Genomic DNA, 1153433 nt, shown 5'->3' on the forward strand with positions numbered 1-1153433 from the left:
TCGAGACCAGTCTGGCCAACATGGTGAAACCCCGTCTCTACTAAAAATACAAAAATTAGCTGGGCATGGTGGTGGGTGTCTGTAATCCCAGCTACTCGGGAGGCTGAGGCAGGAGAATCGCTTGAACTTGGGAGGCGGAGGTTACAGTGAGCTGAGATTGCACCACTGCACTCCAGCCTGGACAACAAAAGTAAAACTCTGTCTCAAAAAAAAGAAAAAAGAAAAAGAAAAGAAAAAAGGCCAATCGTGTTTATAAAAGGGTCCATTTGGTAATTTAGAGGGTGCCAAGTCACCATGTCAGATGCCATAAAGAAAGAAAAATCAAGGTTCTTTACCAAAAATAACCAAAACACAAGGACAGAATGAATTAAGTCCTATAAAGGGATATACAGATAAAATGCTAAAGACAGAAAACAAGTAATTTAGACTGGGAAAAAGGAAAGTCTAAAAAAGGAGGTGGCTTTGAAATGCTTTTTTTGTTTTAACCTTATAGAAGAGGGCAGAAGGCTAAAAATCATTCTGAACAAGGATACAATCCGGTAGCTTCATGAGACTAGAGCTGAAGATCATGAAAATGGTGAGACAAAGCCAGAAAGACTGGAGATGGGTCAGACTGTGACTGGGAGTTGGGACTATATCCAGTTATCAAAGAGCCAGTTTTGAAGCAGGAGATGAAGAATTCAACTTTTGTTTTTTAGACAGTTGTGGCAAGAGTGTTAAGGAACTAAAAAGGCTGACAGACCAACAAAGAGGTTATTACATAATCCGGTGGTAATGCCATCTTCAATTACAGCAATACAAGACAGAGTGGTAAAAAGATACTGGGTATAATCAACAGGTTAAATGTGTTGCGGAGAGAAGACAGAGAATTTTGGAAAACAGATTCCAGAGACCTGACAAAATTTGTTCTTTAGCCCTAGCAGAAAGAGAATGGACTTGGGGTTCAAAGATCTGGGTCCAAATTTCATCTTAATCTCTCAAGAAACTAGGTAAATCACTTAACAGATATAAAATCATTCATTTATATACTTTGATGGGTTGCTGTAATTGTTCATGTATTATGTATAAATCTATGTAAACACACATAAATATATATTAAATGCCTGTAACATATAAACATATGTAAAATGCCTGTCACGTAGAGGCGGAGGTTGCAGTGAGCCAAGATGGCGCCACTGCCCTCCAGCCTGGGCAACAAGAACAAAACACCATCTTGGAAAACAAACAAACAAACAAACAAAAACTGTTAAGCTCTTCCTCTACACTCATCCTCTCCCCTCTCAACATATCAGTCAAGCCAGGCGCCATGGCTTCTGTCTGTAATCCCAGCTACTTGGGAAGCTGAGGCAGGAGAATCACCTGAGGCAAGGATTTAAGACCAACCTGGGCAACAAAGCAAGAGCCCCGTCTTTAAAAAAAAAAAAAAAAATTAGGCAGGCATGGTGGCATGTCTGTAGTCTCAGCTACTCAGGAGGCTGAGGTGGGAGGATCACTCGAGCCCAGTTCAATGGTGCAGCGAACTGTGATTTGTGCCACTGCACTCCAGCCTGTGCCAACTGCAATTTTCTGACTGGGTAAGAGGTGAAATATTCTCTTTCTCGTCTATTCTAGACATGCTTTGCTCACAGTGATGCTCTAATTATTTTCATTTTCCCTACCACTGCCATCACATTCTTACAGTACAGTTACTCTTGATGTGAATTTATATATTCTTTACTGTTTCTCAAGTATTTTTAGTTTATACTGTGGGTACTTCTGGATAAAAGTCCTGTGTGGTCTCAGAGTACCATTGTCTGAATGAAGAAACAAATGACCCTGCCAACAAGGGAAGCTAACCAAATGAAGCAACCAGAAGTCACCAGTGTTATAAACAAATTACTCAATTTAAAAAATACAATTTCCATCATTTATTATTGTATCATTTTATTGTAAAAAATAGAACTAAGAATGTTTTACAGCTTGTTACTTACCTAGGTCTTTCTGTGGGTCTAATACTATTTTTAATCATAATTATCAACATTTCTTGCTGCACACTTTAAACTTATATGCACTATAAACTGTATGTGGCATTGGAGTTACAGGTTACCAGCTCACTGCATACACTTAAAACATAATTCATATTACTTAATGATCATCAATAGTTTCACACAGTAAATCCTGAGCCCTGGGCTGGGCGCAGTGGCTCACACCTGTAATCAACACTTTGGGAGGCCAACGCGGGTGGATCACGAGGTCAGGAGTTCCAGACCAGCCTGGCCAAGATGGTGAAACCCCGCCTCTATTAAAAATACAAAAAATTAGCCAGGTGTGGTGGCAGGCGCCTGTAAACCTAGCTACTCGGGAAGCTGAGGCAGGAGAACCGTTTGAACCCAGGAAGTGGAGGTTGCAGCGAGCTGAGATTGAGCCAATGCACTCCAGTCCGGGCGACAGTGCGAGATTTCGTCTAAAAAAAAAAATAAAAATATTTAAAAAAAAGAAAAAAAGATCCTGAGCCCCGGTTTTCCGAGATTTTATCTGCTTTTAATTTTCTTTCTTCTCCGAGGGATACAGTCACAATACACTGTATCTATAATACCCTCCAATAATACCAGCTCCTTAAGGGTTGAACGGAATCTCATTCACCTTTGTGTCTCCCACAGAACCTAATTTAACTTGGGGTCAGTAACACGAGAGTGGGAAATGAATGCAGCATAAAAGAGATAACTGAGTTACAACAAACACAAAACAAAAGAAGCATCATACATAACCAGGTCTGAGGTTTTCAGTATAAAATCCCTTCAATATGCTGAGTTCTAAAAAGAAGCAGAACTTTTAATTAACACGAAGATGCTTCAAATAATTCTTAGACATGACAATAAAATAACCAAAACCTCAAGAGACGAAAAGTAAGACCCGAATGCTAAACTCCCATCACTTGGACTTCTTTGCTTTTTAATAATGAGCTAACCTCTGACATCCACCTCCATTATAATTTTTGTGGGGGCTAAGAATGTATTTCAGAGGTCCATGAATCCCTTAAAATTGTTTGCAAACATTTACTTATACATTTACTTATACCATTTTTCTGAGGAAAGGTGCAAATATTATTCTTATGGTCCCAAAGCCTGTGACTCCCAAAATACTAAGAACCAATATTCTGGGGGGTACAGATGCTTCCAAATTGGAATCTTTCAAGAATGTCTGAGCGGCAGTAGAAAAACATCATCAGTTTTATATACATGAGGTACCCTTACGGCCTAGGCGGTACAGGAAAAGTGAACCAAGACAAAGGACAGGAAGCTGCAGGGGGAGGAGCCCTGGCTTCAGGGACTCGTAAAACAACCGAAGCCATAAAGGAAGCTGAGGGACTGGGGCGGGAAGATCGATTGCAGAAATGTTTAGGGCTGAGATGAACCTGGCTGTTGCCAGCTTCAGGGCCTCACTGGGCCGCTAGATCAGGGAAGAAGGGGACGAGAGAGCAGAACATTAACTTGGCAGGGTCCATTTGTGTTCATTCCCAGCACCTCCTGGGAGCGCTGGGGAAGCTCCAGGGGCCGAGTGGATGGCGGGAAGACATCCTGGGCTGGGGCCCAAAGCAGCGGCCCCGCCAGCGATTTACCTTCATAGGGTCAGCGAGGTAAAGCTTCTCGGCAGCGCGGCTGAACTCCTCCCAGGTCTGGTACTGCGGCATCGTGGCCTAGAGTGGAAAAGTAAAGAGAAGCAAGGCCTCAGAACCCGGCCCAACAAACTACCTACGTCCGGGAGTCGCCAACTGACGCGAGTCCCAGCAGCCCCAAGATGGCGGCGCCTCCTCGCACCAACGCCTCGCTCCATTGGACAGCTCCGTCCATGCTCGCCCAATGGGCAGGAGGGATGTTGTCAGGGAGTGGGCGGAGCCCAGGGCGTGTGGCTCGAGAGCTGAGCGAGACAAGCGGAGGGCAAGGCAACCAATGCCGGCTGCCACAGCGCCCCCGGTAGGGCTGAATGAGTGGCGTCCGTCCCGTGGCCCTCAGGGCTGAACCGCAGCTGCCTTCAACAAAGATTAAGCGGCTCTGCGATAGGCGCTGCATATACGAGGAAGGAGGCGACAGGGCCCAGCTGTCACACAGCTTGGTGAAGAAGCCAGGAGACATAAACACAAGAGTGCAACGGAAAACTTTATATGATAAACATTTATGTCGGGTTAGTGGAGCGCGAAGGAAGAAGGATCACTTGTGGGTGGGGGGAGACTCACAGAAGCGGTGCAAGCTCAACAGGTAGGCAAGGAAGGACAGAACACGTAGGCCCATTTTAGATCTGCAGTGTATGTCAGATGACTGGTGTTTAGGAGATGAGGAAGAAGTCATATTATCACTTCTGCAAGGATAAAAAATCTGATCCTCCAAGCAGGAGGATTGCTTGAGCCCGGGAGTCCGAGGCTGCAGTGAGCCATGATCGCGCTACGCACCCAGCCTGGGCTTCAGAGCAAGACGCTGGCGCAAAAGTAAATAAATAAAGAAGATGGCCTGCAGGGGACACCAGGTAAAGAGTATTATATTTTGAGATGGAAAGATTTTGTGCATGTTTATAACTTTTAGAGAAGGACACATAAGAGATAGAAAAATCAAAAATACAAGAGAAAGAAGAAAGCGAGGTCTCGGGAAATATGAAGGGGAAGACCAAAGGCCCAGATGAATAAAAACAGGTGCATTATTGCCTTTGATGGGGTGAGGAAGAGGGAAAAGTCGGGTGAGGGTATAGGTGAGCATGTAGATACGAGGGCAAGAAGGTACATTTTCTTGTCACCTAAGACAGGAGACCACCTTCGTAAATAGGAAGGGTGGTTTTGGATCTTGGAGGAAGCAAGGATGGGTTTGGATCCTTGAGGAGAAGGTTTGGAAAAGCCATTGTGAGAAATGAATAAGGAAGCCTATTAGAAAAAAACAGGTGGGAAGCGGTGGTGCACACCTGCAATCCCAGCACTCTGGGAGGCTGAGGTGGGCAGATCACTTGAAGTCAGGAGTTCAAGACCAGCCTGGTCAACATCGTGAAACCCCATCTCTACTAAAAATAAAAAAATTAGTTGGGCTTGGTCGTGGGTGCCTGTAATCCCAGCTACTCTACTCGGGAGGCTGAGGTAGGAGAATCTCTTGAACCCAGGAGATGGAGGATGTAGTGAGCCAAGATCGCATCTCACTGCACTCCAGCCTGGGCAACAGAGCAAGACTCTGTCTCTAAAACAGCAACAACAACAACAACAACAACAAAAGAAACTCAAAAGCAATATGTCAAGTAGAGTAAAAAGCTGAAACTGGAGATCATATCTGGGAATAGCCCCAATTAGGGTCTGTCTCCAGCAACACCCAGAAGCTTGGATTTTGGACTGGAAAAGACAGATATTAGGGATTTATAGGGTACATGAGGAAGAAGAACAAAGGGTCAAGAATGTTGCAGGTGGTACTGGCAAAAGAATGATTGAAATGATAAATTATGGGATCCATGCTAGATAGCTGGTAATTAATTGAGTCAAAAGAGAGACATTAAGGAACCAGGATTAAAGGAAATCTGAATTCAATATAGCAGGAAATAAGTTTTAGTCAGATTGGATATTGGGGTTTAACATTTTAGAGTAGCAATAGTCCCTGGTGAGGCTGGATTTATAGCTGGGTTGTCCACACAAAGTCAAAGTCTTGTATGAGTAAGAAAAGGAATAAGATGAAGGAGAAGGCTATGAGCCAGGGACCCAAATCCTCAGTTAATGAGACGTGTGTGTGTGTGTGTGTGTGTGTGTGTGTGTGTTGAGGGAAGCTATAAAGAGCAATGAGCAGAGGCAGAGAGAGCAGAGTTGGGCAGAATGACCCCCAGGTGTAGGGGTTTTTCCCTGAAGATGAAAACAATGGAAGTTAAGACAATGCCAACTTTGCCTTCTGTCAGAAGGAACATAAGAGATCAGTTTCAATTCAATTCAGCAAAAAGTAAAACAAGTGTCCACCCTGGACAAACACCAAGAGCTGGGCTAGGCATTAGAGACCCAGCAGTGAACAAGACAGGCCCAGTCCCTGCCTCATAGAGCTCACAGTTATGGAGAGAATGACAGTAAAGAACAGATCTCCATTGTGAGGGTCCCCATCACTGTGAGTTCCAGCATCTCCAAGCTTAGCCCAGCCTCAGCCCCTACAGAGGCAGAGAAATCAAGATAAGGAAGAAGTTATGGGAATTGCCCTTGATTATGCAAATGTCCCCAGTCACACTAGGATGCATTCTTTTTTTAAAAATTTAATTTTAGGTTCGGGGGTACATGTGCATGTTTGTTACATGGGTATATTGCATACTGGTGGGCATTAGGTTTCTAGTGTACCCATCACCCAAATAGTGAGCATTGTACCCAATCGGTACCTTTTTAACCCTTTCCATCTTCCCACCCTCCCCCTTTTGGAGTCCCCAGTGTCCATTATTTCCATCTTTATGTTGATGTGTACCCGTATTCATCCATTCTCATACTGTTATAAAGAACTGCCTGAGACTGGGTAATTTATGAAGAAAAGAGGTTTAATTGAACTCACAGTTCTGCAGGCTGTACAGGAGGCATGACTGGGGAGGCCTCAGGAAACTTAACAATCCTGGCAGAAGGGCCAAATCAAGTGCTTGGAAGCCAGCACTTCTTCACATGGCAGCAGGAGAGAGAGAGAGAGAAGGGGGAAGTGCTACACAATTTTAAACAACTAGATCTTGTGAGAACTCACTCACTATCACAAGAACAGCAAGGGGGAAATCCACCCCCATGATCCAATCACCTCCCACCAGGTCCCTCCCCCAACACTGGGAATTAGAGTTCAACATGAGATTTGGGTGGGGACACAGAGCCAAGCCATATGAGTGCCCATTGTTTAGCTCCCACTTATAAGTGAGAACATGCTGTATCTGGTTTTCTGTTTCTACGTTCGTTGACAGGATAATGGCCTTCAGCTCTATCCATGTTGCTACAAAGGACATGATTTCATTCTTTTTTTTTTTTTATGGCTGCCGGATGCATCCTTTAAACTAGGTTATTCCTTTCCTGCTGTGGCTTCTGAAAGGCTATCAGAGAGTGTCCTTTATAAATTGCTCACACATGCACAATGTCAGAAAAGGAAAAATTCCTTTCATTCCCAGTCAAGAAGATCAGGGCCTCTGTACCCTTTGTGGTTATCCTTTCTGCTTCATTTTCACACACATATCTTATTTGAGCTTTCAAACAACTCTGCCAGGGTGGTCAGTGAGCCTTATTACAATTCCAAAAATCTGAAAAGCTCTGGAAAACAAAAGTATCTTGGTAAGTCCATTAGTAGAAAATGACCTGACCTCAAGTAATGTTGCTTAGTCTTTATTTGTTTCACTTGGTGTGTTTGGTTCCAGGGTGGGGCACAGACCCTGCTGGTGGTATTATGTAATATACCACATGTGCACTGTATCACCTTTCTAGGATCCAAAAGGCTGTGAATTCTGAAATACGGGTGGCCTCAAGGATTTCGGACAAGGGATTATAGTCTTGTGCCACTCTCCTTTACAGGTGATGAAGAAACCAAACCTGAAAAATAAGTGACACTAAACAGATTGGCCCCGGACTTTGCTCCGGATTGTCCAGCAAATGGCAAAAGCCAGTGGATGTTAATCATAACTGGAAGTGACAGGATTAATTTTGATTTTTAGAAAGTGTAACTAGTAGAAATACAGAAGCTAGATCGGTAGAGCAGAGCCTGGGTGCAGGGTCAAAACCAAAAGCCCTTGCACTTTTCCTTATGTTCACCACCTCCCGCGATTGTGTTCATGTCTTTGCCTCCCATTCCTGATCCCATTTCTGATCCCATTTCCGATCCCATTTCCACTGTATCTACCCTCTCACCCCAAAGTTGCTTTCATGGGTTCACCAGCTGACTATCATATTACCCACTCCAGCAGACATCTCTCAATCCTTTGTGACTAGATTATTCAGCTGTATTTGAGGCCACTGGCCACCCTCTAATCCCGAAAACTTCCCAGACCCCTGGCTTTTTTGGCCCCATTCTTTCTCGCTCCTCTCTGACTTCTGCTCTGGCTCTGTCCTGACCTCCTCTGCCTCCCCTGGTTCTTCAGGATTGGGATCCCAAGACACCAGCCTCTGGTTTTCACCCTCTCTAGTTCTTCCTGGACAATACCCTTTGAGTTTTAACCCCAACCTCCATGCTATGAGGCTCCTGGATTCCTACTTCGTCCAGGCTTCTTCCCTGAGCTTCAGATTCATATATCCCACTGCCTGCCAGGTCCACAGCTAACCCCAGAGTTGAATTGTGGAAGGTGAAAACAATTTCTCACCAAATCAAAATTTCTAAGCTGTAAGTGTGATGTCTCTTAAAAAAAAAAAAAACAACTTATTTTATTATTACTGTTGGCAAATTATTAGTAACATGCATATTCAACCACCAGAATTCAGTTAACTGTGTATGGCAGACCTTTTATAGGCCAGTCATTGTGCTGGGCAAGGCAATTTACAAGCTAGTGAGGTCAGGGGCAGAGATAATAAGGCAAGTTCACAAATGCCAATAGCTGAAGCTGGAGAGCGCGTCAAAGCGAGGGAGGGAGCAGTCTAATCCCTGAGGCTTGGCAGTACCTGTGTTCACTTCCCCTCCCTTTACATCCTGTTCTGTATCTTCCCGAAGGTCTGCGGAGGCATGCAAGAGGAGGAAAGTTTGGTGGTTGTTAAGATAAAGAGGAGTGACTGTTTTTGAACTCTTTCTTTTGCTTAAGTTTTGGTGCCTCTTTGTTTTCCAAAGTTGTCTTCTAAAAACAATCAGCACTGTAGCTGCTTTAGACTAAGAACATATATAGGTCCTTAAATGGATTCTTATATTAATAATCATAGTACTAGTCCGAAGTGCTGCTGGCTTGCCAGGAATGTGTGTCATGTTTATTTTCACTTATTAAATATTTATTGACCCCACTATATGCCAGGAGTGAAAGAAGACATTGTTCCTCTTGTACTTCCCAAGTTTCATGGATTCAATGCAAGGCAGACAGGGTAAAACAAACCTGGTAAGAGAAGCCAACCAAGAAACCGGTTTGCCCAGGAGGTTGTGTCCCAGATAGGGAGGGAAGGAAACCTGAGGGAGTCCTGACAGCAATGTGCGTCTGGGGCAGCTTTGATTCAGTGTCCAGTGGAGGGCAGTGGTGTGCAGACAGTCACACAGAGACAGCCATCCCGGAGGGCTGACTCCAGCCTTTCTGGAAGGAAATGGTCGCCCATTCAGTACATCAGTACATACACCCAGCTTAGCTGAAATCATGTTGGTGGACTTGTTTACCTTTTGCTCAATCTCAACACTTCCTTTCACAAGGGCTCTCATTTGATTACCAGGAATCTCCAATCCAGTTTAATTTATTAATTCCTTCCTGAGCACCTAATCCGGGCCTGTCACCCTACCAGGGGTGCTACAATGACTACAAAGATATGCACAAGAAGCTTACAAGTAATGAAAGCACGGGAGGGTGCAGGGATTAGGCAAGTTTACAAATAATCAAAACTGAAGGCAGAAATAAGCATGGATGAAGCACCTACCATAACAGGGCACAGTACACTGGGGTTTCAGAGAGGCCTAACCATTTCCTACCCTCATAGCTGTTTGGGGAAATCAGGAAGTAAACCAATTACAAGATAGAACAATATAAAGTGTCACTGTATGAAATGCCGAAAAATGTTCTTCCTTGTGTATGTGTGGGAGCAGCCCACAGCTGACCCCTAGGGACCCACACATTCAGCACTCCCTAGGGGATTCCGATCAGAAGCCCTGGAGCAAGGATTGCAGCTGGGGTGGGGGCTGGGGCTGAGAACGGTGGGGAGGGAAGGGCAAAGAAGGCAGAGATAGAAGTCAACCTAAGAAGGTTGGGCATGGTGGCTCACACCTGTAATCCCAGCACTTGGGAGGCCTAGGTGGGTGGATCACTTGAGGCCAAGAGTTCAAGACCAGCCTGACAAACATGGTGAAACCCCATCTCTACTAAAAATACAAAACTTAGCCAGGTGTGGTGGTGTGCACCTGTAATCCCAGCTACTCTTGGGAGGCTGAGGCACGAAAATTGCTTGAACTTGGGGGGCACAGGTTGCAGTGAGCTGAGATCACACCACTGTATTCCAGCCTGGGTGACACAGCAAGACTCCATCTAAGAAAAAAAAAAAAAAAAAGAAGTCAACCTAAGAAATATAGCCCCTCCAAGGGGGCTCAAGGGACCTCTAGACCAAAGACTGTACTAGCACCCTCATGCCACCCCTACCTACTAAGGCATCCCCCAGGGACATCTCAGAGTTCCTGGAGGCTTCTGTCACTGCCCCAGTTGCACCCCACTCCAAGAATGTGATCATTTCTATACTTTGGGTAGGTAATGATCCCTTTTAGGTGAAACAGATTTCAAGCCGAACAAACACACTTCAAAAAACAACAGAGGAAAAAAAATCTTGGTTTTTTTTTCCAAGGACGTTGAGAGAGAACAGGCTCAGATTGAACCTTGGGTATCGCAAAGGCCACCCTCAATGCTGCCTCCTCTGGGGGAAGCTGGGTCAGGCCAGGTCACACCCTGTCCAACCTCAGCTGCTGGCTGTTCTAGAGACCAGAGGCCAAAGGTGGGGGCACTGGGATTCCTGAGGTTCCTGGCTTGTCAGTTTCATCTGAAACTGATTAAAATGAAATGCAAACCCATATGGCTGGGAAGAAAAGGTCAAGATTTTGCCCCCACCTCCCACCTCCTCCCATCCCCTTCCCCTCCTCCCCTCCCTCCCTAGTCCTCAGCATGCAGCTCTCTGGCTGAATCCCATCACCGCTCCAATTTTCCCTTCACCCGGGCAGCCCCGCACTGAACAGAAACTCCGCAGAATGGCCCCATTGTAGACCAGACAAACCAAAATAGCAGCATCTTCTGTTCTCCGCCTTAGAGAGATTCACTTAAAATCCCAAAGTCCCAGATGTGGACGACAATGGAAGCTGTTGTTGCAAATTAGTGATCCTGGAACAGCTGAGAGGTAGGTTGTCGGAAAGCAGCCAGTATAGTGAGTTGGGCTGTGAAGAGAGAGAGAACAATTATGCAGTCACTCCATTAACCCAATTAGCAAACAGCGGCAGGAATTCTGTTAATTGACAAAGAAGCACGGTAGGGAAGGTGGGAAAGGGGGACAGCGACCTGGGTGGGGGTGCTGCAGGGGGAAGAGGGGTGTGATGGGGCTGGGGAGGGAAGAATTGCTGCTGGGATGAAAGGGCCAGGAATAAAACTTCAGCTAGGCTGGCGTGGTGGCTCACGCCTATATTCCCAGCACTTCGGGAGGCCGAAGCGGGTGGATTACCTGAGGTCAGGAGTTCAAGACCAGCCTGACCAACATGAAGAAACCCCCATCTCTACTAAAAATACAAAAAATTAGCCGGGTGTAGTGGCACGCACCTGTAATCCCAGCTACTCGGGAGGCTGAGGCAGGAGAATTGCTTGAACCTGGGAGGTGGAGGTTGCAGTGAGCTGAGATTGTGCCATTGCACTCCAACCTGGGCAACAAGAGCGAAACTCCGTCTCAAAACAAAAACAACAACAACAACAAAAAAACTTCAGCTATTTCTATGCTGGCAAAAGTTATTTTTATCATTTTTTAAACGTTCTTTTTTTTTTTAAACCATGCCCTGGAGCATTTGGATGAACAGTGTTTGCATTAATTAATAAATCAGATGACATCTCCACTCAGCAGAGGGCTTTGGTGTAGAAAAGCTCCCAGTGGCCTGCAGAATGGTGATTGCAGAATCTTGATTGATCACAGCTGTCATGTCATCAGTCATGCAGTCCAACATGGCGCAAAGGCTCACTTGGGTTTTGTGGAGGTTGTGGGGAGGACACAACATGAATAAGGTAATGTCTGCATATACCACTAGCTATAATAAGCTGTGTTTACGATCGAGTCCCAAAATTCTGCTGAGCCTCTGCTCAGGTTCATTGGGACTGGTTAATTGGGGATGGCAATTAGGGAAAGCTGCAGAGAGGAGCTGGATTTGGGAAATAAAGGTCAGATGATGACTGATGGAATGGTCAGGCTTTCAGATACAAGGTGGACATGAGAAAAGGCCCAGAAGACAAGCTTTTAGGAAGCAGATGCAGCCCTTCTCCAGGGGGAAGTTGGGGGTGGGAATATGGCAGAGATGTCTGAGATGACCGTTTGAGAAAGAAGGCACTGGAGTGGGCAGTGAGGACTGGAACATGGTGTGGAAGGTCCTCCCACCTCCCTGTCTCGACTTAATTTTTTTTAGAGGCAACAGGGTTAGGGACTGGCCTGGGAGCTTAGTGTGGCACCTGGGGCTGCAAGAGCCAGCATGCTGATAACCACAGCTTTCTTGCAGTAAGTAAAGGGAGAAAAGGGTTTGAGAACTATCAGAGCTCAGTGCCCTGAGCTGGGAACTGTGGGAGGACAGATGGAGAAGATAAGCCCAGAGAGGGGGGGTGAAATCATAACCAATTAGGTGCCTGTCCTGGATCCTTCTCGACTCAGACCTGAAAGCCACTCTTCCCAGCTCCCCTGGCTTATCACTCCATTATCACTTTCTCTACCCAATTTCTCTGCTTTGCTCTTATTCTCTTCTCACCTCATCCAGCTTTCCAGCCACTGTGAGAGAGAAAAATTGTAAAACATGTAAAGCTTTTGTTTGTAGTGCACAGATGAGGTGCACTGCGTCTCTTGTTTGACCAGTTGCAAGGCTGGTGTGTCTGGTTGCTCAATCTCCAGCTATTTTGCTGCCTCTTACGATTGGTGCCTGTCGTCAGGACGCAGGGCCCGGGAGGGCAGGCACTGGCCTTTGTGACCATAATACCTCTGACAGGACCATGCAGATAGTCCTGCTCAGTGGGTATTTACTGATGACCAAGATGACAACACATGGGGAAGATACCCACCCAAGTTTTAAGAAAATATTCTTTAATTGCTGACGGATAGAATTTCTGTATCCCCAGAGATGTTGTCTCAGGGCATACGTGTTGAGATCTGTGGAACTGTCTGTGCGTAGGGGTGAGGGCTGGCTTGGCTTCTGGGCCTCCTCCTGGGTATGGGTCACCAACAGCCTCATGGGCACTACCTTTCTCCTCACATTCCAGTTTGAAACCACCCAGGCCCCTGGAAGCCCCTTTCTCTGCACAAGGCTGGGATCGTGTTTGTGCATGAACTGTTGGGTATTCTATACCCCCTCTGCGCCTCATCACACAATACCTCCCTGTTCTCAAAGCACCAGCCCAAAGTCACTCCAGCTTCTCAAGTTTCCTAACTGCCCAGCAAACTGCACCTGGCCCTTCTTCCCCTGGGGCTGCAAGGTTGGAGGCCGAGTGGATGGCCGCCTGGTTTTCCCCACTCCCTGCTCAGACAAGTCCAGGCCCCCCAGGTGACTGGGGTTTTGGAGACTCATTCTTGTGCAAGTCAGAGAGAGCTTCTGCGACTCAGGACATCTTTCAGGAGGAAGCTACCTCTTGTTCCGTGCAGGAAGAGGCTAATCAGGTCTCAGGCTCACCTGTGGGCAGAAGTAGGCAAGCTACTTTGGAGTGCAAGGAAGTAGGGATCAGCAGTGGCATGGTGCCCTGAGAGACCCCCAGCCCCGACCTAGAGAATTCCTGACATACCTCCCAGCTACGTTCAGCTGTGAGGCACACACTGAGCTCTAGGCCAGCCCTGACCTTGGAGCTTCCACCACAAGCACAAACAAGGCCTTTAAAAAGCTTCCTAACTTCCTGGGGCGGGGGTGGTTGGGGCCAGTGTGTTGATTGCCGTTGTGTCATTTTCTGGTGTGGTTCCAGGTGGCTGGCGCCACTGCTTCTCCTCCATCCAGATGCTGAGGCCAGGGGGGCTCAAGGGGGCAAGTTGCTTTGAAGCTCCCGGCGCTGACCTCTTGTGCCCCGTCTTGGTGTTGGGAAGCCTCACAGCTGTTCTGGGCCCGCAGAGCCTTCTCCTCGTTGACTTGGGGCTTTTTGGATCAGGATGTTGGTGAAGCAGAGTTTTGGCAAGAGCCTTGGCAGCTGCTGCCAGTAAAGAGGCTGAAGGAAGATAATTAGACCTAGTAATTGGTTGCTTTTTAGTGACTGTGGCTGGGAGAAGACACTGAAAAGCTGTCCTCCAGGACCAAGGCTAAACTGTCCCCATGCTAGGGGGAAATGCTGGACCCCAGCTAGTCCTGCATGTCTCGTCACATCTTACCTGACACATCTATCTGGCTGTGAAATGATTCTTGAATCCCATCCCACCCCCACAAAGCAGTGTGGGTTTACCTCGCCTGTGTTCATGCTCTGTTACACCCAAGCCTGGAACCAGGCATCTGAAAACTTTGAAACCAGAGGTAACCTTTAGATGGAGTTACTTAACTCTAGCTGCTCCAGAAAGATTCTGTGGGGCTTACTGTGAAGGATTTCATTAAAGGCTTTTGTTTTTGGACAGAGCTGACTCATCATTTCCCCAAGATAAGTTTGCTTCTGGGCAGTTTCCAGGCTCCCATCTCTCCAGTTGGCCATTTTGCCAGACCAGATGGCTCATATTAGATCTCAATTTACAACTTGCCACCCCTTGTGGGCATGTGTTCTGGATTCGTCCCAGCCTGAGCAGCTGATTCACTCGGATGTTCTGGGAAGCCCTTACCGTTTGATTCCACTTCACCATAGATGCCGTCCATGGGTCTGATTTCCAGTTTCTGTGTGAATCCTGCTGACCTAAACCCTGACACAGAAGTGTAGCCCTGGGAGCCTAAAGATGGACCTCGGGCGGGGTCCCCAGCAGCTCTGCATTGGGTCCTTGAGAGGGGCACTGCCTTAGGGAGGGCTGATCACTCAAAGTCTATGAAAGGATGGACTAGATTGGAATCAAGAATCTGCTTTTGTGGCTATGTAATATCTTAGAGAAAAGCAGAAGAAAGAATGGAGGACCAGTTTGAGTTCTGCGATTTTAGGTTTAAACAGGTGGCCTTTCTGCTGGCGTCCCCTCCTGACCAGTTATCCATGCATTTGTTCGGATGCATGAATAGATGCTTATTGAGCATATACTCTGTGCCAAATGTAATGCCTAGGGCTCAGGAATAAGGATCAAAGGACAGTTCTTGCCTTCAAGGGACTTACTGACTGATGTCTGAGATAGGCAGGTGCTCACAACAAAGTGAAAGTTGGTATAGTGCAGCGATCAAGAATGCAGACTCCGGAACCAGACTGGCTGGATTCATATTCCTGCTCTGCTGCTTACGAGCAGTGTACCTTTGGGCATATTTCCTAACTGCTACATGCACCAGTTTCGTCATCTAGAGAATGGGAATAATATTGATACCTACCTCAGTAGACTTCAATTACTTAGAACTGTGCCTGGGAATAGTGAGGATGGTATACACTGGGGAAATTTTTAAAGCTATAGGCCAGGCACAGTGGCTCATGCCTATAATCCCAGCACTTTAGGAGGCTGAAGCAGGAGGACAGCTTGAGCCCAGGAGTTTGAGACCAGCCTGGGCAACATAGCAAGACCCCATCTTTACAAAAAATAAAAATTAACCTGACATGGTGGCATTTGCCTGTAGTCCTAGCTATTTGGGAGGTTGAGGTGGGAGGATCGTTTAAGCCCAGGAAATAGAGGCTGCAATGAGCTGTGATTGTACCACTGGACTCCAACATGGTCAATAGCGAGAACTGTCTCAATAAAGTAAAATTGCCTTGGCGTGGTGGATCACACCTGTAATCTTAACACTTTGAGAGGCTAATGTGGGAGGATTGCTTGAGCCCAGGAGTTCGAGACCAGCCTGGGCAACATAACGAGACGCTGTCTCTACAAAAAATAAAATAATAAGCTGGGCACAGTGGCTCACGCCTATAATCCCAGCACTTTGGGAGGCTGAGGCGGGCGGACCACGAGGTCAGGAGATCAAGACCATCCTGGCTAACACGGTGAAACCCCATCTCTACTAAAAATACAAAAAATTAGCCGGGCATGGTGGTGGGTGTCTGTAGTCCCAGCTACTAGGGAGACTGAGGCAGGAGAATGGCGTGAACCCGGGAGGCGGAGCTTGCAGTGAGCCGAGATTGTGCCACTGCACTCCAGCCTGGGCAACAGAGCGTGACTCCATCTCAAAAGTAATAATAAAATAAAATAATTAGCCAGGCATGGTGGCACACACCTGTGGTCTCAGTTCTTCGGGAGGTTGAGGTGGGAGAATTGCTTGAGCCTGGCAGGTAGAGGCTGCAGTGAGCCAGGATCATGCTGTGTACTGGTCTCACAAAGTGAGACCCTGTCTCTAAAATAAAATAAAACAAAACAAAGCTACAGCTCCACAGGGAGCAAAGGACTTAAGAGGAAGGAAGGGGTCGTATAGAAATCCCAGGAATCTGGGATTCTGGCATTTATAACCAGGAAAGCTGAATTTGAGTTTAGAGTCCACTACAATATATTTATTTGATTTTGAATAATTACAACCTTGATTTGCTCCTTGGTAAGGTAGAAATAGTAATATCTTCCTTTCCAACCTCATTGGGAAAAAAGAGAGAAACCAAAATTTGTATCTATTATGTACCATATGGTTTTATTCTGAGAATTGAGAGAAATAACATATTTTAAGTGTATGTAAATTTTTTTTTTTTTTTGAGATGGAGTCTCACTCTGTTGCCCAGGCTGGAGTGCAGTGGCGTGATCTTGGCTCACTGCGAGTTCCACCTCCCGGGTTCACACCATTCTCCTGCCTCAGCCTCCTGAGTAGCTGGGACTTTAAGCACCCGCCACCACGCCCGGCTAATTTTTTTGTATTTTTAGTAGAGATGGGGTTTCACCGTGTTAGCTGGTATGGTCTCGATCTCCTGACCTAGTGATCCACCCGCCTCAGCCTCCTAAAATGCTGGGACAACAGGCGTGAGCCACCGTGCCCGGCCAAGTGTATGTAAATTTAAAAAATGCATTGTAAACTGTAAAGTGAACCACAGGATAATCATGATTTTCTCCCTGTTCCTCCTGTCCCCCAGGTTGAGCATGTGGATAACTGAGAGATGATGAAAAAGGCAGGCACTCTGGGCTGACTTTCATTATAAATAGTAGGTACAGCTGTGGTACTGTTTTGCCTCCATGCGATTCTCCATGTTTTCCATGTTATTTAGTTCCTGATTACTAAAGCTTTGAGGTAACAGAGGAGGCTGGTGATTTCCTTTAGAAAGAGGAACTGGGAGCAGCAAGAATCACAGCAAGATGTGCTGAGCTTTTCAGAGGAAAAGTTCATGGATGATGCATCTGATGAGCACAAACATTTCCCAGCGCAGACCCAGGTCCTTCCAGGTCTGAAGGAGCTGAGTTCCCAGCTCCTGTGAGCCTCACTGTGTCTCAGGGCTTCTGAAAGGCAGGTCCTGCATATAGTGCAAGCTTATAAATGGAAGTGAGTGAGGGGGATGGCAGGTGTGATGGGGATGCCAGCCTTGCTGTTTTCTCACAATCACAAGGAGCTTTCACTTGTCTGGGAGACTTCTTGGCAAGGTTGCAGAGCTCACCACCAAGATTAAAGGCCGGCTGGCCAGGCAATGGTAGAGGGGAGCAGGAAGTCTGCAACAGGACAAGCAGGCAGCATTTGGGCCTGTTTGGGAGACTGGCCAACAATAACAGGATTACCATCCGCTGCCCTGATATCTGCCAGGAAATTGTGAAATGAAATTTCAAGGACCCTACCACAGAGTCAGAGAGTGTGTGGGATGACTTGGCTAAAAGAAGAATCCTTGGGGAAAAAGGTCCAGTTTCCTGGTGTTCCATTTGTCTGTTTGCAGAACGGAAGCTCTGCCAATTCCCTGGCTCTCTTCTCAGCCTCTCCCAGGCCTCTGACAACCCTAGACTCTAAGGTTGAGAAGGGAACTACCTCAGAGACTTTTATCCAACTCTCAATAAATGGAGGAAAACAGCCATGACCCTGCCTGACGACTTAACCAATCTGAGCCTCAATATTCTCAGCTCATCTTACAAGGCTCTTATGAGGAGCAGTCGAAACAATGCATGTGGAAATTCTTTGTAAACTGTAAAGTGCTTTAAATGGGGCCGGGGGCAGTGGCTCACGCCTGTAATCCCAGCTTTGGGAGGCCGAGGCAGGCAGATCACCTGAGGTCAGCAGTTTGAAACCAGCCTGGCCAATATGGTTAAACCCCATCTCTATTAAAACTGCAAAAATTAGCTGGCCTGTGGTGGCACATGCCTGTAATCCCAGCTACTCAGGAGGCTGAGGCAGGAGAATCGCTTGAACCTGGGAGGTGGAGATTGCAGTGAGCCAAGATCGTGCCACTGCACTCCAGCCTGGGCCACAGAGGGAGACCATGTCTCAAAAAATAATTAAAAAAAAAAAAAAAAAAAGGCCAGGCATGGTGGGCTCACGCCTGTAATCCCAGCACTTTGGGAGGCCGAGGTGGGCGGATCACCTGAGGTTAGGAGTTCAAGACCAGCCTGGCCGACATGGTGAAACCCCCATCTCTACTAAAAATACAAAAATTAGCCGGGCTTGGTGGTGCAGGCCTATAATCCCAGCTTCTCAGGAGGCTGAGGCAGGAGAATCACTTGAACTTGGGAGTCAGAGGTTGCAGTGAGCTGAGATCATGCCATTGCATTCCAGCCTGGGCTTTGTAAGACTTTGTCTCAAAAAAAAAAAAAAAAAAAAAGTGCTGTAAATGGAAGGAATTGCTCCAGGTATAGAATCAAAGGCCCCGAGGGTAAGAGGAGCCAGCGGAGCCTTTGGGCCTGACTGTCCAGTTCTGCCAAGTTCTACTGAAGACAGAGAGAAGGGATCTTTCCCAAGGACCTTCTTTCTGGCTCTGTCAAATACGAGCCTCCCAGGGTCTCATTGGTGTTCTGGGTTCCTTAACAAAAAGGAGTTTGCAAAGATCACAGAGCTGACTGGTTTTCTTCTCTGGACAATGTTTACTGTGACTGCCTCTCTCTCCTGCCCCCACCACTGAACAGCATGGCAGCTTCCCAGTCCAGGGACCCGTGGGGGCCCTGTTTGCAGCAGGATTTGTGTTAATAGCACGACAGTGTCTTTACCTTTTATCTAGCAAGAGTGAGTAATCTGTTTGGGATATTTAACAAAAACCAGACATTACCTCACTGGTGTCTTATCCAGAGCTGCTCTAGTCTTCCCATTAATTCCAGCAATTCGGGGTCTTTTGCTACGTTAAGCAGTATAGGGAGAAATCCATGGACTCTTTTTCTCTGGATAAAGGGAGCCACAGAAGGCACACATTTGAAAAGCCCTATTCTAGTATTTGTATTCAGAGCTGTTCTTTTTCTCAGTAAATGTCTGTTTTCTTCATTCTGAGAACACGGTAGAGGGATTAACCTCAGCCCATCCCCCAAACCATCCTGACTTGAATCCAGTTTCTCTGGCTGCCTCTTCCCTAAAGGTTATGAAGACTTTTATGTGTGAATTTCCAGACCTCAGAGGGAAGCACCGGTGTGGTTCCTGGGAACTATCGGCAGCCGACAGACCACCTCCTCTGAGGTGGATGGCTATTTTCCAACAGAAGTGTCAGAGACAATGACTTAAGTGGTCATATGCTTTGTAAGCAGCTGCCAGGGGTATAGACTGAAGCAGGCGTCGCCTGTCTCTCCCAGGTGCAGAAAAGCCTTCCTGCTTCCCGAAGAAGGACCTGCTGATCAGTCAGTAGTGGAATCACCCATGGGTCATCATCACATAGGAAAGACAGCAATTGTAATCCCAGGCCAGGCAATGCAATATCTGTGTTTTGCAGCAGAAAAATTGCAGCCTCATTAAAAACTTCCAGGTATCCCAAATCACCATCTATTAGGTGATATGAAAGAATAGTTGTTAATTTTGATAGAAATCATCATGATTGGCACATAGTGACTACATAAGAAAATGTCCTTAGTTGTATAGATGCTTAATGAAGTATGTAGGAGTGAAATGACATGCAATCTGGGATTACTTTAAAATATGTTAGCAGTAATATAAGAAAGAAAAAGAGCGATAAGGCAAGTATAGCAAAATCTTGTTACTTTTTGAGTCTTGGTAACAGACAATGTAGTTTCAATATATTGTTTTCTCAACTTTTGTGAGCAATTGAACATTTTCATAATTAAAAAAACTTAGCCTGGCGTGGTGACTCATGCCTGTAATCCCAGCACTTTGGGAGGCTGAGATGGGCAGATCACAAGGTCAGGAGTTCGAGAACAGCCTGGCCAACATGGTGAAACCCTGTCTCTACTAAAAATGCAAAAATTAGCTGGGCATGGTGGCGGGCACCTGTAGTCCCAGCTACTCGGGAGGCTGAGGCAGGAGAATTGCTTGAACCCAGGAGGGATTGCAGTGAGCTGAGATCGCACCACTGCACTCCAGCCTGGGCAACAGAGCAAGACTCTGTCTCAAAAAAACGAAAACAAAAAAAACCTAAAGGCACAGTAAATTGTGTTAGAAGACAATGTGGGAGAAGACATTTAGAACATGTGCAACTGACAAAAGATTCCTATCCAAAATACATAAAGAACTCCTATAACTCAGTAAAAGAAAAAAAAAAGAAAGAAAAGAAAAAAGACCCTCAACCTCATAGAAACTAAGGACAAAGATTACAGTAAGCAATTTCATTCCTATAAGAAGGGACCCAAATGAAAATGTCCACACTCAGTGGTGATCAGAAAAATGCAAATTAGAGGACAAGACAATAATTTATGCCTGTTGGATTAGCAAAAATTAGAAATCTGGCAATATAAGTATTCATGGAGATGTAGAGTAGAATTCATGCACTTAGAAACCAATTTGGTATTATCTGTTAGAAATGTGTATATCCAGGCCAGGTGGGGTAGCTCACACCTGTAATCCTAGCACTTTGGGAGGCCGAGGTAGGCAGGTCACTTGAGCTCAGGAGTTTGAGACCAGCCTGGGCAACAAGGTGAAATGCGGTGGCACATGCCTGTAGTTCCAGCTGCTAGGGAGCCCGAGGCGTGAGGGTCACTTGAGCTGGGGGGTTGAGGCTGTAGTGAGCCATGATGGCGCCACTGTACTCCAGCCTGGGTGACAGAGTGAGACCCCGGCTCAAAAGAAAGAGAAGAAATGTGGACTCTATACCCCTCAGAAACTCTTGGGCAAGTGTGCACATATGCTTGGAATATACACTTGGCTGTCCATTACAACATTGTTTATAAAAGCTAAAACTAGAGAAAATGGAGAAATATTTCATGACATATTAATGTAATGGCATACTATATAGAAGTTAAAATGAATGTACTTCACATATTCCTGTATATATACACATATGTAATTGTGGATGAATTTCTAAAATATATGAATATCGAATAAAAGAAAAGTAAATTTAAAAAGAACATGGACATATATCATGTACATTTTTTTTTTTTTTTTGAGACAGGGTCTCACTCTGTGGCCCAGGCTGGAGTGTAGTGGTGTGAACATAGCTCACTGCAGCCTTGACCTCCTGGGCTCAAGCCATCCTCCCACCTCAGGCTCCAGAGTAGTTGGGACCGCAGGTGGATACCCCCACGTCTGGCTAATTTTTAATTTTTTTATAGAGACAGGGTCTCGCCATGTTGCCCAGTCTTGTCTCGAACTCCTGGGCTCAAGCAATCTTCCTGCCTTGGCCTGCCAAAGTGCTAGGATTATAGGCGTGAGCCACTGCACCAAGCCCATACCTAATTTATACCTAGCATAATATTTTGGCTCTCTCTATGTCATAAGAGTACAAAAATAATTAGAAGGGTCACAGAACAATAGAAGGATAGTACATATCTGTAGTGAAGGAGAGAAGGGAATGGAGATGGCCTCAATTGTATCTGTAATGTTTGTTGTTCCTTTAGGAAAAAAATATAAAAAAGAATCTGAAGCAAATATATCAAAAGAATGACATTGGAATATCTGGGTGGTAGGCATGGAGTGTTATATATTATTGTTCTCTGTACTATTCTGCATATGTGAAATATTTTGTAATTAAAAATTTTGTTCTTAATTGAGGTCCTAAAGTTTCTTCTTGCTAAATCTCATCTTTTTTTTTTTTTTTTCTTTGCAACGGAGTCTTGCTCTGTGGCCCAGGCTGGAGTGCAGTAGCGTGATCTCAGCTCACTGCAACCTCTGCCTCCTGGGTTCAAGTAATTCTTCTGCCTCAGCCTCCCGAGTAGCTGGAATAACAGGCTCATGCCACCACACCTGGCTAATTTTTGTATTTTTGGTAGACATGGGGTTCCACCACATTAGTCAGGGTGGTCTCGAACTCTTGATCTCAGGTGATCTGCCTGCCTCGGCCTCCCAAAGTGCTAGGATTACAGGCATGAGCCACTGCACCTGGCCTGTTCTTTTTTTGTTTTAGAGGTGGGGTTTTGCTATGTTGCTCAGGCTAGAGGGCAATGACTATTCACGGGCGTGATCATTATGCAGTGCAACCTCAAACTTCTGGGCTCACATCATCTTCTCACTTCACCCTCCCTAGTAGCTGGGAACAGCAGGTGTGCACCACCGTACCAGGCTAAATCTCATCTTTTTTCATGACTTTAGAACCCCTCGGCTCAAGTTCACTTCTATGAAAATGATTCCGAAATCTGATTTTCTATCCTTTTTTTCCCAGCATCATTTCTGTATCTCCACCCACTTAATGGCTATGTCTTCTATTTTGTCAAATTTATCATCTAAGTTGATTATCTCTAACACTGCTATCTCAAAACAGCTCTTTCTTTTAATTTTCTGTTTCTTGGCCAGGAGCCACGGCAACATGTCTGTATTCCCAGCACTTTGGGAGGCTGAGGAGGGCAGGCAACTTGAGGCCAGGAGTTTGAGACCAGCCTGGCCAACATGATGAAACCCCATATCTACTAAAAATACAAAAATTAGCCAGGTGTGGTGGCGCATGCCTCTAGCCCCAGCTACTTGGGAGGCTGAGACTGGAGAGGCTGAGGCTCACTTGAGCCCAGGAGGTGCAGGCTGCAGTGAGCAGAGATCACGCCACTGCACTCCAGCCTGGGCGACGGAGCCAGACTCTGCCTCAAGGAAAAAAAACAAATTCTATTTCTGTCAATAGCACACTCAATAAATGGTAGTTTTTATTTTCATTAGTCCCTTCAACTTTTGCCTCTTCTCACTGAGTTCACTATATACAGAACTGCCAATTTATCTTCTGGAAATTCTGGTTTTCATTTTTTTCTGAAATGCTGTTGTGTTTTTTTTCCCCCGAAATACTGTTTTGCATCAATTATTCCCACGCTTGAAAAACTTAGGGTGGCCCACTGCCAGCATAAGATGGTCCAAAATCCTTAACCATTTGTGTACAACCTCAAAGTCTGGCCCAGCTTTGTTGCCCACTGTCCGCTGTCACTAAAGAGGCAGTCATCACCGCCCCCTCAGGCTGCTTGTTTTCCTGTCTTCTTGCATTTGTTCCATCCCGAGATGCTTTTGCCTTCCCACCCTTCACACTCAGGCCAAATCTCTTCTGCGTGAAACCTTTGCCCAGACCACTGCTGGAAGCATTTCCATGGCACTGTCCATGTGCTGCTGCAGGTGTGGACTACGGCACCTCTCCCTGTAACCTCGCCCTGATTCCTCTCCATTGATAATGAGCTGAATGATTCAGCAGACCCAGGAAGCAGAGGTGTGACGAATAGACGTGGTTACCCATAAAGTATCTCATACATCTGCACACTAAACCCATCTCACCCTTTGCTTTCCTTTTCTCTTTTCTTTTCTTTTTCCTCCTCTCCTCTCCCATGCCCTCCCCTCCCCTCCCCTCTTCTCCTCTCTTCTCTCCTCTCCTTTCCTTTCTCTTTTCCTCTTTTTTTTTTTTTTTTTTTGAGACAGTCTTGCTTTGTCACCCAGGCTGGAGTGCAGTGGCACAAACATGGCTCACTACAGCCTTAACTTCCTGGGCTCAAGAGATCCTCCTGCGTCAGCCTCCTGTGTAGCTGGGACCACAGGCGCATGCCACCACACCTGGCTAATTTTTTTATTTTTTGTAGAGACTGGGTCTCCCTTTGTTGCCCAGGCTGGTTTTGAACTCTTGGGCTCAATGATCCTCCTGCCTTGGCCTCCCAAAGTGCTGGGAGTACAGGCATGAGCCACCACATCTGGCCCCTTGCTTTTCTTTCTCCTAATTTTTCTTCTGTGATATCAGCTCTAAAGGAGGCTGCCTTACATCAGACTTGGAGAGACATAGGGTGGTGTTCTCTGATTTATGGCAAGAACTTGAGGAAAATGAGATTCCTTTCAGCATAATTTTGATAAATTCTAAGGTGTGCATTTTCCCACTTTAATATCTCTGAAATCAGGGTGTATCTTACAAGCAATGGAGGTTTGTTTTTCTTGATGGAATACAAAAGTAAAAAGTACCACTTATATTGGTGCTATATTAAATTCGATAAAATAAGTTATATAGGAAAGTATTTAAAATGTATATAAATGCAAATAAACAGCTTTTATTATTTGATGTGAATATTAAATATCAGTGTTAAACATTAGATTTTGAAACATTGTTCTAGGGTGGCATAAGAACATAGTTCCAGGACAACATTCTAGCACATTCCCTTATAAAATCAGCACTGTGTATATCTCTTCTCTATTCTGCCATATTTTGTAAGACGTTAGAAGTCAGAGAGCCAGGGAAAGATACCTCTTGATATTCTCTACAAAAAGAGCAATAAAGAGCAGTCAGAAAGCCCTGCAAGTGAAATAATGAGCAAAAAGTTTGTATGAAAAAAGGAACTGGGCCAGGCGCAGTGGCTCACGCCTGTAATTCCAGCACTGTGGGAGGCCGAGTTGGGCAGATCACCTGAGGTCAGGAGTTAAAGACCAACCTGACCAACATGGCGAAACCCCATCTCTACTAAAAATACAAAAATTCACCAGGCACGATGGCGGGTGCCTATAATCCCAGCTACTTGAGAGGCTGAGGTGGGAGAATCTCTTGAACCCAGAAGGCAGAGGTTGCAGTGAGCCGAGATTGCCCCACTGCACTCCAGCCTGGGTGACAGAGCAAGACTCCATCTCAAAAAAAAAAAAAAAAAAAAATTGAAGAAGAAGAAGAAGGAAGTGGCCAGTGGTGCTGGAGGTAATAAGTGGGTAATGAAGGATAGAATCCCTAGGCTTGGGGTCTCAGCCCTGGATAGACTGCTAGCCGTCATCTACCTATGCATGCTGCTCACCATAAGCAGAGAGCTGAACGTTTTGGTTCCCCAATAGTCACTCCAGGCCTGTGTTCTGACAACAGAGGTTATCTGACAGCTTGGTCAGGAATTCATTGTTTCTTTTATATTTTCATTATATTTTTCCCACCTGCTTCCATATCGCTACCACCAGGGATTTAGGAAGACCAGACTCTCCCTTTGTCCTCTGTCACCTCCTCATACCACTTCTCCCAACCAGTCGTAGGGCCAGGGAGCCCCAACTTATGTCACTGTCACTTACTTGCCACCGTATGCCCCATTTGCCCATTCTCTCCGAATGACTTAGGCAGTAAATTCCCCAGGGCGGTCACAATCTGCGTGATCATGGGAGACCCTGAGTGCAGTATGTTACTCCATAAATAATTCACTGTTCTCATTTTGAAAGCAAGGAGATCTGAGTAACTGGAGAGGGAAGGCAGAGGGGTGATTGAAAACACACACCAGGATGGGTCTCCTCAGTTGCTTTGTTACATGGCTTTCTGCACTTGACTGCTTTGGAAGCTGTAAATAGGACTGTGGCCAATGTGGTCCCTGGATGCTGGGGCAGGGGGCCGACTGCAGAGAACTTGTTCCTTCCAGGAAACTGGGTTCTGTCCAAGGCAGAGCCTAGGAGCTGGTGTGACTGCAGTAGTAGGAATGTAGGGATGAGAGGGATGTGAGGATGCAAACACGTCCAAGGGCAGGGAGTCACTTTGTGTGTGAAAGCCTTTCTTTGGCATCTCGGATGCATCTGCGTTGCCCTCCTTGGCATCTCCTGGATGAAGGGAGGTCAAGGAATACTATTTTGAGGGCTTAAAGAGGGACAGGAGGCTGCTGGATATACAAGCCTTCTTGTGGGAGGATGAAGGGAAAAAAGGCCTCATCAAGGCTGTGCTAAACCCAGATGCTGTTCTTTGACCTTCACTCCAGTTGCTGCATCACTCCTGGGTGTTTTGTCTTTGCCAAAACCACATAGGGAGGAAGTTACTAAGACAAAGGGGTGACTGCAGAGCCAATTTCTATTCCTAGCCTGTGGTTGACCCTGGCAAGTAACCTTGAGCAGGTCATTAACCCCTCCCTAGGGTGACTATAATGGATTCCAACCTATGTCAGGAAAGTCCTGTGAAAACTGATAAGTTGAGACTTTTAAGTGCCTTGAGATCTTAGAAGAGATAAACAAACAATATCCTTGTGTTTTGTGAGCATGTTATGGGCTGCCCTTGAAATCTGATTCTCCATGCACTGGCCATGCTCTGTCCTTTGCTTGGTGACCAGGTGTAGAACACACTTAGGAGTAGCAATAAAAACAGCTAACATCTATTAAACTGTTACTGTGTGCTGGGCACTGTAGTTTAACGCTCACAGCAACATTCTAAGGTACAAATGACGAAACGGAGAGGTTAAGTAACTTCCCAAAGTTGCACAGTTAATAAGCCAGAGCCAGTATCTGCACTCCGGGCTCCAGAGTCCAGGCTCTGCTCTTACCCGAGATAAGAAGCAGATAAGCCGGGTGCGTTGGCTCACGCCTGTAATCCCAGCACTTTGGGATCACGAGGTCAGGAGATTGAGACCATCCTGGCTAAAGTGGTGAAACCCCGTCTCTACTAAAAATACAAAAAAAAAAAAAAAAAAAAAAAAAAAGCCAGGCGCGGTGGCAGGTGCCTGTACTCCCAGCTACTCAGGAGGCTGAGGCAGGAGAATGGCGCGAACCCAGGAGGCAGAGCTTGCAGTGAGCTGAGATTGCGCCACTGCACTCCAGCCTGGGTGACAGAGCAAGACTCCATCTCAAAAGAAAAAAAAAAAAAAAAGAAGCAGATAAGAACCATATTTAGGCCCCATGTGGTGGCTCATGCCTGTAATCCCAGCACTTTGGGAGGCTAAGGAGGGCAGATCACCTGAGGTCAGGAGTTCAACACCAGCCTGATCAACATGGTGAAACCCTCTCTCTACTAAAATACAAAAATTAGCTGGGCATGGTAGTGCGCGCCTGTAATCTCAGCTACTAAGGAGGCTAAGGCAGGAGAATCGCTTGAACCTGGGAGGTGGAGGTGGCAGTGAGCCAAAATCGTGCCACTGTACTCCAGCCTGGGTGACAGAGCTAGACTCCGTCTCAAAATAAATAAATAAATAAATATTTAAAAAAGCATATTTAATAACTATGTAATTTGTCGTTAGTGAGCACTTGCTATATGTTCTGCACCAAGCTGGGGTGGTATGAGTGACATGGAACTATATAAACAAGCAGAAGACAGACGGGAGTTGGGTGCTAAATTGACGACACCAAAGTTCTTTTGAAAATCTGAGGAAAAGAGATCCATTATGGGCTGGACTTTTGGGGAAAATGTTGGAGAAAGTGAGGCTTGAGCACCCTTTTTTTTTTTGCCATCTAAGCAGACTATTTAGACTCTCTGGGACTACAATTCTAGAAAGATGCTAATTTGTATTGCTTATGAGAAAAAGGGCATGGAGGAGGGGCTATTTCATGGTTAAATCTGGAATCTGCTGCATACATTCATAGTCTTGTGCAGATTCACAATGCACTTTGGCTCTTGGAGGCTCTGCAACATTGTGTGATAAAGAAATCTGCTTTTCTTGGCCGGGTGCAGTGGCTCACGCCTGTAATCCCAGCACTTTGGAAGGCCAAGGTGGGCAGATCATGAGGTCAGGAGATCGAGACCATCCTGGCTAACACGGTGAAACCCTGCCTCTACTAAAAATACAAAAAATTAGCAGGGTGTGGTGGCAGGCGCCTGTAGTTCCAGCTACTTGGGAGGCTGAGGCAGGAGACTGGTGTGAACAGGGAGGCGGAGCCTGCAATGAGCCGAGATCGCGCCATTTCACTCCAGCCTGGGTGACAGAGTGAGACTCGCCTCAAAAAAAAAAAAAAAAAAAAAAGAAAGAAAAGAAATCTGTCTTTTTTTTTTTTTTCACTCTGGCTGGAGTACAGCGGAGTGTAGTGGCACAAACATGGCTCACTGCAAGCCTCAAATTGCTGGGCTCAAGTGATCGTCTCATCTCAGCCTCCCAAGTAGCTGGGACCACCTGTGTGTACCGCCATACCTGGCTAGTTTTTTACATTTTTGTAGAGAGAGTCTTACTGTGTTGCCCAGGCTGATCTCCTGGATTCAACTCCTGGGCTCCAGCCACTATCCTTCTTTGGCCTCCCAAAGTGCTGGAAATACAGGCATGAACCACCTCACCTGGCCAGAACATTTTTTTCATAGAACTCGTATCAACATTTTATAGATGAGTGCAGTGTCTCATATCTGTAATCCCAGCACTTCAGAAGGCTGAGGCAGGAGGATCACTTGAGCCCAGAAGGTCAAGGCCAGCCTGGGCAACATGGTGAAACCCCATCTCAACAAAAAATACAAAAATTAGCTGGGTGTGGTGGCCAGTGCCTATATTGCCAGCTACTCAAGAAGCTGTGGTTGGAGGATCACTTGAACCCAGGAGATGGAGGTTGCAGTGAGCCAAGATTGTGCCACTGCACTTCAACCTGAGCAACAGAGCGAGACCCTGTCTCAAAAAACAAAAACAAAAACAAAAATAAACTGCTGGGTGCAGTGGCTCTCGCCTGTAATCCCAGCACTTTGGGAGGCCAAGGTGGGAGGATCACAGGGTCAGGAGTTCGAGACCAGCCTGGCCAATATGGTGAAACCCCGTCTCTACTAAAAATACAAAAAAATTAGCTGGGTATGGTGGCAGGTGCCTGTAATCCCAGCTATTTCAGGAGGCTGAGGCAAGAGAATCGCTTGAACCCAGGAGGCAGAGGTTGCAGTGAGCTGAGATCGTGCCATTGCACTCTAGCCTGGGCGACAAGAGTGAAACTCTGTCTCAAAAAAAAAATCATTTTATAGACTTTTATGTTTGGGAAGCACTGGTAGAGGAAAACACCTTACTGGAAAGTAGTTTACAACCCTCAGGCAACTTAAAATCAAGCTTCCTGAACATTCTATGTAACTTTCACTTTTACAGAGTCAACATTCATCACCTATCAGTCTTTTGACATTTGGTTATTTTCCCCATGTGTACCATGTTACTACCCTAGCCAGACTATGAATATCTCACATGCAAATACTTGGCAGCCGCATCTTTTTATCTCTCATGGCTCCTAGCTCACACCTTGTCTAAAAGAAGGTTGATAAATATTTGTTGGTTTAAAAACAGGGACAGAACAGGGGGAAGAAAATGGGGAGGGGAAAAACTCACACTTGAAGTGATAGCAATTATTGGTAGTTTGCAACTGATTACTTCATTGTAAATTGCTATTCACCAATCAGTACCCTTTGAAAGACTAGTAAGTTGTTTAAAATGCAAAATAATGTTAATTTTTGGCTTGGCTTTAGTTGGAGCTGGATCTGCAGTCAGAAATAGCTGGCTTTGGGGCATGACCTCTAAATTATATCTTCCTTTATTAGCTCAGGGTGCTTTCTGCTGAGCTGGAAGTGCCTGGGGTAGGTCCCTCTGTCAGAGGATTGATGCTTAGACTGAGAATCCGATGAAGACCAAGTACCCCTGGGTCAGCATGACTGCAAAGGCCAACTGAATGGCTGCTTGTGACACCACTGCTTTGGGAAAAACTCACTCAGGGTGGTGGGAGCTTGCAGTTAAAAATACAAGAGACACATTTGGTTTGGTATCAGGGGCTGGTCTCAGATGCAGGCCCCTGTCCAAATATGCCTCCATCCCCTGCTCATCGGACCTAGTGCCCAGGGTTGGAGAGGGCACCATTTGAGAGATTTGTGGCTTTGAGGCTCTAAAAGCCTGACATTCTTAAAGGTTCTTCCCATGCTGACACCCTGACCCATTCCCAGTTTTGAAGCTAACCCAGGCTGGGAGAAGTAATTCATAAATCATTTGAAGCTGACACCTCAGAGGTGTTTTGTTGGGAGTGGGACTTCGTCTCTTTTTTCAGGAGGAGGTGAGACAGGAGAGGAGGTAGAGTTCCTGCAAGAGATAAAGATGTCTCTGAACATTCGTAGAGACTTAGGAAAATTCTGGCTCCTGTGGGGAAGAAATTGATCTTGTTTGTTCTTTTCTTTCTTCTTGGTTGAGTTCCCAGTGTGGATCTTGCAGGCGTTTTGTTCTTGGTGTCAGAACCACCCAGGCTTGGTCGTCGCTGGGTCTGGAACCTCCTACAGATTCCACTGTCTCCCTGCCACAGAGGAAAGTCATGATTGCCCCTTGCGCAGACAGCAGGAGCTGGGTGTGGGGCTCAGGGAGATTCCTGCAGAGCCCTGCTGGGTGTCTGCTTCCCACCTCCCTTCTTCGGGGTCCCAGTTAATGCCGCTATTCAGAAAAGACTGGAAGGAGGGGTTGGTGAGACTCAAAGCCTTGAAATTGGATCTGTGGTTGTTTTTCTCTAAAACCAAATGTATACCCACCCACTACCCGGCCAGCTGGTGCCCTTTCAGTCAGGGCCTAGTGACCCTGTAAGGAGTTGCTGCCAGTGGTGGAGCTGGCTGGGACATCCAGGCTCCATCCTATTCGCCTGGCAAGTGTTCGAGAGCCAGTCTCATGTTTAGGCTCCACACGAGCCCTCCATGGGCATGTGGAGCCTGGTCCTCAATTTCCCATTTAACTCCCTCCTGATTGTACAGGCTTGACCGGGGAGGACTTGGGGGCTGGGAGGCTTCCTTTCATTTCCAGTGTTGAGGGGAGAGTATCAGAATCCTCATCTCTATCCTTGATTTCTCCAATGTCTGCCAAGGAGCCAGGGTGAGCACAGCTGTCAGTCTGTTTCTAGCCATGTTGCCAACTATCACACCCATCGGGGCAAAGAAGAACTTCCCTCAGCAGGATGTTTTTGGACAGCAGGTGACTGTCCTGCTCTGGGGCTGGCTTCAGCACCTCCGATCTAGCCCCAGGCTCTCTTTCTTGTGGCTTCCCTTGTCATCTGCCCCTCCTGACCATCTGGCCACCCTGACTTCTCCTGCCTGGTGGGAACGCTATCTGGTGGGTGGCAGCCTCTCCCTGCATGGAAGCTCCAGGCCAAGGGGCAGGGGGAGCAGCGGGCTGAATTGTCAGGGTTCAAACAGTTGAGCTAATACCAGTTTGCTCAGGGGTTTCTGGCTGCCTACCCGGGAGCCCAGGGCAAGGGGACCAAGCAATGTGCAATCTGCTCTTAACAGCCCCCATGCTTCCAGAGGCTTTCCAGGCTGAGAAAACACATTTGAATGTAACCTCATCTTGGAGTTCCAGCAGCTTCAACCTTGATGGTGTCTTCCTCGGGATTCCTTCATTCCTGATCCGTGTAGAGGCTAACATTTACTGTGATCTTCCCATGTGCCTGACACCGTACCAAGAGCTTTCTGTGCACTATCTCATTTAATCTTCATAGTAACTCTATAAGGGAGCTTCAATTATCATTCCAGTTTCACTGACAAGCTAACTGAGGGCTGGAGAGGTTAAGTAACTTGTCCAGGATTGTATAGCCAGTCTGTGGCAGAGCTAGGAGTCTAACAGAGGCATTATAGTACTGTCTCATGTGCATGAAGACTGCTTTGTCCTGGATTAAAGTGTTTACATTTTACCAAATCTGGATCTTGTATCTATTCATCTAGCAGATGGGTCAGCCAACTATGCCCACAGGCCAAATCTAGCCATGGTATGGTCTGTTTTGTTTTTTGTTTGTTTTTTTTTTTCCGAGACAGAGTCTTGCTCTGTCACCAGGCTGGAGTGCAGTTGACACAATCTCAGCTCACTGCAACCTCTGCCTCCTGGGTTCAAGCGATTCTCCTGCCTCAACCTCCCGAGTAGCTGGGACTACAGGCATGTGACCCCATGCCCAGCTAATTTTTGTATTTTTAGTAGAGACAGGGTTTCACCATGTCGACCAGGATGGTCTCGATCTCTTGACCTAGTGATCCGCCCACCTCAGCCTCCCAAAGTGCTGAGATTACAGGTGTGAGCCACTGCATCCAGCCCAGCTTTTTTTGGTTTTTGTTTGTTTTAGAATCAGGGTCTCACTTTGTTGACCAGGCTAGAGTACAGCGGTGTGATCATTGCTCACTGCAGCTTAAAATTCCTGTGCTCAAACAATCCTCCCATCTCAGCCTCCCAAGTAGGTGGGACTACAGGCACCAACCACCATGCCCAGCTATACCATAGTTAAAAAAACAAAAAACAAAAAACAAACAAAAAAACGCCAGGCACGGTGGCCCACACTTGTAATCTCAGCACTTTGGGAGGCCGAGGTGGGCGGATCACGAGGTCAGGAGATCGAGACCATACTGGCTAACATGGTGAAATGCCGTCTCTACTAAAAATACAAAAAATTAGCAGGGCGTGGTGGCGGGCACCTGTAGTCCCAGCTACTCGGGAGGCTGAGGCAGGAGAATGGCGTGAACCCAGGAGGGGTGGAGCTTGCGGTGAGCTGAGATGGCACCACTGCACTCCAGCCTGGGCGACAGAGCAAGACTCCATCTCAAAAACAACCAACCAAAAACAAATAAGAAAATGTGACAAAGACAGTATTTGGCCTATAAAGCCTAAAATACTGACTATTTACTATCTGGGCCCTTACAAAAACAGTTTGCTGGCTGCTGAGTTAGCATGCCACAGTATCCTGTCCCACCAATACGATGCAGAGAAAGCCCCAGCACCGTGTCTGCCAGCCTCCAATTCTCTTTGGACTCGGCCGCTTCCAAGAGTGCTCTGAACAATTAAAAACTCAATGAATACATTCAGTGCATGAAGACGGATGTGCCAGGGGGATTTCCAAATCTTCGGCTGCATCTTTGAGTGTGTGTAAACCTCGGGCCAGTTGCCTGGCAGGCCAGCCTGCGGCATGGGTCTTGACTTTCCCGATTGTGAAATGAGGATGAGAAATCTTGGCCTTGGAATGGAGGGAAATGAAAGAGGGGCATCTGACCGACTCTCAGAAAGACACAGGCAGGGAGCTCTGGAGGCTTCTTAGAAGGAAGAAACAGCCGGGCGCGGTGGCTCACTCCTGTAATCCCAGCACTATGGGAGGCTGAGGCAGGCGGATCACCTGAGGTCAGGAGTTTGAGACCAGCCTGACCAACATGGAGAAACCCTGTCTCTACTGAAAATATAAAATTAGCTGGGCATGGTGGCAGGCGCCTGTAATCCCAGCTACTCGGGAGTCTGAGGCAGGGGAATCGCTTGAACCCGGGAAGCGGAGGTTGCGGTGAGCCACGACTGCACCACTGCGCTCCAGCCTGGACAACAAAAGCGAAACTCTGTCTCAAAAAAAAAAGAAGGAAGAACCAATATGAATCACAAGCAACATTATTACCTTAGCAAGTGTTTGAGCCCCCAGTCTAAATGTGTAAAGTAATCTGCTCAGGCTTAAGAAAATCTCTTTTCCCCTATCACACTGGATGTATGAACACATGACCAGCAGAGGCCATCTAACTGAATGGGTTTTCATGTCTCCCCTCTCTGCTCAGGGGGTGAGTTCCCTGAGGCCCGGTCTGGATCTTACGTTTTACTTGTGTCTTCTCTGAGCTCTCGGTACCACACGTAGCAGCACACGGTGAGCAACTCCGCATAGTGATCTGCCTGACTTACATGTTACAAAAAGGCCCTGAATGGAAACAGGCCTCCAGGAAGAGTGTCTAGAAAAGTAAGGGTCAGGCAGGGTGCCGGTGGCTCACGCCTATAATCCCAGCACTTTGGGAGGCTGAGGTGGATGGATCACTTGAGCCCAGGAGTGCGAGACCAGCCTGGGCAACATAGCAAGAACTTGTCTCTACAGAAAAAAGAAAAGAAATACTAGCTGGGTGTGGCAGCTCATGACTGTAATCACAGTGCTTTGGGAGGTTGAGGCAAGAGGATAGCTTGAGCCTGGGAGATTGAGGCTGTGGTGAGCCATGTTCATGCTACTGCACTCCAGCCTGGGCAACATAAGGGACACTGTCTCAAAAAAATAAATAAAAAATAAAAGGCTAGGCATGGTGGCTCACACCTATAATCCCAGCACTTTCGGAGGCTGAGGCAGGCGGATCACTTGAGCCCAAGAGTTTGAGACCAGCCTGGGCAATATGGCAAGACCCTGTCTCTACAAAAAGTACAAAAATTAGCTGGACATGGTGGTGTGTGTGTGTAGTCCCAGCTACTTGGGAGGCTGAGGTGGGAGGATCACTTGAACCCAGGAGGCTGAGGCTGCAGTGAGCTATGATTGCACCACTATGCTCCAGCTTAGGTGACAGCCAGACCCTGTCTCAAAAAAAAAAAAAAAAAAGAAGAAAAGTAAGAGTCTTCTCTCTGCCCTCCCCGAGAACAATCTTGAGGCCCAGAGAGCAGGTGCGAGCTAGCTGGGGGGTCCTGGCACCTCAGGTGAGGCTGCTGGAGGCCCAGGCCCGAAGGCCCAGGCGCTCCCTCCCCTTCAGAAGCCCAGCTCTTCAGGCCCTCCCTGTATCCTCCACACCCAACCCTCTTCAGTCCTCCAGGAAACATCATGAGGGTTAATTATTTCTCAGGGCTGACTCAGACAGCAGTTTTCTGCCAAAGCATTCTGTCAGCCAAGCACGGTCCTGCTGTTACCCCTGTGAGGGAGCCTTTGTAAGCTGTGTCAGGAGGAAACTCCTCAGCAGGGAAACCCAAAGCCCCGTAGCCTGGGGTGGGGTCCTGCCTGATCCCGTTGGGTGGGGCTGGTTGCTGGGAGGGCGCCCTCCCCAGTGTGAGAAGCCGGCTCCAGAACGCTCTCACCGCCAGGCTGCCTTTCAGCCGGTCCCTGTGGGGCAACGCTTGCCTTTCGTTTTGTTGATTGGAGATTGTGTCTCTGAATAGAGCTTAATGTCCTTTTGAAATTATCTGTTCTTTTTTATTCTTTTTTTTTGTTTGTTTTTTGAGATAGAGTCTTGCTCTGTTACCCAGGCTGGAGTGCAGTGGCTGCATCCCAGGGCTCACTGCAACCTCCGCCTCCTAGGTTCAAGCGATTCTCCTGCCTCAGCTTCTGGAGTAGCTGGGATTACAGGCGCCTGCCACCATGCCTGGCTGATTTTTGTATTTTAGTAGAGACGGGTTTCGCCATGTTGGCCAGGCTGGTCTCAAACTCCTGACCTCAAGCAATCCACCCACTTTGGCATCCCAAAGTGCCGAGATTACAGGTGTGAGCCACTGCACCTGGCCTTTTTTTTCTTTCTTTTAAAAATTTCTCCTGCTTTCTCCATTTGGTTTAGATTGCTGCTGTGTTCCTAAATGCTGAAGGTGAATGATGGGGCGTCCGGAGGAGAGGGATGACACTCAAACAAAAACCGTCTGCCTAGGAGGCCAAACTGGGGGAGAGTGGGGGGGACAGAGGGGGTCTCTTGGAGGAAGGAGGCCTGGGAGATCTTCTCTCTCATATCAGAGAACCTGAGGGACTGGGATGGCCCTGAATGGAGATTCAAAGACGCTGAACTGTGCTTGAGACACCTGGGACCAGAAGCCAGGAGGGAGGATGTAGAGAGAAGTAGAACAAGGTAGCCCCATGAATTCACTGCATGGCAGCCATTAGCTTCACCTGCCCTCTGACCAGGCCGACACCAGCACCCCGGGCACCCCATGTGGGTAGGAAGGTGTGTGGTGCTGTGCAAACCCGATTATTCCCCAAGTAACCCATGCCGCATCTACAGCTTCCTGCTGCTGCACCAGAAGCTGTGCCCTCTTATGGAAAGAAGAGCACTTGCTTCATATAAAAGCAGCCAGGTGAAGGCAAGGCTATTCTTGCATGAGAAATGATGATTATACAGATCAATTCCATCTTCTGGAGGAACCCCAGACAGTGGTAAATTACACAGTTACAATTGTACCTTAAGCCCCATCTCCCCACCCCCCACAAAACAACAGAAAACCCAACAACCATGTTTTGCAGCAAAAATATTTACAGGACAGTTACTATGCACAAGGAAGTATTTTCTATATTATGTCATTTAATCTTCTCAAGAACCCTGTGGTGTATTTACCAATGAATGAACAGAGAGAGAGGCTAACAGCTAGCCAGAAATCACAGGGCCAGAAGGGTATGAAAGCTAGGCCTGCCAAGGCTGAGAATACAGCAGGACTTGGCATCTGGTAAGTGTTCCATAAATCCTTGTTGAAGGAATAAATGGGTCTGCCAGGATCCATGATCAAGGCTTGCCTACTGCTCCCTAAGCCATAATTCCTGTTCCAAGGATCTGGGTAAGTCAGGGCCTACAAATATGCCCCAGGGAAGTTTTCTAAGATCCTGTTCTCATCTTTCTTCTGTGTTCTCCTCTCCCCAGCTGCCATCCTGTATCCCTTCCAAGAAGGCATAGAATGGAGGAGTTAATTTGTTATTTGATGTACCAAGTATAGTATTTGAGTGCCTACCAATGGTGCCAAGCATTGTTCTAGATGCTGGGGTCATAGGAGTGAACAAAACAGGTTAGGATCACATTTTGAAGATCACATTCTAGCCAGGGTACAGACTTGGCTGAGAGATCAGTTCTGGCTGAACTGATCAGGTAGGATTGAGGTAAGAGCTCTGTGACTCCTCAGCTATGGGCTGCTGTGTGCACATGGGGGCAGGCACCAGCCCTCCCTCACCAATGAGGTGCACTTTCGTCCTTGTGGTTGCAGAAGTGGTTTCAGCAGCTCTGCCTCTCTGCTGTGGCCTCTTCCCTGGCCATGGTTTTCATCCCAGGATGGGCTCCTCAAAGTGTCTTTGCCACATGACCTAGAATTGGGACTAAGAGATTCAGTCTGGGCTGAGCTCATGTTAAAACCCAGGAGGCCAGGTGCGGTGGCTCACGCCTATAAATCCCAGCACTTTGGGAGGCCGAGGCAGGCAGATCACAAGGTCAAGATATTGAGACCATCCTGACCAACATGGTGAAACCCCGTCTCTACTAAAAATACAAAAATTAGCTGGGCGTGGTGGTGGGTGCCTGTAGTCCCAGCTACTTGGGAGGCTGAGGCAGGAGAATCGCTTGAACCCAGGAGGTGGAGGTTGAAGTGAGCCGAGATTGCGTCAACTGCACTCCAGCCTGGCGACACAGTGAGACTCTGTCTCAAAAAACAAACAAACAAAACCAGGAGCTAACGCATGGCCCTTATTTTTAACTTTTATTTATTTATTTATTTATTTTAAGTTCCTCGGTACATGTACAGGATGTACAGGTTTGTTACACAGGTAAATGTGTGCCATGATGGTTTGCTGCACCTATCAACCCATCACCCAGGTGTTAAGCCCAGCATGCATTAGCTCTTTTCCCTAATGCTCTCCGTTCCCCTGCCCACCCCCAACAGGCCCCAGTGAGTGCTGTTCCCCTCCCTGTGTCCACGTGTTCTCACTGTTCAGCTCCCACTTACTAGTGAGAACATACAGTGTTTGGTTTTCTGTTCCTGCGTTAGTTTGCTGAGGATAATGGCTTCTAGCTACATCCATATAGCTGCAAAAGACATGATCTTGTTCCTTTTTATGGCTGCATAGTATTCCATGGTGTATATGTACCACGTTTTATTTCTTTCCTTTTTCTTTTCTTTTTTTTTTTTGAGATGGAGTCTTGCTCTGTTGCCCAGGCTGGAGTGCAGTGGCATGATTTCAGCTCACTGCAACCTCCACCTCCCAGGTTCAAGCAATTCCTCTGCCTCTCAGCCTCCGGAGTAGCTGGGACTACAGGCATGCACCACCACACTCGGCTAATTTTTGTATTTTTGGTAGAGATGGGTTTCACCATGTTGGCCAGGCTGGTCTCGAACTCCTGACTTCAGGTGATCCGCCTGCCTCAGCCTCCCAAAGCGCTGGGATTAAAGGCATGAGCCACCATGCCCAGCCACCACATTTTCTTTATCCAGTCTATCATTGATGAGCATTTGGGTTGATTCCATGTCCTTGCTATTGTGCATAGTGCTGCAATGAACATATGTGTGTATGTATCTTTATAACAAAGTGATTTATATTCCTTTGGGTATATACCCAGTAATGGGATTGCTGGGTCAAATGGTATTTCTGGTTCTAAATCTCTGAGGAATCACCACACTCTCTTCCACAATGGTTGAACTAATTTACATTCCCACCAACAGTGTAAAAGCTTTCTTATTTCTTCACAACCTCGCCAGCAGCTCTTGTTTCTTTTTTAAATTTCATTTTATTGAGACAGAGTCTCACTCTGTCACCCAGGCTGGAGTGCTGTGGCGCAATCTTGGCTCACTGCAAACTCTGCCTCCCAGGTTCAAGCAATTCACCTGCCTCAGCCTCCTGAGTAGCTGGGATTACAGGTGTGCGCCATGGTGCCTGGCTAATTTTTGTATTTTTAGTGGAGACAGGGTTTCACCATGTTAGCCAGGCTGGCCTCAAACTCCTGACCTCAAGTGATCTGCCCACCTTGGCCTCCCAAAGTGCTGGGATTACAGGTGTGAGCCACCATGCCCGGCCTATCTGTTGTCTCTTGACTTTTTAATAATCGCCATTCTGACTGGCGTGAGATGGTATCTCATCGTGGTTTTCATTTGCATCTCTCTCTCTGTCTCTTTTTTTTTTTTTTTTTTTTGAGATGGAGTCTCGCTTTGTTGCCCAGGCTGGAGTGCAGCGGCACGATCTTGGCTCATTGCAAGCTCCACCTCCTGGGTTCATGCGATTCTCCTGCCTCAGCCTCCCGAGTAGCTGGGACTACAGGCACCCGCCACCACACCTGGCTAATTTTTTGTATTTTCAGTAGAGATGGGGTTTCACTGTGTTAGCCAGGATGGTCTCGATCTCCTGACCTCGTGATCCACCCACCTCGGCCTCCCAGAGTGCTGGGATCACAGGCGTCAGCCACTGCGCCTGGCCTTTTTTTTTTTTTTTTGAGACGGAGTTTCGCTCTTGTTGCCCAGGCTGGAGTGCAATGACATGATCTCGGCTCACCACAACCTCCACCTCCCAGGTTCAAGCGATTCTCCTGTCTCAGCCTCCTGAGCAGCTGGGATTACAGGCGCCTGCCACCAGGCCCAGCTAATTTTGTATTTTTAGTAGGGACGGGGTTTCTCCATGTTGGTCAGGCTGGTCTTGAACTCCCGACCTCAGGTGATCAGCACGCCTCAGCCTCCCAAAGTGCTGGGATTACAGGCATGAGCCACCGTGCCCGGACTTTCATTTGCATTTCTCTAATGATCAGTGATGTTGAGCTTTTTTCCACATTTGTTGGTCACGTGTATATCTTTTTTTGAGAAGTTATTTTTATTTATTTTTTAGGGACACAGTCTCCCTCTGTCTCCCAGGCTGGAGTGCAGTGGCGCCATCATGGCTTGCTACAGCCTCGAGCTTCAGGACTCAAACGATTCTCCCACCTTTGCCTCCTGAGTAGCTAGGGCTACAGGCATGTGGCACCACGCGCAGGTAACTTTTCTATTTTTTGGTAGAGATCTTACTATGTTACCCAGGACTGGCCTGAAGTGATCCTCCTACCTCAGTCTCTCAAAATGCTGGGATGACATGTGAGCCACTGTGCCTGGCCTTTTACAAATTATTTATTTATCTTTTTTAAATTAAAATTTTTTTTAATTGGCTGGGCATGGTGGCTGACACCTGTAATCCCAGCACTTTGGGAGGCCGAGGTGGGCAGATCATGAGGTCGAGAGATCAAGACCATCCTGGCCAACATGGTGAAACCCATCTCTATTAAAAATACAAAAATTAGCCGGGCTTGGTGGCGGGCGCCTGTAGTCCCAACTACTCGGGAGGCTGAGGCAGGAGAATCACTTGAACCCAGGAGGCGGAGGTTGCAGTGAGCTGAGATTGCACCACTGCACTCCAGCCTGGCGACAAAGCAAGACTCTGTTTCAAAAAAACAAAACAAAACAAAACAAAACAACCACACACACACGCAAAACTTATTTTATGCAGGGACCATGCTAATCTTCTCTGTATTGTTCCAATTTTAGTATATGTGCTGCCAAAGCGAGCACTATTTATTTATCTATCTATTTATTTATTTATTGAGCCAGAGTCTCATTCTGTCACTCAGGCTGGAGTGCAATGGCACAATCTCAGCTCACTGCAACCTCCACCTCCCAGGTTCAAGCGATTCTCCTGCCTCAGCCTCCCAAGTAGCTGGGATTACAGACACCTGCCACCACACCTGGCTAATTTTGTATTTTTAGTAGAGACAGGGTTTCACCATGTTGGCCAGGCTGGTCTCGAACTCCTGACCTCAGGTGATCTGCCTGCCTCAGCCGCCCATAGTGCTGAGATTACAGGCGTAAGCCACTGTGTCTGGCCGCAAGCACTGTTTATTCATTACCATGTGGATTGGGGACTCCTGATACCTTCTAGTTTATGACTTTGATATCTTCATTCGACATTGCGCTTTCCTGCCACTGGATGAAAAAAAGAAAATCCTTACCTGTCCTCTGACTTATCCTTTTGTACTTAAGCTGGCTTTAGTTGGTTTCTGTTACTTATAATCAAAAACAGTCTCATCTTTTTTTTTGAGACGGAGTCTCGTTCTGTCGCCCAGGCTGGAGTGCAGTGGCGTGATCTCGGCTTACTGCAACCTCCACCTCCCAGTTTCAAGCGATTCTCCTGCCTTAGCCTCCAGAGTAGCTGGGACTACAGGCACGTGCCACCACGCCCAGCTAATTTTTTGTAATTTTAGTAGATATGGGGTTTCACCATGTTAACCAGGCTGGTCTTGATCTCCTGACCTTGTGATCCACTCGCCTCAGACTCCCAAAGTGCTGGGATTACAGGCGTGAGCCACCGTGCCCAGCCAGTCTCATCTTGAATGTAAACAAAAACTTAGAACTTGGGTTCAGGGCAGAAGCAGCAGACCTAGAGCTGCCTGGATCTGATCAGGTCTGAGAGTGACAAAGTCAAACGGGTTCCCTAGAGACCACTGATCACTGGGGAAGCTCCCTTGCCCTGCACTGCCTCTCTGCCAAGACCAAGGCCTAGGACCACATACTGACTGCAAACCCATCTGGATACAACCACCAAATCTACTCTTGGTACATAATCAGACTTCCTGATCTACACACATTTTTTTTCCTTACTCTAGACCCTAGGAGGGAGTAAAGTTTGTGGTAAAAGAAAAAGAAGGAAAAATACAAACTACCTTCTAAACCGTGGGTACGGTAATGGAGTGGCTACCAGTATTGATCATTGCAAGATCATTGCAAGCTTAGCAAGAATCAGCTGCTGGGTCATAGCCTGTTTGGAAAGACAACTGTAGCCCATTAAAAAGGATTGTGTGTCATCCACAGAAAGCTCTTCATTTGGTTACTTTACATCTGACTGGCTCCTACTTGCCCTACAGGCTCCAGTTTTTTCTTGCAAACCTTCTACAAGACTAGGTTAGGGAACTCCTCTGTTAGAGTACTCCCTTACAGTGCACATCTCACTTTGTTGTTTGTTTTAAGGATAGGGTCTCACTCAGTTGCCCAAGCTTGAGTGCAGTGGTGTGATCATAGTTCACTGCAGCCTTGAACTTCTGGGCTCCAGTGATCCTCTTGCCTCAGCCTTCCAAGTGGCTGGGACTCTAGGCACATGCCACTGAGCTTGGCTAACTTTTAAAAAAAAAAATTTCTTGTAGAGACGGGATCTCACTATGTTGCCCGGGTTGGTCTCAAACTCCTGGCCTCAAGCAATCTGCCTGCCTCGGCCTTCCAAAGTGTTGGGATTACAGGTGTGAGCCACTGCACCCAGCCATCTCACTCTATTTAAATTGCCATGTCGGTCTATTAAAATGCTCTATTTAAGTGTCCTGAGAGTAGACCCGAGTGTATCTAGCATGGTACTTCGTGTGTGGTAGGTGCTCAATATACATGTTCCACAAAAAATAGAATTCAGGCATTCATTTAGTATTCCCTAAAAAGTCTCCACACCTACCCTTCTACAGGTGATCATATAACTTGTGCAAAGACTATCAGGAAGACTTAGGTATGTGCCTTTAGGAGGTAGATAGAGCAGACAGGGCTCAGGTGACCTTGACTAGCTAGAAATTCCAGGTGCCTCTATCAAACAGAATCTGTCAGTTAGGATTAAGTTAGACTTTATACAACAGAAAACAAGGTTTATCCTCTTATGTAAAAGAATTCCAGGGAACTACAGTTCTGGGCAGGAACAGTGGCTCCACGAAGTTAGCAGGAACCCAAGCTGCTTCTGGCTTTCTGCAGCACCATCCTTAGCACTGACTTCCATCCACAAGGCTACCTCATGGTTTAAGAGGGCAGTGGCATGCCAGCCATCATGTCTACATTCCAGGCAGCAGGACAAAGGGAGAAGGACAAGCGAAGCAACAAAAGGTTGGCCCTCTGAGTCAGCTCCCTCTCAGCAGACTTCTTGAAATTTTTACATATAATATTCCCTTATATCTCAGTGGCCAGGAACACTTGGAAATGTAGATGTTAGCTGGGTACTTTGCTCCATATAAACTTGGAGTTTTATAATTAAGAGGGAAACAGATATTATGCAATAAGCTGCAGTCTCTCCCCCAGTCCCCAAGCAAACCTGTCAGGAAGGAACCTCCCTTATTTTGGTAACAAATCAGTTGATCTATAGGCAGCTCTGCTTTGCTCTACATCTCAGTTTTCACTGATACAAGGACTAGTCATCCGTACTTTTTTCTCTATATAAAGAACTACAATGGCTGGGCGCAGTGGCTCATGCCTGTAATCCCAGCACTTTGGGAGGCCAAGGCGGGTGGATCGCTTGAGGTCAGGAGTTCGAGACCAGCTTGGCCAACATGCTGAAACCCCATCTCTACTAAATATACAAAAATTAGCCAGGCGTGGTGGCGCATGACTGTAGTCACAGCTACTTGGGAGGCTGAGGCAGGAGAATCGCTTGAATTCAGGAGGCAGAGGTTGCAGTGAGCCGAGATTGCACCACTGCACTCCAGCCTGGGTGAGAGAGAGAGATGCTGTCTCAAAAAAAAAAGAAAAAAAAAAAAAAGAAAAAGAAAAAAAGAACTACAAGAGAAGGGTCCTCTCCCTTGCTCTGTTTCTTGCACTTACCACTCGCACTCATTACTAGATGGGGCCACATGAAGAGTTCAATGCAGAACTGCAGAAAGGCTCTTCAGCATATGGGCGTCTCTCACAAGGCCGGATGATTGAGCTGAAATGAGTTGACAATCATGTTGATGTAAGGCAGTGCATTAGGGGCCCTGCTGTAGCAGTGACAGCCTGGATGCTCTGCATTTCAGATGGGCAGGAACTGCTCTGAGAACACACAGGCCTGGGCACTGGTCTACAGGACCAGGTGAAGGAGGAAGGACCCCATTCCCTTCACCCTCATCCTCCAAGGCAGGTAGTACCCAATAGCCATGCCTACAGCATATTCCCCATAGGTGTGGGCAGAAGACCCCGCTCCCTTGAACTCTCTAGTTAGTGCTTTCTCAAACTGCAGTTTGATTTTTTCTTAAATGGGAAGTGTCTGAATGTAGGGCAACTGTGGGAAAGGAAGCATGGGAGAGTAATGATGAGCTTGGGTTGGAATCCTGGCCTTGCCCGTTGTTTTCTGTGTTACCTTGCTAACTCGTTTCACTCCCCCCAAGTGTCTATTTCGTGAGGTAAAATAAGAATGGTAATGACACCCCCCTTGCCGAGCTGCTCAGAGGATTAAACAAGATAATGTAGGTGAATGCATTTAGCACAGTGCCTGGGGTACAAGAGGTACTCGATAAAAGAGAAAATAAAATGGAGATAGATGGCAAAAGCCACTGTGAAGACTCAACCCCTAAACAAATCTTCCTCTGAAATCAGAGAAATTTGCAACCCTGGCATCTTGGCTGGAATCCCAGGATAAGATGGGCACTTACAGCAGTAAAGCCAGCCACACCCTGGACACCAGGCCCCAGAGGGCAGGGGCTACTCCCCATCCGAGGGCTGCCGAGCTCAGGAAACTGATTCATATTTTGTCCTGGGGACACTGCACTTGGAAAAACATTATTGATTCCATGGTTCAGGTTGCAAAGGGAGGAAGAAAGATGGAATTTCATCACGTAAAGCACTTATGCCTACTGTGCTTTCTCTTTAGAGAGGCACTTGACAATCATTTTCATTAGTGTCTCTTCTTAAAACAACCTCAGAGATAGCTTATCCCCATTTTATAAAGGCAGAACATAGGAGAAATAACTGGCTGAAGAGCATGTGGCAAGGTGGCAAAAGTCAGAGTTCATGATCTCCAAATTTCTAGCATATTGCTTAACTAACCAAGCATCGGCAATCCGCTCCACAAATGCCTGGCGAGGGCCTCTCAGTCATATACTTATTGCTCAGATCAGTCACTCATGATCACCAGAAAAAGGCAAACATGTAAATCTAGGCTACATGATTCGTTTTTCTTAGCAGCTTAGGACAGGAGATGAAAAGTGACTTTTCTAACCGTATCACAAGTGGGTCTGCATCCAGCAAGTCCTGGAACAGAGATGTTGGAAGTATTCCAGGATATACGTTACACCATAGAGCTCCGGATGCCTAGAAGCAATGAAGATGGGGTGGGGGCAGTGAAATAGCCAGCTCCTACGCTAAGTGCAGCCCTCCCCACCAGGGCTGTAGCCGGGCTGCCCCCTCACCTGAGGAACTCATGCCTTTGATCACGGCAGCATCACAACCTGTCCCTGATACCAAAAGGAGAAACACTCTTGGCCTGTGCCCTCTTGGATGGATCATTTTTCAGAGAACAGGACGTTTAGTGAGTTTGTCTCAAACTGCACAGAGAACATGGTGAACCTGCTAGGGCTGATTGCTGAGGGAAATTAAGAAGACAGGGATAATGGCTTTTCCTCTGTTGCTAAAGCCAGCATGTACCTGAAATGAGCCCCAAAGCTCAGGCCTGACTTCATGCCTTTCTTGTCCTGGGAAGAGGGTTTATCAGATTGTAAAGACTGCATTTCAGTTATCTTTGTTTCCAATACTGAAGCAGCTCCCTCTGCTCACCGAGGCAGAGCACTTTCTATCTCTTTTTCAGAAAAATCCCAAGGAACAATTGTTTTGGATTACTTAGTGGACTCAGCGTGGAAACTGCTTGTGTGGCCCAGCTAGGTAGGGGCGTTCAGACAAGGAGACCTGACCTGGAGCCTCTGGGATGATTCCAAGGTATTGCATGCATGCGTCTGCTGTGTGTTCATTAACTGCTGGGGAAAAAACTCTGGGTAGTCACAGCCATCTACTGTCAGTTTTCAAGACAGGCTTCAGCAGGCAAGCAGCTTGGTGGGAGGCGTCCTTAGTCAGCTGGGAAAGTAAGGCTGACGCGCTGTCCGACCTCAGCGAGGCATGTGTCATACTCTTTCCATTCTCTGGCACTCTCTGGCTCTTCCTAAGGCCTTTTCTCAACCAGGCACATTATGTGATGTAGACAGCAAGCAGGATGGGAGGCTGGCAGTCCCCAGAGCGGAGCTGGCAGTGGCCACTTAGACTCCCTCATATCACATCGTTGGCTTCCAAGCCCAGATGTAGGTGCCTGCCCCTCCCATTGGGACCTTGCCAAATCTTTTGTAACATTTTAAAACAGCCATTGAAGTGCCAGATGATAAAATTTCCCTTGGAGATTGAGAAATTCTGATTGGGATGATGGCAGCATTCTGGAATTTATGTCAGATTTGCTTCCCAGGGGCCGGAAGCGAGGAGGTCAAGACTCCAGGTCCCCATCCCAGCTTAACCAAAGAACCACTACTTTTTTTCTTTTCTTTTCTTTCTTTCTTTCTTTTTTTTTTTTCTCAGGCAGTCTTGCTCTGTCAACCATGCTGGAGTGCAGTGGTGCAATCTTGGCTCCTGCAACCTTCACCTTCCAGGTTCAAGCGATTCTTTTGCCTCAGCTTCCGGAGTGGCTAGGATTACAGGTGTGTGCCACAATGTCCGGCTGATTTTTGTAATTTTAGTAGAGATGGGGTTTTACCATGTTGGCAAGGCTGGTCTTGAACTCCTGGCCTCAAGTGAACTGCCCACCTTGGCCTCCTAAAGTGCTGGAACTACAGGCGTGAGCCACTGCACCCAGCCCCCTACTTTTTTTTTTTTTTGAGATGGGGTCTTGCTCTGTTGCTCAGGCTGGAGTGCAGTGGCATGATCATAGCTCACTGCAGCCTCAAACTCCTGGGCTTAAGAGATCCTCCAGGGCCGGGCGTGGTGGCTCATGCCTGTAATCCCAGCACTTTGGGAGGCTGAGGCAGGCGGATCACGAGGTCAGGAGATCGAGACCATCTTGGCTAACACGGTGAAACCCCATCTCTACTAAAATACAAAAAAATTAGCCGGGTGTGGTGGCGGGTGCCTGTAGTCCCAGCTACTCTGGAGGCTGAGGCAGGAGAATGGCATGAACCCGGGAGATGGAGCTTGCAGTGAGCCGAGACTGCGCCACTGTACTCCAGCCTGGGCGACAGAGCGAGACTCTGTCTCAAAAAAAAAAAAAAAAAAAAAAAGAGATCCTCCTAATGGCCGGGTGCAGTGGCTTACACCTGTAATCCCAGCACTTTGGGAAGCCAAGGTGGGCAGATCACTTGAAGTCAGGAGTTCGAGACCAGCCTGGCCAACATGGTGAAACCCCGTCTCTACTAAAAATACAAAAATTAGCTGGGTGTGGTAGTGCATGTCTGTAATCCCAGCTACTCGAGAGGCTGAGGCAGGAGAATTGCTTGAACCTGGGAGGCGGAGGTTGCAGTGAGCCGAGATCGCGTCATTGCACTCCAGTCTGGGCAAAAGAGTGAGACTCCATCTCAAAAAACAAGAGATCCTCCTGGCTCAGCCTCCTGAGTAGCTGGGACTACAGGTGTGTGCACCACAACACCCAGCTAATTTTTGTATTTTTTGTAGAGACAGAGTCTTGCTATATTATCCAGGTTGGTCTTAAACTCCTAGCCTTAAGAAATCCTCCCACCTCCGCCTCCCAAAATGCTAGGATTACAGGCATGGGCTACTACACCTGGCCTTTCTTTTTGGTTTTACATACTGAAGTTAGGCACAGATTTCAATTGAAAGAGGGTTTTGTTGCTTTAAAAGTGTTTTAAAAGCCCTGCCCTGCATTATCCTTATCCCCTCCATTAGTAACTATACAGAATTTTAAAAGAGGAAAAATCAGAGAGGGAAAGGTAAGTTATTTCTTGGGTATGAAGAAAAGCCACAGATGTTGTTTGGGCCTCAGCAGGGCACCTGTGCAGGTGTCTGCGCATTAGCAACACCATCTGCTTGGTTGTCTCTCAAAGGAAGAAGAATCCTGGCCTAATGAACTCCTCAAGCTCTCTTCTTTGGGAAATAGGAAGATCACAATTTGAAATCTTAATACGAGGTAATAATTGAATATATAAGCACCCTACATAATCCAGAGCTAAAAAATGCGAAATTAAGTCATGAATTGCTTTCAAATATAGCAGGAATCTTCTAGCCTCTCTCTTCCAGTCCTAAAAAGCACCACGAAATGCTGCCTCAGAGTCAAGGCCCCAAATAAATACATGCTAATAAGGCTGATTTTCCCTTTTCACTCTTCTCCTGGGCAGTATGAACCTTTGACTAGAGAGAGCCAGAAAGGAGCATCTCAACCCATTTAGGTGGTGGCCTCTTTCAAAGTGAAATGTGAAGCCAGGGCTCCAAACCGTCATTGTCCTGAGAGTTCCCAGGAAGGCTTTTGTGTGGTGACCTGGATGCCCGTCCAAATGGCCTTGGCTGGTCCCATCCCTCACTCTAGCTCCCTAAGGGTCCTGCTGCTATCAATTGACTGTGAACATTTCCTTTCACTGCCTTTTGCAAACTGCTGGGTGAGTGCCAAGTAGTAGCTTTGCAGGGTTCATTCACCCCAGGGCTGGGAGCTTTTCAGCAGTGTAGGCAGGTTATGTGTTTCAAATCAGCATAGTAGGGCAGAGTGATTTGGAAGCCATTTCATTTTTTCAGTTCATCAAACTCCTACTCACTGGGAATCTCTAAACCAGCGATATGAAACCTTTCTGGAGTTGTGACACCCTGTTGTCACTCATTTTATTTCATCAAACACCCACCCCTCTTAAAAATGCCATGAGGCATGTATTTATTTTTAAGATGAAAGTGAATTAAAATTGGAAAATTACCTAAGAATTTTCTGGCACTCTAGCAAAAAAGGAGATCTACCAGAGGTGTTTGGAAGTCAGGATCTTCATTAAGAATCATCACTCTACACAGGGAAGACACTTGACGGAATTGAGAAGTAGGAAGAATTTGTCCTTGCTCCTCCCCTCTCCCACAATCTAATTCCCTCCCCATCTGCACATTCCTCCCCAGGCATCTGGGCACTTGCACTACCCCATACCTCCCTCCGTGGTACCTCATGCAGAACTGGCCCTTACCACCCACCCCCCAGCCCTGCTCTGCAACTGTTTCCTCTCAGTGCTCCTGTTAACATACCCGATGCCCACTCCTTCTGCAGGTAGTCCCTGTAGGTTAGTTGTTTCTTTAGAAAGGAGTAACAACTTCTATTCTTTTTTTTTTTTTTTTTGAGATGGAGTCTCTCTCTGTTGCCCAGGCTGGAGTGCAATGGCACGATCTCAGCTCACTGCAACCTCTGCCTCCTGGGTTCAAGCAATTCTCCTGCCTCAGCCTCCCGAGTAGCTGGGATTATAGGCGTGAGCCACCATGTTTGGCTACTTTTTTTGTATTTTTAGTAGAGACAGGGTTTCACCATGTTGGCCAGGCTGGTCTCAAACTCCTGACCTCAAGTGATCAACCCACCTCGGCCTCCCAACGTGCTGGGATTGCAGGTGTGAGCCACTGCGCCCAGCCTAGGAGTAACAACTTCTAAGTTCATTTTCAGCACAAAAATTTTAGTGGAGTTAACCTTGATGATAATGCCTTAAAGTCTTAATCCCTCCCAGGGATATTTGTAATTTTTTTATCCCTAGAATGCTCAGCAGAAGGGATATTTGTAATGTAACTAGAGACAATATCATACACAAAATAATTAATTTCCAGTGGAATTTAAGGGGTAACAGAAAGGAACAGGAAGAGTGGGAGATTGGTCCATTCTGCCTTCTGGTAATAATGGCCCCCTCGCGGTGCAAGCATTCACTTTGGGATAATATAAAAGACACTGGAACTGGGCGTGGTGGCTCATACCTGTAATCCCAGCATTTTGGGTGGTTGAAGCGGGCAGATCACCTGAAGTCAGGAGTTCAAGACCAGCCTGGCCAATGTGGTGAAACCACGTCTCTACTAAAAATACAAAAATTAGCCAGGTGTGGTGGTATGCACCGGTAATCCCAGTGACTCAGGAGGCTGAGGCAGGGCAATAGCTTGAACCTGGGAGGCGGAGGCTGCAGTGAACCGAGATTGCACCACTGCTCTCCAGCCTAGGCAACAGAGCAAGACTCTGTCTAAAAAAAAAAAAAAAGACATTGGATAAGAGTCAGTGACCTGGATGTATTTCTGACTTAATCCAATTCAACCAATATTTACTAAGCCCCTCCTATATGCCTGGAATTCGGCTATGCCATTGGTATCCAAGATAAATATGACACATTCCATGTCCTCAGTGAAATCCCAGTCTATCAGGAGGCATCTGATACCATGCTAAATGTTTCTCTAGCAGTTAGACAAAATGCTATGGGAACACCATAGAGAGGATGATTGATTCTGTCCAGAGAAAGCTGCAGAGAATTAATATTTGCATTGGCCTTTGAGGATGAGAATGAGTTCAGGAGGCTGGGAAAGGGAGGAGAAGAGGAGTGAGGTCAGTGGGGAAAAAAACCACCAGAACAAAAGCACAGGGAGGCGATTGCTGGGGAAGTCCAAGTATCTGGAGCACAAGAAGGGAAGTAGCGGGGATGAAGCTGAAAAGCAAGGCTAGGGTCAGATTTTGGAAAAGCTTTTACTGTCTTACTGAGGAGTGGAAGCATCAGCTGCAGACGATGGAGCCATCAGAAGGTTTTGAAACCTCCATAGACACATTCTGGAGACCACCACCTTCTCTCAGGCAAAAGACAATGCAGGCTCCATCCAGGGCTATAAGGAGAATGGAAAGAAAAGACCCTGAGGATAGGATACATGCAAATAGTTGGCTCCTTCGATGTTGGGGTTAAAGGAGAAGGAGAAGTCATAGGTTTTTTGCTTAGGCTTGCTAAGTAATGGCGATGCCACTAATTGAAGATAGGGATGATAGGAGCAAGAGTCCATGGAAAAGAACAATGAGCTCGATTTTAGGCCTGTTGGCTTAAGAGACCAAGGGCGAGTGTGAAGATGGTTGTTGATGTTGCTACAGAGGATTCTTCTCTTGTTTATGTTTTTGGTCTTCTTAACAGGACACTAAGTGCTTGTCTGTGCCGAGCACATGTCCATCTCTAAGATGGCTCTTCTTCCAATTCTGTCATTTCTTCCATCAGACAGGATGGTGCGAGTGTAGACAGAGTTTAAGCAAGAGGCCTGGGACTGCTGCTGCTATTAAGCAGAGGCCAAGTCACATGGAAGCTTCTGGAAGCTCAGGTTCTCACTTGCATACAGATCTGCTTCTTTGCATTCTAAATGTTAAACTCCTCACCTTCCATTCATCTTTTGTTTTCAATTTATCTTTCTCAAATAATATCCTTGCTTGTAGAACTAATCATTGTCCCAAAGAGAACCTGTGACTTCTTTCTTGCTCATTTCAGCATGAACATCATTGAGTGAAAACCTATAACTAGAACGCTGTTGTGGAGATAAAGTAGTTCAGGAAATGTTTGGATCTTTAGGAGTTCATCTCAGAAACCCTAAAAATGTGCATGCTCTTTGAGCTAGTAACCCTACTTTTTGGGATTTATCCTAGAGGAATACTGGACAAGTGGACAAATATGTATGTACAATATTGGCACTCTTTTTTTGAGACAGGGTCTCACTGTGTCATCAGGGTGGAATCCAGTGGCATGATCATGGCTCACTGCAGACTTGACCTCCTGGGCTGAAGCAATCCTCCCACCTCAGCCTCCTGAGTAGCTGAGCTTACAGGTGTACACCACCACACAAGGCTAATTTTAAATTTTTTTGTAAAGATGGGGTCTCAGTACATTGCCCAGGCTGGGCTCAAACTCCTGAGCTCAAGCAATCTTCCTGCCTTGGCCTCCCAAAGTGTTGGGATTATAAGCATGAGCCACTGCACCTAGCCTCAATATTGTCATTCTTGCTTATTGTAGTAAAAAACTAAGCAATAAAAGTCCACAAATAAGAGATTAACTAAATTACTTAAAATGATCCATATAATGAAATTTAATAAAAATTAACTCATTAAAAATGACAGTGTAAGCTGGGCACAGTGGCTCATGCCTGTAATCCCAGCACTTTGGGAGGCCAAGCAGGGAGGATCACCTGAGGCTGGAGTTCAAGACCAGCCTGGGCAGCATAGCAAGACCCTGTCTCTACAAAAGTTGTTTTTAAAAAAATGACAATGTAGATTAACATTGATTGACAATTGGAAAGTTAGAAAGACATTCAAGATTTATTACTGGAAAAGAATAAATTATGTAAATTTATTATGCAAAATGTTTAATGAAAAGATCTGAAAACCAAAATTGGCAAAACGTAAATAACAATTATCTGAGAGGACAGTGGAAGGAATTTCTATTGGTTTAATTATTTTTCTTTCTGCTGTCATTATCTCCTATTTTTTTTTTTTTTTTTTTTTTGAGACGGAGGTTCACTCTTGTTGCCCAGGCTAGAGTGCAATTGTGCAATCTCAGCTCATTGCAACCTCTGCCTCCCGGGATCAAGCGATTCTTCTGCCTCAGCCTCCCAAGTAGCTGGGATTACAGGCATGTGCCACCATGCCCTGCTAATTTTGTATTTTTAGTAAAGATGGGGTTTCTCCATGTTGGTCGGGCTGGTCTCAAACTCCCAACCTCAGGTGATCCACCCGCCTCAGCCTCCCAAGGCACTGGGATTACAGGTGTGAGCCACCGCACCCAGCCTCCTAATCTTTTTTTTTTTTTTTGAGATGGAGATGGGTGAGTGGAGAGGGGGTATCTCTATGTTGCCCAGGCTGGCCTTGAACTCCTGGGCTCAAGCAATCCTCCTGCATAACTGGGACTACAGATATGCCCCACTGTACTGGCCTATTTCCTAATCTTTTTACAACAATTATGTATTACTGATGTAAAGAAATATCTGGCCAGGCGCAGTGGCTCATGCCTGTAATCCCAGCTACTCGGAAGGCTGAGGCAGGAGAATTGCTTGAACCGGGGAGGCGGAGGTTGCGGTGAGCCAAGATCACGCCATTGCACTCCAGCCTGGGCAACAAGAGTGAAACTCTGTCTCAAAAAAGAAAAGAAAAGAAAAGAAAAGAAATATCAGGCTGGGTGCAGTGGCTCACGCCTGTAATCTCAGCACTTTGGGAGGCCAAGGTGGGTGGATTGCTTGAGGTCAGGAGTTCGAGACCAGCCTGGCTAACATGGTGAAACCCCATCTCTACTAAAAATACAAAAATTAGCCGGGTGTGGTGGCACATGCCTGTAGTCCCAGCTACTCGAGGCACGAGAATCGCTTGAACCCAGGAGGCAGAGGTTGCAGTGAGCTGGGATCACACCACTGCACTCCAGCCTGGGCAAGACAGCGAGACTCCATCAAAAAAAAAAAAAAAGAAAAGAAACAAAAGAAAAGAAATATCTATGCTTCTTTCAAATGTGCTGGGGCCAGTTTATCAGCTGTGCTCCCAGACAGGGCTAGGTTGAGGAGCAAAGGAAGAGCAGGAAAGCCCTCCAACAGTGGCTAAATTGAAAATTATGGCCCTGGAAGTATATTTCATGAAGAGACCTCCCTCCTCTTTCAATGCACACTCTGGGGGATTCTTCGGAACAAGACACTCTTAGGTCATAGCTACATGGAGAGTCACACAGAAGGTCCAATTATCACACCTTCCTATATTTCCCCTAGCTTTTCTAAAATCTTAGCTCTTCCACAGTCTCTCAGATAGAAAAATCACCCAAGATCTAATTTCTTACCCTAAAATTATTGTTATTTTAAAATTCAACCTAGCTCTGTGCAGTTTACCTTCTAAACTGGGTCTGTTGCAGCAAGAGATAAATATTCCTGATGAGAGGGGTCAGGTGAAGGCGATCAGGTCTGAGAGTGATAAACACCAGCAGAAGCCAAAGGGGTGGCTGGAAGATAGACCTGTACAACGTGGTCAAATCTAACTGGTAATCGTACATATGGAAAATAAAATGGTATCATTCTCACTATGCAGTGGGACACGGTTGGGAGAGAAAGATAAGACCCAGGGCTGGTAATGATGCAGGAAATGGACCTTCTCCTGTGTTGCTGACAAAAGTGGGAACGACTACAACCTTTCCATAGAGTGTTGGCAAGAGGCATCCAAAGCTATATGCATGTGCATACCTTTTGACCCAGGATTTCTACGTCCAGAAATTCATCTTAAGGAAATAATCAGAAACGTGATTATATGCTTACCTGTAAGAATATTCATCTGGGCCAGGTGCAGTGGCTCATGCCTGTAATCCCACCACCTCGGGAGACCGAGGTGGGCAGATTACCTGAGGTCAGGAGTTTGAGACTAGCCTGGCCAACATTAAAAAAAAAAAAAAAGAATATTCATCTGCTTTATAACTGACATTTTTAACAATAGAAATAAATCAATATAATTGAAAAATTTGAGAAAAACTTAGTTCCATCAATAGTGAATTGGTTAAAAAAAAAAAAAGTAAGAGCTCAGCTTCTAGATTCTGAGCTCAAATCACAACTTGCTATCTGAATGAACCTAAGCAAATTCCCTGACTTTTTTTTCAAGACAAGGTTTTGTTCTGTCACATCACAGATGTGCTGTGCTCACACAGCCTGCTCGCACACGCAGGCTGGAGTGCAGCAGTGCGGTCACAGCTCACTGCAGCCTTGACCTCCTGAGTCAAGCAATCCTCCCACTTCAGTTTCCCTAGTAGCTGGGACTACAGGCATGCACCACCATGCCTGGATATTTTTTGTAGAGACAAGGTTTCGTCATGTTTCTCAGGCTGGTCTCGAATTCCTGGGCTCGAGCAATTCTGCCTTGGCCTCCGAAAGTGCTGGGGTTACAGGCGTGAGCCACTGTGCCTGGCCCTCGACTTTTTTAAGCCTGATTTTCCTCATCTGTAAAATGGATCACAATAATAATACCTTCTCCTAACCACTTTCTCTGCCACTACCTACCATTTCTCTGCTTTTCTTTGCAATGAAACTTCTCAAAAGAATAGGTGATATGCACTGATGTGCACTCTCTTTGAAATCCACTCCAGCCAGGCTCTTGTCCTTGCTACTCCAGTAAAACTGATGTTGTCAAAGTTGCTAACATTGACTAAGTTCAAGGAACAGTCCTTAGCTGTCATCATACTTGGTCTTTGGGCATAATTTGACCCAGTTGGGCCCCCCTTCTTCTCTGACACAATTGGTTCTCTTGGCTTCTAGGACCCTATTTTCTCTTAATTTCCTTCCTACCCCACACTGGTCACTCCTCTATCTCCCTCCTCCCTGCCTTCTTAAGGATACAGCACCTGGGACGTGGTCCTTGGTTTTCTCTTCTACATCTATACCCCTTACCTTGGTGGTCTCATCCAGTCTCAAGACTTTCTTTCTTTCTTTTTTTTTTTTGTTTTTGAGAAGGAGTCTTGCTCTGTCGCCCAGGCTGGAGTGCAATGGCACCATCTGGGCTCACTGCAAGCTCCGCCTCCCGGGTTCACGCCATTCTCCTGCCTCAGCCTCCCGAGTTGCTGGGACTACAGGCACCCACCACCATGCCCGGCTAATTTTTTGTATTTTTAGTACAGATGGGGTTTCACCATGTTAGCCAGGATGGTCTCAATCTCCTGACCTCGTGATCCGCCCGCCTTGGCCTCCCAAAGTGCTGGGATTACAGGCGTGAGCCACCGCGCCCAGCCCAGTCTCAAGACTTTCAACCATGTCCCTGTGCAGATGATTCCAATTATATCTCCAGTCCAGACCTCTCCCCTGAAATCCAGACTGGTACATCCCGCTGACTACTTGACATCTTTATTTGGATGTCTAATAGGAATCTCAAAATTCACATCCAAAATGAAATTAAACTCCTTATTTTCTATTCCCCCATTCGCTCCATCCATAGCATTCTCCATCTCAATTCCATTCCTCAGGTGGTTCAGAACAAAAAAATCCTAGAATCATCCTTGACTTCTTTGTTTCTGTCACAGACTACACCCAATGGCTCAGGAAATCTGTTGGTTCTAGCTTTGGGCTATATCCAGAATCAGATCAGTTTTTGCTGTCTTCTCCATTGCCACCATGGTCTGGGCCACTGTCCCATCTCAATGGATGACTGAAATAGAGTCCCTGCTAGTCTCCCTGTGACCATCCTTACCCTTCCTACTCTTTTCTCAAGACAGCAGTCAGAATGATGCTTTCCATTTCAAGTTAGAGTGTGTCAGTTTTCCTTCTTTTTTTCTTTTTCTTTTTTCAGATGGAGTCTCCCTCTGTCACCCAGGCTGGAGTGCAGTGGCATGATCTTTGCTCACTGCAACCTCCACCTCCTGGGTTCAAGTGATTCTCTTGCCTCAGCCTCGCTGAGTAGCTGGGACTACAGGCACGTGCCACCATACCCAGCTAATTTTTTTTTTGTATTTTTAGTAGAGACGAGGTTTCACCATGTTGGCCAGGCTGGTCTCGAACTCTTGACCTCAGGTGATCTGCCTGCCTTGGCTTCCCAGAGTGCTGGGATTACAGGCGTGAGCCACCGCGCCTGGCCGTGTCACTTTTCTTATCAAAACTCTGCAATGGGGCCCACTCATAGTAAAAAGCCAAATCCAACAACGGTCTTTGGGGCACTCCATGATCTGGTTTCCTATTGTTGCTCTGATCTCATCTTCCTCCATGGTCTCCATTCCCTCCTTCCATTACGGCCACTCTGGCTTCTTGTGCTGTTTTTTGACCACACAGACATTCCTGCCTTAGAGATTTGGGACTAGCTGCCCTTTTACCTGGAATAATCTTCCTTCTTACTTCCTTTAAGTCTTTGCTCAGATATCACCGTCGCAGGTTGAGTTCTCTGGAGGCAGTCTCTGAGACGGAGACTGAGTGGGAAGTTTATTGGGGAGTGCTCTTGAGGTCAACTCCTGTGGAAGGGAAGAGGAGGAAGCGGGACTGGACTGTGCAGTAGTCTCAACAAAGGCGTCAGCCAATCCTAAGAGGAGCTCCGAGGCTGGCAGGCTCTTCAGAGATGTCCTGAGTTAGGGTGAGGGGGCCAGGTCACTGGATGAAGGCGGCCCTAGGAAAGCGAGTAGACTGCTCTCTGCAACAGAGACGATTTCTAAGGAGTGCTCACAGCTGAGAGCTGTCTGCCTGCAGCACTCCCAAGCAGTTGCGGAGATAAATAATCAGTCCTAATGGGGGTTATGGATGGCGCATCTCAGTGTCCATTATAATTCACCCCTTGTGCTGTTCAGATCTACTTCAAATAAGTTCAAGGAGCAGTTCCTCTGGAATTCCAGTGGGCTTCTTTCCTGGGAGAAACTTATAACAGGAAGGTTAAGGAGATGAACAACAGCCCCTGACATTGCAGCTTGTCTTGAGGCTACGATTAATATTCATTTTTCCCTTTCACACTGATAATACAATTCTAGATTTCCCCTCACCCACAAATAGACTCTGCTGGTCTAGGTGGCCTATCTGGTCTGGGGACCTAGACCCTCATCCCTGAGCGATCTATTTGCTCCCTGGTCACCAGGCCTTTCTCAGGCCACAGCTACTGTACTTGTCCATTAGCTGTCAAAATTGGGTGAGGACCGAGTCACCCAAGTAGATCACCTGGGTGCCAAACATGTTCTTCCTTGCCCCCAGTGTGTAGCAATAGAGCTCCCTTCCCTTGCTGATCACTGTCAATTGCCTCTGCCAAGATGGTGACTCTTCTTCTTGTCTGCTGGTCCTGCTTAGCACAAATAGCCTGAAGTACTAAAGTGGCAGCCATAGTTTATTGTTCAATGAGATTTTTTCTGGGTCCCCCGGTGGAAGCTTTTTTTTTTTTTTTTTTTTTTTTTTTTGAGAACTTTTGTCACTCAGGCTGGTGTACAGTAGCACAATTGTGACAGACTGCAGTCTCAACCTCCCCATCTTAAGTGATCCTCCCATCTCAGCCTCTCAAGTAGCCAGGACTACAGGCATGTGCCACCATGTCCAGCTAACTTTTAATTTTTTGTAGAGATGGGAATCTCAATATGTTGCCCAGACTGGTCTCAAACTCCTGAGCTCAAGCAACCTTCTGCCTTGGCCTCCTGAAGTACTGGGATTACAGGCATGAGCCACCACGCCTGGCCAGCATTTCTCCATTTGAATGCCAGGACCTCTAACCCTGCAGAGCCCATAGTTGCAGAGACAGGAAGCACAAATTCCCCAAGTGGGTGATTGAGAATGATGAATAAATGGAGTCATTCTTGCTTCTGCCTCTTGGTTTCCAGATTGAAAGTTTGCTGCCATCTTTGTAATGCCTCCCAGCTGATGCTTCAACAGGCTACTCCACCTCTAGCATTCTCTGAGACTGGGTAGTATGATATTGTTATCGAAACACCAGGGGTTTGGTCTAGATCCTGCTGCTCGCTGCGCAGAAAGCCAATGATTGAGATGAGTATTACCAAGGAATAAGGAAAAAAGAAGAAGCAGCAAGAAGAAGAAGGCGTGCTATAGCCTTCTGTAGCTACAGACTGGGTGCTACAGCCGAGGAGATGGGAGCTTAGTCTCAAATCCATCTCCCTGCTGTACTAAAACTAGAGGTTTACATAGCAGGGAAGAAGTGTAACAATGTACAACAAAATAGGAACTAGGGAGGGGCAAGGAAGCAATCATGATGAATGAGAGATCCAGCGTCTCATTGTCCGTTGTCTGGATGTGGTGATCTGGTGAGTTTCAGTTCTTTTTTTGTTTTTGAGACAGAGTATTGCTCTGTCGCCCAGGCTGGAGTGCAATGGCACCATCTTGGCTCACTGTAACCGCTGCCTCCTGGGTTGAAGTGGTTCTCCTGCCTCAGCCTCCCGAGTAGCTGGGATTACAGGCACACACCACCACGCCTGGCTAATTTTTTTGTATTTTTATTTATTTTATTTTAATTATTATTTTTTGAGATGGAGTCTTGCTTTGTTGCCCAGGCTGGAGTGCAGTGGCGCCATCTCGGCTCCCTGCAACCTCTGCCTCCTGGGCTCAAGCAATTCTCCTTCTCAGCCTCCTGAGTAGCTGGGATTACAGGGGCCCACCACCATGCTCGGCCAGTTTGTTTTGTATTTGAACCCCTGACCTTGTGATCAGCCCGCCTCGGCCTCCCAAATTGCTGGGATTACAGACATGAGCCACTGTACCTGGCCATTTTTTTGTATTTTTAGTAGAGACAGGGTTTCACCATGTAGGCCAGGCTGGTTTCGAACTCCTGACCCCAGTCCTCCTGCCTCAGCCTCCCAAAGTGCTAGGATTACAGACGTGAGTTACTGCGCTTGGCTGAATTTCAGTTCTTTGATAGTTTTTTTTTTTTTTCCTTTGAGACAAGAGTCTTGCTCTGTTGCCCAGGCTGGAGTGTGCAATGGTGTGATCTTGGCTCACTGCAACCTCCACCTCCCGGGTTCAAGAAATTCTCCTGCCTCAGCCTCCTGAGTAGCTGGGATTACAGGCGCACACCACCATGCCCAGCTAATTTTTGTATTTTTAGTAGAGACGGGGTTTCACCATTTTGGTCAGGCTGGTCTCGAACTCCTGACCTCATGATCTGCCCGCATCGGCCTCCCAAAGTGCTGGGATTACAGGCGTGAGCCACTGTGCCTGGCCTGATAGTTTTTCGAGAGGCCTGAAGATTGCTTCCTGAAGAAGGAATGCAGATAAAACAAATATAAGGTTCAAGCTTTAAGACCAGAAGCATCAATTCTGGTGGTTTATCCAAAAAACTGTGGGGCTATTGGGTTGGTTTCAATATGTGATATGATGGGCATGGACCTACTCTTGCACCTCCTTTGTTGTAAAGCGGGTCTGTTGGTCTAATGCAATGCTATGTAGGATCCCGTGCTGGTGGATTCAACACTCTATAAGCCTTGGGATAGTGGTGCTGGTTGAGACACTGGATGGAGGAAAGCCGAAACCATCCCCAGAATGTCTATTTCTGTCTAAGTTAATTGCTACTCCTTGCAAGGTGGCTGGTCAGTCCCCTCAAGGGATGATACCAAAGAAAGGACTCAGTGCTGGTACTGTTGCTGGCAGATTGGACATGTAGTAGCAGGAGCTAGTGCGACCTTAGTGAGCCTCTGCTATTGGGCCCATGTCTAGCCTCCATCCCTTCCACCATGGCTGCTCCACGCGTGTGTTGTGAGTGCTGTTGCATAGGCACTAACATGCTAATCAATGATCTTCGCACTGCGCGTCCACTCCTACATGTCATCCAAGTGCCTCTACCACATACTTCTTTGTCCTGATCTTCATATCTTTCTCTTTGAATGCCATTGACCAAGCCATTATCACTACCCATGAGTCCTAGTTTGTTCTAAACCCAAGCCATTTGTTTTTGCATATAAACCTGATGACAGATTCACTGCCCATTGAGAAGATTTCTGCTCACCAATGTCTTTCAAGGTCATCCCTGAATGGCACTGTAGTGCAGCCATCACCCGTTTTCAGTTCGTACCCATGGATCGAACCAACTCATCCATCAACCACACTCAGTTTTTTTTTCTTCTCTGTTAACTAATCACAATCAGGGATCCACATGGAACCATAGATGTGAGCTGAGAGAGATGCTGGTATAACAGTGATGAATGGCTTGTGTGTCTGGGCTACTAGCTCATGCAGATCACATGTGCTGTTCAGCCTGCACCTGTTTGATCCTGGATATACCATTTCCGCCTTATGATGGACTTCTGCTGGGATTGGGCCTCCCTCACCTTATGACTCCATGGCTCTGATAGAACCCAGCTCATGTTGAGCACTTATGGCTGCCTAGTTACTTGGTGTCCAATGGTCAGGTGCTCTGTCTCTAACAGGGCCTAATAGCATTCCAGGAGCTTTCTAGAAAGGCATTTAATTCTCTGTTACAGATAGCATAGCCTTGTTCCAGAACCTTGCAAATCTGCACTATGATTCTCCCTCTGGGACTTGTCATAAATTTCCAACACTGATACCTCTAATAACATAGAGTCTGCTGGATCATCTGGCCGAAGCAGCAGGACTGCTTGCATTGTAGCCTGGACATGCTACGGGGCCCTTTCCTGCTCTTGGCCCCACTTAAAATTGACAGGCTTTCATGTCATCTGGAGTATGAGTTAAAGCGATAGTCCCATTTTTGGAATATGTTGCCTCTGGAACTCAAAGAGGCCTACTAGGTACTAGGCTTCCTACTTTGTGATGGGAAGTACAAGATCCAATAATGTATTCTTTCCTTTGAGGAATAGTCTCAGCATGTCCCAGGCCCCTGGACCCCTAAAAATGTCACTGAGATGTTAGACCTCTGATGTCTAACATAGGGTTTTTCTCCTACGCTCTGGAATGCATGTTACAGAGGTCTCTGATGCACTAGTGAATTCTCGCTTAGCTGGTTCGATTAGCATGATGTCATCAGTATCCAGCCAGCCCGTGTCTCTCAGGACTATATTATGCCAAGAGCAGGAGCATTAACACAGCCCTGGGGCAAGACTGTAAATGTACTTTTTTTTTTTTTTTTTTTTTTTTGAGACAGAGTCTCGCTCTGTCACCCAGGCTGGAGTGCAGTGGCGTGATCTCGGCTCACTGCAAGCTCCGCCTCCCAGGTTCACATCATTCTTCTGCCTCAGCCTCCAGAGTAGCTGGGACTACAGGCGCCTGCCACCATGCCCGGCTAATTTTTTTGTATTTTTAGTGGAGATGGGGTTTCACTGTGTTAGCCAGGATGGACTCAATCTCCTGATCCGTCCGTCTCAGCCTTCCAAAGTGCTAGGATTACAGGCGTGAGCCACCGCGCCCGGCCTGTAAATGTACATGTTGTCTGTTCCAAGTGAATCAACTGTTCTGATCCTCTTTTTGATAGGATGGAAAAGAATGCACTCACCGGTTCAGTGGCCACTTATTATGTGCCTGAGAATATGTTAATTTGCACTAGCAAAGATATCACATCTGGCACAGCAGCTATAGATAGGACTACTGCTTGGTTGACTACAGTAACCTATTGTCATCCTCTAGGATCTGCCTGACTTTCGCAGTTTGGACGGGTAATTAAATGGAGATGTGGTGGAGACCACCTACCTTGTATCCCTTGGGTCTTTCCCAGTTACTTTTTTTTTTTTTTGAGACAGAGTCTCACTCCGTCACCCAGGCTGGAGTATAGTGGCTCGATCTTGGCTCACTGCAACTTCCTCCTCCCAAGTTCAAGTGATTCTCCTGCCTCAGCCTCCCAAGTAGCTGGGATTACAGGTGCCCACGACCATGCTTGGCTAATTTTTTGATTTTTAGTAGAGACGAGTTTTCACCATGTTGGCCAGGCTGGTCTTGAACTCCTGACCTCATGATCCATCTGCCTCAGCCTCCCAAAGTGCTGGGATTACAGGCGTGAGCCACCGTGCCCAGCCCCCATTACTTTTTTTATGAATGGCTGTCATCCCCAGCTGGGATGCATTATTTGATTTACTGTCTTGGCTCATGGGGGAAGGAGGGTGCCGGAAATGCAGTTTCAGAGGCTTCCACTTGACCTTCCCATTATAATAGCTCTTATTCCACAGGCCAAGAAACCAAGGTAAGTCCATTCTAATGATATATTCAAGGACTAGAAAAATGACCACTTGGTGAATCTGTGGACTTGGTGGGCACACGGTGGGCCACACCTAGGCCAGCCTCCATTTACTACCTGGCCCCCATGTGTACTTTAAACGTGTCTCATGATGATGTTTCCAGTCTCAGGGTCTCAACTAGGACCTCATACCTAACAGTGTTTAAAAGAGTATTCCTGGCCGGGCATGGTGGCTCACACCACTTTGGGAGGCAGAGGAGGGCGGATCACTTGAGGCCAGGAGTTCAAGACCAGCCTGGCCAACATGGTGAAACCCTGTCTCTACTAAAATTACAAAATTTAGCTGGTGTGGTGGTGGGCTCCTGTAATCTCAGCTACTCAAGAGGCTGAGGCACGAGAAACACTTGAATCCAGGAGGCTGAGGCTGCAGCAAGCCGAGATCATGCCACTGTACTTCAGCCTGGGCAACAGAGCGGGATTCTGTCTCAAAAAAAAAAAAAAGAGTATCACCTTTTCTCAGAGTATGACTACCCAAATAAGTGGCCAGAGTTCCCTTTGGGGAAGAACCTGGGAAATGTCCACCATGTACATCAGTGTACATGATCTGACAGGGTACTTACTGGGTACTTACCATGTATATCAGTGTACATGATCTGACAGCGTACTTACTGGGGACCTGGCTTCTCTTTTCATCTATGGGTTCTGGGTCTGAAAACTAGTTCCTGTCTGGAAACTGAGCAAATGATTGTGACTTTTTATTGGGGGCAGCTGCCCTTGGCTGGCTGATCAACTGTTCTTGATTTCTCTTTGTTGTACAGATTGAGCAGAACCCTTTTGTTTTGTTTTGTTTTTGAGACGGAGTCTCACTCTGTCGCCCAGGCTGGAGTACAGTGGCGCGATCTCGGCTCACTGCAAGCTCCACCTCCCGGGTTCATGCCATTCTCCTCAGCCTCCCAAGTAGCTGGGACTACAGGGCGCCTGCCACCACGCCCGGCTAACTTTTGGTATTTTTAGTAGAGACGGAGTTTCACCATATTAGCCAGGATGGTCTTGATCTCCTGACCTCGTGATACGCCTGCCTCGGCCTCCCAAAGTGCTAGGATTACAGGTGTGAGCCACTGTGCCCAGCAAGCAGAACCCTTTTGCCCAATTAGTTTTGCTATGTTCTAGTAACTATCGCCACAACTCTCTGAGGATCAGGGTCCCCCAGCTGCCACTCCAAACTTGCTGCTCATTATGATAATTGCATCCACCTGGCTACTGAGGGCTAACAGCTTCTATTGTTTCAGGGTCCCATCATCCCCACTGCCATGCGTGAGTCTAGTTCTGTCTGATCATTAGCCCTGGCCTAGAGACTCTTGGTGATACTGGTGCCCTCTTATGTCTCTCCCAGCAGTGCATTCCTTATTGCTTTGGGATATCTTCTGGGTCTCCTGTGGGATATAGTCACCTTGCAGGCTTTCCTGCTGCATGCAGTATAGCAGTTCTAGCATGGCCATTTTTCTGAGCCTTTTCCCCTCTTCCATCTTCTGCTATGGCAATTCTGGCGTTCCTACCTTAGTTGGTGTGGGCCATAATTTTCTTCAGGCTTCTAAGAGCCATTCCAGCAGTATGTTCCCACTGTCATCCCGCGATCATGCCAGGGCATTCCCAAATTGATCACCTTTCCTTTTTCAAAATGTTTTGCCCCTGTTGATCCCATGCCTTCTGAACATAGTCTCAGGCATATTCTTCCAGTCTCAGGGTCTCCCCTAGGATCCATCCCCAGCGGTCTGTCAACAGCTCCTGGTACATGTTGGTAGGTTCTGCAGCTCCTTCACAGTAGAAGCCCTTCCGTCTCTTATGAGACCCAGCTTGTCTCTGGCCAAGTCATGCTGTGACTTTACCCTAGTTACTGGGTTAGTGGTCAGGAGGGCAGATGGTGGCAGATTCTACATGAGGTGCATGTTGTCCTGCAGAAGAGAGTCCTCTGCATCATCTTTTAGCAAACCGGGAGTGCCAGCCCTTAGAGAAAGGTGGGCCACTTCTGCAGGCTCAGAGCAATCTGGGAATTCAAGATCTTTGGGTACATCCACTCAGATATTCACATCTCATGTATCAGAGTCCCATTCTTTCCCAACGAGGAACCTGTCCTTGAACCTTTTTTGGCACTCTGCTACTCATTTTTTGTTTGTTTGTTTGAGATGGAGTCTCACTCTGTCGCCCAGGCTGGAGTGCAATGGTGCAATCTCGGCTCACTGCAAACTCTGCCGCACAGGTTCAAGTGATTCTCCTGCCTCAGCCTCCCGACTAGCTGGGATTACAGGCACCTGCCACTGCGCCCAGCTAATTTTTGTTTTTTGGTTTTTTGTATTATTTATTTATTTATTTGAGACGAAGTCTCAGTCGGTCACCCAAGCTGGATTGCAGTGGTACAATCTCAGCTCACTGCAACCTCCACCTCCCGGGTGTCTCAGCCTCCCGAGTAGTTGGGACTACAGGCCTGTGCCATGATGCCCAGCTAATTTTTTTGTATTTTTAGTAGAGACAGGGTTTCACCATATTGGTCAGGCTGGTCTCAAACTCCTGACCTCAGGTGACCCGCCTGCCTCGGCCTCCCAGAGTGCTGGGATTACAGGCGTGAGCCACCGTGCCCAGCTGTTTGTATTTTTAGTAGAGATGGTGTTTCACCATCTTGGCCAGGCTGGTCTTGAACTCCTGACCTCGTGATCTACCCGCCTCGGCCTCTCAGAGTGCTGGGATTATAGGCATGAGCCACCGCACCCGGCCTGCACTCTGCTACTATTAGGATTACACCATGTACCTGGTCCTCAGCTTTCCCTTTCCTCCAGGTGCAAGGGATGAGAGTATCCCTATGAGCTCCACTCAGTTTTCAATTGCTGATGAATCCTTTTCAACATTTCATTATTTTTTTCGAAGTGTTAATTATCCTTAGTGAAAGCCACCTAATTGAATTGTCCTTGTGGTAATTCCCCCCATATTTCTCAACCACCTGATAGGTCACACCCTCTGGTGCATTTCCTTCCATGGGAATACCATTCTAGTTCACCATTGGCAAAAGTTTTAACAATTTCACTGCTATCTTGTGCTACGGACTATATGTACTTCTTCTACTGCCACTGATGGGGTCTGCACTGCCAGCTGGATGGTAGGTGATCCAATTCCAAAATCTCATGTTGGCATCTCTTTCTTGGATCACTGCTGGTATAAACAATCTAGGGTTGAGTTCCCAGGGAAGGAGACACTGAGAGATATTAGCATGGAAGAAGTTTGTTATTAGCACAGAAGTTTGATATTAACACAGAAGAAGTGCTGGGAGGGAAGTGAAGGAGTCAGGACCGTGTATAGGAAGAGGTTGGTTGGACCACAGTGAAGTCTAAAAGTCTCAACCATGGGAAGCTCTGAAGCTGGGTGATCCTTCAGAGTAGTCTCAAGTTGGGGAAGGGGGACCAGGCCTTTGAGTCCCCATATTGGCCAATCATTGGATGTGGGTCCCAGGAGTTGGAGTGATCTTGGGTGAGGTGACTTTCTTCATCCAAGGCAATTCCCAAAGAGGACTGACAACTGAAGACTGACCACACCATCAGCAACTGGGGGAGTAGTCTCCAATCCTGAAAGGCACCTAGGCAGAACCAGAGCATCCACTACGATCACGGTAAGCAGACAAACAGACCTGACTATCCTATTTACTACTCAGTGAGGCAACCCATACCACCTCCTCTCCACCCCATCCCTGTCTATGGCACTTAACATCTTCTAACGTAGTATATAATTAACCTATTTATCATACTGTTTAGCAGCAATTTCCCCTGCTAGAATGTAAAATCAAAGAAGACAGAGATTTTTATTCATTTGATTTACTAATGCATGCTAAGCACATAGCTAAGGACCCAACACATAATAGGGGCTGAGAAACATGTTCTGAATAAGTGAACAAATAAATAAATAAATAAATACCTAACTCGTTGGTTTTTCGTGAGGATTAAACTGAATTGATGAATGTAAAATATTTAAACAGGCCAGACACACACTCACCACCATGTTAACTATTATTATTATAGAGTTTAAAGTCTTAGACCAATATGTTAATAACGACTGTCTCTGATTTACGGGATTATAGGTAATTTTTATTTTGTTCTTTGGAATTTTTGTATCTTTTAAATTTTCTGTGATAGATAATCAGGAAAGGAAAAATAGCAAATTATTAAGTTAAAAGAAAATTTGGTTGGTATACATTGGATAGTAGAGAGAATGAAAATTCCTGATGGACATCACCTCTCTTAGAAAGAGCAATTGATTTGACAGCAAGTTTTTTTGTTTTTTGTTTTTTTGAGACAGAGTCTTGCTTTGTCGTCCAAGCTGGAGTGCAGTGGCACCATCCTGGCTCACTGCAACCTCTGCCTCTCGGGTTCAAATGATTCTCCTGCCTCAGCCTCCCGAGTAGCTGAGATTACAGGCATCCGCCATCAAGCCTGGCTAATTGTTGTATTTTTAGTAGAGCCAGGGTTTCACCATGTTGGCTAGGCTGGTCTCAAACTCCTGACCTCAAGTGATCCGCACACCTCGGCCTCCCAAAGTGCTGGGATTACAGGCATGAGCCACCATACTCGGCCTGACAGCAAGTTTTATATGGTTCTTTCTCAAGCTTGACCTCTACATTGTTGAGGGCCTGGAACTGTGCCTGGCACAGAGCAAACACTCAGGAAATATTTGCTTCTAATAAGGACAGGAGGAAATTGGCATCATGGGATTTGGGAGATAGCTGTTCTACTGTTGAAAGCAGCACTGTCAGGCTGAGGAAGTTTTAAAATTCACTGTTTGTGTCTCAGTTTTCCTGTCAAACAGATAATAAATGGTTGTTTCCCACTCTGACCTGTTAGTGGCCTCATGGACCTACTTCAATAATAAATGATTTCAACAATATCCCTATCAAAATTTTAGCTGCCCCTTTTATACTTTTTTGCAGAAATTGACAAACTGATCCTAAAATTTATACGAATATATAAGGGACCCAGAATAGCCAAAACAATCTTGGAAAAGAAGAACAAAGTTGGAGGACTCACACCTCCCAATTTCAAAATTTACTACAAAGCTACAATAGTCAAGACAGCAGGATACTGTAATAAGGATAGAAATTAATGGCATATAATTGAGAGTCCAGAAATACACTGTCAAATATGGTTAATTGATTTTCAACAAGAGTGGCAAGACAATTCAATGAGGAAAAATAATCTTTTCAACAAATGGTGTGGGGTAACTGGATTTCCTCATGCAAAACAATGAAACTGAACCCCCTATATCACATCATATCATATCATATAAAAATTAATTTAAGGCTGGGTGTGGTGGCTTACACCTGTAATCCCAGCACTTTGGGAGGCCGAGGCAGGAAGAGCCTAGGAGTTCGAGACCAGCCTGAGCAACATAGCAAAACCCTATGTCTACAAAAAATATATATTTTTTAATTAGCCTGGCATGGTGGTACAATCTGTGGGCCCTGCTACTGGGGAGGCTGGGGCAGGAGGATCACTTGAGCCCAGGAGGCTGAGACTGCAGTGAGCCATATTCATGCCACCTCATTCCAGCCAGGGTGCCAGAGAGAGACCTTCTCTATCTCTCAAAAAAAAAAAAAAAAAAATCAAAATGGATTGTAGGCCGGTGCAGTGGTTCACACCTGTAATCCCAGAAGTTTGGGAGGCTGAGGCAGGCGGATCACCTGAGGTCAGGAGTTTGAAACCAGACTGGCCAACATGGCAAAACCCCGTCTCTGCTAAAAATACAAAAATTAGCCGGGCATGGTGGTGCACACCTGTAATCCCAGCTACTCAGGAGGTTGACAGGAAAATCGCTTGAACTCGGGAGGCAGAGGTTGCAGTGAGCCTAGATTGTGCCACGACACTCCAGCCTGGGCAACAGAGCAAAACTCCGTCTCAAAAAAAAAAAAAAAAAAAGGCTGGGCACAGTGGCTCACGCCTGTAATCCCAGCACTTTGGGAGGTCGAGGAGGACAGATCACGAAGTCAGGAGGTCGAGACCATCCTGGCCAACATGGTGAAACCCCATCTCTACTAAAATAAAAAAGAAAAAAAAATTAGCCAGGTGTGGTGATGCACACCTGTAGTCCCAGCTACTCGGGAGGCTGAGGCAGGGGAATTGCTTGAAGCCGGGAGGCGGAGATTTCAGTGAGCTGAGATCGTGCTGCCACTGCATTCCAGCCTGGGCAACAGAGCGAGACTCTGTCTCAAAAAAAAAAAAAAAAAAAGGATTGTAGACCTAAATGTAAGAGTGAAATGACAAAACTCCTAGAAAAAAACATAGGAATCAATCTTCATTGCTTTGGATTATGCAATGGTTTTCAAAATATGACACCATAAGCACAAGTAACTAAGGAAAAAAATAATACATTGAATTTCCATCAAAATTTAAAACTTTGTGCTTCAAAGGACATCATAAAGAAAGTGAAAAGACAACCTACAAACTGGGAGAAAAGATTTGCAAATCATATATCTGATAAAGGACTTATATCTGGAATATAGATATAGCTCTTGTAAGAACTCTTACAACTTGGTAGTAAAAAGACAACCCAATCTTAAAACGGATCTAAATAGCCATTTCTACAATATACAAATGGCTGATAAGCACATGAAAAGATGCTCAACATCATTTGTCATATGAAAAATGCAGGCTGAGGCAGGAGGATTGCTTGAGCCCAGGAGTTTGAGGTTGTGATGAGCCGTAATGGTGCCACTGCATTCTAGCTTGGGTGACAGAGCAAGACCCTGACTCTAAGATAAAAGAAAAAAAGAAAAGAAATAAAGAAAAAAATGCAAATCAAAACCACAATAAGGTACCCCTTTAAACCCACTAGAACAGTTACAAAAAAAAAAAAACAAGGAGGGCCAGGTGCAGTGGCTCACACCTGTAATCCCAGCACTTTGGGAGGCCGATGTGGGCAGATCATGAGGTCAGGAGATTGAGACAATCCTGACTAACATGGTGAAACCCCGTCTCTACTAAAAATACAAAAAATTAGCCGGGCATGGTGGCACACGTCTGTAGTCCCGGCTACTTGGGAGGCAGAGGCAGGAGAATTGCTTGGACCCGGGAGGCAGAGGTTGCAGTGAGCCAAGATTGCGCCACTGCACTCCAGCCTGGGCGACAGAGCGAGACTCCATCTCAAAAAAAAAAAAAAAAAAAAAGGAATAAAAACAAGTGTTGGGGCCAGGCGCAGTGGCTCACACCTGTAATCCCAGTACTTTGGGAGGATAAGGTGAGCCAATCACCTGAGGTCAGGAGTTCGAGATCAGCCTGGCCAACATAGTGAAACCCTGTCTCTACTACAAAAACTAGCTGGGTGTGGTAGCGCACGCCTATAGTCCCAGTTACTCAGAAGGCTGAGCCAGGAGAATGGCTTGAACCAGGAATGCGGAGGTTGCAGTGAGCCGAGATTGCACCACTGCATTCCAGCCTGGGGGATAGAGCAGGGCTCCGTCTCAAAAGAAAAAAAAAAGTGTTGGGGAGGATATAGAGAAATCAGAACCCTCATACATTGCTGGTGGGAACATACAACAGGGCAACTGCTTTGGAACACAGCTTGGTAGTTCCTCAAAAAGTTAAATAAAATTACCATATGACCCAGAAATTTCACTCCTACATATATATCCAAGAGAATTAAAAACCTATGTTGATGCAGAAATTTGCACACAAATGTTCATAGCAGTGTTATTCCTAACAGCCAAAAGGTAGAAACAACCAAAATGTCCATCAACTGATGGATGAATAAACCAAATCCATACAATGGAGAATTATTGAGCCACCAAAAGGAATGAAGTACTGACACACACAACATGGTTGAACTTTGAAAACATGCTAATAAGTAAAAGAAGCCAGATGGCTGGGTGCAGTGGCTCAGGCCTGTAATCTCAACACTTTGGGAGGCTGAGGTGGGCGGATCACGAGGTCAGGAAATCAAGACCATCCTGGCTAACACGGTGAAACCCCATCTCTACTAAAAATACAAAAAAATTAGCCGGGCATGGTGGCGGGCACCTGTAGTCCCAGCTACTCGGGAGGCTGAGGCAGGAGAATGGTGTGAATCCAGGAGGCAGAGGTTACAGTGAGCTGAGATCGCACCACTGCACTACAGCCTGGGCTACAGAGCGAGACTCTGTCTCAAGAAAAAAAAAAAAAAAAAAAAAAGCCAGACACCAGGCAGACTATATATTGTATTATTCTATTTACAGGAAGTATCCAGAAGAGTCAAATTTATAGAGATAGAAAGTAGATTGTTGGTTGCTAGGGGATGGGGATGGGGTAGGGAAATGAGAAGTGACTTGATAGGTGCCGGTTTCTTTTTGGAGTGATGAAATGTTCTAAAATTAAATAGTGGTGATGGTTGCACAATTCTGTGAATATACTAAAAACCACTTAATTGTACGCTTTAAAAGGGTGAATTTTATGGCATGTAAAGTACATCTAAGTAAAGCTGTTATTAGAAAAAGAAAAGGGGCCAGATGTGCTGGCCTATGCCTGCAATCCCAACTACTTGGGAAGCTGAGGCAGGAGGATTGCCTGAGCCCAGAAGTTGGAGACCAGCCTGGGCAACATAGTGAGACACCATCTCTAAAAAATAAAAAAGAGAAAGGAAAGGAAAATAAAAGGGTAGGGGGCAAGGGGAGGGATAGCATCAGGACAAATACCTAATGCATGTGGGGCTTAAAACCTAGATGATGGTTTGAGAGGTGCAGCAAACCACCATGGCACATGTATACTTATGTAACAAACCTGCATTTTCTGCACATGTATCCCAGAAGTTAAAGTATTATATATATATAAAAGAAAAAAAGGCTGGGTGTGGTGGCTCGCACCTATAATCTCAGCACTTTGGGAAGCCAAGGCAGGAAGATTGCTTGAGCCCAGGAATTTGAGACCAGCCTGGTCAACATGGTAAAAACCCATATCTACAAAAAATACAAAAATGTGTGGTGGTGCATGCTTGTGGTCCCAGCTACTCGGGAGGCTGAGGTGGGAGGATAGCTTGAGCCTGGGAGGTCAAGGCTGCAGTGAGCTGTGATCACACCACTGCTCTACAGCCTGGGCAACAGAGCAAGACCATCTCAAAAAAAAAAAAAAAAAAAAGAGGCAAATGACACAAGGAGGTTTCTTAAACCAGAGCACTGGAAGTTGGACTAGTGCAAAGCTTTCAGGGGACCAAAGTCCCTGCAGGGTCACAGGGGCAGTCTGAGCCTTTTCCTTCCTGCCCCACAGTGCAGGCATTCCTGCCCCTTTCCCCAACATGAAACACAGCCACCTCTGTGGTCTCTATCAGGTTGCTAAATGATTTTCCGAACCTGAGTTAGCCAGCGGCCCTGTGAGCTGCCAGCCATGCTGAGTGACTGTTCTAAAAGGGCCTGAGCTCCTTCAAACAGCCCATGTAGAAGGTTCTTTTTCCCCTTGCCTGGAAAGTCTCCTCTGCCTACCTGTGCCTTAGCCCCTCCTTACTCTGCCTTTTCCATAGGGCATTCTGCAGCCTCCCGTGGGCTTTTTTATCTACCCCTTCCTGCCCTGGGCCCTCTCCCCAAAATCACAAGTCATCCACTTCACCAAATTTGGTGGATCAAAAACCCACCAGGCATGCTTTTATTTTTTAGGAGACAGATTCCTGAAATTCACCCCACTGAAATTGAGTCAGTAGGTTGGGGGCAGGCCTGGGACTCTCGAAGCTCCCCCAGGTGATTCTGATGATCAGCCAGATTTGGGAACCTTTGATCCAGTTCACCCTCCCACCCAGTGCTCCAGCATCCCTGCCGAGAGGTTGACTCAGCTTTTCCAAGAAGCATTCTCTGACTTGCCTTGCCAAGGTGGGAGCTCCACCCAAGTGCTTCGAAAATGCTGTGCTCATCATCAACCCCAATCTTAGTGTGAATCATGTATTGTCATCGCCTGTTTAAATGTCTCACTCCCCTACTAGACTCTTTGAAGAAGGGGACTGTGTCTTAGTTAATGTATTACCCCCAATACCTGACTTGTAGTAAGGACTTCGTGTATTTATCAAGTGAGTGAGTGAATAAATGAACACCACTAGAAATCTACGAATATAATACAGTCATTATCTAAGGTATAATGATTTTGCTTGTACAGCATTTGGTGTGAAGAATTTGACAGTGAAAATATTTATTTGGCTATTGTGTAAAAGGAATTAGATTTTGATATATCAGCTCTGAAAATCGGGCTGGAAGCTAGCTGTCCTTTAGACAGGTAGGTCCAGCTGTTCTCACAAGTGCGTCATTTAGGAAGACATACCATTCACTGGAAGGATTTGACATATTTCCTGGGTCCAAGAATAAGCTTTGACTTAGGCTCTGTAGTCTGTAAATGTGAGAGAAAGTAAAGTATGAGCTGATTTAGATTTATCCATATCCAGTTAAGGGCAGATTCACATTTTGAGGGGCCTGAAGCTTGGACAATTTTGGAGGCCTTCTTTTAAAAAAGCCCTTGTTTCTCTACCACCCCCAAACTTCTAGTGCCAGGAGCCCAGGACAGGCTCATTTTGTGACATCACATCTGACCCTGTACCTTTATGACATGCCAGGTGGGTCTTTACAGTGAGTAAAGGAGTATTCCTGGACGTCACCTATGTACTGATATAGCTAGCAATAACTTCATATCTACCTAAGTGACAGCATACCACATACGTCTCCCACATCCCATAAATATGTCCCCAACATCCCATACTAAATGTAGTCCCAATGCAACTTCCTCTTAGCTGGATATCCAGAATGCCCATGGCCTCTCCAATGTCATTGACATCAGCGGAAAGTGGTAGAGGGGAAGTTAGGGTAGAGACAGAGAACTAGTTAAAGTATCTTACCTTTGAAATTTTTATAAAAACAGATTACCATGAGAACACACAGTAGTCCCCTCCCAGAGCCATGAAAGAGGACAGTGCAATTGAGGGGCTATGGAGCTTAAACTCTGTTTAGTTTCATGATAAATGCACCTCTGCAAACAAACATTTATTGAGCATCCCTTACATGCCAGGCACTGTTTCAGGCACTCAGAATGAAGTGGTGAATAAAATAATCAAAGCCCATGACCTCATGGGGTGCACATCTAGTCTAGTTAAAATAGGTGCGTTTTCCTGGTTTGTGAGGACAGGAACATTGGATGTATTGGCCACCACTGCCTGACTCTCAATAAATATTTGTGGAATGAATAAATGAAAGATGGAATGAATGAAACATTTCAGAACTAAAAAGTATTGTGCTGTTGAGATTTGGTATGTCAAGGAAATTCAGCACAAATTACAAAGTTGCTACAAAGCCTATGAAAAATTATAAGGACGATAATGACATGGGTGTTGCACCACAATTTTCCAGGACCCAAGCAGGACTATTGTTCTGACATGTATTAACATTGGCAGGTAACCAGAGATTCCACTTCCTTTCTGGAACTAAATTGGCACTCCAGCTAGTACACCTCTAAGGCAGGTCCTCCCTCAGGTTTGGAAGGTTAAAAACAGGGAGAGACAAGTGAGAACCAGTCCCAGTCCTGTGTCACCGACTCCTCCTTCTTCTGCCCGCTGGCTGCCGGAGCTACTGGAGATGTGGCCCTCACAGCTGCTCATCTGTCACAGCATTCACTACAGGTGATTGGGTAACCTCTCCCTCCCATTGACCCCTCCGCCACCACCCCCCTACCTCCTACTTCACAGGAGATAGAGGTAATCAGAGGACAATGCCCACAGTCACCAAACCTGCAACATTACTGCACCTGAGTCCATCTTCCCCTTTATTCCTCTGTTAGGGATGGAACGAGCCCCAGCTGCATCATTTATTAGCTCTGTGACATGGAGCAATTGTGAGGGCCTCAGTTAAAGATTGTCCCCCACTTTTTTTTTTTTTTGAGGCGGAGTCGAGATCGAGGCTGCAGTGAGCCATGATTGCACCACTGCACTCCAGCCTGGGCAACTGAGCAAGACCCTGTCTCAAACAAACAAACAAACAAACAGAGATAATGGAAAAGGTACATGGTGCCTGGCACAAGAAACTTTCTTTAATTATTAATATTGCTGTTACTATTCTTATCATTTCTGTCCAAGGCCAATGCCTTCCATGGTATCTTGCCTTTTCAGAAACTCCACTCTTATCAGTTATTCACTCTCCCTGTTCCTTCAGCCTTTCTTCTATAGCCTCCTACCCATCACCATATAAACAAATACAATTTACTTCAATTTTTAAAAATGACAACGTAATTAAGAACTTTCCTTGACCTCATCTGCCCCTCCATCTGTCATTCTTTCTCAACTGCAACCTTTGGAGAGTAGCTCGCATTCACTGTCTCTGTGACGCTGTTTTCCTCCCTTCCTTTCTGCATCCACCCAGCACTCCTCGGAGTCAGTCTTAGCAAGGTTACTAAAACCTCCCTGTGGCTTGATCCGGTGACTGCCTTGAGTCTTTTCTTCCTTGACCTCTCAGTAGCTTCCCAAGTTGCTTATTGTTCCCCCTTTAATGTGCTTTTCATCCCTTGACTTCAGGACATCTGGCTCTTTAACTCCTTTAACTCCTACTTTCCCAGCTCCTCTTCCCAGTGTCCTGTGTGGGCTCCTCTCCCTTTGTGAGTTCTTCGACTTCTGCTCATCCCTAAGTGGCTGTATTCTCTGCTGGTCTAGCCCTCGTTTTGTTCTTTTCTTACTCTTTCCTCTCCTCTGGTTCATCCCAATGATTCTGTGGCTTCCATTATCATCCAAAGCTGGAGATCAATCATCCAGTGCCGCCAGTCCAGACCTCTCTTCCAGGCTCCAGACACATAAATCCAGCTGTCTGCTGCCATTCCCCATTTACATTCCCCACAGGCCCTTCAACATCCACATGCTCAAAATAAGCTCTTCATCTTGCCCCATAAACTAGTCCTTCCTCTTGTTTCCTATTTCAGTGAACAGCATCTCCCTTGACCCAGTTGCCCATGCTAGAAACTTGAGAGTCTCCCTTTACTTCTTCTTTATCCAATCAATTAACAAGGCCTGTCCATTATCCCGCCTATAAATCTCTCAACTCCATTTGTTTCTTTTCACTTACACAGTCACTACTCTCTTGTAACTGGCCTTCTTGTTTCCAACTCCCTCCCTTCCGCAGGATAAAACGCAGACTCTAGGCAGGTTGGGTGGGACTGGAGGGGCAGGCTCTGCTCCCTGTGATCAGCCCTTGCTTACCTCTCCAACCTCAGGTCTTTTCTCTTCTTCGCCACCTACCCTTCGCTCCAGCCACACAGCTCCACTTTTACTTTCCAAAAAGCCAGGCTCCTTCTTGTCTTTGGGCCTTTGATTCTGCCACTCACTCTAAATAGATTAATCTTTGCAGCCTTAAGTTTTTGTTACCACTGGGGCCATCCCCCCGACAGCTCCCCTTATTTACCCTACTGTAGCATTCCCCACACTGTGCCCCAACTGCCTGTTTGCCTGTCTTCTCATCTAGTCTGCGAACTCCTTGATGAAGGGACTCAGCCTCTTTTGTTCACTGCTGAAGAAGGCTCTAAGTAGCACCTGGCTCGAGGCAGGTGCTGGACATGTGATTGCTGGGTGAATGAATGGAGGACATGTGATTGCTGGGTAAATAAATGGAGGACACGTGATTGTTGGGTGAATAAATGGAGGACACGTGATTGTTGGGTGAATAAATGGAGGACACGTGATTGCTGGGTGAATAAATGGAGGACAGGTGATTGTTGGGTGAATAAATGGAGGACACGTGAATGTTGGGTACATAAATGGAGGACACGTGATTGCTGGGTGAATGAATGGGCCACTGGTTCTTCTACATATCCATGTAGCCAGTAGAAACCTGGTCCTTGGAGGTTACTGCGTAAGCTTTTTAAGCACCTCTTTTCTGAAAGCTCATCACTGACCCACACATTCTTTCCACTGCCAAGCCTCAAACTCTGAGCCAGGGGTGGAGGAGAGAAGAGGTGGGGGTGACTTTCCTTTGGAAGAGAAGAACGTGGATTCTGTCTTTTCTGAGGTCAAGTCTACCAGCTCCCTCCCTCATTCATTTCTTCTCCACCCCTCAGCATCAATGTATCATCACTTACCCACCTTGCCTTCCTTTCTGCGTCAGAAGAGGAGGGGTCCCTCCTTCCAGCCAAGGTTAGCCCTTCTATGAGAACCCTTGGTGCTATGCCTCTTAGGAACCATCATGCACCCATTGTGCCCTTCTCTTCCCATTTAACAGCGTCCTGTCTGTGGTCTCCTTCCTTTCTACAGATATACAAGCTGAATGAAGTCTCTTCTATCTTGAAAACATTGTGACTTTTTCTTTTCTTTTTCTTTTTCTTTTTTTTTTTTGATACAGGGTCTCACTCCTGTCACCCAGGCCGGAGTGCAGCAGTGTGATCAAAGCTCACTGCAATCCCTACCTGCTGGGCCCAAGTGATCCTCCTGCCTCATCCTCCCAAGTAGCTGGGACCACAGGCATGTGCCACCATGCCTGGATAATTTTTGTATTTTTTGCAGAGACAGGCTTTCACTATGTTGCCCAGGCTGGTCTCGAATTCCTGGGTTTGAGTGATCCGCCCACCCTGGCCTCCCCAAGTGCTGGGATTACAGGTGTGAGCCACTGCACCTGGCCAACAAATTATTTTAAAAGGGATTTTCCACTATACTTTCTGCCTCCATCATTGTTTTCACCCTCTTGCTCTTTCCTCCTGGCCCCCTCTCCTTCCCATCTATATTGAACACGCTTTCTCTCTCTCTCTTTTTTTTTTTTTTTTGTTGAGACGGAGTCTTGCTTTGTCACCCAGGCTGGAGTGCAGTGGTGTGATCTTGGCTCACTGCAACCTCTGCCTCCTGGGTTCACGCCATTCTCCTGCCTCAGCCTCCCAAGTAGCTGGGACTACAGGCGCCCGCCACCACGCCTGGCTAATTTTTTGTATTTTTAGTAGAGACGGGGTTTCACCGTGTTAGCCACGATGGTCTCAATCTCCTGACCTCGTGATCCGCCCGCCTCGGCCTCCCAAAGTGCTGGGATTACAGGCGTGAGCTACTGCGCCCAGCCGAACACACTTTCTTTAAGGTCACAAATGACTTAGTCCAGCTCACGTTCGAGGCTTGCCCCTACTCTCTACTGACACATATGCCCTAGGTTTCTGCCTCACCTTCCGCATCGTTCAACACGGGTTTATTGAGCACCTGTTTTGTGTGCAGCCCGGTGGTGGGGAAGGAAAAGTTATCAAAAAGTGGCCTCTGAACTCAGAGGTGTGACTAAGATACACACACGGAACTCTACTGAACAGTGGATGGCAGAATATAAGTGCCAAGTTATGTGGCACAGACTGTGCTTCCTACCAGGGAAGAGAGAGAACAGCCAGGCTGGAACAGGCAAAGAAATCTTGAAGCTTAAGGTACGAGCTAAGCTAAACTCTATGATGGGCGGGATTTTGCAGAGTGGGGGTGGAGTTGGGGAGCAAGTGCCAGGTTACAGTAAGACAGGAGCAAGGCCTCTACCATCTAAGATGCCTTCAGAGGTTTTCTTCACATTAAAGTGTAAATGACTGAGAAGGACTAAAAATGTAACCTATTTAAGTTGTACTTGCATTTTACATTAAAGACTTCAACTAAGAAGATGCAGGGTTTTTTTTTTTGTTTTCTGTTTTTTTTTTTTTTTTTGAGATGGAGTTTCGCTCTTGTTGCCCAGGCTGGAGTGGAGTGGAGTGATCCTGGCTCACTGCAACCTCTGCCTCCCGGGTTCAAGCGATTCTCCTGCCTCAGCCTCCCGAGTAGCTGGGATTACAGGCATGCGCCACCATGCCCAGCTAATTTTGTATTTTTAGTAGAGACTACCATGTTGGCCAGGCTGGTTTCCAACTCCTGACCTCAGGTGATCCGCCCGCCTCGGCCTCCCAAAAGTGCTGGGATGGCGTGAGCCACTGCACCCAGCCTGCAGTCTTAATGATAGAATTTCAGCCATTTCCTGAGTTAGAAAAAAATATAATAATAATGAAAAAACAAAAAAAGAGTCATCCCTTTCTCTCTCTGTTCAGTTTGCAAGTTTTCCCCTATAAGAATTATGCATGAGGCTGGGCTCGTGGTTTATGCCTGTAATCCCGGCACTTTGGGAGGCTGAGGAGAGTGGATCACCTGAGGTCAGGAGTTCGAAACCAGTCTGGCCAACAAGGCGAAACCCCGTCTCTACTGAAAATACAAAAAATTAGCCGGGCATGGTGGTGTGTGCCTGTAATCCCAGCTACTCCAGAGGCTAAGACAGGAGACTCACTTGAACCTGGGAGGCAGAGGTTGCAGTCAGCCAAGGTCACACCATTGCACTGCAGCCTGGGCAACAACAGAGAAACTCCATCTCAAAAAAAAAAAAAAAAGAGGCCAAGGCCTCACTTTGGGAGGCCAAGGCAGGCAGATCATGAGGTCAGGAGATCGAGACCATCCTGGCTAACACGGTAAAACCCCGTCTCTACTGAAAAAACACAAAAAATTAGCCAGGTATGGTGGCGGGCGCCTGTAGTCCCAGCTACTTGGGAGGCTGAGGCAGGAGAATGGCATGAACCCGGGAGGCGGAGCTTTCAGTGAGCAGAGATCATGCCACTGCACTCCAGCCTGGGCGACAGAGCAAGACTCCGTCTCAAAAAAAAAAAAAAAAGAAAAGAAAAGAAAAAAGAATCACGCATGAATATAACAGCTCTGCCATGCAAATATTTTCCTTGATATGAGGTCAGAGCCAGGCCTCAGGCACACACAACTGCATATCCTCCCAGCAGGCACTTTGCTCTCAGTGTAGGCTTGATACCATCTCTGTTCAGTGTGCTGTTATATTTGAGGTGTTATTTTAATCAAAACTGTTTTTTTAAAAAAATCTTCTTTTATTTTTTGCAAAATGGTTTGCAAGTAATAATAATAGCAGATGCTTAGCTAGTGTATACTGGAGACAGATTCTGCACTAAACGCTTTGCATATAGTTGCCCCCACATAATCTTTCAAAATAACACTGTGAAGAAGGTTCTTTTATAATCCCCATTTACACATGAGGAAACTGAGGCAGCTGGGTTAAATAACTTGCTGGGAAGTTAAGGAGTTAAGATTCCACTCAGGAAGTGGGGGGTGTGGGGACTATATGGTTTCCCTCTTGCAGGAGGTTGTTGTTGACCTGCCGGCTTCCCATGCGGCTGACAGTGGCTTCTGAGCTCCTGAAGCTTCAGAAGTGTTTGCATTTTATTAGTGTAATGATAGTTTGCAGTATCTAACCCATAGCAGTGTTTCTCAAACTGTGCGAAGGACTAATTTGATTTTTTTCTTTTTTGAGACGGAGTCTCGCTCTGTCACCCAGGCTGGAGTGCAGTGGCGTGATCTCTGCTCACTGCAGCCTCCGCCTCCCGGGTTCATACCATTCTCCTGCCTCAGCCTCCCGAGTAGCTGGGACTACAGGCGCCTGCCACCATGCCTGGCTAATTTTTTGTATTTTTAGTAGAGACGGGGTTTCACCTTGTTAGCCAGGATGGTCTCGATCTCCTGACCTCGTGATCTGCCCGCCTTGGCCTCCCAAAGTGCTGGGATTACAGGGGCGAGCCACCACTCTTGGCCAATTTGATTTTATTTTTAAAAATTTCTGGGGGCCGGGCGTGGTGGTTCATGCCTGTAATCCCAGCACTTTGAGAGGCTGAGGTGGGTAAATCACCTGAGGTCAGGAGTCCAAGACCAGCCTGGCCAACATGGTGAAACCCCATCTCTATTAAAAATACAAAAAATTAGCTGGGCATGGTGGCGGGCGTCTGTAATCCCAGCTACTCAGGAGGCTGAAGCAGGAGAATTGCTTGAACCTGGGAGGCGGTGGTTGCAGTCAGCTGAGATTGTGCTATTGCACTCCAGCCTGGGCAACAAGGGCAAAACTCCATCTTAAAAAAAAAAAAAAAATCTGGCTAGGCACAATGGCTTACACTAGTAAATCCAGCATTTTTGGAGGCTGAGGTGGGAGAATCCTTTGAGCCCAGGAGTTGAAGACCAGCCTGGGCAACATGAGACCCCCATCTCTTAAAAAAAAAAAAAAGAAATAGCTGGATGTGGTGGCTCACACCTATAGTCCCAGCTGCTATTCAGAAGGATGCGGCAAGAGGATCACTTGAGCCCAGGAGTTCAAGATTGCAGTGAGCTTTGATCGTGCCACTGCACCCCAGCCTGGGTGACAGAGCAGGACCCTGTCTCAAAAAAGAAAAAATCTCCTAATCATTGCATACAATTTGATAATTGTTATAAGAGTTTCTAAATCCTCTCAATTTCTGACTTATCTTGTTGCAGATGAATAGTGAAGAGTTTGCAGGCCAACACCAGTTCGAGGACAGTATTTTGATGGGCACCAATATGTGGTATCAACAAAGCAGCTTCATACTTTTAAAATTTCATTTCATTCATTCAATACACATTTTTTAAAGTGCTTACTACATAGCAGGCACCCAACTAGGTGCTACAAATCAAGTAGGAAGAAAGAACAATGGGGCCTTCATAAAGTTAACATTCTAGCAGGGAAAGCAGAATTGAAACAATTTACTGAGAATTAATTATTTTTTATAATTAATTATAAAAATAAATACCACTGGGCATGGTGGCTCATGCCTGTAATCCCAGCACTTTGGGAGGCCAAAGCAGGTGGATCACCTGACGTCAGGAGTTCAAGACCAGCCTGGCCAACATGGTGAAACCCCATCTCTACTAAAAATACAAAAAAATTAGCCGGGCATGGTGGCGGGCACCTGTAATCCCAGCTACTCGGGAGGCTGAGGCAGAGAATTGCTTGAACCCGGGAGGCGGAGGTTGCAGTGAGCTGAGATCGTGCCACTGCACTCCAGCCTGGGCAACAAAAGTGAAATTCCATCTCAAAAATAAAATAAAATAAATAAAAATTAAAAATTAATGCTAAGGAGACGATCAGAATACTCAGCGCTCCTATTGGGGTGCCCAAAGCTAGGCTGATGGGTGAAGGAATGCTTCTCTAAGGAACCCTTCATCTTAGAGCTGAAGAATAAGCAGGGGCTGCAAGGCCCCAAATGGGGAAAGAGGGTTCTAGGGAAAAGGAGGGACAGAGAGAGAGCCCTGGAGCAGACAGACACACAGGAGGCTGCTGAAATAGTGTCCTGCAGGTCTCTAGAGCCCATGCCAAGGATGGTGCATTTTATCTCAAGAGCTATGGAAATCTCCTGAAGGATTTTAAGCCAGGGGTGGGCAAAATGGTCAGATTTACCTTTTAAAAATCATACTTTTACTTTCCCAATAATTTACACATAGCAGATTTTCATAATAATTGTAACAGGGAACTAACAATTCATTACAGAGATTTTCGCATGTGAACAAAAAGTTTGGGGCTGCTAATCTATCGCAAGAGTTATTTTTGATTCCCATGGCTCTACAAACACATGATGTAGACAGTCACTTACATCTCCAAAGAGGTCGCTATGCTCCTTCTGCCTCCTCCTCTCAGTCCCTACCATCCTCTAAGTAGCATCTTAAGAAGAGCGGCTGTGTGAGGTATGTGACCAAACTCCACCCACTCCTCTTCTTTTGCACTAACAGAACCACAATTTAGTTCAAGCCAGCAATATTCCCAGGAAAAACTCATTTTTAAACCTATTAAAAGTGACCATGTGACACAGTTCTGGCCAATGGGAAGACAGCAGAAATCTGCTGAGGATTCAGGGAAACCTTTTGCTTTCCAGATGAAAGGAAGCCGTCTGGCTAGTACAGTCCTGTCCCCTTCTTCCTACCTTAAAAATCAGTCGTGAGTCCCAGAGGTGCTGCAGCCATCTTGCCACCATGAGGCAACAAGCACAAAGATGACAATCCAACATGGTAAGGTTGATGGGACAGAAAGAAACTGAGTCCTTGAGAACTCGGCCTCTGTCCACTTCTGTTCTTCTTGTTACATGAGAAAAATAAACCCCTATAGGCTGAAGCTGCTGTAAGTCTGGTTTTCTGATGCTTCAAGTTGAAAGTAAGTGAGCTTCCCAATTGGAAATGGATGGTCCACAAAATCAGATCAACTTGCATAGCACAGTATTCTCCCCCCTGCGGCTGTTCCCATCTTTGAACATTTAGATATTTCAAAGGAAAAAGCCTTTTCTATTATTTCTGACATCGCTTTGCCCTTCTCACCAGGAGCTGTAACGGGATAAGTAGGCTCTGTCACGGGTCCTTTGTTTCCTAAAAGGGGAAGGCCGGCGATGAGGCTTCATGGAAAATGCTGATATACTACACCACATCAGAATGTGCTGTTCTCATTTATTTTTTAATACAAACCCATCTTTGCATGTGGGCACTGGCAAAGAGTTGATGGTTATGAAATGTTGGGCGACAGTGGTAATATGGGAGGTGACACACAGCAAAGGAATCTCGTCTTCAAATTACACAGAACACAAAACCATTGTGGTTCATGACATAGCTCCCACATTCTTTCCGTATTTATCCAACGGGGCTCCAGTGAATTGGATGGTGCCTTCTATTTGTTTAGTGAGTGTGTAAAACTCCTGGACAGGGTTGTGTGAAGCAATGTGTAAAAGCCACAGTCGCCAGCCTGTTACCGCTACCTTATGTCCATTTTCCTCTGTGCCACGAGCTCTGCGGAGAACCAATGAGAACAGTTGGTACAAAACTCAGGGAAGAAGTTCAGGAAGTAGTTGTCAGAAATGATGCACGCTACAGTTACTATATTCAGTGCCAAAGCAATTCATTTATCTTTACAGACACACACAAGCAGAAAGGGTGAATTCAAAGGTAGTCCTCTGGGCAGAGAAAACATTGCAATTCTAGACACACACTGTCAAGAAGCCCATATGTCTGCAATGTAAAGGGCTTTTTTAAGATTATAAGCTGTCTTTCAAACACAGCAGCTTCTTCTAAAAATAATTCAATTTGATCAGACAAAGTGGGAAGAATGCTACTGGTTGGTATCTCAGGGGCAAAGATAGAATCAAAACAGAGTATAATCTCTCATGCCTACAAAAGGGCCCCAGGAAGGACTATTCATCAAAGAGGAGATGTTTTAAAGGAACACATACACTATAAGAGTGGCCAAAGGAAAATAGAAAATGCTGAAATATATGCAAAATGAAGCCTCTGTGGTTTATAATGAGGCTGAAATCTCACTGATGGGGTCTGGCTTAACTCTGAATTAAGAGAATGAAGCTGAAATCCCCATGACCTTGAGGCAGCAGCTGAAGACTTCAATGTATGTACATTTTCGGTCACTCAACTTTTGTAACATCTGGAGCATGATTAATGCTGTGAGGGGTTTAAGAACTTTTATTGGCACTAATAGTCATTGGTTGCCACTAAAAAATGGTCCTGCTGCCAGCAAAACAAATGGTTAGGCATTTAAAGCCCCTATCAGGGTGGAAAAGGGCATTTTGCCAATTTTAGTTTCCTCTTGGAAACTGTGTGGTCAATTTTCCAAACTATGTTTGAACTTCAAAAGTCCATACTTGCTGCACTGGGTTAGATGGGCTTCCTGGTATTTCAAAGAAGTTTACAAAATCTTTGGAAAGTCTAAAAGTTTTAAGATCACAATTTGGAGAAAAAAGAAATATTATCAATATATGTGCAGAAAAATACCTTAGGAAAATTTAAAATATTAACAGCAGTTATATGTGGAGTAGTGGAATTACTACTTCTTTACACATTTTGCATTTTCCAAAATTTCTATTATAATCATACATTATTTTTATAATCAAAAGACTTTATAAAGTACTTTTAAGAAGAAAAAAATTGTTTCAAGACTTCCTTCAAAAAACCAGGCAGCTTTCTATAAAGAAAAAGGTGAGTTAGGCCAGACACAGTGGCTCACACCTGTAATCCCAGAATTTTGAGAGGCTGAGGCAGGCGGATCCCTTGAGGTCAGTAGTTCAAGACCAGCCTGGCCAACATGGTGATACCTCGTCTCTACTAAAAATACAAAAATTAGCTGGGCCTGGTGGCACACACCTATAATCCCAGCTACTTGGGAGGCTGAGGCAAGAGAGTCGCTTGAACCCAAGAGGCAAACGTTGCAGTGAACCAAACTCGTGCCACCGCACTCCAGCCTGGGTGGCAGAGTGAGACACCATCGAAAAAAAAAAAAAAAAGGAAAAAAAAGAGAAAAGAAAAGAAAAAGGTGAGTTGGATTCCACCTTTGGCACTCACTAGTATGTAACCTTGGTATTAGAGATAAGCATTATATGATTAAATTAAATAGATATAAAGTGCCTGCAGGGGTGCAAGACATATTGTAAATGCTTAATAAATGTGAGTTAGCGTCATTATTTCACCTCAAATGAAGTTCAACATTCAAAACAGTATTCAAAGGGCCCCAGGTATAGAATTCTATTCTGATGAGAAATTTATCTGAAAAAAATTTTTTTTTTTTTTGAGATAGAGTCTCGCTTTTTCACCCAGGCTGGAGTGCAGTGGTGCGATCTCGGCTCACTGCCAGCTCTGCCTCCTGGGTTCAAGCAATTCTGTGCCTCAGCTGGGATTACAGGCGCCCACCACCACACCTGGCTAATTTTTTTGTATTTTTAGTAGGACGGGGTTTCACCATCTTGGCCAGGCTGGTCTTGAACTCCTGACCTCATGATCCACCCACCTCGGCCTCCCAGAGTGATGGGATTACAGGCAGATTTTTTTTTTTTTGAGACGGAGTCTCGCTCTGTCACCCAGTCTGGAGTGCAATGGCACGATCTCGGCTCACTGCAAGTTCCGCCTCCCGAGTTCATGCCATTCTCCTGCCTCAGCCTCCCGAGCAGCTGGGACTACAGGCACCCACCACCACGCCCGGCTAATTTTTTGTATTTTTTAGTAGAGACGGGGTTTCACAGTGTTAGCCAGGATGGTCTTGATCTCCTGACCTCGTGATCCGCCCACCTCGGCCTCCCAAAGTGCTGGGATTACACAGGCATGAGCCACCAAGCCCAGCCAACCTGGATTTTTAAAAGGAAGGAAAACTGTCCTGAAAATAGGATTACAGAATAGTCCTTTCATATTGCCAAAGTGTGGGAATTCTCCCTTTCTCTCCAACTCCATGGTAAGGAGGAAGGGATCACGATGAGAAATTTACGCAAATTGATTGGATGCCACTGTTAGGGATCAGAATCTGGCTTCCTTACACCTCCCATTGGCTTCCAGACAGATTAAAAATGTGAGACTCTCATGACCACTTGTCAGGGATCCCCATGCCTGGGTCGGGTGCAGTGATGTGGGTCACAGCAGCTGCCATTCCCACAGCTGTTGGCCATCAGCCCTGGCAGGGGCTATTTCAGGTTTTACTGAGTATTTCTTGCCCCACTAGTAAAGCTTTGAGAAATGCTTTGAACTATCCAAAGACCAAAAGGCCCTCCCAGCCTCCATTCTTAAGAGAACAGTCTTCTGCTAACTTAGCCTCAGTGACGGTAGGGTTTCTCTCCTGCTGGGCAGAGACTGTCCCCCGCTAGGCCATAGCTTTCAGGGAACAGAACCATAAACCTCCTTTCTCCAAGTCAAAACTTTTTGGAAAGATTTTCTGCTCAATTTTTCTAGTCATTACAGCTAAATATGTCTAGTTTTAACTCTTTCCCTGCGGTGAGGGTAGTGAATCAGTGTCTGAAGAATTGAGGAAGAATAATACTAGCTAGCATTGATTACCACTTACTCTGTGCCTGACATTGTTCAAAGCAACTTCTGTATTGCTGTAGATATGTCTCACAACAATCTCAGGGGGTAGATACAGTTATTATTACTATTTTATAGAGGACTGGCCCCAAATTACTATGACTCCATGGCCAACTTGTTGTATGTATAGGCCTAGGAGCATCCTTTTCTTTCTCTCTCTCTCTCATAAAATTTCTGAAATGATTACCAGTTAAAAATGAGCAAGTTTGAGCCAGACAGGTGCAGTGGTTCAGGGTTGTAATCCCGGTGCTTTGGGAGGCCAAGATGGGAGGATCACTTGAGCTCAGGAGTTCAAGAGCAGCCCAAGCACCTATTGGGACCCTACCTCTAAAACAAATTTTTTTTTTTATAATTAGCTAGGCCTGGTGGCATGCTCTTGTAGTTCCAGCTATTCTAGAAGCTGAGGCAGGAAGATCTCTTGAGCCCAGGAATTTGAGGTTATCATTATCATGCCACTGCACTCCAACCTGGGCAGCAGTGAGACTCTGTCTCAAAAAATAAATTAAATTAAATAAAATAAGTAAGTTTGGGTCTTTATGTATTCAAGGGAGCAACTTTTGTCAAATTATTTTCCTTTATTTCCACTCTCCCACCCCATTGATCCTGGGTACTTTTCTAGATGATCTTGCATCCAGGTTTCAAATATGATTTCTTTATGTCATGTCCCTAAAGACTGATGCTCTGAGTTGTTGGCCTCAATTCTCTCCTAAAAGCTGTAATATTCTTTTTTATGGCCAAGGGAACAAATGTACTTCTAGAGTGACCAAAAGATAGGATGGGATAGAAAACTGGCCAGAACCATATGCGCTGAATTTTTTAGTGTAAGGAGAGCCCTGTGGAGCCCATTATTCATTTATCACACAGGCATCCCTGGGCAACAGCTGACAAGCGCAAAACAATGCTCTGCACATTACCAGACTGTCAGGACACTCGATGCAGGCCAGCCATGGCAGCCCCTTCCTCCATTCTCCCCTCCACCCCCATCCCTTGAAGCCTGCTCATGGCAAACATATGGGAGCCATTCAGGCTTATTCCCTCCTTTCCAATGTCTGAGTTATGTTGACAACAGGGGATTTACAACTGCCCAAAATGGAGCGTTGTGTTTCTTTTGGATTATTCCAAGTTTGGGGCCCATTAAAAGTTTTGTAACTATATAAATATTTATCCAGAGTTTTTGGTTACTATATAAACATAACAAACACGACATTGGACCTAAATGCTGTAAGTCACTTAAAAGTCTTCCAGTTAAGAAAGGGGGCAAACTAATAAAGGGCTTCAGAAATGATTATTTTTATTGTGAAATATTTTTACTGCTATTTTTATGCTGGGTTTTAAAAAGACCAAAATGTGTTTATCCTTGACTCTATGTAACTCTTCAGACCATCAGCCAACTTGCTTAAGCATGCTCCTGACCTGCAGAGACATGGGAGAGAATGTGGATGGTGCAGTACAAGGCTTCACCTTTGTGAATATGCTCAGGCCAACAGCTGGAAGCTTAGGATGAGAAATGCTACTCTGAGCTTTGTCACCTTCGAAGGCCAGAGATGTTACTTTATGTTCAAATGTTGTATGTTCACATTTGTTAGTAGGTTCTGGTTAACGCTTACAGATGCTAGGTAGAAAGAGCTGAAACTATTAATGCCCAGATATTAATTATTAAGGATAGACACCAAAGTACTCAGACCTAGGAGGGCTCATGTTGTTAATGAAAAACTAGGGGGGAAATATTATGGTGCGTTATTTTCGTAACCCCTATGTTTGCCATGAAGTTAACCCTCCAGATCTAAGGGTTGAAATTCATGAAGTGTTTGTGTGTGTGTGTGTGTGTGTGCATGTGTGTGTGAAGTTTGTGTCCTTCAGAGCTGTTGGGGTTGTCTTTTTTTTTTCTTTCTTTTTTAAGACAAGATCTCACTCTGTTACCCAGGCTGGAGTGCAGTGACACGATCACGGCTCCCTGCAGCCTCAAACTCTTGGGCTCAAGCAATCCTCCGACCTTAGCCTCCTGAGTAGCTGGGACTACAGGCACATGCCACCACACCTGGTGATATGGTTTGGCTGTGTCCCCACCCAAATCTCATCTTGAATTCTTATGTGTTGTGGGAGTGACCCATTGGGAGGTAATTGAGTCACAGGGGCAGGTCTTTCCCGTGGTGTTCTCATGACAGTAAGTCTCATGAAATCTGATGGTTGTTATAAGGAGGAGTTTTCCTTCACAAGTTCTCTCTTTGCTTGCTGCCATCCATGTAAGATGTGACTTGCTTCTCCTTGCCTTCCGCCATGATTGTGAGGCTTCCCCAGCCACGTGGAACTGTAAGTCCAATTAAACCTCTTTCTTTTGTAAATTGCTCAGTCTCAAGTATGTCTTTATCAGCAGCATGAAAATGAACTAACAGACTGGCTTTTTTTTTTTTGTAATTATAAGGTCTCACTATGTTGCCCAAGCAGGTCTTGAATTTCTGGCCTCAAGTGATCCTCCTACCTTGGCCTCCCAAAGTACTGGACTTATAGGTGTGAGCTGCTGTGTCTGGCCTGTTTTTCTACTTAAGGAGGCACACACATAACCTTGGTCTTGGAGGAGGTTTCTGGCCGAACTCTCTGACCCTCTGTAGAAAGCAGTAGGTCCAAGGAGAAAGCAAATTCCTGGGTTCTGTCCTGCTTCCTCAACCCCGGACTGGCACCATCTCCTACATCATTTTTTGGCTCCCTGTTCCCTTTATCCAGTGGATAAAGTAAGGCGGTCCCTTCTTTGTTCTTTGCAGCAGATCAGACTGGAACCAGGAAACTGTTTTTCTATGTTTGCTGGTACTTGGTAAAAGGAAGCAAACCCTGTAGTGTTGACTTAAGGTTAAATGGGGCGAGTGCTGACTTCATGTGTTCTGGCAGGATCTTATCTGTTGGAGATAACAGAGGCAAGCCCTGGAGTCTAGTAGAACACAGCGGGGCTGAAGCTCATACAGCTCTGCAGGGCCTTGATGCAACAAATGCTGGAGACTTCATTTCTGTAAAGGACTTAGCTAATGGTCAATTACTATTGTTAGAATATTATTAATCCCATTCTGTATATAAGTAAATGTTGACAGAAAATGGTTTAATGACTTGCTCCAAATTTCATAGCACACCAAGATTATAGTTACAGGAAAAAAATAGCTAGATTTTCTCATTTTCTTTTTTTTTGGAGATAGAGTGTCAGTCTTGTTGACCAGGCTGGAATGCAGTGGTGCGATCTCGGCTCACTGCAGCCTCCACCTCCTGGGTTCAAGTGATTCTCCTGCCTCAGCCTCCTGAGTAGCTGGGATTACAGGCGCCCACCACCACGCCGGCTAATTTTGTATTTTTTTAGTAGAGACGGGGTTTCACCATGTGGGCCAGGCTGGTCTTGAACTCCTGATCTCAGACGATCCATCTGCCTCAGCCTCCCAAAGTGCTGGGATTACAGGTGTAAGCCACCATGCCCAGCCTAGAATTTCTCATTTTCAAACCCATGCTTTAGCAGGGAGACTCAGCTGTAAATAAACATGCTTTACACGCACAGTAAGAAAATCAGAGAAAATAGCATTACAGAATCTAGCATCTTTTAGCGTCTTTGGATGGAAGTTTCTTTTTTTTCCCCCTGTGTACTGTTTGACAGTTTCACTGCTAACATTTTAACTCCTCCACTTCTGTATGCACCGTCTAAGAGGTGATGAGTCGTCATTTTCTTTCCCTAAGGACCTGAGGGGCAGAGAGGTTAACAATTTAGCCCAGGACACATTTTTAGAGGTAGAACTATGACCAGAAGTCCTAGATATCCTGACTTTAGATCAGGGCTTTTCTCACAATGCTAGAAACTGACTGCTTGTGTTCTGAGCAACTAGTACATACCTGCACGGATTTTGGACTGTGCTGGGTAGCACGGATTTTGGACTGTGCTGCATAGCACGGATTTTGGACTGTGCCGGGTCAACTTGCTTTAACTGGAATGGTTTTCTCAAGTTCCTTTCTTGGTATGCCTCTGGGTGAGAGCTGGACAAAAGAGAAATTTGTCCAAGATTGGGAAGGTGGAAGTAAAGCAACAGCCACTACTCTCTGAAGGTCATTGTGGTTTGATGCTCTGACTGGCAGGTGCAGGGGTGCTGGTGGGTTCCAGCTTGTTCAGTTTCCCGTTCCACAGCCAGCAACTCTTCCTAAGACCATTAGTGGGGCCGGCTCACCATCAGAAACATAAACTTTTCTACCAGCTCTACTTTCACGGTCCCACTTCAGCAACCGGATGTGCCTAGCTGCCTATATTCCTTGGCAAACTTTGTTCCATCCACACCAGTGCTTCAGGAAGGCTGGTTTGTGACTGATGCTTTAACTCCTTGTCATGCACCCTTCCTTAGCTTCTCCCACCATTGCCTAATATATCCTTCAAAATTTACACATGGTTCTGCTTCCCTGGTTGGGTGCTGACAGAGAGAATACCAACATGGGCTGGGCGTGGTGTCCCATGCCTGTAATCCCAAAACTTTGGGAAGCCAAGGTGGGAGGATGTCTTAAGGCCAGGCGTTCTAGACCAGCCTGGGTAACATAGCAGGACCCCATCTCTAAAAATAAATAAATTTAAAAAGGGAAAAAAAAAGAATAAGCAACATGGTGCACCATGAGAGCTGCAGAAGAAACATAAAAGTGTTCCTGCCATCAAGGGACACATGGCTATTGGGAAGATGGAGCACTTTAACACAGCCAGCTGGGGACTCATGTAGCTTATGGTAAAGTGACAAACGCACAATGCAGTCATTGCAGCCCAAGGTGTCTAGTGTCTCTTAGTGCCAGGCATGAGGAGCTGATTGGGAATGGTCATAGTCAGCATTTTCCATGACTGATGACCACATTTAGATCCAAGTGGAGACCAACTTTTCCTTTCTCTGTTCCAGGCTTTTAGGCTCCTTATCAACACAAGGATGGAAATCAAGTTACTTACATATTGGGCCAAAATATTGAGTGCAGATGAAAATAAATGCTGACTTTGAAGATTTCCCATCCAGCCCGCAGAAATTCCCCTGGCCTGCCACACTTGGGTAACTTGAGTTCTGGAATTCCAGACTTGGTTAACCCCAATCCACAAATTTGCTGGAGTTATGAAGCTGAGTGAGAGTACTGCTTTTTCTATTATGCATTCCCAATATGTTCTGTTCTGAGCTGACACCACAGAATTTACTTCTCCCACAAGTTTAACCCACTGCATGGAGTGATCATGGCTCACTGTTTTTTGGTAAATACCAAAATACAGATAACAGTTTTTCACAGTACAAATTTTATATCTGACTTGGCTGGAAACTTCCCCAGTCACTCCGTCTAGTTGCCTCATTTTGTTGGGCCTTGGTTTCCTTCAGTTTCCTACTAAAACTTACCTCTTTGGGGAGGTGTGAGTATCAATGCTTGGCTACCAATCCAGGTAAGGCCTCTGAATGAAAGGTGATATGGAAGGGCACAAACGATCTGGATACCTATCCCCTGGGAAAGTCCAGGCCTCAAGCCACAGCAATGCCACAGCTTCTGGAAGCTGCCTGGGAACTGAGGTTTTATTCTCCTGTGTGTGTCTACATGCCTGGAGTGTTGACTCTGGAGACCTATGAATACAGTAAATGACATCATAGGTAGCTCAGGTCAATGAAGATTTATTTTTAGCTATGACCCTTGTCTGTTAAATGATCTGAATTTAAAAAGAAAGAGGACACGGAAGAAGGAAAAGAAATGTGAAAGGCAATGAAAGAATGTAAGATTCCTGCTTGATCTTAAAAAGCACTAGAGCAAAAGTCAAGCACAGCTTTCTTATTTCTTTTCAACCAGAAGGGTGTTACAGGAGAAATGTATGAAGGGCGGAGGATATGCCCTCTTGTGAGAATTCTGTCTCTTCCCTGCAGTTACTCATTTTGAGAATGTGGCTCCCAGTGTCTACAGTGGAGGTGGGCTCATTTGTCCCTGGGCTTCTTTTTTATTTTATTTATTTTTTGAGATAAAATCTCGCTCTGTAGCCCAGGTTAGAGTTCAGTGGTGCCATCTTGGCTCACTGAAACCTCCGCTTCCCGGGTTCAAGCAATTCTCCTGCCTCAGCCTCCCGAGTAGCTGGGATTACAGGCGCCTGCCACCGCACCCAGCTAATTTTTGTGTTTTAGTAGAGATGGGGTTTCACCATGTTGGCCAGGCTGGTCTCAAACTCCCGACCTCAAGTGATCCACCTGGGATTACAGGCATGAGCCACTGCGATCCCAGTGATCCTGCGGGGATTACAGGCATGAGCCACCACGCCTGGCCTGGACTTCTTTAGATTGTGCTTTTCAGTAATCTGTCCCTGTTTGTCTTGGTGTCTTATGGGCTGACGTCTGAGGGATCCCTGGTTACTCCCCATTTTTATGCTGTACTGAGATAGGACAAAGAGAGAAAAGAAGTCGTGGAACTTTGGGAGGCCAAGGCAGGAGGATTGCTTGAGCACAGGAGTGCGAGGCCATCCTGGGCAACATAGTGAGACCCCGTCTCTACAAAAAAAATTTTAAGCATTAGCGAGGCATGGTGGTGCGCACCTGTAGTCCCAGCTACTCAGGAAGCTGAGTGGGGAGGATTGCTTGAGCCTGGCAGGTTGAGGCTACAGTGAGCTGTGATTGCACCACTACACTCTAGCCTGGATGACAGAGTGAGACCCCGTCTCAAAAGAAAAAAATATATAAAAAAAGCAAGAGGCCAGGGAGTAGGATCAGTCAGAAAGCTGGGTCTGTTAAGTAGAGGGAGGGAATGCAGAGAGTGCAAAAAGATGGAGAAGGGGGCCACCCAGCTAAGAGCAGTGCTCTAGGGAAGAAACTCCAGAAGGATTGTAAAATGTGATCAAACATTTTGTCATGGTTGAAACAGAGAGGGCCCAAGGCTCTGGCCACCCACACATCCTCCTTGCTTTCATTGTCTTGGTATCTTAGGGAATGACACTGAGGGGCTGGATGTCAACTCAAAAGTTTTCCTCCAGAAGAGTTGGGTTCCAAGGAACCCAATTTTAGATATGGGAAGTAGAGCCCAATGCTACCACCAAGGATGATTCATCAAAGCAAAACTAGGGCCACCTATGAAAACTACGATGATGAAATCATGCTCCAGATCATACCAGTGTCAGATATGAGCTGTACTCCTAATCTGGGTCATAATTATTACAGAGGCTTGTGTGTCACTTGATTTTTATTTTTATGATATTGGATTGGCTTTATATTATGATTGATTTAGTTAATAACACAAACCCCAATTATAACATGGTTACCCTGGAAAAATATCATCTACTTTGTGAAGCGGTTGCATGGAATGCACTGCTACCAAAAGCACTGGTGGGAAAAGGCCCACCCTGGCCCAGAGACAGCCACAGGACAGCAGTGCAGGGACCTGGACAAAAGGCATGAACAGGGGCTCCCTGGTCAGAGCATGGCTACCACCAGCACCCAGTGACCAGCATTTTTCTCTCTACTTATAGTGAAATATGCAGGAAGAATGAGGTGTGTGAACCAAAAGACCCAGAATTGCAGCTCAAGATTAAATTATGAATGACATTAAAAGGAGCTCCAGAGCATTCAGGAGCCCATAATCCCAGTGCCAGACGGGCAAAGGAGTAAGATACTCAGTTGAGGTCAAAGAGAAATGAGGCAGGAAATGGGGAGCAGGGCCGCTGTTCATATTGAAGCAGCATCAATGAAGAATGGTTGACACTCTCCTTGCTACTGTCTTCAGCAGCTGTTGTAGCCTCAAAAAAGAAAAAAAGAAGTACCAGGCCTAGCTAAGAGAGGGGAGTATTCCCGACACAGGTTGATTCCTGACAAGAGGAAATACAAGGCTAAAACAAAAAATGGGGCCACAGTTTTCCTCCTATACCCGGTCAGACCAAATCAAGTTTCTTGACTCTTAATCCCTCCCCAAAGGAATAATCTTCCAATTTATGCCTGAATTAAATACACAAAATGCCATAGAATGTGATGCAAATTCTCCAACAGGTGCCTTGTAAAAATTCCAACAGAGCCAGGCACGGTGGCTCATGCCTGTAATCCCAGCACTTTGAAAGGCTGAGGTGGGTGGATCACTTGAGGTCAGAAGATCGAGACCAGCCTGGCCAACATGGTGAAACCCCGTCTCTACTAAAAAGACAAAAACTAGTCGGTTGTGGTGGTGGGTGTCTGTAATCCCAGGTACTCGGGAGGCTGAGGCAGGAGAATCGCTTGAACCCAGGAGGCGGAGGTTGCAGTAAGCCAAGATTGTGCCATTGCACCCCAGCCTGGGCAACAGAATGAGACTCCGTCTAAAAAAAAAAAAAAAAAAAAAAAATTCCAATAGAAAAAGTGAGCAAAAAACGTGAATAGGTATTTCACAAAGTGGGTGAATAGATCCAAAACATATTCAAGCTGACTGGGCATAGTGGCTCACACCTGTAATCTGAGCGCTTTGAGAGGTCAAGACCAGAGGGTTGCTTGAGGCCAGGAGTTTGACTCCAGCCGAAAAACATAGCAAGACCTTGTCTCTATAAAAAAAATTTTAAAAATAGCCAGGTGTGGTGGCATGTACCTGTAGTCCCAGCTACTGGGGAAGCTGAGGTAGGAGGATCTTTTGGGCTCAGGAAGTCAAGGCTGCAGTGAGCTGAGAAGGAAGTCAAGGCTGAGTGAGCCACTGCACTCCAGCTGGGTGACAGAGTGAGACCCTGTTTCAAACAGGGGAAAAGAAAAAAAAGTTCTGCCAGCTAATTATTCCTCAGGTAATTGCAAATGCAGATGCAGCGAGATATTCTTTTACATCTACCAGATTAGCAAAAATTAAGAACGCTGATGATACCAAGTGTGGGAGAGGATGTGAAACTACAGGAATTATTTCACATTCCTAATGAGCATGTAAATTCTTATAAACAGTTTGGTATAAACAATGTGTCATTTTGTTGTAAAGGCAAACATGCATATAACCAGGACCTAGCAGTTTCACTCCTGGGTATAGTATTCTAGATCTGGGTGTTTTCAAACATCTACAATTTGGTGGTACAACCTTTTTTTTCTCTTCAGAGACAGGGTCTTGCTCTATCACCCAGACTGGAGTGCAGTGGTGCAATCATAGCTCACTGCAGCTTCCAACTCCTGGGCTCAAGCAATCCTCCTACCTCAGCCTCCTGAGTAGCTGGAACTACAGGCACACACCATTAAGCCAAACCTAGCTAACTTTTTTTTATTTTTGTGGAGATGGGGTTTCACTATGTTGCCCAGGCTGGTCTTTTTTTTTTTTTTTTTTGAGACGGAGTCTCGCTGGGTCGCCCAGGCTGGAGTGCAGTGGCACGATCTTGGCCCACTGCAAGCTCCGCCTCCTGCATTCACGCCATTCTCCTGCCTCAGCCTCCCGAGTAGCTGGGACTACAGGTGCCCACCACCACACCCGGCTAATTTTTTGTATTTTTTAGTAGAGACGGGGTTTCACCGTGTTAGCCAGGATGGTCTCGATGGTCTCGATCTCCTGACCTCGTGATCCCCCCGCCTCGGCCTCCCAAAGTGCTGGGATTACAGGCGTGAGCCACCACGCCCAGCCCAGGCTGGTCTGGAACTTCTGGCCTCAAGGGATACTCCTGCCTTGGCCTCCCGAAGCACTAGGATTATAGATGTGAACTGCTGCTTCTGGCCTCAACCAACTTTTTTTGTTTTTTAAACAAACAAAATAAAATTCAATAGAGTGGAAAAACTTAGTATAGTAAGAGTAAGTTTTACCAGCCTGGGCAACATGGTGAAACCTTGTCTCTACAAAAAATACAAAAATTAGCTGGGCATGGTGGTGCATGCTTGTAGTTCCAGCTTCTTGGGAGGCTGAGATGGGAGGATCACGTAAGCCTGGGAGGTGGAGGCTGCTGTGAGCCTTGTGATTGTACCACTGCACTCCAACTTGAGTGCTGGAGTGAAAAAAAAGAAAAAAGAGTAAGTTTTGTTTCATAAATTGTTGGTTTCACATATGTGTGCACCATGTGTGTACAGTTGTGATGTAAAGTATTTATGGTACCTGTAAAATATGTGTGTATAAAACATATTACAGTTTTTTAAAGTTTGGAAACCAATGCCCTGTAGTGTAACTCTTTGACATACATACCTGGAGAAATGTAGAATGTTCATAATTCACAAGAGCAAAAAACTGCAGACGACTCAAATGCCCATTGCCAGGAATATGGATAAGTAAATTGTGGAGCATTAACACAATTGTCTATTACACAACAATGAAAAGGAATGAACTATATTGCTACATGCAACAATGTGAGTGAATCCCAGAAACACAATATTGAGAGAAAAGAGCTGGTCACAGAAGACTAAAATAGTATGTTATTTTTATAAAACCCCCAACCAGCAAAACTAAACAAAACAACATACGCCATATGTGGCAAAACTTTTTTTTTTTTTTTTGAGATGGAGTTTCACTCTTGTTGCCCAGGCTGGAGTGCAATGGTGTGGTCTTGGCTCACTGCAACCTCTGCCTCCCAGGTACAAGCGATTCTCCTGCCTCAGCCTCCTGAGTCGCTGGAATTACAGGCACCTGCCACCACGCCCGGCTAATTGTTTGTATTTTTAGTAGTGATGGGGTTTCACCATGTTGGCCAGGCTGGCTTAGAACTCCTGACCTCAGGTGATCCGCCCGCCTTAGCCTCCCAAAGTGCTGGGATTATAGGCATGAGCCACTGTGCCCAGTCAACTTTTTTTATACCACATTTACTCCAAAAAATGTACAACTATGATATATCGATTAAAAAAGATAAAAGTTTTTAAAGGCAAAGAAGTCACAAATTTAGGAGAGTGATTACCCCTGGAGGAAAGAAGAGAGTTACTGGTAATGTTCTGATTCTTAAGTTATTGAAAGTGGTTTTCCCATATGTTTATTCTATTATTAGTTTATAATTTACAGATAGATTTCATATGTATATATACATGTATGTAATACTTAAATCTATTTGATATTACATAAAAAAAAATTGATATAACCATGAAAACATCTAATGCACTGGCTCAAAAAACATCTGATTACAGTAAGCAAATATATTTCTTTCCCTCAAAATAGAGATTTCCATCAAAATCAACAAAAATGAACTAAAAAGGAGAGGAAGAAAAAGAACAGCCTGTCTAGGCTGTCGTCACTGGGTTTTTTTTAAAGCATTGACTACATGGATCAGTACTTACTGTCATAGTTGGTAAATGAATCAGGCAAGACCCATGTTGAGGAGTAGAATGTTTTCTCCTGGGATCAACCTTTGAATGTTAAAGCAGAAAAGGTTCCAGAATAAATTCACCCAAGTTAGTAACAGACCATGTTCCCTGTCTACTTTTGTAGACTAAAACACATCATTTTCTTCAAGCTATATTTTTACACAAACCCATCTTTACCAGTAGGAGTGTAGCATGTAGCATGCACCAGACTGGACCAGGTTCTTTTGCAGACACAATTTTTTTTTGAGACAGGGTCTTGTTCTGTTACCGAGGCTGGAGTGCAATGGTGCAATCTCAGCTCACTGCAGCCTTGACCTCTTGAGCTCAAGTGATCCTCCCACCTTGGCCTCCTGAGTAGCTGGGACTACAGGTGTGTGCTGCCATACCCAGCTAATTTTTAAATTTTTTGTAGAGATGGGATCTTGCTATATTACCCAGGCTGGTATAGAACTCCTGGCCTCAAGTGATCCTCCTGCCTCAGCCTCCCAAAGCACTGGGATTACAGGTGTGAGTCACCAGTAGACACAATTTATTTACTGCTATCACTCAAAATTCAGTTGAAATGGACCTATTCTTTAAACTGAATACAAGCAGTGGCTTTCAGGCATGCATTTTGCTCAATAATTCATGAAGTATTCATGATTACTTATTAGTGAGAATAAAATAAAATTAGCCACATAGCAGCCCAGGAAATATATCTGCCTAGGGTAATAAGCATTACTGCACTAAAGCAAATTTTCCTGTCTTAAAAGCCATCCCTAGTCCCAAGGATTTACTGGAATACAAGGATCAATTATGAATTGTTGGGCTTGCAGAGATGGACCAAACTTTCATTATCTTTGTGCTGTGGGTTGAATTGCATGTTTCCCCTACCCACCCCAGCTCACATGTTGAAGTCCTAAGCTCAGTACCTTAGATTTCCTTATTTGAAAATAGGGTCATTGTGTAATGCTTAGCATCGGGGCTCTGAAACTAGGGTCACTGCAGATGTAATTAGTTAAAGTATGATGAGGTCATACTACAGTAGGCTGGGCCCTGAATCCAATAAAACTGGTGTCTTTATAAAAAGGGGAAATGTGGCTGAGTGCAGTGGCTCATGCCTATCATCCCAGCACTTTGGGAGGTGGAGGCAGAAGGATCACTTGAGCCTAAGAGTTTGAGACCACCCTGGGCAACAAAACGTGACCCCGCTTATACAAAAAATAAGAAATTAGCCATGTGTAGTGATGCATGCCTGTAGTCCCAGCTATTCAAGAGGCTGATGCAGGAGGATCGCTTGAGTCTGGGAGGTCAAGGCTCCAGAGAGCTATCGTTGTGCCACTGCACTCCAGCCTGGGTGAGAGAGGGAGACCTAGTCTCAAAAAAAAAAAAAAAAAAAAAAAGCTGGGGGAACACAGACACATGCACAAGCAGAATACCATGTGACAATGGAGGCAGAGACCAGGTGATGCGACAGAAGCCAAGGAGCACCAAAGATTGCCAGCAAACCAGCAAACCACCAGAAGTGAGAAGAGAGGCCTGGAACAGATTCTCCTTCTCAGCCCTCGGAAAGACCCAACCCTGCCAACACCCTCATCTTGGACTTCTCGTCTCCAGAACTGTGAGACAACAAATTTTGGTTGTTCTAATGTCACCGGCCAGGTCCAGGTCCGTTCTGCCTGTGCACAGTAAATCAATCACTGTGACACGGGTTTTGCAAAAGAGAAAAGATTTGTGAGGCTGCCAAGCAAGGAGGTGGGAGAACAGTTCTCAAATCTGCCTCCCCAAAGATAAAGCTTAGGGATATTGATGGGTTAGGGGAGTGGGGTTGTCTACGGTGCAGGGAGAGGTGATTGGCAGTGGGGAAAAATGAAGTAATGGGTTCATGTTGTGCAAACATAGTTGGGGTTTGTGGCATTTTATAGGACATATGCACAGAAAATGGTGCTGCTAGCATGATCAGGAGGGAGGAGTTTTGGGCCCTCCAACATCAAAAGGCCACCTCTCAGGCACTCATGAGGGCCCAGTGCCTGCATCCTTCAATCCGAATTGAAGACTCCTCAAAATAAAACAGCTCTATTTGGGGGCATGAGCAATCTGTAATGAGGAGGAAAAATGAGGTTTTAGATGAGGACAAGAGACAGTTTTGGCACAGAGAGCAAGTTAGAATGAGGAGAGGACTAGCCAGATGCGGTGGCTCACACCTGTAATCCCAGCACTCTGGGAGGCCGGGGTGGGCGGAAGAGTCAGTCAGTGGTCTCAACTAGTTTGAACTGAACAGGAGCGGGCCCAAGTTCCTGAAAAACAACCGAAGCAGCCATTACCATGGTAATGTATGAATGTTATATATAAAGTAGCCAGTGAAGGTTAAGCTTCAGAGTTCAGTGGCAAGACCTTCAACTACCACGGCCTTCTGCTTCATGGAAAAAGGAAAAAAGAAAAAGCTAGTGAGCAAAAGCAAGCAGGGCAGGCAGACCTGATCAAATTAACCCCTCGGTGCCACAAAGTCACCCAATTTGTGGTTTGTTCAGAAGCCCTAGCAAACAAATACACGTTGGTTCTTTAAGATTTAAGAAAATGCTTCATCTCTTAATGTAAATACTAAATATTGCCGTTAGGACTTCCGTAGGTTAGCAGTCAATATTTAAAATCGGGAGACCTAGAATAAAGATTCTACTCTGGCTTTTAATTGGTCCCCTTCAGCCTCAGATAAGTCATGTCCCGTCTTTGGGCTGTGTTCTCATGTGTGACTTGGTCATGATACTAATATTTACCCCTCACCTCTCATAGTGCACTGTAAGTGAGCCCAGTGAAGTCACCCATGGGAAAGCCTTCTGTAAATTGTAAAGCCCTACACTACTATGTTAAATATTCTATTTTTCATCTATTGAAGTGCCGGCAATGATTATCAATTAACCTTCTAATGTACTGTACATATTAGGATGTTGCATGCTGGATCCCCAAATACTACCAGCATAGCCTGTTGATAAGACATAGCCAAGTTTATTGCTTACTGTGGTTAGGGAGAACACCTCATCCATAGAGCTTTGATAGGGTCTTGGAGGGGAAAAGGTAAGGTTGGAATTTGTTGAGAATTTGAAATTTGGTTTAGTGCAGGTCTTTCGATGTGGCTTTGGTAGCATTGGGTAAGAATTACCCAATTCTTAATTTTTTGAAAGGGTGGTTTAGTGTTGGTGGCAACAGTTGGCCGAGGATTTTGAGACAGGGTTTCAAAGAATCTTAGGACATAAACAGTTGATGCTTTTTATTAAAAGAGTTGGAAGTTTCTGTAATAAACAATAAAGTTATTTGCCTGGGAAATCTCCTGAAATAGAAAAGCAATTCTGATAAACACAATAGAATCATAAAGTTGGGTTAATGCAGACAGCATGTGGTTTTGGTCCTCATGTCCAAACTGTATGGCTGGGAATGGAGGGAGATGGTTTCCTTTCTCATGTATAAAATGTGGGTACAGTGCTTGAGTTATTGGCTGGTGCCTGCCCATTCCTTCTCTTGTGAGCAGGCTCAGCTTGAGATGGAGTCTCACTCTGTCACCCAGGCTCGAGCACAGTGTCACAATCTCAGCTCACTGCAACCTCCGCCTCTTGGGCTCAAGCAATTCTCCTGTTTCAGCCTCCCAAGTAGCTGGGATTAGAGGTGCTGGCCACTGCACCCAGCTAATTTTTGTATTTTTAGTAGAGACGGGGTTTCACCATGTTGGCCAGGCTGGTCTCGAACTGCTGACCTCAAGAGATCCGCCTGCCTCGGCCCCACAAAGGGCTGGGATTACCCGTGTGAGCCACTGCACCCGGCCCGTCCTCTCCTCATTCTAACTGGCTCTCTGTGCAAGAACTGTCTCTTTTCCTCATCCAAAACCTCATTTTTCTTCCGCATTACAAATTCCTCATGCCCCCAAATAGAGCTGTTTTATTTTGAGGAGTCTTCAATTCAGATGAAGGGTGCTATGTAGACGATTCTGGAGGAAGAACTGTCCTCTGAAGAGGATGAGAACGTGTTCTCCTTCTTTCACCACCTCAACCATGGCTTCAAGACAGAGGGGCAGAAGGTCACTTGGCCCCCTTAGCTTTTGCTTCTTCTGCTGGGGAGACCAGCTAAAGTGTTCATGAGCGTCAGTTGTGTTCAGTGTGATAGAGGTTTATTTATACTAAAAACAGGAATAGGGCTGAGTGCAATGGTATACACCTGTAATCCCACCACTTTTGGAGGCTGAGGTGGGAGGATTGCTTGAGCCCAGGAGGTCTAGGCTGCAGTGAGCCATGATCATGCCAGTCTGGGTGACAGAGTGAGAAAACAACAACAGCAATGAAACACAGGAATACGGTCCCTAGTTTAGAATTCAGATAATTTGAATTTGGGAACTGGCTTCTAAGTCCCAGGTGGTCTAGGTCCAATTATTCTAGATCTGATTTCCTAACCTTTACCTGTTTCTAGCCCTCCTCACCCCAAAAGGTTAATTTCTTGCTTTAAAAAGCGATTTTGAAGAACCAGTAATTCTCTCCTTCTGGTGCTATCACAAGTGAATGAATGGCTCATTGTTAAAGAAGTCATTCCGCTGAACAAAGCAATCTCTCCTTTAAACCAGGCTAGGGGTATTGGACCAAACATTATAATTAAATCAAGTATTCGTCTGCATTCCTTGTTATACAGCCTAGTGTATTCAGGCCTTTCAAAGTACTGAATTTTGGGAGTCCTATCAACATTATTTGCCTTTAATACAAATTAATTTATAAATGAGCAGGTAGTAAAGTACCACAATACTGTCTTAATTTTTTGAAAGGGTACTAAGACACCTGAGATTTTTGAAAACTGAGACATTTTACAGGAAAAAGTAGTTAGCAGTTTCCTGCATTGCTAAGAGTATTTGCTAGAGTTTAGGTTACCAGCACAATTATATTTTCAGTATATGACTAAATCCTACTTATCCACTTATAATTCCTGCTGATTGGTGAGTGAGAAATAAAGATATAATTTACTGGCTAAGCCAGTCCTATAATAAGTGGAACAAAGCAAGATATTCTAGAGAAGTAATAAGCACTTATCTTTAATTTCTAACACTTTGGTCAGGGAACTTGAATTGGTCCTGAGTTTGATCTTTTGGTGGGAGAAAAAAAGCACGTCACTGGGTGTCCTTAAACTTTCTGCTAGGAGATGTTACGTTAAAAAAACTATGGTAAAATATACCTAACATAAAATTTACCATATTAACCATTTTTAAGTGTACAATTCAGTGGCATTGAGTATATTCACATCGTCATGCAACCATCACTACCATTCATCTCTAGAACTTTTTCATCTTGCGAAAACTGCAACTATACTCCTTAGACAATAACTTCCCATTCCCCTCTCCCCCAACTTCTAGCAAAAATCACTCTACTTTCTGTCTCTATGAATTTGTCTATTCTAGGTACCTCATATAAATGGAAAGTGGAATCATGCAATATTTGTAGTTTTGTGTCTGGCTGATTTCACTTAGCATAGCGTCTTCACAGTTCATCTGTGTTGTAACGTGCGTCAGAATTTAATTCCTTTTTAAGACTGAAGAATATTCCACTGCATGTATAGACCACATGTGTTTATCCATTAATCCATTAATAGACACAGGCTGTTTTCACCTAAGATGTTACTTTCCATACCTGTTCATTTTCTGACGTCTCCCATTTCCAGATCGCTAGACAGAGTGGACACAACTGGGGAGTCGGAGTAGGGGGTGTGTTGGAGGTGAGGCAGGTGAGGAGAGAAAGAGGAGGCAGTGTGGGCAACCACATGTCTATGCTATGCAGAGTGAGGCAGACAGGACCATGCTCGATTCAGGCTCCGTTACCCTGAGAGGCCAGGTAGGCAGCAGCAAGATCTGCCAGAAAAGTTCTACCAGCAGCAGTTTATCATAGGTATCCTTTTACCCCCGTGTTTAGAATCCCTGGTTTAAAGAGATTCAGGGCCAGACACAGTAGCTCACGTTTGTAATCCTAGCACTTTGGGAGACTGAGGTTAGAGGGTCGCTTGAGCCCAGGAGTTCAAGATTAGCCTGGGCAAAATAGTGAGACCCTGTCTCTTAAAAAAAAAAAAAAAAAAAGGTCTGGCGCTGTGGCTCACGCCTGTAATCCCAGCACTTTGGGATGCCAAGGCGGGCGGATCACGAGGTCAGGAGATCGAAACCATCCTGGCTAACACGGTGAAACCCCGTCTCTACTAAAAATACAAAAAATTAGCCGGGCGTGGTGGCGGGCGCCTATAGTCCCGGCTACTGCGGAGGCTGAGGCAGGAGAATGGCGTGAACCCGGGAGGCGGAGCTTGCAGTGAGCCGAGATGGAGCCACTGCACTCCAGCCTGGGTGACAGAGCGAGACTCCATCTCAAAAAAAAAAAAAAAAAAAAAAGAAAAGAAAAGAAAAGAAAAGAAAAGAAAAAATAGCTGAGCATGAGTACCTGTAGTCCCAGCTACTCGAAAGGCTGAAGTGGGAGGATTGCTTGTGGCTGCAATGGGTGGCGATTGCACCACCACACTCCAGCCTCAGCAACAGAGTGGTACACTGTCTTAAGAAAAAAAAAAAAAAAAAAGAGAGAGAGAGAGAGCGATTGAGAGATTTAGGTGTCTTTAGAATTACATCAATATTTCTGGCTGGACATGGTGGCTCACACCTGTAATCCCAGCACTTTGGGAGGCTGAGGTGGGCGGATCACCTGAGGTAGGAGTTCGAGACCAGCCTGACCAACATGGAGAAACCTCGTCTCTACTAAAAATACATAATTAGCCAGGCGTGGTGGCGCATGCCTGTAATCCCAGCTACTCAGGAGGCTGAGGCAGGAGAATCATTTGAACCCGGGAGGCACAGGTTGCAGTGAGCTGAGATCACGTCACTGCAATCCAGCCTGGGTAACAAGAGCGAAACTCCTTCTCAAAAAAAAAAAAAAAAAAAAAAAAAAAAAAAAAAAAAAAAATTACGTTAATATTTCTAACTAATAAAATTCCACTGAAGCCTACCAGAAAAACCTTTAACAGAACTAATAAAGCCAGTGTGACAATTTTAAAGCGAAAGATTTATACCATTTGAAGAGAAACCAGAGTATAGTGTGACCATTTTAATCTTGTCCAGATAAGCATTTAGGGAATGCAAGTTCCAATCCCCCATTACCTCTGAACAGCAATGTTTTAAACCTGAGTTTTCAATTTGACTGAAATGGGATTATGTTACAAGTTCCTCATGAATTAAAAAAAAAAAAAAAAGGCAGTTCATAACATCAGGCCTTGGGCAAATTATGCTGTAAGACAGTCTGTAAGTAAAAATGTTGACAATTTCAGTACATTAACACATTCAACATGAATATTTTTACATCAATTTAAACACGAAAGCTTAAGTGTTGCTTCATTTGGTTTTCACAATAACCCTATGGGGAGGATAAGGCAGGTATTAACAAACATTTTACAAGTGAGGAAACTACATTTAAGAAGAGCTAGATGACATATCTAAGATTATGTACCTAACATATGGCAGCATTGGGGCTGGGCGCGGTGGCTCTTGCCTGTAATCCCAGCACTTTGGGAGGCTGAGGCAGGTGGATCACTAGAGGTCAGGAGTTCGAAACCAGCAAGGCTGGGTGTTTCTAATCCTGGGAGAAGTGACAGAGGTAGGCTGAATACCGCTATGGACTGGGTGAAGTATTACTAACTTGCAAGCTGTTTTCATGTTATCTCATGTGAGACAAATAACATCATTTCCACCTCTCATCCTTGGAAACTAGGGCTCAAGTAGTTGACTTGCCTGGGGACTAGTGAGCATAGAATGTAACCCAAACTTCCAACTGAAGTGTCCTCAACCTTTACCTACATTCTAGAAGCAGAAACTTTTTTTTTTTTAAGTTTTACTTACGGTTTTTCAAAGACAAGTGTATTCAGAATTTAAAACTAACAAAGGCAAAACTGCTCTGATCCAAGGGGCTAAGGACTCCAGAAACTTCCCCTAAGGGGGTGCTGTCCACAGGTTGACCTAAGGGATCCTAGGTGGAATCAACTGCTCGTTAGTTTGACCAGAACTTCCCAAGCCTTTATAAGCCTTCCGGAAGCTCACTTTGGCGCCCTCTCTCCCCTCAAGCCATCAGGGTGGCATTTACCTTTTGTGCGGCAAAGCTGGTTATTCCCACCTCCCCGCTCCACGCCCCCGCAAATCCTTCAAAATTGCTTGCTCTAAGAAAGTCACCCAACTCCAAATGGGGTTGTATCTCTCTGTTTCTGATGATCGCCCTGGGACCAGCCTTAAGTGGTCGTCGAGCACTTAAAATACTAAGCGCTACACATATTAAATGGTTTGTCACCCAGAGGGAAAGAAAGGAGAAACAAGGGATTCCCTTTCGATGAGCAGGTGGAGTGAAAAGTAACGTGTGCAACATGTGATTTCAACGAGTCCATCAATTCTCTCCCTAAGGGCCGGCGGCGGCTCCCGGGAAGGCCCCAGGGCCGAGGAACCAACCCTCGGAGCGCGGCTGTGGCTGCGCCTGCCCCCTCCAGCCCTCCGGAGAGGCTGGGCTGCTGCGGGGGTCAGTCCGGGCCCAGTCTGGAGGGCCGAAGCACCTGCCCGAGAGAAGGCAGCATCCCCGGAGCCGGCGCGACTGAATGAAGCCTTGCGGGAAAGGCTGTAACCGAGGCGCTAGCGAGGCTCGCCTCCGTGTGGGGTGGCTCAAATGGCTGCGAGCGATGGACAAATCACACCTCCTTTGTCAAGCACTGGGGGTGGAGAAAAAACTTCTCGGTATTAGTGAATTTTGATGAATCTTCCGGGTAACTGCAACTTCTTTCTTTAAGAACCCAAGCTGCAAATTTTTAAAACATTTTTGTTTTTGAAACATGTATTCCTTTCATTTACCCTGATGTGGCAGGCCCTTGGTCCTCGTTGCTGAGGCTCTTTCACTGTTCCAGCTCAGAACGTCTAAGGTGTGCGGGGCTCCTCTGCTACCACCATCTGCCCCCCTCCACTCTCCCCACCCCCCCCCCCCCGCCCCCCACCTGTTTGTAGGCGCCGGCTCGCTCTGCTATCGCACCCATCGCTACCTCTTGAGGCCTTTTTCTCTATTTTGCTGTCTTTAATTTGTATAGGGCCAGGGAGTCAGTGTCAAACTTCTCAGAATTGATTAATAAGTAACACTAATAAATAGCCCCGGAAGGCCGGGCACAGTAGCTCACACCTGTAATCCCAGCACTTTGGGAGGCTAAGGTGAGTGGATCACCTGAGGTCAGGAGTTCAAGACCAGCCTGGCCAACATGGTGAAACCCCGTCTCTACTAAAAATACAAAATCAGCCGGGCATGGTGGCAGGTGTCTGTAATCCCAGCTACTCGGGAGGCTGAGGCAGGAGAATCGCTTGAACCTGGGAGGCAGAGGTAGCAGTGAGCGGAGATCGCGCCACTGCACTCCAGCCTGGGTGACAGAGTGTGACTCTGTCTCAAATAAATAAATAAATAAATAAATAAATAGCCCAAGAAGTCCTCATATGAATATGTCAAGGCTGAGCTCTTGTACATCGATTTTTAAAACCATTCAAATGCTTTTTTAAAATTATCATTCTTTTAAATTGTGGCAAAATACACATGACATAAAATTTACCATCTTGATTTTTTTTTTTTTGAGACAGAGCCTCTGTCTCCCAGGCTGCAGTACAGTGGCGTGATCTCTGCAGTCTTGGCTCACTGTAACCTCCACCTCCCAGGTTCAAGCAATTCTCCTGCCTCAGCCTCCCAAGTAGCTGGGACTACAGGCGCACGCCACCACAGCCAGCTAATTTTTGTATTTTTTTAGTAGAGATGGGGTTTCACCATGTTGACCAGGCTGGTCTTGAACTCCTGACCTCAAGTGATCCACCTGCCTTGGCTTCCCAAAGTGCTGAGATTAGAGGCGTGAGCCACCACGCCCAGCCAAATTTTGTATTTTTAGTAGAGACGGGGTTTCACCATGTTGTCCAGGCTGGTCTCGAACTCCTGACCTCAAGTGGTCCACACACCTCGGCCTCCCAAAGTGCTGGAAGTACAGTCGTGAGCCACTGCACCTGGCCAATCTTGACCATTTTTAAGTATACAGTTCAGTGGCATTAAGAGAGTTCACGTTGTTGTGCAATAGTCACCGCCATCCACCTCTGGAACTTTCATCTTGCAAAACTGAAACCCCGTTAACACCCATTAAACACCTTTCTATTCTCTTCTCCCTGGAGTCCCTGCCAATCACCATTCTACTTAATGTCTCTATGAATTTGACAACTGTATGTACCTCATGTAAGTAGAATCATACAGTTTTTGACTTTTTGTGACTGGCTTATTTCATTTAACATACTGTTCTAAAAATTCATGCATATTGTAGCACGTGTCAGAATTTCCTTCTATTTTAAGACTGAAGAATATTCCATTGTATTAATAGACCACATTTTCTTTGTCCATTCATCCATCAAGGAACACTTGGGTTTTGGCTTTTGTGAATAATGTTGCTATGAAAATGAGTGTGCAGATATCTCTGTAAGACCCTGATTTCAGTCCTTTTGGGTATACACTCAGAGGTGGAATTGCAGAATCACATGGTAATTCTATTTATAATTTTTTTTTAGGAGCTGCCATACTGTTTTCTATAGTGGCTGCACTGTTTTATATTCCCACCAACAGTGCATAAGGTCTCCAATTTCTCTAAGTCCTCACCCATATTTGTTATTTTTCTCACAGATGCCTTTTTTGCTAATTTATTGGTTCTCAGTTGTCTTTTAGGTAGTGAAAATTACTGGCTTTCAGATCTCTAGATTGGTGGGGGTGTTTCCAACATGAATCAATAAGTTAGGTAGCTATGTCTCACTTTGCATAGTAGTTGTGATAATAAAAATCATACACACACACACACACACACACACATATATATATATTGAGAGAGAGAGAGAGAGAGAGAAACAGTCTTGTTCTGTCGCCCAGGCTGGAGTGTAGTGTCATGATCTTGGCTCACTGCAACCCCCGCCTTCCTGATTCAACAGATTCTTCTGCCTCAGAGCCTCCCAAGTAGCTGGGATTACAGGCACCCACCATCGTGCCCAGCTAATTTTTGTATTTTTTGTAGATACGGGGTTTCACCATGTTGGCCAGGCTGGTCTTGAACTCCTGACCTCAGGTGATCCACCCGCCTCGGCCTCCCAAAGTGCTGGGATTACAGGAGTGAGCCACTGTGCCTGGCCAAAAATCATATTTTAAATGTACAGAGTATCTAGCTATTTAAAAGAAGCCTATAATGGATTCTTTAAAAATATCTTTTGAAAATTAACTTATTACAAAATAATAGGTGTTCATTGTAGAAAATTAGGAAACTATAGAAAAGTAAATAAAAGAAGAGTCACCAATAATCCCACTGGTCAGAGATCATTTTAATGAACGTGTTGGTGCATCCCCTGCATTCTATATATGTATATATACACACATACATTCACACACACATCCATCTACGTGTGCACACACCGTGGTTTCTAAAAATTGTCATCATTCCATTCTTACAGTTTGGTAGCCTGGTTTTCTCATTTCATAATACATTAAGAGCATTTCCTATGTCATCATATCTTCACATAATCTTCAGATACATACCATTTGTAACTGTGATTACCATTTGTATCTGTGGTGTGATTAATAGCTATATAGTAAGAATCCTTAAAAATATAATCACTCATCATCTGTTTGGGAGGTTTTCATGTACTTGACTTTCTTGGGGATACTACAGAGTTAAAAAAAAATTAAGAGAGGTTCTGTGGCTCCTGCCTATAATCCAGGTACTCAGGAGGCTGAGATGGGAGGATTGCTTGAGGCCAAGAGTTTGAGACCAGCTTAGACAACATAATAAGACCACCTGGCTCAAAAAAAAAAAAGTAAATTAATAAACCTGTTTTTAGTTTTTACAGGAGCGTTGCTAGGTAGACTCTTTTGCAAGAGTGTTACCTCCATTTCGCAGATGTGAAAGACACCCACAGAGGATCTCTAGATCCTGGATTCTAAATGGCAGGACTATTGGGCAACAATATTCGTATGGGAAAGAGACACGCAGAATAGGTTAATTCAATGCAGCATTCAAACTGTCAGAGGAGGAAGAAAATCCATAATTTGGACAAAAACTCTTTAAATATATGAAAGAGACCTGGAGGTTTATTAATTGTTCTATAATTCCATGAGCAGCTTTTGCTTCAGAATTAAATGACAGTTAACAGTAATCCCAGTGATGTTTTGACATTGTCAGACCTTTTGGGGCTCATGCCTTCATGTGTGTCTTTTTATAGAGCAGTTAATAAATGTTGGCAGTGTGCTTGTGATCCTTCTGAAATGCTTGGGGAGGATATTGTCACTGCTGAAGCTTTGTGTGTCTTGGGTCTTACAAATGATTTACCACTTACTAAATCTGAAATCCAAATTGTAGATTTGGCTCTGGTTGTTGCCAGCTAACAGAAGCTATAATACTGGAAAGAAGTTAAGAAGCTATCACAGACTGCCTCAATGTCTAACTTTATCCAGGATAATCATGTAGAAAAGAAACTCCTGGACTTATAGGACAAAAAAATTATAGAATGTTTCCATAATTAAAAAATAAAATGCAATATTTGTTATATTTTATATGAAAATAAGTCTTCATCATATATTTTATTATTTATTTATTTATTTATTTATTTATTTATTTGAGATGGAGTCTCGCTCTGTCGCCCAGGCTGGAGTGCAGTTGTGAGATCTCAGACCACTACAACCTCCGCCTCCTGGGTTCAAGTGATTCTCCTGCCTCATCCTCCCGAGTAGCTGGGACTACAGGTGCCCACCACCACGCCTGGCTAATTTTTGTATTTTTAATAGAGATGGGGTTTCACTATGTTGGCCAGGCTGGTCTTGAACTCGCCTTGGCCTCCCAAAATGCTGGGATTACAGGCGCGAGCCACTGTGCCCGGCCTTCATTATATATTTTAAACTTGATATACTTGAGTAAACAACTTTTTTCCATTATAAATACTATAAATTACAATTTAAGTAATAATTCCTTATAAAACTAAATGGTAGATTACAGCTTCTAAGTATTATCATTCTTCTTCCTTTTGTCTTCCCCCAGACAATAAAAGAAGAAAAAACCCACAATATATAGACATATATAAAGGCATAAACTTATAGGAATGTGTGAGAATGTGCTGTTGCTGCTGCATTGTAGATTCAGACTAAAAATAGTGACAAATCGTAATTCTTCATGATCACATCTGCTAGCAAAGTTAACTGAGGAAGGTCCCACTATTTTCATCTTATACTTCCCAGGGAATAAGATGTGGCCCCTCAAAGTGTCACTGATAATCCAGCATTATCTAATTAGCACATTTGATCCATCATCCAGTTTTTGGATACATTCAAATATACTGTTTTACTGGATTTGAAAATATAAACATAGAATTTAAAATACATTAGAAACAAAATAAAATAAATCAAATATATTAGAACTGGAAAGAGGCTGGGTATGGTGGCTCACGCCTATAATCCCAGCACTTTGAGTGGCTGAGGCAGGAGGATCACTTGAGGCTAAGAGTTCAAGTCCAGGGTGGGCAACAAAGCAGAGACCCTGTCTCTACAAAAAACAAAAAAAAATTTAAAAATTAGCTGGATGTGGTGGTGCACACTTGTAGTCCCAGCTACTCGGGAGGCTGAGGTGGGAGGATTGCTTGAGCCAGGAGCTGGAGTCTGCAGAGCTATGACTACAGTCTGGGTGACAGAGCAAGATCCTGTCTCAAAAAAAAGAAAAAGAAAAAAAAAAAAAGAAAAGAAAAGAACTGGAAAGGTATTATAAATCAATGATTCTAGCTCTCTCAAATTACAGATAAGGAAATGGAGGTCTAGAGAGGGTAAACAATTTGCTTAAAGGCAGATTTCTTTCTTTCTTTTTTTTTTTTGAGGCGGAGTCGCCCAAGCTGGAGTGCAGTGGCGAAATCTCAGCTCGCTGCAACCTCCGCCTCCTGGGTTCAAGCGATTCTCCTGCCTCAACATACCAGGTAGCTAGGATCACAAGCTTGCGCCACCACACCCAGCTAATTTTGTATTTTTAGTAGAGACGGGGTTTTACCATGTTGGACAGGCTGGTCTCGAACTACTGCCCTCAGGTGACCCACCCACCTCGGCCTCCCAAAGTGTTGTGATTACAGGCGTGAGCCACCATGCCCGGCCAAGGCAGATTTCTTTTCATTTATTTCCTCAGTTATTCTTCCACACATTCAGTCAACCATGTTACTAAGCAGGAGTTAATGTGAGGCCCTCAGGATGTAAAAAGGGTAAGATACCACCATTATTCTTAATGAGTTAAGCTCCAGCAAAGAGAGACAGGAGCCCCTCAACCAGCTAATACAGTAAGTAGTCTGTGGTGAGGAGCTTGTGAGCATTACAGACTAAGAGCTACCAAAGAGCACAAATAGTTGTTGATTCTACTTCATGAGGTTGAGACGGCTTCACAGAAGAGCAGACCTATGAGCTGAGCCTTAAAGATGAACATGACGTCATGTAGAAAAGATCAAAGGGCAACCAGGTAGGATAAACAGCATGAGCAAAGCCACAACCCCATGAGCATGTGTGAGAAAATTAGGGAACAGTCAACAGTCCAATGTGCATGTGTGGAGGGTGTGGGGTCAAGCAGAAAAGGTGAGGAAGAAAAATTACCCTACCCAAATTACCCCAATTAAAGGAAATTGGTCTTTTAGTCTTTTGTGGCTAATTTGGTAAAAGCCTTGAATGTCATTCTGAGAAGTGTGGACTTTATTCTGAGAAAATAGGGCTCCAGGGAAGGCTTATAAGTAGGGCTAGGACACAATCAGACCTTGGTTTATGCTGGAGATGAATTAGAATTTTACATTTTAGACAGGAGATAATGAGAGCCTAGTATTAGTCAGGGTTCTCTAAAGGGACAGAACTAATAGGATAGATGAACGTACGAATGGGGAGTTTATTAGGAGAATTGACTCACAGGATCACAAGGTGAAGTCCCACAATAGGCCGTCTGCAAGCTGAGGAGCCAGGAAGCCAGTCCAAATCCCAAAACCTCAAAAGTAGGGAAGCTGATAGCACAGCTTTCAGTCTTTGGCCAAAGGCCCAATAGCCCCTGGCAAATCACTGGTGTAAGTCTAAGAGTCTAAAAGCTGAAGAACTTGGAGTCTGATGTTAAAGGGCAGGAAGCATCCAGCATGGAAGAAAGATGGAGTCCAGAAGACTCAGGAAGTCTGCTCTTTCCATGCTTGCTTTTATGCTGGCAGCTGATTAGATGGTGCCCACCCAGACTGAGGGTAAGTCTGCCTCTCCCAGTCCACTGACTCAATTGTTTATCTCCTTTGGCAACATCCTCACAGACACACCCAGGAACAATACTTTGCATCCTTTGATCCAATCAAGTTGACACACAATATTAACCATCACAAGCCTAGATGTGGAAGAATGGCAATAACGAGGAACAGAAAAGGTATATGGATGGCCAGTAAGCACATCAAAAGATGCTCAACACCATTAGTCATCAGAAAAATGCAAATTAAAACCACAATGAGGGCTGGCGCGGTGGCTCATGCCTGTAATCCCAGCAGTTTGGGAGGCCGAGGCGGGTGGATCACATAAGGTTAGGAGTTCGAAACCAGCCTGACCAACATGGTGAAACCCCGTCTCTACTAAAAATAGAAAAATTGGCCAGGCACAGTGGCTCACGCCTGTAATTCCAGCACTTTGGGAGGCCGAGGGGGGCAGATCACTAGGTCAGGAGATCGAGACCACCCTGGCTAACACGGTGAAACCCCGTCTCTATTAAAAATACAAAAAATTAGCCGAGTGTGGCAGCACGTGCCTGTAGTCCCAGCTACTCAGGAGGCTAAGGCGGGAGAATGGCGTGAACCCGGGAGGCAGAGCTTTCATTGAGCCGAGATGGCACCCCTGCATTCCAGCCTGGGCAACAGAGCAAGACTCCAGCTCAAAAAAAAAAAAAAAAGAAAGAAAGAAAGAAAGAAAGAAAAATTAGCCAGCCATGGTGTGCACCTGTTATTCCAGCTACTTGGTTGGCTGAGACATGAGAATTGCTTGAACCTGGGAGGTGGAGGGTGTAGTGAGCTGAGACAGCGCCACTGAACTCCAGCCTGGGAGACAGAGGAAGACTCTGTTTAAAAAAAAAAAACAAAAAAAAACAAACAAAAACCAAGTAAATAAAATAAATATAAATAAATAAATAGGCCAGGTACGGTGGCTCATGCCTGTGATCCCAGCACTTTGGGAGGCTGAGGCAGGTGGATCAGGAGATCAAGAGATGGAGACAATCCTGGCCAGCATGGTGAAACCCCATCTCTACCAAAAATACAAAAATAGCTGGGCATAGTGGCGCACGCCTGTAGTACCAGCTACTTGGGAGGCTGAGGCAGGAGAATCACTTGAACCCTGGAGGTGGAGGTTGCAGTGAGCTGAGATCGCGCCACTGCACTCCAGCCTGGTGACAGAGTGAGACTGTCTCAAAACAAAACAAAAAATAAATACATAAATAAAAATAAACCACAGTGAGATACCACTACATATCCACTAGAATGGTCAAAATTTTAAAAACTGATCATACCAAGCATTGGCCAGGATGTGAAGCAAATGAAACTCATATATTGCTGGTGGGAATGTGAAATGACACAACAATTTTGGAAAACAGCTTGGCAGTTTTCTTTAAATATACACCTACATGTGATCTAGCCATTCCAACCCTAATTATTTACCCAAGGTATATGAAAATATATGCCCAAAGACTTGTATATATATGTACATACCAACTGTATACATAATAGTCCCCAAACTGGAAACAAGCCAAATGTCCAACAATACACAAATGGATCAACAAATTTAAACAAATTGTAGGATATCCATACAACAGAATACTACTTAGCAGTAAAGAGGAATGATCTGCTGATACCCATGGTGACATGGGGAATCACAAATCCATTATGCTGAGTGAAAGAAACTGACACAAGAGTACATATGACGTGATTACATTTGTATGAAACTCTAGAACAGACAAATCTAATCTATAGTAACAGAAAGCAGACCAGGCTGACGGTGAGAGAAAGATTAACTAGGAAGGATTACAGGAAATTTTGGGGGGTAATGGGGTTGTTCTCTACCGTGATTGTGATGGTGGTCACATGATCATATACATTTGTCAAAACTGATAGTGTACATTTAACAGGAGCGTTTTATTATATATAAGTTATATCACAATACGTTTCATTAAAAATAATTGAATTTACATGGTTAACGGAATAAACTAACAACACGGTAGTTGATCTGATTTTACAGGCTTTTCCCTTGGTTCTGTGTAATTATGGATTGATGTCTTAATGCAGTCCAAACAGATGGAAACAAACTTAGAAAGGATTCTCACTCCCTTCAGCTAATCAAGGGGAGGGACTTATGCAGTAAAATTCAGTAGCTAATACGATACAGAGCTCCAGTTCCAATGTCAGCAAAAAACAACTCAACTAAATGTTAATGTGATATTAATAAGCTCCCCTAAAACTGGAAAGAATTTATTTTAAGGGCTTCTTGTACCCCCTTCCACTCCTTAGAAAAGTTTTTTAAAAATATTTTTCTACATTTATTTATTTTTTCCCTCAATGTTGATGATGTCGTTTTTTTCTACATTCAAGTGCATCTCTGCTGCTTTATTTGTGTATTTAGGCCTAATACAATGACTGGGTTATCTTTAATACTGCTGGTTTCAAAAACTTATTTATTCCTTTTTATTTTCATTCTTCTTTTCACAATTTTTATTACACATCTAGGGGAAAAGTAAAATGGGGTGATAAAGTGAAAAAAGAGAATGACATTGCTCAGAAAAGTAATCTAGGGAAAAAGTAAAATAGGGTGATAGTGAAAGAAAGAGAATGACATTGCTCAGAACTTGTTATTATGCCATTATTTTAGGTTTTTCTCTATTATTTTCCATCTTACTCCTTAATGTGTGATCCACTGGGAAGCAGCAGAACCTGGTAAGAAAATCAGAACTTAGCATTGTTTTATTTCTTTTTTTTTTTTTTTTTTTTTTGAGACAGAGTCTCACTCTGTCACCCAGGCTGGAGTGCAGTGGTGCAATTTCAGCTCACAATTTTTTGTATTTTTAGTAGAGACGGGGTTTCGCAATGTTAGCCAGGATGGTCTCGATCTCCTGACCTCATGATCCGCCCGCCTCGGCCTCCCAAAGTGCTGAATTGCAGGCATGAGCCACCACGCCTGGCCACATTGTTTTATTTCTATCTTCAGAGAGTAATCCCTCCCTTCTCTGAAGGAGAGTCTCTCTTCCCTGCCTCCAGGGGTATGATTTTAGGAGGGCTCTGAAGCTGGGCGCGTGACCCAAGAAGAATCAATGAAAGTACTTCACCTCCTGACCAGTGTTTGGGTGGATATGGGCACATGACCCAAGTAAGTCAATCAGAGCCTTTCCCCAGTTTCCCCCCGCCTACAGTTTATTGGGGGAAGCGTCCATCCTTCTCTGGTGGCCAAGGAAGAGGTGAGCCAGGAGCTGCTGGCTGCTGTGGTTACAGCTTTGTGAAGAAGCCAACCTGAGAGAAAGAAGCTAATACTCACAGAGAAGTAAAAAATGGAAGACAGAAAGAGTTCTGACCTGTTTGAGATGCTGTTCGTCCCTGTCTTTCCTGAGAGTTCATTACATGAGAAAGAATTCTCTTAGTTCAAGCTGGCTGTCATTGAAATCTTTTTTAAAATGAGTAATTAATATAGGTTTCTTGGGCTGGGTGCGGTGGCTCATGCCTGTAATCCCAGCACTTTGGGAGGTCGAGGTGGGTGGATAACCTGAGGTCAGGAGTTCAAGACCAGCCTGGCCAACATGGCGAAACCCCATCTCTACTAAAAACACAAAAATTAGCTGAGTGTGGTGGCGGGCGCCTGTAATCCCAGCTACTTGGGAGGCTGAGGGAGGAAGAATTGCTTAAACCCAGGAGACGGAGGTTGCAGTGAGCCAAGATCATGCCACTGCATTCCCGGCAGGACTCTGTCTCAAAAAACAAACAAACAAACAAAAACATATATATATGTGTGTGTGTGTGTGTGTGTATATGTATATATAGTCCTCTGGCATAGATTATAATATAGTCAATCTTTCCAAAGCAGGGAAGAGTGGCTTGGGTCCCTAGTGAAAAAAACTGAGGGCTCCTCTTGTGAGGCTGGGTTTATATTGATATGCAATGTAGTTGGTTCCCAGAACCCCTTCCAGATGGCTGCATACCAGGTATTTGTAAAGAATTTCCCTCCCTCTCCTATTAGTCTTGATTCTTTCCTCTTCCTGACCCAGATGTCAGCTTCTATCGAGATCTAAGTGTCTTGAGCTCTCCATTCCCTTATTACAGCCTTCTTGGATCTCAAATAATCTAACTTCACTGCAGTTACTCCACTGGATTGCTGCCTAGTAAGTCTGGAGGCCAAGATCTAAAATATTGTTCTGAGACCTCCAGGAATATCAGCTTCCTTCCTTCTTCCCCCGTTTGAGAGAAATGGCCTCATTGAACTCTTCTGAGGGATGACCTCAGTGTCTTTTTCAAATTGGAAAGAAACATGAGTTTTATCCCAACTCATGCCCGCCTCCTTAGCCATGACATATAGACAATGGACTCTCACTGAGAACTCTTCCAAGCATACCTGAGTAGGAGCTGATTCCTAAGTGTTTATTCCCAAGGAATTTATTAGGTGGACTAGAGAGAGTATCTTCCTCTGCCATCAACCTGACAGCATGAGAGGGGTGCTGTTCTCCTTAGAAACTTGAACTTGAGCATGGACAAAGACTCTTCCTTTACTACCTTGTGGACCAGCTGAGAGCAATTTGGAACATTCCAACAAGACTTTACCAAAGATTTCTGGAAAACAAAAGGAAAATAAGCAGAGAGGGAAATAAGAATCTAGATCATCTGATATCAAGTTACAGCTCTTGCTCATGGCCTCAAGAACTCCTGCCTTCAACCTGGGCGACAGAGTGAGACCCTGTCTCAAAAATAAATAAATAGGGTTGGGCGCGGTGGCTCAGGCCTGTAATCCCAGCATTTTAGTAGGCCGAGGGGGGCGGATCATGAGGTCAGGAATTCAAGACCAGCCTGTCCAACGTGGTGAAACCCTGTCTCTACTAAAAATACACAAATTAGCTGGGCGTGGTGGTGCACGCCTGTAGTTCTAGCAACTCAGGAGGCTGAGGCAGGAGAATCGCTTGAACCCGGGAGGCAGAGGTTGTGGTGAGCTGAGATTATGCCACTGCATGATGCCTGGGTGACAGAGAGAGATTCTGTCTGAAAATAAATAATAAATAAATAATAACTCCTGCCTTAACTGCATGTAATCTGGTGCCCTCAGAGGTTCCACCTTTTTATTATTCTCATCCTTCCCATCTTGGATTTCCTGCCCCCTTCTGGAGGAAGAACTCCAAAGAATATCAGCCAACGAACCAGTGGTGAGTAGTTGTGGTACATCAAGGCTCATGGACTCTGCGATGTCTTAAGAATATGCCTGGATATGAGATCTTGGGCAAAAGTGAATATTTTTCTTTTTTTCTTTTCGTTTTGAGACAGAGTTTCACTCCTGTTGCCCAGGCTGGAGTGCAATGGTGTGATCTCGGCTCACTGCAACCTCCACCTCCCGGGTTCAAGCGATTCTCCTGCCTCAGCCTCCCAAGTAGCTGGGATTACAGGCATGCACCACCACACCCAGCTAATTTTGTATTTTGTAGAGACGGTGTTTCTTCATGTTGGTCAGGCTAGTCTCAAACTCCCGATCTCAGGTGATCCGCCTGCCTCGGCCTCCCAAAATGCTGGGATTACAGGTGTGAGCCACCACACCCAGCTGAAAGTGAACATCTTTCAGTTGGAGCAAGAGCTTCAACCACAAATACTTCTCTCAGTGCAGGAGCCATTGCTCTATTCAAGGACTTATGGGAAGTTGTGGAAGAAGAGAATGAGTCTATCAGTTAGCTTTTATTGTAAAACAAACTACTCCACAACTTTAGTGGCCTTAAAACAGTGGGTTGACTGGGCAGTTATTTTGGTCTAGATGAGCTCACCTGGGGCTGGATGGTCTAGAACGGTCTCATGCACAGTCTTTCAGTTGGCAGGCTACTGGTCCAGGGCCTCAGCTTGAGCAACTTGATTCTACTCCATGAAGTCTCTCATTCTTCAATAAACCCGTCCAGGCTTCTTCACATGGCCATCATAGGTTTCCAGAGAGCCGCAAGAAAGGGTGGGCCCTGATGCAAAAAGCCCTTTACAAGTCTCTGCTTGTATCACATTTGCTATTGTACCACTGTCCAAAGCAAGTCACAGGGCCAAGCTCAGGGTTAGTGAGGGAGAGGCCAACCAAAAGCATGGATATTGACAGTGTAATGATTGTGACAATTTTTGTAAAAAATCTGCCACAGTTAAGAAGGAGGGAAGGATAAAGGAAGGAAGAAAATGAGGGAGATCCAGGGACTTTGTGGTGCTGCACCCTCTATTACTCTGGTCTATCATTCTGTTGAGGTGAGCAGGCTGTTGGCACAAGCTTAATTTCAAAGGAGCCCAGGGCATCTGTGGAAGCACCTATGGCTGTGTTTGAACCTGTGGAAATATTACCCTCAGAGGTTTCTGCTTTCTGGGTTTGTTTGTTTTTGAGACAGAGTCTCGCTCTGTCGCCCAGGCTGGAGTACAGTGGCGTGATCTCAGCCCACTGCAATCTCCACCTCCCAGGTTCAAGTGATTTTCCTGCCTCAGCTTCCCAAGTAGTTGAGACTACAGGTGCCTGCCACCACAGCCAGCTAATTTTTTTGTATTTTTAGTAGAGATGGGGTTTCACCATGTTAGACAGTATGGGATGGTCTCCATCTCCTGACCATGTGGTCCGCCCTCCTCAGCCTCCCACAATGCTGGGATTACAGGTGTGAGCCACCATGCCCAGTCTGTTTGTTTTTTGAGACAGAGTCTTGCTCTGTCTCCCAGGCTGGAGTGCAGTGGTGCGATCTCCGCTCACTGCAACTTTCATCTCCCGGGTTCAGGCGATTCTCCTGCCTCAGCCTTCTGAGTAGCTGGGACTATAGTCATGTGCCACCACACCCGGCTAATTTTAGTATTTTTAGTAGAGATGGCGTTTCACCATGTTGGTCAGGCTGGTCTCGAACTCCTGACCTCAGGAGATCTGCCCGCCTTGGCCTCCCAAAGAGTTGGGATTACACAGGCGTGAGCCACCTGGCCCAGCCAGGTATCTGTTCTTTGTAAATTGACTCCCACCACCAAAGAAAAATCATTCCCTCACCCATTCCTCCTACCCCACTCAAGAATGTTGTTCTTGTTTAGTTAAACCCACGCTCCCTAGCTGGAGGCTCTTTGAGTAGTTGTGGATTTGGTTGCCCAATATACTATTTTATGTCCCACCCCTTGCAGTAAGAGAGCTGTCTTCCTGACCAAGGGTGGGCCCATGATTTGGTTCTGGCCAATAAGAGAACCTCTTCACCCTGGTTGCAGCCAGTGGTTCAGGATGACCATGTGACTCCTGGTCCAATCAGAGAGACCTTGCTACTTGGACAGATTGTCCAGCTTTGGGATCACAGTACTGGTAGAAAGTGAAGTTGGGACTATATATAGGAGGAGAAAATAGGTCAAAACACAAAGAAAGGCAAAGAGGCAGAACTAAGAGATGGAGAGGATGCCATTGTTTGAGGCTCTGGATCTAGCTAGCCGGAAGAGCATACTGAAAATATACAGTAACATTAAGCTACTTTGAATTGGATTTCTATCACCAGCAACCAGAATCCTAACAAAAAGACCAGTTAGAAGGTAAAAGCAGAAGGTCTTTTTCTTTGATGGGGGTGATGGTAATGGTGGGAGTAGTTAAGTTGGCATCAGGACCCCTTGTTATTATACTCCACTGACTGTTCTCTCTTGGAGCCCCATCACTGAGAGCCAGTTAAGGGCCTTATAGTGTTTTTTTGGTTTGTTTTGTTTTTTTTGAGACAGAGTCTAGCTCTGTCGCCCAGGCTGGAGTGCAGTGGCCCATCTCAGCTCACTGCAACCTCTGCCTCCCGGATTCAAGCGATTCTTCTGCCTCAGCCTCCTGAGTAGCTGGGATAACAGGTACCTGCTACCATGAAGGGCCTTATATTCTATTGGTTGATGCCAAATGAATAGAACTTAACCAAGAGAGCAAATTGCCTCACTAATTTTATTTATTTATTTATTGAGACACGATCTGGCTCTGTAGCCCAGGTTGGTGTGCAGTGGCATGATCTCAGCTCACTGAAACCTCTGCCTCCTGGGCTCAAGCCATCCTCCCACCTCAGCCTCCTAAGTAGCTGGATCTACAAGGCAAGCACCACCAAGCCCGGCTAATTTTTGTATTTTTGGTAGAGGCAAGGTTTTTCAATGTTGCCCAGGCTGGTCTTGAACTCCTGGACTCAAGCAATTGCCCGCCTTAGCCTCCCAAAGTGCTGGGATTACATGTGTGAGCCACCTCTACCTAGACTGCTTTAATTCTTCCTTCCCTATTCTATCTCCTCATCTAGTTTTGGAACAGAGTTACTCTGGAAAGCAACTCTTGAATCAAACCTGACATAAACTATTAACTTAGCTAGTTACATCAACTTTCAAAATTAAACAGACTGTCCGGTGCTTGGGATACCAGAAGACCATGAAGAATCACAGGCCAGCTTTCTTAGGAATTGCTTCTTAACTTAATTTGGGCATCATTCAGTAGGAAAAGAATGCCAAGCCAGACTTGATATTAAACAGAGGCCGGAAGATATAAATAACTCAAATAAAGCAAATCAAGAATCACCATCTCACTAGTAGGAGGAGAGAAAATAAAGTGAAAAATAAGAAGGAAAAGACCAGACTGTGAACTTTTGAAGGGAAATATTATTTGCAAGTGAGAGACACTGAATAAAATCAAGTACAATGAGTTGCTCAGTGAACATTACAAAAAAACGCACAAAACAGGAGCTATTTAAAGACTAATTATGAGATGTTGACAGATATAAAATGCCACCTGAGTTAGACAAGAAAACCTGAATGGGAAGCTAGGATAGTGGTTTTCTATTCAGGGCCTTTCCCTGAAATATAAGCACCCTCATTGGTGATAAATTTTAAATGAGCAAGTCCTAAAAAAAAGTTTTTCATAAGAATATAAATGAAGAAATAGATGAGTTATTGTCAAAGATTTTGGTACATCTCATCCTAGAGTAAGACTTTTATGGCAAATTGCTTTGCAGACAATCAAAGCTAAATATAGCATCAGGTTACTTTTGGGGTACAGTATCCCTTAGCTACTCTCTGAATCTAATTAGAAAGTTAATAAAAAGAATGCTAGACATTCTCAGAACACCTTTAAAAACACACTGGCGCCGGGCGCGGTGGCTCATGCCTGTAATCCCAGCACTTTAGGAGGCCGAGGTGAGTGGATCACGAGGTCAGGAGATTGAGATCATCCTGGCTAACACGGTGAAAACCCGTCTTTACTAAAAGTACAAAAAATTAGCCGGGCATGTGGCGGGCGCCTGTAGTCCCAGCTGCTCGGGAGGCTGAGGCAGGAGAATGGCGTGAACGCGGGAGGCAGAGCTTGCAGTGAGCCGAGATCGCGCCACTGCACTCCAGCCTGGGCAACAGAGTGACACTCCGTCTCAAAAAAAACCCCCCCCAAAAAAAACAACAACATTGGCTTACAGGTATATGCATATATCCAAACTCAGCAAATTGTATACATTAAATATAGGCAGTTATTTTTTTAAAAATACAAAAACACAAGAGACAACACACACACACACGCACGCACAGGCTTGGCTTTATTTTGTTTATCACCCTGTGTTCAACAAAAACTGTTAGCATTTCTATGAGTTTTTCGTTTACTGAGTTGGTTTAAGTAACTCTACCCGTATAAGCTTTATAAAAAACCTCCACTAGTTGTATGCCTGAAATATCTAAGTTGAAGGAGTGGTGAGTGAATGAATGGCTACTGGCTACTTCTCTAGTAGCATTACTGTTCTGGAAATGAAGTCCTAACATTAATTTGGAGTTGTAATTTGGAGTCTCATTTAACTCATTTATTGAGCCCCTACAGTGCACAAAGCCACAAGCCTAAGCACTAGGAATCAAATCTGTGCCTAAGGGAAGGCCTTATTTATTGCTTGGGAGATAGAAGTGTCATGATTTACCAGATAGGATATCTCTGTAGTTTCTAGTGGCAGAATGAGGAAGTTAAGGAATTGAGAGTATTTTGTTTGTTTTATTTTTACCTTCCATTTCCTAAGTGGGCCTTGAGGCTTTTTTTTTCTTTTCTTTTTTTAATCAGAGGAAGTAAAGTGAAACAGAAGAGATCCTGTGGTGCAGAGGTTAAGAGTGTGGGCTATGAAACTGGCCTTTCTGGCCTTCTCATTTACTAGCTGTGTGACTTTGGGCAAGTCTCTTAAACTTTCTGTGCCTCACTTTCATGAGTTGTATAGCAAGCATGACTATAATGATACCCACTTCATAGGAATATTGTGAAGATTAATGGAGTTAATATAAGTAAGTGCCTAGCAGGTGAGTAAATATGACTATTGGTCAACCAATCACTTAGCTACATTCATCTCTTACATTCCTGCCACTCAAATAACATTATTTTTCTTAAATGTAAAGCTTGTTGGTGTCAGACTCCATCTAAGGTAGGTATTCCCACAGAGAGGGGCCTGAAATAAGAGGCTAAATTTAAATTTTTCCCTCAATGGCTTTAATTATTGATTTGCAGTTCAATTCATTTGCTACCAAATAGAGTATTCAATCACTGGCTACTTTGATCAAAGAACCCAACAGCTTCATATACAAAATGAGTACAATATCAACATTTTACTTCATTAAAAGTTGGTACTCATGATAAGTGAGTTAAGGGTATTAGAATGTTTGGAGGCCAAATGAAAGTATTATAACTAATGACACATAATGACATTATTTATCTGATTATTTCCTGCCTTTCAATTTTAGAAAGACTTGACTAGAGGCTGAATTTGGACATTAAACCCAAGAAAATGAACATTTGAAGATAATTTCTCAAAGTAGAATTTGGCCAGTTCACCATGCTTAGCAACCGTTTCAAAGAGAAAGATAATTGAGATTTTTAATGAGCTTTGAAACTTACCTGAAAGGTGGGATAAAAGTGTGGTGTTAAGCAGTGTGAATTAATTTTTTTTTTTTTTTTTTTTTTTTTGAGGCAGAGTCTCACTCTGTTGCCCAGGCTGGAGTGCAATGGCACGATCTCGGCTCACTGCAACCTCCCCCTCCCAGGTTTAAGCGATTCTCCTGCCTCAGCTTCCCAAGTAGCTGGGACTACAGGTGTACACCACCATGCTCAGCTAATTTTTGTATTCTTAATAGAGATGGGGTTTCACCACATTGGCCAGGATGGTCTCAATCTCCTGACCTCGTGATCTGCCCACCTCAGCCTCTGAAAGTGCTGGGATTACAGGTGTGAGCCACCACACCCGGCCTGTGAATTAATTTTAGACAGCTTGTTTAGGATACATCCTAGTGGTTATATCTTTCTTCTGTACTGTAATTAGCCAGAAAATAATCTTTTATTTAATAACATTTTTTCTGATCTCCTTTGAGGAAATACTCTAAGGTCAGTTGTCACCTGATCGTATTGTCTGTGAAAATTGAGTGGTATTCTAGTTTTATTACAATAAATCACTTCAATGCAAGAAAGAGGGTACCAATCTTTTTTTTTACCTAGCTACCAGCTAGATTTTATAAAATAGGGGCTAAGAGTTCAGAATTAGATTATGATGATCGTTTCTCTCTCTTTCTTTCTTTCTTTTCTTTCTTTCTTTCTCTTTCTCTCTCTCTCTCCCTCCCTCTCTCTCTCTCTCTCCTTCTTCCTTTCTTTCTTTCTTTCTTGACGAACTTTTGCTCTTGTTGCCCAGGCTGGAGTGCAATGGCGCGGCCTCAGCTCACCGTAACCTCTGCCTCCCAGGTTCAAGCGATTCTCCTGCCTCAGCCTCCCAAGTAGCTGGGATTACAGGCATGCGCCACAACTCCCAGCTAATATTTTTGTATTTTTAGTAGAGACATGGTTTCTCCATGTTGATCAGGCAGGTCTCGAACTCCCGACCTTAGGTGGTCCGACTGCCTCGGCCTCCTAAAGTGCTGGGATTACAAGTGTGAGCCACTGCGCCCGGATGGTGATGGTTCTTTTCTATTTTCTTTTTATTTTTTGGGACAGGGTCTTGCTCTGTCACCCAGGCTGGAGTGCAGTGGTGTGATTATGGCTTACTGCAGCCTCAACCTCCTGGCTCAAGCCATCCTCCACCCTCAGCTTCCTATGTAGTTGGGTCTACAGGTGCATGCCACCATGCCTAGCTAGAATTTTATTTTTTAGAGAGATAGAGTCTCACTATATTGCCCAGCCTGGTCTCGAACTCCTGGGCTCAAGTGATCCTCCTGCCTCAGCCTTCCAAAGGGCCAAGATTACAAGCATGAGCCACTGCACCAGGCTCGACACTTATTTTCAATCCAATTTCTAAAGCACTATAATTTGATTGTTATCTAGATATGGGGACCAGCTGCCATATTCTTTAAATGGTGGCCATAGCTGAATTTTGTGGGAAAAAACGCATTGCATTTTACAGAATATGGCCTCTATAGACTAATGTTACTCCAAAACCATTCAGGCTATGGGAATCTTCTGCCAAATCTAAACACTGTAGAGCTAAGAAAAGAAAGAGACTCTGGGGAAGACGAAATGAAATTAACTGAATAAATCCTAATTTGGAAGGGAGAAAAATGACAAATGGAAGAAAAATGCAAAAGGCAGAGAGGCAAATAGTTTCCTCTAATGTCTGTGTCTCCTGATAATATTTTAGAGCTGACATTATATATGGGCAGCTAAAGCTGAAAGATGAGAAATAAAAATATCTTGAATCCTACCGGAATATCATGTTCTACGTTATTTTTTTTTCCATTCTTGGGGACACAAACAAAAATTACACTGTGAACTAACTGCCACAAAAGAAAACAAAATACTGTTAGGGATAAGCAGAAAGTATACAACCAAGTTCACTCCAAACTACCTTCTCTTCCTCACCCATCTATAAAGTAACTTAATTTTTCAAGGGAGAGCCTTTTTTTTGGGTGATGGGGGAGACCGTGCCTACAATCCTTAGCACTGATTTCCTAACTGCTGAGTAGCATTAGTCACGCATCCTCCTCATGCCCATAAATGGAGGACAAGCCTACACTGATGCTATCAGATGAATTTAAACAAGGCATGTTCCAAGTGAACCCTCAGAGCCAGACTGACAACACTCCTGCAGCAAACTCATCTTCAACAGAAGCAAATTTTATTTCCTTTTCTGAGTACACACTGCTAACAAATGTATAGGCCAATGTGATGGCTCTGTACTGTACACCTAGGACTTGGAGCAGGCCTCCTACTGTGATATTAAGCAGGGGTGGCTGGGCGTGGTGGCCCACGCCTGTAATTCCAGCACTTTGGGAGGCCGTAGCAGGTAGATCACCTGAGGTGAGGCGTCCGAGACCCGCCTGGCCAACATGTTAAAACCTGTCTCTACTAAAAATATGAAAATTAGCTGGGTGTGGTGGCAGGCGCTTGTAATCCCAGCTACTGGGGAGGCTAAGGTAGGAGAACCGCTCGAACCTGGGAGGAGGCTGCAGTGAGCAGGGCTCTCACCACTGCACTCCAGCCTGGGCAACAGAGCAAGAGTTGGTCGAAAAAAAAAAAAAAGCATGGGTAAAAGTTTATCTGAGAGAAAGTTGAGGTCTATATACCTGATGTTAACAACAGAGTATATTTCTTTTGATGAATAGTTTTTAATTAGGGAAGTCATTCACTCATTTATTCATTCACCTTTTGAATACCTAGGTGCCTACATGATGGGCCAGCCATTGGGCCTTGGGCCAGCAACCCTTATGATAGAAGGGTTCAAATGATTTCCACTATTCAGCCAAGCCAACACAATCTCAGCTAATTTTTAGTTTTTAATTTTAATTGTTTAGAGACAGGTTCTGTCTCTCAGGCTGGAGTGCAGTGGCCGGATCATAGCTCACTGCAGCCTCGAATCCCTGGGCTCAAACAATCTTCTTGCCTCAGTCTCCTGAGCAGCTGAGACCACAGGGGTGTGCTACGATACCTGGCTCATATTTTTTTTCTTTGAGACGGAGTCTCGCTCTGTCTCCCAGGCTGGAGTACAGTGGCACAATCTCGGCTCAGTGCAACCTCTGCCTCCCGGGTTCAAGTGATTTTCCTGCCTCAGCCTCCCGAGTAGCTGGGATTACAGGCACCCGCCACCACACCTGGCTAATTTTTTGTATTTTTAATAGAGATGGGGTTTCACCATGTTGGCCAGGCTGGTCTCAAACTCCTGACCTAGTGATCCGCCTGCCTCAGCCACCCAAAGTGCTGGGTTTACAAACCTGAGCCATCATGCCAGGCCCAGACCTAATTTTTAAGCAGTTTATGAGAAGAGAATCAACTTTAATTTTTATTGCCTTAGTGCACTCTCATCCCATAAGAAGGTAGTTTGATATAGTCGAAGGAACAATGGACCAAGAATTGGAAATCCTGAGTTTAAGTTGTGGGCAAGTTACTTAACCTCTCTGGGTCTCACATTTCTTTTCTGAAAAATGAGTGGGCTGGACCAAAGATTCCTTCCATCTTTAAAATTCTTTTATTCTATATGGTAACACATTCCACAGCATTTCCTTTGTGACCAGAATTAGTCTGTGACTTCCTACCTTAAGTATCGCTTTGCCCTCTTTGAATGTTAAACCAAATATGAACAAGAAGCAATAACATTTTGTCACAGCCAACAAATTGCCCTTCCACAGAATGACCTTTGGGGGTCAGGCCACCCATTGCAATATCTAAATCCAAAAGGCAATGAATGCTATGACCAACTTGTGAGCTGGCAGGCTGCCATCCAAAAGGATGGAAATGGTTGTAGGCAGCCAAAATTCTTGGCTGGTACATTTTTAATAAACATAGAAAATAAGAACAGCATTTTCCACTTGGATTGCTTAATTTGATGCCCATACCATTGGAACATTTGCTGTTAGAATAAAGATGATGTGATATATCACTTATTTAGCACAGGATGGATTAACTTTCACAAATGAGAAGTAGGTTATGGAGTCATCTGTAAGGAATTTTTATCCTTGTTTCTTGTGTCTGGCAGGAGATAGCTTGAGTCATTACAGCACTCTCTCCACCCCTTTTGGCCCTTTGTAAGAGTTTTCCCTGAAACATAAGCTCTGTCGGATTTACTGTATTGCTATGAATGGACTAAGGCAAATTGGTGTGACTTCTCTGTGGTCGAATATGTTTTATTAATACTTTTCCAAGATGGTTCAATATGTCTTAATTTTTCCAAGAAAAAAGTCTCCACAGCACATGTTCAAATACTTGAGGAATGTGTTTCAAACTACAGGGAGAAACTTACGTAAGACAATGACCCTCATAGTTGGTAGCTATGATTTTTAATCATGCCTGTTGCACTAATTGATCCAGTTACTTGAGCTCTATGTTTCCCTGTCTCTACTTGCAATATGGCAACTAGGACATTTGACTGGCAAGTTTGTTTTCTCTCCAGTGGTTGGAGATCCTTGAATAAAATGCCCTCTGTAATGGTAAGCTGTAATTAGATATGTGGGTGGTGGAAATTAGCGTTCTTCAAGTACACCATGTTTAAGGCAGAGGCATCATGCTTTCTACTACCTGAGGCCACCTTGATCCTCTGCCATAGCTCCGGGTCACTGCTTCTACAGGGCTGTTGGTCTAAGGCTGCCGGTTCCAAAAAGAAAATAACTCGGTATTGAGCTCTGAAACCAGGAATTTTTATTATTATTTATTTATTTATTTATTTTTTAGATGGAGTCTCGCTCTGTCACCTAGGCTGGAGTGCAGTGGTGTGATCTGAGCTCACTACAACCTCCTCTTCCCAGGTTCAAGCGATTCTCTTGACTCAGCCTCCCCAGTAGCTGGGATTACAGGCGTGCACCACCACGCCCGGCTATTTTTTTATTTTTTATTTTTAGTAGAGACAGGGTTTCGCCATGTTGGCCAGGCTGGTCTGGAACTCCTGACCTCAGATGATTCGCCTGCCTCAGCCTCCCGAAGTGCTGGGATGACAGGCGTGAGCCACCGCACCCGGCTGAAACCAGGAAGCTTTTTTCATGGTTAAAAATGGGCTACACAGTTCCATTATAGACAAATCAGGCATTGACCACGGATCACTATAACTTGTCTTTTCATTTGGAAGTGTACATTATCCCAACCTTCCTAACTATCTTTTGAATGGTACCTGCATCTTAAAACACCAAAACTTTTGAATGGATTCCTGGAGTCACGGTAGGTCGTCCATTTTGGATGAGATCCTTCAGCAATAGGATCCCTGTAGCAACAACCCTTTTCTATCCTCCTCACCTTTTATACAGAAAGTACATCCCTGTCTTCCGGACTAAAAGGGGGCCGTAATTCGTACAGTTAAAAATTTTATTATTGGATTTGTTTTTAGATTTAAAAAAAAACCCGAAAACAAAACCTTCAACAATGATCAATTCTGGCTTCCTGGATGCCCTCCTCCCCGACTTGACTTGAAATGAAATTGCCTCGCCAGTATTTTATATCTACTTTTTAAGGGAGGTGACTTCAAGACCATTGGGAATGACGAAAAATTTAAAATTATCATTAGTTCCTCTCTCTCCCCGCCCCCTGCCCGGGATTCCCTCTTTGCTAATGACGCTGGAAAGCGGCTCCACTGGCTGCGTTTCTCTTCTTCCACTCTTGCGGCAACACACTGTTCCGCGCGCGTCTCCCGGCGACTGCGTTTCCCCGAGAGTCGGCTGCGTTCGTTTGGGGATGAAGTCATCCCTATACCTAGTGTGCACATCAACTCGTTCCATCGGCGCAGCACGCTGGGATTCCTCGGGAAGAAAAGGAGCGAAGGGAACAATGATGACCATATTTTCCATTTATGTGCCCCTCCTCAACTCCGCAGGAATCGCCGGGCGCAGCCGCGGCGAGGGCGGGCAGTTGGGCTGACCGGGATGCCCCCCGATTCCCTCATCCCCGTCCTGAGACCGCAACAGGGCGGGCTGAGCACTCGCCCCGCGCGAGGGCACCCGGCCGCGAGCCGACCCGGAGTCTCCTGGCCCGGCCCTGTGCCCAGTCACGCGTCCAAGCTCCCCACGCCGGTGCCTACGGGTCTGGCGCCCAGGAGGTCTCGGCGCCTCGGTCTCCGCACCGCGGCCGTGGGGGAGGCCTCGGAGCTCCCCAAGCCTCTGGGGAGCGGGAGGCGACGGGGAGGGGGCCGACGGTCAAGGACAACCACGGGCGAGGAACCCCGGGCGAGGAACCCCTGCCGACAACTGGCGGGAGGTGTTGGGCGGGAAGGGGGGGTGGTGGCCCGCCCGAATCCCAGGGGGGTGCAGGGGGCGGGGTAGGGAGGCAACAAAGAGCCTCTCTCCGCCGCCGCCGCCGCCGCCGTCGCGCTCGCTCTCTCCCAGCCTCGCTCTCCGCAGTCCGGCGGGGGCCCGGCCGCCGGCGCGGGGGAGCGCGCCCGGCCCCCCGCCTCCCCTTTCCTCCCCTCCCCCCGCACCGCCCCCTCGCCCCCGGGGGAAGGAGGGGAGGAGGGCGGCGCCTGCGTGTTCCTCCGCCGCGCGCCCCGCCTCCTCCCGGGCTCCTCGCGGCGATCCCGACTCTCCTCCCGCGGCTGCAGCAGCTGCCGGTTGCACACGGCCTCGGCGGCGGCGCGGCGAGCGCGGGCCTGTGGAGCGGCGGCCGGGCGCGCGGCCCCGGCGGGCACCCCTCCGAGGGCGGCCGAGGAAGCTCCGGGAGGAGGAGCAGGACCACGAGGAGGTGGGAGGCGGCGGCCGCCTGGGGACCAGCTCCGCGCCTCGGCCTCTCCGCCCCCTCCCCAGCCTTTCTCTCGCCCTCTTCTCCCACACTCCCGGCCGGCGCCTCGGCTTTGTGCGAGGAGATGGTGTAGCCCCCTGGCCGCCGAAGGAGGAGCCGGACACTTGTCTCCCGTCTCCGAGCTGCTCCCCACCCCTGGAGGAGAGACCCCCCTCGGCTCGGCGCCTTCTGCGTCTCCCGGCTGGTGGGGAAGCCTCTGCGCCGCCGGCACCATGAGGTGAGGGGCGCGCGGGGCGGGGGCCGGGCGGGCCATTGTGCCGCGGGAGCCGCGACCCCCGTTCTCCTCGGACCCCGCCTTCCCTCTCCCGGCCCGGCGCGTCTCCCCTGGTCTCCGGTCTGTTCCTCCCCCTTCCCCCTTTTGTCCCTTCCAATTTCTCTTTCTTTCTTGGAAACCTCCCCAACCCGTGTGGTTTGGGGGTCTCGCTTCATCGTTCTCTCATTTTTCCTCAAATGCTCTTCTTTCACCCAGGATTTCCCTTCCTAAATTTAATTTGCGCCTAGCTCCCTCCCCCAAGCCTTTGCAAGCGAAACCCGGGAGATGGGGAGGGGTTCGAGAATCGAAGCGTGCGTGTTGCTGGGAAACAGGTATTTTTTCGTATATATGTAAAAATTTCATGCACTTTTGCCTCCGAACTCTCGTGTTTAATTAAAAAAGGCAGAAAAGTTTGAAAGGTCTGAAATCTCTGCGGGTAATAAAGTGCCTCTGGTAGGGGTAGGTGAAGGAGCTGTGAAAGGCGAAATTTCACGATGGTGGGGGAAGGGAAAGAATTGATTAGGTTCACGTGGTGGGGGCAGTAAAAGACTGGGATAAGTAAGTTGGTAGGGGTGTGTAAGCGGGGGCGGGGAAGGGATCTGTTTGGAAAAGCCTTTTCTCCCCTTTCTCTGTAGCAGCCTGTGTTGCATTGCAGCAGCTGCTTTTTCCCTTTGCTCTGTAATCAATAAAACAGGAGCTAAATTATTTTTGCGGCCCCGAAGAAGAGAATTGAATGTACTGTCGTAAAATATTTTTTTAATTGATACGATGAAACATATGGTGTGATATTTTTCTTTATTGTTTCTCAAATTGTGTAGGAGAATAAACCGTGATGTGGTGTGTCATTCATTGGAGATTTTTTTTCCAGCCTTTCCTAAACCTGTTTTGTGTCCATAACCTTCTCTTTTCGGATTGGTGCAAGACTTCGTGAGAAATGGGACTTGGTAGACTGAAGGCTGATCCATTCTGCGTTATCATCCTTAAAGGCCTTCCTTGTGGGTTAAACAATTGTGGATAAAGTAAATTACTCCATTTCTCTCTCCTGGAAGAGATAGTCTTACAGTTCATTTGGATTTGAATCTCCTTTGTGTTTAAGATTAATGGCCAACCGTTGCTAAGACCTTTATAATGTAATACAATGAGATTTGAATGATATAATCTACAAATTCCTTCGCTTTGGCAAGAAAATGTCATGTCATTGGAATTCTTTCTCAATTTCGGTAGTTTCCATTTTAAACTTTGCTTTTCATTTTTTTTTTCTATCAAGGTTAAACGTGTTTCCATTTTGCTTTTATATATATATTGTGATATATCTTTGTTGAATTTTTACTTAGGCTTACTGTGAATTTGAATTTTTTTCTCTGATTCCAAGTTACCTGTATTTATGATGGCCTTAAAGAGTGAGTTTAATGTGGTGTCTCTAGGCGACTGACCCCTTTTCCCTTGATGATTTCACACAAGTTATTTTCAAATATAAGCGATGAGTTTAAATAGTAATTATAGCATACAAACCAAAAAACACAATCTTTGTAAAATATGGCTTGAAAACTTTGAGTCATATGTTTGAGCATGACTTTTTTTTTTTTTAATCAAGTTACTGATGTCCTTGAAAACTCAGGAACTATAATATACATACTGTTATATCTTGTAATATTATATGTTGTTGGTTTCTGTTTTAGAGATCTAATGCCGTAGGGATCTTGCAGACCAGAAGTTATCAGTTGTTTCAAACTTTGGATAAACTTATCTTAACATTGAGAAACATAAAACAGGGAAAGTTTTTTTTTTTTTTTTTTTTTTTTAAAGATGCAGTCTTGCTCTCTTGCCCAGGCTGGAGTGCAGTGGCGCGATCTCGGCTCACTGCAACCTCCGCCTCCTGGGTTCAAGCGATTCTCCTGCCTCAGCCTCCCAAGTAGCTGGGATTACAGGCGCGTATCACCACGCCCGGCTAATTTTTTGTGTTTTTAGTAGAGACAGGGTTTCACCATGTTAGCCAGGATGGCCTCCATCTCCGGACCTCGTGATCCACCAGCTTCGGCCTCCCAAAGTTCTGGGATTACAGGCGTGAGCCACGGTGCCTGGCCAAAAGTGGGTTATTTTTAAATAAAAACAGGAGTAGTTGTCTAATTCAAAGATTGTGAACTAAAAAAAAGTTACCGTTTTGGGTATTCAGTGAAGTTTAATCACTGTCATGTATAGATGTCAGTCTGTCACAGGTAAATTATGTCTTCATTTGAAAATTCCTTTTCTAATAAAAAGTAACTTCTGTTTTTCAAGCTCTTTTCTTGCTCTGTTCCTTATGAAGTGTAGAGAGAGAGGAACCACGCTGATGTTTTCCAGTAACGTAAATATAGAACTTGGTACACAGATCTGAAAAGTTTATTTAAGCAGTCTACAGTAATTCTTCGTAGGCTAATTTTGAATAAGAGCAGGAAAGAGGGTCAGCTTTTCACTTTGGAAGGAACTGGATTATTTGGCAGGTGGTTAGGTAGTACTTAGATTTGCTTAGATACCTGTAAAAGTGAGATTGGTATGGGATAAAACGTTCTTGTGCTGCTTGCAAAAGTCTTTGGAATATTCTTTGGGATATTTTGGTGCTTAGGAAGTGCTTTTCAGGTTATATTAATATATGCTTAGTCTTCATGCTTTCAAGTCCTGTGGGACATTAATGTTAGTCTTTTAAGTTGAGTCCTTTTGGGTTATATTAAGAGGTAGTTCTGATGTTTCAAAGGCCATCCAGAAATAGGAATGCCTGAACAGGAATTTCCAATTAAGTCGGTCAGAATCCTGAACAGAGGATATGATGAATATATTACGGTATAACTATTAGTGATATCTGTCAGATGACTTTAATTTTAGGAATAGCATGATCACTGTGTATAATCTTATACAGAAGAGAACTGAATAATAGTTTATGTTCCTGAAACGGTCATAGGCATTTGAGTAAAATGCAGTATATAGATTTACTTGTTAATATTTTCCTTAAAGATGAATATTTAAAAAATGAAAAAGCATATTACTTATACAGGACAGTGGAAAGGTTGAGACCAAAAAGCTGGTACTTTTAGTGTCCTGTCTGTTTAGTTCTATTCTTATTTTTCATTTATGCAATGTTTCAAAAGTGTAAGATGCTTTGTGATTAAAGTGTGCGTGTATGTATGTGAATGCGTTTGTATGCATGTACATACAGTGTGTGCCTTTTAAGTGCATTTTTAAAATTAGTTGGTTTGTTACTTAAGATTTTTTTTTTTTTTTTTAACTGAAAGAGGAGCTTGTCTGATCTAAAATAGTTGCATGTAGCCTAGTGGCTAAGGAGAGCTCAGAAGATTTTGTATTTACATTCTCGGATCCGTATTAAAATAGCCCAGGCTTCCACTAGCTACTCTGACTTTCTGATATAAAAAGGTATAGTAGGGTTATGAGGATTTGTCCAAGCCATTTACTAGCTGGGTGACCTTGAAGTAATCACATTATTTCACTGATGTCTTTTTAAAAAATATGTAAAAATAGAGATAATTCTTAACTGAGTAGTGAGGATCAAATGATAATAGAAGGTACTTTATACACTGGTAAGCCTTAAATTTATGTTACTCCTCCTGTTTCCAGGCCTATTTCTATGTTAGACTATTTGGGTAAAACTTCTGGGCAGTGGGCTCCACCTTGCGACCTTATTTAGCTCAAGGATGTCAAAAAGACCGCATTTTTATTATTTTATAGGTGAGGAAGCTGTTCCCTTCTTCTGTGTTTCCTTCCTTAGGGTCTTTGAAGTATCTTCATTTGTGGTAATCATAAATTTTATATACATTTCAGAGTGTGGTACAATCAAGGGTCAGAAGATCCAGGTTTTATATGCTGACCTGTTAATTGAGTAAACTGGTAAAAAAAAAAAAAAAAGAGATAATCTTATATTTCACAGGATTGTTTTGTGAAGTGTCAAGTGAGATATCCATGAAAGGATACAAATAGTAGTCTCTTTGTTCCCATGGGTCTTCATTTATACTCGTAGCTGTTGGATGTGTGACTTTCCCACAGAGGTTTATTTTAGGAGCAAGAGCCAAATCTTCATTTTTTGAATGTCAGTATTGTAGGAATTTACTAAGTGAATAAATCTTGAAGAAGAGTGTGGATTAATAGAGAAAATTCACTAAAGTTTATTCAGTATTCGAGGTGTTGGATACCTTGTTGGCCCAGTTGGATTAAGCAAAATAACTATGGAGGCACCGTTTGGCTGGTATAGAAGAAATTACATACTGAATAGGTTTTGGTGATTTATCTTACAGAAGGCTTAAAACAGGTGATTGTATAACTTGTAAAACATCTAGTCTGTATCATGAGTGTAAGAAAGATTTGAAAAAATGTGATTTCAATTTTTATATGGTTGTAGGGGAGTAAAAGGGTATTTAAACCCTGCTTGTGCCAACTTAAAGTTGTCTTTTCCTCTTTTTTCTCCTCCTTGTTTGAAATTGATGAATGGAATTAAGTGGAAGTAAAAGTTAGAGAATATGAGCTGAGGCTGTACTTCAGTGGATGCTTCTTCAGATAAGGGTTTACGAAATTTTCCTGACTAGAAACAAGAAGGGGACTCCTTGTCAGACCTGGGGATATAGTCCTTGACTTGCCCCTAACATGCTCCCCCAACCCCCTTGTCCCCCACTATTCCTGTGTGTTCCAGTGCACTTTACATGTTTTTTTGCTATTGCATTTATTCTGTCTTATAATTATGTGGTTCTTTTTGTCCCTCTTCATTGTAAGTTCCTTGAAGAGGATTTTTATATTCATGGTACTAGCAAAATACTAGCATTTTTATATTCATGGTACTAGCAAAATACTTGGCAAATAGTGGGTGGCCTGTGTAAGTGTTTGACTTTGACTGCGTTGCTCTTTTATAGAATCTGTTCACTAACAACCCCATTTTTGGAATACCTGTAGTGTTCTAGAAGCTCTACTGGATATTGTAGGGTGTAGTGTAGTATTTGGTGGATACTAAATGTTAATAACATAATTTAATTAAGCAAGCAAAAACTCACATCCTGACTCCAGGAATAGGTGTAGAATTTGGTTTTCTTTCGTTCTTTCTTAAATTTTAATTTAATTTTTATTTTGTAGAGATGTGGTCTTGCTATGTGGACCAGGCAGGTTTTGAACTCACCTGGCCAGAATTTATTTCTTATTCTAACACAGAGCTCGGAAGTGGCTACAAGTGACAGGATTGTCTAAATTCTAAGCCCTTTGGAGGATACCATGTTTACTTGACTTTATGATTAAATTCTGAATTACTGAAAGGGCCATCAGTCTGTTTTTAAGTCTCTTTGACCAAAGAACTTGTAAATATTTTCAAGTAACAAGCATATGCATCTCTATTGGTTTAATTTATTTTTACCCCATTTAGTGCTTGCTTTGTTTTGATTCTTTTTTTTTGTTTTTGTTTTTTGAGATGGAGTCTCACTCTTGCCCAGGCTGGAGTGCAGTGGCATGATCTCCACTCACTGCAGCTTCCGCCTCCCGGGTTCAAGCAATTCTCTAGCCTCAGCCTCCCGAGTAGCTGAGACTACAGGCGGGTGCCACCACGCCCAGCTAATTTTTTGTATTTTTAGAGATGGGGTTTCAACATGTTAGCCAGGATGGTCTTGATCTCCTGACCTCGTGATGCGCCCATCTCAGCCTCCCAAAGTGCTGGGATTATAGGCGTGAGTCACCGCGCCCAGCCCTGCTTTGTTTTGATTCTTATCAGTGCTTCAAATACCAATCACTGGGTAGTGTATGATACTCTTGAAGTATTAGTGTGGGCTGCCATAACAAAATACCATAGACCGGGTGGCTTAAACAACAGAAAATTATTTTTTATTTTTATTTATTAATTTTTTTGAGACAGTCTCACTGTGTTGCCCAGGCTGGAGTGCAGTGGCTCGATCTCGGGTTACTGCAAGCTCTGCCTCCCTTGTTCACACCATTCTCCTGCCTCAGCCTCCTGAGCAGGTGGGACCACAGGCGCCTGCCACCACGCCTGGCTAATTTTTTTGTATTTTTTAGTAGAGATGGGGTTTCACTGTGTTAGCCAGGATGGTCTCGATCTCCTGACCTCGTGGGATTACAGGTGGGAGCCACAGCACCCGGCCTAGACATTTATTTTAAGGTTCTGGAGGCTGGAAGTCAGAGATCAGGTTGCCAGTATGGATGGGTTTTGGTGAGGGTTCTCTTCCTGGCTTGCAGAAGATATCCTTCTCTCTGTGTCCTCACATGGTAGGGTGGGTATGGGAATCCTGGGGTCGGGGAGATGAGGGGGGATTTCTCTCTCCTCCTCATTTCATAAGGCCATTAATCCTATTGAATTAGGGCCCTGTGCTTATAACTTAATTTAACATGAGTTACCTCCTAAAAGCCCTTTTTCCAAATAGAGTCACATTGAGGGTTAGGGTATTAACATATAAATTTTAGGGGAACACAGTTCAGTCTATAGCAGAAGATAACTACATTTTTTTTTTTTTTTTTGTCAGTGCATACAACTTTGGAAGAAAATAATTTGTTTAATGTTTAGGTGAACTTTAGATAAGTTTTGTTTTAAGTAACCAGAAATTGTTTACTAAAGAAGATACATTAGGGGGGTTGATTGATTTATACAAGATATCCGTTAAATTTTCTAGAAATATCTTTACACTGGGAACCTTCTATTTTACAATGATTAAAGTAAGTTTTATTAACAGGCAACTTTTCCAAAGACTACTTTGGTATGAGGCAATGTATGTATATCTAAGTGTAGAGATTGAATGGTGTAGGGTAAAGAGGACAGGCTTTGAAGTTAACTCTGGGTTTGACTCTAGTTTGACATTTACTAAATAATTTATTTTTGAGTGGGTTATAAACATTTTTTGGGATCGAATATACTTTGTGAATTATAGAGTTGTTGAGAAAATTAAATAAAATTCTGGCATAACACTTGGCACACAAAATGAGCTTGATAAGAGTAAATCCCCCACTTTTATGAAAGTCTGACATCTCTTAAGTTTATGTTAAGAATGTGAAAAACCATGTAAAATGGTGCAGCTGCTTTAGAAAACAGTTTGGCAGTTCCTCAAAAGTTAAACATAGAGTTACCGTATGACCCAGCAATTCCTTTCCTAGAAATGAAAACATTTGTCCACAGAAAAACTTGTACACAAATGTCTATAGTATCGTTATTCATAACAGCTAAAAAGCAGAAATAACCCAGGTGTGTCTGATTTCATGAATAGATCATCAAAATGTGGTATGTCCATACAACAGAATAATATTTGGCCATCAAAAGGAATGGAATTCTGATATATGCCACAGCGTAGATGGAAGCATTATGCTAAGTGAAATAAGCCAGACACAAAAGGCGATATATGCCATGATTCCATTTATATGAAATGCCCAGAATAGACAGATCTATATAATAACACCAGAAGATCTCATTTGCTTTTTACGTGAGTTGTTTCTGACATTTTTATTACTTTGGATTAATATTTTAAATTGACATCTTCATGCTATTTAAAGAAGAGAGATTGAAGATAGAACTACTGGACATTTCTCTGTAGGGAAACAAGCACGTGGGAATGCTGAGGTGGAAACCTTGGTAGTGGTGGCTTTGAAAGGCCTGAACAAATTTTGGAGCTGTATCTTCGTGCTAAGGAGACAGCCAGCCATCTCTTTGGTAGGCCTGTTGTAAGTAAGGATGACTAAAGTCACCAGTAAAATGTGATGAAGCAAATCCATCAGAATCTTCAGAAAACTTAAATCTGGGTGGTGATTTTCTGGGGTTTGTTTACAGTAGTCTCAAATACCAAAAGTTTTGTCTTTGGGGAATGAGGTAATCATGATATTTTTAAATAAACTGAGCCCTTTTCCAGTGGTAAAGGCCTTATAGAACATCTGGTCTTGGTAAGAATACATCTGATGATGTGAAATCAAAATGACTACCTTTAATTGTGCCTTAGAGGTCCTCAGTCTTCTGTCCTTTTTGGTATCTGTTACATTTGCAACTTGGCAGGGGGGAACTTTATAAAGAACCAAGAACTTAAGTAAAATAAAATGAATAGCTCTTGAGGTCAAATCTCAAGGGAGTCCAAATTGCTCCTTTTACAGTTCAGTGAAGGGATCTTTTTATGCAGTCTTAATAATTATTAAATACTGGTTATTTGAATATCTGCTTTGTTCTGCAGCCTTTCTCCTCCTCCCCCGAATTCTCATGTTAGACTGATATTGCAAGCAAAATTGTGACCTTTCAGTTTTTAACAATTTAAGATTTATGTATCTTAAGTTTTCACTTAAAACTTTTACCTACAGTCTACTTAATTGTGGTCTTTGCAGTATTTTTAGAAAAATAAATCAATTACTGTTGTCCATATGTCTGGTCAGTATTTTTTTAAATTACTTTTTTCCTTCCATTGTAAAGTAGTACAGATTTTGAACAGATTTTAGAAGGTATGGAAAGTATAAAACATTTATTTATGAAATGTTAAATCCAAGCCATCTAGTATTTTAATATTTTAATGTGTAGATTTCTAAACTTTTTGTAGTGCATTTGCAGCCATCATTGTGCGTGTGCATATGATTATATATAAAAGTAAGATTATACTATTTAAAAATGGAATTATACTATATTTGTATTGTGTATTTTGTAGCTTGTCCCTTTCCATATATATAATATCTATACTTTTTACATTTTATTATTTTTATTTTTTAAATAGGATCTTAAACTGTCACCCAGGCTGGAGTGCAGTGGTGCAATCATAGCTTACTGCAGCCTCGAACTCCTGGGCTCAAGCGATCCTCCCATCTCAGCCTCCTGAGTAGCTGAGACTACAGATGTGCGCCACCACACCCTCTAATTGTTAAGATTTTTGTGTAGAGACAAGGTCTCGCTATGTTGCCCAGGCTGGTCTTGAACTCCTGGCCTCAAGTCATCCTCCCACTTCAGCCTCCCAAAGCACTCGGATTACAGGCATGAGCTGCTGTGTCCAGCCAGTAATTCTTGTTCCTAACTATATAGCTACATAACTTTAAGTGACTGCATAATATTCCATTGCTTTGGATGGATGACTTTGTCTACTTAAATCTTAAAGATGGACTTTTAGATTTGTTCCATTATTTTTGTTATTATAAAAAACACTGCTGTGAACATCTTTGGTTATATGTCTTTGTGTACATATCTGATATTTTAGGATACATTCCTAGAAGTAAAATCAAGAAGTAGTGCTGTGTTTTTTTTTTTTTTTTTTTAATTTTTTGTTTCTTTACCTTTCTGTATCCAGTCTATCATTGTCCTACCAGGTCACCTTCACTTGCTTCTGTCCATCTCACTGCCTCAAGTCCAGGCCACTGTTATCTCTTACCTGAACTATTACTGTTTCCTCATTTCCATTCGTGTCCCCTGTTCTTCATGCATCACTCAGAATACTCTTAAAGTGGAAATCAGATATTGTTATTTCCCATGTAAAGCCTTCAGCAGCATCTTAGACTAAAACCCAAATTTGTCATAAAACCAAAATTATTAAGGTCTTGCGTGACCTGGCTCTGCATTCCAAGTTCCCAGCACAGGCCTCTGTGAGTATGCATAAGTATTTGAGTGAATAATAAACAAAATGACTAAAAGGAGTTGTATCAGTTTTTGATACACGTTACCAGATAAGCAAGAATAGATGAGATTTCTAGTTACCCCACATTCTGGCCAGCTCAGGCCATTATCGGTCTTTTAATCTTTGCCAATGTGATAGGTAAAAGGTGTTACCTCATTGGTTTAATTTGTATTTCTTTGATTACCTGTAGGGTCTCTTTATTTGTTTATTGGACAGCTTTATTTTTGTGTGGATGTCTGTTCATGTGCTTTTTCTGTTTTCCCAATGAGATGTGTAGTTTTTCTTCTAATGATTTATAATAATGAGGATATTAACTCTTCATAGTGCATATACATATATCGTATCCGATATCTACTGCTGTTTAACAAAGCATCTCAAAGCCTAGTAAAGCTGTTACCCGGGCTGGAGTGCAGTGGTACAATCATAGCTTACTGCAACCTCGAACTCCTGGGCTCAAGTGATCCTCCTACCTCAGCTTCCTGAGTAGCTGAGACTGCAGATGTGCTACGGATTGGCTGGGCAGCTCTTCTTACCTGGACTCATTCGTGTGTTTTCCTTCACTTAGGTTCATCTGGTGTGTCTATCCCATCCCTCTGCCTCATCACTCACTTAACAATAGCAGCCTCCTCGTGACAACATGCCCTAGTATGAAAGCTCTTAACCAGACCTCAGCTTGCATCCTGTTTGCTTATGTTTCTTTGGCCAAAACAAGTCATATGGTCAAGCCCAAAGTCAGTGGGGGAGGTGATTACACAAGGACAGATCAAGAGGTGCGATTCATTGGTGGTCATAATGTAAACTTTACTATATGTGTCTTCTTCTTTTTTTTTTTTTTTTCTGAGATGGAGTCTCACTCTTTCTCACCCAGGCTGGAGTGTGTGCAGTCATGCGATCTCGGCTCACTGCAACCTCTGCCTCCTGGGTTCAAACAGTCCTCCCATTTCAATCTCCTGAGTAGCTAGGATTACAGGTGTGCGTCACCATGCCTGGCTAATTTTTTTGTATTTGTTCTTATTTTTATTTTTGAGATGGAGTCTTGCTGTGTCCCCCAGGCCGGAGTGCAGTGGTGCAGTCTTGGCTCACTGCAACCTCTGCTTCCCGGGTTCAAGTGATTCTCCTGCCTCAGCCTCCCAAGTAGCTGGAATTACAGATGCACGAGACCACGCCCAGGTAATTTTTGTATTTTTAGTAGAGACAGGGTTTCACCATGTTGGCCGTGCTGGTCTCGAACTCCTGACCTCAGGTGATCTGCCTGCCTCGGCCTCCCAAAGTGCTGGGATTACAGGTGTGAGCCACGGCATCCAGCTTTTTTTGTGTTTTTAGTAGAGATGGGGTTTCATCATGTTGGCCAGGCTGGTCTCGAACTCCGGACCTCACGTGATCTGCCCGCCTCAGCCTCCTAAAGTGCTAGGATTACAAACATGAGCCACCGTGTTCAGCCTTGTATCTTCGGTAATACTGAGTTTTCCATTCTTTTTTTCATCTGTATATTAAGATTTAAAATTTTATCTTTAGTGAAGTGTGTGGCAACTCATTGGTTTTTTTAATTAAAAACTTTTTTTTTTTTTTTTTTTTTTTTTTTAGAGATGGAGTCTTGCTGTGTTGCTCAAGTTAGTCTTCAACTCTTGGCCTTGAGTGATCTGTTTGCCTTGACCTCCCAAAGTGCTGGGATTACTGAACCACAGTGCTTGGCTTAGTTTCTAGTTTAATGGGTTCGACATGGTACCTTTAAAAAAATTCTTACATGTTTAGAAGGAAAATGCATAATTTTTTACTATATAGACATCATATAAAAGCATATATAATATACTTTTAGCTTTCTTTTTTATCGTTAAGTACATTTGTTCTCATTTTTCTTTGTCTTAATTTTATTTAAAATGTGTGTACTTGTATTTGGCCGGGCGCGGTGGCTCATGCCTGTAATCCCAGCACTTTGGGAGGCTGAGGCGGGTGGATCACGAGGTCAGGATATTGAGACCATCCTGGCTAACACGGTGAAACCCTGTGTCTCTACTAAAAATACAAAAAATTAGTCAGGTGTGGTGGCGGGCGCCTGTAGTCCCAGCTACTCGGGAGGCGGAGCTTGCAGTGAGCCGAGATCGCGCCATTGCACTCCAGCCTGGGCAACAGAACGAGACTCTGTCTCAAAAAAAAAAAAAAAAAAAAGTATGTACTTGTATTTAAACCATAAAGCTTGTGTTTTTAAAAATGTTTTTCCTTTGCTAATTAACTTAATTTCAGTGTTGGCATTTATATTCTTCAGTTTTCTTAGAGTTTAAAAAAAATGTAATCGCTGTTATTGAGTACTTACTGTATGAAACCTTTATTAACTCATTTAACACTGATAGAACTGTTATCTCCATTTTATAGATGAGGAAATTAAGCCACAGAGAGTTAAGTGACTTGCCCAGGGTCACCCAGTTAGTAGAGAGTGGAACTGGGATTCCATCTCAGGCAGTCAGGTTCCAGAGCCCATGGTTTTTAACCAGTAAGCTCTCATACATAACTGTTTGTAATGGTTAACTTTTGAACTGAAGCTTATATTTGAATTTTCCAAATGTTAATGTGTGAGTGAGTAATTTATTTTTCCTTGTGATTTCATTGTTTAGGGGGTCTTTACTTTCTGAAAATAATTGGCATAAGAACAAGATCTTGTAGGATGAATTGACCTAGAACATTTCAGAGATAATAGTACATAGTTGGAGTGGGGAGAAAAGGCTGTATTTGGGTTTAATCTTGAAAAATGAAACAAAACTATGAAAACATTCGTGTTATGGTTGCAACTATGTGTTAAATTATTAGAATGAAAGAAGAATGAATCAAGTGTTGGTTGCTTAAAAAATTTTACATAATTTTTCTGAGAAAATTGTAAGATCACATGAAACTATCCATGTTATGATGGACTTTTGCAGTATGATCATAAAGACAGTCCTTTTTGCCAAAATATTCAAGGGCTTCATTAGTTTTCCTAACTTTACTTTGATTTTCAGATTTTCTTTTGACCTCCTGGTAATCTCATCTTTGTTAGTTCTCCAGTTATTAATTTACAATCTGTTAAAATGCTTTCAGCTCCAAGTAACTGTTTAAGACTTAAAGTGCTTAAATATTGAGAAAATTTATCCCATATAATTAGAGGTCCAGAGGTAGGGTAGGCTCCACACATACTACAGTCAGTGGGTCACTGATGTCTTTGAGGACATGGGTACATTTTGCCATCTTTGATGTTCACTCATCTTTATATTGGTAACAAGTGGACCATAGGGCTTCCAGGATTCACATTGAGACCCAGTAATTCTTGGAGGAAGTAGGACCATCCTTCGTGTGTGTGTGTGTGTGTGTGTGTGTGTGTGTGTGTGTGTGTGTGTGTGTGTTTAATCCCGCCATAGTCCATTTTGTGCTGCTATAACAGATACTACAGACTGGGTAATTTATAAAGGAAAGAGATTTATGTGGTTCACAGTTCTGGAGGCTGAGAAGTCCAAGATCAAGGGGTTGCATCTGGTGAGGGCCTTCTTGCTGTCTCATAACATGGTGGAAGACATCTTAGAGCAAGATGGTGTATGCTCAAAACAGAAAAAAGGGGTTGAATTCCTGTGGTAACTAACCCACTCCCATCATAATGTTATTAATCGATTGATGGGGGTGGAATGCCCATGGCCGAATCACTTCTTAGTACTGTTACAGTTAAATTTCAACATGAGTTTCAAGATTCAAACCATAGCAGCTCTCTTAAGGTATCATTTACATACAGCTAAATGCATAAATCATGTATACATATAGCTTGGTACATTTTTACTGTGTATACATACCTGTGTAGCCACCAACCAGGTCTGGATATAGAACACACTTAGGCCATTAAGTTCCCTCATGCCCCTTCCCAGTCAGTATCTTTCCAAATACTCATTTTTTTCAGTTGCTTTGTAAAGAGTTTTCATCATTTTCAGTGACTTCATAAAGGCCTACATCTTTTGGAATGTTTGCACTTTCACTTTGTAGATAATATGCATTGTGTTGCTTTGTAATTGAAATAACCTGTCAATCATTGAGAGACTGACAGGGCAAAGGTGAAATGGCCTGACATAGAGGCTAATGCTGCTTTGGGAGGGATGTTTAATGGGGACTGATATTATAAATGTTTAGTTCATTAGCGGATATTTTTGTGTTAAGAATACTTTTGCTTCCCTGGCAACTTCTGTGTCTGATAATGAACTTTGATTTTAAGACCCTTGTACCTATTTTGTTCTGTATTACATTTTTACATATATGTCGTTACAGATTCTCTAATTTATTGCATTGGTCTATTACTCCTATGCAATCTGTTAGCTGTGAGCCGTTAGATCTTTATGAAATTTAGATTTGATCAGCTCAGCCTTGAGTCTGAACTACTTCAGTGCCTTCCCATTGCTCTTGGAATTAAGACCAAGCTCCACTAAGCTCCTCCTCATTATGGCCTAAGTCCTGCATGATTTTACTTTCTCAGTGATTCCAAAGTAAGTAAAATGACCCAATAAGAAAAATCCTCAACAATAACTTACAAAAAAGTAAAAATGTGCATAGGTATGACCCCTTGCCTTAGACTTACAGTTTAGTGGGGGAGGAGACATTAATTTTCAAGAGCTGGCAGAGCATAGTGGCTCATGCCCATAATCCCAGCAGTTTGGGAGGCCGAGGTGGGTGAATCAGTTGAGCCCAAGAGTTCAAGACCAGCTTAGGCAACATGGTCTATCTCTACAAAAAATACAAAAAATAATATTAGCTGGGTGTGGTGGTGCACACCTGTAGTCCTAGCTATACTCAGGAGATTGAGGTAGGAGGATCACTTGAGCCTGGAATGTTGAGGCTGCTTTTTTTTCAAGGTGTTTGCATTTTGGGGTTAGTCAAGTTTAATAGAATCAGCATTGACTTCAGAGCCATTCTGCTATTTACTGGCTGTGAGACCTTGACTTTCCCAAACCTTAATTTCTTTTTTTGCAAAATGGGATTAATAATTCATTGCCTTGTTTTGAAATTTGCTATAATGTAGTTAGAGTTTTTATGGATTGGGCATATTCTGTTTATTGTTTTCTTTGTATTGTACCATGAGATTAAAGCAAAAAATAAAGTTCAAGCTTCTGAATGTTGTTTTGCCTTTTTTGCTTGCTTGCTTTTTCTTGTTTTGAGACAAGGCCTGACTGTTACACAGGCTGAAATGCAGTGGCACGATCATAGCTCACTGCAACCTGGAACTCCTGGGCTCAAGCCATCCTTGCACCTCGGCTTCCTAAGTAGCTGGGACTATAGGCACCTGCCATCACACCCACTGTTGCCTTTTTTAACTTTTAATATGAAAGTTTCTGTTTTTTAGGCACTCTGAAAGCGAATAGCCAGTTAAATTCTTAGAGTACCTGTATTTTAAAATGATGTTTATAATTTAAGATGAATATTTAAATTAAAAACCAGCACCCAGACATAGAATGGTTATTTGCATTACTTAGAACTAAGTTCTCCCCCTAGATCTGTCACCCTACCTTCCCTTCATAATGTGTGGTTCCCGTGTGGTCAGCCATCCTATCTAAACTTTCTCCTGAAAAAAAGGCCATGCACGGTGGCTCACGCCTGTAATCCCAGCACTTTGGGAGGCTGAGGCGGGTGGATCATTTGAGGCCAGGAGTTCTAGACCAGCCTGGCTAACTGGTGAAACCCCGTCTCTACTAAAAATACAAAAATCAGCTGGGTGTGATGGCGCATGCCTATAATCCCAGCTACTCGGGAGGCTGAGGCATGAGAATAGTTAGAACCCGGGAGACAGAGGTTGCAGTGAGCAGAGATTGCACCACTTCACTCCAGCCTGGGCAACAGAGTGAGACCCTGTCTCACAACCAAGCAACAACAACAGAAAACAAAAAAAATCTACTGAGAAAAGCTTCCCCTGCACCCTGGGGCACACAGAAGAGATGTCTTAACTTGGCATTCAGGGCCCTCGAGAAACAGTTCAGCAGTGCCTTTCAATACTCCCCATGTGAATTCACTTCAGAATGGTCGTTTATTGTTTTCCAAAGGTACCAGTGAAGTTGCGGTTTCATTACTTTTATTCTGCCTGTCTTCTGGAAAGCTGCCTTCTCTGTGCTCACCTCAATCCCATTCTTGCTTTAGTTTCCTCTTCTGGTTTGTCTTTAGTGATTGTTCCAGGCTGAGTCTCTCTCTTTTCATAGTTTTTGTCGACTAGCTCTTTTGGTGTGTCATACATACATTTTTCCCTTAAAAAAATGGAGTATAAACTCATGACACATTTCTCTGAAAACTTTATATCATGCTGGGTTCAATGAGACACTGTTAATAACTTTTTTGAATAAATTAAAAAACTAAACTCATGACTATTGATTGTTTTTGGCCTCTCATTTTATTCTTTATTTGTTATAGAGATGAGTGTCTTGCTGTGTTGCCCAGGTTGGTCTCAAATTCCTGGCTTCTAACGATCCTCCCACCTCAGTCTTCCAAAGTGCTGGAATTACGGCTGTGAGCCACTGCACCCTCATTTTATTCTTTAGCTAAATCATCTGATTTTTAATAAAGGTATTGGGATAGTACTTTAAACAATTTTATATTGTACATAGGATGTTTTGGTAAGTGACAAAGTGAAGATGTCATGGTATAACATTTTAACCAAAATTTTCAATATGCACTTGAAAATGTAAAGACAAGACATCAAATATATTTGGTTTTATTTTTCCTGCCTGGAAATGTTATACAAAATAAGAATCTTGTCACCCAATCAGCAGTTCTGTTTCCCTGTAACATATTGACTGTTAGTTTTTTCTGAGTCTGTAAAAAGTTACTAAAATTAGAAACTAATACAGTAAGGGCTTTACAAAAACTTTACATAAATTTATGCAGATCTTGGGTCCACTTCTGAGGTAGGCAGTTAATTTTTTGTGACCTCCACATCTACTCTTCCCCTGTTTTCATAAATGCTCCCATCATTATTAGCCAGGGTTCTCTAGAGAAACAGAACCAGTATTTGTTTATTTAAAGGAATTGGCTTACATGATTATGGGAGCTGGTAAGTCTGAAAATTGTAAGGCCAACAGGCAGGCTGGAAACTCAGGCAAGAATTGATGTTGCATCTTGAGTCTGAAATTTGCAGAGCAAGTCAGTAAGCTGGAAACTCAAAACAGGAGGATTTCTGTGTTACAGTTTTGAGGCAGAATTGCTTTCTCTGGCTTGGGTTTGCTGGCAGTCTTTGGCATTCCTGGGCTTCTGGGTCCATCACTTCAGTCTCATGCTTCTGCAGTCACATGGCTGTCTTTTCCTGTCTGTCTTCAGTTGATGTTTTCTTCCTCTTATAAAGACACCAGCCATATTGGATTAAGGGGTCCACTCTACTCCGGTGTGACCTCATCTTAACTAATTACATCTGCAAAGACCCTGCTTGTAAAAGAGGTCACATTGTGATATACTGAGGGTTAGGACTTCAACATCAACTTCTTGCCTGAGTTTCCTCTTTGAGTATGGACCACAGTGGTCTCATTCATCTCTCTCATTAGTCAGTTGAACTAATTGTCTCAGGTGACAGATACAGAGGGAGACATGCATGTACACATTAAAAATAAATATATGCAAAGATTCCACAGTAAAGCAGCTAGAGCTAATGAACGACTTCAGCAAAGTTGCAGGGTACAAGATCGTCACACAAAAATCAGTTATTTCTATACACCTACGATAAACAACTGAAAAAAATTAAACCAGTTTCAGGCTAGGTATGGTGGCTCGTGCCTGTATTTCCCAGCACTTTGGGAGGCTATGATGGGAGGATCACTTGAGGCCAGGAATTTGAGACCAGCCTGGGCAACATAGACTGTCTCTTTAAAAATAAATTTTATATAAAAACAATTTCATTTACAGTAGCATCTAAAGAAATAGACACCTAGGAATAAATTTAACCAAGGAAGTAAAAGACTTGTACACTGAAACTATAAAATATTGTTGAAAGAAAAGACTTCAATAAATAAAAAGACTTTGTCTTCATGAATTTGATATTGACTTGATAATTGTTAAGATGTGATAGTTGATAAGACTTGTTAAGGTGACAGTACTACTTAAATTGATATGCAGACACAATGTAATCCTTATCAAAATCCCAATGGCGTTTTTTGCAAAAATAATTCATATGGAATTTCAAGGGACCCCAAATAGCCAAAATAATCTTGAGAAAGAACAGAGTTGGAGGAGACACTTCCCGATTTCAAAACTTAACTTTGCAGTTACAGTAATCAAAACAGGTAAAGGCATAGTAAGGCATAGTAAGGACATACCTATAGACCAGACCTACAGACCAGTGAATAGAATAGAGAGCCCAGTAAACCCTCACATTCAGTAGATTTTTGATGACGGTGACAAGAACTTTCTCCTGAGAGAAGGGATAATCTTTTCAAATGACACTAGGGAAATGATATTCCCAGATCTTTTCAAAGAGAGTTTAGTGTTTTTTTCTTAAAACATCAGTGCCTACTTTCAGAGTTTCTCAACCTCAACATTATTGATGTTTGGGGCCAGATAATTCCCTGTTACAGGGTTGTACTGTGAATTGTGGGATGTTCAGCAGTATCCCTAGTTTGTACCCACCAAATACCAGTAGTACACACCTTAACCTTTCTCTCCCAGAAGAGACAACCAGAATGTCTCTACATACTGCCAGATGTTTATGAGGGCTAAAATCACTCTTGGAGAACCTCTTTAAATTCTGTAAAATGTCAGCAACTACTATATAAATTACACATTTTAAAAAATATGTTCAACATATTTTAAACTCTTAAATGCTTTAAGTGAGATGAGGTGGCATTCATGCCGTTTCCTACTTTTATTACAAAATGCACATATCTGTTTGGTTGCTTAGACTTTAATAGACTAGCCTAGTACCCCAACCACAATTCATAAGCAGTTTCAAGAAAGAAAATCAGTTTGTATCCTAAAAATCATAAGCTCATTTATAAATTGGAACTGACTGAAGAAAAAAAATCAGCTTTTGAATTTTAACGTAAGTGAAATGGAAAAAATAAAACACTTTTAAAGAAGTTGAGGTACTTCATTGTTAATTTATTGCAAATACTTAAAATAAACTTATTTTTAAAAATTAGCTTTTGAGTTCCAAAGACCTGATATTAAATGTCCCTACTGATCCAGAGGCCTGATAGCTGAATATCCAAAACATGCATGCCACAGGGTATAAGTCCTTCGCCACAGACCAGAGCATCTCTGAGGCTAACCTTTGGGTAATGTTTGTTCACACCTGGTGCAAATTAAGTGGTCTAACCAATTACATATGATAACTTTGATAAGTAATATTAATAGATATTATTTGTTGAATATTTAAAGATAGGCCAGGCAACTTCACATGGATCATTTCATTTAATGGATTCAAATAAGCCATGAGATTCATGTCGTCATTGCTATTTTACAGTGTAGGAAACCAAGGCTTAGGATACTTAAGTGACTTGGCTGGAGTCATACAGTAGATAAATGACAGCTGAAATTCAGATCTAAGTCCTGCGTAACTCCAAAGTCCTTGCTCTTAATACTTTCTATAGCCTCTTATCATTTTACCTTTCAATGCTGTTTCTCAAATTTCATTTTTCATCCTTAAGATCACATCCAATGCTGTCTCAAGTCTCATGTTGGAGTTTGTGTTGGAAGCAGTAGGAAATATGGCAGTTGGGCTGGGGTGTTAAAGACTTTGAGTGACAGTTGGCTGGGTGCGGTGGCTCACGCCTGTAATCCCAGCACTTCGGGAGGCAGAGGCAGGCGGATCACGAGGTCAGGAGATCAAGACCATCCTGGGTAACATGGTGAAACCCCGTCTCTAATAAAAATACAAAAAAAAAAAAAAAAAATTAGCCAGGTGTGGTGGCAGGTGCCTGTAGTTCCAGCTATTCAGGAGGCTGAGGCAGGAGAATGGCGTGAACCTGGGAGGTGGAGCTTACAGTGAGCCGAGATTGCGCCACTGCACTTCAGCCTGGGCACTGGGCGACAGAGCAAGACTCCATCTCAAAAAAAAAAAAGACTTTGAGTGACAGTTTAGGAACAGAACTAACATGCCACATACTTCCTGTACATTATGTCTTCCAGTCTGTAAGCCACCATACAAGGAACATGTCTTCATTAATGTCAAGCCTGCATGGTTAGTAAGTAGTGGCACCTAGACCTGAACCCAGCTTTGTCTCATTTCCAAGCCTATATGCACCTTACCCTAAGTGTTTTATTCAAAATAATTTGAACTTTTCCACTGGATTAATGACTTCCAGTTTGTGAGCCCTGGGGGGCGTCTGCGCCATTCCTTTAAAGAATAGTTGAACCCCTAGGTATAGCAAGATTTGTCTGTAATCCAAAGATGCCAGCCTTTACATGCATTATATTTCAACTATATGTAGATGCTTTTCTGATAATGTATAGATTCATTTAAAAGCTTGCAAATATAATGTGCTTTTAAATCACATTTTTTCAGTCAACATATACAGTATTAAAAGTAGAGCAATTATTCATGAAGTTAAAAGGTCTTTTCATCTTTGGAAATGTTGAGAACCACATTTTTTTTTTTTTTTTGAGACGGAGTCTCGCTGTGTCACCCAGGTTGGAGTGCCATGGCGCGATCTTGGCTCTCTGCAGCCTCCGCCTCCTAGGTTCAAGAGATTCTCCTGCCTCAGTCTCCTGAGTAGCTGAGATTACAGGCGCCTGCCACTATGCCCAACTAATTTTTGTATTTTCAGTAGAGATGGGATTTCTCCACTTGGCCAGGCTGGTCTTGAATTCCTGACCTCAGGTGATCTGCCCGCTTTGGCCTCCCAAAGTGCTGGGATTACAGGTGTGAGCCCCTGCACCGAGCTGAGAACCACTGTTCTACATAGATGTTTTCTCTGTTTAATCTGTTTCTTAGGTGGAGATTGGCAGCCATTTAACATTCTCAAAATAAAGGAGGAAACCTCTAAACAATGAAAGTATTTAAAGCTACCGCAAGAATAACTGCAATCTTGTTTTTTGTTCTCTAGGTGAAGTAGAATTTTGTGAAAAAACCAAAATGTTTTGTGAATTGTTACTAGTTACCTACAAAGGCAATCCATAAAAATAGTACAAACAAATTGTGAGTAGGAGAAAAACTTAAACTGTTAAGACATTATAGTCTTTTCTTATAAATTATAATTTTTAGAAAATAAACTGAAAGGATCAAATGATGTCTTTAAAATTAGGAAACAAAATCTGTGGGTATGCTATTACCTAGGATTAAAAAAACAAAACAAAACAACTAACTCTTGCTAGATGATGCTAGATGATGCTTTCAAAAGAAATGTAGTCCAAAAATGAGCACTGGCACTTTTTGCTGGTACATGGAGAAACTTTGAGAGTGAAGGCATATTAATACTTTCAAGTTGTAAATAGGCTGGAATTTGGGCTTGTGATTTTATAGTTTTAGAATTTATATCATTAGACTTTTAATATTGGATATTAGTTTATGCCATTTTTTTTTTTTTTTTTGAGAGATGGTGTCTTGCTCTGTCACTCAGGCTGGAGTGTAGTGGTGCGATCTCAGCTCACCGCAACCTCCGTCTTCCAAGTTCAAGTGATTCTCTTGCCTCAGCTTCCCAAGTAGCTGGGACTACAGGCGTGTGCCACCACGCCCAGCCAATTTTTTTTTTTTTTTTTTTTTTATAGTAGAGACAGTTTCACTATATGTTGGTCAGGCTGGTCTCAAACTCCTGACCTCAGGTGATCCATGCGCCTCCCAAAGTGCTGGGATTACAGGCATGAGCCAAAGTCCCTGGCCTTTGTACAGATTTGTTTTGCATACTTCTCAGCCTTAGTGGGGTTAATTGTGGCTTGGCAAATCAAGAAAAGGAGTTCTGTGCTGTTTTCAGACTGCAGAATCTTGTTGCTATGCAACAAAAATTGTCAGTCAGTATAGGGTATAGTAAATTGGTATTCTCTGTCCCTTTTCACCACATGCTCATTTTGTAATCTGAGAGAAGTGGTTTGGGGCTAGTTTGCAAGGTTTTATTTTAAAACAAGCATTTAAAAAATTTTGTTGCTATTTGTAATTGGTTATATTTAAGGTCGGTGAAGTCTTTCTGTACTTATTAGAAGATACAATAAAATGCTAGTGTTCAAAGGGTTTATAGATCTGTTTCCAAGTTGTTTCAGGTTAGAGCAGTGTATTTTTGTTTTGATGCTGTAACAGGGGTAATATTGCCAACTTCCAAAGAGTAAATTTTAGCTTGAGAATTCAAGTTGTATAATTTGAACATCAGAAGTTTATTGTAAGCACATCATATTATTTTTAAATTTATTTATGAAAAACATGAACCCAAAAAACCCTTTTATTAATAAAGTTTTTTAAATAGGAACCCTAAACTTGTATGAAGTCTCATGTATGATAATTTATTTTCTGCCAGGAGAAATTAAAATGCCTTTATAGCAAATGGGTGATGGCTAATAGCCTTCTAAAAATTGTGATAAAATATATATAACACAAAATTTACCATTTTAACCATTTCGAGTGTTTCACATAGTTGTGCAAATATCACCTGTTCATCTCCTGGATAACAACCTTTTGCATCCCATTTAGTAACTTAGTCCAGACTGTCTTCTAAATCCTTTAATTCGTTTAATCTTCGTAAGAGCCCTATATGTACGAGAAGTACTTTTGTTCCAAATGAGAAGAGTGAGGCACAAAAAGGAACACAAAAGTAGTAATTAGTGGAGCCGGAATTCAAACACCAACAGTCCAACTCTTCTGTGCTCTCAACTATTATGCTATGTTACCCTCTTTTGGAATTACTTTCTTTTTGTTTAGTGGTTAAGAGCATTGATTTAAAAAAAAAATTACTTTCTGTAGCTTTTCCAAGTAAAGTTAATACAGTTTAACAGCATTTTGGACTGTTAACAAATTTAGTTTGGCTATAAATCCCTGCAATCTTCTAGACATTTTTTTTCTAAATATTTCAAAAGGATGCAGTTTATGTTATTTTATATTGTGTTATTTGTATATGAAATTATACATATTATGGTTAATTATATAGAAAGGACTTACTTTCCTTTTTCAGTTTGTTTCTGGACCATTTTTCATGCCATTCCTTCCAATAGAGAATGCAAATCATTTTCTGGTCATTTAATGTAAATAGGAAGGTACACTTGCTGTTAGAGAATTTTAATATGATGCCATCCAAAGACTAAAGCCAGTTGGCATTGGATCATCTACTTAGTATTCTCTAAATTTATGATCTTCTTTTTCACAAATAATCTGGAGTTAATTGTAGTATTGGCAGTTTAGAATAAAGAGCAATAGGGAGGAGTAAAAAGGGAGAAAAACATTGCAAGGAGACATTAACTTCCAATTGATGAATAGGGATGAGTTTTTGCAGACTCTGCTTTTTTTCTGCCATTCTTAAGCATCCTTAAGGAGCTTACTTTCCTTTGATTTTTTTTCCCCACCTTCTACTTTTTTTTTTTTTTTTTCTGGGACAGTGTCTCACTCTGTTGCCCAGGCTGGAGTGCAGTGGCATGATCTCGGCTCACTGCAACCTCCGCTTCCCAGATTCAAGCAATTCTCCTACCTCAGCCTCCCGAGTAGCTGGGATTACAGGTGCACTCCACTACCACCTGGCTGATTTTTGCATTTTTAGTAGAGGTGGGGTTTCACCATGTTGGCCAGGCTGGTCACGAATTCCTGACCTCAAATGATCCACCTGCCTTGGCCTCCCAAAGTGCTGGGATTATAGGCGTGAGCCACAGCGCCCAGCCTTTCCCTGCCTTCTTTTTTTTCTTCCGAGATGGAGTCTTGCTCTGTCACCCAGGCTGAAGTGCAGTGGCGTGATCTCGGCTCACTGCAACCTCTGCCTCCCAGATTCAAGCGATTCTCCTGACTCAGCTTCCCAAGTAGCTGGTGTTACAGGCACTGTCCACCACGCCCATCTAATTTTTGTATTCTTAGTAGAGATGGGGTTTCACCATGTTGGCCAGGCTGGTCCCGAACTCTTGACCTCGTTATCTGCCCGCCTCGGCCTCCCGAAGTCCTGGGATTACAGTTGTAAGCCACTGCGCTTGGCCCATATTTCTGTCTTGCTCAACCAGACTTACTCTCTAGTCAGTTTGCTTTTCATATCTGTTCACAGTTGCACCATCTTTTTTTTTTTTTTTTTTGAGACGGAGTTTCGCTCTTGTTGCCCAGGTTGGAGTGCAATGACGCGATCTCCACTCACCACAACCTCCGCCTCCCAGGTTCAAGCAGTTCTCTGCTTCAGCCTCCCGAGTAGCTGGGATTACAGGCATGCACCACCATGCCCGGCTAATTTTGTATTTTTAGTAGAGATGGGGTTTTTCCATGTTGAGGCTGGTCTCGAACTCCTGACCTCAGGTGATTTGCCCACCTTGGCCTCCCAAAGTGCTGGGATTCCAGGCGTGAGCCACTGTGCCCGGCCTAGTTGCACCATCTTTTAAAAAAATGTTCTTCTTTTATTTTTGTGCATTTATATATGTGTGATTATACTTGATACATTTTTTGCCTTGTTCATTTGATATGTTTTGCATTTTCTGTTTTTTAAAAACTTAGAATTTTATTAGTTGCATATTTCACTGTAATTTACTTACTTCCTTTAAAATGGCTATTTATGTGGTTTACAGGGATTTTGTGTAATGAATAATGCTTTCATGAACCCAAAGGTTTTTTTCCCCTCCTAATTGCAGACTAATTCCTTAAGATGGATTTCCAGAAATAGTATTAGATCCCTGAAGGAATAGAAACGGTTTTAAAAGCTCTTGAATCTTATTGCCAAAATGCTTTCCAAAAGTGTTGTACCAGTTTTCATGCCAGCCAGCAAATATATGGAGTGTCCATTTCACCTCAGCCAGCAATAGGAGGGAATGTTTTGATGCTGACCTTTAAATCTAAGAAGAATTGATTTACAGCTCTGCTGGGCTTCTATCCTGAATTACACCCAGAATTATAACTGTGGTTGAGATTGGATTAGAAAGAAGGAAAGCCTGGTTTACCAGTTTCTGCCCCTTCAGCTGCTTATATTCTGTTTTGCCCAGTTAAGGTGAATTCTTTTGGAAACATGAAGTAACTGCCTTTTTCTGCTTTTCAGCCCCCTTAATTATTTTGATAAGTTGGTAGGGGACAAAACAGTGTATGTTTATAAGTTGGTAGGGGACGAAACAGTATATATTTCACATGACATTTCCCTTGAGAGCTGGGGTAGGTTTGGCTCTCTTCTCCACTCCACCACTGGGCTTGGTGTGTTTGGAGGCGTCTGAAAGTTACATTCAGTAGCCACCTTGTCCAGGGGTGCTAATTAGATGTAGCCTGAGTCACTGCTACTTCTTTAGCTAGGAAATCATTAACAACTCTGGAGGTAAAGTAGCTTTTCCCTAAGAACTTGTTAGATAATTTAGTATTAAGTATGGAAAATTTTCTCCCTGAATAGAAGGAGGGTCAGGGGACACCATTCCTACTGAAAGTTGATAACAGGGAGGTCTTATCTGGTCTCCTCTGGCCTCATAACAGCATTCAGCACAGTTGACCATTCTGGCCTCGAGCCACTTTGCAGTGATTTTAAGCTCCCTTGGTTCTCTCCTTATCTCATTGGCTGTATCTTGTTCCTTTCCTCCCTTTTCATTTTCTTCTCCCCATCAGTCTTCCCCTCCTCCACAATGTTACTCCCTGGGCTTTACAACCTGTGTGCTGCTTATTCCTAGATTTATTTTTTACCTAGCTCTTGCTCCTGAGCCCTAGATAAATAAGCTGGCATCTTAATTCTCTTTGTATAATTAATAGGCACTTTAAATACCATGTGTCCAAATCAGGGTGTTGTGATATTTTCATACAAGTTTATACTTAGGTGTTTCAGTAACATTTTTCCCAAAGTTTCAGACATAAAAATAACGTAGGGGGCTAAATTATAAATAATATCAATTTAAGACACATTGTATTAAAACTATCTTTCTCATTTTGTAAACTGTAGAGCCCATAATTTTTCTTTTGATAGGCCAGAAGAAAGTTTACCTATTTCCTTCCCAATGACTGAGAACAAAAATTCTCACTAGAGGATTTTATTTATGTGTTTTTCTCATATGATATGTACTTGTGTCATGAAATACCATTCCTCTTTCTCAGTTTAGTGTCTCATATGTCAGCTGACAATGATTTGAACTGTATTGCATGGTGATACAACTTGTCCACTCAGCTCATTTTCACTAGTATCAGTGCCTTTGTAGTGTATTTATTTGAACGCTATTGTGGTTTTGCCTTTATAAAAATAACTAGAGAATAGAAGAAAGGAAATGTTAATGCTAACACAGTTGAGATAAAGATGGAAGTCACTTGGTTTTCCAAAAGTGGTAATTCTTTGGTGTTGTAGTCTGTTCTTGCTGCTATAACACAACATCTTAGACTAGGTAATTTATAAACACAAATTTATTTCTCACAGTTTTGGAGCCTGGGAAGCCCAATATTAAGTTGCCAGAGATTCAATGTTTGGTTGAATGCTGCTCTCTGCTTCATAGATGGCGCCTTGTTGCTGCATTCTCACATGGTAGAAGGCACAAAGGCAGGAGGGCCTAGCTCTTTTTTAAGGGCATAAATGCCATTCACGAGGTTGGAGGCCTTGTGACCTATTCACCTCCCAAAGGCCCCACCTTGCAATATCATCACCTTGGTGATTAGTTTCAACATAGGGATTTTGGAGAGACACATACATTCAAACTGTAGCATTTAACCTCAGTAGAACGATACCCAGTTTGTACTTAAGCTGACTGTTTATCAGACAAGATTTTTTTGTTGGCACTGATAGAAACTCAAGTTAGTTCTCCTGGTAGAGGCAAAGTGAGAGTTGCTGGAGCTAGGGCAGCTTGAGGACCTCAAAGATGAGAACAGAGCTGACCATTTTGGTTAAATAGGACTCTCTCATATTTGCTTAGCTTTATTTTTTTTCCCTGCAGTCTTTCTTCATGGTTTTTCTAGATTCCCATTATTCCAGCTTTCATAAATGGAGAGTCAAAGGATGTTTCCTGTAATCTTCAGGGAGGAAAATCCTGAAAAAGACTGGTAAAGTCCGACTTGCATCTTTGTCCCTTCTTCTTTAATGGGGGATGAGGTACTGTGGTGGGCACCAATGGGTAGAAGGAACAGAGTTCTAAAATGGAAGAAGGAATGCTGGCAATGGATATCTACTATGATAATTCAACTAAAGAGGACAATAGCAAAATTAAGTTATATTTAAAAAATACAGGAGGCCAGGTGTGGTGGCTCATGCCTGTAATCCCAGCACTTTGGGAGGCCGAGGTGGGTGGATCACTTGGGGTCAGGAGTTTGAGACCAGTCTGACCAACATGGTGAAACCCTGTCTCTCTAAAAATACAAACAATTAGCCGGGCACATTGGCACATGCCTGTAATCCTAGCTAGTTGGGAGGCCGAGAATCGCTTGAACCCAGGAGGTGGAGGTTGGGGTGAGCTGAGATCATGTCATTACACTACAGCCTGGGCAACAAGAGCGAAATTCCATCTCAAAAAATAAACAAAAATACAGGAAACGTGTTGACTGTTTTAGTAATCTGTTATATTGACAGGACCATAGAGTTTGTGGAGGAATGTAGCTTGCACGACTTCTTTTTTTAAAAAGAAGAAAAGGCAGGAGTTCAACTATGTCTTAAGATATTTCTTAAAGAAAACTGGTAAGACAACATCTCATTTCTTGCAAAGTCTCTGAGCAGTTTTTTAAAAATTATTTTTGTCTGCTAAATATTGCTTTAGGTGTGCCAAGAAGACTAGAATTTGAGCTAAGAATTTAAGAAAATTAACTTTATCTGCATTTCATATTTACTTTATCTTGTTTTAAGTGATTGCTTATACCCTAGCTTTTAAAACTAAACATTCATAGCCTAAGGATTTTTCATATCTTTTGACTCTTGGAATGAAAACCCATTTTGAAATTAAGTCTATCGCTCAGCTCTTCTGCTTTCACATGCTTTTCAGGAACAGGTTATGTGTGAGAATAGGGACACTGGAATTCCGAACATCTGACATCCCCATTGTTGACCACAGTTCTCCACCATGAGCTCTATCTGTCACATTAAGGGGTCAGCTGTTTCACATCCCACCAGGTTAGGTGAGCACATAGTCCTTAGCTTTCCCACTTATTTGGTGATGCAGTGATGTAGAAACCATGTAAGATTGTGACCTGGGAAGAATCAACCCTGTGACAGATAACAAAAGCAGAATCCTGGGGCATTTTCCTTTTAGGGGACCTTAATCTGGGCTTCTTCATCCCCGGTGGATAGAGTCCAGTGTTGAGATCACAGCATCCTTTCATTGTCTAGGACAGGTTGTAGCTAAGATTACAGACCTGCACCACCACACCTGGGGAATTTTTATTTATTTTTAAAATATTTATTTATTTATTTGTTTGTTGATTGATTTAGTGGCAGGGTCTTACTCTGTCGCCCAGGTTGGAATGCAGTGGTGCAATCTCAGCTCACTGCAACTTCTGCCTCCCAGGTTCAAGCGATTCTCCTTCCTCAGCCTCCCAAGTAGCTGGTATTACAGGCACCTACCACCCCGCCCAGCTAATTTTTATAGTTTTAGTATAGACGCGGTTTCACCATGTTGGCCAGGCTGGTCTCAAACTTCTGACCTCAAGTGATCTGTCTGCCTCAGCCTCCCAAAATGCTGGGATTACAGGTGTGAGGCACCATGCCTGGCCATATTTATTTTTAAAATATTTCTTTGTCCTTTTCTTCCTCTACCAGCTAATCTTAAATTTTTTTTTTCTAAAGACAGGGTCTTGCTGTGTTGCCCAGGCTGGTCTTGAACTCCTGGCCTTAAGCAATTCTCCTGCCTTGGCCTCCCAAAGTGCTGGAATTACAGGCATCAGCCACTGTACCCAACCTATGAAGCTTTTAGTATTTAAAGTTTTTATGTTTTTCAAGAGATTTGTTGCAGCCATAAAAAAGAACAAAATCATGTTCTTTGCAGCTGGAGGCCATTAGCCTAAGCAAATTAATATAGAAACAAAAAACCAAATAACCGCATGTTCTCACTTATAAGTAGGAGCTAAACATTGGTTACACACAGACACAAAGATGGGAACAATAAACACTGGGGATTCCAAAAGCAGGGGAGGAAGTCAAGAGTGAAAAACTACTTATCGGGTACTGACTGGGCCCGGTGGCTCACGCCTGTAATCCCAGCACTTTGGGAGGCCGATGTAGGTGGATCATAAGGTCAGGAGAGCGAGACCATCCTGGCTAACACAGTGAAACCACATCTCTACTAAAAATACAAGAAAAAAATTAGCCGGGCGTGGTGGCAGGCGCCTGTAATCCCAGCTACTCAGGAGGCTGAGGCAGGAGAATGGTGTGAACCCAGGAGGCGGAGCTTGCAGTGAGCTGAGATTGCACCACTGCACTCCAGCCTGGGTGACAGAGCAAGACTCCGTCTCAAAAAAAAGAAAAAAAAAAACAAACCCAACAAAAAAACACTACTTGTCAGGTACTATGTTCACAACTTGGGGGGCGGGAAGCCCAAACCTCAGCATCATGCAGTGTACCTGTGTAACAAACCTGCATACCCCTGAATCTAAAAAAAAGAAAAATTTGTTAATGGAAGTATTATCATATTTTTGAATATACAAGTGAAATTATGAGTCTTTGCTGATAAAGACTTAATTTCTTTTTTTCTTTTCTCAGTCACCAGGTTAGTACTGGTGAGCTCAACAACATAAATGAGATAGCCTGTAATCTAACAGCCTTAGGGGAAGCATTTTTACCAATATTAAGCCAAACAGAAAAATTGGGAAATATAATTTAGAAAAACAAGGGAATGAATTTACTTTGCTAATTATAGACAAAATTAAAACCACCGTTGTTTTATTTTTCTCTAAGCCTGTTTTTTCAGAGAGCTCTTAAATCCGTAGTAAGAACTCTAGTGTCTTGAAAAATTCTATCTGCCTTTCTTTTGCATTTTAGCATAATCCAGAACCTTTTCTGTAATAAAAAGTTCCCCTACTTTTAAAGCCTTAACTTGCAAGTTTTTCTGTTTCAAGTTGAGAAGGTTCTGTAAACTGGGCCATGGTGGGGGTGCTGGAGTGGAGGATTTCTCTTTATGTCTTATCCCTGTGCCCCTCACTGCTTCTAGTTTTTTCCTTTTGAAATCCATCCTTCGAGTTACTTCCTGGTGCAAATTACTCTCTGTGAACCCCTATCCCCTAGCTCTTATAAGCTGCCCTTACATGCTTAAGGCTTGTGGTTATGTCATTCTGCCATAGTGCTATGGTCTGAATATGTGTATGCTCCCAAGATTCTTAGGTTGAAACCTAACCCCTAAGGTGATGGTATTAAGAGGGTAGGGGCTTTGGGAGGTGGTTAGGTCGGGGGAGCTTGCTCCTTTTGCCCTTCTGCCATATGAGGACAAATAGAAGGTGCCATCCATGAACAGCATGCCCTCACCAAACACCATATCTGTTGGCAATTTGATCTTGGACTTCCCCAGCCTCCAGAGCTGTGAGCAGTACTCACATGTTTATAAATTACTCAGTCTAAGGTATTTTGTTGTAGCAGCAGGAACAACTAAGACACATAGCTTATCAAATATTTAATACAATTTATAACATTTTAACAGCTTAAAAAAAAATAGAGATGGGGTCTTGCCATATTGCCCAGTCTGGTCTCGAACTTCTGCGCTCAAAGGATCCTCCTGCCTCAGCCTCCCAAACTGCTGGATTATAAGCTTGAGTCACAGTGCCTGGCCAACACCTTTATTGAGGACATACAATAAATGTCACATATTTAAGGTGTACAATCAAGATAGCAAACATATCCATCACTCCTAATATATAAACATATGAACACAAATTTGAAGGGACATCACCCCATAAGCCTAACACTCAATATGTATAATAACCTTCAGTGTTCTTTTTCAATGAACATAACCATGGACACTTTTCCATGTTGTTACATGGTCTTAATAATAGTATGACTTTTTAAAGAGTTGAGCAATGGCATGTTAAAAACATGTTCTTTACACATCTAAGATGATAGTACACAGATTGTTTCATGTTAGAAGTAGAAACATTTTCAGCTTCTTTTGAAGTGAGAGATACGAAGAGGGAGGCTATGAGAGAATCAAAGAGAGCACAGGGAGTTCTCAGTGGTCTCCCCTCTTCCAAGGCAAATACTCCTGTCTCCAAGGACTGAGTAGAGCTTTGAGAAGGAGGATAGGTATGTCACAGAGAGTAACTAATTTCTGATTAGGTGAAACTGAAGCTGTGTGCTGAGGTAAATGGTAAATTTAGGAGTGACTGCTTGGGATTTATTCAGTTAGAGGTCCATGTAGCAGGTGGGAAATGTTTGTATTTGATGTATGCAGTTAACAAAAGCCAATGAAGAATTTGGGAGATTGAGTAACTGGGCCATTATGGTGTATATGTAAAATAATCTTAGTGGTTGATTAAGAGATAGATTTAAAGAAGTAATTCCCATGGCCATACCGAGTCAGAAGGGTGATAAGTATAATGAGAATGGTTGGTGTGAAAGGTCACACCAAGGTTCTGGAATTTGGTAATAGGATGAGAGCATTGTCACTCTTAAAAAGATGATTAGGCAAGTGGACATGGGTGAAGATTTTCCCAAGGAGATTTGTTTTAATTCGGGACACATTTTATCAAATGATAGTATATCACCATAAGGAAGGAGGCTTTCAAAGACTACAAAGGACTATCTCCACACTTTTTTTTCTTTTTTTTTGACGGAGTCTAGCTCTGTTACCCAGGCTGGAGTGCAGTGGTGAGATGGCGGCTGACTGCAGTCTCTGCCTCCCAGGTTCAAACGATTCTCTTGCCTCAGCCTCCTGAGTAGCTGGGAATACAGGCACCTGCCACCATGCCCAGCTAATTTTTGTATTTTTAGTAGAGACGGGGTTTCGCCATGTTGGCTAGGCTGGTCTTGAACTCCTGACCTTGGGTGATCCGCCCACCTTGGCCTCCCAAAGTGCTGGGATTACAGGTGTGAGCCACTGCACCCGGCCCTATCTCCACATTTAAGGAGCTTATGATCTGATTGAAGTGAACATACCTTCAGAAAATAAGATAGATCTGATAGAAAGTAGCAGGCTGAGATTGAGGCTCCAGATTTGGTAATTGTGTGAAAACAAGAATGAATCAAGTATCCCAAGTTGCATGGAAAAGTAGCGGGTTTGTATTAGAGTCCTGGGACATTTTTGAGACAGAGTTTTGCTCTTATTACCCAGGCTGGAGTGCAGTGGCCGATCTTGGCTCACTGCAACCTCCGCCCCCTGGGTACAAGCGATTTTTCTTTTCTGCCTCAGCTTCCCAAGTAGCTGGGACTACAGGCATGCGGCACCACGCCCAGCTAATTTTTGTATTTTTGGTAGATACGGGGTTTCACCATGTTGGCCAGGCTGGTCTCGATCTCCTGACCTTGTGATCTACCTGCCGCGGCCTCCCAAAGTGCTGGGATTACAGGTGTGAACCACCGCGCGAGGCCTGGTACTTTTCTAGTGATGAAGTGTTGAAACCGCTGGTGGTCACATTGAAAAGCATTCAGAGATACTAGATCACATTACATCTTAATTGCAGATAGTTCCAGCTTTCAAATCAGATTTTTGGTAGGAGCTTAGCACATATCTTTCTGTGGGAACTGTGTTATAATGAGGGCTAGTAGGTTCTCAAGTAGTACACACAAGGCCATTTAATGCATCGTATCCTTGAAGTATGTGTTACACTATTAGGCTAAACTGTAAGAAATTACTGTTTTTGGAAGTCACAAATCACCAGATGTTGGCAGTTTCACATGGTTCAATCGGTACATTTAATTATCACCAGACATTTTTTTTTTAGCTTAGTGAATTTTTAAAATTTATTATCATTTATGTACTTTTTATTTCAATACTTTTAGGGTACAAGTAGTTTTTGGTATCACCAGACATTTGATGTCTATAATTTATTTGGGAAGACACTGAGACTGCAGAATTGACCTGATAGCTGTGTTTTAAAAGCATTTCTCTGAGACCATTCAGGGTTTTAAATTGGGATGTCTGAGACTGAAGGCCCTTCTGCCCCAGGAATTCTCCTTAATCCCAAGTTTCTGATGGGTTTTCTCTCTATAGTCATCCTCCTTCCCCTGATCCCCAAAATAAGACTAGGGAGGTGGGAGTATTTTAGGGTGGTGTTTTTCTTTTCTGTTTTTGAGATGGGGTCTTACTCTGTTGCCCAGGCAGGAGTGCAGTGGCAGGATCTCGGCTCACTGCAACCTCTGCCTCTCAGGTTCAAGTGATTCTCCTGCCACAGCCTCCCGAGTAGCTGGGACTACAGGTGCTTGCCACCATGCCCAGCTAATTTTAGTATTTTTTAGTAGAAACAGGATTTTACCATGTTGGCCAGGCTGGTCTCGAACTCCTGACCTCAAGTGATCTGCCCGCCTTGGCCTCCCAAAGTGCTGGGATTACAGGCGTGACCAACCGTGATTGGCAAGGGTGGTGTTTTGCTAACTGTAGGTTAGTTTTTCTAACTGTAGGTTATTAACAGGATTTATCACAAATGAAAGACAATAGAAAATATTCAGGAAACATTGCACATGGTAATGGCAAGTGTTTCATGAAACATTTAGTGTCTGTGCATTTGTGTGTGTGTGTGTGTACTGGGTTGTATATGCAGTGTATTTATTTATCACAGGCCTTAAACATTTGAGTAATGCTGATTTGGGAGATGAATTGATGTAGGCTTGGCATCTTGGGGATAGAAGGTAAGCCATTGTAGGGGTCCTCGGACTTCTTTAACCTTTTGCCCTCCTATTGTGGGCCAGAAAGTAGGCCTTCTCTCTCTCCACTGGTGCCATCAAACTCCTCTGAACTCTGGCTCATGTCTTTCCTTTAGCTGCATGTAACGCAATGTAATTTAGTATAGAGTAGAATCCTTTGGAATTTTTTTAAAGGTGATTCCTGGTAGTTGCTGGTATAAAGGTGGTTAAAAACAGAAAACCTAAAGCACAGAGATAGTGTTCTCATTTAAGTGTTTTAAGTAGAACATGACACTTTCTAAGTTGAGTTTTTGTAGAGTGATCACTGAGAATTCATCTATATTTCAGAGGAAAACAAGAAAGACTGGTAGGTAGGCACTTGATAGATTTGTGGAATGGGTGGAGACAGTTCTGAGCACCTGTCTAGGATCAGTGAACTACTTATTAGTGAATATGAAGCAGAAGTTGATAGTAGGAACAGAGAGGTGATTATCTTCCCCTTTTTTTCTGTGCTGTACTATCTTGGAGAGGTGAGGAGAAAAAGGTTCCAAATTGGCCACTAGATGATTGAAAGAAGTCCCTGTGGCCAATTTTGTATCTGGATGACCATTCTTTTTTAAGTGAGATGCGTGAACCTTTCATATAAAGAGCTGCTGGCAGGATATTGTTTTATTAGGTTTTAGGGATATTGGCCCATGCTTCACTTTTTCTTTCTCCCCAGTTTTTGGAAAAGTTGATTGCTAGTAAGGCTGATTGCTTTCAGGGAATTGTCATTTTCCTCCGGGGGATGTTTGGATGAGAATGGAGACCAGTTTGGCAAGGGCAACAGCTGTTGAACAATCTGTTTGGGATTAGGTGCAAGTTGGTATGTAGTGGAAATCTGCCTCCTGGTTCCTGAAATTATGTTCCTTTGCCTCAAGGATAAATGTTTTCCTGCTCATTCCAGTTACATTCACTTAGTTCTGGCTGGTAATGCTTCTGACTGATAACTTTCCTCTTTTAAGAGAGCTTCCTTGAAAGAATAATTGATAGCTACGATGAACAATTAAAAATGTTATGCCTTCCCTTAAGATTTTGCTCAGGATTTAATCATAGGTTGGTGGTAACAGAACGTTTCAGTTCAAAATTAACTGTATATTATCTAACCATTTTGGTAAGGGGAGAGACTTTAGGTGCTTTCTGATGGTTTAGATGGCAGTATCACATGAGATTTATTCATATTGTGTGTTGGAATGTAAATTCTAATGACGTTTGGAAGCATTAGTAGTAAAATTTACCTAGCTGGCTATTCCTAAGCTTACTAGTGAGTTGGAGTTGCATGCGTGAATCATACCTCTGACCAGTTGTGATGATACAAATTAAGTTGAGTTTAAGGAAGAGACTAAATTAATTGCCATCCTGTCACCATACTGTCCACTTAGCACTGTACAGCTAAGATCCTTTCAGTTTTTTAAGTTTTAAGTTTTTTTAAAAATACTTTTTTAATACCACAGATATAAGAACCTGCAATGGGTGCTTTTAATTTGGGTTTATGCTGACCTTTATGTATCAGATAATGTGTCTAAATCCTGAGCCAGGATCCTAATAACCCCAATTTCTATCTAAGCATAGTCTAAAAGCTGTCACTCAGTACTAGAACGTCTTTTGTGGTATGAAAGGATAATGTACAGGGCCTGGAAGTACACTTACATATTTGCTTATTTGGTTAGGTTGTTATTTTGTGAATAGAATTTAAATTCACTTTTAGAAGTAATGTCATAGTTGTCAGTGGACATGTATATTTCAACTAACTATAAGGAAGACAGATGGAAATGTCCTTTTCTTTTTCGTGTCTGATAATGCATTTGCATTTGTTGGTCTGAGGTCAGCACTTAAGTTGGACATCTTCAAATTTTTTTTTTTTTTAATTGAGATGGAGCCTTGCTGTGTTGCCCCGGCTGGAGTGCAGTGGCATGATCTTGGCTCACTGCAACCTCTGCCTCCCAGGTTCAAGCGATTCTCCTGCCTCAACCTCCCGAGTAGCTGGGATTACAGGTGCCTGCCACCACCTCTGGCTAGTTTTTGTATTTTTAGTTGAGACAGGATTTCTCCACTTGGCCAGGCTGGTCTTGAACTCCTGACCTCAGGTGATCTGCCCGCCTCAGCCTCGCAAAGTGTTGGGATTACAGGCCTGAGCCACCATGCCTGGTTTCAAATCTTAATTTAATGGGTGGAGTTAGTTTTCCAATCACTAGTAGAAACTCAGTAACCATAAATTTTGAATGCTTGTATTTTATTGGAGTCTGGAATTACCACCTCCAGAGATATTTAGATTGACTTTGTAGTTCTGATTGGTGGTATCACTTTTGATTTTTGAGCATCTCAATTAGCTTATCTTTTCATAGAAGAATATTTTATCTTCAATTTTTATATATAGATGCAATATATAATTATAAATACTATATATAACATGTACTTGTGAATCCGCATTTCAACCATACATCAACATAGAGTAGTTGTAGTTAGGTTCCTTTTTAAATGTATTTTAATTTGAAATTTACTTGTATGAATAAACTCATTCATTAAAATTTCTTTCTCAACATTATTTAATATTGGCATATTGTCACCAGTGAGTCTGAAATAATTCTCATGCCTTAAATGTGACTATTTCAAAGTATTACTCTTTTTTTTTTTTTTTTTTTTTAGTATTTATTGATCATTCTTGGGTGTTTCTCGGAGGGGGGATTTGGCAGGGTCATAGGACAATAGCAGAGGGAAGGTCAGCAGATAAACATGTGAACAAGGGTCTCTGGTTTTCCTAGGCAGAGGACCCTGCGGCCTTCCGCAGTGTTTGTGTCCCTGGGTACTTGAGATTAGGGAGTGGTGATGACTCTTAACCAGCATGCTGCCTTCAAGCATCTGTTTAACAAAGCACATCTTGCTCTGCCCTTAATCCATTTAACCCTGAGTGGACACAGCACATGTTTTAGAGAGCTCGGGGTTGGGGGTAAGGTTATAGATTAACAGCATCCCAAGGCAGAAGAATTTTTCTTAGTACAGAACAAAATGGAGTCTCCTATGTCTACTTCTTTCTACACAGACACAGTAACAATCTGATTTCTCTTTCTTTTCCGCACATTTCCCCCTTTTTCTATTCGTCAAAACCGCCATCGTCATCATGGCCTGTTCTCAATGAGCTGTTGGGTACACCTCCCAGACGGGGTCGCGGCTGGGCAGAGGCGCTCCTCACATCCCAGACGGGGCGGCAGGGCAGAGGCGCTCCCCACATCTCAGACGCCGGGCGGCCGGCCAGAGACGCTCCTCACTTCCCAGACGGGATGGCGGCCGGGAAGAGGCGCTCATCACTTCCCAGACTGGGCGGCTGGGCAGAGGGGCTCCTCACATCCCAGACGATGGGCGGCCAGGCAGAGACGCTCCTCACTTCCCAGACGGGCTGGCATCCGGGAAGAGGCGCTCCTCACTTCCCAGACTGGGCGGCCGGGAAGAGGGGCTCCTCACATCCCAGACGATGGGCGGCCAGGCAGAGACGCTCCTCACTTCCCAGACTGGGCGGCTGGGCAGAGGGGCTCCTCACATCTCAGACGATGGGCGGCCAGGCAGAGACGCTCCTCACTTCCCAGACGGGGTGGCGGCCAGGCAGAGGCTGCAATCTCGGCACTTTGGGAGGCCAAGGCAGGCGGCTGGGAGGTGGGGGTTGTAGCGAGCCGAGATCACGCCACTGCACTCCAGCCTGGGCACCACTGAGCACTGAGTGAGGGAGACTCCGTCTGCAATCCCGGCACCTCGGGAGGCCGAGGCGGGCAGATCACTCGCGGTCAGGAGCTGGAGACCAGTCCGGCCAACACGGCGAAACCCCGTCTCCACCGAAAAAATACAAAAACCAGTCAGGCGTGGCGGCACGCGCCTGCAATCCCAGGCACTCCGCAGGCTGAGGCAGGAGAATCAGGCAGGGAGGTTGCAGTGAGCCGAGATGGCGGCAGCACAGTCCAGCCTCGGCTCGGCATCAGAGGGAGACCGTGGAGAGAGAGGGAGAGGGAGAGGGAGACCGGGGAGAGGGAGAGGGAGAAAAGTATTACTCTTAAGGATTTGTGTATGGAGAAGGGTATTGAGGTTGTGGAATAGAGGTAGGATTGGTGTTGGAGGAAGGGTTACTTACCTTATGGAATCGGAAATTTGAGACAGGTTTCTGAGTGAAAATAGGTAAATGTGGTATTGTAATATAATAAGAAATACATATTTGGTCTCTGTTCCTGGTTCCTGGCACACAGCTCTTAAAACCCTTGGACTGACCAAAGTACTGTAATAAATGTCTTTTTGTATGCTAATGAGATGACTGGTGGCTGGGGCTCCTGGATAGCTTCAGGGTGGGGGAGCTGGTTGCTAGGGGAAGCAACCAACCTATCTCCTGGGAGGGGAAGGGGAAGAGCCTGAAGGATGAGTTGATAACCAGTGGCCAGTGATTTAATCAGTCATGTCTACATAATGAAGCCTCTATACAAACCCAAAGGATAGAGTCTGGAGAGCTTCCAGATGGATGAGCAAGAACACATCCAAGTGCAGCGATTGGGGGTACATCCCAGCTACAGGAGATCAGAAACTCTTGCTCTTAGGACCCTTCCAGACCTTCCCCATGTGTCTCTTCGTCTGGCTATTCATTTGTATCCTTTAAAATATTAGTATTGGCTGGGCACAGTGGCTCACACCTGTAATCCCAGCACTTTGGGAGGCCGAGGTGGGTGGATCACCTGAGGTCAGGAGTTCGAGACCATCCTCGCCAAGATGGGGAAACCCCGTCTCTACTAAAAATACAAAAATTAGCTGTGCATGGTGGTGGGCGCCTGTAATCCCAGCTACTTAGGAGGCTGAGGCAGGAGAATCACTTGAACCCAGTAGGTGGAGGTTGCAGTGAGCCGAGATTGTGCCATTGCACTCCAGCCTGGGTGACAGAATGAGACTCCATCTCAAAAAAAAAAAAATCTTTCTAATAAATGGGTAAACATAAGTAAAGTGTTTTCCTGAGTTCTGTGAGCTGCTCTAGCAAATTAAACTCTGGGGAGAGCTTATGGGAACCCTGATTTAGAGCTATTGAGCCAGAAGCACAGGTCACAACCCGGGGCATGAGATTGGCATTAGAAGTTGGGGTGGTCTTCTGGGACTGATCCCTTAACCTATGGGATGTGATGTTATTTCCACATAGTGTCAGAATTGAGTTAAATCATAACTCAATTAGTGTCTGCCAGAGAATCTGGTGTCAGGAGTGTGTTGTGTGAGAGTAGAAAAAACACTGTTTTTTTCCCCCTATCTTTAATAATAAAATATGCTATAAGGTGTAGTAGAGCATTATCCCTTATTAGGAAGAGTTTATAATTAGTTATTTTTGTTGTTATGGCTGAACCAGACCTTTGCTTTGTTCTTAGAAAATATCTAGCAAAGTTACACATTTTCTTTGGTTCAATAAGTGTTGTTTGTTGATCTAGTTGTATATTTAAAAATAGTGTTAAAAATAAAATATGTGCTTATTACACATAAAATTGACAAACTGTAAAAGTAGAAGGAACAAGTTAATCAACAAATATTTATTATCTTCACAAATATTTATTATTACCACCAGGCACTGTTCTCTGCCCTGGGGAAATGGTGTTAAACAAGTCATGTACCCAGGGGGCTTACATTCTGGTAGCTGAATGGAGGAGAAGGATGTACCAATAAGTCTGTTATTCTCAGTAAGTGTGAAAAAGATAAAATGTGTAATGAGAAAAGATGGGTGGTGAAGGCAAGGCCTAACTTGGTTGGGGTGGTCACGGAAGGCTTCTTAGGGAGGGACATTTGAGTTGCTCTGAAAGATGAGGAGGCAGTCATTGGAGAGCAGGGAAAAGGGTACTCTAAGCAGAAGAGGTCCAAAGGCCTTGCAATGAAAATGAGCTTGCTTTGTTCAAGGGACAGAAAGTAGGAAGAAAATAGTGTCCGTAGCAAAACCATAGGACACATACTGAGTCTTTGTAGATGTATACTTTGGCTTGTATTTTTAGAATTTGTATTCTGCTATTTTAATATTTGCTTCATAATATAAACATTCTTCATTTCATACCTTAGTAAACATTTTTAGTGTTGACACAATTAATTTTGTAAATGTATCGTGGTTGACTTACCCATTCCCCAATAGTTTGGCATTTAGATCCTTCCTCCCCCCCCTTTTTTTTGCATTATTGTAAGTATTACAGTGAGCACTTTGGATATAAAACTTTTTTGCTTCTTACGGTTGGTCCTCAGAAGGCAAAATATAAACTGGGGCAAAGATATGAATTATTTAGTATTTATTGCCAGAATATTTGGCAAAAGCTTTAGTTTATGTTCCAATTACCAAAGTGTAGAGAGTGTTTACTGTATCCTGGCCAGCATTAAGTATTATTTTTGTTTTGAAAATTTTTTTTGCTATGGGAAAATGCAGATAACATAAAATTTACCATGGTAACCATTTAAAAGTGTACAATTCTGTGGCATTAAATAAATCCACAGTGTTGTGCAACCATTGCCACTATCTACTTCCAGAACTTTTTCATCACCCTAAGTGGAAAACCTTGTACCCACCAAGCAATCATTTCCCAATCCCTGTTCCCCATCAACCCCTGGCAGCCATGAATCTGCTTTCTGTCTCCATGGATTTGCCTATTCTGGACATTCCATGTAAATGGAATTATATAGTACATGGCTTTTTGTGTCTGGCTTCTGTGACTAAGCATAAAGTTTTCAGGGTTCATCCATGTCATAGCAGTGTCAGTACGTCTTCCCTTTTTATGGCTAATATTCCATCGTTTGGATATACCACATTTTGATTATTTATTCATCTCTTGATGGACATTGGGTCATTTCCACCATTTAGCTCTTGTGAATAGAGCTGCTATGAAGATTTGTGTACAAGTATTTGAATACCTGTTTTCAGTTTTTTTGGACATATATCTAGGAGTGGAATTGGCCGGGTTACATGATAGGTAATTTTCCATTTAGCTCATTGAGGACTGGCCAAACTGGTTTCCCCCTTGGCTGTGTGATTTCACATTCTCACCAGCAGTGGATGAGGGTTTTAATTTCTCCATATCCTCACGAATACATTATTTTTAAATTTTTTGTGTTTTGTTTTTTATGATAGCCATCCTAGTGAGTGTGATTTTTGATTTCATTGTGGTTTTTTATTTTCATTTCCCTAATGACTAAAGATGTTCAGCATCTCTTCATGTGCTTGTTGGCCATTGAGTATTATCTTTTTCTCACTCTGTCACCTGTGCTGGAGTGCAGTGGTGTGAACACAGCTCACTGCAGCCTTGACCTCCTGGGCTCAACTGATCCTCCCACCTCAGCCTCCTGAGTAGCCAGGACCAAAGGTGTGGGCCACCACACCTGGCTAATTAAAATTTTTTTTTTTTTTGTCTGGGCAAGGTAGCTCACGCCTGTAATCCCAGCACTTTTGGAGGCTCGAGGCAGGTGGATCACCCGAGGTCAGGAGTTCAAGACCAGCCTGGCCAACATAGTGAAACCCCATCTCTACAAAATATATAAAAATTAGCTGGGCGTGGTGACGCACGCTTGTAGTCCCAGCTACTCAGGAGGCTGAGGGAGGAGAATCACTTGAATCTGGGAGGCAGAGGTTGCAGTGACCAGAGATCGCGCCACTGCACCCCAGCCTGGGCAACAGAGCAAGACTCTGTCTCAATAAATAAATAAATACGTAAATAAATAAATAAATTTTTTTTTTTTTTTGGTAGAGACAAGGTTGCCCAGGCTGGTCTAGAACTCCCAGGCTCATGCAGTCCTTCCACCTTTGGCTCCCAAAGTGCTGGGATTACAGGGACTATTATCTTTTTTCAACTTGAAATTTTTATTGAAGTATAAGATGTACAGAAAAGGGCACATAGCACCAACTCAGTACACATGTGTAACCATCACTTTATGCCCTCTTCCAGTCACAGTCTTTCACCAAAGAGTAACCCCACCTGACCCAGAACAGCGTCAATTAGTTTTGCCTGCTTTTGTACTCATGTGAATAGAATCACATAGTACATATTCTGTATCTGCCTTTTTCGGCCTAACGTTAGATCTGTGCCGTTCATCTGTATCATTCATTTTATTCTATTGTGTGAAATACTAGTTTATTCATTCTAAGGTTGATGGACATTTGGATTGGTTGCAGTTTTTGGATCTTATAATGTCGTGAATATTCTGCTATTTGTCTTTTCTTGAGCGTGTATGTGGGCCAAATACAGCTTTTGGAGTGGTTGATCGTACTAGCGTTAAAATGTCGCCATTGGTGTAAATAATTCCTCTACTTTGTTGGCTGTTTCTTTTTTTTCTTTTAATTTTAGTTCTGTTTAGGCGTGGAGAAGTTGTAAGTGGTTTTCTTTTGTTCATTTATTTGGTTAGTTTTAAGTTTGGATTGTGACCCCTTCATCCAGAGTTTTAAAACTGGACGTCAGCTCTCTTGAGTCACATAATCTTGGTATGAAGTTTAAGATGAATGAAATGCAAGCATACTTGGGAAAAAAAAGAATTTTTTTTTACTGGGGACCTATCATTCTTTTCTTACCAAATGTTAAGAGTATCCCCCAATATTTTTATAGTAATTATAAAATCACAAATTTATTATAACCCCACAGTAGGTCCTAGAGACTAACTGGAACAGAAAGCAACATTGTTTTAATTGTTTGATCTTTGAGCTCTAGTAAACTTCTCTATCTTTTCTTATTTTCTTTTAAAATTACAAAATAATGCGTACATATTATAAAAAATTGGAAAGTTATGTAAGAAAATCAAAATAATGTCACTACTTGAGAGAAAACCACGTTAGTACGTACACTTCCTGTTTGTTTTTAGGCAATGCTAGTTTTTTTTTTATCGAACATAATGTTCTATAATGTGATTTCCCCTAAATATACTGTGAATACTTTCCTCTGTAATTAAATATTATTCTAAAGCATGGTTTTAAAAAATTAGAGCATGATTTAAAAATTTAATTTTTATCAAAGTGGTATACATGTACATATTAATAATTTATATAGTCATGTAGTTTTACAAGGCTAATAAAAAAAGTAGGCCGGGCGCGGTGGCTCATGCCTGTAATCCCAGCACTTTGGGAGGCTGAGGCAGGCGGATCACTTGAGGCCAGGAGTTCAGACCAGCCTGGCCAACATAGCAAAACGCTGTCTCTACTAAAAATATAAAAAATTAGCTGGGGATGGTGGCGCATGCCTGTGCTCCCAGATACTCAGGAGGCTGGGCATGAGAACCACTTGAACCTGAGAGGTGGATGTTGCAGTGAGCCAAGATCGTGCCACTGCATTCCAGCCTGGGCGACAGAGGGACTCCATCTAAAAAAAAAAAAAAAAAAAAAAAAAATCCATTTTTCCCTTTCCTGCTAGAATCCAGCTCTCAAGAGGAACCACTATCAACTGACATATTTCTTTGGTAGTTTTTAATTTCCAGATAACGTGTTTAAACTAACCTTTTTTGACTCTTTCAATTTTAGATTTATCTTTTGACTTGCCATGATGGAAGATAGTGGTTTAGCTGTTTTACATTTTCTCCTCCCCACGATGCATACTTTCCATCTTCTCTATATGGTTATATAACCAATTTTGGTTAATCAAAGTTTATATAACTATTCACATTGGAGCCATGCTGTGTACTATTTTAATATGGTTACTTTTTTTTTTTTGAAACAGCTTTTTGTTTTAGCTGGATTTAATGAATCTTTGTGTTTATTTGTTTTCCATGCATTCATCACTTACTCAGCTCAGACTATGCTACTAAAGTTTAACTCTCCTTTTAATATAATAAACACATCAGGTAATCTTTCAGTTTCTTTTTTTTTTTATTTTGGATACCTCTAACTTTGTGTTCCAGTTGAACTGATTGCCTTCTTGGCTTGCTTCCTGGAGTGGGATTTTTACCATTTTCATGGGAATTCTTTCAGCCTTATTCTGTTGCTTTTCATTGTAGCTCCCTTAGAAATGAAGCATGGGAAGCAAATTCTTTGAGACTTAGAATATTTAAGAATATCTATTAGAGCCTACTCTTGATAGATAACTTGGCTGTATTTACAAGTCAAGGTTGGAAATTATTTTTCTTCAAAATTTTGAAGGCATTACTCAAGTGACTTGTTTCTAGAGTTGCTCTGAAAAGTCTGATGTCATTTTGATTCCAAGACCCCCCTCCTTTTTTTTTTTTTTTTTGAGACAGAGTCTCGCTCTGTCGCCCAGGCTGGAGTGCAATGGTGTGATCTCTGCTCACTGCAACCTCTGCCTCCCGGGTTCAAGCGATTTTCCTGCCTCAGCCTCCTGAGTGGTTGGGATTACAGGTGCCTGCCATCACACCTGGCCAATTTTTGTATTGTTAGTAGAGATGGGGTTTCGCCATGTTGATGAGGCTGGTCTCGAGCTCCTGACCTCAGGTAATCTGCCCGCCTCTGCCTTCCAAAGTGCTCAGATTACAGGCGTGAGCCACGGTGCCTGGCCTCCAAGACCCTTATAAGAAAGCTGTTTTTTTCTTTCTGGAAACCTTTAGGATCTTCTCTTATTCCTGGTGTTCTGAAATTTTATAATGATATTTCTTAATGTGAGTCTTTGTTTAAAAAAAAAAAAAAAAGTCTGTTGTGCTGTGCCCTTGATGGATCTTTTTATTCTAGAAACATATGCCCTTCAATGCTTAGAAAGTTGTTTCTTTGGTAATGGACTCTGAAAAGGGAGAACTCCTTGTTAGGGGGTTTTTGGGTCTTCTGAATTCTTTTATCTACTCTTTGCTGTCTGATTTTGTCTTTTTTTTTTTTTTCTGTTTTTTATATTCCAACTCCTTTATTGGATTTAAAGTTTCTGCTGTCTTTAATTTGAAAAGCTTTTCTTTTGTTTTATGAATGTTTCTTTTAATCATTCTTATTTCACGGATGCGTATCTTTTTTTTGACCCTTTGAGGATATTATGATTCTGTTCCTTGCATTGTTTCTTTTTTTCCCTTGCTCTGTTTTGATTCCTATCTTTCAAATTAAAGGTTTTCTTAAATGTTTGATGTTCCTTGCCTATCTGTTCAGACTTAAGCCTGAGGCTTTTAAAAAAGTTTTTATTTTTAAAGCAAGTTGGGAAGTCTTTCCATGGTATGGGCCTGTGACATGTTCTTCCTCTCTGAGGGATGAACTGGTGAATCTGGCTTTCCGTGGGGACCCTCAGCTGTCAGTGTCTCCAGGTCTCTCTTTTTTAGGCTGTTTTGTTTTCCTGTCTAAGCTTGACTGCCAGAATTCTGTGGTGAATTGGGGAAAAGGAGGGTGGTGGGTGGGTGGTAAGTTATCATTCAGTATTTAGGCTTGCATTTAATCCCCATCATACCTCCCTCAGAATGCCTTTGTTTACAGTCTCTCCTGTGTAAACTTCCCAGAGTAATGGGCTGAGTGTCTGATGGCATTGTTTGATATGCCAGATATGATATCTGGGATTTCGATGAATGGCTCCTTATTTAGAATTTCAACCAGGTTTTTTTTTTTTTTTTTTTTTTTGCCCCCCTCGCTCTGGATTCCTGAACTTTTCTAGGCTTTATTCTTGGTACATTCCCTCAGTAATTCTGCTAGACAGTTTCTGTTTTCTTCAGTCTACTAAGTCAGTTACCTCTAATCCATCTGCTTTTCAGCCTTCAAAATTGTGCTTATATCTAGAGCAAGCTTGTCCAACCCATGGCCTGTGGGCCACATGTGGCCCAGGATGGCTTTGAATGTGGCTCAACACAAATTCGTAAACTTTCTTAAAACATGAGATTTTTGTTTTGCGATTTGTTTTTTTTAAGCTCATCAGCTGTCGTTGTTGTTAGTGTATTTTACGTGTGGCCCAAGTCACTTCTTCCAGTGTGGCCCAGGGAAGCCAAAAAGATTGTACACTCCTGATCTAGAGTCTGCTGTAATGTCCTCTTCTGTTTGTTTGTAGTCTCTGCATTTATAAATTATTTATTATTTAGTGTTGGACTTGTAAGAAACACTCTGCTCCACTCTGCCGAGGAAAAGGTGAGCTGTTGTGGTGAGGCCTCCACAGGTCTGTGTGCCTGGCACTCTCAGCTGCATCATTCAGGACCTGGGGGTGTACGTAGTTATTTTATTGGATTTGTGTGAGAAGGGCTAGTTTTGTGATTGGTTAAGTTTATTGAAAATTGACTTTTTTTTTTTTTTTTTTGAGACAGAGTCTTGCACTGTCGTCCAGGACGGAGTGTAGTGGTGTTATGTTGGCTCACTGCAATCCCTGCCTCCTGGGTTCAAGGGATTCTCCTACCTCAGCCTCTCAAGTAGCTGGGACTACAGGTGCACTCCACCACGTCCAGCTAGTTTCTGTATTTTTAGTAGAGATGAGGTTTTGCCATGTTGACTAGGCTGGTCTCCTGGCCTCAACTGATCTGCCTGCCTTGGCCTCCCAAAGTGTTAGAATTATAGGCGTGAACCACTGCGTCTGGCCAAAAGTTGACTTATTTTGAATGGACTACATTATAGCTTAACTAGATTGTACGAGTGCTTATCAACTAATATGTTAAAATATGGTAATTCCTTTTTTTTTTTTTTTTTTTGAGATGGAGTCTTGCTCTGTGTTGCCCAGGCTGGAGTGCAGTGGTGCGTTCTCAGCTCACTGCAACCTCTGCCTCCTGGGTTCAAGCAATTCTGCCTCAGCCTCCCGAGTAGCTGGGATTACAGGTGCCTGCCACCACGCATGGCTAATTTTTATATTTTTAGTAGAAATGGGGTTTTGCTGTGTTGGCCAGGCTGGTCTCGAACTCCTGAACTCAGATGATCCACCTGCCTCGGCCTTCCAAAGTGCTGGGATTACAGGCATGAGCCACTGCACCTGGCCAAAATATGGTAATTCTAATAGGTCACATTCAGGTGTATTTTTTTTAATGGTCTAATATAACATTAAAAGTATTTGTGAAAAATTCCATTTTGGTATTTTAAGCATAATCTATCCAAAAGGAACATTAAAAAATAATAATAAAAGGGGAATGTGAGGTTTAGGTTTTAAAGATGTTCAGTATTTTTAGGTAAGAGTGTTGTAGTAGTTTGCTAGGGCTGCCATGACAAAATACCACAGACCCGGTGGCTTAAACAGTACTTTCCTCACAATTCTGAAAGCTAGAAGGTCAAGGTGTTGGCAGGGTTGGTTCCTTCTGAGGCCTCTTTCTTGGCTTGCAGATGGCTCTCCTTCTCTGTCCACAGTGATCTTCCCTCTGTGTGTGTCTGTCCTAATCTTCTTAGAAGGGCACCATTCATATTGGATTAGGGCCCACCTGTATACTCAGTTTACCTCAGTTAACTCTTTAAGGCCCTGTCTTCAAATACAGTCACATTCTGAGGTAATGGGGGTAAGGATTTTCACATGTGAATTTGGTGGGTGTTGGAGGGGCACAGCTCAGCACATAACAAATATTTTTATTATCTCATGCATTTAAAGGAGTATCATTTCTGATACACTTCAGAAAGGAATGTATTAGTGTGATGAAGTGGAAATAACTCGGACATTGTAGTCAGATAGGTAGGCCTGGTTTGAACTCTAGCCTTGCCTCTTAATAGTTCCCTAAATTTTTGTAACTTCTCTGAGACTTGCTTCCAAATCTATGAACTGGGAGTAACTGTACATCACAGAATGATGGTAAGAAATTAAGGACGATGTATGTTAAAAGTGCCTGACATCGAGTTGACTTCTAAATATTATGTTCTTACTGGTCTTTTCTCTCCCCCACTCCCCAAAGTAGTGTTTTGTATCCTTCCCCCTTATTTAATATCAGAAGGTGTCAATTTCGAGTGTAGATATATATCATTTTAAAATTGCTTAGTCTTTCTATTCACAAGTGGTTGAATATCAGCAGTTTCTTAAGATTCAATCTACAATTGTATTTACCCAGTCGCTTGTCAGAATTTCCAATCATCATGTAGTTCAGTTTAACATTTTACATGCTTTAAGTGAAACCTACAGAAGTGTAATCTGCTGAGTCAGTGGATATTCACGTTTCAAAGGTTCTTGATGCATAAGGACAAGAGCCTTTGCTTTTTTATCAGCAAGGTATGAGGATGCCCTTTTCCCACTCTAACATTACTGTTTTCTCCTAAGTATCAAAGTCTAAAAGGATATCTTGTTTTATTTAACTTGCATTTCTTTACTAGCTAGCTTTAATGTTTTTCATATCTTTATCAGCCCTCTCTAAATCTTTTATCAATTGTCCTTTTTTTGTTTGTTTTTGTTTGAGACAGGGTCTTGCTGTGTCGCCCAGGCTGGAGTGTAGTGGCGCAATGTCGGCTTACTGCAACCCCTGCCTCATGGGCTTAAGCGATTCTCCTGCCTCAGCCTCCCAAGTAGCTGGGACTACAGGCACCCACCACCATGCCTGGCTAATTTTTTTTTTTTTTTTTTGGTAGAGACGGGGTTTTACCATGTTGGCCAGGCTGGTCTCGAACTCCTGACCTCAAGTGATCTGCCTCAAGCCTCGGCCTCCTAAAGTGCTGGGATTACAGGCGTGAGCCACTGTGCCTGGCCACATTTGTACAATTTTAAAATATTGTTTTTTTCTAGTGGATAAGGCACACAATAGTAGTCTCCCTTTGCTTAATAGCTGTCTGGGGCATATTTTCCCACCTATTTATTTACCCCCATTTATATTAAGCCCTCATTTTCCTCCTTTAGCTCTGCCTGCTTGTTCTCCCTCAGCAAGTCATTGACATTTTCCAAAGTTAAGAGAAACAGTAATAACTTCACTGAATAAAAATAGTGAGAGAGCCTGGACTTTGATTATGCCCAGAGTACCTCCTAAGAGTGTTATTTTCAAAGTCAAAGTGATAAGGAATTTTGGTTTTTATGTCTGCCACTGAAAGTAGCTTGTTTAAATTTGAGTTTAATTAGTAGAATGACAGTGTTATTACTCATAGTGTATAGTGTTATTAAAGATTCTTTGGCATACATGCAAGTTTTTGCTTATTAGAAGTTTGTAGTTGAAATTATAGCACTCACAAAAAGTTTTGAATAAATAAGATTTAGAATGAGTGACCCCTGAAAACCTGGTATGCAAAAGGCTACTGGGTAATAATTTCATTAATTTTATACCACACGTGTGATTTCACCATACTCTTTTTGTTCCTTGTGGTTGATTCTAAGTGATCAGCAATTTTTATTTTGACCATTTAAACCCATAGCCATTAGCTACTTAAATTTGTGAAATTCTTTGTAGTGATTTCAGTTTTACAAGTTTGTATCTTGGCTGATGGTCTAATTTTGAAAACTTTACATTTGGTAGATACCAATGTTTTTCTTAATGTACTTTTTCACAGTCCTTCTGATTGATTTCAAAGTGTTGTCTTTGAAAATAAACATGACTCATAGCACTTGGGTAGCCAGAGCATGCCTGTAATGAATGCCTCTGTACATTTTGAGGCTGTGGTAGAATAAACATAGCAGTTCCTTTCCTTTTTGAAATGGAAGTTTGATACTAGTACTGAATTTAAAGATGAACAGAGCTTAGTTTTGGAGAAAGAGAAAAGCACAGTTATATTTGCAGGTACACTTTTTTCTAACTTTCATTGACTATTTTTGAGTGTTAATGTGTAATTATTAAATTAATAAAAGTAATTTTATAGAAGCTGCAAATTACCATATTTCAATTTATTTCAGGGGTTATTCTTTTAATAATTTAGGAGCTTTAAAGTATGTATCTCAAGCGCTATATAATAAAGAGCCATCTGTGTAGTTAAACTTTTGAGCTTTTAAGAAGTTATACATATAATTCTAAATATTTGCTTAATTATTTATTTTTACTTAGGGAGAATGACTGTTTAAAGGTTGAGTCTTCACATTTTGGATAGCCAAGAACCATAACAAATTTCTATTGTTTTTGCCATTGATTTGTGGGTACCTTTTAATCCTTTATTATCATTTAGTTCTTTGTGTCCCAGAGTAAGTTCTCATTTAGTTCTATTTGGGTATTTGTTTTTGTGCTCATACCTCTTACTGTTGGCTATACTTCATAGTATGTTTTAATATCTGGTCAAGCAAGTTTATTTTTTTTTTTTTTTTGAGGTTGATTTAGCTGTTGGTTAGCCTTTATTTTAGCACGAACATTTTAGGCTGTTTATTGAATTCTTTAAAGAATCAAACTGGCAATTTGAGATTGCATTACATTTATAGATTAATTTTGGTGGAGAAATGTTATTCTATTTGTGGATTGTTTTGGTTCTTCTAGATAGATGATGATGTCAGCAGCAGCAGTGACAGTTTTCTCTCTTTCTTTTCAAATGTTACACTCTTAGTTTTTACAGTGTTGGCCAGTCTGGCACTGTGCTAGACAGCATGGTCATATTTGTTGACATAGGGAAAGGCTTTTGAAGTCTCTATTTTATATTTGTTATAGGTTTTTGATATATATATATAACCTTTGCTAAATTAAGGAAACTCCCTTCTATTCCAGGTTTGCATAGATTAAAAAAATTTTTAAGTAGGTTCTTCTTTTGTCCAGTTGTTTTCCTGCTTCTATCAAGATAACCACCTGAGTTTTTTCTTTTAGCCTTTAATAATTAACAACAAAAAAACACTGTTGGATTTGATTAGTCAGTATTTTACTTAGGCTATAACTTTATAGTATTGTTATCTGGTTTTAGATTCAATACTAGCCTGATAAAAATGACCGTAGCTTTTGTTCTTTTTAACTTTCTGAAACAACTTGTATAAGATAAGAATAGAATGTTTCTTAAAAGCTTAGTAGAATCCACCTATTAAAAAAAGGTCTCATCGTGGAGTTCGTTTTGTTTTACTTTGTTGGGAGAAGAGCATTGCCATTTCAGTTGCTTTAATCTTTTGATCTGTTTTTCAACCTGTTTTCTTTCAATCTATTCAAATCCTCTTTTATTTCTTCTGATAATTTTGTCATTTCTCTTCTTTTGGATCTTCTTTGTCTTTTTCTTGATGAATCTTACTAGAATTTTATCTAGGCTATTAATATTTACCAAGAAACAGCTTTTGGTTTTGTTATCTTCTTAATTGTTCATTTGGACTAGATTTTCATTGATTTCTGTCCTTTATTATTTCTTTCCTTTTTATTTATTTGGCTTTTCTTTGTTAGGCTTTTCTTTTCTTTTTTTTTCACCTTATTTCTGGTAAATGTTTAAAGCCATATATTTTCCTCAAGTTCTTCCTTGGCTCTAACATACATTTTCTAAATGTTTCCTGATTTTTATTGATTTCCTTTTTAACGTAAGGGTTATTAAGTTATATTTTTTTAGTTTCCAAATTTGAATATTTATAAAAATTATTGATTCCTGAGTTCATTGTATTATATCAGAACATAATCTGTATGCCCTTGTGCCTACCACATGGTTTAGTAATATAAATGTTTAGGGTATGTGAGAAAAAAAAATGTATCCCCGTCCATTGGGATGTATTTCTTTGACCTAAGGAAGTGTAGGTCATTGCTTTTAGGTCTTTCTTTTTTAATATAAGTATTTTGTAATTGGAACCTTCTCTTTTTTTTGGGGCGGGGGGAGATGGAGTCTAGCTCTGTCACCCAGGCTGGCGTGCAGTGGCGCCATCTTGGCTCACTGCAAGCCCCGCCTCCCAGGTTCACGCCATTCTCTTGCCTCAGCCTTCCAAGTAGCTGGGACTACATGCGTCCGCCACCGCACCCGGCTAATTTTTTGTATTTTTAGTAGACACGGGGTTTCACTGTTAGCCAGGATGGTCTCAATCTCCTGACCTCGTGATCCGCCCACCTCGGCCTCCCAAACTGCTGGGATTACAGGCGTGAGCCACCGTGCCTGGCCGTAATTGGAACCTTCTGTTTGTACTGTTGAGAACTTGAATTTTTTTGCTTATATTTTGTCTGCTTGATCTATCAGTAGTCTGAACAGAGTTGATTAAGAGTAATTGTTGATTTTTCTCTGACAGTTCTGTTAATTGTTGAATATATTTTAAGACCTGTTGTTTGAAGTGGGTAGATATATTTTGCTGTCATTTTCATCACTATATAGCCTCTTCTTCATGTATTTTTAAATCCCTTTTAATTTGCTTTTTTTGGGGAAAAATTTCAGACCTTTAAGAATGTTGTAAGAATGTTACAAAGAAAATTATTTTGCTCATCATATAGCTTTACCAATTAATATTCTTTCTTTTTCTTTTTTTTAGTCTTTTTTATTTCCTGGTAAATGTTTAAAGCTATATATTTTCCTCTTAAATCTCCCAGGCTGCAGTGCAGTGTTGTGATCACAGCTTACTGCAGTTTTGAGCCCAAATGATCCTCCCACCTCATTGCCCCCAGTAGCTGGGACTCCGGGCACACACCACATGCCTGGCTAATTTTTTAATTTTTTTGTAGAAATAGAGTCTCACCTTGTTGCCCAGGCTGGTCTTGAACCCTTGGGCTCAAGCAATCCTCCCACCTCAGCTTCTCAAAGTGCTCAGATCACAGGCATGAGCTACTATGCTCAGCCTTCTCTAACTTAAGAAGGAAGCTTACTTAAGTCGTTGCTTTTAGGCCTTTGTATTAGGTTGGTGGAAAAGTAATTGCGTTTTTTGCCATTAAATGTGGCAAAACCACAATTACTTTTGCACCAACCTAACATAAGGATTTAAAACTATAAATTTCCCATTAAACATTACTTTAGCTGCATCTATTTTTTTTCTTATTTATTATTATTTTTTAGACAGAGTCTGACTGTTGCCCAGGCTGGAGTGCAATGGCACCAGCATGGCTCACTGCAGCCTTGACCTCCTGGGCTCAAGTGATCCTCCCGGCCTCAGTCTCCCGAATAGCGGTCTTACTCATTTTCTACGTGTGTGTTGAGTGCACCATTTGAGAGTAAGTCACAGTGTTAGTCCATTTTGTGTTGCTCTTAAGAAATAGCTGAGACTAGGTAATTTATAAAGAGAAGAGGTTTAATTGGCTCATGGTTCTGCAGGCTTTATAGGAAGTGTGGTGCCAGTATCTGGTTGGTTTCTTGTGAGACCTCAGGGAGCTTTTACTCATGGCAGAAAGTGAAGTGGGAGTAGGCATGTCACATGGGGAGAGAGAAGAGGAGGACCCAGGCTCCGTTAAATAACCAGCATTCCTAGCTCTCAAGTGAGCTGACAGACCAAGAACTTACTTTATTACTACAGGGAGGGCGCCAAGCCATTCCTAGGGATCCTCCTCCCCCATGATCCAGACACCTTCCTTCAGGCCCCACCTCCAATAAAGGGGGTCACTTTTTTTTTTTTTTTTTTTTTTTAGACGGAGTCTCGGCCCTGTCGCCCAGGCTGGAGTGCAGTGGTGCAATCTTGGCTCACGGCAAGCTCTGCCTCCGGGGTTCAAGCGATTCTCCTGCCTCAGCCTTCCGAGTAGCTGGGATTACAGGCGCCTGGCTAATTTTTTTGAATTTTTAGTAAAGACGGGGTTTCACCATGTTGGTCAGGCTGGTCTTGAACTCCTGACCTCAGGTGATCTCCCCACCGCAGCCTCCCAAAGTGCAAGGATTACAGGTGTGAGCCACCGCACCCAGCCAGCAATCACATTTTAACTTGAGATTTGGAGGGGACAAACATCCAAACCATTTAAGTCACAGCACTTTACTCCGCAGTGTGAATAACACAGGCATTCTCCTACATAATCACAGTACAGTTATCATACTCTGGAAATTGAATATCATCTAATATACTTTCCATACCCAGATTTTCTTAGATTTCCCAATGATATTTCTTACTGTCCTCCCTTTAGCCTTCCTCTTTCTCCATTCAGGATTCTACCATTACATTTCATTTTCATGTCTCTTCAGTCTCTCTTTAGCTTTGTTTTTCTTTCTTGATGTTGCCACTTTTAGGAGGCCAGGCCAGTTGTTTTGTAAAAGATCTATTCTCTTTGATATGTTTCATTTTGGATTTGTTTCATTGTTTTTGCATGAATGGATTCAGGCTAAACATTTTTGGGCAGGACTGTTTATTGTATTACCTAGTGATGTGTTCTTTTCAGTCCATCATCTGGAGGCCCCTGATGGCAGTTTTCCCAATATTGCGAAATTAAGTTTGATTATTTTGTTAAGGTAGTGTCCACCAGATCTCTCCATTTTAAAGACATCCTTTTCTCTAATTACTCAGTGGACTGTAGAGTGATGCTTTGAAACTGAATAACTAACACTCCCTAACTCAGTGATTTAGCACCCGTTGATTTTTTTTTTTTGCCTGAATCAAATATTATTATAGTAGTTTTAAATGGTGATTTTCCATTTCTATTCTTTTGTTAGCTACCATTCTTCTATAATTTTGTCTTTATATTTTACTGGGTGTTAAGATTGCTATTCCAGCTTTCCTTTGTCTTTTACACCTTTTCCCATTCTTTTATTTTTTGTCCATCCCTTTTTGTCCTGTTTTCCAATAGATGGATAGAATTTTCTTTCTCTGGTTTAAAGGTTATACATTTGTGTGTGTGTGTGTATTCTTAGCCATTTGCCCTTAAAACATAGAGATGGTTATTCCTGTTGATTAAAAAAAACTCAGTAATGTTACTATCTTCTCTTTAATAAGATAGGTACTTTATTTCATTCTGTGTTCTTGGGTGAGGTCTCCCCTCACCCAGTCAAGTTGATGTTAATCTAGAATTTTTAGTTTTTTAAATTATGGATATACTTTTTGTCTTTTCCTTTTTTTTTCACTCTCTCTGTATTTTTGCTTTCCCCCTTTACTCTCTTTCCCTTCATTCCTTCTTTCTCACTTTCCTGTTCTATTTTTCACTCTTGGGTAGATTATCTTTTAGAAAACAGCAAGATATTATATAATTTACTTTATATTCTCTTTCCAAATGATTAAAGTAATAATTAAAAATTTTTGATATGTGTGTATGCAAGGATAGGAATCCCTTGTAAGTGGAAGAACTCTACCACATGCATGAGTCATTAGTGTGTTAAACACTGGGAAGTGGCTTTAGGTCCAGCTGGGTGCTCTGAAGAAGGTAGGTTTCTTCAGTTCTTTACGTTAACTGTCTCCTTACCTTAAAAAAGGAGTGAAGAATACTGACTGCAGAGGTTTTGTGAGGATTCCGGTAACACAGAAGCATAGAACTGGAAAAGAATATTAATATTTGCCAAAAAAAAAGTTAAGTGGAGAGAAACTCTTAAAATGTCATTGATTAGAAAGTAAGGATTTAAATAAAAAGTTAAACAGGTTGATTTCAGATCTAGCTCTCAGTAGAATATGATGTTAGAATGGACCTTCGGTAGGCCTTATGCATCATCTATTAATATTTTGTTCAGTTTCAGTGTAGCAAAAGAAGAAAAATACTCTTTTTTGTTTTTCTGGCCCAGGATTCAATTCACATGGCACATTGGGTTTCATTGTCACATCTCTTTAGCTTCTTTTTTTTTTTTTTTTTTTTTTTGAGATGCTCTTGCACTGTCGCCCAGGCTGGAGGGCAGTGGCGCAGTCATGGCTCACTGCAGCCTGTACCTCCCAGGGGTCAAGTGATCCTCCTGTCTCGGGCTCCTGGGTAGCTGGGACTATAGGTGTGTACCACCATGCCCAGCTAATTTTTAAATTTGTAGAAACAGAGTCTTTCTGTATTACTCAAGCTGGTCTTGAACTCCTGGGCCCAAGAGATCCTCCTGCCTTGGCCTCTCAAGGTGTTGAGATTATAGGTGTGAGCCACCATGCCTGGCCTTCTTTGTGTCTTTTAATATAGAACAGTTCCTCAGTCTTAACATAGACATTTTTGATGAATAACGACTATTTTGTCTAACATCTCCCACTTTAGGTTATATTTTATTTCAGTATTGACCTTGTTCCAAGGCACTACCATTATGAAACATGGAGGCTCATGATTTAATATGGTATTAATGTTTAAATTCTTATATTTTCCTATGGGTAGAATACTTGGTTCACGGCGGAATGGAAACATAAATAATAGGCTATTTTGGGTATACGTCCTACATGTAGGATTGATGTTCAGTATTTGACTTGAAGACTTTTATTGTCTTTTTAAAAAGTATGGGCAAAAGAAGGGGAGAGGTGGGAAGGGGATTTAGAAGTCTTCTATCCTAGATCTCATCAGAATGATAGAAACAGTACACCAAACAGCTGTGGCCACTTGTTCAATTTATTTGCCATTTTTATCCCACTGGTCAGATGTTTTAATTTTCATTTGAACATTTAAAGAAAGGTTGAAGTCTTAAGATATCAGCTGTGTGTAAGTAGTAGACTGTCCAACTGCAGATAAACAGTAGTTTTTAACCCTTCACTGCCCAAGTTGTACCTGTATTGCCTGATTATGATGTTTTTATTTTGCGGCTATCTGTAAAATCAAGTTTTCAAAGTGTATTTCTAGAATAAATAAAACTTCATAGAAACATTACAATGGATTTAGAGCAATGTATATATGCTAAATCACTCTTTTCAGACTTAATAATTGGAGAAGAATATTTCTAGTCTTTTATTATTGTTTCATAATTTAAATGCTATTTGAGGAGTATAGTTAAACTTGAACAGAGTACTTTGGAAGCCAGTTTTTTTCCCTTCCTCCTTCTTAATCAGAAGCTGTTTAGTTTTACTATGGCTATATGTGGTCCTCCTAGTTTTGTAATAAGGCTGGTGTAATTTCAGGAACCCTTTTGTTTAAGAGATCAGGACATTGAAAACCAGAGAGGGCTAAACTCAACTTGAGTCCTGACTCTTTGCTGATTAAGTGCTAGTTCTGACTCGTAGAAGGATCAGTCATGTGGGTTTGCCTGGCAGGCTTACCCTAAGTAAAATATAAATTCCTGGTTATCACTAAGGGGGGAAAATATCTGAAAATTCAGTTTTTCAATGAAGAGTACTTTGTGTTAGACATAGCTGTCTGTCTCACTAGCAATGGGATTTCCAGGGTAGAGTGTTAAAGATATCATGAGTCTTTTGCAGCTAAGCAGCTTATGAGGTCAGTCAAGGAATAAAAAAATAAGCCAGCTTCAGAAGAGTCTTTCTTTGTTATTAGAAAAATTGTGAGAGGCTATAGAATTATGTCAAGATGCTGAGAAAACTATAGTTTCTAAATTTTTAACCAAAAGGGTATCCTCTTTAGTAGTAAGGAAATAATAATGAGAAAAAATGCTTAAGTTCAGTTGCAGACATTGCATATCTTGAGGAAAAAAGAGGACACTTCTAAAATTAAAATATAGCCCATAACATTTTTATTTTTTATGAATTGGATTACTCATCATTTTGAATGTTGCCTTCTGCTAAATTACTCCTTTAGCATGAATTAACCGTATTCTTTTTCAGTCATATTCCTAAATGTTAGATGAAATTCATTTAATGTTTTGAACTTTATATTTTTAGCTATACTATAAAGATTACACAGCTGTTGCTTGGAGATGTATGTGAATTACTTGGAGCAGTAGGATCATGATTTGGGTCCTATGCCAGCTGATAGTCAGCTGCTACAAATGAAGAGATCCTAACACATGGGAATAAAAATTCTTAAAGGGTATGAATATCATATTTTAAAATGTTCTGGGTAGTGCCTGCCCTTGTTTTAGGCACCTAACTATTTGTCATGACATACCACATTTCATGATTAGGAGACTGGCTTTAGGTTTTCTGTTGGAGAGCTGAGAGTATTCTCCCCTCATTTTGATAGCAATTAGAGTAACTGGGACCAGTTACTCCTGTCAAGATAAATTGTATTACCAACTTCAGCTTTTGTATTTCATTTGATAATTTTTTTTTTTTTTTTGAGACAGAGTCTTGCTCTGTCGCCCAGGCTAGAGTGCAATGGCGTAATCTCAGCTCACTGCAACCTCCGCCTCCTGTGTTCAAGCGATTCTCCTGCCTCAGCCTCCTGAGTAGCTGGGATTACAGGTGCGTGCCACCATGCCTGGCTAATTTTTGTATTTTTAGTAGAGCTGGGGTTTCACCATGTTGGTCAGGCTGGTCTCGAACTCCTGACCTTGTGATCCACCTGCCTTGGCCTCCCAAAGTGCTGGGATTGCAGGCTTGAGCCACCGCACCTGGGCTGATTAAAATTTACCTAAATACTAAGATTCTTCATGCCATGGTTGATTTAGTAGTGTTAAGATTGAGTTGCTCCCAAGCTACAATTAAATAGCTCTGATACTGTCTGTGTTTTCTGTATACCTATTTTTTCTTGATTGTATTAATTCTGTGTTTATTGAGAGCATATGTAGTTTCTAACCTTCATTGATTATGCTCTTAGCAAAGCTGTCTATAAAGTATTTTGTGCTTATAGCAAAGATGTCATAAAGAGAAACTTCAAATGCAGAATTGCGTATTATTTTCATTGAAAGTGATCACTACTAAAGAAAGTTTAAAAAGATTAAAATAGTGGTTATCCATGGTTCCTGCTGGGCATTATGTTCCATTTACTAATTTGACATTTAGCAGATGCTTGAATATGCTTCAGATATTAATATTGTAGATAGAGGTGATGCAGTTCTCTACCCTGGTAAGTGTATAGTCTAATCAACAAATCATCGTAATAGAGTGAGGATCATGCCGTGGTAGGAGTATCCCTGCAGTTCTGTGGCGCTTGGAGACCTCCCTCCTAGAGGGATGTTTTTGGAAGAAGGCAGTCTGAGTAGACTACTTGGATGTGAACTGGGAGATACAATTGAGCAGTAACAATTAAGAAGGTGATGGAGGAAAGGAAGGATTTTCTTATTTGACAATCAGGAATAGCATGATTAAATGAGTGAAGAGAAGAGAGACTGTTGCCCCAGTGGGAATGATAGGATTTAATAGATTGTTGTAATGATGTAATTTCATTGAAATTTCCCCAAAACTGAGACTTTGCGCAGTGTTTGAAGATGTCCTTACTCAAATTAGAAGTAAAATATATTGCATGTGCCTGTCACTTTCACATCCATTTAAGAACAGTTTGTCCTTAAACTTTGAATCTAGCAGTGTTCCAGAGAAGCAATGTGTGAATGGTTCTCAAGATAACAAGATCATCTCTGAATTTCTAGCCTCATGCCAACATTTATGGCAGGCACACTCGTTTTACCTTCTTCCTAAGGCAGATTGAAAAGGGAATTTTTATAGCTGAAAATCATGTAAGAATACCAAGTGTAATCTCAAGGCACATCAATTTGGTTACTTCTTCAGTAGGTTCCAGTAGTCTTTGCAAGCAACTGTTGATTGTTAATAACTACACTTTATTGATATTATCAGAAAAGCACAACATTAAGGCCTTCTAGTCAAGCAGCTTTAAAAAATTGTAATAATTACTGTTCTACCTTGTTTTAACCTTTTGTAGAAGCACAGGACAATAAGTTCCAGAATCTTTTGAATGTCATGCGGTTCGTAATTAGCTGAAAACGAATGATAAAAGTGGGCTGCTGTTTTTCAGATTACGGCCAGTAATTCTCTTTGGTTATGGCTGTGCTAAAATTACTTTCTGAACACATTGCCAAAGTGTGTGAACAAAACATCATATGCTAGTGATTCCCAAATCACTCTTAGCTTTCATCATATTTGTTCTGTTGGTAGTGTCAACTGCGTGACACTGCATTCTATACTTAACTCTTCTACCCCTCTCAAAGCATAAAGTTTTGGTATTTACCTTAACATTCAGTCTTCCTCTTGTCACAAACACTCTTTGGTACTTCTGGGTTCTCATACTAGGGCACCCCCCCCCCCCACACACACACACACACACAGGGGCAGGCTGCAGTGTGCAAGCATATGGAGCACACTGTAGATGACAAAAGTGGCATATCTATCTGGAAGATCAATTCTACTGAAAGATTTATGGAGAGAACATTATATTAAGATAGGCAGTGTGATGGGGTGAATTATAAAATACTCATTCAATTTTAATGTGAACTATGAAACTCCTGAGAAATCTGTTTGCTCTTCAGGGTGGCTAGACGTCTTTAGTCTGTGTGTAGGGGGAAGGTCTACTATGTGCCATCTCTTATCAATCTTTTCTGGCATTTTTGTTATATGGTAGTTATAGCTAGTCTAGTCCTTGGAACTAAACTATTTTGAACTTCATTTGATATAGCAAATTTGTGCCAGGGGTCATCTGGCATGTCATGTTTAGGGGCCGTATTCCTCATCTGTGTGGAGGAACTAGATGTGGAGAGAGCAAGAGAAATAAATACGTTTCCCCAGCTGTAGTGGACAGGCTGTTTTTCAGGACAGAATTTTACAACTTTTATAAAGTAGTTGTGAGCAGAAGTTGGCAGCTGGCAAATGTTGTATGTATTTGCCAAACTATAAATATCTGGTCTGCAGCCACAAATGTCCAAGAAAGGCTCTTGGAAAATTAAGGGTTTCCTTAGGATAATAGTAAAACCAGGCTTTCCTCAAGTTGTTATATTTAAGCATAAGAAGCAGCAGTTCATAATTGATTTAGTTATATTCATTTATGTTTTATTTCAAGTTGATTTTTAATCCAAATACTAAAATATAACAAAAGACAATTTCTGAGGACTTGAAAAGTACATAAACCTTAAGTCACATATAGTAGCAGTTAACTTAAATTGAAACAAGAAGTTAGAATTGTATTTCAGTTCATAGAGATGTACTAAACATCGCGGATTCTCAGATTGACAGATAACCACTGTAGCCTAGAATACCCACCACATAAAATGAGTATCCAGGGAAGAGTAAAAATGAAGAGAGCCTCATTGGGATGCACTTCATAGGAAGTTCACCAGGCTCACTTGCTGGATAGGGAATTGGTCACGTTCACTCCCCACATATCAGACTGGCAGAATGGGAAGTTTAGATTCTTGTATTGGTCAGAGGATGGCTCGAGGCATGTGGGTCTTTGGGCTTGTTTGTTAACACATCAAATGTTAAAGGTGTACTGTTTGGTAGTGTTGAGCTCACTTGTGGTTCTAGCAGATAGCTAGATTTATTTATTTGCAATCTCCATTTACCAAAATACTGTTGCTGCTCACAGTAATAGTAATGAGTAACATCGCTGAGTACCTAACATGTGCCAGATACTTGAATGCTTCATGTACATGGTTTTATTCTCACAACAGATCCATGAGGTATTACTGTTATTATTATACTCTAGAAATCAGGGAACAGAGGCTTAACGAGGCTAAATAAAAACTTGTTTAAGGTCACGCAACTAGGAAATGACAGAGCCAGAATTGTAATTCACTTAGGTTTAACTTCAGATTGCCTCCTCTTAATCCCCATGCTCTGGTGCTTCTAAAGAGACCAACACTCTGTCCTGAGTAATTTAGTACTGATGTTAAACATTTCAGAAAGACTTTTGAAGCCTTTTTTTTTTTTTTTTTTTTTTTTTGAGACGGAGTCTGGCTCTGTCGCCCAGGCTGGAGTGCAGTGACGCGATCTCGGCTCACTGCAGCCTCCGCCTCCCGGGTTCAGGCAGTTCTCCTGCCTCAGCCTCCCAAGTAGCTGGGACTACAGGTGCCTGCCATCATGCCTGGCTAATTTTTGTATTTTTAGTAGAGACAGGGTTTCACCATGTTGGCCAGGATGGTCTTGATCTCCTGACCTCGTGATCCGCCCACCTTGGACTCCCAAAGTGCTGGGATTCCAGGCATGAGCCACCACACCCGACTGTTTTTTTTTTTTTTTTTTTTTTAAACGGAGTTTCGCTCTTGTCGCCCAGGCTGGAGTGCAATGGCGCAGTCTCGGCTCACTGCAACCTCCACCTCCGGGGTTCAAGCGATTCTCCTGCCTCAGCCTCCTGAGTAGCTGGGATTACAGGCATCACCACCACGCCCTTCTAATTTTTGTATTTTTAGTAAAGACAGGGTTTCACCATGTTAGCCAGACTGGTCTCGAACTCCTGATCTTAGATGATCCCCCTGCCTTGGCCTCCCAAAGGGCTGGGATTACAGGCATGAGCCACCGCGCCTGGCCTGAAGCTTTGTTGAGGTATAGAATGTGTGAGAAAAAAATGTATAGTCCATGTGCCAGTGATTCTGATAACACAAAATATGCTTAGCAACAATTCTATAATAAAATCATCATTGTCATCTGGTCTTAACTTAAAAAGTGTTATAGCATTAATAAGCTGTCTTTAATAGTTCACCCGAAAATAAGACCAATGAAGCTAATGGAAAAGTAAATGTATTTTATAAAAGGTTCTATATTCCTAACTAGATTCTCCTATGCAGAAATTGTAGGATATTATATTTTCTAGGTAATATTTAGATGCTTATTCTTGCTCAGGAAGTAGATTATGGGGCTTCTAGGTGGAGAGGCTGGCGGTAGAAAGGCTGTTTTGGAGGCTGTTGTAATCTAGGAAAGAAAGAATGCATTAATGTAGTGGCACAGTGGAACAGAGTGGAGGAGGTGTTAGTAGAGATGTTTGGGTGGTAGAATTGACAGGGCTGGAGACTGACATAGGGATGTTGGCAGAGGAGTCATCTAGGGCACTCCAGTTTCTAGCTCGGGCCAGACAGTATGGTTTTGGTATCCTTCATCTGGGAAAGGGAATGGGGTGGAGAAAAATAGGTTGTATTTTGAGGTATGTATGATATCTAAGTAGAAACACATAATAGGCAGCTGTTTATGTGAGTTTGTTGCTCAGGAGAGAAGTATGGACTGTAAATACCTATTTGCCTTTTTTCTTTTTTCTTTTTTTTTTTTTTTTGAGACAGGCTAGAGTGCAGTGGTGCGATCTCAGCTCACTGGAACCTCCACCTCCCGGGCTCAAGTGATTTTTGAGCCTCAGCCTCCTGAGTAGGTGTGCGCCATCATGCCTGGGTAATTTTTGTATTTTTTAGTTGAGACAGCGTCTCACCATGTTGGCTGAGCAGGTGTCGAACTCCTGGCCTCAAGTGATTCGGTCTCCCAAAGTGCTGGGATGACAGGCGTGAGCCACCACGCCTGGCCCCTGTTTGGCACTTTTTAACAGGTATTAGTTGAAATGGTGAATTTGGAATCTGTGTTTAAACCTTGGTGCTGTGTGTGTGTCTGTGTGTGTGTGTGTTGAGTGATGAGGGGAGGCAATTAGTCACCACAGCATCTACCAAATTTTATTATCATTTATATGTTGTTTCTCAACCCATTTGATTTAAAATTCTTAGAATACTTACTTGAATGAATATGGAGAAATAAAACATGACATTCTTTTCCCCTCTAATGAAGTCTGTGCATAATTAGTTCTTTTATTAGAAAAAGCTGCACGGGGAGTGCACACATGCTTAATTTTCCCTTCAACATTTTATTATGAAAAATTTCAAGAATACAGAATGGTTGAATTTTTCTGTTAACATATGTTTACCCACAATCTAGAGCCTACTATTAATATTAACATTTTACTATATTTGCTTTATCACACATCTGTCTCTCCATCCTTCTCTGTATACAGTTGGCCCCCTATGGGTTTCATATCCACAGATAAAAAATATTAAAAAACAATGCAACAATAATACGCATAAAAATACAATGCAGTATAACAACTATTTACATTGTATTAGGTATTATAAGTAATCCAGAGATTTAAAGTATACCAGAGGATGTGTATAGGTTATATGTAAATACTATACCATTTTATGTAAGGGACTTGAGTATTTGCAGATTTTAGTATCTGTGGGAGTCCTGCAGCCAATTCCTTCGAGGATACTGAGGGCTGACTGTAATTTATTTATTTATTTAGATGCATTTCTAAATAAAAAGTAAGTTGTAGTCAGCACACTATTGCCTAAGTATGTCAGTATTTATATCGTTACCTAGGGTTCGATAATGCTTATATATATTTTTTCCTTTTGTGATATATATATAGCGGAATGCACAGATTATTGGGAAGGTTTTGACAGATGCAAACGTGTAACTCAAACTCCTTTCAAGATTACAGAATGTTCTGGGGGTGATGGCAAAATTCCCTGAAGCTCCTTCCCATGTCACTCCTCGCTTTGCCTCCCCTGCTGCCCATACTGTTTTGTTTCTACTATAGATTAGCTTTTTTTTCCTGTTCCAGAATTCATCTAGGAACCGTAAAATATATACTCTTGTGTAAGGCTTTCTTCACAGCATAATGTTTTTGCAATTTATCATGTCATGTATATCAGTTGTTTGCTTTTCTTGTTTTCTGATGAATCTTTGGGTGAATACACCACAATTTATTCATCGTCTTGTCGATGGATACCTGGGCTGTTTCCAGTTTTGAGCAATACCTAACATTGAAATTGACTTGTCAGAGGGTAGGTGTTTGTTTAATTCTGTAAGAAACTGCCAAGTTTTTTCCTTTTTTTTTTTTGAGACAGACTCTTGCTCTATTGCCAGGCTGGAGTGCAGTGGCACGACCTCGGCTCACTGCAGCCTCTGCCTCCCATGTTCAGGCGATTCTGCCTCAGCCTCCTGAGTAGCTGGGACTACAGGCATGCGCCACCAAGCCCAGCTAATTTTTGTATTTTTAGTCGAGACGGCGTTTCACCGTGTTGGCCAGGCTGGTCTCAATCTCCTGACTTGGTGATCCACCCACCTTGGCCTCCCAAAGTGTTGGGATTACAGGCGTGAGCCACTATGCCCGGCCCCAACTTTTCTTTCAAAGTTTGTTGAACCATTTTATACTCTCACCATTGCTGTGTGGGAGTTAAGGTTAAACCATGTTTTAGCCATCCTGCTGGTTATGTAGTGGCATCTTATTCTGATTTTAACTGGCGTTTCCCTGATGATTAATGATTTAACACAAATTTACTGAGCATTTATATATCATGTTTTGTGACATCTGTTCAACTTACTTGCCCAATGTTTTATTGGTTGTCGGAGTTTCAGAAATGTTGGATTCATGTCAGATTTATGTTTCGTAGATTTTTTTCTTCATCTGTGCCTTGCCTATGTATGCATTCTCTCCCTTTTTCCCTCCTCCCTCTCTTTCTTCCTGTAACAGCTTTATTGAGAGAAAATTTATATACTCTATGCATTTTCTTAAAGGTGTCTTTTTATGGGAGAAAATTTTAATTTGCCTTTTTTCCCTGTGATTATTGAGAAGAACTTTTGCCTTCCCTTGATGATTTTTCTCCTAGGTTTCCTTCTCCAAGTTTATGGGTCTAGCTTTTAGGTTTAAATCGATATATCTTGAATAATTTTTTTGTATGGTGTGAGGTATGCATTGAGATTTTTTTCCTGCATGCATATCCAGTTGTTCCAGCACCACTTATTGAAAAGATTATCTTTTCTCCACTGGCGTCTTTTTAAAAAATTAGTTGTCTTTATATGTGTTGATTTCTGGACTCTGTCCTGTTTCATTGATATATTTGTCTATTTTTGAGGCCACTACCATACCCTCTTAATTGCTGTAGCTTTGTAATCTTGAAATCAGATACTATTAGTCTTCTATCATTATTCTTTTTTTTTTGTTTTGGATATTCTGTGCTCTTTGAATTTCCATATGAATATTATAATTAGTTTGTCAATTTCTACAAAAATGGCTTGATGGGATTTTCATTGTGATTGCATTTAACTTGTAGATTAATTTAGGAGAGACTTGGCCAGAAGCAGAACCCTCCCTGCTTACATTTTGAGAAAAATAGATTGAGATTCTATAGTATTCTGCTTTAGTTTTTCTTTCTTGATCTCATATGGTACTTGTCTTTTGCTGACACTGTTCATTCATTGAAATTAATAACCTTGCAAAATAAAAATATAAGAAGTCAGTGTGGCTCACCCTCCACCCTCCACTCCCACTCCATCTTTCATCCCGTTTTTATTTCCACGTCTGTCCTAACTTGGCTCTGCCTGGTGCCTTTATAGCTAAAATTAGCCACACTTGATATTTTTAACTCTACGGTGCTTGGAAAGTATTTTGAGAGGCTTTGCCATATAACTTCATGAAAATAATGTGAGGAAAAGAAGAACTACAGGAAACAGGTGAAATAATCTATTCAGTTACTGAGAAAAGTTTCTTATTAATGGGAGAATTTATTAAGATAGGGAAGTATGTGTTGCCAAGTGAAGTGTTTTCCCACATTTTTCTTTTTTTTCTGTGACCATTTCTAGATGTCTGTACTTTTTGTGAACTCTCATGCTGTGAATGACGGTTTAGGTTTGTGGTGCACTGGGAATTGATCTTTGAAAATTACAAGTCCAGTTAAAAAAAGATGGGTGGCCAGACGAAGAATCTGAGCCCTGTGTGCCTATACGTGTGCTAAAAGTCATGGAGCTTATGAAATCTGAGGTAATCTTGGCTTTTTTTTTTTTTGGTTTTTTTCTTGAGACAGAGTCTCGCCCTGTTGCCCAGGCTGGAGTACAGTGATGTGATCTCGGCTCACTGCAACTTCCACCCTCCCAGGCTTCAGCCTCCCAAGTAGCTGGGATTACGGCACGAGACACCATGGCTGGCTAATTTTTGTATTTTTAATAGAGACAGGGTTTCACCATGTTGGCCAGGCTGTTCTCGAAGTCCTGATCTCAAATGATCCAGCCACCTTGGCCTCCCAAAGTGCTGGGATTACAGGCGTGAACTGCACCCGGCCCAATCTTAAGTAGTTTAAGGTCTTGGGGTCAGGCACGAGGGAGTGAAGGGGTAGTGTGTTACTTACAGCCACACAATAAATTACACTAAAAGTTTTAGTGGCTTAAAACGTCACATATTTATTACACAGTTTCTGAGGGTCAGGATTCTGGGTTTGGCTTAGGTGGTTCCTCTAGCTCAGGGTCTTTCATAAATGCAGTCAAAATGTTGGCCAGGGCTGCAGTCTCAACTGAAGTCATCACGGGGGGGAGGAGGATCTGCTTCTAAGCTCATTCACATTAATGGATTGGATTTAGTTGCATGCCAGCTGTTAGACTGAGGGCCTCATTTTATTCCTGATAATTGTCTCGTGTGGGCCTCTCCATAAGGTGGTGGCAAGCTAGATGGAAGCCAGAGTCACTTCGTAAATTAACCTTGGAAGTGACATTCCATATATATATATATATATATATATATATATATATATATATATATTCCCATATTCTGTTCAGTAGAGGTAAGTCTCTGGGCATGAATACTAGGAGGTGTGGAGATTATTAATAGCTATTTTTTTTTGTTGTTGATGAGTTGAGGGTGTGGGGAAGAAGAAGAAGGTATAAATTTTTATTTCTTACAGTGTATACTTAGAGTAGGAACCAGAATCACACAGTAGGGTGAGAAATTTTAAAAGCAAAGTTTACCACTAGGAAGCTATGTGATGTCTTACATAGGAAGAACAGCAAAGCATCTCAAATAAAGGAACATAACAAAACTTTAAACATTGAAAGGGTCTTTTTCTGTAGTTTTAGGTTGAAGTTTTATCTTAATTTTCTAGTCAATATTTTTCTACACTGACTTGGATGAAAATATTTATAACTGAAAGTATATTATTTCTTTTTACCTATTCTTTTTGAAAGATGTAAAGACATATTCTTCTAATTGGCTAATAGATTTCAAAGTTCATGTGCGTCCTGTAATGTGCTAAACTCATACATTGTGTAGTAACAAAGTTGGAGTAGTTTAAATAAAATAATGGAACGATAGCTGCTATTCTATTCTTCATGTTTCTGTGTGCATGTCTGTGTGAATCTCTATCTGTATCTATAGTTTGATGTCTAAAATGTTTCCCACAGATTTTGTCTTTCATGTAATTCTTTGAAGAAAGTTGAGATTCTATTTGAAGGAAACTTTCCCTGGAGTATTAATTTTATGAATAAGTTTCTTCCTACTGCCTTAAAAAAATCTGATATTCTAGACATGTTTTTGTTATAGGTTAACATTGTATCTTCAGTAATGAAACCTTTAAAATAAACCTTGGTTATTTCTAAAAAGAACATAAATTTCAGCAAATAAATTCTTTCCTCTTAGCTTCAAATTAAATATAACATGAAGTATATGTGGAAATAATAGAAAATATACGAAGAGGTAATTTTGTGGAACTAATATAGTTTATAGTCAGAATCTTTCTTTTTTTAGTAGAGTGGTTGCAAGTCCAGACCTGGAAGCAGACTGGCTGCTTTAAGTCCCATTTCTGCCTCTCCCTACAGTATGTCTTTAGTCAAGTTAATTCACTTCTTGTGTCTCCATTTCCTATCTGTAAAATGGGGATATTAATGGTACCTACCACATAAGGTTGTTGAAGAGATAAGTGAATTAATAAAGGCAAAGCACATAGAACCATATATGGCACTTAGTAAGTACTATATACATATCCTTATTTTTTACTATTATTAGTAGTATTATTAGTATCAACACTGGCTCAGTAACTGCTTATGTCACTTAATTGTCTCTGGGATTTAGGTCTTTCATAACATAAACCAAGAGATTTGGATTCTTTATAACTGACTAACTGGGGAGCTGTTAGTCTCTATTAGATAGTAATTCACTGATAACATTTTTCCTCATTGATAGGATTTTTTGTGCCTACAGTTAAACAATACTCTGAAATATGGGCTCTGAAATATTTATAGACAGTTGTAGAGTGCATTCTTCTGAAACTGTTGGTTTTAATTTTTCCAAGTAACGTTTGCTTTATCTTTGTTAATTAGTCTTTCATATTACAAGAAAGAGAGCATTGCTTGAATTTTTTCTGTGCTGCTTAGCAGCAGGCTGTCTTTGTCATTATGTGGCCAGCTAGAGTTGCACACACAGAGCAGGTTCCCACCCTAGATACTCTCAGTCTTACTAGTTTGTTAATATTTCTTTCTTTTCTTCCTTTTTTAAGAGAGAGTGTCTCGCTCTGTCGCCCAAGCTGGAATGCAGTGGCTCAGTAATACCTCACTGTAACCTTGCACTCCTGGGCTGAAGTGGTCCTTCTACCTCAGCCTCCCAAGTAGGTGGGACTACAGGTGCACACCATTGTGCCTGGCTAATTTATTTTATTTTTCATATCTTGTGGAGACAGAGTCTCACTTTGTTTTGTCCAGGCTGATCTCTAACTCCTGGGCTCAAGTGATCTTCCTGCCTTGGCTTCTTAGAGTGCTGGGATTGCAGGTTAGAGCCACTGTATCCAGCCTGTTAATGTTTCTTTTTATTTTTTTCGGTCTCCAGAGCTTTTGTAAGTTTTACAAGTTTCTCTGTCTCTCTTATGGTTCTAAGAATATGGAAATTGTGCATTCTAATTGTCTTTATTATTCTCTGTCTCCAGGTATGTTGCAGATAGGGACAGGTTCTTTTTACCGCCTGAGTCACATTTATTGAATTTTGCAGATTCTATACTTAAGTAAGAGGAATTAATGATTGAAGTCAAATAGTACCATAAGAATTATTGAGAAAAGATTACTCCCTAAAAAGATTACTCCCTATTGAAAAAAAGATTACTCCTAAGCACACATGACTACATGTGGTAGGTACATTCTCTAGAGTACTTTTTCTACATACTATTGTATTTAACCTTAACGTTTTCCCCTATTTTAAGAGATTTTTTCATCCTGCAGAATGACCCAATAGATTTGCTGAAATGTTTTCTTTTAAATCATGCCATCTTGCTTTCGATGATCCTTTAGACTGACCATTTTCTTTGGTGAATCTGGATCAGTTATACTAGACTGCATTTGTACTTTGCACATGAATATAGGTGTTGTAGGACAAAGAGTTTAATAGTGCCATATTGATGTTTTTACCTTTCATTTATTATTCTATTTCTCAGAAAGATGAATGAAACATAAGTGTGGTCTTTAGAGGAAGTTTTGCCTTTCTGCATATTTGGTGCTGCTGCATTCCAGATGGTTTTCTTGCCTTGCAGAAAATAACTTTGTAGGCTGCCGTTATTTGCATCTGCTGTTTGTCAGTGGCATTCACAGTGTTTTTGTTGTATTCCTCAATCTCTCAGCCATTGTGGCAGAACCGAATTGTAACTAGCAAGCAAATTTTTTCTCCTGATTCTTAGCAAGATTTTTTCTTTCTTTTTTTAACGGAATGGCAAAGGAGATAAGTTTCTAATTTGGTCTACTGGTGATAGTGGTTAGTTAGTTGAAATCAAGTTTGGTATCCTTAAAAATGACATATAACTTTAAATATTTATTTTTCATTTATTTTTGGAAGCTTAAACAGATTTTTAAGTTTTTTAAAAAGTTTTTTGAGATAGAGTCTTAACTCTGTCATCCAGGTTGGAGTGCAGTGGCACAATCTTGGCCCAAGGCTCCAGTAATCCTCCCACCTCAGCCTCCTGAATAGCTGGGACCACACGTGCCTGCCACCCTGCCTGGCTAAGTTTTGTACTTTTTGTAGAGGTGGGGTTTTGTTATGTTGCCCAGGCTGGTCTTGAACTCCTGGGCTCCAGCAATCCACCTGCCTCAGCCTCCCAAAGTGCTGGGATTACAGGTGTGAGCCACTGCGCCTGGCCCAGAAATTTACTTTCTCACAGCTCTGAAAAGTCTGAGCTTGATGTGCTGGCAGGGCTGGTGCTGGTTTCCTCTGAGGCCTGTCTCCTTGGCTTGCAGATGGCCGCCCTCTTGCTGCCTCTTCATATGGATGTTCCTCTGTGTGCTTGCTCCTGTGGTGCCTCTCACTCTTTAAATACTCTAGTCTCTGTTATATGTGTTAATTCTCTAGTCTTTGGCTGTAAAGCTTTTTCTTTAGTGTTAGTCTGGTGATGAGAACTCTATATTGTTTTTCTTCCTAAAGCATGCCCCAGCGGATAATGACGTTTCAGCTTTGGTTTCTTTGAAGTGGAGAGAGAACTTAGACATATGCAAAGCATTGTGAATACAGAATTCTGTTAGACTTGTATGATCTTTTTAGTGACCTACCTTGATAAAGACTTTTCAAAACATTTAACTTAATTTTTATAGTATTTCTGTATACTCACATATCAATTTATATAATATTTAGATTGCAGACTTACAAGTACAATTATAATGAATACATTTGGTCACAGACAGCTGATTCTTTTTTTTTTGGGGGGGTTTTTTTTTTGGGTTTTTTTTTTTTTTTTTTTTTGAGACAGAGTCTCACTCTGTCACGCAGGCTGGAGTGCAGTGACATGATCATGACTCACTGTGGCCTCGAACTCCTGGCTCAAGTGATCCTCCCACCTCAGCCTCCCAAGTACTTAAGACTACAGGCATGTGCCATTGTGCCCAGCTGATTTTTAAGTTTTTCATTTCTGTAGAGGTGGGGGTCTTGCTATGTTGCCCAGGCTGCACAGCTGATTCTCAACCTCTGGGAGCAGAACAGTGCAGAGTGATGAGTTGAGGAGCTCTGAGCATTTAGAGTGCTAGTGGTATGGTTTGTGGATGGGAAGGGGAGGAGTGGAGAGATTGTCCATTTGGGCATTGGAGGTCAGAAAAGGAAGCTTTCACTGTCGTATTTCAGGGCTCTTACTCCAAGTTTACAGATGTTTACTTTTTACACTTAGTATCTCTCACCACTTTTCAGGCCACTTCTCTCACAAATCTTTAATTGGGAGAGAGACAGTGCCAGTCCTTCCTGGGTTTAACATCTGATATTGGTAGAGATGATATGCACAATATATTGTGAGAGCACAGGAAATAAGTTCTTGTTTTGGGGGAGTGTAAAGCTTTCAAGAAGAGGTGAGTTTCTGAATTCTCAAGGACAGATCAGAATTAGAAGGTATCTGGGAAGATGAAAATGGGGCAGATAGGTCAGGAAGAGGGGAAGGCGTGTTATTGCTGTAGTTTTAGACTATTTTGAACACCAGTGTGCTCCCAGCACTAGGATGGTAGAATAATGTCTGGCACATATTACATGCTTAATAAGTATTTTAAAGAAAAAATAAATGTTGAGGAAGACAGAGGCCCAATTATAGTGGACCCTGTACGTGATGCTGTGAAGCCAGAGTTTATCCTGAAATGAGTCTTTGAGGTATCTTAACCAGAAGAGTGGCATGATCAGATTTTATTTATAAAAATATCCCTCTGGAAGCATTGAGAGGGAAGAATAAGATTGCAGTGAGAGATACAGGTAAGGAGATTTTTGAAATAAGCCAGTTGAGGAACTAGGGAGGGCCCAAATTAAAGCTTTTGAGCATTGAGCATTGTGAACAAAGGGTACTGATGCATTGTAGGAGTCTTTTGGAAATAGAATTGACAGGGCTTGGTGACTGTGTGTGTGGAGCAGTGAGGGTCACGGAGGATTCTGGAGTGAACCCTACATTTGTAGGATGCTGTGATTTCAGAGTGGTGGTGTTGGTGCTATGGACTAGGAAAAAGCTCGTCTAGTGCTTAACACAGTATATAGCACATGCTATTTATTGTTCACTTTCCTGTTTGAGAAAATATGTTTATTATTCGTATCTGAATGCACAATCTTTATTTTTTTATTTTTTTAATATATTTTGGAGACAGAGTCTCACTTTGTCACCCAGGCTGGAGTGCAGTGGCGTACTGTTGGCTCACGGCAACCTCTGCCTCCCAGGTTCAAGCGAATCTCATGTCTCAGCCTCCCAAGTAGCTGGGACTACAGGCACGAGGCACCATGCCTGGCTAATTTTTGGTATTTTTAGTAGAGATGGGATTTTGCCATGTTGGCCAGGCTGGTCTCGAACTCCTGACCTCAGGTGATCCACTCACCTCAGCCTCTCAATGTGCTGGGATTACAGGTGTGAGCCACCACGCCTGGCCCACAATCTTATATAACTGAGCTGGTCTCGCCCACTTTTACTATATGCCAGGACCTGTGTTATAAATGTGAACAATATTTGTGGAATCGAGTTGAAACCTAACACAATTGTGTTTACTCTGAGCCTCTTTAATCTTTGAAATGTCATAATATTGTAGACATAGCCCAATAAATTGATATCAGAGAATAAGATGGAAATCCTGAATTTAAAATTCCAAAGTTTTTAGTGTTATTTCTTAGTATTTTATCTTCTGAATAAATGACATCTTAGTTCATAGAATGACTCAGTATCATAACAGACGTGATGCTAATTCTCTTTCTTTAGGATATATTCTCTTAAGAGGCTGATAGTATAGTAGAGGTTATTGTGCACATGTTGATAACTCACTACAGACTAGGCTCTGTGCTGCACATAGGGGATTCAAGAAGGGATGACATATTTTCCATTTTCAAAGATGATGAAGACATGTTTCTGCGTAAGTGAGTTGGGCCATGACTTTCAGTGGTGGTACATTTTAATACTTTACAGCATATCACATACTAACTGGGAGTATCATTAAAATGCTAGGTGCATCCATAATTTTTTTCCTCCTTTTGATTGCCTCCTCCTTTGCATCCTATCTATCTACAGATCCTTTCTTCTGTACTTGCAACATACATCCCCAGTGCTTTCCTCTCCCTCCTTTTTTTCTCGTCTGGTATTTGTGCTTCTGTTCTTGATTTTGCTGCCACTTTCTTGAATTCTTTCTCTACATAGTAGCTACAGTTATCTTTAAAATGTAGGCCGTGTTCTGCTTAAAGCCCTTCAGTGGCTTCCCAGTATACACTTGGAGTAAAACTCAAGTCTTTCCCATGGCTTAAATATTGCCTCCTCAGAGAGTCTTGTTTGTTGAGAGATTAATGAATACTCTGAGAACTCGGAGGAAGGAGCAATTAGTTCTGGCTTTGGGAACCACAGAGAGAATTAATAAGAGGAATAGTATTTGATCCAGGTCTTGATGAGTAGGATTTTGTTAGATTACAGTAAGTGCTGAAAAAGCATTTAAAGAGTGCCTACTATGTGCTACATATTGTCATATTCATGCTTTCTTTGACAAGTAATGATTAATAAGTGATATCTTTGAAAAGAAATTGATATTTGTTAACAACTTGGTTTTACTGCAATCTCAATAAATAGTATATACAAGACTAGCCTAGCAATCCTTAGTCTGCTTAAATACCAGGAAGCGCTTCATTCACTGGTACCTGTGAGAATAGAACTTGGCAAGCGTTCTCATCACATATACCTGCTCAGTCAACTTGACGATATTCAGAAATGAACTACCTGACAAAACTACAAAATTGTAATTTGGTGTCTTGGTTTTTAGACCTTTTTTCCCTTCTTTTAAACCAGCTGTCTCTAGCCTTTTAATGCCATATTTTATTTTAAAATACCAAAATTAACATCAGAAGATGAAGTATAATTAACTATATATACCAATTGCACTGGGTCATAAAAATGAAGTTTTTGTTTATAACTAATTTAGTGCCTGATCTTCACAAAAGTACAGCTTGGTAATTTACTAATTTAATCTTTTGCGTAGTTGCTTCACTGACTCAGAATCTTGAAGACTTTGACTGGGCATTCATTTTGAGGCTTGTCATGATGCAGATAGGATGGTAGTAAAATGATGCATTGCTCTAGTATTTGTTCACCAGTGTCCATGCAGCAATACTGTCTCTTGTGGCTGAGGCCAGCCATATTTTAAAGCAGGCCCTTGGCTAAGCATTTCACTGGACCAGGGAGAAACGGGGAGAAAACAAAATCTGCAGATAATAGAGGGAATTGTCTAGAAAGCTCAAGTTATTGCATTTAATGATTTGTCTTTGTTTTGAAATATTCCTATTTTTAGATTCCAGAAATATCATTTTAAATAAGTTATGTTTGTCCCCACCACTGCCCCATCGCATACCTGTCAAGTAGGGCAAAATATTGGCAGCCAGTTCTGTATTGATTTATCTAGTCTGCTTTTGATGTTCATGGCTCCATGAAGTCTAAAACTGCTTACCACCAATTTATTTTGTGCATCACACCTGTAATCGGAGTTAGTATGTGAGTAGCTTTTTTCCTTACTTCAACAGTCTCTTCTCGAGATTTCACCAGCTGGGTGTCCAATAATTCAGTTCACTCTGACACTGTGCAGAGTTAACGTAGACCCCATAGGTTAAGGGCTCAGTTCCATAAGGCTGCTCCTACTTCAGATACCAGCTGCAAATGGAGTGCCCAGGCTACCCACATCTGCTTAGCCAACTGCAAATACTGAGGTTCCTGAAACCACCCAACCCACATTTGATAATTTGCTAGAATGATTCCCAGAACTCAGGAAAGCGCTTCATTATTACCCATTTATTATAAAGGATATAATTTAGGAATAGCCAAATGGAAGAGAGGCATAGGGTAAGGTGTGAGGGTGCGGGGGTTGAGTCTTTTCCTGCCCTTTCCAAATGCAACTCTCCCAGCACCTTCATATGTTGATCAACCTGGAAGCCCTCTGACCCTGTCATTCAGGGTTTTTATGGAAGTTTCATTACATAGGCATGATCGATGAAATCATTGGCCATTGTGATCGAACTCGATCTCTAGTCTGTCTCCCTTCCCCAGTTGTTGGCGGGGGGCAGTAATGAGGTGGGAAGTGTGGGCCTGAGTTCCAGCCTTCCAGTGATGCCATGATATTTCCGGCCACTTGGCCCCATCTGAAGCCATCTAGAAGCCCCTTCAGCCAAGAATCATCTCATTAGTATACCAAAGACACTTTGAGGAGCCCTGTACCCAGGACCTCAGGCCAAATACAGTTGACCCTTGAACAGTAGAGTTATAAAAGGTGAGTAGAGGGGTGGAGGAGGTTAGGGACTCTGGCCCCCAAGTGCAACTTTTCTTTTGTTTTTCTTTCTTTTTTTTCTTTTTTTTTTTGAGACAGTCTCACTTTGTCGCCCAGGCTGGAGTGTAGTGGCATGATCTCGGCTCACTGCAGCCTCCGTCTCCTGGGTTCAAGCGATTCTTGTGCTTCAGCCACTCGAGTAGCTGGGACCACAGGTGCACGTCACCATGCCTGGCTAATTTTTGTATCTTTAGTAGAGATGCAGTTTCACTATGTTGGCCAGGCTGGTCTCCTGACCTCAAATGATCTGCCTGCCTTGGCCTCCCAAAGTGCTGAGTTTACAGGCACGAGCCACTGTGCCCGGCCCAAGTGCAACTTTTGAATCCCCCATAACTTAACTAATAATAGTTTACTGTTGAGTAGAAGCTTTATAGATATCCATAAACAGTTGATCAACACGTTTTGTTATGTTATGTGTATTTTATACCATATTCTTTTTGAGACGGAGTTTCGCTCTTCTTGCCTAGGCTGGAGTGTCATGGCGCGATCTCAGCTCACCATAACCTCTGCCTCCCAGGTTCAAGCGATTCTCCTACCTCAGCCTCCCGAGTAGCTGGGATTACAGGTGGTCGCCACCAGACCTGGCTAATTTTTTTTTGCATTTTTAGTAGAGACAGGGTTTCTCCATGTTGGTCAGGCTGGTCTCCAACTCCTCACCTTAGGTGATCTGCCCGCCTCGGCCTCCCAAAGTGCTAGGATTACAGGTGTGAGCCACCACGCCTGGCCCATATTCTTAATCTAGAGAAAAGAAAATGTTATTTAAAAAAACATTAAAAAATCACAAGAAGGAGAAAATATATTTACTATTCATGAAATGGACATGGATCATTATAGAGATCTTCATCCTTGTCTTCATGTTGAGCAGGCTGAGGAGGAGCAGGAAAGAGGAGGGCTTGGCCTTGCTGTCTTAGGAAGGGTAAGGTGGGAGAGGAGAAGGAGGTGGAAGGGGAGGCAGGCACAGTTTTTCCAGTGTTAACACTGGAAAAAATACTGAAAAACACTGGAAAAAAAAAATCCATGTATAAGTGGACCTGCGCAGTTCCCATGTTGTTCAATGGTCAGCTGTACATGGCAGGATGTCTCTAGTGAGAAGAGGTCCTCAGATGCTGTGGAAAGGAATAAGAGGACTGAGTTGCATTTGTCGCTAAACCCTAGCAGGCAATGCCATCCTTTCCTGGCTGGGCCTTGATGGGAGCTTCTCTGAGTGCCTAATGTCTTTTTTTTTTTTTTTTTTTTTGAGATGGAGCATTGCTCTGTCACCCAGGCTGGAGTCCATGGTGTGAGTATGATTCTCCTGCTTCAGCTTCCCAAGTAGCTGGGGTTACAGGTGCCTGCCACCACACCCAGCTAATTTTTGTATTTTTAGTAGAGATGGGGTTTCCCCATGTTGGCCAGGCTGGTCTCGAATTCCTAAACTCAGGTGATCCACCTGCCTTGGCCTCCCAAAGTGCTGGGATTACAGGTGTGAGCCACTGCGTCCCACCAGTGCCTGATATCTTCTAGGGCTACACAGTTATTTGGGTTTAGCCAATCCCTTCACAGTGTGCCACATACCCACATGGCTATTACTACCTCTCCAATAACACCTCAGCTCTTACCCATAGCTTATTTTTTCTTCTCTTTATTCTCAGCTTTGTTTAGAATTGGAAATGTTTAACATTTCATTTTGAAGATTTCTTTTCATCTTCAGAAAACCAATTAATTTTTTGCATTTTTGACTTTTCTTGGCTACTTGGATATGTTCATTTGGAGAAAAAAAGTAGAGGAAAACTTTGGGGCCATTAAAGCTAACTTTCCTTGTTTTAGATTTCTTATACTTAAAAGAAAAAAATTTTTTTGAGGCATGAAGTGACCTGTGTACAAAATGAGGTGTTGCTTTAGCTTATATGATCTTACTGACACTTCTTAAAGAGACAAGATTTTATTTTATTTATTTATTATTTAAGTTCTAGGGTACATGTGCACAATGTGCAGGTTTGTTACATAGGTATACGTGTGCCATGTTGGTTTGCTGCACCCATCAACTCGTCATTTACATTAGGTATTTCTCCTAACGCTGTCCCTCCCCCAGCTCCCCACACCCCAAGACATTATCTCTTGAATCTTGGGAATCTTAGAAACAATGTAGCTGCAAAAATATTATTTGAAAACTGGAAACTACTATCCTGTATTATTCTAGATTTGTTTATTGAATTATTTACATTTAGCAGTAAATTTGTTGCTTGAATTGTAAGCTGTAAGAGGCACTTTGCCTTGGCTTGTTTCATGTAATCTTTCCATAGGGTTATGTAAATGTCATCACATACAAAATATTTCTGTTGTGAATGATGGAGAGATTTTTCAACTGCTACTGACACATGCCCTTTAATCTATCTTTTAAAAATAATTCAAGTTTTAGTCATTGGCTTGTTTTCATTCCCAGAAGTATTTTACCAAAAATGTCAGTGCAGCATAAAAATGTAGACATTACCATTGGGTTTGCTGCACAAATATTGTTACAAGTTAGTTTTTGTAAACATTTTTCTAATGGAAAATTACAAATAATTATAACCCTGTTGTTCTGAAGCAATTTTATTACTCAGCGCTGTGACCTCTTTAGGCCTTCAGTGATCTTCTGTCATCAAGGACAAGAATAAAACACATGCCATCTCCTGCAAAGTTGCATTTCATTATCCCTCTTGGATGGGTTAAGAGGTGGGGCAGATGCACGAGCAAGAGGGGAGAGTGTGAGGGTGACTTTCTGTTTGAGAATTTTTAGGAAAGAACCGACATGATTTATTGTTTAAAATTTTTGAGATAAAATTGATAGAATAAGCAGTGCTTTTGTGAAGGATGTGGTTGCATGAGCTACTTCAGAGGATTTCCATTAATGACTGTTAAGTCTCAGGAGTATCAGAAGGCTTGTCTATTGAGGTTGAGTTATTTTAATTGGGTTAATAGCATAGAGTTGATGTGCCTATTCTAATATCCTAGAATATTTGAAAGATGAACCCATTGCTTAAGATGAAATTGAGATTATCTTTATATTTTATTTTAAATATAGAGACGGGGTCTTGATATATTGCCCAGGCTGGTCTTGAACTCCTGGCCTCAGGTTATTCTCCCACCTTGGCTTCCCAAAGTGCTGGGATTACAGGCATTGAGCCATTGTGCCTGGCGTCTCTATTTTATTTATTTGTGTATCTCAGTCTCACTTGGTAACAAATAATTGAGATAGATGAAGCTAATGTTTAAAGATTCTATGACAGAATTGGCCTTTTCCCCTTTAATATTTATCTTTGGAGGCTAGAATTTAAAATCTAGTGGGGTCTTTAGAAATGACCTCATTTTACATTTTCATTTTTAAATGAAGAAATTTGAAGCATAGGATGTTATCTTGCCCAAGGCGAATGAGGAATTTAGTTACACTGCCATCCATTGGTTGTTAGCGGCCACTCCATGTCTCAAGGGGCAGATGGTTGATTATCAGACTTAGTTACAGACTTTAGGGCAAGCCTGAGGATAAAAATAATTTTCTCAGTAAAGAAGGTGTTATCACAGACAGGTCATCAGTATACTAAACATGTATGCAATTAAGCAAATAATGATTAATTTACACTTGTATTAGGTTGGTGCAAAAGTAATTGCAGTTTTTGCCATTAAAATAGCAAAAAGTGCAATTACTTTTGAACCAACATAATAGTTGTATTCAGTTTAGTGAATGAATTAGATACTCAAATTTAGAAGAAACCATTTCTTGTGTTGCTTATCTAAGTGTTCTTCGTGGATCCTGCTCTCCTTTTGGTCTTTTAATTATACTTTATTTTTTTTGGTTTGTCTTCACCATTAGACTGTACACATAAAGACAGGAAGCCTCTGTCTTGTCCATTGTTGTTTCCAGCACCCAATAACAGCACTGATTGTTGACTGACTCCTAGGTTTGTGTGGCTATGTGGAACACTTAGCATATTTTAAATATTGTAAGTTTGAATATTTTATTTTATTTTTTACAGTGAACAGAGTATCTGTCAGGCAAGAGCTGCTGTGATGGTTTATGATGATGCCAATAAGAAGTGGGTGCCAGCTGGTGGCTCAACTGGATTCAGCAGAGTTCATATCTATCACCATACAGGCAACAACACATTCAGAGTGGTGGGCAGGAAGATCCAGGACCATCAGGTAAGGCTTTACTACAATTCTTGTTAAAAATGATTTAGTATTACAAAAGGACTTGGCATATTCCGTAAAATAAAGTAGTTTTAAAACTGTAATCAAAATAGTCTCTCTCTGGGAAAAACTGAATATAAAATTGTCTCTCCACCCTTTCTACCTTTTATGAAGCCTGAACTTAAACGAAGATTTAGAACAAGTTGTACAAAAATAGAAATACAAGTTCTTTTATGATGAATTTTCATTAGATTTTCTGGCCTTCAATTAGTTTTTGAAATCTAAAGCAAATTAAGGACAAACAAACAAAACTCTACTTAAGTGGCAGATTGTATGTTTATGGAATTCATTTCCTGCCAAAGTTTGGGATATGGGGTTAGAGGAGGGAGTTGAAAGTATAGATAGTTTCAGAAAATACTGTTAAATTCACATGTGATAGAAAAATAGTAGGTATTGAGGTTGCTGGAATAGTTTGGCTTTTGCAGTTCATGTCTGGGGCGACAGCTAAGCTTTTACTAATTCCTCGCTCCGGATTTCTTAGAAAGTAGCTGGATTATCTGATTACTTGATTTCTTGGGCCTTAACAGATGAACAGCAGTAGATAGAGGAAAAGGCAGATAAGCTCTTACTAGCATTAACTATATACTAATAGTAAGAACTTTTATAAAGAGTAGATTTACAAAATACTTTGGGAAAAAATATTTACCAAAGATGTTGGAATCAACTGACTTTAAAAATCATCCTGCTACACATGCAGAAAGAATGTAACAAATTTTCTTCTTCGTTGCCCAGCTGAGCTCTTATGAAGAAAGGTAGGTTCCTAGGTTTCCCCTACATTGTGTGGTAGTGTGGTGTAAACAGATGCTGCATTAGCCCTAGGTTTTAGGATGGTGATTATGGATTGGTAAGATTTGTCATGTATGCATATAGGGGCTGTGGGCCTACGAGAGGTTGGGCTGTGAAACTGGTATTTTGGCAAAACAAACAAACAAACAAACAAAAACACACAAAAAACTAGCAATCTTAGAGGGGCTACACCCCGTAGAAAGAAGACAAGAGAAATCTTTCTATCAGCACAGGGAAGCAAAGGAGTTTGTTGCTTTCTTAGCTGGCTTAGAAGCTCCCCCGAGAAATGAGAAACTCCTTCACTTAAGCAACTTAAGCCAAGAAATTAGGAAACACTGGTTGTAGAGCACTGAAACTGTTGGGGCACGTGGTAAAAACAAATGTGGTGCCTGCGTGGAGATGAACTTTCACAGCTCTGAGTCAATCTGTGGAAAGAGCAATTCTCTGAATTTACCAGATTTATCCATTTATACAGACGGTTTCGGCCTGCCTCTCTTTCTGCCCTCTCTGGCTCCCTTCTGTCTGTCTCTCCCCTGTGCCCCGCCCTCTTCTTTTCCCTCCTTAGTCTTCCTGCCTTTTCCTCTAGGCTCCAGTTTCCTTGTTGTGTTGCACAGCCTTTTTCTGGTCTCCCAGGCTTTTTACCAAGAGCCCCCTTTGTCCCATTTGTAGTCCAGGTTCTGGGGAGCACTGTCTCATCTTTGTCTTTGTTCCAGCAGCGACTTAGTCCAGAGATAAATCAAATACACCCCAAGATGTTATTATGGGGGAAAAAAAAAGAAAACTGGACAATTAAAATTTTGTAGAAATTGTTGAACCTTCTTAATACAACATTCCAAACTAATAGCTGTAAAGAAACTACGTTTTTGGTAAATTTATTGAATTGGTTATTTGAAAGTACTGATGAACAATCCTACATTTAGAGAAACAAAAAAGAATATTTGAAGATAATCAGAAAGAAATTCTTTTTTTTTATTATTTGGGACAGAGTTTTGCTCTTGTCGCCCAGGGTGGAGTGCAATGGCGTGATCGCGGCTCACTGCAACCTCTGCTTCCCGGGTTCAAGTGATTCTCCTGCCTCAGCCTCCAGAGTAGCTGGGATTACAGGCATGTGCCACCATGCCTGGCTAATTTTGTATTTTTAGTAGAGATGGGGTTTCTCCATGTTGGTCAGGCTGGTTTCGAACTCCTGGCCTCAGGTGATCCACCTGCCTCAGCCTCCCAAAGTGTAAGGATTATAGGCGTGAGCCACCGCGCCAGGCTCGGAAAGAAATTTAAGCTAGGAAATTTGCATATGAAATACCAAAATTTTTATTTCTAGGAGAAGTAAACTATCCTATGACTCTTAGATTTTGGCAAATAGAATGTTTCTTAAAACATTTAAAAATTTAAAACTGTGCTTCTAAATTGTGACATTAAGAGGAAATTATTATGTATATTAAAAATATTTAGAAAATAAGAAAACACTGAGACCTGAGTGATATTACATATAGAAACCTGTAGGACATCTAAGCTGTCCTTAGATGGACAAGTCTTAATTGCATGTAGTAGGAAAAAAAGGGAAACTAAAAAATAATGAGCTTAACCCAAAGAAAGCAGAAGAAAATATTAAAAAGATATTAATTAAATGAAAATAAATAGTATTTGTTAATACAAAAGCTGCTTCATTGAAAAGATAAACTAGCTGGCGTGGTGGCTCACACCTGTAATCCCAGCTTTTTGGGACGCCAAGGCAGGAAGATTGCTTGCCCAAGAGTTCAAGACCAGCCTGGTCAACATAATGAGACTCTGTCTCTACAAAACTATTTTTTAAAACCCAAACAGGCCAGGCGTGGTGGTGCTTGTCTGTAATCCCAGCACTTTGGGAGGCCAAGGTGGGTGGATCACCTGAGGTCAGGAGTTCGCAACCAGCCTGACTAACATGGTGAAACCCCATCTCTACTAAAAAAAAAAAAAAATAGTCGGGCATGGTGGCGCATGCCTGTAATTCGAGCTACTTGGGAGGCTGAGGCAGGAGAATCGCTTGTACCTGGGAGCGGAGGTTGCGGTGAGCCGAGATTGCGCCATTGCACTCCACCCTGGGCAACAAGAGCGAAACGCCATCTCAAAAAAAAAACAAAAAACAAAAAACCCCAAACAACTAGCCAGGTGTGATGTGTGTGCCTGTAGTCCCAGCTACTCGAGAGGCTGAGGTGGAAGAATCACTTAAACCTGGAAGGTGGAGACTGTAGTGAGTGTGATTGTGCCACTGCACTCCAACCTGGGAGACAGAACAAGACCATGTCTCAAAAAAACAAACAAAAAAACCTTGCAGAATCAAACAAAAAAAAGGAACAGTACAAATAACCAATTTTAGGAATGAAAAAAAGAATACCACTATAGTTACTGAAGGAAATAAAATATTATAAAAAACTTTATGCCAGTAAGTGGGCCATTTTGTAGAAAAACGTAACTTTCTAAAACTGAAGAATAGGAAAACGTGATAGACCTACAATCATGAAATAAATCAATGGTAAATAATCTGCCCCCCAAATTTTAAAAAGCTGCAGGAGAGTACAGAGCATTTACAAATGAAATCTAAAATGTCATGATATTTTCTGTTTTATGCAACCATTGTAGAGAATGATATTTTATAAGGCTTGTATAATTTTGATATCCAAAACACAGAACACGTTTGGGAGAGGAGCCAGTCTTCAGTTATGAATATATACCTAGATATAATAGTCCTCAATAAGATATTAGCAGACCAAATGTAGTAATGAGTAAAAAACAAAACAAAAGCACTTCTTGATCAAATAGGGCTTATCATTGTTTGCCTTAGTAATATAAGGATGGTTAACATTAGATAACTTACTAATGTTATTTCCCAGGAGAAAACCTACAAAAGCAAGAGGTTCTGGAAAAAGCATTTGATAAAATTTGAATCAATACATAACAGTTCTCATCACATTAGGCATAAAATTAATCTTGTTAAGCTGATATGGGTGGATAATAGAAGCATACAGCAGGTATCTTACAGGATTGTACAGTGTCAAGAGCATTCCCGTTAAACTTGTGAATAAATTGAGCATTTCAGCTCTAATCACTTTCATTTAGTGATACAGAGGAGGTACTAGATAACCTAGCCATACAAAGTTTAAGAAATAGAAGCAGTAAGAATTGATAAGAAAGAAACAGCTGGTTACTCACCAATGATGTAATTGTCTGCATAAAAATCTCCCAGGAGTATCTGCAGATAAACTATTAGAACTAACAAGATTTTCAGTGAGGTTGCTGGTTACGTGATCAGTATATAAAAGCCACTCGCATTTTTGTATAAGCAATAAACGATTAGAAAATATAATTTTATTAATATAATGATACTTAAGGAAACACCATCCCTAAGAATAAATCTAATAAATAATTGGTTTTCTGTCTTTCATTCTTGCATTTCGGGTTTTTTTTTTTTTTTGACACAGAGTTTTGCTCTGTTGCCCAGGCTGGAATGCAGTGGTGTGACCATAGCTCACTGCAGCCTTGACCTCCTGGGCTCAAGTGATCCTTCTGCCTCAGTCTCCTGAGTAGCTGAGATTATAGGCATGAGCCACTGTGGCTGGCCATCATTCTTACATATCTTAATGGTTATCAGTCTGTTCTAAGTGGGCACATGTTGTTATAATTTACTAAATATCTAAACTTTCTATAGTAAGAGCTGTTAAAACCACCCACCATTTACTTACAAAATTGAATATGTACAATTATATAAATGTGTTATATAAAAAAATACTTCATTTTCCAGCCTAACATTTATTAAGTACTTATGGGTACTATGCTTGGGTGTGTTTTTTTTTTTTTTTTTTTTTTTTTGAGACGCAGTCTCGCTCTGTCGCCCAGGCTGGAGTGCAGTGGCTCGATTTCAGCTCACTGCAAGCTCTGCCTTCCGGGTTCATGCCATTCTCCTGCCTCAGCCTCCTGAGCAGCTGGGACTACAGGTGCCTGTCACCACGCCCGGTTAATTTTTTGTATTTTTAGTAGAGATGGGGTTTCACCATGTTAGCCAGGATGGTCTCGATCTCCTGACCTCGTGATCTGCCTGCCTCAGCCTCCCAAAGTGCTGGGATTACAGGCGTGAGCCACTGCGCCCCGCCTGTGCTTGGGTTTTATATAGAATATCGTTCCTGACCTTGAATCAAAGATGCAGTAAAGAATGGGAATGTTGGCTGGGTGCAGTGGCTCACGCCTTTAATCCCAGTACTTTGGGAGGCCGAGGTGAGTGGATCACAAGCTCAGGAGTTTGAGAAGAGCCTGACTACCATGGTGAAACCCAGTCTCTACTAAAAATACAAAAATTAGCTAGACGTAGTGGCGCGCGCCTGTAATCCCAGCTACTCAGGAGGCTGAGGCAGGATGGAGATGTTAAGCACATAAGCAAAGAACCACAGTTAAATGTTTCAGTTGTGATAAGTGTAAAATAGAGCACAGTGAGGGCATAAAAGCATCATCAGTTTGTTGAGAAGATAGGAGAAAGGGTCATGTATGACCTCATAGACAGGATAAGATAGTGAGCCAGGTCACAAGGAACTGTGGGTGTTTACTGCACTGTTTACTCTGTTATGGTCAGGCTAAAAATGTATAGGCATGTGTGAGATGGAACGTCACCACCAGTCTAGACTCAAGCTCACTGGATCTGAAGCACAGAATTTAGGATTATGATGTAGTCCAAACCTGACAGCATGCTCAGTGGACATCCAATAAGTAGTTATTAAGTGAAAATACTAATTTTATTTTATTTTATTTTATTTTAAGACGGAATCTCACTCTGTCGCCAGGCTGGAGTGCAGTGGCGCCATCTCAACTCACTGCAACCTTCAACTCCCTGGTTCAAGTGATTCTCCTGCCTCAGCCTCCCAAGCAGCTGGGATTACAGGCACATGCCACCACACCTGGCTAATTTTTACATTTTTAGTAGAGACAGGGTTTCACCATGTTGGCCAGGTTGATTTCGATCTCCTGACCTCATGATCTGCTTGCCTTCGCCTCCCAAAGTGCTGGGATTACAGGCGTAAGCCACTGCGCCCAGCCTGAAAATATTTAATTTTAATACTTTTAAAGATTATTTGCAGTACTGTCTATCCTCAATGGTTAGATGAGTGAAAGAATTAATTCAGATTAAAAAAATTTGTTTTTGTTTTTGAGACGGAGTCTCACTGTCGCCAGGCTGGCGTGCAGTGGTGCGATCTCTGCTCACTGCAGCCTGACTTCCCTGGTTCAAGCTATTCTCCTGCCTCAGCCTCCCGAGTAGCAGGGATTACAGGCACGCACCACCAAGCCCAGCTAATTTTTGTATTTTCAGTAGAGACAGGGTTTCACCACATTGGCCAGGATGGTCTCAATCTCCTGACATCGTGATCTGCCCGCCTTGGCCTCCCAAAGTGCTGGGATTACAGGCATGAGCCACTGTGCCCAACCCCAGATTTCAAATTTTTATATTGGAAAAAGGAAACAGTAGTTTATGTAATTTTGATCCTAGTTATATTTTCCACAACTTTTTCTAGCATTCTGTTATGAACAATTGAAAAAGTAAATGTAACACATCTTTTCTCTTGTTTGCCATTTTAAGCTGTTTGCCAAGCAGGGATATTGATTTGCCTTAAAATGGGTCTTCTAATTTTCTGATAATGTTAAAATTTAATAGCTTTGGGTTTCTAGTGTCTTCTAAGGAATTGTGACACCCCCACCCCAATATTTATAAAAACCACACCAGGAGGGTGGGCACAGTGGCTTGTGCCTATAGTCCCAGCTATTTGGGAGGCTGAGGCAGGATAACTGCCTAGGGCCAGGAGTTCAAGACTGTCGTGTCCCATGATTGTGCCTGTGAATAGCCACTGCACTCCAGCCTTATGGTAAAATGTGCATAACATTTAATCTTTTTTTTTTTTTTTTTTTTTGAGACAGAGTCTCACTCTGTCACCCAGGCTGCAGTGCACTGGCATGATCTCGGCTCACTGCACCCTTAGCCTCCCGGGTTCAAGTGATTCTCCTGCCTCAGTCTCCCAAGTAGCTGGATTACAGGCATGTGCCACCACGCCTGGCTAATTTTTGTATTTTTAGTAGAGACAGGGTTTTGCCATGTTGGCCAGGCTGGTCTCGAACTCCTGACCTCAAGTGATCCACCTGCCTCAGCCTCCCAAAGTGCTGGAATTACCATGAGCTACCTCCAGCCTTGTGGGGCACAGGAAGCCCTTGTCTCAGGAAAAAAAAAAAAAAAAAAGTTCAGATTTGCCTAGGTTCTAGTAAACAGAGTGCTACCCATCCCAAATTGAGGAAGTCCCAATGGGGATGTCCTGGTAGTGTGGGAAGGCTGGCTATGGTGCTGCTGAACAGCCACTTTGACTCGGTGTCTCCTTTGGCCAAGTTACAGAGCAGACTTTCTGGGCTAGTCCTGCTTCCCCACTTTGGCTGTTCTCAGGGATATTTCTCCCTTCTGGCACTCCCAATGCTTCCCATGGTTTGAGATGACAGATGGGTCTTTTGCCATGAACCCAGGATGGTGGAGAAGTTTGTTGTTTACCTTGATCTCACTTTTTCCAGTGTAGAAGGCATGAGTTGGGGGAGATTTTCTGCGTGCTTGGTGCCAACAGGCTGTGGGGGAGGGCCATTGTGGATATGGAGGTCTGATTCTCTTACTGTCTGCTGAGAGCTTTTTTATTTCTCTGTGTCTCCAGGAACTGTCTCCTACTCCTATTTGAGTTGTGGGATATTGCTGGTGCTGTATACTTGATTTTGTTTTGTTGGGGTGCAGGGAGAGTAGGGAACTATTAGGTTGGTGCAAAAGTAATGGTGGTTTTTGCCATAGCTTGCTTCTGCGCTGCCATTTTGGAACCAGATATTTCACAGTTCCTCTTGTTCTGGTTACAAATTTATGAGTCACAGCAGGAGACTTTAACTTACTTCTGTTAGTAACTGATGGAACAGGCAGTCAGAAAAAAAGGTCTGTAAGAATGTATAGAAGGTTTGAACAATACAATTACCTCCCTAGCCTAATTGACATATATACCACGTACCTTTGAAATGTATGTCACAATTTCAAAATTGTATATATGCTTGGCCCTAAAGAAAGTGTCAACAAATTTCAAAGGATTAAAATCATACAAAGTGTATGGTCACAGCAGAATTAATCTAGAAATAAGATAATAGAGAATCCCATAGGTGTAGGTGTTAAGAAATACCTTTCTGAATAGTCCATGAGTACGAGAAGAAATCACGATGAAATAAGAAAAATTGGTTGAGCTGAATAATGATCAACATGCCACATATTAACACCAATAGAATGCAACTAAACTTGTGATTAAAGTGAAATTTAGAGGCTAAAATGTTTATCTTGAAAAAGAAGTATTGTTGACTTTTCAGCCAGAACTCAGGATGCATCTCAAGAAATTAAATAATAGGCCATTAAAGCCATATAGAATATTAATAGAAAGAGGGTAACAATAAAGATAAGAGCAGAAACAGGCCAGGCACAGTGGCTTACGCCTGTAATCCCAGCACTTTGGGAGGCCGAGGTGGGCAGATCACGAGGTCAGGAGATCAAGACCATCCTGGCTAACACGGTGAAACTCTGTCTCTACTAAAAATACAAAAAATTAGCCGGGTGTGTTGGCGGGCGCCTGTAGTCCCAGCTACTCGGGAGGCTGAGGCAGGAGAATGGCGTGAACCTGGGAGGCAGAGCTTGCAGTGAGCCGAGATCATGCCACTGCACTCCAGCCTGGGCGACAGAGCGAGACTCCATCTCAAAAAAAAAAAAAAAAAAAAAAAGGGCAGAAATTAATGCAGTAGAAAGCAAACACACTAAGGAGGAGAGGTTTGTCTCTAAAGTCCTTGTGAGGGACAGCTCTTGAAAAAAAAAAAAAAAAGAATGGTTTAACCATTATGAAGAAAGAAGGGACATCACTGTGAATCTTACAGACATTTAAGTGATTAAGGAGATATTTTGAGCTACTTTATTTTAGTAATTTTGAAAATGCAGATGTAGAAATTCCTACGAAAACACTTTAAAGAAATTAAGACTATCATTAAAAGAAGTAAAAGGAAGAAAACTTTGTTTAGCTGGCTCTACTGGTGGTGTCCTTTTCAACCAAACCTTTAAAGAACACCAGTATTACGTACTTTTTTCCAGAGAATACAAAAAGAGGATGCCTATCTTTTTGTCAACTCCACAGTGCCAATTCATTTTAAGTCCAGCGTTACTTTGGTATCAAAACCTGGTATGAATACAATAGAGAGGAAATTACAGGTTAATCTCACTCATAAAAGTACATGTAAAAATTTCGAACAGAGCAATATCAAACAAAAATCTAGAGATTTATAAAAATTGATATATGAGGACCAAGATTGTTTATCCTAGGAATGTAAGGTTGGTTTAATACTAGAAAATCATCAGTGTAACTTACTGCATAAAAACAGAAAAACCAGTCACCTCAAGAGATGTTGGGGAGGACTTGATAAAATGCAGTATTCAATCATGATGGAAACCCTTAGCTGTCAAGTAATAGGGTTTTTCCCCAGATAAAAGATATCAATAAAATTATTACATGAAAGGTCATTATTTATTTATATATTTATTTATTTTTTGAGACAGAGTGTCACTCTGTTGCCCAGGCTGGAGTGCAGTGGCAGAGTCTCAGCTCACTGCAACCTCTGCTTCCTGGGTTCAAGTGATTCTTCTGCCTCAGCCTCCCAAGTAGCTGGGATTACAGGCACATGCCACCACGCCTGGCTAAGTTTTGTATTTTTAGTAGAGACGGGGTTTCACCATGTTGGCCAGGCTGGTCTTGAACTCCCGACGTCAAGTGATCCACCTGCCTTGGCCTCCCAAAGTGCTGGAATTACAGGCATGATCCACCTGCCTGGTGTGAAAGATCATACTTTTAACGGTTTAATTGAGAAAGCTTTCCTTCTAAAATCAGAAAATAAAGATATTTGTTATGAACACTTTTTTTCAGTATTGTATTGTTATTTCTAGCCAGTGTATGAAGATAAATACGTTGTGAACGGATTGGAAAGGAAGAAATAAAGCTGTCCATTGCCGATCACATGATTGTGTATTTAGAGGAAAAAACCTTAATGTAAATTATTAGGAATATTAGAAGATTCTAATACTTAGAACTCGATTAATAATAGAAAATAATAAATCTAATGAAAGATCCTCAAGACCCCTATAAAGATACTTAAGAGCCTCCTCAGATTGATATGTTAGCTTTCATGCAACCTCAAAGTCCCCAAAATTTCTTTGGTAGAAACTGATAATCAGAATGTAAAACTAGCTGCACACAAAGGACTGAGAAGAGCCAAAGCAATTTTGAAGAATGATACAGGAAGACACACTCTAATGGTCATCTAGATTTCGTATAAAGCTACAACAGTTAAGACATTGTAGAGTTGGCAAAAAGGCATATTGATCTGTAGGTGAAAATAGAGCCTTATAGACACTTGATTTATGTGCTGCAGGCAAACCTGCAGCACAGTGATAGTGCTGGATCATTTGGACAGCCATATTGAAACAAATAGCAAACTTGATCCCTACCTCACACCATAGGCACAGATCAATTCCAGTTGGATTGGGGATAGAAATATGAAAGGTAAAATAATAAAGCTTCTACAAGATAATATGGGACAATATTTTCATGACCTTGTGATTGAGAAACATTTGTTAAACAGGGCACTAAAGCAGTAACTATAAAGGAAAAGATTGCTGATTTGAACAGAATCAAAGTGAAGAACTTACATCCATCAAGACACCGTTAAGAGTGAAAAGGCGATTCATAGAATGGCATAAGATATATGCATCACAGATAACCAACAATGATATCATATCTAGAATATATAAAGGGCTTAGAAATCAAAGAAGAAAAAAGTTGACAACTCAGGAGAAAAATGGACAAGAGACTTAATTCAAGCAGATATTCACAAAAAGAGACATCTAGATACCTAATAAAAATCAGGGAAATGCAAACTAAAACTGCAGTGATAAAGCATTCATACCCACCAGAATTGCTAAAATAAAGACTGACAGTACCAGTCGTAATGTTGCATAGTATGTAGAAGTAGCACAAGCTCTTGTATACTCTTGTGGAAGTGTAAATTACTAGAACCAATTTGGAAAGCTACTTGGAATTTTCTACTAGAGCTGAACATACACATGTCCTGTGATATTTCCACTCCTGGGTATATGCCCAACAAAAATGAATGCTTGTTTGTACCAAAAGACATGCAGTAGAAAGTTCATAACATCGCAATTTTTAATAGCCCAAACTGCAAATAATCCAATTGTTCATTAATGGGAGAATGGTTAAATAAATATGATTTATACAAACGACTACCATAGAGCAGTGAAAATGAACAAACCACAGCTGCATGCAACAAGTGGATGGCTCTTACAATTTTGAGGATAAGAGAGCAGATACGTTTAATACATGTTGTATAACTCCATTTATATAAAATCCAAAAACCTACAAAACTCGATTAATAATAGGAAATAAATCTAATGAAAGATACTTAAGACCCCTATATAGATACTCAAGACCCTCCTCAGAATGATATGTTAGTTTTTGGATTTCATATAAATGTAGTAATTTATGATGTTAGAAGTGTGGCTAGTACCTTTTGGGAGGTGGGAGGAATTAAGAAGAGGGGCTTCTGGTGTTGCTGTTTGATTTCTTAATCAGGGTACTGACTTCATGTGAACATTCACAGAGATAGACTCTTAGGTTGTGTATACTTTTTTGTATTTGTAAAACTTCAGCAAACAAGTTAAAATATATTTAATGAGGAAAATTTTTTTTTGTTTTGCTGATTTTTTTTTTTTTTTTTTTTTTTTTGAGACAGAGTCTCGCTCTATCGCCCAGGCTGGAGTGCAGTGGTGTGATCTTGGCTCCCTGCTAACTCCGTCTCCTGGATTCACGCCATTTTCTTGCCTCAGCCTCCCGAGTAGCTGGACTACAGGCACCCGCCACCGCGCCTGGCTAATTTTTTGTATTTTTAGTAGAGATGGGGTTTCACCGTGTTAGCCAGGATGGTCTCGATCTCCTGACCTCATGATCTGCCTGCCTCGAGCCCTCCCAAAGTGCTGGGATTACAGGCGTGAGCCACCGTGCCCGGCTGATTTACTGTTTTATGGCAGACCTTTGTAATCAGCGAAAAGCTTAACTTCTATCAGACTGATATTTGTGTAGATTTTACCCAGATAATTGTTTAAGCAATTTTTGCCAAGGTCTGTTAGGAACACATTTGAATGAATATATACAATCAGCATTTGTTGACATCCTTGATTTTGCCAATTATTGGTTTGACTTTATAAAGAATTATTATTTTTTAGGTCGTGATAAACTGTGCCATTCCTAAAGGGTTGAAGTACAATCAAGCTACACAGACCTTCCACCAGTGGCGAGATGCTAGACAGGTGTATGGTCTCAACTTTGGCAGCAAAGAGGATGCCAATGTCTTCGCAAGTGCCATGATGCATGCCTTAGAAGTGTTAAATTCACAGGAAACAGGTAAGGTGCCCATGGTTTACTTGTATTTTCTTTCTTTTTCCAGAGACAAAGCAAAACTGAAGATTTACTTGTATTCTTGAACTGAAGTGCCATGTATATGTTAAAACAAATGTTTGTTAACTTTTAGATCTTGTATATATTTGAAGTAGTTCTTGAATTTTTATTTTCTATAGAAATGTGAACTTTTTATTGATGATAAATGTATAATCTAGAAAGATAATCCTGTGAGTTTAGTTCTCTTTAATTCTGTAACCCTTTTATTTGAAGTATTTAGATGTGTTTCATCCTGCTTTAGAAACACTTTCGTTGCAAGTACATGAAGCCCAGAGAATATGCAGTGGATAGGAATTATGCTTATTTATCATCTTTGTGTAAAGAAACACATGTTTTCTGAAAGACATTTTTCAAACCATGGACTTGAAGTAGGACTGGGTCTCCTTCCCAGTAGGTAAAAATGTGATTCTCGGTTTTTTAAAGATTTTAGGAGTGCCCTCAGGTGGTATCAGTCATGAATTGCATCTCCTCTGATAGTGCATATTGGTTAGAAATATATATAGAAATCACTTTTTAAAAAAATCTCAATTTTTAAAAACTGTATATATGTCAAGGATAAGCTTAGTTTTGTCTTGGTTTAAAAAATAGAAAAATGTACCAGTGTGTGGTTATTTCTTTGAAGAGATAGATTTTATAATCAGGAAATAATTGTTATACATGAAAACACAAATATGATTACTCTTGCCTATATTGTATATTTAGTAATGATTTTAATGATATAAATGTACTGTAAACAATATATATTTTAAGAGGAAAGAGTTTCAGTCAGATGAAAATTTGATACTTTGTTGAAAGTGTAGAATATCAAAATCTGTTCAAAATCTGTTATAAATACATTAAACAATGTATATGTTGCCTTATACTAAAAAGGGTTGAAGCATCTAGCTCGTGTGTTAGTCTGTCAAATACTAATTTCAGAGCAAGAAGACATTTTGGGATCTTGCAGAAACTTAAAGTTGTTATGCCTTTAGATGTTTTGTATCAGATCTTCTTTTGAGGAAATTAATATCAATACATAACTTATACATAGGTTGCATATTTTGTCTAGTTTGAGAAAATAAACCACTAGAACTTGGCCTGGTGTGTCTCTAAGTCCAGAAAATAGCATAGGAAAGTCTGTATAGTCTTGTATGTAGGTCATTTCTCTAAGTCTCTGTACTTCTCTCCTAGGTGTCAGTATTTTATTGGCATGCTATCATAGGTATAGAATTGCTTTTCATTTACTGTGGGAAGAAGCTAGAATTGTGATTCTTTTTTTTTTTTTTCTTAATATCTTGTTGGATAGGTCAGTTATGTGATAAATAATTAAGGTATCAAAGTTTGGAGAGTAGACATTTGACTATCCCGTGTTTTAGAACAAACTAGCATTATTTTTATTTCTAAACTTTCAAAAGTGTATCCATTGCTATTAGAAACTAAATGTTACTGATATTAGGAACTTATATTGGGAACTAAATGTTCCTTTTTAAAAAGTAGTTAAAATTATTATTCCTCTTGTCATTGACTTTTGATTTTTAGTTTTTAGCCAAATGGAAAGGATTGTTTCTCTCAATGAGTAGTCATATGGTTTGATTTCAAAATGCAAATGCTAATTAATGGGTTTTTTTTTTTCTGATTTATTTATTTATTTATTTATTTTTTGAGACGGAGCCTAGCTCTGTTGCCCAGGCTGGAGTGCAGCGACGCGATCTTGGCTCACTGCAACCTCTGCCTCCCGGGTTCGAGTGATTCTCCCTCCTTAGCCTCCCAAGTAGCTGGGATTGCCGGTGCTCACCACCACGCCCAGCTAATTTTTGTATTTTTAATAGAGATGGCGTTTCACCATATTGGCCAGGCTGGTCTCAAACTTCTGACCTCAAGTGATCTGCCCACCTCGGCCTCCCAAAGTGCTGGGATTACAGGCATGAGCCACCGTGCACAGCCTTTTTTTAAATCTTGATCTTTTCAAATTAATGAATCTTAATGTGGAGAGACTCAATTACATTCTCTATTGTAAGGTAATAAGCATTAAGAAACAATGTTCCACATTATAGAAAGTTTGGCAAATAGGAAAATCGGCCATCATTTTACAAGCTACACAAGCATTTTAGTGTGGGAAAAAGGCTTCTTGTTAGATGATTTTGATACTTTATTCTCAGTCACAATCGCAACCACTCATACTAGGGGCTGAGGAAAGAGAGATAATGGTGGAAGAAATGAGTCCATCACAGCTGCCTCCTGGTATTGTGGATCAGTCACTGGCAAGGAAGCTTTTAGTTCTGTAGTTTTTCATGATGGAAAAAAAACCATATAGAATGGCTAAGTTCTAAATAGTCTGATTTACTTAGAAAATGACTGTTTTCATAAATTACTGTAGTTAAGTACTATTTCTTATTTTTGATGGCCTTAATTAGTGTGGAAGTAGAAGCATGGGAGAGAGTAAGATGTTAAGAATCAGGGCCGGGCACGGTGGCTCACGCCTGTAATCCCAGCACTTTGGGAGGCTGAGGCGGGTGGATCACGAGGTCAGGAGATTGAGACCATCCTGGCTAACATGGTGAAACCCCATCTCTACTAAAAAATACAAAAAAATTAGCCGGGCGTGGTGGCGGGCACCTGTAGTCCCTGCTACTCAGGAGGCTGAGGCAGGAGAATGGTGTGAACCCGGGAGACGGAGCTTGCAGTGAGCTGAGATCGTGCCACTGCTCTCCAGCCTGGGCGACTGAGCAAGGCTCTGTCTCAAAAAAAAAAAAAAAAAAAGAATCAGGAGTGTTCTTGGGAATAGATATAATTTCTTACGCAGATTCTCCAGTGTAGAAAAGGTATGTACCCTACCCCAACATTATATGGGCCACCTCCCCTTTATCTAAACAAACATACCCAATAATGTCACCTCTCAGTTTGATCATACCCTGCCAAAAATCTTTGCTTTGGATTCACAGCCAATTGGCTGCTGAAATCATCTACTGTCTTTCTTCCAAAACCAAGTTGAAAAAGCTTAACTTACATCTCCCTTCCCTTTACAAACTGTAGCCTGATAAAACTGATGAGAAGCAGAACAAACTTATTGATAAAGCAACTACAAATATTAGTCTTGCCTGTTTCTTAATGTTTTACCACTTGTTAAAACATTTTTCCATATTAAACATTTCTGTTTGTATTTTTATTTATTAGGTGCTAATATCAATATTATCCACTGTTGTCATCGGCTAATCCTTCTCAGTGATTTTCAGACTTTAAAAAGTTATGGACATTTTTGTGCAAATGAGATCTTTGGTAGTTCAGTGTATAAATGGACAAAAAATATGGAGCTTCTCTGATTGATGTAGGGTTCCGGATCTGCAACCACTGAGATGCCTCCATGGTTCTCTAGAACTGAATTTGAAAATTACTAGCTCACGTTTTGTGCTAAAACCAATAATCACATAATTTTCCTTTCCTCTTCTCCCGTGTCCCCTAAGTCCTCAAATTTTTTAAATTTATAAAAAACAGCTTTCTGGGGGGCTAGTCATACCAACTTTTACAAGGTGCTCTGTGTGTTTGTGTGATATTTCCTTTTTTTAATGAAAATGGTGGGTGGCAGAAATGTTTTCCTTTATTTTGTTTTTAACTTGGTATGCAATTATCTAATATACTGGAAAGTACAGAAGGTGCTAAATACAGTGAGTTATATTTGGAAGTTAAAAAAACACAAATCACATGTTCTAACATTTTTGAAAAAGAGCTGAATTAGTGCTCTTCCTTTTATACCAAATGCTACAGTGTATTTTTTCCTTTCTCCATGGAAATGGATTCAATTTTAAATGGGTGTATTACCTAAAGTGATATTTTTGATTTCTCTATTATTTATCCAGTACATTTATAGATTTTTATAGGTAATAGTTATGGATTATATAAACTACAAAGTTAATTTTTGTGATAATTGGTGGAGGCAAATTTGCCCAACTGTTTTATTTTTTAAAAAGGTTTAAATCATTTGAAAATAGGAAATAATTTTTAAATCCAAAAAAAAGAAAATTATATGCATAACCAGTAAGATTATCCCACTGCTTTTGTTCTCAGCCAAGATGAAGCATGCCTTTTCAAAAAGAACACCCCAAAATAAGTATTTTACCATTATCTAAAAGACTACTTTTGCTGGGTTTTATTTTTTAATCTATTGAACATGAGAACATGGTCAAAAGTCATACCTTCCTTATGGTTGAAATTTTCTAGAGGTTTTATAATATTGAGATTTCATTTTTTAATGATAATTTGGCCTGACATACCTTCCAGTATGTACATTTGTATGAGTTTTATCACAGCATTTAAAAATCTCTTTATGTTTGGAATTAATAGGATTTAAAAAATCTCAGTAGTTTCTAGAAATACTTTATAGTGACAGTTTTGTTTTTTAGTCTTCCAGATTGTTGATATTAATGCAAACAATATTAAGCTTATATCACACAAATATTTTCAGTAAAGCGTATTTTTTATAAACTGTGTTAGGCACTGGGAATAATACAAAAATGATAAATAAAGCCTGTCCCTTGCCTGATGTCACAGTCGGGCTACAGCTGCCAGAAACAAGGCCAGCAAAATTAGGATACAGCTTGCGAATGTAGTGTGAAGAAAGGCCTTCGGAATACCAAAGAAAATTCTAGGGTCAGGGAAAGCTTTGAAGAGAAGGTGATGTTTCAGCTATGTTTGAAGAATGGGGAGGGCTCATCAGTGATAGAACATTCTAGATAGGTTTGGAAGCATGAGAGCATGGAGCAATTGGGAAATAACAAATATGCCATGATGTGGCTTGGACATGAGAATTTATGTGGTGGGGGTCAGGAGCAGGGCATCCCAAGAGATAAGGTTGGGAAGGGCCTAGTGCTGACGAGTGTGCATGTTATCATGGAGGTGGTGAAGAGTCATTGAAGGATGCTAAATAAAGGATTGATATGATCAAGTTTGTGCTTTAGGACAAGTGTGGTGAGCATGCAAGTTTACAAGCATGAAGATCAATTCAGGACACTGTTGTAATAATACCGGTGAGAAAGATGAGGCCTGAACTGACAAAGTAGAGAGAGGAGAGGAGCAGAATGAAGAGGAGGTGACCAGCTTTCATTTAGTGCTGGCTATACCTGCCATGGCAGTGTTCTAGCTTTCTACCTTTGTCCTCACATAGAAATTAAAGCCATTCTGAGGCAGGAATAATGATCTATTTATTGGTCACCTTCTGTGTGCTTGGTCTTAATCTGGCGTATACATAACCAGTCATCTTTATAACAACCCTACAAGGTTGGTGGTATTATCCTTGTTTTAGAAATGAGATTGGCACTTACAGAAGGTCACTACTGTAGTGATGCGAGGACCCACAGCTAGACAGTGGCATTAGTGGCTTTTGTACCGAGGTCTTAGAACTCAACCTCTTTTCTCTTTGTCAGTAAGATGTAATGGGCAGGCCGGGAAGGAGAGAACAGTGTTTTAAAATGATGACCAGGTGTGTCAGTTTGGGCCCTCGGTAAAGATGGTCCTGTTAACCAGAGACAGAGTGAAAGAGGGTGGAAGAGGAAATACTGTGCTGTAGATAACACATTTGGTTCTGGATATACTGCATTTGCGGTTATTAATGCTTTCATGAAATCTTAAAAATTTGGACCTGAAAAGAATCCCAAAGATAACCCTGGACAAAGTTTTTTAGTTTAGCTTTCCGAAACAACTAATCTTATTGGAGAATTAACATTTTGAACCCTATAAAACCTATCTGTTTGGCCAGGTGCGGTGGCACACACCTGTAATCCCAGCACTTAGGGAGGCCGAGGCGGGTGCATCACTTGAGACCAGGAGTTCGAGACCAGCCTGGCTGATATGGTGAAACCCCATCTCTACTAAAAACACAAAAATTAGCTGGGCGTGGTGGCGGGCACCTGTAGTCTCAATTACTTGGGAGGCCGATGCAGGAGAATTGCTTGAACCCGGGAGGCGGAGGTTGCAGTGAGCTGAGATCGTGCCACTGCACTCCAGCCTGGGTGACAAGAGTAAAAACTCTGCCTCAAAAAAAAAAAAAAAAAAAAAAATCTGTTCACTAAGTATTAAGTGAGTAACAGGTTTGGGGATTGGGTAGGTGGGGACAGTCTTTTCGTAGGTCTGCCTGCTCTACTTTCTTCTCATACTTACCTCTCACAGTCCTCCCTTTTGTGAATCACAGTAATGTGAGGTTAATATGTCTGTTGTCACTCCCAATTTCCAATTAGAAAGGTTGACATGGAGAGCTGGGATTTCCCCAGGCTGTCCATACCTAGAAAGGGAGGCACAAAGGGGATTGGGTTTTCGAGCCTTCAGGCCATTTATTTTTACTGCGTTTGTCGGGCCTTCAGTTCAAGATCTTCAAAGCATTTTTAAAAACGCCTTTGAGGGAAGTCAGTTTAGAGTGAGAAATTAGGAAAGCGAAAATTTGAATTTACTTTTAGTTTTGTGTTTTTAAGTAAAATGTTAAGGTCTTTATTGTGATTTAGTAGAAAGAACTTGAGTTTAGAGTCAAAAGACTCTAGTTCTGTCTCTCCCTCTGGTGCTTTCTCTAAAGCTATTTCCTAATTTATAAAATGTGAGTCATGAGAATATTTATGTCAGGATATCATGGGAATTAAACAAGGCAAAGGCATAGTATTAAACTAGAAAATGTTATTTTGAATGCTAATGTCCAAAAAAAAAAAAAAAAGAAAATGAAAATTCTATGTGGATTAACTTAGAGGAAAAAAAAAAAAGTAGGCTTTCAAATTTTCTCCAACATCTGCTTTGTCTTAACTGCCCAGTAAAGACATATCTTTTGGGTGTTTTCTTTTTTTCTATAGACAAATTAATTCATCCATCATTTGAGTGCATCTGTATGCCAGCGCAAATTAGACACAAGTCTTGTCCTCACAGATCTTCTTTCTCCTCTTACAGGGGAGGTAAGGCACAACCATAACACACAAGAGAAACCCTGTCTGAGGACAGATAACATACTGTATTGGGTGTGTGAAGGGGACGAGCCGCCTTCTCACTGGAGCAGCCGGGAACATATTAGTGACAAGCTGACTTTCAGGTCTGGATTTTGAAAGTTGGACATACTGTAGGCATGGGAAGATGAGGGGGAAAGACATATCAGGCCTGAGGAATAGCATACCTGTACAAAAAGTGGGAAGAATGAGCTGTGTTTGTAGAGGAGGGAATTGTTTGGCCTGGTGGGAATAAATTCAGAAAGGTAGGTGATCAAGAAGGGCGTTTGAGACCTTTGGGTGATAGAGATTCAGTGTAAGTTTTCAAGCAAGAGTGAGAATGTGAGTAAAGCTGTACTCCAGAAGGCTAGCTGTGGTTTGAAAAGGGAGCTGCTGGAGGCTGTAAGTCAAGCATTCAGTTCCTGAGTGGAGGCAGAAATAGAGAAGAAAATTCAAACAGTGGTAGAATGAGGTGAATTTAAACAGGGAACCAATGTGGTTCTGATTGTACTTCACTTAGGTAACTTTTTCATTAAGAAAGAATTCTGGCTACCTAGTCTCACATGTTAATAATAGAGGTCTTGGGTGCAGTGGCTAACATCTGTAATCCCAGCACTTTGGGAGGCTGAGGCGGGTGGATCACGAGGTCAGGAGTTCGAGACCAGCCTGACCAAGATGGTGAAACCCCATCTCTACTAAAAATACGAAAATAAGCTGGGCATGGTGGTGCGCACCTGTAATCCCAGCTACTCAAGAGGCTGAGGCAGGAGAATCACTTGAATCCAGGAGGCGGAGGTTGCAGTGAGCCGAGATTGCACCACTGCACTCCAGCCTGGGCGACAGAGTGAGACTCCGTCTCAAAACAAAACAAAACAACAACAACAACAACAACAACAACAAATAATAGATGTCTCCGGGAAAGTATCATATATGTTTGAATATAATGTGTGTGACACCTAAAATTATTTCTACTATATGAAGAAAATCAGTACTTTGGGAGAAACAGGTAAAAATGAAAATGTAATTCAGCATCAGTTTGAGTTTCACTGTGAGCCTCAGTCCGGGTTTTAGAAAGAAAGGTACGTAGACACAATTCTGGCTTTAAATAGTTCACAATGTGGCAAAAGAAACTTCATTAATTTCTTAAGATTAATGATAAATACAGTTTCTTTGGGCAGATTGACTCTAAATATTGAGTTCAAGGGGGTTAATTACAGTATAAAAGGGTTTCTAGCTGTTGAAAAGGTTGGGAGCTACTGAATTAGGCCTCCAGATCCTGTGGCCTACCTGTTATACCTCAAAGCCTCAATTTTCAGCCGCTTCCTTAGCCTTTCTCAACCAGGGCTGTGAGACAGTTAAGCTCTAAGGAAAATTGTTTGAGTAACTAATATCAGTTCTCCCAAGGACTGTATTTAGGTATTCTTTACCTACCATGGATGTGTTAGGGCCAGACTCTCTTGGAAGGATGCTTCTCTTCTGTTCTCTTCCCTTGCCCTCTCCCTCTCTTTATGCTTCTGTTTTGTGATTCCCCCATTTACACACAGGAACAACCTCGAAGTTCTGGGTTGGAATTGGGACCAGAAAATGACTATAGCTTTATCTTCTAATATTTGTGTTGATTAATGCTTGAAATTATATCTAATAATTCATAGTCACTAAAAAGAAAATTTGAGTGAATATTTGATAGTAGCTTATCCTCTTAAAGTTTACAGACCTCAGGCCAGGCCGATTCTCATTAGGGCCAGGCATGCTGGCTCAGGCCTGTAATCTCAGTGCGTTGGGAAGATCTCTTGAGGCCAGGAGTTTCAGACCAGCCTGGGCAACATAGTGAGAGCCTGTCTTTAAAAATACATATATTATAAATTAGGTGGGCATGATGGCGTACATCTATAGCCCTAGCTTCTTGGGAGGCTGAGGCAGGAGGATCACTTGAGCCTGGGAGTTTGAGTTTACAGTGAGCTATGATCACGCCACTGCACCACTCCAGCCTGGGCTACAGTGAGGCCCTGTGTCTTTTAAAAAAAAAAAAAAAAAAAAGTTTACAGATGTCCTAATCATTAGAGCTAATAAGGCCTAAATTACTGTGTACTTGCTGGTTCTCCATGTTTTAATTTTCCTTTGGGCTAAATCAGGTGTAAAATTGGGAATCTTGAATTTAAACCTCTAACTCAGGGATTCAAAAAGTGTGGTCCATGGCAACTCTTGAGGGTCCCCCTCTGGACCGTTTCAAGGATCTTCTTCATTATACTTCAGCCAGAACAGCATGCCACAGCACACTGAATACAAAAGCAATTGAAATAATCTAGCTGTCTGGATTATTATTTAATATTTAGTGTTAAATGCTAAAGAGATTTGTAAAACCATGGCATTCTAATCACTTAATATTTTTGTTCTGAGAAATAGTTATTTTTCATTAAAATGTTATTTTAAATATAACTGCTTTTTAGTTGTTTTAAAAGTGAATTCCTAAAAGTTAAAACATGTAATTTAGTTATTTAGTACAGTAAATAATGATAGATGTAACCCACATAAGCAAAAGCTCTTTAGGGTCTTTAATAATTGTTAGGAATATAAGTGGATCCTAGGAACAAGACCTTTGAAAACTACTGCCATAACTTAGGAGGGACAGCTGTTGACTAAGAATGGGATTTCTATAGTCTTTTTATCTTTTCCAAACAGCCTAGCAAAGCAAAAAAATCTTAAAGGCCGTGTGTCAGATGGGCTTGATTATTCCATATTTTCTGTCTCTTCAATGTAGATGGACATGCCTAGCTTTGCCTGTAACAGAGAACTCTTTCTTCCTGTCTTTTTCCTTTCTGTATTTCATCTTCTCTCCTCCCCCATGAGGACATTATGGAGGGCTGGCCAGAAGTGGGACTTTGCAAGTCACAGAAGTGGCAAAAATTATTCCTAATTGCTGTTATCATCTGTCAATGAAAGGGAAAATGTAGGTCTGATGGCCTTTTTGATGCTTAATATATAAAAATTGCCCAGCAATTAGCTTTGTAACCACTGTCTATTTAATAGCAGTAACTGTTGTTACTAGCTGTTTCTAGCTCTGTCTCAGTCAGTACATTTGTGATTTTTCTTTTTGTGATTTTTTTTGTGATTTTTTCATAATTATATCTGAATTACATATTCATATATGTGGATTTATAAATTGTTCATACTAAATTACAATAAATACATTTTCATATATTAACTTCTATGACTTTTAAGTTCTTGTTCACTAACTGTCTGGGAAAGCTGCTTTAGCTTATGAAGCCTCATTTTTCATGAGCACAGCTTTTAGTCTTACGTTGTGGGACTTAAGACATCTTGTCCTGCCCCAAGGTGGGAATGATTAAATGGCTAAAAAGAGGCAGATACTATTTTTGTGATAAATATGGGTTTCATGTCTTATAGCAAGTTATTTTAGCCTGGAGTTTGTTGTCATACAGACACTATATTCTGTCTGCCTTTCATTCCCTTTTCTCTACTTCCTTGTTTCTCTGGCAGTTAGGCACCTTATAATCTATTGTCTGATGCATGTCCAGCTAGTGACTTCAGTTCTTCCAGGCTTATTTTACAATAGGCTTGATCTTTATTCAGTGGTGCTACAATGACCTGAGGATGTCGTCTGTGATTATTTGCATGCTTTCCTACAGGAGGATAGTAATTTGCATGTAATTACTTTATCTTTATTCATGAATTTTTATCCTTTATTGCTCATAAATTGAAGAAGCATTTTGCTGGATGTTAAATAGTCAAAAATTTTGATACCTCTGTGTGGAACGTTTTCCTCTTAAAACAAGAATAAAGAGAGGCTTTAATAGTCTGTCTTGTTTTCCACTGATAATAAGAGATGAATTGCAGGAACCACTTCCACTCTGATGAGACCATTCACAACACACAGCAGCAGCCAAACCTGTTCCACGATTTTTACAGCTTAATCTCGGCTGTGCTTTCCTGCATTTGGAAGCGTGATGGTGCCCTGTCAGGTCGCCCATGTGCATATTTTGGGGCATTGCCTCTGAGTTAACATTGGGCATTCCTGTTTTCGTAATCTAGGTAAGGTAGAAAAATCCTAAGGAGTCTTTTGAAGATGGTGTTGAATAGCAGTATCTTTGAAGTTAGTTGGTATTTCATATATGAAAAATATTGTGACATTATTTCATTAATACATAAAAAATTCCTAAGGGGTAGATGCTGTTCTAATCTAAGAGAAGAAATGCTGTAGTTAACTGGAATTATTTGTATTCCTGTTAAGGTACTATGTTACATGAGATGAGAGAAACAAATAATTCAAAATTTTTGGTCTTAAGGAGGCTGTTAATTGTGTAGAGAGTATAAGTCATGGTCAAAAATATCCACAAGGCAGTGTAAGTAACATGAATGGTGCAGAATGGTAGTTAGGAAACAAATATAGAATGCTACTCATGTAAAGGTACCAAAAATAATTCTTACAAGGTAGACCTGCTATTTATGTGAGCTTTTGTAATTTCTGAAATGATTCACATGAGAAAACAAATGACTTCTGTGTTCTGGAAAATTTCAAGAGTATTTGGCTATTACATTGTCATTCATGTAGGAAGAAATACATTTTTTATGAAGGAGTTTATTTTGCAAATATTATCCTGCTCTTTGCTGTGGTAATATTGTAACAAAGAGAATTACTTTTTCTTATTCAGAAATACTCACTGGTTTCCCATTGATTTAAAGTTTTCCTCAAGCCTTGAAACAGTCCCACTTTGAAGACTGGATGAATGATATGGGTGCCTAGGAAATGTGTCTCCAGTCTCTTCTGCAGATAACTAATGGAATTAGCCTTATATTGCTAGGAAGATGGTAGAGTGGGTTTTTGCATGACTATTGTAGTATGCAGCAATAACCCTGCAATGGCTTCCTATCAATCTTAGAATAAAGTACAGAACTTTTTTTTTTTTTTTAAGAGAGAGTCTTGCTCTGTTGCCCAATCTGGAGTGCAGTGGTGCGATCATAACTCACTGTAACCTCGAATTCCTGCACTCAAAGGATCCTCCTGCCTCAGCCTCCTGAGTAGCTGGGACTACAGGTGCATGCCAGCACACCCAGCTCATTTTTAATTTTTTTGTAGAGATGAGGCCTTGCTACTACATTGCTCAGGCTGCTCTTGAACTCCTGGCCTCAATGTCCTGCCTCAGTCTCCCAAAGTGTTGGGATTACAGGCATGAGCCACTGCTCCTGGCCATCTTTAATTCTATTTAGTAAATCCCATGTGAGACAAACCCAGTTTATTTAATTTTTATGTATTCAACCAAACTATTTTAATAGAATTTTACATATTTTTGAATTTCAAAAAGCAAATGTGGACAATTTTGTCATTTAAATATTAGCTGTCGTGTGTTGTTTTAGATAGAGGTTGCTTCTTGGTAAGCAGCTTCTTGAAATACCAGAAATTATCACGCAGAGAGATAGAGAAGGCAAGGGCAATAGGATTCCCATGGAAAAGGAGACAGCTGTCTTTGTTTAACTAGGACAGTCCTGGTTTTTGATGAACCATCCTGAATGGATATGTACTGAGAGAGTCATGACCTAAAAAATGCCTTTGGGTTTGATTCCTCCTGGAAAGTAGTGTGATGGCAGAACAGCCACTGTATGCCTTCTCTTAACCAGCTCTGGTGTTTGGAAAGGGTATTCAGGTCCTGGCTTTGCAGTCTTTCCAAACATTTGGGGTCATGTTGGCGTTATTCATAGAGTCACTTCATTCTTTATGTCCAGTTTTCTTGTTAGAAACTAGAGCTAGGCTAGGCGCAGTGGCTCATGCCTGTAATCCCAGCAGTTCGGGAGGCCAAGGTGAAACGATCACTTGAGGTCAAGATTTTAAGACCAGCTTGGGCAACATAGTGAGGCCTTGTCTCTTCCAAAAAATTAAAAAGTTAGCTGGTTGTGGTGGCATGCACCTGTAGTCCCAGATACTCAAGAGACTGAGGTGGGAGGGTCACTTGAGCCTGGGAGTTTGAGGTTCCACTTCACTGGAACTCACCATTGCACTTCAGTCTGGGCAATCAAAGTAAGACCCTGCCTCAAAACAAAACAAAAAACAGACTAGAGCCAGTTAGAGCTCTGTCCATCTAGAACCACTCTTGTTAACAGAACTGTAATTTCCATAGCATTTTGTTTTTCGAGTGAGAATAAGTTCTTCTGATGATAAAGTCGTGTGCTATTTATAAAAATTTAAGCAGTATAGGAAGCATGAAGAAGAAAATAAAAATACCGAAAATTCCACCAATCACCTCTAATACTTTTCAAAATGGAAAAAGCAGTAGGCATTGGGATATTTTAAAACTTTGTGTTATAAACAATTGTGAGATGAAGAACAGATGCACAGCATGGCACTTGTTATTTTCCGTAACAGCTTTATTGAGCTTTACTTCACATACCATACGGTTTACCCATTTAAAGGGTACAATTCAGTGGTTTTAGTATATTCACAGGGTTGTGCAACCTTTGCCACAATTTTAGAACATTTTGGTTTTTTTTTGTTTTTGAGACTGAGTCTCACTCTGTCGCCCGGGCTGGAGTACAGTGGCGCGATCTTGGCTCACTGCAACCTCCGCCTCCCGGGTTCAAGCAATTCTCCTGCCTCAGCCTCCTGAGTAGCTGGGATTACAGGCACATGCCACCACGCCTGGCTAATTTTTTGTATTTTTAGTAGAGACGGAGTTTCACCGTGTTAGCCAGGATGGTCTTGATCTCCTGACCGCATGATCCGCACGCCTTGGCCTCCCAAAGTGCTGGGATTACAGGCATGAGCCACCGTGCCCGGCCAATTTTAGAACATTTTTAACCACACCAGAAAGAAACCCTCTACCCTTAAGTCATTGTCCCTTTACCCCACTTCCTCCATACCTCCCAGCATCTGGCAACTACTAACATAATTTCTATCACTGAAGATTTGCCAGTTCTTGACGTTTTATATAAATGGAATCATAAAATATGTGGGGTTTTTTTTGTGACTGGCTTTCAATTAGTGTACTGTTTTCAGGGCTCATACATCTTGTAGCATTTATCATGCATGGCATTTTGAAAAGCAAATCTTAGTTAAAAAACATGTATTTATGTATCTAGGCATGCTTTCTTAGTTTTAGTTACTGGCTCTTATTTTAATTGTGTGAGTGTGGTGTATAGTGAAAAGTAATGGCTAAATCTTAAGAATTTTTAAAGCAAAGATTAAAATCAAAGCAAGAAGCCTTCCTCAGATTCTTTAGTTTTTTTTTTTTTTTAAATAAACATTTTAAAACTTGGTAAATTACGTAAAGGAGAACTGTGTAGCATTTTCAATGCCAGATTGAATGTAAACAGGGATGAATTCTTTACCAAATTGTGGAAATGTCTGAGGTTTATTCTCTTGGTCCAGGCTCAGTTTTCTTGCCCAGAATTGCCCTATCTTCACTGCCTTCATTTTTTCCCCACCCCTAAGTATGTTACTGTAGTTATCAGAAACCTCATGCCTTTGTATTTCTCTTAATTCTTTTTTTCTCCTATAAAAGTGGGAGAAAACAGACATGGTCTTTGAAAGTCTTTTTAAATTACTTATAAAGAGTAAAAACACCTATCTTGGTTAAAGGAGATTCAGTTTTTTACATGTGGATAAGAGAGTGAAATTGTGTTTCCTTAAAATGATGTGAGGTATCCTCTTATCTTGAACGCTATGGAATTGGGTGCCTTTATCATTTTCCCCTGAAACTTCCAGCTTTTAGGCTATTCCAGGTTTATTTTCTCTCTGTTGCCCACTCGCATCCAGAGTGAAAGAAACGAAAACAAACCCTCTTTCTTTTGTACCCAAATATAAGTTTGAACCTTTTTGCTTAATTTTAATATCATTCTAAAACTTTTCTCCCGAGAGTCTTTAGACAGATTTCTCATATCTCCTAGGAAATCTGATATTATCTAATTTTATATTTATACTTCTCTCCTTTCAAATCTCTTGAAGTGGCTAATCAGAAAAAAGCATATACAATAAAACCTGAAGTAGGAAGTGAGATTCCAAGTGAAAGAAGAACTAATTATTTTAGTTTTCTGAGGGCTAATAGTAACTCTGAGTGTTGACTGCCAGAAAATTCTAGTTGGTACAAAAAGAGGCACGCCAGTTGAGCAAGAGAATAATATTAGAAGTAGAAGGCACATGCATGTTTCAGAAAGGCTCTGCAGAGGAAAGGTGATACAGCATATTTGAGAAATTGAGAGACCGGTGTACCTAGAGCCTAGAGAGCAATAGAGTAGGAATTGGATGAGATACGTGGTAATCACATCATGGGGGGCAAGCACTGGATTTTGGTATTTATCTTAAGAGCAGTGGGCAGCAATTGAAGAGCTTTTACTAAGAGCAATGATTTGATCTGGTTAATTATTAAAGTATCACTGGCTACTGTGGGGAAGGGGACAGATACCACGATTGGAATGGGCAACTTAATTAGATGATGCTAATGTAATTGTCTAGGTTGGTGGTCTCTCAGTTTTTGAGCTTATCCCCTCATACATGTGTGTTTATCATTTATATATATGTACTTTGTTGTTGACAAGTTGAGTACATTATAAGACGTTAAAAAACAGTAAAATGGATGAGAAAAATTAATGAATGGAAGTGCTACTATTTTTTTCCCTGCCCCAACTGATGTATGTTAAGCTTCTGGGATACTTGTTGCCCCACCCTGAACATGACTAAGCAAGGGATCATGGAACAAGAACAGTGGCAATGGAGAGAGTTTGGAGAGAGAAATTAGGAGGTTGCATTAACAGGACTTGAAAATTGGTTAAATAGGAGTAAAAGAAAAGGTAGTGGATTTCTGGTTTGTGTAACTGAATAGATAAGAGCGCTGATTAAAGAGTCAACCAACACTCTGATAGATGCTAATTGTGTTAAAGTAGCATTCTGCCAGAATGGTGGTTTCTCTGAGCATATACTCAATAATGCCCTTAGTAACAAATGGTAGCAGGGCATTTGATGGGCAAGTCTTGATCTGTGTTCAGGAAGAGGAAGCAGACCAATGAACCTGAGGACACAGGTTACTCTTGCCTTTGGAGGCATTAGGGTATGACAGGATTGGTAAATGATAGGCCCCTCAACTTCCAGTTGCCTCTTCAAGTGTCTTTAGCTAGAGGCAGGGCCATTCATTTCACGACTAAAAATAAACGGCTTACAAAACATGGTGGACTGAGGAACATATTAAGACTATTGCCAGTGCAGACAAATAATTTTTCAGCAGGTTATCAACTGATAGAAGTGATTTTCATATTGGCTTAGAAGGGAATAAAATGCATTCGGGTCATAAGTTGGGAGAGGATTGCAAGAAATAAAGGATGGGAAAAAAACCCAATCATATATACAGTTTTGCCTTAAGGTTGAGTAAAAAAAAAAAGGGGGGGGGATGTTTATGATGGTACATTTTCATGTGTAGCTATATATGCACGATGCTCCATTTCCTGAGATATAGAAAAGTTTTTTAATCACATTTTAAAACAAAATTTGAAATAATATTTTTGAAAATGTTTCAAAATGCCACTTTAAAAATGCATTGCTTTGAATAAAATTTACTGTTTGTAATCCTTATGCCTCCTAGCACAGTGCCCTGCAATGTGGTAACTTTTTTTTTTAATGCAGCAACTGTACCACTGCAGTATCTGCCTCCCTTCTATTCTAGATACCTTTGAGCAAACGTAAACTCATTTGCTTTCATTCTGTCTCAAAAATGTATTGCGTAGAACTTTGCAATCATGAGAGAAATACCTGGGGGCATTACTGATGGTCCGAAGTGTGAACACCACTAATTTAGATGCTGATGTTGTGATCACTCACCCAGTCAACTGACCAGCTTTCCAGAGAATGCAAATCAGATTCAAGCCAGTCTTTAAGCAAACATCTCATTTAATCGTAAGAAACAATGCTGAGATGGGTCATATCCACATTATCAATTGCCTTGGGACTAATTGCTAATAGGAGAAACTGCTGGTTGTGAAAATCATGAATGCAGAGTCTACTGTAGTAATTATATACAGTAATAAAATACAGTCATGCCAATCAAATCTAAACAGCCTGTCGTTTTCCACTACTGCTAACTTACCCAGCGTTTCTACATTTCCCTGCTTGTACAAAACGCCTAATGGTAAAGTATGTTAAAGGCAGGGGTAAGCCTGAAGGATGGCTGTTTGACAACTGCATTAGCGATAAAGGGACAGCCATGAAAAAAAAAAAAAAAAGTCAATAGGCCTAACTTAAAGAGAAATGTCCTTTCATAGGTAAAATGTAAGGTTTATGTAATATCAGTGCTAGTGTTAAAAAGTATGCTGAAAACATCGTATTACTGAATTTACTCAACCTGGACAATAAGTGTTCTTTCCCTTATTCTGCTCTGTTGCCCTGACTGAATGAAGAAAGAGTTAATGGTATCAGTATTAAGCAGGAAGTTCTGTTAGGCTTATGCATATGATGGCATGAATAATTTAGCATCTTCAGGAAATGCAAACTGCAGTAGAATTTAAGCAACCTATCAGAATTTAGATCAATATTTTACATGATAGTATGATAGTATGAAATTAAAGTCAGTGGAAAGAAGATGCTTAAAGATACCAAGTGAAGAATGTTAATAGTTTAAACTGTGAGAAAGACTGGGAATTTTTTATTGGAAATGTTTTGTCTTACGCAGCAATAATGGTTTACCTGCATTCTGACACTTGTCAGATGACTTTTTGCCAACATGATTGGTAATGGGATGTGGCAGTTTCTTTGCTGTCAAAGAAGAGATAATTTCTCAGGTTTTTCTTGTAAGTTTTAAAAATTGTCCTTATGGGTTTTTTTTTCTCTTTAAATATGGAATAAAGGAACTGAAGGGTAAAACCTGAAGACTAGGCATGTTTCTTTAATAAAGGTTTTATAGAAGTAGCCATTTGCAAACGTCGGTAAGACAGATTTTTAAAAAAACAGTTTAAACTTATAATTATCGAAAATATTCTAAATTGTTTATCTCCTGTGGAATGATCTCATTAGCTTGGTAGACATTTTATATGTACGCCTGTGGTCTTTCTATATCTTATGTCATTACTGTAAATAAATATTGTGCATGCAACTTTAATAGATTGGGTGGTTGGAAGTACTTAGCAAAGGTGACATTTATCAATCTTATTTTGTGTTTGCAAAAAAAATACAGTGTATGTAATATTTTCAAAGCAAGACTTAATTGGATTATGTTAAATAATTTCTAAAAATGATGAAAAATTCTCTTTTATTTAAGACATTACCATTTTTAGATGTGTGTTATTTAAATATAAATTGGTTTGGTTCTGATTTTTCTAAAACTTTTAGTTAGCATGAGTTGTATGTTTTAAATAATACAGTCTTAGGGGAGATCTAAAACACTGTCTTGTTTGCCTTTATGTGGGCTTTCCTAAGCCCCAGTGCATTTTAACCACTAATTGTTTCTTGGTTAATACCAACGGAAAAAGAAAATCTTTCCCATGCTGAAAATAATTTCTTCAGGATTTTACAGAAAATTATTGATGTAAAGTTTTGGATGTCACTAAAGTAATAGTAAAAAAAAAATTACTTTTGTTTGTCTCATCTCAATTTTGAGTGTCACTTTGATTCATATAAACCCTTCCCCTTTTCATAGATCATCACCTTCTCATTGAGTTTTTTCTCCTAAAGAGAATTTACTTCATTGACACTTAAGCTAAAATTTAATGTAAATAGCCTAAATAAATGGCTGTTTGATCTGGCCACACATTTTTAATAAGACATTTTGTCAAGTATGTATATATATATTGAGAAAAAAATAGTAACATGTGGCTTGGTAAAAAATGAATAGGTGATTTTTAGCAAACCAAAGATATTCTTATTTTGTATCAGTGGATATAAAACTCTTTATTGCAGTGTGCCGTTTATAATGGCTTTGGTCTCTTTCCAACTAGTAGGAATGAGTTAATCTTAAGCACTTCCAAGCTTAAATTTTTTTTGGATTCAATTCTCCTAAATGAGAATATAGATCTTGTGAAATTAACACTAATAGCCACAGATCTTGGCTTCCTCTACCTTATCTTCATTGACTTTAAAAATATATAACCCTAAAATGCTGGTTGCACTCTTTGACCGTATAACTTAGGAAATAACTAAGTTATAAGTGCATCATTTGATCTATGGCTGCTTACAGGGTTTTTCCACAAAAAAACGATTGCATAAATTTTTTTAAGAGCCTATGTTAAAGAGGATGCGTTTTTATTAAATTACAGAGCTTCCAGGATGAGGATCTAGATAGGACGTATGTATAAATACATTTTGAACATTTCAAAGCACCTTTTAGTTTATGTGAAGTTCTTCAGATGGCCCCGTTGTCCTTCGAAGCTTCTAACACCAAGGTGTCTGTTGCAGCCCAGAGCAAGGTTACTGCTACCCAGGACAGCACTAATTTGCGATGTATTTTCTGTGGTAAGCAACATTATGTTTACATTACTTTTTCAAGCTGTGGTACATGCTACTTGCGCATTTCCATAACTTTTGTTTTCTTAGGCCATAGTCTGGTTTGTGATATTTGGGATATATAGCAAGCTATTGTTTTTATGTTGTGATATTTGTTGTGGTTCATGTAGGTGATTTGGTCAGCTTTGAGTTGGCTTGTTAGCGAGGATTAGAATTAGTTAGAATTAGGATCTTAAAACACTTCTTGTCCACCTCTTCCAACACAAATGAGAGGGGTTTTTGTTTGTTTGTACTTTTTTGTTTTTAATTATTTTGTTTGGGAGCAAATTTTTGATTTAGAATTTAAGGAAAAAATTTATGTCCATCTTAATATGATTTGAGGAACGTAAATGTGCCTTGTGCAAAGGAAACTTTTGCTTAACTTGAATTAATTTTAGGTGTGCACGTTGTGAGGCAGATGTAAGCTATTACTTGCTTTAATAGGTTGATTTCTGATTGACAGCCTCCTTTATTCAGTAGGTTAGAAATCTGTGACTTAAGAGTGAATTTAGGCTTATTGAGTGTTTTCTTTCACTCTCACTCTCATATACACATGTGTGCACATATATGTATTGTTTGCATGGACAAACCAGGTATGTCACTTAGCCACCCCAAATTAGAGATAATAAGATATATATCTAAGGATACGTATCTATCTATAAACACAGATAGATACATATCCTTGTCTAAATTCTTTTTATTTCCATTTGTTTCTGAAACTTTGTTTTAAAAACCCAAGTTCCAAAGAGTTACTTTTAATTACTTGAGCTTTGAAAAGAAACCTCATATATGCCTTTTTGATTCATGTGTACCTTGCTAGCCAGATTATTTTATGAGAGAGATAAAGTTATTAAATGATATACAGTATTGCTCCAATTTTACATAAAGTGTTCAGCTCTGTGTATGTACTTTATGTGACTCAGAATTTTTAATGTGACTCCTCAATACTAATGATACTGTTTTTTTTACCTATGAAGAGAATTATTTTAAAATGTATGTACTTTCTGGTTTAGGCAAAGAAGTATGTGTTGCAAATTTCTTTAAAATAAAAAAAAGAAAAAAGGAAAGAAAAGAAAAGGCTAATGTATTTGTTAGTCACTTAAAGTTATATTTTAGGATTGTTCCAGAGGACACAGTTACAGCAGTGAGCCTATTGTGTGGCTGTTCATAAATCCCTCCTCTCCCTCCCAGATCCCACAATGAAACACTGCAGATTAAGTGTGTAATCAGTAACTTTTTCTCCTCATTTTTCTGCCTCCTCCTGGGGGTTTTTCCGGGCTATCTTTTGAACTAGTCATGAGTGATTATTGATATTTGTGTTATTAGGACTCTCTTTAGCTCATTTTGAAAACTCATCCAATGTTGTATACCTTTCTATTTAATATGTTGAGGTCCATACGCAGAATAATGGATACTTTACCCAATTGCAGAGAAAATATTGATTTGACCTAAGTGAAGGTGAATCTTTAAAGTTGTAAAATAATGTGTTAAAAAGCAGATTTCCCCCCATTATTACCTTTAATTTAACTGTGTGCAAACAATATAATTAACACGTTGCTAAGTTTAAACTTGATTGTATTGTGTATATAATAACACCGATTTGTCTTTTAGTCCTGTGTTTTTAAATAGTCTGTGGCTAATTGTGAAAATAGATTTGTGAAAATTAAAATGTGACAGTAAGTGGAATGTGCTTTAACCAAAACTCAATATTGAAGGCAAGACTGACATACAGTTCCTATTATAGAGTCTCCTGATCTGATTTTAATCATTTATAGGGTACTGTATCAGTGACATTGCCACATTTCTCTGTTACAAACAGTAACTCACAGACTTTGCTATATACCTTCTTCTTGTAGCCAGGACAAATTAAGATCAGCCACTATCTTTGGCTGTGAGGGAGAGAACAAACTCTCAAACAGCTGCTATTCTTTATGATAACATAGAGCAAAGCAGGTTCACTAGTTTCTTAACCTTGGTTGTTCTTCCCTCTTTTTCCCCTCCCCAAAGGGCTGTTAACCACCACATGATGCTCATAAAATATTGTCATTTTCCCACTGAAATGGTTATGAAAGTACCTATTTTGCATTTTATGAGAACACACTCATTTAGGAATGTGACCTGTGTAAAGTAATGTTTATATTCCTGAACATACAGCGGCAGCTGACAGACTTTGCCTGATCCTAGTTGCTGCTTCATGTCATGTGGGGTGCCTTTGGTATTACTTACCAATTTTATAGCCCATTAGAATGTTTGACAAGAAGGAAAAATGTAATTGTGTACCTTAAATTTATATTTACCTGGAACTTTTAATGTTTATAGTATGTTTGTATTAATTTTTAAATGCACATAAATTTCAATGTGCTAGTTACTGCAACCTGACAATTTGAAGAAGAAACAAACAGAACAACCAGATTAAATGTAGATGTGAAAAAGTGCCAAGGGGAGTGATTCCATGCACGGATACACACACACACCCAATTTAAAGGATGTCTGGAAAGACAAAAAGCCCAAAAATCCATTATCATCACAAAGAACCATGTAGAAAAGAATTGTTAAGAGTTGTTCTAGGATCAAAATTCTCCCCATTTTAAAAGGAACTTCCTTGAAGCTTTTCATCTCAGCTGCAGGAATAAACTGTAGTAAATTTTTTTTAGAATTATGATAACAGCCACAAAATATTACCCACATTTAAAAAATCTCCTTTCTGAACAGATTTGCTTAGTAAGCTTTTAAAAAGCTTTTAAAAAATATTTCAAAGCAGGTTCTGTAAATTGCTAAAAGATTTTCTTTTCTCAGCTTTTGTGAGTTACATTAAACTTGTGTTAGTTTTTTTAAAAACCTGTTAAATAAAATAAATAGGATTGAGTTGAAATTTTGACGTCTTTTTTGAATCTATATATTTGAATTAAAACTGAGATTTTAATTGGCAAATTTAATCCATTAATATTACCTTTGATATATAACACCTGTCCTAGGTGTGTGACTGGTATAATTGCATTCTTCTTTGAGGTAGATGCCAAACAGGTCTAACCTACTCACATTCAGCTGTTTCATTATTTAAGCAGCCTGAGGCTTTCAACTTAAATACTCAAGTAAACATTATTTTAAAAAATAGTTAAAACATAATGGTCTTGTGAGTTGCCCATGCTAAATGCTCACATTTAGTACTTTGGATATATAAAGTGCATTCCCTAAATAATTTCATGCTACCTCAGATTTACCCGCCCCTCCCCACACTTGTGTGTCCCCAGAAGAGAGGTCTTTTCTCTGTAAAGTATTAAACATTTGTGTATAGCCTAATAGGAGAGTCTGTTTTTACATCATTATTTTAATTTCCCAAGAAAAGAATTCTAGTCTGTTTACTAGACAGCAATCATGTATTTTCATTTATACAAACATTTACGTGTGTATTTAATTTCAAAAGTTTTGTTTTTTTTTTGTTATTGATTACATGGGATTAATTTTTTTATAATATTTATTTGGTTCTCAAAATAGACTCTTAGGAAATCTAATGAAATATATCACTGCAGTTGTCATCAATTTGTCTTTAGAGGACAAATAAAGTGATTAATCTAAAAACATTTGTAAAGAGGTGAGAAAAAAAGTTAGTAGGTAAGTTCAGATCAAATTAATTCTGTTTTTCCACACTTGGGATACACCAGTACTGCATTACATCCTAATAAATCTTTACTTCCGGTTGTGAAATCTACTCCACTAGTATAAAATACTTTGCACAATTAGCCCATAGATTACAAGAATTTAGTACACAGAAGCAGTTATTTCGTAACTTTTAAATAAGTTGTCTACAAATCTTTCAGAATATCTGTTAGGAGCATTTGCTGGTACATTAGAATTCACAAATATATGTAGTGTGTCATTACTCATATATTCTTCTCCAAGAGTGGAAGATAACTACTGTTTCTTTACTTTCTTGTTTACTGGATTAGACTTTAAGATTGTTCTATTTTAACCCTAGGTATTATATATTAGGTCCAGTATTTATCTCATTTTGTGACAGATTTGATTTTTATATCCAATGACATTAAGATGTCCCATAATTCAGTGGCATTCTATCTAAGATGCAAAAAACAGGTCTGCATTGTACATGATATGTGGGAATGGATGGTCATTAGTGTCTCATGACAGAACCATGTTGTATGAATGCAAGTTTTTTTTTCTTCTTACCCTAAATGAAAACTTAAAATTACCTGTTACATTAAAAATTCAGTTCAGTAGGTTAATTACTATATGGAAGTTTAGCAAATGTTTGTTTTCACCAGTGCTGGAAATGCTAGGCTATTAGACAAAAATGGCAGCTTAAATTGGGCAAATTTGATAAATGCTTTAGCATACTGGAGTCTAGTAATAAGGTTCTCATGCTCTCTCTCTCTCCTGTTTTTCATTTCCAGTGTTCTATTTAGGTGAGTTTTTGAATTCTGATTTTTCATTTAAGTTCTCCCTCTCCACTTCATGAATAATTACCCCAAAGAGAATGTCTCATTGTCTTAGAAACTGTCAAGCTTAGGTGCCTCTTCAGATGCTCATCGAACGCTTGTTTTACTCAAGCTCTTCATATATAAATGTTTCTTTTTCCTTATTGTTGATGTTTTCCATTTGTTTCAAGTAAGCCTTCTGGAGATGATGACAGTATTATGTTGCAGTCTTTCATTTGCTCTGTGTTATGTAAAGCTTATATTTTATTTTGCTAGACAAAAAGAAGACACGTTTGTAAATATGTGATGGTTTTATGTTATTCTCATGATTTTATCTCCTCTATCCAGCTAGATATGAAGATAATGTTCATCTGTAATGTTTTCTCCCTCTGTAGGGCCAACATTGCCTAGACAAAACTCACAACTACCTGCTCAAGTTCAAAATGGCCCATCCCAAGAAGAATTGGAAATTCAAAGAAGGTAAATTTTCAAGTTATTGTTTGTACTTTTTCTTTATGCTTCAGAAGACAAAACTGAACATCCTGTGTTTAAAGTAGATTATGTCTTATCAGCTGTTTAAGAGTCACAACTTTTATTCTTACATTAGTAAGTTTTGTGACTATCATTAGTAAGTTACCAGATACTTGTTATGCTGGACATGAGATGTTATAAAATTTCATAAGTGTTTTTTTTGTAAAAATTATACTTAAGGTATGTTTAAAATATTGTAAATACGCTTAACAGAATTCAAAATCTTCTTATGGTTCAAGAAGTCTTACTTTTGTAATTATAAAGTGATCTGTGAGTACTATGATTTTCATGTGACAAATTTAACTAAAAAGTTGAAATACTGTTGGCTGTTTCTGTAACACATTGATCTTCAGATATTACTATAGGGTTTAGTAGTAGAATACAAAATCATTCTCTACTGGGCAGCATTCTTCCATGACTAGGAGTTCTCTGAAAGTGGGCAGAGTATGTAGGATGACAGGCTAATCTTTGGAGTACCAGGATGGCGAGCAGGCAGGCCTCAGAACCGCACAAACGCTGAGCTACTTAAAGTTCCACTGGAAGCCCCAACTCATCTGAGGCAGCTTGTTCAGTTTCTTTAGAGAACAGTCTTCTGTGGTAAATGCCATTCCATCCATTGAGCTGGGGTTGGGGAGGACAGGGGAGGAGCTGGTACAGCTGTTCTTCAGACAGTGTATATACTTATTAATCAGCTTGATTATTGTGGCACTGCTCATTCCCGTTCTCTCTACCTGCTGACCTCAGGTTAGATCTTTCCCAGATTCCTCTTCCCATGTCTGCTTTGACCGTCTTCAGTATGTGTTCTGGGTTATGGATGCCTCCACTGCTCCATTTATTTATGTCACAGGCATTTTTTGTTCTAAGTACTTAAGTTATATTGGGAAGGGTGGGGAGAGTGGAGGGAACAAAAAGCCTGAAACTCATCAGACAATAAACATGACATGATATATAGTAGAAGATGGTAAGTGCTATGGGGAAAAATGCAACAGAGTAAGGAGGATTATATGTTGTGAAGGGGCAGAGGGAAGTGCTGGTTGTAATTTTATTTTATTTTTCCGTCCATTACTTATCAGTCTGAGTACTTGTGAGTTTAAATAGAGTGGTCAGGGTAGATCTCATTGAGATGAAAAGAAGGAATTAACCAAGCAGATACCTATGTAAGTGCATTCTGTGCAGAGGCCTTAAGGAAGGATGGTGCTTGTGTGTACATGGGAAAACAAGGAGGCCGTGGAGGCTGGAGCACAAGAGAGTATTAGGAGTAGAGGTCAGATCATGCAGGACCTTGCAGGCTCCTGTGAAGAATTTAACCTTTACTCTGAGAGAAAGGAGAACCATTGTACAGTTTTGAACATAGGCATGATCTGACTTAAAATTTTAGCAGAATCAGTCAGTCGCTCTGTTGAGCCTACACTACTGAGAGACGACTTGAGGCAGGTGCAGTGTTGTGACAGCAGCTCAACAAGAAAGCCAGTTAAGAGGCTGTTGCAGTGAACTAGGCAGGAGATAATGGTGGCTTCCCCCAGGTGATAGAAGTGGTTGTTGAGAAGTCAGATCCTTATATGTCTTGGTGGATTGTATGGTGGGGATGAGGGAAGGAGAGGGGTTGAGGTTTTTAGGCTAAGCTAGTGGGAAGGATGGAGTTGCCATTAATAGTTGTGAAAGACTGCGTAGAGCAGGTCTTGTTGGGGGATGTCAAAAATGAATTTTGAGGATGTTCGGTTGAGATTTTTACTGGACATGTAAGTAGAGATGTTGAATATTAGTCTCTAGGAGACTAAGGAAGAATTCTAAACATATAACTCTTTCCTACCCTTTCTGTCTTCTGGAAATCTCATGATAAATTTGCCCTACTAATGACCACCACCTTCAGTTTTCTACTTGGTCATGGGTTTATTTATATGCATTTTAATGATGTTTCTGGAATTTTAGTAGAATTTTGGGGAAGATTACAGGACTCCTCAATCTACCAACCTGAATAAGAGTCCAGACACTCCTGTCTTGTCATCTCCCTGCTCAGCATTCCTTATGGCTGCCTCTCCTCACATCAGTTTACTTCTTTGGCCTGGCATTTAGGAACTCACCCCATGTTTGTGTTTCACCCCCTCATGACTGTCTCTGTGTACACCATACTCATCTTTCCCTCTGTGTTTCTGTGTAGCATTCACCTCTTCTGACATGTCCTTCTCATATCCTTTCTACGTTGTCATTTTCTGTAGACTCTTCTCCAGGCACACTGATGTTCTTCTTTTCTGAATTCCTGTAACTTAATCACACAGTGTTTTGTATTTTCTTCCTACTTGTTTATTTTACATTTGAGTATTACCTCCACAGTGAACATTATGGGCTAATTTGAGAGTAGAAACCTCAATAAAATTTCTAATAAAAAGTTAAGAAGTTTCTGGTACTGAATTAATTTATATGCAGGTTTTGGGGTATAAGACAGAAAGTATATATTTGACCTTTAATGTAGTAATTTTCTTTGCTTTTGCCTAATTTTTTCCCCACTCTAAACCCATGGTTTGGAGGAGAAATTACTGATGTTTAGCTGGTAAATGGCCTTTTAGAGACTTCCCAGGTGCTAGGGAAGACATTACCTAGGAAGGTTGTTGAGTTGATTAAGATAACACACTCTTTTCTTGCTGCCTAGGATTTTCTGTGTTTTTTGGGAGTTGGTGGGAGGTTCACGGAGGAGGTGCTCTTTGAGCTGTGCCTAAAGAGGCAATAAAGTAGGAGTTTCCAGTCATAGAAGGGAAAAGCATTCCAGGAAGAAAGAGTAGGTGTGTAAAGGCAAGGCGATGCAAACACACGTGCAATGTGAGTACGCTTCCTCCTTCCCCCTCCAGGACCAGTGGTATGGTTAGATGAGGTTGTGTCCACCTTGTAAGGGCCTTATATACAATTATAAAAAAGGTATTTGTCATTTTTCTTTGACATATATCCCGTACAATCTGTTTTTGCCTGTGGTTAAACCATACTTGGAAAAAGATACTACAAAACTCTAAAATATCTACTAAATATTTATATAGACACTTAGTACTGGTTTTCACTTTCTCTCAGCTGACAGTAGTGCATGGCTGGATCTGGCTGTGTAGGCTAGCAAACGGGAAGGATGTATAGCACAGTCTAGTGTGAAGTTTGGTTCCCAGTAGAAATTATATTTCCAAAATTTATTTCATGTGGTTATTTATATAAAAATCATTTTTTAAAACTTGATTTAATCTTCAGAGGCACAATAAAATACCCTCAGGCCAACTTCTTACTTCATAAGTTGAGTGAAATTGTCCTGTTAACTTTGGCTGTTTAACTGGCCTTTTTCTATACTATTACTGGAACGTGTAATGAAAAACATTATCAGTTTGCATTATAAATTCACAGCTGTGAGGATGTGGGTGAAGTGCCAAATGAAAAGAGGGATTAGGTGAAAGTTGGCCAACTTGGTTTCTTTCCCTTGCTCAGCTCCTAGACACTGGCAGCCAGACCTGTAGAGCCCAGCAAGAAACTAAGATTCCTCTGTGGGAAAATTGCCATGGCCAAGAGAAGACAGAGATGTTGACACTCGTCCTTGCCAGTGAAGCTCATTTACTTAAGGGCCTCTGATCAACTTTGGTGCTGCTTATAAATATGAACAGACAGCCAAGGATCATCAAACCTTTCAGGCCAACTTCTATAAAAGAAGGACCAAAACAAAGAGTTGAAATTGTATGAAATAGATGCAATGCAGGGAGCGGAAGAAAACCTAAAAATATACTGCAATAGCTTCAGAGAACTAGGAGAATATATTTCATTGATGAAATAAAAATGGGTAGTTATTTTAAATGGATCATTCAGAGAACAAGAAAGTAAACATGGAAACTTTTTTTAAAAACCACCTCACTTTTTTTTTTCCCCCCGAGAAATAGAAGGGCCTGTGCTGTGGCTTACATAATCCCAGCACTTTGGGAGGCTGAGGTGGGCAGATCACGAGGTTAGGAGTTAAAGACCAGCCTGGCCAATATGGTGAAACCCGGTCTCTACTAAAAATGCAAAAATTAGCCAGGCCTGGTGGCATGCACCTGTAGTTCCAGCTACTTGAGAGGCTGAGGCAGAAGAATCGCTTGAACCCGGGAGGCCAAGGTCGCAATGAGCTGAGATCGTGCCATTGCACCCCAGCCTGGCGACAGAGCAAGATTCTGTCTCAAAAAAAAAAAAAAAAAAAAAAAAAAAAAAGAGAAAGAAAGAAATAGAAGTTTTGAGAACTAAGGTTGAGGAATTTATTCTCTGAAAATAGTCCTAAAACAAAGAGGTGGCATATGAGAAAGAAAGTAAAGTAAGAAGATCAGATTAGAAGGTTCAGCATCCAAATAATAGAAGTTCTGGGGGAGTGGGAAGGAGAACAAAAACGTGAAGAAATTGAATTTGCAAATAAATAACAAGAAAATTTGCTGGAACTCATTGATTGTCTAGATCAAAGGTCCGCAAACTTTTTCTGGGAAGGGCCATCTGTGTCATTTGCTAGACTCTTCCTTTGTAGCTCGCCATAGACAAAACGGAAATAAATGGTTGTAGCCAGATTTGGCCCTAGGGCTGTATACAGTTTGCTAGCTTCTGGTTTAGGTCAAAAAAGCTCACCAAAAGTCCAGCCCAGTAAGTGGGGAAAAAACCAAAGACCTCCCACCAAGACCTCTCACTATGGTATTTTAGAATGTTGTCCTAGAATAAGTAAGATTTCAAATGCTTGGTAAGGGGTGGTGGGAGTGACAAGGTGGGGGAGCTTCAAAATCCTAAGAGAATCTCTTTCCAGTCTAAAATCTCCTCTTCTGCACAACTTCCTAAGAAGCTATTGGAAGATGTGTTCTGTTAAGATGAGGGAGTAAAGCAAGAATGATGAACCCATGACAGCATCCAGGAGACAAGGAATCCAACTTTGGAAAGAGATAGGTAATTCCCGCACGACTAAGGTCAAAGCAAAACCTAGGGAATAGCCCGTCCGGTTGGGGGCGCTGGGAGGGCTGAAGGCTCCCGACGGGTAGTTTCTGAGGGGAAGCAAAACAAAAGAATAGAAAAACCTGACCGTGGTTCTGCTATGTTGGACCATGTTGATAGGGATTACAGTTCTAATGGAGAGTTTGGGGTGAAGTAGGGACAGGTATATAGAAAAAGAATCAAATTTTTAAAAGTACTACTTTTTAGCACCAAAATAAGAAAAAAATTGTTCTAGAAAGTAAATGTGATCAGCAGTGAATTATGTGATATGTGAATATTGGTGTATCCAAAGTGGTGGTATGAGTTTATTGGGAAAATGGAGAAGAAAAAGTTTTGGGGAGCTAGAGATATAGGAATTAAATCATTTGTATAGTAGGAAGTCAGTAGATAACATCTAAATATGAAAAGTCTAGAAGTAATAGTTCTAAATGAATTACTGTATTTAGAAACATGTGATAAGTACCAGAGTATTGAAAATAATTGCTTCTGGGGAGCAAAATCAGAAGTGGTGAGCGTTAGTAAGAGGATTACTGTTCTAAGTCTTATAATATAATTTGGCTTTTTAAGTTATTTATTACTACTGTTATGTTTAATTTTTTATTTTTAATAAATGTAGAGTCAATAGAGCAAATGTCTAAGTGTTCATTCTTACTAGTCCAATACCCTTTATTATTATATCATTTATTAAATAGTTTTTGGTTCCTACTGATATAATTAATATTTGGCTTGGCCATGATGAGGAAACATATTCTAAGAAACATGAGTCAGTCCTATGTTAGTCTCCACATAGAACCTTAATATAGTTAATATCTATAAATAGTTCGCAAATCACCAGTACTATCTGAAAGTTATAAAAGGGGAATAATAATTGCGGCACAGAACTGAGTAGTTGGAACAATGAGAGTGTATAGCCCTCCTATTGGCCTTCGGAGGCCGGATGGACCAAAAGTTGACCGCCTTCTCTTGTGAGTATCAACTCTTGCCTCAGCGGCTTTGTAATATTAAAACTTAGCTGTCTTATTACATTTTATCCATTTTTTATTTGTTTACTGATAGTGAAGTGAAATGCTCATGTTATACGATCAAACTGTGTCTGTGTAGTTTTATTTTCTGAGAAATGTCAATAATAACAGTGTTACTAAATATTACCAACTCAGAACATTTTTCCTAGACTGTTCCTACTTCATTTTGTTAAAATTGAAATCATTCTTATTTACCTAGTGACACTATTCATTATAGGTAAAGCTGGGTGAAATGTATTTTGAACTGATGTTACTTACATTTTACTTGCTTCAAGAAATGTCTTTGAGTCAACATAAACTAAATAATGAATATATATTTAAAAAGCTATTAATCTCAATGTGGGCTGATGCTTTGTGCATCTATTTACATTTGGGGATAGCTGTTTTGGAGAGAAATAGGTATTTGGGTGGTGGAGGAACTGTGTCTGATATTTTTTAAATGCTTAAAAAATAATATTGGCGATTTGCACTATAATTGTTTCTGAAAAAAATTTATATTCTCAGAAACTTTCAAATTATTGTAGAATATATATGCCTAGCTTAAAAGAAAAATTAAAGTAGTCCGTCAGGATTTTTCATGGTTCAGAATTAAGGCACTCTTTCTTTGAAAAAAGTCCTCAGACGATTCTATTAATGACTGAAGAAAACAGTTGGAGAGAGAACTCTAGGAAGAGGAGCCATGTGCATTTCCAGTATGTGAATTGGCAGCGATAATTCTGAAGAAAAGCAAAGTTTATAAATTTGGAAACTCCTCCTAGAAAGCTACACAAATGTCTTGCTTTAGAGGTCAAAACATGAGAGTCAAATTTATAAACCATCCAATTTAGGTGGGAATTATTCATGCCACACAAGATTCGGAAGCCAGAGATTTTCTGCTTGAATCACTATTTTGGGAAATCCGTTTAGATGGGCATCTTTTCAGCAAGCAAGCTAAAAATTAGCTTAAAGTGTTCAACACTTTCTTTTCTTACCTTCAGAACAAGAAAATAGTAAGAATCTCCTGCAGCTATATGAATTGCCTGCTTGAATCATCTGTCTGTGAACTTAGAAATATTCTCCAGCATTGTGTCCTTTTCCTATATCAGTAGACACTCCTTATCTTTTATAGCCTGAAAACCCTGGAATATGATGACATGTGGAACAAACTTCTTAAGTCAATACAACCTAGCTGTAAATGCTGTTACCAATAATTCTTTCAGATTCACCTCACCCATGCCTGGCCTTCTGCTTGTGACTTAAGCTTACTTTTTGTGTGTTAAAAGCATTGTGTTGCTTAGAGAAACAGCCATTAACTTGGTGGTTAAAAAAAAAACCCAACTACTAAGAACTTGAATGAGAAATGAAATGTAGTCATAGAATACTATTTGGTTCAGCTGTGAGCAGTATTTACATTATCATGTTAATAATGTAAGCTGTGAATATTGATTTTCCATATTGGGAGAAGCATGAGTGTAGTGAGGGAGTTGTAGAAGGCATCTTCCTGTTAGAAAGTAGATAGCAAAAGCTAAAATGTAAGAAACAGCTGCAAGAGTAGGAAACGGGTGGGAGGGTTGAGGCAGTGAACTACTGATTTTTGTTATAAACTTTAAAAACTATGTATTTATGTTGTTTTGGTAAAATAGAAGAAGTAACAGAAATGCTCAAAGATCTAAAAACTTCAATCTTTTCATCATAGATTTCTTGGGACAGCTACTGTGCTCTTAAATGTTTTTCTTTAGCTTCTGTATTTAAATTTGTTCTAATTAGAATAATATGGGTGTATCTTTTGCCCTTTGGGCCCAACAGATTGCTTAGAGCATTATATTTAAAATGGCCCATATTTTTTGATGTAGGTTGAATATCTGAAATTTAATACAGGCTCCAGCTGAGTTTATTAACTGCAGGTTACTGGAGAAACAACAACAACCAACCCTGACTTTTCTCTGTTTATTATTAAAAACATTCTTTTGAATACATCTAATTTCTTCCCCTCATCCCTGCAGATAAAGTTATTGTTATCCCTCAAAAACTTTGGCAGCTAGTGATTTATCAAATAGCATAATGAAGTCCGTACTAGATCCTGAAAATCTGATTTTATTAGTAGTCAGTATCTCAAACAACTACTCATAAATAAATAACTACTCATAAATAAAGTCAGTTTCTTGTGTTTTTCTCTTGCAGTCATTGTTAAGTGTGATGGTATGTCCAGGAGAGGGTGTGTGTTTTGTGAGAGCAGTGGGGTTGATGTATTTGTCAAATGGGCCTTTTCTTTTGTTGTATAGCCAGCTTAGGAAACATGAAGGAGAGAGATTTTTGGAAAGATCTTACTGGTGTGTTGGTACCGCTGGAAGGAACAAAGGGATAGCATGCATGTGCTGTCATTTAGCTTTGTCTCTAACTAGACCCACCCAGTTTATTAGCCAGTCCAGAAAGTCCCAATTTGAAATTTCCAAATAATAACTATTGTTAGGCCGGGCACGGTGCCTCACACCTGTAATCCCAGCACTTTGGGAGGCCAAGGCGGGTGGATCATGAGGTCAGGAGATCGAGACCATCCTGGCTAACACTGTGAAACCCCGTCTCTACTAAAAATACAAAAAATTAGCCGGGCATGGTGGCGGGCACCTGTAGTCCCAGCTACTCGGGAGGCTGAGGCAAGAGAATGGTGTGAACCTGGGAGGTGGAGCTGGCAGTGAGCCAAGATTGCATGGCTGTACTCCAGCCTGGGCGACAGAGCAAGACTCTGTCTCGGGGAAGAAAAAACAAAACAAAACAAAAAAACTATTGTTATAGCCCACATTGAACGTTCTTATGTTTCAAGTACTTCTTAAAGAGCTTTTAGGTATTACTTCATTTAATCTTCCCCACAGTGCTATGAAATACATATGTGTAAGATAAAGATACTTTTTTTTTTTTTTTTTTTTTTGGAGACAGGGTCTTACTCTGTCACCCAGGCTGGGGTACAGGGGCATAGTCTCAGCTCACAGCCACCTCCATTCCCCGGGTTCAAGTGATCCTCCTGCCTCAGCCTCCCAAGTAGCTGGGATTACTGGCGCACACCACCACGCCCAGCTAATTTTTGTAATTTTAGTAGAGACAGGGTTCCACCATGTTGGCCAAGCTAGTCTCAAACTCCTGACCTCGGCCTCCCAAAGTGCTGGGATTACAGGCATGAGCCACCGTGCCTGGCAAAGATAACTTTTTTTTTAGGGAAGGTTAATTGACACAACTTTTCCTAAAGACAATTTGGAACCATGTGTCAAAAATCTTAAATTCATACCTTTTCACCTAGCAAAATTTATGTCCTTGTTGATCCTATAGAAACAGAAAAAGATTCAAAGATGAAGACAAATGTTATTGCAGTATTGCCAATAGTGTTAGGATAACTTAATATCCTACTGTAGGAGACTGCTTAGACTGTGGACAGCAAAATAATCAAATATTATTATGCACTCATGGAAAATAAAGATGCTGAACTAAGTGCCTTAGGATAACTCTGTGTGTGTGCGCGCGCGTGCGTGCGTGTGTCCATCCAGAGTTGTACACACAGGCAGGTTCTCATCCCAGATATCCTCAGTTTTACTAACTTATGTCTCCCTCCCTCCCTCCCTCCCTCCCTCCCTCCCTCCCTCCCTCCCTCCCTCCCTCCCTCCCTCCCTCCCTTCCTTCCCTTCTTTTTCTTCCTTCCCCGCTTCCTCCTTTCTTTTCTTTCATTGTTTTTGGAGACAAGGTGTCATTCTGTTGCCTGGGCTGATGTGTGATGATGCAATCTTATCTTACTGTAGCCTCAGACTCCTAGGCCCAAGCGATCCTTCTCCCTCAGCCTCCCAAGTAGCTGGGAATACAGGTGCATGGCACCATGCCTGGCTGATTTTAAAATTTTTTGTAGAGATGGGTCTTGCTTCGTTGTGCAGGCCCATCTTGAACTCTTGGGTTCAGACAATCCTCCCACTCAGCCTCCCAAAGTGCTAGGATTACAGGCCTGAGCCACTGCTCCCAGACCAACTTTCACAATATATTAAGTGAGAGAAAGGAAAGCAGATTTCACAGTAGCGGGAAATGGTTACATTTTATTTTGTTTTTAAAGTTTATATGTGTATTTTTACACAAGGGGAAGTCTAGAGGTATATAGGGGTGCGTGTGTGTGCGTATGTGTATATATAGATGCGTGTCTTTATATACATATGTTGATGATAGTTGCCTCTGGATATGAGATTTCAATCATTTAAAGTTTATTTCTTCTTTCTTGACTCTTTTTCATTCAGTAAACTTTTTTTTTTTTTTTTTGAGGTGGAGTCTTGCTCTGTCACCCAGGCTGGAGTGCAGTGGCACGATCTCGGCTCACTGCAGCCTCTGCCTCCCAGGTTCAAGTGATTCTCCTGCCTCAGCCTCCCAAGTAGCTGGGATTATAGGCACACGCTACCATGCCCGGCTAATTTTTTATATTTTTGGTAGAGATGGGGTTTCACCGTGTTGGCCAGGCCAGTCTCGAACTCCTGACCTCAAGTGATGCACCTGCCTCGGCCTCCCAAAGTGCTGGGATTACAGGTGTGAGTCACTACACCCGGCCCATTCAGTAAATATTTATTGAGCTATTGCTGTGGCCAGTCATTGTATTTTCTGAAATAATTATTATTTGTACAATTAAATTTGATATTAAGGATATTACAATTTTACAAATGTTTTCACTAAATAATTAAAATAATGACTTGGTTATTAAAGTGGTATGTTATTTGGAAAATTCGTTTACTTGCAACACTACTCATGAAAAGTACAGAATAAAATGAAATGTTAGTGTAATGTGCTGAAGCATTCAGCCAATATGATGCTAATAGGAGAAATGATTTTCATTTGTATGAAACAGTCCCTATCCAAGGTAGCCTTCAGGTGGGAGGAGAGATGTTTGCATGCTCAACATTGCTTTTATTTGACTCAGAAATAGTTTACATAGGTGAAAAAAAATCGCTTTTTCATGATGAGTAGCCATAGATGCATGTTTTTACTTTTTTTTTTTTTTTCCCAGACAACTACAAGAACAGCAACGGCAAAAGGAGCTGGAGCGGGAAAGGCTGGAGCGAGAAAGAATGGAAAGAGAAAGGTTGGAGAGAGAGAGGTTAGAAAGGGAAAGGCTGGAGAGGGAGCGACTGGAACAAGAACAGCTGGAGAGAGAGAGACAAGAACGGGAACGGCAGGAACGCCTGGAGCGGCAGGAACGCCTGGATCGGGAGAGGCAAGAAAGACAAGAACGAGAGAGGCTGGAGAGACTGGAACGGGAGAGGCAAGAAAGGGAGCGACAAGAGCAGTTAGAAAGGGAACAGCTGGAATGGGAGAGAGAGCGCAGAATATCAAGTGCTGGTAAGAAGTTTACAAACTCTTCTGTGTTCTTGTATCTGAGCTTGGATGATGTCTCTTGTGCAGTCACGTGTTAAAATATTTCACATTTGAGATGTTTGGGATTAAGCCATACAATTTGAAATTATGAAAAAATATGCAGCAATTACTACTTTAACATTTTCTTTTTATTTCTCTCTGTATTGCTTTTATTGCTTGGAGACTTAAAGAAAGCTCTTGGAAATTTTTATTCTGCCATTCTAATTCTTCTAACTCCCTATAAAATGGCTATAAAGTGTAAGTGTGTTTTTATGGGAAATTTTTTATACTGGATGAACTTCAAATATATTTCCCTCATGAGATCACTTAAATTGTCTCAAATACTATAGTACTGTAGTACCATTCAGCAAGAAATTTGCTTGATTGCATTCTAAAGATTTTGGAGGAAGAATTATTTTAGAGAAATATTCTCTAAGACTAGTTATTTAAATATGCTTTCTGGTATTATGAAAAATTAGTGAAAATTATGGAATCTGGTATTTACTGAAAGACATAAGGGTTAATATATGGCTGAAAGTTTGAGATATTTTAACGTTTATTAAAATTAACATTCATTATAGGATTTAAGAATATTCCTTATGGCCTAATTAAAAAGTCTCAATGTGGTTTGATTAAATAGTGGTTGGTTGGTTGGTTGATTAAGTTAATTTATGTATTTTTAGCTGCCTAATTATTTTCTGGAGTTATGGCCAACAATACAAAACTTTTCCACAAATTAGCATTGAATAGGAGCATTGAACCCTTCGTATTAAATGTTTTGCCAGCTTTACTAGTTTTGCTATTTGTTGTTTTTAAAAAAACAACTAAATTTATTCTTCTGTTTATGGTCCTATTCATGTGATTTTAATGTCCTTTTTCTTGTGGACTAAATAAAAATTAAGACTAATACTAGCCTTTTCTTGTAAAAGAAATTAGTCAATGAGATTTATTAATCCACTTATTAGATAAAAGGAAACTTATTTCATCCCCTTCTGAATCTCAAAATGTATTTACAAGTTAAAATATTCTTGGGTGAAAATAGTTATTTGCGTTTGTGCCTAATTCTCTGATACTAACTGTAGTCTACATTTATACATTGTGTCTGAATGCTGGTTTTGTGGCTTCACTAGCTCCCTTTTTCTCTCTCCTTTTTTATCCTGTCTTTTGCTGCTGCTTTCCACCTTCTGTCCAGCTCCATCTTCAGACAGCTCCCTGTATAACGCTCCACTTCCTGAGTATTCCAGTTGCCAGCCTCCTTCAGCACCTCCTCCATCATATGCTAAAGTCATCTCAGCTCCAGTGTCAGATGCCACTCCTGATTATGCTGTAGTGACTGCTTTGCCACCTACTTCCACACCCCCTACACCACCACTGCGACACTCAGCGACACGTTTTGCAACATCTTTAGGTTCAGCCTTCCACCCTGTTCTTCCCCATTACGCTACAGTTCCTCGTCCTCTGAACAAAAACTCTCGACCTTCTTCTCCTGTGAACACACCCTCTTCTCAGCCTCCAGCTACGAAGCCCTGTGCCTGGTCTACTTCCAATTTTTCGCCCCTCCCTCCATCTCCTCCAATAATGATTAGCAGCCCCCCAGGCAAAGCTACTGGTCCAAGGCCTGTCCTCCCTGTTTGTGTTTCTTCTCCTGTGCCCCAAATGCCTCCATCACCGACAGCACCCAATGGGCTGGTTGACTCTGTAACATATCCAGTGTCTCCACCGCCTACCTCAGGGCCAGCAGTTCCTCCGCCGCCGCCTCCACTGCCTTCCCTCGCATCACTCTCACACTGTGGATCTCAAGCTTCTCCTCCTCCAAGCACCCCTATTGCCTCAACTCCCTCATCCAAGCCTAGTGTTCTCCCTTCTCCCTCTGCAGCTGCCCCTGCCTCTGTTGAGACTCCTCTAAACTCTGTGCTGGGAGACTCTTCTGCTTCTGAGCCAGGCTTGCAGGCAGCCTCTCAGCCGGCCGAGACTCCAGCCCAACAGGGTAAGGCTTTCATTATTGCTACTAACAGCTAATCACTTGAAAATGTTATATAGCAGCGACTTTAATTGCCTGAATGGATGGGTAGGATGGTTTTGATCCTCGAACATTTATATGCCATAATGCCATGCTTTTTTTTTTTTTAATTAAAAAAATTAAAGTAGAAAAATGTTTTTCCTGTTGGATTAATTGCATTTGGAGGAATTTCCTTATTGAACTAGGTTTTGATATCTTTTATAGTATCACAGTTAAAGATGTTTTCTAGTATTTAAGAGCCCCTCATAATACATTTCTTTATTTTTTTTTTCTTTTTTTTGTTTTTTTGAGACAGAGTCTTGCTGTGTTGCCCAGGCTGGAGTAGAGTGGCACGATCTCAGCTCACTGCAACCTCCACCTCCCGGGTTCCAGCAATTCTCCTGCCTTAGCCAGCTGAGTAGCTGGAGTTACAGGCACATGCCACCACGCCCGGCTAATTTTTGTATTTTTAGTAGAGACAGGGTTTTGTCATGTTGGCCAGGCTGGTCTTGAACTCCTGACCTCATGTGATCTGCCCCTTCGGCCTCCCAAAGTTGCTAGGATTACAAGTGTGAGCACCGCACCCAGCTAATACATTTCTTTCACTGGGAAAACTTTGCTTGACACGTTGATCTACCACACAATAAATACATGATCTAAATTGTTTTCCTTCATTTTTCTGGGAGACTTAGAGAGATATATTTAGTGCCCAACTGTAGTCATTAGATATGTCATCCCAGAGTTTCCTTTAGAGCAGTTCTGATCTTGGGCCCTGTTTCCTTCTTGCCTTTCCTATATTAGATGCCCCATGTTGGACTTTCAGGATAGGTGTCACCCTAACCCTTGGAGCATTATGACTTTGCAGGAGGAGTAGAGAGGATGGCAGGGTTCGTATATGCCCTAAAGGGTTCCAGTGTCCAAAATTACAATAAGTAGTGGCTTGAAGGGGTAATCAAGAGAGAATAGCATCCTGTAGTTATTCTCCGTGTCCCTACCTTATTGTTATGGTAACAGGGAAGGCAGGATGTAATCTCTAAGTGGATTATTTGTAAGTAGAAAAGGACCTGGTTCTGTAAGTAAATAAGAAGATGCTTGGCAACCCTAGTTTTTAAAATATGATTTAAGGAGGACTACAGAAAGAAAACTGAAAACAAATTTGTACTTAAACATTGCAAGGCTTGTTATTGCTGTATATATATATATATTTTGTTGTTGTTGACTTACCAAATTTGCTTAAAAGGTTAGTCAGAATTCTAAGATGTTCAGTTTGGTTTGACCATGACACTTATACTGTACAAAATGGGCACAGCCAGCCTGACAAAGTGACCTGCTGTACCCTCAGAACTCTTAACAACCCCTACAGAAGGGACAGACTATTTCTAGATGCTTCTTTTAACAATTTATGTTTTCTGCTTGTGTAACTGCTCAAGCTGAAAAAGTTAGCAGTTACCACCCAGTGTGCAAAATAGCATTTTATTCGTTCTGAAAACACCCCTCTTAAACCTTAACTAAAGGAGCACCTACTGTTTCAGGATTCTGTTATTAAATAAATTCTTGTTCACTCCCTTTGTGATTTTATAACATTTGAAAATTTCTCTTCTTGCCCCCCATTTTGTGGGATAAAAACAACTCTACTTCAAATCCTATGGTATTTAATTATTTCCGAGCTTTATTTTGAGGTTTTACTTTGTACTAGTAAATTCCTTTACTTCAGTGATTCTCAGCCTTGGCTATCCATTGAATTTAAATGTGAAGTATTTTTTAAAATGCTGAAGCTGGGACTTACTCCTCCTTCATGTTTTTAATACAGCCACTTTGACTGTAAACAATTAAATGTATGTGTTCACTGTTACTGAATTTACTGTCTCAACACTTAAGGTTAATGTGGATTATTTTGGGTCTGTTATTTCAAGTAGTACTAACTGCCATCCTATATACTAGTTTGTTTTTTCAGGGATGCTTACCTCTCCCAAATTTTATAAGTATTTATTTTGCTTATTTACCAAATCCCCATGAAGAAAAAGTCTTAATTAGATGATCTGTTGCATAGTTCTATTACTAAAGCTCTAACCTAAAGTAAGTAGTTATATATACTTGGACCTTACATTTCAGTATCTTTCAAAAACTGATCTAGACTTTTACAACTATGATAAATTGGACTCATTAAGTAAATACACGAGTCAGTTTAATTTAGCATGGCATTCTGCGTACCTTCCCACACAAAATAATATCACTCAGCTCTATTGTTGATGGTCTTACTTAACATTTCTCTCTCTCAGGCCTTGTCTTGGGACCACTTGCACCTCCACCTCCTCCACCACTCCCACCAGGGCCTGCACAGGCTTCAGTAGCCCTCCCTCCTCCCCCAGGGCCCCCTCCACCTCCTCCACTCCCATCCACTGGGCCTCCACCGCCCCCTCCTCCCCCTCCTCTCCCTAATCAAGTACCCCCTCCTCCTCCACCACCTCCTGCCCCACCCCTCCCTGCATCTGGATTCTTTTTGGCATCCATGTCAGAAGACAATCGCCCTTTAACTGGACTTGCAGCTGCAATTGCCGGAGCAAAACTTAGGAAAGTGTCACGGGTAAATACCTTTCTGAAAAATTTTTTTAATATATCTTATTCTTCCTAAATATCTAAAATGTTGAATTTATTGTATTCTAATTTTATGAAATGTTATGAACTTCATTGATTTAAAAAATTGAAATAATTTACCCTGGCGCGATGGCTCCTACCTATATAATCCCTGCACTTTGGGAGGCTGGGGTGGGCGGATCACCTGAGGTCAGGAGTTCGAGACCAGGCTGGCCAACATGGTAAAACCCTATCTCACTAAAAATACAAAACTTAGCCAGGTGTGTGACACATGCCTATAATCCCAGCTGCTCGGGAGGCTGAGGCAGAAGAATCGCTTGAACCTGGGAGGTGGAGGTTGCAGTGAGCCGAGATCATGCCACTGCACTCTAGCCTGGGTGACAGAGTAAGACTTTGTCTCAAAAAATAAAATAAATAAAAATTAAAAATTGATATAATTTAAATTTTTGTAGTGAAGTTGTAAGAATAGTATAAATAATTTCTATAAATTCATCACCTACATTCACCCATTAACATTTTACCAGTATTTGCTTTTTTATTCCTTCTTCGGATATGTTTCCTTCTTTACACATGCACTTTTTTTGTTTTTTCTCTTGAGACGGAGTTTCACTCTTGTTATCCAGACTGGAGTACAATGGCGCGATCTCAGCTCACTGCAACCTCCACCTCCCAGGTTCAAGCGATTTTGCCTCAGCCTCTTGAGTAGCTGGGATTACAGGCACCCACCACCATGCTCAGCTAATTTTTGTATTTTTAGTAGAGATAGGTTTTCGCGATGTTGACCAGACTGGTCTTGAAATCCTGACCTCAGGTGATCCACCCGCCTCAGCCTCCCACAGTGCCGGGATTACAGGTGTGAGCCATCGCACCCGGCCTACACATGCACTTTTGTTTGAATGATTTGAGAGTAACTCAGAGACACAAGCTTCTATTTTCCTAAGTACCTCAGTGTGAATTTTATAAGAACAAGGACATTTACCTGCATAACCAGTAGTATAATTATCAAAATCAGGAAAGTTAACATTGATAGAATACTGTAATCTACAAATGTATTATTCAAATTTCATCTATAGTCCAATGACATCTTTAGTGACAGTTTTTTTCCTAGTGCAAGATCATTTATTGCATTTAGTTATAATGTCTCTTTGATATACTTTATGACAGTTCCTCAATCTTTCATAATACTGGCATTTTTGAAGACTGTAGGACAATTATTTTGCCTGTTATCCTTCACTTTGGCTTATCTGATTTTTCCTCAAGATTAGATTCTAGTTATGTAGGGGTTGTTTTAGCAGGAATATTATCAGAGCAAAGTCATGCCCTTTTCATGGCAGCACAGGAAGAGATACATGATACTGTTTCATTGCATTCTTGGTGATAGTAGTTTTGATAAACTCTTGTTGATATATAAAATCATGCTAAGAATCTATTGGTTCTTAAAGCTTAAAAAATAATATTTAGGTTTTTTAAAATTAATGCTGATGTTTCCTTGTGTTTTAGATGTAATATATTAATAAAAATATGGTTGTCTAACATAGGAGTTGATTATGTCTGTATATTCTCATTAAGATGGAGGATACCTCTTTCCCAAGTGGAGGGAATGCTATTGGTGTGAACTCCGCCTCATCTAAAACAGATACAGGCCGTGGAAATGGACCCCTTCCTTTAGGGGGTAGTGGTTTAATGGAAGAAATGAGTGCCTTGCTGGCCAGGAGGTAAGGAATTTCATTATAATGGACATGCCCAGAATTGAGAGGATTTTAATTGTATTCCAAATACAACTAACTAGATGCACTTCTTTCCTCGTAGAGAAGTGGTTTTTATACTGAATCAGGTAATATTTTTAAAAATCGGATTTGCCTTCTTTGTAGGAGAAGAATTGCTGAAAAGGGATCAACAATAGAAACAGAACAAAAAGAGGACAAAGGTGTAAGTTAATAAAGATAGTCTACCATACCTTAAAATATGGAATTCAGGCACAGCTCATTCAGGAAATAGTGTCAGCATTTATTTAATTTGGGCTTAATTAGTTTGAACTTATATTTGCTAATTTTTAACTATGCATGTGAAGTGGCTTGTTTTGACTGTTATTTATAAATTTTTAATGGCAGTCTTAGTAAAGTGAGTTGAATATGTGGAATTATGGGAAAAGCATTGAAGTTCAAACCTGTGGAGTTTAATTCTGTTCCTTAAATGAGTGAATGACATTTCACTACTTTTTTCATCTCTTAGAATCTCAGTTCCCTTGCATTAATTTAAAAGGAAGGAATTCGCCTAAATTCATATGTTTCCCTTAGGAGCTTGATGGTTATTGGCTGTGCCCCTTAAGAGTGTAACCTTCATGCCCTCCTCCCTGATTCAGCTGGGCAAACCCTGCTTTGTCTGTGCTGTATATTGGTGTGCAACAAATAATATGCTCCCCCTGCTCCATCTGGCCACCTTAGATGCCGTTCCTCAAATCTGTCTCTCGTGTCTGGCTTTGTAGCATTGGCTAGTGAAAGTTCTCAGGGAGAACACATGAGGAAAGGAGCTGTGGGGAGGGTCGAAGGGAAGGTGGTTGAAGACAGGAGAAGAAAGTCTAAGCTGAAATGAAAGGGAGAGAAGACCGATGAAAGAGAAAGTGGGGAGTGGCAGAAAGAATATTAGAAGTGTTCGTGTAAAACACTAAATGTATATAGCAAGAGGGGACTGGAAGATGCGATATTAATATATATCTGTATATTTAGGAAGATTCAGAGCCTGTAACTTCTAAGGCCTCTTCAACAAGTACACCTGGTAAGTTCAAGATAAATATTTTAACCTTTATAAACTTTCTCTAAATATTAATACTCCCCAGTTAAAAATTCCCCCTTTCCCCATATTTGGACCAAGTGACTGGACACTAAAATGCCAGAGTTCTTTGTTCCCACCCGAAAGCATTCACTTTTTTCCTCCTGGAAGCTGCTGTTACTTTCTTGAGGTTACTTACTAAAACAAGGAAAATATTAATGTACTATTAGATGACAAGAGTATTTTTCATAATTGTTTTTCTAGAGGTAAAAATAAAGTGAGCATGTTAGTTAGTACTACAGTCTGCTTCAGAACATTCTCAAATTGAGAAGGATGTCCTAGCCATTCATTTGGGTGATATTGATAATTAAGGGAATAAAGTTTCTGATTTGTAAACTTAAAAAGTCTCCTTAAAATTTTGGGGAAGTGTTCTTGAATTCAGTGAAATTTCTGACATTGAGAATTCTTGAGCATCTGATAAATCACCTAGAATATTAACAAAAGTATATTTCACTAGAAGTACTTGATGAGTACTCTATCCAAGATGAGAATACGAACTCATTACATATTCACATGTTATTTCTTCATATTTGATTAAAGACTAAGGGCTGGACTATCTATTGAACTCCTTATCTATTCTGGAATGAAATGACATAAATAAACTTGATGAGTTAATATCTAGAGTGGTCCATAAGAAACCATTATAGAGAAATGCTTATATTCCTACAGTTTTGATTTAAAGACAACCAGCTGCATCTACAATTCCCTTTTTAATTTTCATTTTTTTAATTTTTTTGAGATGGGGTCTTGCTCTGTTGCCCAGGCTGGAGTGCAGTGGTGCAATCTTGGCTCACCGCAACCCCCACCTCCTGGGCTCAAGTGATCCTCCCACCTTAGCCCCCCAGCCCCCTAAGTAGCTGGGGCCACAGGCACATGGCACCACTCCTGGCTAATTGTTTGGATTTTTGGTAGAGACAGGGTTTCACCATGTTGCCCAGGCTGGTCTCAAACTCCTGAGCTCAAGTGATCCACCTGTCTCAGTCTTCCAAAGTGCTAGGATTACAGGCATGAGCCACAGTGCACCACCTAGAATTCCTTTTTTTTTTTTTTTTTTTAAGTACCTCTGAAGTTTTTGTTTTTGTGATTGTAATCCATCTTTTCACCACTCCCCCCATTCCTCATTCTTATTATTAAATAGTGACTCTTCAGTAGGTTGATTGCTATACCATAATTAACATCATGGCGTTGTTTTCCCTCTGAATAGGACTCAGTTTGTTATTTTCATTAAAAATTCACTGGTTTGTGACCCACTTATTTTAGCTTTATCCTTCTTTCTGTAAGCCAAAATTAATTGTATATACTCTCATTAGTACCGCATAGATGTTGTAAATCCGAACCATATTTTGGGCTCACAGAAGCTTTAGAATATGATGAGAGCTATAGATCCTCTTTCCAGGGAGGAAAATTGTATTTTTATTCAGATTTGTTCATAATTTCAGAATATTCATGAATTTCTTGAAGGTTATCCATGGACTCCAAGTTAAAAATTCCTTATCTAATATATAATCCCTTATATAAAATATGAAAAACTAAGGCACAGGTTTTGTGTGTGTGTCATATATATAAAATCAAAAAGGGCAGGGCCTGTTTTGTCGCTTGTTTCATTCCGTTTTTAAACTGACATTGTGTCAGGCACCTGAAGTGAAAGGTACAGGTCCTAAGCCCAAAAAAACTCATGGTACAGCTGGGAAGATGAGACACACAGGTGTGAAGTTAACCTTTTTACAACCACTTGTTGAATACTAAGTAGTGTGTCACAGAGGGAGGAAATGACACATAGAGTCACCTGAGTCATCTTTGTAGAGAAAAGTGACATCTTAGTATTCCTTGAAGAGTATTTAGTTTGGCTGAAAGTGAGGGGAAGGTGTGATATTTCAGGATATAAGTATAGCATGAGCAAGGTATGGAGTTGGAGATGAGGAAGAAGAGATTAGGAAATACGAAATACACTAGAACGGGGAATTCTTTTTGAGGAGTATTGTAGGGAAAAGGTTGAAAATATGAGTTAGAAACAAAAATGTTGAGAGCCTTTTATAAAATTATCAAGAGTTTAGACTTCATCCTGCAAGTACTGAGTTCAGTGGACATTTAATCCACTGAAACTGTTTGAGGCACATTAAAATGGCACTTGTGGTTTTCCCATTGAAACTAGGGAGGATTGAGATAGACAGACCAATTAGGAAGCTCTATACGCATGCCAGTAAAGATCCTCTGAAGGGAACCCAGCCTTGCCCCTCCTGAAACACACCCGAGCTCCTTAGAGAGAAGAGGCCCTTGCTTCTCAGCTTCCACAGGGCCAGCTGAACCAGATGAGCCCTTTTAAGACTAAAAGATAGTTTTGGTTTGGCTGATTGAGAAAGGACTTCAGCCAGCTGCTAAAAGGTAGCACTTGCTACATCTTAACCACTTTGGAATTACTCCCTCATCCTTCCACCCACCTCCTCTTTAGTGACAGTGTCCGATGACCGCTCCCTTCCCTGTCCCGGTGTCCCTCAGTTTCATTCAGGACTTCCCTTTTTTCACCTGCTTGGGCTGGTGTCACTTGGATATGTTTCTGATTCGGCCTGTCCCAAACCCCATCCGATTATTTGATCTTCCTGGTCAAGTGTGGAACTTGACACCACTGTGGCATTCATTGAGAGACTGTGTTAGCTGTTAGAATACAAAAGAAGGAATATAAAAAAGAAGGAATTTGGTTGATGAGGAGTAAAGCAAGATCAATAATGACTTTAAGGTTTCACATCTAATGCCTTCATGCAACAAGAAATCCAGAAGCAAAAGCAGGGCTTCATGGAAGAGTGTGAGTTTATTTTTGCGTTAAGTGTACTTTGAAGAGACCGTAAGCTACCTGAGAATGTGCAAAAGCCAGTTGAGGAGCTGCATTGGAACTCAGAGCAGTTTTAGTTAAAACTATACAATGAGATCACAATTCATGAATAGACTTCATTCTCCTGTGGCCCAAATTCTTTCCTCCGTGAGAAGATTCCACTTCTGATTTTACCCAGTCATGTAGTGAGGCCAGTGACAGCATCAGTGAGTCAGCCCAGATTAGAAAAACAATTCAAGCACAATAGACAGCCAACTAGTGAGTCACTGACTACATAGTGTCTTTTGTAATAAGAGCTTAGAGCGAGCTTGTTTATATTTAACTGGAATAATCGGCTAAGGCCCAAGAATTAATTGTTTAAGAATCAAGGAAGTACAATAGAATTTCAGGATTCTGATATTTATTTTGAGTTGTTCCTATTTTTTTCCCCAAGAGGGACTATTTGGATTTAGTTTAAATGTTGAAATACATGAACATATTATAAGTTATACTTACTGTTTTTATCATTGGCACTAAAAAATAATTTAAAACAGTGTCAGTAATACTATTCCATTTTAATTAATTGAACTATCCTAATTTTAAAATTATCCTACTTTATTCTTACTGTCCTTTCTTTATTAGAGAAACTCCTTACTATCCTAAGGTTATAGAATCATAATATTTTAGACTTAACAATGTAAGTTTTCCTTGGAAACTTACTGTACTAGCTTATAATTTCTTCTCATTTTAAGGTCTGGCATTGTGCAAATTAGAGTCCTTACAGATTTCAATTAAAGTTTAGAATTTAAATTTTTATTTATATTACTACTATGTAAACAGGTATAATGAGATTTAGTATTTTGTTATTTGTTTTATAATAACTCTGGAAGCATATATTTAATAGCTTTTGTTTTTTATTTTTAAAGAACCGACAAGAAAACCTTGGGAAAGAACAAATACAATGAATGGCAGCAAGTCACCTGTTATCTCCAGGTATCAATTTTTTTCTCTAAGTTTTATATTTTATTTGTATAAAAAAAGAAATTAATGCATTCTTAGTGTAGAAAAAAATTGAATGGTAAGAAATTATACAGAGGAGCCCATAAAACTCTCGTGATCCTCCTAGTATTGGACAACCACCAAGCCTCATTATATATTACTCATCTACATTACTAGTGATTGATAAATTCTACCCACATTTATTAACCAGATGATCTGAGATTTTAAGATAGCTTTGTCTTTCCCAATTTGTATTTTGAAAAATTCAAAACTACAGAAAAATTAAAAGGATAGTACAGTGAGTATGCGTATACCCATTTCCTAGGTTTAACAGTTGTCAACATTTTGCCCCACTTGTCTTAACTATCTACCTATCCACACTTTTTTCCCCTCTGATTAGTTTGAAAGCAATTCACAAATAAGAACTGTTTCACCCTAAATACTTCAGTGTTTTTTGGAAGAACCAGGACATCTGCTATGTAACCACAATACCATTATTACTCTCAAGAAATTTAACATTAAACAATAATATTATCTACCATAGTATATAGTCACATTTCCCCATTAGTCCCAGTGACATAGATTTTATATATATATGTATATATTTATTTATGTATATATATAATTTTTGGAGCCTTTTTTAAACCTGAATATCAGCTGGAGAGAAAAGAGAGCAAAATAAAACATACATCTTTGAATTTGTAAAGTAGAAACATGTATTTCCTATCTCATTTGAAACTTGTAAGTGTAATCAAGTTAGAAAAGATAGTATCCAGAAACAAGGCTAGTTAATACTTGTTTCTACAAGTACATGTGGGCATATTTAGGCAAATTTGTTCTTCCTTTAGCTAGGCATACTTTATTTTCATGACTAAATTTATATCACAGCTCCTGAACATAGATGAAACCTTTTCTTGGTTTATGAGACAGTTTAAAGGACTTGTATTTTTCCCAGAAAAAAAAAAAGTATGTATTTAGAAACTAAAAGGTATTTTGTCTTTTCTTTCTGAGCTATTTGCCTTATTTTTGTCTCGTAAAAAGCAACTTGACTCTAATTATAGAAACCTAATAAAGATAAGTACAGGGATAGACTTTATATTATCACAGACCTGTTCTGTGTTAGTCTAAGTCTGAATTTGGATTTGGCTTTCTATGTGGTTCTTTCTGCTAGTAGGAAAGAAGATTTGGTAGTGACACGATTGTTTAAGCTCCACAAAGAAACTAGGCCTTTTGGAATGTATAAAAGCTTTTAGTTTCTAAGTGATTGAAAGATGATCATATTTTACTTTAGAAGAAAGGGGGAATTGCTTTTGGTGGACATGTGTTTTCAGTAGAGTAGAAAAATTGCACATTTATGTTTCTCAGACTCCTAACTGAGATGGCCTTCTAACACATCTCTACTAGTTACGGATTTTCTTCAGTAGCACATTATGAAGTGCTGATTTATTAAGCCCATAACAAGGAGCTGGCTAGGCGTGGTGGCTCATGCCTGTAATCCCAGCACTTTGGGAGGCTGAGGTGGGTAGATCACTTGAGGTCACGAATTTGAGACCAGTTTGGCTAACATGATGAGACCCCATCTCTACTAAAAGTACAAAAATTAGCTGGGCATGGTGGCGCACACCTGCGATGCCAGCTGCTTGGGAGGCTGAGACACAAGAATCACTTGAACCTGGGAGACGGAGGTTGCAGTGAGCTGATATCGCGCTATTGCACTCCAGTCTGCAGACCTGTCATGTGTCATTTGTCCTTTCTCTTCATCATGCTTCATTGATCTGCATTTCACAGTGAACTAAAAGCTAAGCCTACGTTGATGGCAGAAGTCATGTCTTAGAAGGGACACGGACGAGGTTCTCCAAATGGAATACATTCTTTGATGTATTTGGTCCATTTAGTAAAGGAAAAGTTGTTCTTTGAAAGATTTTTTTATTTTTCCTAATTCCAGAGTAGGGAAAAAAAGATTTTTTTTTCAGACTTGGAAATTTAATAAGTGCTCTAAAGGTCACCATTTTGAAAATAATTTTATATAGATGAGTTGAATCTTGATTCTTAATATCCAGTAGTGCACCATAATCATGTTCCAATTCTGTTAGGTGGTTTTCCTTCCCTTTCCCAAAATAGAAATTCTGGAACTCCTGATTATTTCCTGACCACTCATATATCTTTTGATAGATTTGATCCAACTACTGATATATAGGTTTTAAAATTACACCAAAAGCTGTTTTAAACCATAAAGGATTTTAAAAATATGTTTAAAGGAGTAAGAACTATATTGCTTTTCTTCCTAAGTTATCTCTCCTGTTCCTTCGGAAAGCAAGTGTATTAGCTGCTTTAAGTATGTCTTATCCTTGCATTGTAGTGAAGGTGCCCATTTCTCTTTGGAATAGCTTTGTCAAAATTACGTTAGTGGTAAGATGGATTAATGTCCCATAATATGCATGAGATATTGCATATTGCTGTATTTGTTAAGTGAAGATGTCAGAGTAAAAGCAAGACTGTTTGGTTAAAGGTTAAAAATGCTTTAAACTATGACTGGATTATAACATTTGGGAAGTTGGTGCATTCATCTGTGGTTATTAAGACCTTACAGATCTTGTATTCAAGATGGGAAAACTAGTCCTTTACATGTCTCCTGAGAAGAGTTAATTTTGTATACTTTTATATACTTACTGTGCCTACAACCTATATAAAAAGTAGCCATTGTGTAATGATTTTTAAAATTTTCTGTAACTGGTATCTTCACATAACTAAAAGTAATCTTAAAATATCTTTTTTATTGGGGAAAAATTGGTTATTTTAAGGTTAATAGACTCAATTCTTGTTTTGTTTGCTATTAACAACCTATAAAACAGTAACATAATGAGAATTATTTTTTAAAGTTCTATTGTGTATCCCTTTCAATGGTTTTCCCCTTCATAGACGGGATTCTCCAAGGAAAAATCAGATTGTTTTTGACAACAGGTCCTATGATTCATTACACAGGTATCATCCTGCTGTGACGTTGTGATTTGAGACTTTTAAATAACATGTTCAGGATAGGGCTGAGCTTTTTCTACCTGGATTGGTAATCACCACAAGGGAGATTTTTTTTTCTTTATTTTGAATACCTTTTAAAAATTCTGCCATCACTTCACAGTTGGATTCAAGGATAAATACAAATGGTAAACATATTAGAAATACTAGACTGGGAATCTAAGGCCACATGTATTATCTAGGCCATTTGTAGCTTAAGCGTTTTCTTTTAAAGGCTGTTCGCCTTATGATTATAAGACAAGGTTTCAAAAAAGTTGAATAGAAGATCCTTTTCCATCTGTTACTGGAACATGGACTAATATTAAAGCCATGGTTGTGGATAATTGATTATTTGAGGAAAATCTCTGTTTCCTAGATACTTTGTAGTAAATTATCTTGGACAGTTTAACATCTAACACCCTGAGTAGATTGTTTTCTAGGATGAGCCCTATTATACCATTTTTTAATTAAGAAGACCTAAGAACTAGTTTTTTCTTAATTAAAAAAATTGACAGCTAAAAATAATCCTGCAGTGCTTTTCAGTTACTTACACAATTAATTTGACAGAATAGGGACTTAAATATAGTAGTACAGTCATTTTATAGGCAGATGTTTAAAGGCAACGCTCTCATCATAAAAAAATAAAAACTGACCCAGCACCTGGTGGTTCACACCTATAGTTTCAGCACCTTGGGAGGCCAAAGCTGGAGGATCATTTGGGGCCCGGAGTTCAAGACCAGCCTGGGAAACATAGCGAGACCCCATCTTTACAAAAAATAAAAAAAATTAGCTGGGCCTGGTGGCTTGTGCCTATAGTCTCAGCTACTCAGGAGGCTAAGACAGGAGGATATCTTGTGCATGGGAGTTAGAGGCTGCAGTGAGCCATGATCACACCACTGCACCCTAGCCTGGGTGACAGAGTGAGACCCTCTTTTAGGGGAAAGAAAAAAAAAAGTGAAATAAAAACCTGAGAAACCCTCATTTTGTGATCAATTATGATGAAAACCCATAGGTTAGAAATAACTGAAATATATTTATGTTATTTTACACATCTATTTTTTTAAAAAATATACATCAAGTTCACTGGGAATATGAATTAAGTGGTGTTCATAGTGGATGTCTATTGCAGTGAGTTGGGAGTTCTGTAAGCAGACTCTGGCCAAATTCTTACTTGCTAAAATTATTTTTATGCTATTAATGATCAAAATACTTGACAAGTTAATTTTGTCAGCCAGTTAAATCTTCACAAAATGTTTATATTCCAGTAGTGAAATAGTTTTTTCTGTTTTTTTTTTTTTTTTGAGGTGGTTTGTTTTGGCCAAAAGATTTCTTTAGAAAATTTGCTAGTACATAGAAAAATAGCATTTAACAATGAGATTTTAAAGGCTGGGTGCCATGGCTCATGCCTATAATCCCAGCACTTTGGGAGGCCGAAGCAGGAGGATCACTTGAGTCCAGGAGTTTGAGACTAGCCTAGGCAATGTGGTTAAACCCTGTCTCTACAAAACATACAAAAATTAGCTGGGCATGGTTGCATGTGCCTGTGGGAGGCTGAGGTGGGAAGAAGACTTGAGGCCAGGAGGTCAAGGCTGCGGTGAGCTGAGATCATGCACACTGCAGCCGGGGTGACAGAATGAGACCCTGTGTCCAAAAATATATGTATTTTTTAAATGTAGTAAATCTGCTCAGTTATCTTGCTGCTTTCACACATAGTACCCCCTGGGATAATGTTATTGATAAACTTTTTTAGTAAAAGTTAAGAAAAAAAGTGGTGATTACATCTTTCCTTCAGTATGAAAAGTTCCCCCCTTTAGTTAATTATCATGGTGGTGGTGGTGGTGATGGATTGCATGTTAGCATGAATTAAATTTTTAAAAATTTGCATGTTTCCACAATTGTTTATTACATAACAATAATTTTTTGCATTGCTTAGTACATATGGATATATTCATAACATACTTGCCCAATTAAATAGCAGGCTGTAGTTCATGTGAATTTCAGAGGTATTCATTATATAACTTGAGAAAATAACTAGCTAAATGGGCCACTTAAATGGGAAATGTAAAAGAAAAGCAGAGTATGAATTATAGTTTAATTCTAGAGAACAGGAATAGGTAGCATGAGTGAGTATATGAAATAACATCCTAAACTTTAAAAATATTTGCCAGACGTGACTCTGCATTTTATGGATCTAAGTAAATCTTAAGTGACCTTGGAATTTAGTAGTCTTCCCTAGCAAAGTAAGAAGGTGTAGCCTCACAAGAGGAAAGGAAATATTTCATATAAATATTATTCCCTACAGTGCCTAGCTCAGTGCTTATTGAATGAAATTTTCTGGAAGTTATTATTTCCCCCTATTCATAAGCAGATACCTAATAAAGTAAAATTGGACGACTTGCTTCCTAACAGTCTTTTAAGCAGTAATACGTTTTGATAGTAAAGCAGATTAACAGGCTGGGCGTGGTGGCTCACACCTACACCCAGCAATTTGGGAGGCTGAAGTGGGCAAATCATGAAGTCAGGAGTTTGAGACCAGCCTGGCTAACATGGTGAAACCCCATCTCTACTCAGAATACAAAAAAATTAGCCAGGCGTTGTGGTGCACCTGTAATCCCAGCTACTCCAGAGGCTGAGGCAGGAGAATCACTTGAACCGGGGAGGCGGAGGTTGCAGTGAGCCAAGATCGCACCACTGCACTCCAGCCTGGGAGACACAGCAAGACTGCATCTCATAAACAGCAGCAACAACAACAAAAAGCAGATTAACTCAGTGTTTAATCTTCAGGAACCATGCCTATGGGTTTAAAGTATTTTATGTCTTATAAGAATTATAAATTATAACTTTGAAAAGTTTATTATGCCTTTTGGGTCTTGCTTCAGATGGCTAACATTGGTACTCTGCAAAATTGGGAATATATGATTTGCCTGATGGTTTTAAATTGCATTTATTTGTGGCTCATAAAGGAGGGCACTTGCTAGACTAAACCAGAACCCAGAGGAGTGCCCATTTAAAACTCTAGGTTTTCCACTGAGGACTCTTTTATTGCCGGACTTGGAGAGGGCGCCATGACTGGTTTATTTGGTGTTGAAACTTGTTTAAAATATACCTAATCATTGACGTATTAAGAATTATAATAGAAACTAAACTTTTGAAAGTGCAATAATAATTGACAATCTGCTTCTGTCTGGCATTTCCTTTTTATTTAATAAAATAAATTTATGGAAGTAGTTAGCCTGAAACACACCATTCAAATGACGTCTCCATAAAAATTTCACAAGGAAATAGTCACATAGTCTAATCTAATAAACATTTTTAAAACATTTTTTATTTTGATGCTTGAAATGGAATAATATGTATAAAGCAAATCATGCTCACTAAAAATGTTTTCTTCCTGCAATCCAAGGCATCAGCTTTGTAAGCTGATTTATGTTAGTGTAAAACATTCAAGTCTTTATGTTTCTCCTTTCACTGGTTTGCCCAGGTATTTAAGTAGATAATGTAAAAGTTCAAAAGAAAGACAAAACAAGATTGTGTTATTTGAGCCTCAGATGTTTCAGCTGGCCTCTTCATCACTGTCTTGGTCAACGTGCCACGTTACCTGGTTACCTCATGCCCAAAGAATACCGTCTTCTACTCTTTTCTGAAGAAGTCTCACCATCTTGTCACCTTTTTCTAGTTCCTTTATAAATAAGAAATACTGAGAAAAGTGAAAAAATTTTGTTTTATGTTCTAATCAGCCCTACAATTTTGATAATTTTTTAAGAAAATGGCTTTTTTAAAGAAATGTATTTAAATCTGGTGGCGGGTTGGTAAATTTGCAATTATTTATGAACTCATTAAGTATTAAGAATGTTGTTTACCTGTCCTGGAAATCTCATTTATACAGACCAAAATCCACACCCTTATCACAGCCCAGTGCCAATGGAGTCCAGACGGAAGGACTTGACTATGACAGGCTGAAGCAGGTGGGTGCTCAGTGGCAGCTTTCCTTTATTTGTACTTGTTTCTTTTTAAAAAATATCCCATATGCATATCTTTGACATGGATCCTGAATATACTTAGAAAGACGATAGAGCTATTGTTATACAAATTAAACAGTGGCATTAGTAGTACTGTATTTTTTCAAATCTACACTTCCGGTTCATTGAGTTTGCACGAAGGTCCAGAGGTAGTGGAGGGTGGGGCTGTGGTTCAGTGATAACAGCATAAGGTGTAAATGTAAGTGCATGGTACGCAGTTGTAAAGAAAACAATGGGCTTTTACTTTTCAGTGACTGTATTGGCAAAACTGAACCCAACAAATCTGATTTTGGCAAGAGTGCAAGGAAATAGGCACTCTTCTATACTTCTGCTTTCTAAAAAGCAGTTTGGAAAAACAGAATCAAAAGCCTGAAAAATAAATGTCTTACCTTGAACTCCGTGATATGAATTCCAGGAATTTATTTAAAGAAAATATTGTGGAAGTATACAAATGTATAGTGGGTGGAGTAGAGGCTCTGTAGGCTTCAAGGGATCATAATTTAGTATGCTTAATAGTAAATTGTGAACAGTTGCCTGTGTTAGGTAACAGAACAAATGTGTACAGTTATCTCAATTTTATAAAAAAGAAAAAGATACTGTCCACATTTGGATTCATATGCCTTATAGTTAATACCTATGTACTCAGGAAAAAGTAGTAAGTGATAAGATTGTGATTTAAAATACCTTATTCACAGAAGAGGTGAAATACATTTTTTAGATAAACTGAATTTTCATACTGCAAAGCTATTGGAAAAGTTAAATTGAGTTATATAATTTTAAAGGGGAGCACGTGGTCATTGAAAATCAAGCCCTTGTTTTGCTGTGTATTGAATATGGCTTTCTTGAAAAATATTTTAAAATAGAGCACTTCCACACACTTCAAAACATGGTCAGTTCTTGGTCATCTGAAGAATTGGAGGATAACAGAGGAATAGATTTGATTTGGGGGATGAGATGTAAAGAGTAATTTGGATCAGGGCATCTGTGAGTCTATTTAATAACTTCTGTGTCTCAGTCTTTTCCATTGTTAAAATGAAGACAAACTAATTGATAGTTTTATTTTAAACATGAGAAGCTTTTCAAAAGGTAAATTTTAACAGAGCAATTTAATTTTTCCTGGGGTATTCAGTGTTAAAGTCACACAATTCAAAACTAATTCTTCCAAAGGACAGCTGTTACTTTTCACCCATTAAAATTGTGTCACTTTGTCATGGGACCTCTGATCTTGAATCTGCAGGGGGTTTTTTTATTTCTTTGTTTTTTGTTTTTGAGACAGAGTCTCACTCTGCTGCCCAGGCTGGAGTGCAGTAGTGCAATCTCGGGTCGCTGCAGCCTCCACCTCCCGGGTTCAAGCGATTCTCCTGCCTCAGCCTCCTCTGAGTAGCTGGGATTCCAGGTGTGCACTACCACGCCCGGCTAACTTTTGTAGTTTTTGTAGAGACAGGGTTTCACCATGTTGGCCAGGCTGGTCTCAAATTCCCAGCCTCAAGTGATCCGCCTGCCTTGGCCTCCCAAAGTGCTGGGATTACAGGTGTGAGCCACCACACCTGGCCAAATCTGCAGTTCTTGAAGGAGGGCCCAGAGCACCACAGTTAAATAGAAGTATAATGTGGGCTACGTGTATATTTTAAAATTTTTCTAGTAGCTGCATTATTTATTTATTTATTTATTTTTTGAGACAGAGTCTCACTTTGTCGCCGAGGCTGGAGTGCAGTGGTGTGAGCCACCGTGCCTGGCTGTAGCTGCATTTTAAAAATACAAAACAAAAGGACATTAATTTTAAAACTTAATTATTTAAAGTATGTTTTAATATGTAGTCAATTTTTATAAATTACTAACGAGTTATTTTACATTATTTTCATCACACTAAATCTTTGGAATCTGGTGTGTGTTTCGCACTTCACAGCACATCTCATTTCAGATTAGCCTAATTTCAGGGGCTCAGCAGCTGCATATGACTGGTGCCTGCCGTATTGGACAGCATGGGTCAACCAGGGCCTCATCCACCTTCCTGCCTACCCATTAGGGCAATCCCTGAGGTCCCTTCAGGGAAATCCTAGACTCCTTGAAATATGGTTTGGCAGCTATGGTGATTCCTGAGAAATCTCCATACATACTTCAGACAAAAGGACAGATTTGCCAAGAGCCAGTTGTTCAGTTTACTGTAATATCTTCCTCCTCTAAACTTCCTTTGCATCACCTCTCAGACTGTTCCCAGAGGACTAGATTAAAAGCACAGCTGTTATCATTTCTAGAAACTATCTGACTCATACGTTTCACTGGATGACAGAGTAATTATCTTAATTTTAGGAAGCATTCTATTTCATATATTGCTAGGCTAGAATAAGCCAGGATTGGGAAGGGCAGAATATTAAAACAAAATTCACCAAGGCTAGTCTTCCAAGAAATAGAATTGTGGCTCTGGAAACAAAAAAAACTACACATCATATTTCATGACATTCTTAAAATTTTATATGAGTAAGAATCTCTTTAGTGGTAATTTTGTTCTGTATTTCTGGTATTTTTCTCTAATATTTTAGGACATTTTAGATGAAATGAGAAAAGAATTAACAAAGCTAAAAGAAGAGCTCATTGATGGTAAGTGTCTGGACAAATTTACTATTCCTATAAAACAATGTTTAAGATTGACCATTTTTAAGAAAATGCAAATAAGGAAATACCCAGCTGATTAGTTGAGGGCAATGACTTCCATAGTCCTGTCCTTTTAGGATTAGGGTTTTGGGGAGGAGGTTTCTCCTTCATATAATGGAAATTATTTTTATAAATAGGGATTAAACAATATCCCTAAGTTTCAGGTGTTGTCTTTTCTTAGATGGAAAACCACATGAACAGATCTTTCTCTAGGTTACCTCTACTCACCTATCCCAGTGTCCCCCCAGTGTTTTTGAGCCCACATAATCAGTGTTTTCATTTTGTATACAAAAGGAGAAAATAAATATATAGAAATTAGTATCATCTTTCTAATATTAAAGATGTGTGCAATGAAAGATGCAAAGTTAATCTTTTTATTACTGTGAGTTTGAGCACAATCCTTAAAGTTTCTTAGGAATGAATCACTCATTTATCTTACTTTATCATTATATTTATTTTCAATACTTGTTCTTTTCCATCCAGCAATCAGGCAGGAACTGAGCAAGTCAAATACTGCATAGAGGAACAGACTAAGGAGAGATAGGACTTTAATCTGGAGGAAAAATATCCTGCAAACAACAACTGTTCACAACAGCAAACCCCTACATTTTATGAGCTGTAAGAAGAAAATGGAGACAAACAGAAGGAGGGAAAAACCAACCTACTCTGAAAGCCTTCAGACATTATGACTCTGGTGATAAGCTCTTTCCCTCTCCGTTTGCTGCTTTTTTTCTGGCCTTTACAACAGAATGGAAGAGAATCTTTTAAGAGTTCCTGTAACAGTTATGCAGAAAATACTAAAACCCATCAGGCAAGATCACCACGCATTGAAATATTTTCATATCAAGATAAAGTCGCACATTTTCCACAATACATTGCTAAAATAAAGAGGAGAAAGGCTTAGGAAGTTTTTTTGCAGAGAGTGCTGGTAAAGAATTGAGCAAGTTTGCTATTGTATTGTAATGTTTCTCTCAGGTTTGTTCTTCCTATCATGTTTGATATTCCATGAATAATTGAGATCAGCCCTATGTAAGTTAAGATCATAATATGTGGAACAAATGGAATTGTAAGTGCTTTCAAAGGGTAATATTTATAAGAAAGTGTCCGAAAAATGTTTCTTCAGCTTGAGGAATTTTAGAATGATAGGAAGTTTCTCGAGTTAGCCTTCATGCAATTTTGTAGATTAAAACATAAAATTTGTCCAGAACTTAAAGATTTAGATGCCTTCCTAAATTGTTACAATGCTTTACCAAATCTATGACTTCTACATAACACAAACCAGTGGTCAAATGTAAACACTATATTGTAGATTTACTGTAGGTTTTCAACCTTTTTTAGATTTATGCATGTGGACATTTTTATAATGTAATTACAATCACCACAAGGTTAGCTTTTTTAATTGCAGACAGTAATGCATGTCACACTAATATGTAGTGGCCTTTTCAAGGCCTAGTCCCAGGGAAAACATTTTGTAGAGTATAGGGGAGTGGGAGGAAGGGGAGGAATAATTTTTTATTTAAAGTTGATTTCTGCACTATCTTTTTCTCAGTTACCTGCATGAATAAATAATGAGGAATATTTTGTGACTTTAATTGGTAAATATGTTACAAAACCAAGTACTTAATCTTTTACATCATGTCTTCAGCTATTTGTATTTTAACCAGTAATTTCAATGGTCTGAAACATGATTCTGAGCTTCACATAATATCTTAACTGTGGAACTCAAAAGTTTGATCACTGAATTTGGCAGTTATTATTACCTAGGTACCCCCGCTGTTACACAGGTGTTTAGATACGTGTTCCTGAATGAAGCTGCTTTTGAATTTTGTTATGTTGAAATGCAAGAAATAACAATGATGGCAGCAATTAAGGTCACAGAAATCATTAGGTAAAGGAAAACCAATGAGGAGTTCTGCAGTTTTCTTTTAATAAGTAAAGTGAGACTTGGGTGGTGGGAAGAAGGAAGGTGGGAAGAAGGCATTAGACACTCTGCCTGCCACTCTGCGTGTGTGTGCTCTCGCGCACGTGCTGTCTATATATATGGAAGCCACTCCCTTTTCTTTCCTTTGAAACTGGTAAGGTTAAAATAGGGGAGAAATCCTACGTGTTGGAATGATAGCTTTTTGGAAAATTTAAGAAACTCTCCAGGCTCTCCATCTTGATTTATGCTTGAGTTGTTATGTGCCATATTTGCTTTGAACTCTGATTATCAGAAGTTTTACTAAAACTTTGAAATAATTCACTTTCATCTGCTTTCTAGATTTTGTACATCTCAGTCCATAAAGCAAAGCTTGTTGATAGTGTAGTTTTCTAAACGCTGCAAATTTGCAGCCTTTACCACTACAAAGAAGTTTGGATGAGGGATTTTTTTTTTCTTTGTCAAAATAGTTCCTGTTTCTGTAGACATTTCATTTTTAGATTAAACTGTGATGGATGAGCTATCATAATTCAAGTATACATTTCTTTTTTCTATCAGATATTCATTGTCATGCAGTAGTAGTAAAAACATCAAAGATGCAGCAAGCTTATTAAGTATTATTTTCTAAAAGAAATAGGCATTTTCATCTTTATTATTGTACTTTTGGTTATGCAAACACTTTGATAAATATAAACAGTTATGTCCCCTATAAATCTGGTCAGCAACCTCTTTTGATTTTGTTGGGTAAGTTAAATAGTCTGTAGTAGGTAGAGTACTGGGTACAAGTGGTCCAAACTAAGATAAGAGACTAAAATAAAATGCTAAATCTTAAAAGAAACTGGGTTTATGCACTAAACGTTTTGTGCCTTGGTCTAATATTAACATGATGTATGTGTAAACTGACAAAAAAAAAAAAAAAAACCAGTGTTGAATCATGCTATATTTTCCATCATCCCAGATTGCTAAATGTGTTCTTTCCAAGAAGTCTGAATGAATTATTATATACATTTGCTATCATACATGACAGTTGTGTCATTATTAGAGATTTCAGTAATTAAAACGGGAAACAGAAGCCTAAGTTATTTACCTTATCAAAACTACGTTCCTTGGAACCACATTATTATGATGGTTTTTGTGCTCTTGTACATTGGATGTCTTAAGCTGAGTACAGTTTAGGGGATCCTTTCTAATGACAGGAAGGCACTGCTTTCCTCAACACTGTGATCTGACCTGTGACAAGTCTGTACTATCCACTATGTAAATGGCTCACAAGTCAATTGCAAACAAACTGAATGTACAAATCTTAGTGCTGGTGCTGAAATCTCTTCAGAATAGTCATCATGATTTAAAAGTTTGTTTAAAAATTTGCAAGCATCAAGTGTCAATCAAAACTGAAGATGAAACACTAATGAATGTTGAATTCTCATGCTTTTAGGTGTACTTCCTTTTTAGAATTTTCAGTTTTCTGCTATTTTTACCGTAACTATTTCGTTTAAATTTGTTTCATTTAAGTTTCCTACACGCTAACTTCGTTTGTGCGATTGAAATAAAATTGCAGTATATATATGTTGCTTGTTTGTGACACTTAGCTAATCTTCTGAAATAATTTGTTTTAAAGTAAGTTATATTGGATGTGAAAAACACCTTTTAAAGTCCAAGACTTTACTACTTAAAAGTTTACATGTCACGTCACTATTCTTTACAGATTTCATAGAAGTCGTGAATACTAAGTAATGTATACAAAAGAAATATGTGATGATGTGTCTAGTTTTTGTTTGAAATAACTGTTGGGTATTCCCTCTTCTTTTCTCTCTGCCCACCTTGACACAGTAACTTCCTCTTATAGTCAAGATGATGATTAAGTGTTTAATTTTTATTCCATTTTGTTCTGCAACACGTTCAGATACTTAAAACTCATTCATGCAGTTAGAATTATCCTTTATGTAGTTTGCATGGTAAAGGACATTGTGTGGTAAAGGGCATTATTGAGTAATGAATTTTAAGTATAGCAAAATGTGTATAGTGTTTATACATGATGCTGATTTCTTAAAACCTACATATAAGCAGTAGTACTTTTTCTCTATTATAAAGTATTAATTTTGAGTTCCATTTTATAATTCTGATGTCTTCATTAGAAATACAAAAATACAATCCTTGTATTTTTTTCTTTGACCAGACCCAAATTTTCCCCCTTTCCCCCCCTCCATTCTCCTCTCCACTTCTCGTGGACCGCGTGTTCCCAATATTCATTAACATTTGCAGCCATTACAGAGTTACAGTTGTAAAATTTTCAGCTGTTTTTTTTTTTTTGCTCTAGCCTGTCTCATGTTCTTGCTTCTCTTCATATGTAAGTCAGTATTTTTGTCTACAAATTAAAAGTCACTTGTCATTCAAAAATGAGTTAAGTAACATGATAATCTTTTAAATTTACCTAGCTACAACTTTTATGTCTCTTGTAAATTTATATATACTTTCAGTGCCATTGTGAAGAATTGGCCTTTTAATTCTAAATAGTGTTACCCTATGAAGCACAGTGTGCAAAGGTATGCTACAAGGTCTCTTTAATTCCTGTGTGGCCATTATAATTTTATAACACCATTACCCTTTAAATTCTACCGATTATAAGCAGCGTAAAAGTAACTATATAAAGCAAACATCGCAAAGGAACTCTGCAGGAGCTCTTAATTCCTTTATGTAGCTATCATAAAATTCACTTTCCTGAAGACATTTACTCTCATTCACTTCCAAACTCCAAACCTTTTTCTGGTAGCACCACTTTTGTTTTTAATAGAAAGATGAGTTCATATCTGTACATCTCTCCAAAGCTCTAAGGAATGAGAAAAGGATCCTAGTATATTGAAATTACTGATGTTTAATACCTCTGCCTTTTCACTGAAAGCCATTTAATATTTTTAAAGTCAAAACTTGACATACAGGTATTTATAAGGAATCTCCATGACTCTGAAGGAATGAAATTGATGTAGGTAGCTTTGGCTATGTAAAGACATAGTAGAGGACAATTACTTAAAGAAGAGTTTTCTTTTGAGGATTTGTAGATTTGACTAAGCAGCTGAAGTCAGTAACCCCTCAAGAAAGGCCGTTTATAGAAGCCAAGAACTGTTGGAGGTCTGTGATGCAGGTTTTTCTGTTCCCAACATCAAAAGCTGTGGATTATTTGGTGTGTTCCCCTTTATGTTATCTCTCGATAATTTTTGAGACATCAAGATTTTTTAAAATATCTACACTGGAAAGCTGAAACCTTCAAATTAAAACCTAAAATTGATTAGAAAGAAAAGTAAAATATTAATGCAGTAAATTTAGGATGGTTACAGATACTCACCATCAACATAAATAAATGGAGTTCTAGGATAAATTATTTGTGGAATACTAATGGTCAAGTCACATAAGAGTAAAATCTTTTGGTGAGGAGACACATTTGACAACTGCTAAAGAATTAACTGTAAATTTGTCTTTCTAAATAGTTTATAAAGTAACAGAAACATTGTAAAAGGATAAATAAATGACTGTCATAATGACTTAGGATGTTGTAAGAATGTCTGCCACATTTATTGGTTATTTCTGTTGAAATCTGAAGGAATCGATACATCTGAAAATTGAGAAAGGGAAATAGGACTGTCTCCGTTAGAGATACTCTGTGATGCACACAACCTTCTAAACGAAGTGTTAGTATCATTTAAAGCACACAGTAGGCCTTGAGTATTTGCAGATTAACATGCAGAAAAAATCAAAGATGAAGCCCCAATTAAGTGTTTGAACCAAAGAATCACAGTCACTGAGCTGCACCTCCGTTCTGTGAAGCATGTTAAATACTCACAAAGAGCAGAGAGCAGGGCCCGTAGACGCTTCTGGTGTAGGACACAGGAATTCTAGGCAGAGGGAGAAAATTAGGGGCCCCAGTTGGTGGCTGAGAGTAAAAAGAATATACCATTTGAGTAGTGCTGTTCTTTTTCCTCAGTTTTTAAAGACATATAATTCCTAGTAGTTAGGACATCTAAATAGCTCAGTAAACTGGTCAGAGGCGGGAGGATTGCTTGAGGCCAGAAGTTTTGAGATCAGCCTGGGTAACAGGGAGACTCATTTCTACAAAAAAATTTTAAAATTTAGGCCAGGCATGGTGGTGCACACCTGTAATCCCAGCTACTCAGGAGACTGAAGCGGGAGGATCACCTGAGCCCAGGGAGGATGAGGCTGCAGTGAGCCGTTATCATGCCACTGTACTCCAGCCTGGGTGACAGAGCGAGAACCTGTCTCTAAAAAAAAAAAAAAAAAAAAAAATTCTAAGAGAATATAGCTTTTCATAGAAATTATTAGAAAAGCTTACATATTTCATTAGAGAGCCCAGTTTGTTAGACTACATTTATTCCGTAAAAGTTCTATATACAAATGACAACCCATAGTTTATCACGTAAATCTGATGTAACTGTTCCCCTTCAATTCCAAGAAAGATTTCTTCAGCAGTAGATGACAATTCTAAAAGCATAAAGAAATAACTAATAAAGGAGATGGATGATGTTATAGGTTGGTTTGGTTGGGTTTTAGTAAATAGTTATTCTTCTAAGAAGGCTTAGAAAATCAAAAATTGAATAGTTGGTACTTTGAATTCAATAGGAAAAAGCACTCAGAAGAAAAAGTCTACATTGACTAGTGTTTAGATTGAGAGTTAATTTTCCCATCAAGTCCAAAAGTTTCCATCCAAGTCTATAGAAACCGAGAGAAAAGGTTCTTGGCTTACACTTAAAATATACATTGTTGTAACCATACAAGAGAGATACATTACAGAACGCTTTAAAAAATTTGGTCTCTTAAGTGCCTAACAGTCCATGGTTTAGTCACATCTGTGAAACCTCTTTTCTTTTTTTCTTTTTCTTTTATTTATTTATTTTTTTAAAGATTAAAGGCATTTTAAAAATAAATGTTTCATGGCCGGGCATGGTGGCTCACGCCTGTAATCCCAGCACTTTGGGAGGCTGAGGTGGGCAGATCACCTGAGGTCAGGAGTTTGAGACCAGCCTGGCCAACATGATGAAACCCCATCTCTACTAAAAATACAAAAAAATTGGCCGGGCATAGTGGTGGGCACCTGTAATCCCAGCTCTTCGGGAGGCTGAGACAGAAGAGTCGCTTGAATCCAGGAGGTGGAGGTTGCAGTGAGCTAAGACCGCGCCACTGTACTCCAGCCTGGGCGACAGAGCGAGATTCCATCTCTAAATAAATAAATGTTTTTCAACATGTTTTATGTGAGAAATACCAGCTTTTCATTATTACTGCCAGTTGATCTCAGGTGTCACTTGGTTGGTTCTGCTGACCGAGGCACTGGGCATTTTAAATACGGAGTTTCCCTCCACCCATTGATCAAGTCTGAGGTTTGTCCATCCTTGGTGGTGGGCTATAGCTTAACCATGGATTCACAAACCCCATTTGATTGTCGTAAGTCATGAGGCCACCCCAGTGCCAGTGGTTGGGCATCACAGTGAGTCTGAAGTGATGAATTTGAGTTAGCTGTAGGCTAGTTCCGCAACTCAGCAACAGCCCATGGATGGTTGGTAAAAGACGTTGACTTTGCCACTTAAATTTCCAGGAGAATAGCTTATAGTTTATCTGAGGAAAGTAATTGGGAAGGCTTAGATATTGAGAAGAAAGCCCTGTTAAAATCTAGGTAGCATTTCCTTTCTTCTTCTTTATTACTAGAGGGATGGGAGGTTCAGGCCTGAGTCAGGACTTTACAATTTGGTGTCCTTCCCAGAGGTACTTTGGGCTTGATCATTTTAAGTTTCGATTGCAAAAAAAATTTTTTGACGGAGTCTTGCTCTGTCACTCAGGTTGGAGTGCAGTGGTGCGATCTCGGCTCACTGCAACTTCCGCCCCCTGGGTTCAAAGGGATTTTCCTGCCTCAGCCTCCCAAGTAGCTGGGACTACAGGTGCGTGCCACCATGCCCGACTAACTTTTGTATTTTTAGTAGAGATGGGGTTTCACCATGTTGCCCAGGCTGGTCTTGAACTCCTGAGCTCAGGTGATCTGCCTGCCTCGGCCTTCAATTGCAGAAGTTTTTGAAGGGAGAATATTTGTTCCTCACATAAAATGTCCTTGTTTCTGAAAGAAAACATGGTAAAAAGATTGTTATCGACTCCATGTCTTTGCCACCTTGTTGGACTTGATTTCCCTTTCTCTGTGTTCCTCCCGCCCTCAGTCTCTCAGTCTGTCCTTTTTGTGTGTGGAGTTGTGGGCAGGTCATTGGACTGGGACTGACTTCACCAGTTTTCAGGCTGTGGGGCTAGTCAGTCATTCTCTCTGAGCCTTCTACCTCTAAAGTTTAGTTCTTTTTTAAAATTCTTTTTGTTTTGTTTTTATTTTTTCCTTGCCACTATACAAGCAAGGATAGATAAAGCTTTTTATTATTATTGTTATTATTATTTCGAGACAGTCTCACTCTGTCATCCAGGCTGGAGTGCAGTGGTGTGATTTCAGCTTACTGCAACCTCTGCCTCCCGGGTTCAAGCGATTCTCCTACCTCAGCCTCCTTAGTAGCTGGGACTACAGGCATGCGCCACCACACCCGGCTAATTTTTGTATTTTTAGTACAGACAGGGTTTCACCGTGTTGGCCAGGCTGGTCTCGAACTCCTGACCTCAGGTGATCCACCCACCTTGGCCTCCCAAAGTGTTGGGATTACAGGCATAAGCGACCGTGCCCATCCCCGATAAAGTTTAGTTCTGAATTTCCTCTTTCACTGTATTCTCGGCAGCTACTGGTTGGTTTATTCTTTTTTTTAATCTTTTTTGGTTTATTCTTTTGATCTTTGAAGAGAAGAAGAAAAAAGATCTGAGTTTGGCTCTCCCATCTTAAGTGCAGCTTTTAGTTGTTTTATAGTCATAGACGCTATTGCACTGGACAGCATGCATCCTGGATGTAAACAATGCGGAAAAATCAATGGAGTGACCATCTTGAGGTCAGTGATGTTGCATAAAGCACCAGTGGTGTGCTGTTCTGTGTCAGTTTCCTCTGCGCCACGTGCTTTCACAGTTTGAATTACCGGCATCTCTGTGGTGGCTTCAGTACATTCTCCATTGTGCTTCAACCTGGAAGCACATTCTGCCATTCAGAAAGACTGATTCCAATCATGTAATGGGACCACACGAGATCCATGCTCCAATTATATGAATAGCAGAAGGTCCATTTGACTCTTGTAGTTCAAGAGCTGTTTCTAAGTAAACAGACTTTCCAGAGCTCGATGAAGTGAAGAAGCCCTTCTTTCAATTCCTGGGCAGAATTCAGTGGTTTTCATATCATCTGAACCTGCTGTGCTGCTGTTTATTCTATCACTGTCAGACTTAAAAGGAAAAAAGGAATTATCTTACCCTCCTGCCCTTCTTATTTTATATCTTCCATCTTATCCATCTATATCCATGTAGTCATTCCTTCCGAGTTCCCTGGTTTTAATCCAAAAGACTCTGTTTAATAGCAATGTCTTGGCAGACCGGGTGCCGCTTCCGTGCCATTTGAGGGCTCTGAGTCTTTGCTTCGTCTTAGGAAGATAAAGATAATTTGGCAGAAAGTCAGAGATGGAAATAGCAGTTTGGGATGATAAAAGATGGGTCCTGTTTTGCTGACATTCTTTTACTTTGGTTCTTGGTGCGTGTCCTTTGGGATTCATTTCTTGCTAGCATGAATAGGACATGCTTTTCGTTAGGTGCTTTTCTTTTTTGGAGAACATGAAGTGTTTCTAACAAAACTGAATGAGCTAGAATTCTATTTTGAGACATCTGTAGTTGATGCAAAGTATTTCTGTAATCCTCAATGACAGTACTTACATATTTGCATAGAATTTTTTTTTAATTTTTGAGGAAACCTCTTTGGAGTCTGTATTTATAGGAGCATCCTGAAAGTCCCTATTATGTAGCTGGTGGGAGCGAGAAAGGGACAGCCACACTCGTGCTGTGAGCAGAGCACAACTTCAGGCAGAGTGAATGCCTTCTGAGTTCTCATTGGAAGCTTTCTGTTACTCAGCCTCTGGCAGATTTCAGAACCTTCTACTTAAGCCAGGTGTGGTGGTGCGTGCTCCTAGGCACAGCGACTCGGGGGGCTGAGGCAGAAGGATCACTTGAGCCCAAAGTTGGAGGCCAGCCTGGGCAACATAGCGAGGCCTGTCTCCTTAAAAAATAAATAAATAAATAAATAAAAACCTTGTCCTCGACTATTGTGCTGTCTGCTGCCCCTTTGTAGGGATGGGGTTGGGGTCAGAATAAGCATGTGCATGAATGGCGGAAAGCTTTGGTGGTGTTTGTTTGTTTGTTTTTTGAGAGGTGGGGGAGTCAGCAGTGAACCTTTCTGGTTAAAGAACAACGTACATAATTTCTATTATGAGATTTAGAAGGTTAAATACATTTTTTTTCAGGCCTACCAAGTTGATAGACCAAAAGTATATAGTAGAGCAGCACAGTAGAAAAAATTTAAAAGTGAATTTCTTATGGTCCAAAAGGATGGATAGTCACAGTCCATAACCTTTCATAATATATGCTGGAATTGGAATCTCTTGTCATCTTGCTTTGCTCTGAATTTTAGAACTAGAAGTGTGCATGTATGTCAAAAGATTATGCAGAGCTATTTTCTTTGCTAACAATGTAAACATTTGCACCCCACGAATGGGACTTTATAATCTGGAAGTGAGCCTAAGGTTGCGTATACTGAAGTCATGTTTTAAAAGTTAAGGTTGACTTAAACATATACAAGGCTGTATTTTAATTGTAATTAGAAATCATTTACTATGCATACAGAACCTCATGTATCTTATCGTGGAATTTGTGAATTAATGGGCCTTGCCGAATTCAAGGGTAAGGGAAACTGGTAACAACTTGTTTTAAATCAACATACTATAAGCTCCTGCTTGCTTGACTCAAGTTGTTTGAAAATCTGAATTAAACAGGATCTCATTGTCAGGAAACATCTTCTAAGCTTGACATCTACGTTTAAGAAGGGAACGTGGAAGAGAGGGTGAGACATGAAACTAAAACAGCTGGCAGGGTAGGATCAGACCGCACCTGATTTTTGGACCAAAGTTTCATATAGGAATAAATAAAAAGGAGGACCACTTGTGAGCCAACCTAGGAAGGACTTGCCAGAAAGTAGCAGCTCCTGCTGCAAAATACAGTGCCTTCAAAATGATTCTCTGTGTGAATTGCATGCAATTTCATGTAACCAGAAAGTGTAACCTGTATGTGCATGACGTGTCTAGAATGTGTAAAGTTAGGATTCAGCAGGAAGGGGCCTAGCCCTGTCACTGTGGTGGATCAGTGGACCTGCTGAAGTCACTGGACTTATGTGACTTAGGTTTGCAGCATCAGACCCCTGTGTTTGCATTAAGTGGCCATATCGTTGAAATCGGATCCATCTCTCCCTCAGCTTTCTTTCCTACTTTGCAGCTTTGCTGGTTTTAACTGCTTCATTCTTCTGCTTCTTGGTATCCTTTTTTCTTTTGAAATAAAAACATGAAATACTTAACTCAAAGGAGATTTGTATTTATTTTACCAGTTGCTCTTAATTTACCAAAGGTATACGACATGAAAAGAGTTGCATTCTGTTGTCTTGGTTGTGATTCTGACCTTAAAATATGCTCAGTTCTAAAAGCTTGAGGAGCGGTCTATACTGGTCCTTCTGCATTTCAGCCTGTCACCAAGGGGAGTGTTTTGCGATCCGCCATCCTGTCCCTGAATGCTGCTGCTCCTCTATGACGGAAAGCTTGGTGACCTCTTCATTGGAGGCGTCCAAGGCCAGTGAACAGCCTGTTGGTAAATGAACGAGCTGCATGCACGTGCTATTTTCCTCCAGGACCAAATGCCCTGTGCATTTTAGTATTAAGCGTACTTACTGCAGGAACCAGTACTGGTACCACTGCAAAACTACACAATGGTGCAAGTGCTTTGGGGCTTTGAAGAGCTGAAGACAGACGTAAGACTTAGTGTTCTCAGGCCGGGCACGGTGGCTCATGTCTGTAATCCCAGCATTTTGGGAGGGGTGGGCGGATTGTTTTGAGTCCAGGAGTTCAAGACCAGCCTGGGTGACATGATGAAATCCCGTCTCTACAACAACAACAAAAAAGGACTTGGTGTTCTCACTTTGTGACCATCCTGCCCCTCACTGGAGGTCCCTAGAGGCAGGTGCCTTTCAGCTAAGAATATCTGGGAGTCTGTGGTTTGTGAGGAGCTTGCTGGCACATTAGTGTAAAGGGTGTGATCCTTTTAATGGCCACACTTTTCTGTATGATGTCTTTGTTTTCATTCTCTGATGTCAGGGAGGTGAAAAGAAGGCTCAGGTGAAAAGAAGGTTCATCAACTGAACCAGAGTAACTTGTCACCTCCTTTTTGGCCAGCCTCATTTCTAAATAGACTGAGTGTCTGTTACCTCTCCTCTCCTTTTCAACTGAGAAGCCCTTGGCGTACAGCGGAAAGGGGCTGTAGGGGAATGCATTTTGCCACTGCAGTCATGAGCTGACCCAGCCTTCTGTATTCTTGGATGTTTTCATTCTAGGCTGAATCCCATTGTGTTATGGCAAAGAGGCCAGACCCTAAGAGACTATATGCTGAAAAGATTTGTGAAGCCCCTCAGTTCCCAGTAACTTTTGGAGCTTATTGTCATGAGATTGCTACCCTAGCCCTGGGCAGTGTGGGCAAGGACACCGTGGCACCTGGGCACTGAGTCCGGGAGTTGTATTTTAGCCTTCTGTCCTCTCAGCTGTAAAGTGAGGTGTTTAGGTCTTCAAAGGTCATTCCAGCTCCAGCTTCTATGGTTTCAATATGCTGGGGGTATCTGGCTGAGGCTCCCCACCCAGGTGGCCCAGCTGACAGTGACAGTATCATAGAGTGCGAGATAGCCTCTGTCACCACACTGACAGCTGCAGACACTAGTATGGAGGGGTTATGTGGGTGAAGTTCAAGGCTTCTCTCTGTGAACAAGCTAGAAAGAACCACTCATTTGTCATTTCTCCTTGGCCACAGGCTCTCATGGCAAAGGCCTCTGGCTGAGGAGTAACACAGCGTTGAACCAATTTTAATATTGCAAAGCCACTCCTGTGGGTAAAGGCATTGGAGATGTATGCTTCAAAGCATTTTTAAAAGTCACCTGGGATATGACAGTGATGTCTATCCTTGGATGATTATAGCTCTAAGTCATCACTCCCGACCCCCAAGACAAAAACGAGTCTGAGAAGCCAGGAAGCTGGTTTGCAAAAAATGTGTCGCGTTGAGTTGGGCCTTTCCTGGCACAGCTCCTGCCGCTGGGTGAAGTGTTGGAACCCTACAGACAGGTCCTGTCGCAGCCAGCTGGGAAGCCGAGGTGAGCAGGCCTCCTGGGACAGATGGGGCCCCACTGATGAGGCCACTCAAACCCCACAAAAGGGCTGGCTGCTGTCAGGAGCCTCCACAGCTGGGATTGCCCACCACATTTTGGCTTTTTTAAAAAAACTTTTTTTTTTTTTTAATTTTAGAGATGGGGTCTGGACATGTTGCCCGGGCTGGTCTCACTCCTGGGCTCAATCCTCCCACCTCAGCCTCCCAAAATGCAGGGATTACAGGTATAAGCCACCATGCTCAGCCTTAAAAAAACTTTATTGAAGTAAAACATATGGACAGAAAAGTGTACGTATGCATACAGCTCACTATCTTGACAAACTACACCCATTTGCACAGCACCCAAAGCGAGAAAAGACGTCAAGACCCAGTAGCCCCCTTGTGTTTCCTTCCAGCCACTCCCTCCCAGCATCACCCCTCTCCTGACTTCTGACCCCCGAGGTTGCTGTGTTTCTGCTTGATGTGAAGGAATCCTGCTATTTTGGGCTTGGTTCCTTTCTCCCAATATTGCATGTGAGATCATCCGTAGTGTGTGTAGTGGTGGATTGTCTGTCCTCGTGATATCGTAGTTCCCAGCTTAGGGCTATTATGGGTAGTCCTGCTATGAATATTCTAGCATGTGTCTTTGGTGAACATATGGATGTGTTTCTTCTGGGTGTGTGACTAGGAATAGCGTTGGTGGGTCACAGCGTATGCCTGCATTCAGCTTCAGTAGATCCTGACCCACTTCTAAACGTGCCTAGCAGTGCTGGAGCCATTTATGGGCATGTCAGCTGGCGGGGCTGCGAGCCTCCCTCCATCGCCTCCCTCCATCGTAGCTCCCTTCTGTGAATGGCCCCACGGGCAGCACAGGGAACAATCCAACGAAAGAACCGAACCTGCCTTGGACAGCTAACTAACTGCGGTCTCATTCTGTTTCCCTGAAACATGGAATTAAGTTTCAAATACAACTTTCCTTCCCTCTTAACAACAATATTATTCATGTCTACATTTATTGTAAGCATTTACCTAGAAGATAAGGCCTATTTCCTCCAATAAGGTGAGTTTATACTCAATGAAATTAATTTTTTTTAGTTCATTTAGCATTGCTTCTTAACAAGTTGCCAATTGATGGATCAGACATTTCTTCCTGACCTGCAGATTATAAAATGGTCTCACTCTCAGGGCACAAGAAGCAAGAGCACATACCCAAAGGCCAAGGAAGTGGCTGCCTTCTTTGTTTTTCCCTAAATGATGTCCTCTAGAGAAATTCCCGCAGCCCCATTATGAGATGGGAATTTGCTTGATTAAAGGAGATGATTCCACTTTCTGTCTAGTAATCTGGGGCATGAAGTGGATGGTTAGATACAAATCTCCAGTGTTAAGTACCAATAATTTTTGTCAGTATGAAAAAAGTGGCTGGGTGCAGTGGCTCATGCCTGTAATCCCAGCACTTTGGGAGGCCAAGGTGGACGGATCACCTGAGGTCAGGAGTTTGAGACTAGCCTGGCCAACATAGCGAAACCCCATGGACGGATCACCTGAAGTCAGGAGTTTGAGACTATCCTGGCCAACATGGTGAAACCCCATCTCTGCTAAAAATAATACAAAAATTATCAGGGTGTTGTGGTCGGTGCTTGTAATCCCAGCTACTCAGGAGGCTGAGGCAGGAGAATCGCTTGAGCCCGGGAGGCGGAGGTTGCAATGAGCTGAGATCATGCCACTGCACTCCAGCCTGGGCAACAGAACGAGATTCTATCTCAAAAAAAAAAAGTGCTTTTCTTTTTAAAACTGTAATTAGAGATGTAGTCTTGCTATGTTGTCCAGGCTGGTCTCAAGCAATCCTCCTGTTCTGGCTTCCCAAAGTGTTGGGATTACAGGCATGAGCCACTGCCAAAGATTATTTTTTATTATTATTACTTAACTGGGAGCTGTTCAAGTCCCAAAGCCCTCTAGCTCTCCTAAGTTTTCAAAAAAAGGGAAAAGACTTTTCCCACATAATATCAATCCCATGTGTCAGATTATCTTGTAAATGTTGAGACGTGTTGGTCAGCAAGGGTTCAGAAGCTGTGAGTGTGCACAGCAGGTGGAAATGGAAGGGGAATTTGTTTTTGCCTTGCAGATCTCCTGTCCTGACTCAACACTTAATGGCACAGTGTCTCCGGTGCTTTCTTGAAACCTGGTGATGTGAACAAAGAATAAAAATAGCTGCTTGAAATGCCTCCAAATGAGCAAATGCAGGCATTGTTGGAATTCCAAATTTCAGAGCTGCTTTCCGGAATCCTCGTGGATTAACGTAGCAGGAGTGGGTACTGAACAGCAAGGATGGGGCTGGAACTGTAAACTCAAAAAGCATGATTATAAAAGGGGCATGTCAAAGGGCCAAGGATCGCAGAACGATCAGAGTTCATAATTTGGGGTAACCATAGAAATCATTAGCTCCAGCCCTGCCAGACAGCGACGGCTCAAAGAGGCAGCTGGTCAGAGTTGGTGCCTCATTCCCCCGCCGGTCCCCCTGCCCTGCCAAATCTCACTTAGAGAAAGCTCTAAGTGTGGGGAGGATGGAGGGTAATTGGAATTCAGACAGGAGCCAGTTCCAAGTAATTTGTAAATTATGTGAATGAGCTTGAAAAGATTTTACCCAAGATGGTAGATCAGCTTAACGTTCTCTTCCCATAATAACCCCCATCACAAATACACAAGGGCCTCAACACCCAGATACGAATGGAATGACACTTCTTTCCCTAGAATTGTAAGGCAAGGGAGAGGGAGAAGCATTTACTTGCCTCTAAAATAGAGCCCTGGTCCCTAAGTCCATGTGTGTTTAGGGGGAGGCAGACAAGTAGATCAGTGAACAATTTGGCTTAAATTGGTTTACAAAACAAAAATTACAATGTGAGTGTAATAAATTATACAGAATGGTATACAAACAGATGGGGAAATAATGTCAGCTGCTTGGTGGTGATGGAGAAGTCAATTCACCTGGAATTAACAGACGAGCTGTTAAGAATGAGCAGGTGTTCTTGGGCATCAGAGGGGCAAAGGTATTTCTGGCAGAGCAACGAGCAGTTTGCAGGTGTGAGAGTGCATGGGCTGTTCTGCAACAGGCCCCGTAAATGGGCGAGGTTGGAAGACGAGCCGTGGGGTGGAGGCAAGACAGGAGGTGAGCTGGAGAGGTTGGGAAAGAATTGGAAACATTTTGCTCTGTCCTCTGAAATCCCGGCACATGCCACATTAGACTGCATGGTTTCTAGGGAGCTTCAGAGGTCCTAATGAACGTTTTAGTCTGATTTTAAAAAGAAAACGATTTTAAGGTTCTGGCACAGAAGACATAAAAATGTGTGACATACTCCCTGTCTGCCAGAAAGCACGTTCTTCTGCACATTTAGAATGTAGAAAATATAACCCTTTAAAAAACCACCAATACAAATTGTTTTTAAGTATTCCAGAGGGAAAATAAAAATAATATATTGGCCCCTTTAGGAAACAGAACGGCCTCTCATTTCCTGGACAGTTGTTGAGAGTAGCCGTGCCAGTGCTACCTGGATTCATGGATGTGCCACACGGTGATCAGGTTCTGTGATCTGTCACGCTATGGGTGCAGGAAATAAACCCACTGGCTTGATGCTTTCCTGAGTCCGTGTCAAGCGAGTACAAGTGGGAGACATTCAGGGTAGGAGTAACTGGTATTACAGGAGCACCTGGGCTTAGATGGCAGGTTGCGTCCAGCCATAAATAACACCTGACTTAAAGCAGCTTATGTAAATAACAGTTTTAATTTCCTCCTATTCACCTGTTAATGAGGGAAGGATTCCTGCCCTGGGATTGTAGCAATGGCCAAACACACAGCACCTGATACGGGACAGGTGCGATTGACAGCAGGTTATTAGTAACCTGAACTCACAGCTCAGGGGAGGAGGACAGTGCCCCACACAGGGCCCCATGGGAACTGCACTCAGGAACAGAGGGAGCCAGCAGGGGCTGTGGGAGGCAGGCTTGGTGGTAGTAGCAAGAGGGTGTGGTGACCCCTGGTTCCCACCGGAGAATATGATTGACTTGTTTAAGTCATTCCACAGGCTGGTAAGGAAGTGAAACCCACAGCTGGTGGGTGAGCAGGAGCCCTGCCTGGTCCCCTGGGTAAGGAGGGATGTTCGGCTGGGGGGCCTTATCTGAGAGAAAAGAGTGAGGAGGGGAACTTGCAGCTCGGTCACACCTGGCCCTTCCGACTGGAGCAGAGATGAAGGCAGCACATAGTGTTGGGTTTGAATTTTAGGTCTTACCCTACAGGTTTATTAGCACACGTGACACTCAACCCTGAGGTACGAGGGCCCGGGTTGGTTAATTCCACAGTTTTGGATGCCACCGCTAGGTTCCTGCCTTTCCTCAGGGCCACTGTCACTGCCTCAGCTCCCGGGAGGAGGTTTCCTCCTTGTGCATCCCATCCGTTCTTCTCAGGCAGGAAACTTTTCTGTGGCCCCTGGTGACTTTCAGATCTCAGGCAGAGCTGGCCCCATCCCACTACTCTTCATCTGCAAAGAGGAGAGATGCCCTTAATCGGTTCAGACGAATTACCACGCGTCTCTCAGGACCCAGCCTGCTTTCCTGAGCTCCTCGCTGCCCAGCAAGGAGCAGTGGATGTGGCTATGAGGCAGGCACCCCAGGGCCTCATCTTCACCCCAAAGCAAGGCTAGGGAAAGTGGAGTTCTGGAAAGCCACACTGATGTGCATCACGCCTCTGTGCTAAACCTTGGATCCATGGTCTGGTAGGCAGTAATAAATATGTTTATACTTCTTTGTTTTTTGAGATGGAGGAGTTTTGCTCTTATTACCCAGGCTGGAGTGCAATGGCGCGATCTCGGCTCACCACAACCGCCGCCTCCCGGGTTCAAGTGATTCTCCCACCTCAGCCTCCCGAGTACCTGGGATTACAGGCATACGCCACCACGCCCGGTTAATAATTTTGTATTTTTAGTAGAGATGGGGTTTCTCTATGTTGGCCAGGCTGGTCTTAAACTCCCAACCTCAGGTGATCCACCTGCTTCAGCCTCCCAAAGTGCTGGGATTACAGGCATGAGCCACCGCACCTGACCACTTTTTTTTTTTTTTTTTTTGAGACATAATCTCGCTCTGTCACCAAGGCTGGAGTGCAGTGGTCAATCCTGCCTCACTGCAACCCCCGCCTCCCAGGTTCAAGCGATTCTCCTGCCTCAGCCTCCTGAGTAGCTGGGATTATAGGCGCACACCAACACACTCAGTTAATTTTTGTATTTGTAGAGACACGGTTTCACCATGTTGGCCAGGCTGGTCTTGAAATCTTGACCTCAAGTGATCTGCCCTCTTCAGCCTCCCAAAGTGCTGGGATTACAGGTGTGAACCATCATGCCCAGCCATACATTTATACTTTTGAGACAGGGTCTCGCTCTGTCTCCCCGGCTGGCGTGCAGTAGTGTAATCTCAGATCACTGTAGCCTCAACCTCCCAGGCTCAAGTGATCCTCCTGCCTCAGCCCCTCGAATAGCTGGGACTCCAGGCGCTCACCACCATGCCTGGCTAATTTATCTTTACTTTGTAGAAATGGGTTCTCACTATGTTGCACCAGCTAGTCTCAAACTCCTGGGCTCAAGCGATCCTCTTGCCTTAGACTCCCAGAGTGCTGAGATTACAGGCGTGAGCCAACACGCCTGGCTGGCAGAATATATTAATATTTGCATGAACCACAAATCAAAATGTTTTCATCCAAAAATGGATTAGCTGTGTCTGTTGGCTTGTGTATATAAAAGATTTGTGAAATAGTCTCAGTTGAGGAACCTAAGGAACTGGGGACGGTTCTTACAACACTGAAAGAAGGTAGATACTGAGATTAGTTTCTTCCCTCCAAAGACTGAGTGACTGTTTAAAAGGCTCAAGCGTGCACCACACTGACTACTGTGGTTCAGGAGAAGCAGCTGAAATATTTCATTTTAGAGCTAAGTTCTATCCATAGAGCTGAACTTACAGTGAAGTTCAGTAAATTTTGGATTTACTGTAGGTTCTTGGAGACCAGAATTAGAGGAATGAGAACCCTGTGAGTTATAAAGTCCAAGCTGTGTCAGCCCTTTGCTTGGGAGCTGTCCTGCCCTGCCATCTCCTCTCTTTTTGGGGGCCTCCTCAGTCTCCTTGTTGGAGCTGTCACCCACTATTGGTGCTTTTTTTTTTTTTTTTTTTTTTTTGATGGAGTCTCACTCTGTTGCCCAGGCTGGAGTGCAGTGGTGTGATCTGGGCTCACTGCAGCCTCCACCTCCCAGGTTCAACTGATTCTCCTGCCTCAGCCACCCTAGTAGCTGGGATTACAGGTGCCCGCCGCCACGCCCAAATAATTTTTGTATTTTTAGTAGATACGGGGTTTCACCATTTTGGCCAGGCTGGTCTCGAACTCCTGACCTCAATGATCCACCCGCCTCGGCCTCCCAAAGTGCTGGGATTACAGGCGTGAGCCACTGCGCCCAGCTGCTATCCGTGCTTTTGAAGGCTTTGTTCCTCACCCACCTCTCAGCCTCCCTGGGAAAGCCTGTCCTCTCCTGTGTCTTCTCTTGCCTTTTCTCCATCAACACACCAGTGACTCCAAGGAGTGTCTCAGCCCTGTCCTCTCTCCCGAGCACCAGAGCCACTGTCCTGCCCACTGGGGACAAGACTCCAGGACAGCCCTGCAGCATCTCAAATCCGAGATGACCCAAACCAAACTCTTGACACTTCTCCTCTGTTCTAATCCCCAGGCAGTTTTTACTCTCTCCTGGGCTCCCCTGCCCATAAGTGAGTGGGCCCCGTGGATCTGCCTCCCGCATGGTCCTCCCGGAGCTCCACTTGTTTCCAGCCTTGCTGCCAAGTCCTGTCAACCTCCCTCCACCTCTCACTGGACCTCCGCAGCAGCCTCCCGCTTCCTCCTCTCTCGCCCTGCATACAGCCCACTGTGGCCGGAGGGAGCCGTGTGAACCGCATGTCAGAACACGCCTCTTCCTGCTCAAGGCCTTTTGAGGCTCACAGACTGTAATCAAAATGAAGTCTGAATGTTTTAAGTGCCTTTTATGGTCAGCCCTGTGATCTACAGCGGGAGATAGGAAAGGGACAGCTGGCAATGTGGGAGAAGCTGCCTCCTCAAAAGCCTCCCCTTCCCTTCTTCCCTGCTGCCAGAACCCCATTTCGTGTAGGCCTCAGTGGAGCTCCCTTGATTTCAGGAATGCAGATCCATCCTCGGTCTGTGAGGCGGGCCTTGTGGCCTAGTTTTGGGCGCGTCTGTTGGAAGCTCCTGGGAAGGTTTTTTTTCTCCCAGATAAGAGGAACGCAAATGGGAAAGCTCTCCCCTGCTCCACTCCCTCACTTCTCTTCCTTGGACTTGATGGGAGTGTATGATGCTCTGGGCAACTGCAGCCATCTTGTAATCATGAGGGGAAGGTCAAGAATCTGAGAGAGCCAGACCTGGCATCTATGAGCCACCACACTCATGTTGGCAACCATCTACCCCCATGCTTATTTAAGGAAAAATAAACCACTCTTTGTTGAAGTCACTGCTAGTCAGAGGTTCTGTTGCTTGCAGCCAGAAGGATTCCTAATAGACACAAACAGGGTGTGTGGGAGTGCAGAGGAAGACTTCATGCGGGAGGTGGCATCTGAGTGCAACCCTGGGGGTGAATGGTGAAGGGCGCCCCAGGCAGAGAGTACTGTAGGAGCACAGAAATTAGGGAATGGGAATGGAAAATTCCCATTTAGTTGGAACATAGGAGGGATAGAGAACAATACAAGACATTTTGCCATGAACAATTTGACACAGTCATTTCAGCCTCAGGGACAATTTTAAGTAGCTTTTCTTCTCTCTCTCTCTTTCTCTTTTTTTTCACGGTCTCACTCTGTCACCCAGGCTGGAGTGCTGTGGTGCAATCTCAGCTCACTGCAACCTCTGCCTCTCAGGTTCAAGCAATTCTTGTGCCTCAGCCTCCAGACTAGCTGGGATTACAGGTGTGTGCCACCATGCCCGGCTAATTTTTTGTATTTTGGTGGAGACAGGGTTTCATTATGTTGCCCAGGCTGGTCTTGAACTCCTGCACTCAAGCAACCCGCCTGGCCTCAGCCTCCTGAAGTGCTGGGATTACAGGCGTCAGCCACCGCGCCCGGCCCCTCGTGTTGCTCTTTTGGTTTGGATTAGTCTGGACTTTCCAGAGAAGCAGAACGAAGAGGATGTGGTGTGCATATGTTTTTCATAACAGCACTAATCCCATTCATGTGGGCTTTACCCTCACGACCTCACCTCCTAGAGGCCCCTCTTATGCACACCATCACCTTGGGAGTTAGGATTTCAACATGTGAACTTTGGGGGAAAATAAACATTCAGACATATACATACAAGTATATTCAGACACACACACACACTTGTGATAAGGAATTGACTCACTTGATGATGGAGGCTGCAGTGTGAGTTGGCAAGCTGAAGACCTGGACAGCCAATGGTGTAGCTCCAGTCCAAAAACCAGCAGGCTCAAGATGTGAGACGAGCTGAAGTCTCAGTGCAAGTCTGAAGGCAAGAAAAAATGATGTCCCAGCGCAAGCAGTCAGGCAGGCAATGTCCCTCTACCTGTGGGAGCGTCAGCCTTTTTGCTCTATCAAGCCTTCAACTGATTGGACAAGGCCCACCCACACCAGGGAGGACGTTCTGCTGTTCTCCGTCTGCCCATTCAAATGCAAATTGCATCCAGAAACACCCTCACGGCCATGCCAGAATCATGTCTGACCAAATGCCTGGGCATCCCATGGCCAAGTCGACACTGAAAATGAACCTTCATGGATATGTGATGGTCTTCCCTTGGCTGACAAGGACCCAGCAGGCACTTTGGAAATGGGAGTTTCCTCGACTTTAGGCCCAATCAAAATGCTTCCTTGGCCACCAAGAGGAAGGGGAACTGTGACCATTTACTGCCATTTCCCATCTGGCCAGAAAGAGGTATCATCTCCATTTCCTCACCAAGGGGAAGGAGAATTGTTTTTATTTTTATTTTTTGAAATGGAGTTTTGCTCTTCTCACCCAGGCTGACAGTGAGTGCAATGGCCCGATCTTGGCTCACTGCAACCTCTGCCTCCAGGGTTCAAGCGATTCTCCTACCTCAGCCTCCTGAGTAGCTGGGATTACAGGTGCGCACCACCACGCCCAGCTAATTTTTGTATTTTTAATAGAGACGAGGTTTCGCCATGTTGGCCAGGCTGGTCACCTGACCCCAGGTGATTCTCCCGCCTCGGCCTCCCCCAGTGCTGGGATTACAGGGGTGAGCCACCGCGCCCGGCCGGGAGGAGAATTCTAACATCGGCTCTGGATCCGTCTGTTTGTTCTGCAGTTCCCGCCAAATCCAGACTGCTTCCTTGACCCTCCATGGAGGGGCAGTCCTGGGAGTTCGCAGGCTCCCGGTCGGGGCATTTAATGGAGCAGAGGGCGCCCCGGGCAGGGTGGATGGTACAGGCACCTGGCCAGGAGGAGCACATGAGGTCCTGGGCCAGGACAGGCCTCAGGAGCAGCTGATGAGAAGACACTGCTGGGGAGAGGAGCTGGCCTCGACCGCATCGAGTCCTTGGAGGTGGTGGGTCTGCTGTACTCTGTGCGGTGTCATTTCCATCCTTTCCAAGGCTGGCATCACTGCTTACACCATCCCACCAATCTCACCCAGCCTGCCCACCTGCCCTCGTCCACCGCAGCCGGGCTGGTGTGGGGATTTGCAGGCAACCACTCAGATCCTCCCAGGGGAGCGGGGAGAGTGTGGAGCAGGGAAAGGCGGCACGTCCCAAGGCCCCAGGCGTGCAGGTCCGCTGGGCGCCTAAGGCCAGCCGGGTTCTGCCGGGGCCCGGGGCCTGGACGGCGGCGCTCGAGCGACCCCTGGCGGTCATGCTCGGCAGCGCGCCCCGTCCAACACGGGTGCGCAGCGCCCTCTGCCGGCCGACGGGCGTCCTTGCCTTTTCCCGGCCTCTCAGTTTGGGATTGGAGGGTACTGGTAGGATCCTATTTCACAGCTGAGAGACGGAGGCACAGAAGTGAAGTAACGCATCCGAGGCGAAGCTGACTGAGAAAATACATGAATGCAGGTATTCTGACTGAAGAGTCTGCATGAAGTCCAGGGTAACGAATATGACCTTTGGTTATGTCAACAAATGTGTCCACAGAGCCTTTTTTCTCCGCTCAGCTGGTCGGCTGGTTCCAGGGAGCTGTGTTGAGTCCTGGGTACCCCACTTTTGAAGTTCATCAGCGAACTACAACATGTTCAGGTTGCGTGGGCAGAGTGGTGGGGGACTCCAAATCCAGTCGTGTGAGGAACAATGGAAAGAATGGGGTGGCAGGTTTCTGCAATCCAGAACATTCCACTGGCCAGGGCTGTCCTCCGGAGGAGGGAGCATCCTCATGAAGTGGACATCCTACTCACCAGGGGCCTAGAGAGTGCTGGGCTGGCCACTTGCTGACTGGTCTGGAAGAATTAGAATAATTATGGGAAGGCCCTTTAAGGTGCTCACAGCTTCTTTAGGAGACACAGGTACTAATCATTAGGAACGAGGCAGGAGGCATGCATGGCCAGTGCTGTGGGGTGGGCACGAGGCTGTCTCGTCTCTTCACTGGGCAGGAGGGGAATCATGAGGTCAGAGTGCTTCGGGAAGGTGAGCGCGGCACAGGGTTCTGGCTGAGTCCTGCTGCAGTGTTGGGACAGAGGCATGGATACCACCTGTGAGGTGGAAACGGACGGACAGGAGTGTAGAAGACAGTGCCACAGGCGGGATTCTCCAGGAGGCCAACCCTGAGTCAGAGTTAGGAGAGCAAAAGATTTATTGGGAGCCGGGCACGGTGGCTCACGCCTGTAATCAAGGCACTTGGGGAGGCCAGGGTGAGTGGATTGCTTAAGACCAGGAGTTTGAGACCAGCCTGGGCAATGTGGCAAGATCTTGTCTCTACAAAAAATACAAAAATTAGCTGGGCATAGTGGCTCGCACTTGTAATTCCAGCACTTGGAGAGGCCAAGGCCTAATCGCTTAAGTCCAGGAAAATCTGAGACCAGCTTGGGCAACATGGCAAGACCTTGTCTCTACAAAAAATACAAAAATTAGCCAGGTGTGGTGGTGCACACCTGTTGCCCCAGTGTGTCCGGAATTGGTGGGTTCTTGGTCTCACTGACTTCAAGAATGAAGCCGCGGACTCTCGCGGTGAGTGTTACAGCTCTTAAGGTGGCGCGTCTGGAGTCTGTCCTTTCTGATGTTAAGATGTGTTCGGAGTTTCTTCCTTCTGGTGGGTTCGTGGTCTCGCTGGCTCAGGAGTGAAGCTGCAGACCTTCGCGGTGAGTGTTACAGCTCTTAAGGCAGCGCGTCCGGAGTTGTTCGTTCCTCCCAGTGGGCTCGTGGTCTTGCTGGGCTCGGGAGTGAAGCTGCAGACCTTCGCGGTGAGTGTTACAGCTCATAAAAGCAGCGTGGACCTAAAGAGTGAGCAGTAGCAAAATTTATTGCAAAGAGCGAAAGAACAAAGCTTCCACACTGTGGAAGGGCACCCGAGCGGGTTGCTACTACTGGTTCGGGCAGCCTGCTTTTATTCTCTTATCTGGCCCCACCTACATCCTGCTGATTGGTAGAGCCCAGCGGCCTATTTTGACAGGGCGCTGATTGGTGCATTTATAATCCCTGAGCTAGATACAAAGGTTCTCCACGTCCCCTTAGTTAGATACAGAGTATCCACACAAAGGTTCTCCAAGGCCCCACCAGAGCAGCTAGATACAGAGTGTCGAAAGGTGCCCCCTGAGCTAAACACAGGGTGCTGATTGGTGTATTTACAATCCCTGAGCTAGACATAAAGACTCTCCACGTCCCCACCAGACTCAGGAGCCCAGCTGGCTTCACCTAGTGGATCCTACATCGCGGCTGCAGGTGGAGCTGCCTGCCAGTCCCACGCCGTGCGCTCGCACTCCACAGCCCTTGGGTGGTCGATGGGACTGGGTGCCGTGGAGCAGGGGGTGGTGCTCGTCGGGGAGGCTCGGGCCGCACAGGAGCCCATGGAGGAGGTGGGAGGCTCAGGCATGGCGGGCTGCAGGTCCCAAGCCCTGCCCCGCGGGAAGGCAGCTAAGGCCTGGCGAGAAATCGAGCGCAGCGCCGGTGGGCTGGCACTGCTGGGGGACCCAGTACACCCTCCGCAGCCACTGGCTCGGGTACTAAGTCTTTCATTGCCCGGGGCCAGCAGGGCTGGCCGGCTGCTCCGAGTGCGGGGCTCGCCAAGCCGACGCCCACCCGGAACTCCAGCTGGCCTGCAAGCGCCGCACGCAGCCCCGGTTCCCGCTTGCGCCTCTCCCTCCACACCTCCCTGCAAGCTGAGGGAGTGGGCTCCAGCCTTGGCCAGCCCAGAAAGGGGCTCCCACAGTGCAGTGGTGGGCTGAAGGGCTCCTCAAATGCCGCCAAAGTGGGAGCCCAGGCAGAGGAGGTGCCACGACCAAGCGAGGACTCTGAGGACTGCCAGCATGCTGTCACCTCTCACCAGTTACTCGGGAGGCCGAAGTAGGAGGATCACCTGAGCCCAGGAGGCAGAGGCTGCAGTGAGCTGTGATTGTGCCGCTGAACTCCAGCCTGGGAGACAGAGCAAGACCCTGCCTCAACAACAACAACAACAACAACAGCAACTATATATATATATATATACATATATATATGAGGGAGCAACACCCATGAAGAAAAGAGAGGCTGCAAGAGAGTGCAGGAGGGGTGGGTAGGCTGCGATGTGGATCTGCCACACTCATCTCTGGCAGCCCAGTGGGCATGCAGAGCCAGTGCTGCCCATCAGAGGAGCCCTTGAGGGGTGGAATAGTCAGGCCCTTGTATCCTCACCTAGCTCAGACTCCTGGAGAGGCAGAGAGGATGCTGACCCTGAGGAAGCCAACAGCTGGAGGCCAACCACCCTCCATGCAGCTAGGCAGTGCGCCTTCCTTGGAGAGCCAGGGTGGCCTGGCCTGCCCCCCGCCAGGAGTGCAGCCTCAGGAAGTCGGATCTCATGCGCCAAGTCCCGGGGCTGCCCTGCTAGGTCTGCCCATGACCGGAGGGGTGGTCCCCTGCTTGGCTGTCCTCGGGTGGCCCTCCCAGTCACTCCGTAACAATGGGTGGTCCCCCAACTGTCTAGGTCCCTGGACCCCTGCTGAAGACAGGGGATGTTTTTAGGGGAGTCCTTCCCCTGAAGGCTCAGCTCTATCAGAGATGGCTTGGATAGGGCCTCAGGCGGCGGCAGTGAAGGGCGGGGGCGCCACCAGCAGTTTGGTGTGATGGGCAGGAAAAGCTCAGAGTGGAAGTGGCCGGAACAAGGTGCCGGTCCACATGTCTCCCTTCACACCCGTTACACCCGGCAGTAGGGGCTGGCCGGAGGCACTGGCTCACAGGCTCTGCCTCCTGCAGAGATGTTCACCCCCGCCACCTGCACTCGTTCCCACCTCCCTCAGGCCCAGGGGTCTTGCCCTGCCCAGGGAGGGGCCCGCCCACTTACTGGTGTTGACAGGAGGACTGGGTGCAGGATGACCACCTGTGCACCCTCGGTTCAGTCGGGGGTTACCTCTGAAGCTCCCTTCCCCTCCATGCCTTCCTCCTACCCCTCACTACTCTGTCCTGAGGCAGGTGCAAGGCAGACAGTCACTCAAACTATTCGTCTCCCCAAAACACTAAAGACAAGCCCAGGTGGCCCGCGTGTCATCCGCACCCCCAGGAACCCTGATGGGGTTGGTGGGGGCGTCATCCTTGTCACTCTTCACTGCAGCCTCTGAGAGCTCAGACCTCCCACAGTGGGGCTCTGAGCAATGGAGATGACCAGAAGGTCGGGGGAGTGCCCCGGAGTAGCTGGCAGGTGGGAGCCAAGGGGCTTCCTTCCTGCTTTGCACCAGGCTCCGTTCACCAAGCCCAAAACTCTGTCCCCTTAGAGATGGAGGCTCTTCCATTTCACAGAGGACACGAGACACAGAATACGGGACGAGACGTCGTCCAAGGTCAGCCGGCGTTGTTGTCTGCTCCACAATCTGGGGTCCCTGATGCCTGGTCTGGGTCCTGAAGACAGCGGCTCAAATTGCCCACCACCGAGTGGATGGCTCCCGAGTGCCCGGTGATCTCCGTTCCCTGCTGCACGGGCTAGGATGTGTATGTTTGCATTTAGGAAGTCCTTAGCACTTTCTGAGCACCTACCGTGTGCCAGGTGCTGGGAACATGGAAAGAAAGAAAAACAGCCTGCCACTGGTTCACGTGCTGCCACACCGAGGCCTGTCCTGAGAGCACAGGCAGACTCTGGAGAGCAGAAAGTCTGTCTTCCTTAACCCTGGCTGGTCCAAATTTCTTTCATTCAGCTACAAGATCTGACAATCCTATTTTTTACTTCCAGTGAGGTTTTGGCAGCCAGTGGCCAAATTTCCCCAACAAGGCTGTTAGGAAAGTGTGTGTGTTCTCTGTGGGGTGGCCTGCCCCCGGGAGCTAGGCTCTCAAGCTGGTTGGCACCGAGTGGCTTTCCTGAGCCAAGCCTGTCGCTTAGATGACAGTTTATAGATCCAGGAAGCCAGGTGACCTGAGGCTTCATCCCAAACTTGTCCTTGTGCAGACCCCCACCTGGGAATGGGCTGCAGGTCCCCACCTGATGGGAGGTGTCGGGAGAGAGAGGGGGGAGGCAGCCTGAACTCTGAGGCCAGGTGCAGTGGATCAGATTTCTGGGGCAGCTGTCACAAAGTTCCCCAGACTGGGCAGCTTCAACAACCCCCACTTATCATCTCAAAGTTCTGGATGCTGAAGTCCAAGACCAAGGCGTTGGCAGGATGGCCTCCTTCTGAGGTCCCTGTCTGGCTTGGAGATGGCCACCTTCTGCCTGTGTCTTCCCACGGTCTTCCAATGGCATGCGTTTGTGTCCAAGTTTCTTTCTTTTTTCTCTCTTTTTTTTTTGAGATGGAGTCTCGCTCTGTTGCCCAGGCTGGAGTGCAGTGGCACAATCTCAGCTCACTGCAACCTCCACCTCCCGGGTTCAAGCGATTCTCCTGCCTCAGCCTCCCGAGTAGCTGGGATTACAGGTGCACACCACCACGCCAGGTGAATTTTTTGTATTTAGTGGAGACGGGGTTTCGCCATATTGGTCAGACTGGTCTTGAACTCCTGACCTCAGGTGATCCACCTGCCTTGGCCTCCCAAAGTGCTGGGATTACAGGCGTGAGCCACCATGCCTGGCTCCAGGTTTCTTTCTGTATAAGAACACCAGTCATATTGGATTAGGGCCCACTCTAATGACCTCATGCCCTCTTGATTTACCTTTGTAAAGACCCTATCTCTCAATAGGGTTATATTTTGAGGTCCTGGGGGTTAGGACTTCAGCATATGAAGTTTGAGGGGACACACCATTTAACCTATAACACACCCCAATTCCAGGTTGCCATGCTTACTGGCAGGAGCTTCACCTTCTATTTATATGTCTGGACCATGGTGCCTGTTACCTATGGCAGGGGCTCTCACATGCAGCAGTTGCCTGATTGTAGTGTGTACCGATATGTATAGCTGGCTAGAGTGTGTGATCATCTGGGGACTCAAGGCACCTTAAACATGTGGGGTAGGAGGTGGGGAGGGGAGAATGGGAGGAGAAAGCCCTGAGGTCTTGTTCTTGGCCCAGAAACTCCTGTGCACACCTCTGCAGTTACAGTCCCCTGCAGGTATGCAGGACTGCCCAGAAGACAATTCGCCTTAATTGCCTAGGCCACCCCGGGCATTTATGCATCTTTCTGGGAGGGGAGCAGAGGGGAAGGGCTGGGCAGGCGTAGCAGCTGCAGCCCTGTCTGCTGCCCCTGGAGACTCAAGCTCACAAATGGCCTATAGTCTGGGGGCTGGGGTGCAGAGTCCTTGTTGCTTAGGGTTGCTGGATTTAGCAAATAATAATACCAGATGTCCAGTTATATTTCAATTTCAGATCAATTACAAATAATGTTTTAGTATCGGTATTTTCCAAACATTGCATGGGACATACCTACATTAAAAAATTACTTGTTTATCTGTTAGAGGAGGCAGTTAGGAAAGACCTCTCTGAAGAGGACATTGGGCAGTGATCTGAGTGAAATCAGGGACACAGCAGTGCAGATCTAGGGGAAATAATGGAGACAGAGAGAACAGCAGGTGCAAAAACGTGGCTGAGGAGCCCCAGAAAGGCCAGCGTGGCATGGTCTCCCATTTTAGTGTGAGCTTGTTGAAGTGTGGATTCCAGGCCCTGCTTCTAGTGCAGTAAATATGGGGTAGGTACGGGACCCCATCAAGAAGCTCAGTTCGCATCTGTCCTATTCCCTACTCCTTCTCAAGTTTTCAGACACAGTCCAGGGGGTGAAATGCACCATCGTGGGCTCAGAGCTGGGGGGAGCCCCTCAAGGACCACCTGGTGCAAACCTCTCCAGTTACTGATGAGGAAACTGAGCTCCAGGGGTCTTTAAGGACCTCATCCAAGGGATCTGGTCAGAGGAGAGCATGGTGCTTTTGTGCACAGCCAGGTCCAGGTCTTCCGGGGCACTTCTAAAAGGAGTTTGGGGAGCAGTGTGTGGTTTTTGGGGAGCCCCCACCCACTCCCCAGTGCCTGTGGCTTTGAAGCTAGGGCTTCCTGCGTGGCCCTGTTGGGCCCTGCTGATCCTAGAGGTCTCACGGCTCATGGCCCAGGGTCCCTAAGGTTGTGTCCACCTTCTGGCTTTCTGGCCCCTTAACCTTTGGCAAATACTTGCCGGTCTAACTTGAGTTCCTTGCTAGAGCTTGTTTCTTTCTTCATGTTTGAAAGAACATAAAAGAGAGAGAAGGGACAGTTAGAGCTATTTATGGAGCCGCAGCCCTAGAAAGCTCCTATCTGTTCTTTCTCCAAGCAGGAAAACCAGTTGTAGGCCTCTGACCTCCTCCCTCTCCAGCTCCCAGTGGCCTCCGAGAGCCCCTTGAGCTGCAGAGAGATGCGGACTCTGCAGGCCCCTCACTGCCAGCACCTTCATCACCGAGAGCCTCCACCTGGGCTGGTGGTGGGGGTGGAGAGAATCGAGGAGCAGGAAGAGAGGTGAAGGGACACCGCCGAGGAGCCCCCTGCTCTGTTCTTCATCCTAGACACAGGGAGCACCAGCTTCTCTGCAGCCTTGCCTGGCGCTGCCCTGCAGCCACCCACCCCCCTTCTGAAGGATGCAGCCGGCACAGAGAGAGGGAAGCGAGACAGGAAGTGACCTCAATTTCCCCGGCCACAGAAAGGGCGGCTCCCCCTGCCTCTGCAGCTGGGTGTGAGTCCGCGGAGCTGAGAGCCTTGCCCTCTGCTCCATCCTCCTCTTTTGGGGGTCTCCGCGGTGTCAGGACTTGGAGAGCCTGGTCGTGGGACTTGATCAGAGAGGCCTTGAGTGCAGTGGGTGCTTATCTGGTGACTGTGGCCCTGAGGTCTGGGACAGACACTGCCAGTCTTTCTGGGCCACACCCACGGGGACTGCCAGCCCCCCTGGGCTTGGCACAGTGGAGGGGAGCCTCCACCACAGTGGAGGAGAGACACACCCAAGGCCCTGGATGTGCCCGGCTCTCTGCAGCTGCGGGTGCCTCAGGCCGGCCGCCGATGGGTCTCAGTTTCTGAGGGGGTGGCAGTGAAGTTGCAGAGAAGAAACCTATGAAGGTGCCCTGTCAACTGCCACACGCCGAGATGCACATTGACAGCCCATCACCGCCTCTTGCCTGTCCTCCCCGGGGACCAGCAGATCATGGGAGATGATTTGTCAAGGGGAGACACATTTGGGTGACACCAAGCCGAGCTTCCTGTCTTGAGACGCTTTCTGCTTTCTCATCTTCCTGCTAATGAGTTGCCTTTTGTGTGTGTAAGTTCAGAGGGTCTCTGTCACTGGTGTAACCTCTCCAGAACATTTGAACATGAAACAAACATCATTTCTCTAGATTAAATTAAATTAATTCCCAGCTGCACCTCCTGAGAGGAATCATCCACTGGGTTCCTGGGCGGGGAGGGGTCCTCACTGCATGTGTCAGAGGCGTGTGAACCAGAGCAACTCCATCTTGTATAGGGGCTGGGGAAAATGAGGCTGAGACCTACTGGGCTGCATTCCTAGATGGTTAAGGAAGTCACAGGATGAGATAGGAGGTCGGCACGAGATAGGAGGTCGGCACAAGATACAGGTCATAAAGACCTTGCTGATAAAACAGGTTGCAGTAAAGAAACTGGCCAAAACTCACCAAAACCAAGATGGCCATGAGAGTGACCTCTGGTCATCCTCACTGCTACACTCCCACCAGCACCGTGACAGTTTACAAATGCCATAGCAATGTCAGGAAGTTGCCCTATATGGTCTAAAAAGGGGAGGCACGAATAATCCACCCCTGGTTTAGCATATCATCAAGAAATAACCATAAAAGTGGGCAACCAGCAGCCCTCAGGGCTGCCCTGTCTATGGGGTAGCCATTCTTTTCTTCCTTCCTTTCTTTTTTCTTTCTTTTTTTCTTTTTTTTTTTTTTTTTGATAGAGTTTCGCTCTTGTTGCCCAGGCTGGAGTGCAGTGGTGCGATCTCGGCTCACTGCAACCTCCTCCTCCTGGGTTTAAGCGATTCTCCTGCCTCAGCCTCCTGAGTAGCTGGGATTACAGGTGCCCATCACCATGCCTGGCTAATTTTTTGTATTTTTGGTAGAGATGGGGTTTCACCATGTTGGGCAGGCTGGTCTCGAACTCCTGACCTCAGGTGATCCACCCGCCTCAGCCTCCCAAGGTGCTGGGATTCCAGGTGTGAGCCACCGCGCCCGGCCCCTTCACTTCCTTAATAAACTTGCTTTCACTTTACTCTACGGACTCGCCCTGAATTCTTTCTTGAGCGAGATCCTAGAATCCTCTCTTAGGGTGTGGATCCGGACCCCTTTCCGGTAACGCATGGGCTCATGTGGGAGTCCCGAGGCTTTTTGGGGGAACAGGAGCACTGCGTCGGCCTTGGCTTAATCCAGGGCACTCACTGCGGCTCCTCTGTTCCCTGAACAGTGTCCCCCCCGTCCAGGGGCTCAGAGATGTCCCCACGGGGTCCTCCTGGGTGGCCAGACTGTGCCCAGGGACCCCTTCAGGGCTCTTGAGATGGGGGAGCTCTGTGGCTCTTCCAGGGCCCACGCCACGGGCTGTGGGCAGTCTGGCTGCCTGCGCAGGAGGCAGGCGTTTCCTATCGGAGGACCCCAAGCCCAAGGCCCCCTTCCTGCTGGGCCTTGGGCAACTCAAGTGATTTCTCTCTGGTCTGGCTGTGGGAGTTGGTTCCTTCTTGCCTGGGCAGCCCCTGAAGCACAGAGAATCAGCTCCCAAGCCCATCCTTCCTTCCCACTCTGGGAGCCTGGTGGAGGAGCACAAAGTCCTGTCTGTCCTTCCAGGTTGGGGGAAGGCGCATTCCTCTCACCTCGTTTCTTGTGCACAGACAGCTCGTTTCATAGCCATCTGGCAGGCGCTCAACCAAAGACGTCTCATGGCACTGTGGATCAGGAAAAGACATCTGATGCTGGAGTCCTACGTGGTTCATAGCCCCAGGCCCCAGCCCATAGCCCTGCCTGCATCACCAGGCTGTCAATGGGACAGGAGCACCCTGCTGTGCCCATTTTGCTCACCCAGAAAAAAACTTTGTAAAAGGCTTTGTATTTCCTTCCCTAGCCCTGGCTAACTGCGCATGGTCACACTGTTTTTTTAGATCCCACTTCCTGTCCCACCCAGCCCCAAATGTCCGTGGAACCGGCCCCACTAACCTGCATCCAGCTGCCTCTTCCACCTGGGCCCTGCTCTCAGATGGAAGTGTCACCAAACACCCAGATCGCCGTGCTCCTGCTTCTCTGGGTAAGCACTTACAGAGGCTACACAGGTGCTTGCCAGGTTCCTTGGGCTTACGTTAGGTTGTGCCTTCTTTCCTTGTGGCCCATGCACAGGCCTCTGGCCAGCTCTGTCCAGGTGGCAGCTCTCCTGGGGTCCGGCAAGCTTCCTCTGCTCGGACTCTGCCAGTCAAAGCCCAGCCCTGGCTCCTGGAGTCTGCAGCGCAAGTGGCCTCAGAAGCCCAGCCTCCCTCTGCAGCTGAACCCTGCAGCCCTTGTGTGAGGTCAGACCCCAGCGCCCCTCATTTCCTTCTTTGGAATGCAGGACTGACTTGCAGGCAGAGGCCTTTGTCTGCGTATAAGCCCAGACAAGCCTCCCAGGTCCTGCCATTAAGAGTCTCCAGGGGATTCTAGAGATTTCAGACGTGAGCAAATCCCAAGATGAATTTTTAAAGTATCTTTCAGCAGAGGAGAAATCCCAGTGGCCAAGCTTTAGTTTTCAACGATAAACGGAAATAGATATTGTAAATTGGGAAAAAATTACGTAGTCTTGTGCTACCCGCTCCCGGTCCCTTTTCTATGTGACGTTAATGATGCAGTGAACTCTTGCTGAGCCAAGCTGCATGCTCGGGGTTTTTCTCAACCCAGTACTTCAGGTAGCCAGCGCTAACCAAAGTTTATTTATTTATTGAGACAGAGTCTTGCTCTTGTTGCCTAGGCTGAAGTGGAGTGGCGTGATCTTGGCTTACTATAACCTCCACCCCCCAGGTTCAAGCTATTCTCCTGCCTCAGCCTCCTGAGTAGCTGGAATTACAGGTGTCTGCCACCATGCCTGGCTAATTTTTGTATTTTTAGTAGAGACAGGGTTTCACCATGTTGGCCAGGCTGGTCTTGAACTTCTGACCTCAGGTAATCTGCCCGCCTCGGCCTCCCAAAGTGCTGGGATTACAGGCATGAGCCACCACACCTGGCCTAACCAAAGGATTTTATTTGCTCTCCCTGGAACGTGAAGTGCCCTCAATCCTGACTGGCTGAATTCAGGTTGGCATCAGCTGTCGCCAGGATGACAGCAATGCCGGGTCCCTGGCCCCCTGCCTCCAGCCTCCTGCCCTCCAGCACTGCCTCCACTGCAGCCAGTGAGGTCTGATCTTCTCGTTCACCTCTCAGAGTGGCTCAGTGGTGAAACGTTGTCTGCAGCAGGGGTGGGCAACCCTTCTCTTTAAAGGGCCACTTATAAATGTTTTCAGGCCATAAGGTCATCATGGGGTGAAAAGAGCCACAGGCAGTATGCAAATGAACAGGCAGGGCTGTGTTCCAATAAAACTTTATTCACAAAAACAGGTGTCAGGTCAGATTTGGCCCTGGGGCTGCAGTTCCAGTCTACAGAATAAGGTGTGCTCAGCTCAGCAGTGAAGTGAGCATTTTGGGTGTGGTTCTTTTTTACCTCTTCAGTGTCTCACCTGCCACACCCACTACCACTCCCCACCGCCACACCCTGTGCCAACTCCTTGTCCCTGGAAGTTGCCCAGAGGCCTTCTGCTTCCTTGGGGTCTTTGCACAGGATGCATTCTCATCCTGCAGACCTGGCTGCCTGATTCTCCACCTGAAAATCTCCCACTTGCTTCTACAGATTCAGCCCACCCCTCTCAGGGGCCTTTCTGAGAACTGCTCCTTCAGCCCTGTCCCCTCACAGGCTTTATCCTACTTGGCCTCTGAGCAGCACCAGGCCCTGTGCACCTCTCCCCTCCCCTCCCTCCTCTTCCCTGGGAGGCTGTTTTGCCTGTTTTCCTCCTGCCTCCCTGACTGCTCCTGCTCCGCCCCCTTCCACTGTGTTCTCAGCTGCTGATGCTTCTTTCTGCCTCTTCTTCAGCCTCTTCATCTCTCTTCCTCGGGGTGACCTGCACCCCCATGACCTCACTCCCCACCTGGTTACTGATGGCTCCCAGATCCACGCCTCCAGCTGGGCCTCTGCAGAGCATGATCCCACCAGACACTCCACGCGGCAGGGGCTGTTCAGACTCACTGCTTTTCTCCCCACGCCTGTGCTTCCTCCTGAAATCCCCCTCTGTAAGATGGCATTGCTCTAGGACTGACAGGTTTGCACGCCCGCTGTGCAGTAACAGGCCAATTACATCGAAACAGCAGGGAAATAATAGCAGGGCACCAAGCCAGGAGATGGGAGGAAGCCCTGAAATTCATCTCCCTGAGGAGTTCTGGGCTGGGATTTTTAAGGGGATCGTGGAGGGTGAGGGGTTGGGAGACTGGGGTCTTTGATTGGGTGGAGTGAGGGGAATGAAGCCACCAGGAGGTGGAAACTCCATTCTTTGTGAGTCTGTTCCCGTGGGGTCCTTGAGACCAGCTGACATCAGTAGTGTCACTGGTATGCAAGAACCTGAAAGAATATCTCAAATGGAAAACTTACCATTTTATAGTGTTCAAGTTGTTATCTATAGAACAGTGACGGGGAACTTTAATCTTGTCACGGGGTCTACGTGATTTTAGGGCAATAGGCAAACACCTCTGAGGAAGCGGGTCTGGGAGCGGGCTGGCCTCGTGCCGAACGCTGGATGTGCTGCCAGCTGGGTTTATTTTCCTTCCCCCCTCCCTACTTCCCGGGTTCATTTTATAAAGCTTATAGGGATGGTCGCAGCATCTGAGGTGAACACATTTTGGGAGCATCTTTCTAGTCCACAGCAAAGCCCTTAGCCAGAGCAGTCCTCCACCATTGCCCAATGAGACCCTCCCTCGCTGGTCTGTGTCACTGCTCCAGGTTCAATGAGACCCTCCACCCAGATGAGCATGAGCCCATCCAGGGTGGGCTGTTCAGTTTCTTCCCTGGGAATCTGGAGCTGGATTGAGCTGGTCTGCAGGTAAATGGGCTTTTATTGCATGAGGGGGATATGGGAGAGGCTGTTCCCATCACCACGGGGCCTGGGACAGCAGCGGCTGTGGGTTGGAGAGAGCGGGGAAGGCGAGCTGCGCAGGCAGGGTCAGAAGAGGGAGGTGGCCCCGGGCTCCAGGCCCCCTGAGGCAGGCCATGGGGTGGCAGGGCAGGGGCAGTGCTCCTGTTGTCTGGATGTTGAAGGAGGTCCTGGGAGATGAGTGATGTGGCCCCATGGCCAGTCATCCAGGCTTTCCAGCCCCAGCCACCTTGACCCTCCTTCCCTCAACACCTTCTCGTGCCCTTGAGCTGCTGCTCCCGACAAGTAGGTAGGTCCCCAAGTCACCAGATATTCTGTCATGCTTTAGGTGACTAGACCCCCACATCCCAGCAGCTGTGCTCCTTGGCTGCTCCTGAAGAGTTGCCAGCCCCCTCCCTGGCCCTCACCAGTCCTGACAAAGGGGCTGAGGGGACAGGGGCAGGACTGGTCTGCTGGGTCCAGGGTGGCTTGGGGCCAGGCCGTTCTGTATCCTGGTTTTATAAAATGAAGCTGTGCTGCTCCTTCAGGCGATGGGGCGGGGCAGAGGGGGCACAGAATCCTCCTGACATCTCTGGCTTTGGGACAAAACAATTTACCCGGTGGACTCTTCTAGCCTGGTCTGAGAGCCCAGCAGGCTCGAGACACTGCAACCTGGCCTGGCCGTGGGCAGGCAGGGAGTGGAGGTTGCAGCATCGTCTGGGCAGAGGAGCTGGGGCATTTGCCAGAAGTCTCCAGCGGGCCATCTGGTCCCAGAGAGCAGAGCACACAGCCTCAAGAAATACGAGAAAGGCGGCAGGGGCAGGTGAGCTACAAAGAGGGCTCCCCTGGGCAGTTTCATTTTTAGGGGATTGTTTCATATATCTTCGGACCTTCAGGGTTTTAATATGTTTGAAGCTGTGCAGTGAAGCCCAAGGTCCTCTATGTGACCTTGCAACCCCTCTGGGCCTTGGCCAGCTGCCGCTCTGCCCCTTGCCTGCCCTCCAGACTCCGGTAAACATCAGCAAACCTGGATGGAGAGGAACCGTGGATGAGGATGAAGTGGGGAGTAGGTCCTCCAAATCCTTCCAAAGCCACCTCATCCTTCCAGCTAGCTCCAGGCAGGAGCAGCAAGCTCCCTGTGCTGTCCTGCATCAAACAGGCAAGGACAGCTGGACACGGAGAGAAGAGGCTGCAGGAGAAATGAAATTACCTCCACAGCCCAGGCAAGACAGCAGCCAGGGGTGCCTATCTGCCAGCTGTGCAGGAAAGACCCCTTCCCCACCGTCCCCCGCTGGTCGGGGAGAGCCACACTTGCTTTTACTTATACTCAGTAGGTGTGATTAGCAATGCGAGTCTGGGAAGTTTTTTTCTCGAACTAGAAACCTTGGGTGGCACCCTTGTTGGGGTAACAGTGAGAGGTGTGGGTGACAGAGGGGAGGGGCCTTGATGCTTCCTTGCTCTTGGCAGGGGGAGCTGGCTGGTGGATGATTCATTCATTCAGTAATTGTTTATCTAGAGGAAATGATGGGCAAAGGCCCTGTGGGGTGGGCAGTGTCATATGAGGTGTCAGGAGGTGGCTGCAAAGGAGAGGAGCTTGCAGGGGTTAAGGCAGCTGAGGGACCTTAACCCGAGGTTAAGGTTGCTGCTTTTACAGTAGATTAGATTTTCCTGAAGCATGGCAAGAAAGAATAGTTGGGACAGGCTGGGTTTCTGAGCAGAATGCAACCTTTGGCAAAACCCCGTAAAATACTCTGTAGCTTAAAAAAAATCCCCAGACCTCAGCCAACTATAGTTATGCTCCTAAACCAGTTCAACAGAAGCCCTTACATGACTGCTGATCTGGGTGGCAGGTGGTGGCTGTCTGCACCCTAGGCTGCAGGGAGGACGGCCCCGGGAGCCCCCAGACCACAGACACCGACAGAGGCCTGGGGTGGGGTGGGTGGTACCAGAGGCAGCTGCCGAGGACTCTTGGAGATGCTCCCTCTGCTCCTCCTTTCGCCACCAGGGGCCTGAAAAGGGATTTCCTTCTGTGGGAAAATCCAGATTGGCCTCCCTGTCACCTCTTCTTCACCCTCATTCGTTCCTCCCCCTGGGATAATCTGACTGTGCCTGTTCAGCTCTGTGGCTAAACAGAGTGGATCCTCTCAGTCCTCACCCTACGGATCGCTGAGGTCCTGCACCTTTCGCTTGGCCATGCTCAGCTCCGGGGCTCCCACCCGCCTTGCCTTTACCCTGGGACTGCTCTCCGCCTCCGTGGCTGGGTCCTGTCCTCGGGCTCCCTTCTTCAGTAGCAAGGACCTTAGGTCCTCATCCTTGAGCCTCTTCTCTCCCAAACAGACCCTTGTACCTGAGCTTGTCCACTCCCGAGGAGAACAGATATGTGCCCAGGCCTCGGAAATCTGTTGTTTCTAGGCTTCCTCTCCGTAAAGTTCCTGATTCATATAACTCATTGTAGGAATTGTGACTGGACATCCAGAGGCGTCTCAACTCCATTGTGTCCCAAACTGAACTGGTCCCCTTTCCCCCACATCCCTGTCCCTCCTTCAGTATCCTCTACTCGGAGGGTAATGTCACCTCCTAAACACCCAGCCCAGAAGCCCTGGGGTCAGAGGAATGCAGGCTTTGGAGTCAACCACCAGACTCAAATCCTGGCTCTACCACCTCCTGTGTGATCCTAGCAAGTTCCTGAGCCTCTCTGTGCCTTAGTTTCCCAGATAGCATCAGCGCTCCTCTTATAGACTTCTAGTGAGGAAACAATGAGATATTCCATTAGAAGTGGCCATACAGATAGCGCTCAGTAAAAATGAGCTGTTATTAATCCCCTTCCCCCAACACACACACACACACACACACTCACTCACTCAGCCAGTGACTCAGTCCTGTGGGCTCCACCTCATCTCCAGATCCAGGTCCCATTCACTGCCACAGTGGTGGCTCCGACCTTCCCCATTCCCACCCTCAGCAGCTGCAGTCACCTCCTTATTGGTCTTTCTTCCTGCATGGTCTCCCTACTCCCATCTTGGTGAATAATTCCTTTTTAACAACAACAACAAAAAGCTTTATTGAGATATAATTCACATATCATACAAGTCGATCATTTAAAATGTAGAATTCAATGGCTTTTAGCACATTCATTGGGTTAGGTGACCACCTCCACAACCGATTATTTTTCTTTTCTTTTTTTTTTTTTTGAGACGGAGTCTCGCTCTGTTGCCCAGCCTGGAGTGCAGTGGCGCGATCTCGGCTCACTGCAAGCTCCGCCTCCCAGGTTCATGCCATTCTCCTGCCTCAGCCTCCCGAGTAGCTGGGACTACAGGCACCCACCACCATGCCCAGCTAATTTTTGTATTTTTAGTAGAGATGGGGTTTCACCATGTTGGTCAGGATGGTCTCAATCTCTTGACCTCGTGATCTGCCCACCTCGACCTCCCAAAGTGCTGGGATTACAGGTGTGAGCCACCATGCCCAGCCTTACAACTGATTTTGTAGCACATTTTCATCACTCCAAAAAGAAACCCTGTGTGCATTACCACTCACTCCTCATTCCTGCCTCCTGACCCACTCCCACCCCTAGGCAGCCACTAATCTACTGTCTGCCTCTATAGATTTGCCTATTCTGGACGTTTCATATTAAGGGAACCCTATACTATGTGGTCTTTTGTGGCTAGCTTCTTTCACTTAGCATATTTCAAGGCTCATCCTTGTAACAAGTAGCATTCCTTCTTACGGTCAGATAACATTCCATTGTGTGGATATACTAGGCCACATTTTGTGTATCCATTCACCAGCTGCTCAACTGAATAATACATGGGTTGTTTTCATTTCTTGACTATTACACAGTCCATACAAAATGCTGCTATGAAATTCCTATACAGGTTTCTGTGTGGACATATGTTTTTGTTGCTCTATATACCTAGCAGTCATATTAGTCATATGGTAACTCTATGTCACTTTTGGAGGAACTGGCAAGCTGTTTTCCAAAGTGGCTGTGCTATTTCACAATCTTCCCTGTAAAGTGTGAGGGTTGCACTTTCTCCACGTCCTCACCCACACTCATTACTATCTGTCTTTTTGACTGTGGCCATCCTAATGCCTGTGAAGTGGTATCTCATGGTTTTGATTTGCATTTGCCTGATGGCTAACGGTGTTCAGCAGCTTTTCATGTACTCATTGACCATTTGTGTATCTTCCTTAAGAAACGTCTATTCAGATCCCTTGCCCGTTTTAAATTAGAATATTTATTTATTTTTATTATTATTATTTTTGAGACGGAGTCTCGCTTTGTTGCCCAGGCTGGAGTACAGTGGTGCAACCTCGGCTCACTGCAAGCTCCGCCTCCTGGGTTCACGCCGTTCTCCTGCCTCAGCCTCCCGAGTAGCTGGGACTACAGGCGCCTGCCACCACGCCCGGCTAATTTTTTGTATTTTTAGTAGAGACGGGGTTTCACTGTGTTAGCCAGGATGGTCTCGATCTCCTGACCTCGTGATCCGCCCGCCTCTGCCTCCCAAAGTGCTGGGATTACAGGCGTGAGCCACCACGCCCAGCCAAAATATTTATATTTTTATTATTGGTTTGTGAGAGTTCTTCATATATGCTAGAGACAAGTCTCTTAGGCGTATGATTTACAAAACTTTTCTCCATTCTGTGGGTTGTTTTTTCACTGGCTTAATAGTGTCTTTTAAAACACAAAAGTTTTTAATTTGAACGAAGCCCAATTTATCCATGTTTTTCCTTTGGTTGCTTGTACTTTTGGTGTCATGTTTTAAAAACCATTGCCTACCTTGATGTCAAAATTTATGTCTATAATGTTGAGAAAAGAGAACTCTTAGATGCTATTGGTGGGGAAATAAATTAGTTTAGCCATTGTGGAAAACAGTATGGGAGTTTCTTAACAACTAAAAATAGAATTACCGTACAATCCAGCAATCCCACTACTGGGTATTTATTCAAAGAAAAGGAAATCAATATATTAAAGGAATACCTGCACCACCCTTGTCTATTCACAATAGCCGAGATACGGAATCAAGCTAAAAGTCCATCAACAGATGAATGAATTAAAAACTGTGGTATATATATACACAATGGAGTATTAGATAGCCATAAAAAAGAATAAAATTCTGTTATTTGCAGCAACATGGAGGGACCTAGAGATCATTGTGTTAGTGAAATAAACCAGACACAGAACTACAAATGTCCTCTCACTCATATGTGGGAGCTAAAGAAGTTGATCTCATGTCTCACGGAGGTAGAGAGTAGAATGATAGTTACCAGAGGCTGGGAAAGGGGGTGGGATGAAGAGAGGTTGAGCTACTGGGTACAAACATACAGTTAGACAGAAGGAATAAGTTCTAGTGTTCGATAGCACAGCAGGGTGACTATAGTTAATAATTTATTATACATTTCAAAATAGACAGGGATATGTGAAAAGTTCCCAACACAAAGAATCGATGAACCTTTGAGATGATGGATATTCCAGTTACTCTGATTTGATCATTACACATTGTAGGCATGTGCCAAAATATCACATGTACCCCATAAATATGTACAATTATTATGTATCAGTAAAAAAATGTATGACTATATTTTCTGCAAAGAAGTTGTATTAGTCAGAGTTCTCTAGAGGGACAGAACTAATAGGAGATATCTATATCTATATCTATATCTATATCTATATCTATATCTATAGGAGCTTATTAAGCATTAGCTCACATGATCATAAGGTCCCACAATAGGCCATCTGCAAGCTGAGGAGCAAGGAGAGCTGGTCCAAGTCCCAAAACTGAAGAACTTGGAGTCCAATGTTCGAGGGCAGGAAGCATCCAGCATGGGAGAAAGATGTAGGCTGGGAGGCTAGGCCTGTCTAGTCTTTTCACGTTTTCTGCCTGCTTTATATCCTAGCCACACTGGCAGCTGACTAGATGGTGCACACTCAGATTGAGGGTGGGTCTGCCTTTCCCAGCCCACTGACTCAAATGTTAATCTCCTTTGGCAGCACCCTCACAGACACACCCAGGATCAATACTTTGCATCCTTTAATCCAATCAAGTTGACACTCAATATTAACCATCACAGAAGTGTATAATTTTACTTCTTATATTTAAGTCTTTGATCCATTTTTAATTTTTGTGTATGAGGTGAGGCAGTGTTCCAACTTCATTCTTTTATGCGTGGATGTCTAAGTTGTCCCAGCGCCATTTATTGAAAATTGTCTTGGCATCCTTGTCAAGAATTAATTGGCTGTAAATGTGAGAATGTGCTTCTGAACTCTCAGTTCCATTCCATTTATCTATATATCTCTATTTTTTTTGAGACGGAGTCTTGCTGTCGCCCAGGTTGGAGTGCAGTGGCGCGATCTCGGCTCACTGCAGGCTCCGCCCCGCCGGTTCACGCCATTCTCCTGCCTCAGCCTCCGGAGTAGCTGGGACTACAGGCGCCTGCCACCACACCCGGCTAATTTCTTGTATTTTTAGTAGAGACGGGGTTTCATCGTGTTAGCCACGATGGTCGCGATCTGCTGACCTCGTGATCCGCCCGCCTCGGCCTCCCAAAGTGCTGGGATTACAGGCGTGAGCCACCACGTCCGGCCTATATCTCTATTCTAATGCTAAGATCACACCGTCTTGATTACTGTAGCTTTGCAGTAAGGTTTGAAATCAGAAAGTGTGAGTCCTCCAACTTCGTTCTTTTTCAGGATTGTTCTGGCTATCCTGCATCCCTTGAACATCTACATGAATGGGCAATTCCTTTTAAGATGCTTTATTTATTTTTTTTGGGGGGGTAGAGTTTTGCTCTGTCACCTAGGCTGAGAGTTCACTGGTGTGACCATGGCTCACTGCAGCCTCAACCTTCCAGGCTCAAGTGATCCTCCCACCTCAGCCTTCTGAGTAGCTAGGACTATAGATGTACTAATTTTTATTTCTCTATTTTTTCGTACATATGAGGTCTCACTATGTTACCTAGGCTGGTCTTGAACTCCTGGGCTTAAGCCATTCTCCCATCTCAGCCTCCCAAATTGCTGGGATTACAGGTGTGAGCCACTGCTCCTGACCCTTTTAAGATAGTTTAACTCCTCCTCCCTTTCCCTGTCATCATCCATCTACAAATGGATTGATTAGCTTTAATGGGGAAACACACGTCTCCCCTTTCTTGTGTTTTAGAACAACACTCAAAATTAACAATCGTTCTGAGTGATTCTTTTGTTTAAAGAGCTCTTCTGATTCACTGTGGACTCTGGGGGCAATTGTCACCCTGGTTCTGGTTTTCTGAGACTAGACATAAGGGGTGGGTGGCGTGGGAGAGGTGACAGGAGCAGCCAGCCTGTGTTGAACAACAGTTCTGGCATTTCTCTGACTTCTCTATCACCCTGGTCGAATGGGTGGCTGAGTCACCAGTGTGTGAATCACAAGTGGAGAAATGTCAGGCAGTTGACAGACTGGTCTTTGAAGGCAATGGAGCCTGAACGCAAGTGCCTTTCTGAATCTCTGTGGGCATTTATTAAATGCAGATTCCTGGAGCTCATGATTCAGGCATCCTGAGCTCCTAAGAGATGCTAAGTCCTCTCTCTGTAGAGTTTTCACTCTAGTGGAGAAAAGGCCAGTAATAAACAAGCAAACATCAGATACCAATGTTAATTGCAGAAAACAACGATAATGTCCAGAGAGTACCAGGAGGTCTACTTCAGATCAGGTGCTGAGGGAAGATCTCTTAGGAGATGACATTTCAGCTCAGATCTGAATGACCAGAGTGAGCCTCCACTGAGAAGGCTTTTGTGGCTATGAGAGTGCCCTGCCCAGCCAACCTCAGGATGGCCTGCTGCTAAGGGTATCTGTGCTAAGCTGACTTGAGCCACATTCTCTTCCAGGAATGACCATCTTTATGTTTTAGCTGTGTTCTTGTCACATTCTCTCCCGTTTGTGGATATTTTTGTGATGCAACCTTGTTTGCTTATTACTCACTAGTGGAGAGAGGTGAGGAGTTGTTCACTTTTTGTTTGATCTCTGTTTTCTCCCACGAGGACACACATTCCCGGAGGCAGGGGTGCTCTGTCTTGTTGCATCTGTGTTCTCATACCCAGCACAGGTTCTCAGTAAATATATGTTGAATCAACTAATGATGCAGCATCAACTGCTACCAAATTTAGCTACTGATCCTGGCACCTGTTATAACAAATAAACATGACTGTGTGTGATGGAGCATTGCCAACTTCTGATGGGTGTTCTGTTTAATCCAAATGTTAGACTGTGAGGCACATTTTCAAGAGTGCAGGTTTTAGTAACTGCTCTTCCTGTAGAGTGCTGTGTTCTTTTGTGCATAATATGTAATAGTTAGTGAGCATTAACATTTGTTGTGAGATTTGCTACATGTCAGAAGCCATGCCCAGTGCTTAATGCATTATTCCTATTTACCTCTAACAAGTCATATTCATGAAGGTGCTGTCATTATTCTCATTTTATGGATGAGGACACTGTGGCAGCTAGAAGCACTCACTTGCCCAAAGTCGCACTGCTGCCAGATGAGAATCTGGGATTCTCAATCCAGGAAATATGTCTCTGATATGGTTTGGCTGTGTCCCCGCCCAAATCTCACCTTGAATTGTAATAATCCCCTCCTGTCAAGGGCAGGGCCAGGTGGAGATAATTGAATCATAGGGGCAATTTCCCCCATACTGTTCTCATGGTAGTGAACAAGGCTCATGAGATCTGATGGTTTTATAAATGGGAGTTCCCCTACACAAGATCTCTCTTGCCTGCCACCATGTAAGACGTGACTTTGCTCCTCATTCACCTTCCACCATGATTGTGAAGCCTCCCCAGCCACGTGGCACTGTCAGTCAATCAAACCTCTTTCCTTTATAAATTATCCAGTCTCAGGTATGTCTTTATTAGCAGCATGAGAACAGATTAATACAGTCTCCAAAACTGATGCTCTTGATCATGATGCTATGCCCCTTCCTCCAAATGAATATCTAGAAGTGTCCAGCCCAGTGGATTATTCTGCAGATAAGATGCACCCAAACACATATTTTCCTAAGCACCTGAAATGAGTTTTTTTCATTTTTATTGTGGTAAATATACACAACATTTATTACTTTAACAATTTTTAAGTGTACAGTTCAGCGGCATTAAGTACATTCACACTGTTGTGTAACCATCACCACCATCCCTCTCCAGAATGTTTTCTTTTTTTCTTTCTTTTTTTTTTTTTTTTTTTTTGAGATGGAGTCTTATTCTGTCACCCAGGCTGGAGTGAGTGGCGTGATCTCCACTCACTACAAGCTCCACCTCCTGGGTTCAAGCGATTCTCCTGCCTCAGCCTCCCGAGTAGCTGGGACTACAGGCGCCCGCCGCCATGCCCGGCTATTTTTTTGTATTTTTAATAGAGATGGGGTTTCACCGTGTTAGCCAGGATGGTCTCCATCTTCTGACCTCGTGATCCGCCCGCCTCTGCCTCCCAAAGTGCTGGGATTACAGGCGTGAGCCACCGCGTCCAGCTCCAGAACGTTTTCATCTTCACAAACAGAAACTCTGTATCTGTTAAATAGTAACGCCCCATTCCCTTCCCCCAGGCCCTGGCAACTCCCATTTTACTTTCTGTCTTGATGATTTTGACCAGTCTAGGAACCTCGTTTAAGTGGAATTCTACAGTATTTGTCTTTTGTGTCTGGTTTCTTTTACTTAATTATGCTCTCAAAGTTTGTGCATGTTGTGGCAGGTGGGGGCGTGGTCTCCCTTTAATGGCTGAGTGATATTCCATTGTATGTAAATACAACGTTTTGTTCATCCATTCACCCACTGAGGGACACGTGGGTGGCTTCCCCCTTTTGGCTATTGTGAATAATTCTGCTATGAACATGGGTGTAAGAAGCATGTTCTATGTATTAATTAAGGAAATCAAGGCCTCACCCAGAATGTGTCCTGGGGCTGGAAGGGTAGTTGGGGTCCTGAGGGTGACCTGTCTGCCGGTGGCCCCCGAGCTGGTCGGGAGAAGGCGCCATAATTTTCATGTCCTGTGCCCTCCTCACCCACCACAGCCCTTAGCCCTATCTATACCGCTGCCTTTCCCACCAGACGGTGAGGCCCCAGGACACAGACTGGGTTTTTTTTTGTTGCCGCTTCACCGCCCCCGCTGCTGGCCCCTGCAAACGCCAATTCTTGTGGTGCACGAGTTCCCCAGGAGAGGGGCCTCTGCACTACTGCCGAACGGAGCCCGGCACAGGTAAATAGCGCCAAGATTTGGGGAGAGCACCCCGAAGCGGGGTGGGCGCGGGCGTGGGCAGCGGGCAGACACTTGCAGCCCGCTTGGCACTGGGAAGCATCCACTCCCAGGCTGCTTTAGGGGGCGCTGCTGCTCTTGGACCCCAGAATGGCTGGACCGAGCGTCCCTAACCCAGCTGGGTACCACTCTCAGAAGGCGCTATGGCGCTGACACGCAGGAATCCAGGCAGGCCCCCGCGCTGCCCCCGTAGCCTGACCCTGTTTCCTTTCCCAGTGTCTTTTTTTGTCTTCTTCCCAAACCATCTCTGACAAGTGGGGACAAAGTGAAGGGCAGTCTGAAGTTTTCTGAAGGCCTGGTTCTTACAAACTTTTTAAAAAATTTAAATAAAGATTCCAGGAGATACTGTTCTGTCCTAACAAAGGAGTCTCGCAAGGTGTGTCTCTAAAAGGCCACCATGTCAATGACTCAGCCCTCCATAGCAGGGAGCTGAAACACAGGGGCCTCCAGATGGCTACCATTGCCCACAGGGAGATGCTTCTTTACCCACATTAGCTGTTCAGAGGGTGTCTTACCAAACCACAACCGCCTCTGTCCGTGTGAAGGAAGGACAGCAAGCTGCCCAGGGCCACTCTGTGGCATAGCCTATGGAGTCAACTCAGCTCTCAGCCAATCCATGAGCACTTAGCGAGCACCTGCTAGGCCCCACAAGCATTGCTCTAGGACTGGGAATGCAGCTGCGAACAAAACAAACACAAACCCCTGTCCCGCAGGAGCTATTCTTCCAGCCCAGACAGACTGATGGGTGTACAAGGAGTGACATACGTGTGTGGTGGAAAGTGCTCTGCAGGGAAGGAAAGGGACTGGGTCTGGTAATGGGTTGCAGTTTTCAGCAGAGTGGTCAGGAAAGGCCTCACTGCAAAGGCAAGACCTGAAGAAGAGAGGGAGAGAGCCTCAGGAGTGTTGGGGAAGTGTTCCAGTCATGAGGGCAGCATGTGCAAAGGCCCTGAGGTGGAATCCAACAGCACGGAGGCCACTGTGGCTACAGCTGAGTGAGCAGAAGGAAGAGGGTCAGAGGAGGAGGCCAGTGAAGGGGAGGAGGATTCTGAAGGGCTGTGTGCACCTTGGTAAAAGATGGTGATATGGTTTGGCTGTGTCCTCGAGCTGCTGCGGCCTGACAATGAAACCAAGCTTCCAGCAGAAGTGGAGGCAAGGGCTAGGAGACTGTGGCTCCAGTGATATCATATGAGTCCCTTGGTCAAGTTGAGCCGGAAGCACCAGATCTGTCCCTAGACTTTTTGGTTATGTGCCAGGAAAGCAATTTCCTTTTTTCCCTTTTCTCTTTGCAGTTTACTTATTGTTATATACATTGCAGTTCGGAGAGTTCCTCTGCTCACAACTGTGTGAGCAGAGTGAGGGTTTACATGGGCCACTGTGACCTTCCCCTTGACAGGAAGCCCCAGGGCTGCGACAGCAGGATGATGAGCTGGCAGAGCTTCGCACAGGCTGCCTGGAAACTGGCACAGCTGCATTCATCAGAAGAAACAGTTGCAGCCGGGTGCGGTGGCTCATGCCTGTAATCCCAACCCTTTGGGAGGCCGAGGCCGGCAGATCACTTGAAGTCAGGAGTTCAAGACCAGCCTGGCCAACATGGTGAAACCCCATCTTTACTAAAAATACAAAAAAATTAGCCGAGTGTGGTGGTGCTCGCCTGTAGTCCCAGCTACTCGGGAGGCTGAGGCAGGAGGACTGCTTGAACCTGGGAGGTGGAGGTTGCAATGAGCTGTGATCGCGCAATTGCACTCCAGCCTGGGCAACAGAGCGAGACTCTGTCTCAAAAAAAAAAAAAAAAAAGAAGAAGAAGAAGAAACAGTGGCTGATGCTTACACATATTTTATTTATCTCACAGTGTGGTACAATGTCATAGCCCTAGATAACTGGAAAAGACGCCCCCTGGAATTCTGGAGAATCATGAGAAATGTGTCAGGAGCTTGTTCTGCCTTGGAGGGGGCCTGGAGGTGTGAGGCATAGGGGCTGCCCCTGGGTAACCTGGATCATCAGCTGCTGCGGGGCATGGCCTGCACCATCCTGCTTCCCCGACTTGGCTCTCTCTGTGCCCCCTGCCAGGTCAACCTTCCCATCTTTTCTACTGTCTTCTAAAATCCTGCCCATACTCCAAGGCCCTTCTGGAATGCCACCTCCTCCTGTCAACCTTGCTTGCTAATCCCTGACACGTGAGCTCTGTTGTTCCTTTGCCATCAAAGCTTGGCAGTGGTCGAGGGAGGCAGTGCTCTCCAATGAGCAGAGCACAGGCTTCCCTTCCAGGCGGCAGAGACCTGGCTCTGCCACCTTCCCACTGTGCGACTGTGGGCATGTCACCTGACCTATTTGAATCTGATTGTCCTCATCTGTAAAATGGGAATAACACTCTCTACCTCGACATTGCAGGGTCCAGAGAGAGGGAGGGGCCGGGTAGAGGAGACCAAATCAACCGCTTGCAGACTCCTGTGCTCTATCATGGAAGGTTCCTAGGGGCTCCTCCTCTGCCCCAGGTGCTCCTCAGGGGCCAGGAGGACAGAGCAGAGGCAGGTCTGGGCAAGAAGGGCGTGACCGCGCTGAGATACGCACCCGTATGGTTGGCGGTCGGCGCCTGCCTTTCCTTGTTCCCAACCCACTCTAGAGTTCAGGCTCCGGGAGAGCAAGGATGGGTTCTGACTCATCCTGTAAGCTCGACGGGTGAATGCCCAGCCTAGGAAGTGGCATAGAGGATACAGGTGGCCCTATGATTGAATTGAGGTAGTGAAGAGTGGGAATTTTTTTTTTTTCCAATAACAAATTGTGGCTGGGTGCAATGGCTCATGCCTGTAATCCCAGCACTTTAGGAGGCCGAGGTGGGCGGATCACTTGAGATCAGGAGTTCGAGACCAGCCTGACCAACACGGCGAAACCCCATCTCTCCTAAAAATACAAAAATTAGCTAGTTGTGGTGGCACACGTCTGTAGTCCCAGCTACTTTGGAGGCTGAGGCAGGAGAATCGCTTGAACTCGGAAGGCGGAGGTTGCAGTGAGCTGAGATGGCGCCACTGACCTTCAGCCTGGGCGACAGAGCAAGACTCCGTCTCAGAAAAACAAAACAAAACAAAAAAAAGAAACCCAAAATTGTGTTAAGCTGAGATCCAAGCAAATAGGGAGGCTGAAAAGAACACAGTTATGTGGGGTTTTCCCCAAGCACAGCTCCTCAGTCTCAGCTTTCCACCCTTTGCTGGGTCCTTCCCTCATTCAGCTTTATGGGAGTCTTTATAGAATTCCTACTCTGAAGGTGGCGCCTGGGTCACCAAGTAAGACACAGAATTTGCCCTTGGGGTGCAGAAATAGTGGGTACCCAAGGCAGGATGCCCCAGGCACCATGAGGACATCCAGACAGGGGGGTCAGCAGCCTGGGACTCAATGAGAGGGAGGCGCTGAAACCCAGAGGCCACCCCAAAGTTCAGACCCTGAGAGGGTTAACCTTTGCCCACCCCCACCAAGCCGGACTCTTTTCTCACCAGAGTGGACACAACCTGAAAACCAACTGGACTGAGCATCCTTCTCCTAAAATCTCAGCCAGAAGCCACGATGGAGGGTCCTGGGAAGGGAAGAGATGTGAAGATTTCTGTGATTCTAAAACCTTGGGTCTGCCTGCAAACTTCTCTCTGATCCCAGCCGAGAGCTGTGCACACGCTAGCTAGCCCTGTCAGACAATAGCCCAGTGTTCCCGTCACAGTGCCTGGGAATGAGAGGCTTTTGAGGCCACAGAGCTATGACAAGTCCCCAGGTTGAATTTACTCTGGGAGGACAAATTTCTGAGAGACTCACGGGACCCTTATCCAGGACAACCTCACAAAGATCCCTGAAACTTAGCTTCCTCTGCTTCGTGCATAGGTTGAGGTATAAACTTTCCTTGTGTCTCGGTCAGATGAAGCGAAGGATGAATATTATCCCAGGCTAAAGTAATGAAAAGTCCAGAAGCCAGCGATGACAGAGATGTGTGTGGAAGAAGGCTGTGAGCATTTCCATCAAACCCTGTGGGTTTCCGAAGATCTTATCCCGAAGATATGTGTTTGGCCAATAAAACACTGAATAAAAATCCATCATGTTTCCAGAGCCAAGTCGAATTCTGCGGGGCTGGGGTGAGGCAGAGGCAGAATCAGACCTTATAAAGATGTTTTGAATAGCGGCTGTTCTGGGATCGCAGCCCGGTGACAGTGAATGCTTTCCGAGTCCTCGGATGAGAAGGAACAGAGTGACAGACTGACCATAACTGGCCACTGTGGTGTGTGCTCAGCTCCAGACCAGCACCTTATTTGGGGAGGGAGAGGGTTCAAGGCCCCAGCGAGACAGTGAGTCCTGGTAGGGAAGGAACTCTGGCCAAGCTGAAGGCTGTGCAGTGGAGTGGGTTAGGAGGGGCCCTCGGGGAGGGAAGAACAAGGAGAGAGGGAAGTGAGAGGAAAGGAGGTTTCTCCTTTGTCTAAATCCCAAGTATACACCCTTCTAAGGTCTGTTCTGGCCCTTCCCTAGGGAGTGCCTTCCCCTCTACCTGCCAGGTCCCATAGATAAGGATGTCCTCCCCTGCAGGCGCCTGGCCTCCATCACAGCACGCCCACTCTGTGCCCGCTGCAACCTCCTCTGACTCTCCCACTAGACCGGTGCCTGGCACACATGCTCCTGAGTGCATGAACATCGGTCAGCTATGGGTCCTCAAGATGACAAAACCCCCTGCTCCTGTGTCCTCACGGGGATCTGCACCAGCACTGGGCTGAACACTCTCCCTGCAATCCCTCAGTCACGTCTTCTGTAGCATTTTCTTTCTGGCAACAACATTTGGGGTCATTAAAAGTGTCTTTGAAATGCAACCTTTTAATTACAGGAGGAATACTGCCCCTCGGAAGGGGCCTTTCTTCAAATGCTCCAGGAATTCCTTGGCCGATACACTCCAGGGGGAACACAGCCCAAAACGGGCCTGTGGCTGTGATCAGACCCAGGCATCCTGTCAAAACAGGAGCCTGGGAAGTGGAAGCTCAGGGAAGGAAAGGGGCTCCTCTTGGGAAGAGCAGGGGTGCTGGAGGAAGAAACCCACCCAGTCCCCTTTGGGCCTAACTTAAGATATGCTCACCGGCTCTCTAGCACGCAGTTTTCCCCAGGACGTCCCTGGGCCATGACCCAAAGTTAGGAACTAGGGGTCTGCGGACGCCTCCTCCTCCCATATCAGAATATGCTCTCCACCGCCTGCACGGTGGCATTGGCTTTCTGGAGCTTTAGGGCCAGCGGGGGCAGCAACCATCTTCCCACGTGTCTCAGGCTGACTGCACACAGCTCCTCTCTTTGTTTTCAGAAGCCAAAAAGAGCCAGGCAGGCCAAAGCGGGAAAAGGGGGGGCTTCTAGGAAACACCTGGGGTGGCTGGGCAGAGGTGAGATGTGACCCTGGCTAGCCTAAGGGCTCCCTGTGGCTTTCGATGGCCAGCCTGTGATAAAGCCCTGAGAACTCCATCTCCTGTGATTTTCCTGGGGTACTGATTTCCCCCTCCCTGGGAGTCTAGGTGTTTGTTTATAATATCCAAGAATGCTAATTGAGATCAAAGTGACTCTGAAGTTCACCCTGGGGGTGCTGCAGTCTGAAAGGTGTTTTGCAAAGACACAATCTTGGTTAGCCCTTCTCTGGCGCTAGGCTGCAGGAAGCTTCTCACAGGGAATAGTCCACACTGTAATCTACCTCAGGCAGGTGTGCTGCTGGGAAACTCAGTTAATGATGTCTAATCTTTAAGAGCCATGGGAAACTCAGGAAGACCTAGCTGGACAGATACTACTCAGACATTTTCTCAAATAAGTGTGGCAGAGCCACTCCTCATCTGGTTCTTCCAGTCTTAGTTACCTGCCGAGCCAGGTGTGGCAGGTGGCAGGTACAGGGATCTGGGAGCTCAGAGAGCAGTAGCAGGAGCTTTAGGCTTCAGTTTTTTCTCCCACCTGATGGCCCCAGACGCCTTGGTGAAGTGAAATGCTCCCTGCCTGGGGCTCCAGGATGCCTTCGAGTGACTGCCTTAAGGTTATTGTGTTTTCTTGTGGCTACGCCAGGATGTTCTGCCTTCACCAAGCATTTCCATCCTCAATCGTCATGTCCCTACTGAAACTCTGTGTTCTCTTCTCAAGCAATTTTCTGGTAAAAACATTTTCCTGGCTAGCCTGTAAGCATTGCTGTCTAGCTTTTGTGTTAGCACTGATTCAGATGGCCACTACCCACTCTGTGCAGCAGACTTTCAAGACCAAGCAGACTGATAGGCAGGCAGGAGGGCGGAGTTCTCTACCTGCTGGAATGCCCTGAGGCCCAGAGAAGGGATGGACAGGGCATCCGTGTCTCTCCCGTGTCTCTCTTGCCTTCAACCACTGACTCACCCATGTTGTTTCTCACTTAAGTTAAAACACACAGAGGGGCTGTTCTTAGAGAAAGTCTAACTCGGCTGGGCGTAGTGGCTCACGCTTACAATCCAGCACTTTGGGAGGCCGAGGCAGGCAGGTCATCTGAGGTCAGGAGTTTCAGACCAGCCTGGCCAACATGGTGAAACCCCGTCTCTACTAAAAATACAAAAATTAGCTGGGCATGGTGGCGCACACCTGTAGTCCCAGCTATTCAGGAGGCTGAGGCAGAGAATCGCTTGAACCTGGCAGGCAGAGGTTGCAGTAAGCAGAGATCACCATTGCACTGTAGCCTGGGTAACAAGATCGAAACTCTGTCTTAAAAAAAAAAAAAGTCTAACTCTACTTTTGATCAAATTGTATTCTTGCAAACAATTTTGCAAGAAATTGATTGTTTCATTTTGATGCCATGATGACATTTTGGGAAATGTTTCCAAGTTGTTACAGTTTTCTAGCTGCCAGGACCTGGGTGCTTCCTGTGGCAGACAAAGGGTGACTCCGCGCATAGGGTGCCAAGAGGGAGGGCTCCACTCCGTTCTGAACTTTTACACATCAGCCTCCTGCAAGATAAGCTTCCTGGTTTTCATATTACAACATGAACCAAACCGCAGAGGTTATGACTTCTCTGTGTTTTAAGCCCTGCCCACTTCCTGCTCACGTGCCTGGTCTGCAACGACCATTTATTTCAGGATGTGAAGTCAAAAGCAAAGCCCAAACAATAGTGAGCGGCTTCTGAGCCAAGCTCGTCAGCCTGCTAACCCACTCAGAACTGCCCCATCTTCAACATGAACAAGTGCTTCTGGAACAAATACCAGCCAATTTCACACAGTCCAGGCCTTTGACATGAAATACGGATCAGCTCTACATTTATGCACGACAATGTCGATTTGTTATCTGTTGGAGTGATTGTATACCTTCGGTGGTAGAGCTGAGGTTCCCAGGGGAGCTATTAAGAAAAAAGCTTTTCTGGCACGGGTGCAGTGGCTCACGCCTGTAATCCCAGCACTTTGGGAGGCCAAGGCTGGTAGATCACCTGAGGTCAGGAGTTCGAGGCCAGCCTGCCCAACATGGTGAAACCCCATCTCTACTAAAAATACAGAAATTAGTTGGGCGTGATGGCGCATGCCTGTAATCCCAGCTACTTGGGAGGCTGAGGCAGGAGAGTTGCTTGAACCTGAGAGGCAGAGATTGCAGTGAGCCAAGATCGAGCCACTGCACTCCAGCCTGGGTGACAGAGCAAGACTCCATCTCCAAAAAAAAAAAAAAAAAAAAGAAAGAAAGAAAGAGCTTTTCTGGCTGGGTGTGGTGGCTTATGCCTGTAGTCTCAGCTACTTGGGAGGCTGAGGTGGGAGGATTGCTTGAGCTGGGGGAGTTTGAGGCTGCAGTGAGCTATCACACCACTGCACTCCAGCATGGGTGACAGAGCAAGACCCTGCCTCGGGGGGAGAAAAAAAATGCAAATGCTTTCCTGACAGAACTAAGAGAGTTTGGAACTAGGGTTCTATAAAGTCAGCCCTGGTGTGGGACTTCTGTTATTACAGAGAGTACAGAAAGTGTCCTAAAAGGACAGCTGGGTGGCCGGGCATGGTGGCTCACACCTGTAATCCCAGCACTTCGGGAGGCAGAGGTGGGCGGATCACCTGAGGTCAGGAGTTCGAGACCAGCCTGGCCAACATGGTGAAACCCTATCTCTACTAAAAATACAAAATTAGCTTGGCATGGTGGTGCATGCCTGTAATCCCAGCTACTTGGGAGGCTGAGGCAGGAGAATCATTTGAACCCAGGAGGTGGAGGTTACAGTAAGCTGAGATTGCACCATGGCACTCCAACCTGGCCAAAAAGAGCGAAACTCCGTCTCAAAAAAAAAAAAAAAAAAAAAAAAAAAAGACAGCTGGCCAAATAGCAATAGGCTGATCATGTGTATTTAGCGCACATGGGCACAGCCCATGGCACCAAGGGGGACATCAAGGTCACAGATGACAAGACTTGCTCTCACAGTGCTTACAGTTTATGAGCCAACAGCCACGTTAAGCAACAACCATCACTGGATATATAATTAGGGGTGGGGTAGACACTTTCTACACCAAAGACAACTCTTCGGGCTCCAGATGGGATTCCGGCTGCTCCTGACTGGTCTCTCTTAGTCCTTCATACATCACACACCGTGGGCTCTGAGTTACATGCCCTTCGTCTCTCTTCCCAGCTCAGCCACTCACTCCCTGTGTCAGCCGGAGCAGGTCATTCAACCATTCTTTCAGTTTCTTCACCTGTGGAATGGGGATAAATGGACCTATCTCACAAGGGCATTGAAAGGATTAATAGAGCGATTGCATGCAAAATGCTGGCACCTAGTGGAGTTGTAATCAGAGTAGACAGACACTATCATGCGTCTCTGTATTCCCAGATACTGGCTGGCCTGCAGCGAGCCACAGCGTTACCATGGGTGGGCCCGTGGGAAGGGGCAAGCATTGACCTAACTCCTCACATTTCCTTATTTTTCTCTCGCCTCTGTTATATCCTTTCTAAATAGTCATTCCAGGATATACAACTCCCTGCCCCTGAACACTTCTGTGGGGTGGCCTGGCTGAGAGCCCAGATTCCCAGGAGAGCCCTGCACGCAGCCAGCTCTCTGTCGCCCCCCTCTCAGGAGAGGCAGGTGGGCAGACCCTGAAACCTAACAGTCCTGAAACGCGCTGAGCATGTCCACGTTACCACAGCAGCCAGGTCACCTCTCCAGGGTGGCATCTTTTCTGCCTCCATTCTTCTCCTTCTTCCTTACCATTTTTTTTTGGCCCTCCGTGTGTGTGTGTGTGTGTGTGTGTGTGTGTGTGTGTGTGTGTGTTTTGAGATAGAGTCTTGCTCTGTTGCCCAGGCTGGAGTGCAGTGGCGCGATCTCAGCTCACTGCCTCCTGGGTTCACAGGATTCTTCTGCCTAAGCCTCCTGAGTAGCTGGGATTACAGGTGCCTGCTACCACGCCCAGCTAATTTTTTTGTATTTTTAGTAGAGTTGGGGTTTTACTATGTTGGCCAGATGGGTCTTGAACTCCTGACTTCGTGATCTGCCCGTCTCGGCCTCCCAAAGTCCTGGAATTACAGGTGTGAGCCAGCTCATGTGTTTGTTTTATGCATCCAATAAATCATGAGAAGGACAAAAAGACCACTATGGTGGGGGAAATAGTGCCTGTCTTCAGTTAGCAGTGAGAGGCCAGCAGGTAGGTCACACAGACATATGGCACCAGTTTTGAAGGGGGACATGTAACACAAGTCTTTGTTAGCCAGGATAAGTCCTTCTGCTGGCTGTGCCGGGCCTCACTTGCACCAGGAAGCTCTCACAGGGCTCTGGCATCCAGCAGGGCGCTCTGTGCAGGTGTTTTGGAGAGCATCATGGTGGAGGGTGCTCCTCCTTCTCCAGAGGAGAAGGCACTCACTCCCTGTGTCAACCGGAGCAGGTCATTCAACCATTCTTTCAGTTTCTTCACCTTCAGCATGGCAATGAATGGCTCAGAGGAACCTCAGGATAAAGTACCTCCTGATCCTGTCATGCCTGGAGTGATTCCCGTACAAATCAGTTTGTTTTTTTGTTGTTGTTGTTCTTTCTGTTTAGAAACTTGAAACAGAAAAAAAAAAATGGCCCAGATATTGTTTTATTCTCTCTGAACTCCTTCAGGTGCAGAACAAACGGAAAGGGTTCCAGCCCCTTTGCTTTCAGTTTTATCTGCACACAGTAATGACATTCTAGAAGGGTTCCCGAGCTGCACACCATCTGCCCAGGCCAAGAGCAGGACACGCAACTCAGACTTCTGCCTTGGAAGTGTAAAGCCTGCCCGGGAGTGTCCACCAACTTCCAACTACTTAAAAAAATCCTCCATTTTTTATGTCTTTGCCTTATCATCCCTGCTTGTGGATTATAAATTACCCTTTTCTTGAAAGAAATATAAACAGAAATACCCCCTGCTGTAGCTGGCTGAGGCAGAGCCAGTAGAGGGAGCTCAGGGGCGTCATCAATTATTAATTCATGGTATTCAGAGTTTCTAACGTTTGCAAACATTCAAAAATGACCCAGGTCTTACCAAGAGGGAATGAAATTGTCATGAAACATGCCTGAGCCAATGGCCTGACAAAGCAAGTTGATTTCAACATGGGCGTGGGTGGCAATGTGATCCTCAGGAGCCATAAGTCCAATTGCTGAACGTAGATGCACCCATCTCCCACCCCCTCGCCATCTGAGGTGAGCACTTTGTTCCCATAGCCTCATATCCATCCTTAGTTGTTACTGACCTGTGGGTGAGGTCTTAAAGGCCCTGGTGTGAATTCAGGGAGTTCTTACTGCTAACTGTATTTAAAAGCTGGGACGGAGAGGCGGCCAGGGTGTGTACATGGAGGGGCAAAGAGCATGTTCAAGTAGTCTAAGAGACTTCCTGCCAACTGGTCCCTTGTATTTTACAATAACGTGTGGCTCAAGCACTACAAATAGATTTAGGGAAAATGGTGGTTTTGGTTTTGAGCTATTTCCAAACTCTAGGAAAGACATTTTTCCAATTTAGGGATGTCAAAGAACTCATCTAGCTATAACTATATACTCAGTCCATTGCTCCAGGGATCAGGCATAGTGTGGTGATTTTCCAGCCAAAGTACTAATTCAGAGAACTGGGAAATTGTCTCCTGCTGTGGGAGGCCGTGTTCTGAGCAATACCCAGCTGGCTTACTGGCCTTTCCAGGCATCTAAATGTCCTACAGCCACGTAGATCCTCTTGGAAAAGCCTTTTAAATAATTCCTCAAGAACAGTGCACTTCATTTCTTCACTCTCCCTCATTAACCTGAATGCCATTTGATAGACATAAAAATCCCAGGCAGTCCTGGAATTTGTTTTAAATTTCTTCCACTGTCAGAGTTTGACACATATTTGCTGAATGAATGAATGGTTAAAGCAATGAATCAGAACTATTTATTGATTGCTTGTTGTTAAATTTAAGCCCCACAATAGCTCTGTGAAAGGCAGGTATTATTAGTTTTCTCATTTTACAGGTAAGGAAACAGTCTGAAAATAAAATGTAAGTACCTTGCCTAAGATCTCAAGTGCAGGCGCAGAAGCCAGGATTCAAAGGCAGGTGTTTCTGACTCCAAAGTCCATGTGCTTTCTGTTACTCAGTTCTGCTAGTTAGGATTCCTCTAACTCTTTCAATCATGGACTGTCATTGGAAAAAAGCCATCCTCCACCTGAGTTATTTTCCTGGTAGACGTAGCATTATACTTTTTAAAAATGCAGTCCCAGCTACTCCAGAGGCTGAGGCAGGAGCATCCCCTGAGCCCAGGAGTTCAAGGCTGCAGTGAGCTATGATTGCCACAGTACTCCAGCCTGAGTAACACAGCAAGACCCCTAAAAAAAAAAAAAAAAAAAAAAGCTTATGTGTCTTGTGTGTCCAAAGTACTTGCCCTGAAAAACTGTGTACAGTAAACATGGTTTGAAACTTCACTTTCCTCCTTGGAAACCCAGATCACTTAATTATAGCTTCACTGGCATTTACTAACACATTCACCATTGGAGAAATGTTTTCTTGCTTTGCAAAGGACAATCCATGGAAGAGAAAAGACTCTGAAGCTCAATTCTCTTCCACCTTGAATTATGCTGAGATGAAAGCAACTTGAGGTAACAGCTTGCTTCTATGTTAATTAACTCCTGTTAATATTTTATGTTTAAGCCATCCTCAAACCGTATTTTCCCTAGGAAATCGGAAGAGTTCTTCATTTGTTTGCATGTTCCTTGGCCTGAAGAAATTAACAACATTTTGAACTATATTATATATGAAGCTATTTTATGTTGTACTGAAAAAAATGCGTGATGCAAATACATTTAGACTCTTAGAGCAATAATTCTTAATCTAATGGACACATGCTAAATCAAAATTTCAATGGGGTTCTACATGCTTTGGCTAAGCATATCTGATATAACTCAGTTGATTAAAAAATTTAGAAATCATAATATTTATTTTAGTAAAAGAAGATTGGTAGTATCAAAGATAAACAAGGCTGGATACTCGGTAAGGACAGACTTTAATCAGTAATATACTATTATTATTGCAATAGGGAAAAAAGTCCAGTGTGCTCCAAACTCAACTTCAATGTGTACAGAGATGATGGCATTTTAAAGGGAGGATGGGCTGGGTGCGGTGGCTCATACCTGTAATCCCAGCACTTTGGGAGGCTGAGGCAGGCAGATCACGAGTTCAGGAGTTCGAGACCAGCCTGGCCAACATAGTGAAACCCTGTCTCTACTAAAAATACAAAAATTAGCCGGGTATGGTGGCATGCACCTGTGGTCCCAGCTACTTGGGAAGCTGAGGCAGGAGAATCGCTTGAACCCGGGAGGCAGAGGTTGCAGTGAGCTGAGACGGCGCTATTGCACCCCAGCCTGGGTGACAGAGCAAGACTCTGTCTCAGAAAAAAAAGGGAGGATGAGGGAATAGGGAGTGGGTGAGCAGGGGCTCAAGAGGGTCTGTGAAAAAAATTATAAAATGCAGGAAGTGGGGGTTGGTCCATGTGCAACCCATCTGTTTACTTACTGGTGCTTATGGAAGTTAGGCTCCTACCCTCCCACAGAGGCAGGGAGATGGGGGCCTTGTCTTCAGGTGTTGGCTGGAACCAACAGTAAATTCCCTGGGTAGCCTCGAGTTTTCTCAGGCAGGCATTCTAAGAGGGGCTAGGGCCATCCTAGGGAAGGCCCTTGAGCTGTTAGAAACTATGCTAGCGTTGGATCAAGTCTTTTTTTTGAGACAGAGTCTCGCTCTGGCAGTTGCCCAGGCTGGAGTGCAGTGGCATGATCTCAGCTCACTACAACCTCCGCCTCCCAGGTTCAAGCAATTCTCATGCCTTAGCCTCCAAGTAGTTGGGAATACAGGCACGCTCCACCATGCCTGGCTAATTTCTGTATTTTTAGTAGAGACGGGGTTTCACCATATTGGCCAGGCTGCTCTCGAACTCCTGACCTCAGGTGATCCACCTACCTTGGCCTCCCAAAGTGCTGGGATTAGGGCGTGAGCCACCACATCCGGCCTGATCAAGTCTTTATAGACCAAGGATAGCACTTAGTTGAGAAGAGGGCTGAGAGGAGCCTGGGTGGAGTTTCGTTAAGGAGAGAATTTTTGTAAGTAGTATTTATCGTTGGTTTGAGTAGGTATTAATGAGCAAAGTATTTTCAAAGTAACTGACAGGAATTTGTGTTGTCCTTTTGAGTGTAATAAAGACGACTAATTATTAATGGGAATCCCTAATCTGACTTTATGATTTGAAAACCTTAAGAAGGGAGCGATATCCTGTTAAATTCATGTTCAGTGCTGCAGAATTTTTTCCAGAAGCTCATACATTATCCAGCAGGCACAAGGACAGCCGAAGTGTGTTTAAGGATATGGCACTTCTTTTTAAAAATGAACACAAAGGGATCTGAGTAGCCTGCCTTGACCAGGGAGAGGAGCCCCCTTCTGGCAGGCCTAGCAAAGGAGATGTGGGAACTGGGCATCTTTCCTTCTGGTCAGGATGGGAGTTCTGGCCTTGACTTACGGAGCAATAGGAGTTCTCTATAGGACCAGGAAGATGAATACACAAAACATCAGTAAAAGTAAAATAGAAAAAAGAAGTAGAACTTTTTTTTAAAAAGGGAGGAACTATATATTTGCAGAAATGACATTTTTGAATAACAGAATAACACAGACCAGGTAATTTATAATGAACAGCACTAAGCTGGCTCACAGTTCTGGAGGCTGGGAAGTTCAATATCTAGGTGCCTGCCTCTGGTGAGGGCCTTCTTGCTGTGTCACTCCATGGCCAGAAGGTGGAAGGGCCAAGAGATGAAAGGGGGCTGACCCTGCCCTTTTATAATGGCAGTAATGCCACCCATGAGGGTGCAGCCCTCATGGCCTGATCACCTCTTAAAGGTCCCACCTCTCAACATTGTTACGATGCCAACTAAATTTCAAATGAATTTTGGCGAAGACAGACATTCAAACCATAGGACTAAGTAAATAAAAACCATATCTGTATAGTCAAATAGGATTAAAGTAGACCTAAAAATGGCATTGTGTTTGGCAATATGACTTACCATGGAGAATGACTGGGAACTGTCAATTCAGAGTAACATGACTTGCTTTGCTACAGCAGTGAAATTTCTGGGATCCTAGCCTCTTGTATCTAAAGTAAGCAAGCAAAATATCGTCAGCAACTTAGTATGAATATATAGTTTTTTTCTGCTGAAATACTCATGCCAATTAATACTTATAGTTGTTGAATAACTATCAAGCCAACTCTGTACAACTTTCAAATAAATCTACGTTGCAATTATATGTCATCTGTTTAAAAGGATAACATATTGATATTTTTAGTCATTTATGTAGGTGTGTTATGACTAAAATGATTCAATACACTACTGTGCTCCAAATAGGTTTTATGTTGTACCATCAATTAGGATCCTCTTGCTCAAGTAAAATGAAAAAATTTAAAACAATTATGCAAATTTGGTTTTAAATACTCATCTCAAATATTTTATATTTTATTCCCCTTAAATGTGTTTTAAACAGATTTAATCACATTGGGTACTGTACTAACTGTAGTACAAAGATTACAGTGATCCTGCCCTTGATATCATACCTACAAGTGAATATTCTAAGATAGTCCCTGGAAAGGAAGACATAAAGACAGTCCTACAGAATCCAGAATAGGTATCAGAATTAAAATAGACCAGCCATGGAAGAAAGAATCAAAGGGTGAGAGACAAGGACAAGTTCACATGCATGGTGCTCTTTGAGAGAGCAGGGATGAGTGTTCTTTGCTTCAGAAATGTAGACAAAACGTCCACAAGCTATATTCTCATTAGCCTGGGATGTCTCCAGCTGGCATTGACAGTGGGATCATGTAATATGAATTGTGTGTGGCGACCGGAAGTCAATGGCTAAGGGAGCTAAGAGGCTGCTTGGGGACCCTAATGGGTTTGGAGGGTAGAAAGAACATATGCTTTGGAATCCAGAGAACTGGGTTAGAATTTCTTTTCCAGCCCCAATTTGGTGGGTGCGCTGTATTGCAACTTTGCTGACCTGAGTCTCAGTTTCCTCGTCCTGAAAGAGAGGGTGATGCCTATTTTGTTGAGTTGATTTGAGACATAAATAAGGTAAGGACTGGTAAGTGACACAGAACAGGGCCTCATTAGAAATGAGTCCCCTTCCCTCTCCTTCTCTTTCTCCATTGTTCTGATGCCAACTGTAGTTGCTACACACTTTTCCTAAAGGGTATGGTGTAGTTTTGTTGATAGAGTGGGAGCAATTGCTGAACAGACATGAAGTGCTAAACATTAACACTGATGGGCTGAGCCTTATCTTGTCCAGAAGGGAAGCAACATGGTAATTACATGTTACCTAGATGGTACTTTCTGTTCCACAATTGAGCCCCCGTCTGCCTCTGAATGTAGACTTTGGGTGGGAGGTGGGGAAGAAGGCTGCCCTCTGGGACTCGCAGTTTTAGCAACCATGCCAAAACAAGCCATGCACCTGTGTTCCCTGTAGGTTTTAAAAAGAAACATTTAGTTACATATTCTGAATTAAGAGAGATGGTGGCAACCCAGGTGGAGAGAAGGGTATTTAAGCACAGCAGAGTCCCCACCATGGGGCTGTGAGCCTGTGGCAGACAGCAAGAGAGACACCAAAGATAGGCTTCCGCACCTCTCCAGCCGGTAGGAACAGTCAGTGCCAGCGGAGGCTTTATCTCTTCTTGCCTCAGTCCAGCCTGTGGCAGCTCAGTAACTGGAACAAGAGCGTTTACTACCTTCTGACCTTTAGGAGAACATATATGACACAGTTTCATGATTAACACATTCATTTACTTAATGGGGAGAGATACAAGGAGAAATTAAATATACTTCCTGCCTTGGAGGAGTGCAGATGCCCATAACATGGGAAGGCAGTGACAGATGTATGTGGGGACTGCCCTAGGAAGTTTTGCTGGGGATGAGCAAGAACAGGCCACTCTCAAAAGAAGGCGGAGGCATTCCAAGCAACAAGAGAGGAAAAGGCTTATCTGAGGACTCATCAGAAATTTGGTAGAACTGAGGGTGGAGGGGGTGGGAAAGCGAAGGCAGGTGTAGGAAAAAGGATGTTGAGCCTACCAGAAATCCATTAGGGTGAGTTTTTGAAGGCCTTGTCTGTGTCATATTACTAAGTTTGATTTTTTTTCCTGCAGATAAATATTTCAGGACTCTCTACCTATCCAAACGCATTTTAGGCTAATTTTAAAAAACAGTTATTAATTAGCAAACATTAAAATAAATGTGAATAATAATCACTTCCTGAACAGTCCAAGGACCTTTAAGTTTTAAGATTAATCCAGCAGGTTAGATTTTTCAGTTAGAATAGCATGGAAGAAAAGACGAAGTTACGTCTTTTATGTTGAAGTGTGCACTACAGGATGATTCAAAGGATTTAGGCGGTTAGAGAAAAAACAACAAATGCATTAAAACATTATTGACACATCTGCTACTGAAAACACTCTTTCGTCTTTTTATAGTTGACTAAAAATGGTGACTTAACGAACTGGAAATAAAATGATTACACTAAGGGTTATGATTGCCTGATACGTTCTAACAGGTATATAGCATTTAATCCTCACAATTACCTAGTGTACCTTGTGCAGAATGGGTACACTTTTTTGTTTTTTTTTTTTGAGACAGAGTTTCACTCTTGTCGTCCAGACTGGAGTGCAGTGGAGGGATCTTGGCTCACTGCAACCTCTGCTTCCCAGGTTCAAGCAATTCTCCTGCTTCAGTCTCCCGAGTAGCTGGGATTACAGGCATGTACCACCACGCCTGGCTAATTTTTGTATTTTTAGTAGAGACGGGGTTTTGCCATGTTAGCCAGGCTGGCCAAACTCCTGACCTCAAGTGATCTGCCCGCTTTGGCCTCCCAAAGTGCTGGGATTACAGGTGTGAGCCACCGCACCTGGCCAGAATGGGTACTTTTTATCCCCATTTTACAGATGAGGAAATCAGGACCTGGATAACTTGCTGGATAAGGGCTGAGTGGCAGCCCTGGAGCTTCAGACACTGCATTCCTGGCCCAGTGTCACTTCCACGGTCACTCTATGCCCTTTAGTTAAGGTAGGAGGATCTTTTGATAGATCAAATGATATTGACATCATTCTCATAGTTTTTTCCTATTATGAGCTGTTACTCCACCCCAGCCAGGCTGGTCTTCACTAATTTCTCCTTGTACTGAGTGTTGGATCAATCTTAGAATTGTCTCCCTCCTTCTCTCCACCTAATCAATCGATCACCAAATCAATCAATTAATTCAACAAATAGTCACCTATTATGTGCCAAGAACTATCAACAAAAGCAACATAGACCTGGTTTCACTAGAATTATAATCTAGTAAATTCTGGTACTGAATTCTGTTCCTCTTTCTGGCTGGCAATAAGTAACGTAAATCAAGGTTGCATGTGCTTATGCATCTGACCGTCTTGCTAATGCAGGTGCCTGCTCTAGAACCTATGATGAGAACATATGCTTTGGAGTCCGGAAAAACTTGGTTTGAAGCACAGCTTGCCACACACTGTGTGATCTTTCTGATTCTCAGTGTCCTCATTCAGTTTAAATGTCCTTTACCCTTAGTTTTAATTCTTTATTATTATTTTTTAAAAAGTAAATTTCCTTAGAAGTTTTCAGAATACATTAATTCTACAGCCAGTAAAGAAATAGTTTTCCAAGACAAGAGAGCACACTTTGCCAGAGCAGTTAATCTCATGATGCTCTGGCCAGAGAGGAGGAGAAGGCTGTATGGTGGCAGCCACTCCCATCCGTGACAGCCCCCTCTCCCTACCCCCCTACTTCTTGGCCAGTCTCTTCAGCCTGGCCAGCAGGTATGGACTCTTAATCTAAGGCTCAACATATCATCAGTCCTTTGGGAAGACACTCGGGTGCTGCACAAGCTTCAGAACAGCTTTCTAGTATTTCTTTCTATAAATCAAGTAAGTGGTTTAAAGCCTCAGATAGGAAACCGTGAAGGAAAATAAATCATTAAGGTCACCATGACCTATCTTTTCGCCAGGGGTTCTCCAACTGGAGCCTGCTTCTATCAGAATCCTCTGGATAGCTGGACGGCTGAGCCCACCCCAAGCTTCAAGCGTCAGGAGTGGACCTGAGAAGCTGCATTTCTTTCTTTCTTTTTCTTCCTTTCTTTCAGATGGAGTTTTGCTCTATCGCCTAGGCTGGAGTGCAGCAGCACAATCTCGGCTCACTGCAACCTCCGCCTCCTGGGTTTAAGTGATTATTCTGCCTCAGCCTCCTGAGTAGCTGGGATTACAGGCATGCACCACCATGCCCAGCTAATTTTTGTATTTTTATTAGAGATGGGGTTTTGTCATGTTGGCCAGGCTGGTCTCGAACTTCTGACCTTAAGTGATCTGCCCACTTCGGCCTCCCAAAGTGCTGGGATTACAGGCATGAGGCACCGCACCCAGCCAGAAGCTGCATTTCTAACAAGCCCCCAGGAGAAGCTCTGCTGCTGAGCAGGGACCATACCTTGAGAACTCCTGCACTTTGCTAGTTGGTTTGGGAGACAATGGAATCAGACTGCCTTGGATAAGTCTGGGGAAGTATTAACCTCCCCATACCTCCTCAGTTTCTTCAGCTATAAGATCACCTACCTGGGACAGCTTTTATGAGGGTAAATCAGTTAGAACACAAGGAGCACTTTGAGCAACAGCTGGGGGCGAAGTAAAAACTGAACAAAGATTATTTATCATTATTATTACATCATATCCTGCTGCTGTTTTCCCTCTATCAACAAGTCATTAAAGCACACATATCCCACATCTTCTAAGTTCCTCCACTGAAGCAGTATACTTGCTCCATCTATTCAAATAGTTTCCCCTTCTAATTTATGTATTAACAAATAAATGTTTAATATTGAGAATGTTTAAATAGGCTTGGGCATGGTGGGCATGCCTGTAAGCCCAGTGTGTCCAGAATTGATGGGTTCTTGGTCTCACTGACTTCAAGAATGAAGCCGCAGACCCTCACTGTGAGTGTTACAGTTCTTAAAGGTGGCGTGTCCAGAATTTGTTCCTTCGGATGTTCAGATGTGTTCAGACTTTTCTTCCTTCTGGTGGGTTTGTGGTCTCACTGGCTCAGGAGTGAAGCTGCAGACCTTCACAGTGAGTGTCACAGCTCATAAACGCAATGCAGACGCAGAGTGAGCAGCAGCAAGACTTATTGCAAACAGCAAAAGAACAAAGTTTCCACAAAGTGGAAAGACACCTGAGCATCTTGCCACTGCTGGCTTGGGCAGCCTGCTTTTATTCCCTTATCTGGCCCCACCCACATCCTGCTGATTGGTCCATTTTACAGAGAGCTGATTGGTCTGTTTTGACAGGGTGCTGATTGGTATGTTTACAATCCCTGAGCTAGACACAAAAGTTCTCAAAGTCCCCACTAGATTAGCTAGACACAGAGCACTGATTGGTGCATTCACAAACCCTGAGCTAGACACAGGGTGCTGATTGGTGCATTTACAAACCTTGAGCTGGACACAGAGTGCTGATTGGTGTATTTACAATCCCTTAGCTAGACATAAAGGTTCTCCAAGTCCCTGCTAGATTAGCTAGACACAGAGCACTGATTGGTGCACTTACAAACCTTGAGCTAGACACAGGGGGCTGATTGGTGTGTTCACAAACCCTGAGCAAGACACAGAGTGCTGACCGGTGTATTTACAATCCCTTAGCTAGACATAAAGTTTCTCCAAGTCCCCACCAGATTAGCTAGATACAGAGTGCTGATTGGTGCATTTACAAACCTTGAGCTAGACACGAGTGCTGATTGGTGTATTTACAATCCCTTAGCTAGACATAAAGGTTCTCCAAGTCCCCGCTAGACCCAGGAGCCCAGCTGGCTTCACCTAGTGGATCCCGCATCAGGGAGCCCGCCAGTCCCACGACCTGTGCCCGCACTACTCCTCAGCCCTTGGGCTGTCGGAATGGGACTGGGCGTGTGGAGCAGGGGGCGGCGCTCATCTGGGAGGCTCAGGCCGCTCAGGAGCCCATGGTGTGGGGGAGGCTCAGGCATGGCAGGCTGCAGGTCCCCAGCCTTTCCCCGCGGGGAGGCAGCTGAGGTCCAGCGAGAATTCCAGCACAGCGCTGGTGGGCCAGGCCGGCACTTCTGGGAGACCCAGCGCATCCTCCGCAGCTGCTGGCCTGGGTACTAAGCCCCTCACTGCCCGGGGCCCGCAGAACCGGCCAGCCGCTCCGAGTGCGGGGCCTGCTGAGCCCACGCCCACCTGGAACTCGCACTGGCCCGCAAGCCCAGTGCTCAGCCCTGGTTCCCGCCCATGCCTGTCCCTCCACACCTCCCCGCAAGGTGAGGGAGCCTGCTCCGGCCTCGGCCAGCCCAGAGAGGGGCTCCCACAGTGCAGCGGCGGGCTGAAGGTCTCCTCAAGAGTGGCCAGAGTGGGCGCCGAGGCCGAGGAGGCGCAGAGAGTGAGCGAGGGCTGCTAGGGCTGCCAGCACGCTGTCACCTCTCGCCAGCACTTTGGGAGGCCGAGGTGGGTAGATCACTTGCAGTCAGGAGTTGGAGACTAGCCTGGCCAAGATGGCCAAACCCCATCTCTTCTAAAAATACAAAAATTAGCTGGGCATGGTGGCGCGCACCTGTAATCCCAGCTACTCGGGGCTGAGGTGAGAAGATTGCTTGAACCCAGGAGGCACAGGCAGTAGTGACCCAAGATCGTGTCATTGCGCTCCAGCCTGGGTGACAGAGGGAGACACCATCTGAAAAAAAAAAAAAAAAAAAGAGGATAAGTGCTGCAAATATACATATAGTATGTAGAAGAAGTTTCAAATAATTTTTAAATTGCTATTGAGATGGACATAATGCATCATGTTAATTGTGAGCTCCATTTCTGTGTGAATAGAAACCATATCAAACATCATCAATAGAAATGTGTTTTTATCAGACAGCTTTTGAGGTACCTCTACCTTATGAATAAAGGCTTTCTGCAGTTTGCAGCATACAGAAGTTTGTTCCTTATGTAACAGTACCAAAAGAATCCAACTGGATCTCACGCCACGTGAAATTTTACCTACACGTCTTTCCTGAAAGAGATGTTTCAATCCAGGGAACCGAGATCCTCTGGAGACCAGAGCCAAATAACTGCCACATTGGAATGCATTCCGCTGGGGGTTCCTGTATTTTATATATGAAAGCTTCCTGGCCGCATGTGTGTTTTGGTTGGCTTTAGTGGCAGGACTGAAGGGTTTTGCTTTGCTTTTGTTATGTAAATGGGGAAAGGGGCTTTGCCACTCATGGCCTCATTAACAACAATGGTGCCAAGATGCGGACTTTTAAGTGACTTTTACTTTATAGATTCTGAAAACCCACAACTTGCTAGTTGTGAGTGACAAGCATCTTTCTGAGAACTTTCTGAAAATTCCCCACTTCCAAGTTTACACAGCCTTTAGTAGACTTAAAAAAGAAGAGAAAAATACCAAACAGTTCCTTTGTTGAGAAAGCAGCCTACATATAGATCTGATTGTTCATGGTATGTTTGAGTCCACGAAGTAGAAATGAACAAAAATTATTGCTTAGTTTCCCTGATGTCAAATCAGTTTTGTTTTAAAAATGTCTTTAGTAATTTATTAGGTAAAATGTTAGCTAAGCTAACTCTAGTTAATTTACAAAATTTTGGTTTCATTTTGTTATGATGAGACTTTATAAACCTGATCTTTAAAATAAGGTTCTTAAAATTTTTAAAAATTTATTTAATTTATTTTTTGAGACAGAGTTTCGCTCTTCTTGCCCAGGCTGGGTGGCAGTGGCGTGATCTCAGCTCATTGCAACCTTCACCTCCCAGGTTCAAGCGATTCTTCTGCTTCAGCCTCCCGAGTAGCTGGGACTACAGGTGCTCGCCACCGTGCCCAGCTAATTTTTGTACTTTTTTAGTAGAGATGGGGTTTCACCATGTTGGCCAAGTTGGTCTCGAACTCCTGACCTCAGGTGATCCAACAGCCTCGGCTTCCCAAAGTGCTGGGATTATAGGCGTGAGCCACGGCGCCTGGCCAGGTGTTTTTTTTTTTTTTTTGAAACGAATCTTCTTCTATTTCATAAGTGGAAATCATCCAGGAAATGTGCACCTCAAGGGAAATCCAATGAAATCTTGATTCTGGGTAGAACATATGAGAAAAGAATAGTGTAGCACTGCTTGGCTATTTGGGATAGGATCTGTCTTAGGTCCCCATAAGCGCTTTTATTTCTGTGTAATTTACTGCAAAACTCTATGAGGTAGGACGAATATTATCTTATGTCAAGGGTTAAGACAATTGAGACTTGGGGGTTTGTCAAAAATAAAAGATTTTCTGACTTTGGAGTGCAATGTGCATTTCTGTTGCACAGATCTCCACCAAGGGCAAATTCGATGGCAATGACAATTCGATGTCAGAACTTCTCAGGAAAGGCTCTGATGAACTCATTCACACTGCATGTGAATGACTGAGAAAACTCGATGTATTTTCACTTTTTTTTTTTTAAGAAGTAAACCTGGGTGTTTCGTAGTTCTATGAGAAAATGAAAGCTGAAGCTAGGCTATAGATGAAAAGTTCTATTCATTATTACAATTTAATAATGCTTCCAAAATAGCAATTCACTTAAATATACCTAGTTAGGGTGTTAAGAAATACTTTGATTAAAACCACACTGCAAAATAGGGAACTTCAATGGACTGCTTTAAACTCTCGACCTCAAAGGAAGGAAATCAACTAACCGATAATGAAAACTAGCAGAAAAAAAAAAGTTTAGGATCCGTAACAGATTCGGAGTCAACAATGACATGATTCAGCATTTTGGGGTTCAATTAAAACCAGGCTTGTAGGTTGCAGGTCAAATTGTGTTTCGGTGTGTAACGCATAAAACTTCTTGTTCCACGCTCCGCGGTGTTGGGGATTTTCTACTGCATCTCGACAGCATCTCGGGTAACAACCGAGCCCCTCCTCGCAGCGTAAGTCGTAGGAGCCCTCGGCCACTCTTCCCCCTCCCTCCCGCCGCCGGTCCCAGCATCGGTCCGGGTTCGCTTCTACGCAGGTTCAGCGGCCGCGGAGACAAAAGCGCCCCTGCTCGTCTTCGATGCCGCTGCTTGGTCCAGGGGCTTCTGTGGGATTTTAACACGCTAAGGAGGGCACTCATAGTGTTTTACCGAGAAAAGCTTTCGAGCTCGGATCTTTGGTGATCACTTTAAGAATGTATTAGTTTTCTTTGTAGCTTAAAAAAAAAATCTCGTTCGCCAAGCCACCTGGCACCCCAAACACTGCTGCGAGCGCTGGGAGGGAAAGGGCGGGAGCGCGCGGGCTCCGTGTGCTGCGAGGGCGCCTGGGCGGCTGAGATAAGGCGGTGGCAAACGTCGCGCTCCGGGCCGCCCCGCCAGACTCGGTTTCCCCCGCTCACCGGCCTCCCCGCCCCCAGGCGGGGTGGGGCGGGGCGGACGCGCCACGGCGCGCGACCAATCGACAGCGCCGGGGATGATTCAAAAGGTCGAGGAGCCAATGGGAGCCCCGGGCGGCCTCGCCGGTGGGGAGGGGAGGCGAGGGGAGGGGAGAAGCGCCGCGAGGCGGGGCCGGGGAGGCGCGCGCCCGGCTTGCGGGACTGCGGGGCGCGAGAGCGCGGCCGGGTAGCGTCGCGCGCGTGGAATTGCCGCCGGGTTGCTGTGCGACTGTTCTCCTGGAGCCGTCCGTGTCACCGCCGGAGCCTGGCGCAGGTGAGTGCTTCCACCCCCGCCCTGCTCCCAGCTCCCCGCGGCGCGTTCTTCGAGGGGCCGCTGGGGGAGGAGGCCCGAGGCCGGCGCAGCGGCCGGGCCGGGGACCCTGGGCGCGGGGCCTGGCGCGGCGGCCTTCCCCTCCTCTCCTCGCCTCCTCGTCTCCTCCCCTCCTCGCCTTTTCTGGCCCAGTCGGGTGGTCGGGGCGGCGGCGGGCGAGGCTGGAGCTCGCCCGAGCCGGGCCCGCTGCGGAAATGGAGCTGGGGGTTTTAAACTGCGGACGTTTCCCTCCATGTTGGCGGCGCAGCGCGGCGCGGCTGTGGAGCGGCGGCGGCAGGGAGGGTTCGTGGGCGCCTTTGTCCTGCCCCGCCGCAGCCTGGCTCCCGGCCCCTCCGAGCTCCCGTCTGACAGATGAGCAGGCGGCCCCGCGGTCCTGCAGTAGGAGGCTGACAGGGCGCGGCGGCCTGGCGGGACGGGGAAGGGGCGGCGGCCGAGGTGGGCTTAGATTCGCGCTGCTTGTCGCTGGCTTTGAGGGTCGTGGTCGTCGCGGTTTGGTGATTCTCCAGGCACACTGCAGGGCTGCTCGCTCCGATGCGTTGAATTCCTTCGCCCGGACAGTCTCAAAAATCGGGTATTTAGGCGGGTGTGCGTGTTCCTGCTAAAGCACGATCCTGCTTTTTCACCTTTTTGAGGGTTCAGAAAAATGTTTTAATGACAGCCAGCCTCGCACTGCCAGTAGCCTCAAGGGGCACTTAGTAAAGCACTTGCTTGCGGAGGGCTTTGTTGAAGGCGCTTTCCCAGAGTGATTACGGGGCCCGGTCGGGTGTTCACACGAGGGCGCGGTAGATACCGTGGTCCGCGCGTGGACACCTGCAGCGCGAGGCGCGGCGCCTGGGCAGTGCCAGGGTGAACAGGCCCCCGGGGACCTTGCACGTAAACACGTGTAGATCTGTAGTTACGCATTGTAGTAACTGGTGTGTGGGAGAAGATGGAGCTACGGAGAAGAGCAGAGGGATCCTAATTTAGACTAGGCAACAAGTCCAGTTGAAGTTTTGTTTCTCAGGCTGCCTGGGAAGAGGGAGAAGAACGAGCAGGAGGGGAATGATGAGCTGCCCAAGGTGTTTATGGGGAAGAAGGCGCTTCTGCCTTTACAGCCAGGAAGGTGGCCTTTCTGTTGCTTCATGAAGCAAAGGGCGCGGAGCAAGGCCCGGGGTTCCTGTTTGCATTTTGCCTAGTGGGGCTACCGGGACTCAGGTGTGAAAAGGAAGCTGTCCAACGTCATTCGAGCGTCTTGCTCTATGCCACGTTTAGATGAATTTGGAGAAGTGAAGGAAAGATGGCTGGAGACCCCTGTAATGTTAATGAGCAGAGAATTGTTGTGTTCATAAACAGTAACATACCGGAGCTGGAATGTGTGAGGATTGCAGTGCCAGTTGACTCTGAAGTTAGCGGGCATCTGGCTTAATAGAGAAAAGCCTGAGGGTCTCCGTGTTTTTCCTGTTTATGGCGAATGAGGACATTGTGTGCAGTGAACAAAATTTTTCTTTACAAACACACTTGCCTAAAACATCTCTTGTAAGAAAAGCCTGTGTGTATCTTGACTCCTGTAGGTGAGTGCATAGTGAGTGACATGAACAAATGTGGGGCTTTTGTGTGCCATCCTGGCTATTTCACTCCTGTGGGAGAGTATATTAGGATGTGATTGCACTGTATCCTCACGTTTGACAGTTTTGTGTGGATCTTGTGTAAAGCGGGGGTGCACATCATGTTGTTGGCTTCATCTTTTGGAACATTTGTGTATAAGATAATGGTCTTCTAAGAAGAATGCCGGTTCATTTTGTTTGTTTTTCAAGCAAATCTTAATTCTTCTTTTAAAAAGTAAGCTTTAGAGACCTAACAGCTATCCACCATATGTGTTAACTTGTTTAACCCAGAATAATTGATAAGAATCTTTTTGGCACTGGCCTGCGTTTATATTACAGAGATACTGTGTATGTGGTGTGTAAGTGCAATGGAAAGATGCCAGTAAATAAGTTTTTAAGAACACGCAGAAACTGTTCAAGGGTCTTTTAAAACCTCAAGTAGCTCCTGCGTCCTGAAGGGCTTGTGTTTCAAAAGTTTATAAAGAGTTTTTTGCAACTTGAGCATCTTCCTGTAGGAAGACATAATTGCCTTCTTTTAACTCTGACTGACCAGTGTAGGAGAGCTAGTATTAGTAAGAGTGGTTTGATTTTGGGGGGCCTAGGGAGGAGGAGGGGGCTCAAGAGAAGAGAGAAGGAGGGTACATTTCCTTCCTCTTTCTTTGTACTTGGGAGCTCTGAGCTAAATGTTGAAATAGGCAAAGCTGGATGTTGTCACCTTCCGTTTTTATGCCCCTGCTCATGCAGAGGTGTTCACTGCCCCCCTGCTCCCTAAGTGCCCCTCAGGTGACTCAGCCAGGCCTGACTTCATCCCGAAAACTTGTGGGCTCCTCCCCACTACTCCAAGCCCAAACCCATTCATTACCCCAGTGATGCCCAATCTCAGGTAGGTGTAGGGAAGAAAGCTGCCTCTCTTACCTAATGTGTTAATTGACTGACATCCTCTAATCACCAGATAAGTACTTGTGTTTTCTTTCATCTACCAACCTAGCTGCCATCTCTGTAAACTAGTAGAGCTTGTTAAGTTTTTTCACAGACGATTAATAGTGAAAAAATGTGGTGGTTAAGAAAGGCCTCCCTCACCCCGCCTCCCCCCCCACTCTCCCACTACTCCCTTGGGGTAGGTAATTCAACTTTCTCCTTAATTCCAGAGTCTTCAAAGGTTCCTAAATGTTGCTTGTATTGTATCATCAGCTCTTAACAGAAGCCAGTGAGGAATGTATCTTGATATGCTTGGACAATACATCAAGAAGTGCTTAGTTGGTGAAATGAAAGTGATTTGGGGGACAGCTCATATCTGTCCTACTGGCTGCCCCTTGGACGTGGCCCCAGCTAGTTCATGTGGTACTGGGGAAGGTCGGCAGCCCTGGTTTTGTTGTGTGGAAATGTGATTCCGCTGGTCAGCCGATGGAGCGGCATTACTGTCTGGCAGCTGGAAGTACCCAGCTATCAATTGATATTTCAAAAAGGGTGGCAGACAGGCCTCACGTAAGTGGCAGTTCTTGCAGATTGCTTGTGGGTTCTTAGAGTATTGTGGGGCTTGTGGGCCATGTTTTGAATCAGAGGAAAAGAATGTTATAATTGGGGGTTGATGTCTGCTGTAGGCTTGAGAGAGGTGAGCTTGGATGAAGGCAACCACCCTGGCTTAGGTGGGTGGTTGGCAGAGTTACTTGGTATGCATTTGTACTTTAGCTGTAAGAGTTGAAAGCTAAATAACCCCCAAATTTATTCATTACAGACTTGGAATTATTTTTCTTCCTATTGTTGGGTTATAGTCATGTTAATTGTACATCCTTGATTTTCCCAGTCTGGTTTATAGTTTGCTGTTTTTAATAGAGGCAATTTGTTAAAAATACAATTAAATGCATTTTTAAAGCCATTGTAAATTGATACGCAAATTTACAAATGAGAAAATGTGTCCTTTGTGAGATTGTGCCTCATTTTTTGATTAGCGAGAACTGTGATCACGGTAGGTGGGTAACATTTTACATAGTGTGAACTTATGGCGCCTATATACATTGTTATAATTAATCTTTAGTGTCACATAGATACCACAGTGGCTAAATCATCCTCTAAAATGATTCCAAATGAGATTGAATGTAGCCTTTCTGGCCCTAAAATCCTGACCAGTCAATTCTGGAAAGTTGTATTTTAGTGATCAGCCTGTGGAAAAAGACAAATACATAAATGTGTATGTATTGACTCAAATTTTTTTCTTTAAAACTATTCAGGTTAATTATAGAAAATGCCAAGTAGGAAATTTGCCGATGGTGAAGTGGTAAGAGGTCGATGGCCTGGGAGTTCACTTTATTATGAAGTAGAAATTCTGAGCCACGACAGCACCTCCCAGCTTTACACTGTAAAGTATAAAGATGGAACAGAGCTTGAATTGAAAGAGAATGATATTAAGGTAAGAGCTCCTTTGGTTTATCAGAGTGTGTTTACAGTAAGTGGGAAATAACTCTAAGTATGGTTTCTAAGCTCAGGATAGTCAGTTCAGCTCGGTTTGAAGGCAGAGGATTGAGCTCTTGCTTTGGGTCACATACTGTTTTTGGCTCTGGGAATGTATGAATGAGGCATAGTCCTTGTTCCCAAGAAGCTCACACTTACTGGGAAAGACAGCCATTTGCATCTGTTGGTCCCCTGGGTTTACTACGTTCTGTGTCTGGAGTTTGCTGTGGGTGGTGTTGAGTGTATCAAGGGTAGAGAAGAGCCCTGGGCTTCAGGGGAGGCTTTCAGAGGCAGTGATACCTAGCCAAGTGCTGAGAACAAACAGGAAAAACAGCAGTTGATGGGGCTGTTTCTGCAGAGAGGGCAGTATGCCAAAGTCAGGGGTCTGGGGGACACAGTCAGCCAAGTGCTGGAAGGGGGTGGTAGGGGAGGGCTAAGCAGGAGCCAGGCTGGAGGGGCTTTTATATTCCATGCCCAAGGGTTTGGGCTTCATCCTGAACACCAAGGATTTAATCAGGAGAGTGACATTAATTAGATTCGAGTCTAGCCCAGGGCTTTTCAACCTGTCTGGTGAGGGCCTGGGTTTTAAGATATCTGATCCATAGTATACAAACATTTATATAAAATGCCATAAAAATGAGTTACTAGAAAAATAAAGACATACAAAATAGACGACTCACAGTTTTACTATCAGATTCGATAGATATGAGATTACTTTGTCAAAATGCTATAAACATTTCCATACACCTATTTCTCAATTTTGGTACTTGCACAGATTAGTAACGAGCATTTCTAGGACCCATGGCTGAGGATGACACTTTGAGTGCTCTAGACCAGGAATAAAGCACAGAAAGTAAATATTTTAGACTTCATGGGAGCGGCTCCAGGCAGTATGGAAGGGAGCAGACATGGCAGTGTTCCAATACAACTTTATGGACAGTGAAATTTGAATTTCGGATAATTTTCACACTTCAGGAAATACTGTTCCTTTGATTTTGTTTGTAATCATTTAAGAATGTAAAAGCCATTCTTAGTAGGAAGGCCACACAAAAATTGGGGTGAGGGACTTGGCCTGGGGCATAATTTGTCTACATCCCTAGAAGCAACATAAGGAGATTCAGAGTAGGTGGGGACACAGTGAAACAGTTCCCAGTCATCCAAGCTCATGTTTTATTTTCAAGATCTGCTTATGTGTTTTGTTCAGAGTGAAACTGTGGTACTGTTTTTTTTTTTTTTGGTCTGTGTGCTAATTTATTTTGTCCTGTCGTCTCAGTTTTAATCCATGTTAATTATTACCCTTCTTGCATATGGTGTTGGAAATAAGTACAGCTAATTGGTTTAGATACATTCGTTTCATGGAAATACCTTCAAAGAACAGGAATGGAAAGGCTGCATTTGTCTCATGAAAGATGGATCATTATGAAAGCATTTTCCGTTGGCTTCATCTGATCCATTCTCAGATCCTAACATTTCCCGTGCTGATTTTAGAGTTAATGGTAGCAGTTCCTGCCTTTGTTATCCTCTTCTAGTGTGGGTCTGTCTGTATGTGTTATGATTTGTGGTAAAGCTCTTTGCCTTCTTCCCCCTTTCTAGCCTTTAACTTCCTTTAGGCAAAGGAAAGGTGGCTCAACTTCCAGTTCCCCTTCCAGACGCCGAGGGAGTCGATCAAGGTCACGCTCCCGATCCCCTGGTCGACCACCTAAAAGTGCCCGCCGATCTGCTTCTGCTTCCCACCAGGCCGACATTAAGGAAGCAAGGAGGGAAGTGGAAGTTAAATTGACTCCGCTGATTCTGGTACTTGTGTTTATCCTTATACAGCCTTTTGTCTTCCGCTTTATGTATATATTTACTCAAGTTACTTGCAGTTAATAATATTAAAATGTCACTGAAACATCAAATCTAAGTTAATGACTTTGGGAGTTTTCATATAAAACAAATGTTTGGAATAGAAAGTTTTAAATATCAATGGAAAAGAATGTCCTTCAGTTACCAGAAATGCTATTTAATATTTTAGTTTTTAAAAAAGCAGTGTTCAAATTTGAAATAGATGTAGCTTGTAGATTGAACTGCGTAAGGTTTTTACAGTGTATAAAAGTTCATATCATGTATGAAATGGTAAGACAAACCTGTATTACGGAAACATTCTTACTCTTAGCGTCATTATACTTTATCACTTTACCTATTCAAAGATGATTTTAGTGGAATTACTTTCAAGATGTAAGCTTTGAAATATCAGGGTGCATGGAGCCTGTAGATCTTGTACAAATAGTATTTTAGATAGTAGACCAAAGACAAAGTATGTTAAGTAAAAAGAATAAAAGTAATCTTCTATTCACTTAATGTTAACCTCTTTTCTGGATAGAAGGCACACAGACTTTGAGACAGAGTCTTGCTCTGTCACCCAGGCTGGAGCACAGTGGCGCAATCTCAGCTCACTGCAAGCTCCGCCTCCTGGGTTCACGCCATTCTCCTGCCTCAGCCTCCCGAGTAGCTGGGACTACAGGCGCCCACCACCATGCCTGGCTAATTTTTTGTATTTTTAGTAGAGACAGGGTTTCACCGTGTTAGCCAGGATGGTCTCGATTTCCTGACCTCGTGATCCACTCGCCTCGGCCTCCCAAAGTGCTGGGATTACAGGCGTGAGCCACTGCGCCCGGCAACAGACTTTTAATAAACTTTAAAAACTGGATTATATACATACTGCTCAGTAGTCAGCTTTAAGACATTTTAAAATATTGGGATAACCTTTCAGAGTGTATTTTTCTACATCATTTTCGTTGTTGTATTCTATAGTATGGATATATGGTAAATTGTATACATGTAACTTAATCGTTAAAGTCAGCTCTGTCAATGATAGACATTTAGTGTTTTTCCTTCCATATTTTCACTGTTACAAACAAGTATTTTTATGTAACATCTGATTATTTCCTTAGGATGGATTCTTACAAGTGGAACTGCTAGGTCAGCTGTATGGTGCAGATTTGAGGCTTTTAATACATATTGCCAGATTGCATCAAGAAAGTTTATAGTAGTATCAGTGTATGAATGCTCAGTTTCTCATTCTGAGTATTACAATTTTTTTTTTTTTTTTTTTTTTTTGGAGAATGTGGCTGTCAGACATTTTCAACTTACTGTTCTAACTTATATTTTGAATTCGAACATTTTAACTATTAGTGGCTCTCTTTACCACCCCGGGACTCCAGGAGCAGATGCTGTGTGATACTTTGTTATCCTTTCATTTTTAATATTTAGTGACTGCTATATTTTTACAGTGTAATCTTACAGTCCTGGTGTCACAAGAACCACAGAAGCTTTGCTTCTTATTGGTAGTGCCTTGGGCCTACTGTGTGTTGCATAAGTACCCACTATTTCTTAGTTTTCCATTATGGGCTGTTTTGGAGCAGTGAATGTCTTTTTGAATGTCTTTTGTTTTTTATCCAGTTAATGAACTAATTTACCAATTTTTACTTTCTCTGCCTTTCATAGTAAATACCCCTAAAATCTATCAATGAAATTATAACATTCAGTCTGATTACGTGAAAGATGAAAGTTTTTTTTTTTTTTTGAGGCGGAGTTTCATTCTTGTTGCCCAGGCTGGAGTGCAACGGCGCGGTCTTGGCTCAATGCAACCTCCGTCTCCGGGTTCAAGAGATTTTCCTGCCTCAGCTTCCAAAGTAGCTGGAATTACAGGTGCCCGCTACCATGCGTGGCTAATTTTTTTGTATTTTTAGTAGAGACAGGGTTTCACCATGTTGGCCAGGCTAGTCTTGAACTCCTGACCTCAGGTGATCCACCCGCCTTGGCCTCCCAAACTGCTGGGATTACAGGTGTGAGCCACTGTGCCTGGCCAGATGAAAGATTTTATGTAGAAATCTATCCAATATTTCAGAGACTGGGAAATTCTAGTCAGTTTTATTCCTTTTCATTTTTAACAAAATGAGGGTTAAATTCGTCAGAATTAAGGCTGTGAAAAATCTGTTTTATTGCTTGATTCCAAAACAGTAAGTTTTTACCATCATGTTTCTTTTTAATAAGTTACAGTTCTTTTGATTAAATGTTTATATTCTTCAATTTAGAAGCCATTTGGAAATAGCATCAGCAGATATAATGGGGAGCCTGAGCATATTGAGAGAAATGACGCACCTCATAAAAATACACAGGTGGGAAAGTGTTCCCTTTCATCTTGGTTGTTTTTTTTTTCTTTTTTTTGGTTAAAAGTGACTCTCCCTTGAGAAGCACATTGAAAATTGTAATATTTTATAACCTGTTGTAAAATTCTGTCCTTAAATTAAGACTGAATATAATTTCACAAATTTATTCTTACTAGTGTATAGCTGTATTGAGATGCTGAAATAGTTAATGCAGTAGCATTAATGGTAATTGTTCACTGCAGATATTTAATTTTTAAATTTTTCATTTAGGAAAAATTCAATTTGTCACAAGAAAGCAGTTACATAGCAACACAGTATAGCCTTCGTCCAAGAAAAGAAGAAGTCAAATTAAAAGAAATAGATTCTAAGGAAGAAAAATACGTTGCAAAAGAACTGGCAGTGAGAACCTTTGAAGTGACCCCCATCCGGGCAAAGGACTTGGAGTTTGGAGGAGTACCTGGTAGGCCTCAGAGCTGGGCCCAGAGAGGGCAGGTGGGGTGAGCTAGGGGTGGTTGCCACAAGGTGAACTGGAAAGGCCTCTCTGAAGACATCTGAGGCAGGCAAGGTAATGAGCCTGGTGGGAACCTGTGGAAGAGCCTTCCAGAGAAGGAACAGTGGGTGCAAAGGCTTGAGGTGGGAGCATTTTGAGGGATTATGGAGTAGAAAGGATGCCATTGTAGCTGTGTTTAAAACTTTTAGCAGTCTGTTCAGAGGTTTTGAGCACAGAAGTACAAAGAAGTGATAAAGGAAGGTTGATCTGGGAGTTTGTATCGCATAGATGGTTACTTATCAGGGACAGAGAGCTCTGCTAATAATCAGACCTGAGGCGGCAGGGGCCAGCAGTGGGCCTCAGCTGCCTGCATAAAATGGGATCCCGGAGGCTGCCCTACCTGCTAGGCAGGTTGATTGTGAGGGTCAAAGATCTGAAGTGTGCAGAGTTTTGGAGTTACTAAGTGGGTGGAACTGATGAAATTTTATGAGCTAGTAAAAGAAAAGACTTCTTGTCTAAATGGCTCAAAATCCTGCATGGCTTAATTGCTTTGTATTTTGTTATAACCTTTGGCTAGCTGGCCTGTTACAGATGCTGTCCAGCATCACTTAAAATTTGCACACATTACATGAACGTGACACTATTTTAATTGTTAGAAACTGAGGAATATAAAGTTTTTTGTTAAGATTAGGCTGATAGTTTTTAGATGTTCTGATCTTCAGTTTGCTGGAGTTTCAACACATTCGCTCCTTAGTGGTTGGAGGTCAAATGTTTTAGAGCTTGGTTTCTGAGGTGGGTGTAGCTATTCAATGTTGGACCTCTTTCTTTTTTTTTTTATTTTTATTTATTTATTTATTTTACTACTTTGATGCCCATGGTTGCCAGGCCACCAGAGGTGACAGGTAGAGATGGGAGTTTTTGATGGTACATTAGAAATTGGTTTCAGACAGTTAGCCAGATAACGAGTTCTGATCTTAACAAATCTAACATGATTCTTAAATAAATAAACCAGATTGAAATTTGAGCCTCGAATGTTCATGAATTGTTTGCAGGTGTGTTTCTCATCATGTTTGGCCTGCCTGTGTTCCTCTTCCTGTTGCTGTTGATGTGTAAACAGAAAGATCCCAGTCTTCTGAATTTCCCTCCTCCTTTGCCAGCTTTGTATGAGTTATGGGAAACCAGAGTATTTGGGGTCTACCTCCTGTGGTTTTTGATTCAAGTCCTATTCTACCTACTGCCAATTGGAAAGGTACGTTTATGGTAATTCTGTTTTGTTTTAATAAGATGAGGTCTCACTATATTGCCCAGGCGGGTCTCCAACTTCTGGGATCAAGTGATCCTCTTGCCGCAGCCTCCTGAGTCGCTGGGACCACAGGCCTGTGCCATGCTGCCCAGCCTTAGAGTAGTTTAAAGGTTAAAGGCTGTTGTTGGTCATAATTCCCAAAACTTAGTTCATGAAGCCATTTCTCTTGTGCTGTCTGTATAACACTTGCTTATTAAGAGGAACTTAAAAAAAAATCTGATTGAGATTTCTTGTGTAACTTTTCAAACCAAATAGAAAAGAATAGGCTATTTTGCAAAGTAGCCAACTCTCAGTGGAGGTTGCTATGGAAAAAAAATTCACTCTTAGTATGTGTCATTTCAGATGCAGCATTTTAAATGATTAATTGATAGGCTACTGGGCTCAATGGACTTTAGTCTACATCTTTTACTTTAAAAAAGTATGAAAAGTTTCTAATTTTCATCTCTTTCAGAAGCTTGTTGTCAAGAACATTTTACGTTGTTTTCAGATTCCTGCAATATCTTTAAAATTTGTCTCTCCATTGCTAAGTGTAGTGTTTTCTTCTTTCAGTAGAATCCTTTACTTGGATATATTTAAAGAAACATGAGATTCCCTAAGTAATAAATAATTTATTTAAAGATCTTATTCTTAGGGCTTTGCAAGTTTGCCAACTGTCTGTAAACCAAAGGATCGGTTTTACTGGTGAATGCCAGTGATAGGAGGGTAGAGCTGCAGGCTTAATACTGTGGAGTGAGACCATAACTTTAGTGGCTCTAGCAAGGATTTTTGTGATAAAGACCTTCAGTCATTTCTACGGTAAGCCTCTACAGTTAAATTCAGATTCATTTAGGGTAAGGTGATTTCAGAGTATCAAGGAAAGCAGTTTTGGTGTTTAAAGTCATATATGTATATACTCATAGACTAAAGTGACTAAAAGCATATATATTAAAATATATATTAATATTATGCAGTCATCCCTTGATATCCTTGGGGAGTGGTTCCAGGACCTCCTGTACATACCAAAATCTGAGGATGCTGAAGGCCCTGATAAGAAATAGTATAGTATTTGCATATAACCTGTGTACATCTTCCTTGTATACTTTGTTACCTTTAGGTTGCTTATAATACCTAATTCAACGTAAGTGCCATGTAAATAGTTATCATACTGTATTAGGGAATAAGGACAAGAAAAAGAAGTCTGTACATATTCAGCTCAGATGCAATTTTTTCCGAAATATTTTGGATCTGGTTGGTTGAATCCATGGATGTGGATCCCGTCGATACGGAGGGCTGACTGTATATTTGGATCTATATATTCACAGATTAAAGCCTAACACAGCATTTACTAGACTCCTTTAATAGATAAGGATCATCTGAAATTAGCATGTGGCATTTTACTAATCCTGTGATCTCAAACAGCTTTTACGTTTCTCTTGGGAGAGGAGGAATGCTAGCTAATGAAATCTGTAGCTAATGATAGGATAAAGTAGTTTAGCCCAGAGCAAATGATACTATATTTATATTTTACAGTTTGAAATGAATTGCTACATTTCTGAATAGTTATTTTGTGGGGTAAAACGTGGCTGCATTGGGCAAGTGGACTTTTTACTCAGCCAGTTCTGTTGGGTACCATGCCTGTGGGTATCTCTGTGCTGAATGCTGTGAGTGATGCCGAATGAAGAGAGGAGATGGTTCTGATGCATGATGCGTGCTCACAGTCTCTCTCTCTTTTTTTTTTTTTTTTCTTGAGACAGGGTCTTGCTCTGTTGCCCAGGCTGGAGTGCAGTGGTGCAATCTGCAACCTCCTCCTGGGCTGAAGTCATCTTCCCACTTCAGCCTCCCGAGTAGCTGGGACCACAGGCGCGTGCCACCAGGCTTGGCTAATTTTTGTATTTTGTATTTTTGTAGAGAGGGGATTTCACCATGTTGCCCAGGCTGGTCTCCAACTCCTGGACTCAAGTGATCCTCCTACCTTGACCTCTCAAAGTGCTGGGATTACAGGCATGAGTCACCACACCTGGTTTCTCACAGTCTCTTATTGCAGATAAAAGAATCACATGAAATGGTTAAATAACTGGATGGGCAATATATATATAATATATAGCAGAGCAAGTAAGCATATGAGTATGCGTCATCAAATAGCACTTGGGTCATAGTAGAGTGGATAAACAGGGTAGAGCCCAGTTGAAAAGGACCCCACAAATGGAAGACAATGGAATCATACTGTTACTTTGTAAGAGTATGGTAGCCATTGGTAGATGTTTGAGCTAGGGATCCACTACATATAAAGGTATTTAAGCACATTTAGTCTTGAGGTGGTACACAGGAGTGGCAGGGAGCGTGGCTGTTGCAGTTGCTTGGTCCTACACTAGGAAGTCATTACTGAATTTGTATTTAAGATAAATTCCTGAAGGTGGAATTGCATCATTAAAGGGCTTGCCACTAGGGTTTTTGAAACATATTACTAAATTTCCCTGTTACAAGATATCTTCCTTCTTGGGCGTGTTGAAAATTAAGTGATATTAGAATATATATATATGTGTGTGTATATATGTATATATGATGGTGATGTGCTTAGTAAATTTGTAAATTTTTTTTCTTTTAAGGTTGTAGAAGGAATGCCTCTTATTGATGGAAGAAGACTCAAGTATAGATTAAATGGTGATTTTCTTTTTTTAAGACTCAAATTGATGATTTGATAGCTTAAACTTCTAAGTGTTAAACTCTTTGTTCAAGCTGATTAGACCAGAGTAGTAAGTGATAAATTATTTCTTAGTAGTTGGAAGAGCAACTGTTTATACCTGTAGCCAACTTGAATAAATTATGCCATGTAAAGTAACATAGCCTCTTAGTCACTCTTGTCCACTCTCCAGTTTTATTTTCTTAATAGTGCTCATCACTGTTAGAAATCATTGCACTTGTCTAGGATTTTATCACCCGAGGTGTTACACGGTTGCGGGCATCCAGCCCACTCCTGCTGCGTGAGCTGCTCTTGTCCTTGCTCATGTCCTCTGGGCTGTCCCTTGAATATTCGTCACACACACTTCCTGGGCCTTTGCCTGGAGAACTTACCCCCAAACGTCTGACACCTGCATCTTCACCTCCATCTGTCTTCTGCTGAGAGAAGCCTTCAGGTCCCTTTCTCTCCCCTGCTCTGTTTTGTTTTTCTGTCTGACATTTGTGCCTCCACACATCAGTGTATTTGTCTCCTCATTAGGGTCTCTCCACTAGAATGTGGCTTCATGGGCTAGGACTTGGCTATGTTCATTGTGACACCCTTGGTGCTAGGAAAATGGGCATATAGTGGGTGCTCATTCATATGTGAGTGCTGGATGGATGAGTTGTGAGCTTGCTGGGCAGCTCAATAAATGGATAGACCTTGCTCCCTGTGGGTCCGGCACCTCGCACTATAAGAGCATGTGCTGAGTGCATCAGTCCAGCTTTGTCATTTGAAGACTTTGGCAAAGTACAGATCTATTTTGTAGTCATCCTTGAATGATTTTCCATTTGACAAGATGGAGTAGAGTGTTTTCCTTTTCTTGAGAATTACATTATATATTGTAATGGTTGAACTTTTTATCCTTTCAATTCTTCATTTTTTAACTTTGGATACTTTGTTTAGAGACTTACGCAGCATCTACTCTGTCTGCAATCACTCCACTGGGTTCTAAAGGGGAAGCCAAAGATAGTTTAGACACCTTCTGCCTTTTAGTGCCAGTCATGTGATAAAACGTCTCCCTCAGCTCCAGAGTCTGACCCCTGGTGGGTGCTTAATACTTATCGTTGGTATTGCTAGACTTTTTGTTGCTTTTACCAAATTCTTTGCTGATGGAGCAAGTTTTAGAACCTTTGGCACCCTCCCTCCCTCTGGTGGTTCTCTTACCACACCAGGGAAGGTGAGTCTGGGGTGAGGTGGGTTGTTGACTTTGCCGCCAGGTCCTTTGATTTCAGTGTTTTGTGTGTTTCTCTGTAGGTACCAATTCTTTTCTAAGTAGTCTTGTGTTATATTTTCACTTCCCTCTGAGGGGTGTGGTACATTCAGAGACTGAGCACAGCACTTGGACATGGAGCTCTTGGAGCCAGTGGGGGAGTGGCTGGCCAAGTTGCTTGATCCTTTTTAAAAATTTCCTCATCTAATTACTCTGGTTCAAGTATTGAGATTTCTTTTTGAGATTTTACGATTATTAACTAAGGAGGTTCCTAAGACATTTTGGATGATTATTTTTAATCCACATAGGCTAGAGAGCAAAAGACTGCTTTATCTAACCATTCTTTTTTAAAATATACATTTTATGAAAGGTAAATGAATATTTTCAAAAGTCAGAATTTAGAAGTTATTGTTTGGAGTATTTGTGGAAAATGTGGATTCAGATAATTTGAGACAACTATTTTACTTTACAAAAGGTTTGGTTTTAGAATTCTCATATAAATAACAGCTACCTCTTTTTTGCTTTTGACCATTTATCCAAATGTGATTTGATGACTTTTTAGGATCACAGCTCTTTGAGGCACTCAGCTCCTTTGAAAGCAAAACTATTTCTTTAGCCAAAAGAAAAAAATTGGATCTTCCAGTGAGCCTTTCTATGTGGCTGCAGGACTAGCCCGGAACGAGAGTTCTGTGGAGCCTCACAGGGCGGTTGCTTTTTAACTTGGCATTGCATGTGAATGTCCCCGCCTGCTGTCCCTACCCCCCAGGTACTCGCAGTCCCCTGCCTAGCCTCGGGCATTTGTGTTGTGGCATCTTTTCTGCGGGTGGCATGTTAAGATCTCTGTTCTGGATGATAGAGTTTTACTAGAATCTTTTGAAACCATTATTGGCAACTTGGTTAAGTATAAATATTTATAATTTTGTAACTGCCAACCTGGCTCGGTGCCTGACCCCTGGTGGGTGCATAATACCCTCCCCTTAGGTAATGGCATTAGACTTTAAAATATGTGTTTGGCCCAGCTCTGTTAATAATTAGCCATTTGACTTTGTGCCTGAGTTTGGATTGTGGGGATTTTCAGGTTGCACTTCTTGTCTGTTTTCACTTAATTAAATGCAAATAATGACCATTTGAACTGAAAAAGAATCAATATGTTAAACTATTTGGAAAGTTCTACAAGAGATAATGGCATGTATATTGAAAATTATACCTCAGACATTGCTTATTTGCATATTTGTGTGTATTTAGTCTGAATAATGAAATTAAGACTTTAAAAATGAACATTGCATTGTTTCATAGTGGCGTAAGTTTCATGTGAGCCTTGGGTTAATATTAATTTTCCACTTCCTTTTTTTTTTTTAAAGGATTCTATGCTTTTATCCTGACATCTGCAGTCATCGGAACATCTCTCTTCCAGGGCGTAGAGTTTCATTACGTGTACAGTCATTTTCTTCAGTTTGCACTTGCGGCCACTGTTTTTTGTGTGGTCTTGAGTGTGTATCTCTACGTGCGCTCTTTGAAAGCGCCCCGGAATGACCTGTCGCCTGCCAGCTCTGGTGAGCAGTGATGAATTGCATGTTGGATGAATGCGTCCCAGAGCCCTCCAGCAGCCATTTCCAGATTTGAATAGATTGCTTTTTTTCTAACTTCATTTTTGGGAAATGAAGAGAAGTAAGAAAAAATGAAAAGATGAAGAAAAACGTTAAAGAGATATGAATTTAAAGGAAGAAAATATTTTTGTTTTACCTTCATACTTTCTTACTCATTTCTTTTTTTTGCAGTTGCTTGATGACAGTAAGACGTTTAGTAAACTTACAGGCATTTTGACTTATGACAAATATTATTTCTTTGTCCAAAATAGTAAACACTCTTTAAAAAACAAAAAACAACAGAGGTTACTGGCCGGGTGAGGTGGCTCATGCCTGTAATCCCAGCACTTTGGGAGGCCAAGGCGGGCGGATCACCTGAGGTCAGGAGTTTGAGACCAGCCTGGCCAATATGGTGAAACCCCATCTCTACTAAAAATACAAAAATCAGCTGGGCGTGGTGGTGCACACCTATAATCCCATCTACTCGGGAGGCTGAGGCAAGAGAATCGCTTGAGCGTGGGAGGCGGAGGTTGCAGTGAGCCGAGACTGTGCCACTGCACTCTAGCCTGGGCCACAGAGCGAGGCTCCATCTCAAAACAAAACAAACAAAAAACAAGAGAAACGAGAGGTTACAAATTGGTTGATGCTGACCTAAAGTATTTCAATATAAAAAAATGTCGCCTATCTAAAAAAAATGGAGTGTAAAGTCCTTTGGGGGGGCCCCCATGATTTTGGTTAACTTTTTTAAGAAACCTGGGCCCCCGGCTCCCCCAAAGGCTGGAGCAACTGCCTTTTCAGTTGGGCAGGCATCTCCTGGTTCCCCTCGTCTGTGCCGTCCTGTCTGCCTCTCACCACCAGAGCCCTGCTCAGGCTCTTGCAGGCAGTGGAATTGTGAGCCTGGATGGTGTGCGGCAGTGCCGTTGTAAAGCCTCCTGACTGGGTTTGGAATGCTGTTTGGGTAAACACTTTTCCTTTCTCAGGAAATGCTGTCTATGATTTCTTCATTGGCCGTGAATTAAACCCTCGAATTGGTACTTTTGATCTCAAATACTTTTGTGAATTGCGCCCCGGATTGATTGGATGGGTATGTCTGGTTTTTTTTCTTCTAAATTTCAATTCAATAGGTCTAATTAACTGCTAGAAAGAAATGTAGACCATTCAAAAATAAGCAGTGGGTGGTATATTTTTAGGGATAATTATGGCTTTCCATAAATCTATCAAAATACTTTCTTGTAAGTATTTTCCAGAGGTTTAAGATGCCCTGTTACAGGTTATGACAAATTAAATAACTTTTCTTTGCTTTATTTTTATTATATCAGTTTATATTTATGTAGGAAAGTGATAGTGTGGATGAATTAATGTAAGAAAAAATGTATTTTCCTCCTTTTTAAATTTTACCTAGTTTTAGGCTTGGAGTTGCAGATACAGAGCAAAGAGTTCCCTTCCACCCTTCATTCTGTTTCTCACAACATTAGCCTTGGAGGAAACCGTAGTGTAGTGATGAAGAACAGCAGATTAACATAGTGACAGCATTAGTTACCAAGTCCACAGGCCTCATCGAGTTCACCAGTTTTTCCGCTGTTGTCCTTTTTCTGTTCCAGGAACCTCGACAGGACTCCACAATACATTTAGTTGTTATTCCTTCTTAGTCTTCTCTAGTCTAATAGTTGTTTAGGCTTTCCTTGTCTCTCATGACCTTGATACTTTTTGGAAGGTACTGGTTGGTTATTTTGTAAGTGTCCCTCAGTTTGGGTCATTCCAGTGTTCTCTTTGACTGCGGTAAAGTTACCCACTGTGACAGGAACACAGAAATGATAGCTGTGTCCTTCTCAGTGCATTGGGTCCAGGGGCCCATGGTGCTGAGATGTCTTATTCCTGGTGGCGGGTAGGAGTTACGGTGGCGTCTGCCAGGTGTCTCAGCTGTGAAGCTCACTCATGCCTTTGTAGTGCTAAGGTCTCTGGGGAGGTGCTTTGAGGCTATATACTTTCCCCTTTTGTTTCAGGTGGTTGTTAACTTGGTGATGCTTTTGGCTGAAATGAAAATACAGGACCGCGCTGTTCCATCCTTGGCCATGATTTTAGTTAATAGTTTCCAGCTTCTCTATGTGGTGGATGCTCTCTGGAATGAGGTAATTAATTTTAAGAGCCAAGGCCTTGGAGTCAGATGGCTTTGAGTGGGTGAGTGACCTGTCAGAGCCTCGGCTTCTTGCACACAAAGTGAGGGGAGCATGGCCTGCCTCCAAGGCTGCTTGTGAGGAGGACGAGGCCATCCATGTGAAGCTGACGAGGGAGCACTGACAGGTGGGAAGTTTCTAGGCATTTGGGAGTGCTTCGGTGTTTATCAGCTGTTCTTGTGTTTAAAAGTAATATTCTAAATATTTAAGATTGGTGGATCTTGGTTTTGTTTTTGTGGGTGGTGGTAATTATGGTATCACATGAAAATGGATGGATTACTACTAAATTAGAATGGTGTTTCTTGGACTGTCAAGAGTCACCTAGTTTTTAAATAATGGGGGAGATGTTTTATTGTTAATGTTTTAAAATACAAAGACTAGCTCTAATTAGATGAATGTAAAATCAGAAATCAAGATGCATTGAGGAAACCAGTTGAAATAAGGCTAAGTTTCCATCTTGTGTCTTTTTTCATACATTGATTAGTCTTTCTACTAGTTGAAGACTGGTAAATGTTTTGTTTTCTCTGTCTCAGCCAGCATATTTTAAAAATTTTGTCTTCCTCAGGCTTATTTTACAAGTATTTTATCGTATTTACTGTTATCTTTGTAATTATCTCCAAATTCCAACTCTAGTTTTCTTTCCATATTAAAAACAAATCTGGCAGCTGTACATCATAATGTTCCAAAACAAGTTTTAGTGACAGTCTGTTGAGACAATCTGCTGACATTTTGAGAGAAGACCTTTTCTCTTTGAGCCTGGAACATTAAAAAAAATTATATTATTTGGTCATCAATACTATGTATCTCCCCCACCCCTGCTGGCTGGTCTTTAATTTTGGCCTTCTATGCAAAATTGCAGAGAACATTTGGTCAGAACAACTTCGCAAGTTTGATATTGGTGTTTCGATGATCTCCTTGTTATTTAGGAAGATTAGGGCCACTTTGAGGTAAACCTCAATTACAAGCGGTGGGATTAGTGCTATCCGCTAATTACGGGTTCCTGTTGCGCTCCTACCACTTCACAGACCCTGGCTCAGAGCTTGGGAAGCTGTGAAGGTGGTGATAACACTTCAAATTGACTTTAAAAATTCCAAGTCGACCCAAAATTAAACATGTTTTTGAAATTAAAAAACAACTATTTTGTAAATGCACTTACTATTACCAGTGTAGCTTTGTTTGCTGTTACAGAATGAATCGCCAAAAGAGCATATAGATTACAGTTTGCAAATCAAATGATATTTCACAGTTGTGCTCACCTCAGAGGCTTCTTTAAACCTTCCTTTCTAGTAGCTTTCCACTGATCAGTGATCATTTCTTCTGGTTTCTTCTATTACTAGCTTTCTGCCATGTTGTGGTTGTCACTTTTTAATTGGCTTAGAAGTTGATATTTTCTATAGATTTAGCCAAACATTGACTTGTGTTAAAAGAAAATTTTTTGCATCTTAAGGCAAAACGCTTAATGCAATATTAACATAGCCCCAGGGGTAGAGAACTAGAGTTAGGAAATTGTTTTCTGTCTGTTCTCAGTATCTCAGCCAGATGATAATAAGCTTCTTGAGGAAAGATTGTATTTTATGATTTCTTCAGCATTCTGGCATGCCACTGGGCAATTAGCAGATGCTTAATAACTTCTGTCAGGTCACTTGATAGAAATCCCTCTGTATTCAAGAATGTGCTATACCTTAAGAAAACTGAGACTACCTGTTTAAATATGCATGACCCTTCCTCTGAGCCATCCTGTGAAAGCCTTGGGGCTCAGGAGCTGGTGGGGCTAAGGTCCTCCCCCGACCCGGCATTGGGTGCTTACCCTTTGCCCTCTCACTGCCACTCACCACACCTGCTTTTATCTGCTCCCACCAATTTGTCACCTTTATCCTCTTTTGGACCAGGAATCAGATCACAGGCCTTGAGAGAGAAGAATAAGACACTCTTGGGGACAGAAAGTTAAAACACCGTGTGTCCTCACTTATATGTGGGCGCTAAAAAAGTTGATGTCATAGAAGTATAAAGTAGAACAGAGGATATGGGAAGGTGGGAAGGGTAGGGGGAAGGGAAGGATAGGGAGAGGTTTGTTAAAGGATACAAAATTACCACTCGATAGGAGGAGTAAGTTCTAAGTTCTAGTATTCTATACCACTGTAGGATGACTATAGTTAACAGTGATACATAGTTTCAAATAGCTAGAAGGATATTGAATATTCCTAACACAAAGAAAGAATGTGTTTGAGATGATGGATATGCTAATTACCCTGATTGGATTACTATATATTACATGTATTGCAACATCACTGTGTACCCCATAAATATGTACGATTATTATATGTCAATTTTTTTTTTTTAAAGAGAATAAAGTACTCTGGTAACTAAAGAGTATAAGCCTAAGGAGCTAGATTTTGTGAGATTGGTTTTTCTGTTTCATGTGACATCTGTTTTTCTGTTCCATGGCCTATTTGCTTTCTTTTCTGGAAAAAAATGCTATTTGGAGGTACCACTCTTTTTCTTTAACCTAGAACTTTGATTCTCCAACAGAGCTTATACTGGCTAATATTTCTACATCAGTGGTCTCTACTGAGGTTCTGGGTAGTTTAGAGATTCCCTTAGGCCAGACCTTCAGAGTGTTGACCTTGGTGGTGTTTCCGTATTCTAGAGTCTGGCCTGCCCGTATCCTGGTCCAGAGGCGATCTGGCTCATGCTAACCAAATCACCAGGGAGTAATGCACTTTTATTAATTTACATGAGAAGCGAAGCTGTCAGTTCACCATGTTGCCAGGCAGCTTAATTTCTTCTGTGGAAAATGCACATGAAATGCCAGATTATGAACAGAAATTAGATTGGTCCATGTGGAATTGAAACAAAAAGAGTTGGTGATCTTATTCCTTCAGCAAGCATATTTTGAACACTTCTCTCCATGGCGGGCACTGTGCTAGGTACTGGGGTGGCAAAGGTGAAAACACACAGCCTCTGTCTTTTAGAGGCTTTTAGTGTAGTGAAGAGTGACTAGACAAGTACAGTAACCCAATTACTGCAGCCTACTGGTGGGTGGTGATATCTGAGAAGTGCCCAGGTCTGAGCAGCAGGTCAGGAGGGCAGCAGAGGGTGTAGGGCCTATGTGGAGGTTGGAGGAGGGGTTGCCAGCAGAGGGGAGGGCCTGGGCATGGGGGCATGGGAGATGCTTTAGAGATCTGTTATCTCCAGAGCATGAGTGAGAGGCTGGCGTGACGGGAGAATGTGACGGCAGAAAGACCTAGCAGGCCAGGGGAACCAGATCTCTCTCCCCTTTAACAAAAAAATGTTGGTTGTGGACCCGCCCATAGCACTTTTTACATTTGCCTGTAAACTAGTACTTTATTTGAATACTTTAAACACAGAAGCTCCTTCTCCCTTTCCCCGTCTGTATCCTTATAGGAAGCGTTGTTGACGACCATGGACATCATCCACGATGGATTTGGATTCATGCTGGCTTTTGGAGACTTGGTGTGGGTTCCCTTTATTTACAGCTTCCAAGCCTTTTATTTAGTCAGTCATCCAAATGAAGTGTCTTGGCCAATGGCTTCTCTAATTATTGTTCTGAAACGTGAGTATTAATTTTAGTCTCAGTTTAATTTATTAAATATTATGTACTGAGGCTTTTATGCCCTGCTGTCTACATACTTGAAACATGCCATTTTGAATGGCCAGCATTAGCTCAATTTGAAGCCATTTATGATGAGTAATAAAAAATCTGCATTTTGCAAAGAGAATGGATGGTTCATACTTGGGTTCTCAGTAGTACTTGAAACAGATTATTTTAAACCATCTTGCTTTTAAATTTAATAAATTTAAGTTGTTTTAATTTGTTTTGGTAACCATATGTCTTTTCTCTTGAGTGCCTGCTTTTTCTGGTAGGCATCTTATAAAGTAAGAAGATTTGTCTTGCCTTCATAGAGCTCACATTCTAACAGGAGAAATAAGACATTCCTGCCTTGCTGTGAGGTGTGTGAGTGAGCACTAAGAGGGGCTTAGATGACGGGTGTTAAAGATAGAGAGAACTTCTCTCTGGGGAGCGTTAGTGTGAACTTATCGGAGGATATGGTGTTCGATTTGAGTTTTAGAGGGGAAAATGGGATGGGGAGATCGAAAAGTCAGGCACTGGGAACAGCTCAGCAAGGGTGTGTGGTGGGGAAGTGTGAGATGAGGTTGGGAAAGACTGAGAAGTCCAGTTTGGCTGCAGCTGCAGTCCACCAGGGTCAGTCATGGATTTTACTTCAGGATGAATTTTCATTGTTCTTACACTGTTCATTAAACACTTCTACTAGAGGTTGGGCAGGGAAAATTAGCAGTGAACTGCAAATACAGATAGTTTTGCTACACAAGTTAGTATCTGTGGTAGAAGTTCAAACCATTGGTTAAAATTAAGATTTAGTTTCACCAGTGGTTTGGATGTCCATGTCATCCATTTTATTATTCAAGACAGTGTATTTTATAGTTCAGCTAAAAATGGGGAGTGTCTTAGTTCGTTTTGTGCTGCTCGAACAGAATAGCTGAGACTAGGTAATTTGTCATGAAATTTATTTGGCTCATGGTTCTGGAGGCCAGGAAGTCAAAGAGCATGGTGCTGGAATCTGGCAAGACCCCTTCTGCTGCAGCATCCCAGGGTGGAAGGTGGAAGGACAAGAGAGAGTGAGGGAGGGCAAGAGAGAGTGAGGAAGAGCAAGAGGGGCTGAACATACTTTTATAACAAACCCACTCGAGATACTGAGCCCAGTCCTGTGATAGCCACATTAATCTGTCCATGAGGGCAGAACCCTCATGACCTAATCATCTCTTAAAGGTGCTACCTCTCCACACTGTTGCATTGAGGATTAAGTTTCCAACACATGAACTTTGGAGAACACATTCAAACCAAAGCAGGAAGTAAAGTTACTCTCTTACTAGTTTATTGAGGATCGACTATATAATAGTTAAATGTCAGTGATAGATTGATTTTTGACATTCTGAAATTTGGATAAAATTAGGAACTTATAGACTTACAGTGGGATTCAGCATGTATTTAAAGTGCAGGATGTTTTGGTGCTGATTCTAAGCTAGTGTTTGATAATAAAATGTTTGTGCCATGGCCAGTAGGTATAACTAACAGATGATATAGCTTGTAATTTTGATTATACTGAACTCTAGTATTGATTTTATTGTAATGTAGGCTATCTTAGATCTTATCTCTTTCATGGATGTAACTATATTTGTTTTGCCTTCAGAGCGTTTCCTAGGTGGATGATTAAAGTAGTGTGATAGATTTCGGAAGGGTTACCATCTTTTTACATAGTGGGATTTAGAGTTTTTGAGTTGTTCTTAAGAATCAGGCCAGGTGCGGTGGCTCATGCCTGTAATCCCAGCACTTTGGGAGGCTGAAGCAGGAGGATCTCTTGAGCCTAGGAGTCTGCTTTGGAAATTTCCTCAGAGCATAGAAATCATTTTTAAGAGAAATTACAGATGCTATTAAGCATTAGAGTATAACTAAGTTATTAACATAGGAAAATATTTTAAAATTGCAGTTTGTGGTTATGTAATCTTCCGAGGTGCAAATTCTCAGAAAAATGCATTCCGGAAAAATCCCAGTGATCCAAAGCTTGCACGTAAGTATTGATTTATGTTTATATTATATATATTACATGAAGGTTTTATTTTTCTTTTTGTCTCGACATCATTAAAAATGTACTTTTATTTTTATATAGATTTAAAAACCATTCATACTTCAACGGGAAAAAATCTTCTAGTTTCTGGATGGTGGGGCTTTGTTCGCCACCCCAATTACTTGGGTGATCTCATCATGGCCTTGGCGTGGTCCCTCCCATGTGGTAAGCATTTTAGAAGAGTGCTAGTTTGACCCTTTTAGCCGCCAGAAAGATGTGTGTGTGTGTCCTTTGTGTGGGACAGTGTGGCCAAGGTGGGTGTGAGTCTTTTTGTCGCCCTTTTCTACTGTGAGGTTGGCCTCTGTAGAAGCTCCTCTGGCTTCTGAGGGGAATTGGGAATTCACAGAGCCTGAAGTTTTACTTTAAGCCTAAAAGCAATATTTTAAGTTTTCAGCTGTGCCTGATAGCTTTTTTCTAAGTAGAATATATAGAAATTAATTCAGCTTCTTAATTCATGATTCAGTGTACATAGATTGGGAAAAACTTTGGTTTTTAAGAAGAGAAAGAGATTCTGTTTTTCTTTTTGTGTGTCTGGCCTCGTGGGGAGCTGGGGAAGCAGGGGAGCAGGGGGAGCTGTGGGAGCTGGAGGTGCTTGGGGAGCTGGGGTGTCAGGGGGAGCTGGAGGTACTGGTGGAGCTGGGGGAGCTGGGGGAACTGGGGGAGCAGGGGGATCTTGGGAAGCTGGGGGAGCTGGGGGAACTGGGGGAACTGGGGGAGCAGGGGGAGCAGGGGGAATCCAGGGGAGCTGGTGGAGGTGGGGGAGCTGGCCCGTGCCTGCTGCCTGTTTGGTGGCCCAGCCTGTGGTGGAGGACAGCAGTTTTTCTTCTTTGCTGGGGGAAGAAGGGCGAGAAATGGAGAGATGTGTATTAACTATGAGGACAGATGTTTTGATTGTGATGGATTGTTAGAATGGATTCATCAGTCTTTGAGTAGCTTCTAATTTAGATATGACCTTCTGCCACTTCCCAGTGGGATTTTACAGACTTGTTTAATTATTCTCATCATTATTAGAGAAAATGAAGTACCTTGTGGTTCCATTTTTAGAGAGTTTGGGGGAAAGCAGGAAAAAATACATTGTAGTGATAATAAAAATATCTAATACTGTGTACTATTATTATCCACAGGTTTTAACCACATTCTGCCTTATTTCTACATAATTTATTTCACCATGTTGCTTGTCCACCGAGAAGCTCGTGACGAGTACCACTGTAAGAAGAAATACGGCGTGGCTTGGGAAAAGTACCGTCAGCGTGTGCCCTACCGTATATTTCCATACATCTACTAATGCTCTTCTGGCTTTTCTACAAAATACTCCTGCAATTCCAGCTGCCATTTGCAAAAACAAGGAAAAAAATCCGAAACTTTCTTTTGTTGCACTGACAGGGTCTGTAATTTTTTTTTTCTTTTTGAGTCAGGACTATAGAGCCGAGTAGTTGATCTTTTAATATAGCCGTGTTTACTTGTATTAAATTACAGTTAACATAGGAAAAATACAAGTAAGGATGTGAGAATTTGCATTTTAATGGGAAATTTTCAACCCTTAATCTGAAAACAGAAGACAGTCTTAATATAAATGTACTGTGAAGAATGCTATTGATGTTTATGGTTTCTGATTACTTTTCAAATTTTGATGTTTTTTTGCCAGTTGGCTTTTCTTAAATGAAAACACTGTTCCATTTAAAGTACATTTATGTTTTATTCAGTAAGAGAATAGAATTTTCATTTGTTTTTCTTTAAATCCTTTACTAATTATATAATTTGAAAGCAAAAAGAAGGGCCTATATTAAATGCTGAAAGTGAAAAGCGATGAGATTATTAGCAGACACTGCTTAAAGGAGACCATTTGTAGCAGTTGGCTTAACCTCAACTTCAAAAACTACATTGAAAATGTAAATACATAGCTTAGTTTTTTGTAATATATGGTGACTTCAGATTTTTTTGTACAGTATTTTGAATGTGAGATGATTGTCAGGACTAACTGTCTTTTTAACAAAACATTTTCAGTATTTTAAATAAAATTTTGTAAAGTAATGTGAATTAAAAATTTTGGAACAATTAGAATTCATTCACTATTGTATAGAAGATGCTGTTAAAACATAGGAAGGGTATTTTTCTTGATCCAAAGTTTGTGAATTTGGCTTTGCTACCTCAATTGCAGGTGTTTGTTTGCCTTTATAAACTGTTGCAAATAGAAAAAAAATAGAATAAGTATATATTTTTGGAGTAACATCAATATTTAAACATTTTTACACAGATCGGTGTTTGAAAATTTGCCATTTCAGGCTAATATTTTTATATATTTTTGACTTTTTAAAAGTTCATCAGTGTTTTTGCTACTGTTAAGCTTATGCAGTTTATACTGTATTTTTTATGTATCCTTTATATTTACCAAACATGACTCCCTGTAAAGGAGTGCTGTCTTAAAAACAACTGAAGGGGTTAAAGTCGTTTCTTTTAGTTTAATAGATGTGCATAAGGTAGCTTTAGCAATTAAATTCTAGTGAAGTTGATATAGTCTCATTTTTAATTGTCCTGTAATGGAACAGTAGCAAATTCACTAAACTTTTGTGTTCAGAGTTAAATTGTTCTCAGTACTTTCAATGTAGGGGAATGTAATAAACATAGTGTGTATGTTTGGGTTTTAATTACACATTTTATATATGAGCCATTTAGATATGCAGTGTTAATTCTATACTGCATTTGAAGTGTATGTAACTTAGCTTATGTTAATGCAGTCATGAAGTTGGTTTGCTCCAGCATCCGGTAGTCTTTAAACATTCTTTTAGTGAAATTGTCATTGTTTTATCAGTGCTAATGTGTGCAAGCAGTTTTTTTATTTTGCTTTTCACCTGGCATCAGAAAGTGGTGGCGTTTTCTGTACTGGATTACACCAAGGAAGCTTTTGGGAAGGAAGGAAGGACATTAAATTCTTTCCCTGGTAATGAAAAGAGCCCTTTATCAATACAGTGCTGCAATTTCTGGATATCAGCTACACTTTATTTTTAATTTTGTTTTTGACATGTTTATTTGGCAAATTTTATAATGAAGTTTTAAGTTGAAAATAAAATGTAGCAACATTTTGATCACTTTGGAGCCTTTTTTTTCTCCCCCTTTCTTGCTTGAAACTCTGAGATTTTTGGGACCAAGACAGGAGCCCTTAGATTCCCACCCCTGCCCAGCCTCCTGTTTTCCTAGGATCATCTGTTTGGGACCCCTGGCCAACTGCTGTTTAAGACTCTCAGAATGTTGGAACTCAGAGGGGTTCCAACTCCCAGAAAATGGTCATGTGTTTAGTATTTGCTGTTTGAGAAAATACAGAAATGCTAAAACTATTGTAGATCCAGTCATACTTTCAAATGCATTTGTATGAATCACAGAAGCATCTGTGCATTTGAAAGACAGTACGTGTGTGAGAGACACACACATGTACTGTGCCTGCTGACCATGCTTTAGTGCTTGTTTGGATTTCCAGTTGACTCTAAGCCTGAATTGTGAGATGAGATCAGACAGCTTCACTTCTCAATTCTTCCTGCTGCGATGTTACATTGTGACATTACATTGCAAAATGTAGGTGTGTCAGAATATGCACCAATACCAAGTATATGATTTATATTTTGGTGTTTAGTTTTGCACTGTTTGGAGCAAATGATGAAATATAGGATTTTAACAAAAGATACAAGGTGGAGTGTTTCTAGGTGCAATTTACTTAAATATAGATGGTACAGTTTCCTAGACAATTAAATACATGTTTTGTTCATGGCTGTTAAAAGAGTCTAGTGCTGGGTACAAGTCTCACCTTTTCTACCCCCCTTACTATGGAGAGAGGGGACTGTTGGGATCTTCATTTGTGTACACATGGGTTATGCTTTCTGCCCATGGACCATTGCCATGATAAAGGGACAGTGAGATGTGGCTTCAAATGCTAGCTGTGCTCCCTCTTAGCAATGTGTGTGTGGGCAATTAATCTCTTTGAGCACTGGTTTCCTCATGTATAAAATCTGGCTGATACATCCACAGAGTATAGAGGGGCCTGAGGATGATATAGGAATTATTAGTGTTCAACATAGTGCTCAGTTATGATAGCCATTATTAGTAGAATAACATTCTTCCTATAGGAACATTGAATTTACCAAATTCTCAGGATTTGGCTTTTAGTGGTCAGAGAGGTCTAGTGAAGTCAGAACCATATTGCACTTTTTTTTTTTTTTTTAAAAGAGATGGGGTCTTGCTTTGTTGCCCAGGCTGGGGTGCAGTGGCGTGATCATAGCTCAATGCAGCCTCAACCTCCTGGGCTCAAGCCATCCTCCTACCTCAGACTCTGAGTAGCTGGGACTAAAGGTGCCTCATCATGCCTGGCTAATTTTTTAAACAATTTTTTGTAAAGACAGGGTCTCATTATGTTGTCAAGGCTGGTCTTGAATTCCTGGCCTCAAGTGATCCTCTTGCCTTGGCCTCCCCAAGTGCCGGGATTACAGACATGAGCCACTGTACCCAGCCAGACTGCAATTTTTTTCAAGACAGAGTCTTGCTCTGTCACTAGGCTAGAGTGCAGTGGCACAGTCTCAGCTGACAGCAACCTCTGCCTCTCAGGCTCAAGTGATTCTCATGCCTCAGCCTCCTGAGCTGGGATTACAGACCTGCGCCACCATGCCCAGCCAATTTGTGTATTTTTAGTAGAGATGGGTTTCGTCGTGTTGTCTAGGCTGGTTTCGAAGTCCTGACCTCAGGTGATCCGCCCGCCTTGGCCTCCCAAAGTGCTGGGATTACAGGTGTGAGCCACCATGCCCGGCCCAGACTGCACTTCTTTAAAGAGGAAGGCCCTTCTCTTTTGTTTCAGAAGTCTGCAGCTAGGTCAGCAGTGTAGTATTCTGTGTTTACTTAGAGAAGCCAGGGGAAGTATTCCAAAGATCTATTCTACATGTGTATATTTAGTTTATTGTATATAATTTTATAAATCACTTTTACCAAAAAGTTCATAAAGGCATGCCCTGATATCCTGCCAGGTGCTGTGGTTTTTACTGTTAGGAGAGTCAAATTTGCTGTATTCCGGGTTGTGCTGACCTGTACTAGAGCCCAACCACAGGGACATTGCACAGTCAGGTCTCATGTACTTAGAATAAAAAGCAGCTGCAAGATTCCCCTCTGTGTTGAAGTTTTCATGTACAAATGAAATAGACTGCACCTGCCCAGTCTGGCTGAACACACAAATATTTTATAAAGGGTGTTGACTACATGTGAATGTCTTGAAACATGTAAGTCTGATTAGAGTCAAAAATTAAAATGGTTTGATATGGACATTTATTTTTCATTCTTCTCACAAAGCAATGCAACCCGCATTGTGATCCAGTGACTAGGAGGTTTCTTCGTTGATAAATACACTGATGTTAAAAAGTTTGTTGGTAAACCGGTAGTTGCCAAAATTCTTGACCTCTCGGGTGTCTGGTAAACTGGGCATTCAAAAGCATAGAGTTCTGAATCTGTCTGGTTGGAAGCATTTGGTGTTTTGGTAGAAATCTTTAAAAAAAAAAAATCCATTAAAATTGCATAGTTCAAGTGAATCAGTAGCTCACATTTTCTGTATGCTAGGCTTGAGGGATTTGTTATGAATTAGATACATTTAAGGTTAAATGGTTAATGTAACAGCATGTGGAAATTATACCTGGAGAATTTAAAGAGTATTATGGCTTTATAGTACATATTATTGAGAACATGGGATGTAAGTATAGCATCTACTTTAGATTTTAGTAATATTTTGGGAGATTTAAAATCTTTGTTGTCTGAGTATATTATCACATCTCCCTTGCAAAATTGTAGGGAATGGGAATAAGAGTGGTTTGTATATTACTGAAGGAACGCTCAGAGGTTTAGGACTTCAGGATAATAGCAGGGTGGTTACCTTTGTTGGCAAAAAGTATATGTCGGGAAAATCACAGCACATCTCCAGAGGCAGCGAGTCTTCCAGTATTTTCTGTTCATGATTCCATCTTGCCCCCTCGATGAATAAACCAAAAATGTAAACTCCAGTGTGAGAGGAAGCTGAGCCCTAAGATGGAAGAGAGGTGGTGTCAGGGATCCCCAGGAGAAGCAGCGACCAACTGGAGGCTCCGTCTGGAATTGAGCCGACCGATCCAGAGGGGCTCATCCTGCCTAAGGCATGTTGCCCCAAGTTCTAAGGTGAATACTTATTTTTTTTCCTATTCTGAGTGCTTTAAAAACGACATAGGCTTAGGTGTATCTATATAATCATCCTGAACTGAAATATATGTATTTTTTCCATGACACCCTTCCTCAGCATGAAGACAAAGACCTTCAAACACAATAAATATGCAAATTTCTACAATTGTAATCGTGTAGCCGAGCTTTTTAGGACAGAACAAGAACAGTTACAAAAGGTGACAGAGTACACTGTGCTCAAACATTGTCATCTACCTTTACCATAGTGGCCATAACTACTGTTTTAGGCTCTAGAAATGTAAAAAAGGCAGAGGAGGGTTTTTTTTGTTTTGTTTTGTTTTTGACATGGAGTCTCGCTCTGTTGCCTAGGCTGGAGTGCAGTGGCATGATCTTGGCTCACTGCAACCTCCACCGCCTGGGTTCCAGCGGTTCTCCCACCTCAGCCTCCTGAGTAGCTGGGATTACAGGAGCACACCACCACGCCCGCCTAATTTTTTGTATTTTTAGTAGAGATCGGGTTTCACCATGTTGGCCAGGCTGGTCTCGAACTCCTGACCTCAAGTGATCCGTCTCCCTTGGCCTCCCAAAGTGCTGGGACTACAGGTGTGAGCCACCATGCCCGGCCGGGTTCCATATATTTTTGAATGATATAGGTTAAATAGAGGATTACATTTTAATGATAAAGGGTTAAGTAAAATGAGTTTCTGATGAGGTCTGTGAAGTAGAAAATTTAGTTGCCTGCAGCTCCAATTCCAGGTGACTCCAGGTGTGCCTGAGGTAGGCCTGTGAAGCCACATGCTCTCCTGCAGGTGTGCTGGAGGGATGCCCAGCCTGGAGGAGCTGGTGGCCAAGTACCAGGCCACCCTGGAGGGCTCTGCCATCTCCTCTGATGGGGCAGGTCTCTGAAGAGAAGGGGTGGGCACCGCTGTCCTGAGCTCTCCCTTGATGCAGCCTGGGCCAGCTTGTTGACACAGGGGAGGCAGTGTGGGACAGCCTGTGCTGTGCCTGGTGATGCCTTCTGTGTTGTCCACTCTGGAATGTGACTACCTGGAGGTGCAAGCTGAACTCATATTAAGCACTTCCTATTTTGGCTTATTCTATAAAAGAATTTTGGCCGGGCGCGGTGGCTCACGCCTGTAATCCCAGCACTTTGGGAGGCTGAGGCGGGCGGATCATGAGGTCAGGAGATCGAGACCATCCTGGCTAACACGGTGAAACCCCGTCTCTACTAAAAATACAAAAAATTAGCCGGGCTCGGGAGGCTGAGGCAGGGGAATGGCGTGAACCCGGGAGGCGGAGGTTGCAGTGAGCTGAGATCACGCCACTGCACTCCAGCCTGGGCAACAGAGCAAGACTCCATCTCAAAAAAAAAAAAAAAGAATTTTACTGGGAATTGCTTTGTATAATGATTTTTACTTCTCTTCCCCTTAACTTATATAAATGCAAATTTTCCTGTACTGCATTTGTTCTAGTGTTGTCCTTTCCTAACAATCTTGGAAGAAGTTAATCTAACGCATTTGACAATGTCACTTCCATTTATACTTGTGTAACTTGGTCATAGCTTACATGGGTTTTTCCTCTGAAAAATCTAAACTGTAGGTAATTTGTAAACAGCCCCTTTTGGAGTAATTTAACTCTTCAAAGAGCCACTCAGAATAAATGGAAGTAATCTTACTTCAACTCAGTGGAAGCTGGTTGTTTGTATAAAGCAGAAATAAGTGAGAACATCTGATTAGATGGATAGAGGCAAAAAGCAAATTTAGGCGGGCAGTCCATACCCCTGTGCTCCCTCTGTGAGTCATAAGAAAAGGCCCTGGTGCACATCTGCCTCTCGGTAGCCTTTTCATGTCTAATGGGTTATGTAGGAAGAGGTTAGGCTATGGGTGTAGAGTCAGCTAGACTTGGGTTCAAAGCTTATGATCTGCCTCTTTGAACCTTAGTTTCCTGACCTACAGAATGAGGCTAATTTGTGAGGATTAAATAATGCAGGTAAAGAGCTTAGCACATAGTACTCAGTCAGTGTTGGCTAGCAAGCATCAGTGCCATCATTATCAGGTAGATTGGGATCTTCTAGAGGGCAGAGGCCTTATGTTGTTCATCTCGATATTTCCAACAGCCAGAGCAGTTTTGGACCCATATTTTAAATAAACAGTTGGATAAACCTCCAGTCGAAAACACATCTGAACCTGAGCTTTCTTCCACGTCAATACTCTTGCCAAGCGGTCACCTGATTTCTCCTAAAGCTCCGGTGACAGGGAACTCCCTGTCTATAAAAGGACACGCCACCATCCTCATCAATTTACATCAACTGCATGTGTCTTCCCCTTGGAGGTCCCCCTGGTTGGAGTTCTAGCAGAATTAGAGTCTAGTTCTTCATGTATCACCCTTTTCAATATTTCTTTTTCTCCTCAGAGTCTTTTGCCTTGTAGGACAAACTCTCCCAGTTCCATCCTTCTTCTGACATGTTCCTAACGTTCACTAATTCTGGGTAGTCTCGGAATCATCTTAGTGCAGTCTGATGAGTGCTGAGGAGAGGAAGACCAGGACCCAGAGGCCAAACAGCATGAGTGTCCACCACCTCCTCCCACTCCAAATCCCAGAATGCAACTATGAAAGCACTGGAAAACAAGAAGTATCCCCAGTGGACCAGAAACTGTGAGAACCCTAAAGACAGAAGGCAGATAGGATTAGAATAAGGAAACCACCGTCAATAATATGCACAATAAAAACTAAAAACATCACCCTCTCCAAGCCCCCCCGCCCCAATCCTACAGAATAATTTTTTTTTTTTTTTTGAGACGGAGTCTCACTGTCGCGCAGGCTGGAGCGCAGTGGCGCGATCTCCGCTCACTGCAAGCTCCGCCTCCTGGGTTCACGCCATTCTCCTGCCTCAGCCTCTCGAGTAGCTGGGACTACAGGCGCCTGCCACTACGCCCGGCTAATTTTTGTATTTTCAGTAGAGACGGGGTTTCACCGTGTTAGCCAGGATGGTCTCGATCTCCTGACCTCGTGATCTGCCCGCCTCAGCCTCACAAAGTGCTGGGATTACAGGTGTGAGCCACCGCGCCCGGCCTAATCCTACAGAATAATATCAAATAAAATATTGATACAAAAATCTTGAATAAAATATTACAATTAAGATGATTCAACCTTAGGATCTTTTAATAAATCATATTGATAAAAGTGATAAATTATGTGATAATCTCCATAAACCCTGAAAAGCTCTCTCATCACATTTAGCTTCCATTCTTCATTAAAAAATTCCTAATATAGGAATCATACCTTAATAACCAACTACACTCCAGATAGTTCTATGTAATCCACCATATTAGTGAGATAAACGATAAAAACTATCTGATTATTTCAATAGAAACAGGCCCAGGCATGTAGAATTATTTGATCTATGACAAAGTTGAAGTAGGGAAAGGGCCATTTCAATGAAAAAGAAATGGTGCTGAGTCAGGTGGGTACCCATATGGAACCAAAAGAACTTTGATCGCACCTCATGCCATACACAACTCAATTCTCCTTTTTTTTTTTTTTTTAGACAGAGTCTCTCTCTCTGTCACCCAGGCTGGAGTGCAGTGGCGCGATCTCTGCTCACTGCAACCTCTGCCTCCCAAGTTCAAGCAATACTCCTGCCTCAGCCTCCCAAGTAGCTGGGATTACACATGCGCACCACCCAACCTGGCTAATTTTTTGTATTTTTAGTAGAGATGGGGTTTCGCCATGTTGGCCAGGCTAGTCTCGAACTCCTGATCTCAGGTGATCTGCCCACCTTGACCTCTCAAAGTGCTGGGATTACAGGTGTGAGCCACCGTGCCTGGCGTTCAATTATATATAGATCATAGAAAATGAAAGGTAAAGCAATATAGTTTCTAGAAGATAACAGGAGAATATTTTCATGAACTTAGTTTAGGGTAGGCAAAGATTTCTTAAACAGAACATAAAAAAGCATTAACCCTAAATAAAAGATGGATACACTGGACTTTGTTAAAACAAAAAAATTTTTGTTCATCAAAAGACACCATTAAGAAAGTGATTTGGAAAGTCACACACTGGGAGAAGATGCTTTCAATACATGTACCTGACAGCTTATATTCAGAATACACAAGAACTTCTATAAATCAATAAGACAAAAACAGTCCACAGTCTCGAACAGAAACACAAAAGAGGAAATCCAAATATCAATAATCATTTTAAAAGGTGCTCAACTTAATCATCAAGGAAATGCAATTTAAAATCATAAAGATACATCACTGCGGCCGGGCGTGGTGGCTCATGCCTGTAATCCCAGCACTTTGGGAGGCGGAGGCAGGGGGATCACGAGGTCAGAAGATCGAGACCATCCTGGCTAACATGGTGAAACCCCGTCTCTACTAAAAATACAAAAAATATTAGCCGGGTGTGGTGGTGGGCGCCTGTAGTCCCAGCTGCTTGGGAGGCTGAGGCAGGAGAATGGCGTGAACCCGGGAGGCGGAGCTTGCAGTGAGCTGAGATCGTGCCACTGCACTCCAGCCTGGGCGACAGAGCAAGACTCCGTCTCAAAAAAAAAAAAAAAAAAAAAAGATACATCACTGCACGTCCACTAGAATGACTAAAACTAAAACACTAAAAATACCGAGTGTTGGCAGGGATGTGGAGCAATCTTCTACATTACTGGTGGGCCTGTGGATTGGTACAACCACATTGAAAAACCATTTGGCAGTATCTACACCAAAACTAAACATATGGCTATGTATGACCCTCAGTGTATTTAATCATGAGCTCCATAACAACATTTGTGCCAATGACAGACCACATATACCAAGCTGGTCCTATAAGATTATGACGGAGCTGAAAAATTCCTATCACCTAGCGATGATGTAGAGGAATGCATCCATGCATTTCTATGTATAGATGTGTTTGGGTACACAAATTATCATTGTGTTACACTGCCTGCAGTGTTCAATACAGTAACATGCTGTACAGGTCTGTAGCCTGGCAGCAATAGGCTATCCCATTTAGCCTAGGTAAGCAGTGGGCTATGCCATGTAGGTTTGTGGAAGTACACTCTTAACGATGCATTTCTCAGAATGTATCCCCATCGTTAAGTGGTACATGATTGTACTTATTTATTTATTACCATTTTTTCAATGCTTTTGGTTATAGCCAACCTAGTGGGTGTAAAATGGTATTTCATTATCATTTTGATTTGCATTTTTCTGACTAAAGATATTGAGCATCCTTTCACATTCTTTTTTTTTTTTTAAATCTTTAAACCAATGTCTCCCAACCCTGTCTCCCCTTCCTCCCCAGCATTAGTCCTGGAGCAGAAAAATAAATTCCCAGAACAAATTGGAATTTAGAAAATGACAGCTGTGGCCCTTCAAATCAGTGGGGACAGTGGCGTGGGAGTGGCAGGGCTGGGGTGCACGGTGCATCTGGCTAGCTGGTGCTCTGTGCTCTGCTTCAGCCCAAGCCGCCTCCATGGGTCCCCCTCACTGCACCGCTGAGGTCTGGGTAGGTGTAGGTTTCCACTTAGCACCTGGCTGAGCTCTGGAATAAGTAGGTTGCTGGGGGCAGGAATTTCGGCCAAGAGCAGCTAGGACAGGTTTGCCCACTGATTTAAAATATCACCTTTTGATGCTGACCTCAGCAGCATTCTGTCTTCATTTATAATAGGGGATACTTAGAAAGTCTGTTGATTACATTGACTTAAATCTTTTATTCATGATTTATAATCTTTTTTCCCCCCTAGAAAGAGAGTGGGAGACATGAAGTCTGAGGGCATTTGGACTTGAAGCAGGGCTTGTTGATCTGCCTGTCTAGTGCCTGGCATGTGGTAAGTGCTGAGTAAAGGTTTGTAAAGGGCACAATTGATTGAATGAATAAATGAATGAATGAATGATCACCGTTTCTAATCCTTGAAGTATTCCAGTACCTTAAACGCTCTCCTGACTATGTTGAGTTTCTTTGGCATAAATACGGAGAACTTCTCATCCTTGTCAGTGGTGTCGGAAATCACATGGTGGGTGAAGGTGAGGGCATCCACAGCGATTCCTCGGGACCTCCCATAGTCTTGAAGCACAGCAGCAAGAAAGGCTTTGGAGAAGAACACACACCATCAAGTTCCTTGTGAGTCTCAGGGCCTCCTGCTGGGGTTAGCAACAATGATGTCTCATGGAGAAGAAAGGGAAGAGTGGAGGAAAAAGAGAACAAAAGAGATGGGCTGGGCGGGAGCAGAGGACCAGTTCACCCACCCTCTCAGGCCTTGGTGACTTTGGTCTGGCCAGCTGCAGGAGCCTCCTGGTGAATGTGGGTTGTTTTTCAAGGCCAGCACCCCTCCTGTATTCGTTGTGGGGATAGAGGGGCTGTCAATTCTGAGACCCTCTCCATTTCTGAGCCAATCTTGGCCGATGATCATACCTCATCCTCTCGGCAACAAAGATGGGACCCAGGGGCAAGTACAAGACCAAGTGTGTCAGAGTCTTCCTCAAGAAATGACATATGGACACTGGGAAAAGGAAGGCTCTGTTGCCTCTAGGGTTGCTGAGGTGCTTGTGGCCATGTTTCCCCCTGGGTGCATGGAGAAAGGCTATGTGCAGTAGGAAAGAAATGAGAACATCTCGAACTCACCATGCCTGTCATTATGATCCCCATCAGCCTGCTCCTCTCCCTGTGCTCCGTATTTCAGTGAATGACGCCAGCAGCCACCCAGCTTTCCAAGCCAGAGACCCAGGAGTCATGCTTAACCTCCTTCTCCCCCCACCCCTGTCCTTCCAAACACGGAGTCCAGTTGCTTCTGCTTCCTAAATGCCCCCTACTCCCTGCTTCTGCCCACTACCACTGCTCTACTCTGATCACCACCAGCTCTTGCCTGGAGAATAAAGCAGACTCCTTATTTTATTTATTTATTGATAAGACAGGGTCTTGCTCTGTTGCCCAGGCTGGAGTACAGTGGCACGATCATGGCTCACTGCAGCCTCAACCTCCTGGGCTCAAGCAATCCTCCTGCCTCAGCCTCCTGAGTAGCTGGGACTACAGGTGTGCACCACCACACTTGGCTAATTTGCAGACTCCTTATATGACCAGGACCCAGTCTTGTTCTTCTCCAATGTACCCCTACCCTTCTTCCTTCCTATAGCTGCTGGATCATGACCTCTCTGGCCTGGAACACTTCAGTGGTTTCTGCTGCCACAGGATGGAGTCAGCTCCCTCAGTGTGTCTTACACAGCCCTGGGGGCCAGCCGTGCCCAACTTTGCAGCGGCATCATTCTCCCTTTTGGGGTCTTTTGTTTTGGCCATAATGAACATTTGGTTTCTCCTAGTGTGAAAGGTGTTTTCTCTAGTAAGAATGCTGTCCCCGCTTAGTCCAGTCATTGAAACACTCAACTTTTTAAGTCAGGCTGAGTTCAAATCTTGACTCAGTCACCTATCAGTTTCCCCCCACCCCCAGAATCATTCCACTTAGTAGTGAAGTGACCTTGGATGAGACTCTCAACTTTTTGCTAGTGATATGACTTGGGGCAAATTTCTTAACTTCTCTGTGCTAAGGTTTTCTCTCTGAAAACAGGGATAGTTACAGGAACAACCTCATAAGATTGTCATGAGACTTAAATGACTTAATTTATATAAAATCCTCAGAACACTGCATGGCACCCAGTAAGTACCATGTAAGCTCCACGAATTATTCTCTTCTTCCTCTGTCCGCACCTGGATAATACTTAATTGGTAGCAAGCTTCAAGACATCCTAGATGTTATTTCCTTAGTGGGCTTGCCTGGTTCTTAGTGAAGGTCCCCCTGTTTTATGCTCCACAAGTACTGATCCATTCATATATTCTATTCAGAATGCCATTCATTCATTCTTCAAATATTTATTGAGAGCTTTTTGTGTGTGTGTGCTGGGGCCTGTATCAGGTGCTAGGGACACCACAGAAGTTAAAACAGACCTGGTTCTTGCCTTCATAGAGCTCACAGCCCAGTGTCGCCCCTTTACAACTCTCTTTCCACCCCACGACCACACATCGTTGGAATGCACTCCAGTTCATGTCTGCCTTCCCTGCTGGACGTTTGTGTTGAGCAGGTAAGCCCTAGGTTCCAGCATTCAGTCATCAAGTCTTGTTACAGAAATAAATGAATGAATGGCTGAAGCTCAGAGTCAATCTTGTGAAGTTGCCCGTCTCCACCCCTTTGTCACGGCCTTTGGAGGGGCTGGGTGCTAATGTTGACCTTTGACATCATAGAAGCAATGGCAGAGAGATGATACAGTGACCTGCCAAGGTGCAGGTGAAATCTGATAGGGGTGGGTGGATTTGGCATGTGAGGAGGTTGGGGTGAGGGAAGGAAGTGGGTTGGGAGGGAGAAGAGACTGCTCTAGTGCACACTAGAGACCCAGGCACCTGTGGAGGCGCAGGTGTTGTCATCCTAAAGGGGAGGAGGAAAGGGTGAGTGACAGAGGGACTGAGTGCAAACTTGCCTGGGCCAGGTCTGGAGCTGACCTTGGTTCTAATGCTCACCTTGTGGAAAGAAGAAAGCTGGGAGCCAGTATCTTGAAGGAAACCCTTCAAAGAAATTGTTCTCTGAATCCTCAGGGTGTTTGCATTTTTGGCTAGTTGATGGAATAGACTGCTTCCAAACTGTGACAAATCTCATATACCTAGTGGAAGGCAGACCACAGGTTGGGGGTTAAGGGCATAATAATTGCACACCTTTGGGTGATGTGGGCCATTTCCTCCAGTCCCTCCCCTCCCAGGGCCCTTCTTTTACTTTTCATTTCAATTCCCCCAATGCAGGACTTTTATCAGGCCCTTGAATGGAAGCCAGCTATGGTTTTAAGCTCATGAGGGAAAAGGGGGACCACAAAGGCTGGAAGGTAACAGATTTGGGTAACAACAGATGTCATTATTATAGTGGGAATCCTGCCTGCGCCTCGCAGAATCTTGTCCGTTGTTTTTGAGGCACAGACTTCTCCCAAAGGATGTAAAGAAATGTGGGTCAGATGTCTGCAGTGCTGTTGCTACACTTATAGTTAAATGGTATAGGAGGCAGCCTGGCACAGACTTTGGAACCAGTTCTGGGTTTGAATCTCAATACTTCCATATTCTAGTTGTGAAGCCTTGGGCACTTCATGTCCTTGGACTCAGTTTCCTCATCTCTAAAATGGGGATGATGATAATGATAGCACCTACTTCACATCACAGGGCTGCTGTGAGAACTGAGTGGGCTGCTGTGAGTAAAGCTCCTAGAGAAATGCTCCACATCCTGTGAGGCACTTGCTAGATGTTGCCACTCTAACGCTTCTCCAGCTATTTTTATTATAACTAAAAACACATTTAAAAATTACATGTGGCTGGGCGCAGTGGCTCATGCCTGTAATCCCTGCACTTTGGGAGGCCAAGGCAGATGGATCACTTGAGGTCAGGAGTTCAAAACCAGCCTGGCCAATATGGTGAAACCCCTTCTCTACTAAAAATACAAACAATGAGCTGGGCATGGTGGCAGGTGCCCGTAATCCCTGAGGCAGGAGAATTGCTTGAACCCAGAAGGTGGAGGTTGCAGTGAGCCGAGATCGTGCCACTGCACTCCAGCCTGGGTGACAGAGGGAGACTCTTGTCTCAAAAAAAAAAAAAAAATTACATGTAACTAATTATTTCCTTTCACATTTCACCCTGTGCATTTCTTAGGAAAGAGAAATGTACTATGTTGTAGTCATAACTGTCTCTTGGAGTGGAGGGAGCTTACTCAGGACCCAACATCTTAGGTTCCCACTTTCTCAGCTCAAACAGAAGATAAGAATCCCTCCCTTGCTTAATTCACACATTACTGTGAGAACCCAAGGAGACCAAGCATGGGAAATGATGTCATAAACCTTTGGGCTTTAAGCAAAAATAAGGAAGAAATGTAAAGCATCTTTTATCCATACCGACGCTGTATTGCAGTATAAGCCACTTTGGCCCAAGTATTGAAGAAATTCAGTCGCTGGATGAGATCATCAATCCAGGAACTCAGTGGCTTACAAGATCTGTAGGCGTGTTTCTGTTGGGATTTAAAGACAGTCACATCATTTTTTTCCCTTGTCTTGGGGGTCATTAGGAACATTTCTGCAAACCTTGGTAATAGACTCAATTGCCAGGGAGAAATAACTTGGCAGGAGGATGTCCTTTTCCAACTGAAAGCATATAATGCAAAGTCTAAACCTTGTTACCAGGGCAAAACAACATTGTCTTAACAGTGCTTTGGATAAAACGCTTGGAAGCTTCCATCCTGGCTGAAGGCTTTTATCACTCTTCTCAAATCTTTTCATTTCCTCACCTCCTTTCCTCCTCTCTGGGGAGATTACCTTCACATGCTATTAGGTGTGAGCAATTTCAGCTTCCTGGCCTTCCCCTATACAAAGTTCTATAAATGCCAGCCACTGTCTACTCCCTTACCTACCTTTGCCTTCCAGTTCTGAGCCCAGCTGCCCCTGCCCCTGCCCCTTGTGGATTCAGCTTTCCATTCTCCAGCCCTGTTTATTAACGCTCCCTTCCATCTTAACTACACAAACAACCCAACACTCAATCCTACCTGTTTGTTGCAAGTGGGGAGGAGGAGACCCTTGCAGCCCTCTAGCCCCTTTCTTCTTTTGTTTACTGTCCCCTCTTCTGGAGTCTTCATTAGAAATCACAAGCGACCTTCTATTTTCCATATTCAAGCCTCACTCCCTGCACCTGTATCCTCTGCAGCTTTTGACAGAGCTCATTACTTCCTCCTGCTTTCTCCCCTAGGCTTCTGTGACTAGACTCCATCCTGGCTTTCTCTTGAATTCTCCAACTACTTCTTTTTAGGTCTCATTCATTGGCACCTTTTCTTCCCTCCCTCGAGGCTGGTGTTGCCTGGAATCCCTTCAGCCCTCTTCTCTTGCTACTTTATATTCCCTCTCCCAGATTTAATCCATGGCTCTGTCTAGGCTGATGACACCAAGCGCTCGCTTTGCAGCCCGTGCTCTTGTCCCATTGCTTTTCTTATTTATTTATTTATTATTATACTTTAAGTTCTAGGGTACATGTGCACAACGTGCAGGTTTGGTACATATGTATACATGTGCCATGTTGGTGAGTTGCACCTGTTAACTCGTCATTTACATTATGTATATCTCCTAATGCTATCCCTCCCCCCTCCCCCCGACACACGACAGGCCCCAGTGTGTGATGTTCCCCACCCTGTGTCCAAGTGTTCTCATTGTTCAGTTCCCACCTATGAGTGAGAATATGCGGTGTTTGGTTTTCTGTCCTTGCAATAGTTTGCTGAGAATGATGGTTTCCAGCTTCATCCATGTCCCTACAAAGGACATGAACTCACCATTTGTTATGGCTGCATAGTATTCCATGGTGTATATGTGCCACATTTTCTTAATCCAGTCTATCATTGATGGACATTTGGGTTGGTTCCAGGTCTTTGCTATTGTGAATAGTGCTGCAATAAACATACATGTGCATGTGTCTTTATATTATAGCAGCATGCTTTATAATCCTTTGGATATATGCCCAATACTGGGATGGCTGGGTCAAATGGTATTTCTAGTTCTAGATACCTGAGGAATCGCCACACTGTCTTCCACAATGATTGAACTAGTTTACAGTCCCACCAACAGTGTAAAAGCGTTCCTATTTCTCCACATCCTCTCCAGCACCTGTTGTTTCCTGACTTTTTAATGATTGCCATTCTAACTGGTGTGAGATGGTATCCCATTGTGGTTTTGATTTGCATTTCTCTGATGGCCAGTGATGATGAGCATTTTTTCATGTGTCTGTTGGCTGCATAAATGTCTTCTTTTGAGAAGTGTCTGTTCATATCTTTTGCCCACTTTTTAATAGGGTTGTTTGATTTTTTTCTTTTAAATTTGTTTATGTTCTTTGTAGATTCTGGATATTAGCCCTTTGTCAGATGGGTAGATTGTAAAAATTTTCTCCCATTCCGTAGGTTGCCTTTTCAATCTGATGGTAGTTTCTTTTGCTGTGCAGAAGCTCTTTAGTTTAATTAGATCCCATTTGTCAATTTTGGCTTTTGTTGCCATTGCTTTTGGTGTTTTAGTCATGAAGTCCTTGCCCATGCCTATGTCCTGAATAGTATTGCCTAGGTTTTCTTCTAGAGTTTTCATGGTTTTAGGTCTAACATTTAAGTCTTTAATCTATCTTGAATTAATTTTTATACCAGGTGTAAGGAAGGGATCCAGTTTCAGCTTTCTACATATGGCTAGCCAGTTTTCCCAGCACCATTTATTAAATAGGGAATCGTTTCCCCATTTCTTGTTTTTGTCAGGTTTCTCAAAGATCAGATGGTTGTAGATATGCGGCATTATTTCTGAGGGCTCTGTTCTGTTCCATTGGTCTATATCTCTGTTTTGGTACCAGTACCATGCTGTTTTGGTTACTGTAGCCTTGTAGCATAGTTTGAAGTCAGGTAGCGTGATGCCTCCAGCTTTGTTCTTTTGGCTTAGGATTGTCTTGGCAATGTGGGCTCTTTTTTGGTTCCATATGAACTTTAAAGTAGTTTTTTCCAATTCTGTGAAGAAAGTCATTGGTAGCTTGATGGGGATGGTATTGAATCTATAAATTACCTTGGGTAGTATGGCCATTTTCACAATATTGATTCTTCCTATCCATGAGCATGGAATGTTCCTGCATTTGTTTGTGTCCTCTTTTATGTTGTTGAGCAGTGGTTTGTAGTTCTCCTTGAAGAGGTCCTTCACATCCCTTGTAAGTTGAATTCCTAAGTATTTTATTCTCTTTGAAGCAATTGTGAATGGGAGTTCACTCATGATTTGGCTCTCTGTTTGTCTGTTATTGGTGTATAGGAATGCTTGTGATTTTTGCACATTGATTTGGTATCCTGAGACTTTGCTGAAGTTGCTTATCAGGTTAAGGAGATTTTGGGCTGAGACAATGGGGTTTTCTAGATATACAATCATGTCATCTGCAAACAGGGACAATTTGACTTCCTCTTTTCCTAATTGAATACCCTTTATTTCTTTCTCTTGCCTGACTGCGCTGGCCAAAACTTCCAAAACTATGTTGAATAGGAGTGGTGAGAGAGGGCATCCCTGTCTTGTGCCAGTTTTCAAAGGGAATGCTTCCAGTTTTTGCCCATTCAGTATGATATTGGCTGTGGGTTTGTCATAAATAGCTCTTATTATTTTGAGATACATCCCGTCAATACCTAGTTTATTGAGAGTGTTTAGCATGAAGAGCTGTTGAATTTTTTCGAAGGCCTTTTCTGCATCTATTGAGATAATCATGTGGTTTTTGTCTTTGGTTCTGTTTACATGATGGATTACGTTTATTGATTTGTGTATGTTGAACCACCCCTGCATCCCACGGAGGAAGCCAACTTGATCATAGTGGATAAGCTTTTTGATGTGCTGCTGGATTCGGTTTGCCAGTATTTTATTGAGGATTTTTGCATCTATGTTCATCGGGGATATTGGTCTAAAATTCTCTTTTTTATTTGCGTCTCTGCCAGGCTTTGGTATCAGGATGATGTTGGCCTCATAAAATGAATTAGGGAGGATTCCCTCTTTTTCTATTGATTGGAATAGTTTCAGAAGGAATGGTACCAGCTCCTCTTTGTACCTCTGGTAGAATTTGGCTGTGAATCTGTCTGGTCCTGGACTTTTTTGGTTGGTAAGCTATTAATTATTGCCTCAATTTCAGAACCTGTTATTGGTCTATTCAGGGATTCAACTTCTTCCTGGTTTAGTCTTGGGAGGGTGTATCTGTCCAGGAATTTATCCATTTCTTCTAGATTTTTTAGTTTATTTGTGTAGAGGTGTTTATGGTATTCTCTGATGGTAGTTTGTATTTCTGTGGGATCGGTGGTGATATCCCCTTTACCATTTTTTATTGCATCTATTTGATTCTTCTCTCTTTTCTTTTTTATTAGTCTTGCTAGCTGTCTATCACTTTTGTTGATCTTTTCAGAAAACCAGCTCCTGGATTCATTGATTTTTTGAAGGTTTTTTTGTGTCTCTATCTCCTTCAGTTCTGCTCTGATCTTAGTGTCCCACACAATAATAATGGGAGACTTTAACACCCCACTGTCAACATTAGACAGATCAACAAGTCAGAAAGTTAACAAGGATATTCAGGAATTGAACTCAGCTCTGCACCAAGCAGACCTAATAGACATCTACAGAACTCTCCACCCCAAATCAACAGAATATACATTCTTCTCAGCACCACATCGCACTTATTCCAAAATTGACCACATAGTTGGAAGTAAAGCACTCCTCAGCAAATGTAAAAGAACAGAAATTGTAACAAAGTGTTTCTTAGACCACAGTGCAATCAAACTAGAGCTCGTGATTAAGAAACTCACTAAAACCGCTCAACTACATGGAAACTGAACATCCTGCTCCTGAATGACTACTGGGTACATAAGGAAATGAAGGCAGAAATAAAGATGTTCTTTGAAACCAATGAAAACAAAGACACAACATACCAGAATCTCTGGGACAAATTTAAAGCAGTGTGTAGAGGGAAATTTATAGCACTAAATGCCCACAAGAGAAAGCAGGAAAGATCTAAAATTGACACTGTAATATTACAATTAAAAGAACTAGAGAAGCAAGAGCAAACACATTCAAAAGCTAGCAGAAGGCAAGAAATAACCAAGATCAGTCCCATTGCCTTTCAGTAGCTCCACTTGAGAGCCCCTCTAGCTCCTCACACTTTCCATGTCCAAAACAGGATGTCTTCATCTGTTTCTCACACAGCACGTCTTTCTGCTCACCTTGTCTCTGAATGTGCTAGTTCCTACCCATTTGTCCAAGCCGGACATTTCTACCTGACTCATCTCACCTCTTGTCACTCTGTCAAGTGAGCAATGGTCTCAGCCACATGTGACTATACTTACAGTGTACCAACTCAGCCTTGTTCTTTCAGCCTAACTTTGCACGTGTAGAATCCTAGCTGTTTCACCACGGGGCTTGCTAAGAATGTAATAAGGCCTCTCTGCTTTTTAGTTTCCATATCTGTAAAATAAGGTCATTGGAGTGGGGGTTCCCTAAGATCCTTTCAAGCTCTGAAGTCCTGTGATTCGGATGTGTCTCCACATCTCAATTTTTCATCACAGCTTGTATTCAATTTTAAGGAATTATAATTGTTATTATTTGCTCTCGTCTGTCTTCATGTTTTCTACATAGGTTTTAAAAATAACTTCATTGAGATATAACTCATATGCCATACAACTTACTTATTTAAAGTGTAAAAATGAATGGTTTTTCGTATAATCACTGAGTTGTGCAACTACCACTGTAGTCAATTGTAGAACGTTTTCATGAGTCCAAAAGAAAACCCTCTCAGCATCCATTCTCCAGTTCTCTGTCACCCACAAACTGAGGCAACCAATAATCTATTTTCTGTCACTATGGATTTGTCTATTCTGGACATTTCTTGTAAATGGAATCATACAATATATGGTCTTTTGTGATGGCCTTCCTACACTTAGCACAGAAGAACTACTGATTTCAAGGTTTATCCATGTGATAGCCTGTATCAGTACTTCATTCATTTTGCTGGCTGAATAATATTTCATTACAGGGACATACCATATTTTATCCATTCATCAGTCAATGGACATTTGAGTTGTTTTCACCTTTTGGGTATTACAAATAATGCTGCCATGAACATTCATGTGCAAGTTTTTGTGTGGACTTTTTTTTTTTTTGAGACAGAGTTTCCCTCTGTTGCCCAGGCTGGAGTGCAATGGCATGATCTCGGTTCACTGCAACCTCTGCCTTCTGGGTTCAAGCAATTCTCCTCCCTTAGCCTCACAAGTAGCTGGGATTACAGGTACCCACCACCATGCCTGGCCATTTTATTATTATTATTATTTTTAGTAGAGACGGGGTTTCACCATGTTGGCCATGCTGGTCTCAAACTCCTAACCTCAGGTGATCCGCCACCTTGGCCTCCCAAAGTGCTGGGATTACAAGCATGAGGCCCCGTGCCCGGCCTGGATTTATGCTTTAATTTCTCTTGGATATATTCCTAGGAGTGAAATTGCTGGGTCAAATGGTAAATCTGTTTAACTTCTTGAGGAACTACTGGACTACTTCCAAAGTAGCTGCACCATTTTTCATTCCCATGAGTGGTGCATTTGGGTTCCAATTTCTCCCAATGCTTGTTTTTATGTATTTTTAATTCTTTCCATCTTAGTAGGTGTGAAGTTGTATCTCATTGTGGTTTTGATTTGCATTTCCCTCAAAGCAAATGCTGTTGAACATCTTTTCACATGTCTACACAGGTTTTCAATCTGGTATAGGATTCAGGGTTCTGGAAAAGGCCAGTGCTAATCCTAAGGGGAGTTCATTTCTGGAGAAATAGTGTTTGTGTCCAACATCAAGCTTGTTAATTTCCTACTCTGTGCTGCCAGATCTTCCATGGCTTGTTTTATTCCTGGTCTAATACATTTTGTGTTTTTACAATTTGGTCTTCTGTTTAAGACCATGACCCAGTAATTTCTTCATCATCTTGTTTAGCTTTGTTTTTATTTTAAAAGCAATTAAACTCAACAGTTATAGTAATACCAAGAGCGCACCTACTTTGACATGAACTGCCATGATGCATAGTTCACACACACAGATAGTGAGAACTAAGTGATGGTGCCGCCTGGCTAACAGTGACTGTTAAGAGGCATTCCCACTTCAGAGATGTGAAAATATGAAAAAGTACGTCAGCATCTTTTAAGAGTTACGTATTTCATCACACAGATGCACCATTTAACTTCACCATTCCCTTGAACTTGGACATTTATTTCAAGCAAGCAAGAAAATAGGAAATAATAATAATTGCTTACCTGCCACAATGTAGGCACTCTCATATTAAGAAAAGAGTTAAATATTTCCTCCAATTCTTGGGTGAGGATGATCTCTCCTTTTATAGCAAGCTGAAGATCTTTTAAGGATTTATGTATGACAAATAATAACTTATCAAATCGTTTAATTTCTTGCTTCAAAAAGGTTAGCAAGACACAATGGATAAGGGGGTCGTGACCTGGATTTTAAAAAGAGATAAAATTTTGATATTTTACAGATTAAAAAGAGGCTTTACATGGAGGGACTTAGGCTTTGAAAGTTAAGGGAATTTTGTGTGTCTTGACCAGGGGTTGATAAACATTTTCTGTAGAAGGTCAGATAGCAAACATTTTAGGGTATGGGGACCACACCACCTCTGTGAAAGCTACTCAGCTCTCCCCTTGTAGTGTGGGTGCGGCCACACTATCCACTATGTGTGGATGCATAGACAATATGTCATGAGTAATTGTGGCTGTGTTCCAATAAAGCTTTACTTATGGCACTCAAATTGGAGTTTCATATAACATTTATGTGTCACAAACTATATTCCTTCTTTTGATTTTTTTCAACCATTAAAAAATGCAAAAGCCATTTTAGTTCACAGGCTGTACAAAAACAAATGGTGGGCTGGATTTGGCCTTCGAGCCCTAATTTGCTGATCTTTGATTGAGACTCAACAATGACAGTGTTTTGATAAACTATTGCTCAATATTTGGTTCCCAAATAAACTTCTGCAAAGGGATAAAATATGGGTATTAAAATTTAACTGGGAAAATTATCATAGTCTAGCAATTTAGCCACTTAGAGCTGGGTTTGGAGCCATCTCTGGGCAATCAGGCTTCCTCTGTCTTCCTGGGCCTGCCCTGATTCCCCTTAGCTTCTCGAAGTCAAGTGGTCTTTCAGCAGAAGGTCCATCTAAACTTCCGCTGTTCCAGAAGGCAGAGAGGCAGAGAGAACAGGCACCTAGAACTCTTGACAATCTCCAAAGCAGAGTTGCTGCTTTCTGGTTTGCTACACTTGTTATTTCTTCACTTTTGATTTCAGTGCCACACGCTACCCACCCCCAAACTAAAGCATGATTTTCTTCTGTGCTCTCTGTCTTTCAACTTGGAGAGAGGAGGCAGAGACTGAGTTTTCCATCTTATCTCAGTCTTTTCACTTCTACAGAATTTTTGTCTTATCTTTACCTTACTCCTGACACCAGAGTCCTTTCTTGAGGAAAGTGAGGTAAGGGGAAAAAGCTCCTGTCCCATGCTCACCTTTGAGATTTTTAGAAAGAGACTCCCAAATGGAGCTTGACATCATGCTCTTCAATGTGCTTGGAGTTCCAACAGCACTTTCTTCTTTCTCCACTGTCAGTGGCAGCCGCTTTAGCAAGTCGGATAGAATTTCCATCACCAGTTCATCCTTACTCTGCTCAGGTCTGCAAAAAAAACCAAGAGAAGAATGAGACACAGAACAGGAAGAGGGGAGATGGGGAGAGATTTGTTAAAGGATTCAAGGTTACTGGTAGACAGGAGGAATATGTTTAGTGTTCTATACCACTGTAGGATGAGTATAGGTAACAAAAATAGATTATACATCTTCAAATAGCTAGAAGAGAGGATACTGAAAGTTCCCAACACAAAGGATAAATGTTTGAGATGATGGACATATGAATTGCCCTGATCTGATCACTATACATTGTATGTATTGAAACATTACTATGTACCTCAGAAATATGTACAATTATTATGTCAATTAAAAAAATAAAAATTGGCTGGGCACAGTGGCTCATGCCTGTAATCCCTGCACTTTGGGAGGCCAAGGCAGGCAGATCACTTGAGGTCAGGAGTTTGAGACCAGCCTGGCCAACATGGTAAAACCCTGTCTCTACTAAAAATACAAAAGTTAGCCAGGCATGGTGGGCGCCTGTAGTCTGAGCTACTCAGGAGGCTGAGGCACGAGAATCACTTGAACCCGGGAGGCCGAGGTTGCAGTGAGCCAAGATTGTGCCACTGCACTCCAGCCTGGGTGACAGAGCGAGACTCTATCTCAAAAAAAAAATTTAAAAAAAGAAAAGGAAAGGAAAATAAAATAAAAGAAATCAAGAGAAAAACAAGCTACAGATCTATCTAATGTTAGAGGGTCCTCTGCTTAAGTTCCATCTGAAGATAAATGTATCTTCACAGAACCACAAAATTATGCTATGGATGATCTTACAGAGACCATGGAATTCAGTTCATCTTGTAGATGAGAAACTGTCCAATGTACTTTAGACATTTGCAAGGAAATATGTATTATAAAAGCTTTTTTAGGATTTCTTTGTAAAATAATCATCTGCATGCATCTGCAAGACAATGAAAAAGAGGAGGCAACTAAACAGAGCACGCTGAAGCAGCCGCATGGAACATTCCACTGCTTGCCTCATTCCTGTGTTGACACGAAGGGCTTCTTAATCACACACTCCGCGGGTGGTGACAGGAGGAGCGCGTGTCCAGGCCTAGGTGAGGCTGCGATACTATGCAAAACCACTAAACACTAGAGCTGGAAGAGCTCTTTGGAATCCTTTTAAAGATGATGAAACCAGGGCCCCGGGAGGTGGGAGGACACCCTTAGACAGTTAGTGGATGAGTAGGAAATGGGGCACATCTCTTTTGAGTTCTGCTGCTCTATTTACTAGTAGGGACTGATTTTTCTTTTTCTTTTCTTTCTTTTTTTTTTTTTTGGGACGGAGTTTTGCACTGTCGCCCCAGCTGGAGTGCAGTGTTGCTATCTCGGCTCACTGCAACCTCCCCCTCCCGGGTTCAAGCAATTCTCTGCCTCAGCCTCCCGAGTAGCTGGGATTACAGGTGCTCACCACCATGCTGGCTAATTTTTTGTATTTTTAGTAGAGACGGGGTTTCACCATCTTGGCCAGGCTGATCTTGCACTCCTGACCTCGTGACCCACCCTCCTCAGCCTCCCAAAGTGCTGGCATCACAGGCGTGAGCCCACCGCGCCCGGCCAGGACTGATTTTTCAACAAACACTCCAGGTTTCACAGTCAAATGAATATTATCCTTCAAGGTAAGCAATAACCTTAAAGCTGCCAAGAAGTATTCAGTCCAACAGTGCTGCTTCCGAACCAGTTTACAGATCGCCTGAGGTCACATGGCTCCTTACTTTGTCATCACACTGTTTTGACTGTAAAGTTGATTTTCTCCGTAGAATTCAACCCAGTTAGCTTCAAATAATTCAAAAGGTCAAAAGGTGTCAAAAATCAAACTTACCTTCAGAGGGCAAAGATTTGCTACCACTAAGGAAATTACATTGAATATGATAGATGTTTGGATTAAGTCCCACAGACAAGTCTCTAATAAGCAAAGGCAGCAAGACTGGGATAATTATAGCCTCTCAAAGTGACCAAAGGGACATTAATAAGCATATCTAGTATGTTTATTAAAAGCATTTCCTTATAATATGTTGGTATCTTAAATATTTGTAATGTTTAAGAGAATTGGGCCTCATAATACCTTGTGTTAGATTGGGGTCAGTCTTGTGACCCCAATTAAAAGAGATAATTGAGAAACTGATTTATGATTTTAGGTTGAAATCTCATTAGATTGATATAAAATATTAGGGAACAAGAAAATTTAAGATTCACCATATTTATTTGATTATTAGATTTATAAAAGTTACTCAAAGATTTGAGAAGGTCTGGAAGACAAATTGAAGTACATTAACTTTATAATGAATATTAATATATTTGAAAATGTTTAAGCTTATAAATGGGGTCAAACATTCAAATATCTTTTAAAAGTGTTAAAATTTGTTAGACGTACAAATTGAAAAATTAGAACTTAAATACATAAGGAACTCATTGAAGTAGAATTTAGTTTCTTTACCGTGTAGACTACACTTTTCTATATATCTCTTCAAATGAATTTTTTTTTTTAGACAGGGTCTCAGCCTCGCAAGTTACTGGGACTACAGGTGCTCACCACTACACTCAGCTAATTTTTGTATTATTTGTAGAGACAGGGTTTCACCATGTTGCTCAGGGTGGTCTCGAACTCCTGAGCTCAAGCAATCTGTCCACCTCAGCCTCCCAAGGTGCTGGGATTACAGGCATGAGCTGCCAGACCCAGCCTGATAATTTTTGACCAACAATTTTTCCTAGCGAGTTCTTACCTGATCATGAGGTTGGCAGTGGTAGTTTTTGGTTGCATGGCAATCAGATTTTCAATAAACTTTTCACCCTGGGTCTCCCAGCAGCTCCTGATGGCCTCTGGGTGTATTCCTAAGACCTCGGGAGGGTCATCATCAGGTAAGGACTGGATAATGTGTATGTAGTCCTTTATGCTTGCAGATCCTGGAACTGGCTGACATATCTGAAAATTTAACCATTTTGTTAGCTTTTTTCTTCAATCCTGCTACTTCTGAACACTTTGTTGGTTTTTGCCAGAGTAAGATACCTACTTTCAGTAATGCTTGAAGACAATATTTTCCCATGAAATTTTATACCGAAGGCTTTCTTATTTGCATGTGGTATATTATAGACACTGTCAAAAGCAACATTTGGGACTACCGTATTGTAATGTGCATATGATATGCATGTATAACTTTCTTTTTGGGAAAAGAGAGAAAGAAAAAAAAAACGCTTTAAAGGTGAGGGTGATTCTGACCACCCATAGATAATGAATGCAATAAGGCTTGAACAAATCATTTTATTTTAGTGAAACCTATAGAAGGAATGTGAGAATGATCTTAAGAATAATTGACCACTGACCAAGAAGAGAAATGCATTGTTCATATGGTCAGGAAAGTGGGTGATGGTGGCTTTCTTGATATCATTAAGGAAAATGTTGAAGAATTAATGAAGGTCAGAGGGAAAAATCAAATAACAGTCACTGATAAAAAAAATTACCTGCAGAAGAAGCAAGATTATAACAAAAAACAGGAAGAGCTGGCAAGCTGGAACTGTCATAAAATTCCTAGTGTTTTAAAGCAACTGAACAATTGAAATACAAATTTCAGAATACCCTTCTGTCATCTGATATAATTCTGCCAATGCAATTGTATGCTGTATGTTACAGTATACCTTACTCTCTTAGTGCATACTTAATGTAATACTCTGTACAAAACCATGCACATTGTATTCTTTGGGCAATTTAAAATACCCTAAACTTTTTTTTCTTTTTTGAGATGGAGTCTTGCTCTGTCACCCAGGCTGGAGTGCACTGGCATGATCTCGGTTCACTTCAACCTCTGCTTCCCGGGTTCAAGTGATTCTCATGCCTCAGCCTCCCATGTAGCTAGGACTACAGGCATGAGCCACCATGGCTGGCTAATTTTTGTATTCTTAGTACAGATAAGGTCTCATCATGTTGGCCAGGCTGGTCTCGAACTCCTGACTTCAAGTGATCTACTCTCCTCGGCCTCCCAAAGTGCTAGGATTATAGGCATGAGCCACCACATTTGGCCAAAGAACCCTAAATTTAACTAAAATGTTATTTTAAACAGTTTTTTTTCCTTCTTTTTCAGATAGGATCTTGCTCTGTTGCCCAGGATGGAATGCAGTGGTGTGATCTCGGCTCACTGAAATCTCCACCTCCTGGATTTGGGTGATTCTCGGGCCTCAGCCTCTTGAGTAGCTGGGACTACAGGTGCACACCATCATGCCTGGCTAATTTTTGTATTTTCAGTAGAGATGAGGGTTTCACCATGTTGGCCAGGCTGCTCTCAAACTCTTGGCTTCAAGTGGTCCACCTGCCTCAGTTTCCCAAAGTGCTGGGATTACAGGCATGAGCCACCGCACCCGGCCTTAAGACAGTTGTTGTTGTTGTTGTTTTTTGATGGAAATCTTAAAAAAACAAAAGCCCTCATAGCTTTTTCTGCCTTAGCAAATAGTGCATAAAGGATATAATTTAATGCCTTCTTATTGACTCAGGGTCATCAACATAGACCATTGCTATCCATTCTATAGATGCCTTACAAATGAATCTCCCTAAAATATTTTTACTATTTTGTTTATCTATCCATATCCTCAAGACCCCAGACAGACAACCTGGATATGACCTCTCTTTCTCTTGATGATACCAGGCCCACTCTCAGCTCACAATGATCACCCACAGCTGTCGTCTTCCTTTTCATCTTCCATTCACCTCTCTTATCCAAATTCCCACCCATCAAAGTTTATGTCAAGTCCAACCCTCTACAGTCTAAGGTCAGAGGTCTGTAGGATTCTTTCCTCTGCTAGCAGCCACTCAACAGGCACACACAGCTGCTGGTGTCTAATATGGAGTTTTCTGCTCCACAAATGTGAATGCTTGGATAGAGGATAGAAACTGAGGGGGAGAAGAGGGGATAAAGAACAAGAGATGTGGGATTTGTGGAAACTGATAACAGCATCTATTCCCCATGGTTATTTTGAGCATTAAATGAGAAACATATATCAAGTGACTGGCATGGAATCGTTGATTTATAAATGTTAGCTTCCTTGTGCTTTGCATCTTACACTCTACGTTCTCGGAGGACATGAACGATTTTTAAATCATTCTTTTTGTTTACTGCCCTGCATAATATTGTGTTTAATAGAGTCATGGGTAAATTACTTCCATAATACTGAAAGCTACTAAAAGCCTTTAAAAATGAACATCAAAATTTATTTAAATATGTATTTTAAATAATGCAACAATGTTTACTTTTAAATTATTGAGAAATGCAAGAAGATTGATTCTTTTCCTACCCCATCACTGGAGAAACTGAAGTCATCTTTCAGCACTTCAGGATTACAAAATTTGTAGAGTAGAGTCTTCAAGCATCGCTTGTCCCAATTATCAATCACTCGGCCGCCGTAAATCACTTCTCCAATCAGGTAGCGCAGTGCTTGCCACGAAATGCTGGGCTGTCCTCTCAGGGAATTTTCCAACACCTTAATGGCAACCTTTAGAAAACCCATGAGTCTTTATTATTTCAGTATGTGTTTCCAGCTTACTCACTCTGACTTTTTAACATAAAATCAACTCTCAAACAGCTACATATATTTTCTCTTTAAAAAATATATAGAAATAGGCCAGGTGCAGTGGCTCACGCCTGTAATCCCAGCACTTTGGGAGGCCAAGGCGGGCAGATCATTTGAGGTCAGGGGTTCGAGACCAGCCTGACCAACATGGTGAAACCCCATCTCTACTAAAAATACAAAAATTAGCCGGGCATGGTGGCATGTGCCTGTAATCTCAGCTATTGGGAGGCTGAGGCAGGAGAATAACTTGAACCCAGGGTGCGGGGATCACAGTGAGCTGAGATCAGGCTGCTGTACTCTAGCCTGGGTGACAGAGTGAGACTCCAGCTCAAAAAAAAAAAAAAAATATATATATATATATATAAAGACAAATATATATATTATTATATATATTTCATTTGTCTTACTAGAATAGTTTATATTTACTAGAATAGTATATATATATATATAGTAAGACACAAATATTGGGACATACACCTTTTTTTTTGAGACAGGGTCTCTGTTGCCCAGGCTGGAGTGCAGTGGTGTGATCTTGGCTAACTGCATCCTTGACCTCTCCAGCTAAGGCGATCCTCCCACCTCAGCTTTTTTCCTCAGCCTCCCTGTCTGGCTAATTTTTGTATTTTTTTGTGGAGATGGGCTTTCCTCATGTTGCCCAGGCTGGTCTGGAACTCCTGGGCTCAAGCGATCCGCCTGCCTTGGCCTCCCAAAGTGCTGAGATTACAGGCATGAGGCACCGTGCCTGCCCTGGGACATACACTTTTATCCACTAGTTCTTTTTTGTTATTGTTGAACAGGCATTGAGCTATTTAATTGCTGTTGTTTGAATAGGCAAAGCAGGCACGTGGTACTGAATTCAAAAAGCGCAAAAAGATAAACAAGAGGAAGTAAGTTTTCTTCCACTCCCTACTTTAGCCGTCAGATCCTCTCCCTTGAGGCCACCATTGACAGAATTCTTGTGTATCCTTACAGAGACATTCTATTTGCACATAGGTTGACTTCTTTTCTTCTCTCTCCTTCCTTCGCTTCTCCTCTCCCTTCTTTCTGTCCTCCCTGTGCTCTTCAACTATTTCTCACCTCCGCCTCCCTCTTCCTATCCCCCTCCCTCCCTTCCTTCCTTTCTTGACCGAGTCTTGCTCTGTCGCCCAGCTGGAGTGCAGTGGCGCGATCTCGGCTCACTGCAACCTCCACCTCCTGGGTTCAAGCGATTCTCCTGACTCAGCCTCCCGAGTAGCTGGGACTACAGGCGCGCACCACCACGCTCGGACAGGGTTTCACTGTGTTAATCAGCATGGTCTCGATCTCCTGACCTCGTGATCTGGCGGCCTCGGCCTCCCAAAGTGCTGGGATTACCGGCGTGAGCCACCGCGCCTGGCCCTCCTCTCCCCCTTTCTTTCTGTTTTCCTTTTTTTTTTTTTTTTTCCCACAAATGCTAGTTTAGCATACACACTGTGCCGCAATTGGACAATACATCGGCTATCAATGTTCAGTGGCTGTAAGAATTCATATTTACACTAACAGTGTGTGAAGGAATTTTTTTGTTAGTATTCTCTCATCCCTGCCACTAACAGGAAATGTTGGTTTATTTAATTCTTGCCAGTCTCATGGGCGGTACATTTGCTGTTAGTTTAATTTGTATTTCACCTACTAGTACTGGTTATTTTGAGCATCTTTTCTATGTCCGTTGGTCATTTAAGTACAATCCTCTATACACTGCCTGTTTTTCCTTTGGCTTGTTGGTCTTTTTCTTGTTAATAGATAAGAGCTCTTTGTATGTCACAGATATTAACTCTCTGTCAGTCATTTGCATTATCCTAAATCTGGCATTTGTCCATTGACTTTATTTTGCCACCATTTGCCATATAAAAGTTTTTTGTAATCAAATATGCCTATCTTTTCTTTTATGGTTCTGGGTTTTCAATTTGGGTTACTTGTTCCCAACTCCAAGACTGTACATGTAATCTCCTAGATTTATTTTGGTTATTTGTATTGTTATACATTTAAATTTTATTCCATTCTGGAATTTATTTTTATATAGGATATAAGATAAAGGAACTAGTAATTTTTTTCCAGCTGGATGGCCAGTCGTGCCAGTATCATTTACTTTTTGAAAATCCCTTTTTCCTCAGTTGAAATATTACCTGTGTCAAATATTAAAATATCATAAAAACTTAGATTTTTGCACTCTCAACTATGTCCCACCGGTTTATTGTCTACTTCTCTGCCAAACAATATTGATTTTAGTATAGTGGATTTTTACCATGTTTTGATATCTGGTGAAGGAAGACCCTTTCAGGATTTTTCTTTTTTGTACATTTCTAGCTTATTCTTCAGCATCTGTTCTTCCATATGAATTTTATTAATTCCGAAACTTCTCTAATAGGATTTTAATTGGAACTGCATTATATCTGATTATTAATTTTGGAAGAATTGATAGTTATGATATGGGAAGCCTTCCCATAAAGAACATGGATGCATTTATTTAGGGGAGGCAGGATTAAAAAAACGAACTGTGGAATCGGACCTCCACTTATTACCTATGTAACCTGGGCAAGTTTCTTAGGTGTACTGTGCCTCTATTTCCCTATCTGTAAAATGAGGATAATTAGTGTCCTTACCTCATAATGTTGTTGTGGGAATTAAATAATTTAGATAAAGCAATCCAAATATTTTAAGCTCTCAACAAATGTTATGACTCTTTTCTCCCTAATTTATGCTATTCTTTATTTAGGACCCATATGTTTCTTGTTAAATTTGTTACTGAGTATTTAAATTTTTTCATCACTGCTGTGAAAGTACGGTTTTGCCTACTTCCATTCCCGGGTGTTTACTACCAGGGAGGCTTTATTGATCTTTACATCTTTACATTTTTATCCAGTTACTTTATGAAATTCTCTAATTACTAGATTTTGTTTTACTAGTATCTTAGGTTTTCTAGACGTACAATTATATAATAACAAAAAGATAGTTTTTTCTCTTTTTACAATGTTAATATGAATTATTATAATTTTCTTATCTCATCGAATTTACTAGAAATTCTAAGACACTGTTGAATGACAGTGGTGATAATGGGCATCCTTATCTAATTCTTGATTTTATTTGAAACAATTTCAGTGTTTGACTATGTGGAATAACATTCATTGTTATTTTTAGATAGTCTTTTTCATATTTAAGTGGTTCCTTTTAATCCTATTAATTACTTTAGGTTTTTACTAGAAATGGCTCCAAAATTCATAACAAATGCCTCTTCTACATCTATTGAGATGATCGTATAAATTAGGATTATAAATTTCCAGTTACTGGGTCATTCTTGCATTACTGGAATAAACCCAACTTGGTTACAGTGTATTATTCTTTTGTTTCATTGCTGAGATCCATTTATATTTTATGTAGAATTTTTACATCTCAAGTCCTGAGTGAAATTAATCTACAGTTCTTATGTATATTATTCAGGTATTCATATTAAAACTATGCTGGTTTCATAAAATACACTAGGGAGATTGTGATCTTTTACTAAGGTCTAGAATATATAATATTAATACTATCTGTTTCTTAACGTTCAGAGTGAATTAAGCTGTAAAACCATCTCATTCTGGTGTCATTTGCAATGCCTTTTGTGGCAATTGGCCTACCCAAAATTTCCATGTCTCTTTGAGTCAATTTTGATAATTCATATTTTCTAAGAAATCATTGGCTTCATCTAGATTTCCAAATTTTATTTGTCTTATCAAAATCCAATTTTTTATAGCTGTAAGCTTTAAAAAAATATGAAAAGAATTTTAAAAATCCAATTTTAAAATGTATTTTTCCTTTTACTGTTTTTTGTATATTTCATTAATATTAGCTTTTGTATTATTACTCCAGCTAATAAAGAATTCCTTTATTAGTTTTTATTTTCTTTTGTTTTCTAATTTCTTAAGATGGATATTTATTTCCTGTATGTTTTCTTTAATAGTGGAGACATTTAAGGCCAGTCTTTTTTTTTTCCTAAGTATAGCTTTTGTTCTGTCTTGTAATTTTTGGTATGAAGTAGTCTTATTTCCATTGTGTTTGAGATATTTGTGATTTTATTTATTTTTATTTTTTGAGACAGGGTGTCGCTCTGTCACCCAGGCTGGAGTGCAGTGGCCCAAGCACAGCTTACTGCAGCCTCAACCTCCTGGGGTCAAGTGATCCTCCTGCCTCAGCCTCCCGAGTGGCTGGGAGTACAGGCGTGCCACCTGGCTATATATATATATATATATATATATATATATATATATATATATATTTTTTTTTTTTTTTTTTTTTTTTTTTTTTTACTTTTTATACAGACAGGGGTTTCTATATTGCACAGGCTGTGATTTCCCGTTTTTTTTTGTTTGTTTGTTTTTTGTTTTTGAGACGGAGTTTCATTCTGTCGCCCAGGCTGGAGTGCAGTGCTGCGATCTCAGCTCACTGCAACCTCCACCTCCCGGGTTCAAGCAACTCTCCTGCCTCCTGAGTAGCTGGGATTATAGGCATGTGCCACCACGCCAGGCTAATTTTTGTTTTCAGTAGAGATGGGGTTACTCCACGTTGGTCAGGCTGGTCTCTAACTCCTGACCTTAGGTGATCCAACCGCCCCGGCCTCCCAAAGTGCTGGGATTATGGGAGTGAGCCACCATGCAGGTTTCATCATGTTGGCCAGGCTGGTCTTGAACTCCTGACCTCAGGTGATCCGCCCACCTTACCCTCCCAAAGTGCTGAGATTACAGCTGTGAGCCACCGAGCCTGGCTGATTTCCCTTTTAATATCCTATTTGATAAAAGGTTATCTAGAGTTATGTTTCTTAATATCCAAGTTGTTAAGATTTTTAGGGGTCAAATTTTTATTATATTAAATTGTGTTCAGATAACGTGGCCCATAAAATCATTAAAGGTTTTTCTTTGTGGCCATGCTCATGACTGAGTTGTGTAACAGTTCCTTGGATACCTGAAAAAATATGTACTTTTTATTAGAGGGATGTTAGTCTCTCGATCTATCTGTTAATCAAATTTGTTGACTACATTATTCTATTCGTCTTATATTTGTTTATTAGAGCTGTCCAATCCTGATGGAGGTTTTTTGAAATTTCCCACAATAATTGCATATACATATATACATATATATGTACATGTATACCAGTGTATATATACATATTTGTGTATATATATATATGCTACAATATGCTGTTGTCTGAAGAATATAGCACTCTCAGTCATTACATTCTAATATTAATATTGCCATTTCTGCTTTCTTCTTTTTTATTTTCTTGATAGTTTCAAAATTTCTTCATTAATTTCACTTTTTCTTATAAATTGCACATTTCTGGGTTTTGTTTTGTAACCCAATTTAATAGTCTTGCCTTTTATTGAGAGAATGAGTCCATTTACACTTAATAAATGAGTGATAACATTCCTTCCATATTGCTTTACGTTATTATTTATTTTGCTTTGTTTTTTCTCTCCCTTTTATTTTGATATCTTGATCAAATTGTTATTTATTTTCTTTTTTTCTTTGTTAATTTAGACATTACACTGTTTCTATTAAAGGTGACTTTTATTTTCTTTGAATTCATTTTCTGATTTAAATAAAAATAACAATTATTTACATTAGACACCAACATGTCTAATATATGGTTCAAATATTTCCCCCTAATATATTATCTGCCTTTTGATTGAGCTTTGAATAAGGCTTTGACAGAAACGTGCTTGAGCTTATATTTTTAAATAAATATCCCAAATGCAGTGTTTTATGTTATGTTCCTGGTTAGGTACAGAAGTATTACGTCTGATAGGCAGTTGAGCTTGCAGTAAGTATGACAGCCTCTTTTCAAAACTGAAAAGCCTAATGGAAACATATAGAAGACATAGAAGGCTACCCATCTAGAGTGGGCCTAGGTTATAGATACCCAGAGGCAGAATCAAGATTTTCCTCAGAAAGTTTTTTTTTTTTTAAATTGTTGTATTATATAAATGAATGGGTAATCAAGGGTGTAATGTTGTACGCTGGAAGCACAATTGCAAGAAAATTAACCCGGGAAAAACTTAAGCAGATGCTACCACGTGTTTAATTTAGCAATAAAGAAAACACCCTGCAATAAAGCACAAATAGAAGGTTCTATATAGAGAATAGTAAAGGAAGACCACTGAGCTAAACTTTTCCCCACACAATGGGTCAATGGAATCTCTCTTGCTTTTAATGAATAAGTCGTACCAACAAACAAACATTTTTATACTAAATTATGTCTGTCAGGCACTCTTCTAAGTGGTTTACTTACATTAACAAGTTTGCCTATAATTACATAATGATCCTCTGGAGTCAGTACTGACATTTGGTCTCCCTCAGTTTGCTTTCTTTGGCCAAGGAAACTAAGACTCTGAGAGGTTAGTTTGCCCAATAGATTACATACTTATACAGCTATAAGTGGTGGAGCTGCAAATTGATTCCAGAAAAGCTGGCATCAAAGACCATGTTTCTAAACGTTAGCCCTTATTGCCTAGTTATAGAGTTCATTTTCTTACCACCATGTAAAACACTCAGTATTTGTGTAGGCACATAGTAGGCTCTCAATTTGTATCTTTTTGTTACTTATTTGTTGTTTGTTTTGAAGAGACTACACTTACCCCCAAGTCTGAAGAATTAAATTTATAAGCAATATTCCAGCCCAATATTCCGTAATTTTTTCTTTCATTGATTACAGCATTGAAAAAACATAGGCTAAATAAAAGTTTTTTCCACCATTGTCCACAGTCAGGATTTTCAAATATCTCTTCTGTTACCTCTCCACTCCCAGTACATCCAAATGTCTGAAGTAAGTTACTTTTCAATCCCTGGGGAGATTCCACGGCAATCTTGAAAACAGATGTGAGTAAAATGGCATGTGAGGACAGATGCAGGCACTGGTCTTCAGGGCACTTGTCTTTCTACAACACTGGTAAAAGAACTGGGCAAGAATGTAACTATTTTCAAGATTCACTGGCAAATCCAAAATCTCGTTGTTCTTTTGCCATGTAAAAACGTCTCTAAAAGGATTGTCCCAGATTTTCTATTGTTCCGATTCATATTTTGAAATGGGAAGTATAATGTTGTGATTAAAAGCACTCTTATTTGCTCAGAGCATAGGGCTTGGGATTTTAGGAACTTTGACAATGAAGAGTTATGGGAGCCTAAACTTAGTATCAATGGCAGTTATGAGGCTGTAACAGGACCCAGGCTGCATGGCCTCTGTGAGGTAGCAGATACAGAGGGTCCCAAATCATGGGAAACAGCACAAACTGAATCAACAGCAGCTTCAGCACTAACTGAACCATCAGAAGGAGAACAATTAACTGGGTGTGTTACAAAATTTCTTTGATTGCATTGAAAGTCCGTTTGGTTGACTTCTTAACCAGAATAATGGAAATGATGCGAGACTGAGGGTGAGGTGGGGAGGGAATCAACTGGAGGGCTTTTTTGAGAGTGTGGCTGTTAAGTCTGAAATTGTGAAGGGTCTGAAATGTTACCCTCCTTGCACAGTTTATATATATAAACACACATACATAAGTTGTGTGGGTATCTATATATGATATATAAATGTATGTATATATGTATATATGGCATAGAGCTCTGTGTGTGTGTGTGTGTGTGTGTATGTGTGTGTGTGTGTGTATGAACATGAGACTTTTGGATCAGGGATCAGATTCCCATGTCCTGTGTGTGTATAGTGGGATTTGTACCATAAGAGGAGGACTCAAATTATGAAACTTGGAGCTTACAGAATGGCTGGCAAAGCAGCCTTTCCTCTTTTCAGAGATAGAGAAAGAGAGACAGACTTTTGCTTTGGAATGTAAACAAATCTTCTCGGGGGAAAGAGGAGGTCTCTAGGTTTTTACAACCCCTGGAGTGTAAGCAAATGGCTCTAAGTTTTATCACCCTGAGAAGGTAAGTGGTTCCAGGAGATGGAAGACAAGCTTCTCTGACTCTGTCACCCTTAGAATGTGAGCAAATGGCTCTGTGCACAGTAGAGGACATATTCTCTATTTTCCAAGGCATGTCTGCCTTTCAAACATCCTTTAATTCAGGTTGCCAGCAATTGTTGCTTAGCCCTAATTGTGGAGAAATGAGAACATATTTATAGAGCATTGTTTCCCGACTGCTATGACTGATTCTTAAAAGAACTCTTTCTCATATCTCTAAAAGTAGGTGTCTGTCCGCCTTCAGAACCATATCTGAAGGGGAAAGTGAGTGGAAGGAGGGCAGAGAGAGAGAGAAGAGAGAGAGTGTGTGTTAATTTTGATTTTTAGTGATAGCATACTATTTTATCACACAAATACATCATAATTTATTTGGCCTTTTCCTAGAAGTGGGCCATGATCAAATTGTATGAAATTTATAAACACTATCTCTATACTGTGAAATTACCTTCCTTTCTGGATTAATATCTCCCTGATATTACCTTGTCAGCATTATGTGAGAGTAGTTATTTCATTATATCCTTAATAGCACTAACTATATCATAGTTATAGTCTTAGCCAATTTAATGCAGTTTTTGATTTGTATTTTTCTGATATCTAGAGGCTGAACTTTTATTTTTAAAATACGTTTATTGACCTCTTGTGTCCTTTGCCCATTTTGTATGGAATGTTAATGTTTTTCTGACTTATTTGTAGGTACTCTTTTAATATATCAAGAAAATTATCATCTCTGTCTGTATAAATAATGGCATATGAAAAACTCCCATAAAGTTTTATGTATGCACTAATTATAGCCACATTTAAAATGCTGATGGAGACTTAAAGTGGAGGTGGAGCGATGGACTACTTAAGATGAAATATTCCCTGAAGCGCTATTTCTGTCCCTCTCTGACATCCTTCATTCCCCTACCCCCACTACCTCCACCCCCCAATTCCCCTCTCCTGACCAAAGATAAAAGGCTGTCTGAGAGCATGGTCTGCTGCTCTCTGGGAGACAAGTGGAATCTTTCGAGTCTCAGACTAATAGTTGTGGGTTTCTCCAGTCCCTGTTCTGTCTGCCCCAGGAACCGGGATGTTGAGAAATGGCTCAGTACTGTCAGTTTGGGTAGATACATACAGGAGACGGGCAGAGCTGAGAAGCAGTGGGGCAGGAAGTTTCTTAGGCTGGATTGGGGCTGTATCTGGAAAGTGCCTCATCCACCTGATTTTCTCCATGCCCACCCACTTCTGTGAAAGCTGGTAGTGTGCACGTGATCGGGAGTCTGGGTACCCCCTTCTGCCTATGCCATCGGTCAGTTTTCTCTGCTGTTAGGACCCCACCTTTTGGTCAACTGGACCCTGGTCTAATAGAATTGACTGTCTTACTATTTATTCAGCCTCAATAGTGGATATGAGAAGTCCCAGATAATCTTTAATGAGGACTTTTTAGTAAACAGTTTTAGCCTGCTTTCTGTCAGACCCTTTCTAGAGAATTAATAATAAAGCGGTTAAGTAGGGCAGAAATAAGAAATGCTAGAGAAGTGAAGGGCAGGAAAACAACACAAATTGTAAATTTTGCTTTATAATAATTGGAGGTCTAACATCCTTGTTTGAGAAAATAACATATAAATTGTGAATTCCTTGTAAGTAGGAATCTACTTTAGTGTTCTTCCTCATCCCCAGTATAGGGCTGAGCACAAAGCAGAAATTTAGCATTTCAGAATTTATCAGAATTAGCTTTCTCTTTTAAACTCAGAGTTTTGAATGTAAGATGACTTACATTCAAACAGGGCTCCTCAGTCAATATTAAATCTGTTATACTTTGTTCTTACCTTTAAACCCTTTTTAAGAATAGGAATTGGAAAAGAACTGTATGATTTTGAGCTTAACCATAGCCGAAACTCAGGGTCTATTGTCACGTCTGGACTATTAAAACTGCAAAATAAAAAATTTATAAATATTTTAATGTGAAAAATGTAAACCAACATGTTTTTAGAATCATAGCATTTCACTGTTTGAAGTGGCCTTACGAATCATTTTAATACTGAAGATCTTACTATATTATCAGAAGAGCTTCCATGTTGCGCAAGAATTTGCACACGACCCATCAGTTACATTTTAAAAGAGTAGCTTTCTTTCCCCTAAGTACAAAAAGTGATCATATACTCATGCAAAAAATCTGGAAATAATTACAAATTAAGAACAAAATGAAGAGTTCTACTGATTGAATTTGGGACAATTGAATGTCAAAATAAATGATGACGGTAAACAATTATAATCCTTGAATAAAATAGAAATCCATGAGACCATACTGATAGAAATAAATAAACAGAGGGAGGAGAAAGAAAAGCTCTTCCTGTATAGGAGAACATCACTAAATAAATTTAGAAGAAGTTGTGGAGTTAGAAAGCTACCTTTTGGTAAACAATATAGTAGTAATTCAGTCAAAAATTATCAATGAACTTTAAAAACCAGTAGGTGAAAGTTTAATGTCTGTACATGGTCTGAAAGTTCCCACAAGTGGCAGAAACCACTTTAACCAAGTGACCAAAGTTAATATCACCAGTAATGAGACAGATTGATATCACAGGCCTCTTGATATGATGTACCAAGAATGAGATAACATTACTTCAATGATATTACTACAATACTGCATAGCCTTAATCTAACCGTAAGAAAATATCAGCTAAATCCCAATTGAGGGACACTTTACAAAATACAGTCAGCCCTCTATATCCATAGGTTCCACATCCATGGATTCAACCAGCCTCACATTGAAAATATTCAGGAAAAAAAATTTCAGAAAATGTTAAGGTATTGCTGACTTGTACTAGGTAGTTAGGCCTACAATGTCTGCATCTGTACTGAACCTATACAGACTTTTTTCTTTGTAATTATTTCCTAAACAATACAGATTAATAACAATTTACACAGCATTTACTATGTATTAGGTATTATAAGTAATCTAGACATGAGTTAAATTATACAGCAGGATGTGTGTAGATTATAGGCAAATACTGCACCATTTGATATAAGGGAATCGAATATCCAAGAATTCCAGTATCCACAGGGGGTCCTGGAACCAATCCCCTGTGGATAGTCAGGGACCACTGTAACTAGCTTGTACTTTTCAAAAATATCAAAGTTACGAAAGACAAAGGCAGACTGAGGAACTATTATAGATTAAAGGAGATTTAGGGTATGGTGGCGTGCACCCATAGTTCCAGCTACCTGGGTGGTTAGGGCAAGGGGATCACTTGAGCCCAGGAATTCAAGTTCAGCTAGGGCAACATAGCGAGACCTCACCTCTAAATAGACAGACAACAAACAAATAAAATACTTATTAGGAGACTTAAGAGACATGAAAACTTAATACAATGAGAAATCTTGAATTGAAACTTTGGCCAAAACTTTTATTCTATTTTGATATAAAAGATATTATTGGGACAATAAACTAAACATGAGTAAATAATCAACAATGAACACTGAACTATTTAGGGGTCAAGTGGCAATATGTCTGCAATTTACTTCCAAATGATTCAGAAAAATATTACATATATATGAGAGAAATGATAGGGTAAATGTTAAGAATTTGGAGATAGAGATGAAGGGTATAATGGAGTTTTTGTACTGTTCTTGCAACTTCTCTGCAAGTGTGAAATTATTTTTAAAAAATTTGCAAAACAAACCAAATCATTACAAGGAAAAAAAAACACAACACAAAATGAAACAGAAAGCAAATATGGCCTGTAATCCCACTAAATGAGTTTAGGTACACTTTTCTCTTTTGTTTTTTCCTCCTTCTGCCTCTCTCTGTCTCTCATTTTAAAAATAATTATACTGCATATTTTGTTTGTAGCTTTTTATTTTTTCTCCTAGCAATATGTTGTGAACATATATCTCTAACTCTTAAGAAATGTTTTTTTCTTCACATTTTCCTCTCCTACTGTGGACTGGTAGAGTGGTCATCTTAAATATCTAAAGGCTTGATTTAATAAAGAAGTATGAATTTCTTTTTCTTTTTTTTGATGGTAGCCTTTTGGAGGTGATATTTCATTTTGCTTTTTAACAGGCTGGACTTTGGCTAGATCACTATGGTTTTAGTTTGCATTTCCCTAATGATTAGTGATGCTGAGCATTTTTTTTTTTTTGAGACTGAGTCTTCCTCAGTTGCCCAGGCTGGAGTGCAGTGGCGCGATCTCAGCTCACTGCAACCTCCACCTCCCGGGATCAAGCGATTCTCCTGCCTCAGCCTCCTGAGTAGCTGGGACTACAGGCGTGTGCCACCACGCCCGGCTAATTTTTGTATTTTTAGTAGAGATGGGGTTTCACCATGTTGGCCAGGCTGGTCTCAGACTCCTGACTTCAGGTGATCTGCCTGCCTTGGCCTCCCAAAGTGCTGGGATTACAGGTGTGAGCCACCGCGCCCGGCCCGGAAGTACGAATTTCTTTTAATAATACTCTGATTATGTTGAATATTTTTAATGTATCATTAATTACTCTTATTAAGACTGAAATTCTGTTCTAAGGAATGTTTCTCTAATTTCTTTTCTTCTTTTTTTATTAGCACAGTGTTAACCTGCCATACTATTGGCTCTTTGCACCTTAGTATCCTCTGGAAAGCTGCTACAGTGTTTGCCTGGTCCGTGGTGTGTCCCCTGTGCCTAGCACAATACTTGACAAATAGCAGATGCCCTATAAATAGTTTTTGGATGAATAATGAATGAAAGACATGGTAGAAATAATAATTTGAAAGTTTATATCTATTAAAGTCATGTAACTAAGCAATCTTTGTCTTCTGATTCTCTTGTCATTAAATAAATGTGAAAAAGAGAAATTATTTAATAGTATTGATTGATTGATTGATTCATTGATTGTTGTAGAGATGGGGTTCGCTATGTTGCCCAGGCTGGTCTCAAACTCCTGGCCCCAAACAATTATCTTGCCTTGGCTTCCCAAAGCATTGGGACTATAGGCGTGAGCCACTGTGCCCCGCTGGTATAGTTTTTAAACTGCTAAAAAAATAACAATCTGATAACTCATAAGTGACATCAGGAAAGTTTTTAGAAATTTAAGTCATGCAGTTGCATTTTGGTTTTATAATTTCCTTGTGCATGCTCAAAGCATAAAAATAAAAATAACAGCATGAAGAGACAGACTCTCATTTAAACAATTTTACCACAGGATATTGGCCATGAAAAGTAAAGAAGAAAGAAAACCAAGGCTGGAGAAAAACTATAGAATGTAATTGGTTGAAACATCATTGATTCAACACATTGCTAATTCTTCACTCAAATTACAGCAATAAACTTTCAAATACTTCCACTGCAAACAAGAAAGCTGAATGTATAAAAATTTCTGCATGAGTGACTAAGTGCTTTGGGAGGTACAGCCTAGAAAAGTATTTTGAGCTAGAGAATGTCAGAATAGATACTAAGCAAAGGCCATAAAATGAATCATCACCGAAAGGATAGATATGAGGTATTATGCTCTGCTGTTTGGAATCACATCGAATATTAAAAACTATGTATCCATCAGTGCATATAATGTGTGTATATGCTTATGTATCTATTGAGAGTAAGAGTTTGAGGAAAGAAACTGATAAACAAGACAGAGAACAAAAACTGAAGAGGCCTTAAAAAGATAAAAACTGATGTATTCTTAGTGTAGTTTTCAAGTTCCTGGAGAAAAGAAAACCAATATAAGATAGGTTAAGTTTCATCTGAGTGGCTCAGCACATTATTTTGCTATTGTTTACACACAGTATACATTGACATTTCCAGTTTTACTTTATAGTTTTGGTAACCAATCTGATCCCTTACAGATAAATGTAAAACTCTTACGATTCTACAATTGTGCAAAGCCTTGGCATAAATGATGCTGCAAGATGGCAGTTCTGGAGGAAGACCCATTGTTGTGTTTTTGTTAGTGCCTTTAAAATGAGGTCTTCAGCTTTAGCTGCTTGGTCACGGCCCAGAGAAATTATGGTCACATGATGTGTTGTTCCTTTTAACTCTTGTGCAAATCTCAGGAGGATATTGGTAAGGTCGATCCCTGTATAACAACGTGGAGAGGTATATAAAACTGTAAGCTCATTTAATTCCCTTTTAAAAATCACAATCCAGCATTTATTGAGTAGTGGTGGGAAAAGGTATAGTCATAGCGGAAAGACTACAGGTTTTGAAATTAGAGCCCAGAGTTTAAATTTTGGTCCTGCCACTTACTAGCCTAACACACGAGGATGATAACAATATCTAATGACAGCAGCACCTGCTGGTTGTCTTCTCCGACATCTACCTGTCCTTTCCTCCTCTGTAGCTGTACCCCAGTGTTGTTCGAGACGGCTGTATACTCAGCTAAAATACTACATTTTTAACTTCTGTGGGCATCTAGGTTTTGTGATAGATTTTGGCAGCAAAATTTTGTTAGCAAAAGTGTTGTGTAATACTCAATAGCAAAGACATGGAATCAACCCAAATGCCCATCAATGATAGACTAGATAAAGAAAATGTGGTGCATATATACCATTGAACACTATGCAGTCATAGAAAGGAACGAGATAATTTCCTTTGCAGAGACATGGGTAGAGATGGAAGCCACTATCTCAGCAAACTAACACAGGAACAGAAAACCAAACACTATGTGTTCTCACCTATAAGTGGGAACTGAGCAATGAGAACACATGGACAAATGTGGGGGGAACAACACATACTGGGGCCTGTTGGAGGTTGTAGGGAGGGAGAGCATCAGGATAAATGCTAACGCATGTGGGGCTTAATACCTAGGTGATGGGTTGATAGTTGCAGCAAATCACCATGACACATGTTTACCCTATGTAACAAACCTGCACATCCTGCACATGTATCCTGGAACTTAAAATGAAACAAAATTAAACTAAAATAAAAGTGTTGTATAATAATTTGGATATATCCTTAAAGGGAAGATGTGTGCCTTTCTTCCTTGCTTCCATTCTGTTGTTTGGAACGTGAATATGATGGCTAGAGCCCTAGCCACCATCATGGGCTAAGTCTTCAAGAAATGGATAGTACCTACTATGAGTGTGTCAGGCATCTAGCCAAGTGCTTTGCATGGAAACATTCCAGGTGAGAAGCCTCCAGGTGGAGGCACTCCAGATAAGGTTTTATGTAATAAAATCAAAGTTTGAAATGATGAATTCTAAAGACACATTTGATTTTTGGAACAGAAGATAAATGAAGAAAATATTTTGCTTGGGAGAAAATATTTTACTTCGGATATGTAGTGCAAAGACAAGAAAAACAAAAAAAAGCATTTGGAGTTTTCAGGACTACAAGGGCTGGAGAGCAGGGCCAATTTTTGATAGTTTATTGTGTAACATATTTTTGCACAAGTCAGTGTTTATTAAACACGTGCATAGACATAGACATAAGGGCGAGCCCAACTTCCAGAGCAACAGTATGTGTTTGCAAGGTATTTTCTGTGCAGAAAATCACCATTGATAAATTTTTCATTTGTGAATCTGAGAGGTTTTATTCCTCTTTGTTGTATCTTTAGAGAGATTTATTCTTAGTATAAAGTTGTAATTAGCTCCTTTTCCAAAAATTTTAAATAGGACTAGGAAAATATTTTAAACACAGAATAATCTGACACAGAACCTACTTCTCCATATCTCTTGGCTGATATTGTATCATCATTGTATTAGTCTGTTCTCACACTGCTATGAAGAAATACCTGAGACTGAGTAATTTAAAAAGTAAGTAGGTTTAATTCGCTCACAGTTCTGCATGGATCTTTACAAACTTTAGGAAACTTACAATCATGGCAGAAGGCAAAGGAGAAGCAGGCACCTTCTTCGCAGGGTGGCAGGACGTAGTGAGTGCCAGGAGGGGAAATGCCAGGTGCTTATAAAATCATCAGATCTCAAGAGGCTCACTCACTATCATGAGAACAGCATGGGGGGAACCATCCCCATGATCCAATTACCTCTACCTGGTCTCGCCCTTGACATGTGGGGATTATGGGGATTACAATTCAAGGTAAGATTTGGGTGGGGACACAGAGCCAAACCATATCGATCATCTTAACTATTCACAAATAGCTTACCATGAGTTTGAATAAGTATCAGCGGAGTTCTGGCATTGGATCCTTTATATGCATCTTTCAAATTAACTCCAGTTCTTTGAAGATACTTATTTCCCATTTTTTCAGTTATAAACTTTCTCACTGAATTGTTTAAACTTTCTGGTCTAAGAATTTTTACCTAAAAAAGAAAACATGGAAGATAAGGTAAAATTAAAAACCACCCAGGGAGATATTCCCTATGGTAAAATGAAACAAAAATAAGAAGTATTCATTTTTTAGCTTTTCAGCCAGAGTTTTCCTGTTGAGGAAGCTTAATGGGACAGACTATGCATGGAGGAGAAACCGCCACCATGTTCCTGTGGCCATCATGTGGCCCTTCTTAGATACCAGCGCTACCTGTGCCTCTATGTCTTTCACACTCTGAGTGAGCTCTTGCTTTGTTTGTAAAGATCCAAGTTATACTCCCTAATTCTGCAAAAAGAAATTTTTTCCCCTCGGTTTTCTTCCTGCTCTGCTATACATGTCTAGAGCAAGAAAACCCCATGGTGTTGGAGGGATGAAAATCCAGGATGACACAACTGGAAGAGTATTAATTCTTCCATTAATAAAATGAAAACAAATGGCACAATCTTTATATGTTTAAGCAATTAGAATACAAATCTGAAAAGAATGCTAGATGGACTAAAAGATTTTGGAAACAGTATAAATGTGTAGTAAACAGAGGTTCAGGGTATACTGGAAATCATTGAAAATTTCAGAGGAAAGACCTTTCCCATAAAAACTGTTTTATACAAATCACTTACATGATATTTCTCTACACAATGACCATAAAATATGTCCTGAACATGTTCAACATCTGGGACTCCATCATTTAAAGCAAAACTGAAGCTACACACGTCAGTGTGCCTGTTTGATGTACCAGGTTGGACCATGGGAAGTTGCCATTTTTACCTTTCAAAAACTGTCAAATATTGGCAATTTTATATGTTTAACACAGCACATTTAATCATTATGCTGAATTCTGCTCTTTTCTGTTATGTTTTGGAAAAATTATTCTTAAAATTTTCTTTTAATTATATATATCACATATTTTTAAAAATGAAAAGAGGCAGCACACAAAGACTCTAGGTCTAATAGCAGAGTTCACTCAGAATATCCAGTTAGTGAGATGGTGTTAGAATCGTTGAGTGAAACAAATGATTAGGTGTTTCCCCGATACCATCACTGCAGAGAATCTATGATCCCAAATGGTCATCATAATTTTTTTGTCACCAACATGCCATTAGCTCCTCTTTTATTCTATTGATCAATCAAGATTTTGTTACATTTCTCCACTGTTGTAAATTTTAACCTTGAGGACTTTTTTTTTTTTTTTTTAGAGGTAGGAGAGAAAGGGAAGGTAGAAGAAACAGTTCTGTTGAATTCAATTTCACTAACTCCTTTCTAAGCAACCACAAATCATTCTGATAATTTTCTGCATGTCTATATTCCCTCATTGTCCTCTTTCATCCCCTCTTTTCAGTCCAATAGGCTATAGTAGTGGCGAGGGGTGAAAAAGCTAGGCAAAGTCCTTGCCTTCATGGAACTCTGAGAAATTCTCCTTCTCTAGGGCAAGCTTCTTTCTAATATATTTTAACTTAATCTTTTATGTGACAATCTCAATTTCTAACTCTTACAGGTCAGACTCAGTTTTAAATATCTAACTTAGTTTTCCTATATGTACACTCAACACTTGATCAGACCATGTCTTCCAACTTCTGGTTTGGAAGATAGGATCACTATACTCATAAAATTTCTAGTTCATAAACTAAAATCACTGGGAACTTATTGGGGGAAGGTAATGTGGCATGGGTTTAAAGTCTAGTTATATTTGTTGTTCAGGTAATTCATCCTTGCTACATAAAATTCAAGCAATGCAAAAAGGTAAAAATGAAAAAGTGAAGGTCTTACTCCCCAGATACATTGTTTCTTATATTGTTACTCCCCAGATATATCCCCAGATATATTGTTTCTTGTGGCTCCTTCTAGATATTTTCAACACATATACAAGCATATCTCCACGTCCCTCCCTTTCTCCACAAATGAAGTTGTTCTATACAGATTGTTCAGTATTTTGTATTTGTCAATTAATATAGCTTAAATGTATTTTCATGTCACTACTATGTCAATAATCCACATGTAGAGTTGAGGTATCAATCTGTCTGAAGTTGTCAGATAACAAAAATTAGAGAAGTGGGTTGGATAGAAGAAGAAAATCCTCTTCTAAAAGAAAAATAAAGATGCAAATATGATGACAAATGGCAACTAACATTCAACTTCAGTGTCAGGAAGTAGCAGGGAGCAGTGAAGACTGTAGTGCACTGGGCCAAAGGGACAGACACTACTCAGCTCTAGCTATTGCTGCCATTGAGGAATGTAGGCTCAGTGTTGCCTGAGGCCAGAAATCTGGATTTTTATTTGAAATCTCTCAATTTTCAAATCTTGGCTCAAAAATAAAAAATAACCCAAACTCAAACCAAAACAAAAAACAAATGTGTGTATCAATGTTCATAGCAGCATTGTTCACAATAGCCAAAAGGCAGAAACAAACCTTTGTTGTCTATCAATGGATTAATGGCTAAATGAAACATGATATACACACACAATGGGATATTACTCAGCCTTAAAATGGGAAGAAATTCTGACACATGCTACAACATGGATGAACTTTGAAAACATCATGCTATGTGAAATAAGCCAGACATAAGCATGATGGGAGGCAGAAGGTAGAATTGTGGTTGCCAGCAACCGTCAGGAGGAGAGACTGGGGAGTTATTATTTAACAGGTACAGAATTTCTATTTAAGATGATGACAAAGTTTTGGAAATGGATGGGGATGATAGTGACACAACATTGTGGATACACTAAATATCACTGAACTGCATGCTTAAAGGGTTAAAAGGGATTATTATGAAGATTAAGTGAAATAATGTATCTACATTTTATCACAATAAAACTCAGAAAACAACTCACTTCAAGATATGTATACATATATTTTTAAAAAAATATCTGATATTTATTTTAGTTATTTTTGCTTAAAAACTTGGAAGTTGCTATGGTCTGAATGCTGGTGTCGCCTCTAAATTTATATGGTGAAACCTAATCTCCAATGTGTTAGTATTAACAGGTGGAGCCTTAGGAGAGGATTAGGTCATGGGGGCTCTGCCCTCGGGGTGAGATTAGGTCCCTTATAAAGAAGTCTTGAGGAACCTGGGCAACATAGTCAGATTTCATCTCTTAAAAAATTAGCCTGTCATGGTGATGCACACCTGTAGTCTCAGCTACTCAGGTGGCTGAGGCAGGAGTTTCAGGCTACAGTGAGCTATGATCACACCACTGCACCACAGCCTGGATGACAGAGTGAGACGAGTGAGACCTAATTAAAAAAATAAAATAAAAAAAAAGAAAGAAAAGAGAAAGACTTTCTTGTTGTGAGGACACAGCAAGACGATGCCACCCATGAAGCAAGCCCTCACCAGCCACTGAATCTGCTGGGTCCTTGATGTCAGACTCCCAGCCTCCAGAGTGGTGAGCAGTACATTTCCGTTGTTTAGAAATTACCCAATCTATTGGGTTTTAGCAATCTATTTTGTTACAACAACCCAAATGAATTAAGACAGAAGTCTTCTAAGCAAGAGCATAGGTTCAAATCCATTTGATTAGTAATAAATTGCACCTGAAAAGTTGTGAAAAACCAAACAAAACTTCAGGCCAAATAAAACATGTTTATAAGCCAGATGCAGTCATATTTTGCAATCTCTACATAGAGAGAATTTTTAAAGTGTTGCAAGAATAAAGTTTAAGGCAGAAATCAAAAGGATTACTGGTTGTGCAGGTTAGCATTTTCAAGAATTTCAGGAAATTAAGAATTTAAGGAATTTAAATGAGATGAGAGATTTTCCCTTCACTAAATTAGGGAGTAAATGTCAAAATAAAGATTTTTTTAAGGCAATAAGGATGAATTTAGGATGATCTACCCTGGAAAGTATAATATAGTATGACTACCAAGAACACAGATATGAGAGCCAAGCTGTCTGAGATTCATCCTGGCTCTATTAGGCAATTTATAAGCCTTGGTTTCCTAATCTGTAAAATGAGGGAAATAATTGTGCCTACTTTCCAAGACTATTATAAGTATTAAATAGAATAATATATGTAAAGTGCTTAACACATACTAAACTTTTCATGTGTTAGGGGTGCTCATAAATGACACCCATGCATACCCATAATCCACCAACCTCTACCCTCAGCCAGTTTCTGAAACAATTGAGAAATAGAGGTGCTGGGCAAAAATATCATTTTATTATTAATAAAGGTCATGTTGGTGGATGTGGTTTAGGTATGAGGCAAAAATGTGCTTCCTCATACAGAACCTAGAATTAGACAGACTTACCTGTCACAAGCAGTGCTGGTCAGCCATTGGCCTCTCCCTACAGGACCAAGGTCTGTTCCTGTATGGTTTATGGCATGGAGAAGCAGGCAGAAAGTATGTTCTTTATAGGCAGACAAATCCCAAAAGGGACAGGGCTATGAGTCCTCCTTTCTGGGGGAGAATAAATGAAGGGACAGAGGGACTCCAGGAATGTTACTCACATTGGACTCTCCACATGAAAGAAGCATTAAGGTGAGGCGTAGGTGCTTCCCTCTCACATTAACGTTCACGAAATGTACTTTAAAAATACACTTTGCTTGTAAAATTTTAATTTTGAAGGGTTTAAGTTACTAATAAAGCACTCAAAATATTTAGAATATTAATATTTCCTCATAAGATATCTTACCAAAATAAGTCTTTGAAATGAAGTGAGTTTCTCCCAGGGAAAATTTATAGGATTACACGTTTCTTTATTTTCATTCAAAACTTCAGCTAGATATAATTTAGAGAAAGAAACTGGCATTAACAGTCAAATACTTTTTATCATTAAAAGATATCACAATGAAAATTTCTGTCATAAAATTGTGAAGTTTTTTTTTTTCTAAACATGGCTGACTTTTAAAGCGAGCTTTATTTCTATAAGCTTTGAGGCATCACTAGCTACGCTTCACACCTCAAAAGAGGGAGACGTTAAGATAGATTTAAGTTTCAACTTGGACCAACTGAAGTGGTGAATGAATAGTAATATAACAAGATGATGGACAGATGAAGAAATAAAATGAAAAGCCAAAGGCATAGCCAGCCAACACATCATAACCTGTTCTGTATGTGGTGTTTTTCTGATGAATGTAAACTAGTAAGTGTAGAGGTTGGAGATTTCTATTCATAATCCAGCTATAACGATATGGGAAATGAGAATCAAATGAAAATGCAACCAGATTATCAAATTTTTGAAAGATTAAATATTATATCTATCTACATATATTTAATACTGACCCCTCTTACCACCACAATAGAGTCCTACTGGATTACAATTTTTTTGCAAGGTGGGAAGCCTTCTAGTCTTCATTTCCAGCTGTCCCAGATACAGTTATCATTTCTACTTACCTCTTATTTCTATAGTATTTTCCCAATGTCTAACTTTAAATACAAATTAGGTTATAGAAATGGCTTCTTTGAATGCAGATAATATTGATGTGTTGATCTTAAAAAAAGTTCATGATACATGAAGTTATAGTTATAAATGGATAATTTGGGGTTATTTGCAAAATAAAAAGATCTTCACTTTACAAAAAGGGTCAATAAAGAATTCTTTTAAATAAAAGTAACTGACTCTTAGAGTATAATAAATTATGGGTCCCAAATATATTAGTGATAAATGCAACAAAATAAAATGATAATGACTCAAAGAGAGAAAACTCTGTGGGAGGAGGAGACCTTCTTAATAAGAACTTGAAATCAAGAATGTTTAAAAGAAGAAAATAGACATAATTGACTATACAAACATTTAAACGCATATAGCTTAGGTACTATAAAAACAAATTCAATAGACAATAAAAAATTCAGAAAAATATTTGAATATAGATGTTAATACATAGAATAAGACAAAAGCGAATTATTTATAACACTAATGGGAGTTTAAACTTTACAGATGGGCAAAATTAAAAAAAAATCAATACTCCTACGGAAAATGGGCATTCATATTGCTGGTGGAAATATAAGTTATCATAGACTCTTCAAGAAAGCAACTTGCCAGCAACTGTTAACATAAATATAATTTCCTTTCATTCCAGCAATTCCACTTCTGATTATTTATCTTACAGAAATAAAAGCAAAGAAAAATGTATACGGATGTTTATGTTATTGCATAATATAATTGTCTATTTTGGCAAAAATCAGGAAGTGAAGTAGAGAAAAATGTGGAAGGAAACAAATTAGGTTGTATTCTGAGTGGGGGTGTTATGAGTGAAGGTAGTAGCGAAAAACGGAGGAGAGTTCGAAGTGGAAAAAGAAAAAGCAAAAGATGTGCTAAAAATAGTAAGTCATTTGAATTTAAGGTAAGATCCTTTCCCATGTAATTTTAAAAACACACATTTGTTAAAATGAATGAAATATGTAGGTTTGTTCAGATTCAAGGTTCAAAACTAGCCTGGTGTAATGAAACTAGTGTGGTGTATTTAATCCCTCTGAAATTCTGATTTCTAATCAGATTTTCTCGTGAAGTTCATTATAAGCCTTTCAGGGATTGTTATGAGGATTATAATGAATAACACGTGCATGCTGAAAATGTAGTTATAGTCCTCCCTTCAATTTTTTCATAATGTAAGATATTGTGCAACATTTACAAATTGAAAATCCATACACATACACACATACTTAAGTTAGGTTAAAACACTGAATGCTTTCTTACTTTCCTCTGGTGGTTTTGTATTTTCCTCCAATGAAGCATTTTCTGAAGAGAAAGGTGTGCTGATCAGAGAATAAACTGCTTTACTGTTCTTAAAAGTATCCCATTGTGATACATTTGATAAAAGGGATTTGCACAGAAGTGAAAATGGTTCCAGGTGAGTGCTGACATATTGGCACTGCCTCCACCTGGAATCTGACAGCCACTGAAGATGTTGACTTTCACCTATTTCAAATGTGCCTGATAAAAAAAGAAAGATGATCACATTAGAAGAGATAAACCTTTTAGTTATTCATTACAAAGTAGATACTTGACAAAGATGTACTGTTAAGGCTATTTCATATAAAATTACTTTATAGAAATAAAAATATATTTTACATAAATAAAATATAAAAAGCTACTTTATATAAAAATTACGTAAGAGGTAATTGTTTTTATTGTGGTAAAAATATAAGTAAATTTATCATGTAAACCTTTTTTTGTTTTTGTTTTTTGAGACAGAGTCTCATTCTGTCACCCAGGATGGAATGCAGTGGCACGATCACTGCTCACTGCAACATTTGCTTCCCGGTTCCAAGTGATTATTGTGCCTCAGCCTCACAAGTAGCTGGGATTATAGGTGTGTGCCACAATGCCCAGCTAATTTTTGTGTTTTTTGCCATGTTGGCCAGGCTGGTCTCAAACTCCTGGCCTAAAGTGATCTGCCCCCAATCTTGACCTCCCAAAGTGTTGGGATTACAGGCATGAGCCACTGCACCCAGCCAATCTTAACCATTCTTAAGTGTACAGTTCAGTAGTGTTAAATATATTCATACTGTTGTGAAACTGAGAATAAACTCTAGTTGGTTATGGTGTACAGTCCTCTTAATGTGCTGTTGAATTTGGTTTGTTAGTATTTTGCTGAGGATTTTTGCATCAATGTTATTCAGAAATATTGGTCTGTAGTTTACTTGTAGTATCTTTGTCTGGCTTTGGTATCAGAATAATGCTGGCCTCACAGAATGAGTTAGGAAGTGTTTCTGTCTCTTCAATTTTTTGAAAGAGCTTCAGGAAAATTTATGTTAATTTTTAAATATTTGGTAGAATTCAATGAAGCCATCTGGTCCTAAAATTTTCTTTTTTTTTGGCAGTGTTTGATTACCAGTTCAATCTCCTTGTTATTGGTGTGTTCAGATTTTCTATTTGTTCATGATTCAGTCTCGGTAGACTACAAGGAATTTATCCATTACTTCTAGGTTATCCAATTCATTGGCATACAATTGTTCATGGTAGTCTTTTAGAAATCTTTTTATTTCTCTGCATCTACTTTAATGTCGTCCCTTTCTTTCCTGATTTTTATTATTTGCATCTTCTCTCTTTTTTCTTAGTTAACTGAGCTCAAGGTTTGCAAATTTTGTTGATCTTTTCAAAACACCAACCCTTAGTTTTGTTTATTTTTTTTCTATTCTCTATTTTGTTTATCACTGCTTTAGTCTTTATTATTTCAATCCTTTTGCTAGCTTTGGGTTTAATATGTTGTTTTTCTAGTTTCTTGAGGTAAAAGTTAAGTACACTTTCTTCTTTTTTAATGTAGGTATTTACAGTTATAAACTTTCATCTTAGCACTGCTTTCAATGTATCCCCTAAGTTTTAATATGTCACATTTTCATTTGTCTTTAAGTATTTTCTAATTTCCCTTGTGATTTAGTCTTTGACCTATTGGGTGTTTAAGAGTGTGTTAATTTCTACATGTTTGTGGATTTTTCAGTTTTCATTCTGTTCATTTCTAGTATCATTCCATTGTGCTTGGCAAATACACTTGGTATGACTTCTTGAATTTGTTAAGTCTTGTTTTATGGTCTAACATGTGGTCTATCTGGGGAATGTTTTTGTGCACTTAAGAAGAATGTATATCCTGCTGTTATTGGGAAGACAGTTCTGTGTATGTCTGTTTGATCCAGTTGATCTATAGTGTTGTGCAAGTCCTCTATTTCCTTATGACCTTCTGTTTCATTGTTTTATTCGCTATTGAAAATGGGGTACTGAAGTCTCCTACTATTATTGGGTCGCTGTCTTATTTCTCCCTTCAATTTGTCAAAGTTTGCTTCATGTATTTGGGAGCTCTGAGGTTTAGTGAATAAGCATTTATTACTACATATCTTCTTGGTGAATTGACCCTTTTATCATTATCTCATGTCTGTCTTTGTCTTTTGTAACAGTTTTGATTTCACGTTTACTTCATCTGATATTAGTACAACCACTCCTACTCTCTTTGGTTACCACTTGCATGGAGTATTTTTCTCCATTCTTTCATTGTCAGCCTATATGTTTCTTTAGATGTGAGTCTCCTGTAGACAGCATATAGTTGGATACTGCTTTTTAAATTAATTCAGCCAATCTATGCCTTTTTATTGAAGATTTTAATCCATTTAAATTTAAAGTAATTACTCATAGGGAAGGAATTACTATTGCCATTTGTTGTTTTCTGTATGTCTTGTAACTTTCTCCCTTCCTGTCCTCTTTTATTGCCTTTTTTGGTATTTTATTGATCTTTGTAGTGATATACTTTGATTCCCTTCTCAGTTTGTTTTGTGCATATTCTATAGATATTTTCTTTGTGGTTACTATTGCAATTACATAATTTAATCTTAATTTTATAGCATTCTATTTTAAACTGACAACAACGTAACCAACTTAACTTCAGTCCCATACAAAAATTCTACTGCCAGCCTGGGCAACATAGTGAGACCTCGTCTCTACCAAAAATTTAAAAAAATTAGCTGGGTATGGTGGCATGTGCCTGCAGTCCCAGCTACTTGGGAGGTGAGGTGAGAGGATCACTTAAGCCCAGAAGTTGGAAGCTACAGTGAGCTATGATCCCATCACTGTATTCTAGCCTGGGTGACAGTGAGACTATGTCTCAAAAAAAAAAAAATCAAAATCTACTAATTTAGGGCTTTAGCACCACCCCTTATGTTATTGATGTCACAAGTTACATTTTTATATATTGCATATCCATTAACATAATTATAGATTAAAAAATGTTTTTGTAACTTAAGTTACATTCACCAAAATTACAATAGTACAGGTTACTATCTTTATCCACATATTTACCTTTTCTGAAGAACCTTACATTTTTCACATGGTTTCATGTTACTGTGTATTATCCTTTTGCTTCAACTTAAAGGAGTTTCTTTAGCATTCCTTGTAGAGCAGTTCTAGTGGTAACAAACTCCCTCATGTTTGTTTATCTGAGAAACCTTAATTTTTCTTTCATTTCTGAAGGGCAGTTTTGACACATACAGTATTATTGGTTGAGAGTTTTTTCTTTTAGCACTTTGAATATATATCTCACTCCCTCTAGTTTGCAAAGTTTTTCCTGAGAAATCACTGGTAATCATACAGAAGCTCCCTTGTATGTACAAATAACTTTTTTCTTGCTGCTTTCAAGATTCTGTCATTGTCTTTGACTTTAGACAGTTTGATTATAATGTGTCTTGGTGTGTTTCTTTTTGGATTTATCCTAGTGGAGTTCTTTGAACTCTTGAACCTGTATGTTTTTTTCTTTCCTTAGATTTGGGAAGTATTTAGCGATTGTTTCTTCAAAGAATTTCTCTACCCCTTTCTCTCTTTTTTTCTTCTTCTGGGAGTGCCATATTGCATATATTGGTCAACTTAACAGCATCCTATAAGTCTCTTAGGATCTCTTTGCTTTTTAATTTTTTATTTTTTTGCTCTTCTGACTCGATAATTTCAAATGACCTGTCTTCAAGTTTGCTGATTCTTTGTTCTGTCTGATTAAGTCTGCTGTTGAACCCCTGTAATAATTTTTCAGTTCAGTTTTTGCATTTTTCACCTTCAGAATTTGTTTCATTTTTTATAGTTTTTATGTCTTTGCTGATATTCTCATTTTGTTCATGCATCATTTAACTGACTTTATTTAGTTCTCTGTTATTTATTTATTTATTTTAGCTCATTGAGCAACTTTATGACAGTTATTTTAAATTCCTTGTCAGGCAGATCATAGATCTGCATTTCTGTAGGACTCGTTTCTGGAGTTTCATTTTGTTCCTTTGATTGGGCCATTTCCCCCTGTTTCTTTGTTTGCCTTATGTATCTTTTTTCCAGGATTGGCATTTGAAAAAATGACCACTTTTCCCAGTCTTTGGTATTGGCTTCGTGCAGGGGAAAACCCTCACCAATCAGCCTAGTTGGAGGTTCTAAGACCTTTTTAACCTTTTCTAATCCCTTGCTCCTCCTAAGTTCTCCCTGTGAAACTGCAGGTCTAATGTGCTGCTTGCATCTGGATTTTAGTGGCTTCCAAACTCTGATGCCAGTCTTATCAATATTCTGAGTCAGGCAAGACAAAAACTAGTCCCTTGGGAGGCCCCTAGACAAGCCAGAACACTGGATGCACTGTCTACTGTTTTGTTTCTATCCGAGGGAGGAGCTCTGATATGGGGGGATTTCCTGTCAGTTGTTCCACATTATACCACAAAGAGGGAGAGGCATGAATAGGCATGTGTCAAATGATGCAAAATTTCCTACCCCTTTCACTGGGATCTCTTCTCGGTTTTACAATAGCCTGGATACTATAGCTTCTCAACTGATCTCTAGAGTTCTCGCAGAGGTATTCTGATCTGTATATTGTTGTTAACTTGGTATCTCTGTGAAGGAAGGGAGCCTATAGCATCCTAGTCTGCCATCTTGCAGACTTAAAATTTACAACACAGCATAACAACGTGAATGTATTTAATGTCACTTAAAAATTGAGATGATAAATTCTATGTTATATGTATTTGACCACAGTTTAGACAATAAACATATTAAAAATACAACATAGAAACATTTAGAAGATTCAATAATTAAATAATTGTGTGTAACCTTTTTGGATAAACATCCTTTTTGTGTTTCAAATTTTCAACCAGGTTTTCGTAAGAAAGTGAGGGCAACTCTAATTGGGGTGTGGGGGAAGGTTTAACTCCTGAAGGTATCCAATCAATGTTTATGTTTGGGTGTGTTCCTGTTGACTACCATTAGATATTCTGCTTTGTAGGTTAGGATTATAATAATCATAGTAATTATCATTTATGTATTCATTCATTCATTAAAAAATTATTGAGTAACAGTGGAGGTGCTTGACCTCAAGCTACTTTTACTTTAATCAATTATAGAGGCATTGACTTGGAGCACCTTAGAGGAAGGAAACACACTTTTAATGGACTTTTACTGAATCCGGAATAGTAACTTTTACTTACTAGTAAGTCTAGACTGGGATAATGCACTTTTAATATTTATCAATATGCCAGAATATAAAAAGATGTTCCATTCTTCTTCTGGTAGGAATCCAATGTCATCCTGTATTAGATTTCCATTAGCATTGTTTTGCATGATTGCGGTGCAAAGCCGAAAAGAGAAGCAAAGTTTATCTTCATTAAATAGAGCTGAAGAAACCACCTATAGGGAAAATATAACATATTAATCCAGTGAGATTAAATAAGCATGTAAAATTCACACTAAAGAATATCTCACCTTAAAAATACTTTTTGTCAACATGTCTATTGCACTTTTAATATGCTTATCTAAGAGATTTTTCTCATTTTCCATGTTGGGTTCTTTTGAAATACTTATAAACTCATGAACTTCTTTTGGAGACACTTTCTCCCTTTTAAAACTATGTTCTTGTTCTTTGCTTTTGGAAACTACTGATGAAACAAAAACCTGATGAAACCAGTCTAGGGAGAACTGGTACATGTAGTTGATTTGTGTGAGATCAGCTACTAGGAAGTAGAGCAGGGCGCCTCGGGTCGCAATGGGGAGATAGTTTTTACGTATTGCTTGGATTTCACTTTCAGCTTTTTTTGTTGCTTCAATGCGCTTTGAAATTTCGTTTGATGTCATTTTGGATTTTCTTAAGGTATCTACAATTTCGTCATCATCTAATACGGATCCTAAAGACAAACAAAAAGTGAAGTTAAATAAAGACTACTGTAACAGTAAATGGCTATTTCCTCACTCTGCACTCTTTGCGTAAGGGTTTTTACTGTTGGCTTCTTATTGGCTTTATGTCAGAGATGGGCTCTTAAATGAAGTTAGGTAATATTTCTAATAAGAATTTGATTAATAAATTTGATTAATAGTACGTACACCTCACTTCCCACTCCATCATCTCTTCTTTATATTACTTTAGTATTGGTGGATCCTATTTTTTTTACAGGCATATAATAAGCAACCATTCCATGATAAGGAATACATTTACAGTATGACCCACTATACACATAGAATATTAAAATCAATTTTCAAAAAATAACAAGTGTGCCATTATTTTACGTGATTTATTCTGATATTTTGTATTGTATTCTATTTTATTAAACATATGAAACTGATCATGACCAATGACATTTATTTCTCAACCCACTAATAGATTGCAACTCACCTTTTGAAAAAGCACTTCTCTAGAAAGTATAGATAATAAATCTATTCCCTTCAAATATTTAAGGGAGCTCTCAGGTTTCCATTATAAACTCTTCTGTTTTGTGGGCTAAACATTCCCATTTTCCTCAACTGCTTTTTTCTTATGATATGATTTTTAGAGCCCTCACTATCTTTGATTCTTGCCCTTGGACACATTTTAGTTTGAAAAAAGCCTTTTAAAAATGTGGCATCTAGAACTAAACACAGTATTTCAGCTTGATATGACCATTGCTGGGAATAATGAAATTAGTACATACCACAGTCTGTGTACCATATTCTTACTGATGCAGGTGAAGCTTTTGCAGTAACGTCTGGACCTAAGTCATGGACCATCTCTCACAGTACTCACCCTACCACACCATTTCCCACCGAGTTTGGGCAATCACACCAAAGAGAAAACAAGAGGCAACAAGAATGGCTAGTTTTTGGCCAGGTGTGGTGGCTCACACCTGTAATCTCAGCACTTTGGGAGGCCCAGGCAGGCGGACCATGAGGTCAAGAGATCGAGACCATCCTGGCCAACATGGTGAAAACCCTTCTTTACTAAAAATACAAAAATTAGCTGGGTGTGGTGGTGCACACCTGTAGTCCCAGCTACTTGGGAGGCTGAGGCAGGAGAATCACTTGAACCTGGGAGGTGGAGGTTGCAGTGAGCCGAGATTGTGCCACTGCACTCCAGCCTGGCGATGGAGTGAAACACGGTCTCAATAAATAAATAAATAAATAAAAGAATGGCTAGTTGTCACTATTCACAATAGCAAAGGCATGTAATCAACCTAAATGCCCATCAGTGATAGACTGGATGAAGAAAATGTGGTACATACACACCATGGAATACGATGCAGTCATAAAAAAGAACAAGATCATGTCCTTTGCAGGGACATGGATTGAGCTGGAGGCCATTATCCTTAGCAAACTAACACAGAAACACAAAACTAAACACTGCATATTTTCATTTATAAGTGGGAACTAAATGATGAGAACACATGGACACATAGAGGGGAACAACAGATACAGGAACCGATTAGAGGGTAGTGAGTAGGAGAAGGGAGAGAATCAGGAAAATAACTAATGGGTACTGGGCTTAATACCTGAGTGATGACATAATCTGTACAACAAACCCCCATGACACAAGTTTACCTATGTAACAAACCTGCACTTGTAGCCTTGAACTTAAAAGTTAAAAAAAAAAAAGCCCAGTTTTACCAAATCCTAGAAAGGAGGAGGAAAAATTATGTATATAATCAAGGCGTCTCTTAATTTAGTTTTTTTCAAGAACAATTTTTACTAAAACCACTATTACTCAAAGATCACAGTCTTTAAAAAATACCCCAGACTCTACTACAAGGAACAAATGGTAGAGAATAAACAGCAAAGGCACAATAAAAGCATATAGTGCCCTAATGTGTGTTATCTTAAACCCCTTTTCACTTATCTCATCAAATCCATCTTTTGTTCAATTCAGGTGAAGGTTATAGCAAAATATGACTTGTTATAAGAGTGGTTCATAAAATGTGGGTGGCTGTGCTTCTGAATCTTGATTGTCACCTTCTATGTATATTATATAATACTTAGATGTTTTGCTCCCTAAGAAGTTACCAGCTGATGGCTCCAGTCTTACAAAAAAAACAGATACAGAAGCCTTGTCCATGTAATTAGCCTTATTACTAGAAGCACAATTTATTCATGTGTTATAAAGAAACAGTTTATTAGGTAAAATTAACATTGAAAAGGAATAAAGTCAGGTCCTCTAGGCATAAATGTGTATTTAAAATTTCATAATAAAAAATATGCTTCTAAGTGAGGATTTGCCTGTATTTCTAATATAAAATATAATTAAATTTGAGCTCTTTTTTTTGTAAACATGGTTTCTCTTAAAAATTCTCCATTTAACACATATCTCTTTTTGGAATTGGGTCAAGACAATGGCACGCTAAGGCAACAACACTCAGGAGGATCCTAGGAGGAAAGGCATGCCCTCCCCACTACTTTCCCTACTTAAGTTTTTGTTTGTTTGAGGCTTTAAACAAAATATAAAGTCTCGTAAGGTCTTAATCATTTCCCCAAACTAAGGCAGTTGTATGCCATAAAAACTAAGTTCTTTGTCAAAGGTTAAGAACATGCTGAACAAGTCAGTGTTTTCTGCACATCTTAGCAGACCTTAAAGAGGCAATACTGGAACTCCCCATCACAGTTATTCTTGTTTTGGCCACAGGTCTCAGCAAAGTGCTGTTACTTGCAGCAATTTGTTAGGGAAGAAATATCAACATTAAGGTAAATGTCTAACAGTGGGGACCCACATCCTTCTGGTGGGGAAAAGTTTGTAACTACAATGTGGGAACGGCTTAAATTCATCACTGCACTGATAGAAGACATTGCACTGATACAAGACAGGCAGATCTGTCTTGCTTCCGGGAAGTCCAAGGCAGCGCGGTGAATGTGGTTCCAGCTCTGGATGATAAGGAATGGGCTACCACCTAGTAGCACCTGTGAGAGCCAGCCAAGAGGAGGGGCAAGAGGGCAAGTGTGGACCCAGGCTGTGAGGGGTGGGGGTGGGACCCATGGCATCCCCGCCCCAAAAGTTCCAGTGTTAACACATAGGTAACATCATCCAAAGTATCTCTCTCTATACATATGTGCAGATAGAAGGGTGAGTGAATAGACTGATAAATAGAATGTGTGTGTGTGTGTGTGTTTATGAGAAATGGATCTTACTATAAATACTGTGTTTTAAGTGACTAGTAAATTTACCTTTACTGGCATTAAGAAAAAGAATCAATGGAATTGATGAATCTCAGATAAACATTTCTTGAATATAATATATATTAATTTCTAAAACATTATTCTAAGGTTATAAGAAAAGGTGATGAAAGAAATTAAAGAATTCAATCTTTACTTTAAAAAATAAAAATATATATTTAATTTTAAACAGGATGGATTGACTTCTCTGCATGAACTGTGAGGTGACTGCACTCAGGTTTCCTTCCACTTTCTGATTTTGATTGCTCATTCAGTGAGACCTCATCAGCAAGTAGTTTTTATTTGTTTTGTTTTTAATTACCTGGGTTCTTTTATGTTTGAAATGGTCAATATTGCTCCCAGGATATGGGTGCTTCATGCCCTATCAAATTTGGTTTCCTCCCCTTTCAAAAATTATATTCTTATTATTACTATTGGTAAAATTTTGCCTTTTAAAAAAAACTAGCTTTTAATTTGTTTTACTACAGTATCTGGTAACAAATGGACTTGCATTTCAGACCATGGGCTTTAGATTAGACAAATAATATGTAATCAGAAGTGGACATTATAATTGTGTAGAGAGCTTCAATAATAAATATAAGCCAGGGCCCGATGTGCGGAGGTTCAGATTCAGTAAGTCTGTGGCGGTACCCACTGGGCATTTGTATTTTTTAAAAAGAAAGAAAAGTAATAAACTCTACAGATGATTTCTATACATACTCTTGAGGACTAAAGTGTTTGAGAAACCTTCAAGTTCCAATGAGTCACAAGTTAAAATAGAAAGGCAGTCCATTGTTAGATAAACTGTATTTTATCACAGTTGACTTAGGGGCATACATCAGTGTGACTCAGGAATTTATGTTTCTTTAAGTTTAGATGCAGTAAAGATTGTGGTTTCTTAGATATTTTTTGTGCTGAAGAAGAAAATAATTTCTACTGCTACTTTAATTAAAAGCTTTTTTTGTTTGTTTGTTTGAAGGAGTTTTGCTCTTCTTAACCCAAGCTGGAGTGCAATGGCACCATCTTGACTCACCGCAACCCCCATCTCCTGGGTTCAGGCAATTCTCCTGTCTCAGCCTCCCAAGTAGCTGGGATTACAGGCATGCGCCACCAAGCCTGGCTAATTTTGTATTTTTAGTAGAGACGGGGTTTCTCCATGTTGGTCAGGCTGGTGTATTTTTAGTAGAGATGGGGTTTCTCCATGTTGGTCAGGCTGGTCTCGAACTCCTGACCTCGGGCGATCTGCCTGCTTCAGCCTCCCAAAGTGTTGGGATTATAGGCGTGAGCCACCGTGCCCGGCCAACAGCATGTTTTAATGGGATACATAAAAGTCACTGGATTATTTTCTTTAAAAATATCTTTTAGTTATTAAGTCGGGTGTGGTGGCATGCGCTGGTAATCCCAGGTACTCAGAAAGTTGAGGCTGGAGAATCGCTGGAATCCAGGAGGCGGAGGTTGCAGTGAGCCGAGATTGCGCCACTGCACTCCAGACTGGGTGATGGAGTAAGACTGTCTAAAAAAAAATAATAATAAAGAAAAATAAAATAAAATATCTTTTCATTATTAATACTTGGGGAAAACCCAATCATTGAGTCTCTGTAATCTAACTTGAGACATATAACAGATGTCTGTACCTGAAGTACAGGCATAGAGCCTTGGAGGGAACTAACTAGATTCCGTAAGATTTGTCTTACAACTTATACCAGTTACAGGGTGGCAAATGTTCTACAACACAATGAGCTAAAGCAAAAGTGGAACTGAGGGACACCAAAATTCACAATGTTTAAGTTTAGAAATGGGGTGATTCACCTACCTTTATCAGTTACCTGGTGGAAATGGAGATTTGGTATTTTTGGCTCAAATTCAAAATTTGGTTCTTATAACTTTTTATTCTATCCTTTGCAAAGATCTCTTACTATCACTAAATATCTTGACTTACCTAGTGCTTTCTGCAGTAAATTTAATGTTTTTTCCTCTAGTTCTTCAAGAGTTATGGCATCAAGGGAAATACTCTCCAGTAACTTGGAACGTTGATCTTCTAAATGAGGAACTTCATGAGTTACCACAGTAGACAAGAGTTGATCTTGCAAACCTTGGAATGTTACAGTGAAGTTGATCATAGTAACAAAGTTATAAACTGATGGAAGAAAATGGGGGTTGTCTATTTCTGTAGATAAGTATAACCTGAACATGAGAAAGGCACCAGTTATTCAAAGAACATGTAGAAGAAAAAAATGAAACCAATTTATTTAAAAATATATAAAGCATTTTTCCTGGAAATACACAAGATTTTTAGTGTTTTTCAGCTTTGTATACAAAGTACACTTTCAATTTATACTATATGAATACATTTGCATTGAAGTCTTAAAAAAATACAACCACAGACTGTGTACATAGTATGTTTAGTTTACACATAAGGATGGAGTACAGAAAAATGTTAAATAGTAGAAGTTTTGACTTGCCACTAGATCATTGTGAAAACCATGGTTTTTACCTGAGTGAGTGAGAAGCCAATGGAGGGATTTGAGGAGTGACATGGTCTTTTTAAATCAGACTTCTCTAGCAGCTATCATTTAAAAAAAAAATTTCAATAGCTTTAGGAGTAAAGCTACATGGACGAATTGTATGGTGGTGAAGTCTGAAATTTCTGTGCACCCATAACCTGAGCAGTGTACATTGTACCCAACATGTAGCAGCCATCTTGAGAATAGCCTGGGAGGAGAGGCAGAGGAGGAAGAGGGAAGCTGGCAGACTGGGTTACATGTGAGAAATGATGGTGGCGTGGAGCAGGGTGGTGTCAGCAGCAGTCATAGTGAAGAGTGGGCAGATTAATAAAGCAGAGACAATTCTTCATTCCACTTTATGAAGAGTGAAATTGAAGCTTAATGATATTAAACAAATTGCCCATATCACATGGCCAGAAAGTGACAGAGTGAGGTCTATCACTGAAGCCTGCCCTCTACAACAGTGCCCTCCAGCAGCTTCTCAACACACATTCCTAACATGGGGACCAGGTTGTCTATTCAGGAAAATGTAACTTCATTAGCATTTTTAGCACTGTTACTTAATCAAGCAAATTATATCTAGCAAGAAAAAAGAATGGGTTAATGCAGTGTTTTCCAAAGTGCAGTCTATACAACACTATTTTCTGGAGAGGGTTTGGTGAATAAAGGGGTTTTAAAGTCCCGTAGGACTGTTACCTTTAGCCCACTTTAAAAAGCCATGGGATCCCTTTTTTGAGTGATACCTATTAAAGCATGGAAATGTTTTGAGGAACATACTTTGGAAACTGTTTTATTAACGGAAGAGAGAATTATTATTATTATTATTTCAGACAGAGTTTCACTCTTGTCGCCCAGGCTGGAGTGCAATGGTGTGATCTCAGCTCACTGCAACCTCTGCCTCCCAGGTTCAAGCGAGTCTCCTGCCTCAGCCTCCCATGTAGCTGGGATTACAGGCATGCACCACCACACCTGGCTAATTTTTTTTTTTTTTTTTGTATTTCGTTGAGACAGGAGTTTCACCATGTTGGTCAGGCTTGTCTCGAACTCCTGACCTCAGGTGATCCACCCACCTCAGCTTTCCAAAGTGCTGGGATTACAGGCGTGCGCCACCACGCCCGGCCACAGAAGAGAGAATTCTAAGGAGTAATAATTTGACTCTGCAGCCCTGCACATGGGGGAGGACACAGCGACCAACAGGTTTAAGAGTCAGCACCGCTCGGTAAGGAGTCAGTCCGTCAGAATTCCTGGGAAGAAGTTAAAAGCACCAGCCTAAGGATGGCTAAAGTCTTCTAGTTTCCTTTGCCAATTACTTGCTTACCCAGCAAGGCTCTTATTATAAGTGGCCCTTCCTGTAGCTTTGCGTACAAGGAGAGAATGCACATTAACAATTCAAACATCTTATTTCTTGGGAATCACATTTTTGTGGTAATCAAATCTATGTAACAGTGCTGTGTGAAATTGGCTAGTACGAGTGGATTTCCTGGAGTCCCTTTACTGCTGGGAACATGGATATAAAGCTTTTTATCTTCCTAGGCAAAAATCTCTTTTTGCTCTAGATATTAAATATGGATTTTGTGTATGTGTGTTTTTTAAAGAGGCAGAAACTTTTCTCGCGCAAATAAAAGGTTAAGCAAACAGAACAAACGAGCAGAGCCAGGCTTCTCGCTTGCTCCCCTCTGCATAGCTTCTGAAGACTCCTCATAAAACCCACAGATTTCATCATGCACAGTTTGAAAAGTGTTGGTTTGGAGTGACTTGATAAAAATCGGTTATCTTTTCTGTATACTGATGAATACTACTGCCAACACAAAAACAAAAAGAATATTCCAAAGACAATCTTACTTTTTCCTCCATGTAGAAGCTTGACAGGACTGAAATACAAGGCATTCAATATTATTTATCTTAAAAAGCATAGACATTTGACTCAATTTAGCTGTGGCACATTACCTAAAATTTGAATTGTATTCGAACTCAGCATCACCGACTCTTATGAAATAGTGTCCTTTTTTCTGATAGATATCCTTTTTCAGAATTGCCTTTAAGCCTGGAGCTAATGTCTCAAGGAGATTCTGAAAAACCCAATAGACAAAAATAAGAAAAATCATCTTAAAACAAATTGGTTGAAAAAAAAAGCAGCAATAAAACATTTAAATGTTGAGTTAGAAAGAATGAATAAGACCTAGTATTTCATAGTACAACAGGGTGACTATAGTCAATCATAATTTAATTGTACATTTAAAAATAACTAAGAGTATAATTCGATTGTTTGTAACAAAAGATAATGCTCGAGGGGATGGATACCCCATTCTCCATGATGTGATTATTACACATTGTATGCCTGTTTCAAAAACATCTCATGTACCCCATAACTATATACACCTACTATGTACCCACAAAAATTAAAATTTAAATAAATTTAAGTTTTATTAAATATATGGACTCCAGTGAAAGACAGCTGTAAGAGAACTGAGCATTGAAAACTCACTCTCTGTCTGTAAGTATATATGTGTGTATGTCTGTTATTATTTTTTCCCTGACAGTTATCTGTCACTGAAAACTTTTAGCCTTTATGCTCAGTGCATACAACATATGTATCAGCTGCAAGGGAAATTAGGCCATACTGCCCACTTACCTGCAGGAGGACACTCCCTCCTGTCTTCATAGCATTTTCAATTTTTTTGGTATAATTGCTGTCTTCAATGGAGAGCTTCTGCAGCCTGGATCCTTCCATCTGACGGATCCATTTGTGAGCTTGCCTATGTGGGTCAATCAGCAGTGGCCACTGCTGGCCATTCTTGATCAAGATGGCATTCTCTACTGAATACTGACCATGAGGTAGTCCCTGATTATGCCATCGGCTGATCTGCAATGAAATTATTAGTACTTTCACTATTTTGTAAATGTCTTCACATCTTTAGTATCCTACAGGGTACTAAAAGATCCTACAGAATCACTGCCTTTAGAAAAAGAAATACTGTTTAAAAATGCTAAGGAAATGAACAGTTTAAAGCAACTTAGATATGAAATTTTTGGGAAGGTAATTATTCACTAAATTACACTTTTGTGTTCAACAATAAGGGCATTATGATGCCCATCACAACAAAGATGCCATGGGGGACACAAAGGAAATAAGATACAGCACCTGCTTCCAAGGCTCGTAGACTCTAATGCATATAATATAGAATTATACAAATAGAATATACAAATATACAAAATATACAAATATAATAACAGCCATAGTCTATTTCGCACCTACCAACTGCCAACCACACATATATATATACCACGTAGTGAAATTACTATAATAACCCTTATTTCTTGGATGGAGGAACTGAGGCTAAAAGATGTTAGATACTTGCCTAAGGTTATACTATCAGAATAAGAAGCAGAGCTACCATTTGGTGAAACTTGATTTGCGGCCTGTTATATGGCCAATTTTGGCAATGTTCTATATGTGTTTGCATATAACGTGTCAGCTGCAGGTATAGGCTACAGTGCTCTATATATTCTCATTAAGTTCATTTGTTGATCATGTTGTTCAAAGCTTCTCTATTCTTACTGATTTTTGTGTGCTTGTTCTGAGGTACAGAAAGGTGTTAACATCTTTCACTATGATTGTAGATTTGTCTATTTTTTTCCCTATAGTTCTTTTAATATTTGCTTTATATTATTTGAGATCATGTTATTAGGTACAAATTTAGAATTGTTAACATTTGCTTGGAGAATTAAACCAATTCCTATTGTAAAATGAGCTTAAGTCTAGTAATCTTTTTATGCCTTAACATCTATTTTGTCCTTTTGCTTTTGTAGTCTATGGTAAATTCTCTCCCATTTCTGACTCTCAACTTTTCTTTATGTTTTAGATGTGTCTTTTAGAAATAATGTATGTTTTATTTTATAAATAATGTATGTTTTCTGTTTTGTGTTTTGGTTTATACTGTTGTATAGTCTTATAACTTTATATATATATATGAGGTTGCTTGAGGTCTGTCTACATATATACATACATATGTGTAGTCTTATACATATATGTATAAGCATATATGTATATATAAGTATGTATACATATATGTATATGCATATATGTATATGTGTATATATACATATATATGCATATATATGTATATATACATATATATGCATATATACGTATATATACATATATACGTATATATGTAGAGACAGAGCCTCACTATGTTGCCCAGGCTGGTCTTGAATTCCTAGGCTCAAGGGTTCCTCCTACCTGGGCATCCCAAAGTTCTGGCATTACAGGCGTGAGCCACTGCACCTGGCTACAATCTTAGACTTGTTACTGGAACATTTAGTCCATTTACACCTAATGTAATAACAGTTATATTTGAGTTTAAATTGGTTAGTAGCATTATGAAAATGTGAAGACAGTATTTGTTTCTAAGATTTTGTAGGTTGCATGGTCAATTTAAGTGAAATTATCAGTGGGGATCCAATCTAAAATTATTCTCGGAGGATTAACAAAAGCTAGGTGCATTTCTCTTTTATCCTTTAAACATCAGCATAGGATTTACAAAAACAGATAATAAGTATCTAAGTTAATAAATGTAGTTCTATATTTTTGGCTGTGTCTAAGAATACTCCCTGTGATTCAATAAGTTCATCAATTGTATTAAATGAAAGAAGTTTCAGGGAGAGAAATTGCCGATTTTCATTGAGACAGAGTAGTAGGATTACAATGGGAAAAGGGATATTTTGTGACTTTTGCTCGGTATGAGAAACAGGAGAGATATAACTTATTGAGGCATTAGGGCTATAAATAAAAAAATTGAGGCCTGCAACAAACTATTAACAAAATATTTTCATTTATCAAAATAATTTCGGGACAACATCCAAGCCCAAAACTACACATACAGCTAAAATCCAAATAAACAATAATAGCCACTTAACTGGATAATAGAAATATGTTATTACCTCATATTTTTGTGCCATAACTTTAATTAAAGAGAAGTTGGAAGACAAAGAAATGCCATTTTCAATGCAGAATGTCTCCCATTTATTCACAATCAACTGGCGAAATTCTGGTGTTAAAATTCCACTGTAGACAATGCATGCTGCTGAAAGAAGTATGTCACCCAAAATTCCTTCTAATTTGTTATCTATTTGATTGATTGTTTCTTGCCATCGAGTCTAAATGTTAAAATAGAAATGAGTTATTCTATATAAAATATATTATCTTGAGATATTTTAAAATTAATGATTTCCAAGTTGGATCTATCATTGCAATTACTACTGCTGTTCTCAAGCTGTGGCTGTATCAAAGTTAATAATGGATAATATTGAAAAATAAACTGTTTTCTGAGGGGAAAATTAGTCTTATTCTTGGGTTTGCTAATAGCGTCATCTTTGCTAAGATAGATACACAGCCATTTAAAATCCTTTGTGTAATAAAGCAGGACAATTTTTTTTTTCTTTTAGAGACAGGGTCTTCTCTTAGTAGCCTAGGCTGGAGTGCAGTGGCACCATCATAGCTCACTGCAGCCTTGATCTCTTGGGCTCATGTGATCCTCCTCCCACCTCAGCCTTCTGAGTGGCTTAGGATGACAGGCATGTGCCACCATACTCAGTTAATTTTTTTTTTTTTTGTAGAGACAGGATCTTGCTACACTGCCCAGGTTGGTCTTAAACTCTTGACCTCAAGCAATCCTCCAGCCTTGGCCTCCCAAAGAGCTGGGATTACAGACATGAGCCACCATGCCCAGCCAAAGCAGGACAGTTTATAAAGTATCAATTTATTATAATATACTATTAATAGTATTCAACAACAACAATAATAACAACAACAACCCATATTTACTGAATCTTTACTTATCTGCCAGACATTTTACTTTGAAAACTTTATTTGACACCGTCCTTGGAGTTTAGAGAAGTTAAACAACTTGGTCAAGATCACTAAGCTTCTAAGGGGTGTAGCTGGGATCTGAACCCATATTCTCTGGCTGTATATGGCCTCTTTGATCACGTATGTGCTTGATTGGTCGATAAATAAAGCATGTTAAGCAAGAGCCCTCTGTTTTGGTGCTCACCATCTGGGATATGCTGATGTTCCACTGCCTCTCAATCTATACACTTGACTCTCAGGGACACCCATCTGCTTTTGAGAGCTATCATCTCCCTTTGATTGGTCTGTTTTCATAAAATCCTTCCTCTTGACCTTCTATGATATGTATTTAAAAAATTAAACTAAATTAAAATTATCTTGAGAATTTTATAACATCCCTTGAGATAGCTGAGGTGTAACTAAACTGAGATTCTAGTTAGCTTACTAGAGATTCAACCATGGAGAAGCCAGATAAATCAGAGGAGAAATAAAAAGGTGAGCTAAAAGGGTTCAGAAGGCTGACAGAACAAAAGAAAATGTTCTTTATTGGCTGCTCTGCCTATAGAGTAGCCATTCTTTATTCCTTTACTTTCTTAATAAACTTACTTTCACTTAAAAAAAAAAGGGAGAATTTTCTTTTTCTTTACTAATGACATCTCTCCTTTGTGGTTCCACCCATGTTTTATATGTTCAGCTTGGGTTGTCCCAGTGCTAGAAAAGGAAAACTAATAACATTTTCATTGAAAGGTTTACTTTGGGCCTCATCAGAGAAAAGCGTGCTGATGTCTTCAGAACAGGAAATAACGTCAGATACTTGTAGTCTGTTACTTCTGTTTTGAGACGACTCAAACAGGATTTCTTTATGTGAATAGGATGTCTACTGATCCCAATAAGAAACTGGATAGTAAGATAGTTTTAGAAGGTATATGATACAGCCTGCAGTGAAAATAACATCTTGGGGGTTGTTGGGCTCAGTAGGAATTATGGAGGAGATATAAGACCAAAGAAAGTCATGCCTTCTCATCTTCCAGGACAGTTAGTAAGACTGACGCACACTGAAAGCGCCTGCTGGCCATTGTTTTCCGATTTGCTAATAGTTGTTTTTCAGCAACGGTATCTTTATAAGCTGCCTGTAAAAACAGCAAATGTTCTTCAACCTGAAAGATAATTAATTCATTATTGAGAAAAATATCTTACTCTCATTTTGCTTCAAGACTTTAGCTGTCATTTATATAAATATAGTGTTACCATTTCATTTTCACATCCTGGAAAATCTTTCTGGAGGGATTATATTACCAATGAAAATGGACATTGTAGAAATGACATGATTCATTGATATTGAAATTTGTATATTTTTAAATGCCATCTTGCTTCTTTAATAGGCTTTTTTTTTTTACAATCCTAGCGTTTGTAGATTCATCAATTTCTGATTTATTTTTTGCAAATAAAATTTTATATCTTATTTAGATTCTTTTTCTAAGAAAATGGTTGAACTTTTTTTCACTTCAGATGTACTGAACAGACCAGAGGACCGAATGAATTTTTAAATTTAAGCTGTATGATGAATCAACTGTTAAACCTTCCTTACAGTATTAGTGGAAAACATATTTTCACAAATAGCTGAAAAAATTATTTTTTATTTTTATTTTTGGGTACACAGTAGGTATATATATATATTTAGGGGGCACATGAGATGTTTTGATACAGGCATGCAATGTGTAATCATCACATCATGGAGAATGGGGTATCTATCCCCTCGAGCATTTATCCTTTGTGTTACAAACAATCAAATTATACTCTTTAAGTTATTTTAAGTGTACAATTAAATTATTATTGACTACAATCACCCTGTTGTGCTATCACATACTAGGTCTTATTCATTCTTTCTATTTTTTGTATCCGTTAACCATTCTTACCTTCCTCATACCTTCCCACTACCCTTCCCAGCCTCTGGTAACCATCTTTCTGCCCTCTATCTCGATGAGTTCAATTGTTTTGATTTTTAGATCCCACAAATAAGTGAGAACATGCCATGTTTGTCTTTCTGCACCTGGCTTATTTCACTTAGCATAATGACCTCCAGTTCCATCAATGTTGTTGCAAATGACAGGACCTCATTCTTTTTAATGGTTGAATAATACTCCACTGTGTATAAGTACAACATTTTTGTTATCCATTCATCTGTTGATGGACACTTAGGTTACTTCCAAATTCTGGCTATTGTGAACAGTGCTGCAACAAACATGGAAGTGCAGTTATCTCTTTAATATACTGAGTTCCTTTCTTTTGGGTATATACCCAGCAGTAGAATTGCTGGATCATATGGTAGCTCTATTTTTAGTTTTTTGAGGAACCTCCAAACTGTTCTCCATAGTGGTTGTACTAATTTACCTTCCCACCAGCAGTGTATAAGGGTTCCCTTTTCTCCACATCCCTGTCAGCATTTTGTTATTGCCTGTCTTTTGGATAAAAGCCATTTTAATTAGGGTGAGATGATATCTCACTGCAGTTTTTATTTGCATTTGTCTGATGATCAATGATATTGAGCACCTTTTTATATGTCTTTTTGCCATTGGTATGTCTTCCTTTGAGAAGTATCCATTCAAGCCTTTTACTCATTTTCAAATTGGATTATTAGATTTTTTTCTATAGAGATGTTTGAGCACTGTATATATTCTGGTTATTCATCCCTTGTCAGATGGGTAGTTTGCAAGTAATTTCTCCTATTCTGTGGGCCGTCTCTTCACTTTGTTGAGTGTTTTGTTTACTGTGCAGAAGCTTTTTAACTCGATGTGATCCCAATAGCCCATGTTTGCTTTGGTTACCTGTGGTTGTGGGGTGTCACTCAAGACATTTTTGCCCAGACCAATGTCCTGGAGATTTTCCCCAATGTTTTCTCAAGAAGTTTCATAGTTTGAGGTCTTAGATTTAAGTCTGTAATTCATTTTGATGTGATTTTTGTGTATGGTGAGAGATAGGGGTCTAGTTTCATTCTTCTGGATATAGATATCCAGCACCATTTATTGAAGAGATGGTCTTTTCCCCAAAATAATTTTCTTTTTTTTTTTTTCACATTATACAGATCTTTTATTGTTTCATTGAGAAGATCTTGCAGGTGACCTGACTTAACCATATTGCTGAAAATAGTCATTGATTTCCTTAATCATTTGATTTTCATTCAGGGGCCAAATCTGGTCCACAAATATGTTATAAAAGTAGGTAACTGCGGCCGGGCACGGTGGCTCACGCCTGTAATCCCAAGACTTTGGGAGGCCGAGGCGGGCAAATCATGAGGTCAGGAGATCAAGACCAGCCTGGCTAACATGGTGAAACCCCGTCTCTACAAAAAATACACAAAAAAATTAGCTGGGCGTGGTGGTGGGCGCCTGTAGTCCCAGCTACTCAGGAGGCTGAGGCAGGAGAATGGCATGAACCCAGGAGGCGGAGCTTACAGTGAGCCGAGATCGTGCCACTGCACTCCAGCCTGGGTGACAGAGCGAGACTCTGTCTCAAAAAAAAAAAAAAAAAAAGTAGGTACCGGCCGGACGCAGTGGCTCACGCCTGTAATCCCAGCACTATTGGAGGCCAAGGCGGGTGTATCACTTGAGGTCAGGAGTTCAAGACCAGCCTGGCCAACATGGTGAAACCCCATCTCTACTGCAAAAACACAAAAATTAGCCAGGCGTGCTGGCACGCGTCTGTAGTCCCAGTTACTCTGGAGGCTGAGGCAGAAGAATCACTTGAACCTGGGAGGCGGAGGTTGCAGTGAGCCAAGATAGTGCCACTGCACTCCAGCCTGGGCAACAGAGTGAGACTCTGTCTCAAAAAAAAAAAAAAAAAAGGTACCAGCCAGGTGCGGTGGCTCACGTCTGTAATCTCAGCACTTAGGGAGGCCGAGGCAGGTGGATCACTTGAGGTCAGGAGTTCAAGACCAGCCTGGCCAACATGGTGAAACCCCATCTGTATTAATAGTAAATCCAAAAATTAGCTGGTTGTGGTGACGCACGCCTGTAGTCCCAACTACTCGGGAGGCTGAGGCGGGAGAATCACTTGAACCCAGGAGGTGGAGGTTGTAGTGAGACAAGATTGCGCTACTGCAATCCCACCTGGGCAACAAGAAGGAAACTCTGTCTCAAAAAAAAAAAAAAAGAAAGAAAAAAGAAAAAACATATTGTCCTGGCTGCTGAGGGGCCTAAGGCCACACACGCGGCAGTTAGCTCAGCCTTGCACCTGTGGGAATGACAGACCTCAGCCTGGAAGACATTATCTGTGGATATCCAGTGCAAAAGTGGCCAGTACCAAAATGGAGTCACTTATGTCAAACCCTGAAAAATGGAGCCAGGAGGCCACGAAGGACGGGCTCTCCCAGGTGTGCCAGGAAAGAAACTACGGAATTTCTCAAAACCACAGTACTGCCGCTAAGCTGCCTGCACGAGGACACTTGCCTGACAAGGGCCGTCTTCACCTCCAGATGAATGCCAACTCCTGCAACAAGCCTGATACAGTTTGGCTGTGTCCCCACCCAAATCTCCGCCTGTGTCCCCACCCAAATCTCCGCTTGCAGTTCCCACAATCCCCACGTGTTGTGGGAGGGACCTGGTGGGAGGTAATTGAATCATGGGGCCAGTTACCCCCATGCTGTTCGCGTGACAGTGAGTTCTCAGGACATCTGGTAGTTTTATAAGGAGCTTTTTCCCCTTTGCTCAGCACGTCTCTCTCCTGCAGCCAGGTGAAGGACGTGTTTACTTCCCTTTCTGCCGTGATTGTTAAGTTTCTTGAGCCACGTGGAACTGTGGGTCAGGTAAACCTCTTTCCTTTATAAATTACCCAGTCTCAGGCAGTTCTTCGTAAGACCGTGAGAATGGACTAACACAAAGTCCCCGTCACCTATGCTCTTTGCTTCAAAGCAGCTTAGGTGGGCTTCTCCTTTCTGTTTTTTTTTTTTTTTTTTTTTTCTTTTTTATTGATCATTCTTGGGTGTTTCTCGCAGAGGGGGATTTGGCAGGGTCACAGGACAATAGTGGAGGGAAGGTCAGCAGATAAACAAGTGAACAAAGTTCTCTGGTTTTCCTAGGCAGAGGACCCTGCGGCCTTCCGCAGTGTTTGTGTCCCTGGGTACTTGAGATTAAGGAGTGGTGATGACTCTCAACGAACATGCTGCCTTCAAGCATCTGTTTAACAAAGCACATCTTGCACCGCCCTTAATCCATTCAACCCTGAGTGGATACAGCACATGTTTCAGAGAGCACAGGGTTGGGGGTAAGGTCACAGATCAACAGGATCCCAAGGCAGAAGAATTTTTCTTAGTACAGAACAAAATGAAAAGTCTCCCATGTCTACCTCTTTCTACACAGACACAGCAACCATCCGATTTCTCAATATTTTCCCCACCTTTCCCCCCTTTCTATTCCACAAAACCGCCATTGTCTTGATGGCCCGTTCTCAATGAGCTGTTGAGTACACCTCCCAGATGGGGTGGTGGCCGGGCAGAGGAGCTCCTCACTTCCCAGTAGGGGCGGCCGGGCAGAAGCGCCCCTCACCTCCCGGACGGGGCGGCTGGCCGGGCGGGGGGCTGACCCCCCCCACCTCCCTCCCGGATGGGGCGGCTGGCCGGGCGGGGGGCTGACCCCCCACCTCCCTCCCGGACAGGGCGGCTGGCCGGGCAGAGGGGCTCCTCACTTCCCAGTAGGGGCGGCCGGGCAGAGGCGCCCCTCACTTCCCCGACGGGGCGGCTGGCCTGGCGGGGGGCTGACCCCCCCCACCTCCCTCCCGGAGGGGGCGGCTGGCCGGGCAGAGGGGCTCCTCACTTCCCGGTAGGGGCGGCCGGGCAGAGGCGCCCCTCACCTCCCGGACAGGGCGGCTGGCCGGGCGGGGGGCTGACCCCCCCACCTCCCTCCCGGATGGGGCGGCTGGCCGGGCGGGGGGCTGACCCCCCCACCTCCCTCCCGGACGGGGCGGCTGGCCGGGCGGGGGGGCTGACCCCCCACCTCCCTCCCGGACGGGGCGGCTGGCCGGGCGGGGGGCTGACCCCCCACCTCCCTCCCGGACGGGGCGGCTGGCCGGGCGGGGGGCTGACCCCCCCACCTCCCTCCCGGACGGGGCGGCTGGCCGGGCGGGGGGCTGACCCCCCCACCTCCCTCCCGGACGGGGCGGCTGGCCGGGCGGGGGGGCTGACCCCCCACCTCCCTCCCGGACGGGGCGGCTGGCCGGGCGGGGGGCTGACCCCCCACCTCCCTCCCGGACGGGGCGGCTGGCCGGGCGGGGGGCTGACCCCCCACCTCCCTCCCGGACGGGGCGGCTGGCCGGGCGGGGGGCTGACCCCCCCACCTCCCTCCCGGATGGGGCGGCTGGCCGGGCGGGGGGCTGACCCCCCACCTCCCTCCCGGACGGGGCGGCTGGCCGGGCGGGGGGCTGACCCCCCCACCTCCCTCCCGGATGGGGCAGCTGGCCGGGCAGAGGGGCTCCTCACTTCCCAGAAGGGGCGGCCGGGCAGAGGCGCCCCTCACCTCCCGGATGGGGCAGCTGGCCAGGCGGGGGGCTAACCCCCCCACCTCCTTCCCGGACGGGGCAGCTGGCCGGGCCGGGGGCTGACCCCCCCACCTCCCTCCCAGACAGAGCGGCTGGCCGGGCAGAGGGGCTCCTCACTTCCCAGTAGGGGCGGCCGGGCAGAGGCACCCCCCCCACCTCCTGGACAGGGCGGCTGGCCGGGCAGGGGGCTGATCCCCCCACCTCCCTCCCGGACGGGGCGGCTGGCCGGGCGGGGGGCTGACCCCCCCACCTCCCTCCCGGACGGGGCGGCTGGCCGGGAGGGGGGCTGACCCCCCCACCTCCCTCCCGGACGGGGCGGCTGGCCGGGCGGGGGGCTGACCCCCCCACCTCCCTCCCGGACAGGGCGGCTGGCCGGGCGGGGGGCTGACCCCCCACCTCCCTCCCGGACGAGGCGGCTGGCCGGGCAGAGGGGCTCCTCACTTCCCGGTAGGGGCGGCCGGGCAGAGATGCCCCTCACCTCCTGGACGGGGCGGCTGGCCGGGTGGGGGGCTGACCCCCCCCACCTCCCTCCCAGACGAGGAGGGAGGACGCTCCTCACTTCTCAGATGGGGTGGCTGCTGGGCGGAGGGGCTCCTCACTTCTCAGACGGGGCGGTTGCCAGGCAGAGGGTCTCCTCACTTCTCAGACAGGGCGGCCGGGCAGAGACACTCCTCACATCCCGGACGGGGCGGCAGGGCAGAGGTGCTCCCCACATCTCAGACGATGGGCGGCCGGGCAGAGACGCTCCTCACTTCCCAGATGTGATGGCGGCCGGGAAGAGGCGCTCCTCACTTCCTAGATGGGATGGCGGCCGGGCAGAGACGCTCCTCACTTTCCAGACTGGGCAGCCAGGCAGAGGGGCTCCTCACATCCCAGACGATGGGCAGTCAGGCGGAGACGCTCCTCACTTCCCAGACGGGGTGGCTGCCAGGCAGAGGCTGCAATCTCGGCACTTAGGGAGGCCAAGGCAGGCGGCTGGGAGGTGGTTGTAGCGAGCCGAGATCACGCCACTGCACTCCAGCCTGGGCGCCATTGAGCACTGAGTTAACGAGACTCCGTCTGCAATCCCGGCACCTCGGGAGGCCGAGGCTGGCGGATCACTCGCGGTTAGGAGTGGAGACCAGCCCAGCCGACACATCGAAACCCCATCTCCCAATAATTTTCTTAAATTATCACTTATCTTGATTACACCCCTGCTCAAAAGCATTTGGTGAATTCTTACAGAAATAATGGATTAAGGATATAGTCCAGAGTTTTGGCTATCAACTAATGCCTCCACAACCTGACCCCAACCTTCCTTCCCAACTTCATTTCCTTTATTACTCCTTTCCAATTATATTACTCTTTATCCAAATTGGTTTATTCCTTATCTCCCCAACATTCCTTAAGCTTCTTGTCTCTGGGATTTGGCTCACATCCTTTGTACCTTGGCCCTTCCCTTAAAGGGGTATAAATCCTAGGCATTGTGTAATATCCTGATCAACTTCCAGCTGTCATGAAGTCTCAGCCTTGTCAAATCTACACTGATGTTTGCTTATAACAGTTGTTTGAGAAGTAATTTTAAGTTTCCTGATATCATCTCTTGGATTGTGGTCTTACAGTCTTATTAACCTTTAAGTTGAGAGTTTAGCATGGAGACTTGAACATGGTATGTACAACACAATTATAAAGACAAAATTGTGCTTATTATGATTGGTAATTTCTCTTTTTTTAAGATGCTATCCTGGTGAAAATATATACCTAATTTATATGTGTATATATATGTTACCTTTGGCATGTTTAATGATTTAGAATTTATTCCTGGATCACCCATAACAATTATGGGTTGTTTGCACTTTCATGTGTTATGTTGTTTTTGTCTGCTTGCTCATTCACCCATTTCGATTCCTTTGAGAAAACTCCTGTTACTTACGACCTAGTGAGTTATTTAAATATTAACGCATGGGGCCTATTGATTAACTTAAACATATGAAATGTCTATTATATGATGAGCATTGCAGTCCCCAAAGGTAATGTTTTTGGTGAATGTTCATGTGATTTGATAAGTTCTGGCATTGTTTTTTTCCCCAAAGTTCCTTAGATTTTCCAGAAATATTTTTTATATTAGGGTCCAGGCAAATAAAAGACCTATTTTTAACTGGAAGGAAGTATGTAGCTGAGTGAGAAGAAAATTTCCACGAAGGGCTTAAAACTGATGGAGTTAACTAGTAAGCTAAATTTTAAAATATTAAGCGTAAAAAATATACATTTTAAGTATATTAATTGGATTTTAATGAGTTCAAATACTAGAAACTTCTCATGAAGCCTGTGGTTGAGAGATGGAAGGTAATGTGGCTCTGGCTGGAATGTACAGTTTGTCTTTTTCTCCCTACCATTTAAAAATATTGTAATTAAAAACAAATGACAGTGTTATAAATACACATTCTCCACTGGCCTGTAAAATTTCTGCTGAGAAATCTGCTGTTGGTCTGATGGAGATTCCCTTATATGTAACATAATGCTTTTGCTGTTTTTGGCATTTTCTCTTTGTCTTTGACTTTTGAAAGTTTGACTATAATGTATCTCAGAGAGAAACTGTTTGGGTTAAATCTCTCTGGGGATTTATGAGCTTCCTGATCTGAATGTCTATCTCTCTCTCAAGACTTGGGAAGTTTTCAGAAATTATTTTATTAAATAGGTTTTGATGCCATTTCTCATCTCTTCTCTTGGAACTCCCAAAATCTGAATATTTTTTCACTTAATAGTGTCCCATATATGAGGAAGGCTTTTTTCATTCTTTTAAATTATTTCTTCTTTTTCTTTTTTATCTGACTGGGTCATTTAAAAAGACCTGTCTTGAAGTCTAGAAATTCTTTCTTCTCTCTCTTTCTCTTTTTGTTTCCCCTAGAGGTTTGTTCATTTTGATGATCTTTTCAAAGAACCAACTTTTGGTTTCATTGATTTTTGCTATTTTTTTTTCTATTCTCTATTTTGTTTATCTCTAATCTTTATTATTTCTTTTCTTCTGCTAGCTTTGGGTTTGGTTCGTTCTTTGTTGTTTAGTTCCTTCAGGTGTGAAGTTAGGTTACTGATTTTATATTTCTTTTTAAATGCAGGCATTTACAACTATAAATTTCTCTGAGCATTTCTTTTGCTGTATCCCATTTGTTTTGGTTGTTGCATTTGATTTGTCTCTAAGTATTTTCTGATTTCTCTTGTGATGTCTTCTGTGACCCACTGGCTGTTTAAGAATGAGTCGGCCGGGCACGGTGGCTCACACCTGTAATCCCAGCACTTTGGTAGGCCGAGGCGGGCGGATCACAAGGTCAGGAGATCGAGACCATCCTGGCTAACACAGTGAAACCCCGTCTCTACTAAAAATAAAAAAAATAAATTAGCCGGGCGGGGTGGCGGGTGCCTGTAGTCCCAGCTACTCGGGAGGCTGAGGCAGGAGAATGGCGTGAACCCGGGAGGCGGAGCTTGCAGTGAGCCGAGATTGCGCCTCTGCACTTCAGCCTGGGCGAGAGTGCAAGACTCCGTCTCAAAAAAAAAAAAAAAAAGTTACTAATTTCAACCTTCATGTTATTATTGCCAGACAAGATGCTTTTATGGCATATGTCTTTTAAAATCTATTGAGAACTTATTTTGTGGCCAAACATATGGTCTACCCTGGAGAATATCTCAGGTGCAACTGAGAAGAATGTGTATTCTGTTGTTGCTGGGTGGAGTATTCTGAATATGTCTGTTAGGTCTAGTTGGTTTACTGAGTTGTTCAGGTTCTCTGTTTCCTTGTCTTCTTTCTGGTTGTTCTATGATTTCTTTTTTAAATCCATGATTTTTGGATTGTTTAAGCTTTCAAGTTTTTTTTTTTTTTAAATGGACTTTCAGTGACTAAAAATGTCCTAGAAAACAGGGCATATCCTTCAGGTTTTTAAATTTGTTTACATAGAGTTTCTAGTAATTGTTGCAAAAAAAGGAACAAACACTTTCATTAAACTAAAAATTATTTCTTCTTGAATGCCCTGTTTTTCCAAATTGTATAATGTTTAAATGTATTATTCTTAAAGTTTTGAAGAATTTTTTTTTCCTTTCTTGGGTTTCTTCCATTCTGAGACAGAAATAGGGCTGATATTCAGTGGTATATACTACACAGGCACAACAACTGTGAAAATGTTGACGTATTTCTGTAGTGATTGCTAAAGGGTCCTGCTCCATGTCCCAGAAAGCACCTCTACAGCCACACATTGCCTACCCTGGCCCCATACCTTCTCTTCAAACTCAGCTGGAGGCCTCCAAGACTCTGCTTCTACCCGCACGACAAATGTCCATTCTGATCAGTTTGGTGCCTATGCCACACTGGTTGCTAAATATTTTGGATATCACTTCTGGATATAAATATTTTAAAATGTAGCAGTTTAAAAGCCTGTTAAGTGCGTGGGCTTTAGAGTTAGACAGACCTAGGTTAGAACATGGGCACCATCACTTATTAGCTTAAGATCTTGAACAAATTTACTAAATCTTTAAATTTTAGTTTTCTCATTTATAAACATCTACTTTGAAATGTTGTTGTGAGGATTACATGAGGATTAAATGACCACAGTGCTTGGAACACAGTAAGTGCTAAATAAACATGAACTATTATCAGCATCCATCAAAACAAAACTCTATAGACTATAAGCTACAACAAAATATTAGCAAGAAATGATATATCTATATAAAGTAAATTCGGTTCAAATTTGTTTTTTTCTTTCAAAAATATCCAGTCCTTTTTAATATATCTCAGTTTGCCAGAAATGCCTATGGGGCCAAACAGGTAGTAGAAATGCTTGAAGTGAGTGGGGGCTGCCTACAGCCAAGTGGGAATGCTAGCCCAGAGTTGCCAGCTATCTGAGTTTTCAGGAAAAGACAAAATCAGATATTAAGTAAAATCCCCAGATTTTAAAATGTTGATTATATCAAAATGAGGTGAGGGGTGGGAAGACTGTAATAGGTCAAAAGATGTCAATGGACTGAATTTGCCTGTTTGCATCTCTGAAATGTATTACTTTGCTCACTCTCAAAATGTACGTGAGCTAAATAGGTAACAGGGATATCAATTCTAGTTCCAGTTCTCATAATGATAATGATACTGTATTTTAATTTAAAATCAAGACATTTAAGGAATAATCATGCCTTTACAAAGCAACAGGGTAATGATATAAACAGGTTAAGTACAGTTGGATATTTTTTTTTTTTTGAGATGGAGTTTTGCTCTTGTTGCCCAGGCTGGAGTGTAATGGTTCAATCTCGGCACACTGCAACCTCCTTCTCCCGGGTTCAAGAGATTCTCCTGCCTCAGCCTCCCAAGTAGCTGGGATTACAGACGCCTGCCACCATGCCCAGCTAATTTTTGTATTTTTAGTAGAGATGGGGTTTCACCATGTTGGCCAGGCTGGTCTCGAACTCCTGACCTCAGGTGATCCACCTGCCTCAGCCTCCCAAAGTGCTGGGATTACAGGCGTGAGACACTGTGCCCAGTAAAGTACAGTTTTTTTTTAAAGAACACAGACTGGAAAAAAAAAAAAGAGCACAGATTGATACTGTTTAAGGCTTTGGTAAACTGAAGTTGTAAAGATCTTCTAAGAGAAATTTGGTGAAATAGTAAATTAAAATATTATAAAGACAATAATAATGAACTCTATAGAGTGTTTTATTATGTGGTAGGCACTAAAAGTTTTATATATATTATTAATAATATTACCAATAATATTATTTACTTAATCCTTACAATTAATCTTTTCACTACCTATATTATTATTTCCATCTTATCTGAAACTGATAAGCTCTCCTGAGATAATTACATTGTCCTGGTGTTTTGTCTTATTTTGAGAACTGAACTGTATTTCTTACCAGCTGTAAACCTCTTTGTTTCTCAGCAAGTCTTTGTCGCGCAATTTTAAGGACGTTTTGAGCTTCAGCTACTTGGATTTGTTTAGGGCCCACAACCTTAAAGAGAATGTCAGAACATTTAAGTGTCAAAAACGTCAGGTTTACTGTTAAAAATGCCATTTATATTTGAAAGACATTTACAGATGTCAATTGTTACAATTAAACTTTCCTAGAACTATATGTATATGTGGGGTACAAAGTAGCCTATTATGGTGAAACAATAAAATGAAATACACAAATACTAGCATAGTTGTCAATAAATAACAAATTTAATGGGAGCACTTGACATCTGTGTGAGTTAGAATAACATATTTGATTAAAATGTTTCTCCTTAGGTATCCTTTCCACTCAAGTTCATTTGAGTATTGTTAAATAAAAATTATTTCTGGGACATTGATGTGCCACTTCCAAATCATGACAGATGTTTAGGAGGAAAAGCATACCTTCTGTACTTCATGGTAGTTATTCAAAGCTATAACCCACTGGCACAGGGAGCAACAAGCAACAGAAACCAGCGCAATCTTGTGTGGGTTGAAATCAGGTAAGGTTACAATTTTTTTTAGCTTCACGAAAACCTAGAGAGAACACAGTTAATGTATTACATGAGAAAGAAATATTATTCACCTGAAATTTTCCCCAGTCTACACTAGATTGAAATTTTATTTCATATTAAAATATTCAGGCCAGGGGCGGCGGCTCATGCCTATAAACCCAGCACTTTGGGAGGTCGAGGTGGGTGGGTCACCAGAGGTCAGGAGTTCGAGACCAGCCTAGCCAACATGGCGAAATCCTGTCTCTACTAAAAATACAAAAATTAGCTGGGCATGGTGGCACACGCCTGTAATCCTAGCTACTAGGGAAGCTGAGGCACGAGAATCACTTGAACCCAGGAGGGAGAGGTTGCAGTGAGCCAAGATCATGCTGCTGCACTCCAGCGAGTGCACAGAGTGAGACTCTGTCTAAAAAAAACCAAAAATTAACTTATCTTTAATAGTAGAATCAAAGACACATGCCTGGGTACAAAAATGACCCTAGTGGCTGGGCAAGGTGGCTCCCGCCTGTAATCCCAGCACTTTGGGACACCAAGGGGGGGCAGATCACAAGGTCAGGAGTTCGAGACCAGCCTGACCAACATGGTGAAACCATGTCTCTACTAAAAATACAAAATTAGCTGGGCATGGTGGCAGGCATCTGTAGCCCCAGGTACTCGGGAGGCTGAGGCAGGAGAATCGCTTGAACCCAGGAGGTGGAGGTTGCAGTGAGCTGAGATCTCCAGCCTGGGCGGCAGAGTGAGACTCCGTCTCAAAACAAAAAACAAAAAACAAACAAAAAACAAAACAAAACAACAACAAAACCTAGTATCAGGAGAGAAAAAGCCTTTGTTAACATCCTGCTATTGCTACTGTTGTTGCAGTAGCTTTGCTATACTTTTTAAAAAGAAACTTTTAAAACAAAAACAAAACAGGTTAACTTTCTCCAGCTTTAAGAATTTGATATCTAAAAATTCTGAAGTCTCCTTGTGCACTTCAGGTGTGAGGTGACTAGGAATACCATCCTTTTCCTTCTGTCCCCCAGGCGGCATATTGGCAAGGCACAGTCCCTATTCAAAGGTCTGTCTGGTCAGTAATGGTGGTATGGCCTGGGGCATGCTGGGGCTCACTGAGGATGTTCTCTACCTTAGCTGTGTCACATGCCCACAGGTCCATCCCTATTTCTAAACGGTATCATACAGTTTGGAGTTAGATATACAGTATTTCTCATCTACTTTTGGGAGCCATAATCAGAATGAAATTTTTCTCAGACTGGGATTTCTTTTCCCTATCCAACTAGGCAACTCCTCTCTTGCCTGGAAGAATAGAGCTATTTTCCTGGAAAATAGTCTCTCCATCTAAGAATAGAACAATTTAGATGGCAGGTGGTCTGTTTGATCCCACAGACTGTAAATATGAGATGCATCAATTAGAGATCAACTTTTTACCTTATCAGGTATGCTGTCCTTGTCAAGGTTAATCAATTTTTTCAGGAAACCAGTTTCTGAAAGAAGTAACTTTGCCGTTGCCCAGTTAGGTTTCTTTTGCAGAAGAATACACACTGCATTCATGACAGTCAGTACAAGGAAGGGAGGCTGTGTGTATACTCTGTAATAGATGATGAAAATCTCATCAACTTCACAATTAAAAATGAAATGCACCCTGTAAATATCTCAGAAGACAATATACACAGATTTTTAACACACATTTGGATAAGGAAAACTATTTGTCAACATAAAGCTATTTAATTACTTAGGTATCTTTTAAAAATTGGGTATCTTAACTATAAGGATATTATAGTTTTAGGAAGATGAAATGCATAAAACTTAAATAAGTACTACATCTGAGTTAGAGGCTAATTAGTTTTATTATAAAAAGTCTTGGGCTGGGCATGGTGGCCCATGCTGGTAATCCCTGCACTTTGGGAGGCTGAGGCGGGCGGATCACTTGGGGTCAGGAGTTCGAGACCAGCCTGGCCAACATGGCGAAACCCGGTCTCTACAAAAATAAAAAAATTAGCTGGGTATGGTGGTGGGTGCCTGTAGTCCCAGCTACTTGGAGACTGAAGCAGGAGAATTGCTTGAACCCAGAAGGCAGAGGCTGGACTGAGCCAAGATCACACCACTGTTCTCCAGCCTGGGCGACAAAGTGAGACACTGTCTCAAAAAAAAAAAAAAAAGAAAGAAAGAAAGAAAGAAAAAGAAAAGTCTTCACTGTAGAGTTATTTAAAAATAGAAACCCCTCTCTTATTTCAGTCCAGGGTTGATTCACTGATGACTGCTTCACAGAGACACTGTACTTGTGTATGCGTTGGGAGTCAGCCCTATTCTCATGACTTAAGAAGTGGTATAACAGCCAACTCCCCTTAAACACATGCTCTCATTTCTTCTTCCTGATCTAAAATTTCCACCATAAAAATCACAGATAAAACAGAGTCAGGGGAGGAAGGGTGGATGGGAATTTGTCTTTCAAGTCATTAATAATGTATTTATTATTGGAACATTAGAGGCGGTCTCTTCACTATGTCTTAATCAGTTGACGTGTCACTGGACTGTTAGGTAAGAAGTTGATGCTTTGGAAAGTCAGGGTCAGAATAACATTTATAAGAAGCAAGTTTCAAAGAGAAATCACAAGGGGTGATGGTTGCTGTGCACCAGCATTTGGAACTTGGAACAAGGCAGAGTAGGTCCACACATGGGTAATGAGCCTCACCAAGTGAAAATCGCATAGACTTCCCAAGGAAGGAAGGCAACCAAGCCAACTTTGTATGCATGACATTATCCACAGGGCTTACCAAGAAGGTCCTCTGCCTTGAATTTCACAACTAGAATTTTTTTTCAACTTTTATTTTAGTTTCAGGAGTACATGTGCAGGTTGGTTATATAGGTAAACTTGTGTCATGGGAGTTTGTTGTACAGGTTATTTCATCACCCAGGTACTAAGCCCAGTAGGCAATAGTTATTTTTTCTGACTGTCTCCCTCCTCCCATCCTTCAGTCTCAGGTAGGCCCCAGTGTCTGTACAACTAGAAATTCTAACCTATGTGTTCATTTGATTTAATCTTTAGTCTCTTTAACAGTCTAATTTTAAAATGAAGATCATCTTCACATTTGAATAACTCAATCATTAGCACTTTATTCTGAAATAATTTTTTCAGGTTGCTTTTCTGAGATTATCAGCTTGGACTTTTTGAAATAATGGGAAAGATAACAGAGGAACTAGAAAAAGAGAAAAGGTCCACAGAGGAGAAGTGAGAGCTCCAATAAGGAACCTTTCCTCAATTTTACCCAGGTTTGACTCTATTTAAAACAAATACGATGTGAATATAATACTAGGATAAAATGTATTATCTAGGAAATTTAATTTAAATTAAAGGGGAAACAGGATTAAACTGACTGTAGTTCAATCTCTGTGCCACTTTCCAGGAATAAATATTTGATTCAAAGTGACACGTGTCTACTGGAAATTTGCTTTAAAATTCTTTATTACTTCACAGAATTAGTCTGTCTTGGATCTTTCCTCATTTTCTCCAATCTGCATTTTCTACTATCTGCTTTCTGCCTCTAGTGGTTCATGTTGCAAAATGGCAAAGGATGAAAGTATCATGGGGCAATTGTTGGCATTTTGATGATAGAAATAGCAGCTGGGGAAGAGAATGGACTAAGCTGTGCATCTGCTAGATGTCTCTGCTGCATGTCCAAGAATAGCAATGGAGATCAGGTTATAAGGCATCCTCATTTGTGTGGCATTTTGGAGTGAGCAAAGTAAAATACACATTAGCAATATAACAAAGGAGGATCTTTAAAAACAAACAAACAACAAACAAGACATACTCAAGGAGTTCAAAGACAAGGCTGGTTTTCTTAGCTTTTGTAGTACTACTAGGGCAGGGAAAAGGGCCTACTTGATCAGAGGAAATCTCTTATCATGAAAGTAACCTTTATTGAGCATTTGCCTTATGCCAGCCTCTGTTACAAGCATTTTACCTGTATTAACTCATTCAGTCCTTTCAACATCTGCAATCACTGTTGCACAAAAGGGAAGCTCAGGCACAGAGAGCTTATACAGCTAGAAAGTGGCAGTGCCAGGATCCCCAGCCAGGAAGCTTGGTATCAGAGCCCATGTGCTTAACCACTATGACACACCACCCCTCAGAAATTAGGCTAAAGGGAATTTGAACTGATCACTCTCTAGGGAATATCTGCTAGAAAAAAAAGCTAAGAGGATAGAACCTTCTGGAACAAAGTCATGAGGTACATGAGGGGCTGTGTTGGGGAAGAACTGGCCCCTGTTACTTCTCTAATGTCATCTCCTGACATTCCCTCTTGCTCACTGAACTTTAGTCATCTTGGTCTTTTGCAGTTCCTGAAACCCAAGAAGCACATTTCTGTCTTCAGACTTTTGTGCTTTCCATTTCCTCTCCTTGGAACACTCTTCCACTGGATACCTGCCTATTTTACTTCCAAATTTCATTCAGTTCTCTGCTCCAATGTCACCTCATCAGAAACAGTTTCCACAACCGTTAACTGCTACAACCTCAGTGCCCAGATCAGGGCCTGGCACTTAATGTGTGCTCAAGATATTTGCTGAATTGAGTGCATAAGAATGAGGGCATATGAATGAAAGGAAAAGAAGTCAAGAATTCTCCCTCCTTCTCTTGCTTGTTTCTCTTTTGCATTTTTTCAGTTTCACGGGCATTAACTTCAGCATTGTAATATGATCTGTTCATCATAACAATATATTGATCAAAAAAATTCTTCTTATCACAAAAGCTAATAATATGTTATAAATATCATGGTAGGTTTGCTCCAAATTTCCACATCTTTCATTAAAATACTATTTTCTACAAATAGCAGAAAACTCAACACATTCCAAGATGTTATAGGTAGGTTCCCATTGTTTGTTGAGTTGGGGAGCTCAAGCTAAAAATTATCTCACCCAAAGATTCAAATTAGCACTAATAGGCTCAGATCTTTGTAGCCTAAAATGTTTCATTTCTTCCTGTATTTTCTTATGTATTCTCTTCAATCATTAACCCCTAGCCCTAACCTGGATCAAGTTTGGGACAGGGCACAGCAAGGGGAAGCACTTCCCGCACTTCCTGTAGTGACACCTTGTGGTAATGTCCAACTTTGCAGTCTCAGACATGTGTTAGTACAGTCCCAAAAGCTGTAGCTAAACTGGTACAAGCAGCCGTTTACAATGTGTAAACATTGTCCTTTTATTTTTGGAACTGCAGGCCAGGTAATATTGTATTTTGTCAATTTTAAGATGCACATTTTTACATCAAAGAGACTGAGATTCAGTTTATAACAAACAGCACATCACAGTGTAACTGGCAGCATTTTTTCTTCAGGATACAAAAAATACTGGTATGCCTTACAATTGAAGGCATCATAAAATTGATAAGATACAGTATATACCATACAGAATGAACACTTAAAGTAACCAAGATGGGTAAAAAATCTTAAACCAAGATTAAGAAATGGAATATAGGCTTAGTATATAGGCTAAAAATGGAATATAGGCTTAGTAAACATGAATTTATGTTTTTTTCTGAGCTTTTCCAACTCAAACGAAACTTAGGAGAGTTACCTTAATTCAGCGACATCAGCTTTATCCAGGGCATTCAGAGCCACAATTGCCTTGTCTAAGGCTGGCAGCACACTTTTTAGTTCATTGGCAGTTTTCTGCAATAAACCCAAACACATATGAATCAATATAGTTGCATATTTAAAATTTTTGTATGCTGAACTTGGAAAATATAATTTGATATTTTTACAATGCCCATAAGTTATGCATCTTTTATGACTTAGATATGTGCACACATGCTTGTACTGTTGGAAAGGTGTATCATAGTCCTAAAATGTGTATGATTCAATCCTTGATGAGAAGGTATACATGGGAAGCAAAAACACTGAGTGATTTCTGCCTTACCTCTTAGACTCAGTGTAGAATTAACAATGCCCTTTTGAGGAATGGTCCAGTTAAGGGTAGAATTACTGTGAAGCTACGAAGCTTAAACTTCAGCCTCCCACTTGCACACACCCCTTCCAAAGCTGTGCAAGCAGCCCTGCCATTATGTTTGCAGGGTCATATGTTTTCATTTTGCAAAAGTAAGACATTTGAACTGCAATCAATTAGGAATGATTTCTCTTTGCATTTTGCCTCACTGTTTGTCAGGTTTCCTATCACATCAGGTGCTGCAGTGGCTGTGGACATTTTGAGATCTGGCTAAAAAGTTGACTTGGGAATTATATTTATATTGCTCACAGTTACTTCCCTATATAGTAAAACTACTGTAAACTGTCTGAAATAGAAATGACTTCCAGAAATACTTCTGTTTTCTGCTGGTCTAACTTTCCCAGTGGGGTGACATTAAGCCCAGAGGTCATATTGTAATAGAAACTTGTCCTACAGGATCTGGCACCAGAAGTATGTGGGTTAGTATAGGATAGACGAGGTTTATAATGTATGCATCTAGAAGCTACTCTGTATAAATATTTCCACTTATTAGATGTATAAAATTGTAAATGGAGGGTTAGATTTTCATTGACACCTTTGCAAAATGAAACTTCATTCTGAGTATACTTGATAAGCAGTATATACTATTCTAAATCTGCTATACTTTTTTTTTCTTTTTTACTGGGAGTTGTATAAAATCAAATTCATCAGAATTCCTGGGTTTTAAAGAAATACTTACTGCATTTGGCAAGATGTTTTGGAGTATTTCAATGAAGTAAGTGAGAAATTACAGATTTCTTATGTAGATATGTGAGAGGTGCCTTATTTTAGAATTTAAAAATTTTATTTACATATATATAATTAAGATAAAAACGTGAAATATGAAATAAAGGTGAGTGCTAAAATCAGTAGAGGTTATTCTGATATTGAGGAGCAAATCATAATGAAAAATTTTAGGTCATACCAAAAGCAAAACTTTATTAAAATGAAAAAATAAATTTAGAACATAAGTAATGAAGTGGCTCTTGTTTTGTCTAATTATCCAAGTAATAAAGAAGAATGAATCATATGATCACATTGGAAGAATTTAAATTTCTTTCTGCATTTTCAAGAAATATTGACATTAATGAAAATAACATAAATATCAGAAAACACTGTTATAATGAGGACATTGATGGAAAACTGGTTAATGAATGTCATTGATTCAAACAGTATTTGAAATTAATCACTGCATAAGAACCTCGAAAAGCCATTGCTGCTTATACCAAATGTAATAGCAGTCCTATAAAATATTCATGTCATTGTCAATAATAACTTAGAAAGTTGAAAGAAACTTCTAAACTATCAAAAATGAAAAATACATTTGATCAATTCTGCCAAAGATTTTTAAGGAAATGATATTATAAAATCACTATAATATGAAGAAATGATCACAGAGTATAAGGTGAGAAAACGTAGAAAAAAGTATTATAGGAGTGTGGCATGATTGGGCCAAGATGGCCAAATAGGAACAGCTCTGGTCTGCAGCTCCCAGCGAGATCAACGCAGAAGGTGGGTGATTTCTGCATTTCCAACTGAGGTACCTGGTTCATCTCATTGGGACTGGTTAGACAGTGGGTGCAGCCCATGGAGGGAGAACTGAAGCAGGGTGGGGCATCACCTCACCCAGGAAGCACAAGGGGTCAGGGAACTCCCTCCAGTAGCCAAGGAAAGCCATGAGGGACTGTGCCATGAAGGACGGTGCATTCTGGCCCAGATACTACACTTTTCCCACAGTCTTCACAACCCGCAGACCAGGAGATTCCCTCAGGTGCCTACACCACAAGAGCCCTGGGTTTCAAGCACAAAACTGGGCAGCCGTTTGGGCAGACACCGAACTAGTTGCAGGAGTTTTTTTTCATACCCCAGTGGTGCCTGGAATGCCAGCAAGACAGAACCATTCACTCCCCTGGAAAGGGAGCTGAAGCCAGAAATCCAAGTGGTCTTGCTCAGTGGATCCCACCCCAGTGGAGCCCAGCAAGCTAAGATCCACTCGCTTGAAATTCTCACTGCCAGCACAGCAGTCTGAAGAAGACCTGGGACTCCTGAGCTTGGTGGGGGGAGGGGCATCCACCATTACTGAGGCTTGAGTAGGCAGTTTTCCCTTCACAGTGTAAACAAAGCTGCCCCAAATTTTGGACTGGGCAGAGCCGACCTCAGTGCTGCAAAGCCGCTGTAGCCAGACTCTCTCTCTAGATACCTCCTGTCTGGGCAGGGCATCTCTGAAAGAAAGGCAGCAGCCCCGTCAGGGGCTTATAGATAAAACTCCCATCTGCCTGGGACAGAGCACCTGAAGGAAGGGGCAGCTGTGGCCGCAGCTCTGCAAAGGGACAGACTGCCTCAAGTGGGTCCCTGATCTGCATGCCTCCTGATGGGGAGACACTTCCCAGCAGGGATCGACAGACAGGAGAGCTCCAGCTGGCATCTGGCAGGTGCCCCTCTTGGATGAAGCTTCCAGAGGAAGGAGCAGGCAGCAATCTTTGCTGTTCTGCAGCCTTCGCTGGTGATACCTAGACAAACAGGATCTGGAGTGGATCCCCAGCAAATTCCAGCAGACCTGCAGAAGAGGGGCCTGACTGTAAAACTAACAAACAGAAAGCAATAGCATCAACATCAACAAAAAGGACAACCACACAAAAACTCCATCCGAAGGTCACCAAGAACAAAGACCATAGGTAGATAAATCCACAAAGATAAGGAAAAACCAGCACAAAAATGCTGAAAATTCCAAAACACAGAATGCCTCTTCTCCTCCAAAGGATCACAACTCCTTGCTAGCAAGGGAACAAAACTGGACGGAGAATGAGTTTGACGAGTTGACAAAAGTAGGCTTCAGAAGGTGGGTAATAAGAAACTCCTCTGAGCTAAAGGAGCATGTTCTAACCCAATGCAAGGAAGCTAAGAACCTTGATAAAAGATTAGAGGAATTGCTAACTAGAATAACTAGTTTAGAGAAGAACATAAATGACCTGATGGAGCTGAAAAACCCAGCACGAAAACTTCGTGAAGCATACCCAAATATCAGTAGCCGAATCAATCAAGCAGAAGAAAGGCTATCAGAGATTGAAAATCAGCTTAATGAAATAAAGCATGAAGGCAAGACTAGAGAAAAAAGAATGAAAAAGAATGAACAAAGCCTCCAAGAAATATGTGACCATGTGAAAAGACTAAACCAACGTTTGATTGGTGTACTTGAAAGTGATGGAGAGAATGGAACCAAGTTGGAAAACACACTTCAGGATATTATCCAGGAGAACTTACCCAACCTAGCAAGACAGGCCAACATTCAAATCCAGGAAATACAGAGAATACTACAAAGATACTCCTCGAGAAGAGCAACCCTAAGACGCATAATCCTCAGATTCACCAAGGTTGAAATGAAGGAAAAAATGTTAAAGGCAGCCAGAGAGAAAGGTCGGGTTACCCACAAAGGGAAGCCCATCAGACTAACAGTGGATCTCTCGCAGAATCCCTACAAACCAGAAGAGAGTAAGGGCCAATATTCAGCCTTCTTAACGAAAATAATTTTCAACCAAGAATTTCATATCCAGCCAAGCTAAGCTTCGTAAGTGAAGGAGAAATAAAATCCTTTACAGACAAGCAAATGCTGAGGGATCTTGTCACCATCAGGCCTACCTTATAAGAGCTCCTGAGGGAAGCACTAAATATGGAAGGGAAAAACTGGTACCAGCCACTGCAAAAACATACCAAAATGTAAAGACCATCAACACTATGAAGAAACTGCATCAACTAACGGGCAAAAAAACTGCAGCTAGCATCATAATGACAGGATCAAATTCACACATAACTATATTAACTTTAAATGTAAATGGGCTAAATGCCCCAATTAAAAGACACAGACTGGTAAATTGGATAAAGTCAAGACCCACTGGTGTGCTGTATTCAGGAGACCCATCTCACGTGCAAAGACACACATAGGTCAAAATAAAGGGCTGGAGGAAGATTTACCAAGCAAATGGAAAGCAAAAAAAGCAGCGATTGCAATCCTCGTCTCTGATAAAACAGACTTTAAACCAACAAAGATCAAAAGAGACAAAAAGGGCATTACATAATGGTAAACGAATCAATGCAGCAAGAAGAGCTAACTATCCTAAATACATATGCACCCAATACAGGAGCACCCAGATTCATAAAGCAAATTCTTAGAGACCTACAGAGAGACTTAGACTCCCACACAATAATAGTGGAAGATTTTAACATACCACTGTCAATATTAGACAGATCAATGAAACAGAAAATTAACAAGGATATTCAGGAATTGAACTCAGCTCAGGACCAAGCAGACCTAACAGACATCTACAGAACTCTCCACCCCAAATCAACAGAATATACATTCTTCTCAGCACCATATAGCACTTATTCTAAAATCGATCACATAATTGGAAGTAAAACACTCAGCAAATTCAAAAGAATGGAAATCATAACAAACAGTCTCTCAGACCACAGTGCCATCAAACTAGAACTCAAGATTAAGAAACTCACTCAAAACTGCACAACTACATGGAAACTGAACAACCTGCTCCTGAATGACTACTGGGTAAATAATGAAATGAAGGCAGAAATAAATAAGTTATTTGAAACCAATGAGAACAAAGACACAACGTACCAGAATCTCTGGGACACAGCTATAGCAGTGTTTAGAGGGAAAGTTATGGCACTAAATGCCCACAGCAGAAAGCGAGAAAGATGTAAAATCAACACCCTAACATCACAATTAAAAGAACTAGAGAAGCAAGAGCAAACAAATTCAAAAGCTAGCAGAAGACAAGAAATAACTAAGATCAGAGCAGAACTGAAGGAGATAGAGACGCAAGAAAACCTTCAAAACATCTATGAATCCATGAGCTGAGTTTTTGAAAAGATTAACAAAATAGACCACTAGCCAGACTAATAAAGAAGAAAAGACAGAAGAATCAAAGAGACACAATAAAAAATGATAAAGGGGAGCTCACCACTGATCTCACAGAAATACAAACTACCATCAGAGAATACTATAAACACCTCTACACAAATAAACTAGAAAATCTAGAAGAAATGGATACATTCCTGGACACATACACCCTCCCAAGACTAAACCAGGAAGAAGTCGAATCCCTGAATAGAACAATAACAAGTTCTGAAATTGAGGGAGTAACTAATAGCCTACCAACCGAAAAAACAGCCCAGGACCAGATGGATTAACAGCCGAATTCTACCAGAGGTGCAAACAGGAGCTGGTACCATTTCTTCTGAAACTATTTCAAACAACAGAAAAAGAGGGATTCCTCCCTAACTCATTTTATGAGGCCAGCATCATCCTGATACCAAAACCTGGCAGAGACACCATGAAAAAAGAAAATCTCAGGCCAATATCCCTGATGAACATTGATGTGAAAATCCTCAAAAAATACTGGCAAACCAAATCCAGCAGCACATTAAAAAGCTTATCCACCACGATCAAGTCGGCTTCATCCCTGGACGCAAGGTTGGTTGAACATATGCAAATCAATAAACATAATCCATCACATTAACAGAACTAATAACAAAAACCATATGATTATCTCAATAGATGCAGAAAAGGCCTTTGATAAAATTCAACACCCTTTCATGTTAAAAACACTCAATAAACTAGGTATTGATGGAATATATCTTAAAATAATAAGAGCTATTTATGACAAACCTACAGCCAATATCATACCGAATGGGCAAAAGCTGGAAGCATTCCCTTTGAAAACCAGCACAAGACAAGGATGCCTTCTCTCACCACTCCTATTCAATATAATATTGGAAGTTCTGCCCAGGACAATCAGGCGAGAGAAAGAAATAAATTGTATTCAAATAGGAAGAGAGGGAGTCAAATTGTCTCTGTTTGCAGATGACATGATTGTATATTTAGAATACCCCATCATCTCAACCCCAAAACTCCTTAAGCTGATAAGCAACTTCAGCAGTCTCAGGATACAAAATCGATGTGCAAAAATCACAAGCATTCATATATACTAATAATAGACAAACAGAGAGCCAAATCATGAGCAAACTCCCATTCACCATTGCTACAAAAAGAATAAAATACCTAGGAATACAACTTACAAGGGATATGAAGGACCTCTTCAGGGAGGACTACTAACCACAGCTCAAGGAAATGAGAGAGGACACAAACAAATGGAAAAACATTCCATGCTCATGGATAGGAAGAATCAATATCAGGAAAATGGCCATACTGCTCAAAGTAATTTATAGATTCAATGCTATTCCCATCAAGTTACCATTGACTTTTTTTCACAGAATTAGAAAAAACTACTCTAAATTTCATATGGAACCAAAAAACAGCCTGTATATCCAAGACAATCCTAAGCAAAAAGAACAAAGCTGGAGGCATCATGCTACCTGACTTCAAAGTATACTACAAGGCTACAGTAACCAAAACAGCATGCTACTGGTACTAAAACAGATATATAGACCAATGGAACAGAACAGAGGCCTCAGAAATAACCCTACACATCTACAACCATCTGATCTTTGACAAACTGGACACAACCAGCAATGGGGAAAGGATTCCCTATTTAATAGTGTTGGGAAAATTGGCTAGCTATATGCAGAAAACTGAAACTGGACCCCTTCCTTACACCTTATACAAAAATTAACTCAAGGTGGATTAAAGATTTAAATGTAAGACCCCAAACCATAAAAACCCTAGAAGAAAACCTAGGCATTACCATTCAGGACATAGGCATGGGCAAAGACTTCATGACTAAAACACCAAAAGCAATTGCAACAAAAGCCAAAATTGACAAATGGGATCTAATTAAACTAAAGAGCTTCTGCACAGCAAAAGAAACTATCATCAGAGTGAACAGGCAGCCTACAGAATGGGAGAAAATTTTTGCAATCTATCTGTTTGACAAAGAGCTAATATCCAGAATCTGGAAGGAACTTAAAGAAATTTACAAGAAAAAAAACAAACGACCTCATCAAAAAGTGGGCAAAGGATATGAACAGACACTTTTCAAAAGAAGACATTTATGTGGCCAACAAACATATGAAAAAAAAGCTTATCATTACTGGTCATTAGAGAAATACAAATCAAAACCACAATGAGATACCATCTCATGCCAGTTAGAATGGTGATCATTAATAAGTTAGGAAATAATAGATGCTGGAGAGGATGTGGAGAAACAGGAACGCTTTTACCCTGTTGGTGGGAGTGCAAATTAGTTCAACCATTGTGGAAGACAGTGTGGGAATTCCTTAAGGATCTAGAACCAGAAATACCATTTGACCCAGCAATCCCATTACTGAGTATATACCAAAAGGATTATAAATCATTCTACTATAAAGACACATGCACACGTATGTTTATTGCGGGAGTATTCACAATAGTAAAGACTTGGAACCAACCCAAATGCCCATCAGTGATAGACTGGATTAAGAAAATGTGGCACATATACACCATGGAATACTATGCAGCCATAAAAAAGGATGAGCTCATGTCCTTTGCAGGGACATGGATATGCCTGGAAACCATCACTCTCAGCAAACTAACACAAGAACAGAAAACCAAACACTGCATATTCTCACTCATAAATGGGAGTTGAACAATGAGAACATATGGGCACAGGGAGGAGACATCACACACTGGGGCCTGTCGGGGGGTGAGGGTCTAGGGGAGAGATAACATTAGGAGAAATGCTTAATGTGGATGACGGGTTAATGGGTGCAGCAAACTACCATGGCACGTATATACCTATGTAACAAACTTGCACATTCTGCACATGTATCCCAGAACTTAAAGTATAATAAAAAAAATTTAAAAAGAGTATTATAGGAGTGTGTGAGGTAATTTTCTAGATTTTGTGATGTTTGTGATAATTGTCAGCTTTAAAAATTTTATATTTTGTTGTGATTTCTTTACTTATTCTAAGTACATATTTAGTTTCATATCTAATTGTGTACTGTAATTTTGTATTCTTTTTAAAAATATGGCCCCAGGCCCTAATGTATCTGGCTTTGTGCTGAAGCCAGGGAGAAAAAAAGATTATCCTTTGTGGTATGGCAAAAAACAAAACAAAACAAAACAAAACAAAACAATGCCAAACAAAAAGCAAAAACGAACGCCATGAATTTCTCTGTATCAATTTTTATTTGGCTTAAAATATTAAATACTGAAATTAAGCCGTACTCTTATTTATTTATTTTTCTTTTTAAATTTTTATTTATTTATTTATTATTATACTTTAAGTTTTAGGGTACATGTGCACAATGTGCAGGTTAGTTACATATGTACACATGTGCCATGCTGGTGTGCTGCACCCATTAACTCGTCATTTAGCATTAGGTATATCTCCTAATGCTATCCCTCCCCCCTCCGAGTCTTGCTCTCTCACCAGGCTGGAGTGCAGTGGCGCCATCTTGGCTCACTGCAATCTCCGCCTCCTAGGTTCAAGTGATTGTCCTGCCTCAGCCTCCTAAGTAGCTGGGATTACAGGCCTGCACCACCACATTCAGCTAATTTTTGTATTTTTAGTAGAGACGGGGTTTCACCATGTTGGCCAGGATGGTCATGGTTTCCTCACCTCGTAATCCACCCGCCTCGGCCTCCCACAGTGCTGGGATTACAGGCATAAGCCACCCCACTCGGCCCCGTACTCATATTTAATATATTGATCAACAGTGGCACCTTCAGGTGGTTGGCATCGCAGAAGTTCTGGGTCACTCAGTGAGATAGGTGGCACCTTAATGGAAGAGGGGAAGCTCCCCATCTGAGAAGGCTCAGGAGTGGGGCCTCCCCTATTTGCTTAACACTGAGGACACGAGGAAGCCTTGCAGCTTACTCGTATCCAAGTGAGGGATTTGCCTCTTCTGTTATCTAGTTTGAAATGTTAGCTCCTAAAACATGGGCAGGTAGCTTAAAAAGATGTCTGAAAGAAACACTGGATTGAAAGCAATGCTAATAATGGAAGCACAAGTGAATAACAAGCAAAAGGCAGGCTGACACTTCTCTTATTCTTGATATAAATTTTTCTTCAACCATGTTATAAGGTAAAAAACAATGATGAGCTAATTAGGTATGACAAGAGGCCAACAAGAAAATTTTGAAATAACTGAAAGGACTATTTGCAATCTGTATTTATATTCACTGTTATTCATAATAAACCTTGTCCTAGGTATTTGTTGAGCTTTGGGCTATTAGCTAATGGCAGTAGCCCACGGATATAATTTATCTATAAATAATTTACACACATACTAGAGTATAGGCTTACATATGTATTTTAATTGATGGAGTTGCTTGATTAAAAACCTTTGTACATGGAAGACAAGCTCTCCTCTCGACTTGCTCTGAGCAGGAATAGCTACTGATCAGACCAGAGTTGAGCATGCAGTGATTTGCTAAACCACACTGGCTCTTGCTAAGAACCCAACTGGAATGTATGGAGGAGAATGGTCAATTTAAAAAGAGGATTATTCAGTCAGCAACAGAAGTGACACACACCAAATACACAGTCCCTTGAGCTGCCTTGTTTCTTGCAGATGTTACTCTTGAAGGCCAAACGTGCTTTTGGTATGGCCTGCATGAGTTTCTGTTCATTGTAATCAGAAAAGCTTCCTAGGATTGTGGGTTTCTCAAGGACAGGGACCATGCATGTTTGGACTTCATACTTTCATTTAATGTTATCCTGTGTGTAGTAGGGACTCAATAAATAGTTGTTGGAATTACAATGAAAAGTAACCATAGTTGGGGCACTATGTATTTAAGACTAGTCAGTCTGACTTTTAAATTTGAAGGTTAGGGAATACTTTTTCAAATCTCCAAATTATTTTTATTGACAATATTTTAATTTTACCTGAGCATAATCTTCCACAATTCTTACTTCTTCTGCCACAATTTCTTCATCCTGTTTAACAAGCATCTGAACTTTCTCAACTACTTGTGAATCTTTCCGTAGTTTTTCCATTAGAGTTTCTGTTTCCTAATGAAGCACATAATTGTTCTTAGAATGAATTTTAAGAGACATGATCTCTTTTCTAAAAGAGCAATTCAAATATCTCATTTCACTATGGTAAAGTTTATTAAAATCAGCCTGAAATATATTTAATAGATTCATAAAATGAGAGACAGCAAGAGATGAATAAAATGGAGAGAGCAAGAGCTCTCACCATTTGGCCAGCTCTCAGCTGCGCCTCCTCTTAGAAGCTCTGTCATCCACCATCCTTGATGGTAGCTCTCCGCCACTGGTGCTCTCTGCCATTGGTCTGCCATTGGGATATTGCCTAGGATGACTACAGTAAATATTTCATGCGTTACACACAAAGAGTGATGATGAATGATGGTTTTTAGAATAGTTGATAGACTGCAAGTTACCACAGCATATTTCAGATGGATTTAACTAATTGACTAGGGAATCTTTCTACATAAGCTTCTACAGTTAGCTATATACCTACGATTACACTTAATTATCAAAATGTAATAATGTTACTGTTTTGCTGTTACTGCTTTTTTGTTCTTTTCATTTTACAGATAAACTAAGACTAAAAAAACAAGCTATTTTTTTCATGTGTACACAACTATAGGGTAACAAAGCTGGAATTCTAGCCTGTCTTTGTCAGGTATCAGAGCCTTTGCTTTCAAACACTGTTCTATATTAGACTATAAAATCTTTAAAAGAGATTTCAAAGCAAACATACCTTTGTTTTTTGTTCTACTTGAGGGCCAAGAATCAAGAGCTCTTCTTGCATTTCTGTAACTAGAGTGGTTGCTTCCAGGATTGTGGATAGACCCATATGGAAGCGATCCCTGAAGGAAGAAAAAGTATTAAGAAGGTGTAAGATATAACACAATTTAGCAAATATAATTTGATAATATATAAAAAGAATTACACCAAATTATGGCCAAATGGATTTTATTCTAGAGATGCAAGACTGGCTCACTATTTGAAAGTCAATCAATATAATCCACTATATTAACAAGGTATAAAGAAGAAAATTCACTGCTGCATCAGTCTCCATTGATGCAGAAAAAACATTTGATAAAATTCATGATAACTAGGAATAGAGGGGAAATTTCTCAACTTGAAGAACAGATGCTGTTAAAATAAAATGGACTCAAAGGAAAAACTAATAATGAGAACTGGGCATCTGAGGTTCAGCTCCCACTGGAGCACACTTAAGACAGGCAAATTGGGCTTTAAATGTACTAATTCCCCATAAGGGTACCTCTCATTTAAACATAATATTTAATTATAAGTTTTGGGGTGGGAAAGAGAACCAGATAGGCTGTAAGAGACCCAAACCATATAATTAACCCTTCTTGCTTTTTCTCCCCCCATATCTACCCCTGGGAAACTGGACTACTGAAATTTCCAAGTAGCAAAGAAGAGCCGGGCAGTGGCGGACTGTAACCTGTCTTTTGCCACTGAGATATGCTTGCTGGATATAAGCAGTTATGGATGTTGATAATAATGATTATGCATATAAGGTGATAGCTCTTAAGATTGTCCTGGCATGGCCCACACATTAGGGGGTGGGAGATGTTCTAGGATAGTACGAGGTATGTAAGGAAGAAACTACTGAGTGATCTAGAGCTGTGTTGTGGGTAAGACATGAGGAGGAATGGAAAAGGGGTGAATGACTGTGATAGGGACTGGTCATGCTGATCACACAGCTGTGAATGGAGAGCAACAACCCTGGATGATGGGGAGGGGACACCTTAGATCCCAGGAGGTTAGGAGTGAGAGGAAGGTTCATTAAACTCTCTTGACGCTTGCCTGTAGGGCATCTGGCCAATTTTCTCAGACTGTTGATATCATCCTTAATTTAACTGCTGACCAACAAAAATCTCAATCTTAGGACTCTCAGAAACCTCCTAGGATCTGCTGACCCCAGGAGTGAACAGCCTCTCCTTGAAACAGAACAAGATTAGCTTTCTGAGCACTGATATGATTCTCTTTAGCCTCATTATTATATTCACAGACTACCTCAACTGCTCTAAAATGAACTGTTATTGGATCTATCATGCCCCACCTGACCTTGTTAACGAAAACTTAATAAAATTAGACCCTGACCCCACATTAGCAAAATGCTGCTATTGAGGTTGCTGCTTCTTATGTAAATGTCAGGCCTATACTTGCCTGCGGCACACAAATTAGTTCACACTCTCCAGCATGAGTGCTGATGAAATATCACATTGCCCTGGACTTCCTGCTGGCCAGTTGAGACAGAGAAGGTGCAATGGCCAATACCTCTTGATGCACTTGGATTAATAACATTTTTAACTGGCTTGGCTCCAGACACGGAGCTTGGCTGTGGTCTATCCTCCAAGTGGGAGTCATAGTCATGATCACTCTCATGCAGTGTTCCCTATGGCAAATGGAATGGATCTGGCCCAGGCCCCAGTCAGTGTAATTAGTTACAGTATCTGATGGAGTGGGCTATTTTTAAAAAACAATTATTAGCTGGATACATGACAGGTTTAGGAGATGGACTTGGAGAAGAATAGTTCCACCATGGTGCCTCGGCAGCCCTTCATGTCTCCATATAGGTTATATAGACAAGGCTTGGCTGCAGCTGATCTAAGTGTTGGCAGGACACCCCTGATCTTTCTAGAACATGAAAATGTGGGGCACTTGTGAGTAGATGCTACCAGGCCATTTCCCACTCATTTCCCCATCTTCCTGGAAGATTGTCATAAGATAGTTTCTCAATGTCTCCTGTATTCTGATTAGGGGTGAGGCCTTCTGCTTCATGTTTCTTCCCATGGCTCCTCAGGTACCACTGCTGGCTATAAAACTGCTTAGTAGGTGTTCCACTATCTGCGTTGTAGTCATCTGAAGCCTTTTATTTTGGTGTCATCCCATGAGACAAAGGACATGGGGAGTGGCACTGTTCGTTACTCTTGCTTTCATTGCCCATGTAAGAAATAAACTGTCGGAATCCAACAGGGACTAATTGTTTATTTACTGGCCAAGTCTGTCAGCCTTGCCTTGACAGGGGCGGCCTTTGAAGGCACACAGGGGGAATGTCAACCTTATCTCTTTTAAGATCTTCTGCAGCTTCTGGCTTTTTGTCCCACCAAAAAGGCAGATTTGGCTCACCATTTTGCATTTGTGTCTCTTTTCGCAAACAAAAACACCAATATAAAATATATTTATGATTTGTTCTCAAAGTCTTACCTCTTTGTTTGCATCTCTTCCTCTTGTGCCCTCAAAATGTGTGCAAATGTTTCCATAAATTGCAAGTAGCTATTGGGAGTGGTATAATAAAATCTTCCAGTTTCTTCAAAGTATTTTCTGTTCAAGTCTTTCACGCTTTTGTGGATTTGGACACATGTTGGGGCAAGTTTTTCTTTCAAGTTCTGAAGAATAATAATTTTTAAGAATTAAGAGAAAGCAATCCAAATATACATAAAAAGAGAAAGTTGAACACTTAGAATTAATTAAAATAGCTTATTAGTTCTGAGATGTGGAGATGTAGAGAGAGCTCCTGGATGAGCAGGACAAAGAAAATATGAGTTTTGATGGTTGGGATGGTGGTGGGGCAATAGTAGGGCTAACTATGAATGGCATGCCACACTCATTCTTCTAGGCTTTACCCGTATGTTACTCTCACTTTTGCTATAGTCATCCAAAGATTTGGGCATCAGTATCAATGGCCAAGGGTTATAATGTTTTCTTTATCTTGAAATTTTTTATTTATTTTTTATTTTGAGACTGGATCTTGCTCTTTTGCCCAGGCCAAAGTGCAGTGGTGCAGTAGTAGCTCACATAGCCTCAAACTCTTGGGCTCAAGAGATCCTCCTGCCTCAGCCTCCCATGTAGCTGGGACTACAGATGTGTGCCACCACACCTTGCTAATTTTCTAAATTTTTTGTAGAGACAGGGTCTCACTATGTTGCCCAGGCTAGTCTTGAACTCCTGGCCTCAAGCAATCCTCCTGCCTTGCCTCCCAAACTGCTGGGATTATAGGTGTGAGCCACCATGCCCAGACTTCTTTATCTTTTATATTTTTTTCTTAAAGTGGTCATCAATAGCAAGATACTCAAGGAAATTTCCTTCAGTAAAATAAAGCTACAAAAATGTAAGGACCCAAAGGATGTGCAGATGAGCAAAACCAGACTGCGAAGAATATTCTCTTTGCCTGGATTGGGAGATAATTCTGATTTAGACATAACCTAGTCCTGATGATTCATCTCCAGTCCACCAAGTCTAACCAGTCACTGGTCACTTTTAACTCAGCGGCATTTTTTCTTCGTCTGGTTCTGCTCTGTCTCTGTCCTCCTTGGCCTTTGCTTTCCTTGATCACTTAGACAAGTAAGGATGCAATCCCATTGGTCCCGTAGGACCTAGAAATGTCCTACGTTGAGTTTCAGTTCTCTATGCATTTACAGCTCCTTTGGTCAACACTTCTTACCCCCTTTGCTGTCAGCTAGGTCCTATGGGATGTTCAGTTTAGTCACTCCAGAATAGGTTCTTTCTTACTGTTGGCTCATAAATTCTGAGTTAATTTTGTGTTGTGGCTTGTGCTCTCACTGCTTTGCTGACTTGCTATTTGTAGCCAAGCCAGAGCAATTTACAAGGAATACACAGAAGGTTGCAGCATCCTTACCATAGAATCTGGTATGCAGAATGGAGACTCTTTTCCTTCACGGAAATCTGCTGTTCCACCATGTGGACAGCATAGTGAAGAGACACAGGCATTGCAGAATCTGAATCTGGGTATCTTTGAAATAGGGTGAATTCAGGGGTACAACAGATGGGGAATTAATAGGGAGTCAATGTAAACACTTGATCCATTTTATTGTAAATTAGCTTAGAACTGCCTATTTTTGTCCATCTAGGGTTTGTTGCTCTTCAGAGGCATAATACCATCAGATGCTGTCAATAAACTGAAACCTTCACTTGCATTAGATATTTACCTCTCTGTTCTCAAAATTGACCTTTTCTTTTAAGAATGAGTTAGCTACAATAAGGAGAGCTTCTTCTGGCCACCTCTCATACCAATCGATCGTGCAGGAGCTAATCATAGAAGGATACACTCTACAATTTTGGCGGAAGCTAGGTCCTTCAGGACTCATGATCACAAAAATATGAAGATTTTTATATATTCTCTGAAAATTAATGAAAATATAAATTGTTAAAATGTAATCCACTGTTTTGAAAAAATATTATATTAAAAATTCCATGGAAAACATATTTCAGATCTTTCCTTAGTGGGTAGATCAGGGACTGATCATTTGTGCATGGAGTGCCTGCCATAAACAGAGCCCTTCCAAGGGAAACTAACAGTAGGGGAGGCACTGGACCCAGAACACCCCTTGCGCAAACCAACTCTTATGATGGGGGCTGGTGCTAGAGTTCTGTTCAGTAGGGGACTTTATGTCAGATGGTGCTGGGTCTGTCTATTTAACTCTTTCCTCTGGGGTGGTGTGCATTTAAGACCCACAGAAACTCAAAGTGAGAAAATGGTCAGATGAATTAGAGCTGAAAGAAACAGACTGACGATAAGAGTAGAGCACCAGAGGTAGTAATAAAACTCCTACAGCTAAAGGATTACAGCTAAGCAACATGAGACCTACACAATTTTACAGGCCCTAGGCTAAGTGCTAGTTTCTTTGCAATTTGCCTTCAGCCCTTTTCCTCATAAGACCTGGCTGTGCTGCTGCTGTTGCTGGGTTCTTGGCAAGACTGGCAACAGGGCACAGATTCCTTCTTCCTTATTTCCAGATATCACTTTGCAATAAGTCCACATTACTGAAAATAGCCTCAGTGACTTAGTGTTCCCTTTAAGTCAGAGTCTAATAGTACAAAATGATAATAAGCATCAAGCAACTTATTTTGTCAAATAAATATAGTAAAGCTGAAAGAAGACTAAAAGGCAAGATTTTTTTCCCTTTTTTTGTCTTTAACAAATTTATAAAGGCAAATAAAACTGCTCAGTGCAAAATTCATACAATGTGGAAATGTTTAAAGTAAAAATGAAAATATCTATCTTTGTTTTACGCATTCCCAAAACTTCTACCTAGATATATCAAATGTTAGCAGTTTAAAGTGTGCCTTTATTATTTGTTATTATTGTAGGATGTGTCAAATTACTTTTAGAAGCATAGCATTATATATATTATATATGCAGAATATATATAATATATAATATATATATAACATATATAATATATACAATTAAATTGACTTCTAACTGAGATTCTTGGTTTATTTATTTATTTTCTGGAGTACTATTCTCTGCACTCCAAATTGAAATTTCTTTTTTCTTCTTTATTATTCAAATCTAATGAATAAATCAAATATAGTAACAAGGCACAAGAGTGCCACAATTGTCAGGATAAATGCTATCCTTCTTTCTACCATGGTATTAAAAAATATAACTAAATCTAAGGATATCCACTCATATTATCTTGTTCTCTATCAACTGTGGAGTCATTTTTGGAATTTTTAAAACATCTCCTTGTGACAGATTACTAAGTATCTGTTTGATACTTAGTAATGTTGTTACTAAGTTGAGAAATGGTGGATGGCCAGATTCAATTTTTAAATTGCCCTATGATAGACAAAAACTAGTACCAGAAATAAATCCACCTGTGGTCCTCCCCCAGTGAATATTCTAGTTTGGGTAATCATGTCCATATATTTGCTAAGCCACTGGTCGGTCATCATGTCTCAAAGACACAGAAAGTTGAGTTCATTTTGACTAATCTATATCTCTCATCAAACCAGTTTGTTCACAGCTCCTCTGCTGCTGAGTTCATTCTGAAAAGCACCCGCTCTATCCAGTCAATTTCTTTTTTTATCCATCACCTCCTGGTCAATTCTAGGACTATTCAAAAGGATGAAATGATTCTTGTTTCTTGCCTTTCCAGACTTGTTACCAAAAAGACGAAATAAGAACATCATTATCTAGGAAAGAATCTTTGTGTAAGAAATACTTACACAAATACTTACACAAAAATAAAATCTTGGGATTTTATTTTTCATTTTATTGCCTCCAGCTGGTATTATTTTTTAAAACCATTGATAGCCAGACAGGCTCAGATTCATGTTAGTTTTTGACCTACCTAAGGGTATGGTGTTGTCTGTAGGTAGGGTACCCATTATTTTACCTTAAAAACTCATATAAAGATCTAAAGAAATTATATCCAACTTGAAAATAATGTACAGAATTATAAACACGGTCTACTTTTAACATGACAATTTGATAAAGCCAAGTCACAAAAAAGTACCTTTTGAAAGAATGAAAGTAAAGATTGCCTATTATCCATATGACCAGATTGTTCAGTAAGATATCTGATTTTCATTGCAATAGAATCCAGCTCAACATTTTCAAACAGGTCAGGTATTCTTCCTGAATTGATGATGTAGTTCAAATCTTCTAAAAATGAGTCCTTAGGCAAAACACATATTTAATGAGGAAGAGTAAATTATTCATATATTCTACCCTAACCACATCAATTTGAGGAAGCAAGAAAGCAACAGTGATTAAGGAGAACTGAGGCTAAGTGTTTTGTTTTTTTTTAAAGCTAATCTCCCCCACCCCCCACCTTTTTTTTTTTGAGACAAAGTCTCACCCTGTTGCCCAGTCTGGAGTACAGTGGCATAGTCATGGCTCACTGCATGCAGCCTTGAACTACTGGGCTTAAGCCATCCTCCCACCTCACCCTCCCAAATAGCTAGGATGAAAGGTGCATGCCACCATGCTTGGCTAATTTTTAAAATATTCTTGTAGTGACTGGGCCTCTCTATGTTGTCTGGGCTGGTCCATCTTCCCACTTTGGTCTCTCAAAGTGCTGGGATTACAGGCATGAGCCACTGTGGCTGTCCTAAAACTAACGTTTTCATTCAAACCCATCAGAATATTTTTTTCTGAGTCAAAATAAGCTTCATTCATCCATTCATTCATTTAAACATTAGAGAAACATATACTTGGTATGGAGAGTATGCCAAATAGCTGTGACAGGCACTGAGAAAAGAGGTATGGAGGAGTGGGTACAATAATGAATTGGGCAGGAACACTGCTCAGGCAGTTCACAGAAGCCCTCAATACATCTACATTTGCGTTTGAATAGTAGTAGACAAACTAGAAATAACATTGCTGAAGGATTATTTTAATTTAACTGAATTCATATCTATATAGGGCCTCAAATTCAATGGAAAAGGTAACAGATGAGAAAAAGTAGGGAAACAAACTCTTCCAGAAGAGTTATTATAAATGTAAGGACATTTTGCTTTTGAGAATAAATCCAAGATTTCTTTTTAAAAAAAGCATTTTAAAAAGTAGGTAGCATTAGTGACTCTCTTCAGGAGACTCAGACACTGATAGGTTCATGGTATTTCAGTTCAGGTGGGGAAGGGCAGAGAGCTTGTGGGGAGCTCTCCAGTAGAGGCCAACAGAGGTGACACAGGGCTAACGTATTTCCTGTCTCACCTCATATGTGATGGAGAACTGCCAAAGCTTGTTACACACTGATAGTTACCCACTCTTTTTGAGTCACATGAAAAGCAATGATATGGCCAGAAGAAGCCTGGAAAGTGTGGGAAACAGATCCAATGATCTCGAAGTCCTGAGTAACATGAGAGCAGAGGAGCCATGTTCATTTCAGCTTTGGCCTGAAATGATTTTCTGAAACTGATTTATTAAATTAGAACAATGGGCTCCTGGCATGGGAGAAACTACATCTTCTAAAATCCAGAAAGAAAGTGTGTGGCAGAAACCTCAACTGGATCAACAGAGCTGGATATTTAAGTTTGGTGAAGGGAGAATATATAGATATCGCAGAAACCCTGGATATTATGGAGTTTCGTAGATATGATATGGCACTTGGATTTGCTCTCAAAAATATGACATGAAAAAAATAACTCAATGGAGAAAGGCCCAGCATTAAGAGAAAAAACAGGATGAGGGGTTGAAACAATACTCAATAACTATATATGTCTGGATCATAAACAATAAACAATGTTCCCTTGAAATTTTGTCACAAAAGAGTAAATACAATCTGAGGTGGCATTCCTAATTTTGTCTTGGACATGGAAGAGTATACTTTGTGAAAAATAACAGAACAAAAAAAAGTGAGTGATTAGCAATTTTTGCTTGTACGTAAATATAGTATATTCTGGGCCTGGCGACTGGCCAGATGGCTGGCTAGAAGTACTTGGAAGTAGTCTTCCCCATAAGAAAGGACCAATGTAACAAACAGCTAAGATCTGACTAGAGTGTCAATGGGAGACTGCATGAGTACAGTGACAGGATAGAGAGGTACCTGTGGTGACTGGAAGCCCAGGAGGGCAATGTGGAGGCATCCTGCCTCTGCAGCCCTGTCTCCCCTGTCCAGATCAGCTGGGAGTCAAGAGGGACTTCTCCTTGTGGAGAAAAGGTAAGCAGAAGAATCCCCCAGCCCCATTGCCACTGAAACACCTACAGTCATTATACAGGACAATCCCAGAGTCCTTTCTAGCCCTGGGCCCATTTTAGGGAGCTGCTGGAAATTCATGCAGCTGCATTGCTCTGGATTGGGAGCACAAGGTGTGTACTTCCCACCCACCCTCACTCCCGCTGTGAGCCAAGCTACAGCAGCATGGCACCATCTTGAGACCAGAGGTACCTCTGGAGTGTGCCCTGCTCTAGGGGCCAGTAGCCATGCACCTCTCCAGCACTGGGACTTCATCTTCATTCTTCCACCAAGTCCACATGGGTGGCTATATGCCACAACCCCAGCTGTGCAGAGCCTGGACCCAGGATTGGCTGTGATTGTGGTCCTGCCAGCAGGGAAACCAATCCCCAATGCCTGCACTTTTAGTCAGAGGAATAATCTGGCAGTCCCATTTAGGGTGACCCTACCCTTGAGCTGGCCAAACTGCTGTGTACCCTTCTTGAAGCAGGAGGGGTCCCAGAGCCATTGAACAGCTGACACATTCTTGGGCTGGCAGAGTGCTACATGCCCATGACCAGGACCTGAGAAATAGCCCCACAAGTGCCTCCACTAAGGACATGCCCCTGGCCTGCCCAACAGCTCTGTGCCCATAGTCAGGTCCTGAGAAACAGCCTTACAGGTCACCCCTGGAAGACATACCCCCAGGCTAGCCAAGCAAACCTTTGCCTGCATCCTAGGCCTGAAAAATAGCTACATGGGTTGCCCTGGCAGACACACCCCCTTCAGGTCAGCTGAGCAGCCATGAACCCATATCTCAGGCTTGAGAAATAGCCTTATGGGTCACCCCTGGTGGTGGGAGGTGGGCACACTCCCAGGCTGGCCAAGAAATATTGTGCTTACCTCTTGGACCTAAGAAACAGCCCTGTGGTACATCCCCCGTGCTGCAGACATGTCCCAGGCCTGCCTCATGACTCTGTGCTTGTACTAAGGGCCTAAGAAACAACCCCGTGGGCAACTCTGGCAGACACACAACCAGGCCAGCCAAGTAACTGTATGCCCATGCCCCCAGCTAGAGCAATAGCCCTATGGCCCCAAATCAAGTGAGCCAGATCCCAAATTGGCTGATTCACTGCATGCATGCACATGCCCTTGACATGAGAAACAGCCTGGTGAGTCCACCTCCAGCAAAGTTGCACCATTGCCTCCACAAACCCTCACAGCCTAGGCTGCTGAGACATTTGCAAATGTCACCAGCATGGATTACAACTGAAGAAACTACATGGAGACTACACTACTGTATCCATCTAGAATCAAGGCCATGCACCCAATGACTGACACTGTAAAACCCATACCTATGAATAAGTCTCTCCTTATGAAAGCTACTCCATAAAGTTGGAAAGGTGATTGCTTTTCCAGATGCATAGAAATCAATGAAGGGACACATCAAACATGAACAAGCAAGGAAACATGAAATCTCCAAAGGAACACAATAGCTCACCAGTAACAGGTTGCAATCATACAGAAATATACAAAATGCCAGAAAAAAATGTAAAAGAATAATCTTAAAGAAATGCAGTAAGATACAAGATAAAGATAGACAACTCAACAAAATCAGGAAGATAGTTTATGGTTTGAATGAGAAGTTCAATAGGGAGATATATATCACAAAAAGGATCAAAAACACATCTCAGAGCTACAGATTTCAATGAAAAAATATATACAATTGAGAGCTTCTACAATAAATAAGACCAAGCAGAAGAAAGAATTTCTGAACTTAAAGGCATTCCAGAAGGAGAAGAGAAGGGAAAAGATGTAGAAAGCATTTAATTAAATAATAACTGAAAACAATCCCAAGTCTTCAGAGAGTGTTAGTTATACAGATCCAGGAAGCTCCAATGTCCCCAAGTAGATTCAATCCCAAAAAAGCCTATCTGAGGAACATTACAGTCAAACTGTCAAAATTCAAAGACAAAGAGAAGATTCTAAAAATGGCAAGAGAAAAATGTCATCATATAAATGGGAAACGCCAGCAGAACAACAGCAGATTTCTCAGCAGAAACCTTAAAGGACAGGAGAGAATAGGATGAGATATTCAAAGAACTGAAGGAAACTGCCAGCCAAGAAAATTATATCCAACAAAGCTATCCTTCAGAAATGAATGAGAAATAAAATCTTCCCAAGACAAGCAAAACCTGAGGGAATTCATCACCCCTAGCGTAGCCTTACAAGAAATGCTCAAGGGAGTCTTACAAGTGGAAGTGAAAAGATGATAACCACCGTTATGAAAACATGCAAAACTATAACACTCACTGGTAGAGCCAATACACAAAGGGGAAAAAAGAAAGGAATCAAACCCTATCGCTGCAAAAAAAAAAAACAACCACCCACCACAAACATAAACGATAAGAGAGGAAGGATACACAAAACAACCAGAAAACAATCAACAAAATGAGATAAATAGTTCCTCACCAATCTATTATAACTTTGAATTTAAATGGATTAAATTCCCCATTTAAAAGATAAAGATTTGGCCAGGCACACTGTTTGACCCCTATAATCTCAGCACTTTGGGAGGCCAAGGCAGGAGGATCTCTTGAGCCCAGGAGTTCCAGACCAGCCTGGGCAACGTAGTGAGACCTCGTCTCTATTTTTAAGAAAAGATATAGACTGGCTGAATTGATAAAAAACAAGACTGGCTGAATGGATGAAAAACAAGACCCAACTATAAGCTGCCTATAAGAAATTCACCACACTTGTAAAGACAGACATAGAGTGACAGTGAAGGGATAGAAAAAGATATTCCATGCAAACAGAAACCAAACACAAGCAGGAGTAGCTATATTTATATCAGGTAAAACAGATTTCTAGTCAAGCTGTAAAAAGAGACAAAGGACATTATATAATAATAAAGGAATCAATTCCGCAAGAGAATATAACTATCGTAAATATATATGTACCCAACACTGGAGCACCCAGATATATAAATCAAATATTATATCTAAAGGAAGAGAGGGATCCCAATACAATAATAGTTGGGGATTTCAACACCCCATTCTCAGCATTAAATAGTTCATCTAGACAGAAAATCAGCAAACATCAGATTTAAATTGCACCATGGACCAAGTGGACCTAACAGACACTTAAAGAACATTTCACTCAACAGCAACAGAATACACATTCTTTTCATTAGCACACGGAACATTCTGCATGACTGACTACATGTTAGAACACAAACAAGTCTCAACAACAAATTTTTAAAAATCAAAATCATATCAAGTATCTTATCTGAGTACAATGGAATATGACTAGAAATCAATAACAAGAGCAACATTCAAAACTGTAACATTCATGGACATTAAACAGTATGCTCCTGAACAACAAATGGATGAAGGAAGAAATTAAGAATGAAATTTAAGAATTCCTTGAAACAAATGATAATGCAAACACAACATAACAAAACCTAGGAGTGCAGGAAAAGCAGTATTAAGAGGCAAGTTTATAACAATAAATGCCTACATAAAAAAGAAAGATTTCAAATAAATAACCCAACAATCCATCTCAGGGAACTACACAAAGCAAGAACAAACGAACCCAAAATTAGTAGAAGGAAATAAATAATAAAAATCACAGCAAAATAAATGAAATTGATAATAAAAAACAATATCAAAGATCAACACAACCAAAAGTTTTTTTGCAAAGAAAAACAAAACTGAACAACTATTAGTTAGACAAACTAAAAACAGAAAAGATCCAAATAAATAAAATCAGAAGTGAAAAAGAATACATCACAATGGATACCATAGAAATACCCAGGATTACTAGAGACTATTATGAACAGCAACACATCAATAAATTCAAAAACCTAGAGGGAATGATTAAATTCACATATAGTCTATCAAGATTGAGCCAAGAAGAAATAGAAAACCTGAGCAGACTAATAATAAGTAACAAGATTGATCAGTAATAAAAACTCTCCCAAAAACAAACAAACAAACAACAACAACAACAAAAAATCCACTACTGGATGGCCTCACTGCTGAATTCTACCAACTATTTTTTTTTTTTTTTTAAGATGGAGTCTCACTCTGTCACCCAGGCTGGAGTGCAGTGGTACCATCTCGGCTCATGGCAACCTCTGTCTCCTGGGTTCAAGCAATTCTCCTGCCTCAGTATCCTAAGTAGCTGGGATTACAGGCACCTGCCACCACACCAGGCTAATTTTTTTTGTACTTTTAGTAGATATTGGGTTTCACCATGTTGGCCAGGCTGGTCTTGAACTTTTGACCTCAGGTGATCTGCCTGCCTTGGCCTCCCAAAGTGCTGGGATTACAGGCATGAGCCACTGCTCCTGGTCTCTACCAAACTATTAAGGACAAATTAATATTAATTATTCTCAAGATATTCCAGAATATTAAAGAGGAAATTATTCCTTACTCATTCTATGAGGTCAGCATAACACTGATACCAAAACCAGGTAAGGATGTGATGAAAAAGGAAAACTATAGGCCAATATTCCTGATGAATCTAGATACAAAAATCCTCAACAAAATACTAGCAAACGGAATCCAACACACATCAAAAAGATAATACACCATTATCAACTGGGATTTATGTCAGGAATGCAAGGATGGTTCCAGATATGCAAATCAATAAACATGATACACTGCATAAATAGAATATAGAAAAAAAACCACAATCATCTCAATAGATGCTGAAAAGGCATTAAATAAAATCCAACATCCTTTCATGATAAAAACTCTCAATAAATTAGCTATTGAAGGAAAGTACCTCAACACGATAAAGGCCATATGTGACAAACCCACAGCTAACATCATACTGAATAGGGAAAAGCTCAAAGCTTTTCCTCTGAGAGCTAAAACAAGAAAATAATGCCCACTATCACCACTCTTATTCAACATAGCATTGGAAATTCTAGCCAAAGCAATTAGATAAAGGAAAGAAATGAAGGGCATCCAAGTTAAAAAGGAGGAAGTCAAATTGCCCGTTTCCAGATGACATGGTCTTATAAATACATAAAGACTACCAAAAAACTCTTTTTTTTAAAAAAAAAACTTTTATTTTAAGTTCAGAAGTACAAGTGCAAATTTTTTACATAGGTAAACTTGTGTCATGGGGGTTTGTTGTACAGATTATTTCATCAGCCAGGTATAAAGCCTAGTACTCATTAGTTTTTTTCCTGATTCTCTCCCTCCTCCCACCCTTCACACTCTGAAAGGCCCCAGTGTGTATGGTTCCCCTCTGTGTCCATATGTTCTCATCATTTAACTCCCACTTATAAGTGAAAACATGTAGTATATGGTTTTCTGTTCCTGTGTTAGTTTGCTAAGGATAATGACCTCCAGCTCCATCCATGTCACAGCAAAGGATATGGTCTTTTTTATGGCTGCATAGTATTCCATGGTATATATGTCTGCATATTCTTTATCCAGCCTATCACTGATGAACATTTAGGTTGATTTCATGTCTTTGCTATTGTGAAGAGTGCTGCAGTGACATACACATGCATGTATCTTTATAATAGGATGATTTATATTCCTCTTGGTATATACCCACTAATGGGATTGCTGGGTTGAATGGTATTTCTGTCTTTAGGTCTTTGAGGAACTGACACAATGTCTTCCACAGTGGCTGAACCAATTTACACACCCACCAACCATGTATAAGCATTCCTTTTTCTCTATGACCTCATCAGCATTTGTTATTTTTTGACTTTTTAATAGTAGCCATTCTGACTGGTGTTAGATGGTATCTTATTGTCGTTTTGATTTGCATTTCTCTAACTATCAGTGATGTTGAGCTTTTTAACATATAATTGTTGGCTACATGTATGTCTTCTTTTGAAAAGTGTCTGTTCATGTCTTTTGCCCACTTTTTTATGGGGTTGATGAAAATCTCTTAGAACTGAAAAATGAATGCAGCAAAGTAGCAGGATACAAAAATCAGTAATGTTTCTATATATGAACAGCAAACTAGGTGAAAAAAATTAAAAAGGCAATCCCATTTAGAATAGCTACAATAAATAAAATAAAATACCTGGGAATAAATTTGAACAAAGGAGATGAAAGAACTCTACAAGGAAAACCGCAAAACGCTGATAGAAGAAACTGAACAGGGTACAAACAAATGGAAAGACATCCCATGTTCATGAATCAAAAAAACTAATATTGTTAAGATGACCATACTACCTAAAGCAATCTACAGATTTGTTGCAATCTCTGAAAAATGCCAATGATATTCTTCACAGAAATAGAAAAAAATTCCTAAAATTCAAATAGAACCACAAAATATCTCAAAAATCCAAAGCAATTCTGAGCAAAAAGAACAAAATTGGAGGCATCACACTACCAGACTTCAAAATACATTATAAAGCTATAGTAACCAAAACAGCATGGTATGGGAACAAAAACAGACACATAGACCAATGGAATAGAATAGAGTACCCAGAAATTAATCCATGTATCAATGGCCAACTCATTTTTGACAAATGCACTGAGAACATACAATGGAAAAAAGTCAGTCTTCAATAAATGGTGCTGGGAAAGTTGAATATCCATATACAGAAGAATGAAAATAGACCCCCACCTCTCACCCCATCCAAGAATCAACTCAAAATTAATTAAAGAGCTAAATGTAAGACCCGAAACTATAAAACTACTGGAAGAAAACATAAGGGAAATGCTTCAGGACATTGGTCTTGGAAAAGAATTTATAAATAAGACCTCAAAAGCACAGGCAACAAAAGCAAATATAAACAAATGGAATTATATCAAACTAAAAAGCATGGTAAATTTCCTTCTGTACAGCAAAGGAAACAATAGAATGAAAAGACAAACTACAGAATAGGAGAAAATATTTGCAAATGATTCATCCAATAGAGGATTCATATCTAGAATATACAAGGAACTCAAACTTAACAGCAAAAACCAAAAAGAAAGAACGAAAAACAAAACAAAACCTGATTAAAAAATGGGCAAATGATGTGAACAGATATTTCTCAAAAGAAGACATACAAATGGCCAAAAAAATGAATAAATGCTCAATATCACTAATTACAGGGAAATGCAAATCAAAACCATGATAAGCTATCACCTCTCCCCAGTCAGGATGGCTATCATCAAATAGACAAAAAATAGCAAATGATGGTGAAGATGTGGAGAAAGGGAACTCTTGTACACTGTCGGTGGGAATGTAATCTAGTACAGCCATTATGGCAAATAGTATGGAGGTTCCTCAAAAAACTACATATGAGTCTGGGCAACACAGTGAGACCCCGCCTCTACAAAAAAATTAGCTGGGTGTGGTTGTGCAGTCTTGTAGTCTCAGCTACTTGGGAGGCTAAGGTGGGAGGATCACTTGAGCCTCAGAGGTCGGGGCTTCAGTGAGCCATGATTGCACCACTGCACTCCAGCCTGGGTGACAGAGGAATACTCTGTCTCAAAACAAAACAAAAACTGCAAATAAAATGATCATAAGATCCAGCAATCCCACTTCTGGGCATTTATCCAAAGAAAAGGAAATCAGTATATCAAGAAAACATCTGCACCCTCATGTTTATAACAGCTCTTTTCACAATAGCCAAGATACAGAATCTACCTAAGTGTCCACCAGTGAATGAATGACTAAAGAAAATATGGTATATATACTTCATAAAATACAATTCAGCCATAAAAGAGAATGAAATCCTGTCACTGTGGCAACATGATTATGCTAAGTGTAGTAAGCCAGGAACAGAAAGTTAAACACCACATCCTCTCACTCATATATAAAAGTTAAAAACAAGTGGATCTCACAGGAGTAAAAAGTGGAACAGAAGATACTAGAGGCTGAGAAAGGTAGGGGAAAGGGAGAGAAGGATAGGGAGGGATTTTTTAAGGGATACAAAATTACAGCTAGAGAGGAGGAATAAGTTCTACTAACCTATAGCATTGTAGGATAACTATACATAACAATAATATATTATATAGTGTCAAATGGCTAGAAGGAGGATATTGAATTCTCCTAACACAAAAATGATAAATGTTAGAGATAATGAATATGCTAGTTATGGTAATCTGCTCTTACATGTATTGAAACATCACTATACCCCATAAACACATGTACAATTATCACGTCAATTTAAAACATTTAATTGAGTTTAATTTGAAAAGAAAATAGACAAGCCACAGACTTGGAGGAAATATATATATATATATATATATATATATATACACATACACACACACATATCTATACACACATATATATACACACACACACACACATATATATATATGACAAAAATAACATATTCTGTAAGGAAAGTCCTGCATCTGACAGTGAAAATAGAGCAGAAGAAGAGTAATGGAGAGAAACAGAAGCCTGGATGCTGTAAGAGCAGATGGTAGATTACATATCTAACTGTAGATTACAGATACTGGATATAGATGAAAGGGTTTTTAAAATACAGATTGTAAAGCTAGTTATGATATAAGACAGATGACTTCAGCTACATAGATAAATTACTTCCAATCTGTCAATTAAAATGAACAAGATAATGACATAGAAAATACCTTTATTGAAATATTTATTCATAACTACCTATGGCATCATTACAAATATATAAACTCTGTGGGCTATGACTAGATAAGAACAGAGAATACTGCAAGAAAACTGATATTGTAGGGCAATAGAACCATTGATAAATATTTTCTTGTTTTCTTTTCAAATATTAAATTTTTGGGGAGGGGGTAGCCACATAGATATCAAACTTCAGCAAATAGCAAAGACAAAAAGTACTTACTTGTTCTATGTTTAAATTGGGAACCATCAGAACAGTGGGTTTCCCTTTTAATCCTGCGTGAATAAACACCTTTTTAAAGACTTCTTTGAATTCGATGTAGGCACATTTGTGAGATATAGGCACTCGGTATAGTTTATTATCTGTCAAATAACAGGCCAAGGTTGCACATGTTTTTTTCCCACATCCATCTATTCCAATCTTTGGGAGAAAAGAAATACAACATATGACATACATTTTCTGGGAATCTTTCAACGTATAGTTTTCTGTTTATTATTTGTGCTAGAAATTTTGATGTAAAAATACCCCAGACTATTTTTATTTATAACCTTTTGGGAGTCATATTAAACATAATTTAAATATTTTATCAAAATTTTTATAAGGCACTCATCCACTTTCAATATTTTCATCTTTCCATAGCCTCTTTAAATATATGAGCAAATTTCACTGGAAAGAGAACATAATCTTGAAAAAAGCACAGATAGGCTTATAAACCATCTTCATGTCACTGTCAATATTTGATTCTTCATTTATAAGTAACTAGATAGATCTTTTCCTTTTTATTTTGAGCAATAGGTACTTAATAAATGCTTTTGGGGAATAATGGCAAAGTAAGTATTGTTTTAAAAACAGCTTTATTTAGGTGCAATTTACAGCTTATACCTGTTTTAAGTGGATAATTCAATGCTTTTTAGTACATTTACAGACTTATGCAACCCTTGTCACAATTCAGTTTTGGAACAATTGCCTTCACCCCAAAAAGATCTTTCAAGCCCACTGGCAGTCAATCACCATCCAACTCTCAGGCCCAATCACTAATATGTTTTCATCTCTATTGATTTGCCTATTTTTGGCATTTCATATAAATGAAATTATATGCCATGAAGTCTAATGTATCTGATTTATTTTACTTAGCATAATAAGTTCTTTCATGTTGTATGTGTATCAGTAGTTTGTTCCTTTTTATTGCTGAATGGTATTCTATTGTATGGACATATCACATTTTATTTATCCATTGATGAACATTTGAATGGTTTCTACTTCTTGATTATGAATAATGCTGCTATGAACATTTCCCTACAAGTCTTTGAGTGGACACTTGTTTTATTTTCCCTTGTGTAGAGACAGAGAAATGGAATTGCTCAATTATGTGGTAAATCTATGTTAAACTTTATAAGAAATAGCCAAACCATTTTCCAAAGTAGTTGTACTATTTTACATTCCCACAAGCACTGTATGAAAGTTCAATTTATACACAATCTTGTCAATGATTGCTATTAACTATCTTTTTGATTATAGCCATTCAAGTGGGTGTTTAGTGTTATTGTGGTTTTAATTTGCATTTCCCTAATGACTAATGAAGCCGAACATCTTTTCATGGGCTGATTAACCATTCAGGTATCGTCTTTGGTGAAACATCTATTCAAATCTTTTGTCTATTTTTAAAAATAAACTTATTTTAGAAGAGTTTTAGACTCACAGAAAAATTGCCAAGATAGTATGGGGAACTGTCATATATCCACATCCTATTTCCCCTATTAGCATCTAACATTAGTATATTACATTTGTTACCATTAATGAACCAAAATTGATATATTATTATTAACTGAAGTCCATACTTTTTTCAGATCTTGTTAGTTTTTAACCTAATGATTTTTCTCTCCTTCGGAATTTCTTCCAGGATACTATATTACATTTAGCAGCCAAATCTCCTTAAGCTACTCTTGACTGTGACAGTTTTTCACACTTTCCTTATTTTTGATGGCCTCAAGAGTTTCAAGGAGTTCTGATCAGGTATTTTATGGAATGTCACTCAACTAGGATTTTCCTGCTGTTTTTCTCATGATTATACTCACCATGATTTATCATTTTTGTTGGTGAACTTGATCACCTAGATAAGGCGGTGTTTGTCAGGTTTCTCCACTGTGAAGTTACTCTTTTTTCCCCCTTTCTGTATGGTACTCTTTGGGAGAACGTCACTATGTGCAGCCCTCAGTGAAGGAGTGAGGAGTTATGCTCCAGCTTCTTGAGGGTAGACTACCTACGTACATTATGTGGATATCTTCTGAATGGGAGATTTGTCTATTCTCCCTCATTTACTTATTTATTTAGTCATTTATTTATATAAGTATGGGCCCATGGATATTTATTATACACTTTGGATTATTATTTAATACCACTTTATTTCTTTGTTTTCTTGCTCCAGCTTTGGCCACTGTGAACTCTTTTAGTTGGCTCTTGTGTCCCTCTGACATAACCCCATGATTATTTTAGCACTTCACTTGTAGCACTACAGGATTCTCCAGGCTCATATTGTATATTTCCTGTCCCAGTCCTATAATCAGCAATTTTCCCAAGGAGTCCTGGTTCCTTTTATTGGAGAATGGTATTAGAAACCAAGATCTGGGAGCTAGGTGTACTCATTGCTACTGGAGATCACTGCCTGTAAGCCCTCCCAGCTGACACAGCAAATAAATAAATGTTTGTATACTAACCCTTATAGACACACATTCCTATAAAATTTCTATATCCAATCACCTATTTTAAGCTAAAAATAAGTTTAACTTATGTCTCCAACTCTATTACTACATAATCATTTTAGTCTCTTTCCCTTGTTTAGCTCTGCCCTCCAATAGTGAGAAAACTGGTTTCCAACATCTGCCATCCATTTACTTCATTATTCAGTTCCAGTATATGTGTATTGTGGTATTGGAATGGTTAACTTTACCCCCAAACCACTTTTTATATTGGCTCCTTTTCCCCTAATCCTCTTCAGTGAGTTTGTGTCACACACTTGCAACATGGTTTGATTTTTCTTTCACATTCTGCATTTCATCCTGGGATTACCAGACCTCCAAAATGACTTTTTTTTCTAAATTTGTAAACATTAAGGTTCATTCTTTGTGTCATCGAGTTCTATGGGCTTTGACAAATATATAGTGTCATGTGTTCACCATTATAGTATACAGAATTTTTACCATCCTAAAATATCTTGTGTTTCACTTTCCTTTCTTTCCACCAAACCCTTAGACAACAAATATTTTTACCATTTCCATAGTTTTGCCTTTTCCAGAATGTCATATAAGTGGAATCATATAATATGTTGCCTTTCCAGACCGACTTCTTTCACTTAGCAATATACCTTTGAAATTCACCCATGTCTCTTTGTGGCTTGAGAGCTCATTTCTTTTTATCTCTGAATAATATTCCATTGTATCAATGTACTACTACAGTGTGTTTATTCATTTGCTTTATTGAAGGAATCTTGGTTGCTTCCAGTTTTTGGTGATTATGAATAAAGTTGCTATAATCATTCCTGTGCAGGTTTTTATGTGGGCTAAGTTTTCAAATCAGTTAGGTAAATGTGTAGGAGCATGATTACTGGCTCATATGGCAAGACTATGTTTAGCTTTGTAGGAAACTGCTAAACTGTCTTCCAAAGTGGCTGTGCTATTTTCAATTCCCACCAGCTATGAATGAGAGTTCCTATTGCTCTGTATCCTTGTCAGTAATTGCTATTATCAGTTCTTTGGGTTTTGGTCATTTTAATAGGGATGTTGTGGTATCTCATTATTGTTTCCCCTAATGACAACTGATATTGAGCACCTTTTCATATGCTTTTGTAAGGTATTTATTTTTTCCTTTTATTTTTTAGTTGATGTGATAATTGTACATATTTATGGGATACAGAGTGATAATTCCATATGAACATATAATGTATAATAATCAAATTGGAGTAAATACATTAATCACCTCAAACATTGTCCTTTGTGTTGTGAACATTCAAAATCCTCTCCTCTAGCATTTTGAAAACATTCAATAAATTATAGTAAACCATATTCAGCCTACAGTGCTGCAAAACACCAGAACTCATTCCTCCTATGTAGCTATAATTTTGTATTAATTAACTAAACTCTCCCTTTCTCCCCTCCTCTCCCCTTCCTGGCCTCTAATACCCATAATTCTACTCTCTACTTCTGTGAGTTCGAATTTTGTTTCTCAGTTTTCACATGAGTGAGAACATGCAGTAGTTCTCTTTCCTTGCCTAACTTATTTTGCTTAACATGAGGCCTTCCAGGCTCTTCCATGTTGCCACTTATTGCAGCACTATTCACAAGAGCTAATAAGCCAAATGTCCATCAACAGAAGAACGGATAGAGGAAATGTGGTATATATGTACAATAAAATTCAGCCATAACAAGGTAACTGTTTCTTCATTTATTTTTTTTTTTTTTGAGACAGGGTCTCACTTTGTCACCCAGGCTGGAGTGCAGTGGTGCTATCACAGCTTACTGCAGCCGTGAATTCCTGGGCTTAAGTGATCCCCCTGCCTCAGCTTCCTGAGTAGCTGGGACTACAGGTACATGCCACCATACCTGGCTAAATTTTTATTTTTTTGTAAGAAGGGGGTCTCATTATGTGGCCCAGGCTGGTCTTGAACTCCTGGCCTCAGGCAATCCTCCTGTGTTGCCCTCCCAAAGTGCTGGGATTATAGGCATGAGCCACCACACTGGGCCAGCATCTGTTTATTTTTCTTTTTCTTTTTTGAGACAGAGTCTCGCTCTATCACCCAGGCTGGAGTGCAGTGGCGCTATCTTGGCTCACTGTAACTTCCACCTCCTGGGTTCAAGCAATTCTCCTGCGTCACCCTGAGTAGCTGAGATTACAGGTGTGTGCCACCATGCCCAGCTAATTATTGTATTTTTGTAGAGATGGAGTTTCACCCTGTTGGCCAGGCTGGTCTCAAACTCCTGGCCTCGAGTGATCCACCCACTTTGGCCTCCCAAAGTTCTGGCATTACAGGCATGAGCCACCATGCCTGGCCTGTTTATTTTTAATTGGGTTGCTTGTCCTTAGGATTTTCCACAAACAGGATCATGTGGAATGTGAATAAGGATGGGTTTGCTCCCTTTATTTTTTCCAATCTGGATGCCCTTTCCCCACTTTTTCTTACCTAATTGCACTGGCTAGAACTTCTAGTATAGTGTTGAATAGAAATTGTAAGGCAAAACATTCTTGCTTTGTTCTCAATCTTAGGGGAAAAGCATTTTGTCTTTCACTGTTAAGCATAATGCTAGCTGTAAGTTTTTCACAGAAGCTCTTTATTAGGTTGCTGAAGCTTCCTTCTTTTCCTTTTTGCTGAGAGTAAAAAAAAATGGTGTTGGATTTTGTCGTGCTTTTCTGCATCTCCTGAGATTATTGTGTGGTTTTTGCTTTTAATTCCATTAATAGATATATTGCATTAATGATTTTTAGGAAATATTAAACCAAATGTGCATTCCTGCAGTAAATCTCACTTGTTTATGATGTATAATACTTGCTATATGTTGCTGGTTTTGGTTTGTTAAGATTTTGTTCAGATATTTTTCCACTATATTCATAAGGGATATTAGCCTGTAGTTTTCTTTTCTCGTGATGACTTTGTCTAGTTTTGGTATTAGGATGTTACTGACCTTATAGATGAATTGGGAAGTATTTCCTCTTCTATTTTCTGGGACAGTTTGTGAAGGAATGGTGTTAATTCTTCCTTAGATGTTTGGTAGAAATCTCTGGTGAGGCCATTTGGCTCTGGGCTTTTCTTGTGGGAAGTTTTTAAATTCCTAATTAAATCTCCTTATTTGTTACTGCTCTATTAGATTTTCTAATTCTTCAGTTTCAGTAATTTATATATTTCTAGGAAAGACATTTTATCTAAGTGATCTACTATGTTGGCATACAATTGTTCATAGTATTCTCTTATAATCTTTTATTATTTCTGTAATATTGATAGTAATATTCCCTCTTTAATTCCTGATTTTAATAATTTGAGTCTTTTCTTCATTTTTTCTTGGTCAGTCTAGCAAAGAACTTGTCAATTTTGTTGATCTTTTCAAAGAACCAACTTTTGGTTTTATTGGTATTCCCTACTGGTTTTATATTCTCCACTTTCTTCTCTAATCTTTATTATTTTCTTCCATCTGCATGCTTTGGGTTTGGTTTTCTTTCCTTTTGGTATTTTCCTAAGGTGGAAGGTTAGGTTATTGATTTGAGGTTGCTCTTTTTAAATACAAGTATTTATAGCTATAGATTTCTCTTAACAGCTTTATATTATGTTTTTGTTTGTTTTCATGTATCTCAAAGTATTTTCTAATTTCTCTGCAGTTTCTTCTTTCACCCATTTAGGAGTACGTTGTAAAAGTTCCACATAGTTATTAATATCCCAACTTTCCTTTTGTTGGAAACTTTCTAATTTAGTTCTACTGTGGTCAAAGAACATACTTCGTATGATTTCAATCCTTTGAAATTTACTGAGGCTTGTTTTATGGCTTGGCATTCGGTCTCTCCTCAAGAATGTTACATGTTTGCTTCAAAAGAATATGTGTTTTGCTGTTGTTGGTGGAGTCTTCTATCATGTCAATTAGTTCAAGTTGTTTTACTATCCTGTTGAAGTCTTTGTAACCTTGCTGATTTTATGTCTAGTTTCTCTATCAATTATTAAGAGTGAAGGTATTGAAGTGTCCAACTATTATTGTTAAATTGATTATTTCTCCCTTAAATTCTGTCGGTTTTGGTTCCATGTATTTGGCACTAAGTTTTTAGGTGTGTATATGTTTATAACTCTTATGATCTTTTCTTCATTATAGCCATGTTTTTTTTTTTTCTTTTTGGTCTCAGAACACTTAATTTTTTCCTGAAAGTCTACTTTGCCTGATATTAGTATACCCACTCCAACTTTCTTGTGGTAATTGTTTGCATGGATTATTTTTCTCCATCCTTTCATTTTCAGCCATTTTGGATCTTTGAATCTAACGTGTGGCTTTTGTTGATAGCATATAGTTGGATTTTGTTCTTTAAAAAATCTAGTTTTATAATCTCTGCATTTTTATTGGAGTTTTTAATGCATTTGTATTTGGGGCTTGTCTGCCACACTGTTATTTTCCATATGTCTCATTTTTTTTCCCTTTGTTTCTCCATTCTTTTGTGTTAAATAAATATTTTCCAGAGCTCTATCTTCATTTTCTTGGCTTTTTTATTATATATATTTTTAGTTCTCTTCTAATTTTTTTACATTAAAAATAATAACTATTTATTGAATGATATCATAAGGTAAAAAGATGAACCATAATCTGGAAAATTACACTTGCCACACATATAATGAAGAAAATATTAGTATCTGAATATATAAATAACTCCTACCAATCAATAAGAAAAAGATAACCTAATAGAAAAATGGGCAAAGCACACGAATGGATGATTCACTGAAGAGAAGACCCGAATGATCAATAAACAAATGAAAAGTTGATCAACCAGTATCTGCATCTCTATGTTTGCCCCTGCAGTAACTATCAAACTCTCCCTTAGCAACCCTCAGTAATGGCTGACTGAAATTGCTGCATAGATGGGCCAAATACTTCAGCCCTCTCATCTTTCTGAGGCACATTTCCTAGAGCATTTCCTAGAGATTCCCTTATGTAATTAACTTCCAGTTGCTAACAATAGTAACTGGCCTGATCATGCACCCTGTATTGATTACCATCTCTTCTGTGTCTCACTTTCTCACTCCTCTACCTGCTTTCTGGGACCATGTCTCAAGTTAACATTGAATACTTGCCTCGGGGCCTTCTTATGGGGGAACCTAAACTAAGATAAAATTGTTCAAGCTTCCTTTCCAGCATTGGACAGGGTCTAAGCTCTGATAACTCTATGGGAACTTTCCACAGAAAAGAAGCTAAAGATTCCCTTAAAATGCGTATAGAAGAAGGGGCCTGATGGCTTTGAATCAGGCCTGATGGCTGGGGCCCCAGACCACAGCCAGGCCCAAAACTTCATAGCTGTCCCAAGCCTGGAACTCTGGCTCATGGACCTCCTGCAGGTCTGCTTTCCTTCAGTTCTCTTTGAAACTTGTCTGCCATCGGTGTGTTTGGCCCTGACTTGCTTGGGTTCACAGTTAAACTATCCCCTTTCCTTGAGCATTTTTAGCATTTTTATTTAGATGATAGTGACATAAAAACTACACATATATTTAGCGTGTACATCTTGATGTTTTGATATATGTGTACATTGTTAAATGATCATCACAATCACACTACTTAAAATATCCACTATCTTTACATAGTTACCGTTGTGTGTGTGTGTATGAATATTAAGATCTACCCTCTTAACAAATTTCAAGTATATAATACAGTGTTGTTAACTATCATTATCATACTGTACATGAGTTCTCCAGAACTTGTTCACCTTGCATAACAGAATTACATTATGTATCTTATCACATCTATTTTATTTTATTTTTATTTTTAATCACAATCTATTTTAGATTAATACTAATAATTCCAGTAAAATATAGACAGTTTTCTTCAACATAACTCCATTTCCTCCCTCCTCTTTTGTGCTATTCATTGTTACACATATTACATCTTTATATATTATAAGCCCGACAATAGTTTTAGAATTATTATTTCATCTGATTATCTTTTAAAGTAGTTAAGAGTAAAGAAGAAAAATATATTTACATAGTCTGTGGTAGGCAGAATAATGCATCTGCCACCCCCATTCCCCACAAATATGTCCCCATCATGATCTCTGGAACCGATGAATATGTTATATTACATGGCAAGAGACTTTGCAGACATGATTAAGATTAAAGACCTTAAAATGGTGAGATCATCCTAGATTATCTGGCTGGGCCCAGTCTAAATCACATCAGTCCTTGAAAGCAGAGAATCTTTCCTGGCTTTGATCAGAGAGAGAGAGAGATGTTATGACTGATGAAGGGTCAAAGGGATGTGATGTTGCTGGCTTTACAGATGGATAAAGGCAGTTATGAGCCAAGGGATCCAGAAAGACTCTAGAAGCTAGTAAAAGAAAAGGAACAGATTCTCCCTTAGAGCCTCCAGAAAGTAATGCAGTCATACCTATACCTTAATTTTGGCCCAGTGAGTTCATGTCATACTTCTGACCTGCAAAACTGTAAGATAATAAATTTAAGTTGCCATATTTGCAATGTGTTTCATAGGCAGTAAAAAATGAACACACGGCCCTATATTTACCTATGTAATTGCTCTTATTGGTGCTCATTATTCTTCACAAGGATTTAAGTTACCATCAGTGTCTTTCACCCTCACCCTAAAAATTTACTTTAGTATTTTCTGTAACAAATTATCAGAGCTGTTTATCTGGAAATATCTTTATTTCATTTTAAAAATAGTTTTCTTGAACATAAAATTTTTGAGGTTTTTCCTCCTTTTATCTTTGAATATGCTGCTCCAATGCCTTCTGTTCTCCATTGTGTCTGATAATAAGTCAGCTGTAAATCTTATTGAGAATTCCTAGTACATAAGAAGTTGTTTTTCTCTTGCTGCCTTCATGATTTTCTCTTTGTCTTTGAATGGTTGACTATATGATGTGTCTAGGTGTTAATCTACTTTAATCTACTTGTGCTTACTCTTCTTAGACTTTCTTGAGCTGTGATTGAACTTCTTTTTTCTTTCTTTTTTTTTTTGAGATGGACTCTCACTTTGTCACCCAGGCTGGAGTTCAGTGGCGCTATCTTGGCTCACTGCAAGCTCTGCCTCCCAGGTTCACATCATTCTCCTGCCTCAGCCTCCCGAGTAGCTGGGACTACAGGCACCCACCACCATGCCCGGCTAATTTTTTGTATTTTTAGTAGAGATGGGGTTTCACCATGTTAGCCAGGATGGTCTCGATCTCCTGACCTCATGATCCACCTGCCTTGGCCTTCCAAAGTGCTGGGATTACAGGTGTAAGCCACCGTGCCCAGCTGTGATTGAACTTCTTGGATGTGAAGATTAATGTATTGGGGCATTATTTCTATGAAATCTTTTCTGCCCCCTTCTATTTCTTCTCTTTCTGGGAGCCCCATTAAGCATATTTTGATACACTTGATAGTGTCTTTTAGGTCTTTGATGTTCTTTTTCTTCATTTTTTTTCTTTCTCTTGTTCAGTGTAGATAAATTTTATAGATCTATTTTTAAGTTTGTGGATTCTCTTTTCTGCCATGTTAAATCTGCTGTTGAGCTCCTCTAGTGAAGTTTTCATCTCATTTATTTTAATTTTGAATCCCAGACATCCCAATTTGTAAAATAATTTATATCCCTTTATTGGTATTCTCTATTTGAAGAGTCATTTTTGTATGCTTTCCTTTAATTTATATATTAATATAAATAATAATATATATTTTCCTTTAGGCTTTTTGAGTATATTTACAAGAGCTGTATTTCAGATACCTGCCAAGCCCAACATCTGGATCCCCTTCAAGACAGTTCCTATTAACTACTTTTTCTCCCCATGTATAGCTCACACTTCCCTATCTGTTTTCATGTCTTGTAATTTTTGTTAAAAACTGAACATTTATGTGACAGATTATATGCAATAATCTTTTAAACCAATGCCTTAAATTGAAATACTAATTAATATTAGTTTTCTTGTTTTCCTCTGGTAGTTCTGGTAGTTCAACAATGTAATCCAATTGAACTATGTAATATTTACTTTTAAAATTCATGTACAATTTCTTCTTTTACTTTTTTACTGAATTAAACTGATCTCATTTGAACTGTCCAATCTAGATAACCATTATTTTATTATTTATTCTCTGTCTTAAATAGTCTTAATTAAGTCATTACACTCCCTCCAGTTGCTTCTCCCTGCAGAAGCTCCACATGCTAGACTAGCCTTCAGTTAAATTACTGTTATGCAAAATTGAACCCTAGTGTCACCTTGACCCATGAAAAAGATCTATTTATAATGTTTAATTGGGCAAACATAGTAATAGGGGGCCAGGTGTGGTGGCTCACACCTGTAATCCCAGCACTTTGGGAGGCCAAGGCGGGAGGATCACCTGAGGTCAGGAGTTCAAGATCAGCCTGCCCAACATGGTGAAACCCCGTCTCTACTAAAAATACAAAATATTAGCTGGGCGTGGTGGCAGGCACCTGTAATCCCTACTTGGGAGGCTACTCAGGAGGCTGAAGTAGGAGAATTGCTTGAACCCAGGAGGCAGAGGTTGCAGTGAGCTGAGATTGTGCCACTGCACTCTAGCCTGAGTAACAAGAGTGAAACTTCATCTAAAAAAACAAAAACAACAAACAAACCAACAAACAAAAAAACCCCAACAGTAATAGGATCAGAGGAATCAGGAATTTGCCATGTTTTACCTTGTATTTTTAATAGGGGCTCTGAGAGGGAAGATAGGTTTGTGATAACACATCTACAGAGAAACTATTAAGGCCAGATTCCAGTTGAGTGTAGGCTTTTGAAAACTGCTCTGAATACATTCTCAGGCATTTTAGAATTGAGAACTTGTAAATGTACCTATTGCTAGAAAAGACATGCTAAAGAAAAGAGTCACTGTGGTAAAATAACTAAACAGAGCATATACACTTTAGGAATAGAAAAATAATCTGTTAATAATTGAAATAAGACAGACAAAAATCATAGCCCTTGTAGAGCTTATGTTCTAAATGTGGAGACAGATGATTATACATGAAAAATTAATGTGTAATATTATATAAGATAAGGCTAAGGACCAGGAAGAAAAATAAAGCAGAATAAGGAGACAGACTAATAGGGACTGAGGGGAAGAAAAGAGGTGCGTTAGGGAACAGAGAAAACCACAGTGGTCCAGGTGATGATAACAGTGGCTTAAATAGGGTGGTGGCTGTGGAGATGCAGAGAAATATGCAGGTTTGAAATACATTTTTCAAGTTGTATCACCAGGGCTTCTTGATGAATTGAATGTGACAAGTGATGAAAAAGTGACAAAACTGAGTGACTCCCAGGTTTCTGACTAGACCAGTGGATATATGGTGATACCATTTATGAGTTAGGTTAGTAAAAGAATAGTTTTGGTGTTAGAAAGATTTGCTTCATATTTTTTTCTTGATTCTATTTTCCAGTTTTTAATTCCTTTTAATTAATCTTGTTGCATATGTCTGTTTAAATAAAACTTGTGTTTTATTTAAACACAAGTTTAAATAAGTGTTTAAATAAAGCTCTAGCTGTTCTGAATAAAAAAAATTCTTTTTGAGAAAAGTGCACAAATTAACCAAACAGTTATAAATAAAGTATAAAATAAACAACTAGTCATAAATAATAAATTAAATAAAAATAATTAATATGCTTTATGTAATTGGCTAAATATGTTGAATTTTAGCTAATTTTCCAAAAGATTTTCTCTATTCAAAGTATATTGGGGAATTTTCCAAGATTTTAACTCCCACTTGTTCTCATGAGAAGCAAAACATTGTGCAAAAGCTCACATTTCTAAATCAATAATCAAGTAAGCGCACTATTTTTGAAGTCAGGATCCATCTGCACAGCTACTGTATTAATGCTGCGAACACTAGAAATGGTGCAGTTTTATTCACATCAAGTGCCTTCCAAAAACAAATACCATTTTTATTTGCTGACAGATTTCATATGCAAACTGCAGAGAGGACAAGAGTCCTGTCCTATGGGTCAGTTATTGTGATAAGTGTGGCTAAATAAAACTTCTGTAAGTACAGTAGATTTTATTGGGATTTATTTTATTTTGTAAATTTAAAACCACTTGAAAAATTTAAATTCCTACCAGTAACATGTGACTCCCTGGTTGTCGAAGAACCCTTGTTGCTCTTATGATGTGTTCTATGGCTTCCTTGAAGAACACCATGGAATGAGAAAGCTAGCAGATGAAATGTGACAAATAAATGGATTATAGGTACAGAAAAATCAAACGTGCATTGTTGTTTTACATACAATTTACTTACAGAAAGGAGAATAACTAGTAATCCAGAGCTCTAGATCTAGTAAGCTGGTTATCATTAACATTTAGGGAAAGTAAATTTGTGCAATAAGGATTGTCCCTATGCTAATGTTCTTGTGAGTAGATTAGAAGGGTGGTGGTAGAATTGAGAGAAGAGAATGAAGAGGCAAACAATAGTATTTAGGCTCCCTTCCCCCTTCCCCTTCCCCCTCCCCCCTCCTTCCCCCTCCCCCTTTTCCCCTCCCCCTTCCCGTTTCCCCCTTCTCTTCCTTCTTTCCTTCCTTTCCTTTCCTTCCCTTCCTTTCCCCTTCCTCCCTCCCTTCCTTCCTTCCTTTTTCTTCTTCTTTTTTTTTTTTTTAGACAGGGTCTTGCTCTGTCATCCAGGCTGGAGTGCAGTTTCACAATCACGGCTCACTGCAGCCTCGACCTCCTGGGCTCAAGCAATCCTCTTGCCTCAGCCCTGTGTAGCTGGGACTTACAAGCAGGCACTGGCACCACAATGCCTGATTAATTAAATTTTTGTGTGTGTGCATGTGCGTGTGTGTGGAGATAGGGTTTCATTATGTTGACCAGACTGGTCTCAAACTCCTGGGCTCAAGTGATCCTCCTGCCTCAACCTCCCAAAGTGCTAGGATTATAGGCACAAGCCACCACACCTGGCCTAGGTTGCTTTTCTATTGTTTTGTCTTGGCAAGTAGGATAAGTGGTAGGAGGAAGAGATGCAGAAAATTGGTTTACAGTGTATGTGGTTTTATCGGTGTCTCTGTTCCAACACATCTTTGCCCACAACAATGGGTAAGATGTAAAGAGCCACAACCACTTTGCTGTCCTTTGTTGCTACTTTGGACCCTGTTGCTACACTCTCTTTTGCATTTATCTTCATGAACTCTATTCATTCAACTTCCTATAACCTCAGCTGTGTACCTTGTCTTTAAAATTATACCCTATCAAATGAGACAAATAAGATGAAATAACATAAAACTGTACTTCTAATGTTCTGCTTTAAAATATGAAGGTAAGCATTTTCCCCTGATCTCTCCCTCTCTCTCTCTTTTTCTCTCTTGCTCTCTCTCACACACAAACACACACACCCCTTAAAAATACTGATTTGATATACGTATATGTATGTAAAAATAAATAAATATATACATATATAGCACTCCTCAGATTTTTATATAGTATATGTGTTTACCTCCAAAGAAATTGAACCCAACTTCATTTGGAATTCATCAAGTACACTGGCAAGTTTATTATAGTCACTGGTATTCTGATAGATCTTTTTTCTATGAGTCTTGTTTATATCCAAGAAGTCCAAAAATACAGTTGAGTGATTCATCAGGTTTTCTTGGGTCCACTGAATCTATTGTAAGATAAGAATTTAACACTATCCGTTAATAGCACAATTCTACTTGTTATCAAAACTCACAGCATATATCTGTGTTGGAGAAGCTCCTGGCACAGTGGATCTAGGACTAACGTGTTCTTAACTTTTTTTGTGCTATAAACTCCTCTTGGTAGTGAAGCCTGTGGACTCTTTCTCAAAATAATATTTTAAAATGCATATATCAAAATATAAGGGTTACCAAAAAACCCCAAATATATTAGAATATGGTTGTATTTAAGAACGCTTTGAGGGTCTGTGGATCCCAGGTTAAGAACTCCTGTTGCTAGAAATATCTTGTAGTTCCAGCAACAGTCTGAGAAAAAGAATCGTCCCTTAGTCTACCACTACAGTTCTGCAAGTTTCCACATGTCCTTTCCTGGTTTACTTGGCAAATTCTTGCTTATCTTTCACACCAAGGTCATGGGCTACCTCTTATTTGAAGTCTGACCATCTCCCTCTCCCCTAAAATCAGGTAGAATAAATTACTCCTTCCTCCTTTGTTCCACCACTATATTGTGTGCATAGGTCTGTCACAGCACTGATGTTACAGCACTGACAGAAATGCATTGCACTTCTTAGGTTGTAATGTGCTTGGAGGCAGGGTCCATGCTAGTCCTAGGTAGTCCTCAGCACTTATCCCACTTGCTATCTGGCACTGGGAATTCCTGATAGGCATTCAGAAGATGTTTGTTTGGCAAATGGCTAAATGAAGATTGAGGGGTGGCATGGTATGATAATTTGAAAATATATGTCATTAGATATCCTAGGTTTGAATAATGACTCCACCACTTAACTAGCAGGGTGACCTTAGGTGAGATCTTAATCTTACTCTGCTCGGTTTCTTCATCTGTAAAATCAGGATAATAACAGGACCTATATCATAGGGTGTTATGAATTAAGATTAAAGTGAGTAATGATATGTAAAGTGAGTAACGATATGTCTTAACACTGTGCTTGGCACATTGTATTAACTATTAGAATTTTATTTTTTTAAGTAAATCAACTGACCGATTAAGTGATATTGTATAAACTGAAATTCTCACAGGAATAATTTAAATCCTTACATCCTTAGGAAAGATTTGGTCCATATGGTCTTGAATTTGGGGTTGCCTTTGCTGTCCATAGGACTGACCCCTGCTAGGGCAGGACCCAATTCCCTAAGTATTTGCTTGCTCATTTTCTACTGCCTCTATATCTATTCCTTAGTCCGGTAAAATCTCAAAACTGAATTATGGTTGGCATTTATAGGGAGTTTGGGAACTTCTCCCAAGATACTAATAAGCTCTCTTTAAGAAATGCAAATCAAAACCACAATTAGATACCATCTAACACCAGTCAGAATGGCTAATACTAAAAAGTCAAAAAATAACAGATGCTGGTGAGGATGCAGAGAAAAAGGAACACTTACACACTGTTGGTGGGAACTTAAATTAGTTCAACCATTGTGGAAGACAGTGTGGTGATTCCTCAAAGTTCTAGAAACAGAACTACCGTTTGACCCAGCAATCCCATTAGTGGGTATATATCCAAAGGAATATAAATCGTTTTATCATAAAGACACACTCACACACATGTTCATATTTCCTGGGCTTCTGTTAATGAGAAGAATGAAGTTGGCACCACCAGAGAAGACAGAAAAAGAAAAGAGTCCACCTTTGGGAAGGAAATGTTCTCCTTAATTCTCTTGAAAGGAGACGGCAAAAAATTCTAGTAATGGAGCCTAGATCACTGCTCCATTTAGTCACATTCTTTTAGTGTGATCAGTTTATTGAAACACTTTCCTTTGTGACCTAGATTAAAAGACAGGCAGTAAGAAAACTAAAGTTCAAAGAGATGGAGAAGGATGAGGAGTCTTGTTGAGGTATCAAGAGAGTGGACAGTTCTGTGAGTCCTGGAGAAAAATGAACAGTTTTGAGGTTGCTAAGGGGCCAAAAGCATGGGCAAAGGCATCAATGATGATTTTATCCTCTCCAGCATATCTATAGTTTTAGACATTTTCAAGTGGAAATGGAATTGTTAATAAAATTACATTTCTTTCAGTATTATATAAATTTTTGAGGACTTTCATGAAACAACATTTTTTGCCCAATAATACACTTAAAACAATTTTGTTTTGTTTTGTTTTGAGACGGAGTCTCGCTCTGTCGCCCAGGCTGGAGTGCAGTGGTGCGATCTCGGCTCACTGCAAGCTCCGCCTCCCGGGTTCACGCCATTCTCCTGCCTCAGCCTCCCGAGTAGCTGGGACTACAGGCGCCCACCACCACGCCCGGCTAATTTTTTTGTATTTTTAGTAGAGACGGGGTTTCACGTGTTAGCCAGGATGGTCTCGATCTCCTGACCTCGTGATCTGCCCGCTTCGGCCTCCCAAAGTGCTGGGATTACAGGCGTAAGCCACCACACCCGGCCAATAATTTTTAAAATATAAATTTACCTGAAAACAGTTCTCAAGTTCCCTTGAAAGCAACCGATAGAAAAGGCTTTTATCAGTGAAATCAATTAAGCGATCGTGAAATACTCGGGTGGCTTCATGAACAAAGAGCAGAGCAGCCATCTCTTTGGAGTTAATAACAGTCCTGTCAGCTTGCAGCAATCCTAGGAGAAGCTGTTAGGGATTTAAAAATAACGTTTTTTTAAAAAAATTAGCCGGGTAGTATGTGAAGCGAAGACTCAATTTTTGCGGGTTTATGATCCATAAAAATAGAAGCAATTATCCAAGGTAAGAATTGTGAATTTCTCCAAGTGATAATCTGAAGCTTTGATGAGATGGGAAAGTGATAAGATAGGGAAAATTGGTATGGAATCACTCTTAGAGGGAGGGGGACTTGGGGACTCCTCAGCCACATCTAATGGAGGCCTTGCTAGGATGGGAGTCTCGACTACAGTGCTAACATGGAGGCAGGGTGTTGCACGTGATACTGAGGTACTTCCTAATGTTTATATGTTTTAACATTCTAAATTTGGATTTAAAATGTTATAGCCCATTTCACAGATTACATGTGCTATTTAGGGCTAAAGTCTCACAGTTAGGGGAGAAAGGTATCAAATTCAAGAATTGATTTTCTTAACATTTCAATTTTGAAAATTATTTGGCCATGGCTGATAACTAAGTCAGCACTGTTGGCAAAATCTGTTAAAATTCAAGCATGTTTATGAAATGTATACATGCTTTCATTTTCTGACAGCCACAATAAAATCTCAGAAATAAAGCAAACCCCAAATCTATCCAAATCTATGTTATAACCTTGTCACTTATTTCTCTGCTGAGGATCTTAGCCAATATTCTAACACTCTTAGGGATTTCATCATTGAATTATTTGCACAGAATTATTTTAACAATTTTCTTCAACTAACTCTTGAGAAAAGCTGCTAATAGCAAAACTAACCAACATTCATTTCCCTTTTTTCCCCTTCTAACAATCTAATGTTGACAGTATGAGAGAGAGCAACTTATATTTAAAAAATAAACTAGAGAATGAACATTAAAACAAACCTTAAACATATCTCGAAGATTAAACATGTAGTGACATTTTGTTGGAGTTGGCAACATATTCTGACGTACTTGATGGTATATAGCTAGGGAACAAGATATTATCTGATCCTTACTTTTCTGAACTTCAGGTGTGAAGTTATTGATGGAGAAATAAATTCCCAAATGAGCCTTTAAAAAGAAATGTTATAATTTAGTTTGCCAAAAATTTTAGGTATAGACTACTTCTGGCTACCTTCCACTAAAAAGCAGACTTGTGTATTATAATAGAGGATTAATTTCATTAAATGTTAAAATTAAAATCCATTCAACATAGGATGGTAGATTAGTAAAAACAAAACACTCTAGGGGTTGCAAACTGGAGAAAATTCCATTTGGTGCTAGTCTGTTGAATGGTCTAAAAGGATGTGATACATTTTCTCTGGGGACAATTTATGCTTCACCTCCGTATACACCAGGTGTGCTGGGAATTCCTCTATCTCCTTGCTCTCCAGGAGATGTTATAGGAAGTGTAAACTAACAAAACTGTTACCTCAGTCTGGATTGACGATACAGGTATACATTCTTTGAAAAATTCTGAAATATCTTACTGGAAAGATGACTCAACTTGAAATCTAGTGTGACTAGAAAAATAAATCTTAAGCAAGATTAGGAAATTCATCAACACGAATCTTGTTTTCTTCTTTAATATAAAATTCAAAGATTCATTTTTAAACTCAAGTTTTCAAAAAGCACTTGGTAATTCTGATATAGTTGGTAAATAGTTCACACCTGAAAAAAAATCCTGTTTTAGAAGAAAGTCTACCTGTATGCCAACTGGGACCAAGGTAATAGTTTGTGTAGCATTTTGTTATTCCATAACAAAATGAAAAGAGCAAATCAATTCTGGCAAAAATCAGGGTATGTGTGTTAAAAATGCAGATTCCTGCATGCTAGGCCAGATATACTGGATCAGAATCTCTGAGGATAAAGTCCTAAAATCTACATTTTAACGTGCATTGGACATGCACCACAAGTGTTTATTTTACACACAATAACTTGTGCTTTTGATATGTAGAACCAAATTATAATAGGCCAGAAAACATAGGGGGAAATAAAATCTATCCCCTTAAAGTAATTTTCTTTCAATATTAGTGGATTTAAGTTCTCGTATTTTTCCTTATTCTAGGGAATTAATTTTTTTCAGTAGAAAATGAACTAGATGTGTTACCTGGAAAATAGTACATAAGATGTCTTGTGAAGGATGAGGTAATACCAGCATGGAAAAGTGTTTGAGAAGACGTGGGCTGATATCATTCACAACTGGAACACAAGCTGCAACTATAGACAGATCTTGAATATTCTGTGATAAGGATAAAAAGGAAGAGTAACTGAATGTATCTGTAAGAAGTGAAGTATGTACCTACGTCTCTGTCCCAAATTGGACAAAACATTTAAAAACATTTAGACAAAAAGATTTAATTACTATTTATTGCAAAAACAAAGATTACAGTGGTAAAAGAAATCTATCTTAGAAATAACCCATCCTAAAATATAATTTCAAGATACATTATTTCTTGAAGGCTTTCTAAATGTCATCAGGAAATGGTCCTGTTTTTTAAAATTATTATACTTTAAATTCTAGGGTACATGTGCACAATGTGCAGGTTTGTTATATATGTATACATGTGCCATGTTGGTGTGCTGCACCCATTAACTCGTCATTTACATTAGGTATACCTCCTAATGCTATCCCCCCCTCCCCCCACCCCACAACAGGCCCCGGTGTGTGAGGTTCCCCATTCTGTGTCCAAGTGTTCTCATTGTTCAATTCCCACCTATGAGTGAGAACATGTGGTGTTTGGTTTTCTGTCCTTGCAACAGTTTGCTCAGAATGATGGTTTCCAGCTTCATCCATGTCCCTACAAAGGACATGAACTCATCCTTTTTTATGGCTGCATAGTATTCCATGGTGTATATGCACCATATTTTCTTAATCCAGTCAATCATTGGTGGACATTTGGGTTGGTTCCAAGTCTTTGCTATTGTGAATAGTGCCACAATAAACATACGTGTGCATGTGTCTTCATAGCAGCATGATTTATAATCCTTTCGGTATATACCCAGTAATGGGATGGCTGAGTCAAATGGTATTTGTAGTTCTAGATCCTTGAGGAATCGCCACACTGTCTTCCACAATGGCTGAACTAGTTTACGTCCCACCAACAGTGTAAAAGTGTTCCTATTTGTCCACATCCTCTCCAGCACCTGTTGTTTCCTGACTTTTTAATGATCGCCATTCTAACTGGTGTGAGATGGTATCTCACTGTGGTTTGCATTTCTCTGATGGCCAGTGATGATGAGCATTTTTTCATGTGTCTTTTGGCTGCATAAATGTCTTCTTTTGAGAAGTGTCTGTTCATATCCTTTGCCCACTTTTTAATAGGGTTGTTTGATTTTTTCTTGTAAATTTGTTTGAGTTCTTTGTAGATTCTGGATATTAGCCCTTTGTCAGATGGGTAGATTGTAAAAATTTTCTCCCATTCTGTAGGTTGTCTGTTCACTCTGATGGTAGTTTCTTTTGCTGTGCAGAAGCTCTTTAGTTTAATTAGATCCCATTTGTCAATTTTGGCTTTTGTTGCCATTGCTTTTGGTGTTTTAGACATGAAGTTCTTGGCCATGCCTATGTCCTGAATGGTATTGCCTAGGTTTTCTTCTAGGGTTTTTATGGTTTTAGGTCTAACATTTAAGTCTTTAATCCATCTTGAATTAATTTTTATATAAGGTGTAAGGAAGGGATCCAGTTTCAGCTTTCTACATATGGCTAGCCAGTTTTCCCAGCACCATTTATTAAATAGGGAATCCTTTCCACATTGCTTGTTTTTGTCAGGTTTGTCAAAGATCAGATGGTTGTAGATGTGTGGCATTATTTCTGAGGGCTCTGTTCTGTTCCACTGGTCTACATCTCTGTTGTGGTACCAGCACCATGCTGTTTTGGTTACGGTAGCCTTGTAGTATAGTTTGAAGTCAGGTAGCGTGATGCCTCCAGCTTTGTTCTTTTGGCTTAGGACTGTCTTGGCAATGCGGGCTCTTTTTTGGTTCCATATGAACTTTGAAGTAGTTTTTTCCAGTTCTGTGAAGAAAGTCATTGGTAGCTTGATGGGGATGGCATTGAATCTATAAATTACCTTGGGCAGTATGACCATTTTCACAATATTGATTCTTCCTATCCATGAGCATGGAAGGTTCTTCCATTTGTTTGTGTCCTCTTTTATTTCGTTGAGCAGTGGTTTGTAGTTCTCCTTGAAGAGGTCCTTCACATCCCTTGTAAGTTGGATTCCTAGGTATTTTATTCTCTTTGAAGCAATTGTGAATGGGAGTTCACTCATGATTTGGCTCTCTGTTTGTCTGTTATTGGTGTATAGGAATGCTTGTGATTTTTGCACAGTGATTTTGTATCCTGAGACTTTGCTGAAGTTGCTTATCAGCTTAAAGAGATTTTGGGCTGAGACGATGGGGTTTTCTAAATATACAATCATGTCATCTGCAAACAAGGACAATTTGACTTCTGCTTTTCCTAATTTAATACGCTTTATTTATTTCTCCTGCCTGATTGCCCTGGCCAGAACTTCCAACACTATGTTGAATAGGAGTGGTTAAAGAGGGCATCCCTGTCTTGTGCCAGTTTTCAAAGGGAATGCTTCCAGTTTTTGCCCATTCAGTATGATATTGGCTGTGGGTTTGTCATAAAGAGCTCTTATTATTTTGAGATACGTCCCAGCAATACCTAATTTATTGAGAGTGTTTAGCATGAAGGGTTATTGAATTTTGTCAAAGGCCTTTTCTGTATCTATTGAGATAATCATGTGGTTTTTGTCTTTGGCTCTGTTTATATGATGGATTATGTTTATTGATTTAAAAACAAAACAAAACAAAAAGAGCAATCATTAAAAAATAAGCAATATGTTATTGAGGTTAGCAAAGAAGCTTCTGGTTATAAGTGAGAAATCAGAAGAGCCAACTGAGTGTGTCTCTAGAATGGCCAGGCTTTGTTCCTGCTTATGCCCAGGCTCAAGGCCACAGCAATCCCATAAAAGGCCTGCTGTGACTATTTTCTGGTCAGTTCAGGGAACTTGTCCAGGCTGGGCATTCCAGACCCTATTTCCTGCCTTCTCTTTTTTCTAGTCTCCTGGATTATCCCTGGTGGGCTGCACCTGGATTCTTCCCCTCTGCCTTGGCTCGAGGGTTGTTTCAGTCTGACTGACGTCTGACCTGATAGCGCTCACATGCCAGTTTGCCTTATTCAGGATCCTGGGCCCAAGTTTGTCTGAGACATGAAACCATTTGTAATGCAACCACTTAATTTTATAGATGAGGAATCTGAGGCCTAGAAAGTTTAAGTGGCAGTCAGTTCTGAAATATATGGCTTATGATTTCCAGAGAAGGACCCGAACAGAGAGAAAAGTGCATTTGAATTTCTATATTTGTTTTAGAAGTAAGCCATTCTGGCCGGGCATGGTGGCTCACGCCTGTAATCCCAGCACTTTGGGAGGCTGAGGTGGGCAGATCACGAGGTCAGATCGAGACCATCCTGGCTAACATGGTGAAACCCCATTTCTACCAAAACTACAAAAAACTAGCTGGGCGTGGTGGTGGGCACCTATAGTCCCAGCTACTAGGGAGGCTGAGGCAGGAGAATGGCGTGAACCTGGGAGGCGGTGTTTGCAGTGAGCCGTGATTGTGCCACTGCACTCCAGCCTGGTGACAGAGCGAGATTCCATCTCAAAAAAAAAAAAAAAAAAAAAAAAGGAAGCCATTCTGATTTAGGTTCAATGTAACAAAAATAATTGCACAGAAATACCACCTTGGGAATTTTTTTTGACTGTGATATTCCTTAAAATGCTGTATCTGTGATCTTAAGATAAAGATGTAGAGTAATCTTATATAGACATTAAGGATGTATCTGGTGGGCCACATTTTCACTGGCTTTTCTCACAACTAACTAAAATTTGATGCATGGAAAAATTTGATTAACTACTGATGCAGTTAACAATAATGAGCACTATTTGACTCAGAAACCAAATCTCGAGGACATACATGCAATTTTTACTAAGATTTAAACCTATTAAAAGTAGGATCTCTATAAACCCGTGGACCTACATTGCAAATATATGATTAATATAGTTAGTTTAGGGTCTCAACTTTGCTTAACATGTCCATATGGCCAGAATTTCTAACTTTCTCAAGTAATTCACTCAACATTGTTATAAACATTAATTTAGTGTAAGAAATAATACTTAATGTGAACAAAATCTTAGTATATACTGTACCTTCCATGTATTTTTTTCAGTATCATAAACTCCTCCCAAATCTAACAATTGTCTTATCAATTCCAGGGGTGGCTGTGCTCCATACGTATCTGATACTGGCATATTCATATCATCAATAAATATTAGAATCTTAAGAAAGACAAAAGGTTTTAAACATATATATTAGTACACCTTTCTTTAAATTATGAATTAGGAATATTATGGTTAGGGGTAAGCACAAATTAGGAATATTATGCTATGGAGTAAGCACAAAATCATATGTAATAACATGTCTGATTTCCTATTTAAAAACAGCAGAATGAATTCTATTTGGAAGATACGATTTTTAAAAACAGTAAGTTTTCAAAATAGCAGACACTCTATTCACCTTCTATAAATCTATAATAATTATGTCTGACAATAGTTAGAAATGTATTTGATGCTGGATAAAGCAATATAATTATGGCTATTACACAGGAACATGGCTATTTTTCATTCAAGATTTACTTACTGAGTGCCTACTATTGGCAAGGCACTATTATAGTATTTAGCTGTTTATTCCATATGCACCCTGGTTTAGGAATAAGGCTATCATCTGGAACTAGACTTAAAAAATTCTGCTGCAAATGCTGTTGTCATGAACAACAAGCAGAAAATTCAGACACATTTCCAAATTTTAAACCTGTGTTAATGTCCACCTTTGAAAATATTGTGCATTGAAGTGTACTGATTGTAAGCTCTGTGTGCACTAGCTCCTTTAGACTGTATTTATTTTTGCAAAAGAAGCAATGTAAAAAACCCACAAATAGACATATGTTTGGAATTACGTAATTACCTAATTTGTAACTGTCAATATATACATATATTTAGTAAGACACTCAGTTTCTCCCCTTTTGTATCACAAACTATCTGAAATTTCTCTTGCTTGCATTTTCTATTGGTATGATTAGGTTGCTCAGTTATTCACCTTTTCAAAATCCCTAAAGTTTACCTATGTAGGCAAAGACCAAGTTTATCTGTGTCTTCATTTAAAATCAAGGAAATCTGAAGCAAACCCTTAAAAGCTCCTGAAATTGAATTGAAACTCTTAGAGTCCCAAGCCATGGTCACAGGAAGAAAGTGTGGTAGAATATATAGTAACAAAACAGTTGGCATCTAACCCATTTTCCAGTCTACTTGTCTTTAGCAAGATTTCAGTAGCTTCTTTTGGCCTTAATAATTCTGAATCAGTATAATTCAACATATTGGAAATAAAATAATATTGATCTGAAAATCAAAGTTTCTGTTATACATTGCATCTTCTATGATGTTCAAAAGTGTGTGTTACACAAATATTTTTCTTCTGATTAGTATTAATTAAAATAAACTATCACTTGACTAGCCTAAGCAGATTATTGAACAGGTATGAGAGGTGTTTTACCCGGTTGTTTTTTGGTGCTCCAAGAGTATCTTTAGTTCTTCTTATTAACTTCTTAAGAATCATCTCCTTGGTTTTGGCAGCTGTTATATTGGTGCTAAAATTTATTGTAGAGACTACAACTCCTTTATGATCATTATTTTTAAGTAACTTTTTATTAGTTCTAACTTCTGGCTTTTTAGTGGGATTATCTGTGATGCCAAACATGGAAAGAAAAAACAAATTCAGGACACTTTAAGAACATTTTTGCCTTATTTTAATGTGTCATGAAATTTGAAAATTACATAATCTTACTATTTTGTTGTCATTTTCAAGAAATTACTCCGATAGAACTTTGGAATATTTCTTTGCTATTTTATGGTAAACAGCATCTCTGCAACCAAGTGCAACAGTACAAAAGCTCAAAGAGTCCTCCATACATTTATGCACGACAGACACATATAACTTTTTAAGATCTAAAAGCAGCATGCAGCTGTCTGCACTAATGGCATTAAAATTACGGTATATTCCCTGAGTGAGGATCATCCAGAGGCTATAGCTACAGCAACTTAAAAGTGAAAACAAAACCAAAACCTCTTCTGGCAAGATTTGGTGGTGTGGCATCCTTCCCCTTTATACAGCTATCTCTAGGCCATTCCATCTTTTCCTTTTGAGAAATGGAGTTGCTGTTCCCAAAACTAGTGAGTCAGAATTTTCAAGGATGAGGCTCCTGAAACTCCACATATGTTTCTATTGCATGGCCTGATTTGAGAAGTCCTACAGAATCATACCTTTTCTATTGTAGTATGTCTAAAAGCATCAAACAGTAGAATAGACAGATATTGCCTTTAATTACTTCTAGACTTAGTCTACTCTTCCACTGATATATCCACCAAGTATCAGGTAATGTACCTATTATATCAGCAGATGTAATACTCCTCTACCAGAACCATTCTAACTTTTGAGTAGGACAGAACAGTTTGAGAGGGTGTGGGATAGTTTTTGAGACTTTTTATATTAAATTACCAATTGAAATTATTATTCTGAGATCCATGAATATAAGAAATAATATACACATGGTTGTGAAGTTTTGAAACATAGCATAGCTTTGAGACTGTACTATAATATATACCTGAACTTCCAGTTGCTGTCTTATGAGTTTCAGGAATCAAGATGGTGATATTCTGTTTTAGGCTACTGGAATGAAATATTTTAAGGATTCAAAATTAGTTTGTTTACCATAATAGGTATATTAAACAACAACAAAAAAGTAACAGCATATTGTGAATTTTACTTCTAACTCTTACAAGAAAATTTTTTTTTCTGTTTCCACCTTTTCAGATGAAATTAGTGTCACCATAAGAACTTATACCAAACTGAACAAAACATAAGCTAACTTTATAAAACAAACTGGGCAAATTCCCAGGATGCCAGACGGTTGGATATTTTCTCTGGATAGTAAGCCATTACCTCACTTATCCCTTTATAAAATGTGATTTGCCTTACGGATCACTCAGCAAAGACCCATTCATCTTATTTTGGTCTTGTTTCTAGGTGTTTGTTTTTCTCATGTTTGATAGAAAATAGTTGTCTTTCTCTATTGTTAAAACTCACTTCAGCTTAAATATTGAGTATACAGTAAAACTGACTTTTTTCCAGTCTCCATTATTTATGATACTTAGATAAAGAATGATTTTTATTGTATTAAATATTTCAAAATTATTTCTCAGATGTTTAAGGCCTTATTTAAGTGTAGTAGGATTCTATTCCAAAATCATTAGTGTAAGACATAGATGATGGTGGCTTGGACTAAAAGAGGCATTGGAAAAGAAGCAGAGGAAATCAAGATATATGTGAAGATAGAACAGACATGACTAGTAGAATATTAGATGTAGTGCAGGGCAAAAATGGGGACCTAGGGATTGGGAGGAATCAGATGGGCTATAAGAGATAGATTGGTGAGAGGAAAGGGGGAAATTCAAAGATGATTCCTAGGTCTCAGGCTTGAATAACTGGGTCCCGTTTATTGAGATAAGAAGCACTAGAGGAAGGATAGGTTTGGAAGAGAAATCAAGAGTTATGTTTTGGTTATGTTAAGATTGAAATGTTTATAAGATATCCAAGTATTTTATATATATACACATGTATATATATATCTCTCTCGCATAGTAGCATATATGTGTCTAATGATTAGAGGAAAAGTCTGATATGTGCATTTCCACAATTCCATCTTCTTATGTAATTCAAACAATACTAGGCTTCTCTAATATTTTAACAGGCTTGGGAACTTAAAACATTTTTAGTTTTATTTTCATAAGGTAGATTTATTGTTTGTTCTTTTTTTTTTCTTCAGGAAGAAACACATAGAATGACAGAGACAAAGTTATTTGTCAAGAGCATTTTAACATTTGATGACCATACTGCCCAAGCAATCTACAGATTTAATGCAATTCTTATAAAAAATATCAATGTCATTTTTCACAGGATTAAAAAAATACTAAAATTTATACGGAATCAAAGACAGACTGAATAGCCAAAGCAATCCTAAGCAAAAAGAACAAACTTAGAGGCATCACATTACCCAACTTCAGATTATACTACAAGGCTATAGTAATCAAAACAGGATGGTACTGGTATAAAAGTAGACACATAGATCAATGGAACAAAACAGAGAACCCAGAAATAAAGCGAAATACTTACAACCAACTGATCTTTGACAAATCAGACAAAAACATACACTGGGGAAATACACTCTATTCAAAAATGGTGCTGGGAAAATTGGATAGCCACATATAGAAGAATGAAACTGGATTCCTATCTCTTACTGTGTGCAAAAATGATCTCAACATGGATTAAAGACTTAAATGTAAGACCTGAAACCATAAGAATTCTAGAAAAAAACCTAGGAAAAACTCTTCTGGACATTGGCCTAGGCAAATAATTTATGACTAAGACACCAAAGGCAAATGCAACAAAAACTAAAATAAATAAATGGAACCTAATTAAACTAAGAAGCTTCTGCACAGCAAAAGAAATAATAAACAGAGTACACAGACAACATACAGAATGGGAGAAAATATTTGCAAACTATGCATCTGACAAAGGACTAATATCTAGAATCTACAAGGAACTCAAACAAATTAGCAAGAAAAAAAGAAACCCATTAAAAGGCAGGCAAATGACATGAACAGCCACTTGTCAAAAGAAGAATAGAGTATTTTTACATTTGATAAGAAGGACATATATTTCTAAGGCAACAAAAACCAATATTATGGAAAGCTTTATTTGTATGTTTTAGGTGCATTTTCCCGGAAGGAAAATAGTTTATAGCCGCCCTTTATATAAAAAAAATCGACTTAAAATTTGGTTATTTTAAAAATAAATGTAAGAATTTCTCATTTAGACAAGATTGGGCACTTTCAGGGTGGTATGGGTAGAATTTCTCATTTAAAGAAATGAATCTAGTTGTTAATACTTTCGAAAAGTAAATATTTTCTTCTAAATAGAAAATAGGAATGGCCAATCATAGTAAAGAAATTGAATCAGTAATAAAGTATCCCATCAAAGAAAAGCCCAGAATTGGATGGTTTATGCTGAATTCTACCAATTATTTAAAGGGGAACTAATACCACTCCTCCAACTCTTCCAAAACATTGAAGTGGAGGGAATACTGCCAAACTCATTTCACAAGGCCAGCATTATCCTAATACCAAAGCCAGAAAAGAACATTACAAGAACAGACAATTACAGACCAATATCCCTGATGAACATAGATGCAAAAATCCTCAAAAGACTAATAAAACCAAATTCAATAGTATACTAAAAGGATTATTCACCATGATCAAGTGGGGATTTATCCCTAAGATAATTTCATGTATGATTCAACATGTACAAATCAGTAAATGTGATATCCCATATTAACAGAATGAAAGACAAAAACTATAAGGTCATCTTAATAAATACAGATGAAGCATTTGACAAAATTGAATACCTTTTCATAAAAAATTCTCAACAAGTTAGGTATAGAAGGAATGCATTTCAACACAATAAAGGGCCAAGTCTGATATATCACAGCTAACATCATACTCAGTGGTCAAAAGCTGAAAGCTATTCCTCTGTGATCAGGAACCAGACAAGGATACCCACTCTCACTACTTCTTTTCAACATAGAACTGGAAGTCCTAGCCAGAGCAATTAGGCAAGGAAAGAAATAAAAGGCATCCAAATAGGAAAAGAAGAAGTGAAATTGTCCGCTTGCTGATTAAGTGATCTTATTAATAGAGACCCTAAAGATGCCACCAAAAAACTGTTAGAACTGATCAATGAATGCAATAAAGTTGCAAGATATACAAACTCAACATACAAAAATTAGTCACATTTCTATAAGCCAACAATGAACTACCTGAAAAAGAAAGAAAACAATTCCATTTACAATACTGTTAAAAAAGACCATTAAAAGAGTACTTAAGGGTAAATATAACCAGAAGGTGAAAATTCTGTATATTGAAAACTATAAAACATTGATGAAATAAATTTAACAAAACACAAATAAGTGGAAAGATATCCTGTGTTCATGGATTGAAAGAATTAATATTGTTAAAATATCTATACTACCCAAAGCGAGCTACAGATTCAATGCAATCTCTACCAAAATTCCAACATCATTTTTCATTTTGCCAGTGGAACCACAAAAGATCCCGAATAGCCAAAGCAATCTTGAGGAGGGGGAAAAAAAAAGCTTGTGGCATCACCCTACCTGATTTCAAAATATACTACAAAGCTATAGTAATCAAAACAACATGGCATTGGCATAATAACAAACATATAGACCAATGAAACGGGATAAAGGGCCCAGAAATAAACCCACACATTTACAATCAATTGCTTTGGCTATTCTGCACTCCTGTGTTCATTGCAGCATTATTCACAACAGACAAGATATAGGCTCACCCTAAGTGTTCAATGGCTGAATGGATATATTTTTTTTTGAGATGGAGTCTTGCTCTGTTGCCCAGGCTGGAGTGCAATGGCGCAATCTTGGTTCACTGCAACCTCCACCTCCTGAGTTCAAGTGACTCTCCTGCCTCAGTCTTCCGAGTAGCTGGGATTACAGGCACCTGCCACCACACCCAGCTAATATTTTGTATTTTTAGTGGAGACAGGGTTTCACCATGTTGGTCAGGCTGGTCTCAAACTCCTGACCTCAGGTGATCCACCTGCCTCTGCCTCCTAAAGTGCTGGGATTACAGGTGTGAAACACTGTACCCAGCCTGAATGGATTTGTAAAATGTGGTGTCTGTGTGTGTGTATATATATATATATATAATGGAATACTATTTAGTCTTTTAAAGGAAGGCAATCTTGTCATTTAAATGGATTTTTAAAATGTGAATATATACACATATTCCATTATATATATGATGAAGTACTATTCAGTCTCTAAAAAGAAGGAAATTCTGTCATTTGTAACAACATGGATGAACCTGGAGGACATTATGCTAGTGAAATAAGCCAGGCACAGAAAGACAAATACTATATAATCTCACTTATATGTGGATTCTAAACAAGTCTAACTCATAGAAGCAGAGAGTAGACTAGTGGTTGCCAGGGACAACAGGTGAGGTGGGAAGGAATGGGGAGATGTTGGTCAAAGGGTACAAAGTTTCAGTTAGACAAGCAGAATAAGAATTCGACATCTATTGCACAGCATGGTGACCATAGTTAATAATGTGTTGTATATTTCAAAATTCCTAAAAAATAGATTTTAATTGTTCTCACTAAAAAATCATAAGTATGTGAGGTAATGGTATGTGAATTACATGATATAATCATTCCTCAATGTGTATATACATCAAAGCATCACATTGTACCCCATAAATACAATTATCATTTGTCAATTAAAAATAAAAGTTTAAATGGAAAAAATAAAAGAGAAATCAGGAAAAAAAGGATTTTCTTCTTATCTCCTCTTTTGAATGATTCTGCATTTTTACATAACAGATTTGCTTTTTTTAAAAACAGGCATATGTATATATTAAAGCATACTTTTTAAAATCAGACAAATCAAATTTAGAAGTTAGTATATACAACCTTGATTTTTTTATTTCACTATATAATAGGGTGTCTCCTAAAATTGAACCATGTTTTATGTCAAATGCTCCTGGACCCTCTAGCTTTTCAAGCATTTGATTAATGGCAGCAGTTTTCCCAACACCAGATTCTCCTAAGGGAAAAAATACATAAGGTTAGATGTATATGCAAGAAAATGATACATGTTAACACATTAAAATGAACCAATAACATTCTCCCTCAATTGAAAATTGCATAAAAAGTGTGTTTTTGTTCTTCCCTTTTAAAAAAATGTGGTTAAGAGTGGTTAAATGAGGAAGTTAATATAAAACCCTCTCAAATTGTTTGAATTATTTACACCTCTTACAAAAGAATAGATTAAGAGTTAACTATTATTTTTATCTAATGTTCATGCTAATCCTTTAGCACAGAACTACAACATGAAACATAATTCCTTAAAAATTTCTGCCAACCCAATTTGAGGAAGAAATTTGATGATAAACTTTTTGTTCAATCAGAGTAGGGACTCTGTAATGATTTTACAATTCATTAAGTATTAAAGTAAAGATAAGTATTTTCTTAGACAAAATTAGAGGCAAGGTATGTGTTATCTGAGAGTTACATTGCCTTAATTCTCTGCATATGGAACTGGGAAAATGATACTATTGCCTCTGGTGCTATGCAACACAAGTTAGATAATTGGAAAAGGTAATTGATGGGTTGAAATACGCATTAAAAGAGAGTAGGAGCTGTATTGAATTACTATTTTGATAATGGTAAAAGATAGAAAAATCTTAATATTGGATTGGGGAATCCCATTGAATGTGTACATGTAAGTAAACCAATCAATGTTACCAATAAGAACCTCAGCCCACAGGCTACAGAGGCCAAACATATATTATTAATATAATAGCTCTACTTCTGGAATTTCTCCTGCAGGTAATGAAAAGATGAAAAAGATTTATAATGTCCTATTTTGGCAAATATGTGGAAAAATGGGTGTTCATAAACTGCTGGTAAGAAAATAAATTAATATAGTAACCAAAACTTTTCAGCGTATATTTTTTTCCCACTTACAAAATAAGATAGTTAGACCAAATATCTGTAAATCTTTTTCTAACTCTGAAATTCTCCTTCTATTAAATATTTGTAATACCTGTGAGAAGTACAGGGCAGGAATTCTTTAAAAGAAGGCTCATGAGAAAAGAAAGGCATGTTGTGTCTCTGGTAGCGGTATAATTAATGCATTCTCCACATTCTGTTATCTTCAAGAAGTTTCCGCCAGATCTTTGAAGGTTAGTTGGTAATGAAGTTCCTAAGTTAAAATTTTAAAAAAAGTTTCAAATGACCTAGAAAGCACTATTCACCTCATTTTTTTTTTTAAGTCATTAGGATTATTTTATTTTCATTAATCGTATATATGAAAAGTACATGGCTGGCTGGGCACGGTGGCTCACGCCTGTAATCCCAGCACTTTGGGAGGCCAAGGCTGGCAGATCAGGAGTTCAGGAGATCGAGACCATCCTGGCTAACGCGGTGAAACCCCATCTCTACTAAAAATACAAAAAATTAGCCGGGTGTGGTGGCAGGCGCCTGCAGTCCCAGCTACTCGGGAGGCTGAGGCAGAAGAATGGCCTGAACCCAGGAGGCGGAGCTTGCAGTGAGCCGAGATTGCGCCACTGCACTCCAGCCTGGGCGACAGAGACTCCGTCTCAAAAAAAAAAAAGAAAGAAAAAAAAGAAAAGAAAAGTACATGGCTATGCAGAAATAAAATATGTTAAGATTTGTTTCAGGAAAATGTAATCATGTCACAATATAGTCAATCATAAAAGTTATTAGTTCATTACTCTTAAAAGTCTTCCTATTCCTGAGAAAACTCCATTGATTATGTCCAGGAGTTCCTAAATGTCGCATGTATTGGAGAAGCAATCATTTCCACTAAATTAAAGTCATTCTGCAAGTCACTTTCATCATCACTTTCATTACCACAGAGGACACTAGAGGCACTTTTAGCTGCTCAACAGAAATTCATGCATTTCCACATTATAGCAGTTCTCCAGTGGTGGATGCCCTAACCCTGGAGAGGTCAAAGCAGTGACGCAGTCTATGGTGGACTGGATGTATTCACCTAATTTTTAGGTCCTCAATACATAATAATTTCTGGAAAAGTCTGCACATTACAAAACAATTTAAACATACATAAATAAGCCAAAATTGTTACAAGTGCCTGGGGGTCTCTGCTGATCTCAGAAATTATCCCTCACTCACACTCTTTCTGACTTTGATGTGGACAGTTAGTGCTATCAATTTTCCTCTTAAAATGCTTTAGTTGTGTGCCAGAGATTCTGTCTTTATCTATTTTTTTTTTAAATAGCAAATGGGCTCCTGGTCTTTTACTTTGATTTGTAAAGGCCCTTTATATATTAAGCAAATTAGCTCTTGTAATCTGCTTGGTGTTTTATGTAAGTACTCTGATTATTATATTTGACTGAGCTAATCTGTCCTCATTATTTCCTGGCTACTCTTACTCTCTTACTTGTTTAACATTTCTGTATGGAATTTGGAATCAGCTTCTCTAGTCCTCACCACACCTATAGTGTGGTATGTTTATTGGAATTATCTTTACTTCATGGATTAATTTAGGAAGAATTAACCCATTTAGGATGATAGCTTTTCTCCAAGAACATGGCATGCTTTTTTATTTCTACGTCTCAAGAATGTTTCCAAGTTTTCTTCATATTGATTTTTGCATATTTCTCGTTAAACTTAGTTTTCTGTATTTCATCTTTTTAAAAATTTTGCTTTTGCCATTTTATTTTATTTTATTTATTTATTTTCTTACCCAATCCTGCCGCAGTTGACCCCAAATCCATCCCACAGAAGCAAAGCCAATCTTGCAATGTTTACTTCCGGCTTTCTACCCTACTCCAGCCACCACTGTGGTAACTTCTGGATGACCAACACGTGCGCACTAATTCTCTCTGTTTTTGCCACTTTAAATAAGATCTTTTCTTTTATTATTTACCTTGTAACTGCTTGTTGTTTGTATATGTGTGGAAGATTAGTTTTACACATTGTTTTGTAATTAGACTAAAACTAAATTCTCTTATTGCTTATAGTAGTTTTAAGTTGATCCTTTGGTTTTCCAGATATTTTATTATAACTTCTGCAAATAATTAAAATTTAATCACTTATTTTCCAAATTTCTATCTCTAATTCCTCTTTTTAATTGCATTGGCTCGTATACACAAAACAGCATTGAGTTAAAAATTGGATTTTAATGGTAATGCTTCAAGTATTTCCCCTTAAGTAGACTCTGTTGTTATTGTTATTGAACTTTTAACTTCTGTTGTATTTTTCATTTCTAGAAGGTCTACTTGGTTCTTTTTCAAATTGTGTCAGCTTTTAATAGTTTCTCTTGCATTTCAGGTATTTTCTATCTTTCTTTTTATTTCTTTATAAATGGTAAGCATGGCTGTCTGAGAATATATACCTTTATTCTAGTCATCCAAGTCTCATTAATTTGTGGCTGCAATCTTGTTTCTGCTAATTATCTTTAAAGGGGTATTAAATTTGAAAATATTATTTGTAGGAATAATATAAAGTGTAGGATAATAGTTCCACTCTACAGAAAGTATGTCCATTGGCTTCTGACTGGATGCTGGGAGACTACTCAGGGATTCCCTTAATCCCAATTCAAGACTGGAGATTCCTTAGATGATGTAGGATAATGTATCTGGCCTCAGATTATGGGTACCTGGATATGTAAGGGCTTGTTTAATCCAGTTCACCTTCACATAGAGAGTGTAGCTCTTCATTAGCCCAGATTAAATTATACGTGTGTGTGTATGTGAGAAAGAGTGGAGGGAAGGAAGCTTTGATTTCTGACATCCTTAATCCTTGAATAGCCAACCTAATGATACAATGACTTGATTGATTCAATCAAAATCACATGTAATTCCTTAAATGGATATTGTAGCCTCAATAATTTCTATAAAGGAGAATTTTCAGCACTCTTAGTTGTGGATTGAACATTACTACAAAATTCACATTTAAACTCCTCAAACATTAGTGGAAATCAAAATAAAACACACAACTCTTAATCTGCAAGCAAATGTTTCCTTCCAATAACTACCCCCTGCCCATGATAACAAGAAAGAGAATTCTGTGTCATGGTCTGTCACATCAGTACTCAATATTGGGATTTACATATCAATATCTTATAAACCCTTAGAGTACGGATTCCAGAAGAGAGAGCCTCATTTTTTTTCCCCTTTCAGTTAGTTCCCTGTGCAAACACCCACACCAAAAGATCTTGTCTAAACATAGTTCTGACTACTTTGTTCTTTGTTTTCTTATACTCAGTAGTCGCTACCATGAGGTGAGTTGAAACAATAGGTTTGGGTGCGTAGGCAATACCTCAATTTGACCTTTGCTGTTGAGCTGGCTGCTACCTAGTAGACAGCATCTAATGTGAGGCTCTGGAGAAAAACTTAGGTCCACAGTCTTCCTTTTGATATTTGGGGGATAGAAACAGTTAACATTTTTGAAACTATGAGAGCCCAATATACTGGACTCTCAGTTTTAGATTGTAGGCTTCAGGTAGAGAGAGTCTCCCTTGCCTGAGCTCTATTATCTTTCATCTTTGCTTAAAAACTAGTTAGCTTTTATCTAAATTCATCCCTCTCTTATTGAACTTCAGTAAAAGTGACAAAAAGTAGCCAATTCACACCAACGTTTTGATCTTCCAGCCACTTTCCCTAGAGTTACAGCACGTGGTCTGTCTCCCAGATATCACAGCTAACAATGTTGCCAATTTTTTGGCCATGGCATATAAAGGATCACCTGTATTCACCTGCAACATTGTGTCTTCATTGCCCAGCATCTGACTTTTAAGTCAATGTCAGGTGTTTCAGGATTTTTTCTGTGATTGTGTCATTTCTAGCTACTGAAATGTGTATTAATTATGATACAAGTTCTATCTGCTTTAACAAAGATCCAAATATAACCATGGCTTTTAAAGGTGGAATTTGATTCCTCTCTCATGTAACAGCCCATGGTCTATATGTCAGCTCCACAGTGTTAGGAATCCAGGATTCTAGTTTTTCCTGCCGTCCTTACCCTGCACTTTCCATATCTAGGTTCTTGGTGGTTGCTTTAGGTTTCACCACCACATCTCAGGAGCAAGAAAGGGGAGAAAAAAATAGGAGAACATGTGTACATTCCTTTCTTTTTAATTGTACAATCTAGAATTTGCATGATTCACCTCTAGTCATATCCCGCTGTCTAGATCTAATCTGGTCACATAACCACACTGCTCTACAAGAGAGGTTTAGCTGGATGATGAAGTGCCTAGATGAATCTTCCAATGATAGAGAAACAGGAAAGAATAGAGTTGGGAGTGACAAGCAGCAGTGAATGCCACACAGGGTATTGATGCAAGAGGTAACATTAATATTTAACTTTTTCATCATTTTCCTTTATATTTTCCCACCATGCTATTAAAGAAAGAACCACTTACATGTTTCTCTATAATCCCACACAAGAAACAGGGTAAGCACATTAGAAAATAGCTTGATTAATACGTGTGGGATGAATAAAGAAATTAATGAATGTTGGGTGACCTTCAAAACACATCTTCTCATAACAGATTAGGATTACTCTTTTTAAGTAAAGAAGTATAAGAAAAAAAATCCTACTCAACCATAAAAGGAGACTTTTGAAGCACATCTAGGATGTCCAAACAATTTATCATATTGCGGTTTACCATGAAAAAAATTACATGGTGACATTTAAATTCTTGTTACAGGTTTGGGTTTGAAAGTCAGGGAATGCTTTAGTTATTTCTAAGCTCTTTGCCTGCAATTAGAGGAAGTGGCAGCCAGAGGAAGTAATGTTCTAGATTTGGAGAAAACAGCTTCGGTTTCCCGTGTGAGTGGTATACTAAGATGTGGAGTCACATGCAAATGATATTCAGTTATACTTTTCTACATAGTGGTAAAAAGCTAAGGCTCTCAGTCAATATCAGCACTAACATATGAAATACAGTTCGGAGCTTGTAAACAAATATGACTGCCCACTAATATTTATTGTAACAAAATATTGAATAAAATAGTCTTGGCATTTCCAACGAAAACAAATGTAGAGTTAAAACTCTCTGGATGCTTTAGCATTCTGATAGCTCTGGTTGTTTGCTGTCAAAAGCTCTTACAACCAACTCTGAAATTCTTTTATGAGAGAAATCTGACTTCAAAGCAATTCAATTTGTATTTATTAAATTTCTAATATTTGCAGGAACTCTAAAGAAGCTTGATTATTAGATTCCTGCCTCTGCCTCAAATTTCTACCAAGCTCTCAAAGTGCAACAAGTTTCTTTTTTCTGCTATATGTAGATGCAGAAGATTGGGAATAAAAACAATTTAGCATATATGGATATTTGTGAAACTATGATTATTCTTTTCTAATTAGCATTTTCATTTATAATTAAGTGTAAGTTTTTACATATATGTTTTTCACATTTTACAAGTAGTCCTTTCCATTTTCTTGTCCCAATAATTACAGCTAATTGAAATAAATAGTGCTCTTAGGAAGACTTTCAATGTGCTACAGTTTTACAATGTGCATTTAATTCAATAAAATATACTCTAAATTTCTCAGAAAGTAATATTCAAAGGTTATGTTTTTAAAGATACGTTTTGTAAACATAGATCTAAACTGGTCTCTACACAAACATATTAGTCCTCAAAGTTGCAGATATAATTACTTTTATAAATAGAGTAGATATAATTACTTTTATGAATAGAGTATTCCCAATATTCTAACGTTACAAGTATGATTCTTATAATTATTCTTACCTCTTTGAATTAGTGTCTGATCATTAGGAACTAAATCTGACCAAGGTATGAATTCACATTGCTCTATATCCACAAAATATCCAAAGATGGAACATTCACCAGTTGGTAGGTTGATGCCTACAACCGAAAATGATAAATTCAACTAAGAAAGGGGTTCAGTTATGGAATGTTTCACTAACCATGTAAACTCTCTCCGAAAGATCTGATTGTTGAACAAGAAATAATAAGTATTCACCAAGGGTATATCCAAGTGTATAGGCCTGTTTTCCCCTCAATCTTCAATGTGTAAAAATGAAGTTTTATTAACTTCTTGTCCTCTTTATATCCAGAAAGCAAGGTGAAGTATGATCTGATATTCCTTGAAATCTTACCCCAAAGTTTTGATTATTACCATGTGTTTGGATGCAGTTAAATGCCAGTAACATATTGATTGTGGTCAAACCAATATATCAGAGAACTTTGTTATTTGTAAATCACACTTATCTTTCTATTATAAAAGTAATACATTTTCTTAGCACAAAATTCTGAAAATATAGAATAAAAGTAAACTAATTTAGCCATGGATTCACTATAAGGTAATAACAGTATTAGTATTTCATATATTCTTATTTACCACTTGAACGGTAAATAAATCTTTGGAAAAGTGTGTGTGCAAATTTTTTTACCATTCGAAAAATTGTGTTTTCTTATTATTGTGTTTTAAGAGTTCTTTATCTATTCTGGATATATCTTTGTTTGATATGTAATTTATATATATTCTTTGAATCTGTGGCTTGTCTTACTATTATTGTTATTCTCTTAATGGTAAGTTCTTCAGAGCAAATGTTTTAATTAAATTTTTTTCTCTTATGGATTATGCTTTTAGTGTTGTACATAAGAACTCTTTGTCTAACTGAAGGACACAAAGGATTTTTTCTTGTCCTTCTTAAGAATTTTATAATTTAGACCAGGCGTGGTGGCTTATGCCTGTAATCCCTGCACTTTGGGAGGCCAAGGTGGGCAGATCACTTGAGGTCAGGAGTTTGAGACCAGCCTGGCCAACATGGTGCAACCCCGTCTCTACTAAAAATACAAAAATTAGCCAAGCGTGGTGACAGGTGCCTGTAATTCCAGCTATTTGGGAAGCTGAGGCAGGAAAATCACTTGAACCTGGGAGGCGGAGGCCGCAGTGAGCTGAGATCACGCTATTGCACTATAGCCTGGGTGACAAGAGCAAGACTCCATCTCAAAAAAAAAAAAGTTTATAGTTTTACAATTTATATTTAGGCCTAGCATCCATTTTAGTGTATAATCTTAGTCTGTCAAATTCCTTTTTTTAAACATATAAATGTTCAGTTGGTCCAGTACCATTTGCTGAAAAGACTATTCTATTAGTTAGCTTGGGCTGCCATAACAAAATACCATAGACTGGGTGGCTTGAACAACAGAAATTTATTTTCTGTTGTCTTTTGTGTGTTCATATTTCCTTTTCTTCTAAGGATGCCAGTCAGATGGGATTAAGGCCACACTTCCAAGCATCTCCCTTATGGAGCTCTCACACTCCCTGGCAATGATATACTTACCCTAATCACCCCAAGGCCAGGTACCAGATAGCCAGGGACAGCCCTGTTCAGCAGAACTTGCTGAAATTATTCAAACTAGCCAATCCCAAGCCCATTTACACTGCTTTGCCCATTCCTTCCTGCAGAAACCACAATAAAGGTACTTGCCCACAGTTCCCCTTTCTCCGTCTGCCCTGTGACTGACCCCAGTGCTTCCATCCTGAGTGGCCCAATGTGTCATGTTCTTTCTCTTCAGGAACCTGTGAGTATAACAAAACTGTAAAACCGTTTCCAGTTCCCTTTTCTTCATCTGAGTCTGGCCTCACCACACCTCACCCAAGGGAATATGGTTAAAACAGCACGCCACATACGATCTCTGTTGTATATTCTTCTTTGTTTTCCTTTACAAATCCCTTACAAATATAAAAATCATTCTTAGCTTACAGTCTGTAAAGAAGTAGGCTACAAGCTGGAATTGCCTTGCAGGCTGTAGTATGCTAATCCCTGGTTTAATTAAGTGTCCCTTATTATACATCATTAGTTTTTAGAGAAATGCAGATTAAAACCACAGTGAGATACATTTCATACCCACTGGAATGGCTATAATAAATGAGAAAGACAATGACAAATTGCCTCCAAATATTGGGGAGGATTTGGAGAACAAGAACCCTAATATATTGTTGGTAGGAATGTAGAATAGTGTAGACATTTTGGAAAAAAGTTTGGCAGTTGCTCAAAAGTTAAACCTAAAACTACCACAATATGACCCAGCAATTCTTGCCTTAGGCATCTACCCAAGAGAAATGAAAACATATGTCCACAGAAAGACTTGCATATAATGCATAAAAGCATTATCCATAATAGTCCCAAACTTTAAACAATCTAAATGTCTACCAACTGGTAAATGGATAGACAAGATGTGATATACTCATAGAATGGAATACTATTCAGCAAATTAACTACTGATAAATGATACATTATGGATGAGCCTCAAAAACATTATGATACATGAAATAAACCAGACCCAACAGACCATATATTGTAGTTGATTTCTTAAAATGCTTATTGAAGCTTAATTTACTAAGAAGCAAATTTGTTGCCGATGGTTGGGGATGGGAATAAGGATTAACTGTAAATGGGAACGGAGATTATAATGGAAAGACGAAAATATTCTAAAACTGATGTATGGTGATGGTTGCACCACTCAGTAAACTTACTAAAAAATCATTGATACATATATTTGAAGTGGGTGAATTTGGTGTGTAAAATATACCTAATTCAAGCTCTGTCTTCTCAGTTCAGCAAAGCCATTATGCTCTTCTTAGGTTCCCTTCCCTGGGCCACCATCTGGAAAGCTCCTCCAGGTAGAGGGCTGGGGCAATCATAGGGCTCATCTCATTTACTCCCTGGGGCAAGGCCATGATTTATTACTGTCCATCCCAAATAAATGAGGATACTTCTTGTTTTCCTTCTTGATAGGGATTGAAAATGTATTCACCAGGTCAAGAACACATACCAAATGCTAGAGATTGTCCCTACTGGTAAAAAGAGTAGCCAAAGTGACTGGGATTACTATTTTTTTAAGATTATTATAGTCCACCATCACCCACCTTGATCCACCTTTTTTATTTCAAAAGATCAGGTTAGTGAATTAAGTAGGAATATAATGGATAACTCATACCTGCATCTTTGAAGCCCTGAGGATGTCATTGATATCTGCCATTTCTTCCAGGATGCAGTATTGGTTTGAGGTCTGTGGACTGAGGATTGGCTCTAGGAGGGGCTTTCATTTGGCTTCTTATGCCATTATAAATCTTATTTCACAGGTCAGGAAATTAAGGTGAAGGTGTTTGCCAGTGCTAAGTATATCCATTCTGATTATGCAGCCAGGTGCTGGGGAAATGAGCACTGGATGAGTCCATGAACAAACTGCAATGGAGTTGTACCAGGACCTTATCACCTTTCCTCTATAAGCCCCCACTCTAATAGAGGGACCATGATGTTCTTTTGGTTCTACAGGTGTAACTATTAGCTCAAATCCTGTATTCAACTATCCTTCAAAGAACTGGCGTTCCCCTTTTCCCTAGTTATAGTAACTCTAATAAATGACTTTAGGTTCCTATTTGTTATGTCATTGCAGGTCCTTCCTCAAGTTGAACTGCCTTTCCTTCCCGAGATCTGAGTGCTAAGGGAGCTCATTGTTATTAGTTGTCACTCTTCTAGGCTCTCTCAGCAGACAGAGCTAAGAAATATATGTACATATACTGACCTGGGTATATACTCTGTTTTCTTTTGGTTTGTATTTGCATTACATGTAATTATTAATTACCTCATTCTAAACTTTTCTGTGTGCTTCAAATTAACTTATTAGATTTATACATTTTTCTAACAAATCTAAAGTTATCTGATATTTCTACACTATTCTCAAACACAACAAAGACCTTAGCACACTTTCACTACCTATTGAACACCCCCCTCTTCCATCTTATTTTGTGTATAATTTTGATTTTGTCTTTTTAATAAAAAGTTACTTTATAATCAATAGTTTTATCAGTCTATTGATCTATATTACCAAGTTCTATGCTCATCATTACTCTTATATTGGTCACCATCCCACTGTGTGTATTAGTCTTCTTGCTGAAGTACCTCCTTTAATACTTCTTTTATACATGAGTTACAGGTGTTTGACGATTTCAGTCTTCATATGTCCGAATGGATCTTTATTTTGTTGTTATCTTAAATGATAGCTTCTGAGGATAAAAATTTAGGTTCCTTCATCCATTTGAAGATATTACTACATTATCTTTTGATCTCTATTGTTGATAATAAAAATTTGTCTAATTATTATTATTATTATTTGAGACAGAGTCTTGCTCTGCCACCCAGGCTGGAGTGCAGTGGCGCGATCTCGGCTCACTGTAAGCTCCACCTCCCAGGTTCACGCCATTCTCCTGCCTCAGCCTCCCCAGTAGCTGGGACTACAGGCGCCCACTACCGTGCCTGGCTCGTTTTTTGTATTTTTAGTAGAGACGGGGTTTCACTGTGTTAGCCAGGAGGTCTCCTGACTTCGTGATCCGCCTGCCTCGGCCTCCCAAAGTGCTGGGATTACAGGCGTGAGCCACCACACCTGGTCAAAAATTTGTCTAATTATTATTCCTTTGTAGATATTGTCTTTTTTCTATAAAAACTTTAAATATTTTTTTATTGACATTTTGCAGTTTCACTATAAATTGTTTAAATGTGTTTAATATCAGGATTTATGTCAATCTGGCAAATTCTCTGATATTATATCGTCAAATGTTGCTTCTCTGACATTCCCCTCCAGAATGAGAGATTCTTCTGAAATCTCTTGGCAGATCCTCTCGCTCATCACTGTTCTTCCATATCTTTTTCTTCTCTAGGTTTCAACTTACTAATTCTTTCTTTGATGGTGACCAGAGTGGAGTTTATCCTATTGAATTTCTTTTTATTTACTTATTTTTTTTTATTATTCTTTAAGTTCTGGAATACATGTGCAGAATGTGCAGGTTTGTTACATAAGTATATATGAGCCATGGTGGTTTGCTGCTTCCATCAACCCATCATCTGGGTTTTCAGCCCCGCATGCATTAGGTATTTGTCCTAATGCTCTCCCTCCCCTTGCCCCCACCCCGCAACAGGCCCCAGTGTGTGATGTTCCCCTTTCTGTGTCCATTTGTTCTCATTGTTCAACTCCCACTTATGAATGAGAACATGCAGTATTTGGTTTTCTGTTCCTGTGTTAGTTTGCTGAGAATGATGGCTTCCAGCCTCAACCACGTCCCTGCAAAGCACATGAACTCATTCTTTTTTATGGCTGCATAGTATTCCATGGTGTATATGTGCCACATTTTCCTTATCCAGTCTATCATTAATGGGCATTTGGGTTCATTCCAAGTCTTTGCTATTGTGAATAGTGTTGCAATAAACATACGTGTGCATGTTTCTTTATAGTAGAATGATTATATTCCTTTGGGTATATACCCAGTAATGGGATTGCTGGGTCAAATGGTATCTGGTTCTAGATCCTTGAGGAATTGCCACATTGTCTTCCACAATGATTGAGCTAATTTACACTCCCACCAACAGTGTAAAAGCGTTCCTATTTCTCCACATCCTCTCCAGCATCTGTTGTTTCCTGACTTTTTAATGATTGCCATTCTAATTGGAGTGAGATGGCATCTCATTGTGGTTTTGATTTGTATTCCTCTAATGACCAGTGATGAAGAACTTTTTTTCATATGTTTGTTGGCCACATAAATGTCTTCTTTTGAGAAGTGTCTGTTCATATCCTTTACCTACTTTTTGATGGGGTTGTTTGTTTTTTTCTGGTAAATTTGTTTAAGTTCCTTGTAGATTCTGGATGTTAGCCCCTTATCAGATGGATAGATCACAAAATGTTCTCCCGTTCTGTAGGTTGCCTGTTCACTCTGATGATAGTTTCTTTTGCTGTGCAGAAGCTCTTTAGTTTAATTAGATCCCATTTGTCAAATTTGGCTTTTGTTGCAATTGCTTTTGGTGTCATAGTCATGAAGTCTTTGCCTATGCCTATGTCCTGAATGGTATTGCCTCGGTTTTCTTCTAGGGTTTTTATGGTTTTGGGTCTTACATTTACATCTTTAATCCATCTTGAGTTAATTTTTGTATAAGGTGTAAGGAAGGGGTCCAGTTTCAGTTTTCTGCATATGGCTAGCCAGTTTTCCCAACACCATTTATTGAATAGGGAATCCTTATCCCATTGTTTTTTTTTTTTTTTTTTTGCCAGGTTTGTCGAAGATCAGTTGGTTGTAGATGTGTGGTGTTATTTCTAAGGCCTCTGTTCTGTTTCAGTAGTCTATATATTTGTTTTGGTACCAGTATCATGCTGTTTTGGTTACTGTAGCCTTGTAGTACAGTTTGAAGTCAGGTAGTGTGATGCCTCTAGCTTTGTTCTTTTTGCTTATGATTGTCTTGGCTATATGGGTTCTTCTTTGGTTCCATATGAAATTTAAAGTAGTTTTTTCTAATTCTGTGAAGAAAGTAAATGGTAGCTTGATGGGAATAGCATTGAATCTATAAATTACTTGGAGCAGTATGGCCATTTTCACGATATTGATTCTTCCTATCCATGAGCATGGAATATTTTTCCATTTGTTTGTCCTCTCTTATTTCCTTGAGCAGCAGTTTGTAGTTCTCCTTGAAGAGGTCCTTCACATCCCTTGTAAGTTGTATTCCTAGGTATTTTATTTTCTTTGTAGCAAATGTAAATGGGAGTTCACTCATGATTTGGCTGTTTGTCCTATTATATTATTGTCTATTATTGTCAATATATTGCCTATATTGGTGTATAGGAATGCTTGTGATTTTGCACATTGATTTTGTGTCCTGAGACTTTGCAGAAGAGACTCAGACTCCCACACAATAATGGTGGGAAACTGTAACACCCCACTGTGAATATTAGACAGATCAACAAGACAGAAAATTAACAAGGATATTCAGGACTTGAACTCAGCTCTGGACCAAACGAACCTAATAGACATCTACAGAACTCTCCACCCCAAATCTACAGAATATACATTCTTCTCAGCACCACATAGCACTTATTCTAAAATTGATCACATAAGTGGAAGTAAAACACTCTCTCAGCAAATGCAAAAGAAAGGAAATCATAACAGTCTCTCAGACCACATTGCAATCAAATTAGAACTCAGGATTAAGAAACGCACTCAAAACCACAAAACTACATGGAAACTGAGCAACCTGCTCTGGAATGACTACTGGGTAAATAATCAAATAAGGCAGAAATAAATAAATTTTTTGAAACCAATGAGAACAAAGGCACATGTACCAGAATCTCTGGGACAGAGCTAAAGCAGTGTTAAGAGGGAAATTTATAGCACTAAGTGCCCACATCAGAAAGCGGGAAAGATCTAAAATCGACACCCTCACATCACAATTAAAAGAACTAGAGAAGCAAGAGCAAACAAATTCAAAAGCTAGCAGAAGACAAGAAATAACTAAGATCAGAGCAGAACTAAAGGAGATAGAGACATGAAAAACCCTTCATAAGATCAACCATCCAAGAGCTGGTGTTTTGAAAAGATTAACAAAATAGATAGACCACTAGCCAGACTAATAAAGAAGACAATAGATGAATCAAATAGATATAATAAAAAATGATGAAGGGGATATCACCACTGATCCCACAGAAATACAAACTACCATCAGAGATTAATATAAAAACCTCTATGCAAATAAACTAGAAATCTAGAAGAAAAGGATAAATTCCTAGACACACACACCCTCCCAAGACTAAACCAGGAAGAAGATGAATCCCTGAATAGACCAATAACAAGTTCTGAAATTGAGGCAATAATTGATAACCTACCAACCAAAAAAAGCCCAGGACCAGATGGATTCACATCCAAATTCTACCAGAGGTACAAAGAGGAGCTGGTACTATTCCTTCTGAAACTATTCCAAACACTAGAAAAAGAGGGACTCCTCGCTAGCTCATTTTATGAGGCCAGCATCATCCTGATGCCAAAACCTGGCAGAGACACAACAAAAAAAGAAAATTTCAGGCCAATATCCCTGATGAACATCGATGAAAAATCCTCAATAAAATACTGGCAAAATGAATCCAGCAGCACATTAAAAATCTTACCCATGACAATCAAGTTGGCTTCATCCCTGGGATGCAAGGCTGGTTCAACATACACAAATCAATAATCAATAAACGTAATCCATCACATAAACAGAACCAGTAACAAAAACCATATGATTATCTCAATAGATGCAGAAAAGGCCTTCGATAAATTCAATACTCTTTCATGTTAAAAAACACTCAATAAACTAGGTATTGATTGAACACATCTCAAAATAATAAGAGCTATTTATGACAAACCCATAGCCAATATCATACTGACTGGGCAGAAGCTGGAAACATTCCCTTTGAAAACCGGCACAATACAAGAATGCCCTCTTCACCACTCCTATTTAACATAATATTGGAAATTCTGGCCAGGGCAATCAGGCAGGAGAAAGAAATAAAGGGTATGCAGATAGGAAGAGAAGATGTCAAATTGTCCTGTTTGCAGATGACATGATTGTATATTTAGAAAACCCCATCATCTCAGCCCAAAAACTCCTTAAGCTGATAAGACTTTCTCTTTGTAAATAACAAAATTTTTCATTTCCAGATGTCTATTTCATTCTTTTTCATAGCTATATGTTCTTTTAAAATTTCTACATGTTGTTCCATAATTCATCATTTATTAAAAATGGATGCCATTCATTTATCTTTTTAGAACCCTAAACACTTACATTCAAATCTGTGTTAGGTCATAATAATTTTTCCTGAGATGAATTCATATGATGGGCCATTTTGGTGGTATATTTCCTTAACAGATTAGGTTTTCTTTATGTGTTTTACAATTTTTTCTTGCAATGTAATTATAATTTTTTTTGGCTCTCCCCCTTTTTTTCTTTTTCCTCATTTCTACTTTGGTGGTTTTATAGTTCTATAATTGCTTCTACTTGCCTTTCCTTCCCTTTTTACCCTCCTATTCTAACCTAGTTTTATACTGATATTTCAGATGACAAAGCAAAATTTCATATTCATTGTTTTAAGATAAGCATTCAAATATAATGAATAATTTATTAACTTGCCTTTTAGTTTACAGGAAGAGCAAACACAGTTTTAGGTATTTCTGCCTAACAAATAAATTAAGGCAATTTATTTATCTATAGGAGTTAGAGGATGGAGTTGAATCATTCATTTCAACAACAAATTAACACGCAATGCTTTTGGATTAAAGGTTAATTTCCACAGGAAATAACGTAGAATCTTTGCCATCCAGATGTCTTAAATAGAACTTTTAACAAATACAGTAATGTGCCACACAATGATGTTTTAACAATCATGGACTGGATATATAATGATGTTACCATAAGATTATAATGGAGCTGAAAAATTCCTATCACCTAGTGACATCATAGTCATCATAACATCGTAGCTGTCATAATGTCATAGCACAATGCACTAATTATCTTTGTGGTGATGCTGGTGTAAACAAACCTACTGGGGTGCCACTTGCATATACAATTATCTACAGTACATAATCTTTGATAATGATGATAAATGACTACGTTACTGGTTTATGTATTTACAATATACTTTTTATCATTATTTTAGAGTGCACTCCTTCTATTTATATATAAAATTAACTGTAAAACAGCTTCAGGCAGGTCCCTCATGTGGTATTCCAGAAGAAGGCATTGTTGTCCTAGGAGATGACAGCTCTGTGTGTATTATTGCCCTGAAGAACTTCCAGTGGGACAATATATGGAGGTGGAAGACAGTGATATTGATGAACCTGACCCCACGTAGGCCTAGGCTAATGTGTGTGTTTGTGTCTTAGTTTTTAACAAAAAAGTTCAAAAAGTAAAGAAATAAAATAAAATATAAAAACAGAATAAAGATATCAAGAAAATATCTTTACACAATGTGTTTTTGCTTTAAGCTAAGTGTTGTTTCAAAGGAGTCAAAAGTGAAAAAAATTAAAATCTTATAAAGTAAAAAAAATTATAGTAAGCTAAGGTTATTATTGAAGAAAAAAAATTTTTTTTTTGAGGCTGGGTCTTAATCTGTTTCCCAGGCTGGAGTACAGGAGCACGATCATGGCTCACTGCAGCCTCCAACTCTTGGGCTCAAGCGATCCTCTCACCTCAGCCTTCCAAGTAGCTGAAACTACAGGAGCATACAACCATGCCTGGCTTTTTATTTATTCACTCGTTTGTTTTTAGAGATGGATGGGTCTCACTATGTTGCCCAAGCTAGTCTTGAACTCCTGGCTCAAGCAATCCTCCTGCCTTGGCCTCCCAAAGTGCTGGGATTACAGGCATGGGCTACTGCACACAGCCCGAAGAAAGAAAAATTTACAAATAAATTTAGTGTAGCCTAAGTGTACAGTATTTATAAAGTCTACAGTAATGTACAGTAATGTCTGAGGCCTTCACAGTCACTCTCCACTAACTCAGAACAACTTCCAGTCCTGCAAGTTCCATTCATGGTAAGTGCCCTATTCAGGTGTACCATATTTTAAATCTTTTATACTGAATTTTTACTGTACCTTTTCTATGGTTAGATATGTTTAGATGCACAAATACTAGTTTGTTACAATTGCCTACAGTATTCAGTAGAGTAACATGCTGTACATATTTGTAGCCTTAGAGCAATAGGTTATGCCATATAGCCTAGGTGTGTAGTAGGCTACACTATCTAGGTTTGTGTAAGTTCACTCTTTGACATTCACACCATGAAAAAAATCCCCCAACAGCACATTTCTCAGAACACATCCCAGTTGTTCAGCAATGTATGACTGTAACCTCAAACAAGTACATCAGACAAAGCAGTAGGATTTGTATTTTTGGTATAATGTTGTTAGCATTCATCTTTATTTAACAAAGTTCTTCTAAATATATTTATGCTTAATATTTTGTCTCTTTTTGGTACCTGCATCAACAATCACTTTACCTACTCAAAGTTCTTTTAGTCAACAACAGCTAATTGCAAATGTTTACTGTTTCAAAGTAATAGGATGGATTCCATTTGTTAGAACCGATTCAAAAAGCACAAGTACTAAGGAAATCTAAGGCTTTATAAAATAATTTGGATTTTTTTTAAAAAAAGAAATATAAGACTATAATATTATGATCCTACAGAACTTCTTGCTACATGGTGATATGGATAATACAGATCCAGAAACACAGCAGATGAGCTCAGAGTAACTGAATTGATAGTTTTATGGCTTTATCTTCTGCCTTACTAGCATTATAGGTTTTCGTAGCACCTAAAATCAAACAGGAATGTAATTTTCTTCAGCTTCTTTCACTATAATGAGGGTATTGGGTATATTATAAACTTTCTTTTTCCTTTAATCTTAACATTTTAAAAGATGAACATAATCATTATAAGCCAAGTATTGCTTTAAATTAATATTTTAAAATAAGCATAGTTATGATTTTTCCCACAGAACTTACCTACTTGTGAACTGTTTCCAAATAATTCATGAACAAGTTTGTCAAAATCGTATGTTACTTTTGCAAGAGAATCAGGTTCAAGACTGGGACAAAATGGTATATTTTCTCTGTGTTCATCTTCACGGTTTAAAGCTCCTCCAAATGCCCAAGTAAAGGCAAACACAAAAAGCTTTTGAATAATTTTTGTTAATTTATCAGGATTTTTCTCTGGATACCATGTATTTTCATCCCTGGGGTAGACAGGTATGGAAGGATGAAGGTTAACATTTTTAGAAAGCAGTTTAAGAATAGAAATTTACTTTAATATAATGTTAAAGTTTCATTATTAAAAATTGTAATGCAGTTAGGTACTAACATAAAAGTTTCAGAGTTTATGTAAATTTTTTCCTTTGATAATTGTCATGTAAATGATACAATTACTATTTTTTTAAAGTACCATATGTATAAAACTTGTGTAGTCAAACTTTATTTCAAATATACTTTTAATATGTTTTTATTTAACATAGGTATATATGCTTTTATTTATAATATACTTTAATATATGTTTAGTATGTTATTTAATATACATATATATGCTTAATATATGTATATATTTTAATTTACATAAAAATGTTTCATTTTTATTTTAGGTCAGTTTATTAGCTGACAGTTTATCTGTATTTTGGAAGAGGAAATTATAATTCTTAATTTTATGTGGAAAGACATAAGTGAATAGTCATTCACCCTGTATTTGTCTCAACCAAGTCCTAGAGGTTGATTTAGTTTAACCTGGCTAAAGCCAGGCGTCTGAATCTGGAGAGAGTCTTCTCCACTCTGGATTAACCCAGATCACCCATGGTTGGTAGGATCATGAAATTCTATGGTGATGGTGATGGGGCTGAACATGAGATTTGAGCCTGATTTAAAGACATTTCATATAGTTCAGAATTTAGTATTACCATAAAACTATTTATAAATTGTGAAAAACCTAAAATATGTCACTAAACTGGAATTTATTAGCAATCATTAATGTACAGTTCATTTGTACAATTCTATCTGAAATTTCTAGCTATATATAATAGTTCACTTAGCAAATATTTGAGTGGTTATTATGTATTGATTTTTCTGAACAAAACAGATATGATCCCTTTTTTACAGAACAGGAAAATTAATGCTAAACAATGATAAGTGTAAAGAAAAAAGTCAGTCAAGGGGCCAAGATGGCTGATTAGAAGCAGCGGCCACCCTTGGCACTCACAAAGAGGAATGAAAGCAGCGAGAGAAGTCAGCACCTTCAACTGAAATATCCAGGTTCTCTCACTGGGACTGACTAGGCAAACAACTCGACCCATGGAGAATGAAGAAAAGCAGAGTCGGGTGATGGTCCACCTGTGAGTGGCACATAGCCAAAGGAACCCCCTTCCATCCCCAGCCAAGGGAACCCCAGCCAAATGTGGGGTTGCACACTCCCTCACTGCTTCTCCCATGGATCTTTGCAACCCACAGATCAGGAGATCCCCCGTGAGCCCATGCCACCAGGGGCTTGGGTCCCACACACAGAGCTGTGGGGAATCTTGGCAGAGCAGCCACTCAGGCACACACAGAGACCTAGGAGTTTTAAGTACTCTGGCCCCAGGAATCTCAGAAAGACAGGAGATCTATCCATAATTTCTGATAGGAAAAGGGCTGGATCCAGGGAGCCAAACAGCATCGTTCTCTGGGCCCCACTTCCAAGGCACCTCACGAGTTAAGACCCACTGACTTGGAATTCCAGCCAGCCACTGGCAATAGGCTGGAGGCTGTGTGAGATGGGACCAAATTCCCAGGGGGCAGGGCAGCTTCCATCTCTTGGTTGACTCAGTTGTTCCAGCCTGCTGGCTCTGGAGAGTCCAGGTGGTCAGGACAAGGAGGGGTTCCCCACAACACAGTACAGCTGCTTTGCCAGATTGTGGCCAGACTGCTTCTTTAAGACGGACCCCCAATTCATTTGTCTTCACTGGGTGTGGCCTCCATGCAGAGGTTTCAGCCCCTCCGCCCAGGGTTATTTGGACAGAACTCTGATCTCTCCCTGGGATGGAGCTCCTGGAGGTGGGGCTGGCTGCTGTCTCTGTGGTTTGATTGACTCAGCTGTTCCAGCCTGCCAGCTATGGAGAGTCCAGGTGGTCTGGGAAAGAAAGGGCCACTCACAATGCAGCACACCTGCTCTACCAAGAAGCAGCCAGACTGCTTCTTTAAGGGAGTTCCTGATCCTGTTCCTCTTGACTGGGTGAGACCTCCCAACAGGCGTCTCCAGACACCTCCTATAGGAGCGTTCAGGCCGGAAACAGGTCAGTATCCCCTTGGGACAGAGCTTCCACAGGAAGGAGTAGGCTACCATCTTTGCTGTCTCAAAGCCTTCACTGGTAATACCTCCAGGTAAGGAAAAAACTGAGGCAAGTAGGGTCTGAAGTGGACCTCCAATAAACTGCAGCTGCCCTATGGAAAAGTGGTCTGACTCTAAAAGAAAAAGAGACAGAAAACGACAAGAATAACATCAACAAAAATACCCCACGAAAACCCCACTCGAAGGTCAGCAAGATCAAAGATTTAAGATAGATAAGCCCACAAAGATGAGAAAGAATCAATGCAAAAATGCTGAAAACTCAAAAGCCAGAGTGCCTCTTCTCCAAATGACTGAAACACCTCTCCAGCAAAGGCACAAAACTAGGCTGAGGATGAGATGGCTGAATTAACAGAAGTAAGCTTCAGAATGTGGGTAATAATGAACTTTGCTGACTTAAAGGAGCATGTTGTAACCCAATGCAAAGAAGCTAAGAATCATACAAAAAAATACAGGAGCTGATAACCAGAATAGCCAGTTTAGAGAGGAACATAACCAACCTGATAAAGCCAGAAAACACAATACTAGAATTTCTCAATGCAATCACAAGTATCAATAGCAGAATAGACCAAGTGGAGGAGAGAATCTCAGAGCTTGAAGACTATCTTTCTGAAATAAGACAGGCAGACAAGAACAAGACAGGCAAAAAAGAATGAAATGAAATGAACAAAAACCACTGAGAATTATGGGATTATGTAAAGATACCGAACCTATGACTGATTGGGGTTCTTGAAAGAGATGGGGAGAATGGAACCAAGTTGGAAAACATACTTCAGGATATCATCCAGGAGAAGTTCCCCAACCTAGCAAGACAGGCCAACCTTCAAATTCAGGAAATGCAGAGAAACCCAGTAAGATGCTCCATGAAAAAATCAACCCCAAGACATAAACATCAGATTCTCCAAGGTTGAAATGAAAGAAAAAATGTTAAGGGCAGCCAGAGAGAAAGGCCAGGTCACCTATAAAGTGAAGCACATCAGACTAACAGTAGACTTCTCAGAGAAAGCCCTATAAGCCAGAAGACATTGGGGGCCAATATTCAACATTCCTAGAGTTTACAACCTAGAATTTCATATCCAGTCAAACTAAGCTTCATAGGCAAAGGAGAAATAATATCTTTTTCAGACAAGCAAATGCTGAGGATATTCATCACCAGCAGGCCTGCCTTGCAAGAACTCCTGAAGGAAGCACTAAATCTAGGGAAAAAAATCCTTTATGAGCCTCCATAAAAATGCACTGAAGTACACAGGCCAGTGACACTATGAAACAACCACATAAAGAAGTCTGCAAAATAACCAGATAGCATTATGATGACAGGATTAAATTCACACAAGACCCATTGGTATGCTGCCTTCAAGAAACTCATCTCATGTGCAAAGACACACATAGGCTGAAAATAAAGGGATGGGGGAAAATTTACCAAGCAAATGGAAAACAAACAAACAAAAAAAGTGGGGTAGCAATCCTAGTTTCTGACAAAACAGATTTTAAACCAACAAAGATAAAAAAAGACAAAGAAGGGCATTACATATGATTATGTATATGATTACATATGATTATGAAATCACAAAAGGAAAGTGAAGGACCTCTTCAAAGGGAACTACAAACCACTGCTCAAGGAAATCAGAGAGGACACAAACAAATGGAAAAACATTCTATGCTGATAGATAAGAAGAATCAATATTGTGAAAATGACCATGCTGCCCAAAGCAATTTATAGATCAATGCTATTCCTATTAAACTACCATTGACATTCTTCACAGGTATAGGGTTCAATTTGACAAGAAGAGCTAACTATCCTAAATATATGTGCACCCAATACAGGAGCACCCAGATAACACCCCCACTGACAATATTAGACAGATCATTGAGACAGAAAATTAACAAAGATATTCAGGATGTGAACTCAGCTCTGGATTAAGTGGACCTGGTAGATATCTACAGAACTCTTCACCCAAAAACAACACAACATACATTCTTCTCATTACCACATGGTGCTTACTCTAAAATTGATCACATAATCAGAAGTAAAACACTCCTCAGCCAATGTGAGAGAACTGAAATCATAACAGTCTCTCAGATGACAGCACAATCAAATTGGAGCTCAAGATTAAGAAATTCACTCAAAACCACACAACTACCTGTAAATTGAACAACCTGCTCCTGAATGACTCTTGGGTAAATAATGAAATTAAGGCAGAAATCAAGAAGGTCTTTGAAACTAATGCAAACAAACAGATAATGTACCAGAATCTCTGGGATGCAGCTAAAGTGGTGGTAAGAGGGATGTTTATAGCACTAAATGCCCACATCAAAAAGCTAGAAAGATCTCAACACACTACCATCACAACTAAAAGAACTAGAGAATCAAGAGCAAACAAACCCCAAAGCTAGAAGAAAAGAAATAACCAAGATCAGAGCTGAACTGAAGGAGATAGAGACATGAAAAATCCTTCAAAAATCAATGAATGCAGCAGCTGATTTTTTGAAAAAAATTAATAAAATAGATAGACTGCTTAGACTAATAAAAAAGAAAACATAAGAATCAAATAGCCACAATCAGAAATGATAAGGAGAATATCATCAATGACTCCATAGAAATACAACCAACCATTGGAGAATACTACAAACACCTCTATGAACATAAACTAGAAAATCTAGAAGAAATGGATAGATTCCTGGACACATACAGCCTCCCAAGACTGAACAAGGAAGAAATCAAATCCTTGAATAGGCCAATAATGAGTTCTGAAATTGAGGCATTAATAAATAGCCTACCAACCAAAAAAGCCCAGGACCAGGCAGATTCACAGCTGAATTCTACTAGAGGTACAAAGAAGATCTGGTACCATTTCTAATGAAACTATTACAAACAATTGAAAATGAGGGACTCCTCCCTAACTCCTTTCCTGAGGCCATCATTATTCTGATACCAAAACTTGGCAGAGATATAACAAAAAAGAAAACTTCAGGCCATCCCTAATGAACATCAGGGCAAAAATCCTTAAAAAAAAATACTGGCAAACCAAATCCAGCAGTACATCAAAAAGCTTATCCACCACAATCAAGCTGGCTTCATCCCCGGGATGTAAGGTTGGTTCAAAATATGCAAATCAATAAATGTAATTCATCGCATAAACAGAACTAAAGACAAAAATCACATGATTATCTCAATAGATGCAGAAAAGGCTTTTGATATAATTCAACATCCTTTCATGTTTAAAACTCTCAATAAACTAGGTATTGAAGGAACCTCAAAATAATAAGAACCATATATAACAAACCCACAGCCAATATCATACTGAATGGGCAAAAGCTGGAGGGATTCTTCTTGAAAACTGGCACAAGAGAAGGATGCTGTCTTTCACTACTCCTGTTCAACATAGTATTGGAAGTTCAGGCCAGGGCAATTAGGCAAGAGAAAGAAATAAAGTGTATTCATATAGGAAGAGAAGAAGTCAAATTATCTTTTTTGTAGATGACATGATCCTATATCTAGAAAACCCCATCATCTCAGCCCAAAAGCTTCTTAAGTTGATAAGTAACTTCAGCAAAGTCTGAGAATACAAAATCAATGTGCAAAAGTCACTAGCATTCTTATACACCAACAACAGGCAAGCAGACAGCCAAATCATGAAAAAACTCCTGTTCACAATAGCTACAAAAAGAACAAAATACTTAGGAATACAGCTAACAAGGGAAGTGAAGGACCTATTCAAAGGGAACTACAAACCACTGCTCAAGGAAATCAGAGAGGACACAAACAAATGGAACAACATTCTATGCTCATGGATAAGAAGAATCAATATTGTGAAAAGGACCATACTGCCCAAAGCAATTTAGAGATTCAATGCTATTCCTATTAAACTACCATCGACATTCTTCACAGAACTAGAAAAAAATACTTTAAAATTCATATGGAACCAAAAAAGAGCCTGAATAGCCAAACCAATCCTATGAAAAAAGAACAAAGCTGGCCAGGCGCAGTGGCTCACGCCTGTAATCCCAGCACTTTGGGAGGCTGAGGTGGGTGGATCATGAGGTCAGGAGATGGAGACCATCCTGGCTAACATGGTGAAACCACATCTCTACTAAAAATACAAAAAATTAGCCAGGTGCGGTGGCGGACGCCTGTAATCCCAGCTACTCGGGAGGCTGAGGCAGGAGAATGGCGTGAACCTGGGAGGTGGAGCTTGCAGTGAGCCGAGATCCTGCCACTGCACTCCAGCCTGGGTAGCATCATAGTGCCCAACTTCAAACTATACTACAAGGCTACAGTAACCAAAACAACAAGGTACTGGCACAAAACAGACACAGAGACCAATGGAATGGAATAGAGAACTCAGAAATAAGACTGTACATCTACAACCATCTGATCTTTGACAAATGTGACAAAAACAAGCAATGGGGAAAGGATTCCCTATTTAATAAATGGTGCTGGGAGAATTGGCTAGCCATATGCAGAAAACTGAAACTGGACCCCTTCCTTACACCTTATACAAAAATTAACTCAAGATAGATTAAAGACTTAAATGTAAAACCAAAAACTATAAAAACCCTAGAAGAAAATCTAGGCAAATACCATTCAGAATATAGGCATGGGCAAAAATTTTATGACAAAAATTTGAAATGCAATTGCAACAAAAGCAAAAATTGACAAATGGGATCTAATCAAACTAAAGAGCATCTGCACAGCAAAATAAGCTATCATTAGAGTGAACAGACAACCTACAGAATGGGAGAAAATTTTTGCAGTCTATCCATCTGACAAAGGTCTAATATCCAGAATCTACAAGGAAGTTAGGCTGATTTAGGAGAAAAAAAAAACATTAAAAAATGGGCAAAAGACATGAACAGATACTTCTTAAAAGTGGCCAACAAACATGAAAGAAAGCTCAACATCACTGATCATTAGAGACATGCAAATCAAAACCACAACGAGCTACCATCACATGCCAGTCAGAATGGTGATTATTAAAAAGTCAAAAAACAACAGATGCTGTCAAGGTTGCAAAGAAAAAGGAATGCTTTTACACTGTTGGTAGGAGTTTAAATTAGTTCAACCATTGTGGAAGACTGTGTAGTGATTCCTCAAAGACCTAGAGGTAGAAATACCATTTGACCCAGCAATCCCATTACTGGGTATATACCCAGAGGAATATAAATCATTCTATTATAAAGGTACATGCACACATATGTTCATTGCAGCACAATTCACAATAGCAAAGATATGGAATCAACCTAAATGCCCATCAATGATAGACTGGATAGAGAAAATGTGGTACATATACACCATGGAATACTATGCAGCCATAATAAGGAATGAGATCATGTCCTTTGCAGGGACATGGTTGGAGCTGGAAGCCATTATCCTCAGCAAACTAATGCAGGAACAGAAAACCAAACACTACATGTTCTCACTTATAAGTTGGAGCTGAAGGATGAGAACTCATGGACACATGGGCAGGGGAACAACACACACTGGGGCCTGTCGGGGTGGTGGTCAGGGGAGGAAGGGCATCAGGAAAAATAGCTAATGAATGCTGGGCTTAATAGGTGATGGCATGATCTGTGCAGCAAACCACCATGGCACACATTTACCTATGTAACAAACCTGCACATCCTGCGCATGTACCCCTGAACTTAAAATAAGAATCAAGCACTGCATGAAGAATAATAGTAGGGATAACTAGTTTAGATGTAGGAGTCAGGGAAGGTATCTTTGAAGAAGTAACCATTTAACTGAGACCAAAGAATCGGTGATATTGGGCAAAATACAGGAGAAAGAACATCTTGGGCAGAAGGAATACATGTGCCAAGACCATAAGGTCAAAGGATCATGGCTTGTTTGAGAAACTGAAGAAAAAGCAAGTGTCACTGAAGCACAATCAGAGCAAGAGATTAGGAGATGAATCTGGAAAGGTAGGCAGGACATTTTTAGGCTGTACCAAGATTTTTTTTCTTCCACTTTGAGAGTAATGGGAAGTCTTAAATCACTACAAAAGAGAAAAGAAATATTTTAAATTATGTTTTAAAAAGATTGACTCTTGCATATAAGTACCAAGAGACATGTACAAGCACATTAATCATATTACTATTGTTAATAACAAAATTGAAAATCTAAATGTTTACCAATCAATAAATAACCTGTGATACACGTGTGTGTGTGTGTATATATATATATCACAGTTTATATATATAATGACAATGGACTAGTAGGTAGCAGTGAAAAGAAATAAGAATAGCTATATGCACAATGGACTAAATATGTAATGTTGAACAAAAGATGCAAGTGGCAGAAGATCATACAGGATGATTTCATTTATTTAAAGTTAAAAACACACAAAGCTAAAAAAATATTATTTTGAAACATATTAATAAGTACAAAATCCAGAATAGTAGTTATCTCAGATGATGGGATACCCTGAGATCTAGGAGAGAATACAGAGGACTTCAAAAATAAAATAATACACTTTTTCTATGGCTGAGTGGTATATATATGAGTGATTATGGTATTGTTATTTATATCTTATACATATTTTATAAATGCTCTTTTTGGCTATTTACTATTTAATAAAAATTTAATTTCTTGTTGTTACATTGAGAATGAGCAGGAAAAATTGGGGAAACCAATTAGGAAGCTATTACAAACAGTATAGGCAAGAAATGATGGAGGTTTGGGTTAGAATGCCATAATCGAGACGTAGATAAGTGAGTGGATTTTAAGGCAGAACTGACAGGCAGAGTAGAAACCACAAGTGAATGTTTTAACATTCGAAAGCAAATGTGACATGAATGTTTTAAGGACTCATAATAAGATGCCCAACAGTGACTCTTCTATCCTACAAAATGGCTGAAGAGATGTACAACTAATAATTTACATTGCTCTTACTATGTGCTAGGCTCTATTCTGGATACCTAACATATCACATTATTATTCCAGTTTTATAAATGAAAAAAATTAAAGCTTAAAAACATTTAGCAACTAATTGAACATCTCACAGTTCATAAATGGCAGATTCATGCAATAAATTCATTTTAATTTTATTCCTTTCTCAAATATGTACAGATGCTGGACAAATGTATTCCTATAATGCATATTACTTCAAAATGCAGCATAAAATCTGGTGATCTTATATTAGCTATACAAAGAACTCTAAGTTGGAATAAAATAAATTTAAGTGGATTCTGATACTATGAAAATACAAAACTATTGATTTATTGAGAAGTAATCCTGTGCATATTTGAGGGTCTGGCACCTAATGGTTATTAAAAAAATGTTTTCTGAAGGAATGTAACTGACCTCTTTTCTATATCCTTGAATGTGACAGACTCTCTTCGGGAATTTGCCTCCTTAGATGACGTGTCATTCAAATCATCACCTTAAAAAGGAAAGAGTATTTTTCCATAATTAACAACAGACCTAAAATTTATCTGGTAAACTAATGAGTTTTAACCTTTAACATTGTTTAGTTAGTGAATTATCATAGAATATCTTTATTTAACATACAGTATCTGAGAATTAACTTATCAAAACAAAGTGGGAATTAGAGGAGCAGAGAATGTTCTTACATTGTCAGAACTGATTTTTATTTATTTGAAGCATAAAGCTGCATACATTTGTTCTTTATTCTATTCTATCCTTTTTAAAATAAGACTGATTGTTCCAAAATGTAAACTTTGAAACATTCAAGTGACTATGACCAAATATGGTACTCATTACAAGCTAAACAACAAATCGGCCCTCATAAAGTGGGGCAATAAAAAAAGAAGCTGCATGCTTTCAAGTAACAAATTTATTAAAACAAACATTCAGCTGGGGCATGTTAGGCAGATTGTAGTCATCCCCCTCTCACTCCCATTACCCACCTTTTTTGTCCAACTAATTCATTCCACAGAGAAACACAAAGAGTAATTATTCATTCTTCCTTATAGCTTATTTTTATAATATTTGTTTTCTTAATATTAAAAAAATGCTTCTTTTAGTGTACAGAAGAAAACAATCACCCATAATTCCACCACCTAAATATAACAACTAGTAATATGTTGATGCATTTCTTTGTGGGTTTTTATATAAAGATATAAATTATATAAAAACATAATATTTTAAAATTTGAACCTAAATAGAAAACTAAAAACAGAGTTGAGTGCTGATTCTGCTTTTTAGGCCTGTCTCCTTGTTATTAATAATCTTTTGAAAAATGATTTTGTTGCATCATAATTTATTAAGCCATTCATCCATTGTTGGGATTCAAATAATTGTTGTTTTATGATTATAAATAATTCTGCTATGAATAAACCTCCTTGTGCATAAATCTTTCTATTCTTCTCTGATTATTTATTTATAATAAATTCCTAGAATAAAAGATAGTAGACCAGAGTATATGGATATTTTTAGCATATAATGTCAAATAGCTCACCAAGATAAGTTCAATCAATTTTTTATCACCCACTTCAGCATCCCTTATTCTACAGATCCTTTAAGTGTTCTTCCCCTTCTGCTACTACCAAAGATGAAAAAATATATACATTTTTATTTTTTATTATACTTTAAGTTCTGGGATACATGTGCAGAATGTGCAGGTTTGTTATGTAGGTATACATGTACCATGGTGGTTTGCTGCATCCATCAACCCATCATTGACATTAGGTATTTCTCCTAGTGCTATCCCTCCCCTTGACCCCCACCCCTGACACGCCCCAGTGTATGATGTTCCCCCCTTGTGCCCATATGTTCTCATTGTTCAACTCCAGCTTATGAGTGAGAACATGTGGTGTTTGGTTTTCTGTTCCTGTGTTAGTTTGCTGAGAATGATGGTTTCCAGCTTCATCCATGTCCCTGCAAAGGACATGAACTCATTCTTTTTTATGGCTGCATAGTATTCCATGGTGTATATGTGCCATATTTTCTTTATCCAGTCCACCATTGATGGGCATTTGGGTTGGTTCCAAGTCTTTGCTATTGTGACTAGTGCTACAATAAACACACATGTGCATGTTTCTTTATAGTAGAATGATTTATAATCCTTTGGGTATATACCCAGTAATGGGATTGTTGAGTCAAATGGTATTTCTGGTTCTAGATCCTTGAGGAGTCGCCACACTGTCTTCCAGAATGGTTGAACTAATTTACACTCCCACCAACAGTGTAAAAGCATTCCTATTTCTCCACATCCTCTCCAGCATTGCTGAGTCTGTCCCACAGACTCTGGTTGAGCGATGGATGAAAGAAGTATGTGGACACGGGTATTTTGCCTGACTGCACAGCTAGGGAACCACATGGCTCAGCACTGCAGATAAGAGTCCAGCAGCCAAGAAAGTGCAGCCCTGATAAGCCGGCTACACTCATATTTATTTAGTACAGATTTAATGACAAAGGCTTGGAGCAAACACAATTTGTGATAGTAAACATTGTCAACCCCCTGAGTAGAGAGCAGTCCTGCACACGAAAGATCAAAGGTCGGTTTTAGGACAACATGAGTAAACAAGCTATTTAGATAAACTCCTCTACATTCCTTTGTATCTATGCCCTTTGCCCCTGGGTAAGAACAGCTGCCTTCAGCTCATTCTTCCCTGAAGCTTTGCAAAACCCGCGGCCTTCCAAGAAGGTTTGCATCTTTCCCTATAATTTCTCCCACAATCCTGACCAATCTCCTACATCTCCCCCTTTTCTGTTTTTTGCATCAGGTTTTGTTGATTGAAGAGTACAGATGCATGCAGCAACAGGTTTGTCAGGCGCAGTGGTTATAACTCGTATTCCAGCTTTGCATCCTAGAATTAGTAAATAACGTAAGACAAAAATGAGTATAATCAGTATCATTCTTTTCCAATCAAGAAGTGACCCCCCCCAGGAGTGGGGGGTCTATCCAGGAGAGATGTCCTTGCACATCATTCCATGTGGCTGTTTGTTGGGCATGTAGATCTATGGCGATTAGGGATTCTAGAATTTTAGTTTAAGTTGCCTTACATCTGCTGTTAAATTATCATGTAAGTTTCCCCAGAGGTGTTGTTTCACCTCATCCCAACTATGTATTGATTGATTCCAAGATAGAGAGGTGACACAGATATGCTTATGCTCCCAGTCACAGTTTAATTGCTGTCAGAATGCCAGTGCATCTTGTTGCTCCCCTACATATTCCAAGGCAGTCTCAAGGGCTTGCAGGCATGCAAGAATCTTTTGATCTATACCCTGCTGTAAGAGAATTCATTAGACACATTTTTGGCCAAGTTATCTACAAAGGTAGCTATTTGTACTGATTCAGTAATAGAGGCCACAGCAACAATAGCAGTTGCCAAGATGACTATGGCTGAGATTTTAAAGGCTATAAGTGTGCCCATGAATCTTTTGGGTCTCACCTAGGACAGGGCACATTCTAAGATGGCAAGGGCAGAGGAACCTTGCCAATCACATGTCAAATTGACTGGTAGGAATGCCTCAGATTTTCTCCTTAATACCATGACACTAGTAATATTTTAACTAGATATACTGTAATTAGGGATACATGAGGTGAACCAAGCCTGTCCCTGCACTCAGGTCACAAACTTGGAGTTTTGGGGTATAATGGAAATATTAGCTCCCATAAGGAAAACATATGGATGGGTAGTGCAAATCAGGCACTGATCTGTGTGATTATGAATGACGGTCGTAATATAATTGTTACTGGAATTATGATATGTCCCATGCCAGGTGTTAAGGGAGGTGCTAAGATGTCCTAGGCACCATAAAGTGTCTTGGGGTGGCATGGACTTTACTTGGGGTCTGGGATATCTCCTCTCCCCATTGGCCCAAATGGGATGTGACTATGAAACTGATTGATGCCACAATGGATGTGGACATCAGTATGGTAACCCTGCAAATGTGTAGGGGAAAGAAAGAGAGATCAGACTGTTACTGTGTCTATGTAGAAAAAGAAAGGCATAAGAAACTCCATTTTGATCTGTACTAAGAAAAATTTTTCTGCCTTGAGATGCTGTTAATCTGTAAACCTAGCCCCAACCCTGTGCTCACATAAACATGTGTTGTATTGACTCAAGGTTTAATGGATTTAGGGCTGTGCAGGATGTGCTTTGTTAAAATTGTGTTTGCAGGCAGTATGCTTGGTAAAAGTCATCGCCATTCTCCATTCTCAAGTACCCAGGGACACAATGCACTGCGGAAGGCCGCAGGGACCTCTGCCCAAGAAAGGCTGGGTATTGTCCAAGGTTTCCCCCTACTGAGACAGCCTGAGATATGGCCTCATGGGAAGGGAAAGACCTGATCGTCCCCCAGCCCGACACCCGTAAATGGTCTGTGCTGAGGAGGATTAGTGAAAGAGGAAGGCCTCTTTGCGGTTGAGATAAGAGGAAGGCATCTGTCTCCTGCTCATCCCTGGGAATGAAATGTCTCGGTGTAAAACCCAATTGTACATTCTATTTACTGAGATAGGAGAAAACCACCTTATGGCTGGAGGTGAGACATGCTGGCAGAAATACTGCTCTTTACTGCGTTGAGATGTTTGTGTAAAGTCAAATATAAATCTGGCCTACATGCACATCCAGGCACAGCACCTTTCCTTAAACTTATTTATGACAAAGAGTCCTTTGCTCACATGTTTTCCTGCTAACCCTCTCCCCACCATGACCCTATAGTTCTGCCACATCCCCCTTGCCAGGATAGTAGATATAATGATCAATAAATACTGAGGGAACTCAGAGACCAGTGCCAGTGCAGGTCCTCACTTGCTGAGCGCCGGTCCCCTGGGCCCACTTTTCTTCCCCTATACTTTGTCTCTGTCTTATTTCTTTTCTCAGTCTCTCATCTCCACCTTGCAAGAAATACCCACAGGTGTGGAGGGGCAGGCCCCCTTCAAAATGGCCATGGGGGCTCAGTCTAAGATGTTATAATTGCCTAACTGGAGGCTACGGGCTTGTCCCCCGTGACAGACCTCCCAACTAAAGTGGAATCCATTACTTTTCCGGCTTTGTTCTATAGCACAGGGAGGAATGTTTGGGAAGGTGGCATTGGTAGTGTTGCCTGGTTTGAGGCTATCTGCAACCAAGAATGTTAAGGCATTTCCTTTGCCATGATGTAGTCATAATTGTGTTTGGGCAGGCACACAGTAAGGGTTAGAACTTTTATAACTTACACACAGCGGGAGGATAGTGGAGTGATATATAGTGTTACCTGGCACCTTAGTCCAATGTGTGCCATTAATGAGAGACCCCACTGGGGGTAAGTCAATCCCTCCTAGCCAAGCAGTTATGTTATTAAAGGCTGGGAAGGAGGTGTCTGCCCAAGTAACAGAGGGGAAGAAAGGCAGATCTAAGAGATAAGCCCAATAGAGTAACAGTTGCGGGTTGCAGGCAGAGTGAGAGAATAAGAAGGGTTATTACCCTATGAGAGTTGCAATGTACAACAGAAAGTATATCAAGGAACAAATTATCTGGAGTGAATGGTGTCTGTGTCCAGAGCAGGATACACTCAGTCTCCTGAGCTGTCTTCAGTATCCCACAGGTAATGTCTGGGGATTGTGTTGTCTGAGGAAGCTGCATCGTCTGGGACTGCGGGTCCTGTAGGGACATTTCCTTCATTTCTGGTACTGGGTTGGGTCCTAGCATGCCATGGATGGTTTTATGCATTGTGCTGGAATCAAAAGAGGACCTGAGGGGGTGTGAACACCGCATATCCTCTTCCCCATGTTAGCAACTCATTTGGACCACACCATACATTAATATTTACATCTTTCCATAAAACCACAAGTTTTATGTTTTGAGGGGCTTTAGTAAAATGCTTTTTTATGGTTGATTGAAATTTATCATCTAAATTTTAAAAATTAAGGGTAAGTAAGACTTGTGCTAGTAGTGTTGAAGGGTTTTTACTCATATTCCCCCCCCCTTTTTTTTTCTGTGCATATTTTTAAGAATGGAATGGACACGTTCTACTATGGCCTGTCCTTGGGTATTATATGGGATGCCTGTGGAATGTTGGATGTTCTATGTGGGACAGAATTGTTGAAATTGTGAGCTGGCATAAGCTGGACAATTATCAGTTTTAATTTTTGTGGGCCACCCCATAAACACAAAAGTTAAAAGAAGATGTTTAATAACATATTGGGTGGACTCTCCAGGAAGAGCATGAGAACTAATTAAGTGAGAATTGGTATCAACGAATACATGTACATATGTTAGTTTTCCAAATTCAGGGATGTGTTTAACATCTGTTTGCCATAACTAATTAGGTTCTAGTCCTCTAGGGTTAACACCTGTTGAAGGAGGGAACGTGTCTGTGAGCTGGCAATCTGGGAATTGCAGGATAATTTGTTTAGCTAGTCTCTGGGTAAGTTGAAATTGTTTAGGTACATTTCTCCAATTTTGGTGGAAAAATAGATGCGATTGGGTGGTTTGGTCAAGCAGTGATGTCGTAACTTGCAGGTCTGCTTGATCATTGCCATAAGCCAATGGGCCAAGCAGTGAGCTGTGGGGTCAATATGTGTGATAAAAATAGGACGTGTACGTTGACCCAGCAATTGCTGAAGTCAAAGAAAAAGTGCACACAGAGTGGGCTTGAGAGTGGACTTAATGAGGGCTGTTTCAAGGTTCTGCAATAAATACAGTAAGCACAGTCACTAACAATATTAATGGGCTAAGCAGAATAGGCCTCCAGGGCCAATATTAAAGCTCCAACCTCGGCTCTCTGAGTGCCAGTAAATCCAGAATGAGTGAGGAAATTATGCAGTCTCCACCAAATAGCCGCTTTTCTATTTTTACCAGAGCCATCAGTAAAAACCGTTAAAGCATTAGGTATGGGGGAGTGAACTACTTTTGTAGGCACAACTACAGGAGTATGAGATAAGAACTGAATTAGTTTCTCAGCAGGAAGGGCATGTTCTATATGGCCTGCATAATCAGAGAGTGCTATCTGAAGATCTAGAGATAGGGGCAATATGCTTTGCATTGTCTTTTACTCAAAGGAATTCTGATGACATCAGGGTCATAACCTAGCAACTGACTGCATCATCTGTGGCCTGTATAGATGACTTTACTAACTAGCTGGATATAGGGAGATAATGTTTTAGTCCTGGTATGTGAGTAAAAAAACCCATTTTAGAAAGTGCAGCCTGGGGGCTATCTGTCCTACTAATCCTGTTGGGGAATGCTTAGTAGGGAAAACAAACAATTGAACTGAATATTGCGGGTCTATGCAATCTAGTTGCCTCTGAGAAATAGCTTGCTCTATTTCCTCAATTTCCCTTTTTGCTGCAGGAGTTAAATATGTGGGAGAGTCTGGGGCTGTATTGCCCTTTAGGATAGGAAACAGGATTTGTAACTTATCAGTAGTTATGCCCAAGGTGGGGTAAAGCCAATTAATATCACCCAGTAATGTCTGATAATCATTTAAGGTGTGTAAGTTGCTAGTATTTAATTTAACCTTTTGAGATCTTACTGACCGGGAAGTTAGTATGTATCCAAGATATTTCCAAGGGGAGGAAAATTGTACTTTTTCAGGTGCTACGATTAAACCTCTTAACTGTGTATTCTTTAGAATGGAAGCATGTAAACTTAAAAATGCTGGCTCTGTTGGGGCTGCTAGTAAAATATCATCCATAAAATGAATAATCTTGCAATTAGGAAATTCTTTTCTATTTGGGAGCAAAGCCTGATTTACATGATACTGACACATAGTAGGACGGTTCAGCATCCCTTGAGAAAGCACTTTCCAATGAAGTTGGTGAGCTGGCCTTGCATTGATAGCTGGTGTGGTAAATGCAAATTTTTCTCTGTCCTGTTCTGCAAGGGGAATAGTATAGAAGTCGTCCTTTAAGTCAATAACGACTAGAGGCCAATCTTCAGGAATCGCCATGGGGGAAGGGAGGCCCTGTTAAAGAGGCCCCATAGGTTGCAAATTAGCATTGATAGCCTGTAAATCATGCAAAAGTCTCCATTTGCCAGATCTTTTGGGAATGACAAAAATGGGTGAATTCCAAGGGGTGTTTGATGGTTCTATATGGCCGACTTTTAATTACTCCTCAACTAATTCATGGGCTCTTTGTAACTTGTCTCCCTTTAAAGGTCACTGTTCTACCCAAATAGGATTTTGAGAGAGCTACATCAGGGGTAGAGGAGGAATAACAGTGGCCATTACTAGAAAGAGGTCTGCAAAGTGACCTCAATTAACCCTTTGGTAAATGGGCTAGTGGCTCCATTTTCTTTAATGCTTTTTCTTATCTCTTTATAAGTGTCAAAAGAAATGGGTTTGTATACCTGATTGTTTTGTCGATCTTGCATTACCGGGCAGGCTAAGAGCTCCCCTTCTAATGCTGCTTGCCTAAGACAGGGTCCCATAGCTGTAGTGTATCCCTTTTCTTTTTTCCAATTTACAGGAGGAGGGGGCTCAGGCAAAACCTCTGTTTTCTCTTTGTTATTTTTGCCTGGTAATGGCTGGGCTGAAGGAGAAGGAGGAGGTGGTAAGGTAGGTGATGATTCCTCCTCCCTTCCCTTTTTAGGCTCTTCTGCGTAGAGTTGAGCAAAGCAGCCCTAAGTAAAGCCCATAATATCAGAGATGTTACTGGGACCCATTGCCCTTGTGCATGATCTTGTTTAAAATTTCTCCCCACTTGTTCCCAGAGCTCTATGTCTAGTGTACCCTCTTCTGGGAACCATGGGTTATGGGACACAGCAGTTTGCATTAGGTCCCTTAATTGAGCCTGCAAAACCGAGGATCTGCCAGCTTTAAGCAGCTGTGAGAGGCAAAGCCAGCTGGATTCCTGGGTCGGGTGGGGACTTGAAGAACTTTTCTGTGGCTAGTTAGAGGTTTGTAAAATGAACCAGTGTTCTGTAGAAATGCACCAGTCAGTGCTCTGTGGCTAGCTAGAGGTTTGTAACATGGACCAATCAGCACTCTGTAAAATGGACCAATCAGCAGGACATGGGCGGGGACAAATAAGGGAATAAAAGCTGGCAACCCCAGCCAGCAGCGGCAACCCTCTTGGGTCCCCTTCCATGTTGTGGAAGCTTTCACTCTTCAAAATAAATCTTGCTGCTGGTCACTCTTTGGGTCCGTGCCACCTTTAAGGGCTGTAACACTTACTGTGAAGGTCCACGGCTTCATTCTTGAAGTCAGCGAGACCATGAACCCACTGGAAGGAACCAACTCCAGACACAGCTGTTTCAGTATATTTATATACTGTTGCTGTTGAGCTGATAACTGTTGTCCCATGATGAAAGCCTGAACAATTCCCTCAAACTTGGATATCCCAAGCGGGTACCAATGACTTACTGACTTACTGACAGCGCAGTCTCTTTACCTTCATTTTTGAGGGTTCCAACATGATCCATTGCAGTGTTCCTCACACGAGGCACCACCTGCCAAGTCTGTCCTGCAGACTCCGGCTGAGTGACAGATGAAAGAAGTATGCTGACATAGGTTGCCTGACAGCGTGGCTAGGGGACCACACAGCTCAGCACCACCAACAAGAGTCCAGTAGCCAAGAGAGTGCAGCCCCGATAAGCTGGCAATAATTGCATTTATTCAGTACAGATTTAATGACAAAGGCTTGGAGCAAACACAATTTGTGGGTAATAAACATAGTTGACCCCCTGAATTGAGAGCAGTCCTGTGTGCAAACGATCAAAGGTCTGTTTTAGGACAACATCAGTAAACAACCTATTTAGATTAACTCCTCTACATTCCTTTGTACCTATGCCCTTTGACCCTGGGTAAGAACAGCTGCCTTCAGTTCATTCTTCCCTGAAGCTTTGCAAAACCTCCCGGCCTTCCAAGAAGGTTTGCATCTTTCCTTATAATTTCTCCCATCACCCTGACTGATCTCCTACACAGCATCTGTTGTTTCCTGACTTTTTAGTGGTCACTATTCTAACTGGCATGAGATGGTATCACATTGTGGTTTTGATTTGCATTTCTCTATTGACCAGTGATGATGAGCTTTTTTTCATGTTTTTGGCTGCATAAATGTCTTCTTTTCAGAAGTGTCTGTTCATATCCTTTACCTGCTTTTTGATGGTTTTTTTTTTCTTGTAAATTTGTTTAAGTTCCTTGTGGATTCTGGATATTAGCCCTTTGTCAGAGGCACAGATTGCAAATGTTTTCTCCCAATCTGTAGGTTGCCTGTTGACTCTGATGATAGTTTCTTTTGCTGTGCAGAAGGTCTTTGGTTTAATTAGATACTGTTTGTCAATTTTGGCTTTTGTTGCCATTGCTTTTGGTGTCTTAGTTGTGAAGTCTTTGCCCATGCCTATGTCCTGAATGGTATTGCTTAGGTTTTCTTCTAGGGTTTTTTACGTTTTTTAGGTCTGACGTTTAAGTTTTTAATCCATCTTGAGTTAATTTTTGTATAAGGTGTAAGGTATGGGTCCAGTTTCAGTTTTTTGTATATGTGTAGCCAGTTTTCCCAACATCATTTATTAAATAGAGAATCCTTTCCCCATTGCTTGTTTTTGTCAGGTTTCTCGAAGATCAGCTGGTTGTAGATGTGTGGTGTTATTTCTGAGGCTTCTGTTCTGTCCCATTGGCCTATATATCTGTTTTGGTACCAGTACCATGCTGTTTTTGTTACTGTAAGCCTTGTAGTACAGTTTGAAGTAAGGCAGTGTGATGCCTCCAGCTTTGCTCTTTTTGCTTAGGACTCTCTTGGCTATACAGGCTCATTTTTGGTTTCATATGAAATGTAAAGTAGTTTTTTTCTAATTCTGTGAAGAAAATCAATCGTAGCTTGATGGGAATAGCATTGAATCTATAAATTATTTTGGGCAGTATGGCCATTTTCACGATATTGATTCTTCCTATCCATGAGCATGGAATATTTTTCCATTTGTTTATATCCTCTCTTATTTCCTTGAGCAGTGGTGTGTAGTTCTCCTTGAAGAGGTCCATCACATCCCTTGTAAGTTGTATTCCTAGGTATTTTATTTTCTTTGTAGCAATTGTCAATAAGAGTTCACTCATGATTTGGCTGTTTGTCTATTATTGGTGTAGAAGAATGCTTGTGATTTTTGCAAGTTGATTTTGTATCCTGAGACTTTGCTGAAGTTGCTTATCAGCTTAAGGAGTTTTAGGGCTGAGACAATGGGTTTTCTAAATGTACAATCATGTCATTTGCAAACAGAGGCAATTTGACATCCTCTCTTCCTATTTGAATACAGTTTATTTCTTTCTCTTGCCTGATTGCCCAGGCCAGAACTTCCAATACTATGTTGATTAGGAGTGGTGAGACTGGGCATTCTTGTCTTGTGCCAGTTTTCGAGGGGAACGCTTCCAGCTTTTGCTCATTCAGTATGACATTGGCTGTGGGTTTGTCATAAATAGCTCTTATTATTTTGAGATATGTTCCGTCAGTATCTAGTTTATTGAGTGTTTTTAGCATAAAGGTGTGTTGAATTATATCGAAGGCCTTTTCTGCATCTATTGAGATAATCACATGATTTTCGACATTGGTTCTGCTTATGTGATGTATTATGTTTATTGATTTGCATATGTTGAACCAGCCTTGCATCCCAGAGATGAAGCTGACTTGATCATTGTAGATAAGCTTTCTGATGTGCTGGTGGATTCAGTTTGCCAGTATTTTATTGAGGATTTTCACATTGATGTTCATCAGGGATACTGGCCTGAAATTTTCTTTTTTTCTGCATCTCTGCCAGGTTTTGGTATCAGGATGATGCTGGCTTCATAAAATGAGTTAAAGAGGAGTCCCTATTTTCTATTGTTTGGAATAACTTCAGAAAAAAATGGTACTAGCTCCTCTTTGTACCTCTGGTAGAATTCAGATGTCAATCTGTCTGGTCCTGGGCTTTTTTTGGTTGGTAGGCTATTGATTACTGTCTCAATTTCAGAACTTTTTATTGGTCTATTCAGGGATTCAACTTCTTCCTGGTTTAGTCTTGGAAGAGCATATGTCTCCAGGAATTTATCCATTTCTTTTAGATTTTCTAGTTTATTTGCATAGAGGTGTTTATAGTATTCTCTGATGGTAGCTTGTATTACTGTGGGATCAGTGGTGATCTCTCCTTTATCATTTTTTATTGTGTCTATTTGATTCTTGTCTCTTTTCTTCTATATTATTCTGGCTAGCTGTCTATCTATTTTTTTTTTTAAACCAGCTCCTGGATTCACTGATTTTTTTGAAGGGTTTCTTGTGTCTATTTCCTTCAATTCTGCTCTGATCTTAGTTATTTCTTGTCTTCTGATAGCCTTTGAATTTGTTTGCTCTTGCTTCTCTAGTTCTTTTAATTGTAATGTTAGGGTGTTGATTTTAGATCTTTCCTGCTTTCTGACATGGGCATTTAGTGATATACATTTCCCTCTAAACACTGCTTTAGCTGTGTCCCAGTGATTCTGGTAGGCTGTGTCTTTTTTCTCATTCATTTTAAAAACTTAGTCATTTCTGTTATTTACCCAGCTAATAATTTCGTTATTTACCCAGTAGTCGTTCAGAAGTAGGTTGTTCAGTTTCCATGTAGTTGTGTGGTTTTGAGTGAGTTTGTTAATCCTGAGTTCTAACTTGATTGCACTGTGGTCTGAGAGACTGTTATGATTTCCTTTTTTTGCATTTGCTCAGGAGTGCATTACTTCAAATTATGTGGTCAATTTTAGAATAAGTGTGATGTGGTGCTGAGAAGAATGTATATTCTGTAGATTTAGGGTGGAGAGTTCTGTAGATGTGTATTAGGCCTACTTGGTCCAGGGCTGAGTTCAAGTCCTGAATATCCTTGTGAATTTTCTGTCTTGTTGATCTAATATTGACTGTGGGGTGTTAAAATCTCCCATTATTATTGTGTGGGAGTCTAAGTCTGTTTGTAGGTCTCTAAGAACTTGCTTTATGAATCTGTGTTCTCCTGTATTGGATGCATACATATTTAGGATAGTTAGCTCTTCTTGTTGCATTGATCCCTTTACCATTATGTAATGCCCTTCTTTGTCTCTTTGGAGCTTTGTTGGTTAAAAGTCTGTTTTACCAGAGACAAGGATTGCAACCCCTGCTTTTTTTTTTTTTTTTTGCTTTCCATTTGCTTGGTAGATCTTCCTCTATCCCTTTATTTTGAGCCTATGTGTGTCTTTGTACATGAGATGGGTCTCCTGAATACAGCACACTGATGGGTCTTGACTCTTTATCCAATGAGCCAGTCTGTGTCTTTTAATTGGGGCATTTAGCCCATTTACATTTAAGGTTAATATTGTTATGTGTAAATTTGATCCTGTCATTATAATGCTAGCTGGTTATTTTACCCACTAGTTGATGTAGTTTCTTCATAGTGTTGATGATCTTTACAATTTGGTGTGTTTTTGGAGTGGCTGGTACTAGTTTTCCCTTTCCATTTTTAGTGCTTCCTTCAGGAGCTCTTGTAAGGCAGGCCTGGTGATGACCAAATCTCTCAGCATTTGCTTGTCTATAAAGGATTTTGTTTCTCCTTCACTTATGAAGCTTAGTTTGGCTGGATATTAAATTCTGGGTTGGGACTAGGAGGTTCCAAGATGGACAAATAGGAACAGCTATAGTCTGCAGCTCCAAGTGTGAGCAATGCAGAAGACGGGTGATTTCTGCATGTCCAACTGAGGTACCAGGTTCATCTCACTGGGGCTTAGCAGACAGTAGGCGCAGCCCATGGAGCAGGGTGGGGCATTGCCTCACCCGGGAAACCCAAGGGGTCAGGGAATTCCCTTTCCTAGCAAAGGGAAGCTGTGACAGATGGTACCTGGAAAATCGGGACACTCCTACCCTAATACTGCGCTTTTCCAATGGCCTTAGCAAATGGCACACCAGGAGATTATATCCAGCGCCTGGCTCGGAGGGTCCCACACCCGTGGAGCCTCACACAATGCCAGTACAGCAGTCTGAGATTGAACTGCAAGGTGGCAGTGAGGCTGGGGGAGGGGCGTCCACCATTGCTGAGGCTTGAAAAGGTAAACAAAGCGGCCTGGAAGCTCCAATCGGGTGGAGCCCACCGCAGCTCAAGGAGGCCTGCCTGCCTCTGCAGACTCCACCTTTGGGGGCAGGGCATAGCTGAAAAAAAGGCAGCAGAAACTTCTGCAGACTTAAACGTCCCTGTCTAACAGCTTTGAAGAGAGTAGTGCTTCTCCCAGCATGGAGTTTGAGATCTGAGAACGGACAGACTGCCTCCTCAAGTAAGTCCCTGATGCCTGAGTAGCCTAACTGGGAGACACCTCCCAGTAGGGGTCAACTGACACCTCACAGGGCAGTGCACCTCTGAGATGAAGCTGCCAGAAGAAGGATCAGACAGCAACATTTGCTGTTCTGCAATATTTGCTGTTCTGCAGCCTCCGCTGGTGATACCCAGGCAAACAGGGTCTGGAGTGGACCTCCAGCAAACTCCAACAGACCTGCAGTTGAGGGTCCTGACTGTTAGAAGGAAAATTAACAAACAGAAAGGACATCCACACCAAAACCCCATCTGTACATCACCATCATCAAAGACCAAAGGTAGATAAAACCACAAACGAGGGGAGAAACCAGAGCAGAAAAGCTCAAAATTCTAAAAATCAGAGCGCCTCTTCTCCTCCAAAGGAATGCAGCTTCTCACCAGCAATGGAACAAAGCCAGATGGAGAATGACTTTGATGAGTTGATAGAAGAAGGATTCAGATGATCAGTAATAACAAACTTCTCCGAGCTATTGGAGGATGTTCGAACCCATTGCAAAGAAGCTAAAAACCTTGAAAAAAGATTAGATGAATGGCTAACTAGAATAAACAGTGTAGAGAAGTCTTTAAATGACCTGATGGAGCTGAAAACCATGGCACAAGAACTACATGACAGATGCACAAGCTTCAGTGGCCAATTTGATCAAGTGGAAGAAAGGGTATAACTGATTGAAGATCAAATGAATGAAATGAAGTGAGAAGAGAAGTTTAGAGAAAAAAGAGTAAAAAGAAATGAACAAAACCTCCAAGAAATATGGGATTATGTGAAAAGACCAAATCTACGTCTGATTGGTGTACCAGAAAGTGACTGGGAGAATGGAACCAAGTTGGAAAACATTCTGCAAGATATTATCCAGGAGAACTTCCACAACCTAGCAAGGCAGGCCAACATTCAAATTCAGGAAATACAGAGAATGCCACAAAGATACTCCTCGAGAAGAGCAACTCCAAGACACATATTGTCAGATTCACCAAAGTTGAAATGAAGGAAAAAACATTAAGGGCAGCCAGACAGAAAGGTCGGGTTGCACACAAAGGGAAGCCCATCAGACTAACAGTGGATCTCTTGGCAGAAACTCTACAAGCCAGACGAGAGTGGGGGCCAATATTCAACATTCTTAAAGGAAAGAATTTTCAACCCAGAATTTCATATCCAGCCAAACTAAGCTCCATAAGTGAAGGAGAAATAAAATCCTTTACAGACAAGCAAATGCTGAGACATTTTGTCACCGTCAGGCCTGCCTTACAAGAGCTCCTGAAGGAAGCACTAAACATGGAAAGGAACAATCAGTACTAGCCACTGCAAAAACATGCCAAATTGTAAAGACCATTGAGGCTAGGAAGAAACTGCATCAACTAACGAGCAAAATAACTAGCTAACATCATAATGACAGGATCAAATTCACACATAACAATATTAATCTTAAATATAAATGGGCTAAATGCTCGAATTAAAAGACACAGACTGGCAAATTGGATAAAGAGTCAAGACCCATCAGGGTGCTGTATTCAGGATACCCATCTCATGTGCAGAGACACATATAGGCTCAAAATAAAGGGATGGAGGAAGATCTACCAAGCAAACGGAAAGTTTAAAAAAGGCAAGGGTTGCAATCCTAGTCTCTAATAAAACAGACTTTAAATCAACAAAGATCAAAAGAGACAAAGAAGGACATCACATAATGGTAAAGGGATCAATTCAACAAGAAGAGCTAACTATCCTAAATATATATGCACCCAATACAAGAGAACCCAGATTCATAAAGCAAGTTCTTAGAGACCTACAAAGAGACTTAGACTCCCATAGAATAATACTGGGAGACTTTAACACCCCACTGTTAACATTAGATAGATCAATGAGACAGAAAGTTAACAAGGATATCCAGGAATTGAACTCAGCTCTGCACCAAGCAGACCTCATAGAAATCTACAGAACTCTCCACCCCAAATCAACAGAATATACATTCTTCTCAGCACCACATCACATTTATTCCAAAATTGACCATATAGTTGGAAGTAAAGCATTCCTCAGCAAATGTAAAAGAACAGAAATTATAACAAACTGTCTCTCAGATCACAGTGCAATCAAATTACAACTCAGGATTAACAAACTCACTAAAACTGCTCAACTACATGGAAACTGAACAACCTGCTCCTGAATGACTACTAGGTATATAACGAAATGAAGGCAGAAATAAAGATGTTCTTTGAAATCAATGAGAAAAAAGGCTCAACATACCAGAATCTCTGGGACACATTTAAAGCAGTGTGTAGAGGGAAATTTATGTACTAAATGACCACAAGAGAAAGCAGGAAGGATCTAAAATTGACACCCTAACATCATGATTAAAAGAACTAGAGAAGCAAGAGCAAACACATTCAAAAGCTAGCAGAAGGCAAGAAATAACTAAGATCAGAGCAGAACTGAAGGAGATAGAGACACAAAAAACCCTTCAAAAAATCAATGAATCCAGGAGCTGGTTTTTTGAAAAGATCAACAAAATTGATAGACTGCTAGCAAGACTAATAAAGAATAAAAGAGATAAGAATAAAATAGATGCAATAAAAAATGACAAAGGGGATATCACCACCAATCCCACAGAAATACAAACTACCATCAGAGAATACTATAAACACCTCTATGCAAATAAATTAGAAAATCTAGAAGAAATGAATAAATTCCTGGACACATACACCTTCCCAAGACTAAACCAGGAAGAAGTAAAATCCCTGAATACATCAATAACAGACTCTGAAATTGAGGGAATAATTAATAGCCTACCAACCAAAAAAAGTCTAGGAGCAGACGGATTCACAGCTGAATTCTACCAGAGGTACAAAGAGGAGCTGGTAGCATTCCTTCTGAACTATTCCAATCAGTAGAAAAAGAGGGAATCCTCCCTAATTCATTTTATGAGGCCAGCATCATCCTGATACCAAAGCCTGGCAGAGACACAACAAAAAAAGAGAATTTTAGACCAATATCCTTGATGAACATCGATGCAAAAATCCTCAATAAAATACTGGCAAACCGAATCCAGCAGCACATCAAAAAGCTTCTCCACCATGATCAAGTGGGCTTCATCCCTGGGATGCAAGGCTGGTTCAACATACACAAATCAACAAACGTAATCCATCATATAAACAGAACCAAAGACAAAAACCACATGATTATCTCAATAGATACAGAAAAGGCCTTCGAAAAAATTCAACAGCTCTTCATGCTAAACACTGTCAATAAACTAGGTATTGACGGGATGTATCTCAAAATAATAAGAGCTATTTATGACAAACCCATAGCCAATATCATTCTCAATGGGCAAAAACTGGAAGCATTCCCTTTGAAAACTGGCACAAGACAGGGATGCCCTCTCTCACCACTCCTATTCAACATAGTGTTGGAAGTTCTGACCAGGGCAATCAGGCAAGAGAAAGAAATAAAGGGTATTCAATTAGGAAAAGAGGAAGTCAAATTGTCCCCGTTTGCAGATGACATGATTGTATATGTAGAAAACCCCATCGTCTCAGCCCAAAATCTCCTTAAGCTGATAAGCAACTTCAGCAAAGTCTCATGATACAAAATCAATATGCAAAAATCACAAGCATTACTATACACCAGTAACAGACAAACAGAGAGCCAAATCATGAGTGAACTCCCATTCACAATTGCTTCGAAGAGAATAAAATACCTAGGAATCCAACTTACAAGGGATGTGAAGGACCTCTTCAAGGAGAATTACAAACCACTGCTCAATGAAATAAAAGAGGGCACAAACAAATGGAAGAACATCCCATGCTCATGGAAAGGAAGAATCAACATTGTGAAAATGGCTGTACTGCCCAAGGTAATTTATAGATTCAATGCCATCCTCTTCAAGCTACCAATCACTTTCTTCACAGAATTGGATAAAACTACCTCAAAGTTCATATGGAACCGAAAAAGAGCCCCCATTGCCAAGTCAATCCTAAGCCAAGAACAAAGCTGGAGGCATCATGCTATCTGACTTCAAACTGTACTGCAAGGCTACAGTAACCAAAACAGCATGGTACTGGTACCAAAACAGAGATATAGACCAATGGAACAGAATAGAGCCCCCAGAAATAATACACATCTACAACCATCTGATCTTTGACAAACCTGACAAAAACAGGAAATGGGGAAAGGATTCCCTATTTAATAAATGGTGCTGGGAAAACTGGCTAGCCATATGCAGAAAGCTGAAACTGGATCCCTTCCTTACATCTTCTACATAAATTAATTCAAGATGGATCAAAGACTTAAATATTAGACCTAAAACCATAAAAACTCTAGAAGAAAATCTAGGCAATACCATTCAGGACATAGGCATGGGCAAGGACTTCATGACTAAAACACCAAAAGTAATGGCAACAAAAGCCAAAATTGACAAATGGGATCTAATTAAACTAAAGAGCTTCTGCACAGCAAAAGAAACTACCATCAGAGTGAACATGCAACCTACAGAATGGGAAAAATTTTTACAATCTACCCTTCTGACAAAGGGCTGATATCCAGAATCTACAAATAAGTTAAACGAATTTACAAGAAAAAAAATCAAACAACTCCATCAAAAAGTGGGCAAACGATATGAACAGACACTTCTCAAAAGAAGAAATTTATGCAGCCAAAAAACACATGAAAAAATGCTCATCATCACTGGCCATCAGAGAAATGCAAATCAAAACCACAATGAGATACCACCTCACACCAGTTAGAATGGTGATCATTAAAAAGTCAGGAAACAACAGGTGCTGGAGAGGATGTGGACAAATAGGAACACTTTTACACGGTTGGTGGGACTGTAAACTAGTTCAATCATTGTGGAAGACAGTGTGGCGATTCCTCAAGGATCTAGAACTAGAAATATCATTTGACCCAGCCATCCCATTACTGGGTATATACCCAAAGGATTATAAATCATGCTGCTATAAAGACACACGCACACGTATGTTTATTGTGGCACTATTCACAATCTCAAAGGGTTGGAACCAACCCAAATGTCCATCAATGATAGACTGGATTAAGAAAATGTGGCACATATACACTATGGAATACTATGCAGCCATAAAAAATGATGAGTTCGTGTCCTTTGTAGGGACATGGATGAAGCTGGAAACCATCATTCTCAGCAAACTGTTGCAAGGACAGAAAACCAAACACCACATGTTCTCACTCATAGGTGGGAACTGAACAATGAGAACACTTGGACACAGGGTGGGGAACATTACACACTGGGGCCTGTCATGGGGTGGGGGGAGGAGGGAGGGATAGCATTAGGAGATATACCTAATGTAAATGATGAGTTAACGGGTGCAGCACACCAACAAGGCACATGTATACATACGTAACAAACCTGCACGTTGTGCACATGTACCCTAGAACTTAAAGTATAATAAAAATAAATAAATAAATAAATAAATAAATTCTGGGCTGAAAATTCTTTCCTTTAAGAATGTTGAATATTGGCCCCCACTCTCTTCTGGCTTGTAGGGTTTCTGCAGAGAGATATACTGTTAGTCTGATGGGCTTCCCTTTGTGGGTAACCCAACCTTTCTCTCTGGTTGCCCTTAACATTTTTTTTCATTTCAACCTTGGTGAATCTGACAATTATGTGTCTTGGGGTTTCTCTTCTTGAGGAGTCTTTTTATTGTTCTCTGTATTTCCTGAATTTGAATTTTGGCCTGTCTTGCTAGGTTGGGGAAGTTCTTCTGGATAATATCTTGAAGAGTGTTTTCCAACTTGGTTCCATTCTCCCCACCACTTTCAGGTACACCAATCAAATGTAGGTTTGGTCTTTTCACATAGTTCCATATTTCTTGGAGGCTTTTTTCATTCCTTTTCATTCTTTTTTCTCTAATCTTAATGCATTATTTCATCAAATTGATCTTTAATCTCTGATATTCTTTCTTCTGCTTGATCTATTCAGTTATTGATACTTGTGTATGCTTCATGAAGTTCTCTTGCTATGTTTTTCAGCTCCATCAGGTCATTTATTTTCTTCTCTAAACTGGTTAGTCTACTTATCAATTCCTCTAACCATTTTTCAAGGTTCTTAGCTTACTGGCATTGGGTTGGAACATGCTCCTGTAGCTCAGAGGAGTTTGTTATTACCCACCTTCTGAAGCCTACTTCTGTCAGTTCATCAAACTCATTCTCCGTTCAGTTTTGTTGCCTTCCTGGCGAGGAATTGTAATCCTTTGGAGGAGAAGAGGCATTCTGGTTTTTAGAATTTTCAGCCTTGGTGTGCTGGTTTTTCCTCATCTTCATGGATTTATCTACCTTTTTTCCTCATCTTCATGGATTTATCTACCTTTGGTCTTTGATGCTGGTGACCTTCAGATGAGGCTTCTGTGTGGACTTACTTTCTGTTGATGTTGACGCTCTTCCTTTCTGTTTGTTAGTTTTCCTTCTAACAGTCAGGACTCTTTGCTGCAGGTCTGTTGGAGTTTGCTGGAGGTCCACTCCAGATCCTGTTTGCCTGGGTATCAGCAGCGGAGGTTGCAGAACAGAAAAGATTGCTGCCTGCTCCTTCCTCTGTAAGCTTCATCCCAGAGGGGCACCCACCAGATGCCAGCTGGGGCTCTCCTGTATGAGGTATTTGTTGGCCCCTGCTGGGAGGTTTATCCCAGTCAGGAGGCTCGGGGGTCAGGGACCCACTTGAGGCAGTCTGTCCTTTAGCAGAGCTCGAGCACTGTGCTGGAAGATCCACTGCTCTCTTCTGAGCCAGCAGGAAGGAATGTTTAAGTCTGCTGAAGCAGCAGCCACCCCTTCCCCCAGGTGCTCTGTCCCAGGCAGATGGGAGTTTTATCTATAAGCCCCTGACTTGGGCTGCTGCCTTTCTTTCAGAAATGCCCTGCCCAGAGAGGAGGAATCTAGAGAGGCAGTCTGGATACAGTGGCTTTGTGGTGCTGTGGTGGGCTCTGCCTAGTTTGAACTTCCCAGTTCCTTTGTTTACACAGTGAGGGGAAAACTGCCTATTCAAGCCTCTGTAATGGTGGATGCCCTTCCCCATACCAAGCTCGAGAGTCCCAGGTAAACTTCATACTGCGGTGCTGGCAGCGAGAATTTCAAGCCAGTGGATCTTAGCTTGCTGGGCTCCCTGGGGTTGGGATCTGCTGAACTAGACCACGTGGCTTTCTGGTTTCAGCCTCCTTTCCAGGGCAGTGAATGATTCTGTCTTACTGGCATTACAGGCCAGTAAGTACCCCACTGGGGTACGAAGAAAAACTCCTGCAGCTAGCTCGGTGTCTGCCGTAATAGCCACCCAGTTTCGTGCTTGAAACCCAAGGCCCTTGTGGTGTAGGCACCCAAGGGAATCTCCTGGTCTGCAGGTTGCAAAGACCACGGGGAAAGCATAGTATCTGGGCCAGAATGCACTGTTCCTCATGGCATTGTCCCTCACAACTTCTCTTGGCTAGGGGAGGGAGTTCCCTGACCCATTGTACTTCCCTTGTGAGGTGATGCCCCACCCTGCTTCTGCTCGCCCTTTGTGGGCTACACTCACTGTCTAACCAGTCCCATTGAGATGAGCTGGGTACCTCAGTTGGAAATGCAGAAATCACCCACCTTCTGCGTTGATCTCGCTGGGACCTGCAGACGGGCACTTCTCATGCTTATATCATATATTTGCTAAATATAAAACACTTTAAAAATACTACTTCATTTCTTCTTGAACCATATTGATATTAACAAATCTTGTGTTTATCTTCTCTTGTTATTGTTGTCTTTCTCCTCTGAAATATCTTAGAATCGTTCTTTAATCTTAGGTATTATTCATAAATTGATATTGAACGTAGCTATTAACAATAAATTGTTTCTTTGCTGAGAAACACCATGCCTGAGGCTCAGGTGCACAGACCCTGCCTTAAAATGAGGCTATAACATGAGAACCTGTAAATCTCCCCTGTTCCCACCATGAACCTTGAACCAAGTAACAAACAACAGCAATCTATTGCCAGGAAAGGTACAGTAGAATGGAAAATTTAAAGTCTGTGGTGCACTGAAGTTAACTATAGTAACATTAACAGCCAAATCTAGGTCAATATTGACTCAACCCACCATGCCACTACCTGAACAATGTGGCAGAAGAAAAAGTATGCCCATTTCCATGTATAACTACTGTATACCTCAGTCTCTAATTTCTTTTATACACAATATCTGGTATTCAATTAAAAATTATGAGACATAAAAATAAGAAAGATTAAGAAAAGTCATGTTGCCAAGAGATAAAGCAGTCAAAAGAACAGACCCAGAGATGGCCAGATGTTGAAATTATCAGACAGGAATTTTTTTAAAAAATTATGATTAAAATGTAAAAGATCTAATGTTGAAGGAAGAAATCATTCATGGACAGAGAGGGAATTCCAGAAGAGAGATGAAAACTATAAAAAGGTCAATGGAAATGCTGGAAATAAAAACCACAATATCAAATATGAGAATTCTTTCAATGGGCTTACAGCAGACTGCATGTAGCAGAGCAAGGAATCAGTAAATTGGAAGACATGTCAATAGAAATCGACCAAACAGAAACACAAAGAGAATAAAGAAAACAAACAAAAAAGAACAGAACATCCAAGAGGTGTAGGAAAATTTATCTATCTAACATTTCTAGGTGTGGGTTTTTACTTTTTGTCATGTTTAAATACTCCAGGATCCTATTCAATCTTAGGTCTCATATTTTCTCTAATTCTCTGAACTCCTAGACAATTATTTCCTGAAACATTTCTTCCCCTCTATTTATTTTTACTATATCTTTCTGGAGGTTCTGTTATATGAATGTTAACCTTTCAATTTTTATTCATCTTTCAACTATATACACATATTTCTGTATTATAGAAACATATTTCTTGTATATTTAAAATACATAATATTTAACCTCTTTAGCTCTTCCTGATGCATTCTGAGAGTTCCTTGACTGTTGTTATGGCTCTCACTAATCTGTTATACAGCTAACCAATCCAGCATTCAACCCATTTATTATGTTATTTTAACTAATACTTTTTTTTTTTTTTTTTTACTTCTAACCTCCAGTTGTTGTTTTTTTTTAACTGATTCTTTTTGCTTTGTTTCCAGTACTGCAACAACTTTCCTGGGTGCACTTCTGATGAATTCAGAAGTGTCAATCTGGGGAGGGAGTGGTCACTCTTCAAAGCAGGTCACTTGTGTGTTAACGATCTGTATCTACTCTGGCACTGTTCTAAGTGTGGTCTCTCTTTTTTAATCATCTTGGTTTAAGAGTTGAAGGGGGGTGGCAGTAGGAGAAAATATGTTTTTACCTACTCCCTAACCCAGTTAGGCTTCCCTGCCAATGGGACATTTTGTTGTTGCCCCTGGCTGTGCTGTGGTGTACTAACTGGCAAAGGATGGACAATAGCCCATTCAGAGTTGAGTTGATGGGGAAAGTGTACACCTAAATATTTTCTTCCACTTATCTCCTATTCATGGCGTCCAGGGTTGTTCAGGGTTGCTGCTTCCTCTTGCTGGGATCTAACCATCTTACGTCACCTCAGGGATTTATAACGATTTCTATATTGGTTTGATGAATCCAAGACTGGTTTCAGAGAGAGAATTGGGAGCCTGTGCTAATCTGCCATCTTACCAAAAACTGCATAAAACCAGTATTTGAATGTAGGGATTCTGACTTCAGAGACACTACCAATATCTTATCTATAATACTACATGATTTTCTGAATCTGTTTATCCCTCCTTACATATGTTTTACTACTTTTCATGATTATGCCTTTGTGTGATTACAACTTACACCTGGAATTCTGAACAGGCTTTTTTCACTATTTCTAACTCTAAGAATCTTTAAAATACGCGGAAACATTCTTCTTTAATAGAGACCCTCTAGTGGTTCTTTACAATCATTTTTCCTGTGATCCTTCAACACTTGTATGATACTAATTTACTTTTGATATGTTCCTCTATAAATGGTTTTTAATTTGTTCCATGTGCATATCTGCTGTTGGTCCAAACAGACTAAAAATGCCTGCTCTTTGAGAAATTTTCTAAAATCTAATAGACGGTGATGAATTGGCATTGACTAGCTAAGATATATCATTGATATGACTTAGAGAAAAAAACTCACTTTGTTCAAATCCTCCATTTTTACCCATGAAGTCAAAGAAAGCATCAAGAATTCTGCAGAGAGTTATGACGATTGTTATGTCCTCCATAGGATATGGCTGAAATTTCTGACGATTCCTTATAAATTGTAGTCCGTCTGTGACACTATTTTTAATCATGAATTCAAGACAATCCACTCCTGATTGACTTATAATTTTAGAAGTTTTCAGAAGCCATGACTTAACATAAGGTTCCCATCCCAGATCAACAGGATCCTAATAATAATGAGCAAAATATAATCTTATGTAAAGAAATAAAAATATGGTATCCTTCTACTATCTTACTCTCTTTTTACTTCACCACTGCCCTCTCATAAATATGACTTAGAATTGTCATTCATTAAAGGGCAAATGATCAAAGTAGCTTAAGGAATTAACATTCTCTGGAATGATTTGTGATTTCTAACTATGGTCTTACAAGAAAACAATTAGGGGATTATGTGTAGGAAGGTGTATTGAGGCTATGCGAATGTGGTGAGGGGTACTGCTTACCCAGAAGTCAGCCCTATACTTAGATTTATTCATAACATTCAGTTAAGTAGATTAGAGCATAGGGCTAATTATAGCTAATAACTTCATGTACAGAGAATAGAGACTATAGCTAATAACTTCATGTTATATTTTGTACTTCCCTCCCACTGTCTGCATAGTGTGTTTCCCAAGTTCTTAAGAGTCAGAGTGAGTATGAAAAGGCCTCAGGACCATCTTCCTCTATTGAAAAAATAATTCATATCAGCAGCCTAACCTGTCTATTTGTTTACCCACAGTTGTGGAAAATACTGACACTCCAATTACTAAGAGTAGTATTAAAACAGTAATAATTAAATTCACATTCAATTCTGGATTATGAGGCTTTGGGAGACACAAAGATTTGGAACTATTGGGTTCATGCTGCTGGATACAAAGGTAAAAATAAAATAAACATAAAATGCTGTAAATAATAAATAGTTACTATCATAAACAACATTTTTGCTTTGTTAAAACATTTGTTTTTGAAAGCTTACCATATAGACCATGGCACATCGGCTGACAGTAGCAGGACTGGCCTGAGAGAGACTGTCCACTTCAAAAATCACTCTTATTTTATTAGTTAAAGCTATTCTCTCACTGTTTGCTAGGCACAATGTTCTAGTATCATCTAGCACAGAGTTCAGATTTTCTACCCAAAAGGTGTCCACTGGGCCATCTAGGATAATCCACTGCCAATCAAAATCTGGAGAGAAAAATATTTTTAATGTAACTGAGACTAATGTCAGTCATCTTTCATTACAATCTTGCTAATTTTCTATTTTACTTAGAAAATATTTTCTAAGAGGAAAGATATCCTAGAAAACACTAGAGTGAATGTGTTTACATGTAGTCCCTGGTATAACTGAATATGAATATTTATATAGTATACTTAATAATGCTTTAAGCATTGTTTAGACATTCTTAGATTGTTGAATTAGATAATTAACCCTTACAATTTGCTTAGGAGAAACAGCTATAATTTTACCTTTTGCATAATAATATGATTTGTAAGTTTGCCCTTCTACCCCAGAATATTTTTTAGATATATTGCCCTTGGGGAATAGCAAAGGGAAATAGATGTTCTTTGAAGAAATAATCAAACAGAGTTTAAAGTATACTATATTTGGAACCCATTTACTCCTCTTTCCACAGGGTGTTAGTCCATTTGGGCTGCTGTAACAAAAAGCCTTAGACTGGGTAGCTTATAAACTATAGACATTTATTTCTCACAGTTCTGGAGGTTTGGAAGTCCAAGATCATGGCACTAGCAGATTCCTTGTCTGGGGGTGCTATCTTTGTGGTTGACAGATGGGCACATTCTTTGTCCTCACATGGTGGAAGGGGTGAGGAATTTCTCTTGAGCTCCTTTTTCAGGGCACTAATGCCATTAATGAGGGCTCTACCCTCATGACCTAATCAACTCCCCAAGGCCCCCTGCCTCCTAATACCATCACCTTGGGAGTTAGAATTTCAACACATGGATTTTGGAGGGACACAAACCTTTAGACCATAGCACACATGCTACACCCACCACTGTGCTCCACAATTTTAGAAAATTCATTGGTCAGGATAGGGGAGGTATGAATAGGTCACTATGCAGACAGAAAATAGATAACCACTGAAAAGATATTAAAATATCCCAGAAGAATCCAAGAGTAGAGCTAGGATCCATATAGCCACTACTGCTAAGAGGTGCTCTGACAAATACCTGCCCTAGGAACGGCCTCAAAGTCCCATGAAGTAAACTAATGGTGCCTAATCACTGTACTCTCCCCAAAATAACACACAAATATTCAGTAAAGTAGAAGCAGAAGCAGAAATCTCTTTTAAAGTCTGGATCATATATGTACTAATGGTGGATGTGTTGACATGATGTGCAACCTGGAGTGGGGAAAGCAATGGTCAGTGCTCCTCCAGTAGACTGACAAGGTCATATACATATTTTGTCCCACTGGCACATAGTAAAGTGTCTGGCATATTACAGGTGTGCAGTTCATTTTAGATAAATCTACTTGGGTTGTATGCTTTGGCCTGGAAATGTACAAATTGTTTGGAGTCCCATTTCAGAGGCAATATCAGAGGCAATACCAGAGGCAATATCAGATTGCCGCTGGTGCTTATCACATCATTATTTATTTCTACCTTTAATATCCACTTGGTTCTTTTATAAACTGAAGGACTATTTAAGCCATGGTGCTTATATAATGTAATTATACATATATATGTATACATTGTAATATAATATGTGGTAACACTACACAAATTTTAAATAAACATATGAACAAATAAATGGTACAGGAACAAAATATTACCAGTCAAAAAACATGTTTAAACATATAAATATAGCTCATATTGGTTGAGAGTTTGTCTTCTATATTAATCATCTTTCTTGAATTTAGTAACACTTACTGTGATTTTCTGGAATTTTAACAACTTTCTCTATCTCCTCAAAAATATTATCATCAGTCTCTGTTGTATCAGAGGAATCAAGTTTGAAAACCTAAAATATGTAATCAATAATGTTTAAATTTTTATTTAATAACACTTTTCAACTACAATGGATTATATGTCAATATACTTTCTTGAGTGATAAAAATATAAAAGGCAGAGGGTTCTGTAACTGAAAAGACCAACATATAACCAGCATAGTCTAATGTAACTGACTTGTGACTATAGCTTATTTACTTTGGAAAACTATTTTACTTTGGTTTCTTTTTTCCCCCTGCAAAGACAGTACATGCTTATTGTAGGATGTCAAATAAAACAGAAAAACACAAGAAAGCAAAAGTTCTTTGAATTTCCATTACCCACAGACAATCACCATATATATTTTGGTGTATTTTTTTTTCTAGACTTTCCTTCATATCAGTTCTCAAGTTTTAGAATACGTAGAATTACCTGCAGTTTGTTCAATTACAGATTGTAACACCTCATCCTTGGAGATTCTAATTGAATAGGTTTGGGATGAAGCCCAGAATTTTTCACTTTTAATGAAAATTAAATTACCCTGAGCTATTCTAATACATGTCATTTTTACACCAACCTTTGAGAAATTCTGATGTATGTATATTAACATATTAACTCCTTATTATCTTGAGATGGGGAGGCTTAATTATTCATCTCTGTAAAAGAGCTGAGTAATATATCATCAGCTTATTGGCACTGGTTTCCTTAACTATCAATAGTAGTCAGGGAGAAAACCAAACAATAGAGCTATGCTGGGGGCACAGTGTAGGTTCTAAAAGAGAGAGACAAAGGTGCTCATGTTTCAACCAGGTCACAGCAAATAGTAATCAATTCCTACTAATTCCCAGCCTCATCACAAAGTAAGCAAGTCCTAGGCTATTTCCAATTATTATTCCTATTCAAAAGTAATTATTATGCTTGGATATACATCATTATGCTCTAGTGCATTTCTTTCTCTAAATAGATTGTTTTGACTTGCAGAGATCATGGCAGATGGAGGCAGGACTAGATTGCAGCTCCTACTTGGATGGACAGAGAAGCATGTGGAGGCTCACATCATGAACTTTTGCTCCAGAATGACTGCAAGAATAAATCAGGAAAGCCGAGAGAACCCACAGACCCTCTAAAGAAAGTGGATTGCTCCTGCAGGACTGGGGAGACAGCCGAAATACTGAGAGTGTCCAAACTGTGAAAGTGGCAAAGGGGGATCATCCGCCCCCAAACACACACCCTCACTAGGGAACCTGAAGGTCTAGATCATGAAAGAAGATCTGCATGAGTTGTGTGACCTTACCTGGAGCTTAGTCAAGTTAGAGAGCTGAGCAAAATACAGGGGTAGAGGAAGCAGCCGGAAAAGTCCTGTGGGCTCACTGGGTCCCCTAGCAAGCCATTTCTGCCTTGCCTCACAGGGGTCCTTGTGGGGGGCTGACAGAGGCATTGAGAAAAGGCCACAGGGAGAAAAAAACCTCTAGCTCAACTTTGTAACAATTTGAACTGATTGAGAAATCTCCTGGTCAGAACTCGGGGAAGGGCGTGAATCCAGTGTGCAGACTCCATAGGCGGAGGAAGCATGAAAGCCCTACTTGCTTTTGCAGCTGGGAGATGGGTAGCCGGGGCAAGTTCTCAGCCCTGCTCACCCTCTGCCTGGAAACAGACCCGGTGCTATTGCGGGGACACAGTGGGAGTGAGACTAGCCCTTTGGGTTGTGTGGGAGCTGGGTGAGGCCTGGGACTGCTGGCTTTCCCCCACTTCCCCGACAACCTGCATGACACAGTAGAGGCAGCCATAATCCTCCTAGGAACATAACTCCATTGATCTGGGAACCATACTCCTATCCCCCACAGCAGCCACAGCAAGACCCGCCCAAGGAGAGTCTGAGCTCAGACACACCTAGCCTCGTCCCCACCTAATGGGTCCTTCCCTACCCACCCTGGTAGCTGAAGATGAAGGGTATATACTCTTGGGAGTTCTAGGGCCTGCCCACTGCCTGTTCCTCCCCATACTACCACAGCTGATGCTTTCTTGAAAGTGCCACCTCCTGGGCCAGGTGTGGTGGCTCATGCCTGTAATCCCAGCACTTTGGGAGGCCAAGGCAGGCGGATCACCTGAGGCCAGGAGTTTGAGATCAGCCTGGCCAACATGGTGAAACCCCATCTGTACTAAAAATACAAAAATTAGCCAGGCATCATGGCAGGCGCTGTAATCCCAGCTACTGGGGAGGCTGAGGCAGGAGAATCGCTTGAACCTGGGAGGCAGAGGTTGCAGTGAGCTGAGATTGCACCATTGCACTCCAGCCTGGGGGACAAGAGGAAGACTGCATCTTGAAAAAAAAAAAAAAAAAAAGGAAGAAAGAAAGTGCTACCTCCTGGCAGGAGGCCAACAAGCACAAAAATAGTGCATTAAACAATGAAAGCTAAGGACCCGTACAGAGTCCCTTTTATCCCCTTGCCACTTCCACTGAAGCAGCTGCTGCTATCCGTGGCTGAGAGACCCATAGATGGTTCACAACACAGGACTCTGTGCAGACAACCCCCAGTACCAGCCTGGAACCTGGTAGACTTCCTGGGTGGCTAGACTCAGAAAAGAGATAACAATCCCTACAGCTTGGCTCTCAGCAAGCCACATCCCTAGGAAAAGGGGGAGAGTACTACATCAAGGGAATACCCTGTGGGACAAAAGAATCTGAACAACAGTCTTGAGTCCTAGACCTTCCCTCTGACAGAGCCTACCCAAATGAGAAAGAACCAGAAAACCAACTCTGTTAGTATGAGAAAATAAGGTTCTTTAGCAGCCCCCCAAAACCACACTAGCTCACCAGCAATGAATCTAAACCAAGACGAAATCCCTGATTTACCTGAAAAAGAATTCAGAAGGTTAGTTGTTTAGCTAATCAGGGAGGCACCAGAGAAAGGTGAAGCCCAATTTAAGGAAGTCAAAAAATAACACAAGAAATGAGGGGATACATTTTTAATGAAATAGATAGCATAAATAAAAAACAATCGAAACTTCAGGAAACAGTGGATGCACTTATAGAAATGCAAAATTCTCTGGAAAGTCTCAGCAATAGAATTGAACAAGCAGAAGGGAGAACTTCAGACCTTGAAGACAAGGTTTTCAAATTAACCCAATCCAACAAAGACAAAAAGATAATAATAATAATAAGAAGAAAATATAAACAAAGCCTCCAAGAAGTCTGGGATTATGTTAAATGACCAAACCTAAGAATAATTGGTGTTCTTAAGGAAGAAAAGAAATCTAAAAGTTTGGATAACATATTTGGGGGAATAATCGAGGAAAACTTCACCAGCCTTACTAGAGACCTAGACATTTAAATACAAGAAGCTCAATGAACACCTGGGAAATTCATTGCAAAAAGATCATCGCGTAGGCACATTGTCATCAGGATATCTAAAGTTAAGACAAAGGAAAGGATCTTAAGAGCTGTGAGGCAAAAGAACCAGGTAATCTATAAAGGAAAACCTATCAGATTAACAGCAGATTTCTCAGCAGAAACCCTACTAGCTAGAAGGAATTGGGGCCCTAGTTTCAGCCTCCTTAAACAAAACAATTATCAGCCAAGAATTTTGTATCCAGTGAAACTAAGCTTCATAAATGAAGGACAGATACAGTCAAACAAACAAATGCAGATACAGACAAACAAATGCTGAGAGAATTCACCACTACCAAGCCAGCACTACAAGAACTGCTAAAAGGAGCTCTAAATCTTGAAACAAATCCTGGAAACACATCAAAACAGAACCTCTTTAAAGCATAAATCTCACAGGACCTATAAAAAAAAACAATTAAACCAAAAAAATGAAAAACCAAGTATACAGGCAACAAATAGCATGATGACTGGAATGGTACCTCATAACTCAATACTAACATTGAATGTAAATGGCCTAAATGCTCCACTTAAAAGACACAGAATTGCAGAATGGATAAGAATTCACCAACCATCTGCTGCCTTCAAGAGACTCACCTAACACATAATGACTCACATAAACTTAAGATAAAGGGGTGGAAAAAGACATTCCATGCAAATGGACACCCAAAATGAGCAGGAGTAGCTATTCTTATATCAGACAAAACAAACTTTAAAGCAACAGCAGTTAAAAAAGACAGAGAGACATTATATAATGATAAAAGGCCTTGTCTAACAGGAAAATATCACAATACTAAATATATATGTTCCCAACACTGGAGCTCCCAAATTTATAAAACGATTACGAATAGACCTAAGAAATGAGATAGACAGTAACACAATAATAATGGGGGACTTCAATACTCCACTGACAGTGCTAGACAGGTCATCAGGCAGAAAGTCAACAAAGAAACAGTGAATTTAAACTATACCCTGTAATAAATGGACTTAACAGATATTTACAGCACATTCTACTCAACAACTGCAGAATATACATTCTATTCATCAGTGTGTGGAAATTTCTCCAAGATAGACAATATGAGAGGCCACAAAACAAGTCTCAATAGATTTAAGAAAGTTGAAATTATATCAAGCACTCTCTCAGACCGCAGTGGAAATAAAACTGGAAATCAAGTCCAAAAGGAACCTTTAAAACCATGCAAATACATGGAAATTAAATAACCTGCTCCTGAAAGATAACTGGGTCAAAATGAAATCAAGATGGAAATTTTAAAATTCTTTGAACTGAATGACAACAGTGACACAACCTATTGAAACCTCTGGGATACAGCAAAGGCAGTACTAAGAGGAAAGTTCATAGCCCTAAACACTTATATCAAAAAGACTGAAAGAGCACAAACTGACTTTCTAAGGTCACACTTCAAGGAACTAGAGAAACAAGAACAAACCAAACCCAAATCTAGCAGAAGAAAGAAAATAACCGAGATCAGAGCAGAACTAAATGAAATTGAAACAAAAAATATACAAAAGATAAATAAAACAAAAAGCTGGTTCTCTGAAAAAATAAAATTGATAGACCATTAGAAAGATTAACCAAGAAAAGAAGACAGAAAATCCAAATAAGCTCAACTGGAAATGAAACAGTAGATATTACAACTGACGCCACAGAAACACAAAAGATCATTTAAGGTTACTGTGAACACTTTTATGTGCATAAACTAGAAAACCTAGAGGAGATGGATAAATTCCTGGAAAGACACAACCCTCTTAGCTTAAATAAGGAAGAATTAGATAACCTGTATAGACCAATAACAAACAGTGAGAATAAAATGGTAACAGAAAAAATTACCAACAAAAAAAGTCCAGGACCAGACAGATTCGCGGCAGAATTCTACCAGACGTTCAAAGAAGAATTGGTACCAATCTATCTTATTACACTATTCCACAAGATAGAGAAAGAGGGAATCCTCCCTAAATCATTCTATGAAGCCAGTATCACCCTAATACCAAAGCCAGGAAAGGACATAACCAAAAAAGAAAACTACAGACCAATATTCCTGATGAACAGAGATGCAAGAATCTTTAACAAAATACTAGCTAACTGAATCCAACAACATATCAAAAAGGTAATCCACCATGATCAGTGGGTTTCAGGGATGCAGGGATGATTTAACATATGCAAGTCAATAAGTGTGATACACCACATAAACAGAATTAAAAACAAAAATCACAAGATCATCTCAATAGATGCAGAAAAAGCATTAAACAAAATCCAGCATTGCTTTATGATTAAAAGTCTCAGCAAAATTGGCATAAAAGGGGCTGGGTGCAGTGGCTCACGCCTGTAATCCCAGCACTTTGGGAGGCTGAGGTGGGCAGATCACAAGGTCAGGAGATTGAGACCATCCTGGCTAACACGGTGAAACCCCATCTCTACTAAAAAATACAAAAAATTAGCCAGGCGTGTTGGTGGGTGCCTTAGTCCCAGCTACTTGGGAGGCTGAGGCAGGAGAATGGTGTGAACCCAGAACGCAGAGCTTGCAGTGAGCCAAGATCGCGCCACTGCACTCCAGCCTGGGCAACAGAGTGAGAATCCATCTAAAAAAAAAAAATTGGCATACAAGGGACATATCTCAATGTAATAAAAGCCATCTAAGAAAAACCCGCAGCCAATATAATAGTGAGTGGGAAAAAGTTGAAAACATTCCTTCTGAGAACTGGAACTAGACAAGGATGCCCACTCTTACCACTTCTCTTCAACATAGTACTGGAAATCCTAGCCAGAGCAATCAGACAAGAGAAAGAAATAAAAGGCATCTAAATCAATAAAGAGGAAGTCAAACTGTCACTGTTTGCTGATGACAGGATTGTTTACCTAGAAAACCCTAAAGACTCCTCCAGAATGCTCCTAGAAATGACAAAGTATTCAGCAAAGTTTCTAAATACAGAATTAATGCACGCAAATCAGTAGCTCTTCTATACACCAACAGTAACCAAGCTGAGAATCAAATCAAGAACTCAACACCTTTTACAATAGCTGCAAAAAAATAAAATACTTAGGAATATACCTAATGAAGGAGGTGAAAGACAAGGAAAACTACAAAACACTGCAGAAAGAAATCACAGACAACACAAACAAATGGAAACACATTCCATGCTCATGGATGGGTAGAATCAATATTGTAAAAATGACCATACTGCCAAAAAAAGCAATCTACAAATTCAACACAATTTCCGTCAAAATACCACTATCATTCTTCACAGAACTAGAAAAAACAATCCTAAAATTTATATGGAACCAAAAAAGAGCCCACATAGCCAAAGCAAGACTAAGCAAAAAGAACAAATCTGGAGGCACCATATTACTTGATTTCAGACTATACTATAAGGCCATAGTCACCAAAACAGCATGGTACTGGTATAAAAATAGGCACATAGACCAATGGAAAAATATAAAGAATCCAGAAATAAAGCCAAATACTTACAGTCAACTGATATTTGACAAAGCAAATAGAAACATGAAGTGGGGAAAGGACACCCTACTCTGTTAAATGGTGCTGGGATAATTGGCAAGCCACATATAGGAGAATGAAACTGGATCCTTATCTCTCACCTTATATAAAAACCAACTCAAGATGAATCAAGGGCTTAAATCTAAGACCTGAAACCATAAAAATTCTACAAAATATCATTGAAAAAACCCTTCTAGACGTTGGCTTAGGCAAGGATTTCATGACCAAGTACCCAAAAGCAAATGCAACAAAAACAAAGATAAATAGCTGGGACTTAATTAAAGAGCTTTTGCACAGCAAAAGGTACAGTCAGCAGAGTAAACAGACAACCCACAGAGTGGAAGAAAATCTTCACAATCTATACATTTGATGAAGGACTAATATCCAGAATCTACAACAAACTCAAGTGAATTAGCAAGAAAAAAACTAAACAATACCATCAAATTAGCAAGAAAAAAACAAACAATCCCATCAATAAGTGGGCTAAAGATATGAATAGACAATTCTCAAAAGAAGATATACAAATGGCCAACAAACATGAAAAAATGCTCAACATCACTAATTATCAGGGTAATGCAAATCAAAACCACAATACAATACCACTTTACTCCTGCAAGAATGGCCATAATCAAAAAATCAAAAATAAGACATTGGTGTGGATGTGGTGAACAGGGAACACTTTTACACTGCTGGTGGGAATGTAAACTAGTACAAACACTGTGGAAAACAGTGTGGAGATTTCTTAAAGAACTAAAGTAGAACTACCATTTGATCCAGCAATCCCACTACTGGGTATCTACCCAGAGGAAAATAACTCATTACATGAAAAAGGTATTTGCACACACATGTTCATGGCAGCCCAATTCACAATTGCAAAAACATGAAACCAACCCAAATGCCCATCAATCAAGGAGTGCATAATGAAACTGTTGTATATATATGTATACTATGGAATACTACAGTCATAAAAATGAATTAATGGCATTCACAGAGCTCTGCATGAGATTGGAGACTATTATTCTAAGTGAAGTAACTCAGTAATGGAAAACCAAACATCATACGCTCTCACTTATAAGGGGGAGCTAAGCTATGAGGATGCAAAGGCATAAGAATGACACAGTGGACTTTGGGGATCCAGGGGGAATGGGTAGGAAGGGGGTGAGGGATAAAAGACTACAAATTATGTGCAGTGTATACTGCTCAGGTGATGGGTTCAGCAAAATCTCACAAATCACCACTAAGGAATTTACTCATGTATCCAAATACCACCCGTTCCCCAATAACCTATGGAAATAAAAATAAATAAATAAATAAATAAATAAGTTTTTAAAAAATGTGAGACTGTGGGTTAAAAGTTATACATATTTTATTTTTTAATAAATTCCATTAGATTACTTTACAAAAGTTTGTGGCAATAACACTCCCACCATCATTCTACATATCCTTGCTAACACTGAAAATATTCACTATCAATATTGTTAAGGTTTGAAAACCTGATGAGAAAAAAAAAGTGCCTATCATTGTTATAACTTTTTTTTTGAATAATAGCTGGGCTGAGCATCTTTTCATATATTCATATATTTAATGACAACTGTAATTTTTCTATCAATTTTCTATTTATAGCTTTTCCTCATTTACTTAGTTGATAGTTCCTTATTTATTTTTTCTAACTTTTATTTTAGGTTCAGGGGTATATGTGCAGGTTTGTTATATAGATAAATTGCGTGTCTCGAGGGTTTGGTATACAGATTTTTACCCAGGTAATAAGCTTAGTATCCAATAGGTAGTTTTTTGATCCTCTCCATCCTCCCATCCTCCACCCTCAAGTAAGCCCCAGTGTCTATTGTTCCCATCTTTGTATCCATGTGTAGTCAATGTTTAGCTCTCACTTATAAGCAAAAACATGTAGTATTTGACTTTCTGTTCCTGAGTTAGTTTGCTTAGGATAATGGCCTCCAGCTCCATCCATATTGCTGCAAAGGACATGATCTCATTCTTACGGCTTTGTAGTATTCTATGCTGTATATGTATGTACATTTTCTTTATCCAGTCTACCATTGATGGGCATCTAGGTTAATTCCATGTCTTTGCTATTCTGTATAGTGCTGTGATGAACATATGTATACATGTGTCTTTATGGTAGAATGATTTATGTTAATTTGGGCATATATGCCCAATAATGGGATGGCTGGATTGAATGGTAGTTCTAAGTTCTTTGAGAAATCATGAAATCACTGTGCTTTCCACAGTGGCTGAACTAATTTACATTCCCACAAGCAGTGTGTCCCCTTTTCTCCATACCCTTGCTAGCATCTGTTATTTTTTAACTTTTTGTAATAGCCATTCTGACTGGTGTGAGATGGTATCTCATTGTGATTTTCATTTGCATTTTTCTAATAATTAGTGATGATGAGCATTTTTTCATATGGTTATTGGCTCAATGTATATCTTCTTTGGAGAAGTGTCTGTTCATATCATTTGCCCACTTTTTAGTGGGGATGTTTTTTTCTTGCCAATTTGTTTAAGTTTCTTATGGATTCCAGATATTAGATCTTTATCGGATACACAGTTTGCAAATATTTTCTCCAATTCTATAGGTTATCTGTTTATTCTGTTGATAGCCTTTTTTTCTGTGCAGCAGCTCTTTAATTAGGTCCCAATTATCAATTTTTGTTTCATTGCAATTGCTTTTGGTGTCTTCATCATGAAATCTTTGCCTGGGCACATGTACAGAATGGTTTTCCTAGGTTTCTTCTATAGTTTCAAGTTTTACATGTAAATCATTAATCTATCTTGAGTTGATTTTTGTATATCGTGAAAGGAAGGGGTCCAGTTTCAATCTTCTGCATTCATCTAGCCAGGTATCCCAACACCATGTATTGAACAGGAAGTCCCTTTGGCCACTACTTATTTTTTCAAACTTCGGCAACTTTTTGTCAACTTTGTCAAAGATCAGATGGTTGTAAGTGTGCAGTATTATTTCTGGGCTATTCTGCTCTACTTGTCTATGTGTCTGCATTTGTATAACTATCATGTTGTTTTGGTTACTGTAGCCTTGTAGTATAGTTTGAAATTGGGTAACATGATGCCTTCAGCTTCATTCAGGCTCTTTTTTGTTTCCTAAGAATTTTATAATAGTTTTTTCTAATTCTGTGAAAAATGTCACTGGTAGTTGATAGGAATAGCATTAAGTCTGTAATTGCTTTGGGCAGTATGGCCATTTTAACAATATCAAATCTTCCAATCCATGACCATGGAATGTTTTTCCATTTGTTTGTGTCATCTCTGATTTCTTTCAGTACTGTTTTGTTATTCTCATTATAGACATCTTTCACCTCCTTGGTTAGATGTATTCCTGGGTATTTTACTTTTTTGTGGCTATGGTGAATGAGATTGTGTTCTTGATTTGGCTCTCAGCTTGGACATTATTGGTGTATAGAAATGCTACTAATTTTTGTGCCTTGATTTTATATCCTGAAACTTTGCTGAGTTGTTTATGAGATTTGGAGGTTTTGGGCAGAGACTATGGGGTTTTCTAGGTATAGAATCATATTGTCTGCAAACAGAGATAGCTTAACTTCCTCTCTTCTTATCTGGATGTCATTTATTTCCTTCTATTGCCTGATTGCTCTGGCTAGGAACTGCAATACTATGCTGAATAGGAGTAGTGATAGTGGGCATCCTTATGTTGTTCTGGTTCTCAAGGGGAATGCTTCCAGTTTTTCCCCATTCAGTATGATGTATTGTTTTCCCATTTAAAAAATCTTTATTAACCTATTTAGTTTTAATATTTATTCTTATTCTTTGAGATGGAGTCTTGTGATATTGACCAGGCTGGTCTTGAACTGCCAGGCTTAAGTGACCCTACTGCCTCAGCCTCCAGAGGAGCTGGGATTACAGGTGTATGCCACCACACTTGGCTTCTCTGTTTGGTTTTAAACATCATCTTTTTGTTAATGTGTTTTATCTAATGATATTTACCAGCAATCTCTAGTTATTGCTAATGAGAATAAAAATTTTCCTTTTTGCCACTTGTATTTATTCTGTGATAAATTTTGTATCAAATACTTTATTCACTTTTCTAACAAAGGGTTTTTTAGTCTCGTTAATTTGCAAGGTATTTTGGTGGTGCTGGAATCACTAGATCATTTTCCATTCAAACTTAATTCACTTTGTGCTCCTTTAAAAGCAAATATCTTTAACTTCATTCTATCATTTACTGATTATTTAAAAATTCAATGGGAGATTTTCCATTTTTTAATAACTTATAATTTTTCTCTTTTTAAAAACTTCATAACATTTTTAAATTTACTTTTACACTAATAGATGTCTAATGATGTTTTAATATCAGTCTTTGGATAAGCAATTAAATAATCCACATTAGTTAAATAAAAATATTCATTCAATACTAAACTTACATTGGATAAATCTGAGATTCTTGACTTTAGTCTGAGATCAATGTCTTTCTTTGTGTTCTTTGGTGTGTTAAAATATACATAACTTCGAATTGTTGCTGATAATAATCCATCAGTCCATTCCATAGTATTAGGATCCAGTTGTCCATATAGTTCACTGAGAGTGATACACTTTGGATTTAAAACACAAATATCTACTTTTCCTTTTCTTTCTGAAATCTGGGAAAAATCCAGTGTAGTTTTTAAAGACATTAACTATAGACCAATTATTTAGTTTATTTACATTCTTATTATTAAAAGGTTATAGGAGAAATCTTTCACACCAAAAAAAGATTTTATATAAAGGTAGCAATTTGCAAGGAACAGTAAATATTGACTTCTTAAAATTAGCCATAATATACAAATCATTCTTTTAAAAAATTGTAATACTACAAACAGTACCCCCAGAAAAAGTGGAAAAAAATCTGTGCCTAATCCAGGAACACAGTATATAAACTGGCATGTAATGTGTCTGAGGACAGGGTTGAGTATAGATGTGAGAGACAATAGAACACACTTTTAAGCTTAAGGTCAGAATTGACACTGAAATTAACCTGATTTGCAATATTTTAACCTGTCTTGCCAGAATATCTGGTCTCGTTTTATGTATCTCAGATGTCAGGCAGAAAAATTGGCAGGCACTTCTTCAGAGAGATTACAGACCTTTGGAAGCCTAGGGCAAGAGATTACAGGTAGAAACATACGACAGACCATATAAGGCCTCAGGGAGAAGTTTGGGTAAAATCTTTGGGAAATTAAGACATTCATATGGGGGAATTCTGAAAGCCATATGCGTCAAGATGTATGCTCAAAGACCTGAGATGAATTGAAACTTTCATCTTAAGCTTGATCACTAGACTCAGAGCAGGCCCAGCTAATCAGTCAAAAACTACCCCAGCAAAGATCAAGTCTGAGGAAACTGGAAAACGGTGTAAGAACAAGTAGGAACTATCATTAAAGATACAGAAATTATAAAAGGGAACCAAATAGAGTTTATAGAGCTGAAAAATAAAATAGTTGAAATAAAAATCAACAGTGGCATTCAATAGCAGATTTAAGCAGATAAAAAAAGAATCAGCAAACCTGAAGACAGGGAAGCCAAAATTACCCATTTGAAGAGAAGAAAGAAAAAAGAATAAAATAAATAAACAGAGTCCAAGAGACCTACGGAATACCATAAAGCATATCAATCTATACATTATGGTAATTCCAGAAGAAGAAAAGAGAGAAAAAGTAGAAAAAAATGTTGGTAGAAATACTGGCCTCAAATTTTCCAATTAATGAAAGATATAAAATACAAATCCAAGAACTCATGAAACACAAAGAAAAATAAACACAAAGAGATCCACACATTATAATCAAACTATTAATGTCCAAAGGCAAAATCTTGAAAGTAGCAGGAGAGAGGCAATACAAGGGATCCTCAGCAAAATTAAAAGTCAATTCTCATCAGAAAGCACAAAGGCCAGAAGGCATGGGATGATAGAAAGTGCTAAAACAAACAAACTAAAAACCAAAACTGTCAACCAAGAATTCTATATGCAGCAAAACCATCTTATGAAAGTGAGGGAGAAACTAAGGCATTCTCAGATTAAACAGAAGCTAAATAGTTCATCCCTGGGAAACCTACCCTACTGAAAATGCTGAAGGGATGAATAAAGGGATAAATGCTTCAGGCTCAAATGAAAAAAACAATAAATAGTAACTCAGAGCCATTTGAAGAAATAAAGATCTCTGGTTAAGGTAAATATAAAAGCCACTATTACTTTATTTTTGATTTGTAACTCCTCTTTTTTTCCTATATAATTAAAAAAATAAATGCATAAACAATAATAATGAATCTATATTAATGGGTACACAATATATAAAGATATAGTTTGTGACACTGACAACATAAAGCAGGGAACAGAGCTGGGAAGGAGTAGAATTAATGCCTGCTATTGAAGTTAAGTTGGTATCAGTTCTACTGGATTGGTAGTTATGTGTTTGCTAGGGCTGCCACAACAAAATACCACAGTCTGGGTAACTTAAACAACAAATTTATTTTCTCTTTTACTCTGAAGAGTAAAAGTCTAAGATCAAGTTGTTAGCAGGTTTGATTTCTTCAAGGCCTCAATCCTTGACTTGCTGATAACTGCCTTCTCACTGTGTCTTCATGTGGTATTTTCTCTGTGCATACACACACCTCTAATGTCACTTTGTGTTTGTAAATTTCCTTTTCTTATAAGTACACAAGTCAAATTGGATTAGGGCCTGCTATAATAGCCTCATTTTAACTCAATCACCTCTTTAAAGGCTGTATCTCCAAATATACTGTAATCCTCCCTTTTCTATAGTTTCACATTCTGCAGTTGCATTTACCTGTGGTCAACTGCAGTCCAAAAATATTAAATGGAAAATTCTAGAAATAAACAATTTGTAAGTTTTAAGTTTCATGCTATTTTGAGTAGTTTCATGAAATCTTGCACCATCTGGCTCTGTCCCACCTGGGACATAAATCTACCTGCTAATCAGTCACTCAGTAACAACTCAGTTATCAGATTGACAGACACAAGAAGAAGGGTGAGTACAGTATAATAAGATATTTTGAGAGATAAAGATCACATTCACATAATTTTTATTACATCATATTGTTATAATTGTTCTATTTCATTAGTTGTCATCGTTCATCTTTTACTGTGTCAAATTTATAAATTAAACTTCATCATAGATATGTATGTATGGGAAAAAACATAGTATATATAGGGTTCAGTACTATCTGTGGCCCCAGGCATCCACTTGGGGTCATGGAATGTATTCCCCATGAATAAGGGGAGATACAAGCTGAGGTACTGTCGGTTGGAGATTTAACACATGAATTTTGGGTGGGGGGACACAATTCAGACCCTAACAGTTGTTAACTGCAATCTCCCAGGTAACTATTTTAAAAATGAGTAAAAAATGAAAAGGAAATGAAGAAGGAATCCAAATGTTACACTAGAAAAAAATCAAACACAAAAGGCAATTTTGGAGGAATTGAGAAACAAAAAAGATACAAGACATAGAATAAAATCGCAAAAAGGCAAAAGTCCATCATCAGTAATCAAAATAAAATAGATTAAGTTTGCCAATTAAAAGAAGAAATTGGCATAGTGAAGAAACAAAAACATGATCCAAATATATGTTGCATACAAGAGACTGACTTTAAACCCAAAGACAATAGTTCAAATACACAGTTTGAAAGTAAAACAAAGTTTTTTTCAAGCAAAATGAAATGGACAAGTTCCTAAAAACACACAAATTACCAAAACCAACTGAAGAAGAAATAGAAAATCTCAAAAGACCCATAACAATAATCAAAAACTTCCAACAAAGAACAGTCCAACTACAAGTGGTAGATAAATTCCACCAAACACTTAAAGAAGAATTAACAACAATCCTACTCAAACTCTTGTAAAAGAAAAAAAGAAAGAAAGAAAGAAAACTAGGAAACACTTTCTAATACATTCTATGAGGTCAGCATTACTCCGATAGCATACCCAAAGACGGCACAAGAAAAGGAAACTACAGACCAATAACCCTTAAGGATATATATGCAAAAATCCTCAAAAAGATGCTAACAAACTGAATCCAACAGCACATTTAAAGGATTATCACCATGACCAAGCACAATTCCTGGTCATGCACCATGACCAGGAATGCAAGGGTAGTTCAACATAAGAAAATCAATCAATGTAACCCACCACAATAGTAAAACGAAGGAAAGAAACCACACGATCATATCAAAAGGCACAGAAAAAGCATTTGACAAAATTTCACACCTTTTCATGGTAAAAAATGCTCAGAAAACTAGGAAGAGAAGTAAACTTCCCTAACTTGATAAGGGGTATTTATCAAACTCACAGTTAGCACCATACTTAATTGGTGAAAGACTGAAATCAGGAATAAGACAAGGATTCCAAAGAATAAAATGCCTAGGAATAAATTTAATGATAGGAGAAAGATTTGTGTATTGAAAACTAGCAAACTTTGCAGAAGAAATCAGAGATATAAAAATGGAAAGACATCTGTGTTCATCAATCAGAAAACTTTATTATTAAGATGGTAGTGTTCACCAAAATGATCTACAGGATCAACGCAATTCCTATCAAAATTCCAATGGCCTTTTCTGCAGAAATGGAAAAGCCAATCCTTAAATTCATACGGAATTGCACAGAGCCCCAAATAACAAAATGTCCAAAAAACAAAAAAACAAAGTTGGAGAACTTGCACTTCCCAGTTTCAAAACTTACTACAATAATCCGCCTTTATCCCCAGGGGATACATTCCAAGGCACCTAGTGGATGCCTGAAACCACAGATATTACAGAACCCTTTATATATTATGTTTTTCCCTATAGATACATACTTGTGATAAAGTTTTAGAAATTAGGCACAGTAAGATGTTAACAATAATTAATAGAACAATTAAAACAATATGATATAATAACTTAAAACTGATATGAATGTCATCTTTGTTTCCCACAAAATGTCTTATTGTACTGTACTCACTCTTCTTGTGATGATGATATGATAAAATGGCAATATAAAGAGATGAACTAAGGTGAATGATGTAGGCATTGTAATGTAGTGTTTAAAGCTTATGAATTGTTTGCTTCTGAAATTTTCCATTTAATGTTTTTGGACCACAGTTAACTATGAGTAACTGAAACTGTGCAAAGTAAAAACCATGGATACAGGGAGACTACTATATAAAACTATATAGCAATCACAACATATCTATTCTGGTATAAGGAAAGACATATAGAACAATGAAATAGAACTGTGAGACCAGAAACAAACCCAAACATCTGTGGCCAACTGATTTTCAACAAAAAATGCCAAGATCATTTAGTGGGGAAAATAATAGACTTTAACAAATGGTGCAGGAAGAGCTGGATATCCCTATGTAAAAGAACGAAGTTGGACCCCTACGCTTCACATCAAGAAAGGGAAAAGAGAACTCACAAAACAGGAAAAAAAATTTGCAGATCACAATCTGGTAAGAGTTTTGTGTCCAGAATATATAAAGAACTCTCACAACTGAACAACAAAAAGACAACAATTTAAAAATGGACAAAGACATGAACAGACATGTCTCCAGAGAAGATACACAAATGGCCAATAAGCATATGAAAAGGTATTCAACACCAAAACTACAATGAGATAGTACTTCGCATCCACTAGAATGGGAAATAATAAATGTTGGTGAGGATATGGAGAAACAGAAAGCCTCATACATTGCTAATGGCAATTTAAAATGATGTAGTTACTGTGGAAAACACTTTGGTGGTTCCTCAAAAAGCTAAACACAGAATTACCGTATGACCCAACAATTCTATTCCTAGGTATTTATCCAAGAGAAATGAAATCATATGTCTACTCAACTTGTACACAAATGTTTACAACAGTAATATTCATTGCATCCAAAAGGTAGAAACAACCCAGATATATATCTATATACATCTCTGCCAAAAGAGGCAAATCTATAGAAAGAGAAAGCCAATTAGTGGCTTCCAGGGAATGGGAAGATAGGAGAATAGGGGGTGATTTCTTAATGAGAAAGGGGTGTTCTCCTGGGGTGATAAAAATATTTGGAAATTAGAGGGAGGTAGTAATTGCATAACATTGTGAATATATTAAATGTCACCAGAATGTACACTTAAAATGGTTTATCTCAAGTGTGTGAATTTTACCTGGCAATACATGGTGAAGTTATACCATGCCAACCAGCAATTACATTATTGGGTATAAAATTTTTAAGGACACACATATATCTAAAGGCATATAGCAAGGAGTGTTCCTATGATGAAGAGGAAAAAGAAAGATAAGGAAATAAGGTAAATAAATTAAACAAAACTAAACTAAAATAAAGAGAAGGTCTTGAACAGACCAGTAAGAAGAAAGTCATAAACTAAGGATGACCAAAATAATTCCATCACCTCAGGTCCTACTACCATTCCTAAGTATGTTTATTACAATTATATCTTTAAAAAACAAAAATTTAAAACTATGAAACATGTGAGAATCATTAAATAAATTATAGTATAGTCATATATACAGAATACATTAATTGGGATATTTGTCAGAAATGTTTAATGTCATAAGGTTAATTCTCAGCATATAACATTACGTGAAAATCCCAAGGTAGGAAAAACTAAGATTTCTTATACATGGTACTATCTCGGTTATTTCAAAATATATTTAGTGTAGAATAAATAATCAAAGCTAATACAGTAATATGTTTTCACATTTTACTGTATTATCATTCTAGGTGATTATTATTTCTTCACATTTTATTTTCCAAATTTCTCACAATTATATGTACTACTTTTGTACTTAAAAAACTGTTTTTAATAAAGCAAATTACTGTCTTCACAGTTGTTGTGAGAATTAAATAAGATAATTCAAGCAAAAGTGTTTTGGCACCCTGCTTGGACCTTTTTAGGTAGTCCATACATATTAGTTATTATTATTATTGCTGTGATAATTCACCTCTTATTAGTTATAATAACTGTGTAAGAACTAATTGAGATCTTTCAGGAAGTAAAATTTGCATGAAGGGAAAAGCAAAAAGATTATGAACTACTACATGTATAATCTCGAAGCCGGATATTTCCCACTAACAGAAAAAAAATCCACATAACCAAGAATCTGAATTTGTAAATTTTTGGAATATGTTACCAACAATAAATCACTACCTAAGTAATTGAAGTACATATTATTTAGTGGAGTCTGACTTTATATTGAATAAAAATATATCATGACTAAGTAGGCACTATGCAAGGAATTCAAAGACAAGTTAACATTAATAAATCAACATAGTTTATTACATTAATCAGTTAAAAGATTTTAAAAATAGATGCTGAAAATAATTTAATAAATTCTAACAGCCAAAAAAAAAAAAAACCAAAGTGTAATGTGAATAGAAAATTCCAAAGTGTGAAAAGGAATATTTATCAGTGACCAAGATCAAATATCATATTAAATGCATAAATATTAAATACATTCCAGATAAAGTAAGGAAGAAATATTACAGTTAACATTGTATTAATGTTAACTTGGAAATTAATTAAAATTAACTTGGAAAGTTAATTCATTAGAAGTTATATAAATATTCAAAAAAAGACAAAATTATTTTCATTTGAAGATGATTCAATTGATACCTAAAAACAATAAGAAATTAAAAGTTCATTTATTAAGATGCCTAGATACAAAATAAATATACAATAGTTTCTTTAAACTAGTAATGATCAGTTTGAGATTTAAGTTAAAAATCCCACTCATTATGATTCTTAACTACAAAATTCCTAGCAATAAGTTTAATGAGTAATGAAAATACCAGTATAAAGAGAACATAAAATATTAAAGTGTAAAATAAGATATGAACAAATAGAGAAACATTTTATTTAACAGAACATTTACCTTTGAAGCAGATTTTCTTTCTGCAACTGATAAGAAGTCTGCAATTGGTAATAGCGTTAATGCTTTTTCCAAAATTCTTCTGACTGTTGTCTTTCCTCCACCTGTTGGGCCCACTAACATCACACCAACACAAACCTAAAACAAAATTTACAGATTTATTCATTCATTAATGATTTTAAGTTTATTAACCAATATATCTCTATAGCCATTGACTATTTTATTTTTTTGTGGCTATAATAAATGAGTTTGTGTTCTTTATTTGGCTCTCAGCATGAATGTTATTGGTGTATAGAAATGCTACTGATTTTTTTTTTACATTGATTTTGTGTCCTGAAACTTTGCTGAAGTTGTTTACCAGATTTAGGAGCCTCTTGGCTATGTTTTTTAAAATTTATTTTTTATTTTTTATTTTAATAACAGGTACAGAGTCATACCATCAGCAAAGAGGCATAATTTAACTTCCTCTTTTCCTATTTGGATGTCTTTTCTTTCTTTCTTTTACCTGGTTGTTCTGGCTAGGACTTCCCGTACTATGTTGCATAAGAGTGGTGTGAGTGGGCATCCTTGTCTTATTCCAATTCTTAAGCGGAATGCTTTTAGCTTCCACCTATTCAGTATGGCTTTCTTTCTTTCTTTCTCTCTTTTTTTAAGATATGTTCCTTTGATGCCTAGTTTGTTGAGATTTTTTATCAAAAAGGGATGTTGGATTTTATCAAATGCTTTTTCTGCATCTACTGAGACAATCATATGTTTTGTTTTTGTTTTTTTTTTCTTTGAGACAGAGTCTTGCTCTGTTGCCCAGGCTGGTGTGCAGTGGTACAATCTGGACTCACTGCAACCTCTGCCTCCCAGGTTCAAGCGATCTCGTGCCTCAGCCTCCTGAGTATGTGGGACTACAGGTGCATGCCACCACAGCTGGCTAATTATTGTATTTTTAGTAGAGATGGGGTTTCTCCATGTTGGCCAGGTTGGTCTTGAACTCCTAGTCTCAAGTGATCCACTCACCTCTGCCTCCCAAAGTCTTGGAATTGCAGGTGTGAGCCACTGTGCCCAGCCAATCATATGGTTTTTAATTCTGTTTATGTGGTGAATCACATTCATTAATTTGCATATGTTGAACCAACTTTGCATCCCAGGAATCAAGCCTTCTTGATCATGGTGAATTCACTTTTTTTGATGTCCTGCTGGATTTAGTTTGCTAGTATTTTGTTGAGGATTTTTGCAACTATGTCCATCAAAGATGTTGGTCTGTAGTTTTCTTTTTTCATTGTGGTATTGCATGTTTTGGCCTGATTTTGATATTAGGATAATACTGATTTTATATAATGAGTTTGGGAGTAATCCCTACTTGATTTTTTATTTGAATAATTTGATTACCATTGGTATTAACTCTTCTTTGTACATCTGGTAGAATTTGACTGTGAATCTTTCTGGTCCAGGGTTTTTTTTTTGTTTGGTAGGTTTTTGTTACTGACTCAATTTTGGAACGTGTTGTGGGTCTTTTCAGGGTTTCAGTCTCCTCCTGATTGAATCTTGGGAGGTTGTTTGTTTCTAGGAATTCAACCATTTCCTCTAGATTTTCTATTTTGTGTAAATAGATGTGTTCGTAATAGTCTTTGAGGATCTTTTGTATTTCTGTAGGGTAGTTTATAACATCATCTTTGTTGTTTCTGATTGTACTTACTTGGATCTTCCTTTTTTTTTTTTGTTAATCTAGCTAGTGGTCTATTGATCTTGTTTGTCCTTTCAAAAAACCAACTTTTGGTTTCATTGATCCTTTGTATAGATTATTGGGTCTCAATCTCTCAATTTTCTTCAGTTCTGCTCTGATTTTAGTTATTTCTTTTCTTCTGCTAGCTTTGGGATTAGTTTGTTCTTGTTTTTATAGTACAGTTGGGTGCAATGCTAGATTGCTAATTGAGATCTTTCTAATTTCTTAATGTAGGCATTCAGTGCTATAAACTTTCCTCTTAATACTGTTTTTGTCACATCCTAGAGCAGGTACCACACTGCCCATGGCCTCTAGACCTTTGCAGCACTGGGGCTTGCCCAAGGCCTGCAGCCACCACTGCCTACCTGCCATTGATATTTATTCATGGCCTGAGGCCACTTTAGTTAGCCAATGGCCAGGACTTTGATCCATCCTGCCAAGGCAGCTGATTCCCTTCTTGCCTGGGTTGGGTCTAGAAGTACTGTTCAGGAGTATCTGCCTGGAATCAGGGTCCACAAGGCTCTTCTGGTACTCTAGTTTACAATGGCAGAGCTGGTACTAGGTTCCAAGGCAAAGTCCCCTGCATACTTTCCTCTCCTAAGTGGAAGGAGTCTCTCTTCACACTGCACTGCCTGGAGCTGGGAAAAGAGTGACATGGGCTTTGCATAGCTGCTGCAGCTGATCTCATGCAGGGCCACACCCAAATCCCCCAGCCTGCCAGATCAGCACAGCATTGGCATCACCCAAGGACTGTTATACTATGGCCTGCCTACCACAGAATTTTATTTGGGACCTGAGCCCACTTTAGTCAGCCAATGGTGAATTGGGTCAGGACTTGAGTTTCTCCCACTGGGATGACAGATTCCTTTCTGGTCCACAGTGAGTCTAAATACTCTCTTTGTGCTCACCAGCCTGGAATCAGGGGCCATGGTGTTATGCCTGGTGTTGTCTTTTATCGTGGCAGGGCCAGTACTAAATGCAAAGTCTCACACACTTTCCTCTCCCTCTCTCAAGTGGACAGAATCTTTCCCTGAGCTCTGTGCTGCCTGGGGTTGGGGTAGGGCTAGTGTAGGCAGTGTGAGACTGTTCTTTCTACTTTTTTCAATGTGTCTTTTCTGTTAATTATGATAAAATTAGGTACTCTGATCTCTCACCTAATTATTTAGCTCTCGTGAAGGTGTTTTCTTGTGTGGATAGTTGTTCAATTTGATGCTCTTTCAAGGGTATGATTCTTTGAAGGTTCTATTCCACCATCTTGCTCTACCTCATCCTCCCTAAAAGTTTTAGATATTCACATTTCCCATTTTTAAATTGTCTGGAATTTTTTTAAGGTGCCAGTTGAGGATCTATTTTTCCCTATGTGAATAATCATTTTTCCAAGACTTTTCCTTACTGGTTTGCTACTTCCATCATATATGAAGTGTCCACATTTAATAAGGTTAATTTCTTAATTAATTCCTTTTTATTTTATTTTATGAGATGAAGTCTCACTTTCTTGCCCAGGCTGGAGTGCAATGATGCGATCTTGGTTCACTGCAACCTCTGCTTCCAGGGTTCAAGTGATTCTCCTACCTCGGCTCTCAAATAGCTGGGATTACAGGCGCACGCCATCATGCCCAGCTAATTTTTTTTTGGTATTTTTATTTTTTAGTAAAGACAGGGTTTCACCATGTTGGCCATGCTGGTCTCAAACTACTGACCTCAAGTGATCCACCTGTCTCGGCCTCCCAAAGTGCTGGGGTTTCAGGCATGAGCCACTGCACCCAGCCTGACTTATTCTATATTTTATTCTTTTGGTTTATTTATCTGAATAAAAGGACAGAACAGAAAATCCAGAAATAAAGCCATGTACCTACAACCATCTGATCTTCAACAAAACTGACAAAAATAAACAGTGGGGAGAAGATATTTGCAAACTATGCATCTGACAAAGGTCCAGTATCCAAAATCTATAAGCAACTTAAAGAATTCAACAAGCAAACAAATAAATAAATAAATAAATAAATAAATAACTCCATTAAAAAGTGGGCAAAGGAGATGAACAGACACTTCTCAAAAGAAGACATATAAGAGGCCAATAAACATATGAAAAAATGCTCATATCACTAATTATCAGAGAAAAGTAATGAAAACCACAATGAATTGGTTTCATATCAATTTGAATGGCTGCTACTAAAATGTAAAACAAAAACATATGCTGGTGATGCTGTAGAGAAAAGGGCATACTTATACACTGTTGGTGGGAATGTAAATTAGTTCAGTCACTGTGGAAAGCAGTTTGGAGATGTCTCAAAGAACTAAAAATAGAACTACCATTTGCCCCAGCAATCCTATTACAGGGTATGTACCCAAAGAAAAATTAATCATTATACCAAAAAGGTATCTACATTCATATGTTCATTGCAGCACTATTCATAGTAGCAAAGACATGAAATCAACCTAGGTGCCCATTAATGGTGGACTGGATCAAGAAAATGTCACAAATATACACCATAAAATACTATGCATCCATAAAAAAGAATGAAATCAGGTCCTTTATAGCAACATGGATGCAGATGGAGGCCATTATCCTATACAAATTAGCACTGAAACGGAAAATCAAATATCACAAGTTCTCACTTACAAGTAACAGGTAAATCTTAAGTACACATGGGCAGAAATTTGGGAACAACAGACATTGGGGACTCCAGAAGGAGGGAGGAAAGGAAGGGAGCAAGGGTTGAAAAAATTCCTATTGTGTACTATGTTCACTATCTGGATAACGGGATAAATAGAAGCCCAAACCTCAGCATCACACAATATAACCATGTCACGAACCTGTACATGTACGCTGTAAGTCTAGTATAAAAACTTATTTTAAAATAATGCATTAGAGGGTCTTAATAGCAGATCCATCAGAACAACCAGTGAGCTCAAAGACAGGCTATTTGAAAGTACTCAGTGGTACAGTTTGAATATTTGTCACCTTCATAAATCATGTTGAAATTTGATGTCTGATGGAGATGGGGCCTAATGAGAAGTGTTTATATCTTGTGGGGATCCTTCATGAATAGATTAATGTCTTCCCTCAGGGGTGAATGTGTTCTCACTCTAATAGTTCCTTCAAGAGCTGGTTATTAAAAAAAGCCTGGCATCTTGCCCATCTCTCGTTTCCTATCTTACCATGTTCCATCTACACATGGCAGCTCCCTTTCACTTTCTGCCATGCGTGGAAGCAGCCAGAGGCCCTCACCAGGTGCCAAATCTTGAACTTTTCAGCCATCAGAATTATGAACCAAATACACGTCTTTTCTTTATAATTTACTCAGCCTCAGATATTTCTTTATAGCAACACAAAACAGACCAAGACACACAGTGAAAGTAGAATAACAGACAAGAATGAAATTGAATGAAGGATGCTCATGACGTCTGTGGAACAGCATCAAAAGAGCATATATAAAAGTCACTAGCCTTCGAGAGAGAGTGAGAAAGAAAAAGAGGTAGAATGCTTATATCAAGAAATAATAACAGAAAACTTTACAAATGTAGAGAATGATATAAATATCCAGGTACAGAAAGGTCAAAGATCACCAAGCAGATTTAACTCAAATAAGACTACCCCAAGGCATATAATAAACTCTGAAAGATCAAGGACAGGAGAGGATCCTAAAAGCAGAAAGAGAAAGAAACAAATAACACTTAAAGGGGTTCTGATACATCTAGCAGCAGACTTTTCATTGGAAACCTTACAGGCCAGAGGCAGTGGGATCATATATTTGAAGTCCTGACAGAAAAAAACTGTCAACTGAGAATACTGTAGCCAGAAAACCCATTCTTCTAACATGAAGGAGAGTTAAAAACTTTCTCAGACATGAAACAGCTGAGGGGATTCATCACCATCAGACCTGTCTTACAAGAAAGGCTAAATGGAGTTCTTCAATCTGAAGGAAAATTATGATAACATGTAACAAGAAAATATTTGAAGGTATAAAGCTCACTGATAAAAGCAGGTACACCAAAATTCAGATTACTCTAATACTGTAATTGTGGTGTGTAAAATACTCATATCTTTAACATGAAGACTAAAAGAGAAAAATGTCAAAAATAATAACTAAAACAATTTGTTGTGAGATAGACAATATAAAAAGATGTAAATAGAGATATCCACAAGTTGGAAGGTGGGGAAGATGGAGTTATAATGTGGAGTTTTTTAGTTTAGTTTGTTTCTTTTCGTTGTGATTAAAGTTATGTTGTCATGAGTTTAACTTATTATAACTACGATTTTTCAGAACCACAAAGCAAAAACCTATCATAGATACACTATAAATAAGAAGCAAGGAACTAAAGCATACTCCCTGAGAAAATCACTTAAGTACAAAGGAAGAAAGGAAGAAAAGAAGAAAGGAAAAGACGAGTTACAAAAACAACCAGAAAATAAGTAACAAAATGGCAGTAGCAAGTTCTTACACATCAATAATAATCTCGAATGTAAATGAACTAAATTCTCCAATTAAAGCAAATATTAACAGATCTAAAGGGAGAGATTGACTGCAATATGATGTATTAGTCCGTTTTCACACTGCTAATAAGGACATATCCAAGACTGGGCAATTTACAAAAGGAAGAGGTTTAATCGGAGTTACAGTTCCATGTGGCTGGGGAAGCCTCACAATCATGGCAGAAGGCAAGGAGAAGCAAGTCACACCTTATATGGATGGCAGCAAGCAAAAAGAGTTTGTGCAGGAAAACTTTCCCTTGTAATAACCATCAGATCTCATGAGACTTACTATCATAAGAACAGCATGGGAAAGACTTGATCCATAATTCAATTACCTCCTACTGGGTCCCTCCCACAACACATGGGAATTCAAGATGAGATATGGGTGGGGACACAGCCAAACCATATCATTCCACCCCTGGTCTCTCCCAAATCTCATGTCCTCAAATTTCAAAACCAGTCATGCCTTCCCAACAGTCCCCCAAAGTCTTAACTCATTTCAGCATTAACTCAAAAATCCACAGTCCAAAGTCTCATCTGAGAAGAGGCAAGTCTCTTCTGCCTATGGGCTTGTAAAATCAAAACCAAGTTAGTTACTCCCTAGATACAAATGGGGGTACAGGCATTGGATAAACATAGCCTGATATAGTTTGGCTGTGTCCCCACCCAAATCTCAACTTGAATTGTATCTCCCAGAAGTCCCATGTGTTACGGGAGGGACCCAGAGGAGGCAATTGAATCATGGGGGCTGGTCTTTCCCCTGCTATTCCTGTGATAGTGAATTAAGTCTCATGAGATCTGATGGGTTTATCAGGGGTTTCTGCTTTTGCCTCCTCATTTTGCTCTTGCTGACACCATGTAAGAAGTGCCTTTTGCCTCTCCCCATGATTCTGAGGCCACCCCAGCTATGTGGAACTGTAAATCCAATTAAATCTCTTTTTCTTCCCAGTCTTGGGTATGTCTTTTATCAGCAGCATGAAAACAGACTAATACATAGCCATTCCAAATGGAGACATTGGCCAAAACAAAGGAGCTACAGGCCTCATGTAAGTCCAAAATGCAGTGGGGCAGTCAAATCTTAAAGCTCCAAAATGATCTCCTTTGACTTCATGTCTCACATCCAGATCACGCTGATGCAAAAGGTGGGTTCCGCTGGTCTTGGACAGCTCTGCCCCTGTGGCTTTGCAGGGTATAGCCTCTTTCCTGGCTGTTTTCATGGGCTGGCATTGAGTGTTTGTGGCTTTTCCAGGTGCACAGTGCAAGCTGTCAGTGGATCTACCATCCTGGGTTCTGGAGGATGGTGGCCCTCTTCTAACAGCTCCACTAGATGGTGCTCCAGTAGACTCTGTGTGGGGGCTTCAACCCCACATTTCCCTTCTGTACCACCCTAGCAGAGGTTCTCCATGAGAGCTCCACCGCTGCAGCAAAATTCTGCCTGGACATCCAGGCATTTCCATACATCTTCTGAAATCTAAGCAGAGGCTCCCAAACCCCAGTTCTGGACCTCTGTGCACTTGCAGGCTCAACATCACATGGAAGCTGCCAAGGCTTGAGGCTCGCACCCTCTGAAGCCATGGCTGGAGCTCTATGTTGTCCCCTTTCAGGCTGCATACAGCACAGAGACCCTAGGTTTGGCCCATGAAACCATTTTTTCTTCCTAGGCCTCCAGGCCTGTGATGGGAAGGGCTGCGATGAAGACCTCTGACATGCCCTGGAGACACTTTCCCCAGTGTCTTGGGGATTAACATTTGGATCCTCATTACTTATGCAAATTTCTGCAGCTGGCTTGGATTTCTCCTCAGAAAATGAGATTTCTTTTCTATCGCATTGTCAGGCTGCAAATTTTCCAAACTTTTATGCTCTGCTTCTCTTATAAAATGGAATGCCTTTAAACAGCACCCAAATCACCTCTTGAATGCTTTGCTGCTTAGAAATTTCTTCCACCAGATACCCTAAATCATTTCTCTCAAGTTCAAAGTTCCACAAATCTCTAGGGCGGGGGCAAAATGCCACCAGTCTCTTTGTTAAAACTTAACAAGAGTCACCTTTACTCCAGTTCCCAACAAGTTCCTCATCTCTGTTTGAAACCACCTCAGCCTGGACCTTATTTTTCATATTGCTATCAGACTTTTGATCAAAGCCATTCAACAAGTCTCTAGGAAGTTCCAAACTTTCCCACATTTTCCTGTCTTCTTCTGAGCCCTCCAAACTGTTCCAACCTCTGCCTGTTACCCAGATCCAAAGTTGCTTCTGCATTTTCGGGTATCTTTTCAGCAACACCCCACTCTACTGGTACCAGTTTACTGCATTTGTCTGTTTTCATACTGCTGATAGAGACATACCCAAGACTGGGCAATTTATAAAAGAAAGAGGTTTAATTGAACTTACAGTTCCACATGGCTGGGGAAGCCTCACAATAATGGCAGAAGGCAAGGAAGAGCAAGTTACCTCTTACATGGAATGGCAGTAAGCAAAAAGAGCCTGTGCAGGAAAACTCTCCCTTATAATAACCATCAGATCCCATAAGACTTACTAACTATCATGAGAACAGCACGGGAAAGACCTGCCCCATAATTCAATTACCTCCCACAACACGGAATTCAAGATGAGATTTGGGTAGGGACACAGCCAAACCATATCATACAATAATAGTAGGAAATTTCAACACCCTACTGTCATCAATGGATAACTCATATAGGCAGAAAATAAAGAAACATAAGAGTTAAACTGCAATCTAGACCAAGTGAACCTAATAGAATATTTCCCCCAACAGATATAACATAGACATTATTTTTAACAGCACATGGAACATTTTCAAAGACAAACCATATATTAAGCCACAAAACAACTCTTCACTATTTTTGAAAAATGGAAATCCAATCAAGTATCTTTTCTGAGAACAATGAAATAAAACTAAGAATCAGTAACAGGAGGAACTTTGGAAATTGTACAAATATGTGAAAATTAAACAATGTGCTCATGTACAAGCAATGGGTCAATGAAAAAAATTAAAAAATAATTTAAAAAATTCCTTGAGAGAAATGAAAATGGAAACACCACATACCTAAACCAATAGGATATAGCAAAACCAAGGAAGGAAGGAAGTTGGATAAACATAATGCATTCTTTCCTTTAAGAAGGAAGTTTGGCCTGGTGTGGTGGCTCACGCCTGTAATCCGAGCACTTTGGGAGTCCGAGGTGGGTGGATCACGAGGTCAAGAGTTCAAGACCAGTCTGGGCAACATAGTGAAGCCCTGTCCCTACTAAAAATACAAAAATTAGCCAGGCATGGTGGGCGCCTGTAGTCCCAGCTACTCGGGAGGCTGAGGCAGGAGAATCGCTTGAACCCTGGAGGTGCAGAGCTTGTGCAGGAAAATAAAAACCATCAGATCCTGTGAGACTTACTAACTAAGTCTCAGCAGTGAGCTGAGATCGCACCAGTGCACTCTAGTTAGGGGGACAGAGTGATACTCCATCTCAAAAAAAAAAAAAAAAAAAAAGAAGGAAGTTTATAGCAATAAACATCTACATCAAAAAAGTAAAAAGATCCAAAATAAACACACTTACACCTCAAGAAACTAGAAAAATAAGAACAATCAAAACCCAAAAAATAAAGATGAGAGAATAGAGAGTAAAAAATACAAAAGATCAATAAAACAAACACCTTGATTATTGAAAAGATTTTTAAAAATCAACAAATCTTTCACTAGACTAACAATAAAAGACTCACATAAATAAAATCAGAGAAGAAAAAGGAGACATTATAGCTGATACCACAGAAATATAAAGGATCATAAAAGACTACTATGAATAACTATATGCCAACAAATTAGAAAACCTAGAAGAAATTGATATATTGCTGGACACATACAACTTATCAAGATTGAATTATGAAGAAAAGAAAACCTATGCAGGTCAATAATGAGTAATAAAGAGTTTTCCATCAAAGAAAAGCCCAGGATGTGATGGCTTCACTGCTGAATTCTACCAAATTTTTAAAGAAGAACTAATACCAATTCTACTCAGATTCTTCAAGAAAATGATTCCCAATGTGTTCTATGAAGCTGGCATTACTCTGATATCAACACCAGACAAGAACACAACAAAAAAGGAAACCACTGACTAATATCCTTGATGAACATAGATGCAAAAATTCTGAATGTAATACTAGCAAACTGAATTTAACAAGACATTAAAAAGATCATTAACCATGATCAAGTGGGATTCATCCCAGCAATGAAAGGATTGTTCAACATATGCAAAACAGTAAACACGATATATCTCATTAACAAAATCTGGGACGAATACCACCTTATCATTACTATTGATGCTGAAAAAGCATTTACAAAAATCAGCATACCTTTATAATAAAAAAAACCTTAAACAAACTGGACATAGAAGGGGCATACATCAACACAATAAAGCGAAAATATGACAAACCCACAGCTAACATCATCCTGAACAGGGAAAAGTTGAAAGCCTTTCTTCTAAGATCTGGGACAAGATGAAGATGCTCACTTTCACCATATTTCCTCAAAATGTTACTGGAAGTTCTAGGCAGAGCAATTAGGCACCAGAAAGGAATAAAAGATATCCAAATTAGAAAGGAGAAATTTAAGCCATCCTGTTTGCAGATGACATGATCATCTATACAGAAAGTACTAATGACTCCACCAAAAAGCTTTTAAAACTAATAAATGAATTTAATAAGGTTGCAGAATACAAAATAAACATACAAAAATCAGTAGCATTTCTTTTTTTTTTTTTGAGACAGAGTCTCGCTTTGTCACCCAGGCTGGAGTGGAGTGGCTCGACCTCGGCTCACTGCAAGCTCCGCCTCCTGGGTTCACGCCATTCTCCTGCCTCAGCCTCTCCGAGTAGCTGGGACTACAGGCGCCCGCCACCACGCCCGGCTAATTTTTTGTATTTTTTAGTAGAGACGGGGTTTCACCGTGGTCTCGAACTCCTGACCTTGTGATCCGCCCGCCTCGGCCTCCCAAAGTGCTGGGATAACAAGCGTGAGCCACCGCGCCCGGCATCAGTAGCATTTCTATATGCCAGTAGCAACACTGACTGAGAAAGAAATTAAGAAAGCATTCCATTTATAATAGCTACAAAAATATGAAATACCTAGAAGGTGAAAGATCTCTATAAAACATATATCATCATCTATAAAACACTTATTAAAGAAAGTAAAGAGGACACAAATAAATGGAAAGATATCCTGTGTTCATGGATTGCAAGAATTCATATTGTTTTTCTTTTAACTTTTTTTAAAATTTATTATACTTTAAGTTTTAGTATAAGTTTAGTATAAGTTGTGCACATTATACTAATGTGCACAATGTGCAGGTTAGTTAAAAAAGTATACATGTGCCATGTTGGTGTGCTGTACCCATCGACTCATCATTTAATATTAGGTATATCTCCTAATGCTATCCCTCCCCTCTCCCCCTACCCCACAACAGGCCCTGGTGTGTGATGTTCCCCTTCCTGTGTCCATGTGTTCTCATTGTTCAATTCCCACCTATGAGTGAGAACATGCGGTGTTTGGTTTTTTGTCCTTGCGATAGTTTGCTGAGAATGATGGTTTCCAGCTTCATCTATGTCCCTACAAAGGACATGAACTCATCATTTTTTATGTCTGCATAGTATTCCATGGTGTATATGTGCCACATTTTCTTAATCCGGTCTATCATTGTTGGACATTTGGGTTGGTTCCAAGTCTTTGCTATTGTGAATAGTGCCGCAATTAACATACGTGTGCATGTGTCTTTATACTAGCATGATTTATAATCCTTTGGGTATATAACCAGTAATGGGATGGCTGGGTCAAATGGTATTTCTAGTTCAAGATCCCTGAGGAATCGCCACACTGACTTCCACAATGGTTGAACTAGTTTACATATCCACCAACAGTGTAAAAGTGTTCCTATTTCTCCACATCCTCTCCAGCACCTGTTGCTTCCTGACTTTTTAATGATCAGCATTCTAACTGGTGTGAAATGGTATCTCATTGTGGTTTTGATTTGCATTTCTCTGATGGCCAGTGATGATGAGCATTTTTTCATGTGTCTTTTGGCTGCATAAATGTCTTCTTTTGAGAAGTGTCTGTTCATATCCTTCACCCACTTTTTGATGGGGCTGTTTGTTCTTTTCTTGTAGATTTGTTTGTGTTCTTTGTAGATTCTGGATATTAGCCCTTTGTCTGATGAGTAGATTGCAAAAATTTTCTCCCATTCTGTAGGTTGCCTGTTCACTCTGATGGTAGTTTCTTTTGCTGTGCAGAAGCTCTTTCGTTTAATTAGATCCCATTTGTCAATTTTGGCTTTTGTTGCCATTGCTTTTGTTGTTTTAGACATGAAGTCCTTGCCCACGCCTATGTCCTGAATGGTACTTCCTAGGTTTTCTTCTAGGGTTTTTATGGTTTTAGGTCTAACATTTAAGTCTTTAATCCATCTTGAATTAATTTTTGTATAAGGTGTAAGGAAGGGATCCAGTTTCAGCTTTCTACCTATGGCTAGCCAGTTTTCCCAGCACCATTTATTAAATAGGGAATCCTTTTCCCATTTCTTGTTTTTGTCAGGTTTGTCAAAGATCCAATAGTTGGACATATGTGGCATCATTTCTGAGGGCTCTGCTCTGTTCCATTGGTCTATATCTTGGTTTTGGTACCAGTACCATGCTGCTTTGGTTACTGTAGCCTTGTAGTATAGTTTGAAGTCAGGTAGTGTGATGCCTCCAGCTTTGTTCTTTTGGCTTAGGATTGACTTGGCAATGTGGGCTCTTTTTTGGTTCCATATGAACTTTAGTTTTTTCCAATTCTGTGAAGAAAGTCACTGGTAGCTTGAAGAGGATGGCATTGAATCTATAAATTACCTTGGGCAGTATGGCCATTTGCACCATATTGATTCTTTCTACCCATGAGCATGGAACATTCTTCCATTTGTTTGTATCCTCTTTTATTTCATTGAGCAGTGGTTTGTAATTCTCCTTGAAGAGGTCCTTCACATCCCTTGTAAGTTGGATTCCTAGGTACTTTATTCTCTTTGAAGCAATTGTGAATGGGAGTTCACTCATGATTTGGCTCTCTGTTTGTCTGTTATTGGTATATAAGAATGCTTGTGATTTCTGCACATTGATTTTGTATCCTGAGACTTTGCTGAAGTTGCTTATCAGCTTAAGGAGATTTTGGGCTGAGATGATGGGGTTTTCTAGATATACAATCATGTCATCTGCAAACAGGGACAATCTGACTTCCTCTTTTCCTAATTGAATGCCCTTTATTTCCTTCTCCTGCCTGATTGCCCTGGCCAGAACTTCCAACACTATGTTGAATAGGAGTGGTGAGAGAGGGCATCCCTGTCTTGTGCCAGTTTTCAAAGGGAATGCTTCCAGCTTTTGTCCATTCAGTATGATATTGGCTGTGGGTTTGTCATAGATAGCTCTTATTATTTTGAGATATGTCCCATCAATACCTTATTGAGAGTTTTTAGCATGAAGTGGTGTTGAGTTTTGTCAAAGGCCTTTTCTGCATCTGTTGAGATAATCATGTGGTTTTTGTCGTTGGTTCTGTTTATATGCTGGATTATGTTTATTGATTTGTGTATGATGAACCAGCCTTGCATCCCAGGGATGAAGCCCACTTGATCATGGTGGATAAGCTTTTTGATGTGCTGCTGGATTCGGTTTGCCAGTATTTTATTGAGGATTTTTGCATTGATGTTCATCAGGGATATTGGTCTAAAATTCTTTTTGTTGTGTGTCTGCCAGTCTTTGGTATCAGGATGATGCTGGCCTCATAAAATGAGTTAGGGAGGATTCCCTCTTTTTCTATTGATTGGAATAGTTTCAGAAGGAATGGTACCAGCTTCTCCTTGTACCTCTGACAGAAGTCGGCTGTGAATCCGTCTGGTCCTGGACTTTTTTTGGTTGGTAGGCTATTAATTATTGCCTCAATTTCAGAGCCTGTTATTGGTCTATTCAGAGATTCTATTTCTTCCTGCTTTAGTCTTGGGAGGGTGTATGTGTCGAGAAATTTTTCCATTTCTTCTAGATTTTCAAGTTTATTTGCATAGAGGTGTTTATAGTATTCTCTGATGGTAGTTTGTATTTCTGCGGGATCAGTGGTGATATCCCCTTTATCATTTTTTATTGCATCTATTTGATTCTTCTCTCTTTTCTTCTTTATCAGTTTTGCTAGTGGTCTATCAATTTTGTTGATCTTTTCAAAAAACCAGCTCCTAGATTCATTGAGTTTTTGAAGGGTTTTTTGTGTCTCTATTCCCTTCAGTTCCACTCTGATCTTAGTTATTTCTTGCCTTCTGCTAGCTTTTGAATGTGATTGCTCTTGCTTCTCTAGTTCTTTTCATTGTGTTGTTAGGGTTTCAATTTTAGATCCTTCCTGCTTTCTCTTGTGGGCATTTAGTGCTATAAATTTCCCTCTACACACTGCTTTGAATGTGTCCCAGAGATTCTGGTATGTTGTGTCTTTGTTCTCATTGGTTTCAAAGAACATCTTTATTTCTGCCTTCATTTCGTTATGTACCCAGTAGTCATTCAGGAGCAGGTTGTTCAGTTTCCATGTAGTTGAGCGGTTTTGAGTGAGTTTCTTAATCCTGAGTTCTAGTTTGATTGCACTGTGGTCTGAGAGACAGTTTGTTATAATTTCTGTTCTTTTACATTTGCTGAGGACTGCTTTACTTCCAACTAAGTGGTCAATGTTGGAATAAGTGCGGTGTGGTGCTGAAAAGAATGTATATTCTGTTGATTTGGGGTGGAGGGTTCTGTAGATGTCTATTAGGTCTGCTTGGTGCAGAGCTCAATTCAATTCATAGATATCCTATTAACTTTCTGTCTCATTGATCTGTGTAATGTTGACAGTGGGGTGTTAAAGTCTCCCATTATTATTGTGTGGGAGTCTAAGTCTCTTTGTAGGTCTCTAAGGACTTACTTTATGAATCTGGGTGCTCCTGTATTGGCTGCATATATATTTAGGATAGTTAGGTCTTCTTGTTGTATTGATCCCTTTACCATTATGTAATGGCCTTCTTTGTCTCTTCTGATCTTTGTTGGTTTAAAGTCTGTTTTATCAGAGACTAGGATTGCAACCCCTGCCTTTTTTGTTTTCCATTTGCTTGGTAGATCTCCCTCCATCCCTTTATTTTGAGCCTATGTGTGTCTCTGCGTGTGAGATGGGTCTCCTGAATACAGCACACTGATGGGTCTTGACTCTTTATCCAATTTGCCAGTCTGTGTCTTTTAATTGGAGCATTTAGCCCATTTACATTTCAGGTTAATATCGTTATGTGTGAATTCAATCCTGTTATTATGATGTTAGCTGGTTATTTTGCTCTTTAGTTGATGCAGTTTCTTCCTAGCCTCGATGGTCTTTACAATTTGGCATGTTTTTGCAGTGGCTGGTAACAGTTGTTCCTTTCCATGTTTAGTGCTTCCTTCAGGAGCTCTTTTAGGGCAGGCCTGGTGGTGACAAAATCTCTCAGCATTTGCTTGTCTGTAAAGGATTTTATTTCTCCTTCACTTATGAAGCTTAGTTTGGCTGGATATGAAATTCTGGGTTGAAAATTCTTTTCTTTAGGAATGTTGAATATTGGCCCCCACTCTCTTCTGGCTTGTAGAGTTTCTGCCGAGAGATCTGCTGTTAGTCTGATGGGCTTCCCTTTGCGGGTAACCCGACCTTTCTGTCTGGCTGCCCTTAATGTTTTTTCCTTCATTTCAACTTTGGTGAATCTGACAATTATGTGTCTTGGAGTTACTCTTCTCAAGGAGTATCTTTGTGGCGTTCTCCGTTATTTCCTGAATTTGAATGTTGGCTTGCCTTGCTAGGTTGGGGAAGTTCTCCTGGAAAATATCCTGCAGAGTGTTTTCCAACTTGGTTCCATTCTCCCCATCACTTTCAGGTACAGCAATCAGATGTAGATTTGGTCTTTTCACATAGTCCCATATTTCTTGGAGGCTTTGTTCATTTCTTTTTATTCTTTTTTCTCTAAACTTCTCTTCTCGCTTCATTTATAACCTTTCTTGCAGTTGATCGTATTGGCTACTGAAGCTTGTGCATGCGTCACATCGTTCTCGTGCGGTGGTTTTCAGCTCCATCAGGTCCTTTAAGGACTTCTCTGCATTGGTTATTGTAGTTAGCCATTCATCTAATCTTTTTTCAAGGGTTTTAACTTCTTTGCCATGGGGTCGAACTTCCTCCTTTAGCTTGGAGAAGTTTGATCATCTGAAGTCTTCTTCTCTCAACTCGTCAAAGTCATTCTCTGTCCAGCTTTGTTCCGTTGCTGGTGAGGAGCTGTGTTCCTTTGGGGGAGGAGAGGCTCTCTGATTTTTAGAATTTTCAGTTTTTCTTCTCTGTTTTTTCCCCGTCTTTGTGGTTTTATCTACCTTTGGTCTTTGATGATGGTGACGTACAGATGGAGTTTTGGTGTGGATGTCCTTTCTGTTTGTTAGTTTTCCTTCTAACAGGACCCTCAGCTGCAGGTGTGTTGGATTTTGCTGGAGGTCCATTCCAGACCCTGTTTGTCTGGGTATCAGCAGTGAAGGCTGCAGAACAGTAAATATTGGTGAACAGCAGATGTTGCTGCCTGATCGTTCCTCTGGAAGTTTTTTCTCAGAGGAGTACCCGGCCGTGTGAGGTGTCAGTCTGCCCCTACTAGGGGGTGCCTCCCAGTTAGGCTACTTGAGGGTCAGGGACCCACTTGAGGAGGCAGTCTGTCCGTTCTCAGATCTCAATTTGCATGCTGGGAGAACCACTACTCGCTTCAAAGCTGTCAGACAGGGACATTTAAGTCTGCAGAGGTTTCTGCTACCTTTTATTTGGCTGTGCCCTGCCCCCAGAGGTGGAGTCTACAGAGGCAGGCAGGCCTCCTTGAGCTGCGGTGGGCTCCATCCAGTTCGAGATTCCAGGCCGCTTTGTTTACCTGCTCAAGCCTCGGCAATAGCGGGCGCCCCTCCCCCAGCCTCGCTGCCACCTTGCAGTTTGATCTCCGACTGCTGTGCTAGCAATGAGGCTCTGTGGGTATAGGACCCTCCAAGCCAGGCACTGGATATAATCTCCTGGTGTGCCGTTTGCTAAGACCTTCGGAAAAGTGCGGTATTAGGGTGGGAGTGACCCGATTTTCCAGGTGCCGTCTGTCACCCCTTTCCTTGGCTAGGAAAGGGAATTCCCTGACCCCTTGTGCTTCCTGGGTGAGGCGATGCCTCGCCCTGCTTCGGCTCACGCTCGCTGCACTGCACCCACTGTTCAACAATCCCCAGTGCAATGAACCCGTTACCTCAGTTGGAAATGCAGAAATCATTCGTCTTCTGCATCGCTCATGCTGGGAGCTGTAGACTGGAGCTGTTCCTATTCGGCCATCTTGGAACCCAAATAATAAAGCCTTGACTAACAATTAATAAATGACTTTAATTTTAAAAATTATACCTGTAACATCTCTCTTTTATTATTATTTTTGCCCTTTATTTTATTAATTCCTATTGAAACACAGGCAAAGGATTGCTAACATGCCATTTTATACTTACCTTAAGTTGATTATAAAACTGTATAATCTTCTCTTTCTGAGATGACCAGTTTTGTAAACCCAATTGCTGAGTTGCAGTATATATTACTTTCTAAAAGGAAATAAATACATAAATTTAAAATGCATTGCAAATTGAACTCTTAAATTTTTATCTTCCAAAATCTCTCTTAACTAGGTACCAATTACCGCTCTTTAAGATAGTAATTCTTGATTTTTTAGTTCACCAACCTCTGTCTCTGAGAATAGTAAAAACTATTACTACTGTCTGCAGAAAAATACAGTGAACACAAAATTTTATGTTCACAGACACCTGATAGTAAATTCATAGATCCTTCCCTAGATTAAGAACCCATTGTTTAACATTTAAAAACCAGAGGTTATGAGAGGTTATCAGTGTATAACCATCTAATTATCCTACACTAAAAGAAAACATAAAAGGTTGTAGACCTTTTTGTAATTCTAATCATTATTAAGATAGGTTTTCAATTTTGTAATGATTATTTTAGTGTTTCAATGTTAAGAATATTTTAAGACAGTAAATAAAATTTACAAGATTAAAGACATGATGTGGTTATAAATTAAAATATTCCAAAGAGCAGCTGCAGCTTGGAAAGATACTTAATATTTTAACCAAGGTATTATAAGGGAAACTGTGCTTCCTTCTAAAGGAGGGTTTATTTCACTGTAGATAGAATTGGTAACTATGTCTACAGAAAAAAGTGGGATTTATCTTTTTTTTCTCACAGATCTCTTCCATTCCATTTTTCATTCCTTGCATCCCTACATTGAGACAGAACAAAGCAGGTCAAGGAAATACTCAGTAGGACTGTACAATGGAGAAAAAGGCAGCTTCTATGGCAATAACTGGAGGTAGGCAATCAGTTGACAGAATTTTTTAAAAGATCAAATGGAATTGCTCTCTTAAGTGGAATTGATGAGACTGCCCACTTCAGACCTGAACTTATGAATCCTCTGCAGTTAATAACATAAGCCTAGATACCTACCTGAATATAAGCAAGAAATCACATAGGTATAGAATAAGAATAGCATTGTATGCACAGATCGTAGGGTTGGGATAATTAAAGAGATACTCAGACAGGTTATCCCACCTGGCTAATGAGTTTCACAAATTTCTTACTTTGGAATGTTTTGAAATAAAATCATAATCCTACTATAAAATATTCGTGGCTGTATATGATGTTCCTTAGAATCAGCTGGATGGCAAACTATATGTAGTTCTTATTCAATGATGCGGTTTCAACAATTCTCAGTTAATCTTTTAGTTACTTGGCGATAATGACACACACTTTGGATATGTTAGAGACAGATATGTAAATAAGTCAGACAGATCACAGTTGCCTATTAAATGTGATTCAGATTCTTGTATCTCAAGTGAGCAAATAGTATAAATAGCACAACTACAGAATATTTTTAAATAAGATATATTCCTATGTGGGTATGTTACACATGGCTGGTCACTGTGTAAGCCATCAAAAATGCAACATTAAATAAAAAATTGGATTACTCCAAATTTAATATTAAAACCATCATAATTTTAAATTACGATCTTTGTGACATTTCTATATTTCTATGAATCATATATTACAATTTGGTGAGTAACAATTTATTAAACAGTTGACAGCTGGCATAGTTATTAATGTAAAAATTATACAAATGTGGGTATAATACAAATGGGGTAGCTGAATAAACTGGTGTGTTTATATAGAAAACTTTTCCATAAGCTCAGACTGCCACATATACTGACTTGTAAAGCTGATGAAAAGATGAATATATAAGAAGGCTCAAAAGTAAAACCATTGATGGGCATGTGGAAATACTTGAAAAATGTTAAAACTAGCACAAGAGGCACCCAAAACTTACAACTGGAGAAAAGCGGAAAGTTTGTAGGCCCTGCCAGAGAGAGATGGAAGAATACTTATAAAAGGCAGAGAAAGCAAAACTTGCCAACTGATATTTTTATTTTCTTAAAAAAAATGAAAATTCTCAAAATATAAATATAAATCAAAATCTTCAAAATATGGGCATCAGTTTAAAGACAAGTATCTATTGTACTTCTGAAAATCTCACAGAGCAACAAGGATAAAAACATCAAATTGCATTTTCATTAAAATAAAAAAATATGAGGCCATGCGTGGTGTCTCACTACTGTAACCCCAGCACTTTGGGAGGCTGAGGCAGACAGATGGCTTGAGCCCAGGAGTTCGAGATCAGCCTGAGCAACATGGCAAAACCTTGTCTCTACAAAAAATAAAAAAATTAGCTGGGAATGGTGGTGGGTGCCTGTAGTCCTAGCTACTTAGGGGGCTGAGGCAGGAGGATTGCTTGAGCCCGAGGTCGAGGCTGCACTGAGATGAGATCAGGTCACTGTACTCAAGCCTGGGTGACAGACTGAAACCCTGTCTCAAAAACCAACCAACCAACCAAACAAACAAACAAACAAGTAAAAAAAAAAAAACAAAATCTATAAAATCCAGAACACATGTAAGTACTAAGAAAATAACTAAGCTTAGTTTTATTGGAGCTTGGATGCTGCAAACTCTTGAAACAGAAAAGTCCAACTCATTCAATCATGTGAAACAAAGGATCTCACAGTTTAAGACTCCTGTTAATTTAGAGAACTAAAAATAAAAGAGTATATATTAAAAGGGCTAAAAGAGTACCAAAATCACAACTAGAGAATTTATAGTGATATTATGAACATTAAAGGCAAAGTGAAAATTTTAAGGGCATACGAAGAGAAAGAGTAGATACACTATAAAATAATAAATATTGAAGTGACATTGACCTTCTTCAGAGTGACCCTGGAGCAACAGGAAAACGGAATATTTTTAAAGAATTAGAGATTTTAATATATTAAAGGAAAATAACTTTAAAGTTAGAATTTTATAATGAATTTGCCATTCAGATATGAGGGTATATCAAAAACAGTCTCAAATATTAAAGTTCTCAGAAGGTTTGCTACACAAAAACCTACTCTGAGAACTCTCTTGGAAGAAGTACTCAGAGGAATAAATTGAAGATAAGCCTATAATAGATATAAAAAGTAAGTTTGAAACAATTTCTTATGAGTTTACTATTTTCTAAAAGAGAGAGAGAGAGCACAAGCAGGAGTGTGCAGAAGTCCAAGGAAAAAAGAGAGATAAAACATTTCTATAACAACCAGGAATTATAATTCTACATAGCATCAACATAATGAGAGTGGAAGTGTGGGGAAGACCAAAGAGTGTACTAAAGTACTTATCTTGAAAGGGACAAATATAGATATGAAAACATTTTGATCCTAGGGGCAAATAATGATGAATGTCAGTCTTCAGCTAAAAGAGGCATCAGCTAAAAGAGGCATGAATGTCAGTCTTCAGCTAAAAGAGAATAAATATAACAAACAAAGAAGAAAACTCGATCTACCCCATAGTGAGCAGGAAAAGAGAGAAAATACTGAAGCAAAAATAAATTCAATAATAACAGTAATATATCTTAAGACAACAGGATACATTGTATAGAAAAAGTTAAAAATCAGTAAATACAGGACAGATAATCACAGATTTGATTATAAGAAAACAAAGGCCACCAATATATGTCCTATAAGATAGACAGTTCAAACAAAGATATAGAAAGTTTGAAAAACAAAAGAATGGAAAAAGAACTTTTGAAGATAAACCTAGCATCAAAAAATTGGATAAAATTTTAATATCTGACTGAATAGATATTAAGACAAGAAATCACCAGTGGGCCAAAGAGGGATATAGGATGCTGATAAAAGAGTGAGAAGATAGGAATACATATATAACTTACAACTTTAAAGTATATACAACAACAACTGACAGATGTGCAGAAGAAATAGCTATCTCAGTGATTTAGTTAAAATCTTAACATACCTCCTGCAGAAACAGATGGATAAATAAAGAATTAGAGACATCAAATCTCTGAAAAATACAATTAATAGCCTATATATACTTGTTTATAACTTTATACCCAATAGGCACAGAACATATTATTTTTAGCATACATTAAACACTAAAAAAAGACCATTTATTAGGTAATATAGGAAACCCTGATACATGCAAAAGGCTAAATATATAAATTGCAGGATATAGAGGAGGAGGTAATACTTCCAAACTAATTCCACAAGGCCAGTGTTACCCTTATACCCAAACCAGACAAAGACACATCAAAAAAAGAAGACTATAGGCCAATATTCCAGATGGACATTGACATGAAAATTCTCAATGAAATACTAGCAAACCAAATTCAACAAAACATTTAAAAATTATTCATTATGACCAAGTCAGATTTATCCCAGGGATACAAAAATAGTTCAACATATTACAAATCAATCAATGGGATACATCACATCAAAAGAATGAAGGACAAAAACCATATAACCATTTCAACTGATGCTGAAAATGCACTTGATAAAATTCATCATCCTTCTGGATAAAAATCCTCAAATAACTGTGTATAGAAGGAACATATCTCAACACAATAAAACCACATGACAGACCCACAGCTAGTATCACACTAAATTGGGAAAAACAGAAAGCCTTTTCTCTGAGATCTGGCACACAACAAGTGTGCCCATTTTCACCACTGTTATTCAACATAGCACTGGAAGTCTTAGCTGGAGCAATCAGACAAGAGAAAGAAATAAAGGGCATCCAAACTGGAAAGGAAGAAGTCAAATTATCATTGCTTGCAGATGATATGATCTTATATTTGGAAAAACCTAGAGACGCTACCAAAAAACAATTGGAACTGATAAACAAATTCGGTAAGGTTGCAGGATACAAAAACAACACACAAAAATAAAAAATCAGTAGCATTTCTTTTTCCTTTTTTTTTTTTTTTTTTTTTTGAGATAGGGTCTCATGCTGTCTCCCAGGCTAGAGTGCAGTGGCGCAATCTTGGCTCACTGCAACCTCTGTCTCCCAGGTTCAAGCGATTCTCCCGCCTCATCCTCCCCAGTAGCTGGGATTACAGGCATGTGCCACCATGCCCCGCTAATTTTTTGTATTTTTAGTATAGACAAGGTTTCACCATGTTGACCAGGCTTGTCTCGAACTCCTGACCTCAAGTGATCCATTTGGCTTGGCCTCCCAAAGTGCTGGGATTACAGGTGTGAGCCACCACGCCTGGCCAATCAGTAGCATTTCTATATGCCAACAGAGAACGACCTGAAAAAGAAATAAAAGTAATCCCATTTATAGTAGCTACACATAAAATTAAATACCTAGGAATTAACTCAAGAAGTGAAAGATCTCTATAATGAAAACTATAAAACACTGAAATTGAAGAAGACAACAAAAAATGGAAAGCTATTCCATGTTCATGGATTCCAAGAATCAATATTGTTAAAATGTTCATACTACCCAAAACAATCTACAGATTCAATGCAGTCCTATCAAAATACCAATGACATTCTTCACAGAAATAGAAAAAACAATTCTAAAATTTACATGGTATCACGAACAACCCAGAATAGCCAAAGCTATCCTGAACAAAAAGAACAAACTGGAGGAATCACATTACCTGACTTCAAATTATACCTCAGAGCTATAGCAACCCAAATAGAATGGTCTTGGCAGAGAAATAGACACACAGACCAATGGAAAAGACCAGAAAATAGACACACAGACCAATATACATACAGATGAACGGAACAAAACAGAAAACCCAGAAACAAATACACACACCTGTGGTGAACTTATTTTCAACAAAGGTGTCAGGAACGTACTTCAATAAATGGTGCTGGGAAAACTGGATATCCATATGCAGAAGAATGAAACTAGACCCCTATCTCTTGTCATGTATAAAAATCAAATAAAAATGGATTAAAGGCTTAAATCTAAGACCTCAAATTATGAAACTATTAACAAGAAAACATTGGGGAAAATGTCTAGGACATTGGTCTGGGCAAAAATTTCTTGAGTAATACCCCACAAGCACAGGCAACCAAAGCAAAAATGGGTAAATGGAATCACATCAAGTTAAAAAGCTTCTGCACAGCAAAGGATGCAATCAACAAAGTGAAGAGACAACCCACAGAATGGGAGAAAATATTTACAAACTACCCATCTAACATGGAATTAGTAACCAGAATATATAAGGAGCTCAAACAATTCTAAAGGAGCAAATCTAATAATCCAATAAAAAGTGGACAAAAGATTTGAATAGACATTCCTCAAAAGAAGACTTAGAAATGGCAAATGGGTAATGAAAAGGTGCTTGAAATTATTGATCATCAGAGAAATACAAATCAAACTACAATGAGATATCATCTCACCCCAGTTAGATGGCTTATATCCAAAGAGAGGCAATAACAAATGCTGGTGAGGATGTGGAGAAAAGGGAACACTCATACATTGTGGTTGAAAATGTAAGTTAGTACAACCACTATGGAGAACAGTTTGGAGGTTGGTCAAAAAACTAAAAACAGAGCTACCATATTATCCAGCAATCCTACTGCTGGGTATACACCCCAAAGAAAGAAAGTCAGATATCGAAGACATATCTGCATGTTTGCTGCAGTACTGTTCACAATAGCCAAGATTTGGAAGCAACAGAAGTGTTCATCAACAAATGACTGGATAAAGAAAATGTGGTACTTACACACAAAAACACTATTCACCCATACAAAACAATGAGATCCTGTCATTTGCAACAACATAGATGGAACTGGTCATTATGTTAAGTGAAATAAGCCAGGCACAGAAACACAAACATTGCATGCTCTCACTTATCTGTGCAACCTAAACATAAAAACAATTAAACTTACGGAGACACAGAGTAGAAGGACGGTTACCAGAGGCTGGGCAGGGTAGTGGGGGAGTGGGAGGAAAGTGGGGATGGTTAATGTGCACAAAAAAATAGAATGAATAAGACCTAGTATTTGACATCACAACAGGATGAATATGAATATGAAAATGACTATGAAATTCCTACATATCTGAACTTACAGTATATATAACTAAAGCAGCACTTAGAGGGAATTTGAAAATCTTATAAGCTTATATTAGTAAAAGGAAGAAGAAAACAAATGAATTAGACTTCTTACTAAAAAAGCTGGAAACAGAATAAAAACACAAAACCCAGAAGAATAAGGATATTTTAAAAGTTTAAAACAGATACCAAAGAGTTTGGAAACAGAAAAAGATATATTAAATGAACAGAAAGAAGGCTAGTTTTTTGAGAAAAAAATAATGTATCAGATAAACTGTTAGACAATGCAATCAAGGAAGAAGACACAAATTAGGAAAATAAGAAATGACTGAGCAAATAATCTCAGAAACATGAAACTGAAAGAATCTTAAGATAGTGGTTTGTTCAACTCTATATTTTAAAACTTGAATGAAATGGGAGTATCTATCTTGTTTAACAAAATTGATACTAGAAGAGATATAAATTTTAAATTCATAAATTTTAGATTTAATTTCACAGATTAGAACCATGAAAGAGCCATCCTCTCATAACTCCTGGTCCAGATGGTTTTCAAGGGAGATTTTCAAACTTTCCTACATCACCTAATAAATGGTCTTTCTGTGTGTGTAAGTTTTTCATGTGTGCTCAGAAATACTATGAATTCTGTGCTTGTTGTGTATAAAGTTATGTACATAGCCTATTAGTTATATTTAAAGAACAAATAATTATGAAGTGGTTTGTTTTCTAAATAAATTTTAAAAGTATTTTTTTGAAGACAGGTTGGATTTCAGGGAAAGGAATCAACATGTTTAATGGCCTGACACCTGATAAAATCCTGGAAAAGTCAGAGAACAGAAGCTCAAGGTAGAAAGGAAGAGACAGAGGAAGGAAGAACAGGATATATTGAAAAGACAACCTGGTCCAGCCAGATTGTGAAGGGCATTATATGTTAAAATATTTAATTTCAATTTTGTACTGCAGACAACATTAAGCCAACAGTTGCTTTGCTAATGTGGTCAAATGTATATTTTAGGAAAACAACTCTGGTGGCCATATGGGAAAATACTGGAATGCAGGGTGTGGTAGGAAGCTATGTAAAAATATTAACAAGAGACATTGAGTTCTTACCTAGATTAAGGCAATGACTGTGAGGCTATAGATATAAGAGAAACAATAAAGGACTTTGTCATTATAATATGTAATTTTAATAATTACAGAATATTTACAATTTAAGTTTTTTCATAATGCTGATCTAATCTGATTCTCTAGGCACCCTTTCAAAGTGGGAAGAACAGACACTATTATCCTCATTTCAAAAGATGAAAAAATTGAGAAACAAAATATATAATGATCATCCTTGCCTAAAGGTACACGGTTCATTCTTATTTCCATTAGGACATAATATACTGAAAGCTCTTTTTTTCCCCAAGGGGCACTATATATCTCCAAGTATTTTTATCCCCTCAATTATAACATGAATAAAGAATTTAGGAAGAACTGTAATATTTTTAATCCACATCTAGTTTCTTAATTGATATTCCACATCCAAATAATTGGTGATGATTTTCAAAGGTCTTTTTACCTCCAAGGCAAGTTGATTTACTTTCAAAACTGTCACTTCTGGAAAAATATCTCCTATAATATTTTCAAAAAGCGGGACATCTTCAGGAGGACATTTTGGCAAACTAGCTTCTCTTATAGCCTCGACAACAATCAAGGTTTCATCTGCTTCAGAAAGATTGTCACTGGTATCACTTTAATGGTAGAAGAAAACAAACACAGAGAACAAATTAGCGAGTCTGCTCTGCAGACACTGAAGACCATTAACATTCTGTTTTAGGGGTGGCTATCCCAATGTCCTTCCCTCCTCTCTCTCACTGGATAGCAGCCATATGGTTTGGGTGGAATTAATCAGATCCCCAGCTCCAGAAATAGGCTCTGACTGGTCTAGAACAATAAGAGCAACACCAATCCCCAGACATTGAATCAGAGAAAGGTACTGTATCAGTAAAGGTTTTTAGCTGCAAATAAAAGAAATGAATTTAGGCTAATGTAAAATAAAAAATAACATACTGATTTATTTAAAAATCTCTAGGAGGGGCAGAACTAGGCTTGCAAGCTATCCAGCTGGGAACAATGGCCAAAATCATCTACAGAACTGGTCTTATGAAAACATGTCTGCCATCATCAATGGATCCAGATAGCAGTGACCGTCATACCAATACATGACTGATGCTGGCACTGGAACTGCTCACTGCCTCTGCTATTTCTGGTAAATGGCTATAGCTACTGCCACTGCTGTCACCCTCAGCAAAATGGACTCTGTGAATATTCTTTTTTCACTAGCTTCAGGTTCAGATTCTAATGCAGCTGTGTCTGACTTGCCAAGGTTGTGTGTCAAAGCCACAGTTACAAGAGAGTTTGGAAAATCAAGTATATGGCATAACAAATATTCACTAAAGTAACATAACCTCAGCTCTAGTCAATCAGTGTATGGCAGTCACTTGGACACAGTGACTCAAGGGTAGACAAGTGACGAGTCCACTCGAGTAAAGTTCAGGCCTTTAGTTCAGTAATATGGACAGCCCCAGTTATTATTAGAAGGTGTCCTGCCACCAAAAATGAAGCCAGCCTGAAAGCAAGCCAGTGTATGGAGGACTGCAGTACTGAGAATATCTCAGACAAATTAAACTGAAACCTTAATCAAAGCAATCACACCCTGCCCCATCTCTGGATTTTCTGATTGGATAAAACAACAGTTCCCTCTACTGTTTAAGCCAAATTGAGTTTTCTGTTAATTTTAACAAAAGCATACTAATATAAGTTATACTACATATGTTACTCTATAATAACAATATTTCATATACTAAACACTACAGTATATATTGTATATATTAAACATGTAATCAAAAGAAAAATAAGTAAGTACACATGCTATGATACCATATTAGGGATAGAAAGGAAGAAAACTGTTTCCTGCAAAGGTGTCCAAACATTTACCATTTCTTTGTGAGGAGAATATTCAAAATCTTCTCTTCAGGTTATTTTGAAATATACAATACTGTTAACTATATATAGTCACCTTAAACTGCAATACAAATGAAAAAATTCCTCCTATCTGTGATTTTGTACTCATTGTATTCCTATAACCACTCCATTATTACAATGGGAGAGTTATAGCGGGTTGGAATTGACTTTAGTCATTTACATTTCCCTGAGAATACCTCGCTGAGTCTTTCTTCTGAATGTATTTTGGCAAAGAGAGGGCAAGAGTCCACTTGAAGTCAAAGGGAGGGGGCCACATCAGAGCAGAGAAGGGTTCCAGACTTTATTTTTGGGGTCCTAGGGAATGACAATGGCATTTTAATATTTTTTTCAAGACAGATCTTGCTTTTTCTTAAAGGAAAATGAAAAAAATCAGGGATGACCAATATGTCTGGTAGTAGGGCAAGTTTTAAATATAGATATGGAGAGAAAATAGCTTAAATAGAATATTATAATATTGTTACAATATTCTGTTATTGGACAAAGGTAACACTTCATTAAAATATTACAAAAGAGTAATTTTGGAAATGGCATGCGAAATTACCAATGGGTCTATCTGTCATAATTTAAGAATAAATAATGAAAGCTTTAGATTAATGTCAACATCTAACTAAAATTGAAGCGTAAGATAGCTAATGTAACCTTGTTGTACCCATTATGATTGTCTTCATCATACCACTTTTCTTGGAATTAGTTGAGACCCACTTTGTGGCCCAATATTGTGTTAAGGACTATAAATCTTTTAAGTGTATACTTGGAGAGATGTTAATTCTCTAGATGTTGCCAAGAAAATCTTTCCTACCACAAGGGTCCTAGGACTTCAGCTGTTGGATAATTAGTTTGTTTTCTAAACAAAAAGATTTGGAAAATTATTTTAAAGGAAAGAGGGGGAAAACTGCCTTTTTCCCTTAAAAGAAAAAAAATGCCCCCTACAAAGACATATTCACTTTTTAATCCCCAGAATCTGAATATTATTTAATATGGCAAAAGAGGTGATTAAGAATTTTAAGAGGAGTTTATCCTAGAGTATCCAGATGTAAATAAAATCACATGTATCCTAATAAGAGACAGAGAGATGCAGGGACACACAGAGGAGTGGGTGATGTGACAGTGTGTCTACCTTTGAGTCATTGTGTCCAAGTGACTGCCATACACTGATTGACTAGAGCTGAGGTTATGTTACTTTAGTAACTATTTGAAAATGCTACGTTTCCTGTAATTTGACGGAACAGTAACAGATTAGAGTGCTGTGGTCGTAAGCCAGGAAATGCAGGCAACCACCAGAAGCCGGAGGAGGCAAGAAATGGAATCTGCCCAAGAGTCTCTGGAGAGTAAGCAGCCCTGCCCACAACCTGGATGTCAGACTTCTGGCCGCAGGTCCTGTGAGGAAATACATTTCTGTTTTTTTAAGACACAATTTTGTCATAACTTTATAAGGCAGCCCAAGGAAATTAATACACTGCTTTCCATTTTAATTTAAACACCCTGAAAGTATATTTGAGAATTAACATTAGGTTCTTCCAACATGATTTATAAAGAGAAAGTAGAAAAAAAAGGGAGGGATGAATTACTATGCCAGGGAAATGAGACAAATCTGTAGTATTCTTGGGTGGCTAAGAAATAAGGTCAGAGGTCTTAGGAAGAATAGGGTGGGATAGAAGGAAAGGAAGGGACAGGGACGGGAAGAGGAAACAGGAAAGAACAATAATTATTATTTTGGTGTCACGAAGGTCAAAGAAACTTTTAAAGAGCAAAATTGTCTAATATTAATTTTTTGGTTGTTCACTGTGCTTTACTCTGATAACAAAAAATTCATCAACTCTCTTAAAATATAGTCATCTTCATCCTCTTAAAATAAAGCACCACAGAAGTCAATCACATGGCTTCTGTGGTGCTTTAAAGGAATCAAAGAAATGGGGCTGTCACATTTAGGGCAGCATAGACTAGAGAGAAGGGAGCTGCTTTCAGTGGCAGGAGACAGTTTCCTGTATACTGGAAATGGAAACTCTAATTGAAGGGTGCCCATGCGAACATTAGATTTCCTGTCATTTGAAGAAAATCAAGTGCTTTGAATGGAGAGCAGTACTACTTTCACTGGAATACTTAGTAAAGAACTAGGTGACTACAGGACTATAAAATCCAGAGGACTTGAGGATATCAGGGAGCTATACTTGGGTTTCATATATGAGTGCTATTTATCTTTGTTAAAAAATCATAAAACATTTAACAACAGACGCCTATTTACATGCCATCAATATTATACAGGCCATTTTGCAATATATGCCTCAGTTCTTTTATTTTTAAGAAATAAATTATTATAGCTTTATGCCCTATCCTTTGCTCCCTTTTTATACTTATTACATGTGTATGTATATGTCAGCAATCCATATTATGTTTTAAAAGGGAAACAGTTATCATGTTGATAGATCCTTTTGCAACATATTCATCTTTTTTTCAATTTTAAATAGGCAGTACATGAATATAGCCCCAATCATACCAATATGAAAAGGTATATCTTGTTCCTTTCTACCCAGAAAGGAAAAAGCATGTCTGCTTCCCTATAGTTTCACCAAGGTTTTGCCCAACTTTATATTTTTGTCCATCTGTTAAGTGAAAAACAGAATTTCAGTGTCATTTTAATTTGCATTCTTTCATTACGTGTGGGGTTGAGTGTATTTTCATATATTTAAGGCACTTTTATATTTCTTTTTCCAAGAACTATCTGTTGATGTCCTTTGCCCATTTTCCTGTTGATTTTTTCCCCAAATGTCTAGAAAATCTTTATATATTAAGAGGATAAGCTATGTGTAATATGAGTTACAATTTTTTCCCTAGTTTATCAATTGTCTTTTGACTTCAAAAAATGTATTTTTGACCATTTATAAATCTTTTTTTTTTGTGGCTTCTAGATTTAGAGTCTTAGTTTTAAAGATCTTCCGTACTCCAAGAACAAAGGACATATGTTTCTTCAAATACATTTAAATTTTTTACATTTAAATTATTTTATCCTTTTAGAGTTTATCCTAGTAAATGATGTGGACAATGGTTGCAACTTGATCTTTATCCTGATGGCTGTTTAGTTTTCCCAAAAGCATTCATTAAAAAGTCTATTCTTCCCCATGGATTTATGATATAATAAATGCCCAAAGCATATAGTTCTATTTTCTATACTGTTCCAATGGTTTGCTTTTCTACTCATAAGCCAGTACCACAGTGTTTTAATTATTGAAGCTTTGTTATATGTCTTAATACATAAAGGGATATCTCCCCTTCATTGCTCTTGCTTTTTAATATTTTTCTAGCTAGTCTCATTTTTCCATGTGAACTTTAGGACCAGCTTGCCCAAAAATAAGCAAATTAACAAACTAAATATCCTTTTAATATTTTACTGAGATTGCATTTCCATTCGTAAATTAATGTTTAGAGTATTTAAATCATTATGATGTTAAGTCCTTTAAGATGTTATGATTTTATTAATGTGGTATATTATTTCATTTAAATACATTTTCATTTCTTTCAATCCTGTTTTAAAGTTTTCCTCATTTGAGTTTTACACATCTGTCACATAGGTATATTCATACAGGCCTTACATTCCTCATTGAGTTATTGTTCTTCTAAATGAGGTCTTTTGTTCCATTATATCTTTTATTATGTAAAACACTTTTTTTTAAAGAATAGGCTCTCTATTGGGGAAAAGTACTCCGATTTTGTGCATTTTTTCTTACTCTTCTTTCATATTCTTAAATAATCTCTGCCTTACTATATTATGACAGTCTGGGGGGCTCCCTGTTTTAACCTGGCATCATCACCTGTAATTCTACAAATTATTTTCCCAGCAGTATATAACTCCCTTTGACCTAACAATTCAAAATTCAACTGACCATTTAAACTCCCGTTTCTTCATTCCAGCCATTATTAAAACTATCTTCAGAGATCTCAAGCCAAAATTATAATGATCCTATCAAACATTAAAATATTTGAATTATTAAAGTTTCTAAAGAAAAAATATGAAAACAAATGCATACAGTATATAGGTAAATTACAGGTAATCTATGCTCTGCAGGTTAACAGTGACATGAATCCAAAAAACCCTTGGTTATACTGCTAATGCTCTCATTCATCTCCCAAAGCGATGCTCCTAAAGTCTTACTCTTAAAGACTAACAAGTATTAAAGGTGTTAAGAAATATCGGTATCTGAATTAAGTTTTCTCTGAACTAGAATGAGATAAATTGAAAGAAAATTAAAAGAGGAGGACTTTTGGAGAAAATGTGGTTAGCTGTCCAAACCATTTTGCATTAGCAACAAATACTCTGGCATATGCTAGAACAATAATTGTTAAAGTGTAGAACCCAGATCAGCAGCATCAGTAACAGTTTAAAACTTGTTAGAAACACAAATTCTCCAACCCCACACCAGAAGTACAGAATTAGAAACTCAGGAGTAAGGCCCAGCACTTTGTGTTTTAATAAATCCTCCAAATGATTCTGGTATACAATAAAGTTTGAGAATGATCGCTCTAGATATTAACTTCCTTGTATGGAAAAAAATAGTCCGTAATTTAAAATAACAAATGCTCAATTACTCTTTCCAGATCTTGGAGGAAAGACTTAGAATCTTGACTGATTTTATAGTTTGCCTTATATGAAGCTCACACATGGACTTTATATGTTGATGGAAATTCTAGTTCCATTATTTTGATAGGAATTCTAGCTCCATTATTTGGTATAGTCCCAGGTCATCCCTGGACCAATACCAGAAAAGTATTACTTAAGGTTATTTTTATATAATCACCTTTAAATATTTTGAGAAAAGTAGCTATTTACCTGTTGTGAGAGCTGTTTGCGCGCTAATTCATAAAGGTTAGTTAGCTTTCCAGAGAGTGAATTTGCAGATTTGAAACCAAATGAAAACAATATTATTTCAGCAATCATTTGATAATGGGGCACCATCATTGCCACTGGGCGAAACAGAGATTTCAAGTTACCTGGGAGCTCTACTCCACCTCCGTATCTGAAGAGGAAAAGAAAAACAAACAATAAAAACACCACTTCTCAATTTTTCAAATAAGGAATCACATACTTTTCCCCAAAATAATTATATTGGTGTTCTGTGTGACCTTTATCTGAAAATTAGTTTACAAGATAGTTTTTATTGTACCTTTCATCTTACAGAGCTTCCTGGTTTATCATATTTTCTTCCCGTTCCTCCTCCCACAATTGACCTCATATTAGTTCCCTCTGATTCCCTGGACTATTACAGCATTCAATCAGATATTTTTGAATCTGCTCAACCTCCACTCCCTGCAATCACTATTGTCTTATTCCTCCTGCCACTCTCATCAGCTTTTCTGCCTGGGTCCTCTTTGTGAAAAACTTCTGACCCTTTTTCCTTTCTCTCTGGGTATTCATGAAGTAAAAATATGTCAGTAGCTTAATGAATGTGAGATTATCCTTATCCATATGAACAGGTGCAGAGTGCAGCTGTTCATAAATGGTGTTGGGAGTGGAAGTGTTCAGAGGATGGTGGAGACAGATATATGGATAGATGCAAATGTCAAGCAACTCCATCTGTAGATAAGATTTAAGAAAATGATTTTTGTCTGTGTCTATTCCCACTAGATTTACTGATACTTACCTGGGATTCATGGTGATAAATACTGCACAAGACATATTGATACGAATTTCTTTTCCTTCCAGTACAAACCTAAAAGACATTACAGTATTCATCACTAGCACTGTTTTCTCTAGTCCAAAGTATGTTAAAACTATAAGTGAGTTTGGAAGCTTTATTAAGGCTGTGTTACATTTAAATGCAAACAGAGCACACTGGAAAAAACAATGGTGAGAGAAAAAAGAAGAAATAGAAGGCTCATGCTGAGCCAAAGTTGTCACCCCTGCTGGGATTCAGATGTATTTGATTATGTCCAAAGATGTTTCTGGGACCTGAGGCTGGAAGATACCTAGCTGAATGAGTTGACTTACATAGTAAAAGGAACCTGGGAGACACTTAGGGAATAAAAGAGCTCTGCCTGGAAGATATAGTAGAACACAGAATGGGGAACAGCACAGATATCCTGCTTCAGCATGGAACACAGCCTGTCTCCCAAGTGTCCCTAGCCCCAGTTTAAAAACTTTGGGATCACTATGAGATAGAATGCTTGGCATGAACATCAGTGTCTTACAATCAGCATCAGTGGTAGAGACAATGGGAGAAATCCTACAGTGATTTCTTGGACAGCTGATACCAAAGAAGGTGGTGAAAACAGGAAAACAATTGGGACAAAACCTGGGGAACTCTCTGGACATAAATGGGGAAAACTTTGCAGAGGCTGAGGTGTAGAAGAGTCAGTGAAATGTTACTGTGACCCCCCCACCCCCAACTATATCCACAGATTTATGAGTCCTGTAATACTAGCTTTAACAGTTTGAACAAAATCCATGAGAGGAAAGCCACAAGTTAGTATCCATTAGCTTGCATTAGAAATATTAGATTATAATACAATTTTATATGTCCATAAATCATGAGTACTAAAATTACGTAAAGAGAAAAAATTTTTGCTTTTATTACTAAACATTAGTAATACTAATAAATACTGTTATTACAGAGCTTTTCAATAAAAGCACATTAATTCAGAGTAATAAGACAAGAGGGCTCTTCAGGTATGTGGCCAGTATACCCACTTTGCTTTTTATCTCACTGGGCGTGGTGGCTCATGCCTGTAATTCCAGCACTTCGGGAGGCTGAGGCGGGCAGATCACACTGAGGTCAAGATTTTGAGACCAGCCTGGCCAACATGGTAAAACCCCACCTCTACTAAAAATACAAAAATTAGCCAGGTGTGGTGGCGCCACCTGTAATACCAGCATGACAATTGCTTGAACCCGGGAGGCAGAGGTTGCAGTAAGCCGAGATCATGCCACTGCACTCCAGCTTGGGCAACAGAGTGAGATGTATCCCTTAAAAAAAAAATGTATGTGGAAACAAATACAAATAACCATCAGATAATATTATGAACACCTCTAGGCACACAAACTAGAAAATCTGGAAGAAATGGATAAATTCCTAAACACACACACCCTCCCAAGGCTGAACCAGAAAGAAGTTGAAGCCCTGAACAGACCAATAATGGACTCCAAAATTTAATCAGTAATAAGTAGCCTACTAACCAAAAAAAGCCCAGGACCGAACAGATTCACAGCCAAATTCTACCAGATATACAAAGAAGAGCTGGCTGGTACCATTCCTACTGAAAATATTCCAAAAATTGAGGAGGAGAGACTCCTCTGTAACTCACTCTATGGGAACAGCATCATCCTAACACTAAAACCTGGCAAAGACACAACAACAACAAGAAACTTCAGGCCAATATCCTTCATGAACATCAATGAAAGAATCCTCAACAAAATACTGGCAAATCGAATCTAGCAGCACATCAAAAACCTTATCCACCACGATCAACTAGGCTTTATGCCTGGGGTGCAAGGTTGGTTCAATATATGCAAATCAATAAATATATTCATTACATAAACAAAACTAAAGACAAAAAAAATGATAATCTCAATAGATGCAGAAAAGGCTTTTGATATAATTCAACATCCTTCATGTTAAAAATTCTCAATAAACTAGGTATTGAAGGAACATACCTCAAAATAATGAGTCATTTATGACAAACTCACAGCCAACATCATACTGAATGGGCAAAAACTGGAAGCATTTCCCTTGAAAACTGACACAAGACAAGTATGCCCTCTCTCACCACTCCTATTCAACATAGTCTTGGAAGTCCTGGCCAAAGCAATCAGGCAAGAGAAAGAAATTAAGGGCATCCAAATAGGAAGAGAGGAAGTCGAACTATCCCTGTTTGCAGATGCCATGATTCTATATCTAGAAAAACCCATCATCATGGCCCAAAAGCTTCTTTCAGTGAAGTCTCAGGATACAAAATCAATGCACAAAAATCACTAGCATTCCTACACACCAACAACAGCCATGCCAAGAGCCAAATCAGGAACACAATCCCATTCACTGTTGCCACAAAAACAATAAAATACCTAGGAATACAGCTAACCAGGGAGATGAAAGATCTCTCCTAAGGAAAACTACAAAACACTGATCAAATGGAAAATGGAAAAACATTCCATTCTTATGGATAGGAAGAATCAATATTGCTAAAATGACCATACTGTCCAGTGCAATTTATAGATTCAATGCTGTTCCTATCAAATTACCAGTGACATTTTAATTCACAGAATTAGAAAAAAACTATTTTACAATTCATATGAAACCAAAATGAGTCTGAAAAGCCAAGGCAATCCTAACCAAAAAGAATAAGGCTGGAAGCATCACATTACCCAACTTCAAACTATATTACAATGCTACAGTTATTATCAAAACAGCATGGTACTGGTACAAAAAACAGGCACATAGACCAATGGAACAGAATAGAGAGCCCCAAAATAAGGCTGCACACATACAACCATCTGATCTTTGACAAACATGACAAACTCAATGGAGAAAAGACTCCCTATTCAACAAATGATGCAGAAGATTGAAACTGGGCCCCTTCCTTTCACCATATACAAAAATCAACTCAAGATGGATTAAAGACTTAAATGTAAAACCCAAAACTATAAAAACCCTGGAAGACAACCTAGGCAGTACCATTTTGGACACAGGAACGGGCCAAGATTTCATGATGAAAACTTTCAATTGACAAAAGCAATTGCAACAAAAGCAAAAATTGACAAATGGTGTCTAGTTAAACTAAAGAGTTTCTGCAAAGCAAAAGAAACTATCAACAGAGTAAACAGACAACCCACAGAACGGAAGAAAATTTTTGCAAACTATGCATCTGACAAAGGCCTAATATCCAGAATCTATAAGCAACTTTAACAAATTTACAAGCAAAAACAAACAACTCTATTAAAAAGTGGGCAAAGGACATGAAGGGACACTTTTCAAAAGAAGACATATATGCAGGCAACAAGCATACAAAAAAGAAAGCTCAGGCTGGGCACAGTGACTCACGCCTGTAATCCCAGCACTTTGAGAGGCCAAGGAGGGCACATCACAAGGTCAGGAGTTTGAGACCAGCCTGACCAACATGGTGAAACCCCATCTCTACTAAAAATACAAAAATTAGCCGGGCATGCTGGCGCATGCCTGTAATCCCAGCTACTCAGGAGGCTGAGGCAGGAGAATTGCTTAAACCCAGGAGGCAGAGGCTGCAGTGAGCTGAGACTGTGCCATTGCACTCCAGCCTGGGCAACAGAGTGAGACTCCGACTCAAAAAAAAAAAAAAAAGCTCAACATTACTGATCATTAGAGAAAAGCAAATCAAAACCACAATGAGATACTATCTCACATCAGTCAGAATGGCTATCACTAAAAAGTCAAAAAATAACAGGTGCTCGCAAGGTTGTAGAGAAAAAGGAACACTTATACACTGTTGGTGGGAGTGTAAATTAGTTCCATTATTGTGAGAGACAGTGTGGCAATTCCTCAAAGACCTAAAAACAGAACTAACATTTGACCCAGCAATCCCATTACTGGCTATAAACCCAAAGGAATACAAATTGTTCTATCATAATGACACAAGCCTGGGTATGTTCATTGCAGCATTATTCACAATAGCAAAGACATGGAATCAACACAAATGCCCACCCATGGTAGACTGGATAAAGAAAATGTGATATATATACACCATGGAATACTATGCAGCCATAAAAAGAATGAGATCATGTCCTTTGCAGGAACATGGATGGAACTGGAGGCCATTATCCAAAGCAAATTAATGCAGTAGAAAACCAAATACCTCATGTTCTCACTTGTATGTGGGAGCTAAGTGATGAGAACACATGGACTTATAGTGAGGAACAACTGATACTAGGGCCTACTGGAGGGTGGAAGGTGGGAGGAGGGAGACAATCAGAAAAATTTACTAATGGGTACTAGTTCATACCTGGGTGATTAAATAATCTGTACAACAAATCCCCAGAATACCAGTTTACCTATATAACAAATCTGCACATGTGCCCCTGAACTTAAAAGAAAGGTTTAAAAAATGTGGAAATAAAAAAAGCAGCATTTGTTTGGGTTCTTCAAATGCAATATTCTAAGATAAAAAGATAATATGAAAATTTAAGCTGAAAAAAAATTAAAATATATTTGCATCAGTGTCCTGGTAGCTCAGGAGACTGTTCCAAAGCTTGGGCAAGAATTTGGGTAATTCTAAGTTGGCCTGAAAGTTAGAGTTATAAATATATTCACACTATTTGCCAAGTAATGGAAACATTCAAGATAACTGCCATTCCTTTTGGTACGTGCTTTAAAAAAAAAACACCCCAAAGACCTAAACACTTATTGGGGAAAAATATTTAACAATAATTAACTAAACATTAAGTGTGTATCAGATTTCAATTCAAAAGGTATAAACACATTCGACAAATACCTGGCAGAATAGTTGTCTTTTGCAGCCTTAATTGTTAGGATCTGTGAGGCAATGACAGAGAGAACTTCCAAATCAATTAGATTGAATTCATCGAAACAACTCCATGCACCTGACTGAACTAGTCCAAAGAAAAATTTTCTCACTATCTTTAAAAAAAAAAAAAGATTGATTACTAAAATTATTATAATGGTGAGAAAATTTACTGGGATATTAATTTGTATGTGTTCTCCCCATGCTACCCAAACCAAGCAAAGGCCTTTTGCATTTCCCCCTCCTAGGCATTTTTATAGGGTTGAAAGCAGCAGCTGCTTAGATGCTAGACAAGTCAACTACTCTGCCCTTTGCTTCTAAAAGCCCAAACACTCAGCAGAGCAAACTGATGCTCACAGGGATCGTGAAGACAGGGCCACAGCTTCTGACGGATTGCACAGAGATGCACCGGATCCCTCCCTGGACAGCCATTTCCCTCACACAGCTGCACCCTGGGGCAGAGTCTTCAGGACAACTTTCTGGCAGATGGGCGTAAAGTGTGTGAATCTGGGGGCTGCCTTTTCTGGATCAGGCAAAGATGCCTTATGGCTTAGTGGCGGGCAGCTGATGGGCAATGCAAAAGACTGAACCACAGGCCCAGATAAGGCAAGACTGCAGTGGGCCCAGCTAAAGCACGCAGCTGCTGCTGGGCTTCTGCCACTTGCCAGAGTGCAGGCCTAGGCTGGCCAGGTGCACCAGTGTTCTGTGAGAGGCTGCAAGTCTGGGATTGAAATCTATTGGTTTGTAAATGTTAGCAACTAAAACAAAGCAACAAAACAAACAAAAATATTGACAGGCCTAACTTCTGTGGGCTGAATGCAAGTTGAGGGGTGCCTGAACTCTATTGCTAGGTATGGCAAGGAGGAAAGGAAGTGGGAATCGGAATGAGTAAGTGAGAGCCTCAGACCGAGAAGGATGTAGAAGATTGTTCCTTCCACTAAGCAGCAGAAATCAGATCTTGTCTTAATTTAAAATTTTGGTATTTTGTTCATGGGACGTTTGGGGGCATTAATTTTGACTTTTAAAATATTGCATTAAATATTATTTATTTTAATTAGCAGGCTTTTTGGCCTCACTCATGTGGAGCCCTCATAGGCCCCACTAGTGGTTTCCAGGAAGGAGGCAAGAGAGTCTTATTTGGTAAGTATCTTAAAAATAATAATTGATCAACTTATTTATGTTGATATTTTTAATGTACTAAGTGAGCACAAATTGGAAATGCAGGATCTCAGAGGTAATATGCTTTGAACACAAATAAAATGACAACAATAAAATGTAGAATGTTTGGACTTAACATGCAAAACAAATTGCAGTATTTTGAAACTTTGAGTAGATTTGTAAGAGACATATTTCAGAATGTTATGTCAGATAATGTGCAAACGAAACAAGACTGACATAAACTTCTAATCATCATCTATATAAACACTCAAATATTTGTGTTAATCATAATCTTGTCTTAATGATTACCTTTTCAGTAAATAAATGTATGGGGTTAGGACTTAAAATAAATGTATGTTAATAAAGCAGTACTCTTTAATTGTTTTATATATTCATGTTCCATGTAAGTTTTTTTATTGAAAAGAATCCAACTGTTGAAAAAAGTTTGAAAACCACTGTCTTAAGGAGTAGTTCACCTGAATAAAAGCATCGTATATGTTTAAAATTTCTATTACATTCTAGGTTTCTAGTCCATTAGTTTAAAAGAAGTAACAGCATTTAAAGTTCTGTTAATACTTGATGTTTGTCTCAGATAAATATTTTTCTTGTTCTTTTATTCTTCAATGAATTGTTTTATGTTTTATGTGTACAATATTTCTTCCTGACACATATGTTTAAGGTTTACCTTATAATCCAAATCCTCAAAACAGTTGAAGACCACACAATGTTTGCCTAAGGACTGGGAAACAAAAATATTTTAGTATCTTTCTTGAATTATGACACAAAATACTAATGTTAAAACTGCTAGAGTAATAAAATGTCTTTATGCTTTTGAGAAAAATTTGCAATATGGAGATGAATTAAAAATCAAATTTAGAGATTCACAAAACTCAATATAATAGCATAAATGTACATATACTGTTACAGTTCAGTTGATTAGTTTATAGAGCATTAAGGTCATGTTTTTACATAAATCTATGAATAAAAAACTATGAAAAAATTCTAGGTCACAAACTATATCCTTTGCTTTCATCAGTAACTACTACTGCTTTTCTCTGTCTTTCTCTCTCTCTGTCTCTTTCTGTCTCTCTCTGTCCCTCTCTTTCGGTCTCACTTTCTCTCTCTCTCTCTTACACACACACACACACACACACACACACACACACAATGATATTAATCATTCACGTTAGTCAGTAAAGTAGTATTCCAACTAAATAAAAAGCATATGTTGGCTTATTGAGATTCTAAGCTCCAGCACACAATAGGCATTCAAAACATCATTGATGAATTAATTATATGTGAGTTAATGAATGTGCTTGTTAATGCAATGAACATCTTAATAGCAGGAATGGTGTAAATTTAAGATAATATCAAAGTTTGTGTGACAGAAAAAGAAAGAAAGTTTTTATTCTGGATACAGAAACCACTTACTTTTGCTAGATCTTTGACAGTCTCAGTTTTTCCTGTACCAGCTGGACCGGCAGGACAGCCTCCTAGATTCAAGTGTAGTGCTTCCATGAGAGTCAGCCAGCATCGGTCTGTGAGAGGCGTAATAACCAATCTTGAGGTACAGCCCAAGTACTCATAGCCATAAGTAAAGCTGGCATTTCCTTGAGACACATAGCACAACTTTTGTTTTTCATTCCATTTATATTGCAAATGTCTGAAAGCCAAATTTTAAATGTTCATATTATTTGGTTAAATTATTTTTATGTATTTTCACATGCAGAAAAAGAATCAAGATTAAAAATGGAGCATTGATTAAAAAAACAAATAGAAGTTAAAAAATTAAAATCAAATGAGAAGTGTGATATAAAACTCATCAATGACTGATCATATTAGGTATGAAATAGTAGAACTGAAGAATACAAACATGTGAACATGCTTCCCTCTGAGGCTAATGGCCTTGCTGAATCATGCTGCTTTGGTGTGATGTCAACCCAAATGGAGGATTTATATAAGAATCATCCCTCTGAAGTTTATTATGGTTTCCAATAAGACTGTGATTGAAGATGATGTTTATCATAATCTGGATCCTTATTATGAGTGTACTTAAGAGAAATGCTATTTGTTCTATGTATCAAAACAAATTGAACTTTGTAGAAATTGATTTGTATTTATATCATGAGCACTGTGAATTGTGTAGCTAACCATAAATGTTCACGTCTAGGAGGTTTTGAGTTACATTTATGAACTATTTGTAGCTTTGTGGTATGAATTCTTGACTCTATTTTATATCCCAGTTAGTGCTAACTCAATTCTCAAAATAAACACATTTGAGCACTATCAATGAAAAAGTATCAAACAATATTTTGTAAAGAATTTTATGGTTTTTTTTTAAATATTAAAACATTGTCAAGCAAAAACTCATTCCTACACATTTTTAATTGTTTAGTGCTGTTTTGATTTTGAATTACAAGTGGAGGCAGGTACAATATCTTCTCAGAATTTAGTCATCAAAGCTCTTACACAGGCACTAGTTTTTGCCTTTGTTTGTCTTTATTCACTCATTCCACTCACTCTCAACATATGCTATCATGTAGTAGTGTGTATATCCTTGTGAGCCCTTTTAAATCCTTTCTGGAACAACAGGGAATATTATAAAGAAATCTGGAAAAGTGAGTAAATTTTAAAAATAAACTTAATTAAAAATAAAAGAAAAATTTAAAATTATAAGCTACTACCTTGCAAAAGTCTCAGATGAGAGAGCATATATCCACAAGAGAGAGAAAAGTATAACACTTGTGGAAGAAAATGTTTTTTTAAAGAAGAAATTTTGTTATCCTAAGAACCAGTATTTGTTTTATGATTCAAGTAGAGTGCTAAATCATTATTTTGATAGAAAATCAATTTCCAGAGCCTTTCCCTTTCCATTAGTGTTCCCTTAGAACACAGCTTCTCAAATTTTCTCAGTTCACTGCACCCTTAGTAACTCAGTAATTTTTTCATGATGACCCTAGACCAAAAGGAATATCTAATAGTTTCTTTTGTTAGTTTTAGGTCCAAAGCAGTTTAGAAAGTATTTTTGTCTTAATGATTTAGTAGGTTGCTTGAAACAAGGTACACAAATGAATTGAAAGAAAAAAAAATTTATTTCATTAATTTTTTTAAAAAATTAAATTAATTTATTTATTTGAGATGGAGTCTTGCTCTGTCACCCAGGCTGGAGTGCAGTGGCACAATCTCAGCTCACTGCAATCTCCACCTCCTGGGTTCAAGTGATTCTCCTGCCTTAGCCTCCTAACTGGGATTACAGGTGTGCACCATCACGGCCAGCTAATTTTTATTTTTAGTAGAGATGGGTTTTCACCATGTTGGCCAGACTGGTCTCCAACTCTGGACCTCAAGTGATCCACCCGGCCTCCCTCCCAAAGAGCTGGGATTACAGGTGTGAGCCACCATGCCTGGCCTTATTTCATTTTTAAATAACCAGTTACTTAATGAGATATGCCTATTGTGTACTGCACCACTTACCAAACCTTGGGATCAGATTGGATACTTGCAATCGTGTTTGCTACATTGATTTTCATGGGATACTTGCTTTTTATGAGAGCAACTGCCAAAACCTAGCTTTGCAAGGATAAGAAGTCACTGAAAGGTATGTAACATGATCTGATGTTAAAACGGAACTATTTTGAGCTGCTAGTATGTTTGGTGTCTGATAGATGTTGTACATTGCTGTGATTCCCTCAAAAGGTTAAAATATCTTGCAGTGCCCTTGTGAATTCTCTATGGTGGCTTAGGGTACCTTGACACACAATTTGGGAACTATAGCCCTAAACTCATAGACACTTACAGAGTCTTATTAGAATCTTCTCTTTTCTAGTTTACCTTTCTATATATGCTCTTCCTCTTTTTCATTCTCATTTTTAAAAAGAGTTAATAAAAACTAATAATGACACACTAGACTTTTTCCAGAGTAATGGTTCATTAATACAATATATCCTCTTTGGCAATTAAGAAAGTATACATTTATGCTTTAATGAACATGTGAGTATATATCAGATATAAAGTATTCAGATAAAATATAGTCAACAGTGGCCTCAGTTACATACTTAAGCCTCTGTCTGCTTCATTTTTCTAGAGTTTAAAGGAAACTGTCATACCTAAAATAAGGACTTTTATGCTAACTGCAGAATTTATGCTAACCGTACATTTATTATCAGAGTTTGATGCTCAATCTCTTCTCACTAAAGGTGAGAATGGCCCTAGTTTTCTATACTTTCATATTTTACTAATTGACTCCAGGTAGGAGGAAGGCAGTTTTGAGTTAGGGAGCTGGCTGGAAATGTTCTTCAGTTTGTTTCCCCTCAGTCTGTTCCAGAATTAACAGCACAGCGGAAAGAAGAGGCTGGAGGTAGAGCTCTGAAAGCCCATGGAAAGATACTGCCCTCTGTCTAGATGGAAATGGGAGAATGTAACTATCAAAAGGGCCTAATCAGGTCAGGAAGACAAAGCAGAAAGAAGTAAAAATGAGGTGGAGGGACAGCAGAAAAGAGAAAGAAGGAAAAGCAGTGGTAGGATGCAGTAATGTCCCCTTATCTGCATGGAATATGTTTCAGGACCGCCCCCGCCCCCGCCCAAACAGAGGATACCTATAGTTCAAACCACATATAGTTCCAGACCTTCTATATACCATACTATGCCTTTTCCTATACATAAATAACTATAATAAAGCTTAATTTATAAATGAGGCACATTAAGAGATGTGACAATGACATAATAAAATAGAACAGTAGAAAAAGACACTCACATTCACATGTTATGTGAATGTGATCTGTCTCTCTAAATATCTTATTGTAATATACTCACTTATTTTTGGGCCACAATTGACCATAGTAACTGAAACTGGAAAGCAAAACTGCAGATAAAGGGGGACTAATATACTCAGATTGGTACAGTTTGCTTAGAATTTTGGTAAAGCCCCCAAAATTAAAACTCAAGTTTGACAAAGTGTGAGGTAGAGAATCAATTTACCTAAAGATATATTTGTGAGAAGTTATTGTATGTAGTTATAATTTAGATCCACCTACCTTGTCCACTCAAAATCCTCTGCATTGAAGATATTTTTAAGTAGTAAATTTATCACTATATCTCTGCAGTGAACATAAAGGATAAGCAATGCCCCTAGTATAGCTTTTGTTCGAGAGTTACTAGTATCCAGCACTACCAGGTCTGCAACCTCTTCTAGATGACATATCAGACCAGCGTGGACTTTTTCCAATTTTTCTCTTGAATAAGAACTCACAAAACTTTTAACACAATCATTATAAAACATGATCTGGCTCTGAAAAAGTAAGATAATGTTATATATATATATATCTCTCTCTCTATATATATAATTGAAGCATAAATTTTATTCAAATTAAAATGGATGTTTTCATAAAGTTTATGTGGTGTGTATGTAAGTGTTTGTGTAAGAGACCTTACACATTTGTGTGTATTTGAGGGCTAAAGATTGAATTCTGATTGATGCTTATGGGGGCCTTATCCATTTGTACTTCCTAAGTCTTGTATTCTTAAATCTTCCTAACCCTTATACCAGCAACCTTAAGTAATAACCTGGGGACAGTAAAAATGGTGGAAAACTCCAAGATGATATATTAGTGCTGCTTTCTCTGCTGAACTCAGAAGTAATATACCTAGAACACAGTAAGTATGTAGTCACAGTTTTCAGAAAGTTTACAGACTTCTGTTATTTGGCCCATCTTTTGACACCCACTCTTGTCATACATAACGGAGATGTTTTAAGAAGTCTACTGGATTAAGGTCAGATTGACTCTGGAAGTTAAAAGAGGGGGATACATCAGGACAGCTTATAGGTTTCTGGTCTTTACATTGGGTAAATTGTGATTCCAGTAACTCACTAAGATAGTACCTATTGCAGGAAAAGCATGCTGTGGGCAAGGGGGCACAGTGAATTCATTCAGGGATATATTAAATTTGAAGTGCTCAAGAAACATAAGAGCTATCAAGATATGAATGTGGGAATAATTAGCATAAAGTTAACAGACAGTGAGATTTTTCCAGATCGAGATAGGAGCATACAGGATGAGAAACTTGTTATATCAACAGCATTCTTGGTTACATGCAACAGAAATGAACTGGCTTTCTTAAAGGATGTTGCAAGCTCATAATGAGCAGATCAAAAGGACGCTAGAGACTGAGGGTTCGAAAGTGGGCAGGACCAAGAGTCTGGGAAGACAAGAGGAATCACAGTCAAGGCCATGTCACAGCAGAGTCTGGTCAGATGCCAGTACTGCTGCCCTTGAGACATTTATTCAAGATTTGCAGCCTCAGGAGAGAACATCCAACAGGTGGAGACCCCTCCCTAGGCTGCATCAGTGTAGGGTAAAGGAGGACTTGGTTCTGGCGAGACAGATTGTGAACCAGTTTTTAATTACTGTTTGTTATTTATTTATAAAGGAATTTTTAATTACTATATCTTTATTAATTCCATGTTCAAATTCCTTCAGTGGCCAATGCATGCGGACATCTAATTATCCCCATTCTCCCATGTGTCTTTTTACTTCCATTCAGAGACAACTCCTAGTCATGTGACATACGTAGAAGTGCAAGAGAAAGGGGAGTTGTAAACTGCATCAATGGAAAATGAGCAGTAGGTAAGGCAGATGTGTGAAAAACTTTGGCAAAAGAACATTCAATGATTGAAGCTGAAGTCTATCATAAAGTATTTCTAGAAACAGAATACAGGCTGCTTATCATTAAGCATGTTTGGAAGACCAGGGATCCAGGAAACATCTTATCTTAGGAGAGCAGATTTGATTATTTGAATTCCTGTTAAACTACAGAAGTGTGCAGATTGATTCATTATAATTTTGTCACCTTTGTAAAGAACAGTTTGGGTAAGTTCCTCAGCTTAAGATCTGTGGATATTTTCAATATTCAGTCAAGTGGAGAACAAAAGGGACAAAGAAGATTTGATAATAATAACTTGTGTCCACAATCCAAGGTTATTTTAACAAAGACTTGAAAATTGTGAGTCAAGGCAAAGTAAAAGGATATGATGTTAATTTTAAATTGAATAGAGAACTACAAGTCAAGTATGCTTTAAAAATACTTGATTATGGAGGGTTAAGATGACTGATTAGAAGCAGCTGCAGTCCACGACACTCACGGAGAGGAATTAAAAGGGGCAAGTGAATTCAACACCTTTAACTGAAATATCCAGGTTCTCGCATCGGGAATGAATAGGCAAGCAGCTCTGATTCAAGGAGAGTGAGGAGAAGCAGTGGGGTTGGGGAGGGGGGACAACAGCTGAGCGGGGAATAGCATGGAGCCAAAGGAACCCCCACCCCCAGCCAGGGGAGGCAGTGAGTGACTGTGCAACCCTACCCGGGAAACCATGCTTTTCCCACGAATCTTTGCAACCTGTGGAGCAGGAGATCCCCTTGTAAGCCCATGCCACCAGGGCTGTGGGTCCAGTACACAGAGCTGTGTGGAGTCTGCAAAAGAGCCACTCAGGTGCACACAGTGACCCAGGAGTTTTGCATGCTCCAGCCCCAGGTTCCCCACCAAGGTGGAAAATCTGCCCATACATATCCATAGGAAGGGGACTGAATATAGGGAGCCAAGCAGCGTCCTTCTGTAGGCCTCACTTCCACGGCACCTCACAGGTTAAGACCCACTGGCTTGGAATCCCAGTCAGCTAATGGCAGAGGGCTGAAGTCCACCAGGGATAGGACTGAGATCCAATGGGGAGAGTGGCTGCCATCTCTGCGGTTTGGGGGAAATGGCTGTTGCAGCTGGCAGGCTGTGAAGAGTGCAGATGGTCCAGACAAGGAGGGGCCCCCCACAGTGCAATGCTGTGGCCTTGCCAGATTGGGGCCAGGCTGCTTCTTTAACCAGGGCCCTGACATACTACTTCTCACTGGGCAGGTCCTTGGTTCCACAGAGCTCTGATCTCTCCCTAGCAGAGAATTCCCAGAGGGAGGGGCAGCTGCCATATCCACAGTTCCCTAGTCTCAGCTGTGGAGATGAAGAGGGGCCCTCCCACAGTGCAGTACAGCTGCCTTGCCAGATCATGGCCAGACTGCTTCTTTAACTGGGGCCCGACTCACTCCTCCTCACTAGGGGGGTCTCCAGTTCTGTGGACAGAGATCTCTTCCCGGGAGGGAGATCCCCGGGTGAGGGGCAGCGCTATCTCTGAGGTTCTGTAAACTCAGCCATTCTACCAGGCAGGCTGCGGAAAATACAGGTGGTCTACAAAGAAGGGTCACCCCCTAGTGAAACACACCTGCTCTACCAAGAAGCAACCAGACTGCTTCATTGGGTGGGTTCCTGATCCTCTTTCTCCTGACTGGGTGACATCTTCCACTGGGGGGCCCTAGCCTCCACAGCAGCCCTATGGTAGAGTGGCCTGTTAAAAGAAAGACAAACAGAGGCTAGGCAGTGGCTCATGCCTGTAATCCCAGCACTCTGGGAGGCTGAGGTGGGTGGATCACCTGAGGTCAGGAGTTCAAGACCAGCCTGGCCAACATGGTGAAATGCTGTCTCTACTAAAAATACAAAAATTAGCCGGGTGTAGTGGTGCATGCCCGTAATCTCAGCTACTCAGGAGGCTGAGGCAGGAGAATGACTAGCACCTGGGAGATGGAGTTTGCAGTGAGCTGAGATTGCACCACTGCACTCAAGCCTGGGTGTCAGAGCAAGACTCTATCTTAAAACAAAACAAAACAAAACAGAAAACAACAACAACATCAACAAAAAAAGACCCCACAAAAACCCCACTCAAAGGTCAGCAACCTCAAAGATCAAAGGTAGATAAGCCCACAAAGATGAGAAGGAATAAATGCAAAAACACTGAAAACTCAAAAAGCCAGTGTGCTTCTCCTCTTCCAATTGATTTCAACACAACTGGGCTGAGGCTGAGATGGATGAATTGGCAGAAATAAGGCTTCAGAAGGTGGGTAATAACTAACTTCGCTGAGTTAAATGAGCATGTGCTAACCCAATATAAAGAAGCTAAGAATCATAATAACACAATGCAGGAGCTGATAGCCAGAATAGCCAATTTAGAGAGGAACATAACTGACCTAATGGAGCTGAAAAACACAAGAGAAATTCACAATGCAATCAGAAGTATCAATAGCAGAATAGACCAAGTGGAGGAAAGAATCTCAGAGCTTGAAGACTATCTTTCTGAAATAAGAGAGGTAGAAAATAATAATGAAAAAAGAATGATAAGGAATGAACAAAACCTCTGAGAATTATGGGATTATGGAAAGAGAACGAACCTACGACTGACTGGGGTACCTGAAACAGATGGGAAGAATGGAACCAAGTTGGAAAACGTACTTCAGCATATCATCCAGGAGAACTTCCCCAACCTAGCAAGACAGGCCAACATTCAAATTCAGAAACTGCAGAGAACCCCAGTAAGATACTCCATGAGAACATCAACTCTGAGACACATAATCATGAGATTCTCCATGGTCAAAATGAAAGAAAAAATTAAGGCAACCAGAGAGAAAAGCTAGGTCACCTACAAGGGAAAACCCATCAGACTAATAGTGGACCTCTCATTGGAAACCCTGCAAGCCAGAAGAGATTGGGGGCCAATATTCAACTTCTTAAAGAAAAGAATTTCCAGTCCAGAATTTCATATCCGGCCAAACTAAGCTTCATAAGCAAAGGTGAAAGAAGATCCTTTTCAGAAAAGCAAATGCTCAGGGAATTCATCATCACCAGGTCCGCCTTGCAAGAACTCCTGAAAGAAGCACTAAATATTGAAAGAAAAAACGATTATCAGCTGCTACAAAACACACTGATGTACATAGACTAGTGACACTATGAAGCAACCACACAAACAAGTCTGCAAAATAACTAGCTAGCATCATGATGTCAGGATACAATTTACACATAACAATACTAACCTTAAATGTAAATAGGCTAAATGCCCCCAATTAAAAGACACAGAATGACAAGCTGGATAAAGAGTCAAGCCTCATCAGTATACTGTCCTCAAGAGCCCCATCTCACGTGCAAAGACACACATAGGCTCAAAATAAAGGGATAAGGGAAAATTTACCAAGCAAATGGAAAACAGAAAAAAGCAGGAGTAGCAACCCTAGTTTCTAAAAAGCAGACTTTAAACCAACAAAGATAAAAAAAGACAAAGAAGGTCATTACATAATGGTGAGGGGTTCAATTCAACAAGTGATAACTACCCTAAATATATATGCACCCAAAACAGGAGGACCCAGCTTCAGAAAGCAAGTTCTTAGAGACCTACAAAGAGATTTAGTCTCCCACACAATAATAGTGGGAGACTTTAACATCCCTCTGACAATATTAGACAGATCACTGAGACAGAAAATAAACAAAGATATTTAGAACCTGAACTTGACTAAATGGACCTAATAGACATATATAGAACTCTTTTCCCCAAAACATCAGAATATAGACTCTTCTCATAGCCACACAACACTTACTTTAAAATTGGTCACATAATAGGATCACATAATAGAAAGTGATCACACTCCTCTGCAAATGCAGAAGACCTGAAATCATAATGGTCTCTCAGACCACAGTACAATCAAATTAGAACTCAAGATTAAGAAATCCACTCAAAACCATACAACTACATAGAAATTGAACAACCTGCTCCTGAATGACTCTTGGGTAAATAATAAAATAAAGGCAAAAATTAAGAAGTTCTTTCGAACTCATGAGAACAAAGAGACAACATACCAGAATCTCTGGGACACAGCTAAAGCAGTGTTAAGAGGGAAATTTACAGCACTAAATGCCCTCATCAGAAAGCTAGAAAGACCTCAAGTTAACAACCTAACATCTCAACTAAAAGGACTAGAGAACCAAGAGCAAACAAACCCCAAAGCTAGCAGAAGACAAGAAATAACCAAGATCAGAGTTGAAGGAGATAGAGACATGGGAAACCCTTTAAAAAATTAGCAAATCCAGGAGCTGTTAAAAAAAATAGATATACCATTTGCTAGGCTAATAAAGATGAAAAGACAGAAGAATCAAATAAACACAATAAGATTTGATAAGGGGGATATCATCACTGACCCCACAGAAATACAAACAAGAAATAGACAATTTCCTGGACAAATACACCCTCCCAAGACTGAACCAGGAAAAAATCAAATCCCTGAATAGACCAATAATGAGTTGTGAAATTGAAGCAGTAATAAATAGGCTACCAACCAAAAAAATCCCAAGACCAGATGGATTCACATCTGAATACTATCAGAGGTACAAAGAGAAGCTGGTACTATTTCTACTGAAACCATTCCAAAAAATTGAAGAGGAAGGACTCTTTCCTAACTCATTCTATGAGGCCAGCATCATCCTGATACCAAAACCTGGCAGAGGTACAACAAAAAAAGAAAACTTCAGGTCAATATCCCTGAAGAACACTGATGCAAAAATCCTCAATAAAATACTGGCAAACCAAATCCAGCAGCACATCAAAAACCTTATTCACCACAAACAAGTTGGCTTTATACCCAGAATGCAAGGTTGGTTCAACATATGCAAATCAATAAATGTCATTCATCACATAAAGAGAACTAAAGACAAAAACTACGTTATCTCAATAGATACAGAAAAGGCCTTTGCAAAAATTCAACATCTCTTCATGTTAAAAACTCTCAATAAATTAGGTATTAGAGGAACATTCCTCAAAATAATAAGAGTTATATATGACAAAGCCACAGCCAATATCATACTAAGTGGGCAAAAGCTGGAAGCATTCCCTTTGAAAACTGGCATAAAACAAGGATGCCCTCTCTCACCACTCCTATTCAACATAGTATTCGAAGTTCCAGCCAGGGCAATCAGGCAAGAAGAAGAAATAAAGGGTATTCAAATAGGAAGAGAGGAGGTCAAATTATCTTTGTTTGCACATGGCATGATCCTCTATCTAGAAAACCCCATCATCTTAGCCCAAAAGCTTCTTAAGCTGATAAGCAACTTCAGCAAAGTCTCAGGATATAAAATCAATGTGCCAAAATTGCTAGCATTCCTATATATACCACCAAGCAAGCAGAGAGCCAAATCATGAATGAACTCTCATTCACAATTGCTACAAAAAGAATAAAATACCTAGGAATTACAGCTAACAAGGGAAATGACCTCTTCAAGGAGAACTACAAACCACTGCTCAGGGAAATCAGAGAGGATACAAACAAATGGAGAAACATTCCATGCTCATGGATAGGAAGAATCAGTATCATAAAAACGGCCATACTGCCCAAAGTAATTTATAGATTCGATGCTATTCCCATTAAACTACCACTGACATTCTCCATAGAATTAGAAAAACTACTTTAAAATTCATATGGAACCAAAAAAGAGCCCAAATAGCCAAGTCAATACTAAGCAAAAAGAACGAATCTGGAGGCATCACACTACCTGACTTCAAACTATACTACAAGGCTACAGTGACCAAAACAGCATGGTGCTGGTACAAAAACAGACACATAGACCAATGTAACAGAACAGAGAACCCAGAAATAGAACCTCGCACCTACAGCCATTTGATCTTCCACAAACATGATCAAAACAAGCAATGGGGAAAGGATTTCCTGTTTAAGAAATGGTGCTGGGAGAATGGCTAGCCATATCTAGAAAAGTGAAAGTGGAACCCTTCCTTACACCATATACAAAAATTAACTCAAGATGGAATAAAGGCTTAAATCTAAAAACCAAAACTATAAAAACCCTAGAAGAAAATCTAGGCAATACCAGTCAGGATATAGGCATGGGCAAAGACTTCATGAAAAAAATTCCAAAAGCAATTGCAACAAAAGCAAAAATTGACAAATGAGATCTAACTGAACTAAAGAGCTTCTGCACAGCACAGCAAAAGAAACTATCATCAGAGTGAACAAACAACCTACAGAATGGGAGAAAATTTTTGCAATCTCTCCATCTAACAAAGGGCTAATATCCAGAATTTACAAGGAACTTAAACACATTTACGAGAGAAAAAAAACTCCATTAAAAAGTGGGCAAAGGACATGAACAGATACTTCTCAAAAAAAAGACATACATGCACCCAACAAACATTTGAAAAAAACCTCAACATTACTAATCGTTAGAGAAATGCAAATCAAAACTACAATGAGATACCATCTCACGCTAATCAGAATGGCTATTGTTAAAAAGTCAAAAAATAGATGCTGGTGAGGTTGTGGAGAAAAGGGAACATTTATATGCTGCTACACTGCTGGTGGGAGTGTAAATCAGTTTAACATTGTGGAAGATAGTGTGGCGATTCCTCAAAGACCTAGAGGCAGAAATACCATTTGATCCAGCGATCCCATTACTGGGTACATACTCAAAAATATAAATCATTCTATTATAAAGATACATGCACACATGTATGTTCATTGAAGCACTATTCACAATAGCAAAGACATGGAATCAACAAAAATGCTCATCAATAATAGAGTGGATAAAGAAAATGTGGTACATATACATCATGGAATACTACAAAGCCATAAAAAGAATGAGATCATGTCCTTTGCAGGGACATGGATGGATCTGGGAGCCGTTATCCTCAGCAAATTAATGCAGGAACAGAAAACCAAACACCATATTTTCTCACTTATAAATGGGAGCTGAATGATGAGAACACACAGACACATGGGGTGGGGGGTGGCAGGAACAACACACATTGGGGCCTGTTGTGGGGGCAGAGGGAGGGAAAGCATCAGGAAGAACAGCTAATGGGTGCTGGGCTTAATACCTAGGTGACGGGATGATCTGTGCAGCAAACCAGCATGGCACACCTTTACCTATGTAACAAACCTGAACATCCTGCACATGTACCCCTGAACTTAAAATAAAAGTTGATGAAAAAAAACAACAACAACTTGATAATGGTACCTCCTGGCAATATGGCTTCTATCTTCATCACTCCAGAAAACCACTGTTGACAGATATAATATAGTTTACAGATCTCTGTAGAGTCTTTAAAAATGATGACCACTCACTTTTTTAAATGATTACTCAGTTTTTCTGGAGAAAAATCAAAGAAACAAACAAAAACCTACCTTTCTTCCTCTTTAGCTTCTTCCATGGAAACTCTTATAAATTTCTTTTCTGTTTTGGCCACTCTTTTTCAGTCCTTTTCTTTTGCCTATTCCTTAGCTGTTCATGTTTCTTGGAGTCTTTCCTTGTCCCTCTTCTCTTATTCTACACATGCTGTTAGGGGAAATTTTATCACTCCCCTGGCTCCAACCACACTTCTCAAAAGAACTGCCAATTTTTGTTTTATTGACATCACAACTTCCTAGTTTTCCCTCTCTCTTATGAGACCCAGAAAAACAATAATTAGCTCTAGCAAATATGCATGTAGTAGGCAGAATAATGGCTCTCTACAAAGATATTCATTTCCTAATTCCCAGAACCTGTGAATATGTCACCTTAAATGGCAAAAAGGACTTTTCAGATGGAATTGAATTAAGAAAATTGAGCTAGAGAGATTATTCTGGATTATCTGGGTGGGTCAAATGTATCCAGAAAACACATGTAATCATAAAACTGGGTAGCTTTTTCTGCCTGTGAGCAGAGGGAGCTAGGACTACTGAAGAATAGTCAGAAAGATGCACATTGCTGACTTTGAAAATGGAGGAATGGGCTGTGAGCCAAGGAATGCCAATGGCCTCCAGAAGCTGAAAAGGCAAAGAAACAGATTTTCCCCAAGAGCCTCTAGAAAGGAACACAGCTTTGCTGACACCTTGATCTTAGCCCACAGAGACCTGTGGGTTGGCTTTCTAACCTACTGAATTGTAAAATAATAAAGCTGTGTTGTTTTAAGGCACCAAGTTTTTAGTAACTTTTTAATAACAGCAGTAGAAAACTAATGCAATGCAATATAGTGACATCTTTAAGAAAATAGTTCTACTTTCATTCAAAATTATAAAGATTTTCAAAACTATAGTGAAGTTGAAGGAATTATACAATGAATACTTATATATTCACCACCTACATTCTACAATTAACTTTTTGCTATATTTGCCATGAATCTATACATCTACCCATCTTAGGCATTTCAAAGTAAGCTACAGACACCAGTACCCTTCATAATGATTTATTTTCCAAATCATTTCTTTCTTGGCAATGTAGCCACAAACTAAATACTTATACAGGCATACCTTGTTGTATTGTGCTTCATTTTATTGTACTTCACAGATATTGCATTTTTTCCTTTTTTTATTTTATTTTATTATTATTATTATACTTTAAGTTTTAGGGTACATGTGCACAATGTGCAGGTTAGTTACATATGTATACATGTGCCATGCTGGTGTGCTGCACCCATTAACTCGTCATTTAGCATCAGGTATATCTCCTAATGCTATCCCTCCCCCCTCCCCCAACCCCACAACAGTCCCCAGAGTGTGATGTTCCCCTTCCTGTGTCCATGTGTTCTCATTGTTCAATTCCCATCTATGAGTGACAACAGGCAGTGTTTGGTTTTTTATCCTTGCAATATTTTACTGAGAATGATGATTTCCAATTTTCATCCATGTCCCTACAAAGGGCATGAACTCATCATTTTTTATGCCTGCATAGTATTCCATGGTGTATATGTGCCACATTTTCTTAATTCGGTCTATCATTGTTGGACATTTGGGTTGGTTCCAAGTCTTTGCCATTGTGACTAGTGCCACAATAAACATACGTGTGCATGTGTCTTTATAGCAGCATGATTTATAGTCCTTTGGGTATATACCCAGTAATGGGATGGCTGGGTCAAATGGTATTTCTAGTTTGAGATCTCTGAGGAATTGCCACACTGACTTCCACAATGATTGAACTAGTTTACAGTCCCACCAAGTGTAAAAGTGTTCCTATTTCTCCACATCCTCTCCAGCACCTGTTGTTTCCTGACTTTTTAATGATTGCCATTCTAACTGGTGTGAGATGGTATCTCATTGTGGTTTTGATTTGCATTTCTCTGATGGCCAGTGATGGTGAGCATTTTTTCATGTGTCTTTTGGCTGCATAAATGTCTTCTTTTGAGAAGTGTCTGTTCATATCCTTCGCCCACTTTTTGATGGGGTTGTTTTTTTTTTCTTGTAAATTTGTTTGAGTTCATTGTAGATTCTGGATATTAGCCCTTTGTCTGATGAGTAGGTTGCAAAAATTTTCTCCCATTTTGTGGGTTGCCTATTCACTCTGATGGTAGTTTCTTTTGCTGTGCAGAAGCTCTTTAGTTTAATTAGATTCCATTTGTCAATTTTGGCTTTGGTTGCCATTGCTTTTGTTGTTTTAGACATGAAGTCCTTGCCCATGCCTATGTCCTGAATGGTAATGCCTAGGTTTTCTTCTAGGGTTTTTATGGTTTTAGGTCTAACGTTTAAGTCTTTAATCCATCTTGGATTAATTTTTGTATAAGGTGTAAGGAAGGGATCCAGTTTCAGCTTTCTACATATGGCTAGCCAGTTTTCCCAGCACCATTTATTAAATAGGGAATCCTTTCCACATTGCTTGTTTTTCTCAGGTTTGTCAAAGATCAGATGGTTGTAGATATGCGGCGTTATTTCTGAGGGCTCTGTTCTGTTCCATTGATCTATATCTCTGTTTTGGTACCAGTACCATGCTGTTTTGGTTACTGTAGCCTTGTAGTATAGTTTGAAGTCAGGTAGCGTGATGCCTCCAGCTTTGTTCTTTTGGCTTAGGATTGACTTGGTGATGCGGGCTCTTTTTCGGTTCCATATGAACTTTAAAGTAGTTTTTTCCAATTCTGTGAAGAAAGTCACTGGTAGCTTGATGGGGATGGCATTGAATCTATAAATTACCTTGGGCAGTATGGCCATTTTCATGATATTGATTCTTCCTATCCATGAGCATGGAATGTTCTTCCATTTGGTTGTATCCTCTTTTATTTCATTGAGCAGTGGTTTGTAGTTCTCCTTGAAGAGGTCCTTCACATCCCTTGTAAGTTGGATTCCTAGGTATTTCATTCTCTTTGAAGCAATTGTGAATGGGAGTTCACTCATGATTTGGCTCTCTGTTTGTCTGTTATTGGTGTATAAGAATGCTTGTGATTTTTGTGCATTGATTTTGTATCCTGAGACTTTGCTGAAGTTGCTTATCAGCTTAAGGAGATTTTGGGCTGAGACAATGGGGTTTTCTAGATATACAATCATGTCATCTGCAAACAGGGACAATTTGACTTCCTCTTTTCCTAATTGAATACCCTTTATTTCATTCTCCCGCCTAATTGCCCTGGCCAGAACTTCCAACACTGTGTTGAATAGGAGTGGTGATAGAGGGCATCCCTGTCTTGTGCCAGTTTTCAAAGGGAATGCTTCCAGGTTTTGCCCATTCAGTACGATATTGGCTGTGGGTTTGTCATAGATAGGCTCTTATTATTTTGAGATACGTCCCATCAATACTTAATTTATTGAGAGTTTTTAGCATGAAGGGTTGTTGAATTTTGTCAAAGGCCTTTTCTGTATCTATTGAGATAATCATGTGGTTTTTGTCTTTGGTTCTGTTTATATGCTGGATTACATTTATTGATTTGCATATATTGAACCAGCCTTGCATCCCAGGCATGAAGCCCACTTGATCATGGTGGAGAAGCTTTTTGATGTGCTGCTGGATTCGGTTTGCCAGTATTTTATTGAGGATTTTTGCATTGATGTTCATCAAGGATATTGGTCTAAAATTCTCTTTTTTGGTTGTGTCTCTGCCCAGCTTTGGTATCAGGATGATGCTGGCCTCATAAAATGAGTTAGGGAGGATTCCTTCTTTTTGTATTGATTGGAATAGTTTCAGAAGGAATGCAGGCCAACATTCAGATTCAGGAAACACAGAGAACACCACAAAGATACTCCTCAAGAAGAGCAACTCCAAGACACAATTGTCAGATTCACCAAAGTTGAAATGAAGGAAAAAATGTTAAGGACAGCCAGAGAGAAAGGTCGGGTTACCCACAAAGGGAAGCCCATTAGACTAACAGCGGAGTTCTCGGCAGAAACTCTGCAAGCCAGAAGAGAGTGGGGGCCAATATTCAACATTCTTAAAGAAAAGAATTTTCAACCCAGAATTTCATATCCAGCCAGACTAAGTTTCATAAGTGAAAGAGAAATAAAATCCTTTACAGACAAGCAAATGCTGAGAGATTTTGTCACCACCAGGCCTGCCCTAAAAGAGCTCCTGAAGGAAGCACTAAACATGGAAAGGAACAACTGTTACCAGCCGCTGCAAAATCATGCCAAAATGTAAAGACCATCGAGACTAGGAAGAAACTGCATCAACTAAGGAGCAAAATAACCAGCTAACATCATAATGACAGGATCAAATTCACACATAACAATATTAACTTTAAATGTAAATGGACTAAACGCTCCAATTAAAAGACACAGACTGGCAAATTGGATAAAGAGTCAAGAACCATCAGTGTGCTGTATTCAGGAAACCCATCTCACGTGCAGAGACACATATAGGCTCAAAATAAAAGGATGGAGGAAGATATACCAAGCAAATGGAAAACAAAAAAAGGCAGGGGTTGCAATCTTAGTCTCTGATAAAACAGACTTTAAACCAACAAAGATCAAAAGAGACAAAGAAGGCCATTACATAATGGTAAAGGGATCAATTCAACAAGAAGAGCTAACTATCCTAAATATATATGCACCCAATACAGGAGCACCCAGATTCATAAAGCAAGTCCTGAGTGACCTACAAAGAGACTTAGACTCCCACACAATAATAATGGGAGACTTTAACACCCCACTGTCAACATTAGACAGATCAACGAGACACAAAGTTAACAAGGATATCCAGGAATTGAACTCAGCTCTGCACCAAGTGGACCTAATAGACATCTACAGAACTCTCCACCCCAAATCAACAGAATATATATATTTTTCAGCACCACACCACACCTGTTCCAAAATTGACCACATAGTTGGAAGTAAAGCTCTCCTCAGCAAATGTAAAAGAACAGAAATTATAACAAACTGTCTCTCAGACCACAGTGCAATCAAACTAGAACTCAGGATTAAGAAACTCACTCAAAACCGCTCAACTACATGGAAACTGAACAACCTGCTCCTGAATGACTACTGGGTACATAACGAAATGAAGGCAGAAATAAAGATGTTCTTTGAAACCAACGAGAACAAAGACATAACATACCAGAATCTCTGGGACACATTCAAAGCAGTGTGTCGAGGGAAATTTATAGCATTAAATGCCCACAAGAGAAAGCAGGAAAGATCCAAAATTGACACCCTAACATCACAATTAAAAGAACTAGAAAAGCAAGAGCAAACACATTCAAAAGCTTGCAGAAGGGAAGAAATACCTAAAATCAGAGCAGAACTGTAGTAAAGAGAGACATAAAAAACCCTTCAAAAAATTAATGAATCCAGGAGCTGGTTTTTTGAAAGGATCAACAAAATTGATAGACCGCTAGCAAGACTAATAAAGAAAAAAAGAGAGAAGAATCAAATAGAAGCAATAAAAAATGATAAAGGGGATATCACCACCAATCCCACAGAAATACAAACTACCATCAGAGAATACTACAAACAGCTCTATGCAAATAAACTAGAAAATCTAGAAGAAATGGATAAATTCCTTGACACATACACTCTTCCAAGACTAAACCAGGAAGAAGTTGAATCTCTGAATAGACCAAGAACAGGATCTGAAATTGTGGCAATAATCAACAGCTTACCAACCAAAAGGAGTCCAGGACCAGATGGATTCACAGCCGAATTCTACCAGAGGTACAAGGAGGAACTGCATTTTTTTCAAATTGAAGATTTGTGGCAACCCTGCATTGAGCAAGTCTATCAGTGTCATTTTTTCCAATAGTATGTGTTCACTCCATGTCTCTGTGTCACATTTTCGTAATTCTCAGAATATTTCCAACCTTTTCATTATTATATCTGTTATGGTGATCTGCAATTAATGATCTTGGATGTTACTATTGTAATTGTTTGGGAGGACAACAAATGATGCCCATGTAAGACAGCAAACTTAATTGATAAATGCTGTTTGTGTCTTATCTTCTTCACCAAATAGCCATTCCCCCATCTCTCTCCTTCTTCTTTGGTCTCCCTAATCCCTGAGACACAATAATGTTGAATTTAGGCCAACTAATAACCTTACAATGGTCTCTAAGTGTTCAAGTAAAAAGAACTGTTGCACATCCTTCTCTTAAAATTAAAAGCTAGAGATGATTAAGCTTAATAAGGAAGGCATGCCAAAAGCCAAAACAGGCTGAAAGCTAGGCCTCTTCTGCCAAACAGTCAAGTTGTGGATGCAAAGGAAAAAAATTCTTGAAGAAAATTAAAAGTGCTACTCCTGTGAACACACTAATGGTAAGAAAGCAAAACAGCCTTACTGCTGTTTTGGAGAAAATTTTAGTGGTCTGGATAGAAGATCAAACCAGCCATAACATTTCCTTAAGAAAAAGACTAATCCAGAGCAAGGCTCTAACTCTTTTCAATTCTGTGAAGACTGAGAGAGATAAGGAATGCTGCAGAAGAAAAGTTGGAAGCTAGCAGAAGTTGGCTCATGAGATTTAAGGAAAGAAGCTGTCTCAGTAACGTAAAAGTGCAAAGGTAAGTAGCAAGTGCTGATGTGGAAGCTGCAGTAAGTTATCCAGAAGAACTAGGTTAACATAATTGATGAAAGTGGATACACTGAACAACAGATTTTCAAGGTAGATGAGATAGCCTTCTATTGGAAGAAGAGGCCATCCAAGACTTTTGTAGTTGGAGGGAAGTCAATACCTGGCTTCAAAGCTTCAAATGACAGGCTGATTCTCTTGTTAGAGGCTAATGCAACCTGTGACTCTAAATTGAAGCCAATGCTCACTTACCGTTTTGAAAATCCTAGGACCCTTAAGAATTATGTATGCTTAATCTACTCTGCCCCTGCTCTACAAATGGAACAACAAGGCCTGGATGACAGCACACCTGTTTTCAGCATGGTTTACTGAATATTTTAAGCCCACTGTTGGGACCTACTGTTAAGAAAAAAAGATTCCTTTCAAAATATTACTGCTCACTAACAACACATCCAGTCACCCAAGAGTTCTGATGGAGATGTACAAGGAGATTAATGTTGTTTTCATGCCTGATAACAAAACATCCATTCTGTAGCCCATGGGTCAACGAGTACTTTTGACTTTCAAGGCTTATTATTTAAGAAATACATTTCATAAGGCTATAGCTTCCATAGATAGTGATTCCTCTGATGGATCTAGGCAAAGTAAATAGAAAACCTTCTGGAAAGGATTCACCATCCTAGATGCCATTAAGAATATTCATATTCATGGAAGACGGTCAAAATAGCCACATTAATGGGACTTTGAAAGAAGTTGATTTCAACTCTCATGGACGACTTTAAGGGGTTCAAGACTTCAGTGGAAGTAACTGTAGATGTGGTGGAAATAGCAAGAGAACTAGAATTAAAAGTGGAGCCTGAAGATGTGACGGAATTTGCTGCAATCTCATGAAAAAACTTGAATGGAAGACAAGTTGCCTCTTATGGATGAGCAAAGAAAGTTGTTTCTTGAGATGGAATCTACTCCTGATGAAGTTGCTGTGAACATTATTGAAATGACAAAAAAGGATTTAGTATATTACATAAACTTAGTTGATAAAGCAGTGGCAGAGTTTGAGAGAATTGACTCCAATTTTGAAAGAATTTCCATTGTGGGCAAAGTGCTAGCAGAAAGCATCGCACGCTACAAAGAAATCTTTTGGAAAAGGAAGAGTCAAGCCATGTGGCAAACTTCATTGTTATCTAATTTTAAGAAACTGCCACAGCCATCCTAACCTTCAGCAACCACCACCCTGATCGGTCAGCAACCATCAAAATCTAGGAAATACCCTCCACCAGCAACAATATTATGACTTGCTGAAGGCTCAGATGATTGTTAGCACTTTTTAGTAATAAAGTATTTTTAATTAAGGCATGCACATTTTTTAGACAGAACTCTATTGTACAGTTAACAGACTACAGGAGGCCAGGCATGGTGGCTCACTCCTGTAATCCTAGCACTTTGGGAGGCTGAGGTGGGCAGATCACCTGAGGTCAGGAGTTCAAGACCAGCCTGGCCAACATTACAAAACCCCATCTCTACTAAAAATACAAAAATTAGCCAGGCATGGTGGTGCACACCTGTAGTCCCAGCTACTCAGGAGGCTGAGGCAGCAGAATCACTTGAACCTGGGAGGCGGAGGCTGCAGTGGGCTGAGATTGTACCACTGCACTCCAGCCTGGGTGACAGAAAAAAAAAAGACGACAGGATAGTGTAAACATAACTGTTATAGGCCCTAGGGGAAAAAAAATCATGTGACTCACTTTATTGGAATATCCTCTTTATTACGTGGTCTGAAATTGAACCTGCAATATCTCCAAGGTGTCCCTGTATACATACATCAAAGCAGCATTAACTTACCACAGTAAGTACCACTTGTCCTGGATGAGATAACACCCATTGGGAAAACATCTGGCAGTTCCAGTCTTCAATCCCTTGACTTAAAAATCTACAAATTAAAAAATTTATTTATGTTATTTATACTTAATCATTGATTGTGGCCATTTAATGACCAAGCATGACGAGGTCACAGGGGAGTTTTCCTTTAAGATCTCTGATTTCTTTGTTCTAACGTAGAAATCAGACCAGATAAAGGTAACAGAGCCTTAATCGAAGCATAATGCATACTCCTTAAATTCCTTTTTGAGATTATCTGTACTTTTCTAATAAGGCCATTGAGTTTCTGAGATGGTAAAAATATATAAAAAGAGATGATGCATATTAGCTCTGAATTGCTAATAGTATTTATGACAAAATCTATATTTGAAATAATTTCTACAAAATGGAATACTGGGCTGAAACTACCAGATGAGTAATAGTAAAGCCCTGCATGCAGCTTTTAAAATTAATTATAATGGACAGAATAGGATTCATGAAAAATATCCAGACAATTTTATTTAAGACAACAGTTAATGTGCACCAACAGTATAGGTTTCAATGTTGTCATTTTTTTCCATATGGAGTTTTAAGTTTCCTTATAGTCAAATCGGTCAATGATACATTTTTTTAAATCATTGATACTACATCTCTTAGAAATTCTCAACACTAAATTTCATTTTATTTTCTTCTAATTTGGCTTTCTTTCTTATGTATCACTCTAAAATTCATTTAGAATGTATTTGAATATTTGAAATGAAGTACTGAACCTTTTAATTTTTGTTGTGCTTGCAAATGGTATCTATTTTTGTTTTTTTATCATTGCTGATGAGGAGAAATATGTCAATAACAACTTTTTATACATTTCAAAGCAGTATCAGTGTGAAATCTCTCTTCCATCAACTACAAATGATTCTTTATTTTATTTAATACCTTTGGCACTTGATTTTATTTTTAAACACTTTTTGTTGGCAGTTCCATGAAAAGTCCTTATGACTTTTATTCATAACTTTTTTGTCACATTGCTATACATCTCTCAAACAACATATAGTTACATTTCTCTTTTGACAAAATCTTTTAATGAAGATCTTACTGCACACTCGCATTGATATACTATAAGTATATGGAATATTTAAAACGTGCTGACCTAGAGGCACAGTAGAGTGTCACAAGTAGTTTGTGACCTCCAGGAGAAATGGGAAGGAACTTCATGCACTAAAAGGCAAGTTACTCACAGACTAGGTCCTTCCACATGCCCTGCTTGTCAGTTGCAACCACGGCATATAGGTTGTTGTAGTTAGAAACTAGTATTTGCTTTTAGAAGAGGGACTCACCAGTACAAATATGAAAAGATAACCAAGAATGACCAGATATTTTAGAAAAACTAGTACCATCAAAAAGAACACAAGTCCATAGCCCCAAACTAAAATAAAGCGGTACTAACTTTAAAATAAAAGGAGAGGGAAGAAAACTTTAAAATAATTACATCATCAATTCTAAGACAGAACTTTTTTTCTACATTTTAATCTTTTTGGAATCAGAAAGCATCTTATAATTAATGATGTCTGACAATCACTCAGCCAGGTGAGACCTATGACTTAGGAGTATAAAAATCTTCTATTGATGTTTTCTGGTAAGATAAAGTACTGCCAACCATCTGTTACATTTGATGAATGTACTTGTACATTCTCTTTAGAAAAAAATTATTTATTTATTATTTATTTCTATTTATTTATTTATTTATTTGTTTGTTTATTTATTTATTTATTTATTTAATTTAAGATGGAGTCTCGCTCTGTCACCCAGGCTGGAGTGCAGTGGCACAATCTCAGCTCACTGCAACCTCCGCCTCCCGGGTTCAAGGGATTCTCCTGCCTCAGCCTCCCAAGTAGCTGGGACTACAGGTGTGCATCACCATGCCTGGCTAAATTTTGTATTTTTAGTAGAGACAGGGTTTCACCATGTTGGCCAGGCTGGTCTCAAACTCCTGATCTCAGGGGATCCACCCACCTCGGCCTCCCAAAAAAGAGGTAAATTCTATCACTTATGACAACATGAATAACCCTGGAGGACATTATGTATGCTAAGTGAAATAAGCCAGGCCAAGAAAGATGAATATTGCATGATCTCATTTATATGGAGAATCTAAAAAACATTCTCTATTCACAGAAGTAGAGAGTAGAATGGTGTTAACCAGAGGGTGAAAGTGGGGAGGGATGAGGAAAGGGGAGAAGTTAGTCTAAGGATACAAAGTTTCAGTTAGACTAGGAATAAATTTTAGCGATCTACTTCACAGCAGGTCACTATAGTTAATAATCATGTATGTTTCGCAATAGCTAAAAGTAAACTTGAAATGTTTTCACCATAAAAAATAAGCATGTGAGGTGATGAGTATTTTAATTAGCTTGAATCAATCATTTTACATTGTGTACATGTATCAAAACATCACAATGTATGCCATAATAGATACAATTATTATTTCTCAATTAAAAATTAAAAATAAATTAAATCTCTTTAAAACTCTGCAAACTATGAATAGGATGAAATATCTTTAGTTGGATAAGGCGTATATTCCAGAAACCTATGCATTATGGTCAAACACTAGAAGCTTTTCCAATAAAATTAAGAACAAAAAAAGATGCTGTCAGTTGTACTTTTCGATGTTAAATAAAATTTGCATCTAAAATAACATGAAAAAATGGCATTTTAAAAAGAATTGCAAAGGAAGAGATAGGACTATCATTATTAGCAAATGATATAATTGTCTAACCAGAAAAATCCCAGGACAACAATTGAAAAACTGCTTGTCTTTTTTGCTTAAATGCCCAGATTCATTTTTTCAGGGTTTCTTGCCTACAGAAGTCTCTCTTTACATACAAGGTAACTCTGGTTCTTATCACATCACCCCAGGGGTAAGACTGAAACTGCATTTGCAAAAATTGTAACTTAGGACATTATGACACTGAAAGAGATCAGACGCAACTAACTTCATCTTGCTTCTAACCTTTAAACTGTCCTTTTTCATTCCTGGGTGTAGGCTGAACCAACCTTGGGAAGGAATTTAGTTTACAATTTGACTCAAACAAAACCGGCAACAGCCCTTTCCTGAAAAGACTCCTGTCTTGCCTGGGGACCAGTCTGCCTTTGTAGGATTAACAAATTATCTACAAGATTAGAAATTACGGTTTAGGGGTCATGCAGCCTCTTGCTGCAAGAGTCTGAACCTCCCAGAATTTTTCCTGGGAATAATATCACTATTGTGAAGCCTAAGATCAGTGCTTGAGATATTTTGCTGGCCCTGCACTTGATGGATCAGCTGACACCACCCAGTCTGGTAATCTGGCTCAATCAGTTCTGGGATCCCATCCAGGAACAGAAGACAGCAAGAAAAGCTCACTTTGACCCCCGCTATGATTCCATCTCCAACCTGACCAATCAGTACTCCCCACTTCTGGAGCCCCTACCTGCCAAATTATCCTTAAAAACTCTGATCCCTGAATTCTCCGGGAGACTGAGTTGAGTAATAATAAAACTGGTCTCCTATACAGCTGGCTTGTGTGAATTACTCTTTCTCCACTGCATTTCCCCTGTCTTGATAAATTGGCTCTGTCTAGGCAGCAGGCAAGGTGAACCCACTGGGTGGTTACAAGAACTGAAGAAAAGGAAAGCCAGAATGGTTATTTATGTAAGTAAATCATAATCTTCTCTGCTCTAGAAACCTTGTATTGGCCTTCAGAATAATATTAACAACTATAGATATAAAAACCTAAAAGTCAATAGCCTTTCTATTACCAACAATGAATAATTAGAAATACAATATAACAGTTCTAGTCAAGTTAGTTTTGAAAGTTCACGCTCTGAGGTTTTTTTCTTCATTCTAAACAGATGCAATGATAGACTTAAATATGAAAAGGAGAACGTTAGAAAGAGTAAGCCAAGTAAACAATCCTAGGAAGTAAAAGTAGAACCAAAATGCAAAGTAGTGAGGTGTGCTCAAACGGGAGCCCTACTGAGCAGAGTTCAGATCCTGAACAGTTTTCTGATACAGCTGAATCTCAACGTACACAAAAGCCATCTGAAGGTTGTGCATGTAAACACTCTCAAACTGATAGTTACACTGTAAAAGTGATTATTTTCCATTTAGTCATCATGTGCCATCATGTTCCATCAAAACCCATTTCATAAGAGATTTGACTCCATATTCTTTTCTGGATATTTCTCACTTAGATTAGTAGATAAGTGAGTTTTAAAAAATGTGTGTGTATATATATATGTGCAAGTATATATATAAAATATATAATTTTAGGATTTGAAAATTGTACTTACTTTTTTAGCACATCGAACATGCTTTTTTCTACATTTACCAGCCACTGTTCTACAGCACTTCTTACACGAATTTTCCTAAAATTAGTTTCAAAAATAATATCATGAAGAATTATTTTTTAATTCATGTTTCAGTCCTTTGACAAGCCTGTAGACTAAATTTTCTACATACTTTAATATGTCCATGGGCCAAAGGACTACTACTGCCTTTTGGTTTTTCTAAATCTTAATTTGGAAAACTATGCAGAAAACATATGAACATGCTTTAGGAAATTCTGATATCAAAATCATGAATTTACACAATAAATAACTTTCATGTAAAATGGTATTTACAAGATAAACAAATTGTGTTATAAAACAGTTTTGGATTCCTCACTGGAATTTTTCTTTTCTTTTCTTTTTTTTTTTTTTGAGACAGAGAGAGTCTCGTTCTGTCACCCAGGCTGGAGCGCAATGGTGCCACCTTGGGTCACTACAACCTCCGCCTCCTGGGTTCAAGTGATTCTCCTGTCCCAGCCCCCCAAGTAGCTGGGATTACAGGTGCCTGCCACCACGATCAGCTAATTTTTGTATTTTTAGTAGAGATAGGGTTTCACCATGTTAGTCAGGCTGGTCTCAAACTCCTGATCTTGGGTAATTCACCTGCCTCGGCCTCCCAAAGTGTCGGGATTACAGGCTTGAGCCACTGCACCCGGCCTTCCTCACTGGATCTTTTAAACAGCAGGGTTGGAATAGGGATTTTGGTAGATAAGAAGGGTTGGGCACAGCATTTTTAAAAAAATCAACTTACATCAGGACCACTTGCCAAAGGTTAGAGAGCCCTTGCTGGGGCTGGCAAATTGAACCAGTGTAATGGAAGGACCTAGTTTGTCATTATTGCCTGGGAGCAAACCACAGTGAAACCAGAGATCAGCAGAAGCAGTAGTGGGAGTAGCATCAACAACTCCAAATAGCCAATTTTCTTCTTATCTATATTCATATACTAAAACCAAAAAGGGAAAAAGCACTAAAAAGAGAGTAGGAAACTTAAGGCAGAATTTAATGACAGAACAAAATGTAAGTGCAAATTAGAATGCACCCAGGAGTTTGAAGACTGCTTTCTCAACTTTTAATTAGAGCAAAGGTGAGATTATGTATTGTAGGGAATATGGAAAGGCAAAAGTATATTTACGTAAGGATATAATCTTTGAAGAAACAGTTTGCTTAGCACACTTTTATAATATATCAAAAATTTCAAAGCAGAGATTTTAAATAATGATGTTGTACAGAATCTAAACAGTTTGTAACATTTATCATACTTTGGCAGCACGAGACCTTCCCCTTCAGCAGATATTAGCATTTTTACAGCAGGAGGGCCAATGTCTTGTTTCCATATCAATAATTGTTTTATATTTTCAAAGCATTTCACAAGATGAGGCTGTGAACCAGAAACAAATGTCAGTAATATTATTGAATTGTGATCTGAATATCGCTAATATAATATTGCTGAGCAGAGAAAGATGTTATTACCTGTACAGACTCAGGATTTCTGCTATCAGCTAGAATATCAAGAAGCTCGGCATTGCTAAGAAAGTAAAATCTTGGGAAAATTAATCTTTTAACTTCAAGGTAATCCTGTCCAGAATCAAAAGAAATGCAATTCAGAATATATGCTTAATTATGATATGAATTACATCCTCATTTTGACCTATACTTACAAACAAAAGCCACAATATTAGTTATGGTATATATAGTAGTATCAGTTAAAATAACATTCCATGCTTAATGAAAGTGATACTTAAATTGCTTAAAAAAAGTTTAATAAAGCTAAACTAAAACAAATGAAACCAAAATCAAAATAAACAAGAAAACCCCACCCTTAGACACACATATACCATTTTATTCTAGTTTGTCATTATTGCCTGGGAGCAGGCAATAATAATAATAATTATTATTATTATTGATCAAAATAATAAAGTATTGTATTTTGGTATTATCAACATTGCTTTCCCATACTTCTGACTTTCTGCTCTTATTTCCCTATAGGTGGGGTTATCACTTTATAGACTAAGTTACCATATCACAGATAACTTTACATTCACTGTATAGAGAATTTCTATATTTCTCACTCCTTTCTATAACTTAGAGGCATTAACACTAGTCTCAATCCTTTCCTTCTTTTCAGAGGAAGAGATACCCATTAACTTATGCCAGACTAAGATACTCTTGATTTATTTATTACTCTCTTGTAACTTCAATCTCTCCCTTGCAATAGGCCTCCCCCTAAATTTCTCTCATTATAACAATATAAGAAGCCCTCCATCTCTCTTTGTTCTCCTTTAGCTACTGTCTACTTGCTTGTCTTCTCTCCACGAAGTTCTTGAAAAGAACTTGTGAAGTCAGATTCTTTGTATCTCTCAGTTGTCTCGTGCTCTGCCACCTGGCCCTGACTATTACCAAATTTACTGAGAGCTTTTCAGTCTTTGTGTTACATGACATTTTCATAGCATTTGATACTGTTGACTCTGCCCTTCATTTTGACTTCTAAAGTTTCACTCTCTTCCATCCCTAAGCTACGTCTTATTATTTTCCATCAAAAGTCCCTCTTTGACCCATACATCTTAATGCTGACATCTGTTAAGTTCCAACCTCATCACTTTTCCTACTCATTATGCTCTTCTTGAGCTATTTGATACAGACATACTTGCTCTTCAGCTCAGATCACTTCTCTCTGCCCTGGATCTACATACCCAATTGCTAACTGAAGATGTTCACTTGAATGTCCTGTAAGTATTAGATTTTCAATATGAACCAAACATATCTAGGCATAACCCGGGACCTCTTTCTTTTATTCTCTACTTCCTATCGGATGCTCCAAGCTCTACCTTCTTTCATCTTCCTCATGGCCTTACTTTAGCCCCCAATATTTCTAGTCTTTTAACTGATTTTTAAATATCTATTCTCATTGCCCCCAATCCACTCTATGCTTCTTTCCAGACAGATATTTCTGATTTAATTATTTCACTCTCTTATTTAAAATCCTTCAGTGGCTACTTATAAAAGTAAAAACTCATTGTGATATTCAAGGCCCTTCACCCTCTGTCCTCTGCCTGACTGGAGAATCTCATCTTTCACCACTTTCCCATCTGCAACCTGTTTTATCTGTACCATCTTGCTTACAAATCCAGAATGTGCCATACCTGCTCATGGCTCCATGTCTTTGTACTTTTTACCTTTGCCTAAAATACTCTTCCCACCTACCCATCCTTCTCTAATCTAACTCTTTTATCTATTTAACACCTACATTTCTTTCAAGACCAGTTATCATTGCCTACAGGCTGGGTTAATTTGTCCTCTTTTATATGGTCATACCATCCAACCCATCATAGCATACATCACATTGTAATATCTCCTTACTTTTTTTGTCTCCTAAAATAGATTTTGAGTTCTGTAATAGCAGGGAATATGTCTTTTATCTTTGTAGTACCAACACATAGCAGCAGTGCCTGATACAAAATGGTACTCAATACATGAATAAATGGAAAGCTATTGGTTTGTAATGATCCTCAGTAATAGTCTAAAGATGTGCTGGAAATATTTGGAAGGCTTATCTGAACAATGACTTGGTAAACCGGCTATTATTAACCAGAATCAATCTGGCTGCAGCCCCTTATGCTTGCTCCAGAGTGCAGATTTCAATAGAAGAGGGCCTATATGGGCAGATAATTTTGTATAGGCTGTGATTGCCTATAGTTGTTTTGGAGGGCTCATCACAACCACTGTTACTTGTGTTCAGTAAGCAAAAGCAATTAATGCCTGAATAAAAATCTTGGTTCATGAAGTAAAGTGAATATGTACACCACAAATCTCAAAAATTAAAATGTAGTATTTTAGGATACATGTCTAGTTTATACTTTAATGTTCTGAGAATGTATAAATATATGGAATCAGTAATTTATAGACTCATAAAAACATTCTGTTTCAACTTTTGCAGAATTTATCAACTTAATGGTGCTAATAAAAATAGTTAACCTGCACAAGACTCAGTGCTGTGCTGGCTTCGCGTCTGACCCACCACAGCTCCAGTGATGGTGGCCACAGGGTGCTTGTGTCACCCCTCCGCCAGCTCTAGGCAGCTTAGCACACAGAGAGAGACTCCATTGTTAGGGAAAAAGCAATTATTTTTGCCAGCACTTACGCTTTAAATGCATCACCTCAGTGACAAACCCCTCAAGGTAGCACTATCATTATTCTCAACTTAAAGATAAGGAAGGCAAGATGGCTGAATAGACTCCTCCACTGATTGTGCTCCCCACAGATATAACAAATTTAACAACTATCTCTATGAAAAAAGCATCTTCATACAAAGGTAAGCATTCATAGTACCTGGTTTTAACTTTATATTGCTGAAAGAGACACTTAAGAGAGTAGGAAAAACAGTCTTGAATTGCTGAAGCCACCCTTCCCCCACCCCCTGTGGTGGACTTGTGGCACAGAGAGAGAATGAGTGTGCTTGGGGGAGAGAGAGCACAGTGACTGTGGGATTTTGCATTGAAACTCAGTGCTGCCAACACTGGACATAACTCAGCGGAAGCCCACAGAGGGAACATTTAGACCAGCCCTAGCCAGAGGGTAATCATCCATTCCAGCAGTCAGAACTTTAGTTTTGGTAAGCCTTGCTTCTGTGGGCTAAAGTGGTCTAGGGTTCTAAACAAACTTGAAAGGCAGTATAGGCCATAAAGACTGCAAGTCCTAGGCAAGTCCTAGTGCCGTGCTGGGCTCAGAGCCAGTGGACTGGGGGGACACATGATCTATTGAGACACCAGCTGAAGCAACTAAAGAAGAGCTTGCATCACCTCTCCCCCAACCCCAGGCAGCACAGCTCCTAGCTCCAAAAGAGACTTGTTACCTCCACTTCAGGACAGGAGAGGGAAGACTAAAGAGGACTTTTTCTTCCAACTTGGATACTGGCTCAGCCATAGTAGGATAGGGCACCTGGCAGGGTCATGAGGCTCCCATTCTAGGCCCTAGATCTTGTATGACATTTCTAGACACACTCTGGGTCAGAAAGGAACCTGCTGCCTTGAACAGAAGGATCCAGTCCTAGCAGGATTCATCACCTGCTAACTAAACAGCCCTTGGGCCCTGAATAATCAGCAACAGTAGCCAGGTAGTACATGCCATGGGCCTTGGGTGAGACTCTGAGACATTCTGGCTTCATATGTGACCCAACATGTTCCCAGCTGTTTTGGCTATGAGGGAAGACTTCTTTTGCTTGAGAAAAGCAGAGTGTAAAGTGTAAAGTGGACTTTGCCTTACAGCTTAGGTACCAGCTTGGCTACAATGGGGTAGAGCACCAAGCAGGCACTTGGGGTCTCTGATTCCAGGCCTTGCCTCTTGGATGGCATTTCTGCACCTGCCCTGGGCTAGAATGGAGTCCATTACCCTCAAGGGTGAGTCCAAAGCCTGGCAGCATTTACTACAAAGTAACTAAAGAGCCCTTGGGCTTTAGTGAACATCAGCGGTACCCCGGCAGTACTCCCTATGGACTTGTGGTGGTGAGGGCCATGGAGAAAGACTCCTCTGCCTGTGGAAAGGGAAGGGAAGAGTGAGAAGGACTGTGTCTTGTGGTTTGAGTGCCAGCTCAGGTGTAGTAGAATAAAGAAGTATATTTCTAAGGTTTCTGACTATAGGTACTGGTTCCCAGATGGCATCTCTGGAACCACCCAGGGCCCAGGGGGAACTCACTACTCTTAAGGGAACAACACAAGCCTGGCTGGCTTCACCACCTGCTGATTATGCAGCCCTAGGGCCTTGAACAAACATAGGCGGTAGCCAAGTAGTGATTACAGTGGGCCTTGCACAAGCCTCAGTCAGTGCTGGCTTCAGGTCTGACCCACCACGGCTCCAGTGATGGTGGCCACATGCATGCTTGTGTCACCCCTCCACCAGTTCCAGGCAGCTCAGCACACAGAGAATGACTCAATTGTTTGGGAAAAAGTAAGGGAAGAGAACAAGAATCTCTGCTTGGTAATCTGGAGAATTCTTCTGAATCTTATCCAAGGCCACCAAGGTGGTACCTTGTCTGCAAGAACCACAGCATTACTGAGCTTTGGGTACTCCCTAATGAAAATACAGCTGCAGTGAGCAATAACATAGATAGTAACAGCCAAGTTTCTTAAAATACCTGGAAGGCCTGCCCAAGAACGATAAGTTCAAACAAGCCCAGACTGCAAAACTACAATAAATACATAACTCTTCAATGCCAACACCAACAAAGCCTCAAGACCACCCAGGAAAACAAAACCTTACCAAATAAATTAAATAAGCCTCCAGGGACCAACCCCAAAGTGACAGAGATATGTGACTTTTCAGATAGAGAATTCAAAATACCTATGTTAAGAAAACTCAAAGAAATTAAAGATAACAAAGAAAAGGAATTCAGAATCCTTTCAGAAAAATTTAACAAAGAAATTGATATAACTGAAAAGAATCAAGCAGAAATTCTGTATTTGAAAAATGCAATTGACATACTGAAGACTGCATCAGAGTCTCTTAGCAGCAGAATTGATCAAGCAGAAGAGAGAATCAGTGAGCTTGAAGACAGGCTATTTGAAAATACAGATGAGGCATCAGAAAAAAAGAATAAAAAAGAATAAAGCATGACTACAAGATCTAGAAAATAGCAGCTAGAAAAATAAAACATAGCCTAAAAATAGAAAAGCTAAGAGTTACTGGCCTTAAAGACAAGGTAAAGATGAAGACAGGGGTTGAAATGAATAATAACAGAAAACTTCTCAAACCTAGAGAAAGATATCAGTATTGAAGTACAAGAAGGTTATAGAACACCAAACAGATTTAACCCAAAGAAGACTTCCTCAAGGCATTTAATATTCAAACTTCCAAAATTCAAGGATAAAGAAAGGATCCTAAAAGTAGCAAGAGGAAAGAAACAAATAAAACACAATGGAACTCCAATATATCTGGCAGTAGACTTTTCAGTGGAAACCTTATAGACCGAGAGAGTGGCATGACTTACTTGAAGTGCAGAAGGAAAAAAAGCTTTTACCCTAGTATAGTATATCTGTCCAAAATATCCTTCGAATAGGAAGGGGACATACAGATTTTCAAAACAAATAAAAGCTGAGGGATTTCACCAAGATGACACATGTTATACAAGAAATGTTGAAGAGAGTCCATCAATCAGAAAAACACAAAATATTGTAATGCTGTAATTGTGGTGTGTAAACTACTCATATCTTAAGTAGAAAGGCTAAAAGACAAAGTAATAAAAAAAACTAGAACAACTTTTCAAGACATAGATCATACAATATGGTATAAATAGAAAAAACCAAAAAGTTAAAAAGGGGGACAAAGTTAAACTGCAGAGTTTTTATTAGCTTTGTTTTTGCTCATTTGTTTGTTTATGCAATCAGTGTTAAGTTGTCACCAATTTAAAATAACAGTTACATGATATTATTTGCAAGCCTCATGGTAACCTCAGATCCAAAAAGATAAAATAGATACATAAAAAAGAAAAAGCAATAAATTACAAAATGCCACCAAATAAAATCATCTTTACTAAAAAGAAGACAGGAGGGAAGGAAAGAAGGAAGAGAAGACCACAAAACAACCAGAAAACAAATTTTAAAAATGGCAAGCATAAGTCCTTACTTATGAATGATAACACTGAATGTAAATGGACCAAACTCTCCAATAGGACATAAAGTGGCTGAATAGATTAAAAAAAAAGACTCAACAATCTGCTCCCAATAAGAAACACACTTCACCTATAAAGGCACACATAGACTGAAACTAAAAGGGTGGAAAAAGATATTCCATGCAAATGGAAACCAAAAAAGAGCAAGAATAGCTCTATTTATATCACACAAATTAGATTTCATGACAAAAACCATAAAAAGACAAAGAAAGTCATTACATAATGATAAAAGGGTCAATTCAGCAAGAGGATAAGAAGGGTCAATTCAGCAAGGTGCATATAAATATAAATGCACCCAACCCTGAAGGGCCCAGATATATAAAGCAAATATTATTCAAGCTAAAGAGAGAGACAGACCACAATCCAATAGCTGGAGACTTCAATACTCCACTTTCAGCACTGAACAGATCATCCAGACAGAAAATCAACAAAGAAACATTGGAATTAATCTGCACAATAGACCAAATGGACCTAATAGATATTTACAGAACATTTCATCCAATGGTTGCAGGATGCACATTCTACTCAGCCCATGGATCATTTTCAAAGAATGATATGTTAGGCCACAAAACAAGTCTTAAAACATTCAAAAACACTGAAATAATACCAAGTATCTTTTCTGACCACAATGGAATAAAACTAGAATTCAATTACAAGAGGAATTATGGAAATTATATAAACACATGGAATTTAAACCATATGCTCCTGAATGACCATGTCAGTGTCAATGAAGACATTAAGAAGAAAATTGGAAAATAATAACAGAAACACAACATACCAAAACCTATGGGATATACCAAAAGGGGAGTTTATAGCTGTGTCTATGTCAAAAAAGTAGAAAAACTTCAAATAACTTAAAAACGCATCTTAAAGAATTAGAAAAGAGCAAACTAAACTCAAAATTAGTAGAAGAAAATAAAGATCAGAACTGAAATAAATGAAATTACACTATAGAAAAGATAAAATGAAAAGTTGTTTTTAGAAAAAAACATAAAGAAAACTGACAAACCTTTAGCCAGACTAAGAAAAAAAAAGAAAGAAGACCCAAATAAATACAATCAGAGATAAAAAAGGAGACATGACAACCAGTACCACAGAAATTCAAAGGATCACTAGAGACTACTATGAGCAACTATATGCCAATAAATTGGAAGATCTAGTAGGAATGGATAAATTCCTAAACACATACAACCTACCAAGACGGAATCATGAAGAAATATAAAACCTGAACAGACTAATAACAAGTAATGAGATCAAACCTGTAATAAAGTCCCCCAGCAAAGAAAAGCCTAGGACCTGATGCTTCACTGCTGAATTTTGCCAAATATTTAAAGAAGAACTAATACCAATTCTCACAAAGTCTTCCAAAAAATAGAGAAAGGAATACTTCCAAACTCATTCTGTGATGCCGATATTACCCTGATACTAAAAGCAGACAAAGACGCATTAAAAAAGAAAACTACAGGCCCATATCCCTGGTGAAAATTGATGCAAAAATCCTCAACAAAATGCATGCAAACCAAAGTCAACAACACATTTAAAAGGTGATTTATCATGACCAAGTGGGATTCATCCCAGTGATGCAATGATGGTTCAAAATATGCAAATAAATCAGTGTGAAACATCATATCAACAGAATAAAGAACAAAAACCATATGATCATTTCAATTGATGCTGAAAAAGCATTTGATTAAATTCAACACTGAATATAGAAGAAACATATCCAACAAAATAAAAGCCACATATTACAGACTCACAGCTAGTATCACACTAAATGGGGAGAAAATGAAAGCCTTTCCTCTAAGATCTGGAAGGTCATAGAGGCCAAGGGTGCCCAGTTTCCCCACTGTTATTCAATGTAACACTGGAAGTCCTAGCTGGAGCAATCAGAAAAGAGAAAGAAACAAAGGGCATCCAAGTTGGAAAAGCAGAAGTCAAACTCTCCTTGTTTGCAGATGATATGATCTTATATAGGGGAAAACCTAAAGACTCCACCAAAAAACTATTAGAACTGATAAACAAGTAAAGTTACAGAATACAAAATCAACATACAAAAATCAGTAGCATTTCTATATGCCAAGAGTGAACAATATGAAAAAAAATCAAGAAATTAATCTCATTTACAACAGCTACACATAAAATTAAGTACCTAGGAATCAACCTAAGAAGTGAAAGATCTCTATAATAAAAAATATAAAACATTGATGCAAGAAATTGATGAGGACACCAAAAAAAGGAAAGATATTCCATATTACATGAATTGCAAGAATCAATATTGTTAAAATGTCCCCACTACTCAAAGAAATGTACAGAGTCAATGCAGTCCCTATCAGAGTACCAATGACATTCTTCATAGAAACAGAAAAACTATCCTAAAATTTATACTGAGCCACAAAAGACCCAGAATATCCAAAGCTATTCTGGGCAAAAAGAACAAAGCTGGAAGAATCACATTACCTGACTTTAAACTGTATCACAGAACTACAGCAACCAAAATAGCAAAGTAGTCACATAAAAACAGACACATAGACCAGTGGAACAGAATGAGAAATCCAGAAACGAATCCGTACATCTACAGTGAACTCATTTTTGACCAAGGTGCCAAGAACATACATTGGAAAAAGGGCAGGTTCCTCAACAAATGATGCAGGAAAAATTGGATATCTATATGCAGAAGAATAAAACTAGACTCCTATCTTTCACCATATACAAAAATCAAATTAAAATGGATTTCACACTTAAATCTGAGACCTCAAATTATTAAACTACTAAAAGAAAACGCTGTGGAAATTCTCTATTTTATTAGACTGGGCAAAGATTTCTTGAGTAGTACCTTATGAGCACAGACAACCACAGGAAAAATGGACAAATGGGATCATATCAAGTTAAAAAGCTTTTGCACAACAAAGGAATCAACAAAATAATGAAGAGACAACCCACAGAATGGGAGAAAATACTTTTAAACTATCCATCCGACAAGGGATTAATAACTATTAATAGAATATACATGGAGTTCAAACAGCTCTATAGGAAAAAATGTAATAATAATTTAATAATCTGATTTTAAAATGGGCAAAAGATCCGAATAGACATTTCTCAAAAGAAGACATACAAATGGCAACCAGGTTGTATTAGTCAGGGTTCTCTAGAGGGACAGGACTAATAGGATAGATGTATATATGAAAGGGAGTTTATTAAGGAGTATTGACTTACACGGTCACAAGGTGAAGTCCCACAATAGGCCTTCTGCAAGCTGAGGAGCAAGGAAGCCAGTTAGAGTCCCAAAACCTCAAAGGTAGGGAAGCCAACAGTGCAGCCTTCAGTCTGTGGCTGAAGGCCTGAGAAACCCTGGCAAACCACTGGTGTAAGTCCAAGAGTCCAAAAGCTGAAGAACTTGGAGTCTGATGTTCAAGGGCAGGAAGCATCCAGCAAGGGAGAAAGATAAAGGCTGGAAGATTCAGCCAGTCTAGTCCTTCCACGTTCCTCTGCCAGTTTTTATCCTAGCGGCACTGGTAGCTGATTGGATGGTGTCTACCCAGATTGAAGGTGGGACTGGCTCTCCCAGTCCACTGACTCAAATGTTAATCTCCTTCGGCAACAACCTTACAGACACACCCAGGAACAATACTTTGCATCCTTTAATCCAGTAAAGTTGACACTCAATACTAACCATCACACAGGTATATGAAAAAGTGTTTATTATCACTGATCATCAGGGAAATGCAAATCAAAGTGACAATGAGATATCATCTCACTTCAGTTAAAATGGCTTTTTTCCAAAAGACAGGCAATAACAAATGTTGGCAAGGATATGGAGAAAAGGGAACCCTTGTACACTGTTTGCGGGAATGTAAATTAGTACAACCACTATGGAGAACAGTTTGGAAGTTCCTCAAAAAACTAAAAATAGAGCTACCATAAGATTCAGCAATTCCGGTATCCATGGCAGGTGGGGTTCCTGTCCTGTGCTTTGGAGAGCCCCTGCCTCTGTCTCCGTACAGGGGAACTTCTTCCTTTTTTCTTCCCACTTCTATCTTGCCTACTAAACTCTGGGTTCCTTAAAACCACTCCATGTATGTCCGTGTCGTTTTGTCTAAGCCGGCATGAGGACAAAGAACCCTGGTGTTCCTCCACTCATCGGAGCCATATCAATAAGTTTTTGTTGAAAGCCAGATGTTAGGTAAAAGGAACTCAGTTTCAGTCACATGTTCATAAAAACTAAAGCAGCACGCAGCTGGAGATCTGAGAATGGTCAGATTGCCTCCTCAAGTGGGTCCCTGATCCCCGAGTAGCCTGAGAGGCACCCCCCAGTAGCCTGAGAGGCACCCCCCAGTAGGGGCAGACTGACACCTCACACGGCCAGGTACTCCTCTGAGACAAAACTTCCAGAGGAATGATCAGGCAGCAACATTTGCTGTTAACCAATATCTGCTGTTCTGCAGCCTCTGCTGCTGATACCCAGGCAAACAGGGTCTGGAGTGGACCTCCGGCAAACTCCAACAGACCTGCAGCTGAGGGTCCTGACTGTTAGAAGGAAAACTAACAAACAGAAAGGACATCCACACCAAAACCCCATTTGTACGTCACCACCATCAAAGACCAAAGGTAGATAAAACCACAAAGATAGGGAAAAAACAGAGCAGAAAAAATGGAAACTCTAAAAATCAGAGCGCCTCTCCTCCAAAGGAACACAGCTCCTCACCAGCAACAGAACAATGCTGGATGGAGAATGACTTTGATGAGTTGAGAGAAGAAGGTTTCAGATGATCAAACTACTCTGAGCTAAAGGAGGAAGGTAGAACCAATGGCAAAGAAGTTAAAAACCTTGAAAAAAAATTAGATGAATGGCTAACTAGAATAACCAATGCAGAGAAGTCCTTAAAGGACCTGATGGAGCTGAAAACCAAGGCACAAGAACTATGTGACGAATGCACAAGCCTCAGTAGCCGATTCAATCAACTGGAAGAAAGAGTATCCGTGATGGAAGATCAAATGAATGAAATGAAGTGAGAAGAAAAGTTTAGAGAAAAAAGAATAAAAAGAAATGACAAAACCTCCAATAAATATGGGACTATGTGAAAAGACCAAATCTACGTCTGATTGGTGTACCTGAAAGTAACAGGGAGAATGGAACCAAGTCGGAAAACACTCTGCAGGATATTATCCAGGAGAACTTCCCAATCTAGCAAGGCAGGCCAACATTCAACTTCAGGAAATACAGAGAACGCCACAAAGATACTCCTCGAGAAGAGCAACTCCAAGACACATAATTGTCAGATTCACCAAAGTTGAAATGAAGGAAAAAATGTTAAGGGCAGCCAGAGAGAAAGGTCGGGTTACCCACAAAGGGAAGCCCATCACACTAACAGCTGGTCTCTCGGCAGAAACTCTGCAAGCCAGAAGAGAGTGGGGGCCAATATTCAACATTCTTAAAGAAAAGAATTTTCAACCCAGAATTTCATATCCAGCCAAACTAAGCTCCATAAGTGAAGGAAAAATAAAATCCTTTACAGACAAGCAAATGCTGAGAGATTTTGTCACCACCAGGCCTGCCCTACAAGAGCTCCTGAAGGAAGCACTAAACATGGAAAGGAACAACTTGTACCAGCCACTGCAAAAACATGCCAAATTGTAAAGACCATCGAGGCTAGGAAGAAACTGCATCAACTAAGGAGCAAAATAACCAGCTAACATCATAATAACAGGATCGAATTCACACATAACGATATTAACCTGAAATGTAAATGGGCTAAATGCTCCAATTAAAAGACACAGACTGGCAAATTGGATAAAGAGTCAAGACCCATCAGTGTGCTGTATTCAGGAAACCCATCTCACGTGCAGAGACACACATAGGCTCAAAATAAAGGGATGGAGGAAGATCTACCAAGCAAATGGGAAACAAAAAAGGGCAGGTGTTGCAATCCAAGTCTCTGATAAAACAGACTTTAAACCAACAAAGACCAAAGGAGACAAAGAAGGCCATTACAAAATGGTAAAAGGATCAATTCAACAAGAAGAGCTAACTATCCTAAATATATATGCACCCAATACAGGAGCACCCAGATTCATAAAGCAAGTCCTTAGAGACTTAGAAAGAGACTTAGACTCCCACACAATAATAATGGGAGACTTTAATACCCCACTGTCAACATTAGACAGATCAACAAGACAGAAAGTTAACAAGGATATCCAGGAATTGAACTCAGCTCTGCACCAAGCGGACCTAACAGACATCTATAGAACTCTCCACCCCAAATCAACAGAATATACATTCTTTTCAGCACCACACCGCACTTATTCCAAAATTGACCACATAGTTGGAAGTAAAGCTCTCCTCAGCAAATGTAAAAGAACAGAAATTATAACAAACTGTCTCTCAGACCACAGTGCAATCAAACTAGAACTCAGGATTAAGAAACTCACTCAAAACCGCTCAACTACATGGAAATGGAACAACCTGCTCCTGAATGACTACTGGATACATAAGGAAATGAAGGTGGAAATAAAGATGTTCTTTGAAACCAATGAGAACTAAGACACAACATACCAGAATCTATGGGACACATTCAAAGCAGTGTGTCGAGGGAAATTTATAGCACTAAATGCCCACAAGAGAAAGCAGGAAAGATCTAAAATTGTCACCCTAACATGACAATTAAAAGAACTAGAGAAGCAAGAGCAAACACATTCAAAAGCTTGCAGAAGGCAAGAAATAACTAAGATCAGAGCAGAACTGAAGGACATAGAGACATAAAAAACCCTTCAAAAAATCAATGAATCTAGGAGCTGGTTTTTCGAAAAGTTCAACAAAATTGATAGATCGCTAGCAAGACTAATAGAGAAGAAAAGAGAGAAGAATCAAATAGACACAATAAGAAATGATAAAGGGGACATCACCACCTATCCCACAGAAATACAAACTACCATCAGAGAATACTATAAACACCTCTATGCAAATAAACTAGAAAATCTAGAAGAAATGGAAAAATTCCTCAACACATACACCCTCCCAAAACTAAGCCAGGAAGAAGTTGAATCTCTGAATAGACCAATAACAGGCTCTGAAATTGAGGCAATAATTAATAGTTTACCAACCAAAAAAAGTCCAGGACCAGATGGATTCACAGCCGAATTCTACCAGAGATACAAGGAGGAGCTGGTACCATTCCTTCTGAAACAATTCCAAACAATAGAAAAAGAGGGAATCCTCCCTAACTCATATTATGAGGCCAGTATCATCCTGATACTAAAGCCTGACAGAGACACAACAAAAAAAGAGAATTTTAGACCAATATCCCTGATGAACATCAATGCAAAAATCCTCAATAAAATACTGGTAAACCGAATCCAGCAGCACATCAAAAAGCTTCTCCACCATGATCAAGTGGGCTTCATCCCTGGGATTCAAGGCTGGTTTAACATATGGAAATCAATAAACATAATCCAGCATATAAACAGAACGACAAAAACCATATGATTATCTCAATAGATGCAGAAAAGGCCTTTGACAAAATTCAACAACTCTTCATGCAAAAACTCTCAATAAATTAGGTATTGAGGGGACATATCTCAAAATAATAAGAGCTATCTATGACAAACCCATGCCACTATCACACTGAATGGGCAAAAACTGGAAGCATTCCCTTTGAAAACTGGCACAAGACAGGGATGCCCTCTCTCACCACTCCTATTCAACATAGTGTTGGAAGTTCTGGCCAGGGCAATCAGGCAGGGGAAGGAAATAAAGGGTATTCAATTAGGAAAAGAGGAAGTCAAATTGTCCGTTTGCAGATGACATGATTGTATATCTAGAAAACCCCATCGTCTCAGCCCAAAATCTCCTTAAGCTGATAGGCAACTTCATTAAAGTCTCAGGATACAAAATCAATGTGCAAAAATCACAAGCGTTCTTATACACCAATGACAGACAAACAGCCATATCATGAGTGAACTCCCATTCACAATTGCTTCAAAGAGAATAAAATACCTAGGAATCCAACTTACAAGGGATGTGAAGGACCTCTTCAAGGAGAACTACAAACCACTGCTCAAGGAAATAAAAGAGGATACAAACAAATGGAAGAACATTCCATGCTCATGGGTAGAAAGAATCAATATCGTGAAAATGGCCATACTGCCCAAGGTAATTTATAGATTCAATGCCATCCCCATCAAGCTACCAATGACTTTCTTCACAGAATTGGAAAAAACTACTTTAAAGTTCATATGGAACCAAAAAAGAGCCCGCATTGTCAAGTCAATCCTAAGCCAAAAGAACAAAGCTGGAGGCATCACGCTACCTGACTTCAAACTATACTACAAGGCTATAGTAACCAAAACAGCATGGTACTGATACCAAAACAGAGATATAGATCAATGGAACAGAACAGAGCCCTCAGAAATAATGTCCCATATCTACAACCATCTGATCTTTGAGAAACCTGAGAAAAACAAGCAATGGGGAAAGGATTCCCTATTTAATAAATGGTGCTGGGAAAACTGGCTAGCCATATGTAGAAAGCTGAAACTGGATCTGTTCCTTACACCTCATACAAAAATTAATTCAAGATGGATTAAAGACTTAAATGTTAAACCTAAAACCATAAAAACCCTAGAAGAAAACCTAGGCAATACCATTCAGGACATAGGCATGGCCAAGGACTTCATGTCTAAAACAACAAAAGCAATGGCAACCAAAGCCAAAATTGACAAATGGGATCTAATTAAACTAAAGAGCTTCTGCACAGCAAAAGAAATACCATCAGAGTGAACAGGCAACCTACAGGATGGGAGAAAATTTTTGCAATCTACTCATCTAACAAAGGGCTAATATCCAGAATCTACAATGAACTCAGTCAGATTTACAAGAAAAAAACAAACAACCCCATCAAAAAGTGGGCGAAGGATATGAACAGACACTTCTCAAAAGAAGACATTTATGCAGCCAAAGACACATGAAAAAATGCTCATCATCACTGGCCATCAGAGAAATGCAAATCAAAACCACAATGAGATACCATCTCACACCAGTTAAATGGTGATCATTAAAAAGTCAGGAAGCAACAGGTGCTGGAGAGGATGTGGAGAAATAGGAACACTTTTACACTGTTGGTGGGACTGTAAACTAGTTCAGCCATTGTAGAAGTCAGTGTGGTGATTCCTCAGGGATCTAGAACTAGAAATACCATTTGACCCAGCCATCCCATTACTGGGTATATACCCAAAGGATTATAAATCATGCTGCAATAAAGACACATGCACACGTATGTTTATTGTGGCACTATTCACAATAGCAAAGACTTGGAACCAAGCCAAATGTCCAACAATGATAGACTGGATTAAGAAAATGTGGCACATACACACCATGGAATACTATGCAGCCATAAAAAATGATGAGTTCATGTCCTTTGTAGGGACATGGATGAAGCTGGAAACCATCATTCTCAGCAAACTATCGCAAGGAGAAAAAACTAAACACCGCATGTTCTCACTCATAGGTGGGAATTGAACAATGAGAACACATGGACACAGGAAGGGGAACATCATACACCGGGCCTGTTGTGGGGTGGGGGGAGGGGGAGGGATAGCATTAGGAGATATACCTAATGTTAAATGACGAGTTAATGGGTGCAGCACACCAACACGGCACATGTATACATATGTAACTAACCTGCACGTTGTGCACATGTACCCTAAAACTTAAAGTATTAAAAAAAAAAAAGATTCAGCAATTCCACTGTTAGGTATATACCCAAAAGAAAGGAAATCAGTATACTGAAGACATATCTGCACTCTGTGTTTATTGAAGCACTATTCACAATAACCAAAATTTGGAAGCAACCCAAGTGTCTGGAAACAGATGAATGGATAAAGAAAAGGTGGTATATATACAAAATGGAGTACTATTCGGCCATAAAAGAGAATGAGATCTTGTCATCTGCAACAACATGGATAGAACTGCAGGTCATTATGTTAAGTAAAAAAACCAGGCACAAAAACACGAACTTCATATGTTCTCATTTATTTGTGGGAGGTAACATTTGAAGCAAGTGAAATCATGGAGATAGACAGTAGAAGGATAATAACCAGAGGATAGGAGGAGTAGTGGAGAGAATGGGGGAGAGAGAAGAAGAAGTGGTTGATGGGTACAAAAAACAGAATGAATAAGGTCTAGTATTTGATAGCTGAATGGGGTGACCATACCTAACAATAATTTAATTTTACATTTAAAAATAACTAAAAGATTATCATTGGATTATTTTTAACACAAAGGATAAGTGCTTGAGGCTATGGATACGTTTACCTTGATGTGATTATTTTATATTGTATGCCGGCATTAAAATATCTCATGTACCCCATAAATATATACACCTACTATCTATCTACAAAAATTAAAAACTAACAATATTTTTAAAAAGTATTAACCTCCTGAAGGAAGTCATGTCTTATATTAAAAAAAAAGATAGGATATCTCTTTTAAAAAATAAAAGGTAAGGGAACCTGGGCACTCAAAAGTTTGATAATTTACCAATGGTCATTTAGATTAGTCCATACACTTTTCCTTTTGACAATATTTTTATTAACTCTATAGGTAGTGAGAGTTTAAAAAATTGTTGGCAGCTAGAATAAAGAAAATCTGCACTGGAATTAGCTTCTGCAGTAGATTACATTATATCACTTTTACTTTACTTTTGTTAAATGATTCACTGCTTTAGAATTGCTATAGTTTTACCTCAAGGCTTTTCTTTATATGTTCAAGATGTATATTACAATTTTGCAGAATTTCAAGGACTCCTGCAGAAGTGGTTATCTGCAAAGCATTCTGTTTGTTTTGTATTTTTGACATTATTTTTTTCCACATGGAAATCACTTGAGAGAAAAGTTCTGTTTCTGCTGGGAGTTGCCTTTAAAAAAAAAGTTAGATGTCATTTTATTTTTTTGAAGGCACTATGATTAAAATCTATAATGTAATGCATTGCCACGGAATACTGTTTGAGTTATAAAACATTTGATGTTAAATTTTCTTGATAAATCATCAAAGATACTTTTTAAGTGCCTATTATGTACAAGTGATGCACATGGTAAGAAATGGATAAATTAGACACAACAACCATCATTTAACAAGATTATACTTAGTATACAGTGGAAGACAGATATATAGAAATTCTGCATAAGGTAAGTAGAAATAATCTGTGTCCTAAGAAATGTAATAAAACAAAGGGTTACTGACGATCTAGAGCAGAAATGGGATCTGTCAAGAGCTTCTTGGAGAAGACGTTATTTAATCTGTGTTTTAAAGGAGTAGAGCTTTGATGTGAATAGAAGACAGAGGGGGCATTCAGCTTAGAAGCAAGAATACAGAGGTTATGTATAAAAACACTGAAGTTCTATTAATGGTTATCTCATCTTAGAGGATAAGAAAATGTAAGGGCCATGTCAGCCTTGGTGTATAAATTTTCCTTTACAGAAGATTATCATTATTTTCTCCCTTTGGAAAAGGGAAGCAAAACCCACATGTGATGTGATAGCCATTAATATATTAATTTTAGTTTTGTTTCTGTTGTTGTTGGAATTGAATGAGAGAAATAGTTTCTATAATTATATAGTTGCATTATTTCTTTTTTTTCTGTTCACCTATATTTCCCACCCCTCTCCCACCCTAGCCTCAACCTGATTCAAACTCCTCTTGGCTCTGAAGTTGAAGAGGGGAGGAATTTAGAGGGACTTTTTTCTTCACTCAGCTAGTGTTACTTTGAATCCTCTTTTGCCTCTTGCATGCCCTCTGTCATGGCAGGTATCCATAAAGTATATTGCTGGAGATTTCAGAGTACCCCAACAGGAACCTCTATATTGCACCATTCATTGGCTCTCGCCAGCTGACCTCTTACAACCATTCCTTAAGCTCCTGCTCTAAGTAGTATACTTCTGGGATTCCCTTGTTCTGCCATTTTTGGGTGGAGATCTTTCAAGATGGCTCTAGCTTGGAAACCCCTACTATGTCTGTCAGGATTTCTCAGTTTCTGCACTGTTGACATTTTGGACTACATAATTCTGGTTGGTGTGGGGGGCTGAGGGTAGGGAGAGGTTCTGGTGCATTGTAGAATGTTTAACAATATCCTGGCCTATACCCACTAGATGCCAGTAGTATCCCCTCAGTTGTGACAAGTAAAAATCTTTCCAGACTTTGTGAAATGTCTCCCAGAGGTAAAAAAATTACCGCTGGTTGAAAACCACTGGTCTAAGATAACCATGTATTCCTGCACTTCTTCCTTGCCCTGTTATTAAAGGCTGCTTTAGAATTCTCCAGAGAAGAGGCAAGCGCTAGTTTCTAATGTCCCTACACTCTAGGGAAATACATGTCAAGATTTCCCAAGACCACTTCCACTATTATCTCATTCTCTATCTTGCGTGATGGACCTAAAAGTTTTCTGTAGCTCAGCAAAAATCCTGTCAAGGAGGAGACTTCAGTCTCACCTTCTCTTAAGCACCCTTCCAATATCTCTGGGATGTCCTAGCACAGCCCTCATAGTTAGTTTGGAGCTCTGGTAAATGGCATTGCATTCTATACTCTCATATATTCCCGTTAGAGAGTCTGCCCCTTTAATGAATCTCTTGTCCCATTCTTCTCCTTCATGCTTTCTCCCTGGTATCAGGGCTCATCATCCTGCTCCATTACTCAAAGGCAGATCCACTATAGACCCACTTTTTCTTTTCTTTAGACCTATTAGATAGATGCCTTCAGAATCCATAGTTGAAAACATCTTTTTCAACTTCAGAAAATCCTATAAAGGAACAATTTAGTGACACTTTGAACTCTCTTGCCTAGAATTCTAATCTTTAGTAAAAGGTAGTATTAAAGTTTAAACTTAAGGCTCAAAGTTGTTGTATCCATAAGGACATACACCTTAGGTATGTGGTTTCACCTTTGAGAACTTTCAGAATAACTACCGATCAATCAAATAGAATAAACCCAAGCATTCATATGATAAGAAATATACATGTATAACACAAATGGATATTGTTCCCCACAAAGCAATACTCAAATTTAAACAGTTCCCTTTTGTAATCTAATGGCTTCCCTTTGTCTCCAAAATAAAATACAAAATACTTGACATATTATTCAAGATTTTCCATTGCTATAATAGGCCTTTCAAATACACACCCAATGTTTTCCTACCTTATTTCAGAATGGCTCCTAAACTAGCTTGTATGATTTGCTGTCAATAGTTTAAATTCTGCCTAATTTATTTGTCTCAACTTGAGCACCCTTAAGGCCAATCACTTTACAAAGTTAGAGGTCAATGAATTTGAATGGTATGGTGTTTTTTAAAGGTAGAATTTTTAACAACTGCCCAGGCCCTCTATTCTTCCATCTGGCTCAAAGTAATAGTAATAAATTGTTTTTTTTTTTTCTTGAAACAGTCTCTCTCTGTGGTATGGATCAGGCTGGAGTGCCATCGTGCAGTCACGGCTCATTGCAGCCATGGCCTTCTGGATCCAAGCCGTCCTCTCACCTCAACCTCCCAAGTAGCTGGGTGGGACCACAGGCATGTGCTACTAAACCTGGCGGTTTTGTTTGTTTGTTTGTTTTTAAGACATGAGATTTCCCTATGTTGCCCAAGATGGCCTCAGACTCCTGTGCTCAGGTGATCTTGGGCTCCCAAAGTGTTGGGATTACAGGCATGAGCCACCACACTCAGCCTAAGAAATTCTTATTAATGTATGAATGCTACTAAAAACATGTTTATTATTCACATCAAAACCACACTAATATTCCAGAACGAAAGAAACACATAATATTGTAGTTTTGGGATTATAATGATGTATCTGACACTTTTTTTTTTTATACAGAGTCTCGTTCTGTCGCCCAGGCTGTAGTGCAGTGGCACAATCTTGGCTCACTGCATCCTCCACCTCCCAGGTTCAAGTGATTCTCCTGCCTCAGCCTCCCGAGTAGCTGGGATTGCAGATGCCCACCACCACGCCCACCTTATTTTTGTGTGTTTAGTAAAGACAGGGTTTCACCATGTTGGCCAGGCTGGTCTTGAACTCCTGACCTCAAGTGATCCACCTGCCTCAGCCTCCCAAAATGCTGAGATTACAGGCGTGAGTGAACGTGCCCAGCCAATAATGATGTATTAACACTTCTTTCTTAGCTCTTTATATTTTTATACCAATAGTCAAGTAATAAGGCTTACAAAAATGATGTTCATAATCTTTTATGAAAGAAAAATAATAATGATTCAGCAAATTATACCCCTATGTCTGTAGGTAGGATAGGATAGTTTGACTGTTCATTGAAGAAATGATTTCTCAAGAATTAAAGAAAATAAATTACTCACAATGCATTTTTAACCTGTATATGGTATATTTTAGGTATTTTACCTTCGTATTTCTGAAGAATGAAAGACTGGTTCAAGATAAAGCCAATTTCTTTGACAATTCATCCATTCCTCAAGGGTGTAAGAGAAGAGAGTCAAGTTTTGATCCCATTCATTCACAAGATCCTACAATGATAAAAACATATACACATACAAATCTAAATATATAAAATTATTCTTTAAGAGTTACATAACAGAAACAGATCAAAGGTGATTATCAGTCATTGACATACAGAAAATAATTAATAGAAGGTCACATAAATGAATACAGATCTAATTATATTTAGTTTTAGGAGAGGTTTAAGATGTCCTGTTCATCCATTTTCTGTCATATTTATTACACAACATGCAAATCTTTTTGTAAAAGATTTGAGTAACACACATATATATGTAGAAATTAACATGAATGTCTAGCACTTAACACTTATTTCCTACTTCTTATCACAGAGGAAACATAACCAGGAATGTGATATGCATATTATTTCAGTCCTTTCTTTAAGCATAATTTCACATATAGATGCACATATAATATCCTTAATGTATTACATAAATATAAATACAACCATATTATATACATTGTTTTATAACTTGCACTTCATAACAAATAATGTCTTCTAGAGAGGTTTTATGTCAGTACTTATACGTCTTCTTCAATATTTTAATGATTTCAGGAAATTCCATTGTATGCCTATAATGTCTTTTTCCAACTGCTATGCTTATTAAAGTAATAGGAAAATGGTTAAAAATAAATTAATACTAAAAGGCTTATTTGGAAACCAGTGGACTTGTCCATCCCCTAACTCTCTGGTTCCTCATGGGGAACCATTTATAACTCATTTATATTTGACTTCTGGTACTTACCTTCATATTTTTTACTTTTTAACTTTATTTTGTATTTCAATAGCTTTATTAAGGTATCACTGATACACAAGAAACTGCACATATTTAAAGTATACAATTTTGGCCAGGCATGGTGGCTCACACCTGTAATCCCAGCACTTTGGGAGGCTGAGGCGTGCAGGTCACTTGAGGTCAGGAGTTTGAGACCAGCCTGGCCAACGTGGTGAAACCCCGTCTCCACTAAAAACACAACAACAACAACAACAACAAATTAGTCAGGCATGGTGGCAGTGCCGGTAATCCCAGATACTCGGGAGGCAGAGGCAGGGGAAATGCCTGAACCCAGGAGGTGGAGTTTGCAGTGGGTGGAGACTGCACCACGGCACTCCAGCCTGGGTGACAAAGCAAGACACCATCTCAAAAATAAATAAATTAATTAAAGTATACAATTTTATGAATTTTAACATGTTCTACCTGTGAAATGATCACCACAATCAAGATAACAAACATATCCATTACCCTGAAAGTGTTCTTTGTGTCCTGTTGGAATTACTTCCTCCTATCCCTCCCTACCCTACCACCAGGCAACCACTGATCTACTTTCTGAAACTATAGTTTGTATTTTCCAGAATTTTATATAAACAGAATCATACAACATGTATTCACTTTGCTCTGACTTCTTTCACTTAGCATAATTATTTTGAGATTGATCCATATTGTTACATATATCAATAGTTCATTCCCTTTTTCTGTATAACTTTTAGGTTCAGGAGTACATGTGCAGGTTATACAAGTAAATTGTGTGTCACAGGGATTTGGTATACAGATTATTTTGTTACCCAGGTAATAACATAGCACACAATAGGTAGCTTTTTTATCCTCACCCTTCTCCCACCCTCCACCTTCAAGTAAGCCTCGGTGTCTGTTGTTCCATTCTTCGTGTCCATGTGTACTCAATGTTTAGCTCCCATTTATGAGTGAGAACATGCAATATTTGGTTTACTGTTCCTGTCTTAGTTTGCTTAGGAAAATGACCTCCATCTCCATCCAAGATGCTACAAAGAACATGATCTCATTCTTCTTTTATGGCTGCATAGTATCCCTTGGGGTATATGTACCACATTTTCTTTATCCAGTCTACTGTTGATGGGCATATAGGTTAATTCCACGTCTTTGCTATTGTGAATAGTGCTGTGATGAACATAAGCGTGCATGTGTCTTTATGATAGAACAATTTTATATTCCTTTGGGTATATACTCAATAATGGGATTGCTAGGTTGAATGGTAGTTCTGTTTTAGGTACTTTGAGAAATCACCACACTCACCCCAGCAGCAATGTATAAGTATTCCCTTTTCTCTGCAACCTCACTGGCATCTGTTATTTTTTGACCTTTTAATAATGGACATTCTGACTGGTGTGAGGTGGTATCTTATTGTGGTTTTGATTTGTATTTCTCTCATGATTGGTGATGAGAAATTTTTCAAAATTTCCTTCTATGGATAGTGCTTTTGGTGCCATATTGAAGAAATCTGCCTAAAGCAAGGTCACAAAAATATCTCTTATGTTTTTTCTCAAAGTTTTATAGTTTTAGGTTTTGCATTTAGGTCCATAATCCTTTTATGTGTTAAATGTTTGTGTATGTTTTAAGATGTGGCTTAAGAGTTTTTTGTTTGTTTTGCATATGATTGTTCAATTATGCTAGCACAATTTCTTTAAAAATTGGCTGTTTTTTCTCTGAATTATCTTTGCATATTTGTTGAAAATCAGTTGTCCATATGTATGTGGGTCTATTTCTGTACTCTCTCTTTCTTGTCTATCTTTAAACCAAAAAATACTGTTTTGATAACTGTGGCCTTATAATGAGCCTCTGAATAGGTAGTTTTAATGCTCCAACTTTGTTCTTCTTTTTTTTGCTGTGCAGAAGCTTTCTAGCTTAATTAGGTCCCATTTGTCCCATTTGTCAATTTTTGTTTACATTACAATTGCTTTTGGTGACTTTGTTATGAAATCTTTGCCTTGGCCCCTAGAATGGTATTTCCTAGGTTATTTTCCAGGGTTTTTACAGATTTAGGTTTTACAGTTAAGTCTTTAATCCATGTTTAGTTTATTTTTGTATATGTTGAAAGGAAGGGTTCCAGTTTCAATCTTCTGCATATGGCTAGCCAGTTATTCCAGTTATTCCATAGAATATAAAATTCTTTCCCTATGCCTTGTTTTTGTCAACTTTGTCAAAGATCAGATGGTCGTAGGTATGCGGCTTTATTTCTGGGCTCTCTATTCTGTTCCACTGTTCTATGTCTCTGCTAAAAATACAAAAATTAGCCGGGCGTGGTGGCGGGCGCCTGTAGTCCCAGCTACTCGGGAGGCTGAGGCAGGAGAATGGCGTGAACCCAGGAGGCGGAACTTGCAGTGAGCCGAGACAGCACCACTGCACTCCAGCCTGGGTGATGGAGTAAGACTCTGTCTCAAAAAATAATAATAATAATAATAATAATTATTATTAGGTGTATTACCACATGTGGGGTTGCACAGTGAGGGACTATCAGGGAACACTGTACACTGGTGATAAGCCATGGTTATAAGGTCATATTTTTCTATGATCTAAATTTATCTTTTCTGCTAAAATTAAACTTTGACATTTTCTCATGAACAATTAAGGCTTCTACAAAAAGTTATTTTTGGTATTCAAACTAGTAAATATTCATTGTAATTTTTATATAAGTATATGAATGATTTATACAATTCAAAGGCAAACTGTAGACTGCAAAAGATTGAAATAATAAATAAAACTACAGAAAAAGAAAACATTTTTCCTTTGCCATAATACTTACCTTAATGGGCCCAATGTGGGGAGATCCTTTAATTGTTGCAAGTATGACTTGAGACTCTTCTAACTGAGCTGATATGTCATCTATAGATGGAATTATGAAGATAGAGTAAATCTCTGTGTGGTGAAGAATTAAATGCAAAGGAGTAGTGTTCCAAAAATCAATAATCTTAAATAGCATTTTTTCAAGAGCAGCTTCATTAGTTGCTGAGGTTGACATATCATTTATTTCATTTTCATACTGAAACATCTAAAATGAACAAAGTATTCTTTAGTATCCAGTATAGCAAATAATTCCTGATATGTCCAAAATGGAAATTTTAAATGCAAGTTTTGAAAGGCACATCAAAAATATTGAAGATCTAATTCCAGTTAGGTTTATATCCTTACCAGCAACTTCATGGTCTAACCTTCATGACATATCCCTTTGCACTTTAAAATCATCCTATTTCACGTTTTTCATAATCAGTGAAAATTTCCAACTTTCCTCTGATTCTAGCCAGTTATAAAGAGTATACACCTTCTGTATATGTGTAGGTGGTATTATTTCCTTCAGCATTCTTTCCTCTGCCCTAATGCCAACTGCTTAATTACTTTGTGACACGCTTTTACTTATTGTTTTATCCCTGGTAGATAAGACTCTACCACCATTCCTATATGTCATCTCGATGGTGTTAAAGAATAATGCCCAATCCCTATGTTTTAGTAATGCAACTCAGTGGGGATTATGAACAGATATGACTAGTTTTCATCATTTCTCTTATATGCTTGCCAAAGATGAATTATTAAGGATGGTGGGATCAGTTACTTCTTATGGCCTTAAGCAACAGCTTTGGGAAAGAAGCCTACCTTTTGACATAGATTATTCAGCCAAAGGCAGATAAGGAACTATAGAACCATCAAAGTTCGTGCCTAATGCTAACATTCTGAGATTGCTAAAAATTAAATCCAGCAGACACTGATAATGTGTAAAGCAAAATTTCAGTGAAGTGAATCTAGCCTTGTCAAGTCTTTATGGTTAAAGTATGGGACCTGACTGACAAATAGTCAGATCTTCCAACTGACTTGATAATAGCTGGGTGGTTTCAGCTGAATCTTGATGATTGTAGTTAATTGTCTAACTTTATTATAAAGCATATGGCTTTCCAAAGTGAAAATTATCAACCATAAAATGATAGTGTTCATCATATCATACCATTGAGCTCTTGCTCTTAATTTACTTCATGAAATGCTTTTCATGTGGTAGGTTTTTCAGAGCCTGCACAACATCTTGGACAAAATAGTTGTCATATAACTGCAAGCCATCATACTTTGTTCATTTAATAGAACTTCTAATATGACCTATCTTGGAAAGTTTTGCAGCATGACCACCACCTCTGGGTCAATCCTCCAAAATGCAAGTTTTAATAAATGAAGGCTGAGTTTCTGCGCCAAATCCTGTCCATTTTGGCATCTACATTATATTGGATACATTGTCAAATTTCTACAGGATGGCCAAAATCATCCAGGAACTCTTAGAGTTCACTTGAAATTACCAGCTGATTGCCTCCTTATCCCTTCTATTATTATAATTATCTTCAAGAAGAAGAAGGGGTTCCTCTAACTCCTCACTACAGTATTTCAAAGGCTGAAGACCTTGTTCACTTTTGTTCACATGTCAAACTGTCCTAATTGGGAACCTCTAAAAAATGCATGGGACTTCCTTTTTAAACTATCTATTCATGTTAGACATGTAATAGCTCATTGGAACCCTTTGAGTTATTACAGGCCACCACCCCATGTAGGCCACCAGCTGCTATCATATGTACCTATCTACCCTAACTTTTATAGCTTGCTGCTACATTTAGTCTGCAAAATTCTCACCCTTTATCTAACTTACCCAAGAATAGTTCCAATAACCCAAGACTGGATATAAAAATATCACTAAAATTGTGCTAGATTTTATGCATGCTGATTTGAAATAAATTCATCTGTTGGTATTTGCTCTTATGCTCTGACATCATCTAGCTATCTTGCTGAATTCCTCTTGGGCATGTATATCAGTTGGGCATGTATATCAGTTAGGAGGCTCTAAGATGAGATATTTAGATACGATGAGGATTATGAAAGAGAAGATTCAGAATTATTTCATGATTTTTAGTGTAAACAATTGGAAGAATGGAGCTACCATCAACTGAGATAAGAAACACAGAGGAAGAGCAGAATTTGGGAGATGGAGAATGAAAGGTGAATGTTTTTGACATGTTAATTTTGAGGTATTTCTTAGACATATAAGTGGAGATATTGAATAGGAGATTACATATGTGAATTTGGAGTGCAGGAGAAAGTTGAGATTAGGGCTGGCGATATAAAATAATCTAAGTTTTACAAACAAAAGTTGTTTTTTAAAAAATTCTTTTTAAATTCTTAAAAAAGGTGCTCATGTTCCTCATTACAACAGATCATTTAGCAGAGAATTATAGGTATAAAATATGTGTTTTGATTACATTTTATGTTGTCAGCCATGAAACATTAGACATAAATGAAGCTTATTGTAAGTTAGACATAAAAATAGAAAGTTTTTAATCATGGAAAAATTGAAAAAAGTATATTTTTATAATAAAACTTACATGGAAAGTCAAATAGTTGTTTATTATGCATTTTAAATATAATGTCAAGTTATATATATGTTAAGGTAGGGCAATTCTTACATGCTCTTAATATATTTTCATTTTACATATAATGAATACAATAGTTTTGATATTTCCATTCCTATAAAATGTATTCTGTATAAATAGCACTGTTAAATAATGAAACACTAATTTTATTTGTCATACATGAAAACCAGTATTACTGTTTAATCACCTAAATAATAATGGAATAATTAATAGCTTACCCAATATCTCCAATTAAATAATTTCCTATCACCTATTATTCTACAAATGTACTATTATTTTCCCAGGCACTCTTATAAACTTCCTTTCCTAATTCCTATCCATTGTATATTTACTTGCCTATTTAAAATTGGCCCATCTGGTATTTCAACCTATTTTTTTAAAAAACCATTTTTATTTACCTTGAGAGCTAGAAGATTCTCTACTTTACAGTTTTTATCAAGCGGAACTGACTTCCCAATAATCTCCTGGAGAGCCTCCCAATGCCTTGGCTTGAGACAGGGATTTCCCAGAGCTATAATGATAGGCAGCTCTTGTTTAAACTCTGTTACCACTTGCTTAAGATGTGTTACCATATCGCTTTTAGGTAAACCTATAAATAACAATGGGTCAGTAGGCTTATAATATGTTCATTATATTTTTTAACCAAAAAAATTGAGAAAATAAGATTTTTTTCTTTAAAATTTGTTAAAAACTACTTTATCAATTATTAAACTACATCAAAATAACATGAAGCAGTGAGCTTTATTAACATTACCCTTCCATGAGAATCAACTATACATTAAAATAAGAGAAATAGTTATAAGGACAGGTGACTAAAGCCCAACTATCACAACCAAATCATCTTAGAAAATTTGATACCAGGAGTGGCCAGCTACCACAGGTTTCCCAGATTTTCACTGACATGATAAATACACAGACAAATGGGTACATGCACATGTGCACACACACACACACACACACACACACACCACAAACATTCAGAAGACTGTCATAGATTCTGGGTATTTATTTATTTAATTAACATCTTAACATAGCAAGATGAGGTCTTGCTATGTTGCCCAGGCTGGTCTCAAACTCCTGGCCTCGAATGATCCGCCCACCACAGCCTCCCCAAGTGCTGTGATTACAGGCATGAGACACTGTACTCAGCTGGTTTGGGTTTTTTAAATTTTGGTAAATATGGAAGAACATCAAGGGAAAAAATATACCATCACTACAATTTCATTAAAAAATACTTTAACACCAAAATGTAGGAAATGTAGGTGACAGCTTTTCCACAGCAGCACTAGTCTTGTCCTCTGGCATTGACAAACCACTGAAGTACAGGATTCAAAACCTATGGAGTGGAAGGTTCAACTCTTACAACCTTTTTACTCAACTTATAAAATAAAGAGGAGGGGCCAAAGTTAGGGACTCAGGAGAACTGAAAACTTCACCCATACACTCAAAAAACCAATTTGTATATATGGGGCTTCTTTTATAAAGCCATATTAAATAGTAATATGTTTTTAAGACCTGATTAATAGAAGGTCAAGAGTGTAACTTTAGTTTTTGCCAGTCTAGACTTTGGCAAACAGCAAGATTTTATCTGGGGAACTATGGGTAAAAGAAGGTGTCGTCTAGTTGTTACTTTACTGTTCTCCGAAGCATGAATATAACAAAATATTGAGAGGGGATGCACACAATGAGTGTTATGTTAAAGCCTTGAGACTATGATTTGCCCCCAATTGTTCTCTTTTCTAAACTTTTGTGCTACTGTTATATTTCTTATATAATTTTAAAACAAGTGAAATAAAGTGTTTGTCTGGCTTTTCTGGAGAAGAAATTTTAGCTTAAGGTATAGGGGAGGAGTCTTTAAAAAAAGCAAAGATATTCTCTTGGCCAGGTGAAACAAAATATCCCTTTTGGAAAGGATTTGATCTTATAGAAATGCTCTCACAAAAACAGTATCTTTGCATTGGCAAGATTTCAAATTTGATAATTAAAATAAAATAAACCTCTAAAAATTACTCTTTAAGCTGTTTACCCACTGCCCAAAAGATAATAAATGATTATGCAGATGGTCCTTTATCATCAAAACATCTCTGACCAGTGCCCTAAGAAGGGCCATACTCAGGGTGAGGTAGCTGGGGTTCTATGCAGGGAACCAACTTTTAAAGGACATAAAAATTGTTAATTTCTTAACAAAACTTTTTTGACAAGGACTTAATCTCTTTTTTGCCTGAGTGAAATTCCTACCTATACTCCTGTATTGTAGCTCTAGCCATAATGGTCAACCTGAGAATGGGTAAAGAAACAAGCCAAGGACAATGCTCTTGATGTCCAAAGGCCATTTGGTATACAGACCTAGGTGGGAAAATTTGAGAAACACATTTTTACCTTTTTCTAGTACCGAGATTATGTGCATCAGTTTTGAAACATTTCTCTGTACTGATTCTACATCAATACTTTGAAGAGAACTATTCCTCCATTCCCAAGAGGCTTGCCTCCACTCCTCTTGTGCTTCCCATAGTTTTTTCCTCAAAGTCAAGTCACCTTCAATGTCAGAGATCTCTGAAAGCACAATCTGTGTAATTTCTTCCACATTAACAGAATGCATATGAGATTGAGAATCACTGAAACAATCCTGATAATTTGAATATGCTTTAGCTTTGTTAGTTAAACTTGCAGCTTCCCCTGAGAGAGTCTGGATCATTTCCATTGCTGTTGACACTTGAGTACCAGCACATAACAGAAGAGGAGTTCTTATCTAAAAAATAAGAGTAGGACTTTCTAAGAGAAATCAGTATGTCTAGAACGTACTGTTTTACTGGCAGTGAAAGCATTTTAGTATATAATCTAGGCTTTTACCTGATAAGTGAGTGAAACTGGAACTATCATTACCATTTGGCCCAGACAAAGATAAAGACTGGCCCAGAAAGATTTCAGGGGGTTTTAGTCCCTTTTATGCCATGAGCCCATTTGGCAGTCTCTTGAAGCCTATGGTAAAAGTCACCAGCCATGCTGCTGTTTGTTGCCTACATTCATTCATAGTTGAGAAAATGCTAAGTTCCAGTTAGAAATTAGTGAAAATAGAAATGTAATTTTACTTCCCATTCAAGTTCACAAATCACCAAAATTCTGTCTGTGAATTCCAGTTGAAGAATACTTGTATTGGCCGGTCACGGTGGCTCAAGCCTGTAATGCCAGCACTTTGAGGGGCTGAGGCGGGCAGATCATGAGGTCAGGAGATCGAGACCATCTTGGCTAACACGGTGAAACCTCGTCTCTACTAAAAATACAAAAAATTAGCCGGGCGTGGTGGCAGGCGCCTGTAGTCCCAGCTACTCGGGAGGCTGAGGCAGGAGAATGGCGTGAACCCGGGAGGCGGAGCTTGCAGTGAGCCGAGATTGCGCCACTGCAGTCCAGCCTGGGCGACAGAGCAAGACTCCATCTCAAAAAAAAAAAAAAAAAAGAATACTTGTATTAAACTATTTAGCCAAAATTCCACTGAAAGCAAATACCCAAATGCCTGGACTTACGAGACTAAGATCAAGTTTTTAATAAAAAAAAAATCCAAAAAAACCCTAAAAACTTACCTTGGCTTTTAAATTGCCAACATCAACACGTAGACCACTGATACATGCTTCCAAGTTATCTCTGAATTTAGTTATAGCAGTGTCTTTATTTATTTTACTTAACTTCATAGATGATTTTAGTTGACTAAACTTAAGAAGAAGAACTTGGAATATGGCAATTTGCTCTTCTGAAATATGGATCTGTTGATGCTTTGCAACAGAATATAGCTGAGACATTGTTAAGAACTCTTTTTCTAATTTAGATATTTTTGAGGAAATTGCATTCAAAAAAATAAAATGCTCCACAAATTCTTCTATTTCAGTGGGATCACATTCCAGCTGCTGCAATGATGATTCCACAACCTGAAATCAACATGTCAATTATAATTGTGTAATGAGTTTTCACCATTTTGGAAGACTAATTACTCTTTTTAATTTCTCTGACTTATATAAGTCTAATTTCAGAAAATAATTAAAACATCATGTATTAGTCTGTTCTCACACTGCTATAAAGAACTACTTGAGACTGGGTAATTTGTGAAGAAAAGAGGTTTAATTGACTCAGTTCCATAGGCTGTACAAGAAGCATGGCTGGGAGGCCTCAGGAAATCTACAATCATGGCAGAAGGTGAAAGGGAAGCAAGCACATCTTACCAAGGCAGAAAAGGGGAGAGAGAGAGAGAGAGAGAGAGAGAGAGAGAGAGAGAGAGAGAGATTGAGAATGGGGGAGTGCTACACACTTTCAAACAACCAGAACTCCTGAGAACTCTATCACGAGAACAGCAAGGGGGAAGTCCACCCCCATGATTCAATCACCTCTCACCAGTGACCCCCCTTAACATGTGGGGATTACAATTTGACATGAGATTTGGTTGGGGACACAGAGCCAAACCATATCACATAATCTAGACATAATTCTAAGTGTTATTTAAGTACTGGGGCATTAACATGACCAAATCCTTCTACTGTTAACAAAAGACACTTGAATGTATCCCACATATAAAATAGATGCTATTAAGACATAAAATAAGTAAGTTATGAATAACAATTTTCAAGAAATGTAATACAAATGGCAAATTATGACTGAAATGTGAACGGTGCATAATAAATGCTACAACTTTTTGGGCATGTATGTGATAGGTTCTTTACGTACATGATCATACTTTATTCAGATAGTATATTTGCTAATTAGGTATTTTTTCTAATTGCACAGGAGGAAACTGAGTCTCAGAGGGTTTATTGTACCAAGATCAGAAATGTAGTAAGTTATACAACTGTGATTCAAACCCAAATTGATTCCAAGTCCCATTATTTTCCACCATACTTATATCTATTATATTTATAACCATACTTTTCAAAAGTGTATATAAATTACTCCATAAAATGCTTGAAGTAATTGCATTTCTGTGCTGGAACTAAAATTTTTTCATATTTTTTCATGTTTCAAGGGTTCTTAAGGAGTATGCCTGCATAATTTTATGTAATTTTGGTATGAAAGTCAGTTCAATTTTTAATCTTTACAGCCTTGAATTAATTTCACATATGTGTGTGTCTAATTTGATATTAAAATAAATGTTCATGCAAAAATCACAATACAAAAAAGTTTATAAGATGGAAAAGTTTATCAGATGGTCAACTATTATTCCATTACCCAGAGATTACCATTGTTAATCCATCAGAAATTTTATTATGGGGCATGTGTGTGTCTCTTTGCCACAGAGTTTATATTAAGAGGCCTTAAAATCAGAGAAACTTATTTTCGATCCCAGCCTCAGTATTTACTAACTGTGTGAACCTAAGCACATAGCTTTATTCTGATAAACTTATTGTCCTCATCTGTACTTTGGAGATCAAATAAAATAATTTAGTAATAGACTTACAATGTACCTGGCATATGGAAAGTGCACCAAGAATGATCGTGTCAGTAGACTGAGTAAACATAACTATTTAGACTCCAATACAAATACTAATTAAATGCCCAAAAAATTTTAAAATACACATTTATATCACAAACAACCAAATAATTCCAATCTCATATAAACCAAGAGAATATAAAAAGGTAAAATATACCCAAACTTCATTTATGACACTAGTAACATATTGATACCAAAACCAGATAAGGATGGTAAAAGAAAATTATAGACTATTTTCACTTATAAACATAAACACAAAAATCTTAAAAATAATATGTAAGCTTGTGTATGCACATGCTGGTAAGGTAAATCTATCAATTTGGATGTGAGATTATCCTTAGAAAGTCAATTAATATAACTCCCCACAGAAAAAGATTAAAGGAAAACAACTGCAAGATTATCTCAATAGATGTAATGAATAAGCATTTGATAAAATTCATTTATAATAAAAACTCTTATCAAACTAAAAATAGAAAGTATTTTCTTATTGTTCAATTCCCACCTATGAGTGAGAACATGTGGTGTTTGGTTTTCTGTCCTTTTGATAGTTTGCTGAGAATGATGGTTTCCAGCTTGGACACAGGGCGGGGAACATCACACACCGGGGCCTGTTGGGTGTGGGGGGCTGGGGGAGGGATAGCATTAGGAGAAATACTTAATGTAAATGATGAGTTTATGGGTGCAGCAAACCAACATGGAACATTTATACCTATGTATCAAACCTGCACATTGTGCACATGTACCCTAGAACTTAAAGTATAATAAAAAAAAAAGAAGGTATTTTATTTAACCTTACAAAGGGAAGCTACCAAAACCCTCAGGAAATATAAATACACCCAGGACAAAGAGCAGCAAGAAAGAGGATGAATAAACAGAACTTTCAGAACAGATTCTTTGAGAAACAGCTCAGAAACAACCTTCTGGAACCAAAACCTATCATTTTTCTTACTATAGAAATTTGGTTCATAGTGTCACTATGTGGGTCAAGAACTGTTTAAGTGCTTTGCAGATAATAACAGGGAGCAAGAAGGTGGAATAGTACTCTCCAGCAATCATATCCCTGTAGAAACATCAATTATAACAATTATCCATGTACAAAAGTACCTTCACAAGTGCTAAGGAAATCAAGTGAGAGATGACAATATCTGCATGTAGCATAGAAATAAGAAAAGGCACACTGAAGACAGAAGGAAGGACAATTTTATTCCAATACCAGGCCCATCACAGTAAAATTCAGCACCAGGCAGGGACCTATAACCCAACTCCAAGCTGGTCTTCACAGATTGAGCCTCCAGACCCACCCTGGCACCAGACTATACCCCACAGTCCCATGTTTTGAGGCCTACATGTTGGACTCAGTCTCTGGTTCTCCCCACTACCATGCCACCTTCAGTGGCCTTGGGTTCCAGACAGCCCTCCGTGGAAGACTAAGCCCAGTGACCCCAGGCTTTAAGCCCACCTAGCACCACACTACCCTTGGTAGTCACAAGCATTAGGCTGGCCCCCAGGGATACAAGCTCAAGGCACATGCCAGCAGACCCAGTCAACAGGTTCACCCAAGTGGATCCAGGCCCTAGGCCTTCCCATCTGTTGACCCAGGCTGCAGACCAGCCAGCCTAAGTGCTGTAGCAGCAAGCTGGCCCATGAACTATGCCAGATGGTCTCACCAGAATATCTGGATAGGCTGACTAGTAAAGGGCTTTCCCAGACAAAGCCAGTCTGCAAAGTATGTAATTAATAATTACCTACTTCTTCAAATGCACAGACACCAAAGCATGGCCACAAGGATAAAAAATCATTAGGAAAACATGACATCACCAAAGGAACAAAATAAAGCACCCATCCCTGACCCTAAAGAAATAGAGTTGTATGAACTGACTGAGAAATAATTCACAATAACTTTTTTTTTAGAGGTAGGGTCCCACTATGTTGCCTCTGAACTCCTGGACTCAATAACAACACCTTAATTTCCTGAGTAGCTGGGACTACAGATAAACACCACCACACCCAGGTTAAAAATAATTATTTTAAGGAAGCTTAGCAAACTTCATAAGATTACACAGGAACAACTCAACAACATATAGAAAATAATAAATGACTAAATTTAGAAATTTAAAAAAGAGATTTAAATAATTTTTAAGAATTTGGAGGGAGTGGCCAAGATGGCTGACTAGAAGCAGCTAGAATGCATTGCTCTCACAGAGAGGTATGAAAAGGGTGAGTAAATACAGTACCTTCAACTGAAACATCCAGGTACTTGCATTGGGACTAATAAAAGAAACAACTCGACCCACGGAGAACAGAGAAAAGCAAGGAAGGACAATGGTCCACCCAGGAGTGACACAGAGCCAAGTGAACCTCCCCCACCCAGGGAAGTGGTGAGTGAATGTGTGACCACAGGAAACCACACTTCTCCCATGGATCTTTGCAACCCTTGGGGCAGGAGAACCCCTTGTGAACCCACTTCACCAGGGCCTTCAGTCTGACACACAGAGCTACGTGGAGTCTTGGCAGAGTAGTCACTCAGGTATGCACAGAAACCCAGGAGCTTTAGATAGTCCAGCTCCAGGCTTTCCAGCAAAAGTAACTGCAATGCTGGCAAAGTGGGAGGTTAGACCCCCATATATACCCCTAGGAAAGAAGCTGAATCCAGGGCACCAAGCAGTGATAGTCTGGGGGTCCTACTTTCACGATGCCTCACAGGATAAGATCCAGTGGCTTGGAATTCCAGCCAGCCACAGGTAGCAGTGTTGCACCTGAGATGAAGCTCTTGGAAGGAGGGGCAGGCCACTGTGTTTGCTGTTTGGGCAACTTAGCCACTATAGCCTGCAGGCTTTGGAGATTCCAAACTGACTGGAGGTGGAAGGGGTTCCCCAACACAGCACAGCTACCCTACCAAAGGGTGGCCAGACTGCTTAAGCAGGTCCCTTATCTGTTCCTCCTCATTTGGCAAGACCTCCAAACTGGGGCCTCCAGCCACCCCGCTGGTGTTCTCCATGTGATAGAGATTAGAAAACTCCCGGGGAGAGAGCTCCCAAAGGGAAGGGTGGGCCACCATCTTTGCTGTTTGGGCCCCTTAGCCATTCCAGCCTACTGGCTTTGGAGAGCCCAAGCCAATCGGGGGCAGAGGCAGAACCACAGCACAGCACAGCTTCTCTACAAAAGCATGACCAGACTGCTTCATTAAGTAGGTCCCGTATCTGTTCCTCCTCACTGGGTGGACTCTCCAAACTGGGTTCTCCAGCCAATCCCACCAGTGTTCTCCAGCGGACAGAGGTTTAAAAACTTCCTAAGACAGCTGAGTGCGGTGGCTCATGCCTGTAATCCCAGTACTTTGGGAGGCCGAGGCAGGTGGATCACAAGGTCAAGAGATTGAGAACATTTTGGCCAACATGGTGAAAGCCCATCTCTACTAAAAATACAAAAATCAGTTGGGCATGGTGGCACACTGTAGTCCCAGCTTCTCGGGAGGCTGAGGCAGGAGAATTGCTTGAATCTGGGAGGCGGAGGTTGTAGTGAGCCGAGATTGCGCCACTGCACTCCAGCCTGGTGACAGAGCAAGACTCTGTCAAAAAACAAAAAACAAAAACAAAAACAAAAAACAACAACAAAAAAAACCCGAAAACAACAACAACAACAACAACAAACTTCCTAAGACAGAGCTCCCAGAGGGAGGAGCGGGCCGCCATCTTTGCTGTTTGGGTGACTTAGTCATTCCATCCTCTGGGCTCTGGATAGCCCAAGCTGACCAGGGGCAGAGGCGGCACCCCAGCACAATACATCCGCTCTACAAAACCATGGCCAGACTGCTTCTTTAAGTGGGTTCCCAATCCTGTTCCTTGTCGTTGGATGGAACCTCCCAACCAGGGCCTCCAGCCACCCCCATCAGTGTTCTCTGGCCTACACAGATTTGAAAACTCCCTGAGACGGTACTCCCAGAGGGAGGGGCAGGCTGCCATCTTTGCTGCTTGGGCAACTTAGCAGTACCAGCCTTCGGGCTTTAGAGAGCCCCAGCTGACTGGGGGTAAAAGTGGTACCCCAGCACAGCACAACACCCCCACAAAAACATGGTCAGACTGCTTTTTTAAGCGTGTCCCCAACCCCATTCCTATTCATCCTGTGGGGCCTCCCAACTGGGGTCTCTGGCTACCACCACTGGTGTTCTCTGGCTGACAGAGGTTTTGGCAACATATCCTTGCCATGTCTGAGGCAACAAGGGGCTGAAGTGGACTCCCCAGCACAGGATGGCTACTCTATGAAAACATGGCCAGACTACTTTGTTAAGTGGGTTCCCAATCCCATTCCTCATGACTGGATGAGACCACCAAATTAGGGTCTCCAGCCATGTCCTGCAGGTGCATTCAGGCTGGCAGCTGGTCCTTACCTCCCTGGGATGGCACTCCCAGGAGAAGGGGCAGGCTGTCAGCTGCTTCACAGACTTCACTGACAATAACTCCAAATACTGGAAAATCCAAGGCAACTAGAAACTGCAGTGGACCCCCAGCATACCACAAGCAGACCTACAGAAAAGTGGCCAGACTGTTAAAGAAAAATAAAAACCATCCAAAGGTCAGCAACCTCAAAAACTGAATGTAGATAAGCACACAAAGATGAGAAAGCATCAGTTAAATGATGGTTCTAGAATGCTAAAAACTCAAAAAGCCAGAATGCGCTCTTTCTTCCAAATGACTGCAATACCTCTCCAGCAAGACTCTGGAACCAGACTGAGGCTGAGATGGCTGAAGTAGAATTCAGAATATGGACAGGAACAAAGATCACTGAGCTAAAGAAATACATTGTAACCCAATGAAAGGAAGCTAAAAATCATCATAAAACATTGCAGGAGCTGACAGACAAAATAGCCAGTAAAGAGAAGAATGTAACGACCTGATAGAGTTGAAAGACACACTAGAAGAATTTCATAATGCAATCACAAGTATTAATAGCAGAATAAACCAAGCAGAGAAAAAAATCTCGGAGCTTGAAGACTGCCTTTCTGAAATAAAACAAGCAGACAAGAATAAAGAGAATTAAAGAAAAGAACAAAATATCTGAGAAATATGGGATTATGTAAAGAGACTGAATCTATGACTGATTGGTGTACCTGAAAGAGATGGAGAGAATGGAGCCAACTTGGAAAACATATCTCAGAATATCATCCATGAGAACTTCCCCAACCTAGCTAGAGAAGCCAACATTAAAATTCAGGAAATTCAGAGAACCCTAGTAAGATCCATGAGAAGATCATCCCCAAGACACATCATCAGATCCTTCAAGGTCAAAATGAAAGAAAAAATGTTAAAGGTGGTGATATGGTTTGGCTGTGTCCCCACCCAAATCTCACCTTGAATTGTAGTTCCCATAATCCCCGCATGTCGTGGGAAGTGATTGAATCATGGGGGCAGTTACCCCTATGCTGTTCTTGTGGTAGTGAGTAAGTTCTCACGAGATTTGATGGTTTCATAAGGGGCTTTCCTGCCTTTTGTTTGGCACTTCTCCTTCCTGTCACCATGTGAAGACAAACATGCTTGCTTCCCCTTCTACCATGATTGTAAGTTTCCTGAGGCCTTCACAGTCATGCTGAACTGTGAGTGAATTAAATCTCTTTCCTTTATAAATTACCCAATCTTAGGTATGTCTTTATTAGCAGTGTGAGAATGAACTCATACAGGCAGCTAGAAAGGCCAGGTCACCCACAAAGGGAAACCCATCAGATTAACAGTGGAGCTCTCAGTGGAAACCCTACAAATCAAAAGAGATTGGGGGCCAATATTCAACATACTTGAAGAAAAAAAGTTCCAACCGAGAATTTCATATCTGGCCAAACTAAGCTTCATAGGTGAAGGAGAAATAAGACCCTTTTCAGACAAGCAAATGCTCAGAGAATTTGTTACCACCAGACCTGCCTTATAGAAGCTCCTAAAGGAAGCATTAATATAAAAATGAAAGACCATTACCAACTACTGTAAAAACACACTGAAGTACACAGACCAGTGACACTATACAGCAACCACATTAACAAGTCTGCAAAATAACCAGCTAACATCATGATGATAGGTCCAAATCCACACATACCAATACTAACCTTAAATGTAAATGGACTAAGTGTCCCAATTAAAAAACACAGCGTGGTAAGCTGGGATAAAGAGTCAAGACCCATTGGTATGCTGTCTTCAAGAGACCCATCTCACATGCAATGACACACATAGGCTAAAAATAAAAGGATGAAAGAAAATCTACGAAGCAAATGGAAAACAGAAAATAGCAGGGGTTGCAATCCTAGCTTCTGACAAAACAGACTTTAAACCAACAAAGATAAAAAAGACAAAGAAGGACATTACATAATGTTAAAGGGTTCAATTCAACAAGAAAACCTAACTATCCTAAATATATGTGCACCCAAGACTGGAGCACCTAGATTTATAAAGAAAGTTTCTAGAGACCTTGCCACAATAATAGTGGGAAACTTTAACACCCCACTGACAATATGTCTAATAGACAGAAAGTTAACAAAGATATTCACAACCCGAGCCCAGCACTGGATGAAATGGACCTGAGACATACCCACAGAACTCTCCACACAAAAACAATAGAATATACTTCTTTTCATCACCGCATGGCACTTACTCTAAAATAGATCACATAATCAGGAGTAAAACACTCCTCAGCAAATGCAAAAGACCTGAAATCATAACAAACTGTCTTTCACAACACAGCAAAGTGAAATCCACAATCAAAACCAAGAAATTCACTCAAATCCATACAATGACATTGAAATGGAATAAGCTGCTCCTGAATGACTTTTGGGTAAATAATGAAATTAAGGCAGAAATCAAGAAGTTTTTTGAAATTAATGAGGACAAATATACAATGTACCAGAATCTCTGAGACATAGCTAAGGCAGTATTAAGAGGAAAATTTATAGCACTAAATGCCCACATCAAAAAGCTAGAAAGATCTCAAGTTAACAACCTAACATCACAACTAAAAGACCTAGAGAACTAAGAGTAAACAAATCCCAAAGTTAGCAGAAGACAAGAAATAACCAAAATCAGAGTGAACTGAAGGAGAAAGAGACATGAAAAACCATTCAAAAGACCAATGAATCCAGGAGCTGGGTTTTTTGAAAAAAATTAATAAAAGAGACACTGCTAGCTAGATGAATAAAGTAGAAAAGGGAGAGTATTCAAATAAATGCAATCAGAAATAACAAGTGGGATATTATCACTGACCCCACAGAAATACAAACAACTATCAGAAAACATTATGAATACCTCTACAGACATAAGCTAGAAAATCTAGAAGAAATGGATACATTCCTGGACACACACACCCTCCCAAGACTAAACCAGGAAGAAATTGAATCCCTGAACAGACCAAAAATGAGTTCTAAAATTGAGGCAGTAATAGTCTATCATCCAAAAAAACCCCAGGACCAGATGGATTCACAGTTGAATTCTACCAAATGAACAAAGAAGGGCTGGTACCATTCCTGCTGAAACTAATCCAAAAACTTAAAAATGAAGGACTCCTCCCTAAGTCATTCTATGAGGCCAGCATCATCCTGATACCAAAACCTGGCAGAGATACCACCAAAAAAGGAAACTTCAGGCCAGTATCCTTGATGAACACCAGTGCAAAAGTCCTCAACAAAATACCAGGAAACTGAATCCAGCAGCACTGGGCTGAAAAGGCTTATCCACCATGATCAAGTAGGCTTCATCCCCAAGATGCAAAGTTGGTTCAATATACACAAATCAATACATGTGACTCATCACATAAACAGAACTAAAGACAAAAACCACAGGATTATCTCAAGAGATGCAGAAAATGCCTTTAATGTGATTCAACATCCTTCATGTTAAAAACTCTCAATAAATTAGGTATTGAAGGAACATACCTCAAAATAATAAGAGCCATCTCTGACAAACCCACAGCCAACATTATACTGAATGGGCAAAAGCAGGAAGCATTCCCCTTAAAAACTGGCAGAAGAAAAGGATGTACTCTTTCACCACTCCTATTCAACACAGTATTGCAAGTTCTGACCAGGGCAACTGAGCAAGAGAAAAAAATAAAGGGCATCCACATATGAAGTCAAAGTATCCCTGTTTGCAGATAGCATGATCCTATATTTAGAAAACTCCACTGTCTTGGCCCAAAAGCTTCTTAAACTGATAATTTCAGCAAAGTCTCAGAATAGAAAATCAACGTGCAAAAATAACTAGCATTCCTATACACCAACAACAATCAAGCTGATAGCCAAATCATAAATGAACTACCATTCACAATTGCCACAAAAGGAATAAAATACCTAGGAATACAGTTAACTAGGGAGGTAAAAAATCTCTACAAGGAGAACTACAAACCACTGCTCAGGGAAATCAGAGAGGATACAAACAAATGGAGAAACATTCCATGCTCATGGATAGGAAGAATCAGTATTGTGAAAATGGCTATACTGCCCAAAGCAATTTTAGATTCAATGCTATTTCCATTAAACTACCATTGACATTCTTCACAGAACTAGAGAAAACTATTTAAAGATTCAAGTGAAACCAGAAAAAGAACCCAAATAGCCAAGACAATCCAACTCAAAGAGAACAAAGCTGGAGGCATCACACTACCCATCTTCATACTACACTACAGGGCTACACTAACCAAAACAGCAAGGTACTGGTACAAGAAAAGGCACATAGACCAAGGGAACAGAACAGAAAACCCAGAAATAGGACCACACACCTACAACTATCAGATCTTCAACAAACCTGACAAAGACAAGCAATGGGGAAAGGAATCCCTATTCAATAAATGATGCTGGGATAACTGGCTAGCCATATGCTGAAGATTGAAATTGAACCCCTTTCTTATACCATATACAAAAATTTTCTCAAGATGAATTAAAGACTTAAATGTAAAACCCCAAACTATAAAAGCCCTGGAAGATGACCTAGGCAATACCATTCAGGACATAGGCATGGGCAAAGATTTCATGATGAAGATGCCAAAAGCAATTGCAATAAAAGCAAAAATTGACAAATGGAATCTAATTAAACTAAAGAGCTTCTGCACAGCAAAAGAGACTATCAACAGAGTAAACAGCCCAGAGAATGGGAGAAAATTTTTGCAAACTAGTCATCTAACAGAGATCTAATATCCAGCATCTATAAGGAATGTAAACAAATTTACAAGAAAAATCAAACAACTCAATAAAAAAGTGGGTAAAGGACATGAACAGTCACTACATGCAGCCGACAATCACATGAAAAAAAAGCTCAACATCACTGATCATTAGAGAAATGCAAATCAAAACCACAATGAGCTACCATCTAACACCAGTCAGGATGGCTATTACTAAAGAGTCAAAAAATAACCGATGCTGGTGAGGTTGTGGAGAAAAAGGAACACTTATACACTGTTGATGAGAGTGTAAATTAGTTCAGCCATTGTAGAAGACAGCGTGGCGATTCCTCAAAGACCTAAAGATGAAACTACCATTTGACCCAGCAATGCCATTACTGGGTATATGCGCAAAGGAATATAAATCATTCTATTATAAAGACACATGCATACATATATTCATTGCAGCACTGTTCACAATAGTAAAGACATGGAATCAACCTAAATGCCCATCAATGATAGACTAGATAAAGAAAATATGGTATGTATACACTATGGAATATTATGCAGCCATAAAAAGAATGAGATCATGTTCTGTGCAGGGACATGGATGAAGCTGGAGGCCATTGTCCTTAGCAAATTAATGCAGGAATAGAAAACCAAATACCACATGTTCTCACTTATAAGCAGGAGCTAAATGATGAGAGCACATGGACACATAGAGGGGAACAACACACACTGGGGCCTACTGGAGGGTGGAGAGTGGGATGAGGGAGAGAGGAAAAATAACTAATGGATTAATACCTGGCTGATGAAATAATCCGTATAACAAACTCCTTTGACACATGTTTACCTATGTAACAAACCTGCACATTCTGCACATGTTCCCCTGAACTTAAAATACAAGTAAAAAAAGACACATGTACACACGTTTATAGCAGCACATTTTACAAATGCAGAAATATGGAAACAATCTAAGTGCCCATCAACCAATGAGTGGGTAAATTAAATGTGGTATACACACACCATGGAATACTACTCAACCATAAAAAGCAGCAAAATAATGTCTTTTGCAGAAACTTGGATGGAACTGGAGGCCATTATTCTAAGTGAAGTAACCCAGGAATGGAAAACCAAATATCATATGTTCTCACTTATAAGTGGGAGCTAAGCTATAAGGATGCAAAGGCGTAAGAACAATATAATAAACTTTGGGACTCAGGTGGGAAGGGTGGGAGGGGGGTGTGAGATAAAAGACTACATATTGGGTACAGTGTATACAGCTCAGTTGACAGGTGCACCAAAATTTCAGAAATCACCACTAAAGAACTTATCCATGTAACCAATAACCACTTGTACCCCCAAAACTATCGAAATAAAAATACATAATAAAAATAAATTAAAAATTTAAAAATGAAGACTGAAAACTGTAAAACTTCTAGAAGAAGACAGGGGCAAAGCTCCATGATGTTGGCCTAAAAAATGATTTCTTGGATATGACCCTGAAAACACAAGCAACAAAAGCAAAATGAGATGAATAGGATTACATCAAACTAAAAATCTTCTGCAAACCAAAGGAAACAATTCACAGACTGAAGGGACAACCTATGAATTTGGAGAAAATATTTTGCAAGCTATACATCTGATAAGGGGATAATTTATAAGCAACTCAAATACCTTTACAGAAAGAAAACAAACAATCCAATAAAAAGTAGATATGTCTCAAAAGAAGACATACAAATGGCCAACAGATATATGAAAAAAATGCTCAATATCACTAATCACTAGGGAAATTCAAGTTAAAATCACAGTGAGTCATCACCTCACACCTGTCAGAATAGCTATTATCAAAATGATGAAAGTACATGTGGCAAGGATTTGGAGAAAGAAGGACAGTGGAACACTGTTGTTTGGAATATAATTTCATACTGCCCTTTTGGAAAACTGTATGGAGGTTCCTCAAAAAAACTAAAAATAGAATTACCACATGATCCAACAATCTCACTTCTGGGTATTTACCCAAAAGATCTGAAATAAGTATGTCAGAGACGTCTGCACTTCCATGTTCCTTTTAGCACTATTCACTTATGGACAATTGTGGACACTACATGTCTATCAACAGATGAATGGACAAATAAAATGTAGTATATGTACACAATAAAATACTATTCAGCTTTAAAAAAGAAATTCATTCTGTCATTTGTGTCAATATGGATGCAACTGGAAGACATGCTAAATAAAATAAGCTAGGCACAGCAAGGCACAGAAAGACAAATATCACATGTTCTCAATTACATGTAGTATCTCAAACAGTGGAACTCATAAAAGAAGAGAGTAGAATGGTGTTTACTAAAGGCTACGGGTGGGGGAAATGGAATGATGGTCAAAGGGTGCAAAGCCTCAGATGGGAGGAGTAAGATTTGTGTGTTGTTGTTGGTTTTTTTTTTTGAGATGCATTGCACAGCATGGTGAATATATTTAATAATAGTGTACTGTGCATTTCAAAATCACCAAGAGAATAAATTTCAAATGTCTTTATCATAAAAATGATAAGTATTTGAGATGATGGATATGTTAATTAGCTTAATTATTCCTTATGTTCATAAATCATTATATCACTTTGTACCCTATAAATATATACAACAATATAAATATATACAACAATGTAAAACCCCAAACTATAAAAACCCTGGAAGATGTCCTAGGCAATACCATTCAGGACATAGGCATGGGCAAAGATTTCATGATGAATTTGTTCATTTGCAATAAAACTTTTCAAAAAGACAAAAAATAAAATTAAGAAACAGCTTTGCAACCATTAACTTAATTCCACAACCATTCTAGGTAAGGTAATAATATTATCCCCAATTTACCTTTGAGGAAACTGTGGTACAGACAGGGTATCTATATTAATACCTTCCTTCAAATAGTAAACAGAACAGCTAGGTTTTTAAAAAAATCATTTGTGCTGAAACACAATTTGTATATAGAAAAATGCTAATTGTTTATTTTGATGAGTTTTAACACACTCATACATATTTGTAACTACCTCCATAAACAAAATATAGAAAACTTCACTGTCCTAGAAAGATGCCTTGTGACCCATCCCAATCTCCTCCCAACCCTGGCTTCAGAAAACAATCTGTCTAGTTATTGTTGCTATAGATTAAATTTGTCTTGTCAAGTTTCATATATGAGTACATGGAATCACATAGTAGGTACTCCTTTGTGTCTGGCTTCTTTTGTTCAACATGTTTTTGATATTCATCCAAGTTGTTGCATGTAGTAGCTTGTTCTTTTTTTTTAATGCTGCATACTATTCTAATACATGAATATATCAAATTTTTCTTATCTGTTCACCTATTGATATACACTTGGATTGTTTTCAGGTTTTGGCAATTGCAAATAAAGCTTCCCTGACCACTTGGGTGCAAGTCTTTGGGTGGACTTGTTTTCATTTTTAATGGGTGAATAATGTGGAATGGAACTGATGGATTAAATGGTGAGTATTTAACTTTAAAAGTAATTGCCAGTTTTCCAAAGTGACTGTACCATTTTGCATTATCATCTGCAATGTATGAAAATTCTAGTTTCTCCATAACCTTTTTAACATCTGATATTGTCAGTATTTTAATTTTAGCCATTCCAATGGCTATATAGTGAATTGTCATTGGAGTTTTAAAGTACATATCCTTGATGACTATGATGTTTAGCACAGGTTGTATCTGTCATCTGCTTTTATTAAATGTCTGATCAAATACTTTGCCCACTTTTTACTGGGTTGTTTGTCTTGTTATTTTTATTGGTACTTTGTCTGGTAAGAGTTCTTCCTTATGTATGCTGGATACAAGTCCTTTGTTAGATACACAAAATCCAAAGAGATTTTTCTCATTCTAAAAATGTTATTCCATTGTCTTCTTGTTTACATAATTTCTCACCAGAAGTCTGTGAAATTTCTTTTTTTTTTCTTTTTTGTTCTTTATCTTTTTTGGGGAGGAGGTCTTGCTGCATTTACAATTTTCTCCTTTTCACTTGTTTTCAGTAATTTTATCATGTTTTGGGCATTGTTTTCTTTTTTCGTTTTCATTGGATTTCATTGAGCTCCTCAGATCTATTGGTTTATACTTTTCATCAAATCTGGAAACTATTTCATCATTTTTCAGATAACTTTTGTCTCTCCACCTTCTCATTTCCCATAGAACTATAATTACACATATGATAGATCACTTGGTATTATCGCACAGGCAACTGAGTCTCTGTTTTTGTTTGATTTCGTAGTCTTCTTTCATCTCTGTGCTTCCTTTGCAATTGATTCTATTTCTATTATTTCAAGTTCAGATTTTTTTCTGCAGTGTCTAATCAATTAATCTCATCAAGTGAAGTTTTCATTTAAGATACAGTCAGCCCTCCATGTCTGTGGCTTTCGCATCCATAGATTCAACCAACCACAAATGGAAAGTGTTTTCAAAAAACAATTTAAAAATTATAACAATAAAAAATAATACAAGTAAAAACCTACCATATAAAAATTAGTTACATAGCATTTACATTGTATTTGGTATTATAAGTAATCTAGAGGTGATTTAAAGTATACAGGAGGATGTGCGTACGTAGGTTATATGCAAATACATGATTTACATAAGGGACTTGAGTATCTGTGGATTTTGGTATCCTTGGAGCCCTGAAACAAATCCTCCACAAATACAAAAGGATGACTGTATTGTATTTTTCATCTCTTTAAGTTTTGCTATTTTGCTTTTTTAAAATATCTTTCATTTGTCTGTTATGTTCATGTTTTCATTTAAATACTTCTACATAAATATATAATCTGTTTTAGTGTCTTTTTCTGTTAGCCCCATCTTGTCATTTCTGTTTCCATTTATTTTTTTTCTCTTAGTTGTAGGTCACATTTTACTGCTTCTGGGCATATTTAGTAATTTCTGGTTGACAACCAAGCATTGTCAGTGTTACATGTTACGTATCTGATTTTTGCTGTTTTCATTTAAAGAGTGTTGTCTTTCATTTTTTCAGGTAATTAAATGCAGAACAATTTGATCTCTTTGAGGTCTATCTTTAATCTTTGGAAGGGTAGTTATAAAATGGACTTTCCTTTAGGGATAGTTAGCTCTATTGCTAGGGTTTACTCATTTGGGGTCCACACTGAATGCCTTGTATAATTGTTGAGACCCTCCACTCTGAGCAGTGAGAACTTGGTGATTTCAAAAGATTGTTCTGCTTACAATTAGTGGTTCCAATTCATCTTTGTGAACTTTCACTCTATGAACATTCTGCCTACTGAATCACAGGACCCCAGGGCAGATTTCTGGGGCTTTTTTTTTCTTCATAGCTTCCTTCTTTATAGGACTCTGCCCTAAAAATTTCAGCCATATCCTCAACTTATTGAGGCCAGTTCCCTCTCCCTGTACATATTTGCAGTCCAAAAACTATCCCCAGGCAGAAATCCTCTCTCTCACTTGTTTCCCTGATTTCAAGAATCATAATCCTGTACTACCTGTTAATCAGACACTAATCAGTGTCTGAAGGTATTTATTTATTTATTTCTCTTTCTTTCTCTCTCTCTCTCTCTCTCTCTTTCTTTTTGAGATACAGTCTTATTCTGTTGACCATGCTGGAGTGCAGTGGCACAATCCACTCACTGCAGCCTCAACTTCCTGGGATCAAGCCATCCTCCCACCTCAGTCTCCTGAGTAGCTGGGACCACAGGTGTGCACCACCATGCCTGACTAATTTTTTTGCATTTTTTGTAGTGATGGGTTTTCTCCACATTGCCCAGGCTAGTCTCAAACCCTTCAGCTCAAGCATTCCATCCGCCTCGGCCTCCCAAATTGCTGGCATTACAGAGGCATGAGCCAATGTACCCAGCCAGTATTTCTTTCCTTTATTTTATTTAGTTGTTTATGGAAAGAGGTTAAGTCCAGTCTTTGTTTCTCCATCATGGCTAGATCACAGATTTTGAACATAGGCAGTCCCACATCATAATCAATGTTCTAAACATTACATTCTCATTCCTGTCTATATAGTTAAATGGATGAAGATGAACTTTCTGGGAGTATGTAATTTAAGTGCTATATAAGGACTTTCAAAATAGAATATACAGCCAGGTGTGGTGGCTTGTGCCTATAATCCTAGCTATTCAGGAGGCTGAAAGGATCACTTGAGGCCAGGAGTTAGAGATCAGCCTGGGCAACATAACAAGACCCCATCTTAAAAAAAAAAAATCTAGGAGCCAAGATGGCCGAATAGGAACAGCTCCAGTCTACAGCTCCCAGCATGAGCGATGCAGAAGATGGGTGATTTCTGCATTTCCAACTGAGGTACCGGGTTCATCTCACTGGGCAGTGTCAGAAAGTGGGTGCAGGACAGTGGGTGCTGCGCACCGAGCATGAGCCAAAGCAGAGTGGGGCACTGCCTCACCCAGGAAGTGCAAGGGGTCAGGGAATTCCCTTTCCTAGTCAAAGAAAGGGTTGACACACGGCACCTGGAAAATCGGGTCACTCCCACCCTAATACTGTGCTTTTCCAATGGACTTAGCAAATGGCACACCAGGAGATTATATCCGGCGCCTGGCTCAGAGGGTCCTACGCCCACGGAGCCACGCTCATTGCTAGCACAGCAGTCTGAGACCAAACTGCAAGGCAGCAGTGAGGCTAGGGGAGGGGTGCCTGCCATTGCCGAGGCTTGAGTAGGTAAACAAAGCAGCTGGGAAGCTCGAACTGGGTGGGGCCAACCACAGCTCAAGGAGGGCTGCCTGCCTCTGTAGACTCCACCTCTAGGGGCAGGGCATAGCCAAAACAAAAGGCAGCAGAATCCTCTGCAGACTTAAATGTCCCTGTCTGACAGCTTTGAAGAGAGTAGTGGTTCTCCTAGCATGCAGCTGGAGATCTGAGAAGGGACAGACTGCCTCCTCAAGTGGTACCCTGTCCCGAGTAGCCTAACTGGGAGGCAGCCCCAGTAGGGGCAGACTGACACCTCACACGGCCAGGTACTCCTCTGAGACAAAACTTCCAGAGGAATGATCAGGCAGCAACATTTGCTGTTCACCAATATCCGCTGTTCTGCAGTGTCTGCTGCTGATACCCAGGCAAACAGGGTCTGCAGTGGACCTCCGGCAAATTCCAACAGACCTGCAGCTGAGGGTCCTGACTGTTAGAAGGAAAACTAACAAACAGAAAGGACATTCACACTAAAACCCCGTCTGTACATCACCATCATCAAAGACCAAAGGTAGATAAAACCACAAAGATAGGGAAAAAACAGAGCAGAAAAACTGGAAACTCTAAAAATCAGAGTGCCTTGCCTCCTCCAAAGGAACACAGCTCCTCACCAGCAACAGAACAAAGCTGGATGGAGAATGGCTTTGATGAGTTGAGAGAAAAAGGCTTCAGACGATCAAACTACTCTGAGCTAAAGGAGGAAGGTCGAACCAATGGCAAAGAAGTTAAAAACCTTGAAAAAAAATTAGACAAATGGCTAACTAGAATAACCAATGCAGAGAAGTTCTTAAAGGACATGATGGAGCTGAAAACCAAGGCATGAGAACTATGTGATGAATGCACAAGCCTCAGTAGTTGATTCGATCAACTGGAAGAAAGGGTATCAGTGATGGAAGATCAAATGAATGCAATGAAGTGAGAAGAGAAGTTTAGAGAAAAAAAAATAAAAAGAAATGAACAAAGCCTCCAAGAAATATGGGACTATGTGAAAAGACCAAATCTACATCTGATTGGTGTACCTGAAAGTAACAGGGAGAATGGAACCAAGTCGGAAAACACTCTGCAGGATATTATCCAGGAGAACTTCCCAATCTAGCAAGGCAGGCCAACATTCAACTTCAGGAAATACAGAGAACGCCACAAAGATACTCCTCGAGAAGAGCAACTCCAAGACACATAATTGTCAGATTCACCAAAGTTGAAATGAAGGAAAAAATGTTAAGGGCAGCCAGAGAGAAAGGTCGGGTTACCCACAAAGGGAAGCCCATCACACTAACAGCTGGTCTCTCAGCAGAAACTCTGCAAGCCAGAAGAGAGTGGGGGCCAATATTCAACATTCTTAAAGAAAAGAATTTTCAACCCAGAATTTCATATCCAGCCAAACTAAGCTCCATAAGTGAAGGAAAAATAAAATCCTTTACAGACAAGCAAATGCTGAGAGATTTTGTCACCACCAGGCCTGCCCTACAAGAGCTCCTGAAGGAAGCACTAAACATGGAAAGGAACAACTGGTACCAGCCACTGCAAAAGCATGCCAAATTGTAAAGACCATCGAGGCTAGGAAGAAACTGCATCAACTAAAGAGCAAAATAATCAGCTAACATCATAATAACAGGATCGAATTCACACATAACGATATTAACCTGAAATGTAAATGGGCTAAATGCTCCAATTAAAAGACACACACTGGCAAGCTGGATAAAGAGTCAAGACCCATCAGTGTGCTGTATTCAGGAAACCCATCTCACGTGCAGAGACACACATAGGCTCAAAATAAAGGGATGGAGGAAGATCTACCAAGCAAATGGAAAACAAAAAAAGGCAGGAGTTGCAATCCTAGTATCGGATAAAACAGATGTTAAACCAACAAAGATCAAAAGAGACAAAGAAGGCCATTACATAATGGTAAAAGGATCAATTCAACAAGAAGACCTAACTATCCTAAATATATATGCAGCCAATACAGGAGCACCCAGATTCATAAAGCAAGTGCTTAGAGACCTACAAAGAGACTTAGACTCCCACACAATAATAATGGGAGACTTTAACACCCCACTGTCAACATTAGACACATCAACAAGACAGAAAGTTAACAAGGATATCCAGCAATTGAACTCAGCTCTGCACCAAGCGGACCTAATAGACATCTACAGAACTCTCCACCCCAAATCAACAGAATATACATTCTTCTCAGCACCACACCTATTCCAAAATTGACCACACAGTTGGAAGTAAAGCTCTCCTCAGCAAATGTAAAAGAACAAAAATTATAACAAACTGTCTCTCAGACCACAGTGCCATCAAACTAGAACTCAGGATTAAGAAACTCACCCAAAACCGCTCAACTACATGGAAACTGAACAACCTGCTCCTGAATGACTACTGGGTACATAACGAAATGAAGGCAGAAATAAAGATGTTCTTTGAAACCAACGAGAACAAAGACATAACATACCAGAATCTCTGCGAAACATTCAAAGCAGTGTGTAGAGGGAAATTTATAGCACTAAATGCCCACAAGAGAAAGCAGGAAAGATCCAAAATTGACACCCTAACATCACAATTAAAAGAACTAGAGAAGCAAGAGCAAACACATTCAAAAGCTTTCAGAAGGCAAGAAATAACTAAGATCAGAGCAGAACTGAAGGACACAGAGACACAAAACACCCTTCAAAAAATCAATGAATCCAGGAGCTGGTTTTTTGAAAAGATCAACAAAATTGATAGACCGCTAGCAAGACTAATAAAGAAGAAAAGAGAGAAGAATCAAATAGATGCAATAAAAAATGACAAAGGGGATATCACCACCAATCCCACAGAAATACAAACTACCATCAGAGAATACTATCAACACTTCTACACAAATAAACTAGAAAATCTAGAAGAAATGGATAAATTCCTTGACACACACACCCTCCCAAGACTAAACCAGGAAGAAGTTGAATCTCTGAATAGACCAGTAACAGGCTCTGAAATTGAGGCAATAATTAATAGCTTACCAACCAAAAAAAGTCCAGGACCAGATGGTTTCACAGCCGAATTCTACCAGAGATACAAGGAGGAGCTGGTACCATTCCTTCTGAAACTATTCCAATCAACAGAAAAAGAGGGAATCCTCCCTAACTCATTTTATGAGGCCAGCATCATCCTGATACCAAAGCCTGGCAGAAACACAACAAAAAAAAGAGAATTTTAGACCAATATCCCTGATGAACATCAATGCAAAAATCCTCAATAAAATACTGGCAAACTGAATCCAGCAGCATATCAAAAAGCTTATCCACCATGATCAAGTGGGCTTCATGCCTGGGATGCAAGGCTGTTTCAACATACGAAAATCAATAAACGTAATCCAGCATATAAACAGAACCAACAACAAAAACCATATGATTATCTCAATAGATGTAGAAAAGGCCTTTGACAAAATTCAACAACCCTTCATGCTAAAAACTCTCAATAAATTAGGTATTGATGGGACATATCTCAAAATAACAAAAGCTATCTATGGCAAACCCACAGCCAATATCATACTGAATGGGCAAAAACTGGAAGCATTCCCTTTGAAAACTGGCACAAGACAGGGATGCCCTCTCTCACCACTCCTATTCAACATAGTGTTGGAAGTTCTGGCCAGGGCAGTCAGGCAGGAGAAGGAAATAAAGGGTATTCAATTAGGAAAAGAGGAAGTCAAATTGTCCCTGTTTGCAGATGACATGATTGTATATCTAGAAAACCCCATCGTCTCAGCCCAAAATCTCCTTAAGCTGATAGGCAACTTCAGCAAAGTCCCAGGATACAAAATCAATGTGCTAAAATCAAAAGCATTCTTATACACCAATAACAGACAGAGAGCCAAATCATGAGTGAACTTCCATTCACAATTGCTTCAAGGAGAATAAAATACCTAGGAATCCAACTTACAAGGGATGTGAAGGACCTCTTCAAGGAGAACTACAAACCACTGCTCAATGAAATAAAAGAGGATACAAACAAATGGAAGAACATTCCATGCTCATGGGTAGGAAGAATCAATACCGTGCAAATGGGCATACTGCCCAAGGTAATTTATAGATTCAATGCCATCCCCATCAAGCTACCAATGACTTTCCTCACAGAATTGGAAAAAAACTACTTTAAAGTTCCTATGGAACCAAAAAAGGGCCCGCATTGACAAGTCAATCCTAAGTCAAAAGAACAAAGCTGGACACATCACGCTACCTGACTTCAAACTATACTACAAGGCTACAGTAACCGAAACAGCATGGTACTGGTACCAAAACAGAGACATAGACCAACGGAACAGAACAGAGCCCTCAGAAATAATTCCACATATCTACAACCATCTGATCTTTGTCAAACCTGAGAAAAACAAGAAATGGGATAAGTATTCCCTATTTAATAAATGGTGCTGGGAAAACTGGTTAGCCATATGTAGAAAGCTGAAACTGGATCCCTTCCTTACACCTTATACAAAAATTAATTCAAGATGGATTAAAGACTTAAATGTTAGACCTAAAACCATAAAAACCCTAGAAGAAAACCTAGGCAATACTATTCAGGACATAGGCATGGGCAAGGACTTCATATCTAAAACACCAAAAGCGATGGCAACAGAAGCCAAAATTGACAAATGGGATCTAATTAAACTAAAGAGCTTTTGCACAGCAAAAGAAACTACCATCAGAGTGAACAGGCAACCTACAGAATGGGAGAAAATTTTTGCAATCTACTCATCTGACAAAGGGCTAATATCGAGAATCTACAATGAACTCAAACAAATTTACAAGCAAAAAACAACCCCGTCAAAAAGTGGGTGAAGGATATGAACAGACAGTTCTCAAAAGAAGACATTTATGCAGCCAAAAGACACATGAAAAAATGCTCATCATCACTGGCCATCAGAGAAATGCAAATCTAAACCACAATGAGAAACCATCTCACACCAGTTAGAATGGCAATCATTAAAAAGTCAGGAAACAACAGGTGCTGGAGAGGATGTGGAGAAATAGGAACACTTTTACACTGTTGGTGGGGCTGTAAACTAGTTCAACCATTGTGGAAGTGAGTGTGGCGATTCCTCAGGGATCTAGAACTAGAAATACCGTTTGACCCAGGCATCCCATTACTGGGTATATACCCAAAGGATTATAAATCATGCTGCTATAAAGACACATGCACATGTATATTTATTGCAGCACTATTCACAATAGCAAAAACTTGGAACCAAGCCAAATATCCAACAATGATAGACTGGATTAAGAAAATGTGGCACATATATACCATGGAATACTATGCAGCCATAAAAAATGATGAGTTCATGTCCCTTGTGGGGACATGGATGAAGCTGGAAACCATCATTCTCAGCAAACTATCGCAAGGACAAAAAACCAAACACCACATGTTCTCACTTATAGGTGGGAACTGAACAATGAGAACACATGGAAACAGGAAGGGGAACATCACACACCAGGGCCTATTGTGTGGTGGGGGAGGGGGGAGGGATAGCATTAGGAGATATACCTAATATTAAATGACGAGTTAATGGGTGCAGCACACCAACATGGCACATGTATACATATGTAACTAACCTGCACGTTGTGCACACGTACCCTAAAATTTAAAGTATAATAAAAATAAATAAATAAAAATAAAAAAATAATTTAGCTATGGTTGTACATGCCTGTAGTCCCAGCTATTCTGGAGGCTCAGGTGGGAGGATCACTTGAGTTTGAGGTTACAGTAAACTATGATCACCACTGCACTATAGCCCCCATCACTGCAAATAAAGAAAAGACATACTTCTATTTCAGTAATAGTCTAGAACTGAAAGTACTAAGCTATCTCAGTGAACACTAACTGTTGGGTAAGGGAGGGGGAGTTAGTTTGTTCCAACATCTCATTTTTGGAGAAGGGGAGAATTAGAAAACAACACCATTCTTGAGATCTCATTTTATTGGCATGAGGAAATGCTATGGAGAAATACGGCATCTTAGAGGATAAACATTTTGTTTCCTCTTAATAGCAGATAAATACATTTTATTATGAGAATCAAGAGAGGGAAGATTATCATCAAAGAAATTTAAAAGTAGAATAAAACTCCCAAAATGAACACAGTAAAAAAAAAAAGAGGGAGGTCACTTAAGATCAACTGATCAATACAGCAAAAATAAGGACAAAAACTTTAAGAAAAAAGTAAAATATAAGGTGAAATGGAAAAAAGTGCATTAAATGTTATAAGCTAACAGATTGATTTCTCTTTTTAAAAGATAATTATTAACTGAGTTATAAAACAAAATTCAGAATTATGCTATTTATAAGAAGCACACTTAAAGAGAATATAAAAAATAAAGCAAAGGGCAAAAATTAACTTGGCAAATATACATACACAAAAGAAATAGAAGTAGTTTTTATCAGGCAAATTAAAAGTACTTTAAAGATTCCTATAATGTTTTGATAAATGACATGCTTTGTGAAGATGATTTAACAGTCATAAACCATACTGTATAGAAGCTAACTATATGTAGGAAAAACCACCAGAAATGCAAGAAGAAATTCATTTAAAGCATAATTATAATGAGAAGTTTTAAACAGATTTTCAGGATTTATGTATGTCTGATACACCAAAAATAAATAAGGATATAGAGGAAATATATAATATACTAAAACCATTAATTTGAAAGAGTAGAACTTTATAGACAGTATTATAATGAAATAACTTAATTTTTCCTCCCACTTTTTGGGGTTTAAATGAAGAACGGACATTTGGATAAAATATACATCAATACCCAAGACTTTTCTGGTCACAGATAATAAAAGTCCTCTGGTCACTTTTAATTTTAAAAATCCATAATTTAAATATCAAGTCCCTATGTATTAATAATAGTCAAGCCTCCAAAATTTATTTTAAATTAATGTCTGTGGTAGAGAAGGTGGGTATGTAATTAGCTGCTTTTATATTTCTACGCCTTTTATTTATTCAATTACTTCCAGTTCCTACCCACACCTTCTGACCCCTCCAGGAGTATAGTAGGAGACAGAAGGAGAGAGGAGGCAGAAAATGTCTTTACTGCCTGCCACTGTCTGACCCGGCATTAACGTCTCTGAGCTGGGCAGATGTTTAGAGCTGACTCTGTCTCATGGGGAGCACTCACAGATTCTCAGTGATTCTCCACTGGGAACCCGACAACTGTAATTTCCTGGTTCTTTAGGCTTCTATTGTAGGTTCTCTTCTAGTCTCACTACACACATAAACAAGGCATTGTCATTCACTCTGTTGATTTCAACAACCACTTGTTTCTGATCATTTAAATATATATATTTCCAGTGTAGACACTTTCTTGATACCCAGACATGTATATCTGGTTATCCGTACTTGAATATTATTATGCAATTTAACAAGTACTATGTTCCTCCTCCCAATAATTTGCATTGCTGCCCACCCTGTTGCCCAACCCCAAACCTGAAAACATAATTAACTTTATCTTATTCCTTACATTCAGTCAATGCCATATCCTGTTGATTCATGTCCTAGATGTATCTCATATCTATATATTGCTCAGAGTTCTCATTGTTACTACACTGAATCAGATTATCATCACCTCTCCCCTAGATGATGGAAACAGCTTTCCTCCTGTTTTACCCGACTTCAATCTATTCTTCACACTGCAGCCAGAGGGTCCACACAAAAAATGCAAATTACATCAGTCACTTCTCTGCTTAAAACCTTGCAATAATTCCTATAGTCTTAAGAATAATGTTCCAAGTCCCTGACATGGCTTACTAGGCCCTTTTCTCCATTTCTTAGCTTCACCTCTTGCCAATGCCTTTTCACAGACTATATTCCCACCTAATTGGATTCATTCAGGTCTTCTTCAGGTATGCCTTGTTCTCTTTTGACCTTTCCCTTGCTGTCCCCATTTCGTGATGTCAGTTTCTGCTTGATGCCTACCCCAAACTTCATTTTCCTTCACCACTTTAGTAACAAATCCTGAATTTGTGTGGGGTACCATGCTCCCAGTTAAAAGACTACTGTTCTCAGTCAGTCTTGCAGCTAAGTGAGGGCACATAACTGAGTTCTAGTAAATAAAATAAAAGCAAAAGTGTGGGGGTACCCCTGGGAAATATCCTTAAAAGTGGAATTCAGAGATTTTCTTTGCTGCCTTCTTCCATCCTGCTGCCTGGAATGAGGATATGATAACCAGTGCATGAGCATCATGCTCCAGGGAAGGCAGAGTGGTTAGCTAGAAGCATCCTATGTCCCTGATGGCTTCGTGAAGCCAACCATACTAGCCCTATGTTGTCTCTTTCTCCACTAATTTTACCTGAGAGAAAAATTAGTTTCAAACTTGTGTAAGCCACTGTTACCTTTTGCTTTCTGTTGTATGCAACTGAATCTAAGTTAAATCAACCTACTCCTGCAATATTCTAACCTTTCTTTCCAGTGTTTCCATGCCATCCCCCATTGGCTATGCAACTCCCACTCCTCCTTTAGATGGTATTACTTTTTCTAGCAAATTGTCTGTGATTGTTCACCTGGGTTATGTTAGGTATTTCAGCTAGCATTTTCTTCTAGATTAGACTCTATTGAATCCATCCCTCTCATGGTTATATTCCAGGGGCCTAGTACAATGCCTGGCATATAATCAATGCTCAACAAATATTTGTGGTCTGATTTAATAAATGAACAAATAGTAGGTATTATTATAAGTTCGTACCCTTAAACAGGTCTGAAGTACAACTGAGGGTGCTTGTGTGGACAATGGCTGGTCTATTAGGATCTAAGCTGTCCTAGAAACTTATATAGATGATAGGTAGAAATAACTAATGAAGGGGCAGGTTATCTTGCTCCCAGATCTTCATACTTTCTCAGCTTGGGAATCTCCATAGAGTCTCCAAACCACTGTGGTCCCAGAGGAGATCTGCCCACCCAGAATACTTGCTTAAAGAGGTCAGCCCTAATATACAGTGAAACTCCAATATTCATCTGTATTCAAAGATTTATCTTAGATACTCCATAGCTTGATGAAGCTTACATTCTAATGGAATAGATGATCAACAAACAAACAAATAAATAACATAATGTCCGGTAGTAATATATGTCATAAAGATAAAACAGGGAAGGAAGCAGGGAAGTGATAGGGAATGCAATAGATGTGATCAGAGAAGGTTTTCTGAGGAAGTGATATTTTATCAAAGATACAAACAAATGTAATACACATTAAAATTTTCTGAGTATAATATTTATGTATATCTTCATTTTTTCACTTTTATCATACTCTGCATGTGACATGATATCATATATTCTCTAAGTACATATTTTAAATTTAAAATTTACTAATCTGAAACATTCTTACACAATAAGAATTTTCAAAATACTTACTTCCAATAAATTTTTGTTCTTTTTTTCAATTACAGATTGTATGAGGGTGTGGCTCATATGTATGACGTTGTCAATATACAGTAAGCATTCTGATTGATAATCAAGACTTACAACGTTGAAAATACCAATACGCTTCTCAATGGCCATATTCACAATATGTCTAAAATAGTTTCTGAATCTATTTAGAATAGCTTCAAATTCTTTTGAAGTTAATTCTCCCATAGATGATATTTTCATACTCATGATTTTGGCCTTTTCTATCATGGTACAATACTTTATAAACTTGTGGCTGTAAGCATTAACTAGGCCCATTGAATTACCAATAATAGTCAGGAGATTCACAGTCTGTAAAGAAGAATGTTGAGATGTTAGTCAGAATTTTTATTTTAAGAGTGAAAAATGGTTTGGCATGCTAATAGTTTCTGACAAAATAAAATAATAGTGCTATGTGGAGTTTATTTCAAGAACCTCTATTAAAAATCGAAATATGTTGGAAACACAAGACTTTAAGAAATTTAGATGGCTTTCTAATATTTGGCTTTTACCTAAAAGCTTATTAGGCTATTTAACTTTATAATTAACATGTTATTTTGAGCCATGTACTGGAAACACCAATCATTTATCCCCTTGCTTATTACCCTGTTTTAGAGTATACTATGCTTAGCCCTAGAAAAGGCCAGTCCTCAACCCCCAGGCAGAGAGCAGTGCCAGTCCACGGCCTGTTAGGAACTACGCCACACAGCAGGCGGTGAGTGGTGGGTGAGCAAGCATTACTGCCTCAGCTCCACTCCTGCAAGATCAGAAGTGGCATTAGATTCTCATAGGAGCTTGAACCCTATTGTGAACTGCACATGTGAGGGATCTAGGTTGTGCATCCCTTATGACAATCTAACTAATGCCTGATGAACTGAGGTGGAACAGTTTCATCTAGAAACCACCCCTCAGCTGCTGTCCATGGACAAACTGTATTCCACAAAACCAGTCTCTGGTGCCAAAATGGTTAAGGGCCACTGGTATATAGTATGTGACCTCACCCAATTCACCAAAGACATAACTATTTAGATAGGGTAGAATCCTAAATCAATCTAAGCCAATTAGATTCTCTTGTAAATTTGGACAAAAATACCCAGTTGATGCTAATGGAAAGAGTTGAGGTATGGCAAGTCAACAACTGACGAGCCTACATTATGAGGTAGCCATAAAAGAGAAAGCTTATTTTCACAGAAGTTGGAAAAATCACACAGAGGTGAGCAGCGATGACAGATCATGGGAAAAACAAATGGGGAGATAAGCTGGGAATGATTTTTCAATTGCTATGAATAGGATACCCTAATTTTTCAATAAATTCATTTCATTTAAGAATTCAGTGGGTTTCTGCTCCTTAAACATTTCCTAAAATGAACTGTTTTAAAACTTACTATATTTTGGTAGGCAGGATCCGTTTCAAAAAGGATGTGACAATCTGGCCATCTGGTCTGCTCTTTATAATGTATTATGCTTCCTGTCTTATTAGGTAAATCCATTATTGAAACCAAATCAATGAAGATAGACAGCTGGGGATCTTGGCAAAGAGGAGTAATTGTGGCTAAAATATATAATTTAAAAGTCAGTACTTCAGAAATGCCATTGAAAGCAACACTTCAAAATTATCCATGACATCTAGAACTATTGAAAATGGGGGCTGATTTATTATGAGGGTTAGACAATATTCTATATTTATAACTGGAATTTAAAAATAGGTGTAAGGATTTAGATTTAATACTATAGAAACAAAGAGCTACTCACAGGTAATTGAGTGGAGGTGATGGGAGGCATGATTGAAACATAAACTGAAAATAAGTCATTCAGTTTACAAATATTTGACACGTACCTGTTATGTGGAGAGCATTATACCATTACAAGGATATAAAAATCAGGAGACACAGCCTCAAGAGTTCACAGTCTAGCTGAACAACTAGATGTCCACAGGCATAGATAGATGATTGATAGATAGATAGACAGATAGATAAACAAACCTCAACCTAGACTTTACGCTTTGTTAAAAAATTCAACTCAAGATGCATCATATACCTAAATATAAAACACAAATCCATAAATCTTCAAGGAGAAAATATAGGAGAGAAAATCTGTGTGATCTTGAGTTAGGCAAAAAGTTCTTAGAAACAAAACCAAAGGTATAACCCATAAAAGAAAAAAACTGATGAGCTGTACTTTATCAAAAGTAAGTAGTTTAGCGCTGTGAAAGACAATGAAAAGATAAGGCACAGATTGGGAGAAAATCTCACAAAGATTGTTTGCAAGTCATATGTATGATAAAAGAATTGTATTCAGAGTATGCATAAAGACCTCTCACAAACCAACAATAAGAAAACAAAAACCCCAATTAAAAAAAAATAGGTGCTGGGTGTGGTGGCCCCTGCATGTAATCCCAGCACTTTGGGAGGCCGAGGTGGGTGGATCACCAGGTCAGGTGTTCAAGACCAACATGGCCAAGATGGTGAAACCCCGTCTCTACTAAAAATACAAAAAAAATTAGCTGGGCGTGGTGGTGGGCCACCTGTAATCCCAGCTACTCAGGAGGTTGAAGCAGAGAATTGCTTGAACCTGGGAGGTGGAGGTTGCAGTGAGCCGAGATAGCGCCACTGCACTCCAGCCTGGGTGATAGAGCAAGACTCCATCTCAAAAAAAAAAAAAAAAAAATAGGCAAGAGATCTAAAAAGACATTTGGCAAAATAAGATATGCAGATGGAAAACTAGCATAATAAAAGATGAACAATATCATTTGTTACTAGTGAAATGAAAATTACCACAATAAGATATCACTACACACCTATTAGAAGGCTAAAAGCTTTTTGTTTTTGTTTTTAATCTGGCAATACCAAGTGCTGGCAAAGATACAGAGCAACTGGAATTCATAGATTGCTGGTAAGAATGCAAAATGATACAACCACTTTGCAAAACAGTCTGGCCATTCTCATAATGTTAAATATATTACTACCATATGACCCAGCAATCCTACCCCTGGATATTTGTCCAAGAAAAAGGAAAATTTGGATTAATCCAAAAGCCTATATGTGAATGTGTATAGCAATTTTATATATAATTTCCCCAAACTGGAGACAACCCAGATGTGAATGGATAAGCAATCTGCGATACATCCAAACAGTTGAATACAGCACAGCAATTTAAAAAAAGACTATTGAATCATGTAACAACATGGATAATTATTTTTTATTTTTTATTTTTTGAGACAGGGTCTTGCACTGTCACTCAGGCTGGAGTACAGTGGTACAATTTTGGCTCACTGCGCCTTGACCTCCTGGGCTCAGGCCGTCCTCCTGCCTCAGCCTCCCAAGTAGCTGGGATTACAGGTGCGTGCCACAATGCCTGGCTAATTTTTTGTATATGTTGTAGAGACAGGGTTTCACCATCTTGCCTAGGCTGGTCTTGAACTCCTGAGCTCATGTGATCCACCCACCTGGGCCTCCCAAAGTGCTGGGATTACAGGCATGAACCTCTGTACATGGCCAACATAGCTGAATTTGAAATGCATTTTTCTAAGTGAAAGAAGCCAGATCCAAAAAGCTACATATGCATTTATATGACATTATGGAAATGCCATAACAATAGGGACAGAAAACAGATGAGTGGTTGCCACAGATAAGGGAATGGAGAGAGTGTGACTACAAAAGGGCTGCACAAGGGAACTGGGGAATGATGGAACTGTTTTGTATGGAACTGTGATGGTGGATATGTACCTGTGCACTTGTCAAAACCCTTAACACCACCCACAAAGAGAAAATTGTACTTTATATAAGTTTTAAAACATCAACCAGGTTACTGAAAGAATCCAAGTTGGAATGCAGATTGTGACAAATTAATCTAACTACTACAAACTACATAACCTCACTGAAGAGGGTGGGAAAGAAAAGGGTTGACTTAAGCAACTTTAGAAAACAAGTTTGGACTGGAAACTGTTAAAGTTACATTTTTAAAAAACTGTACATAAACACAAACACTGTATTTTAGTTGATACATTTGTTTTTTGCAGAAGCAAGGAGTAGCAATTCTGAAATTACATGTACAGTAATGCAATTAATGACAGGGATATATTCTGAGAAGTGTGTCCTTAGGCAATTTCATCATTGTGTGACTATCATAGATTGTACTTACACAAAGCTAGATGGTATAGCCTACTACACACCTAGGCTATATGGTATACCCTGTTGCCCTAGCTACAAACTTGTATGGCATATTACTATACTGAATATTGTAGGCAATTGTAAAATAGTGGTAAGGATTATATATTGAAACATAGAAAAGATACAGCAAAAGTATGGTATTATAATCTTATGGGACTACCATGTGGTCTGTCATTGATTGAACCATCTTTATGCAGTGCATGACTGTATAACAAACAAGTAACTATGTTGTTGATTATGTCAGCCAGATTTCTCATAGCCAGAGAAAAAAGTTAGATATAAGGAAAAGAAAAGGCTAGAATGAACCCTGAGGTATTGGATTGGGGTCTGAGGTATCAGTATGAATTCACAGTTTAAAATGGACAAACAAAAAGATCTAGGAATAAATATAGTTGTGTGTGTATGCATGAGCTAGCATACATACATATATTTTCTAGATATTTTCTCTGATAGGCCAGGAAGTAGTGACACTCCTGTAGCAATGAGCACATCTAGTGCATAGATCTTAGTTCCTAAATTTCCTTCTCTAATCCAGGGTTCCTTGGAGAAACAGTTAATTTCAGGGCTGGGGCAGAGAAAATACAAGATGAGCCTGAAGTATCTTGAGGTGACGGAAACTAAGGAAGTAGTCACAAGACAAGGATGGAGGTATATTGAAGGGCACAGGAGCCAACTGGGGAGAATTACTCTTCCAAAATTAAGCCAGAACAACTTGAGCAACAAAATAAATAACAGTAATACTGTATTATAGTCTAAAGACCAAAATAAATATCAATGAACCCAGGAAATTTCCAAGGAAAAAAGAGAGAAAAAGGAGACGGCTAACAGATGCTAAAAATAGTACAAAGCTACCTAATAACTAACACAGTATAATACTGGTACGTAAGTTACAGACATATCATCTGCATAGCCCAGAAATACAATGGAAAACATTCTGGAAAATAAAAAATGATAAATGTGGCATTTCAAATCAGTGGGGATAAGGAATGGATTATTCAATTCATGATGCTAGGACAGACATCATTAGTCATCTGAGAAAAATTAAAAGTGAAGTCCTACTTCACAACATACACCAGATAAATCTCAGAGTGAACAAATATTTAAATATAAAAATGAAATAATAATAGAATTAGAAAATAAGTGAGAGAATGTTTTTATAATATGATCATTGGGAAGGCCTCTCTTATGATACCATATCCTGAAGCCTTTTAGAAGAGGTTCTAAATACCTTTGTAATGTCTATGATATAATGCTAAGTGATCATATAACATTTAAAATATACATTTGACTAATGTATGAATATGAATGTAAATTGCAAAAGAAAATAATTGTTATATATGGGTAGTTGAAATGGGGTGATTTAAATGACTATTTCTACGGTAAATATATATACACACATATATACATACCTATGTATATTTATATACATATATACATATTATCATATATATGCAAATATTAGTGAATCCATATTCATATAAATAAATGACTGAAAAATTAAATAAATGGAAAAGGAACAGCTACTCCTTACAGAAGAATTCTAATTCATGAATGTATATGGGATGAAAGAAATAGAAAATCACCATTAAGAACACCACAGTAATAACTTGCAGGCAAGGCAAGATCCACTGATAAATGTTAGAATTAGTGGGCAAAATTTTCAGGAGAAACAAGATATCTGTATAATCTCAAAATCTCTCCTCCCACCCCAAGCTTATTAGTTACAGGAGGAAATATGGTAACTTCATCATGGAGAAACCTGGCAGACATGACTTTAAGTGGTCATGGTGAGCAGCACCAGTGAAAAGGTATATCAATGTCATGTACTACTAGGCTGATGTACTGAAAAGGGCACACACCAGTATGGTATTCTCCCTCAAGATGTATATCCTCAAACTCATCATGAGACAACATCAGACAATCCAAAACTGATGGACAATCTGTAGAGTAAATTACCAGTATCTCAAGGTCATAAAAGACAAGGAAAGACTGAGCAACTGGTACACACTGGAAAAGACTTAGCAGACATAACAACTATTAATATATGCAATGTGTGATCCGGGATTAGATCCTGGCACAGAAAATGAACATTAGGGAAACAACTGGGAAAATCCAAATAAAATCTATCATTTCATTAATACTATTATACTAATATTAATTTCTTCATTTTCATAACTAGATTAAAGCATATAAAGAGTATACAGAAACTCTGTACTATGCTTCCAACTTATAGAAGTCTCAAATTATCTCATTATAGAAACTTAAAAAAAAAAAGAGTAGAAACATTTCATAATAAAGAAAAAAGAAATAGAAATAATCAGATGTTTAGACCCAGGAAATCTAAGATGAAAAACAAAAAATCCAAAGGGAAAAAAGGAACATATGGAAAGATTGGTAAGAACTTAGTTCTTCAGACTGAAGAGCCTCACTGGATTTTAAGAAAGATCAACATAGAATTATATATATGGCTTTATTATAGAAAAGTTCCTAACTCCAAATGATAAATTACTAGACAGAAATCACAAGTATACAAAGGAAGGAGAATCAGAGTAGCATCAGACTTCTTATTTACATTATTAAAAGCTAGAAGGCAGTAGAACAAGTCTATGGGCACTGAATAAAATGAGTATGGGAGGGGTCATCCCAACAAGAGAGCACAGTTGTTTAGAATGTCTGTAAATGTATAATGTTGCAAGATACTAATATCTCTGGATTTTACTCAGCAAGAAACCCCTACCAAACTGATTCAAAATGGACTGGGTAAAAAATTATAACAACTTTGTGATAATTCTTGATTTTAAAACAAACCCATGTTCTTATGCACATTTCATCTTCATAATACAATGCAAACTTTAAAATAAATATGAGATGTCAAGGGACATACTGACTACCTTTCAGCCAGTTTGGGGGAATGGAGTAACTTAATATGTGGTGATAGTTACAAAGCATAGTGAAAAAGACTGAATTACTGGGACTTGCATTAAAAAAATCAAACAATGCATTAGACACCAGCTTAGCTTGGAAATAGGGGCCCTCTGAACTCAGCAAACTATGGTGACATGACTGGAGAATGATGCAACTTTTAAGAAGTTGCCAAAACTCCTGCTGTTTTAAGATCTTTGTAAAACTTATTGTGAGAAAAGAATAAATTCTTTGGTCAGGCTAGTAATTGCCTGCAATTTCAGATTGTGTACATACAGCTGCAAAATAATTAAAATCTCTTTAAGGTAGAAACAATATCTTTGTTATACTATGACATAAAAGATCTTGCTCATTTGTATTAAGTGTCATAACATTCTATAGAACGTAACTGAAAAAATCCAAACCTTGAATATTTTCCTAATTCTCATCTTTTATGCACTCTAAGGCTATGTGTAAAATTCACACATCCTCAAATAATTCCAGATTCAGTGTTTGATCCCAAGGACTGTGCATTTATGATATACTAATATTCTGTAACATCTGCCACATCCCTGGGTAAAGGCATCAGATGCTTAAATTTAAGAAAATATTGCCAAAGAAGACAATGCATTTCACTAAGCTTTAAAAACACTTACTTATACATTTTTCCATATTAGTCAACATATTTTGAATTTTTACTGAAAACTCCAATCTGTTGGGCTCTACAAAGAGATTTGTAGGAAATTCTGGAAATCTAACAGAGAAAACAATAAAAGCATATTTCAGAGGAATATAATAACTACCATATAAAATAAAATTACTCGTAATTTTTAAAATGTCTAATACTTACTCATAATACATGTATTTATTCTCAAACTCAGTCTCAATTTCTGTGTCTATTAGAATCCATTGAAAGAAAGAGAAAATACAAAATTGATTGATATTTATATCAGGTAAATGACAAATTAATATATGCCAGTGCTTTACACATATCCTAAGAATAAACTCAAGAAGTCACTTGAAACACAATACTGAAGCAGTACACCCCATTCCAAGGTTCTGATTAAAGAGATCTGAGGACAAACATCCTAGATGTTGTTCCTCTTGATGAACGGGGCCCTCGGCTCTGCTTCAGTGAGAAACTGTTTGGGTTTTGAGATGAAGATGAATAATGGTGTCATTACTGACATGCACAACAATGATCTGTAAGTTTATCCTTACTTTCAGCAGTATTTACCTTAAGATTTATAAAATCATAATCTATAAATTAGAAGACACAACAGACTATTAAAATGATCTCTCATTTGTTATTTTCCAGTTGTTAAGATATTTCCCTCCATTCTTTTTTTTTTTTTTTTCCCCAAGAGACAAGAGACAAGGTCTCACTGTGTTGCCCAGGCTGGTCTCATACTTCTGGCATCAAGTGATCCTCCCACCTCAGCCTCCCAGAGCGCCAGGATTGCAGGCATGAGCCACCACACCTGGCAACCCCTCATTCTTTATAGTCTCAATTGTCTTACCTGAAATAATATCTTCAAGACTGTAACTAATTTCTTTTGATTTCTTGGCTTTTGGGAGCAATTCTTCACTTGAGTGTTTTTTGACACAATTGTCTTTATTTTCTGACATTTCATCTTCAAACATCACACACTCTTCAGGGCACTGGTCAGACTCATGAAAGTTCTCTTTAGAATTTTCTGAAGAATCACTCTCAGCAGGAATTCTCAAGCATAGATTTACTTCAAATATTGGTGCATATGTTTTTCTCAAATCCTTCCCCACTTCAACACTATTCAAAATCTAATTTAACGGATAATGTGAGGGTGCCAGTGACAACATATAACTTACAGAACATTTAATTTAGAATACAGACCAAAATTTTAAATGAGAAATCATAACTCCAGTATAACCGAGTAGCACTGTATTACCAAATACCTGACACTTGCATATTAAAATAAGTAAATTGCATGTGAAACAAATGACATTGTAATGAAGGAGTTCCCCCCAAAGACTGTAAATTGATGCCAGAGTCAGTATATCATTAGTCCTAGTCACTGAGTGCCTATTTAAAATACAAATTCTTAGGTCCTATCCCCAGAGATATTGAGTTAAAAAGTCAGAGGCAGGGCCCAGGACTCTTAATCATCTACAAGCTCAACAGGTGACTCTATTGTGCACCTGGGTTTAAGAACTACAAATCAAGAAAACATACTTTAAACCCACTAGAGTAAGTCCTAGCTCTTCACTTTAATATACATATACTAACATGGACATCTCCAGTGAAAAACACTAGGGGATAAATATCTCATTTATGTAAATAATTGTTCTTAGGCTCTGTCTGGGCTTGGGTTCTCAATTAATCTACTGTTCCTTCCTACCTCATAAGTAATCCGTTATGCTTAAGTTACCTACTGCATAATGACTCCTCTGTGTTTCTCAGGGTGATCACTTGAATAATCTGCTGGAACCTTAACCTCTAATTCCAGACATTAACAAATTAAGGCAGTTAACGTTATAAATAAACCTCATAGCACCTTATTAAGCTGCCGGTGAAAGAGCATGAGTAGATATTGAAGGTGACTTGCAAATCTTAAATGTTCACACAAATGGGTATAGTGTTTGTTCAGGATGATGGAAAAGCTGTAGAAATGGAAAGTGGTGATGGTTGCCTAACACTGAATGTACCTAATACCACCAAACTGTACACCTAAAAACGGTTAAATGGAAAATTTTATGTTATGTATGTTTTATCACAATAAAAGAAAGTCCACCCAGACAATTCTTAATAAATATATAATGTGCTGCTTAGCTTATTCTCAAAAATAACCTCTAATTAACTCTGGGAATACTGGACCTCAAGCTATATATACCTTCTAATATTACTGCATTAATATTTTGCATTAAATCATTCTTTAAATGTAATTATGGTTACAGTGAATTAGTATCACTATAGTAAACAAGTTACTACCTTCACCTAATCCTCATAAAAACCCCAAGAGACAGAAATTATTACTCTCATTGTACATACAAAAAAAATCTGGAAGCTTAATTTGTCAAAGGCTATATTGCTAGCACGTGGTAAGGCTGAAGTTCACTCATGGGTCTGTGCACATCATTATAATATGAACTAACTGGGGCCTGAAAATATTTTTGTAGTGAAGAAATCTCTTAGCTGTTATGCTTTTTGTGACAACAAGAATGAACCAGTAAATAGTTTTATTTCCTCTAGATTGTAAACTACAAGAGAGGAATAGCCACAGCTAAATGGAACTATAAATTTTACAGATTACAGTGGGGATTAGGAAGGGAAGGAGGAGGCAGCACCAATGATTACCAGATCCACAACTTTAGCTCTTATCTCTCGCTTGAGATTCAGATCTATATTTTCAACATTTTGAGCTCTGTACAGTAAAAAAGAGGAGCAAACCAAGGTCAGATACTAGAGGGCAAAGCAGGGGCAAGATGCCCAAACTTGGGCTATGGGACAAAAGAGGACATAAATTTAGGCCACCTTAGTGGCAGTCTGCTCGTTCATGCAGCCTGTGTCCAAATCTCCACTCTGTCAGCCTGCATTGAACCCATACATGTATATATAAATATATGAAATAGATGCGTGAATCTTATTGGTTCTGTCCCTCAGGAGAACCCTAATGCAAGTTACATGAAAAAATGCTCAAACTAGTAATAAGGGAAATTCAAATTAAAACTTTGGCAAAATGCCATTTCACACCTATCTGATTGACATTAAATATTGATGAGGATTAGTAAGCTTATGGAGCAATAAAAATTTATGAATTGCTAAAGGTCATTGAAATTGGTACAAGCATTTTAGAAAAACAATTTTATATTACTCAATACAGTTGAAAATAACATATGCTTTCACCCAGAAATTTCACTCCTTAGCAGTAAATAAAGAAATAGTAACTCTTGTTCATATACACCAAAGGAGAAATATACAGGAATGTGCAAGGCAGAATTATAGGTAATAGCAAAAACAAAAACTGAAAATAACCCAGATGTCTATCAACAGTGGAATGGTAAGTGAACTGTTTCATCAATAAAGGATGAATAGGAGACATTGAATACTTTTAAGTTGGGTGAAGCCTACATGAGTGTTTGCTTATTTTTGCAGGTATCGTATACTTAATAAAAAACATTAAAAAATACATATGCATTGTATAAATTTAGACTATCTAGAAATATACATATACGAAAGTAAAATTACTCAAGATTCCTACCACCCACAGATAACCATTGTTAATATTTCGATGCATATATTTTCAGACTTCAAACTACATAGTGTGTATGTGTATATGTTTGTTTTCACTAATACATGTGAATATTTTCCCTTGTCATCAAATCTACCTAAATACTTTAAAAAGAAAAGATATGGCCGGGCGCAGTGGCTCATGCCTGTAATCCCAACACTTCGGGAGGCCGAGGCGGGCAGATCACGAGGTCAGGAGATCAAGACCATCCTGGCTAACACGGTGAAACCCCGTCTCTACTAAAAATACAAAAAATATTAGCTGGGCATGGTGGTGGGCACCTGTAGTCCCAGCTACTCGGGAGGCTAAGGCAGGAGAATGGCGTGAACCCGGGAGGCGGAGCTTGCAGTGAGTTGAGATCACACCACAGCACTCCAGCCTGGGAGACAGAGCGAGACTCCATCTCAAGAAAAAAAAAAAAGAAAAGATAACTATAAATGCCATATTACACAAGGCTACTTTTACCAAATAGGATAAGCACTTAACATATAAAGTTTAAATCTCAAGAAAATAATACCAACGGAGAGAAAAACAATTCTGGCAAGAAAAGATTTCTTTTTTTTTTTCATACTAAAGATAATTTTCATATTTATTCATAAAATAAATGAGATATATTTCCAGCTGATCTCTTCCAAAGTTCTTTATATGGTTGTTTAAAAATAATCAAAACATAACAGATACATTTGATGGGTAATAAGCATTTTACATTCTGTAATAAATTTTAGAAGATATCAGGGGCAATTCTAAAAAAAAAATAAGTTTATCTAGGATTCCTTCAAGGTTTCCTATTTTGCTTCTCCCATTTTTAAGTTAAGAACACAACAAAAATGCTTTGAACAAAAGCAAAGACAGAGTAGTGTAGCAGTGGGAGGAGGGGGTAGATGCTACTTTACATAGGGTGGCCTTCCCTTACCATTCCTATGTAAAATAGCATACAACATCACTCCTGCATTCCCTTTTTTTCCATTATTTTTCTTCACAGTACTCATCACTTCATTTATCTGTCTCCTCTGGTAAAATATAAGCTCCAAGAGGTCAGAGAATTTGTTATGCCCACTGCTGTTATTTCAGTGCCTACCTAGTTCAGTGCCTGGAACATAGTAAGTACTCAATAAACCATGTGGTGAATGAATGAACAAATGAACTAAATGAGATAAGTGTCAATATGGCTTTTTACAGTGGGAGCAGCTAAGTGTGTGTGTGTGTTGGCGAGGGTATGTTGGGTAAGGGCTTGTGGGTATTAATCATAAATCACATTTTAAATTTTAAAATGTATTCATTTTATAGCAAAAGATCTATGTTTATATTTTTCAAAGATCATTTTACCTCATTAATATCAGTGTCTGTTTTTACTTCTGACTTTTGAACAGAAATAGCATGTAACTTTGAATTATCAACAAGTTCTTCACAATCATTTGTTGTCTTTCCAGTAGGAAAAGAGTTGTCCTTGAATGTTCTGGATTAAGAAATGGGAAGAAAAAAATCATTTAAAAATCATTTATATCTACATATATAAAGAACACCTACAACTCAACAACAAAAAGCAACCCAATTAAAAAACAGGCAAAGGACCTGACTAGACCTTTCTGCAAAGAAGATACACAAATGGACAATAAGCACAAGAAAAGATGCTTAATATCACTAATCATTAGGGAAATGTAATCCATAACACACTGAGATACTATATCACCTCATACCCATTAGGATGGCTATTAAAAAAAACAGAAAATAATAAATAATAAATGTTGGCTAGGGTTGGAAGTACAAGGAGAGTACAGACCACCAAGCAGATTTAACCTAAAGAAGACTACCCCAAAGCACTTAATAATCAAACTCCCAAAGATCAAGACAGAGTGACACCCTGTCTCAAATACATAAATAAATAAATAAAGTACAGAAGAAAAACAAAACCGTTCAACCCTAGAATGGTATATCTGGCAAAAATGTCTTTCAAACACAAAGGAAAAATAAAAACCTTCCCAGACAAACAAAACCTGAGGGTTTTGCCAGACACTTATCATCAATACCAGATCTATCCTACAAGAAATGCTAAAGGAAGTGCTTCAATCTGAAAGAAAAAGAACACTAAAGAGCACTAAGAAATCATCTGAAGGCACAAAACTCACTGGTAACAGTAAGTACACATAAAAACACAGAATATTGGCCGGGCATGGTGGCTGACGCCTGTAATCCCAGCACTTTGGGAGGCCGAGGCGGGCAGATCAGATCACCTGAGGTCAGGAGTTGGGAGACCAGCCTGACCAACATGGAGAAACCCTGTCTCTACTAAAAATACAAAATCAGCCAGGCATGGTGGCACACGCCTGTAATCTCAGCTACTCGGGAGGCTGAGGCAGGAGAATTGCTTGAACCCAGGAGGCGGAGATTGTGGTGAGCCAAGATTGCGCCATTGCACTCCAGCCTGGGCAATAAGAGTGAAACTCCATCTCAGAAAACAAACAAACACAGAATATTATAACACTGTAACGGTGATGTGTAAACTATTCATATTTTAAGCAGAAAGATGAAGAACTGATCAAAAAGAACTACAATTTTTCAAGACACAGATTGTACAATAAGATATAAAAAGAAACAATAAAATTTAAGAAGCAAGGAGATTACGTATAGAGATTTTATAACTCTCCTTATCTTGTTTGTTTGTATGTTTGTTTATACAATCAACATTAAGTTGTCGTGAGGTTAAAATAATGGGTTATATTATTTGAAAGACTCATAGTAACCTAAAATCTATAAACATACAACAGATACACAAAAAATAAGAAGCAAGAAATTAAAACATATCACCAGAGAAAATCACCTTCACTAAAAGGAAGACAGGAAGGAAGAAAAGAAGGAAGGGGCCACCACAAAAGAACCAAAAATAAACAAATAACAAAATGGCAGGAGTAAGTCCTTATTTAATAATAAGAATGGATGTAAATGGACCAAATTCTCTAATCAAAAGATATAGAGTGGCAGAATGAATGAAAAACCAAGAATCAACCTACTGTTGCCTACAAGAAACACTCTTCACCTTGACAAACACAGACTGAAAATAAAGCTACAAAAAAAGATATTCCATGCAAATGGAAACCATAACAGAGGAGTAGTTATACTTTCATCAGACAACATAGATTATACAACAAAAAGTATAAAAAGAGACAAAGAGGGTCATTATATAATGATAAAGTGGTCAATTCAGCAAGAGGATAGAACACTTGTAAATATACATGTACCCAACACTGGAGCACACAGATATAAAAAGCAAGTATTATTGACAGAGCAGGAGCACTGTCATCTTGGACAAACACTGCCACTTGAAGTTCCAGCTCCCTTTCTAGCCTTATGCATTTCAAGGAAATCATTCTCTTCTAATTACAAGCAGCCAGAAAGAGCAGACAGTAAAACACAGACAAGACAGCTCAGGCACAGAGGGAAGTGAAGGGAAAGTCTCTTGGGTAACTGCCAAACTTCACCCTCATACAATGGACCCCAGTAAAACAGTAGGCCTTAATAAGCATATGCCTTTCCCTTCAGGTGCACTAAGATAGGGAACCTAAAAGCAGACTTGGAGGGTATGCCTGCAGCTACAGAAAGATGTATGGGAACAGACACGCAACTCTCCCTCCCAGATAAGCACAACAAAGAGACACAGAAGCAGTCCAAACCTCTAATAAACTCTCCCACCCTGAATCCTTAAAAACTCTTAGTCTGGGCAGGGCGTGGTGGCTTAGGCCTGTAATCCCAGCACTTTGGGAGGCTTAGGTGGGTGGATCACGAGGTCAGGAGTTCGAGACCAGTCTGGCCAACATAGTGAAACCCCATGCCTACTAAAAATACAAAAAATTAGCCTGGTGTGGTGGTGTGCGCCTGTAATCCCAGCTATTTGGGAGGCTGAGGCAGGAGAATTGCGTGAACCTGGGAGGCGGAGGTTGCAGTGAGCCAAGATCTCGCCATTGCACTCCATCCCAGGTGAGAGTGTGGGACTCTATCTCAAAAACAAAACAAAACAAAAGAAAAAAAACCTCTTAATCTGTAAGAGAGTGGGTCTCTGACCTAACTCAGACAGAAGGCTCCTCTCAGGTTTCTTTTCTTTAAAATAAACCTGTCTTGACTGGCAAGCCGCCTTTCATGTTTCTTTCCTCTTTCTTTAATTCTTACAATTATTAGATCTAAAGGGAAAGATAAACCCCAATACAATAATAGCTAGAGACTTCAACACCACACTTTCAGCCTTGGACAGATCATCCAGACTGAAAATCAACAAACAAACATCAGACTTAATATGCAGAAAAAACCAAATGGGCCTAATAGATATTTACAGAACATTTCATCCAATGACTAGATAATACACATTCTTCTAAGCACACAGATAATTCTCAAAGATAGACCATATGTCAGGTCAAAAAAAAGACTTAAAACATTCAATAACATCAAAATAATATGAAGCATCTTCTCTGACCACAAACAAAACAAAACAAAACAAAACAAAAACCCTACAAATCAATCACAGAAGGAATTCTGGGAACTATACAAACACATGGAAATCAATCAACATAACATACCCAAACCTATGGGATATTGCAAAAGCAGTACTAAGAGGGAAGTATATAGGTGTAAGTTTCTACCTCAAAAAAAAAAAAACACAAAAAAACTTCAAATAAACAACCTAATGATACATCTTAAAGAATGAGAAAAGCAAGAGGAAACCAAATCCAAAGTTAGTAGAAGAAAAGAAACAATAAAGATCAGAGCAAGGAAACTACAGAAAAGATCAGTGAAACAAAGGGTTGGTTTTTGAAGATAAAGGAAACTGATAAGCCTTTAGCCACATTAACTAAAAAAAACAGAGAGAGCAAACACCCAAATAAATAAAATCAGAGATTAAAAAGGAGACATTACAACTGATACTGCAGAAATTCAAAGGATCAGTAGAGGCTATTATGAGCAACTATATGCCACAAATTGGAAACCCTAGAAAAAAGTGATCAATTGCTAGACACATACAACCTACCGGCCACTAAGCTAGCAGAAGACAAGAAATAACCAAAATCAGAGCCCAACAGAAGGAAATTGAGACACATGCACACACACACAAAAAAACATTTTAAAGATCAAAGAATCCAGGAGCTGTTGTTTTTGAAAAAATTAATAAAATAGGCTACTAGCTACACTAATCAAGAAGAAAAGAGAGATGATCCAAATAAGCACAATTAGAAACAATGAAGGGAATGTTACTACTGACCCCATAGAAATAAAAACAACCATCAGAAACTACTACAAACACCTCCGTGCACACAAACTAGAAAATCTAGAAGAGATGGATAAATTCTTAGACACATACACCCTCACAAGACTGAGCCAGGAAGAAATTGATTCCCTGAACAGCCCAATAATGAGCTCTAAAATTGAATCAGTAATAACAGCCTACCAAGAAAAAAGCTCAGGACCTGATGAAATCGCAGTCAAGTTCTAGCAGATGTACAAAGAAGAGCTAGTACCATTCCCACAGAAACTATGCTAAAACAATTGAGGAGGAAGAACTTCTCTCCCAAAATCATTCTATGAGGCCAGCATCATCTTGATACCAAAACCTGGCAGACACACACACACACACACACACACACACACACACACAAATTCAAGCCAATATCCTTGATGAATATTGATGCAAAAATCCTCAACAAAATACCTGCAAACTGAATACAGCAGCACATCAAAAAATAATCCACTATGATCAAGTAGGCTTCATCCCCAGGATCCAAGGTTGGCTCAACATACACAAATCAATAAATGTGATTCATCACATAAACAGAACTAAAGACAAAAACCGTATGATTATCTCAACAGATGCAAAAAAGGCTTTCAATAAATTTCAATATCCTTCATGTTAAAAACTCTCAATAAACCAGGTGTTGAAGGAACATACCTCAAAATAATGAGTCATCTATGACAAACCCACAGCTAACATTATACTGAATGGGCAAAAGCTGGAAGCATTCCCCTTGAAAAACAGCAAAAGACAAGGATGTCCTCTCTCACCACTCCTATTCAACATAGTACTGGAAGTTCTGGCCAGAGCAATCAGGCAAGAGAAAGAAATAAAGTGCATCCAAACAGGAAGAGAGAAGTCAAACTATCTCTGTTTGCATACAACATGATTCTTTACCTATAGTTTCAGCCCCAAAGCTGCTCCTTCAGCTGATAAACAGCTTTAGCAAAGTTGCAGGATACAAAATCAATGTACAGAAATCACTAGCATTCCTATATACTAACAACAATCAAGCCAAGAGCCAAATTGTGAATGAATTCCCATTCACAATTGCCATAAAAAGAATAAAATACTTAGAAATACAGCTAACCAGGGAGGTGAAAGATCTCTACAAAGAGAATTACAAAACACTGCTCAAAAAATCAGAGAAGACACAGAGAAATAGAAAAACATCCCATGTTCATAGAATCAATATCATTAAAATGGCTATACTGACCAAAGCAATTTACAGATTCAATGCTATTCCTATCAAACTATCAATGACATTCTTCACAGAACTAGAAAAAATTATTTTAAAATTTATGTGGATCCAAAAAAGAGCCCAAATAGCCAAGGCAATCTGAAGCAAAAAGAATAAAGCTGGAAGAATCACATCACCCAACTTCAAACTATACTACAAGGCTACAGTGACCAAAAGAGAATGGTACTGGTGCAAAAACAGGCACATAGACCAATGGAACAGAATAGAGAGCCCAGAAATGAGGCCCCATATCTATGACCATCTGATCTTTGACAAAGCTAACAAAAACAAGCAATGAGGGGAACACTCCCTATTCAATAAATGGTGCTGAGATAACTAGCTAGCCATATGCAGAAGATTGAAGCTGGACTCCTTCCTTACACCATATATAAACATCAATTCAAGATGGATTAAAGACTTAAATGCAAAACCCAAAACTATAAAAACCCTGGAAGACAACCTAGGCAGTACCATTCTGGACACAGGAATGGGCAAAGATTTAATGATGAAGACACAAAAAGCCATTGCAACAAAAGCAAAAATTGACAAACAGGATCTAATTAAACTTAAGAGCTTCTGCACAGGAAAAGAAACTATCAACAGAGTAAACAGACAACCTACATAATGGGGGAAAATATTTGCAAACTTTGTATCTGACAAAGGTCTAATATCCAGCATATATAAGGAAGTTAAACAAATTTACAAGAAAAACACAACCCCACTAAAAAGTGGGCAAAGGACATGAACAAACACTTCTCAAAAGAAGACATACAGCAGCCAACAAGCATATGAAAAAGAGCTCAATATCACTGATCATTAGAAAAATGCAAATCAAAACCACAATAAGATACCATCTCACACCAGTCAGAATGGTTATTATTAAAAAGTTAAAAAATAACGGATGCTGGTGAGGTTGCGGAGAAAAGGGAACCCTTATACACTGCTGGTGGGAGTGTAAATTAGTTCAACCATTGTGGAAAACAGTATGGCGATTACTCAAAGAGCTAAAAGGAGAACTACCATTCGACCCAGCAGTCCAGTTATTGAGTACATACCCAAAGGGATATAAAGCATTCTACCATAAAGACACATGAACACCAATGTTCACTGCAGCACTGTTCACAATAGCAAAGATATGGAATCAACCTATATGCCCATCAATGACAGACTGGATAAAGAAAATGTGGTACATATACACCATGGAATACGATGCAGCCATATAAAAGAATGAGATCACGTGTTTTACAGGAACATGGATGGAGCTAGAGGTGATCATCCTTAGCAAACTAATGCAAGAACACAAAACCAAATACTGTATGTTCTCACTTATAAGTGGGAGCTAAATGATAAGAACTTATGAACACAAATAAGGAAACAACAGACACTGGGGTCTACTTGAGCCAGGAAGGTGGAAGGAGGGAGAGGGGCAGAAAAGATCATTATTGGGTATTGAGCTTAATACTTGGGTAATGTAATAATATGTACAACAAACCCCCATGACCCATGTTTATTTATGTAAAAACCTTCACATGTACCCCCAAACCTAAAATAAAAATTAAAAAAAATTAAACTGAGAAGTCTTTCCAAAGAGTCTCACATTATCTAGAACTCTACACCCAGTGAAAATATCCTTTATAAATGATGGTGACATAAAGTTCCTTTTCAACAATTAAAAACCGAGGGAACTCTTTCCCAGCATTACTGCAACTGAAAGAAATACTAGATTGTTTTTCAGGAAGAAGGAAAATGACCCCACACAAACAGAAACAAGCAAAAGGAAACAACACAAGAAATGGTAATTATATGGATAAACATAAATGGATATTGACCATTCAAAACAATACTTTTAATGTCTTCTGGAGTTAAAATACATGAACAACTAAAAATGTATTTAAAATACAGTAAAAGAATGCTGTAAAAGGCAAGAGGAAAATAAATGGAGTTGAAGAGTTCTAAAGTTTTAGCAGTACCATGGAAGTGATAAAAGTAACAAAAATAATTTGTATTAGCCTGTAAGAATAGCTGGTTTTAGATTAATCGATTTTTTAATTCTTTTAATATTTTTCCTTCTTTTAGCTTTTTAGACATCCTATCACTATCTTTTAGTGGTTACTCTAGAGCATGGGTCAGCAAACCTTTTCTGTAAGGGGCCAGACAGGAAATATTTTACGTTTTGTGGACCATATATGGTGGTCGGTCACAACAACTGAATTTTGCCTTTGTAGTGCAAAAGTTGCCACAGACAATGGGTAAACAAATGGGCGTGGCTATAGTCCAACAAAACTAATTTATAAAAACTGGCTGCCACAGGATTTGGCCTATGGGCTATATTTTGTTGACACTTGGTCTAAGTAGAAATTCTTAAATTGTCTACCAAAGAAAAGTTATTACAAATGATAAGTGAGCTTAGTAAGGTTACAGATACAAGGTCAATATGCAAAATCAACCGCATTTCTTTTACCAGCAATGAATAATTAGAAACTGTATTTAAAATATGGTACCATTTTTAATACCATCAAAATATGAAATAGGTAGTTTAAAACAAAAATGTGCAATATTTGCACACTGAGTTCTACAAAACACTGAAGAGATAAATCAAAGAAGATCTAAATAAAGGAAAAAGTCTACCATGTTCAGGGCTTTAAAAGACTGAATATTGTTAAGATGTCAATTCTCCCCAGATTGATCTATATATTCAATGCAATCTCAATCAAAATCTCAGTAGGCCTTTTGAATAAATCTGCTAGTTAATTATAAGATATATGTGAAAAAGTAAATGAATTAAAATAGTTAAAACAATTTTGAAAAAGAAGAACAAAGCTGAAGAATACATACTACCTGATTTCAAGACTTATTATAAAATTATAGTTATGCAGACTGTGAGATATTGGTGGAAGGACAGATTCACAGATCACTGGACTAGAAAAAAGCATTCAGAAATAGACTCATGAATATATTTAATTAATCAATTTTCTACCAGATGTTAGGGTAATTGTCTGGAGGAAGATTAGTCTTTTCAACAAACTACTGGAGTGATTAAATACCAACATATAACAATATATACCTCAAACCACACCTGACACCATTTGCAAAAATTAACTCAAAAAGGATCACAGATATAATATCCAGAAGTATAAAACTTCTAAAAGAAAATATTGGAAAAATTCATCATGCTGTTGCATTAGGAAACAATGCTTTAGATCGGAAACCAAAAGCCCAAACCTTTAAAAGAAAAAACAGATAAACTGAACTTCATAAAAATTAAAAACTCTTGTTTATCAAAAGCCACTTAAGAAAATTAAGACAATTTATGGACTGGGATAAAATATTTGTAGAACACAGATATCATGTAGTTTTTACATGTATAAATTCCCTCTAAGCACTGCCTTTGCTGCCTATAGTAAGTTTTGTTATGTTGTGTTTTCATTTTCATTCATTTATAAAACTGTATTTTATTCTAATTTCCCTTGTGATTTCTGCTTTGACTCATTGGTTATTTAGGAGTATGTTATTTAATTTCCATATATTTGTGACCTTTCCCAAACTTTCTTCTGTTATTGATTTCTAATTCTAATTTATGTTGGTTGGAGAACATACTTAGTATTTTAAACATTTTAAGTTTATTGAGATCTGTTTTATCACCTAACATATGAAGACTTTTACTTTTTGAAACACTCTCCACTTGGTATCCATGGGTTGCAATGATGATTTAGGATTAGTTGATTTTATAACAAAATTTTTCAGAAACTTTTAGGATGGTAGAAAAGACATTTATTATTTATAGGTTTGACCAATCACATTATGTCTTATGCTATTTTCTTATCACTTTACTGTTGTCACACTGTCTTCTTCTCACTTTTTCAAATATGCTTCTTGTTCTGTAGGGTATATGATACACTTTTTAGGGATGACTTGACCACCCTTTCTTCTTGATTTCCTCATTAACTCCTATCAACGAAACTTCTCCCAGACCAGATTCAGTCTCACAATACCCCAAACATCTTCTTTGTAGCATTTATTGTAATGTTAAATATATTTGTGTGGTCAGTAGATTAATATCTCTCCCTTCCTCTAGACTGTAAACTACATTAGAGCAAAAACTGTCTATTTTGCTCAGCATTGTATGTCCAGGATCTAACAAAGTATCTGACAAGTGACATGTGCTAAATAAATAATACTTTATTTTTAATGTCAGGTTTATTGAGGTATAATTTATATCCAGTAAAATTCATGCTTCTCAGGTATGCAGTTCTAATGAATTTTGACAATCACACACAGTTAACAACCACTACAATCACAACGACTAAATGTAGTACATTTCTGTCATCTAAAAAATTGTATCAGGCCCCTTTATAGAAGGTTCCTCTCACCCCCACCTAGCCCATGGCAATCACTGACTTGATTTCTGCCCTTCCAGTTTTGGTTTGCCAAAATGTCATATAAATGGAATCATATAATATATAGTGTTTTGAGTCTGGCTTCCTTCACTTAACATTTGAGATTTATTCGTGTTGCATAAGTAAGTATAATATTTCACTCATTTTTATTGCTGAGAAGTACTGCATTTCATGGCTATCCACTTATAGATATTTAAATTATTTCCAGATTTGAACAATTATGAATAAAGCCATTATAAATATTTACATATGGTTTTTCTTCATAGAAAAATGTTTTCTTCTTTTTGTGGTAAATGGCTACGAGGAGGCTTGCTACATTATAGGGTAAGTTTATGTTTATCTTTATAAGAAATTGCCCAATTGTTATCCAGAGCATCTGTATCCTTTTGCATTCCCATCAGCCATGTACTAGAGTTCCAGTTGCTCCTCATCCTCATGAGCACTTTGTATTGTTGGTATTGTTTTAGCCATTCTAGTAGGTATGTAAAAGTGTCTCATTGTGATTTTAATTTGTATTTCTCTAATGTCTAATGATTTATAGCATCTTTAAAACACTTATTTGCAATCTGTTTCTTCTTTGATGAAATGTCTGCTTAGATCTTTCACCCATTTTAAAATTAACTTGTTTGGGATTTTTTTTAATTGACAAGAAAATCAACAAAACCAAAAGCTGGTTTTTAAAAAGATCAACAAAATTAACAAATGTTTAACTAGACTAAGAAAATAAGAGAAAAGCCTCAAATTACTAAAATCTGTAATGAAAGAGAAGATATCATTATTGACCTTACAGAAATCAAAACAATTATAAGTGAATACTATAAACAACTGTATACCAACAGTTTAAATAAGTTAGATAAAATGGACAAAATCCTAGAAAGACATAAATTACCAAAACTGTATCAAGAATAAATAGAAAATCTAAACAAATCTATAACAAGTAAAGAGATTTAATTAGTAATTTTAATACATCCCCCACACACACAAAAGCTGAGGCCCAGACTTCACAGATGAATCTTTTAAACATTTCAGGAAGAATTAACACCAATCCTTCATAAAATTTTCAGAAGATAGGTGGTAATAATGCTACCCAATTCATTCTATGAGGTGAGTCTTATCCTGAATCCAAAACCAGACAAACACATCACAAGAAAACTACAGACCAATGTCCTTTACGAATATAGATGTGAACATTTTCAACAAAATAATACCAGACTGAATCCAGCAGCATATACAAAGGATAATAAACTAAAATTAAGTGGGATTTATCCCAAGAATGCAAGATTGGTTCCATTTATGAAAATGTATGTATGTAATGTAATATGCTACATTAATAAAGTAAAAGACATACGGTCATCTCAATAGACAGAAAAAAAAAAGCATTTGACAAAATCCAACACTATTTCATGACAAAAACATTCAAGAAAGATAGATGGTGATATGGTTTGGATTTGTGTCTTCAACCAAATCTCATGCCGAATTGTAATTCCCAGTGTTGAAGGAGGGGTCTGGTGGAAGGTGACTGGATTAAGGGGAAAGATTTCCTCTGTGCTGTTTTCATGATAGTAAGTTCTCATGAGACCTGGTTGTTTTAAAGAGTGTATAGCACCTCCCACTACATCTCTTCCTCCTGATCCAGCCATGTAAAACATGCCTGCTTCCCTCTTCACCTTCTGCCATGATTGTAAGTTTCCTGAGGCCTCCCAGACATGCTTCCTGTATAGACTGTGGAACCATGAGCCAATCAGACCTCTTCTCATTATAAATTACCTAGTCTCAGGTAGTTTTTTATGACAATATGACAACAAACTAATACAGATGGGAACTTCCTCAACTTGATAGGAAGCATCTGTGAAAAACCCACAGGCACATCATACTTAATGATGAAAGACTGTATGTTTTCCTCCTGAGCTCTGGAACAAGACAGGGATGTTCGCTTTCACCATTCCTAATCAACACTGTATTGAAGTACTTACTAGCCAGAGGAATTAGGCAATAAAAAGAAATAAAAGGTATCAGATTGGTAAAGAAGTAAAATTATCCTATTTGCAGATGACGTGATTTTGCATAAAGAAAATCCTAAACAATTAGTTTTAAAAACCTATCAGGGATAATAAAAAAAAGTTCAACAAAGTAGCAGGATATAAGAACAATAAACAAAAATCATTTGTATTTCAATATGCTGGCAATGAACAACCGAAAAATAAAATTTAAAAATAATTCCATTCACAACAGCATAAAAAATGATAAAATATTTACAAAAAATTTTACCAAAAAAAATGCATGATTCATACACTGAAAACCACAAAATATTGAAAGAAATTAAAGAATGCCTACATAAATGGAAAGACAGACCATGTTCATGGATTGGAAGACTATACTATTAGAATGAAAATACTCCTCATATTTATCTCCAGTTTTAATGCTGCCTCTATCAAAATTCTAGCTGAATATTTGCAGAAATTGTCAAGCTGATTCTAAAATTCATATGAAAATGCAAGGGACCCACAATAGCCAAAACAATGTTGAAAAAGAAGAGCAATGTTAGAAAATTCCCAATTCCTAATTTCAAAACTTACTACAAAGCTATAGTAATCAAGACAGTATGGTACTGGCATAAGGACAGACATGGAGCAATGAAATGAAATTGAGGGTCTGAAAATAAACCCACACATTTTTGGTCAGCTGATTGTCAACGAGGGTGCCAAGACAATTCAATAGAGAAAGAAATAGTGTTATTCTTTTCAACAAATAGTACTGGGACAACTGGATATTCGTATACAAAAGAAGAAATTTGGACCCTATCTCATACCATCTACAAAAATTAACTCAAAATGCATCAAAGCCTAAATGCAAGAGCTAAAGTTATAAGATCTTAGATAAAAACAAGAGTAAATCTTCAAGACTTTGGATTAGGCAATGATTTCTTAGATACACTTAAAGCACAATCAATCAAATACAAGTTAAATTAAATAAAAATAAAATTAAAAATTAAATAAAAATTAGAAATTAAAAACTTTTTTACTCCAAAGGATACTATTAAAAAAAGAAAAGAAGACCCACAGAATCTAATAAATAAAGAACTCTTAGAACTCAGCAATCAAAAGACAAATAACTTAGCTGGGCATGATAGCATGAACCTGTAGTCCCAGCTATGTGGGAGGCTGAGGTGAGAGTATCGCTTGAGCCCAGGAGTTCAAGACAAGTCTGAGAAACACAAGACCCCATCTAAATTAATTAATTAATTAACTAACACAATTTAAAAATGAACAAAGAGTTTGAATAGATATTTCCTCAAAGAACATATATAAATGGCCAAAAAGCACATGCAAAGATGTTCAACATCATTAGTCATTATGGAAATATTATACTAATCAATATTGTTAAGAGGTCAGTGGAAACAGATTCAACAATGATTGATGCTTTTTATCAGACATTTACTGTGTTTATTCTCAAACAACATTATGGCATAGGTATTACTGTTATCTTCATTTTATAGATGAGAAAATTGAAGTCTAAAGAATTTATTTATTTATATATTTAGTGATCACTGCAGTCTCAACCTCCTGGGCTCAAGCGATCCTCCCACCTCAGCCTCCCGAGGAGCTGGGACTACAGGCATGCAGCATCATGCCTGGCTAGTTTTCTTAGTTTTGATGTTGTTGTTGTTGTTGTTTTTGTAGAGATGGGGTTTCGCTTTGTTGCCCAGACTGGTCTTGAACTCCTGGACTCAAGTGATCCTCCCACCTCAGCCTCCCAAAGTGTTGGGGTTACAGGTGTGAACTACCATGCCCAGCCAAATTTATTCAACCTCTGTTGGGTTAATAGCTCAACTAGGTAAAACTAGCAAGAGTCAAATCAGAGATTAAAACCCATGTGGTCTGACTCCACAAAACATATATATATATATATATATATATATATATATATATATATATATTTGAGATAAGAGCTCACTCTGTTGCCCAGGCTGGAGTGGAGTGGCATGATCACAGCTCACTGAAGCCTCAACCTCCCAGGCTCAAGTGATCCTCCCACATCAGCCTCCCAAGTAGGTGTGTGCCAGTGCCATCATGCACAGCTAATTTTTGTATTTTTTGTGGAGACAGGGTCTCGCCATGTTGCCTAGGCTGATCTTAAACTCCTGGACTCAAGTAATACATCCTCATTGGTCTCCCAAAGTGTTGTGATTACAGGTGTGAGCCACTGTGCCTGACCTATATATATTATTCCTGTAACATAAAAAATGCATACAGGAGACATTGTGTTTAAAAAACGAGCTATAAGTTAGTATACTAGGATTACAACAATGGAAAAACATTTAGGAAAAGACTACAAAAATCATATAAAAATGATAAGATGTTGTAATTCAGTGACAGAATTAAGGGTGATATTTGTTTTCCAAATTTGCTATAATATGATGAATTAATTATAATAATATCTTTCAAAAACTATGTTAAGAATATAAAGACGTTTCCTAAACACACACACGCATTGTTTTAAAGGAAATAAAATTATAATGCACTATCACTAAATAGTTGTGTTCTTACATAGGTTAAAATCCTGGCACTGACTCAAACCAGTTATAAGTCCTTAGATAAGTGATGTTAGCTCTGTAGATTCAGTAATAATTAGAAAAACAAAATATTATCTTGAATAATCTTCAAAATTTTTTGAATTGATGTATTTTCAGCTACCTAGTTATAAAACTTTAATTAGCCTAAAATATTATTAAATTTTGATAAATAGAAATTAAAGTATGCCAACATTTCAATTCATAGTCCTGTTTACCAGCTACAAAGTATGCCATCATTTCAATTAATATTCCTGTTTCACCAGTTACAGTAGATATATCCAGTTGTGGAAAATAAGAAAAATGCTTTGTTTTTAACAGTAGTGTTTAGAAGGTAAAAATGTTTTTCAGATAGTTTTTTCATTGGGAAAATATTCAACAGATATTTCTTGGAATTGACTCAAATTCCAATTGGACTTTGTAGCTCCTTCCAGAATTCTCACATATCTTTAAAAACTAACTCTGAACTTGGAAGACAGAGTATACTTAGGCACAGAATTGCCAGATATAACAAATAAAAAATATATTTGCTAAATTATCAGAGAAATCTGAATTTCAGATAAACAATAATTTTAACATAGGTAATACTTGAAGTATACTAAAATTATTTACCATTTATGTGAAATTCAAATTTTACTGCGCATCCTATAACACCGATATTAAGTAAGGTATTACCAAATAATAAGTTCTGTTAATAGCAAAAATGAGTACATGTACTCTGCCACAAGGAGAATTTTCAAACTCTAGCTTAAATTATTGAATATTTCCTCCATATGTGGCAATGTTAAAATATTATAATTGTAAGTTACTTTTTGAGTTTAAAAAAGTAATTTACCTGATAAGATTTTCATTCTTTTTTTCCACTGAAAATGGCATTCCAGCAGAACCATTAAATAATTCCAAAAGTAGTGTGACTGCAGTGTTCATAAGTTGACGAATGAGTTCCTGAAATATGTAGTCAACCAGCATTACAAACTTGAAAAATGTTTCTAATAAACATCTATATTTAGGCAGCTTGAAATGTGTTGTGTCATCTTCAGAGAGTTTTGACTCAAAATACTCTTTGATTTCATTCTTTTCTGCAACCTACAATTTAAAAAACAATTGAGAAACAAGTATTGATTTTCTATGTTAATATAGCATGATTTCTAGTTTAGTTTTTTAATCAACTTTAATTAGATGTGAATGTTAAGAATTGATATTTTAATACCTCAAGCAAAAAATGATTTAAAGGGTAGGCCTAAAAAGCAACAGATAAATTAAAATAGAATTCTAAAAATTATTTAAGTAATACTAAAGAAGCCAGAAGAGGAAGGACAGAGGAAAAAAAAAAAGACAGAGGAGACTAACCAAAAACAAATAATAGTAGATCTAAATTTAACAATATGAAAATTACATTGTGTTTTTACTTGTTCGTTTTGTTTTTATTTGTTTCTTTGTTTTTTCTTCTACTTTTATTTTAGGTTCTGAGGGTACATATGCAGGTTTGTTACACGGTTAAATTGTGTGTTGCTGAGTCTTGGGGTATGAATTATCCCATCACATGGGTAGTGAGCATAGTCAACAATAGGTTGCCTTTTAACCCATACCTTCCCCTCACCCTCCTCCCTCAAGCAGTCTCCAGTGTCTGTTGTTCCCATCTTCCTGCCCATGTGTAACTATGCTTATCTCCCACTTATATGTGAAGATACGTGGTATTTGGTTTCTGTTCCTGTGTCAGTTTGCTTAAAATAATGACCTCCAGCTGCATCATGCTGCTGCAAAGGACATGATATCGTTCTTTTCATGGCTGGGTGGTATTCCATAGTGTATATGTACCACATTTTCTTTATCCAGTCCACCAATGATGGGCATCTAGGTTGATTCCATGTCTTTGCTATTGTGAATAGTGCTGCAATGAACATAAGCATGAATGTGTCTTTTTGGTAGAACAATTTATTTTCCTTTGGGTATATATCCAGTAGAGGGATTGCTGAGTTGAATGGTAGTTCTCTTTTAAGTTCTTTGAGAAGTCTCCACACTGCTTTCCAAAGTGGCTGAACTAATTTACGTTGCTACCAGCAGGGTGTTTCCTTTTTGCCACATCCTCACCAGCATCTATTGTTTTTTGACTTTTTAATAACAGCCATTCTGATTGGTGTAAGATGTTAACTCATTTTGGTTTTGATTTGGATTTCTCTAATGATTGGTGGTCATATTTTTAATATATTTGTTGGCTACATGTATGTCTTCTTTTGAGAAGTATTTGTTCATATCCTTTGCCCATTTTTTAGTGGAGTTATTTGGTTTTTTGTTTGTTGGGGTGTTTAAGAGCCTTATAGACTCTGGATGTTAGAACTTTGTCAGATGCACAGATTGTGAATATTTTCTCTCATTCTGTAAGTTGTCTGTTTACTCTGTTGATAATTTTGCTTGCCATGCAGAAGCCCTTTAGTTTCATTAGGTCCCACTTATCAATTTTGTTTTTGTTGCAATTGCATTTGGGGACTAGGTCATAAATTCTTTGTCAAGGTTGATGTCCAGAACGGTATTTCCTAGGTTTTCTTCTAGGGTTTGTACTGTTTTAGGTCTTACATTTAAGTCTTTAATCCATCTTGAGTTAATTTTTGTATATAGTGACAGGAAGGGATCCAGTTTCAATCTTCTGAATATGGCTAGCCAGTTATCCCAGAAGCATTTATTGAAAAGGGAGTTCTTTCTCCATTGTTGTCATTGTAGACTGTGTGGCTTTATTTCTGAGTTCTCTACTTTGTTCCATTGGTCTATGTATCTGTTTTTGTACCCTTACCATGCTGTTTGGTTACTGTAGTCTTGTATAGTTTGAAGTCGGGTAATGTGATGCCTCCAGCTTTGCTCTTTTTGCTTTGGATTGCTTTGGCAATTCAGGTTCTTTGGTTCAACACAAATTTTAGAATAGTTTTTTGTTGAATTGTGAAAAATGATGTTGGTAATTTGATAGGAATAGCATCAAGTCTGTAAACTGCTTTGGGCAGTACGGCCATTTTAACAATATTGATTTTTCCTATTCATCAGCATGGAATGTTTTTCCATTTGTTTTTGTCATCTCTAATTTCTTTCAGCAGTGCTTTGTAATTCTCATTGTACATATCTATCACCACCTTGGTTAACTGTATTCCTAGATATTTTATTCTTTTTTTTTTTTTTTTTGAGACGGAGTCTCGCTCAGGAGATCGAGACCATCCTGGCTAACACGGTGAAACCCCGTCTCTACTAAAAATACAAAAGATATTTTATTCTTATTGTGGCTATTGTGAACGGCATTGATTTGGCTCTCAGTTTGGATGTTTTTGGTGTATAGAAATGCTACTGATTTTTGTACATTGATTTTATATGCTGAAACTTTCCTAAGTTATTTTATCAGATGTAGGAGCTTTTGGACAGAAACTATAAGGTTTCCTAGATAGAGAATCATATCATCTACAAACAGTTTGACCTCTTCCTATCTGGATGCCTTATGTTTCTCTCTCTTGCATAATTGATCTGGCTAGAATTTCCAGTACTGTGTTTAACAGGAGTGGTAAGAGTTGGCATCCTTCTCTTGTTCCAGTTATCAGTGGGAATGGTTCCAGTTTTTGCCTGTTCAGTATGATGTTCACTGTGTGCTTGCCATATATGGCTCTGATTATTTTGAGGTATGTGGCTTCAATGCCCAGCTTGTTGAGAGTTTTTAACATGCAGGGATGTTGAATTTTATCAAAAGCATTTCCTGCATCTGTTGAGATGATCATGTGGTATTTGTTTTTAATTCTGATTACATAATAAATCACACTTATTGATTTGCATATGTTAAACCAACCTTCCTACTTCTCCATGGTAAATTAACTTTTTGATGTGCTGCTCCCTGGATTCAGTTTGCTGTACTACGTTGATAATTTGTGTGTCTGTGTTCATTAGGTATATTGGCCTGAAGTTTTCTTTTCTTGTTGTGTCTCTGCCAGGTTTTGGTATCAGAATGATGCTGGCCTCATAAAATAAGTTACGGAGGAGTCCTTCCTCCTTGATTTTTGGAAATAATTTCAGTAGGATTGGTACTAGCTCTTTGCGCATTTGGTAGAATCAAATCCATATGGTCCAAGGCTGTTATTGGTTTTTAGGTGTTTTATTACTGATTCAATTGGTCTGTTATTACTCTTTATTGGTCTGTTCAGGATTTCAATTTCTTCCTGGTTTAATCTTGGGAGGCTATGTGTTTCCAGGAATTTACCCATTTCTTGTAGGTTTTCTAGTTTGTATGCAGAGAGGTGTTTATAGTAGCCTTTGAGATTTTTTTTTTTTTTTTTTTTTTTGAGACAGAGCCTTGCTCTGTCGCCCAGGCTGGATTCCAGTGGTGCAATCTTGGCTCACTGCAACCTCCGCCTCCCAGATTCAAGTGATTCTCCTGCCTCAGCCTCCTGAGTAGCTGAAACTACAGACACATGCCACCACACCTGGCTAATTTTTGTATTTCTAATAGAGACGAGGTTTCACCATGTTGGCCAGGCTGGTCTCAAACTCCTGACCTCCTGCCTTCCTTGGCCTCCCAAAGTGTTGGGATTACAAGCATGAGCCACCTTGCCTGGCTGAGATTTTTTTTTGTATTTCTCTGGGGTCAGTTATGATGCCACCTTTGTCATTTCTGATTGGGTGTATTTGGGTCTTCTTTATTTTTTTCTTTATAAATCTAGGCACCAGGCTATCAAATTTGTTTAATCTTCTGAAGAATCAACTTTTGGTTTTGCTGATCTTTTGTATGGATTTTCATGCCTCAATTTTGTTCAGTTCTGCTCTAATTTTTGTAATTTCTTTTTTTCTGCTGGCTTTGGGATTTGTTTTCTCTTGTTTTTCTGGTTCCTCTAGGTGCAATAATTAGAGTCTTAATTTGAGATCTTTCTAACTTCTTGAGGTAGGTGTACAGCACTATAAACTTTCCTCTTCATCCTTCTTTAGTTGTGTCCTGAAGATTCTGGTATGTTGTGTCTGTTATTAGTTTCAAATAATTTTTTTAAATTTCTGCCTTAATTTTATTCTTTAACCAAAAGTCACTCAGAAGCTGGTTGTGCTTGAGCTGTGGTCACACAGTGTGGTTGTTATGGTTTTGATTTTTGTGATTTAGTTGAGACTTACTTTATGGACAAATATGTGGTCAATCTTAGAGTATGTGCCATGTGCTGACGAGAAGAATGTATATTCTGTTGTTAGGCATAGTGTTCTGTAGGTGTCTGTTAGATCCAACTGGTCAAGTATCAAGTTTAAGTCCTGAATAGTTTTGTAGTTTTCTGCCTCAACAATGTGTCTAATGCTGTCATTGGGGTGTTGAAGTCCACCACTATTATTGCGTGGTTGTCTAAAACTCTTTGTAGGACTCTCAGTACTTGTTTAATGAATCTAGGTGCTCCAATATTGGGTGTGCATATATTTAGAATATTTAAGTCTTTTAGTACTGAACTCTATATTGTTATGTAATGGCCTTCTTTGTCCTTTTTGATCATTGTTTAAGGTCTGTTTTAGCTGATATAAGAATAGCAACCTCTGCTCTTTTTTTTTGTTTTCCATTTGCCAGACAGGTCTTTCTCTAACCCTTTACTTTGAGTCTATGGGTGTTGTTACTTGTGAGATGGGTCTCTTAGAGACAGCAGACAGTTGGGTCTTGCTTCTTTATCCAGTTTGTCACAGTTGGCCTTTAAAGTGGGGCAGTTAGCCCATTTATATTCAAGGTCAATATTAACATGTGAGGATTTGATCTTGTCACTGTGTTATTAGCTTGTTGTTATGTAGACCTAATTTTACAGTTGTGTTAAAATGTCAATGGCCTATGTACTTAAGTGTGTTTATGTACTCAAGCATGTTTTTGTGGTGGCAGGGAATGTTCTTTCATTTCCATGTTTAGCACTCCCTTTAGGACCTCTTGTAAGGTAGGTCTAGTGGCAACAAATTTCCTTACCATTTGCTTCTCTGACACGGATTTCATTTCTCCTTTGCTTATGAAGCTTAGTTTGGTGGGATATGACATTTTTGGTTGGAATTTCTTCCCTTTAAGGATGTTAAAAATAGGCCTCTAATCTCTGTAGACTTGTAAGGTTTCTGCTAAAAGGACTGCTGTTAGCCAGAAGGGGTTCCCTTTGCTAGTGATCTGCCCTTCTCTCTAACTCCCTTTAAGATTTTTTCTTTCATGTTGACCTTGGAGAATTTGATGACTATGTGTCTTGGGGATGATTAACTTGGGGATGATCAACTCCTTCACACAGGAGTTCTCTGAATTTCTTGAATTTGCAAGTTGACCTCTCTAGCAAGATTTCAAAATTGTCATGGACTATATCCTCAAATATGTTTCCAAAGTGGCTTGCTCTCCTCTTTAAGGAAACTCAATCTGGTTAAGAACCTTTGCTGTTTGATCTCTTTACAGAATCCCATATTTCTCAACTGTTGTGTTCATTTTTAAACTTCTTTTTTCTTTATTTTTCATTGCTTCAAGTGAGCAATCTTCCAGCTCTGAGATTCCTTCCTCAGCTTGGTCTAATGCCTCCAATTATATTTTGAAATTCTTGTAGTTAATTTTTCATATCCCGAAATTCAGTTTGGTTCTTTCTTAAAATGGTTAGGTTGTCCTTCAACTCTTGGATTGTTTTACTGTTTTCCTTGGATTTGGTTTTGACCTTCTCTTGTACCTCGATGAGCTTCCTTGCCATCCAGATTCTGAATTAAATGTGTGACATTACAGCAATTTCAACGTGGTTAAGAACCTTTCCTGGAGAGCTAGTGTGATTATTTGGAGGTAAGAAGACACTCTGGCTTTTAGAGTTGCAGAGTTCTTACACTGTCTGTTTCTGATCTGTGAAAGCTGATGTTCCTTTATCCTTTGAAGTTGTTGTTCTTTGGACTGGGCTTTGTTTTTATGTTCTTTATTGCCCTCAAGTATTTGGCTGTGGTGCAAGTTGGGTAAAGTTGAAAGGCTTTGTTTCTGAATGCTTTCAGTGGGCCAACTCTCACTTCAACACTCCTGGGCAGCATGCTTTAACCTTGGGTGGCTAGGACTGGGCCCATAGCTTTGTGCTCTGATCACTCATGGGCAAGCCCCAGCTGGGCTGGAGAGGCCAAGGTGCTCCCAGACTGCAGGCAATAGCACTGCACTAGGGGTTGCAGGGTGACCATCGGTGGGAAACACTCCAATGTGGCAGTGGTGGAGTCCTTAGTGACCATGCTCTGGTGGGAGGCTGTCAGCAAAAGTGTTCCAATGGGGGAAGCATGAGCACCCCAGGTGGGAAGTACTCTGGTAGGGGCAGCAGGGGTGCCATGAGTGAACACATTCTGGCAGGGGGCTGCCAGCAAAAGTGCTCCAGTGGGGTAGCAGGAGCCTCATGAGAAAGCACAATGGTAGTGGCTGCTGGCAACAGCAGTCCAGCAAAGTCTACAGTATTTTTATTAGCCTGAGTAATATATATTGGAATTTAACTTTATCAACAACTTTCATTACAACTTTTACTACATGCTCATACTGTATTTAAACATTAGACAAAAAGAAGACTATTTATATGTGCTGAAGCCTATAAAGTTTGGTGTCTCACTTATAAGCAGATAACTTAAGTTTTGGAAATCAAACAAGGAAGTATATACTAATAAATATCTGTGTGTTCCTACATAAAGGGATCATCCTCCAACATACTGAATGTCATCTTGAAAAACAAGAAACTATGTCACCTCCAAATGAAAACAATAATACTGTAGTAACAGGCCCCAGTCATAAAGAAATGTATAAGATGCCAGAAAAATAATTCAAAATATTAATCTTAGGGAAATTCAGTGAAATATATGAGAATACAGATAGACAATTCAATGAGACCAGGAAAACAATTCATAAACTGAATGAAAAATTAAATAAAGATGTATATCATAGAAAAGAACCAAATAGAAATCCTAGAACTGAAGAATTTAATGAAGGAAATTTAAAAATGCAACTGAGACCTTCAGCAACAGACTAGACCAAGCAGAAGAAAATTTCTGAACCTGAAGACCGGGCATTTGAAATAACACAGGCAGACAAAAAAAAAAGAAAAGAAAAAGAAAAAAAACAGTGAAGAAAACTCACAGGATTTATGGAACACCATTAAGTGACAAATATTCAGATTATGGTTGTTGCAGAAAGAGAAGAGAAGAGAAAAACAAGAAAAATATGTTTAATGAAATAATAGCTAAAAATTTCCCATGTCTTGGAAGAGAAACGAACATCCAGGTCTAATAAGCTAAACAAACCCAAAGAGATTAAACTTAAACATGTCCTCTCTGGGGCACATTATAGTCAAATTGACAAAGTCAAAGAGAAAGAAAGAATTTTAAAAGTATCAAGAACGTCAAGTCACATATAAGGGAATTTCCATTAGATAAGCAGATTTCTCAGCAGAAACTTTACAGGCCAGGAGACATTGGAATGATATATACAAAATATTGAAAGAAATAAACTCTCAGCCAAGAATATTATTCCCAGCAGAGAAATTCTTCTGAAATGAAGAATAAATAGAATCTTTTACAGATAAGCAAAAACTGAGGGAATTCTGAGGAGGAAAAGTTAAATTAAACTTAAAAAGTTAAATCTGAACTCAATTGAACATGGACACCAAGGGACAATGGTCACCAAGTCCCAGAACAGGTTGTGTGAGCCCCTTGAGGTGTTCATCCAGCACTGTTTCAGAGCCTATACGTTAGTTATTGAAAAACAATAGACAATCACCAAAAAAAGTTGACCTTTTTGTGTTCCTTAAGCCCTGTCCTGAAGGGCCCTCGTGAGTGGACATCATGCCAAAAAATTCATTACAATAAGAGCTACAGTCCCAGACTGCACCAAAGCTACATGAGACCTCTCCTTGTCTGTGCACAGATGAGTGGCCGACTCTGGAACCCAGGCTGTTGCTTCCCACTCTGGTGTTAAACCCTCCATAGTCTGGTGAGTGCGGTATCCACCTCTGGAGCCCAGGCTGTTGCTTCCCAGTCTGGTGGTGAATCCTCCATAGTCTGGTGAGTGTAAATATCTTTTCCTTCTCCTCTTCCCATTGCAATTTGCTTATTATATCAATCTGCTTATTATATCATTTGATTATTATTATATCATTTGCTTACTATAACATTTGCTTATTACATCTGCATTGCCATTTACATGGGGTAAACGTTGTTTACCCTTAAAGGTATTGTGTGTGTGTCTTTTTTCTCCTCTCACACATTTCCCAAACAGAATAAGTTCGTCACCTCTAGAATGGACTTACAAGAAATACTCAGGAGAGTCTTAAAGCTGGAAGTGAAAAGATGATAACCACCATTGTGCAAACATGCAAAACTATAAAACTCACTAGTAGAGCTGATATACAAAGGAGAGAGGCAAATGAATCAAACCTTATCACTACGGAAAACCACCTAACTGCAAAAATAACAATAAGAGAGGAAGAAACAAAGAATATTAAAGAACAACCAGAAAACAATCTAAAATTACAGGAGTAAGTCCTCATCTATCAAGAATAACCTTGAAAGTAAATGAATTACATTTCTCATTTAAAAGACATGGACTGGCTGAGTGATTAAAATACAAGACTCAACTATATGCTGCCTACAAGAAACCTACCACACCTGTAAAGACATGCACAGACTGAAAGTGAAGAGATAAAAAAGATACTCCACGTAAACAAAAACCGAAATCAAGCAGAAGTGTCTATGCTTATATCAACAAAACAGATTTAAAGTGAAAACCTATAATAATAGACATGGAGGACATTACATAATAATAAAGGAATCAGTTCAGCAAGATAATATAACAATTGTAAATATATATGCACACATCACTAGACTATCCAGATATATAAAGCAAATATTGTCAGATCTAAAGGAAGAGATAGACCCTAATATAATAATACTTTGAGACTTCAACATTCCACTCTCAGCATCAAATAGATAATCTAGACAGAAGCCCAACAAAAAAACAACAGATTTGAACTAAACAATAAACTAAATGGACCTCATAAACATTTACAAAACATTTTGCCCAACAGCTGCAGAATACACATTATTTTCATCAGCACATGGAACATTCTCCATGATTGACCATATTTTAGAACACAAGTCTCAACACATTTCAGAAATTAAAATCATATCAAGTATCTTATCTGAGCACAGGGGAATAGAGCTAGACATCAATAACAAGAGAAACAGCTGAAGCTATACAAATACATGAAAATTAAACATGTTCCTGAACAACAAATAGGTGAAGAAACTAAGAATGAAATTTTGAAATTCTTTGAACAAATGAAAATTGAAACATAATATATCAAAACCTATAGGACACGGCAAAAGCAATACTAAGAGGCAAATTTATAGCAATAAGTGCATACATTAAAAAAAAAACTAGTGAGGAAAGATGGCCAAATAGAAACAGCTCCAGTTTGCAGCTCCCAGCAAGACCAACACAGGAAGCGGGTGATTTCTGCATTTCCAACTGAGGTACCCGGTTCATCTCATTGGGACTGGTTAGACAGTGGGTGCAGCCCAAAGAGGGCAAGCCAAAGTAGGGTGGGGCGTCGCCTCACCCAGGAAGTGCAAGAGGTCAGGGAACTCCCTCCACTAGCCAAAGGAAGCCATGAGGGACTATGCCATGAGGGACAAGACTATCCAGCCCAGATGCTACACTTTTCCCATGGTCTTGGCAACCCACAGACCAGGAAATTCCCTCAGGTGCCTACACCACAAGGGCCCTGGGTTTCAAACACAAAACTGGATGGCTTGTATGGCAAAAATCCGAGCTAGCTGCAGGAGTTTTTTTCATACCCCAGTGGCACCTGGAACACCAGTGAGACAGAACCATTCACTCCCCTAGAAAGGGGGATGTAGCCAGGAAGCCAAGTGGTCTTGCTCAACAGATCCCACCCCCAAGGAGCCCAGCAAGCTAAGATCCACTGGGTTGAAATTCTCGCTACCAGCACAGCAGTCTGAAGTCGACCTGGGATGCTCAAGCTTGGTGGGGAAAGGGGCATCCACCATTACTTGAGTAGGCAATTTTCCCCTCACAGTGTAAACAAAGCCCCTGGGAAGTTTGGACTGGGCAGAGCCTACCACAGCACCTGAAAGCCACTGTAGCTAGACTGCTTCTCTAGATTCCTCCTCTCTGGGTAGGGCATCTCTGAAAGAAAGGCAGCAGCCCCAGTCAGGGGCTTACAGATAAAACTCCCATCTCCTTGGCACAGAGCACCTGGGGAAAGGGGTGGCTGTGGGAGAGCTTCAGCAGACTTAAACATTCCCGCCTGCCAGGTCTGAAGAGAGCAACAGATCTCCCAGCACAGTGCTAAAGGACTGACTGCCTCCTCAAGTGGGTCCCTGACCCCCATGCCTCCTGACTGGGAAACACCTCCCAGTAGAGGTCGACAGACACCTCATACAGGAGAGCTCTGGCTGGTATCTGGTGGGTCCCCCTGAGACAAAGCTTCCAGAGGAAGGAGCAGGCAGCAATCTTTGCTGTTCTGCAGCCTCCATTGGTGATACCCAGGCAAACAGGGGCTAAAGTGGACCCCCAGCAAACTCCAGCAGACCTACAGATGAGGGGCCTGACTGGTAGAAGCAAAACTAACAAACAGAAAGCAATGGAATCATCATCAACAAAAAAAATAACCATGCAAAAACTCCATCTGAAGGTCACCAACAGCAAAGACCAAAGGTAGATAAATCCACGAAGATGAGGAAAATCTAGTGCACCAAGGCTGAAAATTCCAAAAACCAGAATGCCTCTTCTCCTCCAAAGAATCACGGCTCCTCACCAGCAAGGGAACAAAACTGGATGGAGAATGAGTTTGATGAACTGACAGAAGTAGGCTTCAGAAGGTGGGTAATAACAAACTCCTCCAAGCTAAAGCAGCATGTTCTAACCCAATGCAAGGAAGGTAAGAACCTTGATAAAAGGCTGGAGGAATTTCTAACTAGAATAACCAGTTTACAGAAGAACATGAATGACCTGACGGAGCTGAAAAACACAGCACGAGAACTTTGTGAAGCATACACAAGCATCAACAGCCAAAGCAATCAAGTGGAAAAAAGGATATCAGAGATTGAAGATCAACTTAATGAAATAAAGTGTGAAGACAAGCCTAGAGAAAAAAGAATGAAAAGGAATGAACAAAGCCTCAAAGAAATATGAGACTATGTGAAAAGACCAAACCTACGTTTGATTGGTGTACCTGAAAGTGACAGGGAGAACGGAACCCAGTGGGAAAACACACTTCAGGATATTATCCAATCTAGCAAGAGAGAACTTCCCCAATCTAGCAAGACAGGCCAATATTCAAATTCAGGAAATAGAGAGAACACCCCCAATCTAGCAAGACAGGCCAATATTCAAATTCAGGAAATACAGAGAACACCACAGAGATACTCCTCGAGAAGAGCAACCCCAAGACATATAATCATCAGATTCACCAAGGTTAAAATGAAAAAAAAAATGTAAAGGTCAGCCAGAGAGAAAGGTCGAGTTACCTGCAAAGGGAAGCCCATCAGACTAACAGTGGATCTCTTGCAGAAACTCTACATGCTAGAATAGAGTGGGGGCCAATATTCAACATTCTTAAAGAAAAGAATTTTCAACCCAGAATTTCATTTCCAGCCAAATTAAGCTTCACAAGTGAAGGAGAAATAATATCCTTTAAAGACAAGCAAATGCTGAGGGATTTTGTCACCACCAGGCCTGCCTAATAAGAGCTCCTGAAAGAAGCACTAAATATGGAAAGGAAAAACCAGTACCAGCCACTGCAAAACCATGCGAAATTGTAAAAACCATTGATACTATGAAGAAACTGCATCAACTAATGGGCAAAATAACCAGCTAGCATCATAATGACAGGATGAAATTCACACACAATAATATTAACCTTAAATGTAAACAGGCTAAATGCCCCAATTAAAAGACACAGACTGGCAAATCAGATAAAGAGTCAAGATCCATCGGTGTGCTGTATTCAGGAGACACATCTCACGTGCAAAGACACACATATGCTCAAAATAAGGGGATGGAGGAAGATGTACCAAGCAAATGGAAAGCAAAAAAAAAAAAAAAAAAAAAAAAAAAGCAGAGGTTGCATTCCTAGCATCTGATAAAACAGTCTTTAAACCAATAAAGATTAAAAAAAGACAAAGAAGGGCATTACATAATGGTAAAGGGATCAACCCAACAAGAAGAGCTAATTATCCTAAATATATATGCACCCAACACAGGAGCACCCAGATTCATAAAGCAAGTTCTTAGAGACCTACAAAGAGGCTTAGACTCACACACAATAATAGTGGGAGACTTTAACACCTCACTGTCAACAGATCAATGAGACAGAAAATTAACAAGGATATTTAGGACTTGAACTCAGCTCTGGACCAAGCAAACCTAATAGACATCTACACAACACTCCACCCCAAATCAACAGAATACACATTCTTCTCAGCACCATATAGTACTTGCTTCTGAATGACTACTGGGTAAATGACAAAATTAAAGCAGAAATGATTAAGTTCTTTGCAACCAATGAGAACAAAGACATAACATACCAGAATCACTGGGACACAGCTAAAGCGTGTTTAGAGGGAAGTTTATAGCAATAAATGCCCACAGGAGAAAGTGGGAAAGATCTAAAATCGACACCCTAACATCACAATTAAAAGAACTAGAGAAGCAAGAGCAAACAAGTTCAAAAGTTAGCAGAAGACAAGAAATAACTAAGGTCAGAGCAAAACTGAAGGAAATAGAGACACACAAAAAAAGTTCAAAAAATCAATGAATCCAGGAGCTGTTTTTTTTTCAAGAGATTAACAAAATGGATAGACCACTAGACAGACTGATAAAAAAGAAAAGAGAGAAGAATCTAGTAGACACAATAAAAAATGATAAAGGGGAGACAACTACTGATCCCACAGAAATACAAACTACCATCAGAGAATACTATAAATACCTCTATACAAATAAAATAGAAAATCTAGAGGAAATGGATAAATTCCTGGACACATACAGCTTCCCAAGACTAAACCAGGAAGAAGATGAAACCCTGAATGGACCAATAACAAGTTCTGAAATTGAGGCAGTAATTAATAGCCTACCAACCAAAAAAAGTCCAGGACCAGATGGAATCACAGCTGAATTCTACCAGAGGTACAAAGAGGAGCTGGTACCATTCTGTCTGAAACTATTCCAAACAATAGAAAAGGAGAGACTCCTCCCTAACTCATTTTCTGAGGCCAGCATCATCCTGATACCAAAACCTGGTAGAGACACAACAAAAAAAGAAAATTTCAGGCCAATATCCCTGATGAACATCGATGCAAAAATCCTCAATACAATATTGGCCAACCCGAATCCAGCAGCACATTAAAAAGCTTATCCACCAAGATTAAGTCAGGTTCATCCCTAGGATGCAAGGCTGGTTCAACATACACAAATCGATACACATAGTCCATCACATAAACAGAACCAATGATGAAATCCACATGATTATCTCAATAGATGCAGAAAAGGCCTTTGATAAAATTAAACACCCCTTCATGCTAAAAACTCTCAATAAACTAGGTATTGATGGAACAGATCTCAAAATAATAAGAGCTATTTATGACAAACCCACAGTCAGTATTATACTGAACAGGCAAAAGCTGGAAGCATTCCCCTTGAAAACTGGCACAAGACAAGGATGCCCTCTCTCACCACTCCTATTCAACATAATATTGGAAGTTCTGGCTAGGGCAATCAGGCAAGAGAAAGAAAGAAAGGTATTCAAATAGGAAGAGAGGAAGTCAAATTAACTCTCTTTGCAGATGACATGATCGTATATTTAGAAAACCCCATTTCAGTCCAAAAACTCCTTAACCTGATAAGCAACTTCAGCAAAGTCTCAGGATACAAAATCAATGTGCAAAAATCACAAGTGTTCCTATACACCTATAATAGACAAACAGAAAACCTAATCATGAGCAAGCTCCCATTCAAAATTGCTACAAAGAGAATAAAATACAACTTACAAGAGATGTGAAGGACCTCTTCAAGGAGAACTACAAACAACTGTTCAAGGAAATAAGAGAGGACACAAACAAATGGAAAAACATTCCATGCTCATGGATAGGAAGAATCAATAATGTGAAAATGGTCATACTTCCCAAAGTAATTTATAGATTCAATGCTATTCCCATCAAGCTACCATTGACTTTCTTCACGTAATTAGAAAAAACTACTTTAAATTTAATATGGAACCAAAAAAGAGCCTTTATAGCCAAGACAATCCTAAGCAAAAAGAACAAAGCTGGAGGCATTATGCTACCTGACTTCAAACTATATTACAAGGCTGCAGTAACCAAAACAGCATGGTACTGGTACCAAAACAGATGTATAGACCAATGGAACAGAACAGAGGCCTCAGAAGTAACATCACACATCTACAACCATCTGATCTTTGAAAAACCTGACAAAAACAAGAAATGGGGAAAGGATTCCCTATTTAACTAAAAGTGTTGGGAAAACTGGCTAGCCATATGCAGAAAACTGAAACTGGACCCCTTCCTTACACCTTATACAAAAATTAACTCAAGATAGATTAAAGGCTTAAATGTAAGACCTAAAACCATAAAAACCCTAGAAGAAAACCTAGGTAATACCAGGACACAGGCATGGGCAAAGACTTCATGACTAAAACACCAAAAGCAATAGCAACAAAAGCCAAAATTGACAAATGGGATCTAATTAAACTAAAGAGCTTCTGCACAGCAAAAGAAACTACCATCAGAGTGAACATGCAACCTACAGAATGGGAGAAAATTTTTGCAATCTATCCATCTGACAAAGGGCTAATATCCAGAATCTACAAAGAACTTAAACAAATTTATGAGAAAAAACAACCCCATTAAAAAGTGGGCAAAGGATATGAACAAACACTTTTCAAAAGAAGACATTCATGTGGCCAACAAAGGATATGAACAGACACTTTTCAAAAGAAGACATTCATGTGGCCAACAAACATATGAAAAAAAGCAGCTCATCATCACTGGTCATTAAAGAAATGCAAATCAAAACCACAATGAGATACCATCTCATGCCAGTTAGAAGGGCGATCATTAAAAAGTCAGGAAACGGCCAGGCGTGGTGGCTCATGCCTGTAATCCCAGCACTTTGGGAGGCCAAGGTGGGTGGATCACGAGGTCAGGAGATCAAGACAATCCTGGCTAACACAGTGAAACCCTGTCTCTACTAAAAATACAAAAAAAAAAAAAATAAGTCAGGAAAAAACAGATGCTATAGAGAAATAGGAACGCTTCTACACTGTTGTTGGGGTGTAAATTAGTTTGATCATTGTGGAAGACAGTAGGGATCTAGAACTAGAAATACCATTTGACTCAACAATCCCATTACTGTGTATATACCCAAAGGATTATAAATCATTCTACTATAAAGACTTATGCACACGTATGTTTATTGCAGCACTATTCACAATAGCAAATACTTGGAACCAATCCAAATGCCCATTAATGTTAGACTGGATAAAGAAAATGTGGCACATATACACCATGGAATACTACGCAACCATAAAAAAGAATGAGTTCATGTCCTTTGCAGGGATGCTGATGAAGCTGGAAACCATCATTCTCAGCAAACTAACACAGGAACAGAAAAACAAACACTGCATGTTCTCACTCATAAGTTGGAGATGAACAATGAGAACATATGGGCACAGGGAGGGGAACATCATACACTGGGGCATGTCGCGGGGTTGGGGGTAAGGGGAGGGATAGCATTAGGAGAAATACCGAATGTAAATGATGGGTTGATGGGTGCAGCAAACCACTATAGCACATGTATACCCATGTAACAAACCTGTACATTCTGCACATGTATCCCAGAACTTAAAGTATAAAAAAAAAAAAAAGAAAAAAGAAATGTACATCCTCAGGCTGTGCCTACTGAAACAGAAATCTCTTGTTTTATCAGGTCTTCTAGGTGATTCTCTTGGCCACTAAAGTTTGAGAATCATCATCCTTAGCATTTAAATATATTAAATTTCATAAGTTGTATATAGATATACACATATATGCATTCACATATATATAAATATATATTTATTTGCATTTTATATCATACCTGGAAAAATTCTTGTATATAGTAAATACATAGTACCAGTTAGTTGGTTAATTAACCACCTTTGTTCCTTACCTTTCCATTTCAGATACTTTTTCCAGGGATGCAATTTGGATCAATTGCTTCAGCTAGTAAATTGCAACTTTGATAAATATGATATAATTAAAGAATTACCTTTAGAAAAGTACTTTTCATCTCTGAAATTGCTTTATTCCTGATGTCCTCAAGTTGTTTCAATGCCTGGGTAGCTTGCTGTAACTGCTCTTCACAAAATTCATCTAGAGAATATGTTCGAGAACTATCCAGCTAATTAGATGATAGTAAATGTTCAGTGTTAGAAAGTCAAAATTCATATTTAAAAAAGATAAAATATTTGGTCTTTTCATGTCATAAAGAAGACTCCATATTTTACATTTTCTTCTGTATATCCTATATGACTTACATGTTTTTCAAATTTAAACACTTGTTAAATCTAACTAAATCTTGATTAAAATACAGAAAAATACATTGGTGTTTTAGATAATAAGTAAGATTAAACTGAAGCAGAAAATTCAAGAGCTGATGTGTTTTTTAAACATTTATGCATGCAGAGAATCCACCAATCCCAGAAACTACTTTTACTTTTGAAGTCATCATTATCTGTAACAATTTAAAACACAAAGATAAAATACAGCATTATTGGGGAAACCAGCATCCAATATTTCAATGTATGTTCTTTTCTATTTTCCCTAAGTGTCAGCCGGTCTGAGAAATAAAGAGAAAGAGTACAAAAGAGAGAAATTTTACAGCTGGGCCTCTGGGGGTGACATCACATATCGGCAGGTTCCATGATGCCCCCTGAGCCGCAAAACCAGCAAGTTTTTATTAGGAATTTCAAAAGGGGAGGGAGTGTACGAATAGGGAGTGGGTCACAGAGATCACATGCTTCAAAAGGCAATAAAATATCACAAGGCAAATGGGAGAGCAAGATCACAAGGCCAGGGCAAAATTAGAATTACTGATGAGGTTCTATGTCCCACTGGGCATGCATTGTCATCGATAAATGTCTTAAGAGGAAACAGGGTTTGAGAGCAGACAACCAATCTGACTAGAATTCACCAGGCTGGAATTTCCTAATCCTAGCAAGCCTGAGGGTGCTGCAGGAGACCAGGGCGTATTTCATCCCTTATCTTCAACCGCAATAGACAGACACTTCCAGAGTGGCCATTTTAGAGACCTTCCCCTGGGAATGCATTCCCTTCCCAGGGTTATTCCTTGCTGGGAAAAGAATTCAGCGATATTTCTCCTATTCGCTCTCTGCAAGAAGAGAAATATGACTCTGTTCTGCCCAGCCCTGCAGGCAGTCAGACCTTATGGTTATCTCCCTTGTTTCCTGAAAATCATCGTTACCTGTTCTTTTTCAAGGTGCCCAGATTTCATCTTGTTCAAACACACATGTTTTACAAACAATTTGTACAGATAACGCAATCATAACAGGGTCCTGAGGCGACATACATCCTCAGCATACGAAGATGACAGGATTAAGAGATTAAAGTAAAGACAGGCATAGGAAATTATAAGAGTATTGATTGGGGAAGTGATAAATGCCCATGAAATCTTCACAATTTATGTTCAAAGATTGCAGTAAAGACAGGCACAAGAAATTATAAAAGTATTTATCTGGGGAACTAATAAATGTCCATGAAATCTTCACAATTTATGTTCTTCTGCCGTGGCTTCAGCCGGTCCCTCTGTTTGGGGTCCCCAACTTCCCACAACACAGCATAAAGAGGGTAAAATTAAATAATTCAAATAAGGTTAATTTTATTCAGAATTCATTCAGAATCTATAAGGAAGAAATCTCTATCTACTATGCTATGAATTAATCTCTGGTAATACAAAATCATAATGTTCCATACATGCGTGTATATTACATCATTCTTCCTTCTTTCAGTATTGTTTTTCCACTATTGTGTTAATTCTCTTAACAAAATACATTTTCATTAATAAATATACAGATATGTTTATCTTTTATCATATAGTTATATTATAAAAATTAATAAATGTATCTTCCCACAACAAAAAAGATTGAAAAGTACTGCTCTTGCTTAAAATTTTGGATTTACTCTTTAAGTTTCCATTCTCCTGGTCCCATATCTGACTACCAGGTCCAAATTTTTCAAAATTTCCCTGCCTTTCTGGTCTTACTGACGACATCCTAATTAAAGTCTTTATTGCTTATACCTGCATTTATCCAGTACTATAATAATTGATCTCTATCACTCAAGTATCTCTTCACTACCAATTTTTCCCAAAAACCAATATCACAATAATTTTCCTAAAATACCATGTTCAAAAACTTTGAATAGTTGTTCTTTAAAAGTAGTTCTCAAAATTTATCCTGCCTAACAGTTAACTGAGGAACCGATTTAAAATGTAGATTACCAGCACCACTCACTGCCCTCTCTTGCAAAAGGAGTGGGACACAAATATTTACATTTTTATTAAGCACCCAAATACTGCTCAATAAAACAAACTTCACTCGAATATGAAACATGATCCAAAGTCTCAACTCTAGATGATTCTGTCAACTTGGATAAGTGGCAATCTCTCCAGAACTAAGTTTTGTTCAAATAGGTGAATTTTATTCAAAATTCATTCAGAATCTAGCTGGGAGAAATCTCCATCAACTAAGCTAAGAATTAATCTCTGGTAATACAAAAACATAATATTCCATCCACTTGAAAGTGAAGATTTGAACAAAGAACATATGTTCTTTACCTTCCAGTTCGAGAAATTCCACCCTCTTTAAAGGTATGCTTTCATCCCAGCAGAGTACACGTATGACCACCATTAATGGCATTAACTTCTGAACAATCCCATTCTTCACATTCATAACCTTGCTTCATTCTCCTTACATCCTTGGTGTCAGTCTTCATTGGCATCTGCATCCCTGGGCTATGCATAACCTTCCGATTCTAATGCACAACTGGCCACCTTGACTCCTGACCCCAGCTTGGTTCTCCAGGATATGAATCTCCACTCTTCCTCCATCTAAACCTGGCTTTTCCACATACAGTATCAGAAATTCCCATTCTTGTAAATTGCCCTCATAACAATCACCACTAGGAGTGCCCCTGCCCTATGGGCAGGTTGAAATCCTACTTTTCCCTTACTGTGTTATTCTTGGCCTGACATTCATGAGCCAATCTAACTTTCAAATCAAATATATATTGAATGCCTTACTCACATTTATATTCTTTATTTAAAAGCCTTATCTCCTCTTCTATGGCTATTCAAATCCAGCACAGCCTAGCTCAAAATATGAGGCATGACCTAACTTTAATTCCAAATAAGGCTAATCTCTGCCTTCTCTGGATTTCTGTAACATGACTGTTATACAAGTATTATTTGCCAGTAAACATTCCTTACCTTATACTTTGCTAATGGGTTAGGTAGAATGATTAGCATAACAAAGAAACTATCTCTAGAATTAGTTTTCATTTTTATATATAAAGAATTATTTCTTCCCATGAACTGTAAGCAGATTGAAAATAGCAAAGCTTTGTTTTTCACTTTGTATTCATCTCCTTTGCACAGCATTTCGCATATAATAGATAATAAATACTTACATATTGTCTGGAAAAGTTTGTTCTCTTCCTCCTGATGTTCTATATTAAAGCTGACATGGCCTGAGGTCTCTAGGAAAGAGTCCTAACATTTCTTCTCTATCACTGGTAACGTTCTCTATCATTTGGTAGCATTTAAGGCACAGACTTCAAAGGTATTTTAAAGTCTTTTATGCCTTCCCACCCATCATTAAAAATTAATAAATTTTGTCACTCAGCCATTTACAAAATAATCTGATATTACAGATTATTTTATTTCCTTCTACAAGAAAACCATATCCTATTTCCTTCTACATAAAAACCAAATCAAAGAGATTCCTCTGTGAAATGTCTCCTACTTAAGGTGAATTTAATCCTTTTGAAACATAAACATTCTCTATATAAGTATAAAAAATATACATCTATGTGATAATTCCTCCTCCTTCATTAGTTTATTCTTTTATTCACTCAAAGACTATTGGTGAGCACCTACTATGTATCTGTCATTACACATAATCAATTCTAAACATACGATATTGATTTACAAGTATTGATCTTGTTACATGCAGTCAACACAACTGATTTTCGAGCTAATTTTCAAATATTTAACTTGTCTAAGCCCCTTAACAATTCCTCTTTCTTAGTCTAGATAACTCTATCAATTTTACTTTTTTCCCCATACATTGAGTGAGTGAAGTAAAATCTGCTAGGTTCAATTGTAGACTTAATTAGTTCTAGGTACTTAACCACTCAAAAGAGCTATCTTATATAAATTAAGTTATTCCATTAACAGGCTCACTTTTTCTAGAATCTTGAAATAGGAGAATTCATAAATTTAACCAAAACTTCTGAGTTGAAGCTTATGATAATATCTTGACATGCTATACTAGAGGAAGAATATCAATTATGTATAAGAGATAACTGATTATTTTAAATCATATTACACATTCGGAAATACATTTGAAAATAAAGGGTCTTATAGACTTAGGTTAGGCATAAGGAAGAAATTACAAGAAATGTTAACTATTAAAATTTATTGCAAGGAACTCACATTCTTTGCAGATATTTTAGAACAGTAGTAATCGAAAGAGATGGTTTATTTATGAATTTAGAAATCTGTATTTTTTAATTCAAAATGCTATTTTTCTTCCTAGTTTCTATATACCAATATTAGCTTATAGTAGTATACTTCTACTCACCTTTACAAGGCATATGGCAGATAGATTATTTTCATGGTCATTATAATTTTTGAGATTAATTGCATCTTCACAAAGTCCTCTCATATAAAGCAAACAGGTTTGAAACAAGTCATCAGCCAAAAAAAGATGGTGGTACAAAAATGACCTGAAAGTTAAAAAATTTCTACAGATATATCTCTCATTCAAAATGAACAAAATTAATTTAGAGGTAAGTAGTGTGGTTTAGTTAATATCCTTATAGTTAAAATGTTTTACATCTACCCCATTTTAAACGATAATGATTAGTAAGCATTAGGGGTTGTGTTTGGATGATAATGTTGTAGGCAAGGTTTTGGGGACTAGGTGTGTTGAATAAGAACAAAATAGGAGGGGGAAACAAGTAATGACATTCTGTTATGCCACTGAGTTCTAATAATTTTGAAATATGAGGAAGTATTATGTAAAATGAATTATATGTCCTCAATGTATTAAATTCACTAAATCTAAATAAATTCCTTCAATGTACTTTTCTCCCAATTATAGGAAACAATACTAACTGGAATAGGGACCACTGGGAGAATGTTTCTTAAAATCTCCAACTACCTATATCATAAAATAAAGAAGATGGGCCCTTTTCTTTTATCTGTCTTTTTCTACTAGTCTAAATAAAGGTGAGACAAATCACTACTAACTACGCTGGAAATAACAGAAAGACAGAACTCGGGGAGAAAAGGGCAGAGTAGAAGAGATGAGGTTCCTTAAAAATTGGATCAAGTAAAGCAAACTTCCCTGTGCAACAGTGTGTGGAGAAGAGGGGGACTTCTGCCCTGAATCATCCCTTTGGAGTGGCTGATTTTTAAGGGTTATCAAGCTCATAATATACAGAAAATATAATAATCAGAAATTATCTCTTCCCTCTTTCTATTTTACAGTTGAGGGCTTTATATATTATAAAGCTAGTGAAGTTTAAGCTTCATGGGTTCATCATTTACACTGCCTATTCCAAAGCCTTGTACTATTTATCTTAAAGAACCCTCCCCAATTATATAAGCCTCACATAACATAAAACTACTCCTAGTCATAGAAGAATTTGATGACATCCCTCTAAGTATCTGATACAGAAAAAGAGATTATGCTAAAGACATGTGGCACATCATAGAAAGTAAAATATCACAAAAAGCAAACACAATCTCAGTACTTATTAACAAGACGGTGACTATCAAAATTTAGGTAATAATAACTCACATTATTCAGCGTTTGTTTAAAGCTTTCTTTTTTTCCTTTAAAAATGTATTAAATTTTGGTTTGCATATTTCAACATAGATATGAAAACGGGGAGGGTGCACATAAAAATAACTATAGGCATGGAAAACATGAAAAAATTTATAGCTGTAATGCATGATCTAACAAGAGAAAAATAACACATTGACTGACGACTGTCTTCAAGCATAAGTATTATAAGGAATTCACCACAAATTTCTATTTTATTACAAAAGAAAACAAAATACATTCTCCACAACATAACTCACACACAAACTAGAACTGCTGGGTATTAGGGAACATATCACAAAAGACTATTACTACTCAGGTACTGGATTCCAGGAAAAATGAAATAGACATACTTTTCACTGTTTTCCTGCTCAGTACAACTAAAAACTCTGGACATTACATTAAAGCAAACATAACAAAACATTGAAGGGTGGGGAAGAAAAAGCAAGGTGGCTAGAAATGACATGGTGGTAAGTTCCCTGGGTTTCCTTTTTGCCCAATATATCCCAGACTTGAAGCTGAAGAAACCAGTAACCTAGAAACGCCAATGGGTACAGATTAAAAAAAAAAAAGTCCATTGCCTAGCTAAAGGACCAGGAAAGGGGCAGCCTACCATGACAGAAACTTTTATTCGATAACTATTCTATTCCAGCCAAATACCATAGGGAAAAAAGCGTCAGTGGGAAGCCTAGAGTTCTACTCTTGGTGAATTGTTATAAAGCACCCTTAATGCCTCCATGGAGGGTTTTCAGGGAAACCAAAGTAGGGAGCTTGGACATTTGTCCCCATTGGGTGGTAATATGTAAAGAAATAGAAGACATAAAGAAGAACCAAATGGAAATTTTAGAATTAAAAAATACAATGACAGAAATACAAAAAAACTCAATGGATGAACTCAATGACAGAATGAAGCAGACAGAGAAACAAATCAGTGAACTGACAGAAAAACATAAATTATGCAATCCAAACAACAGGAAAAAAATGAGGGAAGTGAATCGTTTGAACTCAGGAGGTAGAGGCTGCAGTGAGCTGAGATCATGCCACTGCACTCCATCCAGCCTGGGCAACAGAGTGAGATCCCACCTCAGAAAAAAGAAAAAAAAAAAAGAACAAATCTTCATTCACCTGTGGGATTATAAAATTGATCTAGCATTTGTGTCTGAAGTCCCAGAAGGAGAGGTTAAAGAAGACAGGGCTAAAAAAAAAATACTTGAAGAAATAATGGCTGAAACATTCCAAATTTGTCAAAAGAAACACAAACCTAGAGATTCAAGAAGCTAAGGGAACTCAAAACAGGATAAAGACAAAGTAATCCACACCAAAAACATGTCAAAGTCAAACTTCTGAAAACTAAACACAAAGAAAAAACCTTGAAATCAGCAAGAGGAAAAACACTTTATCTATAGGAGAAAAACAATTCAAATGACCATGGTTAGAAGAAAGTCACACAATGTTTTTCAAGTGCTGAAAGAAAGGAACTGTCAACCCAGAATCCTATATCTAGCAAAAATGTTCATGAATGAAGAGGAAATTAAGACGTTCTAAGACAAAGGAAAAGTAGAAGAACCTGTATACTAACAGACCCACACTAAAAATATGGCTACAGAAAGTTCTTTAAACAGAAATCAAACAACCAAACAATAAAAGAAGGAACACTGCAACATTAAAAAGGAAGAAAGAACATGATAAACAAAAATATAAGCAAATAGAATATTCCTCTCATGAATTTTCTAAATTCTATTTGATGACAGAAGCAAAAATTATAACATTGTTTGATACAGTTTCAAATGTATGCATAAAAACTATTTAAGACAATATATTACAAACAGGAAGGTAAAGAAACATGAAAGTTTCTACATATCATTCAAACTGATAAAATTATAACATCAGTAGACTGTAATATATATATAATCTTATACTATAGCAACCACTAAAAAAGCTACACAAAGAGACATATTGAAAAATACTATAGATAAATCAAAACGGAATTCTTAAAAATGTTCAAGGCAGGAAAAATAAAACATAGAAACAAACAGCAGAGAGAACGAACAGAATAAAAAAAATGGCTTACAACTTAAAGCCCATATAAATAATCAGATTAAATTTAAATAGTCTAAATATGGCAATTAAAAGACAGAGATTGGTAGAATGGATTTTAAAATATGGCATATGCTAGGCAACAGCGGCTCACGCCTGTAATCCCAGCACTCTGGGAGGCCGAGGCAGGAAGCTCACCTGAGGTTGGGAGTTCGAGACCAGCCTGACCAACATGGAGAAACCCCATCTCTACTAAAAATACAAAATTAGCCGGGCATGGTGGTGTGCGCCTGTAATCCCAGCTACTTGGGAGGCTGAGGCAGGAGAATGGCTTGAACCCGGGAGGCGGAAGTTGTGGTGAGTTGAGATCTTGCCATTGCACTCCAGCCTAGGCAACAAGAGTGAAATTCCATCTCAAAAACAAAACAAAACAAAAAAACAAACAAAAAAATCCATGGCACAACTATATGCTGTCTATAAGAAACTCACTTCAAATATAGGCATATCAAAAGTAAAAGGATGGGAAAGATATATTGTGTAAACACTAATCAAAAGAAAACATAGTGGCTATATTAATACCAAATAAAGAAACTACCAGAACAAAGAACAAAGAAAACTACCAGAAATACTGAGGGACACTATACAATGTTAAAAGCATCAATCCACCAAGAAGACAGAATAATTCTAAAAGGGTATGCACCAAACAATAGGGCTGCAAAATGTCAAACAAAAGCTGAACTGAAAGGAAAAAGAGACAAATCCACAATTACAGCTGGAGACTTCAGCACTTTCTCAACAACTGACAGAACAACTAGGCAGAAGATCAGCAAAGATATAGAAAGCTAAACAACTTTTCAACCAAGTGGATCTAAGCAGTGTTATAGAATACTCCACCCAACAATAGAAGAATACACATTCTTTTCAAGTTCCCATGGAACATGTATCAATAAAGACCATATCCTGGAAACAACAACAACAACAACAACTCAACAAATTTTTTAAAAATCATACAGACCAATTTCTCACCACAATGAAATCAAACTAGAAATTAGTAATAGGAAAAAAACAATAAAATATCTAAACACTGGAAATTGAACAAAACACTGCAAAATGGGTCAAAGAGAAAGACTCGAGGAAAATTAAAAATTCAGTGAACTGAATGAAAATACAACATATCAAAATATGTGGTATACAGCCAAACCAGTGCTGACAGAAATTTATAGCACTGAATGCTTAAAGAGGCATTGTGAAATCAATAATCTAGGCTCTCACTTTAAGAACTTAGAAAACAAAGAACAAATGAAACCCAAAGCAAACAGAGGAAAGAAATTATGATAGGAGCAGAAATCAATGAAATGGAGAAAAGAAAAACCATAGAGAAAAATTAATGAAACAAAGAGCTGATTCTTTAAAAACATCAATAAACCTAACTTCAAATAAGACTGAAAAAAAGTGAAAAGACACAAAGTATCAGGAACAGGAATGAAATAGGGGATATCAACATTGATTCTATAGACATCAAAGGTATCATAAGGGAATATTATGAATAATTCTATACATCAATCTGACAACTTAGATGAAACGTACCAATTCCTCAAAAAACACAAACTACAACAACTCACCCAATGTGAAACAGATAATCTCAGTAGCCCTATACCTATCAAGAAAATTGAATTCATTCCTCTGTCCATGTGTTCTCATTGTTCAATTCCCACCTATGAGTGAGAATATGCGGTGTTTGGTTTTTTGTCCTTGCGATAGTTTACTGAGAATGATGATTTCCAATTTCATCCATGTCCCTACAAAGGACATGAACTCATCATTTTTCATGGCTGCATAGTACCCTAAAACTTAAAGTATAATAATAATAATTTAAAAAATCGATAATCTGAAAAAAAAAAGAAAATTGAATTCATAATTTAAAAACTTCCAAAGAAGCAATCTCCAGGCCCAGATTATTTCACTGGACATTTCTACCAAATGTTTAAAGAAGAATTAACACAGATTGATATCAGTAAAAGGGCAAAATACAGGGTCTCAGGCCTTTATTACCTCCCACAGAAAGTTCAACTAGCAACTATTCACAGACAAGAACACCCTTGTGTTCCCAAAACTTGGAAAGGCCTGAGAAAGCTGCATGGACCACAGAACACAGAACCAAAAAAAAAAAAAAAAAAAAACAACAAACAAACAAACAAAAACCTGCCTTTGAAGGATAAGAGAAATTATCTCACTTTGATCCCACTGCTCCTCCTTTCCCCAAGATGGCTCAGTGCAACAAAGAAAAAATTTCCCAGGGCCCACAGTTTCTACAGTGGGAAAATAGAATAGAAAACAGACATCCAGTTTCCCTGGCATTCTGATATGCTTCCCAAGAAGTCCACTCCAGTCTCACTTCATAAGGAACACAGAGGGTAACAGCATGGCTAGACCACCTGGGGTCAGGTAGAGATAAAGCAAGGAGACAGAGCCCATGGCAATCAGCCTACAGATCTTGGTGGCAGCTCTGTATATCTGCCAGCAGTAGTACACAATCTGAGGTACCAGCTAACAGCATAGCTCCCTCACAAATCCTAGCTGGTCACTCCCAGAAGTGGTGGGACATTCTACCTGGCTTATATCCCTAGATGGCTCAGCCTCCAGTCCAGCCTCAGACCCTGCCCCCACACCCCACAGAGAGAGAAATACCCACCACAGCGTGATATAACAAAGCACAGGAGCTAGTTCTTCTACACCCAGCAGGTTAAACAGCACTCAGTTCAGGCTCAAAGCCCACCCCAAGGCCCTGCACAAGCAGGAAGGCAAACCTCATCTGTGTATTTCTACTAAGCATATCAGCTGGTCCCCTCCATTCTAAGCAGTGCCCATCCAACTGCAGAACTCAATCAGTGGTACCATTAGGCCAGGGGAATATATGTTGTGGCTCAGCCAGATAAAAGACAATTGCAGTGTCCACCCAGCAGTTCTGCTTGATTACAGAGCTCAGTCTGGGTCTCACCAGAGACTAGAGCCCAGCCAGCTTCCCTACCCTAACTCAGATTAAAGACAGCAGCTCAGCAATCTTCAGAACCCAAAAGCAAGTTCTGCCTGACCAAGGTCATTACCAGCTGGTCCACTCAGAATAACAAGCTAAACAGTGAAAGGTGTATCTCTGCCAAAGAAAATCTATGACCAAGCACAGTGACTCATGCCTCTAATCCCAACATTTTGGAAGGCTGAAGCAGGTAGATCACTTGAGCCCAGGAGTTCAAGACCAGCCTGGGCAACACAGTGAGGCACTGTTTCCACAAAATAATAATAATAATAATAATTCAGTGGATGTGGTAGCATGCACCTGTTGTCTCAGCTACTCAGGAAGGTGAGGAGGATTGCTTGAGCCCAGGAGGTTGAGACTGTAGTGAACCACAATCATGCCTGGGCCACAGAGCAAGACTCTGTCTCAAAAAAGAAAAAAAAACCTATAAAAGCTGAAAGAGGTGTCTGTCTCCTTACAGGCACAGACATCAACACAAGAACATGGGATTACAAAGACTCAGGAAATCATGACACCTCCCAAAGAAACTAACAAAGCCCCATCACTTGGCCCTAAAGAAGTGGAAACCTATTAAATAGCAGACAAATAATTCAGCAATATCCTCTTAAAGAAGCTCAGTAAATTACAAAAAGATATGTATAAGAAATTAACTTAGAAAACTATACACAAACAAAATTAGAAGTCTGACTAAGAAATAATAAAAGAAGCAAAATACAAATCCTAAAAATAAAGATACAATGACTGAACTAAATAATGCAATAGAGAGTTTCAACAGCAGGCTCAGTCAAACTGAAGAAAGAATGAATAAGGTCAAAGACAGAACATGTGAAATTATCCAGTCAGAAAAGCAAAGAGAAAAGAATAAAAAAGAATAAAAAAAGCCTACATGAATTATAGAACACTGTCAAGAGATCCAAGAGTCTCAAAATAGAAGTTACAAAGTAGAAAAATGAGAAGACAGGTCAGAAAGCATATTTAAAGAAATAACGGCTAAAAACTTCCCTAATCTAAGGAAAAATACCAATATCCAGGAAGTGCAGAGATCTCCAATTAAATTTAACCCAGAGTTCAACAACACACATAATAATTAAACTACCAAAATCAAAGACAAAGAAAAATTTCTGAGAGCAGCAAGAGATAAGAAACAGATCATATACAAAAAAAAATCTCAGTATAACAATCAGCAGATTTGTCAGCAGAAACTCTGTAGGCCAGGGAAGAATGGGATGATATATTAAAAATGCTAAGGGGGAAAAAAAAACAACCCCTGCAAGCCAAAAATATTTTCCCCAGCAAAGCTGTCATTCAGAAATGAGGCAGAAATAAAAACTTTCCCAGACAAATAAATGCTAAGCAAGTTAATCAGTACCAGGCCTGCTTTATAGGAATTGTAAAAGAGAGTTACTTAAGCTGAAAAAGCCACTAAATGATAACATAAATCAAGAGCACAAAATTCAATGCTATAAATAATACTGAACCATATTCAGAATACTGTAGGACTATAATGGTAACGTGTAAAGCAATTCCTAGTACAAGGATTAAGACAAATCTATTAAAATAACTATAGCTAAAATAATTCGTCAGTGGATACATATTACGAAATGACGCAAATTCTGGCATCAAAAACATAAAATGTGTTTCAAGAAGAATAAAAGTGTAGAATTGTTGTATGCAATCAAAGTTAAGTTATCAGTTTGAAATAGTCTGTTACAGGCATAAGATGTTTTATGTAAGCCTCATGGTAACCACAAAGCAAAAATCTATACTAGACCCAACACAAAAAAAGAACAAATTGAAAGCATGCCACTACAGAAAACCATCAAAACACAAAGGAAGACAGCAAGAAACAAAGTATCTATAAAACAACCAGAAAACAACGAACAAAACAGCAGTTGTTAAGTCCTTACCTGTCCATAATTACCTTGAATATAAATGGATTAAATTCTTCAATAAAAAGAGTGACTAAATAGATTTAAAAAACAAAGACTGAACTATAGGCTGCCTGCAAGACACTCATTTACTGCACTTTTAAGGACACACATAGATTGAAAGTGAAGGGACGGAAAAGACATTCCACACAAATGGAAAGAAAAAGAACAGGGGTGGTTATAGTTACATCAGATAAAATAGACTTTAAGTCAAAAACTATAAAAATAGACGAAAAATGACATTAAATAATGATAAAGGGGTCAACTCATCAAGATGATGTAAGTCATAACTATATACACACCCAACATTTGAGACCTTAAATATATCAAGCAAATATTAAAGAATTTAAAGGGAGAGATAGGTTACAATACAATAATAGTAGGGGATATCAATAACCAATTTTCAACAATGGACAGATCATTCAGACAGAAAATTCATTAAAAAAATTGAACTTAACACTTTAGACCAAATGGACTTAATAGGTAAATACAGAATATTGCATCTAACAGCAACAGAATATACATTGTTCTCAAGTGCACACAAAACACCCTCCAGGAGAGATCACATGTTAGGCCACAAAACAAGTCTCAGCAATTTTAGGAGGACTGAAACAGTATCAATTATTTTTTCTAACTACTGTGGTATGAAAATAGAAATCAATAAAAGGAGGAATTTTTGGTAATTCACAAATACATAGACACAAAACAACATGTTCTTGCACAACGAATAAGCCAATGAAGAAATTAAAAATGAAATTTAAAAATATCTTGAGACAAACAAAAATAGAAATGCAACAGACCAAAACTTATGGGATGCAGTAAAAGGAGTTCAAAGAAGGAAGTTTATAGCAATAAATGCTTACATCAAAAAAGTATAAAGATCTCAAATAAACAACTTAATGTTACGCCTTCAGAAACTACACAGAAAACAAACTAAGCCAAAATTAGCAGAAGGAAAGAAATAATAAAGACCAGAGCAGCAACAAATAAAATAGAGTCTAGAAAAAATAATTTAAAAGATCAACAAAACTAAGAGTTAGGTTTTTTTTAAAGATAAAATTGACAAATCTTTAGCTAGACTAAGAAAAAAGGAGAGAAAACTCAAAATAAAAAATGAGAGAGAAAACATTACAACTGATGCCACAGAAATACAAAGGATCCTAAGAGGCTGTTATGAACAATTATGCACCAACAAATTGGATTACCTAGAATAAATAAATAAATCCTAGACACATATCACCTACCCAGACTTAATCATGAAGAAACAGAAAATCTGAACAGACCAAAAATAAGAAAGACAACTGAATCAGTAACTAAATCTCCCATCAAAAAAAGTGCAGGACCTGGTTGCTTCACAGCAGAACACTACCAAAAATTTTATGAACTAATACCAGTACCTCATAAACCCTTCCAAAAATTGGAAAGAGAATGCCTCCAAACTCTTTTTATGAGGCCCAGCACTACCATGATCCAAAAGCCAAACAAAAATATTACAGGAAAGAAAATTACAGGCCATGCCAATATCCTTAAACATGGATGTAAATATCTTAAACCAAATTCTAGCAAACCAAATTCAACAACACATTAAAAGGATTATTTACCAAAGTCAACTAGGATTTAACCCTGGGATGCAAGAATGGTTCAACATACACAAATAAATAAATGTGATACATCACATTAACAGAATGAAGGACAAAAATCATATGATCATCTCATCAGGTGCAGAAAAAGCATTTAATAAAATTCAACATTCTTTCATGATAAAATCCTCAACAAATTAAGGATAGAAGGATTGTACCTCAACACATTTAAGGCCATATATAATGAGGCTGCAGCTAACACTATGCTTGTTGGTAAGCATAGTAAAAAACTGAAGTACTTTCTGAGACCCAAAACAAGGATGTCCACTCTCACCACTTCTATTCAACATAGTAGTAGAAGTCCTTGTCTGAGCAGTTAAGAAATAAAAGACATCCTAATAAGAAAGAAAAAACTAAAATTGTTGCTGTTTCCTGACAACATGTTCTTAAAGAAAAACCTAAAGATTCCACGAAGAAAATGTTAGAATAAACAAATATGGTAAAGTTGCAGAACACAAAATCACACATAAAAATCAGTAGTGCTTCTGTACTCTAATAATAAACCATCTAAAAACACTCAAGGGAACAATTGCATTTAAATAGCCACACAAAAAATAATAAAATACTTAGGAATAAATTTAATCAATGAGGTGAAAGACCTATACACTGAAAACTATAAAATGTTAATAAAAGAAATGGAAGAAGACACAAATACATGATAAAATATCCTATGTTCATGGATTGGAAGAACTAATGTTGTTAAAATGTTTACAGATTCAATGCAATTGCCATCAAAATACTAATATGTTATTTTTATGGAAATTTTTTAAAATCTTAAAATTCGTATGAAACCACAAAACCTTGAATAGTCAAGGCAATCATGGGCAAAAAGAACAAAGCAGGAGGCATCAAACTACCTAATTTTAAACTAATCTTAAATCTATAGCAATTAAAACAGCATGATATTGGCCAGAAAAAAAAATCAGACATATATACCAATAAAACAGAAAGGGGAACCCATAAATGAACCTATGCATGTACAAACTGATTTTTGACAAAGTTGTCAAGAATACACAATGGATAAAGGATAGTCTCTTCAATAAATAGTGTTGGGGAAACTGGACATCCATATGCAGAAGAATTAAACTGCAACCATGTCAAACCATCTCACTGTAGTTTTGATTTGCATTTCTCTAAAGATCAGTGATGTTGACCTTTTTCGCGTATGTTCACTGCAGCATTATTCACAATAGCAAAGACATGGAATCAACCCAAATGTCCATCAATGATAGACTGGATAAAGAAAATGTGGTACATATACACCATGGAATACTATGCAGCCATAAAAAGGAACAAGATCATGCCCTTTGCAGGGACATGGATGGAGCATATAGATACCCGTCTCTACTGAAAAAAAAAAAAGGAAAGAAAAATACAAAAATTAGCCAGGTGTTGTCACAGACACCTGTAATCCCAGCTACTCAGGCGGCCGAGGCAGGAGAATCACTTGAACCTGGGAGGCAGAGGTTGTAGTGAGCCGAGATCACACCACTGCACTCCAGCCTGGGTGACAAAGCAAGACTCCATCTCAAAAATAAAAACAACCCAATTAGAAAATGGGCCAAAGGCCTGAATAGACATTTCTCAAAAGAAGACACACAAATGGCCAACAGATGTATGAAAAAATGCTCAGCCGGGTGCCTCTAATCCCAGCACTTTGGGAGGCCAAGGCAGGCAGATCACAAGGTCAGGAGATCAAGACCATTCTGGCTAACACAGTGAAAGCCCATCTCTACTAAAAATACAAAAAAAAAAAAAAAAAATTAGCTGAGCGTGGTGGCACATGCCTGTAGTCCCTGCTACTTGGGAGGCTGAGGCAGGAGAATCGCTTGAACCCAAGAGGCAGAGGTTGCAGGGAGCTGAGATCGCGCCACTGCATTCCAGCCTGGGCAACAGAGGAAGACTCCGTCTCAAAAAAAAAAAAAGAAAGCTCAACATCACTAATCATTAGGGAAATGCAAATTAAAACTATAATGATCTAGCCAAAGTCCAGCCTATTAAAAAACACAATGAAATATCACCTCCGAAAGTCTACTATCAAAAAAATGAAAAATAAATGAGTGTTGGCAAGGATGTGGAGAAAAGGGAAGGTTTATACAATGTTGTGAGAATATAAATTAGTACAGCCATATGGAAAACTGTATGGAGGTTCCTCAAAAAACTAAAAATAAAGTTACCTTATGATTCAACAATCCCACTTCTAAATATTTACCCAAAGATTTGAAATAAGTATGTCAAAGAGATATCTGCACTCCAGTGTTCACTGCAGCACTATTCACAACAGCCAGGTTATGGAATCAACCCAAGTGCCCATTAACAGATGGACAGATAAAGAAAATGTGGTATCTATATGCAATGGAATACTATTCAGAAAGAAATTCTGTTCTATGACACAACATGGATAGAATCGAAGAACATTATGCTAAGTTAAATAAGCCAGGCACAAAAAAACAAATGACACATGTTCTCATAAGCAAAATCTCAGGCAATCAAACTGAAAAAAGCAGGGAGTAGGATAGTGTTTACCACAGGCTGAGGGTAGGGGAAATGGAGGAGATTATGGTCAAAAGATACAAAGCCTCAGATGGGAAGAGTAAGTTGTTGTTTTGAGGTCTATAGCACAGTGTGGTGAATATAGTTAATAATGGTGTGTACTGTACATTTCAAAAGTGCTAAGAGTAAATTTCAAATGTTTTCACCCAAAAATATAAGTGTTTGAGGTGATAAATATGTTAACTAGCTTGATTTAATTATTCCACGTTGTATTCATAAACTTTAACATCATTGTGTATCCCATAAATATATACGACTATAATCTGTCAATGTAAAATAAAAGTAAATAAATATATAATATCATTTAAGTCAGAAAAAAAGAAACATTGACACCAATCTACAACAATCTCTCCTGGAAAACAGGAGGAAGAAGAAATACTTCCTAGTTCATTTTATGAAGCTAGTAATATCCTGATATCAAAATCAGGCAAAGTTTAAAAAAAAACAAAACACCACAGACCATCATTCCTCATGCAAAGATCCATAGCAAAATATTATCCAAGAAAATTCTCTAAAATATGTAAAAAGAATTATGCATCATGACCAATAGGGATTTATTCCAGGGATGCAAAGCTGGTTTTGTATTCAAAAATCTATCAATGTACTTTACCATTATTAACAGGCAAAAGAAGAAAAAAATCACATGATCAAATAAATTTATACAGAAAAAAGCATGTGACAAAATTCAGCACACTTTTAGGATAAAAACTCTCAGAAAAATAGGAATAGAGAGAAACTGCCTCAACTTGACAAAGAGCATTGACAAAAGTCTACAGCTAACATTTTAATAGTGAAAGACTCAATCCTTTCCTTTAAGATAGGGAAAAAGTCAACAATGTCTATTCTTCACCACTTATTCAACATAATGCTGGAAATTCCATCCATTACATAAGGCAAGAAGAGGAAATAAAGCCATATAGATCAGAAAGGAAGAAACAAATTGTCCCTATTTACAGATAACCAATATTCTATGTAGAATATCCCAAAAAATATATAAAAAAACTCCTAGAACTATTAAGTGAGTTCAACAAGGTTATAACATATAAGATCAATATATGAAAATCAATTGTGTTTCTATGTACTAGCAATGAATGCATGAACATGTAAATTAAATACTCAATCCCATTTATAATTACTCATAATAAAATGAAATAGACATAAATCTAACAAAACATTTCTGGTGATTAATTTTGTGTGTCAACTTGAGTGGGCCAGCATGTGCCCAGATTTTTATTTAAACATTATTTTGGGTGTTTCTGTGAGGTATTTCTGGATGAGATTAATATTTGAGTAGGTAAACTGAGTAAAACAGATTGCCCTCTCCAGAGGGGTTGGGCCTTAATATGGTTTGAATGTTCCCTCTAAAATTTATGTTGTAATTTAATTACCATTGTGAAGATATTAAAAGGTAGGACTATTAAGAGTGATTAGGTCATTAGGGCTCTGCCCTCATGAATGGATTAATGCCATTATTCTGGGAATGCATTATTACTGCTGGAGTAGGCTCCTGATAAAAAAGAAGAGTTCAGGCTGGGCACAGTGGATCACACCTCTAATCCCATTAATGGAAGGCTGAGGCAAAAGGATCAGGAATTTCAGATGAGCCTGTGAAACACAGTGAGACCCTATCTGTAAAAATGTTTTTAAAAATCAGCCAGGCATGGTGGCACATGCCTGTAGTCCCAGCTACTTGGGAAGCTGAGGTGGGAGGAGTGCTTGCATACAGGAGCTTGAGGCTGCAGTGAGCTATGATCACAACACTGCACTCCAGCCTGGCTGACAGAGTGAGATCCTCTTAAAAAATATATTTGTAATAGAATGATTTATATTCCTTTGGGTATACACCCAATAATGGAATTGCTGGGTCAAATGGTATTTCTGGTTCTAGAGCTTTGAGGACTCACCACACCATCATCCACAATGGTTGAACTAATTCACATTCCCACCAACAGTATAAAAGTGTTCTTATTTCTCCACAGCCTTTCCAGCATCTGTTGTTTCTTGACTAATAATCGCCATTCTAACTGGCATGAGATGGTATTTCATTGTGGTTTTGATTTGCGTTTCTCTTAACGTTCAGTGATGTTGAGCTTTTTCATGAATGTTCACTGCGGCACTATTCACAATAGCAAAGACATGGAATCAACCCAAATGTCCCTTAATGATAGACTGGATAAAGGAAATGTGGTACATATACACCACAGAATACTATGCAGCCATTAAAAGGAACAAGATCATATCTTTTGCAGGGACATGGATGGAGCTGGAAACCATTATCCTCAGCAAACTAACGCAGGAAAAAAACTGAACACCGCATATTCTCACTTATAAGTGGGAGTTGAACAATGATAACGCATGGACCCAGAGAGGGAAACAACACACACTGGGGCCTGCTTGGAGGTAGAGGTGGGGGAGGGAGAGCATTAGGAAAAATAGCTAATGCATGCTGGGCTTAATAACTAGGTGGTGGGTTGATAGGTGCAGCAAACCACCATGGCACACATTTACCTATGTAACAAACCTGCACGTCCTGCACATGTACCCCAGAACTTAGCTCACACCTGTAATCCTAGCACTTTGGGAAGCCAAGGGAGGTGGATCATGAGGTCAGGAGTTCGAGACCAGCCTGGCCAACATAGTGAAACCTCATCTCTACTAAAAATACAAAAAATTAGCTGGGCATGGTGGCGGGCGCCTGTAATCCTAGCTATTCAGGAAGCTGAGGCAGGGGAATCACTTGAACCCGGGAGGCAGAGGTTGCAGCAAGCTGAGATTGCACCACTGCACACCAGCCCGGGTGACAGTGCAAGACTCCATCTCAATAACTAAAATAAAATAAAAGAATTCAACCTGATTTCCTCTGTCTCACAAGCTTGTTTGCTTGCCCTTCTGCCTTCTACCTTCTTCCATGGAACGACCCAGTACAAAGGCCCTAAACAGATGCCAGTTGTCAAGTTCTTAAACTTCCCAGCCCTCCAGACCCATAAGACAAATATGCTTCTTTTTCTCCATAAATGATCCAGTCCGTGGTATTTGCTATAGCAATACAAAATGAACTGAGACAGGCCTCATCCAATCCATTGTGGCCTGAATAAAACAAAAATGCAGAGTAAGAGATAATTCTGTCTCTCTCTTCCCGTCCTCAAGCTGAGACACTGGCTTTCTCCTGTTGTTGGATTTGAACTTGGACTGGAACTTAAATCACTGTCTCTCTTGGTTTTTAGGCCTTTGGACTCAGACTAGAAGGGGAACTATACTATACCATCACATCTCCTGGGACTCTAGTTTACCAACTACAGGTCTCAGGTCTGTCTCTGTCTCTGTCTCTGTCTCTGTCTCTGTCTCTCTCTCTCTCTCCTCTCTCTCCACATATACTTGTAGCTATTGTAAATGGGACTACTTTCTTGATTTCTTTTTCAGATTATTTGCTGTTGGCATATAGAAATACTACTGATTTTTGTATCCTGTAACATTACTGAATTTGTTTATTAATTCAAATAGATTTTTAGTGGAGTCCTTAGGTTTTTCCAAATACAAGATCATATCATCTGCAAACAAGGATCATTTGATTTTTTACTTTCCAATTTGGATGGCCTTTATTTCTTTCTCTTGTCTGATTACTCCAGCTAGGACTTCCAGTACTAGTTTGAATAGCAGTGGTGAAAATGGGCATCTTTGTTGTATTCCATATCTTAGAGGAAAGACTTCCAACTTTTCCACATTCAGTACAACAATGCTAGCTGTGAATCTGTCATACATGGCTTTTATTATGTTGATGTATGTTCCATTTTATAGCCAGTTTTTAGGAATTTTTGTCATGAAAGGATGTTGGATTTTATCAAATCCTTTTTCAGCATCCATTGAAATGATCATATGGTTTTTGTCCTTCATTCTGTTGATATAATGTTTCACATTGATTGCTTTGCATATCAATCAATATGCAAACATTGCAAATACAAATGTTGGTATGTTGCACTATCCTTGCATCCCTGGGATAGATTCCATTTGGTCATGATGAATAAACTTTTTAATATGCTGTTGAATTTAGTTTGCTAGTACTTTGTTGAGGATTTTTGCATCATTTTTTTTTTAGGGATATTGGCCTGTAGTTTTCTTTTTTTTTTTTTTTTAATAAGCCTTTGTCTGGTTTTGGTATCAGGGTAATACTGTCCTCATACAATGAGTCTGGAAATATTCCCAACTACTCTATTTTTCAGAATAGTTTGAGTAGGATTGCTATAGTTCTTCCTTAAATGTTTGCAAAATTCAGAAGAAGCCATCAGGTCCTAAGGTTTTCTTTGCTGAGAGACTTTTTTTTATTACAGCTTTGATCTTCTTACTTGTTACTGGTATTTTCAGGTGTGCTTTGGGTTATATCTCCTGGGTGTTCTATAACCTTCTTGTACTTGAATATTGATATCTTTCCCTAGGTTTGGGAAGTTCTCTGTTATTATTCCTTTGAATAAACTTTCTACCCCAGCTCTTTTTTAACTTCTTTTTTAAGGCCAATAACTCTTAGATTCACCCTTTTGAGGCTATTTTCTAGATCTTGTAGGCATGCTTCATTTTTTTTTATTCTTTTTTATCTTCTCTGTGTATTTTCAAATAGCCTGTCTTCAAGCTCGCCAATTCTTTCTTCTGCTTGATTAATTCTGCTATTAAGAGACTCAAGCATTCTTCAGTAGATCAACTGCATTTTTCATCTCCAGAATTTCTGCTTCTTTTTGATTATTTCAATTTGTTGTTAAATTTATCTGGTTGCTTAATTCCTTCTCTGTGTTATCTTGAATTTCTTTGAGCTTCCTCAATACAGCTATTTTTCTTAATTCTATGTTTTGATAAGTTATTGGGGTATAGGTGGTATCTGGTTACGAGTAAATTCTTCAGTGGAGATCTGTGAGAACCTGGTGCACCCATTGCCTGAGCAGTATACACTGCACCATATTTGTTGTCTTTTACCCCTCACCCCCACCCAGCTCTTCCCCCACAAGTCCCCAAAGTCCATTGTATCATTCTTATGCTTTTGTGTCCTCATAGCTTAGCTCCCATATATCAGTGAGAACATACCATGTTTAGTTTTCCATTCCTGACTCAGGAATGAGTCTCTAATCTCATCCAGGTCATTGCAAATGCTGTTAATTCATTCCTTTTTATGGCTGAGTAGTATTCCATCATATATATACCAGGGTTTCTTTACATGCCTATTGTTTGATGGGCATTTGGGTTGGTTCCACGATTTTGCTATTGTGAATTGTGCTGCTATAAACATGCATGTGCAAGTATCTTTTTCGAATAATAACTTCTTTTCCTCTAGGTAGATACCCAGTAGTGGGATTGCTGGATCAAATTGGTAGTTCTACTTTTAGTTCTTTAAGGAATCTCCACGCTGTTTTCCATAGCAGCCGTACTAGTTTACATTCCCACCAGCAGTGTCGAAGTGTTCCCTGATTGCTGCATCCATGCCAACATCTATTATTTTTTGATTTTTTGATTGTGGGCATTCTTACAGGAGTAAGGTATCGCATTGTGGTTTTGATTTGCATTTCCCTGATCATTAGTGATGTTGAGCATTTTTTCATGTGTTTGTTAGCCATTTGTATATCTTATTTTGAGAATTTTCTATTTATGTCCTTAGCCCACTTTTTTATGGGATTGTTTTTTCTCTTACTGATTTGTTGGAATTCATTGTAGATTCTGGATATTAGTCCTTTGTCAGCCCACTTTTGATGGGATTGTTTTTTCTTACTGATTTGTTTGAGTTCATTGTAGATTCTGGATACTAGTCCTTTCTCAGATGTATAGATTGTAAAGATTTTCTCCCATTCTGTGGATTGTCTGTTTACTCTGCTGACTATTCCTTTTGCAGTGCAAGAGCTCTTTAGTTTAATTAAGTCCCCCCTATTTATCTTTGTTTTTATTGCAATTGTTTTTGCGTTTTTTGGTCATGAAATCCTTGCCTAAGCCAGTGTCTAGAAAGGTTTTTCCAAAGTTATCTTCTGGAATTTTTATAGTTTCAGGTATTAGGTTTAAGTCCTTAATCCATCTTCAGTTGATTTTTGTATAAGGTGAGAGATGAGGATCCAGTTTCATTCTCCTACATGTGGCTAGCCAATTATCCCAGCACCGTTTGTTAAAAAGGGAGTCCTTTCCCCACTTTATGTTTTTGTTTGCTTTGTCAAAGATCAGTTGACTGTAAGTATTCAGGTTTATTTCTGGGTTCTCTCTTCTGTTTCATTGGTCTATGTGCCTATTTTTATACCAGTACCATGCTGTTTTGGGGACTATGGCCTTGTGATATAGTTTGAAATCAGGCAGTGTGATGCCTCCAGATTTGTTCTTTTTGCTTAGTCTTGCTTTGGCTATGCAGACTCTTTTTTGGTTCCATATGAATTTTAGAATTGTTTTTCCTAACTCTGTGAAGAATTATGATGGTATTTTGGTGGGGATTGGGTTGAATTTGTAGATTGCTTTTGGCAGTATGGTCATTTTCACAATATTGATTCTACCCATCCATGAGCATGGGATGTGTTTCCATTTGTTTGTGTCATCTGTGATTTATTTTAGCAGTGTTTTGTAGTCTTCCTTGTAGGGGTCTTTTGACTCCTTTGTTAGGTATATTCATAAGTATTTCTTTTCAGCTATTGTAAAAGGGGTTGAGTTCTTGATTTGATTCTCTGCTTGGTCACTGCTGGTGTACAGAAGAGCTACTGATTTGTGTACATTAATATTGTATCTGGAAACTTTGCTGAATACTTTTATCAGTTCTAGGAGCTTTCTGGAGGAGTACTAAGGGTTTTCAAGGTAAACGGTCATATTGTCAGCAAACAGGGACAGTTTGACTTCCTCTTTACCAATTTGGATGCCCTTTATCTCCTTCTCTTGTTGGACTGCTCTGGCTAAGACTTCCAGTACTATGTTGGAGAGGAGTGATGAGAGTGGGCATCCTTGTCTTGTTCCCGTTCTCAGTGCTTTCAACTTTTCCCCATTCAGTATTATGTTGGCTGTGGGTTTGTCATAGACGGCTTTTATTACATTAAGGTATATCCCTGTATGCCGATTTTGCTGAGGGTTTTGATCATAACCTCACCTAACACGTAAGGACTGACATAAACTTAAAGTAAAGGGGTGGAAAAAGGCATTTCATGCAAATGGTCACCAAAAGCGAGCAGGGGTAGCTATTCTTATATCAGACAAAACAAACTTTAAAGCAACAGTGGTTAAAAGAGACAAAGAGAGACATTATATAATGGTAAAAGGCCTTGTCTAACAGGAAAATATCACAATCGTAAACGTATATGCACCTAACACTGGAGCTTGCAAGTTTATAAAACAATTACTAATAGACCTAAGAAATGAGATAGACAGCAACACAATAATAGTGGGGGACTTCAATACTCCACTGACAGCACTAGACAGGTAATCAAAACAGAAAGTCAACAAAGAAATAATGGATTTAAACTGTACCTCGGAACAAATGGACTTATCAGATATATACAGAATATTTCATTCAACAACTGCAGAACACACATTCTATTCAACAGCCCGTGGAACTTTCTCCAAGATAGACCATATGATAGGCCATAAAACAAGCCTCAATAAATTTAAGAAAACTGAAATTGTATCAACCACTTTCTCAGACCACAGTGGAATAAAACTGGAAATCAACTCCAAAATCATGCAAATACATGGAAAATCATGCAAATACATGGAAATTAAATAACCTGGTCTTGAATGAGCATTGGATCAAAAATGAAATCAAGATGAAAATTTAAAAATTCTTCAAACTGAATGACGATAATAACACAACCTATCAAAACCTCTGGGGTACAGCTAAGGTGGTACTAAGAGGAAGGTTTGTAGCCCTAAATGACTACATCAAAAAGTCTGAAAGAGCACAAACAGACCGTCTAAGGTCACGCCTCAAGGAACTAGAGAAACAAGAACAAACCAAACCCAAACCCAGCATGTTGTATTTTTCCTCACATGGAGCATCAGTTGTTGTATTTTTCCTCACACGTGGCACCAGTTGGGTATTGCTCCTCACAAGAGTGCATTAGCAGACCCTGACCCAAATGACGGATGAATAAAATGTACACTGACACACAGATACTCTGCTTTGCCAGTCCAGCTGAGTGTCAGACTGCCTGCACAGCAAGAGAGGTTTGACACTGCAGCCGGCCCTGAGCAGCTTGCACTCTAGGCATTTACTTAGTATACAAATAACAACAGAAGCTCTGAGTCAATACACTTGTGGATAATTAACATGGTTAAGAGAGTAGTTCTAGGAATGATTAAAGCTCAGGTACTGGTGGTCTAAAGTAAACACCAGTAGGGGGCAATATCCCTAGTTGACCTATCCCCGAGAGGGCCATTTGTCTCAAAGGTTAATGGAGGTAGGGTAAACAGACTTAACTGGGGAAGCCTCTATTGTCCCTAGTATTTACCCTATGACCTAATGCTCTAAGGTAAAAACCGGCTGCCTTCAGCCTGTTCAATTATTACAAGTTATGTAACCTTTCGGCCTTCCAAAAGGTTTGTGACTATTCCCTATAACTTTCCCTAATATTTCCCTTTAATATTTCTGCCACAATCCTGCATGAATCCCAACACCAGCAGAAGAAAGGAAAAACCAAGATCAGAGCAGAACTAAACGAAAGTGAAACAAACCAACCAAAAATACAAAAGATAAATGAAACAAAAAGCTGGTTCTTTGAAAAGATAAATAAGATTGATAGACCATTAGCAAGTTTAACCAAGAAAAGAAGAAAGAAAATCCAAATAACCTCACTGAGAAACGTAACAGGAGATATTACAACTGACACCACTGAAATACAAAAGATCATTCAAGGCTACTACGAATACCTTTATGCATAGAAACTAGAAAACCTAGAAGAAATGGATAAATTCCTGGAAAAATACAACCCTCCTAGCTTAAATCAGGAAGAATTAGATACCCTGAACAGACCAATAACAAGCAGCGAGATTGAAATGGTAATTTAAAATTACCAGCAAAAAAAAGTCCAGGACCAGACAGATTCACAGCAGAATGCAACCAGACATTAAAAGAATAATTGATACCAATCCTTTTGACACTATTCCACAAGATAGGGAAAGAAGGAACCCTCCCTAATTCATTCTATGAAGCCAGCATCACCCTAATTCCAAAACCAAGAAAGGACACAACCAAAAAAGAAAACTACAGACTGATATCCTTGATGAACATAGATGCTAGAATCTTTAACAATATACTAGCTAACTGAATCCAACAACATATCAAACAGATAATCCACCATGATCAAGTGGGTTTCATACCAGGGATGCAGGGATGGTTTAACATATCCAAGTCAATAAATGTGATTCACCACATAAACAGAATTAAAAACAAAATACACATGATCATCTCAATAGATGCAGAAAAAGCATTAGACAAAATCCAATACAGCTATTTATTTTATTTTTAAATTATACTTTAAGTTCTGGGATACATGTGCAGAACGTGCAGGTTTGTTACATAGGTATACACGTGCCATGGTGGTTTGCTGCACCCATCAACCTGTCATCTACATGAGGTATTTCTCCTAATGCTATCCCTCCCGTAGCCCCCCACATGGAGCTGGGGGTGGGGTGACACAAGCCCCACTGTGGCCACCACCACTGTGATTGCACTGGGTCAGATGTATGTTCACTCAAGGATCTAAGACTCTTCAATCAGTAGTTGGCAAAGCCAGCCAGGCTTGTGTCCTTCTGGTTAAACCTGAAGCCAACAGGCCTGAGTCTCACCAAAGACTTGTAACCACTACCTGGCTACTGCCTATGTTCACTCAAGAACCTAGGGCTCCACAGTCAGCAGGTGGCAAAGCCTGCCAGGCTTGCGTCCTTCCCTTAATGGCAGTGAGATCCCCCAGGCCCTGGATAGGTCCAGAGATGCTGTCTGGGAGCCACAGACTGGAGTCCAAAACCTTAGAAATTGATGTGACGCTCTATACTACCGCAACTGAGCTGGCTCTCAAACCACAAGACAAAGTCCTTCCCATTCTTCCTTCCTCTTTCCACAGGCAGAGGAAATCCCCGTGGCCACCACCACCACAGGCCCATAGGGAGTACCTTCCAGGCTACCACTGATGTTCACCAAGGGCTTTTCAGTCAGCTTGTGGTGAACGTTGCCAGGCTTGGGACTCACTCTTCAGGGCAGTGTGCTCTCCTCTGCCCCAGTGCAGGTCCAGAAATGCCATCCAAGAACCAAGGCTTGGAATCGGGGACACCAAGAGTCTACTTGGTATTCCATCCCACTGTGGCCAAGATAGTACCTAAGGTGCAAGACAAAATCCCCTTTACTTTTCCCTCTGCTTTTCTTAAGCAGAAGGAGTCTCACTATAGCCACCACAGCTGTGAATGTGCTGGGTCTCACCTGCAGCCAGCATGTTTGAGTCTCACCCAAGGCCATAGTGTACTACCTGGTTAACACTGCTGGTCATTCAGGGCCCAAGGGCTCTTTAGTCAGCAGATTATGAATCTTGCCAGAACTGGGTCCTTCCCTTCACAGCAGTGGGTTCCCTTCTAGTCCAGGGTATGTCTATAAATGTCTAGGATCTAGGACCTGGAATGGAGACCTCATGACTCTGCCTGGTACCCTCTCCTACTGTGGCTGAGTTGGTATCCAAGATGCAAGACAAAGTCAAAGTCCTCTTTAGTCTTACCTCTTCTCTCCTCAACAGAAGGAAGGAGCCACTTTCTTTGCTGTGAGGTGTGCTGCCTGGGGTTAGTGGAGGTAGGTGCAAGCACTCTCTTAGCCTTTCCAGCTGATGTCTCACTAGGTTGGGTGCCCCCCACATCCATTGGTTCCAAGCTCAAAACAGCACTAGGATTTGTTCAAGAATTGTGGTCCTTGTGGCCTATACTGCCTTTCAAGTTTATTTAGGACCACATAGCTCTTTAGTCTGCAATGGCAAGGCTTGCTGGAACTCAAGTTCCAACCACTGGGATGGGCGATTCCAATCTGGCTAGAACTGGTCTAAATTCTCCCTCTGTGGGTGGCTGTCAGTTGAGTTCGGCTGGGTTTTGATTTCTGCTGTGACAGGGCAGCACTGAGTTCAATGAACAGTCCCACAAGCACTGCACTCTCCCTCCTCTAAGGGCTCAGATTATCTCTCCACACCACACAGCCACTGCCATGGCATGGGAGAAAGATGCCATCAGTGATTCAAGACTGTTTCCTTCCCTCTTCAGTGCCTCTTTCAGCAATATGAAGTTAAAACCAGGTACTGTGGTTGCTCACCTGAGTTTTGGTTATGAAGATGCTTTTTTTATGAAGGAACATTTGGTGTTCCTGCAGGAGGTATGATCAGTGAAGGATTCTATTCTGCCATCTTGCCCCACCCTTAATCCAAATAATTGTGATATTTTAATAAATGTACACAATGTGTTAGTAAATCAGGGTAATTAGCATATTCATCACCTCAAATCTTTATCATTTCTTTGACTTGATAACATTCAATATCCTCTTTTTTAAGGGTCAGCCACAGTGACCATTGCCTGTAATCCCAGTACTTCGGGAGGCTAAAGTGGGAGGACTACTTGAAGCCAGGAGTTGGTGACCAGCCTGGGCAACATAGTGAGTCCCCATCTCTACAAAATAAAAATAAAAAATAGCTGGGCATGGTGGTGCATGCCTGTAGCCCCAGGTATTCAGGAGGCTGAGGTGGAAGAACTGCTTCAGCCCAGGAGTTTGAGGCTGTAGTGAGCTATGATCACACAACTGTACTGCAGCCTGGGCAAGAGTGAGACTCTGTCTCTAAAAAAAGGAAATAACAATAAAATGCAAAATCTTCTAACTATTTGAAAAAATGTAATGAATTATTGTTTACTACAAAGCTATAGAACACTAGAACTTATTCCTCCCATCTATCTGTTAACCAACCTCTCTCTATCCTCCCCTCCCCAACACCCTTCTCATCATCTAATAACCACAGTTTTACTCTCCACTTCTATGAGTTCAAATATTTTAGCTCCCACATATTAGTGAGAACAAGAATATTTATCTTTCCATGCCTGACTTATTTAACTTAACATGATGTCCTCCAAACTCATCCATGTTGCCATAAATGACAGAATTTAATCTTTTTTTTCTGGTTGAATAGTATTCTATTTTGTGTATATATACATTGTCTTCATTCATCTGTTGATGGACTTTTAGATTGATTCCTATCTTGGCTGTTGTGAACAGTGCTGCAGTAAACATGGGAATGCAGATGTCTCTTCAATATATGGATTTCCTTTCTTCACATAAATACCCAGTAGTGGGATTGTTGGCTTGTATGGTAGCTCTATTTTTAGTTTTTTGAGAAACCTCCGTACTGTTTTTCCATATGGTTGTGCTAATTTACATTCCCACCAACAGTGTATAAGAGTTATCTTTTCTCCATATCCTCATCAGCATTTATTTTTTGTCTTTTTGATTACAGCCATTCTATCTGGAGTGAGGTGATATCTCATTGTGGTTTTGACTTGCATTGCCCTGATGATTGGGGATGTTGAGCATCTTTTCATATACCTGCTGGCCATTTGTATTCCTTCTTTTGAGAAATGTCTATTCCAATCCTTTGCCCATTTTTAAATCAGATTATTTATTTTTTACTGTTGTTTGAGTCCCCTTTATATTCTGCATATTAATCCCTTATAGAATGAACAGTTGGCAAATATTTTCTCCCATTCTGCAGGCTGTCTCTTCACCCTGTGGATTATTTCCTTTGCTGCGCAGATACAGCATTCTTTTTTTGAAAACCATTTAATTGAAGTATGATTGACACGCAAAAAGCTGTACCTATTTAATGTATACAACTTGGTGCATGTGGAGATAAGTATACATCTGTGAAAAATCTATGCCATAAACTGTCACCTCCAAAAGTTTCCTTCCCTCCTCTTGATTTATTGTTATTTATCATAAGAACATTCTTTTTATTATTATTATTATACTTTAAGTTTTAGGGTACATGTGCACAATGTGCACATTAGTTACATATGTATACGTGTGCCATGCCAGTGTGCTGCACCCATTAACTTGTCATTTAGCATTAGGTATATCTCCTAAAGCTATCCCTTCACCCTCCCCTCACCCCACAACAGTCCCCAGAGTGTGATGTTCCCCTTCCTGTGTCCATGTGTTCTCATTGTTCAATTCCCACCTATGAGTGAGAACATGCAGTGTTTGGTTTTTGTTCTTGCGATAGTTTACTGAGAATGATGATTTCCAGCTTCATCCATGTCCCTACAAAGGACATGAACTCATCATTTTTTATGGCTGCATAGTATTCCATGGTGTATATGTGCCACATTTTCTTAATCCAGTCTATCATTGTTGGACATTTGGGTTGGTTCCAAGTCTTTGCTATCGTGAATAGTGCTGCAATAAACATACGTGTGCATGTGTCTTTATAGCAGCATGATTTATAGTCCTTTGGGTATATACCCAGTAATGGGATGGCTGGGTCAAATGGTATTTCTAGTTCTAGATCCCTGAGGAATCGCCACACTGACTTCCACAATGGTTGAACTAGTTTACAGTCCCACCAACAGTGTAAAAGTGTTCCTATTTCTCCACATCCTTTCCAGCACCTGTTGTTTCCTGACTTTTTAATGATTGCCATTCTAACTGGTATGAGATGGTATCTCATTGTGGTTTTGATTTGCATTTCTCTGATGACCAGTGATGGTGAGCATTTTTTCATGTGTTTTTTGGCTGCATAAATGTCTTCTTTTGAGAAGTGTCTGTTCATGTCCTTTGCCCACTTTTTGATGGGGTTGTTTGTTTTTTTCTTGTAAATTTGTTTGAGTTCATTGTACATTCTGGATATTAGCCCTTTGTCAGATGAGCAGGTTGCAAAAATTTTCTCCCATTTTGTAGGTTGCCTGTTCACTTTGATGGTAGTTTCTTTTGCTGTGCAGAAGCTCTTTAGTTTAATTAGATCCCATTTGTCAATTTTGGCTTTCGTTGCCATTACTTTTGGTGTTTTAGACATGAAGTCCTTGCCCAAGCCTATGTCCTGAATGGTAATGCCTAGGTTTTCTTCTAGGGTTTTTATGGTTGTAGAGACTTAGACTCCCACACAATAATAATGGGAGACTTTAACACCCCACTGTCAACATTAGACACATCAACAAGACAGAAAGTTAACAAGGATATCCAGGAATTGAACTCAGCTCTACACCAAGGAGACCTATAGACATCTACAGAACTCTCCACCCCAAATCAACAGAATATACATTTTTTTCAGCACCACACCACACCTATTCCAAAATTGACCACACAGTTGGAAGTAAAGCTCTCCTCAGCAAATGTAAAAGATCAGAAATTATAACAAACTGTCTCTCAGACCACAGTGCCATCAAACTAGAACTCAGGATTAAGAAACTCACTCAAAACCGCTCAACTACATGGAAACTGAACAACCTGCTCCTGAATGACTACTGGGTACATAACGAAATGAAGGTAGAAATAAAGATGTTCTTTGAAACCAACGAGAACAAAGACACAACATACCAGAATCTCTGGGACACATTCAAAGCAGTATGTGAGGGAAATTTATAGCACTAAATGCCCACAAGAGAAAGCAGGAAAGATCCAAAATTGACACCCTAACATCACAATTAAAAGAACTAGAAAAGCAAGAGCAAACACAATCAAAAGCTAGCAGAAGGCAAGAAATAACTAAAATCAGAGCAGAACTGAAGGACATAAAGACACAAAAAACTCTTCAAAAAATTAATGAATCCAGGAGCTGGTTTTTTGAAAGGATCAACAAAATTGATAGACCGCTAGCAAGACTAATAAAGAAGAAAAGAGAGAAGAATAAAATAGACGCAATAAAAAATGATAAAGGGGATATCACCACCGATCCCACAGAAATACAAACTACCATCAGAGAATACTGCAAACACCTCTATGCAAATAAACTAGAAAATCTAGAAGAAATGGATAAATTCCTCGACACATACACACTCCCAAGACTAAACCAGGAAGAAGTTGAATCTCTGAATAGACCAATAACAGGCTCTGAAATTGTGGCAATAATCAATAGCTTACCAACCAAAAAGAGTCCAGGACCAGATGGATTCACAGCCGAATTCTACCAGAGGTACAAGGAGGAACTGGTACTATTCCTTCTGAAACTATTCCAATCAATAGAAAAAGAGTGAATCCTCCCTAATTCATTTTATGAGGCCAGCAACATCCTGATACTAAAACTGGGCAGAGACACAACCAAAAAAGAGAATTTTAGACCAATATCCTTGATGAACATTGATGCAAAAATCCTCAATAAAATACTGGCAAACCGAATCCAGCAGCACATCAAAAAGCTTATCCACCATGATCAAGCGGGCTTCATCCCTGGGATGCAAGGCTGGTTCAATATACACAAATCAATAAATGTAATCCAGCATATAAACAGAACCAAAGACAAAAACCACATGATTATCTCAATAGATGCAGAAAAGGCCTTTGACAAAATTCAACAACGCTTCATGCTAAAAACTCTCAATAAATTAGGTATTGATGAGACGTATCTCAAAATAATAAGAGCTATCTATGACAAACCCACAGCCAATATCATACTGAATGGGCAAAAACTGGAAGCATTCCCTTTGAAAAGAACATTCTTGAAAAGATAAAATTACAGAAATGGCAAACAGATTAGTGGTTGCCAAAGGTCAAGGAGAGAGTAGGAATAAGAGGAAGGTGGATATAGCTATAAAAGGCCAACACAAGGGAAACTGTGGTGATAGCAGTGTTCTATATCTTGATTATATATCATTGTCAATGCCCTGGCTGTCATAATAGACTGTAGTTTTGCAACATTTGGGAGGGAAACTGGGTAAAAGGTACATGGGATATCTCTATTATTTCTTACAACTGCATCTCAATCCACGATTATCTCAAAATAAAAAGTTTAATAAAAACAATTTTAAAAAACATTTGGCTGATGGAGATCTTAACAAAATAAGATTACTGTTGTCTACTTTAAATGACTTAATTATGCTTCTTCCTGGAAGCAAGAAGTTAGATAAAGTGACCAAGGGAACTCATCAAGGTTTTCCATAGTTCTATGACCATAGAATGGTATACTGCAAAACACAGTGTTTAGTAGTCTTTAAAAAATAAAAATGGGTTAAGTTTAATCGTAAAGCAATGGAATGTGACTTTCTAATCACTGAATGAAAATGAAATTATATCTGCTTCCATAGTACATGTAAAACATACAGCTTCCTTTTGAAATTTTTATAAATATATTACGTATCAAAACTTACCTGCTCTTCTCTGTCTTAATTCTTTTAACATTCAATTTCCAGGTAACAAATGCTTTATTCATTCTGAAAGGAAAAATGCTTCTTATATTCCATATCCATAAACCACGTATTTATATGGAATAAATTTAGTAAAAGCTTAGTAATACCAGAATATTCTCTAGAACATATTTCATTCATCCTGAGTTACCTAAAAGAAATGCTAAGCCACATAAATTTTCTCCCAAACTATCAACAGAATATAGAGCAAAAGGTAAATGTAAATGAAAGTCCTTATAATTCTCATAGATACAGGATTCACTTAGCTGCAACATTCCAATAAATATTAAAAATTATTTTTAAAATACCGTTTTCCTTTATATGTTCATTGGCTTACTTCGAAAAGAGACTTCATATTTCAATAAAATCAAGATTCAATTTTCAGTGATAATGAAAAGGTACATTGATAAAAAGTCTGTATAGTGGTAAGTAAAAAATTAAGGCAATGTATGTCATTTTGATATTATATAATACTTATGTAAAAAATGCACTTGTAATTTTTAAAACTCAAAGAACCTACATGAGAAAGAATTGGAAAGTTTCCCTGGTTATTACTCATCATCAATAATTGTCATGCATTTTGAAAAAGACAGGCCAACTGTTTCTGCAAAGCTCTCTCAACTCTAAATGAATATGGCCACCTATATTATGCACGTGTGGGACTAGTCTAATGCAATATCACAATCACTCCCTTGGTAGCCTTTGCATCTAGAGGAAAACAACCACCTTTAAATAAACACTGAGATGTGATACTTGTTTGCCAATGTGAGATTACTTATGCAGCTAGTGAGAGCTAGTGGGTAGTGGAAAATAGTGGGGATAGGGGTGTGTCTGAGAAGCCAACCAAACAGCCAATCCTAGTGATGACGTTGGCTAATTTTGAATCAAAGATGGCTGAAAGAGGCCTGGAGCCATCCAAGCAGTTCAAAGAGAATCCCATGATATCCTTCAAACAGGCCCACCTGAGGCCTTGGAAATCAGGACTGCCTCAATCAAAATCTAGTAACTTGACCTTAAATCTGGCTCCAAAGAAGCACTCCACATAAGTTACTATTTCACTTTAATCCAAATCCATAGAGTCATCGTATCTCAGAACCCTAGAAGATCCCTGAAAATCCATAAGAATCAGAGGGGAACCCAGTGATAGTGTAAGGAGTATCTGCACCAGGTCACAAAAACTAATATACCAGAAAAGTTTCATGAGGTAAAATGATGATGCTGATGGTCTAATCACCCCTGTACTGGCATCACCAGCTTAAGTTGTTAACACTTCATCTTTATCTCATTTTTCTATTTGAAATATTACCTTTTATAATATAGTGATCTAAGAAAAACTATAAAGATATTAAAAATAAAATTGGCCAAGTGCGGTGGCTCACACCTGTATTCCCAGCACTTTGGGAGGCCAAGGCAGGCGGATCACAAGGTCAGGAGATCGAGCCCATCCTGGCTAACACAGCGAAACCCTGTGTCTACTAAAAATACAAAAAATTAGCTGGGTGTGGTGGCAGGTGCCTGTAGTCCCAGCTTCTCGGGAGGCTGAGGCAGGAGAATGGTGTGAACCCGGGAGGCGGAGCTTGCAGGGAGCCGAGATCATGCCACTGCACTCCGGCCTGGGTGACAGAGCAAGACTCCATCTCAAAAAAAAAAAATTAGCCAGGTGCGGTGGTGGGCACCTGTAGTCCCAGCTACTTGGGAGGCTGAGGCAGGAGAATGGCCTGAACCCAGGAGGGAGAGCTTGCAGTGAGCCGAGATTGCACCACTGCACCCCAGCCTGGGTGACAGAGCAGGACTCTGTCTCAAAAAAAAATAATAAATAAATCATAAAATTTAAAAATTAAGTAAGTCTATATTAATTGTACAACTTCAGTAAATATAAAATTAAGTACAAATTAAGTAAATATAAAATTTAATTTGTATTTTTAACTTGAATAAAGAAAATGAATCGTTTTGACTATAGACATTGATGCCAAATGTCATGTAAAAAGATGATTCTTGTCCCATCTGCAGTTGAACTTAAAAAGTTTAATAAATGATAATTATTTACAGCAGAGCAGACCCTGAGGATTTATCAGAAGGCAAAGACAACAGTGGAAAGTCTGACACTGACAGAGTTTCAAATAAAAAGATACAGAAAATAGTACTTTGGATAATATCTTAAATTGATAATCCAGAATCAAAAACCTATCTAGCCCCAATTCTAGTTCCTAAATTACAGGGATGCAACTATCACCTATCTTTGACGAGAAACTTCTCAGAACTGTTACTCAGTCATCTACACTACATGTGACAGGTCCCAGAAAATAACAGAACCAGCTTCATTTCCTACCAACTTCATTCCAGGAACACCACTTCTACCATCAAATCCATACTAAACTTGTTCCTGCTTCACAACTTTGAAACTTGCTATATTCTCCTTCTGGAAGCCCCACATGGCTGTCTCTTTTTCATCATTTAGGTCTCTGCTTCACTGCCACATCTGTGACCAACCTATCTAAAGAAGCAATGCACACAGACGTCTCTAGTTCTCTGTTTTATTATATTTCTAGGCCTCATCACTATCTGAAATTATTTATTTACCTATTATTATCTATCTCCCTCCATTAGAATCTAAGTTCTATAGGAACAGAAACCTGTATATTTTTTCACAGTTCTATCTCCAGTTCTTACACCAGTGAAACAAAATAGGGACATGATAACATTTATTCAATAATTAATTTCTCTGTCACAAAATCCTTCTTCTCTTACAAAAAAAAAGTTTCTCAGGTCCTTAGTTATTTAAGCTATTTACATATTAAATAAACAATTTAAAATATTATTTTTCTGTTTTCCTAGTCCCCAATGGACAACAACATATCACAAGAAAATGCAGACATTAGAGAAGAAACAAGAAAATTATAGAACTAGATACACACTAAAAGAACAACAATCTGGAACTACTTTGTGAAGAATCAGAGTCTTGAGAATCCTAATGTGATGTGATATAATGTAATGTAACATAATGTACCTTAAAACTAGATAAATTTTTAATCATGAACTTGAATCAACAAGCTGCCCCAGCTCCCTTACTCTGTTTTATTTGCCTTCAACTACATTTAGTATCCACTCAATATTTTACATATTTGCATGTTTTCTATTATCTCTCACCTACTATGATATAAATATTTGAGTGCAGGATAATTGTTTGGTTTGTTCAATACAATATCCCTGGCATCTAGAATAATGCCTGGTTCTTAACAGACTCTCAATAAATATTCATATAAATAAATATATGCACAGAAAAAAAGGCAAACCCAAGTCAACATAGTTGACTCTTGAACAACATGGGTTTGAACGGCACAAGTCCATTTATATGTACATTTTCTTCCACATCTGCCACCCGAGACATCAAAACCTATCAGGGGAAATTCAGCCAGGTATCGGGCAAAATTCACCCCCAATATTTCACGTAGGTTCTTTTCGATATTCCCTAAGTGTCGGCCAGTCTGAGAAATAAAGGGACAGCATACAAAAGAGAGAAATTTTAAAGCTGGGTGTCCGGGGCAGACATCACATGTCGGCAGGTTCCATGATGCCCCTGAGCAGTAAAACCAGCAAGTTTTTATTAGTGATTTTCAAAAGGGGAGGGAGTGTACGAATAGGATGTGGGTCACAGAGATCACATGCTTCACAAGGTAATAAGATATCACAAGGCAAATGGAGGCAGGGCAAGATCACAGGACCACAGGACCGGGGCGAAATTAAAATTGCCAATGAAGTTTCGGGCACGCATTGTCACTGATAACATCTTATCAGAAGACAGGGTTTGAGAGCAGACAACCGGTCTGACCAAAATTTATTAGGTGGGAATTTCCTCGTCCTAATAAGCCTGGGAGCGTTACAGGACTGGGGCTTATTTCATCCCTACAGCTTTGACCATAAAATACAGCCGCCCCCCGAAGCGGCCATTTCAGAGGCCTACCCTCAGGGACGCATTCTCTTTCTCAGGGATGTTCCTTGCTGAGAAAAAGAATTCAGAGATATTTCTCCCATTTGCTTTTGAAAGAGAAATATGGCTCTGTTCCAGCTCATCGGTGGTCAGAATTTAAGGTTATCTCTCTTGTTCCCTGAACATTGCTGTTATCCTATTCTTTTTTCAAGGTGCCCAGATTTCATATTGTTCAAACACACATGCTCTACACACAATTTGTGCAGTTAACGCAATCAACACAGGGTCCTGAGGTGACATACATCCTCCTCAGCTTACGAAGATGACGGGATTAAGAGATTAAAGACAGGCATAGGAAATCACAATGGTATTTATTGTGATAAGTATCCATGAAATCTTCACAATTTATGTTCGGAGACTGCAGTAAAGACAGGTGTAAGAAATTATAAAAGTATTAATTTGGGGAACTAATAAATGTTCATGAAATCTTCACAATCCACGTTCTTCTGCCATGGCTTCGGCCGGTCCCTCCGTTCGGGGTCCCTGACTTCCTGCAACAAAAACCAACCTCTACTTTCCCTCCACCTCCTCAGCCTACTGAATGTGAAAATGATGAGGATGAAGGAATTTTATTATGATCTACTTCCATTTAATGAGTAGTAAATTTATTTTCTCTCCCTTATGATTTTCCTTTTTCTTTCCTCTAACTTACTTTATTGTAAGAATACAGTATATATCTACCAGACAAAACATGTTAATTGATTGTTTATGTTACTGATAAAGCTTCTTGTCAACAATAGACTATTAGTATTAATAGCAAAGTTTGGGTAGAGTCAAAAGTTATACTCAAATTTTCAACTGTGTAGGGGGTCAGGGCCCCTAACCCTTGCGTTGTTCCAGAGTCAACTGTAGGGTGTATTTAAGTTTGCTTGACCATAAAATATTTTTACAATATTTATCCAAAGAGACTAAAATTAAGAGTTTTAATACTGAAAAGAGTAAACTTCCTTTATCTAAAGAAATTTTATGGAACATCTCATTCCTCTGTAACTTATGGCATTTCCTCATAAGTTACAGGTAACAAATGCTTTATTAATTCTGAAAGGAAAAATGCTTCTTAAATGCCAAAATTATTGGCATTTCTTCATAAGTTACAGAGGAAATGGGGTGTTCCATAAAAAATTTTTAGATAAAAGAATTAGTACTATTTTCTACTGGTATTACTGTAGTAGAACCCAGATGTCACTCAGGCAACTGCTCCTTCAATAGGATCAAACTACAAAGAATTTGTTTCATTTTTTTCACCTCACCGGAAATCAGAAAATATCTTGAATTGCCGTAATAAATAGTAATGTCTTCTTTCTGATAGCCATTCCAAAGTAGGTATGAGTTCTACTTCCTTTACACTACCAACTATATTAATAACCTACAAAATAAAGCACAAAAGCATTATTTTCTTTAAAAAATATGTACCATTTTCAAGAAATTAAGAAAGCCTGTATTTGGCTGATAACTTCTTGTAACTTCTTGCCTTTATAATTAAGCTTTTTCTATGTATGAATCCTCAGCCACTTTATCTATACCCAAATTTGATTTCCCTCAACACACTGCTTCTGTACTTGCCGTTTTCTAATGCTATTTCTTGTGCTCCAACAGAGAGAAGAGAAACTTCCTCCTCACCCTGAGATACTTTTCACAAATAGCTATTCAGATTTGAGTCTCATAATTTTTACATTTTCTATAAAAGTAGTATTTATGAACTTAATTTTAGCTACAGAAATGTGTGTATAATCTTATAATCTCACCACCCACATACCCTATATTGACATTCAAAAACTACATGCCCTTCATCAAGGAGTTCTCTCTCTTCCCATGAGTGCCCCTCCCCTATCTGAATGTCACCACATAAAAAAATTTATTCCAGAGAGAAAAGTATACATATTTTTATCAGCACATATGTATCTACGTGTATATTCATATATCTATAGAAGTTTTTCCTCCATTCTCACTTGATACTGCATATTAGAGATATTTCTTTATTTGCACATACAGATCTACCTCATGCAAAGATGTGGTCTTGCCCACGAATAAAGTTCATTTTATGGGAGGCTGGGAAGGCAGAAAAAGGCAGACAGACATTAAACAAATCATTAAAACAAGTAATTGTATATTTTCAACTTGTGATAAATATCAAAATGCTATATAAGAGTGTAAAAGGGGGATTTCTACATCTGGCAATAAAGTTTCTGATAAATGTGCCAATAAAGAATATTCTTTTCTTTATTATTATAGTTCCCATTAAGCTAGCAAATGCTTGTTTTGTAGTTCTTCCTGTAAAAATTTACCCCAAGTATTAACAAAGTATTTGATAGATGAAAAAATTTATTAAAGTTGAATCTTCAAACCTAAATCTCTACACAAAAGGAAAAACTTCACTATTAAATAACATGCTCCCAAGGAGATTCTTATATATAAACTGCTCCACAAATGACCAAGTATCTCTGAAACACAAAGATAAATGTATGCAATTAAATTCTACCTTGGATAATATTTTTGTAATATAATTCTGAAAGCTTAAAACATCCATTAAACATTACCTTTGAGATAAATGAAGCAGTAATAACCCAAAATTCTTTGCAATGTTTAGCGGTATGAGCCGATACTACCTGAAGATCATATGGATTGTAAAGGGATTTAGGACTTTTCCGAGGAAGGCAATAAACAAATTCTCCATCATCTTCCAAAGGTTTCTGAGATTAAAAAAAAATAATAAACAAATTTAATTTGACTAAATTAACTAAATTAATACAATGGGTGAACAGATTACCCACTAAATTGAAACAATTTTAATACAGATTAAAAATAAGAATACTATATTTGGAGAAAGCTAACATCAAAGTATGTCTAAACAATGTTCAACAAGATCGATCTTATGAAAGATTTAATATATTTAATTTTCATCCTTAAAAAAGGATCTTTAATTCAGAAAAAATTATCTATATACTTAATAATACATGCTTACTAATCCAAAGAACTTGATGACATACCTTTTACATATATGCCATCTTCTAGTATTTGTCTGCCAACACCAGAAATCTTTTGGGCATATTAAATTTGTCATTTATTTTGATAATGATGGTGGTTTGGTATAAGATAAAAACAGCTATTATTTGTTAAGTAATAAATATTTAATGAGTAATAACTCTTTCATATACATTATCTTTACAACCATAAGAGTTTATTAACTTTCATCTCTCATATTTAAAGAAACTAAGGCTTAATATTTTCAACCCCATTAAACAATTGCAGAAATTAATACTCTGATGGAGCTGAGTGAGGTGGTTCACATCTGTAATCTCAACTACTCAGGAAGCTGAGGTGAGGTCACTTGAGCCCAAGAGTTTGAGGCTGCAGGGAGCTTTACTCACACCATTGTGGCTTCAGCCTGGGTGACAGAGAAAGACCCTGTTTTTCAAATTTAAAAAAATGAATATTTTGATAAGTTAGATAATTTGAGAAAAGTCACAAATTCAGGAAATGGTGACGTAGGGATGTGAATCCAAGTCTGACTGCAAACCCATATTCTGAGCTATTGCAATAAACTATAATGCCTCTCCCACACTTGGCATTGAAAAATCAGCCATTCCACATTAAGGAAAATTTTAAGGAAAATTTATTTCTTTTAGCTTTAAAATAAAAGTTTCTTGAAACTTTTAACTTTTATTGATAAAAAAATTCTAAAATCATAAGAAAACTTTAGTCTTTTCTGGATAATTAAATTTTACCATAAAAAAGCATTTAGTATTTAGTGATGTCCTCAAAAGCTATTGTGTAACTAAATGGTTTCCAATCACTGTAGTTTTAAATTTTGGATCCAGTTTTACACTTTTTAAAATTCTGTCTTCCTTGAAGATTACTTGTTTCTTCTCAATTATTTTAGCTGTTTCACTTTCTTATTTCAGCTTCTAATATAATCAATATTAAATCCTCAAAAACAAGTTTAAAAACTGCAAATAACAGGAAATAAATGAGCTCTAAATGATGACTTGTATAATGTATGACCTTTTTAATAGTTATTTGGCTATTTGAGTTATCTATATTCTAAATTAGGTTTCAAAACATTACTAAGAAACAAGGTAGATACAAATCTTCCAAATAGATCATATATATAATTAAAAATCAAATTATATATGTTCCAATTAAATTATTTTTTCAATTAAAAACAAGTGTTTAATCATATTCTCAATCCTTTCTTCACACACAAATGAAATTCACTTTATTTGGGAGTCCAAGGAACCCATGTACAGCTATGGTTTTGTTTTGTTTTTAAACTACTGTGCCCACTACCTGCCAGGCACCATGGCATATAATTTTCACAGTCCTCCACAGTAACTATTATTATCTCCATTTCAAGGTCAAAACACGAAAGCTCAAGAGGTTAGGAACTTGATAATATGGTGAGTGTATAGGTTCAAAACCAGGTGAATCTGATTTGATTATACATGTACTTTCCTTCATATTGTTGCCTCTGAAAAATGATTAAAAGATGATTTATCTTCATGGTAACAGTGCAGAGCAGGGCCAGGTGCCTGTTTTTGTAAATAAAGTTTTATTGGAACACGGTCACATCCATTTATATATGTATTATCTATCAATGCTTTGGTACTACAGTGACAGAGTTGAGTAGTTTCAAAATCTAAAATATTTATTACCTGGTCCTCTTCAGAAAAAAATCTGCTGATCCTTGGTTGGAAGCAGTGGTTCTTAATTGTGCATTAGAATCATGTGGAGAGCTGAATAAAATACAGATTGCAAGGCTCTGCCTCTCAAGGTTTCTGATTCAGTGGGTCTAGGGTGCAGATGAGAATGTGTATGTCTAGTAAGTTCTAAGGTGATTCCAGTGTTGCTTGCCTGGGGACCACATTTTGAGAATTCCCTATCTAACAGTAGGGAGAGATGATCCTGTTCAATCTTAGAGCACCTGTAATAAATGAGGTCTCAGGACACACACCTTAGTTCTTACCATAGCTTTCACCCTCTGGTCATGTGACCTTGGACAAGCTAAAATTTCTCTGAAGAAAGAGGCTAATGGGTAAGAAAAAAATGAATAGCATAAGGAAATACAGACCAGACGAGATAGAAAATCAGGTACCAGGGAGTTAGAGTGTGAGAAGAACAGAATGTTACATTACCTAACAATTTCTTCTTAAATCACAGTAAAAGTGATATCCAGAAACCAAACAGTAGATTCAAGTTTCAGGCAGATGATACCCCTTTCCTGGGGACTCACTCAGAGAAAGTGATGAGAGGTGACAGACACAAACATTTTGATGTGTTATAGACTTAAAGTTTATATGCTTTATCTATTCTCCATTTCTTAAATAAGTAAAATGAAATGATGTCAAATACTTTTGCATTTACCATGAAATAATTGTAACTTGATATTAATGTAATGTTTGACTTTGACATAATATCTGAAATGAAATAAAAATTAAAATATAATTTCAATATTGATTTTTAAAGATCAAAATTAAATAAAATAGAACAATACCTTTAAAGTAATCTTCTGAATTGCAATTTTGGAGCTTCCGTATTTCAAACTGTGCTGCGGTAATATAGTTTGCCAACCAAGCTTTTCTCGTAGCCTAATAATATTTCTTATCACATCATCATCTTTTGGTTCTGGTATAGAACAATTTAAAAATCCAGTATAAGTGCAAATGTGGGCATTACTTAAGGATAATGCATAATATTACAAATATTTCTATATAGAGAAAAATTTAAATGGTAACTTAAAGTATACATAACGATTATTAGAGGAGAAAAAATAGCTCAAAACTCAGTTTTAACAGAAGTTAGAAAGAGGGAATGATATTTATGAATTTAAGAAAGATGTCACAAAAGACCTAATTCATAATTACACAGGTAGTAACAAGAGAAGAGACTAGGAATAGGAACTGGTTATACAGCTTTTCTTAATAAATGCCTAAGCTGGGGTAGGGACAGTTGGATCAGAAAAGTAGGGATGACAGTGTGGGATGGAGACATTTTTCCTAAGGATGCTCATCCCACAGACACCTTTCAGAACATCTCTCACTTAATCTCTTAGCTGACAATCGACAATCTTCTCCTTCTTGAAAGACTCTCTTTTCTTGGCTTTTATTTACCATGCAACACAGGTTGCATGCTGTCCTGCTGGCCCTTAAACTTCCTTTCTTGATAGAACAAATCATGGAAAGAGAAGCATACAAAAAGCCATGCTAAGAAGTTATATTTCTGGCCCTCTAGAACTTACAAACAGCATTGGACTAAAACAACTTCTTTGCTAAGGATTAAATGAGACTTGAGCTCTTGTATAAGACACTATTATAACTAGGATGAGGCACTTGCATGACTCTAAGAGTGAGTCCCTCTTTACATTTTGTGCCCTAGGTGAGGTATTGAAAATTAGTATTAAGGATATGGTACAAACTGTGTATGTCTGACAAGAGGATAAGTAACATCATAGACCCAGATATAAAAATATATACCTTCTAGAAATCAAAATAGTGTGGTATTGACATAGAAAAGCACAGAAGTAGAAAAAAATTAGAGTCTTGAAATATAACTGTGTATATAAGCCAATCTAATAAGTGAAAAAGATAATTCAAATCAACAGAGCGATTATTCAATAAATCATAATGCAAAAGTGGTTAGCCATTTGAAATAAATATGTAGTTATATGCAAGTATAAATTATAGATGGATTAGAGCTATAAATGTGGAAAAACAAATTATAGAAATACTAGAAGAAAATATGGGAGAATATGTTTATAAACGTGGGGTAGTGAAGGCTTCTTGAAAAAGAATCAAAGCATGTTAAAAGGAAAACAATGATAAATTTGACTTGCTCAAACTTAGCAACTTATACACAAGAAAAGCTACCATACACAAAGTTAAAATATAATTAACAAATTTTAAAAAGATGTTTATAACCTATATAACAGGCTAGATATTACTATACCAAATATTTCAAGAATTCTTAATGATTAAAAAATAAACATTTTGATAGAAAGATGAACAAAAAATTTACAGGAAAAGATAAATGGCCCATAAACATATGGAAAAATATTCAACCTCATTAGTAATCAGGGAATTGCAAACTAAAATAAAACTGAAAACACATATCTCACTCAGACTGGCAAAAAATTTAAAATTGGAAAATATCAACTATTGGCAAGGGTATTCCCCTTGTGTGATATCGTGAAAGTATCATAAATTAGCATTTCCATTTTTTAGTGTAATTTGGCAGATTCAATAGATCTGACAAAGACTGTTCGAAAATGGAGGCAATTTCAGCAAATAAAATAAAGAACGCTTTTTCAGAATAAATAGTAAAATATAAGGAACACATAACTTTCAAAAAGCTGGAAAGAAAACATTTTTCTAAAAAAGAGTTAGGTTAGTTCACGACAGAATCAAGAATGCTTACTAAAAAGAAACAAGGTCAGGAGTCTGGCAAATTTTGGCTGGGTCCTCTGCTCAGGTTCTCGCAGGGCAGAAATCAAAGTGTCAGCTGACCATGCCCTTATCTAGAGGCTGGGCTAGTGAAAGACTTGCCTCCAAGCCCCTCAGGTTTGAGGTGGAATTCGTTTCCTTATGGCTGTATGACTGAGGTCCCCATTTTCTTGGTAGTTGGCTGGGTACAGTTCTCAGCTAGCTTTAGGGTTCTTGCCATGTGGCCCTCTGTACAACATGGCAGTTTGCTCCTCAAAGGCAGTGACAGGGCCTCGCTACTGCTTCTGGTCTCTTAAGGGTATATCTGATTAGGTCAGGCATGCCCCTAATAGTCTCCTTTGATAAATTGAAAGTCAACTGATTTGATTAAGGGCCTTAAATACATCTGAAAATCCCTTTGCCATATAAAATAACATAAAAGCATGGGAGTGACAGTCCATCATATTCACAGGTTCTGCTTCCACTTAGGGGGAGGCAATTATACAAAGCATGTACACCAGAGGGTAGGAATACTGGAGGGCATCTTAGAATTCTGTCTACAACTTTCTTTTTTAACAAAATGACAAAATGTTGTTAAATCCTAGTAATGAGTACATGAATACTAAATTATTTTCTCTATATTGTATATTTGAAATATTTAATAATTGTTCTAAAATCTAAACAAAATGCCACTTAGGTCTTTATCAGTTTACATATTCATGAATTTATAGAAGCTAAATGAGGGAAGCAAATTAAAGAAATGCAATCAGTAAAGAATTAGAATTTTATTTATCTGGCAGCCATTAAGCCTAAATTTTTGGCCTTTCTTACACTAGATACCAATTTCAAAACACTGAAGGACAATGCAACAAAATATTAAGAATTCTTAATGTACAGCAACATTTGTTGCAATAAAGCCACTGTATCAGTTTCCTGGATGCATAATATGGTTTGGCTCTGTGTCCTCACCCAAATGTCACCTTGAATTGTAATTCCCATAATCCCCATGTGTCAAGTGTGGGACCAGGTGGAGTAAGTGGATCATGGGGGTGGCTTCCCCCATGTTGTTCTCATGATAATGAGTGAGTTTCATGAGATCTGATTGTTTTATAAGCATCTGGCATTTCCCCTATTTGCACTCACTCCATCCTGCCATACTGTGAAGAAGGTGCCTGCTTCTCCTTTGCCTTCCACCATGATTGTAAGTTTTCTGAGGCCTCCCCAGGAATGTAGAACTGTGAGTGAATTAAACCCCTTTCCTTTATAAAATACCCTGTCTCAGGTATTTCTTCATAGCAGTGTGAGAAAGGACTAATACAATGCATAACAAATTACTGCAAATTTAGTGGCTTCAAACAACATACATTTACTATCTCACAGTTTCTGTGGGTCAGGAGTCTGGATACAGCTTAACGGATCCTCTGCTTAAAGTCTCAAAGGCTGTAATCGAGGTGTTGCTTGGGAATGGATTCTCATTTGGAGGCTCTATTGGGAAAAGATCTGCTTCCAAGCTCCCTCAGGTTGTAAGAAGAATTCATTTCTTTGTGATTGGAATCATAGCAGCTTGCTTCTTCGAAGCCAGCAAAGGGGAGAGACTCTAGAACAAGTCCACCAGCAAAATGGAGTACTGGATAATGTAATATGATCACAGCAGTGACAACCCATCACCTATTAGTTAGAAGCAGTCACAGGTCCTTTCCACATTCAAGGGGAGAGAATTATACAAGGGCATGAACACCACCACGTCCGTGGAGGTTTTGTGCTATATGAGGTACTTATAATTTTGAGGATATTTATTTAAAGAAAGGATGAAGGGATGAAGCCTGTGTGAGTGAGAGGCCCTGAAGCTTAGGCTTCAATAGCTTTATGATAAATCCACCTCTGTACCATGGTGTTTCAGTGAAAATAGAAAAGTTTCCTTTCTTTTATAAAATTAAAATATTAATACTAAAAAGAATTTCAGTTATAGAGAAAACACAAACTAGAAGATGTTAGTGGAAGAAAATCTATTTAAATAAACTATTTATTTGGGGATTTAAACTCTATCAGGCAAAGGCATAAAATTGTTAAATAAAATGAAATCATCAAGTTTTACTACAGTTGTATGTAAAAAACCATACAGTTTATATTATAGTTCTAAAATCATAGCCTTCAGATATTGTTCTTAGTTAAGAACAGTCATTAAACAGTCTCTGTCAATTTTTCAACATAATATTTTAGATTTTCAAAAAGAATTTTAAAAGCATTGTAATAATCCTTAAGCAACCAAACACATAAAATTCAGTAAGACTGTTTTTTCTAAAGTCAGTGTCCAATATAAGCACACAAACCACAGAATAATCTGAAAAAGTATAGTGATTTCTAAGCAATTGGTTCAGTGATACCACATACCTGTTCTATCATAGGACACAGGCCTGGCTTTCCTAACATTTCGACAAGCATGAGTTTGATCCTTTTTTCTCCTTGACTTCCCTTTCTCCTTAAGGGAAGTTGGCTCTGGAGAAACCATATGTTGTTGAATTATACTTTCTCTAAGGTAATCTGAAAATAAAACCATTATTAACTGAATAACTAGTGTGAGCTGTAAATAATACCATAGTAATTCCACATACCCAGCAATACAGTTAATGATTATATAAGGCAGTATAGCATGGTAGTTAAGAGCACAGGCTGAATCCCACTGCCTGGGTTCCAAGCTCATATACAAGCTTTAACACTCATAGTCACATGATTTACTTTGTAAGTTACCTATCTGCCTTGCTTTCCTCACCTTTGAAATGAGAATTGTCACAGTAAGAACCTCATAGGTTGTTACAAGAATTAAATTAGTTAATACATTTAAAGCACACAGTAAGTGCTTACTAAGGTAAGTGTTAGGTAACTTTATTATTAGGTTGATACAAAAGAAACTGTGGTTTTTGAATATTATACTAAATCTTTAAAGTGTGAATCCTCACATGAAATAAATACAGAAGAGGACCCTGTTTATTAACTGTAATTTGATAACTGAGCAGAGAAAATATTTAGAGATAAATACAGAAAAGTAACAAAAGGTCTATTTCTTATTTTGTCTATGGCTTACCTAATTGGTAGACTTAACACATAGAAGAATGGGGAAAATATTAAAAACAGACCTTTGAAGAAAGAAATACATTTTCTTGTTCTCATTCATTGAACAAATATTTCTGTAGTGCAAGGCATTGTGCTACAATTTAGTAAGGCAAAAGACACGATAATTACAAACAAAACAAAGGGATACAAATGAAATAAACAGTAAGTTTTATTTCAACCAATAGTCCTAATTCAGAAGAGAGATAATTTCCCACTTGTATAATCAGGAGACCACAGACCTCTCCTGTTCCAAAGATCAAATGTTGAATGATGGTAAGGCTTTCAATTGTGGGGTAGTGAGGAGGAGGGTGGCTGGGGATGAGAGAAAGATAAGAAAACAAGAGGACTGTTCAGGAGATCACAATGAAAAAAATGTGGGCATTAGTGGAAAGATTGGTGAGGTAGTTGTGAAAACTTTCTTCTATCTTTAAGCTCTATTTCAAGAATTTCTCTGACCTCTCTACCTTAGTTGAAACCTAGTTATTCCCTATGGCACTACTGACATGCAACCCTCTGGTTAGAGGCTGTTTATATTCCCACACTCCATTTACTTCAAGATTGGAAAGTGAGCTTGTTTTAACACTCCTTACTCTCCATTCACCACTTCCAAATCATAACAACTTGCCCTCTTTCTTTAATAAATAAAAAAAACCCTATTCCTTAGAAGCTCATGCTTTTCGATTCCACTATATTCTTCCACTCTTCATTGATAAGTACCAATTGCCTGGTCACTCAATCTGGAACTCTGGCTCACGGGAGAGCCAACTTTCTCCATACTAAATCTGCCATCATGTGGATGACTTCAGTGTTATGAATTAAGACCCTGTCTAAAGCTGTGCTCTCCTCCCCCATTTTCTAGATGTCCTCCCATCACTAAGTCTACATCAACCAACCACATTCACAATTACATAATAGTGCTTGTCATCACTTGCCCTCCATCCTCTCAGCTTGTTTAATTCTCCCAACATGACCATTTTTTAAGCTCATCAGGAACTCCAGTCCATTGCCCCATTCCTTTCTTACAATCCATCATCCCTCTATTTTATTTCACCTTTCTCTTTATCCAGCTTAGATTATGTCTTTCCACAGCACTCTTGCCAATATCCTAAACTCCCTCTTTCTGTTGGCCTCACCTGTATGGCAAAACGCTGACCCTGGATAAAACCAACTCTATGTGTTCTTTGTGCCTACATCTGCACATCCTAGTGCTATTTGAAAGAGGCCCTACGTGGATTGGTAACCCCCAAAATTCATTTTAATTAACCACAAATGGATCCTGAACACAAACCAAAAATCCTATTGTCTGTCCAGTTAACTTGCTCTTCTTCCTTTTCAATGACTATTTCAGATTTTCTCCATGCTCCTCAAATCTCTAAACCTTTACCTTTCAGTCTCTCTCCTCTAAATGATCTCAAAGCCTACTTCCCAGGGAACAAAAAAAGCATCAGTGGGAATTCCTTCAACTTGCCATTTTCAAACAAACAAAGCAACCCACATGTGCACCCATCTTTCCCTCCTGTCCTCCTGACTTAGTAAAGGAGGTGTCTGGTTTTCCTCTCATCCAAGACCAATCCTTTCCACATTTTGTTTAGATCATGTCTCTTCATGCCTACACTATTAACTACTCCTTTTTTCTTTTGCATATCCAAGCAGCTCCTGCCTCAAAACCACAGCTCCTCTGGTTATCAGTCTACATCCTGCCTTTCTTCACAGCTAAACTTCTCTCAAGAGTTGCATATAGTCACTAACTCTATTTCCTCATTTACTATGCATTTCTTATTCTACTCTGGTCTGGCTTTGGAACGCCACAAAAACAGCACTCACGTCCCATATTCTTGAGGTCAGTAAATTCAATGGACATTTTCTAGTCCTCATGTTACTTACCAGTGTTATTTGATACTTTAGACCACTCCTCCTTTTGGATACAGTTGTTTCCTTTGGGTGAGTCCTGTGACACCTCACACTCTCTCTTTCTTGTCATCCTATTCAGCTTAACTCTGACCAATCCCATGTCCTTTGCAGCTGTCCTTTTCCTGGCTCGTAATTGCTACTGTTCCTTGGCCCTGTTTTAGTCTCACTTTATACATTCTCACTGGTCAATCTCATCCATGACTATGGCTTAAACTTCCACACACATGATTATTCCCAAATACAACACCTCAGCCCTAACTTCTCTGAGCTCCTGACACATACATTCAACTGCCTCCTAGACATCACTGGCATGTGTCAAAGGTACCCCAAATTCAACATGTCCAAAATTGAACTCATGATCCTTCCTCTAAACTCCTGACCTTTTTTTAGGACTTCCTGTCTTAGTGAATGGGACCACTATTCATTATTTTAAGCAAGCCCAAAGTGTAGGTATCATCTTTGACACCTCCTTCTCTCTCACCAACCCATCACCGTAACTGATAATTCTACCTTCAGAATATCTACAGCCTCATAAATGGTCCCCCTATATCGATTCTTGTTCTCTTCCAATCTGTTCTTCAATATACAGCCAGAGTGATCTTTACAAAACAGAAATCCTCATATTAACTCCTTGCTTAGAACCTTTCCACGGCTCTTATCTTCAAAGTATAATGACAAAATTCCTTAACGTGGCCAAATCCTTGCTTTACCCAACACTTGTATCCCTGTCTAGCCTAATATTTCTTTCCTCTTTCCTAAGAAAAATAGCAAAAGGCTCAGAGTACTCCTACTTTTCACTCTGTTGGAGGGGAAGCTTTGTCCAGCCTGCAAACACAGCTATCTGTAAGGTCTAGGCACTCCACAGATTAAAACATTCTGGCCCAATGAAGGCCAGAATTCTGGAAGCTCAGGCCCCTTCCAGAAATCAAATATACCCATCTTCAGGCAGAGGATGAAGACAACTAAAGGTGTACCTAAATATTGTTTGTGGTATGGATTTAATAGGTAAAATAGGAAGAAATACAGTCATGTATTGCTTAATGACAGGGATACATTCTGAAAAATGCATCATTAGGCAATTCTGTCACACAAACATCTAAGAGTGCACTTACACAAACCTAGGTGGTACGGCCTAGTACACACCAAGGCTATATGGAATAGACTATTACTCCGAGGCTACAAATCTGTATAGCACGTTTCTGTACTGAATACTGTTGGCAACTGTAACACTATAGTATGTATTTGTGTATCTAAACACATCTCAACATAGAAAAGGTACAGTGAAAATACAGTATTATTATCTTATGGGACCATCATCATATATTCAGTCCATCATTGACCAAAATGTCGTTATGCAGTACATGACTATATATTATTACTAAAAACAAAGTATGGTCTAGTCCAGAGAGAACAGGAAACACTAATTTTGGCAGACCCTAAAACACCTGAGAAACAATAACATTTAAAGGGAACACAGAGAAGTAAAAATCCATAAAAGAGACTGAAAATGAGCAGATAGACAAGTATAAAGAAAGCCAGGTGAGTAAATTTCCTTAAAAGTCAAGAGGGAAAAATGGAAATAAGTGGTCAAATAATAAAATATTGCAGAATGGTGCAGTAAAATACAAATTATTTTATTTATAAATTAATTATTTTATAAAGATTAGCCATGAGGAGGTATCTGGTGACCTTGAAAGAGTCTTATCAGTAGAATGAAGGAGGTAGAATCCAGGTTGAGGAATGAATTAGAGGTAAGGAAGTCTAGGCTACTCTTTCAAGAGGACTGATAACTCTGAAAAGCTAATACAGAACTAAAGATGCTTCTGGGTTGTTTTGTTTAAGGTGTTTAAGCATGTGGCATGTTTATGTGCTGACAAAAAGAGCTAGGAGAAAAAAAGACATAAGAGAATATATCTGATGGACCCCAGCTTCCTATGGAAATGGCAGAAGCGGAGCTCCAGAGGTGGTGGGATTTACTTTAAAGGAGAGGAGGTACAGTTTTCCCCACACAAGCACCATAAATGGGGCTGGAAGCTTATAAAAGTGAGGACATAAGAGTGCTGGATGAGAAAGGAAGTTGTGGTAAAAAATAAAATCAAATCCTGAAAATGGCAGAATTTGAGTGAAGAAGGAAAGAAGACTTAAAAAATGGAAGTATGTGAGGGAGTAATTAGACACTAGTAGGTAAGACCAATAAAGGAGGTCACAATACAGCTAGAGGCACTGGGGACTTAGGAGAACCGTGACCCACCTGTAAGGTCTGTACCTCAAAAAAAATGACATGATATGCATGAAAAAGTGATGGAAACTGTAAAGTGGTACAGACATATCAGATATTCTGACATTTCACTGGTATTAGTAATATTCGTTACTTTTATTATGAGTAGTTAATGTTCCCGTTATTTGAAGACACTGCTAACTGCTACAACTAATGAAGTTAGTAAAATAGACACTAATATTTCAATATGTTTCACTTGTTTCTTTAATTTAATGCTATGAAAAATTTCTTTCAATTTCCATAAACTAAAATATAAATCAACATGCCAGAATAGTAATCTTGATAAATACCTTCTGTTTTCTCTGACTTCAAAGATTCAGAGAATGTTCTAACTGTTTTATATTCCAATGTTTCCTTTTCTGCTATTTCAGCTGGTTGAGTCTCTAATGGTTTCACATCTTCATATTTTTTCTCTTCATATCTTAAAAGTCTAAATGACAAAGAAAACAATTCTAAGAAAATAAATGGAAAATCACACCAATAAAATACTGAGCTATTAGCATATTACCAAAATTTCACATTTATAATTAAAACAGCTTCTTAGGTTTAATAAATGCTATGGTTAACATGCTCCATAATTGAAAGATTAAATATTTATTCTGAACAATACAATATAATATCTATTCACTCAAGTAATTTTTGATAGGCACTTTGAAAAAGATCTGCAACATTTACATGGAGAGTCTAGTTAAATTTTAAATAGGTCTAACTGGTGTTACCACTAAAAAATAAATATAAATTATCACTGAACATTTAAACTTAGAAGGGCTTTATGAATCTTGATCTCATTTTAGGAGATGAAGAATTGTTACCCAATTAAGCAAAGTGAAGTCAGAACACAATTTTCTGAAATTTCATACTCATATGTTGCCTTCCTTTTTTTTCACAGGACACTGGCCAACTGTCTACTGCTGGAAAAACTTTTTCATAAGAACAGAATCCAAAATTACTGCCTACAATAGACTTATATGGTAGATCACAGTTTTACAAAGCAGAGAAAATTCTAGGTTCCATAAAGTCTTATATGTAGTGTTAAGGGGAAAAAAAGCACTTTATTGGTATATTAAAGAAAAATACTTATATCATTAAGAAGGTAATATTTCTTTTCTAGGACAAAGAAAGCACAATGTCTTTGAACTTATTTATAGATCATTTATTAGGTATTATTCTTAAATCCTTTTCATTTGAGCGCTTTAAGTTCCCTCTTTGTTTATAAACATCTTGAAAATTTTCCCCTTCATTAAAATGTCTATCCATATCTGTTGTCCTCCCCACCTTTTTTTCTTTTTTTTGGTACTGAATTTTTTGCCATTTTCTTAACAATGTGTAGTAGTTATTTACACATTTTGAGCAGCAATCAAAATGTCACTTTGTATCTCTGATTTGGAATTATCTTTTCACTTTCTTGATGTCTTTATAAACAGAAGTTACTAATTTTAATATAATTTATCTACCTTTTCCTTTATGGTTTGTATTGTTTATGGCTTCTTAAGAAATCTTTCCTTAGTCCAAGGTAATAACAAAATGAGCTTATATGTTTTCCTAACATAAAGTTTTACCTTTTACAAGTCTTTTAATTAATACATAAGTCTTTAAATCCTTGACTTTTTGGTATAGTGTAAGAGACAGACTCCATTTCTTCCCCTGCCCCCACCCAATAAGGATATACAATTGTCACAGCACCATTATTGAACATGCCCACTCAATCCTCACTAACCTATAACGCCAAGTCTATGTTCACTTAAAATGAATATAATTGTCTGTTCTTGGGTTCTTTATTCTTTATTTGTGTATCCTTGTTTCTACAGCACACTTCTTAGTTATGATAGCTTTATAATAAGTTTTTATAGTTGTAGGTCAAGATTATCAGATTTTCTTTTTAAGGAGTGTTTTACATATTCTTGGCCCTTTGCTCTTCTATATAAATTTTGTTGAATTCTCAATTAAACTTTATAATTTTCTCATAAAGGTCATAATTACATCATTTTAAAAAATCGTATTTATTTGGGAGGCCGAGGCGGGTGGATCACGAGGTCAGGTGTTCAAGACCAGCCTGGCCAAAATGGAGAAACCCCATCTCTACTAAAAATACAAAAAAAATTAGCCAGGTGTGGTAGTGGGCACCTGTAACCCCAGCTACTCGGGGGGCTGAGGTTGGAGAATCGTTTGAACCTGAGAGGCGGAGGTTGCAGTGAGCCAAGATCGTGCCACTGCATTCCAGTCTGGGCGACAGAGTGAGACTCTGTTTCAAAAAAAAAAAAAAGTATTTCTATGTATCTAATGTACCTATTTTTTGATACTATTACAAATGATACCTTTTGCTTTCCTAGGATTTCTCAGTTGTTGGTTAATTTCTCATATCCAACAACCTCCTTCTCACTTTTTTGGCATATGCAAGGTTGGTCTGGGGGAAGGAGCCAACAACCAGGGTTAATTTGCCTGTCTTATCAGAAAACACTCCCTGAGAAACTAAGGTTTTCTAAACTCTAGAATCATCAATAAATTCTGATAAGATATTTTAAGTCTTTCACTGTCAGAATGGCTTACCACCAGCCATACACTGCTGAAATCTTACTTTAGAAAAAAACTCATTATATTTTATCTTACTTTTACCTTGGTTTTGTCTTGGTTTCCTCCTTGTCCATCTCTTGATTTTCAGTTGTCAAATCAATGGGTATAAACGTCTCCATATGTTTTTCTGAACAAAACTATAAAGGAACTGGCTGTAACAAAATTCACATTATTATATTTAATATACAATACAATCTGACAGCTATGACAATTGGTATTCAAAATGGCATATATAGTTCCCAGCTTCTCAATAGGCTTAATATAATATCCTGACTGCCTTTGTTTCTTATATACAGTATAATTTCCAAACCCTTCACTAAGCTAGTTAGCCTTCTCAGGGCAATCTCTATATTGTCTAACTTCCTTTCTATGGCAATTTTTTTCCATCTTACATGCATTGGTTTATGTACATACAATTTTAGCTTACATTAAATAGCATGCTAAAGATAATGATAAGTTTTAAGATTATTTTCTTAGGGGAAATTATCAAAAAGAACTTAGGAAAGTCATCAGAAGTGGTAGCTGAAGCTGATGAACTAATTTCATCATTCACTAAGCACTAAAAGGCCACATCCATATACTACTAGCGTTCTTCAGACAGAATAGAATAGAACAAAAGGGAGTGGGTTATGAAATATAAAAAGGGGAGTTTCTTTCTGATGACTGAGGGAAATCTAACAAGATACAGAAAGTCTCTAAATAAAGTTGATGTGCTACATGGCCGTGTACTGTAACTGAAGAATTAAAGGCAAAAATTTAAGACTGGAATCAATGGAGAATAGAAAAAGTTTTAGCTGGCAAGTGAACATGCTTCAGATAAATCAACTAAGATAGACTGAAATAAGCCAGGGGTAAGAGTAGTTCTTACTAGAATAGAAATGCCAGCCGGGCGCCGTGGCTCACGCCTGTAATCCCAGCACTTTGGGAGGCCAAGGTGGGTGGATCACGAGGTCAGGAGATTGAGACCACGGTGAAACCCCATCTCTACTAAAAATACAAAAAATTAGCCGGGCATTGGTGGTGGGCGCCTGTAGTCCCAGCTACTCGGGAGGCGGAGGCAGGAGAATGGTGTGAACCCGGCAGGCGGAGCTTGCAGTGAGCCGAGGTTGTGCCACTGCACTCCAGCCTGGGTAACAGAGCGAGATTCCATCTCAAAAAAAAAAAAAAAAAATCCAGAAATCTACACAGTAGGTATGAAGCTGACAACTATAACATCAATGTAGGACAGTCTACCTATTGACGAGACTCAGGGTGCAGAAAGAGTCCTAGTCATGACCCAAAGAATACCAAGAAAGGCCACAGAAGGATCATTCACTGCAGCCAATAACTGAAGGATACAACTTTGACCATAACTGGAGATAAGATGAAGAAACAGAGCCTAAGGGAAGTAGATGGCACTGGATTAAAAAAAAAAATCCCTAAATCAAATCCATTCTGGACTTGCAATAAAGCAAGAGTCAGTAAACTTTTTTTGAAAAAGAGCCAACGAGGCCGGGTGCAGTAGCTCATGTCTGTAATCCCAGCACTTTGGAAGACCAAGGTGGACGGATCACTTGATGCCAGGAGTTCGAGACCAGCTTAGGCAAGATGGCAAAACCCCGCCTCTACTAAAAACACAAAAATTAGCCAGGAGTGGTGGTGCATGCCTGTAATCCCAGCTACTTGAGAGACTGAGGCAGGCGAATCGCTAGAACCCAGGAGGCAGAGGTTGCAGTGAGCTGAGATCGTGCCACTGCACTCCAGCCTGGGCAACAGAGCGAGACTCCGTCTCAAAAAATAAAATAAAAAGAGCCAAAGAGTAAATATTTCAGACTTTGTGAGTCAAAAAGGCAAAATTGAGGCTATTACATAGGTACCATATAACAAAAGAGAAAACAAATTGCCACAAATGTTTTATTGATGAAATTCAATAAGTGGTAATAATAATTAAGTTTTTTTTTTGTAATACAGTAGGCCTATGAGAAAAATAGTGTTCTTTTGGGGAAGATAACATCTCACTTAACTGGGATTCGAAGTTAGTGTTACCTATCACTAAAGTGGTTGTGAATTTTCATGTGTAAAAACCGTTCTTAGCTTGTAGACATACAAAAACAGGTGGCAGGTCAGATTTGGCCGATAGGCCATCATTTGCCAGCTCCTTCAAGAGAGTATATGCTAACCCCAACCTCAGCATTGACTTTGGAGTGACTTACATATTCATGCTCTCATCATTACCAACAAACATCTAATAAACAAGAAAGGTTGCTCAAACTCATTACTAATCAAACTGTAAAAAAAAATTAAATGAGCTACTTTTTTCATATCAGACAAGTAAAAAACATCAAGTTAACCTCACACTTCTCACAGCAACATTCAAATACCAGAACATTTCCTAAGGGAAATAAAAAGAATAGTTTAAGAATTTTATACAGAGTCAAGTTTTCATTTAAGCATGAAAATAACAAACATTTCAAAACATGCAAAATTCATGAAAAATATCACCCATAATACCTTCTTATAAAAGGCACATGAAAATAAATCCCACCAACACAGACATAAAAAAAGGACAACTTGTAAATAAAGAAAATAATAACAGCATTAAACTCATTTAAATACAGAACTAAGTCAAAACAACGAAGGGACTTATGAACACAGAACAAAATTTTATTTCTATACTTATATTGAGATAGTAAATAAAATCTAAATATGAGTATTGAAATAATAGTGCAAGTACTAAAAAAAAATCAAGATGGGAGGAAAGGGAGGTAGATGGAATGTAGGTAGCATAAGTGATTTGCTTTCCTCATATTTCTGATACAGAGGTCAACAGACACTGGTTAAGGCTGATAAAATAACAGAAGCGTAAATATATTATTAAAAAGTATAAAATTATCCATAAGAAGAACAAAAATTATAACATAAACAATGGAAATCTGGGAATAGGAGATATCAGATAAAAGGTAAATTCATGAATTATATTCTAATATCTTCATTTTGCAATGGAGAGTCAATAGATGCTATCTAAAATGCACAGCTCACAAACTACAGGTTGAAATATAATGTATTAAGTCTTGAAGAAATATAATAATGCATGAACCTTCCAAAGTATCAGAGGCAAAACAAATTATGTGTTTATACAAGAGAGGGATTAAAAACATGAGAAAAAGTTTAAAATAAAGAATAGTGTGGTTGACTTTAATAGGTTGCCCATACAATATTCATTTCCTCCTTCACTTTCCCAAACAGTAATCTTATTTTTATTCAGGTAGATCTGAAAAAATAAAAGATGGGTTAACTATTACAAAGAATAAAGTAATAAATCAGACAAAACAAATCAAGAGTCTGGAAGAAGAGAGAAATGGGGACCATAATGACTGAGAATAATTTTCCAGACATAAATCTTCAGTTTCATAAAGTCCAACAAATTCTAAGCAGAATGCACATATGTTCATATATATACATACATATGAGCAGCCACATGTGGATACACACACACATGCACACACACGTACACACACCCAACATAGTGAAACTGCAGAATGCCAAAGACAAGGAAGAGATCCTAATGGTACTACAGATAGATTACTTAAGCTGGAAAACCATTGGACTAAGAATGGGCTTCTTGACAGTAAAATCTAAACCAAGAAAATGATACAATATTTTCAATGTGCTAAGGAAAAATAACCATCAACTTGGAATTCTATATCTGGTAAAAATATGTGTTTTTTTTAACCAGATAAAGACATTGCTAGGCAAATAAAATCAATAAACACAAGTAAAAATTACCCTAAAGGACTTCAAAAAAGAAGTACTATGATCTCAAGTGAAAGGTCTCAGATGAAAGAAAAAATTATGAGCAAAAAAAGTAATATGTGAGTAAAGCTAAACAAACACTGCATAAAACAATAATTATTTCTTATGGGATTAAAAGTGAGATGGAACTAAATTACCCAACAATAACAGCATAGAGGTCAGGAGGGGGAATGACCAGAACTAAAGTGTTTTAAGATACTTGCATTTTCTGGGGGAAGAAAAACAGATGGATTAAACTTATGCTTTGATAAGTATGCATCTTAAAATTTTTATGGTAATGACTAAAGTATATATAGAATGCATAACTTCAAGCTAACAGTTGGGAGTGGGGGTGAAATAAAAATAAATATATAAGCAACCCATCTAAGAGGAGACAGAAAGATAAATAGAAGAGTCAGAACAAAAGAGAAAGTACAAAATAAAGTGGCAGAAATAAATAGAAACATATTACTAATTATAATCAATATAAATGAACTAAATTATCTAAAAGGACAATGATAGCAAAATTGGGAAGAAATTTCAGTTATACCCTATTCAAAAGACAAATTTCCGAAACATAAAGATACAACAAGGATGCAAGTACAGGAAAGAGATATACCAGGCAACTATTAAAGAAAATAAAAATATTATAGCTATATTCATATCAGAAAAAAGGTACTCAAGCAGAAAGAGTCACTAGATAGAAAGATAATCACTACATAGTGACTAAATTTTCATTTTGCCAGGAAAATAAAACAGAAGAGTTTGGAATTTGGACTTAACAACATAGTTTCTAAATATAGAATGCAAATGTGTAAACATATAATATATATTGCAAAAACTGAAAGAAACATAGGGAGAAAAAATAAATCTAGTATGATAATGAGGCATTTTAACAAACTTATTTCAGTTAATCAGGCCAACCTTTTCCTACCAAAACTAGCAAACAAACAAACGAAAACATTAAGGATACAGATTTTAACAGCCCAATTTAAAAGTTTGATTTAACATATATATTATATAAAACTCAAGAAGTGCAGAATACATATAATTTTAAGCACATATGGCATAGTTTGAAAATCAACCACCTACTGGATCATAATGTAAGTCAACAAATTTGAAATGATTTATCATCATATAGCCCAAATTCTATGACCACAATACAATTAGAGTAGAAATAGATGAATCAGGAAACCCCATAAATTTGGAAATAAAGAAATACCTGTCTAAGTAACTCATATTTCAAAAAAAGAAATGATAGAAAATTTAAAATATTAAGAAATAAATGTTAAGATATTAAAATTAAAACTTGTGAGATGCAGCTAAAGAGGTACTCATACATAAATATACAGCCATAAAATGCTTATACTAGAAAACAAGAAATATTATCTAAATTAAGTATCCAAATTAAGAAGTTAGAAAAAGTAAAACTTTATAAATCCAAAGTAGAATAATACTAAAGATTAAAGCAGAAATGTTTAAAAATAGAAAATAAACCTCAATCAAGAGGATCAAAAGAGCAAAATATTACTGAGTAGAAAAAACAAAGACATCAATTCTTTACAGTCAAAATAACTCCAATCAGAATCTCAACAGTTTTTTTGTTTGTTTGACAGACTTTGTCAAGGTGATTAAAAATTTATATAGAAGAATAAAAGGTCAGGAATAGCCAAGACATTTCTGAGAAAAAAATAACATGAAGGAGAGTCTAATAGTAGAATTAATACTAAAGCTTTAATAACTGAGGCAGCATAGTAATGGAACATAGAAATTTACAGATAACATTATGGAAATCACAGAAACAGTACCAAATGTAGATGAGGCTGGGCGCAGTGGTTCACGCCTGTAATCCCAGCACTTTCGGAGGCCAAGGTGAGCAGATCACCTGAGGTCAGGAGTTCCAGACCAGCCTGACTAACATGGTAAAACCCCGTCTCTACTCAAAATACAAAAATTAGCCGAGCGTGGTGGTGCATGCCTGTAATCCCAGCTACTCGGGAGGCTGAGGCAGGAGAATCACTGGAACCTGGGAGGCAGAGTTTGCAGTGAGCCGAGATCAGGCCACTGCACTCCAGCCTGGGCAACAGAGCAAGACTCTGTCTCAAAAAAAAAAAAAGAAAAGTAGATGAAACGTTGATATACAACAAGTAACATATCAAATCAGTTGGAAAAATAATCCAGCTAGGAAAAAAAAAAAAAGCCGTAAGGGGAAAAAAATGAAATTAGATTCATTTCCTGACTCACACCAAATATACAAACAAAACAAGGACAAAGAAAGTTTTCCAAAGTGACTGAAATGTGAGAAGTAAAACTTGAAAACTGAACAATTTTCTGATCTAGAGATAGTGAATAACTTAAAAACAAGAATATAATATGAAATTCCAAAACTACATTGTATTAAAATTAGGAATTTAGGATAGGTGGAGCCAAGATGGCCGAATAGGAACATCTCCAGTCTACAGCTCCCAGCATGAGCAATGCAGAAGACAGGTGATTTCTGCATTTCCAACTGAGGTACCGGGTTCATCTCACTGGGGAGTGTCAGCAACTGGGTGCAGGACAGTGGGTGCAGCGCACCGAGCGTGAGCCGAAGCAAGGGAAGCTCAAGGGGTCAGGGAATTCCCTTTCCTAGTCAAAGAAAGGGGTGAGAGACAGCACCTGGAAAATCGGGTCACTCCCACCCTAATACTGTGCTTTTCCAACAGTCTTAGCAAATGGCACACCAGGAGACTATATCCCATGTCTGGCTCAGAGGGTCCTACACCCACAGAGCCTCTCTCATTGCTGGCACAGCAGTCTGAGATCAAAGGGCAAGGCCGCAGTTAGACTGGGGGAGGGGCGTCCATAATTGCCAAAGCTTGAGTAGGTAAACAAAGCAGTCAGGAAGCTCCCACTGGGTGGAGCCCACCACAGCTCAAGGAGGCCTGCCTGCCTGCCTCTGTAGACTCCACCTCTGGGGGCAGGGCATAGCCAAACAAAAGGCAGCAGAAACCTCTGCAGACTTAAATGTCCCTGTCTGACAGCTTTGAAGAGAGTAGTGGTTCTCCCAGCATGCAGCTGGAGATTTGAGAACGGACAGACTGCCTCCTCAAGCAGTTCCCTGACCCCCGAGTAGCCTAACTGGGAGGCAGCCCCAGTAGGGGCAGACTGACACCTCACACGGCCGGGTACTCCTCTGAGACAAAACTTCCAGAGGAACGATCAGGCAGCAACATTTGCTGTTCAACAATATCCGCTGTTCTGTGGCCTCTGCTGCTGATACCCAGGCAAACAGGGTCTGGAGTGGACCTCCAGCAAACTCCAACAGACCTGCACCTGAGGGTCCTGACTGTTGGAAGGAAAACTAACAAACAGAAAGGACATCCACACCAAAACCCCATCTGTACGTCACCATCATCAAAGACCAAAGGTAGATAAAACCACAAAGATGGGGAAAAAACAGAGCAGAAAAACTGGAAACTCTAGAAATCAGAGTACCTTGCCTCCTCCAAAGGAACACAGCTCCTCACCAGCAATGGAACAAAGCTGGACGGAGAATGACTTTGACAAGTTGAGAGAAGGCTTCAGATGATCAAACTACTCTGAGCTAAAAGAGCAAGTTCGAACCCATGGCAAAGAAGTTAAAAACCTTGAAAAAAAATAAGATGAATGGCTAACTAGAATAACCAATGCAGAGAAGTCCTTAAAGGAGCTGATGGAGCTGAAAACCAAGGCACGATAACTACGTGACGAATGCACAAGCCTCAGTAGCCGATTCGATCAACTGGAAGGAAGAGTATCCATGATGGAAGATCAAATGAATGAAATGAAGCGAGAAGAGAAGTTCAGAGAAAAAAAAATAAAAAGAAAAAGAAACGAACAAAGATTCCAAGAAATATGGGAGTCTGTGAAAAGACCAAATCTACATCTGATTGGTGTACCTGAAAATGACGGGGAGAATGGAACCAAGTTGGAAAACACTCTGCAGGATATTATACAGGAGAACTTCCCCAGTCTAGCAAGGCAGGCCAACATTCAAATTCAGGAAATACAGAGAACGCCACAAAGATATTCCTCGAGAAGAGCAACTCCAAGACACATAACTGTCAGATTCACCAAAGTTGAAATGAAGGAAAAAATGTTAAGGGCAGCCAGAGAGAAAGGTCGGGTTACCCACAAAGGGAAGCCCATCACACTAACAGCTGATCTCTCAGCAGAAACTCTACAAGCCAAAAGAGAGTGGGGGTCAATATTTAACATTCTTAAAGAAAAGAATTTTCAACCCAGAATTTCATATCCAGCCAAACTAAACCTCAAAAGTGAAGGACAAATAAAATCCTTTACAGACAAGCAACTGCTGAGAGATTTTGTCACCACCAGGCCTGCCCTAAAAGAGCTCCTGAAGGTAGCACTAAACATGGAAAGGAACAACTGGTACCAGCCACTGCAAAAACATGCCAAATTGTAAAGACCATTGAGGCTAGGAAGAAACTTCATCAACTAAAGAGCAAAATAACCAGCTAACATCATATTGACAGGATCAAATTCACACATAATGATATTAACCCGAAATGTGAATGGGCTAAATGCTCCAATTAAAAGACACAGACTGGCAAGCTGGATAAAGAGTCAAGACCCATCAGTGTGCTGTATTCAGGAAACCCATCTCACGTGCAGAGACACATATAGGCTCAAAATAAAAGGATGGAGGAAGATCTACCAAGCAAATGGAAAACAAAAAAAGGGGTTGCAATCCTAGTCTCAGATAAAACAGACTTTAAACCAACAAAGATCAAAAGAGACAAAGAAGGCCATTACATAAAGGTAAAGGGATCAATTCAACAAGAAGAGCTAACTATCCTAAATATATATGCAGCCAATACAGGAGCATCCAGATTCATAAAGCAAGTCCTTAGAGACCTACAAAGAGACTTACACTCACACACAATAATAATGGGAGACTTTAACACCCCACTGTCAACATTAGACACATCAACAAGACAGAAAGTTAACAAGGATATCCAGGAATTGAACTCAGCTCTGCACCAAGTGGACCTAATAGACATCTACAGAACTCTCCACCCCAAATCAACAGAATATACATTCTTCTCAGCACCACACCGCACTTATTCAAAAAATGACCACATAGTTGGAAGTAAAGCTCTCCTCAGCAAATGTAAAAGAACAGAAATTATAACAAACCGTCTCTCAGACCACAGTGCAATCAAACTAGAACTCAGGATTAAGAAACTCACTCAAAACCGCTCAACTACATGGAAACTGAACAACCTGCTCCTGAATGACTACTGGGTACATAACGAAATGAAGGCAGAAATAAAGATGTTCTTTGAAACCAACGAGAACAAAGACATAACATACCAGAATCTCTCAGACACACTCAAAGCAGTGTGTAGAGGGAAATTTACAGCACTAAATGCCCACAAGAGAAAGCAGGAAGGATCTAAAATTGACGCCCTAACATCACAATTAAAAGAACTAGAGAAGCAAGAGCAAACACATTGAAAAGCTAGCAGAAGGCAAGAAATAACTAAGATCAGAGCAGAACTGAAGGAAATAGAGACACAAAAAACCCTTCAAAAAATCAATAAATCCAGGAGCTGGTTTTTTGAAAAGATCAACAAAATTGATAGACCACTAGCAAGACTAATAAAGAAGAAAAGAGAGAGGAATCAAATAGACACAATAAAAAACGAGAAAGGGAATATCACCACCGATCCCACAGAAATACAAACTACCATCAGAGAATACTATCAACACCTCTACGCAAATAAACTAGAAGAAATGGATAAATTCCTTGACACATACACCCTCCCAAGACTAAACCAGGAAGAAGTTGAATCTCTGAATAGGCCAATAACACATTCTGAAATTGAGGCAATAATTAATAGCTTACCAACCAAAAAAATTCCAGGACCACATGAATTCACAGCCGAATTCTACCAGAAGTACAAGGAAGAGCTGGTACCATTCCTTCTGAAACTATTCCAATCAATTGAAAAAGAGGGAATCCTCCCTAACTCATTTTATGAGGCCAGCATCATCCTGATACCAAAGCCTGGCAGAGACACAACAAAAAAAGAGAATTTCAGACCAATATCCCCGATGAACATCGATGCAAAAATCCTCAATGAAATACTGGCAAACCGAATCCAGCAGCACATCAAAAAGCTCATCCACCATGGTCAAGTGGGCTTCATCCCTGGGATGCAAGGCTGGTTCAACATACACAAATCAATAAATGTAATCCAGCATATAAACAGAACCAAAGACAAAAACCACATGATTATCTCAATAGATGTGGAAAAGGCCTTTGACAAAATTCAACAACCCTTCATGCTAAAAACTCTGAATAAATTAGGTATCGATGGGACATATCTCAAAATAATAAGAGCTATCTATGACAAACCCACAGCCAATATCATACTGAATGGGCAAAAACTGGAAGCATTCCCTTAGAAAACTGGCACAAGACAGGGATGCCCTCTCTCACCACTCCTATTCAACATAGTGTTGGAAGTTCTGGCCAGGGCAATCAGGCAGGAGAAGGAAATAAAGGGTATTCAATAAGGAAAAGTGGAAGTCAAATTGTCCCTGTTTACAGATGACACAATTGTATGTCTAGAAAACCCCATCGTCTCAGCCCAAAATCTCCTTAAGCTGATAGGCAACTTCAGCAAAGTCCCAGGATACAAAATCAATGCACAAAAATCACCAGCATTCTTATACACCAATAACGGACAGAGAGCCAAATCATGAGTGAACTCCCATTCACAATTGCTTCAAAGAGAATAAAATACCTAGGAATCCAACTTACAAGGGATGTGAAGGACCTCTTCAAGGAGAACTACAAACCACTGCTCAATGAAATAAAAGAGGATACAAACAAATGGAAGAACATTCCATGCTCATGGGTAGAAAGAATCAATATTGTGAAAATGGCCATACTGCCCAAGGTAATTTATAGATTCAATGCCATCCCCATCAAGCTACCAATGACTTTCTTCACAGAATTGGAAAAAACTACTTTAAAGTTCACATGGAACCAAAAAAGAGCCCGCATTGTTAAGTCAATGCTAAGCCAAAGAACAAAGCTGGAGGCATCACGCTACCTGACTTCAAACTATACTACAAGGCTACAGTAACCAAAACAGCATGCTACTGGTACCAAAACAGAGATATAGACCAATGGAACAGAACAGAGCCCTCAGCAATAATGCCACATATCTACAACCATCTGATCTTTGACAAACCTGACAAAAACAAGAAATGGGGAAAGGATTCCCTATTTAATAAATGGTGCTGGGAAAACTGGCTAGCCATATGTAGAAAGCTGAAACTGGATCCCTTCCTTACACCTGGTATAAAAATTAATTCAAGATGGATTAAAGACTTAAATGTTAGACCTAAAACCATAAAAACCCTAGAAGAAAACCTAGGCAATACCATTCAGGACATAGGGCTTCATGTCTAAAACACCAAAAGTGATGGCAACAAAAGCCAAAATTGACAAATGGGATCTAGTTAAACTAAAGAGCTTCTGCACAGCAAAAGAAACTACCATCAGAGTCAACAGGCAACCTACAGAATGAGAGAAAATTTTTGCAATCTACTCATCTGACAAAGGGCTAATATCCAGAATCTACAATGAAGTCAAACAAATTTACAAGAAAAAAACAACCCACCCCATCAAAAAGTGGGCAAAGGATATGAACAGACACTTCTCAAAAGAAGACATTTATGCAGCCAAAAGACACATGAAAAAATGCTCATCATCACTGGCCATCAGAGAAATGCAAATCAAAACCACAAGGAGATACCATCTCACACCAGTTAGAATGGCAATCATTAAGAAGTCAGGAAACAACAGGTGCTGGAGAGGATGTGGAGAAATAGAAACACTTTTACACTGTTGGTGGGACTGTAAACTAGTTCAACCATTGTGGAAGTCAGTGTGGCGATTCCTCAGGGATCTAGAACTAGAAATACCATTTGACCCAGCCATCCCATTACTGGGTATATACCCAAAGGATTATAAAACATGCTGCTATAAAGACACATGCACAGGTACGTTAATTGTGGCACTATTCACAATAGCAAAGACTTGGAACCAACCCAAATGTCCAACAATGATAGACTGGATTAAGGAAATGTGGCACATATACACCATGGAATACTATGCAGCCATAAAAAAGGATGAGTTCATGTCCTTTGTAGGGACATAGATGAAGGTGGAAACCATCATTCTCAGCAAACTATCGCAAGGACAAAAAACTAAACACCACATGTTCTCACTCATAGGTGAGAATTGAACAATGAGAACACATGGACACAGGAAGGGGAACATCACACACCGGGGCCTGTTGTGGGGTGGGGGGAAGGGGGAGGGATAGCATTAGGAGATATACCTAGTGTTAAATGACGAGTTAATGGGTGCAGCACACCAACATGGCACATGCATACATATGTAACTAACCTGCACGTTGTGCACATGTACCCTAAAACTTAAAGTATAATAAAAATAAAATAAAATAAAATTAGGAATTTATTAAACCTCACTCTAAAGAAAATAAAAAGACAAGCTGCATACTGTGAGAGATTTACAAAAGATATGTAATACACAGTATCCAAAGATAACCACCATTAATTGATTGATATACATGGATGCTACTCCACTCATCAAAAAGTGGGGTCTATTTCTCCTCTTTTTAAATCTGGGCTGGTCTTAGTGAACTCCTTTGACCAACAGAATACTGTGAAAATAATATTAGCCAGTTCCAGGCCCAGCCCTTAAAGAGACCTGCCAGGTTTCACTTTCCCTTTTAAAGCTAAGCACTATGTGGGAAATCTGACTACCCTGAGATGACCATGACCACCCAAATCAGCCACATGGAATAGTATGTGGGAAAGCACTAAAGCACCACACATGTAAGTGAAGCTTTCTTCACTTCAGCCCAGCTCAGCCATCAAATGAATGCAGCCAGCTGAATGAGTGACCCAATGCCACATAGAGCAGCAAAACTACTCAGCTCAGTCTAGAATCAAGAGAGAGTAAATTGTTGTTGATTGAAGCTACTAGAGTTTAAGGTGGTTTGTCACACAGCAATAGATAAGTGAAATAACATTTAACATATATGTGACAAATGATTCATCCACCTCCATGATTCAGTCACCTCCCACCAGGACCCTCCTCCAACACTAGGAATTACAATTCAGCAAGAGATGTAGGTGGGGACACTGAGCCAAACCATATCAAAGAGGTTCACAGATAAAAATTATTGTTCAATATTCTAAGTCTTCTCTTATATAGTGGGTTTGCAGATGTTTATTATTTGAACATGTTTTTTTATTAGTCTTTTTTTTTTTTTTGAGATGGAGTCTCACTCTGTTGCCCAGGCTGGAGGGCAGTGGCACAATCTTGGCTCACTGCAAGCTCCACCTCCTGTGTTCACGCCATTCTCCTGCCTCAGCCTCCCGAGTAGCTGGGACAACAGGCGTCCACCACCACACCCAGCTAATTTTTCGTGTTTTTTAAAATTTATTTTTAGTAGAAACAGGGTTTCACCATGTTAGCCAGGATGGTCTCAATCTCCTGACCTCGTGATCCACCCGCCTGGGCGTCCCAAAGTGCTGGGATTACAGGCATGAGCCACCACACCCGGCCGTTTTTTGATTAGTTTTAAAAGGGCCATGCCAAGATCAATGATGACTGGGTATAGGGGAAAAGGATTAGAGTACAATCCAGTGCATCTGAGGGTTCTACTTACTCTGTCAAAATAAAAAGACTAAAAGTGTATTGTTTAACTGGTTTATTAGACAACAGAAGCCAGAAGACAATAAATTAATATCCTCAAAATGCTGAGAAGAAAATAACTGTCAGTCAAGTATTATATTTTTAAAATTGTTATTTCTCTTTTTTAATGAGGTAAAATATACATATATAATTTGCCATCTTTCACATTTTTACATGTATAGTTCAGTGGTAATAAATATATTTATTCTTTTTCCATTCATCCCCCTCCCCTTACCGGCCTCTGGTAACTACCATTCTACTCTATTTGCACGAGAGCCACTTTTTTTGCTCCCACATATGAGTGAGAACATGTGATATCTGTCTTTCTGTGCTTGGCTTATTTCACTTAGCATAATAGCCTCTAGTTCCATTCACATTGCCGTAAATGACAGGGTTCTTTTTTACAGCTGAATAGTATTCCATTTTGTATATATACCACATTTTCTTTATTTATCCATTGATGGGAACTTAGGTTGATTCCATATTTTGGCTACTATGAATAGTGCTGCAATAACATGCAAGTACAGATATCTCTTTGATATACTAATTTCCTGTCTTTTGGATATATAATCAGTAGTGGAATTGCTGGATCACATAGCAGGTCTATTTTTAGTTTTTTGAGGAACCTCCATATTGTTCTCCATAGTAGTTGTACTAACTTACATGCCCACCAACAGTGTATGAGGATTCTCCTTACTCCACATTCTCACTAGCATCTGTTATTGCCTGTCTTTTTGATACAAGTCATTTTAACTGAAGTGAGATGATGTTGCACTATGGTTTTGATTTGCATTTATTTGATTATTAGCAATGTCAAACACGTTTTCATATGCCTTTTGGCCATTTGTATGACTTCTTTTGAGAAATGTCTGTTCATATCTTTTGTCTATTTTTAATCCTTTTGTTTTTTCGCTATTGAGTTATTTGAGCTCCTTATATATTCTGGTTATTAATCCCTTGTCATATGGTTAGGTTGCAAATACGTTCTCCCTTTCTGTAGATTGTCTATTCACTCTGTTGATTGTTTCTTTTGCTGTGTGGAAGCTTATGGCTTGATGTAATCCAATAATCTCTTTTTGCTTTGGTTGTCAGTGCTTTTGAAGTCTTACACAAAATAAATCTTTGCCAAATACCTGGATCATTTTCCCAACATTTTCTTTCAGTAGTTTCATAGTTTCAGTTCTTAGATTTAGGTCTTTAATCCATTTTCATTTCATTTTTGTGTATGGTGAGAGATAGGGGTCCAGTTTTATTATTCTGCATAGAGTTATCCAGCTTTCCTAACACCATGTATTGAAAAGACCTGCCTTTCCCCACTGAATGTTCTTGGTGACTTTGTCAAAGATCAGTTGGTTGTAAATGTGTGAATTTATACCAGGGTTCTCTCTTCTGTTCCATTGGTCTATGGATCTGTTTTTATGCCAGTATCATACTGTTTTGGTTACTATAGTTTGGGAGTACATTTTAAAGTCTGGTAGTGTGATGTCTCTAGCTTTGTTCTTTTTGCTCAGGAGGGCTTTGGCTATTCAGAATCTTTTGTGGTTCCATACAAATTTTAGAATTGTTTTTTCTATTTCTGTGCAGGATGTCATTGGTATTTAGCTAGGGACTGCACTGAATATGTAAATTGCTTTGGGTAGTATTGTCATTTTAATAATATTAATTCTTCTGATCCATGAGCATGGAATATATTTCATTGTGTCCTCTTCAATTACTTTCATCAAATTTTCATAGTTTTCTTGTATAGAACTTTCATTTCTTTGATTAGATTGATTTCTAGGTATTTTATATTTATGTAGCTACTGTAAATGAGATTCCTTTCTTGATTTCTTTTTCAGATTGTTTGCTTTTGGTGTATATAAATGCTACTGATTTTCGTATGTTGATTTTGTAACTTGCAACTTTACTGAATTCATTTATCAGTTCTATCAGTTTTTTTGGTAGTGCCCTTATATTTTTCTAGATATAAGATCATGACATTTGCAAACAAGGTTAATCTGATTTCTTCCTTTCCAATTTGGATGGCCTTTCTTTCTCTTGCTTAGTTGCTCTGGCCAAGACTTCCAGAAGTATGTTAAATAAAAGTGGCAAAAGTGGGTATATTTGTCTTGTTCTACTTCTTAGTGGAAAAGCCTTCAATTTTTCCCTGATGTCGGCTGTAGGTCTGTCATATATGGCCTTTATTATTTTGTGGTATGTTCCTTCTATACTCACTTTGATGAGGATGTTTATCATAAAAGGATGTTTAATTTTATAAAATGCTTTTTGATAACTAATCAAATAATCATATGATTTTTGTTCCTGGTTCAGTTAATGTGATGTATCACATTTACTGATTTGTGTATGTTGAACCATCTTTACATCCCTGGGAAGAATCTCAATTGATCATGGAGAATAAATTTTTTAATGTGTTGTTGAATTCATTTTGCTAGAATTTTGTTGAGAATTTCTGCATCTATCTTCATCAGTGATACTTGCGTATAGTTTTCCTTTTTGTGTGTTCTTCTCTGGTTTGGGCTTCAAGTTAATGCCAGCCTTGTAGGATGAGGTTGGAAGTACTCCCTCCTCTTCACTTTTCTTGAAGGATTTGAGTAGGATTAGTATTAGTTATTCTTTAAATGTATGGTAGAATTCAGCAGTGAAGGCATCAGGTCCCAGGCTTTTCTCTGATGGAAGACTTTTTATTACAGCTTTGAACTTGTTACTACCTATTGGTTCGTTGATGTTCTCTGTTTCTTCATGGTTCAATCTTAATAGGTTGCATATGTCCAGGGATTTATCCATTTCTTCTAGGTTTTCCTAGTTTTTTGGCACACAGTTATTCATAATAATCTCTAATAATTCTTTATATTTCTTTGGTATCAGTTGTAGTGTCTCCTTTTTATTTCTGATTTTGTTTATTTAGGTCTTCTCTCTCCTTTTCTGGTTTGTCTTGCTGGTGGTTGTAGTTTATCAGCTATCAATTTTGTTTCTTTTCAAATGATCAGTTTTTCATTTCATTGATCCTCTTTATGTTTTTTAGTCACTATTTCATTTAGATCTGATCTTTATTATTTCTTTTCTTCTACTAATTTGGGGTTTGGTTTGTTCTTGCTTTTCTAGTTCCTCGAGGTACATCATTAGATTGTTAATTAGTAATCTTTCTACTTTTTTTCATGTAGGTATTCATTGCTATAAAATTCCCCATTAGCACTTACTTTGATATATTCCACAGGTTTGGGTACGTTATGTTTCCATTTTCATTTGTTTCAAAAATTTTTCTTGTTTCTGTCTTAATTTCTTCATTGACTCACTGGTCATTCAGGGCCATGTTGAATGAAATACATTCATTTACATGTATTTTTATGGTTTCCAGAGTTGTTCTTATTACTTTCTAGTTTTATTCCAATGTGGCCAAAAAAGATACTTGATTTTGATTTTTAAAAATGTGTTGAGACTTGTTTTGTGGCCTAATATCTAGTCTGTCCTAGAGAACATTCCATGTGCTAATGAGAATATATATTCTGCAATTGTTGGACAGACCGTTCTGCAAATGTTTGTTAAGTTCATTTGGTCTCAAGTCCAGTTCTAATCTAATGTTTCTTTTTTGATTTTCTGTCTAGATAATCTGTCTAATACTGAGAGTGGGGTATTGAAGTCCCCTACTATTATTGTATGGCAGTCTTTATAGCTAGTAACATTTGCTTTATTAATATGGGTGCTCCAGTGTTGGTTGCATATATTTAGAACTGTTGTATCTTCCTGCGGGATTAATTCCTTTATCATTATATAACGACCTTGTCTTTTTTACTATTCTTGACTTAAAGTCTGTTTTATCTAAGTATGGCTACTCCTACTCCCTTTTGGCTTCCATTTGCATGGAATATCTTTTTCTATCCCTTTACTTTCAATCTATATGTGTCGTTACTGATAAGGTGAGTTTCTTGTAAGCAGCATATAGCTGAATCTTTTTAAAATCCATTCAGCTATTCTATATCTTTTAAGTGAATAATCCATTTATGTTGAAGGTTATTACTGACATGTGAGGCTTTGTTCCTGTCATATTGTGAATTGTTTTTTGGTTGTTTTATATATTCTTTGTTCCTTTATTTTTCTCTTTTTGTTGTTGTGGTTTGGTGAATTTCTGCAGTGGTATCATTTGAGTGCTTTCCCTTCCTCCTTTGTGTGATTGCTTTACCACTGAGTTTTATACTTTCATGTGTATTCATGATGATAAATGTCATCCTTTTACTTTCAGGTTTAAGACTCCCTTGAGCACTTCTTAGGGGACCAATTTTGTGATCCTGAATTCCTTCAGCATTTGTCTAGGAATGACTTCATTTCTCCTTCACTTCACTTTAGCTGATAATATATTCTCGGTTGGCATTTTTTTCTTTTGACATTTTGAATATATCATTCATTCTTTTCTAGCCTGTAAGGTTTCTGCAGAGAAATCTATAGTAGTCTAATGGGGTTTCCTTTATAGGTGACAAGGATCTTTTCTCTTGGTGTTTTTAAGATTCTATCTTTGACTTTAGACAGTCTGATCATAATGTGCCGTGGGGATCTTTTCACATTGTTTCTGCCTGAGGATCACTGAGCCTCTAGTGTCTGAATGTCTAAATCTCTTGCTAGACTTGGGAAGTTTTTATCTAGTATTTTGTAAAACAGGTTTTCTAATCCTTTCTCTCTTTGCTCTTGGGGATATCAATAATTCATAACTTTTGTCACTTTTTATTGTCCCAAATGTCATGAAGACTTTGCTCATTCTTTTTTATACTTTTTTCTTTATTTTTTCTGACTGAATTATTTCAAAACACTTATCTTTAAGTTCTGAGATTCTTTTTTCTATCTGATTTAGTCAATTGTTGAAGCTTTCAAATGTATTTTGTATTTCCTTCAATAAATTCTTCAGTTCCAGAATTTTTATTTGGTTCTTTTCAAAAGAATCTTACCTCTTTAAGAAATTACTCATTCATGTCCTAAATTATTCTTCTGATTTATTTGTATTTTTTAACAATCCTCTTGTATGTCACTGAGATTCTTTAAAATCAGTATTTTGAGTTCTATATCTGAGATTTTGAAAATTCTTTTTATTAAGATCTACTGATGGAGGTTTACTGTGTTCCTTCGGAGGTGTCATATTTCCTTGCTTTTTCATGTTTTTTATGTTTTTATGCTGATATCTGTGCATCTGGTGTAACAGTCGCTTCTTCCTATTTTTGATACTTTCATAGGGAAGGACTTTTCCCTGAAGATGTATCTATGGTACTGGCTGTTACGGTACTTTGGCTTTGAGTCTGCGTGTGTGTATTAGTGTAGTCTCCGCATTTCTTTGGCTGTAAACAACGTTAGTGATATCTGTAATACACAAGAACACAACAACAACAAAAAAGAAGACAACAGGTCAATATCCCTCATGAACATAGATGCAAAACTCCTCAGCAAAATACTAGGAAACCAAATCCAACAGCACATCAAAAAAATAATACACCATGATCAAGTGGGATTTATACCAGGAGTGCAAGGATGGTTCAATATATGCAAATCAATAAGCATGATACATCACATAGAATGAAGGACAAAAGCCATTTGATAATCTCAATAAATGCAGAACAAGCATTGGACAAAATTCATCATTGCTTCATGATAAAAACTCTCAACAAACCAGGCATAAAAGGAACATACCTCAAAGTAACAAAGGCCACATAGGATAGACCCACAGCTAACATCATACTGAATGGATTAAAGTTGAAAGCCTTTCCTGTAACAACTGAAACAAGATAAGGATGTCCCCTTTCACCACTCTCATTCAGCCTCATACTGGAAGTCCTAGCCAGAACATTCAGGCCAGAGCAAGAAATAAAAGGCATTGAAATTGGAAAAAAAGAAAATCAAATGGTCCCTCTCTGTTGATCATATGAATTTATATCTAGAAATACCTAAAAACTCCACCAAACAATTCTTAGATTTTATAGATGAATTCAGTAAAGCTGCAGGATACAAAATCAATGTACAAAAATCAGTAGCATTTCTATACACTAATAATGACCTAGCCAAGAAATAAATCAAGCAGGCAATCTAATTTACAATAGCCACAAAAGAAAAATACCTAAAAATAAATTTAACCAAGGAGGTAAAAGATCTCTACATAGAAAACTATAAAACACTAATGAAAGAAATTGAATACAACACAAACTAATAAAAAAGCATCCCATGCTCATGGATAGGAAGAATTAATATCATTTAAATGACCATATTGCCAAAAGCAATTTACAGATTCAATGCAATTCCTATCAAAATACCAATATCATTCTTCACAGAATTAGAAAAAAAATCCCCCAAATTCATATGGAATAAAAAAAGAGCCTGAACAGCCAAAGAAATCCTGAACAAAAAGAACAAAGTTGGAGGCATCACAATACCTGACTTCAAAATATACTACAAAGCTATAATAACCCAAACTGCATGGCAGTGGTATAAAAACAGACACACAGACCAATTGTACCAAATAAAGAACCAAGAATTAAAGTCACATATTTATAGCCAACTGACTTACAACAAAACTGACAAGAACCTACATTGGAGAAAGCATACCCTTTTCAATAAATGATGCCTGGAAAACTGGACAGCCACATGCAGAAGAATGAAACTGGACCACTATCTCTCACCATATACAAAAATCATCTCAAAATGGATTAAAGACTTAGATGTAACATCCAAAACTAGGGAAAACTCTCCTGGACATTAGGCTAGGCAAATAATTTCTGACTAAGACCTCAAAAGCACAGGCAATAAAAATAAAAATAGACAAATCGGACTTAAACTAGAAAGTTTCTGCACAGCAAAACAAATAATCAACAGAGTGAAAAAACAGCCTGTTCAATAGGAGAAAAAATGACAGGGAACCAAGATCCATAATATACAAGGAACTGAAACAACTCAACAGGAAAAGCACAAACAATCCCATTAAAAAGTATGCAAAGGACATGCATAGACATTTCTTAAAAGAAGACATGTAACCAGCCAATAGGTATTTGAAAAAAATGCTCACCACCACCAGAGAAATGCAAATCAAAAACCAGAATGAGATACCATCCTACCCCAGTCAGAATGGCTATTAATAAAAAGTCAAAGTCAAAAAATAACAGATGTTGGTAAGGATGTGGAGAAAAGGGAACTCTTATACACTGTTAGTGGGTATGTAAACTAGCACAGCCACTATGGAAAGCAGTAGGGAGATTTCTCAAAAAACTAAAAATACAATTACCATTCAATTCAGCAATTCAATACTGAGTATCTAACCAAAGTAAAAGAAATCAATATATAAAAGGAATATCTGCACTCACACATTTATTGCAGCAGTATTCACAAAAGCAAAGATACAGAATTAACCTAAGTGCCCATCGATGGATGAATGGATAAAAAATGTGGTACACATATACAAAATGAAATATTATTCAGCCATAAAAAAGAATGAAATCATATCATTTGCAGTAACATAGATGGAACTGGAAGTTATTATCTTAAGTGAAATAAGCCAGGCACAAAAAGATAAATATCATGTTCTCACTTATATGTGGGAGCTACAAAATTTGAATAAAATTTAAGTTTAAAATTTGAATACTATATGGAGGTAGAGAGTGGACAAATAGATAACACGGACTGAGAAGGATGAATGGCAAGAAGTGGGAGGATGAACAGAAGTGGGCTTAAGGGTACAAAGACTCAGTAAGATATAAGGAATAAATTCAGTATTTGATAGTGGAGTAAAATGTACTTAACAAAAATATATTGTACTCAGGTCATGGACAACCTAAGTACCGTAATTTGGTCACTACACATTAGACACATGTACCAAAATTTCTCACGTACCTCATAATCTGGTACAAATAAAAACATTTAAATATAAAAATAAATTTTTCAATAATAAATTATAGCTTCTTGTAACTTTTTTACTTTATAAACTTTATTTCTTACTCTTTTGTAATAACACTGAGCTTAAAACACACATTGTACAGCTGTATAGAAATATTTCCTTTATATCCTTATTCTATTAATATAGGCATTTTTCTATTTTAAAATTTTATTTTACTTTTTAAACTTTTTAATTATAAACTAAGATACAAACACACACATTAGCCTAGGCATAGACAGGATCAGTATCACCAATATCACTGTCTTTCAACTCCACATCTTGTCCCACTAGGTCTCTGGGGTAATAACACATGGAGCTGTCATCTCCTATGATAACAATGCCTTCTTCTGGAATATCTCCTAAAGGACCAGCCTAAGGCTGTTTTACAGGTAACATTTTTTAAATAAAGAGGAGTACACTAAAATAAATGTTTAAAAGTATGGTATAGAGGCCGGGCGCCGTGGCTCACGCCTGTAATCCCAGCACTTTGGGACTCTGAGGTGGGCAGATCATGAGGTCAGGAAATCGAGATCATCCCGGCTAACACGGTGAAGCCCCGTCTCTACTAAAAATACAAAAAAATTAGCCGGGCATGGTGGAGGACGCCTGTAGTCCCAGCTACTCCGGAGGCTGAGGCAGGAGAATGGCGTGAACCCGGGAGGCGGAGCTTGCAGTGAGCCCAGGTAGCGCCACTGCACTCCAGCCTGGGCGACAGAGCGAGGCTCCGTCTCAAAAAAAAAAAGTATGGTACAGTAAATACATAAGCAAGTAACATACTCATCTGTTATTATCAAGTACTATGTACTGTATATAATTGTATGTGCTACTCTTTTATGACTGGCAGCACAGTTTACAATAGCATCACCACAAACACATAATGCCTTGACTATGACATCACTAGGCGACAGGAATTTTTCAGCTCCATTATAATCTTATGGGACTACCGCTGTTATGAGGCACATGACTGTATATGTACATATATTTCCTAGCGTAGTCTATCCCACAAATGCAAGTAAAATATCCATTAGTGTCCCTAATGTAATTCATCAACTTCTTAGAAAAGTTATATCTCTACATACAAAATCACTTAAAATAATCCATATATATTTGTGTTGAGAGTGTATATGTATATATTATACAATAAGTGATGGCAAGGTTTTTCAAATAGCTCATTATTCGTTTATAAATGGAAAATTTTTAAAAACTTCAGAAATATAGCACTAGAAGGGAACGCGGCCTGCCTGAGGGAGAGCAACTAAGAAGAACCTCGCGTTGAGAGCTCCTGCGGTCGGGGCTACCGGCGTGGCGGCGCCGGCGCCTGGTGGATGCGCCAGCATCTGCCTGGTGAGGGTTCCGCGCGGGGACTCGGAGGCGCTCCCACAGCAGCTGGGTGGGGAGCGCCCAGGCCCTCCGCGCCCACGCAGCCCTCCCAGTGCGACACCGGCTGCCCCACGCGCCGCCCGCCCGCCGAGGCTCTGCCGACCGCTGGCAGGAAGACGCTGACGACCTTACCCGCCGCGCCGTGGTCCGACGGCCGTTGTGGCCCTTCCTGGAAGCGGCGAAGGTCCGGCCCGCCCACGCCGGCGAGCGCCAGACTAGGGTGAATGGGAAGGACCGCGCAGCACAGCCCTACCACGCCAGGCTCCGACGCCTCCTGGCCGTAACCGCCTGACCAAGCGCCACGCCTGCGCCCTGGCGAAGAGGCCAGAATGGGGGTGGGGTCCCGAACGCGGCGCAAGGGATCCTGGGTGCCGGGCAGGTGAGGAGGGGCCCTGGCTCTTGCGAGATTCCACCGCGGGTACGCGGCGGCCCCCGATGTGACACCGACGGTGCTGGGGGTAAGGGGGGTGTTGGGGGTGCAGAGTGTGGCCCAGAAGTGTGCCCTAAAGGCAGATCAGATATGGTGCCCAAGTTAAAGACTCTAGTCTGACCTTTCTACCACCTGCATGCCTACCTAGGTATGGCCTAAAGGCGGGAGAAATGTGTGCCTTTGCAGAACAGGTGGCTCTGAGACCTCTGAAAAAGGTGACTTACACTTAAGATTTTCACAACTCGTGGGCGTGAATTTTCATTAAAAAGCCTCACTTACTAGTGAAGGATCGTATATATGTAATAAAACAGGTCTAAGAGGTATACAATTCTAAGGTAAAAATAATTACATATATATTAAAATACCCCATTTCTTTTTAAAGGTCTTATAAAAATTTAGTAAGTTAATGTTCTATATTTCACTCACGCAACAACTACAATATTTATAGAGCACTTACTATGTGCCAGGCACTGAGCTAGGCACAAAAAATACCTGGGTGACTTCATATTTCTTGGTGGGATCCACAGAAAAAAAAAATGTAGAGATTTGTTGGGGCCTATTACATCTAAGGCTGTGATTAATATTTTAAAAATCAGCTTCCCATTTTTGTTACAATATTTAATAAGTTTAAATATATAACCATTCGGCATATTACAGTAAAATCTATGTATGAATTTGAGTCTTTGAGACGCTGTTTGGTAAGAGGGTTTAGGTATTGGGGGTAAGGAAATATGTCACTTTAAAAAGGAAAAACATTTTGGAAATAATGTTTTTATATGCCAATAATCATTTCCATTTGAATAAAATTGGCCAAAAAGTTGAGAGTCGTAACTTAAAAAAAATCAGTCAATAGACTGTCTAAAACAAAATAAGATCAACAAAAAAGACAGACTATGAAGGGCCGCCCGAGTTCACATCCAGTGTTCCTTATCTCAGTAAATAGCAATTCTATTTGCTTAAACCAAAAATCACTGGCGTTATCCTTGACATTTCCCACTCCCTTACCTTATATAGGCTTATTCTTTTTTGTATAACTTACTATAAAAGTGAATAAAGTATATCTATAGTATTTCATCTTAACTTGATTGGTTTTTGTAATCTATTTTTTAAATGCATTTATACGTTCTTTCCCAGTGCTTTCTGTAATCATTTTTTAAATGTTTTTTAATGAAATTATTTCAATGGAAAAATGAAGTCAGATTTTATGATAAAAAGTCAGCCTGATTTGGCTAATTGATTTGACAATGCTGATTATACAGCAGACATTTTCCATAAATTAAATGAGCTAAATCCACAGATTCACAGTTTTGACCAAAAAAATTGAAAAACATAAAAATGTCTTTAAAATTGTATTGGCAAAAGTGTACTAAACTTTTTTTTTTAATTTTACTTTAAGTTCTGGGATACAAGTGCAGAACGTGTAGGTTTGTTGCATAGGTATACATGTGCCATGGTGGTTTGCTGCACCTATCAACCCATCATCTAAGTTTTAAGTCCCGCATGCATTAGCTATCTGTCCTAATGTTCTCCCTCTCCTTACTTCCCAATCCCTGACAGGCCCTGGTGTGTGTTGTTCCCCTCCCTGTGTCCATGTGTTCTCACTGTTCAACTCCCACTTACGAGTGAGAACGTGCAGTGTTTGGCTTTCTATTCCTGTGTTAGTTTGCTGATGATGACGGCTTCCAGCTTCATCCATGTCCCTGCAAAGGACATGACCTTGTTCCTTTTTATGGCTGCATAGTATTCCATGGTGTATATGTACTACATTTTCTTTATCCAGTCTATCACTGATGGGCATTTGGGTTGGTTCCATGTCTTCGCTATTGTAAATAGTGCTGCAATAAACATATGTGAGCATGTGTCTTTATAGTAGAATGATTTATAGTCCTTTGGGTATATACCCAGTAATGGGATTGCTGGGTCAAATGGTATTTCTGGCTCTAGATCCTTGAGGAATCGCCACACTGTCTTCCACAATGGTTGAACTAATTCACATTTTCACCAATAGTGTTCACGTGTTTCTGTTTCTCCACGGCCTCACCAGCATCTGTTGTTTCTTGACTTTTTAATAATCGCCATTATGACTGGTGTGAGATGGTATCTCATTGTGGTTTGGCTGACTGGGGACAGTGTTGCAGTGAAGACTGGAATTGTTGAACCTCTCAAACACTCATCTTCATTATACTCAGGAGATTAGTTTATTTTCTACCCAATGCTTCAGTGTTAATGGGGCTTTTTTCTTTCTTTCTTTCTTTCTTTCTTTCTTTCTTTCTTTCTTTCTTTTTTTTTTTTTTTTTTTTGAGATGGAGTCGTGCTCTGTCACCCAGGCTGGAGTGCAGTGGCGCGATCTCAGCTCACTGCAAGCTCCGCCTCCCGGGTTCAAGCTATTCTCCTGCCTCAGCCTCCCGAGTAGCTGGGACTACAGGCGCCCGCCACCACGCCCGGCTAATTTTTGTATTTTTAGCAGAGACAGGGTTTCACCGTGTTAGCCAGGACGGTCTCAGTCTGCTGACCTTGTGATCCGCCTGCCTCGGCCTCCCAAAGTGCTGGGATTACAGGCGTGAGCCACCACACCCGGCAATGGGGCTTTTTTCTATGAACCTTTGTGTAGCCCTTTTATAGTCATAAATATCACTGAAAAATATTACTCTTTTTTCTACTTCAAGAAAACTACCAGATATTTTAATTCTATAATACAAAGTGAACTTCTGAGAATTTGTTCATGCATTTTCTTTTTTTTGACAAGCTTATTAGGCCACTGGATTCCTTGAATAAGTATAAAGGGACTTAAATTTTATAAAGCAACTTGATATATGAGCAAATTCAAATAGCACTTTCAAGTATGAACTGCATAAATGGATAAAGAGTATAACATTGATATGGTATTATTTGGATTTTTAGCAAGACATTTGGTAAAGATTCTCATGATATCCTTATGGATAAAAAAGGATATTGTGCTTAGGAATTTTGTAATTCATGGTAAAAGATTTCTAATGCTATATTGCTAGGCTCTCCTTGGCCTAATTCCTTTCAAAGTTTTTATTAAAGAGTTCGATATTGACATCATGGCATGCTGGTTTAGGTGCATACAATATGAAACTGGGATGGGTAAATAAATGAGCCAGGATCAAAGAGAATCTTTATAAACTGAAACAATGCACCAAGTCTAACATGGTCCAGTTTCATAGGGGTATGTGTAGAATATAGTTGGGTCCAAAAAACTAACTTTGCAAAAACATATGGGGGTAGATGTGGTTTAACAATAGTAATCATGAACAAAATCTTAAGGGTTTTAGTTGATTGTGAATTTCTTGAGTTCACAGTATGATTTGGCTGGAGGTAAAGTTCATCAATTATCCTGAGGAAGTGGGAATAGACATATTCTTTGATGCTCCAGGGTATATAACCAGAGCCCATGCATGAAAACTATAAGAGGGCAGATTGACGTTAAATATCAGGGAAAAAATGTCTGATTAGTCAAGCTGTCTAAGTATGGATCCCACACCTTGAAAAGTAGCGAAACCTCTGCCAGTGGGAGGACTTGTTTGAAGCAGAATCGGGGGACTTGTCTAAGTTGTGTAAGCAGAGGCCTGACAATCATTTGAAGAGAATGTTGAAGGGGAAGTTGATACATTGGATGAGATACATTCAATGAGTTATAAGATCCCTTCTGACAAGTATTAATAGATGGAATACTGTGGAGCTAATGAACCACACCCACAGCAGATACTCCACCACCTCCTCTACCACTGAGCTAGTGTGTATACTTTGGAAACCACCAACAGTTTGGAGTTGACACTCTAGAAACCAGTTAGCATTCTCTGTGGCTATTGTAATAAATTTGTTCTTTTTTTTTTTTTTTTTTTTTTGAGATGCAGTTTCACTCTTGTCACCTGGGCTGGAATGCAATGGCGTGATCTCAGCTCACTGCAACCTCCGCCTCCGAGGTTCAAGCAATTCTCCTGCCTCACCCTCTCGAGTAGCTGGGATTACAGGTGCCCACCACCACGCCCAGCTAATTTTTGTATTTTTCGTAGAGACGGAGTTACTGGTTTCGAATTCCTGACTTCAGGTGATCTGCCCGCCTCGGCCTCCCAAAGTGCTGGGATTATAGGCGTGAGCCATGGCGCCTGGCCACAAATTTGTTCTTAAAACAAGAAAATGTTATGCTCGCAGTTCTGTAAACCAGAAGTCTAAAACTAGTTCCACTAAGCTGAAATCAGACACCTGCAGGGCTGCACTGCCTGCAGAGGCTCCAAGGGAGAATCTATTCCTTGCCTCGTCCTGCTTTTGGTGGCTGCTGGCATTCTTTGGCTTGTGGCTGTTGCACTCCAGTCCCTGCATCTGTGGTCACATTACCTTATCCTCCCCTATATGCCAGATCTCTTCCGCTTCCCTCTTATAAGGAAGTGTGATTACGTTTAGGGCTTACCCAGATAATCCAGGATAATCCCCTAATTCAAGAGCCTTAACTCAATCACACCTACAAAGCTCCCACCGCCCCCCCACCTTATTTATTTATTTATTTTTTGTCATGTAACGTAACAGTCACAGGTTTCAGGGATTATGTATATCTTCTGGGGTGCTGATTATTCTGTCTATCACAAAGCCCATACACTTTTCCTAGGAAAAAATAAAGTAAAAAATATATGGAATGAAAATGTAAAATAGAGGTTGGGTCTGTAGTAGATTATAGGTGGTGGTTCACGCCTATGTAATGCCAGCACTTTGGGAGGCTGAGGTGGGTGGATAGCTTGAGGCCAGGAGTTTGAGGCCAGCTTGGCCAACGTGGTGAAACCCGGTCTCTACTAAAAATACAAAAATTATCTGAGAGTGGTGGTGGGCGCCTGTAATCCCAGCTATGCAGGAGGCTGAGGCAGGAGAATCCTTTGCACCTGGGAGGCGGAGGTTGCAGTAAGCCAGGATGGTGCAGCTGCACTCCAGCCTGGGCGACTGAGTGAGACTCTGTCTCCAAAAAAAAAAGAAAAGAAAATGTAAAATAGTATAGCTGTACAATATAACATAGAACATGGACTTTGTAGTTATGGTAACCTGAATTTGAATTCCAGCATGGTATCACGTTAAAGGTAAATGAGAAAAGGTGGCAGCTGCTACATGGCAAGCACTTATTAAATGGTAGCTATTATTATTATTTATACTTTGAAAAATTCATGATTTAACAGAAGTTGTTATCGGAAAGGGGTCCCGATCCAGACTCCAAGAGAGGGTTCTTGGGTTTCGTGCAAGAAAGAATTCAGGGAGAGTTCACAGTGCAAAGCAAAAGCAAGTTTATTAAGAAAATAAGGGAATGAAAGAATAGCTACTCCATAGACACAGCAGCCCCAAAGGCTGCTGTTTGCCCATTTTTATGGTTGTTTATTGATTATATGCTAAACAAAGGATGGATTATTCAAACCTCCCCTTTTTTTAGACCATACGGAGTAACTTCCTGACATTTCCATGACATTTGTAAACAGTCATGGAGCTGGTGGGAGTGTAGCAGGGAGGACGACCAGAGGTCATGCTTGTCGCCATCTTGTTTTTGATGGGTTTTGCCTGGCTTCTTTACTGCAAGCTGTTTTGTCAGCAAGGTCTTTGTGACCTGTATCTTGTGCTGACCTCCTGTCTCATTCTGTGACCTAGAATGCCTAACCGTCTGGGAATGCAGCCCAGTAAGTCTTAGCCTTATTTTACCCAACCCCTATTTAAGTTGGAGTTGCTCTGGTTCAAACTCCTCTGACAAAATGGCATGGGAGGCTGAGGCAGGAGGATCACTTGAGCCCAGGACTTCAAGGCCAGCCTGAGCAACATAGTGAGTGAGACTTCATCTCTAAAAGAAAAGAAAAAAAGGCATGCTAATGTTCTCTAATATCCTTTTTCTCACCTTCTCAAAAAAATCTTTGAAATACATAAAAATACATAAAATGGCAAACAGTGGCTGCAACTCTGGAAACCAGAGTCTATTGGGATGGTCTATTAATAGTGGAATGTATGGCAGTTGGCTGAGATATATGTTCCTGAACTCTGCTACCCATCTTCTAAAACAGAAGAGCAAATATAATGCTGCAAAGAAGGTAGGTAAAAGTTTGGTCTTTAGAATGGCCTGACTAGAAAATTGTACAGTTATGTCTTCACTGCACCAGAATAATTTAATGCTTCAGGCAGACTGATGACCTCTTTCCCTGTCCCCACATACCCAGTCAGAGACTGCAACTCCTGTGATGCCACAGAACCAACAGCATCCAGCAGAGGAAAGGGTGCATTACATCTTATGAGGCATTCTATCTTGGAAGCACTGTGGGCAGGGCCAAAAAACAGGCCCTGGGAGCTGGGCATGTGAAGGAGTTGTATCTTTGACTTACATTTGTACAAAGAAAAACTGCAAACTACATGAGCCTCTGATAATCAGGAAAATCAGCTAGAAGGGTAGGGTATAGGCTCATCAGATCAATGCCTATAAGGGTGACTAAGGGTTGTTTACATCAACCTTAAGGCTCATTCTAGATATGAGAGAGAGAATCTACTAGCTCTCAAATTAGTACCGAGAAGAACTAAAGGCACTCAGTATACCTGGCCTCTTGGCCCACACCAAGCTGAATAGATGTCTCTATATTCAAAGATTATTAAGCAAAGAAAAGAATGCAATAATAATAGCAAAATGTTATCTCTAGCAATGTGATATTTACCATGTGCCAGGCACAATTTTAAGTTCTGTGTCAGTTATCAATATAGGATTGCTCAGCTTTGAATACACATTTCAGTTTATAGCTCTGTGATAATGAAATTCCCGAGCTATTTAAAGTGAATGCAGTGTTATGTTTTTTCCAGTAGATGGTAGTAGAGGAACATTGTCAAAGGAAGAGGATCTCCTGCCCTTTCCAGCATAACCTGGAGTTAGCAGTATAGGTGTGAGGCCATTTTGGCAGAGCCTGCTCCAGGTACAGACCTCGAACTGGTCTCTCTGTGACCTTGAAGACTTGGCCTGGCAATAGCCTTTCTGCAGCCCTCGGGACACAGACACCACAGACCCACACAGCCCATGTACTCTGAAGGGCCCCTATCCCTGAAGATGACCCGACTCTCACTGCAGGCCCACACCCCTGGCTGCTGGGTGCAAGCCCGCAGTCCAGAGGGTGGCCTGTTGCTTGCCCAGCAGTCCCAGGTCAGCTCCAGGCTGGCCAAGCCAACAAAATTCTCTGCTATCCAGTGGGCTGAATCACATCTTCTCCAACAAGGTCTGAGCCCCTTCCAAGTTTGTTTTTTCCTGCCACCCTCAACCGTAGGGTACCATGTAGTTTCCTTATATTCTATAGTTACCTTTTTGTTGATACATTTATACATCAACCTTTCCCAGTTTAGCCTACTCTCTGGTTTCTGTATCCTGACTGGACCCAGACTACTGCAAATACTTCACATGTATTAATTCATTTACTTACCATACCAATTGTATGAGGTGAGTACCATTACTGACATCATTTTTCTAATGAAGAGGTTGTGTGAGGTTAGGTAACTCATACAACCTTGTCTTTATTTCGAAAATTTTTTAATCTAAAGACTCAGAAGAAAAACATCCTCTAAACAAATATTTTTTGTAAGATATAGAAGAAAATTTTAGAAAACATCTGTTTGGTTTTCCCAAGGAACCAAGAAAATACAGCCTTCCTATAGGAACAGAGACATAAGAAGAGAATAGACTTGGATGCAGGCAGAATTTTAAAAAGAAGCTAGCAAAATAAAATTTAAGAGAAACCAAAAATGTTGTGGAAGAATTTGAATCGTACTAGAGGCAGTACAGAGGAAAATTATTACTGCAGGAAAGCGAACAAGTGATGTGGCAGTTTAACCCCAACAGTTCTCCCAGAATACAGAGGAAAAAGAGGTGAAAAGAATGAGAGACCATAAGAGAGAAGCAGGTCAAAGAAGTGAAGGCATACCTACCAAAGTTATCTCTTCTCAGAGAAATAACTAGAATAATGGGGTCAAAAGTCCTCAGGCGGGAGGCTATTAAGAGGAAAGTAAAGCCCACATGGGGAAATTATTATCACTTATGGGGAAATTTTTAGAAGTTTCTGTGTGACCTCCCGCAAACTCCCATGGCATTTTCTTTGCACTGTGTCACTCACCCTGTTCTGCCTTGAATTTTGCTGAAAGTGTAAGACTAGCACTGAAAAGAACATATTTCAGATCCCAGTCTTTTCACTTACTGTGTGACATTAACAAGTCAACTCCTAGGCCTTGGTTTTCTATCTACCTTATAATATATATCTACCTAAAGTAGTTTATCTATCTTGAAAGGTTGTCTGGTGACACAAATGAAGATATATGGAAATCTCTAGACAATAGTTTCTGAACCTGAATCTTTATGTCTCTATGTGAGTCTCAATATTTAAGGACAAAAAAGCAGATGTATTTCCTTTGTGTCCCCTGCAGTACCTAGCAACTGTAGGCACTGTATAAATATTTATCAAGCATGTTTAATTTAAGATAAAAGTTAGCAAAATAGTCTAAACCTATCCCACTATCACAAAAGGAACAATGGGTTTCATAAAGACCAGAAAAGTATAGATCAATAGAATTAATTGTGTTTGTAAACAGATATAAATTCATTTATTATTGCTATTTGTTTTGGGGTTTTTTTGTTTTTGTTTTTGTTTTTTTGAGATGCTGTCTCGCTCTGTTACCCAGGCTGGAGTGTAGTGGCACGATCTCAGCTCACTGAAACCTCTGCCTCCCGGGTTCAAGCAGTTCTCCTGCCTCAGCCTCCCAAGTAGCTGGGATTACAGGCATGCGCCAACACACCTGGCTAATTTTGTATTTTTAGTAGAGGCAGGGTTTCTCTGTGTTGGTCAGGCTGGTCTTAAACGCCTGACCTCAGGTGATCCGCCCACTTCGGCCTCCCAAAGTGCAGGGGATTACAGGTGTGAACCACCACGCCCAGCTATTTGTTTTAATTTCAGTGTTTACAAAAGACAATGAGCATTGAGCTATTTTAGTATAGATGTAAATTTTGATAATTTTCTCCATCCTTTGTTACAACTGAAACATTTTAGTTCAATACACTGTAATTTACAGCTAAATAGTACAAAATGGTGATTTGTAACATTTTGTTTTCACAAAGAAAAAAATGATTTAAAATGACAGAAGAAAATTATAGCAATTAACATAGCCATCCAAAGGAATATTTTCTAAGCATATAAGATGACTACTATCATCAATAGAACTACGCAATAATTTGGATTCACAAATATGTCAACCTTCATTAAGAACCTTAAATTCCTAAATGTAAATCAAGTTACAAAAATCATTATCCATCTGGAGAGAAACCTAATGATTTCCCTATGCCAGCTGTGGAAATAACAGGTTTGAGCCATGTTAAAAATCAATGTTACCCAAATAAAGAGTTTTCTCAGATTCCTCTCTGGTAACATGCTGTTGATGTTGGTAACAGAGGCCACTGTCAGAGCATTTGCCCAAGTCAAGAATACTTCCCAAAGATAGTAGGATATAGGATATCTCTACACAGGTAGGGGCTAATTCAAGCCACTATGCAGAGATAGCCTCTATCCTACTATCCTTGAGAATTGAAAGAGAGAATACCTGTGTGGAGGTATCCTATTATCTAGTGAATTTGAGGCAGGAGAATAGGGTGTGGAGGCAAGGAACCTAAGGCCAGTTCATGCTGATTTCCTAGAACTAAATCAAAAGGAAAACCCCAATTTTCCACACCTAAGTAACAAAAGGACCAGAGGCTACTCCCTTTGCAACCCCCACCCCAACACTTTCTACATGGCAGATGGAAAATTGAAAGTACCTCTGATTGGTTGCAGAAAGCAACCAAGCAGATGTTTGCATAGGAGTGTAACTTTGTAACTTCACTTTGGCCTCTGATTGTGGGCCACTGCTTCATTTGCACCGGGTGTACATCAAGTGGCCAATGGTGGATTTGGACCCCAGAAGACTGTGTAACCAGGGCCTTTGAGCCGCTGCTCGGGCCACTCCCACCCTGTGAAATGTACTTTCATTTTCAATAAATCTCTGCTTTCGTTGCTTCATTCTTTCCTTGCTTTATGTGCGTTTTGTCCAATTCTTTGTTCGAAACACCAAGAACCTGGATAACTTGCAGTCAAGACCCTTTACCGGTAACATGTATATAGAGAGGTTATCTCTCTCAATTCACTAGTTAGAGTCTACTATGCTATTTAATATTAGTGTCTTAGATGTGGCAGTCTTTTGGAAACTCTATTGGATTTCTTACTGAATTCATGGACAGTTCCCAGATTAACCTACTCAAACATGAATCCTACAGACTTGGAGATTAAGTCTGGAGAAAGCCTTTTGGCAAACCAAACCCTGGGAGCCATCCTGGGGTTTGCATCTCATAGTGCACGGGAAAGCTGATCTCTATTCAGTTTTGCAACTTCTGTATTGTTTTTACACAGGATTAAATGTTAAAACTCTTGCAGTGCTCACATCCATCTAGATTAGTTCTTTCTCTACTTCCATACAATTCACTTACGCAGTTCAGTTTCATTGGGAACTAAACTCTTGACAGTGCACAGTAGGAAGTATACTCAAAATTCAGAAGAAGCCAGGAAAAGGGATCGAGTTTGAACAAGTCCCTTCTCAGGGACTCATTACACCAAATTTACCTTACAGAATTGTTGATTTAAATGGTTTCTCTCCCTCTGATCTATTCTTTATGTTTCAGCTAAAATAATCAGTTTACCACCCCACTAGAAAAAGGCAGGCAGGAATCTACGTGACTTGAGTTTGTGAAAAACCCTACAGCAATCTATTTCCAATTAGAGAGAATTTCCTCTCCACCTGATTCATTTATGCTGCTTAATTTTCTGTTCTAAAAACTCAGCTTTGTTCATTTGCATGAAATTGTTTAAAAAACAGATTAATCTTCTTGCTTTCTATAACTTTCACAGCTTGGTCCCTGACTGTAACTTTGAATTCTTACTTTGACTCTCTTTTCCTGTGGATAGAATAGAAGTGGAATTTCAAAGAACATATACAATTTAACTTGAAATACGCGTTAGTTTGTCTGATTACAATTCTCCCTGGAAACTAAGTGATTTTGATTATGGGTGTGGGTTCGTGTGAATGGAGCAGGTTGTAGAAAATGAAGAGCAATCTTCCTGGGGTTTGGGCCACTGCCTTGGGAAGGTAGCTGTGAGGACCTAAGATAATATGTGAATAAAGAGAAGAATATAGAAAAGGAATGTGGGAGAATCTACAAGGTTAAATTCACTTACTCCAAAGGATTTGGAACCTGTCCCAGTCAACAGAACCATCTATTGCCCTTTATACCTTTCAGAACCATCTATTGCCCTGTATACCTTTAGCATCCCAAGTACTACCACCTTGTTCAGCCACCATGGATTTCAGAACCATCTATTGCCCTGTATACCTTTAGCATGCCAAGTACTACACCCCTGTTCAGCCATCATGGACTACTGACTACCACAAATCCCACTGTGAGCTGCTGCCAGAATCTCTCTCCTATGTCAGTTAAAGATGGTGTCCACCACCAGGCCTCTGACTCTATTCTTTATAATCATCATGGAGCAGAAAACACATAGCTTTATGTCAAGATTAGAGCCAACCTTACCGTGCTTTTCTTGTTAAGATCATGAAAACAGAATAGTGGCTGTATTTGCTGCTGTGTAGTAAGAAATTTGGCCACATACGGAGAGATCTGGCCTTTGTCTTCAGCTCCTGAGAGGAAATCTCTAAACACTTGGAATTTCCTCATAAGAGTGTTTTTTTTTAATTGATGGTGGCCCCTCTGCCTACAGCGAATAGTTTATACTAGCAAGATGACTCAGGGTGGGGTGGGTCACACCCAGTAGTTTTAGGGTGTCATGCCAGAAAGACCAACTGTGTGTGCTTAGAAGGTTGGGGTTTGGGGCCACTGATATTAGCCTGACCTTAGGGGAAGGGAGCTGGAGATTGAGTTCAAACATGTGAGCAATCAATTAGACATGCCTAGGTAATGAAACTTCAATGAAATCTGTGGACACGGAAACTGGAGTGAGCTTCTCAGCTTGGCAATATTCTACGCATATTGCCGCTCACTCATGTCAAGAAGGTAACCTGTAAGGATGACAGAAGTTTCCTATTTGGAACCTTCCCTAGATTCTGCCCTGTGTCATCCTTTGGCTAGTCCTAAGTCATGTCCTTTCCCTGTAATAAATGTGACTATGAGTATAATATCTCTCAGTGAGTTCTTTGAGTCTTTTTAGTGAATTATCAAACCTGAGGGTAATCTGGGGAAACCTGTGAACTTGAAATTTGTGTCAGAAGTTTTGGACAGACTTGGCAGCCTGGAGGACTCTGCCTTCAAACTCAAATTTGGCTAACTTCAGGTAGCTGCCTTTTCTGGACTTGAACTTGAACATGCCCAGACTTACTGTTGTTGCCGTTTTAAATCTCTCAGGGATTATTCTTTCTTTAAGAATGGCCGATTCATACGTCATGCTCTTGCCTTTGTAACCATAGTTGGCTGGATGCTTGACCCAAACTGGCCGATCAGATTCTCCCCCAGCCCCTGCAGAATTTGGAATTGGGATTGAGAGACAGCCAATCTCTGTGTGGGGCCGTATGCTACAATGTAGACTGAATTGACAAGAAAGCCAGTCTGCAGATAAAGAAGAATAAAACAGACACACAGAAGCAGATGTCTTTCCAATTCTTATTTTCCAGTTCCTTTCATGAATTCCAGATGCTACCTGATAGCTTGAATTGGTTTCTTTTACTTATACACAAATGTCCTATCTGACACCTGATAGTTCCCCTTCATTCTAGTCTAATTCTTGGAACTAGCTCCCCCTCTCCTGTTCTGTCCGTGGTCATCTCAGTCTGGCCATGACACACACTATGAAAAGGACCTTTAGAGCAGTAATATTTTTGATGCAGATCAATTTTTAGTATATAAAATAATTACTCTAGAAGGGCAAGAGTTTCTAAGGATAAGATGACTTTTAAGTGTTGACCAAAAGAAAAAAACTGAGGCAATGTTGATACAGAGAGTTTATTTGGGGCAAGGTTGAGGACAGCTCATAAATTGGTTGAATTCCTATCTTCCAAAGGTCCCAAAATATCCTGTCTTCCAAAGATCCCCAAATATCTTGAGGTTTCTGTGCCTATCAGAAAGTGGCATTACTTACCCCAAGGTCAGGATCCTGCAAAGGAAAAATATAGACAAGGTACCAGGCCATTTTTTCCAAGTCTTGGTTTTATAAAGTCAACATTAATCCCTCAAAGCAGTCTGCTCAAACTTGAAAATATGACATTCCAGTCAAAGCTTTAGTAAAATAACCAGTGTTTCCAATGTGTCCTGTTACAAAAGGAAAAGAGATTCTTATTGAACTTATACAAATAGCCACATTGCCATAAAATGAGAATACAATTTTCAAATTCTAGAGAAATCAGGTAGAGAGAAAGGTAAATGTTTCAATTTTTCTCACAAAAGTATACTTTACTCAATTGCTGTAAACTATAAATAGCTTTAAAAATGTATTGACTCTAGAAAGCAAAATATAAAAACAATCAGCAGTATTTCAAACAAAATGAAGTCATAACAAATTATTTCAGTCTTCTGTCATTCAGTCCTATGTAATTAACTTTTGCTGTGTTTGAAATTGGGTTAGCAATGTTTATAAACCCATCAGTTTTTTATTAGAGTTCTGAATGTTTTTACCTCATCCAATGGTATAATCTCCAAAGTTATCAGAAACCTGTATTCAAGAGTACTTGTCATAGTCCTTTCCATTAATTTCCTTGAAGACACAATGCTTTAGCATTTGCAAAAAGGTTTGAGGATAAAAAGTGATTTACTGCATATATCAAGACATATCCGATTTTTATAAAACCTCATACAATTTTGGAGAGCATACATTAATAACATCCACACAAAGATAATTCAAAGAAAGTCAAACACCATTTCTTATTGGATAATACTTCCCATATGATTTTAACATCCCTTTAACATCCCAATAAGCCTAATATGTCCCTCTTGGATTTTCAAGAGCCCTCCATTTTTTTGAATGTCCAAGAGTTAGTTTGAGGTCAAAAAGACTCAATTTTAGAATTTGAATTTTGTTTTTGGGAGGTATGTCAAATATCAAAGGTTTAAGACACTTGATATTAAAATAAATCACAGGTCACTCTAAAATAATAGTCATCTATTTAGCTAAAGTGATAATTCAAAGATTTCAGAAAGCAAAAACTTTTACTCAATAGAGCAGCAACTCAGTTTTCCAATCAAAAGACCTAATAAAGGCAGCATCAGATTATCTCTCCCATTCTCCTCTCCTTTTAAAAATTTTGCAATGTACTGAAAAGGTGAACAAAAATATTTTACTATATCTTATTAATACTATATGAAAATATTGTTCAGAAGAAAAAAACAAATGTAACCCTTGTATCAATGTATTATTAAATCTAATTTTAATAAAACCTTATATACAGATCCATCGAATCTTGATCAGCTTTGATCACACAGCATAAGATTTTCATAAGCCTTTTATAACCTATTACAATTTTTCCCATTTTCTTTTTCCCCAGTTTTTTATATATGTTTAGTTTATCTTTTTTAATTTAAATAACTTTTACATCACCTTTAAGCCAGGCAAACTTACTTATCTGTTAAACATTTTAACATCTTTTTAGAAAACTTTCTTTACCAAAACACATCCTATTTTTCTTTTATGCTTTATATACAGAATAGTTTCTCTTACATCTAGTAGTTTTAATCACATATATTAATTACAATGTTAACTCTTAGTAACCCTAATTCTTACTGAAAAACCTAGGAAGTAAGCAATTTTAATTGTTATGTACCAGGTGTAGAACCCAGGACAGAGAAGGCTGTGAAGACAAGTCCTGGAGGATCTGATTCCTCCCAGCATGGCTAGAAGGCACAGCCGAGTCAGGGAGGACATCCTGGGCTTGGCTCTGTACCAAAGCTGGGGTGGCCTAAGTCACCAGACCTCACTATGGGCACTTGTCTAGACCTTACAATCTGAAGGCTCAAAACTAAACACATAAGATCATAGATAAACCAAACAGCTATCAAAAATGTCACAGAAAACAACAGTTTTATGACCTGAAAACTTCTATCAGAGACAGTCTAAACCTTTCTGACCAGTAGTCCCAGGCAAAATGTCTGAATTGTATTTAATACTGACTGTTCTGAAGACATTCAAGTTTTATTTTATCAGCAATTTTAAAACTAGCTTTATTTATCAAAGATTACTAAAGTCATGTGAACTTGAAAAGTTTTTGCACATATTTACTTAATTTATGAGTACTCATTTATTTACAAGTCAATTTGGTACCAGGTAGGCAATATACAAACACAGACATGCATATATGTATAGTAAAAATACAAAATAAATATTTTATAGTATAGATTTTATAATTTCTGCCATAAGACAAGTAAAACTCACTCATTTAAAAGAACACTTGGATTAAATTGTACCTCTGTAAATGGAACAAGTTATGTCCAAAGCTTTTACTGAATTTTAGAGAAAACAGGATAGCAAATTTACATTTCATAGAGGGAGAATTCAAGATTTCCAAAAGGTCAAGGAAGTTTTACATTATCATTGGCAAAAATTATGTCATCAAAAGAGAAGCAGAACAAAGGAGTGCCTATAATTAAAGGTTTAAGAAGAAATGAATTCAGTTGACTGATAAGCTTCTATAGAGACAACAGAGGTCTACACACACACACACACACACACACACACACACACACACACACAAATCTACTAAATGCCAGCTTTTAATTAAGTCAACTTTTTTTTGAGTCAGGGTCTTATTCTGTCACCCAGGCTGGAGTGCAGTGTTGTGGTCATGGCTCAGCCCCAACTTCCCAGGCTCAAGCAATCCTCTTACCTCAGCCTCCCAAGCAGCTGGGACTACAGGCATGCACCACCACAACCACCTAATTAAAAAAAATTTTTTTAGAGATGGTGTCTCACTATGTTGCCCAGGCTGATCTCAAACTTCTGGCCTCAAGTGATCCTCCAGCCTCAGCTTCCCAAAGTGCTGGGATTATAGGCATGAGCCACTGCACCAGCCTAAATCATCTTTTGGCTATAAAGCTCTTTAAAAAATTTTTCAAAACTCTTATCAGATTTCAGCCAGAACAAACAGCCTTATTCCTACTTCTTTTTTTCTCCTTTTTAAACCAAAGATACCTTTTCAAGTGAGTCATCCAAACCAATATGCCTTAACTGAGGTTATGACTTAATTAAGGACTCACCAGGCATCTCCAAAGATGTGCAATGCAATCCTCAAAAGATCCAGAACCACCCCAAAGACAGCTCAAAGAAAAGAAAGTTTCACTAGCTGCAAGTGAGGTACAACCCACAACTGCCTGACTATACTCTTTGGGGTCTCAGCTTCTCAGGTAACCATCTACACACAAAGTCCAGTTGGAATATTTACAGAGAGAGTTGGTAAAGTAGGGGGGAAATGGTGCCTGTGGGGTAGTGCCAAAAGGCAGGGAAATATAGGATGGTACATTTGTGGGAAGAGTTAAGTCTGCGCCTAAATTCCCTGGCATTGCTGTCTCCTAGCTAATGAGCAAGCATTGTAAAGGAGTCCATCTTTATGTGGGAATAGCAGGCAGGAAACCCTTTCTCTTTGTAAATTGCTATTCTGCCATCAGACAAGCAGAGTAAGAAATAATGTTTCTCCCAGCATTTTAACTCTTTTCAGCCCAACAATCCTCAGTATTTTAGGAAGAAATATTTTAGTTTCCTTCAGTGGAAAGGATTACAAACATATGCCTTGAAAGGTCAAGATTCATACAAGTAAATTAAAACAAATTAATTTTTATATATTTCTCTCCCAAACTAAAGATACCCTTTAGGAAAAGGAATTTCCTGTTGGATTTTAAGAACTTGAACTCTGTTTCAAATCTGATGTCAGCTGGAACATTGCTTAGCTTATTCTCCGGATGTTAATATTTCAATGACATGGCAAGATTTACATCTCCAACAGACTAGGAAAAGCCTGCAGGCAGGTTGGGAATTTAAAGGGTTTTTCTGGGGAGTTAAAGGAGAGCTCTCTAAAACAATTTTTTTTTCAAATTCCTTAACGCCAGGGCAAAAGAACTCATCTTTATTCACCTTTCAGTTTAAAACTAAGGAATTTGTCATAAATGAATATCCAAGTCTATATTTTAAAGAACAAGAAACATCTTCAATTTTAAAAGAGTGCCATGTAAAGGAAAAAAATCTATGCAAAACTTCCAGTACCTTCATCCAGACCTCCAGGCCCTAAGGCAGAGGTGGAAAAGGCAGTTTACCTTTTTGTTTTCCCTGAAATCCTAATCTTTTGTCCACAAGACAAAGATGGAACCTTCATTCTAGAAAAGGAGGATTGGAAAGATCAGCCCAAATAAAATCTAGACCTCACCTGAAAAGAAAGGGAGGTTCCAGATTCAGGAGTCTCATCCTTTCCACCCAATGATCCTCTGGAATTAGAGGAACTCAATGGGTTCATGCTGGTGCCAAGCACCAAGTGCAAGAGGAAATGCTGAGTGGTCATGAGTGGAAAGATCACTGAATCCTGCTGACTTACAACAGATGTGTCAACCTAAAGAAAGAAACTGAGGCAAAATTAATATAGACAGTTTATGTGAGCCAAGATTGAAGACTGGGATATACTTCCAAATTGCCTTAGGGAGTGAGTTCTCCCTTTGGCCTTTGATACAACAAATAGGATTTTAAAGGCAAAGAGGACAAGGAATGGGCTTGTACAAAGTTGTTTGACAGGAATCCTCACTGATTTATAGAAATAACATTGGTTAGTGATATGATTTGGCTCTGTGTCCCCACCCAAATCTTATCTCAAATTGTAATCCCCATGCGTGGAGGGAGGGACCCAGTGGGAAGTGATCAGATCATGGGGGTGGTTTCCCCATGCTGTTCTCATGATAGTGAGTGAGTTCTTATGAGATCTGATGGTTTAAAAGTGTTTGGCAGTGTCCCCTGTGCCCTCCTGCTGCCATGTAAGACATGCCTGACTTCCCCTTCACCTTCTGCCATGATTGTAAGTTTCCTAAGACCTCCCCAGCCACACAGAACTGTGAGTCAATTAAACCCCTTTTTTTTATAAATTACCCAGTCTCAGGTTGTATCTTTATAGCAGTGTGGGAATGGACTAATACAAAAAATTGGTACCAGGAGTGGGGTATTCCTATAAAGATAACCTGAAAATGTGGAAACAACTTTAGAACTGAATAACAGGCAGAAGTTGGAACAGTTTGGAAGGCTCTGAAGACAGGAAGATATTGGAAAGTTTGGGACTTCCTAAAGACTTGTTGAATAGTTTTGAACAAAATGCTGTTAGTGATATGGACCATGAAGTCCAGGCTGAGGTGGTCTCAGATGGAGATTAGGAACTTATTGGGAACTGGAGCAAAAGTCACTCTTGCTATGCTTTAGCAAAGAGACTGGTGGCATTTTCCCCTTGCCCTAAAGACTTATGGAACTTTGAACTTGAGAGAGATGATTTGAAATTAGAACTTATGATTACAATGGGAGCAGAGCATAAAGGTTTGGAAAATTTGCAGCCTGACCATGTGGTAGAAAAGAAAAACTCATTATCTGAGGAGGAATTAAAGCTGGCTGCAGAAATTTGCATAAGTAACAAGGAGCCGAATGTTAATCACCAGGACAACAGGGAAAATGACTCCAGGGCATGTCAGAGATCTTGGCAACAGCCCCTTCCATCACAGCCTGGAGGGCTAGGAGGGAAAAATTATTTCATGGGCTTGGCCCTAGGCCCCACTACTCCTTGCATCCTTAGGACATGGTGTCCTGCATCCTGGCTGCTCAGCTCTAGCTGTGGCTAAAAGGGGCCAATGTACAGCTCAGGCCCTTGCTTCAGAGGGTGCAAGCCCATACCTTGATGGCCTCCGCATGGTGTTGGGTTTGCAAATGAGCAAAAGACAGTAGTTGAGCTTTGGGAACCTCTGCCTGAATTTCAGAGGATGTATGAAAATGCCGGGATGCCCAGGCAAAAGTCTGCTGCAGGGGTGGAGCCCTCATAGAGAACCTCTGCTAGGGCAGTGGAGAAGGGAAATGTGGGATTGCAGCCCCCACACAGAGTCCCCACTAGGGCACTGCCTAGTGGAGCTGTGAGAAGAGGGCCACCATCCTCCAAACCCCCAAATGGAAGATCCAAAAACAGCTTGCACCATGAGCCTAGAAAAGCCATAGGCACTCAACACCAGCCTGTGAAACCAGCCAAAGGGGCTATACCCTGCATTACTGCAAGGGCAGAGCTTCCCAAGGGCTTGGGAGCCTACCTGTTGCATCAGCGTGCCCTGGATGTAAGACATGGAGTCAAAGGAAATAATTTCAAAGCTTTAAGATTTAATGACTGCCCTTTTGGATTTCAGACTTGCATGGGGTCTGTGGTCCCTTTGTTTTAACCACTGTCTCCCATTTGGAATGGAATCATTTACCCAATGCCTGTAACCCCATTGTATCTTGGAAGTAACTAACTTGCTTTTGATTTTACAAGCTATAGGCAGAAGGGACTTGCCTCGTCTCATATAAAACTTTGGACTTGGACTTTTTAGTTAATGCCAGAATGAGTTAAGACTTTGGGAGACTGTTGAAAAGGCATGATTGGTTTTGAAATGTGGAAAGGACATGAGATTTGGGAGGGGTCGGGGCAGAATGATATGGTTTGGCTCTGTGTCCCCATTCAAATCTCATCTCAAATTGTAATCCCCATGTGTGGAGGGAGGGACCCAGTGGGAAGTGATCAGATCATGGGGGTGGTTTCCCCCATGCTGTTCTCATGACAGTGAGTGAGTTCTCATGAGATCTGATGGTTTAAAAGTGTTTGGCAGCCAGGCACGGTGGCTGACACCTGTAATCTCAGTACTTTGGGAGGCTGAGGCGGGTGGATCACTTGAGGTCAGGAGTTCCAGACCAGCCTGGCCAACATGGTGAAATTGCGTCTCTACTAAAAATACAAAAAATTACCTGGGCATGGTGGCACCTGTAATGCCAGTTACTTGGGAAGCTGAGGCAGAAGAATCGCTTGAACCCAGGAGGTGGAGGTTGCAGTGAGCTGAGATTGTGTCACTGCACTCCAGCCTGGGTGACAGAGTGAGACTCCGTCTCAAAAAAAAAAAAAGTGTTTGGCAGTGTCCTCCCCACACCTCCTGCCACCATGTAAGATGTACCTGAGTTTCCCTTCGACTTCTGCTGTGATTGTGAGTTTCCTGAGGCCTCCCCAGCCATGCAGAACTGTGAGTCAATTAAAACTCCTTTCTTTCTGAATTACCCAGTCTCAGGTAGTATTTTTATAGCAGTGTGAAAATGGACTAATACAGTTAGTGATTAGTTATGCATTGCTGAACTATAACATATGAGTTATGGTGTCCAGCATATGGCATTCTATGACTACTTGGTGTCAGTTAATCTAGAACACACATAGCAATGACCTGTTATTTAGCTCAAGGGGAGAAGTGAGATGCCTGCTATTGCATTTCAATGCCTCTTTGGGCCTAATCATTAAAGGGGGCTTTCATTCTTCAGATAGCAAGTTTCTTTTCTTTCTCAAAAGTGGAATACTTTATTCAGAAATGAAGGACAGATAGCTATCGAAAAGGGGAAAAGGAGGGGTAGCTAATAGGATTTAAAACAGGGAATAGTAAAAGGCAAGTTACTGAGAAGCAGGAGATGGACCTGAAAGAGTAGGAAAAAATGATACAGAGAAATCCATATGGCTGGCACATGATAATAACTATTTGTTAGATGAATTCATAAGGAGTAAAAAGAGATAGAAAAAGGGAGCATCCTATTTACTCCAAATGATTAGAAAATAAAACCCACATTTAATTTTAAATTCAGGTAGAGTAATATATTTCACTTCCTGTAACCAAACCTCCCAGGAGCTTTTGTTTCCCTTACCCACTCCCCAGGATGATATTTAAAAGACATTTCTAAGGTTATCGACAAATCACCACGGTTTGAATTTAGAAGTTTGAGACTGATTTAGCAATTCTGTGATAACACACAGAATTTCACTCATCTCTTCTCATTCCCTCCATTCAGTTTTCTAAATTGTGTACATGTTTAAGTCTATGGTAGATTTAAAGTTTTCTTGAGTGTAAAAGCATTTCAGATCCAACTTCATATACTCCATGTTACACTGGGAAGATGTTTTATACATAACATCATGTTCATGTGAACTAAATATTTGACAAACATATAATGAGAACTCATCTTCCTTTTAAGCTAAAAGAAAATACATGAATCACTAGTTGTGTTAGTCCATTTGTGCTGCTACAAACAAAATACCTGAGACTGGTAATCTATAAATAACAGAAATTTATTTCTCACAGTTCTGGAAGCTGGAAGGTCAAAGATTAAGCCACCAGCAAATGTAGTGTCTGACAAGGGTTTTCTGCTTCAAAGACAGTGCCTTCTTGCTGTGTCCTTAATGGTGGAAGGGGAGAATAATCTCCCTTGAGCCCCTTTTACAAGGACACTAATCCCATTCATAAGGGTTATGCCCTGATAACCTAATCACCCCCTAAATGCCCCACTTCTTAATACTATTGCATTGTGCTCCTCATAGCTGCTGCTGCTTTTTCCTGGGATATAACTATGCACACTTCCAGGACATGAAGGCATTGTCTTTTAGAAGAAACAGAGATGTTGATATATGAGAAATGTGGTATGGCAGGCCAAATAATGGCTGCCCAAAGATGTTCATGTCTAAATTCCTAGAAACTATGACTATGTTACATTATATGGCAAAGGAGAATTAAGGTAGTAAATGGAATTAAGGTTGCTAATCATCTGACCTTAAAATATGGAGATAATTCTGGATTATCTTGGTGGGACCAAAGAAATCAAAGGGTCTTTAAATGTGGAAGAGGGAAGCAGAAAAATAGATCAGAAAGGTGTCGTGTAATGAAGATTTGACTAGCCATTGCTGGCTTTGAAAATGTAAGGGGCAATGAGGAGAGCCTTTAGAAGCTAGAAAAGGCAAGAAAACACATTCTCTCCTAGAGCTTCCAGAAAGAAATGTAGCCCTACCAACCTCTCAATTTCAGCCCAGTGAGAGTCACTTTGGCATTCTGATCTCCAGAACTATAAAGTAAGGTAGAGAATGGGGTTCCAGAGCCCAGAGTGTGGGGCTTTCCAACAGGCGCTAGATTTCTGGCCAGGGCTGTCTGGCAGGAGCTGAGACCAGGAGAGTGGGGCTATCCTGTGGGAGCAGGAATCACAGAGAAAATAGAGGAACTGCTGGAGACAGCCCTCAAAGAAGGGAAAAATGGGAAAAAATGCTCTGACATTCCCTTTCTCCTGCCCTTCAATCTTTGGCAACACCAAACCTATCTAGAAAGCCGGAAAGCAAATGTGCCTAGAAAATGTATTCCTTGACATACAGCACATAGGAAAGACAGGATCTGAGAGCAGACAGTCCAATAATAGAACACCATCCATTATCTCCTACCTAGGACTAAATGACACTTTCTATGGCTGTAGTGAAGGGAACTGTCTCTATCTTTGTTCCCCTCTGTCTTCTCTTTCCTGCTGACCATGTCCCAAATCAGTCTGTACTGGCAGAATCACTTCTGTACACCTGGGCCTTTGAGATTAAACACCACACACCATATCCAGTTGGAAATGTCTCGAAATGAAGGCTTTAGATGTTGTCACAGATGTTAGACACCCTGCCCCATATTCCCTCAGCCCACTCTGAAGTCACCTGCAGCAGTGGTGAACAGTTTATGCACATGGACAATTTCTGCACTCAAGGACCCACACCTCTGCTTCTCTGCTCAAGGCTTCTTTGGGCACTCTAGGTACATGCCTAGTTCATGACAGGGCATCCCCCAAGAATAGGGGACTGGGATTTAATGCCCCCAGGGGCAACCATCAATCAGCCTGAGACTGCTGCTATTGGATAAATACTCTAGCTTTCTCAGTTTCTGATGGGGAACTCATGGGGTGCGGCAACAGTATTTCCTGGAGATCCCCCAGCCAGGGTGACTGAGACCCAGTTACCTACAAAAGCAGCCTGCTCAATGATGCACCCTTTATTGGCTTTTCTCCCTTCCCTGTTTCACTTTCTCTACTCTCTCTCTTGCATCTAAGTCCTTGTCTTGGGGTCTGAGGGAAACTGAGCTAACAAAAATGTAAAATCAAACACAGAATCTTTCTGAAATGGAGGTTGCCTCTTTTACTAAGGGAATGATGTCTTTTACATTGTGTACAGCTGCCTCTATTATTCTCTGGTGCTATAGTCAGTGGTAATTAGGGGCAGGGAAGATGTAGAGAGATACTTATACCCCAAAATGACTTAGAAATCGTTTGCTTGTAGCACGAGCCCAACTGGAAAAAAAAAAAAAGGCTACCTTATTTTTTTAGAAGTCCTTGGATTCTGGGATATTATTTGTGTATCACCATTAAACCCCTGCTTTTGTGCAGCTTGTATGTAACTTGCTTCACTAAGTAAGCCATTATTTTACAACCCTTGCTTGCCTCAAAAGCACCTGAGAAGCTTTCTAAAATACAATTCCTGGGCTGCAACTTAGATTTACAGAATATTCTCTCTCTCTCTCTCTCTCTCTCTCTCTCTCTCTCTCTCTGTGTGTGTGTGTGTGTGTGTGTGTGTGTGTGTAAACCGCTCAGGTGATTCTGATGCACAGCTCACTTTGGGAACTGCACAAAAGTTTGTTGTAATTCTTCCACTTTTGTGATCTTAATTGAGTGGAGGATTACAAAAGACAGAGTAGAAAGACAGAAGGTGTGGGAAGTGAGGCTTGTAATTGAGACATTAGGATTTTATAGCTATTCGATGAAGATAATTTCATGACAGTGTCAAAATGCCTGTATCCGATCACTGAGATGTCTTTCAGATTAGTCCTTCTCATTACACTTTGTAATTTAAATGTTAAAGGCAGAAGCCACTTTGATGATAAAGTGTTATCTTTGAATATCCTTTATGTAAATGTAACCTTTAGGTAAGGAAAGAGGAAAGAAAATATAATTAGTGAATCGCATGCAGATAATCAGCAGCTCATGTAGTATTAGTATATAATTACAAGGCTGAGATTCTCTTAACTTGATATTTGGGCAAAGAAATGAGGAAAAACACATGCAACTCATTCTGCAAGGTTAAAATGGGGTTCTTTTAAGTGTATTTTCAACACAGCATTGAAGAGCAGATACTAAACCAACCAAAAAATCTTGTGAAACTGTATATCTAGAAAGCAGGCGCAAAAAAAGTCTTCTTACATGCTATCTATTTCATGAAATCATTAGAAATGAGATTTTCAACCCTTCATCACACTGTGAAGAATATATTAAACTTTCTAATGCCATAAGACACTTGCAAGTAAATCTGTGAGCCTACTCAGTTTCCATCAGTCCCTCCACACTCAACAATGTCTGGACAAAGTGCTACGGTGGGAACAGTTTGTTTCTAAGAGTCTTCCATCTTCCCATTTGTGGAACTTCTCTAAATCATGAAACTCTGTAAGAGCCATCACACACTGCAGCACCTGGGGCATGATTATTAAATGAATAAATGAATGAGTGAATGAATGCATGCATGCTGCACAGAACCCCACACTCTGATATTCCCAAATTGGTCCTGCCCTCACATTCAACAATATAGTTGTCAAATATTTACTGAACATTGCCTATGCTAGGGGCTGTGAAACAAACAATGAGGATGAGACCAATTATATTTCTTCAAAGTCTTTACCATTGAGAATAATAGGTAGACCAAAAAGTTAACATCGAACAAAATATGATACATGCAGGAGAAACAGTTAAAAATGCAATGGAGAAAGTTGGGCACAGTGGCTCACACCTGCAATCCCAGCACTTTGGGAGGGCGAGGCTGGAGGATCACCTGAGGTCAGGAGTTCGATACCACCTTGGCCAACATGGAGAAACCTTTTCTCTACTAAAAATACAAAATTAGCCAGGCATGGTGGCGCATGCCTGTAATCCCAGCTACTCAGGAGGCTGAGGCAAGAGAATCGCTTGAACCCGGGAGGCAGAGGTTGCAGTGAGCCAAGATCATGCCATTACACTCCAGCCTGGGCAACAAGAGTGAAACTCTGTCTCAAAAAAAAAAAAAATGCAACGGAGAGGAATTGTGAATGTTGTGATGGAAAATAAAGAAAAGAAAGAAGGAAATGCTATAAAATAAACCAGAAACCAATGAGAGAATTTCCAAGCAGAGGCTTGGGTGCGTTGGTAGTTAGTTGATTTATTTTCTGGGCTATTCTGTCACCCAGAATGAGAAAGAAAAAGTAGACAAGATTGAAGATTCTTAGCTGAGGCCATGCTCAGCAGAAAGAGAAACTTGTGATAGGCTCTAGGGCAGTAAGGGCAACCAGTGCCAAGTTTCATTTTAACACTGACAGGTTGGTCATGGTGACCCAGAGCACACTTGGAGAATTCTTAGGCTACGTCTGCAGGGTTGCCAGTGGCTGGGAAAAGGGAAAGGGTGACCACATAGGAGCCACAGGTGTACTGTCTGTGAACTTCAAAGGCTACCGTCTGAGTCTAAACTCTGCAAGGAGTAAAGCAAATGCATTGAGTAAACTGAGTGATGGAAAAGAGGTTGAAAATAAAGTGTTTGATAATACAAGATGATAATATCAACCTCATCACAGGGGGGCCAACCAGCATGTAAAGATGTTTCACTGTCAACAATGTCTCACATTAAGCTTTCAGGTTCCATTAAAAAATTAATATGCTATATTCTATTTGATCAATCCATTAAGATAGAATTAAACAAAGTAAGTGTGGCCAGGTGCGGTGGCTCTCGGTGGCTCTCACCTGTAATCCTGGCTATTCTGGAGGCTGAAGCAGGAAGATCACTTGAGGCCAGGAGTTCAAGATGACCCTAGGCTGATTTCTAAAAATAAATAAATAAAACAAAACAATGTACTTAGGAAAGGAACCCTGTTTTTATATTCATAAGCTAATTTTAATATGTGTTTTTTTCAGTTTATCTCTTAGATTATGAGCACTTGCCCACATCTGACCTTTCCTTATATTGTATCAAATTTCCACAGTTTCTGCAAAAGAAAGTTCCAGTGAGTGCTTAATGAACCAGATAATGATAGGGAAAGATAAAGCCAGGAGTCTTTGGCAAGTTGAATGAACCTCTAAGTGATTAGAAACTATTTGGTTAGTTTTTACCTTGCTAAATTAATTGATGCTAGAGTTGCTCTAAAGGCAAAAAAAAACCTGTACTCAAATAAAAATTTAGTTATTATAATTTAAATGAGATCATTTACATATGCAATTCTACCAAATATTCTTTTTTAGGTAGACCATTACTTAATAAATAACTCAAATACAAAACATTCCACATTTTTCCTTCTCTTTCTTCTTCTTTTTTCTTTTAATTTGAGGTCAATAAAATTTTTTCCTCATTAGTTCTATGAATAAGTGATTAGCCAATACCTTAACAATTTCCTGTGTGTGAACCAATAGATCCTCTAGTATTTTTTCAAACTCATAAATTTTATAACTCAATTTATATTTGCCCATTTGAATTCACCACAGAGACAAGGGATGTTATTAACAGAATAAAATTTCTAACTAAGATCCAAGAATTATATATTATTACTTTAGGTAACTCTAAGTACTATAAGCATAAAACAAAATGAAACAAAAAAAAACTAATGAGTTTATTGAGTCAACATAGCAAGGTTTTTCATTCTTATTGAAAAACAAGGTTATTAAATTTTTTCTTACAAAAACAACCTAAGAATAATGAAATTATGGTTATCATATAGAGTACAGATTAAATTAGCTTCAAATTTTATCAAATCACATCCAAATGTAGCTACTAAAATCCAGCAGCCAAGAGAGAAAAAAACTGGGGATACTAACCCTTGGCTGTTTTAGCTATAATACATTTTCCCCCACATTATTATCCAGTAATTGGGATATATAAATGTAGGCTTTTAGAGGCTATCAAGTGTTCAAATTGGTAGGTAGCATTATTAGATAACAAGCACATTTCTTTCCCTTGAGTTGATGCAACAAATCAACTATAACACCACTAGTTAGGTGGATGAAGTAAAATAAAATTGGCAGCAAGCTCCTTTAAGCTTATAACTTTGCAATGAATTTTTGTGTGGTTTAATATTTGCTTAAGAGAAAGACATCTTCCTCGACTGTTAATCCCAGATTCTTATAATGGTACCTGAGATCTTTTTAGCCAGTAACTTTTCCAGTTTCAGAAGGAGATGTGCATAAAAACCACTGAATGCTCATTTGCTGCAAAGATTATGAGCACAAGCCCTGACATTAGACCTTCTGGGTTTAAATCCAGACTGTCATCTCCAAGAAACAGTCCAGGAAGCCGAACAATAACTCCTGCAACCCCTGCAAAATGACCAGTACTTAATAGTTGACAGCTTCCCTAATTAGGACCAGCCAGAGAAATCCAAATACACACCCCTAAGCAATGACATAGGATGCCCCACTTCCAGTTAGCCTGCCTACAGCTTCTCATTTTTCCAATTCCTGCCTCTGTGTCTTACACAGTATGTAACTGGGAAAGTAATATTTTTTTCTCCACCTCAGCATTTCCTCTATAAATCGGAGATAATAATAGTATATACTTTATAGGGTTGTTAGGACGATTAAATTACCTAATTTACGTACAGTGTTTAGAATACTGCCAAGTGCCTAATGAATGTTAAATAAATTTCAATTTCCATTGTTTTATATATCAATCCAATGTTCAGCTTATTAAGATGTTATGGAGTAACTAAAACATTCCACCTCCCATTGTGGGAACCTACATGTCAGAAAATATCCATGTGCGTTTCACTCATTCCTCTCCCAGCTCTCCAAAATATAGTTGCAATGAGCTTTCAATCTGGTTGTCTTTGAAGAAATTGCTTTCAAGTGAGGAAGCAAAGGCTGCCGGGCAAGTATATGAACATGGGGGTTGCTGAGGAATTTGTGTGAAATGATCAAAGAACCCTTCTGTGCGGTCTCCATTTGATATAGCAACTCTTCTGCTACTAATGCTTCACACGTAGGCACTTTCTGCTTCATACCTCCTACACTATGCTTCACACATGGGTGCTTATTGCTGGAGTGGTGTGGCAGACACTGTTGGGTGCCTACCCAACTCCCATTCTCCCCTCATTCCTTACTCATAGATCCCAGTTCTGTTAAGAGAATAGGAGGCCAGTTGCTTCTAGGGAAGTTAAGCCCTTCCCCAGATCCAGGGGGTGAATCTTGATCAGTCTGTCAATTATGAGGATTCCATTCCTTTACTAGTGGTTACATTAGGAACAGCTGTGTGACACACTATGGTCAGTGATATGTGATGGGAAATCTGCTGAGGGGACACTGGGAAGATTTTTCTCCCACTTAAAAAGGAATCCAAAGAATAAATACCTTTTCCTCCAGCTACTGGACGTTGTTATGCATGGATGGGAAGCTTGGAAAGGCTGCAACCTTCTTAAGAACTGAGAGGAAAACAACAGAGTGGAAGGATGCTGTTGGTCATCACTGGTCCTGATGACACAGTTGAGCCTCTGAATCAACCAGCCTGGAACCACCATTCTTGGGCCTTCCTGTTAAATGAGATAATAAATATTTTAAATTGATTAACCCAACTCTTAAACTTTAATGTTCAATTCAAATCCCTTGGAGGTCCTGTGAAAGCAGAGAGCCTGATTTTGTAGGTCTGGAGTAGTGCCTCAGATTCTGCTTTTCTTGCAAGCCCATGGATGATGCCGATGATGCTCGTCCACAGACTTGGAGTAGCAAAGACTAAAGCCACTCTTTCCTGGGCTTTCTGTTAGTTTCAGTGGAAAGAATGTCACTTAATTTGCTTTTGGTTGTAGACGGAATTTAAAATTGAAGATGCTGAGAGAGAGGAAAAAAAGAAAATAGATTGTCTCTGTGGCTGGACATATAAACTGAGAGACCATACTCTTTCTTGTGGATAAATTAGCAGAAGCCTGTAGAGAAAGAACAGCAGCAGGAAGAGAGGTACAGAACCAACAGGCAGGAAGAAAACACTATGGGCAGTGACAGGGGTGGTGATGAAGGTTTTCTGGTTTCCAGTTCCATTCTTTCCTGAGACCCAGCTGCATTCCTGCTCTTAGAAAAACCCTTTGGCTTACGATTGCTCAAATTGATTTATGCAACCTGCTACTGAATAATCCTGATTAGTGCCGGTGCTCGACCAGTAGGGTCATGCAACTGTGTTTTTGTTTCTCAAATGGGAAGCTCTCTTTGAGAGCAAGTAGCTTTTACTTTCACATGTGCTATAGCATTGAATGACTTTATTTATTTATTTATTTATTTATTTATTTATTTATTTATGAGACAAGGTATCTCTGTCACCCAGAGTGGAGTGCAGTATTGCAATCATAGCTCACTGCAGCCTCCAACTGCTGGGCTCAAGCTATACTCCCACCTCAGCCTCCCAAGTACCTGGGACCACAGGTGCATGCCACCACACCCGGCTAAGTTTTTTTTATTTTTTGTAGAGACAGAGTCTCACTTTGCTGCCCAGGCTGGTCTAGAATTCCTGGCTTCAAGCGATCCTCCCACCTAGGCCCTCCAAAGTGTATATTTTTAAACTTATAGCTTTTTTCCATTTGCTTACTTATTCCCCAGCACCAAACATAGTATCTGATAGATAATTGATGATCCGAAAATTCTGACTCCGTGAATAAAATGATGGACACACTCACAAGAACTTTACAGGAAACATGTATGTAGTTCAGCCAACTCTGATTCCATGTAAATCTACCTCATATACTTTGTTTTCACCAAATCTGTTAGTACTGTGCTCCTTTGTGCATATGACTATGATAATGATGAAATAAGATGCATATTCTTCTTAAAGCCCTAAAGTTTTGTGTAATGTTCCTTGACAGAAGTGTTGTTCACTACTTATGTTCACTACATAAGATAGTGCTACAATCTGTCATCTTTTTAAAAATAAGTTTTATTGAGATATAATTCACATACCATATAATGTATTCATTTAAAGTGTGCAAGCCGGTTGTTTTTAGTACTCACATAGTCACCAAATTGTACAACCATCACCATAATCACTATTAAAATATTTTTATCATACCTGAAAGAAATCCCATACTATTTAGCAGTCATTCTCAATTTCTTCCCAGCCCACAGCCATGAAGCAACTACTAATGTACTTTCTGTAGATCTACCCATTCTGGGCATTTCATATCAATGGAACTGACTTCTTTACTTAGCCTGATACGTTCAAGATTTATCCATGTTGTAGTGTGTATTAGTACTTCATTTCTTTTCATGTGTGAATTACATAACATTGTATGGATATACCATTTTGTTTATCTCTTCATCTGTTGATAGATGTTTGGGTGAGTTCTACTTTGGGGCTATTACAAATAATGCTGTTATGAACATTCATGTACAAGTTATGGTCTGGATATATGTTTTTATTTCTCTTGGGTAGATATCTAGGAGTGGAATTGCTGGGTCTTATGGTAACTGACTCTATGTTTCATCTTTTGAGTTGCCAAACTCTTTTTCCAAAGTAGCTGCACCGTTGTACTTTCCCACCAGGAGTATATGAAGGTTCTGATTCCTTCAGCACTTGTTATTATCTCTCTTTTTATTACAGCCATCCTAGTGGGTGTAAAGTGGTATGCCATTGTGATTTTGATTTGCATTTCCCTGATGGCTAAGGAATGCATAATCTTTTGTCTGAAAAAATTGAGAGGAAATGAATTTTTCTGGATAATCAACCATCTCTTATTTGTTTAGGATGTTTCTTCCAATAGGCTTTTTTTCCCCAATAAAACAGTTTTCATGCTTTCCAATTTACTTAAAAATCAGAACAATCTACCGTCATTATTTTTATCTAGGTGTTTCACATATGTATGCCCCCTGAAGGACACACATATTTATAACCCCATAGTCCCTATTGCAATAGTTCTTTGTGTGATGTAGGTATTTTACAAAGACATAATGAATGAATAAAGTAATAATACTTCAAAGAAAAGCTGTATTTTATCTTAGCAACTGTTCTCATGAGAACAGCAAGCAGCAGTACTCAGAGTGAAGCTTTTCAGAGCTGCTAGATATTTTTGATTCAATCTTTGCTTGCCCATTAAAACATTCATTGCATTGTGAATAAGAAAATCCAAACAATCTCCCACCCACCACAACTTTGCAAACCACAAATACATAAATCAGAAGTTGTAGTTCATGACAAAAATTCTGGATTATGAGAGAATGGGGATGGTAAATGGATTGAGACAAGTGAGAGACTGAATAGACAAATGGACAATGGCCAGAACATATATAAAAATAGAACTCTGATCCACAACCTGCAGCAATCAGGCCAGGAAACAACCCTATTATCTACAATAACCAGCCCAGGAAGCCAGTCTATGATCCACAAGTCAGACTTGCTGGAGATTTGACTACTATCTCTAAGAAACAGTCCAGGAACCCAAACAATAACTCCTGTAACAATTGGCCTCAAATGGCCAGCACTTGCTTCAATAATTGACAGCTTCTTTAATTTTTCTACTTCCAACTTAGGAACTATCAGAAAAAGTCAAATATGCACCCCTAAACATTACACAGGATGCCTCATTTATAGGTAGTCTGTCTGCAGCTTCCCCATGCCAACAGCTTCCAATCAGGGTACACATGAATTCTCTTTTTCCCTACTATAAAGCTTTCCCACTCCTCTGCCTGCCTTTGAATCTCTGCCAAAATGCAAGGGATGACTCCCTCACTATAGTAATCTCTGAATGCATATCCACTCCCTGTTCTCATGTGGTTGGTCTTTATTTCCACACAGGCTGTTTGGATTTAATATCCTAGCCTGATTTAGAATCTGCTTAACTATTTTCTGAATCCAGTTGAAAGAAGTAGTATTCCTATGACAGTCAGGTTACTATGAGTCAGTCTGGTGGCATGGAAAGCGCATGAGGCTTGGAGCTAAGAGATGATTATTGTAGTCCCAGCACACTGCTAATCACTTTGTGACTCTGGGCATGTGGCTGCTGGAGAGCTAGGTTTCTCTAGTTATAAAGTGGGAATAGTGGAGGCCTAAACTATATCTCTAAAATAGTTTCTGTTTCTTAATCACAGAATACTAGAAATGGTTTCAAATAATTTGTGATCAACTGCCTCCTCTAACCTTCTAACCTCATTCTCATCTGTTATGGACTGAATGTTTGTGTCCCCTCCAAATTCATATGTTTAAATCCTACCCCCCAATGTGATGATATTAGAAGCGGAGCCTTTAGGAAGTAATTTGGTCGTGAGGGTTGTCTTAGTCTGTTCAGGTTGCTGTAACAGAAGACCATAAAATGGGTAGAATACAAACAAAAGAAATTTATTTCTCACAGTCCTAGAGGCTGGGAAGTGCAAGATCAAAGCACCGCAGATTGGCTATCTGTTGAGGGCCTGTTTCCTTGTTCATAGAAACTGCATCTTCTTGCTGTATCTTCACATTGTGGAAAGGACAAGGCAGCTCTCTGGGGCCTCTTTTGTAACACTTCTGCTGAAACTTTGAGAAAATAGAAAAAAGTCTTAATGTTGTGGAATAGTACAGATTGAAAACAACTGTTCTATTCCATTTGGATACAACAAATATGCTCCATTGGTCTGCGGTGTGTAAATACTTGATCTTTCTCATCAACCACAGTAAGAGGGGAAATCTAAAAGTCCAGGCTACCCTGACAAGGCTCCCACGTCTCTCTCCCTGATGTGCCTGGGGTGCCTAGTGCATCTAAGTCATTAGTGGAACCTGTATGGTGTGGCCCCATCTGAATGTGTGTCTAGTGAGGAGGTGTACTGCTTCTTTTAAAAAGCTGCCTTGCATGCCATGTGGCTATGTGTCCTTGTTCCTAAACAGACAAATGCAAACCTTCAGCTGTAAGCTGCCTGTTTGGTTCCTTCCCTGAACATGGTCACAGAAGCTGGGGACAGCTGTCTGCAGAGGCTGGCCAGGGCTGCTCAGAAGTGCTGGGTATGTGGATGGTAGTGCCCAAGGCCAACCTGACATGTGGGTTATGGAGCTGCAAGGTAGTGCTCACTCTTATAAAGCAGTAACCTGCAGCTCTGCCAGCTACTACAGAAGCAGTTATTCCAAAGAAGGCCAATCCCCACTAGTCCTTAGGTCCTGCAGGCTTGGATCCAGTGTCTGTCGAGTACTGTAGTGGTCAGTTTGTCCAATGCTTACATGCAGCCACATCCCAGAGCACGAGCCAGCCCTATGTGCAGACTTAGGACTGGTACCAGCATCTGACACCTCATAGCCCAGATCCACTGTGATTGCCTCCCCATTGTCCACCTCTGTCCAGGATATTATCTGGAGCTACCCTTAGAGATTCTCAGGGAGTTTCTGAAACCCACCTGCAATGTGCTGTCATTCACTGGTTCTTCAACTTGACTGCAAGTTGGAATCATCTAGGGAGTGACAAAGATTCTTTGCCTGACCAAACTTTAGTTAGACTCCTGAACATCTTCCTAAGCCTATCTGTGCACTTACAATTCAGCTTCAGCAAAGATCCCTGCTAGGTCATCCCTTCACCCTTGATGTCTGATCAAACCTCAATATTGGATTGGGTTCCTCATCCTCCACCATCCCACTGGTTGAAGACATCCAGGCCTGTCTTCAGCAAGAATCCTATTAAGCTGGTTTAGCTAGAATCTCCTTTATTCCTGATATTTCCTCTTAGTAACTTTGCATCCATGGGCCCCACCCTGCTCCTTGGCTTTAAATTTCCACTTGCCCATGCTGTAGTCAAAGTTGAGCCCAATCACTCTTCCACGCTGCAAAATTCCATTGCAGTGGTCCTTACACCTGTCATGATGGTCCTGAATGAGGTCTTCTTTAGAATACTTAAACAAATATCATTGAATAATATTTTCTTTAACAGGAGCTTTAGAAGCTACTAATGCCTGCCCCACCCACAGAGCTTTTTTTTTTTTTTTTTAAGATGGAGTTTCACTCTTGTTGCACAGGCTGGAGTGCAATGGCGTGTGATCTCGGCTCACCACAACCTCCGCCTCCTGGGTTCAAGTGATTCTCCTGCCTCAGCCTCCTGAGTAGCTAGGATTACAGGCATGTGCCACCACACCCGGCTAATTTTGTATTTTTAGTAGAGACAGGGTTTCTCCATGTTGGTCAGGCTGGTCTTGGACTCCTGACCTCAGGTGATCTGCCTGCCTTGTCCTCCCAAAGTGCTGGGAATACAGGAGTGAGCCACCGCACCTGGCCCCCACCCACAGAGCTTCTGATTTAATTGGTCTGGGGTACAGCCTGGGCATCAGAAATTTTCAAAGCTCCCCAGGTGATCCCAATGTACAGCCAGGTTTGGGTGCAACTGATGAAGCTGATAACCTCTCAGTGAAGAAGAAAAGAAAATTACAAGTGTGGCCTCTAGGGGGGACTCCCTCTCCTCAAATGTGATATTGTTCCTGAGGTTTTTTCCTACCCATCGTTTCAGAGTTTAGCTCAGCTGAAGGCAACATGGAGTCCATTCTGGCAGCCTAACATGGCTGCATTCTCAGCATTTCACGTTGATGAACTGGAGGCTGGATCATTGCATTCTCCTGTCGTGGCTAAGAAAGTAATAACAATACTAATTATAATTGTAATTGTTTTTAAAAGATAAAATGATGTTCTGTGGAGTGTGTGCCAGCTAAGTAAAATTGCCAGCAGCATAGACTCCAAACTGTGAAGACTGTAAATCTAGGCACAGCCTGAAGTTTTATTTCCATCATTCTTAAAAACTGCATAGTACTTGCAAAATCTGAAATCATTCCCAAGAATTACATACTTTTAATTATTTAAAGTTAAATCTAGCTACTTTTACCAATTGTTCTTAATTAAATAAAAGGCAGAAAGCATGTATTAAGAAGATATATGTTATAGTTCAGTAGCTAAAAGGGCCTTCTATTAGAACCGAGAATATTTGAAATGAAGAGCTAATACAAGTTTAAATATTGAGCTCACTCCCAAAAAAACTCAGAAAAAACCCCCTAAATTCAAAAAGCATTTATTTTGTGGCACACCAAGGTCCATCTCACTATTTTTCTTTCCCCAAAAGACATACATATTAATATACACATTCACACACATGCACAGCAATGAAAAGGTGATTTGGGTAATACTTAAATTTATGTAAGGTAGCATGATGGTATTCTGGAAAGAGCATGGGGCTTTGGAGTCCTGCAGAATTGGGCTTGAATTCTGACTTTACTACAATTCAAGTGTGACCTTGGACAACTTATTTAAGCTCTGAATCTTCATCTGTGTAACATAGGAATATTCCCACCTTTCTTACAGCATCACGCACAGCTAAGTAGAAGTGAAGAGGAAGTAACATTGAGGAATATCTGCTAAACGAGACAGATGCTTGTCCCCATGCTTTCAATTCACTCCACCGAAAACCAAAACCGCCCATCTTTCTGCCTCTGTCCCCTACCATACTGTCTACATTAACACAACTTTACTATTTCATTATCCTCACTAGCACAACTTTACCATTTCAGGATAGTCTCCCTCAAGCAAGCAACCTGATTGTTCATTCTAGGAACTTCGCAAAGGATTCATCAATTCTTCAATAGGGAACAGCAACAGACAGCTTATGCCCTAAAACTTCCTTGCTTTAAAATCTTTGCCTTGTTATTTCCCCAACTCTAAACTGTGAGAGACTGAATAGGAAAATAGACAATGGCCAGACCATACATAAAACTAGAACTCTGATCTACAATCTGTAGCAGCCAGCTGAGGAAATCAACTTATTAATGACATTAAGCAGCCTAGAAATCCAAACTGCCATCTACAAGTTAGATGTTGACATGGTTTGGCTGTGTCCCCACCCAAATCTCATTTTGAATTATAGCTCCCATAATCTCCACGTGTCGTGGGAAGGACCCAGTGGGAGGTAATTGAATCATGGGGGTGGGTTTTCCCATGCTGTTCTCATGATAGTGAGTAATTCTCACAAGATCTGATGGTTTTAAAAAGGGTAGTTCCCCTTCGTTACGTGCTTCCATATAAGAGACCACCTGAGCAGGCTTAGTGTGAGCAACAAAGCTGTTTATTCACTTGGGTGAAAGTGGGCTGAGTCTGAGAAAGGAGTCAGCAAAGGGTGGTGGGATTATCATTGGTTCTTATAGGTTTGGGGTAGGCGGTGGAGCTAGGAGCAATTTTTTGCAGGCGGGGGATGGATGTTACAAAGTACATTCTCAAGGATGGGGAATATCACAGAGTACATTATCACAAGGGCAGGGGAATGTCACAATGGCTTGACCATGGTACGGCCAGCTCAGAGGACCTTACATTCTTGTCTTTTTATATTAATAATTAAGAAATAAAATGAGAAAGAGTAGTGAAAACTTGGGGTGAAAATTTGGGGGGCAGTATGGAGGGGTGAGGGTGACGTTTCTCAGGGTGGCTTCGAGCAGGATTGGGGCGGTGTGGGAACCTAAAGTGGGAGAGATTAGATTGAAGTAAGATTTTGGGGTAAGGGGTGATACTGTGGGGCTGTTCAAAGCAGCATTTGTCATATAGAGTGATTAGTGATAGCCTGGATGCAGTTTCATAGGAATTGAGAGTTTAATTGGAAGACACAAGGCCTGAATAAAAGGAGGAGGAAGGTAGATATTAGAGTACTAACGATTGGAAGAAGCCAGGATACCCAGTTAGAGAGTGGCCAGGTGGGTCCAGCATGATTAGTTGCCTGATTAGCGAGTTTTTGAGCTGTCTTTGAGTTTTTTGATGTTATCATATACCAGGCCAGATTGATTTAAGTCAAAACAACACTCTTCATTAAGAAATATACAGAGTCCTCCTTTTTCAGCAGCAAGTAAATCGAGGCCTCGGCAGTTCTGGAGGATAACTGAAGCTAAAGAGTCAACCTGGGCTTGGAGGACAGATAAAGTCTGTGACATATCTGTAATGCTAGCAGAGAAGTCATTAGAGAGGCTGCAAAATGTTGTGACAGAGATTGAAATGCCTGCTATTCCAGTTCCAAGTGCAATAGTGGAGGCAGAAAGTCCTAGACCCACAAGTAAAGGGATTAGTGGGATGACTTTTTTTTGTTGTGTTGATGTCATGAGGGGGACAGGCAGTTTTTCATTCCCATCTGCAAACTGGATTTTGGGGGTAAGGAAGACTAGAGTACGTGTGTCCGTCCAGTTGGCAGGTAGGCACATGTAGGTGGAAGAGCCACATAAAAAGAAGAGACCTAGTGTCAGGCAGAACTGGAAATATAAAGTGAAAAGGTGAGAGGGTGTACTGAAAGAGGAGTCCTGCACCCAAAATCCTAGAGATCCAGCAAGGGCAGCAGCCGTTAGAGGTTGTAATGGGGATTGATGGTGCAACTGCATAGAGGGAGAGGTTCGGTTCTTATGGTGTATGAGAAAGAACATAGTGTCTATGAGTAACCTTTCACTACTATTCATGGGGCTGGGTATAAGCAAACAAGAGGAGGGGCCAGGAGGAGAGTCAGATGAGCAGACGGAGGGTAGCGAAGGATGGAGTGAGATGCAGGGTAGGTGTCTTCCTAAACAATAGTGACTGCCAATGTTTTTTAGTTTGTCAGTAATGATAGAGGGCTTATTGGTAATGCGAAGTTGGAATGCTCCCATCTGTTTGGTAATGTGTGTGGCTGGGTTCTGAAGATGAAGAGTAAAGGAACGTTTGGACTGTGGAAGGTTGCCTAAAGTGATTCCAGTAGGCTGTTGTCGGGAGATGCATAAAAGAGCGGCCACAGGGATGGTTGTTTGTGTGGTGAGGGGTCCAAATATGGGGGGTGAGGGTGGAATTGACATAAGGAGAAAGGTGCTATAAGTAGATGCGGAGAAATGTGGCAGCTTGTTAGTGCGAAATGTCTGGGGAGTTCTCACCAAATCTGTCTAGAAAGTAAAGAATTTCCTCAGGTGGGTAAAGATGAGGGCTATTAAAGGAGGTTCGGAGGTGCAGGCAGACAGGAGAGGTAGCCCAGTCAGCCTACAGAGCGGGGATGGCTGTGTAAGAGCAGGAAGAAAGGGAAATGCATAGCCAACAATTCTTTGCTAGAGAGGGATTGGAGGCAGTGAGGAGAGAGTGAGTGAGACTGATAGTATGCTGGAGGTAACTAGAGAGAGGTAGAGAGTGACTGGAGAATGGAGGTAAGGATAAGAGTGAGTAGAAAAGTAAAAAACAAAGCACTTCATCAGGATAGAAGAATTGGAGTGTATCTTGCCATTGAAGATCTTCTATCCACACCAAGAGAGAGTTAAGGGTGGCGGTTTGAGGTAAAACTGGGAGATATCAGTTATGATGGTCTGGAGGAAAAGTGTAAACCGGCAGTGTAAACAAGGGCAAGGCATTTATGAGTAGTTGAGAATGGTGAATAGGTGTATGACTAGACAGAAGATAGTAGGGATGACAAGTTTTTGGGCGCAGTCCAAGTAGTGCAGGTGACTGCGTAAAGCCCCATTGCAAAAAGTAGGGTAAGGATGAATAGACCTAATAGAATGAAGGGATGTATTAGGCTCATAAGGGTTATTACTGTTATTCAGAAATGCAAGTGAGTTTAAGGGAAGTAGGGGAGAGTACTTGTGACTTCCAGGAGGAAGAGGAGAGATCAGGCTGGCTGTCCAACGGACACAGCTTTATTCTGGAATGGTGAACCCAATGGGGAGGGTCCTGCAGGTGGATGGCAGTTGGGGTACTATAGATGACTAAGTAGGGTCCAGTCCATCGAGGTTGTAGAGTTTGAGGGGTCAGATTCTTAACAAGAACTGATCATCCAGCAAGGGTATCTTCGTATCGCTGGGAATCTGGAGTAGGCAAGAGAAGATTAGCAGCCTGGCAAATTTCCTGTCTAGCCTGCTGGAGGACTGGAAGATAGTCGCCTAGAGGGCTGGTGTCTGGCACAAGGTTGGGGCCCAACAAGAAGGTACATCCATATAAAAGTTCAAATGGACTATACCCTATAGCTTCTCAAGGACAGGCTCTAATTCTAAGGAGGGCAAACGGTAAAAGTACTGTGCAGTCTTTTTTAAGTTGGAGGCTGAGCTTGGTGAGGTGTGTTTTTAAAAGACCATTAGTTCTTTCTACCTTTCCTGAAGATTGAGGACGGTAAGGGGCATGAGGATTCCGCTGGATGCCAAGGGCCTGGGAGACAGCTTGAGTGACCTAATGAAGGCTGGTCCGTTATTGCACTATATAGAGGTGGGAAGGCCAATATGACAGGAGGGAAGAAATGACTGCAGTGGCCTTCTCAGACCCTGTGGGAAAGGCCTCTACCCATCCAGTGAATGTATCTACCCAGACCAAAAGGTATCTTAGTGTTTTGACTCGGTGCATATGGATAAAGTCAACCTGCCAGTCTTGGGTGGGGGCAAATCCTCAAGCTTGATGTACAGGAAAGGAAGGAGGCCTGAGATATCCCTGAGGGGTGGTAGAGTAGCAGATGGAACGCTGAGAAGTAATTTCCTTGAGGATGGATTTCCATGATGGAAAAGAAATGAGAGGTTTTAAGAGATGGGCCATTGGCTTGTAACCCACATGAAAGAGGTTATGAAAGGAAGATAAGATAGAATAAGCCTGTGAGGCAGGAAGGAGGTATTTTCCTTGATCCAAGAACCATTTGCCTTGAGTAGGAAGGGATTAATAGATAATAGTTTCAGTGGGAGAATATGTGGGAGTGACAGACGAGAAGGAAAAAAACTGGCCGTGAGGGACAGATGTGGGAATACTAGCTGCTTCTTCTGCTGCATTATCAGCATAAGCATTGCCTTGAGTAATGGGATTTGGTGACCTCTGAGGCCCCTTGCAGTGAATGACTCTGGCTTCCTTAGGCAGTAGAGCAGCCTTAAGGAGGATTTTTATTAAGGAAGCGTTGATGATGGAGGACACTTATGTAGTGACAAAACCTCTTTCTGCCCATATAACAGCATGGTGATGTAGGGAGTTTCAATGAATAGTGAGTAAAGTTGGAGGAGTCGGGGGGCAGAAAGTATATGCGCCAAGTGTGAGGGGGAAAATAGATTTTGAAAGTTATGAGAGATGTAAAGAGTAAGTGGGACATGGTTTGTGACCTTGAGGACCTCTAGAAGTATTGAAGTGGTGGCTGCCGCCTCACGTAGACATGAGGGCCAGTCTAGTACTGTGAAGTTAAGTTGTTTGGATAGGAAGGCTGCAGGTCGTGGGCCTGGTTCCTGTGTAAGAAGTCTGACTACACAGCCATGTATTTCAGCCGTATGTAAGAAGGATTGGGACGAGTTAGGGAGTGTTAATGTGGGAGCTGTTTCTAGGACATCTTTAAGGAATGAAAAGAAGAGTGGGGAAAGGACTTAGGGTCTATGGGGTCAGTCAGGTTTTCCTTTGTGAGTTTTTATAGTGGTTTAGTTAGGATGGCAAAACCTGGTATCCAAAGGCGAAAGTATCCAACCACGCCTAGGAAGGAAATGAGTTGTGGCTTTGTAGAAGGGGTTAGGGTTTTGGAGATTAGCTGGACATGGTTAGCAGGGAGAGCACATGTGTTTTGATGAAGGACTATGCCGAGATAGGTAATGGATGGGGAAGAAATTTGGGCTTTAGAAGGGGATATGCAATACCCCTTTCAGAATAGATGTTGAAGGAGCAGGAGGGTATCCTGTTGGGAAGATTCATAAGAGGGGCTGCAGAGGAGAAGGTCGTCCATATATGGAATAAGGTGAGAAACAGATGGATGGAAAGAAAGTAGATCATGAGAAAGAGCTTGACTAAAGTAATGGGGGCTGTCTCTGAAGCCTTGTGGCAGTACAGTCCAGGTGAGTTGCTGAGATTGGTGGGTGTCAGGGTCAGTCCATGTGAAAGCGAAAAGAGGTTGGGATGAGGGGTGCAAAGGAATAGTGGAGAGAGCTTCTTTGAGATCGAGGATGGAATAATGAGTTATGGAGGGAGGTATTGAGGACAGGAGAGTATACGGGTTTAGCACCACAGGATGGATAGGTAAGACAATTTGGTTAATAAGGTGAAGATCCTGAACCAACCTGTAAGATTTGTCCAGTTTCTGGACAGGAAGGATAAGGGAGTTGTAAGGAGAATTTGTAGGCTTTAAAAGGCCATGCTGTAACAGGCGAGTGATAACAGGCTTTACTCCTCTTAAAGCCTGTTGTGGGATGGGGTGCTGGCATTGAGCAGGGTAAGGGTGATTAGGTTTTAATGGGATAAGGGGTGCCTGATCGGTCACCAAGGAGGGAGTAGAGGTGTCCTATACTTGTGGATTAAGGTAGGGAGACACGAGAGGAAGATTCGAAAGAGGCATTGGATTGGGCAAAAGGGCAGCAATGAGGTGTGGCTGTAGTCCAGGAATAGTCAGGGAAGCAGATAATTTAGTTAAAATGGCTCAGCCTAACAAGGGAACTGGGCAGGTGGTGATAACTAAAAAGCAGTGCATAAAATAATGTTGTCCAAGTTGGCACCAGAGTTGGGGCGTTTTAAGGGGTCTAGAAGCCTGGCCGTCAATACCCACAACAGTTATGGGGGCAAGGGAAATGGGCCCTTGAAAAGAAGGTAGTGTGGAGTGGGTAGCCCCTGTATTGATTAAACAGGGGATGGACTTACCCTCCACTGTAAGATTTACCCAAAGCTCAACATCGGTGATGGTCTGGCGGCTTCTGAGGCGATCAGGCAGTGTCAGTCTTCAGCCGCTAAGCTGAGGAGATCTGGGAAGGAGTCAGCCAAGGAACATTGGATTTGAGCTCCAGGAGCTTTAGGAGCAGCAGCGATGTGAGTTGGACATCCGACTTCCAGTGGGGGCCTGTGCAGATAGCTCATGGCTTAGGAGGAATCCCGGGCTGTGGGCATTCTGAGGCCCAGTGGCCAGACTTTTGGCATTTGAAGCAAGGTCCACGAGGAGGTTTTAAAGGAGCCCCTGGGAGCTGTGGCTTGGATGTTCTGAAGGTTTTGTATGCTGGAGATGTGGTTGTGGGTTGTCTTACAGCGGAGCCAAGTGGCTGTAACTCAGAGATACATTGCTGCTTGGCGGCTTCTTCTCTGTTATTGAACACCTTGAAGGCAAGGTTTATTAAATCCTGTTGTGGGGTTTGAGGGCCAGAATCCAACTTTTGGAGTTTTTTTCTAATGTCAGGAGTGGATTGGGTGATAAAATGCATATTAAGGTTAAGGAATTCTTCTGGACCCTCTGGGTCTAGGGCTGTAAAGCGTCTAAGGGTAGCTGCTAAGCAGGCCATGAACTGGGCTGGGTTTTCATCTTTACCTTGGGTAGTTTCCTTTAACTTGTCATAATTAAAAGCTTTGTATGCTGCCTTTTTGAGCCCCTTAACTAGGCAGGAGACCATGTAATCTCACCTAGCTATACCTGGGGAATCCATCTGGTATTGCCAATGGGGATCCTCTCGGGGAACTGCTCTGGTGCCCTCTTGGAGGCCTGGCTCATGAAGCCAGCAGGTGTCTGCATAGGACTGGGCTAGAAAATAAACTCTTTCTCATTCATCTGGGAAGAGGGTAGAGGTCAGGGTGTCATTTAAGTCACTCCAGGTTAAATTGTAGGACTGAGTTAGATATTGGAATTCCTGTATGTATTTAGTGGTGTCTGATGAGAAAGAGCCTAAATGCTGGCTGATTTGGAAAAGGTCTGACAGAGAAAAAGGCACATGTACCCTGACTATGCCTTCAGCTCCAGCCACCTCTCTAAGAGGAAATTGTTGGGCAGGTGGGGGAAAACTAGTCGCAGAACGAAACTGTAAGCCAGACTGGGTGTGAGGAGGGGAGGTAATAGAAGGGTTATAGGGTTGGGGAGCAGAAGCTGTGGAAGAATTGGGGCCCGATTCAGCCTGGTGAGGAGTGGCTGGGGAAGGAAGAGAGAGGTCAGAGGGGTCAGTGGAAAAGGAGGATTCAGAGGACTCTGAGCTTGGGTGGAGACCTAAAGAGCAGACGGGAGAGAAAGGAGGAAAATCTGGGATGAGTTGCATTTGGAGCAGAGACTAGGGAAGGAGCAAAGTGTAAAAAATGCCTTGACGTAAGGCACCTCAGACCATTTGCCCAATTTTCAACAAAAATTATCTAGGTCTTGTAGGATAGATAAATCAAAAGTGCCATTCTCTGGCCACTTGGAACTATTGTCGAATTTGTATTGGGGCCAAGCAGTATTACAGAAGAAAATAAGACATTTAGGTTTTAGGTCAGGTGTTAGTCAAAGGGGTTTTAGGTTTTTAAGAATGCAGGCTAAGGAGGAAGAGGGAGGAAAGGATGGCGGAAGGTTGCCCATAGTGGAGAAGGTAAGTTTAAAGAGGAAGGTAGAGACACAGAGAAATGGAGGTGGGCAGCTACCAGGCTTCTGTAGGCATCTCTGAATGAGTCCTGGGCTGTAAGGTGGGTGAGCAGCCAAAGCAGGCATCCCAGCAATTGACCTGCCACCAAGGGAATGTGGGTGAATGATCAAGGCAGGTGTCCCCGCGGAGATCAGACACCAAGGGAAGACTGTCTTCCCAAGTCCGTGACCGACGTCGGAGTTTTTGAATGCACGGATAAAGTGTGTCTGCTTTTTGTCTCTACCAGGAAGGGAGAGAAACTGAAGTTGAAAGAAGAGAGATTGAAGGGAAGTGAGAGAGGTTAGGTAGAGAGTGAAAAAGCCACTTATCTGAGTGTGAAAAACTGCTTACCAATTTGAAATTGGTGAGATGATCCTTGGGCTGGCTGGTCTGATGACCTGAGGTTGTAGGTGGATCTCCTCACAGAGGGAGTGTGAGGACAGGGGACCGCTCTCCCAAAGGAGTTCCCCTGTCCTGGGTTTCAGCACCAAATGTTATGCATGTCCATGCAAGAGACCACCTGAGCAGGCTTAGTGTGAGCAACAAGGCTGTTTATTCACTTGGGTGCAAGTGGGCTGAGTCTGAGAAAGGAGTCAGTGAAGAGTGGTGGGATTATCATTGGTTCTTATAGGTTTGGGATAGGTGGTAGATTTAGGAGCAATTTTTTGCAGGCAGGGGATGGATGTTACAAAGTACATTCTCAAGGGCAGAGAGGATGTTACAAAGTACATTCACAAGGGCGGGGAGGATGTTACAAAGTACATTCACAAGGGCTGGGAATATCAGAAAGTACATTATCACAAGGGCAGGGGAATGTCACGATGGCTTGACCATGGTGCAGCCAGCTCAGAGGACCTTACACCCTACACACGCTCTCTTGCCTGCCACCATGTAAGACATGCCTTTGCTCCTCTTTCACCTTCTGCCATGATTGTGAGTCCATTAAACCTCTTTTTCTTTATAAATTACCCCGTCCTGGGTATGTCTTTATTAGCAGTATGAGAACAGACTAATACATAAGAAATTAGACCACTATCTCTACAAACAGTCCGAGGAGCCAAAAAATAACCCTGTCACAATTGACCCCAAACAGCCAGGACTTATTAATAACTGCCAACTTACCTCATTTTTGTCCCTGCTTCCAACTTAGGGCCAACTGGAGAAAGCTAAATATGCACCCCTAACCAATCAATGGAATGCCCCAATTTTGATCAATCTGCGTTTAACCTCCCATTGCCAACAGCCTCCAATCAGGGCATGCATGAATGCCCTTTTTCCCAATATAAAGTGTTCCCACTCCTCTGCCTTCCTTTGAGTCAATGCCAACTGCAAGTGATGGTGGCTGATTTCCTTGCTATAGTAAGCTCCAAATAAATAGCCTGTGCCTCTTCTCCTTTGAGTGGCCTTCATTTATTTCCATAACTGTTAGATCATGATCCTTATCCAGTCCTAATCAAGGTCATGTCAGGAAGTAAACATTTTCATGTTTCTGCATTGTTAGGCTTCTTCTTGAGTAAATTTTACTGGAATCTGGGTTAAAGGACAAATCTTGGAAGTTAAAGGGTAATTGGATCACCGGAGAACTCCTGAAAGATTTATCTCTCTGGAGGTACTTCCATGGAGGTATGTGTTTACATTTCAAAGGAGAGTAAGAACCAGATTCAAAGGAGAATAAAACCCAGATATGGAGCCATTCCAAGGTTGTAAACTCTGCCAAGCTTGTCTTATCTTTCCCCAGAGACATGTATTTACATTCCAAAGGGCTCTTCCCCTTCTCTTTCCAAGGAGATTTTCTTTATAGCAGAGATTTTTTTTTTCCTCTCAGAAAACCTGCTGGGCAAGCCATCCTATGTAAACTGCCAGATGGATAATTTCAGGGTTCCTCTCTTGTAGTACAAGAAGACCCCTTTATACACAGAGCCCAGCCATCTGGCCCTCATCACATCACCTCAGAAGAGGGAATAACTGGGGTGTGGGGAACTGCAGCAGTTACGGCTATAATAAGTAATAATAATTTTCCTTGATCCAGTGTGGGAGACCAGAAATATGCCACAGGAAAATATGAAGGATTGTTGAGCTGAAGGCAATGAAGAAGCAGCAGATGCAAGAAAGCTCTCTGCCCTCCCTCTATTTGCCTAAAAGCAGGACATAGATTTACAAAAACAAAAGATATCCTGCCCCACCTTCTACTGGGAAGAGCAAAAATATTAACTACCAAAGACAACTTCAGACCCTTATTGGCCTAGAGATGATACCAGAAGAATCTACATTAACAAGCTTTACTTACTGGCCTTTATTGCCACTCATTTCCTTCCTCCAAGTTGCTGCCCTTAGAGACTCAATATCCTTTTCCTTTGTCTTGTCACATCCTAAAAAGGTACTGTTTGAACTGGAATTCTAACGCACCTCTTTGAAAACTACTCATTCTCTGGGTGTCTCCCATGTATATATGAAATATACATGTTAATACACTTCTGTTTGTTTTCCTCTTATTTAATCTGTCTTTTGTAACAGGGTTCTATTCCAGTTTAGGACCTAGGAGAGTTATTCTTTCCCTATATCAGAATCCTTACGTTTTCGTGTAGGAAAATAGAAACAGATAAAGATATTAAAACGTTCTCAACAGCTTTCCTCCCTCCATTGAAAGACTTGCCTTAAACCAAACTTCAAGTTCTCAATAAATTTGTCTTTCTTTCTCCCTTCAAGACCTTATGCAAGCTCGGTCAAGGTGCCCTCCCTCACTGCAGTGAGCAATAAACTCAGCTTTGCCTTATTAGTCAGTAATATCGGCGATTGCTGGGGACCTGGCAGTTGATATAATTATTCAACAAATTTTATGGGAGTTCACTGTTTTGTCCTAGCCTCTGACATGAGGCCTCAGCAGACCAGACCAAATCAGAATGGAGTCATTTTTGCTAAGTGTCACATAATCTAACTGAACTTTCAAAGGGGCCAGTTTTCCAAAAATATAGGAGATTTCAGTCAACCAGACAGTGAGATAAAGAAATCCCCTGTTTTATCCTTTTAAAGAAAGTAACTTTGAAACAACACATCTGCTCTTTGTTCAATATTTCCGCCTTCTTCAGCCCTTTTCTGTCTATTATAAAGTCACATTCATATGCTCAGCTCCTTGAACTCATTCTATTTTCTAAAATGAGAATTCTAGAATCACAAATAAAAGCTGGCCGGGTGCAGTGGCTCACACCTGTAATCCCAGAACTTTGGGAGGCCGGGGCAGGTGAATTACTTGAGGTCAGGAGTTCGAGATCACCCTGGCCAACATGGTGAAAGCCCATCTCTACTAAAAACACAAAAGTTAGCTAGGCATAGTGGTGCGTGCCTGTAGCCCCAGCTACTAGGGAGGCGAATGCAGGAGAATCACTTGAACCTGGGAGGCTGAGGTTGCAGTGAGCCGAGATTGTGCCACTGTACTTCAGCCTGGGCAACAGAGTGAGACTCCATCTCAAAAACAATTAAAAAGTCAATTATATCTTTCAGCTAAATTTGTTATAATTTTGTCTTTTAACCATTTTGGGCAACCACAAAAGGAACCAAGGGAGACTGCTGATGATTCCTGAGCCCCCTTGGGGCGTGCAGGACAGGCACTGCTGACCCCTTTTCAGGTCCCCTGCCTTCCTCAATGAGCCCCCAAGGTTTGTAAATAAGTTTTTCTAGGGTTGGACTCGCTTTTTTTTTTTTTTTTTTTTTTTTTTTTTTGCGTTGCCTCCCTCCCTTGAAATTCTCCAATCTTTTTGGCTTTCAAATCCAGGGTTAGTTTGTACTGAGAGAGCATATGACCTTTTGGGATTTGTGGTGACTGATGAGCGACTGGCAAGAGCTGCAGTTTTAAAGGTAACTGACAGCAGTTGCAGAAAGTGTCTGTTACTGCAGGAGGTATGCAACTCTGGCTCTCAGAAATTCTGAGCGATTTCACTTCTTTCCTCTTCGTTTATTTTTCTTGTGTGCCCATGTAGGAAGATATCATTGGCTATGTTGGTCAAGGAATCTCAGGGCCAAAGCCACAACTTGACTGCTGGGCAAGTGTTAGGCACCTACACATTGCTTAAAGCACTTGCCACCTAAAAATAAGTGTCCTGTGTTAGGATAAGCTGAGTCACGGCAAGGGTTACTTCTGACACTAGGGTACATGCCAGCCTCAAGAAAACTTCTGTGCATCAAAGAAACATTGTGAAAACATTACACTACCCAACCCTGTGGCTTTTCCCTCTTAGATATTTATCTTTGATCTGAGAAAACTCCAAAAAAGTATGTTAATGAGGACACTGTAACCTATAAATAATGTTTTCAGACCAGAAACCCAAAGTGATGGTAACTGAGAATAGCACTAATGGTCTAGGTGAGAGTGACCAAAGAGGGGAATTGTTAAACAAACTTTATGGGAGGTGATATGGTTTGTGTCTGTGTCTCCACCCAAATCTTGTGTTGAATTGTAATCCCCAGTGTTGTGGGAGGGACCTGGTGGGTGGTGATTGGACCATGGGAGTGGATTTCCTCTTTGCTGTTCTCATGGTAGTGAATGACTTCTTATGAGATCTGGTTGTTTAAAAGTGTGTAGCACTGGCCAGGCGCAGTGGCTCATGCGCATAATCCCAACACTTTGGGAGACCAAGGCAGGCAAATCACTTGGAGCTCAGGAATTTGAGACCAGCCTAGGCAACATGGCAAAACCTCGTCCCAACAAAAAAATACAAAAATTAGCTGGGTGTGGTAGCACGTGCTTGTAGTCTCAGCTACTTGGGAGGGTGAGGCTGGAGAATTGCTTGAACCCAGGAAGCAGAGGTTGCAGTGAGCTAAGATCATGCCACTACACTCCAGCCTGGGCAACAGAGTAAGACCCTGTTTCAAAAAAGAAAAAAAAGTGTGTAGCACCTCCCCCTTCTCTTTCTCCAGCTCTACCATGTGAAGATTGTGCCTGCTTCCTCTTTGCCTTCCACCATCATTGTAAGTTTCCCGAGGCCTCCCCAGCTATGCCTCCTGCACAGCCTGCAGAACTGTGAGTCAATTAAACTTCTTTTCTCCATAAATTACCCAGTCTCAGGCATGTCTTTATAGTAGTGTGAAAACAAACTAATACCATAGGCCATTGTTTTAGATTATCTCCTGCACTAGGCACCGGCAGACCAAACCAAACCAGAATGGAGTCACTTGTGCTGTGTCATTTAATCAAACTGAACCTTGAAACAGGCCAGTTTCCCAAAGAAAACCAGGAGATTCCGGTTAATATGTGTCAGTATAATAAAGTCCCCTCTGTTTTAATTCTAAATGGAAAGTAACTTACAAATGACCAATCTGCTTTCTTCAGCCCTTGTCTCTCTCTAAAGCCAACATCCCCTGCTCAGCTCATTGGAAATTCATTCTATTTTATAGAATTGTTGTAGGAAAAACTGGGTTCTTGTCACATGACCAGGAAAGGTTAGGCTTGCAGACACTTTGAAGGGTGAGAAGGGCAGGGTTTATTGGGTGAAAAGGAAAAAAAGGAAACAAGGAATCTCAGCAATGCGAGAATCCTGCTAGCAGGCTTCCCGCCTCACAGATTGAATCCCTGGTTACCACCCAGAAACAGCAGAGGCCAGGCTCCTCACCCTGCAAACTGCACACACTTCCTGAGGCTCCACCCCATCTTCCCACTGTGCAAATGGGTTGGAGATTCTCCCGGGAGCCCTTTTAACCTGGCTGCCTCAGAATGAAGTGTCGCCTGATTCTGAAATTGTAAATAAAAGCCAATTTGATCTTTAAATTTGTTATAAGTTTTTCTTTTGATACAACCAATATTTATTGGGCACCTACTGCATGCCAGGAAATGCTCTAGGCACTTGGGCTACATCCTGAAACAAAACAAAAAGTCCTTGCCCTCATGAGCTTACATTCTAGTGGGGTGAGACAGATAATAAACATAAGGAGATAAATTATGTAGACTATAGAAGGTATTAAAATGGTTTGGAAAAAAGAAAAAGTAGAAAGCATAAGTTGGGGGGGGGGAGGTCAGGAGTGCCTGAGGAGGATGAAATAGGTTGTAGGTGAAATAATGTTAGATTTGAGCAAAGTCCTGCAAGGAGTGAAGGCATTAGCCAGGTGGACACCAGAGAGAGGGAACAGCTAAGGCCCTGGAGAGCTGAAATTATCCTGTGCATCAGATCTCATATTCACTAAAGTTGAAAGTGATTCCAAGCCACTTCCTCTACCTCTACCTTGAAAGCAATTGGTCTATTTCAATATCTATATTGTATTTGCAGTCCATTCCCAATCAGAGCTGCAGAATTTGCAGTACTATCACAATCAACATGCAAAAAACAGGAGTTAATAAATTATGCCTGACATTCCCAGACGGAAGTTCCTTTATGAGGATTCAATTTCAAGGTGCTTAGGAAACTAAATATTTTATAGGATTTGCAGCAAGAAAATGCCACAAGTAAGGCCAAAGTTTTAATGGAAAAAAGAATGAAGTATTGAAATGTCTTTGTCTTTCTAAGCCCTTTGTCAACATATGAAAGAATCAGATCTTAGTCTTTAAAATGCAATGAAAGATTGTTGCTGATTGCTAACAATGTTACTTGACCACAAACACCCCAAGACAGTGACAATCAATCGGATAACTGAGACAGCTACTAAGTGATTAATGGTGGAGAGTAGAGACAGCTGGATACACTGGACAAAGGAACGATTCATGTCTCAGGCAGGACGCAGTGAGATGCCCAGGACAGAGCAGGACAGCGTGAGATTTCATCATACTGCTCAGAATGATGTGCAATTTAAAATTTATGAATTGTTCATTTCTGGAATTTTCCACTTAATATTTTCAGACTGTGGTTGACTGCAGGTAACTGAAACTGCAGAAAGCAAAGCTGTGGATAGAGGAACTACTATAGACAGATAATTTCTATACAAATGGTAAGAGATAACAGAGGGGCCATTCATCCCAGGACACTGATGAACCTCACAGAGGAAGGGGCTTTAGAGCTGGAATTGGAAGTGACAATAACAAACACATATTGCCAGCTCTGTATTGGGCACTACCCTAAGTGCTTCATGATTAGGAGCTCATTTTGTCTTAACCACACTGCCATGAGATAAAAATTTTTTTTTTTTTTTTTTTTTTTGAGATGGAGTCTTGCTCTGTCACCCAGGCTGGAGTGCAGTTTTGCGATCTCAGCTCACTGCAACCTCCACCTCCTGGGTTCAAGAGATTCTCCCCACTCAGCCTCCAGTAGCTGGGACTACAGGTGCCTGCCACCACACCTGGCTAATTTTTGTATTTTTAGTAGAGACGGCGTTTCGCCATGTTGGCCAGGCTGGTCTCGAACTCCTGACCTCAAGTGATCCATTTTGGCAACTCAAAGTGCTGGGATTACAGGCGTGAGCCACTGTGCCCTGCCAATCGTTGGGTTTTTTAAAAATCACATTTGTAGGTGAGAAACCAGAGGCACAGAGAAGTTAAGAAACTTGCCCAATGTTAACACAGCTAATATGTGACCCAGCCAGAAATAGAATCTATGCAGTTGGAGCTCAAATGTGCGCCCTTAACTCCCAAGCTTCTTCTCTAATGAGTCAGTTTATCTGCCCAGGTGGAGAAAGCAAGGACATTGCAGGGAGCTGGACCAGTGTTTGTATATGTGTCGAGGGTTGGGAGGGGTGCAGCCACCAGGAGGCACAGTGATGTCCATCCCCATCCTTGTGGTCCTGCTTCAACCTCAAACTGGGGAACACTGCTGCTAGAGCATACGGGGGAACAAAACCCCCAGAGTCACAGGAATAGTGGTTGGGTCATTCACGTTCTGGTGTTGGGTGGAGCAGGATGCTTTGGCAAAATAAAACAAAACAAACAATAAACTGCGATCTCACAAAAGTATGAACAAAGGTACTCAAAATTTCTGCTATCAGGATCATTTCTTTGGGCCATGGCCACCTCTCCAAACCCACTCCACACAAATGGGCTCTGAAAGCAAGAGGCACAGATTATCATTTCCTTGGGAATAAGGAGGAAGAGGGACAGGTCTGGAAGAGAAGCTGCATTGGGAGGAAGCCTGCCTTGGGGTCGGGGTCAGCTCCCTAGGGATGCTCCAGATTTTGAAAAGAAGAATGTGTGGAGTCCTCTCCACCCCTTGTGTCTCCCATCAAGGAAAGAGCATGAGCAGTGCTAACTGGGGATAATAATTCCTCCCGTCTGTGTACCTGTTTCCTATGCCATATCACCTGGAAGACTGTAACAGGGTGCTCTGCCTTCAGTTTGCACTCCCTTTCTAGAGTCAGAACAATCTTCCTAGCATATGAAAATGTATATTTTTTTTAATGTAAACTTTTAAAATTCTGTATTTCAGTAGTTTTGGGGGTATAAGTGGTGTTCGATTACATGGATAAGTTCTTTAGTGATTTCTGGGATTTTGGTGCACCTATCACTCAAACAGTGTATACTGTACCCAATATGTAGTCTTTTATCCTTCACTCCCCTCCTACCTTTCCCCCAGAGTGCCCAAAGTCCATTATATCATTCTTATGCTTTTGCATCCTCATAGCTTAGCTCCCACTTTAAGTGAGAACATACGATATTTGATTTTCCATTCCTGAGTTACTTCACTTAGAATAACAGCCTCTAGCTCCATCCAAGTTGCTGCAAAGGCCATTATTTCATTCCATTTCATGGCTGAGTAGTATTCCATGGTGTATATATATATACCACATTTTCTTTATACACTGGGTTTGTTGATAGGCACTTAGGTTGGTTCCATATCTTTGCAATTGCGAATTGTGCAAGAAACATGCATGTGCATGTGTCTTTTTCATAAAATGACTTTTCTTTTGGAGATACCCAGTAGTTGGATTGCTGGATCAAATGGTAGTTCTTTCAGCAATCTCCATACTCTTTTTTTTTTGTTTTGAGATGGAGTCTCGCTCTCTTGCCCAGGCTAGAGTGCAGTAGTGCAATTTTGGCTCGCTGCAACCTCTGCTTCCTAGGTTCAAGTGATTCTCCTGCCTCAGCCACCCAAGTAGCTGGGACTACAGGCACAAGCCACCATGTGTGGCTAATTTTTGTATTTTTAGTAGAGATGGGGTTTCGCCATGTTGGCCAGGCTGGTCTCGAACTCCTGACCTCAGGTGATCCACCCACCTCAGCCTCTCAAAGTGCTGGGATTACAGGCGTGAGCCACCGTGCCTGGCTTCCATACTGTTTTCCATAGTGGTTGTACTAGTTTACATTCCCACCAGCAGTGCAGAAGTGTTCCCTTTTCACCACATCTACACCAACATCTATTTTTTAATTTTTTAATTATGGCCATTCTTGCAGTAGTAAGATGGTAGCTCATTGTAGTTTTGTGTTTCCCTGATTAGTAATGTTGAGCATTTTTTCATGTTTGTTGCCTGTTTGCACATCTTCTTTTGAGAATTGTCTATTCTTATCCTTTGCCCAATTTTTGACGGGATTACTTGCTGATTTGAGTTCCTTGTAGATTCTGGATATTTGTCCTTTTTTGGATGCATAGATTGTGAAGATTTTCTCCCACTCTGGGTTGTCTGTTTACTCTGCTGATTATTTCTTTTGCAGTGCAGAAGCTTTTTAGTTCAATTGGGTCACATCTATTTATTTTTGTTTTTGTTGCATTTGCTTTTGGGGTCTTAGTCATGAATTCTTCGCCTAAGCCAATGCCTGGAAGAGTTTTTCCAATGCTTTCTTCTGGAATTTCTATGGCTTCAGGTCTTAGACTTAAGTCTTTGATCCATCTTGAGTTGATTTTTTATAAGGCGAGAGATGAGGATACAGTTTCCTTCTTCTACATGTGTCTTGCCAGTTTCCCCAGCACCATTTATTGAATACGGCATCCTTTCCCCACTTTCCTAGTATATCAATATTAAAACCTGCAGGGACTTCCATTGCGTTTGTGAGAGCCCAGCACTCCTTTGCCCAAGCATTATGCCTTCACTGCTACCTCAAATTCATCTCCCAAGCCTGAGTAAATGCATCCCAGGCTTCAGCCACTCTTAACTATCAGATCAAATGCACCCTGCCTTTGTTCACTGGGTTCCCTCTGCTGGCAAACTCTCACTCCTCCTTCAAGACTTAGCTCACTGAAGCCTCTCTTGACTTCCATTTAATGTTACCTCCATTAGGATACTTACCACTATTGCCTACACCTGTAATCTTTAGCCCTGTGCTCACCTGGGGATCTTGTAAAAAACACTAGTGCCAGCCTGAGCGATACGGTGAGACCTGTCTCTACAAACATTTTAAAAATTAGCTGAGCACGGTGGTGCATGCCTGTGGTCCCAGCTGCTTGAGAGGCTGAGGCAAGGAGGATTGCTTGAGTCCAGGAGGTTGAAACTAAAGTGAGCCACAAACACACCACTCCACTCCAGCCTGAGCAACAAAGCAAGACTGTCTCAAAAACAAAAAGCCAAAAACCAATGCTTGGGCCCTACACCCAGAGATTCAGACCCTGCTGGTCTAGGGTGAGCCCTGGAGGGAGGTACTTTGAATTCTGGGGCACTGGATTCACCCTCAGCACCTTCTCCAGGACGTGGAACAAAATAGGACTTCAATTACAAATCATGTATTTGTTGAGTGAATAAAACAAGCAGCTTTAAACCCCTCTGTCAGTCAGGTGCTGTTATCTCATTTGCAACTGAAGAACTGAGGCTCAAGGACATTAAGTGATTTGTCTAAGATCACAGGGAGCAACTTGAATTTAATTCTTCTGATTCCAAGTGTGGTGTTCTGCCTGTGCCTACGGAAGAAGGACGACACCCAGGAATGTGCCCACTGCAGATGGGAGCTGGAAGAAACTGCTGTATGTGGAGCTCAATGTCTCCTTTTGGTTATTTTGATGCATGTTTGGGGAGGGACTTGTGCTGTCCCAGTGCATTGTCTTGAATTTTAAAGGTTATCCTTAAAACTCATGCTTCCTTAAAACTTTTTCCATCCTCTTGTTTTTAATGAATTATGAGCCATTACTTATTTATAACTAATCTACTGCTGCCTTTATGGGGCAGAAAATGAACTACTTTCCAAAGTAATTACCCTTTTTATAGACTTAGAACAAATGCCCATAGCCCCTTCCTTTCTATATGGCTGGTGCACTAGGTTTCTACTGTCTTGTTTAACATGCCTCAGTCTCTATGCTTGTAATAGATCCATTTAGATTATTTTTCTAACTCACCCTAGAAGCCAGACAGACTTGTTCAGAAAGCTGGCTTGTTCCTGCAATAAATCAAGCATTTTGAGCAAAAGGCTGTTCCTCTCCCAACAGTGGACACGTGTCTTAATATTAACACAGCCTTCTCGGGGCCTTAAGACTAATACAGCCTTCTCCAGAACAGATGCCGCAAGACTAACACGGCTCATAATCTGCTTTTCACAGGTGCACTGAAGTGTGCGGTCTGGTCACCCAGCCAGGCAGCCAGAGGGGAAGCCTTGCCCTTTATTCAGCTTAGGGCAGAAACCATTCAGGCATTCATGTCAAAAGAAAAATCACTGCAAAAGAAAAATAAAAAACCTACTAGTTGTTAATTTGACTCAATATTTATATTTAATAGTTACATTTAATATTACTATTTATAAATGTCATTTGCCCACTTTTGATGGGACTATATATATAAATGTATATACACAGAGCAACATATTCATTTAATAATCATTCATATTGTTTCTAAAATGAACTGAACACTGTGGAAGTTGCTGTCACCAGCTATTTCATCACATCTCCTCCATATTTCAATTTTTACTGAATATTATATTAGAAGTCTAAAATCCTCCAAGCCCCAAATATAACTTTTAAAGGCAATATCAAATCAATATTTAAAAGAGTGAGGGTAGGAAATCCAGTAGAATTGCAAACCCAATACAGATAGATTTCAATGGTCTGGATTCGTTAAGAAAAAGGATTTTAAAATAAAAATGCATTAGGTCTACAGTCAACATGATCCTCATATTTTGCTCTCTGACCATGGCTCAGAAATTGCCAGGTCTGGCCTCTCATTTCTTCTTTCCCAGGATTACAAGGAAGACTTTGAACTCAGCTCCAGAGTTCACCTAAAGATTAACCTGTAAATGGACTGTAGCTGTTAAAAAGAAAAAAAAATTGTGAGTACATTAGGCTGAGATGACTCTTGTGCCTCAGATTCCTGCAAAAGCAAACCTAAGCTCAATGTAAACAGAAAAATGAAACTTAAGCTTAACCAATCAGAAACCACCAGTTAACCTCTAACTAGGAACTTTCCACTTTAGCCAAATTTTTTTTTATATAAAAGTAAATATTTTTTTACTTCCCCAAACACCTTATAAAATTTTCCTCTCTCTGCCTCCCAGGTCCCCCACAGTGGAGTGCTGAACCATGGGTGGTCTAGTGTTATTGATTCATGAATTCTTGTCTACTCAAATATACTCTTTAAAGTTTTAATGTGCCTAAGTTTATCTTTTAAAATAGCCCATGATGTGGTGGCTTTTAAACTTTATTTGGGGATGATAATCAGAGGTGCCATAAGCAGCAGTGAGATTTTAAATGAGTCACTAAAACCCGTCTTGGCTCAGTTTTCCTTATTGTGAAACGAGGCATCTGTGGATTTATGACAAGAGATAGGAAGCGTGGAGTAATCTGTAGGTGGGAAAAAAGAATTGCAGATCATATGAAAGATTTAGCAGCAGACTTCCACAGTTGTCATGTAGAAAAGGTCAGATGCATGTTTCTTTATGCCCAGCCCACAGCTGGGTGTCTGATCTTGCCTGCCTCCTCAGTGAAGGAGAAGAGGGGAGAGTTGGTGAAAGGAGAGGGAGTGAATAGGAGAGGAGACAAGGAGGGAGAAGAGAAAGGAAAGAGAATAAATGAATGAGTAATGAATGAGTGATGCAGGGAGGTCAATGAGTGAAGGTGATGGGTTACTCACACTCATCAAGCCTGGTGACAAGTGGACCTGGGCAGAAGTAGCTGGATGAGTCCCTAAAGCCTCTAGCCTTTCCCTAGCCTTTCAAGGTGCTCTAGTCACTTCTCTGGAGAAGGAGGTGGAGCCACCCTACCTCAGCTCTGCAGCCCCAGAGCTGGAGAAAATGCTCCAAACTGCAGAAGCCTGGCCAGGGTGCTCAACACTGCAACATTTTTTACAGTTGCTGCTTTTCTCAAAGACTTTTAAATGATGGTTGTAATACTGGAAAATGAGTGTTTAAATCATACTTTAGACAGGAGAGAACCTAAAACTTATTCAATTCCACCTTTTAACTTTATGGATAAAGAAAACAAAGACCATATTTTATTGCAGCATACTCTCATGAATAATGACACACTTTGTAGAAAACTTCCAATAAAAGATGACCTATTGATGGCAGTGCTATCTCACAGCTGCTTCTATATTGAATCTCCCCAACTGGATTGAAAATATATCAAGGACAGAGATGATGACGAGCCACTTCTTAGTTTTGCATCAAACAGAGGCCCATGAACACTGCACATGCTTATAAATATGCAACACCCAAGCCATACAATGCACATAAAGCACACATATGTGCACACATACAGAATACACTCTCAGTCATCCATATGCACACATGTATGTATGCGCACACATGCATATGCCACACGTGCATGTACCATACACGTGCACATAGAAACACATTCACTCACATACCTATACCAGGACTGTAATACACATACACGTACCTGTGCATCTGCACACACATGCACACTTATGCACATAAACAAGCATGCACATATACATATGCACCCATCCTCTAAATTCTGTTTTCTGGACCAATCCACAAGTGCTGCATGACTAATAAGGCCATGAGTGATTTTACTGAACACACTGATTGTTGTTTAAAATCTGTACCAATAGCTCTTTGAGAAAATAATCTAAATATATTGTTCTCAAGTCCCTCAACTGAGACTAAAAAATTATAATAGGCTCTGAAGAGAAGTCAGCTTTATAAGAAAATAAGACAGCCCCAAAATACTGCTCTCTACCATATGACAGCACCTCAGGGGGGATTTATTCACATTTTTATACCTGTTCTGAGGGAAAGAAAAACACTTGGTTCTCCCAGAGAAGAAAGATATACAAAAGAATACTAGTAATAATAATAAAAACAGCAATCAACCTGTATTCCATCCACCTGCTCTGACAAAGTAATGCTTTTAAAACATAAGTCTGATGATATCACTGGTCTACCTTAAACCTTCCAATAGCTTCCTCTCACTGAGTCAAATGCAAACTCTCAACAATGGCCTTCAAGGCCCTGCAGAATCTGGCCCCCATGACTTCTCTGCCCTCATCTCTCTCTGCTTCGGCCCCAACTCCTTCCTATTCTAAACATACTAAACAAGACCCCAACCCAGGACCTTAGCGGCTGTGGTTGCCTCTGCCTAGAGCACCTTTCCCCAAAGCAGGCAGAGGTTCACACCCAAATGTGACCATCTTCTATAAACTCACACACGCGATCCCCTTCCCCTGCTGGACTTTTTCTTCACAGACCTTATTGCCACCTGCACTGTACATCTGTTTTCCCTTGCCAGACTGTAAGCTCGATCCGAGCAAGGACTTTTTTCACTCACCACAGGATCCCCATGGCCTAGAATGGCATCAGACATGCACTATTGACTACTAAATGCCCAAGAAGTCTACACTGAATGAATAAATGAATTGCTTGAACACATATTCTATGCCGGGCACTTCCTAAGTGCTTTATATGCTTTATCTCATTTAGTACTTTATGAGGTAGGCATGGGTATGAGCCTCACTGAGGCTCAGAGAGTTCAAGTAGCATGCCCAGGTAGCTACCTGAGTGTCCCCACTACATGGAAACTGCTGATCCGAGAGAGAGAGAGAGAGAGAAAGCCAGAGAATGCCGAAGATGAGAACTATGATCTTTTTATAATCTAAGCTTGGTGATGACATCCAATTACTTTTGCTATGTTTTATTCATGATAACTGAATTGGTAAGTCCAGACGCACTGCAGAGAAGGGGACTGCTGACACAGTGCATGAATACCAGGAGATGAGGACCATCTTAGAGAAGGTCTACCACACTTCTTTCTGTCCATCAAACTAGCTCCTTGGCAAATCAGGAATAAAGTGCTCACTGTTGGGAGATGTAGAGATACATAATTCTGCCTCTGCAAGGGTGTTTTTTTAACCAATACGTAATTTTGTACGTATTTATAAGGTACATGTAATATTTTGTTATATGCAAGAATGAGTAATAATCAAGTGAGGGTATTTGGGGTATCCATCACCTCTAGTATTTATCATTTCTATGTGTTGGGAACATTTCAAGTGTTCTCTTCTAGCTATTTTCAACTATACAATACTTTGTTGCTAACTATAGTCAGTCTTTTTTGCTATCAAACATTAGAACTTATTCCTTCTATCTCACTGTCTGCACCCATTAACCAACTTCTCTTTATTCCCCCATCCCATCCAGACACCTTTCCCAGCCTTCAGTATCTATCATTCTACTCCCCATCTCGATGAAATCAACTTTTTGGCTCTGACTTATGAGTGAGAACATACAATATTTGTCTGTCTGTGTCTGGCTTATTTTACTTAACATAATAACCTCCAGTTCCATCCATGTTGCTGCAAAGAACATGATTTTTCATTCTTTTTTTGTGGCTGAATAGTTTACACTGTGTATATATGCCACATTTTCATTATCTATTCATCTATCGAACACTTAGTTTGATTCCATATCTTTACTATTGTGAATACTGCTGCAATAAATATGGCAGTGCAGATACATCTTTGAAATGTTGATTTCTCTTCCTTTCGATAAATACCCAATAGTGGGATTGCTAGATCATACGGTAGTTCTATTTTTAGTTTTTGAGAAATCTCCATACTGTTTTCTGTAGTGGCTGTACTAATTTACATTCCTACCAACAGTGTATAAGAGTTCTTTTTTCTCCAGATTCTCATCAGCATCTGTTAATTTTAATAACAGATTTTAATGGACCTTTGAAATAAGACAATAGTGATTCTTAATCTGATTTCATAATACTCATATATATGTCTTTTTATCATCATCTAATGCAATTCTTAAAATTACAAACACAAAAACTACCTTGATTTCTTTCAATATTTTATCATGAAAAATTACAAGCAAATAACAAGGTTAAAAGAATGTTACAGTAAACGTTGGTATACTCATCACTTAAATACTATTACTAATATTTACTATGCCTGCTTTATTACATGTCTGTCTAGTCATCCTTTTATTCAGGCATGAATCCATCTTGTTGCTTGATGCATTTCAAAGTAAAGTGAAGACATCGGTAGACTTCCTCTGAAATACTTCAATGTGCATATAATTAATATGGTTCATAATAAAGTTTGATTTTTTGCAGTATTTTATGTAAATTTTACAGACATTAAATGTATATACATTGAAGGAGTACATTCACTGCATTTGGAACAATGCATTAACCTTTGTAACCCAAACCTCTGTTGAGATACAGAACATTACCATAAACCCCAGAAAATTCCCTCATGCCCCTTCACAGTCAATCCCTGCCCCCACCTCTCAGATGCAATCACCAACCTGGCATCGGAGTGGGCTTCCCTTCATTTGAACCTCATCACTTTATTTTTAAAGCAAATATTTCAATGTTGTTTGTTTCAGATTATAAAAGTGTTACCATCCACCATAGATTTGTTTGGACTGCTCTATAATCGCAATAGGATCATATAATGTACTGTTTTTTGTAAGGCTTCTTTCACTTAGCACAATGTTTTAAAATTCATCTATGTTGTATGTATCAATAGTTCATTCCTTGTTATTGCTAAGTAGTATTCCATTGTAAGATTACAGCGCACTGTTTATTCATTCTCCGGTTGATGCACACCTGGTCCATTTCGTATTATTATAAATAAAGCAGCTGCAAACATTTTTGTATTAGTCTTTTTGTGAACATATTCTTTTACTTGGATAAACATACCTCTGACTTTTAAAAAGATATGCCTTCTTGTCCTTTTATTCAGGGTAATCCAGCAAGGTAAACAAGTGAAAGGAAATAAGATTGGGGTGTTTTAGACCCTGAAGATTTGCAGGTTACTGTTCTAGCACAGCAAAATTGTGGACTAGAAAAATTGATTCACTAAATAGTAAAATCATTGTTTTTGGCTTGGAAGAAACTTAGAAGTCAAATGGTTCAAATCCCTTGTTTTCGTAGAGATCACTGACTTGCTGAGAGACACAGCTTATCAGGAGGGACCTACACCCAGGTCTTCTAACTTCCAGTCTGGTTCTCTTGACACTACCATTCATCCCACAATAATCTTGTGGTATGAAAAAGTGAGAAACAAGTTTAGATTAAAACAATGTGTACCTAAGCCAGTGCATCTTTTACATCTGAGGGGCAGGCCCATAATCCATCACTGGCATCCCAGGGTTGAGAGCGCTAGATAAGCTGGTTCTTTTCATGATACACATCCTGGACCCTGTTGTCACCAGCTTCCACCTTTGCTTCTGAGATTTCTCTATCCCTACTGCCTCCACATGCTCCTTATCTGCAGGACCCCAGATTTTCCCCTTCTGTCTCCTATTTCCCAGGGCAGGGTCAGCCCCATCTTCATCCTTTAGATCTGGCATCAGAGTGGGCTTCCCTTCATTTGAACCTCGTCACTTTATTTATTTATTTATTTATTTATTTTTATTTATGAGACGGAGTCTCACTGTTACCCAGGCTGTAGTGTAGTGGCGCGATCTTGGCTCACTGCAGCCTCTGCCTGCTGGATTGAAGCAATTCTCCTGCCTCAGCCTTGCGAGTAGCTGGGACTACCGGCCCCCGCCACCACGCCTGGCTAATTTTTGTATTTTTTTTAGTAGAGACAGGGTTTCACCATGTTGGCCAGGCTGGTCTCCAACTCCTGACCTTGTGATCTGCCCACCTCAGCCTCCCAAAGTGCTGGGATTACAGGCATGAGCCACCGCGCCCAGCCTGAACCTCATCACTTTATTTTTAAAGCAAACATTTCAATGTTGTTTCAGATTATAAAAGTGTTACATTCAACTACTACACGAGCAAAAATAAAAATACATGAAAATACCGAAGTTGATGAGTCTGGAAATCTGTATACTACTGCTGGGCATGTAAATTTCTGTAAGTACCTCATAGAGTAATTATTCAATATCTGATAACATTTTAAAATGTGATAAATGCCTTCAAATTATCTTAAAAGGATGCAAGTAAGAAATGTATTAGCTTTTACTACCCCAAGTAGCTTGCAACAACAAATATTTCTTTCTTGTTCATTTACTTGAGGACTACAGGTCAGCTAAAACTCTACTAGACTAAGCTGGACTCTACTGGGCTTGACTGAGATCTACTGAATTTAGCCAGCTTTCATGTGTCTTTCCATTCAGAGACCTAGGTTGGAGTATTAGTCACTATCTGGGACATGTCATTCTTATGATGGAGAACAGAAGATCAAGAGAGCAGAGCCAAACCACAAAAATGCCTTTAAAGAATCTGTCCCAATGCATTCTAATGAATAATTACTAAATGATATTGTCTACTCAGTCTACCTTCTTGGACACAAATATTCACTTCTCTCCACAAAATTTACTCATCTTCTTTCCAAGATACCTCAAGAGCCTCATCCAATTCAACATCAGGCTTCAAGTCCAGGACCTCATGACCTTCATCAGGCTCTGATTGTAGTGATAGTTCCCCTCCAGCCATAAAAGACCTATGTAGAGGTTGAGCATCCCTAATCTGACAATCTTAAAATCTGAAATGCTCCAAAATCTGAAACTTTTTGAGTGCCAACATGAGGCCACAAGTGGAAAATTCCACATGTGACCTCTCATATGTGATGGGTCACACAGTCAAAATGCAGGCACACAATGCACAGTTTTTTCAGTATTTCCAAGGGAAGAAGACTCTTCCACCCCCTTCACCTGTGCTATAACTTTTCCACACATGTTTAGACTTGGGTCCCATCCCCAAGATATCTCATTGTGTGTATGCAAATAATTAAAAATCTGAAAAAATACAAAATTCAAAACACTTCTTGTCCTAAGCATTTCAGATAAAGGATACTCAACCTGTGTCCATCATACAATGGTAGAACCAGATAATTGCAATAAATACTCCCAGTTGAAAAAGGGAGCAAAAGGAGGCACAATAGCCCAGTCAGTGGTCCATAGCAATTCTGAAATCCTGCTGGACAAATCTTGGGGGCTATAGGGAAAAATGTATACCTCATTGGAAAATGATCCATTGTTGAACATATACTCTTCTTTGTCTGACTCTGATGCTGTAAGAGCTCTGTGTCTTTCATTGTCTTTAAGCTGTTTTACAACTCTGTAAATTGTAGATAAATGATAGTAATGCAAAATAATTCTTACCTATAGACATGCAAAAAATTCTGTCCAATAGAATTTTAACTGACTTCTCTCTCCAACTGTGAAAGATGCCGATTTCATCTCCACTTGCACATTCCTGATATACAAAGGTGTCTGATTTTTAGATTCTTCTTTGAGAATTTTCTTTGCAACATCTGCTGGGTTCCCTCATTAATAATGGTTAAATAAAATCTTTTAACATTGGTTCATTTTATACCTGTGTGAGAGGCATTATTTTACCTTTCTAAAAATCTTTAAATGGGGTAAAAACATGGTCTTAGATTGGGCCCTGATTCTGACTCCTGGAAGTGGTTCTCTAAACATTTTTTCCATAGCTGTTGGCTCTGCCCTCTGAGATGTCCTTTATTTTCCATCATCCTCTTTGGCTATATCTGAAGAGACCACTGCAGAATATGCCCAGCTTGGCAGCTGAGAACCTTTCTTGGCCTGCTCCTCATCTGTAGAAAGTTAGGTGCCCAAGAGATGTTTTTACTTCTTGAACTATGACTGTCTGTATTAATACAGGCTGGTAGCATTTTTGTCAAAACATTCTCTCGGTAACTTTCCTGTTTTGCTGTCTATTTGGTTTCTGTTGGTTTCCTGTGGCAAAAGGGAGACCCATAGTTCTTTTTGAGAATTGCCTCTCTGTCTCTAAATTAATTACGAATACTTTAGGTTTCTGTGGGACCGTGACCTTGATTTTAACTTAATCCCCAATGCAAGAGTATTAAGATGTAGAGCCTTTAGGAAATGATTAAACAATGAAGGCTCTGTCCTCATAGATAGGATTAGTTCTTTATAAAAGGGTCTGAGGAGGTGAGTTCACTGTTTCTGTCCCTGCTATCATGTGAGGACACAGTGTTTATCACTTCTGGAAGACACAGCAACAAGGCATCATCTTGGAAGCAGAGACTGGGTCTTGCACCAGACACTGAACCTATTAGCAGCTTGATCTTGGACTTTCATCTCCAGGACTGTGAGAAATAAATTACTATTGTTTATAAATTACCCAGTCTCTGGCATTTTGTTATCATAGCACAAATGAACTAAGACAATGGGCAAAGATATGAACATATACTTCACCAAAAAGATATATGGTTGACAAATAAGCACATGAAAAGATGTTCAACATAATTTGAACATTCGTCATTAGGGAAATGCTAACTTAAATCACAATGAGGTACAACCACTTAGCTACTGGAATGGCTAAAATTGAAAAGACTAATAATAACAAGTGTTGGCAAGAATGCAGAGCAACTATTGGTGGTAATGTACAATGTACAACCACTTTGGAAACAGTTTGGCCACTTCTTATAAAGTTAAACATATACTTATGACCCAGCAATCTCACTCATATCTTTATAAAGGGAAATAAAAACTTATGTTCACAAAAAAATTGGTATGAAAATATTTATGGTGGCTTAATTTTTAAAAGCCTCAAACTGGTAAGAACTCAAATGTCCTTCAACAAGTGGATAAATCAAGGTACACCTATACAATAAAATAATACTCAGAAATAAAAAGGACCAAATTCTTGATACATGCAACAATGTGGATGCATTTCAAATGCATTGTGCTAAATGAAAGAGTCCAGGCTCAAAGGCTACATACTGTGTGATTCCATTTATAGGACATTCTGGAAAATTCAAAATTATATAGAGAAAACAAATTAGTAGTTCTAGGGGCTGGGGCTGGGGCTGGGGCTGGGGCTGGGGCTGGGGCTGGGGCTGGAGCTGGGGCTGGGCCAGGCGGCTGACTCCAAAGGGAATTTGAAGATTCTTTAGTATGATAGAATGGTTCTGTATCTTGAGTTTGGTGATAGTCACATGATTGTATGCATTTGTCAAAACTCACAGACTGTACACTAAAAAGGATGGTTTTTACTGTAATAAATTCTACCTTAAAACAAATAGGCTGTGACCAACATGGAGAAACTCCATCTCTACTAAAAAAAAAGAAATACAAAATTAGTCAGGCATGTGCATGCCTATAATCCCAGATACTCGGGAGGCTGAGGCAGGAGAATCGCTTGAACCTGGGAGGGAGAGGTTGCGGTGAGCCGAGATCACGCCATGGCACTCCAGCCTGGGCAACAAGAGCGAAACTCCGTCACCAAAAAACAAACAAACAAACAAAAAAGCACAATAAAACAAATAGGCTGGTGGCTGGGCATGGTGGCTCATGCCTCTAATCCCAGCACTTTGGGAGGCTGAGGGAGGTGGATCACCTGAGGTCGGGAGTTCAAGACCAGCCTGGCTAACATGGCAAAACCCCATCTCTACTGAAAATACAAAAATTACCGGGCACGGTGGTGCACGCCTGTAATCCCAGCTACTCGGGAGGCTGAGGCAGGGGAACCACTTGAACCCAGGAGGCGGAGGTTGCAGTGAACCAAGATTGTGCCACTGCACTCCAGCCTGGATGACAGAGTGAGACTCTATCTAAAAAAAATAAAATAAAATAAATAAACAAAAAACACAAAACAAATAGGCTGGTTATTTTATGAATATCCCTTTCTTTTAGTACCTTATCTAATATAGCTAATAACAACCAACTCATAATTCTGAGCTTTCTACCTTGAAATCTCCTTTCCCAAACCCAGGAGTTCATTAGGTACATTTTTTATGGTTTTACCATATGAACTGCATAACATAGATTGCCACATCTGCAGTATCCTGAAGCCAAAGCTACATATTTTAGGTTTTATTATGATGTCAGCTTACTCTTAGGGACCTATGTTTGTAGCAATCAGCTTTTGCTGCAGCAACTAACAATCCTCAAATCCCAATGGATTACAACAACAAACATTTCTCTCTTCCTTGTGTAGCATGAGGGCTGCAGGTTGGTTGTGGTTCCCCTGGGTGTCGTCGGGCTCAGCTGGGCTTGACCGGGGTAGGCTGGGCTCATTTTGGCAGCCATTTGGGATGTGGTCCATGCAAGGAAGGTCTTTGTCAGAGAAGTCTAATCTCGACCTGTGTTCTTTTTGGGCACTCACATCACTAGTTAAGAAGAACTTATACAAATGGATGCATGTATCGTCTCATACTGCCTCTCAGGCTAAAGGCACAGCTAGTATTTGGGGTATGATGTTCTTATAACAGAGAACAGACCCTCAATGGAAGCACAGCCAAACCACACTAAATACATGGAAATATTTTGCTTAGACATGGCATAAGCTCTATTGGCCAAAGCAGGTCATACAGCCAAGCCCAAAGTCAATGCAGAAGGGAAGGATATTCCACCCATAGGGAAGCTTAGCGAGGGTGTAACCACAGAACCAGTTCCAACTGATTCAACTTTGTCAATAACAGAATAAGTTGTTTTTCAGTTGCAGTGAACTCCTAGGCTGCAAGTCACATAACCTGAACATGTGCACATGAACAAGGCATGCCTGATTAGTGACCCTGGAGGTGGCTGGAACAAAAAAGTTAACCACATAGAGAACCTAAGTACCTGGACTCCAGAGCACAGACCAAATTAAGGAGCAAGGGGAGCACTGTTTTGTTGCAGTCTGAACTTAAGAGCCAAGGGCCAGGCACCACGTCTCTGCAAAACCCAAACAAATCATGACTTTTTGCATTTTCCTTTCTTCCTCATAGTTAATCCCTCCTATAAAACCTTCCACAAGACCCCTGCTTGGGGAGACACATTTCAACATTGCCTCTTGTCTCCTTGCCAGTCAACCTTGCAATAAAGCTTTTTTTTCCCCAAGGCTGGTACCATAGTATTAGCTTCTATGTACTTTAGACAGTAAACCCATTGCTCAGTGACAAGGACTGAGAAAATAAGTAATTGTGAATAAATCATACAACCACTCTTAGGAACCTGGTATGAGGATATGGACAGCTACATCGCTTGCATTAGGAAAAAAACTAGAAACAATCTAAATGTCCATCATAGGGAAATGAATAAATAAAATCTGGTAGAGTCATTCAATGATCTATTATAGAGCAGTTAAAAAGGAATGGACTGTATGTATATCTATCATTCTATGTCATGGACAGATCTCAAAAACATAATGTTGGGTAAAGAAATTAAGTTGCTAATTTAGCTGGTTACTGCAACATTTCAGTGACCTATAAATGGATAGGGAGTGGAGAGACAGAGGGAGAGAAAGATTAGACCAAGTTCTCAATATATTTTTAAAAAGACAAAACAATGCAGCTGATATGCAGAGGTCCCACACAACAGAAGCAAAGGAAACCTGTCTTGATAACACTTCCCTGGGTCCCCAAAGTCCCTAATAGGTGTCTAGCTGTTTGTGCTGCAGCTCATGGAAGGAAGGTCTTGCTAGGTCAGAGAAGCCTATCTCCAGCTATGTCTTTTTTTTTTTTTTTTTCTGAGATGGAGTCTTACTCTGTCGCCCAGGCTGAAGTGCAGTGGTGCCATCTCAGCTCACTACAAGCTCCGCTTCCCGGGTTCACGCCATTCTTCTGCCTCAGGCTCCCGAGTAGCTGGGACTACAGCTGACCGCCACCACGCCTGGCTAATTTTTTGTATTTTTAGTAGAGACAGGATTTCACCATGTTTGCTAGGATGGTCTCGATCTCCTGACCTCGTGATCCGCCCGCCTCAGCCTCCCAAAGTGCTGGGATTACAGGTGTGAGCCACCGTACCTGGTGTTTTTTTTTTAACTGAGGGCTTACATCACTGGTTAAGAAGAACCTATACAAATGAATGCATTTCCACTGAAGGAAATTCTGGACTTTTCTGGTTCTTGAACCTAATTTAGCATTGACCAGGCCATATCCACATTCAGGGACAAGCAGAGCCAATCAACAAGCATCCTTGAACTGTGTGTCTCTCCTTTTCTTTGCAAGGAAGCTGAAGGACCATTTTTGCAGATATGCGTTGATAGCTGAGGTCCCCTGCACTATGTGATTAAGTATTCATTGTGTGGAAAGAATAGCAAGTTGAAGGAAAATAAGATCTATAGAATGGAACTAGAAGGAGTAAGTCATTAGCTGGGTCTTAAAAGATGACTCAGGTTTTAAAAGGCAAAAAAAAGCACTTTGGGAGGCCGAGGCGGGCAGATCATGAGGTCAGGAGATTGAGACCATCCTGGCTAACACAGTGAAACCCCATCTACTAAAAATACAAAAAATTAGCCGGATGTGGTGGTGGGCACCTGTAGTCCCAGCTACTTGGGAGGCTGAGGCAGGAGAATGGCGTGAACCCAGGCGGTGGAGCTTACAGTGAGCCGAGATCATGCCACTGCACCACTGCACTCCAGCCTGGGCGACAAAGCGAGACTCTGTCTCAAAACAAAACAAAACCTTAATTATGGAATTACAGATGAAAGGGAACTGTTTGAGACATGCCTAATGAGTCATGCAACCCTTAAATCAAATTGCATTAAAAGTTGTGTCCAAGTAAGGGTTAATTTGGTTAAATGAGAATGACAGTAACTGCTCAGGCACTGTTCTGTGAGGGATGATATTGTAGTTATAAATGTCACGAGGGCCCACCTAATTCACTTATCTCCTAAGAATATCTGGACATTGTTCTCAAAGGCAACAAAAGTATGAACTGTGAAGAAATCAAAATTACTCTTTGGAAATGAGCCATACACAGTTCTAAGAGCTAGTACAATATATTTGGCTAATGGACTGATGAAGCCCTTAAAAAAGAGGCTGGGATGGTGTTTCTCGCCCATCTGGAGTCTCCTAGTTTGTTAACCAGCTCTCCAATCAGGGTCCTCTGTCTGGATCTCCATTTGGCTTCCAGGCTGATCCGCTGTGCTAACTTGTCTGTGACTTTTCCATGTCCTCTCCTTAAACAGATATTCTACTTCAGCTACTGAGTGTTCAGCAACTGCATTGCCATTGTCCTTGCTATTTTTATTTCTGTCCCAAATTGCTATTGAAAAAGTGCCATGCTTGCACTGCAGGAGTTGTGAATTAAATTCCCATATCCTCTGAGCCACTGCAGCGATAGAAAAGGGTTTGAAGTTTTCTGCCACACGAAGTGAGATGTTGAATATATTCTGGTCTGAGTGTTACCAGAAGACCCTCCCCATTGTTAAAACTCTTTTCTTTCGTGGTGATGTTGTAGTCTAGCAGAAGAATATGTTTAAAAGCAGGGAGAAAAAATACTAAATTTAAGTTCTGGCTCACGTCTATTAACAGTGTGACCATAAGAACCTCATTAACCTTTTTGATATTCCAGTTCATTAATCTAAAAATGGAGAGGATAATGTCAACCTCAAAGCCATAAGGATTAAATGAGGTAATACATCAAAGTATCAAGTGTCCAGCTTCAAGAAGGCAAAGTTATTCCTCCCTCTTCCTCTCACTGCACCTGTCCTCACAGCAAAGGAACCACCCCCCATCCCCAGTGCAGCAGTCAGTAGGCTAACCAACAGAGACTTTACTAATTTAATTCCTCTTTGTTAGTATAAGTGTGATGGTTAATCCTGAGTGTCAACTTGATTGGATTGAAGGATGCAAAGTATTGTTCCTGGGTGCTGTGAGGGTGCTGCCAAAGGAGATTAACATTTGAGTCAGTGGGCCGGGAGAGGCAGACCCACCCTCCATCTGGGTGGGTACCATCTAATCAGCTGCCAGCACGGCCAGAATAAAAGCAGGCAAAATAATCTGGAAAGACTAGATTGGTTTAGTCTTCTGGCCTATATCTTTCTCCCATGCTGGATGCTTCCTGCCCTCAAACATCAGACTCCGAGTTCTTCAGCTTCAGGACTTAGACTGGCTTCTTTTCTCCTCAGCTTGCAGATAGCCTATTGTGGGACCACACCTTGTGATCATGTGAGTCAACACTCCTTAATAAATTCTGCTTTATATATACATCTATCCTATTACTTCTGTCCCTCTAGAGAACCCTAATATAATAAGATAAATTCATGCGGGGTGAAATGACAAAAAGCAACACAATTAAGAAGGAAAAAACCAACTTCATCTTAAATTCAATAGTACTTTCCACTCTGGGTTTGACTAATTTGTAACCACCCAGACCCCACCAAATCAATCACCATCATGGCAGGTGACCACAGCCTGAGCGGGAGATTGGCACGGGTCCCTTCATCAGGATAGAGTTTATCTTCCCACCCACATCCGCTACACACACCCACTGCACATTTACATAGCCCTTTCATGAGCTCTTAGGAGGAAAGCAAGTATCTCCTTCTGCAGTTACTCATGTACTATTGTCTGGGCACAGGGCATGTTAATAACATGCTCTACAAATTATTCATCAAACCCCCAACAAGTGTGGTCTTTGTCTTCCAAGAAATATTTTGTGGAACTAACACCTGTTATGCTAAAGAGCCTTCAATGTCAATGGTAAATATGGAAATAAACTTGCTGTTTTAATTGATTAGGGTGGGCATGTAGAGGGGAAGGAAATCAGTGATGAGGGTGGTGGATGTGAGATGATAGGGTGAGAAAAGAGTTGTGGGTAGTTTGCGGCTTACCTTGCCTCTCCTTCCCTTTCATCCTTCAGACTCAAGACATTATAGGAAATATCATTCGAAACTGGAATTTCCAGGGATGTTTACAACCTACTACAGTTCCTTGACAATTAGAAGGGCAGTTTTCTCCTGAGCGATGAAGATAAATTCAAATGAGGAAATAGTTTTAGAAACATGAACTCCACTTCCCTCCACCCCCAAGAAAATGAGCACATACTTTTCAGTAGTGATTTTGACAATGTTATTTATTACTCTACAGTTGAAGAAAATGAAGCATATGGTGTGCAAACACCTTTCAGGTCCATGGATGTGGATACAAGAAGTTTTTTGTGAAAAACATCTCAGTTCTATACTTAAATGCCTGCAAAACAGCTGCTGCCACTGTACAATATGCAATTCTTGGTGGCATTTGGTAGCTTGAAAAAAAATTGGTACTGGATGTACTACTGATGTCATAGGAATAATTATACTACCAAACAGTTGCTGAAATCTATTTTTAACATAAATCTCAATAATAGATAAAAATGAAAGATTTTGTAAACCTGTTACAGAGAGAGGAAAAAAAAAAGACTCAGGTTTAAAGAATTAAAGTAAGCCAGGAAGATTCTCTACTAAAATTGTTTTCTTGAAGGTCACTAATGTCTACTCTCCAAATCCTGTCACCCATTATTGGTCCTCACCTTCCTTCTCTTCACCTCTCTCTTTCTTGTAATTCTTCTCCTCCTTTTCTTCTAAAATGTGCACTCTCCTGGTTCTCCTCCTTATTTCTCTGAGTGTGTTCCTATCTTTCTCCCATCTCTTGCCTTTGAACAAGTTGAGAGAAGTGGTTACAAAAGTGAGGTTGGAGCCAACACACTTGGGTTTGAATCTCAGTCTGATCACTCTTTGAGTAACCTGGGGAAATAATATCTGTAAATCTCAATGTTCTCATCTATCTAGTCAAGATTATAAGTGCTCACACCTGTAATCTCAGCACTTTGGGAAGCCAAGGCGGGCAGATCATGAGGTTAGAAGTTCAAGACCAGCCTGGCCAACATAGTGAAACCCCATCTCTACTAAAAATACAAAAAATTAGCCAGGCATGGTGGCAGCCACCTGTAATCCCAGCCACTCGGGAGGCTGAGGCAGGAGAATCGCTTGAACCTAGGAGGCGGAGGTTGCAGTGAGCCGAGATTGTGCCATTGCACTCCAGCCTGGGCAACAGTGCGAGATTCTGTCTCAAAAAATAAATAAATAAATAAATATGTGTACTACTATGAGGAAAGCTCCCCTCAGGACTACTCTTTGCATAACTTCAGAGGCCATCATTGCATTCTAGGATAATGCTCCCTATCTCCAGAGTTTGAATAATGCAGCAAGAGCCCTGCCTTCCTCACAAGTGTAAGGTCTGTGAAAGCAGACACTGTTTTGTTCACCAAGTGCCTAGAACACTACTTGGAAAACAGTAAATACCCCCCAAAATATGTACAGAATGGCAGCTCTATCATCATTAGATACTCAGCTTCGTCTTTCTGCTCCACCATCCTGAGTAAGATTTCTATCCTTACAGTTACATCATGGTCCAAGCCATAACATCCATACTCTAAGCTTTTTATAAAAGAGGAAGGGCAAAAAAGTGTACTTCCCTGCTAATCCCTCTTTAATGAGCCCTCCCACAAAACCCTTTCATTTATAACTGTTTGTCCTGAACTTAGATATGTGGCCACACCTAGCAATAAGGCACTGGTTTTTGGCCAGGCACATTGATGCCCCATATAAAATGAGGATTTTGTACTGAAGAAGGGCAGAATGTACATTGGGTTGGTGACTTACAGTCTCCCTTTTGGTACAGCTCAGAGACCTCTCCAGAGTCTCTCTTATGATGGCCATCCCCCAGGCTCAGCACTAAGGAGGGCACTTCTCTGTGAATCAGCTTGTCATATTTTTGGAGCAATAAATGTCTAAAAGCTTTTGTTTTGGTTTGGTTTTGGCTCTGGTGATTGTTTTCCTATGGCTTTTACCAATTTGTACTTGTTCTGTTCCATGAAACCATACTGAAAAAAAATCTACATTTTTCCTTCAGTGTGACAGTGGATTTTTTTATTGGGCAATTGAATAACAGCCCTTCAAATATTTTAAGAAAGCTGTTTGGTGATAGTGAAGTTCTGCCTTTTTCAAGCTAAATTTCTCCAGCTCTTTAAATCTTTCCCCATAAAACCCTACAACATTCTTTTTGCACTCCCCAGAATGTTGATCAGGTTGTCACTGGGTCCAGATCTGACCCAGCCAGTGGAGAACTTGGGGGAACTAACTCTGTCTCTCTTATTTCCATCACCGGAGGCTGAGTTAGCTTTTTTGTCAACCACATAATATTATTGGTTCATATGGAACTTGGGTCTACTAAACTTTCAGCTATTTTTCATAAGAATTGCTATTAAGATAAGTTCTTGTATTAGTCCATTTTCATGCTGCTTTGAAGACATAACTGAGACTGAATAATTTATAAAGAAAAGAAGTTTAATTGACTCACAGTCGTGCTTGGCTAGGGAGGCCTCAGGAAACTTACATTCATGGCGGAAGACAAAACAGGCACATCTTACATGGTAGCAGACAAGAGAAGTGAGAGACAAGTGAAGGGGGAAGCCCCTTATAAAACCATCAGATCCTGTGAGAACTCACTCACTATCATGAGAATAATATGGGTGAATTGCCCCCATGATTCAATTATCTCCACCTGGTCCCATTCTTGACACGTAGAGATTATAACAATTCAAGGTGAGATTTGGGTGGGCACACAGAGCCAAATCATATCACCCATTTTGTACTTTATAATGTTTTTAACCCAAATTAATTTACATTTGATCTTGTGATATTTTCTCTTTAATGTATGGGCCCAGCATTTTAAAAAGATCTTATTGAGCTCTTTTAGTATTTTGACTTGGTCCTCCAGGGGTTTCTCCATTGACACTGTCCTAGCTTCATATCCCCTACAGGTCTGAGCAGCTTACCTTCCAAATCTTTATCCAAGCTGAATCACTTAGCAGAGCATTGTGATGGACAAAGCCCATGGTAGGCTGTAAGAAACTGCCTCTCCAGTTAAAACTAACCCATTTTCATCTGAGGCAGATTCCTTCAGAGTCATGTACTAAGGCTTGGTTGAATTTCACAACATAACATAGACTGGGGAAGAAATGGACTTTACTAGAAAATGAAGCAAACGTACAAAATGAGAGTTAACAAGGGAAGGCAGGGCTCCCTCTCTCCCACTATCCTCATGAGAGGTGGGTGGTGCCAGGGCATTACAGCTGACTTCACCATGGAGGTTGTTCCAGGGGAGGGACCTGGCCCCCAGCTGCTTTATATTCTTTTGGGGCAAGTCTGAGAATAAACTTATTGGGCACTGGGCAGTCTGGATTTGGGTGCCAGCTGTTCTCAGGAGCTTCCTGGGGAAAGCAAGATGCCAGTGCCTGCAGACCCTAAGGCCCATGGGATGTTGCAGTCCCATCTGCTCCAGGGAGGATGCCATGGGGACACCCTACTAGAGAAAGGGATGCCCCAAATCCCAGCTGGCTTGTTGTTCAAACAACTTAGGGTAAGTTCCCAGGATCATTTTTGCTTAATTCTGTCTCTTGCGTCACACCTATTAATTAAAGATTATTTGGGTTTAGTCTTTCATTCAGCTACAAATTCGCCTGAGAAAATGGACACCCAATGCTAATTATTCACTTTTTTTTTTTTTTTTTTTTTGGAGACAGAGTCTTTCTCTGTCGCCCAGGCTGGAGTGCAGCGGTGCGATCTCAGCTCACTGCAACCTCCGCCTCCTGGGTTCAAGTGATTCTCCTGCCTCAGCCTTCCAAGTAACTGGGACTATAGGTGCCTGCCACCATGCCCAGCTAACTTCTTGTATTTTTAGTAGAGACAGGGTTTCACCATGTTAGCCAGGATGGTCTTGATCTCCTGACCTTGTGATCCGCCCGCCTTGGCCTCCCAAAGTGCCAATTATCCACTTTGTCTACAAAGAAATCAGTAAAGCCTTGGTAAATAAATAGCCTACATCAAAAACTGACAGCGCAAGTTATACATATACACATTTCATCTACCTTTCCCCAGAATGTAAACTCTTTGAACAGAGAGACTGTGCATTATTCTGGAACCCATAGGGCTTAACCCTCTGCCCTATACAGTAATAGCAGCCACATTTATCCACTGACTAGGTTAGGCACTGTACTCGTGTCAGCCACCATTCTGGGTCTCTGACATGCATTATTTCATCAAATCCTTGCAACTCTTCAAGGGTAACCCGTGGATAATACCCATTGCATAGGTGATGAAACCGAGGGCACATAAGTACACAGGAAGTAATGGGACTGGATTTGAGCTGAGCTCTATATGCCCCAAAGCCCTTCTTCTGTTGTATTAATTGTCTGATTACAGTGCAGATTAACAATAAATATCAATGAATAATCAAGTCTACTTCATCTTTGTGTTTCCAGGCAGGATTATGCAACAATCCCTGAGACATGAAGATTTATGTTATTATAATAGAGTCATGTCAACATAGTCCTCCCAGGATAAAAGCCAACTCCTAAACTTACAGCAAAGCTAACAACGATGGGATAAATACACCTGTTACCAGTTTATTAAATAAGTTGGACTCTGAGGCTACATTAACCCTTAAACCCACCCCTCCTGAAGAATTCATTATCCCTACCACTCCACCCTTGGATAGAACCTTGGATTTGTATCAGAGCTTTTCTAATTACTCTTTAGTAATAACAGTTCCTCTGACTACTTACAGTTAATAAAATGTAATCTAATAAAATTAGATTTCCAGCGATTATTATCAAAACCCTAGACTCCCATTCAATCTAAATTTTCCCTCCTGCTCCAGCGTGGACCTCCCTCAGGGGTTAGACTCCTCTTTTTCTCACTGTCTACCTCCCTGGGGGCCTTTCCAGTGTGGTTCAGGGGTTTGGAGGGGAGGCATGGGACAGAAAAGGCCTTCTGGCTGTGGCTGAGAGCTTTGATGGGTTTCGGAGAATGCTCTTCCTGGGGACCCCCTTCCCTGCTGTAGCTGGTCCTCCAGCTGACCGTGTACAAGCTTCTCATCCCCAATCCCACCCCAGCCACTGCTTCCAACAGTGTCCCCAGCTTCTTTCTGCTGTAGATGCCTGAGCCTGGCAGAAAGGCTTTTGGGGGCAGAGTTCTTTCAGTTCTTTACAGGCTGATCCCTCAAACGCCAGAGAGCCCATGTCAATGTCTCCAGGTGAGTTTTCTCTTGGTGGTTTCTTTCTCTTGAGCTGACAGAGAAGGAAAAGGCCCTCCCTCCTCAGCCCCCATGGGTGGGGCAGCGGGTGGTGCACTGCATCCTGGCAGCCCTCTCCTGGCCTCTTGAACCCCTTGATGAAACCTTTGCCTTTTCTTACATATGTGCCAGGTGGCTGATGGGATAGGGGTCAAAGCTGGTTTCATAATTTTTGCATTTATAGTGCAGCACCTGTTGTTCTTGGCCCCCAGTGCTTTTGCTAAAGCCTTAAGAGGATACAAAAAGCTGTGTTTAACATCCTGTTTCACAAACATGACACAAAAGAGAGCTTTATAAAAATAAGCAACTCAAAGGAAGGGGAAAATGAAGTGATCCATGAGAGGAAAGAAAGGCATTCATAATGCTGTTTATTGGGCTATACTTTGTGTCAGGCTGTACACTAGGTTCCATGCTCAGACCACATCACTTAATCCTCACATCAACCTGCATCCTCCTGCAGTTTTACAGATGAGAAAAATGAAGTTAATACTTTTCTCAAGAACAAAAGGTGACTTTCTGAGTCCAAAACCCATGCACTTAACAGAAGTTGAGAGGGAGGGTAACAGCTCTATAAAAGCCATTAAGAAGAGAGCCTTAGACCCATAGAGAAGGGCATGGGCCACACTGCTTTTGAGAGTGTGATTTGGAACCCTACTGATATGTTGCTAATTCTGTAACAGACAAACTTGGCATCTTAGAAAACTGTCACATCAAGTCTAAACTCTTCTTCCCAGTTATACCATTCTTGTCATTCCCAACTAACCAACATGGCCCCTCCACTGTCACCCAAACAGTTGCTTTTTTGGCCAAGAATGCCAAACTCCTCTTCTTCTCAATGCAGAGCTTTAGTGCATGACTTACCTCCAACCAGGAAAGTTCACAATGCTTCTTTGGCAATCTATGTTTGCTATTTTATTTCAAGACCCAACTCAGAACTCACATCTTGAGTTGGTTTTATCTGATTCGTCCCATTCTCAGCATTCATTCATTCTTATCTGTCCCACTTTTCCTAAGGACCAGGAATGCAGATGGGAAAAGGGGACTTACGGCCTTGCAATTTTCTTTGACTACCACTAGATGGGGACCTTATAAGATGAAATGCTGACTCAGTTGTCCAAGAAAAATCAGGAAGCATAAATCAGGCTGACGCTTGGTTTCTAAACCAGTCAAGTAAGGCAGCAGGCAGTAACATACATACATATATACACACATACATGTACATATATACATATATACACGCATACATGTACATATATACATACATGTACATACATAAATACACACATGTACACACATACATACATGCACACATACATGTACATATATACACATGTACATATATACACATGTACATATATACATACATGTACGTGTATACATATATACACACATACATGTACATATATACATATATACACACATATACATATATACATATACACACGTACATATATACATATATACATACATGTACGTATGTACATATATACACACATGTACATATGTACATATATACACACATGTACATATACATATATACATACATGTACATATATACATACATGTACACATATACATACATGTACATATATACATACACGTATATATACATACATGTATATATACATACATGTACATATATACATACATGTACATATATACATATATACATACCTGTACATATATACATATATACATATGTACATATATATTCAGAACTGAATAACTGAGTAGGGGAAATGCAACTTTGCAAGAAGCTGGGACTGCCTAGATTAGGTTTGTATTATATGATCTCATGTTCAGGATCCTAGCATGATTACTATATGTAGCATATGATTACTGAATCATATACTACATCATTTTCCTCATGAAGAAACCAAGACTCAAAGATGTGAAGCGATTTATCAAAGGGTAAAAACTAAAATATTAATGTCATCTTGAAACTGTTCTATTCCATTTCACGATATCTATGGTGTATTGCAGGTAACTGTAGGTAACGGTAGGCTGGAATTTAAATTTTTGGATTCATTTGAATCTCCCACATCTGTACAACGTTCCTAGGAATAGCCATATCAGCAGCCATGACAACTGGTTTTGAGCCCTGACTATGTGTTAAGCATCATTTTAGGTGACACATTACATAACTAAATTCACGTAGTCCTCAGAAAAGGACTGTATTATCATCATTTCTATTTTTAGATGAGAAAACAGAGGCTCAGAGATGTTAACAGGCACAGAGCTGGCAAGTGAAAGCACAAGGATTCAAACCCAGATGCAGTGGAGACCAAGGTGTGCTACTGTTGACTAGCCCCACTGTCTGTCCGTACCATGCTGGACAACCAGGTCACTCCAGAAAGCCTTCTTCATGGGCTTCTGGGCTCCCAGGGATGAGCTGGGGGTGGGTTGCCTTTTGTGCCCCTCACTGAATTGAAAGAACTCCCCTCTGCTCCTTTGCCTTCGGTGCCCTAGGCTGGACCCTTTCCTGTTTAAGCAACAGAGCAGTGGGAGCGGCCCTGCTGTGCGAGCCTCTCGAGCACAGTCTGCATTCAGTCATTTGTCATGGAAACAGTGTGGGAACAGAACAGGTGATGAGCCCTTCCATCAAAGGTGTATTCAGTACCTACTGTGGCCTCCAGATGCAGAAAGTCAAAGTAGTGCCTGCCTTCGGATCCCCCAGCCCCGTGGAGGAAACATAGAACACCTCATGGCAGTGAGCTGAGAGGACTCAGGAGGAGTGAGGGGCTGAAAGGCCAGGGCAGGGACGGGCTGAGCTGCTGCTTAGAGGGTGTCCCCGTGTCGCTACTGCCCTCCTAGCTCCTCTCCACTCCTTTGCTTTGGTCCCCAGCTAAGGGCCAGAGTGCACTTCTATCAACTTAGAATATAACAATAATCATTAAACACCATGTGGTGGCCTGAGAAGGAGTCTCAAAGTGTCTTGACCTGCCTTTTTTCCCGGGCTTGCTGAGCATGGATCCACATCACCAGCAGAGGGCACTATGCCAGAGCTGGCTCTGTTGAGGGCATCAGAAGAAAGCCCTCCAAGCTGGCACCTTGTGTTTATGCCCATTATAAAACACTGGACTTTAAGGCTCTTGTCCATAGCTCGCTTTGGGACAGTTAAACTAACAGTGCTTTACAGAGTTAGGCTGGCCTACCTTGGGAGGCACAGTCCCCACCCCCTTGTTTATTGGCAGCTGTCACTGACCAGCATAGGTCAGTACTGAGCACTCTGAGCAAGTTACCTTTTCTCATGCTCTCAGCCACCCTGGCGCAGGTGGGTCTGACTGTGGACACCTTGGAACGACCCCCATTCCAAGCCTGCACTGGATGGGCAGTGCTTAGGGCCTCACTTCTGTAACTACTGAAGGCTCAAACATTCCTTTTGGTCACCAACCCTTGTAGTGTGGTCAGGAAGAGAGATGCTGCGACCATCCCAGAGGAGCGGCCAAGGTCTGAGCTCTGAGACGCACTCCATGTCTCTACGCGCCGCTCCTCCAACAGCCACCTCAGGAGAGCATATCTTGGCAGGACAACCACAGTGACCTCTACCCTTGGTGCTAGGACCCAAGAGCTTCCCTTGCAGGAGCTGATATTAGACAGCACGAGGATGGTGCTTTCAGCCAACCTCTCAGCACACACTCCTCCAAACACTGGGCTGCATGCTGGGGTGCAGAGGTGAAATGGCCTAGTCCCAATTCTGGAGCTCAGTCTGAGGTAGAAAAGGGTGACAACTCAATGAATTGAACATTTATTTGTGTGAATATTTGCTCACCAATCTAAAAGCCACAAACACTGACTATTTACTGTGCTGTGCCCCAGATTTGCTCTCAGCTTAACACAGTGTCTGCGTGTAGATACCTCTCAATACATGGTCCCTGAACAAATAAATATCAAAACAAGGCAAAGGAGATAGCACTCTCTGCTTATGTTCATACCACAGATTCATAACCAAAGAAAATGTGTTTTCTCTACCTTTAAGGCACTCGGAGCATTTAGAAGCAGAGTGTGAGGGCGCACGTGTGTGGTCTGATGGTCTGATGATGATGATGAAAGCTCCTGGCTCATTTCTCTTCACACCAATGGGATGCCTGTGGTTAGGGGGGCATCTTCCCCACTGGGAAAACCTACTACCCTCACGGCCAGATTACTGTTTCCAGTTCACCAAAGTGATCCAAATACGATATGGAAACTCTGTGTGTGCGTTTGAGCTTCAATGATACAGTAGGCAAAGACCCTTGCTACCTGGGCCCCATCTCAACCGTGTGTGTGGGTGCAATAACATGGTGACCCCTCAGTCGTCAGACACAGATTTCAAAAAGGCAGCCATCAGGTAAGATCTGTAGGTAAATGCTTCAGAGGAGAGCACCTTCAATCTAGCACCAGATGATAAGTGTAAAGATGGTATCATTCATTTTGGAAAATGACCATGTCAACAAGGAAGATGCTTTTTTTTTTTTTTTTTTTTTGAGACGGAGTCTTGCTCTGTCACCCAGGCTGGAGTGTAGTGGCGCGATCTCGGCTCAATGTAACCTCCGCCTGCCTGGTTCAAGTGATTCTCCTGCCTCAGCCTCCTGAGTAGCTGGGATTACAGGCGCACACCACCACGTCCGCTAATTTTTGTATTTTTAGCAGAGACGGGGCTTCACCATGTTGGTCAGGCTGGTCTCAAACTCCTGACCTCATGATCCGCCCACTTTTGAATTATGATCACTGACTCATTCTCCCATTCTCTTCTCTTTTAAAAAATTTTTTAAATTGACAAGTAAAAATTGTATGTATTTATGGTGTACAACTGTTACCAGAAAGGAGTCCTAATCCAGATCCCAAGAGAGGGTTCTTGGATCTCGTGAAAGAAGGAATTTGAGGTGAATCCGTAAAGTGAAAGCAAGTTTATTAACAAAGTAAAGGAATAAAGAATGGCTACTCCATAGGCAGAGCAGCACCAAGGGCTGCTGGTTGGCCATTTTTATGGTTGTTTCTTGATTATATGCTGAACAAGAGGTGGATTATTCATAAGTTTTCCAGGAAAACAGTGGGCAATTCGAGAATTCAGGGTTCCTCCTCTTTTTAGACCATGTAGGGTAACTTCCTGATGTTGCCATTGCACTTGTAAACTGTCATGGTGCTAGTGGGTGTGTCTTTTAGCATGCTAATGCATTATAATTAGTGTATAATGAGCAGTGAGGGCGACCAGACGGTCACTTTTGTCACCGTCTTGATTTTGGTGGGTTTTGGCCGGTTTCTTCACCACAAACTGTTTTATCAGCAAGGTCTTTATGAGCTGTATCTTGTGCTGACCTCCTATCTCATCCCATGACATAGAATGCCTAGCCACCTGTAAATGAAGCCCAGTAGCTCTCTGCCTTATTTTACCCAGCCCCTATTCAAGATGGAATAGCTCTGATTCAAAGCCTCTGACACAACATGATGTTCTGATATATGTATACAATGTGGAGTGCCTAAATCAAGAATTTAACAAATGTATCACCTCACATACTTATTTTTTGTGGTGAGAACACTTAAAATCTACTCTCTTGGCAATTTTCAAGTATATATTATTATTGAGACAGGATCTCCCTCTGTAGCCCAGGCTGGAGTGCAGTGGCATGACCACAACTCACTGCGGCCTCAATCTCACCAAGCTCAGCTGATCCTGTTACCTCAGCCTCTTGGGTAGCTAGGTCTACAAGTGCATACTACCATGCCCGGCTAATTTTTGTATTTTTTTGTAGAGACAGGGTTTTACCATGTTGCTCAGGCTGGTCTTGGACTCCTAGGCTCAAGTGATCCTCCTGGCTCAGCCTCCTAAATCCCAAAGTGCTGGGATTACAGGCATGAGCCACCACATCTGACCCAATATATTATTCTTAACTGTGGTCACCATGACATATGATTGATCTTTTGAACTTACTCCCCCTAACTGAAACTTTGTACCTTTTGATCCATTATCTCCCCTTTCTCTATCCCTGCCAATCCCTGCCTCATCCCCTAGTAATCAACATTCTACTCTCTGCTTCTATGAGTTCAACTTTTTTAGATTCCACATAAAAATGAGATCATGTAGTATTTGTCTTTCTGTGCCTGGTTTATTTCACTTAACACGATGTCCTTCGGTTTCAACTATGTTGTCGTAACTGACAAGATGTCCTTCTTTTTTAAGACTGAATTTTCTTTATCCATTCATCTGTTGATGGACACTTAGGTAGATCCCATATCTTGGCTGTTGTGAATAGTGCTGCAATAAACATGAGAGTGCAAATGTCTCTTTGACATACTGACTTCATTTTCTTTGGATATATATACCCAGCAGTGGGACTGCTGGATCACAGGGTACTTCTATTTTTAGCTTTTGGGGGAAACTCCATACTGTTTTCCATAACAGCTGTACTAATTTACACACTCTTGTTTTTGAAACCCCATTTGCAAGACAATTAAGCAGATTGTGACAAAACCCTACATGTGCAAAGGTCTCACCTAAGGTAAAAGTCTCTGTGATAGTTCTCCCTCTGAAACCATCTTCAGAACTAGAACCATGGCATTAAGCAACATTATCATAACGTGACATCTGTGTGAAGGTTAAAGGAAATTCCACTCTCATGTAAAATTAATTATTCCATCTAATCAGTCACTGGGCACCATTTAGGGGTCTTGCATGACACTCAATTCAGATATGAAGAAAGGACCAACTCATATTTTGAAAACTCAGCCACACTGAAGCATGAATGAGCCTGGATGAATGCTTTCTCCAGTTTCCTGGCCCCTAGGCCCCCAGCTGTCCGACCCGCACAAAGAGGAGGCCCATCAACATCATCCCAGGTGAGCACTCAAGGAGAAAACTGATTACAATGTGTGCTGAAAGACACTGAGGAATGCTATACAGAGAAAGATGCAACCATGGTCACATGATCCTTAAAAATTTGGCACCATCATGAGAACTACATAAAAAATTAAGTTTTGTGGCCAGGCATGGTGGCTCATGCCTGCAATCCCAGCACTTTGGGAGGATGAGGTGGGCAGATCACCCGAGGTCAGAAGTTTGAGACCAGCCTAACCAACATGGAGAAACCCTGTCTCTACTAAAAATACAAAATTAGCCAGGTGTGGTGGCACATGCCTGTAATCCCAGCCACTTGGGAGGCTGAGGTAGGAGAATCACTTGAACCCAGGAGGCAGAGGTTGCAGTGAGCTGAGATTGTGCCATTGCACTCCAACCTGGGCAACAAGAGCAAAAAATCTGTCTCAAAAAAAAAATTAAGTTTTGTAATAACAAATTCTGTTGGTAAAATAATTATGTATGTGGTTATCCAAATACTAATTATCAAGTAATGATTAATTAGCAACTGAATGCTATAGATAAAAAGTCCTTAGATGTTAGCAAACAGAGTCACTATAAATCGGACTAGCTGGCTTGGCCTCACAGCCCTCAAGGGTGCACAGGCTTGGGAACTGAATAGCATCACATCCTTTATCCTATATATTATTAACAAAAAACTCAAACTCTGAAAAATATTTGAAGAGGCTTATTGTGAGCCAATATGAGTGACCACAGCCTGTGTTACAGCCTCAAGAGGTCCTGAGAAAATGTGCCTGAGGCAGTCAGGTTACAGTTTGGTTTTATACATTTTAGGGAGACAAAAGTTACAGGCAAAGACATAAATCAATATATGTAAGAGATACATTGGTTTACAAGAAAGGCAGGACATCTCAAAGGTGGTGGGTAAGCAGGGGTTTGGGGGAGGAAGTAGATAGGTCATTGGTGGATTCAAAGATTTTCTGATTGGCAATTGTTTGAAAAAGTTAAGCTTTGTCTAAAGACTTAAGAAATCGGTAGCAAGGAATATTTGAGCTAAGATAACAGGGTGGTGGAAGCCAAGGCCCTTGTTGTGTAGATGAAGTCTCTTAGCTAGCAGCCCTCAGACAGCATGTGATGCTATACTAGAGTCAGGTTGGAATTTGGTATCTTATTGCCACAAAGAGCCTGTTTTGTCAGTCTTCTGTCTCTATTTTAATGTTAATGCTGGTCATTTGTGCCTGAACTCCAAGAGGGAGAGGCATGTCCAACTTCCCTTCCATCAGTGACCTGGAATTTAGTGTTTCAGATTTCTCTGGGTTATCTTGGCCAGGAGGGGGAGGGTCTATTCTGGTGGTTGGGGGAGCTTAGGATTTTATTTTTGGTTTGTGATATTTATCCACAAAGACTGATTTTTTTGATACTTGGAGTATGACACCCTGACACATCTGGTACTGCTTGCATTGTGACCGTGGCCAATTTCCAAGGAGAACAGCTAAGCTCCATCTGACAATAATTTATTTACTGGATTCATTAGTGCCCCCAGCAATTTCAGCAGGGCTGTCCTGAACTAAGCATCACACAGGGCTCTGGCCAGTTGAGCCTTTACTCTGCCGGCTGTCCCCTAAGGGCCTGGCTCCTACTGCAGTGTCTCAGCCAGGGATCTTCTGCCAAAGAACACCCAGAGCTATTCCAAGTCTCTCCAAGACAGTCCTGGGCAGCAAGTATGTGGGCTGGCATGGGGGCTACAGAGATGACTGACATAGCCTTGGTAGCCTGGAGGGGCATATAATGTCAGGCCTCTGAGCCCAAGCTAAGCCATCATATCCTCTGTGACCTGCATGTATACATCCAGATGGCCTGAAGTAACTGAAGAATCACAAAAGAAGTGAAAATGGCCTGTTCCTGCCTTAACTGATGACATTAACTTGTGAAATTCCTTCTCCTGGCTCATCCTGGCTCAAAAGCTCCCCCGCTGAGCACCTTGTGACCCCCCACTCCTGCCAGCCAGAGAACAACCCCCTTTGACTGTAATTTTCCTTTACCTACCCAAATCCTATAAAACAGCCCCACCCCTATCTCCCTTCACTGACTCTCTTTTTGGACTCAGCCCACCTGCACCCAGGTAAAATAAATGGCCTTGTTGCTCACACAAAGCCTGTTTGGTGGTCTCTTCACACGGACACAAGTGAAATTTGGTGCCCTGACTCGGATCGGGTGACCTCCCTTGGGAGATCAATCCCCTGTCCTCCTGCTCTTTGCTCCGTGAGAAAGATCCATCTACAACCTTGGGTCCTCAGACCAACCAGCCCAAGGAACATCTCACCAATCTTAAATCGGGTAAGCGGCCTCTTTTTACTCTCTTCTCTAACCTCTCTCACTATCCCTCAACCTCTTTCTCCTTTCAATCTTGGCGCCATCTTTCAATCTCTGCCTTCTCTTAATTTCAGTTCCTTTCCTTTTCTGGTAGAGACAGGAGACGCATTTTATCCATGAACTCAAAACTCCGGCACCACTCATGGACTCAGGAAGACAGTCTTCCCTTGGTGTTTAATCACGCGGGGATGCCTGCCTGATTATTCACCCATGTTTCAGAGGTGTCTGACCACATGGGGATGCCTGCCTTGGTCCTTCACCCTTAGCAGCAAGCACCACTTTTCTGGGGGGCAAGCACCCCCCGGCCCCTTCTCTCCGTGTCTCTACCCTCTCTTTTCTGCCTTGGTCTTTCACCCTTAGTGGCAAACACACTTTTCTGGAGGGCAAGCACCCCCCTACTCCTTTCCTCCATGTCTCTACCCCTTTTCCACTTTCCTGAGGGGCAAGCACCCCCACCCCTTCTTTCCATGTCTCTAGCCTCTCTTTTCTCTGGGCTTGCCTCCTTCACTATGGGCAACCTTCCACCCTCCGTTCCTCCCTCTTCTCCCTTAGCTTGTGTTCTCAAAAACTTAAAACCTCTTCAACTCACACCTGACCTAAAACCTAAATGCCTTATTTTCTTCTGCAACACTACTTGGCCCCAATACAAACTTGACAATGGCTCTAAATGGCCAGAAAATGGCACTTTCAATTTTTCCATCCTACAAGATCTAGATAATTCTTGTCATAAAATGGGCAAATGGTCTGAGGTGCCTGATGTCCAGGCATTCTTTTACACATTGGTCCCTCCCTAGTCTCTGTTCCCAATGCAACTCATCACAAATCTTCCTTCTTTCCCTCCGCCTGTCCCCTCAGTCCCAATCCCAAGTGTTGCTGAGTCTTTCCAATCTTCCTTTTTTTTTTTTTTTTTTACAGACCCATCTGACCTCTCCCCTCCTCCCCAGGCTGCTCCTCGCCAGGCCAAGCCAGGTTCCAATTCTTCCTCAGCCTCCGCTCCTCCACCCTATAATCCTTTTATCAACTCCCCTCCTCACACCTGGTCCTGCTTACAGTTTCATTCCATGACTAGACCTCCCCAACCTGCCCAGCAATTTCCTCTTAAAAAGGTGGCTGGAGCTGAAGGCATAGTCAAGGTTAATGCTCCTTTTTCTTTACCCGACCTCTCCCAAATCAGTTAGCATTTAGGCTCTTTTTCTTCAAATATGAAAAACCCAGCCCAGTTCTTGGCCCGTTTAGCAGCAACCCTTAGACTCTTTACAGCCCTAGACTCGGAAGGGTCAGAAGTCCATCTCACTCTAAATACTCATTTTATCACCCAGTCAGCTCCTGACATTAAATAAAACTCCAAAAATTAAATAAATTCCAGCCCTCAAACCCCACAACAGGACTTAACTAACCTCACTTTCAAGGTGTACAATAATACAGTAGAGGCAGCCAAGTAGCAATGTATTTCTGAGTTGCAATTCCTTACCTCCACTGTGAGACAAACCCCAGCCACATCTCTAGCACACAGGAACTCCAAACACCTGAACCGCAGCTTCCAGGGGTTCCTCCAGAACCTCCTCCCCCAGGAGCTTGCTTCAAGTGCCAGAAATCTGGCCACTGGGCCAAGGAATGCCCGCAGCCTGGGATTCCTCCTAAGCTGTGTCCCATCTGTATGGGACCCCACTGGATATCAGACTCTCCAACTTGCCCAGCAGCCACTCCCAGAGCCCCTGGAACTCTGGCCCAAGGCTCTCTGACTGACTCCTTCCCAGATCTGCTTGGCTTAGCGACTGAAGACTGATGCAGCCCAGTCACCTCGGAAGCCCCCTGGACCATCACGGACGCCGAGCTTTGGGTAACTCTTACAGTGGAAGGTAAGTCCATCCGCTTCTTAATCAATACGGAGGCTACACACTCCACATTACCTTTTCAAGGGCCTGTTTCCGTTGTCTCCATAACTGTTGTGGGTATTGACAACCAGGCTTCTAAACCTCTTAAAACTCCCCAACTCTGGTGCTAACTTGGATAACATTCTTTAATGCACTGCTTTTTAGTTATCCCCACCTGCCCAGCTCCCTTATTAGGTCTAGGCATTTTAACTAAATTATCTGCTTCCCTGACTATTCCTGGGCTACAGCCACACCTCATTGCCACCTTTTCCCCCAGTTCAAAGCTTCCTTCACATCCTCCCCTTGTATCTCCCCACCTTAAACCACAAGTATAGGACACCTCTACTCCCTCCTTGGCGACCAATCATGCACTCCTTACCATCCCATTAAAACCTAATCACCCTTACCCCACTCAATGCCAATATCCCATCCCACAGCCCGCTTTAAAAGGATTAAAGCCTGTTATCACTCGCCTGCTACAGCATGGGCTTCTAAAACCTGTATACTCTCCATACAATTCCCCTATTTTACATGTCCAAAAACAGACAATTCTTACAAGTTAGTTCAGGATCTGCGCCTTATCAATCAAATTGTTTTGCCTATCCACCCCATGGTGCCAAACCCATGTACTCTCCTATCCTCAATACCTCCTTCCACAACCCATTATTCTGTTCTGGATCTCAAACATGCTTTCTTTACTATTCCTTTGCACCCTTCCTCCCAGCCTCTCTTTGCTTTCACTTGGACTGACCCTGACACCCATTAGGCTCAGCAAATTACCTGGGCTGTACTGCCACAAGGCTTCACAGACAGGCTCAGTCAAGCCCAAATTTCTTCCTCATCTGTTACCTATCTTGGCATAATTCTCATAAAAACACACGTGCTCTCCCTGCTGATCATGTCCGACTAATCTCCCAAACCCCAATCCCTTCTACAAAACAACAACTCCTTTCCTTCCTAGGCATGGTTAGTGCAGTCAGAATTCTTACACAAGAGCCAGGACTGTGCCCTGTAGCCTTTTTATCCAAACAACCTGACCTTACTGTTTTAGCCTAGTCCTCATGTCTGTGTGCGGCAGCTGCCACTGCCTTAATACTTTTAGAGGCCCTCAAAATCACAAACTATGCTCAACTCACTCTCTAAAGTTCTCATAACTTCCAAAATCTATTTTCTTCCTCCCACATGATGCATATACTTTCTGCTCCCCAGCTCCTTCAGCTATACTTACTCATTGTTGAATCTCCCACAGTTACCATTGTTCCTGGCCCAGACTTCAATCCGGCCTCCCACATTATTCCTGATACCACACCTGACCCCCATGACTGTATCCCTCTGATCCACCTGACATTCACTCCATTTCCCCATATTTCCTTCTTTCCTGTTCACTATTGGTTTATTGATAAACCCTGAACACTATTGGTTTATTGATGGCAGCTCCACCAGGCCTAATCGCCACTTACCAGCAAAGGCAGGCTATGCTGTAGTATCTTCCATACCTATCATTGAGGCTACCTCTCTGCCCCACTCCACTACCTCCCAAAAAGCCAAACTCATTGCCTTAACTCAAGCCCTCGCTCTTACAAAAGGACTATGCATCAATATTTATACTGACTCTAAATACGCCTTCCATATCCTGCACCACCATGCTGTTATATGCGCAGAAAGAAATTTCCTCACTATGCAAGGGTCCTCCATCATTAACGCCTCTTTAATAAAAACTCTTCTCAAAGCTGCTTTACTTCCAAAGGAAGCTGGAGTCACTCACTGCAAGGGCCATCAAAAGTCATCAGATTCCATCACTCAAGACAATGCTTATGCTGATAAGGTAGCTAAAAAAGCAGCTAGCGTTCCAACTTCTATCCCTCATGGCAATTTTTCTCCTTCTCATCTGGCCACTCCCACCTACTCTCCCACTGAAACTTCCACCTATCAATCTCTTCCTACACAAGGCAAATGGTTCTTGGACCAAGGGAAATATCTCCTTCCAGCCTCACAGGCCCATTCTATTCTGTCATCATTTCATAACCTCTTCCATGGAGGTTACAAGCTGCTAGCCCACCTCTTAGAACCTCTCATTTCCTTTCAATCATGGAAATCTAACCTTAAGGAAATCACTTCTCAGTGTTCCATCTGCTATTCTACTACTCCTCAGGGATTGTTCAGGCCCCCCCGCCCCCACTTCCCTACATGTCAAGCTCAGGGATTTGCCCCCACCCAGGACTGGCAAATTGACTTTACTCACATGCCTCAGTCAGGAAACTAAAATACCTCTTGGTCTGGGTAGACACTTTCACTGGGTGGGTAGAGGCCTTTCCCACAGGGTCTGAGAAGGCCACTGCAGTCATTTCTTCCCTTCTGTCAGACATAATTCCTCAGTTGGCCTTCCCACCTCTATACAGTCTGATAACAGACCAGCCTTTATTAGTCAAATCACTCAAGCAGTTTTTCAGGCTGTTGGTATTCAGTGAAACCTTTATATCCCTTACCATCCTCAATCTTCAGGAAAGGTAGAACAGACTAATGGTCTTTTAAAAACACACCTCATCAAGCTCAGCCACCAACTTAAAAAGGACCGGACAATACTTTTACCGCTTGCCCTTATCAGAATTCAGGCCTGTCCTCAGAATGCTACAGGGTACAGCCTATTTGAGCTCCTGTATAGACGCTCCTTTTTATTAAGCCCCAGTCTCATTCCAGACACCAGACCAACTTGGACTACACCCCAAAAAACTTGTCATCCCTACTATCTTCTGTCTGGTCATACTCCTATTCACTGTTCTCAACCACTCATACAAGCCCTGCTCTTGTTTACGCTGCCGGTTTACACTGTTTCTCCAAGCCATCACAGCTGATATCTCCTGGTACTATCCCCAAACTGCCACTCTTAACTCCCTCTTAAAGTAAATAAATAATCTTTGCTGGCAGGGCTATGCTGAACCTCCTTGGGCATTCTCTAATTGGATGTCCTGGGTCCTCCCCATTCTTAGTCCTTTAATACCTGTTTTTCTCCTCTTATTCTGTTTAGTTTTTCAATTCATACAAAACCGTATCCAGGCCATCACCAATAATTCTATATGACAAATGTTTCTTCTAACAACCCCACAATATCACCCCTTACCACAAAATCTTCCTTCAGCTTAATCTCTCCCACTCTAGGTCCCCACGCTGCCCCTAATCCCACTCGAAGCAGCCCTGAGAAACATCGCCCATTATCTCTCCATATCACCCCCAAAAATTTTCACCACCCCAACACTTCAACACTATTTTGTTTTATTTTTCTTATTAATATAAGAAGACAGGAATGTCAGGCCTCTGAGCCCAGACTAAGCCAACATATCCTCTGTGACCTGCATGTATACATCCAGATGGCCTGAAGTAACTGAAGAATCACAAAAGAAGTGAAAATGGTCTGCTCCTGCCTTAACTGATGACATTACCTTGTGAAATTCCTTCTCCTGGCTCATCCTGGCTCAATAGCTCCCCCGCTGAGCACCTTGTGACCCCCCACCCCTGCCAGCCAGAGAACAACCCCCTTTGACTGTAATCTTCCTTTACCTACCCAAATCCTATAAAACAGCCCCGCCCCTATCTCCCTTCGTTCTCTTCTGATTCAGCCCACCTGCACCCAGGTGAAATAAACAGCCTTGTTGCTCACACAAAGCCTGTTTAGTGGTCTCTTCACACGGACGTGAGCGGAAAACATAAGTCTTTATATAAATTCAGTTTAATGTGCTGAGTACTGCAGTAGAGGCAAACAAAGGGAGCTAAGGGAACAGGGAGGGAGTTAGAAAAGGCTTCCCAGGAGACCTGGTAGAGGAAATACACTTTGAAAAGGTATCCAAGCCAAGGGAGAAAGCTGATGAGAAGGGCACTGGGAGGAGAGAGAACCCAATAAACCAAGACAAGGAAGCCAGAAACCTTGGGACAGTGCAGTGGCAACTGGTGCTGGCTCTCAGTTTTTGTTTTTTGAAGGGCTCATTTACTAGCACACTACATGCAAGGAACCAAAGCAATTTCTTAATTTTAGAGGTAACAAGACTCTTGGTTAGAAGTGACAGAAGGTTACTTCTTTTTTTTTTTTTTTTTTTTTTTTGAGATGGAGTCTCGCTCCGTCGCCCAGGCTGGAGTGCAGTGGCATAATCTCAGCTCACTGCAAGCTCTGCCTCCCGGGTTCACACCATTCTCCTGCCTCAGCCTCCCGAGTAGCTGGGACTACAGTTGCCCACCACCACGCTGGACTAATTTTTTTGTATTTTTATTAGAGATGGGGTTTCACTGTGTTAGTCAGGATGGTCTCGATCTCCTGACCTCGTGATCCGCCTGCCTCGGCCTCCCAAAGTACTGGGATTACAGGCGTGAGCCACTGCGCCCAGCCAGCATACTGGGCTTTCTTGTGGACTCCAAGGAAGTCACAGGCCTTCAGAAAGGGATATAATGAAGAACTTGAACACTGTCAGGCCCTTTCGACCTTCAGCTCGGCTTTCTTCTGATATCTCTCTTTCTCTCTTTCCTTTCTAACCTCTCTTTCTCCTAATGATGTCTCTGTTCCAGACATCAGGACACATGGCTGCCAAGGTTCTTAAAGTTTTAACACAATAGCTTTAACTTCTGAAAAAGACTTATTTCTCCTTCTCCATTCTAGTTCCAAAACGTCCTGGAGAAGCATTGTAATTTGCTCACTTCAGCTGAGTTCTGACTTCTGGACCAACCAACTGTAGTAGGGGAGGTGTGATGTAGAGAAGGGACTGTAATTGGTCCCTATTTGGTCGAGTGCCCATCCCAGAACCAACCAACTGTGGCCAAAGGTTACACAGACACCACAGCTTGAATGGTAACCATGTGGATGTGTGGGGGGTAGCAATTCCCAGAAGAAAGGAGGTCCTGGCAATAGGTTCCAAGATGGAGGAGAGTGGCGAAAGGCAAGCCTTCAAGGTAGGGAGGCTTGTGTGGCAGAGTTGGGCTTTGCCCAGTGGATGACTTAGCATACAAGGTGGGGGCACAGGGGGAGTCAGGTCGTGATCACAGATTGCCATGGTCTTGTGTGGAGGTTAAGTATGTGACAGGTTAGACTTGTCGCAGGGAGAGCAATTAGAAGGTAATTGCTCTCATCCACATGAGAACTTTTTATTTAATCCTACCTTATACTTACAATGTTGTGTTCCTATTTTTTTTTTTTTTTTGGCTTCATCCTATTACTATTCATCCGTTTCTTCCCCTGGTTAACTTGCAAGTGCTTACTGTATTAGTCAGGGTCCTCCAGAGACAGAACCAATAGCATATATAGACAGAACTTGAGTGGGGATTTATTAGGGGATTTGGCTCACGTGATTATGTAAGTGGAGAAGTTCTACAACAGGCTGTCTGCAAGCTGGAGAGCTTGGGATGTTGGTGTCGTGGCTCAGCCTAAGTCTGAAAGCCTGAGAACTAGGGAAGCCAATGATGTAATTCTCAGTCCAAGGCCAGAGGCCTGAGAACCCGGTCCAGGGCACTACTGGTGTTAAGTCCTAGAATCCAAAGCCCAGAGAGCCTAGAGTGCTCATGTCCAAGCTCCAGGATAGAGAGAGTTAGGGGTGGAGGGAGTTGCCTTTTCTCTGCCTTTTTTGTTCTATTGGGATGCCCAGCTGATTGGATGATGCTTGCTCACATTGAGGGAGGACTTCCCCACTCAGTCCACTGTCTCTCACGCCAATCTCCTTTGGAAACCCTGAAAGACACACCCAGAAGGAATGCTTTGCCAGCGCTCTAGGTGTTTTTTTTATTTTTATTTTTTTGAGACAGAGTCTCGCTCTGTCACCCAGGCTGGAGTGCAGTGGCGGGATCTCGGCTCACTACAAGCTCCGCCTCCCGGGTTCACGCCATTCTCCTGCCTCAGCCTCCCGAGTAGCTGGGACTACAGGCACCTGCCACCATGCCCAGCTAATTTTTTTTTTTTTTTGTATTTTTAGTAGAGACGGGTTTCACCATGTTAGCCAGGATGGTCTTGATCTCCTGACCTCGTGATCCGCCCACCTTGGCCTCCCAAAGTGCTGGGATTACAGGCGTGAGCCACCGTGCCTGGCCGCTAGCACTCTAGGTGTTTCTTAATCCAGTCCTTGAGTTCTAAGCTAAACTTAACCATCATACTTATTATTCTAGCAGTTGACTTCCTTCACCCAAAGTTCATAAACAAACTCTTCTCTTTTGTATATCAAACAAGATGCAAACTATCTCGGCACAGTAAGGCCTTTTAATCCCCCATGGTTACCTCCCTGGATGAGACCTTTAAAATGTCTTTCCTTGCTAACTTGTCCCTTAGACTTTCAGAATGCTCTACTCCAGAGGTTTATTGTAATGGTTTTGTATACCTTATTTTAATAAAGAAGCAGCATAGAGAAGTGTTAAGAATATGAAATAAGAGAGAGAATGCATTGAAACAGACAGGACTAGAAAATCAGGAGAGAGGCAGAGGAGCAGCTGTGAGGGCCATGGGGCTTAGAACTCAAGGATGGTCCAGGGAGGAAAGAGGAGATTGGGCTTAAGTGAACGGGAGGTTCCAGAGCAGAGCAGTGAGAGAGGAAAAAGGAGAGGGCAGGAGAGGAAAGACCAGAATTGCATTTTAATTATTTTTAGTTGTTTACCTTTACTTCTTGGTGGGACTATGTTTGTACCAAGATCGATCCATCCTGGGTCCCAGATGAACATATGTTATAATTTGCTAAGTCTGTTTGTGAAAGACACCATTTAAAGGTCCACCCAGTGAAGTCTTTTGGTTTTTAATTGGAATATAGATACAGAAAAGGACACTGAAGTGAACAGTTCCAATGAATTTTCACAAACTGAATACACCTGACTAACCAGCACCCAAATCCAGAAATAAAATGTTATCTGCATGTAGGAAGCCCCTGTTGTGCTCTTTTGGTCACTGCTGACCTGCAAGGATAAGCACAACCCTTGCTTCTAACAGGAGAGATTCGGTTCAGTTCACCCGTTTTTGTTTTCCATGTCTATCAACAGACTCCCATGGTGGATTCTCTTTGGGGCCCAGCTCCTTCAGTTCAACATTGTGTATGTGACATTCACCCATATTGTAGCAAGAAGTTGTAGATCATTTGTTCTCACTAGAACATAGCATTCCATTGGATCAATATGCTAGAATTTATCTATTCTTCTGTTGATGAACATTTGGGTCGTTTCCAGTTTCGAGTTACTGTGAATAGTGCTGCTATGACACATCCAGTTAGCTGTTAATATGAAAACTAGTGTTCTACGTTTCTTATTTCCAAAACTATTAATTTATCTGGCATCAAGGAATAGGTCAAAGGTTTTTTTTTTGTTTTTTGTTTGTTTGTTTGTTTTTGAGACAGAGTCTCACACTGTCGCCCCAGGCTGGAGTGCAATGGCACAATCTTGGCTCACTGCAACCTCCGCCTCCCAGACTCATGCAATTCTCCTGCCTCAGCCTCCTGAGTAGCTGGGATTACAGGTGCACACCACCACACCCAGCTAATTTTTGATATTTTTAGTAGAGACGGGTTTTCACTATGTTGGTCAGACTGGTCTTGAACTCCTGACCTTGTGATCTGCCCACCTTGGCCTCCCAAAGTGGTGGGATTACAGGTGTGAGCCACCACACCTGGCCTAGGTCAAAGTTTTTTAACCAGGCCTGAATTTAGCCAATCTAATCTTAAACACAGAGGGCTGGGCCAGACATGGTGGCTCATGCCTGTAATCTCAGCACTTTGGAAGGCCAAGGCAGGCGGATAACGAGGTCAAGAGATCATGACCATCCTGGCCGGCATGGTGAAACCCGTCTCTACTAGAAATACAGAAATTGGCTGGGTGTAGTGGCACGCACCTCTAGTCCCAGTTACTCAGAGGCTGAGGCAGGAGAATCACTTGAACCCAGGAGGGGAGGTTGCAGTGAGCTGAGATCATGCCACTGCACTCCAGCCTGGGTGACAGAGCTAGACTTTGTCTCAAAAAAAAAAAAAAAAAAAAAAAAAAAAGCCCTCACACACAGAGGGCTGTGATGGGCTATGGAGAGAGTGAGAGAGAGAAAGGAACAATAATAATAAAACCCGAATAAAATTTTTCCTTAGTCCAAATGGAACTCAAGGGCAAGGTAGGATCACAAAACTATAGTGTACCTTCATCTCCCGGAACACTCTGCTTCCATAAGCTGGCCCTCTTCTCTCACACCTAGCTTCACATAGTAATAATAGAATGATATAATGTTTCATTTCATCCATCATTAATATGCCATAGCCACACTTCCCTCAATGGCTGCCCATATTACCATTTTTGATAGAAGACAAATCTGAAATTTAATTATTCATTTTGCTGAGAGAGATACTGTTGGGTTTTAAATTGCTTCTCCCTCTCACCCCTTTTATTCTTTATATCTCCATATGCATTTGCCTTTGAGGTTGGAATCGAGCCTCTTCATTATGCAAGAACAAAATAAAAATGATCTCTAAATAAGGCAATGCACAGTGGGTCCTCAGAGTTTGTAGTCAGAAACACGCACACACTGAGTTTTCCACTGTAAGAATTTTCTACCTTATTAGAGTTGACATTTAGCCTGTCATCTAAATTGTAGAAAATGACTCTTCTAAAATACACTGGTAGAGCTCTGATGACCTTGCCATCTACATGAATTATTTTAACTTTGGAGTCTAATGAAAGATGTAGTAGCAAATGTTGCATTCCCATCTCCTGGCTTTACCCAATAAGAATATTTTCAGTTTCCTACATGAAACAAAAGGAGAGGGGTGGGGAAACAGGGAGAGAAGAGCTAGATAGGAGCAGGCCTCACATCGGTTGGTAATTGAATCATGACAGTGGTGTTGTGTAGATTTCACAGGTGCACTTAGGAAGCAGGTGGAAACATTTGTCGTTTGCAGGAAATACTGTCAGCCTGGCAATTGACTATAAATACTGTGTTTAGGATGAGAATTTGGGAGGAAAGTTCTGCCAATGAGCTTAAACAATTTTTCTACATCGTTGATTGGTTCTTCCTTTGGAAAGGAAAATGTTTGATTTGAATAGTTTTGTATTTTAAAGTAGCTCTGAGCCCAAAGACATGGATGCCAGTCCTGTCTTTGCCATGTATGAGCTCTGTGATGCTGGGCAAGTCACAATGATAAGTCTCACTGATGAGTCTCAAATAAGGTAATCCGTGTGAAAGTGCTCTCTGTAAATGGTAGAATGTTGCAATTATTAGTGCTTGTTACAGCCCTGCTCCCTGCTGATGAGACAAACTGGAGACAAGATATTTCCCTTATGAAAATGAGTCTGACAGAAATCATGGGCCAGCTAATAATAGAAATATTTGCACTCTATCCTTCTGTTAATTTTTCTATTCTGCCTGTGGATTCAGAACTTATGTGGAAGGGATAGGTGAGCCATCTGGACACTATAAGCAGTGTTGGGTTTGTCCCCACCTTGGTCATGGTTTTCTTGCTCTATAACTAGAGTGTGTACGTGGGCGTGTTGTCCAGGGGCACAGGAGGAGGAAGGAGGGAGGCCTGAGCTTCCAAATTATCAATAGACAGTGTTTTACTCTAAAGATAAATTGGAAGAGAAAGAAAAGTGAAGTTAATGTCTTTTCTCATAGTAGGCTATGATCCTCTGGGGGGCATACCTTCCATGCTGTCTCAGCAGGGAAGGCCACTGCAGTAGAATTTGAAGGAAGACTCCCACCCCCTGCCACCAGCTCTAAAAATCCTGCAGTCATTAAATACCCAAAGTTCCAACCTCAGGCCTTTTTGATCAAATGGAACCCAATGGGATGAGGACTTGTAACATGCAGATAAGATAGGTAGGTAGGCATCAAATGATTTTTCCTGCATCATGGATGGCCTTAGGTAGCATAACAGGCCTGAGGATCGGGATGGGGGTGGAGCAAATGGAGAGAACAGAAAAGGTGTCAGGTTTGCAGAAAGCCAGCCCAGCACAGGGTTCTAGGGATAAAAGATCCAGTCTCTGTCCTCGAGGGAGTCCGTCTAGTGATGGCCCAAAAACATAAGAGATAATAATGGAAGGCTGAAAGTGGAAAGATATGGAAACCCATAAATCACAAGCTCAATATTGTCATTTCATAGGTAAGCAAACTGAGGCCCAGAGGGAAAGTGAGTTGTCCAAGATCCCAGGCTGGTGACAAAGTCACATTGAAGATCCAGGCCTCCCACCTTAGAGACAATTCCTTCTTTCATCAAACTCCTTCCCAGCACTCCTGCTTCTCCCCTCTCCCCAGGAGGCTGAGACTTATTTAGCATCTGGAATGTCCCAGGACTGGGCCAAGTGTCTACATGGATATTCTGCATTTAATCCTCCAAATATATCTCATGGATAAGGCATTATTACTTATAATTTTATAATCTCCTCACATTCAATGTGAGGAGATCACTTTCAATTTACTCCCTTGTAAAATTATAATAATTTATAGGCAGATAATAATTTATAAAGAGGAGGTCACATCTATCCTTCCCTCCTTCCATAATTATAGAACTATGGCCAGGCATAGAAAGCTAGACTACATTTTCCAGCATCCCTTGCAGCTAGGCACATAATTAAATTTTCTCCTGCAGAATAGAGGTGATGGATGCCATTTCCTGAGCAGAGCTTTTAAGAGAGGGTGCATCCTCAACCCTCTGTTTCTTCTTCCACTGACTAGATGCGTGTAATGTAAGACCCTTAGGAAGAGTAGAGACCCAAGAGAAAAGAAACCAGTTCCCTGAGTCACAGCATGGAAGAAAGCCTCCAGCCTATCCAAACAGCTGCTTAGACTGTTAACTGAGCACAATGTAAGCCTCTATAGTTTTTCAGTCATTATGTAATGGCATCTATTTGTACAGTGCTTAGTTATCCTATTTTAATGAGATGTAACCTAGAATGGTTAAGTAACATACACAAAACCATACAGAAATGTGGTGTCCTGATCATGATTATTACTAAGGTCTAAGTCTAAAATCTAAACTCTTAATCCATTAGTCTCCTAAGTGGGACACAAGATAACTCAACATTGAGGAAGATATTGTTAACTAAAAAATTCTATTCATATTTGTATCTTTATTTTGTGTATATTTTTAAATGTACATACCATATCAGTAGAGTTGTATATGAATATAATTTACAAATAAAATACATATATTGGTGGTATGTGTTTGAAATCTTTTTACTGATGGGGTAAACTATCTAAACTTGCCTAAGCTGTCCTGGCGGTGAAATGGAGGTGAACACGAACTGATGGTTTTGTCCCACCATTTGTCACCTATTACATTCATATTTCACACCAGAGGAGCCTTTGTGGATGTCATGTTTTCATTGATTACTGATTAATCTTTCCCATCAAGTCTCTATCCTTTGCAATTTAGACAGGGAACAGAAAAAACTTCTTTTGCTTTTCCTACTTTGTTTATCCTCCCTGGAGCCTTTAGGTAATGTTCTTTTCAAGATCTATGACTAGGTCCTCTTGAAAAATGGATATTTGTCACCAGGTGCCTCTATCCTCTCAGGCATTTGTGACTCTTGCAGCCCTGCATTCTCTTTTGCTCATGCACATGCTTCGGTTAGGAGGTTTCACCTGAAGCCACAAGTATCCCTTTCTCGCCAGACTATAGGTTTCTTGTGGCCTGGAATGCTACATATCCTCTCTGTAACTATTCTAAGTTTCTCACCTGCTGCCGGGCCTCTTTATGATCAAGAATTTCAGCCCAACACATACCACTTACTGGCACCCTTTCAGCATGCTCTTCCTCTTAGGCATTAAAGGACTTTTCCAGTTCCTATTTCTATATAACAAATTACCCCAAAACTCAGCTTCTTAAAATACCAACATTTATTTTGCTCATGAATCTGCAATTTTGGCAGGGCTGGGTGGAGAAGGCTTGCCTCTGTTCCACTTGGCTTCAGCTGGGATGATTTGAGGCTGGGAACTGGAATCGGCTGCAGGCTAACTTACTCATGTGTCTGGTGGTTGAGGCTGGCTGTCAATTTGTCTAATGCTGTTGGCTAAAACTACCACCCATGGCTTCCCCGTGCAGCCTTGGCTTCTTCACAACATGGTGGCTGCGTCTCAAAGGTGAGTGTCATGAGAGAGAGAGAGAGAGAGAGAGAGAGCGCCAAATGGAAGTCATAAAACCTTTTATGACCTAGCTTTAGAAGTCCCACAGTGTCACATCCACTACATTCTACTGATTGAGGCAATTGCAATGTTCCCCTAGCCCCAGTTTCAAGAAGAGGAAAAATAGATTCCATCTCTTCATGGGGGACTGGCAGTTTCTGGGAGCACATGTGGAAGCAGAAATATTGCTGTTCAATTTAGGGAAAATACGGTCAGCCATAGGGATTCTTGTGATGATGTTGTATGCTCTCCTGATCAAGATATTTTATTTATTTACATTTAATATTATCATAAGGTACTTAGGTCAACCTCAAATTGCAAACTTCAAATGTCCTGCTCTTTGACTTACATGTTCAAAATTAAAACAAAAATTATCAATAATTTATAGGAAAACCAACACACATTTATATGCTTTCTTAAAAAAACAGTTTGTCAGGAATAAAATAAGATTCTTATTTTTTATGCCAGCACAGAGCATGATCTTACACTGATGCTTGTTCTGACATTGTAGGTGACATGATTTTTCAAGAGCTTTCAAAACAAATTTTTCTCTTGCTGTCTGCACACAAATTTCCATCTGTTCATGCTTTACATGGGCAGTGCTCCAATTCTCTTCAAGGTCATTTGCAGCAAACTTTTGTTATATCACAGTAAACACTTGATAAAACTACTTGCAGAATTACTGATCGAATGCATGTCAGTGCACTTCAACCAACGGTGCTCTTGGATCTGTCTAAAGCTTCCCACTGAGAATGAAGCAGTGATTCAGCATAGTCCATGGCTATGTTTGTAAAAATGAAAACTTTGGAAAGCAAGGAAACCTAAACTAATTAACCTACAAGACATACTCAAGATTGGCCAACCCCAGTGAATTTGCCTCAAAAGTAAAGCCAAAGTTCTGCTGTGTGCTTCAAAGGCACACCATGAAATTGGAAGTGGGCTGTTTATCTCATGCAGATATACTCTGGCTTGCTAACTCATCTTATTGAACACACCTGCTCATTAATCTTCCTGAAATAGATCCTGTTCCCAATTTCTACTGTCTCCATCCTGCTAGAGGACTTATTATCTCATGCCTCATGCAATCACCTGACTGGGCTTTCGGTGTCCCCTCTCCAGTCCATGCTCTGACAGGGATGGTTCCCGGTTCAAGAGTCTTCAGTAGCTATAAATTAAAACTTACATTCATTCATCCAGAAGTAGAGGCCCTTGACATCTGGCCCCAAACTGTGTTCCAACTTCATCTCCTGTTGTTTCTTTTCATGCACACTCCTCCGAAATGAACCAATGAGATCTCCTAACAGAGCCCACTTAAAAAAAATCATTATACCTTGGTTCCTGATGTTCTCTCGGCCTAGAAGCACTATTCTCTTGACCTGTTCAAATCCTACCTATAAAATGCTTCCAGGCAGCCTTCCCAAATCCCTGCAGCTGAAGGATCCCTCCCTTCCCTCTCCCTCCCTCCTGTGGAATCTTTATCATCTGTACCTCTCTAGTTACTCACAATTAGCTTTTCTACCTTGTGTTATAGTAATTTAAGAACAGGTATTAATTTTCTTATTAGACCAGGAGTTTCTTCCAGATAGAGTATATGTCTATGTTTCAGCTTTGAAATTGCCAAAGCATCTAGCAAAGCATTTGACACGAGGATTCAATTCAACATTTACCACTCCAAACTCATCTGCTTCCCCTCCAAATCTGTCCCTTCTTCTGACTTCTCTATTTTGCTAATGATGCCATCCATTTTTGACACTGATAGTACCACTTCCCCCACCAAAGCAAACCCCTTTCCTGTTGATTTTTATTTTATAAGCCCCACGCATCTGTTTTTCATTGCATTCCCCTCGACTGCTACTTCCATACTCTACTTTCTTATGACCTGAGCGTTTTTAATAACCTAATAAGGTGTTCTGGCCTTCATCTCTACCCTCAAATTTATCTGATTAAAAAGCCACCAGCTTAGTGTTCCAACAGTACTGTTCCACGTGCATACCTCTCTTTCTCAGCTTTAGGCGATTCCCGATTGCCTGCCACATAAGTCCCAAGACCTTAATCTGGCATTTGAGAGTCTTCCCTAGTCTTGCCCTGACCTTTCTAGGTTTATCTCCCAGTTTTCCTACACCAGACCCTTTCTCCTAACAAACTGAAGACTCCTTCACCACTTGACCTCATTCCCATCACTTGGGCTGTTGCAGTCTGGATTCCACCCTTGCCTCTTAGAATCCTAACCATCCTAGATCCTGGGCCAAATTCCACGTCCTTCATGAGAACTTCTCAGATCCTCTCATCTAAAAGTTCTGTCTGGATATACCAGATTGCCCCATTCTGGTGATTCTTATCACATTACATCTCTCAGAGCCCATCTTCGCCTTTGTTCAGGTCTTATACAAAAACTTATAAAAGTTTTTGTAGGGATTACCCTGCAAGCCAGCCCTGTACACCTTGTATGACAATCTGTGACTAACAAGTTAAACTTTTACAAGTAGAATTATTAAAATAGGTCATTTTAATATGGAATTTCTAAATATTTTAGATCCATATTCTTAAATCTTATTTCACTCAACACAGCATATTTGCTAGATTAGCCATCCTGTGGTTAGCAGATCCTGAACATTTCTTTGGGCATCTACCATTTAGGGGAACTCCTGCCAACTTCCAAGTACAGACATGTGCATCTCTCTGCCTGAAGGCTTTCTCTGTGGCCCAAGAGACCTGGGGAAGGAGTGGTCCATTTCCCTGGAGCAGCTCTCAATCAACAACCAACAGGAGCTGGTGTATACATACCCCAAGTCCCTCACCCCTTAGGTGGGATAATCTGAGGAATATGTCTTACATAATTATCCAATGTTCTCTTGCGATTAAGTTCCAGGCACCCACAAAGGTAGCTGGTCTGATAATGTACTATCTCTGGGCTGTCTTCTCTTCCCTGTGCCATCACCCACTCTTTCCTCCTGGTGCCTCCTGCCCCTCTTAAATAAACCATTTGCCTTGGAGTCCTTGTCTCTGGGTCTACTTCTGAGGTAACCCAAACCAGGACACCATGTAACAGAGCTAAGAGCTACCTTATGAAAAAGCTAATGCACTTCCCATCAGGTTTCTGTGCGGGCGTTATATTCAGAGTTCTGGCTTAATGTGAAGGTGGTTCCTTCTCTCTTCTCCTCCTCCCTGCAGACAACTATAATGAGTGTCCATTTCAGACTGAGTGGTTTTCATTTCTGGCCTCCTCTGGTACTACGATGTATCTATCACTCACATTTAGGCACGTAATCCAGGCAAATAGGATTTTTCAGGCTCACCCCTCAGATCTGTCTTCCATTCTGTGGACAGAGAGACCTTTATAAAACTCCCCTGCTTCAGATCTTTCCCGTGCAGGGTTCAGCCCAAGCTCCTCACATGGCATTCAAGGCCCTTTCATATCTATCCAACAGTCATGCCTGCCTTTCTGGACTCATCCCCTGTTTCTCTTCCACCAACCCTGGGCCCTACTTGTGGCCAACCTTGTGGGGCACATGGTTGCTTTCCCTCCCTTCCACACTTTTATGCAGTTTTCTTCTCCTGGGAGGTCCTTCTCCCATTGCCTTACTCTCTTATGAGGCAAACACCTCATCTGAAGATGATGAGCTCAGTTGTCTGTTCTGGGAAGCTTTTACTATAGACAATCCTTGACTAACGATGGTTTGACTTGCAATTTTTCAATTATATGATGGTGCAAAAGCAATACACATTTGGTAGAAACCATACTTCCAGTGCCCATATAATCATTCTGTTTTTCACTTTCAGTATAGTATTCAATAAATTACACTAGATATTCAATGCTTTATTATAAAACAGGCTTTGTTTTAGATGATTTTGCCCATCTATATGCTAATAAAGTGTTCTGATCACATCTAAGGTAGGCTAGGCTAAACTATGATGTTCAGTAGGCTAGGTATACTAAATACATGTTTTACTTATAGTATTTTTAACTTATAATGGGTTATCAGACTGTAAGTCAAGAAATGTAAGCTCCTTCATAAGTCGAGGAGCATTTGTAGTTTCTCTAGGGCAGAGACATGAGCTCCTTTGTGAATATAATTCTATCACAGCAGGGCTATAATTATTTATCTTTCATATCTTGTTTATCACACTATAGACCTTTGAGGTTTGCAATCTAGAAAAGACCATTTCCCACCAGAGAAAGTATGCACTGCAGCAGTTAAGATCTTGTATGACTTCCGAGCCAGATTGGTTGTGCTCAAGTCCCAGCTCTAACACTAAGCAACTATGTAACCTGGGACAAGTTACTTAAAGTTTTCTGTTTCCTCTTCTGAAAAATTTATATAATAGTGCCTAACTTAAGGGTTGTAGTGAGATTTAAGTGGGTAGAAAATACAACACAATTAAACAGTGTCTGGTACCCAAAAATCACTTAATAAATTTTAAATATTATTAGAAGTAGCAAAGTTAGTAGTATTAATATTAGTATTATTTATCTTTATATGCCAGAGCAGAGATTTTCTACTGGGGAGCATGCATTTGTGAAGCTTTTGAAAAATAGAACTTCCTAGGACTCACCGCAAACCTATTAAATAAGAATGTCTTAGGACACATGTATTAGTCCATTCTCAGCCACTATGAAGAAATACCCGAGACTGGGTAATTTATAAAGAAAAGAGGTTTAATTGATTCACAGTTGTGCAGGACTATGGAGCCCTCAGGAAACTTACAATCATGGCGGAATGCACCTCTTCACAGGGCAGCAGAAGAGAGAATGAGTGCCAAGCTAAGGGGGAAGCCCCTTATAAAACCATCAGATCTGTGAGAACTCATTCACTGTCAAGAGAACAGTGTGGGGGAAACTGCCCCCATCATTCAATTATCTCCACCTGGTCCCATCATTCCTTAACTTGGGGGTTATTACAATTCAAGGTAAGATTTGAGTGGGGACACAGAGCCAAACCACATCAACACCGATTAGAGGAAACCAAGGAGACATTATAACTTAATGCATTATAAGTTCTTAGACCCCCCAAAAAAAAAGAGGACATTTATGGGCTAACTTGCAAAAATTTAAATAAAGCCTATATATTAATAGTATTATGTCAATGTTAATCTCCTCATTTCAATAAATGTGCAATAAACAGAATAAACAGAATTAAAAACAAAAACCATATGATCATCTCGATAGATGCAGAAAAAGCATTTGATAAAATCCAGCAATGCTTTGTGATAAAAGCCCTCAACAAAATAGGCATAGAATGAACTTATCTCAAAGTAATAACAGCCATCTATGACAAACCCACAGCCAACATAATACTGAATGGGGAAAAGTTAAAAGCATTCCCCCTGATAACTGGAGTAAGACAAGGATGCCCACTTTCACCACTTCTATTCAACATAGTACCAAAAGTCCTAGCCAGAGCAATCAGGCAAGAGAAAGAAATAAAGGGCATCCAAATTGGAAAAGAGCAAGTCAAACTTTGCTGTTTGCCAATGATATGATCATACACCTAGAAAACTCTAAACACTCATCCAAAAGCCTTCCAGATGTGATAAGTGAATTCAGTAAAGTCTCAAGTTACAAAATCAATGCACACAAATAGTTGCACAGCTATACATCAACAATGACCAAGCTGAGAATCAAATCAAGGACTTCATCCCTTTTATGACAGCTGGATAAATAAATAAATAAATAAAATACCTAGGAATATACTAAACAAGGAGGTGAAAGTTATCTACAAGGAAAACTATAAACCACTGCTGAAAGAAATCATAGATGACACAAACAAATGGAAAAACAAACATATCATGCTCATGGATAGGAAGAACAAATATTGTGAAACTGACCATACTGCCCAAAGCAATCTACAGATCTAATGCAATTCCCATAAAAATACCATCACCATTTTTCACAGTACTAGAAAAAACAATCGGAAAACTCATATGGACCAAAAAGAACCTGCATAGCCAAAGCAATACTAAGCAAAAAGAACAAATCTGGAGGCATCCCATTACCTGACTTTGAACTGTACTACGAGGCTATAGTTACTAAAACAGCACAGTACTGGTATCAAAATAGGCACTTAGACCAATGGAACAGAATAGAGAACCCAGAAATAAAGCCAAATACAGCCAACTGATCTTCAACAAAGCATACAAAAACACAAATTGGGGAACAGACCCTCTATTCAATAAATAGTGCTGGGAAAACTGGCAGGACACATGTAGAAGAATGAAACTGGATCCACCTCTCTCACCTTATACAAAAATCAACTCAAGATAGATCAAAGACTTAAATCTGAGACTTGTAACCATAAAAATTCTAGAAGATAATGTCAGAAAAACTTCCAGAAACCCGGCTTAGACAAGGAATTCATGACTGAGACCCCAAAAGCAAATGCAACAAAACCAAAAGTAAATAAATGGGACCTAATTAAACTAAAAAGCTTCTGCACAGCAAAAGAAATAATCAGCAGAGTAAATAGACAATCCAGAGATTGGGAGAAAATATTCACAAACTATGTATCCAACAAAGGACTAGTATCCGGAATCTATAAGGAACTCAAACAAGTCAGCAAGAAAAAACAAATAATCCCATCAAAAAGTGGGCAAAGGACATGAGTAGACATTTCTCAAAAGAAGATACACAAACAGCCAACAAACATATGAAAAAATGCTCAACATCACCAATCATCAGGGAAATGCAAATTAAAACCACAATGAAATACTACCTTGCTCCTGCAAGAATGGCCATAATTAAAAAGTCAAAAAATAGATGTTGTTGTGGATATGGTAAAAGGGGAACATTTTTACACTGCTGCTGGGAATGTAAATTAGTACAACCAGTATGGAAAATAGTGTGGAGATTCCTTAAAGAACTAAAGGTAGATTTACCATTCGATCCATCAATCCCACTACTGGGTATCTACCCAAAGGAAAAGAGTCATTATATGAAAAAGACACGTGCACATGCATGTTTATAGCAGGACAATTCACAGTTGCAAGGATATGGAACCAACCTAAGTGCCCATTGACCCTAATGAGTGGATAAAAAAAATGTATGTATACACTATGGAATACTACTCAGCCATAAAAAGGAATGAAATAATGTCTTTTGCAGCAACTTGGATGGAACCGGAGGTCATTATTCTCAGTAACTCAGGAATGAAAAACCAAATACCATATGTTCTCATGTATAAGTGGGAGCTAAGCTATGAGGATGCAAAAACATACAGAGTGATGTCATGGACTGTGGCAACTTGGTTGGGGGAGGTTGGGAAAGAGATGATGGACAAAAGACAATATATTGGATCCAGTGCACACTGCTGCAGTGAAAAGTGCACCAAAATCTCAGAATTCACTACTAAAGAACTCATCCATGTAACCAAAAACCACTCATACCCCCAAATCTATTGAAATAAAAAATACATGTAAGTGTGCAATGGGATCTTATTTGGGGAAAGCTGAGTGAACAATATGCAGAAACTCTATATGTTATGTTTGCAATCTTTTTAAAGTCTAAAATTAATTTAAAATAAGAAGTTTTTAAAATCTTCTAAGATCGAGCATGTGTATTATCAAAGGCTCCACTGGTGAGTGATGTGGATATGCACCCTTAACTACTGCCTAGAGCCCTGCTAGGTACCTGCTTCAGTCAGGTGGGTTAAATGACTCATTCAAGGTGTCTTGGATGATCATTTAATGCTGTGTGTTCCCTTGGTGATCTCTCCAATAAAACTATGAGCACCCAATAGACAGGGCCATTTAATTTTTTTGTTGCCCTCACAAGGCCTAGCATAATACACTATAGATTTAGACAATAGACAACATTTGTTTAATTGAATTTAATCAGCACTTCTATGCATTCCTAAGAGAGTTTTTAGATTTCTTAGGAATACTCTCCTTTATCCCATGTAAAGATATAAGTTTCTTTAAATTCATTATTGTACCTCAGAATACAGATGAATAGTTTTGAACTTATCTCTTTCCAAACTTACATGTCTTACCTGGAGAGAGTTTAGAAGAAAACAGAAAAGTAGAGTTTTCAATTTAGCCATTCTATTAAGTCCTGCAAGTCATTGTAATCATAATTTAATAAGGAAAAGCCCTTTTAGAAAAACTACTCCTTTAATATCCTAGGAGGCAAGAAAATCCTGAAATCAACACCACCTATCAATCAGGGAGGCTAAGTCAAAAGCCCTAGGTGAACAACATACAATAAAGGCACACGGAGAAAGCATCCCTAAGAAGTGATTTGCCTCCTAAAAGAAAGCTCTGTGGTGCTGAAGGAGAAATAGCGATTTCAACAGTGTCATATTTCCACAATGTCATTCAAAGTATGTTAGATAGTGGCCAGGCGCAGTGGCTCACACCTGTTATCCCAGCACTTTGGGAGGCTGAGGTGGGCAGATCACTTGAGGCCAGGAGATTGATACCAGCCTGGCCGACATGGCAAAACCCTATCTCTACTAAAAATATAAAAATTATCCAGTCATGGTGGTGCATGCCTGTAATCCCAGCTACTCAGGAGGCTGAGGGACGAGAATCACTTGAACCTGGGAGGCGGAGGCTGGGTGAGGTGAAATTGCACCACTGCACTCCAGTCTGGGCAACAGAGTGAGACTCTGTATCAAAAAAATAAAAGTACGTTAGATAGGAATAAGTGATACAGATTTTATCCTAAAAATATAATAATGGCTCAAATTATTATTTAGTTAGCAACTGTGGATCAGGGTCAAAACTAAAGCAGCTCACTCACTGACCTTGCTGCATTCAACCACACACCTGGTTCATCTGTATCAGGGGAGCTGTGTTTCAAATGGAAGACCTTTCATGGGCCTTCCCTCCTGACCAAGACTTCAACCTCTTTCTAGGTTTCCATCTAATGCTCTGCTCCTCCTTGGCACTTTTGGTAAGGGAGTCAGTGTCTACTTTTGCTCATGCCTGTTCAGGAATCCTACTCATGTGGCCAGAGATTGATGTGGAATGAACTAGGGCCTATTATTTTTGGCTTGAAGGAGTAGAATAAATGTTGTGGGAAGTCAGGGACCCTGAACAGAGGGACCAGCTGAAGCCATGGCGGAAGAATATAAATTGTGAAGATTTCATGGACATTTATTAGTTCCCCAAATTAATACTTTTATAATTTCTCATGCCGGTCTTTACTGCAATCTCTGAACATAAATTGTGAAGATTTTGTGGACACTTATCACTTCCCCAATCAATACTCTTGTGATTTCCTATGCGTGTCTTTACTTTAATCTCTTAATCCTGTCTGCGTAGTTTTTAAACATTACTGAGTGTCTTGTATAGAACCTCATGCCTGGATTCTGAGAAGCCAGATGAGCAATACGGTCCTAAAGCAGGCTGAGCCAAGTCCCTTGAGATCAGGCCACCAGGAGATAACTAGCCACAAACCACCTGCTGGCGCCTCCATCCTTGGCTCTCAGCGTAACATTACAACCATGCACCTAACAGGTGTTTCCAAAGCTCTCTCCAGCCCTGTGTTTACAAGCTCACTTATTTGTGCAGTAGTTTTGAATGCTTTGGGATACTTTTCATTTAAGGAAAAAAGCAACAAAACCTAATTGCCCGTGATGGAAAATAACCCACTTCACAGACACAGAAATGTGCTAAGTCTTGCCAATTTAAAGTCTAATGAAGATTGTGAATTATTGACTGGTAAGATTGATTTTTATGGCTTATGTATGAGACTGTTAAAATTGTAAATTCATGTTTAGGGGTTTAATCCAGAAACATCATTGAAATGCCAAGAGACTGTGGTCCCATTATCTGGCCATTACACACCTGCCACATTCATGGAAGTTTCAAAACGTGTCTGCAAGTTCTTTGGCCATCTTGTCATGAAGCTGTGGAGTCTATGTCCCCTTCCCTTGAGTCTGGGCAGAACCTGTGTCTGCCTTGACAAATAGAATGTAGCAGAGTGATGCTGTCATCTCCAATGCTAGCACAGGAAAGGCCCTGCAGCTTCAGCTGATCTTCTGAGACATTTGCTCTGGGAATCTTCAGTCCAATTAGCATGTGAGAAGGTTCAACTACCCCGAAGCCACCACATGGGGAGACCAGAGAGACAGAGATCCTGAGAAGCCCCAGACACATGAATGCAGACACCACCATCTGTCTGCAAAATCTGCATAGCTGAGCCCAGTCAAACCCCAGACACATGAACAAAAATAAATATTAATTATTATTTTAAACCACTGTTCCGTGGTGGTCTGTTAAGCAGATAACCAGAACACCAACTCTCTCAAAAGGTGTTTGGTTGATGTAAAATATTGCAAGGGCTGTATCGCAATGCTATCTCTAGTGCTACCACTGCTTCTACCCCCAAGTAAATAGAATTATATTGGCTTCCATTTGTTGCATGCTTTCTAAGGAGGCAGACCCTGGTCTGAGCACTTTCTATACATTATCAGCCTGCATCCTCGCAATGCTCCTATGTGGTAGATAACATTATCATCCCCATCTTATAAGTAAGATAACATAATTGAGGTTGCAAGACATTAAATAACTTTTCCAGTGTTGTTATCTGCAGATGCTCAGGGAAGGCCTCCTTGTGCTCCACCTTGGGTTAGGAACTGAAAACAATGAGGCTATGGAGACGTGTCCTCAGTCTCTTGGAACTTGCCAGCTAACCGGGCAGGCAGATATTCACTGAATTTTACATTAACGCTGTGATAAGAACAAAAAGAGCCACATGGTACTGCGAGGGCATATACCAGGGAGATGGTTTGGAAATCAAGGAAAGCTTCCCCAGGAGGGAGTGCTGGGCTAAGAGGATAAAGGCTTGTGGGGAGAAGGCACAAGAGCGCACTCAAGGAGCTGAAGGAAAGTCTGGGGGAGAGGGCACCCAGGATGAGATGGCCAGGGAGAAAGAGGCAGGGGCCAGATATGCAGGGCCTGGTAGGTCACTTTAAAGGTTTGAGTCTTTATCTTAAGGCCCCAGGAAGTGATTGAAGAGTTTTAGGCACTGAAAGGACACAATTAGAATGGTACTTTTGAGAAGATAATTTTGGTCTTTGAGGGCAGTACATGCATTCAGGAAGAAAAAATCAACTTCCTATTTCCCCTGCCATGGAACCACCTGTCTCCACCCCCTTCCACCCCCACAACTATGGTAAACTAGGCTGCTAGGAAGAAGCCCTGATTATGTGCCATTTCCTTCCTTCTGGCTATATCCAACCCCTTCCACAAGGTACAAAAGGCAAAAGAATACAACAAGCTGGTTAGGCATTTGGGTTTTGAGAGGTTAAGCTCCATGTATTCTGAAGTGGAGCTCATACAGAAATGCTAAGATGGTGCTTCCCTTTACTGCCTATTTCTCATGCCAATGACTTTCTGTCTCTCTAGGCACAAGTAGAGCTTCCTGCACTCAACGATGGACAACTGAAGGCCTGTGCTAGCACTCTGTTTGGTACTTAGGAGAGGTAGGTGCCTCGCTGTGCTTGTAAACTCCTTAGGGAGACAACTGGGACATGTATGCAATGCCCAGTTAAATGAGGATCCTGGCTCAGTCTGCACTGTGCCTGCACCTGGGGTCCAGACCTTTCTGGGCATATCTGAGGAGTATAGAGTGGGGGAATCTGTAGGCATCTATTTGCCTGAGTGATCTAGCAAGGGAGGAAGAAGCTTGTGTGGCCCATGATTGTGGACAGGGCTTGGGGAAGAGAAAGGGATGGAAAGAGGCTGGGTCTCATGGACTCCACAGTCATGGAGAATTGCTGCATGGAGAAGCTGAGGGTGCAGTTTCAGGGGGCTTCTGTACAATACAGGAGAACACACACTGACCAGAACATGGAAAGGGCATGTCCTTTCTGCTTGGGACTTGGGTAACCAGCCCAGGGAAGACTGCAGGGAAGCAGAGATGCTGCTCTTCATGGGCAGTGTGTCCTCCCTGAGGGTGGGTCCTTCCTGGAGTGGCAGCTGTGAGCCTCATGGGCTAACAAGGGGTGCATGACATGACTTTTGAGGGTTCTCATGAGAGAACCCCTAGGAACCTCAAGGAACCACTGGCAAGATTTTATATTAGAGCTGAGGATCCTTCCTTGTGCTGCTTGGGACACAAATCAGGAGAATGTTACTATTCCTGTTAATTTCCTTCATGGGGGATGAGGTCTGGGGAATATTGGGCTACTTAGGGAACAGCTGAGAGCTTAACAATGTTTTTCTGACTACATGTACAAAAGACAGAAAACACAAGAACCCTCCCAGTTCCCCTAATGGGGGAGAAGACTACAGCAGTGGCAACACACTCGTCCTTTGTTTTAGGCAGAGTTCTCCAGAGAAACAGAACCAATAGGATGTGTGTACATATATATAGAAAGACAGAAAGAGACTTATTATAAAAAATTGGCTCACACAATTGTGGAGGTTGCAAGTCCAAAATCTGATGGAGGAGTCTGGCAGACTGGAGACTCAGGAAGGAGTTGCAGTTTGAGTTATAGGCAGTCTGTTATACAACCAGGAAGAGCTGATGTCGCAGATGAAACCCGAAGGCTGTCTGCTAGAGAGTTTCCTCTTGCTCAGGGGAGGTATTTTGTTCCATTTAAGCTTTCAACTGATTAAGGAGGCCCACCAACATTAGGGAAGGCAATCCTCTTTACATAAAGTCTGTTAATTTTAATGTTAATCTCATCCAAAAACATCCTCACGGAAACTTATAATGTTTGTTCAAAATAATGTTTGAATTGGCCCAGGCAATTACGCATAAATTAATCATCACACCCCTGTTCTCAAGAATCCCAAGTCACCCATCACCCCAAGAGGCTCAGCTGATGAAAGCTTACCTGATAGCACCTGCACATAGTGTCTGATGGGCAGGAGAGTGCAAGGGAAGGGAGCTGGATGGGGGCCCTCGGCTAATGGAATTCAAGGACAAACTTTACATGCAATGTAGGGATTCAATATTGGGGGAAATTTAAAGACACACAGTTCTGCATATTCATACTGTTTCAAAGCAATGCAAATCACAAGCACTGAGTGGAAGAGCATTTGGTTTCAATTTTTGAATAAATTACCATGACTTAGTCCATCCTTCCAGGGAGTCATATCTAAATAAAAATCATGGATATGAAAACGAAGGCAACCACTCCTAACCTCAATTTCAAGGGTTGGAAGGAAATACATTTTGTCCTTCTTTGAGTTCAGACACTTGCCAGTTTCCAGGAACTCCAAATGGCTACTGAGGTGACTCTGGTAATGAGACCATTCTGTAGAAGGATCTTGGGGAAGTGCTTTTCTCTAGGAGAAAATTGAGTGTGTCACCCAAGAGAGCAGCTGAGGTTGGAATGAGAGGAAAGGGGGAATGCCACTTGTGGACAGGCTACTCAGGAAGTCCATCTTGACATCCCTTGAGATATCAAAGACCACAGTCTCCCAGGCAAGGAGCCAGAGAGTCATGGGGGAAAGACAGCCCCTCAGGAGCAGAGGGGTGGGCCTGTAGTTGGAGCCTGAGTCCTGGTCTTGGTTCTTCTATTAAATATTAATGTGACTCTGAGCAATTGCTACACGGGATTCTCTGGATCTCTGCTCCACGATTTTTTAAATGAGAGGATCACAAATTTGAGTGCTGTTATCACCATGCAGAGGCAGCGAAACATGGTGAAGTGGCACTGAGCACCAGGCTGATCTGTATACCAGCCCACTGCTTAGCCTTCCACATCTTGCCTTCCCATTCATATTAACAACTTGGTAATACACATGAGGCACAAAGCTGTTCCTGCCACAGAGTAAGGAGCCCAGTAGATTTTAAGTGCATAAACATAAAACTCAACTGGGGGAAACTTATTAAATGTGCATATTCCCAGGCTCACCTCACAGACTCCAAGCAGGCAGACCCTGGAATCTGCATTTTTAACAGACGGCCTGTTGTGGGAACTCACCTCGTGATTGTGTGAGTCAATATTCCTTAATAAACTCATATATATATACATATAAAGCTTTCCTTAATGCAATTTTGAAGTGAATAATCTAGAGAACAGTTTGAGAAATAATGAAATAGAATCAGTGATTTTCAAACTTTTCTCAGGATAACCTCAATAAGAAACCAATTTTATATCATGATCCAATGATCCAATATATAAAAGATATTCACATATACACAATCAAAACAGATATATTAAAAGCAATATATAAGGCTCATCTTATATGAAGCATTCAATTTATTTTGTACTTTATTGTGGTAAAAAACACATAACATTAGCTGTGCCATCTTAACCATTTTAAGTGTATAGTTCAGTGGTGTTAGGTATATCCACATTGTTGTGTAACAGATCTCCAGAGCTTTTTCATCTTGCAAAACTGAAACTCTATACCTGTTAAACACTAACTTCTCCTCCTCTCCCCACAGCCCTTGGAATCCACCTGCTCTTGTTTGAATGTGTTCCCTCCAAAATTCAGATGTTGAAACTTAATGGCCAATGTGATAGTATTAAGAGGTGGGGCCTTTAAAGGGTGATTAGACCATAAGTGCTCCTCCCTCATGAGTGAGATTAAGGCCCCTATAAAGGAAGCTTCTTGCAGCATTCAGGCATCTTGCCCTTCTGCCTTCCACCAAGTAAAGACAGAGCATCCCTCCTGTCTGGAGGACACAGAGCAAGGTACCGTCTTGGAAGCAGAGAGCAGCCCTCACAAGACACCAAACCTGCCAGTGCCTTGATCTTAGACTTCCCAGCCTCCAGAACTGTGAGTAATAAATTTCTGTTGTTTAAGCCACCAGTCTATGGTATTCTGTTATAGCAGCCTGAATTGACTAAGACAACACCATTCTAGTTTCTGTTTCTGAGTTTGACTACTTTAGATAATTCATGAGTAAAATCATATAGTATTCGTCCTTGAGACTGGCTTATTTCATTTAGCATAATATCCTCAAGGTTCATCCATGTTGTAACATGTGACAGGGTTTTCTTTTTTAAGGCTGCATAATATTTCATTGTATGTATTTATGTACCACATTTTATTTATCCATTCATCTGTTGACGGGTATTTGGGTTGCTCTACATGTTGGTTATTGTGAATAATGCCATGATGAACATTGCCATGCAGAAATCTCTTTGGTGTCCTCCTTTGAGTTCTTTTGAATATATGCCCAGAAGCGGAATTGCTGGATCAATTGGTAGTTCCAGTTTTAGTTTTCCAAAAAAAAACCCATATCGTTTTCCATAATGGCTGCACCATTTCACATTCCCAGCAGTGCACAAGGGTTCTAATTTCTTCACATCCTTGTTAACACTTGCTATTTTCTGTTCTTTCGATAGTGGCCATCCTTATGGGTAAGAAGTAGTATCTCACTGTGGTTTTGATTTGCACCTTCCTAATAATTAGTGATACTGAGCATCTTTGCATGTACTTATTGGCCATTCAGATACTTTCTTTAAAGAACTATCTATACAAATCCTTTGCCCATTTCTTAATCAGCTTGTTTGGTTTTTGTTGAGTTGAAGTTCCCTATATATTCTAGATATCAGATATATGATGCGCAGTTATTCTCTCCCATTCCATAGGTTGCCTTGTCACTGTTTCTTTTGATGTGCAGGAGTTTTTAAGCTTGATATAGTCCTATTTGTGTATTTTTTGTTCTGTGGTCTGTGCTTTTGGTGTCATATCAAAGAAATTGCCAAATCCAATGCACTGAAGATTTCCCCTATGTCTTCTCCTAGAAGTTTCATAGTTTTGGGCCTTAGATTTAGGTTTTTAATCCATTTTGAGTTAATTTGTGTACATGATATAAAGTAAGGATCCAACTTCATTCTTTTGTATGTGGATATTCGGTTTTCCCAGTACGATTTGTTGAAGAGACTGTCTTTTTCCAATTGTGTAGTTTTGCTACTCTTGTCAAAAATCATTTGACCTATATGCAAGGGTTTATTTCTGGATTCTCTATTCTGTTTCATTCATCTATATCTATCTTAATACCACTACCACGTCATCTTAATTATTTTTGCTTTGTACTGTGTTTTAAAGCCAGAGAATGTGAAGCCTCAAACTTTGTTCTTTTTCAAAATTGTTTTGACTATTCAGGGTCCCTTGTTGTTCCATACAAATTTTAGGATTTTATTCTCTAAAAAATGTTATTAGAGTGATTATTTAAAAGTCAAGAAACATCAGATGCTGGTGAGGCTGTGGAGAAAACAGGAATGCTTTTACACTGTTGGGGGGAATGTAAATTAGGTCAATCATTGTGGAAGACAGTGTGGTGATTCCTCAAAGGCCTAGAACCAGAAATACCATTTGACCTAGCAATCCCATTGCTGGGTATATACCCAAAGGCATATAAATCATTCTATTATAAAGATACATGTACATGTATGTTCACTGCAGCACTATTCACAATAGCAAAGACATGGAGTCAACCCAAATGCCCATCAATGATAGTCTGGAAAACAAAAATGTGGTACATATACACCATGGAATACTATGCAGCCATAAAAAGGAATGAGATTATGACCTTTGCAAGGGCCATGGATGAAGCTAGAAGCCATTATTCTCAGCAAACTAACTCAAGAACAGAAAACCAAACACTGCATGTTCTTGCTTATAAGAGGGAGCTGAACAATGAGAACACATGGACACAGGGAGGGGAACAACACACACTGGGACCTGTTGGTAGGGGTGGGGGGAGGGAGAGCATCAGGATAAATAGCTAATGTATGCAGGGCTTAATACTTAGGTGATGGGTTGATAGGTACAGCAAACCACCATGGCACACATTTACCTATGTAACAAAACTGCCCATCCTGCACATGTATCCCAGAACTTAAAACAAAATAATTTTTAATGCCATTAGAATTTTATAGGGGTTGCATTGAATCTGTAGATTGCTTTTGCATAGTAGGGACATTTTAACATTATTAAGTCTTCCAATCCATTAGCACAGCATGACTTTCCATTTAGTTGTATCTTCTTTGATTTCTTCTAGCAATGTTTTATAGTTTTCAGCGTCTTAGTCTGTTTGAGATGTTATAACAAAACCCCATAAACTGGGTAGCTTATAAATAACAGAAACCTATTTCTCACAGTTCTGGAGGCCAGAAAGCCCAGGATCAAGGTGCTAGTAGATATGGTATCTGGGGGAGGGGCAGCTTTCTCATTTGCTGTGTCCTCACATGGTGGAGGAGAAAACAAGCTCCCTCAGCCCTCTTTTACAAGGGCACAGATCGCATTTCTGAGGGCCCCACCATGATGACCTAATCACCTCCCTGAAGGCCCACCTCCTAATATCATCACATTGATAATTAGGTTTTGACAAATGAATTTGGGGGTGGGAAGGGAACAAACATTCAGAACATAGCACAGTGTTATTTTGTATTGTTTTTATTCCATTTTACTTCACTTCTTAAAATGCTGTCCTTGACCCACTAGTTGCTTTTGCAAACCACAAATTGAAAAAAATGTAGAAACAAATGATTTCTAGTTTCTTCTCAACAATTTGTAATAAAATCAGTGAGCCATCTTGACACAGGATTGCTACAAACCCTCTGTATTTGAACTTGAAATACATAGTGAATAATTCCCTCAATTAGGTTTTGTTTCTGCCGTGTGATATTTGATTTGACCTTGAGGAACAAATGGCCCCTCACATTGAACAAAGCCAAACAGACAAGCTTCGATAAAGCTCAAAGCAGTTGATATCTGTAGAGAGAAACAGCCTCATGTACTTAGGAAGGAAAATCTTGACAAATAAGCTCTGAGCAGGGGCAGAGGCTCTGAACAGCATTGATAGTGGTGATGCCCAGATGCTGAGAAGATGGGGAATCTAACCTACAGCGTGGAGTATAGATCCTCCCTCCTCCATGGGAGGCCATGAAGGAGGGATGTGTGTGCTCTGGGGCACCTCATCCTGGGCCCTGGAATCTTCATGAAAGTAAATGCACTCAACCAGTGCTTGAAGTGAGTGGCTTTTTTTGTACCAGGAAAGGATCCAGGTTTATATCTGTTTTGATGAAGGGCAAAGCCAACCTGGAACAGAATGCCAGGGCAGAGTCAGGGTTGCAGGACAGGGATGCTGCTGCAACCTGTTGGTTACTTTTTTTTTCCTTTTTTGGAGACAGTCTCGCTCTGTCACCCAGGCTGGAGTGCAGTGGTGCGATCTCCACTCACCGCAACCTCTACCACCCAAGTTCAAGCGATTCTCCTGCCTCAGCCTCTTGAGTAGCTGGGATTACATGTGTGCACCACTATGCCCAGCTAATTTTTGTATTTTTAGTAGAGACAGGATTTCACCACGTTGGCCAGGCTGGTTTCGAATGCCTAACCTCAAGTGATCTGCCTGTCTCAGCCTCCCAAAGTGCTGGGATTACAAGCATGAGCCACCGCATCTGGTTGGGTTATTTTCTATTTCTCAGTTAACCTGAATAAACTCCCATTTTACAGGTAGAAAGTCAGGCCACCTTATAATTTAGAAGCTAAATTTGGAGAGAACAGAGACATTCAAATCTTCCTGATGTGTTCCCAGCACTCTCCTGGGACGAACAGCCAAGGGTGGAAGACGAGCCAACTACCGCAGTGCAAGGGAGCCAAGGGCCCAGCCTGGGCCTCTCCTGCCTACTTTTTGTTCCTCTTTCATCAAGGCTGAGTTTCCCTGGGTGAGAGGAGCTGTGTGAGGCATCAGAACTGGCCCCCCTGCTTCATGCAAGGTTGGATTTTGTATCTCCTGACTAGGAAGATATCACACTTCTTTCAAGGAGCACATGTGACAATGGCGGCTTGCTCTTGCCTCCATGTGAAGTCACAGAAAGTTTTTCTCCTGCTACCATGCGTCTGAAAAATCACCATCCTGTCATTCAGGTTGACCCAGGAGAAACCCGCAAGATGGATTGCTGGAGTCCCTGTGTAGGCCGGACCAAGCCAGCTACCACATCCTCCCTAGTCAGGCATGAGGGCAAGAGGGCAAATAGATGGATCCCCCTCCAGGCTGTGTCTCATTTCAGGTTCGCTTTCTCTCACAAACACACTGAAATCAAAGAGGCAGCAGTCAACCAAAGGACATGGAAGGCGATGGCATCAAACCACGTGAAGCCACATTTATAATTACCTCTCCCTCTCCACCACCCAGCAGTGCTGATTGAAACCTGAAAACGTCCCCCTGTATCTACCTGATGTGGTTATTTTGGTTCTTTGCAGCAAATAATTACTTATTCTTCGGGCTATATTTTCTATTGTCAAGTCCTGTTGTGTTCAGGACTGCATGTTTCAGTAACAAACTGTTGGAGTAGATGCAAGTGACTTGAAAAAAATTAAATAATTCTTCTATTTATAATCTAAAATGAATCCAGTGGAGTGTTCTCACATTCCACTTGTCACAGGTACAACAGAAGGCAATAACAACTTCAGCACAGATAGCTTCAGGCAGCCAAAGACAGGGGATGGGGAGAGGAAAGAATGGGGAGAGAGAGGGAGAGAGAGACTGACCCCTGTGCCCAGGCTGTGGCAAGCACACAGGAGGGAGGAAAAGAGCTAAACTTCACCTGCTGTGTAGAAGAGCACTCAGGACTTGGCCCACTTTACTTCATTTTATCTTCTGAACTATTATGTGAGGGAAATTGTATTAGTCCATTTCCACGCTGCTGAATAAAGACATACCCGAGACTGGGTATGTCTTTAGTCATGAAAAAGAGGTTTAATAAACTCATAGTTCCACGTGGCTGGGGAGGCCTCACAATCATAGTGGGAGGCAAGGAGGAACAAGTCGTGTCTTACATGGATGGCAGCAGGCAAAGGGAGAGAACTTGTGCAGGGAAACTCTTTATAAAACCATCAGATCTCGTGAGACTTAATTCACTGTCATGAGAACAGCAGAGGAAAGACCCACCCCCATGATACAATTACCTCCCACTTTGTCCCTCCCATGACACTTGGGAATTGTGGGAGCTACAATTCAAAATGAGATTTGGGTGAGAACACAGCCAAACCATATCATTATTATTATCTTTTTACAGATTAAAAATCTTCCAAAAGCTAATAGCAAGTAAGAGTAACTGGATGTACATTTCAATATATGGTCAATATATACTCAAAACACATGCTGGGGCCACACTGCCACCGGGGTAACCTGTCCTACCCTCCCACATGCACTCCTGGCCTGGGGCCTGAGGCTGCTGGCAACACCATAGGGGATGGGAATGAAGAACTCTGCCAGGGGAGGGGAAGTTTCCTCTCCTCTTTGGCTCTCCTGGTCCCTGTGTGGCTCTGATGGACACTGCCCTCAGATTCCTGTTCTTAAAGACCCAAGAGGTAGTGACCCTCACTGGTTAAGGCCAAAGAACATTGCACGCAGAACGGGGAACTTTCTAGTCCCCACTCTGCCACTACAGGGCCACGCTATGATTTTCAGAGACTCTAGGCACTTCTGTGCCTTTGCAATTCTCTTCCTCCATTCAAAAGTATTAACGATTATATTTTACAACTGTGTTGGTATAGAGATGAATATAATCCAGGCTGAATTCATTATCACATATTCATTATGATTGGAATTATATTCTTTTCTTCCTTTTGATTTTAAAAGAAATGAAAATAAAAACGTTTTCACAGACCTCTGTTACGGGTCTTAGTCACTGCACCTACTGTTCCTAATATGGAGGAGTTGATCCTGTGTCACAAAGTAGCTGGGTGACCTTGAGCAAGTCAGATGACCTTTACAAGTTCCCATCCTCTTATCTGCAAAGTTGGCTTGCCTGTTCCACAGAGAGTGGTACTGATCATGGAAGGGAACTGCACTGCTTAGAATTCAGCCAAGCAGAGCCTAGTGCTTACGGCCTCACCTGGGAGACAGCGAATGGAAATAGGCCAGCTCTCTGGGGTGGGACAGAAGCCAGCAAGGTACTTCTTGTTCCAAAAGGGGCTCAGCCTGGCCAAGCTGGTGTGCACAGACACACGACACAGTCACGGTCACCAGGAGCCAGTGGACTGCAGTGTCTCTATAGTTACACCAAGCACAGCTGTGGGTATCTGGTACAGTTTAGATGCTTCTGGCCCAGAGAATCTCATAATATAGTTCTTGATCAAAACTTCAACACCCAGACTCATTTCTCCCTGACTCATTTCAACTGGTACTTGTTTCTCTGGTTTCTGATCCTTTTTACCTTCCAGTTTGGCCACCCGCTTTTTCACCTCTCCCAACTCTCAACCCTCCTCCTTTAGGTCCTGTTTATGTTTTGCACTTCACACTCTCGGCCAGGTGCTTTGTCAAGCCAGTGAACCCTGCTGCTGCCACTCCTGGACTCACTCAAAGTCAAGGGGTGCCCACAGGCAGCTCTGGTGGAGCATGGCCTTGGAGGGCTGGACCAGACAGTGAGGACTCCATGGAAGGTGACACTCAAGGGTAGACAGCAGGCAGGCTAGGAGCTCTGGCAGCAAGCAGCGGGTTCTAGGTGGCAGAGCAGCAACCACCTAAATGCCCATATGTTGGAGAATTGTTGAATGAGCAGAAGTGCAATGGAGTAGCCTGCAGCTGTACAAACTGAAGTGAAGCACTTCCCAGGACACCATGCTAAGTGAGAAAAGCAAAGCACAAAAGAGTATCCATAGTATGCTGTCTTTTGTGTAAGAAAGCAGGGACTGGAAATTATACGTGATCTGCTAATTTGGCAAAAGAGAATCACAGGGAGGATAACCAGAAAAAAATGAGATTGGTTACCTGCTGGAGAGAGGAAAGGGTGGGAGTATTGGAATGGGGTAGAAAAGATTGGGGGGGAGAGGGGTAAACACGTTTCTCAGTATTTTTTATAGTTCATTTAATTAATTAATTAATTTTGGAGACAGGGTCTCACTCTGTTGTCCAGACTGGAGTGCAGTGGCACGATCTCAGCTCACTGCAACCTCCGCCTCCCAGGATTCAAGCAATTTTCATGCTTCAGCCTCCTGAGTAGCTGGGATGACAGGAGCATGCCACTACATCCGGCTAATTTTTGTATTTTTAGTAGAGACGAGATTTTGCCATGTTGGCCCAGCTGGTCTCAAACTCCTGGCCAAAAGTGCCTGGCCATCTGCCTTGGCCTCCCAAAGTGCTGGGATGACAGGTGTGAGCCACCACACCTGGCCTAGTTCTGACTTTTAGAATATTTCGTATACTCAAAAAAAAATAAGCAAAATCATCAAGGACTGGGGCAAGGTGGGGGAATTCAAATGGAATACAAACAGAAACAAATGACCCCAGCTATATTCCAAATGAGTAAAATAACTACACTTAGAAAGGGAATCTGAGGGTACAGAACAAATATAAGGAACACATTTTGAAGCACTGTAATGTACTCAAGTTATATTTGTTTTCAGAGTGGTATACATTACCAATTCCAAAACTTCCCTAAGTGTATTGTAAGACTGAGCAAATAATTAAATATAGTGCAGATAACGAGAGAACCAGCTTTCTCATGTTGGCAAAGAGTTACAAATAAATAAAGTGAGGAAGCTAGAATGAACCCTATGATTTTGGATGGGGAATTAGGGAGATATCAGTATGACCTTAGGCTCATAGTGCTCATTCTCTCTCTCTCACCCCAAACACAGACACACATGCACAAATGTAGAAATGAATATGTGTGTGTACATTGATAAATACATATACACATAGAAATATTTTTCTAGCTCTGATTGCTTAGGGGGCCTAGAAACAATGACACCAAGGAAAGGGAAAACCAATTGGCATACCTAGTGCCTAGAACTTGATTTTTCTTTTTTCTTTTTCTTTTTTTTTTTTTTGAGACAGTCTTGCTCTGTTGGTGGCGTGATCTCAGCTCACTGCAACCTCCGCCTCCTGGGTTCAAGCAGTTCTCATGCCTCAGCCTCCCCAGTAGCTGAGATTAAAGGTGTGGGCCACAATGCCCAACTAATTTTTGTATTTTTAGTAGAGACAGGGTTTTCCTGTGTTGGTCAGGCTGGTCTCGAACTCCTGGCCTCAAGTGATCCACCTGTGTCAGCCTTCCAAAATGCTGGGATTATAGGCATGAGCCACTGCACCCTAGCCTAGAACTTGATTTCTTAAGACCATTTTCCATTCAGAAGAACCAGGGCTTCTTTGAGAAATGGCTAATTCCAGGGGTGGGGCATTGAAAATACAAAATAAGCCTGGAACATCTTGTGATGTCAGAAGCTAAGGAAAGCTTAAAACAGGATGAGGGCTTGTCAAAACAACAGGGGAGGAGCTTGAAGAGGTTCCCACTGGCCCAATATGGGGCATTTTGAACACCACCACCAACAACACAACAATGGACTATATCCAATAAAACAAAAGAATTCATTAATCTACACTGATATAAGTGTGTAAATAGATAGAGAGAAGGATCAGCTCTTGCAGAAATAATAGAATTAGAAAATCACCATTGGAAGCCACCACAGTAATAATTGCTTCAGGCTAGACTCATTCATAAATAAGTGTAGTGGGACAAAGCATGAGAAACAGGATTTTAATAGTTTCAAAGTATTTACCCCTAAACTACTTATTAATTGGAAAGGGAAAAACATTAACTTACAATTTAGAAATCTGGCTGACAGCACCTTAATCATATGGTCAAAGTCAACATCACTTATAATCAAAATAATTGACAGGCTATGACTCCTGATATGCACTGAGAAAAACAAAGCATCACTTCTTTGGTATTCTTGCCAAAAATGCATAACCTGAACCTAAGCCTAAAGAAACATCAGACAAATCCAACCTGAAGGCTATGTTGTAGATAACTATTGGCCAGTACTGTTTCAAAATTTCAAGGTCAGGAAGGACAAAGAAAGACCAAGGAATTCTTCTGTATTAAGAAAAATAAGAAGACAAGACAAGTCAATCCAGCATGTGATCAGGGACCAGGGAAAGGGTGTTAGTAGGACAGATGGCAAACCTTAAGGTCTTCCATTAGAATTGTGACAATGTTAATTCTGTGATTTTGATAATTGCACTGTGGTTAGGTGAGAGAATGTCCATGTTTTTAGGGAAGTACTGACTTGTATACACTCAAGTATATAGAGGTCAATGCTTACTCTCAAACATCTTAGAAAAATAATTGTGTGTGTGTGTTTCTGTGGACAGAGAACAAATGATTGAGCAATTGTGGTAAAATATCAATTTGGGAGAAATCCGAGTGAAGGGTATATGGGAATTCTTTGTGCTGTGTTTTTTAAGCCTGAAATTATTTCAAAATAAAGTTAAAAAAATGTAATACAGATGCTAGTGGCTCACATTACCAAAAAAATGCATCTTTTTAAGGTATTTCAATTCAAATTGATTAGAATGTAACTTTTAAACTGACAACAGCACATAAAATGGTTTTAAAGCTGAGGTGTAATGTAGTTCCTCCCCAACACTTACCATTTGATATATTTTTAATAAAAAAATCATAACATGTTCCTGTCAAGAAATCAAAGAAACAAACTCATTGCTGAAAGGGATGCAGAAGAACAATTAGTCCAACTTCTCATTTTAACGAGGAAACAGAAGCTCAAAGAAGGAAAGTCCTTTGCCCAAGATCATAACAGAACTGAAAGATCACTGTTATCATCCTAGCTTAACAGTGAAAGAAGCAGACCCATAGATGCTGACCCAAGCCCATGCAGAAGAAATGCATGCTGGAGCACAAGACTAGAACCCAACTGACAGCCGGATCCCCTAAGTGAAAATGGAGAACCAGCTCAGCCGCTGAGATCTCTGCCCTGGGGCCTGTGGCATGACCTGTGCTTTACTACAATGATGTGAAATTAGCTACTTAAGCCACTAAATCTGGGTTCTGAGCCTGTCCTACCCCTAAATCTCATGGACTAGCTGCCAGCTAGGCCCACACACCACATTTCTCTGTTAATTTACAGGTGTATTCATATCAGTTAGCTATTGCTACATAACAAACTAGCCCCAGATTTAGTGGCTTAAGTGATTTATTTTTCACAATTCTGTGAATTGACTGGGTGGTTCTTCTGCCAGTCTTGCCTGGACTCACTCAGACTGCCGCATAAAGCCAATGGGATGGCATGGGCCTGGGCTGAATTGGGTGGCTGCACCATGTGGTCTTTAATCCCAGTCCTCTTCACAGTTTGACAATTTCAGAATGGCAACATTACAAGTGAATAAGAACAGAAACTGCAAAGCCTCTCGAGGCTAAGGCTTGTACATTATAGTATGCCACATCTGACACACTCTATTGGTCAAAACAAGTTGCAAAGTCAAACCAGGCTCAAAGGAATAGAGAAATAAGACTCCCCCTTTGGATGGGGATTGTTGCAAAGAATGTGTAGCCATATTTAACGTAATGAGCTTTGTAGGTTGTCACTAGAGATGCTAACGAAATAGAAGTCATACATTGGATTCCCATGTCATTCAGAGAGCGCACTGTTTCCTGATGGTGGTCAGCAGCCATCTCCCCACGGCAGGTCTCTCACTCCCCAAAACCATCTTCCTAGCAGTGAATAGCTGGATGTGAAGAATCCCATGACTGCCTCCAGACCAGCATCAGTGTGGCCACCCGAGACCAAGCTCCTTAGCCCCAACTCACCTACAATGGATAGCAGTGGTTTGCTTGGGGTATGTGTGGCTCTCCTGCGGGTCCCTCTTCTTCACATGTATCCTCCCACAAAACAGAGTAGAACCCCTTTGGGCCCCTCAGTAGTTCATCCCCTGGAGAAGAGCTTTAAATACATAGAACTCCTACATGTGCGGGGCTGGGTGGGATTTGATAAGAAAGGCAGAGATGAAGTCAGTTTTCCAGGCTCACAGGCAGGGCTGGAGAAGCATCTGAGGCAGGAAGAAGCAATTCCCAAGGGTGGGACAGGTACTGGTGTGGAGGTGGGAGTTTAGTTCATTAGGAGAGAGTGTGAGGCAAGCAGAGTAGCTCAGGGCAGGAGGATACAAGGACGTCGAAAGCAGATATATCCAGAGTGGCATTACACATAGAGCATTATTCTGGGAAAAAGTACAAGCTGATTATACCCACTTTGTGTCACCAAAAATAAAATTGTTCACTGTACTCTCTTTGCATCTCCCTCACTTCTGTCACCCTCCAAGAGTTCCTGGAAGGGGTTGTTATCCTCCCTTTATTGATGAGGAAATTGGACCTCAAAATGGTTTCCGTGACTTGCCAAGGATCACAGAGTTCATGAAGTAGAGAAATCAGAGCTTAAACCCATTGTTGTTTTGTTCTCTTTTCAGTTTGGCTCAATTTTTCCACTTTCTTTAAGATGTGAAACTTCAGTCAACCTCTTTGTGCCAGATTCCCTCCATCTTGAAAACAATTTCTGCCACCTCCTACCTTCTCTGCTACAGGATGACTAATGTCCGTGCAGAACTGCAGGACTTCTGAAAGAACCACATGCTTTTGGGGCCAGAGGAAGCCAACCACCTGGCTGTGTGTTCCCCTTCTTTCATCTCCTACTGCTAAGGGCCTTGGCCCCTGAAGGGCAGCAACAAGAGCACCAGCTAACTTTCTTGAAAATTCACTCTGCCAGAAGCCCTGCTGAGAGCTCTACACACCTTTGTCTATTTAATCATCCCAAAGACACTGTTGGGAGGTATAGTTACCAGCCCCATTTAGCAGGTTGGGAGACTCCGAGGTTGTCACCTGCCAAAGGCCACAGACCTAGGAAGTGTTAGAACTGGGACAAACCCACATCAGAATGCTTCCAAAGCCCTTACTCTTAGCAGTAAGACCTCGATGTCTCCCTGGCATTGTTAGGAGTCCTCAAATCCATTGTCTGTGGACTGAGTACAAAATACATACATATTCTATAGAGAATAATAACATATAAATTCATCTAATCATTAATATATTCCTTGGAGCTTTCTTATTATATTCTCAGTCAATTGTGTACAAAAATTGCATCAACTCAAAAATGCTGGCATTCTCTGTCCTCCAGTCTTTATCCCTGTGTCCTCTGTGTACAGTACTGATTAGCTTGTCTGGTGCCATTACTCATCTCCCAGTGTTTGTGTCACTTCTTCAACAAGGTAAACTCCTAGTAAGTGGGACTACAGAAAATAGGGTTTCTTTTGAGTCCTGCCTGGTCCTACTCCAAGGTCTTACACTTGATAGATACAGATTTAGCTAACTGGTTGATTACAACAACCTCTGTAATATTCCTCCTCATATTGGCCCACAGAATGATACATCTCAAGTCTCCTGCCCTGTATCCCACTGGAGATGCCCTAATGTGGCCTGCATGCTTCCAACAGCCCGGACTGTAATGAAAATAGCTACCATGTATTTAGCACGTTCTGCTCACTAGGCTCTATACTCGGTGCAGGGGATACTGTTGTGAAAAAAAACAAAGCGCAGAGCTCAGCTATTGTATTAATGCAATGTGGGATGGCATTTCATTAACATAACCACCTAGAGGAGGGTATCATCTTCTCCCTTTTACTGATGGAAAAGTTGTAGAGGAGCAGAACTTGAACTAGGGTTTATCTCAATATGTTTTGATTTGTGGGTCACTACCCATTGTTGGATTAATGGGTGCTAAATGTATTTAGTGGGTCATAACTAACATTTATTTTAATGGATTGGTTTGGGATGGAAGGACCAGAGTACATAGCATGTAATAAAAGTATTATTTGCTGAAACTTTTGTTTCATTTACATACACAGACATATAGAGAGTCACAATATATTTCTTACTGTGAGTCATGTCAGAAAACATATGAAAGCCACTGGTTTGTTCAAATCCCAATCTGTTCTTCTATTTTCTATACTGTCTCCTCAAAAAAATAAATTTCCCAAATTATTTCAAGATTCTTTGGAAATTTCCTTGAATATATTTGGCCCTGATTCTGCTTTAGAATATGCTGCCAGGCTCAGGCAGTGTGGCTATGCCCCATGCTCCCTCCCACTGGAAAGCATCATTTCGTAGGCTGCTGAAGAGCTCTTTCCCATGTTGGCAATCGCAGGCAGCTCCCCCTCGCCCAACTACTGTCTCAATTGGTTTTACCAGCCTAAAGAGATGCACAATTGAGTTCCATGGCAACCACCAAGATAGGCTGGAGATCACTTAATTTTTGATATCGCTTAATAATAATAAGAGGGCAGCAAATGGCACAAGAAAAAGGACAGGTAATGAACCTAATCTCTTGAGGGCCAGAACCATGGTGATATACTCACTATGTTTCCCTCAAGCTTTTTAGCATGGAGCCACTAAGACAGGAGACTGAAGATACAAAATGATGTCTGAAGGGTTGTATTAGTCTGTTTTGTGTTGCTATAAAGGAACACTTGAGGTTGGGTAATTTATAAAGAGAAAAAGTTTATTTGGCTCATGGTTCTGTAGGCTGTATAAGCATGCACCAACATCTGCTTCTGGTCAGGACCTTTTACTCATGGTGGAAGGTGAAGAGGCAGCAGGTGTGTCACATGGCAAGGGAGGGGGCAAGTAGCAGGGGAAGTCCCAGGTTCTTTTTAACAATGAGATCTTGCACGAACATATTATCATGGGAAGGGCAACAAGGCATTCATGAGGGTCTGACCCCACGACTCAAACACCTCCCACCAGGAACTACCTCCAACACTGGGGATCACATTTCAACATGAGATTTGGAGAGGATAACAATCCAACCTATATCAATTGTCCAAGGCTTTATGTGGCCCTTTCATCTGAAACTACACTCCTCATCTTGTATTTGTGATCCACCTCTGAGGAACACTAGACATTAAGCAGCTCCTCCCATGGCTGTAGGAGATGATGGGACAAAGAAGCAGTGGGTGGTTCTACGGAAACAGCACTACACTCCCAGTGAGCAGACTGGGTCTAGTCCCAGCTCTCTCTCAATACACATGGACTTGAGCAAGTCATTTGGTTTCTGTAAGCACCAGTTTCTTCTTCTCAAAATGGGAACAACAAGGATTTACCTTATTTATGGAATGATGAAGATGAGTTAAGATCATACAAGAAAGCTTTTTATAAATATAAGGCACATTTCCATATCTTTATATAAGGAAATAAAGAATACATAAAATAAGTAAAAAATAATAAAACATAAATAAATAAATGTGCCTTATAAATATAAGGTACATTTCCAAATTGAGATAGTAGTAGTAGTAAGAAGAAGAATACTAGCAGCAATAGCAGTAGAAAAAATAGTAGCAATAGTAATAGCCAATGCTTCCTACAATCTCAAAGTTCTATTGCACTCAGGAACTTGGTAAAGCACACTAATAATTACAGTATGTTCCTAATGACAAGAGACAAAATACAACACAAAATATCCTAAACCATGCACAGTAAAATCTGTTAGAAGGAAATATATCTAAATGTTAGTAGTGATTGATTTAGGATAATGGGATGGTGGCTTTTCTTCCTATTCCCCCGTTTTTCAAATTTTGTATGATGAACATATAACTATATTTTCAAATAAAATAAGTAGTTATTAAAGTTAGTAGATAAAAGACAACATTAATTTTAAAATAAGGAAAGAAGATAAGTGATTTTTGACAGAAATGAGTTGATAAGTTCTTGGGAGGAGCCAGATTCCAGGAGTGTCGATTTGCACTCCCATTGCCCAAAAGGAGGCAATATGAATACCTGAGTCACTAGAAAGTTATTGTTATAATAAAAATGGTATTCATCAAAGTTTACCAGAACATCACTATAATGTTCTCCTTCTTAGCTATGTAACTTGAGAAGGTTTTTAACCATTCTGAGGCTCCATTTCCTCAGTTGTAAAATGGCAGGAAGATTAAATGAGAAAGGGTGCAGGAAAGCCCCCACTTGCTCCCCTTTGTCTTCCAGCAAGGATTTTGTCATGTCTTTTTACTGTAACTCCTTGTTTCATTGGGGACTCTTTTACTTGCAAATGGCATAACCAAATCCACCCCCAACCTCTCAAAAAAAAGAATCAAATGGTACTGGAAAGGCACAGGAGCAACTCACAGATGGCAAAACAGGGGCAGAGTCAGACTTCAGGGCATCGCGTGGCACCTGAACCAAGAGCTGGCAAGCTGTCTCAACTCAGAGAGCAGCTCTCACCATCTGTCTCCGGGGCCACACGTCCTTATGTCTTCACTCTGTGACATCCGTTCTGCCTTTCTCCCCCGCAGATGGGCAGTGTCGTGTCTGCTTTCCCCCATCACAATAGCTCACAGCCCGTGTCTACTCTTCTCAGTTCCAGCCTCTCAGAAACTGACAGGAAATTGCTCACTCTCAAGTCTTTTTTTTTTCTTTCTTTCTTTTTTTATTATTATACTTTAAGTTTTAGGGTACATGTGCACAATGTGCAGGTTAGTTACATATGTATACATGTGCCATGCTGGTGTGCTGCACCCATTAACTCGTCATTTAGCATTAGGTATATCTCCTAATGCTATCCCTCCCCCGTCCCCACATCAGTCCCCAGAGTGTGATGTTCCCCTTCCTGTGTCCATGTGTTCTCATTGTTCAATTCCCACCTATGAGTGAGAACATGCGGTGTTTGGTTTTTTGTCCTTATGATAGTTTACTGAGAATGATGATTTCCAATTTCATCCATGTCCCTACAAAGGACATGAACTCATCATTTTTTATGGCTGCATAGTATTCCATGGTGTATATGTGCCACATTTTCTTAATCCAGTCTATCATTGTTGGACATTTGGGTTGGTTCCAAGTCTTTGCTATTGTGAATAGTGCCGCAATTAACATACGTGTGCATGTGTCTTTATAGCAGCATGATTTATAGTCCTTTGGGTATATACCCAGTAATGGGATGGCTGGGTCAAATGGTATTTCTAGTTCTAGATCCCTGAGGAATCGCCACACTGATTTCCACAATGGTTGAACTAGTTTACAGTCCCACCAACAGTGTAAAAGTGTTCCTATTTCTCCACATCCTCTCCAGCACCTGTTGTTTCCTGACTTTTTAATGATTGCCATTCTAACTGGTGTGAGATGGTATCTCATTGTGGTTTTGATTTGCATTTCTCTGATGGCCAGTGATGGTGAGCATTTTTTCATGTGTCTTTTGGCTGCATAAATGTCTTCTTTTGAGAAGTGTCTGTTCATATCCGTTGCCCACTTTTTGATGGGGTTGTTTGTTTTTTTCTTGTAAATTTGTTTGAGTTCATTGTAGATTCTGGATATTAGCCCTCAAGTCTTAATGCACAAGAGGCGGCGGCTAATTGGCCATTGTGGTCAGGTGTTCATCCCAGGTCCAAGCAAATCTCTTTTGTTCTACCTTTTGGAGAATTGGGCCCTCTCAGAAAAATGCACATATGTGCAATTTTCACATCTACTTTTAAAGGGTTCATAAAGCCTCTAAAGCATAAACATAAGCCATGAACCCCAGATGAAGCATCCCTGGTCAAGAGAGTTTTATTGTTATAATGCACCTCCTCTACCTCTCCCATATGTGACAGATGCAGGAAAGTGAGTCATGAATATAATTTGCACAAAGTAAACGTTCAAATTGCAGAGGGACTTCTTACAACCCGATCATAAAAGAAGGCTCCTTGGATACAGACACGGCAACAGCAATTCTATATTGCCTCTAATTTCTAATTGACAATGCCAACCACGTGTCTTTACAAACCATTCCCATACACCCCTTTAGCACTGTGCCCACCTGAAGCACCAGCCAATAACATTGCCATGTGATTGTTTAGCTGTATCACTCGCTTCTGCCTCTGCATTTATACACACCCACACTATCCTCTTCAGATGCATAAGAATTCTAATCCCCCTTCCTTTCCTATTTTCTACCTAGATGCTGTGAGATAGGAAATCCGGGATGAACAACTTCCTGTTTCATGTGACCCTCTCACCACACCACTGCTAGTTGTATGCTTTGGTCAGGATTCTGAATAGCAAAAATACACAAACAAAACAGAAATATAAAAATCAGTTATAGGGCAGGTGCGGCGGCTCATGCCTGTAATCCCAGCACTTTGGGAGGCCGAGGCGGGCAGATCACGAGGTCAGGAGATCAAGACCGTCCTGGCTAACACAGTGAAACCCCGTCTCTACTAAAAATACAAAAAATTAGCCGGGCGTGGTGGCAGGTGCCTGTAGTCCCAGCTACTCGGGAGGCTGAGGCAGGAGAATGGTGTGAACACAGGAAGTGGAGCTTGCAGTGAGCCGAAATCGCACCACTGCACTCCAGCCTGGGCTACAGAGCAAGACTCTGTCTCAAAAAAAAAAAATAATAATAATCAGTTATAAAGTATTAGCTTATATAACTGAAAAGTCCAAAGTTAGGTATAACTGCATACAGGGGCTCAAAAAAGTCATTCAGACCATGCCCATCTCTCTCTTCTCAGCTCTCAGTTGGCTTCATCTTAGTCAGGACCTATCCAGAGTGACCCCCGGCCAGCTCTGGGTTTACAGTCTCCTTTTAGTTAGCATCTCCAGTAGAAGGAGAATAGTTCCAACAAAGCCTCAAAACTGAGATTCAGTTTTGAGAAACTTGAGTCATGTGCACAACACTGAGGCAATCAATGTGGCTATGGAGGTGGAAGACGCTCATTGGCCAGGCTGAAGTCACATGGTTGCCCCTGGAACTAGTCCACCTCCAACTATCTGCTTACCAGGAAATCTGCCCCACCAAAACTATGTGGGGTGAACAATGTTTCTTCAAAGAAAATTAGAGTTATTGTCAGAAGAAGGAATGAAAAATAGGCACAAAAAAAGCACAAAAGTCCATTACCTTATTTAATTCCCATTTTCTTTTTTCTCAATTCTCTCTTTGGAATCTTGATTTTATAGCATCTTCCCACAACTCAGAGCAAAGACAGCTATATTAAAGTTCAGCACTGGGCCAGGTCCAGTGGCTCACACTTCTAATCCCAGCACTTTGGCAGGCCAAGGCGGGCAGATCATTTGAGGTCAGGAGTTCAAGACCAGCCTGGCCAACATGGTGTCTCTTCCAAAAATACAAAATACAGCCTGTATCTACTAAAAATACAGCCTGTCTCTACTAAAAATACAAAAATTAGCCAGGCATGGTGGCAAGCACCTGTAATTCTAGCTACTCAGGAGGCTGAGGCAGGAGAATCACTTGAACCCAGGTGGCAGAGGTTGCAGTGAGCCGAGATTGTGTCTTTGTACTCCACCCTGCCTGGGTGACACAGTGAGACTCCGTCTCAAAAAATAAGTAAATAAAAAAAGTTCAGCATCAATCCCAAGGATCTCTCCATTGTAATAGTAGCTTTCTTTGGAGTCAAGTAGGACATAACATGTGGTCCACACAACTATCCTGTGTCCAGAGGGATGAATGAAGAAATGGGAGTATAACTTAGTGTTCTCCATAGCTCACACCCCAGATAAGAACACAGATTTTTTTTTTTTTAAAGTCTTGGACCATTACTACTGGTTTTATAATCTCTATGTATGTGCCTAGGCTTCACAGATCGTGACTCAGGAAGCAGGGCCATATGTTCATAATTAAAGATAATTAGAAGGAATATAGACATGACTTAGACTTTTTTTCAATAATCCTACAAAAGGGAATCTGATCAAGCATACAGTGTTCCCAGTTTTTTCTCATTGTACAATAACCAACATAAGTTGGGCTATATCAGCCACCCCATCCGGGAGGTGAGGGGCGCCTCTGCCCAGCCGCCCCTACTGGGAAGTGAGGAGCCCCTCTGCCCAGCCAGCCGCCCCATCTGAGAGGTGAGGGGCGCCTCTGCCCGGCCGCCCCTACTGGGAAGTGAGGAGCCCCTCTGCCCGGCCACCACCCCGTCTGGGAGGTGTACCCAACAGCTCATTGAGAACGGGCCATGATGACAATGGCAGTTTTGTGGAATAGAAAGGGGGGAAAGGTGGGGAAGATTGAGAAATCGGATGGTTGCCGTGTCTGTGTAGAGAGGTAGACATGGGAGACTTTTCATTTTGTTCTGTACTAAGAAAAATTCTTCTGCCTTGGGATCCTGTTGATCTATGACCTTACCCCCAACCCTGTGCTCTCTGAAACATGTGCTGTGTCCACTCAGGGTTAAATGGTTTAAGGGCGGTGCAAGATGTGCTTTGTTAAACAGAGGCTTGAAGGCAGCATGCTCGTTAAGAGTCATCACCACTCCCTAATCTCAAGTACCCAGGGACACAAACACTGCGGAAGGCCGCAGGGTCCTCTGCCTAGGAAAACCAGAGACCTTTGTTCACTTGTTTATCTGCTGACCTTCCCTCCACTATTGTCCTGTGACCCTGCCAAATCCCCCTCTGCGAGAAACACCCAAGAATGATCAATTAAAAAAAAAAAAAATAAATAAATAAATAAAATAAGTTGGGCTATATCACATTTCTTCTCTAAAAGCTTAAGAGGGAGTGATTGAATTTGTTTTATGTCCTATTTAATACTAACACTTGCCTTGCCTACTTCACAGTAGGCTCCAAAAAGCAAATGAGATAGTGTGTGTGAATGTACTTTGAAAATTCTAAAGTGCAATTAGAAAGCAAGCTATTATTAAATAACAAGGAAAGTCATTTATTAAATCATTCAATAATTATTTACTAAGTGCTGTTTTTCAAGTATTATAGCATTTGCTAGGGCTATAAAAATGAATAAGATGGTCTCAGAGGTAGCACACTTCTAGCAGAAAGCAGACATATGAACAGTGACAGCACAGTGAGATTAGAGGTGGGTACAGATATTGCAGCAGCTCCCAAGTCACCTTATGAGGATTCTCCAGAAGAGAGGCCATTTGAGAGGAGGTGGGGCAGGAGGTCTGAATAGAACCCTCCATCAATTGTCTTGTCCACAGGAACACCAAATTTGATGACTGTCTACACAAAGAAGTACCTTCATAAGACCCCAAAATAAGGTGAGTGATCACAGTACCTGGTTTTAACTTCATATCACTGAAAGATGCACTGAAGAGGGTAGGAAAGACAGTCTTGAATTGCCAGCACCACCCCTCCCTTACCCCTCAGGCAGTGGCAATATGACATGGAGGGAGAATTTGTGCAGTTGGCAAAGGGATAGCATGGCAACAGTGGGTCTTTGCATTGGAACTCAGTGCTGCCGACACTGGACAGAACTCCGCTGATGCCATTGGAGGGAGCATTTGGATTCTGCCCCAGCCAGAGGGGAATCAACCATTCCAGCAGTCAGAATTTGAGTTTTGCCAAGCCTCACTCCCATGGGCTAAAGTGCTCTGAGGTTCTAAACAAACTTGAAAGGCAGTCTAGGTGACAAGGACTGCAACTCTTAGGCAAATCCTAGTACTGTACTGGGCTTGAAGACAGTAGACGTGGGGGGCATAAAACCTAGTGAGACACCAGCTGGAGTGGCTAAGGGAGTGCTGGTACCAACTTCCCCTAACCCCAGGCAGTGCAGCTTGCAGCTCTGAAAGGGACTCCTCCTTCCACTCAAGAGGAGAGGGAAGAGTAAAGAGGACTTTGTCTTGCAACTTGAATACCAGCTCAGCCACAGTAGGATAGGGCACCAAGCAGAGTCATGAGGCCCCCATTCCAGGCCTTAGCTCCCAGACAACATTTCTTGACACAACCTTGGCCAAAGGGAATCTACTGCCTTGAAAGGAAGGACCCATTTCTGACAGGATATATCACCTCCTGATTAAATAGCACTTGGGCCCTGAATAATCAGCAGTGGTACCCAGGTAGTACATGCCATGGGCCTTGGGTGAGACAGACATGCTGGCTTCAGGTGTGACCCCGCATATTCACAGCTGTGGTGGCTAAGAGGAGAAACTCCTTCTGCTTAAGAAAAGCAGAGGGAACAGTAAAGGGGACTTTGTCTTGCAGCTTAGGTACCAACTTGGCCACAATGGGGAAGTGCACCGAGCAGGATCTTGGGGTCCCTGATTTCAGGCCTTGGCCAATGGCATCCCTGGACCTAACATGGGCCAGAGGGGAGTCCACTGCCCTGAAGGGTGAGTCCCAGGCCTGGCAGCATTTGCCACAAGCTGACAAAGAGCCCTTGGGACTTAAGTGAACATTGATGGTACTCTTGCAGTATTCCCCATGGGCCTGCGGTGGTGGTGGACATGGGGAGAGACTCCTCTGCCTAAGGAAAGGGCAGAGAAGAGTGGGAAGAACTTTTCCTTGTGGTTTTGGTACCAGCTCAGCTGCAGTGGTATAGAGCACCAGGTAGATTCCTAAGTTTTCTAATGCTCCACGCTGACTCCAGGTAGCATCTCTGGACCTGCCCAGGGCATGGAGGAACTTGTGGTCCTTAACGGGAGGACACAACTTGGCTGGCTTCACCACCTGCTGCTTAAGGAGCCCTAGGGCCTTGAGCAAACATAGATAGTAGCCAGACAGTCGTTACAGCAGGCCTTGGACAAGACCCAGCGCTTTGCTGGCGTCAAGTCATCCAGCGCAGTCCCAGTGATGGTGGCCACAGAGGTGCTTGTGTCACCCTTCTTTCCGAACTCCAGGCAGCTCAGCATAGAAAGAGAGAGAGATCCATTTGTTTGGGAAAATGTAAGGGAAGAAAACAATTCTCTGCCTGGTAATCCAGATAATTCTTCATTTTGTGTGTGTGTGTTTGTGTGCATGATGAAATCTCACTGTGTAGCCCAGGCTGGAGTATAGTGGCATGATCTTGTCTCACCGCAACCTCCACCTCCCAGGTTCAAACAATTATCTTGCCTTGGCCTCCCAAGTAGCTAGGATTACAGGTTCGTGCCACTGCACCCAGCTAATTTTTTGTATTTTTAGTAGAGACGGGGTTTCACCATGTTGGCCAGGCTGGTCTTGAACTCCCAACCTCAGGTGATCCGCCCCCCTCGGCCTCCCAAAGTGCTGGGATTACATGTGTGAGCCACCACACCCAGACTTCTTCCTGATCTTATCCAAGACCACCAAGGCAGTGCCTCTGAGTCTGCAAGAATGGTAGTGTAACTGGGCTTGGAGTTCCCCTTAATGCAGATATGGCTGCAGTAACCAAAAACTTAGATCACAACACCCAAATCCCTTTGAATACTTGGAAAGCCTTCCCAAGAAGGACAGGTACAAACAAGCCCTACTTATTATAGTCTGCAAAGTGCATAATAAATGCACTGATATTATAGTCTGCAAAGACTATAATAAATACCTAACTCTTCAATGCCCAGACACCAACAAACATCCACAAGCATCAAAACCATCCAGGAAAACAAGACCTCACTGAACAAACTAAATAAGGTAGCAGGGACCCATCCCAGAGAAGCAGAGATATGTGACCCTTCAGACAGAAAATTCAAAATCATTTTTTGAGAAAACTCAAAGAAAATTAAGGTAACATAGAAAGGGAATTCAGAATCCTATCAGATAAATTTAACAAAGAAATTGATGTACAAAGAATCAAGCAGAAATTCTGGAGTTGAGAGAACATTTGAAATAGGCCTCTAAGAATGCGTGTCATCCTGCCAGCTGGAGCAAGGCAAGAAAGGTGCCCTGGACCAAAGACACAGTGAGAGCAAAGACAGAGAGAGTGGAAAAGCCCATCCAGACAGATTAGTCCCAGTTTGCTGGTGGTTTGAGGGCTTATCTCTACTTATATCCATCGGTCTCAATTTCCTGGTCTTTAGTGGATTTGTTGTCATTTTAAATAATACCATGGCTAAATATTCTTTGTCATCCAACATTTGCTGTCATCCATGTTTCACTCTTTTTTCCTTCCTTTGCTTTTAAAAACTTGCCTTCCTCTTTCCTCAGATAGTATCTATGACATTTTGTCTAGTTGGCCTTAGGGAAAGACTCAACATTTCTAACTGGCTACAGAGCTAAAAAGTATTTTTTCCAAAAACTATTGTCTTTGTGTCTGGGACTTTATTATTAACAACCAAAGGCAGCTAGAACTTTCCTGATTGTGCTTTTTTAATAAAATAAATTTCATGCAGATACTTTCCTCCAAGAACAAGATTCCACACAAGCAGGTATATTAGTTATTTTCCCCTAAATAGATGGAAATTCACAGTGTTCATCACTGAACATGGTTTCTAAGTTGCACAATCTCAGCCATCAGCAGGGCTCCATGGTTTCATTCTAACTATGTTGTTCCAGAGGAAATTCTCTGTGCTTCTTCCCAATGCAGATGTGAATTCTCTGCCTCTGTCTCTTCAATCCACAAAACTGGCTTCTCTTCAATCCACAGAACTGGCTGGCCTAGCCCTTGCTCGACTGTGAGAGTCCAGAATAAAAATTTGTTTGGATTCCTATTGTCTTTTATGACCAATTTGTCAATTCCAGGTAAGAAAGTCCCTTCTACTCTTTAAAAAAAAAATCAAATTTTGATCTATGTGGATAGCATGGACCATAAAACATCTTCACTGCAGTCATGGAGCCAAGCCATATTATTTTTATTAACTAGACAAATGTAGCCAACAGTGCTGGTCAGACCAGGTGATGTTGGGGTCACATCTCTGGCATATTGAAGGAGGGAAGTATTCAGATTCTCATTCTGCACCATGTTTATTCTATTGGGGGAGGAAAAGTGAATGAACGAAAATTGAGAGTTTCAATCAGGAAACAGAAACATTGTCAAACTACAATTTGGAGATAAACTAATCTATCCCCTTTACAACAATCCACACTCAATTAGAAGAGAGGCAAATCATTAAAGGTCATTAAATTGCTAGGCCTTTATTTAATCAGTTACTAGTGAATTACTAGTGAAGAAGAAAAAAAAACATAGAAAGTGTCCTCTTACCTCCATTACTCATCACTCTCAATGTAATTTCATCAATTTCAACACCTAGTGCCCACTGCTTCTAATGACATTTTAATGACTCTTTGTTCAGACTGTTTTGTTTGAAATAGTGGGAGTCAATCAAGATTTGCGCAGTAAAGAGGTGAGATTCTACTCAGGCTCAGGAAGAATTGAGAAACTGGGCATCCCTCAGCAGTGCCCAACCCAGCAAAGCATTCAGGCATCCTTGGGGTCCTCTTATCAATTATCTCATTAGGACTGTTTGCCCTGACATTTCATATGGAAAATGAAGACATCCTAACTTGATACTTGCTTCTGGGGAGACAAGAAGAATCAGGGGGCTGGTGATGACAACAGAAAGGTAGGATCTAGAGCATGTCTTAGATACAACATGTTCAAAGCGAGATGAAGGGCCCAATAGCAACCTTTAAGGGACTGCAGTCTTCATCACACATTAATGGTTTTCATTAACTCATGCACTCTTTCTTCAAGTAGTTATTGAGTAGTTATTAGAAGATGTTCTATGTCAAGATAGGGGAATGATCCAAGAAATAGGAGACATTGATTGCCTCCAGGGGATAGGTGATCCAGTACAAGAGGCAAAGGGAATATCCCAATTGGTAATGAAGAATTCTAGGATGAGGCTATGCAGCTGAACAAGAGATCAACCAATTCAAATTGGAGAAGGTAAGAAGGGGGTAGGACTTCTTGAAGAAGATGAAATTGATAGGATACCTAATGTGCTTTGAATATATTAGGAGATTTATACAACTAGGAGAGAGTTTGGGGACAAGTTAGTGATCAGTACCTTTAAAACTATGCAAAGCAAGATAATTATTGACTCTAAAAAAAAAAAAACCAAAAAGTTATGCCACAAAGGAAATTTAAATGGCTCAGCTATGAATAGGACATACGTGGTCATAATAATGTAAACCCTGCATATTGAACAGACTAAAATTACCATCTAACTATATTGGGAAGTTGTGGAGAAGGGAAGTAAGCTTGAGGAGGGGGTGGCACAAGTTTAAATTCTCATCTCCCATAGAAGGAAGTCAAGATGTTGCAATACAAGCATGGCATTTAGAGAAATGGAGCTAAACCTCCATTGCCAGGGAAAAAAAAAAAAAAAAAGAAATCAGTTAGGGGAGCCGAAAAGGTTGTTTTGGACTCTGGGGAATGAGGGAAGGGAATAATGGAGGAAGCGGGGTTTTACAGCAAGCCATATGGAACTATGACTTCCTGAACTTTGCATATACATAGCATGGATAATAAAATGTTAAACAAAATAAAAGCAGCCTCATGAGCCTCAGTGTTCTTTTAATCACAAGTCAGGTTGCTAGATAAAATACAGAAACCCCAGTTAAATTTGAATTTCAGATAAACATCAGATAATTTTTGGTATCAATTATGTCCTAAGTATTACATAGGATAAACTTATAATAAAATGTCATTTATTGCCTATCTGAAATTCAAATTTAACTGCTGTCTTGTATCTTTATTTGCTAAATCTGGCAAACCTAATCATGAGAATACTATATCACTAGATATCTTGTTCACTGTTCTACAGAGGCCACTTTGTAAAGAGCCGTAGAATAAATTCCTTTAAGGTCTCAGATCCAGAAAGAGTAATGTTATCTTCTGAGCAGCTAATGCCCTTTTTTTTTTTTTTTTGAAGTGGAGTCTTGCTCTGTTGCCCAGGCTGGAGGGCAGTGGCATGATCTCTGCTCACTGCAACCTCCACCTCCCGGGTTCAAGCCATTCTCCTGCTTCAGCCTTCTGAGTAGCTGGGATTACAGGCGTGAGCCACCATGCCCAGCTAATTTTTGTATTTTTAGTAGAGATAGGGCTTCACTGTGTTGGCCAGGCTGGTCTCAAACTCCTGACCTCAAGTGACCCACCTGCCTTAGCCTCCCAAAGTGCTGGGATTACAGGTGTGAGCCACCGTGCCTGGCCAACTAATGCACTTTTTTTCTCCTTATGAACGAACACTAGGAACCATGCAGAGGAATCAACCCGGACAAGAGAATTTTTATCAAAAAGTTGTTACTCTGATGAAGTCTACCCATTGGTTTGAATCTGATAGAGTCACCACTCTATCAGATGGTTGTACTGACTGGCTATAGACAATGAGGAAAATGGCTACATAAACCAAACAGATAAATTCTGTTATCAAACTTAAAAAAAAAAAAGGAAGCAAAAAAACAAAAACTCTTTTGTTTTCCCAGTCAATCCTTTTTCAATGGTTTCAGAGAAGAATTCAGGGCTGGCTGGACTAGAGACCTCTTCAGCTATCTTACTGGGCAGTTGGGTCTCTGCTCCTGGTGGTCCCAGGAGCCACCCCTTGGGCCTCAGAAGCCAACATCTTTCAGATAGCATGGAAACGTATCTGGAAATAAAACCTTCCCTTCCCTTTTCGACACAATGAGTATTAGTCAGGAAACCCTGGCTGACCACTTATTAGAATGCCAGATTTTACTCTTTCTCCCTGTAGAAAGAGTGTCTGTCATCAGGGAGGTGATGTCCTCAACTGCTGCAGAAGGGGAATAAATTATCCCTTTCTTGACATCCCCTGCTAGCTTGTTAGTATCACTAACAACTGCTCAAAAGCAGCAGAGCAAGAGAGGTGGAAATCTAAAGTGGGGGAAAAAAGTTGCCACTTTCAAGCTTACATTGGGCAGAGTCTTATTTAGAGCAATTAGCCAGCATCAGTTTTGCTAAAAAATCCCCTATATGGACTCCTATATGGCAATGCAGAATGAAGCCTGCCACTACCACAACACTCACAGCCATGCAGTTCTTCTGCTGTGGCTGCGTTGAATTGTCAACAGCATCAGGAAGTTTGTTGCCTGCCTCATGAGTTTTTGAGATGCCCCTTAGGATGCTGGAAGGTATAATGTAGGGATGAAGGGCTCTCTCTGGTGTCAGAGGCACCCAAGGCTTAAAATCTGACTATATCACTTATTCACTTGGAGCAAGTAGCTTCATTAAGCCTTTGTTTTCTCAACTGTAAAATGGGTGTGGTGAGTTCGTCTTCTCCCCAGTATTATTATGAGAACTAAATAGAAAATGCTGAGTGATGCTTGGCATAGAGTAAAGGCTCATTGGATGTTTTTATTAACCTGAAAACTCAAACCTTTGAGCTGTGCAACCCTCTTCCTCCAGTCCCTTCATCATATTACCTTCTTAGCCCCATTGAGGGCAGCTAAGTGACCAATCCTTGCACTCTGGGCCAGAGAAAACAGGTGGACCAATGTCTGCCACAGAGGCAGTGTGAGTTCCAGATCTCAGGCCAGCTGGGTTGGCAGCTAGTGTCCTAGTGAGAAGAACCAGTGGTATAATTACCAATGGGGTTGCCAGTCAGTGCACCAGAGTAACACCTGTTGTCTGAATGCACCTGGCAGTGCACAGGTAAGACTTTCCTTTCTGAATCAGTAATTTGCTCATATGATACAGGTGAAACCAACAGGTAGAGATAGGCTTATCCTCAGGTCCCTGTAGTTGCCTGGCCCATACCTCTCATAGTCTCACCATAACATGATCACCTCAAACATGATCACCGCAGTAACATGATCACCTCAAACCTGTTTCCTTGTGGGTTGGACATTACATTTTGTTGCAAAAACTACAATTTGCCTACTCTACTATCCATTAACCCTTGTGCCTTAGTGATAGTATCCCTAATTTTCAGCTATGCAAATGAATGCCCAAAAACCAATTTCCCATTTTCCCTTGCCATGTGGCTCAGTGCTGGCCAATTAGATGAAATCAGAAGTGCCAGGTGGCAAGTTCCAGGAAAATTCTTTACAGCTGGGTGCAGTGGTTCAATCCCAGCACTCTGGGAGGCTGAGGTGCAAGGATCACTTGAGGCCAGAAGTTCCAGACCAGCCTGGCAACAAAGCAAGACCACACACCTCCCTCGCCATGTCTACAAAAAAAAAAAAAAAAAGATTTTTTTTTTTTTTAAATTAACCAGGACTGCAGTCCCAGCTACTTGGGAGGCTGAGGTAGGAGGATTTCTCAAGCCAAAGAGGTCGAGGTTGCAGTAAGCCATAATTACACCACTCACCACTGCACTCTAGCCTGAGTGTATTAGTCTGTTTTCATACTGCTATAAAGAACTACCCAAGACTGGGTAATTCATAAAGAAAAGAGGTTTAGTTGACTCACAGTTCGGCATGGCTAGGGAGGCCTCAGGAAACGCACAATCATGGTGGAAGGCGAAGAGGAAACAAGGCACCTTCTTAACAAGGCAGCTGGAAGGAGAAGTGCTCAGTGAAGGGGGAAGAGCCCCTTATAAAACCATCAGATCTCGTGAGAACTCACTATTGTGAGAACAGCATGGAAGAAACAACTGCCCCCATGATTCAATTACCTCCACCTGGTCTCTCCCTTGACATGTGGGGATTACAATGCAAGATGTGATTTGGGTGGGGACACAAAGTCTAACCATATCACTGGGTGACAGAGCAAGACCCTTTCTCAATAAAATAAAATAAAAATAAAAATAGCTAACATATGCCCTTTGCCACTTTCTTTCTCTCATTATTGTGGACTAGAATGTGGACATGATGGTTGGATCTTAGACCTTCTTGGGGTAGAAGTCACATTCTAATGGAAGAATAGTTAAGTAGAAGGATCCTGGGAGCCCGGGTTTTTGAGGCCGTGAATGGTCACAGTAGCCCTGGACTATCCCCTCAAACTTCTTTTATGAGAGAGAAAACTACACTATCTTGTTTAAGCCAGTTTTGCTTACCTGTTTATTTTCATCATACACATTTGAACCTAATCCTAACAGATACATCTTCTAACTCAGAATTATTATGGCCACCAAACACCACTAGAGAAGACTATCTGTATGGTTGGACCACCAAACATTTTTATTCTGGATAATTGGGGGGAAAACATCCTGTTTTTGCCACTTCAGAACATGAGATAAAATTTCTCTTGGTTCCACACCCCTTTTTTTTCTATTTTATTTTTGAAAGGCTTGTATCTGCCTGGAGATAAACATTGTGATTTTGTTTTAATCCTTGTAATTGCCTCCACATGGAAGACTTCTCATAAGTTTGGATTTAAAGGCATTTCTAAACCTTTTCTCTCCGTGCTCTCCACTGATGGAATAGCATCCTGTAGAATGTCAACTTCTCTGCAGCTTCATCATCTCAGCAATCTACAACCAATCACAGAGTGCACAATGTTCACACAGCCGAGAAGTCTGCTTGTCTCAGTCATTCAAAGGCTTTGCTCAGTTTATTTTGGCTGGTTTTCACAGCTGTCATCTGCTAAAGCCAGTCCACAACAACTAAGTTAGCACAGTTATCTCACCTGTGTTATTGGTCCATGTCTTACATCTCAAATCCCCAAGAAATCCACGCAAGCCCATAGGAAATGAAACTTATCACATTTACGCTTCTCTATCTCCTTATGTTCAAAGTTTATAGGGATGGTGTGTTAGTCTGTTCTCACACTGCTATAAAGAGCTGCCAGAGACTGGGTAGTTTATAAAGAAAAGAGGTTTAATTGACTCACAGTTCCACATGGCTGGGGAGGCCTCAGGAAAGTTACAATCAGGGCAGAAGGGGAAGCAGACACATCTTACATGGTGGCAGGCGAGAGAGAAAGTGTGAGCCTGTGAGGGAGGAACTGTCAAAAACTTATAAAACCATCAGATCTTGAGAGAACTCATTCACTATCATGAGAACAGCATGGGGGAAACCACAATTACCTCGCACCAGGTCCCTCCCTTGACAAGTGGGGATTATAATTCAAGATGAGATTTGGATGGGGCCAGAGCCAAACCATATCAGACGGTGTCTTGGGAAGCCTGTTTGCTTCATGTCTCAAAAACAGGTCTACACTTTGGTCTCAGGATGAGTCACATTTGGAGCTGCAGGAGGAGGGGAGTGGTGACTACCAGTGTTTTTCAAGCTCCCCGATGACAAGAACCACCTATTACACCCCAAATTCCCTGAATCAGACTCTCCTGCAGAGGAACCTGGGAAGCTGTGCCTGCCACAATGGTCAGAGTAGTTAGGGCATTGCTAGACCTCTGTGAGCAAAGCTAAAACAGCTTAGGCAAGGAAGCTTGGGAGAGTGGCTTTGGGGTTAAACAGATCTGACTACCTGTTGACTCAGGTGAGTAATTTAATGAATTTAATGTCTTAGAGCCTCAATTTCTTCCTCTCTAAAATGGGGATAACAAATCCAAACTTTCAGGCTGGGTGAAGTCTGGAAATAATAGCTGTGTAAAATACCTGGTGCATACCTACCATGAGCTCAGCCAATGGTAGCTATCAGTACTGTAATCATGACAATGATGTTTATTAGGCCAAAGGGGTCTTAATTTGTATTCAGGAATGAAGAGACTTGGATTTCACACAAGATATTGCATTTCCTTTAACTTCAACACTATTGGGAGCTGGCTTGGCAAAAAAAGAGCCCTGAGGTGGCACAGGCCTTTCCTATCTCACAGAGTCAGGGTGGAGGGCATGGAAGTTTCACGACAGCCAAGTCCAAGAGGCCAGACTTTTTAGCCACATTAGTATCTAAGGTATTTGTTCATTTTCATCTGTGAAGTGCTTTTCAAGCATTAGGCTGGTAATTTCTCTGTGGGGGATAATTTAGTGTACAGCCTTGCTCAAGCAGAAATCCTATATTTATTTTGGGTCTCTGGGATCTTAAACCTGGTCCATAAATTGAGAAGGAAGTTGTTTGTCCTAAATCATCTTAAATGCTCTGTCTGGGCTTTTCTGTACCAGGACACTAGTGCTTCTACAGACCTGGCCCCAAACCCTTCTTGACCGTGACCTCCTCCTCTCCAGGTTCACAATGAGGCCCTGAGTTGGAAATCCAGGCTTAGTAGGTTAAAGAACTCCCAGGGAGCTAGGCAGGTCTGATTTCTCATTCATCCTTAGAATAACATGAAGATTCCAAATGGAGGTAAACATTATTCCCTCAGCCTCTCCCAGTTTTCTCGCTGGCACAGATCCAAACAATTGACAGTATGAGTGTTTAATAGCAAAGAGATGACCATGAGGACACCAGCTGAGTATAAAGCCCTCCATTGCATGCGCAAAGTACAACAAAGAACCAGGAGTAGGATGCGAAGGGGTGTGAGTAATATAAGTTGAGAATCTTCAAAATTCTAGACCCCGATGAACATTGTCTTTACAATCTTTACAACTGCCCTATGAAATGAGCATTATGCTGCCCATTTCACAGATGACAAGACAGGGGTATAGCTCTCAATTAGGAAAGTTGCTCAAGGTCACACAAGCAGTACATGGAGAAGCTAGCTTGCGTATGTGTAACTATTTAATCCCAAACCCATGCCCTTGACTCTCTACCATGCTGCTTTTAACGGTAGAAAAGGGAAGAAGAGAGTTAAGAAATCCATAGACAAAAGTTAAAATAAAATTTGTAAAAAGCATTTCTGTACTTGGTTTAGATTTTATCTGATTTCTCTTGAAATAAACAGTGGGACCTCACCTCAGGTTTATAGGCCAAATATGAAGGACCTTTAAACCTTGAGCCAGCGGTACATTGTTTGAGTTGTCCAACTCGTAGAACAAGGCTAACCTATTCCTTCCTGTAAGGCCTCATTTGGCCTCTAAAGCAGAAGTAGGCAAACTTTTCCTTAAAGGGCTGGAGAGTAAATATTTTAGGCTTTGTGGTCCATAAGTTCTCTGTGGCAAATCGACTCAAAGGAATGAACTGGCTATGTTGCAGAAAAACTTTATTTACATCAATTGCCAGTAGTTTGCCAACCCCTTCTCTAGAGGAATCAGATTCTTTCCTACTTGTTTTCCAAGTTCTTCTCCAGAGCATCAAAATGTACATGTATCGATTGTGAATATATAATCATGTGAGCCAGATATTAGCTAAAGTACTGTGCCCTCTGAGATTAAAATGAAACCACATGTAGAGGCAAGCTGCATGCTTCTCAATCTCTCCAGGGGGAATGAAGTCACCCATTCTGCTAAAGTGGTTTAGTTTATGAATCATCTTGCCTTCCTCTATTTTCCATCCCTACCCCACACCACATCATGCCAGACATAGATTCTAGCCCCCTTTTCCTCAATGCATGCATGCAAAACACACACGACACAGGCACACACACACAGTTGATCATACACAAAGTTGTGTGCAACAGACTTTCCCCAGAAGGAAATGGATGTTGGATTGACACTGAAACAATTCAAACTACTTAACTTTAAATATGTTATCCTCCTTCTCAAAATTCCTTTGGCCACTTTCTCCTTAAGTTCTAGTCTCCTGCCATATGGCTTGGCCTACTGTCTTCCAGCAACTTTTCCCACTCTCTTAGGCAGAGCAATCGAGCCCTTATCTCAACCCATCCCCACACCTCCCTTTGCACGGCTCTGCTCTGAGATGCACCATCTTCCCTTTCTCACCCTCCCACCAGCCTCTGCAAGAGGAATGGGACAGCCTAGAAATATGTTACCATCATCTTGAAACCACCCTCCCCTTTAAACTCAAAAGCTGCTTTATAGTTTTAGTTTTAAATAGCATTTCTTTCTCCATGACGTAAATTAAAAATCTATCTGTTGAGATATTTTTGGGTTTGAGCAGCACAAGTAAACTCTAACATAAACAGGAAGAGGGAGTTATCCAAAGTATTATATAAAAAGGAAAAGCTAACAAATGGCTTCAGAAATACAGAAACGATGGCGACAGCATGGACAGCAGTGGGAGTTTGTGGTCTCTGTTTCTCTGAGGTATTACCGTTGTATGTGGCACCAATGGGCTTTAGCCCTGTGTGTCTCTGTTCCAGATTAGATTCCAGAGAAAGTGACATTCTCTGCTTAGGCTAAATGCCAATTGCTGTGGTCAGGACCCCGGAATACTGACATTGTCAGCCTCATCAGAACTACATGGATTTGTGGAGGCAGTTTCCCTAAATAAGGGATGCTGTGCCTCCTCAAAAAGAAAAAACAACAGTTAAAAACAAACAAAAACAAAAACAGACGTCCACTCTACTGTGTTTCCAACCAAAGGCTTCTCAGTGAAAAAGAACAGGATTCCTGGTTGAAATGCTCTAAACATGTGTAGATCATGTTTAGAGGCAAATATAAGGAGATTAAAGTTTTACCATGTGATGCCTCTCACTTTCCTAGTACTGGCTAAGGCAGTAAATGTTTTCGAAGGTATAGATATAATTGGTACCTGGCCCCCTCCTCCCCCAAAGTCTTGCTCTTTGACTTAGAGACTCTCATTTATTTATAATTGCTCTGCAAACTGTGAAACCAGCCCAATTTTCCAGCCAGCCAGAAGGCCATAGAACTGAAGCTTGAGAAACTTACTTTTGTAAAATGAAATGCACCTGCTGCCTGCTGACCACTTCCTCTTCCTTACCCCTCCCTAATTCCTGTTTTCCCACATGTGATTACAATGAGACACCAGAACCCTCATTTGACCACCTGCTGCCTGCTGACCAACTCCTCTTCCTTGCCCCTTCTGTTTTCCTTCCCAGCTAAATCAACCCATAATTTTAGATGGGAGGAGAGATAGACTTGAGGCTTGTCTCCATCTCTTTAGTTGACATCACCCGAATAAAGCCTCCCTGGCAATAATCATGGTCTCAGTGATTAACTTTCTATGCAGCAAGCAACAGGACCTAGACTAAACCCTGGGCATTCGATAACAACTGGATAAACATTCATTATCATGTACATTTCACAGATGCAGACACTGTGACTTCACTCTATGATGTGTCACCAACACACCTTATTTGTGTTGGAGGTGGGCTGTGAAATCTGTGTTTACATCTTCAAGCCCACACTCTTTGATGGGATTGCCAGAAGAGATCTATTCATTGTATAGGTCACCTGAATATCCCAGACCTCATCTGTCCTAATGCACACGGCCCTTAGCCCACCCACCTACACAGAAACAAGCCCTTTGAGAGCTCTCTTGGTTCTCTCTGGACCTCCCTGGGAGAGTGTCTCGCGTGTAATCAGAAACAAGTCTGCCCATGTCCCCTCCTCCGGTTTCTTCATTAAACCTCCTGACCCCTCCACTGCTGGTGGCCTCCAGGAAGATATGAAGACACTCTCCCTCCAAAACTCAGGTCTCTTTCCCTGCTGAACCCAGAGTTCTCAGGGTACCAGAGGTACCATGGCCATAGCCAAGTGGGCTCGGGGAGCAGAGTAGAGGGACAGTCCCCTCTCCAGCTATGGGTGATACTATGTTTCTTAGCCTCAAATTGATGCAGATGGTTCCTAGACACTGACAAAGTCTGTCAGCAACACTTATCTTTCAGCTGCTGGCCCTAACCTCCTCCTGCTCACTACTTTCCAATTCAGAGTCCTTGCAGGGGTTGCCTGATTGCCCAGGCCTTGGTCACTTGCCACACTCAGGCTTCAGGAGGGCTGGGAGAGCTGTTGTCTGGACTTCTCTTGAGGTCACTAAAGTGATCTCAGCTCACACAGTGGAAGTCCCAAATATACAAAGAAGATTCAGGAGTTGGGTGGTCAAAAAAAAAGCAATGGCAAATGTCCACCAGGATACCATGTGGCCCATCCATTATCACTCTCCCCCCAGCTCTTTCGCTGGATCCTCTCTTCTCTTTTAGCAAAAACAAGCAAACAAATAAATACTAAGCTTCTTTTTGCATATGAAGTTGTGCAATTCAGTACTTGAAGGGTGGTAGAATTCACCATACTAAATGGCTCAAAGTTCCAGTTTTAGTTATACCAGGAAATGCTGCCATTTTGAGGACACAGGGAACTCAGTGCTAATTCATTAATGATTGCAGCAAGAGGTATGGAAGGGGGCAGGGAATTAGGGGCAGAGGATGAGAAACTCAGAGTAAACACTTTCTGCAGTTGGGTTCTAAGTACTTGTAAAAGAGAGAGTTCATGTTTTAAAGTCAATAGACTCAAGGTTCAAGTTTTGGTTTCACTACTATGGGATCTTATACAAGTTTTACTTGATATGTCTGAGCCTCTGTTTCTTCATTTGCAAAATAATAACAAAGAATATTCCTGAAAGTTTTAAGTAACATAATGCATGTAAAGTGGCTGGAAAATTGCTGCTTAATAAATATTCCCCTTTCTCTTCCCTCTGGGAAAATAAATAAGATTCCTATTTGTACAATAAGGAATATTTCTGTATATTTCTGTATACTTTTACATATTTGTAACTGCTTTATGAAAGTATTTTTGATATTGTTGTGAAAAAATCTATAATTGCTTTTAATAAGAATTTGATTAAAAAATGTAATACAATTATTTTATTTTAAATGGAAATTATGGATTAAAAGTTATCAAAGATTATTCTACAGCAGCAAATTAAGTCAATTGTAATCTATGATTTCTGGGCTTACAGGAAAGAAGGTAAATTAGCTTTTGTAGGGTGCTGTACTAATGTGTGCAGGCCATTGTGCTGGGCACTTTATAGTTAATCTTTACAACAAACTCATAAGAAAGTCATTTTACAGGTGTAGAAACTGAGGCTAAGAAATGTTAAGTCATTTCCCCAACATCCCATAGTAGAAGTTCATCTAAATATGAGGCCCATACAAAAGCTAATTCCATAGCTCACTTGGATCATGATACCAAGCAAAAACACGGTAGGTATGTCCCATGGTCAGGTAGGCACTGAGCAGCAGAACAGTGGGAACTGATAGGTTGCCTGATCACAGCTCCATAGTCTCTGCCAGTAAGGACACAATGAGCCCACGTAGATGGAGTTAGATACTTCACAGCAATGGTAGAAGCTTCCTGTTTGTATCAGTTCTCTTTACGCCCCAGATCTCACAAGGGTGATGCAAAGGTTGGCACAGGTGAATACCATGCACGGAGTGCAGGGGCGCATCACAGCTGGGGAATCCTGAGCTTAGGAATCCCCCTGTGTTACAATGGGGCTTCTGGAAAACTGCCCATCCTCCCCTCCAGGGAGAGATGTTATCTTACTACCCTGCAATGTAAACAAATCTTTCTCAAGAAGAGGAGAGAGGTCTTTATCCTTACTATCCTAGACCATCTCCAGGGAGGGGGACATTCTCACTATCCTTACCATTCTGGAAAGTAAATAAATCTGAGGAAAGTGGGTGTTAATGCCTAGATGTGAAGAAATGTGAGAGATTCATAGAGACTTGCCTCCCATTCCAAAAAAGTAATAGGATATTAATAGACCACCCTTTTTTTTCTGTTTTTCCTTCCTTTGTTAAACAAATATCTACTCTTTTATTCACTCAAAGTCAATTCACATATGATTAAGTGACCCCTATGTGTGTAGGTAGACGTGCTGGTTGCTGTGCATAAAGCCGTAAGTTAGGCAAATGCAGTCCTTACCTTGGTGGAGCTAACATTGTGATTTTAGCTCAAGATAGTCTGCAGCTGTCTTTCTCAGCGGCCTGCAATGGGGCTGACTCCAGACAATCCAGTTGTTTCTGTGCATCCTCTAAAAGCCGGAATGGAGAATTTAACAATTCACAACATCTCCTCAGGGAGTCGCTTAACTATTAAAGGAGCCTATATTTAGGCTGTGAATCCAAAAGTATCTGAGACAGGTTTCAATCAATTTAGAAAGTTTATTTTGCCAAGGTTAAGGACACACCCATGACACAGCCTCAGGAGGTCCTGACGACATGTACCCAAGGTGGTTGGGGCACAGATTTCTTTTATACATTTTAGGGAGACATAATACATCAACCAATACATGAAAGATTTACATTGGTTTGATCTGGAAGGGCGACACAACTCGAGGAGGGGAACTTCCAGATCGTTGGTAGATTTAAACATTTTCTGATTGGCAATTGGTTGAAACAGTTATTAGCAGTAGAAAGTTATCATCAGTAGAAAGGAACGTCTGGAGTTGTGGAGACCAAGGTTTTATCATGCAGATAAAGCCTCCAAGTAGCAGGCTTCAGAGACAATAGATTGTAAATATTTCTTAACAGACTTAAGGTCTGTATTGATGTTAATGCTTCATAGGAATGATGAGACATGTCCAATCCCCTCTTCATCCAGCCTGAACTACTTTTTCAGATTAATTCTGGAATGCCCTTGGCCCAGAGGAAGGGTCCATTCAGATGATAATGTGGTTTGACTCTGAGCCCCATCCAAATCTCAAATTGAATTGTAATCCCCAGTGTTGGGAGTGGGGCCTGGTGGGAGGTGATTGGATCATGTGGGTGGTTTCTAATGGCTTAGCACCATCCCCCTAGTGCTGTTTTGTGATAGAGTTCTCATGAAATCTGGTTGTTTAAAAGTGTGTGGCACCTCCCCCACCCTCTCTCTCCTGCTCCTGCCATGTAAGACATGCTTGCTTCCCCTTCATCTTCCACTATGATTGTAAGTTTCTTGAGGCCACCCCAGAAGCAGAGGCCTGTACATCTCTCAGAACCGTGAGCCAATTAAACTTCTTTTCTTTAGAAATTACCCAGTCTCAGGTAGTTCTTTATGGCAGCTCAAGAATGGACTAATGCAGATGGTTAGGAGGCCTTCCAATTTTATTGTTGATTACAAGTCTCATCAATAAGTCATGGTATTGAAAGTTAAATCCTCAGGAGGCTCCACCACACATTCATGAAGTCCAATGAGTGAATTGATGGTGTTATTGTTAATGCTGAGGATATCCAAGTGCAGAAAGGACTGAAAAGACAAGGAGATGGACAATGGTTTTCTCCTTAGAGTATAAATCATCTTAGAAACAAATATTCTTCCATTTCCAAGATAATTACTATCTTTGTTTCTTTGTTAGATAATAGCTTTTTGGTGCATGTGAAAATAATGTATCTTACTGTAAGAATAATTTTTGAAAGCATGTGAAAAATATAAAGAAATTAATAATCTCTCATCCTGATGCCACCTAGACAGAACTATTGTTAACTTTCTGGGGTATTCCTTCTGGTCAACTCATATTCACATAGGTACACATCTACGGTGATTTTGTGTGTTTTTCTTTTATTTAGTTGGAGTCCTATTGTATATGGAATTTAGTTCACTGCATTTCCCATTTAACATATAAAATAATATAAAAACCAATTTAATGGCTACACACTGGTTCATCAAATACATAAACATTAATTTATTTAACCAATGCTTCCCCCAGCAATGTTGGCCCTTATCTTGTGTTTTGCTTTCTGCTATGATAAACAGCTTGATTAACAGCATCTTTTTTTATACCTTTTCCCCTATGCCTCTCTGTTTATTTCACTGGGATTGATTGATAGCAGTGAAATTATTAAATTAAAGGATGTAGGCCAGGCGCAGTGGCTCACGCCTGTAATCCCAGCACTTTGCGAGGCCGAGGCAGGCGGATCACGAGGTCAGGAGATGGAGACCATCCTGGCTAACACAGTGAAACCCCGTCTCTACTAAAAACACAAAAAATTAGCCAGGCATGGTAGCGGGCACCTGTAGTACCAGCTACTTGGGAGGCTGAGGCAGGAGAATGGCGTGAACCCGGGAGGCGGAGCTTGCAGTGAGCTGAGATCGCACCACTGCACTCCAGCCTGGGCGAGCGAGACTCCCTCTCAAAAGAAAAAAAAAAAAGTATGTAGGGGCTGGGCACAATGGATCACACCTATGATCTCAACACTTTAGGAAGATCTCTTGAGTCCAGGTGTTCAAGACCAGCCTGGGCAACATAGTGAGACCCCATCTCTACAATACCTATAAATAGATAAATTAAAATTTAAAAATTAAAGGGTAAAAATATATACTGCTGAGCTGCCCTCTGGAAATTCTGTACTATTTTACATTCTCCCCTAGACTATGTAGGGGTGGAGGATGATAGAGAGAGGGGTGGGAAGAAAGTGAGAAAAAGGAAGCAGGGAAAAGACAGAATTGCAATGCAGACAGCACTATTGAGTTACTCTTTATGAATCCTGGAAGCTTGTCCCTCCCCAAGTACACTTTAAAGATGCCAATCAATTTTCTTGAATTTGGTTCCTAGAAAATAAGCTCCTACTGACCAGTGCTTCTGATCCTTCCAAATTCCCCAGGAATTCAAATTCCCATCTCAATTCTCAGAGATTCTAATGATGTATGAAGTCACTTACAAGTCTTCAGTTTTAAAACTTAAGAGGTTTTTTTCTCCCTTTTCAGAACATTTCAGATGGTGAGAGGTGTCATATTGAGCCTCAGTGATACTGCTCAAGACTGACTCTTTAAATAATATCCAGATTACAAAAGCAATTTTTTTCAGTGTCTTTGTTTTTCCTTCTCTAAATGTATATATTTTTATTTCAAAAATATGCTATACTCAGTCTTTAAGCTGGAAATGAAGAAAATACTATTAGAAATAAACCATCCATAGTCTTCACAAACACAGTCATTGTTAACATTTTATTATGTTTCCTTCAGGCTTTTATATATACATATGTATATATTACAACATTGTAAACATACTACAAATGCAGTTTCTTACTCAGCTTTTTCCCACTAAACAGCCATAAGCATTTTCCCGTGATATTACATAACCCTCATAAACCTTCATTTTTATGGCTGGATGTATTCCAGTGAGAAGATGAATCTTAATTTATGTGGCTGTTCCCCTTAGGAAAACATTTAGGATATTTCCTACTATAAATAATTCATGTCAATTCTTTTTGCATAAAGCTAATTTCATAGTTACCTTTGTTCTAAAATAGAGTTTTAGATACAAAATAGTCATATAGCTAATGATAATGATCAATTTTTGAGCATTTACTATAGGAATTTTACTTGCATTACCCCTACTCACAACTTTTCAAAGTAAATAATTATATCCCCATCTTGTAGATGAGGAAACTGAGACTCAGATATTAATTTGCTTTAAGATGCAAAGCTAAGCAATAATTAAACCCAGATCTTTATTGTTCCAAGAGCCCTTCCCTTTGGTCCAGATGATACAGGTACTTTACTGTATCAGAGGATGTAAATATTTTTTAAGGATCTTGACACATATTGTGTTCTAGTATTTTTGCCATCTTTTCCTCCATTTGGAGATTTTTAATTTGGGGCATTTGTTTATGTCTGTGTGCAGGATTGTTGGACCTAAGAAAGTTTTTAAAGTTTCTATTGTCAAATGTCAGTATTTTCCCTCTATTCTAAGCTTGGAGGGTTGGTGAATATCCACTACTTTTTTTCTATAGTTTGAGTTTGTTAATATTTAACTTTTTATTCCATGAGGAATTCAGTCTACCATGTGAAGGTATGGAATTTAGTATGTGGAATGAGAATAAACTAATTTATCTCTTGATTTTCTAACCATAGAACCTAAATCCATTTATTACAGATATTCTCTTTCCCATTGACAAATATTAGATTCTTATATGTAGTAGAATATGTTTCTTTGCTTTCTTCTATGTATCCACTCACCCAGTTAGTAAACATTTATTCAGTGCCTACACATGCCAGACAGTGGTCTAAGTGTCTCGATAGAGTGGAGGATGATAGCAGACTTATTAAACAAATAATTAAATCAATAATTACTTAATTATAGTATTTCTAACAGCTTTGAAGAAAATATATGAAGAATGCCATGGTGGCTCATAGCAAGAGTACCTGATTTACTCTTGCACAAATATCACACTTTCAATTTCTGAAGTTTTCTGAATTTTAATATCTAATAATTTAATATTCCCTTCCTAACCCATTGCTGTTCTTGCCTGCTTATTCTGTCAGGTGAAAGTAGGAATGATTTTTTTCAACTTATGAAAATATCCCATTGTACTATTGAATTAAATACATATTAAATACAGCAATTAAATTGTAAAGAATTGACATATTTCACATATTCCAAAATTCTACCCGTTTTCTTTTATAATTCTCAATAACATTTTGTAATTTTATAGTTTTCTCCAAATACATCATTCAATTTTATCATTAAGGTTGCTTGTAGGCATTTTGTACTTTTTCTGCTATTATAATCAGGATCCCAGTTTTTATTATATTTTATAACTTGTTTTTAATACTGTAGAAGCAAGCTATTGATTTTATGTATTTATTACACAATCAGCCACCTTACTGAGCTCGTTAATTCTCATATTTTTTTCTCAGTTTTACTCCTTTGGATTTTCAATAGATGCATTTCTACCTTCAATTAATAATAGCTTTTTCTCCTCCTTAACAATATTTAGGCCTCTTTCTTTTTTATTCTATTTATATCAAATTGGCCAGAACACCCAAAAAAGTAAACAGTGGTGGTTATGAACATCCTTACTTTGTGCCTAGTTCTTCATTATTTCTCTGTTTCATGTGATGCTGGCTGATGATAAAATGTTATACTTTTTAATTAGTTGAAGAAAGTAGCCATCTATTCTTAATTTTTAAGAGGTTTTATTAGTAACAGATGTTCAATTTTATTATATCCATTTTGATGTCTTTTCTTAATGATCTCTTATGTAAGATAATTATTTCTTCAGATTATTAGCTACTGCATCAGTCACATTTGGTTGAGATATTTGGTGATTTTCTTTCTAAATAATGCTGCAACATTCTTGAGTACCATGGCAGCACCCTGGAGCCTTAGAAGAGGCTTGGGCCTAGACTCAGCCCACCTTGAAAGTGCAGAAACAGCCCTGTGAATTCAAGTAGAAGATGCCCAAGGCTCCTGAAGAAGAGATCCAAGGCCCCACAGGGCATAAATGTTCTATAATTTGAAGGGGGGGGATCTCTATTCCTCTAAGAGAATAATGAATTGATTTGATAATGGTAGGAGTGTTTCAGTGTTGTTGAGTGTAAGAAAATTTTGGACATGTCTTGCTCCTGGGATGCTGTGGGTGCCAGAGCTTTCCATGCATACCTGGACCTTAGTATAGTTTGGTCTGGTAAGCTTGGTTGAAGGACATCGCCAAACAAAATTTGAGATGTGAAATAAACCTTGGCCGTAAGTTTTGGGTCTGGTATTTAGTCAACTTGGAGTAGAGCTTATTTGAAATAATTTCTTGATCACCTTCAGAGTCTTCTAACAGCTACATCCAAGAGCCTTGATTTGCTGAGTTGCTCATCTCATTGGCCATTGATTCAATGAACATGTATTGAGCACCACTTATGTGCCCGGTACTGGGCTGGGGTGTTGCAAAATGCAAGCTTTATTATTATATGGGCATGGTGAGTTTATTATGATTTGGGATCAGGAGTTGACTGCCACTGAAAAGATAGTATGTTACCCACAGTTCCCCAGAGGAGGGTGCATGCCATGCCACACAGGGCCACATGGGGAAGCACCAGGGTCAGTCAGCAGGCAGAGAGAGGGAGGGAGGAAGTGTGGAAGGGCCTTTACTATGGTGTCTGTAGGAAGGAAAAGGAAGGGCAGGATAAGTGGATTTAGGGTTGGTTAGTGTGAATAAGTCTGGCAGGCTGTGAGGTTTAGGAGCAGTCCGGAGTTGCCTGGGACCTGGTCCTGGGATGGTTAGGACAGGGGAATACCAGCCCAGAGTGTGAGAGCCCTGTGAGCGTCTGATAAAGGCGGTGGTTGGAGAATATGGGCTTGGGGTTGGTTAGTGGTCAGATGAGGAGTACACTTGCAGACCCATCCTTTTCTATCTCTAAGAACTAGTTAGCCCTGGGAGTAAACATCTTGGGATCAGCAAAGCCACTGATATCAAAACATCAGAAAATACAGAAGATTAAAATGCATGATCAATACATAGAGCTTTCAATGAGAAAGGTGATACTGCAAGCCATGAGAAGGGTCAGAGGAAGAGTTTCATGAAAATACTGGGAAAAAATTTCCTGCTATTCCATTGATATCTCTTAACCAGGGCATCAACAGTCCAGGCTATTAAGAAGTCCTTGAATCAATAGAAGAAAAAAATATAGGGAGAAAAGTTGACTAACCTCAGGAGAAGTGAGGCTTTTGCTCCCCTGATTTTACTCTTCCCTGAAATGGGTCAAAACCAGAGACAGCTTCAAGGACAGAGCTGAGGGGCTGTGGCTGGAGGAGGAGCCTCTAGTGGGAGCAGGTGAACAGGGCTGGATGGGACAGGCACTCTCTTGACAAATGGCCCTTCTTCAAGTGGCTTCGGGACCCCTCCAGCCCTTCTTTCCCATGCAGCTTGGGGTGGGAATGGTGGTGGAAATCTACTGCTCAGGATGACTTCTTCACCGCCCCAGGATGTACGGAGAGGTCAGCTCAGTCCCATTCTCTCCCAGGTTTACGAAAATTGTTATTTCTCTGAGCCCATCAGTTGATCACAGAGGCCAGTCTCTGCTCAGCATTATATTCTAGGAAACATGGTTCAGCAAACACAAGTGTCTGCTAACGAAGGATGAGACCCAGACACCCAAACATTTTGTTCAAAATAAGAAACCTACAAAGTCTTAGGTTTTACCTATCTTTATGTCCATTCGTGTGGAAGAAGAAAGTATCAATGAAAACTTACAACACGGACACCATTCAGAAAACTGAGATATCGACTTAAACATTATTCCCTTACCAGGACAACTAATTATTAAGTAAGACAACCATTAAGAATTGCAAAAACATTTTTTACAAGTCTTTTATTTTTAAAGGTACCACCTGCAATGAATTTTATGATGCAGAATAGCTTCAGGAAAATGGAGAAATTTTCATCTTGCTGAGGTTGTTTTCATCAGCAGTTGAAAGGTTGCACAGTTTCAAGGTTAAGCAATGTAATTTCATTCTTTAGCACCTAAGAAAACAGAACAGACTGACAATCTGAGGACTTACAATTTGGAAAAGAGAAGGGTAGCACAGGAAGATTAACAAATGAGTTATAGGGCATAAGATGTTTTTCATCTATATACTTACAAGCAATTCCAATGTTTACCGATGTTCTCAAAGAATATCACAGAAGATACAGTTCCAATCCATGACAACGTGGCTTAAAACCCTCTTTTCCTTTCTTTCCTTTCAATCTTGCTCACAGACCTTGTGGATCAAAGAGTCTCTCTCCCTTTCATTTCCAGCTTGCTGCCAACACTTCTCCAGTAAACCATGCAGGTGGCTCTCAACTTCTTTGGTGCCCCAGCCCCTACTCTTGGAACTACTTTTTTCTCTCACTAGATATTTGCCTCCTCTTTGATGGAAATGTTCTGGCCTCTCCCAGTAGATGTTCCTGCCCAGGCATTGAGCTAACAAATTCAAAGTTTCCCTTGGAAAGAAAGGGAGGAGGGAGGTTCAAGGATTCTCTTTCTTTCACAGTCAGGAGCATAGGAATGATGCATAAATCGCATAATTCAATAATTTGTTTCTTGATCATTCTTTTCATCGAAGTGACAATATCTTAAAGGCCAACCTTTGTGCCTAGAAAAATGGCCCACAAAACCCACTGGGCATGGTTTTAGTCCGGATCCCTGGTCTTTGGGTATGATGAGGGGTGGGGCTGGAAGGGGGAAAAAGAAAGTGCTCAGTCTCTTAGGGGCACTTTTTCAAATTCTACTGCCTCTTTACAGAAACTCAAAGTCTCCTCTCCACTGAGACTCACACTGACTTCTCGTTCTCTCAAACCCAATCGAATACCTTGTTTGTTGGTAAATCTCATTGACTTCACTTCAGATCATGTCCAAAATCCAACCACTTCCTGGCACTTTCTCTGCCACCACTCCCATCCAAGCCGCTGCCAACTCCCACTTGGGTTATTGCAGTAGCCAACCTGTGTTAGTAGCCTATTTCCACTGCAACAAACTCCTCAAACTGAGCAACTTAAAGCAACACAGATTTATGTTCTCACAGTTCTGGAGGTCAGAAGTCTGAAGTGGATCTCACTGGGCTAAAATCAAGGTGTCAGCAGGACTGCTTTCCATCTGGAAACTCCGGGCAGAAGTCATCTTCTTGCCTTATTGAGCTTCTACAGATGCCTTGCATTGTATGGCTCGTGGTCCCTTCCATCTCAAAGCCAACAATGGCTGGGCGAGTCTTTCCCACACTGCATCACCCTGCCTCCCTCTCTCCTGCCTTCCTCTCACTTATAAGGACCGTTGTGATTTCCTTATGCACCTGGATAATCCAAGATTGTCTCCCCACGTCACGGTCAGCTGATTAGCAACCATAGTTCCATCTGTAACTTTAATTGCCCCTTCTCATGTAAAATAACATATTCACAGGTTCTGAGGATTTGGATGTGGACATCTTTGTGGGCCGTTACTCTGCTCACTACACCTCTTAACTCACTCCCAGTTTCTTGCCTCCCTTAAATCACTTCTTCACACAGCAGCCAAAGTAGTCCACTTAACCACATATCACATCACCTCACCGTGCTCAAGACCTTGTGAGGGCTCCCACTTTGTAGTCCCAACAGCCCTCAACACCACTAAGGTCCTTCTTATGAGCTCTATGAATGTATTTGCTGAATTTGAATACTCCTATCATTCCTGGCATCCACCCCACTGCATTACGGGAAATAAGATTGCATTCTATTTGCTAATGTTTTATTGAGAATGTCTTCGTCTATATTCAGAAGTGAAGCTGGTTGTTTGCTTTCTGTGTTGTCTTTTGTTTTGCTTTGTAGAACAGATTGGGGGCTTTGCGTCTTCTATAAATTAAATTAGCATGGAAGTCTTTGTTTCTTAAAAGCTTGAAAAAATTCCATGCCTTAAAACATTTTTTAAAACTTCACTGAGCCTTAAATTGACTAAGCATAACAAACAATAGGTAACAATGTGAAGAAGTCTCCCAAGATTTTTAAAAACACATGTTATTAGTTGCCATCCATTCTCCAGAATCTTTTCTGTTCGATTCCATTCACTTACTCTAACCCAAATTGAATACAAAAATTTTGACTAAGGTACTCCCTTCTAACCCATTCCCAGTCCTACCTTAGAATCTAACTCCTGAGGTGCTCACACTACTGGGGTTTCAAATTAGCTTGCTGTCCAGATGTCTGACCCTATTAACCAGAGGGCTGGCCCAGTGCACAGGTGGCCTGTCATGCTGGTTAGACTGAATGAATGAGCTGAAGAAAAGATCTGTGATCCTTTTCTAGGACTCTGGATTATTTAGGAGACCCATTGTAGGGGAATTCCATCCCTGGATCCCCCTACATGTAGTCTCTGATGTGATAGAATAAAATGAAAATAGAATCAGCTACGATTGTTTCCATACATGTTAAGACTGGTACTCCCTAGCCAGAAAAAAGTTATTTCTACTTTAGTCTAACAGAGGAATCAAATGTTGCCCCATAGCACAATTTTTAAAATTTTAATTAAAACCTACTAACTTGAAATTTATGTACAGTCATTCTCCTTAATGTCACCTTAGCCAATTTTATAAACTATCTCTACTTGAAAGCCCTTCAGATATCACTCTCAGAAACAGCCCGAATCCATGACAAGGGTGAGTCACATGTCAAATATGTAAACACAAAATTAGAGTGGAGACTGGACATTCACTCTGTGTCTTAGGACAAGGAAGGCTTTGCTGCCCTGAGAGTTGATGGGGGCAACTCCGGAGCTTTGACTACCAAATAATCTGAGGGTCTTTGCCTATCAGCTAAACCACACAATTGCTATCAATATCGGGCTTTCTTCATGTTTCAGATGTCCCAAGATGAAGAGAGATGTAGTTATAGATGTCACTTCTACGCATGCTGTCAGTGTTTACTGCAGAGGGTAGTGGATCCCTAACAGAGGGTGAAGGGAATTATTCCCGTCCACCTTGCAACCAGCCCTGTGTTCAGCACAGCAGCCTCAGAGGTGTATCCACTACACAAGAAGACAGGAAGTCAACAGCATGCTCCCAGCTGGTGGGAGTAGCATGAACATTCACAGCAATTTCCAGTGGCAAATGACTGTCCTGTTACATAGCTTCATATTTTCCTCTCTGTTTTAACTTCTCAAGTCAATCGAAGTACTACATATTATAAAGTGAGGGGACTGACTAAATGACACACAAGACACTCCATTATATTACAGCGGCAGTCTGTGTATTACATAACCCTTGGCCTCAGGTGACTTACAGTAAAGTTGGGCAAACAAGAAAACAGAACGAGAAGTTATCCGTGTAAGTATTTAGCATACCATATGCCTGGCACATGGTATGGATTCAAAGAGCTTTAGCTATCAGTATTATTATGATTGTTATTGGGAATATAAGATTACTGTCAGAAACATGAGAACAATGTTGAGAAACACACCAGTATCCTCACTGTTTGCATTGTCACCATCCATCTTCCTTTCAGGCCTTGTAGGGGCAAAGGAGGCATGGCAACTGAGCCAGTGCTACAGGGTTGCTCCAGGGACAGCAGCTTGGGATAAGAATCCATTCTTTTTTTTTTTTTTTTTGAGATGGAGTTTCCCTCTTGTTGCCCAGGCTGGAGTGCAATGGTGTGATCTCTGCTCACCGCAACCTCCGCCTCCTGGGTTCAAGCGATTCTCCTGTCTCAGCCTCCCAAGTAGCTGGGATTACAGGCGTGCACCACCATGCCCAGCTAATTTTGTATTTTTCACAGAGACTGAGTTTCTCCATGTTGTTCAGGCTGGTCTCAATCTCCCAACCTCAGGTGATCTGCCCACCTTGGCCTCCCAAAATGCTGGGATTACAGGCATGAGTCACAGCGCCCGGCCAAGAATCCATTCTTAGCCATCCAGGAGCAGAGTCAGAGGGGAAAGAACAAGCCAACACCTGAAGAAGTGCTGAGAGAGTCTAAGCCAGGGAAGCCAAGCCAAAAGCCAAACGCTGCTGGTCAGCGGGAAAGGACGCCATGGGTCAGGAGCCAGGTAGAACCCAGAGGAGAAAAGAAGCCAATTTGGAGCAACTCAGGGAGGATCGAAAGTGGTGCTGGAACCGTAGCCATAGTTCACCTTTGCAGGCCACTGGGCATGGCCACGTTTAACCATCAGAAAGCTGAAGGGCCAGGGTCCATATACAATACTATAGGACAGTGGTTCTCAAAGAGAGTTCCTTAGGTCCAACAGCATCACCACAACCCTGGAACTTGTTAGAAATGCAGATCCTCAGGCCCGCCCTAAACCTACTAAATATCAACATCTAAGGGTGAGCCCAGCCTCTGCAATAAGGAACTGCAGTCATGTAAACTCTATAAGTCAGCATTTCCCTACTTCAGCTGTATAAAAACCATCTGGGCAGATTAACAGATACCCATGCTCGCAACCTACCCTACATCAATCAAATCAAAATCTTTGAGGAGTGGAGCTGTGGGGGCATTTGGCTTTTTTTTTTTTTTTTTTTTTTTTTTTTTTGCTCTCTGGGTGATTCTAATGGTGGAAACCACTAGCTCTAAACATCTTCCTAAGGAGAAATCCCTTTATAATTTAAGGTATTACTAGGGCATCATTGTTACCCATGCTGGACACAGTGGAAAGACCGTATGTTCCAAATTTATCAGCCCTTTTCTTCGGGTTTCATGTAGCTTTAAATGAGACAGCTTATTGGAAGGACTTTTAGCAACATTGTCTGATTGTAGTCAGCAAGGTTTTCTCTTCGCCCTGCTGAACGGATTATTCTTCGAGTATCAAAGAGTAGAAACTATAATCCTTTGAAGTGACTAAGGACAAGCTTTCCAGAAACCTGGGATCAACACAACCCAAATGAAGGCAACTGTGTGTGTCGTCTCTGGATAGCTGGTAAAGAACAAGTGCTTCTTCAACTGAGATGAAAATTAATTCAGAGGTCAATACAGGTTCATTGTGTTCATTGTGATGGAAGATCCACTCACTAATTTCATTTGGGGATTAAATCTTTATTGTCTACTCTGCATTTCCATCTGTTTTCACAGTTTCTTTGCTTCTGTACTGAATTTCAATCAGCAGAGGAAAGGACATTGTTATGCCCTCTCTGTTTCTTCATTTTTCTCTCTTGCATCCTTGTTCAATTCCTCCTGCTCTTCCCCTCCTCCTTCCCCCAGCCCCACTGGGTCTGAAATGCCCTGTCTATTTGATGTGAATTACACATCCTTGAGACTGGGACTTGCTTCTATTAAGACCACTTGCAGCTACCTCCAGCCATAATTGCAATTATAATTGGATGCAATTATTTGCTAAGTGTGCTTACAAATTTACCAGAGAGGCTAGATTAATTGTGGTTCATAATATCGTAAAGCCTCCCATCATGTTAAGATGCCACTTAATTCCTTCATTCTTCTAAACTAATTAATCCACAAGCAACATGCACTTAATAGTCTCTGAATAATTACCAAGCTGGTCCAGTCTTTGCTAAGGTCAGCCCAAGCGGGCAGTCTTGTGGGGTCCTTCAGGCCTACAGTGCATGTAGAGCAGCCTTCTCTAGTGTCTTCCTCTCACTGCCTCATTGTCAGCAGGTGAACCAAGCCCCTCTCCTCAAAATAACGTTTCTGGAAGTTTCTCTATTCTTTTTTTAATGATAAGAGACATGGTAGCAGAAATAACTTCTGCTCCTGCAAAATCACCCTTTTAATGCCTAAACTCAACTTCTCCATCAGCTGCAGGGGTGATGGAAGGAGGGGCTGGAGGCAGGGAACTGTCATGCAGGTTGCATTAAATCCCATTCTGTGTGCAATTAGACAGCCGTGTACAGATTTCTGGAAAGGCCACCTGCCCCTTCCTTGCACAGCCTTCTTTAGCTCTGCAGATTACTCTGCTTCCGCAGCTCTCCTCCCACCAGCACCCTCTTGCCTCCCCCGGCCTTGCACTTCACAGCCGTTGCCAGCCAGCATCCCCGCACTGTAAGAAAAGCATGCATTTTGGTTCACAAAACAGCTTTCCATCTCATTTTTACCTGGGAACAAGTCGGTGACTTGATATCATAGGAGGTGTCTTCTCCATTTTACGAATAGCAGAAATGAGGCTCTGGGAGTTGTAGTGACTTGCCCCAGGCAGAACCCAGACTCAAGCTTCCTGACTGCACACACGCAGGCACTTGGTGGACCACTCAGCCTCTTGGGGCACTTGAAAGTCTTCTGGAAAAACCTCCTGAGATCTGGTGCACCCTGACCCACCAGCCCCATTGTTGAAAATTCCAGATTAGAGATCTTTCATTTGGTTGGGGCGTTGGGTCTGAGTTAAAATGCACTGCCCTTGGAAGAGGTGGCACGTTAGGCTTCCATTGGATACTGAGAATATATTGATTAGCCTCCATGCTCAGAATGCCCCTCACAAAGTGGAGACAGGGGGCTTAGGAAAAGAAGTCAGTTTTCTTGAGGATCAGGAAAGGAAAGGTGGAGTGGGGCAGGAAACCCCAGAACTGGGGCATTGAGAACATCATGGCATCTGGGATGGGTGAGTGACATGAAAGTGATCAGAGAAGGAGAGGCAGGCAACATCAACTCCAGACCTCATTAACTACCTATTCCATAGACTGTACAGGCGCCACCTGACTTGAAATTCCCTCTCTGCTTAGGTCTAAAAGGCCAGGGACACAACCCGCTGCCAAAGAGGGGCAGGTGAGACAATCAAGAAGGAGCCCCCAGTTTGTCTTGACCTCAGATCCTGCCTCTGCTTTTGTACAACACTGACTGCACGGTGGGGAAGCTGACACCTTTCCCCACGCATTGACCTAACACAGCCGAAACCTTCCATCTGTGTGGTCAAGGCGAGGAGTGAAGTCACAAGCAATCTCATTGTCATTAAGCTCATGCAGAAGAACTTGGAATCCCAGAAGATTAGAATCCAGTCTTAGTGTCTACATCCTACTATGTCTTATTCCCCCTATTCAAGCATTAACTTGCTTGGAGAAAAGACTGTTTCTCTTTTCATCCTTTTCTTACCACCTCCCTACCCAGCACAGATTCCCCTCAAAGCTAACAAAGTCTGCCTTATGTGCTTAGAAAATAAAACTTTAAAAAAAGCTTAGTTAAATATATGAAAGAAATGAACACATTGAAGCTGTCTTCCCTAACTCTACACTTTGGTAGTGTCTTATGGAGAGTGGGAACACAGTCTTAGTCCTCTCTGCATCGTAAGTACTGGCTCGATGCCTGACGCGCAATACATGCTTGTTGAACATCCACTGGATGCTGCTGCTCCATTGTCCCTTCTTTGGTCTTCATGGTTTCTCAGGCTGTCTGTGGATGTTTCTTGCTCTTCTGGGGCTAAGGCTCATGCTTTCCACAATGAGGAGGCTGACACCCCCGTGCTACTGTGCACCTGCTTACTGCCAGCATGATCTCATGTGTCTCTGCTTCTACTTCTTCCCATATCACATCTGTTCTTCCAGCTCCCCACGTCTAACCTTCTTCCCTTAGACATATTCTCCAAGTAGCTCCTCCTTGTCCTTCTCCCACGTGCTGTATCCCCTTCACCAGCCCAGCTCGCCTACTAACTCCTTCGCTGACCACTCAGGTCCCACTAAAGTGGCGGCTCCGTTTTCTAAATTCTTAGTGTGTTTCCAGTCTGAGCCACATGGTTTAGCCCTCTGCCAACGGTGTGCTGCATTATCTTTGGTGATCTGTGCTCCATAAGCAAGTTGAGCCTGCCTATCCTCACACTGTGCTCCTCCAACCCATCTGCCCCTCCTTCCAGCAGTGGAAACAGAAAAGATGCCCAATTATTGGGAAGCATTTATTCATTTTCATGCCCTGGGCTTACACATGAGAAGAAAGTATAGTATCATGAAGTATTTCTCAAAGGATGGAAGTCATGTCACTTAAATCATATTCTCCTGGCAGAGGGGTAAAGAGGAACCTGTTAAAAATTCAGATTCCTGGAGAAATAGGAACGCTTTTACACTGTTGGTGGGAATGTAAATTAGGCCAACCATTGTGGAAGACAGTGTGGTGATTCCTCAAAGACCTAGAACCAGAAATACCATTTGACCCAGCAATCCCATTACTGGGTATATACCCAAAGGAATATAAATCATTCTATTATAAAGATGCATGCATTCATATGTTCATTGCAGCACTGTTCATGATAGCAAAGACATGGAATCAACCCAAATGCCCACCAATGATAGACTGGATAATGAAAATGTGGTACGTATACACCATGGAATACTATGCATCCATAAAAAGGAACAAGATCATGTCCTTTGCAGGGACATGAATGAAGCTGGAAGCCATTATCCTCAGCAAACTAACACAGGAACAGAAAACCAAACACTGCATGTTCTCACTTATAAGTGGGAGCTGAACAATGAGAACACATGGACACAGGGAGGGAAACAACACACACTGGGGCCTGTCATGGGGGGTGCAGGGAAAGGGAGAGCATCAAGATAAATAACTAATTCATGCAGGGCTTAATACCTAGGTGATGGGGTTGATAGGTGCAACAAACTACCATGGCACATGTTTACCTACGTAACAAACCTGCACGTCCTGCACATGTATTCCAGAACTTAACATTAAATTAAATTGAATTTTTTAAAAAATTCAGATTTCTGGGCCTTGCCTCAAGCCCATCAGAATCTTTGAAGGTGGGTTCAGGATCTGAGTTGTCACAAACTACCCCAGATGATTCCTAAGCAAACCGGCCAAAGAGCTACCAAATTAGTGGTTCGGAGCCTGGGTCAACCATTGTTGATCCAGGCCTGGGGGCCTGACTGGGGGCTTGACTGGGTTAGACTCTCAGCCAATTTATTTACTTCCCTGTACTTTACTTAATCATCAATAAACTGGAGGCAAAAATAGCCCCCACCTCAAAGGACTGTTGTGAAGATAAGAAAAATACTGAGCAGGGAGCTTGGCAAAGAGTAAGTGCTCAATAAACAACACTTTGGAGCTTTTGAAGAAAGAAAATTCTTCACAATTCTTGCTGTTTCCTTCCAAGTGGAGGGAGCTCCATTAGCACAACACTGTCAGCATCTCTCTACCACTGCACTCACTCTGCCACAGGGAAAGTCGTGTGATACCTCATCGATTAACTTGGGAAGAGCAAATTGGAAATGCTTGGCTCAGTTGCTCCCTTTTTCTCTTAAGAATAAAGCTGTCAGACGGCACAGTGGCTCATGCCTGTAATCCCAGCACTTTGAGAGGCCAAGGCAGGAGGATTACCTGAGGTCGGGAGATCGAGACCAGCTTGACCAACGTGGAGAAACCCCGTCTCTACTAAAAATACAAAATTAGCTGAGCATGGTGGCACATGCCTGTAATCCCAGCTACTGAGGAGGCTGAGGCAGGAGAATCGCTTGAACCCGGGAGGTGGAGGCTGCAGTGAGCTGAGATTGTGCCATTGCACTCCAGCCTGGGCAACAAGAGCAAAATTCCATCTCAAAAAAAAAAAAAAAAAAGGAACTGTCCCCAAATAGTACACATCCTCCATTGTTCTTTCAGGAGCGAACTCTATCCTTGTATGAGAATGAAGTCAGGGGTAAGGGAGGAGGAGGAAGCTGATGTAACTCTGATCCACCCTGCTTCACTCTTCCCAGGCCCAGCTGGGCTGTGATTGGGTGAGTTACCAAACCTAATTCCAGGATTCAGTAGTAGGAAACTATAGTGGCATGGCCCCAATTACTGTCACTGCTTGTAACCCGCTGGGGACTTTGTGCTTCCTATCCCTTCTATTCTGGGCTTTTCAGGTTTAGAGGTCCAGGTTCCAGAGGGGGAACCTTCCTACCAAAGGATGTAGCACATGCTGCCAGGACACTTGGGGCCTGTGCCAAGGAACCTCACAAGAAGCGGAGTCACCACCTTGGCAGAGGAAATTGGCCCTGACCAGCAGGAGGAAAGACAGCTGCTGTGCCCAGTAGGGACACAAAGAAATCTGGCACCCAGATGATCCACTGTGTACCTCCTGGCACTTCCTCTGACCAGTTTTGATGATCAACGGGCAAGTTCATCAACCAGAGCCTGAGGAAGGCATACTGTCCAGGGACTGGAGTCATTAGAGATGAGGGTCTAGGTCACACCAACTGGCAAGAAGTGTGACTCAACCAGCAGAGGTGTTTCCTGAGGATGAGAGAGACAATGAATATCAGTTGTGATGGAAGCTGTAGTTTGTCCCACTAATCTTTATTTTACCCTGCCAGGGAACAAGGCTGTGGGAATGCTGGAGATGCTGCTTCCGGAAATGTATGAAATATAGGTCCATGCAGTGAATGCTGTCATGAGCCTCCAAGATCCATCTTGGGGACTGAAGGTCTTCTCTCCCTGCATGGTGAGTGCTGCTGGCTGACAGCCCTCAGCGAATAGCCCTCTCTGGGAATTGCCTTTGACCAAAGATTGCTGCCTCCCCAGGTCACACCTCCTTTTCAGAAGCAGCCTGAACCCAGTGACCAGCCCATATAGAAGTATAAAGATTCAAGAGAACAATTGTACAACATGGTGACTTTCATTAATAACAATCTATTGGAGTCTTGAAAATCGCTAAGAGAGTAGATTTTAAGTGTTCTTACCACAAAAAATGGTAAGTACGTGAGGTAATGCATATGTTAAATAGCTCGATTTAGCCCCTCCACAATGTATACATATTTCAAAATATCATGTTGTACACAAGAAATGTATAAAATTTTTATTTGTGAATGAAAAAAGTAATAAATACAACTGTGAGTGCTGCAAATAAAGAAGATGATATAACTAATTTAGGAGGGTGTCAGAGAGTCATCTTCCAAAGTAAAATATGAACAGATACTATTTCAAACTAAAATATTCACATATAGCAGTATTAGCATTTTTTTTAGTTAATAATTTTTTTAAAGCCAGAAGGGTTGTAAGTCATTGCCTCATAGTAGCTGGCAATTGGTGCAGTGGTCATAGCCAGGATCTGTTGTTTGTAGTAACCCTAGGATAACAATTGAGAGTTTTTCATCATGGTAACTTCAGTAAAAATGAAGACTAGATTAAAACAACAACAAAAAAGTATAAAGACCCAACATGCTCCACAGAATCGGTTGAGATCTTTGATAAGACTGCAGCACTGCTTGACTTTTCCCTCTGCCAATCCTGCTTCCATTCCTTCCCCTCCTATTGGCATAGATCCCAAAAGGACTCCTAATAAACCTCTGCAAGCCAACCTTCATCTTGGATTTTGTTTCCTACTCCCCTGCAACAGAAATTCATTTTGCTCCTGCAGTAAACTACATTCTCCAATCTAGCACTTATTTATAACTAAGATGAGATTTGGCCTACAGCTTCCTTACTCTCTGCCTTATTTCTGATTCAGAATATGGACAGGGAATACGGGCACTATTTATCGGACTGCTTCAAAATCCCAATGACCATTCTCATTAGGAAATCCAGGAAAGATCAGTGCATAGAGGCAGGCAGGGTACAATAGTGTCATTACCACGTGGGTCATCATTTAGGGTACAGGAGCCCTGCCAACGGGCTGAGATCCAGGGAAGCCAGGGATGGACATGACCATGGCAAGAGGGAATTTAATTTCAAGCTTTATTCTCCATAGAAGCAGCCTCACTGCAGAACACCTTTCAGCCAAGGATCAGACCAAGAGTCATTTGACAATAATAAGAGATCAGGTCTCTAAATGCACCTGATAACCTCACCATCCTGGCCAATCCCTAGCAGTGAGGTCCAGTAAGAAGAACACTGGGCTTTGTCCCAACAAGAGTGACCAATATTTGATTGCCAATTTCACTATCACTATCTGCATGACCCTGAGCAAGCTTAACCTAACTTCGCTGAGCCTACTTTCCTCATCTGTAAAATAGAATAAGAAGAACCTTGCAGAGTTGGTGGGAGGATTAAATAAGATAATGTATGTAAAGCTCCTAGCACACAGCCTGGCTTTCAGCAACTCACAGCATTAGTATTTTTCACATAAAGAGTTTTTAAGCTTCTCAACGTGATGAGTTATGACTGATTGCTCCTAGCCAATTCATTTACCTCCCACTGTGCCATTTCTAAATAGGGAGACTATTTACACTTGGGCAGAACAAGACGTAGGTTTTTGAGCAGCTATATAGGGCAGGGAGCCATCTAATGAGCATGGCTTATTTTTATCCACCACTTTTGCATCTTAGACATGGCTATTTGGATACAGGTCAGCCCTTCCAGTAAAATATTGTTCCTGCTCACCTGCAATGGGTGACTTATATAACTCCACTTGGCCTCAAAGGACAGAAAAGCAATAAACTCCAAGTGGAGAGAGGTGTTACGGCACAACTTAAGGCTGTATGAGAATGAAAGACCAGAAGGTCAGGACTGAGAATTGACAGAGATAGTGACATGGGCAGGACCAGGATCTTCACTGGGACAGTGCCACCCCAGAAATGAGGTCTTCTTGGTTCAGTTGCAATTTGCGAGTCACTGGCCAATACCCTAGAGTCCATTGCAGGAAAGCAATACCAGTGATTCAGGGAAATGTTTTACCCCAAGAGGGGGAAATACTGGAAGAAAATGTCAAAGAAATTAGATAAATCGATGCCCAAGGCTGCCATCAGGAAAAACCCACACCCCTGCCCAGCCCTTTGGTATCATATCCTTCAGGCTTCTGTTGGCAACAGAATCTTTGGCTGAAGGAGCCACTGTCTGACCAGTCTGTCCCCATATCCCTGGACTCCAGCTTTGGAAAAATGAGGAAATGGGCCTGGCCAAGGGGAGCAAGATAAGCAAGGGAGCATCCCAAGGAGCCCAGACTCCCAGCTCCCCCGAGCTGGCCACTTGCTCAGGCTGCAGGATCCTAGGATGAGACCTGACTGGCAGCCAGGAGCACAAGTCCACCAAGCCATCCAGGGAGTGACCCTGCCAGCTCTCACGTCTGTTTTCCTCCCAAGCACACTACCACCAAGCATATACCTGGACAAATCCAGGGGAATTTTGATTCTGTGTCCCCCAACTTTCTTTCTCCTCATTCTTTTCCTGTCTTTCCACCTTCCACCATGACCCACATGGTAGTAACACCGTTTGTGCAGAAACTGCTTTGAGGAAAAAAAAGCCTGGAGCAGATTTATCCTCTGAAATTGCGTAATCCTGGATGGCTTCCTGGTTAATGCTCATGGGATTACAAAATGGAAGGCTTTGTCTTGTGTCAATAGCATTCTAACATCAAGAGAGGATAAAGGAGGGGCTTAGGGGCTCCAGAGGGATCTGGTGACCCTGACTCTTCCGAAATTACAGCCCTGGCTGCCCACACAGGAGACTGAGCTCCTGCCCAGCAGCCATCACATGGTGAAACCATCCCTATAAACTTTATAAAGTTAATCATGGAAGAAGAGGGGGAGAGAAATGAAAATAAATCCAGCTTGCAGCACACTCAGCATTCATCATGAGGCCAGCCTGCTCTCTAGCCCACTTCCTTAGAGCTGTTTGATGCCTATTGCCTCAGAATCACATGGAGCCTAGATTAGAGTTCCCCATCACTGCTCTATAGATAACAACTTGAACATTATGAAATGTTAATTTTTCTATTTGAGATATTCTTTCAGGTCCTGCACACCATGTGACACTACTGACATCAGCTGGTCTGAAGGACCCCGTGAGAAACTGACTTCGCAAAGAATGCAGTTTCCTCATCCTAATAATTTCATCCTCCTTACCCCAACCAATCCACAACCCCAGTTTTCCAGCCCCTTGCCCTCCACAATTGTTTTGTAAACCTCAGCTCAAAACTCCTCCAGAAGATGAATGTGATGGTCTACTCCCAACTCCTTTCTTGGCTGCCTTGCAATCATTAAACTCTTTCTCTGCTGCAAACATTGCTGTCTCAGTGTATTGGTCTATTACTGCACAGGGAGCACATGAACCTGTTGGCCCTATAACAATGGGACTCTTAGACAAACATATAACAACAATAACATTGCCATCAATTGAGCACATCTTGTGAAGCTAAGAGCTTCACGTACATTATTTGATTCATCACAATACCTCCAAAAAAGTTGGTATTATCATCTTCCTATAAGATCAGAAAACTGAGACTTGGAGAAGACAAGTAGCTCACCTAAGTCACATAGCTAATAACTGGCAGAGCCAAGATTCAGCCTCAGTTCCAGCTGACTTCAGAGCCCAAGCTCTTCACTACTCTTAACTCTGGGTAGCTACAGATGCTCCAAGATGGGCCAAGTGCATATTTCAGCTCAGGCCCCCTTCCTCCAGAATACTCTCCCTAATCCCAAGCCTTCTCACCCCTGAGCTGGTTTAGGAGGCCCTCCCATCTGCTCCCCTAGGGCCAGGACAAATCTTAGTCACAGCTGCATTGTTTCATTTGTTTATGTGCATGCTCCCCTCAGAGGAAACAAGTTCTTGTATGGTTTTTGGAAGCAGGGACTATGTCTTATTTGGCTTTACATCCTTGTCCCCTGTGTAGGATCTGACACATAGTCATGCCGAGTCTTAAAACTTTAGGCTTTCCCAGAGACTAGACTGTTTTAGACAATCCAGTTAAGTTTTATCACTGGCATGTAATCTGGGGTGCTTGGTTTGGCTCAAACCACTGAAAATTTTTCAAACTAAAGGCCTGCACCGGCCGAGTTCCTTCTCCTGCATCCTGTCTGGGAACTTGAAGTCTAAGCATGGAGGATGTAGCTGTGAGTTTCCTGAAGTGAGCACTCAGGTCCCAAATCACTCTCTCATCTCCTCTGACAGCCTAAGCTTGGTTCCTTTCAATTATATGCATGAAAAATAGCATTTAAACTAGTAAACTCTCATCCCCAGTGTAATCTTAAATTGTTCAAAATCACAGTAATGATCCTTTAAATAGAATCATAGCTTTGCCTCTCTTTGCCACCATGTCCTTGCCTTTAAAAATGAGAATCAACAGCCGGGCACGGTGGCTCATGCCTGTAATCCCAGCACTTTGGGAGGCCGAAGCAGGAGGATCACTTGAGGTCAGGAGTTCAAGACCAGCCTGGCCAACATGGTGAAACCTTGTCTCTACTAAAAAAAAAAAAAAAAAATTTAGCTGGGCATGGCGGTGCACACCTGTAGTCCTAGCTACTCAGGAGGCTGAGGCATGAGAATTGCTTGAACCCAGGAGGCAGAGGTTGCAGTGAGCCGAGATTGTGCCACTGCACTCCAGCCTGGGCAACAGAGTGAGACTCTGCCTCGGGGCAAAAAAAAAAAAAAAAAAAAAATGAGAATCAACATGATCACCAACAGAGACTATTTTTAGGATTGTTGATAGTTTCTAATAAAATTAGCTAAATATAATTGTTATTGGTTATTAATTTGATGGCTGAAGCCAACTATAAATAGAGGGTATCTCTTGGACATCAAAGTAAAATCCAGAATCTCTAAAACTCATTTCAGCCGACAGGTTAACCCAGGCCCATGGCACAGTTCAAAACTTGGGCTCTGGAGCCAGACTCACTGGCTGATTCCCAGTTTGCTGGCTTTGTGATCTCTTCCCTGACCTGAGTTTTTTCACCTGCAAATACAGGGAAAATATTGGCACTTTACCTATAGGATTATTGTGAGAGTTTAGTAAAATAATTCAAATGAAGTACTCAGCATGTTGCCAAGCATTTAGAAACGCTTAAGTGTAATTAAAATTACTCAATTAAAATAAAATCAGGCCGGGCGCAGTGGCTCACTCCTGTAATCCCAGCACTTTGGGAGGCCAAGGCGGATAGATCACTTGAGGTCAGGAGTTCGAGACCAGCCTGGCCAACATGGTGAAACCCCATCTCAACTGAAAATATGAAAATTAGCCAGACATGGTTGCAGGTGCTTATAATCCCAGCTACCTCTGAGGCTGAGGCAGGAGAAACGTTTGAACCCTAGGAGGCGGAGGTTGCAGTGAGCTGAGATCGCACCACTGCACTCCAGCCCGGATGACAGAGTGAGACTGTCTAAAAATAAGTAAGTAAATAAATAAAATTTAAAAAAATTAAAAACTTATTTCTGTTTAAGATAAAATTAAAACTTTCCAAAGAAATTTGGTCCCTTAAAAAGTAAGTTCAGTCAGCAGAAAGTCAGTCTTGTTAACTGTCAGAAACTGTGCCTGACAAGTCTTGCAGGAGCCACGAGATTCGTGACTAAGTTCACTCGTGTGAGAATGAGAAAGATGGAGTCTGCGGATCTGCTCATTTTGTCAGTGGCTGTTTTCCTGCCCTGGGGTAATTGGGCACAAGAATAGATTCATTTTCGGCCGGGTGTGTGGCTCACACCTATAATCCCAGCACTTTGGGAGGCCAAAGTGGGCGGATCACAAGGTCAGGAGATCGAGACCATACTGGCCAACATGGTGAAACCCCATCTCTACTAAAAATACGAAAATTAGCCGGGTGTGGTGGTGCGTGCCTGTAATCCCAGCTACTCGGGAGGCGGAGGCAGGAGAATCCCTTGAACCAGGGAGTTGGAGGCTGCAGTGAGCTGAGATCACGCCACAGCACTCTAGCCCGGTGACAGAGCGAGATTCTGTCTCAAAACAAACAAACAAAAAAAGAACAGATTCATTTTCTGCAGTGTCATCTTCCTTGTGCCCAATACCCCTGGCATCAGACTTTGCTCACTATTCCAGTTTTATTCTCTTGGTGCCCTCCAGAGTGGGCTGCAAGGCACAGTGGGTTCCAGCTATGACCAGGAATCTGTCCTGATCCATCGGATCATGTGCTCTTGGGCAAATTCCCTCTCAGTTCAATTTGGGACTACCCTCTTCCATCTGGAGAGGTCACAATTCCCTTATTTGGGCAGTGCTAGAGGGGACCACACCTGAGCCAGGGCCAGGAGGAACAGCAGAACTGAGAAGGTAAGTAAAGAGAGGTGTTCTTGGTCCCTGGTTTGCCCAGGACCATCCCCGTTTTAGCACTGAAAGTCCTGGGCAAACTGGGATGGTTGGCCACCCTAGGAAAATCCTAAAGGTCCCCTCGTAGGTGGATTGTGCCAAGGTGTCAGGTCATGTCAAAGGTTGGGAGGAAGCCCAACAGTGCTAACCCCAAACTTTCTGACTGTTTTATAATGGCCCTTTTGATTTATTCAAATGCCTTCAGAGAAAACAGCACAATTCACCAGCCTCTCACTGTATAAGAGCTTTGATGTAATTAAGAATCATTTTTATTTCATCTTCCTGTGTTCTCCAGATTGAATAATACCAGTCCCTTCCAGCTGTGCTGTCATGCCATATATTCCCTGGTTACTCTCCTCTGATCCCACCCCATCCTGGCCCCTGGCCCCTCACTTAGAACCAGAGAAAGACCAAAGGCTCCAGGGAATTGTCCCCAACTCTGGGTGGAATTCTCATCTTTGGAGTCCAGTCGGGAGTGTGAGCTGCAGGGTCAGGGCTCACAAGGTTCTAATCTGGCCTAGTCTGAACTTGAGTGTTCATCACAAGCACCCAGTTTCGCTCTGGACTTTCGGAGGGGAATGGGAAGGGGAGATGTACACAGGAAAATGTCTGACTCAGGGTGAAACCAAGTCAGAGTGGTGGGACTTTCTCCAGAGTGTCCCTTTTCTTACTTACGACCCCATCTCTCTCTCCTGGCTCTTTGAAGCAGCCCCCTATGAGAACAGCAGCATGGTCTGCATGTTACCAGAACCCCACTGCAGTGACACCTCCACCAAGAAGTCTCCCCAGCTCTCCTAGCTTTCTCATCAGCCTCCTCTAAAAATTCCTGGTGCTCCCAGAGATTGTACCATAAAAATTTGCACTTAATGACTACTTTGTTTCATTCCTCAATTGGTTCATGTTGATTCTCTTTTCCCAATGGTATTTCAAGATATTTTTGGAACAAGAAGCTTGTCTCACTTAACTTACTCACTTGTTTTTTCCTAAACCTTCACAGCACCTATCAGGGTGTCAGGGAGCTAAAAAGTACTCAGTAAATACTATCAAAAGATGGTCAATGAATTCTGAACACACCATCCACCAGCACGACACCTTGCACACTAAAGCTCAACACGTGTTTGTTGAATGAATGAATGAATGAATGAATGAACACTCCTGTCTCCTACTTATCCACATTCCTGATATTCGCCACCCTGGTTTTCGGAAAAACAAAAAAATATATATATATAAAGATGGAATGAGACAAAAATATGATAGAGTTGGATGAAGTGCTTGGTATTTAAGTTTTTTTTTACTTCTTATGGGGATATCCTGGCTTCTTATCTGCTCTATTGGTGGGGGGAGCTAGAGGTATATTTGAAAAACACACCCACCATAGACCCATCCTCTAGAATTTTTGCTTGTATCTCATTTCAAAAACCCCCTGCTTCTTCAGTAGCTGTAAAGCAAGCCACAGGATGGCAAAAAATTAACATGAAAAAAAAGTAGCATACATTTAAACTGCTGATATTCTGAGAGAAAATCTTTCAGAGTACTTTTAATGCTTTTAGCTGCTATCTACACACTCTGCAAGCAGATTTCTATTTACTAATGACGGCAATTAAGGCAAGGTCTTAGGCTTAACAAAGTGATTTTTTATTGTAGCAGATATGCTAATCAACTTTCCTGCCATGCTCAATTTTTTCATCTAGCTTAGTATTTGTGCCCACAGCCTCAGAACTGGGAAGCCTCTGCTATGACATGCATCTTTCTGGCCACATATGGAAACCAGATTGGCAATGGCCAGTGAGATTCTACATAAAGAAACTTGAAATGAATGGCACAGAATTTTAGCACTGTAACCTTTCACATATCACTTATTCTCAGTTTCCTCATTTGCAAAATAGGCATATGATTTTGGAATTAAATGTAATCACTTCAGCAATGTAGTTAACATACTGCACAGACAAACAACTGCTCAAGAAATGTTAGCCACTGCAAAAATAAAAATTGTAAAATACATTAGTGAGGCCTGGCACAATGGCTCATGCCTCCTGAGTAGCTGGGACTACAGGCATTTGCCACCATGCCTGAGGTGGGAGGATTACTTGAGCCCAGGAGGTTGAGGCTACAGTGAGTCAAGATTGCAACACTGCACTGGGTGACGGAGTGAGACCCTGTCTCAAAAAATATATATAGTAAAACACATTGTTATTATGGTTGGTGCTAATGCTGAACTGAAAAGCATATGAAGTTGGATCCTGAAGTGGTCATATTAAGCTATGAGCACTAGGAGAAGAAAAGGAACTAAAAAGAAGCAGAGATGGAAGAGACCACAAGTTCTTGTCTTCCCAGTCCACCTATAAAACTGATTTTGGGCTCCCAGATGTTCATAAAATTGACTCTGATGCCCATAAGTAAATGCCTTGTGGTAGCCAGCATCCAAGACGGCCCTTGATCCTCACCTCCTAGCTACCATGCCCATGTGCAGTGTCCTCCCAAGCTAGGTCATAAAACACATTGACTTCTCCCTCTCTCTCTAATCACTCTGGTAGAAGCCACGTACCTTGTGAAAAGGGGCCAACATTATGAGGAACTGAGGCCTCCTGCTAACAGCCCTATAAGGGAGCCCTTCAGAAGCAAATCCTCCACCCTGATCAAGGCTTCAGCTGGCTGCAGTCCTGGCCAACATCTGCACTCCAACCTCAAGAAGACTCCTGAGCCAGAACCACCAGCAACGCATCTCCCAGTTTCCTGGTCCTCAGAAACTATGAGATAATGAATGCTTGTTGTTTTATGCAACAAGGTTTTGTAGTAATTTATTACATAGAAGTAGATAACTGATACATGCTCTTTTGTTTAAACAGAATTGAGTGCATTTCTGTACCTTGCTGTCTATGTTTTCAGGCCAAGATACTTACTTTAAAAACATTAGTTTAATAAGAAATGCGAACAGAACTATAATTGTTAAAGTTTTTCATTTTCATTTTCTTTTTCTGAGAAAAGAAAAGTTTTTCATTTTCTTTTTCTGAGATATACAGAAGCTGACACTAGTTTCAAAGCTTACTGCTTATTCACCTGCCTGTCAACCACCTATTTTCCTTCACATTCCCTCATCTATCCATGCTATGTCTTAAGACTGGGGTTTTAAGATAGAAGTACATGGATAAATAATATACGGTACCGGGGGCAAAAAATTTTCTTTTCTAGAAATCCTTTTGGGGAAAAGTTTTTCAGAAAATGGTTTTTTGACCAACTGACTTGGGGTAAAAGTTGAGCCTCCAGGGCATGATTTACTTTGGTATAAGATTGTAGGATATAGACCTGGCGTGGTGGCTAATGCCTCGGATCATGAGGTCAGGAGTTCGAGACCAGCCTGAACAACATGGCGAAACCCCATCTCTACTAAAAATACAAAAGTTAGCCAGGTGTGGTGGTGCATGCGTGTAATCCCAGCTACTCAGGAGGCTGAGGCAGGAGAATTTCTCAAACCTGGGACGCAGAAGTTGCAGTGAGCTGAGATTGTGCCACTGCACTCCAGCCTGGGCAACAGAGCGAGACTCTGTCTCAGAAAAAAAAAAAAAGAGTATAGGATATATGGAGGGAGGGAGTTTGGAAGTCACATTTATTTGTGCATCTGAAGAAGAAACACAAGAATGAGATAAAGGAAGAAGGGGTGAAGAGCAAAGGCTCTATGATACGACTCTTCCCTTTGCCCCTCCCTATCATCTTGAGTAGAATTATTAAATTCACAAAATAGTTGAGACACAATTGGAGAGGTGGAAACTAGTGAAGGGGCAAGCCTTTGTGTCCATGCTGATGTACTGGAATAAAGACTGCCAGGAAGCCCTAAAGCACAGAGGCAGAGAGCAGGAAAAGGAGTAAGCCTCAGGGACACAGAGAAACCATAAGGAGGACTTCGAAGTTTCACAGAGCTATGATAGTGAGGATTTGAAGTTTGGTTAAACCTCTAAGGGCCCTGAGGTCCCAGTGGGCATATGGATGGATGAATGGATGGATGGAGACAGAGGCAGAGAAATGGACAGGTGTGAACTCCTGGAGGACTGAGAGAAGAAGCCTCATCTTATTCATCTTTATGCATTTTATGTTGTACATGGCAGAGGTTTTATAAACTTGTATGGCATAAATGAATGAATGAGTGGATAAATAATATATGAATGAATAAACAGATGAAAGACTTGCAGGTACTAATTATCTAATATATGCACTCTATCCAATACCCGTATAGTCATCTTGAAACTTAAACTTACATAAACTGTGTTTTTTTCATACGGTTACACATATTTCAGGTTGCAGAAGATATTCTATCTGCTTAAGTATCCTTACCATAAAGCAATACTTTATTGCTTACAAAAGCCCATCTTTCCTCTGGTTCATCAGACAAATATTTATGTTGTCTTCACTTTCTGCTAGGGGAGCAACGGAGAGGGGAGAGATTGCAGAATGAGTGTAACCAACGAAGGCATCAATATGTCTCCAGCCTGAGCAAAGCGGGAGCTACTACAAATGAGCTTGCTAGTACAATAAATGTATTCCGATTCCCTTTCTAAGGCTGCTCCAGGATTCTGGAAGTGAACTTGCCATTCTTCTCTGCATATCTGAACTGCTCTTGTCATCAGTAAAATGTGAGAGTCTTCTATGTATGACGTTCTAAATCAGCCACAAAGACTCTGCCATCTCCACACACATCAGCTCTGCTGGTCTGCACTGAAGCAATTCAGGTCTGCTGGCTGCTTCAGATTAACTGAATTTAACTGTCTTTTTTCCTAATCGAGGATTTCAATAAAAAGGAGATCATTCCAATACCAGCTGTCAGTCCCAGTGCAGTCCTGGTAATTATCACCTTGTCAGACTTTGAAATCCTCCTTCATTCTATACCAGAGTTCTGAGTTCATCTGAATTTATGAATTATTTGCAGAAATAACAAAACCTATCAGATTACCTTTCAACTTCATTCAAAATGAAATTAACTGGCAAGAAGACATAATGGCTTATGGGAAGACTTTCATACCCTTAAAATAGCAAACTGATTTCCTCTCTCTTTTACCAACTCTGCCTTTCCCTCACAGTTCTCTCCAATTAGCCTGCTGCTTCCTTTTTCCTCTCACTGGAGGCTTCAAAGAGCAGGAAACTGGAAGGGCCAAATCATTTCTTAAAGTGCGTGCCGGTGTGTGTGTGTGTGTGTGTGTGTGTGTGTGTGTGTGTGTGTGTGGTGTGTGTGTATAAATGCTGCTCATTCTGAAATGGTTTCAAATCTTCCTACTCAATCCCCACCACCCATCCCCCAGCACCAACTACTGCTGGTGAGGTTCTGGAAAGCAGTCTTTGAACATGAAAATTAAACAAAAAGGACATTAGGAACTGAATTATTCTTTTTCCTTTTCTTTCCTTTTTCTCCTTTCATCACCTAGAAGGTGATTTATAAATGTACAGCTCCAGCTCAAAACTCTTTCCTCAGACCCTTCCATTCTACAATCTTCTAAACATCTTATCTCAATGACCAATTGACATTTAAACTCAACATATCCATGGTGGGGACAGCTACATGCTCACCAAAACCCACCTAGACTACATTTCCCAATCTGCTGTGTGGGATGAAGGTTGTACCAACTTCTGACCCAAAATTTGGTTTGGACGTTGAGAACTGACTAATGCCACACATGCACCAAGAGAGGATGAACAGACTCATCACTCACATAATGAGGCTTTCAGGGAGAGCAGGGCAGGCTCCCAAGCATGTCCAAAAAGCTTGAGAGAGCAAGAAGGGGTGACTGGCTCTGGCTTTTGCTGTTGCTAGGGGTTGGGTCCAAGGTGAGGGTTCCCAATGTAGGCCAGGTTTTGAACTTCCTTGGTGTCAAGGGAGGGAGCATAAAACTTTCCTATTGGTTTGCTCACATGGGAGACAGAAGGAAGAGGGGGAGCTATGGGGCTTGAAAGGTGTCAGTAGTCAAACATCAAAAACAGAGTAAGGCTCTTTAGTACGCTATAGCTAGAATTCTCCTATTCAGCTTCAAAACCAAACACATTATCTTTCCCCTAAACAACTTCCCTTTCTCAAGGAATAGCCCTACCACCTACCACATACAAAGCCAGAAACGTACCCTTTTCACCAAGCCCCAAAATTTCCATTTTCTCATAGCATTTCTCAAAAACCTCCTCCTTGCCACCCTTTTCTTTCTCGGATGAGAAAACCACTGGAGGGGTCAAGGGCTCAGTCCCTGAAGTCCTTCTACCCAGGTTTGAATTCTAGATCCACACCTACCTCCTTGCTAGTTTGTAATCTTGGACATGTACTCAATCTTTTTGTACTTCAGTTTCTTCATTTGTAAAATGGAAATAGTTATAATACTTACCTCCTCAGATTTGTCATCAGGATAGAATGAGTTAAAATTTACAAAATGCTTAAACTAATGCTTGTCACACAGTAAGTGCTACATAAATGTTTGCAATTTTTCTCTCACCTGGGTTTCTGCAGTAATTTCTAACCATCTCCCAATGATTTTTGTTTTCTCCAATTCATTCTCCACTTGAAAGCTAGAACAGACTTTCTAAAGCCAAATCCGACCATGTTTCTCATCTTATTTTAAAGCTCCAATCAAATTTGGACATTCCAACCCTCCCTTACATTGACTCTGACCTCTTCGCTTTCTCTACCGGAAAGGGCACAACAGAACTGGATTATTGGCCAAAGACACAGACAATCCCAGCCAAAGGAGCCATCAAGAAATGTCCAAAGACAACTGCTAATAACAGTAACACACATGAGTTAAGAAGTAAAAATGAAATAGCATTCCTGAATCCAATGATATTTCTGGTAGAAATAATCAAAATAAAATAAATGTGACAATGTTTAAAGTAGCCCACGACGAAATGTGTGACAGATGAATGTACTGAAGAACTGCTTCTGATTGATAACAACGGAAACTGCACAATTTGATATGGAGAGAGAATGGAATTAGTAAAACGTTCAAATAAGAGTTCCAGTGGCTAAAACATCCCATAATAAAATGTGTTCATGACTAGACATTGATAAAAGAATGTGGTGTTGCAAAATTTAACTTTGGGGATTTGAATTTGGTAAATTGGTGGTTTCATAGAAAACTCACAATGGCAGAAGCTATAACTTTCAAAAACTAATAAATTTAATCTTTGTCATAAAATTTACACAGAAAATAATCGATCCCAGGGAAATAATTTTAGAAAAAAGAAAATGGAAAAATTTGGAAATAGTTTATTAATTCTATATTAAAAATTATCCAAGGAATTAAACTGGCCCAACGGAGTTCACTCTAGAAATATCTTTCTCAGTGAAAAGCTATCAAGATTGCTAAGGTTCTCGTTTTAAAATTTGTATTTTTAGACACAGAGTAAAAAATTGACCTGGGGGGTTCAAAACTGTAGTGTCAAATATGCCCTGTACTCCAACTAGACAACAACCTTCACAGAGGTCTAGGACCCTCTAACAAGCCAAGGACGGCTTCTGAAAAAAAAAAAAAAAAAAAAAAAAAACAAGAGCTGGGCAGCAATTTCTTTCCCTCTTGTCCCAAAGCCAATTTCTAAAGCACTTTCATCCAATATTCCCAGATACAGCCATATTTTAAGCATACTCTTAAAACAGAAGAAAAGTCAACTCCTTCTGTGACTATAAAAGTAACAACCCCTCATATCGGTATTGCATTTTCTATACTGCAAATTGCTTTCATGTAAATAAGCTTATTTAGTATTCACATCATCCTCACAAAATTATGCATTAGCGCTCCCATATTGTAGTTGAGTAAACTGGGACTCAGAAAGGTTGAGAAATTTGACTAACATCACCCAACTGACAAGAAGTAGAGTCAGAATTCCAGTTTAGGTCCTTCTCATTCCAAGACCAGAGCTCATTCCATGAGGTAAGAGTTCACTGATCACCTGATTAACATCACAGCCCCAGTTGGAACTCCAGGCTCAGGAAGGCAGATTATGAACCCCAGAGTTCCTAATCATTCCCAAATAGCCTTGGACCCTGGAGTCAACTGTATACCCCTGGGATCACCCATCATTCAGCACCACCACTCCCATTCCCAGGCTTCTGGCCTCTTCCAGGTACAGGAGGAGGAGGGCATGTAGTACCTTGACTGAGCCCAGGCCAGATGACATTACCCAACCAGCTCAATCCTGCCTTCTCCCCTGCTTCCCTTGGGACCAGGCCGACCAACCCTCAGAAATGTTGGATATGAAAAAAGGGAAACCTTGTAGAGGTGATTAGTTTAAAGTCATTCTTGCTGTCCTTATGCTCTGCTCTCATCCCCTCCCTCCCCTTTCACAGCCCTAGCTTGGAGAACTTCCAAGGGTTTGTGGGCAGAGCAAGAGCCTCTGAGCCGTTTCTGCCAGAAACATTGGACAAGAACTGAGCCAATGAAGGACTTCAGACCACCTCTTAGACACCCGGGGCACTGTGGGCGGGTTTCCTGTGTGTCACTCCCCAACTGCTGCTCCCCTGGCCATAAGCCAGACTCTCTCATGCCAATAAAAAACATGCAAAGGCCTGGCCTTTTTGTTTGTTTGGGTTTTTGTTTTCGTTTTTGTTTTTGGTTAATGTTTTCTAAATTGTTACATGTACAAAAAGTGATGGAGTTTATCAATAACCACTCTGCGACTCCGGAGAGCCAGTTGTCTTTGTTCCTTTAGGCCTAGGAGTCATATGTTTTAGTGATTCAGAGAAGAAAGAGAAGAATTCAGAAGAAGAAACCACTCCACCTTAGTCTGGAGTGATCTCTGCAGTGGTAAAGGACAATCTGCTGATGCCCTTCGCATGCCCTTTCCTGTTTTACTGCTACTGAACCCGACAGGATATTGCCAGGACACAGCCTGCATGGGCCTGCTACGTTGCCTTAACATTCCTCCCTGGGATACTGATTCCTATTTACTATGAGGTTATCTCTGCCTTCTGCTGGTTCTAATCATCGAAAATTCAATTTAATTCAACATATATTTACTATGGGCCTAGTAAGGACAAAGCCAGCTCTGAAGCTATCTAAATAAATACCTGTCCTCAAAGGGCTTATAATTGATGGTATCCTGAATTCGGCTCTTTCTATTTTTTCTGCATTTCAATTATGTGGTTTGTCATTGTGTTTTGCTCAATTTGGGGCAAGTCCTATTTCTTTACAGTACTTCTGATAGTTGGTTCCATATTTGGAACCATTCCATCCCATGGTACACACTCATCCCTCAGTCTTCCATCAACCCCAGAAAGCTCTGCCTCATGCCTCTCTCTGCTGAGTCTCCACTGCTGCCTTTCACAGAAAAGTGCTTTGCAAACAGTGCCCCTCTTGGTGCTTCTGACCAAAGGTCCCACTGAGACAGATTTGAAAAGGACTGCTTGTGTTTAGCCCAGCAGTTCCACACACATTTGACCACAGAACGGTCCTTTCGCCTAACACTTCTCCAGAACCCTCACTGGGAAGCAACTGCTTCAACCAACACCATCTGAAGAGCAAGGGGTGGGGTGGGGGTGCTGTTTTCACCCAAGTCCTGGTTTCTACCCTCTTGGAGCCTTCATGTCTTTGAAGACAGTCTTTTAGACTTCTCTCCCCAGTCCTGTGAAATTGACTCTGGATGCCCTGCTATGGGCAGGCTCAGATTTCTCAATGTCCCTCCTAAAGCACATGGTTGCCTTCACCCCTTCTATATTTTGCTGCTGACTTTTTTGAGCCCAATCTTAAGACCTTTCACATATGCCTATTGTATTTCCTCTAGTGAGTCTGAGCTTATGATATTTTTTAAAAAATCTCTTCCTGTCCTGATTGAATCCTTTTCAGTTTTGTGTTAGCCCAGAATTGATCAATTGCCTTCATCTGAAAGTCACTGATAATAAGCAGTGAAGAGGACAGCGTCAACTGCAAAGCCCCAAGGTACTCATTCAGGATGGCCTTCCACCTCCCATGAACCAGTGCTGTTGGGTTACCACTACTTAGCTCCCTAGAAAGTATCATTATCCAACTGGGGCTGAACGTCTGCACCTGGCATGGGCTGGGCTTCCTCAAACTGTGAAGCTGAAACCTATGTTGGGGTTTCCCAGTAATGCAGACCTGGGGGGCATGTGTCTCAAATGAAAAATGTGATCTGGCCTCATTTTCTTATTTTCACCTAGAAGTGGTTATGCTAGAGCTGCCGTTGGGTCCTTATGACTAATTTTTCCACTGGTACCTGTAACACCATTAGATACGCGCTACACCTCGGGGCATAGGTGTTTTGAATGCAAGCATAAAATATTACTGAAGAACACAGAACTGCTGATTTTAAAGACTGGTCCACTACGGTGCAGGGTTCCTAACCATCCTTTGGGGATCTGGCTCATCTGCTGGGCATTTCCATTTCACTGACAGGGCTTATAGAGTCTGGGAAGTGACCTTGACATCACACTTATTTTCAACTTAGCTCTGGGAAAATAAGAACAGCATCGCAAGATCTGTCCTAGGAAGCCACTTACAAAACTTCCCCCAAAGCCTCTAGTGCTGCCCTGCTGTTTTGATTGCAGCAATCAAAACAGACTGTCCCAGGCATGGGGGCCTGATTGATGGGTTTCATTATAATTTGATGTGGGGACTGGTATTTAGTGGGGCTCTCATTTTCCCTACTTCCTCTGCTCTAGAAGATCAGAAATATAAAACCGCCAGAAAGGTGATCTTGTTTTTCTGATGTGTCAAGCATTTTTGAAAAGGACAAGGTTTACTGCTCAGACTCCTGTTTGATGTTTGAACAGAAACACTGTGGTGGCATTTAAGTCTCTCTGCTGGCTGTCAGGCAGGCAAACTCTGGGACATAAAACCACCTTTTCACACTGTTGCTTCTTTAAGCCAAAAGGTATGTGTCTGCCCCTTGAGGTACTCTGGGGTCCAGTGAGGAGACTGGCCTGCCTAGAGGAGGCCGTGCATGTAGAGGAATTGCCCTAAGAATGGCGAGGGAGGGGGACATCCACAGAGAGTAAATACTCTCACCATGGCCAATTTCAAGCAATCAATGGGTCATCACTGAATGCAAAGCTGGGAAGAGATACACAGCAGCATACCGTCACATAGCATTTCTGCCACAGATACAATAGACATAACCTCAAGTAAAATGTAGTAAAATAATTGGGAAGTGGTGAGTTTGACTAGGTATTACCTTTGTTTTTAAAATTATTTAATTGTAAGTTTACATAACTTCATTTTTAATAATGGCTCTGTTTAACAACTATTTAGTAAAATCCCTAAAAAACTAAACAGTTGTCTCTCATAAGCCTGTACAAGTCACTTTTAGCACCCCACTGGCTGGGAAGAAATGTGGGCATCATGTGGTAGCTAAGAGGTCGAGTTCATAGCACCCTTGGCGTATCCAAAACTATCTAGGCAGAATTTAACAGGGGCAGAAATGACCACAGAGTGGGTGGGTGGGAGCAAAGCCTGGAAAATGCTATTTTGTTGTGGCTGTTTTGACCCTGTTTCTATTTCTATTTCTGGATCATGGGCAGCAACTGAAACCCAATCCGACGTGTGGGCACTGAGGTCTCCCTCTGCAAATGCAGCTGTGTGAAATGCTTCCATCATGTGTCGCTCCCCACAAGGAAAGCCTGCTCCCTGCTAAACTGGACAGAGCTAAAACTTGGCCGGGCATGGTGGCTCATGCCTGTAATCCCAGCACTTTTGGAGGCTGAGGCGGGTGGATCACCTGAGGTCAGGAGTTTGAGACCAGCCTGGCCAACATGGTGAAACCCCATCTCTACTAAACATACAAAAATTAGCTGGGCATGGGGGCGGGCACCTGTAATCCCAGCTACTCAGGAGGCTGAGGCAGGAGAATCACTTGAAACCAGGAGGCGGAGGTTGCAGTGAGCTGAGATCGTGCCCCTGCACTCCAGCCTGAGCAACAGAGTGAGACTTGGTCTAAAAAAAAAAAAAAAAAAAAAAAAAAAGCTACAACTTGCCCCCACCTTTCCCTAGAATGTGTGGTTGTGTCCTGAAGGCTTACTCCCTTGGTCAGCTCCTCCTCTCCTTTGCCTGGGATGAGCCAAGTCATTGGGCATGTCCCAGGATGCCCCCTCAAACGCCCACAGTGAGTAGTGCCTTCTGCCTGAGCCTCAGGAACAGAGGCAGCCCCAAGATGTCCAGCTTGGACCGGCAGCTCCGAAGCCTGGAGAAGCCTCTGCCCAAACAGTCATTTGCCAGAGCACAGATGAAAACAGAACAGCTCAAGTCCAGGAAGAGAAAGGGTTATGGAAATGGATCTGTGTAACGACACAGCGTGAGTGCAATTAATTGTTGTCAAAGCATTTTGCTGGCTGCATTCATCTCTTATGTAGGAGAACAAAACTGTCATAACGATGACAACTTTATTCAACATTGGTGCAATTACCAAACCTAAAAATAGGATGCAAAGGGAGGATTTTCTTGAGAGGGCTGAGCTCTGCTACCCATGTTGCATGCCTGGAACAGTCCACCCCGAAGATGGAGAGGGGAAAGGAGGGAGCTAAGATTCATTGACTGTCGTCATGTGTTACCAGAAGAAGCATTTTACCTGTTTTTATCTACATAATCCTCCCTTCCCCTCTTTGAAGGGAAGTGCCGTCGGGTGGAGCACAGAGGACCGAGATTTGTTGAGCACCAATTTTGAGACAGGCTCAACAAGCATTCTGTACATAATTTACTTAAGTTATCACAAGAATACTGAAAGGGAGGTATTGTTAGCCTCATTTTACAGATAAGAAAGTTGAGTCTCTAAAGGTTAAGAAGTTTGCACAAGATCCTGTAGCCAAAATCCTTCCGATTATAAAGTCATTCACATAGAATTGCTTGCTGTGAAACATGTGAGCTCAGCAGAGCCACACTGCTGTCCCATTGTCATCCCCTTTTCTCTTCTATCTCACATCCCACTGTCCTCCTGGACTCTATCACCCTTTCAGGAATGAGAAAATGGTCAAAGCCTTGGAGTCAAAAGGACTTGGGTGGAAGTCTAGGCTCCATGACTTATTAGCAATTGTGACCTTGGCTCAATTGCTAGACCTCTATAAGCTTTAATATTTTCAACTATCATTGAAGACAACAATTATTCCCATTCCATAATATTGATGTGGGGATTAAATGAGACCACATATGTCAAGTGCTTTGCAGAGCATCCAGCACATGGCAAGTACTCAACGGCAGTGGTTATCATTATTAGCAGAGAACATGACACTGAAAAGAGGGGTCGGGTCCCAGCCTGACCTCCGTTCAGGATACTATAGACAGGAATGGGGCCTCGGGAGGGTGGCAGCATCCGGGAATCTTCACTCCTGTTCCACGTGGCCAGTTGGCTTCACGGTCCTCCCAAAGGGAGGGAGCTTGCCCTGGAATGGGCACAGGGCATAGTAAGGATGGTGATACAGTTTGGATGTTTGTCCCCTCCAAATCTCATATTGAAATGTGGTTGCCAATATTGGAGGTGGGGCCTGGTAGGAGGTGACTGGATCGTGGGGGCAGATCCCTCATGAATGGCTTAACGCCATTCCCTTGGGGATGAGTGCACTCTCGCTCAGTTCACATGAGATCTGGTTGTTTAAGCATCTGAAACCTCTCCCTTCTCTTTCTTGCTCTTCACCACGTGACAAGCCTGCTATCCCTTTGTCTTCCACCATGATTAGAAGCTTCCTGGGGCCCTCAGCAGAGGCAGGAGCCATGCTCGTACAGCCTGCAGAACTGTGAGCCAAGTAAATCTCTTTTCTTCATAAATTACCCAGGCTCGGGTATTCCTTTATAGCAACACAACAATGGATTGGCCCAGATGGCAGGGAAGACTCGCCCTCTACAGTGAGTGTGTTGACCACACACAGGGTACTGTTCTGTTATTTGCAGGTATGAACTCATCTAATCTTTATAGAAAGCCAGTGTGGTAGGTGCCATTATTCTTCCACCTTAGCAAAGCGAAAAGTGAGCTTTAAGTGACTCTTCCAGGTTCCCTTCTGACCCTTTGGGCACAGCCACACCAGGCCTATAGCTCTACCTCTCTAAAGAATGGGAACCAGTTCACCAACACCATCTTCAGGAGATGACTCTGCCCCACTGGGAAGCTCTCTCCTTGACGCGTGCTTGGAAAGGTGAGCTTTTTGTCTCTCAAGGAAAATATTCACTTTGTATTTTGGAAAACAGAGGAGTTTCTCCTGCTTTTCCTCTCTTCTTCCCTTTGGTCACTTCTGTGGGATACACAATAAGAGACTGGGCAATAAGAACAAAATTATGTGAGAAGAGGTGGACTTGGGTTTAAATCCCAGCTACAGCTAGACATACCCGTTGCTAGCTGTGGCTCTCTGCAAGTGACTCCTCTTCTCAGTTTCCTCATCTATAAAAGAGAGATCATATCCACCTTGTGGTACTGTCATGAGGATCAGGGAAAAGCATATGAAGCATCTAGATCACTGCCAGGTGTCTTGGTTTATAACTGTCATTATTTGGCCACTTCTTCATAGCATCAAGCCCTTGTTCTGCGCTACTTCACCTAGGGAAGACTCACCTTCCCTGAGGCTCCCTAGTTCTCTCATGGGTGACGTGGGGACGAGAACAGCTAACCTGCTGTGCATGATCACTGTGAGGGGTGGGTGAGGTCACCGTGTGAGCATTTAACACAGTGCCTGGAGCACAGCACGTGCCCCATCAACTGTGCCCTTTACTCTTATCTTTATCATCATGATTAGCTTCTCCCAGGAACTGAAAATTCACTGAAACTCCCAACAGATCATGAGAACTATTTCCCAATCACAACTTGTGGGAGGGAAATATCTGGATGTTTCTCTTTCATAAACATAAGAGCTGTCAGGCCAGTGGCAGTGGCTTAGCCTATAATCCCAGCACTTCGGGAGGTGAAGGTGAGCAGAATGCTTGAGTCCAAGAGTTTGAGACCAGCCTGGGCAACATTGCAAAACCCCATCTCTACAAAAAATACAAAAATTAGCCAGGCATGGTGGTGTGCACCTGTAGTCTACTCGGGAGGCTGAGGTGGGAGCAACACCTGAGCCCAGGCGGGTCAAAGCTGCAGAGAGCCATGACTGCACTATTGCACTCCAGCCTGGGCAACAGAGTGAGACCCTGTCTCAAAAAAAAAAAAAAAAGACATTTCTACTTCCATTTTAATGGTCTTTGTGTACTTGTGTCTCCTATTATGAGCCACTTCAAATCTTTCTGAAAGGAGGCAGAGTATAGAAACAAAACAGCTCCATGGTAAGAAGTAACACGGACCATTCACCTTCTACATCCAGTTGCATTTGCAGGACGGCTGTGCGGTTAGATTAGCGTCTGCAGCCTGCCATCCAAGGCTTGCCTCTCTGGATGAGGGTCACTGGTCTTCTCAGGAATGAAGCCAAAGCCAGGCCCAAGCAGCCGAAAGGTAACTCTATCCCTAACAACAGTTACCTGGTCGGTAAAAAGGGCATTGGCCAAGAGGAAGCCTTCTCCCAAAATCATCACCTCAAATTCTCCAGTTTTATACCATAAACCTCAGAGTAAAAGTCTGCATTTTGTTTTCCACAGAATTTTTAGCAGCATGATGCCTTTTTGAAAATTTGCCTTTTCTTCCTATCAGTTTTCCAACCATATGTAGACAAATTCAGCTGTAATGGTTGAAATGAGAGAGCCAGTTAAGTGAGACACTCAAGTTGTCGCTGCATTTTAATAAACATAGCACACAATGTGTTGCTACACAAACACCATTCATAAACCTGAGTCACAGGTTTCAGATGGGAGCTGGGGACGTGTATAAATAGCCTGTGTATGTTAAACAGTAGAAAAGAAAAGAAGTTTGGGGAATAAGGTCAAAATCATTGTGCCCAATTTAAACATCATAAAAATCTCAGCCTTGTCATTATTTACAACCCCCAGCGTAACTCCCACCCAAAAGAGAATGCCAAATGGAAAATTCTAAATAAGATGATGTCCTCACGTCGACCTAAACAGTACAAATGATGCAGCATCATAAAACGAAGTTATAATTATGTTGTCTCACTTCCTGGCTGCCGGATGCCCACGGTACAGAGCAGCCACTCCACAGGATTTTCTGAGCTCTGAGCTGTCTGGGGTTTTTGTAAGAACATAGCTTTGACTAGCATTGACCAATTGATTTGCATTTAATGACTCTGTGATGGTTTGAGATGGCAAAAGAAGAATACAACTTGTGTGGTGGAGAACTAACACCTTGATCATGTTGCAAACGTTTCAAAAAGCATTTTTCCTATATTCACCCCTCCTCAGCTGAAAATAGCCCAGCAGGCTCAAGGCTGGTTGCAGCTGAAGACAAATCCCACACACCCTCCAGCCCCTCCCATTTGAGAAAAAGGGCATGGCCATGGCTTGGAAGAAAGGCAACAAGAGTCTTGGGGAGCCAAGACATTCTCGAGGCTTTCAACAGGTCCCTGCAGACTTGGCCTTGACTCTGGGTCATTCTGTTCCTTAGCAAGCACCTTGAGGCCTTCCAGCCTCCGCTCCCAGGAACTCATTTGAACTTGCAAGGTGCTGTTCAATGAAGTGGATTCAGGAAGCAGCAATTCTCTCTCAGGAGAGGTCTAGTGTTTCGTCACCTACTCCCCCACACCACTGATGCTCAGAAGGGGCTCTAGGACCCCATGTGTGGAATTCGAATGCCAAAGATTGACAAACAGGGTGACACAGACACGCAGGGTTAACTCGGCTCCCAGCTGCTGCGTGATTCCAGCTCCCATTCAGTCTGACTGCCTGCCGGGTCTATTTCTCACGTATCCTCATTCTGGTCCCTCCTCCAGTCACCAGCAGAAATGCACCTCTCCGTCTCAGGCCTCTCCCATCTCAGTCTCTGATGATGTGCATGGTCTTTGCGTTAAGAGCTCACTAAAGTGTAGATCATGCTGAATGCAAAAAAAAAAAAAAAAAAGGAGAGGAAGGTGTTAGTAGAAGCCCACAGAGGACTCAGGCTGCCCCTCAGGAGAGGGACCTTCCAGAGGCCAGACCCCTTGGCTTCTCCCTCATTCCTGTCACTACAGCATCTCACCAACTCCACTACTGTGCCCCTTCTACTTCCCACAACACTGGAATAAAAATTTTTTGGGAGAGCATATTGTATCCCTTGGATAAAAGATGTGAATGCTCTAAGTGCCTATTATTATTCTCATCAGGATGATGATTATGGTTGTTTTCCTTTTTGTGCAATTGCAGGGCAGGTCTGGGGGTGGAGGTGGGAGTGCAGTGGATTCTTTATGCCACCAGCTGCCATGTGCTTGCATGATGGCTGTGTCCAGGGGCTCCCAGATGATGCTGGATAATACATTAGTGCTGGGGGAAAGATCATCGTCGCTACTGCAAAGGCCAGAGTGGGAACATAAGCCCTCTGGGCACCAGAACTCAGTGAATTCTTGATTGGGTAACTCCCTGGCCCTCCTATTTTTAATGGACTCCAGGAATTAAACATGCATTAAAAGTGTGTGACCTAAAGTATTGCCCCAATACTACTAAGAGTGGGGTGAAGGGGACATGTATCCCTGTGCTCTTAGTAAGGGCTTCAGGGTAATTTTGCAAGGCTGAGGAATGATCTGCACCAAAATATACCTCTTTGTCTATTTCGCAGCAAAAGAAACCAACTATCTTTTCACATTATAGTGAGAAAAAAAGATTCATCTAAGAAGTACAACCAAAGGAAAGAAATGAAAAGGTTTGACTTCTAACCCTTTGCAGCTATGGATGCCCAATGAGCTCCTCTGAGTAGCTGAAGTTCCATCTTCAGGAACCTCACACACCTCATGTACACAGAGAACCACTGGTCAGACCTGGAGCAAGAGGGACTTACTCTACTTGGGGAAGCTGAGGGCCAGATGAGGAGTGACAGCAGCGGCAGAAGCCACATTCTAACTCCAAAGCCAGTGCTTTTTGCATAACAGTACTAAGTCTCAAGTGGATACCTTTGTTTACTCACTTTCATTCATTATGCCAGACACTATTCTCAGTGCTGGGGAAAATGGTGAGTGTGCAGCCCCAATTCCTGCCTTGAGGAAGCATACAGCTAAGCTGTAACAACAAACCACGAGGATTCAGTGAGTGCCAGGCACGGGCCAGGACACTGCAGACGCAGAGGTGAATGAAACCAACATGGTCTCCAGTGTCAAGGAACAAGTAAACCATAAATAACATAGATGGAGAGAAATAAACCTGAGGAGGAACAGGCATGATCCAGAACAACCATGCAGGAGGGTGGTCCTACTACTTCAGGTTTGAAAAAAATCTTTCTACAGAGCAGACACTGTTCACACTGGGCTCACTGGCTAGTATTAGTATCTGCATTAGCTAGTCCCCTTCTAACACAACCCTCAAATATCACCTGGTCCACAAGGCAACCTGAGAAGTGGGGTGATGGGTGCCATGCGGTTCAAACAGGATAGAAGAAAGAGCACAGGCTCTGAAGCCAGATGTTGCTAATTATTAGCAGGGACCTGAGACACATTTCTTAACCTCTCCAAAGTCCTCAGGAGCCCCTCAGGAAGCTCAAACTATAAACTATCAACCCCGTCTTCCCCACTGTTGTGTGGGTCTCTAGCCCTGAGCTCAGTTCAGACATGGCTCTGCATACACGAGTCCCCTTTCCTCCCTCCCACGGTGGCCTGCGCTGACGCTGCTGTGCTCTCCACCAGCTCCAGATCTGAGGGGCTGGCAGTTCCTAAGGTGGGAGAAACAGAGTCTTTTAAGCAGCCCCAAAGAGCACCAAGGGGCCAGATTCAACAAAGAATGTGGGTGCCCGTGGCGGCCACCCAGGGTCCCAGTGAGGCTGCAGGAACTGTTTCCAATTTTGTTTTAGAAACAAAGTGATTAACACATGTATCATGAAGGCAGGGCCAAACTGAAGTAATGAATTAGAGGACAAACAGTCAAACAGACTGTCTGGAACACACTCGGTTACAGAACAATCACACCCATCTAACCGAGAGGAGCTGCCAAGACCTCCCTACCCCACCCCCTCCCACCCCCGCAGCGGAGCACGCACAGCCGCTTCCCTCCCTGTGAACTCATATGGCTTCTTCCCCGCGACGCCTTGGCTCCAGCAGTTACTGCAACAAAACTGAAATGAGGGAAAGTCTCGCCTCTGTCCTCATCCACACTGAGGTGGATCCCAGGCTAAAGGGGCAGGAGCTAATGAAAACAATGGTCTCATTCTGTTGGCTTAGAGGAGAGACAGTGCTGTCTCTGGGGACAGGCCACTCAGCCCATGACTCTGCAGAAGGGGAAGTCTGTGGCTCCACAAAGAAAGCAGGGTTGAGCACACTGCAGGGAAGAAACCTAACCTCCAAGGTGTCAAGTCCCTAAGCCCACGACGGCTTTGTCCACACTCTGTAGGTCTCCCAAGACAGAAACCCATCTGACAAGCCTTTGGTTGTTAAATAGTTCAGACTTGGAGTCAGAAAGACTTAGGTGAACCCACTGGGCACCGCAGAAATCTCCGGAGGCTTCAAAGACCGTCAGGCTCCCTGCAGGCTGGAGCAGTAAACATCCCAGAGCACCCCACAGAGTCTGCGGACACTGGGGATGTAAAGGGGAGGGAAGGCAGAACCAAGCAGAATGCTCCAGAGCCACCAAGGTGTGCATCAAGATTGTCCAGAGAGCTTGTTTAAAACGCACAGCCCAGCCCTGGAAAGTCTGAATAGGTAGCTATAAGCCCAGGAATCTGCATTTTTAAAAAGCACACCTTCCTCCCTTCCTTACCCCACACTTTGATAAAGACTTTTCTAGAGGTTTTCTAAGATAGCCAGCAGTTAGGAGCTACTGGGCACGGTGGCTCACGCCTGTAATCCTGGCACTTTGGGAGGCTGAGGCGGGTAGATCACATGAGCCCAGGAGTTCAAGACCAGCCTGGGCAGCACGGCAAAACCCTGTCTCTACAGAAAAATACAAAAATTAGCCGAGCATGGTGGTACATGCCTATAATTCCAGCTACTCAGGAGGCTAAGGCAGGAGGATCCCTTCAGCCTGGAGTTCAAGGCTGCAGCAAGCTATGATCCTGCCGTTGTAGTCCAGCCTGGGAGACAGAGTGATACCCTCAAAAAAAGAAAAAGGAAAAAGGAGTTCAGTCTTTGAAATCGGACTCAAGATGTACTACTTACAGCTGTGACACTATTAGCTGGAATTCAGGAAAATTATCTAACTTCTCAGATTCAGTTCATTTTTCATATGTGAGTGAGGATAGTATTTATCTTATAAATTGAGCAATAGGTACAAAGCTCTGAGCACAAAGCCTGGCTCATTTTTAAATGTCAGAACTTTGGGAGGCTGAGGCAGAAGGGTCACTTGGGCCCACGAGTTCGAGACCTGCCTGGGCAACACAGTGAAACCCCATCTCTACAAAAAATTTTAAAATTAAAAAAAAAAAAAAATTAGCCGGGCATGGTGACACACACCTGCAGTCCCAGCTACTCAGGTTAAGGTGGGAGAATCGCTTGAGCCAAGTTCAAGGCTGCAGTGAGCAGTGATGGCACCATTGCACTCCAGCCTGGGCAAAACAGTGAGACCCCATCTTTAAATAACAATTTAAAAATAAATAAAAAATAAAAAATGCTGGACAAATGCAGCCACATTCTGGCCTGCCACAGCCCAATCCAAACCTCGGGGTGGCATGCAGTCCAACATCCCGACCCCTCCTCCTCTTCACCTGGCTGCTGTCAACCATGCCCTTTTGGAGACATCACCGGGAGGTTTGGAGATCACCATGGCCCTGCCACAGGTAATGATGGAATCGCAAGTGACAGGTGAGAGTCCCCAGAGATGAGCCAAAGAGGAGCAGGAAGGAGGAGGAGACATTTGCGGAAAAGGCACTCTCTGTGGTGTCAAACCACAAGACAGTCTGTTTATAGCTATCTGCTTAGTTAGGATGTTCTGAGCAGAGAGGTGAAAAGAGGGGAGACTCCTGAAACGGGACTGCAAAGTCAGCAGGTTTTTCTTAATTGGAATGGTGTTATGTAATATTGGGAAAACTGTAAATGAAGCATTTAGCGACCCAAAATGCCACTTTATGAACCGTGACAGCCACTGTGGGGCTGGGGCGGGGAGTTTGGGGCCTCTGTTATGGTTCCCAAGAATCCTTGCAAACAGGCCACGGGGCAAGGGACAGTGAGGATGAGCCTGAGCCCCTGTGGCCACAGGCAACCTGCTGGGCTGAGCTGCAGAGTTGTGAGAGGCAGGAAGCCCTATAGGGAAGAAGGAGTAGCCAACTGCACTTCACCAGCTATCTCCAAAGGGATGTTGAGAGGGTGTTTTCACTGCGTGGCCCTAAGGATGTGCCGATCAGCAGGCAAGGCCTCCTGCAGGATCTCCTGCCCCCTTACTTGTTTATTCAGAAGCCCTTGCTCCTGAGCCAGAGTCAGACAGCTGGGACTACACCTGAATGGCCGTGACTCCCACCCTCGCACGCCATCCCCAAAGGCCGCCTCCCAGAGGCCAGCCTGAAATTCTCTTCCTTTTGCTGCAGGAGTCAAAACCACCAGGAGGGGCAGATACTCACCAGTAAAGGTAGTAGAAGAAGGAGAGGAGATAGAAGGCCAGCTTACACCAGGCCTCCTTCTGACAGTAACTCAAAGTGTCGGCATTCATGACCACCGGTGGGTCGTAGGCTAGTTCTGAGCTATCTGCTGGACAGTGGAAATACCTGCAGGGAGAGAGGACATCATTGTCTCTGAGGTCCTGGTACTTCTGGCGTCACCTGGGCAAACCCTTCCGATGCAGGGCTTCTGTCGAGCAATCCCTGCCAAGCAATTGCCTGCCTTCTGCCCAAATCACAGTTGAAGCACCGCTGAAGAGTGGCTCAGCCACTATCTTCCAGCAGGTAGTAAATCCCCAAATACTCCAATCCACTGGCATCATGGCAATTTCACCCATATACAAAGCTGCTCCAACAGAAGGGGAAATGTGTCACCTGGCGTTGCCTAGGAGTCGAAGGAAGAGCCGCCTCTCAGGACAAGTGCAGGCAGAGGTAAAGGGCTATACCACCACTGCTGGGACGCCACCATACCTCCATTCTACCCTAAAACTACTTCACACAGACCCTTATTGAAAATCCTGAATACTTTGGGACATCCTATTCTCACTTGAGCGCAGAGCAGTTTACAGGTGCTTTCCTTCTTGACAGTGGGACCTAGAACTCAAAAAGAACATCAGCCATCTGTCGGGAGAGAGCGGGCCCGGACGGCAGCTGGGTGAGTGAAAGTAGGTGGGAAAGAGGAGGAGGGGGAGCAGCTAACGCGAACTGTGTGTACTTCAAAATACTACGTTCCCAAGGCTCACCTGGCCACGCCCCTGAGGAGGGGAGCCGTCAGGCTTGGTGAGACCTGGGGCAGGAGTCTGAGCCTCCTGAGTCCCTTGGGAAGTGGTCGCTGCCCCCAGGACACTGCCCCCAGGGACCTGGCCACAGCCTCCTGCCAGAGCCCAAGAACAAAGTACAGCTGGAATCTCTCAGTGAGTTCCTTTTTCAGTCATTCTGGTAAAGCCACACAGAGGCCAGGAGTGCAAATAAATGGCTTCCCTGGGCTCTGGGACAGACAGTGGTTCTCAATGGTGATAAAGGGCCCAGGGAGAGGGCTCTGACTGGGAGATTAATCACACTGGCTTTGAAGAACATCCTGCAATGTAGCAACTCGCAGATCCGGAATCTCAGCTCCCTCCTCCTTCCCCTTCAGAGAATTGCACTGACGTTATCTGTCACTGACACTGTGCTGAAAAGAAATCACAAGCCAGATTCGATGACAACTGCCAGCTCACAGCCCTCCAGGCCACACATTTCTCCTCTTCCTGGGAGCCGATCTCAAAAGCTATTTGCTGTTACTGTGGTTTTATTCCCAGGTGACCTCATTAAGTGGAGGCAGAAGGGCAGGGTGGCCATGTGGCTCCGTGGAAAGAGCAAAGGCCCTGCCAGTCACCAGTCACCACATTGACTTTCCTTGGGTCAGTCATTAACCCATCTGAGCCTCAACTTTCTCATCGGTGAAATGGGAATGGAATTGCCCACTGCAAAGGGCTGTTGTGGCCATTACGTGAGGCGATGTATGCAAATAACCTGGGAAGAACAGGTACTGAGTCGACAGCAGACAGTTCTATTTCCTTTAAGCAAACTAAGAGCCAGAGCAGGAGGGGACTTTCTCTGTATGTGAAACGTCACTGGTCTGGACCTGTTGGGAAGGAGGGGGAGTAAAAAGGGGGATAAAGGGTGTACGAGGGCTCTGGTTTTTAAAGGACTCCTCCCCTCCTCATTCTTTTTTTTCTTTCATGTTCTGAGAACTTACTAATTGCCAGGAACTAGACTAGATCCTGTCAGGGATTCAAAAAAAAGGTAAGACAAAGTCCCTATTGGCAAGGAGATTACAGCCCCTCCCTTCCTCCATAGAGATCAACTTTCCAAGTCTACGGACACTGGCTGCCTCTCCTTTTCCTCCCTTTTGGACAAGCGCTAGCCCCACGAAGCAGTGCCCTGATCGATGTTTTGTCCATTAATCACATTTCTGATACCCTGCCTTGACAGCCCCCTACTTGAAGGACCTTGGGACGAACTCCTTTCCTGGGGGAGAAGAGCCAGCCCCTGGGGCAGTGTGTCAGGCGGCAGGGACTCAGACTGGAATTCGTACAGAGGTGGGGCGTAACCTCAGCCCTGCCACGTCCAAGCTGAGCAACACAGGTTAAGTTGACTTAACCTTTGTGAGTCTGTGTGTCCCCATGTATCAAACACAGAAAATGAAACCCAGCTCACTTGGTTGTTGTGAATCCTGGATCTTCTATTTGACTTCTCTCTAATTCAGATGAGAGCAGATTGCCTTTACTTAAAGTGAGGCTTCTCGATGTAACCGAATCTTTTTCCTTCCTCCCTAAATCTGAGATTTCTTCTACCCTGCTGGCCCTGGTCAATGGCACCATCGACCTCCCGGCCACGCAGCCTAGAGGCTTTCTCTCCCTCACCTGCACCCAATTATGGGCCAAGGCTTATCCGGTTCACCTCCACAGGTTCTCTTGTTCTCTCACCATTCTGACTCCCACCACCTGGGTCAAGGCTCTCTCACCTCCCCACCTGGAGTTCCCACCATAACCCCCTCGTTGGATTTCATCCTCAGTATTTCACCCTCTAACCCATCCTTTACACTGCTTCCCAGGCCACCTTCCTAAAAATCAGATCAGGTAATGCCACTGTCTTCTTCTAAAGCTTCTGATCATTTTTCATTACCTAGAGAATAAATTAATTCCACCTTCCCCACCAAATCATTTCAGGCCCTCCATACCATACTCTCAGCTGCCTGCCAACCCTGTCTCTTCTTATTTCCCTCCAAGAACCCTACATCCAACCTCACTGAGCAACTACTATTTCCCAAACACAACAAGTGCTCTCTTAACTCTGGGCCTTTGCACATGCTGGGCCCTCGCCCTGGAATGTGCTTTTCTAATGTCACTCTTGAGTCTAATTTAAGTGCTTCTTTCTCTATGCTCCTACCAGTATTCCTCATATGTCTGTTAAGAACATATTTCCCTCCACCACTAGGATGTACATTCCTTAAGGGTAAAGGTTTTGCTTTACACTTAACGTGAAATCCCTCACAATGCCTGGCGTGTAGTATGTATCCCGTACGTTTTCTAAATGAAGGAATGCATGTCTTAGGTGTGGCTAAATTCAAGCCAGATTTTATGGTACAATAAAAATGATAAAACACTTTAGGGTCCAATGCTCTGGCAGCAAAGGGTCAAGGGCAGGCAACTTATCTGCACAAATACCTTCTCTACTATTTTGATATTCCCCCACCTCTGCCTCCTGTGTCCATATGGTGACTCTATTTTACAAAAAGCCAAAAATCACATGATCTGACGCATGGTCTCAGCAGGGAATAGAATCTATGAAATTATAACTGTCCCAGAAAATCCAGCCCATCTGGTAGGTGCTTTTTTTTTTATTAAGATATAATTTACATACCATAAAAGTCACCCTTTTAAAGTGTACAACTGTACAATTCAGTGGTTTTTAGTATATTCATAGAGTTGTGCAACCATCATGACTATCTAATTTCAGAACATTTTCATCACCCTAAAAAGAAAACCTTCGACCCATTAGCAGTCACTCCCTATTCTCATTCCCTCCCAGCCCCTGGCAGCCATGAATTTACTTTCTGTCTATAGATTTGCCTATCCTGGACATTTCCTATAAATAGAATCATGAAATATGTGGCCTTTTGTGTCTGGCTTTTTTCACTGATACTTTCTTTAGGGCTTCATGTTGTAGCATGTATCAGTACTTCATTTCTTTTTATTGACAAATAGTATTCCATTGTATGGATATACCATATTTTGTTTCTCCATTTATCAGCTGATGGGCATTTGGGTTGGTTCCACTCTTTGGCTGTTGTGAATGCAACTATAGATGCTTTTAACACTGACCTACAAGGGATGGGGTTGTGGTTAATGAAACCAACAAAAAGGGCCTTTACCTTATTGGACTTGCTGCCTAACAGCAGTTTGGGAACAGGCTTTAAAGAGAGACCCAGAAAGGAAGGGATGATTGGAAGGCACTAGAAGCTGTCTATTTGGGTGACATCATCACTGGAGAGCAGGCTGCCCTGGCAGAAAAGACAAAGGATAGACCAGTCCCAGTCTGACTTACCTCCAGAAGTGATAGAAAAGTAGAGGGACATTCAGCCCCAGCGTGAGCCACTCTTGCGCACACAGGAACATAATGCAGAAGAGGCTATGGATGGAGTATTCTGGCAGCACCAGCTGAAGAGGGAGCAGAGACACAGCCCTGAGTTAGAGGAGGAAAATGCCACTCCTGCTTCTACGGCAGCTGACTTCTGCCTGGACACTGCCTCTCACAGGTGGTTGACACAAAGGCCCTCCCTGCAGCAACATAGAGCCACTGCCCCAACACAGATCCATTTCTGGTAAGTTCTTCTTTTTATGGCACTCCTCTTTTTATTATACCCAAACCCAAATGACACAAGCCCTCAGTGCACTACTTACTACCAATAGAATACCACACTTGCTCCTAGGGGTCACCCATGGATGGCCACTGGGAAGACTGAAAGAGCTGGTCCAGCCCATGTGTCATCTGACCCAAGGCAGGACCACTAGGAGAAATACTGCAAGGGTTTCTAATGAATCCGTAACTGCCCTGCTCTTGTTTTTCTGGCCCCTGTGTATCCTCCTATAGTAACTCACAAACCTAAAGTGAATATGTACATTTATCACAAATATAGGAGGGTCAGGAAAAAATGGCCAGCCTCAGAAGGCAGTGGCATTTTGCCTGATGGTGGATGGAGCAAGAGGAACGCAAGAAAAACAACAATTAGCAATGATGAAGAGGGACAGTGTAGCCTCTGGGGGAAGAGGGAAGAAACTGATCCTGACCAAGAAAGGCCTGATGGTGGGAAGTGTGACCAGCAGGAAGACTAAGCTCTCCCACCTCCAATCCAGCCACACAGGTATAAATGGGTAAAAGGAGCTTAAAATCATTGAAAAGCTGCTCCCAAGGGTACTTTCATTTTATCAGAAATCAAAATTGTAAGCTAAAGGGTAACTGTAAGGAAGAAATTTGGCACCTAGACCAGCAGTAGGGAAGGCTACAGATATAAATGCACCATTTTACCCAGTTATATAGGGAGATATAGACACATACTACTAAATATATTTATTTATATAATATATAAATATACTTTGTATTGTTTAGGCTATCATGAATACTTTGTTCTTCCCATCAAAATCTTTTGAAACATCCTTCAAGGCCCATCTCAAATGCCACTTACCGTTTTTTTTTTTTTTTTTTTTTTTTTGGAGACATAGTCTTACTCTGTTGCCCAGGCTGGAGTACAGTGGCGTGATCTTGGCTCACTCTAACCTCCGCCTCCTGGGTTCAAGCAATTCTCCTGCCTCAGCCTCCCAAATAGCTGGCATTACAGGCGCCTGCTACCACGCCCAGCTAATTTTCATATTTTTCAGTAGAAAGGGGGTTTCACCATGTTGGCTAGATTGGTCTTGAACTCCTGACCTGAGGTGATCTGCCCACCTCAGCCTCCCAAAGTGCTGGGATTACAGGTATGAGCCACCGTCCCCAGCCTCAAATGACACTTTCTATTGGGAGCTCTGCCCACCGTCCCTTGTTCCTCCACCTTCCCCTGTACCTCTGGGCCCCACAGCATGTTTTCTGACCCCCTCCCAGGGGTACTTTCCATAATCTATCCATTGTGGAGTCATCATCCTCTTCCCACCTTCCAATACAGATAGATTCCTCTGTCCAGCATTCTGCAAGCCATCTTAGCCAACGTCTATTCTTTTCTCATTTCCATTTGCAAAGCGCCTTTGTACAATGCATGGCAGTTAGGAGAGACTTAACAAATACGTGGTAAAGTGCATTGAACTGACCAAGTGCATATGTTTACAACATGGCTGGCTGGCATTAGATATGCAGCCTGTGGTTACAAACTAAGATTTCTTTGGGTGGAGAATAAACTCCCTCAAACCATCCCATTTGGGTATGGACCATGACTTTGGTCTCTCAATTTAGTTAGATGAGCTAACTACCCCAGATGGCAGACACAGAGGGAGAAACACATACGCACACATTAAAAATAAAGACATGCACAGCACACGTGTAAGACATTTTGTAACTATGGGGCACCTTCTGTATTCTCAAAGTCCAGTGTAGATGAATTGCATTAACCCTCACCTTAGACTTCTCAGGCAGTCACCTGAGGAATCAGAGCAAAGGAGCCATCATTCCAGAGGTGGTGACCCTTGGTGGGTGAAGCGGGTACCACCAGCCTCTGTGAATCTCAACCACCTGGCAGGAGGGGGCACGCCATGTCCCTATTGTATCTCCTTATAGGACCTCAGAGCTGTGATAACCAATCCTATCTACCCCCAGCCAAGGCATCACCCTACCCCCTCCCATTCAAAGAGAAAGCCCACTTTCTCAGAGCTGGGTGCACCAGCCCCGGGAGGCAGTGGCTGTGAGTTCTGCTATGCACATCTCTACATTTTCTAATCATCAGTTTCAGCCACTTAAGCTGAGGCAATTAACATGTTTAGAGACAGCCACCGTGGGCCTGAATCATCCATTATTTCTCCATCTCCATCTCCAATTCCAATGACAAATCTCTGACTGATTACAGTTTGGATTTCAGGTTCCACTCTTAATCACCACTGCTTCTTCTCTCTTTGGGGCTTGATTTATTGTGGAGGCTGCAACCTTCCAAGCAGGGAGGATTCATCACTGTCTCCACGTAGAGGAAAACTGCTTAATGCAGGCCAGCTAGTCGCGGAGGTCTCCAGCTTTTTGGAGGTTGGGAAAAGAGCTGAAGAATTTATTCTGCCATTTCAGGTGGCTTCTCTAGATGACCTCTTACTGCCTAGAACACTGAACAGGATCCTTACAAGTAGAAGAGGCTCCTCCAATTAATCCAGAGACTTTTAGGAGTGACAGTGACCTTTTGATACACACACTGATCCTTGCCTACTTCCCCAGCTGCTTCTTGTCACAATGATGTGGAAGAGGTAAGGAACCTCTTCCTTCTAGACCAAATGGAAATCAGCCAGGCCATTTGCATGAGGCCTGCACCATAGCCATTATGGCTGCCTCCACTCACACCCAGCACTCAGCCTTCTGGAAGGTGGTAAGGTCTCATTTTCCAGCTCTCAGGGGTTGGGGCTGCTGATGGGCTGTGGGCAGAAGTGATGTGGAGAGAAGGCCAGACCACTTAACGGCTGATACAAAATTCTCCAGAGTCTCTTTTCCTTTTCCTCTGACAAAGCAAAAAGCATTTAGGATGGTGGGTACTCCATCATCCTGAAGCCACAAGTAAGGAAAGAGGCCCCCAGGCAACTCATGATGGACTAGAGTGTGAGCAGTAAAGAAACTTGTGTTGTTTTAAGCTGCCAAGAGTTGAGTGTTGTTGTTGTTGTTGTTGTTGTTGTTTTGCCCTAGCATGATTTAACCTATCTCATATGATACCATCAGCAAGCCCCAGACTGAGTAATCAATGGGAAAAGCAAAGTTGTGCTCTTCACTGTTTATCCTCCCCCAACCATCCACTCAGCCCTTCCTTAACAAGCCATCGAGGCCGGCAGGACACAGCTCCCTGTCACCGGACATGCTTGGGCAGGGGCTGAATAACCACCAGGCAGGCATAATGCTCATTCATTTGTGTGGGCAGTCAGACCAGGCGTTCCCTCCCAACTCTGTTATATAAGGACCACCCCTAAAGCTTCCAAGCAAAATACAGAGATGCTGATGCAAGCGCTCACCACAGCCCCATGACCCTGAGTCATCCCTTAGCTTTGGAAAACACTTTTTTTTTTTTAATAAGAGAAGCTGTTGAATGGTGCCAATCTCATTCTTTCAACAAATGGAGAAACTATTTCATGCAAGCCACAGCCTATTGAATTGCCATGTATTATTACCCTGCTTTCTAGAGTCATAAATCCTAAATCTCAATATAAGTATTGTGGGATTACTGAAAGACTGCAATTCATTCCAACCAGGGGGATCATGGAAGGTTTGTGATCAAAGGGAAGTTGAAAAGGGCGAGTAAAACCTAATCACTTATGGGAACCGGAGGTCGGCATCCTAGAAGTGGAACAGTGAAAGCAAAAGCATAGAGAGATGGAAGTCACTGGTCTGGGGTGGCTCCTTAACAAGGCCACCTCAAAGGGCCCCTATTAAAGGACATTAATGATAACCAGTAAGGACTGTATAAACGCTAACTGTATTCCACCTGTCCTGACTTCCTACCCAGATGCTAATAGTCAATTTTCATTTGCTGGCAAACATTTCCACCTGGATATCCCACAACCACTTTGTGCTGAAATTCACATTCCTATCAGTACCTGCAAACTTTATCTCCTAAATTTCCAACTTCTACTAACCATACCATCTCTGACTCCTTCTTCTCATCAGTCTCCATGTAAGTCTGTTTCCAAATCTTGCTTCTTCACAGCCACTTGCATTTGTTCCTTCCTTTTTATTTATCCTGCCCCTGGACCTCCTCTCCAGGCTGGTGCAAGAACCTTCTAGCAGGTTTCCATCCCTGTACACATGTGCCCTCCACCCAACAGAGCAGTATATGCCATGCTCAGCTCAGCTGTAAGCCATTGTCCACAATCTTGTTTTTCCAGGAATTTTACTTGTCTGCATTCTAAATATTTTATTTCTAGTTATGTATCCTCTCATTCATTCATGTATCCATTTGTTTGCTGTTTTATCCCATCAATGACCTGCAGCTGATTGGTACCCTTTATAGATTATGAAAACAATAGAATCGTGTGCCAAGTCCTGTCTTATTTTTACTACTGTGGTGGAGAGGGGCATCAGGGGTTGTGGGAGAGATTCTTCTTACCCCTAAAGGAAAAGAAGTAGGAAGGGGATGCTTGGAGTTGAAGCAAGGGAATAATGCTCCTGGTGGAGAAAAGGGATTCCTTAAGACCAGGGGAAGGGAGAAGATGAGGGAGATGAAGAGGCAGCAAGCGCCCCTGTTGTTGGAGATCTGTCTGCTCCTGGCTCTCATCATGCATTCCAAGGGCATAGGATTTCTGAGGGGCTGGTGTCAGCATGCCTGGGACCAAACACTTTAAAAGTCACAGCTATGGAAGCCACAGGGAAGCTCCTGGCACTGAGTTTATCTTGAAGACAGTAGAAGCTGTGAGACTCAGAGTCTCTACCCATCTCTGAATGCCCCTGTCGACTCAGACAACAAGCTTTACAGCTGTAATCCCATAAGTCTCAATATATTAGCCCAGTGTCTCAAAGCATTATATAAATTCCTACAGTTACATAATACTCAACTGTGTGCTATTTAGAAAAGCAGCTACCCATGCTGAGTCTTATTTTACCCATCTGTAAAATGCCATACCTACCAGCCAGGGACACAGGATGTACTATGAATGACAGTGCTCTCAAAAGTGAAGAAGCCTCCAGCAAAAGAAGACACCACTATTGTTATTGTGCTGTGATCATTATTATCATTATTATTTTTTCTGAGATAGAGTCTTGCTCTGTCACCCAAACTGGAGTGCAGTAGCACGATCTTGGCTCACTGCAACCTCCACCTCCCAGGTTCAAGTGATTCTCCTGCCTCAGCCTCCCGAGTAACTGGTACTGCAGGCATGTGCCACCATGCCCGGCTAATTTTTGTATTTTTAGTAGAGATGGGGGTTTCACTATGTTGACCAGGCTGATCTTGAACTCCTGACCTCATGATCCACCCGCTTTGGCCTCCCAAAGTGCTGGGATTGCAGGCATGAGCCACCATGCCTGGCCGGTCATTATTATTTTTAATAATCATATACTAGATGATGACCATTCTCAGGTAGATAACTTGTTGCTCTTACCGTGAAAGTCAATGAAATGACCCAGAACCAGAGTTGGTTTCCTGATTTTTCGATTCAGTCTCCTGACTCCCTCTGATTGAACCAAGCTCCAGCTTCCTCAAGTGGGAAGAGAAACCAAGGGCTGTTTCAACAGCCTGCCTCTCAAATCATAAAATATCCTCAATCCTTGCCTGTTTTCAACAGCAATAATCCAGTTCTGTGTGTCTGCCCTAAGGTTTATTTGCCCCAGGAGCCAATGAGTGTGGAGAAAAAGATAATATATCTTTTATTTGATTCCTCAGCCCATACTAAACTGGCCCTAAAACAGAGGATCCCTTTGGGATGCCCCGGACGAAGTCAGTATTCCCAGCGTGGAGATCATTCTCCATTTGTTCCCAAATGAATAATCATGCACGTGAGCATCTCCAAGCAATGTCAGGAAACTACATTCTGGGCCCCTTTGCTCTCAGGAGGCCACATGCTCTTTAATCACTCTGGATGAAGGTCGTCTTTGGAAAGCCTGCACCAGCCTGGGCATCCAGGAGGGCTGCCCAGCCCCATAGGCCTTGCTGTGTCAGGGACTAGCACCCAACCTCAAATGGCACGATACAGTAGGAACACTCCGCCAGCTGGGACTTGGGTTGGGTCGACTTGAGTGGTCCCTATTTGTTGGTGCTGGCATATTAAATGTTTTGACCTCCTGGAATTTGCATCAAAGTTTATTAAATAGTTTTAAGCCATAAGACAAAGGCTCTGCTACATAAGCAACTTAACACAGAATCACCTAGTCTAGAATTATAATCTTATTTAAAATTTTTTAAAATTTTTTGTTAAGAGATGGGGTCTATGTTTCCCAGGCTAGTCTTCAACTCCTGGGCTTAAGTGATCCTCCTACCTCAGCCTCCCAAATTGTGGGGATTAGAGGCGTGAACCATCATGTCTGGTCCTAGAATAATTTAAAAAGTCACCATAAAATTAATATGACACCTACTGATTTTATGTACACCAGGAACTGTGGATGTGACTCAGAACCCTTTGCTGTTAGGAGCTCTCCTAAATGCCTGGACCAAGTATTGCTTTGATCTTGGCCTTCCATGGCCAGAATTGGACCCTCATGGCTGACCACTGGGGCCTGGGCCACTATTCAAGGGAAACCAGTAGCAGATTATTTTCCCCATAGGCCTGCACCAGGAACACGAAGGAAAATAAGTTAGAGAAAGCAAGAGACAGTTGCCTGCCTGAGTGACCCAGGACCTGAAGACAGAAGAATTTTCCTCCTGGCCTGGGGAGGCCCAGTGGTCAGTGACGGCATGAAGGGCAGAGGAGTGACGGGCTGCTTCCAGCCCCAGAGGGGCTTTCTCTCCAGGCCTCCCACTTTTCCATCCCATGGGGCCTCTGGTTTCTCCCTATGTTTTCTTCACTTACCCTCCCTGAGCACATTTAATCCACACTGTGGATGTTCCTGTTGCTTCTTGGCACCCACTTGAACTCATTTCCACCTTTGCACTGAGAGAAGGCAGCACAGGGAGGAAAAGGCACAGAGAGAGAAGGGGGGTCAAAACCAGCACCCCTGCTGCCCATTGCTCCTGATCACCCAGGGTGTGATGGCCCAGAGGCCCCTGTTGGGACTTAGCTGTGCCTGACACATCAGCAACCAGCCACACATGCTCCAGACACTGCCTTCATGGACTGCACCGGGCTCTGCTCTTGCCCTGCCCAGCACCCTGGGAGCTGCCTGACCCTTCCTGTCCTCACTGCTCATTGGGGACCAGCTTCCAGCCTGACTGACACTGACCAGCTCAGGCACCTCTAGCCCCACTGTCATTTCCCTTGGGGCCCTCACCGCCAGCTGTACCCTGTGCAGGGGATGCAGCCCAACCATCCTGCAGAAATTACAGATCCCAGCCAGTCGACTGGGGAAATTCTCCTGCTTTGATCCAAGAGGAAAAGCACATATGCACAACACCATGAGGAAGAAGGCTTCTTCCATCAGAATTCACGGGTCTCAGCTTGTTTCTGGAGGAGAAGGAAACCAAGGCAGGAGGTGACTGACTGGGCCTAGTGCCCTGCTCTACAGCCTGGCTGTTCCCACCCTGCCTCCCACCCATTTCTTTAAGCTTCCTCATCTTTTAGCAGTGGTTCTCAAACTTCATGGTACTTTAGAATCCCCCCTGGAGCTTTTGCTAAACCCCAGATTGCTGACTGCACTCCCCCCAAGTTTCAGACGCAGTAGATCTGAGTGGGGCCTAAGAGTCCCCCTTTCTAACAAGGTCCCACGTAAGCCACTGAGAACCCTGCTCAAAGTGTGGTCCCTGCTCCAGCAACCAGTTTCTCCTGGGAGCTTGTTAGAAATGCAGAATTTTGGCCCCATCCCAGACCTACTGAATCAAAGCCTGCAGTGTAACAAAATCCCCAGTGACTTACATACACATTAAAGTTTGAGAAGTGGCTGCCCAGCACTGATTCCCAAATAGAGTCCCCCAGCCACCTGCATCCAAATTGCCTAGGGCACTTGTTACAAATGCAGATTTCCAGGTTCCACTCTAGACTCTTTAGATTCTCTGGGTCAAGAATCTGCATTTTTCAGAGCATTCCAGGTGATTTTGTTAAACACTTGAGCTGAGATTCATAGACCCAAGGTATGAAAAGCATACAAGGGTCACCGGGCCATAACACCTGGAATATGCCCAATCCCATCTGAAGAGCACACAAGGCAGATGCTTCTTTTTTAAAACCCCTGGTGTGAGGCCTCCTCCCACCCAACCCTCCCAGAGGCTGTGGGTCTTCTCCCACATCATGAGGGTCCTGTGCACACACAGCCCTGCTCACTAACTACTGCTTCAGGGGCTCAAGTCTGGGCAACCGGCATTTGCAGTCAAAGGCAGTTGTCTCCGGCTCCTGGCTTTCCCACACACCACTCCGTGGGAGAGCACCCCTGAGGCTCCCTGGGGTCCTGCAGCCCTGCAGCTGGTGGTCCCTAGTCTTGGAGGGTTGGCTTTGGCATATTCCTGGGATGGAGGTGAGCTCTCCAGCATCCTTCCACCTCCAGAATCCCCCCTCCAGTTCTGGCCGGATTCTTTCCACCCTCCACAGGCCACCTCTTCATTCAGCCTCACAAGCCCCTTCCACAAGCTCCTTCCACCTGTCTCTGGCCCTCCTGGTGTCTCAATGGACACTTTATAGATCTGTAAGGGGACAGCTTCCTTTTAGGACCAAACCTTTGGATTCCAGCCTTGCTCTGCCCACTCCTCCCAGCCTTCCTTTTATAATTGTTTTCATACAGCATCAAGACACACTTGAATTTCAAAAGCCTCTGCCAGTTTCTTCACACGCTTGTTAAATTACTGAACTACCTAAGATTTCACTCAGGGAGGAGATGAGAATAAAAGCGCTCTCTCGAATAATACCACATATTTTAAGGGACAAGATTCTCCTACAACTTGCTGGCAATTCAGAGCTTCTTAACACTTGTAGCTTCCCACTCCTTTTCTTCTTTACTTTGAGCCAGAGATGAAGGGAGTAGAAATCATGCCCAGACTATAGGGAGTGATCAGGCAAAGACTCAGATGGTTTGAGAGGAGAGGCACTCACCTCTCCTCTCAGAATAAGGAAGGCAGTGGGGTTAAGGGTTCAACAAGCCTTATTCCGGTGCTGGAGAGCCCCATTTTCACACTCATTCAGCAAATATTTATTAGAAGCACTTACTAGGTGGTGAATGCAAAGCCATCCAGCTGGGGAGACTCAATGTAAATGACCAGGTGTAGCTCAGGCTCTATGAACAACAAACACGGAAGCCAGAGGACAAACCGAGGCAGCACGGGAGCACTCGACGCAGGAGGAAAGGAGAGAAGAAACCATTGTTCTGAGTGAGGAAATGAAGGAGGGCCCCTTGGAGGTGACGGCCTCCTTAAATCTCCTTGGAGATTTAAAGGATGAGTTATACTATGGAAGGCAGAACGTGGCGGCCAAAGTTGCTCCCAAGGGACACTCAGAGCCATCCTTTCATTCAGGGGCTTGAGACAATCACTTTTTCCTTTATGTCCTGGGAAGAAAATCTCCGTTCCATCACGTGGGCTATCCCTTATACATCTTCCAGGGAAACGACATGGCGACTGGAAATCCTTTCTGCCAGTCTCTTTTTAAACCTGGGAGACTTCCAGGGAATAGTCACAGTGATTTTACCTGACAAGGAAGAGCATGGTGACAGGAAGGGGAACTAGGGCAGAAACAGGTCATCTTCTGCCTTTAGTTACTCAGCACGGAGCAGATGATAATGAGCCTCGACATCAGCCCCACCTGCCTAGAGCTCGATGGGAATTTAGCACAGCTGAGAGCTCCGCCCTCCTCTCCAACCTGTCCCACCCACGGTGCCCACCCAGCCCAGAGCAAAGGGAAGGAAGCCCAACTCTGCTTAGAGAAGAGGGTTCTAGGTCCCCAGGGCCACACCTCCCCACTTCCACTGCCTGCTACAGCCGCATTTCCCAGGTGAGGCTCTGCTGCCAGGTCTCTTATGTAACAAGAACCTGATGTTTCCAGAGGAGGGAGTTGACCTCATGCACCACTATGCTCCTTAACAGAGTGAACCTGGTGTAAGCCTGAGTCTTCAGCAGCACCATTAACTTCTAAAGAATCTTTTCCAAGAAAAAAAAAAAAAGATGACTATCCTACTTAACACTTATTAAGTGGTGTTAATTACCTGTTACACTCAGCAGGTTGGAAAAATTTTGCCCTAACAAACAAAAGAGGGTGAATTGAATGAGAATGGGAAGTTCTGGCATTCGCAAAAGAAACACAAGCTGTCACCATCATCATCATCAATTAATATTTATTGAGTGCACATACAGGGGAATGGGCAATTTGCTGAACGTCCTGACCCAGAGCCCTAACTGCAAGAACAAGACGAATGGACACAGCCCTCCCTCCCCGTGGCCCAGGCAGAGGGGGTTGTCTGAATTCGAGCACATGCATATGTGTTTGTCCAAAGTCTGGCAACAATTCCTATTAGCTGGACTGTGCCAAGCTTTACCACAACTCTGATTTAGCAAATTAATATTTTGAAGAAAAGACAAAATAATATTGTAACTTGCTTCCAGCAAGGGATTGAGTGCCAGTGTCTTAGTGAAAATAGTAGTAGATTAAGGAACAAGAAACTTGGGCTGTAGCTTGGACTATTAAGAAACTACAGAAACTTCGGTAAACCATTTAACCTCAATAGGCTCAGTTTGTCCATCTACAAAATGAAAATGATAATAATAATAGTATCTAATTCATAGGACTGTTATGAGTATTAAATGAGTTAATATCTGTGAAGCTCTTAAAATAGTTTCTGGCACAGAGTAACACTTTATAAATAATAACTATTACCTGTAAGAGGAGACATTTGACCTCACAATCTCTACAGTCCTTCTCAGTTCAAATACTCCATATAGTTTTAAAAAGCAGCGATTAAACTCCTTTGAAAATTAGACCAATAGATCTTCCTTTTCACTCTCTAGTACTTGCAAATTTTAAAAATCCTCTTCCTCCAATAATTTTTATCCCCAGAAACACCACGTGTTCTGGGGAGTCTGACCATTTTGTGTGTCAGCAATTACCACTCCTAAGTAATAAAAGCTCCCCATGCTCCTGAAGAAGGATTTTTCTCACCTCTCAAGTCAGTGCTGTGCAGCTGTAGGTGTCTGTGCCATTGGTTTGTCTGTGTGTGTCTTTGTGGGTCTCTCTCCATAAAATTGTTCCATCAGCACAGGGGCCAGCACATAGTAGGTGCTCAGCAAACTCTCCATTTATTCACTTAACAGATACGCATCAAGAGCCTACTATGAGGTGTCAAACACTGCGGCAGGCATTGGAGGTGCCAGGATGAGTTCAATGAGCCTGGTGACAATGTTCCAGGCACCCCCAGGCTGATGGGAGAGACCGACAGCTGAACACTGGACCATGCCGCAGCCAGCACTCACACACTGGCGAGTAGGCAAAGGGGTCAAAAGCCACAGCCTATGAGCTACAGGTAGTGGGGAAACCAGAGGCAGACATGCGACCTGGCAGGCACACATGGAGAGGGATCCCGCTGCAGAATGGTGGAAACACCTGGGGCCATCTCTGAGTCTTGAGAATCACTATGACAAACTGCCACGAGTCCCAGGAAAACCCTCTGCTCCCACATCAAAGAAGAGGCTTCACACAGGAGGAAGGAACTGCCCTTCTCCTGAAGTGTCACCTCTTCCTCCTCCTCTCATCCCCCGTCCCTGCCTCCTCCCACCAGAGCCACCCATCTCCTCCTAACTGGTCCCCTCACTTTCACTCCACCCTAAGCTATTTTTCACCAGTAGGCAAAGTGATCTTTTTGAAACATAAATTAGATCATGTCACTTTTTGGCTTAACCCTCCAATGTCTTCCCACTCCTCCTAGAATGAAATCCAAACTCCTTACGATGGTCTCTAAGGCCCCACATGATCTGGCCTCTGTGCCCCTGGGCCCTACAACCCGCCACTCACTCCCCTGCTCACTCCACTCCAGTCACACTTGATCCTTCGTTGTTCCTCAAACCCAGCATGTCTGTTCCCACCTCAGAGGCTTAGCGCATGCTGTAGCCCCTGACTGGGGAGCTCCTCCTCAGATATTCGCATGGCAGTGCCTTCATCATTCAAGAACCTACTCAAGGTCACCTCCTCAGATGAGCCCTCCCTGCCAATCCAGTATCATCTCTCTCCTTATTTACCTTAATTTTTCCATGGCTCTCAGCATCATTATCTGAAAATGTACCTATTGTGCATTTGTTTACTTGCTTATTGTCTATTTCCCACACTTGAATGTTCCATAGGGCAGCTTGTCTTTTTCATGACTTTACCCCCAATTCCTAGAACAGTCGTTGGCACACGGTGCAATTTTGTTGTTGTTGAGTGAGAAAACAAATTGATCCTTTGGTCGTTCCCCACACAAGCATAGCTATCACCATCACTGAGCTGATTTCTGAATATGAAAAACCATAACAGCCATCCCAGTAACTAAGAAATGGTGTTGACTCGACACTAATTTAGCAGGCCCCAGGTTCAGTAGGTCTGGCCTCAGTGTATCTCTCTGTTGTACATCCACAGACTGAAGCTCTAGCGCTGGCTGGTCCCTTACAGGTGAGTACAGTTGGTCACAAAGGGTGTGGACAAAGAAGAATCCATGGAAATTCAAACTAAACTCAACTCTCCAAGCTTTGAGCACCCAATGCCCTGGATTAAATATGGCAGGAGGCCCAGCAAAGACCTTATAATAGATAGGGAGAGATAAACCGAAAACCTAAGTGACTATATAATCCAAGGCTGAATATAGGGAGAAGCAAAATAGAAGGATAAGCATAATAGGGTCAAAGGAGGAGGGAGGCAGATCAGCCAACACTGGCCCTTGCTGGGATACACACTGCTATGGACTGAATATTTGTGCCCTCCCCTAAATTCATATATTGAAGTACTAATCCCCATTGTGATGGCATTAGGAGGTGGCGTCTTTGGGAGGTAATTAGGTCATCAGAGTGGAGCCCTCATGAATGGGATTAGTGCCCTCATAAGGAAAGACACTAAGGAGCAAGCTTCTCTTCTCTGCCATGTGAGGATACAGTGAGAAGGTGGCCATCTGCAGATCAGGAAGAGGGCCTTCATCAGAACCCAGTCATGCTGGCACCCTGATCTTGAGGTTTTAACCTCCAGAACTGTGAGAATAAATTTCTGTTAAGCCACCAATCTATGGTCTTTTCATTGCAGCAGCCCAAGCACGCGTGTGCATGCACACACACAGACACACACACCAAATGCCTCACTGGAGCTTCCTCCTACTGCTCGCCACTGTCGTGGTGCAAGGGGTGAAGGAAGAGCTACAGGAAAAGGCTGGCCAGTGTTATGAGAAGGGAAGGAAAGGTCACCTGTCCCTAGGTATTGCAAAGAACCCTCTGCAGCTCCTGATGTCCCCACTCCAGAACCCTAGCAGGGCTCCCCTCTCTCCAGTGGCAGAAGTGGGTGTTCTGAAGGGGCCTGATGAGGAGCTTTACGGCATCACTGCCAGAAGACAGCACTTCCCATCCTTTCTTATTTCCATTTCTCATTACACCCACTCCCTAGGTGACCACAGCAATAGCAGAGAAGGGCAAGAGAGGGAGGGGAAGGCAGACTCTACTTGGGAACTTTCCTCCTCACCCCACAGTTCCCTCCTCTCCATCACAGTGCCTCCCAGTTCCCTCCTGGGTGCCTCAAAATTCCCTAAGTTATCAGCCTGCTTTCCAAACCCCCAGGGTCCCCAAACTGTACCCCATTCGTTCCCCAAATTTCCATTCCTGCTGCTAATCCCAAGAATCTTGCCCTCCCTCAGCCCCCAAAACCCCCATTCTTGGAGCAAGTGACACAGCAAGTAACAGATAATTTCTGTGATTCCCAAGCAAAATGCAGGACATGTGTTTATTCACTCATTCAGCATTTATTATATACTGGGTCCTATGTGGTAGTGGTGGTGGGGTATACAGAAGTAAGACACCATCCTTGCCTGCGTGAAGTTATATGCTTATAGACTAGTGTAGAAAACACATGTTTTTATGAAGGAGAATGTTGATGTTATGCATGAAGAAACATATGGTCAGAGTTTGGAGTCTGGGATTCTAGGAAGACTGCCCTGAAGAATAATAATCAAAGCTGAAGTAGAAGAGTAATCCTTTGGCCCTACCTTTCTTTGTAGTGTTCCAGGCAAGAGATGGTGATGGTCAGGGCAGGTAGTTAGGGGCAGAATGTGATGGAGTCATATTGATGGATTTGAAAAATACTTAGGAGGTACCATCTACAGAACTTAGTAATTGATTGGATGACAGGGTGAGTATGAGCATTACTCTGAGAAATCTTGAACATTAGTGTGAATGATTTACTGGAATGAGCAGCAGCATTGGGAGGAGAAATATTTTTAGGGGTGAAAGAAAAGAACTCAGCATGGGCCACTGTGTGAAGTGTGCTGTAGTTAGGTTTGACCTCTCCAAATCTCATGTTGAAACTTGATCCTCAATGTGGCAGTACTGGGAAGTGGGGCCTAATGGGAGGTGTTTGGGTCATGGGAGCGGATCCCTCATGAATGGCTTGATGCTGTCCTTGCAGGAATGAGTGAATCTCCACTCTATTAGTTCCCATGAGAGCTGGTTATTATAAAGAGCCTGGCACCTCCCCAACCCTCTCATTTCCTCTCCCACATGTGATCTCTGCACACACCTGCTTCCATTTGCCTTCTGCCACGAGTGGAAGCAGCCTGAGGCTTTCACCAGGTGCCCAACCTTTCGGCCAGATGAACCATTAGCCAAATAAACCTTTTTTCTTTATAAATTGTCCAACTTCAGGTATTCCTTGATAGTAACACAAAACAGACTAAGACAAAGTCCCTGTAGAACATCCAAGGCAGTTGGATGTTGAGGACTGGTTCTCAGAAGAGGAATTTGAAGGTTCTGGAAACATCAATGGTAAATGAAACCCTGGGCTGGTGGGAGAGTAGAGAGTGAGACAAGATGGAGGACACAGTCCTTGCGGTCACCAACCTTCAAGGAATGAGTAGCGAAAGCAGCACAGAAAAAGGAGGCTGAAGACTAGCAAAGACACAGGACAGGGGAAAACCAGAGGGTGCGGAGTCAGGAAAGCCAGGAGGACTGAACGTTTAAAGATGGAGACATGGCTGCCAGACACTGCTAAGGAAGATGAATATCACGCAGAATGAAAAATGCCCCCTGGATTTGGTGACGCTGAGTCACTGCCACTTCACACACCATTTAGAAAAGTGTGGCCGTGGAAAGCAGGCAGGAAGAGGGCAGGAACTAGGGAGATGCGTGTGAACAAGGGGTTTTTTGTTGGTTGGTTGTTTTCAAGAAGGCATTATTAGATGAGCACAATTTTATGTGGAGAGAGGACAGCTGCAGAAATATTGATCCTGTTCCTTACTACGTAAGGTGAAATCTGGATTAGTCCGAAGACTGAACATTAGGTTTTCATTTGAAATGATCAACCTACAGGTAAAGTTCTGGAATGCAAACAACCATTTATAAGCTGGGGACAGTCCGTGCTTCTCCTGGAGCCCCAACAGCTCTCTGGGATGTGGCTGTCATGGGTCCTAGCATAGGTGTTCAATAATGACTTAATCAACTGGTGGATGAATGGAGTGACCCTGAGGTCTGATTAATCACTTCTCCCTGGAATTTCAATCATGGGCAGCTCATTCCATCCATCCACACTCAACAGACATTATTCAGGGCCTAACAGTACCAGAGCCCTGGGCCTGGCAGAATTTATATCACCTCAAACCACGGCACAGGGAATGTGTGCAAGGCACACAATGGGACATGTCCTCTGTACACACTGGGAAGTGTAAAGGAAGCTGCTCCCAACACTCCATGACAAGTGAGGCTCCATGTGCATATTTGCTCCCTTGAAGACAGCAAAGGAAACAGCCAGCACACATCTCGTCTCTGCTCCCACCACTGGCGACTCCCCATTATCTTTCATATTTTCCCTTGGTGGCACCTGAGAACTTGGTCCCAACAAGCTGATTCTCAGTGAGTTTAAGGAGTGGTGGGGGTGGGGTCTTACAAAGGCATATGTTTTTGTGACACTGTTCTGAAACAAAACTCGGAAAAATAGGAGCTAACAGTGTCATCTTGTCTGGGACCTTCCAACTAAAGGGGGCTTTAATTTCAGGGAGCACAGGCCTTGTAGAGGCTGCTTAAAAGATAGCCAACATTAATGCTCTATGTTATACACCAATTAAAAGTTGCAGTGAGGCCGGGCACAGTGGCTCACGCCTGTAATCCCAGCACTTTGGGAAGCCAAGTGGGGTGGATCACTTGAGCCCAGGAGTTCAAAACCAGCCTGGACAACATGGTGAAATCCCATCTCTACAAAAAATACAAAAATGAGCCAGGTGTGGTGGTGCATGCCTGTAGTCCCAGCTACTCGGGAGGCTGAGGTGGGAGGATCACTTGTGCCCAAAAGGTTGAGGCTGCAGTGAGCTGTGATTATGCCACTGCATTCCAGCCTAAGTGGCAGAATGAGACCTTGTCTCAAAAAATAAAAATTTAAATTTAAATTTTAAAAAAGTTGCATTGAAACCAGAGGAGCAAAACTCAGTGAGGCTAAAGTATTAATACTAAAATAAACAGATTTCATCTTGGTAGAAAAGAGCTTATGCTTTTCTCTTTTCTTCCAATAAACTGAGCTATATGTGTATAAGCTGCTTGATAATAATAGTGGCTAATGTTTATTCAGCCCCAACCACTGTGGTGTTTTATTACATTATCACATGTATTCCTTGCAACAACCTATGAAGTAGGTGCTTTTATAATCCCTACTTTACAGGTAGGAAAGTGAAGCTCAGAGAACTCAGAGTAACTTTCCTGAAGTCATATTGCCTTTTAGTGACTCAAACAGGACTGCAGCCCTGACCTCTGGTACCAACAGCACATGTGGACTTACAGAAATAAACCCCTGAACCTGCACACATCATGTGCACACTGAATCATCAAAGCAAGGTGAGAGCTGAGGTGTCAATAACAATACCTGGAACTGTGCAAAGACTTCGCCATGATAATCAAAATCACATACACATCTCAGCAGATAAATGTTTTTTCTCTGGTTGGCTTTTCAGTAAAACAAAGACACTTTCTGGAAGCTACAGGTTCATTGATTATGATTTCAATAAACTATCGGACTGCAGCGGGTCTCCTGGGCAGTGTGTGTTTGATACCTGGTTGACCAGCTGCTGAAGATCCAGAGCTCAATAACAGTACAGTCAAGAAAGGAACATTCAACAACAAGGATGTTAAGCATGCTTGGCTTTTTTGAAAGGATTTTAGGAGACTGAGCTAATTAATTGAGATTATTTAATGTTAACCTTTTTGTCAGGGCACTACTGAAAAATCGTGTGGCAGCCAGAAAATCCGAGAAGTCTGGCAACTTAGGATAATGCTCTCTGGAGTTTTTAAGGTGGTTGCCAGAGCAACCTCAGGGACTAGATCCTGGAAGAGCTGAAACATTCTATTTTAAAAACACCCAGTTGATCATCAGAGAGCCAGAATGAAACAACCAAATAATAAGGCAGATATTGGAAATTCTTAAAATGATGAGCATCTTCCCAAACTGGAAATAATTTAATTGATGAGGAATATTTTAAACCCTGGAAGCAAAGAGATTTCAAAGTGAGTCCCCAGGGGTCTGATTATCACCTGCATCTTGCACAAAATATTGATACTAGACACTCTTCTTTCTGCTTGAATTTCCTCCTTTCAACTCCTGGCTACATTACAAGTTCCTGCTACCCTTCAAGCCTCACCTCTTCAAAGGAGTCTCTCATGCATGTATTCATTCATTCATGGAATAAATACTTGTTGAGTAATTTATCCTATTACTGAGAGCCAGATATCCTGCCAGGTGATCCAAATGCAATCCTGCTTTTAGGAAGAGTACAATCCAGAAGGAGAGATCAAAAAGATACGTAAATACCCACAACACACAGCAGGACGAGACCTTCAGCTTGTAGGGTCCCAAGAGTCACTGGCTCCCAAAACTGTTGCACATCAGAATCCCTTCGTAGATATTAATAAAAATGCAAATTCCCAAGTTCTACTTCAGAATTTCCAGAGGGTGGGGCCCAGGGATTTGTATTTTAAATGCTGTGCATATGCAACCAGGTTTGGGAACAACTGCTAAAGGTGAGAGAAGAACCTATTCCCAGCTGAAATGGTCATTAACAATGTTGTGAAAGTGAGTGGACTTTAGACAAGCCTTTATCATCTAGGGAAGATATGGCACCTGAATGGAGGGGAGGTTCCCGGCTGGCCGGGGCTTGAAGCTAGTGAGAACCAGGGCAATAGCCTGGGGAAAGGGCCTTTGGGGACAGCCATGAAGGTCAGGCTAAGGAGTTGGGACCTGATGCAGCAGGCAGTGAGGAACCATCAAAGGCCCCTAAGCATGAGAGTGGCATGCACAGCAGTGTTAGCAGAAATAATTATTGGAGTTGTGATAAATGGATTGGCAAAAGTTGGCAACAGCCTTTAGAGAAGCCAACAAAACTTCCTGGTTCTTTTTTTTTTTTTTTTTTTTTTTTTTTGAGACAGGGTCTGGCTCTGTCACCCAAGCTGGAGTGCAGTGGCATGATCAAGGCTCACTGCAGCCTTGATCTCTGGTGCTCAAGCAATCCTCCCACCTCAGCCTCCCGAGTAGGTGGGACTACAGGCAGGTACCACCATACCTGGCTAATTTTTGTATTTTTTGTAGAGGCAGGGTTTTGCCATGTTGCCCAGGCTGGTCTCAAACTCCTAGATGCAAGCAATCCACCCACCTCAGCCTCCCGAAGTGCTGAGATTACAGATGTGAGCCACTGCGCCCACCCTCTGGTTCTTAAAAGTAAAATGGTTAGAGCTAGGCATGGTGTCTCATGCCTATAATCCTAGCTACTCAGGAGGCTGAAGTGGGAGGATCACTTGAGCCCAGTAGCTCAAGACTGCAGTAAGCTACAATCACATGACTACACTCCAGCTTGGGCGACAGAGCAAAAATCCTGTCTCCAAAAAAAAAAAAAAAAAAGAGAGAGAAAGATTAAAAACTTAAGTTGGTTGCAGTAGGAATGAAAAGGAAGAGATGAAGAAACATTATTTAAATATGTTAAATACCATTTTGTTTCAAAAAGGATAGTAGATGGCTCACAAATGTGTTATTAATTAATTATGACATATTCATCTCTGTACAGCTATATTTAGTAATACCTAGGATCATGTTTAATTTATTTGTGTGTTAAAACATTTTTCTCTGGGTTTGTTTCATTTTCTGCTTCAGAGGAGATGCAATTTTAAAGACACTCATCTATGGAGTGCCCCAAATGCACTAGGACTGCACAGGCTGTGTGGGTAACTCAAGGTTGAAAAAGATATATCCTTGGCCCTCAGGAAGACTACAGCCAGGTAAGGGAGATAAAACATGTACACAAGATATCATTATGCAGGAAGAAGATGCTTTTAAAAATCCAGTAAAATAGAGAGGGCAGAGATTATTTCTTTAGTGGAATAGAAAAGGCTTCATAGAAGAGATGACACTTGAGTGAAATGTAAAGATAACATTTTAGCCAACAGAGAGGAACATTCCAAGTGATAAAGTGGTGTCAGTAATGGCATGAGGATCTCAAATCACAGGGCAGTAACTGTAACTTATGCATCTCTCTTCCCAGCACTTGGCACCCTCCTTGGCACATAGCAAATACTTGATAAATGCTGGCTGAGAAAATGGGTGTTTGAAAAAAAGCAGATTGCAATAAGGTTAAAAGATATGTTAGGGGAAGTCACAGAGTACCTTAGGAGCCATGCCAAGTCCTTTAGTGGTCACTTATTCTCCAAAACTGGGATCCAGAGATTTCTGGGTATGGAAATTATATATGATCAAGGTTTGCTTAGATCATTCCAACAATGTGAAGGGTGAATGGAGGAGGAGGCCTAAGGACTTGAACGAAGACCAAGAAAAACAAAAAGCAAACAAACTAGGAAGCCTCTGTAATAGTCCAGGCAAAGAAATGAGAGTCCGAGCTCTTTGAGCAGTGGCCTGGAGGAGGAGGGCTGTAATTCACGAAGCACTCGGGAAATAGAATCCACAGAAAGACAAGAGATGTGGTGTAAATCCCAAGTAACATGGAAGACAGTGTCTCAATTAACTAAAATGGGTGAACGAACATGCGGTAAAGCAATTCAGCAATACCCCTTATCGGTAGTCTCACTTTCTACTATTTAAATTACCTGTGATCAACCACATCTGAAAATAGGTAAGTACAGTACAATAAGACATTTTGAGAGAGACCGTATTCGTATAACTTTTATCACAGTAGGTTATAATTTTTCTATTTTATTAGTTATTAATAATAAAGATAATTAATAAAATTAATCACTTACTATGCCTAATTTATAAGTAAAACTTTATCATAGATATGTATGGATAGGAAAAACATAGGATATACCGCAGCTTGGTACTATCTGCAGCTTCAGGAATCTCCACCAGAGATCTCAGAACATATGCCCCATGGATAAGGGGGTACTACTGTAATGAGTAGACGGCAGGTTGAAGGAAGAGAGAACCCTGAACCCTTCTCTTCCTCTTTCTGTATTCCTGCTTCAACCCATAAAATAGGAATTTCCACCAACTTTTCCACATCTTGGGGAAGTATTAGGGAGGAAGCCTGTGGCCTGGCTTCTCTTGCTCCTGGACTTGCTTGCCCTTAAACTGCAGGCATCCTCTTTCTCTACTCCTGCAAGCATGTGGTAGGTTTATGTGGTCAGGTCCAGAGACTGCCTCCTTGGCAACACAAGCCTGGAGTGAGCCCACCCCTCTTCAATACTCTCTCTCTCCTACACTTGAAGGTGCTGGAGTCCTGCCATGCCCTTCCATGCAGCTGGCTGGATACCACATGGTTCTTCGGCTCTCATCTAGACTCTTATGTCTGTTCTCAATTGATTCAAAACTCAGAGAGGTGGGTAAGTGTGATTCATAAGCACTCCTAACCCCAAGACTGAGTTTGAGGTACAATGAGTAAAACCAGGTAAAGATGCCCAAGATGGTTAGAAGCACATTCCTGGAATTCAAGAGAGAGAGAGAGAGAGCAGGAGAAGATGCATAGATTTGGAGCCGCTAGAAGATGAACGATGATAGATGCTTCAGCTTTGGAGGAGATGAGCCCTGGGGAGGGCCCACACTTAGGGGAGGTCCCACACTTACTCAGGAGCACAAGTGGCTCACACTCAAAACCATGTGGTGCTAGACAGACGCGCGTGGTGGTCACGGAAGTGATCTGAGGGCAGACATCCCATCTAAAGGGTTAATCAGCTACCCACTCCAGCTGACTGTTGTCCTGAAGAATACGAATCCACTATTTCCAGGTCCTGTGTTCTGTTTTGTTTTGTTTTTTTCAAAAGCAGCTTGAAACCCAGATTTTTGTGTGGGGTTTTCAGGTTCCTAAAATATTAAATGAGTCAAATGAAAACAAATTTGCAGGACATCTCTGATCCACAGGCTGCCAATAGCAATTCTTAGTACAGAGCAAGAGGAAAACAAGGGCAGAAGGCGCATGAACACCTGTATTTGGGGTGTGAGAAAGGAGGAGAGAAAAAGGAGAGACATGCGTGTGCACAAGACAGGAGGAAAACTAAGATGGTCTCATGCCAGGAAGCCAAAGAGGAGCAGGAGACTAGTCATGTCATACTACAGAGAGGTCAAAGGGGAACAGGACAAACAAGTCAGTCTATTGGGTTTGGCAATTGGGACATCATTGGTGACCTTCAATCAGCAGTTTCAATAGAAGGAGAGGCACATCTGCCGGACTGCAAGGGATTCTGAGATGCGTAGGAGTCAGGAAGCGCAGGCGGGGAGTGCAAGGGACTCTTTCCAGAATTGGGCAACATATGAAAAAAGAAATGTGTGGGTTGGTAGCATGAAGGGTTACTAAGGCCAATGCAATTTTTTAGAACAAGGAAGACGAAATGTGTTTTAAGACAGGGGAAAAAAGGAGCTGGATAACAATGAGAGAGAGAAGGTACTCAAAAGAGGGAGCTGGTCTGGATATGCTCCAGAGTGAGTCAGAGGGGGACTGAATCATGAGGCAGCATTAAAATGGTGCCCTGAGAGGAGAGGGGCCCTGAGATGGGAGAGGAGGATTGGAGAGGTGAGGACAGGAAGTGGAGGGGGAAATAGGGAACTCAGCATCAACAACCTCCACTTACTCAAGAGCATCCATGGCTGAGAGAGAAGGGGTTGAGGGATGGCAGGATTGCTGGGGAACTTAAGGAAGGTAGAGAAAACCACAGCTGCCCATGGAGGCAGCATGACCAGAGACAGGGAGCAGGATGGGGTGAGTCAGAGGATAGTTGCATGGCAGGAGGACCCTGCAACAGTGAGATGGTGGGAATTCTAGTGGACAGAGAGGGTCTCAGCAGCACCAGGGGCACACCCAGAGGAATGAAACTGATGAGGTGGGAAAGGTATGTCAATAACAACAAGATAACAATGAGGGCAGGATGTTCATTTCTTTGGTGCCATCTAAAAAGGCCACACAAGTTGGATGCCCAGTAAGTGCTGAAAAGCGGGTACAGCCTGCCAGCTCTGAACTTGACAGCTGGGGTTCTCGGTCATGTTGCTCAAGATAATGTGCATACAAGGATCTTGTTAAAATGCAGATTATGATCCCACAGATCTGGGTGGGGCATGAGATTCTGCCTTCATAACAAGCTCCCAGGTGATGCCAAAGCTGCTGGTTCACTATGCTATTCAAGTCATGGACCATTTGAATAGCAATATTCTCGGACCGTCCCAGGACCCACATTCCTCACTGGCCAAGCCCACAATGGAGTAAACAGAGAAGAAAAGCTGCTTCTGTGAACTTTGTGGTTAACTCTCAATCATCCACACCAATTGAGGGTGGGGTGGGGGCGGGGGGGGGGTGGTGTCTCTCCATGCTGTTTCAAAGCAGTACAGAATTCCTTATTTGAGGTTGGGGGTGGTTGAAGTGTGTTTTGGGCCTGTTGCTTTTCATCCAATAGATTTGCTCTCCTGATTACATTGTGCTTAAACTTTGATTAAAATGAACTTTTCTTTCCTGTGGTCAGAAAGGAAAGGCAGCAGTGGCTGATACTTGTAATCCCAGCACTTTGGGAGGCTGAGGTGGGCAGATCACTTGTGGTCAGGAGTTCGAGATCAGCCTGGACAACATGGTGAAACCCCATGTCTACTAAAAATACAAAAATTAGCCGGGTGTGGTGGCACACACCTGTGGTCCCAGCTACTCGGGAGGCTGAGATGGGAGGATTGCTTGAACTCGCGAGGTACAGGTTGCAGTGAGCAAAGATCACGCCACTGCACTCCAGACTGGGTGACAGAGCAAGACTCTGTCTCAAAAAAAAAAAAAAAAAAAAAAAAAAAGGAAAGGAAAGGAGAGGCAGCCAATTAGAGGTTGGATTTTTAAAGTACATAATAATATGAAAAATTATCCACATGTGAATAATGAAAAGTCAATAGGATTTGGACATATGAAATCAATAAACAGTCTAATGAAATAAAGGTGAATGGTATCATAGGGAAAAAACCCTGGTTTCAGGGAAACAGGAGACAGGCTTAGTCCTGACTAACTCTACCACTTTGTGGCATTGAGGCAGGTCTCTCTCTCTGCACTTTTGTTTACCTTCAATGAAAGAGCGAGGCCAGAATTCACTAAGATCCTTTCTAGCTTTTCCATTAAAGAGACATATATGCAAACCTCCCAAATGCTGAAGGAGCTGAGACACCAAAGAAGGGGGCAGACAAATCCAGTTTGTTGGTATTGGGTCATTGATTGAGGGAATGTACAGACAAGTGTGGTCTTGGGCAGCCACAAGACAGGTAGATCTCCGCACTGTTACTCCTCAGACCCAAGGCTTATAGACCACAGGGAGAGGGTACACGTGCTCTAGCAAGACAATCAAAGGCGACCCTCCAGAACAGGCAAGGATGCTATGTGCGTCATTGCCTGTAATTTGTCTGATGACATCAAGGTTGACATGTTCTTACTGTGAAGACAGTAAATAAAGTGGGAATCAAGAGCCATTCCTGGGACTAGGGCTAATCAGAAGTGAACACGGCGGATCAGCATCCAAGATGAAGTCACTTTTGTCCCCACCCTAGCCCTAATATTCTATTATTGTAACCTGGAGAACTGTGACTGTAGAATTCTCAGAACTGAACACACCTCTTTTGCTTTCATTCACCAAACATTTACTGGACACCTACAATGTGCGGGCACTGGTGTTGGACTCATAACAGACTCAGTCCCTGTCCTCTGGCAGCTCCTGGTCTAGCTGCAGAAAGAAAAATGCAGTGCTGCCTAGTAAGTGCTAGGGTAGTCATCAGCCTGGGGTGCTAGGGGAGCCCCCAGAAGCACACAGACTCCAACTGAGGAAGGAAGCAAAAGGCTTCCCCGAAGTGATGATGTGAGCTGAGTCTTAAAGAATGGGTAGGTTCAGCTCAAAAAAAAAAAAAAAAAAGAAAGAAAGAGAGAGAGAAAAGAAAAGAAAAAGGGAAAGAGAAAAAAAAGTGAAGGAAGAGGGAAGATGAAGGGCAAGTGAATGGTGCTTAATTCAGTGTGGCTGGAGCAGGGTACTGTGGCAGCCTGGGAGAGACATCCCTCTCTGCAGAACATTCACAACAACCCCTCACTGCTGCTGCTACAGAGAGAGCAGACACCACCATGTCCCCTCCCTTCACGGTCCTCTGTGAGGTTGCTCAAGCAATTCCTATCACAGGCTCAATACCTTGAACATCCAGCACAAAAATCACAGAATGGGAGCAGGGGATCCCAGGAGGGAGGGGAAAAGAAGAGGTGAAGGTGCTGAGCCACCAGAAAAGGTATTGATCAGAGTGGCTTGTGACTTTGCGTAACTAAAACTAAACACCACTGTGGAAAGGGGCCAGGGCTGTGCATGGAAGGCACATGCGGCTCTTCCCAAGAATGAAGGGGGCTCCAGGCCAGCGCCCGGCTTCCTGTTCATTTGCCCACATATTTATATGGGGAAAGCAAAGCATGCAGCCTTTGATTGCAGTGCTTCCTAATCCTGCTGCTCATTAGAAATACATAGGGAACTTTTAAAAACTACCTGCATTCGGCACTCTTCAGAAGAGGTCAGTGTCATGAAAAAAGTGGAGAATGGTTCTAGATTAAAGGAAACTATGGAAAACACAACAACTAGATGCAATGTGTGATTTATTTTTATTTTTATTTTTTTGAGAGGGAGTCTCGCTCTTGTCCAGGCTGGAGTGCAGTGGTGTGATCTTGGCTCACTGCAACCTTCATCTCCCAGGTTCAAGCAATTCTCCTGTCTTGGCCTCCTGAGTAGCTGGGACTACAGCCTACTGTAGTCTGCCACCATGCCCAGCTAATTTTTGTATTTTTTACTAGAGATGGGGTTTCATCACATTGGTCAGGCTGGTCTTGAACTCTTGACCTCAGGTGATCCACCCGCCTCAGTCTCCCAAAGTGCTGGGATTACAGGCATGAGCCACTGTGCCTGGTGCAATGTGTGATTTTTGATTGGATCCTGAATTTAAGAAGCAACAACAACAACTATAAAGAACACTATAGGGAAACTAGAGGAAATGTGACTATGACTAAGTGACAATATTATAGCCATGTTCTTTGGTGTGACAATGGTATTGTGGTTATGTCGGAGGATGTATTTGGGGATGCAGATCCATGATGTATACAATTAAATGGTCCAGCAAAAAAAAAAGTATGTGCTGTACATACACGGGGGATGGGGAAGAGCTGAGAAGGCAAATGTGGCAAACTGAATAAGCAGCGGATCTTGGTGAAGGCTACGTAGGTGTTCATTGTGCTGCTCTTCCAACATCCCCTTATATTTGACATTTTTCAAAATAAAATGTTAAATGAGACTCAGGGGATGGCGCCCTGCCTCTGGATCCCTGGGTTTTAAAAGCTCCCCAGGGGATTCGAATGTGCATAATCCTGCATCATATCATCTGCTGCTGACTTTAGCTTTTGCAGAAAGCCCCTGCTGGCTTTCAGAGCTGTTAGGACCCTGCAGGGCCACACTGCCCTGGAGAGAGCCTTCTCATTGTTCCCCGGCCGCTGCTTCTAGGAGAGAAGGGGCTGTGTCTCCACTCCTCTTTGATGACCTGAGACTCATGGAGGTCCTGCTCTGTAGGTGATGCAGCCTGCTCACACCAGGCAGGACACACACCGTCCTTCCACCTGCCACCCTGCACCTTACTACCTGCAGTGTGCACTGGTGTGGTCCATGCCCCTACCTCCTAAACACTGGTATGACCCACGCACCTACCTCCTCACTACCTGCAGTGTGCACTGGTGTGACCCATGCCCCTATCTCCTGAACAGCAGTTCATGTTCTCACTCCACCAAAGGCGCACCTCTGAGAGATGTATTACAGAATCCAATCCAATGAAACTCTGGCCTCATTCATCGCATGATTGGTGCACCGTTGCTCCCTTTGAGTTGGAATACGTCGCAGGCTGAGGTGGGAGGCCTGCAGAGCAGCAGCGACTCAGGTGTGCTGCAGGGAGAATATGCAGGTGCTCATCTTGTTCTGCCTAAATACCTGCTGCGGGCTGAATGAGCTGGCAGTGGGTGATGGGGCTAACAGAGTCAACAGAATCCTGCAGAACCAGGAAATGTTCACATGTATAAAAATACTAGGAATATTTTCGCCTCATGAAAAAAGATGAACTTCTATCTTTTAGGAAACAAATTGCTTTGGAAACTCTATTCTTAGCTCAAGAACTGGGTAGGGAGGCTTGAAAGAGGCAACCAGGCAGGTAAAGGCAGCAATGCTAATAGGAAAGCAGTAGCTCCCCATCAGCACAGCCAGGCTGATGAAACTCAGCGCCCTAACCATGATAACTAACACTGCAAAATGCTCCCTAGGGCACTGATTTTTCCAACTTAGCTGCACAGTGGAGTCACTTGGGGAGCTTTGTAAAATACTGATGCTGAGTCTCACCCCAGAGATTATGACTTAATTGGTTTGGGATGAATTCTGGGCATCAGGATTTTTTAAATTTCCCCCAGGTGATTCTAATGTGCGGCAAAGTTTGAGCCCCTCTGCTAAGCAGGCTTCGTGTTCATTAACACATTCAAGCTGCCCATCGTGGCTCAGCTGGTCTGGTGGTCACGTCTACCTTGGCCAGCCCTCTGCCCTCTGCCCTCTGCCCTCATGAGTGCAGGCCCATGTGGGATGCACAGACACTAGGTCACTGGCTCCTCAAAATCTGGCCCCTCCAACAGGTAGAAAAAAGGTTTTGACCAGCCAGGACAGATGGACCTTGAGAGGTCAGAAGTGTTTCCTGCTCTGGAAAAAAACAGGGCAATGGTTTGCCTCTGCCTGCATACTGGAGCTATCTTGGCAGCATTTATAAAATGCTGAGGCCCTAACCTCACCTCGTGAGTTTCCAATTCAATGATGAGGTTCGGACATGGAAATTAAAAGCTAGCCCTTACAACCAATGTGTTTCTGCAGGCCCAGGACAGTAAATGTAGAGGATGCTATCTCAGCGAAGTCTCCCCCGACCAGCAAGGACAGGACCCGAGGAGTGGGGAAGAAATGAGGGGGAAGGGAAGAGAGGGGAAAGAGAAGTTAGGATCTTGGTGTCTGCAAGGTCTCTAGTAGAAGTCTCCACCTTGGCAGGCCATCAGAATCCTCTGAGAGCTTTTGAAAACACCACGGTCTGTGCCCCCTTGACCAATCAGGTGAGACTCTCTGGGGGTGGGGTCCTGCATCTGGATCCTTGGGTTTTAAACGTCCCCCAGTGGGTTGAAATGTGCTGCTGAGATTGAGAAAGCTGGTCTCTGAGAAGAAGTTCCTGAATGCTCAATTCTGCATCTACCTTGGGCTGCGCCTGGGGCTGAGGACAGAAGGCCGCCTCTGCGACAGGCCAGCCCGCACCCTGGAGCATCCAGTCATGGTGACGCTGGTGTGGGGAAACAGACACTCTCTTATACTGCTGGTGGGAATACATCTGCTTTGACCTGTCTGAGAAAGTAATCTGACAATTTTAAGAAAAGTATAAATTTATATACCCTTTTGCCTGACGATCCCACTCCTGGGATATAAGCCCACAAAGGTATCTACTGCAGGGTTGGGGCCAAACAAACAGAACTGAAAACATACATAAGGTCTATAAATATGAAAATGACTAAATAAATTGTGTGTACTATGGAATATTATGAAAGCTTGTGTAATTATTTTTAAGAGAAACCTATAGCTATTGACCTACAAGGGTATCGGTGATGTAATGGTATGTGGGGAAAAAACTAGTTATAGGAAAACAACTTTTCCATTATTAGGAAAGAGAAACAAAAAAAAACTGAGCTGGAGTGTATATCTGTGCATACATGTATTTGTCTATCTAAATGCGCGTGGAGATACAGCATGACGGGAGGATACAAACCCAGCTTTTATGTCAGAGAGTTAGGAAGGACAAGGGTGGGGCAGCTTATTAATATTTTCCTCATATCAACTTTGCATCATTTTACTAGTGAAAATATGAACATATTATTTTTATAACTGAAACAATTAATAACGAAAAATGAAATAGCATGCTCCAAGGAAGGACTGCCTGGATTTAAACCCCAGCTTTGCATGTACTAGCTTATGTTACTTAACTTCTCTGTCCCTCAATTTCCTCCTCAGTGTAAAGGGGACCATAATGCTGTCTACATCCCAGGGCTGTCGCGAGTGAGATCATCCAACCAAGCACTTTGTACAACGTCTGGCATATTATACCACATATAATACCTTAATAAATGTTGTTATAGAAAAAAACACTTAAGCCTCTGTTGCGAGCTGAATGTTCATCTCCCCATAAAATTCACATGTTGAAACGCTACCCCCTAATGTGATGGTGTTAGGAAGTGGGGTCTCTGGGAGTTGATTAGGATTAGATGACAACATGAGGGTGGAGCCCTCGTGAATGGGATTAGTGTCCTGATAAAGGGCGCAGAGAGAGCTTGCCCCTCCACCATGTAAGGCTGCAGCAAGAAGACAGCTGTCTATGAACCAGGAAGTGGCCCTCTACAGATGCTGAATTGTCTGGCACCTTAATCTTGGACTTCCCAGCCTCCAGAGCTGTGAGAGATACATTTGTGTTGTTAAGCCACTGAGTCTAGGGTATTTTGTTATAGCAGCACAAAGACAGCCACTGAGAACCAATCTTCCATGTCTAGCTAACCTCGCCTCCTCCAGCAAAAAAAAAAAAAAAGAACCCGAGCCCCCCTTCCACTCTCTGCATAGCAGTGTGACACCCCCTAGTGGCCTCTCCAGAAGCTTATGCATGCCATGGCTTCCGGGCAGCCAGCATAGCACCGTGGGTGGTCAGGGCCCTTCATCACTTCCTTCAGCCCCAGCATGGGTCAATGCTGTCCTGCTCTCAAGTGACAACTTCGGGGCAGTGAAGTGCCTGGGATCTCCTGGGAAGGGACATCCCATAAACAAAAATAATTACAATAATTACATGACTTTGGCCCTACTCAGCAAGTGGCACCTCTGCAGAAGTTCACATGGCAGATGTGGATTTTGTCCTGACTCTGTGCCTGCTGGGGAAACAGGCACTGGAGCTAATTAGAATGACGAATGACCCATGCCCTGTCCAACATGTGTTGAGCCAACCATCTAGGTCCAGGGGACAGGCTCTGCACTCTGCTCCCTGCAAGAGGTGTGGTAGCATGGAGAGGCGGGACCCAGTCCCTTCTGTTTGGGCCCTTTCTCCAGGAGAATGATGGGAGAAAGTCTTCACAGACTTTACTGAGGATACCTTTGCTTTTGATCTTGATAAACACAATAAAACCCAATGAAAGAGGATCCAAGTCTTGCCCTTTCTTTCTCTAAAGCACATCTGGGATAATGAGAAAGTGCTAGGAAAATTAAAACCCAGAAACTCACTATTCACTCTATTTGCCATTCACCAAAGAACAGAATTCAAGGGCAGGTAAATCATTTCTCCTAGCCAATGGGATGTTGTTTCCATGAAAACTCTTCTCTGGTGCAGAGATCCTGTTGCAGACTGAAACATGTCCTCCCAAATTTTATATGTGGAAGCCCTAACCCCCAGTACCTCAGAATGGGACAGTAAGTATTTGGAGACAGAGTCTTCAAAGAAGCAATTAGGTTAAATGTGGTCATTAGGGTGGGCCCTATTATTGCCAAAACCCTATTAACCTCACTAGGGAGGGTACCAGATTCAAGAGTCTGAAGAAGAGACCCAGAGCTAGCAAACAAGACATGGGGTTTTATTAGTGGCCTCCATACAGGGGAGAGAGTCCAGTGGTGGCAAGCTGGACAGGCGAACTACCTTATATACAGAAATGGTCCAACGGTGATGGGCTGGACAAAATATCCGCCTTCCTACAGTGCAGTGGCAGTGGGCTGGACAACACATCCACCTTCCTACAGTCCAGTAGGCGGTGGGCCAGACAAGATAACCACAGGGCCCAGTGGAAGCAGGGTAGGCAAGAAAACCACAACCTCCTGCAAACATCATGCAGCTTATAAGACATTGTCATTTAACACTCTCCCCTAATGACCCCCACATGGCAACCTTCATTCAACCCAAAGCTCAGGGCCTCAATCCCCTGTGCAGTGCATGTCCCTGACAAGTGGGACAGGTAGGGGGTGAGGGGCTCAGATTTTTATCATAGATAAGGTATGAATCTCTGGGTTGGCCACACACAGGTTCCCCAGCTTGGAACACACATTCAGATGCATCTGCCATATAGGGCCATTCTAAAGGTATGCTTAAATTATTGCTGTCAGATGGATTTACCCTATAGACCCTAACCTGGTATGACTAGTGTCCTTAAAGAAGAGGAAATTAGGACACGGACACACAGAGGAATGATCACGTGGAGACAGTGAGAAGGTGGCCATACACAAGCCAAGCAGAGAACCCTCAGAAGGAACCAACCCTGCCGACACCTTGATCTAGTACTTCTAGCCTCCAGACCTGTGAGAAGATGAATGCCTGTGGCTAAAGCCACCCAGCTGCTGTGTTATGGCACCCCTGGCTGACATTCAGCTGCCGAAGGGCCAGGAGAAGGGGGTACAGTGTCCTCTGAAGGTTCTTTCTCTCAAGACATCAGTTTCAACAGTCTCTTGAGGTTGAAACAATGCCTTTGGTCAAAACTTCTTAGCCCATTTTTGACTTGGAGGGTGAGAATCAGTGGAGAAGAGATGGTAGTCAGACTAGAGAAGAGAACAGGGCCCATCCGCATGAGGCTAATGGTGGATCCTGGGAATGGATATGCCCGGGAATGTCCAGGGATGGTGCCAAGCTTGCTCTGAAAAACTCAAAGATGTGGAAGTATTCTGGGAAAAGTAGGGAAACGTGTCTTCAATCCCTAGAGCATGGAACATAAGGACTATCAGAAAGGGCAGGGATTTGGGTGTGAATCCAGACCCTGCACTTACTAAGTGACCTCATAGCCCTCCGAGTCTCAGCTCCCCATCTCCACATCACAGCAGTGTGGTAAGAACAAGTGAAACACTTGTAAAGCATGTAGCACATGTAAAGCATGTAGCAGTCACCATGGAGTTTGTTCCACTCATTCATTCATTCATTCATTCCATCAGCAAAGCATTACTGGCTATGTGCTGCGCTGGCTGTAGGCAGAGTTCCGCAAGTGAACAAGATTCACAATTAGTGCCCTTACTCATCTTCTAGTCTGCTAAGGAAAGCACGCTTTTTACAAATTATTATACCTTCTGAATTCCACCTATACCTACCTTCCTTTTAAAGCCCAGAATATGTGTGCTTGAAATACATTATCAATAACTCAGAACGACCCAGCATTGGCAATTGGTATCATCACTGTCAAAAAATGTGAAGTACCCAATGGCATGTATTAAAGTCTAGCTCATGCAGAGACTTCTACAGTTTCTCTCAGAAGACATATAGTTTGTCATTTATCAGTACACCCTGCCTAAGTGGTTCCTTTATTTGGTTCCCACCAGGACACCAGTGGCACTGGTGCTACCTTATGCTGGTGCGCTGAGTGGTAACAGCAGTGATGTCACCACTAAAAGGCCACAATAGCAGAGCTGTTCTTGCTGCGTGTTCCCCGCCTACCTCCTTGTGCTATAATCGGTGATCATTGTCCTCCAGAATCTCATCATTGCTTTGACCATTTGGCTGATACAGAAAGGAAACAGGATGGCTTTTCTGTCCCTTTATAATAACGGCACTTTGCATTTGTATAGCACATTTAACTTATTCAGTGCATTTTCTTGTCTACTGCTGGGTCTTATCCTAATGAAACAAAACTCCATGAGTTGTGTAATTGTGCCACACAGACAGCTTAGAAATCAGAGCCAGTGAAACTCAGCTCTGGAGGAGGACCAATGCCCCAAATTGCTTAAGGAATAACAAGTCCCATAGAAGTTACAAATGGAGCCAGCATGATAACTCGACAATGCAGCTTTTCCATGGGGAGAAGATATGTCTGGAGCATGCGAATTAATTCAGCACAAGCTGGGAGCTCAGAGGAATTCTCTCTTATTGTCCCCACCTAGGTACAGGCTGGCACGGTTTTACCTTTAGAGAGGGGCAGTAGGAGTTGGAAAGAGTGAGAGGCAGAGACTGGATAATGCTACCAAGAATAAGAGGTTATTAGGATTTGTAAGATTGGCCCATTTTGTGGCCCAGAAACAGGACCCAGAAATGTTTCTTGCTTCTTCAGCAATTTGGAAAAGGGCAAGAATGAGTGCCTGGAAGGGTGAGCATTCTGGGGGTTGAAAAACAGAATCTTTACTTCTCATCACATTCTGGAAAATGAAGCATCTGGAAGCAGAGTTCCCACCATGAAAAGCACGTGGCTCGTGGATGACTTGCAATGAGTCATCCCACTGGGCTGACCATCTCCCTGGAATTTAGGAAGTAACTCCTTCAGTCTACTTGGGCACCTGTTGGCAAATTATTGCTTTTACTCTGCTACCATTTTGAAAATTATGGCTCTGTAAATCATACCCTGGAGAACGGAGAGAGTGAAAATGCCTCCCCACCTGCACTATTCTCCCACTCAGTGATCCTCAGCTCGGCTACACATTAGAATCATCTGGAGAGCTGTTAAAAAAACAAGTGCCAAGCTGCACTTCAGAAATTCCGGGGGGTGGGACAAAGGCAACAGGATTTTTTAACCTCCGCAAGCAATTTCGGCGTACAGCCAAGGTTGCAAACTAGCGCTCTAACTATGTCCACTACAATGCTCCCCCACTGGGCACTGAGGGTGCTCTGATGTGACAAGCACATCACACCTGTCATAGCCTTTCTCTGGTCTTCTCCACATGCCTTTATCCCATGCTCAGCAGTGGGAATTCCTGCTCACACATTATGAAAATCATAGCCCATGGTATTTGTGGTTGCCAGTCTCATGTTGACTAAACTTTGCAGCTAGCTAACATGCATCTGACACCATGCTAAGCAATGTAGCAGTTGCAGAAACCAGAAGGACAGTATCCTTGTCTTCAAGAATACAACTGTGTAAAATACATGTACAGGCAACTATCATATAAGGTGCTAGGTGATCAGCGCTTTGAGGGACTCTCAGGCAGGAATGCAGAGAAAAAGCAAGATTTCTTTTAGCTGTACTGAGCATGTCTTCACAACTGACACACCACATACACACACACACACACACACACACAAATTTATCCCCTTCAGCACATAACAACCAACTATGTACATGGTAGGTGCTAAATGAATTCCAGTTGAAAGAATGAATAAATTCAGATTGGTACCTATTGGGTTGTTCCATCAAAGCCAACAGCCAGCACTTCTCAGCTCCCCACAACCCATACAATGCCCAGCCTCCTCCAGGTCCCATTTAATATCATTCAACCTGTGACACCTCGTCTTGCTCCTCTCCCACCTCACATTCCTGCCCTTAGTTTTCCAGAGTGCACATCAGTGGCTGTGTGCCCTGCACAGGCTGCGCTGCTGACCGACTTCCTCCATGAGACAGAGATCTGCAGCTGTCCTCCTAAGTCCTCACTCCCATTTCTCTGGAATAAAGTCCCTGATGTTGAGCTGAGCACACAGCCCCATAGAATCAAGACTAGATTCTGCCATTTGCCTAAGATCTGGCCTAACAGTTAAAGAGAAGTGGTGTGTGTGACTTCTGGGTCACTTCCTTCAAAGAAATGGCCCTTTTCCTCTTGCCTCCTCCATCCTGCTACTTGAAAGGAGGTCATGATGTGACGTCCTCATGGTCCACATGGACAAGGAAATTCCCTGAAAATGACAGAGCTCCAAAGATGGGAGGAGCCTGGGTCTCTAGACAGCTTTGTGAGGCCGAGTCCCACCCACCCCATTCCAGCCTGGACAGGCCTCCCAAGGCAGAGTGAGCCCCATCATGTTTCAGTCACGGTTATAGTGGGTCTCTGTTACTCACAGACCCAAACCCATATCCCAATACGCTTTCCTGCCTCTCACACATCCTACGATCCCAGAGTTCCTTGTTACATTAATGAGAGGAGAAGGATATTATGAAAACCCAAATTGTTTCTGTCAGAACAATCAATGATTTGGTGACTTCTCATAGCAAAACTCCCAAGAGTCCCTAAATCTTTATTGCTGAGAAGGTCAGGCTGTGACAATCTGCTCTGCCTCTGCCGACGAATGCAGTAAGAGGACCAGCCTAGTTTCATCTGGTCCAGACTACAGGGGAGCCTGAGCGATCATCATTCTTTTCACTGGCCCCGCAGAGATTGGCCCCTAGGGCAGTGGTAAGAAGCTCTGTAAAGTTATGGAAAATAACGGACTCCTATGAATGTGAGGAATTAGAAGCAGCAAGGGTTGAGGACTGTGAACATGGACTCTGGGACCAGACCTATGAGCTGGGTGACCTTGAACAAGGTACTGACCATCTGGTGAGCAGATAATTTCACCCAACTCACAGGGTTGCTGTGAAGGTTCGGTTCACAGCAGTTCCAGGCCTCTCTGTAAACCTGCTGAACCTGAACTTACCAGAATTGAGGGGACTGCATTAGTTAGGGCTCTCCAGTAAAACAGAACCAACAGGGGTGTGTGTGTGTGTGTGTGTGTGTGTGTGTGTGTGTGTGTGTGTGTGTGTGTGTGTGTGTGTGTTTAGAAAGAGAGAGATTTTAAGGAATAGGCTCATGCAACTGTAGAGATTTGGTAAGTTCAAAATCTGCAGAGTGGGCTGGCAGGCCAGAGACCCACGGAAGAGTCAAGTTGTGGTTGAAGTCTGAAAGCCGACTGCTGGCCAAATCCACTCTTGCTCAGGAGAGCTCAGTCTTTCTGCTCCAGTAAGGCCTTCAACTGATTGAGTGAGGCCCACCCACAGAAGGGACGATAATGTGCTTTACTCAAAGTCCAATTTATTTTTTAAATTTTATTTCAATAGTTTTTGGGGAGCAGGTGGTGTTTGGTTACATGGATAAGTTCTTTAGTGGTGATTTCTGAGATTTTGGTGCACCCATCACCTGAGCAGTGTACACTGTACCCTATGTGTAGTCTTTTATCCCTCACCTCCTCCCACCTTTCCCCCAAAATCCCCAAAGCCCATTATATCATTTTTATGCCTTTGCATTCTCATAGCTTAGCTCCCACTTATAAGTGAGAATATATGATATTTGGATTTCCATTCCTGAGTTTCTTCACTTAGAATAATGGCCTCCAGTTCCATCCAAGTTGCCGCAAAGGCCTTTATTTCATTATTTCATTCCATTTCATGGCTAAGTAGTATTCCATGGTGTATACATGCCACATTTTCTTTCCACTCGTTGGCTGATGGGCATTTAGGTTGGTTCCATAATTTTGCAATTACAAATTATACTACTATAAACATGTGTGTGCATGTGTCTTTTTCATATAATGAAAGTCTGATTTAAATGTTAACCTCATCCAAAAAATACACCCTCACAGAAACAACCAGAACAATGTTTGATCACATATCTAGGCACCGTGACCTAGCCAAGGTGACAGATAAAATTAACTATCCTGGGTGGATAGGAATCTACCTTTCGGAGTCGTATGTTTAATCATCAATCCAGATTCAACGTGAGGAACAGCCAGGTTTAGGGACCCTCTCAATGACACAACCTAAAGTCCCTGACAGTTTTAGGGTTTCTTCTCCTGCTGCCATGAGGGCTGCTGGACTTCTTTACTTTTTGAAACTGGTTGTGACGGCCCCACATTCATCTCAAAACCAACCTTCTGTTGTGTCTCAGGTGAGGAAGGTGTTCTCTCCACACACAGCCAGGACATAGCAACTTGTGGAAATGCTCCCCAAGTCCAGGGCTCAGCTCATCCTGGGCTGTCTGCAAAGGAGCTGGCAGCTGGCAACATCTGTCTGCTGTCAACTTTTCTGGGTGGAAGCTCTTGTCCCTCTCCTCTCCTCCTCCACAGATCCAGTTCTCCAGACCCTGGGGAGCCATCCTGGCAATGCTTAGGAATCCCCAGAACATCTACCACTCAAGTCACCAAATATTTCCCAGAGTGTCTCTCTACCGTGGCCCCCCATGGGGCATTTTCAAAATACAGATGACTAGACCCTCGCAAGAACTACTGGAGCAGATCTTCTGGAAGTGATTCTTAAGCAGATATATGTTGAAACATCTCCAGAGGTGATCTTGATATGCAAAAAAATTAGAAACCACCAGTTCCACTAATGACGAATACTGGAGACCAGCAGACTCTAACATTTGCTACTTCCTGATACGATCCTAGCATAGGAATTTTCACAATCAAGGCAGCAAGGTCTGACTGAAGAATATCCACACCCTTTGCCCCTAACTTTGTAGTCCCCCCATGCTGACCAAAGCTTGAAAAGGTGCTTGCGCATTTCCACTTCTTCTCTTGCTTCTCTATTACACCAGGAGAACAAGCCTCAGGTGGTCGCTGGAGGATGAGATGTGTCTGAGGCTGACTGAGATGAGCTAATGGCCTGCTGCCCACCAGATACAAGAATGAGCTCCAGCCAAGACCAGAAGAACATCCCCCCTGCCCAAGCGCAGCCAAGGTCAACAGAACTGACCACATGACCCATGGACTCGTGAGAAATAAATGATGGTTGCTGTAAGCTGGTTTGATACCTTATTATCAGGGCAATAGAGAACTAACAAGGATAGGGCCAACCAGCTACCCAGATCCCCAGTGAAAAGCCAGTGCCCATGTGTTAGGGATTTGTTTGTAAAGTCCTTCAGTTCGCCTGCTGCGGCCCTAGGGAAGGAGTGAAGTGAGGACAAGTCCCCTCCAACTTCTGGTTCAGCAACCCCATGACAGCACCACAGTTTACGCATCAAGGAAAATGTTCCCTCTTTCCCTCTGACTAACAAGGAGTTTGCCACGGAAAGCGTCTGAAAATAAATTATACATGAGACATGGTTTCTGAACTAGTTACAACTTTTGTTCCAGGATATTTTTACCTCTCTTCAAATATTCCCTCTAGGGGTGAACTACCCTACCAAGAAGTTAAATGAAATTAGAAAAAGAGCCTTAAAAGAATCCACTCGGACCCATCAACAGTGAGCCAAGCATCTTACAGGCTCCCTGAGGCCCTATGTGGTTTCGGTATCCGTAGCTTCCCTTTAAAACAGCTGAGCCATGTTACTGTAGCGGTGGTCCTTAAGGAGCATGTTTCGAAAAGAAGCAGCAATCTCCCTTATAATGTGGTGATCAGAAATGTGGACTCTGGTCACATGGGCTTGCCTTCAAATCCCAGCTCTATCACTTAAGAAATAGGAGACTCTCGGATATATACTTAACCTCTCTAAGCCTCAATTTCCTTTTCTGTTAAGTGTGGCTTTTAATAATGACTACTTCATAGGGTTGTTGTGAGATTAAAGGAGTTAATACTTTTAAAGGCATACAGTAGTCAGCATCACTATTTCCATGCTTTAGAAATCCTCCCAAGAAACGGAGAATTCTGATCTAGAAAACTTCTGTGTCAAGGATGGTCTCTCTACGGCACTCCACACAACTGCCTTTGAGTTGACGTATCCCTTTTCACGTATCATGTCCCTCAATTAAAATATGCCATTCCCTCCAGAGCCCTGTAGGAAGAACCGTATTAACAGCTAAAAAGAACTGAAATGAAGTCAATCCCTTGTGGCGAGGAGTGCCAGTAATTAGAGAAAAAAGGCACCATCTTCTCCATTCCTCCCAGTTGTTTTTAGAGACTGGGTCTTACACTGTCCCAGGATGCAGGGCAGTGGCATGACCTTGGCTCACCGCAGCCTGAACCTCCTGGACTCAAGTGATCCTCCCACCTCACCCTCCCTCCTGAGTAGCTGGGACTACAGGTGTGCACCACCGTGCCTGGCTAATTTTATTTTACTAACTGTTTGTAGATATGGGGGTCTCACTATGTTACCCACACTGATCTCAACCTCCTGGGCTCAAGCAATCCTCCTGCCTCCCAAAGTGCTGGGATTACAGGCACAAGCCACTGCGCCCTGCCCTTTCCAGTTGTTAGCACATGACAAATACTGTGCACCAAAGCAACATAGATCTTTCTCTAAGTTCTGGTTTATAAATGTACTTAGTAGCCCCCACTTAGGTCAAAGAAATTTGGACAAAGCTTGAAACCATCTATTTGTAAATTTGTAGAGTCAAAGAATGGCTGGACTCTGGCAAAGAATAAGATCACTTTAAGAAAAAAGTTTTCCCCTTTTAGAAGTGCCACAAGCTTATGGTATCAATGAGATACCAGGAGCTAAGATACTCTGCCCAATGAGAGAATGAAAATCATCCATCCACTACAGCTTTTTACATCTACGCATGTCAGGAATGTTGCCATGAGAATGTTATGTAACAAGCCATTCCAAAATACAGTGCCTTAAAACAATAACCATTTATACTTGCTCCCACATCTAAAGGATGGTTGGCAGTCACTGGCTCTAGCAGGCTTGGCCTTGAGATACAGGTGGGCTCAGGTAGGTTCCCCATGCCTCTCATCCTCCTTGAACCAGTGCATTGGTCTTGTCAATGACAGAATTTCAGAAGGGAACACAGGAATATCCAATGACTCTCACAGCCTTGACACACACTCCCGCACCTGCCCACTTTGCAGTGGACAAGTCCTGTCACCTGGCAGAGCCAAGTATCAGTGGGGAGAGGAAATATACTCTGCTTATAGGAGGAGGAACTGCAAAATCATAGTGCAAAGGTCACGGAGACCAGGCTGAGTTGCTTCAGGGGCCTGTGACCTGTGCAGCTGCACAAGGCCCTGAGCTGGGAAGGGCCCCATCTTTGGTTGAATGTTTGGCATCAGTTTCTGACATGGAGCCTCACATTGCCATTTTTCACCAGGCCCTGCCAATTATGTAGACAGTCCTGGAGAGAGGGGAGGGTAAGGAAGCATTAATAATAATGCAATCTCCTCATTTAACAAGACTGACTTTTCACTGGGAAAGTGTCATATCCACTTCCCATCTCTTCCAACCCCTGCTTTCAGAACCACATCATGGAATTTGTGCAGTGGGTTCAGGCTGCTACTGGCAGCCTCACTTCACATCATAACTCCTCTGTAAGACAGAGCTGTGGCTCTGGGAAGCTTTAACAAGAAACAGACACAGGTGCCCATTAGTGGGAGCACCGGTGGTCATATCACCACTGCATTTCCGGTACTATACCTGGAGCACCTGCCCCTTCCCACCAGGCTCTCCAATGAACTCAACGGCCCACTCACCCTCAAACCCTACCCACACACCCTTCTCCTCCATGTGGTGATGAGAATGCCCAATGAAGAATGAAAATAATCCACCCACTACAGCTTTTTATATTCACAAATGTCAGGGAAAACCTGCAGTGGGACTGGACAAATCCTTGGGGAAACTGGGACATGAATTGGAGAATCACAGAATTGTCAAGCCAGAAGGGACATCCCAAACTATGCAACTAAATGTCCCCAACATTGGGCAGCCTCAGTCTAACTCAAAATCATCTCAGACATGAACTTGTCTAATGTGATCTAAGGGGCCGGGTGCCTGTAATCACGCTTGTAATCCCAGCACTTTGGGAGGCTGAGGAGACTGGATCACCTGAGGTCAGGAGTTCGAGACCAGCCTGGCCAACATGGCATAACCTCATCTCTACTAAAAATACAAAAATTAGCCAGGCATGGTGGTGCATGCCTGTAGTCCCAGGTACTCAGGAGGCTGAGGCAGGAGAATCACTTGAACCTGGGAGGCAGAGGTTGCAGTGAGCCGAGATCGTGCCACTGCACTTTAGCCTGGACAACAAAGTGAGACTCTGTCTCAAAAAATAAAAAATAAAAATGAAAACAACTAACTTGGTCTAAGGGATGTGAACATTTCACAACCAGTCCCAAAGTTTGATGACTACCACTGATGAAGCACATTTCTCCTTATTCTCATACCAATCATTTGGGCTCACATTTAAGTTAATTTCCTCGAACCACTCGCTAAACTTGCAGATGCAACAGGAGTCAGCCTCCTCCCCACGAGAACCCTTTATATGCCCAAAAGCAGCAGTCACACCAACCTCTGCCTTCCAGGATGCTTCCTGCTCCCAAACCTGCACTTTGTAGGGGCCCCACAGAGCTTATGATGTGCTCTGGTGGGGAGAGCTGCTCAAGAGGCAAGTGGCTCTTGCCACAAAAAAATGAATCATGAGCACAAGTCAACACAAGAATCCTGCAGTTCAGACAATTACCCAAAGAACACATTTTCTGATAATTATAGAGCTAAAAACAGATCCAGTTTGAAAATCCCTTCCTTTCTCCCAAGAAAGCTGAGGAGGTGGTTTAACAACAATCAGCTGCTGAGATGCATCACATTCTAGAGTGTTTAGGAGGCTCGTTCCAAGAAATTCTTGGAAGGTGCAGTTCCCAGAAGGTGGTGCTGCTAACTAGACCCATTAACCCTCCCCGCCATCCCCAACATGTGCTCACAGCTTGGGAATCGGAACTCAGAAGCCCATTCAAAACGAGAGAGACGGGAGGGAGGAGGCCCAGGCCGGCCCACCGTGTGATGCTGCTCAAACACCAAACGGCACTAACCTAAGAAAATGGGAGGGGATGCTAAGAGGGGATGCAACCAGCCAAGGATTATCTCGGCTGGCCAAGTGTGTGCTTAGCGATGTCATAAAGGGTTTTAGGTAGAACCTAAGAGTCAGGATGATAATAATAACATTTAATATGCATTGCACACTTATGAGCCAGATGTACCATATTACCTCACTTAATTCTCACACACCTCTATGAGCACGGTCCTGTTATTTTTACCCCTAGTTTACAGTCACATTGAGGCACACACTGTGGGTTACATGGATAATAAGGGCAGAGGCAGGATTGGAAGCAGTAGATGTTTGCACACTTCACCAAAACCTTCCAAATATAAAAGTCCCGGAAGTGGCTGAGAGCAGATATTAGGATGGTTGAAATACAGACTACAAGGGGGCAGAGGGTATAAGCATTATGGGAGAAAATCGGACTGAAGAAACTGTAGGTCAGAGATCTTCTGTGTCAATAATGAATACAATATTGAGTTAAATTCAATTTTTAAATACAAATCTTTTTTTTTTTTTTGAGACAGATCTTTGCTATTGTTGCCCAGGCTGGAGTGCAACGGCGCGATCTCGGCTCACCGCAACCTCCACCTCCTGGGTTCAAGCGATTCTCCTGCCTTAGCCTCCGGAGTAGCTGGGATTACAGGCGCCCACCACCATGCCCGACTAATTTGTGGGGGTTTCACCATGTTGGCCAGGCTGGTCACCGACCTCAGGTGATCTGCCCACCTCGGCCTCCCAAAGTGCTGGGATTACAGGTGTGAGCCACCGCGCCTGGCCTATATAAGGAGTAAATGTAGTAAAATATGTAAATTTTGTAGTATGTCACGGACAGTACTGAAATGAAGAAATGGAAAGATTATTGACTAAGCCAGTGTTCCCAAGAAGAAGGATTTAGATGACAGAAGTCCCAGAAAGTTGGCACTCATTCACTCACTTACTTAGTAAATATTCACTGAGCACCTTCAGTGGGCTATGCGTTCCTCTACATTCTATGTCACAGCCCATGACAGTGAATGAAACAAAATTGCTGACCATCCAGAACTGGCATTCTAGTGAGAGGAGACAGACCTGCATGCCCAGGACCTAAATGCCTTTGGGAGAACAGTGTTACCAACTTAAGCTAAATAACATGTGAGCTACAGCCAGACCTCAAGGGCCGGACAGACAGAAGCACCTATAATTTGAAATTACATTCAGAAAGAAATTATGTTGAAATCACCCTCATAAAGTTAAGAAAACAAAATTGCTTGACTTTTAACAAAAGCATAAGCTTTAAACAGAAGCATAACTAAGCATTAACCAGCTTGCCCTATAGCCCATCTCCTTATAGCCGCTTACTGCTTAGTCCCATCGCCTCTGTCACAAGGTCCTAACATCTATAGGTAACATCCTTAACATTAAAAAACCTCAAGTTTCCCATTTGAGATATTTTCTAGATCCTGATTCCATCAGGCCCCCTGACACCAGCCAGTCTGCAGACTCCCTCCAAGGAACGGACTTAGTACAAGAATGAAGTTTCTACATCCTTATGATTTCATCTCCCATGTCCTAACCAATCAGCAACCCCCAGTTCTTCAGCCAAAATTCCCTCTAAAATCCCAGCCCAAAACTTCTCGAGGAGGTGGATTTGAGATTCCCTCGTGCCTTGTTTGGCTGCCATACAATTATTAAGCACTTTCTCTGCTGCAACTCCCACCGTCTCACTGTATTGGTCTGTTACTGTGCAAGGGTGCAAAGCTGGTGGTCCTGGTACAAAGCTGGTGGTCCTGTAACAATGATGACATCACTGAAAACAATCTCAGGTATCCAGGGCACACAGAAGAACTAACAACCAATTGTTAAAAGTAGATGTGCTTAGGGCAAGAGGACTGGAGGAGGAGGGAGATTCCACAAAGAAAGAAAGAAAGCAAGCTGGGCTGGGCATGGTGGCTCATCCTTGTAATTCCAGCATTTTGAGAGGCCAAGGTGGGAGGATCACTTGAAGCCAGGAGTTTGAGACCAGCCTGGACAACAAAGCAAGAACCCATCTCTACAAAAAATAAAAAAGTCGGCCAGGCATGGTGGTGCATGCCTGCAGCTCCAGCTACTCAGGAGGCTAAGGTGGGAAAATCACTTGAGCCCAAGGAGTTCAAGGCTGCAGTGAGTTATGATTGCACCCCTGCACTCCAGCCTAGGTGGCAGAGAAGACTCTATCTCAAATAAATAAATAAAGTTGTAGGTACATGGCTTATTTCTGCCTTGAGTTAGTGAAGAGGTGCTGGCCACTCCAGTGCCACTCCCCGTGGGAGCTAGAAAACTGTCAGGCTGCAGAAGGTGTGATCACGCAGCCACAACACCTAAAGTCTTGAAGTCACTGTCTCATGTCCTCTGATGTCTACCTTTTCTCCCCGGTGTTTTCCATGACCATGAGTAGCAACTGCATTTGACCTCCCAGAAGCTGCAGCAGAGGCAGTGGCATGGGAAAAAGGAGCATGTACAAATGAAAGGGGCAAAAGGCAGGAAGAGGTAGAGTACAGTGTTCCTTGGAGTAAAATGCCTCAGTTTATTGTTTATAGAAACTTATGCAAACGATATGCAAATCTGCAAAAAGTAATGCTAATTCTTGCATAGTGTGCTTACTTTCATACCCTTAGCTCTGGGCTGCAAGTCTGTGGGCCACAGGACCTTGGCCATTGCCTGCTGCCTGGCCGGAGTCACTGGTCAAGCAGCATAAAAGAATAAGCAAGGATAAAAGGTGATGGATATGGAACATTGTTCTGCCAGAGAATACAGGATGGTATATCCAGGATGGGAGAAAAAAGGGCAACTTGGAGTCTGAAAGGCAAAACTTTGGTTTTGTCTTGATCCATTTGATGTCACTTAGGCATCAAGTCTTAAAGAACAAACCCAGAGACTATAGAAGTACTGGCTGGACATCCCATTACTGGGCATATACCCAAAGGATTATAAATCATGCTGCTATAAAGACACATGCACACGTATGTTTATTGCGGCACTATTCACAATAGCAAAGACTTGGAACCAACCCAAATGCCCATAAATGACAGACTGGATTAAGAAAATGTGGCACATATACACCATGGAATACTATGCAGCCATAAAAAAGGATGAATTCATGTCCTTTGTAGGGACATGGATGAAGCTAGAAACCATCATTCTCAGCAAACTATCGCAAGGACAGAAAACCAAACGCTGCATGTTCTCACTCATAGGTGGGAACTGAACAATGAGAACACTTAGACACAGGAAGGGGAACATCATACACCGGGGCCTGTCGTGGGGTGGGGGGAGGGGAGAGGGATAGCATTAGGAGATATACCTAATGTAAATGACGAGCCGATGGGTGCAGCACACCAACACGGCACATGTATACATACGTAACAAACCTGCACGTTGTGTACATGTACCCTAGAACTTAAAGTATTAAAAAAAAAAAGTAGTACTGGCTGGAGCAGGTTATGGGTCTCCAAGACATTATCTGGAAAAATAATTTATAAATTTGTGAATTCATATTATGTTATTTTCCTAATCATTCTTTATTCCTTGGATCACAAATATTTTCATATATAGGCTTTATCCGAGCATATTTCCCTGCTGTATCATACAAGATATGGGATTCTAACACACTGGCTCTCTTAGAAGATATTAAAAGACAAGTAATTAGCTAGAAAAATAACCGGCTGCTTGATTAAGCTCTCTCTCAATGAAAGGTATCATTACTGAAATACAGAAAAAACTTTAAAAGCTTGCAAAGTATTTTCCCCTTCTATCAATGTTGGCATAACATTTTATTTCTGTCCTATTCATGTAAGGCTCAAAAACTCCTTTTGGGCTGACAGGTGGCTTTCTATGGCCTGTAGTTCATCCACTCTGTACAGAGGTTAGGGATGTCCTTTGGTTATTTTACCGGCAAGTTGCCGTTCTCCATATTTTGCTGCAAAAAGCACACACTTTTTTGGGAAAGAGACACAGGGGCCCCCAGCTACGGCACAGAGCTATGCTAAATATCAAGTTTGAACTGTGTGTGCCCACATGCGCTTCCTGAATGAGTCTGGGGAAGCTGTAACGTACTACCCATCCATTCAGAGCAACTCTCTGAATGACGTGACTCTGCCTTTAGTAACACTGCCTCATCCCACCCATCCAGCACTCCCAGTGATGCTGACAATCAAATTGCAAAGCTGCGTGACACGCTGCAACCTCAAAGGAAACCCAGCATCTAGTTAAAAACTTCCCAAGGTCGGCGGGGAGTGTTCCTGAGCCCAGCCCCACACAGAACAAAGGCTCTGTGGCAATAGCAGCTGGAAATGCCATCCATCATCATGCAAAGATAAAGAGCTTATAACTCCAACCAGAGGGTACTTGCAAATACCCAGTGCTGTCCTGACACTTTGATTGATGGCCACCTCCTTTAATTAGCTCCTCTTGTCTCTGGAGGTTTCCAAAGAACTGATCACTTGCTCCCACCTCCCCCTTTCCCTGCCACCATTTGCCTCCCTGGTGGACAGGACTGGAGCAGGCAGAGCCTCACTAGCTTCTTTCACTGTGTGCCCACCCACCACCATGCGATCCTCCATCCTCGGCATGAAGCTGCCACACTGACCTTTCGCAGAAGAAAGCAGATGCGCTCGATGTTCCTCAGCCGTTCCCTCTATCAGGATGCACAAGAAAGAAACAAGAGGGGAGGTTAGGGGTTCTGCTAAAACAGCATGAGAAGGCCCCGCAATCAGCCCCAATAGTGGAGGCAGAAGCCACCAGAGACCCCTCCTGGGCACATGGCCAGCATGCTCCCACCCAGTGGCTTTTTCTAACAGAGTTTCTGACTTTCTTCCCTGTACCTTGTCATGGTCATTTGCTCTTAGCAGAACTCTCCCAGCAAACAGCATGGGCTCACCTGCCCTCTCAGTCCAGCACGGATTTCTGTTCTTTTATCTACAGTCAAAGTCTCTCTCAGCCTCTATGTACATATAAGGTGGTCAAACTGCTGAATGGTACCTCGTGTTCATGGAACATCCTAAAGCCTGCAGCCAGCCCTCCCAGGAGGCCTTCCCACTTAGTTCTCGAAGAGCGTATGTGCCCTCATTAGTATCTAAGGTAGACAAGTTCTCTGCCTGCTGGTTTTATTTTTCTAAAGTGAGTCTACTTGGAGGAAGTAATCTCCCTACTAAATTAGACAACAGTGATGCCCCCAGGCTAAGGCTTTTTAAGAAGTTCGAGTCTATCAAGGCCTGGCTCACTGCCAAGGGAAGATAAGATGATGGCCCGTGGCTGGGCAGGTGATGATGCCCGCATCGTGCACTAAATGCCGTTGCCTCCCTTTTCCTTCAGTGACTTTAACGATTTCCAAAGCCACACTGAACACAGCTGTGGCATCTCCCGGTGCTTCATTACTGAGGCAATTTGGTTGCTGTAGATAGAATGGTAATGAGATTCCTCGTGGCTCTGGAAAGGACAGGTGGCTGGGACACTTCATTTCCCTAATTAAATCATAAATATAGTGATTCCTGCGCATCCTGTAAGCCCAGAGGAAGAAGCCCACATCAGGACAAATTAGTGTCCACATGGCTGGAAAGACACACTGCATCCTCCTCACATGTGTACACACACAAACACACATACTTATGTGCACACACGCACGAAAGGGAATGCTACAAGACACGCACTAGCTCCTTCTCCAGCAAGCCAGAGCCCCTGAAGGACAACATCTACCATTACTTTAAAGTAATACTGAATGCCCAGCTGGTAAAAGGAAGGGAAAACATGAGAAACGAGGAGTAAAACCGAGCATTCCTCCTCCTTTCCATCCCAGAGGGTCCAACGATATTGAGAGCTTCAGGGCATCTTAAATCCAAATGGGCCTCATGCCCTCATTGAGAGACGCATCATATGGATCAGCAATTATTTGTGACACACAAGTCCTTCCAGGGCTGGAGTCACCAATCAGTGAAGTAGCTTTTTTAAGCCACCTGAGTCTGAAATGCTGCTTTGGGGGCTCTATAGAGGTCTAAGACCTCGCAGAAGAGTTAAATGAGGCATCTGAAGCATTTAACTTCCTGCCAGGGAGTAACAGCATAAGAACTGGGAAAATGTGTCTAGCAGTCTTCCATTTAGGGTTTTTATTTGTTTTTGTTTTTGTTTTTAATCTGAGACAAGAGTCTTTTCCCCATGGGGCACCTAGAGTCTTTATTCTGTCCATGAGCTTCATAGGGCCCAGGCTCCTTAATTAATCAGTTTACTAATTAGAAGTATGCCTTTAATAACAGGAGTAAAAAAAAGTGAATTGAGATTTAACTTCTATGCCACCACTTCAATATTCACCCATTGTTTAATCGACAAATAGCCATGGAGCACCTACTATGTGCAAATTCTATTCCTGCACTGGCCTTTCACAGAAGCTCCCGGAGAGCATATACTAGTCCTGATTTTCTTTATTCTGTCTAAATTTCCTTATTCTTTGCCATGGTGAGATGGAAAGGGTTCCACAAAAATATTTCATGGTTTCACCAATCACCTGCAACCCAGCATGGAATTTGCATGATAGAATTGAGCAGTAGGACAAATTCTTTCCCTAGCATTTGCCCTGGAATCAGACAAGAAAGCTCTGGGTGTTCTAAGTGAGCTGCCTATTAATTTGAGCCCAAACAATTAGAAGGAAGGAAAGTAGGTTCTTGTCTTCCCTGGCATTCCTAAATGAAGGTGTCTCTCAGACTAGAGCCGCTCACTGCACCTGGTAGATATTGACAGGCCAGGCGTGTAATGTTGGTGCCAAACACAAAAACATCCAGAAAGACATGAGACCCAGAGTGAAATCTTTCAGGCCTGACAGATCCAAATTATCCCAGATGCATGGTGAGGCTGGTAGATGGAAACAAAATGGATTTTAATAGTTATAAGTTCATGAAATACAGCAAGTTTTCAAGTGGATCTTGCAGGTTCTTTAAACTTGCATTAAAATTTGCTTTGAAAGAATTCGTCTCTATTTCATGGAATCAAAAAATATGACGCCAAAGCGGGCCTCAGATATTATAAAATCAGGTCTCTTAAAGAGGCAACACAGGGTAGATGGCAGGATGAGAGACTTTGGAGACAGGCAAGCCTGGGTTCAAGTCCTAGCTGCAGCACTCATGAGCTATAAATCCCTGTACAAACGAGTCCATTTTGTGGTTTATAAATTGGGTTAATGATGCTTGTCTCATAGCATTATTGTGAGGATTACAGATTATGTATATAAAGTTCCTAGCACATAATAAAAACTCAAAAAAATGACAACTCCAGTAATAACTCTATAGAAAGGGACACTGAATCCTGGTTCTTCCATATGGTCTTTTGGTACCTCCCTAAAAGCATATCCTTCTTCATAGGGCCTGCAGCTAAGGAGAAGAGACCTCTTTGTCCCTGCTGAATGACGCCATAAACATTCCAAGCTAAGACGGTATCACGCTAGCAGAGCCTGTTGTTCTCTCCACAACTTCTGGCTGAAAAGGTCAACGAAGCTACTCAAAGAGGCAAAAAGTTGCCTTAGCGCTGGAAACCATGGCCTGGAAGGAACTTCAACTAAACACAGAACCAGTGAATTTGGATTGAGAAACACACTTGAATGAACTGTGTGTGCACCACCCTTTGAACTCAGAAGTGCAGGTAGGGAGTAAGTTTGGAAAAGGCTCTGTCCACATACAGGGTTGGTCTCTGGCTCCGGGACATGGACTACACTGACCAGGGAAACAAACAGCCAAAACACCTGTCCCCACCCAGCATCCATTCAGAAGCTCCCAGTCGGAGGCACAGCCAGGGCACAGGGGAAGGGCAGCATGTAGGGCCTGCCAAGCCAGACAAGCAGGAAGATGCCAGGCACCACGCATGCTGGGGCAGGTGACCTTTCACGACCCAAACCCAGACCAGGACAATCAGACTGCACCAAATCCTCCAGGCAGAGGTGAGCTGATCTCAGGCCCACAGAACCACCTGAGATGAATGCTTTCTGGGTGATGGATGGCGCCAGGGACTTTGTGCATTAACCCACCCTCCACGTCTCCACTTGGTGCCCAGGTGGAGAGGGCAGCACGGACATCCACTCAGGGTGCTCACATGCCTGCAAACATGCTGGCCAACATGGAGCCTCTTTCCTTGTTTAAGGATGAGTAACCAAAACACACGAGCATCAGGCTTTGAGGACTCAAGGGCCACAGCACAGTAGACTATTCCCCTGGGTTACTGGGATAGTCACATCTGATTTGCAACATATCTCAAGACCTCAGCACACTTCAAGAATGAGAAGGCTCCTCCACAACCTTGAGCCAGGTAGAGAGGCACAGTGAGGGCGAGCATGTTCTTTACGCATTCAAATCATTCACATTCTCGCCCTCCTTCCCACGCCCTGGGTAGCCTGGGGTGACAGCACCTTCCCCTCACCAGTACCCGCTACTTACCGCATGAACAGGGTTGCACTGGTCTATGGGGCTCTTAAAATCCGTCCTTAACTCATCAAAGGCAATTATCTGAAACAGAATACAGAGATTTGAGGTGTTAGTGCACACGAGTCAACACACCATGTCCAAAGCTTCTGTGGATTTGCTTCCAAATAACACAACAGAAAGGAAGAGGCTGTAGATGGCATGAGATTGGCCAGCAGCTGGTCACTGTCGAAGCTGGCAATAAGCACATGGGGTTGATTATATTCTTCTGTCTACTGTGTACACTTAAAATTGTCCCCAGTAAGTTTTTTTAAGTATCTGTGCCCTACAAAGATGTAAAGAAAGTCTACTGTGCTGAGGGCAGGTTTGGATTTAGATAAAAGCACAAAAAATTTAAAACTTCAAACCACGACTTTTAGCCCCTTTCCTTCCAGGAAGAGCTATTTATTTTTTATTTGTGCTTGGAAATGAAAGGTGATTGGAAGTGAAACAGACAGAAGTCAGGTGAGAAGGAAAAGAGAAAAACAAGGCAGTAGAGTTGACAGTAATAGAAATAACCAAATGTCTACATGTCCACAAGCCTGGACGGTCAGCTCCTGGGCAGTCAGCACTTCAAAGCACAGTCCTTTGGACTTCAGTCCTACAGTTCATTTTGGATGAAGACTCAGAACTCCCCAGAGAACAACACTTTCCCGATAGCCCTGGAGGAAAGAATGCTGGAGAGGACCTTTTCCAGTCACAGAATGAGGCATGGCCCTCCACAGAAGGACCTAACTGACAGGTGAAGGTTCACAAGCCCACATCCTCACCACAGCTACCTTGTCTGCAACAGAAGGAATAAATAATAGAACAAGGTGGGATTTGGCCAGGGGAGTGTCCTTTCTTAGGGTGTGGAAGCCTTGGGTGCTCCCAGTAAAGTCTCTGCTTTTGAAAATAAACAGACATGACCGCCTGTAATCCCAGCACTTTCAGAGGCCGAGGCGGTTGGATCACCTGAAGTCAGGAATTCTAGACCAGCCTGGCCAACATGGTGAAATCCCGTCTCTACTAAAAATACAAAAATTAGCTGGGTGTAGTGGCATGCACCTGTAATCTCAGCTATCTAGGAGGCTGAGGCAGGAGAAAAAAAGGAAAATAAAATAAACAGACATAACCAATTCCCCAGGAAGGCACATCCCAGGGGTCCCTGAACATTTGGTAGAATTGCTGAAGCAAGGAAGCCAGCTTCCCACCCCCAAATGTCCCCAATCCAGCAACATGGGGCTGAGAGTAAGCATTAAGTGAGAGAAAACAACTTCCCTCTACAAAGCAAGTAGAATTTTAAAGCAGTCATATGTCATCCTGATTTCAATCCTCCTACAGAATTTGAAGAAAATTCCAGTATAACTTGTATTAAACCAACACATTTCTATATCATCCCTTGCCAGATAATTATCCAGCCTGTACTTAAACGCTTCAGTAACAAGAAACTCACCACTTACTGAAGATGCTCATTCCATTTCTGGCTACCTCTAATTAATCATTGCTTTCCTTATTAAACTATAATATATGACTCCCTGAAGCTTCCACCCACAGCCTAAGCCAGGGTAAGCAAACTACAGCCTGAAGGCCAAATCCAGCCTGCTACCCATTTTTGTTCAACCCGTGAGCTAAGAATGTTTTGGTTTGTTTTTTAGTTTTTGTTTTTGTTTTTGTTTTGAGACAGAGTCTCACTCTGTCAGCCAGGCTGGAATGCAGTGGTGAGATCTTGGCTCACTGCAACCTCCATCTCCCGGGCTCAAGCAATTCTCCTGCCTCAGCTTCTCGAGTAGCTAGGATTACAGGCGTGTGCCACCATGTACAAAAAAAAATACAAATACAAAAAAAAAATTTTTTATATTTTTAGTGGAGATGGGGTTTCATGTTTTTAACATTTTTTTAAATACTTGAAATAAACCAAAAAGGAGAATATTTTGTGGCATGTGAAGCTTATATTAAAGTTCAAATTTCAGTATCCATAAAGGTTTATTGGAATATAGTAGCATTCATTCTTTTATCGATACTGCTTTTGCACAACGGCAGGGTTGAGTAGTAGTTACAGGCTGTAAGGCTCACAAAACCCAAAATATTTACTATTTTGCCTTTTATAGAAAAAAATCTGCTGACCCCAGCCTATTCTTTCATTTGCCCTCTAGAGCTATCCTCTCCACTACGGTAGCCTCTAGCCACACGCAGCTATTAAAGCTTAAACTTTTAATTAATTAAAATTAAATTAAAAATTCAGTTCATAGATATATTTAAGTTGTTCAACAACCTTATCTATCTAGTAGCTATTACACAGCACAGATATAAAACATCCCCATCACCACAGAAAGTGCTATCAGACAGCACTGCATTAGAAGCACATAGCATGGGTCAAATCCCTCCTCCACAAAGAACCCCTTTAAGTACTGTCAGCTCCAGGGACCCCAGCAAATCTTTCCTCTTCAAGCTAAATCTCTCCAACCATTGTTTACATAAACTGGCGCTAAGCTGCCTCATCATCCTGATTGTCCGCCACGGATGTTTCAGGTTGTAAATGTCCATTCTAAAGTGTGTAAAGTACTGTCAGTACTAAACACTTGATTCAAGGTGAGGGTGGCTGGCACAGACAGTAGAGATGTCACTCACCTCCTCTGTTCTATAGTCTATGCTTCTTTTAATCCAATCTGATTGCATTAGCTTTTTTGTGGCCATATCACATTCCTGGCTTTATAGTGAATTCGAATTAACTAAAAGCCCTAGGTCTTTTCATGTGCTTCAGTTAAACTCAGTCCACCTCATTCTGCACAAGCATTGCTGGATTTGGAGGCCTAAGAGCAGGAACTAATATTTATCCTGGTTAATTCCTCCCTATTCAATATGGTCTACTGGTCCAATCTTTTGAGACATGACCTATCTCCCAACTATTATATAAATCCTAATAAACACAGTATCATCAATACCCACATCCACATTTACCCTGATATAAATGTAGACCAAGCAGGACCAAGGCCAGAGCTCTGAGCTCACCATTCCTAGCTCCTGTAAGGCTGACATCGGTTTTCCTGGCACCTATTATCTATACAGTTATAAAGACGGTTTACTATATTTTGATACAGTCACTGAAAGCAAGTATCTGGACAGCTGCAGAACTCCACAACTGTTAGTGCCCCACATATAGGCCCCCCACAAAGAGACTGGGCACCCATGGAGGAAAGGGAGCCAAGCCCCCACATTGTGGACAATCCCCAACCCCAGTCCTGCTCTAGGGCCTGTGTCTCTGCCTGAGTGCAGGGAGGTGGGTCTAGACTGAATAGAGCAAAAGTAGCTGGAGCTTGAAGCAGCAGAGAGGAGCCAAAGGGGATCTGGGGCTGTTCAGCCAGGCTGAGAGCCAGCGACCCCTCCCTTGGCCCACCTCAGCACCTCACCTAGAGGATGGCGCAGAGGAAAGAGGCCTGAAGTGTGGCTTATGCCTTTGAGTTCCATGAGATAAGAGGTCCTTCACATCATCATCACAATGATGTGATGGCAGTGCACCCATGAGGACAAAGGCTTTCAGCGTCCCTACACCCAGTGGCTACTCGCTAATGTATCCATCCATTCACCTAACATTCAGCCAGCATCCTTTATACACAGGCAATGGGCTAACCACTGGAGACCAAAAATCAACAAGATCGGTGCCTGTCCTCACCAACTTCCTAGTCTAGAGGGGAAGACCCCCATGTAGACAGGCCACTGTGCTACAGTGTGATGAGGGCTATCAAGATGATTGTAATAACAGCTCTCATGTATTGTCTGCTCACCATGTCAGCTGCCGGGCTATATGCTGCACATGCTTTTTATCATTTAATCCTCTGACCACCCAAAGGATTAAATGGAACCAATAATAGTACCTACCTCACTATTACTGGTCCCATTTCAGAGAAGAAGAAACTGAGGCCCAACGTAGTTAAGTTACTTGCCCACGATTACTCTTTGGTGCCAGGATCCAAACCAAGGCCTGCCTAACACTAAAACCTGAGTGTTACCATTACGTTATTCTGCCTCCAAGGACATACAGAGAAAAGTAAATAAGGGGTCAGAAAACATTCAGAAGAATGAACAGCTGTCCCCATGGAAACAAAGCAAAGCTTCCCCGAGGACGCAGGGGTTAGGCTACCCCCCACTTAGCACTAATTCATAAATAGATTCCCAGTCTCAGCCTCCTGACCTGTCTGAGGATAGAAGCCACGGGCCCCACAGTGTAGTATCATCCTTTGCATGTGGCAGACTTCTATCTAGAGCTAAGCCTTAGCATCAGCAATGGACTGACTGCGAGTGTGATAAACACAACGATGTAAGGATGGGCAGATGAACGGCCAGATAGTTTAATTCAGCTGAATGCACAGACCAGCCTCTGTGTGTGTCCTACAATGCTCCATTGCACCTTTCAGACCTGCAACTGACAGTACAGGTTTAACTGCTGAACTTTAGGTGAACTTTAACTGCTAAACCAACGACAAGATCATTTCATATCTCACCCCTGTTTTAAAAATCATTTTTACATTTAATGCAGTAAAACTCACTCTTTTTGGTGAAAAGTTCTGTGAATTTTGACAAATGCAGTCATGTGATCACCTCCAAAATCAAGACACAGAACAGTTCTATCACCCCAAAATTCCCTCCTGCAACACCCCCCCCGCCATGTCTCACCCCGTCCCCTGCCCAGCAACCACTAATCTGTTCTCCATCCCTCTAGTTTTGCCTTCTACAGAAAGTCACATAAATGGAATCATGCAGTATGTAGGCTTCTGAGTCTGCTTTCTTTTATAAGCATATGTAAATACACGATGTGTTTAAGTTTAAGCCACACTGTTGCCTATATCAATGGTTTGTTCCTTTTTACTGCCAAGTAGTATTCCATTGTACAAACGAAGTACGGTTTATTTATCTACCTGTTAAAGGATATTTGGGTTGTTTCCAGATTTGGACAATTATGAATAAAGCTGCTATAAACATCTACACAAGGCCTTTTATCTAAACATAAGTTTTCAATTTCCTTGGAGAAATAGGAGGGGGATTGCTGGTCCATGTGGTAAGTGTAGATTTAATTTATAAGAAACTGACAAAACTGTTTTCCAAAGTGGCTGCACTATTTTGCATTCCCACAAGCAACATGAGTGTTCCCATGACTCCACACCCTAGCCAGAACTAAGTCCTGTCAGTTTAGTTTTGGGGGGTTTTTTGCCTAGTTTTGGTTTTTTAGTCATTTCAGTAGGTGTGTCGAGGTATCATTACAACTGTAATTTGCATTCCTCCAGTGACTAACGATGCTGAGCACTTTTCATGGGCTTAGCTGTCATCTGTACATCTTTTTTGATGAAATGTGTGTCCAAATCATTTTCTCTTTTAAAACAAAATTAGCTGGTTTTTTTGTTACTGATGATCTTTGAGAGTTCTTTATAAATTTTGGATACAAGTCCCTTGTCAAATATGTAATTTGCAAATATTGTCTTCTATGCTGTGGCTTGTCATTTCACTTTTGACAGTATGCTTCTCAGAGCAAAAATTTTTCATTTTAACTAGTTTATCCCATTTATCAGTTTTTCTTTTATGGGTCATATTTTGGTATTCAACCCATGAACGCTTTTGAATCTAAGAACTTCTAAGATCACAGAGGTTTTCACTTACATATTTTTCTAAAACTTGAGTTTTCTCTTTAGGAAGGTTTAAACTACAAATTCAATTTATTTAATAGATTTAGGACTATTCCAGTTATCTATTTCCTATGACATGAGCTTTGGCAGTTTGTGATTTCAAGGAATTGGCCCATTTCATCGAAGTTGTCAAATCTGCAGATTTATATTCGGAGCCACCCCTATTTTTGTATTTCACCCTCCCTCATCAGGCATCTCCCCTGCTTTTTTTCTCACCAGACTTTTGAGATGGAGGTTTAAGTGATCACAGAAAATGTAAGAAAAGTTGGCAGCAAAGCAGTGGAAACAAAGCAAGAGCTATTGTTCTTCCCCAAGCGGCATAACTGAGGTCCTTGAAAGCCAGATTGCCTCTACGCTGCCTGGGGCCCGGCCCTGCCTGAAAAAGTGGGACAAGGGTGAGGCTCTGGGGTAGAAAATTGGAGGTCTTGCAGGAGATGCAGCACCAGAGGGAGAGAGAAGGATCAAGGTATATCAGTAAGATAATGCAATATACATGGGCAAACATCAGAACTTAGTGGAGTACTAGCCTGGATGGAGGCTTCAGGAGAGGCAGAGCCAGAGGAAGCCACCGAGAAGTCCAGAAAGGAGGGCAGCTACAAACAGAGAACACGCTAGAAGTTAAGCTGTTTCTATGAACACTGAACCCTACCCCTACCCCCCACTAGGCTTAGGCAAGTTCAGCCCAAAAGGTGCTGCCCCAACCCTCTAGCCTATTGCCCCTCCCTGTTCCCCCAACCACAGGACCATGAAGCAACTATCCATGGAAGCTCACTGCGCGGAGCCTCACCAAGAACTACAGCAAGGTCAGTCCTGCTGGGGCCTGCCCTAAGTCTAGACTGCCTGGATTCCATCCAGCCTCAACACCAGCAGGGAAGCAGGGTGGACCCACCTCAAGAGGTGGGAAACTATAGAAACACTCTATAAAGCATCTCATGCTTCTGTCTTTGGGTCCACAGAATTTATAATTAGGAGATTAAAAGTTATCTCACTTGTCTGAAATCATTATTTTGCTAAAAATAACCATGCTGTACTATAGCAAAAAAAAAAAAAAAAAACCTTCCTGGAAGATGAAGAAACGATTGAAATGTCAATGTGCATTAGCTAATGAGTCCCCAGGGCTGCCCCATCAGAGAGCTTAGCATTAGGAGAGGCTGGTTTTCTCTGGGACCTTCTCTTCCCTGCATTTGCTCCTCTTATTTCTGAAGGCTCTTAAATGGTTGAGACCTCACTACCTTGCATGTGTACTGCACTATCTTATTGACATAACTTGATCTGCATAAGAACTCTTGTGAACTGGATCGGAATCTCCCCCTAGCATACAGTTCAGGAGACCAAGACCCAGTCACAGTGTTTGAATGATGTACTTTACCTTGCATGATGAATGAGGGACAACCCACACTGGACCCAGGTCTCTGAGTCTTTGACTGGTTAGTGCTCCATCCAGCACGCTGTGCTGCCCCTCTGTGACTTGAACGGGTAAAAAGAAAATGTTGGGTTACTGAAGAGGCCAAAAAAAAATACTGACTAGATACCCACGATGTACCTGGCACCATTTTTGGTTCTCTAGGACAGGAGTGAGAAAGAAGAGAAGGTCCCTGTCATCACAGAAGTTATAATCAAGGGTAAGGGCAGAAGAGATAATTAACAAATAGATAAGAAAAGCATCAGAAAATGGCAGACTGTGTGAAGAAAATAAAACAGCTGATAGGAAGAAACAGAATTGGGAGTAGAGAGGGAAGTGATCAAGGAAGGCTCTCTGACGAGGTATCTTTTAAGCTGAGAGGACTGAATGTCCAGGAGCCAGACATGGAAAGGTCTGGGATGAAATTTCCAGAAACGGAAATTATGCTGCAGATGCCAGAAGCAGGAAATAAGCTTGGCAGGTGTGAGGCATGGAAAGGCCTGCACAGGGGAAGCCAGAGAGTGAGACAGACAGCAGGGGGAGGGGAGGTCGAGGCTCAGGGCTGGCCAGGATCCCAACTGTGCGGGATTCATCCAACTGCAGCTCCCCAAAATAGACAGTGTGGCATGAAGCCATTTAGCCCATCTATTCCATTGGTGATGCAGCCCTTACGTGACTTGCAGGACGGTGTTTGCTGCTTGTGGTCTCTCACTCTAACAAAAGGAGTTGCATGGACATGACCAAGGGGGCCACTGCTGATACAGGTTGATCAGTGTGAAACCAGTGTCAGTTGTGCAGACTGAGGAACAGGTGCTGGGCTGACAGTTTTCAAGTCCGTTCTGAGCAGTAGCAAATTCACCCAAATGAAAACTCAATGTTCAGGGGCAATATTTAAAGAGATCATGAATCCTAGCAAGTCATACCCAGGGACTTGGAGGACAGATTTGGGTTAACCCCTCTCAGAGAGCATTTGGGCACTGGGAAAAGCTGCGCAGTTTTCTAATGAGTGGGCACATGCCCCAAATCTCCCAGAAACTCTGACTACAGGTCCAATTTTGAATAGGGACAGCTCCCTCACCCAGTTCTGTGCTCATACTCCTATTTGCATTAGGGCCACTTTGAATGGACCTTTCTCTCTTGATTTCTCCATGTTGTGTGTTGAATAGTGACCCCCAAAATTCACATCTACCTGGAACCTCAGAATGTGACCTTATTTAGAAATAGGGTCTTTGCAGGTGTAATTAGAAAAGATGGGGCCATCTTTATGAGATAGAAAAAAAGCCACACAGTGAAGGCCATGTGAAGACAGAGGCTGCAATTCGAGGGACACAGCTATCAGCCGAGGAACATCAAGGGCTGCCAGGAGCCACCATTAGCTGGGAAGAGGTGAGGAAGGATTCTTCCTTAGAGCATTTGGAGGCAACATGGCCCATCTGTCTTCAGACTTCTAGCCTTCAGAACTTTGAGAGAATAAATTCCTATTGTTTTAAGCCACCCACCTGGTGGTAATTTGTTAAGGCTGCCCTAAGGAACAAATACACTCCATTTGCAAAATACCTGAAACTACTGCTGCTGTCATCTAAGATCTGGAAGGAATGGCTTTTGGTGCTACCTGAGAATGTTAGCATGAAAGATGCAAACGAGCATTTCTGACCCAAAATATACACCTCCCCAGGGAAGCAGGCTTTTATACTCACCCCAAACCTTCCAGTAAGTCCCCCAAACCCACGCTCAGAATACAATTCTAATTTAGAGAGAATTCTGCTTTTTACTTCCTCTGTCTTGTCCCCAAAAGAGCAATGTCTTCAAACCACAGCCCAAGTTTTAGGGACCCTTTCTAAGGTCCTGTTAAAGCACAAAGAGCTCCACTGGAGAGGAAAAAAATGAGAGATAAGAGTGATTTTATTGGTTATAACATACATCTTATATCTAGTCCTAGTTTTATGCCTGAAACTAGTACAGCCTTGAGTCCTAAAGTCTCTCTGTACACTGATTCTAAACTGCTACATGCAAGTGTTTGCTTAGTCATCTCTGAGCCTCCAAGAAGCAAGTGGCACTGGCTCCAAACTCAAAAGCCTCTTGGGGACTCTACATGGGTACCACCCACCTGTTCAAGTCCTTGCTCAGCTCCCATCACCAAGTGGTCTAGAAAAAGACTCAGGGTCTCTCAACCCACTCCCTTTTCTAAAAAGTACAATGCCAGACGTCATGGAGTAGCTGAAGCTTTCCAAAGGGTTTTCACATGTTTTATTTGATTTTGTGTTCACTGTATATAATATCCGAAATGATGTGACACCCACTTTGCAAATGGAGAATCAAGAAGAATGAGAGGTCGTTAGCAATGTCCAGGGCTACCTGGTTGAAGAGGGCAGTCCTGGGGCCAGTCCTCACCTTCCCCATTTCTCTTCCTTGTGCTTCCTCCATTGGGCCATGCAGTCTCACCCTCTTCTGTAAGGGGGAGTGAGGAACCTTTATTAATGCATCCATCCACACAGGGTGCCATGCAGGGCAGGACACAGCAGGCTTAGCACCAGAGTCCTGCCTTTTAAGGGCTCCCAATCAAATGAATGGTCTGCTTATGCCCGTATGACCAAGAGTCTAGGAGAGGAAGTTGAACTTCCAACCAGCACAGAGCCTCTGGTTGGAGAGGCTCAGAGTCTTGCCCTAACTCCACCCCATTTCATCTCTGTATTGGTCAGGGTTCCCTAGAGAAACAGAACCAACAGGATGTGTGTAGATATATGCACAGAAAAAGATCTGTTTTAAGGAATTGGCTTATGCAATGATGGAGGCTGAGAAGTCCCAATTCTGCAGAGTCAGCCAGCAGGCTGGAAACCTAGGAAGGAGCCAGTGCCGTGGTTCAAGTCCAAAGGCCATCTGCTGACAGAATTCCCTCTTGCTCAGAGGAAGTTGGTCTTTTGTTCTATCTGGACCTTCAGCTGATTGGATGAGGCCCACCTATGTTAGGGAGGGCAATCTGCTTTACCAATTTAAATATTAATCTCATCCAAAAACAACCTCACAGAAACATCCAGAATAACGTTTGGCCACATATCTAGACATCATAGCCAAGTCACACTGACATGCAAAGTTAACCACCACAAACCCCCAATACTAGGGACTGTCACAGGCTCCAGGCTGGGCCCTGACCAGTGGGGCTTGGTGGGAAAATGGCAGAGTGATGACCAATGGGTCCTTTTCATGTGTGAGAAGCCATCATGAGTCATGGCATCCCACATCTTGGCACACACTCATCTTAGGAAGGAAGCTGCCTTACAATAAGTTGGGAAAAGTGTGTGACCCAGCCTCCTCCATTTAGGGATGAGGAGCCTCAGAACCAGAGAAGAAGAGGACCTGTCCTGGCACTCTCACCCTCAGAGCCTGCACAGGGTAGCTTATCATTGTCTCAAGAGCAGTGTCCACCCTCATCATGAGTGGGGACCGTCTGTGCTGTGGGCTACCCATAACAGGCTCCACAAAAGAATGGGGCTGGGCAAATTCCAAAGCTGAGCCTTAAGGATAAAGAGCCCCTTAGACTCTGTAGGAGGAGAGCCGCTGGTCAGGAAAATGAGACCCAGCCCTTCTGCCACCACGCCCTCCACACCTGAGCAGCAGCCCCGAGTGACCAGATCTTCCCATGCCACCATCTTCTAAGTCCTTGCATAGCTACATCCCTTCCTCACACCATCACAAAATGGACCACCCCGGCTCCATGCCTCTCTCTCCCTAACAGGTGCTGCCTCTTTAGAGTGAAGAGTCCTGGATCTGAAGGAGGTCTCACTTGCATCCTGACCCTGCCAGTTCCCAGCTCTGTGACCTGGAGCTTGTCACTTCACTCCTCCAGGTCATGGCTTCCTTATCCATAAAATGAGAATAATCTCTACCTCAACTGGTTGCTATGAATGCAAAATGGGGTGATACAGACTATAGCACCAGGATAGAGAGAAATGAAGACTGTTGGGTGTGGGGGTTGGGGGAATGCCATTGTGTAAAAGGCACAACAGTGTCATTGTTACACATACCACGCGAGTCGGCATGTCTCAGTTCAAATCCAAATTCTACCTCATTTGTTTGTGTGACTATGGGCAAGGTGCTTAACCCCCTCCAAGCCTCGGTGTCCTCAAGTATAAAGAGGAGACAGTAGTGGTTCCTACTTCATATTGATACTTTGAGGATTAAATGAAATAATGTACAACAAGCACTGGGCACAATGCCTAGCACATAAAGTTAAAACATTATCACTTTTATTTCCATAATTATTACCATGCAGTGTTCAGGCCCCACCCTCTGGTCTCACGGCTCTCCTCCCCTTTCTGGCCTTGAGCATGATCATTAGCAACACACCCTCTGAATCAGGAGAATCCAGTCACTGCAGGGGAAAGCTGGGGTAGAGGGTGTAGGTAAAAGCCATGGCAGAGCCCCTCTGAGGACTCAGGTGGATGATAAAGCCAGCATGGCCCATCCTGTTACAGGTGGAAACATGAACTTAGAGTTGCCAGGACGGAAGCTGGAGACCAGCAGGTGAGCTGAGGAGGGAGGCATCAGCTGCCCCTGGAAGAGTCCCTAGACCTGAATGATGAGTACAAATTGGGAAACACAGGACACTTTGGCTTATTTGCCATCGTGTGCCAGAATCTGCAGACACAGCTGGTTCTGACATAGCTTCCCTGGTTCCCATCTAGTTAACAGGAAACAAAGACACCCCAGAGCTGTGCAACTCTGGGACTAAAGCCAAATGAGCAGGACACCAGGCAGACCTAGCCCCAGCTGACTTGCTTCAGGTGACAGCACAGCCGTCCTCAACTCCAGCCAGCAGCCATCTGGGTCAGGGTGAAATCCAGAGAGAAGAAGGGAATGAGAAGGCCCTTTTCTGCTAACTTGTCATAGGCATAGGCCAGGCAGCCACTCTGAATAGCTCAAGCAGTGAGGGAGGGGTTGGGAAGAAGTGGGGGCAGCCTGCAGTGTGCTGGGATCTTCCCTGGGGCAGTCAGGCTAGAATCCCCCCGCTCCACCAGCCCCCTAACTCAGCCAGCCCACCAGCACTACATCTGGCCCTGCGCATGAAGCACACTGGGGCCACAGAGCCTACCCCAGGTAATCACCCCCAGCCCCAGGTTCCCCCTCCTCTCACTAAACTTGTGCGTCCTCTGGCATCCTTGGTTCTCAAACATAAGAATGCAGGAGAAATTTCTGGCTCAAATGTTTGGTGACCTTCCACACATCCTTTTGGGATCCTTGTTTTCAGCCTCCCTCCTTCTTCTGGTCCAGTGTCCTCTACTCCTTGGATACTTCTCTGACACCTAGGCCTCAAGGGTCCATGGCCAGCCTAGCCCAGCTTTGGGGGAGCATGCACCCAAGTGTGGATGTGCATCAGAAAGGCTCCCCAAAGTATCTTCCAAGAAGATCCATCATTACTCATTCCTAAAAATACTTACTAAGCATCTACCATTTGCCAGGCACTGTGGTAGCAGCTGGAGATACAACAAAAAGCAAGGCAGACAGGAGCTGGCCTCTACCAGCTGCCATTCATTTTGTGTTGACTCTGAAAACACAATAGCTTCTGGGCATGGTAGCCTATTGAGCAAGGCATCAATTGCTCACCTAAATATGGATTATTTTAATCAAACTGAAGACAGAATATGTATAAAGGAACGCAGTAATGCCAGCTGTGGCATTACTTAAAAGTTAAAACAACTTAAAAGTTGTAGGTGACCGGTTGCTTGTAGTTTGTTTTGAGACATCATCATTGATCTGAGCAAGGCCCTCTCTTACATATATAACTGTTCATTGATTCATTCATTCATTTCCTTTCATGCCATTAGCCCTTTTGCTCCATCCTTGGCAATTACTGGTTTATGTTTCATGTCTATCTTTCTGTTCCTTGTGTTCTTACAAAATGTGTATTCTGTATGTGTGCATAGATTTTAAATTTACCTAACTTGTATCCCATTCTTTCTTACCTTTTGCCCTCAGAAGTGTAGCTGCAGGGCTCCATGGGAGCGGCCACTATACTTTGTCTATCCACGCTACCAGTGAGAGACACAGACTTGACCATGTCACCTCAAATAATGTCCCAAAACCCTAATGCATGTCACCTTAGGGATTGGTATGCCAATTTCTTTGTGATTTATACCTAGGAGTGGAATTGTAGTCATGGGTTTGTTTTTTTTTTAATTGGACTGACTGCCCTCCTTGACTGCCCTTCAAAGTGATTACATTCCCCCAGCAGAGCCGCAGATTCTCTGTCCCACATCCCCTCAGACACTTGGCAGAATCCAGCTTTCTAGCGTTTGCAGTCTAATAGTTAAAGTGCAGTCTCTCTCTTGTTTTAATTTGCACCTCTCCAGAGATTAGTTGGAGCAACTCTTAATATAAAGCGTTAGCCTTTGGGGTTTCCTCTTCCGTTCATTGTCGCTTAGATGCTCTGACCATTTTTCAACAAGAGATCGCTGCCTTTTTCTCTTTCTGATTTGTACTGGTTGCTGGTATGTTGTAGATGTGAATCCCCTTTCAATTTTAGACATTTTAAACACCTTCTCTCATCAGTCACCTGTTGATTAATTAACTGTGGCTATGGTGTCCTTCACTGAATGAAAATCAATTGCACTCATTTTTGCCTCATATTTTTTACTTTCTGAAGTTTTATTTAAGAAGTTCTTCCTTGCCCCAAGACACAAAGATAGACTCTTACATTATTTTACATTTTCTTTATGAAATTCGAGGATTCTAATTAGCCCTCTCCTGCCGTCAGATGCCAGTATCTGGGACTGTGCCAGGTCAACTCACGAGTCAGAGTTATTTCATTCACTGAATATTTAATGAGCACTTACTATGTATGAGGCACTGTTCTGGGAGCTGCAGACAGAAGGCAAGGCATAGTCCCTGGACAGGATGACAGAAGTGGACTAAGAACTCCATGTGACAGGAGATGACAGGGGTCAGGAAAGGGCAACCTCAAGTAGAAGGAATGAAATTTCAATTTGCAAACTGCCCAGGAGGGAGAGACCACAATCTCAGCAGGCATACGTCAACCGCATGCATGTGACATGACAACCATGCAAACATTTGGGGTAGCCCAAGAGTGGAGAAGACTATCATTGGGGGATCTAGAATTCCTTTCCTAGTCTAGAAGAATTATACTAGGACTTGAATGATAAAGCCTAAAGTTCTCAAAACCAAATGTGGAATCAACTACTAAGAAGAAACTTCTAAAATGCAGTGGTTTAGCCTCCATGTTGTACCCAATGGACAGACTCCTTCTGTATAAAGACAATCTTTGGCAGCAGTTTCCTCCAAACCTGCAGAAACCCACGAACTGGCGATTGGGGGCTGAGCCATGGCCCTTTGTAAAAACCTCCATGGGCTCCTAAGACAAGTGCCCACTCTAATGATCACCTGCAGAAAAACTCGCCCCAACCAGGAGGATACCTATGTACTTTATTAAGATTCTTCTAAATAGCACTATCCACTTTGGGAAATTTTAAGAGCCAGGCATTACAAATTTATTAAAATACTTCAATGGAAAAATAGCAACCACAGTATCAACTCAGAGTACAACCAGAGCATACAGGACATGACCCTGCTGGAACCCTTACCAGACCTGAGCCAAGGGCAGTCAGAAAGCAGGATGTATTATTTCACAGCCCATTAACACCTCACAGTACCAGCTGTCTGCATGCTCAGAGAAAGGTCCGTCACCTGGGCTCGTGGAAAGGGCATCATGGGGAAGTCAGGAACCTGAGTTTGGGTTCTGGCTTTGCTTTTGACTGTGTGATTTTGAACAATCCCTTTATCCCCTATGTCTCAGTGTCCTCATGTGCAAAATTAGCACGTTGCATTGCATCAGTATTTCTGAACTTGGAACAGGGGTGGGAAACATTTCAGAACTCCTTGGGAAAGCTGCCAAAATACAAGGCGGCACAGACCCTGCCCTGTACCTGCTAAATCAAATCCAGAGGGTGGCTTGGCCAGGCCGGTTGAGAGTCACCTGACTGGTTAAATGTGACTTGGGGATTGTTTGCACCTCACCTGAAGCATCCCTAGCACACTAGGCTCCTCGGGAACCTACAGACAGAATCCTTGGGCTTATCACTAAACCTATCGACTCTAACCTGTAGATATCATTCCATGGTGCTGGGAAAAAGGGAGGGGGGAGGGAGGAACTGTAAATCTCTTTGCAAATACAAACATCTTCCATGTCGTAACTTAGGTCCATAAACCCTAAATCTAAAGCACAGCTTTGATCTCATAAGTGAGTCCTACCACATATAAGTAGATGCAAAGAATGCAAAGAACACATACAAAGAATCCCACTAGGTTACGAGTGCCTCGAGGATTGCAGGAGGTACTGCTCCAGGTAAGGAGACACTGTTTTGCTCATTGCTGCATTCCAAGCACCTGGATCAGGGCAAGGCACACAGTGTATTCAGTAAGTATCTATTGAAAGAATGAATGAGTTTACCCATCTTCATATCCTTGGCCCAGTGCTTGCAATGAATGTTAAATGAGCAAATATAAAACGTTTTAAACTTTTCAAAGTGCTTTCATAAACCCTTCAGTAGTTGATCACAGTAACCCACCCAGTTCTTCATTTAGATGAAGTAGGTTAGCTCCTTCTCTACACCAGACTGTCTTCCTAGTGTGCTTAAGGGCAAATGATCTCTTCACTAAAGATAAAGCCTGGGAGTATCCAGCGTACAAGAGGGCAGTTCTGAGGCCCAGTCACATGTCTATCCATCACATGGCAGGTCCCAGGATTCAGAACCTCCATCCAGACCATGCTGTCCAAGACCTACTAATTAACTAACGGAATGTATACATATTCAAGAGTGTGCAATACTCTACCTTATAAAAAATTATTTCAGAGGGTTTATCAGAAATACACAAAATAGAGAAAAATAATTGAAAATAAAAATTAGACCCAGGAAGAAATAAAGAGGTGGGAGAGAGAGAGATACCAAGACCACAGGGCCTCCGAAGAGCCAAATTCATTGGCTTGAAAATTTGGATCTAAGTTTCCCAGAATAGCCAGGGGCGGTGGTGCACACCTGTAGTCCTAGCTACTCAAGAGGCTGAGGCAGGAGAATCACTTGAGCCCAGGACTTCAAGGCTGCAGTGAACTATTATTGTGCCACTGCACTCCAGCTTGGGCGACAGAGTGAGACCTTGTCTCTAAAACAAAATAAAAATTAAAAATAAGTTTCCCAGAAGCTGAAGTGGAAAGAGAAATCAGTTACTTAGCTGTCCTTGTCCATAAAGAAAAAGGATAGCAGTTTCTCAGGGGAAACAAACTATTCCCCAAACTCATATTTAAAAGTTATTTTCTGTACAAATTTTAACTACAATGGAGAATACTGCACCCCCATACCACACACAGCAATAGGCATTAAACTGTTTGTTGTAGCATCCCTCCATAATAACTAAGTACTGAATACAAAATATGACCCAGCAAAAATATTTGATGGAGGAGGCAAGACAATGCAATGTGGTCCAAATTTTGAATGTGCTTCAGTCATCTTCCATCAATCTATTTCACAACTAGTGAAACCAGTCCAACTGCCCATAGAACTTATGCTGATGGTTTTTTGAATACACATGGAAATTGACCCTCCCTGGTCTTAAAACTTGAAACTTAGATTTGTCTTATCTGAATTCCTTCCTCAGAAAACCGACCCTCAGGCAAGGAACTGAAACTCACTAGACCACCACATCCAGTGAGATGCCAGATCCCTCATCCATCATGATTGCTCCATACCTCTCCCTAATTCCCATTTTCCTGCATGCGGTTGCATTCCTTCCCCACTATATAAACCCCCAATTTTAGTTGGCTGAGAGGAATTGATTTAAGGCAATCTCCCATCACTCTGGCTGACATCACCCAAATAAAGCTTTCTTCCCTGGCAATATTCATTGTCTCAGTAATTGGCTTTCTGTGCAGCAAGCAACAGGACTAGACCAAACCCCTGGCATTTCAGTAACAGATTTTGGTTCCTTGACCAGAAGGCCCTGTTCATGGCTCTGCAGCCATGGGCCAGGAGAGTTTCAGAAGCCCTCCTAAGCAGCTGCCTGGCTCTTTTTTGGCTGGAGGTGAATTTCGGTCTCTCTCTTTGACTCTGTCACTGTGGGCCCTACTGCATTTCTGATTGCCTATGAAGAACAGCCTTTGAAATTTGACATCTGCATCTGAATAAGTGAGTGTCTTTTGTGGGTACCGGACAAGGAGAATGGCTCAATTTTGGGAATTCCAAAGAAATTTCCATTTGCAGGTTGAACAAGTGTAACCAACAGAGAGGCAAGCCCTCCAACTATTTGTTTGGACACTCTTGGGGCTCGTTAGTGATTGTGTGTATACACATCTGTGTCTGGACAAGTATGTTTTGTGGGTCCAAACAGTGACAACTGCTCCTCTCAATTTTGGGAATTCTGAAGAAATTTCCATTTGCAGGTTGAACAAGCCCAACCAAGAGAGGAAAGCACCCCAACTATTTCAGTTTGGACACTCTTGGGGCATGGTGGCTACTGCTGCAGTTGGATTGTGTATTAGTGATTGTGCGTACGTCGACATAGCTGTGGGAGGTCGAGGTTCAATCCCACAGTGCGGCCTCCTTGGATGCATTCTTTAGGTTGGTATGAATGTAGTTGTGGGCCAAGAGAGCAAGGGAAAGTCTACGGCCATACCCATACCACCCCGAATGGCCTGATCTCATCTCATCTTGGAAGGTCTTTGAATCATAGGACTGTCTTACAATTGGATTCATTTTACTGTTAAATGGGAAACTGGGTCAGAGTTCCTTGTATCCAGGCTTGTATGCTGCTCATCTAAAAAGTGTCAGGACTGATTAGTATTAAGTTGGTGCAAAAGTAATTGCGGTTTTTGCCATTGCTTTCAGATGGCAAAAACCACAATTATTTTTGCGCCAACCTCATACATGATGTTCTTCTGTGGTGCTGTCTGGCCCTAGTGTTCTTTGGAGTCTGGGGAGGTTTAGCCTTTAAAAATCAAACTGCCTTGGAAACTGCTTAACCCAAATTTTTGGTTCACAGGCTTCACTGGATTACCTACCAGGGCAAAATTTAGCCACATGAACATGTTCATAAACTGGTGAGTTTGCACTACTATCTCATGGCTAGAATTCCAAGGTAAAAGCTATTGGGTCTTTGTTTATATGTGTACATATGTGTCTGGATATCATGTGTTGTCTTTACATGGTACCAAATTGGCTTATAAATAAAAAGGAACCCATAAATTAAGTATATAAGTCCAAGCCTTTTTCAAGTTCATGTGACTTAAGTAAATCCTAAACAAGCAGGCTTTAAAATTATTGGTAAGATTAAAGCAGAAATGTTTTCATGTTGTCAACATATTTTTTCTGGGTTTTATATTTGTCTCTGTTAGATATTTTAAAGTGTCAGAGTTTGGCACAGAAGGTTATAAAACTATAAACCCAGCCAAAACAAAATGATCTTTGTGTGATTTTTTTTAATAAGTAAGACTAGTATCATTAGTTTAATAGAGCTGAATCTTCTGAGTTATTGGTGAAAATACCCATATATTTAAGGTTCTTGAGTGAGCACTTAATATGCACAGGTTATAAAAATAATTAACAAGGAAATAATGACTAGCTCTGTCTAATATCTCAGCTCTCATACGTAATCTAGACTGCTAAAAATGAGTGAAATGTAAATGGTATAATTGCTATAAGTGAACTTTTTATGTAATTTAAAATCTTGAAATTATTTTGCTCACTAGATGTCTGAGTCATTTCCAATTAAGAAAGGGTTATAATATAGGCAAAACATGTTTTTGTAAAAAAATTATGGCATGTTCTTACCTATAAAATGCTAACATCTGATAGACAGTTCAGAATTACTTGCTTCCTAGATCGTCACTCAAATTTAAGGTTACTAAGAATAGGAATTCTAGCTAATATATAATTTTGGGCCACAATCACCAACACAGCCATGCTGCCACCCCACCTCCCCTGCTTCCCGCCAGCTGCCCACATCCTCCGACCTGTTCCAATAATCTGATAAAATGTGGTGGATGACTATGAAGTTCTAGGCATGCAGACATGCCTTACCGGAGGATATTAAAATGACATATCAGAAACTGGCACTGAAGTGGCACCAAGATAAAAATCCTGAGAATAAAGCAGCAGAGAGAAAATTCAAACAAGTAGCCGAGACGTGAGGTGCTGTCAGATGCTAGAAAATAAGATAGCTTAATTTATATTAAACCAGAAGGAGGATTAAATGGTAGAGGACGTGGCGGAAGTCATTTTGACAATCATTTGAGTTTGTCATCACATTTCATAACGTAGATGATGTCTTCAGGGAATTTTTTGGTGGAAGAGACCCATTTCCATTTACCTACTTTGAAAATCTATTTGAGGACTTCTTTGGGAATCAAAGGGGTCCCCGAGGGAGCAGAAGCTGAGGAATGGGTTGTTTTTCTCAGCATTCAGTAGATTTCTATACCTTGGAAGTGGATTTTCTTCTTTTGAGACAGGATTTACTTCATTCTCATCACTAGGTCACAGGGGACTCATTCTCTTCCACATCATTTGGTGGTAGTGGGATGGGCAACTTCAAATGTGTATCAACTTTTACTGAAATGGTTAATGGCAAAAAAATTACTAAAAAAAGGATTGTCAAGAATGGTCAAGAAAGAGCAGAAGTTGAAGAAGAGGGCCAGTTAAAGTCCTTAACGATACATGGTAAGGAGCAGCAGCTGTGCTTGGATAACCAGGAATTCAATGCACACACTTAACAGAAATGTTAAACTATAACAAGCACCATTTGAGGATTAACAAAAACAGTTTTTGAAGATATCCAGTGAACTCGACTTTCAGTATAATTGTACCTAAAGTATTTATAAACAGCTTCTCAGAGCTCCTATTTGTCATAGACTTTTGAGTTTATTGTTGGGACCACAAAATAGGACTTTTTGTTTTAAAAATTGATGTAAATCTCTATATGCACTTTGCTTTTTTATTAAACATACTCCAAGGTGAGCCTTGACTCTTCAGTGGTAGGACAAGATTGTACACTAACACCAGCATGGATCTGCTTTTCCATCACGTCTGCAAATGTGAGCCAAGCAGTGTCAGCCTGTTATGACGTTAATATTGCCAGAATAAGCCTTCTATAGAAACAATTTCATTTTTTTTCAGTGTTTAGTAGTGAAAGATATTAATGCATTAATGGTAATATACTTCTGGCTTAATATAAATTAAGGATGTTTTCTACTTGTGCATAAATGCTGGCAATTTAGTAGGTCTTGACAATTGTTTAAACATGCAACGTTAAGCTTGGGTTTTAAAAAAGTAAAGCTGGTAAGCTGGGTCTTTGTCATTTGCTTTAAAACAAAGAAACGCAAATGTGTTCAGTGCATTCTTTCCTGAAAAAAAAATTGTATATAAAATGTGCCAAAGAAGATGTGTTCTTCTTGAGAAAAATAATAATTTTGTTTAATTCAGAAGTTATCTGACACGGTTTGGCTGTGTCCCCAACCAAATCTCATCTTGAATTATGCTCCCATAATTCCCATGTGTTGTGGGAGGGACCAAGTGGGAGATCATTGAATTATGGGGGTGATTTCCATCACACTGTTCTCGTGGTAGTGAGTAAGTCTCACGAGATCTGATCTCTCTTTGCCTGCAGTCATCTATGTAAGATGTGACTGACTCCTTGTCTTCCACCATGATTGTAAGGCTTCCCCAGCCACGTGGAACTGTAAGTCCAAATAAAACTCTTTCTTTTGTAAATTGCCTAGTCTCAGGTATGTCTTTATCAGCAGCATGAAAATGGACTAATACATTACCTAAAGGTTAAATTATGGACTTGGAAAGGTTATTTATGAAACAAGGTAGAAAGGAACCAGTGGTAGGGGAGAGAGATGTGAAAAAGTTAAGATTGGTCTCCTGTGTTGGAAAAAATTTCCCTTAAAATATCGATTTGCTCTTAATAAAATCACAACAGGTTTTGATTTTGATACTATACTGTTTCTTTTTGAAAACTTCTCATATTCATGTCTCAGAATGTGTCTTGCTGCTTTCAGCTTTTTTCTCCCCATGAAAAGGCCTGAGATGCTAACTCTCTCCTTCAACCTTTTTGCTAGCTCTTTTAACTTTTTTTCCTCCAGTTCTAACTACTGCAGTGGCCTGATGCTGAAATGTTTATCTGTAAGGTCTAGAAAGCGATGTTTTCTTCCAGTATAACTTGATTCCGTACTCTTGGCTTTTCTTGATTATGTCTAAATTGTTCCATGTAACTGGCAAACTTCTCATGCTGTTCCCCTGCTCAAAGTACTCGTTTCCCGGTTTCTTCTTTCCTTTATAAGGTTCACTCATGACCCTGGACACACTCTTCCTGTATCTGATTAATTCAAGTACTCTTTTCCCATCAGGTTTGGCTTTCAGGTTATCTAAATGAGCTTCCCATAAGGAGAAGCAATCACAGTGCAAATCATCTTTGCCTTTTGGTAACTGGCCTAAGAAGCAGATTTACATTTTACTAAGAGAATTTCTATCTCATCATTATTAAGTTTTTGATTAATTAGGAAAACCAAAATTTAAAAGAATTAAGGTTTTTACATCCATGTAACTTTCTGTATTGCTTTTAAAGTCCTTGTGCTATTAAGTTATGGGGCATTGACTCCTGGGTCTGAAAAAGGCACCTACTCCTGCTACAACCTAAACACTGACACCAGTCAAAGTCTTGTCTTCAGACCCAGGAGAGGGTGACAAAACAAACTGCTTTCATGAGACGCAGGGCCAGAAATTAAAACTATTCAATCCCTCTTGGCCCAGGGACTATAGCAGAAGAGGTAGGCATGTGAGATTGCAAGGCCAATTTTGAGGAGTAAAATTAGTTCAGTCTTTCTAAAAACTAAACATTAATATCAAAAGCACACTGATGCAAGGCCAGCATCTGGGCCTCTGTGTCAGAATAACAAGATTTTCTTGAAGCATTGATCTGCTCTGATAGAAAATTATAAAAGGTTATGAAAGGTTTATGTAAATGTCAAATTGATTAAAATTAGATAAAATTGTTTATAAGGTTTTATTGAACTTAGCTTTAACATTAATAATACACTACACAGAGGTAAATTCGATTTTCTCTTTTGAACAAAATGTGTAATATTAATAAGAGATAATAGGAGATTTCTGTTTACCTTTTGAGTTAGCTGCAGGAAAAAAAAAGAGGGGAGAGAGAGACAAGTTTAGTTGGCCCCATGCTGTCTTTGCTGTCTTATTATCTGGGAAAGTGGATTTCCTATCAAAAAGTAAAGGTCGGGATTTGGTGTTTTTTTTTTTAATATCTGAATTATCATTCTGGCTAAATGAATAACTATTCCATAGTGACTGTGACCCTGTTTTGTGAAATCAGGTGTATTAACCTTTGATATTTGACAAATTTTCCAAAAGCAAAATTTCAAGTTTTAAATTCAGTCTTTTTGGCCAGGCACAGGGGCTCACGCCTGTAATTCCAGCACTTTGGGAGGCAGAGGCAGGCTGATTGCTTGAGCCCAGTTCAAGACCAGCTGAGCAACATGGCAAAACCTCACCTCTACAAAAAAAAAATATAAAAATTAGCTGGGCATGGTGACACACACCTGTAGTCCCAGCTACTTGAGAGGCTAAGGTTGTAGGACTGCTTGAGCCAGGGAGGTTGAGGTTGCAGTGAGCCATGATTGTGCCACTGCACACCAGCCTGGGCAACAGGGCAGGACCTGATCTCAAAAATAAACAAATAAATAAATACATTCAGTCTTTTTGACCACAAACTAATTTTTTAGCTATTAGGGTCCCTTGAATTCCAAGAGAGACATATTAGGCTTATCTGGTATGTTAAAATTATATACAAAGCATTGTCATGTAGTAAACGTTTAACTTTCTTTGGGTTATATTGATATAAATGTGTTATTAATGTATATTCAAAAATCATGTGAAATTCCTAAATTTCTGATCTTAGTATATGTTATCAGTAATAATTATGATTATGTTAAATTGTTGCATGCCACAGAAATAACCAATCTTCCTTGTCAATTGTGTCTTCAACCCTGATTGTCTTAAGACTTTTGTCATCCACAATTGTTTTACTTTGATTCTTCTCAAAAAGCAGTTTATAATCAGCTACAGTAAAAAACTTGCTTCTTTAGGGGAGTTCATGAAAAGGACTCTTAAATGCAGATTTCTGACAACTTTGGAGATTGTGCCACTGGATTAGAGAGGAAACGTCCAGGACTCTCGTTGGAGGGCTGATGTGTTCATGACAATTGCTGGCCCAATATCAAGCAGAACAGGACTAATTGCATGGACTGAACTAGTAGAGGACTGAAATAATTTTTTATTATGTCTTTTATTTGAAATATTGCCGATTGTTTTTGTTTTCAAAGTCAAGAACACTTTTTCTTTTGGGCTATTGATAGCCTTTAACAATTGAGTAAAATAAACCCTTATCAATAAAATGTGAAGCATATTTCTCTCTCTCTCTCTCTCTCTCTACCCTATTTCTCCAGAATTTGAAAACTATTTGTGGTGTTCTTACTTTATGGCTTAATATATGCTTTGTATGCAAACCATAGGGGACTGGCTTTATGATGACAAGCATATTAACCTTATTTTTTGGCTTCGGGGTTTTGGCTCTTATGTTGATTTAAGGGTTAAGGACTGTGTGCTCACCTCCATTCCTGTCTGGCCTAGAATGTTTAATTGGCTATAAGAGTTGGCTATAGGTATCCTACTGAAGGACAGGATGGACCCAGGGCAGGTAGCCATACCACCCTGGCAATGATAAGGGACAAAATAAAAGCTTGGCCATCAATGTTGCCTCTGGCATATCGAGACCGAAAAAGACAAAAATGAAAACAAAGCCCTAAGCCTCCCATCAACTGAATGGATCCACTTGTAGCCCAGGGGACTCCAGTTGCCAAGAGACAAATCTTGTCTAGGAAAAGGTCTTGCCTCTTGCCCTGCTGAAGATACAAGTAGCTCCCAGAAGTGGGTTGGCTCTTAGCCCCTTCGAAATGTATGGAAGACCATTTCTCCAACTCCTAACTCTAGATCACATACAAAATAATTAAGAAATATATTAACTACTGTCTCTGAGCTTGCTTCCAACAAGCTCCAGTTCCCTACAGATGCGCCTCTCCACTCTTTGAAACTGGAGGATCCAGTCTGGTTGAAGACCTGGAAATCCCAACAGGCTGAAGACCAGCCACAAGCACAATAAGTTAGCCCTTTTGAAATGCTGCTGACCACCCACTCATCTGTCAAGTTAGCCTGCATAGATTGGGTAAAACCAGTCAGTCCCTCTGGGATCCCTCTGGAGTAAAGAGTCATGGTCTTGTGAACACTGCCCCCCAACCACCGCCCCCCCGCCGCCCGCCGCCCTTATACCCAGCCAAAGATCCTAGATAAGAAATCATAAAGGGAACATGCACTTTTCCAGTCATTGTTCTCCCCTAGACCCTAGCTTTTCACATGTGGGATGTAATGAATCAGGAAGACGTTTTTGGTAGGCTTAGGATTGTTCTCTTGGATTCCCCAGTGGATTCACTCCATATTCTGGTATTTTAAAATTTGGTTTATCTATGCTGTTAATCACTTTAGTTCAATGTGGCCTCAAATGTTGTTCAAAAAGCAAAATAAAAGTACACAGATCATGGTCTTCCAGTGCGCCAGATGCCAACCAGGTACTTTGAGTATTTCCCATTATAAGTGGAATGCTTTCATTCCTTCTCATTATCCCACAACGACCTTCCTCAGCATGAAGCACCCAGGATTGATGGTCAGATTCCCCATGATTGAGGAATTGATCAATAGAAAGGGGAGGGACTGAAACTGCCCCAACTGTTCAACAGAACTGATGCTTCTGGTTTTTTGAATAAACATGGAAATTGACACTCCCGGGTCTTAACATGTGAAATTTACATTTGTCTCATCTGAGTTCCTTCCTCAGGAAACTGACCATCGGACAAGAAGCTGAAACTCACACAATCACCACATCCAGTGAGATGCCAGTCCCACAACCTTCATGTTTGCTTACATACTGCCCTTCCCTAATTCCTGCTTTCCCATGCATAGTTACACTCCTTCCCCCATTATACAAACCTCCAATTTTAGTCCGTTGAGAGAGATGGGTTTGGGACTGATCTCTCATCTTTCTGACTGATGTCACCCTAATAAAAAAAAGGCTTCTTCCCTGGCAATACTTGTTATCCCAGTAATTGGCTTTCCATGCAGTGAGCAACGGATCCCTGGGTGTTTTGCTAACACTAGGTGTCTGGAAAGTTGGAGAACAAACAAGTGGAAGTGAGGTTCTCCAGGAAAGGCCTAGTGTTCCATGTTGCTCATTAGGAGTGGCTCCCTATAGCTTGAAGGCCCACTACACTGACAGTGACATCGACAATGACTTGTGAAAACCGAGGAGTCTAACTAGGATTCTCCCTCCTGCTTGCATGTCCATTTTCCTTCAGCCCAAAAGTTAACTGTGCTCAAAAGCCTCCATTTACCCTTCCAGATCCCTCTTCACCCTTCTCCACCCTGCCCACGGCCCTGGCAGGCTCTGAAGAATGCACCATCTGGCCTTCCTTGCCCTCTTGCTTCCCATTATATTAGGCCAACAGGAGGCATCAGCTGAAGACACAAGGATCTTATTAGGGTACTTATTGCCCAGTTCCCTTCCTGCTACTGTGGCTTCACAGTGTCTCTACCTCTCCACATGAGGCCCTAGCTCCTTCAGAAGACAGCCCCACCCACTATAGCTCCCATGAAGTTCTAGTAACAGCCTCCTCCCCTTACCCCTTCACACCCAGGGGTGCTAACAGCTTCATGGGTTGCTAGATCCTGGTGCCACATCATCCCTGTTGGTTTCTTAACCCTATACCTCCTCTGTAAATAGTCCCTTCATTAAACTTTCCTCAATTACCCCCTTTGCATGTGCGATCTGTTTTCTAATGGGACCCTAAAAGATACACGAGCCAAAGACAGACCTGAAGGTTAGGTCAAGTTGCATTTCCTAAATAACTCCGGATATATTCCAGCATGTAAAGGGACGGCCGATCAAAGTTTTCAACATTCTACACCATAGGGATTGGAATTAGTTTGGCCTAGAAAAGTTTCAAAGCAGGTACTACTTGTTACTAGTTATTAAGCAGAGGTATTTTTTATTAAAAATCTTGGTAATGCTCCTGTAGACTATCTGGCTTTGGGCAATACAGCTTCTTAATGAATTCTCCAGAGTGAATTATTTGCAAAGTGTGTCCCTAAGTAACTAAAGGAAGTGACCTGCTGTATGGAGTAATTGTGTATAGCCAATTAAATCCTGCAAGGCATTTGCTGATTCAGTTTTTAGAAACAGGCATCAACAGTGGCTAAAATCAGTGTCTACTGAGGTCACACCTAGTTTATGACCAAAGAAAGGAAGAAAAAGCTGTATATCAGCATATAGAATATCTTCTTTATTAAACAAACAAAACCCAACTCTACAGCAAGGAGGCATGCATCTGGGCTATTCAAAAGCAACTTAAAATCTTTTTTTCGTTGTTGTTGAGATGGAGTCTTGCTCTGTTGCCTCGGCTGGAGTGCAGTGGTGTGACCTTGGCTCACTGCAACCTCCACCCCCGGGTTCAAGCGATCCTCCTGCCTCAGCCTCCCAAGTAGCTGGGATTACAGGTGTGCGCCACCACAGCTGGCTCATTTTTGTATTTTTAGTAGAGACAGGGGTTTCGCCATGTTGGGCAGGCTGGTCTCGAACTCCTGACCTCAGGTGATCCGCCCGCCTTGGCCTCCCAAAGTGTTGGGATTACAGACATGAGCCACCGCATCCAGCCAAATCTTTTTTTTTTTTTAAACAGGGTCTCACTCTGTTGTCCAGGCTGGAGCACAGTGGCACAATCACAGCTCACTGCAACCTCGACCTCTCAGGCTCATGTGATCCTCTCGCCTCAGCCTCCCAAGTAGCTGGGTGTGGTAGTGCATGCCTGCAGTCCCAGCTAATTTTTTCATTTTTTAATAGAGACAGGGTTTCACCATATTGCCCAGGCTGGTCTCAAACTCCTGGCTCAAGCAGTCAGCCTGCCTCGGCCTACCGAAGTGCTGGGATTACAGGTGTGCATCACTATGCCCAGCCTCAAGCTCTTTAAAGGAAGAGAGGCTAAGGCCCAGCTGCCTTCCTTTGTTCAAAACAGATATAGGCCATACTGACTCTTGAGGTAGTATTAAAAAGCAACAGTAACTGAGAATTTATATTGAGTTTGTACAGCTTCACCAGTTCACAGAGTGAATACTAAAGAGAGACTGCAAAGTCTTGTATTTTCCTTAATAGATTTCTTCACAGGAGAAGTATGTAAAAAGTGATCCGTAAAAATACAGAAATACCCAAAACCCCATTGCTCCTCATCTAAAACACCGGACTGAGAAACACAGATTCCAAAATTCAAGGAAGAAAAACATAAAATTTAGATGAAATGTCTAATAAACTATAGTCACTTTTTTTTTTTTTTTTTGAGGTGGAGTTTCGCTCTTGTCCAGGCTGAAGTGCAATGGCACGATCTTGGCTCACTGCAACCTCTGTCTCCTGGGTTCAAGTGATTCTCCTACCTCAGCCTCCCAAGTAGCTGGGATTATAGGCGTGCGCCAGCACGCCAGGCTAATTTTGCATTTTTAGTAGAGATGGGGTTTCACCATGTTGGTCAGGCTGGTCTCAAACTCCTGACCTCAAGTGATCTGCCTGCCTCAGCCTCCCAAAGTGCTGGGATTACAGGCATGAGCCACTAGTCTTTTAATGATGAGGTCCTCCCAGTTTGAAAAATGAGAGCCAAAAAATGGTTGACAAGGAATATGTAGAATAATTAATAATTTATTTTAGAGTTGTCAAACCTAGGCTAGTGACTCACCAGGGCTGGCACAAAATGTGCCCCCTTCCTCCAGCTGGCCTTCCGGTGGCCTTCCTCCAGCTGGGAATTTCCAGTGAGTTGTGCTCCTGCTGTGTTCCCAATACCTTCACCCTCTGAACACCTGTGCAGCTAGAGCTGCTGAGACCCTCACATGTGGGCTTAGGCAGAGAGAAGAAGCCCACGTGTGCTGCGCCAACCCTCACCAGGGACAGAAACCCATTAGCAGCCTCAGCCCCACCAATTCCTGCAACCTGGATTTAGTTTTGCTTCCATGGGCTTGGTTTCTGGAAGTCCAGAAATGAGCCCTGGGCATCTGTGGAGCCCCCTTGCTGTCCTTCCTGCTCCTTCTACGTTGATGTGTTGTGTGCAGCCAGGCTACATCCCCAGCCACCCACACAGTAGAGGACTGGCTCGCCATACCTGGAACACCTATCAGGGGCCCGACGCTCCACTTAGCTCTTGCCTACCCCTCTCCTAAGAGGCCTTAAGTCCCTTCTTCTTCCCTCATTTCCTTTCTTCCTACACTAATCAACTGGCTAGAGTCCAGCTGACGGCAAGCTGACTCACTGCTTGGAACGGACACTTCTGCCAACCAAACTTTCAATAGCACTTCCCTACCGCTAGGTCTGAGTCCTGCCTGCTCAACTCATCAAACCTGTTAGCTCTTGTGCACAGACCACTCCATAGCCTGTTTGGAATGCAGCCAGGTTATACTCCCCGACCTTACGTCCAGTCCCAGTCCAGGAATGTTAAAGTTACCCCAGTCCGCCATATAGATCTGCTTGCTCCCATCTGGTCATGCCTCTGGCCAGAGGCAGCACACAGGAAAGAAGGGTCTGGGTGAAGTCACAAGGCCCATTACCTGCCATCCCTCAAAACCCAGAAATCCCAGGTCGAAATCCCAGGCCAATATTCCTGCTTTGCAAGAATATCCAACAGGTCAATAATGTTATGAAAGTTTCTCACCCTCACTGGTTGGCTAAGGAGTGTGACAAGGGTGACAAGGAGGTATCATTTTACACCTAATGGATTGAAAAAAAATTGTGATAAGTTACTGTTGAGGAAGCAGGGAAAAAGGAGCCCCCACCCATGGCTGGTGAAAATGTGAACTGATAAAGCCTTTGGAAAGAAATCTAATAATATCTATTATTAATGAAAATACACATATCCTTCACTTAGCAATTCCCTGAGGATTTATCCCATTGAAATAGACACCACTAGGTAAGAATATATGTCCAGGTACTGTCTGAGATCACAAAAAACTAGAAACACATAAAGTCCAATCAATAAAAGCATGATTAAATAAACAGTGACACATCTAAATCTGGACTATTACACAGTTCTGAGTTAGACCTTTACCGATTAACTCAGAGGGACTCCATGAGCCATTATTCAGTGAGAAAAGCAAGATGCAGAGACACAAAACCAAAATCAAGACACACTCTAAAAAGCATTAGTGTTTATGTAAGACGACATGAACACGAAGAAACAAATGAAGGATATACACCAGGCTGCTAACACCAGCAACCCTGAGGATGGAGGGGACAGTGGCTGGAGGAAAGGGTTAAGCAATGACAGCAACAAAAACTACAACTTTTTTAAACTGATGGTAAAGAAAACCAGAATGTGTGATGTAATCCCTTATCAATTACGTAAAATTACGTGTGTGCCTGTAAAAAGACACATGAAAGTACAGTCACCAGAACGCTAACAGAGGTGACCACTACGTAGTTTCCTTATTCCTGCACTGCACAAGTGATGTTTTTTCCCATAATCAGGAAAATACTCCCCATACTATTTTACCGTTGTTTTCTTTTTTATTTCCCTGCTTTTCTAACTCTATGGTCACTACAAACTCACTACTTCCCACTAAATTAACTGCATCATAGAAACAGCTGCCCACTGCACTGGGCTCGATGTTCACTGGGGCTCGGGTGTGTGTGTGTGTGTGTGCGTGCGCGTGTGTGTGTGTGTGTCCGTGTCCCTCTTTCTGTTTGTTTCACTCCAGCCCACCATCTACTGGAAAACTGAGCCTCCCCATGTGAACAACCACACAGAAAACTGAGGACTTGCTCCAAAAGACCCCATCAAGCCAGTGTCCATGCTGAGCACCTGGGCTCTGTACTCACCTCATTTTCCCCTGCCCAAGGAATCCAGATCTTTACCTTGTGAGGAGCTTTGCCTGAATTCCAGCAGCAACAACAGGGGGGTCCACCAGAGAGCCAAGGAGTCTTCTCCCCTGTCATCCTCTCAGGAGCTGGGTTCTGATGAATCTTTCCTGACTTTTACTCCCAAAAAGAGAGTTTATAAAGCCTCTAAATCCTCGCGCACATAGAAAGCCGTTTATGAACAGCATGCCAATTTGCTAAAACAACTTTTGTTGTTGCGGGTGTTTAAATTGGAGCAGTCCTTCCCTCCACTGCCCACCCCTCCACCCCCACCAAGTTTTGCCAACACAACAGCCCCAAAGTCCCAGAGCCAAGAACAGAACTAAACACAAGGTCAGCCAGGTCAGGGGCTGCTATCCTGTGTGAGGGAACAGAGCCAGGCACTTGGCCCTGGTGTTCATTTGCACATTCTTTTACATAAATTTGCATGTTGGCCTCCAGAAGCCTTACTCCAAGTATTAATATTTAAAATCAAATTGGTTAGTTTGTGCAACCTCCAGGAAGTATGTACTCAGCCTCCCTGCTTGATCGAGTCCAGAGAAACTTGTATCCCGTGGAAAAATGCTACTTAGGCAGAGAGCGCCCTGGCCCCATACTCCTCAGTCTTCACGGTGGAGGTTCCATCCTTAGCCTGGAATAGGTTATCCAGTCTCCCAAGCCACCCCTGAAGATGCTCCCCAGCCTCAAAAGCTAGTTAAGAGTGTGGTCACTAGTTAAGAGAATTAGTCACTTTTAGGACACTTAGGTTGTGTATAATGCAGAAATTCAGCTCTTGCACTTGACACACAACACTTCGTGCCTGAGGAAGAGCATTTTTGTAGATAATTGTGCACAACACCTACCATCCCTGAAAGCAGAAACCACAGCTTGCTATTTCTAAGTTCCTGCTATTTCAAAGACCTCTAAGATTTCTGCCATTTCAGGGACCTCTAAGATTCTGTTAAGAACAACAATTTAGTGCAGTTGTCTTTCTGCCTGGCTGTTTAAGCTTGCACACATTCTCCTCGATTTGGATTTACAACAGAGAGATTATACAAGCAGTGAAGAGCAAGCTAGATGCAAAGCAATAAAGCCATCCTCACAGGTGTAAATACTTCCCAGGCAGACCCTGCATTTGGTGGACCGGGCTGGAAAATGGATCATTTTGCAATTTACAGAGGAGGAACCGCTGGGATTTCTTTCCTTGGGCAAAGTTTTCCCCAAGTTTCTAACTATCCAAATGAAGCTAAGTAGATTTCAAAAACCACTGTAGAGAGCCCTACTTGGGGGTTAGAGTTAAATATGGAATTCATAATTCATCCAATAAATTAAACTGAGCACCTATTGTGTAACAGGCTCTGTGCTGGAAATTAGGTATACATTATAGTATTAGTTCCTACTGCTGCTATAATAAATTACCACAAATTTAGTAATTTAAAGCAACACAGTTTATTATCCTACAGTTCTAGAGGTCAGAAGTCCAAAATGGGTCTTGGAGGGCTAAAATCGAGGTGTCAGCAGGGCTTACTTCCTTCTGGAAGCCCTAGGGCAGAAGCCGTTTCCTTGCCTTTTCCAGCTCTCGGAGACCACCGGCATTTCCTGACCTCTGCTTCCGATGTCACATCTCTTCCTCTGTCTCTCCTGCCTCCCTCTGCCACCTATAAAGATCTCTGTGATTACAATGGCTATACCCAGATAATCCAGGATAATCTCCCCATCTCCAGACCCTTGACTTAATCACCTTATATGGCAGAAGGGACTTTCCAGATGTAACAGTCTCAGGTTCCAAGGATTAGGACATGAACATCTTTGGGGGTCCCTCAGTCTGCCTAGTGCAACTGGTGAGCCCCATAAATAAGGAAGGAGCTACCACTGATGGGCTGGCTGAAGAAGCCAGGGATTCAGAAAGGAAGAAATTCTAGGAACAAAGGGTGGTAGATTCTTCACAACTCAGGATAAATCATACCTTCTGGATCTTCCATTTCCCTCTCTGCTAAGGGGGATTTTGTAGTGGTAGTTGGAGCTCATGCCTGTAGCAGGGCTGAGAACCTCCTTTTGCTCTTGTCCTACCAGGAAGGAATAGTTACTAATCTGACTGCAGACTAGATCTTGCTTACTGATGGGCAGGGTCACTGTGCACCAAGATATTCATAAGGCCTTACAGGTTGTTCCTTATATCTACACCATCTTCAGAAACATCATGGGGGGAAGTAATTCGGCCAAGGCAAAATCGGTATTCCAATATCCTTCTCTAACCTCGCCTCAATATGCAAACTCCCCAAGCCCAAACAGTGTACTTTGCTCCTAAATGACTCTGAAGAATGAAGAATGCCTATTACAGTACCTGGTACGAAACAGACATTTAATGTATGAGTAAATGAGCAGAAAATATTCTCCCTTTGTGCTGTTTTCTTTGGTAAACTCATCCCTTCCCACAGGTCTCATTACCATTTTCTTTTTTTTTTTTTTTTTTTTTTTTTTCTGAGACAGAGTCTGGCTCTGTCACCCAGGCTGGAGTGCAGTGGCATGACCTCGGCTCACTGCAACCTCTGCCTCCTGGGTTTGAGCGATTCTCCTGCCTCAGCCTCCCTAGTAGCTGGGATTACAGGTACCCGCCACCACACCCAGCTAATTTTTGTATTTTAATAGAGACAGGGTTTCACCATGTTGGCCAGGCTGGTCTCAAACTCCTGACCTCAGGTGATCCACCCGCCTCGGGGTCTTGGTAAGAATCCCAAAGTGTTGGGATTACAGGCATGAGCCACTGCGCCCAGCCGCCCACTACCATTTCTAGCCTGCTTCACTCCCTCCTGGACATGGCTGGTTCTTCACTCTCTCCCCAGCTCCAGATCCAGTTTCCATCCCAGGTTCCTCCAGAACCTCAACATGCCCGAAACAGAACTCATCAGTATATGTCTCCAAAAATTCCTGCCCATTCCCGTAACCAGTACCCTAAGATAGAACAGTTCCAAAGCCTGGCTGAGTTTTAACTCTGTTCTTACCGACCTGCCACTATCTGTCCAGCCGCCTGGCCCACTCAGCCCCTGTGCCTGCAGGCTCCTTACACCAGGGCCCCTGTGCCTGCAGGCTCCTTATGCCAATCTGGGAACCACAGCTGCTGTCCTTCCCTCCCCTCTGCCCTGCTGGCTCCCAGCCCACCTTCTCTTCCCCCTATGCCACCCAGCCACACATCCTTGGCTCTGTCCCAGCCTCTGTCCTCTCCAGAAGTGGGGTTAACACACATTCTCCCAAGTTTCCAGGCTTCACTTTCTCCACAGGGCCCTAACCTAGTTCACTGCTTTGGTTCTCATCATGAACATTTGGTCTCAGGTAATAATTTCCCGCCACAGCCTTGGCCACACAGAACCCAGTCCCTGGCAGTGAGTGATGTCCCAGCTTCTGCCCATCCCCAGTCTCTACCCCGACACCCAGGCCCAGGCAGGGGGGTGGTCAGACACTCCTGTTCCACCTCCATGGACAAGCAAGCCAGACTACTTCAGGGTTTTCCACAAGACACCCTCACTATTTGGTCTGAAGAATAAACTTTTTATCAGACGAATTCAAGCCCCCTTTAATTATCAAGCCCAGAGAGGCACTGAAATGTGACTGTAGGACGGGCACAGTGGCTCACACCTATAATTACAGCACTTTGGGATGCCGAAGCAAGCGGATCACTTGAGGCCCGGAGTTCAAGACCAGCCTGGCCAACATGGTAAAACCCCGTCTCTACTAAAAATACAGAAGTGAGCTGGGTGTGGCGGCAGGTGCCTGTAACCCCAGCCACTCAGGAGGCTGAAGCAGGAGAATCGCTTGGACCCAGGAGGTGGAGGTTGCAGTGAGCTGAGATTGCACCACTGCGCCCTGGCTTGCATGACAGAGCAAGACTCTGTCTCAAAAAAATAAAAATAAAAAAGTGACGGGGCCATGTGTGACAGCAGTCATGTCTCATTCCCCTCTTGAGCTAAATCATTTCCTCTTGAGGCCACATGCTATATGGGCTCTAGGCTAACTGACACCAGATTGTCATAAAATGTCACACACTGGACACCAGCACTCATACTCTATAGTTCACCAGTGTAGGGCTAATCACTAACAAATGTTATTTCTGTCAACCGGTGAGAACTCCTGTCAAACAACTTTGGGTCGGCTCAGGCTTGTCCCCTTTTGCCTTTAAAAACCAGCTTGTAATAGACTGGACACGGTGGCTCATGCCTGTAATCCCAGTACTTTAGGATGCCGAAGCAGGAGGGTTGCTTGAGTCCAGGAATTGGAGACCAGCTTGGGTAACAGAGCAAGACCCTGTCTCTACAAAAAATACAAAAATTAGCTGGGCGTGGAGGCACACCTCTGTAGTCCCTGCTACTCGGGAGGTTAAGGTAGGAGGATTGCTAAAGCCCAGGAGGTCGAGGCTGCAGTGAGCCACGACTGTGCCACTGCACTCCAGCCTGGAAGACAGAGTGAGACACTGTCTCAAAACAAAAACAAAAACAAACAAACAACATGCTTGTAACAAAGGCCAAAGGGAGCACTCCCCAAGGCAACTTGGAATTGTGTCCCGGGCAGCTGTCCTCAACCTTGGCTCAGATAAACTGTATTAACGTTGCCTCAGTTCTTTCTTTAGGTTGGCAGAACTAATCCCTCTGTCTTTCTCTTCATCTGTCAAAATGCTGTTAGGCCCATATAAGTGCCACCTCTCTGTGATGTCTCCAAACGTGACCTTGAATTGAACCTCCACTGAAAACCTCTGCTGTCTTACGTTAGAGTTACTATCTTAGACCGTGAGACCCTGAGGACTGGGCCTTTATCTAACTCTTTATAACACATATAATTATGTGCTTGCTGTGACTGATCAATGGGTGCTCAATAAATATGAATATAATTAAACACAACTGGATTCCCTAAAGGGCTACCCAGCACAATGCCCAAAATAGCCTGCATACTGCCAAGGGGAAGAGATGATCTGATCTATAAATTAAACATGGGCCACGCTTCTCCACTGCATCTCCCCACTGCTTCCTGCCCTTTGGCCATTTGGTCCTTATTAATTCCCTTGGAGCAAGATAGCCGAGAGAAAGAAAATGTACTGCAACATAAATTCCTCCATGTTGTGGGGTGGGGAACGGCAGTAAGGAGTGGTGGAAATGACTGGAGCTTGGATGTGCTTTTCTTTAGGTTTCTAGGCTCCAACAGATGTGAATATCCGCTGGCCACAATGAGTGCTGCACCTGCTGCCATAGCACAGCCTTCCAGGCTGAGCCTGCTCCACATGTTACCCTGAATTGGAACAGGGCCTAAACCTCACCACCCACCATATTTTGGAAATAAGCACATCAGGAGCACAGAGGGAGCGTCATCACATGATGGGGAGCTGCGCAGCCCTGCCTTCAGAGGGCTGGAAATGCTCGGCACCGCTGGCTCAGCATCTTCCACAGCACGCTCTGTAACACACGTGCAATCCAGTACAACGCCGAACAGAGGCGCAGGGGAAAGGAGGCCAAGCCAGGTCTCTCTCGCGCTTCTTTGGGGATTGCCCTTCGAGAGGTGAGTGTACCGCCTCTTGGGGGCTGAGTCTCCTCTGCAGCACCAAGTAATTGCCAGACACCAAACAGGGCAAGACCCAAGAAAGTAACATAAGAGAGAGGGGGCAGAGCAGGGCAGTGGGGAGGTGGTGGGAGGAGAGAGAGAGAACTGATCAAACACGGTAGGGAGAGGCATAAGGTAAGCATACAGTTTTTCCTTGGTAGAGACCTCACTCCCTCTTGTGTCTTTCTGCATCTTTAAAACTGAAATAAAAGATGCCCAGCACTCAAACAGAAGGCCAGCAGAGATTCACACTGTTCGCCGCTCCCAGTGGTGAGGCAGCCTCTATTGCCTTCCATAACCATCCTCACCCAGGGTGTGAAATGCTTCCACAGTCCTTAGTTGGCCACACAGAGATCTCAGCCACTACCTGCATGGGGTCTGTTAGCAGTACAGAAGCCACTGTCCTTCTCCAGTGCCCCCAGCTCAGTGGAGGTGCATGCATTTGGCTGCTTACGCTTAAGCAAGTTTCCAGCACTGGCATTTGCCTGAGCCTCTCTGGGTGTCTCAGAAGACCTTTGAACCTGGAGGCGTCTTCAGCACCACCAGTGTGCAAAACCTCAGCCCTCTAGTGGCAACGGTTGAGCATTACAGCTTGGTGGAAGAAAAAAATTGTTTGGCATACAGCAGTCAGGTATCTGTGGGATAAAGGACAGTCATCTGCTTGCGGCAGCCAGGAGAAATTTAAGAACGGATGAAAACAAAGCTAAAGGTATAAGGGTCATAGGGATGCTTTTTTTCTCCCTTGATTTGTAGAATTTGTTTAATTCAACAAATACATCCTGCTGCATGCCAGGCAGAATATTAGAGCCAGACATCGCCTCGGACATCACCTGGTCCAACCCCACACTCCCCGATATCCTGTAGTCTAGCTCCATAGCTGCCACCTTGGATGGGGAATCATCCACTAGAGATCTACAAAAAATACAAAAATTAGCTGGGCGTGGAGGCACACCCCTGTAGTCCCAGCTACTCGGGAGGTTAAGGTAGGAGGATTGCTAAAGCCCAGGAGGTCGAGGCTGCAGTGAGCCATGACTGTGCCACTGCACTCCAGCCTGGAAGACAGAGTGAGACACTGTCTCAAAACAAAAACAAAAACAAACAAACAACATGCTTGTAACAAAGGCCGAAGGGAGCACTCCCCAAGGCATTCACCACATTCGGTCACCAAGCATGCGTTGAATGTGCAGGCCCTGCTGAGGTGCTGGAGCAAGGGCTATGAACAAGCCCCACTCGGGCCCTGACTTCATGAAGCTTTCAGTCTAAGAGGTCCCCAAGGTCACGTGGCCTCGACTACAATTCTAATACCCCACTAGATCCACCAGGGTTGCTGCCAACCCCCAACTTCCAGTCTCAGAAATGCCAGGATGGCCTCAACTGGTCTGAGCCACAGCAGTGAGACAGCCAGGTAGGAAGGGGTCCCCAGAGAAACTCCAGCCAACCTGCGAACTGGGAGGAATGCACCCTGGGGTGGAGCCTCAGAAGTTCCTGTCATTTGCAGCAGGAAGGAGTCCGGCCCTTCCTCTTCCTGGGTAGAACCTGGGATTTCATCCATGAGGCGGGAAGCCTATACTAGAAGGACTCTCGTTCTGCTGAGTCCCTGTTCCCCACTTTTTTTCCTTTTTGCCCAATAAATCCCATTATTCTCACCCTTCAAACTGTCTGTGAGTGTAATCTTTTGTGGCTGTGTGACGAGGATCCCATCTTTAGCTGAACTAAGGAAAAGTCCCACAACGGAAGGGAGGCTGCCTGGCCTCCATGAAGGCAGGCTCTCTCCTCACACACCAGACCCACCACGTCAGGCCTTGCCTTCATGACCCACTCACTGTCCCGCCAGGGTCTCTCCAGACAAGCCGACTGGGCTGCGGGGCCAAAGCAGGCCAGTGTGGTTACACTAACACCTCGCTGCATTTTCCCTACTTTCCTTAAATCTAGATGAGCCTCATGTAGATGTGACTAGAACCGATGTCCAAAAGATGCTGCAAATAAAATGCACTGTAGACACAGAAACCACCGTACTGGAGTGTAATTTCTCATACTACATTTGTTTTCTCTAGTCGACTACCATCTCCTTCAGAGCAGGCCTTGTTTTATTTTTCCCCCTATTCCCAGGGCCCAGGATCCTTGGCAGGTATTTGATAGTTGTGAAATAAGCAGGTGCATTTGAGGACAGGAATACAAAGTGAATACCAAAGTGCATACACTCCAAACACACGCCTCGACCATCAACAAGGCCACAGAAGGGCCGCAGATGTGTCCACACTGCCAGATCTTAGCTGGTTGACACAGGCAGAAATGGAGGACCCTTTAGGAATCTCGGAGGAGAACCACACCTTGGCCTGCATGTTCAGATACAATGCGCTCTCCTTTAGAGCTCTCTCCGGAGAGTTTACAGCTCAGAGCACCAACAGTTCAGTGTCCCAACTGTTCCCCCTGCCTAGCTCTCTCGCATCTTACTTCATAAGGCCATGCTTTCGATGCAGAGATGCAAGACCCAGATATGTTTGGGTTTTCTTTCATAACAGCCTCTCTGATATATGTGCAGTTCTAAGACAATGAGAAATCAGAAACGCAAAGCATTCTCTTAAATAAAATAAAATAAAATCTCTACCTACAGAGCACAGAGAGCTTGAGTCACCCAGAATATACAGCAGAAAGGTAGAGGAGCACAGTGGTAAGGAGCCATGCTCTGGGGTGAGACTGCCTGGAATCAGTCCGGGCTCAGCCATTTACTCCCTGTGCCTCTGCTTCCTAATCTGAAAAACAGACACCATCATAGTAGCTACAGCCAGGTACAGCGGCTCACACTGACAATCCCAGCACTTTGAGAGGCCAAGGCAGGTGGATTGTTAGAGGCCAGGAGTTCGAGAACAGCCTGGGTAACATAGGGAGATTCCTGTCTTTACGAAAAATAAAAAATTAGCTAGATATGGTGGCATATGCCTGTAGTCCCAGCTTTCAGGAGGCTGAGGCAGAAGAATCACTTGAGCCCAGGGCTTTGAGGCTGCAGTGAGCCATAATCGCACCACCGTACTCCAGCCTGGGAGACAGAGCGAGACCCTACCCTCAAGGAAAAAAAACAGTATCTGCATAATAGAACACTGGGAAAATTAAATGAGTTGTTACAGTAAGAACAGTGCCTGATACAGCAAATATTCAATCAATATCAGCTGTTACTATGGTGGTACCCATCCTTCACATCCTTGAACAAAATAGCAAATAAGTAAAATACCATGTAACAAATCTTGTTATGTCCAACCTGAGCATAACCAGCCCTCCCAAACCAGAATCCTAAGGGCAGGAATTACAGTCTGAATTTTGGAGATGTTTTCTGGTGATTCACATGCACATGCTGAAGTGTGCAAACTTCTGTTCAAGGAATCCCCTGAATGCATGAGGAACAAACCAATGGTTTTCACTAGTTTTACAAATACAACTCGAGTTTCCAAGGTGGGGGCCTGGGAGCATCAGGAAAATTTTTGACATGGTTGCAAGCCATTATCCCGATCCTAGATCCTATGAAACAGATGCTAAGGAATCAGAACATGACAAAGAAAAAAGGAAGTGTGTTGTGGGTAGAGGCCGCATCCTCTGAGAGTTGGCCGATCTTCCTTTGAGAAGTGCACCAGTGCCCAAAATAGACCCTGGAGTCCAGCTAGAGCTGCCTAGGCAGAGGCCACACCTGCAGCATTTGTGCTCTTAGCAACGTCGTCCACTCAGACACCAGGATGTTGATTTGTCCCAGGGCTGGAAGTTCCTGGCTTTCTTCAGGGTCTGGGCTGGGCTGGTGACTGGAATGGGAAGCAATAGCTGGAAGGTACAAACCAGACCCCGATTCTCCAGAAGAAGAGTTCTCTGGAGATGACCCCAGGGCGTTGCACCTGGGTGCCTGGGATGAAGAGGGCATCCGTGAATAAAAGTGGGGAATCCAAAGAGTCCAGGTGGGGAAGGATGGAGGGGAGGGTTCCCAGCCCAGTCATACATGTCAAGCTTAGGCACTGTTCCCCGGGAATTGACTAGTGGGCAAGGAGGAGCATTCCCTCAGAAGGGAAACTTCTCTTCCCCTCCCCGGCAGGTGGGGCTAAACCTCTTGCTGTACAGCAGGTGCTGCAGCTCAGGGCAGCAGCAGGGTAGTGCCGATGTATGCCGAGGAGGCTTAGCCCAGGCATCTCCCCTGGGTCCCTCTGCTACCATGCCGAAGACTCCAATCACAGCGTCTTCACATCCCAATTATACTGAAAATGAACCGCAGAGCCCCTGAGGAATTGCACTTGCCTGATCACAGAAGCAAATATAGCACATGCAAAGTAAAAGAATACGGTATAATCTTTGCTGAATGTCAACTCTTTCCCAGAAACATATCACCTCCACACTTGCTCACAATCAAGTGCTCCTTCTTCCCTCACCTTTAGATCTGCTGCTTAGAACACAACAAGCAGCTGGCTTGCAGCCTGCCCCAAACAGCCCCTGCCCCTTAACGACCACTCAGCCATGTCTCAGGGGTGACACACACAAGGGGAATCTTGGCAGATGGTGGCAGAGATCCCTTGTTATCTCCCAAAGATCTTATCTCTGGGTTTGGCTCTGCCATGACACCCCACCAATTCACAACACAGCAGCCAGAGAGCCGGTGAAGGGCTTTTCACTTCACTTGCTCCTCCAACCCCTGCCTGCACAGACACTGGGCACAGACACTAATGAGCAGAGAATAGCTAGAAGAGAAAGTGGTGATGCTGAGGAGTAAATAAATTATTCAGATCACAGAAAAGGAGAGACACAAAAGGGTCTGAGAGTCTGCTAAGCTCTGAATCACCTAAGATCGCATGTGCCTTCTCCAAACTTGACACCAACCTCCTTTGCAAAGAAAGGGCTTTTCTAAGCATCTTGCTTCAAATTGCCTCTCAGGGCAACTGTTGTTGAAGGGCTGGGAGCAGTGAGGAATGAAGAGGGAGTCACAGCGTCTCTACAGCACAAGAGCTGAAAGGGGCTGTTCTGTTACCTGCCCAGCCACCCAGATGAGAAAAGTGCCGCTCAGAGAGGTGGCGGAGGCTGGTGAAAGAGCATACACTCACTGTCACAGAGCAGAGAGTGTCCTGTCATGTTTGCACACACACACACATGAATAGCGAGAGGAAATGGAAAGGTGTTACTGAACTGGAATCCACTTGCCCAGCACAGTAAAACCTCACATCCACACCGAGGTTTTGCAGTGGGAGAAAGAAGGGCATTTATTTGCAAGGCACCAAGCAAGGAAAACTGGGCAGCTCACGCTCAAGACCTGGCCTTATCTACAGTTTACAGGCAAGAGTTTTTAAAGGCAGGGGTACATGTCAGGAAAACAGAAGTTACAGGCAAAATCATAACTCAATACATGGAGGTGATACATCGTTACGGCCTCAAAAGGTGGGATATCTTGGAGTCTTATGGGTCATCAGTGGATTTAAAGATTCTCTGATCTGCAATCGGGTTAAGGAAGCCAGGCTTTGTCTATAATCTTGGGGTCAGCAGAAAGGGTATAATCTTGGCGGTCAGCAGAAAGGAATGTTAAGCTCTGGCCTGTGGCATGATTTCCCTCCAGGCCCTCAGGAAGAAATTTAGAACAAAGAATGACAGACAGAGTTCAGTCCTCAGTTCCCCCTTATCTGAGGTCTACCTGCCAGCGATGGCATTTTCCATTTTCCATCTGGTAGGGGTCCAGGTTTCTGAAAAACAACTCAGGGACATATGTTCAGATGTTATCTTTAGTTTCTACAGGGAACCAAACATGTTCTGGCTCTAATTTCCTTGGCTATTGTTTTAAGCTATTATCACCTTCTTGCTTATCACGCTGTTCCTTTACTTTTCAAGGCTAGCTAGGTACTTGGAATTTTCCTTGAAGGAACTCAAGACTTTCCATTATTTTCAAGCTTGCGAGGGTGGGGCCCGCAGGCCCCTAAGAGGGCTCACAAGACAGACACCAGGTCTTTCTCCTTTTCAGCCAATCTCCTTCAAGGCCTGAAGTACGAGGGGGACATGAGGACCCCATCCAGGTCTGAATCACATCATCATCAGGTAATGGGGCTTCTTGTATTTGAAAATCCACTTGAAGAGAATGCTAGGCAGTGTCTGCCAATTTCCTATGGAAGAGAGAGCTCAAGGGTCAATAGTATGTACTGAGCCTACCATGACCCTGGGGTCCTTGCTGGGAGGGGAGAAGGCTACTCGGGAATTTACCTTCCTATCGGGGAAAGAGAATTTGCAGACCAAACAACCATAAGAACACATTTCCTGAGCAAAACAGAAAGGCTCACTTTCCACAGCAAGAGATACATATCACCTTAAGGATGTACAGGAGACTCCAGTCAAAAGGGAAACTGGCAGGTAAGAAGCAAGTCATGAGAAACTTCCTGGAGGGGGAAGGAAATTGGAAATATGGACTGGTAAAAAAGTAAAACTGCAAATAAAATAAATAATGGCATGTTACAGGTACAGAGGTGACACCAAGTATAAAGTATTGACAAGGTGATGAACTTCATTTAATGCGAGGTCCTAGAGCAGGATCATGAGAAGACGGAGTATCATGGAATGTTGGAGAGATCCCGTGGCCAGTGCTTCCTGAAGCTTCCTAATGCTACCTGCATGTTCTAATCACTTGGGAGCTAAAAATTCAGAGTCCTGAACCCACGTAAGCCTTCCTGAGAGATAATATCTAGGGATGTGCCAGCTATGGGAACCACTAACCCTGCCACCCCTCCTTTTACAGAGCAGGAAACTGGGGCCCAGAATGTTACGGCACCGCTGGTAAAGTCAGGAAAGGCAAGCCAGAGGAGAGTTCTAGAGCCCAAATTCAGAAGCTCAGGTCTGACATGGCATGGGGAAGAATGAACTACAAGAGAATCCACCTGTCAGGATGCAAATCCTGGTGGGAGGGACTCGGGGGTATCCGCAGAGCCTTCCGGAGGCCCCTGAAAAAGGCTAATGCCGGAGGCAGGCGCTGGGCCAAAACCCTGTCAACATCCTTGTCCCTTGGGAATCTCCCCATGATGTTCAACTCTTCACCTGAATCCTCTGCTGACACTGCCCAGCCTCTCCCTGGGTGCGCAGGCTGTAAAGCCATCCAAGGGCCGGGTCAGCCACTAAGGAATCTGGAGCGGAAGGTGCAGGCTAGCCCTGCCCAGTCTCTAGGATGTTGGCACCTGCTCACAGGCACAGCCGCAAGGCGTTCTTCCATCTCGCTGCATGAGCCTTTTCTTTCTTTTATTGTTAGGGCAGGAAATATTTCAGTTACACTCAAAAGCAGGCTTTCTATATTGGAGACATTATAAACAGGAAATGCCCATTTGCTTCATTTTACTTTTCTTATTCATCAATTTTAAAAGCATTGAAGCCACAGCAAATCTGTCTTCCACAAGGCAAGGGTCGCAGGTGCCACTGGCAGAGAGGGAGTGCCAGACAGGGGGACTGGGGGTGTGGGGTGCAGACAGATAATGTTGACTGGCCAAGGGATCGCTGAGAGGATAGAAAGGGCCTCAAGAGGCCACCCAAGAAGACAGCACCACAGAGCTCTGCCTCCGCCCAGCTGAGCGGCTGGTGACATTCATAACATGCTAACTATGTAAGCAACAAGACCGCAACTGGCCACTTGGTAATAAGCCAGCCATTACCTTGTTCATGATCCGTTCCTGTGAGACTGTACTGAGCCAGACAACACTATGACAAAGGGAGAAAGGGTGTGGTTTTGTTAGTGGTTAACAAAGATCTTCTGAAGGCAAGTCAGGGGGCCAGTGCTAAACAGCTCCTGAAAATACACGATCTTCATCTTGCTATGTTGAGGCAGGAGAGGGTGACCCCGCCAACTCAGAACATCAGGAGGCTGAAGCAACTGTTTTGCCCCTTGTTTGACAGTTAGAGAATGCAACCCAGAGACAGGAGAACTAACTTGTGTGTTGGCGGGGGGGGGGGTTGGAGACTGGCATCCAGGTGCAGCACATTGCCTATCTCACAACTCTGAATTAGGGCTGCATGTGTGTGCGGGGACCTCGCAGATGGAAATATCTGCTCACAAGTAAAGAATGCATCTCTCGCTGGGCGTGGTGGTTCATGCCTGTAATCCCAGCACTTTGGGAGGCTGAGGTGGGTGGATCAGGAGGTCAGGAGTTCGAGACCAGCCTGGCCAACATAGTGGAACCCCGTCTCTACTAAAAATACAAAAAAAATTAGCCAGGCGTGGTAGCACGTGCCTGTAATCCCAGCTAGTCGGGAGGCTGAGGCAGGAGAATCGCTTGAACCCGGGAGGTGGAGGTTGCAGTGAGCCAAGATCACGCCACTGCACTCCAGCCCAGGTGACCATGCGAGACTCCATCTCAAAAAAAAAAAAAAAAAAAAAAGAATGCATCTCTCAAAAACAGATAGATGATAGACAGATAATAGATTAGATACTGTAGATAGATAGATGATAGATAAATAAAAATCTTAAAGCAACCTTCTAATTCACATCTTCCTCAGGGCTAAGCAATATCTTAAATATGGAGATTGGCTGAATATTATATGTGTACCACTTTTTTTAATTCAATCAATGTCTTTCTCCTTCAGCCCATCCAGAAAACAACCAATGCCACCAAATCCAATTAAGAGTTGTGGAGGAAGTAGGAATACTAAGTACACACAGCTGTAAAGATCAAGTAACTACACCAAACTTTACTTGACTCCTTTAACAACTTTGCCACATCAAACTTCATTTGGCTCCTTAAAAGAACTCATTTTAACAGAGGTGCCGGCACACAGCATAGCTCAAAAAGATCAAGTTTTTGTTCTTTATTGATGTTGCTATAAAGCACACTAGCTTGTCTGATGTAAGCTCCTGGGACTGGACACTGGTCTGGTAATTAGGAAGCAGAATTCCCCTCCGGGCTTCGTCCTGAATAGGCCGTGATCTCGACCAAGTCACTTTACCTCTCTAGGTTAAAGTATCCTCATTTCCAAATGAGACGACAGAACCAGGTGATCTTAGGTCCCTTTAGGTGTCAGGATTCCAGGACTATGTGATTACATGACTGTATCCTCTTTCATCAATGTAGTCAAATTAAAAGAAAACAAATATGCAAATGGTAAACCGAACTCACCCAACCCAACCCCATTACCAGAAGGATGGTGCCATCAGCTAAGACCTGATGCACCAACACAGAGCAACCAACGCTTCTAACAACGGGGTGCCACAGCTGCTCCTGGTTAAGCCCTTGACCCCAGATGTTTTACTGTCTTGGGTTTTGGCTTGTTGTATTGTTGATTTTTGTTTTCTTAAACGAAACATTCCACTTGGTATTTTGATATAAAAAAGAGGGTTCACGCAGTAATCCCAGTGCTTTGGGAGGCCAAGGCAGGAGGATCACTTGAAGCCAGGAGTTCAAGATCAACCTGGGCAACGGAGTGAGACCCCCCCCCATTTCTAGAAAGAAAAAAAAATGAGCCAGGTGTGGTGGCACACACCTGTAATCCCAGCTACTCAGGAGGCTGAGGCAGGAGGAATGCTTGAGCCCAGTTGAGCCCAGGAGTTCAAGGTGACAGTGAGCTATGATTACACCACTGCTCTCTAGCCCAGGCAACAAAGCGAGACCCTGTCTCTAACAAAGGAAGGAAGGGAGGAAAAAGTGAAGAAATATATGGACTAAGCTAAGAAGTAGGTCTCAGAAACAACCAAACTTTTGCATGCTGTGGGCTGACTGCTCATGTCCAAGGCCGAGGCCGGCTCGGATGTGCTGTGAGGTCTGAGTCAGCATCCCTGTGCTAGCACAGCCCCCGGCACTTTATTTTCCTCCCTGTTGCTCAGCAGGACTCACTTCTTGAAAATGCTTGCTGTTCCTACAGTCATTTCTCTGTTGATTTTAATAATCTTGCCACACCAAACTTTATTTGGCTTCTTTAAGAAACTCATTTTAACAGAGGTGCCAGCACTCAGCATAGCTTTGAGCCATAATATCACCTCTCCCCTTGATAGGGTTTGGCTGTGTGTCCCCACCCAAATCTCATCTCGAATAGTAATCCCCACGTGTCGTGGGAGGGGCCTGGTGGGAGGTGATTGGATCATGGGCGCAGATTCCCCCATGCTGTTCTCATGATAGTGAGTGAGATCTCACAAGATCTGATGGTTTAAAAGTGTTTAGGGCAGTTCCCCCCCAACCCGCCATTCTCTGTCCTACCACCATGTAAGATGTTCCTTGCTTCCCCTTACCTTCTGCCATGATTATAAGTTTCCTGAGGCCTCTCCAGCCATGCAGAACTGTGAGTCAATTAAACCTGTTCTTTATAAATTACCCAGTCTCAGGTAGTTCTTTATAGCAGTGTGAAAATGAACTAACACACCCCTTGTGAGACAACGGATGCTGCCTCCCATTTATGGAGCAAAACAACTTATACTCCGAACAGTGCTGGAAACTGCCAACTTTGCTAATTATGAGCTAGCAGCTCCTGGCGGGGATGCAGCGGGGCATATTAAGTGGTGCAGGTAGGGCCGAGGCTTGGTGTGAATCGGGCAGCTCCTGGCGGGGATGCAGCGGGGCATATTAAGTGGTGCAGGTAGGGCCGAGGCTTGGTGTGAATCGGGGACGTGAAATTGAACACCTCTACTCAACACAGACTACATGCAGGGTAACTGGGCAGGGGGGCATTTCTTAGGAAGAGGAGTGAGTTGCGAGGCAGGGGCCTATGCTCCATGGGGGACAGTTAAGAAGAAAAGGAAAGGAAGAGCTAGGTTTCACTTTACCATTTATCCTCTAGAATTTGGGCCTGCACTGACTGGGAGACACCAAGCTAGCAAAAAACCTTTTTTTTCTTCTTTTTTTTTTTTTTTTTTTTTTGAGACAGAGTCTCAATCTGTTGCCCAGGCTGGAGTGCTGTGGCACAATCTCGGCTCACTGCAACCTCCATCCACCTCCCAGTTTCAAGCAATTCTCCTGCCTCAGCCTCCTGAGTAGCTGGGACTACAGGTGCGTGCCACCATGCCCAGCTAATTTTTGTATTTTTAGTAGAGACGGGGTTTCACTATGTTGGCCTGGCTGGTCTCGAACACCTGACCTCATGATCCACCCGCCTCAGCCTCCCAAAGTGCGTGAGCCACCACGCCCGGCCTCTTTTTTCTTATTCTTAATTCACACAACTGCTGTTCCTTCCAAGTGAGCACATGCTCTGCTAAAGTCCTGCAAAGCCCTCATCCAAGCGGATGCTGTGAAAGCTGCAGGCTCAGAAGGACGAACACGTGCCACGGAAGCATGCTGCACTGCCTCCACGGCCAGGGGATGTTTTCATGAGAAGTGGAGATTTTCCTAAGGGGCGGTGGGTAGTCATCCCCTTGCAGGGAAACATGTTCAGGGCCACAAGTCCAGTAAATCCATCCTCCCCACCAGACCACAGCTGCTCCTCATCAAGCTGAGAAGGAAGAGAAATAAGATGTTTTTCTGCAGCTCACATGGATAACACATCAAAGAGTCTGTGGCACCAAGAAGTTAATCTTGACTTTAGAGAAAATCTTGCTTTCCCTGAATACAGGCGAGGTGACAAGCTAAAAAATTAAACCAAAGAGCCGAAGCAGTGATTATCTGGCATTTTTTGGTCACCCACATTTATGCCACACTTCCACACCAGTCTGATTTCCTCTGGAGAACTCTCCCACTGAGTGCAGTCCTGGTGGGGGGATAATCCAGGGGCCCACCCTTCCACTGGAGAGATTAAAAGGATGCCTGGAGACCCTGCCATACTTCTAGTTCCCACTGTGTACAGCCAACGGGCAGCACTCACCCAAGCTCAGCCTTAGACGTTCAGAGTGATTCAAGGACAGAGATCGAAATCTGGCTATTCTATTGTTTCAAGCCTTGTTTTCTGGACTTTCCATCCATTTTATGAGTACTCCAATTCCCTTCCCATAAATTCCTTTTTTGGTTACGATGACCAGAAGCGATTTCTAAGAATCTTAACTGCCAGGCCTGGTGGCTCATGCCTGTAAGCCCAGCACTTTGGTAGGCCGAGGCGGGCGGATCACTTGAGCCCAGGAATTCAAGATCAGCCTGGGCAATGTGGCAAAACCACATCTCTACAAAAAATACAAAACTTTGCTGGGCGTGGTGGTGGGTGCCTGTGGTCCCAGCTACTTGGCAGGCTGAGATGGGAGAATCGCTTGAACCTGGAGGCAGAAGTTGCAGTGAACAGAGATCGCGCCACTGCATTCCAGCCTGGTGGACAGAGCAAGAACGTGTCTCAAAAAAAAGAAAAAAAAATCTTAACTGATACATTCCTTACTGAGAAACCTGACACCTCATACCCAGGAAGCCTATCAAGAGACAAACCACGACAGGAGAAAGACAAAAGAATAAGGGGCAGGGAGCAAGCAATAGAGGACCACAGCATTTGGGGACTGGTAGGATCTTAGATGTCACTTTGTTGAGCTCCTTCATTTCACACACAAGGAAACAAAAGGTCCAGGGGGATGCAGGGAGGTTTGCTAAGACAGAGAGGTTTGCTAAGGAGTGCCCCTCAGCAGCACCACCAGCCCCATTCGCTGCCGGCCCCTTTCTAGGGCATGACTTTTGGTACTAAAACTGCCAACCAATAAAAGGAAAGGATGTCAAAACTGAACACATTTTCCTCCAGTCAGCACATATGCTTGGCTGGCCTCGGCTCAATTCTCTTATCACTCTCCGGAACCTGTAAGAAAAATTATTCCAGGATAAGTCATGATCTCATAATGACCAAGTGGCTTGAAATCCCACAGCATCTGGGCCAGTTCCCAGCTCCAGATGATTTCACATGATCTGGGAGACCACCTCTCCTCACCACCCCACCCCGCTCTCACATATTGCGTCCCAGTGGCTCTTCCAAATCCCTTCCCAGACCTGCCCCCTACCCAATCCTCTTGTGACATGACCACTGCAATTAGAACCCCATTGGACAAGGACTTTCAAGCTACACCCAAAGGCGTGCTGATGACATAAGACAATAACAATGAGATTCTGCTAGATATGGGATTCACTGTAGCAGAATGTGGCCTGTACCATTTCCCGATGACCACAGAGAAAGGAAGCAGGATAACCTAGGTATCTGTTCAGTGTAGAATTTAGAAGCTATTGACACAATGTGTTCTCTTCCACCCTGGTCTGCCTATACCTGCTCTAAAGGCTTCCAGTTTGCAGTAGCCACAGGGAGACACAGAAGCCCAGATATGTAGCTCCTCATCCACATCCACATGCACATGTGTTCAAACAGGACCTCTCTCCCTGCGCCCCATTCGAGAGTGGGTTATCTCAGACTTATGGACAACGCGGGGCAGTGCCCTCGCAATGTGTCTCCCCTTATTTCCTGGCCTGGACCTCCCAAGTCCTATCTCCTACTCTTTGCATGCCGGGGATCTACTTAATCATTTGGCTATTTCCATAGCCACAACTCTGGAATGCAGTTACTAATTCCTTTTTCTTAAAAACGTTCACAGAACACAGTTAAATTTTTTTTAATCCAAGATACAAATGTCTCTATTATATAGGGGACCATCTGGGCTGCTACAGCTAGCTGGCTATGTTGCTATCAACTCTTTTTTTAGAGTTCATGAATCAGTTGCCAATAAGAAAAAAAAGAAGTAGTTAGTGCCAAGACTCTGCTTTCCTCCCCTGCATTTTTCCCCAGCAGGAGAGATACATCCCGGAGTCAAAATGGACCATGCGAACACAAAACCAGAAAATATACCTAAGACTGATGCTCTGGAAATGTCAGCCCACGGTTCGAGACGCTGTGGAGGTGGGAGGTGGTGTCAGCTTACTTCCCAGCCCTAGGGCCCACCAGCTAAGCTAAGTAATATTGTGTAGCCTCCACAGATCTAAGAGGTATGCACAAGAAAAGGAATAAAAGGAGGGCAAAAGAGAAAGAGGGAGAAAGAAGGGAAGATGAACAAGGGGGAAAAAGAAATGAGAGAAAAGAAAGAATGAATACCCAAGGGCTGGGAAATCCCTAATGCCAGAGACTCACCAACAACCACAGACTTCCGAACCAGCCAGACTGCCCAGAGAAGCCACTGATTAGTGGTGGGAGCTGAGTTCAAATTGGAAACCAAAACCTTGAAAGAATATGAATGGGAAAGCTGATGAATGGAGAGGAACGCTAGGTGGATTCACGGTGGCATGGCCTGCCATTCCTCCCTTGCTAGGATGAAAGGGATCCAGTGAAAAGGGAATCAGTGGGTCATTCTGTCATCCCCATGTCCTGAGCATGCACCTTTGGTTTTGTTGTTGTTGTTGTTGTTTGAGGTGGAGTCTCACTCTGTCGCCCAGGATAGAGTGCAGTGACACAATCTCAGCTCACTGCAACCAACCTCCACTTCCTGGGTTCAAGTGATTCTCCTGCCTCAGCCTCCCGAGTAGCTGGGATGACAGGCACGCACCACCACGCCCGGCTAATTTTTCTATTTTTAGTAGAGATGGGGCTTCACCATGTTGGCCAGGCTGGTCTCAATCTCTTGACCTCATGATCCGCCTGCCTCAGCCTCCCGAAGCGCTGGGATTCGGTTTTTACAGACACTGCAAAGGATCAGAAATTACAGCTCCATTCTGGCCAGACAGCATACCCCAAGGGCAGAAACCACCCACCTCACTCACCTGAAGGCAGTTTCAGGTGTTAATTACACTCACAAGCACCCACAAAAACAGAGTTGGGGGCCCTTGGCCAGAAGCCTCTGGATGGTGAGAAGCAAATGATGGTTGAATAAATGTGTGATTAATTGTTCCCACTAAGGCATTCAGCCCAAAGAGTGCTAACTGCAAATGGGCCCATAAGCATTCTCCACCTCCCACCCTTACCCCAGGAGGAAGAAGAAAAGCAAATTCTATCCTCCACAAAATATATGGCCAGGTAAGTGTGGGATGTGCATTGCTATGGAATTTTTTGTTGTGGTGGTAATTGTGTACATGTGTGAGAGAGAAACTACCTTTTTACAAATCTGGTTGTTTTTTAAATCACGTTTGTGACTCAAGGCAGCTGAAAAACATTAAAAAATAAATCATCCCCCAAATTGTCTCCCAGTGAGCAAACAACCTACTTCATTTCCATGCCCCCAACAACCCCCAGCTTAGGGGCAAATATGGAAGTGTAAGACTTCAGCTCCTCTGCAGCACAGGTAAGGCCGCCTGGTCCACACTCTCTCCTCCTCAACCACAGATGTGCTAACCCTTTGCACTGATCTGAGAGCAGAAATGCAAATAAGGTTTTAATGAACAATAACAAAATTCTTGGCAAGATGCCCTTTGTGCTTAATGGCAGGTGCATTCCTCAGTTCTCGCAAAGCCAAAAACATTCACAGCCTTAAAATCATGGGAAACACCGCTACTCTCTTCCTGGTGAAATCTTCTGGAAGAAACAACTGTAATCATGAGGCAAACTCCCTGGCAAAGCCCAAGAGTTGTCTTCAATAAAATATCTGTTTAAGGACCATTTATAACTTCTCACAACTAGACCTTAATGCAAAAACTTGAATAAAGATTTTATAACTATTTTGTTCACTTGTAAGACGTGAAGTTTCTAAGAAATGTAGTAAAACAGACCAGATACTTAAGCAAATGCATGAAGTGGGTCCTGCTGTTGCTCCAGCCGAGAGAGGACAGCAGAGAGACAGCAACCATCAGGGGCCAGAGGGTCAAGAAAGAGCAGAGAGTCTGTGCAGCAAAGACTGAGGACCAAGAGTTTCTGCCTGTAATATCACAGGAGCCACAAAAAATTAAACATTAGACAGTTGATCCAGCAATTCCACCTCTGAATACATACACAAGAGAGCTAGAGGCAGGGACTCAAGCCCTGGATACTCGTACACCCACATTCACAGCAGCGTTATCCACTGTAGCCAAAAGGTGGAAGCAACCCAGTGTTCGTCGACAAAGGGGTGAACAAAATGCAGTCTATCCATACAACGGAACTGTCGACAGAAAGAGTCAAACTCTGTAAAATATTTGAAGAGATTTATTCTGAGCCAAACATGAGTGCCATGGCCCATGACACAGCCCTCAGGAGATCCTGAGAACATGTACCCAAGGTGGTCAGGGTGCAACTTCGTTTTACATATTTTAGGGAGACATGAGGTTATCAATCAAATACATTTAAGATATACATTGCAGCCGGGCATGGTGGCACACGCCTGTAATCCCAGCACTTTGGGAGGCTGAGGTGGGCAGATCATGGGTTCAGGAGTTCAAGACCACCCTGGCCAACATGGTGAAACCCCATCTCTATTAAAAATACAAAAAAATTAGCCAGGCATGGTGGCATGTACCTGTAATCCCAGCTACTCAGGAGGCTGAGGCAGGAGAATTGCTTGAACCCGGGAGGCAGACGTTGCAGTGAGCCGAGATCACGCCACTGCACTCCAGCCTGGGTGACAGAGCAAGATTCTGTCTCGGGGGTGGGGGAAAGAAAAAAAACAGATATACATTGCTTCAGTCCAGAAAGTCGGGACAACTCAAAGTGGGGGTGGCAGGTGGTTGGGGGGGAGTTCCAGGTCCTGGGTAGATTTAAATTTTTTCTGATTGACAGGTAGCAGGCTTCAGAGAGAATAGACTGTAAATATTGCTTATCAGACTTAAGGTCTGTGTTGATGTTAAATGCTAGTTGGTGTTTCCTGAATTCCAAAAGGGAGGAGGGCATAATGACACATGTCCCACCTCCCTTCCCCTCATGGCCTAAACCAGCCTTTCAGGTTAACTTTTGAGTGCCCTGGCCAGGGAGGGAGCCCATTCAGATGGTTGGGCGTGGGGGGCCTTTGAGTTTTATTTTTGGTTTACAGACTATTACTCAACCTTAAAAAGGAGAGAAATGCTGACATAGGCTACAATGTGATGAACCTTGAAGACATTATGCTGAGTAAAAAAAGCCAATCACAGCAGGACAAATACTGTATGATTCCACTTATATGTGGTGTCTAGAAGTAGATCAGTTTAGAGGGACAAGGTAGAATGGTGGTGGCCAGAGGCTTGGGGAGGAGAGAATGGGGAGCTACTGTTTAATGGGCACAGAGTTTCTGTTTGGGAAGGGGAAAAAGTTCTGGAGATGGATGGTGGTGATGGTTATAAAACAATGTGAATGTACTTAGTGCCATTAAGCTGTACACTTAAAAACGGTTTAAAAAAAGTAAATGTCACATACGTATTTTACAACAAATTTTTTTAAGTTAAGGGAGCCAGACTGAGCCCCAAGTAGAAACTGCAGGGTAGGGTGAGATCCCTTTTGCTCTCAGGTAGCCGGCGAATACAGAGACAGTTGAGCGAAGCGTAGAAGCAGGATAGAACTAGAGAAAATGGATAACTTGACAGGGTGGGCTAAGTCTAGATCCGGGCTAGACTATTAAACAATAGAGTCTGAACAGAAATACCCAATCTGATTCAAACTCAATTAGTGCCTATACACATTCCAGAGGCAGAGGTAAAAGAGACAGCCCCTGCCCTCCATTTGCTGACCAGCAACAGGGCCTGTATCAATCCTTCGGCTGGAGTAATCTAATCGTTCTTTCAAGACAATGGCCTCTGAGACTCAGGTGGTGATGAAAGGTTCTGTTCTCAGAGCCCGTGTCCCAAGCAGGAGTGCCAAGGCCCACGGTGGCAGTGGCAGAAAGCAGGCAGCCCCTGGAGAGAGAAGCCATTCCCTCTGACAATAGCACCCCGGGCCCCTGAGCCTCATTATCAGACTGACTCGTGGGTCCGAGATGGCAGCGCATTGACTCCCCTTCCAGAGTCACAGAGCAGACTGCAGGAGCGGGCCTCAGTCCCCACGGGTCTGCTAGTGTACACAGGACCCACTGCACACTGCCAGACATACCATCCTAGCCAGACGTGGCTCCTGCAGCCAGCCACCACTGTCCCCAAAGTCGCAGGCTCCCTCTTTTCTTCAAAAGAATGAGACCCACAGGTCAGGTGCGGTGGCTCACGCCTGTAATCCCAGCACTTTGGGAGACCGAGGCGGGAGGATCACGAGGTCAGAAGTTCGAGACCAGCCTGAACAACATGGTGAAACCCCGTCTCTACTAAAAATACAAAAATTAGCTGGGTGTGGTGGCACGTGCCTGTAATCCCAGCTATTCAGGAGGCTGAGGCAGGAGAATTGCTTGAACCCGGGGGCAGAGGTTGCAGTGAGCCGAGATCGCACCACTGCACTCCAGCCTGGGTGACAGAGCCAGACCTCGTCTCAAAACAAAACAAAAAAAAGAATGAGACCCACAAGCTTCTGGGTTCATAAGCCAGAATGAGGCTACCAAAGAGGTGACTTTTTTCTGCTTTCATGGTCAGTCTGAGAGCCACCATCAGTCATGCGCTCAACACGTGTCCACCATGTCCTCCTAAGTCCCGTGAACACATATATTGGACACCAAGGGCCCTGTTCTCCATCCACCCCTGCTTCACTTAGAAAGTCCAGGCACAGGCACACAGAAGTGTGTAAGAACACAGGTTTGTACCTGGAGAAGAACAAACAACCCACACAAGTTTGCCAGGTTGTAGGAGCCTGTGGTAGGTTGGAGTGAGCAGAGTTGCTGATGATGAGACCCAGGCTCGTCAGTGACAGCACATGGAAAACTTAGATCCAAGAGGCAAGAAGGCTCTGCTTGTAGAAAGAATAAATAGACATATCTATGGTGCAATAAAGTCTACCTGTGGGGTTGGGGCTGTGAGATGGGGAGTTGTGGGAGACCGGCTGGAGAGGTAGGTCAATGCTATGTTGTAATAGGCTTCCAACCCCAAATTGAGCGGTTTGGACGTTATCCTACAGGCTAACGTAGGACGTTATCCTACAGGTTTATGTCGATCCCATGAGACCTCAAGATTAGTCTTCAATCCCCATGCCCTAGAGCAGGGATCATCTTAACCAAGATTCTCAAGTCTTTTAATGCCTAGGACACTGTGCACACAGAAATGGTGGTGGCCCCATTACAGTCTATCAGCCTAATCTTTAGATATATTTTTTAGTTTTTTGTTTGGGCTTTATTTTAGCATATGCAAGAATGTCCCTGTTTGCTTCTCTTTCTATGCCAAATTAAAAATATTTGTGAGTCTGATCATTATGCCCTGGATTTGTATTCAGAAACCAGTTCAGGATCTAGCTGTGCATTTAGAGTTTTCAGTGACCAGTTTGTGGGAGTTAAGCAGATTCCAAGTGTCATTAAGAAATGCAGGCAACCCTCAGCTAACCCTGTTAAGATGCAGACACTCTGGCTATGAATGATCCCAAACAGCAACCACTTCCAACCCTGCAGATCTGAGTTGGTTACTCATGCAAATGACCTCACTATTTGTAGCAGAGCTCATTTAATGCTTCTTCTCCAGATTAAAACAGTTCAGCTTATTTTTCTAAAGACCCTCCAGGTCCTAGAAGAAGAAGCAACTCAGAAGCAATGTGAATGGCAAGGATTTCAGCCTGGAATTTAATATCTGCCTTATCTAACCCACAAGGGGACTATCTACACCTAGTTGTCAAAGGATGGAAGAAAGGTGTATTTCACAATCTATGATTAAAAAAAAAATGGGTACCACAAGATAGCAGTGGGATGGCTATCTTGAAGCACGAAATCAACATACGTGATGTTGGAGAGACTAGCGTGCAGCCCCCTGCATCAGCCTCGACATCATCCTCTGCTTTTGGGCATACACATGGGTTGCTGGGCTACAGTCACCATCTGACAGCCCTTTCCTGTCACAGCTCGTCTTCTTTGGTGTCTGTTGTTCACAACCTCTCCCCAGCAGTGCCCTCCTCCACACCTTCAACCACCCTGATCTATCCCATCCACCATCTCCCCTCCACTTAATTCTGGATTGAAGCTCAGTTAGCCTCCCTTACACAGAGAGAGCCACCAAGTCTAGGATTCCATGGGCCTTCAGCAGAGCCCAAAAATGTGCTTTTTTTCTTTTGAGACGGAGTCTCGCTCTGTCGCCCAGGCTGGAGTGCAGTGGCGCCATCTCAGCTCACTGCCAGCTCTGTCTCCTGGGTTCACACCATTCCCCTGCCTCAGCATCCCGAGTAACTGGGACTACAGGCGCCCACCACCACGCCTGGCTAATTTTTATTTTATTTTATTTTTAGGAGAGATGGGGTTTCACCATGTTAGCCAGGATGATCTCCATCTCCTGACCTCATGATCCGCCCGCCTAGGCCTCCCAAAGTGCTGGGATTACAGGCGTGAGCCACCACGCCCGGACAAAAATGTGCATTTTTAGTAAGCATCCAGATGATTGTCATGACCAGGTAAGTCTGGGAAAGTATTCATTGAGGAGGAGTCTATCAAGCTTAAGCTGGCTGTAATAAATTATCCAGATCCTTATTTATTGGCAATCACTGAGTTCCCACCATACTGCCCCATGCTGGACACTGAGGCCACAAGTGAGGGCAACAGTTTCTGCCCTCCAGAAGCTTATAGTCCAAGCACAGAGACAAATACAACAGTGGGACTCAGACCCGGGGACAGGTGCAGAGGACAAGTGGACTCAGATCGCCAGGGAGAATGCGGCTTCCTAGAGGACAAAGGCTGCAGCAGAGCCAGTCGGGTGAAGAGTGAAGTGGGGAACAGCATTCCAGGGAGACAGAACAGCCCATTTGGGAATTGCAAGAAGGTGAGGATATCTGGAACACAGAAAATGCAAAATGTGGCTAAACAGTTAACCAGGACCTGGTCCTCCCAGCCCTCTAAACTTTGAAAGCGAGAGAAACCAGAAAAAGCTTTAGTCTGGGAATAACATGGAAGGATCCTTTCAGGTATTAGATCACTCTTGGTAGCCATGAGTGGGGTGGTTTAGTCCAGGGGAGATGATAACCAAGGAGGCCAGCTTGGAAGGGACCACGATGCTCTGAGAAACAGCAAATGGGGGCCTGAACCAAGGCAGGGATGGGAAGCATGGAAGGGAGGGGACAGACATGGCTGGTGACTACAGAAGGAGCAGATGGGGTACAGAGGGTCTCTGGGTGAAGACTAAACCCACTGGGGCTGTGAGGAGTGAGGAGGGCATGAAGACAAGCTCGGCTGGGATCCAACTGTGGGGCATGGGGCAGGTGGCCCCATGGACACACAGGTCAGTGTCGGGGGACAGGTCTGGGAGGCCAGGAAACTACCAACATGGAGAGGAAGGTACAGAAAGAAGAACCCACAGGGGAGATGGAGGAGAAACAGGGCCCCAGAAAAACAACATTTGAAAGCAGTTGCAAAGAAGACACGGACAGCAGTCTCAAAGCCACGGAGAGGCCAAGATAAGCACTAAATGGTGCCCAGAGATTGCCACAGACCACTGATGTCCTCATCAAGTGCTGAGCTGAGAAGGGGCGGGGGCACAAGTCAGGTGGCCAGAAAGGAAACAAGTGTCTTTGGAAAAGAGATAAGATACACAAATAGCAAAATGCTGACACTTGCCAATTCTGAGTGGTGGATGCAGAGGGCTTTGTTTTATTAGTCTCCGTGGTTTCTGAGTGTCTGATGTCAGAATCCAAAGAGGTGACGGCAGGCAGGATGTGGTGAGACAAAACCACTCTGCAAGGGAAGAGAGGTTGAGCAGCATTTAGAGGGCCTGGGGACCAAAGGCTTGTCTGCAGCTCAGAGGCACCACAGCCTTTGAATCTGCCAGGGGGTGGGGACGGGTGGACCTGCGAAGGGCAGTGGCTGAAGACACAGACAGGTGGGGAAAAGTGATGGAGCAATGTCCACAGATAACTAGGAGGGGAGGAAGTGGCCTCAGATGAGGGAGAGACTCTGCTGCTTCTGAGTCTGAGAAGGAAAAATAAATCATTAATCGGAATTCTGGGGAGGGGCAGGATCCTGAGGCATCCCTGTCTGATCATCTCTATCTTCTCCAGGAGCTGGAGTTAAAGTCATCTGCTCAGAGGCAGTCAGGGGTGGGGGACAGTTTTGGGAGCTTCAGGGGGCTCTGAGAAAACGACAACAATCTACAACAGTGTTGTGGAAGCTGAAGGAACTGACTCACATCCAGCTGATGAGTTAGAAGGCAATACTGAGGCCAGCTAAGGTCAAACCGTGCATCCGCCTGGGACCCAGCAGCTCCCGGGTACCTGGGGTGAGAGAAGAGAGGGAAGAGAGTGGATTCCTGGGAGACTGAGGCATCCACTACAGGAGCGACAGGGAACAGAGGACGCAGCAGTGGAGAGCAGCAGCAGGAGCTAAGTGGTGGATGATGAGGGGTAATGACACAGAGGAGGAAGTAAATCCTAGAGGAGCGATGCATTGAGAGAAGAAGGAAAAGCCACAGTCAAAGGAGGGCCAAGAGCCCCTGGGGCAGCAGAGTGCGGGAGTAGAGAACAGGGAGCTCACTGCAGAGGCAGGTCCAGGGCAGGTCAGGGGGCTCAGGGACCACAAAGATGGAAGTGGTCACTAGAGGGGAGGTCAGATAACCAACAGCACCCAGCACCTTGCAGGACAGCAAGGACAGGACAGTGACCAGGAGCCAAGTCCTCAGTGGTGCCCAGTGGAGGGGCCCATGGGAGTGAGTCAGATGATGGTGGCAAAGGCACCATCCAGATAGCACAGCTACTGAAGAATAAGGCCCCAGAGGAACCTGTTTGCAGACTTACTGGGAGAGAGGTCCTCAGCAGAAAACAAGTCCAGAGGGCAAAGCGCAGAGCCATGTGGATATACAGAAGGGAAAAGCACCAGGTAGCCAGAGGGGCTAGAGTGAGGCAAGGGCCTGGGCACAGCTTCAGGGCCAGTATAGGCAAGAGCTCCAATTGCCTGGCAAGAGCCTCACAACATTCACTGCCTTTAATGTTTGTTCAGTAACTCAAAAGTCAAAGACAAGTTACTTTAGTGTCACTAACATCCAACCCCAGTGAGGCCTTGAAACCTCACCAAACAGTTGGGATTGGGGCTGGTTCCTGATTGTTTTAGGTGACCTGTGAATTCTGCACACTTCTCTTCTCTCCTCTCTAACATGACTGCAGTGGAAATACAATGATGATGTAAGCTTTCTTTTTCAGGGAGAGTTATTGCAATGCAAACAAGGATAAAGCGGCAAGCAACGCAAACAATGATAAGGTGCCATGCATCAATCCAGACATTACATTTTCCAGAAGGTGTTCTCTCCAGGGATAGCCAGTGCTTCTCCCCAATCTGCTCCTCTGAAAGAGAACCAGCTCCACTATCATCAAGAAGGGCCCTATACCCCATGGCAATGGCCAGTCTTCTTTGCAATAATTAGCTTCCAAAGTTTCAAAGTGCCAAGGCATGGGGGAAAATGCATATTGTCCAAACTACCCAGAAAGTAGTCCTTAAGAAGCAGCCAGAAGCCAAATCAGAAACGAGTTACCGTTAGTCTGTTCTCCCACTGCTAATAAAGACATACCTGAGACTGGGTAATTTACAAAGAAAAGAAGTTTAATGGACTCACAGTTCAGCATGGCTGTGAGGAGGCCTCACGATCATGGCAGAAGGTGAAGGAGGAGCAAAGGCATGTCTTACATGGCGGCAAGCAAGAGAGCATGTGCAGGAGAACTGCCCTTTATAAAACCATCAGATCTCATGAGACTTATTCACTATCATGAGAACAGCACAAAAAAAACCCTATCCCCCATGATTCAATTACCTCCCACCAGATCCTTCCCACAACACGTGGAGATTATGAGAGCTACAATTCAAGATGAGATTTGGGTGTGAACATAGCCAAAACATATCACTATGTCAACTGGAAATGCATCAAGCCAGAAGGAAACAAGAATTTGTCCTACGAGTATTTATACCAAACACTCTCTATGTGTCAGGCACTGTTCTGGGCTCTGGAGAAACAATGGTAAAGTAGAAAACGTCCCTGCTCTCATGGAGCTTCCTTCCACTTCAGCTGTGGGGCAATGGACAGTGACGGAGGGAGGAGATAAAAGGGGGATGGAGCAGGCTGGAGCTGCGGACATCCCACCTGAAAGTGAGATGCCAGAACGGACAGGGGCATCACAAGTAGAACAGAAAGTGGAGACCAAGTAAGACCTGGCAGTGAGTGCAGTACCCTCATCTGAGTAGGCCAAGGCAGGGTCATAAAAAAACAGGCTATTTATTGTCAACCCCAAGCATCCGACCATTTCACATAAACCCATTTTTTGTTTCCAGGTGGGTACTGTGAGAAACTGAGATGTTTACTAGACTTCCAGAGGCTGAGCCTGTGACAAGGTGGAACTGGCAAAACGCTCCACCATGAAGACATCTTCTCTAACAAAACTGCCTCTCGGCACATATGTATGTCATCCCTGTCCAGGGCCATTTAAACCCTCAAACAGCAAATGCTGCTGTGAATCCAAAGAAATTTCAAGGTGAGATGGTGCATCAGATCTTTCTAGGGAATTTTATTGGGAATTAATTTTATTTGTAAATTGTCAAAACTCATAGTGACTCCAAATATAAAAACTTCAAAAGCTAAAAACCTGAAATTCAGTACTGAATCTTTGATCTTTTCAAAGAATAGCTTCATCTGTGTTTATATAAATGAGACACACTGCAAACAGGCTTAACCGAGCCGGAGCAGAGAAGGCTCTTGTGAGTAAACACCATTCATTTTATACTGGCTGGAAATACACATCACTTCACATCAAAAACCCTTTAGAACGCTTTTTTTTCCTTCTAAACGTCCACATGCAATTTTTTTTCTTAGAAATGGGGTCTCACTATGTTGCCTAGGCTGGTCTCAAACTCCTAGGCTCAAGTGATCCTCCTGCCTCAACCTCCCAAAGTGCTGGGATTATAAGCATGAGCCACTGAGCCCGGCCATATGCTACACAAGAGATAATCTTTTCTGGATAAGATTACTGATGATTTTATTTAATTACAAATCATTGTATTTTCAAAATTTTGGACAAGGAACCTGTATCATTTTATAAGCAGAAGTCTAATTTAAATAAATAGAATTTTCCTCTTTTAAAAAAGGATATATAGCATGTCTTGAGTCTGGTTGCTGTTGCTATTGTAACCCCAATCAGAAATTCCAACTCTAAAATTTCATTTATACAGAGAAAGGTAATCCTTTGGATATAAATTATTATCTAAGTTATGAATCCAAAAATAGTGACTACAGTTAGAGAAAGGGCTTAGGCTTAAGAATCTCACAGACCTAGCTCAAGTCCATGCATATCAGCTCCAATACATATCAGCTGTGCAACCTTAGGCAACCTTGTAATCTCTCTGATCCAGTTTCCTCATCTGCGAAATGTCCGTTATGAGGACTAAAGGGCTGCCTGGGCAGTAAGAGGCCAGGTGCCTGAGGGTATGCAAAGCCACAGAAAAAACCTAGTTTTCTTCTGCTTCTTCCAAATGTGATAAATGTACTCAGAGATAGTAGCTGATATAAAATAAATGGGTAACTTGAAATATTTTCAACTGAAAACAAATGCAGATAAATTTTCAAAGTAAAAAACAAGACTTGAAAGAAAGGCTGGCCACATCCATCCTTGCTCCCAGACATCCAGTGGGAAAAAAGAGGAGGAAAACGATTGGACTGAGAGATCCTCTGTAAAGTACTTCAAACTTGTCCTACAGCAGACACCCAATACATAGTAGCTACCATCATTACCCCTAAGTAGGTACGTACAATTCAATAAGAAAAGCACGCCATCTTCATATCTTACAGCCTAGGCATGGCAGCGTGGCAGGCATTTTAACCGCTATATGTTGTTAAGCGCCCAATTCATTTTTTGGGGTACTGATATATATCATACAATCAATATGCCTTGTCCGATCAAGAAGTACATAAGTAATATAAGAAGCTGTAAAGAAGGCAAACAGTCTAACATAAAACCAAGTCTCCTCAATTTTTGTTGAAATAATTACTACCATGTAACTAACACCCAGACATACAAACCGTGCCCTGAAATCAGGGTGTCTCTGGTTTCCCAGTTCAATGTTCAGGAACCAAATCAGTGTGATGGGGTTTGGGTTGTTTGATTTGGAGAGAGGGAAAGGGATAGAGAAGGAAAAGACTAGGAAAGGAGGGACTGAGACTATGAAATTATTACCGTAATTTGAAATCAAAACGCACAAATTCTTTTCATTATTAGAAACAAGAATCTTGCCACTTCCACGAGGAATCTGGATAAAACCTGAGTTGGGATTTGACTGCATTTCAGCCACCCCTCGATAAGGGGGTGAGCATTGAGAAGCTGGAGGACAGAGCCAGTGCTGGATGAGGGAACACCTGATTGTCATTCAAATGTCAACCAGCTGCACAAACCACTCAATTAAGCTGTTCTTGAATTATTAATCATCTTTCCCTGAATGAGAGAAAATGATTCTTTCTGGTTACTTGCTCTGCTTCAGGGACCAATTCAGAGAACTCCAAGCCAGCCTCGAGTTTGAGGGAGCTCTCTGGTAACTGACACCCTCTGGCCAAGGCAAAAACAGAAAACAGCAAATGAAGTATTGCAGAAGAAAAGGGAGCAGTTGGCCTTCTAGAATCCAAGTAACTCCCCATATCCAAAGAAGCTGAGAAAGTTCCTTTAAAGCACATTAGCAGAGGTTTGCTGCACTGCTTGGGCATGATCTAATCTGTATTCCTTTCTATTCTAAATCAGGTAAGTTTCCTTTTCCCTTAAGAACTGTCAACAACTTCAAGCCTCAATTTTCTACCATAGATTAGACCCAGCCTTGCAGAGCAGAGAAGGGAGGGTTTAAAATCCCATTACTTCTAAATAGCGGAATTGTTTTAATCATCCCCCAAATATCTATGTTTGGATTCCCTGTCACCCCCAGATTCCTAAGTCTACTGATGCACGGATTTACACAATCTGAGAAATGGGGGAAAGCTTAGCGATTATCCAGGTCAATTTTCTCACTTTAGAGATGTGGAAGGAAGCCAGCAAGGGTCTTTCCTAAGGTTACATGATCGGAAGCCACCTTCCTCCCCGAGTTTCCCCTCTCCTCTCTGTCAGAGCCCTGTAGCAGGAGCTGCTCTAGCTGCTTAGTTCTATTTTAAGACAAACTCTCACTCTGCAAACCACTTATAGAAAACAAGGGCATCTCACCCACCCTGCAATTTTCTCCACGTCTTCATTTTGGGTCATCCCCACTGTATGAGAGTCTGTGATGCTCACCAGAACCATGCCTCCAGGAATTCGTCTCAGGGTCCTTCTCTGTCACCTAGACGCTGGGCAGGGCAAGGCTGTTAAAGGTGGGAAATTATGCACTGGGGTGCTCCTTCTAAACATTTGGCCTTGGCCATTCTTCCCAGCAGCCCTCTGAGGGTGAGGATAGGGGGCTTAAACAACCTCAGAGAAGGAAGCCTTGAGAGTTGCATGCACTCGCTAAATGTTGCACAGTCTTTGAGAGGACCGGCGTACGCACTCCTGCGCTCTCTCTCAGTACTTCTCTTCCCCTATTCAGAAGCTTGCGCTCCTCTATTCCCACCCACACCTAAAGAACTGGGATCCACGGCTGCCCTCCACCTGGCGTAGCCCCGAGAAGGGTGACAGGAAGCTTGTGCGGGCTGGGGACGCTGGGGGCCTAGCGGAGGTTCGCCACCTGCAGGGGGTCTTCAGGAGTCGGACTTCAGACGCCAAGAGGGCAGATGGAGGACACCGTCGTCGCTCTCCACGGTCTCTCTTTGTGACTTTCCTCCATGGCCTTAATGATGCCTGCCCTTCCCAGTCTCCCTCGCCTCCTTGCTCTTCTCCTTCTCGCCTTTCCCCCACCGCCTTCCACTTCGACCCCCATCGCCTGGTCTCCTTCCTCTCCGTGGGCTCGGCTTCTCCCTACCTCTTACAAGGCGCTCCCGTCGTGTTTCCACTTTGTCTCCAATTATATCTAAATGCAACCCACCACAGATGCTGACATTTTAAATGTTTAGTTATTATAGCTACTTGACTAATTGCCGGGACCGACGGCGGCGCTTCTCCTTCGCCTCCCGCCGGCAGGAGAGGACAGGGCGGGAGAGGAAGGGGTTAGTTGTGGTTGTAGCCGCCACTCCCCGGCGCCCGGGACCCGGGACGCCCAGTCGGGCCCTGCAGAGGGTGTCCTACCTGGGCACCAGCGGCCCCTCGCCTCCAGCCAGGGCACCGAAGGCGTGCCCGGCGTGATGCAGCGAACTGCCTCCTGCCCCGGGACAGTGGAGCGGCAGAAGTACCAACCTTCCGGTTCGCCCACGCCCGCAAGGTGGAAAAAGTGGGGTGAAATCGGGGAAATTTAGCGAAATTGGGGCGAAAGAAGAGAGACCAAAGCGTGTTACTCACGTGCCAGATGGCGAAGAAGATGAGCGCAGCGCACAGCACCAGAGACAGCATGTAGCAGAACGCAGCGAAAGTGAAGGCCATGGCCGGCGGACCCCAATCCCACCACACACGCCAAGAAGCCCCTAGGAGCCCGATGCCTCCCTAGAGGACCGCACTCCCTCAAAGGAGCCGCGTCTGCACGCTCCTCTCCAGGCTAGTGCCCAGGAGGGCGCACAGCTAGCGGAGCGACCCGAGGGTCAGCGAATAAGCGCTGGATTCCCGCAGGCTCCGGCGACCCCAGACCCGGCCCTCCGGCGAAGACAG

General features: G+C 40.9%; 6 protein-coding genes, 2 long non-coding RNA genes, 1 other non-coding gene and 1 pseudogene across 30 annotated transcripts in view; 4 read left to right on the top strand and 6 right to left on the bottom strand.

Annotated features, from left to right (window-relative positions):
• The window catches only part of SRP9 (signal recognition particle 9), a 12703-nt gene extending 8837 nt beyond the window's left edge, over nt 1-3866 (bottom strand). The window contains exon 1 of one of the 2 annotated variants that reach the window (XM_003814910.5): nt 3599-3866. In XM_003814910.5, the coding sequence (XP_003814958.1) occupies nt 3599-3670 (72 nt within the window). In that variant the 5' untranslated portion in view covers nt 3671-3866. The remainder of the gene's footprint in view (nt 1-3598) is intronic. The other variant, XM_008967791.4, reaches the window with a different exon arrangement.
• Nucleotides 3867-39856: 35990 nt separating this feature from the next.
• On the bottom strand, nt 39857-39964 carry LOC112438339 (U6 spliceosomal RNA). Its single transcript, XR_003026785.1, has one exon. It is a non-coding gene; the product is annotated as a U6 spliceosomal RNA (small nuclear RNA).
• Nucleotides 39965-64909: 24945 nt separating this feature from the next.
• Nucleotides 64910-81904, bottom strand: LOC134729095 (uncharacterized). Its single transcript, XR_010109964.1, has 3 exons — nt 81407-81904; nt 71957-72022; nt 64910-65277 (listed from the first exon to the last, which is right to left on the bottom strand). It is a non-coding gene; the product is annotated as an uncharacterized LOC134729095 (long non-coding RNA).
• A 46115-nt stretch (nt 81905-128019) lies between these two features.
• Nucleotides 128020-129664, bottom strand: LOC117977291 (collagen alpha-1(I) chain-like). Its single transcript, XM_034947814.3, has 2 exons — nt 128738-129664; nt 128020-128459 (listed from the first exon to the last, which is right to left on the bottom strand). The coding sequence occupies exons 1-2, from the start codon at nt 129662-129664 to the stop codon at nt 128163-128165; spliced, it is 1224 nt and encodes a 407-aa protein (XP_034803705.1). The 3' UTR covers nt 128020-128162.
• On the top strand, nt 128987-289075 carry ENAH (ENAH actin regulator). 13 transcript variants are annotated; one of them, XM_057301251.2, is made up of 16 exons: nt 128987-129667; nt 208453-208618; nt 220803-220980; nt 240346-240402; nt 245261-245345; nt 256383-256714; nt 257922-258716; nt 261008-261312; nt 262893-263038; nt 263195-263252; nt 264050-264098; nt 267885-267951; nt 270877-270939; nt 274856-274934; nt 277529-277586; nt 278124-289075. In XM_057301251.2, exons 1-16 carry the CDS (start codon nt 129663-129665, stop codon nt 278159-278161), a joined length of 2481 nt encoding a protein of 826 aa, XP_057157234.1. In that variant the 5' UTR covers nt 128987-129662; the 3' UTR covers nt 278162-289075. The 13 variants fall into 13 exon arrangements, with proteins under 13 accessions (XP_057157234.1, XP_054963506.1, XP_054963526.1 ...); XM_055107531.2 differs by lacking the exon at nt 240346-240402; XM_055107551.2 differs by lacking the exon at nt 240346-240402 and having other exon boundaries at nt 258606-258716.
• Nucleotides 289076-307936: 18861 nt separating this feature from the next.
• Nucleotides 307937-327940, top strand: LOC134729198 (uncharacterized). Of its 2 annotated transcripts, none has more exons than XR_010110095.1 (4): nt 307937-308738; nt 310584-310726; nt 313469-313568; nt 327359-327940. It is a non-coding gene; the product is annotated as an uncharacterized LOC134729198 (long non-coding RNA). The 2 variants fall into 2 exon arrangements; XR_010110092.1 differs by lacking the exon at nt 327359-327940 and adding an exon at nt 314233-318471.
• A 19927-nt stretch (nt 327941-347867) lies between these two features.
• LBR (lamin B receptor) lies at nt 347868-374485 on the top strand. 2 transcript variants are annotated; one of them, XM_034947743.3, is made up of 14 exons: nt 347868-348032; nt 351901-352079; nt 353714-353914; nt 356197-356280; nt 356542-356731; nt 357814-358010; nt 360650-360704; nt 363334-363525; nt 364539-364642; nt 365562-365687; nt 369138-369306; nt 371261-371341; nt 371441-371563; nt 372523-374485. In XM_034947743.3, the coding sequence occupies exons 2-14, from the start codon at nt 351915-351917 to the stop codon at nt 372681-372683; spliced, it is 1848 nt and encodes a 615-aa protein (XP_034803634.2). In that variant the 5' UTR covers nt 347868-348032; nt 351901-351914; the 3' UTR covers nt 372684-374485. The 2 variants fall into 2 exon arrangements, with proteins under 2 accessions (XP_034803634.2, XP_034803637.2); XM_034947746.3 differs by lacking the exon at nt 365562-365687.
• Nucleotides 374486-376679: 2194 nt separating this feature from the next.
• DNAH14 (dynein axonemal heavy chain 14) lies at nt 376680-840329 on the bottom strand. 3 transcript variants are annotated; one of them, XM_034947740.3, is made up of 86 exons: nt 840101-840329; nt 817173-817282; nt 814850-814989; nt 809651-809800; nt 805336-805466; nt 802382-802534; nt 801095-801210; nt 795821-795883; nt 767079-767223; nt 762467-762598; nt 746012-746262; nt 731024-731153; nt 726950-727229; nt 726280-726325; nt 726086-726183; nt 719745-719911; nt 718327-718671; nt 691202-691543; nt 690003-690372; nt 688022-688212; nt 684971-685216; nt 681302-681423; nt 677649-677820; nt 660724-660828; nt 660513-660631; nt 659218-659292; nt 654877-654964; nt 637478-637731; nt 633876-634107; nt 633130-633183; nt 631257-631402; nt 626441-626509; nt 625630-625816; nt 624686-624762; nt 619342-619513; nt 610825-610914; nt 593096-593230; nt 585618-585833; nt 574246-574336; nt 572331-572539; nt 571290-571542; nt 547331-547409; nt 537669-537898; nt 526087-526203; nt 520389-520547; nt 519254-519386; nt 514296-514360; nt 513188-513375; nt 511789-511917; nt 507690-507821; nt 506483-506650; nt 505424-505594; nt 502801-502968; nt 501435-501527; nt 488870-489067; nt 477925-478086; nt 475609-475800; nt 473867-474048; nt 471384-471492; nt 470543-470668; nt 460293-460387; nt 456147-456306; nt 454612-454743; nt 454130-454225; nt 442750-442890; nt 440827-441042; nt 438515-438745; nt 437830-437951; nt 435318-435562; nt 429698-430116; nt 429424-429622; nt 424190-424426; nt 422186-422271; nt 417390-417546; nt 415151-415361; nt 411140-411242; nt 408000-408227; nt 401098-401295; nt 398541-398740; nt 395649-395812; nt 394392-394588; nt 387478-387590; nt 386072-386211; nt 383496-383656; nt 377295-377441; nt 376680-376912 (listed from the first exon to the last, which is right to left on the bottom strand). In XM_034947740.3, the coding sequence occupies exons 2-86, from the start codon at nt 817247-817249 to the stop codon at nt 376697-376699; spliced, it is 13854 nt and encodes a 4617-aa protein (XP_034803631.2). In that variant the 5' UTR covers nt 817250-817282; nt 840101-840329; the 3' UTR covers nt 376680-376696. The 3 variants fall into 3 exon arrangements, with proteins under 3 accessions (XP_034803631.2, XP_034803621.2, XP_008966029.2); XM_034947730.3 differs by lacking the exons at nt 376680-376912; nt 377295-377441; nt 383496-383656; ... (74 more) ...; nt 767079-767223; nt 795821-795883 and adding an exon at nt 800141-800335; XM_008967781.4 differs by lacking the exons at nt 376680-376912; nt 377295-377441; nt 383496-383656; ... (74 more) ...; nt 767079-767223; nt 795821-795883 and having other exon boundaries at nt 800141-802285.
• Nucleotides 840330-992761: 152432 nt separating this feature from the next.
• Nucleotides 992762-1153433, bottom strand: part of CNIH3 (cornichon family AMPA receptor auxiliary protein 3) — a 343860-nt gene continuing 183188 nt past the window's right edge. For 2 of the 5 annotated variants that reach the window (XM_055107644.2, XM_055107643.2), the window contains 5 exons: nt 1089240-1089308; nt 1085417-1085464; nt 1039541-1039653; nt 1035416-1035559; nt 1029546-1030784 (listed from right to left, as the gene is read on the bottom strand). In XM_055107644.2, the coding sequence (XP_054963619.1) occupies nt 1030757-1030784; nt 1035416-1035559; nt 1039541-1039653; nt 1085417-1085464; nt 1089240-1089308 (402 nt within the window). In that variant the 3' untranslated portion in view covers nt 1029546-1030756. Of the gene's footprint in view, nt 997063-1029545; nt 1030785-1035415; nt 1035560-1039540; nt 1039654-1085416; nt 1085465-1089239; nt 1089309-1151996; nt 1152450-1153130 lie in introns of those variants that run through there. The other 3 variants (XM_034947662.3, XM_003814903.6, XM_034947666.3) reach the window with 3 other exon arrangements.
• On the top strand, nt 1108356-1109091 carry LOC129394295 (dnaJ homolog subfamily B member 6-like; annotated as a pseudogene).

The sequence above is a fragment of the Pan paniscus genome, chromosome 1, assembly GCF_029289425.2.
Source record: "Pan paniscus chromosome 1, NHGRI_mPanPan1-v2.0_pri, whole genome shotgun sequence".
NCBI lineage: Eukaryota > Metazoa > Chordata > Mammalia > Primates > Hominidae > Pan > Pan paniscus.

Bases quoted from the DNA above. Each gene is read 5' to 3' on its own strand.
- ENAH (XM_057301251.2), top strand. The intron at 263,253-264,049 runs GTAAGTTAATAA...CTGTATATTTAG, and splicing joins AACAAAAAGAGGACAAAGGT to GAAGATTCAGAGCCTGTAAC. The intron at 270,940-274,855 runs GTATCATCCTGC...TCATTTATACAG, and splicing joins TCCTATGATTCATTACACAG to ACCAAAATCCACACCCTTAT.
- LOC117977291 (XM_034947814.3), bottom strand. From the start codon at position 129,664: ATGGTGCCGGCGGCGCAGAGGCTTCCCCACCAGCCGGGAGACGCAGAA. The intron at 128,460-128,737 runs GTAGGCACCGGC...TTTCTTCCCGAG, and splicing joins ACCTCCTGGGCGCCAGACCC to GAATCCCAGCGTGCTGCGCC.
- DNAH14 (XM_034947740.3), bottom strand. From the start codon at position 817,249: ATGGAGACGTTTATACCCATTGATTTGACAACTGAAAATCAAGAGATG. The intron at 489,068-501,434 runs GTAGGAATTTAA...TTTCTCCCAAAG, and splicing joins CAGGGAGTCACATGTTACTG to ATTGGAATAGATGGATGTGG. The intron at 401,296-407,999 runs GTAAGTGTAGTC...GGTTTTCTAAAG, and splicing joins TTAATTCTTCAGACTTGGGG to GTTGCCATTAAGGTGTTGGA.
- LBR (XM_034947743.3), top strand. From the start codon at position 351,915: ATGCCAAGTAGGAAATTTGCCGATGGTGAAGTGGTAAGAGGTCGATGG. The intron at 358,011-360,649 runs GTACGTTTATGG...TTTTCTTTTAAG, and splicing joins ACCTACTGCCAATTGGAAAG to GTTGTAGAAGGAATGCCTCT. The intron at 364,643-365,561 runs GTATGTCTGGTT...CTTTTGTTTCAG, and splicing joins GCCCCGGATTGATTGGATGG to GTGGTTGTTAACTTGGTGAT.